Genomic DNA, 1,113,156 nt, shown 5'->3' on the forward strand with positions numbered 1-1,113,156 from the left:
TGCTAAAAAGAATTTAAATCTATTTTGCATATAATTATGGAGGTTGTAAGGAGGGAATCCCTTTCATCCCTATTCACCAATTCTAGACAAGTCATTGTTCCTGGTAACCATAAAGATCTTTATTTTCTACTCTTCACGTAAGCACAGTCAGCTGGTGGATGAAACAAGCATACTATTTTGTGTTTAGTCCATGCAGATAATGTGTTTCTATGCTTCTAAGTTATGTTGTCCATTATAAAACGCAGTACGACACTGGTTCTGCCTGCCAATAAAGCTCCCATATATGACTTGGCTCTGATACCGTTGCGTGAATACTTCAAATTACTGCACAAGATCTTGTTAGTGCTTCAAAAGACCTTAAAAAGATAAAAGAAAACAACTTTTTTTTATTCTTGCACTCTTCCTGAATTCATATTTGTCGATTAGGAATGCTTTGAAAACAATTCAGACAGATGAAGTGTCCATCCACACGCTCTCTATTAACATTTCACCCAGCTTTATTCACGCATACACTTCTCATACGATGATCTGAACAAAATAAACCATAGAACTTACTGCATTAAATAGTAGATCGAAGTGAAAGTTTACAATCAATTTTGAGTGTTTAGAATTTAGAAGTCAGTAATTCACCACTAGCCTGGCTGGTTTCAGTCAAATTGTCAATCGTTATTCCATAACAAAGGACAAGTTTTGTTTTTGAATTCTATACCTATTTTTCACATTGTGTGTATTGTTTTTAAATTTCAATTTATATCAATTTTCATAAAGAAAATATAATATAAGTTGTTTATTGGACAGATCAGTTCAAAATAGAAATCCTTCAGAATCCTTGACTGTTGTACTCTTTTCATCATCTCAGGCGTGACTTCCCATTATATAAACCTACAATTTTCCTTTGTGCCTCTTTTGACATTACCTGTTGGTCCCATTGATGCATTCATTGCTGCTTCCTAATGAGCAGTCAACCCGAAAGCCCATCCTGCTCTCTCACCAATCTTCCCAATCAGTGTATGCATTTGGGGCTCAGCATGCCAGTCTTTTTTTTTTCCCCATTCAACTCACTGTTGTCAATGCTGACCTTTGGACTCTGCTGGAGAATTAGCTTTCAGCATCTATTTCCCCATTGGGTCATGGTCTAGAATGCCCATTCCCTTGTCTGGTTTCTATCTCAGTTCATCACAGATTCTTCTCTCCCTGTTCGTTATCTGCATATTGTCGCTTATTGTCTCTCTCCAAAAAAATTCCCTAATTTATATTCAGAGGTATCTTTTGATTTTGCCAATTCTCATGGCCTTGTTACATTCAATCACAGATGGGACCATGTCTGATCATTCCCTATATTATCCTCTACCTTCAGCCCAATTCCTGCTCCCAAACCAATCAATGTCTGTGTGATCTGCCCTCACTGATAACCACATTTCAAAATCTCAACTATGTAGCCTTTGGTTGTCTTTTCACTATAACATGCTTGCAGAGTCCCCATTAAAAACATTACTTTGTTAGGACTTTCACCTTCACTCTCTTAAGTCTAAGAGATGCAAAATTCAATGGGTCTAATGGGTGATCAGTTTAGCCAACCACTGCCAGATCTGGTTAAACCACATATCACACTTTTCAGATCCTGCTGTCACCTCCCAAACTGCTCATTATTCCAGGGTCATCCTGTAATACAAAGCTAACCCCAGGCTTTTTTCTGTACTGCAGGCTCCCTTCTTAAAACCGACTCTCCTGTATCTTCTGCCCTCTTCTTCAATGACAAGTTTGAAGAATCTATCCTCATTTTTGACACTACAATCAAAACTCTCAGAGCAACAACGTCAGCTATGTTTCTCACTTGCACAAACCCATTGGATCGAATACATTCTAAAGATTCTCACTCTAAATTTGTACATTTCTCAAGTTTCTCTCTCAACTACCTTCATGCTGTCTCCAAGATTATCTTAACTGTGAGATCCAACAGCTGTTCCCTCAACCCTATTCCAACCAAGCTGCTGCCCACCCATATTCTCTTTCCCCAGGCACTGTCTCGCTTTGTGTTAATTCTCCCACCATTCCTCTTCCCTCTTAGAAGCTGCCCTTGACCCTTTGACCTGGTGAATAATCACTCCAACTCCAGCATTCCTTTCCTGCCCAAGCTCATTCATTTTGTTGCCCACCCCCCACAAGTCTGCCCCCTTGCCAGAAGTTCACATTTCCTGCTCCTGCGGCTGTGCCAACACTGCTCTGATTAAAGTCAAAACAATACATTCCCATGTGATTCCGACAAAGGTCATCTTGGTCTTTGGTATGGTTGACCTCGCCATCTACATCTCGCATCACCCAACTGACTGTGACTGTACTCACTTTTGTCCAGAAAAGAAACTGGAAACAATGTTCTCTTGTCACCATCAGCTCTGCTGCCACTCTTAAATTTCTTAACTATATTTTGCTCCTCAGCTACATCAGTTTCCACATGTTCTCCCATGACACCGATAACAATCTTGTCACCAGCTGTCTTGATGTCTCAATTATCTTAAATTGTCAATCTGCTTGTCTGACAAGGGCAACGTTTAGTCCCAGGTAAATATTGAGAAGACTGAAGTTATTGCCTTCTTCCTCTAAGATGAACCCTGTTTGTGAGCCATTTGTACAATCCTCCTTCTGGAAGATGGCTGAGCTAAAGCAGAAAGTTCACATTATTGGTGCCTCTCTCAACACTGAGATGAGCTTAACCATTAGGAAGATCACCTATTTCTACATTGCCTGACTCCATCCCCAAATCAGCTCATGTACGCCAAAACATTTCACCAAGTTTCCTTAGATAGCACTTTCCAAATCCACAACAGTTATCATTGAGAATGACAAGGACTCCAGATGCATGGGAACATCACAGCCTGCTAGTTGCCCTCCGATCCACTCACCATCCTGATTTGGAAATATATTGCTGCTTCTTCAGTGTCATGGGACCAAAATCCTGGAAAACCCGTAACGGTATAATGGGCCTTCCTACAGCACATGGATTGAAGCTGTTTAAGAAGGCATCTCACCAAGATCTCTTCAAGGGCAGCTAGGGATGGGCAATAAATGCTGGGCCAACCAGTGATGCCCACATCCCATAAATGGATAAAAGAAAATCTTCATACTTGCCTTTATTACTTTTGGGCTTGATAATTCCAACAGCACTCCTGAACACTTTTCCGCATTTGATCCTTGGAGAAAGAAACCTAATGCCTGTGTTTGACACCAATCGACAATGAGTCCCAGTTAAGCAACCTTCTCAATTTTTCCTTCTTAACAAAGCCCACATCCCCTGAATGAATAGCTAAACAAATGCTATAACTCTAAGTTCTAAAATTCCATTCCTAAACTTCTATTCTCATTCCTACATTAAGACTCTGCTTAAAACCTACCTCTTTAGTTAAGTTTCTGATCATCCGGCCTAAATATTTCCATAGGTGTCTGTGTATCAAATTTGTTTATTAATGCTTGTGTCAACCACTGGAGAAGTTTTATATGTTAACAGTGTTATATAAATACATATTATTCTTGATGGAGATTTTACTGGATGAATACCGCATGGCTTCTTTTCCAAATAAAAAGCAACAACTAACGAACTACATTTTGAAAAGGTCATATTTTGACTTGCATTTACTTTGACATCCAGCCAGGTTCCTTCCAGAAGAATCTCAATGGTATTTTGAGCTGACTTATTCATTTATGAGGAACTTAGTAAGTACATGCGTATGGTGTTTCTTTGTTCCCATTGTCATTTATTATAAGTCTGTCAGAAGCTTTCAAATTCTAGGCAATATTGTTACTCCACATCTAACCACCCTTTTCAATTATAGACAAGCAAATAAGTGAAAGATTTTTGTGGAGTAAAATAACATTCAAGAACAATAATCATCTGTGTCTCCCCTGGTTTGGGAGTCTAAAACCAGAGGTCACTGGCTCAGGATACTAGCTAAACCATTTGGGACTGAGATGAGGAAACATTCCTTCATTGAGAGGATAGCCAACCTGTGGAATTTGTTACCACAGAAAGCTGAGGAGACCAAGTCACTGAATATATCCAAGAAAGAGATTGATAATGTTTTAGATATTAAAGGCATGAAGAGGTTGTGTGGAGGAAGCAGGAATGCAGCATTGAGATAGAGCCATGATCATACTGAAAAGTGGAGCAGGCGCAAGGAGCTAAATGGTTCTAATTTCTATGAATTTTATGAATATGATGCATTTGACGTAGTAAAACAAAGCACTTCAGCACAGACTAACCAAACATTTAAAATCTAGCTTCATTAAGTGAAATTAGAAAGAAAAACTCACTTGAATCAAACAGAGATAACAAGGTGTAGAACTGGATGAACACAGCAGGCCAAGCAGTATCAGACGAGCAGGAAAGCTAACATTTCGGGCCTAGATCCTTCTTCAGAACATCTCTTTTCTTGCTATCTCTCCAGCATCTGCAGTTCCAACTACCCTTGAATCAAGCAGGTTAATTTCAATGACCTTAAAACAGGAGAGAGAAAGTGGTGAGGAGACAAGGGAGCAGGAGAGGGTAGGTGGGTGAATTTCAGAGTGTAGGCCCTGAACCGATGAATACCACAGCCACCAGTGATGGAGTGATTGACATTAGGAATACACAAGAGTCCAAGGAGTGAGACATTCTTAGTGAGCTGTAAAGCTTGGTTCGAATAGGGTTAAGGAAACAGCTGTTAGATCGCACGGTTAAGGCAATCTTGGAGATAGCATGAAAGGAGTCGAGAGAAAAACTCAAGAAATGTACAAATTTAGGGCTGTGGAGGGGGTGTGAATCTTTAGAAGGTTTTTGACCTAATAGGTTTGTGCAAGGGTAATGGAGGGGTAAGGCCACAGAGAATTTTGAAGATAAGCTTTGCGTCAACCCCAGGTTGCGAGTCTGGACAACATTCTGGCAAAAGAACCGAGGATCAATCTCCCAGAAATTGCTGTGTAAGTAGCCAAGCTGTCCCAGTACAGTTACAACACTGGCATCTACCTAACAATGTGAAAAATTGCCCAGGTATGTCTTGTACACAAGAAGCAGGACAGTTACAGCCCCCTCAATCTACTCTCAATCATGAGTAAAGAGATGAGGCAGTCACTTACAGTGATATTGAGCAATGCTTGCTTAGCAATAACAAAATGACAATTGCTAGAGAAGCTCAACAATTCTGGCAGCATTTGTGGGAAGAAAAGAGAGTTAACGTTCTGAGTCTGGTGACGGTATATCATCATTCTGATGAAGAATCACCCGACTCAAAACATTAACTCTGCTTTCTTCCCACAGATGCTGCCAGCATTTGTCCAGCAATTTCTGTGTTTGGTTCAGATTTCCAGATTCCACAGTTCTTTGTTTTATTTGCTTAGCAATAACCTGTTCACTAATGTATGTTGATTATGCACATATGGAGAGGAGAATGAAATGGAAATGTTTCGAATGGCACATAGGTGACAGGCCTAACACCTCTTTGTAAATACAACTGCACGTTCACAGATGTGTATCAATTTCTGAACAAAGGTGCATGGCTTATCCATTCTTAGCATCATCCCATCCAATTCTGAGGAAGTGTTACTCTTTCGTCCAATGCCCAGTATAGCTTGACATCTCATTGCTTAATGTGGGAGCATCATGTACTTGAAATTCTACAGATGTCATCTCGGATTTTCTTTTATTCAGTAACAACAACAGTGAAGAGGAAACAAACAAATGCTGCAGTTGCTTCTAGAAACAGCCAGGGATTGCTTGCCTTCTGAGCAGTAACAAATTTATATTCAAAAGTGATCATTGCACCCAGCTCACATCTATTGGAAGTGGATATCAATTAAGTTCTGTCTCGTTTATGACCCAACACTATATTGTTCTAACATGGAGAAGGCTTTCCTCCTACTGTATGTCCTCATCTTCCTCTTCTGAATGCAGTTGCCACTCTCCCAACTCTTCAGAGGCCATCTCATCCCTCTTAGCATATTCCAGTTGATAGAGTACAACATTCTAGGATTATGTGTCTAGATTATATGCCAAAGCTCCTGCCAGGCTGATCCAAGCATCGGAACTTTACCTTCAAGCCTAATCTGCACCAATGATCCTGGTTGAAGAATGGACATTTTTTCTACACACAGCTTCAGTCAACAGGTAACACAACAGATTCATTGTTCAGGGTTGCAAAGTATTGTTCTTCTCTCCCAGTAACCAATTTTAAATGGCATCCAGCCCTTCATGGTCTAGCACACTTCTCCATAGAGAGAGACATGGAGGTCTCTGGCGAGGAGGACCATGCATTACCTTTACATGGATGTTTGACATAGAAACCTTATTCTGATGTGAGCAACATAAGCTATGTGAAGCAAATCCAGCAGAAAACTGTACATGCTACATGATTACTGATAATTTGCCTCTTCATTCCTCCAGCGCTGATTTCTGATAAACCCTACCCTTTCTTAACTCATAGGGGACAGAACCCCTGGACTGACTGTGCCTCTGAATGACTTAGCCAAAGAGCCCTGACCAATGAGTGACCAGACCCCTGGCTGATAACTTTACAGTTCTCTTAACGTGGTCCCTGAACTCCCAAGTTGGAAGCACTGAACCCATTCGCCAGATTGAAGAGCTATGGATCCTCTCACCTTGTGTGCCACAACCAACCAATTGTCTTTGGCCAAGCTGCTGGACTGATGTAGGAAATGGCCCCAACTTACTGTACCAGGAACCCTAATTGAAGGGTGTCTCCCTGGACTTGACGAGGGCCACTCCCCTTAGACTTTAAATTGAGATTGCTTGCAGTATATGCAGTGCATTTGCCACATACAGAACTGGGATATAGTTCAGGTGTGTGATTGGTGTAGCACTGTGCTGTACAGAAATACATGAACACTCTTGATGGATGCCTGCAGAAAACCACAACAATCTGCCTGAAATGGCAAGAGCTGCAGACACTGGAGTCAGAGACAACATAGTGTGAAGCTGTCCATCTTCTCTCTTACCTATCCGCCCGTCCCACCTCACTGGCTAATCCCCTCCACTGCCTACCTGCACTCACCTATCACCATCCCACCCACCCCTCCTCTCTCTATTTATTTCTGAGGTCCCTTTCCCCTCCCAATTTCTGAAGAAGAGCCCTGACCCAAAACTTCAACTTTCCTGCTCCTCTGATGCTGCCTGGCCCACTGTGTTCCTCCAGCTCCATACTGCGTTATAACAATCTGCCTGGTTTTGTGTCTGCACTAAACAACAAGGCAGAAATGCTGTGAGCCTTTAACTCTCCAGGTGAAGGGCCAAAGTACAAAAAAGCAAGACAACACAAGGTAGTGACACAGTGAGCATTCAAGTGGTACAAAGTGAGTGACTGTTAAGAGACAGCGTGAGCAATTACCAGATACAGCCTGACCCAAGCCGTTAGCAGAGTATCAGTCTCTGTGGGATTAGGCTCTTTCCAACAGAATTGCAATGACAGGTGCTGATACACTCCAAAGTGCAGCATTAAAGTGCAAAAACATTTTGAAAGTGGAACAAAAACATTTCATAATAATGCAATGATGCTGGCATTGTCAAATGCCAGTGCCCGTTGACACAGGGCACATACAGCCACTGTCTATGGTGCATGCCAGGTGCCCAAGGTTTGGAGGTGCAAGCAGCAAGTTGCAGTAGCCAAGTATCCGTTTACACTTGTATGCCAGGAACTCTGTTGCCTCGTTTCTATCCAGCAGGTGAGAGAGTGGCAGCCTGAGTTTTAATGAGCCAAGATTAGACAGTAATGAGGTTGAATGAGTGGTAATCCCAATTAATAGGCATTTCACCACTCACAATGCTCAGAATTAGGCTGAAAAATGCAACTTCTGGATCTCATTGTTAAGAAGGGTCTTCCTGAAGATCACACCTAATTTTCCCAAATTTCTCACCATAGCCCATATCTTTTAGGCCCTGGGAAGATTCTTCCATGGACCATTATGGCATCCATTTGTTAAGAATTTTCCTCTACCTAGACACTGGTATATCAATATTTGATTAAAGCATAACATTTCATTGCCACAATGGCATTTTGACACTTTACACAAGTTGGCTAACTAAATAATTCTCAACAGCAGTGGCAAAATTCTCTAAATTCACTTAGCATTTTGAAGAAGACCAATAGCTATTGAAAACAAATACTACCTCAACAAGTTCAACATCAAATGTTGCAAGATCAGGGCTGATATGGAAAAATTTTTCTTCAAAAGTGACAGAAAAAAATCTATAATCCTCAGTTGTGTGAAACAGCCTAGAGGTTCCTCTTGTCCCTGATAGATAAAAGCTTCGTGGATATTTCTGCAGCACAATCAGTTAATTGGGCCGAATTTCCACAAACAGTAATCTTGGGACTTGAAAGATTCTGAGACCAGAATATAGGGCTTAATTTTTATCATGACTTTTCCCACTTTGGAGGCATTTAACTATTCATCTAATAGGAAGCCTCCCTTACCATGATTCAGAAATGCGTGTCCTATAACCCTCGATATATATGGGGACGATTGTCTCGAAACAATACTTACACTCACTAGCTTCAAGGAGTCCAGGCTTCCTCCATGGCTTGGATAAACCTCATTTCCCCACACTGGTAGGAACAGTTAGGCACTTTGGGAGATCGATATGCATCAATTCATTCAAAGGACCAATGTTCAACTCTGAATGAGGGCTCTATTTTTGAAGTTGAGGAAGCAGGATGTACCCAATATATGGAGATTAAACACTTGACCATGATTTCTTCCATCTCAGTGTCCAAATTCTTCTGGGTCTGGTATTTCTGAAAATAGGTAGAATTTGCAGCAACTCCCCTGAACTCCTGACAGGACCTTTGTCAGGGGAATGAAACAAATTCAGAGACTATTGAATAGAAATAAGTTTGCACAAATTGTTTTCACCCTGAATCAGTTTTGGACAGGCATCAAATACCACAATTAGGAGGTTTGAGGCAAATCAAAATTCTTGAACAATCCTGGAAGAAACCTGGGAAATAATGCCAAGGTGGGGATTGGGGAGGCCAATTGAATTAATGAGAATTATTCCTTTTCATTCTAGTGTCATAGCGATGTTATACGCATGCTTTTAAATCTTAGCTTCAGTTAGTGACTGTAACTGTGGAGTTTCATGACCACCATTCTGATGAAGGGGCACCAAGCTTGAAACATTAACTCTACTTTCTCTCCAGTGATGCTGCCAGACCTGCTGAGTTTCTCCAACAATTTCTGTTTTTGTTTCAAACTTGCGGCGTCTGCAAAACTTTGTTTTACTTAAGAGAAACAATCCAGAGAGCTGCTCAGTTCCGGAATATGTAACTTTTGAGGGGGCTGGTTTAGTTTGTTGACAGTTCATAGCTGAAAACTGACTGAACAAATGCTTTTCAAGAATCTTAGGAGAATAGAACATCAGTCCACAAAATCAGACTTCATTGTGACTGTAAAATATGCCATTGTATGTTCAGTGTTTGTTAATTAACAGTTTTTGAATGATCATAAAGAAAATAATAGACAGTATTTTACTTCCCTGTAATGAACAAGTAAATGAGTGAACTCTAAGGGGTAGAGTTTTAGTAATGTTCTTGTGAAACTGTCTAGTGAACAGAGGTTAAACACAAAACAAAATAAAAACAAATAGGTTGGAATTTTATCGGCGTCTACATGACTCAGACTTGGGTAAGATTTGTGGCAGAGGTATTGAGGCCTATCGCGATTTTGGGAGCAATTTGCAGTATCCTTTATGTGTTTGCCAAGTGGCAAGGCAAGTTTCTTGTTATATAGCGGCAAATTACCAATTGTGAATGAATTAATTAATTAGCTTTATTGTTACATGTACTCACATCAGTACTGTGAAAGTTTTACAAGTCACTTCTTACTTCGTTATCTTACACACAAGGTACCTGGGTACTGATTTTTCAGTATGAGTTCTCAGAAAAAAACAACAGAAAAATAAAGAAATTAAAAAGTCCAGCATCAAAGATTGTAAGAATAAATTAGAAAATAGAGAAATAAAAAAGTTCAGAATGACAGTCCTTCCAACACAGTCCACGCTGACACCTTGCCTCCAATCTGTGCCAGGCTTCAATTCAAGTGTCTCGAGTCTGGGAGACCACTCTGGAATTACCTCGAAAGTCTACATTGAGGGCAGACCAGGCCAAAAAACCACCACAGGCAGTGGAAAGAGCACCATGCTGGGCCGAGGGACTGCTACACGCTACCAAGGGACTGTCACCCTGGGCTGCTAACGGACTGCCACGCCAGGCCAGGAGACAATTAAGTGGGACATTTTGGCTTGTTAAGTGTCTTATTAATACCCAAATTCACCTCATTAATATCCAGCTTCCTATTGTAACAAACATCGGGCATCGGGCAGGAAAGTCAGAGCGGGTACCTGGTAACTTCAATGAGGAGCCTCAATGTTGTTTAGTACTAAACCGAATCTCTGGACATAATCCATGGGCACCAGCTACATGCACCCCACATCCACGGACATTGACAACTGATATTTACCAACTCCTTATGACCATCATGGCACCTCTCCAATCCATTAGTAGGATGCTCAGGAAGCACAGGCTCACATTGCAATGCACCCCAGCAACTGGTATCTTGAAGATACAGACGCAGTGAGCTGCTTACCAGGTTATGCTCTGAAACATTCTAAGGTGAGCATTCCCACTGAGGTAATGGTATCTGAGCTGGTGGAGTTGCTCGAGTTAGCCGTGCTGGTGCTTCCTCTGAGGCCCCAGTGCTGTCACCCTCAGAGGTCAAGGAGGTGGCTTCTGGCCGAATCAAGCATTTGTGTGCAGATAGTGGTGGGCAACTTGCTGCAACGTGCAAAACGCAAGAGAGAGAAGGTGCAACGGTCGGTGATTCGGAGTGGGGTTCAGTGAACGACCCTAATAGTGACAGCTGCTGTGGAAAGGATAGTGGTGTTCACTTGGTCGGACAGACGTGGATATCTCAGCATCACCATTGGGTCAGTCAAAGTCTTCCCCTTCAAGTGCCAGGATTTTCTCCTCGGCGAGGCTGAGGAGTCCGATTTTAGGCAGCCCTCAATCTTTCCATCATAGAATCCTGAGAGTGCGGAAGCAGGCCTTTATGATCAATCAAGTTGTACTAAACCTCCAAACAACACCCATCCATACCCCTTTCCCTACTGTGTGCCTGTAACCACACTTTTAACTTGACTACTTCACCTAACCTTTACATCCCTAAAGATTACAGACAATTCTTTTCTTGGCCAATCTATCTAAGCTGCACATCTTTGGACTGTGGGAGGAAACCAGAGCATCTGGAGGAAACTCACACAGACATGAGGAGAATATGCAAACTCCACACAGGCAGTTGCTTGAGGCTGGAATCTACCTTGGGTCCCTGGCACTGTGAAGCAACGGTGCTAACCACTGAGCCACCGAGCCACCATCTGTCTTTGCCCTTTCTGCCCTATCGTGGGTCAAGAGAAAGGAAAGGATTAAGTGAGATGAAACTGGGCAGGAGTATCTGTCAGTGCTGTCACAAGTTACCGAAGGGTGAGGGAGGTATTCAGAGGGAGTGAGCAGGCAGCACAGAGTCCATGCAGTGTTAGTGGTGTGTGAGTTTGGGGATGTGAGAGCAATGGAGGGAAGATATTGCAGGCCCCAGTGAGAGTGGTAAAGCATGTGGGAGATGGATACAGTTGCAGAGACAGAGTGAGTACAAGGTGGTAGGGAAAAGAGCATAGCATTTATCCTGGCACAGTGGGAGAAGATGAGTGACCATTGATCCTCTGTACTAGTGAGAAAGGACTGACCTGGATGGCAACCTCAGATTAGGCTGCCCGATTCTGGGGCCGTGTCCTTCTCTGCAATTCCTCCAGAAGGGGATGCCTTTCCTTTGCACCACCCCCTCTATAGGCCATTGTTAGAGAATCACAGTGCCACTTACCCCTTCTCTCAGATGCCAAGAATTTTGCTGCATTCAAGTGGAGGCACCTTTGAAATTCAAGTACTAAGCAAATGCACAGCAGCTTTTTAAACATTTCACAGATGGAAGGGGTGTTGGTTTTTCAGTATATATCCACCGAAGTGTCTTGTTCCATGTGGTAAGAGAGGAACGTAACTGGACATGTGACATGTCACTGGGGGTGAGGTAGGAAATTAGCTAGGCACGTTTGGATAATGTGTCAAAAGATCTCGCTGCATGCCACAACAAGAATCCTTCGAAAGACACAACTCAACTTGCTTTTAGCCAAGAAAAGATCCAGCATAATTACACAATTCCCAAATTATTGTAGGGTTTATCTAACTAATTCCTATTTGTCCCTTACCTTGATTTATCTGAACTAGCCCCATGCACTATGTACCTTGGTTCTTTACTTGTGTTTCTCAATTTAAAATCATTTCAGCATTCATTCATGTGTAACCTTTTGCATCATCAAGTACCATATGTCACATTTGAATCAGACCTCATTACTGGTGACGGACTTAAGACAATATCTTTAATAGATTTTTGTAGACTTGATAGAATTTTCAATATAAAATGAGTGCTTAAAACTTTCCAATAGATTACTACGCATCATAAAGCAATGCTAATGATGTTTTCAAATTGCTTTGTCAAATATGCATAATGAATTCATTATTAATACACTGTTACTGAATATGTGCAAGCAATACTGAGAAATTTTCCATTTAAAATTTTCTGTCAAAAAACAATTTGTGTATTTTATTTTGCAGTCATAAAGTAACACTCTACATAAATGCAATAATATAAACTGATGGAGGAAGTGTTTGATTTAGGAACCTTTCCTGTCTAATTAACTTTGCTGAGGTACAGGTTAAAATGATGTATACATTTTAAATGTTTAATTTGTGGTTGAATTAAAGATTCCTCCTCTGAATATGGTGAATGCTGCCTTGCTCTTGCCATGAGCTTCTGCTAATGATTCATCCCATAATCTGATTACTTGTTGAAACTAAATCAGGATATTTGAAGTTTTGTTCAACCCAGAGCTGAACTACTAACTCCACAATCAAGCTATCATTAAGGTAGACCCAACAGAAGGCTGGAGGAGCACAGCAAGCCTGGCCGCATCTGAAGGAAAGGAGCAGTCAATGTTTTGGGTATTACCCTTCTTCAGGACTGGATGAAGGGTAATACCCAAAACATTGACTGTTCCTTTCCTCCAGATGCTGCCTGGCTTGCTGTGCTCTTCTAGCCTTCAATTTGTCTACCTTGGATTCTCACATCTGCAATTTTTTGTCTCATTTTTGCTGGCATTAAAACTGTTTACTTTCTCCTCTGCAAAATATCCCACCTCTCTCTCGACTCCACATCTCTATTCTATCTTATATCAAAGCCAGATGTGCAGTTTCAATTTACAGCTACGACTGGGCATTTTCCTGGCAGGGGAAGTATGCATGCAAGATGTGATGGGTGACTCATCCGCTCTCTTCCCACCCATCCGGCCCCCATGCCATGCTAGGTGGGCAGGAGTGGAAATTGACAGCCTGCTGACCATTTCACAAAAAAACTTCTGGAAGGGCAATCAAAGATGTTGAAAAATGATTTGACATGAATATGATGCTGCCTGGTGCATAATGCAGTTTGCCTGGGCAAAGGGTGAAAGGTAACCTCCAGGATGAAAAGGCAGCAAGGAAGTGGGTGTATACCTCACCCTCTGCACACTGGGGGAAGCTCAATGGGGATTTCAGAAGTCTTATGATTGATGGCACTTGTTGCTACAGTTCCCACCTCACAGTTGGTGCTCCCTGTGGCACAAGGGGTCAGAAGCAAGATGATAAAGGAGGTAGTCGGGAGGGATACTAGCGTTGGAAGTGAGGTATGAACCAGATTGGGATCAAAGAATTTGAGTTGAATTGACTTAATTGATATGAATAAGCTTGCAAAAACACTTCTTATTGGAGTTGCACCTGCTCAAATATCTTGGCATTGCTTATTGTTATGGATGGTTCTGCTCTTTGATGCAGGGAGCTATTTGTACCACAGTAAGCAGTGACATCACAGGCACTACATCTAATCTAGTGTTGAGTTGATCCCCTATATTTGAGGTGGCTCAAGCACAAATCTTCCTGCATAGGAAATGACATTACCAACCCAAGGAAACCTAAACAGATAAATAGAAAGCAGGACATAACACCAGCGCTTCATCGGAGGCTCACTGATGATGTTACCTAGAATGGTGACGAAACGTCTGAAAACTAACCTTCCAGTTCAGCGAGCAAACTCACATCCAGAACCTCAACCTGAGCTACAAATCTTCTCAAAACTCACTAACAAATCTTCCTGTTTCCAGGTACCACAGACTAGCCCATGCCAGCCTTAATGGCCAAATGAATACATTTGACTATACCTGATACTTGGAGAAATCCTGTTATGTAATGAGCCCAAGGCCAGTGGACCTCCCTGCCTATCTATCAAGGTCCATACATCAGCCTATAAACACCCTGGCTCCCTTTCAAGCCAATGGCAAATTCCTTAAAGCAACAGTCGGCTGCTCCATTGCAGAAGCTGCACATGTCCCTCATGGTCCTCTGGACAGAGCCAAATGCGCAAAAGTTCAAGGCAATCATCTTCTGAGCCCCATGTAGTGCATGTTCAATAAGTTAAACAGATCCCATGCATTGCGCACAGGTAAGCGACAGCTTTTCTTGGCATACAATCTTCATTGACACTGTCATCCTGGCATCTGAAGATTGTTGAAACAAGTCTCTGACACTCTGGCCCACATTTTCATCCTTTCTGGCATAGTCTTCTGCTCCAAGTCCACTCCGCATCTTCTGCATGTTTGTCGATGTGAGGCAATAAATGGGCTTCTTTGTCTTAGAATGATGTCAAGCTTCTTGAATGCTATTGGAACTGGACTCATCCAGGCAAGTGGACAGTACTCCATCATGCTCCTGAGTTGTGCATTGTAGATGGTGGACAGGCTTTGCGGAGTCAGGAAGTGAGTTACATGCAGACAGGATTTCTAGTCTTTCGGGTGGATATTGACGTGGCAGCATTCTGAATTAAGCTTCTTTTTATCGTGAATAATGTTGAGATCCTTCAGTGTTACTGCAGTTATAGAACCATAGAGTCATACAGTGTGGAAACAGATGCTTTGCTTCAACCAGACCATGCAAACCACCAACCAGTCCATGCCAATTATGTTCATCCCAGGGAAGACTCAGTATTTCATCACGGTTCTAACTTGAATCTTGAGGATTATAAACGAACCATCAGTTATTTTGGAATACCACTTTTTGTAATGCATTTCTTGTGAGTTAGATGGCTCTTTTGCCAGCAATATGATAAATGACTGGGAACATCCTGTGGATAATTCATCCCATTTCTTGGGCTTCTCTCATTAATGAGAAATGGACCATGGCCTCCTGTTTTTAGTAATAGATCGACTGGAACAATGCCTCAAAGAATCAAATTATGGCTGCTATACACAAAGTTCATCTCTTAGAACAACAGCAGTTCAAATTATAGATTGAAGAGACGGGTAAAGTTAGCAGTTGTCTCTATTTTTGACATTTAAGGACAATGGGGTAATTCAATGAAACATGCTTCCCATTAAAAGATAAACTACCTGGTACTTGCCGCCTGCTGTTAACTGCATTGAGATTAAACAAAGTGATTTTTTTTGATGATAATAGCCCTTGGCAGCTGAACTGAATGTAATGTTCAAAAGCAAACAAAAAAGAACAATCCAAAGTAACTTAATAATTCCATTTTAATGAATCAGCTCTTGTTGAATTGTCACATTTAATTTGGAAGGTGTTTAGAAAACACCATAAGTTTAAATAGGTTTAAAAAGCGTTTGCGCATACAATCCAAAATTTTACATAACGTATAATGGACATTACTGTTTTTGTTCAGAGGGTAGATGTTATTTTTTGAATCATGTTTTTTAAGCATATTTAGAGCTCCCCTACCTGAGGTCAAGCTCATATATTAGTGCCAACACATCGGGAATTTCTTCATGAGTCCGAATATTTGTTGGGAAGTTACTGATACTACGTCCTGCTTACCAGCATCTCTCGTCCCTGATTCCAAGGTCTATATATGCTATAATTCTTCATTTATGTCCTCTATTTGTGTAGATTCATCATCATTTTATTCATTCATTCATGGCAAAGCTAAGTAGGTCAGCATTTATTATCATTCTTAATTATCTTTGGGAAGGTGGCAGTGATCTGCTTGAATTGTTGGAGATTTTAGGATGTACATGCGTCTACAGTGCTGTTGGTAAGGGAGTTCCAACATTTTAATGTAGCAACAGTAAAGGAACAACAATATTGTCACAAGTCTGAATGATACGCGATTTAGAAGGGCACCTTACAAGAAGTGGTGTTGAAATGCAACTGCTATTCTTGATCTTCTAGATAGTAAAGGTCAGGAATTTGGAATATCCTGTTGAAAGATTCTGGCACTGCCGTTTATCTTGTAGCTGGTACCAAATGCTGCAATGTGCATCAGTAGTGAAGTGTGAATGTTAAAGGTGTCAGATGGAGTGCTGATCAAGAGGACTGTGTTGACTTAGATGTTGTCAAGCCTCTTGAATGTTGTTTGAACTGCACTAATCCAGGCGAATGGCGAATATTCTGCGTTTTGAGATAGGATCACCGAACCTGAAATGTTAGCTCTGATTTTTTCTTCATAGTTGCTGCTAAACCTGCTGAGCATTTCCAGCAACTTCTATTTTTGTTCCTGATTTACAGCATCTGCAGTTCTTTCAGTTTGTAAATGGAGAATATTCCTGACTTGTGCCTTATAGGTGGTGGACAAACAATGAGGAGATAGGAGGCAAGCTGCTCACTACAGAATTCCTTAATCAGACCTGCTGTTGTAGCTGAAGTATTTATTTGGTTCTTGCAGGACAGTTTCAGGTCAAAGATACACCCCTAAGATGTCAATAGTGATAGTTTCAGTGGTGTTAATTCCAATGTATGTCATGGGGAGATGGTTAGATTGTCACTCGTTGAAGACGTTCATTGCTTGGTACATCTTGGCATGAATGTTACTTGTCATTTATCAGCCCAAGCCTGGATCTAGTCCTGGCCTTGCAGTCCATTGACATGGACCATTTTAGTATCCGCTCAGTGCTGAAAATTGCACAATCAACAGCAAAATCCTCACTTTTGACCTTATGATAAAGTGAATGTCACTGATGCAGCAGCAGAGGATGCTTGGGCCTTAGACATAATCCTGAGGAATGCTTTCAGAGATGTTCTGGGACTGAGAACCTCAACAATCTGCCTTTGTATCAGATAAGATTCCAAATCGTAGAAAGTTTCTTCCAAATCCCATCAACACCTGTTTTGCTTGGAGTCTTTGTCGCCACAGCTGATCAAATGCCACCTTGATGCCAAGGGCAGTGAAATAACAGCACAGAGGCTGGTATCACATCATCAAATCACCCTTTAGTTACATGTGCACAGTACACTGGCTGTGCCAGCCAGCTTGGAGTCAGTCCCCGAGGACAGTAGACTCTCTGAATCCCTTGTTCTATCTGTCAGCCAGGGCTTCCTAATTGGCCAAGGTTAACAGCCCCAGTCAAGGATCTCCTGGACAATCCCTTCACCCTCCCAAGTCCAGGGATGTAGGCATGTTCTTTCTCTTGTAACTTCTCCTGGGATGCTTTTGCCCCATATTCGGCTTCTCTGACTCAGACAGGAATATGGGCAACATATACTGGATTGGAGCCTGTTTCTTGCATCTGGAGCATCTCGGGAGAGTTTTCTCCTCTTCTTCCAGTGCTAACGGTATCAAACCGGGATCCATTTCATGCTCTGAGGTTCCCTTGACACTAGATAGAGGGAGAGAATCAGTGGTTTCTATGAGGCTTTTTGGTTGCTCTGAGGAGCCAGATATGTTTTGCTCCTGCCCTGTTTGTGAGGTAAAGGCTTTCAGGTGATCCACGTGTTTGTTCAGGACCGCCTCACTTACCCGAACTTTGTATTTCACGGTACCTGACCTCGTGTTGACCTCACCTTATACGCATAAGTAAACTGTCTCTCATAAGTAAACCTCGTCCCCTGAAGTAAACTGTTTCCCTCACTTAGAGGAGACCAGCATTGGCATTCCTGCTGCCATTTCACCCCACCCCCACTCCAAATCTGGGCAGATCAGGTTTAACCTTGTGTGGAGCCTTCACCCCATCAGCAACTCTGCTGGAGCTATCCCTGTAGTTGCGTGTGGCGTGGGTTTATAATCGAACAGGAACAAGGACAGTTTGGTCTCAATTGAAGTTGTAGGCTGTTTTTGTTTCAAGCCCACCTTCAATGTTTGGACAGCTCTTTCCACCAGACCATTAGATGATGGAACAGTCCTTGAATGCCGAATGCCATTCAAATTTAAGAACTACAAAAATGCCCTGCTGGTAAATGATGCCCCATTGCTCATAACCAATACTTCCAGTAGTCTGTGTATTGCAAACGATGCTCGCAGCTTTTCAATCCTCATCCCAGAGTTTGTGACATTAACGCTATGCATGTCCAACCACTTTGGATGGACATCCACAGTGACCAGAAACACTCAACCCATGAAAGGACTGACCTAGTCGACATGTCCTGAGAGTACACAGTTTACCCTGCCATTCTCACAAATGTGGCAGTGCTGCTGGCAGTAATTTTTGTCCTTGTTGGTATAACACCGCCCAACCAATGCAGCCATGTCACATTGTAATCCTGGCCATGAGACACATCTTCCTGCCAACATATTCATTTGGAAACCCCTAGATGACCCTGGTGGAGTTCAGCCAGTATCTGGTGGTGACCTTTGCTCAGGACCATCATTCCTGCTCCCCACAGTCATACGCCATTCTCCTACAGCGATCTGTCTCGCCGGATCCAGAAAAGTTTCAATCCTGGTTGTGAAGGCTCTTCTTTTTCTCCATTACTGCCAGCTGTTTTAGTTTTGCCATGATGGGATCTTTTTATGCTCACAGTTGGATATTGTCAGTGGTGACCGGAAAGAGGTCAAGAAAGTATAAAACCAGAAAGGACTCTCCCAGAGGAGGCACCATGTGCAGACTCTGCCAGTGGGAGGCAGCGCAAGCCATCCACATTTGCCACTTGACTTCCTGGACGGTGTTCCAGCTTGTACTTGCACACACTGAGAATAAGGGCCAAACCCTGAATTCGACCCAAAGTTACGGGTAGCACTGCCTTGCCTTCTTTAAGTAACCCTAACAGGGGTTTGCAGCCTGTTACTATGACAAATTCACATCCGTAAAGGTACTGCTGTTACTTTCTCATGCCAAAGATGATGGTCAAACCTTCCTTCTCTTTCTTGGCATATTTGCATTGGGCATTAGTCAGAGTCCAGAAATTCGGATATTCCTCTCCATTACAATTCCAGTGAGCCAACACTACCCCAATACCATATAGGGAGGCATCACACATCAGCACTACTTCTTGCTTTGGATAGTAATGGGCCAACAACATAGATGGCAATAGCTGCTTTTTCAGGCTGCTTCTTAGCTTTGCAACTGTTTCCAAGGCTGATTCTTTCTCAATAGCAGGTGTAAGGGTGTCAAGTTGGTGGCCAGGTTATGTATGAATTTCCCATAATAATTCATCAACCCAAGGAAAGACCTAAGCTCCGACATGGGAACAGAGCAACTTTGATTGCCTTCACTTCATCGTCCAACAGGTGTAACCTGGTCTTGTTGACTCTGTAACTCAAGTAGGTCACCTGGGGTGCCTAAAACAGACATTTTTCATTTTCTAACGTATGCACCCAGCTGGGAGAAATGTTTAAGCACTCTGTCCAAGTTCTCCAAGTGTTCTTTATTAGTCTTCCCAGTTATTAGCACGTAATCGAGATAAATGACAACCTGGGGTAATCCTTGTAAAATGTTTTCCGTTGTCCACTGGAAAAGGGTGCAGAAGTGTACTTCTTGGATTCCTCATCCAGTCACAATTGGTAGTAGGCATGGCTCATGTCCAACTTCGTGAAGGACAGTCCCTCTGTTAGCTTTGAATATAAACCCTCTACGTGAAGTATTGGGTACTTATCCAGTTGTGAGAAGCAGTTTACTGTTTGCTTAAAATCCCCACAAAGGTGAACTGAACTGTCAGGCTTCACAAACGGTATGACCACCTCTGCCCTTTCCACAAAATGCATTAGTTTGGTGGCTCCTTCACTTTCCAGCCTCCTCAAATCTGCCTCTGCTTTGGCCTGCAAGGCAAATGGTACTGGGTGGGCCTTGCAAAATCATAGAATTGTTTCCTGGTCATTGTGTAAAGTGACCTTTGCCCTTTTGACAGTGCCTAGGCCTTCCTGAAAAGCTGCTGGATATTTCACTAGGAGTTTGTTGAGGCAGCCATTTTCAAAATGTTGAGCTGACCGAAGTGAATCTTTCTTGACCAATTCTGCCCCAGTAGGTTTTGGCTTGAGCCTGTTGTTACCATCATTGGTAACTGCACCAGCTGCTTCTCATAAGAGACTGGAACCCAAGTTACACTCTCAGTCTTTACCGACTACCCAGTGTACACTCTCAGTCTGTGTAAACTTAAGGGCTGGAGTCCAGAGAAAATCTTGTTAAAGTCAGATTCTGCAATCATTGATGCAATATCAACCTCCATTAGATCCAGGTGACCATTTACCCAGACATTAATTTTATTGCTTTTGATTTGGATGTAGCTGAGCAATTTAATTGTTCCAACTCACATGTTGGTGGACTTCCCAGAGCGTGCACTCGCCTTGATACCAACCTACAAAGTTTTTCTTATTCAAGCCAGGCCTTGAAGGGCTCCTTTGCTGTCTGGAGTCCGCAGCCCAGCAGCAACTACAATGGCTCACCAGCCCAGACTCTGAGGAACATTTTAGCCATTTGACCAAGGCTCAGCTTTGTTTTGGGGTTTTCTGTGGGCTGGGCAAAGGTTCCCTCAGCGCAGGATATGCCCTGCATGAGGATCTGCGATTGCCTACATTCATGTGGTGTTCCTAAACTCAGTCAAATTGGTGGGGGTGCACTTCCATTGGGATGCCTGTAGCACCCAAACTGTTCTTGCTGCATTTTCCAATGACAAGGCCAGTTTTAGTGCCTGTTTGCAGTCCAGTTGGTTTTCAGCTGGTCGGCACTTTTGTACTGTTATGCATTAATCCCATATGCCAGACAGGCTGTCAGCATCACATTCCGACTACCCAAAAGTCCTATGCCTCTGCAGGTTGCATTAACCTCATTAAAAATCCCAAAATGATTTTTAGTTCTCAAACAGATGAATATAACCGATAGTGTCTCAGAACTAGAGGAGGTTTGGAGTCATAATATTCCTTAACAAAATTTGTCAACTCTAAGAAGATTTTAGGGTCTGGTGTCTCAGGGAAAGCTAAACCCCCAACATCTGAAAATGCTGCAAGCAGTCAGGAGGATTACTTATTGTTCTTTATCTGACCCAATGTCATTTGCCTAGAAAAAAATTGCATTCTTTCCACATACTGGGCCTAGTCTTCGACAGCAGTCTTGAATGGGTCAGACTTCCCAAATAATGGCATGCTGGCAGAAATACTTATGCCAACTCAAAGACAGCTGTTTCAAGTGAAATACCTTTTACATTCCCCTGACTACCTGTGACTCCACTTTCAAGGAACTATACATCTGCATCCCAAGGATCATCCCAAACATCTCTTTGTTTGGCAAGTCCCCCCAGGGGCCTACCATTAACTGTGTGAATCCTGCCCTGGTTTGCCTTACCAAAATGCAACACCCGACAATTATCTAAATTAAACACTCAGCCCACTCCTCAGCCCATCGACCCATATGATCAAGGTCCGGTTGTACTTTGAAATAACCCTCTTCGTTGTCCACTACATCCCCAATCTTGATGTTATCAGCAAAATTATTAACCATATCTGCTATATTCACATCCAAATCATTTATATAAATGATGAAATGTAGTGAACCCAGCACTGATCCTTTTGGCACATCACTGGTCACAAGCCTCCAATCCAAAAAACAATCCTTTACCACCACCTTCTGTCTCCTGCCTTCAAGGCAATCAGCTAGCTCCCCCTGTATTGTGTGTATCTAACTTTGCTAATCAGTCTACCATTTGGAACCTTGTTGAACGCCTTGCTGAAATCCATATAAACAACATCTACCACTCTGCCTACATCAATCTTCTTTGTCACCTCTTCAAAAAACTCAACCAAGTTAGTGAAACATGGTTTCTCTCACAGAAAGCCAATGGGGCTCTATCCCTAATCAGTCCTTGCCTTCCCAAACACATGTAAATCCTGTCCCTCAAACCCCTTCCAACAACTTACCCACCACTGACATCAGGCTCACCAGTCTGTAGTTCCCTGGCTTTTCTTCATCACCTTACTTAAATAAACATTAGCCAACCTCCAGTCTTCTGGCACCTCACTTGTGACTGTCAATGATACAAAATAACTCAGCAAGGGGCCCAGCAATCATTTCCCTAGCTTCTCATAAATTCCTGGGATATACCTGAGAAGGTTCCAGGTACTTAACCACCTAATGCATTTTAAGATGTCCGGTACCTCCTCTTCTGTAATCAGGACACTTTTCAAGCTACCGCTATTTATTTCTCCAAGTTGTCTAGCTTCCATGTCCTTCTCCACAGCAAATACTCTTGACAATAGCTTTCACTGCATTACTGAGAAGGCTGATAATGAGATATGGAGAAAGTGAACAGTTATGAGAAAGATCGTTAAGAAGTAAGATATTTTATTCTTGTTGACCAGGGTGAGAATGGCAACAGTAAACCTGTTGTCGAGGAAGAGGATGATCAGGGACCAAGAACCATCCAATAAACAAGAACCTGTCCTGAATTTTTCAAACATCAGCTGCTTATTCTAACCTTGATGTTGCTTACGTTCCCTATAAAGGTAGTCCAGCTCAGAAATATTCATCCAGAGTTCTACAGCAGAATGAATGACGATATGTCTCTTTCTCAGTAGAAGTAAGGAGATTGTCCATCCAAATCTGAGTGGCACTAACCTGAAGAAAAGAATACTCAGGACCTAAAATGGCACTTCCTGGGTCTGCAGATGTGTTTCAAATCATAGTAGGGCTGCTGGAATCTATCGCCATTATTTATTTATTTATTTATTTGAACTAACATCAGGAAAGTTTATTTACCAGTCCAGGTTTGGAATATATGGTAGTTACATTGGAATCTTTACAACCTGCCAGCTCAGAAGTAATCAATGACCAGTTGATGACTCCACTTCTGAGAATTCCTAGGTGGCAGTTGGCGACAACTTGTACGTCCAATACTAACTTTCAGAAATTAGTTGAATGCAGTCCTGCAGCTTTCAGAATTTGATTGCTGTCATTAGGTTTGCTATCACACTAACCAGTGTAGACACAGACAAGTAGTCTGTTGAAGTGGTGGTGGCTAGAATCCACCTCTGATGTTGTCATTTCTCAATATAGCAGGGCATGTCATCTAGCCTTCTCCCTGAATATCTCAGAAGTGGCACCAGGCTAATCAGATAAATATTATAGAGATGCAGCCAGGAGAAGCTGTCTCCTAGAATCCAGGTCCATGAGAGGCGAGACATCTCAAAACAATTTTAGACTTCTGCAAGTTAAAGCAGCCGACCATGTTCCTTGATATTACCAATTTGCTTCCAGCAGAAAGTCGCCAATTTTTGAAAAAGGAAACATGGTGTGAAGAAAGAATAGGGTGACCTAAAGTTTGATTTTCCTTATAATAAGAGAGAATAGGGAATTAATCATATTTAATTAATCAAGACATTACAGTGATACAGGAAATGGAAGGCTGAGATTGTTTTCTCTTCTTCAATTGGATGATTTAGACTTGCATGATAAATTATTTATTTATTGTCATTTGCATTTTACAGTGAACAGTAGAAGAAAATGCAGTGAAAAGTTTCAACAGTCACCATAATCCAACCCCATTTTGAATAGTTTTAAGAATGAAAAGGATAAAACATATAACTGAAAGAGACCCCCAAGCCATGATCTGGCTCAGCAATGACACCTGTGCTGCCACCCCTCCTCCACCATCTCACCACCATTTGTCCACTATCATCATTCCTTTGGAGCTAACAGTACTTTTTGGAGTCTGAAAATATACAGTCAAGCATGTCATTCAACACTTCACTTAGAATGCACTGCATCGATCCCTTTAGGCAGCAATCAGCTAGAAATTGCTAATTGGTGAAAACCAGTGGCTTTTTTGTATTAGTCTCATTGTAAAATCCTTAGAATAAGTTGCACCTTGTTGAATAGTTGTATCAGTGTTTCAATGGTTTGTTGAATTCATTATTAATGCTGAATTGGCTCACTGGCCCTGAAAAATTAATTTGCAACTTGTGGAATGCCATTATCCCAAAAAGTCACATTTAAAAATAATGTTTATAACAAACTCAGTATTTAATTAAAAACACCCCAGCATATTAAATCGCTTTTGACTCACATGATTGTGTTTTTTCCTTCTTTTCACTTCTGCTCATTTTCTTTCAAGTTTTTTTTTCTTTCATTTTCCTTTCCTTTGGAGCATTTTGCAGGGGTTAGTTGGTGAAAACAGCATGGCAGCTAGAGTGGGCCGTGCATGAATGCGTTTCCCCCCAGCAGTCAGAGGTAGTGTTAGACGTGGCTCCTCACCGACTGGAGGCAGTGGCAGCCAACATAAAGGGAAATCCCAAATTCTTCGATCGGCGTACAAATAGTAAACAGTGAGGTCAGGCCTATTGGAATCAAAAACCATTGAATCCCTACAGTGCCAAAACAGGCCATTTGGCACATCTAGGCTGAACCAACCCTCTGAAGAACTCCCACCCAGACCCAAATCCCCACCCTTTACCATGGCTAATCCACCTGCTCTGCACTTCCCAGGACATATGGGCAATTTAGCATGGCCAATCCATCTAACCTGCACATCTTTAGATTGTTGGAAGAAACTGGATCATCTGGTAGAAACCCACGCAGACATGGGGAGAACGTGCAAACTCCACATTCGCTGAAGGCTGGAATCAACCTCAGATCCCTGGCACTGTGAGGGCATCACATACTTGGCATCAGTCATTTCCAAACAGATAGATGCAGCCCAGGTCATGGTGATAGACAAGGAAATTCTGAAACTGGAAGGGTTCAAATTTTATAAGAAGCATGAATTGGTTATACTTAAGATGGCACTTAAAGTTGACAAGGCATTATGAGACAGAATGACCAGTGCTGGCAAGAGGCAACTTATTCTACAGTCATTTGTTCAAAAAAAAATTGGATTTTACTAGCAGTGAGTCCACACTTCTACAGAACAAGATCTTGCAGTTCCACAGCCTCATAACTCCAGTTTCAGACCATTGAGGAAACCCAGGTCCTGGAGAAGGAAGCAGGGAAAGGGTAAGTCAGTGAGGATTCGGTTCTGAATGAAGCTTGGTCAGGGAGTGCAGGGTCCATGTGAAAGTGGATAGAGCACAGCGAGAGGCTGCGAGTCAGATGGTAACGTGTGACAAGAGGCTGCAGGCTGGAGGGTTGTTAAAGCTAGCTTCTAAATAGTTTGGTGTTCAATGTCTCAAGCCTTAACATGGAAGAGAGGCAAAATGCAAATGGTACTTACTGTCCACTTAAAAGCAATTTTGAGGATATTTTCTGAGCTCAATTAATATTTTATTTCTGCCATTGCTCAAATATAAAGAAAACTGAGAATATGGCAGAAGCAGTCTAATCACCAATGTTAGTAGATCAGTTCCCACTGCTTTCATTGGAAATCATGGATTATACATTTCAGCTGGGAGGTAAAATTGTTCAACTTTGAAGATTTCTACCTGTCTCTACCTTCCTCACTATTTCAAACGTTTCTTGTTTTTAGTTACAATTCAAACAATTTGCAGTTTTCCTTTCTACCTCCAAAGTTCTTTAAATATTTGATGGGTAATTAAAGCATAGAGGATATTGTGAATTAAACATTACACTTAAATGAGTCGACAGTCAACTTTGTGAATAACTTAATCTGCCTTTACAAGTCAGCTGCTTATAATTAATTAATCAGCCTACAAAGGAATGAAATAATTAACTTCACAATTTCAATGGGATTCCTGCCAAAAAACAACGTCTCGTTACATTGATCCACAATTTGGAGTGCTCAAGTTCATTTTTGCCTCAGAATTAACTATCATGTTCAGACATAATATATTGTATGTTACCAAGATCATGATGGCCCTTTTCTATTGGGAGATAATTGTGCTGATAAAGCGTATTGCTGCTTGCTATTTGGCAGTCTTATATGGGATTTTGAAGTGAAATTTAGGATTAGTTTTTTTGTCCTTCTGAATCAGCTAGAAAACTGATTGTGATTAAAGTAATGATCTGATGTGCTATGGTTGATGGTGAATTTTGTTGTTGAGAATAACAAAGCAATGTTTATTACATAATCCTATTCGGCTGGAAGCCGCTGGAAACCAACTGGTTGTTCATGTAGTACAGATAAGGTAAGAGTGAAACTTTCTTGTCTTAGATGAACATTAGTTTAACAACTTTTGGTGGTCATATTACTAAATCCAGTTTCACAACTTATCATGGTGAAACTTGAATTTATTGACTTGAGTTGATTATGCAGCAATATACACATTGCCACCTCAGCGTATAAAGTACCTATCATTAGTGATCACACACATATAGATCTGAATGTAAGTAGATTTACAATAAGCATTAGTAATTTTCTCTGTCCATTAAGTAATCCAAAATGTGCTCCTTCAAAAATTCAAGCCTGCATCTGGATCTGTGAATAAATTCAAAGTAGATTAATTTAGAATTTTAATCACAATGGTGTTTTACCATTGAAGTGGGACCAGCACCAGTTCCAAATTACCAAAGACTCAACTCTAGGTTGACCATCTTCCGAGGGGAGTAGAGCCCACAATGATTACATGGTAATGTAGGCAGCAGGGTGGGGCTTCTAATCATTATTCTTTACAAGTATTACTCCTAAGTGAGTGCATCTGAAAGTAGAATGAGTAATTTAGATCTTTAAACAGATCTGCCCCCAATTTTAACAAACAAATCCTTTTTTCAGAATATGTTAATTCGTCAGAATAAAACTTGAGACAAATGGAGAATAGATAAGAGGAAATAAGATGTTAAAAGTAGGGTATCTGCAAGCTGTTGTAAAAATGTCTAATTTTATGATTCATATGTTTTCAGAGTAAAATGTTAAGTTTGAGGATTAGCATTTTTACAATATAAGGTAATGGAAACACGATTTTAGAATTTGGCAAACAGACCTGAAGTTATTGTAATTCAAATATAGACAGCTTTTACTTAATAAGATTCGATTTGGGCATGGGAAAACTTTTAATATTCTGACTTCAGTGGAGATTATTTTCTACAATTTTCTTTATAGGGAGTTTGTTATTCAAGAGATATCATAAATCAGAAGAAATGTTTGGCAATTTTAGTGACTTTTTGAAATCTCTATCTAGAACATCCCCGGTAGGCTACATTCCCCTTGGGGTAAGTTGCAAGGAAGTAATTTTTGTTTTGTTACCTGTGGGATTATCAAAGGAAAAGAAGCATTCACATATAGCCCGCAGAGAGAGAAATTTTTCCAGGAGCTATAGACCAGAAGCTTAAAACTTATTAAATGCCAAGGTGCTTTTCTAAATTTTAGAGTCAGTGATATGAAAGTCATAAGGCTTTGAGATGGGACAGCCACGATTGTGAGGTGTTGAAGCAGAAAGTTATATGGTTGCTTGGCTAGATACAAGTAAAGGAACTCGAGGAATCTCATGCCATCAGGGAATAGCAGGATAGTGAGGTGAATCAAATCAAAGTAGTGCCAGGGCAAATGAAAGAATCGTCAAGGTAAGTGTAGAAGCACTCTTAGGTGAAAATAGGAGTTTATATTTATGTTTATGAAATATGTAGTTTCAACTAATTATTTTGCTTTGTTTAAGTCTGCTACAGTAAATATTTTTATAAATATACACACATAGAAATTAGAAGCAGGCCCAGACCACTTGAGCATGATCCAACATTTAATAAGATTCTAGAAACTAGAAACAAGGTAGGCCATTTGGCCCTTCAATCCTGCTCTATCATTCAATATGATCATGACTGATCTTCTAACTCAATGCCATTTTTCTGCTGTCTCCCCGTACCCCACAAAGATTTTAAAATCTGAAATTTATATCTTTCTATTTCTTGAACATATTCAGTGGCTTGGCCTCTACAGTTTTCTAGGGTGGAGATTTCCACACGTTCACTGCCCTTTGAGTGAAGAAATATTTCCTCATCTCAGTCCTAAATGGCATTTCCTGTATCCTGAAATTGCATCCCCTGGTTTTAGACTCTCCAACCAGGAAAACATCAGCCTTGCATCTAGTCTGTCCAGAATGTTATGTGTTTCAAGTAGATTCCCTCTCATCCTTCTCAATTCTGTGAATACAAGTGCAGTCAAATTATTTCTTAGAGGACAGTCGGAGCCAAGTGAACATCCACTGCACCCATTCTGTGGCAAGCATTTCTTTACTTAAGTAGGGGGACAAAAACTGCATACTATACTCCAGATGGTCTCACAGCACCTTGTATAACAGTAGTAATATATCTCTACTTCTGAACTCAAAACAACACACCATTTGCCTTCCAAATTGCTTCCTGCTCGTGGCTGTTTATACTTGTATTGACTGGGGTACAGTAGCACCCAGACCCTTTTCTACATTCACACTTCTAAATATATCACCATTTAAAGCAAATTTTCTTTGCTCCTTTTCACTCCATAGTGTATAATTTCACATTTAGCCATGCGTATTTCATCTGCCATGCATTTTCTCATCACTCAACTTGTCTAAATCATCTTGAAGCCTGCTTGCATCCTCCTCACAAAATTCTGCCCAGTTTTAGAAATGTCACATTTGGTTCCCTCATCAAAGTGTGTGTATACAGATCATGAATAACTGGAGCCCAAGAACTGATCTTTACATTACCCTACTCATCACTGCCACTTGTCACCAGTTCCTAAGAAAATAGTCCCATTTATTCCCAATCTCTGTTTCCTGTCCATCAAGCAATTCTCAATCCATGCCAATATATATTCCCTGTGCTATAACTTTGACCATAAACTTCAATGTGATGAACTTTAGCAAAAGTCCTCCAAAAATCCAAATACACCATATCCACTGGTTCTGTCTTATCGATTTCAATTAGTTACTTCCTCAGAAATCTGTCAAAACCTTAATAAATTTATGCGACATGATTTGCCTTTCAGAAACCCATGTTGGTTTTGATCAATCTTGTTGATGCATTCTGATTGTTCTGTTCTCACATCTTTTTTTAATTGACTCTAATATTTTTGCTGCAGCTGATTTGGATGAACTAAACTGTAATTCCTCTTTCTTCTTCTCCCTCAATCTGTAAATAGTAGAATTATATTTGCTAATCTTCAATTTGTAGGAACTGCTCTAATTTTTTAGAATTTTAAAAGATGAGCACAAATGCATCCAGTATTTCCAGGGTCACTTCTTCCAGTACTCTGGGATATAGATTATCAGGGCTGAGGGATTTGTCAGCCTTTAACCCATTAATTTCCCCAACATTATTTCCTTATTTACTGATTTCCTCTAATCCCACCCTCTCTGTCAACCCTTGGTTTCCATACAATTCTAGGAAGTTATTTGTGCCTGTTTTGTGAAGACAGAACAAAAGTGGCTGATATAATTCTGACCTCAACTTCACATTTTCAACAGCCCCCAGCAGGCTTTAAACCCTATTGCTCTAAAGAATCTCTCCAATCTCAGCCTCAAATATATTCAAAAACTTTGCTTTCACCCTGCTGCTGAGGCAAGGCTTACATGATATAAGGGGTTGAGTGGAGAAGACGAGTAGAATCACTGACAACAATGCATCCCTCCCCCATGAGCTCAATGCATTCTGTGGTCAGGGAAATGATGACACCTGGTTTGACAGCCTCAGGGGCACCTTTACCCACCGTCACTGCCACAGACGTCAGATCGGCCTTCTTGAGTGTGAGCCCATGGAAAGCGACTGGCCCCAATGGAATCCCTGGCTGTACACTCACATCCTGCATGGACCAGTTGAGGGAGTATATGGAAACATCTTTAATCTCTCCTAATGACAATGTCAGGTTCCCACCTGCTTCAAGAAGATCCCATGCCAAAGAAAAATCAGGCAATGTGCCTTAATGACTGCCACCCAGTGGTTCTGACATCTTTTGTTATGAAGTGCTCCAAGAGGCTAGTAATGGCTCACATCAACTCCAGCCTCCCTGATTGTCTTATTCCACTACAGTTTGCCTATTTTGCAATAGGTCCATTGCAGATACCATCTCCCAGGCCCTACACTCATCCCTGGAACATCCATATAACTAAAACAGCTGCATCTGACTCCTATTTATTAACTTTTGCTTTGCCTTCAACACAATAATTCCAACCAAACATAGAGACATGGGACTTTGCACTTCCCCCCCCCACCACCCACACACCGCCGCACCCACCCCCCCCCCCCACCCCGGCAAATAGACCCTTAATCTCACGATCCACAAACTTTAATCAGTAAGGGTAGGTGACAATACCTCCTCCATGATAACCTTCAACTCTGGTTCCCTGCAAGGCTCAGTACATGATTGCTTATTATACTCCTTATACACTTATAGCTGTGTAGCCAAATTCAGCTCTAACTCCATTCACAAATGTGCTGATGACACCACTGTGGCAGTTGAATCTCAAGCAATGACAAGACAGAGTACAGGAATGAGATGGACAGCTGAGTGGCATAGTGTAAAGATGCCAATCTCTCCCTCCAGCGATAATAGGAACTGCAGATGCTACAGAATCCAAGATAACAAGGTATAGAGCTGGATGAACACAGCAGAAGCTTTCCTGCTCCTGAGATGCTGCTTGGCCTGCTGTGTTCATCCAATCTCTCCCTCCATGTAGGTAAAACAAAAGAGCTTGTCATCAAGTTCAGGAAGTGGAGTAGAGGATGTACCCCTGTATGTATGAATGGTGCTGAAGTGGAGGTGGTTGATAGCTTCAAATTCCAAGCATTCCATCATGCCCATCCCAAGTAATATCCCAAACAATCTATCCTGGTCCATCAATGCCAACACTGCAGTCAAGGAATCATGCTGATATCTCTTTCTCCTCAGATGGCTAAGGAAATTCAGCATGTCCACAATAACACCTCCTAATTTTCATAGATGCACCGTAGGAAGCATCTGCTCTACCCAAGACCACAAGAAATTACAGACAGTTGCGAACACAACCCAGTCTATCACAAAAACCAGCCTTCCTTGCATTGACTCTGTCTGTACTTCCCACTGCCTCAGGAAAGCAGCCAACATAATCAAAGACCCCTCCCATCCTGGTTATACTCCCTTCTACCCTCTTCTGCCAGGGAGAAGGTGTAAAAGTTTGAAACTATATTTACCAACAGATTTAAGAACAGCTTCTTCCCCACTGTTAGCAGACTTATGATTGGACCTCTCATATATTAAAATTGATCTTTCTCTGCATCTTCTCTGTAGCTATAACACTATATTTTGCATTCAGCTCTATTACCCTGATGTACTTACGTAAGGTATGATTTGGCTGGTTAGCACACAAAACAATGCCTTTCACTGTATCTCAGCACATGAGACAATAATAAATCAAGTCAAACAAAATCAGACATGTTGAGAGAAAATACTTGCCTCATCTGTCTTAAATGATTGACCCCTATTTCAAATGGTGAGCCGTGCTGTACAGTTGCCACAAGTGGAAACATCCTCGTCACTACAACTCTGTCAAACCCCCTCTCAATCTTATATGGTTCAATTAAGTCTCATCTTATGCTTCAAAACTCCAGTGGATACATTCTACTTGTTCCATCCTTCCGTCCATCATGCCCGTCCCAAGTAATATTCCAATAAAACTTCTCTGAAATTATTTCAACGCATTTACATCCTTCCTTAAATAAGGTGACCAATTCTGCACCCGGCACTCCAGATCTCATAAGTACCTTGTATAACTGAAATATACTCCTGACTTTTGCACTCAATTCATCTCACAATAAGTTATAATATTCTATTAGCTTTCCTGTAACTTAATATACCTGCACATTAGCCTTTTGAGATTCGTGTACAAGGACACCCAGATCTCTCTGCATCTCAAAGCTCTGCAATCTTACACTTCTTTTATTTTTCCACTCAAAATAGATGACTTCATAGTTTTCCATCTTATATTCTATTTTCAAGATGTTTGGTCACTCATTTCAAATATTTACATTCGATCAGATTCTTCCTATGTCCTCGTTATTACTTACTTTACTACTTATCTTCATATCATCAGGAAGGTTAGCGTCTATATTTCTGTCTCCTCATCAAAATTATTCATCTAAATTTTAAACAGTTGAGGGCCCAGCACTGAACTTTGTGGCACGCCACTTCTTACATCTGTCCAAGAAAATTACCCACTAGTACCCACTGTCTGCTTCCTGTTCAACAACTAATCCTCTATCCATGCTGTTTGTAACCACATGCACTAATTGTTTTTAATTTGTGTAACAATATTAGATGTTGCATCTTATTAAATGCTTTCGGGAAATTCAAGAACAGTAGATCAACCATATTGCTTTATCCCCACATCACATGTTACTTCTTCAAAGAACTCCACAAATTGGCTAAATATTATTTCCATGTCACAAAAATCGTGTTCACTCTGCCTGATCACCTTAATTTTTTTCATTTCAGTGCCCTGCTATGTGACTCTCTTGCCTGTAATATTTTCCCCTGACAGGTATTAAGCACAATGGTCTATAGTTTCCTACTTTTTCTCTCCGTCCCTTTTTAACAAACGAGTAAGTCACTATCTACCAATCTAATGGCACTTTCCCAAAATCTAGAGAATTTTTGGTTAATTAGAACAAATGCAACAACTATTTCACTAACCATTTCTTGAGACTCTTCCTTTGAAAAGTAAAATCTTTAGGTATAATTCTTTGTTTAATAACTTTACACTTTCTTTCTAAAAGTTACTAAATTTCCCCAGATCATTACAAAGTATCGACTTCTGTTTTTTTAAATGTTGTTTTAATTTTGCATTTATAAATTTATTTCATAATACATAATTAACATTATATTGATAAAGGTATTCTAAAGTCTTTTAATGTTGAAGTAGATCTAATAATATTAATGGAGCTAATTATTTGTTCATGTAATGCTGCTTCAAAGTCGTACATCAATTTCCTCCGGGCAGACAATACTGCTGACTATGAGCTGCATAAGTGGCACAGCATTTCTTACTGAAATTGAAGAAAGTGGTGCAGGTCTTGTGAACCGCTTCAACCGCGAACAATGGAGTCACGGAGAGAGTGGTCTCTCCAGAAGGCAGACAAGGGTGGGGATGGAAAAATGGTCTCCCGCATTTCCTGCAACACCCTTGACCGCGTCTCTCGCATTTCCCGCAACACATCCCTCACACCCCGCCACCGCCACAACTGCCCCAAGATTATCCCCCTCGTTCTCACATACCACCCCACCAACCTCCAGATACAACGCATCATCCTCCGACACTTCCGCCATCTACAATCCAACCCCACCACCCAAGATATTTTTCCATCCCCACCCTTGTCTGCCTTCCGGAGAAACCACTCTCTCTGTGACTTCCTTGTTCACTCCACACTCCCCTCCAACCGCACCACACCCGCCACCTTCCCCTGCAACCGCAGGAAATGCTACACATGCCCCCACACCTCCTCCCTCACCCCTATCCCAGGCCCCAAGATGACCTTCCATACCAAGCAGATGTTCACCTGCACATCTGCCAATGTGGTATACTGTATCCATTGCACCCGGTGTGGCTTCCTCTACATTGGGGAAACCAAGCGGAGGCTTGGGGACCGCTTTGCAGAACACCTCCACTCGGTTCACAATAAACAACTGCACCTCCCAGTCGCAAACCATTTTAACTCCCCTTCCCATTCTTTAGATGACATGTCCATCATGGGCCTCCTGCAGTGCCACAATGATGCCACCCGAAGGTTGCAGGAACAGCAACTCATATTCCGCTTGGGAACCCTGCTTCCCTCCCTACCTCCCACCTATACTCTCCTCTCCACCCATCTTTTCTCTCCATCTTCGGTCCGCCTCCCCCTCTCTCCCTATTTATTCCAGAACCTTCTCCCCATCCCCCTCTCTGATGAAGGGTCTAGGCCCGAAACGTCAGCGTTTGTGCTCCTGAGATGCTGCTTGTCCTGCTGTGTTCATCCAGCTTCACACTTTATTATCAGTGAATAGGATATTGCTGAGCAAATGCTGCTTGATAGCACCACTGATGACATCTTCTGTCACATTACTGATGATCGAGGATTAACTGATGGGGGGAGAGCGTAGTTTTCTGGGTTGGATTTGCCCTGATTTTTGTGTATAGGGCATACCTGGGCAATTTTCCACATGGATGGATAAATTCTATTGTTGTAACTGTACTGGAATAACTTGGCCAAGGGAGTGGCATGTTCAAAATCTTCAGTGCTACTGCAGGAATGTTGTCAGAGTCTGTAGCCTTTGCCGTATCTAGTGCCTCCAATCATGCAGTCAATCAAATTGGTTGAAGACTGGCATCTATGATGCTGAGGACTACTGGAGGAGTCTGAGATTGATTAATTGTCCACTTCACACTTCTCACTGAAGGTTTGTGCAAGTGTTATAGCCTTATCTTTTGCACCGATGTATTGGCTCTTCCCTCATCAAAGATGGGGATATTTGTAGAGCCTCCTCCTCCAATGAGTCGTTCTATTGTCTACCACCATTGGCAGGACTGCAGAGCTTCAATCTGTTCCATTGGTTGTGGATTCACTTATCTCTGTCTATCACTTACTGCTTTTGCTGTTTGACATGCTAGTAGTCCTCCTTGGTAGGTTTGATTTTAGGCATGTGTGGCACTGCTTCTGGCATGGCCTCCTGCACTCTCCCTTGAATCAGAATTGATCCTCACAAACCTTACTGAGTTCTTTGAGAAGGTGACCAAACAGGTAGATGAGAGTAAACCAGTTGATGTGGTGTATATGGATTTCAGCAAGGCGTTCGATAAGGTTCCAACAATAGGCTATTGTACGAAATGCAGAGGAATGAAATTGTGGGAGATATAGCAGTTTGGATTGGAAATTGGCTTGCTGAAAGAAGACAGAGGGTGGTAGTTGATGGGAAATGTTCATCCTGGAGACCAGTTACTAGTGGTGTACCGCAAGGGTAGGTGTTAGGTCCACTGCTGTTTGTCATTTTTATAAATGACCTGGATGAGGGCGTAGAAGGATGGGTTAGTAAATTTGCAGACGACACTAAGGTCAGTGGAGTTGTGGACAGTGACGAAGGATGCTGTAGGTTGCAGAGAGACATAGATAAGCTGCAGAACTGGGCTGAGAGGTGGCAAATGGAGTTTAATGCAGACAAGTGTGAGGTGATGCACTTTGGTAGAAGTAACCGGAAGGCAAAGTACAGGCCTAATGGTAAGTTTCTTAGCAATGTAGATGAGCAGAGAGATCTCAGTGTCCACATACACAGATCCTTGAAAGTTGACACCCAGGTTGACAGGGCTGTTAAGAAGGCATACAGTGTTTTAGCTTTTATTAATAGAGGGATCGAGTTCCAGAACCAAGAGGTTATGGTGAAGCTATATAAAACTCTGGTGTGGCCGCACTTGGAGTATTGTGTACAGTTCTGGTCACCGCATTATAAGAAGGATGTGGAAGCTTTGGAAAGGGTGCAGAGGAGATTTACTAGGATGTTGCCTGGTATGGAGGGAAGGTCTTACAAGGAAAGGCTGAGGGACTTGAGGCTGTTTTCGTTAGACAGAAGAAGGTTGAGAGGTGACTTAATTGAGACATATAAGATAATCAGAGGGTTAGATCGGGTGGATAGGGAGAGCTTTTTTCCTAGGATGGTGACGGTGAGCACGAGGGGGCATAGTTTTAAATTGAGGGGTGAAAGATATAGGACAGATGTCAGAGGTAGTTTCTTTACTCAGAGAGTAGTAAGGGAATGGAAGGCTTTGCCTGCAACGGTAGTAGATTCGCCAACTTTAGGTACGTTTAAGTTGTCATTGGATAAGCATATGGAGGTACATGGAATAGTATAGGTTAGATGGGATTGAGATCGGTATGACAGGTCGGCACAACATCGAGGGCTGAAGGGCCTGTACTGTGTTGTAATGTTCTATGTTCTATGATCCCTAGTTTGATGGTAATGGTTGAATGGGAGTTATGACAGTTCATGAGGTTGCATATTGTATTGGTTAGACTCGTCTAATGTACTTGAAACTGAAGGTCCAGTGTGACCAGCTCATTCATGTCCAAGTATTACTAGTTTTGCTTTCTGGATTGGGATTGTAAATGGCCATCTTTCCTGCATTATCAACAGGATATCAATTTAAAAGCTAATTTCTTGGGCACCAGTGTTACGATAATTTTAACTTGATTTTAAATAATTCATAATTGAAATGTACAATTATGTTTGAAGCACTGGGAGTTGGAGAGAGATCACATAAGCAACAAAAAAACCTTTTCCAAATTAGCACATTCTCTTCCCAAAAGATATGGACCGGTAGTTGAACTGCATATTTGTACTTACGTGCAGAATACGGAGCATATTTTATCATTGCACTTCAATGAGCTTCAATATAAATAAACTAAACGTTCTTTCTGCTGAGCACAAGAAAACCTGTCTGATTTATTACTTTATGGTCCCAATACATAAGCATTTAAACCAAATTGAATTGGCATATATATTTAAAACTACAACAATCTGTTGGAAGAAAAGGAGGGAGATCACTTCTCCCCTCCACACCCGGTTGTGACACAATAAATGGCCCTGTTTGGCTGCAACACTGTGTGCTTAAAAAGTTTTAAATAGTTTTTTGTTTAATACAGAAATTGAAAATGGAAAACTGTCATCATCCCAGAGAAATTATCTTTTTCCTTTGAAATAGCCTGCCCCAAAGTTAATTCAATGGACCTAGTTATTGTCCTTTCTAATGACCAGGAAAACCAACCTCTAGATCAATTTGTTGATTCAGTTTTCTTTCGGAATCATTACAAAAGCTATTTTTGGATGTTAAAATCCAAGCTCGTAGTAGAAACTGGTAAACCCATCTTTGACTTTGGTGCTTTTGTTTCAATTGGTTTTAATTTCTCTTTCTTCTATATTGATGACAGCAATAGATCCTGGCCAAAAATCACAGGAGGGAAAATGGTTTTGATCGAATTATATCAAAAGTCATTATTAAACTTTACCTGAAAGTACAGAATGCCAAGCCCAAACACTAAAACATTATTTTAGATTCAGGGTGCTATTTCATGAATGAAGATCCAGAATGAAAATGTGTGGTTACACAAATAATGAGTTTGACTTCTTGTGTGTTAGAGATATAATTAAGAAGCATGGAAATTTTATAATTGCTCTGTGGGTTTTTCAACATTTGGGTAAATTTGCTTACTCAAGTGAATAATAGCATTGAAAACATTCTTGTCCAGTCAGCAAAGAAAACGATGTTCAAGTTGGTTTAGACTATTCCACGAATCCAGTTTGAGCATTAATCTTAATTAACCAACATCACGACTTCAACCAGATGACACATGCATTTTTCCAATTGTACAGTTCACTTACTACGTAGAATGAGTCCTGTCACATCTTTGAACCTAATAAAGAATGCTGACCATAACAGAATTCTTTCTATGCATTGCTTTATAGGAGTATTTTGAAGTGATATAGGTCAACATTAATGCCAAACCATTGAACCTTGTTTGTTTTGTGCCTGCACGCATGCTCTCTTCATTTGGGGCTGCCAGCAATTGACAGCTAATGAAGCACGCCCACTGACACAGTACTTCCAAAATAATGCACACACTTATCTGAAATTCCAAACTCCCTGCTGGAACATATTCCACACTCTATAAACCATTGTAGCCCCAGTTTTCAATGGGGCACCTCCCCTGGTTGACTGTAAGCATCACAAACCCCAATCTGGTAACTGGCCAACATGGTTAAGTCCCAGTGCATTCCATGGAAAATCTCAGCTGCTTGAAAGCAGTCCAGGAAAGATGGGACCACTTGTTCCATGAGTGGAGAGTGGAAAACTGCTCAAATGACCATTGAAGTTACAACATCATCCAAGTGTTGAACTCCATCCCAAAGACATTCACCCCTGGTTGTATCACAGTTTTAAATAGTTTTTTGTTTAATGCATAAATTGAAAATGGAAAACTGTCATCATCCCAGAGAAATTATCTTTTTCCTTTGAAATATCCTGCCCCAAAGTTAATTCAATGGACCTAGTTATTGTCCTTTCCAATGATCAGGAAAACCAACCTCTAGATCAATTTGTTGATTCAGTTTTCTTTCGGAATCATTACAAAAGCTATTCACATTGTGTCAATTTGAATGAATTGTCAATTCTGATATCAAATTATAACTATTTTCCCAGCCATATAAGATTATAATTAATATAAATATAATTATAAAGAGGTGGGGAATATATTGAAAGGGTTAGCTGGCTAATTATCAACATGTTGAACCACAATATGAACTCTCTTTCTGTTTTAATGGAGTAAATGCAGTAAAATCACAATAAATTGAAACACAGGGAGCCCACCTACAAATGTGAGCGAGGCAGAGCCGTGTGATAGCTGAGGAAGCTGCAATAGAATACAATTTGTCAGCAGGCTCTTAAAAACATGAAAACTGTGACATAGTAAATATGTGAAAAATTTTCTAACTTTCCAATTTGTTCGCACCTCACAATAGCCTGACTTTGTACAGAAAAGGAGTTACAAAATGTTGAGCATTGGCTCTGTTTTTCTGTTTAATGTGCGATCTTTCGATAAGTGTGACACAGTCTGCCATGTTGCCAAACCATCGTTTCTGTGTTTTAGTGTGAGATTATGGCATCCAGGAGTAATGTTATGAGCTTTGTGGCTTCAGCTAGGCATGCATACAGGCAAGTAGATAGACATTCAGGCTTATTAGCCTCCTCACTTAAAGAACGTACTGCATCAACAATTGCCTCATCTATCAGTGCCATTGTACAGTGTACGGTGTTTTCAACCTCTGCATAACTTTCCAACATTGTCTCTGCATGATTTTCCATGTTTCACTATCACAGGCTGCCACTGACAGAGTCGCCATCTGGTTGGTCGACCTCACTTTGTTCCTCTTCTTTTTCAATGCCTTGCGTAGTTGCTGCCTGTTTGAAACCAGTCTGGTGAAAGTTGTTGGAAATTGTATCATCATCTTCCACATCTTTGTCATGACCAAGGACTATAGAACAGTTGGGTTGTATTGGGTTGTCCTTCTCCTCATCAATAGCCTCAATAATCTGAAAGATCAAGTGTCAAGTGTCTTTGGTTTTTAGGTTGCTGATCACCTCCAATTCCACTAGCTGGAACTTAGAAACAACAAAGTCAGATAGACATTCTTCAAGCCAGTGATGTTGAAGTGCATGGAAAAGTTGCCTGTGCAAATGATAACCTCCCTTTTCTTCTGTTGGTACGTGTTGTCCACTTTCCTATCCATGCCTGAAAAATGTTGGGTTTCACCAAGGCAGTTTTTGTTTGCCTCATACCGAATGGGTTATGCCTTCACATCTGTAGAGAAATGCAGCTGGATTTTCCTATCACAAGGCAGACCGCAGCTTTTCAGTGTCATCCATGTTGTGACAGACCACAGCAGTGATGAGTTCCTTACTTCGCTTTTCGCAATTAGACATTTCATCTTTAAAAACATGATAGAGTGATCTAGTATAAACAATCCAGTTGCTTGCATTAAAATTGCCTTTAGGTGCATACTCACTTAGGATGTGGGAAAGATCACTCTCCATCCAATCATTTGTCATTGTATTACCTTCACTGCCCAAAAGACAAAGCGGCACCTTGTTCTGAGACAATCTAGCCACCAAACCGTGCAGGTGAACCCTCTCCCTTGGTCCAGACTCTTTGCCTCCACTTCTCTTTGCTTTAGCTAATGGCACTTTGAAATTTGTCTTGGGTTTATCCATAATAAGACCATGAGAAGTAGGAATGGAATTAGGCCTTTCACCCTATGGAGTCATTTTGTCTTTTGGGTAGTCAAGGTATTACAATGGCAAATGATTAGTTGTAGAGTGATCCTTCCCACATCCTAAGTGAGTATGCACCTATAGAGTCATTTCTACCGTTCAATGAGGTCATGGCTGATTTGATAATCCTCAAATCCACTTCCTAGCCTTTTTCCCCATAACCCTTGATTCCCTTACTGATTAAAAATATACCTATCTCCGCCTTGAATAAATTTAATGATCCACCCTCAAATAAACTTGATGACCCCACCTTGATAGCCCTCTGTGGTAAAGATTTTCACAGAATCACGACCCTTTGTTGGAAGAAATCCTCCTCATCTCTGACCTAAGTTTGTAACTCTTTTGTTCGGAGATTGGGTTTTGAATCTTCTTTCAGAAAGAGAGTCAATGTCAAATAAAGGATTGCTCATGATTTTGCTATTGAAACTTGCTGTGATTGGTTAGCGCTGTCATACAACAGCAAAACATGCATTCAGCTCATCCAGTTGAGAGCTTCAGCACAGACATGCCTCGATTTGATGTCCTATTCTATCAGTGAAAATGGTTGATTCCTTTGTCACAAACTTATCTGAATTCGACTCATTGGTTCATCATATAGCTCATCAGCTATATCCAGGGGCCACAGATTTAAGGGGTTTTGTTTCTTTCACAGGATATGGGCATCGCTTGCCAGGTCAGCATTTATTTTCCATATCTAATTGAGAGTTCACAGTCAACCACATTGCCATAGGCCTGACGCCATATATAGGCCAAACCAGGTAAGGACATCAGCTGCGTTTTTCCTGACAATTGACAATGGTTTCATAGTCATCATTGGACTTTTAATTCCAGATTATTATTGAATTCAGATTTCACCATTTGCCACAGAGTGATATGAACCATGATCCCCTCGATTACTACTGTAGCAATAATCCCACTAGGCCATCACCTTCCTTAATTAGCAAAAGAAAACAGAAGCAACCAGGGGAAATCTTTTCATGTTGCAAGTTGTTCTGAAAAGGAAATTTAACTTTTACTTGAAAAAAAGAAATTTGTAGGGCTGTGGGAAAGATAAACAAAGTGGAAGTAATTGGATAGCTCTTCAAAGAGCTGACACAAACATTGAGGGTTGAATAGCTTCCCTCTGTGTTGTATGATTCTATGATAATAACAGCCACATCTTCTAATATCCTATCCGTTGAAAAACTTTGACTTTAACCCAAAGATAATTTGTATAATCATGAACCCTTTTTTTGAACCCCTGCCTATTCAAGGATAAGCATATAATGAAATTTCATTTGTGACATGGATTCAGATTGTTTCTTTATTGATGGATTAAAAGAGTACTCTGCACTACCTGCTGAATTACATTTGATTTGATCTTAATGATCATGGATTTCACAAAACCAAGTATAAATTGGATCAGTTAGAAATATGAAGTCAGCAAAGCTATAAATATGTCAGGTCTGAAGCTTTTTATCTTATGTTGAGTTGAAGCTACTCTTCTGAACTCTGTCCAAATAAGTTGCTTGGGAAGAATAGAATTGGATTTGCTTTGTGTTTCACATGGAACAGAGTCACAGTGGTTCTTGTTGCCACCAAAGAACATATCATTCTAAATTGTTTGGACACACTCCCTAACATACAGCTCGGTCTGGCAAAACTCAGCCCAGGTCTGGCAGCATCTGTGAAGAAAAATCAAAGTTAACGTTTCACCTCTGGTGACCCTTCCTCAGAACTCTGTTTCTCTCCCCAGATGCTGCTAGACATGCTGACCTTTTCCAGCAAAATCTGTGTTTGTTTCTGATTTTACAGCATTCACAGTTCTGTTGATTTTTAAGCAGTTAGGTCTGATTGTATCCAGAATTCATGCCTCTCCATGGGCTATCCACTCAAGTCTGCTTCTAATGCCTGTACACACTTCCCTATAAAAGAGATCAAAACTAAATTTTCTTCAAGATGTGGTCTCATCAATGGCCTGTACAACCGAAATATAACAGCTTACGTTTATGCTCAATTTCTCTCATATTAAAAGGGTAATATTCCATTAGTCATCTTAGCAACTTTTTTTTACTGCAGACTAACTTTTGTTACTCATGCATCAGAAAACCTAGATCCCTCTGCACCTTGAAATTGCACAGTCATTTTCCCTGTAAGCAATATTCTGCTTTTTTATTCTTCCTGCCAAAGTGAACACAATCCCACATTATACTCCAACTACCAGCTTTTAGCCCACTCACTTAAGCTAACTGTCTGCAATTTTCTTAGGTTCTCTTCGTAACACAGTTTCCTACATCTCCCCATGCCTTTCTCATTTAAATCACGGATATGATTGTTAAAATAATTGAGCCTTCAGGATTGCTGCAGGTCACAGTGCACAATTCCCATCGTAATAAGCCCCATTTATGCATGCACTCTGCTTTCTGTCAGCCAGCTAATAGTCTATCCATTGGGATATGTTACACTCTACACATGAACTCCAACATTGTACATGGCATTTTATGTGGCAGCTTGTCAAATGCCTCCTGCAAATCCAAGTATAATATATTTATAGGCTCACATATCTATAGTGAATGTTTCTCCTTCAAAAATAACTTCAATAAATTTAGATGGCAAGAACTACAGATGCTGGAGTCAGAGATTACAAAGCGTGGAGTTGGAGGAGCACAACAGGTCAGGCATCATCAGAGGAACAGGAAAGCTGATAATAAAATGTGAGGCTGGATGAACACAGCAGGCCAAGCAGCATCTCAGGAGCACAAAAGCTGACGTTTCGGGCCTAGACCCTTCATCAGAGAGGGGGATGGGGTGAGGGTTCTGGAATAAATAGGGAGAGGGGGGGAGGAGGACCGAAGAGGGAGAGAAAAGAAGATAGGTGGAGAGAGTATAGGTGGGGAAGGGGATAGGTCAGTCCAGGGAAGACGGACAGGTCAAGGAGGTGGGATGAGGTTAGTAGGTAGATGTGGGTGTGGCTTGGGGTGGGAGGAAGGGATGGGTGAGAGGAAGAACAGGTTAGGGAGGCAGAGACAGGTTGGACTGGTTTTGGGATGCAGTGGGTGGAGGGGAAGAGCTGGGCTGGTTGTGTGGTGCAGTGGGGGGAGGGGATGAACTGGGCTGGTTTAGGGATGCGGTGGGGGAAGGGGAGATTTTGAAACTGGTGAAGTCCACATTGATACCATTAGGCTGCAGGGTTCCCAGGCGGAATATGAGTTGCTGTGCCTGCAACCTTCGGGTGGCATCATTGTGGCACTGCAGGAGGCCCATGATGGACATGTCATCTAAAGAATGGGAGGGGGAGTGGAAATGGTTTGCGACTGGGAGGTGCAGTTGTTTGTTGCGAACTGAGCGGAGGTGTTCTGCAAAGCGGTCCCCAAGCCTCCGCTTGGTTATGCTGCTTGGCCTGCTGTGTTCATCCAGCCTCACATTTTATTATCTTGGATTCTCCAGCATCTGCAGTTCCCATTATCTCTAACAGGAAAGCTGATGTTTGGGTCAGCTTTCCTGTTTTTCTGATACTGCCTGGCCTGCTGTGTTCCTCCAGCTCTACACTTTGCAACAAGTTGATCCCACTTTCACAAGGCCATGCTCATCTTCCAAACTACTTTGAGCTTTTTTGCCAATTTCCCAGCAAGAACTGACTTACTGATGGATTCTAATACCTTCCCAACAAGAGGCAAGCTAATTGGTCTGTTGTTCCTTTTTGTGCCTCTCTCCCTTCTTGAGCAAAGAAGTTATATTTGATACAATTTAATCTAATGGAACTTCTCCAGAAATTTGAAAATTTTGGAAAATTAACACCAGTGCATCTATTACCTCATTAGCCACTTTGTTTATTGATTGCTTTCTGTGCTCCGAAGATTTAACTGTGATACTTGAAGTTGCTGGACAGGCAGAGAAAAACTCAATGGTATTCTGATGACATAATTTAAATGTGCGAAGCTTATAGATAGATAAGTGAGGCTAATAACAGACACATGGTCACAGATGGAAGTAATAGCCTTGAATTTCCTCCTACTTGCCACTGTTTCGTACAGTCATTGAGTCACAGGGATCTACAATACAGGAAAAGACCCTTTGGCCCATCATGCCTGCACTAGACAAAAACAATATCTGTGGCTTTACTGCCATAACTTAAACAGAAGTGCAATGGAAACCTTGCTTATACACAGACAAGATTTCTATTGAACACCCATGCAATATCAAAGTGACAGAAAGGGGCAGTTCTGAGAAAATTTCCTGTCAATCTACTTGCAAGCTGAAAAAGAGAAAGTTTTGTAATTATATAGTACCTCTCATTACGACAAGATGCCCTGAAGTGCTTTGCAACCAACAAAGTTCTCAAGTGTTTAATGTCAGAATGCAATTCACAAACTGCTCTGCATCCTTCCAAGCAATACCATAGGATCTTACGGGTCTCCCTGAGAAGCCAGACGGAACATCGCTTTAGCATGTCATCTAAAAGACAACACCCCCAACAGTGCGGTGTCCTCTTGGCAGCCTATTTTTGTTCACAAGTCACCGAATAGGTTTGATCACATAACCTTCTCAGTCAGAAGTGCAAAAGCAACCAACTGAGCCACAGAAGACACTTTCAATTAACCACAATTGTAATAAAATTGAAACAGAATATGATTAAAAAAAGCTTCAAGAATCTTAGAACGTGTACAGCATAACAAGTGGCCAGTCAGTCCATCAAGTCCATTTTGCTTTCATACAAAAACAACTCAGTTAGACCCATGCCCCCCATCATTTCTCCACTGGCCTGCCAATTTTTAGTTGCTGCTTAAATTCCCTTTTGAAAGCCAAGATTGAATTTGCCGTTCCGACCCTCAGAGCACAAAACACTTGGTGTGACTTTTTGAAAGTTCTATTATGGGATGTGAGTGTCATAGGATAGGCCAGCACTTGTGCCCATTCCCAAATAACTTTGAGAAGTTGGTGGTGAGCCTTGCGTCACCTCTTTTGCTATTCACCTCATAAATGTCCTCTTTACTTGACCCTTCTACCATTACTTTGTTTGTTTGTCCTCTCTCTTCACGCCTTATGATTTTTAACCTGTCTATTCAATCCCCTCATATCTTCTGAAGACAGTAACCCCCGTGTCTCCAAACCAACCATGTAACTGAAGTCCATCACCCTGGAGCTATCATAAATCTCTTCAACATCCTCTCTCAAGCCTTTATAAACTGCCCAGAATTAAAACAGTCTTTTCGCACAATTCATCATAACTTCCTTGCTTTTGTACTCTGTGCCTCTGCTTATAGGGCAAGGATCCAAATAATCACATTATAATATCATCAACCATTCTTGCTACCTTAAGTGATTTAAACACTTTTAATCACAGGTGTCTCTTTCAAATCTGACTTTTAAAAATTTTTTAGCTGCTACTTCTTGTTGTTTATACCAAATGTTCATAGTTCACTGCCTCATTGTTCACTGAATTCAGTTTTATTCACCGTGTATACTCCCATTCCACCAAAGTTCACAATACTTTCAAGTTTACGTCGTCAAGTAATTTTGAAATTGAGCTCAATGGTTTAGGCTATCAACATACATATCTAGGAAAGCAATTCTCAGTGATTCATCACGCACCCATTCTGCCTCCCAGAACCAGTATATACATTCCCTCAGTCTAACAAGCATTTTTCCTATTCTGTTTACTATTAGCTGACTATTACTCATCTGACCTCTCTGATGAAGGGTCTAGGCCTGAAATGTCAGCTTTTGTGCTCCTGAGATGCTGCTTGGCCTGTTGTGTTCATCCAGCTTCACACTTTGTTATCTTGGATTCTCCAGCATCTGCAGTTCCCATTATTTCTGACTTCACGTCCATGCTGTGATTTTATTCCTCTGGCTTCAACTTTGTTGGCAATTCTGACGAGGTACTTTAAACACTGTTTTCAAAAGTCAAGTCCACCACATGAGTCACATTACCTTTACAAACACTGTTACCTCATCAAAAAACTCAATCACCCAAATTAATCAGCTCTCTGATGAAGGGTCTAGGCCCAAAACGTCAGCTTTTGTGCTCCTGAGATGCTGTTGGACCTGCTGTGTTCATCCAGCCTCACATTTTATTGTCACCCAAATTAAATGTGATTTTGCATTTCACAAATCAGTGTGGCTTTCTGTAATTAATCCATAGTTGTCTGAGTGATTGTTTAATGTTGGCCCACATTATCATGTATGAAAACTTTCCAGCACTGAGGCTCAACTGACTGGCCTATAGTTGCTGGAATTTTTTTAACAAGAGTGTAATTTCTGCAATCCTATAGTCCTTTTCTGTTTTTTGCATATCATGAATACTGCTGGCAGGAGTAACAGTTGTTTGATATCTCGAATTTCCCTTAAGGAAATGTTAGCAAATTGCCTTTTTGTTTTAACTAAAATTTTTGAAAAAGCTCAGCAGATCTGGCAGCATCTGTGGAGAGAAATCAGAGTTAAGATCTCGGGTTGCATGGCACTTCCTCAGAACTCCACAAATTCTCTTTTTGTTTCAGATTTACACCATCTGCAGTCCTAATTACCGTTTCATTTTCACTCTGAATGTTCTGAATGCAATCTGGTTCTCACCTCTCATATCAACCTGACATCTGTCCATATGCAATCTTTTACTGCTTCACCTTTCTTTCTATCATTTTTTACCCATTCATGGATCTCTTTTCCTACTGTGGATTATATCAAGTATAAATGAACATGTACTCTTTAAAAACAGTCCATTACTCTGTCTGATGTAAAATCTGTATTGAGAATATTATGCATTTGGAATTTTCTCCATAATTTTTCCTCTCATTTCTTATTAATACTGATCATTTTCAACAAAATGCGATAAAGCCCTGTTATGAAATGCAACATGTTGATAGTCTTTTAGTACCCGAGGTGTTCATTAGCTTTGTGTATTTAATCTTTAAAAATTATAGTCAGTTATCCATTACAGTGTGATGAACTGTTGTTTGATATGGAGATTATTTTTTATGTCTGAACATTTTGCAAAAAATAACTGTTACAGGGCACAAACGAGCAAAAGGAAATATAATGCCCAAAATGCACTGTCAGGCATCTGGGAAAATGTCATATCTGTGCTACAGAAGGAAAATTAAAAATTCATTAAAAAAACACCTGATTCAGACAAACGTCTATGAAGTGTTCCTAGCCTGAGTCCCAAATTTCAGCAAAGGCAGGCAACAGTAGATGCCAGAAATGATCTGCAAACAATCTTTCAACTGTACTCCATTACTGTTTGACTATTTTCAGCAAGAAGGTCCACTAGCAACTAACCCAAACCATTCCGTGAATGTTGTGCTTTAAGACCAACAAGAAGGAGCTCATCAAAAGCAGCAACAGTTAAGTCCAAACAACCACTAAACAAGATTAAGGTGAGCTAATTGGTTAGTTCATTCTGAGACAGTCATTCAACATTTCCTACACAAATAAAAAAAGGTCTACATAACATCTCTGAATGTGTCTATTAGAAAAATAGGTCATTATGAAAAAAAATTAAGTGGTCAACATGGAAATCCCAACTAGAGCAGGTAGCCCTAGCAAACCTTAATCTAACTATTGGGATCGTTCTGTTTTTAAAGTTGATAATGAAGAGCAAAGTACTCAAAATGGCTCCATGTACGTTGATTAAGAAAATAAATTGAATGTAGATCATTTACAACAGCCATAAAAAGAGGGATGTGAGCTAACAAAGGTTAGTTTGTTGCATTCTGGATTTCACTGTTATTTACTTACTTTGACAATGTAATTGAGTTTCCAGGGATAGCCTTTTATAATAGCTTTTTACATTCAATCTTAAACCTGGACAGTGAAGTCTTTAGGTCATTTACTCAACATAAATGGACTTACATAGAACTACCCCACATTTCCCAAAGTAGAAATAGAGTTCTAAAAATATTTCACCAGGGTAACTATAGGCTAAATTTTCAGGTCTTGCTCAGGGTGGGAATGGAGACCAGTTGGGACAAAAATATTCGCATCAGTCAACATGCCAAGTTCCAATGAAAACCCAGTGCTGGCAAACTTCATCAGACTAAGGCATTTGTCCAACATCCCACTCAATCCATTAACAGTGCCAAATAGCATTGTTAAAAATCTCATTCAGAGCTCAGTAATGGGCATGTTCTGACTTTGACTGAGGTTAACAGGCTATACTGCTATTTCAAGCAGCCCAGTGGAATGGAAGCAGATGCAGAGTGATGTCAGTAATAGCCAGCTCAGGGAATTAGATCAACACCACAATGAGTAAAAGGAGTACAGGGAGGCTGAGACATTGGCAGACCATTGCCATCATATCAGCACGTGAGAGTGGACAATGGGCGATCATGCAGTGGAGGGATCATCAGCATCCTTGAATCATGGGAAAGAGGGGAGAAGGCTGACAAACAATTTTGGGGGCTACTGGAGCATAAGGAATGCAATAGGAACATAAGCCTTAAATGGTGGGTTCAGTGGTGATGAGAAGTAACATTCTCTGCGGAAATATCAAAAGAGATGATTTTTTTTTCTTATTGTCAACATGGTTGATGGTCTTATTATCTCTTAAATGACTTCAGCAGTCTGGATACATTTAAAGAACATTTTCTTGGTGAAAAACTAACACTGTCTACAGTCAATCTACACAAGCTCATACTGTCTCCTCCATGAGATTCTTTGACAGATCTGTCTCTTAATCATGTGATGTTACAGCATCATTACATCAAGATCCCTTAAGCTCATTCTGTTAAATCATGGCATCTCTCTCCAAAACATTGTCTCCATCATGTGTGTTATGTTCTAATCTCATCCAACATCTCAAAAGTCACAGGGGCACTCATTGTGGCAGTTTTTTTTTGACATTCCCTAATTTTATTTGAATTTGTTTCTGAAGCTCATGGTGTGACACACTGTTCCTTCACTCTGACTTGAGTGTGCATTCCTTTTGTCACTGTAGAGTGGTTCCAGTGGTTCCTCTGTCTTCTTTAGGGTCAGCAATATGCAGCCATGTTTGTCCTGACTTTCTGTTCAACGGTGTTAAGGTTCTTTACTTTCTCCTTTTACACATTGTGATGTTTCCACAAAGTGGATCTTGACTATTCCATTTTCCCAATTATTTCATTTGATCGTATGAAGAATTGACAATTCTCCTGTTCAAGCTTTGAAGTTGATAGCAGGTGTAGAATTAGATACACCCTTGGTAACAGGAAATTTACTGGTATCAGAAAAATCACAGTATATCAGATATGAAGAATATCTGCAGATTAGAAGATATTGTTTAGAAGGATGTCCAGCTCACATCCCTTATAAAGTTGAGACAATACTTTGAATGAAGTTCCTTTTTTGTTTCTTATTTTGTCAATCTTTATGTTGTTTCACTCTATCATAGTCTGCCATAGTGATATGAGACTTTATTTTTTCTGACAGTGATGAAACCTGCAGTTTTCTCCCCCATTATTAATTCTGCTGGTAGTAATCCATTATACAATAATGATGATCTACAACTCAACAGACCAAATCAGCATCATTCTTCAGGAGTCCACTCATGACTCAGACTTCTTATTCTGCTTCACCAATTACTTGAGAGCAATGAGGTGATCTAATTGTGAATGATTTCACATTCCTCAGAAAATTCTGGAAATTGCTTATTCACAAGCTATGATCTGCTATCAGGTATTATTTTGTCAGGAATACTGTGAGTCAAATCAATTAGTTTCGATGATTTCATTAACATCTCTGTTGTAATACACTGTAAACAATTTAGTTCAATCTGTTTTGAGTAATAGTCAATAATAAGGATGAAAACTAGTAGCCTGGCTATCCTTCCAGACAATATCTTCTATTTAAAAACATTTCTTGAATCAACATCCCAAAACCACTGTAGACTTTGTTTCAACAGTTCTCTCAATGTCTATCAGGTCAGGAATGAATTTCTCTATTTGATTAGCCATTCCTGGAAGAAAAACTTTGCAACTCTTCAAATGGAGAAAAGTCTAATTAGCTTCATTCTTTGAGGATCAACATTTATGTCTCTGGCTTGCACTACGTGACCCAAGAACTTGACCATAGGCTTTAAACAATTCTCACATGTCATTTTGTACTAAGCCAGCCTCATGTATTATTTTCAGAACACCCCTAATTCTATCATCATGTTCTTCTTTTGTTGAACCATGCATAAAAATATCATACGTATCACTTTTTCTATTTCCTTTCCATGAAGTATATTGGGCATGGTTCTCTGGAATAATTCAGATGCTGATGCTGTTCCAAATGGCTGCTGATTAAGACAGTGTTGATCAAAATAAAAACAGTTAACAATCATGATTCCTGATCTTATGGACTTGATGGTTTCCATGTAGATTGAGAATGCTGTACTCGTCATCAATTTTGCTGCATTATCATCAACAGATAACATTGGATAGACATCCCTGTGTTGAATCTTGTTAAAAGAAGTCCAGTATATACAGATTCTGCTGTTTCCATCTGGTTTAGGAACAGTGACCATTTCTCGGCATCATATCATGAGTACTGTGATTAGTGAAATTGTGCTCCTGTTTCTGCAACTTACAACTTTTGCATTTGGTTTTTTGATTAATGGACACAGTAACTTTCTAAGTGTGTCTTCCTTAAAAATTCTACCTACTGGAATGATCAGTTTTAATTTCAACGTATTCCAAATTGAAGTTTCTTGATCCTACAAGATATAAAGCAATTTTATTATTTCTTTTTCTCAATACTTCACTTTTGCCATGATCTGAACATTGGTTTTTAGGTTATTTCTTGTGTGTTTTGCAGTTTGATTAACGACAATTTAAAAACTATCTGTTTTAAACTTCTAATTTATCAAACACAATTCCAAATCCTATTTAAATATCTACGTCAAACTGTTCTGGACCAGACAAACCCTCAAAATATATTCAGAAGACAGCATAGACCCTAAATATTTTTTATTTTAAGGGCAAATGCCAGGTGTTGTGTTCTGGATGCAAACCAATTGGTCAAACTACCAGATTTGAAGCAAAACACACTTTATTCAAACACTTTAGTTAAATTATAACAGAAGAAATTGGAATAACTAAACACTACTGGAAAACTAACAGAATAGTAGATTATTTACCTACTAAGCAGTAAATGTTTCAATATAGTTACAATCCATAGGCGCACCCGTGGTAAAAAACAAATTCAGTAAAATAGACTGTTTCACATGCAATTAGCTTTTAGCTGTGACATGAGGGGAAAAACAGCTCCCCCATCCTGCTTCAAGGCCCCACCAGCAACTGCTACTGAAAAACTAAAACTAAAAATCTTGGCTCTGGGGAGCTTGATGCTACCCTTTCAGGCTGCCTCTATTGTTCCAACTTTTTAATACAATAACCCAAGGCCTCACAAGCTGTTTACTTTATTGGATTTAAATCAACAGCTCCGTACCTCTGTCTTAAAACTTCTCTTCAAATCAAAAGGATAAAATACACCTCTTAAAGCCATAGTTTCATCACAAAGCTTGGAACAACGTTCCTCTATGTTGAGGTTTATCAACAGTATTTATCATCAGGGTCATTGATATGCCCTAGGATGTCTAACGTATTTGTTTTTGACTCATCTACTCCTTGTATCTGACAGAATTTTAAATTCCTTTTCCATTTACTTTCATTACTTGTGGATTTAGAACTGCAGTACCTTTTAAATAAAATAACCACATTGGCTAATGTTGTGGCATTCAGGTCCCCTCACTGAGCATTCCTCACACGCATGGAATCATAGAGTCATAGAGATAAACAGCATGGAAACAGACCATGCGATCCAACTCATCCATGCTGACCAGATACCTGAAATAAATCTAGCCCCATTTGCCAGCATTTGACCCATATCCCTCTAAACTCTTCCTATTCGTATAGATATCCAAATGCCTTTTAAATGTTAGAATTGTACCCACCTCCACCACCTCTTCTGGCAGCCTATTCCATTCACGCAACACCCTCTGCTTGAAAAAGTTATTCCTTGGGTTCCTTTTAAATCTTACCCGTCTCACCTTAAACCTACACCCTCTAGTTTTGGACTCCCCTACCCCGGGGAAAATATCTTGTCTATTTACCCTATCTATGCCCCTCATGATTTTATAAAACTCTGTAAGGTCACCTCTCAGTGTCCGGTGCTCCAGGAAAATAGCCCCTGCCTATTCAGCATCTCCCTATAACTCAAACCATCAAAACCTGGCAACAACTTTGTAAATCTTTTCTGAATTTTTTCAAGTTTCACAACATCCTTCCTATAGCAGGGAGACCAGAATTGCACGCAGTATTCCAAAAGTGGCCTCACCAAAGTCCTTGTTCCCATCCCATCTAAAAGATTTAGCTGTGGTAGTTAACACGTTGTTGCTACATTTGACAACATTTTGCTTTGGCATATTTTCTGACAATAGGCTTACATGCTGCATCAACTCATTTGACTTTGTCCATATAAACTTGGCTTCACCTCGACTCTCCTGGTTTTAATTTCTTATCTTAGATTGCCTTATGATTTTTATCATATTTGTGAACATTAAATTCTCATTTGACAGAGGGAAGAAAACCTGATAACACCTTATCCCATCACATCAACAACTGTACCATATAAATGCATCTCTTAACTTGTCATAAACACACAATTTCCTGCTAATTCATAGAGGTTGTTGATGGATGGATCAATGGATTCGCTCAACTCTACTTATATTCATTAAATATAGCCTGCTGAATAACTAATTTTTTTTTAAATCAGACGTTGAAATTAGCATCAAAGCGTTTGAGGATTTAGTCATAAGCTGTTGAAGTCTTATTCATGCTTTGTCGGGGGTGAACACATCATCCATGATGGTTCTGATTACATAGAGCAAAGTACACACCCAATAGTGCTGGTCCTTTTTTGAACAACTCTTCAATCTGTACAATATCCTGCAAAGCATCTTTTTCAGTTGTTCCACGCCTACTGCGGGACTTCTATTTTTTTGATTTGGATATGTGACGGATGATAGATTTACAAGAACGTTGGCAGGCCTCAAAAATTAAAGCAATGAGGAAAAGTTGCACAGGTTAGGCCTTCTTTGGACATAACATGCCGAAGAGGAACATAATCAAAGCATGCAAAATAATGGGGGGATAGAATAGAGTGAACAGGGAAGATTCGTTTCCCCTAATGAAAGGGTCAATTGGCAGTGGACATAGATTTAAAGTAATTGATAGAAGGCTTAGAGGTGATGTGAGGAAAATCCTTTCTTCACAGAGGGTGTAGGTGTGATGGTAGGGGTCTGGAATTAACTGTCCAGTTTGGTGTTTGGGGTGGAAACCCTTAACGCATATATGAGAAACATGAATCTGCATCTAAGCTGCAAGGCTATGTACCAGGTGCTAGATAAAAGGTTTAGAATGGGTGACCAGTTCCTTTTGTGCTGTAAATTTTCTATAGTGCTATCGGTACTGCTTCCATTCTCTGGATCAAGGCCCAATTGAAATATTGCTGCTCTGTTGCTCAACTGGGACTCAAACTGCCACATCACATCAACATCAGGTGCTTGCTGGTGAGTTTAAAACTGTTTTGGCTTTATTCCCCTATGACCTACAATCAAAGTATTTCTGTGATTTCCACCAATGTTGCTTTCTTTTAGTTCTGGTTGATTTTATATTTTTCCTCATAAAACAATAATTCTATGTGTAGCTACCTTGCTGCCACTTCATCTTCTGGTCGATATAACATCTTATAAATGACTCTGCAGTGGTCTGGGCACATTTTAACAACACATTTTAGTAACAGACTAACACTGCATACAGTCTTGGATCTACACAATTTCAGAGTTTCTCTTCGATGAGATCTCTTCAGCTCCCTCTCTTGATGTTACAGCATTGTTACATTATGATCCCTTAGGCACATGCTGTTAAAACTATTACTCCACAAATGAGTGCGACGAAGTGTATGAAGGATAAAGGCCAACTCCGCACCATACATTCAGCCATTGAAGACGGAATTCCAAGGGGATGACTGAGAGCCAGCATTTTAGCAAGTTGCACAGTATCCCAGAACAGGAAAGTGACAAGTTTAAAAAATTACATTAGGCTCAGATCAAGTTTTGCTGCCACAGTGAGATCATTGAAGCTAACTTATTTCTTTGCATTCATTTTCTTTGTACGAAATGGTAATTTTAGTGCAGACAGATTATGCACTGTTTTCGTAAGGCTTGATGCAATCTGTGGTCAGGTGATCAACTTTACAAGGTTAAGTCTATAAGCATGTTGCTTAGATGGAACAGCATTTCCAACATCTATATTGTGCATAATTAGCCTAGCACTTCCCAGCTTATTCCCACATATCTCCCCATGAGATTTCAATTTTCTTCTGGAAGTTAACTCAATAATTTATCCCAATTTTTGTGCACTTTCCCATTGTTCAATTTAATTTTAGGAATGTCCAATTCAGAATCATCTGAACTTGGTTACAATGCAGAGTGAAGAACCAGTAACACATTCTCTTTTTGTTTTCCTTCCCTATCAAATTACCTTTTGAGCATATTCACATTACACACTCTTGAGATTTTTTTCTGTCTGGCCCTCTTATCAAATTATTCACCTCATTCAATTTCCTTTGGGTTTGAAAAGGCCCATTAAACCTTTCCCTAAGAGTTCACCACTAGTTCTCACACTAGAAGTAACACTAATGCTATATCTCCATTAGCAGAATTATGACATTTTAATTTCTTGTCTGCTCCCTGTTTCATCACATGCTGAGGTACTTTCAAATATTGTTGAGCAAACTCGCCTGGTCTATTTATTCTTTCCCTAAAATTTGATACATAGTCCAATCGCGTGGTCTGTGAACGAAAATAGAAATTGTTGGAAAAGATCAGCAGGTCTAGCAGCATCTGTGGAGAGAAATTAGAGTTCATGTTTCAGATTGAGTGACCCCCTTGAGTAATTGCTCATCAGAAGGGCCTGAGGAGGGTGTCACTCAATCTGAAACATGAACTCTAATTTCTCTCTACAGATGCTGCCAGACTCGCTGAGTTTTTCCTGCAATTTCCATTTTTGTCTCTGAGTTACACCATCCACAGTTCTTTTGGTTTTTATTTTGTGTGGTCTGTGAACTCTGAATTACAATTTCTCTTTAATTAATTTCTCCTACTTCATGCCGAAAAACTAATTCAAATGAATTGAATTTAGTTGAGTCATTAGGTGCATTCTTAATTACAAAAGTGTGAATGGAATTCCTTTATTCCAACCTTCTGGATAGTATTGACTTATAAGCCCTCAACATATCCTTTAAAGTTTGATGCCACTGTTCTATTACTTCCCACAATTCTGTCGTTGATTTCAATTGTTTCATTCCTAAACTATCCATAACATTCTTGAATAACTTTGATGCAATATTTGACCCTTGATCTGATTGTATTTCTGTGTGTAGCCTGTATCTCATAAACAAATTGAGTAGCTCTTCTACAATCCTTTCAGCTATGATACTGCATAGTGGAATGGTCTCTGGAAATCTTGTAAATGCACCCGTATGGTCAACAAATACTGATTCCAACTTTTTGTTTTGGTAGGGGTCTTAAGCAATCAATACAATTCTTCTGAAAGGTTTTTCATATACAGGAATGGGTACTAAGGTTGCTGGTTTTATCTCTGCCTGAGGTTTTCCAATTACCTGAGATGTATGAGACAGTAAAAGTCAACCATATCCTTCCACAGTCCACACAAGTAAAAAATGTTCTTATATTTGGCTTGAATTTTCCTTAATTCCAAATGACCTCCTACGAGTAATTCATGTGCTACCCATGGCACCTCTTTATTTCTATAACCTGCCAGCAATACAACTCTACCCATTTTTCACCTCCCAGAATAGGCAATGGACTTTATTTCCTCATCACGATGACCTTCTGGGATACACTCAGATCCTTTGTCTGTGTACGCTTTTTGATACAACTGCTTGAGTTTTTCCTCTTTCGATTTATAATTCAGCTAATTTCTCTTAACTAAAAATATCCACTTTGTCTTCTACCTGTTCCTGTTTTCTACTTCAACCGTTTGATCAAACATAGCCTCTGATAATTGAACTTCTATTTCCTTATCTTTACTCTTTTATTTCTTCTCCTGCTTCAACCCATGTCTTTGCGATCCTGCTATCACACAGTCAGGAAAACAAAATCCCAGGATATACTTCCTGTAACATCCCTTGCCTAATTTTCCTTTGGCATTTCAACCACAGTAGGCAGCACTATCACCTGTGAACCAGCCATATCATTACAAAGGATAAGCTGTCTTTCTGGGACTGAAATTTTCTCTATTACTCCTACTCCCATTTCATCACTTTTTACTGGATTCTCCAGCCTCACTTTTAAATAATGAAATACTGCTCTTCTCACCATGGATTCCACATACTACCACGTTTTCTGGCAATACTCCTTCTGAATTATGTACCCCCTCTTCTCTTACTATCAAAAATTGACCTGCTCTCATATCTCTGAAAATCTTAATTTCTGTACTTGTTCTTCCTTGTGTACGTGCGTAAACCTTACCCATGCAAGTAAATGCTTTCAAGAGGTCTGGCCCTCCCTTCTCAACCAACCTCTGACCAGGATGTATATTCTTTTGCAGCTTTTTAGCTTGCACTGTGCTTTCCTCTACAACTTCAACAAAACTAATGGGTTATCCTGTTTTCTCACATCCATCTTCCCTGTGCTTTTTCTAAGCCAACTACACTGCAACTTCCTACGGCCTACTTCTAAAAGAGGGAAAATACTTGAGCCTTTTTATTTCTCTTCTCCTCGAATGGATTTCCTTTTTACCCCGTGGTAAACTACACTTACTGTCTTCAATGACATCTCCTTTTCCCTTGCCGCTTGAGAATTTCTCTATTCCTCAATTTCCATCCCTCACAGATTGAAATTGAAATTGATGTCAAAAGCCAACTCGTAATCATCTACCATTTCCCCTGCCAATCTTGCAGTCTTAACTCTTTGCTCCAAGAGTTTTCACTACTTCAGGAAGAGAATTTTTGAGCTCCTCCAAAATAATCATCTCTCTAAGAGCGTACTATGTTCGATCTATTTTCAATGCTCTTATTCACCTATCAAAATTACTTTGTTTGATCCTTTCAAACTAAATGTATGTTTGACCAGGTTCCCTCCTTAGATTCATAAAACATTTACTGGAAGCTTCTGGTACTAGCTCATAAGCACTTAAAATGGCTTTTTGCACCTCATCATACTCCCCAGATACTTCTCCTGATAGTGATGCAAATCCTTCACTAGCTCTACCTACCAACTTTGTTTGGATCAACAATACCCACATGGTCACTAGCCATTTCATTTTGTTTAGCCACTTTCTCAAATGAATTTTAAAAAGTCTTCCACATCCATCTCATTGAACTTTGGCAATGCTTGGACATATTTAAACAGATCCCCACCAGGCTTTTGGCTATGAATGATTGTCCCCCATCACTGTCCTTGCTATACTACCTTTCACCTTTACCTGTGCCATTTCAAGTCAACTTTGAGTGTTCAGTTCCTACCTATGAAGTTCAAGAACTCTTTCTTTCTCTCCCTTTCTTCTGCTAGACCCTTTCTTTCCTTTTCTTTTTGTTTGGCAGGGCTATTCTTTACTTTTTCCTCTCCTAGAGCTATTCTGTCATTGCGCTTCAATCATAATTCAAACTGTTTCATTTCCTTCTCCTGCTCAAGCTGCTTCATTTGCAATTAAATTTTAGCCATTTCCAAAGATTCAGATGGCCATTGCTGCAATTGCCGCCCCTTCTCGCACAGACAAAAGGAAATCCCAACTTCACTTATCTGCCAATTGAAAAGCTTTGTCTTGTTCACTTTCTGTAAAACTCCCAAAGTCACTTCTTCCAGCCCCCAAAAACTCTCAGTGACTGAAAGAGACACCAGCATACAGGCACTTTCTAATTAACTAAACAAATTCAATACCCAAAAAGAGAACACCAACACTTACCACTCACTGCCTTTTGAGTACAACAATCTTAAACCAAAACTGGAATTAGAGATTTCGAACCTGGACAAGCCCCCAGTTTGTTATTGAACAGACCAAACCTCCTCAAAATATATTAAGAAGATATCCTAGATCCAACTTTTTCTTTTTTTTTAAAGGTAAGTGTAAGCTGTTGCATTCCAGATGCAATTCAATTAGTCAAACTACTTGACTTTAATCAAAACACACTTTATTTTTATACGATAGTTAAAATACAGACAAAGTAAAACTAAAAGAATTGGCTTAACAGTAACTGTTTCAAAGTGCATAGCAAAATAATATATACTAACTACTGATAATAAAATGTGAGGCTGGATGAACACAGCAGGCCAAGCAGCATCTCAGGAGCACAAAAGCTGACGTTTCGGGCCTAGACCCTTCATCAGAGAGGGGGATGGGGTGAGGGTTCTGGAATAAACAGGGAGAGAGGGGGAGGCGGACCGAAGATGGAGAGAAAAGAAGATAGGTGGAGAGAGTATAGGTGGGGAGGTAGGGAGGGGATAGGTCAGTCCAGGGAAGACGGACAGATCAAGGAGGTGGGATGAAGTTATTAGGTAGATGGGGGTGCGGCTTGGGGTGGGAGGAAGGGATGGGTGAGAGGAAGAACAAGTTAGGGAGGCAGAGACAGGTTGGACTGGTTTTGGGATGCAGTGGGTGGAGGGGAAGAGCTGGGCTGGTTGTGTGGTGCTGTGGGGGGAGGGGATGAACTGGGCTGGTTTAGGGATGCAGTGGGGGAAGGGGAGATTTTGAAACTGGTGAAGTCCACATTGATACCATTAGGCTGCAGGGTTCCCAGGCGGAATATGAGTTGCTGTTCCTGCAACCTATGGGTGGCATCATTGTGGCACTGCAGGAGGCCCATGATGGACATGTCATCTAAAGAATGGGAGGGGGAGCGGAAATGGTTTGCGACTGGGAGGTGCAGTTGTTTGTTGCGAACTGAGCGGAGGTGTTCTGCAAAGGAGTCCCCAAGCCTCCACTATACTAACTACTACTAGTTAACAGCTTCAAGACAGTAACATCCTATTAACACACATTGACAACAGCAAATTCAATAAAATAGATTGTCTCGTACGCAATTCTAGTGGCACGTAGAGAGCCCCTGCTTTTACTTCTAACAGAGGGACGAATAAGAGTTTGCCCAACCAGCCTCAAGATGCCAGCAATTGCTGAAAGCTAAAACTAAAAATCCTAGTCCTGTGGGAGCTTGACCCCAAACATTCAGGCTGCTTCTATTGTTCTGACTTTTCAAAAACCCCAAGGCATCACAAGCTGTTTACTTTATTGCTTTGCAGACTGCTCAATACCTTTGACTCAATCATTCTTCACAAAACAAAACCAGAACAAAATACACCTCATAAAGCCACAGTATTGTTATATGTGAGATGAATGGGCTTTTTCAGCTGGTAAGCTGTACCCAGCACAATGCATACGGATCAGTACTGAAGGCTCAATTGTTTACAATCTATATCTAAATGTTGTAAATTACAAATAAGTAATGGCAACATGCTGTATGTGGTAATGTTTAAACTCTTGTAGGCACCAGCACCTTCCCCTATCTGTGGCCCGTAATAGATGCAAGCTTAAATTTCTGCAAATTGTATTACTTTGATCAATTTGGATATAACTCAAGGTAAAAGAGAAAATTGTCTTCTAAGGACACTATTATGTCAACATTGGGAAACTCCAGCTGCTTAATTGATTTTTGACTAGCAAAGATTATGATCACCAAGGAGAAAATCTATACCATTAGCAAAATGGTTCTAGTAATGACACAAAACATTTCCACCAGGTTAAATTCACTTTGCTCCAAAATTATTTCTGGAGTTTGCATCTAAATAGACCTAGTGATATCAGAAATATGTAAAGTTATTTACCTCTAACATAAATGATTTCAAAAGGTCTCTGGTACTGAAAAAGAATGAGAAATCTGCCATGCAATTAAGAGAAGAGATTGCTTTGTTCAGCCTTTAATAAATAACCGTATTTATTCTGCAATGCAATGTTAAAATACAACATGAATTTTATCTCAAAAGTACTCCATCCAAGTATCATGTTTCTGACCATCAATTCTAATATGTTACAGTTGAATGGAAGTTTCCAGTCTCTGAAAGAGGTGCAAGGGAGTGCAAATAAAATAGCCAAATAATACTTCCAGGGTTACTTTTGGTTTCTTTGAAAAGCACAATAGTACTAATTGAAGGAGATGCATGTCTAAATTGTCAATTGTAAATGTACTTAATTATCAAGTTCCAATGTTGTATTCTTCTTAAACGTAGTTTTCTCAAATAGGGCAGATCAGTTTTCCATCAAAAATCTCCTTTTTTTTGGCAGAAATAAGAGCAAAAATGGTTTGACCCATTGGGGTTAATGCCAGTTCTGTGAAGTGGAGTGATATTCATGCCATAGGGGTGAGATGAGACGTTTTTTGCTTCCTAGTAGTAAAAGTATGACATTTGAAAATTTGAAGCAGAAACAACACTGATCCTGATAGCCATGCACTCACAAATTTGTCCATACTTTGCCAACTTGGTGACATTTAATGACTATTTCAATCAGACAAATTATCATAAAGTCAGGTATCGTAGAAGTAACAATCAGCCTGATCAAATGCCTTTGTTTACTTCTATGTGTAACTCATGGAGTTGGTTTTAAATTATGTCATTTCAGTGCACTCGGTGGTTCTATAAATTTCTACAGTACAGAGGGTTCCATTACTAACGAAAACAAAACCAATTTTTGAACATTTGACTCCAGCTGGGATGATGGCTGGGGCCTGAAATTGAAGAGTCTCTCTTGAATCTATCGGTTCTCAACTGGATAAATGTTAAGAACAAAATCGTAGAGTGAAATAAAGTGCAATAATGGTCTTTCTTTTCTCAGAGGAAGGAATAAGAAATTATGCTTTGCATTTGGGTAAAATTTACATTTTTTTTGTCTGATTGAAAAGTTCTGTAGTATGCTTTGATTAAGTGCCTCTCATAAATTATAAAACCCGGAGTTAAAATTATAAATTATGTTTAATAGTTTTACACTTGCATTGTAATAGAAATAAAAGTATTATGAAGCATAATTAGTTTATTACTGTTGTAATTATAATTATGGTGATAATTATGCACTTATGCACCATAACTGACTGTTGCTCATTGCTGTAATTAATATGCCCTCTGAGCTTGCAGGAATAATGCAAGGTTAACTTGTCTCATAATAACATTAACTTCACTGTAAAGATGAGCATCACTTTTTCACATCTTCAACTAAATTCTCACAGCTTCAATTATTTGCACCGTATAAAATGTTTTGAACACCCTTTCCACATCCTTCTTCCGCAGTGTGAATAAACGAGAGTACCTCTGTAATGGTTATTCATTAACGGTCAAACATAAATGAGAATCTTCAACAGGACCTAGGAAAAGCCACGTTATAAAGGACACTTTCATCTATTTTTCATGGATGCATTTGTGTTACCAGTGTAGTCTCCACATTACACTTACTGTGGAAGTACAGATCACATTGGGAAACGGAACACAACCTGATACTCCTGCAAAGTAAAATGAGATTCTCATTGTAAAATCAGGGTTGGTTGCAGTTAACATGCTAATGATTCCCTGGCATGTTGCTCCCATTGGCCAAAACTACTCACCTGGTGTGGAATTTAATGGAGCCCTTGGAATGAGCTGAGAGATCAGGCAGGCCCCAAATAAATCCCTTTGCTCTCTGGAGGCATAGCACATATACTGCTGATGAGATGTAGGCAAAGACCAGCCAGAGTTGTCATTTTGGGCCCAAAGTCATGAATGTGAGTTCTATTTAGATGGGAAAATGTTCTGCGCTCTGCCGGCTATGTCAATTTGAAGGAGAAGCATTATCTGCAATCTGTTTAGCTTTATGATGTTGTTGTGCAGCAGGTCTAGTCAGAGGTAAGCCTGCCAATAAGTTATTTAAACAGTAATTTGTTGACTATTATCTTGCTTCTGCTGATTATCTGGACAAGCAGTTAAAGCACTTTTACCAGATAATCTAATGACTGAATTATGATACCGATCAGTCAGGCAACAGTGGGCAAAGTCCCAGCTGTCATGTGTTAGAATTTCACTTCACTTGTAAGCTTCAAATAAACCATCTGACTTGGTTCTAGAGTGAACAATGTACTTTATTGAGGTCATAACATGGCTGCCCTCTTTCGTTGTAAGGATATAGCATAAATTTTTAGCTCTGACCACACAGGAAACCTAAATATGTATGTAGCAGCATGCTTAAGAACTGCTGAAAATGTTCTGCATTTGTCAAAATTGCTTAAAGTCCAATGTGCTTTAGTTGGTTGTTAATTGGTCTGTATTTTCTACACACACGACATGAATGGATTTGAGATGAACATTGCTGAGGGAATTAATTTGAGGTGGCAGCAGCTGAGATAAAGGCAAGCCAGTCATGAACACTGAGCTGGCAGCAAGTACTTCGGTCAGGGTATATTTTCACTGAAGGTAATGAACTAACATATGCCTCAATCATCAAAATGTCTAATTATGAAGATCTACACAATATCACTAAAAGGTTCTGTGGGTCAGAGGTATGATTTCCACTTATCTTATTCAAGCTTCTATCCCCAACTTATCAGTATTAACTACAAGAATGATGTGAGCTTTCACATCACCATCAACATCAAAACCCTACATTTTGAATAGAACCATTGATCCTCTGCAGGAATTGGGATCACATTAAATTGCCTGTTAAAACAAACTGATTGTAGAAATTGATCAGTTAAGCCAATGACTTGTGCTGTAGTCATATTAGGTCCCAATCTCGAGTGGGGTTTTACCTTGAATTTTAAAGCCTAAAATTACACTTTAAAGGAAGCATGATGTCAAACTCCAAAAACGTGGCCAGCAATCTGTTATCTCAGGAATCCTGATAGAAAGAGACCTGTGAAAACTTGCAGTAAAATTCTCCTTCTATACTAAAAAAAACTGAAACAAACAGTTCTGATTTTATGTGAAAATATAGGGGCTGTCTCAAGTGATTTTTAAACTGCCAAGTCAACTAGTTGGATGCCATCTGAAGAAATTTATAGTAATTTAGTTGTTATTTAGAGCCAATTTAGTTCAGTATTTTCCTGATAAATTCTATCCACTTAGTTCAAGCTAGTCAATCCACAAATGCTCAGACTTCGGTGAAAAAGGTTGAGAAAAACCATCCCAGGGGAGAAAGAACTGCTTGAAAATGTTGCTTTCTTCCAAACAGCCTTCTTAATTTTAATAAGGTTCAGCTATGCTACAAATGTCTCAGAAATTTTAAGAATTTAGGATTTATCTCTCCTGAATTTGTATTTAACTATCGAAGAAGTATGCAGAAAGTATGTTAAAAAGTACTGTCATTTCAGTTGTAACAGAAAAACTTAAACAAATGATAATTAACAAGTAATGCACTTTAATTGGTATAACTATGCCAAACACTATAAAAAGATGGAATTCCAAACCTAACAGAATCAAGTTAGAGATAATAGGAACTGTGGATGCTGGAGAGTCCAAGATAATAAAGTGTGAAGCTGGATGAACACAGCAGGCCAAGCAGCATCTCAGAAGCACAAAAGCTAACGTTTCGGGCCTAGACCCTTCTTCAGAGAGGGGGATGAAGTGTCTCTGATGAAGGGTCTAGGCCCGAAACGTCAGCTTTTGTGCTCCTGAGATGCTGCTTGGCCTGCTGTGTTCATCCAGCTTCACACTTTAGAATCAAGTTAGATGTTATTTATAACTATACAAGAATATCTAGTAATGTCTAAGAATGTGTAAAACTAAAATATCTAACAACATCTGATGAGTATATCCATTACTATTTTAAGTAAAGTTTTAACTTAAAGCCCTGAGTATATAAGGCATGTTCCCCTGGTGTGTGAAAACATCCTTTCAGAAGTGCAGTATTATCTGAGGGTTCTGAGTCTCTGAAATTTCAGTGTAAAGGTCTTATATTACTCAGATCCCTCCTCCTTGTAAATGTAGGTGTTAATCCTCTTGAAATATTCCTTCACTTTCCTGTGATGATGTTTCATTTATTTAATGAAGATTCCTTTATGAAGCTATGAGCTTTATCTAGTCAATTGGGTTGTAATAGTTAATACTCTTTATGGATATGCCTTTTATCTCTCCCTTATTCTTTCAGTCTTTAAGAGTCCTTCATTAGTGTTTATCCATGAAGATATTTCATTTTTCTGTCTTTGGTTATCATCCTATCCCATCCTTATGGTACTTATGTAATAATGATCGTTGCCATCTCTTAACTGTAATGATTATAACAGGATCAGCCAAATGGGCCCATAGAATATGAGTTCCCCGATTGGAGCTGACAGTATAAAAAGGAGTACGAGACATCCTATCCACTCTGAGAGCTGGCTCTGAGGAAACTGGACCAATGACGAGTACTATGCAAGTGTAGATACAGGATGACTTGGTGACTGGATATTGGCCTTCGTGGAGCTATTTCAGTGACGACGAGAGACATGAAATATGCTCCAAAAGAAATTCGCTCACAATGACAAACTTTGAGTTGGAGTATCTATTTCTGACATGTTGAAGTTTCACTCATTTGATCCCTCTGTCAAAGACTGGGCCCAGTATGTGGAAAGAATGTGCTACTTTTTCCGGACAAATGTCATTGGACACACAAAAAAAATGATTAATTCTCTTGACAGCTTGTGGACCCACAGCTTTTACAGTTATTAGGAGCCCATGTTTCCTGAGGCATCGGGTACTAATACTTTACAAGAGTTAATGGATTTAGTTAAGGAATATTATGGCCCCAAGCCTACTCTAATTCTGATATGCTATCAGTTTGGGCCAGCAATTTGAAAACCAGGTGAATCTGTTTTGGAATTTTTAACTAGGTTAAGATGACTAGCAGAGGCATGTGACTTTGACTTAACCCTGAATCAGATACTTTGAGACTGTTTAGTATGGAGGATTAATGATGTGACCATGCAAAAGCATCTACTAGATGATGCCCAGCTTGACTTCAAACAGGCTTGGAGCAGTTAAAATACTGAGCACCATCCAAATCAGAACCAAACAAAATAAATGTCTGGTTAAATAGTCACCTAGTTTGAATGGAAGTTGATCTCAGCCTATCTGTATAAGTGATTGGTTCTGCAATCTTTACCAAGATTCGCTCTGGACTCTAACCCTTAAGGTTGTATAAGGCCTCGGTTAGACTGAGAGCCTACACTGGAAAACCTTTACAGATTCAAGGCACAACTTTGGTTCCAGTAACATTTGAGAAGCAGCTGTTCACTTACCACTGATTGTAGTAAAAGGCTCAGGCCCAAGTCCAATGTGGCAAAATTGGTTTAGAAAGGTTCACTGATTGGCTCAATAGCTTTTAGTTAGAAAATGGTTGCTTGAGTAATACCCAGATTTCAGGAGTAAAAACAGAAGCTGTTGGAAAAGCCCAGCAGATCTGGCAGCATCTGTGGAGGAAAAAAAAATCAAAGTTAATGTTTCGGTTCTGGTGACCCTTCTTCAGAACTGATGGTTGAAATGCAGAAAATAGGGAGGGGGATGGGGAAGGGATTAAATGATAGGTTAAAAGATAGAGCTCAAAGAGAGAGAAGTGCAGTTGGAGAGGCAAAGCCTTTCTGAAGAAGAGTCTAGGCCCAAAATGTCAGCTTTCCTGCTCCTATGATGCTTCTTGGCCTGCTGTGGTCCTCTGGCTCTATATTTTGTTTTCTTGGATAGGCAAAGCAGTTGAATACAATCTGGCTGGGAGGGTGAATAGCTGTTAAGGGAGGCTATTAATGACTCACAATAGGTAGTGTGTAATGGCAGGTTTTGTGATGACATGGCCTAGTGTGTGGGGTAGGGGGCTAGGACATGGGAGAGTTTATGCCCTAAAATTATTGAACTCAACATTGAGTCTGGAGGTCCAAGTGGAAAATGAGGTGTTGCACTTCCAGTTTGCGTTGAGCTTCACTGGAACACTGCAAGAAACCTGAGAAGGAGATATTCACCAGGGAACAGGGTGATGTGTTAAAGTGGCAAAGGTCTAGGGAAAATCAAAGGAACTAAGGTCATTTTGCACGTTGATGAATTCCACGATTCTGCGAGGCCCATCCTGTGCCATTTGCGTATGTGCAAAAGTAGAGGCAGAAATCAGGAGGCTGGAAAGCGAAGGGATTATCAAACAGCACAATTTGCAGAATGGGCAGCACTGGTCATACCGATTTGTGAAGATTTGCCTTTGTGGGGATCCCACACAAAATAAAATGGTAAAGCGCTTCTCACAGCTTGATAAATACCCAATCCTTTGCATTGAGGATTAAACACAAAGCTGCTGGGACGGGGTGGGGGTGGGGGTGGAGGGGGGCTGCTTCACGAGTCTGGATATGAGCCAAGCCTACCTGCAATTGCAGTTAGATGAGGGTTCCCAAACGTATACTACAATTAATATCCATAAGGGCTTGTACCAATATATGAGACTGCCATTTGGGGTATCCCAGGTTGCTATTTATCTGGATGATATGCTAATAACAAGACACTGATAGCTAAACTGTGAATGCAAAAAGATTTAGCCCTGGCAAAACTAAAAAAGCTGGTGGTTATGGGAGAAACAAAAGACCCATCACTACCAGAACTGAAACCTTTCAGGACATGGCAAGACCAGATCACTATAGAGGATTGTGTTTTATTATGGGGAGCAAGATTGATTGTCCTGAGCAAAGATTGCTGCCAGATACTGGCAGAATTCTGGCAGTGGTGTCTAAAATGGAGAAGTTACGCCTAGTGGCCAGCATTGGATGCAAACTTAGCTGCATTAGTGGGGAAGTGCCCAGAGTGCCAACAAGGACAAAAATGACCAACAGCAACTCCGCATTCATAGGAATGGCCAGGTGAACCCTGGACTTGATTACACATTGACCATGGTAGCCCTTTGGCCCAATGTTCTTGATCACTGTGGATGCCCATTTAATGTGGTTGGACATGTATGGAGTTCATTCATCAAATATGGGAATGATGATAGAAAAGTTGTGATTATCTTTTGCAATACACAGAGTCCCAGAAGTGTTGGTCACAGACAATGGGCCATCATTTACCAAAAAGGAACGGAAGGATTTCCTAAAGTCAAATCGTATTCGGCATTTAAGAACATCTCCATCCATCATCCAATGGTCTAGTGGAAAGAGCAGTCTAAACTTTGAAGGATAGCTTGACGAAACAGCTCAAAACTTCACTCGATACCAACCTATCATGGTTTCTATTTGATTATCAGACCACCTCTCATGCAACTACAGGGATAGCTCCAGCAAAGCAGCTAATAGGAAGAAGACTCTGCACCAGGTTTAATATGATCGCCCCCGACCTAGGAGGAGGATGAAACAGCATCAGGATTGCCAATGCCGAACACGAGGCTTGTCTAAATGAGAGAGACAGTTTACTTCAGGGCACAAAATTTACTGCTGAAACCATGGAAATGGCCTTGTGTGAGTAATAGGCATGGTTGACACAAGGTTGAGTCCTGTGTATCACATGAAAGGTACAAACTTGAAAACGGCGGTATGGGGGGGGGGCATGGGTGGTCCAGGAGCAAAAGGCCCCTCAGAACAGCCAGAAAGGCCATCAGAACCCATCAGGCACCACCTCCCTCCTAGTGTCAAGGTAACTTCAGAGCCCGAGAGGGGCATGGTGGACGCTGCAGCCTCAAATGTCTTTACCATCTGAAGAAGAGGATGAATTTCTTCCAAAACACTCCGAGCATAAGAGGCAGCTACAGTTTGGTACATTGCACTCCTATCCGAGGCTGAGTTGGAGTAACCAGACCCAGTGCCAAAGATCCCAGGACAGGCTATAAGAAAAAGAACAAACCTACGTCGCTGGACTGAGAAAAGGAGGGATGTAGTAACTGTGATCAGAGATAAAGGGAACTGCAGATGCTGGAGAATCCAAGATAACAAAGTGTGGAGCTGGACGAACATAGGCCAAGCAGCATCTTAGGAGCACAAAAGCTGATGTTTTGGGCCAAGACCCTTCATCAGAAAAGTGGGATGGGGAGAGGGTTCTGAAAGAAATAGGGAGGGAGGGGGAGGTGGACCGAAGATGGATAGAGGACAAGATAGGTGGAGAGAGGAGTATAAGTTGGGAGGTCTGGAGGGGATAGGTCAGGCCCGGGGGGATGGACAGGTCAAGGGGGTGGGATGAGGTTAGATGGGAAATGGAGGTGCTGCATGAGGAGGGAGGAGGGGACAGGTGAGAGGAAGAACAGGTTAGGGAGGCGGGGATGAGCTGGGCAGGTTTTCGAATGCAGTGGAGGAAGGGGAGATTTTGAAACTGGTGAAATCCACATTGATACCATTGGGCTGCAGGGTTCCCAAGCGGAATATGAGTTGCTGTTCCTGCAACTTACACATGGCATCGTTATGGCACTGCAGGAGGTGTAGGATGGACATGTTGTCGAAGGAATGGGAAAGGGAGTTAAAGTGGTTCGTGACTGGTAGGTGCAGTTGTTTATTGCAAAACGAGCAGAGGTGTTCTGCAAAGCGGTCCCCAAGCCTCCACTTGGTTTCCCCAATGTAGAGAAAGCCACAACAGGAATAGCAGATGCAGTATTCCACATTAAAAGATGGGCAGGTGAACATCTGCTTGATGTGGAAAGGAATCTTGTGGCCTGGGATGGGGGTGAGGGAGGAGATGTGGGGGCAAGTGTAGCACTTCCTGCGGTTGTAGGGGAAGGTACCGGGTGTGGTGGGGTTGGAGGGGAGTGTGGAGCAGACAAGGGAGTCACGGAGAGAGTGGTCTCTCCGGAAGGCAGACAAGGGTGGGGAGGAAAAAATGTCTTTGGTGGTGGGGTCGGATTGTAGATGGCGGAAGTGTCGGAGGAAGATGCGTTGAATCCGGAGGTTGGTGGGGTGGTATGTGCGGACTAGGGGGATACTCTTTTGGCGGTTATAGCGGGGGAGGGTGTGAGGGATGAGTTGCGGGAAAAGTGGGACATCCGGGATGTATGGGAGTGGAATGCCTCATCCTGGGAGCAGATGCGGTGGAGGCGAAGGAACTGGGAATAGGGGATGGAATTTTTGCAGGAAGGTGGGTGGGAGGAGGTGTATTCTAGGTAGCTGTGGGAGTTGGTGGGCTTGAAATGGACATTGGTTTCTAGGTGGTTGCCTGAGATGGAGACAGACAGGTCCAGGAAGTTGAGGGATGTGCTGGAGATGGTCCAGGTGAACTGAAGGTTGGGGTGGAAGGTGTTGGTGAAGTGGATGAACTGTTCAAGCTCCTCTTGGGAGCACGAGGCAGTGCCGATACAGTCATCAATGTAGCGGAGGAAGAGGTGGGGTTTCGGGCCGGTGTAGATACGGAAGAGGGACCGTTCCACGTAACCTACAAAGAGGCAGGCATAGCTGGGGCCCATGCGAGTACCCATGGCCACCCCCTTTGTAGGAACTGGGAGGAATTGAAAGAGAAGTCCTCACCCTCAACAACGAGTTCGGCTAGGCAGATGAGGGTGTCGGTGGAGGGGCCTGGTCGGGTCTGCAGGACAGGAAGAAGTGGAGGGCCTTTAGGCCATCTGCATGGGGAATGCAGGTGTATAGGGACTGGACGTCCATGGTGAAAATGAGGTGTTGGGGACCGGGGAATTGTAAGTTTTGGAGGAGGTGGAGGGTGTGGGTGATGTCATGAATGTAGGTAGGGAGTTCCTGGACCAAAGGGGAGAAAATGGAGTTGAGATAGGTGGAGATGAGTTTGGGGCAGGGGTTGACCAGGGCGTGCGGGTTTGTGAATTTTGGGAAGGAGATAGAAGCGGACGGTGCTGGGTGGGGGCACAATGAGGTTGGAGGCTGTGGGTGGGAGGTCACCTGATGTGATGACGTTGTGAATGGTTTGGTGTTCGGGGGTGGAGTCATGATCCGGGGGCAGTAGGAGGAGGTGTCAGAGAGTTGGCATCTGCCCTCAGCAATGTAAAGGTCAGTGTGCCATACTACAACTGCCCCTGCCTTGTCTGCAGGTTTTATAGTGAGGTTGGGATTGGAGCGGAGGGAGTAGAGTGCTGCATGTTCTGCAGGGGAGAGGTTCGAGTAGGTGAGAGGCATGGAGTGGTTGAGGAGAGTGATATCTGGACGGCATTTGGAGATGAAAAGGTCGAGGGAGGGTAGGAGGCCTGGGGGTGGTGTCTAGGAGGAGGGCTTGTGTTGGAGGAGGGAGAAGGGATCAGTGGAGGGAGGGTTAGGCTCACGGTTAGAGAAGTAAGCGTGGAGACGGAGGCAGCAGAAAAACTGCTTGATGTCCAAACGTGACCGGCATTCATTCATGTGTGCGTCGAGGGAGACAAAGATGAGCCCCTTGCTGAGGACTGACCGTTCATCTTCCGTCAGCGGGAGGTCTGGGGGATGGTGAAAATTTGGCAGGGCTCAGTGTGGCTGTCCCCTCCTCCCACTTCAAGCCACACTTCCATTTCCTACCTACTAACCTCATCCCACCCACTTGAACTGTCCATCCTCCCCGGACTGACCTATCCCCTCCCTATCTCCCCACCTATACTCTGCTCTCCACCTATCTTCTCCTCCTCTATCCATCTTCAGTCCGCCTCCCCCCTCTCCCTATTTAGTTCAGAATCCTCTCCCCATCCCCCTTTTCTGATAAAGGGTCTAGGCCCGAAGCATCAGCTTTTGTACTCCTAAGATGTTGCTTGGCCTGCTGTGTTCGCCCAGCTCCACACTTTATCTATGTAGTAACTGTATTGAGCTCAGCCAGGTGGACCTCATGGAATTGAATTCCTTGATTAGCAGGTTAAAAACCCCAATCAGTGAGCTCTGGCTCACAGATACAATCAGAGGTGTCACGGTTCTGTTCACCCTGAGAGCTGGCTGTGAGTAAGCTGGATCACTGTCAAGTACGATGCATGTGTAAATAAAGGGTGATTTGGTGATGGGATCCTGGCCTCTGTGGAGTTACCTCATTGTCAGTTAGAATTAACATCATATTTTCACATCTGGGTGTGATGTTGTCATTTCTCTTTCCAAGTCTTCTTAGAAATTAATCCATTATTTATAGCTTTTAGTTGTCTGTGGTGAATACTAATCAATTGACTTAACTGATAACATCTGTGTGTTATCATTATGTCCCTTCTAGTCATGTAACTTCAAAGTGGACCTTTTTGACTTTTCCTTCTAATTGTCTTTTCATGTTTTTTAAAATCTGTGTGTCCTACCCAGTTACACTCATTTTTTTCATTCAAACCGATATTTCTAACCAGTTATTGTTGCAAGGAGAAGCGATAAAATATGAGGAAAGGTTGGCTGTTTTCTCACTGCTATGAAATTCTATCTGAATTCGTATCCTTCACTTTTGCTGTAATCTCCCCACATTTAAATTCCTTTAAGATATCTGTTCTTGTCCAACTCTGGCGTCTTGAATATCTCCAATTTTAATTCCTACATCTTGGACTCTCACTTAATTTGTTTGAGCCCTGCACTTCTCTCCCCACTCCTCTCCTTCTTGTTAACTGGCTTTTTCTCCTTTAAGACAGTCGCTACTGCAACAAATATTCCACAGCATTTCCCCAAGTGTGTGAATGGGCAGCATGCAGCTTTTCATCATCAAAGGTCTTGGGCCCAGCGTATCCTCAACTGCCACACCACTGGCATGCATGGAACAGTGGAGAAAAAGTGAAAGAGCTTGTACTTAAGAAAAATAATTGTAGCCAGAGTTAGTGCAGTGTCCAAATTTGAGCTTTCTTTCAGGACACGAATGATGTCCTGTGCTTTCTTTTCATTCTCAACATAGTAACCATATCCTCAACTAATTGCTGCTGGCATTATTTAGTTTTTACCTCTCAGCATTATGTTCACCCCATCAACTTGGAAACATGATGGCTGCGTGCAGGAAAAGAATATCTTCTCAGTCCTATGTTTCGATAAGAAATATCAAAAGCTCCCTCTCAATTGATACCTGTAATAATATAATGATTTAGAAGTTATGTTAGAAGCCTGAAACTTGATTTCATTAAGGTTCACAGATTGATTGATTATCATTAGCTAAAGAAAAAAATCTTATGATCAATCACATTGAAAAAGATTTTCTAAATCATTTTACAATGAACTAATTGCTTTGTAAATAAGCACAGAACATGCTGGAGAAATTCAGCAGGTCTGGCAGCATCTGTGGATGGTGGAAGAGTTAAAATTTCAAGTCTGGTACCAGATTTCCAGCATCTGCAGTTTTTTTTGCCATAATTTCTTTTGAATTCCAGCCACTGTTGTTCTGTAGGAAAACTAAACGCGCTACAGCTCACAGTATAAACCTTTATTTTGGAACAGTCAACATTTTTATTGTTGTTAGGAAGTTTCTTCAGTTACTCAGCATGCCAAAGTTGGAGTCTACTAACTCTGAACTTACAGGCAATCCATTCCATTTAAAAATGAAAATTTTAGCAGCTGCAAACTCCAGGAAAAATATCTTAATGTTTAGCTAAAATTTTCTGTGTCTGAAATGTCCCTTTAAAAGTTTAATTTATTGCAGATCTAATAAAATGTCAGTATTACTGACTGACTTTGTTACATTGACAGTAGTACCTTTATATTTACAGTACACCCCCAAACAAATTCAAATGTCTCTAAATACTTCATCAAAGTTATAAAGTGAAATTAGGCATTGGGTCCAACTGGAGATATTTGATCAGATGACCAAAATCTTAGTTAAAGAGATGTATTTTTAAAATTGACTTAAAGGGAAAGCACAGCAGTAGAGAGGGAATTGTGGAACTTAAAGACCAAGCAACTGAAGGTATGACCACCAACATGGGAGGGATTAAAATCAGAGATAGCCTAGAGGCCAGAATTGGATGAGCACAGAAATTTCAGTGGTTTTTCAATGTGAAGGAAGTTGCACTGATGGGGAGAGATGAGGTCATTGAAAAATGTGAAATATTTTGAAATCAATGGCAGCATGGTGACTTAGTGGTTAGCACTGCTGTCTCTCAGTGACTGGGGTTCGATCCCACTCTTGGACAACTTTCTGCGTGGAGTTTGCACATTCTCTCCATGTCTGCATAGGTTTCTATCAGGTCTGGTTTCCTCCCAAAGTCCAAAGATATGCAGGTTAGGTGGATTGGCCATGCTAAATTGCCTGAGGTGTTCAGGGATGTGTACGTTAGATGGGTTGCGGGGAAAGGGTAGGGGGATGGGTCTGGGTGGGATGCTTTGAGGGTTGATGTGGACCTGTTGGTCTGAAGAGCCTATTTCCAAACTGCAGGAATCCTGTGATCCAACATCTCACTTGATCAGCAGCCAATTTAGCCTCAGGAACCACAATAGAAATAAGAGAGTAAGACAAGGTACGAGGTAAGACATGAGCTGCAGACGTTTGGATAACCATAAGGTTCTGGAGGCTAGAATGTGAGAGTATGTTGGATTGACCAAGTCTAGGGCTATAAAGGCATGAGGGTTTGTGCAACAGACAAGCTAAGGCAGAGTCAAAGTGGATGATGCTACAGAAGTGAAAATAGGTGGTTTGGTAATAGTGTAAATATGCTGTTAGAAGTTCATCTCCAGGTCAATACAGTAGCAAGGAAGCAAACATGAGTTTTACAAAATGTTCCCTTCACAAAGGGGAAAGGAGCACAAGCTTAGCTGTCCACTGTTACAGAAAGAGGTGATGGTATGCACTGTCATTGTTAAATATCAGAGTTTGAATGCTGAGTTAAGCATATACTTTTCTGGTCAGAGTTTTATTCTAGCTCATATATCACAAAATTCCCAGCACATATACATTACATGCAGTCATGTTCTCATCCAATTGCCCCTTCATAAACACAGAATCATCGCTTGTTTCCTAGTTCCACTTGGCCTCATCAACTCCTGCTAGACCCTACTTGATATTAACAGATTCCTTTTCTATTCATTTAAAATAAATTCATAAACAACAACACTAATAATAAACCAACAAAACATATATGCAGAAATAGCAACATATTTTATGCCTTTTTTCTGAAATGTATATTCAAGTTCCAAATGTCATTTTCCAGTATTTCTATTAGTTTCTAAAAGCATGCTCCATTTTTCTTATGTATATTTTCCCCATTGACCTGCTCAGGAATACTATTACACACCTCTGGAGTAGGCGGGGCTTGAACCCAGGCTCTCCTGGTGCGGGGATAGGGACGCTAACACTGTATCACAAGAGCATCTACTTGCTCTATGCTTCATAAAGCAATCAGATGGCTGACAGCTGCTACCCACCCATTTCAATCTGGGGGTCTCTCTGTCCTTTAGCCTCACTTTTAAAGCTGCAATATCAATCCTGTCATTTTTCATTAGCTCAAAAATCACATGACACTGGGTTATAGTCCAATGATTTATTTGAAAACACAAGCTTTCAGAGTCTTTTTCCTTATTCAGATGTTAGCAAGAGAGGTGGCATCAGATGCAGAATTTAGAAGCAAAAGATCAAAGGGTCATAGAACTGATGTGAATGCATTGAACAAACCTAAGATGGCCATTAAATCTTTAATTAGTTCAAAAGGTGATGCAGGTTTTGACTGATTAATGTGCAAATCCCAGAATTTCTTTCAAGTCACTGCCTCGAGATACCTAAAGGTTTTATCAGTATTACTGAGGTGATATCTCAGGTTAGACAATGCATTTTAGGTGTGAAGCCTTGTTTAGAATCTGTCTGTGCTTTAACTTGGAGTCAAACTGGTTTTATTTCCAAAGTAGGAATTTATAAAATGCTACATTGACTGTCAACAAATTATGTGCTTTTTGAACAAAATAGAATGTATCTGCAATTACAAATCTGCAAATGTGAATTCACCCCATAGATCTACGTATGTCTGTGAAAAATGGACAATATTTCTCACAAATTATACTTCACTTGCCAACTCTTTGCTCACTCACTATGTTCCTTTGTAACATTGTTACGTCTTCTTTGTAACTTACTTCTCTAACCTATTTGTATCATCAGAAAATTTAGCAAGATAAACTGACTAATTTTCCTTCCCTCAGTTAAAAGTTGGACAATGGTGAAATTTTAAAACATTGAAATTAACCAGAATGCACTATTCTTAACTGAAAAATTGAAGTGTTTTCCAGGAAAGTAGTTTATAGGAATTTATGAAATAATGAGAGGTAAAGATAGAGTTAATGGTAATTGTCTTTTCCCTAGGATGGGGAATTTCAAGACAGAGGGGTACATTTTTAAAGTAAGAGGACAGAGATGTTAAAAAAAGACATAAGAGGCACAGTTTTTATAAAGTGCGTGGTTTGAGTGTGGAATGAACTTCCTGACAAAGTGGTGGATGCAGGTACAATTACAATGTTTAAAAGACATTTGGATGGCTGCATGAATAGCAAAGGTTTGGAGGGACATGGGCCAGGAGTAGGCAGGTAGCTTTCGTTTAGTTTAGTATTATGTTCAGCATAGACTGGTTGGACCAGAGTCTGTTTGCGTGCTGTATCACTCCATGACATTTACCTTCTCTGTAGTGCTAGTAGGCACGGGAAAGGCAAAAGATACTATTTGTAAGGATTATGAACATCCTTAAACTAGCTAATTATAGTTGTGATCTCTTGAAAAAAAGCTACTGATGAGGGCAACATGCCCATCAAGTACTTTCCATCAACAATGTATCATGTAAAAACAGAATATTACTCTGTGATACTTGCAAATATGATCACCAATATCTGTTTTATTATTTGTATTGACTATTTCCTCTGTCAGTACTTTTCAAATGCATCCCCCTTGTGACCCCACTTGAAAATGGTCACGACCCCGCAATGAAATGCATTTGAGTGGGAAGGTGGCTGGATAATTGTAATTAATGGTTGGAGTTCTGAGGTGGCCATTACTGCTTTGAATTTCAGGACATCAAAATAGATCAGCTCACGACCCACTTGAAGAAGCTCTGGTCTAAGTACCTCAATTAGCTTATCGGAAATAAAGTGTATTTCAAACATTGAAAGCTTTGCCACTGTATTTCAATACGCAACAAACCAATACAATTCATTTATTGGAGATAGTGGGCGTTTGTTGAATTAAAAACGTACGATATGTGCGAAGTATGCAAATGTTTGCTATCAAAACCTGCGTTTTTTTATAAATCAAAAATTTGCAAACGGGTTATACCAACATTTTTTATTACTAATTTCTCCATTGAATATTTTAATACAAAAGGGCTTTTGTAAACTTGTCACGCTGTAATTACCCTACCCCACCAGTTGAGGCATTACATTGACCACGTGCAAAAAGGCTGATTTATACTGTGGCGTATTTACAATGGACATTTTCAAATTTAAATAAATTATAATTTATGTTGGAAATGTTAAATATAAGATCCAATTACGTCTTTGCATCCTGGTAGAATTTACCAGGCTGTCGCAATCCACCTCAGGTAGTGATAGTTGTAGGTTTTCACTCTCTGCAGCGCCACGGAAGGTCGACTTGAAGCGATAAAACCAATAGTCATTCTCACTGACGGTACTTTATAAGTCGTAATATTTTTTACGCAGTCTCTCCAGTAATAAAGGCACATGTAGAGCATTTTTTTTCATTCGTGTCTGTGATCAGAATTCTCATTGCCTGCAAATAGTTGAGTTACTTTGACTTAAATGTCCGCCTTAGTGATTAAAATACACCGAGGCCAGTTTGTTTCAAGTCATTCAGTACTGTATGATCAATCATCCAAAAGTGAATGTAACTGGAGAAAGTAGGAAATGCATGAAGGATAAAAACACATTAAAAGATTGGGGAAGATTATGCCTAACTCGATCGGTTTATACATATATACCAAACAGTGTAAGGCATTCTTATATATAGTGGAGATGACAAAGCCAAGGACAGTACATATATGTACATCTGTTATGGAGGGAAAATGGTGAGAATCATGCCATTGCCTTCATATCCGGAATCTAGTTAGTATCTTTGGTTTTTTTTTCATGACGAGACTACAGGAAAGCTGATAAAACCAGTGGCTTTCTGACCTCCTGTATGATACTTTCACGTTGTTTTAAATGACGAATTCTTGTTCTGTGTGTAATGTTGCGGTATAATTACGATGCTATTTCAAAGGTAGGTCGGAGCAAGGCAGATTTCTAATAGTTTTAACCGTATGCTGTTGTGACTTGTAAAAGTTTTCTTTGATTTCAGGAGAAAACTGCTTGAGATTATTTTTTAATGTTTTAATTGTCCTTCTTTGGTAAAAGTGTTGTTGTTTTCTGTTGCCTTACGTGTGCCATATTCCGGCTGTCGTCCACCAGAAACGTATAAGAAGGTGGGCAGTGTGAAACGTACTATGTTTAATATATTAAAATCCGATCAACAAGAATTTTTAAAAATGAAAACACAGTCCATTTGCTTCACGTCCGCGTACACACTGCCAGACAATGTCGCCACTTGTTTCTCCTGCCCAACAACATCCGCTTACAACTAATTATTCCCAAAGAAAGGCTGGCAGTCCGAGCTTTCGACCAAAACTGCGTTAATAAGTAAATAAGCCGCCCACAAGTAAGATTTTGTTTTCAGAGAGAGAGGGGGGAAGTAAAATAGGTGACTGATTTTGTAACACTCCCACCAAGTAAAACAAAATGCCTGTCCCTGAGTAAGGTGGACGGTCCAATAAAAATGATCATCTCTCGCAGGTATTCGCAAAAGGTTGCAGCATCCGTCACTGGGGCTCCCAGCCCTCATCACCCGGCTTTCTACACTACCACCCCCTCTCGACACTGTCAGCGCTCCCACCCTCACACCGTCCCTGTCTCCAAACCCGACAGTCTCCCGGTAACCCAAGCGGACTGCACCATATGATTTTGTTTTTCAGGGATGCGCCGCTCGCTTTCAAAGGGGGAACATGCCAATTGCAGCCGCTCGGCGGTGAGGGAGAGGAGCGGGGTGTAAAACGCCGGGGTGCGGGCTCGCGCTGGAGGCAGACGAGTCGGGTCGGCCTTTGATCTTGGGTGGAGGAGGTTGCGGGGGGAGGGAGGTTGGGGGAGACTGGGGTTGGATTTGTGCCTCTGACAGCCTTTGGGCATTGCTGGGAGCAGGCTCTCTCGGATCACGTGCCTTTGCCTGAGGCTGAGGGCGCTTCATTACTCCTTCCACCGCCATATTACAAACTTCAGTATTTTTCTCTCTCTTGAATTTTTCCCGCTCGGTGAGTAGGTTTTTTTACTATCTGAAATTTTTCAGTGCTTTTTTTTTGTCATTTTCATTCCTTTTTAACTACATTTTTTTTTAAAAAAGAAAAAGACAAAGATCGAAAGAAATTGTGCCGATGAAGCATGGTTTATAAAATCTATTTTGCGGAATAAGTTCTTGCATGCTGTATAGTGTTAAGTCAGTGACGGCGTTGGCAAAAAAAAGGAACTGTGTATATTTTGTAATTTTTTTTGTTACTGTTGCCAGCCCCCCGAGTTTTTTTTTCAATACGCATGCATAGCGGTAGTATTTTTCTCTCAAGAAAAGACTCCTATTGTGTTGATTCTATTTGCAAAGCTTTATTGGTGTATTTTTCCATGCCGGTATTAACACAATTTGTGTGCTTCGCTTGGTTGAGCTGAAGTGACAAGCTACCAAAAGCACGATTTGAAGCAAGTTTTATTTGTCGACAACAGCAAAAGTGTTTTGCAGACTTTCCTACAACGCAATTTTTTTCGAAAACAGGAAACTTTTCTCTCAGCTTGTTGCTTTTTTTCTTGAAATAATTTTCCTAAAGGTGTACTTTATTTCAGACGGTTGCGGTTTTTTTTTAAAACAAAAGAACAGATCTGTTTTCCAGTTGTTGGATTTTTAAAAACAATTAATTCCCCCCCCAAAAAAAAGTTGTGGATGGCTGTGGAAGTTCTTGAGGGGCAAATGAAGTACGTTATTGTTTATACTGTTTACAGAAGGCACGTCGACACATCAGCAAAGGTACTTACTTCAGGGCCAATAACAAATGTCATCAGAAAAGCTGGGAATAAAATATTGATAAAGTAAATAACGTGTGTTTTATTTAATGTTTTCTTCAGTGACTAGTCTGCCTAACAGGTCCATTGCACTGTAGAGCGTGTGTTATGTCTGATTTGCCTGATACGTAGAATCCTTTTTGCGATATTGCCGAATATTACTATGATTTCATTAAATTGCTTCAGTGAAAACTTAATGCTTTCCGATGAAGAGCTTCTGGGAGCAGTGATGGAAAATCAGTGCATCATGTTTCTAACAGTGCTACTACAACGTAAGTAAAGGTGGTCTGATGCCTCAGGCGACAGCATGCATTGCAATGTTTGACATTACTTATATGTGCATTCCGCTTGTCATATAGTAGAATTGCACGTTCTCCCCTTTTTTTAAATCACCAGTGATTTCATTGAAAACAGTACCGTTCGGTGTGTTTTCGTAAAATAACGTGGCCGGGAGTATTCTTGTCTAAAATTCAGTCCTTGTACGGAAAGGAATGTGCCAGTCGAAGGGATAACAAGCCCGTTTGATATTGCAGAAGTTTAGAAAGTTTCAACATTTTCTAAACAAAGCGATAGCTGAGCATTCCTATTTGGCGCGAATTTATAATTTCAGTCAAACCTTCAACGTCAGATTTTCATTGACCAGGTAGGAAAAAAATCTAATAAGATTTAAAAGATAACGTTACAGGGATTTGACCCGGTTACACCTATCGATATGAAGAATGGCCTGGCACCTTTTTTGCTTTCTGCAGACACTACCGAGAAGATTTACTATTCAGATGTAGTTTATCTTTCACGACGTCCCACCCCCGACACAGCACAAAAAAGGGCTGTTAGCTTCAGTTAGCTCTCGTTTTGCTGGTTCATAAGCCGTTTACGCCGCTTCTGTGCACTGCTCGAGCAAAAGGTTCACATTAGTTACCACAGGATTTGCAAACCAAGATTTAACCGTACTGCAGTCATTCTAAACAGCGTTCGGTATTGTCTAGTTGTTAAAAAGATTGTTCCACAACGTGTCTAAAAAAATCAAAACACCTGCTGGCTTATGTTTGTTTACTGTTGTAAAGATAGTTATGGAATTCACAACAGTAAAAATAAGCCTTTTGAATCAGCCAGGCTAAATTGGTTTTTGCAGAATGTGATCTTACTTGGAAGATAAAATTCCTTTGGTGAATTTCAGCATTGTTGTTGAGTTTCCAATTGATCTCCAAAGGTTTGAAACAGTTCAGTGTGGTCAAGTTATTCCATTTGTAGTATATTGATGCTGCTGAATGTTTTCACGCGGCACAGTATCATGCCAATTCTTGACTATTCATCAGAAGCCACCAATCTTCATGCCTGAAGATGAAGTGTAGGTACATATAGTAATTGCCATTAGTAATGTCACACAGAAACTAAGGTGCTGTTATTATAGTGTTAACACTGACCACGTGAATGCTATATTGGTTGTTTGCAGTAGCTGTTATCAATGCAGTAAACAAAGTGACACACAGTTAAGTTGTTAAATTCAATGGCAAGATTTGGTTAAATATTCCCCTTTTAAGCAAGGCTAAAGCTGGTGAAATATGAACACTTTATTTTCCTTCATGTAAATACCTTAATTAACACTGAATTTCCAGTCCTAAGATTTGAGGAACATAAAGCTAGCTTTAGATATTCAACACATTTAATATGACATATTTCTAGAATGTAAAATAATGCACTTTCTTTTCTTTTAAAAAAGTCGTCCTTCGGGATCTAAATGCTAACGGACTGAGAGGTCAGGTTCACAAAGACGGACTGATTTTCTGTGGGATGGTGTTTGAAGAGCCGTATGATGTGGGATAAGCTATAAAAATCTTCCAAAGTACTTGATGATAATCAAGATGAATAAACATAGCTGAGAGGGAAAAATTGCTCAAGAATGAATTAGTTTCTCTATAGTCTGCTGTTGTGATTAAACATTCAGTTTAAAAGAATGGACAAAAGCAAACCTTTTCTCCTTCATATTCAGTGGTATTAGCATTGCTGAATCCTTGACCACCATTGGCCAGCTGGTTAACTAGACCGGTAATATAAATACTGTGACTACAAAGAGTAGATCAGAGTCCGGGAATACTATGGTGAACAACAACTCATTCCACTTGCCTGGATGCACGTGGCTGCAGCAACTCTGGACACAATGAAGGTCTGATTAATTGCCGCTCTTAAGCATTCACCACTTCCACCACTCTGCACAGTGAATGCAGTGTGGACCATCTAAAAAGTGCATTACAGCAACTCAGCAAGACTGCTTCAACAGTATCTTCTAAAGGCAAGACATCCATTTAGACGAAGGGCAGCAAAAAGTAGAAAATGCTGAGAAACGTAACACAACTTACAGCGTCTGTGGAGAAACAGTTCTCCTGTTTAGAGTTCAAAAATACTCTTCCTCAGAACAGTTACGAAGAAAAGTCAGTTTGGACTGAAAATGTTAACTATTTTTGCTCTCTGCACAGATGATGCCAGACTTGCTGAGATTTTACAGCACTTTTTTTTTAAACTTCAGACTGTAGCATCTGCAATATTTTGTTTGTGTCACTTGCAAATTGTGCAGTATACCGATTTTTAAGCTCTGTTATCATCCCTTCACTGTTACGTCAGTATTCTTGATTTGATTTGCCTTTCAATAATGGAGGTATTCTTAACCCTACATGGATGGCAACTGCTGAAGAATGCTTGCCTTACCACAGTCCTAAAAATATATTCAGAAAATATATTTTAAAGCTGTTGGTAAAGTGTTGATATGATGAACTTTGAGATCAAGATTATGATACAAATGGGAAAAAAAATGTTAGCTAAAGTCGACAGCATTGTTTGATTATGACTTAAGATAATTCACTATGAAGCATGAAGATCACATTCCCTCTCTATCTAGAAACATGGAAGTGAGAAGAATGAAGAATAGAGCTAATCTCTCAAATGATTTAGTAGGGTATGAATTAAGCTGAAGAATTTCAAGCAGAATAGTGCCTCTGTGTTTGGCTGAGAATCATTGAGGATAATACTAGTCTCGGGTATACAGGATGTAGAATATTAAATTATAAGTCATTTTAAACCAGTGGATGAGAAAATTTACTATCATACATTTTTCATTACTGGTGAAGACAAATTTATGATTGAAGAACATAACTTTACTTTGGACTTGCCAGTAAAAAAAATCTAAAACTGTAATGACTTGGATTTATGAATAGACATTGGTATTATTAAACCTAATTGATATGCCAGTGAACCATGAATGGCTAACACTAATCTGTGATAAGGTCAGAGGAAGCTGCAGTGTATTTGACAAGGATTAACAGGAAACAGAGGCAAGGGATAGCCACTTGAGTTGTATAGATAACAGGTAACCAGAGGCAGAGCTGCTCCAGACAGAACAATCTTGTTAGGCTGTCAGACCAGATAGCAGTTGTTCTGAAGGTGACTGAGGCATGCTGAGAACAGTGATAAATGTGGCAACACTTGGAAAAGGATTCAGTTTTTGTAGTGAAAAGACTAATATGGTCCCAGGTGGATTGTTGAGTGACAGGATTTTACATCAGAATGCAGATGAAGATGTGAAAATGCACGCAACTGGCTCTCACTTGTATTTCAGCATTACTGCAGAGCTTTTAGTTCAAAGAAACTTCTGTTTCATCATGAGGTATAAGGAGACTTGTCCAATTTCAAAAGTTGGCTGCTAGAAAGAACATTGTACGAGAAAGGTAAGAAGATTAATTTTGTTATAAATACAAAGTTTAAAAGTTTTGGGACAGTTCAAAATTTTGGAGAAGATAGAGAAATGAAAGAGTTGTGACCTATTCTCAGTAAAAACCGAAAGAACTGTGGATGCTGTAAATCAGGAACAAAAAAACAAAGTTACTGGAAAAGCTTAGCAGGTCTGGCAACGTCTGTGACGGAAAAAAACAATTAACGTTTCAGGTCCAGTGATCGATCCTTCACAGATGCTGCCAGAACTGCTGAACTTTTGTAGCAACTTTGTTTTTGTGACCTATTCTCATCTCTGTTCATAGTAAGCCGAGATGATTTATTTTGTTTTACTGGGAAGAAGGTACAAGATATTTATAAATGATGACCAGAACAACTGTGCTGATGGTGGATGGATTGTCTGTGTCTCACCTCCCAGAGAAACATTTGGGATGTTAGGCTTTATAAAAAAATTTACGTTTTAAACTCTCCAGTTAATTTTAAGGTAGAATTTAGTTTTTGTGGTCGGGTAGGGGACACTAAAGAATAGCTAGGTAGAAAAGAAGTAAGCCGTTATTAGGTGAAAATTGCCGGAGGTGATTTGGTGATAGAAAAAGCTGTTAAAAGGGGGGAAAAAAAGGCAAGCCACTCGTGACATTGGTAGTGTCCCTACCGCTGAGCCAGCAGGTCTAGGTTCATAATCCATCTGCTCCAAAGGTATGTCATAACATCTCAGGACAAGTTGATCAGAAAATATCAATGTAAGATGTTACTATTGTGGCGCAGTGGTAGTGTCTGAACCTCAGCTAGCAGGCTCCGGTTCAAGCCTTACTTGTTGCAGAGGTGTACCATAATATGTCTGAACAGGTTGATTAAAATATCTCTAACTTATAGATCATGAGATGTGATTAATAACTGTAAACATAGGCTTGGGCAAGATGTGGAGGCCAGTGGACAATGTTGTGGAGACACTTGCAGCCTAGTAAAGAATGCAAACCTAGAGGAAACCATTTATGGTGCAGTGGAGGCTACCTGCCTTGTGAGCCAGGAAGCCTGGGTTCGAGTTCCACCCTTCTCCAGGTAAATTTCATAGATTTGGTTAAAATCATCAATTAAAATGTATTGATTCACTCTGTTAGAGCTCTTGTGGGCCCTGTAGAATCCAGCCTGCGTAGAGTGTATAGTAATGTCTGAACAGGTTGATTAGAAAATATCTTTACAGGGAACCATTGTAGGATCAGGTTGTGTGTTGTCCTATAAAAATTACTGAATCCCATAGACAGTGTCATGTTGCAATAATCTGAAATGTAGAGCGCAGAGACATGGAGGTACTAGGTCTCTCTTTCTTTTTCATCACACACGATGTAGATGGGAGCTTGTACTTGGATTGAAAACCTCATGCTAATGAACATAAAGTTGGAAGATTTGTGTAGGTTTGGCTTGAGTTTGTGATTCCCCAATTCATACTTCACCATAAAATCACTTTGAAGAATGAAAGTTATTTGGCTGGAAAAGGAAACCACCTTTGGACTGTTGCTGGAGAATGAAGAATCTATTTTAAGCTGTAGTGAAGTATAATTGCAGTGGGAGATTAAGTATTTTAATTTTTAAATAGCGTATCTTTTCTGTAGTTTTAATGTACAAATTGCCTTGTAACAATGTTTAGTCACTGTGTTTAGTTTGTACAGTAAATATTTTCAACATGAAGTCTTGTGTGATCTTTTCAGTCACTCATGAAAGTTCAAATGTTTAAAGTTATTAATCTTGATGGGAATTACAACAGACTAAATACAAGTGAGATGAAGAGAGTGAGTCAGACATGAACACATCATTTCGTGAACCAGGATCCAAAGTGAGTCTTATGCTGTTGAGATAAACATATTCTATGTAAGTGGCTTGTAAAAGATTCCAATATGAAATGAATGTCTAGCCCCAGTTCATTTTCTAGTAAAACATGAACTCACGAGAGAAGCTTGGCTAGATGAACAATAACTTGTGATTTATAGAGAAATTAGAATGTAATATAGCATAAGTGTTGGTGTTACACTGATAGTGAGGCACACTGTGGCAACGCAACAGAATGAGAATTACTGTGCATTGAAACCTTGGAGTGTGCCTGTAGAGTGCTGATGCTAGCTGCTAAATGGAAATTAACTTTTCTTAGCAATCACCTTTGGAAACACAAAAATCATTTTTAAAACACAACGCATTGGAAAATTCTATACGAAGTGAAATAGCAAATTAAGAAAGTCAAATGCGTTATTTTATGTAATGCAAATAAATGAATGTGACTTTCTTATATTTGATTTTTATACCTTGTCTATTTATAAAATATCAGTAAATGTAGCTGACAGAAGAGAAAAGTAATAGCACAATATTCTAAATACAGACAATTTGTGTTTAATTCTTTTCTTATACCTGAAGCAAACATCAAAGAGAGAGGTAGTGGGATTTGCTGATGCCGAAGAATCTGAGATAACAAGGCGTAAAGCTGGATGAACGCAGCAGGCCAAGCAGCATTAGGAGCAGGAAAGCTGACGTTTTTGGTCTGGACTCCTTTCTGAAGAAGGGTGCAGACCCGAAACATCAGCCTTCCTGCTCCTCTGCAGCTTGGCCTGCTGCGTTCATCCAGCTTCACATCTTATTATCCCAGATTCTCTAGAATCTGCAGTTCCTCCTATCTCTGACTCTTGAATGATGGTGGACAATGATCTGGAGCCAGGCATGTCATTGTAAAAGACAACTGAAACAATTGCAACTGTCTTCAGTCAGAGGTATCTAGTGGTTGATCCATCTCTTCATCCAGAGGTCCACAACATCACAAATGCAAGTCTTTGGACAATTTAATTCACACCACATGATGTTGGAATGGTTGAAGACACGAAATATAGCAAATGCTTTGAGCACAGGCAGCATCAGCATTGTAGTACCATAGTCTTGTGCTTCAAAACTACTTGCTTTTCTAGTTAAGCTGTTCCAGTACAGCTACAATACTGCAGCTATCCACCAATGTGGATAATTGTTCAGTACAGTCCTGTCCATTATGTATAAAAAAAGGACAAATCCAGGCTGGCCAGTTACCATAACTTGGATTCCAAATGATTTGAAGGTGTAGCTGATGGTGATAACTAGTAGCACATGTCAACAACAAGCTGCTCAGTGCTCTTTTTTGGTACAATCAGGGCCACTTTGCTGTATTCTCGATCCAAGCTGAACAATATAGTTGAATTTCTGAGGTGAAGCAATAGTGACCATTTGACATCAAGGCATCATTTGGCTTGGTGTGTCATTGTGGAGTCTCAGAAAAATTGAAGTCGATAGGAATAAGAGAAGTGGTTCCAAGCATGGAACTCTGCTTCATACAAAGGAAGAGGTTTATAGTTGTTGGGTGTCAGCCATCTCCGTTCCAGGGCAATACCACAGGAGATTTTATGCATGGATGTTTTTAATCCCCACCTGTTCAGAAATACTAGAACACAGCTCTGGAGCAGGTGGAACATGAGCCAGGGCCTTCTGGTTCAGAGGTAGGGGCCCTACTATTCTGCCATTTGAGCCCTTTTTGTGGACCTTGTGGATATTTTTAATCAAGCTGGTCCGATATGCTATGACACACTGGAGCATGTGGGACTTAAATGCAGGTCTTCTAGTCTAGTGGTAGGGCTACTACCACTGCACCACAAGAGCCCCAAGTACAGGAATAAGTTGACCGTTCTAAGGGAAATTGAACCCCAAATTCCCATGTGCATTTTTCTGAGAACCAGACACCTATTATGTGATATATATTTTGCAATTGTGTGTGACTTTTTGTATGCCCTTGGAACAGATGGGTCTTGTACCTGAGCTTCCTGGCATATTGTTCAAAACCATTTAAGGATTATGCAGATAATTAAGTAACCTATGTTACAAGACCTGGATAATATCTAAAGTGGAGTCACGTGTAGTGCAAATGCTGCTTTTCAATTAAGTGTGAGGCATTGGTCAACTTCAGCATGAGACAATTTAATACGCTTCCTTGGCATTAGTAGCATTGCCATTGCAGCATCTTTCACTTTCAACATCCTTGGGTCACTGATCAGAAACTGAACTGGACCAGTCTTATCAATACAGGCTCCATAAGTATAGGGCAGGTCAGAGGCTAGGAATTCAGTAGCAAGTAACTTGCCTCCTAATTCCCAAAGCCTGGCCACCATCTACAAGGCACAGCTAGAAGTGTGATGGTATGCTTTCTTGTCTGGATCGGTGCAGCTTCAAGCACGCTCAGACACAAACTTCATACCATAAAGAGAAAGACAGTAAGCTTATTGGTAACTTATTCACCATTAGTATATACTGGAAGCAGTATGTGCAATCTGCAAATTGCACAGCAAACCTTTAGTATCCTTTGAAGCTGATACCCATACCACCTTGAAGGGCAGTAGATGCAGGAGAATACTGCCTGCAATTTTCCTTCCAAGTCACTCACCATCCTAATGTAAAACCATATATTTGTTCCTTCAGTGTCAATGGGTCAAACTCTTGAAACACCCTCCCAAACATTATTGTGGGTTTACCTGCAACAGACGGGCTGCAGTAGCTCAAGAGGTACCTTACTGCAGCCTTCTTGAGAGCAGTTAGGGATGGGAAATAAAGCTTGTTTAGCCAGTGATGCTCACCTTCATGGAGCAATAAAAATAAAGTCACAGAGTTAAAATGGAGTGTGGAACTTGCCACCCCATTCCTGTTCTGCAGACAATTTTTCCCCCAGGAATGAGCACTGAATGACATTGCTACCTGTCAAATTAATCTCTTAAGGGTTGCTGTACTGTGGATAGGATTCAGATATCATTTGACCTGCTTACAGAGTGCAGTGTTTACTTAGTGAAAGCTACCTGTACAGCAAGATAAACCAGGAAATGCCGAAATAGTCCGTTTTGTTCTACAAAAGTGTGTGTCTCTGTCATGGTGGGATCAGAACCCCACATATCCTGACACCACTACCTGATCCCAGAGCACCATGTCCAAGACTCATTGAACTGCATTGTGATATCTTTTCAAGCAATTATTTTTTAATATGTTAATACCTAAAATGGCATGAGAAATGTTTTTGCTTATTTGCACCTTGAGATTCCGAACAAATGCAGGAATGGTCAAGCTTTGGGTAGCCATTTTAAATGTTTCCATTTCATAATGGGCACTAAAGCCAAATTTAAGACTATAGTAAGAAAGCTACGCAAATAACACCCAAGAGCATTTAAAATGGAATTTTAAGTTTCTGTATTTCTGAAGTCGGGCTTAAAACTTTTAAATGCACTCACTTTTTTGATCACATTAACATGTTTACTCTTCTTTCCTTTTTTCTTGGTATTCTTGCCTCCCAACCTCCCACCCATCTCTTGGCTAGTTGCTTTAATTTTGTTTATGGTGAAGAATTATAGTATCTTTTCCCTAGGGAAAAGAGGTAAGGTATTTCCATGCATGCTTTAGTCTGTCTCCTAGCTCCCTTGACTCAATTTTGAGCAGTTGTGCGCTAGATTTAGCTTATCAAACAACTAACTGACAAAAGCTACAAAGCTCAGTTTTGCAGTTGGACAAAACCCAGAAGGAATAACAGAGCTTAATTGTTGGAATAGATTGTTCAGTATTAAAAAGAAGCTAGTGTTGGACAAGTTCTGTTGCCTGTGGCAATCATAGTATGATAATGTTGAGTGAGATAAATCATCTGTCTTGCAATCGGCTTTAAGATCTAATTATACTTTGCATTACTTAAGAATGCAAAGGCAACAGTGATACAGGCATTTGCCACAACTCAAATTTTGCTAACTTGTATAGAGATGAAGTGGAAAGTAATGAAAGGTACTTGAACAATCTGTTGACTTAGAGAAGTTGAAAAGATGAAGAAATTTTATATTTGGTTCGCCCATAGCGAAGTCCATAATGTTTGTTGTATTATGAGTTTAAATAGAAAAATAAAACTTGTTCTGGTCCCAGTTGATGTTAATACTATAAAAGTCAGACCCCAGAAAGAATTGCAGCTTGATCGATTTTTATTTTTTCTGAAATGTGATGCGGCGGTCTTTCACTGAATACATAATTCTGCAGATTTGGTTTTAACAGTAGTACCGAATTTTATTTAGCAAATGAAATTAACATAAAAAACAAATGTAACACCATTTGAAAGATTTCAAAACATCTCAAATTCCAGTCTATTTGTAACACAATCACTTTACGGTTAATCAAAATCCAGCTAAATGCCTTCTTAAATCACTGTGGGGTAACGCAAACTTCAAAGAATTATGTACCTGAACCCCTATGTCTCTTTGTTCTCGATACTATCCAAGGCACTACTCCTAAGTGTTTTTTTACCTTTATTTATTCACGGGATGAGGGTGACACTGACCAGGCAGCATTTATTGCCCAGAGGCCAGTTCAGAGTTAACCACATTGCTGTGTGTCTGGAGTCACGCAAGCCAGCCCAGATAAGGATGGCAGTTTCCCTCCCTAAAGGACATCAGTGAATTTAATTGTTTAAGTCCTGTCCTGTTTTGTTTTATTAAAATGAAATACTTTGCAATTATTCAAATTAGAGCCCATCTGTTACTGGTCAGTCTATTGCCCCAAATGACCAAGATCTCCTTGTAAAAAGACGTATACTTAAAGCCCCATAGCTTTCATCATAAATGTAATGTACCATGTAGCATGTACCTAATAGGGAATTTTTGGTGAATTTTGCTTTCTCTTTACACTTAATGCCAGAGTTTCACATGAACTATCCATATGAAATGATTAAATATTTATATGCAGAATTGTGAAAGTGCATAATGAGAAAGCTTGATCACATAGCAGACTCAACCCTTAAAGTTATAAGGCGCTTATAACATGTACATCCCATTATCGTGGTTCATAAGAAATATGATTTGGAGTAGACCATTCAGCTCATTGAGCCCAGTGTGCTATTCAGTAAGATAGTGAGTGATTTGATGGTTGCATTACTGCCTTGTTCTGCCTATCTGCTGTAACCATTGACTCCCTTGTGAGTCAAAGATCTGTACAACTTCATCTTGAATATATTCAATAGTGCACCCTCCCCTGCCTCCTGTGGACAAGAATACTGAAGACTAGCGACTGAGAGAAGAATTTTCTCCTCACCTCTGTTAAGTACAGTCCTTGGGCATAATCTTTCCATCTCCTGTTCAAAGTGGGCATTGGTGAGGAAATTGGGACATTGGGATGAGATAGCAGCATTGAGAATCTCAATGTTGAGAGCAAAAAAAATCCCATTTTCAGACTAAGCAGTGAACAAAGAATATCACTTATGAGAGGCAAGAGGCTGATTTACACTCATTTGCATGTATTAGCATGTCATTATTATTTAATCTTAACTCATTAATACGTGGTTTTCATTGTCCCAGCCATCCAATCGAAAGAATATGTAACAATTTTTTTGATATGAAAGTCAGAGCGGTGACTTGGCGACTCCAGTTCTCTGCTTGCTCCTCTGGCCCTCTATCTTAGACTGCAGTCACCACAGTCTCTGGGCGCAGTCCAGATGCTTCCTTAGCAGATGCAGTATGGTACAGATAGCACTGGTGGCGTTCTCCAACTTTTATATCAGTTTACCCAGTCACTCTGACAAACCTCCCTGCTGCTGTTGTGTCTGTTTATGCATCTATATGAAGTTCTTACTTGTCGATACAATAGAGTCCTCTTTGGCCTGTGGCCAAGCAGGTGCCTTATCTCCAACAGACCTCTCAGTGCCAGCGACTGGGGGCATTTTTCCCCCAAAACAGCTGTAGAGATATAGCAGTGCTGTGCTTACCAGCAGTGCTCCTGACTCTTGTAAAATGCCCAGTGAAGTGTCAGTGTCTGAGCTGGTTGGGGGAAGGTCTGGAGGAGGCAGTCTTTTTGTTGCGTTTACTGTGGGATCTGCAGCCTCTTCCTTAGAGGTTGAGGAGAATATTTCTTGTAGGACTCCCCCCGACCATGGAGGTCATGCAGATAGGACCCACACATGCACGAGACAAAAGAGAAAAGGGGCCAGAAGTTCAGTTTTGTTAGTGCATTTGCAGTGGTGTAATGAGAGAGCAGCACAGCAATGGAAAATAATTCTTCCTTGGTTGCTGGGACATGAACGTTTCAGCATTCGCACAGGGAAAAGTCCTGTGGTCCCTGAGATCCTCTCATAATAAATGAGCGAAATGTCAAGTACCTTACCAGCTTTCCTGGCACTGTTTGTCCAATTGTGGATTGTTAACTCCTGAAAAGACACAGACGGATTGCGCAAAATGAAAGTTACTGACACAGTTGTTGCTGCGGTGCAAGTAGGCAAAAATGGGAGTATCCTGAGTGTGTGAGTAGGAAGTGCAGAGGGCACACAGGGTTATTAATCTGTGGGGTTTAGATGGGTGACAGTGAGGAATGGAAGATTTTGCATATAACAACATAAGTGATAGACCATTTGCCTTGATGGGAATGTGTGCAGTTGGCAGAGATAGTGAGTCTGAGGAAGCAGAGAGAAGAGGGTGGGTGTAGGGAAAGGCATTGTCCTTCTTTCCACAATGCAGTACATACCTCTGGACCATGGAAGTAGCACTCAGCTAGGTTGCACCCTCAAACCAAGCTAGTAAGGTCTGGTGCCCGGTGATCCTAGAGGACGAGGATGGCCCTTTTCTGTACTACGCCTTCCACCAGAACCACATGGGGTCTGTTGGCAAAGTCTCACCTCAATTTATTCCCTTTAATTTTGCACTGCACCACCCTGAGGAGAAGACCTTGGTCTGTCACGTTTTGTAAAGTTCTACCCCTTGGCTGTCTTCTCACCAGGGGGAAAAATTCCAGCCTATCCAGTCTCTTCTTAAAACTCAAACCCTCCAGTCTTGATAATATCCTTAAGTATTTTTTGCACCCTTTCCAGTTTAATAACATCCTTCCTATAGCAGGGCAACTAGAATTGTATGCAGTACTCCAAATGTGGCTTTATCAATGTACAGCTATAACGTGATTTCCCATCTCCTGTACTTGGTGCTCTGACCAATGAAGGTAAGTGTGCTAAATTGCCTTTTTTTTACCAGCCTATCTACCTTTGGTGCTACTTCCAAGGAACTGTGCACCTGCACCCCTAGATCTCTGTTTGACAACACTCCTCAGGGCACTACCATTAACTGAATAAGTCCTGCTCTGGTTTGTCTTACCAAAATGCAACACCTTGCCTTTATCCAAATTAAACTCCATTTGCTATTCCTCCGCTCAATGGCCAGGTTGATCAAAATTCTGTTGTAGTTTTAGATAACCACCTTCACTGTCTACTGCACCACCAATTTTGGTGTCATCCACAAATTTACCAACCAAGCCTTCTGTATTTTCATCCAATTGAATTTAAGTGATAACAGCGGTGGACTCAACGTTGATACTTGTGACACACCACTGGTCACAGACCTGCAGACTGAACAACAACCTTTTACCTCCACCCTCTGTCTCCTACTACCAAGCAAATTTTGTATCCAGTCGGCTGGCTCTCCCTGGATCCCATGTGATCTGACCTTCATAACTTGTCTACCACGTAGAACCTTGTTGAACACCTGGCTAAAGTCCATGGAGACAATATCTACCACTCTTAGGTTCTTCAAACATTTTGGTAACCTCTTCCAAAAACTCATTCAAGTTTGTGGGACATGATTTCTCTCACACACTGCCATACTGACTATTGCTCATTGTTTCTTGCCTTTCCCAATGCATGTAAATCCTGTCTCTCAGAATCCCCCTCCAACAACCTACAACAACTGACATCAGACTCACCGATCTCTAGTTTCTTGGCTTTCCCCTGCAGCCTTTCTTAAATGGCACAACATTAGTTATCCCCTAGTTGTCCTGCACTTCTCACATGGCTATTGGTGATACAAATAACATTACTAGGAGCCCTGCAGTTTAGAGTCATAAAGATCTATAACATGGAAACAGACCATTCAGAGCAACTGGTCCATGCTAACCGGGTATCCTAAATCAATCTAGTCCCATTTGTCAGCATTTGGTCCATATCATTCTCAGTTCTCCCTATTCATGTATCCATCCAGATGCCTTTCAAATGTTGTAATTGTACCAGCCTCCACTACCACCTCCGGCAGCTCACTCCATACACGCACCACCCTCTGCGTGGAAAAGTTGCCCCTTAGATCCCTTTTAAATCATTTCCCTCTCATCTCCGACCTATGCCATCTAGTTTTGGACTTCCTCTAGCCTGGAAAAAAGACCTTGATTATTCACCGTATCCATGCCCGTCATGATTTTATAAACTTCTCTCAGGTCATCTCTCATCTCTGACACTGTAGGGAAAATACTTCTAGCCTATTCATTCTCTTCCCGTAGTTCAAACCTTCCCACCTTGGCAACATCCTAATAAATCTTTAATTTTCTTCCTTAGCTTCCCACATATCCTGGGATACACTTGATTAGGTCCAGGGAATTTATCTACCTTTATTCGTTTTTAAGCCTTTCTGCACCACCTCTTCTGTAATGTGGACTCTTCAAGACATCAGTTATTTCTCTGAGTTCCCTAGCTTCTATAGTTAACACTGGCATGAACTGTATATTTAGGGCCTAATGTATTTCCTGTGATTCCCCACATAGCCGCATTGATCTTTAAGGATGATGTTGTTTCCGTAGTTACTCTTGCCCTGAATATACTTGTGGAGCCTCTTTGGATTCTCCTTAACCATATCTGTCAAAACTATCTTTTTTAGCTGTCCTGATTTTGCTCTTGAGTGTATATACTCCGACACCCTTTATACTCACTGGATCCCAGCTGTCAATGCCTGATCTATGCATCCTTTATCTTGACCAGAGCCTCTTCTTTCTCTAGTCATCTAGCGTTTTCTATTCCTGCCAGCCTTACCCTTCACACTAACAAGAACACGCTGTCCCTGATCTCTTACTATCTTGCTTTTGAAAGTTTCCCACTTGCCAACCATCCATTTTTATCTGCAAAAAGCATCCCTCAATCAACTTTTGAACGTTTTTGTCTAATACCATCAAAATTGGTTTTCCCCCAATTTAGAACTTTAACTTATAGACCAGGTCTATCCTTTTCCATAACTATTTTAAATCTAATAGAATTATGGTCACTGGTCCCAAAGTGCATCCCAGTCACTTGCCCTGCTTTATTCCCTAAGAAGAGAGCAAGGTTTGCCCTCTCTCTGGTAGGGCAGTCTACATATTGGTTGAGAACGTTTTCTTGAGCACATTTAACATTCTTTCCCATCCAACCGCTTAACTCCATGGCAGTCCCAGTCTATGTTTGGAAAGTTATTTCTCTGTTCCACACATATAGCTTAACTAGATGATCCCCCAGGAATGTTTTTTTTTCCTCAATCAAAAACACACTCCCTCTCCTTTCTTGCCTCTCCTAACTCCTATAGCATCTATAACCAGGAACATTGATCTGCCAGACCTCCCTCAGCAATGTGTCTGTAATAGTTATGATATCCCCGTACCACGTTCCCATCGGTGCCCTGAGTTTGTTCGCCTTACCTGTCGGGTCTTTTGCATTGAGATGAAAGCATTTTAATTCATCAGCCTTCCTTCATTCACTGCCATGCACTTGCCTGCCTTGTCTATTTAACTTGGCTTCTTTAACTTCTGTTACAGCCTCAACCTTCCGTCTTGCCTAACTACTGCTTAGGGTCTCGCCTCTAAGTTGGATGATTGGCCATGACTGTACTGAATAGTGGAGCAGTCTCAAGGGACTGAATGGCCTGCTCCTGCTTTGACTTTCTAAAGCTTACCCATTTTCCACAAATCAGCAGTGTGACAGAAAACTCTTCGCTTGTCTGGATGAGTACACTTCAACAACACCAAAAAAGTTCAGCACTGTCTCAGACTTTGTAGCTCGCTTTATTGGTGACCCATCTGTCAGCTTCAACATTCACTGTCTTCACTACCAAGCACATTGGTAGTGTTCACCCTCCATATGATTCACGGCAAGAACTCAAATCTCCTTTTCACATTCCATACCTATGGTCCTCACCACATAGAAGGTCAAAGGGAACATTTACATGGCAAAAGCCAAACCCATTCTAACATAAGATGACGACAAGGTGTAGAGCTGGATGAACACAGCAGGCCAAGCAGCAGGAGAGGAGTAGGAAAGCTGATGTTTCGGACCTAGACCCTTCTTCAGAAAAGTGAATTCAAACTTGAAATTCTACTACTATTCATTCACTAGTCCTGGTTCAAAATCTTGGAATCCCCTCCTTAACAGCCTTGCTATACCACCTGAATTGCAGTGGTTCAAGTAGAGTGCTAGCCAACACTCTAAGGGCAATTAGAGATGGACAGTACATACTGTCATAACTAACGATGTCAAATCTCATGAACAAATGCAAACAATCTGGAAGCTTCCAAAAAGGTACAAACTTCGATTTGTGAATTCTATCAGGAAATCATGTCCAAATTGAAGACCTATTAAATGGCATAATTTGTCAACTGATCCTGTATTTGAATGTATTGGTAGTTGCTAGATGAGGTGAGTGCCATTTTAAATATTTAACCCATCACATCTGAAATCAGGGCAGCAGATCTGCAATTTGTTTTGCCTGTTACAAAGTTCAGTAGGGTGATACCACCATCGTGTCCCATCATATGCCATTCTTTTGTAAGTCCTAATTATTTCCACAATGCTGGTTCATTTTGTTTATAAACTTTAAAGACCTTTTTACCAGTGTTTTGGTTGTGAGCTGAAATGGAAAGGGACTGTTTAAAGGATTGCTAAAGGGCTGCTGTAGTTTTAAAAGCATATAACCACCTACTCATTGTAAATATTGTTTACATAGCTGCTTGTTCAAGCAATAGTGAGAGGCTGGCTGCAGGCGGACTGGAGCTGAGCTGTGTGTATGAATGGAGCTTTGCGCTGGCAGCAAGCAGTTGCTTTCTCTGAACTAATGACTATTTGATGGTGAAGGCCTACTGCCTGCCAACAACTAGTTAGCTCCCAGGTCAAGGAGTGGCTTGTGGATGTGAAGATTTTGAGATGTAGTGGAATTTCTGCAAAAGCAGGAGCTATCTCTCTTCTCTGCAGAAAGTTTGTCCTTTCCAGTTGCAGCAAGCTGTAACTTTTCATAAGTTAATGACCTGTCATAAGTGTGAACCAGTTAGCCGTGTCTCCTGCACGCAAACGAAAGTACCTGATGAAACAGGATTGAGAAGCAATGTTCTGATCAGCAAAAGGATCATCTCAAAAACTCTGTCATTAGGGACTATTAAACAGCCTTCACAGTACTTCACATCAGTTCACAACAACGTTTTTGTCGTCTGTGTCAGTCTGTATGTGTGGGTAGAGGATGAGTGTGTAACGGTTAAATTTTAACTCATGGAATAATATGACAACAGTTCATAGTTGTTTACTTGTAGCTAGAGCCTATTAACTTGGAAGAAATAGTCATTCTTATTAAGTACAGAAATCTGCTCCATGCTTTCTGTCAACTTGGGCCAGAAAGACTGGTGAATTGGGGAATTTTGCATACTCAAAATCTTTCACTCTTGTGAGAACTTCAGGAATAATGGACCCTAATTTCCAGTGCATTACCCAGTGAGACACAACCTAAAAACTTAACCTATGTTAAATACTGTGGTAGATGAGATTGCTCACTGTTTTGACGTGTAAATTCATAACATTATGGAATTCTAGGGAAACTCCCTACCAGGCGATGCAGATTTTAAAACTGGTTTGAAATTCAAACTGCTTTTTCTCTGACCAGTGATACTGATTACTGAAGGTACCAAGATAGTTTCGTTTAATCGTGATAAAATGTGCATGTGCCAGGGTTTATTTTATCTATTAATTATCTATTAACATGGCAACAACCTTTTTATATTTAACATCCTCTTTGTTTACTCGGATCAATAATTGAGTATGATATACACACAAAAACAGAACAGTGAAAGGTTTTGTCCATCTTAGTTAAGTAACCCATTGATTACAATACCAATTCAGTATCACCTTAAGATACTTCACACAAGTATTTTTCATGAAGTATGGCAGCCAGAATGATTCTTGGATTAAATTAATATATTCAACACTAACAGTCACTGAAAAAAATTGTGAAGTTTGAGGTATTTATTATGGTCTTTTCAATATTTTACGACATCTGACAATAATTTTCAAAGTGTCGGCTTGAAGTATTTCTCATCCTACACCATATTGGCTTGATGGTGACACCTTATTTTCACAACTCGGTATCAAAAGGGATGGAATTTAACATGAACCTGCTCTTTGTGAGTGATTAATTGTCTTCCAAAGTCTGATTTTAAGGCGTTGTTATTTTACTCATTAATAATCTGCCCAGAGTAATATTTCTGCAGATAATTTTGCTATTTTCTATAGATCATCTTCCATTTGTTGATTTCTTGATCATGATGAGCAACTGAAATTATAATGAACTAAAGGTAATATTTGTTGCTTCATGTGGACAAGAAACCATTGTTAAGAAAAAATAAATTTCTTATGTTTAATTGCTTTCCTTTTTATGTGGAGTATGTACAGTTTTACAGCTGTGCCTTTAAATGGTTGGCCTAATGATCAATTGTTGGAGCTTGGATCTGGATGTTCGTTTTGTCTCTTTGGAGGTCAAACTGCCTTAACTTGCATTTAAAGTTTCTGTCTCCTTGGCAGAATGCTAAGTGGCTCAGTATAGATATTGACTCATGTCCTTTCCTACTCGTGATTTTGTTTCCTGTTAAACATGTTTATTGCCTAGATTACAGTACTGTTTTTTAAAAAAAACTAATGAATATATGCAGTAAGTATTTAAAACCTTTTTGATGAATAAACTACACCAGTGTACCTAAACAGAAATGAAGCAGTTTCATGATCAATGACTGCTTACCTATTGCTTTTACCTAATTTGCCGTTGTATATTTTCTGTTATTCCTACATGAGTTGTGGACGTTGATGACAAGGCCAGCGTTTATTGTCCGTCCCTAATGCATTGGAGAAAATGGTGGGTGAGCAGCCTTTTGAAACATTGGGGTATAGGCACTTCCATAGTGCTCTTAGGAAGTGAGTTTTGGGAATTTGAATACGAAGGAACAGAAATGTAGTTCTAAGTCAGGGTAATATGAGATTTGTAGAGGAAGTTGCGTGAGGGGGTGTTCTCACACATCTGTCTTCCTCTTCTGGGTAGTATCATAGAATCCCTACAGTGTGGAAACAGGCCCTTTGGCCCAACAAGTCCACAATGACCCGTCCCCCTGTAACCCACCTAAGCTTCATGTCCCTGAACACTATGGGCAATTTAGCCTGGCCGATCCACCTAGCCTGCACATCTTTGGACTGTGGGAGGAAACCAGAGCACCTGGAGGAAACCCATGCAGACATGGGGCGAATGTGCAAACTCCACACAGACAGCCACCCAGGGTGAAAATGAACCATGGCCCCTGGTACTCTGACCATAAGACCCTAAGACATAGGAATGGAAGTAAGGCCATTCGGCGCATCAAGTCCACTCCGCCATTTAAATCATGGCTGATGGGCATTTCAACACCACTTCCCTGCACTCCCCCCGTAGCCCTTGATTCCTTTTGAGATCAAGAATTTGTCGATCTCTGCCTTGAACGCATCCAACGTTCCGGCTTCCACTGCACTCTGCAGCAATGAATTCCACAAGCCCACCACCCTCTGGCTGAAGAAATGTTGTCTCATTTCAGTTTTAAATTTACCCCCTCTAATTTTAAGGCTGTGCCCACGGGTCCTAGTCTACCCACCTAACGGAAACAACTTCCTAGCGTCCACTCCTTCTAAACCATACATTATCTTGTAAGTTTCTATTAGATCTCCCCACAACCTTCTAAACTCTAATGAGTACAATCCCAGGATCCTTAGCCGTTCATCATACGTTAAACCTACCATTCCAGAGATCATCCGTGTGAATCTCCGCTGGACACGCTCCAGGGCTAGTCTGTCCTTCCTGAGGTGTAGGGCCCAAAATTGGACACAGTATTCCAAATGGGGCCTAACTAGAACCTTATAAAGCCTCAGAAGCACATCGCTGCTTTTATATTCCAACTCTCTTGAGAAAAACGACAACATTACATTCGTTTGCTTAATTACGGACTCTACCTGCAAGTTAACCTTTAGAGAATCCTGGACCAACACTCCCAGATCCCTTTGCACTTCTGATTTGCGAATTTTCTCACCGTTTAAAAAATAGTCCATGCTTGTACTCTTTTTTTTTTTCCAAAATGCAAAACCTCATATTTACTCCCATGAATTTCATCAGCCATTTCCTGGACTACTCTCCTAAACTATCTAAATCTTTCTGCAGCTTCCCCACCTCTTCAGTACTACCTGCCTGTCCACCTGTCTTCGTATCATCGGCAAACTTCGCCAGAATGCCCCCAGTCCCTTCATCCAGATCATTAATATACAAGGTGAACAGCTGTGGCCCCAACACTGAACCCTGCGGGACACCACTTGTCACCAATTGCCATTCCGAAAAAGAGCCTTTTATCCCAACTCTCTGCCTTCTGTCAGACAGCCAATCCTCAATCCAAGCCAGTAGCTCACCTCAAATACCATGGGCCCTCACCTTGCTCAGCAGCCTCCCGTGAGGCACTGTATCAAAGGCCTTTTGGGAGTCTAGATAGATAACGTCTACTGGGTTTCCCCGGTCTAACATACTTGTTACCTCTTCAAAGAATTCTAACAGGTTTGTCAGGCACGACCTCCCCTTACTAAAACCATGCTGACTTGTTTTAATCTGACCCTGCACTTCCAGGAATTTAGAAATCTCATCCTTGACAATGGATTCTAGAATTTTACCAACTCCCGAGGTTAAGCTATTCGGCCTATAATATTCCATCTTTTGCCTAGATCCTTTCTTAAACAAGGAAGTTACAACAGCAATTTTCCAATCATCTGGGACTTGCCCTGACTCCAGTGACTTTTGAAAGATCACGACCAAAGCCTCCGCTATTTCCTCAGCCACCTCCCTCAGAACTCTAGGATGTAGCTCATCGGGGCCAGGAGATTTATCAATTTTTAGACCCTTTAGCTTTTCTAGCACTTTCTCTTTTGTAATGCCTACCATACTCAACTCTGCTCCCTGGCTCTCCCTAATTGTTGGCATACCAGTCATGTCTTCCACTGTGAAGACTGACGCAAAGTACTTAAGTTCTTCAGCTATTTCCTTATCTCCCATCACTAGCCTTCCAGCATCAATTCGGAGCAGCCCAATATCTACTTTTGCCTCTCGTTTGTTTCTTATGTATTGAAAGAAGCTTTTACTATCATTTCTGACGCAGCAGTGCTAGCCACTGTGCCATAGTAGAAGTCATAGATTTGGAATGTGCACTTAAAGGAACCCTAGTGAGTTACTTTGGTGTTTCCAAGGTAGCACATGCTACAGCCACTGTACATCGGTGATGAAGGGAGTGAATGTTGAAGATGTGGCGTATGAGGTGCCAATGAAATGGATTGCTTTTGCCTGCTATTGGGGCAGCACTCGTCTACATAAATGGAGAAATTTCCATCAGTTCCTGACTTATGTTTTGTAGCTGTTGAACTGGCTTTGAGGAATTAGGAAGTTAGTTAATTTCCACAGAATTCTTAGCCTCTGATCTATTCTTTATAATCAATATTTGTATGGTCGGTCCAGTTCACTTGTAAACTCTAGGATGTTGATAATGGGGGATTTAGCAATGGTAGCATCATTGAGAACAGAAGCAGCAAAGTTATTGTAAAACACTGATGTTTAGCCTCAATTGGAGTGTTTCATTTATGCCTGCAGTTTAGGTGAATATAAAGGCCTCAGGTCGGGTGCAGAAAAGATTTGCAAGGGTGTTTCCAAAGATGAATGCTTTTAGTTGCATGGATAGGTTGGGGAAGTCAAGGCAGTTCTCAGTCATGAGAGCATTGTTGGGGGTTCTCAACATTTTGAGGGACCTGATTTATAGCAAGGAGAAATAAATTTGTAATGATTGGAACCAGGTTAACTTCATTGACTTTTTGAGGTTGTTGATTGGCACAGGTTAACAACCTTTGAAAAGCCCTGGCTGCCAATATAACCAAGAGAGACCTCAGTTCAGCTGACTGAGCACAGCCAGTGTACTGGGCTCAAATAAGTAAGGGTGACTCGGTGATGGAATACTGGCCTTTGTGCAGTTGTGTCAATACTTGATCACTTTTGTAGAGGGATGAGGAAACCAATTTGAAGTGAAATAATAACAAAAAAAGCCAAAGGTGATATGAAAAATCATTTTTTAAATAGTGTCTTGTTGGGATCAGGAATGAATTGCTTGATATTGTGGTGAAGGTTTATTCAATTGTGGCCTTCAACAGGGAATTGGACTATTATTTAGAAAGGAAATCATACACAGAGATGTGGAAAGATAGCACGAGTAGAATCAGTTCCTCTTTGCAGAAAGCCAGCATGGACAAGATTGGCCAAATGGCTGCACTGTAACCATTCTGTGGTTTTCTGATTTTGTAGAAAAGTAATTGTAAACTAGTCTAGAATGTCTGTCTGATTTTTTAAAATCCTGTTTTTGATTTAATATTGGAAAGTTTTCTTGTTGTTAATCTTTGGATTTATAAGTCTTTTGTGAAAGTAATAAACCATATGCTACAAGCATCGATTGCTGTGGCTACATGGGAAAATTTATAAAGATGCCCTTTACTTCCTCTTTCCAAAACAGATGGAGGCTACAGGATATTCCCTAAATGGATAAGGTATGGTATAGCTTTGCGTAATAAAACACGAGGTTATCTGGAAATTTCTCATTCCATGTGCGCTGTCCTATTGGACATCAAACACAGAGCATTGACACAAATAGAAAGAAAATAAGAATGAGAGAGATGGTAAAACAAAAGCCTCATTCAAAAGTTCCCCTGTGATAGCTATTCAACCCGTACATTTCTAGTGATTTACAAGACTGATTGAAGTTATTTGACACTTCTTTGGTGCTTACTGTTATCTAGCCAAAAATTGATCACACTTCATCATTCTCTCCTCCATCGCTCTTTTTCTCGACTTCATAGAACATAGAACATTACAGCACAGTACAGGCCCTTTGGCCCTCGATGCTGTGCCGACCTCTCATACCGATCTGAAGCCCATCTAACCTACACTATTCCATGTACCTCCATATGCTTATCCAATGATGACTTAAATGTACCTAAAGTAGGCGAATCTATGACCGTTGCAGGCAAAGCGTTCCATTCCCTTACTACTCTGAGTAAAGAAACTACCTCTGACATCTGTCCTATGTCTTTCACCCCTCAATTTAAAGCTATGCCCGCTCGTGCTCGCCGTCACCATCCTAGGAAAAAGGCTCTCCCTATCCACCCTATCTAACCCTCTGATTATCTTATATGTTTCAATTAAGTCACCTCTCAACCTTCTTTTCTCTAATGAAAACAGCCTCAAGTCCCTCAGCCTTTCCACGTAAGACCTTCCCTCCATACCAGGCAACATTCTAGTAAATCTCCTCTACACCCTTTCCAAAGCTTCCGCATCCTTCTTATAATGCAGTGACCAGAACTGTATGCAATACTCCAAGTGCGGCCGCACCAGAGTTTTGTACAGCTGCAGCATAACTTCTTGGTTCTGGAACTCGATCCCTCTATTAATAAAAGCTAAAACACTGTATGCCGCCTTCACAGCCCTGTCAACCTGGGTGGCAACTTTCAAGGATCTGTGTACATGGACACAGAGATCTCTCTGCTCATCTACACTACCAAGAATCTTACCATTAGCCCTGTACTTTGCCTTCCAGTTACTCCTACCAAAGTGCATCACCTCACACTTGTCTGCATTAAACTCCATTTGCCACCTCTCAGCCCAGCTCTGCAGCTTATCTATGTCTCTCTGCAACCTACAGCATCCTTCGTCACTATCCACAACTCCACCGACCTTGGTGTCGTCTGCAAATTTACAAACCCATCCTTCTACGCCCTCCTCCAGGTCATTTATAAAAATGACAAACAGCAGTGGACCCAACACCGACCCTTGTGGTACACCACTACTAACTGGTCTCCAGGATGAACATTTCCCATCAACTACCACCCTCTGTCTTCTTTCAGCAAGCCAATTTCCAATCCAAACTGCTACATCTCCCACAATCCCATTCCTCCTTCATGTGCTCTATTGGCTTTTTCCTTGAAGTGTAAGAGGCTTTGCCTCAACTGTGCCTTGTCGCAAAACATTCCATGTTCCAACAACTCTTGGGGAAATGGAACTTGTTTTTAATCATGCTCCTCATTTTACTCGTGACCTTGTCACATTGACAAACACTCTTCACTGACTTCGCAGCCCGGGAAAATAGCCTTTTATTTTGCGTGCCAAAAGTTTTAAAATTTTGGAACTATCCAATAAATATTTTCTTGGCCTTCTCTGGTCTAGTTTGGTTATTCCCAGTATCTCTCATCTCATAAATTCAGTTTTCTATCTCAAAGAACACTGAAGGCAAATTGAAGTCCTCCTTTACCTCACAAATCTCCACTAAAACCAGGTCTCAATAAAATCATATTCTCTTCAATGCATAATGTGTGGTATACAATAGTAAATAGTTGTAGCAACATGCTTTTGGTTGCAAATATGTTCTATAATTGCCATGTATTTTACAAAAAAAGGGTGGTCTGGCAATCTAAATGTACAAAGTCTTGTAAAATATTGAGAGAATGATTAAAATATCATGTAACAATTCCAAAAATATGATATTTAGCAAACTGCTTGATCCTTCATTAAAAAGGCTTTTTAATGAAATTATTCATCTTTCATAGGAATCAGTTCATGCAGGGCCAGGTTGGGGATACATAATGTACTGTCTTTTATCGCCAATCGATATTTGCCTGTGCTTGAACTTAAAAGTATATGTGACACATGCCTGCAGACTTGAACTTTTCAATTAGCTTTAAACCTTACGTTGCTGATTGTCCTTAGGCTAAATAGCATCTTTTTGAAAAGATGGAGAAAGATCAATCGTTATTGTGAAAGAATATACAGTTTTATTGAGTAATATTTGTTTCATGTGATTGCTATGCATTATACATGAGGTTCAGTTTTTGATTTTGGATAGCAAACCAAGTATCAACTGTTTCAGCTCAATTACTTAATACAGGACAAATAGTTAAATATTTGCAAATGTTATGTTGTTGCTTAAGGAGGAAGTGCTTTGGTAAAATGTACAAGCTAAGAAATCTCTAGCATGTAACTGGACAAAAATGAATGATAAATACAATGCGGAATGGTTTGACCATAGGTTGGTATTGAATAGCACTAATGATCCTTTGATAAAAAGAGATTTGTCTGCAGAACAACAAAGAAGATTTCCAGAATAACTTAGACCAGTCCTAAATTTTCATTAGCTTCTAGAATTTAGAATCGAACAGTTGCAGATTGTTATTGACATAATTTCTTCGTAGCTCTTTTTGAGTCCTTGCAATTGGTAATAGCAAGTGAATTTGGTCTGTGTGAAAGTTGGCATAATGGAATTAATACGTCCTGAATTGAAAAATTGTCAATTTTTAAATTCTTTAAATACATTTTCCTTCCACTTTTAAGTGGCAATTGGAACGGGTTTTCGTTAACAGGGCATGACCTTTATCTAGAAATTTAGTTCCTTATTTTAAGTAGCTGCTTTATTTAAGATCGTGGCAATTTAGTATTTTTTATCCTTCGAAGTATAATTTCGATCACTCCTTTTTTTAACAGTTCCATAACATTAGAGTTTATGTGGCTGGGAAGGATTATAGCATGTAAAGAGACCTTTTGGACTTTTCTATTGATGTTATACGAGAGCAGTGCACAATTATAATCCTCTTCTTTGTCGGCTTGGAATATTTATCAGTCTTCTTTTAAAAGAAACAACGATTCCTGTATTAACTGTTCTCTGACAAAATATTCCATCGTCCCTGTCTAATGAAGTTGTGACATGCCTATTTTTTAAATAGCATTAGTGATATTGAAATCAATGACAGGGAGGCAATCAGTGGAAATGTTCCTATTTACTATCAAAATGGCCATGTTGCGAATTACTATCACTTGAATATGAGAGTTTCTCTTCTGAATTAATTCTCTTTTTCTTAACTGTTCCAAATTCTTCTCCATTCATTTATTGGGTAGCTTCTGTAACTTGCATTCCCTGTACATGGGGATATTTGCTCTCTTTGCCCTTGCAGAGAACGGCCTAATTATTTTTCTAGTTTATCTGCATGTATTCTGAACAATCCTGTATTGCCCCTTGTCTAGATGTGGCTACACAATCAGGAAGTTCTCATTATTCCAAAAGTCTGAAATGTGTCCCATTGCTGAGCTGTGCCAGAGACTAATTTCCAACATTATTGCAAATGTGTTGCCCCTCTGTATACACAATGGTCTGCATATTGCACTGCATCATAGGGTGTTGTACAATGTCCCTTCATCTTTGATTTAAAATAGTAAATTATTTCAACCTGAATTCTAAATACCTTTTGACAAGAATCTCTCAAGAATCACTTTTCTCACATTCCATGTGTATACTAATTATAGGGAATTCCTTTCCAACTGGTCCATGGGTCAACTGCTGTTCTAGCAAAACTCCACATGCTTCTGTCTTCTCTAACTTCACGTTTCTTAATATTACAACTTGAAACAAATCTATGGGCCCTTCTTTCAGTCTAAGACATGGAATACTATTCAAAATATTTTATGATTGCAACTTGCTTTGTGTGTCACCATGAACAGAGAAAGGCTTCAAAATTTGGTTGACAAGAAAATTTAGCACAATTAACAAGGTTCCCACGACAGGTTATCAAATAAATCATGGAAATACACTTACAACTAAAAATAAATCTTTCCTCTGTGGCATTTCACAGATTTTTTTTAAAAAAGGGTTGAATTTCAAGTTTCTTTTGGCCAAGTCCAAGATACATCAACATTTTTTGGAGAGTTTTTGGCACAAGGCTTAGCAATGATCGCATGATTTGCTGCAGTGTTGGGCAGCGAGAGCCATTGTGTCCCATGTACCTATCTGCAGCGGTTGCTCCTCCATGTCCATTCAAATTCAATCCATTGTTGCTGATATCACAGGGTCCTCTACTGCCACTGATCTCTGGTAGTGCTACAAGCCCCAATGGCCTGGATCATTTCTTCCTTAGCTTGTCTTGGGAGCTGTCGTTGTGAGGTACTGACCAGCTTGTGCTGCAAAGCCATCTATGTCTATGATTCTCCCATGAGGAGTCAGAATCTGAGGTGGTGGAGGTTACAGGAGGCAGCTTTGTTTGCGCTTCCCTTGAGGCCTCTCTATCTTATCCCCAGAGGCTGAGGATAGGGCTTCTGGAGAAGCCATGCATTTCTTCACAGAAGCAGAGAGCAGGCTAATGGAATGTCGAAGACAAAAGAGAGAGAAAGCATCACTGCCGTTGTCAAGAAGACCGTCAGCAGGACTGAAATAAAAGTAGAAAGTGCTGGAGAAGCTTAGCAAATCTGGGAGCATCTGTGAAGAGAAATAGTTAATGTTTTGAGTCAGATTTGAGTCCTCCTCAGAACTGAAAGGGGTAGGAAAAATGTGTTTTTTTTTAATGTGATACACGAGGAGGAGCAAGTGGAACAGCTTGTAAGGGTGTTCAGCGGCAAAGACAAAGAGGTTGCTAATGGTGGTGAAGGAAGGTAGAGACATAAATGAAGATGTGAATAGGCGTTCTTGTGTGGGGTCAGGTTTGGGTATAAGACAAATAGAGGATGCAAAGGTCATGGTGTGAATTTGAGGAATTCAATTATGAGGTGACATTATTGGAACGGATGTGACAGAGAAGGAGAAACTGGGACGGAATCCTTGCCGGAAGCAGGATATGAGGAGGTGGCATTAAGGTATTAGTGAAAATTGCTGGGCTTGGAGTGAATGAAAGCCTGCCTTCTGAAATGGAGACAGTGAAGTCAAGGAAGGGAAGGGTCAAAGATGGACCAGGTAAATGCGTAGGAAGGATGGAAATTGAAAACAAAATTGACTACATTTTCAAATTCCTGATTAATAATAGGAAACAGCACTAATGACATCATCAGTCTCTTGGAGAAAGAGTCCTGGGTGAGGGCTTAAGTAGGAGTAGAATGAGGAAAGTTCCACATACTACTTAGAGATAGGCATCAGTGGACTCACGCTGGGACCCTTAGACACACCTTTACTTTGAGAAAGTGAGATAAGTTAAAAGTGAGAATGAGCTCACCCATGCTGAGAGTAGTATTGATGGAGACTGTTCAGACCACTTTTCAAGGAAGAAGCAGAGAGCCATATGCCCATCTTGATAGGGGATGGGCATACAGAGGGATTGCATGCCCATTGTGAAAGGGAGGCCAGGAAACGAGAAATTGTGGACCCAACAAGAAGGTGTTAGGAGAATCATGAATGTAAGAGGGAAGAGATTAAACCGGAGCATTTAAGTTAAGAGTCAAGGCAGGAAGATATCAGTTCGGTGGTGTAGGAACAGACTGAAATGATGTATCTGACAGGGCAGACCTGTTTGTGGATTTTGGGAAGGAGGTAGAAACAGACAGACCTCCAACTGTGCACAACAAGATGGGAAGCTGTGGAGGGGAGATATCCAGAGGTGGTGAGGCCAGTGGCCCTGAAATTAATGGCGTGGTTCAACGGTGGGCTCGTCGTCTGTGGGGAAATATGAGAATGTGTTTGAGAGTTGGGTCCAGCTTTTAAAAAGTAGAGGGTCGGCACATAAAATGACATCAGGTTTGATAACAAATTCTAGGTTAGATCTACGAGAACGAAGGGCAGAAAGTTCAAAGTTAAGATTAGAGTAGAATGGGAGGAGCAGAAAATTTAAGGCATCCGTTGTCCCATCGTAGTCCTTAATGAAGGGATCAAGAGCAGGTACAAGGCTAGAGGGAGAGACCCCAGTGGGGGAATTGGAGATAGCTGAAAGAGTTTGTTGGGAAGAGACAATGAAAGAAGAATTCAATGTTATGACATGCCCAAATTTCACTAAGGGGGAGCCACTGATGGCTTACAATGGATAGTTTTTGGTAACATCCCATGTGATGGTAAGGCCTGGAGTGTGGGAGTCGGGATAAGGACATGGGAGAAAGTGCTCAGGCCTTGAAAGTGTTGAACTTGATATTGACAAGAGGAAAAGGAGGTGCTATGCTTCTGCATGCGCTGAGCTTTGCTGGAGCACTGTGGCAAGCCTGAAGCAGATGGTTGGCCAGGGAACGTGGTGGTGTATTCAAGTGGTAGGCAACTGGAAGCTCAGGGTTATTTTTAAGGACAGAGCTTAGGTGTTCAGCAAAGTGGTTGCCTTGTCTGCACGTCATCTCCCCAGTGTGGAACACCGAGGGCGGAGATATGGCTGTGAAACGTTTTATCAAACACTAGGAAGAAACACTAGTAAAGAAAGCAATGAAGGTGAACGAGCCAAAATAATAAATTGGAAATCCTGTCAGGGAGAAGAGCAGAACTGCTTCAATATGACCATCCAGATATCAGCGTGTCCAGAGTCAACCCAGCAAACCTCCAGGGCCAACAAGTTCCACTTCCGAGCAGGCTTCCTCCATCCCTGTGGACTGCACTGACACAAAGTGGGAGAGAGAGAAAGAAGGAAACCTCTTGATGGCTCTTTGGTGGCAAACATGAAACAGGCTTGTGCATGATTATTACTTGCTGTGTAAATATCTCTGATCCCAGTGGTAAGGGAGAACTGTAGGAAAAGAGAGAGCCTGCCGTGGACGTCGAAGGGAGTAAAGGAAAGTATCAGATTAGGGAAAAAAAACACATACAAAAGAGCAAAGAGTAGTGGGAAACTAGTAGACTGGGAAATCTTTAAAGGCCAACAGAAAGCCACAGAAAATGTTTTTTTTATATAACGAAAAATAAGACTGATTGTGAGAGTAAACTAGCTCAGAATTTAAAAACAGACAGCAGAAGTTTCTAAAAATATGTAAATCGTAAAAGAATGGCGAAGATAAACATTGGTCCTTTGAGAAGGCCAATTTAATAACTGTTTAATGTCTCAGCCATTTCCACATTCCCAGTTATTTTGTGTCAGTCTTCACAGTGGAAGACACAAATAACATGCTGAAAAGTAATGGCAAGAAGGATATAGCAGGTGAGGACCCAGAAACTATCTTTATAGTTAACTTCAGTAAAGAAATTAAGGCTTATAGTGAGTGGGCGGGTAAGTGGAGCTGAATCTCAAAGATCAGCCATGATCTTATTAAATGGCGGGGCAGGCTCAGGGGGCCAGATGGCCTCCTACCCCTAGTTATGTTCTTATTATCACTAAGAAGGCCTTGCTGGGCAAGCTAATGGGGCTAAAGGTAGACAAGTCTCTTGGCCCTGATGAAATGCATCCCGGGGTACTAAAAGAGGTGATGAGGGAAATTGCAAATGTACTAGTAATTATTTGCCAAAATTCCCTGGACTCTGGGGTTGTTCCTGCAGATTGGAAAACAGCCAATACGATGCTGGGACGTAGAGGGAAGTAGACAAAAACAGGTAATTATAGGCCAGTTAACTTCGGTAGTGGGGAAAACACGTGAATCTATCATTAAGGAAGAAATAGCAAGAGAGCTGGATGTAAATTGTTCCATCGGGAGCACCCGGCATGGGTTCATGAAGGGTATACCATGTCTAACTAATTTGGTGGAATTCTTTGAGGACAGTACTTGCATGGTGGACAATGGGCAGCCTGTGGATGCAGTGTACCTGGACTTCTTCCAAGAGGCATTTGATAAGGGCCACGCCAAAGGCTGCTATATAAGATAAAGTTGCACAGGATTACAGGTAATGTATTGGCATGGATAGAGGATTGGTTGACCAGTAGACAGCAAAGAGTAGGGGTAATTGAGTATTTTTCTGGTTGGCAGTCAGTGGCTAGTGGTTGCCTCTGGGTTCAGTGTTGGGACCGCAATTGTTTACAATTTACTTAGATGACTTGGAGTTGGGGACTAAGTGTGGTGTGTCAAGATTTGCAGATGACACGAAGGTGAGTGGTAGAGCAAAGTGTGTAGACGACACTGAAAGTCTGCAGCGGGATATAGATAGTCTGGACCAGCACTTCATCGGACGCTCACTGATGATGTTACCTAGAATGGTGACGAAACGTCTGAAAACTAACCTTGCAGCTCAGCAAGCAAACTCACATCCAGAACCTCAACCTGAGCTACATATAGATAGTCTACGAGTGGGCAAAGGTCTGGCAGATGGAGTACAGTGTTGAAAAGTGTGAGGTCATCCATTTTGGTAGGAATAACAGCAAAATGAATTATGTTTTAAATGGTACAAAATTGCAGCAAGCTGCAGTGCAGAGGGACTTGGGTGTCCTTGTGCATGAATTGCTGAAGGTGGGATTGCAGGTGCAGCAAGTGATTTAAAAAGGCAAATGGAATTTTGTCTGCCATTGCCCAAGGGATGGAGTTTAAAAACAGGGAGGCTATGCTGCAGCTGTATAGGGTCCTGGTGAAGCCACACCTGAAGTACTTGGTGCAGTTTTGGTCTCTGTACTTGAGAAGAGACATAATAGCACCTGAAGGTGTGCAGAGGAGATTCACTCGGTTGATTCCAGAGTTGAGGGGTTTGGATTTTGAGGAGAGACTGAGTGGACTGGGATTATACTCTGAAATTCAGAAGAATGAGGGGATATCTTACAGAAACATATCAGATTATGAAGGGAATAGATTAGGTGGAGGCAGGGAGGTTGTTTCCACTAGCAGGTGAAAGTAGGACTAGAGGGCATTGCCTCAAAATAAAGGGAAGCAGATGTAGGATTGAGGTCAAGAGGAACTTCTTCACTGACAGGGTTGTGAATCTTTGGAATTCCCTGCCCGGTGAAGTGATTGAACCTACCTTGCTGAATGGCTTTCAGGCAAGGCTAGATAAATTTTTGAAGAGTAAAGGAATTAAGGGTTATGGTGAGTGGGTGGCTAAGTGGAGCTGAGTCTCAAAAAGTTCATGATCTTATTAAATGGCGGGGCAGGCTGGAAGCATCAGATGGCCTACTCCTGCTCCTGGTTCCTATGTTCTTATGTTAACTGTCATGAGTTTGGGAGTCTCTTTGCATAGGTGCTCAGTTTATTCCAGCACCATAGCACTTTATGGTCATAGATAAGGCTCCATGGATGGAGTGGTGTGCTGACTGACATTTGCTCCATCAGGAAGCATGGCAAACAATATGTCCCCATGGCATTAGGCCATGATGACACCTTTGTCCCTCTTCCTCCAAGAGTTGCAAGCAGTGGCTGTGCCAGAAAGGTGCAACATACACAAAGTCAATGCCGTAGGATGGCCAGGGAGTAGGCAGCCTGTGTACGTTTGTACTGTACAGTGCATGGGCCTATGACCAATGTTCTTTGTGTTTTAAAAGCTCTAAAATTGATTGCTGCATGTGTATGTGTATGCCATCTCCCTCGCAGATCAAATCATTGACCTTGCCCACTCCAAATGTGACTGCTGCCATTTTGTTCCCCATTGCAAAGTGGAAGAACAAGAAAGGTGACATTGAGGGGTTCCTCTGCTAGGGACCTCCGGCCTCAGCCTGAATGTGCCAATGAAGCTCATAGATATTCGGATCCTCTTCTGAGCAACTAATTCTGTTGACACCACAGACTTCATACTCAACAAGTTCCCATCCAACCCATTTACATGCTCCTATATCTGCCCACTTTCCTTACCCAGCCCCTGGCATAGCATGGTGTAATCATATAATGACACCCGGGACACCCCCGATGCACATCCCGTGCAACCAGGTCACTTCTGATTGTGGACAACACAGATAACTGCTAAGTATGACATCTTTAACAATAAGAAAAGAAGAGTCGATGAACATGTTGTTTCTCATCCTGATTTTGTTTTTAGATGCTGAAGATGTGTTCATTTGACAGACCATCTAATCGGTGAAAGAAGAACATTTCAAATGTGTTGAGTTTTATTTCACTCTGATCCAACCCTGGTCAAATCTTTTATGATAACATTGAAGCTTTGGGGTGGGGTAGTCCTTGATTTTTTTCCCCCCCTCTTTTAGCTAATATCCTTCCACATTATGACTGTTGGAACTCTTGTGGTATAGTTCTAATTATTTGTTTTAACTGTCTGTGTAAGCATGTATATCTGGAAAGGGCTTTTGACTATACAGATTTCACAGTCAAACCTGTTCGCTCTTCTGTAATCACATATTCAGTTGTGTTTGCTAGATAGTGATGAGTAGGAATAGTAAACTATCTCCCCTCCCTAACTCGGGAAGCCTATGCTAGAACTTCTGTAGCTGATATTAACAAAATATGAACACATTGAGGGTAAAAGCACTCCTGTGTTATGACTGTGCTCCTTATTGAATAAATGCAATAAGCCATTGGAAGATTATTTTTGCCTGGAGGCCACAGTCTAGATTCTTCACTGAATTATGTTGCACTTAAACTTTTGAGTATGCAGCTTTGCATCAATGGTAATGATATTGCAGCTGGGATAGAATAAGTATTGTAAAACAATTTCCTCTGGACAAAGTTGAATCAGTGCTCGTTTGACAAAATTATACTGCAGCTATATGGTTAGCTTGCATTGATGCAACACAAAAGCCATACTCCTTGGAGAAAATTGTAAAAGATGGAGTGAAATGATTTGATTGAGAGGGGCCTCTCTGCACTTGTCACCTGATTTTGTCACATATCTTCCAATAAGCTACATCACTCAATAAAACCATTAAGATTCTGCCCAAAATGTCCCTGTTATTTCCTTTGGATGCACTATCTGGTTAGAATTTCAATTGAAGACTTTATTCAGTGTAACTTTTGTAGTGTTCAGTTGCCATATGATGGTTAACCTGGGTTATAGATTCACAGATAAAAATGTGTTTTTTGAATCCAGGTGTTGTGAACAGAGGGCATTTATTATGACAGTGTGCTGAGCAGTGGAAAATTTTTTTTCAATAATGCTCAATGTGTCCTCAGTTCACTGCTCAAAGGCAGATTTGGCCCGTGTGCAGCTCAGATATGACAAAGAGGCCCTGAATCTCTCCCAGATTTTCTTCAATTTTGAACAGGGCATTATTAAACATGATTAATGATTTGAGATAGTATCCTGCTGTAGATTGACAGAAAACAACGTATGAATAAATGTGTCATTCTCAGGAGAGGAGGTACATAGAACATTACAGCACAGTACAGGCCCTTCGGCCCTCGATGCTGTGCCGACCTGTCATACCGACCTGAAGCCCATCTAACATACACTATTCCATGTACGTCCATATGCTTGTCCACTGATGACTTAAATGTACTTAAAGTTGGCGAATCTACTACCGTTGCAGGCAAAGCGTTCCATTCCCTTACTACTCTCTGAGTAAAGAAACTACCTCAGACATCTGTCCTATATCTTTCACCCCTCAATTTAAAGCTATGCCCCCTCGTGCTCGCTGTCACCATCCTAGGACAAAGGCTCTCCCTATCCACCCTATCTAACCCTCTGATTATTTTATATGTCTCAATTAAGTCACCTCTCAACCTTCTTCTCTCTAATGAAAACAGCCTCAAGTCCCTCCGCCTTTCCTCGTAAGACCTTCCCTCCATACCAGGCAACATCCTAGTAGATAGTAGTGGAGTACTGCTTGGGTCACAGATAATCATAATCTGCATAAATGATTTAGATGAGAGAACCAAATATAATGTTTCCAAATTTGCTGGTGACACAACTGTGAGAATTTGAGTTGTGAGGAGGATGCTCCAAGAGGAGAAAAGAAGCTTTAAGGGGATTTGTATAGGCTAAGCAAATGGACAAGAAAAATGCAAATGAATAAAATATGACCAAGTATGAAGTTATTTACTTTAATCACTTGCTGGGGTCTCACCATTTATGTCCAAAGTGACACGAGTGTCCCTGTTCATGAGTCACTGAGAGGTGGCATGCCATTGCAACAAACAATTAGGAAGGCACACAGTATGTTGGCTTTCATTGCTGGAGGGTATGCGGGGTTTGAGTATAGGAGTAAAGATGCCTTGCTGCACTTGTGGTGAGAACATTGCATACGATCAGATTTTCTTACCTCAAAGAATGTTATTGCCCTAGTTTCACCAGCCTAATCGCCTGGGCAGCAGAATTGCCTTATGTAGAGTGATTGAAGAAAGCGGGTTTGTATTCTCTTCAGTTTAGAAATCTGATAAATTATCTTTATAGAAATTCAACAATTTTACAGGGAATTACAAAATAGATGTGGATAGGATGTTTTCACAGGCTGGTAAATCTAAAATCACAGTGGAGTTCCTGAAACAAGGGAAGATCATTTATGACTGAGGTAAAATTCTTCACCTAGAAGATAGTGAATCTTTGGAATTCTGTAAAACAGAGCCTGCGATAGGTCAAACATTGTGTGTATTTGATTTGTGATAACCAATTTTGACAACAAGGATATGGAAATTGTGTGGAAACATAATGTATTGTTAGGTGATCAACCATTGTCTACTTGAATGATGGAGAATATTTAGTGGGCTGAATGTTCCTATTTCCTATATTCAAGCCAGAATTGGCTTCAGACCCCTAGTGGTTGGCACCAATCTGTTCCACATCTTTTTTCCAAATAACTGAGCCAACCTACCTCTGACTTGTGGCATCATTTCTCTTTTTGCATGCGTGATGTAGTCCAGAGTTATGAATGGTTTCCATCATGTGGCTGACCAGGAATCTCTCCCACTCTTACCACCTGCCATTGACGTACTTTGGAAGGTTTTACACATTGATACTCATTGCATTTGGCTGTGATAATTATATGTACCCTCCTTGGCTATTAAGTCCTGGAATCAACTTTGAACCCTGAACTTCTGATTCAAGAGGTGGGGCCACAGCAGCTGCAACATAAGATCTCCCAATCAGCATTACCACTAACTGACCTTCTTCAGTGCAGAGTTTGAGACACTGCATGCATGGCAGTGACTTCCACAACCAGAAGCCAGTGCTGTAAATGACGTCAGCACGTAGCTGTACGCAGATCCTTGGAGCAGTGACACATGTAGACGTGCAAATTAGAGTGAATCTTGCTCCTAACTTTTTTGTAACTATGTTAACTGTATCCTGAAAGCTTATTGCTATAGATTTGTCTAAAATACGAGAACTAAAACTGAGCTCATCATCTTCTCTCAGCATCTTTTAAAATTGCAGGATAAAAATAGTTTAAATCGGGAAAGGGACAAGGGGATCTTGGTTCCAATCCTTAAGTTTGCAACAGAGCCAGTTATATGCAATAGATCAGTTAATTAGTGAAATATCACTAAGTTTATTACAGACTATGGAACCCCTATACATTTTTGAACATATTCTGGACAGTTTAAAATTAGAGATTTTTCATGATGTCACTGAAGAAGAAAATACATTTGATTTCCTAAAGGATCAAAACTTAATTAAACTGACCTTTTGGCTGCCATATACATCAAGAAGTGTGAAACCCTTCAATGCATAGATAAGTTTTCTTCTCCCAATAGCTCAAGGCACATTCAGTGGGTTAGTGCCAATTTGGAAATATCCGTTTCATTTTATAACCAACTTAGTAAGATAAAGTTTGAAAAACATGAATGGTGCTCTTTGGAAGGATTATTACTAAGGCCAGATGTCCTTATGAATCTCAAATGAATATGGACAAGTTTAATGATGAGAAAGCAAGACGTTACAAAACTGTTGTGTTGTAAGGGTTTGCATTCTGGTAAATATTTCTTTATTACTTTGCACACACTTTAAGCTTGTTTGCAGTCCTAGTTTTGTTTCTGAATGCTGAGGATAGTGCAGTTGTAATGTTCACTTGGCAGACTATCTAAGCAGTGAAAGAATTCATACATGTGCTGAGTTGTTTTCATGAGCTTCTAACTGAGTCAAATCTTTTCTAACAACGTTAATGAAGCATTAGGGTGGCGTAGTCCTTTGTTTATTTTTCTCTCCTCCTCTGGCTAATTTCCATCCAATAGTTACAACTATTGGAATCTGTTTGAGGTATAGTTTTAATTATCTGTTTAATCTGTGTGTGTATGCGCGCATACTTTCACCAGGGTTTTAGCTACACAAGATTTCACCGTCAAACCTATTGGCCCGTCTGTTAGCTGTAATCACATATATTCAGGTGGGTTTGCCGGACAGTGATGAGCAGTAGGAATCGTAAACTATCTCCTCTCCCTAACTTGGGAAACCTATGCTAGAATTTTTGTAGCTGATATTACTGTAATAACGCATTCAGGATCCAAGCTATCCTGTCTTATGCGATTCTGCTCCTCACTGAATAAAAGCAATAAGCTATTGGAGGATGAATTTTGCCTCAGGAAATAAAGCAGATTCTTACTGAATTATATTTCACATTAACTTTTGAGTATGCGGCTTTGCATCAATGATAATCATATTGCAGCTGGCATAAACAAGCATTGTAAAATGACTTCCTCCAGGTAATCTCCTGCTGGATAATGTTGAGTCAGTTTCACAAAATTATACTGCAGCTATATGGTTAATCTTGCATTGATGCAACACAAAAGCAACTTCATGACAATGCATCATATTCAGTTTACGAGTCAGCAATTCAACTTGAAGCCACCAGATTTTCTGGCGTAAAGACAGTGTGGGCTTCTCAATTTTGCTTTGCAAACTGCTGCAACTGAACTACGCCAGAAAACCAGGCATCACATTGGCCTGAATTTTATCTTCGGCAGCACACAAGGGTGCTTGTTGTGGATCTTAATGTTGGACCGGAAGATCTAGCAATCCCTTTTGAGTGCCTTTCCCTTTTCTGACAGCAGTTTACATTTGATGCCAAATCAAAAGGGACACTTCATATGTAGTATCTGTGATGTCAGGTAAGCAGCCAATTGCTTTGAAGTCTTCAGATATAGCAAACCAGAATGTTTGAAAACACTGATTACCCTACACTTCTAGTTTATAAGATAACAAAATGAATGATAATGATTTAGTGATTAGCAGTGATATAAATACAGAATAATACTGATGTCCCATGTGCTTTGAGAGGGATGACACTTATGTTGAGTTGTGAAGCCCTTTAAGAACTAGGCATCTTGTGGACTTGATTTCTGGTTAACACCTGGATACCTGTAAATGATCATGTGACTGAGTTGGATAAATAATAGCATAAAAAAGAGTGGACAATAAGTTAATTATAGAGGTAAATAAATTTTGGGTATGACTGTGATCTTAAGCATGATGGTTAGCTCTACCTTTCTAGTTTTAGAACAATTGGAGTCAGAACAAGGAGCATTTCCCTATAGCAGAGTTGATTTGAAATTCAAGGTGTTGGCTAAGAGACTCAACCTCTTGTTAACCGAAGTGCAGTTCTGGGCTAGCCGAAGTAAGAAGGGAGGCAAAAAAAAGGGGGGACTTTCCAGGTGTAAGATGACGGAGTTAGGAATATTAAAACCAGGGGTAATCAAAAAAAATGCTGGACATCACAGTAGGTCAGCCAGCACTCGTGGAGAGAGAGCCAGCTAACACTTTGAGTCTGGATGGCTCTTCATCAGAGCTGGAGCAGCTCTGGATACTGCCTGACCTGTAATTTCCAGCATTCATTCTTTTTAACACAGATTCCTGTATATGGAGTAATTTGCTCCTACATTAAAACCGGCGGGGGTTGGGGATTTAACCCAAGGTGGCTACGCTTAAGACACTGCTTTAAACTTGCTGCCAACAACCGTGGGATGGTAGGAGAAGATTGGAAGAGAAAAGCTTACCAGAATTAGGTGAAAGTCACAAAAAACACTCAACCTTCATACAAATCCTCAAAGCAGTACTCAGACCAAGTAATTAATGTCCTTCCAAATTTTGATCAAGTGTGACTTGAGTTGTGAAAATGTAAGTCAGTTTGTGTAGAATAAAATTTAAATTCAGTTTAGAAAATAGGTAACTGTATTCATTCTGAGTCATATCTTAAACATGACTCATGTACTGTTTGAAGATTATGAAGTTATGAATATTCATATCTTAGTTTTTTTTGTTTAGTAAGATTATTTTGATTTCTAGCTGGCAGTTTGTAAGGAATGGTGTGCAAAAGGGAACAGTACTGGGATGGGACTTCAACCTCTTACAATTTATATACATAACTTTGCATTTGGTGCCTTTGGAACCTACTTCCGAGGAGGCAGAGTGTTTGAATATTTTGATGGCAGAGGTGGATAAATCCTTGCTAAGAGGTTATTTGGGAGCCTGTGGGAATGTGGAATAATTGGATTAGCCCATGATCTTATTGAATGGTGTAACAAGTACGAGGTACTGCCAGATTTGCTCATCTAAAGATTGTTAGGGAAGTGAGTTGGGTAAAAGACATCAGGAGGCAACAAAGGGCTGCAGGTAGATTAAATGAATGGGCAACAATCTGGCAAATGGAGTGTAATGTAGGAAAAAGTGAATTAATATATCTTGACAGGAAGAATAAAAGAGAAGCACATTAATCCAAAATGTTGAAAAATTTGTGAGCTCAGTGACAGAGGGATCTGGATGTCCTCCTATATGAATCACAAAACGTTTGCATACAAGTTCAGCTTGTAATCTGGAAAACCAATAGAATGTTTTTGTTTGCTACAAGAGCAACTGAATACAAAAGTAGGCAGGTTATGCACAATTGTACATGCCATCGGTGAGTCTGTATCTGGAGTGCTGTGTTCACTGTTGGACATTGAGCTTGTACTCATTGGAGTCTTGAAGAATGACAGGAAACCATTGAAACATATAGAATTCATAGGGAGCTTGACAAAGATGATGCTGAGAGGTCATTTCTCTGAGAGGAGATCTAGGACCAGAGGACATAATCATAGAGTAAGGGATCACGCAATTAAGACAGATGAGGATTTTTTTTCTCGGAGCAGTCAAACTATGGAATTGTTTCCTGCAGAGACCTGTTAAAGCTGGATTATTAAACATGTTCAAGGCTAAGATAGACAAATTTTGAATCAGAAAGTAAATTGACAGTAGTAGAGCTAAGGCAGGGAAATGGAGATGAGGATTATCAGACCATCCATGACCTCACTGTGTAGTAGTATACAGTCAATGGGCTGAATAACCTACTCCTTCTGGTCTGCTGACGGAAGGTTAGACAAATTGGGCTAGTATCTAATGGAGTGAAGAGTTTGAGGCAATTTGATTGTAGATATTTCAATCATAAGGCTTCTTGCATGTGGGTATGAATGTAGAAATGATGTTTACTTTTGTGGGAGATTCTTGGATTAGACGTCACTGTTTAAAAATAAGGGTTCTCCATTTAAAACAAACGAGAATATTTATTTGAAGGGTGTGAATCTTTGCAACTCTCATTAGAGAGGCAGTGCAGGCAAAGTCTTTGAATATTTTGAAGGCAGGTGGATAAATTCTTGCTAAGCGAGGGAAGAAAGCTTATTTGGGAGCCTATGGAAATGTGGAATAATTGGATTGGCTTGTAAAATGTAAAATCACTGCAAGCACTTTCTTTTCATGTTATTCTGCACCTGACTTTATTCCAATGCTGCTTTTCTGTGGAATCGTGATGACAATTATTTACAGTTTAACCATCATTATAACTGTAAGAACAAGGTCAGCGGATCAAGCAGTTTTTAAGTCATCGGGGCTTCCATGTGCAATGAGCCGGAGTCTCTTCAAATTGCAAATCATGGCTCTGGCGCAATGGTAGAACCTTGGACTATGAAGTGTATGCACGATGAATTTTTTTTTTCTCCTTCATGTTCTTCCTGGTGATTCCAGATGGTGAGCGAATTACCTAGAGATCCTTAAATAGATCACTGGGGTGTGCTGAAGAAAATACGTTAGAAATTTCATATGTTAGAAGAATGAGGAATGCCCTTCCTGAGCCCGCAAAATCTTCAGTCAGAAGAGGATTTGAAGCCTATTGTGATTGTCGTTCCTTCTGCCTTCTTACTCCCTGCTTTTGGCTGGCTTGACATATGAGTAGATCTATTCTCTGATATACGCAACCATTTGGAACAGGGAGATCTTTAGGTGCCTGCAGGTTATAAACAGTATGTAAGTGAATTCCAATGTGAAATTTGTATTGAGTCTCAGCCCCGTGCAGCTGTTTCTCCATAGACTTTGCAGCCATTCGAAATGAGTGGAATTTCCAATAGTTTAAGGGATAGAATGCTTTACCTTTGCTTAAAATGCCTGCATTGCTGTGATGTCTAGTAAGTTCAAGCACAAGTTTTACTAAGTTGTATCTCCAACTACTAAAGATCTTACTGTGTAACTCGGGCAATTTGTCTTGTAATGGAAAATGGAACAATTTGTACTTTTCTCAAATTAATGATGTCTTAATAGGTCCTGTTTGCAGAAATTTCAAAGCCGCGAGTTGTTCCCGGGACCTGAATTGTGGAGAAATATGGGCATTCTTTCGGTTTTCAATGAAAGAGCCCCTTCAGACCCCTGAGTTTCTCTTTTATCTATGGTTAATTGGCCAGTCTGTTTTACCTTGTTTGAAGGCTCCACCGTCAACACTATACCTTCAGCATGTGAATTAAAAATGAGAGTGACATAGTCCAACTTGGAAGTAGCAGAAAGAGAAGGAAATTCAAACTTCCCTCCTTACACTGCATTATGGTGTGGCTCTGCAGCAGCAGACCATGTTCTCAGAACTACTTCTGTGTTTGCCTTGTGTGTTGCTGTAGGTGGATATTTGCAAAGGAGAGAGATTTGCAGAAGAGAGTTTACAAATCTCCGGGTGTCTTGCGAACAAAGTACGACTTTGCCTTAAATATGTGTGACTCTCTAGCAGCAGATCTGGTGAGTTTAAGCAAGCACAAACTTGCGAAATTTCCACTAGAGATTTTCAATTTTATTCTATCTAGTTAAAGTGTTATTAACTTTGGAGCCAATGTAATTCAGTCAGCACAGGAGTGACAGCTTAGTGGATTGTTGTGCATATGAGAAAGCAGGCAGAAGAGCTTTGGATGACCTCGAGCTCATGGAGGTAGAACGTGAAAAGTCGGGCAAGAAAGAGTGTGTTGGAGTAGTCCGGTCTATATGTAACAAAGGCACAGATGAGTGTTTCAGCAGCAGATGAGCTGAGGCAAGGCTGATGTCAGATATTGTTATGGCAGCGGGGATGGATGATATTACAGGTGATGGATATGGAACAAGGTCACCTTGTGGCCACTTATGACACCAAGATTGTGAGCAGTCTGAATAGGCCTCAGATTATACCAGAGGTAATCAGTGGTTAGGGAACAGAGATTGGTGTGGAGACGGAAGTCTTCCCAATACGTGGAAATTTCTACTTTTCCAGTACTAGACTTTGGCTGCATAATCAATAATTTAACAAAGGAGGAGGGATGGAGAGAGGTGGTAATGAGGTACAGTTTGACATTGACAACTGGCTCTGTGCTTTCAGATAATATCACCAAGGGCCAGCATGCAAATGAGAAATGGGGGGTTTTGGGGAGCTGGCGGGGTTGGGGGGGGGGGGCGTGGGGAGGTAGATCCATGAGACACCCTAGAGGTAACAGTATAGTGATGGGAGAAGCATTTGGAAATGATCATTCTGATGCAATAGGTAAGAATGTCATAAGTCAAGTGGAGCCCATCCAAACAAGACAATTTTGGAAAGGCATTGGAGCAGGATGGTATCATCAACTTTGCAAGACAGGTTGATAAGAACAAGATAGATACTTTATCTCTGTCATAGTTGCATGGAATATCCTTTGAATTTGGTAAGAACTGTATGGGTACTTATATCAGTTCTGAGGAAGGGTCACTGGACCCGAAACATGAACTCTGTTTTCTTCTCCACAGATGCAGCCAGACCTGCTGAGCTTTTCCAGCAACTTTGTTTTTGTATCGGTACTATGGCAGGAGTACAGATCTCATCGGTGGGATTCAGACATGGAGTTCTATGATTTGGGTTTGAGAGAAGACATCATACTGAAGGATAATGGAGAAGAAATAGAGGTTAGCAGTGGGGTGATAATATGTAGAAAAGGCACAGGCTTCCTTTTTATGCGAGAGGTGACAATGATAGATTTGATATGGGGGGGGGGGGGGTGGTGGCAACCAGCAGAAGCGTAAGAACTGTGAACAGTATCAGCCAAAAAAGTCTATGAGGAAAGGTTGATTGCTTTTTTTTTGAGGGGGGCAAATTGATTAAAGGAAGGGGAAGGTGGACCTCCTGAAAATCATGAACTTAGACAGGAAGTGAGGGATGATAGAAGAAAAATTGGAAAAAGATACAAGTTTAAGGGAAGGGGAGCATGGAGATGTAGAAGTGGTCTTCCATGTGGGCTAGCTGCTGGGCAGGTGATCACACCTATCTGATTCTCCCTTCAATCATATCCGTTTCAAAATTTGCCATGACCAGCTACTTATGGTAACACAAAATAAGAATAATAGAATAAGCTACCTATTAACTATATTTAACAAAGACCCTTTAACCGCCTTTGTAGAAAAAAGATTAAATTGACCTGTTTATGGTATTCAAATTCATTCTCAAGCTGCAAAGAAGGGCCCACTGCATTGGATCTTCATAGTCTTCCTTTGATTACAAAGGTATTGTCAAGGTTGGTGGCTCGAAGGACATCTTTGTTGCAGGTTATAGGTAAGGCAGAAGGAGGCTACAAATAGTCCTGGGACTCTTGTATGAGTACTACCAAACAATGGAGAAGACAGTTGGCTCACTTACACAGAATCGTTGCTTCAAAGCATGAAGGAGAATGCATGTTTTCTGGAAAATAGACAGTGCCAAATTACCTCCGAATATAATTCTGACAGTCACACCAAGATTTTGCTCATTGTGCCCTTCACTGCTGTCTTGAAGAAGTGTCTGTACCTGAAAATATACTCGTTCCATGAAACTACAATTTCAAATGCTTTGTAGCCAATGAAAGGAAGTTGCATAGGCTGGTATGTAGTGCTCTGTGCACAAATTGTTGTGGTAGGTAATTCCAGGGTTGTTAAACTCCCCACCCACACTGGTCAAGCCCCAATTAAGTACACCAAACTCCCTGGTTTACACATCTCCAACTTGCAAGTATTCATACTTATGAATCTGATCCATACATGGTTGTAATTTTTGTAATTTTGAAGGCCCGGAATACAAACCTTTCTCCTACTTAGAAACAGCTGCTTTGCATTGTCCTGCGTTGTGTTTTGACTTGTGTACAAATTTACTTGTGAACAGACTCTGGAACAGAACTCATTTGCACCTGGGCTCTGCCTGTACTAAATTGTTGCCCAGCCAGCTTCTTATCCAATTAGGACACTTGCTGCCGATGTCTGCCTTGTTTGAAATTGCTAGTCAGTATGAGACCAGCCGACTCAGGGTACTGAAAAGCAATGCCAGTGGCTCAGGCTGTGCAGCCCTGAAGAGCTGTACCAGCGAGCTGGTCACTGGCTGGTTGTATGGCGGGTAGGGTTGGTGGTCAGGATGGTCAAGGGCAAGACAAGGCAGGTGGCTTACAGTGGTCTTTTTCTTCTCCCTGATTGTCTCCAGATTAGGCCAAATGGAGGACCTCTACCCTATCCCTAAAGGCAAGTCATCATCTTCATTTCCCTGTTTGGCCGGGGTTTGGGGGGGGTGCGGGGAGACACGCTCTCTTGCGTGCTAAGAAGGCAGGTAATTGTGCAGATAGTCTTTTAATTAGTTGCTAATTGACCACTTAACCGATGAAGAACTGTGCAGGTTTCTCTGGACATTTTAACCCAGAACTTCATTGCTGAGGTGGTGAGAAGGGTGCATATATCTGTCTAGGGCCCAACCTTCCCAATTATATACCCTTCTCATCACCTCCAAGGAGGGAGATGTCATGCCCATAGACTTGCTCCCATCCATGTATTCTCAGTCCCCCTCTAATTTTTGTTATATTTTTGATAACTGATTTTGACTTTTTAAAGATCTTTCTTCATTTGGTTCAGAGCAAAATCCTGTTGATACTGGGAATATGAAATACAAACCAAGATTGGTGGAGATACTCAGCCAGTCTGGCTGTATCTGTGGAGAGTGAAACCATTACTGTTTCAGGATGAATATGACTTATCCTTGGTTTGAAGGCAGTCCAGATATTTTGTAACGTAATGCATAGATATACCACCCTAAATCCTGTTAAAAGAATATGACAGCACAAAATGGTTAAGTGTCTGAAATGATATCACAGAACAGGTGGAAGTATAATGTGAGTAATTTAAGACCTGTATGAGAACAACAGTGGAATGGCTGAGGCAGTCAAAAGGCCCTGCAATGATGTCTTGCTTTTCTGGGACTCTGAACATGTCCAAATGCTTTATAGCCAATGAAATACTTTTGAAATGCAGTCACTGTTGTAATGTAGAAAATGCAGCAGCCATTTTTGCACATAGGAAGCTTCCAAAAACAAGTATGTGATACTGGCTAGAAACTCTCATTTTATGCTGAATGAGGGGTAAATATTGGCCGGCTTGCAAAAGATAACATGCTACAATTTTTCAAAGTTGTGCCATAAAATATTTTGTGGGCATTTAGGACCTTGATGTAATGGCTCATCCAAAAGTCAGCACCTCTGACTGTGTAGCACAGGTACAATATTACTCTGGTGTGTCAGCCTTGATTTTTTGAGCTCAGTTCTTCGTGGAAGTGGTTGGCATAGATGTAACATCACAGAATTAATAATACAGAGGTCCAAGCCAATGCTCTGGAGGCATGAGCTCAAGTACCATAGCAGCAGTTGGTAGAATTTAACTTCAGTTACTAAAAGCCTGAAATTGAAAGCTGGACTCAATAATGTTAATTGTTAATCTGTCGTTGATTGTGGTAAAAATCCATCAATTCACTAATCTGGTTTTCTTACCTCATCTAGCCTAAGTATGACTCCAGATTCAAATCTGATCTGTAATTGGCTGGTTCATTAACTCCCCTCTGAAATAGCATAGCTCAAGGGTAGGTGGGGATGGGAAACAAATGCTGGCCTACAGGCAAGACCCACATTGCAGTCATACCTTGTTTACCACTTAATTGTAGATGATTTTACCTTTACTGTGTTCTCATCTCTTATGTTTTAGTGGTTTGTATGATACATACAATTTCATATGGGATTTATAGTTCATCAGCATTTCATGAGACATGGATTAAGAAACTGACTACTGGGTTAAAAAGAAGTGGCCATACAAAAGTATCAAGGTGCGCTTCAGAATGTAATAATACTTCAGTGATCTCTCTTGATTAAGAAGGAAAACATTTCATTCCAAGTAACTTTAGTGGATTAGCTGACCAAGCCATCTTTCTCCTCTGTTTGTGGTGGGGAAGACTCTAAATTGGAGTAGGCACCAAACAGATGTTTAGCAAAGCTTATAGAATGACATACTGCCTGAAGCACAGTGTAATATTTGTGTAAGCTGGGGGGAGGTTAACCGGTTGGCAACTGCATTAAAAGTGCCAGTGAAGACTGTTTGCATTTTGCATTCAGTCCTATCACAAAGGCCTTGAACACAGCAGGAATGATCTCTAGAAAATGCAATCCAAGTATGGCTATCACATTATCATTGACATAATCGTGCAACTTCATTGAGGCATGATGGAAATAATATTTGCTGATGGAAATGCCTTTGAAATATTCCAAATGGAATCCTAAAATTACATCATAATCCCAATTCTGAGCCTCTTCCCAGTTTTTCCTCAATGCTGTGCTGGATGATACCAAAACAGATTTGAAGAAGACGATCTGAATATGATTTTGAATAGATACTTTTAATCTCTGAGGATTAAATGAAATCAGCAAGATAAAATGGCTTGTCATTTTAAAATGTTTTGTCTGCTAATGAACAGGCATTACTCATCCATTTCAGAGTTGTTTTGCAAGATATTATTGATTAAGTTGCTGGATCAACCTACATTGACCATCCGCTTGAAAGAAATCCAGAATATACCAAGAGACCCTTGCAATGAACCCGAAATCATGCGTGTGTACATAGAACATAGAACAGTACTGCACAGGAATGGGCCCTTCGGCCCATGATGTTGTGCCGAACATGCTAAAGTAAATTAATCTCTTCTGCCTGCCTTTGGTCCATGTTCATGCACTTTAAGGCCTCTTAAATGTCCCGACTGTATCTGCCTTCACCACCACTCCTGCCACTTTTTTTTTAAAAAACCTTGCCTCTCACATTTCCCTTGAACTTCCCCCTCTCATTAATTGGATGCCTCCAAGGCTTAGATGTGTAAAGCTAGCAAAGAATGTCTCTGATTTAGACATTGCATTCAGTTGGATTGCACCAGTGAACCTGAATATTCGAAATCGTGTCAAAAGACCTTTGCAGTTTGAGTTTGAAACAACTGAGGCCTGGAGCTGATGTTGAAGTTGTGAATGTACATAGTGGCTGTTTTACTACTTTTATGCAGCTGGGCAACTTGAAGCCTTTACTCTTTAAATATCAAAGTTCCAGACCTACAGCTTCTAACCATTAGAACTGCAATATGTGCATGTTAACTTCACTTTTTTCAGGTTCCCAACTATATCACACATCACAATGACTTAAAAATATATCATTCTCCTTCATTGTTACAGGCCCAAATTTATGGAACTCCCTACCTCACTGTGTTGTGTGTAGGAGTACCTTATGTGTATGTACAGTATTTGCTGCTGTGGTGCAAGAAGGTGACTCTGCTATTTTCTCCAGGGCGATAATTGGGCAGTGAACATTAGCTTTGCTAACACAGCTTAAGAGTGGATAAAAAGGTCAGTAGTTCTAGGATAGTGGTTAACTGCAATTAGGATAGGCAAAATGTATACTTGGTTAAATTAGCAAAGAGAGATATAGAAATTTAGTGAGGGTTTTACTGTGTTGATAGAGAAATGGCCAGACTTCATTTGGAATAGAAATAATGGGAACTGCAGATGCTGGAGAATCCAAGATAACAAAGTGTGATGCTGGATGAACACAGCAGGCCAAGCAGCATCTCTGGAACACAATGAGATGCTGCTTGGCCTGCTGTGTTCATCCAGCTTCACACTTTGTTATCTTAGACTTCATTTGGAGTTTGGCATGCACCAGCATCTTTCAGGAGTTTTAAGTTGTGAGAAAAGATTAAGATAGTTATGCTAGCTTGTTCCAAAAACTGAGATTTTGAGATATGCTATCAAGATTATTAAACTTTTACTGTCACGGAGAACTGTAATATCAAGAGATGCAAGTTTAAAATTGGAATTATAAAGAAATAGCATACTCAGATACAAACTCTTAATGTGGTCATCTCAACTGCCACTCTCATTTTAACAGTGGTTTCAGTCCATTTATTTTAAACTGGCTAATGTTGCTCAGAAAATAATGGAAATGAACTTCAGAGGTTTGCGTGACTACAGTGTAATTTCAGAACTAAAACAGAATGTTAGGATTTTCACACCTTTTAGTTGCAGAAAAAAATCACAGGAAAAATCATCGAAGCTGGTGATATTATGGATGTGAGTTTGCTCGCTGAGCTGGAAGGTTTGTTTTCAGACGTTTCGTCACCATTCTAGGTAACATCATCAGTGAGCCTCCGACGAAGCCTTCGTCGGAGGCTCACTGATGTTACCTAGAATGGTGACGAAACGTCTGAAAACAAACCTTCCAGCTCAGCGAGCAAACTCACATCCAGAACCCCAACCTGAGCTACAAATCTTTTCAAAACTCGCTGGTGATATTAAGCATGGCAGACAATAACTGGATACTTTCTGGCTTTAAAAATGTGAGCTATATGGTGAATAGTTCTTATTCTAAAATTCATTTCTGTTTTTGTGGTATCTTGTTTTACATTGTAGTTTGAACAGAGTTGAGTGTAGCATGAGCAGTCTATCATTTCCCACAACCTGAAATTCTATTAACTACTAATTTTTTGCTTGAATACAGACTTTTTTTTAATATCAGGGATATTAATGATGCCCCTGGTGCAGGTGGGACTGGAATTTGGGCCTCCTAGCTCCAAGGTAGGGATAGTACCTTTGCATCACAGCCTTCCAGTAGCTGCTTCACTTGAATTACATTGATAGCACTTGGACTTCAGTGATTAAGAGTTCCCGGCAATTGTCCTGGATTTTAGCATATTTTGGCGGCTGATATGTCTAGTTGGTTCTGAGAGAATGTTGCCTAGTCGGATGGGTCATTACTTACTCACATGAGCTATTTGAATACACACTGGGAATTCTAGTGTACTGGCCAATGATTCCCACATAACTAATAACCATGAATGTAGGAATTTACTTGACTGCTGAGTTCTCGAGAACTGAAAAAAAAAAGCTATGAAACACTTTTTATGTAACCTGAAGATGTGAAATTTTCTACATAATTTAATATTCACGTTTTTTTTCTTTTACAATTTTAGTATTTGACAATTCATCTATGCCAATCTGAATTATTCCCAGGGTCAGATCTTGTGACAGACATAGAACAAAGAACTGAAGATACTGGAAATCTGAAAGAAAAAAAATGAAATTGCAGGAGACTTATCAAGAGGGTAACTGGACTTGAAATGTTAACTTAGTTTCTCTCTTCACAGATACTGTCAGACCTGCTGAGTTTCTCCAGCAGTTTTTGTTTCAGATCTTGTGACATTTGCTTCAAAGCGGTATTGCTTTTGTGTAATTATCTTTCTTAGTTCAGGTTCAGTGTTAAAAATTACTTTTGCTGTTAATTTGTTTTATTGTGCATAAGCTTGTGGCCTCAAAATTAAAATAAATGGTTTGGGAATTTTCTTACTCTTATTTTTAAATTGTCAGTCTTTTGTAATGTAATGTTTGTGTGTTGCAGCCACATTGTGATAATAGCTCAAAGACAGTATGGTCAAGTGGATTAGCTCTGTATTTCAAGATATATATTCTGGGCAAAATGTTTTTTTTAAATAATCCTGGCTATCCTTGTTGGTTTGTTGGATCAAGATTGATTGTTTAAATTTCGATACTATATCTTTCTCCCTTAACGTATTACTATATAGGCTTTATTATTTTTAATCAGTACTGCCACAGATAGAGATCTGAATAGTCAGGTTGTAGAATCTGCAATGATTTGCAAGTGTAAGTGTACCTGCATCGAAGATACATTATACAATGCAACATTAGTAACAGTTGGTAACAATTGAAGAAATGAAATGTTTTGATAGAATTTTGAATAATGCATTTGTTCAAATAGTGAACATTGAATCTGTTGAACATGTTTGTTACTCATTAAAATGTTGTGATTTTAATGCACATCTGAACTGGTTTGCTGCCTAATGCAGAAGTTAATGAAGTGTAACGAAAAATTGACATTAAGTTTACCTACACGTTTTAGCCATAAAGTTGCATCAATGTGGAAAACAAACCTCTACTGATGATACAGCAGCATGACACAGCCGGAGTGTAAATGACAGATATTTGACATTCACTGGCTGGAACCTAGCAGTAGATAAAGGTGCCAATAACTGGAAATTGCAGTTTAAACTTGTATTTTGCAACATAAGAATTTACACACTTCATGGCCAAGATACCAATTCCATTGGAAAAATTTGCTCTGTGATATTTCACTAAAGGGCCTTTGTTGGAAAGTCATTGAAATTTCCAAATGTCAAATTTAAACTGAGCCTGAACTAGTATTTCTAAATGAGCATATGAAATTATCAGGTGGAAAAGATCTGGTTTTGGGAACATATCCCATGCAGCCATGCACCAACTAAGTATCATCACCCTCAGTGGTTCCATCCACTGAAAATCAGTAAGAAAATTTAAGGATAATAAAAAGTTCAGGGAAACTCCAATTCAAAAAGAGACTTTTTTGCATCATTCACAGAGTGCAAGCTTTGATGTCCAAGCGAATATGTCTATTGCTGATTGTTCTTGAGGTGATAGTGAGTTACCTCCTTAAACTGCAGTAGCATTTAGGGTGTAGGAATATTCATAGTGCTGTTGGAAAGGAAATTCCAGGATTTTAATCCAGCGACAGTGAAGGAACACCAATATGATGTCAAGTCAGGAAGGTGTGTGATTTGCAGGTGGCAGTGTCCCAATACAGTGGTAATGTTTGTGAGTTTGAAAAGTGCTGCTGAAGAAGTCCTTGTGAGACTGCCGGGCATACTGTAGATGATACATACTGTTGCCATTGTGTGTCTTTGGTGAAGGGAGTGGTTGGGGTCCCAGTTGAGTGGGTTGATTTTGTCCTGAATGGGATGAAGCATCTTGAGCCACAGAGTTGCACTCATCCTGGCAAGTGTAAAGTATTTCATTATACACCTGACTTGTACCTTGTAATTGTGGACTGGCATTGAGGAGACAGTAGATGAGTTAATTGCTGCAGAATTCCTAGCCTCTGACTTCATATGACTGCTTCAGGATTTGATGAGCCATGAATAGTGCCGAACATTGTGCAGTAATCAGTGAAATTCCCTGCTCGTGATGTTTTGATGGCAGGAGGCCATTTAATGAAAATGGTTGGGTCTGAGACTTTACCTTCAAAGCCCTGGGGCTAAAGTGGTTGACCTTTAACAAGCACCATAATCTTCCTTTGTGCTAGGTATAAAACATGGAATCATGTAACAAAAGAAGTAATTTGGTCCATTGTACCAGTGCTTTCTGAAGGAGCCATCAATTGGTGCCAATTTCTTACTTATCTCTATTGTTCTTCACAGTTTTCCTTTTCAAGTATGTATCCAATTCACTTCTGAAATTTAGTGTTGATTCAGCTTGAGCCACCATTACAGACAATGCCGTCTGTAATATCAGACTCAATAAGTGAAACTTTGTTTTTCCTATTGATCTACTATTTGCCTTTTGCCATTTTTGCCAACTACCTGTGAACTGTGATCTTCTAAAATTGTTCGTCTTGATTGGTCGTCACCCTAAACCACTTGGTCTCTTGTCCACCCTTTTGACCTTAAAGGCACTCCTTAAAGCCAATCTTTTGTTTATCAACACTAAATGGTCATGTTATGCTGCATTTACATGTAGGAGCTGTAAGTTTTCTATGCACGCCTTGATCAGTGCTAAATAATAGGCAAGCACTGCAAACAAATTTAAGGGCACTGTGCATTTGAGGGGTAAAGAAAAACCCACTGCACAATAGTGACATTTTAATAGGAATGTTGTTTCTAATATCCCTTTTGGTAACCTGGATTAAACCATCGATTACATTGAGCCTTTCCAAAACACCTGTAGCCCTCCATATCATATTTACACATATGACACCCCACAACATATATGCAATGTCTTTTACTGAAGCATTCTAATTTACTTGGTCAAAAATGATTTGCCTGAAACAGATGTCCACAGCTCATTATTTATTGATGTTCTTACAAGTGACAATCAATTTTACTTCAGATAGTCGCCTTCCCAAGTTTCCCACAAGATTAACAGCCCCAATCAGGAGGCCCTGGGTGACAGATGAAACAGGAGTGCTAGATATCCTGACACAATGACGTCTGGCTCTGAAAAAGCTGGATCCGTGTCAAGTACTATCCACTTGTAAATAGTGTGACTTAGTGATGGGATACCGGCTTCTGTGGTATTTAGTTGGGATGAGAGAAAAGCATGCCCCAGCACAAAATTCATTGGCAACAATTGTTTTTTTCTGGAGTTAAGGTAAACATTTCTGGCGTCTTGCCAATATTTGGAAGTCTGACTTGTTCGATCCTGCCATCAAAACTGGGCCCAGTATTTGGAAAGAGAGCTTTTTTTCCCAGGCAAATAACATTGGACACCTTTTGTTATTACTAAACAAAACAAATTAGAGGAAACCTTCAAGACCATCAATAGTACCCTTTACTGGCATAACATTCACAAAAGAGGAGGAAAACAACAACAAACTGCCATTCCTAGATGTCACAGTAGAGCGAACAGCCAATGGGGGACTTCAAACCAGCGTCTACAGGAAAACAACACATAACGGACCAAATACTGAACTACAGGAGCAACCATCCCAACACCCACAAACGAAGCTGCATTAGAACATTATTCCGACGAGCCACCACACACTGCAGTACAGAGGAACTACACAGAGCAGAGGAAAATCACCTATACAGCGTATTCAAAAAGAATGGGTACCCAATGAACACAGTCCGCCGATTTTTCTCAGCAACAACCCAAACAAACAGACAAAACGGGCTCAGAAACCATAACCACTCTCCCCTACATCAAAGACATTTCCAAAATGACTGCCAGACTACTCGGACCTCTTGGCATCAGGGTAGCCCACAAACCCGCCCACAAACCCACCCACACACTAAAACAGCAGCTAATGAACTTAAAAGACCCTAATACAGACGACAAGTAAAACGAACGTCATCTATAAAATACCTTGCAAGAACTGTGACAAACGCTACATTGGACAAACTGGCAGAAAGCTAACCACCAGGATACATGAACATCAAGTAGCCACAAAATGACATGACCCACTATCACTCGTATCCTTACATACAGATAAGGAAGGACACCACTTTGATTGGGACAACACATCCATACTAGGACAAGCCAAACAGAGACATGCACGAGAATTCCTAGAAGCATGGCATTCCAACCAGAACTCCATCAACAAACACATTGATTTGAAGCCAATCTACCATCCTCTGAGAAAAAGAACAGGAAACGACATCAATGCAGGAAATGACATCACCAACCCAAGGAAACCTAAACAGATAAATAGAAAGCGGGACATAACACCAGTGCTTCGTCGGAGGCTCACTGATGTTGCCTAGAATGGTGACGAAACATCTGAAAACTAACCTTCCAGCTCAGCGAGCAAACTCACATCCAGAACATTGGACAGATGAAAAACAATGAGTAACTCTCCTGACAGCTTGTGGAGCTGTAGCTTTTTCAGTTACTAGGAGCGGAACTTGCCCTGAGTTGTCAGATACTAAAACCTTGCAAGAGCTGATGGATTCAGTTGAGATATTATGACCCCAAGCCGCCTCTAATTCTGAGAAGCTGTTGGTTTAACTTGGTAATTTGAGAACCATGGGAATCTGTATTGGGATTTTTGACGAGATTAAGATAACAGGCCAGAGGCATTTTGACCAGGAAGCAATTCCACGATCCTGCAAGGCCTGGCCACTGCCATTTTCTAATTAGAATCCCTAGAGTGTGGAAACTAGCCCTTTTTGGCTCAACAAGTCCAGACCGAACCTCAGTGCATCCCACCCAGACCCACCCCACCTAAGCTACACATTCTGAACATTACAGGCAATTTAGCATAGCCAATCCACCTAACCTGCACATGTTTGGACGGTGGGAGGAAACTGGAGCACCCTGGAACTGAGGCAGCAGTGCCAACCAGTGCTGTCCATTTACCTTATGGAAATTCGTAGAAGAGAGATCCGAAGGCTGGAAGATGAAGGAATGATCAAACCAGTCCAGTTTGTTGAATGGGCCGCACTGTCCATACTGATTGTGAATCCCAATGGGACGGTTTGTCTTTGTGTGGATTTTAAACTAATGGTAAATCATTTTTTTTGCAGCTGGGTAAATACCCAATTGCTTGGATAGAGGATTTGTATGCAAAGCTGGTGGGGGGTTGGGGGGAGCGGGGATACGGAGACTGTCCTTCACAAAGCTGGATGTGAGCCAAGCGTACTTGCGGTTCTTGTTAGATAAGGATTCCCAGATGTATGGGTACAGTTCATACCCATCAACGTTTTGTTCCATTATATGAGACTGCCTTTTAGGGTATTGTCAGCCTGTACAATTTTTCAATGGACTATGCAGAGCATTTTACAAGGTCTATCTCAGGTTTCCATTTAGCTAGGTGACATGCTCATAAGAGGGTATGGGAATAATGAGTGCTTAGGGAACTTGGAAATAGTCCTTAGTCCTTAGAATCCCTAGAGTGTCGAAACTGGCCCTTTTGGCTCAACAAGTCCAGACCTAACCTCAGTGCATCCCACCCAGACCCACCCCCCCCCCCCCCCCCCCCCCCATAACCCACCTAAGCTACACATTCTGAACGCTATAGGCAATTTAGCATAGCCAATCCACCTAACGTGCACATCTTTGGACGGTGAGATGTTTCTCCTAGCAGGGTGTATGGCTTAGAAGGGAAAAATGTGCTCCACATACCCCAAGTGAGCTAATTGGGTTACAGAGTCAACAAGACTGTCTTACGCCCATTGGAAGATAAAGTGAGGGTCATCAAAGGTGCCCTGACTCAAGTCTGTCCTGTCCTGGATCTTAGGTCTTTCCTTGGGCTGGTGAATTATTATGGAAAGTTCAAACATTACATGCCCTCTATCTGGGCACACTGATCCCAATTGAGATCTGGTATTGACATGCAGTGCCACTGTGTACAGCATCAGGATAGTATGAACTCATATGTGACCCACTGGTGAGGAACGCCCAATAATGTAGCCTTCATGACTTTGCTAGTGCAGAGCATAAATATCCCCAGAAGAGAAGGGAGATTTGGTGGCCTTATTTAGTCAGGAATTTTCACCAGTACCTTTTTCCAGTTGTCAATTTGTGATAATAATGGACCATAAGTCCTTGCAAGGTCTACTTCAAGAGGACAAGGCAGCGCTGCCCTTAGCTTCAGGCTTAATTCAGCAGTGCATTCTAATACGAAGTGTGTATAATTACAAGTTGGAACACTGTTGGGAAGCCAAGTTGTAAATATGGATGCATTGAACTGCCTCCCTCTGGTAGCTACAATGCTGCTGGTACTGCTACTAGAAGAGTCTGTAATGGTTTTAAATTTTCTGGACACACATGAAATCACAGCTGACCATATCAGATTTTGGACACAAAGATCCAACCCTGGCAAAACTGAAACAGCCGGTGATGATGGCAGAAACCGAAGGTTTGTTACAACCACAATCCAAAGTTTTTTGGACACAGACTAGATCACAGTAGAAGATGGCACGTTATTGTGTGGAGCCAGAGTAACTGTCTCAAGCAAAGGTCGCCACTAGGTATCAGCTAAATTTTATCAGGGTCATCCAGGGATTTCCAAAATAAAGGAACTGTGAGAAGTCATGTCTGGTGGCCAGGATTAGAAACGGACATACCAGCATTAGTGGGGCAGTGCCCTGAGTGCCAAGGACCAAAGTTACTGCCAGTAGCTACCTCCACCCCCCAATTCATTGGATTGGGTTGGTAAACCGTGGACTCTGTTACACATTAACTATGTAGTCCGTTCATGGGCTGAATGATCTTAGTCTTTGTTGACAGCCACAGTGCTCATTCATCAAATGCTGGGACATCGACAGAAAAACTTGGCGTTTCTTTTGCAATGCACAGACTCCTGGAACTGTTGGTTACACGTAACAAGCCATCATTTACCAGCAGGGAATTTTGAGTATTTTCCAAAATCGAATGGTATTCGTCATCCAATGGTTTGCAGAAACAGCAGTCCAAACTTTGAAGATAGTCCTAAAGAAACAGACTACGGCTTCACTAGATACTAAACCCTCATGATACTGCAGGGATAGCTGCAGCAGAGATGCTGTAGGAGAAGAGACTCCCCACAGCTTAAACCTGATCTTCATGGACCCGGTAGGGGAAGGCCTGTGCCAGACACACGATTCCACTAAGTGAAAGAGACAGTTTATTTCAGGATCGAAATTTGGTATAGAAATTGTGGGAATGGCCCTGCATAGATAAAAGCATGGTTGGCAGGGGTCAGGTCAGTGACACATAAAATTTGGGTAGATGTGACAGTCCTGGACACAAACACTGACTATGTGAAAGCTGCAAACCCGCAAACAATGCGGGAGTAAATGTGCCCAGCTCCTCAACTGCTTTTCCAACTGTTCTGGAACCCATGGGTTCTCCCTCTCCATCTTCAACACTTGATGGAGAGGGAGAATCTACAGGTTCCAGAACTCAGAATCTGAAATGATCGCAGCAGATGTTGCCGCCTTAATGTCTTTGCCTCCTGAAGACGAGAAAGTCTTGGAAGAAATTCAGTCTGGGTGCAAAAGGCCAATTACTGTGCCACCTATTGTAAAGGCAGAGCTGGAAGAACCTGACCTGGTGGTCCGGGAGAAGCCACAATAAGAAAAGAACCAGCCTAAGCCCTCAAATACAGAGGGAGAGGGATGTAGTGATTGTAATGAGATCAACCAGATAGACCTCATTGAATGAGTTTCTTGATTGGGACTGTTAATCTGGTCCAAACAGGGAGCCTTGGTTGAGAGTTATAATTTATAAACAGGAATGCCAGAGGCTCTGAGATAATGGGAACTGCAGATGCCGGAGAATCCAAGATAACAAATTGTGAAGCTTGTTGAACACAGCAGGCCAAGCAGCATCTCAGGAGCACAAAAGCTGATGTTTCGGGCCTAGACCCTTCATCAGAAATGTCAGCTTTTGTGCTCATGAGATGCTGCTTGGCCTGCTGTGTTCATCCAGCTTCACACTTTGTTATGTCAGAGGTTCTGCTCACTCTGAAGGAGATGGATCAGTGTCAAGGATTCTCCACATGTAAATAATGGGTGACTTAGTGACAGGATACTGGCCTCTGTGGAGTTATTTCACCCACCATCAGTTTTAGTTTGACTGGCTAATAATTTATCTCACTTACCTCTCTTCCCTTGAACGTCTCCAACCCTCCAGTACCACCACCCCAGTCATTCAGGATTTTAAACAGAACCTTCTGTCATCCACCTGTGCATCTCAACTGGAGCAGGTGACACTTTTGCTTCAGCACTACCAAATACCTTCTCTCAATCATTTTTCTTCTAATTCCTCTATTGTATTCTACTTTACTGTGGCATTGGCAACTTTGGTTTAGTGAAGGCAGTTGCACAGTACTTAGTTTGGTCCTTGGCATCCACAAACACAAAACCTTTTCTCTCATTTGACTGCCCTTTTCTTCTCATGTTGTGCAAATAATTGGTTTTCCCTTTTATATTATCAACTAATCTTATCATTCATTTTGTTCATTATTTCCTTTCTCAGTTTGCTTCTGCTGTCTGTTTTCAGCTTGTTGTCCAATTTGTTATGAACTTGTCATTTATACAAAGTCATCTTTTCCCTTTTTGATTTTAATGGTGGCTACTTTCTCTAAAGAGCTGAAACTATTTATTTGGATGCTTTTCTGTTTCCCCTCATTTGGAATGTGTCTTCGTAAACTATATTCCCTCTTTGAAGACCTGTCTTGGACAATTACTGCTTCCTCTGCCAGTCTTTGTTTCGAGTATACCTGATTCTTTTCTGGTGCTCATAAATTAGCCCTCTTCATGTTGAGTACTTTTTATTTCTCTACTTCTACTTGTCCCTCTAAGTATTCTAAAGAGTATTAAACATAGTATCTACCTTTATTCCTGCACTGATACCAGCTAAACCAAGATCATTTCCCGATCCGTCTTGCATATGTACAGTGAATCTACATACACTACATGAGTTGATTACTTGCACCAGAGGTCAATGACATCAGGTGCAAAGAAAATCTCCTGACATAAACCTAGTTTTGTATTGTATTGCTTTTATACCTGCCACTCACTTTCCATGGCACATCTGTTTCAAATAACCAGATACAGTTGGGTTCTTTCATTAATTTTAATGTCTCAATTAAATCTTTCTGAAGTATATATTTTTCTAGAGTGAAAAGACCAGTTCCCTGAATCTCGATGGCTTTTAAACTAGGTGCCAATCTAATAGTTTCACTTGAATCTTTTCCAGGGCTTTTATATAAGCCACCAGGCGATAGACACATTACAATAGCTAAACTGCATGTAATTGGTCTAGTTGATAGATTTCTGTAATTAGCTGATTGTAATCTTGTCACTGTGCAGTTCAGATTGTTCACAAAAGAATGGAATAATTTAATATTTCTATAAAAATTTCAAAGCATCAGCTGACATCATAATGTGTCACAGTGCTTGAATGTTCTGCCAGCCAAAATCATAGAACAACAATTTTATGTCTCCTGTTCTCAGAATCCTTCAGGCAGCATCAAATTCATTTTGACCAATTGAGAAGTGACAGCACAAAGTTTTTCAAAAATGAGAGAATGTAACACTTAGTGTTTGGAGATAGTTGGTAGGAAGATTCCTGTGTGGCAAGAGGGATTCTCTTCTGTAGTTGATATTTAAAAATAAAATTACTGGACAGAGTAGAAAAGAAAGCTATAGTCTGTACTTGTTTTATCCTCTGTTAACTGTGGGATTTTTTTGTGTGTAAATGAGATGCTAAACAGAGACAACATTACATTTTAGGACATTAATTTCTTTCATAATTGATTTACATTGGCTTTTTATGAGAAGTAAAGGATCTGATGTTGGGAGAGAGATGTTGCTTGTTTTTAGGATGATGCTAGATTAGTGCATTGCTTTGGAAAAAGTGAGTGAAACTAGTTGGAGCTTGATTTGTTGTAGCCAAATTATGTAAATGTAGGAGTATATACTCTTCGTACATAGAGGTAAAGGTGAGGCTGTACAGCAGGGCAATGGCATAGATAGCAGACATTGAAGGACCAGGGACACGATAGATGAAGGTGAGACATAAATTGAACAAATTGACAAGTGTGCATTAATCATAGGAAATAGATAGCTAAAGCAGAAAATTGTCATAGGCAGCTGCATGTTTTAGCCAGGAATTGTTTTCTTTCAAAGATAGCTGCTAAGTGAAGTGGTGTCTTTTGAATATCCAAATATACAGAGGCAAGCGACCTACTTTCAACCATGAACCTGGTGACCAGGTTGGTAAGACATGACTTGCTTTCCCAGTGATCACATTGCATGTCCCTAATAATTCATTGTCTTGAGGTGGCCATAAAGTCCATCCCAGTGATTAGTCCCTTTAAACAATTTATTGAATGAATTTTATAATATAGCACAGAAGGAGGTTGTTCAGCCTATCATGTCTGTGCCATGAAAGAACTATATAATTAATTAATTTTAGTCCTACACTCCCCACCTCATTATCAGCCCTGGTGATAAATCTTAAAATCTGTTTGCTCTGGTTGGCATAAATTTTACCATTGAAATAGTTCCTCCATATTTACTCTTATCAAAGCCATTCATGATTTTGAACCTTGTAGTATATTCCCCATGACTACTCCCAGTGGGAGTCACATCTGCCAATGTGTGGATAGTTTGAGGTTTTCACTGTCACCAATTTGATATTTTTCTTTGCTTTGCCTTGGGTCTATCTGGAGATTTTAGTCAAGTATCTACAGAAGAGGTACTATTTATGGATAGCAAGAATGTTCATTCCATTATAGGCATAAATACCACTACATTGGTTAGACATAATTACTAACACCTTACAGAGCTCTTAGAGATATCTGCTCCCTGTGCAAGAATTCCTTGTCTGCATGTGCAGACTGTGCTATTGATAGAATGAGTGGAGTCAATGTAACAGGAACGTTAACCTCTTGAGAACTATTACCTTGTACAATCATCACTACTTATATCCTCTCTTTGCTTTAAGGAAAAGAAAACAATGTTTTTCAGTTCTTTCATGTAACTGAGGTCTTTCATCTCTGGTACCATCCAGTGCATCCTCTCCAAGGTCTTGATATCCTGTCTAAAAAATATGCAGATTTGGGGAACACCGCTGTACGCTTCCCTCCATTGTGAAGAAAAATCTATTCACCACTACTTTGTGTTCTTTTGCCAATTTGACATTGTCACTCCAACTATCCCTTTAATCTCATTATCTTCAATTTAGCGATCACATTTATTATATTGTGCCCTTTTTTCTGAAGTTTACATGCACGGTATGATTTACCCTATCTCCAGCACACCCCAGAACTTCCTTTGTCACAGAATTCAATCAAATTAGTCAAATACAAATCTTTTGATTTAATCATTGGATATAGGCATGTCTAGCTACATTTATTGCCTGTCCCAGTTGCTCTTGGAGAAAGTGGTGGTAAACCACGTTCTTGAACTGCTGCAATCCATTTGGTGTCGGCACATCCACAATGCTGTTAGGGAAGGAGTTCTAGGACTTCGACTCAGTGACACTGAAGGAACAATGATATATTTCCTAGACAGGATAGCAAATGACTTGGAGGGAAACCTGCAGGTGGTGGTGTTCCCATGTATCTGCTGCCTTTGTGGTCCTAGACAGTAGTAGCTATGGGTTTGGGTGGTGCTGTCTAAGGAGCATCAGTGAATGTCTGCAGTGCATCTTGTAAATTGTACACAGTTACAATTGAGAGTTGGTGGTAGAAGGAGTGAGTGTTTGTGGTGTAAATCAAGTGGGCTGCTTTGCCCTGAATGGTGCCAAACTTCTTCAGTGATGATGGAGCTACAGTTGACGAAAGAAGTGGAGAGTATTCCATCACATTCCTTACTTGTGCCTTGCAATAGAAGACACACTGAGTCTGGAGCTTAGTTACTCCCTGAAGAAACCCTGGCCTCTAAACTGCTCTTATAGTCACTATATGTAAATGACTAGTCCAGTTCATTTACCTTCAGCAAATCTACTCATAAGGTGCTTACAATTTCATTATAGTGTCTTTCTGAATGTTGTTACCTGACTCTCCAGTTATCAGGAATGATTCCTAACCTCAAGGGATTATTAAAAACATAAGCAAAATGCTCACCATTAGTTTAGGTCCCATAACCTGAAGCAATCTCAGGTAAAGGCTGTATGAATCAGTAGTTCAATCTCATTTAAGATCCCTTATTCTAAATCGAATCTGCATCCATTTGAGCATTTAATAAATCTCGCAGAAACTGCACACTGCATTAGTAGTAAAAGCATATGAGTAAAGTTTACTGGAATCTTAATACCTCCTGTAATGCCCTGGGAGGTCTGTGAATCTGCCCAGAGTCAGCGTTTCAATGGATTGGATTTTGCAGCTCGGGCTCTAATTACACTTGTCTTTTTTGGAAGTTGTTGTCATGACAATGCCTACAGATCATCTGGGACCTGAGCAAACAGGACAAGTAACTGTCTCCTTAAACAATCTGAAGAATCATTTATGAGCAGAGTCTGAATCTGGAAGTGTCAGTTAGGATATCAAATTTAATGTCACGTTAGATAAGGCACAGTACAGTATTGGAATACAGCGACACAGTATTAGAAGTTAAGTTGTTGGAAATGATGATGACGAATGCTAGCGAATGGCCAGAGTTAGGACACAGATACTTGCGTAACTAGTGTATTTGTCACCGTGCTGAAAGAGACAACTAAAGCAAATACAAAGGATACCCAATAACAAGTTGTTTTTTCAGTTGTGCCACTGCTTATTCTTGGCATTTCAGGCAGTAGATGCCCATGCACCAACTTTCTTACTGTCTGTACCCAACTAAAACTGTTAGTGGCCTGACAGTTTCTGCTGACCACAAGTTTATCATTGGGATAAGCGAACTGGATAACTGGTACAGTGGGGTGGGGTTTTGGAGTAAGGCATCTAAGTTGACTGATGAGGTAGTAGTGTTGGAACTGCCAATAGAGAGAAAAAGATAAATGGGAGAATTTAACAACATCATAAGATATTGAGACAGGTAAATTGAACAAACAAGTTCTTTGATATGTTTAAAAACTCCTGTTAGCAAAGAGCATGACCTGCAACTCGGAAAATTTAGATCTAACCAAACGATCAAAGAGTGGAACATGTTGGCTGAGGAGCCAGTTAAGATGAGCCGTGGCAGTGGATTAATACAGAGTTTGGTTGCATTGTGTTTGTGAGCCTTTGGCTTGAAATTGAACCACTGTGCTCTTTTACTGATCATCAGTTTCATTCTTTTTTTATTAAGTCCATCCACTCAAAAATCGACCTAATTTTCTCTCAGCAGTTCCCTTGATATACTAAATTCAAAACGTGAAGACAGTAATGAAGCATATACTCTCAGAATTAATTACCACAATTTAATTCAAAGTTGGACATTAAAGTCGATATAATTTTTGGCTTTCAGAAGTTACTTACCAGTTAAGAATAATGGAGTTGATGTCCACATTATTCTCCTTTTTTTGTCCTGTGACTTCACCAGGATCCATCTATGCCAGAACAAGGTGAAAAGTCTTTAAAAAAGCTGGGAGGTGACTCTAAGTTTCAAACTCCCTTTCCTGTTTCCTATAATTATTTGGTAGATAAACATGCAAGTTGCTAGCCCAAATTAGGCTCAATTCTTGGGTGTGAATATCAGATCCCCCATGATTTTGCTAGAGTTAGGGCTGCTTTTTCTGGAGTGGTGGCTCATCACTCCTTAGAGGAGTCACAAACCATGGGTGAACCCTGGCTGGCGTTTTCAAAATTCTTTTGTGTGCCAGTGTTGTTCGCTAGACGAACATTGTTTGCTCTTGAGAGGTAGCAGTCAGCTGCTTTGGTGGCAGCTGTAGTCTAGATCAGCTTACTAAAAGGGAAAAAAAGTCAAACAGGACTAGCTGTGATAATGGGAACTGCAGATGCTGGAGAATCCAAGATAACAAAATGTGAAGCTGGATGAACACAGCAGGCCAAGCAGCATCTCAGGAGCACAAAAGCTGACGTTTCGGGCCTAGACCCTTCATCAGAGAGGGGGATGGGGAGTGGGTTCTGGAATAAATAGGGAGAGAGGGGGAGGCGGACCGAAGATGGAGAGAAAAGAAGGTAGGTGGAGAGGAGAGTGTAGGTGGGGAGGGGATAGGTCAGTCCAGGGAAGACGGACAGGTCAAGGAAGTGGGATGAGGCTAGTAAGTAGGAAATAGAGGTGCGGCTTGAGGTGGGAGGAAGGGATGGGTGAGAGGAAGAACAGGTTAGGGAAGCAGAGACAGGCTAGGCTGGTTTTGGGATGCAGTGGGTGGAGGGGATGAACTGGGCTGGTTTTGGGATGCAGTGGGGGGAAGGGGAGATTTTGAAGCTTGTGAAGTCCACATTGATACCATTGGGCTGCAGGGTTCCTTGAAGAACTTGGACATCTGGGATGTGCGGGAGTGGAATACCTCATCCTGGGAGCAGATGTGGCGGAGGCGGAGGAATTGGGAATAGGGGATGGAATTTTTGCAGGAGGGTGGATGGGAGGAGGTGTATTCTAGGTAGCAGTGGGAGTCAGTGGGCTTGAAATAGACATCAGTTTCTAGCTGGTTACCTGAGATGGAGACTGAGAGGTCCAGGAAGGTGAGGGATGTGTTGGAGATGGCCCAGGTGAACTTGAGGTTGGGGTGGAAGGTGTTGGTGAAGTGGATGAACTGTTCGAACTCCTCTGGGGGAACAAGAGGCGGCACCGATACAGTTATTGATGTAACAGAGGAAGAGGTGGGGTTTTGGGCCTGTGTAGGTGCGGAAGAGGGACTGTTGCACGTAACCTACAAAGAGGCAGGCATAGCTTGGGTGCATGCGGGTACTCATGGCCACCCCCTTTGTCTGTAGGAAGTGGGATTTCCCACAACACATCCCTCACACCCTGCCCCCGCCACAACCGCCCCAAGAAGATCCCCCTCGTTCTCACACACCACCCCACCAACCTCCCGGGTACAACGCATCATCCTCCGACACTTCCTCCATCTACAATCCGACCCCACCACCCAAGACATTTTTCCATCCCCACCCTTGCCTGCCTTCGTGAGAGACCACTCTCTCCGTGACTCCCTTGTTTGCTCCACACTCCCCTCCAACCCCACCACACCCGGCACCTTCCCCTGCAACCGCAAGAAGTGCTACACTTGCCCCCACACCACCTCCCTCACCCCATCCCAGGCCCCAAGATGACTTTTCATATTAAGCAGATGTTCACCTGCACATCTGCCGATGTGGTATACTGCATCCATTGTACCCGGTGTGGCTTCCTCTACATTGGGGAAACCAAGCGGAGGCTTGGGGACAGTTTTGCAAAACACCTCTGCTTGCCTCGCAACAAACAACTGCATCTCCCAGTCGCGAACCATTTTAACTCCCCCTCCCATTCCTCAGACGACATGTCCATCATGGGCCTCCTGCAGTGCCACAATGATGCCACCCAAAGGTTGCAGGAACAGCAACTCATATTTCGCTTCGGAACCCTGTAGCCCAATGGTATCAATGTAGACTTCACAAGCCTCAAAATCTCCCCTTCCCCCACTGCATCCCAAAACCAGCCCAGCTCGTCCCCTCTCCCCACTGCATCCCAAAACCAGCCCAGCCTGTCTCTGCCTCCCTAACCTGTTCTTCCTCTCACCCATCCCTTCCTCCCATCTCAAGCCGCACCTCTATTTCCTATGTACTAACCTCATCCCGCCTCCTTGACCTGTCCGTCTTCCCTGGACTGACCTATCCCCTCCCTACCTCCCCACCTATACTCTCCTCTCCACCTATCTTCTTTTCCCTCCATCTTCGGTCCGCCTCCCCCTCTTTCCCTATTTATTCCTGAACCCTCTCCCCATCCCCCTCTCTAATGAAGGGTCTAGGCCCAAAACGTCAGCTTTTGTGCTCCTGAGATGCTGCTTGGCCTGCTGTGTTCATCCAGCTTCACACTTTGCTATCTTAAACAGGACTAAGCTGCGTGCTTTTCATTTAAGAACATTGGTCCTTGTCAGGGTCATCCAGATAGTCTCAACAGAAATAGGCTAAACAGGTAGCTGGGTGTTTGAATTTTCAGGTGAGCTCAGCAACTCTTCAAAAGTTCTTCTATTCCCATGTATGAACTTGGACAGCATTATTAGGTTCAAAGTGATGATGCAATTGAATCAAAGACGGAATATTTTTGATTAGAATTAAGGAACTATAAACAAATGTAGTTTGAAATAGAGGAAAGGAAAGTAAATTTGCAAGCAAATCACAGAAGCATGTGAGAGGTAGTGATCAAGAAGGATTTCAGTTATTTCCATACAGACTGAGATAGAAATGGAGAAATTTATTGATCATTTTCACCATAATTTGGAAGGAGCAGCTCTGGATCTAGTTAAGGAAAAGGGAAGTTGAGGGGCTGGGGGGGAGGCTAGCAAATGGAGTTATTTCAGTGCAAGAGTATTTATGAAGCAGTGATTTTATTATCATAAAATTTTTAACAGTTGTGTCAATTAGGAAAATCAAATTGGCAAAGGTAACCATGAAGAAAAATTCCTTGTGCATAGAGGGCACTGCACTAGAATGAAATCCTGCTAATGTGTCATGAGGAAGCATTAATAAATGATGTCTTAAGAGATTCCTTGGGGAATAGTGACCATAAAATAACACAATTTAGCATTTGGTTTGAAAGTGGAAAATCTACGGTCATAAACAACTGTGCTATATTTAAATAAGGGTAACTTAGGGATGAGGACTGAGTTGGGCTGGGGAACGAATTTATCAGAAAAGACAATTAAGGAAAATTGGCAGACATTCAAGAAAATATTTCATTACTTGCAGCAAAGGTAAATCCCAGTTAGGAGGAGGACTCTATGAAGCATATAAATTGATCGGAGATACTCAGGAAGTTGAGAATAGTATGGCATTGAAAATTTAAGAAAAGTTATTGTAAGAAGGGTTAGTGCTAAACCAGAAGATTGGAAAAGTTTTAAAAGTTGCTAAAAATGACAAAAAGAAACATAGAAAATAAATTGAGGGCAAACTCATAAGGTCTTACTTGACCGTTTTTAAATTACTTACATGAATATACAGTGAGGATGTTTCAAGAAATCTGCAGGAGGATATAGACTGGTTGTATGAGTTGGAAGAACTTAACAGATGGAATACATTGTGGGAAACTGTAAGGTTATGCACTTCAGCAGAAGGAATAGAAGAACTGAATATTGCTGAAATGGGAAAAAACCTGCAGAAAGCTGTTGCACGGAGGAATTTGGGGCCCTTGTATATGAATCACGAAAACATGCAAGTTCATATGGTACTCGGGAAGGTGAATAGTCTGGCCTTTATTTCAAAGTGAATGGAGTATAAAATACGGAAATCTTGCTAAAACTATACAAAACGGTATTCATACCACAATTGGAATACTGTGAATAATTTTATTCTGCATCTAATGAAAATGTACTGGCATTGGAGGCAGTCCAAGGTTTACTAGGATGGTATCAAGTTTGGGGGGAATTTTTATCAAGGACATACTGAGAAAGTTGGGCCTGTTCTTTATTTCAAAGAATAAGAAGGAGACCTTATTGAAAAATGCAAAACCTTTGGGGGTCTTGACAGGGTAAATGTTTAAAGGTTGCCCCTGCCCCTGGCATAATTTGAGGAAGGGATTTAAATCAGATGAGGAGGATTTTTTGTTTTGAGAGTAGACAACCTGGAATTCATTACTCCAGAAAGCTTTTAATGCTGGGTCATTATGCATATTCAAGCCTTAGACAGGTTTTTAATCAATGAGGAGATCAAGCATTATAGGGAGATGAGGGAAAAGCAGGAAAGCAGATTATCAGATCAGAAATGATCTCATTGAATGGTGGAGTGCAGACTTGATATGCTAAATTGGCTACTTCTATTCCCACGTCTAATGGTTTAAAAAGCAATAAAATAATCAAGTGTACAAATAATCAACTGGAGAAGGCTTCATTAACAGAATTAAAATGAATCTAGCCCCACTTGGATTCACATTTAAAAAATTAGGTGGCAAAACTGTAATTAAAAATGGGATTTTTCAAAGGGGATATGATTCATGTACAGATTAGGGATGTTCCAATGAAGGCAAAAGAAAGGGCATCCAAAGCCAGCGTTTTTTGAATAGTAAAACACAGATTAAAATTATTTTAAATAAGTCTTATAAAACAGTAGATAACCAAGGTGTTTACAGAAAGTATAGCACAAATCTTAACAGGGGGATTAGAGGGCCAAAGATAATGCATGTGAATAGATCAGTGGATGAAGGAGAACATGCAGGCCTGTTGTGGATGTCTAAACAGTAAAAAAAAATAGTGAACGGAATTGTGGAACCAGCCAGGTACCAGAAAGTAGATCTTGTTTTGAATGCTAATGCAGTGACTGAAGTTACCAAATGAGTGTCACTTGCCTTTACTTCAGCCTTCAGTTTAATTACTATATCGACAGTAACCTCTTATTTAGTAATGTTATATGGAATAAAAATTAGAAGAGGAGCCACTTCAGCATTTGGAAACATTCAAGACTTGAACTATCACCCAATCTGGATAGAATTCCGTTTAAGGGCTCTTGAGGCGCAATGGAAGAGTCTCTACCTCGGATCCAGGGACACTTGTGTTCAAGTCCCGGTGGCTGCACGGGTGTGAAAACGTCTCTGAGCAGATTGATTAGGAAATTTCTCAGATTCTGTTTAGGCTATTACAGGACCCAAGAGTGAACATTTCAGGGATACTGGTCGTAATCTTCCAATCTCCCATCAATGTGAAAAAGAAACACACAGAGCAGGATAAGCTTAGAATCTGTGAAACGAGAGAAAGAGTTAACGTTTTTTGGGTCCACCCTTCTTCAGAAAGAAGAGTCATACCTAACTTGAAATGAAACTTTTTGTTTCTGTCTGTCCATAGATGCTGACAGACCTGCGGAGTTTCTCCAGCACTTTCTGCTTTTGAGTTTCTACCATCCACTATATTTTGCTTTAACTCCTTTGTGATATGAGTTTGCAGCAGAGGATAAATGATAATTAACATTGTGTAACTCATTCAAAAGAAAAGAAAGGGAGGCTAATGAACTAAATCAGTGTTTTTTTCTGCTCCTAGATGCATTTTTTTGGAAACTGTATATGCAGCAAAATTAATTAGCACTTCAAAGGGTAAAGGCTAATAAACGAAGTCAGCATGAATTTATTCAAGACAAATCATGTTTGACTAACTTGAGTACTTTGAAGTAATTGAGGGCAGTGCCATTTAGTGGACTTGTTAGTAAGATTAAAAGCTTGTAGCAGTTAAGGGATAGCGGTCACGTGTATATAATTGTCTAAAGATGGAGAAAGTATGGTGAATGTTAAGTTTGTCCTCCAGTTTGTAAAAGTGGTGATGTTCCTCGAGTGAATGTTGTTGCAATCCAGTTAGGGGTAGGTAGCATTTCAAGACAGAATTCCAACCACCTTGTTTCAAACAATGGGACTATGCTGTAGAATTTCATGTTTTTAAACAAAATTTGTGGGATTTTGACACATAAAAGACTTGAGCAAAACAAGTGCTATTAGCTGGTTATAACTTATGTAATCAGGCTAGCTTCTTACTTCTCCATCAAGAACTCTCTCTTCCAAGACGAATCCAGTTATTTTATTCTGTAAGGATTACTCTTATCTTTATGTATTTCTCTGGAGCTTACTTTTAATTTTCTCCAGCTCTAGCTATTCAGAGATAAAAATAACAATTACTATTTCTTGACTGTTCATGCCTTGGCCCTTACTCTGTTTACATCTCCATGACTTCTAAACTAATCTGGTTGCCGCCTTTGCCAACAAGAATGAATACTACTAAGTTTTTTTTTCTACCACTAGTTTTAAACTTGACAATCCTTGAACTTCTGCTCTTTCACAATATTCAACTGACATTAAGCACCACCTGTATTCCACATGGTAGAAGATGAATTTAGATTTTTACACTGTTTACTGTGCAGCCTACCTAATTGTCATTTAATTTACGGTTCAGTGAGAGAAGATAGCCAAACTGCTACTGATACTTGAATGGCTCTGCATCTCTTTACATAACCTGTTTCTCTAAGTTTTGTTTTCCAAATGTTGGATTTGGTATTGCAACTGCAGAAAAGTATCTATTCTGTGATTCCTTTTTTTGGTTACTTGCACTTAGTTCATGCATGGTTTAAGCTACTTCACCTGTGATTCATTAAATGAAATAATATGCTGCCATCTTTCAGTTACATTCCTCATTTTCTGAAGTTTAAACTCTCGCTTTTAAAATTGCAAGTTGCATTTTCAATCTAAAATGCATGAATCTTGGACTAAATCATTATCACAGTTTTAAATCACTGCCCTTACAGGGAAGCCAGACTGAATTTTACTTACGTCCAGGGCAAGCCTAAAATACATGTTTAGTCTAAAGCACCACACATTAGAAAGAATCTCAAGGCCCTTGACAGGATGAAGTGAATTAATCCCTAGAATGGTAGCATGCATTAGGGGCTTCTGTTATGTGGACAGACTGGAGAAACAAGTTTTCTTTCCCCTCCTTGGATTAGAGAAAGTTATGTAGGTTTGATTTTTTTTTTAAGTGTGTTCAAATTCAACACTGGTTTTGAAGACTGGTGTCAGAAGGGTCTGTACCAAAGGAAATGGACTTAAGATGTTTGGAAATAAATCAAAAACAGCATGAAGCTTAAAAAAAGGTAATTTTGCTACTTGTGAATCTGGAATGCGTTGCTTGAAAGGGTGATTGAAACAGATTCAGCCATAACTTTAAAATGAAATGGGATAGATAGTTTAAAAACAGGGAGAAAAGCATGATAAGGCTGTGGGGATCTAGCAGGGGCCGCGTGGCTCTTTGCATAATTCATCAAAGGCCTGGAACATGTACGAGGAGCTAAATGACCGACTTCTCTGTTGTATAATCTTATGATTTAATATTGAGTTGGAATGTGAATAAGCATGTCGATTTCTTCAACAAAAACTATCTAATTTGGATAACATTTGGTATGTTAAATATTTGATACTCTGTTGGTATTGAGGGATATGGACGATTAATTGTTTCAAAGTTCATTCCACAACTGGTATATAATGAAGGAAATTGAAAGCATACACTCATAATGCACACTTAAAGAGCTACTAAATAAGATCATCCCAGTGATCAACTCTATGGATTTGCCATAAAGCCTCAAATGAATGTGTTATCTTGAACTCTTGCAGGGGCTGCCTTTAGCTGCCCATTGCCTTGTCAGGTGCACATATTTGTTGAAGCTCTGAAATGTGGCTTCTGGATCTTTTCAGTTAGTTTGAACCTCATTGTCATTTCCCAGCACCACCCGGGAAGGGAGTACTGGGTAAGTGTAATTTTTAAAATTAAATGTTATTTTTGGACCAGAAGGAACAAGAGAAGTTCAAGAATAAATGGACTGTAGACTGGTCTGAAGCATGCATATAATATAAAATCAGTGTAAACCCAGAAAATGCAAATAATGTCTTATGTAGTTAAGCAGCTGTGGACAACAAATGAGCTGAGACAGAATTAAGCAAAAAGGAAAGGCTTGTAGAGAAGCAACAAGAGAGAAAACTCAGCAGATCAGGAGAGCAGTTTTAAAAAGAAATCATGGGAAAGCCATGGAAGTAACAAAAGGTAAATAGTAACCGCAACTTCAGTTCAGTATTTCAAAGGCGAGACAGAGATTTTTGGCCTTTTAGGGAATCACTGGATAGGGTGAGCTTAGGGGAAAATGGGATTGAGGCTGAAAGTCAGCTACGATTGTGCTGAATTGTTGGAGCAGGCTTGCAGAACTATTTGGATTTGCCTTTCTCATAGATTTTATGTTCTATAGATAGCACTTCTAAAAATTACCCAATGTGCTTCAAGAAGGCATTCACAAATGAAATGACACTGAACTATGTAGAGAGAATTTAGGGCAGTAACTGAAATCTAGGTCAAAGACCAATAATAACAGAACATGTCAAAAACACTCAGTACATCAGGCTACACCAGTGTAAAAAGAAACCAGAGCTAATGGGCTGGATGTTCCAAGGAAGGTTTTCACACAGATTGCCACTTTGCATCTCTTTTTACAAATGAAAAGAGCTCTGCATTTTGTAGGGATATTATGATCAGGGCTCCTCGGAAATGGTGTCATACTTCCAATCTTGCAGATCCCATTAAGAATTGAACAATTAGGGAAAGGCACAGATATGTACCCCCCTTCATCACAATAGTTAGTTGCTGTGTTCCGGGACTTATTGGCCCAGCATCACAGGAGGCTTGTTTGAAAGCTGCTGTGAAATGGTTAGCATGTGAGATATGTGTGAGATGAAGATGCTGGGAGGGCACAGTGCCAGGTGTATAGCATGCCAGGACGTTGCAGAGTTCCAAGTAAATATGGTGCTGGGATGGGAGGGCTGAGGGCAGGGGTGTAAGGTGGCACAAGGGCCAGCTAAATGATGGAATGCGTAGAGTAGATGATGGTATGCTGGGGATATCAGGTCCTGGTGGGTATGGGTGGATGGATAGAGAAAAGTGAAGAGGGAAGCAAGAGCCCTGTGTTACTGTTTTTAAGGATTGCCCACCAAATTCAATATCGCTTAAGTACTTAACTGGACAGTGGCAGACTTAACTGAGGTTAAAGTAACCAGGAATGGAAGTACCAGTTACTGTATTGAACAACAGACTTACCAAGGAATTACTGCCAAAGTGATACCATTCCAAGTTTGTTATCATCGCTGGATGGCTGGCCACAGCTGTGTGTGTAAGAGGGTTGTCAACAGCAAGGAATGGGCAATGTCTTGCGACTGCTTTGCCTTCCCTTCCTAATGCTGAGTCCTTTGGTCAGACATGAGTTGCCTTTAAGTGAAGGACTTAATTTTTGGGGCTGCAAGTAGCCCCGCCTTGGTTTGTTTGTACTCCCTACCTCTGCCCATCACCTGAGTCAATACTGGCCACGGCAAGATGAAGCCCACCAGTTATCTGGTGAAGGGGTGGCGAAGAGGATGGGGAAAATAGGTATCCACAAGCCTTTATGTCTAGAGCAAAGAACCCGCAGCACTGGGCCAGCACAAGACCAGTGTACTGTGTTATTTGATCCTGGCACTAGTTTGCAATGTGACCTCTGATACCCTCTTGACTTGTATGTTTCTGCTCTGTAAGCCATGTGCATCATTGCTGTCAGCCTCAAAAATGTTGTCCCAGATGGGGCTACTACTTCAGATGCTCTTTGCCCTTTGAGCCCTAATTTCGAGGGAGGGTCCCTGCAGGTTGGGAAATTAACAACAACTTACGTTGGTTCTAGTGGCAGCACGTGCGCAAAAGAAATTGCCTGGGTGGTCTTACCCTTTAGCAACTGGATCTGTGTTTTGTAGTATTCATCATCAGGACTCCTCACATATTCTTCAGAGTCATAGGCCTTTGAATTCCCAACACTTGCCTGGACTGATTGAAGCAGAGACATATGTTTTAGATTGCAGAGTTGGGGCTTGAATTTCTTTATGGCCCTCTCAAGGGAGGCAGCTCTGGACACTCTTGTCATCCAGGAATTGCACAACAGTGTTTCAAGACAGCAGCCACTATCTGAATGTCAGAGGGGGAGAGAGTTAAATACAATTTAATTATCTGCCTAATGAAATATATTAAGTGTCATCGATAAGAAAGTCTTATCTGTTCGTTGAGTTCAATACAGCCCAAACAAGGTCAGGAAACAATGAAGAAATGTGTTCAGCCACATGGAGGCACACAATTAAACCCTCTGCCCAACAGCACATGCACCAGCCAACCACTGAGCAGTTGAGGGCACTTTTGACTAGGAATCTATAAACTAAGTGGATATTGCAGATTTCCTTTCCTTCATACTAAATTACTATAAATGCATTCAGAAGCCAATAAGTATGAATGAATTCAGATTTATTTTTCTACGCTTGAGGCTTTTAATCAGTGCAAAACACGTAAGTACCAATTATTTGTATATGTAGCCATGTATATCTGTTAACACAATGTGAACATACACTGAAATTTCATTTGTTGTTTCTTGTGTGCGAGTTTTTGATTCTTCTGTAATGAAATGATAAATGCAGCAATGAATATGTAACTCTGCTTTGTTAATATCTTGTTATTAATTGCAATCACAAAGTGAGAGGTAATATGTTGTGTCTCTTTAGATGCGGTGGTAATATCCCTGTGTTTGAGCCAAGAGAGATGGATTCAGGTTCCACCTCCTCCTGTAATAACATCTCTGAGCAGGTTGATTACAGAATAGGTTGGGGTGCATGCAGACACTTTGAATGTAGGGAGTCGGGGCTCAGGAGCTGCAAATGATTGCAGGAATGGAAAGTCTTCTGTCTTCTTGTGTGAAAGGAAATGACTGCCAGCAAGGCTGAGAGGGTGGAGAGTGGTCACTGTGAGGGTGAGGAATCAAGCAGGGGACTGCTCAAAATTAAAGGATAGTCAGTGAGATATGAGCAAAATGATCAAATGGATCTTATGTGCACTTACTGTCAATGATGTGAAGAGACAGTACTGGGTGTAATGCAGAGCAAGGGATCTGTGCTGAAAAATCATGAAACTACTGTTCTCAGATTTCTGACCAGCAGATTCACCTGCATTCTGGTCACCTGCAATATGAATACAGACCTATCAAGGTCTAACTGAGTATACACCAATACATCTCGATCAGCTTTTACACTGGTCCACATTGGTTTACCCCCTCGCTGCCACAGACTTAATTCAGACAGACGCAAAAAAAGTTGGAGGTGCCAACTCCAGCAGTGACACTCACCATAAGGACAACAAACACAACTTTGTCTTTTGATTTGAAAATTACCAGAAAACTATTGAATTGTTACATTGACATCAGTTTTGGGGAAGATGAAATTGATGACTTCTGTCTTACTAGTATAGTACATTAATTATTGTATTTTCATATATTTATTCATGCTCAGCAATTCAAGAACAGCTTCTTCCCTGCTGTTATCAGACTTTTGAATGGACCTCTCGTGTTAATTTTGATCTGTCTCTCTCTGCACCTTCTTTGTGACTATAACACTATATTTTGCTCTCTGCTCTGCTACCCTGATGCACCTAGTATGGTACAACCTGCTTGTATAGCATGCAAAACAATACTTTTCACTGTACCTCGGTACATGTGGCAACAATAAATCTAATTCAGTCCCCTGAGGCTTGTATGTTGCACTATCACGCTGGGGTCCATCATAGGGATATTAAAATTCTCTTCTGCAGATATGCTGTTTAAAAAATGTGGCCTAATCCTTTACTGCTTTACCACATTTTGTTATATACGGACCTTCTATGTTGTATATTGTAACTTAAGAGATTTAAAATAACTAAAGTGATGTTAAATCCATCTGAGCTTTGATCACTGTATACAGGACTTTTGTTCATTTTTAGAGATATTAGTGGGTGGCAAGTCAAGATGAACACTGCTGTGGTAGGTTCTGTGCAGAATTTCAGCAGCAAAAACTGCTAGTCAGTTTAATCACATTTGACAACTTATTGTGTTGTGTGAAGTTAAAACCCAGGATGAATGAATTATGATCTAGGGTCATGGTATGTTACTGGTCCAGCTATGAAACAACTTTTCACTTTAATTATTTTAATTCAGTAATTACTATGTATAAAATTGTGCCAGGGTACTTGTTAGCAGAACAAACCAGCTGCCAAGAGTAATACATGATTATCTCTTGGTTAAAAAATTCCAATAGCTATGTAAAACTAAACATTGAACCAAAATCGCAACTGAACACACAAAAGGAACTTTGTCTTGCCAACAATTCATTTTGTGATTGACCAAATGTTGGTATTTTTATTCTTGTTTTGTTTAAGCCTATAAATATGCTATCAGATAGCTTCTTAAAAGAATTTTTCTATGTTATTCTCCGAAAATTGCATCTTTTAGAATTTAAGTTTCATTTTGAAAGTTGAACCAGTGTTTGATAAATTCACATTGGCCATCATGTATACTCAGTTTGAATCAATAGAAATGTGGGCTTTTGATATTAAGTTTTATAAATCCTTACTTTGATCCTAGAGCATGTTGAGGAAATCTATTTATTGTGAGTAGCTGTAGAAATTTATTTTCAGCAGCTGGAAATCCTGCTCTTCATTTCTTTGTACTAGAATTCAGAGATGTCTTAAATTACTGCAAAATGACTTTTCCTGTTCTAGTGACTTCTCTTTATGAACTTGCATTCAAATATCTTATTAAAATTAAGCCCAGATAGATAATAAATCCCATTATTATTGCCATTTAATCTTTAGTTCTGGAATAATGTTTCAGTGAGACTATTTTCTTATATGAATGTTGTGCAGTATCGGCCATGTTCTTTGAATAGAGCTGTAATCACCTGGGCTGTTCAGAAAGCATTCTGCATTTCACCCAAACTTTGTTTCCAGATTTGTGTGGTCATGTGGTTACATCCTTCATATACTGTGGCCCTAACTCTTCGCATTGCCTAGGCAGCAAGACGACGAGACAGACAAAGCACAGTACAAAGATCAAGTGGAAGTGCTGCATTGTTCACCTCTATTTGCTAGAGTTTTTAAACAACTCACTGATCTAATACTGTTCTTTAATCTCCTTGATCTTCCTCCACACAAACTCCTACCCTAACTCTCTGGTATATTAAAGTTGCAACTCAAAGCAATTGCAGAGTGGATAAAGTAAGACAGAAGGTGAAAAGAATAAAAAGCAAAAGAACTGCACATGCTGGAAATCGGAAACCAAATCCACAGTTGCTAGAAAATCTCTGCAGGTCTTGCAGCATTGTGGAGAGAAATTGGAGTGGACATTTCGGATCCAGTGACCCTTCCTCAGAACTGTTCTTACTTCTGCATGGTTACCCATAAAAAGAGAGTGTGTACACGTACCCTACTGCATAATAGCTTTTCCGAACAGGTTGATTAAAAATATCTATAAAGGTAATTTTTTGTTTTAGGGCTTTTGTGATGCAGTTGTCATGCTCCTCCTTCAGTGCAATAAGGTCAAGGTTCACGTACCATCCTGCCTAAGACATGCCACAATATTTCTGAACAAGTTGATCAAAAATATCGACAACTATAATACTTGAGCGTCCAACAGCAATTTCACAGGGTTTCTAGTTGCGTGCAAAGAGACATACACGCCCTGCAGCCTACTCCAGTCTGTTGCTATCCATTTTCTGAGTATTTATGAATGTGAAACATACATCAAGCACCTTTCCATACACTAGAGTCAGGGACATTTATCACATCAACAATGATCTAGTTTTTGACCAACTGTTTTCTTTTAACCAGTGATCCATGTCTGCTGGGTACAGTTTTATTTGTATTGAACTCTCAGCTGGAAGGGATAGATTTTGTTTGCTTCACAAATGGCAGTCCTAAAAGAACAACAGTTCCCAGAAATTCCAACGCCACCATGCATTGGATACCATGGGAAAATTAGCAGTTTGTGAGGGATAACGTAAAATCTAATCCACAGTTTGGAGCAAAGTCAAACATTAAAGAAGACAGCAGAACTTCGCTGAGCATGCTCTTGAATAAATCCAGTAAGTTTAATGCCAACATCTTGGGAGTAATAATTCAATTGACTAATCCAATGGATCAGGATGTTGTTAAACTTGTAGTCAAGGACTTCAGCAGATGCTGTTCATGCTTCAGTGTGCAGCTAATGTCAGTGATTATTATACAGAAAGCAAGGATTCAAAACACAAAGATGATAGGTGCAGAGTTTGACAAAACTGAATCAAATTGCAGCAAGAGCAGCTGTCAGACTACTTTTGCATTGATTGGTAGTGTATTATAATCCCATTGAACTAAAGAAGGAATACAATTATAAATGCATTTTTATGAATTAGAAGCAGGCTTAAGCCAGCCGGGTCCTTGAGTTTGCTCTGCCAAACATTTAGATCACATTGATCTGATTACTGTATATTCCCACCTACCACCAAAAAGCTTTCAGCCCTTTCAATCAAAGATTCTGTCTCCAGTGCCTTTGGAAGAAAAGAGCTTTAAAGTCTCATGAGTTTCTAAGGGGTAAAGATTTTTTCTCGTCATTGTCTTAAATAGGTGAATGTTATTTTATATCGGTGAGCCCGAGTTTGAGACTAACCTATAAGATATACCCTGTCAAAGCTCCTCAAGACTTGCTCAAGTTGCCACTTGCTCTTATCGAGCAGATACAAGTCTTGACTGCCCAGCCATTTCTCATAAGTAACACATCCATTTCTTGTAAATCTCCTCTGAACTGCTTCCAATGCAATTTCATCTTTTCATCAATGAAGACATCAATAATACACAGTATTGCAGAAGGGATATCACACATACTTTGTGTAAGTGAAGTATAATATTCCTACTTCTGTATTCAATTTCCCTTGCAATAAATTGTAATATTTTTAGCTTAAAATGTTAGCATAATTAGCTGTCCTAATTGCTTGCTATACCTCTATGCTAATAGTTTGTTATTCATGCAGTCCAGATTCATCCATGTGTTGGAGCCCTAAAATGTCTCACCATTTAGAAAATATACTTTTTTTTACTTTTTCTGCTAAAATAGACAACTCCCCAATTTTCCACATTATATTCCATTTGCTATTTCCTTTTGAATACTCGCTTAAACTATCTACATCGTTTCCAGCCTCCTTGTGTCATCTACACAACTTAGATTCCTGTCTTTATATCATTTGTGTCATACTTTCAGTCCTTTCACCCACGTTATGTCAAATAAATTGTAAAATGTTGAGGCCCCAGTCTGAATCCTGTAGCATATTATCTGTTATATCTAGCCAACCAGAAAATGACTCATTTACATGAGCTTTTAAACTCTGCAGTAAACATTGATCTGACACCTTATTAAATGCCTTCTGGAAATCTATCATTTAATTTGCCAATTCCTCTTTATTCAGACTGCATGTTGCTTCCTCGAAGAACTCCAGTCAAACGTTAAACATGATTTCCCTTTTTCGAAACCATGTTGACTGTACTTGACTGCCTTGAACTTGCTTAAGTGCATTGCTTTTAATAGCCCGTAACATCTTGCTGACAAATGTTAAGCTAAGCAATCCTGCCACATCCAGGTGGGAATGGTGATGAGCAATGAAATAACTCAACAGAAGAGGAGGCTGTTATAGTGGCGTCATCCTCAATGATGGAAGGGTCCAGCATATCAGTGTAAGTGATGAGGCTGAAGCATTTGCAGCAGTCTGCAGCCAGAAATGCTGAATGAGTCCATTTTGACCTCCTCCAGAGGTCCCCAGTGCCATGGATACTAACCGTGAGCCAATCTGATGTGCTCGACACAACATCAAGAAATGGGCAATGAACTGGATACTGCTGGGACAACATTCCAGCGATAGTGCTGAAAGCTTGTGCTCCAGAACTTTCTGCACCCCCAGCCAATTTATTCCAGTGCACTTGTGACACTGACACCACCCAACAATGTGAAATATTTCCCAGGCAAGTCATTTATACACAAAACAGAACAAATCCAAGCATGAATAAAGTGATGGATGGTGGCATCAAAGTGATAGCAAGTAAAACTTACTCAGCCATGATCTGACCAGTGATGCCCAATTTGGATTCTGCCAGCACCGCCCGCCAGTTTCTGACGTCATTATAGCCTTGACATTGAGGGCACATTCGGCTGAGTGAAGCATCAAAGAACTCAGGAAACGTTAGTGTCAGTGGAAATCAGAGGGAAAACTCTCCACTGGTTGGAGTCATACCTGACACTGATATAGATGGTTGTGGTTGAAGGAACTCAGTCATCTTAGGTACAACCGTCTCTGCAGGAATTCCCCAGGGTGCTATCCTAATCTCCAGGTAGTTCAGCTGCTTCATAAATGACCTTCTCTCCATCATAAGATCAGAAACGTGGGCATTCGCTGATGCTTACACAATGTTCAGCTCTGTTTGCAAATCCTCAGATACTGAAGCAGTCCATGCCAATTATGTAAGACCTCAACAGTATCCAAGTATAGGCTGAAAAATCACAAATATCTATTTGCGCTGTGCGAGTATCAGGCAAAGGCCATGTCCAACAAGAGAGAATCTAACCACATAACCCCTTGACATTCAATGCCATTACCTTTGAATTCCCCACTATCCAGTCTAGAGGTTACCATTGACTAGCATCTGAACCAGACTAGCTACATAAAGTATATGGCAATAAGGGGAGGTCAGAGGCTAGGAATTCTACAGTAACACACTTCCTGACTCCTCAAAGCCTATCTATCATCTACAGATACAACTCAGGAGTGAGTTTGAATATTCCTCATTTGTGTGCTTGCTTGTAGCTCCAAAAACAATGAAGAAGCCTGGCACCAGCCAGCACAAAGCAGCATCCTTGATTGACACCACATCCACAGGTATTCTGTCCCTTAGCCACCAACACTCAGTAACAGGAGTGTGTAGCATCTACCAGTTGCACAACAACTCCTCCTTAAGGCTTCTTCCAAATCCTCGGCTAATATCATGTGGAAGGACAAGAGCAGCAGATACAGGGACATGTTACTACCTACAAGTTTCTCTCCAGGCCACACTCTATTCTGACTTGAAACAATATCATTGTTCCTTCAGTGTCAATTGGGTTAAAGTCCTGGAACTCCCTCTTGAGTGGAATTGTGGATAATCATACAACAAATGGACTGCAGTGGTTCATTTTTACTCAATCCACTTTTACATCCTGGTTCCCTGAACTTGAGACATCCCTCTATTCAATAAATACCCTGCTTAATTGACACAGCCACCCCTCCCACTTTTATTGCTTTTGTGTACTTCCTAAATATTATGGACCCATCAATATTTTGGTCCTTTCTATACCATCCTGAGCAACGTTGCTTTGATGGTCTGCGTCATCTGGGAATTAATTCTGTTTTATTTAATATATTCATAATGCAACAATTAGCAATATAAGGTTAAAACTGGGGTTAGCCACCAATGATTGCACAATGTTTGGTACGATTTGCACCACCTCGAATACTGAAGCAGTTCCAAATCCAAATGGAGTATGACCTTGACCAATATTCAGGCTTGGGTCGATAAGTGGCAAGTAACATTCATGCTATACAAATACCGAGCAAAACCGTATTCAATAAGAGACAATCTAACAACTCCCCTTTTGATATTCAAAAGCATTTCCATCACTGAATCTCCCACTATGAACATAATGGGGGCTATTATTAAGCAAAAATTGAACTGGGTTGGTCATTAAAAATACAATGGCTACAAAAGATGGTCAGAAGTTAGCAATTGAGTAACTCATCTCCTGACTCCCTATAGCCTGTCCAACATCTACAAAACACAAATGTGGAGTGTGATGGGATACTTTGCACTTTCCTGGAGAAGAGCAGCTCCATCAACACGCAAGAAGCTTGACATCATTCAGGACAAAGCAGCTCACTTGTTAAGTGTGACATGTACAAACATGCTACCCCTCCAGTACTGATGCACAGTAACTGCAGTGTGTGCCATCTACAAATTGCACAAAAGAAGTTCACTAAGATTTCTTCCACAGTGCCTTACAAACCCATGGTCACTCTTTACTCCATGGAAAGGACCACTGGCAAGTTCACCCAAGCCACTCAACATCTTGACTTAGAAATATATTGCCATTTCTTGGGGGGTATCGCTTTGTCAAAATCCTTCCTAACAGCACGTACACCAAATGGACTGCAGTTATTCAAGAAGGCAACTCGCCACCGTCTCTTCAGTATAATTTGGATAGTTAATGAATGCTGGCCTAACTGGTGATATCCCCATTCTTGAATTAATAATAATAAAGTAAATCATTACACCTGTCACACTGTACTCTGTCTCGCCCATTTCCTTGTTCTGTCTGCTGTAGCTGCCACCCCTTTTCTAATTGACTGAATCTTTAGTTTCTTGGCGTTTTTTCATTTTCTCTGTACTGTGCTCGTTGAGGTAACGGAGGAGCTTAATGAGGGTTGATATGTTGCACATGGACTTACAAAAGGCATTTGATCACATGCCACATACTACAAATTTGAACTCCATGGAATACAGGGGACAGTGACAGCATAGATATGAAATTCACTGACACAAGTGATATGAAACAGAGTGGTGGTGAGCAATTTCTTTTGACTGAAGGATGGAATACAGTGGCATTACCCAGAGATTGGTGTGAGGACTACTGCTTTTCTTGATAGATCAATAACCATAACATGGATGAGTGAGGCAGGTTTCCAAATTTTCAAATGACGTAAGCTGGGAAGTACTGTGATATGGATAGTATTAGATTTTAAAATGACATTCACAGGCTGCTGGCATGGGGGATCCGCTGAATGGAAGGAAGTCAGCCAGCTGGACCTCAGAGAATGAGACTTCCCTGACCGAGGCTATTAATTTAGTTCAATCAGGGAGCCCTAGCCAACAGTTTAAAAAGAGACATGCCGGGGTTCTGTTTACTCTGGTGCCTGACACTGTATGAGGTAGTACTACAGTCAGGGATGACTTGGTGTTGGGATATTAGCCTCTGTACAGTCACCGAAGGTGGGAGGTAGGGCTGAACTGGTAGAAAATTCAATTTAATGCAGCAAGGTGGTACGTATTGGTAGGAAGAATGTGGAGAGATGATATGACGTAAAGCATACTATTCTAAATGGGCTGCAGGAATAGAAACACCTGGGGGAATAGGTGTATAAATCGTTGAAGATGTCAGGGCAGATTAAGAAAATCATTAGACAGACATGTGGAGTCCTGGATTTTATAAATAGAACCACGTACTTTAAATACCAGAAGGCTATAATGAGTTTTGGTATAAGACTGGTTCAGTTTCAGATGGAATATTTATATTCATTTCTGAGCACAACATTTGGGATGTAGGTAGGATTGAGTGGCAGAAACTTTTCCCCTTCGTAAGAGGATCAAAAACCAACGGACATAGACTTAAGTTAAAGAGCCAGAAGTTATGAGGGAATTCTGATAAGAAATTTTTCACCTGCAAGCTGGTGGATATCTGGAAGTCATTACCTGAAAGAGTAGTAGAGGTGAGAACCATCATAACATTGCAGCAGTGTTTAGATAAGCACTTGAAGCATTGTCGTATATAACACTGCAGACCAAATGCTGGAAAATGGAACAAGATTAGATAGGAGATTGATGACTGGCATAGAGATGATGGACTAAAAACCTCTTTCTATGCGGTAAAACACTGGCTGTAGAAAATTAGAACCAGAAGCAGAGGTGTAATAAATAACAAAAACAGAAAATTCTGGAGAAACTCAACAGGTCTGGCAGTATTTTGACAGAATTAAACAGAATTAAAGTTTCGAGTCCAGTGACGCTGCTTCAGAATATTTTCAGCAATAAAACACAGTAGGAATGGTAATTATGTGAAAAACTGAAGGAGTAGGGAGGAAATGTTCATCAGTGGAGCTAATAGACTGTGGTATTCATCAAGGTATTTGGATATTGAGATATTTAATATGGGAAGGAAGGAGATAAAATTCTGGTGAGGATCATGGGCTGTGTGAGGGGAGAGGTTAGCCATCAGTCTCACATCTAAAGGCCCTTTATTAAAACTTCTATTTTCTTTCTTAGCTTGTTTCCAAATATTCTCTTGGTTCTTAGGGCTTCACATACAACTGTGCCAGATGCCAACAAAGCAAACTTTTATTGAAAAAGACCCCAGGATAACTGTTGGGAAACCAGCAAATGAGCAATAAGTAAACCTTAAATTGTGTGCTGCTAACAGGGGTCCAAGATGACAGAGGAAAAAAAATGATAGAAGATTCAGACCCATCTGCAATATTTAACTCTTCCATTTCAAAATACAGGACAACTGGTACAAATCCATTAGCTTTCCCTCGTTTTCAGGTGTCACTGAGTTATAACAGATGTAACACAAAGCAGCTTAAAAAGTGTATAATACTTGGGTTAAGCTTTGCTGAGCTTTTAAAGAATCAATCTTTAGTGCTTGCAATCGGTATTACTTCTTTAATAAACCCTTTTATCAGTGAAAATAGCTTCAACTAGCATTGTTCATCTTAATGGTTTTTCTATTTGTCAGGCAAAACCCATTCATTAGGTGAATGACAATGGGCTGCTTAAATGATCCTGTTCATGTATTCCCAACCTGTCATGGTTTCTTAGATTGTAGCAGTTTCTTTTCATGTATTTTAATAAACCAATTTATTGCCACTGTTTTATTGTGAACTTGAAGACAGCAGGAAAATAATTAAATGTAACTTGGTTTCAAGAAAGAATGGAAAGGGGCTCATTGCTGATTTTGCAAATTTTAATATTCTAGTTGGCATCGACCACTAGAAAGCAATTTTTTAAGAATTTGCCCTATGTGTTTCAATCAACTAACTGTCTTAAGTGGACAAAGTGGAAGTTGGTATTTTCCCAATGATGCATGTCTTAGATTGTGATGTACACTAGTGACTTAGTAAACAGTCTCTGTTACGACTGAGTTGGAATATGGTTAACTTAAGTCAAAGAAACTAAATCAGAGCCATAATATAAATTGAATAAATAATTTGATTTTTTGAATGTAATTTGAATTTGGAATTTATTTTATCTGCACAATATGAAGCAAATATAGTGTCATTACAATAACACCTTTTGCAAATAAATGCTTACAATTTCAAAGAAAATAAGTTGATATTGGAAAAGAAATTGAAAGCAGCTTTTACTGGGGCTGATTCCAACTGTGGAGATAGAATAGTGCAAGTATTCAAGGTTAATAGATTTTCGGACCATTGAACCATATAGTGTACTCCTACACTAGCTCTACAAAAATGCTTGTTCTTGGTAATTAATTACCAATTATTATTAAGTCAGTGCTGTTCTATGTGCATTTTTAAACATCTTTATTAGGAAATGTTCATGACTGTTTAACATTATGTATTGAGATCCCATACAAGCTATATAACTTTATCAATGTATATGTGTGCATACATTGTTTCATATCTTCCATTCTGCAGATCATTGGAGATGGGACACCAGTTGCATAATGCATGTCATTCCACTGGGCTTAATGTGTGTTGCCTACGGCTTTGTGCAACGTCGCTGTCCTTAAGGTTTAGGCCAGACACATCGAATTTATTTGAATGCATACCAAAGAAACGTTACGTGGTTTAATACCTGGTCTGACTCGGTGATCAGCAAGTAAGTACCACAGCTGAGCCCTTCGCCCCACCCCCATCCTTAAAACCAAGCCTAACTGACTGACATTATGACTGTCAAACTACCGTTGTCAGTCCTGAACCATGCTCCCAACCTAAAACAATAACACTTACTGGCCAATTACCTCAAGACCATCTGAGTAGCCCCTGACCTGTTTACCTTCCCAAGAACCCAATTGCCTCAACCAACAAAACCCTGCACCCTGGTTACCCCTTTTAAACCATTTACAAATTCACACACTTGCTTGGGCATTTTAAGGAAAACCTTACCTGAATGGGGCAGCTACTGACCTGAGAAGAGGACCTATCCTGTCTTCGTCTGCAATTTCTTTAGTGAGGCCCACACAGATCCTTTGATTCTTTATCCGGAATCAGAAGTAATAGCTGAAAACTCTTTTAAGAGTTGGGCTATTAAAATCTCGAGGGAGACCATCAATGTGTCAGCATTGATGCTTTTTGGAAGATTTGGGCCATTGGCATAAACACATACAGGTTTCATTAGAGTTCCAATTTTATATAAAATATATTTTGTGTTAGAATGAAAGGAAATGGTAACCTATTTTAAAAGCATTGCGATACTTTTCTGTAAGCAAAGGCAACTAGCGCATAAATGCTGTAAGTTGCTAGGCAACGTTGTTATCAATGACACTGTTTTTGTTTAATGAAAACCTACTTCCTCCATTGTTTTTATTGTGGACTACTAATGTCATTTAATCTTCTTTGGCGGGGAGAACCGTTTAGATTAGATTAGATTCCCTACAGTGTGGAAACAGGCCCTTCGACCCAACAAGTCCACACCACCCCTTGAAGCATCCCACCCAGACCCATCTCCCTATAACCCACGCACCCCTGAACACTAAGGGCAATTTAGCGTGGCCGATCCACCTAACCTGCACATCTTTGGATTTGACATAGGATTGCGACAAAATATGTTTGTTCTGTGAATGTGCAACAAACACATTTTGCCCACCTATTTCATGTTGAAGTTTAGACTCTTGTTTTTGAAGTGGCAGTCAACTAAGGGCCAACATCTTGGACTGACCTGACTTGAGAAAATTAGGAATGATTTTGTGAATTATCACTGAAACACTCGGAGAGCTCTCTTTCTAGGAAAGGCCACTGTCTGTTTTTAGTAGAGTAACAGTTGGCTAAACTAACATCCAAATCTTGAATATCTAACTCATTGATTACAGCATTGCATGAAATATTAATATCACATCTGTATTCCAGTTTAAGCATGTGATATGTGAAGCGATTTGAGTACATTGTAATTAGATAATCATTGATTACATTAGAAATTTAGATGAACATGGAAGAATGTCACATCAGGACTTATTGACACAATAGCTTGGAATAATACTGTATTAATGGAACCCTTTTGTTGTGTAAATTAATATGTTAAAACTTGAGGCCAATTTCCTGAAAGTGATGGTGCAGCTAACTTACCAAACAGCCACCGTCAGCAACCTTGACTTCGGCCGTAATGTAACACGGTCCTTCTGGATGTCCTGGGACTCATGTCAACAATGGTTTACATCAGCATCTCTAATGACATGAGTACTGTATGCAGTAGACAACTAAGTTAGTGGACACCCCACTACAGTTCTGTTGGTTTGTTAGGGCAAATGGTGGCCAAGTAATTAAGAAACTGGTTTATTGGATATCGAGTTTGGATTTGAAATCTCAACATACTTGTCATAAAATTGATCCTCGGTACATCAAAATGCCTGCTAATGAAGTATAACTAGAAATCTGCAAGATCAAACACTGAAATTGAGTAAAGAAAATAGCGACCAGGGGATGAGTTTTGTAAGTCTTTAAACACGTAACAATGGGCAGCTTGCCCCATTCCTCCAACCTATCCCCACTGTCCTGGGAAATCCTCCTGAAACTTTCAGTGTCAACAACTTGGGTATAGTTAAAACAAAATCAGAAATTGCTGGAGAAATTCAGCCCGTCTGGCAGCATCAGTGGAGAGAAAACATACTTAATGTTTTAGAGTCACAGGAGTCACAGTGCTAATCTTGCTTTGTCTCCACAGATGCTGCCAGATCCTCTGAATCTCTCCAACACTTTGATCCTTTTTTTAGGGTCCAGATCTCCAGCATCCTCGGGCTTTTCTTTTGTTTGAGTTGGGTATACTTTTCTGGTCATTTGCATTCCTTCCATTGCATTTTCCAAAGCCACACTTCAAACATTTGCATGCACATCGAATGTTGAAGATTAATGGCCATCACTAGCAAAGTATTTGGAAACAAACTGGAGGAAACACGGGTCAGTGCTACTGTCGTTGATATTTATTTGCACATCTCTAATAAACAATTGATTAGAGATCAGCCGCAGGAACTGATGATAATTAGTTCACCCTCTCCCTTTCTGGGAGTCCATTTCTAAAACCAGCTAATTCAATACAGTGTAGGGGATTCTATCTCGGACTTTGTTGTTTTATGTGGCCAGGTTGCCATACTTGTAGTGTTGGTGAGGAGTCAGTTTTAAAAGAAAATGTGTAACCGGTTGGCTATATAAAGGAAAAGTATAATCTTATGTAAGAACATAATAACCAGGAGAGGGATTAGGTAATTCAGCCCCTTGAGTCTACTCTGACATTTAATACAATCATGGCTGATTTCATCTAGGCCTCAACTCCACTTTCCTATGATTTCCCATAACCCTTTGACATGTTACTAATTAAAAATCTATCTTATCTCCTTCTCAAATTGTCCCAGCATCCACCACACTCTGGGGTAGTGACTTCTACAGATTTATGATCCTTTGAGAAGTACTCCCTCCTCATTTCTGTTTTAAATCTGCCACTCCTTCACCTTAAAATTACAAACTCTGATTCTAGATTACCTGACAAAGGGAAACATTCTGTCTTTGTCTACTTTGTCAGTTCCCTTTACATGTTGTGTATCTCCATTAGATCCCTCCTCATTCTACTAAGCTCTGGGAAGCATAGGCATAAGTTGCTCAGTTTCTCCACAAAAGACAAGCTATTCATGTCTGGAATTAATCTAGTGAATCTTCTTGAACTGCTTCTAATGCAATTGTATTCTTCGCTAAGGAAGGGGACCAAAACTGTACTCAGTGAGATGAGACTTTACCTTTTACTTTCAGGAGTGGTCTCACCAATAACTCGTATAGTTGTAAAAACACTTCCCTACCTCGGTGTTCTATTCCTTTAGCAAAAAAAAAGCCATAATTCCATTTGTCCTCCTTTATTACCTGCTGTACTTTCATGTTAATTTTCTGTGATTCATGAATGAGTCCACCCAGATTCCTCTGCACTTTAGCATTTGAGGTTCTTCTCCATTTAGATTATAAATTGTCTATTTATTCTTCTGACCAAAATGGATAACTTCACAGGTTATCCACATTAAACTCTCCCTGCCAAATTTTGGACCATTCACCCAACCCATCCATATTCATTTGTAAATTTCTTATTTCGTCACTGCTACTTAATGTCAATTGTAGTTTCATCTGCATATTTGGTTGTAGTACTTTCAATTGTTATCAGTATGGATTGTAAAGAATTGGGATCCAAGCTCCAAGCCCTTTAGCACACCACTAATTACAGCTTGTCAACCAGAAAAATGATACGTTAACCACAACTCTGTGCTTTTTCCTTTTAGCCAATTCTCTATCCAAACTAATATATTGCTGTAACCCATGTGATCTTGCCTTGAGCATTTGACTTTTGTATGGCACCTTTGCAAATCCTTTTGGAAGTCCAGATATACTATATGTACAGGACTCCAGTTATCCACATTGTTTGTTACATCTGTGAAGAACTCTAGCAAATTAGTCAAACACGTGTTGACTCTTGATGAATTGCATTTTGATTTTCTAAATGGCCCCTCGCTACTTCCTTAATAATGATTCCAGTAACTATCCAATGATAGATGTTAAACTAACTGGTCTACAGTTTCCTACTTTGTTCCTCCCTAAAGGCATTACATTAGCATTTTTTTCCCAACACACTTGAACGTTTGTAGGCCAGACCAGGTAAGGATGGCAGTTTCCTTCCCTAAAGGATATTAGTGAATAGAGGGGGTTTTGCAACAATCAGCAGTGGATTTGTGGTCATCATTAGGCACCCACCTCATTCACTGAATGTGGGTCTTGCTGGTGAGGTCAGCATTTATTCCCTATCCCTAATTGCCCACAGGACAGTTAAGAAATAACCACAACGCCATGGGTCCATAGTCAAGTGGGCTAGTCCAGATAAAGGTGACGGTTCTCCTTCCCTCGAGGACAAATGTGGTTTTCCAACAATCATCAGTCAGACATCATTCTAGATTTTTGTTGCATTCAAATGCCACCATCTGCAATGGTTTGATTCAAACTCGAGTATCTGGATTAACAGTCCAGCGATAAAACCACGAGGCCATCACCTCCCCCATTTGTATCACGTGTTTGTAAACCAATTTATGTAAAGTATCATGACAATCCTTTCTACTTAGTGTTTATTTGTGGAGCAACGGGAGCAACAACACCAATACAATTTTATTTTGGAGATGAATTTATGTTTCTGTTTAAATTAGAATTGTTTCAACTTCATGTCTCTTTTCTGCAATGCTGTGGTTCAGCATTACCAAGCAATTATTAAATAAAAAGATTATTCATACCAATTACCAAGTGGGCAATGAGAGGGTGTAGTTTTAAATTTAGTAGAAGGTCAAGAGAAAAGTTAAAAGTTAAGCGATGAAGGAGAATCATTAGGATGTGGAATGCTTTACCACGTGTTTCTCTTAATACAAAGTTGTTGCATAATTTAAAACGCAAATGGTTAGGTGTGTAAAAATAAAGCATAAGAAAAGTGGAGATGGAATGGAGGATAGGAATAGAACAATTAAGCTCAATTAAATTGGCAAATATGTCCTCTGCCTGTGTTGCCATTTTTCCAGTTGTGTTTTGGGAGGCTTAATGATGAAAATTTGTGCATTGTTGACAGCCTTATTCAAAATGCACTGACGGTTCTGTTTGTATCATGTTATAAAACTAGGAATATTTCAGTCCATCTCAAAGAACATTAAGTTTTCCAGCACTTTTCAGACTGAGTAGGTGTACCTTCTCTGAGGGATATTGATCTGCATACTGGAATCCAGTGTTGGAGTGTTGTTAAACTCTGCACCATATTCCATTGGTAGGCTGTTAGATGTTTTAGAATACCTATTTTACATAGTAATTTTTGCAGATAGCCTGAAAGTGTGCACAAGAGAAATTACCAGACAAATGCTGGTTTTGCACTGCATCAAAAATTCAGATTGCAGCTGGAGTTCTCGTGGGTGGAAGAAAACTGGGAATTATATTTTGCTACATTAATCTGGTGTTTAAAATTTTTACACGTCATTGATCATGTACGCAACAAAAAGGCGATACATCCAAGGAGTTTAAAACATCAAAAGACATCAGTGTATCAAAAAACCAGCTGGAACCCACTAACTTCTACGTTTAACTGGAGACAGACGTGTGTGAGAAATTGTGGTGGAACCGAACAGCCTGTGAATTCCTTGTATAAAAATCCAATCGACTAATATGTAAACATGGATTCTGGGTTCAAAACCAGCTTGTGATTTTCCAAGCTGCCTGAAACTGTCTAAGGTCAACAAGGTGAAAACACATGGCGATTGACAGGGTTATGAAATTGATAAGATAGAGAACCTTTGCATACTTAATTATGATCGATACTTATTTACACAAGTGAAATTCTTCTGCTCACGGGACTTGTTCTGAAAGCGTCTTCACTGTTTAAAAAGAGACAGTGGAGATATTGTGCATTGCTGCCAAAAAAAAAAGGTTTCATCTTGCATACATTGGAAAGATGTAAGAATGCCAAATTTCAAAGGGAGCAGCAGTTAGTTGGGCCTATGTTGATGGGTGCAAGATGAAAAACTTCAACAGCATGTCCTTGTTTTTCAGCTGTTTTTAAGTTTTGTGCTACCAAGCAATTTTGGAGGCTGTTCTCCTACCTTTGACTTGGTTGACTTTGAGAATGCCTCCGTTTTCAGACCTCCAGAGCAACAAGGGAGCTACTTGTGCAGCTCTGCCTTGGATCGTTGTTGAGGAAAAAGAGGAAGGACACCAGAAGCAGTGCGACCTTGTCCACAGAACAAAGGCTATAAAAAAACAAAAATGCAGCTCAAAGGGGTGACACCACAACACAGGATATACCAGTAAGTCATTGTCTTCCTGGACACGATTGAACAGTGCTCTCAAACGACAGGCCTGTTTGGCTTTCTGCAGTTGTCAGATGGCAATCAGAAACTTCAGAAATATATCAGCTGTGGCATTCTCCAATCAAACTGGAGTAACCCTCTATCAGAAGAATTTCTATTCAACTGTTTTCAGCTAGAACGTGATCACTGAAAGTTATTTATGTGCTTTGTTATTGCCTATGACTCAGTTGGTAGCACTGTTGCCTCCGAGTACCAATCTTCTGGGTTCAAGTCTCACTCAAGAACCTGAGCACAATAATCAGTGATTGTGCCCATTGCAACACTGCAGATGTGATCAACTATCAAATAACATGTCAACCTGAAGCTGTGTCTGCCATCTAAGGTCGACATCAAAGATTTCATGGCTCATTTCAAAGAAATGAATATGCTTGGTGTCTTCACCAATAATTAACTGTCAACCAATGTCTCAAAAATAAAATCATGCCATTATAGTTATTGTTTGTGGGAGTCTGCTGCCTTCCAACAGTGACTGCAATTCAAAAATAAATAGCTGTTTGGTGGGACAAACAACTTGAGTATTGCTGAAAAAAGATTGTTTCGTCAAGGCTTTTCATCTTGCACTCATCAGCTTGTTTCTTATTGATGACAATAAAGGGGAAAGCCAACACATTTACAGCATGAGAGGAGTGCACAGATTGGCTTGAATTGTCTCTGATTGGAGAGTGTTGCAGTGGAGAAAGTACCCATTAGTGCTGATTGACAGTTAACTGACAGCCTTTCTTTAAGTATTAAACCAGGCAGCTTTACTCCGGTCAGGGCATTTAATAATATTTTTAAAATATTTTGAGCTGTTATGTGTTTTGAGTGGTTCAGTGATTATGAAAAGTGCAATACAAATACATTTTTTAAAAACCATTTTATTTCATGGCAATAAATTTGGAAAACAGACAATGATACCTTCATACAATGCCAATGAAGGTTTGCACAGATACCTGCACTTCTACACCAAAACAGAGGCCATTTTTTGGACTTGAGGACTGCGTTCAAAGACAAAGACTGGACAGTGGCGACTTGAACAGGCTAAGAAGTGGAGACTGAATGTATTTGTGTTCCCTCAGTGTGCACTCTTCTGTGGAGGATTCCTCAGCCACCTTCAAAGCTTGTGTATTAACTTTTACACCTGTTGGATGTGAACAGTTTGAACATTTGAGGAAATATGGTTCATAGTAGTGATTGTCATGATCATAATTTTCCAAATGTGAGTAAATCCTATCCCTAAGAATCTTCTCCATTAATTTCTCTACTATTAACGTAAGGTTCACCAGCATGTAGTTTCTGGATTATCCCTGTTGCCTTTCTTAAACAAAGGAACAAAGTTGATTATTCTCCAGTCCTCTCGGACCTCTCCTATGAGAAAGGAGGATACAAAGATTTTGTGCAAGGCCTGTTCCTCACTTCCATCTCTCAGCATTCTGGGACAGATTCCATCAGGTCCTGGGGACTAGTCCACTGTAATGCTTTTCAAAACACTCAACGTCTCCTGTTTTTATATTGACATGTTGTAGAACACTAACATGCTCTTCCCTAGACTCACCATCCACCATGTCCTTCTCCTTTGTGGATACTAATATTCATTAAGGACCTCAACCACTTTCTTTGGCTCCATGCATAAATTCTCTCCCTTGTCCTTGAGTGGACCTCCCCTTACCCTAACTACCCTTCTGCGCCTTAAATATGTGTAAAATGCCTTCAGGTTTTCATTAATCCTGTTTGCCAAAGACTTTTCATGGCCCATTTTAATCATCTTAATTCCTTGTTTGTGTTTTCTTGCTGGCTTTGTATTATTTGAGGACGTCATCTGTCTTCAGTTTCCTAACCCTTACGTATGATTCTTTTTTCATTTTGACTATCCTCTTAATTTCTTTTGTCATCTCAGATTCCTAAATATTTCTAGCATGTGGGGGAGTGTTAAATCCTTCTTAGAGAATCTTAGATCTTTCATTTTTATAGGAACATAGTTGTACTGAACTTTAATCATTTAGCCTTTAAAATATCCCCACATGCTAGAGGTGGATTTATTCTCAAGTAGCCACCCCCAATCCACATTCCCCAGTTCCTAACTAATAGTGTGGTAGTTAGTCTTCCCCCAGTTTAGTACTTCAACCCAGGACTACTCTTAATCTTATCCATAAGTAGCTTAAAATGTAGGCATTATGGTCACTCTTGCTGAATGCTCCCCCACTGACAGCCCAATCTGCGTTATCACAGTTCAGCATATTAATCTGGGGCTCCAAATTCATCTGCCTCATCTGTCATACTCCTCTGATTAAAACAAATACACCTCGACTGCCAGTCCTGCTGTGTTCAATAACCTGTTTGTTCTTCCTCTTCGCCTTACTGACCTTAGTCTCTTACTCCTCCTCAAGTCAGTTCATTTGCTGACTTACTACTTTGGTTCCCAACACACCCACACCAGTTAAACTCTCCTGAGTCGATCTAGCAAACACCTCTGGCAGGATTTTGGTTGCGTCCCACTTGTGCCAGGAAAGACCCCAATGATCCACATATCGGACGCCCTCCATCCTACACCAGCTCTTTAGCTACAAATTTAACTAATATTTTCCTGTTCCTGGTCTCACTGGCATGTGGCGCAGGAAGTAATCCTGAGATTACAAACCTCAGCATCCTGCTTTTCAACTTTCTGACCTTTGCAGGATCTCATCTGTCTTCCTCCCTGTTTTGTTTGTGCCACCAGAGATCACAACTGCTGCTCACCCTCCCCATTCAGAATGTTCTGTACGCACTCAGAAACATCTTTGACCCTGTCACCAGGGAGGCAACACACCATCCTGGAGTCTTGTTTGTAGTCACGGATATAGCTGTCTGTGCCCTGTGCCCCTATTCACTACTGCTCGCCGAAATTTTGATCCTCCTTGCTGTACAACAGTGCCAGTTGTGGTGCCATTGATTTGGTGGCTGCTGCCCCCATGAGAGGTCATCCTTTCAAAAGTATCCAAAGCGATGTGCCACAGGAGACCCCTGCATTGCCTGCCCACACTTCATTGTTTTCCTGGTGGTCTATTCTGTCTGTGTAGCCTTTATGGTGATGTGACCAGAGATAATGGGAACTGCAGATGCTGGAGAATTCCAAGATAATAAAATGTGAGGCTGGATGAACACAGCAGGCCAAGCAGCATCTCAGGAGCACAAAAGCTGACGTTTCGGGCCTAGACCCTTCATCAGAGAGGGGGATGGGGAGAGGGAACTGGAATAAATAGGGAGAGAGGGGGAGGCGGACCGAAGATGGAGCGTAAAGAAGATAGGTGGAGAGAGTATAGGTGGGGAGGTAGGGAGGGGATAGGTCAGTCCAGGGAAGACGGACAGGTCAAGGAGGTGGGATGAGGTTAGTAGGTAGCTGGGGGTGCGGCTTGGGGTGGGAGGAAGGGATGGGTGAGAGGAAGAGCCGGTTAGGGAGGCAGAGACAGGTTGGACTGGTTTTGGGATGCAGTGGGTGGGGGGGGGCGAGAGCTGGGCTGGTTGTGTGGTGCAGTGGGGGGAGGGGACGAACTGGGCTGGTTTAGGGATGCAGTAGGGGAAGGGGAGATTTTGAAACTGGTGAAGTCCACATTGATACCATATGGCTGCAGGGTTCCCAGGCGGAATATGTGTTGCTGTTCCTGCAACTTTCGGGTGGCATCATTGTGGCAGTGCAGGAGGCCCATGATGGACATGTCATCTAGAGAATGGGAGGGGGAGTGGAAATGGTTTGCGACTGGGAGGTGCAGTTGTTTGTTGCGAACTGAGCGGAGGTGTTCTGCAAAGCGGTCCACAAGCCTCCGCTTGGTTTCCCCAATGTAGAGGGAGCCGCTGTACCAGGTACAGTGGATGCAGTATACCACATTGGCAGATGTGCAGGTGAACCTCTGCTTAATGTGGAATGTCATCTTGGGGCCTGGGATAGGGGTGAGGGAGGAGATGTGGGGACAAGTGTAGCATTTCCTGTGGTTGCAGGGGAAGGTGCCGTGTGTGGTGGGTTTGGAGGGCAGTGTGGAGCGAACAAGGGAGTCACGGAGCGAGTGGTCTCTCCGGAAAGCAGACAGGGGAGGGGATGGAAAAATGTCTTGGTTGGTGGGGTCGGATTGTAAATGGCGGAAGTGTCGGAAGATGATGCGTTGTATCCGGAGGTTGGTAGGGTGGTGTGTGAGAACGAGGGGGATCCTCTTAGGGCGGTTGAGGCGGGGGCGGGGTGTGAGGGATGTGTTGCGGGAAATACGGGAGACAGTCCCCCTCCACCGACACACTCATCCGCCTAGCTGAACTCGTCCTCACACTCAACAACTTCTCTTTTGACTCCTCCCACTTCCTACAGACTAAGGGGGTGGCCATGGGCACCCCCATGGGCCCCAGCTATGCCTGCCTCTTTGTAGGTTACATGGAACAGTCCCTCTTCCGCACCTACACAGGCCCCAAACCCCACCTCTTCTTCCGGTACATTGATGACTGTATCGGCGCCGCCTCTTGCTCCCCAGAGGAGCTCGAACAGTTCATCCACTTCACCAACACCTTCCACCCCAACCTTCAGTTCACCTGGGCCATCTCCAGCACATCCCTCACCTTCCTGGACCTCTCAGTCTCCATCTCATGCAACCAACTTGTAACTGATGTCCATTTCAAGCCCACCGACTCCCACAGCTACCTAGAATACACCTCCTCCCACCCACCCTCCTGCAAAAATTCCACCCCCTATTCCCAATTCCTCTGCCTCCGCCGCATCTGCTCCCACGATAAGACATTGCACTCCCGCACATCCCAGATGTCCAAGTTCTTTAAGGACCGCAACTTTCCCCCCACAGTGATCGAGAACGCCCTTGACCGCGTCTCCTGTATTTCCCGCAACACATCCCTCACACCCCGCCCCCGCCTCAACCGCCCTAAGAGGATCCCCCTCGTTCTCACACACCACCCTACCAACCTCCGGATACAACGCATCATCTTCCGACACTTCCGCCATTTACAATCCGACCCCACCACCCAAGACATTTTTCCATCCCCTCCCCTGTCTGCTTTCCGGAGAGACCACTCTCTCCGTGACTCCCTTGTTCGCTCCACACTGCCCTCCAACCCCACCACACACGGCACCTTCCCCTGCAACCGCAGGAAATGCTACACTTGTCCCCACATCTCCTCCCTCACCCCTATCCCAGGCCCCAAGATGACATTCCACATTAAGCAGAGGTTCACCTGCACATCTGCCAATGTGGTATACTGCATCCACTGTACCTTGTACAGCGGCTCCCTCTACATTGGGGAAACCAAGCGGAGGCTTGGGGACCGCTTTGCAGAACACCTCCGCTCAGTTCGCAACAAACAACTGCACCTCCCAGTCGCAAACCATTTCCACTCCCCCTCCCATTCTCTAGATGACATGTCCACCATGGGCCTCCTGCACTGCCACAATGATGCCACCCGAAGGTTGCAGGAACAGCAACTCATATTCCGCCTGGGAACCCTGCAGCCATATGGTATCAATGTGGACTTCACCAGTTTCAAAATCTCCCCTTCCCCTACTGCATCCCTAAACCAGCCCAGTTCGTGCCCTCCCCCCACTGCACCACACAACCAGCCCAGCTCTCGCCCCCCCCCCCCCCCACCCACTGCATCCCAAAACCAGTCCAACCTGTCTCTGCCTCCCTAACCGGCTCTTCCTCTCACCCATCCCTTCCTCCCACCCCAAGCCGCACCCCCAGCTACCTACTAACCTCATCCCACCTCCTTGACCTATCCGTCTTCCCTGGACTGACCTATCCCCTCCCTACCTCCCCACCTATACTCTCTCCACCTATCTTCTTTACTCTCCATCTTCGGTCCGCCTCCCCCTCTCTCCCTATTTATTCCAGTTCCCTCACCCCATCCCCCTCTCTGATGAAGGGCCTAGGCCTGAAACGTCAGCTTTTGTGCTCCTGAGATGCTGCTTGGCCTGCTGTGTTCATCCAGCCTCACATTTTATTATCTTGGCGATGTGACCAGCTCGCTAAATATGCTATCTATAACTTTTCCCAGCCTCATGGATGCTCCATAGTGAGTCCATCCGCAGCTCCAGGCGCTCCACATAGCAAATCAGAAACTGCAGCTGAACTCGCTTCCTGCATGCGTAGATAGCATGGACACTGGAAATATCCCTGATTTCCCACATATTGCAGGAGGAACACTACATGAGACAAAGTTCTCTTGCCATTTTGAACCTTATAAACTAATCCAAGCCCATCAACTACAGACAATAATCCAGGAACTGATTACACAACCTTATTCACATATCACCAAACTAGGGCCTCTTATTCCCACACTTTCATTCCTAGCAGACTACAACTACAAGAAGTAAGTACTTTATCTTTCTCCAGATACTGTTCACTCAATCAGCAAACCTGGTTCCTGCGCAGCCAAGCCTGGTTCACTTTTTGAGCCATGACGTAACCTGTGGTGCTCTCCTCCTAGTTACACCTCCAGGTTCACTTAACTGATCCCACTCTTCAGGTATTTATCCAGCTGTTCACCCCCAGGGTTCACTCTGACAGACCCCACTCCTGAGGTGTTTATCCTGCTGTCACTGTTCACCCCAAGGTTCACTCTGACTCAGCAGCTATTGCTGTTCACCCCCATGCTCACTGCGGCTGTCACTGCTCAAACTGTCCTAAGAGAAGGAAATCTGCCATCCTTACTTCGTCTAGCTTACATGTAACTCTAGACTCTCAGCAATCTGGTTGAACCCTAACTCTGTTCTGGGAATTTTGGAGTGGGCAACAAATACTTAGCCAGCAAACAAAGTTGGAGACCAAAGCCAACAGAAATTCACTTTATCTGTACCCTGTTAAATTGGGTTTGTCTGGCTGTAGGAACAACGTTTGGTCGATTTGCTACAAGATACAAGAAGATGAATCAACCAGCGTAATTTTCAAACTTACTTTTTCCCACCTGTAATCCCATACACTTGCCCACATTGCAGTTCATTTATATTTACAGAAAGTGCAGGAGAAACTTAATTTTAGAATTCATACAGCCTGGGGGGGGGGGGCACATTATAGTGCACTCCACTCTGTGTGTAAGAGTGACTACAACCTTGCAGTTGCTTCCCCAGTTCAAAACATCATGTTGCTAACTTTTTTGACCAAGGCTGCTGGAATGTTCAGTGAAGCCAAATGTAAGCTAGAGGAACAGCACCTCATTTACTGCTCGGGCATTTTATAAACTTCAGAGCTCAACAATGAGTTCCAAAACGTCAGAGCATAAACACTGTCCTCCATTTTGATTCCACTATATCTTGGTTCATGGGTTTGCTCTTAGTATACTTCTATTTAAACCTACCCATTAACACCTGACCTTCATCACTACCATTCTTCTAATACTGTTAGCATTCCCTTTGCCCTGCTGAATCTTTCCACTTTCTGCTCTAATGTCTGATCCCCAGAATCTGTAGTACTTTGCTTTTGTTATTTATTCATATCTATGCTGCCCACTAGCATATTTCATTCTGCTCACTCCAGTGGGGAAATGGTTTTCATTGCTGCTTCACAGCACCAAGGAGCCGGGTTTGATTCCAGCCTTGGATAACTGTTTATGTGGAGTTTGCTTATTCTCCTTGTGTCTCTGTGGGTTTCCTTTGGGTTCTCTGCTTTCCTCCCACACTGCAAAATTCTGCAATGTCTAAATTGCCCTATAATGTTCAGGGATGTGCAGGTTAGGTCAGTTAATTGTGGCAAATGTGTGTTTACAGGGATTAGAGTGGGATACTCCTTTGGACGGTTGGCACAGACTTGATGAGTCGAACGATCTCTATCTGCACAGTAGGGATTCTGTGATTAATTTATGTGTTGTCTTTCAAATCTCCTGCACCTGCAAGTCTAATATTTGCAAATTTGACCATTTGAACTCATGGATATAATTTGTAGACATCCCAATCCGAACAAACTCCCTCCTCCAAACCCTACCTTCTGCCTCCATTGCCCTTTTCAACTATCCTTGATGGTTATAAATGTAAGAAATGTCTCAGTATTTAAAATATATAACACATCTAAAGTCATCCAGAGAATAAAATAAATTTGGTATTGTAAACTGATAGTTAATAAATTCTGTATCTTGAGCATTCAACAGTATGTTCAACAGTGTCATGATCTCAGTCCTACATAGACTGAAAATTCAGCTAGAAAATCAGAAATTTAAAATGTTTTTGCTGATCCTTTGGTCCTAATCCACATGCTGGGAGTTTAGAATTTACTTCTTGTCAATAAAGCAGCAAGTGCCTGAGGCTATGGAGCATATATTTTGCCCACAGGGGAAAAAAGTTCTCATTGCTGAGTAACAGTTTCAGATTTCCTGAATATAGATTCATCTGAGTGACTTTCACGAATGTACAGCTAAAATTAACGTTAAAAGTTATATGAAATACATCTTGGAATCGGATCAAATCTATCCATCAAAACATTTTCATCCCACTTGAAAGAAAAAATGAGGCTGTGTTTTTCTGGCTCTTACCTCTTAAAACCAGGAAGAAAGGTTTTCTAAGAACAGTCATGGAAGTAGCTCAATATCGAAGTCACTGTAGAGAAATTACTGATTTCAACTGTCCTTTTACATTGTCTACATACGCAGCTACGAGAACTGATGAAAATTTATGGATTAATGTGCATGTTAATGTCAATATTATAAGACCATTGTTTTTAATGAGTGATTGTGATCAAACAGAATGCTGAAACATTAATATTTAGAAAGCTAGCGATTTATAGTTTACCAAAATGTTTCAAGATATTGTAACGTTAATGGGATACACACATAAACTGGAATATATTTGATGAAAACTAATTTTTAGCTGATTTTGTTTCATCTGGCATTTTTCTTTTCTGTCCACCTATCAGCAACTCCTGTGGAGATGTAATATTAAGTGACTGGGGAAAACACCATCATGGATCAATTGGTCACTTTTCTACTAGCTCTCAACATTTTGGCCCCTTTCACTAGCTTTAAGTAGCTCTATAATGCATTGGGTTTGCACCCTATTACTTTAAGTAGAAGCCTTGAACAAATTTTGGGAAAAGGAATGTTTGCATAAAAGCAGAATCAATTTATGACTAGTTGTATCTGTGTAAGTGCTGTTACCAAGCATGTTGACTGTGAAGAGGTTTTTTTTAATTCAAATGAGACAATGCAAACATGATCAGAGACTGTTTTCTGTCAAAAGAAGTGCTGTGGTCTTGGAATACTGAAATTATTATGTAGAAAAAGGGAGCTATCATGCATCCAGTGACAAACATAAGATTCAACAAAAGAATAAGAAGTGTATCTAATTAAAACACTGCTCTTAGGACCAGAAATAAATTGCTGAGGAAATTACCAGAAGAATATTGATTTTATAAAGTTGAAATTAAGTAGCTTTGTACTATTACAGAAAAACAATTGATAAACAAGCTTTATCCCAACGGATAAATTGGATGCAATAATTGAGAATTTCTTAATGGAAAGTTATCAAGGCTGTGGATCGTTTTAACTCAATTAGGATAATGGTACTCCTAAATGTTTGGAAAATGTCCCCACATGACACATACTCCATTGTAGTTTGTTGTAAAAATGAAAAAACAATTGTGGCCACATTTAATAATTTGAACACATGTTGGTAAGGGAGAAGCTTTTTGTGGCTTCATTGGTAGAATGTTACTACATGAACCGCAGTTTATCTCACATTACCCTGCAGGTCTTGCTAAAATGCTGAATAAATTGTCATGTAAAATTGCTTTATACAATGTTTTTGAGACTGAAACTTACATGATATGCCTGTGAAATTTCTAGCCTTGAACTACTTTTGCAAACGTGGCATTGTCCCCTAAGTTTGATGTTGTACAGGAAAAAAATGTATTGATAAAATACAGTGATAATGGGAACTGCAGATGCCGCCAAATCCAAGATAATAAAGTGTGAAGCTGGATGAACAAGGCAGGCCAAGCAGCATCTCAGGATTACAAAAGCTGACGTTTCGGGCCTAGACCCTTATATTAATTGTACCCGGTGTGGCTACCTCTACATTGGGGAAACCAGGCGGAGGCTTGGGGACCGCTTTGCAGAACACCTGCGCTCGGTTCGCAATAAGCAACTGCACCTCCCAGTCGCAAACCATTTCCACTCCCCCTCCCCTTCTTTAGATGACATGTCCATCATGGGCCTCCTGCAGTGCCACAATGATGCCACCCAAAGGTTGCAGGAACAGCAACTCATATTCCGCTTGGGAACCCTGCAGCCCAATGGTAAAAAGCTCTCTGATGAAGGGTCTAGGCCCGAAACGTCAGCTTTTGTGCTCCTGAGATGCTGCTTGGCCTGCTGTGTTCATCCAGCCTCACACTTTATTATCTTGACTAAATACAGGTGTGTTTGTGGCACACATTGCTTTCATATGTGCAGATTCTTTAGAAACTGCCTAGGTAAACAGGTACAATTATTGAATAGATGTCCACCCTCACTTGGTATATAACTTTGCAGATTTTATCTCCCACACAAGTTTAAAATTTGAACATGAATTTGGGACACTGTTCCTGTATAGCTTTTAGATCTTGCATGGAATTTTGTCGTGGTGGTCTGATGTTTGAGTAGTTTTTAAGAATGCTGATATCCTGTGAGTTGAGCCAGATGTGCCTCTGTCCAGAACACATTTGGATGCTGCTTATTTTTAGCCCTGTCATCTGCTTAGAACTTTTTGTGGTACTGGTGAGTTTGATTTTATTCTTTTGCACTGGAACTGTTACTTCCATTAGCTAGCCTGACCCCAGTCACCTTCTGTATGAATTTCCATTGTGCTCTTTCCATTGCAGAAGCAAAAGAATCAGTGGGGTAGGTGGTCAAGAAATATGAGGGTGACAAAATACTTAACTTTCACTTTAGTTAACACATACAACTATTAATTCATGGTATAGCTTGGATTTTTCACTTCTGTTCCTTGACACTCACCTCTGGCAGAGGAGGAAGAGAAGGCAGCTTTAGGATTCAGGATGATTTTCTAGCTCTCGGATTATTTAAATATTAGAGCCAGATTACTCATCTTTTGTTGTGAATGTGGCTTCTGTGCTAAGTGCAAAAGAGCTCTGAGCAATTGCACGGGCCCTAACAACACACCAATTCTCTGCTTGCTCAATCACCATTACACTGCTAATTCTCTCAGTCTGCCAGGCATCTTGACTCTTCTAAAGAAGAATCATGTCAGATTTAAAGCATTAACGTTGTTTTCTTCTCCACAGATCCTACCAGACCTGCAGGGATTTTCCAGCATTTTCTAACTTTTGAACTTGACTATTCAGAGTTTTAAAATGCACGTTATGAAAAATATGTTGGTGAATATATTTCAATAACTCGCACATTGTTTTACACATATATGAATCCCTTTATTAACTGTTGCTGAGAGCAAGAAATGGGGATTGTACCTTGATTCACTCAGAATTTCCTGGAAAATTGATGGATGAATGGAACATGCACATTTTTCAAAACTGCTTTATATATTACTACTACTTATAAGGTCATTTTTTAAATATTTGGAGTTTCAGAAATATTTTTGTCAAAATTGAATTTTGCATGTTTTTGTTTATGTTTTGTACATTGTCTTTCTGTAGTCACACTCAACAGGTTACAATGTACATTTAATTGAATTACCTAGTTCAACATAGTCAATCATATGTTTTCTCTACATTAAACTTAGAATGTGATGCAGAATTGGTTGACACACAGTTTATAATGAAAATATAAAGTGAAATAATATGAAAATATAAATGTTTGTTATGCTAAATGACTCAAAGCACACACCAGATAAAAGATAAGGAAAAATCCCTCGGGGTTCACAGTGGGAGGTGACAATAGTTCAGTCAATAATGGTTCTTGAAGGGAACCAAAGAATAAGGTATGGGGTTATCAGACTGGAATGAATAGCTGACAAAATCTGATGTTCTAACACACACAGACAGTTTTGTAAAGGCAGCAGTTGTCTCTGGCACCTTGGCAGATGCTACTTGTTCAGCAACACAATAAAAAGCCTTTCTGTTGATCTCCAAGAGTATGTTCAAGTTTCGAACTGGATTCAAAACCAGGATGTTATGAAACAAGAAATCATCTTAGCTACCTATTCTTGAATGAACGAATGATTTTATTGTCATGAGTATTTTATAGTGAAAAAAGCAGCGAAAAGCTTCTTGTGTCACCATGATTCCATTGCCGTTTTGAATAGTTTAAGAAACTCCCAAATAACTGCTAAACACTTGGGGAATAAAAGGAGCCATAGAAAAGAGTCATCTGACCTTGAGGAAGCGAGTCCAACAATTGGTTGAAACCAGTCATTTTCAAGAAATGCCTTGTTTTAAAAAAGTTCCAATGTGCCTTTTTATTGAAGCTTTTTCAAAAATGAATCCAGATGTCTTCACAGAACTTCAACTAAATTTATTTTATTCCACAAGATTCAAGCCCTCAAAAACATTAATCTAAAGCCTTCATAATACCTTCATCGTTGAAGAAAATGAAATGCCATTTTCAAATATATTTCCAAAAATCTGATCACGATATGATAGAATTTTAGATTATGTTTGGAAGTGAGGTCATTCAATCTGAAGCAAGTTGTTAAGTTTGAACAAGGGAAATTACAAAGGCATGAGGCACAAGTTGACTGAACTGGAATGGGGAAATACAATTAAAAAGCATGAGATGAAGGGTCTAGGCCTGAAACGTCAGCTTTTGTGCTTCTAAGATGCTGCTTGGCCTGCTGTGTTCATCCAGCTCCCCACTTTGTTATCTCGGACTATTCATAGACAATGGATAGTTGTTAAAGAATTATTTTGTGTATGTGTGTATCTGTATTCCTTTGAGTCTTAAAACGTCAAAGGAGCAGACAGTAAGCAGTAGCTGACAAAGGATGTCAAGGATTGTTTGAGATTAAATGGAAAGGTTTATGTAGTGGCCAGAAAATGTAATATATGAGAGGACAAGAAACTGATAAAGAAAGCAAGAAAAGAATATAAATGCAGTCTAGTGGAAAAAATAAGAACTGTAAGTGTTCAATAAGCCATGATCCGTATTAAATGGTGCGGGAGGCTCAATGAGCTGAACAGCATACTCCTGTTCTGGTGTTTCCTTAAATGATGTAGGCAGCCGTAAAGTATTTCCACAAATAATGCTCTTCAACTCCTTGTTCACTCTAGTCACTTGGATCTCTTAATTCTTGGAAAATTTCTTGCATTTTGTTTAGTGAAAACAAATACACATGATAAAATGTTTCTTTTGAGTAATTAAAATGCATGTACCACTTATTCTCAATCACACATTACATATAATCTATATAGTTATTTCTGATAACTTCTTACTACTTAAATAATTTAAACAAAATTGTTTTTAGCAATGCACCAGCAATTATGCTGTGTCTCCCATCAATTTGAACAGTATTTAATGCTAAGACTGTAATGGTAAATTAGTTTGGTAAACATGATTTCTCCTTTAGACATCCATGCAGACTCTTCCTAATCAACCCATCTTTTCCTATGTGATTGCTGATTCTATCCTGAATAATTGTTTTTCCAAAGGTTTCTCCACTGTTTGATTCATCTGTCTCGTGAGAATGACCGGGGTGTTTTATAGCCCAAGTAGCATCACTCAACACTGGAAAAGTCAGCTTGATGTGACAAAGGCCAGTATCTCTTTACCTCTAGGTATTAAAGGAACTTGCTGGTATCCCTTTAACAAATCTATTTTGGAAGAAATATAGTACTGCCAACCCTACTATGCCAAATGAGAATTTGGATATGAATCTGCTTTTTTAATACATTGATCTTTCTTTTGTCTGTACAGAATATGATTGTGATTAAGCCATTAGGTTTGCTTTTATTAGCAAAGACATAGTGTTTGAAAGAAGGCAGGTTATGCTGGAATTGTTTAAAATGTTGATTTAGGCCTCAGCTAGAATTAGTTTGTGTAGTTCTGAAATTGCAGGAGGATGAGAGAGCATTGGAGAGAGTGCAGCTATTTGTAATGATGTTACCTACATTGGAAAGTTTTGATTATGAAAATAGATCAGATAGACAGAAGTTGTTTTCCTGGGAGCAGAGTCGACCGAGTTGGGACATGATTGAGTTGTAGAAAATGATGTGGGACATTGTTAGAGTTGTTAGGAGGAAGTCTTCCCTTTGGTGGAGCAATCCATGACTAGGGCCATAGATTTACAGTAAAAGGCAGGAGGTTTAGAGAGGTTGTGAGGATTTTTTGTTTCACCCTTGAGTGATTGGAATCTGGAACTCACTGGCTACAAGTATAGTAGAGTAAAAATATTTACAGCATTTAAGTATTTAGATAAGTTGTGAGATTTCACGACTTACAAGTCTATGGGCCAAGTGCTAGTAATTTGAAAATTAGAATACTTGGGTGCTTGTTTTTGACCAGTGCAGACTCTTTGCACCAAAGGATCTTTTTCTGTGCTGTAGACTTCTATGTCTTGATGACAACCAGACATGGATAACATTTCCTCACCACATTCATGTGAAGATCTGGCTGGTACGATTATTAACTTATACACGTTTGGGTCTTCCAAATTTTCCCACTGTCAACATCCCTGGTGGTTATCATTGATCAGAAACTCAACTGGACTCGCCACGTAAACGCAGTGACTACAGGAGTACGTCAGAGGCCAGGAATGCTGTGGCAAGTAACTCCCCTCACTCATGTGTCCACTTTCAGTGACTTATAAAGGCCATCAGTTTAACTGGGACAAGGTAACTAGAGTAGCCCAAGCTAAACATAGACAGGCACGAGAATTCCTAGAGGCATAGTTCTCTACCCGTAATGCAATCAACAAATGCATAGACTTGGACTCCATATGCAAACCCATACAGATCAAAACTGGAAATGATATTTCTAACCATAACGGACCAAACAGTATAAATTGCAAGCGGGGTAGAATAACACCACTATATCGGAGGCTCCACTGATGATGTCACTTACCATGATGACAAAACATTTGAACAAGAACAAGTCAGTTCGGTGAGCAAGTCAACAACCTCACCCACAACCCGAGCTAGAAGATCTTTGCCAAAACTTTGAACACTCAAGAATCTTGACACCATCCAAGACAAAGCAGTCCACTTGGTGCCACATCCACAAGCATTCCCTCCCTCCACCACTCATTCTCAGTAGCAGCAGTGTGTACCATCTATAAAATGCATTGCAGAAATTCACCAAAAATCCTCAGACAGCACCTTTCAAACCCCTGAGGACTTTAATCTAGAGGGAAAAGGGTAGCAGATACATGGGAACACCACTACCTTCAAGTTCCCCTCCAAGCCAATCCATCCTGACTTGGAAGTATATAGCCGTTCCTTCACTGTTGCTGGGCTAAAATCCTGAAATTCCCGCCCGAATGCCATTGTGGGTCATCCCACAGCAGGTGGACTGCAACAGCTCACAAGGCAGCTCGCTACCACCATCTCAAGGGCAGCTAGGGGTAGGCTATAAACGCTGACCAGCCAACGACCCTCACATCGCAAAAATGAATTTTTTTTTTTAAAAAGTTCTGCCATTAAATGGGCTACCGTTAATATTTTATGGTGGTATTCGGCTGATGCTACTATGTGGTGATTGCTGTCCAATTCTTGTCAGCAGGTTATGAAGGGATCTCCAGTTCCTCATTAGGAACCCATTTTTAACATCGTAACAGTCTGGAACTCCCTTTGTTTCAGCTTCAGTTTGAGCCAATTGTGCTGCGTTCCATAACTCTGGAATGCCTTGCTAAATATCTCCTTCAGCTTGTCCAAATCCCAGAGAGAATTTCAGATAGCCAAATGTCTATCTGTGATGTCAGTTTGATCTCTGATAGTGAACTTGTTTAGCCTTCTTTAAGTTACCATGCTTGAAGGAAAACTTCTGTCACCTTTTGCCTACAACTGTTCTATTTCCTTGACCTCATTTGGTCTTTCAGTGACTACTGGAGAAAGTAACAGTTGCCCTGTGGCCAAATCATCGCCTGGGAATCAGTCAATTCTGTGGGCAAACTGTAGATAACCCCTACAGTTATAGTCCTAGATATCAGGTCAGACGTCAGGTGCTCCTGACTGAAGATACAGGTATATACTCCCTGCAAATACCCTTTTCCAGGACTTTGACATTCCAATGCATTATTTGGAGGATAAGTCATGCCTTTCCTCAGAAAAGGTATTTATAGTGATTAGTGTATCTTTAGTAGAACTACAAGTTTGCCTGTGAAATTTAAGCAGTAAGGAGTTTTTTTTTCCTTTTAACTAGAATTCCTTGTAACTGTCCAGTGTCTTGTTTTTCTTTGTTTCACACACAAGTGTTTGTGCAGGTAGAGCTACGACTCACTCGGTAGTACATTCAGTCAGGCCTGCTTTCTTTCCATTAACTTAATGTACCCAACAACATTCGGTGTCCTACACCATGGTGACCCATTTGTTGATAGTGAAAATACTTTGACATTCTAGAATGACTTCCTTTCGGGGCTGAAGAGATCCCAGGATGTTCCCAGCAATTCTTATTCATGCCCAAATATGTGTCACACTCGACCTGTGAATGGTTGGGATATGGAATGCACTGTCCATGCATGTGGTGGAGGCAGCTGCAGTTGAGAGATTCAAGAGGGGATTGGATATATATTTAAATAGAAACAATATGCAGGATTGTGTGGAAAAAGCAAAAGATTAACATAAAGCTGAAGTGCTCAGGGAGCTAGTGCAGACATGATGCGCCAAATGGCTCCTTCGGCACTGTAACAATTCTACGATTGTGACAGTAAAATAGTTTGAATTTATGGACCAGCCAATAATGGTCAGCCATGTTAGCTGCCTATCTTGCTGTTGCAAACTTCTGGTTCTCTACACAAGTTATCGCTTATGGAAGAGGGAGTTATGAAATCCTTCCAGGAGAATTGTTTCCTGAAGGGTCTCACATGTAGCCTCCAACTTCTTGCTTCCAATGTGACAGTTATTTTGTTGAATCCATTCAATTGATAGACCTTAGGGATCAACTTGTATCCATCAAGAATAGCCATTTTTGCTACCTTGTAAACTAGAGAAATCTCTTCAGAGAGCAAGGCATAAATCCTACAAACTTTACAACCTTACAACCTGTTTTACATGAGCAATGTCAAGTTTGATTTGACTATCTATTGAAAAAAGTGAATAATGAAAGTCTCATGGAACCTAAGGCGTCCTTTTTTTTGTTCCAGCTTCTGAAGCCAACATTCCCTTTTTCACTTCTTCTGCATGCCTTGCTGATTTTTAGCCTTGTTTGTCACATAAATTCTATTTTTTGTAAACCATAAATTTCCCATCCTCAGAAAATGTTGGCAAATGCCAAAAATATTTTGGTTTAAGTATTGGGAAGAAACCCAGTGCCTTTCCTTTCATCTATTTCTAAGTACTTATCGCCTCACTTCTAGTTATATGTTGCCAGTGTTGGGTAACCCTCTGCAAGCCCTACTTTTGTTATGATTAAAATAGGAGAGTGCACTGCCTTTCTGTATGGTCACAACATAAATGTAATTGTTTTATACAATTTCCAATTTGATCAATGTATTCTTTTGCAATAATATACTTCAACTGAAAAGATCATCAAACAGGTTTATTTTATAATAAATCAATAACTTTACATTTGTTAAACAAAACCTATTCCAAAAAGATGCAGAATTTGTTAACACACAATTTGTAAAATGAAACTATAAATATTGTGATGATACTGTGGCTTTAAGAGGTATATTTTGCCCTTTTTTGAAGAGAGTCTTCGAGATGGAGCTGTCTGTTGAAAACTCAAAGTAAACAGCTTGTGAGGCATTGGCTTTTTTTAAAAGTTGAAACAATAGAAGCAGCCTGAATGGGCGTGCTCAAGCTTCCACAGTACCAGGAATGTTAGTTTTAGCTTTCCGCAGTTGCTGCTGGAGTCTAGAAGAAGTGGAAGCTATTTTCTTCTCTCTCAGTTACAGCTAAAAGCTGAAAGTTCTCTTCCTGCTGCCAGAGTTGCATGTGAGACAATGTATTTTTCTGAATTTAGCTTTGTCAGTGGAGCATTTACGTACCGATTATTTTGTTAAGCATTTCAGTAGACTTGCAACAAAACTGATTCACTTCCTTTAATTTTTTGTTATATTTTAATTTAGTTTATGCATTTAAAGAGAGAGTCACCTCTTTAAAAAGGAGGTAGAAATGTGTCCTTTAATTGACTTTTTTAAAAAAGAAATTTAGTATCTCCTCAGAACTTGAAACAAATGATTTTTTCCACGATCATTCAAACCTCAAGCACTTGCAAAATGATAAAATAAAGCCTTCAAATCATGATCCAACTTGATTTTCAGAATAAATGATGTGGTAATCAGCAGACAGTTTTTGTTTTGAAATTTCTTGTGCATCAGTAGTCATCAAGTTGGATATCCAGCATTCTTTGCTAATGCAGGTCTGAACTATACAATTTTACAACTGAAGTAAAAATTAAACTTGTGTTGTTTTTGAGCATTGTGCTGCCTCAGCCAAATTGCTTTAAGTACAAAGCAACCTAAGTTCTGATCCAAAACATGTGTGCCGAAGGCTGCTTCTCAAGGAGTCAAATTTTATGTTTTCTGTGCAGGTTAGTGCGATGCCTGTGGTCTGGTTGATTATATATCTAAAGACAGAATAGGCCATTATTCTAAAATTAAATTATTGATAGTATTCTTTAGGGTGCCATAAATTTCCCAAATTGCAGTTAGGAGATGGTAATAAACAGCAGTGCAACATGAACGAATATTGATTGTGAAATCCGTGCAAGAAAAGAATCTGAGAATGAACATTGATGTTGTGAAAGTTTGTGGTAAACATGAACACCTCCCTGTAAGATCATGCAGGTGCCAAGGCGCATGTGGAGGACAGTGGATTAGAAATCAGAGCACGGTAAAGTAGCAACAGTACAGATCGGTATTCAGTTTGAAACATGATGACACTGTTTTGGTTAACCTTTCTCCAACAACATAAAGCTATGTTGGAGAGGTTCAAGGGAGAACAAGTGGCCAATTCTAGTTTGAAGAACTAAGCTATGACAAAAGGCTCAAATTACTGAGATTTTTTTCTGAAGGAATAAATATATACATAAATAAGTATGTTTGTATACAATGTCAGTGAGACCTTTTCTGGAATACTGTGTCCAGTTCTAGTCTAGAAAGACATTATTAAACTGGAGAGAGTTCGGAAAAGATTTACCAGGGATGTTTCTGGGAATGGAGCGTTTGAGTTAGAAAGAGAGGCTGTACAGGCTGGAACTTTTTTCATTGGAGTTTAGGACGTTGAGAAGTGATTATGTAGAGTTTATAAAATGATGAGGGCTATAGATGATGAGGTGAAGGGCCAGGTTCTTTTCCTTAGGGTTTTCAAGACTAGGGGGCATCTTTTTAAGGTGAGAAGAGAAACAATTAAGACGAGGGGCAGTTTTTGTTACATAGAGTAGTTTGTGTGGAATGAACTTTTAGAGGAAGTGGTGGATGTGGGTACACTTACAATATTTAAAAGACATTTGAATGAGTACATGAATAAGAAATGTTTGGAGGGATATGAGTCAAGCATAGACAGGTGGGACGAGTCATATATGCCTGATGAGTGTCTCAAAGTATCATTACATGACAAATATCCAAAGTAGGGAAGCAAGGTCTTTTCAATGATATTTGTCAAAGAGGATCCCAAGGAGGATAAAGATAATGACTTCACTGAATGTATTATATTTGTCTCAAGCAGTTGTAGTTACACAACCATTAAACTGCACAGTCCACATTGTGCTTGCACTTCAACAATCTGTGGGGCAGCTGGAGAATGCTACCTTGCTTCACTAGGTAGTGTGGAACAATGCAATATTAAGTAATTTTAAAGAACAAAAACAGAGATTGCTGAAGAAACCCAGCAGGTTAGGCAGCATCAGTGGGGAGGAAACTCAAGTTAATATTTTGAGTCGGGTGACTCTTCAATGATCCAGCATCAAAAAATTACTGCTGTTTTCTCCCCACAGATGCTGTCAGACTTGCTGGGTTTCTTCAGCAATTTCAGATTTTGTTTTAAATCTCCAGCAATTTCAGATTTTGTTTTAAATCTCCAGCATCCATAGATCTTTGTTTTAATTTTAAAGGATAATTGGTTTTAGCTTTGGTGATGACAGTCTATTGATGCTACTAAAGACAGTTGTAATTCAGTGTAAATTAGCTGACTGTAGGCATGTTGTAAGTACTAATGTCATCTCTCATGAAATAGTAATGCTATTGAGTAAACTCATGAAACTTGACATAGAATTTTTTAATGTTAGTCTATCTAGAAAGTCAGTGGATCAGTAGTTTACTCACAGGTCATAATTGTATCTACATAACAACAGAATCTAATGCTTCTCGGAGTGATCAACAAATATCAATGGCATCATCTGATGTGACCCAGGAGAGGAAAAAAAAACAGGTTACAAGCTGCACAGGTATCCTCTGAAAAGATGCAAATATTGTTGATGTAGGGTATTTAAATCTAATGGAAGAGATTTCAGTGAAATTGTGTCATGAGTCAAAATCCAATAACTGGAAACTCTGCCTGTGTTACTGGAGTTTTCAACCATTCCCACAAGTAGAATTGGGAATCCAATTAAACTGTGTGAGTGATAAATTGAAATTCCAGACTGATAATTAGGCTGGTAATTAGCTGAACCAGTGCCAACTTGACATGTGACCATGCCAACTAACCAGCTGAGCTACAAATCTTCTCAAAACTCACTAACCAGTGTGTAGTCAGGCAATGTCAATAAAGTTACAACAAGTGTGTCAGACTGTGTCTCAGTCAACACAGACAGCATGATAACAGTAGAAAAGATTACTCAGTTTTATCAGAGCTAGCTATGAACAATTTGCAATGTCTTTTGCAGCACCTGTTGGGCCATTGTAAGATGTAAATATATTGAGAAGAAAAAAAACATTTTTTCCACTTTTAATCAGTCATTGTGTTTTCATGTTATTTTTCTGACAAAAAACATGTTTCTAGGCAAACTTAGTTGCATGGGGGCCTCCTCTTCCATCCCAAAGCACGATTTAACACAAATTTATGGATGAGCTAATGCTATTTGACTTGTTGCAATTTTAGTGCAGTGCAAATATTCTTTTGTAAGTTTTATGTTGGCACCCATCACTTTAAATTTACAACAATTCACTCACTGAAACGATGGAAGAAACACAAACACTTCCTTCCAACATTTTGTAAGTGTGGCAGCTGATTTAGTCTCTACAATAAAACTTAATGATACTAACGGGCTACTACTGAGAAAATCAGAAACATTGATAGACATGAGTCATGGTGAGCAGAAGATGTTCTATTCCTAGAGAGGAGTTTGCCAATTATAAACTTTGAGGAATGTGTATAAATATGAATTTCACAGCTATGAGTAATGCAGCAATGGACACTGGAAGAAAATGGTGATTGATTAAGGAAATTTTCCATGAACATTTATTTGATAAAACAGGCTGCAACTTGCGGTCATCCATGTATATTCAATGTGAAGTTTTCACCTGATGAAGGAGCAGTACTCTTAAAGACTGTGATTTCTAATAAACCTGTTGGACTATAACCTGGTGTCATGTGACTTTTGACCTTGTTCACTCCAGTCCAACACTGGCACCTTCTCACAATTTGAAAGGAAACAGCTATCTTGATATTGGGGGATCACAGAAAAGATTCAATCCAGGTATTTGGAGGGGATAGTTCCTATTAGTTAGTCTGTGCGCACAGTACTGTGTTTGTTATGTGTGATAACCTTCCTCCTCTCTAGTGCACTACAATTAGTTATTCTTTTCAGCACTTTTGAATGCTTTACATGCAGGGAAGACAGATAATAAGTTGCGAAGTAAGACTTATGATCTCCACTCAGACCAACCACTTTTAAAAACAAATTTGAGCGACCAGTTCCGAACGGAAGGAATGATATAATTTAGCAATTTAAACATTTTTGTGTGATAAATAATGAAACTTTTTTGTTTTATAGATAATTTATATTTTAAGTCATAGAAAAGGATCTTCCAGCTTAGCTTTTCACACAATCTGAAAATCTGTGGTTATACATTACATTGCCACTCAAGTGGTCACTTCATCTGCCAGGGACCAGCGTAGAATTATCAACTCCCAACAGCTTGTTTCCTTTCTACTATCCTAACTCAGTAACTTCTAATCGTAGAACTCCTGAGAGTGTTGCACTGTAGATTCCTTTCTCTAACTACAAGCCACTCAGATCTTCCAGGCTTCTTTAAATCTTCATGAACATACTCTTCAATCTGAGCCAGTGTTTCCACTGACGTTTTGCCTGATGATTGGTAGAGCCAGCATTTTCTCTACCTATGGCGCAGGCCTGGCTGCTTCGATTTCATGCCCTCTAACCTTTAGCAGATCATTGCTAAAGAAAATTGCTGTCTTTCTGTAATTATTGATCAGTTCATAGCGATGCCCATCGACCAAACATAAATGACTCCCTTTACTCTCTTCTTCAACATAATGAAAAACAGTCAAGCTTTTTAATTTTCCAATCAGCCTGTTCAGGGATGTTATGACATAATCTTGGAACAGGTGGGACTTGAACCTGACACCTTTTGACTAACAGTTGGCAACACTAACTGCGCATCACCAGAACTTCGAGCTTTGTATGTAAGTAACAATTGTAATTAATTTCCCTTGATCCCAATTAACATTGATCATGAGAGTAGATGGATCATTAATAGCACCATGGTTTACCATTCAATATCTAGAGGACATTTTTTTGAGACTCAGGAAGACTCATTGTCTGCTCCTGGTGTACTGTTTCCAAGCACAAATACGTTGCATCATCATCTTGGGTAAAATGCTTTCAACTTGAATCGGGAAAAATACTCCAAATGCTGGAAATACAAAAACAATACAACGAGTGCTGGAGAAACTCGGCAGATCTGGCAGCATCTGAGTAGAGAGAAACAGAGTTCACATTTCCAGTATGATATGTCTGTTCTTCAGGACTCTGAAGAAGCCACACAAGACTTGAAACATTAACTCTGGTTTTCTGTCTTTACAGATTTTGCCAATGCTGCTTACTGTGCAGGTAATAGTAAGTTCCCTTTGTTTTCTAACAATCAGACCATCCAGGCTTACTCTCAGTCAGAGTTCAGAACAGATCACGTGACCCCTTTGAGAACCTAAATTTAAAGACACAGTCCTAAATTATAATTATTTTATAAACTTCCATTTGTACATGAGACAAAGCTTGTCAAGCATGACAAATAAATTGTTAAGGTTCATTCTCCAAGAGAGTTCAAACTAAATTTCAAAATCCTTCACTCTAAGCAGCTGCAAGAAGAAAATAAGCAATTTACACCTGAACTAGTCATGTGTTGTTTGGCGCACGTTCTGAGGGACAGGAAATTGTAAAGCAAGGATGAAATAGTGGTTATGCAAGTCATAACGTAAGACAGAGTGATCACATCTAAAGGCCAATTACCCGGTGTCCTGGGTGACCATCTCGCTGGCTTGGATAAAATGATGCAGAGAGAGGAAGCCTCTACAATTAAGAGTGGATATAAGTCAGCACCTTCTTGTTTTGCTTTAAAAGTGGAAATCTCTGGGTAGAAACTGATAAGGGGCTTAGAGGAAGGGCAGCTTGCAACATAATATTTTGTACAGAATATGAAGACCTTTGATTTAACTTACTTTGAAATGTGGTTATACGTGCTAACTGTAATTTTCATCAAAAGGGAAAATGACAAGGTGTGTTATCTAGAAATTCACATGAATAAATAGACACTAAAGTGGTGGTTTTCAGGATAAGGTAACTCTAAATAAATGCAGAAGTATAAAAAGATTGGGCTCCAGTTCCATTCCTAACTGTCTTGTGTTTCATTACAGAAAGACGCAGTCAAGGTTGTGGATTATGCTTGCAGGCAACTAGCTATGTGGAATACAATCTCAGAAGATACACCATGTTAGTAAATGCAAGGAAGATTGGGAAAGAACTTAAACTTGAAAGTAATGTAACGAGTACTACCAATTATGCAGGCTAGATGTTTGTCTAATATTCCCCTGACAAAAATGTTAACCTATTTAAAATAAATTGTTGAATAACTTAATGCAAAGGATCATAAGTGGTGAGGGAAGTCTGGGTTAGAATAATTAGGCAGAATCACTGGATGGTTTTGAAAGCCAAATGGTTCTTATTTGTCCAGCCCTTGTGCTTTTAGCTTGGTAGACACCCGATGCCAGTTAAAGCAATTTGCTTAACCAGTTAGTAATTAACCCAATTTATTTATTATTGTGAGATAAAATGTGTAATTAACTCTCTATTGATTTTCGAATTGATGAAATATGCAGTGCATCAGAAATGCCAAATTTAAAAATACTAATTTGTTACTGGTTTCTGAATCATCAGAGTTCCATCACAGCCCATAACTGATATATAAATCTGAATGAATCATGCACCGCTGTGTACAGTTTAGATGCATACATATCTGCACTTTACAGACATTTTGTCTGTTTTTAAAATATTGCTTATGTTAAAGCTCCTTTATATATGTATTAGTCTGAATCTGTTGGAGCAAGAATAACAGTAGTACTTCTGTTTACGTCACATTTTTACAGTAATGAAAGCTTAGTATAGTACCTGTTAATAATTTTTAAAAATTCTCTTCCTGCCTTTTCACTACTTGTTTATAAGGCTATCTCCCTCCCAGGAAGCAGTTTGAGGATAAGTCTGGAAGTCTGTGAGAATGAACCACTTCAGAGACCCAAATTCAATATCAGCAGTTGTGATGATTGAAAAATCAAGTTGGCACCTGCCACTTGGAATATAATTTCACAAACTAACTAAAAATCATAAAAATTTAGATTATGAATGGGCCACCCAACCCTTTGTGCCTACTCTGCCCTTTAAGATGATCATAGCTGCTTTTCTGTCTCAACTGCATTTTCCTGCACATTCTCTATATCCCTTGATTCTGTTAGACAGCAAAAATATACACCGTGATGGAGGCATTTGCAACTGCAGTGAATGGCGCCTGCCTGACTTCTCCCCATCTCAACCTTAAATAATTGACTAAATCTGCTAACACTGTGCCAAGGTGGCTGCATTCCAGAGTTCCCAGTTAAGTGAATAATGTCTCGATGTTAGATAATAAAATGTGAGGCTGGATGAACACAGCAGGCCGAGCAGCATCTCAGGAGCACAAAAGCTGACGTTTTGGGCCTAGGCCCGAAACATCAGCTTTTGTGCTCCTGAGATGCTGCTCGGCCTGCTGTGTTCATCCAGCCTCACATTTTATTATCTTGGATTCTCCAGCATCTGCGGTTCCCATTATCTCCAATGTCTCAATGTTAACCCCGTTTCAGAATGTATATGTTTCAGAAAGTTCATACTCACTCTTTTAACTTCCAAAATGTCTAGGTAGGCTGGTTTATTTAGCCTGTCATCATACGGCAATTCTTTATTGAACTTTAGGGAACTCTAGATGTGATCGTATCAAACCCGTTGGTACGGAAGTTTGAACACACGTAAAAAGGTTCAAGAACAGCTTCTTCTTGGCCATTATTAGACTGATGAATCAACTATAGCTTCAAATCATGCTGATCTTGCTTTGCGCACCCTATGATCTGTAAGCCCTTTTTTACTATGATCTGCCTGTACTGATCGCAAAACAAAGCTTTTCACTGTACTTAGGTACATGTGACTACAATATATCAAATCAAATCAAATCAAATCAAATCCCTGAACAGCTATAGGAAGACTTGTTCTTGAACTATAGTTTCCTTGCTTTAAAGCCAAAGTGCTATTTACCTTCCTATTTGTTTGCTTCACTAGGAAATTAACTTTGTGTTCCTTGTACCAGTATCTCCAATTATGACAGGCATCAATTACAAGTTGTTTCATGCCTTTTAAAATAAATTTTGCTTTCTGTTCTTACTACCAAAGTGAATAGCTTCTCATTTTCTCACATTCTGCTTCATCGATGACATTATTGCCTACTCATTCAAGCACTCTATCTCTTTGTGTTCTCCTCCACAGCATGAACTTTCATTCAGTTTATAGCATCAGCAAAACTTTGATACTGCACTTGGTTCCTTCTAAAATAATGATATAGATTGTAGATAGCATTGATTCTTGCTGCATTTCACTAGTAACAACCTGCCAACTTGAAAATCCCCATTTATCCTAACTGTCCCTTTCTGTCTGTTATACCAACCTTGCTAATAGGTTCACTGTAATTAAATGAGAATTATCTTGCGTAACAATATTTTATGTGGCATTTTATGAAATTACTTTTGAAACCCAAGTACATGACATCTACTGTTATCCTTCTTGATCTATATCTACTTGCTAAGTCTTGAGAAAATTAATCGATTTTTGTCAGGCTTAAATCTCCTTTCATAAAACCATGTTGGCTTTGTATGAGTTTCTTTTCCCCTAAGTGCAGACTGCACATTCCCTTAGGAAATTTCATAATTTTCCTGCCATCTGGTGTCAAGCTTCATTGGGGTTTAGTTCCCCATTTTCACCATCTCTCCTTTCTTGAACAGTGCTACTACTCTTGCTAAGTTTCAACACAATGCATCTGTTCCAAAATCTAGTGAGTTTTGAGAGACCATTACCAATGCTTTCACTATCTCAGTGTCTGTTGTTTTAGGATTAAGATTCGGACAGTTGTCCAGTTTTGGCACCCTTAGTTTTCTGTAACGTTGCTTCTTTCTAATATTAGTTACCTTTATTTCTTCAACCATCCTTTGGTCAAACTCTATTTCTGACACATAATTTGTGTATTCCACTATGAAGATAGACAGCAAAGGTGGAATCTAACACGGGTCTGAGCAACGTAAGCTATAGCAAGATTTGTGGCAGAATTGGAGGAGAGATCTGGTGAGGCTGATATCAATGGAGGTAACACCTCATACCACCTTTATATGTTTTGTTTTTGATGAACAGAACAGCAGTTTTTTCATTGGGTGGCAATTAAGGGTTATTGCCTTAATAATGAGCAGGCAGTGCTGAGGATATGCATGGTTAGTAGTGCTGTGAGTTGGTATGGCTGAGAGCAAGTTGTGGAATACGTTGGAGGCATCAGTGAGAGTAGTAGAGCATTAGCCTTGGCGGAACATGGGTACAGTAGCAAGATAGGGTGAGGGTGAGATTTTGGAGAGAAGATAGGGCACTTAGCACTTTTGGAGTAGAAGAGATTGTTGTCCTTCTTTCTTCAACGCAGTGCATTTCACCATGTAGCTGAGACTGTACTGTCAGACCAGGCTAATATAGTCTGGTGCCTGTGCCTCCAACTGCTGGTCCTGGGGTAAGAGGAAGTCGCATCTATACACCATCTTGCCAACCAGATCTATTAAGACTCGGTCTACACAGTGGGTCACCAGTTTTCTTGTGTCTGCCACGTCCATGAAAAATCTAAGGAACTGCGCAGGCCCGCTCTGGACTGACAGTGCTTGTCCACAGTACCCATATTTCGCCAAAGCTAATGCTCTACCACACTCACTGATGCCTGCAACATATTCCCCAACTTGCTCTCAGCCATACCAACTCACAGTACTACTAACATGTTTTTAAAGATATAAAAGGCATAAGGAAATACTAGTAAATTCTAGGATATCCTGTAGTGGCAAGACATGCTGGGAATGGCAATGTGGCAAAATGGGGCTGCAATTGGACACCAAGGGAAGGTACTTAACAGGTTAGTTTGGAAAGATACAGTGGGAAGTTTCACTCTGCCTCATGACGGAAATCTCTCTAAAATGCTGGAAGCGATTCAAACTTCGCCAAAAAATGTAAGTTTCAGCCCAAATATTTATTTTCCATCTCTGCCATTTCTTCACTTCCCACAGTAATTTCTTCTGTTTCTGTGCCCTGTGAACCAATGCTCCCTTTATCTACCATCTTTAATGTAGTTGTGAAGAAAACCGTTCAAAAGAAGGCGACGTCTTGGATTTGAAATGTTAACTCTGTCTCTCTCTCCACAGATGCTGCCAGACCTGCTGAGTTTCTCCAGCATTGTGTTTGTTGTGTAAGGATAGTTGGCCGCACATTCTCCTCAACAAATCACTGTTATGGTACATAACCCAGGAATGAGACCGAGTTTTATTCTAAAGTGAGGTTATTGGTCTAGAATTACTGGGGATTGTTATTTCTGATTCTGGAAAAAAATAAAAAACCATTTGAGTTTCCATCAAATTAGTTGTCAACAGGATAAGGTATCTTCCTTAAACTAAAGATGAAAGATCTGAAATTCTTGGGATTCCTTGTTGCCTCCATTGTGCAATTAATATTTTATCATTTGTGTCACTTAAATGTTTACATGCACGATCATCAGAAACTCTGGTATGTCTTAGAGATTCAAACAACAGATCAATGACTGGTGTAACCCAAATTTTACTTCTCCTCCAGTTCTGAAAAAGAGCCATATCAGGCCTGAAACTCTGATTTTTCACTATCCACATGTGCCTCTAGAGTTGCTGAATTTCTCCAGCATTTTCTGTGCCTATCCAAATTCACATGAGCCTGAACAAAGGAAGATGCATAACAGCTTGCAAACAGCATTTGCTAATTTATTTTATTTGATACAGCAGAATAACATTTTGCTGATCCACCACTTTATAGTTGATTTATAGATATCTTCTGGTTAGTTTTAAGCTTTGAGAAAATGTGATGACTTGTTTGTGGAAAATGACCTAATCGAGTATTGAATTCTATATCGGACCCTCCCTCAAACTCTTAGGCATTCGTACATTCCAGGGAATCAACACTTACAGCACATCAAGCTTTAATCATTTATTTATATACCTTAGAGACTTAACTGGATGATAAGATATTTTGTTTATCCTTTCTTGCAGCACTGAAGTAATGAGAGTCATGTCAATTATTTTGGACACAGCAATACATTGAAAGATGGTGCATGCTAATCTGAAATACTTTCCTTTACTGCTGGATGTAATTTTCTGAGCAGTTATAGTTGTAAGGTCTGAAAAATTAATGAGTGGTCCTCTGTGCTATATTTTTATTTAATCTAATACTTCTGTAGCCTGCTCATTTCAATTGCACCGATCATACATAGAATTTCATTTAATGTTACACCAGTTAATTCAGAAGCTGAAAGATCTCTTTAAATGCTAAGTATAGCCTGCACATTTTAGCAGACACATTCACTTTGTACTTCCATCTGCACTGTCACCAGTTATGTACAAACAAAAATGTGACCCTGAGAGATTTAAGGTCAGACAGACTTAGGAAATAGGCTAAGTGGAAGTAAGTGTAAACAGCATGAGAAAACATCCTCAAATTTACTATTTTATTACAGATTTAGGAAAACATTGCTTTGAAAACTGTTTTTAAAAATTTCATAAGTTGCCTTGCATTTATAATGTCAATTATGATCAGTAGTACAAGGATGGATGCTAACATCAGGAAGAAGTACCCCTGCCATACATTGTGACTGGAAAGTAAGTACGAGATATTAAAAATGATTGCAAAAGTACAACAGAATTATGAAGGGGACCATATAATATTTGATTACAAACCTATTCGTAAAACATTCAGCATACTTATATAACGATCGAATACAGTTAGGTATGTTTTTAATTTTTCTGTTATACTCAATGCTAACTCAACTGAACTGCACCATTCGGAAGGGCAGTGAGTGAGTGGGGCAGGAGAATTTGGCAGGACACAAGTTACTCGCAGTGCCATTGATGGCACTAAAGTTACTTGCCCATCTTTTGGTGGCGGGGAATGCCTGGTCTTTCCAGCCAAATAAACGGAATCTAAAGGGGATGGGCTTTTTAAGAAAAAGTGTTGAGACATGGAAGCTCTGTAAGAAGATTAAACCTCTTAGGTATCAAGTGTCTCATTTAACATGTACAATATGCCTCATGATAAAGTTAATGATGAATAAATGATAAATGTAAAAATAAATGCTATCATGGTTGGAAACCTGAGTTAACAAAAGTGTGTGCTAGGAAAACAGCAGATTGGACATCATTTTGAATTTGAGGTTAATTGTTAATGCAAAATCTTTGACCAATTCTGACACTTAAAATGTTAATCTTTCTCTTGATTGAACTATTGCAAATTCCCATTTTGTTTTGAATCGAAGAAATATATGAATTCAAAACAGATTTTAATTTTACATGCCCCAAATAATAAATTGGAATGTACTGTTTGGCAGGAACAATTTTGTTTTGATATGGAAGTAGTTGTGACCACTTGGATAATTAATGACCATCTTGTAATGTTTGTTTATTCTGAGCAGTTCTCATGGTTGAATTTGATATCATTGCACAAGATCCTTTTAAACAAGAATTTATATAGCTTCTTTTTCTTATTTTACATCTAGAGTTGAGGGCAATCTGCTGAACCAACATAAAATGTTAAGAAATTTTAAGTACTAAATCACTTGTATTTCAATTTTCTGCAATATTTTTGACTTGTTCAACATTTCGTAGATGCTCAAAAATATTTAGTTTGCTGAGAAACTAACTAGTAAACAACAACAGAACTATTTGATTTTTCAGTTCAGTTGATAGCTTATAAATGGGTGATTGGACATCCTCAGCATTTCAAAGTAAAATACCGTATATAATGGCAATCTGAATTAGAAAATTCTGGAAGCACTTAGATTGTACAGCATCTGCTGAAAGAGAAATGGAGTAAACTATTCAGGTTGATGACTGCTTGTCAAAATTAGTAGAAATATTCACTTTTGCTGATGATTTATAGTTTTAATAATAAAACAGGATATCACTCTTAAAGGAATCATGGGCTTTTTTTTGCCATGAAAAGTTAAGAATTCTGTTAGGCTGCCAGATTGCATTGCTTCATGGCTTTTAAAAACAAAAAGTAGAAATAAACTTGAGGGACAATTTGAACAATGATCTAAACAACACAATTTCGTGTGCATTTTGGGTCCCAATTTACTTAGTGTACCCAAATTAATTATTTGGGCCCTTGCTCACTAGAGCTCTGAGATGTAACAAATGAGAAGATTATGCATAAATGACTGCACACTGCTGCATCTTAGTGAAATGGCTTGGGAAGGAGAAATGGGACTGTCAATTTCTCTATCACAATGTACAAGACCCAGGGAAACTGTGACTGCATTCTTCAATTCTGTCTGCAGTAATGCATTGCAAATAAGAGATTTCATGTTTTGTGAGAGCCTTGTGAAAAATCAGTTTGCAGCATCGAACATTTTTTATATCCCTTCATTACTGCCACACAAACACCAAGTTCATAGAGTGAATATCTAACAGATTCTCAGCCAATTTGGTGGAAGAAAAATTTGAATTGAGGGATTTCCGTCTGGACAGCATCAATGTGGTAATTGAAGAGAAATTTTCAAGGAATTAAGTGGGACAGAGTAGATAAAGAGAAATTATTTCCACTGTTGGATAATGCATACAATTATCATTATTATCAGTCTTTTGGGAGTGCAATTAGGAAATACTTCTATGCAAGCAGACTGCTGAGATTTGGCAAGTTCATTTGCAAATGATAATGTTAGATCAGTTCTAGATTTTAAATCTATGAAACATTTTTGTTACACAAAGTTATTCGGGGCAAAGATGGTTATATGGAACTGGGTGGCAAATCAATGACAGTTTCATTACATAGAACAGACTGAAAGGGATAAATGGCTATACCTATTTGTACCTATTCTCACTTTGCCCATTTCATGTAAAAGAATGGCAGTGTGTATGTTTGGTGGATGAATAACTCATGCTATCCAATTACGTACATCTCATTCATTATCTCTGTATGTGATACGTTACGCAAGTTACTCTCAAAATTGAGAGAAATGGAATTTCTGAAAAGCTTTAGCCTCTCCTGTTGCCTGCTTCTGTGTTCTTTCCTACTCCTATTAAGTTATTCTGGAAGCAGGCCATCATTTTGTTCTCAGTTGAATAACATTATGCAGCACCAAGAAGCTTAGAGGAACCTTGAAGTGTTCCATGAGACTAAAATACATATTCTACTATTTACATTATCAGAGACATGTAATTTACTTTGTAGGCACTCCAGTTGTGCGAAGAGGATCAGACTGCTATTCTGTCTGGAAGGATTAAACTGATGAAGGACTTCCTTCATCCAAATCCTGGTTTATGAATATGTGATTAAATAATCCAGCTGAGAGGAGGAGACGGGGTCAGACGATGCTAATTACCCATTTAAACTCCATATTTTCATTTTAAACACAAAATTCAAATGCTGTAATTCCACACCTTTAATTTCAGAATGAGAAGAACCTTAACTGTAATCAGGTAGATTTTGGATTAGAAATCTTGAACACAATTTATGCATTCATCATTCAGAGCTTGTATACAACAATTAGACAAGTATTTTGTAGTTTACAAGCTATATTTTCCCCCCAACAACATTATTTTAAGCAGCATGTGAAAATGTGTTTCTGGTATTATGATAAGCTGAAGGTGTCAAATTTAAATGTTTCTAAGCTACCAAAATGCAGTTGTACAGACACACCTGCTTTACTTTGCATAAATTTAGATTTGAATTCCTATGTAACACGAGCCCCTAAGCATAAATGGAAGTAAGTCTTCATCTGTCGTAGATAAATGACAGTTTTCAGGCAGCATTGCATTTCTGCATAACCTCCAGTAATGTACAAAGGCATTGAGCAGCGTTTTGTAATCAGAATAACGAGTACTTGCAACTTAAAAACACGTGGGCTGGTAAATTTATTTATCTCCTATGTAAAATATAATTTTCATAAAGATATAATTTAGGTCATGCTGCACATACAGTTGCTGTTAATAATTGAAGCATTGCTAATAAATCTTCAGATTGTTGATCATTTAATACATCTATTAAACAGTAGATTTAATAACTGCTGTTCTACAGCCAACAATACCAGCTGTAATAATTCAGGTTCCTTAGGCTAATCACCATACATTTGTTGCAGACTCCATGATAAAAAGAACAAGAGACTGCTAGATAGAAAGACAGGATTGCAATAATTAGTCAGATGGCAATGAAACCAGCTATCAAACTTCTGACTTCATTCTCATTTTGGTTCATGAGCAGATATTATTTGTTTAACTGCAAATGCCGTTAAGTAGTACAGCTCACGTCTTGATGAAAATTGTTATCTAATAAAATCTATCATAGAAGAGTTTGAGGCTGTGGAAGCTGAATGATTTGGAAGTGTTCTGTACGAGTATTTATGCAGAAGAACAGTTTCACTGCCCTGAATTATCCCAGCTCCTGAAGAATGTGGGCAAAGGCAACTCAACTGGGAAAATTTGGCAAGATTGTAAAATCTCTGGTTTTGCACCCAAAGTTTGAACAGCAAGATGTGAGTCTTGGTGAATGGCAAGAAGCTCATTTTCATGTGTTAACATCTCATTATTGTCTAATCTCACCTTATTTATATGCAATTTGCTAATCTCCCAACAACATTCCTAGTATGAAAGCCTCCTACTTGCTTGTCCAGGCCTCCATCTTCGACAGCACTTCAATACTGCACTTTACACTGCTGCAAAGCAGTTTGCATCCAGCCAGGCACTCATCTTATGCATTGAAGTAAGGTGGATGAAATAACTACATAGGCTGGTTTCTGCCACCGATCCAGTTCCCTCACAGCCAGCTCTAAGTATCAGGATATTTGACACTCTTGTTTAAATCTGTCAGCCAGGACTCACTGATTGGACCACATTAACTGCCCCAATTAGGGATCCCATGAGTTCCAGTTGGTTGATTTCATTGCAGTAAGTACAGTGCAGCTCAGGGCTGTTTGCATGCTAGTATATTTCACACATACTTGAATGCCCACAGAATATCTGCTTTACCTTGCCACATCATTTAGAACTTAGAAGTACATTGTAGTTCAATGCTGCCTCATCCTTTATTGTAGATGCAAGACTAGGCAGCTTGTTATGGCGGCCATAGATAATAGGAACTGCCAGTGCTGGAATCTGAGACTACAAGGTGTGGTGCTGGAGGAACACAGCATCAGAGGATCAGGAAAACTGACATTTCAGGGCAGGACCCCTTCAGAAATGCTAGCAGTGAACAATCAAGTGGTTCACGTATGGCACTGTTATGTCAATAACAAACCTACAGCATGTGAAAGCAGCTTACACGGCCATCACACTGCATATGATTCAACCGAGTGGCCTGCTTTCAATCAATGAGAGGAGAACCTAGTTAAGTCATGTGGGACTGTCATCAACCAGGGTGTACTGACACAATAAACATCGGACATCATCTGATATCTAGTGGCTTATATGTAGTTAGTCAGTCTCCTGGGGTGTTCGAGGTCTGGGGTTCTGTATCATTTACCATGTGATGAATGTGCAATGGTCAGACATGCAGGTTGATTGCAGCCAGTCAGTGGATTGCTGGCAAGTTAGTTAAGGACCTTTATGGAACACATTAGGAATATTCACCAATCGGGCCATCCTTCCAGGTTTGTCAGGGGTTGGACCATGGCCAGTCCTAAAAAAACAAGGTGTTAGGCTATACTGGGCATTGGGAAATATTAGCACTTCTTTAAACAGGGATCTAACATGTTAAAGCATTTGTAATGAGTAACTTGCATCACTTGGTGCATGTAGCTTCAGTTACAATGATAGTCGATCATATAAAACTGAGAGTCTGTTTCTCCCGAAACACCACCTGCACTACAATGCATCCTCGTAAGGTTTTTTTTCCCTGTTTCCTACCACTGTGTTTGCTGTGAAGAACTATTCCTGGCTTGCTGTGATTGACCCGCACAAAGTGGCGCTGAAAGTGGAAACTCCACAGCATGCTACCACAGACAAGTATATCTGCTGTAGGAGAACATACAATGCAGTGAGAGAAGTACCATAGGGTCATGCTGTATACACAATGAGGTAAAAAGTGGAGAATTCTGTTAGACAACTCACTGGAACTTGGAGAATTACTCTAGCAAACTCAACCAAAACTATAAAATTCCACCCAATGTAATGTTTACTTTTGAATTCCATGTAGTAGCCAAGTTTCAAAATCCTTAGCTTCACAAGCTAGATTTCTCTTGCCAAACAACAGGATATCATAATGGAAACTGGCATCCCTAATATTTTGTCAAGTTGACAGAGAACCTCCTGTTCCATTTCAGAAAGTTTTTCTTTTGAATTAGGATAGAACGAAATGGAGCCATTCTTTACAAATTTGTATTTTCATTAATAGTGCTAGCATGTTATAAATATGAACGTTCTAATCCAACCACTATAATTTGCCTGTCTTGTGCAAGCACCATGAAACCCTTAGTTAATGTTCACAACCTGCATACAGTTAAAAGCAATAATAAATTGTCTTTTTTTTCTGAGATTACTAAAAGTTTGAAACAAATTTAATCAAAGATCACTAAATACAGTCCCTCTTCCACACCTACACAGGCCCCAAACCCCACCTCTTCCTCCGTTACATTGATGACTGTATCGGCGCCGCCTCTTGCTCCCCAGAGGAGCTTGAACAGTTCATCCACTTCACCAACACCTTCCACCCAAACCTTCAGTTCACCTGGGCCATCTCCAGCACATCTCTCACCTTCCTGGATCTCTCAGTCTCCATCTCAGGCAACCAGCTTGTAACTGATGTCCATTTCAAGCACACCGACTCCCACAGCTAACAAGAATACACCTCCTCGCACCCACCCTCCTGCAAAAATTCCATCCCCTATTCCCAATTCCTCTGCCACATCTGCTCCCACGATGAGGCATTCCACTACCACACATCCCAGATGTCTAAGTTCTTCAAGGACCGCAACTTTTCCCCCCACAGTGGTTGAGAACGCCCTTGACCGTGTTTTCCGCAACACATCCCTCACACCCTGCCCCCGCCACAACTGCCCAAAGAGGATCCCCCTCGTTCTCACACACCACCCCGCCAACCTCCGGATACAACGCATCATCCTCCGACACTTGTGCCATCTACAATCCGACCCCACCACCCAAGACATTTTTCCATCCCCTCCCCTGTCAGCTTTCCGGAGACACCACTCTCTCCGTGACTCCCTTGTTCACTCCACACTGCCCTCCAACCCCACCACACCTGGCACCTTCCCCTGCAACCGCAGGAAATGCTTACTTGCCCCCACACCTCCTCCCTCACCCCTATCCCAGGCCCCAAGATGACTTTCCACATTGGCAGATGTGCAGGTGAACCTCTGCTTAATGTGGTATACTGCATCCACTGTACCCGGTGTGGCTTCCTCTACATTGGGGAAACCAAGCGGAGGCTTGGGGTCCGCTTTGCAGAACACCTCCGCTCAGTTCGCAATAAACAACTGCACCTCCCAGTCGCAAACCATTTCCACTCCCCCTCCCATTCTTTAGATGACATGTCCATCATGGGCCTCCTGCAGTGCCACAATGATGCCACCCGAAGGTTGCAGGAACAGCAACTCATATTCCGCTTGGGAACCCTGCAGCCCAATGGTATCAATGTGGACTTCACCAGCTTCAAAATCTCCTCTTCGCCCACTGCATCCCACAACCAGCCCAGTTCGTCCCCTCCTCCCACTGCACCACACAACCAGCCCAGCTCTTCCTCTCCACCCACTGCGTCCCAAAACCAGTCCAACCTGTCTCTGCCTCCCTAACCTGTTCTGCCTCTCACCCATCCCTTCCTCTCACCCCAAGCCGCACCTCCATCTCCTACCTACTAACCTCATCCCACCTCCTTGACCTGTCCGTCTTCCCTGGACTGACCTATCCCCTCCCTACCTATACTCTCTCTACCTATCTTCTTTTCTCTCCCTCTTCGGTCCGCCTCCCCCTCTCTCCCTATTTATTCCAGAACACTCACCCCCTCCCCCTCTCTGATGAAGGGTCTAGGCCCGAAACTTCAGCTTTTGTGCTCCTGAGATGCTGCTGGGCCTGCTGTGTTCATCCAGCCTCACATTTTTATTATCTGAAATATAAGCTGTTGGGCAGAATTTATAGATGCATGGATATATACAGCATGAAAAGAAACCATTCAGCCCATTTGTGCCTGTGCCGGTCCACACAGATTTGACGACACTGATTTCATGTTCTGACTCTTGGCTTATACTCCTGGACACAATGCCAAAAAAGTGAATATCTAAATGCCGTTTACACTTCAGGAGAGTGTCTGAATGCACCATCCTTTCATATAGTAAGTTCCACTGATGGAGGGGTGATTGCCTGTCTCCTAGATATTAACCTAGAGATTCTTGTAATGTTTTGGGGACCTAGATTTGAATTTTGCTGTGTCAGTTAATGGATTCAGTAAAAATCTGAAAATGATGATCATGAAACCACTGTTGGTTGATGGAAAAACCCATCTGTTTATTAGTGTTCTTTTGGGAAGAAACTGCTTACCTGGTCTGCCTACAGGTGACTCCAGACCCGCAACAACATGGTAGCGATTGACAATAAATGCTGGTTTCCCCAGTGCTTACATCATGTAACTGAATTTTAAAAAAAATTCCAGACTGTCTTTATGCTCTGGATGAAAAGATTCTCAACTACTCTCTTAGCCTTCTGCATTTACCATGAAATCTCTATATCCTGGTTATTGATCCCTCTACTAATAGAAAAAAAGTGACTTCTATTCATGTCACAGTTCTATACACCTCCATTAAGCCTCCTGTCAACCTTTGCTGCTTAAAGGTAAAAAAAACCCAGTCTTTCAAAGCTTTCCTGATAGCTTAGACCTTCCAGCCCAGGCTGCATTCTGATAAATCTCCTCTGCACCCTCCCCAGTGCAATCACATTCTTCCTATCATGTGGTGATCAGAACTGCATGCAGTACTCCAAGTGTAGGTCAACCCAACATTTTATGTTATTCCAGCATAACCTCCCTGTTCTTATACATGGTGCCTTGGTTAATAAAGATCTTCTAACCACCTGCCCTACTGCCTTCAATGATCTTTGGAAATGTGTCTTCAATGTTCAGCATTTTCTAGGGTCCTACCATTCATGGTGTAATCTTTTGCCTTGTTTACCATTATTCTCCACACTATTTACCATCCTGCTAATTATAATGTTGCGCGTGATTGTCCTGATCGTAGTGCTTGCATTTAATTCTAAATCCTGTGGTATGCGAGAAACAGCAAAGATCCTTCCACCAAGCCTTGCAGAATTTCACCTGGATGGAGAATTCCAGCCACAGAAACTGCACTGTTGCATCAATCTCTGCTTCCTGCCTGTCTGCCAATGATGGACCCTGTGTGCCCCTTTGCTTTGCATCCCATGGGATTTACATGGTTGATCAGTCTGACACAGGGGACCTTATCAAAAACTTTGCTGAAGGCCATGAAGACCACAAAAAATGCATTTCCCTCATCAATACTCTCTGTAGTCTTCTCAAAAAATCAAGTTGTCAAACTTGGCTTTCCCCTCAGTCCATGCTGATTATCTCTGATTATTTCATGCCTCCATTTACAGATATATTGTGAATCTCAGAATTTATTTACATAATTTGATCAAATTACCTGTTACTCTTCAAAACTGCAGTGGATGGAGGCCAAGCCTATCCAAACATTCCTCATAAAACAATCCCACGACCACCCTTTCTGGGTACCAGTTTAGTAAAGCATCTCTGAACTGCCTCCAATGCATTTATAAGCTTCTTTAAATAAGGTGAACAATAATATATACATTATATTGTGTGAAGTCCCTCTTCTTGGACTCCTAATGTTTTTTGTGTGTGAATTTCTTCTTTAAACGTTTCAGAAGTAAATGATTTGTATCCATCCATTCAATTTGAGAGAGTTCCTTTCTCACAAACATTTCTGTCAAGCCAGCAAGGTCAAACCATAACCCTTTTGCATTCTTGCTTCCCGTGGAGTGTGCATTATTCCACAAGGAACAATTATTTGCATAACTTGCAATGGTTATACTATTTAAGTGCATCTATTGTACTGAAACTCATTTAGGGCATTTGATAAATAATATCCCATTTCCACAGCTTTCAAATGTGTGACTGTTCCAGCAACCACAATACTCAAAACACATTTTACTATTTTTAAGCTTATCAAGCTAAAGGGCAACATTTTCCATTCTGACCAGCATAAGTAGTTAGAAACTAATCAGACTAAAATAGGTGTTGGAAGATTAACAACAGTAAAAATGATTAGCTGTTTTTTTTCTGTCACTTAAGGATAGGATCTTATGTGCGCAATTTACTGAGATTTAAATTTCTCAATGCTTTATTTGCACTCAAACCATTCCATACTTTTAAGGTATATCATTCTTGTATTTAACTCCAATGTGACACAACTTGAATCTAGCTAAGCCTGAGTACACAATCTACCGCTTGACCTGCCACGGTTTGCAGTCATTCTGTTTCTTTAGACATACTTTCGTCTTTCTGATGACCTTGAAGGTTTGCCTGAGATTGGAGCTGCATTCTCTATATAGGATCACTGGTGTAAAATCATTTCAGACATTCTAATAGTAGGATATATACAATGCTACATTCAACTGAACCTTTAGTTGCGTTAAGCTCCTGCTTTGACAGGTCAAAAATTATGATGAATCAGTTTGTCAGGGTACAAAGATTAGATTGATTCTCAGATGAGCTTTCTCATTCTGAAGAAGTGATGCTTGGATCAAAGGGAATATTAAATGAGCTGATGCATCCATAAATGGAAATTTGACACACATATATTAGACATTTAAACATCAATATCGCATCTTGGCTTGCAAGTTGTGATTGGTGCAAAAATCTCCATAAACATTCTCCCACCCTTGAATATATTCTTTCCAGTATTTTTGCTGCTTTTCTTCAAGAATGACAATGGATGAGGAGAGGAACCCCTGTGGAAAGTACCTATGAGGAACATCTAATGCTATATGTACTTCTCTCACATTGAGAATATGGTTTGCTTAATTTAGTGTAATTCTCCTGGTCATCAGCAATAACCTTGCCTTTTCAGTTTTCTTTCATCTGCTTACATTTCTTCATCCATATCAGTGTGAAATCCCATTTTCTACTCATGTAGACTTTTTCAACAAAATATTTTCACAGGAGGAAATCTGTAAAGACACAATTTGACAACAGAAGCTTTAATCAGGCTCAAGGAGGTAGCAGAGGACATGATGTTTGTAGAACCATGTAAGAAGCAATCTGCACATCTGGATTGATAAACCTGGTTGACATTTCAGTTCCTTTCCAGTTTTGATCTGTATGGGTTTGTATACGGGGTCCAATTCTATATGTTTGTTGAAGTGTGGGTGGAGAACCATGCCTCTCAGAATTCCTGTGTTTGTCTATGTTTGTCTTCCTACATCAGGAATATATAGAACTGACAACAAGACTCCTAAGACCACTAGGAATCATGGTGGCCTACAAGCCTACAGCTACGCTACGACAAACAGACAAAGATGAAAGACTCTCTATTCACACGACATGCACAACGAACGTGGTTTACAAAATACCATGCAATGACTGCCACAAACATTGTATCGGATAGACAGGAAGGAAATTAGCCATCAGAATACAAGAACATCAGCTAGCAGCAAAAAGGCACAATGAACTCTCCTTAATATCTGTATATTCAGACAACAAAAGCCATCAGTTTAACTGGGACAAAGTAACCATGATAGCCCAAGCCAAACGTGGACCATGCACAGGAATTCCTAGAGGCATGGTTTTCCACCCATACTTCGATCAACAAACAAGTACTCACCATAACAGACCAGACAGTATAATTTTCAAGTGGAGTAGAATAACATTGCTTCATCAGAGGTTCCAGTGATTGTCACCATGCAAGATGACAAAACGTCTGAACAAAAACAAGCCAGCTTGGCGAGCAAATCAACAACCTCATTTTTCAACTGCCAATTGCTATGTAAAGGTCTGAAAGGCTTGATACTGAGGAGTGTTTAAAGCACCATCTATCACCATAATGTCATGTAGATCTGGTGGGAAACAGTGGAAGGGTTTGAAGGAATATGAACAACCATCCAGGTCTTTCTCATAATTTCTGCAGCAATGTCCATCACATCACTGTAACTTATACTCAGTTTTTAACATGCAATAAAGTATACCTTCTTTAAGACGAGAGCTTCTTCTCATTAAGCAAGAAAGTGGCTTTCCTCTATCACCTGAGACCAAACATGTCATGTCCATGTCTATTCTGAAAGGGACTCGTTGCAGGAAACCTATCCATGGTTAGTAATAGGGCAAGCTCCTTGTACATCAAAGTTCAGAACAAATAAAGAACTGCAGATGCTGGAAATCAGAAGTAAAATCTGTACATTCTGAAGAAGGGTCACTGGACCCGAACCATTAACTCTGCTTTCTCTTCTAAGATGCTTCCAGACCTGCTGAGCGTTTGGACAAGTTTCTGATTTTGTTATTCATCAAGGTGGTCTGCGGTGAAGGGTGCTCATAAAACGGCAATCTCTTATGATTCAGGTGAGAAATAAAAATAAAAATTTATTTAAAAAAAACTTTGTTCTGATTATTTTTAAGCACATCATATATTTAGGTTCGTAGACTTTAGCATTCCACCCCATTACATATCCCCATTACAACACTCGCAGTTTGCCTGATTAAGCACAAAACAATAAATTACAATGTGAATTTACACGTTTTCTTTAAAGCCCGATAGATAAATGCCCAATGCAATAGACATATGAAACACAATGCCAGGTTCAATTTTTGCTCTGTTTCCTATCACAGCTGATTAAAGTATACTTAAGCTAAGGAGAAGAGCTGAAGCAAACAATTAATCTTGTCATTATGTAATGATTAACATGGAAAATATGTGTGCAGGTATTAGTTGACTACAGAATTTGGCTTGACTGTGATCCGTATATATCACACTCTGCCTAGTACTTCAGTTCCTTCACGCATTACTAAGTAACAGGCTGATACTGTATATAGATGTTGAAGGGCTGTGGCTATCTCTAGAACTAGACCTAAACGTGAGACACCAATTTTGACGGAGGAATGAAAATTTCCAAAAAGAACATACCAATGTTTAACAAGAAAGCACTCAATAATCCTGATAATAACTATGGATGGTACACAATTGAATGTTGATATTCAAGCTATCAATGTCAAGAAAGATGCATGGAAGAATTGCCAATTTAAATATAGCCTTTAATGGTCAGTCTGGGCTTGAAGAGATGCAAGTCTACCTATGAAAATTAAAGTCAACTGAGCAATTGTGCAGCTGTTTTCACTTGAGCAGTCTTCTCTTTCTGTGTGGTACCCTTTATTCCTGTATGTTATTTTCATCTTGGCAGCTTTGTAATTTAAATGGAGAACACTAGAATTTGGTGGAACATTTGTTCCTCTACGGTTTTCATGTATTGGTATTAGTATTTGAAGTAGAGCATGATCAGGCAAAGGAATTTGATGCTTCAACCTTAAATTTCCAGAAGTTGATGTGGAGTTGCCAGTGTTGGACTGGGGTGGACAGAAATCACACGACACCAAGTTACAGTCAAACAGGTTTACTTGACACACAAGCTTTTGGCGCCGACTAACACCTGAAGGAGGAGTGAGGCTCTGAAAGCTTGTGTTTTCAAATAAACCTGTTTAACTGTAGCCTGGTGTCATGTGATTTATGACCTTGCCCAGATCTTGCACAGTGGCTTTACCTAATTTCATGGGATTTTATTGATGATCGATACCAGAAAGCTTTAGATCTCTGGAGACAATATTAAAGCTTTGTGCCTAATACAGGAGAATCTGGGAAGAGCCCAGTTTCACGTGGTTACTTTCCAAGCAGATTCTTAAGACTGTCAGTTATTCTACTTCTATTTGAATTCACTTTGCAAAGGGCCCAAGGTGATTACATTGTGATTTGCAAACCAGATTGCTGTGATATGCATGCAGCAGTGTAAATGGTGAAATGGCATTGCAGTTGACAAGTTGATATGAATGAACATCAGTTGCAGTCACAGGTCTCAAGAGAGAAATCTACACTCGTAAAGTTACAACTATGCACAGAGCTGCTATCCCAGCAGTGAAATGTTTTGATAATTCAAATAGGATAGTCTGGCTTTAAAGTGGATCTGTTCCCAGAGACACTTAATGAAATCAGTTTGACAAGCTGTTCCAGTGGTATCCAACCCACGCTTTCTCTAGTCATCTCCCTGGGTCACTGAGTTTGATTTCTATGTAACCTTAGTTCACAACATGACTGGAGCTGCAAGTGTAACTGGGCTAAAATAATCCAAAGAAATTTTAGCTTCCTCACAACATTTTTATTAAAATCACAAAAATCTAATGTGGCCAAAATTATTTTTTCTTCCATTTTTCATGTGAATTATCTAAGTTTGTAAGACAGATGAAACACTTGCATTTCTATAGCACCTTCCATGTTACAAGATGTCTCAAAATGATTAACAAAAGCAGAAGTTGCTGGGAAAGCAGATCTGGCAGCATCTCTGAAGCAAAATCAGAATTAATGTTTCACGTCCAGTGACCCTTCCTCAGAACCCTAAAATGATGTTCTGTTTAGTTACTATTGTAAAGTAGGAAAATGCAGCAGCCAAACTTGTGTACGTCATGGTCCTACAGACAGCACTGTGATAATGACTAACTAATCCATCTTAGCAATGCCAATTAAGGGATAAATATTAATCACAACGCCAGGATAACTCCACTCCCGCTCAGAAAACTGCCACAAGACGTATTGTGCTCACCAGAGAGACAGTCATTCTTATCCGGAAGACACTGCATAATCAACCATGTTCTCTGCACTAAAAGTTAATGGGTTGTGTTATTAAAAAATTGATAACACTGTACTGTAGTCTGCGACTGAGAACAACTTGCATAAGGATATCATTGCATTTTGTTCAAAATCTTCTATGTTTAAAAAATAGAAACCATATTGAATGTAAGCAAGCTATCTCACAAAACATGTTGAATAAATCCATAGAGTGTGGTGCGGTAATCATTCAGATTGCTGTGGTCATCCATTCAGAAGATTCATTTGTAGTGTTTATTGGGGGGAAAATATTAATTTACAATTGTTGAAGATTTTTTCATTTGAACAGAATTCACAAATGGACTTTTGTACAAATTTTGTTGTGCTGTGAACGGTGTGGCATGGATAACATAGAGCAACCCATCATTCTTCCAAGTAAGGAGAACCCAAACTATCTCCTGACCTTCAAAAATTGTGTAAACAAAGGACTCGTTTAAAAAGAAATCTCTTTTATCTGCACAGAACAAAATTGACCTTTTAATCTCAATCGTACGTTCTTTATGATGTAGAATTGGAAACAGCAAGAACAGTTTTGGAGAGTGCATTCATCTTGAACAATGCTGAGTTAGAAAGCTGCATTGTGATTACTGTACTTCCTGGTAGAGAATACTCAAAGCTTTGCTAAAAATCATTCAGTATAAAAGATAATTGAGGGGTGGGAATCTGAATTGTTTCAAAAGCTGAAAAGTACACAAAAAATTAATCTAAATCCGAGAGAAAAAGACAGGTTGAGAACTAAATTGTAACAACAGGTTATGCATCACGTGATTCTATCTTTTACCCAGCTGCTGGTCAACTTGTTTATTGCCACTGCTCCAACAGTATTAAAATATGGAGTAATACTTTTGTGGGGGGGGTCTCCAGTTAGTCTAAAATCAAATTATTCTGTTAATTTAGTGAACATTTTGAATACAGTCAGAAATAGTGATGTAGATCACAGTTTCTTTAGTTGCTTTTGAAACAGAAAACACAGCAAGGGGACCTTGACTGAATGCTAGTGATGGCTCGTTGTGATTGGTATGCATTTTGTGTTTATTGTGTTAGAATGGTAAGTTTCAGGATTGCTATCACTCTCCTTTATCTACAAAGATTATTCAATGTATGTTTTGATCTTCTTGAGTTTTTATTCTATTATGCTGGCTGACAATTGAACTGTTCATAGCAGCAGCCCAAATGGGAGTTTGCTCAATGAATCAGTCATTTTTATGTCCTGAAATCATAAAAAAAAGGGAATGTAGAAATATAACTGAATCCTTTGGAAATGAAGCATTGGATGATCGTATTGAAAGAGGTTGTAGCATCAGATAATTCAATCACCATTAGGTTCTCCAAATACCAGCAGGGGAAAGTGTAACCTGATCAAAAAAAATGTAAAAAATATACACAATTATTTTAACATTGAGCTATGTGATAATAAGTGGATTTTATTTTTGCAAGCATTTGGTTTGATTCTAGTGACTTTATCACAGACCATGAAATTCATTTCCTTTAATGAAATTCATCTTCTGATTCGGAACCATTCTCATTATGGACAAGTATATTTCATTGTATTAAGGATGTCTCATAGGAGCTGTTTCTGTTGTCAGAATTAAACAGCTTACAGTTGAAGCCTTCCTTGCTTTGTGAGTCAAAAGTCTTGACTATCTTGTTAGACCATTTTTTTGGTATGCCTTGGCAAGAATGAAAATCAGATTGCCAACTTTTATTTTACTCTATCTTACTTATGATGAAGGAAAATAATTCCTGGTCTCTTCCAAGTTACCATATTTGTATTTTTTGCCTCCCACTGGCTTCATCATCAACAAACTTTTTATTAACTGGCACCTATGGGACCAGGAGTGGGCCAATTGATCAGATATTACAGTTGATCACGAGCTTCACATAATCAATGTAAAAACACACCAGTTAAACAAACGTAATGCAGGGAGTATATATTTTCACTTTTATACTTTGTTTACAGCATAAATCACATGAATGTAATTTTGCCTTAAATAAAAATACCACCAGAAAGCCGCCTCACTCGCACCCTTGACTGACTACTTGGATATTGCGGAGATCATGATAATACTGCACATTTACTGTATTTTAGGTATATCCCTTTTTGTTTTGGTCAGTTTATCGAAAGTGCTGGTTCATAAGGTGCCGGCTAAAATAAAGTTTGCTGATAGACTAATATTCAAGAATCTGTTATCGAGTGCCATTGGGGGTTGAAATCCAGCCATTTGGCAGTTATGCAAACATGGCAACAGTGAATGCATTCTTAAATCGACTCTAAAATTTAGGGAGCCCTTCTAGAGTTGGAGACAAAAAGAATTTTCCTTAATTAAGTCATAAAATGGTAACCAGAAAGTTATCTATGCAAATTACTTAACAGAGTTAAATTCTCACATTCAGAAGCTTTCACAAAACTCTGATATAGCTGGGAAAATAATTTGTGTCGATGTGCCACTATCCAGTACAAAATCAAGACAATTACAAGACCACAGTCCATTTTACACCACGCCCAATTTATTTTCCTATAAAATTCCATAGCAAAGAAAATCAGGAAATTTTAAAATAGCATGCTGATTCGCTCTTGCCCATTTGCCAATTCTGTCTTTTCAGATGTTGTCCCTCTGCCCATGAAATCTGAACCATTGTATTATGACCCCTGTGCTTGCTCACCTACATTAAAACTCTAATTCTTGTTTCAATTCTTCCATGCATTCATCCCTCCATATCTCTGTAACAATTTACTGCCACAGGATATGTGGTAAACCATTTTGCACTGAGATGAGGAGAAATTTCTCCATCCAGAGTGATGAGTCTGTGGAATTTACTCCCTCAAACAGCAGTTGAGGCCAAAACATTGACTGTTTTCTGGGTGTCGGAGATAGCATTCAGGACTGAAGAGATCAAAGGCTATAGGGAAAGCAGAAACATGTTATTGAATTAGATGAGCAGCCATGATCATAATAAATGGTACAGCAGGCTTGAACTCCTTGAACTAGATCATGCTTCGTCTACTCCTGCTCCTATTTTCTATGTAATCTTGTCCAACATCAACACTGCCTGAGATAGCTGTATGTCTCTCATTCTGACCTCTCATGCATATGACTTAGGTGCTACAGTGGGCCATTCATCCCTCTGAAGCAGTTTTGTCATTCAATAACTGCATGACTGACCTGATTTTAAACTTAATTCCACATGTATGCTTAACCTTGCTCACATTCCATTTCTGTACTTAGCTTGCCTTAAAAATATATAAAGATGTCTCCATTTCCTTTGGAGGAAGACAGTTAGGAAAACTCATCATCCTACTGGGGGGAGGGGGGAGAAACTAATCATTGCCCCTGTCTTAAGTAGGTGATCCTATTATTATTAAACAGTGACTCTTGTTTGTAGATCCTCTCACAAGAGGAAATATCCTTCCCATATTCAGCCTGTCTGGTCGCCTCAAGATTTTTATGTTGCAATCAAGTAATTTCTTGCTGTTCTAAACACTAGTAGATACAAACCTAACAGTGTGGAGCTGGAGGAACACAGCAGGCCTGACATCATCAGAGGAACAGGCTCTAAAATGCAGAGGGATCTGGGTTTCCAAGTACATGAATTGCAAAAGATTAATTAGCAAATACAGGCACATCGACACATTTCTGGTCAGGACCCTTTTTCGAAGAAGAGTCCCAACCCAAAGCGTTAGCTTTCCTGCTCCTCTGATGTTGCCTGGCCTGCTGTGTTCATCCAGCTCTGCACTGTGTCACCTCTGCTTCCAGCATATGCAGTTCTTGCTATCTCTGGATATTGGCCTAACCTGTTTAATCTTGCCTGCCTCCCACACCATTCCAGGTATTAACCCAGTAAACCTCCCCTGAATTGTCTCCATTGCATTTACATCCTGTTTTAATTAGGAATCAATACCGTACATAGTGCTCCAGATATGGTTTCACCAATGCCCTGTATAACTGAAGCATAACCTCCTTACTTTTACATTCAATTTCATCTTGCTATACATGGTAACATTCTATTAACTTTCCTAATTGCTTGCTGTATTTGCTAATTAATCTTTTGCAATTCATGTACTTGGAAACCCAGATCCCTCTGCATTTTAGAGCCTGCAATCACTCACTATTTAGATAATGTGTTCTAATTCTTCTTGCCAAAATGAACAGTTTCACAGTTTCCCATATTATACCCCACTTACAAGGTCTTTACCCACTGACTTAACATATCCCTATCCTTTTGTAACTTCCTGGGGTTCTTTTTATAATTTACTTGCCTGTGAATCTTCATCTTTGGTAAATTTATCAACTATATCCTTTAGTCCCTTCCTTCAAGTCATTTATATCAATTGTTAAGGGTTGAGGCCTCAACATCAATCCCTGCGATAATACTCATTACCTCTTGCCAACCAGAAAATTGTCAATTTATACCTCTTCTCTGTTCCCTGTTAATTAGCCAATCACTTATCCATGCCATTATGTTACTTGGGACAACTTCCTACAATAACCTTTGACATGGCAGCTTATCAAATGCCTTTGAAAATCTAGGTATAGTGCATCCACATGTTCTGCTTTCTTTATAGCATGTTACTTCTTCAAGAAACCCAATAAGTCAGGTAAGCATGATTTCCCTTTCACAATACCATGTTCACTCTGTTTGATTACCTTGAATTCATCCAAAAAGCCTGTAATGATGTCTTAAATAATAGCTTCTAACATTTTCCTTATGATAGATGTTGTACTGTGCCATATAGTTTGCTGCTTTAATTTCCTTCCCTTTTTTCATGAAAGAGTTACCTGAGATACTTTCCAATTTAAATGTAAAAAAAACACTAGGGAATTTCATAAAAATCAACAATCACCCTTTCCACTTTAAAAATCTGGGATGAAAGCTATCAAGGTTTGGGTTTTTTTTTGATCTACAGTTCCAACAATTTGCTAAGTACTGCTGGTGCACCTCTTATAGCAAGTGTTTCGCCATGCCTTTAGATATCTCTTTCACACCCTGTGTTTCTCCCCCTCTGTTTCACCATGCCTTCAGCCATCTGAGCTATACTAGAAATAATCCCAGGGGATCATCAAACCAGAAGAACTAAATTTATAGAATTACGTCAATGAAAACGTAAAGGCAAGGTTGAACATTTAACCATTAAATGGGCAAATCAAAATCTGCATAAACTAAAATTTAATTAGAGAAGTCATTATCTATATTTTTTAAAATTATGTTTCAAATACGTATGTCAAATATAGAACTCATGATTTTACTAAGCAATCACTCAGTGCATGTGGTAATAATTTGTAGCTCAATTTGTAGCTCAAGTTTTCTATGTTCTAATATTCCTCAGATAAAATTCCATCTGTTTTCTACAAAGATGTAGCCATTGCTTCTCATTTAGCAGCAGCTCCAAATCGACCTAATTCTGTAAGTACAATCTTCAACAAAATAGTGTACTTCAATAGAACCTGCTGAGTTCTACTTATGTCGATGCCTGGGTAGACTGATATTATCTTTACGTGAATCCACATCAGCAATCCTGTGTATGGTATAGCCAGCCTCGATCAGTCAATTATTTGAAATAACAGAAACAGATGAAAGAACCTTGAATTTGCTTACTGCCAGCCCTGGATCTAGCCTTCATTTTCTTCAATAAAACAATGAACTGGAGATGCTGAACATCTGAAACAAAAACAGGAATCACTAGCAGAACCTGTAGAAAATGAAACAGAATTAATGTTTTGAGTCCAGTGAAGAAGGGTCACTCTCACAACTCTCTACCTTGCTGTTTTGTTTTCTTTAAGACATCCCTATCTCTTTGGTTAAGCTTTTTATCATCTGACCTGATATCTCCTATTGCTCAGTATCATACTTCTTTCATAAAGCTCCTGTGAAGTGCTTAGGACATTTTATCACATAAAAAGCACATGATAAGTATAAGCTGAGATAACAAGGTGTAGAGCTGGATAAACACAGCAGGCTGAGCAGCATTGGAGGAGCAGGAAAGCTGACGTTTAGGGCCTAGACCCCCCTTCAGAAAGGTTTTTGAAGAAGGGTCTAGGCCTGAAATGTCAGCTTTCCTGCTCATCCGATGCTGCTTGGCCTGCTGTGTTCATCCAGCTCTACACTTTGCTATCTCAGATTCTCCAGCATCTGCAGTTCCTACTATCTCTGATAAATATAAGCTGTTGTTTTTGCTGTTACTAGTTAGGTATACTAGGCTAAACCAAATGGTTTTCTGGTTAAGTGCGAGATAGGTTGACTTTGTTGGATTGACTCTTGATAAGGCCAAATGCATATTCTCACCATACCTCACCAGACTTGCTGCATTAATTGGCATTTCAGACCATATGGTGAGTATCTCATCCAATTTCTGCCCCTTTTACCATATCCAGTTCCCTGAGCAACTCGCCACCTTCTAGATAGCTTAGAATTGACCGGTGCCATTTTTGAAAGACCATGGTGCACCAGAACAAATGTTGTCTGCCTTTACCTTCCCTGCACAGTCCCTGACATTTACATGGAAGATGGGGAAATCAGTAAGCTGCTTTGTGGGCAGGGATGTGTAGATCCTGCCAAACAGGGTGGGACTACTTCTTCAAGGACCAGCAAGTGAGCGCACGACATCAGATCATGCCAGTCTGGTCTGAGAATGTTACCCAGACTGAAGTAGTCTCAGCTATCACCTTAGACTTGCAACCTTTTTCTTGTTGGGTAATTCTCTTTTGAAGTTGACAATTGACATCCTCAGTGTGTTCAAGATACAAACCGCTCTGTATGACAGAGTTTTATGTCACCATTAATTCTTCCGTCATTCACCTTCGTCTGATGCCTTTTGATTCTTGCCCTTTTCTCCAATGAGAACAGTTTCTTCCTACCTATCATCTCTAAAACTTCTAACCATTTTCGTTATTTCTAGCTTTCATAAAAAGCTGCAGGCATTTATGAAAGGAACCCTAAACTGAAGTCAGATTGCAATGCTGTGTGTAAGAACAAGATGTCTTACAGGAGGGGTGGAGAAGAGGCCCAGAGATGTGCTCCTGCTTATCCTGTCCCAACAAATGAAATGCTTTGTCTTGCCTTTCAAGGACTGATGACTAGAGGCACTGCTTAAAATAAGGATTATCTCATAGGATATGGAATCCCTGCAGTGTAGAAACAGGCCATTTGACCCATCGAGTCCACACCAACCATTTGAATAGTACCCACCCAGACTCACCCCATCTGTGTAACCCTGCATTTCCTATGGCCAATCCAACTAACCTGCATGTCTTTTGACTATGGGAGGAGACCATAGCACTCAGAAGAAACCCTCACAGGGAGAATTGTGCAAAGTCCGCACAGAGAGTCCCCTGAGGGTGGCATCAAACCTAGGTGCCTCGCACTGTGAGGCAGCAGTACTAACTACTGAGCCACTGTGCAGCCCCAAATGTCATAGAAGAGAAACAAGTGACTGACCTGTTTTCACCTGGAGGTATATCATGTTGACATCCTTATTGAAGGCCTTGTTAATCCCTATTTGGGGTCCCAATTATGTTAGGATCCTGCTCAATCATCACTGCTGTGTTTGACCTACGATGGCTCCAAATGCCCCAGTAGGATGACACGGTGGCTCAGTGGTTAGCACTGCAGCCTCACAGCACCAGGGACCCGGGTTCGATTCCAGCCTCGGGCAACTGTCTGTGCAGAGTTTGCACATTCTCCCCGTGTCTGCGTGGGTTTCCTCCGGGTGCTCCGGTTTCCTCCCACAGTCCAAAGACGTGCAGGCTAGGTGGATCGGCCATGCTAAAGTATTCAGGGGTGTGTGAGTCCGGGAGGGATGCTCCAAGGGGTGGTTTGGATTTGTTGGGCTGAAGGGCCTGTTTACACACTGTAGGGAATCCAATCTAATCTACCTTCAATTCAAAATTACTAGATTTGTTTTCATTTAAATCACTTCACAGCTGCTATGGCAGCATTTGAATCCTGGTTCCCAAAACATTAGCTGGGTGTGTGGACTAATAGTCAGGCAGTAATGCTACTAGACTATCGCTTGCGGTTGGCTGGTTCACCAAGCTGGTTCATTGTTCTTTAGATGTTTCATTACCCTCTTGGGTAACATCATCTGGGCAGCCTCCGATTAAGTGATGTTGTGATTTCCCACCTGGCATTTAAACTCTGGTGTCTGTTGAGCTGGATTACCTCACTTCCGGTTTTCCTTTGCAACGGAATGTATATGGGGTCTAGGTCTATGTTTATTGATGGCTTTCTTCGTGGAGACCCGGGCTTCTAAGAATTCCCGAGCCAAACTGCAACATCCACAACCCGAGGTACAAATCCACTCTGAAGTCTTACAGAGTATCACTTCTCTCGTAAATACATTGTATCCAGATGTTCTTAGTATCAAGTGTAATTCCAGTGGTTTTCTTAGTAAATTTGAGACAATTTTCAGTTGGATTGCTCTGACTTAGGAGAGCAGCCATCACATGCCATTATTAAGAAAAATTTGTAGACAATGACTTTAAATTGATCTAATTATTTACTGCTGTTTCTAGAGAATGTTATTGAAATGGGATTTGTCACATATTTGCTGTCTCATGGAATTAATACATGGCTGTTACATTTAAATTCATTTCTAATTATAAATTGTTTGTACTTAATGAGAGAAACGAACAGATTGTTTGCACGTAATTAATTGCACAGGCTAATTAGTAATGGTTTGGTGGCTACACAGTGGCTTTCTTAAAATCATTTAACAAGTGTTATGTATTTCAAATCGATCTAGTCAATTAAAAACCATAAGAAGCTAAATTCTATTTTTACTGTCTGGAGATAGATTAATTCAGTGTAGCATTGAAGTGAAATATTACATTGGAATCAGCTACTGAGCGATTTCATCAATTTCTTGCATTTCAGAACCAAATCTACATCTTAGGGTAATTGATTTTTTTAAAAACTGATGTACACATTTCAAACATGAATATGTAAGGTTTTTAATGTTAATTGTATTTCCACCAACTAAATTCAACAGATTAGAAAATTGATGCATTAAGCAACTTACAGGGTAGGTAGAAGCATGTGTTGTGTGCGATTGGTGATCTCTGTGAAAAATCATGCCTGAAATTGTTTATTTTGAGAAGCTTTCCCTCAACTGTTTGCATGATATGCAAACTAGTATCTGCTATGGGCCAATGCAATCAGGTGTTTTGTGAAATGCTGCTGAAAGTGGATTACAGAAAATAACCTCTTTTAACCAGTAACTAGTCTACTATCAAGTGTAGTCCTATTTTCTTTGATTGAAAGTTAATTCATATCAAGTATACAGCACCATTTGCTAAATATATTGTTGTGTTTTTGACAGCCTTTCAGGAAATTTTAAAAATGTATTCAATAGCTTTTAACGTGTGCCTAGTCCTATCCTTGTGCCCAAAACCACTTGCTTAATTTTAGAAATCGGCTCCATCAGGACCTCAGACTGCGTCAATTAGCAAAATATTCACAATGGTGATTTAATATTACATGGGAGTGGATAGCTAGTTTTCTTTTGCTAAATCTAGTGTGGAAGATCATTGAATTTCAGTTTGCTAGAATTCCTGTGTTCATTGTGGTTGCTGGATAATTTGGATGAATTACGATGAGAAAAATGGTGCCGCTGTGTGGGATGTGCAGGCTGTTGATCACTGAGAAAAGTTGTGGCCAGGACTGCATCACAATGTTATGCAGAGCTTAATTTACTTGAATTACATCTGACCCCTTTACTTTTGATCCCCTTCAGAACTCCAATCAAAGTTCATGCGCTTTTAGCAATACCATTTGGCATAATTTGTTTTCATGTAATGGGAGTGCAGAGATTCCTTTATTCATTCATGGGGTATGCAGCGTTTATTGCCCAGAGGGCAGTTCAGAGTCAACCACATTGCTGAGAGTCTGGAGTTGCATGTAGGCCAGAACAAATAAGGATGGCATTTTCCTTCCCTAGAGGGTGTTAGTGAACCAGATGGGTTTTTCCTGACAATTGACAATGGATTCACGGTCATCATTAGATTGTTAATTCCAGATATTTATTGAATTCAAATTCCGCTATCTGCCATTGCACAATTCGAATCCAGGTCCCCAGAACATTATCTGAGTCACTAGATAACAGTCCAGCAATAAAACCACGAGGTCATTGCCTCTCCCTACATTCTTCCTGTGTCCCTGATAATCAGTGCTGATAAGGGTTTGGACTTCTAAATTTATGAGCCTGCTTTTGAAGTAATCAGTTGTAAAATTATCCAGCACAATTCAGATCATACAATTTTGGATCATTTAAGTTCCCAAGGGATTATTTGAGTCTCCCAGTCCTGCAAATCCACCTCAGTGAAACAAAATGTGTCATCATTGTCAGACAAATACCAATGCCCCTAACCTCAAGAAGTAGTTGGTTTTGAGGATGCAAATCTAAACAATAGGCGGATGAACATCCAGGCTTGACAAATTTCCACTAGTAGAACATCATTGCAGGAAATCTGAGTCCTACTGCTTTAGACAGAAATGATAAAGTCAGAGGACAGTAAGAGCTATAAATGGCATCAAAAGTTGCAAGTAAATGAAAACTGTTTTGCATATATTTCAATATCTATGTCAGGATTTATTATAAATTGAGTGGATGGTCTCAAATGAACTAACAAGGTTAAGAACTGCTACACCACAGCAACAGAATGTCCCTCATATGTCATGACTATGCTTTGGAAATCCCATAATTGTCCACTGGATGGGATTTCATTATGTGTGCAGAGTGTTAAACTCAACTCATGTGAAATCACTTATCAAAAAAAATTCATATCACCAAATATTAACTCTCACATTGGGTTCTCTTGTGATGTCTGATTCCATACAAGGAGCAAACAGGGGAATTTTCTTTTCATAAAATGCCATTTTCTGCAGTCAAGTCCAACATCGTAGAATTCCCTGTGGAAGCAGGTTATTCAGCCCATCAAGTCCACACTGACCCTCTGAAGACCATCCCACAGACTCACCCGTGCCCGTAATCCCATTTTTCCTTTGGCTAACCCACCTATGCTGCCTATCCCTATAAACTATTGGCAATTTAGCATGGCCAGTCCACCTAACCTGCACATCTTTGGATTGTGGGAGGAAACCCACACAGACACAGGAAGAACGAGTAACCTCCAGACAGGTTGGAATTGAACCTGGGTCCCTGGTGCTGTGAAACAGCTGTGCTAACTACTGAGCCACCGTGCCTCACAGCTGAGCTCCCCATGCATATTTTCTAGTGGGAATATTTAGGCATTAACAATGAATAGGTAAGTTGGCTTACCTGTCCTTCCTATTGGTGTGTGAATGAGCAAATTAACTGCAGTACGCCCTCAGTAACTGGACTGAGGACCAGCACGGAACCTGATGGTTTTATTTCATTAAATTCATAGTCAATAAACTAGTCCACTGAGACAGTTTTCCTAAAGATTTCATTCTAACAATTTTATAGAACATTGGCTTGCGATAGTTGTGAGGTTCTGTAATGGCTCCAGCTTTTAAACAAGCCAGAATCCATGTTTGCTACTGTCTGTCACAGCCCTATTTGTTTAAGCAATGCCAGAGACGTGGTGTAAAGTGTTATTTTCTGCAAGTAAAATATCAGTCTCACCTCAGTTGTTCACTGGCAGAGATCAGGAAATTCAGTTCATCTGGTCAATGGGATTTTCCAGTATTAATATGCCCAGTGGTTGACAGTTATGGATGGATTATTGCTTCGCAGTGACAACCATTCAACCAGCTACACTCCAATGCTGCTGATTTCTGAGCCCTTGTTAAAGCAGACTGTTGTAAGTGGCTGAATTAGACAAAGGAAGATAAGAGTGGAATAGAGCATTTATAAGCTGAAAAGGAAAGACATATCTCAAAAACATTATATCATTGTAAAATATCAAAGTAATCATTTGTAGGTTTAGTAATGTCCCAACCAGAATAATGCACACATGATTTTATATACAAATATATGGACAAGGAGCAAGAATAGGTCAATTGGTCCTTTGAGATTGTTCTGTCATTCAACAAAATCATGGCTGATCTGATCTTATCATCAGCATTACATCCCTTCATACCCCCAATACTTTTCCATCCCCGTGGTAATCAAGAATCTATCCATCTCTGCCTGAAAAGTATTGATTCTGCATCCATTGTCCTTTAAGGAAGTAAATTCCAAAGACTCTCAACCCTTTTTCTGGGAGAGAAAAACAATAATCAAATTCTCTGAAAACTTACTTGGCAAAAACAAATCTTCAGCAAATGAATTACATTGTGAAGTGTTATCATTGTTGCTGAAAATGCAGCAGTTAATTTGCACAAAGCAAATGCCCACAAATAGGAATGTGATCATGACCTGGATAAGTTGGCTTTATTGTGTGATGTTGACTTTAAAGATAAATATTTGCCAGGACACCAGGGATAGTTCCCATGCTGTGATCCAAACAAGTGCCATAGAACCTTCGATGCACAACAGGGTCTCAGTTTAACACCACGTTGGAGACTTCTAGCAGTGCAATCCTCCTTTTGTGTCGCACTGATAGTGTCAGTGCAGATTTTGTGCTCAAGCCTGGAATGTTATTTGATTTCAGAAGCTTCTGCTCAGAGGTGAAAGTGCCACCAAATGGACCACAGTTGGCGTGTGCATGTCAATTGTGAGGTTGGTGCTTGGCTTCCTGGGGAATGGTATCAATGTTCTGATTTAGAGTTGGTTGTTTTACAATCAAGGCCCAATAGAGGTGACAGCAGAGTACATGTGGGAGTGAATTGCCCTGGGAGCCCTTAAGATCAACTCTGGACTCTTGAAGTCAAACATGGGAAAGGGATCTCCTGCTGATTACCACATACCAGTCTTAATCAACTTGTGAAACAATACTCCTCTATATTGAAGATAATGGGAACTGCAGATGCTGGAGATTCCAAGATAATAAAATGTGAGGCTGGATGAACACAGGCCAAGCAGCATCTCAGGAGCACAAAAGCTGACGTTTCGGGCCTAGACCCTTCATCAGAGAGGGGGATGGGGGGAGGGAACTGGAATAAATAGGGAGAGAGGGGGAGGCGGACCGAAGATGGAGAGCAAAGAAGATAGGTGGAGAGGGTGTAGGTGGGGAGGTAGGGAGGGGATAGGTCAGTCCAGGGAAGACGGACAGGTCAAGGAGGTGGGATGAGGTTAGTAGGTAGCTGGGGGTGCGGCTGGGGGTGGGAGGAAGGGATGGGTGAGAGGAAGAACCGGTTAGGGAGGCAGAGACAGGTTGGACTGGTTTTGGGATGCAGTGGGTGGGGGGGAAGAGCTGGGCTGGTTGTGTGGTGCAGTGGGGGGAGGGGATGAACTGGGCTGGTTTAGGGATGCAGTGGGGGAAGGGGAGATTTTGAAACTGGTGAAGTCCACATTGATACCATATGGCTGCAGGGTTCCCAGGCGGAATATGAGTTGCTGTTCCTGCAACCTTCGGGTGGCATCATTGTGGCAGTGCAGGAGGCCCATGATGGACATGTCATCAAGAGAATGGGAGGGGGAGTGGAAATGGTTTGCGACTGGGAGGTGCAGTTGTTTGTTGCGAACTGAGCGGAGGTGTTCTGCAAAGCGGTCCCCAAGCCTCCGCTTGGTTTCCCCAATGTAGAGAAAGCCGCACCGGGTACAGTGGATGCAGTATACCACATTGGCAGATGTGCAGGTGAACCTCTGCTTAATGTGGAATGTCATCTTGGGGCCTGGGATGGGGGTGAGGGAGGAGGTGTGGGGACAAGTGTAGCATTTCCTGCGGTTGCAGGGGAAGGTGCCGGGTGTGGTGGGGTTGGAGGGCAGTGTGGAGCGAACAAGGGAGTCACGGAGAGAGTGGTCTCTCCGGAAAGCAGACAGGGGTGGGGATGGAAAAATGTCTTGGGTGGTGGGGTCGGATTGTAAATGGCGGAAGTGTCGGAGGATAATGCGTTGTATCCGGAGGTTGGTAGGGTGGTGTGTGAGAACGAGGGGGATCCTCTTGGGGCGGTTGTGGCGGGGGCGGGGTGTGAGGGATGTGTCGCGGGAAATGCGGGAGACGCGGTCAAGGGCGTTCTCAATCACCGTGGGGGGGAAGTTGCGGTCCTTAAAGAACTTGGACATCTGGGATGTGCGGGAGTGGAATGTCTTATCGTGGGAGCAGATGCGGCGGAGGCGGAGGAATTGGGAATAGGGGATGGAGTTTTTGCAGGAGGGTGGGTGGGAGGAGGTGTATTCTAGGTAGCTGTGGGAGTCGGTGGGCTTGAAATGGACATCAGTTACAAGCTGGTTGCCTGAGATGGAGACTGAGAGGTCCAGGAAGGTGAGGGATGTGCTGGAGATGGCCCAGGTGAACTGAAGGTTGGGGTGGAAGGTGTTGGTGAAGTGGATGAACTGTTCGAGCTCCTCTGGGGAGCAAGAGGCGGCGCCGATACAGTCATCAATGACATGGCCCCAAACCCCACCTCTTCCTCCGGTAAGGCCCCAAACCCCACCTCTTCCTCCGGTATATGCCTGCCTCTTTGTAGGTTACGTGGAACAGTCCATCTTCCGCACCTACACAGGCCCCAAACCCCACCTCTTCCTCCGGTACATTGATGACTGTATCGGCGCCGCCTCTTGCTCCCCAGAGGAGCTCGAACAGTTCATCCACTTCACCAACACCTTCCACCCCAACCTTCAGTTCACCTGGGCCATCTCCAGCACATCCCTCACCTTCCTGGACCTCTCAGTCTCCATCTCAGGCAACCAGCTTGTAACTGATGTCCATTTCAAGCCCACCGACTCCCACAGCTACCTAGAATACACCTCCTCCCACCCACCCTCCTGCAAAAACTCCATCCCCTATTCCCAATTCCTCCGCCTCCGCCGCATCTGCTCCCACGATAAGACATTCCACTCCCGCACATCCCAGATGTCCAAGTTCTTTAAGGACCGCAACTTCCCCCCCACGGTGATTGAGAACGCCCTTGACCGCGTCTCCCGCATTTCCCGCGACACATCCCTCACACCCCGCCCCCGCCACAACCGCCCCAAGAGGATCCCCCTCGTTCTCACACACCACCCTACCAACCTCCGGATACAACGCATTATCCTCCGACACTTCCGCCATTTACAATCCGACCCCACCACCCAAGACATTTTTCCATCCCCACCCCTGTCTGCTTTCCGGAGAGACCACTCTCTCCGTGACTCCCTTGTTCGCTCCACACTGCCCTCCAACCCCACCACACCCGGCACCTTCCCCTGCAACCGCAGGAAATGCTACACTTGTCCCCACACCTCCTCCCTCACCCCCATCCCAGGCCCCAAGATGACATTCCACATTAAGCAGAGGTTCACCTGCACATCTGCCAATGTGGTATACTGCATCCACTGTACCCGGTGCGGCTTTCTCTACATTGGGGAAACCAAGCGGAGGCTTGGGGACCGCTTTGCAGAACACCTCCGCTCAGTTCGCAACAAACAACTGCACCTCCCAGTCGCAAACCATTTCCACTCCCCCTCCCATTCTCTTGATGACATGTCCATCATGGGCCTCCTGCACTGCCACAATGATGCCACCCGAAGGTTGCAGGAACAGCAACTCATATTCCGCCTGGGAACCCTGCAGCCATATGGTATCAATGTGGACTTCACCAGTTTCAAAATCTCCCCTTCCCCCACTGCATCCCTAAACCAGCCCAGTTCATCCCCTCCCCCCACTGCACCACACAACCAGCCCAGCTCTTCCCCCCCACCCACTGCATCCCAAAACCAGTCCAACCTGTCTCTGCCTCCCTAACCGGTTCTTCCTCTCACCCATCCCTTCCTCCCACCCCCAGCCGCACCCCCAGCTACCTACTAACCTCATCCCACCTCCTTGACCTGTCCGTCTTCCCTGGACTGACCTATCCCCTCCCTACCTCCCCACCTACACCCTCTCCACCTATCTTCTTTGCTCTCCATCTTCGGTCCGCCTCCCCCTCTCTCCCTATTTATTCCAGTTCCCTCCCCCCATCCCCCTCTCTGATGAAGGGTCTAGGCCCGAAACGTCAGCTTTTGTGCTCCTGAGATGCTGCTTGGCCTGCTGTGTTCATCCAGCCTCACATTTTATTATCTCCTCTATATTGAACACCACTTGAGGGAAGCACTGAGGGTGGCAAGGGCACAGAAGGTACTCTCGGATGGGAGACGTCTTTGTCCACCAAGACTCTCAACAGCAGCAGTTCTGATCAAACTGGTCAAGTTCATAAAGGTCATAACTGCTAGATTGATTCTGTCACCAAATGTCACAGATCCAATAAGAGAGGAAAGATATACTTGACCTTGTCCTCACTGATCTGCCTGTGACAGTATCAGTAAGAATGACCACTGCAATGTCCTATCTTCAAATTGCGAATACTCACCATTGTGTTGCAAGACACTATCACCATGAGACTGAACATCCATGAGGCGTGTGGGCTATCAGCAGTAGTAGAATCATACTACTACCCAATCTGCAACCTCATGGCCCGGCATATCTCCCACTCTGCCATATCCACCAAGTCAGGAGATCAGTGAGGAGTGCAGGAAGGTACACCTAAAAATGAAGTGTCAACCTGGTGAAGATAGGTCGAGCTAAGTAATTCTACAACCAATGATTCAGATCCAAGCTCTGCAGTCCTACCACTTCCAGTCATGAATGGTGATGGATAATTAAACAACTCACTGAGGAGGAGACTTGATAAATATCCCCATCCTCAATGATGGGAAAGCCAAGCATATCAGTGCAAAAGATGAGGTCGAGCATTCACAAAAATTTTCAGCCGTAAGTGCTAAGTGGATCCATCTCTGCCTCCTCCAGAGGCCTTCAGCATCAGACATGCCAGTTTTCAGCCAATTGATATAAAGAAATAGCAGGGAACATTGGACACCACAAAGACTGTGGACTCTGACAACATTTTAGCAAGGCAATAATGCCAATAACATGTGCTCCAGTACCTTCCACACCTGAGCCAAGCTGTTCTAGTACAGTTACAACACTAGCACCAACTTGATAATGGCAAATAATGTCCAGGTATGCCCTTTGCACAAAAAGCAGGACAAATCAAATCTAGCCGATTATTGCCCCCTCAGTCTACTCTCAATCTCAGTGAAATGATGGAATAACCTGCTCTTTGGCTCTTGTAGAATCCAAATTGAGAATCAATCAGTGGCTGACCTCATTATAGCCTTACTTCAAACAGGGAAAAAAAAAGAGCGGAATTCCAAAGCTGTGTTAAAAATTATAGGTGGTACTCAACATGAAGGAATTCTGATTCGTCAGCTGTGGGGGCATTGTTGGCAGTAGATGATGATCAGCAAGAGACCTCCTTGCCTATTGTTTGGCCTGAAGCCATGAGATGTCATATAGTCTGGAGTCAATGTTGAGGACTAGTAACAACTCCTTCCTGGTGAGACAACAGTATGTTGCTACCTCTGGTGGGTTTGTCCTGCCAATCGTGCCAGTATACCGGGATGGTGATGATGCTGACTGCTACATTGTTTTTAAGATATGATTGAGGAACATGACTGTTTTAAGTTATTGTCTGTGAGGCTAGTTAAGTCCTAAGCCCTAATTTTGGCAGAAGTTCTCAGAGGGGAAGGCTTCTATAAAGAGAACTTACAGGATCAGCAAGGCAGTTTTGCCATTGTCGTTTCCAGTGCCTAGAGTGATGTCAAATGGTCCATTCAGTTTCATTCCTTCTTGTAGACCTTGTTGTGATTTGATGCAACATACTAGGGCATTTCACTGGGCAGTTAAGCTTGTTGTACATCGGGATACGTACTTGCCCATACCAACAAAGACACCAGATTTCCTTCTTTTGATGAGTTAGTGAAACTGATGGCTATTTACAATGATCAACAATGGTTTCCTGGTCACCATTAGTCAATTTTTCAATTTTAGATTTGTGAATTGAATTCAGACTTCACCATCTGCCATGATGGGATCTAAACCCATGTCTCCAAAGCATTACTCTGGGGCTCAAGATTACTGGTTAGTTGAAGTAGTTTTCAGCTTGTAAGGATCTCATTGTATGCGCAGACTTGGATTTTATAACCTTCACAGCATCCAGTTGTCAATTTGCAGACAACTCAATTGGGCAAATATCGGATAATACACCACAAGATACTCCTAAAAGATGTGTTTAAGATTATTTCTACGGCGTGAGGAGAGGTGTGTCAACCTGGAGCAATATTTGTAAAATCGTCTGCAGAACCTTCTTGCTGTCCTTTGAAATAGTGTCTTGGGGTCTTTTTTGTCTTCTTAAGGACAAACATACCCTTGGTTTAATGGATTGGCAGCATTATGGTCTGAGCTGGTGTTATTATTGAAAAGATTCTAGACTGAAATCTGACTTGATAGATCATATTTTGATTTTTTTTGGAGTTTTAATGAGATGGCCTTTCACAAATACAAAACATGCAAAGCTGAAGATTCAGATTTAACAATAATAAAGAAGTTTACTTTGCAAGAGAAATGATAAAAAAACAAGCTATTTATAAAGAAGATAAGTTTAAATATTTCAAAACGTAGTAAAATACAATTCCATTAATTTCAAAAACACTCCTTTACAATACTTACACAAAAGAGAATTCTTTTCTCTTTCATGTCCATGGAGCTTAATTTGCCAGTGGCATCAATTTGCCATCTTGAAAGTCTGACCGCTTTCATTGAAATGAGCTTATACTTTCTCAGCTTCAAATAACTTTCAGGGTTGTAATCAAACAATTCTGATATGAAACTTCTGAAGCTAAGCTCTTTACATTGAAGTAATCTATTCCTCAACATAATTTCTTAATATATTCAAGAAAAAGACAGAATATATTCATGGAATGATAGATAAATTTTAGATTTTAAAGGCATCAAGGGGTATGAGGAGAAAGTGGGAATATGGCATTGAGGTAGAGGATCACCCATGATCTAATTAAATGATGAAGCAGACTCAAAGAGTCAAATGGCCTGCTTATGTTTCTATGTTACTATGATAGTCCTAAACTATCTCCCTTTGTCAGGACCAACTGTTTTACACTTGTAGCTTCAACCAAGACTTCTGCAACTGTCAAAACTGAAACTGAAAAGGTTTTCTTTTCCCAAAGCAATAGATGTTACCCCATTCCAAAAAGTAAAATAAAATTAATCCCGGACCTTTAAATTTAAAAGTTAATGCAACACTTCTTATTTGCTTATAAAAACCTACTAAAATAAACAAATTTCATTTTGCCTCCAAGAGCTATCTCTTTCAGATGTTTTAAAAGAAATCAGTATGACTGCTGAAATACTTACAAGGTAATCATTAATCCTTTTCAGACACATAGGTCGAACTCTGTCACCACTATTTAGAAATCCAAACTCTAAAATAGATGGCAATAAAATATATGCGTGTCACACCTCAAACAGTGCAGCATTCATTGAAATGTTGGTCAGAGTCAGAGGCTCAGGTTTCTGGAGTGGGATGTGAACCCCATTAGTACCAGTGAGAATGCTAGTTTCAGGCAAAATGATCATTTCCAAGTAAAATGAGAGCATACATTTTGATTGGAATTCTTCGGATTATGTCAGTAACATGGCACAGTTTACTAAGTTGCATCTTGCCTTTTTACTGCACATTGTTATAAATAAATAAAATGTTAAACGAGCAATTTTACCGTACACACAATCTTCCTTAAGCATGTAATTATTTTAGAATCTAAATTAATACTGTGGCTTCAGCAGGAATAGACTTCCATGTAGAGTGCAAGTAATTGTATCAATTTAGGGTTACTATAGACATTTGGAAGCCAGTTCCATTTCCTACATTGTTCCATTCAATTCAAAATCTGATGCACATACTTTGCAAACTAATGAGCTTAAGTCCTCAAGCTTCAATTTCCCATGGAACCTATAGTTAATTATTATTTTGAGAGCCCTTGTGGACAGTTTTCATGGTCTCCCGAATATGTACAGTTCTGATATAAATTGCTTGAAGACTGCACATTGTATTTACTTCTATCTATGTAAAATCGACAACTTTACTGCACACAGTCTTCCTTAAGCATTTAGTTATTTTAGCACCTAAATTAAATATTTTTGAAGTAGCAGAGATCTCATTGTCCTCCAACTCCTCAGTGCAAATCAATGTTAGAAATTAAATAGCAGTAGTGACACAAAAGGATAAAATGCATTTGCAAGACAGCTCTGGAGTCTGTTTTTTTTTTCACTTTGCCTTTCTCGGCTCATTAACAATTACTTCAGAGATTCGAATCTCTCTATAGATCACATTTATCTCAACGAACAGTTTTACTGTAGTGAACAAATATTCAATGGCATAGCAATCCCAACTGCTGTTTGCGTTGTGAGGATTATAAGATTGTGGTGTTTCGGGGCTGGTTATTTTGCTGGGAGGAAGGTGTAGGGTGTTGGTCTTCCAAGAAACAGCAACAGCAGATCAGTGTTTAGTGTTAAAATCAGCAGTCTCCAAATTCCCAGGAATGTTTAAAATGTGGAATAGCAAAGTCAAGGATAGCTAATTAGTATTTTCTGCCTCAAAATGTTGCTTGTTTTGATTCATGAAGCATTAGAGATGAGATTTGAGAGGTGAAGGGTTTTGAAGGTATCACTGAAACTTAAAGTCTGCCAGGATCTGGAGAGCGGGACCAGATTAGAGCCTGAAAGTCTCCCTGGTTGACCATGTATGGATGGGGGCTCACTAGGATTGAAACGAACAAACTTATGAGGCTTTGAAATGAGGCTGTGAGGCTTGCCTAGCTTATGCTGAGAAATTGCTATGAAAAACCCTCACAATGAGGAACAGTTTTGTGGATGGAAGTCATCAGAGAGGTGAGGAGGGGAACAAAAGTAAAATGTCAGGAGCTAAGTCCATAAGACATTGGAGCAGAAATTAGGCCATTCAACCCATTGAGTCTGCTCTGCTATTCAGTCATAGTTGATACATTTCTCAATACCATTTACCCACTTTGTCTCCATAACCCTTGATCCTCTTGACAATTGAGAACCTTTCTATCTCTGTCTTAAATATACTCCATGAGCTGGCCTCCACAGTGTTCCGTGGCAGTGAATTCCATAGATTCACTCCTCTCTGGCTGGAGAAGTTTCTCCTTATCTCCATTCTAAAGGGTCTTCCCTTGACTCTAAGACCATTGGGTGCTGGGCTGTCCTACTATTGGAAACATCTTTCCAACATCCACTCTGCCCAGACCGTTAAGTATTCTATAAGTTTCAGTTAGATACCCCATCATCTTTCTAAACTCCATTGAGTATAGACACGGACTCCTCAAATGTTCCTCGTATGTGAAGCATTTCATTCCTGGGACCATTCCTGTGTACCTCCTCTGGACCCACCCCAGAGCCAGCACATCCTTCATGCGATACGGCATCCAAAATTGCTCACAATACTCTAAACATGGCTGACCCAAAGCTTTATAAGCCTCAGAAGTACATCCCTGTTTTTATATTCTAGTCCTCTCAAAATAAATGCCCACATTGTATTTGCCTTCCTAACTACTGACTCAACCATCTTGATGTCCAAGTAGGTAACATCTGTTGGTTCTCCTTGGTCTAACCTGCTCGTCACCTCAAAGAACTCGAACAGATTTGTCAGGCATGACCTCCTCTTGATGAAACCATGCTGACTTTGCCCTATTTTACAGTGTACGTCCAAGTATTTAGGAATTTCATCCTTCACAATGGACTCCAGAGTCTTGAAAACACCAAGATCAGACTAGTCGGCCTGTAATTTCCGGTCTTTTGCCTTTCTCCCTTCTTAAACAGGGGCATTAGATTAGTGATTTTCTGGTCCTCTTGGGCCCCCCTGATTCCAGTGATTCCTGAAAGATCACCATTAATGCCTCTACTGCCTCTTCACAGAACTCTGGGCATTAGTCCATCTTGCCCACGTGATTTATCCACCACCAGACCTTTCAGTTTCTCAAACACGTTCTTGGTGATGGCCACCATATTCATCTCATCCCCACCCCCAATTCTCTTGAATTTGTGGGATATGAAATATTGTCTTCTACCATGAAGTCTGACACAAAGCGCTCATTCAGTTCCTTTGCAATTTCTTTGTTCCCCATCATTACTTCCAGTGTAATTTTCCAGCAGCCCAATGTCCTCTTTTGCCTTTCCTTTGCCCTTTATATATCTAAAGAAGCTCTTGCGATTTTTTTTGTATTACTGGCTTGCTTACCTTCATATTTAATCTTCTAACTCTCTATTTCTTCTCTCTATTTCTATCCTCTGTTGGCCTTTGTAGGCTTTCCAATCCCCTGGCTTCCCACTGCCTTTTGCCACATTATGTGCTTAGTCTTTTGTTTTTACGCTGTCCCTGACTTCCCTTGTCAGCCATGGTTGCCTCATCTTCCCTTTAGCAAGCTTCTTTCTCCTATGGATCCTCCCCTCAGTAGGCTTCATTTCCAGAGATGAATTTTTGCTGTGTTTCCTGAATTACTCCCAGAAACTCCTGTTGTTGCTGTTCTTTTGTATTTCCTGCTAGACTCCTCTCCTAGTCAGTTCTGGTCAGCCCCTCCCTCATGCCTGTGTAGTTGCCTTTATTCAGCTGTAGTACCACTATATCTAATTCCAGCTTCACCCTCTCAAATTGCAGAGTAAATTCTATCATATTATGGTCGCTGCCTCCTAAGGGTTCCTTCACCTCAAGCTCTCTTATCAAGTCTGCCTCATTGCACAATGCTACGTCCAGAATTGCCTGTTCCCTAGTGGGCTGCACCACAAGTTGTTCCAAGAAATCATCTCGTAGACATTCCACAAATGCCTTTTCTTATGATCCACTACCAACCTGATTTTCCCAGTTCACCTACATATTGAAATCCCCCATGATCACTGTAACCTTGCCTTTCTTACACACCTTTTCTACCTCCTGCCCCCCCACCCCCATCTTGACTACTATTTGGAAGCCTGTACATAACTCTCATTATAGTTTATTTTTGCCTTTGTGATTCCACAACTCTACCCACACAGATTCTACATCATTTAAATTTGTTTCTTGCTATTGATGTAATTCACTTCATACTAATAAGGCAACCCCACACCCTCTGCCCACCCGCCTGTCTTTTTGATAGGATGCATATCCTTGGATATTTAGCTCCCAGTCCTGATCCTCTTGCAGCCACATCTCGGTGATGCCCACCACATCATTTCTTCCAGTTTTGACCTGTGCCAGAAGCTCATTTATTTCATATACTGCGTGCATTCAGAAACAACACCTTCAGTCTTGTATTGGCCATCACTCTTCTCATTGCCATTTTTAATCCAGTTTGATTCTGAACTCTTTCCAAACACTTTGCCCTCTTTTTTGCGCTGGGACATCAAAACTTCTCCTGAGTCTTTCTTTCACTTTTTTCATCCTTTTCCTTGCAGTTGAATCCACCCTCACAGATGTTAACCTGCTGCTTTGTTTTCCAATGGTTATTATACTTCTTAGAGATTTACCCTTCCTTTTCCCCAAACTCCCTAGTTTGAAGTCCTGCTAACCACCCTATTTATGCTTTTCGCTCGAAAATTGGTCCCAGCTTGGTTCAGGTGGAGACTGTCCCAGTTGTACAGATCTCTCGTGTTCCAACACTGATGCCCAATGGAAAGGAACCCCTCTTTAGGCCACATTTTTACTTCCCTTATTCTAATGTCCCTATGCCAATTTGCACATGGCTCGGGCATTAATCCGGAGATTATAACCTCCGAGGACCTGTTCTTTAATTTACTTTCTAGTTCCTGCTATTTCCTAAACAGGCCCTCTTTCCTAGCCTTGCCTATGTGGTTTGTCCCAACGTGGACAACAACAACTAAATCCTCTCCCTCTGTCTCTAATATCCTTTCAAGCCAGTCACAGACGTCCCTCGCCCTGGCAGCAGGCAGGCAGCACACCATGTGGGACTCTCCAGAGATAATGGGAACTGCAGATGCTGGAGAATCCAAGATAATGAAATGTGAGGCTGGATGAACACAGCAGGCCCAGCAGCATCTCAGGAGCACAAAAGCTGACGTTTCGGGCCTAGACCCTTCATCAGAGAGGGGGATGGGGAGAGGGAACCGGAATAAATAGGGAGAGAGGGGGAGGCGGACCGAAGATGGAGAGAAAAGAAGATAGGTGGAGAGAGTATAGGTGGGGAGGTAGGGAGGGGATAGGTCAGTCCAGGGAAGACGGACAGGTCAAGGAGGTGGGATGAGGTTAGTAGGTAGATGGGGGTGCGGCTTGGGGTGGGAGGAAGGGATGGGTGAGAGGAAGAACAGGTTAGGGAGGCAGAGACAGGTTGGACTGGTTTTCGGATGCAGTGGGTGGAGGGGAAGAGCTGGGCTGGTTGTGTGGTGCAGTGGGGCGAGGAGACAAACTGGGCTGGTTTAGGGATGCGGTGGGGGAAGGGGAGATTTTGAAGCTGGTGAAGTCCACATTGATACCATTGGGCTGCAGGGTTCCCAAGCGGAATATGAGTTGCTGTTCCTGCAACCTTCGGGTGGCATCATTGTGGCACTACAGGAGGCCCATGATGGACATGTCATCTAAAGAATGGGAGGGGGAGTGGAAATGGTTTGCGACTGGTAGGTGCAGTTGTTTATTGCAAACCAAGCTGAGGTGTTCTGCAAAGCGGTCCCCATCTCCAGCACATCCCCCACCTTCCTGGACCTCTCAGTCTCCATCTCAGGCAACCAGCTTGTAACTGATGTCCATTTCAAGCCCACCGACTCCCACAGCTACCTAGAATACACTTCCTCCCACCCACCCTCCTGCAAAAGTTCCATGCCATATTCCCAATTCCTCCGCCTCCGCCACATCTGCTCCCAGGATGAGGCATTCCAGTCTCGCACATGCTAGATGTCCAAGTTCTTCAAGGACCGCAACTTTCCCCCCACAGTGGTCGAGAACGCCCTTGACCGCGTCTCCCTCATATCCCGCAACACATTCCTCACACCCCGCCCACGCCACAACCGCCCAAAGAGGATCCCCTCATTCTCACACACCACCACACTAACCTCTGGATACAACGCATCATCCTACTTCCGCCATCTGCAATCTGACCCCACCACCCAAGACATTTTTCCATCCCCACCCTTGTCTGCTTTCCGGAGAGACCACTCACTCTGTGACTCCCTTGTTCGCTCCACACTGCCCTCCAACCCCACCACACCCGGCACCTTCCCCTGCAACCGCAGGAAATGCTACACTAGCCCCCACACCTCCTCCTTCACCCCTATCCCAGGCCCCAAGATGACTTTCCATATTAGGCAGAGGTTCACCTGCACATCTGCCAATGTGGTATACTGCATCCATTGTACCCAGTGTGGCTTCCTCTACATTGGGGAAACCAAGCAGAGGCTTGGGGACCGCTTTGCAGAACACCTCCGCTCGGTTTGCAATAAGCAACTGCACCTCCCAGTCGCAAACCATTTCCACTCCCCCTCCCATTCTTTAGATGACATGTCCATCATGGGCCTCCTGCAGTGCTACAATGATGCCGCCCGAAGGTTGCAGGAACAGCAACACATATTCCGCTTGGGAACCCTGCAGCCCAATGGTATCAATGTGGACTTCACCAGCTTCAAAATCTCCCCTTCCCCCACCGCATCCCAAAACCAGCCCAGTTCGTCCCCTCCCCCCACTGCACCACACAACCAGCCCAGCTCTTCCCCTCCACCCACTGCATCCCAAAACCAGTCCAACCTATCTCCACTTCCCTAACCTGTTCTTCCTCTCACCCATCCCTTCCTCCCACCCCAAGCCGCACCTCCATCTCCCACATACTAACCTCATCCCACCTCCTTGACCTGTCCGTCTTCCCTGGACTGACATATCCCCTCCCTACCTCCCCACCTATACTCCCCTCTCCACCTATCTTCTTTTCTCTCCATCTTCGGTCCGCCTCCCCCTCTCTCTCTATTTATTCCAGTTCCCTCTCCCCATCCCCCTCTCTGATGAAGGGTCTAGGCCCGAAACGTCAGCTTTTGTGCTCCTGACTTGCTGCTGGGCCTGCTGTGTTCATCCAGCCTCACATTTTATTATGTGGGACTCTCCAGCCTGCTTCCAAAGGATGCTGTCTGTTCCACTAATTATAGAATCCCCTACAACTACCATTTGTCTCTTTGCTCCCCCTGTTGAATGGCCTCCTGTGCCATGGTGTCATGGCCAGCTGGCTCATCCTCCCTACAGTTCCTTTCCTCATCCACACGGGAAGAAAGTACCACGTACCTGTCGGACAAGGCCAGGAGCTGAGGCTCCTCTCTTCTTAAATGCAGGATCCCTCTACATGCCACACTTGCAGTCACAGCCTGCTGTCTCTGGCCACTGACCAAATATGAGGTACTTAACCTGCCAATTGTGACCGCCTCCTGAAACAAAGCACCCAGGTATTGTGATCAATGACAATGGGAACTGCAGATGCTGGAGAATCCGAGATAACAAGGGGTGTAGCTGGATGAACACAGCAGGCCAAGCAGCATCTTAGGAGCAGAAATGCTGATGTTTCGGGCCCAGACCCTTCATCAGGAAAGGGGGATGGGGAGAGGATTCCTAAATAAACCAGGAGAGAGGGGGAGGCGAACCGAAGATGGATAGAGGAGAGGATAGGTGGAGAGGAGAGTATGGGTGGGGATGTAGGGAGGGGATAGGTCAGTCCAGGGAGGACGGACAGGTCAAGGGAGCGGAATGAGGTTAGTAGGTGGGAAATGGAAGTGGGGCTTGAGGTGGGAGGAGGGGATGGGTGAGAGGAAGAACAGGTTAGGGAGGCGGGGACGAGCTGGGCTGGTTTTGGGATGCAGTGGGAGAAGGGAAGATTTTGAAGCTGGTGAAATCCACATTGATACCATTGGGCTGCGGGGTTCCCAAGCAGAATATCAGTTGCTGTTCCTGCAACCTACAGGTGGCAACATTGTGGCACTGCAGGAGGCCCATGATGGACATGTTGTCTAAAGAATGGGAGGGGGAGTGGAAATGGATTGCGGCTGGGAGGTGCAGTTGTTCATTGCGAACCTAGCAGAGGTGTTCTGCAAAGCGGTCCCCAAGCCTCCGCTTGGTTTCCCCAATGTAGAGGAAGCCACACCGGGTACAGTGGATGCAGTATACCACATTGGCAGATGTGCAGGTGAACATCTGCTTGATGTGGAAAGTCATCTTCTTGGGGCCTGGGATGAGGGTAATTGATGAGGTGTGGGGGCAAGTGTAGCACTTCCTGCAGTTGCAGGGGAAGGTGCCGGGTGTGGTGGGGTTGGAGGGGAGTGTGGAGCGGACAAGGGAGTCGTGGAGAGAGTGGTCTCTCCGGAAGGCAGACAAGGGTGGGGTTGGAAAAAAGTCTTTGGTGGTGGGTCGGATTGTGGATGGCGGAAGTGTCGGAGGATGATGCGTTGTATCCGGTGGTTGGTGGGGTGGTATGTGAGGACTAGGGCGATTCTCTTTTGGCGGTTATTGCCGGGATGGGGTGTGAGGGATGAGGTGCGGGAAATGCGGGAGACATGGTTGAGGGCGTTCTCAACCACTGCGAGGGGGGAGGTTGCGGTCCTTGAAGAACGAGGACATCTGGGATGTACGGGAGTGGGAATGCCTCATCCTGGGAGCAGATGTGGTGGAGGCGAAGGAATTGGGAATGGGGATGGAATTCTTGCAGGAAGGTGGGTGGGAGGAGGTGTATTCCAGGTAGCTGTGGGAGTCGGTGGGCTTGAAATGGACATCGGTTTGTAGGTGGTAGCCTGAGATGGCGACAGAAAGGTCCAGGAAGGTGAGGGATGTGTTGGAGATGGTCCAGGTGAACTTAAGGTTGGGCTGGAAAGTGTTGGTGAAATGGATGAACTGTTTGAGCTCCTCTGGGGAGCATGAGGCAGTGCCGATGCAGTCATCAATGTAACGGAGGAAGAGGTGGGGTTTGGGGCCAGTGTCGGTGCAAAAGAGGGACTGTTCCACATAACCTATAAAGACTGTGCCTTAGTGCATGAAGCTCGTACTCTGGCTCATCAACTCTGAACCGAAGTTCCTCGAGCAACCAACACTTACTGTAGTTGGCAATGAAACCAGCCAGCTGCCAAATCATTCAGCTGCAGCACAACACTCGGCGAGCCATCTCTATTTAAATTAATTAATTTATTAGTTAGTTAATCCCTGATTAGTTAATTATTTATTCATTGGTTTTTGTATTTATTTTTCAAATTTAGGATGGATTTCCTACCAGCCAATCAGGCCACAGCCTGCCTGTGACATCAGTTAGGTTACTCAGGGTGATCCTTCCTCTGACTGTGCTCCTGGAGAATCACTCTGAACCAGTTCCAGTAAATGTCCACTCCAGGGAATGTATAGACTATCAACAAAGTGAGTTTTTCGACTGTGCCAGCAGTTTTGAAAAAAAAGGGAAAATTCTGTTGTTTCATGTATGAGTGGTTTTCAACAATAGTGTTTAGTCAATCTGCCTTTAATCTCTAAGTTTTAGTGAAAGTCCTAAAAGTCTTGAAATCTTGTGTCATCCTTTCAGCTGTTAATTTGTTTGAATTTCATTTTAGAAGTTAGTGGACTCTCCAGAGAATCATAGCATTGTGACATAGGTCTAGACACACTCCACCAGAAAATGTCAAGTACTAGGAGGTCCACACTTAGCTTTTTGACTTTTTGTGACTTTGATGTTTCTAGTCATAGGATGGGACAGTTATTTTCAATCTTCAATGTTATGACAATGGCCGATAAAAGAATTTAGGAACAAAGTATTCTTGGATCTCCCCTGTCACAAAATGCAGGTCAGTTTTCATTTCATTATATTCCCAAATTACTTCGATGCCTAACAAGTTTGCTTCAGCTGAGGTGATCAGTTTAGTAGAGAATATAGTACATTTGCTGATCAATTTCATAAATATAAGGCACCTTTCATATCATTTCCAACAAGATTTAGTGTCCCTGATAAAGATCTTCATAACCTTTGCAGTTAGTGCAGAGGTGCTTCATGCCTGCAGACTTCACATAGAATAATCGTAGGAAGCAAGCCAATCAGCCCATTGTGTCTACACTAACCTTCTGAACGGCATCCCATTCAGACAATACTCCGCTACCCTGAAGGTGAACAAGATAAAAAAGACAAACAGCAAATCTCTTGGAGGGAGGAGCAGTACTTCACCAATGTAGGCATTGCAAGAAGAGATGGGCAGTGAATTAAACACTAAAATAAGGACAAAATACTGAGGATGCTGATGATCTGGAATAAAAATAAAAGTTCTCAAGAAAAGTTATGTTGCACGTGAATATAACCAGACTCAAATTCACATATTCAATGCCTGCATTGAAGAAGACAGAGCCTGTGGTAGATCTTTGGGGTGCGTGAAGAGGATTGGTGGGATGGTGGTTTCATTTGGGAGTTCAATTGTCAGCCCCCAACAGAAGAACTAAAACCTACCTTGAAGCCACGATCTTTCTGTCTCCAGGCATGTTGCTAGCACTAGCCCTATTTGTTGTTTGTTATCATGTATGCCTTTCACCTCCACATGACCGGCTTCCTTGAAACCTTCCTGGGACTGCACAGCCTCCGGTGGACAAACTCTGCCTTAAGTGAGCTGCTGACACTACACCTTTGTAACTTGTATTACGCGCTGCTAGCTGATGTCACAATGGTCTGAAGTGAGTAGTATAATTAGATTATCCAGATTGTGGCAACGATGCTGTTGATTCAGTTTATTCTGAACAAACTTGTTCACCTAAAACTCCTAAATAGAGAAAATAGAAGTTCACATCTTTGCATCTTTCTGGTCTGGATTCAAGCATAAGCTTTCTGTCAAGATGCAGCATGCCAATTCATTGTAACATCCAATGTTTGAAAATATTTTCATCTGAAGGCAATCCATTGTATATATCCTTGTCTTTTTAACTTTTACCTTGATATTTTACTTTGAAATTATGAATGCACAAGCAACAGCAACATTAATTAACTAGTTCCATCGTTTGAGTGTTATTTTCTAGGTATTTCTTAGATACTTTCACTTGGTAGCTAGTTGCAATATTCCCTTTGTCCTTTACATCAGATCTTTTACAAGGGGTGAACTGTTTTAACTTGGTTCTGAGACGTCCTCAGTTTGACATTCATCACTGCAGTAATGGTTGCTAGAACTGTTTGCAATGTTTCTTAGATGTATTAGATTATGTGAAACACCAGGTTATTGGATATTCCCTAATAGAAGTTGAGACAAAAATTTGACTCTTCTTTCTAGTCTTTTATGCCTGGCTGAATTTATTAGTTCGAAACTAGTCCAAGCTATCAGTGTTGTGACTCAGCTTTCTATATTGTGCATCAATCCAGAAAACAGGGAATCTGAATCCAGCTACACAAGATAACTGGTTAATTTAACTTTTGAGACTCCATCACAACTCTGATTTGTACAAGGCGACATACGGTAAATGAAAGGACAAGACTTTTCACTGCAGAGTATGTAAATATCTTGCATTGTATGTGTCCATCTTCAAACAAAAAATTAGTGCTTTCTTTTTTGCTGAAAAATCACCATCAGAGAACATCAAAGCAAGACGTTGTACTAAATTAGAAGTGAAACAAAAATACACAGGTACATGTGAGATGCACAAAGTTGAACTTTTGAGACTACACCTAGTAAGCACAGTTAACACAGTTGACCTATTCACAGAACAATTTAGGATCATTATTTTCTTTCTAATGTTCCTCTGCTAAATTAGCAAAACATTAAAGATGTCAGGAGTTCTGGCAACCAGGCGTAAGAAAATGGGCCAATTTTGCTGAAATCAGTTACAGCTAAGTAAAATATTCTGCAAGGGAACCATCATTCCCCTTCCATTTGATTTGTAACATCTTGTTTCCAGAATAGTTTGACAGTTTAGCAATTTGATTTAACAGAGACTAATGACTATCCACCAGTATCTTTGATCCATAACAGACATTTGTTCCTTTGACATAAAGGCATCAAGGATTCAGCAGTTTATTTCAATGATAGGAAGCCAAGTTTTCTCAGACTAGTTGCCCAATCCCTGTGCTATGCTGTGGATGTCTTATGTCATGATGGACACTTTGTATACAATCCAGCCTGTCTGAAAGCTCCAAACAATTAAACAAGGCAATTTGGATCGAAAAGTCTGCTTTACCTTCATGAACTGAATGTCTCAAACCATTGCCAGGCATGAAATCTCGAGGCCGATTTCAAGCTCCTAGCATATTGCCATACTAAATTGCAAATTCACAACATGTTATTTTCTGAGCATTAAAGTTAATTGACTAAAATCATGGCCTGCATGTCTATAGTATACTACTTGCTGGAAGTTTAGAAGTAGCCTTTCATTCAGAGGGTGAGCTATGTATCTGATGCACATGAAACCCGTTACTAGGTTACAAGAGTCTCCAAATTAATCTGCTGAATAATCTACATCCATCTGAATGTATTTTGTGTATTTAATGTTAAATGCATGCACTTTCTACCATGTCGCAATTCTGTTATCCAAGCTGAATAGCTGTAGAACATAGCAGTACAGCACAGGAACGGGCCCTTCGGCCCACAATATTGAGCTGAACGTGTCACCAAATTAAACTCAACCTTTCTGCCTGCTCTTGGTCCATATCCTTCCATCCCTCACATATTCATGTGTTTATCTGAAAGGTCTTTCAATGCCCCTGTTGTATCTGCCTTCACCACTGCCCATGGCAGCAAATTCCAGACTCCTAGCACTCTGTTTAAAAAAAAATGCCCCTCACATCTCCTTTTGAACTTTCCCCCATCACCTTCAATGCATGCCCTCTCACATTAGACATCGAGACAGGAGAAAGATTCTGACCGTCAACCCTATCTAAGCATCTCATAATTTTATTGACTTACATTAAGTCTCCCCTGAGCCTCCGCTGCACCAGAGAAAACAACCGGGCTGTTTCTAACCTCTCCTTTTTCTAACCTGATACCCTCTAATCCAGGCAACACCCTGATGAACCTGTTCTGCGCCATTTTTAAAGCCTCCACATCCTTCCTGTAATGTGGTGACCAGAATTGAATGTAATACTTTAGATACAGATTGGCAGATTTAGCAAGTCTCACAAACAATCAGAATTTGACCAAAACAAAAATCATAGGAAGAACAGTCAGTCCTCAGTAAAGGGCTCACCTTTATCCACCTCTCCCCACCCTGACATCAACGAAGACTGCTCACGCTTGGACGTTGAACAGATTTTCCGCCACCTCCGCCTCCATGCTTACTTCTTTAACTGTGAGCCTAACCCTCCCTCTACTGACCCCTTCTCCCGCTTCCAACGCACCCCTTCTTCCTGGACACCACTCCAAGGCCTCCTACCCTACCTCGACCTCTTCATCTCCAACTGATGTCAATACATAATCGCCTCAACCTCTCCCCCACAGAATGTACAGCCCTCTGCTCCCTCCACACCAATCCCAATGCCAGACGCCAACTGTCTGACACCTCTTCCTACAGCCCCTTTGATCATGACCCCATCCCCGAGCACCAAACCGTCATCTCCCAAACCATCCACAACCTCATCACCTCAGGTGACCTCCCACCCATATCCTCCAACCTCATGGCTCCCCATCCCTGCACCACTCACTTCTATCTCCTTTCTAAAATCCACAAACTTGACTACCCTGGTAGACCCATTGTTTCCGCCTGCTCCTGCCCCACCAAACTTATCTCCACTTATCTTGAATCTATTTTCTTCCCCTTGGTAGAGGAACTCCCCATCTACGTCTGTGGTGCCACTCACACCCTCCACCTCCTCCAAAACTTCCAATTCCCTGGTCCCCAACACCTTATCTTTACCATGGAGGTCTAGTTCCCATACATTTGCATTCCCCATACAGATGACCTAAAGACCCTCTGCTTCTTCCTGTCCCGCAGGCCCGACCAGTCCCCCTCCACTGACACCGTCATCCACTTAGCTGAACTCATCCTCACCCTTAACAACTTCTCCTTCAATTCCTCCCACTTCCTACAGACAAAGGGGGCACATGGGTACCCACATGGGTTCAAGCTATGCCTGCCTCTTTGTAGGATACGTGGAACAGTCCCTCTTCCGAAGCTACACTGGCTCTATCCCCCACCTCTTCCTCCGTTACTTCAATAACTGTATCGGCACTGCCTTGTGCTCCCACGAGGAACTCGAACAGTTCATCCACTTCACTAATACCTTCCCCCCCAACAATAAGTTCACCTGGACCATCTCCGATACCTCTCTCTACTTCCTGGACCTCTCTGTTTCCATCTTTGGCAACCACCTGGAAACCGATATCCATTTCAAGCCGACTGACTCCCACAGCTACCTAGAATACACCTCCTCTCACCCACCTTCCTGCAAAAATGCCATCCCCATTCCCAATTCTTTTGCGTCCACCGCATCTGCTCCCAAGATGAGGCATACCACTCCCAGTCATCCCAGAAGTCCTTGTTTTTCAAGGACAGCAACTTCTCCTCCACAGTGGTTGAAAACGCCCTCAACTGTGTCTCTCGCAATTCCTGAAACTCATTCCTCACATCCCCTCCCCTCAATAACAACCAAAAGAGAATCCCTGACATCCTCACGTACCACCCCACCAACCTCCAGATCCAATGCATCATCTTCTGACATTTCTGTGATCTGCAATCCGACCCCACCACAAAAGACATTTTTCCCTCCCCATCCTTATCTGCCTTCGGAGGGACCACTTTCTCAATGACTCCCTTGTCCACTCCACCCTCCCCACCAGCCCACCACCCCCAGCACTTTTCCCTGCAAATGCTGGAAGTGCTACACCTCCCCTTTCACCCTCATCCCAGGCCCCAAGAAGACCTTACACATCAAGCAGATGTTCACCTGCACATCTGCTAATGTGATACACTGTATCCACTGTTCCCGATGTGGCCTCCTGTATATCGGGGAAACAAAGTGGAGACTTGGAGATCGCTTTGTGGAACACCTACGCTCGGTTTGTGACAAACGATTGCAACTTCTAGTTGCGAACCATTTCAACTCCCCCGTCCACTCCTCGGATGACATGTCCATCCTGGGCCTCCTCCAGTGCCACAACTATGCCACCTGAAGTTTGCAGGAACAGCACCTCATATTCCGCTTGGAAACCCTGCAGCCCAATGGTATCAATGTGGATTTCACAAGCTTCAAAATTTCCCCTCCCCACTACTGCATCCCAAAACCAGCCCAGCTCGTCCCCGCCTCCCTAGCCTGTCTGTCCTTCCTCCCACCTAACCACTCCTCCCACCTCAACCCCCACCCCTGCTCCCTACCTACCAGCCTCATCTTGCCTCCTTGATCTGCCCATTCTCCCTAGACTGACCAATCCCCACCCTAACTCCCCACTGACACTCACCTTGACTGGCTCCATCCCCACCTCCTTAACCTGTCTGACTTCTGTCCACCTATCTTCTCCTCTATTTGTCTTCCATCCGCCTCCCCACCCCCTTTATTTCAGAACCCCCTTCGCCTCCCTCATTCCTGAAGAAAGGTCCAGACCCAAAACGTCAGCTTTCCTGCTCCTGTGATGCTGCTTGGCCTGCTGTGTTCATCCAGCTGTACACCTTGTTATATCAGATTGTCCAACATCGGCAGTTTCTACTATCTCTGAACCAAATTTCTTTTGTTGAGTACATTACTTTGGAGTCACTTTAACATGAATGAACGGCCAGACTGCTTCCTCTTTTCCAAAGGAGAATAGTCATTAATTGGTTGGTGGACTACTAACAAACATAATTCTCAGCCCTTAACATGGATAGCTGATGCATTGGGTTTCTCAGACGAACATAGTGGGTAGCTCACCCTACCAAGAAGAGAAAAGTAGTATTTACATTTGATCGAGCTGCCTTGGTTGAGGAATCTTTCCGCAAGGAGTCCTGAAAAAGCACTTTTGTCCAGATGTGATTTATAGTACTATCTGCCTGCATTACTAGGTACCCTCCTTCAGTGTCACCACCTGCTGCTAGAGGCCCCATTACACAGTGCGTTTGGTTCACTGCTCTGGGCTAGCTCACAGGCTGCACTGACAGCAGTTGGAGCAGGCAGTCTTGTAAGATGAAGCCTCGTTTTCCTTCTGACCATATGTACCCAATTATAAGTGCAATTATTTTGGTCACCTTATATATTCAGACTGGTTACGTTAGGGGTTTGCTTGTCTCCAAGTGGCATTTGGGCTATTTCGTGTATCAAATTTCTACCATTTTTCATGAAATTGACAAAGGTAGTTTCCAAGATGGCATTGAGTGGGAACAGTGCAGTTGTTTTTTTTTAGTCCCTATGATATTCAACTCATATTGTACAATTCCACCCAAATGACCCAATGAAAATCTGTTCTCATAAGTTGTGTGCACATGCATTATGACTGTCCTTTTAACCCCAGCATGCACCATTCTCTATTGAAGAATGGTTCCAGCGATTGTTTCTGTAGATATTCAACAGTAGTTGCTTGGTATCAGGAAACCAAATCAAACATTGCTGTCGAAGCTCCATCAGAGATTGTAAAAATTGCCGATGCTGGAGTCTGAAATAACACAGTATGGAGCTGGAGGAATACAGTAGGCCAGGCAGCATTAGAGGAGCAGGAAAGCTGACGTTTCAGGTTAGAACCCTATTTCAGAAAAAGGGTCCCAACCCGAAATGTCAGCTTTCCTGCTCCTCTGATGCTGCCAGGCCTGCTGTGTTCCTCCAGCTCCACACTGTCAAAGCTTTGTGTTGCTGAAGCTGACATCACTAGTCATTCTCAGGTGTGAAATATAGTTTTAAGCGTGACAAACACAGCCAGTTAATAATCTCCTTTATCTCGTGTGAGATCATGCATCTGCTTTTGAATCAGTAGTATTTTCAGTGGACCATTTGGAAATTAGCAAGAAGTAAACTGATTACAAGGCACTGACTGTCCCACTGTCACGAGCCCATGAATATTTCAACACTGGACGGGCTAAAAAGGACAGAGACCTAAAGAGATATCTCTATCCCTTTTGTGCATTCCTTCAGGTTTTTTCAGGCAGGCAACCTTAGAGTCATACACATGTAAAGGTAAAATGATGCAAGGGAAGTACAATATATTCTCTGGCATAATACTTTCTGATGCTTCTATGGTCAACTGGGTTCAATATTGGTGTGAAGGTAATGCCAGTGAAGAAGCTGGCACTGGACTAGTGGCCCAGGCTAATGCTCTGGGGTCATGGATTCAAATACTACCATTTCAGATAATTTAAATTCTGTTAGTAAATCTGGAATTAAAAGTTCGTAATGGTGACCGTGCAACCATCATCAATTGTGAAAAGCTTCTACTTTTTAGTAGGTTTACTAATTTCCTGTGAGAATAGATATTTGCTGTCCCTACCTGGTATGATCTGTAAGTGAATCCAGATGCACAGCAATTTGATTGACTCTTAACTAGCCTCAGGTGTGGCCTGACAAACCCCTCAGTTCAAAGACAGTTAGAGATGAGCAACAAATGCTTTCTTACCAAGGATTTCCACATCGCATGAAGCAAAATGAATGCGTATTCAATTTGTTTGGAGTTGGACTACATTGGAAATGAGGTTTAAAGTGTATGTGGAAAAAAAAATTCATACAATAGTTAACATGATTTTTCCCCATCAGGAACTTTTACCTGAAAGGCCACATTATGTTATCATCCCTTCAAAAGAAACTAGTCCTGAATTGTCATTGTACTGAAAAATCCAACAGAAATGTATTGAAGCTTATTCTTGTATACAAACATTATATTCGTAGGCACATGAGTGTTAAGATATTGTTAAACTATTGTATCACAGCAGCATGCTTCCAGTAGCATGTTATCCTTCAGGTGACCCTAAGGTAAGATGGAGTCTATGATCCTTATAACTTCAGATCACATGCTATGATACAATGATCATGCACTGACCATGAAACATAACATAATAATTGTGTTTAGAACATGAATGTTAGCTATCTTATTGTTTTTTTGCATTCTGCTGATAGATATGTGCTTAGAACCCTTTGTGTCAGAATCATTACAGGCATCAGTGGGTTTCCAAATGGAAATCACCTATCTGCGGAAAACTAATAGAAAAAATATCAAAGTTTAAGCGTTTTGAGTCTACTTGTTGTCACTGGGGGGTTGAGGCACTCCCACACCCACCCCCACCCTCCGCATGACCACATATAGAATAATTTCTGCTTCAGCTGTGAAATTAGTTTGGTGGCCAAGCTTCACCATCTCTTGTCTTCAGACATGTGGATGTGGAAGAGGTTTCCTCTCCTTTCCTTTTGACTATCAGCTATAAATCCTCTGCCTGCCAAGTAACCTTTGCTGAGACTTGTGGATTTTCGTCATTCTATTAATTCACTTTAAATTGTTTTGACCCGTTCAACTTTAGCTGTGAGCAATTTTCATTCTTCTTAGTACTTTTGTCAATCTATCTGCCCAACTTTGCCGCAAGTTCAGTGAATAATTATGCAATTGTCTGATCCAGGAAATTGGTTCTTTACAGTTTACTGTTCCTGTGGGTAGAGTGCCAATTCTTAACTGATGGAAATAACCTGAGGCAGAAGAGAAAAGTTATGGCCTAAAATGTGCATTATAAAAAAATAAAAATTCCTTGCTCATGATATTAAGATTACAGTTAACCAACCAACTTCTGAATTGCATTCTGATGCCCAAACCCTATCTAATTCTACACTAAATTCTTTGGATGCCCTTAAGAGAAACAAGGAACCTAGAATATGAAAGTAGCATGTACAATTTCAATCTAGTATGAGCTTATCTGAGGGGGACCACCAACATGGTCCCTTCTCTTTATGGAAGTCAACCTTCAATGTAAACAGGGAAGTTGAACTGAAGAGAAGGTAATAATTATGAGTAATCTAATGAAGTGAACTTCTACAAGGACATTTCCTGATTGTTCTATTTACCTCCAGAAAATCCAGGGAAACTCCAGAAAAGATTATTTGTCCAGGCTTTCCGTAGATCTTCGACTAAAATTATGGTAGCAACTCAAGAGAGTTTGTGTGAGATTAATATAAATATAGCAAGGACATGCAAAAAGATTACTTTGAAGTACAGAATAAAGGTAACTCCTTTGTGATCACAGTCTGTCTGTTTACACATAATCATCCAGGCTTGTATTGATTTTTGCCTGTCTCCTTATTGATTAGATAATTGGGTTTTGATGTCTTTAGTTTCTGGATACAACAAGATAGGTCAAGTAAGAAAGTTGTTATGTCTCTACCCTGCTAAGTACATCCATTCAAAGAAACTGCTTTTTACATGAAGTATACAGCATTAAGAGATCTATTATGACAATCTAAGAGTGTTTGATTCAGCTGGTGCATTTCCACGTAATTTATTATGCCAAAGTCAAGGTAGTCTGCAAGTAACAGTATTATGTGCTTTGTTGACGCAGTTGTGTGCAAGCAGTTGCCTTGCATTTTAATGCAGTGAATGATGAAGCAGTTGGGAAGGCTGCATGAAAGATGTGCTTTCTAGCACTCCACTTTATTTTTCTGCAGCTTGAATTTAAGATTGAAATCTTTGATTTGAGGTAGCAGGAAACATAAATTTGATGCCTGAATTCAGGAGTGTTCAGTCTGAATTCAGAGTGATTCCGGTCATGGTTCCAGCAAGAATAAGGCTGACTATCAAAGACACTGGCCATGGGAGGCTTGTTGATTTTGTTTTGGAGGCTTGGTAGCAGGCAGAGGGAAGACCACAAATGGGCCATGTAGTGGCCTGAAATTATAATGGGGAGCAGAGGTAAAATGCAAGTACACGTTTTACTTCCCTTTTTGATGGCAGCCTCCAACATATCCTTGTGAGGGCATTTTGTTAAACTGCTACGGTCCTGTGAAATTATTAATTGATTTGGGCTTGATTTCAAAGTGGTTTAGCAAAATCAAAGGCATTGGATTCCCATTTTGCATAGACAATAGGTTGCATCTGTTTCAGGTAAGTGCTCGGGAAGAATGCAGAGCACACTATCTGTCTGGCAATCTGTGCAGGTCACACGCTATTTTAAACTGTTCAATGCTCATTTCACCAGCAGATGTTGTGTAATCTCGGCCTGTGCTTTTCTTTTCACTGAACAAACTTAATAGTTTCAGCAGCATACCAAACACTTGCTCTGAAACCTTTAGTGCAATTAATTCAGCCAGCACAATTTATGTTCATATTACTCTTATTCAGGATAGGCAATAAATACTGGCCTAGCTATTGATACCCAAGTACCTTGAATAAATTAAAAAGTGTTAATACTGTTAAAACCTTGGCTGTATGTTCACCAACACTACCTCTTCACTATAACCGCAGCTATGGGCATTCGTCCACTATTGCATAACATAGGGGAATCTAGATCAGTTTCAAATTCTACAGAGACTCTGAGATAATCCCATGCTTTCAATCTGGGAATCTACAACTAGACTCTGGGGAATAGGACGGTAATGGATGAGTGTTCTGGAAAAAGAGCATGCCGTTGCACTAAATGGTGACTGTGATGGTGCATCTGCCAATAATGTTTCCTTAATAATAACCCCTCCATAAAGTAAACAGTCTACAACTACTCTGTAATCTATTTATCAGTCTGATAAACAGCTCATGAAATGTCTCCAATTAGAACAAGTGATTTTGAGCATCAGTCAATGTAGTTCAGTGCGGTATGGGTGGATCAACTCAGCTACTGTTACCATCAGATGTTGTAGCCAAATATTCTGCATGGAACAGTGCAGCTGTCATAGAGAACCTATACTTTGACACTTTATTGCCCCATTCACTAGCTGACTTGCTGATAAATAAATATGCTCCAGTAGGCTGCATTAAAGAGTTTAGTCCTTTTTATCTTAGGTGAATATTTGGAAATGTTTGAAATATGTTGCCAGGTGATACACAGGAGCTTTAACTTGTATTTAAAAAAATTCTGCAGGCATTGAAATGTTCATTAACTTTAATTTAGTTGTGGGCTGTCCCCTAGAAAATTCTGCGACTATCGAGGAATATTCAGCCCAGAGTTAGATTATGGGGTGAGGTATTATTTGATTCTGTAACTTATAATACTTATAACTACATCCCATACGAGTTGCAGCAGCTAGAACTAGATGTCCCATATTCTAAATATAATCTAAGGTTACTAATACATGTTAATATATCTTCAGCCCCTTTTATGTACCAAACTATTTGAAATGAAGGCCAGAATTCCATCAGCTTTTTAAAATGTTTGCAGTAACTATCCATTAGCTTTAAGTGATTTTTATACTTGGGTGCCTAAATCTCTCTGTTCATCTGCAGTTCCCAGCTTTTTGCCATGAAGAAAATTGTTAATGTGTCCAAAGCGGGTGACCGCACTCTTCAATCTGTTAATGTCTTTTTAGCAAGTTTCTAGTCATGTCTGCAACACTTACTGTGCCAGTTAATTTTGCACCAACAGGAGGACCTTTCACTAATTAGATGGTTTCTTATTTTTCTGAGACTGTGTGTAGAAGTGTCCTAGATCTTTATATAAAACTCAAGTGAGAAAAGTCTGTTTAAATTTCAGTTACTTGTTGTTGGTTAAATTAGAAGTGACAGAAATGGCTCTTAACATTGTTAAAGAGGTTCTTGGGTTTGAAGATGCTTCCCAAATTTGTCAAGAAAGTTTAGAAGGACAGAGCAAGGATATACTTTTAGACTAAGCAAACAGGCTAAATTTAACTAGGGACAAGAGGAAAGCTGAAATTGTAAAGGTGAAAAGTGTTCCTACTTGCGTCAGTTTTTTTTTGCGTGATTACATTCCTTTAAGCTCAGTTCCCCATCTGCTCACAGACCTCTTCTCTGTTTAACTCTACGTTTAAAAACACTTCACCTCTTAAAGGGTCCGCACTTTGCTTTTTAATTCATGATTATTCTACCCAGCTTTGTAACACTAATACCCAACAAAATTACACTGTGAATGTAATTCCACCAGGCTGGGCTGTTCCTATTCATGCAGGAGGGGCTCTCCAATCACCAAGTTTGGCCAACCACCAGAAAGGTTCTAAGAACTGAATATTGGAACTAACACACCGTTGGGGAAGTGAATTTTTGCCTCCTACCCAAATGATCCTCGTTACCTTGTACATCACTGCACTGAAAACCATGACCTTAGCCTCAGGCTTGGAACTGTGGTCTTCAAATACTCTTTCCCTTGGTCAACCCATAATCCATACTGTCCCCATAAAGACTCATAAAATATCCTGCTCAAATTTGGCGGTCCTCAGAAAGATGTGAACATCCTTGATGTACTCCTATGAAATGCCAGCTGCGATCTTCACAAACTGGAGCACCACAAACCTTATTTTGATATAAAGTGGAGTCAGACAAGGGTGCATCATGGCACCAAAACTCTCCTCCATTTCCCTTCCTCGAATACTACACCACAAACTTACTGCAGCAAATTACATACAGGCATGAATACTATCTACAGAAGAGATAGAAAACTGTACAACTTAAGAAAGTTTATCCAAAATGTACATCATTTCAAGCTCCATCATAGCGCTTTAAAATGCAGCTGATGCTTTCTGTTTGCTCACTCAGAAGCAGGGCTCCAGTCAATGTTTACTCCTTCTGCAAACATATGAGAAAATGAGCCTTTTGCTTAATAGCAGAAAACAATGATTCTGTCCCGGCCAGCTCCCCCAACTAAACAACCTTCACCTGTCTTTTAGTATCAATAGCACAATCCTGAAAAATGTGAATGATTTTCTATATTCTGGGTTCCTTCTCTCTGCAAAGATTCGTGTAAAAGATGGAATTCACCATTATCTCCAATGTGTCCTCTACCTAAGAATAATTATTAACTCTAAGTACAACAATCTTTTGTCATGTTGCCTCTTCATTAATATTTTGTATATTAAATGCCTTAACACTCTCCCCTTTCCCTCGAACTTTCATAGTATCTTGTCCCTTGGTAAATTGAAGTACTCATTTAGTTTCTCAGTTTGTCACTTCCCTCAAGCATTGTTGCCATTTTTGGTCCCTGATCATCCCCACTCCTTCTCTTCCTACACATTTACTATTCATGTATCCATACAACACTTCTGAATTTCCTTTTGTTATCTGCTAGTTGCTTCTCATGTTCTCCCTTTACCACTTATTTTCATTTCCACTTCCTTTGTGAATTTTCCTTTGCATGCCATATAAGTTAGACTGGCGCACAGTAAATGATTAACTTGATATCCTCAAACATAAACTTTCTTCTGCTTCATCTTACTCTTCATGCTTTTCAACAACAAGGAATCTATTTGTCCTACTGTTTTCCTCTGTCTACACGTTGTAAGTCCATTGCACACAAACCATCTCACCTGTAAAGCAGCTCATGCTTTCAATATAGCTATGTCTGTCCATCTTTAATTCCAGTTTACAAAGGCCAGTTCTGTTTGCATGCCATATAAAGTGAGTAACATCCAGATTGGTCCTTAATCTTTACTTCAGCCAACCTGTGATACTGGCATCTACCAGTATTTTCCAAACTGGAAAATTTCCCAAGTATGTTTTGTGCACAAAAAGCAGGGCAAGTCCATCTACTCTCGAATATCAGTGATTATGGGGGTCATTAAAAGTGCTATCAAGTAGACTTACTGAGCGATAACGTGCTCACTGACACTCAGTTTAGATTCTGCTATGGCCATTCAGTTCCTAACTTCATTGTGACCTTAACTCAAACATTGACAGAAGAGCTGAATTCTAGAGGTGAGGTGAGAGTGACTGCCCTTGATGTCAAGACTCAAATAAAACTCATTCCCATCAGCACCAAGTGGACTCTGGCAGTCCAAGAAGGCAGCCCACCAACCTTGTCAAGGGTAATTAGGGATAAGCAGTAAAAATTGGCCAAGCCAGCTTAGCCCATATTCCGAAGGGTCTCAGCCCAAAACGTCAGCTTTTGAGCTCCTGAGATGCTGCTTGGTCTGCTGTGATCATCCAGCTCCAAACTTTGTTATCTCGGATTCTCCAGCATCTGCAGTTCCCATTATCTCTGATCCCATTATCATATTGTTTGTTTTTAAACTTCTAACTGCTGTACCCTAAATATTTCTCATTCAAACTCGATCTACTTGACTGAATTCATTTCCCACAATTAGATACAGCAATGCCTCGTGTCTCACTGGGATGACAACTGATCAAAAAGGTTCTCCTAAATGCAGTGCAGAAACTTTGCTTTGCCTCCATCCATTGCACTCCTTAAATTGTTGCCTGTGATAATTGATTCCCGTATTATCATGGATTTATAATTTTTGTGTTTCTGTATAAATTTGCTGGTTACCTCTTTCTGTCTAACTAGTTACAACCCATGGAATTCACCCAACAGTATAATAGTATGATATGTTTTTTATCATAATGTTCTGTTACCATTATCTCTATCTTACATTGGCAGTGATAATTTATTGACCTCATTAGCACAAGGATTTTCATTGATATCATAGTCTGTCCACACACATTTTTGCACACACAATTGGTTTTTACCTAAATTTACTCCAGTCCAGGTATCAGCAGAATTTTATCTTTTCCTGCCACACAAATGATTTCCAAATAACATATTGTAACATCCAACCTCAATGAAACAGTCTCAAATCCCTAACTTGTCCTCCTGTAACAAAGCTGCAGCAACACTAAAATCACTGGTATCAACAACTTATTCAAATGGCTTATTATAATTTGATGATGATAAAGTCGGTGTAGAGTCAATACAGATTTCACACTGTCAAAGGCACTCCGATAGTCCTTTGTTCACTCAAATCTCTACATTTCTTTAACAAATTTGTTGAGAGAGCTGCGACAGTAGAATCTCAATACCATTGGGGAGTGAGCTGTATTTGACCCAGCAATACTGAAGGAGCAGTCATATAATTCCAAGTCAGGATGTTGAGCAAATTGGAGAAGAATTTGCAGATGATCCCACATATCTGTGAGATGGCAGTGGTCAAGGTTGAAATGTCCTGCCTAAGGGGTCTTGATGAGTGCAACTTGTAGATGGTAAACACTGCTGCCACTGTGAGTCTTTGGTGCTGGACAACCATGGATATTGGTCAAATCTGCTTTGCCTTGGATAGCCTCAGGCTTCTTGAGTGTTTTTGGAGCTGCACTCATAAAGGCAAGTGGAGAGTATTTCATCCCACTCCTGACTTCTGGAGAGGTAGTGACATTGTGGTAAAGCCACTGGACTCGTAATCTCAACCCTCAGGATTTGGGTTTGAAATCTCACCATGGCAGATGGTGAAATTTTATTGCAATAAAATCTGAGGTAAAAAGCTGACTAGGTATCAACTGTCGATCAGTGCAAAACCCATCTGGTTTACTAATGTCATTCTAGGGAAGGAGCTCTGTCATCCTTATTTTCTCTGGCCTACATGTGACTCTAGACCCACAGCAATGTAGTTGACTCTTAGAGCAATAAATTCTGGGCTAACCAGTCACACCCATATCCTGTAAACAGATGTTTTTGAAAAAAAAAAAGATTTTTGGAGTCAGGAGGTGAATTACTTGCTGCAAGATTCCTAGCCTCTGACCTGCTCTTGTAACCATGTTATTTATATCAATAGTTGACTCCAGTTTCTGTTGGTTGTTGATAATGGAGAATTCAGTGATCGTAATTGTATGTCAACAGATGAGGGTTAGATTTCCTTTTGTCAAAGATGGCCATTGCCTGATAACTGTGTAACGTCAATGTCACACGCCATTTGTCAGCCTAAACCTTGGTATCATCAAGGTCGTGTTGCATTTGGTCATCGACTGCATTAATATCTGAGGAGCCACAAATAGTGCTGGACATTGTGCAATCATCGGCGAATATCCTACTTTTGACCATAGGATGAAAGGAAGGTCATGGATGAAATAGCTGCAGATGGCAGAGCTCCTTCCTTAATGGACACTACCCTGAGGAGCTCCTAAAAAGATGACTTGGAGCTGAGGTGACGGAAGAGCTTTCCCTCAATTTCCATTAATTTTAGCTTTGGGGCTCCCTAATGCCAAAATCGCTCAAATGCAGCCTTGATGTGAATGGTTGTCACTCTTACCTCATGTCTCAAATTCAACTCTTCTGTCCCTCTTTGAACTAAAGCTATAATGAAATCAGGAGCAGGAGCTGAGTGACTCTGGCAGAACCCAAACGGAGCGCCACTGAGCAGGTTATTCCTGAGCGGTTGCTGCTTGATAGCACTGTTGATGACCCCTTCGATCATATTATTGATGATTGAGACTAGACTGATGCGGTGGTAATTAGTTGGGATGGATTTATCCTGCTTTTTGAGTTTTTTTTAGCATTCAATCATGGGATAAGGGTGCCACTGGCTTGGCAGCATTTATTCCCCATCCCAAATTGCCCAGAGGGCAGTCGATAGTCAACCGCATTTCTGTGGGTTTGGAGTCACATGTAGGCCAGACCAGCTAAGGATGGCAGTTTCCTTCCCTAAAGGACATTCGTGAACAATCAACAATGGATTCGCAGGTCATCATTAGGCTCTTAATCCCAGATACTTACTGAATTCAAATTCCACCATCTAATGTGGTGGGATTCAAACCTGGTTCCCTAGAACATTATCTGGGTCTCTGGATTAACAATCCAGCAATAATGCCACTAGACAGTTACCTCCCCTAGTACAGGACATAGCTGAGAAATTTTCCACATTGTTGGTCGGATGTAAGTGTTATAGTTGTACTGGAACAGCTTGACGTATTCTGGGGCACACGCCTTCAGCACTGTTGTTGAAATGTTATCAGAAATGGCCCATGGCCTTTGCAGTATGCAGTCCCTCTAAATGTTTCTTGATGTCACATGGAGTGAGTTGCTATAACTGAGACTGGGGACCTCTAGAGGAGGCTACATTCGATCATCCACTCAGCACTTGCCTCTGTAGGTTGTTGTTTCAGCATCTTTTACACTGATGTGCTGGCCTCTCCATTATTGAAGGTGGTGATATTTAAGGATCTTCATTCTCAGAAAGTTGTTTAATTGTCCACAACCATTCATGACTGACGCATGGATGTGGCAGGACTTCAGAGCTTAGATTTAATCTGTTCATATGAAATCGCTTAGCCTTATCTTGTCACTTGCAGCTTATACTGTTTTGAACCCAAGTAATTCTTTTTCTGGCTTCACCAGGTTTTAGCTATATCTGGTGTTGCTCCTGGTATGCTTTCTTGCACTTTTCATTGAGCGGATCTGATTCCTTGGCTTGATGGTAACTTTATGGACATAATAGAGTGCAGTTATGTCAGGCCATAAGGTTGCAGTTTTTTTTGAGCAATTCTGCTGTTGTTGATAGCCCACAGTGTCTCCTGCACGCCCAGTCTTGAGTAGCGAGATCTGCTTGAAATCCAAAATAAAAGAGTAAGTGTTGGGAAAAGAGAAAATTAGGACCAAATTTGGTAGAACCATTTAAAATCATGATGGGACTTAACAGAATATGTCAACAAAAATTTCATTTCTGGCAGAAATATTAAGAAACAGATTTCAAGGTGATCTGGAAAATAAAAAAAAAGCATGGAGCTCTTTTACACAGCAAGTGTTGAGGAATTGGAATACATTACCTGAACATTTGCAACAGTCACATTCGATTGAGACTTCAAAGGAGAGTTGAATAATGATTTGTAGCAAATAGCATTTGTAGAACTAATGGGGAAAGGGTGAGGGAGTGGGACTCGGTGAATTGCTCTTGCAAGAGAACGGACAAGGACATAGCTGGCCAAATTACCTCCTCATATAAGCATTCTATAATTTTAGCTACAGTAAGAGATATAGGAGTATGAAGCTGTTATTATGGTTGTAGGATTGTACATATGAGCAATTGTTTTAAGGGGGTCAAGGACACAATCGTACAATTTGGGCAGCGAAAGGAAGGTTGTACAAATCTATCGCGTTGCCTGGCCTGCTTGAGGATGGATGAAATTATGTAAGTATCAAACTGAGAAATTAGACTGTCGGTGTCATAGGCCAGTTTTCCCAGCTTCTCTTGATGGGCAAGGCTAACTATCTGGGCAACAATTCTGGTGAACCTTTGTTGTAGCTCCTATGTGGAACTGTGGATGCTTAGAAATCTGAAACAAAGGGAATGCTGTAGAAACTCATCAGATGTGAGAAGTGTTTGTGGAGAGTGAAACAGAGTTAATGGTTATTGTTTCTTCAGTTCTGAACAAGAGCCAAAATGGGCTGGAAACATTAAATCTTGTTTCTCTCTCCACAGATGCTGCCAGACTGTTAACTTTCTCAAGCATTCTGTTTGTTTGTTTCATAGTCTCTGTTACTTTTATATAATTAGCAAATTTAGAGATCTTGGATTTGATTACCATATCTAAATGGATTTGGGTGGCATGGTGGCTCAGTGGTTAGCACTGTTGCCTCACAGCTCCAGGGACCTTGGTTTGATTCCACCCTCGGGTGACTGTGTGGAGTTTGCACATTCTCCCCGTGTCTGCATGGGTTTCCTCCGGTTTCCTCCCACTGTCCAAAGATGTGCAGGCGAGGTGGATTGCCCAGACTAAATTGCCTGTAGTGTTCAGGGATGTCTAGATTAGGTGGGTTTTAAGGGTATGGGTGGGTTGCTGTGAGGGTCGGTGTGGAGTTGTTGGGCTGAAGGGACTGTTTCCACACTGTGGAGGATTCTATAAATCATTAATATGTATTGTGAACAGCAGGGGCCCTAAGGAATTATCTTGGCAGTACCCCACTAGTCACAGTCTGCCATTGTGATAATGACCCATTCGTTCTCTTGTATCTTCCCTTAGTGAGAACAGATACCAAGTAATCATTTAGTTTCTCTGTCATTTCTCGATTACTCGTTATAAATTCTACTGACTCTGCCTGTCAATGGACACACTTTTGCTTTAGCCTAATGTTTCCTTTTAATGTACCGAGAAAAACTATTTTTACTAGTCTTTTTTTAATAAATTGCAGTCATTTGTATCCTCCCTTTCTTTATCAGTTTCTTGGTGCTATTTTCCTATGATCTACAATTCTCCCAATCTTCAGTTTTGTTGCTACTTCTGGCAACTTTATAGGTTCTTTCATTTAACCTAATAAAATCCTGAAATTCCTTTGGTAGGTAAGATTGACTGGCCTCTTTGGGTTTTTGCAATTTGCCGGAATGTATAGTTGTTTTAATGCAATAGTTAGTTGTCTATGCACAGTCATATCTTTTAATGTTTTTTCCCAATCCACCTTAACCAGTTTGTGCCTCATGCCTCTTATTTAAGTTTAACACCCTTGCTTCTGAGCGAACTAACTCACTTTCAAATAAAATGTAAAGTTCAAATATGGTTACCTCGGAGTACAAAAGGATCTTGATCAGATGGGCCAATGGGCAGAGGAGTTGCAGATGGAGTTTAATTTAGGTAAATGTGAGGTGCTGCATTTTGGAAAGGCAAATCAGGCAGGGTTTGTACACTTAATGGTAGGGTCCTGGGGAATATTGCTAAACAAAGAGACCGTTGTGTAGAGTGCAGATTCATAGTTCCTTGAAAATGAAGTTGCAGGTGGATAGGATAGTGAAGAAGGTGGTTGGTATGCTTGCCTTTATTGGTCAATGCATTGAGTATTGGAGCTGGAATGTCATGTTGCAGCTGTACAATACATTGATTAGGCCACTTTGGAATACAGTTTGCAATTCTGGACTCCCTTCTATATGAAGGATATTGTGAAACTTGAAAGTGTTCAGAAAAAAATTAGAAGGATGTTGCCAGGGTTTGAGCTATAGGGAGAGGCTGAATAGGCTGGAACTATTTTTACTGGAGTGTTAGAGGCTGAGGGGGTGACCTTACAGTGGTTTATAAAATCATGAGGGGCATGGATAGGGTAAATAGGCAAGATCTTTTTGCTGGGGTGGGGCAGCCCAAAACCAGAGAGCATAGTTTAAGGTGTGAGGAGAAAGGTTTAAAAAGGACCTAAGAGGGATTTTTTTCACACAGAGGGTGGTGCGTGTGTGGAATGAACTGCCAGAGGAATTGGTGGAGGCTGGTACAATTGCAACATTTAAAGAGCATCTGGATGGATATATGAATAGAAAGGGTTCAGAGGCAAATAGGCCAAATTCTGGCAAATGGGACTAGATTAATTTAGGATATCTGTTCGGCATAGATGAGTTAGACAAAAGGGCCTGTTTCTGTGCTGTCCAGCTCTATGACTCTATATGGTGGTCACTCGTCCCTAAATATTCTTTTACAATTGGATTATTACTTACATGGTCTAAGATGGTATGTCCTCTATTTGCATCCTCAGTATTCTGTTCAAGAATACTTTCCCTAAGACACTGCAGAAACCTGAGTTCCGCTTTAATGTTCAATTAATTTACCCAGTCTATATGCAGATTGAAGTCACTTGTGATAACTGCAATGCCCTCGTTATGTGTTTTTCTCATCTGTTGATTAATAACATGCCCCGCACTACCCCTCCACTATCTGGTAGTCTATTATTCATTTCAATTATTGTTGGCTGCCACATGCTGTTTCTTAGCTCCAACCACAGTTTCCACACAGTGTTCTTCTGCCCTGAGAATGCTCTCCTACCAATGTACTCCTATCCTTTATTGTCAGGGCCACACCACCTCCTCTACGTTCTTACCCGACCTTCCTAAATAACGAAAAGCCATGGAGTCATGATTCTATAAGAGCAATTGTATCATACCCATGTATAGAGATAATGGGAACTGCAGATGCTGGAGAATGCGAGATAACAAAATGTAGAGCTGGATGAACACAGCAGGCCAAGCAGCATCTTAGGAGCACAAAAGCTGATGTTTCGAGCCTAACGTCAGCTTTCGTGCTCCTAAGATGCTGCTTGGCCTGCTGTGTTCATCCAGCTCCACACTTTGTTATCTCATACCCATATATGTCTGTTTGTGCCTTTCTATCATCTATCTTGATGCGAACACTGCCTACTTTCAAATGGAGTGCCCAAACTTTGTCCTTTTGGCATAATTTCCCTTTTGAAGTGTATTCAATCCTCGGCTTTGTTTCTCCTGTATTCTAATTGCAGGAGTGTATTTTTTGACTTATTGTTACCTACCTTACTCCATTCAATTTTGAATCTCCCTTCTGATTCCCCTCCCCGATCAGTGTTTTAAATGGGAACCTTAATTTCCAGACGTTATTCTCACATACTTTCTATGGCAAGTTAGTGGCTTATTGATTTTCATATCAGGAAGCTGCAGATTGTTCAGCATTGCAAATTGGCCAGAATACACATTCCATGTTGGCACTGCTGTTGGTGAATAGAATATCCAGCCTCTGGAATGGGACTCATGCCACTAGCCTTTCTGATGCCTGGGCACTTACAATGGCTGAGACTCATGGAAGAATCATCATATATTGCTCTCCATGTTCCAGCATCCACCAGTGCATTCTCAACTTTTCCTCCCACCTTTTCACAGTCAAGAAAATAAAACTTATGAGTATGTATTATCAAAGGAAAATGCACTTCTCAGACTAATCATGATACAAAGAAAGCAATTCCATTCATTTTGTCCGTACAGATTCAAATGCTGATCCGGATTGTGGATTTGGATTTCCGCGTAAATAAGGTAACAAAATATAAAGAAGGTGCTGTTAGCAAAATAAGAGCTGGATTAGTCCTCAAATGGATTCCATTAAAGGCCCTAAAAAGCCATCAAAAAAAAGAAGATTTCATCTAATTTTTTTTGGATGGATTTGAATTGAGGTCCCTAAGGTGACAGAATAGTACTGTATGCCTGCTGACACCCTATACATTTTTTTTTAAATTGAACCTGTGCAGATCAGTCTTTGGGGATTCAGAAGCTTTGCACTCAGACAGGCAGATTATTTTTCAATTAGGTTTTTATCTCCACTAAATTCTTGCTTTACATATTTATAAAATCCCATCACAGCCAAGTTAAATTTATTCCCACTATTTGTATCATGCCAAAAATTAAAACAGCTGCAACAGCAGATGGGCATAAAGCTAACAGATTCACATATTAAAAAAGCTGAGGCTCCAGAGAGGCATTCATACAATTTGCAAGAAGTAAGTGTATATGAAGAAGATTTCAACACAGCCCCGTTACAAATGACAATTTTAGTTAAATTATATATTCATTTAAATTTTTGTTCAAACTGAATTGTTGCCTATTGAGCATTTTTATATTTGGTTGCAATAACACAGAGGCATTGTGCTGTACTATAATGTCATTTCTTGTGATTATGCACTCTATGTTTTACCACTGAGGCTGTCCATTGGTGTACCTCTTAGCCACTCTAATGTTCAGTGTATTTAATTTAATAAAGTGAGGCTGGAAATTGATTTTGCTGATATTAGTATACAAACCATGGAGCTGACTTTCGCTTTCATCAGCGCTGGAAAACAGTATCTGTCAGTTTTCCATTGATTTAATTTGGGAGGAAAATTGGGCAAGGTGCATAACTGGAGACCGATTTGCTACTTCTGATTTGTCATCACTTTTGAGTTAAAATCAGCCTAGAATAGGTTTCCATCCATTCCTCTTCTTTTTGGACATTTGCACAAGGAAGACCTAAGCAATATTGATTGAAAGAAAGTGGTCACAACTACAAAATTTGTGAAGGCTGGGATTTGTTATTTCAGGACTACAAAGATTTCAGAAAAAGCAGAAGACAGTGAGGTGAGTTGACAGTGATGATGAAGGAAGGGACTCTGATAGAGAGACAGAATCCGTATGGCTGGACTTGGGAAACAAGAAAAACATGTAATCACATGACTAAGGCATTCCAGGAGCTTCTAGGTTGTGAAAGAGCAAGATGAAGGAACAAATCTGCACCGATATGCAGGAACTGTGGAGTGGTGAGGTTAGGGTCTTTAATGATTTGGTAGTATTATAATAAAAATGAGGAATTTCCAAAATGTGCTCTGGAGAATTCCTTTGATCAATATGTTCTTGGTCCAACTAGGAAGGAGACGTAGCTGGATCAGGTGCTAGTAATGAGATGGTCCAAGTGAACCAAATTTCAGTGGGGAAAAGCTTGGATAATAGCGGTTATAACCCCACAAGGTTCAGCTCATTCATGGAAAAGAGCGAAGGTAGATCTGAAGTATGAATTCTAAATTGGAAAAGGACAAGCTTCAGTGGGATCCAGTCAGGGAAATGGAGGCAAATATTAAGAGGAAAACTTGGAATGGAACAACAGATAAACTTAAAGTCAGAGAAGTTTCGATACAGGCGAAGAACATTTTAGCAAAAGTAGCATAACCAAAGCCAAGGCATGATGTGAAATGGGGAATAGAATGAGTTTTTTAAAAATTGGAACCTTTTTGGAACCAGAGAGACCAGATCACAGCAGAGGACGGCATATTAGTATGGGGAGCAAGAGTGATTGTCCCATGCAAAGGTTACTGGCTGAACCTCACTCGGCCATCCAGGGGTTTCCAAAATGAAGATGTTGGTGAGAAATTGTATCTGGTGGCCAGGACTGGATGCAGATGTAGCTGCTTTGGTGGGGCAGTGCCCAGAGTGCCACTCAAGATAAAAATTACTGTCAGCAGCTCCCCCATATTCGTAGGAATGGCTGGGTAAACTCCGTTACACATCAACTTTGCAGGACCTTTCATGGGCTCAAAGTTCTTAGTCATTGTGGATGCCCAGTCACAATGGCTGGATGTGTATACAGTTCATTCATCTAATATGAGCAGAAAAAACCTGCATCTATCTTTTGCAAATTTTGCAATGTCCTTTAATTCAGCAGTGGGAGTGGTGAGAGCGCGAGCCACGGGGCAGCTGGGAAGGTAAGGTTTCCTTATAAAAAAATTTACTTTGTGAATAGGCAGAGTGAAGGCTGAGCAGGAGCAATAGCAGGCAGAGGGACTGCCAGGTTAGTAAACTATTATATTTGGGCAGTGGCTAAACCCAAAACACTACATGTGTAGTGTCTTGCACCCTTCCTCCTCCTCTAAACAAAAACACAAGAATCTGTGTTGAGAGTTGGTAAGGTGAGCTTTTTTTTTCTTTTTGTCACTTTGACAATCTAGAGTAGAGGGGATAGAACAAAGAACAAAGAAAATTACAGCACAGGAACAGGCCCTTCGGCCCTCCAAGCCTGCGCCGATGGAGGCTAAGGCAGTTGCATGCTCCTCTTGTAGGATGTGGGAGGTAAGGGTCACTACTAGTCTCCTTTCTGACTTCACCTGAGAGAAGTGCACCCAACTCCATCTCCTTACAGACCATGAGATGACATGGTGTGAAGCTGGATGAACACAGCAGACCAAGAAACATCAGACGAGCAGGAAAGTTTGACGTTTCGGGTTGAGACCCTTCTTCAGCTCCAGTTCCCTAATGTGGCCTATGAAAAGATAGTAGGAGCTGCTGATGCTGGAGAATCTGAGATAACACTGTGTGAAACTGGATGAACACAGCAGGCCAAGCAGCATCAGAGGAGCAGGAAAGTTGATGTTTCGGGTCGAAACCCTTCTTCAGATTCTCTAGCATTCACATTCCCTACTATCTCCATGTTCCTACCATGTTAGGGAACTGGAACTAGAGCTCGATGAACTCCAGATCATTTGGGAGGCTGAGGGGGTGATAGGTAGGAGTTATTGGGAGGTTGTCACACCCAAGTTACGGGATAAAGATAGCTGGGTTACCGTCAGGTGTAGGAAGGAGAATAGGCAGACAGTGCAGGGATCCACTGTGGCCGTTCCCCTCAATAATAATTATACCACTTTGGATACTGTTGGTGGGGAGCGACCGACCAGGGGAAGGATATAGCGACCAAGTCTCTGGCACTGAGCCTAGCTCTGTGGCTCAGAAGGAAAGCTGCAAACTCGCAAACGGTGCTGAAGCCTTTTTGACTCTTCTGGAACCTATGGGTTCTCCCTCTCCATCAGGTGCTGAAGATACCTCAGAATCAGTCAATGTCACTACTTCAATGCCTTTGCTGCCTGAAGAGGAGAATGAATGTCTTTGGAGATACTATGGGCATAAGAGCCGAGCTAATGCGTTTTACCTGCCACCTATATCAGAGCCAGAGCTGGAGGAACCTGATCTGGTGCTAAAACGTCCCAGGAGGAGTTACAGAAGGGAAAGGACCAGCCTATTGTGTCAGATGCAAAGGAGAGGAATGTAGTGATTGTAATGAGGTCAGCCAGGTCTACCTTATAGAATATGAGTTCCCTCATTGGTGCTGTTAATCTGGTCCAATCAGGATGCCCTGGCTGATAGATAAGAACAGGAGTGTCAGTGGTTCTATTCACTTTGAGAGCTGGCTCTCAGCTGGTCAAGGACTCTCCACATGTAAATATAGGGTGATTTGGTGATGCAATATCGGCCTCTGTGGAGCTGTTTCACTAACAAATATCAGCAAAAATAATGCATAGAGCAAAAATTGTTCAGAAGGCTGTGCTGGAAAGGCTGATTATGCTTAGAATGGATAGATTGCCTTGTCTGGATGGGATTCATCCTAAGCAGTTGAAGGAACGGGGGATAAAGGTAGCCAAATGGCTTGCCATAATCTTCCAATGTTTCCTCGATACAAGGGAGGTGCCAAAGGATTAGAGAGTGACAAATGTAACATGCTTGTTCAAGGAGTGGTAAGGACATTACTGGTAGCTATAGGTTGGTCAGCTTGACACCTGTAGTGGGTAGGATTTCAGAAACAATACTTGGGGAAAACAAAAACAGACACTTGGAGAAGTTTGAGCTAATTAAGGAGAGCCAGAATTAGTTTAATTCTGAAAGGCAGGACATGTTTGACTAATCTCATTGAACTTCTTGTTGAAGGAACTGCAGTGAATATGTATGTCTTGTAAGAAAGATTTTGGCAAAGTTCCACTTAAAAGGGCGCTAACAAAATTGAGCTTCATGGATTGGAAAGGTCAGTATCAGTCTAGATATAAAATAGGTTTATGGTAAAATAAAAGTGTATTGCAGAAAGTAATTGTTTTTAAAACTAAAAGATGGCACGCAGCATTCCCCATCGTTCAGTGAAAATAGATGCTAAATTTTGATTTGCATTTTGGAATACAGCATCAAATTTTAAAATTTGCATATGATGTACTTGAGGTGTGGCAAGCAGTGAGTGTGATACCAATTGGATGAAACAGGATATTGGCTAGCAGAATGGGTGAACAAATGGCAAATTGAAGTTAATGCAGACTAATGGGAGGTGAAGAGGAAGTCTTGTGATGCAATGGTTAGACTACCCTCCCCCTGATCCAGGAGCACCTGGTCAAGTTGTATTCGAGGGCTTGGTGGTCAAGGAGGTCCATTTTTAAAAGTGCCCACACAGGTTGAGTATCAACTTGTAAATTCTTCCAAGTACACCAATGATAAAAGTTTGGACAAGAGAGACTCCTGGATCAGCTACCTACATAAACTGACAGCAACTGAAAATGTTCATCAAGCGCAACCACAGACCAACAGAGAAGTCCATTATTGCTTTTTCTGATAATTTGTAAGTTTAATGTAAATTGTTCTAGGAGTGGGACTGTTGGATCGATTTGAAGATACATATCTGAAAGAAAAAAGGCAGAACATGCACTGGACCGTCATCAACTCACCAGATTCTTTTTCAAGATGTGCATCACTCTAACTTAAATATGTATTGTCATTCCTTACTTGATTCTGGATTAAAATTCTGGAACTACTGACCTAATTGTGTCATGGGAACACATTCACTAGAAAGACTGCGGTGTATAAAGGAAAAGGCTCAATACCACCTTCGCTCAAACATCTAGGGTTGGATATTAAATGTTGCCCTTGTTAGCAACACAGCATCCTTAGAATAAGTGAGAAGGGGCTGGAATATTTTCAACTGTTCCTTCATTCCAGAATTCTAAAAAACCTATATTTCTTCAGAGCCTGACCATAGTTTGCAACCTAATATTGCTACATTTTGGTGTTTTTAGATATCATAGAATACAAGAATCATGGAATCCTTATGATGCAGAAAGATGCAATTTGACCCACCAAGTCTGTACTTACCCTCCAAAGAGCATCCCATCAAGAACACCCCTCCCCCTCAACATGATACTACTCCACATGGGTTTTTAGCATGGTTAACCCACCTAGCCTGCACATTACTGGTCTCAATGGGACTTTTTTTTTAGCATGGCCAAACCTACCTAACCCCCACATCTTTGGACTTTGGGGAAAAAACTGAAAGACCCAATGGAAACCCACACAGACAAGGGGAGAAAGTCCACACAGACAGCTCCCTCATGGCTGGAATCAAACCTGGGTCCCTGGTGTTGTAAGGCAGCAGTACTAACCGTGGTGTATATCACACTTACTTTGGACAGATCAGATTGTTTCAATGGGTAATAACAAAAACGGAATTTCAGAATGTATTCAATTATTGAACAACTGATGCAAAGTTCTATAGTATTATCAAGTTGCAGAATCGAATTTAACTAAAGTGATTTTTGGTTTAGAATTATACCCCACTGGATTAACAGCACAAAGTTATATTTAATGTGAATTACAAAATGGCAGATATGCACAGAGACCAGATGAACAAATGCTATATTTCAAGGTTAAATTTTATAAAAGGTGCAGAAATTCACGTGTTGTCATCTGCAGTTTTTGCTGCCTTCGTGCCTTTCATTTACCTTATTTATGCCGTTCTCTGATGGAAGCTGATAAAATGGGCAAAATTCATTGCACAGAAAAACACACTTTTCATAAGCATTGCACACCTGCACATAAGATAGCTGACTTTACCAGATAATGAATGATCAGGGAGCTTGCCTTTTCTCCAGGACCCTGCTTATAGGAGTGTAAAAAGATAGTTGAATGAAGGCTTTGGAACTAAGTGTTCTCAAAGTGCTGCTGATGTAATTCGCTTGCCCATCTGAAAATGACTGTCCGTGGAACAGCTCGATTTAGGAAATGAGCACTTGAGTTCCTGAGGCACCAGTGATTTCCATATAATATGAAAGAGCCACGAAGCAAAAAGGGCAGGAGCAGGTGGATAAAGGGACAACACTGCCCCAAACGGTGATGACACACATAGAAGCAGGTAAGGAAAGATTATTTAGTTTAATCAAGGTTGAGAAGGTGAGTGAATGAAATTTGTTTATTTTACCAATTTTACTTTGATTGTAAATTTATAAGAGCAACATAGAGAATGCACTGTTTGGAGATGTGCGCTTGTAAGGGTGCTATGTTTGTGAATTGCCATAGTGATGTTCCTGATCATCAGGGAGCCCAGAACCAAAGCTCACAGTCTAAAATGCAGGGTAGGTTATTGAGGACTGAGATGAGGAGAAATTTCTTCACTTAGAGAGTGGAGAGTCTGTGGAACTCTGTGCCACAGAAAATAGTTGAGGCCAAACATGTGTTCAAGAAGGAGTTAGGTATAATTCTCAGGGCTAAAGAAATCAAAAGACAGGGGAGGACGTGATGTCAAGGTACTGTATTAGATGATTAGCCAAATTCATGTTGAATGGCTTCAAGGACTGAATACCCTATCCTACTCATTTTTTCTATGTCTCCTTGCTGTAAGTTGCTTTCATTTTAGAACAAACAAACACTATGAAAAATTATGTAAGAAATGTGCAGCTGAAATAGTGTGGGTTTTCAAAGCTGCACGGTATTGTGAGAAACAACAAGGAAACATGACAGCTGAAATCTGCAACTTTGCACATCGATGAGTTAGAGTGTCTGTGAATTTTCCATTCCCCGGAGCTGTGGAAATTGAGGCTGATTTGAGACAGAATTGTAATTTCTTTCAGTCTCAATGAAAAAAATTATGAAGTTACCTTCAGAAATAAACAAGGAACCTAAACGAATGTACAGTATTGTTGGGATGAATGGAATTATTGCAAGACTATTAATGCAGAGATATAGTGTTCTGGGGAACTGGATTTGAATCTTCTTCATGGCAGATGGTGGGATTTGAATTCAATAAAAATCTTGAAATGAGAATCTAATGATGAGCAGGAAACCACTGGTGATTGTTGGAAGAGACAATCTGGTTCACTATTGTCCTTTAGGGAAGGAAACTGTTGTCCTTACCTGGTTTGGCCAACATGTAACTCCAGACCTGCAGCAATGTTGTTGCCTCTTAACTGCCATCTGGGCAATTAGGCATAGGCAATTAATGCTGGCTTAGACCACTGACACCCACATCCCATTCATGAAATTCTTTTTAAAAAACAATTCTGTATTGAAGGAAGAGTACTTCATGGCACAGAAAAGCCATCCTGGAGAAATTTAAAAGGTCTTGAAAACACATTTTAACTCCCCTTAAAATGGTACTTATGAACGAAATGTGTTCAACATCACTAAGAAGAAAAGTATATGATAGCACAGAGACACCTAATCGATTCCCGTGTGTTTGAACAACTGAAAGCTTATCTTAACATTGATAGGAACCTCTTGAGCACAAGAGATTCTGCCGTGAGAGCCCATGTGATAGTCAACACTGCTGAGAAGAAGCCCAGCCTTAGATCCTGCCTGAATGACAAGCTGGAAGAGCTGAAAAAGACGGGAGAAATTAACAAAGTAAAAACCCCTTATGACTGACTAGCATAATAGCAGCGAATAAAACCCGGAAGTCTGAGAGTATTCTTAGCTCCAAAGGAAATTTTGAAATGATCTCACAACTCCATGTAACCATCGAAGAAACTTTGAAACAACACGTCAAGGCACAAGTCTTTACTTCCTAGTCACAAAGCTATCAAGTGAAGCAGGATGAACACTGTAGTTTTCTAATCTCATTCCAGACACTATTTGACTGACACACATGGATACAGAGAAGGTGAGAGGTGTACTGACCAACAGATGTGAAGTCAATGCAACAATTTGTAGAATTCATGAAATACCTAACAAAGTTCTTGTCTAATTTACTATCAGATTGTGAATCTGTGCAAACTCACTGCTAATGATATTGTTTTATTTTCTCTGAGGGAACATAATTTGGGCAGAAAACTAAAGAATTTTTTTTTCTGTAAAGTGGTCAAGACAGCAATCATTTTATGAGTGTGGAAATTTTTCTGTTGCCATAGTACCTATGCTTCAATCTTTGTTCACTTAATGCCCAACATGAGATGTACTGTTTGTAAAGATCTAGAAAATAAGACAATGATGAGATTGCCCAAAGAAATTGCTGTAATGGTATTGGAGTGTAGAACAAGAAAAGTTTTCACGAGAATCGAACATCAGTTCCCATGCCAATAGTATTTATCATATAACAGCGTGCCCTGGAGAAGGAACATTACCTGAGGAATTCACAGACACCAGATGAACTGCCAAAATGATACACTTGCCACTAAAAGACTTGAATGCTTTCGAGATTATAAATGAAATGTATGTGAAGATTAACAAAACTGATATAGACCAATTTTTATTAAATGATAAATGTTATTATTAGCCATGTAAATTTGGTAACTTTTAACTACAAGTAATAAAGCAGGTGTTTGTATTTATGAAAGGGAGAATATTTGGAGAGATACAGCAGTGAGGACAATCTACACTTTTAATGTTCCATAGCCGTGCAGCCTCTGCTGTGAGTGGCTTTAATTTTAGAATATGTACCCATTGAACACTCTGCCTTGAATATGCAGGACACTTAAGCAACTGCTAATCTTGATAAATCCACCAGCAATCTTGCCACTTGTTTTTTTTTCCAGATCTTTACTAACAGCACTTCCCATTGTTGGGCATTCAGTCAATAAAGATTGAAGCATAGGTACTATGGCAACACAAAAATATCCTCACTCATAAAATGATTTCTCATGGAAAGAAGACTCTGATTTAAAAGGGTTCATTGAAGTTACAAATCCTGAATCCTTGTTAAGAAAACAATTTTGAGCTATAGTGGGCATTGATTTAATTGAGATGTATACGAGGCAACTTTATAATTTTACTTCCTTTTAACTTGATTTTTAATTCAGTCATGAAGAGTTACATTGCAATATTTCAGTATATTTCTTGTTACATACTTTTTGAATCATTGGAAATGTCGAAATATTCTTCTTTTTCGCGCTAATTCTTCCTGTTAACTTTCATTGAACACTTGATGACGTGCAACAACAGGCAGCCCACATCGGCAAGTGTCAGTGCTGAGATATACACTCTCCTGGGTCCAGTAAATTACAGGATTTAGCAGAGCATGGCGCATGAGTGAGGAGCAAAAAATGTAGATTGTGTTTTAGGAGAGTGCTATGTAGCTGCTATAGCCTGTGTTTTAGAACTCTCATGACCAACTTTCACTGAAATTCATCATTGTAGCATGGGGTATTTTAACACTGCATCAAAAAGTCAATAAAATTTGGAAGTTCTTACTGATAAACACACAAGCTGGACCCATGTAGACCTACATTACCCCTAATGTAGATACAGATCTCTCTAGAGTGGGTACTAGCCCCGCAGTCTCATCAATAGATCCTGTCTTTGACAAAGTTGCAACTCAGGTTTCACTAACAGTCAGGAAACCTGCAGCTCCTGGCTGACTTCTGGATTAAAAACAAAATACTGCAAATGGTGGAAATCTGAAATAAAAACAGAAAGTGCCGGAGAAACTCACCAAGTCTGTCAATATCTCTGGGGGTGGAGCAGAATTAACATTCCAAGTCCAAAATGACTCTTCCCCAAAACTTCTCCAGCACTGTTTTTGTATGCATTTTTTTGGATTTACTGTCTTAAGAGTGAGGGTCAGACAGTTAAAAATAAACAACCAGCAAAATAAATCAACTGAGGGAAAGACTGCAGCACAGAAAAGACAGGAAAAGGCAGGCTGACATGAATGAAAACCTTGCAGTTCAAGCATACTTCAGTGGCTGCAAAATGCCTTGGTACGTTCTGAGACTGTGTGAAAAGCATGACGTTATTCCGTGACTCTCTGATCAGAATTTTTGCACTGTGAGCAGGCCTTGGCAGTCACTTCTTCAGTGGCTTACTAGACTATTGTCTGACCCATTCTTTGCCAAAACTAATAGAAGCCATCAGCAATCAATCTCTGCTTGGTAAGTTAAGCCAGACCCCATGAACTGTAATTAAGGGAAAATGCTGGTTGAGGTTGGGCCAGAGGTGGTGGCATTGTAAAAACGTGATAAATGCTCCTGCACTGTCCACTACAATTATACCAGACAACAGATCATGCTATGGCTTAAAAATTGAATAATGCTGGCCCCTTTTCTTTCCAGCACTTGGACATCAAAGCATTCAATATGCTTACTTCTGGTATTTCCCAAGTTTCTATCTTTGACAGTCTATTTCTTATCCATGGTACCTGTCAGCAACATCGTCAGAAAGCAAAGTGTTAGTTTTCATATGTTTCTCCATAACATCATCTGTCTTCACCATGCTGCACCTTATTTGCTCCTGAAACCCATAACTACTCTATGTCAGCATCGGCAACTGCGTTTTGGCATGAAGTGGCAGCTGGTGTATTCTGCTTTGATCTTTATGAGTGTGTGGCCAGAATTTTGTATCTTGTACATCCTGTTATTACCTGTTCTAGTTCTTTCTTCTTCCTAAAAGCTTACCTCATGTGCATTGGTATCCAAATGTTTGTATTTGGATTATTGACTTTCACACTCTGCCCAGTGGTTAGTTCTGGTTGCTCTCCACCTGCTCACTTTTCACATATCCACTTCATTCTCCTCTGTTTCTAAAGAGGAATGTCCTGTGTTTCAGAGTGTTTAGGAATTTTGGTTGCTGGGCAAGATAGTTACAACTTGTCTTTGGAATGTAATTTGTGCTGGGGATAGCCATCGATCTTTTGTAGTTGTGCAAAATACAAGAGCGCAATGTGAAAATCTTTTATTTGTTGCTCGACACTTAATCATCATTAATTTGATAGGTTGTACCATACGAAATGGTAAACAATTTGTGCAGAGCTAGTATCGTGACCGTGTGATAAGGTTCACTCAGAATTCAGTACACAGGCATTGAAATGGTTGCCAACATACTATGGTCCATTGTCAGACAATATTTGATTGAGGACACTGAATAAACTGAAAATATCATTCATTGTTGTCGGTTCCACACAAATATTCTCTCGCATTTTTACACTATGCTTCTTTAGAGGATCAATAGATGGGACTGAGTCATCCTTTAGATTCAAAAATGAATTACCCTTAAAATTACATTTCAGACCAAATTGGTCTGGGTTACACACATTTGAGACCATTGATTGATTGATCGTGTCACAGGTTTTCTGTTTTGCCATTCTACATATGGTTTGAATTTCGTTAACAGTGACTACATTGAGATCTGTGCCTACTGGCAGTCAAACTACTGCTGAACAGTGTGATCTATTAAATAGAAATTACCAGGACTTGCATGTTTGCACTGCAGAGTGATTCTGCCAATGCACAGAATTGGCTATGCATTAAATACTGTGAAACAGTCTCTCATCGGTCATTTACTGAGTTACATGTCTTTCAAGATGCATGATGTTAAACTATTGGCACTAGCTCCTGCATTTATTTTAGCTTTTCATGTGTATTATCTTTGTCTATATACCTTTGTGTACCATCTTAAAACTTTCCTTGCTGGTTATAGTGTTGTACCATCTTGTTGATCACTTGTGTTTTGCTTAGGTACTTGGCATGGCCTTCAGAGCTACATTTATTGCACATGTGTGTCCAATGCCCCATGGTGCAAAATGTTTTATAGATATAAAAAAAACTAGACAACTTTTGGTTAGGTGTGACAAACCAAATAAATCTGTTATAGATGTGTTTGGTTTGCTACATATTGTTGCCCAAAACAATACTATTGGCTGCACCTAAAGCACGTAATCCATTGTTGGCTTTCCAGTGTAACTTCATACATGCATCTGTCCTCAAATAAAGAGTCAATAGTGTGGCCCTCTTTCACACCAAAAATATCCTTTCCTACAGCCTTTAATTGATGCAGAAGTAATGACTGTCTAAATGAATCTACCTGACATTTCTTGTTCGGAAAAGTCACAGCCAAAATGGTTTCTTCTGACAATCTAGACAATAGACTCTGGGATTGCTGACTATATAATGTTGTTAATCCTGAAATTAATTCTTAGCTTGAGCAGGTCTTTAAGAACTTCTCAGTTCCTTTCTGAAAATTACTGAAGAGCTTTTTAAATCAGGATCACATATGCTTGATCTGTAATACAGGTCTGCATAATGTCATTTGAACAGTTGTATTTCAGTCACAGCGCCACTGGATGCCCATTACCTAATCAAATTCTACGATCCAGAATCTGCCTCAAAATGTTGGACTATACGTTTATATCAGTGTACATTGGATATGTTCCTTGACTTGTATCAGTATAGATTAGAAGATGCTACTTCCTTTGTAACAAAAATGGTGCTGCTGTATTCTGAGGGAGATTATTGTTTATATGATGAGACTATGCCTTTAAGAGGTATTCTGTGCTGTTTTTTTGCAGAGGGATATTGCCACAATGGTGCCAGAATGTGTCCTTCAGAGAAGCATTTGGTAAATGGCTTTTGAGACAAAAGAATCATGAATGGGTGGGGTCAGGGCTCACACAGACCCAGGAAGGCTTTTAGTTTTGCTTTCAGTGAGTTGAGAAGGTTTCTGCTGGCTGTTGAAATAAAAGCTTGAACTCACAGCTGCTAGAGTGAAGTCTTAGCGAGGCTTCCTCTTAAAAATCAAAAGGGGCAGATTGTTTTTCCTTCTGAGCTGGAAAGAGACAACATGTGAGAATCATAATTGCTTTACTGAATGGTACATTTGCTGAAGGGTATGTGGATGGGATGCTGCTTATATTTGGACAGTCGATGATCAGTGGTAAAATAATATATTATCCCATTAGGTATTTCATTCAAGTAAAGTTATGCCTTTTTTTGTATTTTAATTATGTCATAAGAATAAAGTGTGTTTTGATTAAAGCCTAGTGGTGGATCAATCAAATCATTATCTGGAACATAGCATTTTACACTTGCCTTTAAATAAATGTGAAGGTTAAGGTATAGGCTATCTCTTTACAATAATTTGGTGGAGTGAGGAGGGGTGGCTCAGGGCAGATACCAAGGGCTGAAAACATCAGAAACTCAATAGGAATGTACATAGACAAGGGAAAACTTAAAAAGAAAGCTAGGAGAGCAAAAATGGGAATGAAAGCATAATGGCAGGTAAGTAAAGGAAAATCATAATGACTGGGAAAATCATGTTGTTATTGGATCTCCAGAAAAGACAATTGTGGAATGTCTGCAAGATTTTTTTGCATCTGCTTGTGTTAAAGCCCACTAGGGAGCAGGCAATTCTGGATTTGATGATGCGTGATGAAGCAGAATTGGTTAGGGAGCTTAAGGTGAAGGAACCCCTCGAGAGAAGTGACCACAATATAATAGAATTCACCCTGCATTTTAAGAGGGAGAAGCTGGAATTAAATGTAATGGCGTTACGTTTGAGCAAAGGTAACTATAGAGAGTCAGGAGACAGAGTTCAGTGTAGTGGCAATCTCTAAGCAGATAGTGCCGGGGATGCTGAAAGGTCTGATGCTGGATAAATAACCTGGAACAGATGGATTACACCCCAGAGATCTGAACGAGATAGCTGAAGTGATTGTAGATGGTAGCGAATTTTCAGAAATCGCTGGAGTCAGTTAGTGTGCTAGAGGATGAGAAAATAACAAATGCACTATTCCTGTTTCAGAAGGGAGGGAGGCAGAAAACAGGAAACTATAGGCTGCTTGCCTGACCTTGATAGTTGGTAAGATTTTAGAGCCCATTATTAAGGATGAGATTGTGGAGTACTTGGAAGGTACAAGATAGGTTGGGGCCAGCGTAGCTTGATCAAGCCCAATAAACCTGTTCGAAATCTTTGAGGAGGTAATAAGCAAGTTATACACAGGACAGCGATGGACATGATCTATTCAGATTTCCAGAAGGCCCTTGACAAGTTGATGCACAGGAGGCTGCTAAATAAAACAAGAACCCATGGCGTTAGGAGCAAAGTTAGTGGCATTGCTATGGGATTGGCTGACTGGCAGAAGGCAGAGAGTGGCGATAAAGGGGACTTCTTCAGGATGTCAACTGGTGAGTTCTCCAGAGTCTCTGCTGGGGCCACAGCTTTTCATGTTGTACATGAATGATCAAAATGAAGGAACTGAGGGCGTTGTAGCTAAATTTGGATATGACACAAAGATCAGTGAAGGGGCAGGTAGTTTTGAGGAAGCAGGGAGGCTGCAGAAGGACTTGGTCAGACTAAGAGAGTGGGCAAAGAAGTGGTAGGTGGAACACAGTGTAAAGTGTGAGGTTATACACTTTAGTAGGAAAGTTAGCGAAGACTATTCTCTAAATTGGGAAAGGCTTCAGATTTATGAAGCTCAAAGGGAAGTCCAAGTTCAGGACCTCTTAGGTTAACATTTTTTCTCTTTATTCATTCACGGGATGAGGGCATCATTGGCCAGGCAGCATTTATTGCTCATCCCTAATTGCCCAGAGGGCAGTTGACAGTTAACCACATTGCTGTGGGTCTAGAGTCACATGTAGGTCAGACCAGGTGAGGATGGCACTTTCCTTCTTTAAAGGATGTTAGCAAACCAGGTGGGTTTTTGTGACAATTGGCGATGGTTTCACAGTCATCATTAGATTCTTACTTCCACACACTTTATTGAATTCAAATTCCACCATCTGCTGTGGTGAGTTTCAAATCTGGGTCCCCAGAACACTATCTGTGACTCTGGATTAATAGTCCAGTGATAATACCACTAGGCCATCGCCTCCCCTAAAATGCAGGTTTAGTTGGCAGTTGGAGGTCAAATGTAATGTCAGCATTGTTTTTGAGAGGACTAGAATACAAGAGCAGGGATGTACTGCTGAGGCTGTATAAGACTGTGGTAGAAACGGATTTGGAGTATTGTAAGCTGTTTTTGAACTTTGCATCTAGAGAAGGATGTGTTGGCCTTCAGTGGGGTCCGCTAGAGGTTTACAAGATAGATCCTGAGGCAGAAGAGCTTGTTACATTAGGAGCTTTTGAGGACTCTGGGTCTGTACTCAGTGGAGTTTAGAAGGATGAGTTGGAGCATCTGATTGCAACTTACAGCATACAAAGAAGCCTAGATACAGTGGACATGGAGAAGGTATTTCTACTAATAGGATGGACTAGGACCTGAAAGCACAACCTCAGATTGAAGGGACGACCCTTTAAAATTGAGATGAGGAGGAATTCCTTTAGCTTTCGCAGTGGTTAATCTGTGGAACTCATTGCCACAGAGGGCTGTGGAGGCCACGTCATTGAATGTATTTAAGAGAGATAGATAGGTTCTCGGTTGGTGAGGGGATCAAGGGCCACGGAAAGAAAGCAAGAGAATAGGGTTGAGAAACATATCAGCCTTGATTAAATGGTGGAGCAGACTCAGTGGGCCCAATGACCTAATCCTGCTTCTATTTCTTGTGGATTTATGGTATGCCAATGCACACAAGACATTGGGTCAAATGTTGGAAAATAGGATCCGAATTAGGTGGTTGTTTTGACTACTGCGGACAAAATGGGCCAAAGGGCATATTTTTTGTGCTTGCTGTAGATCACTGTGGCTCTAAGGTGGAGGAAAGCAGACTTGCATGATGAAATAGTTGGTGGTACAGAGCATTGGGAGTGGTATTAAGACCAGTGAAGAAACAAACAAAATGTGCCTAAAGATGACAAATAACAAAATGATGAACAACTGCTTCCCAAAACTGGAAAACAAACTAGAACAGTAAAACCAGAATTTCCATAAGAAAAGGAACAATAAAGAGCAAAGAGACTGAGTTCAAAATTTGAGACTCTTTTGGAAACTCAAATGTTAAAAAGTTGCCTCGTTGAAGTACAAAATACAGTTTCTTAACTTGCATCAGACTCTTCAAAATACTGTTGAAAATGGAGAACAGAGGTCAATGTGGGAGCATGGAGAATTAAAATGACAGATGACCGAAAGCTCAGGGTCACACTTGCAAACTGTGTAATATTCCTGATATTAATGGAAAAACACTTTGTTTTAGTGAACTAGTTATGCATTTATTGGGATTCAAATAAATGTGACAAAAGGAATTAAGTGGCCACTATAGTAGGTCTGAACAAGATGGGTTTCATAGTTGGAATGACTTTTTAAAATAAGTGGTGTGTTTAAAATAAAGGTTTTTCTGTGCATTTGAAAGAGATGAGTGATTTACAAAATAGTATTTAAGGAGCAGTAAATGATCAGAAAAAATTCTTTCAGTGCTTTTAAATGGAGATTATGAACCATTTTGCTTTATGGTTCTTGGTTTGACCCTCCTGTGTGATAATCTAGTGACTAGATTTAGCTCCTATTAGAAATGTAGAAGATAGGAATAGGAGACCATTCGGCCCTTTGACCAACTCCGCTATTTAATATGATCATGGCTGATCAGATTTATACTAAATAAGAATCAGGAACAGTAAAGAAAACAGTCATGTTTAGCAAGATGAGGACCACTGCTTTCAAAACCTATGAGTTGACTTTAAAAAGTGACTATCATCCATTTGCTTACCAAAGTACAAATGTGGATAAAGTGCTTCAAGACAGAACCACATGGAAGTAATCATCAAAGAACAGAAAAGAAGGTAGAGTTTTTTCAGAAGTAGAATGAGGAGTCAAAAGCAGAAAACATGTTATATAATTGCAGATATAACCTGAAAGTGACAAGAATTGACATCATATAAGCACAGAAATGTACTGAGGATGATGAGGGATGACAGTGTGAAGTGCAGGTGCAGAGATAAGTCTTTAAGCGAAAGGAAAAGTACTTACAATACACTAAAAAGGAATTTATCGAGGACTTGTCTTGGGTATTTTCTATTGAATGAAAGAAATATGCACCAAATATATGAAAGTCTTCACTGAGAGAAGATCTTTGAAGATTGGACTGTTTCACTTCCATAAATAACTTGCAGACAAATACAAAAGTAAAGCAAACCGGGCAGGGGATTGTCTTATTTGTAAGAAAAATGAATCTAACATTAATCATTGAGTGTGCGCAGGATAGGTTGAAAGAGCAGTTAATAAAGCATATAACATCGTAAGGTTTATTAAAGGTGACGTAGATTATATTGAATTTATATAAGACACTAATTTGGAATCAGCTATTGTATTGTATCCAGTTCACAACACCACATTTTAGAAAAAGTGTGAAGACATTGGAGAGAGTCAGAAGCAGAAAACTTGTCATATAATTGCAGATATGATCTGAAAGTGACAAGAATTGACACTATATAAGTGCAAAAAATGTACTAAGGATGAAAAAGGGAAGACAGTGTGAGGTGTAAGTGCAGAGATAAGTCTTTAAGCTGATGGAAAGATACTTAAAATACACTAAAAAGGAAGTCATCAAGGACAATAACAAGGGAATATATCAAGGACAAGAGCAGGATAATAGGTTGGTACAGTATTGTGGGCCAAAGGGCCTGTACTCTGCTGTACTGCTCTATGTTCTTAGTGCAGAAGAGATTCCCAAGAATAGCTCCGGAGTCGTGCAACTTCACATATGAAGGTAGATTGGAGAAGTTGGGACAGCCTTTCTTGGAGAAGAGAGAGCTCAAAGGAGATTTGATAAAAGTATTCAATATTATGAGGGGTCTAAATAAAATAGATGTGAAAACATTTCCCCTTCTCTTGAAAGGACAGAATGGTAAAGCACAATGGTAATTGTCAAAACAAGCAAAAATGAAATGAGAAATAAAATCCTTTCCGTTGCAACAAATGGTTAAGGTCTAGCATGCACTGTCTGAGAGTGTGGAGTAGGCAAGCTCAGTTGAAACATTCCAAATAGAATTAGATTTAGCTGAAAAGGAAAGGTTTCAAAAAAGGAAGGTGGGGGAATGGCACCACGTGAATGCCTCATTCAGGCAGCCACTGGAGACACAATGGACAAATTTCCTTCAATGCTACAACGATTCTGTGAAGAATGTTTTAGTTGATGCTGTTATAGAATTTCAAGGAAATGGAAATGTGCAAGAAATATTGTCTGCAAGCAAGCTGGATACCACACTGAGCATGGAAATAGAACATTAACAACAAGACACACATCAGGTTTAAAATTAACTGACAGAAATACTGTGCAGTGGCTCATTGCTCTTGGCATATAAAGCAAGATTCCGCTAAATTAGTGAGGGACTCGCAGGGAATCTTCGCACTGGGAGTGATTTAAAAATTACTACTTGATTGCATTCAGGACTCTATATGCTGACCTGCATAATTATGGAGATAGAGTAAAAGAAATTATTGAAGAAAGATAAAAATACTAAGTTCAATCAAGGCGATTGCTTACATCCCACAGTTGGATAATTTTGATGATGATGTAGAAAGTAAGGAATCAGTTGCTTTTGATGTCCACCACTCATGGGTGAAGACTGGCAAGATTTTATAATCCCTACACAGATCAATATCTTTTAAAAAGGAATTTCATTTCCCAGCAACACGTTTACCGTAACAAACAAATCAACATTGATCAAATGTTATTTAACAGGCTATTAATACACTAACTTAATTAATTAATGCAGGTATACCATTTCTTTAAGCCAATTGGAATAGTCTTTCTGATAAACTTTTGATTAATTTAACTCTCCTCATAGATGGATTTCAATGCAAGATTAAGATTTGGACATTTCCAGGCTTCTGGAGACTTACTTTTTCCAGCCCCACAAGGTCAAATTTAGTGGTCTCCTTCTGAAACTATTCCTTTCAGATGGAGTCAAGCAGAGCAGACTTTTGCCATCAAGACACACCTCGGTGACTCCTTATTCCTTAAAATTCATAAAGACCTGAGTCCTATTTCCTTCATTTTAGACTGAAAACTGATATTTATTTGCACTCTGCCTGGCTGTTACCTCATAAACAGTTCATCCTGTTCTTTACAGTGATAGTGGCTACTTTTCCACATAGCAATAAAGTTTTTTTAACATTAATGTGTCTCTGTACTTTTGCAAAAACAGCTGTGCCTCTATTGTATCAAATTTTGAAATCTGTGACAAGTTTCAATAGACTTTGGTTACAGATCACGTGGGCCTCTCTCCATGCACAGCTGGTATGATCAGCAATCCACATTCTTAGATATTCTTTTCTACATAAAGTTAAAAGGAAGAGTTTAAAATATTCCCAGGGGAGTACAAAATTAAATAATGACACAGAAAAACACAGTATCAACCAATGTTGCACTCAGTTGATTAGCATAGGTAACCTTCACTCTTAAGAATAGAGTTCAAATACAGCCAGTTGATGGTACAATTTTGTTCCACCACTTAACTGTAAGGGTTATTTGCTTTAATGAATTGCTGTAACCCCAAGCTACGGTGTAATACAGTATTCATCCTACTGCCTGCCATATTCATGGAAGATCATATGCAAGAATGATGCATGAGAAAGCATAAACATTGTGAAGGATTTTTGCCAAACCTTGGTTTTCAAACAAATTATCTGTTGAGTAGATAAACAATATATTGCTTGGAAATGAGCACTGACCATTGGAGAAATTGTGAGGGGAAAAAAATTGATACCTGAGAGAATGACATATTTCTGAGTCAATATAGATAGTTATGAGCTGGGAAATCCATGCATGTCTTTAAGTTTCCATATATGGAGGCATATTGCCAGGTCTGTGGTGCAACTGTTTAGATGAGCTCATAATGTGCTGCTACTGAGAGTAAGTGAAATCTCCACATACACTTAAGGAAGTCAGACGATTAATATTGTTGGTAAAACTGTGGTTGACAACAAAGTAATAAAGATTCCCAACCCCTAACTCCTAATAAATAAGACACACCAAGGAATCTAATCATAGCCAAGATTGTCTTTCCCATTTCATTGAGTAGACATTAATGGGTCATGAGTCTCACATTATCATCTAGATAGTTGTAACAACTTATTCCAAAAATATAGGTGAATGTAATGGAAGACGGACTGGTGGGATGGGGTGACATGTGGGCGTTGGAGAGGAGTGGAGGAAGGTGGGAGGACATCACCTTTTAAGCAGCTTGTGGATTAAGGTGGTCTCTGCACCTTTCTTATTAATTTCAGTGACCAATGCACAAGTATCTGCAGGTCCCTCTGCTCCTGCTCCAACTTCACACTTAAATATTGTACCACTATTTTAGTTTGCTTTGCGTGTTCTTCCTAACAAAATAACATCACGCTCCTCTGCATTGAACTTTATTTGCTATATTTCTATCATTTCACCAATTTGTCAATGTTCCTTTTGACTGATCGCCACACAGTTTATAATGCTTAGAAGTTTTTATCATATGCAAACTTTGAAATTGTCCCCTCTACACCAAAAGCCTTCCTGTTATCTCTCCAAAAGCTTCCAGAAAATTTTCCTGAACACAGTCTATGACTTTTTTTCCCTTTTGGCCCTTCGTGCTCCCACTGTTCCAATCTATATTTGGTTAGTTAAAGTACCTAGTTATGGTCATTCTATAATGGTTGCGCCACTCTTTAATCTCCTTGCAGGTTTGTTCAGCTACACCTTTCCAGTACTAATTGGCAGGATGTAGAATTGATCAGCTAATGTAACTGCACCATTCATGATCATTAATTCCAGTAAGATTGAGTTGGCCCTTGAAACCTACGAGATTTCATTTTTATTTCGCCTGCAATGTTCACCTTAATCAATACCACTACCCCTCCTCTTTTCCTATATTTTTCAAAACACATTTGAATCCAGAAATATTTAATACCCAGCCTTCTCCTCCTTTGAGTTAGCTCTCTGTTTTTGCTACATCATATTTCCACATGACAATCTGCAATCTGTAATTCCCCAGACTTACTTATAATGCTCAGCACATTCACACACCTATGCAGTAACTCGTAATTTACTTTCTATCTTAGTCTGACTTCATCTTTTGACTTTCTGTTCTTTGCACTAGTGCCAGCTGTATCATCAAGTATTTTGTGCACTCTGATAACATTCTCTAATGTTCTTTTGATTCCCACACTTGTGCCAAATTAGCATTAGCAAAACACCCCACATGGAACTCAGGCTCAGTTCTGTTTAGGTGCAGCTGGGATTCAGTAGGTGCTACTTCCCTCAAAACCAGATCCAGGGTTCCGGTGTCTTCGGATTTGAAAGCCATTCTTTTATTTTCACCAACAAACTTGGTTGCCTCATACAAATATTTCTGTACTGACTTGCACATGTCACTGAGAGTAATCCAGAGATGGCTAACTACGATAACCTGCTAGTTAATTTTCAGTTTAAATTCTGATTGCAAGACCACATCCCCCCTCCTGCCCAAATCATTGGTCCCGTTGTGGACCAGAACTTCTGGTTGTTCACGATCCCGCAGAAGAAATATCTTCAGGTGCTGTGTGGACTCCCTGACTCACAGCAGGAAAGCAACATAGCATCCTGGAGTCACATCTACGGCCTTACGTTTCCCAAAGTAATGAGTTGCCTAGCACAAATACGTGTCCTTTCTTCTTCCTCCCCACCTCATAGTGCCACAGACTTGGCTCTCACTGCACTTTCTTGAGAATCAAGCACCTTCTCTGGCCTTCAAAATGGAGTACCTGTTTGTGAGCGGATTTCAGAACACTCTTGTCCTTCTTGTTTGTTTCTCTTGGACTACCTCCAGGCCCTTAAACCATGGTGTGCCCACCCTTGTGAATATGCAATGCATGTAACTCAACTTTGTAGACATTTACAGTGACTCCAACCGCTGCTTGTGTTCTAAAACAGGTGATTAAGTTTCCGCAGCTTGCAGAAGTTCCTGCACATGTGGTTGTCCAAAACAGCAGTAGGGCCCATTACTTTGCACGTAGTACAGTTTGCAAATTCCCCTCAAACAAGCTGAGCTGCCGTATATTAAAATGTACGTTAAATTATCCTTAGGTTAATATTACCTTGGATTACATGCATTATTTTAACTACTTTAAAAATAATAGATTCTACTAATTTAGAGTAATTTAAAGACAGCCCAAAATAATAGTTTCCTACCAAACAATGACTTTATAGATTTTCTATAAAGTCACATTTATTTTTACCCTCCCTTCAAAATCTGGACTGTTCAGAGAAGCTGAATCGTGTGCCTCTCCAACTCCCAGATAAGTGATACTATGGCTTCTCAGAGGTTAGATTCTACCATTTGAATATATTCAAATTAAAGATCAGAATGCGTACTTCTGGGCTTCCATAAATTGGACCTCATTCAAGGAGCAAAAGGATCATTATCAGTGGCATCATCAAAAGAAATGGGAGGCAGTGATATTGTAATAATGACACTAGACTGGTAATGCAGCCCATTGGCTGATGTTCTAAAGACTTAAGTTTGAAAACCGTCATGGCAGATGGTGAAATTTGAATTGATTAAAATCCGGAATTACAAACTAGTTTAATAGCCTCCATGTCAATTATTGTAAAGCCCGTCCGATTCATTAACGTTCATTTTGGGAAGATAGCCTGCCATCCTTCTGTGCTTTGGCTCACTTCTGACTCGCGAGCCATAGCAATGTAGATTAGATTAGATTAGATTCCCTACAGTGTGGAAACAGGCCCTTCGGCCCAACAACTCCACACCGCCCCTTGAAGAATCCCACTGTCATCCCCCTATAACCCACTCACCCCTGACCACTACAGGCAATTTAGCATGGCCAATCCACCTAGCCTGCACATCTTTGGTCTGTGGGAGGAAACCGGAGCATCCAGAGGAAACCCACGCAGACACAGCGAGAATGTGCAGACTCCACACAGTCGACCGAGGCTGGAATTGAACCCGGGCCCCTGGTGCTGTGAGGCTGCAGTGCTAACCACTGAGCCACCGTGCCGCCCTAGTTAACTCGTAACTGTCCTCTGAAATGAGCAAGCAAACAAGAAGTAGAATATCCTACATCTTGTTAAAGAACAGCAAATTCCTCCCCCTCCCACCCAAGTGAGTGTATGTGTGGATTGTATGACTGTAAACACTAGCTTGGACCTGTTGGGCTAATAGCCTATTTTCTTGCTGTGTATGCAATTTTATACTGTATATTCCATATATTGCACAATTAATGTTAAATGAAGACTGCTGCTCTACTTGTTTCCTGACTATGGTTATTATGATTATTAGAATGCCAAGAGAAATTAATTTTCAACAATTCACATTCATTTTAAGCCATCTTAGATGGTTATCGTTCATGGAATCTCGTGTACCTGAAGAATTTGCCCATTCAAAAGTTGAACTTTCCTTTGACAAATGAAAGGGAAAGTTTGGCTGTTGAAGTCATCTAGAACTCATGCCAAGATAGGGAATTAACAATCCATCACAAGTGAGAAGGCATTGCCAGAAGACCATGGGCAAACGGAAGAGATTTTCTTCTTTCAAGCCAAAATTGTTCGGAAGATCGTGTGTTCTGGGGGAATCCTGATTTTACATGACAACCTGAAATGAAGTCTGGTTTCTGAAATGTATTGGCAGCTGTAACATTTTTGGATGGAATGCTATAGAGCAGTTTACAACAGTAAATTCTGGCTTGAAAGCAGGATTTAAAATTTTAATGAAAAATAAGGCTTGAGAGACTGAGCCCACTGTGAAACAGTTGGCCCTCAGAGAGAGTCTGAAGATTGTTCTGGATTGGAACATTAAGATATGCATAGACAGTGCCTGGCGTCCTGAGTTTTTCCTGGATTTTGTGTTTTTTGTTTCATTGTGTGTCATGTTTGGTGTCACAATGTCCTTGTCAGCCAGCTACAGCATATAGAGCATATCTACCTTTCAGATTGTTGAAGAGAAGTTGGTGTTGCAAAGTAAACTTTCATATCTTTTCAGTTCCACCTTTCAATTATATTTTAGATAACTTTGTTTTCAAACAAAGGTCAAGTTAACAGAGGTTAAACGCCTTACTCAGGGATTGTGTGTGAAGCTTACTTTAATAAACAAGAATAATATTCTTCTGACCATACGAGTATTTGTTGATAGTGGAAAGCTAGAAACTGTAGGGTGATCAAATATACATGTCATTAACATGTCATAAGCATGTCCAGAAAATAATTGTAAAACATTCATGAATTGCTGGCCTTTGTATACAGAGGAATAGAATACAAGGGAACAGGAATCATGCTTCAGTCATACAAAGCCCTAACAACACTTAGAATACTGTAGACATCGTACCTCAGGATATATTGGTCTTGGAGGGAAATGCAGCCTATGCATACCTGCTTGATACCCGGACTTCATTGGCTACGCTGTGATGAGAATTTAGATAAACCCATCTTGTATTCCCTGGAATTTAGAGAGTTAATTAATAGAATTGATTGATGTTTTCAAGATGTTGAGGACGAACAGTGTTAAGAGTTAAGAAACTATTTCCGCTCATTGGCATGCTTGGATCAAGGAGGCAGAGTGTTAATTTGGAGTCAGATTTTTCAGAAGTGAAATTATGTAACGTTTCTTCCAGCAAAGCTTGGTAGAAGTTTGGAACCATCCTCTGCAAGTGGCAGTTGATGCTAGGTTGATTCTTAACTTTGAAAGCAGTTACATATTAGCCATGATCTTATTGAATACTGGAAGAAGTTTGAGGAGCTAAATGTTTCAGAGATTGTAGGAACTGCAGATGCTGATGAATCTGAGATAACAAGATGTAGAGCTGGATGAACACAGCAGGCCAAGCAGCATCAGAGGAGCAGGAACGCTGACGTTTTGGGCCTAGACCCTTTTCTGAAGAAGGGTCTAGGCCCGAAACGTCAGCCTTCCTGCTCCTCTGAGGCTGCTTGGCCTGCCGTGTTCATCCAGCTCTACACCTTATTATCTGAGGAGTTAAACAGTCTACTTTTATCCCTTTATTGGGGGTCCCTGATATATGACATCCACCTTATAAAAACATACAAGTGCAATCGCATTCAGTGTGTAGTTCTAAAGACCTGCTATACAAACACTTCCCACATTTACATACAGCTGCTTTCGTTATCCTGCATTGTATTTGGACTTGTGAAGAAATTGACTCTAGAATAGAACCCATTTGCAACCCAGGGATTGCCAGTATTCGTATTATTAAGTTGATGATTAAAATAACTGTTTGCCCTTTCTCAATTTATAATAAATAGCTTTTTATAGGGAATTTCATTTGAATAAAGTAGTTATTACAAAACAGTTCATTTTATGTTCATAAAGTTGTCCATTTCCTTCCATTTATTCAGAATCAGATTTTATCTCTGGTCTTCTGCTTGGCATTGTAGCCTTGTCATCAGCTTTCAGACCACACAATTGGAGGCAAATAAAACTTCTGCTTCTTTGGACAGAGTTTTCCTGCAAACAAGACAGGGTGAGTTAATCTTCAATATTAAGAGGAATTGGAGATTACTGAGCTGTGGTGAAGTAGGTCTCACTTAATAAAAAAAAGTCTAATCTACACTGACACCTGGTAAAGACGAAGTGCAGGGAACAGCAAAGCATCCTTGCCTGAGGAGTCCCCAACATATGTTCATCATGATCTAATGTTTGTAGCTTCTGATGAAACCATGCATCAAAGTTTTGTTTCAGCCCTCTGATCTTAAAAGTGGGTTTGTTTAATCAATTGGGATGTTACTATTGGCCTCAAAATCCCGAGATTAGAAAGCAGGATAAATCCCCGTCTGGATTACAATCTCAAGATCCTTACTGACAACTCTTTGTGGAAGGCAAACATTAAGCTCGGCTGTAATTCCCAACATGATAACTCACCCTGTTGAATGTTAGATGCTAGAGATCATGGCTACTGTGCAACCAAACTCATTTCAGTTACCCTTGCTTTCAAAACTAAGGATCAATCCAGCAACAACTTAGAGCTATTTGGGTTAGTTACCAGAAAGTGCGTCTCGACTGAAGGTGGCTTTTTCAGTCAAGGAAGCTAATAAAGACAAAAAAAGTCAATTGATTCATGTCTATCCATCTCATTTGTTGTCCAGTCAGCTTTACTTGCATTTTCTAACATCAGCAGCATTTTCAATAATTATGTTTTGGTATTGAAAACATATGCACAAACCAGAGCTCCAAGCAGACCTTGAACTGACAATATTTTTTCCCATAACAAAGTTGTCTGTGCCAAAGCTAAAATTAAACATACACTTAATTTTCAGTTGCTTTAAGTAATAAAATAGGAATGATACTTGAAAAATAAAACTACCAGCTTATCTGCTGACAACAGATACACGAGTAAGCACTTTATTTAACTGTTTGCTTCTAAGAGGCAATGGCAGATTTTTGATGGAAAGTAATTTAGCCTTGTATAAAGTGATTTATACACGTACTTGGAGCGTTTGCAATGGACTCCCCAGTGCTTCAAGCATTGCTGAAGATCATTAATGAAACTACGAACGTCCACACTTCTTTGCACTGGTTAATAGGCCATAAGCAAAAGCTCATTGAGCTCGCTGTCATTTCATTGCCTAAGTGAATAATCTTCAGTACTCCATGAAGGATCAGTCACTGACTGATGCTTGAACAAAAGACATATGGCACACTGTTAAAATGCTTCTAGTATGTATAACATTCAGCATAGATTTGGTCTGCGCAGCAGGAGACAAAAGACCAGAGTAAGAAGGTGCATTTACTCGAAAAGCGCCTTTGTACTGATGAGTCTTTGTGAGCTTTAATAGGAGAATCAAATGTCGGTGAACTGTGTTGCAGAGAGTAATTGGTGCATGCTCTGAATTAAATGGTTGACTGAGAGGTGATGTTTATGTGGAATGTGCTGGCATTCTTTGAATGCTCGAAATAATAGTACATGCTTCTGCCCTAATCCACCAACAGCTGTGAAAGGAAGGAGATAGCTGGCATTTGCAGTAAAAATGCACATGGATTTGTTTTTTTTGCTGATTTATTTGTCTTGAACTACCAATGACTTTTATTTTCTGTAATTGTAGATATCACTGGACTAGCAATACAAAGGACCATGCTAATGCTGTGGGGAAATGGGCTCAAATACCACCATTGCAGGGAGTGGAATTGACATTCAGTTTTTAAATCTGAAAGATGAATTTTGTCTCCGAGATGGTGACTATGAAATGGTTTTCAAATGTCATAAAAAAACCATCTAGTTCACTAGTGTCCTTCCAGGAAGGAAATCTGCCATACTTAGCTGCACTGATCGACATGACTCCAAGCCTACAACAATGTGGCTAGCTCTTAACTTGCCTCTGAAGTGATCCCATCATGCCACTCAGTCTAAGAGCAATTAGGGATGGCCTTTCCACGAACGCCCAATTCAACATGTATCCTAATAATTTCTACAGTAGTTTCAATTTTGACAGGTTGACAGATTACTGCGGTAAGATACAATAATTTTGTTAACTTCAAGGGATTTCGAACAAACCAATTGCTCCCAGTGCACCAGTATCATAGAATCACCACAGTGTAGAAGCAGGTCATTCAGCCCATCGAGTCTATACCAACCCTCCAAAGAACATGCCTCCCAGACCCACCCTCCTAGCCTTTCCCTGTGTTTCCCTGGACACTATTGTCAATTTTGCACGGCCAGTTCACCTAGTCTGCATATCTTTGGACTGTGGGAGGAAACCGGAGCACCCGGAGGAAACCCACACAGACATGGGGTGAATGTGCAAACTCCATGCACAGTAATGAACCCAGGTCCCTAAAACTGTGAGTGCTAACCACTGCGCCACTCAGTAGATCTTTACAGATAGAAGAGAGAAGAGAAGGGTGGGGTATATAGGTCCTAAGTAGACAGCCAGATCCACAGAGGGTGGTTAGGGAGCAATTCTTCTACCCGAACCTCAGAGATGACTGATGGTTCAGTCACGCGTACTTCACATAAATGTAGAAACATAGAAGATAGGAGCAGGAGAAGGCCATATGTCCCTTTGAGTCTACTCTGCCATTCTTCATGGTCATTGCTGATAATCCAAATCAATAGCCTAATCTTGCTTTCTCTCGATAACCATTGATCACATTTACCCCAAGTCCTACATCTACTTGCCTCTTGAGTACACTCAATGTTTTGGTATCCATTACTTCCTGTGGTAACGAATTGTACAAGCTCACCACATTCTGGATGGAGAAATGTCTCCTCAACTCTGTCCTTAATCGTCTACCTCAAATCCTTCTACTGTGACCCCAGTTTTGGACACATCCACCATCGGGAACATCCTTCTTGCATCTACCCTGCTCAGTCCTGTTAGAATTTTATAATTCTGTAGGAGACTCCCCCCTCATTTGTATGAACTCCAGCAAAAACAACCCCAACCTAGTCAATCTCTCCTTATATGTCGAACACACCATTCCTGGAATCAGTCTGGTAAACTTTCACAAGAGCATCCTTCCTCAGAAAAGGAGACCAAAACTGCACACAATATTCCAGGTGTGGTCTCACCGAGGCCCTGTGTAACTCAACAACACATCCCTGCTCTTCTACTCGAAACCTCTTGCAACGAAGTCCAACATACCACTTGCCTTCTTTACCGCCTGCTGTACCTGCATACTTACCTTCAGCAACTAGTGCACAAGGACACCCAAGTCCTGCTGCACACTCCCCTCTCCGAATTCAGGTAGTAATCTGCCTTCTTATTTTTGCTTCACGAGCAAGGTCGCAACTGAAATCTGCTACCTGCTCCAGCCATAAGTCGAATCTCAGAGCAGTGTGAGGACTGCATTGCTATTGACTCTGAAGGTCATTGTGACGATGATTTTCATGCATCTGCCTTCTAGGCTGTAGATTTTAGCACCATCTTTTGGTTTGCAGTGGATTGTCACACAATGGAGGTCAGTGATTCTTGCAATCCAAAGGGAGCTGACAACATTTTATTAATTCTTGTCGAGGAAAAGCAGACAGAGTGAATGCAGGAGTTTGTAAGCTTTGCAGACTTTCCACAGTGCACGTTGCAGTTGGCTGCTTTGAAAATGTACTGCATGTCAATTCTGTCATATCAGAACCAAAAGGATATTCACTTCCCCATTATGCAGGTACTGTGTGACTATGGGCTGAGAGTCAGTCAGATCAATTTCTAGTACCTTAGCAGTGTAATAATGCCTTTATTCCTTAGGGACGCGATAACCTAGCGGTACAACTGCTGGACCATTAACCCAGAGACTCAGGTGTGAATCCTGTCATGATGGGTGGAATTTGAATTCAATAAAAATCTGGATTCAAGGGTCTAATGATCACGAAATAATGTTGTAAAAATCTGATTCCCCTTCGGAAACATTGACATGTTAGCTTGCTGTCTCACCATGGATGCTGCCTAACTTGTTGCGATCGTCAGCACTTTTTGTTTTCCCTTCAGGGACATTTCCTTCCTTTAGGGAAGGAAATCTGTCACCCTTATGTGGTCTGGCCTACATGTGACTCAAGACCCACAGCAATGTGGTTAACTCTTAACAGCCCTCTGACTTGGTCTCGAGAACAATGCATAGTCCTTGCTAAATACTGAATATCCTGGGACATTCAGTTCCCATTGCTGGTCACCCTGCAGCCATGTCTGTGTAATCCCAATTATACTGTACCCATTTACATCTATTTGCACAATTAGTTCATCCACTTTATTACAGATGCTCTGCGTATTTAGGCACAGAGACTTTAAGCTTGTCCTTTTAACAGTGTTTGTCTCCTCCTTATTTTTCTCAATAGAATCTTGTCCATGATTTCTCAGCTTTTGCTTTCTAAGGAAGAGAGTTACTGGACCCGAAATGTTAACTCTGACTTTTTTCTTCACAGATGCTGCCAGACCTGCTGAGCTTTTCCAGTGTTTTTTTTTGTTCCTCATTTACAGCTTCCAAAGTTCCTTTGGTTTCTATCCCTTTTCTTATTCCCTTTTCTAGTGACTTGTTTTTGTCTTTGCTCCCTCCTTCTCTGACTCCTTACATTGGTTCCCATCCCCATGGCATATTAGTTTAAACTCTCCCGAACTGGTTTAGCAAACACTCCCCCAGGATATCAGTCCCAATCTTACCCATGTGTAACCCATCCAATTTGTACAGGTCCCACCTCCCCCAGAACCAATCCCAATCTCCCAGGAATCTGAAACCCTCCCCCTCCCCCCCCCACACCATCTTTGCAGCCATATATTCATCCAGGGTATCCTGTCATTTCTCCTCAGACTAACATTTGGCACCAGTAGTAATCCTGAGATTACTACCTTTGAGGCCCAATTTCTTAACTTACTTCTTAGCTCCCTGTATTCTGCCATTAGGACCTCATCCCTTTTTTTAAACCTATGTCACTTGTACTGATGGGCACCGCGACTACTGGCTATTCTCCCTTCCCCCCCTCCAGAATGTCTTGTACCCGCTCTGAGACATCCTTGACTCTCACAGCAGGGAGGCCACATACCATTTTGGAGTCTCATTTGTGGCCACAGAAATGCCTGTCTCTTCCCCTTTTGATTGAGTCCCCTATCACTATTGCCCTGGCAGACATTTTACCCCTCCCCTGTGCAGCAGAATCAACTGCAGTGCAATGAGTTTGGTTGCTGCAGCTTTCCCCGAGAGGCATTCCCCTCAACAGTATCCAAAACGGTATGTCTGTTTCGCAGGGAAGTGGCCACAGGAGATTCCTGCACTACCTGCCTACCTGTCTTGCTGTGTCTGATGCACACCCATTCCCATCCAGCCTGCAGAGTGACCACCTCTCTATGCGTGCTGTCCATGATACCCTCTGCCTCACGGATGTTCCCAGCCGCTGCTCCAGTTCTGAAACTCAAGCTTCCAGGAGCTATCGCTGGAGACACTTCCTGCACACATGCTGACCCAGGAGGGCTGGAACAATCCCCGGCCTGGCACAGAGAGCAAGAGGAGCAAGCTAAGACTTTGAGCTCTCCTGCCATGGTTTACCTCTTTAAATTAAATTTTGGAGAGTACATTACATTAGATTAAATCAAATCCAGTTATCTGTGTACTACCCTTACAGATTAGGACCAAAAAGAGTATTATAAGCAATAGAACATGGAAGGATTTACCTGCTACTCACTAATCAGCTCTCTCTCTCCCTCATAGTCACTGGCAGCAAGGTTAGACCACTCACTTTCCTTTGCTTGCAGTCTTCACAATAGCTTTTTTGTTGGTTAGAGGAGGACGCCTCACTGTCCCTTGACAGCACTTCCTCCTCAAACCCCTGTTTGATCATGGTGATTGTGCTAATGCAGGTGTTCACTCCTACCACCAATCAACATTGTCATCACCATCCTCTGCTGGATACTTATCTTCACTCGAACTCAGAAGGTGTTTGCTGAGGTCCTCCTTATGCTGGTGGCGACTGTGCCAATACAAGTTTCTGCCACAACTGCCAATCAGCGTCATCGCCATCCTCTGCTGCAATCACACGAAAGTCCCTAAAAAGAAATGAATTTGCAACCAGCACCAAGATCAGTGCTTCTTCAGAGTGATTTCTACGCGTGGCTGCACCACTCCCCTGCCATTTAATTTCAACCATTATCTTCTTCTGCAAGACCTGTGTCAGCAAATGTTGTGCAATATGTTTGGGTGAGGAGGTGGTTGTCATGGTTGAATGCCTTGCGGTCTGTGGAAACTTTGAGATATGACCTTACAACATGGTTATATGATGGGGATGAGGAGAAGTATTTATTACACATTTGAATCCTGATAGAAGTATTGACATGTGACTGATGGGGGAGTGATGAATGAGCAGTCAGTGAGGCTAGTGCTGTAGTTGATAAGATATGACGTTAGAAAATGCATTTAGTAACCTTGACCACACATGTGAAGCCATTAAATTTCTTATGACATTGTATCCGGGTCTTTGGGGCTAACCATCTGCCCTTTCCCCCAGCAGCCAAGTGCTCCCATTGTCACCTTATCATGTGTCTGCAGGTCCTTATATCCCTGACTCTGTAGACACGACATCTCTCCTTGTTACCCCTCTTCCTTCCATTATATTTTTTGTGCTGCATTGGAAATCGTTGTGATTTTCTCTCATGCTTGAAAGTTGTTATTTGATGCACAACACTGTTCCTAATAATCTCAGCACCTCTGACAGTCACAATAAATTTTACCCAAAAGTGTTGCAGACTAGCTTTAAGCAGTGGGAGTTGCTAACAAGAATGAATACTGGGATCTGCATTTGTCTGCAGCTAATGAACAGTGTGGATAACACTGCAGTAATGAGAAAGCAACACAATATTGGCATACTGCCTGCATTACATTGACTAAGAGTGGGATGATTGTTCATTGTCATCCCCACATCTATTTTCAGGGCCTATCCAATTTAATTCCCCCTTGTGTTTCAGTACTGTTGCAAAAAGAGCCTGGATTATAGTACATACTACATGTTGCGTAGCAAGATAAGGTTCGTATCAAGTTAACCATGCCTTTACAGTCATTTCAAGGCTGAAGACAATGCTTATTTATCTGCCTCCATTCTTTTTATTAATTGTAAATATATCACTCATAATATCTAATTTTTTTATTGCATCACATTCAGTTAATAAGTACACAAAAGATGTTATCTATGGAATTTGTTCAGTTGACTGCTTCAATGTTGTTGCCTCTGTAAAATATACTCTATTAAAGCATTTGAAGAACTAAGTAGAATCCGGACCCATGTTTGTTATTTCATTCCCATTCGTTGATCTGATGTAATAAAATCACTGAAATGAAATGTGAGTTAAAACAGATAATGTCTGCAACTCTGAAAATTGAAACCTGCATTTTTTGTCTTTATTGCGACTCCTGTTAAGGTAGTTGGGGAACAACCAACATCAAATGTTTCTCTAACACATTTTCCTTCCCTTTCACTAATGCATTCGGACCAAATTTTTTTTAAAAAGTAGTGATTTCTGAAGTTCTTCAGTCTTTAGCTGCTGTGTCTGCAGCTTTTTCATCCCTTGGCTTTTGAGGGTTGCAGACTGTCCTCTGAGCAGAGATTGCATTGATTGGACCTATTTTCTCTGGAGGTTAAACAAATAACCGTCATATAGTTGAAATGTACAAAATTCTTTAAAGGGTGAGACAAGTTCGCTTCCTTTTGTTGGAGATGAAAACTAAAACGATGAGTAATTTCTTTATTGAGAGGGGCGTGCAGCTTTATAATGCTCTTTTGGAATTACCAGAGGGCAATAAATGGTTGGTTACTGTGCCTATTCAAAACTGAGATGAATAGATTTGGGCAGTAGGGCAATCAGGGGACAAATGGATAGGGCAAGAAAGTGAAATTGATGTAGTGATCAACCATGGCCTCACTGAATGTCAAAACAGGTTCCGTGTATCATATGACCTTATTGCTGTGTCTGTTTCTTGTGTTTCTTACAAGTGGTGGCCATCTTGCAAGGAGTCCGCTGTGAAAACAGATCATCCATTACTTCAGAAGATAATTTATAGTCTCGGTGAGGCTGAAGTTCCTTTCAAAGGTTTCCTGTTCCAACCCTCCTTTTGAAGAAAATCCTAGTCAAGAATTGAATATTTTTGAACAGACTTTTGTAGTTCTTGATGCAATTGTTGGTTGAGATTGATTTTTGTTTTGACATATACGGCATATATGATTGTAAATTAATTTATAATTAAATATAATCAAAATACTGTAGGATGTTAGGCGTGCTAGACTTTAATGGGCCAAATAGTCTTTTCTTGTCCTTGACTATTATTTTCTTATCAGCCTGGATAGCAGTTGTGTAATTATGTTCTATGGGATAACGTAGAATCAATTAATGTAGTCAAATGTCAGAATGAACCAGAGGAGGCCACTAATGAATCTATTTTCCAGTTAGTCCTTCAGCATCACTGAATTTCTGTGATGGAACAAAAGTGAAATGAAGAGGGAAAGTGAAATATGAACTAAATATAAGAGGTAGTAATAAAAATGAAATGAGGAAAATAAATGTCAATTAGAAGGAATTGGACAAACTGCTTATTAGCCATGAGAGAATTACTTGTTTCAATTTTTGTTCATTTGAACGTTCATGAAGCAGAGAAGTTACAGCATGCTAGGAATGAATCATTCAGTTTGATCTTTCTGTTGAGTGTACCGGCACTTTCCATTATACTTGCTATCAGGAAACTTCACACACAGGGCCAAGGACCCATCTCATTGATTCGACCTGGGTGCATTTCCGGGTGTCTTGCTTGCCTTCTTAGTACTCCCTCAATTTGCACCTAATTGAATGCTCACAGCATCTTTGCCTTGAATTGCCTTTCTTTGCCATTTTGCACTTTGCCCTCTTAGCCAGAGCTTAAAGGTTCACAGTACTTTTGTCTTGCTTTGCTGTTTAGTACAGATACAAAGCCAGGCAGCTTGTCATAATTGTCAGCAGTGATCAGTCAAGAGGCTGGTGAAATTTCTGTAGGCCACATGAAAAATTAATCTTACTGCTGACGTGTGATGCAGGTGTGTAGCCATGTGCTGCAGCCAAATAGTCTGTCTCCAAGTGTAACAATAGTAATCCTCATTCAGTTCAAGAAAAACAGCTTTACGTCAGGGTACCTTCACACAGTGAGTCAAGGACATCATCCAGAATCAGCCCAAGGGCTTAGACATGGTTAATCAGCTGTTTGTTGGGGTTTGGGAGGGGAGTGTGGGCTTCAGGCTCAAAGGGCCTGCGGTACTAAATTGTAGGAGTGAGCTATGAACAGGCCTGCAGACCCAGTGCAACAAGTCCATGGAGTCATGGCAAGTCAGTTGGGGAGCTACACAGAGTTGTTAGGAATACTGGTGAGTCATCAGGATTGCCTGTTCTAGTTGGTCATGGAGAGAGAGCAGTGTGCTCAATGAAAGTCAAGGGATGTCTATGATGAAGGGTCTAGGCCCGAAACGTCAGCTTTTGTGCTCCTAAGATGCTGCTTGGCCTGCTGTGTTCATCTAGCTTCACACTTTGTTACCTCGGATTCTCCAGCATCTGCAGTTCCCATTATCTTGGATGTATCAGGGCCACTGCTGTAGTAGGGAAGTTGAGGAAGTCAATTCAGGATTGGAGACAGCATGATGGGATGCAGAGGGGACATTAATTGTGAAGTGGGGGGATACTCAACTTATAACGGACGAGACAATAGTGCTCTGGAAGGCATGGATCCCTGCAGATTATGATGGTGGAGAGATTTATTAATCGCCATAACCATCTTCACTCTGACAGGCAATATATCACATCACAGCATGACATGCTGTTAGGACTAAAGCTTGAGGGTAATGTTGGCAAATTAAGTCATAATTCAAAAAGATGTGTGGGAATACGTGAAAGTTCAATATTCTGTGGGGAATGCCAGGAAGAAAGGAACATGGAGGTTCAGGGAAGGAGACCTTGATTACCAGACTAAGCCTGTGACTCACTGGGCCAAACATACTTAAAGTTGCCTTCCATTCTCATGCAAATTGAAGTTGCTCACTGGAAATAGAGAATGACTGTATGTACCCGGACCCCCCTAGGAGTTGGTGGGGGTAAGTGTGTTTTCTGTATGAGCACATAGGCTCTACTGGTTAGTGACATAAGGCCTTTCAAGGGGCACTTTCACAGTACAGGTTGAAGACATGCTACATGCAATGCCCAACTCTGTGGGATATAAATTCTAGTCACAGACAATCTTGACCGTGTCATTGGTCATTGCAGATTGAAGATAGTCACCTCTGTGAGACAGAAGTCATCACAGGCAACCTTAAAGTAGCATCTATAGGATAATGTTCAGAAAGTCACACCAGGGTCTCATAGGCTGCACAGGGGCACAGAATCTTACCTTGAGTTGTAAATATTTACCAACATTCTCTTATGTGCAATGCTGCATTTCCTGGATGATATGGGGAATGGGGTGCAGGGCAAGTATTTACAATCACTTACAATATATGCATGATATGGCTTGTGCTGCATTAGTCGGGATAAGGTCTCTTTTCATGCTCTGCTCTGCATAGCTGGAGCAGACAAACAAGGGATGTTATGGATATCTATGAAAAGCTGGGAGAGCGGCAGCAGTCTTCCAAGGAGGAAGATGAGAGTATTGAGCAGGAGGAACATTAGCTTCTGCATGATACAGTAGTGTAGCATCTTCACAATATGCTAGACAGGTTTTGATTGAAGATGACTCCAGTAGATGTGGCAAGGTGCAGTAATCACCATTGACTACAAACTTGTTGCTCCTCATAAATTAACAAGAAGCAAACATTGTTTTTATTTAGATTATAAGAGTGTGAGCCCTATGAAAGGCATAAAGGGTGGGGAGGAAAATATACGTTTTCTTGTGACGATGAATTGCAGGTGGCGGAAGTGGCGGAGAATGATACATTGAATCTGATGGTTAGTGGGGTGATATGTGAGGACAAGAGGGATTCTGTCTTTGTTTTTATTGTGGGGAGGGGATGTGAGACCAGAGGTGCAGGAAACGCAAGGGATGTGGTTGAGAGCATTTTTGACCACTGAAGGAGAAGTTGCAGTCCTTGAAATAAGAGAATACTGGGATGTGCAGGAGTGGGATGCCCCGTCTTGGGAGCAGACGCAGTGGAGGCAGAGGAATTGGGAGCAGGGGATAGCATTCTTGCAGGAAGGTAGATGAGTGGAGGTGGACTCTAGGTGGCTGTGGGAGTCGATGGGCTTGACATCTATTTCAAGTATAAGTGCCAACTGATCCAACATCATTTTTTTTTCTCCCTCACCAACGTTGCGAGTTCCTGATCAATATCCCTTCTTTCCAGATGCACAAGAATCGATTCCTTCCTTGAAGTATTTGATTTTTTGTTTGCTTGTGCTTGTCTTTATAGCTTTCATTTCCATAACTATTAAAATATTTATCAAGCTTTTTACATACATTCGTTGACACAGCATTAACTGATTTTGCTCGGCGTCTTCCTCAATTCAGTGCTTACTCTTTATGTCTCATGACAGCCTTAGCTCAGCACTAGCACTCTACTCCAGAGACTTCCACAAATAATATAGATTATTTTTTTCTGAAGAAGGGTCTAGGCCCGAAACGTCAGCTTTCCTGCTCCTCTGATGCTGCTTGGCCTGCTGTGTTCATCCAGCTCTACACCTTGCAATCTGAGATTAACAATTCTGTGCATATTTAGGGACTGCTGCACTAATGAAAGAGTTGTCATCTGGATGAGATATTAAAGCAAAATCCTATTATCCTCAAGGTAAAAGCTCCATAACATTAATCAAAGTAAAGGATAAATAAAACAAAATAAATTAACTTGCATGATATCTCCTAATATTTATCAGTCATCAACCAGCAACAACAATGTTGGTGACTTTGTTCATTGTAATGGAAGTTATTTATTATGTGTAAATTTACTGATAACTATAATTCAAAAGTAGCTCATTGGTTCTCAAATGTTTTAGGATTTTCTGAAATTATGAAACTTCCAATAAATACAATTGGTTCTTTACTTCATTATTACTTGCATGTTTACTTTCCAGTTCTATATTCACAATTCAAATCAAATAGTCTATCTTCCTGCTACCTCTCATCAGTTTCTATATCTGTGTCAAATCTTCATATCTTAGAACACCCAGTCCTGAATTCCTCCTTTTGAGTTTTCTTTTAAATGCACATGAATGCACCAATTTTTATTTGAAAGCATGAATTGCATGATTATTCCAATGTCTACATCTGATTTTCCCTTAAAAATTAAATAGCTGTTGTTGAATTGCAGAAGTAGACTTAATTAGCTTTAATAATAACAGGAAATGCTGGAATTGGTACTAATGAAATCTCATGGACCTGAAACAATAAATCTGTTCTTCTGTGTACAAATGCTGCCAGACCTGTGAATCGCCCTTGTGTTTTCAGTTTTTATTTCAGATTGCTAGAATCAGTTGTATTTTGCTTTTGTCTCAGTTAGTGTTCTTGACATGGTTCCAGATTAATTGAAGTGTTTTATCAAATAGTAAATAATCTTATAGGTTACTTTTCAAATATTGCCTTTGCAAAGGATATATGATTGGCAGTTATAGTGACTGAATTGATCAAAATGTTCTTTAAAATACAATGATGTCTATGCCAGGATGAGAGAGAGAAAACGTGAGCCCTGTGCTTCTCCTGATCCTGGATTCCTTGTCTCTGATCCATCCCACCCCCTTTTCGCCACTGACAGCTTCTGTTGAGCACGTTCACGCACATTTTGGGGCCAATAGAATGGGCCAGCACTGAAGAAGGCCATCAGCAAGCCTGTGGCAGATCTTCTAAAGACAGATCTGTTCAGTCCTACCACCCCACACCCCTCCCCAAACATCACACAATACTTTCTTTCCTTATTTCTTTTTCCTCCAAGTATTTCACCAGTTTTGACTTGCATGGTACTTTGAAGCTGTATCCAGTGCAATATCAGGAAGAAGTGCATTCCAAATCCTAACTCCAGTTTGTATAAAAGATATTTCCTCATGTTGCCTCTGGTTCTTTTACCAGTCAAATGAAGTTATATATTGACATTCTGTTTATCAATGCTTCAGCTATTGCAAACAGTTTCCATTTGTTCTATCTAAACCCTTTGGAGTTTTTGTGCTCCTCCATTAAATCCTCTCAGATTACTTGGCTCTTAAAACAACAACCATAGCATGCTTAAAAACCATTATTCCTGGAACCAGTTGTTAAACCCTCTACAAAGTCTTCACATCCGTTTAGCGAACAGGAATGGAAACCATTTTCACATTAGGTAGAGCTGATTTATATACATTCAAAAAGACTTTGTTATTTTTGTATTCTCTGACTTTATTTATAAACTCCATCAAAAGTTCGAGTTTCAGTCTGATACAATTTACAACCACAGCTTTGTGGACTATGACACATGACTCCATATAATTAGCTGTGCTTTTTTAAAAATCTTGTCATCTGCCAAAGTAATTTTTTTCAATGACTCTTCTTGAGATTATCTCGAGGGTGATTTTATTCTTTTTGGGAACCATGCTTTGGTTTTCAGAGGCTCCTTTTGTCATTTTCTTAACCCATTTATTAGATGATGCAGTCATGTGGTAACAATACCTCATATTTAAATTAACCTGTGGGGTATTTGGGTGCTGACAAAAGCAAAATTAGAAGAATTTATCAATATTCTCAATTACCAACCCTCTGTTAAACTGAAGCACAACATACAAGGGAGCACTTAGTTTTTTCGACACCACAATACTTACATTGGCATAAGATAACAGGCATAAAATAGCAACATTTTTTTTAAATCAAAAAGACTAACAGGCAATTCTAAATGAAAAAAAGCTGTCCTAAAAGTGCATTCCACAGACACAGGTGAAATCACAGCTGATGTGCTTCCTCCACATGTACTCAAAGCTGGAACATTTTAACCAAATAATTGCTGCCCTTTATACTGTTTGTGTAGTCTGAAAAAGATATCTCGGTTCCTTCAGTGTCACTGGTCAAAATCATGGAACTCCCTCCCTAACAGCATTGTATGTCTATAAACAGCAAATGGGTTGCAGTGGTTTAAGAAGGAAGCTCTGCACCAACTTCTTGAGGGCCACTAGGGATGCCAACGAAGCCCATATCCCATGAATTAATGAATAATATATTTTCAAAATGATGACCTGAGTGATTTCCAGTTTTCCTGGCTGTCAGTTAGTTGTTTATTCCGTTCTTGGCACTCTGAAACTGTTCTCTCTCCTTTGTAGCCTGCTTCTTCCAGTGCCCTACTATCTTGGAATCCAAACTTCCTTTCCTACCCCACTTTACATCTTCTTACTTCACCCACCCAGGCTGTAGCCTCCTCTTTCCCTTTGCAGACTTGTAGCCTCTTCACCCGCCTTAAGCTCTTGCAGCCTTGTCCTACCCTTTTTCAACCCTTGCAAACTCCATCTTTTCCCATAGCCCTGGCAATGTCCTTCATTCCTGTTAGGACTTGTAGTGGCCTCATTCCACCACACATCATTGCAGCTTTCTCCCTTCACCTCCACCCTCCATTGCATCTTCCTGTACTTACTGCTATTCGCCGATTTTTGTCCTTTCATGTCTGACTGGTCACTGGGGAGCAGTGTTGTCCAAGCCCTGGCTCCAATGATTAGCATCTTCCAACCATCTCCCAGGACTTTAGCCTTTGCTTAAATGCTCAAGAAAAGAACAAAAGAGAGAAAGAGTTATTGAATCAGAAAACTGGAGCTTAATCACATGACTGTGGGAAGCAGAAAGTGTTTGTATAGAATTTGTCCTCAAGAGATCAGCTAGATTGTGTTCAACACCATCTGCCAACCCCCTCCCCATGTTCCCCTCTGGGAGATGTGTGCTTGATCCAGGAGCAAAGTTAAACCTGTACCTCAAACATTTATTACCTCCACCTCCAATGCTCAGTTGCAGCAGCGTGAACCATTTACAAGATGCAGTGCAGAAATACACCAAGGCTTCCTGAACAACACCTTCAAAACTACTACTGTTAAGAAGACAAGGGGCAGCAGATACAGGGGAAGACTACTTTCTGCAAGTTCCCCTGCCAGCCACTTACCATCCTGACTTAGAAATTTATCAACACTCTTACAACATTATTGGGTCAAAATCCTGGAACTTGCTCCCGAACAGAATAGTAGATTTACCTGCAAAAGGGGGACTACAGCAGTTCAAAATGACCGCTCAGCACCTCCACCTCAGTGGTATTGAGAGATAGTCAATAAATACTGGCCCAGCAGCAAAGCCTCATCTTCAGAGTAACAAAAAAAATGAAATGCTAATAAGTCTTCAGCAGAAGAGACTCATACTTAAATAACCAGTAAATGGTTTATTACGTAATAGTAAGGTAACAGATTATATTGGTTTAATACCATTTAATAACATTAAGCCTAGTTAAGAGGCATGCTATCTCCCATGAGATAAAAACTAGACTTATGCTATACGGTTGTACACTGTGGACTGGCTAACACAACGAAAAGCTGAAACCAGTAGATCTGACCAGCTATTGCAGAGTCAGTCATTTATGTATAAGTAGGCAGAGCTATTCCAAAGATACCAAGTTGACCCTTTCAGACCAACTTGGCTGTACAACACAACATTTTTAATTATATGGATGCTAACATTTACAATAGATTGTTTTGCTAAACTACAAATTCGTCTACATGCTTCCTGAATGAATAGTCAGACTAATATGAATAATATATTTGCACATCATATTTTGACAATATACACAGGTATCGCACTGAAGTAAAGTGAGAAAGGTACATTAATCCCATTCCAGAAAAGTTCTAGAAATGTGATTCACAGGTTATTGAGTACAGATGAGGGAGACATTTATCCCACCTGGCATGTCCTTCAATTTGCAAAATCCAACAGCTCCTGAAATGAGTCATAAGGTCTTATAGCATGGAAACAGGCCCTTTGGTCCAACTAGTTCACACTGACCACGTTCCCAAATTAAACTAGTCCCCCCTGCCTGCACTTGGCTCATATCCCTCCAAACCTTTCCTATTCATGAATATATCCAAATGTCTTTTAAATGTTGTAACTCTACCTTCATCCATGACTTCATCTAGTTGTTCATTCCACTCACAAATGACTCTCTAATTGCTTAATATCCTTTTAAAATCTTTTCCCTCTCACCTTAAAAATATGCCCCATAATTCTGAACTCCTCCACCCGAGGGAAAAGACCCTTATCGTTCATCTTATCTATCCTCTTCATGATTTTATAATCTCAATAAGTTCAACCCTCAACTTCCTAAGCGTTGTTGAAGAAGGTCCCAGCCTTTCCAGTCCAATTTTATATCTCAAACATTTCATTCCTGGCAACATCCTAATAAATCTTTCCTGAACCCCCTCAAGCTTATAAATATTAAGATTCCCTACAGTGTGGAAACAGGCCCTTTGGCCCAACAAGTCCACACCGCCCCTTGGAGCATCCCACCCAGACCCATCCCACTATAACCCACACACCCCTGAACACTACAGGCAATTTAGCATGGCCAATCCACCTAGCCTGCATATCTTTGGACTGTGGGAGGAAACCGGAGCACCCGGAGGAAACCCACGCAGACACGGGGAGAATGTGCAAACTCCGCACAGATAGTCGCCCGAGGTCCCTGGTGCTGTGAGGCTGCAGTGCTAACCACTGAGCCACCATGCTGCCCCATCTCCATCAAAATAAACATCCCCGTTTATTGTTCCTATTCATTGTATAAGGCCTGTCCTTGATTGATTCACCAAAATGCAATACCTTACATTTATCCATACTAAACTCCATCTGCCACTTCACAGCCCATTGACCCAATTGATCAAGATCTCTTTGTAATCCATTCACCAAACCACCAATTTTGGTGTCATCTGTAAATTTACTAACCACACGTCCTCCATGTATTCAATATATGTATATAAATGACAAACAAAAGTGAAGCTGGTACTGATCCCTGTGGAACACCGGTGGTCACAGGCTATCTGTCCCGAAAACAACCCACCGCCACCACTTTCCGTCTCCTACCATATAGCCAATTTTGTATCTAATTGGCAAAGTACTGTGGTTTTTCTTCTATCTGTACTATTAATGTTACTGGGCTAGCAATGTACAAATTTAGCCTACTGATCAAGGGAACGTGGGGTTCAAATCGGAGCATAAAACCTGGGATTGGAAGCTAATATTAGTAATGGTAACCATGACAGCTATCATTGATTGTGTAAACTTCCATCCAGTTCACTGGTTTTCTTTTGGGAGAGGCCATGAAAGAAAACAAATACAGGCCAATTTTACCACATGATTATTCTCTGTGTAGATTTCTGTTCCTTGTCCAACACATTACCCTATTTGCACAGCTCAGTGCAGATTAACACACTAAGTAATTGGGAAGTACCATATTACCTTAGGAGCTATTAAATCTAATATGAATCTCAAAATATGTTGTCAGAAAGGATATTATATTTGGAAATAATAGGAATAGTAAATAATAGTAACAGGATGAAGAAAATTTCAGTGACATCTGAAGACACTTTGAATTGCTAATGTCTGTTGTTGGTTCCAAAGGAATCAGAAATATTACAGTACATGTTAGTTCCTACACCATATCTGTGATAGCGGTGATCAGAAAAGAATATTCCCTCACACATTAATAATTCAGACATTCTAATGAACAATCTGCTAGATTCTAGCAACTTTACAAATTTTTTGTTGTAAACACAGAAATAGATTCACCTTTGAAAGTAATTGTTCAAAGAAGAAATATCAAGCACAGTTGGTTTTGCTATAACGTGATAGTTGTGTTCCTGCGCAACATCATGTCATAGAAAATCACGCTATCGAAACAATGGGGCTGATGGGAAAAGCAGGGTTAGGGGCAGACCACCAAAAGATATCGCTCAAAAATCACTCAAAAGCCTATCCCAAGGATAGCACAGTTTGAATAAATGTTTCATTCATATCTAATAGTGAAATAAAAGTAAACATCTTACTTTGAAAAATGTCAAGATGACTTGATGGAGTTGGAGGTTTTGAGGTTGTTCTGTTCTTAATGCAGGGGCTGAGGGTCAACATGATTATCATCACCTTCAGGTGCGATTGTGGTTGCGGGGTGAGAGTGTAAAATAGCTAATCCAGAAGTGGATGGCTGTGGTTCATTGTCTTCTGACTGTTTATTTGAGGGTAGGCTTAAAAAAGGCATCCTATTTTTGCTGCTTCGCCCTTTTTCTTCTTTCATGAAGAAGCTATTCTTAGGATGCCAAATAAGATCTTATTTCATGAACTGCTACCCCACTGCATTGGCATTGTAAGACCTGCAATTGCTTCTCAATTTCCCCCAGGATAGAAAACAAAACAGAAGTGGAAAACTCTCATGGTGCTGCACCCTCGACTACTACTGCTTCGTCTCTAATTTCCGCTTCCCCCTCAGGGACAAGTTGTTGTAAATCAGCTGTATGGACGTCTTCTCAGTGGGACTGAAGCAGCTCTTCAACATCCTCACTTCCCACTTCTTCAAATCCAAGTTGTTTTGCAAGATCAACACAATGTTCTTTGATTCGTAGGAGCTCCTCTTTCAGAAAGTGCTTCGCAACAAAGTCTGAGAAATGATCACATGTTGGTGCAGCGACTGTTTGGCACTAACATTGCGTGTGTTCTGGACAAAGCCCGCGAAATGATCATGTGATGTCCATATGTACTCCACCATGCACTGATGGAGTCACATTATGACCAACAATAGTTTGTGCTCGAGAAGTAGCATTCCCCTATTTGTCAATCGCATTGTAACCAATTTGTATTGCCAGAACTCGCATTATAGCCCAACCAACTGTTTCATACCTTATGCATTGTTCACCAGTTAGGATGACCACGTTATGATTGCCAAAGATCTCAACCTTGGGTGGGTTCGAATGTTGTATGTTTTAAAACGTGCCACTGGTTTGTCATTTACAAAATTTGCCTCAGCATTAGGAACAACAGACAATTTTTTCATTTAGTTCCCAGAGTGCTTGACTTAATGTGTTCAAAAAGCAAAATGTGATAATTTGTCATTGTACTGTCTAAATCTCTGTCAGTGTGACTTTGGCACAGAAAATATAAATATTCTTTAAAATCAGCAATTCAGGAAAGAATACATTTGTTACTCCTTGTTAATGTGAATGGCTGCTTGCCAGTGCTCATACCACTTATTTATATTCTTCTGAAAGTGCAAACGTTCCAAAAATATATACATCATCCTATAGCAAAAGTTGTAAAAATTGCATGAAAAACACACTGATGCAGATGCTAAAAAACTAACAAAAATTCAATTGAGAAGCATCCTTGAATAATGTCAGTGATTGTGGTTACAGAGTTGCGTTTATTGAATGAACAGAATAATCATTGAAATTTTGGGGATCACATTCTTTTGAGTCCATTTATGCTCCAGTTGGGAATGGTGAATGTGAATGGTTAAATTGACCTTGCTTGGTGGTACAAAACTTGGATGCTTGTGAAAATAACTTGCTCAACAAAAGTGACTTGCAATCGAAGCTTTTCCTGTTGTAATCATCAGGGCAATTACAAGACTACCAAATTTCAAAGGCAATAGCTATATATACTGTATGAGTAAAAGGTGATACTTGGTTGGCATGTGAGCTCTAATGTGCCTCAGGGGGTGGCACGGTGGCTGAGTGGTTAGCACTGCTGCCTCACGGTGCCAGGGACCTGGGGTTTGATTCCAGCCTCAGGCGACTGTCTACATGGAGCTTGCATATTCTCCCCATGTCTGAATAGGTTTCTTCCAGCTGCTCTGGTTTCTTCCCACAGTTCAAAGATGTGTAGGCTAGATAGATTAGCCATGGGGAATGCAGTTTTCATTGATTTGGTAGGCGGTGCATCAGGGTAGGATACTCTTTCGAGGGTAGGTGTGGATTCAAATGCCCTATGTCCTCATTGTAGGGATTCTGTGAATTGATGTATTGTAATGGAGAGTGAACCAGTTGCCCAACAAACTTTGTTTAGATCATTCTATCAAACCTTCGCTTAAATCTTTTGTTTAACCTTTTGGCAAAATGTGCCAAAGTTCTCTTGCTACAGGACAATAATTTTAACTTGACTGACTTCGAAGTCAACCAAGGAACTCCTTCCTAACAACATTGTGGGTCAATCAAGAGCACCAGGATTAAGCCTATTCTGAGCATCATGGTCTGGTGACTTCATTACTGCTGCAACAGATGTTTCATTTTGGCAGTGATTAGAATCTGTCCCAAATGTTGTTGCGTAGCACAGTGACAAAGCCTACTGTATTTCCGTGTTATGTGTAACATAAGCACTCAAGTTATATATAATGTATTAAGTAGTTTTATTTAAATCTGTATGCAACTTTTTTCACCAAATATAAATGTGTAGATATAAGAGAAAACCTTGAAGTGTAATTTGTACAATATGATTGCTCCCAATTGTAGAATTATCTAAGTCTGCAATATGTGTTTTTTTAAAAATCATTCATGGGATGTGGGCATCACTGTCTAGACTGGCATTTATTGTCCATCCTTCGTTGTCCCCAAGATGTGGTAAGCTGTCTTTTTACATTATTACAGCCCTGAGGGTGTAAAGATACCCAGAATGCTGATAGGAAAGGATTTGTAGAATTTGTTCCTGCACCATTGCTGGCTCCAGTGATACAGATCAGGATCACCACCTTTCTCTCTCAGCATTTAAAGTGATAACTACCTTCAAGAATGAACCTGATTTTTAAACAAAAAAAATCACTATGAAATTCAAGAAAAAAAGTTAAAAAAAAAGTTAAACCAAAACAATCTCCTGCTAATATGTGTGAAAGTTGGCTTATTCCAACATGAGCACCATAATAAAAACTGCTTGGCTCCTGACTGTCTATAAATTGAGAAGAGTCTATAGTTTTCCTGGTTTTTGAAATAATCTTGAATACATTAGCCCCTAGTTGGCCTCGGTGCAATAACAGGTGATTCTTCAGATTTTGTCACTTGTTGAGTTTCATAGTTTTCCTTAGAGACCATCCTGGAATGTTTAGAGCAGAATATTGGGTGGCTCAGTGGTTAGCACTGCAGCCTCACAGCACCAGGGATCTGGGTTCAATTCCACCCTTAGGCAGCTGAATGTGGGGAGTTTGCACATTCTCCCCGTGTCTGCGTGGGTTTCCTCTGGGTACTCCAATCTCCTCCCACAGTCCAAAGATTTGCAGGTTAGGTGGATTGGCCATGCTAAATTGCCCATAGTGTTTCGGGGTGTGTAGCCAAGTTGGATTATAGGGAGATGGGTCTCGGTGCATTGCATCAAGCATAGGTGTGGACTTGTTGGGCCAATGGGCCTGTTTCCACACTTTAGGGATTCTATGATTGAGAACTGGAAACATAAATAGCATTTGAGGAGATGCAACAATTAGACTGTTTATTTAGTTGGAATGTGTTTTGATCAACAACAGTGTTATTATTTGTACATTGCAGAAGCTATACTATGCTTCCACATTTGTTTGAGCTCTGAGACTTCCTATGCTTTGTGGTAGTTCTGCTGAGATTGTTAGCCATAGCTTCAATTTTGACTTTCATCAGATCTCTCAGGCCTCCACAGTTGACATCTACATTCAAACTAAAAACACCTTGAGACAATATCATTCTTGTGTTTTCTAGGATAATTTACTGTCCTCCACAATCCATAAACGTAAGGGTTATCTCACCATTATCCGTGTAGTTTCATTGGCTCCTCAACACTTCCAATTTAAAATTCACATCTTCATGTTTAAGTCCCTCAGGGCTCAATCCCATCTCCCTTTGTTTCTGAAACCTGCCACAGTTCACCTTCTTCTTCTGAATGTTCCTTCAAACCTGGTCATTGACAGAGAATATAGAACGTAGAACAGTAGAGCACAGTACAGGCCGATTATCCTAATGCCCTCATGAAGTACAGGCAATGTTTGTTGTCGTCTAAGCTGCTGGTAAATAGTGAAGTAGTGATATTAATGTAGGACAATGCCATACAGTGTTATGACTGATCACTGTTAGCAATTAGGATAGGCTGTCTGGCCTTGTGTCTGACTAAAGGTTAAGCTAAGGCAAAAATACCATATGCATGTAAGTTGAGAATCAGGCAGAAAGGTGCAAAAAGGCAAAGCTAAGCAAAGATGCTGTGAATATCCAAGTAGACAGTAAGTGAGTAGGCAATAGATACTGAGCAAAGTGCCAGATCTGCATCCTGCTCTGATGCATGAGATGGATGACAATACTGATGCACAAGAAGCATTGCAATATACGATATTGGTGCACCCCCAAGTGCAACATTCAAAACTGTTCCGGAGATGTGCAAGATACCCTGGGCGCTGTAATAATGATGTGGTGAGACCAATGCATGCCAAATGCCAACCTCAATACATTAGAGTACAGGAAGTTGTTGCCTTTGGAGTTTTGTCGGAGATTTCAGAGAAATGTTGGCCAAGGTGGAGGCCCAGAGTAGCAAGAGACAGGTATCCACTCTGACTTTCATGTTGGGAATTGTTTTCATCCAGTTTCTTCTTGTGTGAAAGAATATCAAATTGCATATAAATGAGGCAAGAAAAGATAATAATGATATGTAAATGCATTCAAATAGGCCCGTCACCACTCATTAGTGAGATTCTCATCTTACCATTAAAATGGTTAAGAATCTGCCTTTTTCTCCTAATGTCGAGAATTTAATTTTTGTGATCTTGCCTGAGTTTCCTAACTGACTCATCATAGTCTATTTTACCCTTGAGCTGGAAAGATTCTGTCCCATGAACTGACTGTACCAAACAGATTGAGAAAGATAGACAAAATTCTTCCAATAATCTTTATCCATATTTCATGAAACATTTACACATAATGTTTCTCTAGGCATTTTTAATTTTTATACTCAGAATGTGGGTTTTGATTACGGTAATGGAAAGGTCAGATTTAATCAGTCAATATTTAACCGCAATTACTTTTATATGAGGCATGTGCATTTATAGCTTTTAGTTGAATATGAAATTTATATATTATCAGTGTAATTCACAATGACATTTGATTGTAAAGAAAAAGACTTTATTCAGGGGTAATTTTCCTCTTTCTGACACTCAGATAAAATCTGTAAGATAGATTTTCTACCAGATAATTTTTCACTTCCAAATAATACTAACAACCATTAAAATACACATTGAACTTCAAACTTAGAGCATCATTGAACAGCCTAACTTTCTTTGCTGAGATTCAATGTGAGTCATATCCACTTCAAAATGAAAAAAATAAAGTTGTGATAAAATAGCAGATAATTAACCAAGTGATTTTGAAAATTAGAATCATTATCATTACAGAATATGGATTTTTTTTTTAGAAACATGGTTTTGAAACTGGGGGAGTAGTTAGGCGTAGAGTCATAGTTTTACACCCTAAAAGAGACTCTTTGGCCCATTATGCCTATGACATCTTTCAGATGCTCCAGAAAAATTGCACAAAGGCCAAACGTCTTTTTATGGACGACGTTTGGCCTTTGATGCAATTTTTCTGGAGCATCTGAAAGATGTACAGAATAGCTTTATTGGCTCCTTAATAGAAGAAAGCAAAATCAAAACTAATTGAGCGTATTTTCACCTAAGTGCACAGTTACAATGAAATGTCATCTGTTATAATCAGGTGCGGGGGTGGCAGGTCTCCACTTTTTTTCTAATCTCCTCTTGACCAATTACAACAAGAATTTTATTTGCCTTTTTAGCATATTTCAATGACACTTCATTATCCTGATTAAAAGTGGAGCAGAGCTTATTCCAAGGCTGTCTTGAGAGAAAGAGACTGGAGTTTAATTGCCTAAGAAAATAAAGATGAGACACAACAGTACCTGCAAAGCTCAGGTAGTGAGTTTGAAAAGAGGTTTGGGTAGTTGGGCTATCCTGTACAGAGAAGATTGTAATTTAGTGTTTTATTTAAGTGTCTTTGAGTGGTGAGAATGACATTTAAGTCAGTTTAACTGCTGTCTCGTGTCCTTAGGAGTGGCAAAAGTTGCAGATACCCTGTAATGGAAGCTTTTCAGAGTTGTTTTATTTCATTGGCTCTGGTGTGAACAGATGAAGATGCAAAGAGGAGCTTTCTGTATCCTTGCCGTGTTTAATCCATGTTGCTTTCTCTCCATTTATTACTCAAAGTTAGCTGCTGAAATATCCTTTGAATATTTCAAGTCCAGCTCAATTGTCTTTTTCAATTCTCTCTTTGGCAGTTAAAAAAAAAGTCAGTGGCCACCATTCCTTTTGATACAAAATCCTGACAGTTATTGTGGTCCATGAACATTCCTCAGCAGATTGTGGCCATCCTTAATGCTACAAAAACTGGTCTTGAATTTTGACTTTCTGGAGAATGCCAAGATCAGCAATTTTGTTGTACGTGCCCTGGTTTCCCACTTGTCACTCATCCAATTTCCTTCTTTTAATGGTTGAGGACAGTTCTGTCCTTCCTTTAATCTCCGGTTTGTTTCCGGGGTATTTACCATGTATTTTCCCTCTCTGGTGTACAACAGCTCCCAAAACCCACCTTCCACGAGTTTCTGCATCTTTGTGTGAGCTCATAGTTATTAGCCAGAATTTCTGCTTGGCTGGGCTCTGCTACCAAAAGCTGCTCTGTTCCCCAACATGAGCCTGAAGTGGAGAGGGTAGTGAGTTACTAAACTCCTTCAGAATTTTGCAAACCATCATGCAAGCCAGCTTTCCATTCATTGACTACGTCTATACTTCCTGCTGCCTTGGAAAAGCAACCAACATAATCAAAGACACCCCCGCATTCCCAGTCATACTCTGTTCCACCTTCTTCCGCCAGGTTGGAGATATAAAAGTTTGTATACACATACAATTAGATCCAAGAACGGGTTCTTCCCTACTATTATTAGACTTCTGAATGGACCTCTCACATTTTAAATTTAATGTTGATCTTGCTCTCTGTGTAACTTCTCCACAGCTGTAATGTTGTATTCTTCACTCTGTTCTATTACTTTAGTGCACTTTGTATGGTATGATCTGCCTGTAATGCATACACAACCAAACAAAGAACAAAAGAAAATGAACAAAGAAAATTACAGCACAGGAACAGGCCCTTCGGCCCTCCAAGCCTGCGCTGATCAAGATCCTCTGTCTAACCTGTCATCTGTTTTCTAACAGTCTGTGTCCATTTGCTCCCTGCCCATCCATGTACCTGTCCAAATATATCTTAAAACACGCTAACGTGTCTGAGTCTACCACCTCCGCTGGCAATGCGTTCCAGGCACCTACCACCCTCTGTATAAAGAAATTTCCACACATATCTCCCTTAAACTTTCCTCCTCTCACTTTGAACTCATGACCCCTAGTAACTGAGTCCCCCACTCTGGGAAAAAGCTTTTTGCTATCCACCCTGGCTATACCCCTCATGATTTTGTAGACCTCAATCAGGTCCCCCCTCAATCTCCATCTTTCTAATGAAAATAACCCTAATCTACTCAACCTCTCTTCATAGCTAGCAACCTTCATACCAGGAAACATCCTGGTGAACCTCCTCTGCACCCTCTCCAAAGCATCCACATCCTTTTGGTAATGTGGTGACCAGAACTGTACACAGTACTCCAAATGTGGCCGAACCAAAGTCCTATACAACTGCAACATGACCTGCCAACTCTTGTACACAATACCCTGCCCAATGAAGGAAAGCATGCCATATGCCTTCTTGACCACCCTATTGACCTGCGTTGTCACCTTCAGGGAACAATGGACCTGAACACTCAGATCTCTCTGTTCATCAATTTTCCCTAGGACTTTTCCATTTACTGTATAGTTCGCCCTTGAATTTGATCTTCCAAAATGCATCACCTCACATTTGCCCGGATTGAACTCCATCTGCCATTTATCTGCCCAACTCTCCAGTCTATCTATATTCTGCTGTAATCTCTGACAGTCCCCTTCATTATCTGGTACTCCACCAATCTTAGTGTCATCAGCAAACTTGCTGATCAGACCACCTACACCTTCCTCCAAATCATTTATGTATATCACAAACAACAGTGGTCCCAGCACAGATCCCTGTGGAACACCACTGGTCACAGGTCTCCAATTTGAGAAACTCCCTTCTACTACTACTCTCTGTCTCCTGTTGCCTAGCCAGTTTTTTATCTATCTAGCTAGCACACCCTGGACCCCACGTGACTTCACTTTCTCCATCAACCTGCCATGGGGAACCTTATCAAACGCCTTACTGAAGTCCATGTATATGACATCTACAGTCTTTCCCTCACCAATCAACTTGGTCATGTCCTCAAAGAATTCTATTAAGTTGGTAAGACATGACCTTCCCTGCACAAAACCATGTTGCCTATCACTGATAAGCCCATTTTCTTCCAAATGGGAATAGATCCTATCTCTCAGTATCTTCTCCAGTAGCTTCCCTACTGCTGACGTCAGGCTCACCGGTCTATAATTACCTGGATTATCCTTGCTGCCCTTCTTAAACAAGGGGACAACATTAGCAAGCCTCCAGTCCTCCGGAACCTCACTCGAGTCTAAGGATGCTGCAAAGATATCTGTTAAGGCCCTTGCTATTTCCTCTCTTGCTTCCCTCAGTACCCTGGATAGTAAATTCCTTTCACTGTACCTAGGTACATGCGACAATAATAATCAAATCAAATTGCGAAGAGCAATAGCCCGTGCAGTTTTTAATGGGTTACTTCAATTTTAACTGTCTCTACCGACTGGTTAAAAACAGGTTTTATATTCACATTCATATTTGAGGTATGTCTGGTCAGGCTATTTCTTGAGGGTACGGAATTTTTACCTACATGCCTCTGGCACTAACTGGCATGTCAATAAACTGTCCGCTTCTGATGCCTTATTGTTAACGACTCTTTCCTCAGATAAGAGGGAATAATCTTTTGACCTTCCACTCTCCAGTTTTGATGTAATGATAATGTCAACTCATGGACTGACTGCTTTAGCTGCTTTGCCAATCTTGCTGGAACATTTAAAAACGCACCCACCCTTTTCTCATTAAGTTTCGTGGTTAAAAGTGCAAAGTATTTTAGCATTAAGCCTGAGTTTGGTGTGGTTCAGTCATCAGAGTTGCTTTCTGTCTCCCTTCTTATCTCAAGCTTATCTCTTATCTCAGTTGGAATTCTTCTCTTTTTGGAATTTACTTTCTTACAATTTTTTGAAATTCACTATCTTCCTTTCTTTCCTGTCTCTTTTTTCTGACTACAGTTAAGTCAATTGTGCCCTTTCTTTTTAAAATCACTTTTAACCCATGGTAACTCAAGGTATTAGAGTCACATAATGAAAGTTGAGCATCAATTGACGGTTGACAATGGGATTATTACATATCATGTACTTGTAACATGATGAAGATAATATATACTTGGAAAAAATTTTTGCATATATTTCCATTGGAATTAGAAGTAAGCTATTCAGCCCCTAAACCCTACTTTCTGCCATTCAGTAAGATCATGGATGATCTGGTAATCCTAAACTCTACTTTCCTGTCTTTTCTCCAAAACTTTTGATTTCTTCACTGATTAAAAATCTGTCTAACTCAGTCTTGAGCACTTATTGACCTAGCTGAATGAACCACTATAGTAGAGAGTTCCATAGATTCACTATCCCGTGAGAGAAGAAATACCTCATCGTCTCTGTCTTAAATGTATGATGCATTGTTCTGAGATTAAACCCTATTGTCCTAGACTCTCCCACAAGGAGCAACAATCTTTTGGCATCCACCCTGTCAAGTTCTGTTAAGGATCTTAGGTTGGCATGGTGGCTTAGTGGTTAACACTGCTGCCTCACAGTGCCAGGAACCTGGGTTCAATTCTACCCTCAGATGACTCTCTGTGTGAAGTTTGCATGTTCTCCCTGTGTCTGCTTGGATTTTATCTAGGTTCCTTGGTATCCTCCCACAGTCCAAAGATGTGCAAGTTAGGTGAGTTGGCCACGCTAAATTGCCCATAGTGTTCAGGAGTATGTCGATTAGGTGGAATTCTCTGAGGGTCGATGTAGACTTGTTGGGCCGAAGGGCTGCTTCCACATTGCAGAGATTCTATGATCTTATTTGTTTCAATAAAGTTGCTTCTCACTCTTATGAATTTCAAAAGAGTACAGACCCAACCTACTCCACTACTCCCTATAAGATAATCCCTCCATACCTGGTTTCAGCCCAGTGAATGTTCTTTGTACTGCTCCTATTGCCAGGGTATCTTTCCTTAGATAAGGGGCCCAAAATTGTTCACATTATTTCAGTTGTGGTCTAACAAGTGCCTTGTATAGTTTTAGCAAAACTGCTGTAGCTTTGAACTTCATTCCTTTTGAAATAAAGGCCAACATTCTATTTGCATTCTCTATTACTCACTGAACTTGGATGTTAGCTTTTTGGGATTCATGCACAGGTACCCCCAAATCCTTCTGTTCTATAGATTTCTGCAGTCTTTCTCCATTTAAACAATGTTCACTTTCTTTACCCTTCCTACTAAAGTGTATAACCTCACATTTTCCCACATTACGTTCCATCTGCCATCTCTAGTCTACTATTTGTTAGCCAGTCCTTTATCCAAGGTAGCACATGACCTCCTACACCACAGGCTCTTATCTTGTTAAGTAGCCTGATGTGTGGTATCTTGTAAAACTCCTTCTGAAAATCCAAATATGTTACATCCACCACTTCTCCTTTAGCCAATCTGCTTGTAAGTTTATCAGGCACGATTTCCCCTTCTTCAAGCCATGTTGACTTGCTTGATCATATTATGAATTTGTAAATACCAACTTCTTACTCACTAGTTTTCAATAACGCAAGCTAAATTAACAACTAATTAAGGTGACAAAAATATAGAAGCAATTACTGGTAAATGTGCTGCAGTGTATTTACTTCTTAGGGTATTGAACTGTGGAAATCAGGAAACTATGAAATTGTTTCCTTGGTCTGTTGAGTGCTCTCATTGCGAGTTGGAACTAATTCTATTTCCAGCTTGGAAAAAGCCAGATGCACTAACATTTATTGCCACAGTCACCTTCACTGCCAACAACTCTGAGATTGCTTTTGTTGCCAAGTCAGGTAGCAGATTTCAATGAGGGTGCTCCGACTGATGCACTGTCATCACAAGCATTGTTCATTGTTGAAATAGAATTGTTCCCATAACAATCAAACTGATATTCTTTCCGCTGTGAGTCTATTGTCACATCCTCTTTCCATTTCTAAGATGTTGCCTTGTTCCTCCTGGCCCCTGTTACTTCTCTAAATTATGTTGAATTTCAAGAGGAATGAGTATGACTGCATCCAGATTTGTAACTTCTTGTTCTCTTCAGAAGCTTTGAAGTCAACAAAGTGTTCTTCACTATCGACAGCAATCTGTAAAATGTTGCAATGTGAAACAACTGGCATGATGTTTCCATAAAGTATTGTGCAATGATTCAAAGACGTTGTGAATCATGGATAAGATTACAATCTTAGCAAAACTACCCAATCACTTGATATCTTTGTCTGGTAAAGGAGAATACTAAGCAGTTGGACATGCTCAAAAAAGCTGCCTGTTTTTAAGACAGGCAGTCTCAATTAAACAGTGCAGGCTAGCTATAAGTGGTGTCAGCCATTTGAAATAGGCCCCTTGCTGATGTATGGACTAAATAAAGGTAAATTTTATGGGAGTATTTGATGCTGTACTCACATTCACCAGACTAGGAATTCATAATCCTCAGCTAATATTCAAATGAAAGGGCTTCAAATCCCACCATGGTAGATGTGAAACTTGAATTCAATGTAAATCTGGAATTTATAAAGAAAACTAAAATAAGTAATTATGCCAATTGTCATTACAGCTCGAATCATTAATGTCCATTAGGGAAAGAAGTGTACCATCCTTACCTGCTCTGGTTCACACGTGTCTCCAGACCCACACCATTTGGTTGATTCCTAATTGCCTCAGGGCAATTAGGGGCACGCAGTAAATGCTGGCTTAGCCAGCAACACCCACATCCCAAGACTGAATAAAAGAAATTGGCGAAGGCTAAATGCTGAGATTATTGAGATACATAGGCAGCCTGACAGTGTTATATTTCCTGCACTGCAAACGCCTGGTATGGGTTAATTATCCATCACAATCTTCATTTCCACTTTCAGAGACCATCCCATTGTGTTAATGATCACCCTCATGAGATTGAAATCTACCAAATTAATGCGGCTAATTTAGTCAAAGAATACCATTTGGATGATGGGAGGTGGAAGAAATAAATTTAATACAAGAAGTTGACTGAATGAGTAGGTAGCTCAGCTGGGAGCAATGGCAGGAGGTCCAGAAAATTTTGGCAGCCAGGAATTATGTAACTCAACTGATAAATCGATACATGGATAATGTCAATATGTGGAATTGGGGGAAGTCCACACCACCCTTTTTGAAAACTGAGAGCACTTGAACCCCTCCTGGAACTATAAGAGAAAATGTTAAACTTACCTGAAATGCTTGTTGAATTTTAGCTTCTATCTACTGCAGATATCATGCCATCTTCCAGGTGATAACATGGCATTCAGATCCCTTTGACATGACAGCTCCTTGATTTACGTTGATATCTGGACATAGGCATTTGCTTCAATTGCTTGGAAAGCCAAGGTTTTTCAATTCAAAAGTGAATACCGACTTACTTCTGATTTTGCCTGCAACATTTTAATGACCGGTACATCTGGTTGAAATTGGATGTGACAAATTGAAACTCTCTCCCATTTTTGTAAACTACAAGATCCTGCTTAAGAACAGTTGTTCTATATTCTTGCTTTGCTAAAATAAAAGGAGCGTGTGCTTCTCTGTGGATTAGTACATTCATATAAAGGAATATTTTTAAAAAATGGCTTCAGTGTGTGGGAAAAAAAATGAGATGTATGACAACTAGGGGTAGTTGACAAAAATAGCAAAGACGCATTTAAGGTAAAGATGAATAAGCATTTGATGGAGAAAGGAATTTGATATGTTGATGAGGTTAGTTAAGTAATATTTGGTGGATATAGGTTAAGGTGGAGGATTAAATCCCAACATGAATGCATTGAGTGAATTCCTTGATTTGTGCTGGGAATACAAGATAATTAAGATAATCAGTGTTTAAAGGTTATTGTGGAAGTTAAAAGCCCGTGGTATTGTTCGTAACATTTTGATGTGGGTAGAAGATTGACTGGCTAACAGGAAGCAGAGAGTAGTAATGGGTCTTTTTCCAGCTGAAAAGATGTCAAAAGTGGTGTGTCAGGGAGGACTTTGCTTGAGCCTCAACTCTTTTCCATTTGTATAAATAATTTCAATGGAGTGACGAAGGATACATTTGCCCAATTGGCTGATTACACAAAGAAAGGTAGCAAAGTGAGTTGGGAAGGGGACATAAGGAGTCTGCAATGGGATAGTTAGAATAAGTAAGTAGGCACAGACCTGGCAAATGGAGTATATTGTGGGAAATATGAAATGATCCATTTTGGTTGAAAGAATAAAAAAGAACGATATTATCTAAGTGATAAGGGCTGGCAGTATTCTGATATGCCAAGAGAAGTGGGTGTCCTAGCACATGAATCAGATAAAGTTACTAAGATGATATGTTTTATTGCAAGAGGAACTGAGTGCAAGAGTATAGGCACATTATGCTTCGATTATGCAGGATATTGATGACAACATATCTGAATGCTATGTACAGTATTGGTCACCGTACCTACTGAAGAATGTTAATGCTTTGGAAGTAGTTCAGAGAAACTTTACTTGGCTATTATCTAAAATGAATAGATGAGGAAAGGGCGGATAGGTCAGACCTGGATCCTCAAGAGTTTAAAAGAGTTAGGCGTTTTGTCTTGTGGGAAAATCTGGAACTAGAGACCATGGTTTAATAATAAGGTGTCATTATTTAAGACTGAGATGAGGAAAAAAAAAGTTCACTCAGAGGGTTACGAGTGTTTTGAATTTCCTTCCTTAAAGAAAGAAATATTTTGCAGGCTGAGGTAGACAAATTCTTTATTACCGCGGGGGTGAAAGTGAATTAGGTGTGTGCAGGAATGTACAGTTGAAGTAAAAACTAACATCAGCCATAATTTTATCGATTGGAGGAGCATGTTGTGAGCAGTCCAAATGGCTTACTCTTGTTGCTTGTTTGCATGACTCTGATCTATTGCTTAGTAATATTTAAAATCAAAAGCTGGAAACATGAACTGTTCTCAGGGGATTAATCAGCATCTGAAAGAGAATTTGGCATTTACTCATGCATCAATGAACTGCCACAATTGATATTGGTACCACTATAGCAGGGAAAGAAAACTAACAAAAGTTCCCAGCATGATTTCAAACCAATGAGCCATTCTGTAAAATGTGAACATTTAGGTTAGAACAGGATCAAACTCAGTTGTATCTACCAGTTGAATAATGCTGTCTAAGTCCATAAATGAACAGCTGCCTGTGCAACTGTGCTCCAAATAAGCGAGTTCCATTTATAGAAAAAAGGGCAACAAACATGTTCAGGTTCAAAGATAATGGGAACTGCAGATGCTGGAGATTCCAAGATAATAAAATGTGAGGCTGGACGAACACAGCAGGCCAAGCAGCATCTCAGGAGCACAAAAGCTGACGTTTCGGGCCTAGACCCTTCATCAGAGAGGGGGATGGGGAGAGGGAACTGGAATAAATAGGGAGAGAGGGGGAGGCGGACCGAAGATGGAGAGTAAAGAAGATAGGTGGAGAGAGTGTAGGTGGGGAGGTAGGGAGGGGATAGGTCAGTCCAGGGAAGACGGACAGGTCAAGGAGGTGGGATGAGGTTAGTAGGTAGCGGGGAGTGCGGCTTGGGGTGGGAGGAAGGGATGGGTGAGAGGAAGAACCGGTTAGGGAGGCAGAGACAGGTTGGACTGGTTTTGGGATGCAGTGCATGGGGGGGAAGAGCTGGGCTGGTTGTGTGGTGCAGTGGGGGGAGGGGACGAACTGGGCTGGTTGAGGGATGCAGTAGGGGAAGGGGAGATTTTGAAACTGGTGAAGTCCACATTGATACCATATGGCTGCAGGGTTCCCAGGCGGAATATGAGTTGCTGTTCCTGCAACAGCAACTCATATTCCGCCTGGGAACCCTGCAGCCATATGGTATCAATGTGGACTTCACCAGTTTCAAAATCTCCCCTTCCCCTACTGCATCCCTCAACCAGCCCAGTTCGTCCCCTCCCCCCACTGCACCACACAACCAGCCCAGCTCTTCCCCCCTACCCACTGCATCCCAAAACCAGTCCAACCTGTCTCTGCCTCCCTAACCGGTTCTTCCTCTCACCCATCCCTTCCTCCCACCCCAAGCCGCACCCCCCGCTACCTACTAACCTCATCCCACCTCCTTGACCTGTCCGTCTTCCCTGGACTGACCTATCCCCTCCCTACCTCCCCACCTACACTCTCTCCACCTATCTTCTTTACTCTCCATCTTCGGTCCGCCTCCCCCTCTCTCCCTATTTATTCCAGTTCCCTCCCCCCATCCCCCTCTCTGATGAAGGGTCTAGGCCCGAAACGTCAGCTTTTGTGCTCCTGAGATGCTGCTTGGCCTGCTGTGTTCGTCCAGCCTCACATTTTATTATGTTCAGGTTCAAGGCACCTTTACCTCTGTCCACAGAGCAAATCAAGATTCTTGTGTAATACTTGACTTTCCTTGCTTTTGCTATGTTTGGCTACAAAGAAGAAATAGTTTAATAAATAATGTTATAAATTGAAAACCATGTTATGAAATTTGCTTTTTGCATGATTGCCACAAGCCTTTGCTGCTCTGACAAATTTGCTGATTTTGCAACAAAGTGAACAAACTGAAAAGCCATTCCCAAGGTTTAATATTCTGATCAGCACTTTCAATTTTATAACTAGCTGATTATTTTACACACCATTGATTGAAAGACAAATTAAATTTGCATAAATTTTAAATTTGATTGTTTAAGGATTAGTACATTCTCATAATTATCAAAATTAACATAAACGTAAGTATCTGGCTAGTTTTGCAGTGTGGAGAATTTCTTGATCAGAAAGTTTTTTTAAGTTCAATAATGTGAGTAGTTTCCCTTCATTCACTGTTTGGATTACAACATAATGCATGTAATAATTCTCTCTTCTTTTCTAATCTAGCTACAGCATTTATGACTTTATTTATTTTTCTATTGATTTTTCTGTCACTGGCCTTACTATTAGCCACATGATGTGTTCATCAAAAGGCAAAGCTTTTTTTTATTCTTATAGAATTACATAACTGTATGATGTTAATAAATATTCTAGTGAAATACAATATGCACTGTAGCCTAGACATTATGAGGAATGTCAGTCACAGTCAGATTGCCAGTCTATTCCTACCGTTTTTTTTTTCAGTTAGCACTGATGGCCCCCTTTTGAGCCTGGAATTCTGATCCTGGCTTCTTTGGGAAGGTACAGCATAGCTAAAATCAAAATCATTCCTCAGCGCTAGATAATCAGGAGAGTTCAAACCACATCTTATCTTGTAGTAGTCAGTGTGTTGTGAAACCAGGTATAGTGATATTATCACTGAGCTGTTAATCCGAAGACCTAGCTAAAGGTCTGGGAACTTAGTTTCAAAACCCACCATGGCAGATGGTGGAACTTGAATTCAATGAAAATCTGGAATGAGCAGTCTAATGATGACCATGAATCCATTGACAAATATTGGAACAACCCATGTGGTTCACTGATGCCATTTAGGGAAGGAAATCTGCCATCCTCACTTGGTCTGGCCTGCATGTGACTCCAGACCCTTAACCGTGGTTGACTGTCAACTGCCCTCTGGGCAATAAATGCAGGCTGAGCCAACGATGCCCTCATCCAAAGAGCGAATAAAACAAAACACATAAATGTCCAGCAGCAGAGCCAAACATTTTGTCAACTGCTGTGAAAAAGTAGGTATGTGAGATAAATGTGAGACAAACGCAGGTAATGCTCGAGAAAGCCAAGAGGTCTGCCAGCATCGGTAGGGAGATGGGTTCTGCGGAAGAGGTATATCAGAAACATAACTCTGTTTCTCTCTGTACAGATGCTGCCGGGCCAGCTGAGTGTCTGTAGAATCTGTGATAATGGGAACTGCAGATACTAGAGAATCCAAGATAACAAAGTTTGAAGCTGGATGAACACAGCAGGCCAAGCAGCATCTCAGGAGCACAAAAGCTGACGTTTCGGGCCTAGACCGTTCATTAGAGACGGAGATGGGGAGAGGGAACTGGAATAAATAGGGAGAGAGGGGGAGGCGGACTGAAGATGGAGAGAAAAGAAGATAGGTGGAGAGAGTATAGGTGGGGAGGTAGGGAGGGGATAGGTCAGTCCGGGGAAGACGGACAGGTCAAGGAGGTGGGATGAGGTTAGTAGGTAGGAGATGGAGGTGTGGCTTGAGTTGGGAGGAACGGATGGGTGAGAGGAAGAACAGGTTAGGGAAGTGGAGACAGGCTGGGCTGGTTTTGTAGAATCTTCTGTGTTTGTGTCCGATTTCCAATTTACGCAGCAGGGTAGATACATGTTGGGCTGGTTGGGGTCTGGTAAAGGAGGTGTAACTAACAACTGTCTGGGGAGGTATAGTTAGGGTTTGTGCAGTTGGAATGTGGGGTTAAATGTTAAGTAGGAGCTATATTAAGTTTTTAATCACCCACCATTTTCTGGTTAATTATTAATGGAATGGAAGTGTTAACATATTTAGCTTCATGGAAGCTGGGCTGTCCAAATTTTCCACCTCTAATGGATAATTTTGGAGGTTTCCAGAAACATGGGAATTGCCATCAAAATCTTCAATTTCTCAGGCACTTCTCAAGGAGTCTGCTATGTCTGGGATTTCACAGTGTCCCAACATGCAGCTCTAATCTGTGTTGCTCCAATAACTGTTTGCCCATCAGAATTGCCCATCCAGGCCAATACTTCAACAAATTCACTTAACTTCAGCACCAGACCAGAAACATAATGCTCGCACCACCCTGCTGGAGACCAGTGTGAAACAGATTAGTGATTCACTGTCACGTAACAACTAATGTATCTGTCATTCTATCAACTGGATTATTGTCTCATTGCCTAGAAAGGTATCCTAACTCCTATGTTACGCGGCCAGGGATGTTCCGTTAATTCCACGCACAGTTTTTGCTCTTCTTGACTCCATCTCCTTGACTATGTTCCACAAAACAAATCAAGTCGATGCACATGCATCACACCTGCTCACAAGCACAACAGGAGCCTACAGCCATCGCATCCACTTGCAGGCACAGTGCACATTTACAGGCACCATGCCTTCTCACAGGCACTACATGTGCGTACAGGCATCGAGCACACTCATGCAATATGGGACACCAAGTGAGGAATGACACAATGCTGCCTTTTATTATTGTGCTCACCATGTTCAAGAACTGCCTCTGTTTAGATATTGGGCTTTAATGGTAAAGTTCTTTGTGGTATTATTTAGAGACCAATTTTAAACCAAGCCCCACCACATTTCTAAGATAATAAAATGTGAGGCTGGATGAACACAGCAGGCCAAGCAGCATCTCAGGAGCACAAAAGCTGACGTTTCGGGCCTAGACCCTTCATCAGAGAGGAGCCTCCTCTCTGATGAAGGGTCTAGGCCCGAAACGTCAGCTTTTGTGCTCCTGAGATGCTGCTTGGCCTGCTGTGTTCATCCAGCCTCACATTTTATTATCTTGGAATTCTCCAGCATCTGCAGTTCCCATTATCTCTCTCCCCACCACATTTCTGTTTGTAGCAGCTTGGACTGGGTGTAGACTCCTGTGTCAGGTTTTCGGTTGCTCTCATTTAATTTTTGGCCATCGCTTGAATTATTAGAATAAAAGTTCTGATAAAGAGTCATGCTGGACTCAAAATGTTACTCCACAGATGCTGCCAGAGTGACTGAGATTGTCCAGCGCCTTATGTGTTTCTTACTTGAATTAATTGACTCTTTATAACTCGAAATAGAAAAGTAGAAACATTCAAACTTTTTAACTAAAGTATTTAGGTTCATCTAATTTGCCCCATTAGTAGTTGCATGAGAGAATGATAATGGAATTATTCACAATTACTAACCATCAATCTATTTTTGATGCACTGAATTCTGCCGAGATATTTATTTCACGCATAAAAAGACTGACCATCTTTAGTCAGAAATAAATAATGAAGGAAGTGTTGTAAATATCCAGTTCATGACTCATTTTAATTTTAGTTATAGGAATTAATGTTTAGACTGTGGAGAATGGGATGTCTTGCTGGGGAAACTGATGAGCAACCTGAAAATGGATGCAATTCAAATTAGCTTGGAGATTATTACACATAAAAGGTCAGCAACCATCTTGACTTAAGAAGTTAGTAATTAGGACAGTGAAATCATAAAATATCAGCTAGTCTTACTTGGCTTGAGAATGGGGGAAATAATATCCATAGTTATTAGAGGAAAGAAGTTATTAATGTGGTTCCCCAACATTAAGGAAACATTTTGAATGAAAAGATTTTGTCAAGATTGTGGTGAAACTGAGCTATCAATATTTAAAATTTATCATCTGATTTTAATGCCTGGGATTTTCTTGGACTAAAGTGGTTTTAAAATGGAAGCTATTGCCCTAAAATGGTTGCTGCGGTCAACTAATAGGCCCAGCCAACCTGTATTTACAAATCCACTTGCCTCAGAATTATTATTTTAATAAAGGTGCACAGCACTGAGCAGTCAAGAAATTAGTATCTCTTGTTTTACTTGCACTAGCTTGATAAATTCATGAGATGGGAGGTTATTTGGGTTTGAAGAAGACAATGGAAGCTAAGCTTAAAACATGCAAATAAACAGGATTTCTGTAGCACAAATATATCTATTTCAAGCCCACCAACTCCCACAGCTACCTAGAATATACCTCCTCCCATCCATCTTCCTGAAAAAATGTCATCCCCTGTTCCCAATTCCTTCGCCTCCACTGCATCTGCTCCCAAGATGAGGCATTCCACTGCCGTACATCTCCGTCCCTTTCCCCTCCTCTTTCTCCCCCTCTTTTTCAAGGACCACAACTTCCTCCCGCAGTGGTCGAGAACGGCCACGACCATGTCTCCCGCATTCCCCGCAATTCATCCCTCACACCCTATCCCTGCAATAACAACCAAAAAAGAATCCCCCTCTTCCTCACGTACCACCCCACCAACCTCGGATCCAACTCATCATCGTCCGACACTTCCACCATCTACAATCCGACCCCACCGCCAAAGACATTTTTCCTTTCGCACCCTTGTCTGCTTTACGGAGGGACTGCTCTCTCTGTGACTCTCTTCTCTGCTTCACACTCCCCTCCAGCCCCACCCCACCTGGCAGTTTTCCCTGCAACCGCAGGAAGTGCTACACCTGCCCCCACACCTCCACCCTCACCCCCATCCCAGGCCCCAAAAAGACTTTCCACATCAAGCGGATGTTCACCTGCACATCTGCCAATGTGGTATACTGCATCCGCTGTACCCGTTCTGGCCTCCTCTACATTGGGGAAACCAAGCGGAGGCTTGGGGACCGCTTTGCAGAACACCTACACTTGGTTCACAATAAACAACTGCACCTCCCAGTCGCAAACCATTTCAACTCCCCCTGCCGTTCCTCAGACGACATGTCCATCCTGCGCCTCCTGCAGTGCCACAACGATGCCACCCGCATGTTGCAGGAACAGCAACTCATGTTCCGCTTGGGAACCCTGCAGCCTAATGGTATCAATGTGAATTTCACCAGCTTCAAAATCTACCCCCCACCCACTGCATCCCAAAACCAGCTCAGCTCGTCCCCGCCTCCCTAACCTGTTCTTCCTCTCACCTATCCCCTCCTCCCAATCTCAAGCCGCACCCCCATTTCCTACCTACTAACCTCATCCCACCCCCTTGACCCATCTGTCCTCCCTACCTCCCCACCTACACTCACATTTGCTGGCTCCATCCCCGCCTCTTTGACTTGTCTGTCTCCTCTCCACCTATCTTCTCTTCTATCCATCTTCGATCCGCTTCCCCCTCTCTCCCTATTTATTTCAGAACCCCTTTCCCCTCCCCCATTTCTGATGAAGGGTCTAGGCCCGAAACGTCAGCTTTCCTGCTTCTAAGATACTGCTTGGCCTGCTGTGTTCATCCGGCTCCACACCTTGTTATCTAAGATTTCTGTGGCTTGCCTTTGGGTAACAAAGAGAAAGCAATATAGGCTGACAACAAGGAATCTGTTTATTTTCTCCATCTCTCTCAAGCTCAAAAATCAGCATCCAATGGAAAAAAAACTTGCAAAAGCAACCTTATTTGGGATTCAAAATCGATAAACTATGCCGCTGGGGAAAAAAAAATAGCAGCTAAATAGTCAGTAATTACGTTTAAAATCTAACCCCTCACAGACTGTACAAACTTTAAACGGCAACTACCTTTAACTTCCAATCTATATAGAAACCATCACTTCTTTTTAAGTTTATTGATTGTAAATGTGTGTGTGTGTGTTTGTGTTTGGTGTCAAGTTTTATTACATTTGGTGGAGTTATAGGTAATAGGAGGAATGTACAGTGTTCAGCAACATTTGCAATTCCTCAGATAACGAAGCAGACCATCCCCAAATGCAGCATTACCTGGACAATATTTGGGTTTAAACTGACAAATGACAAGTAACATGTATGCCACACAAGTGCCAGGTAATGACCATTTCCAACAAGAGAGAAGTTAACCATCACCTTTTAACATTCAACCTTATCACCGTCATTGAATCCCACAATATTAACATACTGTAGGTTACCACTGACCAAAAACTAAACTGGACTAATCGTATAAATATGTGGCTACAAGATCAGGTCAGAGGCATAGTATTCAGCAGTGAGTAACTCATTTGCTGACTCCCCAGAAATCTATCCACCAACTTTCAGTCACAAGTTAGGACTGTGATGAAATACTATCCCCTTGCCTAGATGAGTGCTACACCAGCAGCCCTAAACAAGCTTGAAACTTGATCCAGGAAAAAGCCTGCTTGATTGACACCCACTGACACTCAATATTCGCAGCAACCTACAATCTACTCTCCAGAAATTCAACATGGCTGCTTGTTTGGCACCTTTCAAGCCCACTTCCATCTAGAAGGAGATAAGAAAGTGTAGAGCTGGATGAACACAGCAGGCCAAACAGCACCTCAGGAGCACTTGGCCTGCTATATTCATCCAGCTCTACACTTTGTTATCTCGGATTCTCCAGCGTCTGCAGTTCCTATTATCTCCATCTAGAAGGATGTCAGGTATATAGGAATACCCTTATCTGCAGATTCCCCTCCAATCCACTGAACATCCAAACTTGGAAAGGCATTGGCATTCCTTCAATGCTGCCGGGTTAAAATCCTCCAGCTTCCTCATTAACGGCAATGTGGATACACCTACACCCAATGAACTGCAGTGTTTCAAGAAGGCAGCTCACCACTACCTTTTCAAAGGCAACTAGGAATGGGTAATAAATGCTGACCCAGCCAGTGATGTCCGCATCCTGTAAGTGAATAAAAATAAATTAAAACTCCTCTTTCCTTCCTGAAAATTAGCTCATTCATGTTCATCTAGGTAACTAATTTTTAATTGAAGTGTGAATAGCTGTGAGCTAAAAGAAAAAGAAAAGATTTGCTACAAGTGACCAGTAGGCAGCTAAGAAACTGTCCAAAAAAGAGTTCAATGACTCTTCATCAGAACTGATAGCAGTTAACAAAAGGTGACATTTATGCTGATGACAGATATGGGGATTGGGTTTTGGAGGGATGGAGGAGAGGTCAGAAGATAAGTGGAAACTGAGCCCAGAGAGAGAAATACGAAAGGGGTATGTAGACAAGGGGCAATTGACAGTAAACCAGGATAGATGAGAAACTGAGTAAGTGGTAATGAGAGCTGAGAGTAGGAGAGAATAAGTAGGCTGTATTGAAACTACATGACAGGACTATGGTGTGAGTAAAAAAGGTAGAAGGATGTAATCAGGCTCTAAAGTTATTCAACTTAATGTTGACCCATAGAAGCCAAAGAGTACCCAAGTGAAAAATGAGATGTTGTTCTTTGAGCTTGTGGTGAGCCTCAATGAAGCACTGCAAAAGGCCTGAGACAGAAATGTAGTATTTAAGCCCCGTCATGACATGGGATGCTTTCAGCACTGCCTGCCTTTTCTCTTCTATTCTCAAACCTCATTATCACTTGTTTAGCTTCTCTTCTATCCTGGCTTACTGTCAACAATCTCCATGTCTCCTTTCCCCTTTTATTTCTCCCTCTTTCCCGGCTCCATCTCCATCTATCTACTCACCTCTCCTCCCTCTACCGTGCCCCCTCCCTTAAACATAAATACCGCTTTTTTCTCATTTTGTCAATTCTACTGAAGAGTCATTGGACTCGAAACGTTATCTCTGTTTTCTCCCCACGGGCATTGAGTTTCTCGAGCAATTTCTGTTTTTGTTTCAGAACTCCAGCATCCACAGTTCTTAAGAGACTATGTTAGCCTTATGTCTTATGTAACTGTTAGTTCCTTAAAAGTTAAAAACTATAACTAGGCCTGCAACTCAAGAAAAATAAGTTTGGTCTATGGCGCAGTATGCAACTGGGAGCTGGCCTTCGAGATAAGGCAAGATTAAAAAGGAAAAACAATGACAGGAACAATAAATCTCGATAATAAGCTGAAGACTAACTAATCTTGTTGCAAAACCAGAAATCATCTCAATAATAGGCTGAAGACTAACTTGTTACAAAACCAGAAAGTGTTGGAGATACTTCCAGACTAGCTGAATTTCTCTAGCACTTCCTATTTTTGTTTGAATTTCCAGCATCCACAGTTCTTAGTTTTATTATACTTGTTGCAGTTAGAGCTCTGGAAGTAACTAGCTTTGTTTGCAATTTGAAACCAGAGGAGCAAACTATTTGAAACAATAGGTATTTTCTGATCATAACCTCTACAAGAATTGTAGGGAAGCCAGTATTCAGGTGTGGAATCCAGAGTTGTGAGGTTTGAGAAGAAAGTTCAAGAGTTGTTTAGCCAAAAGCTAATGGAGGAACCCTTGAGGAACCCTTATGCTATGATAAATAGCTGGAACAATGAAGAGAACTCATTGAATTCTAGAGAATAATGACATGCCTTCTCAGTTAATATCTGGAAAATTAAATAAACGGATTTTGGAAGCTAAGGAAACTCTTGGGAGAAAATAGTAAACAGATTTGAATTTTGCCAAGCATTCGGGTGTTAGGCTCATAATACTGACTGTTTAATTCTTCCTAATATACAATTAAGTTTGTTTTTGTTTAAAATTGTGACATCTTTTGGTGCAACTCTGTCAATTCATTGCTGGTCGCCCATGTTTTATTTTTAAACATTAATGGTCCCTACAGGATCATAATAAAACTGTTTGTGGGAAGACTTATTCTCTGGACCCAACATCTCACTGTAATGTCAGTAGAGGTTCTCAAAATTGCAGAGAATATATGACTCCTGAATTTCTCAGCATTGTAGAAAGCCTTTCATACAAATTCTTAATTCCAAACCTTTTGATTAACAACCAACAAAATGACCATAAAGATTCCAGGTTTAATGAGAATCAGGGATGATGTGAGGCCTGAAGCAGGATGCAAAACCTGATGAGTAGAAAATGGGCTGATTGTCACAGAAGGTCAGTATTTAAAGTCAGTGCCCTGTTTGAATTGGCAAGAATTATGTTATGGCCAGCAGGCAGGAGCAAGAATAGATGTGAGAAACGAGGATAGGCAATCCTGGGAATATGCCTCAGCATAAAATATTTTTTTGGGAGAAATGAGAGACGGGCTGTTTTTTTTTCCAAACAAACTCTAGTGAGAGAAGAGGGACAGTTAGGACAAGGGAGCATTGATGATTTCTTCATGAAGAATAACATTTCTACTCAGCTTGGCCTTTTGACAGGTGGATGACCTCGTGGTCTCTTCATAAAAACCTAATCAAAGCACCAACGATAACAACTTTGAAACTAAATTAGTTCCTTGCTCACTTATTAATTAAGCATTTATTTATTTTCATATTACAAATGTTTATGTATGATCCTTTGTCTAATCAGAATGTTAAGTTGTCTTCTCTATGGTTGGTAGATTTATTTTTGACAAAATTGTTAGTGCTGCTGAAAAAGTAGGATTGCACAGAAGTGTCTGAAAATAGCAAGTTAAAAAGTGGTATTGTCAATAAATTTCATGTAGAAAGTAGTTTAGCACAGTTTGTCAATTCATGAAACATATAGTGATTAATTATGTATAAATTTATTTGCCTGGATTAATACGTGTCCATATCTGATCTTGAGGTGTTTCTTTACAAATTGGTCTTAAATGATCTGCTGAAGGCTTATTAAAACAGTGGTGATTTGAATTACTGTTCTTCAAGCGAGTGCTTCACTTTGGCACATAACAGATTGAGAGAATAATAAGCCTCTTTTTTCCGCATTACGTTGCTCAGCTTCAATATTAATGCTGACGTCAATGATACTTTAGTACTTCAGGCTACTTGCGCCTGTTGAAATTTTTAGTATGATGTTTAAAAAACAACTTGCATTTACATGCTGGTTTCATAGCCTCAGAATATCCCAAAACTCCTTTGATCCAAAGAAGCACTTCTTGAAAGGTAAAGGTAAAGACACCTCAGTCTTACCAAATATTACTAGGGTGCCCACTCATTAGGGAGATATGACTGGTGGTGGTTTAACTAGATGAGGATCCTGGGGGAATCACCATGCCTCAGGAAAGAGAAGGAATTGCAAAGGAGAATCCTTCATGGTAATCTCACCCAGAATTGAGCCCACATTGTTAACATCACTGTGCATTGCAAACCAGCCATTCAGTCAACTGAGCTAAACCAACACAATTTGTGGGACCCCCATAGTGGGGATTCCCCTGTTTGTGGAACCCCTATAGTGTGGCTGGGTCCCATGAACAGGACTGTGACAATGATCAGATTTGTTTAGACCAAAATTACAATGAGAAATGAACTGTGGCCTTGGCAGAGTCAAAACTAAAGAACAAATCTTATGGGGTTTTTTTTGGTTAAATCCAAGTTGCTTTCAGTTTTTTGGAGCATTATCAAGCCTAATGAGTTCCCACAAAGTATCTTACCAAACTCACTTTCATTAATTACTTATCGTCCCCTTGACACATATTGGTCCAAGTTTCCACTCAAATTTCCCACACACCAAAGCTCAACCAACTCATCACTCAGCAGATATCCCAGAATTCACTGACATCCCTTGGTCCCACACCATCTTTAAGAGACCATTGTGCATGAGGATAAGCTCTGTCAGCCCACAGGTGCTCTACATGGTACCTGATGATTATTCTAGACAGGGGGGAAGTAGGCTTCCTGCTTTGTGGACAAAGCAATGGCAGACCTGTCGGACAGGGTGGTGCTGACATGGGACTTAACTCTACACCAGGACCGGCAGTGGAAGTCATATTACCAGACCATGCCAATATGCTGTGAGGTTATGCCACATGGTTAAAGCAGTCTCAGCTGTATGAAAGAATACCCCACAGTATAGGAACAAGGTCAGTGTCCTTTTCCACTCCACCAGGGCAAATTCCACCATCCTCCCTCTGACACGCTCAGTCTATCTCTGCAACTGTATGAGCCTGACATGTTCATCACTCTCACTAAAGTGACTTGCCCATTTGCACTGACATGCCTTAACACCTGGCAGCACTAAATCTGCATGCCCTCTGTGCTGCCACTCACACTTTTGGGAACCACCAGTGATAGAGATGCCCCTTCCACCACCATCCCCATTACTTTCACCTCCCATATCACCGGCTTCTCTTTCATTCCATGAGGAAAGCAGTCCACAATGGGCCAGAAGGATTCACAATGGGTGGTGTGCTGCCTGCCATTTAACTCCGCAAATTTTGAGGAGAGCATTGTGACTGACCACCCTGAGTAGGCTCTGGAATTGTATCAGAAGCTGCCCTTGACGTACTGTGGTGGGAGACCCTGAGCAAAGGCTGTACCTTGAACTTGTCTGACCCTGTGACAACAATGGTAGGCTTTGTGTCTGATCTAAACACCACAGCAGGACAGCAGCAATATGGGACCGACACCTCTGACTGAGAGGGAAAGCAGGACAAAAAGGCAGAACAAAGCATTGTGTTGCAGGAATGCTGTGAGCATCCTGGTATATTCAGAGTGCTAGGGAGCAATAACAGCAGTGAACAGTTCAGAGCTACATGCTGATCCAAACTATGAGTTTGGTGCATGTCTCCAAGCATAAAGTGTTTTTGCAGCAGTTTTGCATTGATAGTTGCCAGTGCAGCCTGAGCTGCAGGATTGAAATGCAAAAGTATCTTATAGGTCCTTGGAGGCTGCACATGTTCCCAGTGTGTGTGGCTGTGGGGTACATGTGGCTGAAGACCATGGAGCATATGTTGAGATGCCTCCAAGGGAGGTCATTCCATCTGAGCAGCAAGCCGAATCCACCAGGTACAAGATAATAAAATGTGAGGCTGGATGAACACAGCAGGCCAAGCAGCATCTCAGGAGCACAAAAGCTGACGTTTCGGGCCTAGACCCTTCATCAGAGAGGGGGATGGGGAGAGGGAACTGGAATAAATAGGGAGAGAGGGCGAGGCAGACCGAAGATGGAGAGAAAAGAAGATAGGTGGAGAGAGTATAGGTGGGGAGGTAGGGAGGGGATAGGTCAGTCCAGGGAAGACGGACAGGTCAAGGAGGTGGGATGAGGTTAGTAGGTAGATGGGGGTGCGGCCTGGGGTGGGAGGAAGGGATGGGTGAGAGGAAGAGCCGGTTAGGGAGGCAGAGACAGGTTGGACTGGTTTTGGGATGCAGTGGGCGGGGGGGAAGAGCTGGGCTGGTTGTGTGGTGCAGTGGGGGGAGGGGACGAACTGGGCTGGTTTAGGGATGCGGTGGGGGAAGGGGAGATTTTGAAACTGGTGAAGTCCACATTGATACCATTAGGCTGCAGGGTTCCCAGGCGGAATATGAGTTGCTGTTCCTGCAACCTTCGGGTGGCATCATTGTGGCACTGCAGGAGGCCCATGATGGACATGTCATCTAAAGAATGGGAGGGGGAGTGGAAATGGTTTGCGACTGGGAGGTGCAGTTGTTTGTTGCAAACTGACCGGAGGTGTTCTGCAGGTACAAGCTCCAGTTTTCTTGTCAAGTTTTCTCAATGCCTCAGTTGCTTGGCAATTATGTTAAGATGAAAGGCTGAATATCGATAAGATGGGCTGTACCTTCAACAAGGCATTTAACCACTGTTAATCCCTGCTAATTGGCATCTCGCCCTGCTTCGTGAGAATCTCGCTACACCACTTGTGAGAAGCATAAAAGATGGATTAAGATGATCTCAGTGTAAAGATGGCCATCATCTGAAGCTGCCACGTCTTGCCATAGCTGATATTACTCAGACTCCTATAAGATTCCCACTAAGCATGAGTGTGCAGATTATTGCTGAGTAAATGTCACTTGAAAGCACTGACAATGATAATTGCCTTCACTTGGCTACTGATTGAAAAGAGATGATGCAGTAATTGGCTGGATGAGATTGGCTATGCACTTTGTTGACAGAACATTCGGTTTTCACATTGGTAGATGCTTGTGTCCCAGATATACGAGAACAGCTTTCCTAGGAGAATGGTTAGCACTGGAGCTGTTATCAGGATACATGGCCTTTAGTAATTGCGGTGCCTTCAACTATTTCTGCACATCACATAGACTGAGCTGAATTAACTGAAGTCAGATAACTGCATTGATAGGGACTTCAAACAGTAACATTTTTAGCTGAAGAGTGCAAATGTTTCAGCCTTGTTTTGGTACTGCCTGGGCTCACATCCTAGAATGCAGGTTATGGAATGGCTTGCATGCATTGTTCCCTTGTAGTTTCAACAGATTAGTATCTCATTTTTTAGAGTTTTGTGACTTTCTGTGCAGTCCTCATTTCACACGTTTCACAAGTTCTACTCTACATTTGCAAAACTTGGATAGTGTAACAGAATCATGCCAATAAAGCTCAACCACATTCATTTGAGTGCCTTCAGGAGCTTTTCAACGTCTGGTGGCAGGACTAAACACCAGTCTTTGGTCAGCACAGTGGCACAGTGCCCCATAGTGCTTGTGACCTGGGTTCAAGAACTACCAGCCTTGGATGATTGTCTGTGCAGAGTTTGCACATTCTTCCTGTGTCTGCGTGGATTTCCTCCCACAGTCCAAAGATTTGCAGGTTAGGTGGATTGGCCATGCTAAATTGCCTTTTAGTGACCAGGGGTGTGCATGTTAGATGGTTTATCCATGTTAAATGTGGGGTTATGGGGATACAATAGGGAGTTGGGTTTGTGTAGGATATCCTTTGCAGGGTCAGTGTGGGCTCAGTGGATCAAATGGCTTTTTTCCATACAATAGGGAACCCACCCTAGCTGACCCAAGCACCCACGGTGTACTGAAACATGTACAACCAAGTTGGGCTGTTCATGCAGCCAGAATGCCTGACACTCACCAATGAGGGTGAATGTTCTTTAGTGAACATGAATTTCAGAGGCATTCTCATTGTGGTTTATGAATGTATTGGAAAGATTCTCTAAAGGCTTCACTTAGGAATTCTGACATCAATTTCAAATTCTAGGAGAAGATGCATGCTTGATGCGACTGAATGAAAATTTTGTGTCCTTGTTAGAAAGCAGGCATCCATCAGAAGCAGGGAGAAAACATAAGGAGGGAAAGTCCAGAACCAACTGCTTGCCCAAAACTCAATCATCTGTGGTATCCTGCCATAGTTGTAGAAGAACCTTCCAGTTGCAAGTTGGCCACAGCAACAACCATCATATACATTGGAGCTCCATTAAACACCCCAGATAAAGGTCATGGGCATTTTCATCTCAAAGCCTGATCAAGAAACTATTCCTCCTAGTGCATATGGTGTAGTTTGCAATTACTCATTTGCTACATGCTTTTAGTCAGTTGTGTACTAGAAATTTCTAAACACCTTTGTCCCTGCAAGTACAGATTTGCACAAATAATCAACAGTGAAGGAACCATTTTCTGACTTTATTGCATACTGCCTCAGCAATATTTATCCTCTGTAGTTTCTTATTTTTATATGACATATTGCTACAAGATTTAGTCTCTCATATTGCTTCACATGCAGCGCACACAAAGGTTTTATTGTCTCAGGTGTAGCATTTAAAATTATTGTCAGTTGAAAATTGGGGCTCAAGGCTGTATTCACAACAAAGCTGCAATTATTCCTGACAAACTTTAATACTATCTAAACTCTTTTGTTTTTCTCTTTTATCAAAGTGTACAGAGAGGTTTCAGACAGGAATGTTACTTTTGCATGATGGCCAACCACAGTCCCAATTTTTATCCTTTGCAGTTTTACACACTAAACATGAGCTTGTTTTGATATCATATCAGCAAATCAGTCAGATTAATATCAGGCAGTTGCATGTATTTTGTATTATGTAAAAAACTGAGCATTTTATAATTAGAGATTTCTTTGGAGAAGAAGAAACAATAATGAAATTATAAATATGCAAGTGGGCAAGCACTGCTTCAGTGATTTATATGTTAACTTGCTCTGATTGAACAACTCTTTCCTCAAGTGGATATGGCCAATTGTACAGTTTGCATTGTACACGTATACAGAAATTCAGCTTTTGCAAAGTAAAAATGGATCTGATAGTACCTACACTGTAGTGATCGTGCAGACCAATCAATTGGTCATTGCGAGGCTCATGTTATTGTGGCAGAGGATGATGACCAGCAAGAAAAGTTAAATTTATCAGTTTAACAGGAAGATGTTGTCTGTGTGAAATATACCTTCTTACCAAGAATAAGTAAATATCACACAGTCAAAATTAGATCGTGGAATATTTTACTACCATTTTGGATAAACTGTTCAGATTAGATAATAACATTATTTTTGAAAAGTGAAAAGTGAATTTTTCTGTCAGAAATTTATTAGGTTTCTGGAATAAAAGTGTGGAGTAATATACAACTGATATAGACTATGACTTTAAAAGTCTATCACCTCTGCATTCAGGAATAAACATTCCTGTTGGTGACCCCCAGTGGTGATCCAGCCTGCAGTGCTGGGGGAAGGCCACATTGTAGAAATAAACTTGGTGCGTTTGAGCATCACAACATGGGTTTCTCTACTTTGCAAAGGAAGAGGTCCCAAAATTTCAGAGGGATGAAAACTAATATCAGAAAAATGTGGTGTCCATTGAGCCCAGATTTCACTCTGAAATTCTGAAGGCATTGTGTAATGTCCAGATCTGAAACTCCACTTTAGCTTCAATTGCACACACTGACAGCTTACTGATAAACACACAAAAAAAATAGATAATGCCTTGAAGGTAGTATCAGAAAGGAATACATTATAAAAGATTCCTTGAGACAGCACCGCAGCACTAACTAGCAATACATAATGCAAATAAAATGAAATGTTATATCACCTTATATTTATACTACGTGTATGCTGCAATGTCTATTTCATTTTGCTACATTAAATTGGTGCATAGGATTGTAAATAGTAAAAAGTGGTGGATGATGAGGTAGTGCTGCAGATTAGATTTTATCTCCAGGACCAGCTTTTGTATTTATCCCAGATTACTAGGATTAATGTGCCTTTTGCGAGTTTGTTTCAAAGTAATTTCATTGCATTTTCCTGTCACATTTGATCGCCCTAAATATTATACAGATATAGTTGAGTGATATTCTTTCTTTTGAAGAGTTTAATTTGTAATTACCTATGATGGATACTAGATTTTAACACTGAAGTCTTAAAATGTGCCAAGTTTTCCAATCACAGATCACTTTTATTCCTCACCATAAGTTTAAAAAGAAACACAAAAAAATGAGAAGTGTAAAGTAACAAGATACATGTTATCATAGTTTAAATAGCCTACATTTATCTAAAGATTATTCTCATTAGGAAGAATGATGGGCTTGTGATTTAAAGTACTTTTCTGATTAAGGAAAGCAATTCTTTAATTACTTGTTCTTTTTAGAAAGAACAAGAATAGCAGACATGATCTTAATTAGCAAATGACAAACTAATGAAGTACTAAGAGGAGGCAAATATGTGCTGACTAATTTCAGACATGAGATTGTTTAGTCATGTTTCTTGTGAATGTTCCTGCTGAAGATGTGGATAGGTGTTAACAGTGGCATAGTTTAAAGAGCTTATTGTTCTCTGTTATCACAGTTTATTTGAACCAAATGCCAAGCATTGTAGGTCAACAAGGAAAATTGAGTGGAACTGATGTTTCAATTGCAGAAATTCTTCTACCACTCCTGAAAATTTCAAGACAGTGGCTACCTTGTTGGCTTGAACTACATTCAAATCCTACTAATGCAGGTTGTTAATCCAGAAATGACTTGTTATCTTAATCAAATGGCAGTCTTGTTCCTTTAGGAGCAGAAGAAAAATTGTAGCATATTTTTCAAGTGCTCTTCCCAGGCTGCACTTCTGCTCTTGGAACAGTACCATTTTGCTGCTACAAAACTGATTCAAGCACTTTTGAAACTAATTTTTAGTGTCCAAGATTATGATGGAAATATCACATCCCTGTAATTTTGGAATTGTGTGTTGTTTTATTGAATGTTTATTTCATCAAGATGTTGGATCTGATCACCAAACTATTTTTATATATATGAACATTGGAAAAGACATGTTTGTTTAAAACAAAGACTGCAAGTCAAGCCTGGCTGATAAAAGTAACTTTTAAAAGCAAAATCAACTGGCTGCTGAAAGATTCCAAATGAATCCTTAGGATGTTGCACATTGTAGAGTCCAAGGAAGCTTCTTTAAGAGAAACTTTAAAAGGGCAAACGTGCTATACAAGTTATTTAACGCTTATCAGTATTATACAAAATATATACAAAAATCCTATATACAAAAAATCTTTAACATAAGAGTAAGTAATGGGCTGATGTGCTAGGGTGGACCAGTGTGCTATGAAGATTGTTGCTTGAGGAAAGCTATTGAACACCCACATACTACAGGTATAAAGAAAATATATTCATTCATGCTGCTGTAAGAGTGCTGCAAGCCAGTCATCATTGGAAAGAAAACAGGATAAAAGAATTTCAGCTCAACTGCAAAGTTCAGAATCTTGAAATCGACTGCTCATGTACCAATGTCAATTCTACTGGTATCCCCCAACTTCATAGCTGCGATTAACCCCAATTTACTATTCAGAAACAACCCAAGAACTGATTCATATATCTTTTTACTTTTTTCATTCATTTCTGATTTCTAATCTCTGTGTATATGTCTTGTGTAATCAGTTCTTCTCACATTCAGTGACTGATGAACTTATTCTTTCTTTTACTGATAAAAGCCTGGATAAATTACCTCCTTTTATTAAATTCATTTGGCCTGGGAGAAAGGTATTCACAAGAGAGAGGGGATCTTCTTTAGTAAACTATGTTGTAACAAAATGAAGAGCCTGGGTGAATAAAGAAGGGAAACCAATTGATCCCTCCATCCCTGGGAATTTGTGATGACCTGTCTGGAGCCATAACATATTTGGAAACCTCATCTCGCAGCTAGTCTTAACAATTTGGGTGCTTGGAGGATTCAGTCTGTCACAGTATTTTCCCAGCAAGCTTGTCTTTTCTCAGTTTCAGGCACAATAAAACAAAAATGTCGTAGGTAATGTATTAACAGACTTAGAAAGTTAGTTGATGGGTTGACTGGTATTACTTATACTGGAAAATGTCAACTATACTGTGCCCCAAGAGCTATTGCTTGGTTAACTTCTGGTTTTGCTATATATAGATAGGCACTTGAGCACTGAGAGAATATTCTTGTTATTTTCTAATACAATAAAGTAGACAAAGAAGGAAAGCACAAACTTTAGAAGAATACTGAAAGGTGCGGATTAATTGAAACTTCTAGGATTTCAAATGTATTGTTGCCTGAAAGAGTTGCTGACAGGTCAGTAAAGTCTCAAGAAGTCCATTAATAATTGGGTTAATATTCCATGGAAGTAATAATGAATTTAGATAATGCAGTGTTGGACCACAGTTAAACTAATGTTTATAGATTTAGGCTCGCAAGAGTTTATGACAAGCACAAAATTACATTTGGTGCTTGTTCCACAACCATGCTATTTTCATTGTTGAGGGGAATCAGTTAGCTCAGTTGCCTGAAAGGCTCATTTGCAATATTAACTGATGTTAATGTGTGGGCTCAATGCTCACTTCAAATTTGTATTTTCATTGATATGCCTAAATTACCAAGATCATTGGCCATTTTAAGGCCCTTAATAAGAAGTAAAGGACAGCTGCAGAAATTATGATATTTTGTAAGAATGACTTCTTCAATATTCAAATTGTCTGTCAAACTTTCAAAACTTCTCTTTGTCCGTTGTGACAGAAGGTGCCTTTTGCTAATCTCAAGGAACTTTTTCCTGGGTAATAGGAGTACTCTCTCATGCACTGTGGTTTGCTCCAACAGTGATCAGGTGGGCTCATTTATCCCGGGCAGTGTCAAGCTTTTTAAGTGTTGCTGGAGCTGCACTCACCTGGGAAAGTGGAAATTATTCCATCATACTCCTGACTTGAGCCTCATAGATGGTGGAAGAGCTTTTGGGAGTTAGGAGGTGAGTTACTTGCTACAGTATTCCTAGGCTCTGACCTTCTCCTGCAGCTATTGTATTTAATAACCTTTTGAAAATCTTGTTCATTGGGTTGTTCTCGAGGGCACATGGAGATTTTGCTTGCTATTCAGTTCATCTTCCAAAACAAAAATCCAGTGCATATTCTATTTTGTCTGTTATGTTTGTTCATTATATTAGACAGGCTATCAGGTTATTTTCCAGAGACGGTAGATCAGTTTACTTTGTGCTTCTGTTTGTTCTTGCCTCACTCATTAGTACTCAGAATCTTTTCAATACACACACTAAATACAATTAATTTAGCTGGATAATGTGGATAGAAGAGATGTCTGGTCAGACTATAATAAAGTCCCTTGACTTATTCAGCAGTCATTCAGGTTTTATTAGAAACATTTAAATTGATAACACATACTATGGAATTGTATTTCTCTCTGGGCTAAAATCTAAACTACTGATATTTTCCATCTTTTTAAGCAGTTAATCAATAAGAATCATGTCTTACACTCCTCTATTAGGTGTTGGAGAAAGAGGGCAATGCTATTGGAAGCTATTATGGTATCTGAATTTTTCATGCATGCTCCTTGGATATAATATTGGCAAAGACATTGTATGACAAAGATTTATGTTGAGTGCTTCTTTTGAACTATTGAATTATATTCTGTGTCTACGATATTAGTCAGATGTGTTTTTTAGTTCATGGAATGTGAGTCTCACTGGCTGGACCAGCATTTATTTCCCATTCCTAGTTGCCCTTGAGAATGTTGAGCTGCCTTTTTGAACTATTGCAGTCCATTGTAGACACAAAATGCCATTAAGGAGGGAGCTGTAGGAGTTTAACTTAGATAGAGTGGCTTGGAGAAGAACTTGCAGAAGGTAGTGTTCCCATGTCCATGCTGCTTTTGTCCTTCCAGGTAGTAGTGGCTTTGGGTTTGGAAGGTGCTGGCTAAGGTGTCGAGGTGACTTTCAGCAGTACATCTTGTAGATGGTAAACATGGCTGCTACTGGGCTAAGTGGTGCACAGAATGAATGTTTGCGGACGTGATGCTAATCAAGTGGCCGGCTTTGACCTGAATGGTGTCAAGCTTCTTGAGAAATGTTGGAACTGCATTCAACCAATCAAGTGGTTGGAGATTGTCTTTGCCAGGCACCTATTTGTACACATGTTACTCACCACTTGTCAGCTCAAATGTAGATATTTGCCCAGATTTTGCTGCATTTGGAAACTTACTGTTTTAGTATCTGAGGAGTCAAGAATGTGCTGAACACTGAGCAATCTGCAGCGAACATTCCCACTTCTGACCTTTAGAATGTAGGGCAGGTAGGTGAGCAGGTGAGTGAGGATGAGGTCAAGTATGTTTTTCACTTTTGTTAGATCCCTCATGAACAACCACAGTCCCAGACTTGCTGATATGTTCTTGCAGATTCCTTTCCAACTGTATAACACTGTGCTACCGTTTCTGCTGGCTCGGTGGTTCTGGTGGCAGAGGATGCTTAGTGATCCTGATGACGATGTGTGGAATATCATGTGTAAGATATGATTCCGTGAGTACAACAATGTTAGGCTGTTACTTGAGTAGTATGTGAGACAGCTTCCCTATTTCATCACTAGATGCCAGAAAGGAGATTATTTCTGGTGCCTTAGTCAATGTTGAGTGGTCTGTCCAGTTTCATTGCTGTTTTTCTTGTCTAGGGGGTTGATACAACTGAGTGGCTCAATAGGTACGTAGAGGACAGTTAAGTGACAAACAAATTGCTGTGGGTTTGGAGTCAAATGTAGGACCACACAAGGTAAGGATGGCAATTTTCCTTCCATTAGGTAGACATTAGTGAGCCAGGTGGGTTTTTACTTCAATTGACAGTAGCTTTATGGTCATCCTTAGATTTTTAATTCCAGCTATTTTTAAAATTCAAATCCCACTGTCTACCGTGCTGGGATTCAAACCCAGATGCCCTTGTATAACCTAGAGTGTCCGAAAACTAGTCCAGTGACAATACCACTATGCCATCTATTTTTCTAATTTTAATTCTGAAGCCTATCTTAGAGGTTGTACCCAAAGGACCCTTACCAATGATGCATCCTTGTTTGAATGGTTTGAGCTTTAAAATTCAGCAGAAACTTTATATTGTGTTTATGGTACCAGGTAATACTGAGATTTTGGAATAAAGAAAATGCACAACGTATTCCTGACTGGACTGAGAAATGTTTGATAGCTGGAGGCTTGTTTTATAGTTTACAGTATTTAGAGATTTTTTGAGTAGCTGTCTGTTGTGTGGCATTAAGGTTTCTGATTATATTTTCCAAAGCATTATAAATTAAATCTGGCCTTTGCTGAAGCTGAGATTAGTTGGCAATATTACTTGATTTTTTTTAGCACTTTGTGTTCCATTGGGACATTGCTGTCTGCTTGTGTGGGGTTAAAAATGAACTTCAAAGAGACTTTTTCAATAAGAGAATTTTCATTTATCTGGAAGAAAAATGAATAAAGAGCATTCTACTCTTCTTGACTCTCTGCTGGTTTGTGATTTCTTTCTTTCTCTGGAAATCTGTTATTTCTATACCAGTTGGATAATGGTTGAAGGTGTCAGGAGGGAAGGAGCACAGTAGTTATATATCAGCCATTTAGTTATTTTATCTCATCTTCTGTTTCTACCTCACTGGCTTTCATCTTTGTCTTGGGCTAACCTAGACAATTCTGACCTGCACTTTTGGGTTATTATTTGCTGCTGACTCAGAACATTCAATTTAATGAAATATTTTCTCCCATGTTTAGAATCTGTTCGGGTTTGCTGAATTATCTTCATTTGAATCCTATTTTTCTTTAATATAATCAAGTTGAATTTTTCAAATGTGATTCTAATCATTTGTCATTCCTCAGATGAGGAATGGCTGGCTTTATATATTGAAGATTTTACAGTCATATCACAGCCTCCTACATCTTGCAGGTGCCCCATGGTGAAGATCTATGGATTAGGTCTGAAGAGAACTTTGGAAACAAGCTCCAGGTAAGTCAAAAAAAATCTCTTTAGCCTGTTCATCTTGTTTTTATTTGTTATTTGGGAGGTTTGAAATGAGGTATCATTTACGTTGGTTAAAGCTTCTCTCAGTTGTACTGTACAGCATCTGGTAAAATGTTGCATTAATCAACCTGGATACAGATTTGGATTGAGCAGATTGCTTCAACAACTTCTGTTCCAAAAAGTAGATGCGACACGAACGCTCACTGATTTGATTTTTCTAAGGGGAAAGGAATGAAAACATTGACTAGCATGTCGGTTTTTGATGAAGGATACAAGCTGTCAGTGCTCCAGGGCTTGCTGGGTTTCTTGAATCAGTTCTGTTTGTCATCCTGAAGTAGACAGCTATTAGAGTACATGAGCTGTAAATTAACCTATATTTCATATCCAAAGATGCTACAATCACATTTTTTCATTTCTGTATTGAAGTAATTATGAACCAATTGTTTTGAAACTGCAGAGAGCTGAGATGTACTGATTGGTTATCCTACCATGTTCAAGGGAAAAATGATTGGTTGTGAAACTTCAAGTCTGTCACTTGTGTGAGCACATCTTCATAACTCATGGCCAAGTGGATTATAAAGGTGATGGTTCACATACGAATATGAAAGAAGATGCCCAATAACATCTGCCTTTTTTTTTCTTCATACCGCTTATGCAGTTGGTTGGTTGGCTCACCGAGCTGGTTCTTTGTTCAGCAGGCATAGACAAATCTATTCTAAAGTCTCAGATATAATTAAGATACTTTAAGGAATAGCTTGACATTACTACATCATGCTACAAGCCCATTTTAACCCAACATACATGGCAGGACTTGATGGTTTTGTGGTACCATGATAGTGTCCCCATCTCTAGCGAGAAAGTCAGATTTAAAGTCCCACCTGTCCCAGAGGTGCGTCATAAAATATCCAAACAGGTTGATTAAAATAACTACATGACAGGACTAGAATGCATAAGGGGCTAAAATCAGGAAAAGCAATTTTTCTGTGCTCTCCCACCAGAAACTGGCTGATTGCTATCGTCACATGAAGTGACAAGTGTGCCTATTAGAAAGTGACAAAGGCTTGGTAGGTTGGTATATTAACCCTGATGCAATTTTATCTGGGCCAGTGACAAAATCGCTGAGTAAATCTTGATGCCTTTGGTTTCATAAACTGACTTAACTAGAAACTGATTGTTCAATAATTGGAGGAAGAGGAACAACATCTGTCTCTGAATCAGGACACACAGCAGCTGGACTTATTCGAAGACACTACGGGAGATGGAGCAGTTACTCATCAAAAGCCTTACCCCAGCCGACAACCTGTCAGCTGTTGGTTATTTCAGAGGAGCAGTGCAGATTGAATCTCCACATCACCTGTTCCTGCAGGTCCTGCTTAATAGGTCAGATATCTGATCTAGCAGCATTTGAAGGTACACACCTTTAAAGTTTTCACACAACCTACTTTCAGACTCCATCCTGTGTATGTGGCTCACGTTTCCTAGTCTGTAGTATGTAACGGTATCAAACAAAACAAAAGTCCTCATTAGTTTGGTTCTTTTTGTGTCACACGGGCATCATTGGTAAAGCCAACATTTATTGCCTGTACAAACGAGGAACAAGGGTAGACCACGACTAGCCTGCTCTGCCATTGAATAAGATCATGGCTGACCTGATTTTAACCTCAGATCTACATTCCTGCCTATGCACAATGATCTCCCACCTCCTTGGTAATCAATATTCTATGGACCTGTGCTTTAAACATATGTAAATATAATGTCTCCACTGCTTTTGAGGAAGGCAATTCTAAAGACAGCAACCATCCAAGGGAACTCTGAATCCTCATTTCTGTCTTAAATGAGTGACCTCTTATTTTTAAACTATGACCCCTTGTTCTGGATTCTCCCACAAGAGGGAACTTCTTTTCCACATCCATCTGGTCAAGTCTGCTCAGGATCTTATGTTTCAATTAAGACACTTCTGGCTCTTCTGTACTCCAAGGGATACAGGCCTGTTCTGTCTAGCTTTTCCTCAAAACTGAATCCACCTATTCCAGGTATTAGCCTAGTAAGAGACAGAAAAAAAGCTGCAGATACTAAAAGCCAAAGTAGGCAAACAGGAGGCTGGAAGAACGCAGCAAGCCAGGCAGCATCTGGAGGAAAGGAGCAGTAAACGTTTCGGGCATAACTTCGGACTGAAGAAGGATGAAATACGAAACGTTGACTGCTCCTTTCCTCCAAATGCTGCCTGGCTTGCTGCGTTCTTCCAGTATCCTGCTTGCCTAGTAAGCTATGCCAAAACTGCTTCCAATATGTTAACATCCTTCCACAACTATGGTGACAAGTACTGTACACAGTCATTGCCATGTATAAACGAAGCATAATTTCCCTCCCTTGTATCCAGTTCTTCTTGCAATAAACCACAACATTCTACTGCTCAATTAATTGCTGTACCTGCTTAATAACTGTGTGTGATGCATGGACTAGGACCCCAGCTCTCTCTGCACCTCAGAGTTCAGTATTCTTCTGGCAAAATGGACAATGTCAGGCTTTCCAGTGTTGTACTCTATTCACCAGACATTTTTTTCCCCACTTACAGCCCATCAATATCCCTTTGCAGGCTCCTTATATCTTCTTCACAATGAATTTTCTTACCTATCTTTGTGTTCTCAGTAAGTTTAGTGACTGCACCTTCAGTTCCTTCATCCAAATCATTTACATAAATTGAAAATGTCGAGGCCCCAGCACCAATCATGTGGCACACACCACTTGTGTGTCCTGCCAGCCTGAAAAAGACAGATTTATTTCTGCTTTCAGCTTCCTGTTATCCAGTCAATCATCTATCCCTGCAAATATGTTAGCCCCACTTCCATGAACTTTTATTTACTTTCATAAGCTTTAATGTTGCACATTATCAAATGCCTTCTGGAAATCCAAGTACAATGAATTCACAAGTTCCCTTTTATCCACGGCACAAGTTACTTCTTCAAAAGAACTCAAATAAATTAGTTAAATGTGATTTCCCTTCAACAAAAGCTCTGCCTGATAGCCTTGAACTTACCCAAATGCCTTATTATAAAGACTTTCTGAATAGCTTCTAACATTTTCACAATCTTAATTGCTCTCGAGAAGATGGTGGTGAATTGCCTTCTTGAACTGTTGAAGTACGTGTATTATACGCACACCCACAGGTCTGCTAAATACAGAGTTTTTTTCCCCAGCAATGATGCAGGACCAGCAATATCTTTTCAAGCCAGGATTCAGTGTGACTTGGAGGGGAATGAGCAAATGGTGGTGTACCATTTGTAGCCCTTTGTACTTTGAGCTGGTAGAAGAAGTAGATTTGAGAGAAGCTCCCCGGTCAAAGGAGCATTAACAAATTGTCGCTGTGTGCCTTGTAAACTGGTACACGTTACTACCACCTTGCCAGAGTAAATCAACAAATTACCTTTTAAATGGATACCATCATTGAGACTGAGAGATTTCAGGGATTTTCATGCTTTTGGTACATCCAGGATATAATAAACACTGCTCAACTGACTTTCAATGCAGCTATTTGACTCAGGAGAGCTCCCATTCCATTGGTGTTCGACTGCACAAGAAGAATGCAAGCCTGTGCCAGGTAGACTGGGAGCTGCCATAATGCCTTCATTATGTGACCTTCTTCCATCACATCATTTGTTTGATCAATCAGCATGACAGAAGATGTTGCTATGGGAAATGGAAAACTTCTTTCATACCTGATCACAGTGTAAGTCATGGGACTCTAAAAATGTTATGGAATGACCAATTGGAGTCTAAAGTGAAGTTCTGGCTGCCTTGATTGCTCAAAAGAAAGGGATGCTACAAAACACATAGCTACACAAGCCAGCAGGAAGTTGTCCAACAGATTTGCCTTGTATATCTTGAGTCATGCCCTCGAATTACACTAACTTGGTTTCTTGCTGCACCAGTTTACCATCCTTGGTCCCTATGAATTAGGGAGGAGAAAATTAGTCAGTGCTCTCCTTCTGATCAGAATTCAGTTCTCCCCAGTGGATTAGATTCAATAATCATCATCAACACTTTTGAATATTGAGAATTAAGATGGTTTCTCTCCCTTTCCAGATTTTTCCATATGTCCAAATTTCACAGTGCAATTCTGAAAGTTATTTCTGTGCTGTTTGTTCTCAATATAGTCTGTGATGTTTCCTCTTTAATACTGAGAATATTTTAATCAAGATACCATTAATGATATATAGTAAGTTAATGACTGCAAAAAATACCTGACACAACTTCAAAGCTCAGTTGCTGTATGTGCTGTGTGAATTGTCCATAGTGTAAATCCAGATATTGCTTTTGTGGTGTTAGTCGTATTGTCTGAGTTCCCCACACTTTTTCACTGTTACCACAGTCATTCTTTTTACCCTGACCCATTACTATAAATGTTGCATGTCATACCTGTTACACTTAATGACTGTCTGTCTGCAAACAAAAAATTCATTATAAATCTTCAAATTTAATAGACACCAATAACCATTACTTTCTACTTAATGCAAAAAAAAGTTTAATGCCAGCGAGTTTAAAGCTCAAATTACTTTATATCTAAACTTCCATAGATTCACTGTGTGTCTGGTGTTTTATTGATTACAGTGCCACAGTGGACTTTTGTCTAATATAGTCTGAAAAACCTGTTTGTAGGACAGCACTGCTAATGACTTGGAACCATTACATGACTACATCTGCAATTTAGATAATTGTCACTTAGTGACATTGTTGAAAACACCCAGGAGTTCTACTTTTAAGAAAGTTCAGACAATTTGGAAGGGTGCTGTATGTGTGAAATAACATTACCTGTGTAGATTTTGCAGTTTTCTAATGATCAACTAGGTGCTTTGTTATCAATATTCACTGAGGACAGCATATCTAATCAATACTGTCATCAGTTTTGCATATCTTAAGGCATAATTAACAGAATAAGTGAAATCATAAACATGCAAAATAGCATTTACTTGTTTGGATGGTATAGTGTCAACTGTAGCTGAATAGTAGTATTCAGTGTCCAGGACTGGAATTTATCAGAGCCCTACATGGCAGGAAAAGAGGTGGAACAGTCTGTCCATTAATAGAAAGTGGCATTGGGACAGCTTCTGCTGGCAGAAAGGTTTTCTGATGATGGGAATGAGGTAGGCAATAGTGTGGATTGACTGTTTGTTCCAAAGAAACTGGGGTCTGGCTTTCCAAATTGAGGCCTGAATTGAGAGGGTGCAGCAAAGATTTATGAGGGTGTTGCCAGGGTTGGAGGCCTTGAGCAATAAGGAGAGGCTGAATAGGCCGGGGTTATTTTCCCCTGGTGCATTGGAGGTGTCCTTATGATGGTTTATAAAATCATAAGGGGCATGGTTATGGTGATGAGCCAAGGGCTTCTTCCCAGGGTGGGGGAATCTAAAGCCAGAGGGCATAGTTTTAAGGTGAGAGGGGAAAAATTTAAGGACGATCTGAATGACAGTATTTTCACATTAATCACAACATGTAAAAGGCATCTAGATAGGTATCTGGAGAGGCGATGCCCTAGTGGTATTATTGCTGGACTGTTAATCCAGAGATCCAATAAACATTCTGGGGACCCAGGTTCGAATCCTGCCGTGGCAGATGGTGGAATTTGAATTCAATAGATATCTGAAATTAATCAATAAAAGGTTGATCGTGAATCCATTGTCGGTTGTCATAAAAACCCGTCTGGTTCACTAATGTCCTCGAAACTGCCATCCTTTCTTGGTCTGGCCTACATGTGACTCCAGACCCACAGCGATGTGGTTGACTCTTTACTGCCCTCTGGGTATTAGGGATGGGCAATAAATGCTGGCCTAGCCAGCGACACCCTCATCTCATGAATGAATTTTTAAAAATGAATAGGAACCCAAAAGTGCATTTATTGGCCACCTGTAGTCACCCTTGAGAAGGTAATGGTGATCTTCCTTCTTGAACTACCACAGTCCACATGCTGTGGGTTCACTGACAATGCCACTCGGGAGGGAATGCCAGGATTTTGACCCAGTGACAGTGAAGGAACGGCAGTGATATACTTCCAAGTCAAGATGATGAGTGGCTCAGAGAGAAACTTTGAAGATGATGGTGTTCCCAGATATCTGCTGCCCTGGTCCTTCGAGATGGAAGTGGTCGTAGATTTGATAGGTGCTGTCTGAGGATCTTTGGTGAATTTCTGTTATGCACTTTGTTGATAGTACATACTGCTGCTACTGAGCATTGGTGGTGGAGGGAGTGGGTGCTTGTGGATGTAGGGCCAATCAAGCGGGCTGTTTTGTCCTGGATGGTGTCAGGCTTCTTGCGTGTCATTGGAACTGTACCCATCCAGGCAAGTGGAGAGTATTCCATCGCACTCCTGACTTGCCTTGGAGATGGTGGACAGCCTTCGGGGAGTCAGGAGGTGAGTTACTCGTCTCAGTATTCCGAGACTCTGACCTGCTGTTGTGGCCACTGTAAATTACTAGGGGACATAGCTTCAAGGTGAGAGGGGAGAAGTTTGAAAGAGATGTGCGAGGTAAGTTTTTCACACAAAGGGTGGTAACTGCCTGGAAGGTATTGCTGGAGGAGGTTGTGGAAGCTGACATAATAGTCGCGTTCAAGAAGCTCTTGGACGAATTCATGAATAGGAGGGACATAGAGGGACACTGATTCTGTAAGTGATGACAATTTTGGCATGGATGTGGAAAATATGTCGGAGCAGGCTTGGAGAGCCGAAGGGCCTGTTCCTGTGCTGTATTGTTCTTTGTTTTTAAGTAGTAAGTCCAGTTGAGTGTCCGGTCAGTGATAAGCCAAAGGATGTTGATAGTGGGGAATTCAGTATGGTAACACGATTCAATGTCAAGGGGTAGTGGTTAGTTTGTCATTTATTGATGATAATCACAGTCTGGCATTTGTGTGACGCAAATATTACTTGCCACTTGTCAGCCCAAGCCTGAATTAGTCCAGATCTTGTTGCATTTGAACATGAACTGCTGTTTTTATAATCGTGGTGTGCAATCAATGAATGGTCACTTGGCTTGGGTGTTAGAGGTTAAAGATAGGCCAAAGCTTCACTGAAAGAAAAACTGTGAACAAAAAAATACACTAACTATTGAATATTTCTGTTTTATGATAGTTGAAATAATATATTCAAATGGAATAACTGTTCGAAATGTTGAAATTCTCAATTCAAAAAATGCTTGATAGACTATAGGGATGGTTTTCTATCACTGATCTTTATCAACTTGCATAACTAATGCTTTCCAATGTGTATAACAAATTTTTAGGTACTTTTGGTTGTCCTGGGCAGTCAAGAATAATTGTCATTCATGAATCTTAAGACAGCTATGAGGCTGACTGGGAATCTGTGGGCTTTATGGCACTGACAGGAAATTGTTCTCATACAAGATGTATGGCTTGTGTTTTTGTCACTGTCTCTTTTTCTCTTCTTCATGTTGTCATTACTGGATCTCAGAAAGCTGGAGTTTTTCCTACAACCTCCTCCTCCAAATGATTTGGTCGGGAGCAATGACATCTACTCTTGGGAGACCAATGTTGTATACTCATAGAATCGCTACAGTGTGGAAGCAGGTCATTTGGCCCATCGAGGCCATGCCAATCCTCCCAAAGGGCACCCCACCCTGTCTTATAATCCTGCATTTCCCATGGCTAATCCACTGAGCCTGCACCATCCCTGAACACAATGGGCAATTTAGCATGGCCAATCCACCTCACCTGCATATCTTTGGACTGTGGGAGGAAACGAGAGCATCTGGAGGAAACCCACGCAGACACGAGGAGAATGTGTGGAGATTGCACAGACAGTTACGTGAGGCTGAAATTGAAACTGCATCCCTGGTGCTGTGAGGCAGCTGCAATATCTAATACCTCCTCTTGATGAATCTTAATGTGTTTCAGAAATTCTCAATTCCAACTGAAATCCCTGGCTACAGTATTTCTCCTCTCTAAATACAGATGTAAGATATTTATTTAAGACCTCACCATATCCACTGTCTCCAAAGCACAGTTTGTCCCTTTGGACTCTAATACATCCCACTCTTTCCCTGGTAATCCTCTTGCTCTTGATATACTCATACTCATAAAAAGCCTTGGAGTTATCCTTGATTCCATCTGCCAAAGGTATTTTGTGGTCCCTCTTTGCTCCTCTAATTTCCCTTTTAAGCAACTCTCAATGAGAGTTTTTTTTTGAATGGTCTCGACTGTTATTGATGCATTGTACCTGACATATACTTCCTTCTTTTTCTGCATCAAACAATAGATATTCCTTGACATCCAGGGTTCCCTAGACTTGCTGGCCTTGCCCTTCCCTCTTAGAGAAGACTCTGGCCCTGAGTTTTCACCGTACTATGTTTTTAAAAACTCCTGCTTTTCAAATGTAGACTTGCTCGCAAATAGCTGCCCCCATCTATGTTTGACAGATATTGTCTAATAATATTGAAATTGCCTTCCCTCAATTTAGAATGTAACTTTTGCACTATCTTCATCCCCAATGGTCTCAAATATTAATTATGGAGGAACAGAAAGACATTTTCAGGCAATGTTTGAACAAATAAAAAAAGGAACATCCATCAATCCAAATGTGAGGAAAGTGCCATGTAGTTATATGTATTTGGATCTTTTCATCAATAAATTGACTTAACCATTGTTTCTCTACCATGGCTGGACACCTCAAGGAAAAATCTTTAAACCAAATCAGAAACGGATGCCTTAGTCTCTGCCAAACAGCTGTTTTGTGGTGATTAGTTTTTCTCCCCCAAGTTGTTCTCAGAATACAGACTGCCGCCCCAATATTCATGTTGCCTTTGAAGTACTTCATCTGTTCTCCCTGGGCGCATCTGTCCTAACTGAGCCAAGGGAAGTTTGCTTTGGGAGCCTGATATTTGACATTCAGACTATATGATCAACCAATGTAGTTATTAACCATGACTGTAGCTTCAAAACTCGTGTTACCTCCCTGTGAGAGGACATTTATTTTTTATTTGTTCATGGGATGTGGGTGTCATTGATTAGACCAGTATTTATTGCCCATAGGGCAGTTATGAGTCAACCAAACTACTATGGGTCTGGAGAGACCAGGTAGGCCAGTTCCAGGTAAGGATGACAGATTTCTTTCCGAAAGGACGTTAGTGAGCCAGATGGGATTTTTACAAAAATCAACAATGATCACACAGTTGAAATTAGACAAGCTTTTTATTTGAGATTTTTATTGACCGAATTTTGCCAAGCTGCCATATTGGCTTTGAACTCATATCCTCAGACCATTAGCCTAAGGCTCTGGATTGCTACCACTGTACCACCATCTCCCCAGATGTTGCTATTGTTATTGATGCTTGAGTCTTGTCTTCTCATATTGCTCAGTAAATGTATTGATGATTTCCTGGGGCAAAGGTTGGTAATTTTAAATAAACTAGTATCTGAAAAGGCAAGATCTCATTGTTGTTTCAGCTGGCATCATTCAACCGATTCAGACTGAGAAGCTAACTGATGAATAGGTAGTTCAGCAGGTAGCACACTCCATACCAAGTTAGAAGGTCACAGATTTATGCACCAGTTGGTAAACCTGAGATTGACACTCCAAGCAGTATGAGGGAGTTCTATAATGTTATTATTTCCCACATCTGGATGCAAAGTTTGTGACCATTTATCTGTCAGGATAAAGATTGCTAAATACTATCAGAGCACATCAGGCTGGTGTCCTGTCCAACTAGAAACATTAGTAATTCACCTCAGTTGCAGTTTTAGGTCTGCTAAGTGCAAGTTAACCAATATCTGCTTGCATGACCAAAATGATGTCAAAAAAGTTGTAAAATACTGCGTGTTTTTAGTGTTATGTTATTACAAGCTGTTTCTACTGTGAAGCTAGATAAGAATGCATTCATTTTATATTGTATTTGAAAATCTTCAAGAATAGTACCTTTCATAATCAACGTACAGGAAGGGATTTTGTTTTTAATCTAGGCAGAGGATTGGAAAATTGATGAACCATTGTTATTTTAATTATCTTTTGTACACTTTGGTAATGGACTGTCCATTTGAAATAAGCTGGTACAGCAACTGATCCTGGCCACTGCCTGGATTGCAACGTGCATCCATGTAAATATCTCTAAGACCTTGTCATATTCCCGTTGCATTTCAGGAGAAATTTTCTGAAGAAAAATATTCACAAGATGAAAGAATAAAACTTTTAACTCTGATAATTTTCTTCAATAACCAGCAATCAAATATTCTTCTGGATTAATTTAATTACTGAAAAATGCATATTATTATTGAATTAAATGCTAGTACCATAAATTGCACTAGAAAATGAGCTGAGAACATTCTGAATGAGCTTGACAGACAGGATCGAAAGCATGTGGTAACCCATGGATGGATTAAACTGTGGGGAGTAATAAAATGGACTGATGCACTCAGTGTACCAACAAAGCCTGGAGAAAGAAACAGGAAATGATTTTGTTCCCTTAGGCTGCTCCAAGCTAAATACAGTATGACAATGAATGGTTGCGCTATTCATTATCTCTGATTGCTAATTACCCCTTTGAATGATTCAGCTGTGTCTGCTGCTGGATAATTAGTTTAGAAATTTATGGTTACAGTTTATAGCAGTGTTTGCATTGCAAAAGCGCTTCATATCTGTGATTTTAAAAATCAGTTCTCTTTAGCATCTTTATTAACCCTTTAAATTAATAACATATATACAATGACTCCCAGCTGGAGGGCAGTATTACATGAGAACTTTTAAAATTAAAATTTATATCACATCTACACCATGGCAACAATTAGTAAGTGCTCCTCCTTTGAATATTGAAAGCTGATTTCATGGAATTCTGTCTGTTGACTAATTTGAAGAAATGTCAGAGAGAATATCTCTAGTATTCAACAATGAGTGAATGTCTATGGAGGAAAGACTAAAAATATCCAAGATACAATTGTCAGGATTTCAAAAAATAGAAGACCAAAATGTTAAAACTTAAAGGCAGTTTTGATCCCTATGCTTCCATTGACCAACCTTAAACCTGTTGAGTTTGCATTTATAATATCAAAGCATTATTCCAGATGGTTTGCTACTGACCAGGGCTGATCATTCACTGAAGGGCAGGAATTTCTGGATGTTGATAGTTTTTGCAGCCCTCTGACAATGTCCTGAATCAACTTAACTGGTGAGTTTAACTCCCTCTGTTGCCAACTGCAATATTTAAGGTAATGAGCCTGGTATCTAACAGGGTGGCTTCAGAAAAGTAAACTCCTGAAAATTGCCTGATTTCTAAAAAAAGCCTTACTGATTAACTATAACAAAGTGTGGAGCTGGATGAACACAGCAGGCCAAGCAGCATCTCCGGAGCACAAAAGCTGACGTTTCGGGCCTAGACCCTCACTGTCTTTCACGAAAGAGAACTCACAGCCTCTGCCTTTCTTTTCCCCTATATTTGATTGCAGCCCCACACAACATGATTAACTCTTATTGCTCTTTAACGAGCTTCTCAGTTTCAAAATCAGGCATTACTGTAGGACAATCACCACTTATTCACAATCAACTGGAAATAAGCAATAAATGCAGCTTTTCCCGATCAGTCTGTATTCTGGGAACACTCAGCGGGCGAAAAACTAATCACCACAAAACAATTGTTTGACAAAGACAGTGGCACCCAGTTCCTGATATAGGTTTAAAGATTTTGCTTTGGATTGTCCAGCAGTGGTAGAGAAACAATGGCTAAGTCAATTTATTGATGAAAAGATCAAATTAAATATAACAATATTGCACTTTCCTTACACTTGGGTCGATGGATGTTCCATTTTTTTTTAATCTGTTCAAACATTGCCTGAAGTGACTTCTCCTTCTGCTCCTCCATAATTGCCATTAGAGACCACTGGGGATGAAGGTAGTGCAGAAGACAATTTCAATATCATTAGACAATATCTGGCAAACATAAATGGGAGCAGCTACTTGTGAGTCAGTCTATATTTGAAAAGCGGGAGATTTTAAAATATAGTGTTGTGAAAATTCAGACTAGAGTGTTTTCTAAGAGGGAAGGGCAAAGTCAATGACTCTAGGGAACCCTGGATGTCAAGGAATATCTATTGTTCGATGCAGAAAAAGAAGGAAGTCTATGTCAGGTACAATGCATTAAAAACAGTGGAGACCATTCAAAAATATTGAGAGTGTAGAAGATTGCTTAAAAGGGAAATTCGAGGAGCAAGGAGGGACCACAAAATACCTTTTGGCAGATGGGATCATGGATAACTCTAAGGCTTTTTATAAATATATCAAGAGTAAGAGGATTAGCAGGAAAAGAGTGGGATGTGTTAGAGACCAAAGGGGCAACCTATGCTTGGAGACAGTGGATATGGTTAGAGCTTAAATAAATACTTCACATCTGTATTCACAGAGGAGAAACTGGCCTACCTGGTCTCTCCAGACCCATAGTAGTGTGGTTGACTCATAACTGCCCTATTGGCAATAAATACTGGTCTAATCAATGACACCCACATCCCACGAACAAATACAAAATAAATGTCCTCTCACAGGGAGGTAACACAAGTTTTGAAGCTACAGTCATGGTTAATAACTACATTGGATGATCATATAGTCTGAATGTCAAATATCAGGCTCCCAAAGCAAACTTCCCTTGGCTCAGTTAGGACAGATGCGCCCAGGGAGAACAGATGAAGTACTTCAAAGGCAACATGAATATTGGGGCGGCAGTCTGTATTCTGAGAACAACTTGGGGGAGAAAAACTAATCACCACAAAACAGCTGTTTGGCAGAGACTAAGGCATCCGTTTCTGATTTGGTTTAAAGATTTTTCCTTGAGGTGTCCAGCCATGGTAGAGAAACAATGGTTAAGTCAATTTATTGATGAAAAGATCCAAATACATATAACTACATGGCACTTTCCTCACATTTGGATTGATGGATGTTCCTTTTTTTATTTGTTCAAACATTGCCTGAAAATGTCTTTCTGTTCCTCCATAATTAATATTTGAGACCATTGGGGATGAAGATAGTGCAAAAGTTACATTCTAAATTGAGGGAAGGCAATTTCAATATTATTAGACAATATCTGTCAAACATAGATGGGGGCAGCTATTTGCGAGCAAGTCTACATTTGAAAAGCAGGAGTTTTTAAAAACATAGTACGGTGAAAACTCGGGGCCAGAGTCTTCTCTAAGAGGGAAGGGCAAGGCCAGCAAGTCTAGGGAACCCTGGATGTCAAGGAATATCTATTGTTTGATGCAGAAAAAGAAGGAAGTATATGTCAACAACAGTCGAGACCATTTTTTTTTGACTTAACCATTGTTTCTCTACCACTGCTGGACAATCCAAAGCAAAATCTTTAAACCTATATCAGGAACTGGGTGCCACTGTCTTTGTCAAACAGTTGTTTTGTTGTGATTAGTTTTTCGCCCGCTGAGTGTTCCCAGAATACAGACTGATCGGGAAAAGCTGCATTTATTGCTTATTTCCAGTTGATTGTGAATAAGTGGTGATTGTCCTACAGTAATGCCTGATTTTGAAACTGAGAAGCTCGTTAAAGAGCAATAAGAGTTAATCATGTTGTGTGGGGCTGCAATCAAATATAGGGGAAAAGAAAGGCAGAGGCTGTGAGTTCTCTTTCGTGAAAGACAGTGAGGGTCTAGGCCTGAAACGTCAGCTTTTGTGCTCCGGAGATGCTGCTTGGCCTGCTGTGTTCATCCAGCTCCACACTTTGTTATAGTTAATCAGTAAGGCTTTTTTTAGAAATCAGGCAATTTTCAGGAGTTTACTTTTCTGAAGCCACCCTGTTAGATACCAGGCTCATTACCTTAAATGTTGCAGTTGGCAACAGAGGGAGTTAAACTCACCAGTTAAGTTGATTCAGGACATTGTCAGAGGGCTGCAAAAACTATCAACATCCAGAAATTCCTGCCCTTCAGTGAATGATCAGCCCTGGTCAGTAGCAAACCATCTGGAATAATGCTTTGATATTATAAATGCAAACTCAACAGGTTTAAGGTTGGTCAATGGAAGCATAGGGATCAAAACTGCCTTTAAGTTTTAACATTTTGGTCTTCTATTTTTTGAAATCTCGTTGAGAGTTGCTTAAAAGGGAAATTAGAGGAGCAAGGAGGGACCACAAAATACCTTTGGCAGATGGAATCAAGGATAACTCCAAGGCTTTTTATGAGTATGAGTATATCAAGAGCAAGAGGATTACCAGGGAAAGAGTGGGATGTATTAGAGTCCAAAGGGACAAACTGTGCTTTGGAGACAGTGGATATGGTGAGGTCTTAAATAAATATCTTACATCTGTATTTAGAGAGGAGAAATACTGTAGCCAGGGATTTCAGTTGGAATTGAGAATTTCTGAAACACATTAAGATTCATCAAGAGGAGGTATTAGATGTTTTAGCAGACATTAAATGTGCATAAAACTCCAGGGCCTGATGAGATGTGTCCCACGCTGCTATGGGTTGTAAGGGAGGAGATTGCTGGGACCCTGGTGGAGATATTTAGTACTTCGTTAGTCACAGGCAAAGTGCCAGGTGACTGGAGGATAGCTGATGTGGCGCTTTTATTCAAGAAGGGCAGCAGGGACAAACCAGGTTATTATAGATCAGTTAGTCTGATGTCAGAGTGGCAGTGAAATTATTTGAAAAATATCTGAAGTAAGGATTAAGCAATACCTGGAGAGGTAGGGATTGATCTGGGATACTCAGCATGGATTTGTTGGAGGGAGGTCCTGTTGGATTAATTTAGTTGTTTAGTTTTGAAAAGGTGTCTAAATATATGAAAGAGGGTGGTGCAGTTGATGTGTCTGAAGTGGACTTCAATCAGGCCATTGACAAGATCCCATGTGAAAGGCTGGTCAAACAATTAAGAGCCCATGGGATCCAGGACATGTTGGGAAACTGGATCAAAACTTGGCTGACAAATAGGAGGCAAGGTTGATCATGGAAGGTTGTTACTGTAATTGGAATCCTTTGACTAGTGATGTGCCACAGGGATTAGTGTTGTGACCCTTGATGTTTGTTATGAACATTAACAAGTTGAATGTGTTTGTAGAAGGTAGAATTAGTAAGATTGCAGATGACACGGAAATTGTTGTTGATAGTGAAGAGAATGATGTCAGGCTACAGTCTGATATCAATCAGCTCATAAATTAGACAGAGCAATAATAGATGTATTTTACTCCCAATACATGCGAGGTGATGCAGATGCATTTTGGGAGGTGTTGACAGAGAAGGATACAGACAAAGAATGGTAGGCCCCTAAGGAGTACTGAGGACCAAAGAGTATGTAGGTCCCTGAAAGTATTAACACAGGTGCCCACAGAAGTGAAAAAAGCATGTAGGATACTTGCTTTCATTAGCCCAGGTCGCACAATATAGAAGTAAGGAGGTCTTGTCACAATGTTATTAAACACTGGCTATGCCACAAATGTGTGCAGTTTTGGTCACCACGCTAATGAAAGGACATGATTGCACTGGAGAGGGTGCAGAGGAGATTCACCAGGTTGTTGCCTGAGCTGAAAAGTCTCAGTTATGAGGAGACGTGGGATAAGCTGGGTTTGTTCTCCTTGGAGCAAGGGCATTTATGATGGATCTCCTTGAGGTACACAAAATTATAAGAGGCATAGACAAAGTAGATTATGAGAATTTCTTCCTCATGGCAGATATGTAGAAGACTAGAGAGCATAAGTTTAACATGAGGAGTGAGTAATTTAGAGGAGATCCGAGGAAAGAACCTTTCACCCACATGGTGGTAGATGAGCGATGGTAGAAGCAGGTAATCTCACAACATTTAAGAATCATCTAGATGAGTACTTAAAATGTCAGGACATGGTCGGCTATAAACCAAGTTTAGGTAAATGGGATTAGTGTAGTTTGCCATTTGTTGGCCAGTATACATATGATGGCTGAAGGGCCTGTTTCTATGCAGTGTAACTTTCTGACTCCCAAGGCTGTATCCTTCACACCCTGCCATTGGTCATCTCCACATGGCTGTTTGCAATATCATGATGTTAGGTGTGTGTACACTGATGATATTTAGTGCTACCTTACCATTATCTCTTGAGCTCTCCAGTGTCTCTGATTTGTTATAATGCCTTTGCCCAACATACAATACTACTAGATAGAAATGTCCTTCATTTAAATATCAAAGCAAATATCTTTAGTCTCCCTTGCAAGCTTCATTATTTAGCCACTAACATCATTCCTCTTCCTGGTTTGATTTTGAGACAAACTATTTGTGAACTTAGTGACATAGTAGGTCCTGAATTGATCTCCCAACCACACATCTATGGCATCAAAGCTTCTCTAATTCTACCTCTGTAACATTGCCGCTATCTCTGTCTCTGATCATTTACTGCTGAAAACATCATCCTTGCCCTTGTATCTAATGTTGACTGTTCTAGTGTTGACTAATCTATCCAAAAAATAGACATCACCTTAAATCCACCTTCAGCAGACTAGTGAAATCATAGAAAATGCATTTTTATTGCAATGCACAAAGTTGGAACATTATAACCAGGCAGTTATGACCCTTTTGACCCTCTCAGATCTCAATCTCAGATTTAAAATAAACAATTGACACATTGTTCATCATAATAACATTTCATTTTTTTCCCAATATAGTAGTGACTGAATATATGCAGCCTTAAGCTAGAGATTCCACATGTGTTTACAAAGACATCATGATGTCAGTAATTCTAACAATTCCTGACACTTTGTTAGCAGGTTAAAACTGTTTGCTTCTCTTTTCAGTATTCTTCTCCCTTGCACATTGTGGCCTTCTTTTATACGCTTGCATCATCCTACTTCACATTGCCACTTGAAGCCTCCTCCTTCTTATCCTGTAGCCTCCAACTTCTTCTACTCCTGCCAATACTTCCTCTTTCTCCCTCACAGCCTCCTTCCATTCTCTTCCTCCTTACCCCACAGACATCATCTCAGCCTGCTCCTGCCCCACCGAACTCATCTCCACCTATCTGGACTCCATTTTCTCCCCTTTGGTCCAGGAACTCCCCACCTACGTCCGTGACACCAACCACGCCCTCCACCTCCTCCAGGACTTCCAATTCCCTGGCCCCCAACACCTCATCTTCACCATGGACGTCCAGTCCCTATACACCTGCATTCCGCATGCAGATGGCCTCAAGGCCCTCCGCTTCTTCCTGTCCCGCAGGCCCGACTAGTCCCCCTCCACCGACACCCTCATCCGCCTAGCTGAACTCGTCCTCACCCTCAACAACTTCTCTTTTGACTCCTCCCACTTTCTACAGACTAAGGGGGTGGCCATGGGCACCCGCATGGGCCCCAGCTATGCCTGCCTCTTTGTAGGTTATGTGGAACAGTCCCTCTTCCGCACCTACACAGGCCCCAAACCCCACCTCTTCCTCCGGTACATTGATGACTGTATCAGCGCCGCCTCTTGCTCCCCAGAGGAGCTTGAACAGTTCATCCACTTCACCAACACCTTCCACCCCAACCTTCAGTTCACCTGGGCCATCTCCAGCACATCCCTCACCTTCCTGGACCTCTCAGTCTCCATCTCAGGCAACCAGCTTGTAACTGATGTCCATTTCAAGCCCACCGACTCCCACAGCTACCTAGAGTACACCTCCTCCCACCCAACATCCTGCAAAAATTCCATCCCCTATTCCCAATTCCTCCGCCTCCGCCGCATCTGCTCCCATGACAAGACATTCCACTCCCGCGCATCCCAGATGTCCAAGTTCTTCAAGGACCGCAACTTTCCCCCCACAGTGATCTAGAACGCCCTTGACCGCGTCTCCCGTATTTCCCGCAACACATCCCTCACACCTCGCCCCCCCCCCCCCTCCACAACCGCCCAAAGAGGATCCCCCTCGTTCTCACACACCACCCTACCAACCTCCGGATACACGCATCCTCCTCCGACACTTCCGCCATTTACAATCCGACCCCACCACCCAAGACATTTTTCCATCCCTACCCCTGTCTGCTTTCCGGAGAGACCACTCTCTCCGTGACTCCCTTGTTTGCTCCACACTGCCCTCCAACCCCACCACACCCGTCACCTTCCCCTGCAACCGCAGGAAATGCTACACTTGCCCCCACACCTCCTCCCTCACCCCTATCCCAGGCTCCAAGATGACATTCCACATTAAGCAGCGGTTCACCTGCACATCTGCCAATGTGGTATACTGCATCCACTGTACCCGGTGTGGCTTCTCTACATTGGGGAAACCAAGCGGAGGCTTGGAGACCGCTTTGCAGAACACCTCCGCTCAGTTCGCAACAAACAACTGCACCTCCCAGTCACAAACCATTTCCACTCCCCCTCCCATTCTCTAGATGACATGTCCGTCATGGGCCTCCTGCAGTGCCACAATGATGCCACCCGAAGGTTGCAGGAACAGCAACTCATATTCCGCCTGGGAACCCTGCAGCCATATGGTATCAATGTGGACTTCACCAGTTTCAAAATCTCCCCTTCCCCTACTGCATCCCTAAACCAGCCCAGTTCATCCCCTCCCCCCACTGCACCACACAACCAGCCCAGCTCTTCCCCCCCACCCACTGCATCCCAAAACCAGTCCAACCTGTCTCTGCCTCCCTAACCGGTTCTTCCTCTCACCCATCCCTTCCTCCCACCCCAAGCCGCACCCCCATCTACCTACTAACTTCATCCCACCTCCTTGACCTGTCCGTCTTGACTGGACTGACCTATCCCCTCCCTACCTCCCCACCTATACTCTCTCCACCTATCTTCTTTTCTCTCCATCTTCGGTCCGCCTCCCCCTCTCTCCCTATTTATTCCAGTTCCCTCTCCCCATCCCCCTCTCTGATGAAGGGTCTAGGCCTGAAACGTCAGCTTTTGTGCTCCTGAGATGCTGCTTGGCCTGCTGTGTTCATCCAGCCTCACATTTTATTATCTTCCACTCCTGTAGCTTCCTTCTCCTCCTCTGCTCCTTCCATCCACTTGCAGCTTCCTTCAATGCCACCCTTCAGCAATGTTCCCCCTTCCTACCTTTTTTATAACCAACTGTCTTCTGACACACATCTTGCCGCTTCTTCGTACCCCCTAACAGTATTGTCCTTTTGAACCCCTTTTTCAGCTTCTTCCTTTCCAATCTCTCCTTGCATCCTGCCCCTCCCTGCTCTGCCCACCTCTACCTTGGCAGCAGGCACCATCCCTGCAATCTAACAGGCAATGATCCCTGGACCTGGATGCGGGCAATCTCTCAGGCTTTGCATTACAAAATCCATGAGGCCTAGGCCAAGCAATCCCCACTAAGACCCAGCTCCTGGTAGCAGTACCTAAAACCCGGGCCCAGTTCTCAGTGTCAGGCCCAGAGGCCTTGCCCCAGCAAATAGCATCTCCAGAAAATTGTTCACTGTAGCCGCTTACCTTTCAGCCATTTCTCCAGCAATAGATTCATTCTCAAAGGATGGCATTTGCTGTTGACTGGCTCATTTGTAAATCTATTATCAGCCAATGGGATATGAAACAGCTGTGAGTGGAGGAGCACACAGAATATATAATTACGATTGCGCTTTGTGTTTCTCAGGTATGCGGACTGCCTTGTTCTGATAAGTTGCAGGGAGGGGCAGGGTGCAAGGGAAGATTAGAAAGGAAGAAGCTGAAAAGGGGGTTAGAAAGGGCAACGCTGCAAGGAGGTAGGAAGATGCTACAAGGTGTGTGCTGTCTAAGCCTTTGTCCTCCTGCAGGCACAGCCCTTGCAAAGTAACATTGCCTTCACCCTTCTCTACCCAGGCATTGGCTAATATGTCGAAATCCAACCATGCAAAGACCAGAAGATCCAGACCGTTGTTTCACATTTTCTTTAATGAAATAATTCTACAAAAAATCATTTGAACCTTCAAATATTGTCAAATACAACTTGCATGCTAAGTAATAGCTGAACATGCATTTTTATGCTGAAAAGCTGGGTTTATCTAATGCATTGAGTTGACTTATTTGCTATAACACATTTTATTGTGATCCCACCACATAAGGATCCCTTCATTCCTGTATCGGTGCTGCTTTTAGTCCGTAAGAAGTGATTTCTGAGCTGAGCTCTTGCTTGACTTGTGCTGCCATTTTGTGTCTGTACAATATGGAAAATAGATTTGGGAACTGCTTGCCAGTAAGTGACAAAAGAGTACCAGCTGGTTTTAAAATGTTTTTGATTGCTGTGGGATTGGAAAAGGCTCATCAGAGACAGCAGTGTGATATGGGTAGTAAGCCATATATTTTTCCAATAAATTATCTTCATACAGCATCGTAATGCATTCTGCTCTTGCTGCCATAATTCTTATTATTTTCTTTAATGTATTAGATTAATTCTTGTGGCATTATTCATAAGGGAATTAAAGTTATATCTGTAATAAAACAAATCCTCCTCAACTTTCCTCTCGGTCATCTGCCTCCGACCTTGAATCTAAGCCTCTGGTTATTGACCCCTGTTCTAATGGAAAACCTGCTAACGGGTTTCATTGAATTTCACCATAGTGATATTGGTTGACTCAACCGCTGCCAGCCTTATTGCTGAGTTGAATTTGATGATTCATATGTTTTCTCAACTTTTATTTAAACTTTTGAGGTGTACATAGTAACAAGCAAAATAAATACCCACTGAGATAATCTGCCATAATGGTCATGATTCAAACCAGCTTTCTTTTTGACTTCTAATGTTTTTCGATTTGGATTTTAAAGTGGAGACAGAGGATATGGATCAGTTCTATGGATTTTTTTGTTTCACAACAAGGTCATAAACTCAATGTAACATAAATATATGATTTCTAAGAAACCGTGTAACTATAGGAGAGGGCCTGTTCGAAAACCTGCAGTGTTAAAAGATAAAATGTTCATTGTGTTTGGTTTATGAGTAAACACATTAAGACAAATAGTTTCTTGTTGACTTCAGAACAGAAGGTTGAAAGTTTTGGGTCAGAAGAGCTTGAAGTTGAAGCTGGAAGAGGAAGGTTTCTCCCAGCAGGAGAACCAATTTAGTTCAGGGGAACCAGTCACCTCTGCAGAAGTGATTCTTACTTTGTGAAGCTTCCAAGCCAGTCGATTGAAATCTTGAATTGTTAGAACTAAGATATGACCTTCATTATTGTGAGAGGTTCATGCCAGTCTGAAAGAAATCATTGATTTGCCTCTACCATTCAAGGAAAAGAAACCGGTAGCATCACTAAAATAATGGTTTGAAAAGCTGAGGGAGGGGTGCTATTTCACTGGGACTGACTGTAATGGCTGGTGTCGAGAAACAGGTTGACACTTTGTTTTGACATCTACCTTAAAATCTTTTCTAATTATCTTCTGTATATAGATCTTCCTTTTTTTTTGATAATAAGCTTAAATTCTGTTTGTTACAAAACAGCTGCATACTGGGGACTAACAACCATGCTAACAAATTGCAAAAGCTAAATATATGTTCTCTCAGGCATTCTGGGATATGACCTGTCCAATATTACCATCAGGTAGGGTCATAACAACCGCAAAGTGTCACAACTCTAACTAGCTGGCTGGTGAGAAAGCATTATGCTAAATAGTAATTTCCATGTCTTCTTACAGAAAGAAAGCTGCAAGCAGGTGCATTCTCTGTTTCTTTTCCTTTGTTACTTATAACAAGTAATGTTCTTCCATACTTAGACCTGTCCAACCGGAGGCATGCACACTGTCCACTTGGGACTAGTAACAGGTCAACATTAATCTGGCAGGGAATGATGGACACCAGGAATTGGCCAGTGTGGGCACCCACTTGGATTTGTTTCAGAAATAATGCCTTGAGGATCACCTGGTCCCTTGTGAAAACTCCACTTTCCTTTTCCTTTTCATGATGATTATTAAATGATGCACATGAGAACCTCATAACAATCTCTCAGGCCTATTATTCAATTTGGAGTCATCTTCCTACCTTCCAAGATTTTCTGAGACTATTCCAGCAACTGCTAGCACTTGAATGCACTTCCCCTTTTAAGAGGGATAGCCTGTCTTTAGGAAGTGTAGATGAGCTGTATAGCATGCCATCATCACACATTCCTGGGACTTCTGCTAATCATGCAGCTAGCAGATAGTGCATTTATATGAGTGCTAGGAATAGGCAATTCAGCCTTCGAGCCTGCTCTGTCATTCAATATATATTATTTTTAATTCATTTTTTGGGTGTTACTGGCTGCCAATACTTTATTGCCCATCCCTAGTTGCCTTGAGAAGGTGGTAGCGGGCTGCCTTCTTGAACTGTTGTAGTCCATCTGCTGTGGATGCCCCACAATGCCACCAGGAAGGGAATTCCAGGATTTTGACCCAGCAACAGGAACAGTGATATATTTCCAAGCCAGGATGGTGAGTGACTTGGAGGAGAAATTGAAGATGGTGGTGTTCCCATGTATCTGCTGCCCTTTTCCTTCTAGATGGAAGTGTTCGTGTGTTTGGAAGGTGCTGTCTGAGGATCTTTGGTGAATTTCTGCCATGCATCTTGTAGATAGTACACACTGCTGCTAGTGAGCATTGGTGGTGGAGGGAGTGAATGTTTGTGGATGTAGTGCCAATCAAGCGGGCTGCTTTGTCCTGGATAGTGTCAAGCTTTTTGAGTGTTGTTAGAGCTGCACCCATCCAGGCAAGTGGGGAGTATTCCATCACACGCCTGACTTGTGCCTTGTAGATGGTGAACAGGCTTTGAGGAGTCAGGAGATGAGTTACTCACCTCAGTGTTCCCAGCCTTGGCCTGTTGTTGTCGCCACTGTGTTTATGTGGTGGTTTCAGTTGAGTGTCTGATCAATGATAACTCCCAGGATGTTGATAGTGGGGGGGATTCAATGAAGGTAACACTGTTGAACTATAAGGGGCAATGGTTAGATTGTCTTATTGGTGATGGTCATTGTCTGGCATTTGTGTGGCACAAATGTTACTTGCCATCGTCAGCCCAAGCCTGGATATGGTTGCATTTTAACATGGACTGCTTCAAAATCTGAGGAGTTGCAAATAGCGCTAAACATTGTGTAATCATCAGTGAACATTCACACTTCTGACCACATGATGGAGGGAAGGTCATTGATGAAGCAGCTGAAGATGGTTGGGCTGAGGACACAATGCTGACACTACACAGATGTCTTGGAGATGATTGACCTCCAACAACCATGACCATCTTCCTATGTGTCGGCTATGAGTTCCACCACTGGAGAATTTGCCTCCTGATAGCCATTGATTCTAGTTTTGGTAGGTCTCCTTGATGCTGCAGTCAATCAAATGCAGCCTTGATGTCAAGGGCTATCACTCTCACCTCACCTCACCTCACCTCACCTCTGGAGTTCAGCTCTTTTGTCCATGTTTGAACCAAGGCTGGAATGAGGTCAGGGTTGAGTGGTCCTGGCAAAGCCCAAAGTGAGCAGGTTCTTTCTGAGCGGTGCTACTTGATAGCACTGTTGATGACTCCTTCCATAACTTTAGTGATGATCGAGAGTAGACTGGTAATTGGATTTGTCCTGCTTTTTGTGTACAAGACATACTTGGGCAATTTTCCACATTGCTGGGTAGATACCAGTGTTGTAATGGTACTGGAACAGCTTGGGTAGGGGAGTGGCAGTTCTGGAGCACAGGTCTTCAGCATTGTTGCCAGGTCTGTAGCCTTTGCAGTGTCTCCAACCATTTCTTGATATCACATGGAGTGAATCGAATTGGCTGAAGACTGGTAACTCATCTCGGCCTTAACTCCACTTTACAGCCTGCTCCCCATTCAACCCATTACTCATTAAAATGTTATCTCTTTTATCAATTTACTCAATCTCTCAGTGTCCACTGTACTGTGAAGCAGTGAATTCCACACATTCAAGACCTTCTGATTAAAATTAATTTGTCCTTATCTTTGTTTAAAATCTGCCACCCTTAGCCTAAAACTGTGACCTCTTGTTCTAGATTGCCACATAAGGGGAAACTTCCGCTCTACATCTACTTTGTCAATCCTTTTAGCATCTTGTATGCCTCAATTAAATCTCGTCATTATTAACTCCAGAGACTAAAGGCCTGAACTGCTCAATATCTCCTCATAAAACAAAACTTCCATCTCTGGAATTAATCTCATGAACCTTCTCTGAAAGGCTTTTGAGGCAATTACATCCTTCCTCAAGCAATGGGATGAAAACTGTACACAATACTCCAGATAGTCTCACCAATGCTTTATACAACTGCAACAACACTTTCTATTTTTATACTCTATTCCTTTGGCAATCCATGCCAAAATTCTATTTGCCCTCCTCAGAATCTTCTGTATCTCTGTAATAGCTTTCTGCAGTTCATGCACAAGGACACTGATCCCTCATCATTAAAACATTTTGAAGTTTCTCTCCATTTAGATAATTAGTTGCTTTTTTTTAATCTTTCGACTAAAAGACCAATAACCTCAGACTTGTCCATGTTAAACTCCACCCAACATTTGGCCCAAATTACCTAGCCTAACCACTATAAATGTTTTTATTTCTTTATTACAACTTACTTTCCCACCTATTTTAATGTAATCTGAGTGTTTGGTTATGATACATTCTATCCCTGCATCCAAGTCATTCATATAGACTTAAAATAGTTGCAGTCTGAGAAATGAACGCTGTGGTTTCTGACTGCTTGCATTTTGTCAAATGGAAAAAGATCCATTTATCTTGAATCTTTCTTTTTCTGTTGGTTAAAGTGAAGCTGTATGCTGGTCTGCCTCAATTTGACCAGGCACGGAGTAATTGAGCATCATGATTTGCTAATTAATCTAAAGGTAGGTCTAAATTTAATTGTTGACTCATAATGTTTCAACTAATCTTAAAAACAGAGGATCTATCTCTTTGAAAAGAAATGGGAGATAGTTCCTGCTTTTATGAGCATTTGAAGTATGAATATTCTCATTTAGGCAATTGCCTATAATCTGTACAATTACTGGTAAAAGCGGAATTTTCATGCAAATCAAGTAAAACTTTATGATTAAAGTAAACTCTAGGACCATAAGAAATTCATTACACCACAGCTGTATACAAAGCCTCATGAAAAATGTTCTTCTTTTTCTGTTTTGCAAAACATAAAATGATCGAATTTCTGTTGCAACTGATTGTGTTCTTTGTGTGCATTGCACAAGAAGAAGCAAATTATAATTTAATACATAGGTAGCATATATTGTTCATATCAGTCATGCGTATGCAGTAGCTAAGAGGCTTTTGATTTTGAGCATTGGATTTTCTAAAAGGCATTTGTTGTGGCCTACTGTTTTTTGAGCAAAAAAGCCCAATACAGTTTGTAGTCAAATTTGTTTTCGTTTTATCACTTGACCCATCACACACTGCACATTACAAATCAGAAATTGGCAGTGCACAATAAAAGCCCAATTTTTACATGTTGTTTTGTTCATGAATTCAAATTTATTCAAATGGAACGTGAGATTTTAGTGAACATCTAAGTACTTTAAGGCATTTATTATTGCTGTGTTAATTTATTGCATACGTATTATCAATGCCCTGTGATCTTTACACAACACTGGGTTTTATATAGCACATCTTAAGATCTCAGAGCATCCCAAAGCATTTTACAACTTATTAAGTACTTTTGAAATGTGGTCATTTGTTATGTGGAGAACACAGGAGCTAGTTTATGGACAGCAATCACCTGAAACGGGAAACTCTTAATGAACAGAAATACGGAATTTGTTTTAATGGCAGGCCTGAAAAATTTTGCCTACGTTGTTCGAAGGATAAATATTGGACAAATCACCTGGAATAAATTCCTTTTTATTCATCTCCAATATAGTGTGGAATGTTTTACGTTTACCTTGAGCAAATGAGGCTGTCGTTTACTGTCTTATCTGACAGGTACCTCCTCTGACACAGCAACATCAATACATATTCTCTCTAGTTTTACAGACAGGTTTATTTAATGGTCTGAAATTATTAACATTGATGTGCCCTTAATACTTCACCATCTTTCAACTGATACTTAAAGACAGTAATCTGGTGAGTGTCATATTGGCATTGGGTCTCAGGCGCCTACACTGACTGCCTTTGTTTCCTATACTACAAACATGACTATTTGTCAAAGAAGGAATTCTTTGATTATAAAGCATGTAGAGCTGCTTGAATAGCATTATATTAATATAAGTTTTACTCTTAAACTTTCTGTGCTCTGGCAAAAGTATATATATAGTATATACAGTTACTAAATAGTTATAACAAGCATTATGCCTCAGATCAGTGCCAGAATAAGATATTTCTGAGGTTGACAAGGGATAAAATTTCAGTCATGTTTCTGTATTCTCAGAACATGAAGATGAACTGAAACTTTGTTTTGTGGTCCTGTCTATGTGTATCTTCTCAGTAAATGTATAAATATTGTTATTACTGTGTAAAGGGAATCCTGATACCATGGTTTCCACATTTTTATCTGATCATGTAAAAAAGTTTCAGACCAAATTGTTACTTCAAGGTTGTCATGAAGTCTGTTACTAATGAAAAACGGGCTTTCCTTTCCCACTTATTACTATGTTCTGCCACACTCTAATGGTCAGTTGTCTTGTGTTTAAATCTAAAGGACAGAGTGAGATAATAAATCATTTTCTTCCTGATTCTTGTGCAGATTTCCCTATCTGAAATGAGCAGCAAACATTCCAAGTTCCACAATCTGGGGAAGATCTAATTTAACAATGCAGATTCATGGTGAATTATTTGCCTAGGACAGTTTGGGACTTTCACTACTACCATTTTCACTGTCTAAGCAAGAAATTTGAAATGCTGAGTGATGCCAAATGAATAAAAACCATACCATCACCACTTATCTTAAAGGCTAAATATAGGATTTGCTACAAATGAGTGAACAGATAGAGCAATTCTCTGAGAAGTAATGGTTTTATTGATCAAATCTGTAGTGTTCAGTTGTGGGGTTTATCAGTTAATTTTGCAGGCTTTAATATGAAGCTGCAGAAATAACTAAATTTATCGTCTGGTTCCCATGGGTTTTAATGAATGAACTATTCATGAATGAATGAAAGATTTATTTTTTGTCACTTACATTTTTCAGTGAATAATACAGTAAAATACAGTGAAAAGCTTCAACAGCTACCACAATCTGGCACGATTTTGAACAGTTTAAGAATAAAAAGGATAAAAGATATAATTGAAAGAATGTCCTGAGTCACCAATGATACCTGTGCCTCTACCCTCTACTCTCCCTCCACTGCCTCACCTGTGTTGGACCTACCAATGTAGAAGGCACCATTTTTTCAGGTGCCATCTCTTTGCCATCTTGCTGCCACTGATGCCAATGCCGGGTCTTGTGCCGAACCCACCCATACCCCACAACCAGGAATTCCCAGCTGTGCTGCCACCCCGTTGATGCCAGGAGTCCCCACTCTGGGCCTACTGCAACAAAGATTTCCAGGCTCCGTTGCCAGACCAGGACACCAATACCATCTCAGCAAGAGTTTCACTCTGGCCTCCCCCCTCTGGGATGTCGCCTGGCAGGTGCTGCCATCTTAAAACGTTCGCCGCTGCTGCCGTCTCCTATCGCTGGAGGAACTTTGCCACGGCCAGCCCCAAAAGCTGAGGCGATGTCCCTGCTGCTGCTGCTTCCAGTACCCTGCTACCACTTGCAAGTATCGCTAGGATCCATCATTTAACACATGGCCCACTCTAACTGCCACGCCGATTTTTGCTGACCAACCCGCTGCAAAAGGCTCCAAAGAAAAATGAAAGAAAAGAAATGGAAGGAAAACAGAAATAAAAAAAGGAAGCATGCGTTGAGTGGATGAATCCCAGCAAGAGCCTGCACGCAGCCCTGCTACTCCTCTGCCATCTTGAATTGTGCTTAATGCTGTAAACTCGCATAAAAATCAAGTTTTTGAGACAAAATTATTACACAGAGAGTAGGGGACTGACTTTTACTTGATTGAATTTTCAAAGGATGGAAACTGTTGAATTCCCATCAATGACACTGACACTGTGTTTGCTAGCTATCATTCTGAATTCAGTCAGAAATAAAGCCCCTGGTATTTCTTTATGAGAACTTAAATTGTGAAGAAAAAACACCTTAGACCATTCCCCCATTAGCCTTACTCCCAAAATTAGCATTCAGTATATGATATATTATCAATAGTCCAAAATGGGGTTATATATGCAACAAATACAAAAATAAAGATTTTGGTTCAAGGGCCGGGTATCAAGCTTGAAGTATGAAATACAAATTCATCCATCGAGCTCTTGGCTTCCTTGCACAATGTGTCTTATGTACTGCACCTAATTTGAAATTACAAGGAAGGATTTTTCAAAGTATGTGTCTGTTCCACCCAGATGTTTTATGCAAGAATCCAGAACACTTTACTAACCTTGTATGATGAATGATATGACTCCAAATCATCTTTTCCATTTGCCTAGAAACCATAGAAAAGTTTTGCTTCAAAGAACATATGGTTATTCTTTTCTGTGATCCTCCTTACAACCTTTGGTTCATTTGTTGATCAGAGTTAATTCAACTTTACTTTTTGTAACATGTTAACTGCAATTTTATATCCCTGCAGAGTCCTGATTCAAAATTCTGCTCTGGAAGTCAAGGACAAATCAAGGTCACAACCTTGCACTATCTGGAGAACAGTCATCCAAAGATTTTCCTTGAATTGGCCAATTCATGCCCCAGAGCTTGTGAACAGTAGGTGTACTGTCAAAGCAGCAGGCCCCATAAGAGTACTTGTAGTTCAAAAGAAACAGTAGAGTGCTCTTTCACATTTAAAAAAGAGGGCGAGAGAGAGAAGTAGTCTGCTGATAGAATTATGCTTTCCCCAACCATTTATACACTTAAATTGTAAAAAAGACTCAGCAACCAACCCATAATAGTAGAAGGGAAACAGCTCCAATGGCAGTTTGCCTGGAACACTGTCTGTTGCCATGAGGCTGCCTCCAGCATGCAGGACCTGGCCTCAGTACCTCTGGAAGCCTGCAGGCCAGATGAAAAATTCCAATAAGTCTATGACAACAGGCCTTTAACAGCACTTAAAGATTCACACAGCACTCTGCTGCCTCCCACGCACCGGAAAGAAAATAGCTCATTTGCAGGATGATGCTAGTTCATCAACACACACAGAGTTGCCTTTAGTCTTGAGCCTACTAGGGTCTGAAAATCCAATATCCTGTTCTTAGATGTAAATATAGCTTCCACTTTGTTGAAGTGGATGGACAATGTGCTTGATTTAATCTTGTTGTCTTACTGATTGTCACCATACAATGGGTTGGATTTTGTCTTCGGTGACAAACAAAAGACATCAGGCATTTATCACTTGTACATGCCTATGCACTTTTTTTTATGACCTTGTTTCAGTCATAAAATTTCAGTCAGCAAACTATCAATAAGCATGGTCATCTGTATAAGGCATTTGGGATGATGAGGAACTATGCATCTTCTTTATCAATAAATTTGAAGAATCAGTGATACACAAAGTGTTGGCAATAATAACTCAATATCAAATAAAATGAAAAAGGGGAAAAGAATAGATATTGCAAAAGATATGAGATGTACATAAATATTTTAAAATTCATCTATACCTTTGTATTTGTTTGAATCTCTAACTATAATTAAAATCTGAAGAAATGAGGTTACACGTGTGATAAGTTAATTTCCAGAGCAAGACAGGTTGTTAACAGTAGTTATGAAAGGTTTTTTTTAACTACAATAAATAAAAACAACTTTTCCGGGCATGCTTAATAAGTATCTACCAAGTAACCGATATTCAGAGAAATTCCTTTGGATTAGAAACTAATCACATTAATCAGGCAAGGAGGGAAACAGAAAGCAGGAAACTACAAGCCAGTTAGCTTAAAGTCTGTCACAAGAAAAATGTTAAAAGCTTTTACTAAGGATGTCACAGCAGGGCACTATGAAATGTGTAAGGTAAACATGGTTTTGTGAAGGAAAATCATGTTTAAATAATTCACTGGAATTCTTTGAGACAATAACAATGTGCAGTTGGACATAGAGGAATTGTTGGCTTACTTGGATTTCGAGAAGGTATTTGTAAGGTGTCACATCGGAGACTATTGCTAAAAACAAAAGCTTATGGTGCAGGGGTAACAATGATATGGATAGAAGATTGACTAGCTAACAAGAAACAGAGGGGAGACAAGATATAATGAGTGATGTACCCTAGAGATCAATGCTGAGGTATCAACATTGCACAGTTTTATATAAATTAGCTTGTATCGCAAACATGATGAAGTCGAATTTTTTTTTGCTGATCTCCTCGTCATAGCAGAAGAGGCCATTCTGTCCTCCATGTTAGCACCAACACTTCAATAGGTGCCATTATCTACTGCCAATTTCCTGATTTCTCCCCATACCCGTGCAAATTATTTCGATCCAAAAATCATCCAATACTGTCTTGAATGCCTCAATTGAATCTGCCTCTGACACCTTTCCAGGCAATTCACTCTGTACCTAACTACTCAGTGTGTGGCAACAATAATTTTCTTGCACCACATTTGTTCCTTTTGCAAATTCCTACAAAACTGTGCCCTCTGGTTCTTGATCCGCTTGCAATCAGGACAGCTTCTCTCCATCAACTTTCTCAAGCCTGTTCATGACTTTGAAAGTCTCTAACCTCCTCTCAGGCCTTCTTCTCTCCAAGGAGAACAGTTGCAGCTTTTCACTCCAGAAATACAGAGTGCTGTGTATTAGTCTCCTTATTTAAGGAAGGTTGCAAATGCATTAAACATAGTTCAGAGAAGGTTTACTCGACTAGATGTTAGAATGGCTGGATTATCTCATGAGGAAAGGTTCAAAAGGCCAGGAGTTTAGAAGCGTGAGAGGCAACTTGATTTAAATAAAAGATTGAGAAGGTGAATGACTTTTCCTGTTGTGGGAGAATATAGAATTCAGGGTTACTGTTTAAAATAAAAGGGCCATTCAGTTAAAACAAAGAGCATTTTTCCTCAAAGGATTGAGGTCTTCATCAGGCCTGGAAATAGAGTGTTTGAACATTTTTTAAGGCAGAGCTACAGAAACAATAGGGTGGAAAGGTATCAGGGTTAGATGAGAATGTATTATTAGCTCAGCTGTGATCTTATTGAATGGCAGAGTAGGCTCAATGCGATTAGTGACTTACTCATATTTCTAATATTATGTTTGTAGCTACAACTTCGAATGCCTCTAAGTGTTGAATGAGAAGTATTTTAGTGTGATTTCATGCAGCTTTTGGAGGACCAGGACAGCAACTTCCTGATTTATGCATTTAGCTGTATCCTTGCTATCTACGGAAGTTGCTGATGATTTATGCATTCAGAACAGTGAGTGCTGTTACCCTTAACATTATTTTGATTAGAAAATCCAACCCAATGAGGTACAAGGAGCTAAACACAAACATTATTTAATTTAAGAGTTTGGAGACTAATTAGATGTCAGCTTCTATGCATGGAGAACCACCAGTGTTCCTCAATATGTCAGCTAGCTGCTAAGTACTGTCACCACTTCTAGGGAACTAAATAGAGAAGCAGATGATTTAAATGACTAATATATTTAATGACATGCCTCGTCTTCTGGCAATTGCCAGATTTAAAAAAAAACACATATTTCTTCAATACAATTTTTATCACATTTGTTATGGAGTTTCTCTACTGTGAAATTAATCTAACCCACAAGAGTTTAAGTAATCTTCTGATGCACCATAGTGTTGAAAGTAAGGAAGCTTACTCTATGCAAAACAGATGATCAAGTAAAGCCACCTTGATTACTGTAATTACTCATGGGTTTATAAAATATTTTTAAAGAATTTTAATCATTACTAGTTCGATTGATGGATGCAACAAGTATCCTTATAAGTCATTAGGTTGACACCATCAGTCCAACAAAACAACAGTTGCAGTTAATTTTACTGAAAAAAAAGCTGCAAACAAACAGAAAAAGACACAAAACAGCATGATGTGCTCCAGTAATCTAACAGAACACATTTTATCCACTGTGATATTTTCCTGCATCTAACATTAAAAACATGGGGTTTTAGTTTTCTCGAGGCTGCCTGGCATGATGCTATATAAATCCTGTTCATTCTATTCTACTTATCGATTCCACCTGCTAATAATTTATCTGTGAGTTCATTTTATAATGTGATTTAGATGATACCGGTACTTGGACTATTATGAGGATAAATCATTGGACAGCACAGAAGGTGTGCATTTGGTCCACCATCCATTTACCAGCTGTTTTAAACAGTTTTCCAATTAGTATCATAGAAAATAATCTAGGGTTACGGGAAGACTATTTCAAGCATATATACAATTCATTTTTGAAAGTTAATGTGACTCTATCTGTACTGCTCTTCTAACATTATGTTCAAAATTACCATAAGGCAATGTGTTTTTTAAAAAAAATCTTCTTTTGCCAATGAGATTAAATTGGTGTGCTTTAGTTAACAATCCTCCTGCCATTTTGTCCTTATTTAATTTTATAATAATCCGCCATAATTCTGCAGCAAAAAATCTGCAACTCAACATAAAGGCTTCCTTTGTCATTGACATGAACGGAGCATAAAATTCAGGATTGACTGAATACTATCTAAAAACTGAAATGTGGAACACAAGATGGATCATGTCTTCATGTCTTTCAGTCATGAATGATGTGCTTGGAATTGGATTGGTAGCATTTGAAATTACATACCAATTCACCTTGAAAGCTATAATAACACTGCATGTTCATAAGTGAGGCTTATGGCTCACCACTGTTATCAATACATCAGCAAGAATGTTGTACATTTAAGATTCAAGAATAATGTACTGCATAAAACTGATCACATGAAGAAGCATTCTATCCCGATACAGCAAGCTCACAGTCTGATTATAGCAGCCATTGGTTCCCTCTTACTGTTGGATGTAGTGTCCATTGTTTCCATTAGGAATGCAATATTTGACTGTCTTAAACTCTCAAGGCCACACAGAATACCATGTCTAAATCAGAGTGAATGGGATCTGTACAATTCATTATGTACTTTAGAACGGAATTCATCGCTGATCAACAGGATATTAAAACTGATGTTCAAGTGAAATGTTTATGTTTATCATATTGGAATAGGTTCTGATTTTATTCAGTCAAACTCTGTGATTTTACTCCATTTTCTCAAAATAGTATTTTAGAGAATATTAACCTTGTTGGTTTTCCATGAACTGAGGGGGATAAGAGGTTATATTTTCCTACAAAAATTGTAAAAACGGAAGTATTATCTAAAGGGAGTGAGAGATAAGATGTACAGAGACACTAAAGATATCTCCAAATTTGGAATGCCATAAAACCGTAAGTTTGTTTGAATAATATATGTTCAATACATCGCTCGTGAATATCTTGCCATTATTCAGCAATTCAAGGCATATGTCATTTTCTAACGTACCTACCAAGCTCAAAAATGTCATTACTTCAGATCTCATAAGAATGGTGCCAGAATAGACACTGCAATACTGCATCTGTCTTTCTCTTCAATCACTTCTCCCCTCGTGACATGGGAACAGCACTGTCTGCAAGAACCCACATATGTGTCGTCATTCCTTCACTAGTACTGGGCCAGTATCCTGGTACTCTGTACCCAAAAGCACTGTAAGTAAAGTTATACTTGAAGCCTAGAATGCTTCAAGAAGGTGGCTTGCTTCTCAATGGGGATGAGGAATGAGCAAAAACAAGTTGTCTGTGCCAGCGAATTGAAAAATCACATAAGTTAATAAATAAAAAATATGTTGGAGTGCACTACACACATTTCACATGAGCAATGAGTCCCTAAAGATCCAGAGTGATGGGTAACTTTTTGCTCCCGGTCCCACAGCGACAGGCTTCCATCAAACATGTCAAAACTGCACATAACTTTCATTATGACATTTAAGGAAGAGTCAGAATTCCTTTATTCATTTGGTTTTTCTGAGTACTTGATGGGCTGCATGATGAACTTGTTCAGCATTTCCTGGCTGTCACAGCCAGCAAGGACCCTGAAGGAGTGCTATTTAAAGGGCACACCCTGTAGATAAATTCAACTATGTCATTCTGTTAGGCTACTAGTTCACAACTATTTTGGCTGTTTCCTGTGTTACGTAACTGCACTTCGCTAATATATGGGAATAAATTTGTGCAGGAATACTTTTGTTTGCTTTGGAAACAGTTTACTTCAGTCATGGGTCACTTTACAGTCCTCCTTTTGAGCTAGAGGAAGAGAGGAAGAAACAAAGAAGATAAATAAGAGCAGGAGAAGCTCCAACAAGAGAAAAGGAGGACACTGCAGAAGTCCATACCAACGATATGCATTCAGGGAACACCTCTTCCCCTCAATTTAAGCAATAAGCAAGATGCAAGTGATCTGTGATAACAAAGTGTGGAGCTGGATGAACACAGCAGGCCAAGCAACATCTTAGGAGCACAAAAGCTGACGTTTTGGGCCTAGACTTTTGTATTATGTGCTAATCAGACCAGTTATACCTTACATAAGTACATCAGGTTAGTAGAGTAGAAACTAGAATATAGCGTTATGGCTACAGAGAAGGTGTAGAGAAAGATCAACTCTGATATATGAAAGATCCATTCATAACTGATAAAAGTGGGTATGAAAGCTGTTCGTAAACCTATTGGTAAATGTTTGTATCTTCTGCTTGATGGAAGAGGGTGGAAGAGAATATAGCTGGGTTTGGGGGCGCCTTTGATTATATTGGCTACTTTTTTGAAGCAGTGAAACATGTAGACAGAGTCAATGGAAGGAAGGCTGGTTTTTGTGATGGACTAGACTGGGTTCATAACTCTCTGTTCTAGTACAAGCTTTAAACTCAGATGAGTGGCATTAGTTTGCTGTCAGCGAGTTGGAACTCTAGGTCATCATTCATGCTTTTGCAGTAGGCTCACAGAGTGATCTCAGTAAGAGCATGGTGCCATCATATGTCCTTAAACTTACTTTCGAAGACATTGTTCTTGGATCTTCATGTTTCACCACTTTGCAGATATCTAAGAAGGTCATTATTTCCCATGTTACACCGCTACCTTTCTGACTTCACATGATTCATCAGAATTTTCAGTCATTATCTGAACATTGCCAGCTGTTTCTGCTTGTTGTGCTTCCTTTTAGCCAAACATTTGTGTGCAAAATGATTTAGCGTCTACAGTGATAACACTGCTTTCCCAATGATGGACATACTTTCAACTTCTTTGCATGTTATCTTCTCTCTGTGATGGTACTACCCTTTACACCTGGATGATCTGTCAGAATGATGCAAGATCTAAAACAAGGTAATGCTTTGTGAGTAATGGCACTGGACTACCAATCCAGAATCCCAGGTCAATGTCCTGGGGCCACGGGTTTGAATCTCACATAGCAGATGGTAAAATTTGAATTCACTGAAATCAGCAATGTAGAATTTCCCCAGTGATGACCACGTAACCATTGTCAATTGTTGGTCAACCCATCTGGTTCAACAATTCCCTTTAGGGTAGGAAATCTGCCTTCCTTACCTGGGACAGGCCTTTAAGTGACTCCCGACTCTGTTATGTGGTCAACTCTGGGCAATTAGAGATGGACAACAAACCTGAGCAAACCAGCAATACCCACATCCCATGCATTAATAAAGAAAACCTGGTTGTTCTGCCATGAATGTGCTTTAACTGCTGATTCACAACTCTGAACTTCTGCACGTGTTTTGCAGTTCTGAGTGTAAATAACTTCTCTTTCAGTAGCTGCTGTCAATGCATAATCTCACATTCCTAATGCAGTCCTGTCTTTACTTAGATCATCCTTTAAATGTGCAAATACACAGGTTTGAGTGAGTTTTGTTAATGACGTTACATGTTCATGAATTAACTGTTTCTCAATGCAGTTCGTAATACCTATCATTTGCATGAAACACTCTTTGCGTTCAAAGCATGCCTTCAAAGCTCTTAGCACTTCTGTTGTGATTCTTTTTACTTCCTCTTCAGAGAGATTTAAGGAGAAATATAGTTGAAACAGTTTCTTCCCAATATAATCATTTTGGCTTGCTCAAGAAATCTATTGCTTTTCACAACTGTGTCATTGCGCATACATGAAATTCCAACATAGCTTCATCCAGGCAAACGCAGCAATATTTCAAACTCAGCTTTCTACTCTTTGTGCTTATAAAAGCTGGTGTAGCAGATTCAGCTGGGAGCTTTCAAACCTTCATGCTGTCTTAGCAATAGCCACAAACCATCTTCTCAGAAAACATAGATCATGAAATCACCTTCAATTCTGGTTTCACTCTGATGGACTAATAACCTTTTCCAGACGTCTTATTTCCCATTCATTAACTGTCAGCTGTTTGAACGTAGGGTCTCTTCCAGACTCACTAGAACCAATTTCCGGGTACTGACCTTATCAATAGCAAACATCTATTACCTGTTTAAACACAATGCTCTTACCAGGGCCACTGTTTCTGTTACAATGCTTGTAATTGCCAAAATTCAGCTTGCAATTAATCTTCAGGCCTGACCTCAAGGCTTATTTGGTTATTGTTTTACAGTGTAAAAGGCCACCATGCCTTAAGCAAGGGAAAGGTTGAGACAACTCAAACTCCATGGTGACATCAGCCATAAATATGTATTGTTGGTAAAGTCTGCCTCACAGCCTGCTGTCCATCCAACTGAGCTAACTGAACAACTAATTTCTGTCTATTGAAACAAACTTAAGATTTCTCCAGTGTTGTGTCTTATGGTAGAGGTCAGATGACTAAAGCAGACCAGGAAGGACATTTATACATCATTGTATTTAAATCCAAATTCAAATACATCAGAAGTCTGCAAAGTCATCCAATGTGTAATATTGATTAACTAGTTAATGTAGCACAATGGAGTCTATATTAATATTAAAAAACTGAAAATGACATTTCACTACCCAGGATTTTTTAAACTTTATTATACATTGGTTGAATTTAAGATGTGATCGGATAAAGTGTCACATAATATGGGCTGCCCCTTTTAAATCACTGAAGATTCACCAATTTCAGCTTATGCATCATTGTTTAGTTTTGCAGTGATGAAATATTTAGTGATAAATATTTTAGTGATTTAAAATATATTCTATACCAGATCTATTACAGCAAAAGTAATTTCAATTATTGTACTGGCGGAAGTTGCTTTATTATGTCTGGAAATCAATAACAAATGCAATTAATTTCTTTCTATTTGTTTGAAATTCTCATTCATTCGAGGGTCGTATTGTATACAGGAACATTTTTATCTCAATCAATTACACGTTAGAATTCATTAGCTGGAGGGACCTGTGTGTTTTATTTGATTTTCCAAAGAGGGCTAAAAATCAGTTGCTTTGTGTTTCATCATACATCTATTAAACGATTGTTAACAGTGATTTTGTTCCATCCCTTTTTCTTTGGCTTACTACAAATAGGGGCTGATGAACTACCCAGGCTTAATTTATGTACTGCAGAACCTCATTCATATTGGTCGAATGGCTAATCATTTAGCAGTGTGAATACTATACACTCAGAAATTATTTTAGATTGCTAAATTATTTCAAAGTTTTTATTTTAAATGCGAGCTGGAAAACGTGTCCATGCCTTACAGCATGAATTAAAATAGGATTGGAAAAATTGCATTATTTCTGTTGCAAAATTGTCCTTCGGTTTTCAAACTGCCACATCGTGATTGCAGAGGAAACAGGCATTATCAAATTGTGGCATATTTATTAAGTCAGCTGTGGCTCAGTGAGTGGTATTGAATTCTCAATCAGAAAGCTGAGAGTTCAGGTCTCGTACTGTGAGAGTACTGCAGTGTTGGAGGTGCAGTCTTTTCAGTAAAACGTTAAAAAGAGACCAAATCGACACCTGCAGAGAAGGGCAGGCCATTATCATTGGTTCCCCAGTGAATTTTAATCCCGCAATCTTTATGATGTTATGATAACTACATCAATGTTTGTGGGAGTTTACCGTAGGAAATTTGGTTGCAACATTTTAACAGCAACTGAATTTCAGAAATATGCCATTGGCTGTCAATGAGATATCCTGTGGTCATGAATCATAGAATCCTTATTGTATAGAAGCAAGCCATTTAGCCTATTGAGTCCACAATGCCACTCCAAGGATATCCCACCACTGCCTTGTCCTATCCCTGTAACCCTGCATTTCCCATGGCCGGTCCACCTAACCTGCACATCTTTTGGATGTGGGAGTAAACTGGAGCACTCAGAGGAAACCTGCACAGACAGTCACGTGAGGGTCCCTGGCACTATGATGCCGCGGTGCTAACCACTGAGCATTATTGCCACTCATAGAAGATGCTATATAAATGTCAGGTTTTTTAAAAACTTATCAAACTGGGTGAATTCCATACATGTGCAAATTCATTTGTACTTATGAGCTTGATGAAGCATTAAATTGGTGAATCTCACAGGCCATTCTCAGTTACTCCTATGCATGCATTAGCTCAGTTGGCTGTAAGATTGGTTTGCAAAGCAGCATGATGCCGACAGCAAGGGTTTGAATTACATCACCGGCTGAGGTTATCACAAAGGACCCTTCTTCTCAACCTCCTCCCCACTCGCTTGAGGCATGGTGGCCCTCAGGTTGAACCACCACCCATCATCTCTCTCTGATGTGGGTGTTCTTGGCTAGACCAGCAATTATTGCCCATCCGTAATTGCCCAGAGGGCAGATATGAGTCATCCACATTGTTATGGGTTTGGAGTGACATTGGGCCAGACCAGGTAGTCATTCCAGATTTCCAGACATTGGTGAACCAAATGAGTTTTATGATAATGGTTACATGATTGGCATTAGGCCAGTTCTTTATTCCAAATTTTTTACTGGATTCAAATTTCGCCATCTGCAATGGTTGGATTCAAACACATGCCCCCAAAATATTATTAATGTATATTAACATATATTAATGTGCTGCTGAGATGCTGCTTGGCCTGCTGTGTTCATCCAGCTTCACACTTTGTTATCTTGGATTCTCCAGCATCTGCAGTTCCCATTATCACCCCCAAAATGTTAGCCTAGATTTCTGGATTGATAGCCCAGTGACATAACCACTACACCACCATCTACCCTAATTAGCCCATTTGTGACGACATCCCATCTGTACACCCCCTCAGCATCACTGCTACTGTACCCCAGATACCCAATGGACACCCTCATTATGTCATTGCTCAGTTAGGGAACATCACATACAGAAAAGCAATTGGACAATTCCAAATACAAGCTTTTATTTGCCACCAGAAGGGAATGCAACAAAATAAGAAGATGCTGCAGTTCATCTCCAGAAAACAAACCAAACACTGGCATCACAACTAATAACAATTCTACAGTCTACGATAGCACCCAGCTCTCATCTACTGGAACGGAGCATCAATGAGACCCTTTCTGTCTCAGTCCCCACATGGCTGAGCTCCGTGTACAAGGAGAGCTCTCTTCTCCCCAGTGTTCTCATCTTCTTCTCAAATGGTTGCTCCCATTTCCCTAATTCCTCAGCATCCAGTATATCACCTCAGAGCCTGCTCCAATTGTGTGTGCCTGGAAGATGTGGCACTCTGTCGAGCCAAAACTGCCAAATGCCTTTATTTAAAAAGGTAAGGAGACAGATGTTTTTGGCAATTTTGGCTCAACATCTATTACTGGGAAAATATTAGAGACTTTTATAAAAGATGTAGTAGCAGAGCATTTTAAAATACACAATATGATCAAGCAGAGGCAGCACAATGTCATGAAGGGGAAATCACGCCGGAAAAATTTACTAGACTTTTTTTGAGCAGGTAACCAGAAGGATAAAAGGGGAAGTAGTGGAAATAGAATATTTGGATTTTTCAGAAGGTGTTTGAAAAGTTACTACATGTGGGCCACTTAATAATACAGGAGCCCATGGTGTTAGAGCTGGTTTATTAGCATGGATAGAGGATTGGCTGATGAATAGAAGATATATAGTTGAGACGGGGGATATTTTCAGAGTGGCAACCTATTTCTCATGCTGTGCCATAGCAATCTGTACCGAGGCCACAATTATTTACAATAAATATTAATGATCTGGATGAGGGAAGTAAATGTACGAGAGCTAAGTTTGCAGATGAGACAAAAATAGGCAGGTGATGAGGATGACACACAAGCTCTGCAAAGGGATGTAGATAGATTAAGTGAATGGATGGAATTGTGTGTATTTGGCAAAAACTTAGCATTCAAATTCAGCAAGTAATAGGGAAGACAAATGGAATTTTGACTTTTAATTCAAGAGGAATAAAGTACAAAAATAGGGAGGCTTTGCAAAAAGTACACAAGGCACTAGTCAGCCTACAACAGCAATACTATGAACGGGTTTTGGCCCCTTATCTAAAGAAAGATATATCTGCATTGTAGGCAGTCTAATACCAGGTATGGAGTACTGTCTTATGAGGAGAGTTTGAGTAGGTTGGGCCTGTACTCAGTGTAATGTAGGGGAAGGAGGCAACCTTATTGAATCATACAAGATTCTTAAAGGACTTGACAGATAAGACGTGGAAATTATTTCTCCTCTGGCCAACTCTATGACTAGAGAGCACAAGCTCAGAATAAGGGATTGCACATTTAAAGAAGAGATGAGGAGGAAATTGGTCTCTCAGAGGGCAGTGAATCTGAGGAATTCTTTATCACAGAGGTGTATCGAGGCTGGGGCTTTAAGTACATTCAAAGCTGAAATAGACTGCTTTTTCAGCAATAAGATGAAAGGGAAAAGGCAGGAAAGAGAAACTGGGGATTATCAGATCAGTCATGATCTCATTAAATGGCACAGAAGACTCGATGGACTGATTGGTCTATCTCTGCTTGTACGTCTTATGGTCTTAACTCCAGTGCATCCTGAGGGGACCTTCTGCTGCTTCATGTGGAGAATGTTTGGCAACCCCTGGAGTTTGCTGCTGTTCTTGTGTAGTCATATGCTGAATAGGTTGTCTTGACAATATCTATAAATGAGATTAACAAAATACAAATGCATGCAAATAGCCTCTCGCCATTCACTACCAAGACTCTCTTCTTGCCATGCAAACCTTGGGGGTGAAACTCAAATTCTATTTCTTGACTTCAATCTAATCTTTCTGATTATTTTCCCATCTGACTGATCTTTGCCTACATCGTTTTGGGACAGGAAAATTCTGCCCGTCATTCAGTGCGAAATACAACAGATGATTTGTAATTATGGAAACAAAAAAAATGTATTTTATCGAGCCAATGGAGCAAGCCACGATTAGGATTGAAAGCACTGGCAGAATGTCTCTAGTTAAGAGGAGGAAAAGGTAAATTGTCTTCAATTTTGTAAAACCTTGGGCAGCTAATGTTCAAATAAACTCAAAAACAATTGGAGTGCATTTGGACAACAGCACGTATTTTATTCCATCATGGTTTAATGAGGTTCACATTACTAACCGAACATTCTTCTCAGGGTCTCTTATTCAAGTGGAAAGGAACATGACTGAATCAAAATAAAATTGATTGATTGACATTGAATAGTTTTAAGCAAGTAAACAGAGTTCTGACAGTTCAGAAGTTTACAATCAATGCATGTTTCATGTCCAGCTGTATTTGTTCAGATCCAGAGACTTTAAAAGCTTGCATAATATGCATACCAAAAATAGAAGCTGAAGATTGATTTCAGTGGCGAGATTAATCCAAAACATTGTTGGCAGGCACAATGAAAAAAAATTGATGTTGTCTTAGAGAATCTCATTCTTGTCTTTACAACGGAGCATGTTTTTGAGACATTTGGTAGTTTAGCTACGTAAATATGTATTGTGAATGACTGGAACAATGAAATGTAGCTTTGTTTGCATCTAGGTTTGATGAGTAAAACCTGAACCTATTACAATAACCAATGCAGAGAAATGAAGGAGAATGGTTGTGAGGTAAAATGAAGCAATAACCTGAATAGCATTTCAATTTATTTAGTGTTGTAAAGTGTTCTTTTCATGAAGTTATCAAGTTGCGGTTATGCTAACATTTATCACAAAGGAAAGGCCATGAAAAAATATACAGGATCTCAAACTGAGGCCATCATTATAAAAACCAGAAATCCGCTAGTAAGTCTTCAGTTTGTAATGTCATAATTTAGTTTTATTATGGGAATATAACAATTGTCTATACTAATTGTCTATACTGAATCTAATCTAATCTGAATTCCCTAAAAAGAAAAGGCGACACGGTGGCTCAATGGTTAGCACTGCAGTCTCACAGCGCCAGGGACCCGGGTTCAATTCCTGCCTGGGGCGACTGCCTATGTGGAGTTTGCACATTCTCCCCGTGTCTGCATGGGTTTCCTTTGGGTGCTCCGGTTTACTCCCACAGTCCAAAGACGTGCAGGCTAGGTGGATTGGCCATGCTAAATTGCCCGTAGTGTTCAGGGGTGTGTGTGTTATAGGGGGATGGGTCTGGGTGGGATGCTTCAAGGGGCGGTGTGGACTTATTGGGCCAAAGGGCTTGTTTCCACACTGTAGGGAATCTAATCTAATTATAAAGGTATATCCAATTGCATGTTACCCTGCTAGTGGCAGACAATATAACTTGTAATAGGGGCAGATAATATAATTTTTTGTACTGTAGGATCTCTAGGAATTAGGTATAATGTACATACATAAAAGATATGGAACAACGACAGTTTAATCAGCAGGAAGGTCTTTCCTGATTTGCATGGGATACCAGCCCAATACTCAATAGCACTGTTTGTTTTGGAAGCCATGACCACAGAAAGCTGGGTATTAACTAGTTCCTTAGCTTTCATCTAAGATTTGAATGAAGTTGTGCAATGTAATGCTGACTTAAGATGAGAGTTATTTTTCTTTAACCATAGGATTGTACAATACAGAAAGAGGCCTTTAAGCCCATTGAGTATGTACCACCAAAAATATACTACTAACTACATTGGTCCCAATTTCCCATATAAAATGCCCATAGCCTTGAATGTTATCTCTCTTCAAGTGCTCATTCTTTCATGGCATTTGGGCATCACTTTCAAGGCCAGCATTTGTTGCCAATCCCTAACTGCTCTTAAACTGAATGGCTTGCCAGACCATTTTAGAAGGCAGTTAAGAGACATGTCCAGCAATTTCTGTTGTTGATAAAACCAAGAACTGCATGTTCTGTTGACCACTCTTTCTACCTGTCTTGCCATCTTTCATGACTAGAAGTGAAAAGGACTAGACTAGACCTTGTACATAAACATAGCTCAGATTTCACCAGTAAAATATGCTGCACCATTCAGATTTGAAGGCTTCTAATGTCTTAAAATCTGGTTTCTTATTAAGCAAAACTAAGATCTTGGGATAGAAATTCAAGAGGACGTCTCGCCATCAAAGTGACTTTTGCAGAAGATTGGTGAAATATTGGAAAATTACAGTTTCGGACATTTACCTCTTTGCATTAAAGAACATTCAGGATAAGTAATGTGAAGTAATTCAACCATCACTGTTAATCATTGTCCTACTAACCCTAACAGGGTTTTCAGAATGCAAATATAAAGCTAGGCACTTCCATCATTTCTCCTCCAATTAAAACAAATCTTTAGGCTGCTCAAGCACTCGGTTCGAATGATTACATAAAGATTTGCCAGGAATTTAATTAGTGGTGCAAGATGAAGGCAATTATGTCAGTCTGAGAAGATGGCATGCTCTTCTATCTGCCTTAACAAACTATCAGAAAAAACAGATTATTTCTGATAAATCATATTCTTTCCAGCTGCAGACTGTAGCTATTATTGAAATTTGTATGCTCTTTCAGAACTTGGTAACTTTAAAGTTTACTCACTCTCTAGAGTACGTGTTAAAGTTGATATTTTACAGAAAAAACATAGCTCATGTATTGAGCTTTTCAAACAAACTGAACTTTAATAAGCCTGCTGCCCATGAAGAAAGCAGCATTACCGTGAGGTCAAAGCATAATAAGTAAATTGATTTCTCGGAGGAAATAAGCCACTTTAACTAACCACCTTCTCTCTGAGAATATCATTCTGGACAGTGCAAATCTGTCACATGCTGTTCTCTGAAATAATAAAGTAAATCACAGGTGTTGTTGCCACTGTATAAGAAGAAGAGTTCACATTCATGAAATAGATCTCCGTCAGATGTGATTATTTATTTTAGGACATCTTTATAATCGTCTGCATCTTTTCTAAATTGTGTGCTACAGTGTCGCTAACAGCATTTTTTGTCGCATTATATGAATGAATAAGTAGGTATGAAATTATGTAGCAAGTATTGGGTTTAGGAAGTGATCCCATTGCCAGAATGAATGGGTCCATTTGATCATTTCATATTGTTTTTAAGTCTAATTTATGTTAGGATGCCTGCTGCCTGTTCACAGGTAGCTTTATCCGGGATGGATTCCATTCTTTGGTATCAGTTGCTCATTGTCCAATGTCAAGGTTATTTTTAATTGACTTTCACACACATAGGATAGGAATTCCCTTGTAAACCACCCTTTGGCAATGCTTCCCACTGTTAAAGGGTACAGATGGGAAATTGTAGGTTGTGATAATGAAATAGTGATATCTATCCTTTTTGCTTTCGAAAGGAAAGTTGAGAGTGGTGTATAGCAAGAAGCCAATTGCCTGCTTTGTACAATTATCAAAGGTTAAATGAACTCAATTTGTACCTCCAAAGTACAGAGGATCTTCTTGTTACACAAGCTGTATGTAGGAACTGTTTGGAGAACAATGCAGTTGCCATCCATTATATTTTGTACTTTGGAAAGATAAGCAGCCCACTAAGGCTGGATTCCACTTTGCCAAATTGAATGAATTCATAAGCTGCACTGTAAAGTATTTCAGTGACTCAACAAATCTGTGCCTGGCTGATATGTCAGAGATTCCTGTTCTTCTTTAAATGAGCTTGCATCTTAAAAGTTAAATGCATTTGTCATGGTCATCATCAGTCAGGGCAGTGCGAGGAGAGAGTGTAGCTGAAGATCTTCATGCAGAGATACAGCTTCCATATAGCTTGTTTAGTGAAAAGTACTCCTCTGTTCAGCATTCACTGCATGTGATTTCTGACGTCGTTACAATGGATGCTGTCTTCTCACCCATCCAGACTTTAACCCTTTCATGACTCTTTCAGAACCCTGTACTACAATCTCTGACTCCAGAAGTAATCAGTAATAAGTCCAAGGCTGTGCAAGCGGAACGCTAAACTTGAACTCAAACATTGTCCCCAGCTCCAGAAATCATTAATCAAGCTTTCAGAACTCTGCAGGCCAACTGTCAAATATTTAACTAGAATGCTGTCTCAGGTAAGCATTGGGAGGGGGGGTGTTAAAGTCAGCAAGAATGGGCAAGTGCTCGGAGGTTAGCTCCAACACACAAGACTTATGGATTTAAGTGTACGGCATTCAGCTGAGTATGTGTAAAGTTCTCTTGGGAAGCAGGTTCGTGATTGGTACTTCTAAATCACAGAACTGTGGTGACATTTTAACCGGTATTTATACTTTCCACTGGACCCAAAACAAGAACAGGACTTCATGCAGCTCTTGTGCCAATTTCATAGCCTAGGTATTTCCGAGCCGTCATTTGTTTCTGCACCTTTGAGATCGTCAGTTCTGGCCACATTTAGTTTTTAACTAAAAACATTTGGAACTGAAACTGCTTAACGTTTAATTAACCCCTTCACTTGTCAGGTCAAGGTTGTGGTGTGTGACCTCCTAACTTCAAGGGCAGATAGATTGGCATTCAGAAGCCATTGTCAGTGCCTCCAGGGTCTCATTAGATTGTTGCAATTGATGATCCATGCAATTGGCCATTCATGCTTCCACTACATACTGTTAGTTCGGCACCATGTGAATGGAAGACTTGCCAGTAGGTTAATTGATTTTTTTTTGCTGTTGTTCAATGACAATCTTTATTCAGCAATGACCCCAAGGTATAACATCTGTAATTAACTGAGCAGAGCATGAAGAGGGTAGTACTCTCCAATGCACACTCTCTCCAGAGTACTCTGTGCCATTATACTTCAGCCCTCTAATTTAGCAGGTGAAATGTATCTGTTAAAGCGAACCCACTGTTGTGCAATACCTATGATGGCATGTGGTAATTCTGAGTTGTTAGTATTTAATTCTTATTGCCAGGCAGCTAGAAGTTCTCAATCTTCTCATCACCAATAGGCAAGGTTGCTCTTGTCTAGTGCCACTTCCTCTGCCATTGTGAACTGTAAAATCTGTAGACAGTCACCTCTGGTTCTTTCTCCCTTATGATTTGTAATCCCCTACAATAGGGGAAAAATTGGAGCTACATTTAAGGCATCAACTAAGGTTTAGTGTATTGGACATTAGTGTGCTCGTGCATTGGACAGATACATAAAACTGTGAGAAAGCACTTCAAAAGAGAAAAATAGAGGAGTTTTTAAGGTAGAGAATTTGAGGAGTGATGGAACAGGAAAAGCTTCAGAAAAGGGAATGGGTGAATAATGTGATGGTCAAACCATACAAAACAGTGTATATCAACATACAACTCTACTCATCTTTCCGGACCTGGTTAGATCAGTTAAGCATTTTGTGCACTGAAGCCTTCAACATGGTACTATGCTCCTGCTGCTCACCTCCTCAACCACTAACCGAAATCTACCTAACTACAAGCTATGAAAGACATGGTGATCGGCAATTGGATCATTGCATAAATATCTTTGTTGTGGCTTATTTATTATTACAAAATACAATGAAAGGCATTGTTTAGCGTAATAAAGTGTGAAGCTGGATGAACACAGCAGGCCCAGCAGCATCTCAGGAGGACAAAAGCTGACATTTCGGGCCTAGAACCTTCATCAGAAAAGGGGATGGGGAGAGGGTTCTGGAATAAATAGGGAGAGAGGGGGAGGAGGACCGAAGATGGAGAGAAAAGAAGATAGGTGGAGAGGAGAGTATAGGTGGGGAGGTAGGGAGGGGATAGGTCAGTCCGGGGAAGACGGACAGGTCAAGGAAGCGGGATAAGGTTAGTAGGTGGGAAATGGAGGTGCGGCTTGAGGTGGGAGGAAGGGATGGGTGAGAGGAAGAACAGGTTAGGGAGGCAAAGACAGGTTGGGCTGGTTTTGGGATGCACTGGGGGGAGGGGATGAGCTGGGCTGGTTGTGTGATGCAGTGGAGGGAGAGGACGAACTGGGCTGGTTTTGGGATGTGTTGGGGGAGGGGGAGATTTTGAAGCTGGTGAAGTCCACATTGATACCATTGGGCTGCAGGGTTCCCAAGCAGAATATGAGTTGCTGTTCCTGCAACCTTCGGGTGGCATCATTGTGGCACTGCAGGAGGCTCATGATGGACATATCATCTGAAGAATGCGAGGGGGAGTTAAAATGGTTTGCGACTGGGAGTTGCAGTTGTTTATTGCAAACCGAGCGGAGGTGTTCTGCAAAGCGGTCCCCAAACCTCCGCTTGGTTTCCCTAATGTAGAGGAAGCCACACCAGGTACAGTGGATACAGTGTACTACATTGGCAGATGTGCAGGTGAACCTCTGCTTAATATGGAAAGTCATGTTGGGGCTTGGGATAGGGGTGAGGGACGAGGTGTGGGGGCAAGTGTAGCACTTCCTGCGGTTGCAGGAGAAAGTGCCGGCTGTGATGGGGTTGGAGGGCAGTGTGGAATGAACAAGGGAGTCACGGAGAGAGTGGTCATGGAGAAAGCAGAATTCCAGAAGAAAACTTTAATTCAGAGTTGGTAAGAGTAAGCGTGAAATTGAAAAAGAAAAAAAATGCTAGTTCCAGGAAGTGGCGGAGTCCTCACAGAGGGATTCACAGTCATCCCAGTAAGCACTACAACTTTGTCAAAACAGTTTTGCTATAAAAAGAAAATTGAACGTAAAATTCTGCACAATGGCAAAAAATAAAGTACTAGTAGGAGAAAATGCTAGAGCAAAATCACGATAGAGTTTTAGGAAATGCAGACAAAGAAAATTTAGCAATATTGCTATTGCAGCAAATTTCAAAGTTTGAAGAAGATTTAAGACAAGATAATTAAAACAGCATTGCAGGTATTAAATGTGGAATTCCAAACTTTAAAGCCATCTGCATTTATCTAGGATAAATAGATATTTGAGGAAAATAGAAAACAAAAGCATGCTACTTTAGGTACTCCCCTAGTCAAGCTGTTCAAGTACAGTTACAACACTACATCTGCCCATCAATGTGGAAAATTGCCCAAGTATCTCCTGTACACAAAAAAAATGACAAATCTAACCTGGCCAATTACCGCCCCATCAGTCTACTCTTGATCATCAGTAAAGTGACGGAAGATGTCATCAACAGCACTATCAAGCAGCACCTGCTCAGCAATGACCTGCTCAGTGACGCCCAGTTTGGTTTCTGCCAGGGCCACTTAGCTCCTGGCCTCATTACAGCCTTGGTTCAAACATGGACAAGAGAGCTGAATTCCAGAGGTGAGGTGAGAGTGACAGCCCTTAATTTCAAGGCTGCATTCAACTGAATATAGGAGCCCTAGCAAAACTGGAATCTATAGCTATCGGGGTAGAGAATCTCTGGTGGTTAGAGTCACACCCAGCACATGGGGAAATGGTCGTGGTTGTTAGATGTCAATCATCTCAGCTCCAGGACGTCTCTGCATGAGTCCCTCGGGGAGTGTCCTAGGCTCAACTGTCCTCAGCTATTTCATCAATGACCTTCCCTCCATCATAATGTCAGAAGTGGGGATGTTTGCCAATGATTGCACAATGTTCAGCACTGCTCATGACTCCTGAGATACTGAGACAGTCTGTGTTCAAATACAACAAGGTCTGGACAATATCCAGACCTGGGCTGACAAGGGGCAAGTGACGTTCATGCCACACAAATGCCAGGCTATGGCCAACACCAATAAGAGACAATCTAACAACTGCCCCTTGACATCCAACAGTGTTACCACCACTGAATTCCCCCACTATCCTGGGTATTATCATTGACCAGGCACTCAACTGGACTCACCACATAAATGCAGTGGCTACAAGAGCAGGCCAGAAACTAAGAATACTGCAGTGAGTAACTCATCTCCTGACTCCTCAAAGCCTGTCCACCATCTACAAGGCATATGTCAGGAGTGTGATGGAATACTTCCCACTTGCCTGGATGAGTGCAGCCCCAACACCACTCAAAAAGCTTGATACCATCCAGGAAAAAGCAGCCAATTTGATTGGCATATCATCCACAAGCATCCACTCTCTGCACCACTGACGTTCATTTGCAGCAGTTTGTAATATGTGTAAGTTCCACTGCAGAAATTCACCAAAGATCCTCAGACAGCACCTTCCAAACCCATGACCACTTCTACCTTGAAGGGTCAAGGGCATCAGACAAATGGAAACACCACCTCCAAGTTCTCCTCCAAGTCACTCACCATCCTGACTTGGAAATATATCACCGTTCCTTCACTGTTGCTGGGTCAAAATCCTTGAATTCCTTCTTGAATGGCATTATGGGTCAACCCACAGCAGGAGGACTGCAATGGTTCAAGAAGGCAGCTCACCACCACCTTCTCAAGGGCAACCAGGGACTGGCAATAAATGCTGGCCCAGCCAGCAACACCCAGATCCCGCAAATGAGTAGGGAAATAAAAGGATATCTTCTGAGATATACGACTCTGTGACTTGTGTTTCAGAACTAACAACACCCCAAAACAAGCTGTTCCAGAACAGTACAGTTTGGCATTTATGAGGAAATAGCGCAAATTTCCCAGGTATGTCCCATCCACAAAAAGTAGCACAAATCCAACTTGGCCAATTACTGCCCAATCATTAGTTATTAATCATCGATAAAGTGTCCTCAACAATGCCATCAAATAATGCTTACTGAAATAAATAACTTGATCACTGATGCTCAGTTTGAGTTCTGCCAGGCTGTTTTGGTTCCTGAACTCATCACGACCTTGGCACAAATATACACAAATGGGCTGAGTTCTTGAGATTAACTGCCCTTGACACTAAGGCAACATTTGACCAGATGTGGTATGATGGGCACAAACAAAGCTGCAGACAATGGTAGTCTTGGGGAAATTCCCCACTGCTTGGAGACATACCTATGGCAAAGGAAGATGATTGACCTCCAATAATTACAGTCATCTTAGCCAGAGGACATGAATGCAGGAGCTGTTCAGGCTAGGCCCAACCATCTTCAGTCATCAATGACTTGCCCTATACAATAAGATCAGAGGTTGTATCATTGTGCGTTCATCAGCAAATGATCAGCTTCTTTTTCAACTTCTTAGATACTGAAGCAGTCCATGCCCAAGTGCAGCAAGAACAGGATAACATTCTTTCTTGGGCTAGTAAGTGTTATGTAATATTTGTGTCACAAAAGCACAATCAACCCTCTCCAGGAGAGAATCTGATCATTTCTCCTTGTCATTCAATAGCAGTGCCAGCACTGATTCCCCAACATCTTGGGGTTTGCCATTGAGCAGAAATAGAGCTGGACCATCCGTATAAATACTGTGGTTAGAAAAGAAAGTCAAACTGGAATTCTGCAGCAACCTCTGACGCCTAAAAACCTGTCCATCGTCTGCAAGACACAAGTCAACAGCATGATGGATTACAGTCCACTAGCCTGGATGACTGCAACTCCCACAAAGCTCAAGAAAACTGACATCATCCAGGACATAGTAGATTGGCACCCCTTCTAACAGCCTCAACGTTCATTGTCTCCACCACTGATACAGTGTTATAGCAGTACTGCAACAAATCACCAAAGCTCCTTGGACAACATTTTCCAAATTGGTGACTTCTACCACCTAGAAGGACAGGGGCAGCAGATACATGGAAAGACTGTCATTTGCTAGTTGCCCTCTTAGCCACATACCATCCTAACTTGGAAACGTTGCTGTTCCTTCACTGTCATTTGGCCAAAATCCTGGAACTACTTCCCTAAAAGCATTGTAAATAGATTGGCCCTACAACTCAAGGAGACCAGTGGTTCAAGAAGGCACATTCTCCAGGGCAATTAGGATACACAATAAATGCTTGCAATGCTATATATAATTAAATGAGTATTAATAAAAGAAAAGGGTTGTGGAGGAGAAAGGAGTTGTAAAGGTTTGTGGGAGGAAGATAATAGTACAAGATGGGCGTAAGGAGAGAAAGAGATGCAAGGTGGGTCTTAGAGGTAAAGTGCGGTATTAGTGGGGGTGAAGGAAGTTGCAAGTTAGTTATGGAGAAGAAGTGGCTCAAAGGAGTTGTGAGGGAGAAGGAAGCTGCAAGATGGATATGAATTGATAAAGGGACTGCAAACCAAGTGTGGAAAAAGGAAGAGGGTAGCGTTTTGTGCATGGGGCGAGAGGGCTGCAAGGTTGGATAAGAGAAGGGTCAAAGCAGAGAACAGTTTTAAACTTGTCAACAAAGGAATTCTCGGCTAACTGAGAATACTGAATACATATGACATCTCTAGTTTAAGTCTGTATAATTTCAGCAGCTGCTACACCTGGATCCTGCTGCACTGAAAGCAACATCAATTGATAAAGTTAAATCTGAGATTGCAATTGGAGATGCAGTAAAAATGTCAGTAACTTTCTGGTTAAAATATTCCAGCTTTGTATATGTGTGATGCAAATCCATAAACTGTTACCTCAACAGTCTGTGGACGGTATTTTTTGGGTGATGGGATTTCGTATGTAGAAGTCAGCGCCAGTTATTTTGAAAAATGTATTCTTGTTAACTTACACTGGTTAGCTTGTATTGATTTCAATGTTTTGGTATTGATAAAAATTCATGATTTTATTGTATATCATGGCTTAACATTTTATTGAGAGTTGACTATTATTGAGTATATTGATGAATTCTTTTAATGATGTTTGAGTGAGTCAAAATCACTCATATATGCTATCACAAATACAGAAAGTATTGTATCAAGGTGACAGCATCACTGAATAAATTAATTAGTGAGAATGAAAAAGTATCCCTGAAAATCAAAGCATGGACTTCAAAAATGAAAAAGGTAACCTTCACAAAAGTAATGAGGAGTTGAGCATCAAAGTTGCTGGTGGAATTTATTACAAATAAATAGAATGTAATACATTTTGGCTGAAAGGGAGAGGGATGGTAGAGAATTAATGGCGCAGTTTTTAAAGGGGCACGGGGAACAAAAATACCTTAATATATCCTACCATCTTCGTGAAATCTTGAGAGCCTAGTCTATGAAGTAGATATTAGCTTGGGCTTCACATTTAGAGATTTTTAGTGGAAAAGCAGGAACAATATGCCAAGCCATTATAAAGCTCTAGTGAGTTGAAAACTTCAGTGTCCTGTCTAGTTTATGCCACTACACTGTAGGAAGGATGCTGTGGCCTTTGACAGTAATACAGGGGAGGTTTACCAAAATTATTCCAGGAATGAGAGAAACTCAATGCTCAGAGGGATAAACTGGGATCGTTCTCCATGAAGAAAATGGGATTGTGGAGGTCCTAATAGAGGTTTGCAAGTTTATGGTAGAACTATAGAAGATAAGCAAAGAAAAGCTATTCCCATCAGTTGATGAATCAAAGACTAGGAATAGAGGACTCAGAATTAAGCCTTTCAGCAGGAGGTACAGTGTGATATGCCTTTTATGTCTTATATGTCTTTTAAATAGCAAGTGGTAGTAGCACTGCCTTTTGAGGGTAGCAGAAGTGGAAACAATCAAGTTTTAAAGGAAATTGCATTTGGTGCTTTCAGAAAATTATTTTGCAGGTTTACAGGGGTAGAGAGTTTAGGAAAAGGACTGACTCAATTGTTCTAGACATCCACCATGGACTTGAATAGCCACCTTCTATGCCACAATGTTTCTACATTACACACATTATTGCAAAGAAAAAGCTGTTACCTGATGCTTGGAAAATTTCCTGTTTAATTCACTAGATTCGAATTGAGTATGGGATAATAGACATCTAGGATTGCTTTGGACAACAATTGAGCCAAACCATGTGATGAGGCAATTAGGCAGTTCTGAAATGACTCCAAAAGTACAAATATAAAGTTAAATCTACATTAGTACTGCTGTCATTTCAAGGTGAATTTTATCTTTGAAATGCATCTGACCTCTGTTAAACCACACAGTAAAAGCTCCTCAGGTCAGTTTTATTCCCCTTAGCACTCATTATTTGTTGACTGGAAGCAGGCAAAATGATTCATAACGACTGACAGCAGGCTTTATCCACTGAGGTGTATGGTTTGAACTGAAATATTACCATGTTTTATTTCACTGCTGTTAAAGAGGAATCACATTACATACATGTTTCATTTGTACCATTAAGCAACAGCTATTCTATCTCTCAAAGTATGAAAATGCAGTTTAAGTGTTGTATCTGTAACATCTGACATTAATGAGTTGATGCTGAAAGAAATATCATGGATATTCTTTTAGCATACTTTGTATATTCTTAATAAGGCACACAATTATAAACAGAGCACAAAATATTTAGTGGAAGAAAGATGAGCAGAGCCAGCACTTTCAATGAACAATTTGGTGATTTTGCATTGTTTTATTACATGTGATTTATGGAAACAGGCAATGCCTCTTGTGTTTCTCCATCGTTTCCATCTCTGCGAATTGCACACAGTAAAACATTAATCTAAATCAGATGCTTACAACACTTTCAAGGATCAGCACTGCTAAGCAACTGATAAAGCTAAAAAAAAGCAAATGAACTACAATCACTAATATACATAAATTACAGTGTTAGTGTAACAAACACTATATAGGAGGCGATTCTGTTTTCATTGCACGTCTGCCAGTATTAACTTCTTTATTAGAGCTATCTATCACCAGATCCAGATAGCACCCATCTTAAAAAGAGAAGGAAATTGAGGAACAACAGACCACAATCTTTCTGTACATGGTGATGCACTTTGTGCCAGATGTTTGCAAATTGTTATTGTGATGTAATGGCAAGGCATTTAGAAATACATAATATAATCAAGTAGGGCGAACATGGCTTCATGAAGGGGAAATCATACCTGACAGATTTGTTAGAATTCTTTGAGGAAGTAAAAAGCAGGATAGATAAAGAGGAGCCTATAGAAGTAATATATTTAGGTTTCCAAAAAGTGTTCAACAAGGTACTGCACAAAAGGCTACTCAATAAAATAAAACCCATAGTACTCAGGGTAGTACATTAGCATGGATAGAGGACTGGCTAACTAATTGAAGATGGGGATAAAATGGGCATTTTTAAATCACTTCCCTTAAGTGGTAGACTGCCAAAGTGATCAGTGTTAGGGCCACAATTATTTACAATACATTAATGACTTGGATGACAGAAGTAAATGTCCTATCACCAAGTTTGCAGATGATACAAAAATAGTGAGGATGACACCACAGACTCCAAAGTTTGACAGAAACAGGTTAAGTGAATGGGCAAAAACTTGGCAGATGAAATATAATTTGAAAAAATTTAATCTGATTCAATTTGGCTAGAAGAATAGAGGAACTGAACATTGAAAAGGAAAGAGACTGCCAAAAGCTACAGCATTGTAGGATTTAAGCGTCCTTATCCATGAATCACAAAATATCTAGCATCCAAGTACAGTGGGGAAGAGGGAAGGCAAATGAACTGTTGGTCTTTATTTCGAAGGACACAAAATATAAAAATGGGGAGGTCTTGCTAAAGCTAGACAAGGCACCAGTCAGATCACATCTGCAGTACTGAGTGTCTAAGGAAAGATATACTGACATTAAAGGCAGTTCAAAGAACATTCACTCATATGATACTGACCTTAGAGGGATTTTTGGATGAGGAAAGGTTGAGAAGGATGGGCTTGTACTCCAAATTTTGAAGAATATAAGGGGATCTGTCTGAAATATACAGGATTCTTGGAGTCTTGATAGGGTAGATGCAGAGAGGGTGTTTCCATCATGGGCAAGTCAAGGATTAGGATATATGATCTCAGAGAAAGGTGTTGCCCATTTTAAAAAAAAGTTCAGCAGGAATTGTATCTCTTAGATGGTAGTGAACCTGTGAACATTTTTTTTGCCACAGAACGTGGTCAAGGCTGAATGACTGAATAGCCTGAGATAAACATATTTTCACGGGTTATGGAGATAAAGTGGAAAATGGAGTCAAATGATCAGATCAGCCATGAACTTGTTGAATGGTGGAGTGGACTCGAACATTTAATGGCCTTTTTTTTGCCTCAATGCAAAAATTAAGATAGGGATCACAAAATAAGTGTAGATTAGTCAGACAACCGTTGATAGTGGCTATGGAACTAATATAATATTAATAATCATTGAATTAATATGTGGAGAACCATGATGGGATGCATGGCTGAGATATGCTTTTGATCTTTTCCATGACATTGAGTTGGTTGATACAAGATTAACAATGAACACAGTATTTTCCATCTACTTAATGATATGAGTTGTAGTGATTCAAATACCTTTGTGGCCAGTAGAAAATGGACGTGAAAAGCAAGTTACTAATAAATTTGTAGTGACTTAAGGCTTATGAGTAACATAATTGCCCTTGCAAAGCCAATCAGGTCTAAGATCTCCAGAGCTGAAAATTCATGACATGTGACTGTAGACCCTTGGGAAAACAAAATAACACAGGAACAATTAACATTGCCGCCAAAATATAGGGAGAGTTGATGCTAGTCAGCACTTTATGGCAAAATGGGAGGGCTGTGTTATCTCTTTGGATTAAAACTGGCTAACCAGATTTAAGCCACTGGTTTATAGTTTGTCATAGATTTTTAAAGAACAATATCCCTGTTTAAAAAAAGCTGAATAGTGGGTTATTTACTGGGTAAGCTGTAAAAAGGTTAAATGGATTTAAATGGATTTTATGAGACGTGTTAGGGACAGGTATCAAAAGCAAATAGATAACTTCAACTTATTGAGGACGCAAATAAATGACATGGTTTAACAGATTGCTGAGTTTTGGGTACAATTGCAACATTTAAAAGACATTTGGATAAGTACATGAAAAGGAAAGTATTAGAGATATATCGACCAAGAGCAGGAAGGTGGGACTTGTTTAGTTTAGGATTATGTTCACCATGGATTGGTTGGACAGAAGGGTCTGTTTTGTGCTGTATGACTATGATTATGAGTGAGTAGTTTTCCTTCAAATCCCCCCCAAAACATTCTGCCTTGCACCTTAAAATTATTTCCCTTGATTACTACTACAAGAATTTTGTCAGGACTTGTAAGAACCGAGTCTTTTTATTTTTGTGTCTTTATAAACTATGGACTGCAAGGAGAAAGAACTATTTTTATAAACAGAGATGTATTAGGATGGATAACTTCACTGCAGTGATGACTGAATTCTGTGAATGGTTTCAAGTAAATATTCGTATACTGAGTGACCTCTTAGGCCTGCTTTGTTTGACTACTAGAACTACTTGTTAATTTCCAAGTGGCTGACTATCCGTTCCTACCAGCCAGGTACTGAATCAATTTCGAGTGCTGGGGTTCATTTCAGTGGTGCTGGTAAATTACATGACTGCCGTCCGTCTCCTGCCTTTTCTGGAGCTTATTAACTTTATACTAGTGTATCTTTTACTGGACCACTTTGGACTGGACCACAGGTGGGTCCTGAAGCAGTGAAGACTGAGAGAGATGGGGATGCAAAGCAGATTAGGCAAGGCAGTGACCTGCTGTATTTTTGTTGATACATAATGTTTTACAATGTAGTCCCTCCTGCTTCTGCAGAAGTCTAAGTTGGAAAAATGTACTGGGGACTTTTAAGGGCTAAAGATAAAGAAATATATATTAGGAACCTGATGGGGTGTGTACTTCATCTTCTGTCTGCTACAATTTTAATCAAGAACCTAACAATGTACTTGAACCCAAATTTGCATTGTAAGGAAACCACTCATAGAAAAACCACTTTAAAAATGAAATTGGATGCCAGTATTAATAGGGTCGTCAATACCAACCACATTTTGAGATCATCAATGCCCTTTAAATAGTGGTTACCTTTAGTTTAAATTTCCCATTTCTCTTTTTACAGCTAGTACAGTGAGGTAAATGAATAGATTGTCTCTGACATTGAAAAAAGATTTTGAGGTAATTCTTTGTTTGCTTGAGTGCATTCGTTTAGATAGCAGAAATAGTTTCCTACATTCAAGAGTGTGGAAAAAAACCATAGTGTAAAACCTTATGGAACAAGAAATGGGATCGTTAATGAACAATTATTCAGAAGCCTTCTTTAGATAGATACAAGATGATAGCTGCTGGCAGTTGCTTACTTGGTTTAGTGGAACGGGATAAGCTGACAGATAGTATAATGGTTATAACATGATGTAACATCTAAAGGCTTTTGCTGAGCTTCAGAACAAATCCCTTCTGTACACATACTTTACAAAATCCCCTCTATTGCTGTAATGAATGTAATCTCCTTTGTAATGACATATTCTTTTACATAAGTCTTTTGCAGCGCAAGACTGGTGTGTATTTTTGGTAACTGTATATTGCACTTGTATTAAACTATTAAATGATAGACTAATTGTTATTAAAAAATCTGGTGATGGGGGAGTCAGAATTTATACAACTTTGATTTAATTTGAGCTGTCTTGTGCATATTTTACTTGCAAATGACTACATCTTGTAAAATAATTTCAGCTTTACAGTTCCTTTTCTATTGCATTATCACTGAAATCCCAAGAACTTTTACGGCGACTGGATGATTATTTAATTATTTCACCTTCCTTTGAGTAAGAACTGTTGCAGATAGCAGGGCCATATGTCATCCAGGAAATTTAGCTTCATTAACATTTACATGATATCTTTTCTACAGATTATACTTTGAATCGTTCAGCATTTCTAATTGTCATCTGAAGTGATTACCCATTTTTTAAAATTATAGTTTATGCTGCACAAATGGCTTCAGCAATGGAAAGGAATAAATCCAGACAGACCAACAGGCATTGTCCAAGGCACCAGAAATGAAAATTGCAAACAGCAAAATCCAACTTATTAGCATCTCAGGGGTAGTGCCAACATTAGAACAGCTATTCCACAGACTGCTCAAGCAACAGCCTGACATAAACTTACAAAATGATACATTACAGACAATGCCCCAGATACCACCATCACCTTTTGTGGTTATCCTATGTCCATGTGACTTCATCCTCACCAGTCTGCCTGCTGCTTATACGTCCATCCACGACAGTATCAATCGAATGACCAATGCACCATCCTTGTGTAGCCAGTCACACCTTTACATTGAGGAAACGGTGCATCATGTCGTGTGGCATTATCGCCATGCTAAATGAGACAAATTTTTTTTCGTTATTCATTCACGGACAAGGGCAGTGCTGGCTACACAGCATTTATTTCCCATCCCCTAAATGCTCAGAGGGCATTTAACAGCCATCCACATTGCTGTGGGTCTGGATGTCATACACGAGACCAGCATTTATTGCTTGTCCCTAATTGCCCAGAGGGCAGTTATGAGTCAACAGCACTACATTGGATCTGACGAGACCATGTAGGCCAGACCAGGTAAGGATGGCGGTTTCTTTTCCAAAATGTCATTAGTGAACCAGATGGGTTTTTCTGACAATCGACAATGGAGTCACCGTCATCAGTAGTCTCTTAATTCCAGATCTTTATTGAATATCAAATTCCACCATCTGCTGTGGCAGGATCCAAACCCAGGTCCCCTGAATGTTATCTGGGTCTCTGGGTTAATAGTCCAGTGATAAATAGACCTTGCAAATCAAGACTGAGTATCCATGAGGGGCTGTAGGCCACCAGTAGCAGCAAAATTGCCTTAAACTACAACCTGTAATCTCATGGCCCAACATTGTCCCACTCTACCATTACCATCAAGATGAGAGATTAACCCTGCTTCAGTGGTGAACCTTCCTCAGAGCACTGCCTGCTGCTAATACATCTGCCCATGACAGTACTGATAGAATGACCAATGCACCATTCTTGTGAAGACAAAGTCCCATCTTTACATTGAGGAAGCACTGAGGGAGGGTCACCAGACCTGAAACGTTAACTCTGATTTTTTTTTTCTTCAGATGCTGCCAGACCTGCTCAGCTTTTCCAGCAACTTCTGCTTTCGTTCCTAATTTACAGCATCCACAGTTCTTTTCATTTTTATAATGAAAATGAGACCTGATTAAGTTATAACGCAGGACTACTTGATGTCATCAGCAGAAAAAAGCAGGTGTTAGACAGAGCTAAGTTCCCATAACCAACAGATCACAACTATGTTCTGCAGTCCTGCCACATCCAGTCATGTATGATGGCGGACATTTAAACAAATAACCGGAGGTTGAAATTGCACAAGTATCCCATCCACAATGATGAAGAGCCCTGCACATCGGAGTAAAAGAAATAGATGAAGCATTTGCACCAACCTTTAGCCTAAAGTGCTAGATAGATAGACCCAGCTCGGTCTCCCTCTGAGGTTCGGAACACCACGGAATCTAATCTGCAGGCAGTTGATTCACCTCATGTGAAATGAAGAAATGGGTGAAAGCACTTTATGTTGCAAATATTGTGGGCACTGATGGCTTATGCTCAAGACCTTTGCTAGAATAGCAGGAGTTCAAAGGCAAGTAAAAGATCTCCTGCCTCTTCAATGAATGTCCATCATCTGCAAGATGCAAGTTCAGATTGTGATGGAATGCTTTCCACTCACCTGTATGATGATGCTATGACTTTAAGAGGTGTATTTTGTCCTTTTTTTTCAAGGAAAGTTTTAAGACAGAGCTGTTGAGCTGACTACTTGATTACAAGAAAGTAAGCAGCTTGTGAGGCCATGCTTTTTCTTTTAAATATCAGAACAATAGAATGGGTAGGGTCAACCTACCCAGAGCCAGGATTTTTAGTTTTAGTTTTTCAGTAGCATTTGCAGGGGTCTTAAAGCTAGGTTTGGAAGCAGCAGTACATCCCTCCCTGCTACTCTGAGTTTTCTCTGGATGGTTTTTCCTTCTAGACTGGAGAATCACTTGTGAGACAACCTACTTTCTGAATTTGCCTTTGCCAAGGGTGTGTTTATAGGATGTTACTGTATTGGACAAGTGACTGTTTAGTAGTAAGTAATCTATTAGAAAACTTACTAGAATAATAGAGTTAATTTTTTCCAATTTCTTCTTTCTTTTGTTCTATGTTGACAATAGTGTATGAATAAAGGGTGTTTTGTTTCAAATCTGGTAGTTTGACCAATCAAATTGTATCCAGAATGCAATGGTATTTGCTTTTAAAATAAGAAGATGTTAGGGTCTAGGCTACGTTCTTAATATATGTTAAGGGGGTGTGGTCTGGTCAACAACACCTAGGCAAGCCGTTCCAGTACAGCTACAAAACTGGCATCTACTCAACGATGTGAAAAATTGCCGAAGTATGTTCTGTGCACAAAAAGCAGAACTAAATATAATCCAGCTAATTACTACTTATCAGTGTACTCTTAATCATCAGCAGAATGATAGAAGGAGTCATTGACAGTGGGGCTCACAAAGGAATAGCATGCTCACTGACTGTAATTTTGGATTCTGCAAGGCTCACTGAACATTTAACCTGAGCTTTCCAGCCTTCTTCCAAACATGGGTGAAAGATCTGAACACAAGGTAAAATCAGAATTACTGTCCCTGATATCAGTGCAGCACTTGACCATGTTGCAGCAAGGAGTCCTAGCAAAACTTGGAAGACAATGGAATTTAAGGGGAAAATCTCCACTTCTCATTGATCTTTGAAGATTAATCATTTTAATCCCATGAAGTCCTTGCAGGAGTTCGTTAGAGTAGCATCCTAAATTCAACTGCCTTCAGCTGCTTCATCAAGGATCTTACTTCCAGACTAAGGTTATAAATTATGTTGCTTGCCATTGACAGCACTGTGTTCACCAATCCCTATCAATATGCAACAAGTCCTGGATTGCATCCAAGCTTGACTGATAAATGTCAGGTAATTTCCATGCCACGCAAGTGCCTGGCAATGGCTACCTACAATTAGAATGAATCTAACCATTATTCCTAGGTATTCGAAAGCTTTACCAAAACTGAGTCCCCTACTATCAACATCCTGGGTGGCAGGGTTTGGGGTGTGAGGTTGTGTGGTTTAACACCAACCAAAACTAAAGTGGATCAGCCAGATAACTGCTGTGTTTCGAACAGCAGAAATTCAGAGGCAGCTAATTCACTTCCTATCTCTTATATAGATGTCCCTCAAGTGAGGAGGGTAATGGAATACTTTCCACTTGTCTGGATGAATGCAGCTCCAACAGCACTTAAAAACTTGACACTATTGAGGATAAAGCAGACTATTTGACATACCCATCCATCACCTTCAATGTTCATGCTCTCCACCATCGATGCACGTTGTCAGCGGTGTGTACCACTAATAAGATGCACTGCTTTAACTCATCAATACTCCAGTGACAGCACTTTCCAAACCCACCGCCCCTAGCAGCTAAAAGCACAGAGCAGCAGATAAATGAGAATACACGGCCAGCCAATTCTCTTCAAAGCCGTTCACTATCCTGACTTGGAAATGTATCACTATTCCATCACTATCACTGGGTCAAAATCCTTGAACTATCTTCCTAACAGCACTGTGGGTGCACATAAACCCAACGGACTGAAACAGTTCAAGACAGAAACTCGGCAGCACCTTTTCCAGGGCAGTTATGGATAGGCAAAAAAATGTTGGTGCAGCCAGTGACACCATGAGCGACTTTTTAATAAAAGTTTTAAAAATTGCAGAGCTGCAAAAGGCGTCATGCTCATTAAATCAAATTCCAAGCACTGTCTAATGCCTTTCTAGCTGAGTAGTTTTATTTATGCCGGTCTATGGAAACCTCAAATTTAATTTCATTGGTATCCTGGACACTTAAAAGTCAGTATACATTCATACCTGTGTGAGCTTGTCAGCTCCTAAACTCCATTGTTTCCATTAACGGTACTTGCTAGGTGCTTTACTGGGCCAAGCATTCTACTGGTGATGGGGGACATTTGAATAAGAGATGCAGCTGAATGGATTTGCATGCTATGTCTCCATTTTTTTATACTGAAGATCTCATTTACATCATTCATGTGTAGCTGTGGGAAACCAATCTATCACAATTGACAGCCTGTCGAACAAGCATCATCTTTATACAGCAGTAATAACAGCTTTGTGGGAAAGTTGGCAATTCCAATTGAATTTCTGATTTCAAAGCAGCTGAATGAGGTGGAAAGTAGCTTTCTCCAATATACGTATAAGCAATGTTTCTCTTGTGCAGCTAACAAATTTGTTATTGATTTTCAACGGCCCAAGAATTTTAAGTCGGTTTGTGTTTTCAATGGGGGTATGCAGTGTGCTTGTCTAGCTTGAAAGAAATTAAATTACAACTTGTACATGGTCCCAATGGCCACCTTTTCAGAGAGAGAGAAAATTGAATCAATCACTACAAAAAACATCAATTGGCTCATTCTTACAGCAATTTCTGACCCGTCAGCAAGATGCTTCTTGAAATTCATATCCAGAATGAATATGAATGACAACTCTGTAAAAATGATCCAGTGACATTGTTGATTATTTTGACCAGATGATGATTCCCACACTCTTTAATTACTCAGAACCACACACTTTGGAAGTGAAATTGGATCAGTGCTTAAAGATATTGAGATTGTGTGGGAAAACCTGACGACATTGTTACAAAATGTATCTGAAGCTACAGCCACTGCTATTTTCTTGACCATTACTTTACAGACAACCCACCAGCTTACCCCTGATATTTTACATGAAATTAAAGCAGGATGAATAAATCTACTTTGTGATCTTTAATAATATGAAGATCCTACATTAACCAGATGCTAGATTGTCAGTACCTTCAATCTTCTGTTAACATTGAGTAGTTTTGCTTATCATTGAAGTTTTATTTTGTTGTTTTAACCTCATTAGGATTTGCACCTCAAAAATACAGATCAAAGTTTTTAGTTTGATCTAGGTTGTCTCTGTTAATGGAGACCATTCAGCCAACATAAGAAATAGGAGCAGGAGTAGGCCATCTGGCCCATCAAGCTTATTCCGCCATTCAGTAAGATCATGGCTGATGTTTTATACTTATACGCCCGTTCACCATAATCCTTAATTTCTTTACTGTTCAAAAGTCTATCTTTGCCTTAAAAGCATTAATGAGCTCGCCTTGACTGCTTCACTGGTCAGGGAATTCCACAGATTCATAACCAATTGTGTGAAGATGTTCCTCCTCAACTCGGTCCTAAACCTGCTCCTCCTCATTTTGAGGCTATGCCCCTTAGTTATAGTTTCAGCTACCAGTGAAAACAACCTCGCTGCTTCTTTCTCATCGATTTCTTTCGTAATTTTATGTTTCTATAAGAACCCTCTTATACTTCTAAATTCAAACCAAATTCTGTGTATGATTAGACAAAGCAATCATTTAACATGGTTACTATTTTTACAAACTGTTTTTGCAGTCAATCGGCATTCTTCACATTTCTTATTTCTTCTTTAACTAGCCCTTTAATATATCAGACATAGTTTAGTTGGCAGCACACTTGTCTTTGAGTCATTTAGTTGTGAGCTCAAGTTCTAAGCTGGTGCGTAAGTACAAAAATCAAGCCTGGGACTCCAATGCAGTCCAAAGGGAACATCGCACAGATGCAGATAACAACTTGTGAAGCTGAACCCTTCGGTCTAGGCCCGAAACGTTAGCTTTTGTGCTCCTGAGATGCTGCTTGGCCTGCTGTGTTCATCCAGCTTCACACTTTGTTTTCTTGGATTCTCCAGCATCTGCATTTCCCATTATCTCTGAGCACAGATGCAGATGATGTCTTTCAGATAACCCAAGGTCAATTTTTTAATGTTGGAATTGCCAAATTGCATGCTTTCTCAATTCCAATAAAACACACACCTGAATCACAATTTTAAATGCTGGCCTAGCCAGTGACACCCACATCCCAAGAATGAATAATAAAGAAGAAGATTGACTTTGCCCAGATTTTTTTTTCATGCAGGGTTAAAATTTGTGGTGTAGTTTGAGAGCTGTGATGGTCTGAGGGAGGATGGTATGTGGAGGAGAACTGGTTAGAAGACTCGTCTCTATTCTCAGAGGTGCATAGCTCCCAATAGCATTTATATGTCCTTTAAACTAACCATTACTCATCCACCCACTACTTTTGACCTTGTATGTCTGCTCAGATCCCCTATGCTCCATCCTGCCTCTTTCATGCTAACTATGTCGCTGTCATGAACCTCAGATTCCCAATACCTCACATGGATTGCTATTGCCACTGTCACATTGCATGCAGCCTTCAGGAGTCGTGTAATGGCAGTGGGTATTATTTTACATGCAGGTTAAAAGAAAGTAAACATGCAACGATCTGATAAAGCTCTAATTCAGCATCTGAGATTGCAAAATAACTCTTATGGAAAATGTTCATTTACTTGAAGACTACTAGTGCCTTTATTATTAGCTAAATAGCCTAAATGGTACAGTGTAACCTCTAACCAGACTCTTTGTCTTGAGTGGTCTATACAAAGATCAATGGCCTCTGCTCATGTGATGACAACTAAGCATTTGATTCATCTGTACGTTGAGCTTCTCAAAGGGGCATCTCTCTTAAAGTGATAATAGAAATCCACATTTTCCAAAGGTAGCTCTTTATGCTACAGCTCTAAATGCATGAACATTGCATAATAGCAAAATGAGTTATATAGTTATAAGGATTATAACGTTGATGCATACATAAGTCTAAAACTCTACTTTTTTTGTGGTTTGATAACTTTTCATTATCTGATTATGGTGTAACTTCCTGGAAATATGGGGTTCACCCTTGGTAGTTTCTTGATTCACGGGCATGTTGTCAATGTGTTCTGTCAGGTTACCATCATCTGGGTGTGTTCTTTCTTGTTCACGGTACACAATTAGCATATTGAACATTTCTGTCAGCAGTCTTCTCAAAGCTCCTCCCTTGGATTTTGTGACATCATAAGACTGGATTCACTGCACATGTTGGATACCTCTGAGTAACCATGGGCTAATTTTTACTAATCCTTGAGCAGAATGGGCAGTGGTGACATACATAGGGGAATATGGTGAGAATTTAAAAATCTGACCCTTAAGAGAAAAAAATTGGAATTTAGATCTTACAGTTTCACTGGCTAGTTGAAAATCTCACCAGCAAGTGTGGATTACCTTACTTCCATCTCAAATTTCACCTGATTGTGCAGTTGGTGGGAAACTCACTTCCTGAGATGGGATATATGATGGTAGGGCACAGAGGTGCCAATAACAGTAAAGGAACACAACTCCAAATATAAGTGTGGGATCTTATGTCGCATGGGAGGACAGAGTACTGCAGGATGTGATATTTTTGCCAGTTACCGTCAACCTGGATACAGCTGCAGAATAAACATGAAAATGGTTGCCAGCACACTCTCACAATGGGCAGTATAAGCTTGTTTGTTTGGTTTGCAAGAGTGAGGTGAACATGTTTGCAATATGAGGCCCTTCAAGGGATGCTTATTTTAGTTAGCCATCTATAGAATCAATTGTTATATATGTGTGCCATCAAGTTATTTCATATGCCTCTCACACATTGACCAATAATCATTAATCATCACAATTGAATCCTTGTCATCTGTAGGTAGAACTGATTATAAGTCAACTTAAAAATCTTAGACTTAAAATTTGACTGGTGGCCTTCATCTATGTCATTGATGTCTATGGCTGTGTGACAACATGGACTTTTATATTCAAAGTCGTGTTCTTGGGTGAGTTGGGGGATGTTTGACAATAAGGGATTGCTCCCGATTCTCACATAATATCCCGATAATATTTTGGGACTTAAAAACTGCATGCAGCATAAGCTAAGATGTAAAGAAATTATGATTTATTACATTAAAAACACAGCTGCATTACAGTGCAGAATTTGGTAATGACAAATGAAGAGGATAAAACATTTTTCACCAGTCTTTCAGAATGTTCCAAATACTCAACAAGTGTACAGCAGTGTGTGGAGAAAATGGAAAGGTTGCTGTAAGTTGAGACAAGGGTATTTCACCCACTGCACCTTTTGTGCCAGTTTTTAAAATTTATATGTGTTTACCCTTGGCTCAGTTATGAACATCAATCTGTTTTGTAATGGGCATTCTGATATTTAACGTGTTTGGAAACAGTGGGCCACTATTGGAGAACTATCACACAGCTAAGAAACCATAAGACATTGTCTGTGCCCAATTGACTTGGAGCCTCACCTTTCCACTTGTAAAAAAAATTAGCACATCTCACCTTGATAGTTGATTTATTTATCTGGAAGCATTGTTCCCAAAAAATACTGTTGGCTTAGACCTGATAATATCATTCATTTACATGCATCCTCGTAATGTTGGATGCTTTCTTTGAAGAACCCCATTTTCAGAGGCATTCACAAAAGAAAGCAATCTGCACATCAAGGTGCCAAGTTTTGGAAAATGTATCTAGCACTGTCCACAGAGACCCTATTTCTTCAACAGCTGGAATATCACTGTGTATACATGTGATATATGAATTGGACAGGCAATGACAACAGTAACCTGGAGATTCTGCAAATTCAGTCCTAGGGCATGATCCTCTGAGAAACATTATTCTAACAACAATCTCAAGTAACAACCACTACTACAACCATCAGTAAATGGTCATTGTTGATTTTTTTTTACTTCATGCAGATTCATGCTTATATCTTATGATTTGCTCCCCCCCTTCATTATTTTTACCTTCCTCTTGTTTATTCTTTATCACTGTAGAAAGTTCAAAAGCATTCCAGTGCACAAAGGCATTAGAAATTATTGAAATATGATCCTGATACTCACTTTTTAAATTTCACTTAAATTTATAAGCTTTGATGTTCCACATGAGAATTTTTTAATTGAAATAACACCTTGAGTTCTTTTTTCAAACAAAAGTCATTTCGTTATAAACTGGTGAAATTGAAAATTCTAAATAGTCTAGAATCATGTATAAAAATTGCCAATTTGTAAGAAGATGACCAATATCACTGATGATTTTATGGGATTGTTCAGTGGCACCTGATCTGTACAAACTGGTGGGCCTGTGCTCAGTTAGACCATCACAGTTGGGACTATGGTTACTTCATAATCATCACATGTTGACACAACTGTCTGACTTCAATGCAGCTAGTGTGGGAGTGTTCCAATTTCTCTGCTCTGCCTTAGAAGTAATTTTCTCTGTTTCAAGTCTTTTCAATTCTTGTTCTACATTCTATGTAAGAGTACAAACTACTGAACTCAAAATGCATCAAAACTAGTCTTGTGTTTCTCTGAACTCACACGTTAGCCTGGTAGCCTTGAATCACTTTGCTGATTTCACTGAAACGTTTTAGAGTACTTGTCAGCTGCATCATCTAGTTTTATCTAGTACTAGCTTCCCTGTTGGCCCATTGGAACAGAGTTGTGGTGTTGATTTTTACAATGAATGACAGCTGTTAGCACTGTTGATCAGATGGGAGACCAGGTTGTTGTAGCAGCAGCTGAGTTGTACAGTCCCAGGTTTTGTCACAGACACTCCTCCACCTTTTAATTTTTCTCCATGGCCATCTGGAAGAAGACTTCACGTATGCTTTGCTTGCTTCAAATGTTAAGAGCCCTCAGTGCAGAGAAGCTAATGCACAACTTCCGCAGAATTCCACACTTCAATAATTTCAAAACTTTTCAATTTTTGCTCTCCAAAACCATCCCTACACTTGGCATTGCTTCAAGTGCACTACAGTAATACCTAATACAGTGCTAAGAAATCAATGGTAGCTAAATCTTTACTTGTCTAATCAGTACAGGAAATCATCACAATCAGTTTGGTATATTAATACTCCCCTTTGGAAAGCCCTGTATATCTGTACCTAAGTGGCTTTTGCTGTCCCTTTATTAAGGGGATAATGGTAGCTGAATTTTAATCAAGCCTAATCAACACAGGAAGTCATGATGATTATTTTGGTGTATCAAACTCTACATCAGAAAGCACCATTGGGACTTCTCAAAAAAAACCATACATGCACTGACAGACATTTCCGTGACCACGCCTGGGACTCCAGGTTGGTGTGTTGCCTCCCAGGTACCCAGGGTCAAGGGCGTCTGTGCAGTGGCATGGAATTCTTAAAGGGGAGGGTGAACAGTTGGAGGTTGTGGTGCACATTGGGACCAATGACGTAGGTAGAAAGAGGGATGAGGTCCTGTGGAGTAGTACAGGGAGTTAGGCAAGAAGCTGAAAAGCAGGACCTTGAGGGTAGTTTCTACCAGCGCCACATGCTAATGGAGCAAGGAATACAAAACTGGGTCAGATGACTACGTGGCTGAGGAGATGGTGCAGGGGGCAAGGTTTCAGGTTCTTGGATCATTAGGAACTTTCCTGGGGCAGGGGTGACCTGTACAAGAGGGTCATGTTGCACCTAAACTAGACAAGAACCAACATCATCACAGAGAGGTTCACTAGTGCTATTCAAGAGGATTTAAACTAGAGTGGCAGGGGCCTGGGAACCAGAGCAGCAGGTCAGCAAGTGGATGGATTGAGGGGAAGGTAGATGTTACAACCGGTAAATCAGAAAGAAAAGACAGGCAGAGACAGGTAAATGAACGTGATACTAATGGGGCTGAAGTATATTTATTTCAAGATAATAAAGTGTGAAGCTGGATGAACACAGCAGGCCAAGCAGCATCTCAGGAGCACAAAAGCTGACGTTTCGGGCCTAGAGAGATGAAGGGTCTAGGCCCGAAACATCAGCTTTTGTGCTCCTGAGATGCTGCTGGGCCTGCTGTGTTCATCCAGCTTCACACTTTATTATCTTGGATTCTCCAGCATCTGCAGTTCCCATTATCACTGATTATATTTATTTCAAAACAGGGAGTGTTATAGGTAAGGCAGAGGAGATTACAGCCTGAATTAGTACATAGGGCTATGTTGTTGTGGCCATTACAGAAACTTGATTGAGACAGGGACAAGATTGGCTGCTCAACATTCCAGGGTTCAGTTGTTTTATATGAGATAGAGAGGAAGGTAAAAGAGGTGGAGGAATTGCATTACTAATCACGGAGGTAATTACATCTGCACTCAGAGAGGATATGCTGGAGGTTTCATCACTGAGGCTATTTGGGTAGAGCTCAAAAATAAGATGTGTGCGATCACTCTGATAGGATTATAGTACAGGCCGGCCAACAGTCCCGAGACATTGAAGAACGATATGTGGGCATATTATGGAAAAGGTGCAATAAAAACAGAGTTGTCACGGTGAGTGAATTTAACTTCTCTGATATTGTCTTGGACTCCCTTTGAGCAAGAGACTTAGATGGAACTGAATAGTTAAGTGAATCCATGACGGTTTCTCAAAACAGTATGTGGATAGTCCAACTAAAGGAGGGCCGATACTGGACTTTATAGTGGCAAGTGAGCCTGGCCAGGTATCTGATTTTTCAGTGGAAGAACATTTTGGAAACAGTGATCACAACTCCTTAAGTTTTAAGATAGCTATGAACAAGGAAGATACTGAATTGGGGGAGGTCAAATTACATCAGCATTACACGGGGGGCTTGGGCGTGTTAATTGGGAGGAATTGTTATCAGAAAGTCCACATTTGACATGGAAATTGTTCAAACACCTGCTGATGAGAGTCTGGACCAGCATGTCCCAGTAAGGAGGATGGATAAGGATAGCAAGGTTAGGGACCTTTTGGATAATGATGAAGGTTGTGAACTTACTCAAAAGTGGAAAAATAGAAGCATATTTAAGGTTTAGGAAGCTAAAATTGGTCAGGAACAATGAGGAATATAAAGAAAACAGGTTACAGTGGGTGGTTTGCATGTGACGAATGTGGTAGGATTGCAACCCATAGTGATGGACAGTTTAACAAACAGAGGTAGTGGGAACTTTCCACTCCATGGTCATAATCTCACCATGTCACTTCAGCAAAGAAGTTGTGGCGAGCTGATCTCAATGTCATGATGACCATCTTGCCCACAGTCCTCCCTGCTCCAGGGATTTATAACATATCTAAACATGTGAAAGAGAAAATATGTACCATTCGTTTCACTCCAGCTCGCATGGATTAGAGCCAGGTTAAAGTCCACCCCCTGTTTCTCCCTCCACAGATTCTGCCAGACCTGCGGAGCTTGTGTGATATCCTCTGCTTTTATTTCTGTTCATAGTGTTTCTGGGTCACCTCCAAAGTGCATGTACCACCACTGATATCTTACATGCAGCTTACGTTGAAGACGCAGCCTGGAAGTTGTCAGCGAGTTGAAAATTTAAAAATTCTTTGGCAGGAATGGGTATCACTGGCAAGCCAGCAATCTTCCACTCTTCCATAATTATCCTCAGCGCAATATTGTGGATCTCGTCCTTAAACTATTTTTAGTTATTCAATGGAATAACTGGCTAGACTACTTCAGAAGGCAATTGAGTGAATGGGTCTAGAGTTACATACTGTGCTGGCCAGACTAATGGATCTTGTATGGAATGAACTTCCAGAGGAAGTCATAGATGCAGGTACAGTAACAACATTTAAAATACATTTGGACAGGTATTTGAATAGGAAACATTTAGAGGAATATGGATCAAATGCAGGTAAGTGGGACTAGTTTAGTTTGGGAAAACTAGCTGGCATGAATGAGTTTGGCCAAAGGATCTGTTTCCATGCTCTATGACTTTAAGATTTTTTTCTTCCCTGAAGGACACAGGAGAGACCAGGTTTACTGACACTCTAGCAATTTTGTTGACTTTTTGTGTACATGAACAAACATGAGAATCCATGTTCTCAGACTGCCAACATGGTAATTGAAGATAGCATTCTCACAAGTGTTAGAGAAAGCCTTGAGATTTCTGGTCAGTGAATAAGTTATTAAACTACAATAGTATTCCTGGAAAATCAGAAAACTTCATAAAGCAAAGCAGGAATATATTCTAACTGCTTTATTCACAATACAAATTGTTGGGATGCAGATCTTTCCTTGATTAAAGTTACAAAATCATTCCTGGAATTGTTGAGGTTGGTTGGCTCGCTGAGCTGGTTTGTTGTTCCGCAGACGTTTCATTACCCTGCTGGGTAACTTCCTTAGTGCAGCCTCTGATGAAGCGTCGGTGTGTTTTCCCGCCTGGTTTTTAAACTCTAGAGTCCATTGAGCTGGATTACCTCACTTCTGGTCTTCCTGCGTGGTGGAGTGTATATGGGGTTGAGTTCTATGTGTTTATTAAAAGCATGCTTCGTGGAGTGCCAGGCTCCTAGGAATTCCCGTGCCTGTCTCTGCTTAGCTTGTCCCAAGATAAATCCAGATAACAAATCAGCTCGGCGAGCCAACCAACCTCAACACCGACAACTCGAGCTACAAATCTACTCCAAAACCTTAGACATTCCTGGAATAATTAGTGATGATACTAGACCTCTGAACCGAACACTAATGAGTTGGGCCAACTTGGCTGGACAAGTAGCAAGAGGCTTATCAGAACTCTATACTAGTTTTAGCTGGGAAACTAACATTAGGGTTCATACATTCTGATGCTCCTGCTCCCCCTTATTGACATGAAAGGCTAACAATTATAAAATACTATAGCTGCTGGTGGTAATTTATGTCCTTGTTGACACACTGGGTACTGCCCCTTCAATGTGGCTGAAAGTGTATCCAGTCCAGGATACTAGACAACTTCTTGCCAACATCTTCATTTTGGAAGCCCCTTGATGACCTTGGTGGGGTTCACTCAGTAACTGACGGTGGCCTTTGCTCGGGACAGGCATGCTTGCTATACATAATGTAGCATCTTCTACTATGGTCTGGTCTCTCTGGGTCCATAAAGGTTTCAGTTCTAGTTGTGACAGCCCTTTGGTGTTCCCCATCACCACTGGCTGGTACAGTTTCACTTGAACCAGATTTTTCTGCGTCCAAAGTCTGATATTGTCAGCTGTGACTGGAAGTGTGTCTAGAAAATTCAAGATCATTACAGCGTCTTCCAGTGGCTGAACCACCAGTGATGTATCTGCCAGTGAGAGGTGGCTCACTGCATCTGCATTTGCTACTGGGCCTCCTGGATGATGTTCCAACTTGTAATTATTTGCACTTAGTATTAGAGCCCACTGCTGAATTCAGCCTGAAGCTATGGGCAGGACTCCCTTGTCCTTATTAAAGTAGATCTAGCAGGGATTTGTGGTCCATTATTATTACATGTTTACATCTGTAAAGGTATTTCTGACTCCAAATTCCTGACTCCAAATATGACTGCTAAACCTTCCATCTCAATCTCAGGTCTGCATTTGCCAATATTCTAGATGCCTACATTACTGGGCAATCCTGTCCACTGGGCCACCTATGAGCTAACACTACCCTGACGCCATTCAGGGAGGCATGGCATTAAATGTCAGGTCTCACTTGGGATCGTAGGGAGTCAACTCCTTAGAGAATAATAGTTGTTTCTTCACTTCCCTAAAAGCTATAGCTTGACTATGCAACCATTTAAGGCTGACCCTTTAAGTGTTGATGCAAATGTGCCAAGATGGAGGCCAGGTAATGCATGAACTTTCCTTAAACATTCACCAGCCCAAGGAAAGATCTAAGCTGTACTACATGGGAACTGGGATACTTTTTATCATCCACACTATCTACCAATAGGTGTAACTGGGTCTTTCAACACTGTAGCCTAAGTGAGTCAGTTGGGGAGTCTGGGGCACACATTTTTCCCTTCTAGGGTGTGCGCCCACCTAGGAGAAACATCTAAGAATTATGTGCAAGTTCTCTAAGACCGCCTTATTGGTCTTCCCTGTTATTACAAGTCATCTAGATAAATGGCAACCTGGGGTAGGCCTTGTAAAATGTTGTCCATTGTCTGCTGGGCTATCATCATCATGTTCAGTCTCCTATATTGCTAAAAACCCTGTTAGGTATTAATTGTAGCATACTTTTGGGAATCCTTATCTGACCTCAATTGCAAGTATGCATGACTCACTTCCAGCTTCATGAAGCACAGGTCCCCCTGCCAACATTGCATATAAATCCTTTGTGCAAGGGATTTGATGCTTACCCATCTGCAAAAAGTACTTTCCCATTTGTTTAAAATTCCCAGAAAGGCAAACCAACCATTCCGCAAACTGGACTGGTTTGACGATCCCTTCACTTTTCATCTTACCTCCACTGAGATGGTGATAGAGTAGCACGATCCAACTGGAGCTCTTCTGCTCCACCCATTCTTTTTCTTTTTCTCCCCTTTCCTCTCTCCTCTCCTCTCGACCTCTGACTCTCAGCCTCTTAAGTGGGGTCAGCAAAGATGCCATTGACCAGCGGCCCTGACAAAGCACGGTGGTAGCCCACATTCAGACGACATGGATGACCCCTGCATTGGTCTGCAGCAGAGAGCCCTTGGAGAGCGACCTTTTTAACTTTAATTCTTGTTTTTCTGACCTATGGCCATTCTGTTATACATAGCGATATAAAATTTTTCTCTGTAACTAAGGATTGTACTGCATATCTTTGTACCTAAGGTTGCGTTGTACTCATTTGAATACATTTGACCATGAAGGTCAATTCAATTTAACCCAGCCTCCTGATTTCTGCCACTGATGTTGCCCGTAAAGTAAGTGGCACTGGGTGGGCCCAGCAAAATCAGGCCATTGCTTCCTGATTAACATGCAAGGTGACCTTGGCTTCTTTGATTGTCCTTCGACCTTCCTGAAAAACTTCCAGTTATTTATTTAGGACTTTATTCAGGCAGCCGTTTTCTAATTGAGAAATGTTGAGCCAATTGAGGTGAATCTTTCTCAACCAATTTCGGCGCATCAAGATTGGGCCCAAGTCTTTTACAGCAGTGGTAACTAAACCAGCTGTTCTTATAAACAACTGGAATTGAAGTTATACCTTTAGTCTGTAAAGGTTTCCCGTATAGACTGTCAATCTACCTGAGGTCTCGCACAAACATAGGGGTTTGGATTCCAAAGCAAATTTTTTAAAGCCTGGTTCTACGTTCACTGAAATGAATCTCTGTTTGAACTGGGTGACCGTTTACGCAGACATTTATTTTGATTGGTTCTAATTTGGATGTTCCCATGCAATTTGGCTGTTCCTAATGTGAAATAGTGGACTTTCTCACACACGCTCTCGGCTACCGGCCTACGAGTTCTGTTATTCAGTTTAGGTCTAGTGGTACTCTTTGCTGTCTCTAGTCCACATACTGGCAGCAAATACAGTGGCTTCCCTACCGAGATCCCCATGAAAGTTTTAACTATTTAGCTGAGGCTTGGCTTTGTTTTGGAGTTGTGCTGTGGGCTGACCTAGAGTTGGTCTGTTCAGAATATGTCCTGAGTAAGGCAATGCACTTGCCTTCACTCAAGTGGTGTTCCCAAGCTTTGGCAAGGATGTCCACTTTCTTTGGATTATCCTATAACTCATGCGTTCCACTTATTACATTTTACAATGATAAAACCAATTGTAGTGTTTGTTTGAAGTTCATTTGGGCTTCAGGTAGTAACCACTTTTGCATGGTTACATTATTAATCTCACATTCCATGCAATCTCTCACCATCTCATTAGGAGTTAAAGCAAAGTCACATGTCATTGCCAGTCATCTCAATCTAGTCAAAAATCCCATTACACAATGCCCGGTTCTCAAATTGCCAAGTAAAACGAATAGTGCCTCAGAATTAGAGGAGGTTTGCCATTGTGATATTCCTTAACTAAATCTGTCAACTCTTGAAAGGTTTTAATATCTGGTGCCTTCAGACATGTTGGGCTTCGAATAACTGAGAAAGCTGCGGGTCCACATGCTGTCAGGAGAATTACTCATTGGTTTTGATTTGCTCCCAGGTGATATGCCCAGGAAAAAAAAAACACCACATTCTTTCCACAAAATGACAGGATCAAATGAGTCAAACTTCTCAAATCGCAGCATGGTGCCGGAAATGCTTACCCCAATTCAAAGATGACTGTTGTAAGCAAATTTCTTTAGAAAATGCTTCTCTATTATTGCCACTAAAATAACTCCACAGAGGCCAGCATCCCATCATCAAGTCACTCTTTATTTATATGTGGAGAGTCTTTGACACTGATCCAGCTCTCAGAGTGAACAGAACCTCTGACACTCCTGTTCTTATCTGTCAGCCAGGGCTCCCTGATTAGACCAGGCTAATAGCCCCAATCAGATATTCATATACTATGAAGTCCACCTGGATAACCTTGTTACAATCACCATAAATATATTTTTATTTTACCAAGCCTTTGGATGAATAGAAGAATTTGACACTGCCCAAAACGGCAAGCGGTTGTGACTATAGTCTCCAGCAGAGGACTGGCACTCCACCAAATTTTAAGAATTCATATCACCTATTCTTATTGGGGGAGCTGGTGGTGGTTAGGGTTGAGGGTGTCATAGTTATTGTTCCAGCTTACTTCTCTGGATTTCTTGAAATTTTGTTTTCAGAATTTGTAAGAACAGTAATTGGATTCATTTTAGGCCAGACACTTAGCTGAAGGAAAAATTTAAAATACTGCAGATACTGAAGTGTACAGAAATGTTATTGCTTTTTATTTAGCTGGATTGAAATGCTTTTGGAAGTATAAATGAAAACATAGCGCCATTATATTTCAAGATTCGTTGCTAAACTATCAATGTGCAGATTAATCGTTGCATTAGTATTTCCAGATAACATCTTGGGGGGTGAGATAGCTGAAAGTTAAGCTGAAATGAATATTTTTCATTCAACAAACTCTATGGCTGTCACAGAAATAGAATCAATATTTCGATAATCACGTTGACTCAAATTTTGTGAAAAGCATTCTGGCTGTTAGAAATACATGGACTTGCTTAACTAGAGTTGTTAGTGTTGAAGATTTAGTTGTTTTCCTCTCTACATGCAGTAAAAACATCAAATTTTACTGCTGATCATACTGAGTTTTATGAATTTAGCAAATTCCCTAAACACCATATATCTCTATGGTCTGGTTTGGTAAAAGAGAAACAAGAAGACTTTTTTTCCAGCCCTTGAAGGTCATGGACAATGGTGAGTCAGTTTTGAAAATATGAGGCAATTGGAAAACTTAGATTTTAGACATGTTCTTGAAGAGTTATGTCAAACTTGAAGCATTCACTCTGTTTCTTTCTCCATAGATGCTGTCAGACTTGCTGGACCTTGCCAGCACTTTCTATATCTATTGCACATGGATATGAACCATCTTCCTACATTATTGGGCATTTTCCAGTCCTTGGGCTCCCCACTGACCTGTGTGGTACTTTCAGACCTGGCTGGTCAGATCTGGTGGATTAGCCTCCTGTGCAAATCCACAGGCAGGAACACACCCTCCCTTCCATCAATCTGCCTGCCAGGCTGTCCAGATGCCAGTTAGCAAACGGGGGTGGAGGGTGGGGGGGGTGCTAGCTTGCTTCTGTCAGCCATCTGTGAGTAGAATCATCTCTCGCAGCAAATGCTGTTCATGTCTTGCAGTATCTGACTCAGTGCACAAATAGGCTTTAATGATGGTCTTGCGGCAGGAATCCCAGTAGCAAGCACTTCTACCATGGATGAGTGCGTGATAAAGCAAGCATGTAGACATTGAGGGGAGCAACAGAGCATTGGGGGAGATAATTTGCCTAAGCTCATGCAATGAAACTATCCATGAAGCTCCTCAAAATTGACACTGAGCTAATTTCTGGTAAAATTCAGCCCATGGTTATTACAACCTTGCGGACCTTACTGAAGTGGTCAGAAAGCTGAAATAAAGTACACTAAAGCTATGGCCTTCCCCCTCTGGCTAGAGTGTTCAGTTTATTGCTTGTTTATTTTGCTCTCTTTCCTATTTTAGATTAGATTAGATTCCCTACAGTGTTGAAATAGGCCCTTTGGCCAACAAGTCCACACCACCCCTTACAGCATCCCACCCAGACACATCGCCCTATAACCCACACACCCGTGAACACTATGGGCAATTTAACATGGCCCATCCACCTAGCCTGCACATGTTTGGACTGTGGGAGGAAACCGGAGCACCCGGAGGAAACCCACACGGACACGGGGAGAATGTGCAAACTCCACACAGACAGTTACCCAAGGCTGGAGTCGAACCCGGATCCCTGGCGCTGTGAGGCTGCAGTGCTAACCACTGAGCCACCGTGCCACCCCTTATCTCACTTATTTTATTCTAATTATTAATTTTACTGTCTCCATGTTTTCTTTTTCCATATCTTGTAATTTCAATTGATGTTAACTGAACAACTCAGGCCAGCAATATCATTAGCTGATTGCTACCAATTCACAACAGCTTTAAGAACAGTGTAAACATTCACCTGCATTATTCATGTAGTAAAGCTTCTTTTTTATGTCAGAGTTTAGATTTTTTTCAGAAATAATTCAGTATTGGCGTGATATGGTCATCATGCACAAATGGAGCAGGCAGTTGAGAGACAGCAGGGGGAAAAGTGTTTCTTTTCTCCTTTACAGTCAACTTAATATATTAGACTTTTTGCCACCATGGCAACTGCGCGCAGCGCTCCATCAAACTGGACTTGGCCAAGGAGAGAATGCTGGAAAGAACTGTTTGTTGTAACAAATGCCACAGATCATGTCCTGTCAAATTCTACTGCTCCACTCGACAACAGTCTGTTGTAATGGGACTGGCTCCCTGATTAATTACGGTGAAGAAGATTATAAGGCAACAAATGCTGGCTTTTACAGTCTTCTTTGGGATGAATTCTACTCACCTTAAACTTTGTGTGACATGACCATTGGCTATCAATGTCAGACTCCTTCTCAGTTTGTACTAGTTGCATTCAGTTTGATTCTGACAGATTTTTCAGGGTGGTCAGGTATGTGAAAGGACAACCAAATTCCATTGATCTGCTGGTTACTTCAGAATTTAAAGAGCCATTCATTGTGCATTTACGGTACTATTTAAGTTCCTTTGTCTATTGGTGTCCCAAATTCCCCAAAAGGTATTTGTTCTGTTAGTGTGGACATGAAATGTGACTAGCACCACAAAATGATATGCTGCAATTTTAATGAGATAGTAGGAACTGTCAATGCAGGAGAATTTGAGATAACACGGTGTGAGGCTGGATGAGCATAGCAGGCCAAGCAGCATCAGAGGAACAGGAAAGTTTGACATTTCGTGTCGGGACCCTTCTTCAGAATGAGGCTTTTTCGGAGGGTAGCTACTTTAAGGAAGGCATCCTCAGAAGAAGTTTTGCAGATGCTTGTGCAGTGTTATCTTCGCCTCACAGCTAGTCTGCAGTGTATCTTTTAAAGACATCCTTATGATATAGCCACTGTATCAGGGCACATGACCTGACGGTATAAAGGTCTCAATCTTCTTCTTGCTGGAGGCACTTGCAGCATGACTTGCTGGGAAAAGTGTGCGACAGATTTTATCCAAATTGCTTAGTACTAGTCCAGACACAGCAATTCTTGTGATTAGAATATATGTAAATGCCGGGAGCAGCAATAAACGGCTATTGATCATTTTTTTAAATCTATACTCATTCATGGTATGAGGACATCACTGGCTAGGCAGTATTTGTGGCCCATCCCTAATTCAGAGTCAACGACATTGCTGGGAGTCTGGAGTCACATGTAGGCCAGACCAGGTAAGGACAGAAGTTTCCTTCCCTAAAGGACATTAGTGAACCAATTGGGTTTTTCCAACAATCGACAATGGATTCACAGTCAACATTAGACTGTTAATTCCACTTATTTATTGAATTCAAATTCCACCATCTGCCATTGCGGGATTCGAACTCAGGTCCCCAGAACATTATCTAGATCTCTGGATTAACAATCCAGCAATAATACCACTGGGGCATTGTCTCCCCTAGTACTACAAGATTCTCATCTTGTTCTTAGGTTATTGGAGTTAACATAAGTATCACCTCATTAGGTACTTGCTGAAGGTAAAAAGCCTGTAACCACACCTATAACAGATCGTAAGGGCAGGGTTAACAGCAACGATATAGGAATTCCTAAACAATAAAAAGCCAAGGTCTTCTGCTTCACCTCTTATTTCTGTAGTTGCATGATACAATGATAATGAAGTTATCGATTAATCATAACAATCAATCTCTGTCAACCGCACCAGATTCAGATACTGCGTAAGGAAAATTCCAGTTCTGGAGAACTCTGGGAACCAGGAGCTCAAAGTCACCTTTTGCTACCGAGCATGTTATACTCATCAAATTTCATGTCTCAAATTGGGCAAAATGTTATTCTCTGGAAAAGAAGATCATCTAACTTGTATTTGATTGTGTCATAATCAATGCTGTGGCTACCAACATGACCTTGCTGCACAGATGGACTACTTGCTACTTAACTATTAAATATTGGGGATAAATTCAACCTCAAACAAATGGTGGACTTGGATGGTTAGGAAGTTGAAAATAAAAACTGTAAAAATGTTCAACTCCTCTTCAAGTATCCATTCACTTACAGTTTCAACATAAGCAAATTGGGAGCCAGTGACCATAAGACCCTCAGACATAGGAGTGGAAGTAAGGCCATTCGGCCCATCAAGTCCACTCCGCCATTTAAATCATGACTTGTGGGCATTTCAAGTCCACTTCCCTGCACTCTCCCCGTAGCCCTTAATTCCTTGTGAGATCAAGAATTTATCGATCTCTGCCTTGAAGACATCTAATGTCCCAGCCTCCACTGCACTCCGTGGCAATGAATTCCACAAGCCCACCACTCTCTGGCTGAAGAAATGTCTCCTTATTTTCATTTTAAATTTACCCCCTCTAAGGCTGTGCCCATGGGTCCTAGTCTGCCCGCCTAATGGAAACAACTTCCCAGAACCCACCCAACCATGCATTATCTATGAGTTTCTATTAGGTCTCCCCTCAACCTTCTAAACTCTAATGAATACAATCCCAGGATCCTTAGCCGTTCATCATACGTTAAACCTACCATTCCAGGGATCATCATGTGAATCTCCGCTGGACACGCTCCAGGGCCAGCATGTCCTTCCTGAGGTGTGGGGTCCAAAATTGGACACAGTATTCTAAATGGGGCCTAACTAGAGCTTTATAAAGTCTCAGAAGCACATCACTGCTTTTATATTCCAACCCTCTTGAGATAAACGACAACATTACATTCACTTTCTTAATCACGGACTCTACATGCAAGTTAACTTTTAGAGAATCCTGGAGCAACACTCCCAGATCCCTTTGTACTTCTGCTTTATGAATGTTCTCACCATTTAGAAAATAGTCCATGCCTGTATTCTTTTTTCTAAAGTGCAAAACCTTGCATTTGCTCACGTTGAATTTCATCAGCCATTTCCTGGACCACTCTCCTAAGCTGTCTAAATCTTTCTGCAGCTTCCCCACCTCCACAATACTACCTGCTTGTCCATCTATCTTCATAACATCAGCAAACTTCACCAGAATTCCCCCAGTCCCTTCAACCAGATCATTAATATATGAGGTGAACAGCTACAGCCCCAACACTGAACCCTGCGGGACACCACTCGTCACTGGTTGCCATTCCGAGAAAGAGCCTTTTATCCCAACTCTGCCTTCTGTCAGACAAATCCACTGTCAGGAAATAGATCAGCCATTAAAACCTTTTAGTGAGGCTTCATTTCTCCATGATTTTAATTAGTGTCAGCCAAACAACCTGACCAGTAATGGGGGACAAAAATATTTGGATCCATAAGGAGCCTGCATTTTCTCCTCTGCCTTTGGGTGAGAAAGAACAGGAGATCATACTTCCATCTTGCTGGTACCCACCACTGACCACCACAATCATAGCAATATATCACTCATCACCAAGATCTCACCCACTGTGACCTCCTTCCTTCTTCCAACTCCCCATCTCTCAGCCCTACAGCCCACTCCATGGCTGCAGTCTTTTACTGCAGGTTTTCTGTCTGGGTAGTAGCTATTGGGTAAGAACCACAGAAAAATGTGAAAAATATCCCACTGTTAATCAGTAGTTACCCTGAGAGAAATGTGACCTTCTTTCTTTCTCCTTGGCTTTATTGGAGCTGCTATTTCTCAAGGCAAGGTTTTAATTTTCCACCCTTCAAGCGCAGACCATGTCTTCAATGTATCTTCCACTTCGTGTTCTGAGGAGATCAATATTTCCCAGTATGCCACTGAGGACTTGCACGTGTACACACACACACACACACACAAAATGTGGGTGTACAACAAATCTGCTACTGCGAGGAATTTCAATCTCATTAGTGTCAACTTGAAACAGTGCTTCTCTGGCTTCGTCTTCCAAAATAACAGTCAGTAATTTCCAATTATATATATATATGTTTGTGGCATATTTTCTGGGGAAATAGTAGGCAATAATTGTAAATGAATGATTTTACAATTTTTGCAGCACATTTTTTGAGCAAAAAGAATCACATTGATGGAGCCTTTAAATCAGCTGCTAAAATATTAAGGGGATGCTAAACACAATTGTTTGAATCCAGGAGATACATGTCTGATCATTATTGGCAAAAACGTTAATCATATCAATCCATTACTTGAAATAGTGCCTAATCCCAACTGTGTGTAATTTGAATGACACTAATTTGCCAACTGAGTTGATTGGAGACTTGGTAGAAAATAATTGATATTAAGATAAGTTTTAAGTAGCAAGTTTAAAGAGCCCCTTGGAGTTTAAGAGGAGGAAAGTTACTTGCTTTTTGAGACTTTGGTTTAAATTTCATTATCACAGCGGAATAGCAATCATAATTTTTGGACATTGAATTATTTCTCTTCCGTCTTAGGTGAAGATCATCTACAATGACCGGCAAAACACAGACGAGCAATGTTACCAATAAAAATGATCCCAGGTCTATCAACTCCAGAGTCTTCATTGGCAATCTCAACACTGCTATTGTGAAAAAAGCAGATATAGAAGCTATTTTTGCAAAATATGGAAAGATAGTTGGCTGTTCTGTGCACAAAGGATATGCATTTGTACAATACATGAGTGAAAGGAATGCCCGTGCAGCAGTGGCAGGGGAAAATTCCAGAATAGTTGCCGGACAACCTCTTGGTAAGGAGCCCTTATTTTCTACTTGTTTGTTTTTTATGGTGATCTATATTATAGATGAGCAGTCACATCAAAGTCTGTTCATTGCAAAGAGTACATTACAGCAGCTCAGTTGATATACTTCTTTGTCAATGAAAGAATTGCAAAAAGTACCAATGATCAAAGCCTATAACATGAGAAAATGCAATCCCCATTATGGGATATGTGTGTACTGTCTTTTCAGACCTTTTATCTTGTGTCTAAATCACTACTGTTGGAAAGATACAGAAGGAAAAGGTAAAACTGAGCCTTACAGCACTGGTTTGACCAGAACAACCAGAACAATGATAAATGTTAATCACTATAGATTGCCAAAACCAAACTGATTCTACGAATGCATTAACAAGAAGGATGAACAGGCCTAATGACCACATTTTAACAAAGACAAGTGGCTTTTTGAACACAATCATCTTTGAACAGATTCTCCTTTTAATTAAAAAATAAAGAGCATACTGATGAGTGCTTAACCATAACGTGCCATCAGGTTCTTTGTAAATGTGTGTTTGCTTAAGTATTAAAACAGTTTCACTATTTCTTCAAAAATATTTTGTCACCACTTGGACACATCACAAATCAATCAGTATAAACAACTTGTTGCCGTGATATAAAACCAGCATCTTGGATTCACTGACTGTTAAAGAAGCCACTACTTCTTGTTTCCCAGCAATAAAATGTGGTCATTTTTAACAGGAAACCAATCTACAACACCAGTTTGTCACGTGTTTAGAAAATTGGAAATGAGCACCATACTCCTATGTTGCAGTGAATTACAAGCCTGATCACAGCAGTATCTTGAGAAACAGTAGCACTTGATGTTTTATTGTTAACATTATTGAAATAAGAAACTTGTTCCTCAATAGGGGATTCACTTAAAATCATCGCACACACTTGTCAAATGAACTCAGAGAAAAAAAATCATTTCAACCCATTTGACGTCTTCAGAGATATGTGTTAGGAAAACTTAGAAACCTCTGAACACTTTGGCAAATAAATAAGGTTGTTGTAATTTCTATTCATGATTTTGTTAGAAATGTACTTTACTGTAAACCTAAACAGTGAACTACTTTCTTATATTGTTTGTGCTTTCAAACAATGTGGGTTTGAAAAACTAGTAAGTGCGAAATACAATTAATTTACTGTCTTTATGAAGTAAAATGAAAATGCAACTGCAAAATAAAATCTACATTTGAATTGTGAAGAAAAGAAAAGAGAAATTCCCCTAATACAAAAGTAAACTTATGCTTGTTTCTGGTGTGGGATGGGTAGCCATTCAAGGATTGTTGGAAGTTCTACTGATAGAAAAAAAACTGATTGGTCTGTTCAACAATGTCAGTTTTAGTTTTGCCTTGTTGCTTGGGCAGTATTGTGCCTGTTGATTGAGAATATATGGATGCCTTTCAAGGTATATGTTATACTTGTTGAACGGAGTAGGTTAAATTCAAATTCATAGTTCATTTTCAATTTTTAGGCTTCTTACTTACCAGTCACATACTATTTCAATGGCATTTAATTACATGGTTCGAGCAAAATGTGAAGCTGCATCTCACAGAATTCCTTAAGTTGGAATTTCGTTATATGGCATTTTTTTGGCATGATGAGCAGAAGTGTTTTCATTCAAACTATTGTCGCTAAAAAGCAATAACAGAAAATATAAGGAATTAGCCAAACTAACATGAGAAAATAAATTCTTGGTTAATGAAGAAGAGGAAAATAACTGGCAAATTTATGAGCAGAAAGTGGATGAACAATTCAAAAAATGCAATTGATATTCATTAATATTAAATGAAGACTTATTAAAATAGAGTGAATGATCTCTGTCTGAACCAAGAGTAATTCATATATATTTAACCAATATGATTTCACTCATTCTTTATTCCCTGGATGTTGTTTAGCTTGTAGGTACACAAGACACAAAATACATATGTAAATAAATGTCACTGAGGTGTAGTATCCAGGCAAAAGCTAGAACCTGATACATTATTACACAGAAACATTGGTGGAGAGACCCGTATTTGAGCTACACTTCAAGCTAGCTTCACAATAATTTGGTTGCAAATAAATTATTCATTTTAGAATGGATATATTATGGGTCATGTAAACTGCTGCATCTAACTAACAATGTTGAATTATGTTGCAGGGTATTTGTTTTTTGGTGCTCAAATCAGTCGTAAATTAATGCTGTGACTATTTGCCGGAATATTTTTTAGCATCTTAAATATTTCAGCAACATTTGTTCTGCAGTTCTAATGTATGTGATGTTGGGATATTGCCTGGAATGCAATTGTTGCTTCTAAACTCGATTAAAGGAAGTTCCATACATTATTGAAAAAAACGTTAGACTCAGTTGTCAACTTACAAACTTAGTATTTGCTGCATGCTCTATCCTGCAGGATTACTTCAGCTCATTATCAAAGAACTCCAATGTCTCTGTTTCATGGATTGAATTCCTAGTTCAACAGAATCGTTGTACTAATTTGTTCTTCATAGTTATGCTGTGCAGCATTTTATAGAATGTTGAATGAAACCTATTGTTTCATGGACCAAAGTTCCTTGGAACGTTTTAAAGTCACTGTTAGAAAGTGGATTCTCGTAAGGCCATTAATAGATGGGTCAGAATACAAACATAGATTTTTATTTCTGAGTAAACCTTTGCAGTTCACTATTTTTAATTAAAGTTGGCAACATTTATCTTTTACATATAGAACATACTTGTATTTCTCTAAATATAATCCAATTTTACTTAAGTATGTTTTTAAAAATTATTAATCGTGGATTTTGTTTATGACCACCATCTATCCATAAGCTTAGCTTGCTTTTAAAACAGAACATCAATAGCTCCAGTCTTGTGTAGAATGACCTCTCTGGGCTAAGGAGTTTGTATGCTTGCCGTGGTTCATTAATCAGCATGCAGAGTGTAGAATGCTGATAAAAGTAAGATTGTTAATATCTAGGTATCAGAACATTCAAAATCAAGATAAACTAATTCCACTTGGGCAACTTAATTTGTAGATTCAATATACACCATTGATTACTGATCAAATTTGCATAAACCCTTAAATAAATTGAATGATGACCGACAGTAAGTTGTCTGAGACAAGTCATTCTTAATATTAATTGTTAGAGCTGCCTATCTGTGCTGAACAGCCATGCTAATTATATTGAATTTTCACAATCCTGCCAGAGGTTTCTCAGTAATAAGAAAATAATACATGAAAGTATCAAATAAATATGACATTTAAATATATTTCATGGAATTAGTAGAATTTGAAGAGCCATAAAGCAATGCTAAATCGTCGGGGCCTAAAGATACAACTACAAAGTTGGTTATAAAAGTCTTCTGTGCTTAACAATATCCAAATGTTGTCACACTGGCTCATCATTTAAAGTTTCAGAAATCTTCATATGCTGCAATGTGCATCACTGATGTGACTCATAATTTGAACAATCTAAAAGTGAGGTAGTTATTATTGTATTGACTCTGCAGTACAGATTGGTCATTGAGTTGTTCTAGACTTAAATTTAATGCTCTGCACAAGCTAAATGAAAATCATTTATCCATGCTGTACTATACCAGATGACTATTTGGTCATATTAGCAGAAACAGATTGATATTTACCTAAGGCAAACTGAATGAGCTCCAAAGACTTTGTTCCTGAAGCCTGATAAATGAAACACAGGAACTAGTATATGACTAACTTGAAGGTTTATTAATGTTTTTGCTTCCTCGAGATTTTGGATTTTGTTTTGCCATTTCTGGCATTGTGAAGAAAAATAGTCTACCAAAAACTGAAAGTATCAGTTTTGACAAACATGCTTTTCATGTTTTTTTTAATATACCCATGGGACGTGGGCAAGGCTATCTGTACTAGTATTTATTGCTATCCCTAACTGCCCATGAGAAGGTGGTGGTGGGGTGGTATAATTCAATTGGTGCAGGTAGAGCCACAAAACCATTAAGGAGGAATATCCAGAATTTTCATCCAACAACATTGATGGAATGGCAGTAAATTTCAAAGTCAAGATGGTGAGTGATTTGGAGGTGGGTGTGTTCCCATGTATCTGCTGACCTTGTCCTTCTAGATGGCAGTGATTGTGGAACTGTTTGGCCCTGGCAAAACTGAAATTGTGTGTTAGTGAATAAATTATTGCGAAGCAAATACTGCTTGATAGCATTATTGGTGACACTTTCCTTCACTTGACTGACAATTGAGAATAGACTGATTGTGTGGTAATTAGATGGCCGGACTGAGGGGTGTCCAAGGCCATGACGTTGCAGATGTCTTTGCAGGTGGTGTATGATTCTGCTGCCGCTGTTGGCCCTTGGTGCCTCATGGGTAGCCAGTCCTGAAATGTTCCGAAGGGTGGGCCCCCTAGAATGCCTAAGACTGTTTCCTTGCATTTAATTACTGTCACAATTACAACCCTTATCAAATAGATAGCCTCATTGAACTGTCACTGAATTTCTCTAAGTTGCGATTTTGCTCAGCAACTTCATGCAAACTCTGCGCATTGACTTCCTTCATCCAGCTTTCTGCACAATGAGCTATGGAAAGCTTACAGGGACTTCTGCCTTAACTGCCTGGAGTCTGCTGACAGCTTCAAAGATGCTGCCTAAATCCACGACTTTTATTTAAATCATTCTCCCAGCTTCCAGCTGGAATTAACACCTCCCAGCAAACATCCCTCCTCCCCACCCCCAGACAAATTGAAACCAGAAAATCTTGTAGCATTTTCTCTAAGCTACACAGGCAATCATGGCCTTTGCTTCTGCTTCTGGAGGTTGCTGTTACACACGGACCTTCTCTTCGGTGTAAGGTGGAAAAATTCAACATAATGCGATGTTACATTGTAAGGCAAAGACACGAAAGCAGCCCAATGTATGAGAAGCAAAAATTGGAAATGTAAGTAGCCAAAAGAAACAGCTTGACTTCTAAAAGATGCACAAAATTTAAGGGCTTCATTCACTGTGATAATGCTGCAAATTAGCCCTAAATACAGCAACCTCTGAATGTTTTTAAGAAACAATATTATCTATCCCAATCTAAATTTATTTGCATAGGTAGAAATCAATGCTACTTATTAAAATTCTGCATTTGGGAAAAAGAAAGTAATGGTTGTAAGGAAGTATGATTATCAGTTCTGCAATCATCATTTCCTGTGATCATGGTATAAATGGCAGCTATGAAAAATAATACAGTTGATGCAATAACATGCTGGTCTTACTGCAATAACTCATCCTGGAATTCTTTCAACAGCTGAGGACGCAGTGCTCACTATGTGGAATGCACTGTCAACAAGAACCTAATCGAATGCCTTCCCGTGAAACAACCCAGTACCATAGCTACTGATATGATAACTAAAAGGCGTAGTTGTCTTTCTGATGTGATGGTTGAATTTTCTTACACCAGGTGTCCTTTCCTTGATGGTCCCAGCTTCTGGGAATCGACCCAGACCTCCTATATGTTCTAATCAAAAATCTGTTAGATCCTTCCTCGCAATTAATGTATACCAGTTTATAAATATTTGGATCAACCTGTCATCTCTTCCTGATATTGTTGCTGATCAATGTGAAGGGGTCTTATCATTCTTTTTAAAAAGAACAACTTGATGTCAAGTGCAATTAACTATCTGATCCTCAGACAATCTCAAACAATGTGTTGAACATAGTCAATACTGCTGGATATGACAAAATGATTGAACAACTGTTTGCTTTAAAAGTCACCTGTAATCCAAGATCATATTCAAGTACATATATGTCATCCATTGACTGTAGATTCCTTTGTTCACAAGTAGCATAGCCGTACTTTTTCTTCAAAATGTCCAAGGATAACACTTAGCTACCAACTAAATGGGCCTTTCTTCAATGTTACAAGAAGCAGATACTTCTAAAATAGCCATTAGATCATGAAAGAATTAATGGAATACATTGCACAGAGAATTGTCAAAAATATTATTTGAAATAATTAAGTCTCTGGCAGTCAGTGATGATCAGAAAATCATCTTTTGGCAAAACAGTTGCTAATATAATGGCATACATCTCAAGAGATGCAGATGTAACTGATTTATTTTTAAGGGAGAATTGTGATCAGGTTTGGACAAGATATTGTGAAGAGGCCTAAATTGGGCCAATTGGATTGATTTGTTCAAGGCTCACTTCATAATGCAAGTATAACATAAAGTAACTTTGCACATTTTGCTGATTCTGAGGAAACAATGTGTCAGATAAAAAAAGATATTTGAAGCTGCTCTTGCTTTGGGAATGGCAGTGGTAGGAAAGCTGCTATGACAGCTCAGCTGAAATCTAATGTATTGCTGATCCTGAAATTTGAAGTAGCAGTTTTGTGTAAAACTCTTTAAATTTGCACACTCTCAATTAGTATTGCCAGATTAAACAAGTCAGCAAGCTAATTCTCTATTTTAAACAAACAAAATGGTCAACACATGCAGTTACAACCTTTGACACATTTCTCCATACTATGCATATAATACCAATTTGCTTCTGAGAATCTGAGAATATAATTGATGGGCTAAAGTCATTTTTCTCTACTTTCTTTAGTTGCTTGTTTCGAATCACATAAAAGCTGTTGAATGTTCTTGCATCTGTAGTCGTGTACATCAAGCCTGTGAGTTTCTACTTTCCTCCTTTTTCAGAATATAGGCATTTTTTTCTAAGACTGGGAAGTTTTCAAAAAACAAGAAATGCTATCAACTGCCAGTGCTCAAAATCTTAGGAATAACAAGATAAATAATGGATGTCGTTTTAAAAGGACTTGTAATCCTGCATTATTCCCCCTTCCATTGCAAGTGCATTATTAGTTGTTTGTTGGAAACAGACAAAAGCACCTGGTGGTTCTTGCAAACCCATGGCTCTGAATCCAGAAGGTTGTGAAAATACAGTGCTCCCCAGTGCCATTAAAGAAAGATGCCCACAAAGATTCAGTTGATCTCTGTAACATGGGAGACATTAGTTTGAATCTGATGTCAAATCAAGGAGCGCTCCAGAGGTTTGACAAGGAAGATATCACTAAGCCAAGTAAGCAGCAGTCAAACACATCAGAGTATTTTCTCAGTCAGCAAACCAGGATGTAAAACACACTGGACATTTTCACTTTTCAGTGAAATTGCATAGAAAGTGAAATAAATGGTCAGGACATAAAATCGAGATGAAAAGAGAAACTGAAATATTATAAATATATTTTGAAAAAGTTTGAGGTAAAAGTGAGGAATAAATTTGTCATTGCACAAATATAATTATTTTTCAGGGACACTGAGACTGTTCAGTAATAATTATGAACCTAGTGTATCTTTACAGTAGAATAGGAAAGGGATTCACAGCAAGACTAGTAGCATCAAAGGGCATCAGTTCAGTGATTTCCACGCCATTGGAATCTGGGAGGACATCAACACAGGAAGAAACATAGAATTGGTGACTGTAACTGCTAGATTTCCGTGCTTAACTATATATGTGCTGACTCTGGAAGCTGTTGTCCCATTTATGGATAAAATGATGATGGAGACTAACAGTTTTGCCATCACTTGTGTCACACATTTCAAGCTGTGATCTCATGTCAGTTTGGGGTTTATAAATTCTGCATGGTGCAAATGCATTGCAATCTGTGATCTGTTTAGTACAGAAAGCACAACTCACCAGATGAGTATATGAAGAAACAAAGACAGCTGTACATTTCTGGCAAAGATTTTGTGTGTAGCTGCAGAGATTTGGGAGTACCGTTCAGTATTTCTGGCCTTACGTTTGGAATTTCATAGCCAGTAAATTTTGGCATTGATAACAGCAAAGGACCTGATCATACACTGTCAAGGAACGAGGACACTATTCCCCATTATAGCATTAAAATACTCCTCAGTACCTCAACAGGATCTCACCATTTTCCCAGACAACAAACATTATCAGAAAAAGGTGATCAAAGACTTCTTCACTTGTTGACCACAGACATCAGATACTGCATGCTGAAATCCCAGTTGACAGATGTTGAGAATGATGAGCGCAAAAATATTTTTCCCTGAAAACTTCAGAGATAACTTAGCATACTCTTCATTTCCTCGGACCAATGCCATCAGCTATAGCTTACAAATAACGTTCCTTGATTTTCCAGAATCCTGTCTAGTTTAGGGTGAAGCAGATGTAAGAATTTTGAAAATTTGTTTAGAGGCATTCAAAGATTATTTGACGTGAGATAGTCTGCAAGGGTATGGGGAAAAGGCAGGAGACTGATAACATTGTTTGAAGAGCTGGTACAGGCACAATGGACAAAATGGCCTCCTTCTGTGTGCCGTAACAATTCTATGAATCTGTGATCTGACCAAGAGAATTTTCTTAAGTGGTATATTTCTGGCCCAATCAGGACAGGGCTACTTCAGGATTTGGTTTTAGAGAGTCAAACGGCATCAGTAGGGAAATAGTTGGGAAGCAATGACCTTAGTATCATATGGTGCAGGCTAGCTATGCTAAAGGGCAAGGAAAAAATCAAGGAACTATCAGGGGTGATATCTATGGGAATGTTTGTATAAATGGTTGAAGATGGCAGGAGTCCAGGTTTTATAATAGAAGCATGGTGTACAAAAGCAAGGAAGTTGTATGAACCTTTACAAATCAATTGTCTAGTTTTAACTGGAGTAGTGTGCCAAATTCTGGACTGCAGATCTTAGGTATGATGTGAAAGGTTGGAAAGTGTGCAGAAAAGATTTATGAAAATGACACCTGGTTAAGGAATTCCAGTCACCTGGGTAGGTTGGTAAGACTGAGCTAATCACTCCAGATTTGGGAGTGACAGGTGTAATAATGGCTTTCAAAACAGAATTAAATAAGTACCTGAAAAGAAAGGAAAAAAAATGCAGCAATAAATGGAAAGGGTGGAGAGTAGCTGAGTTGCTGTTGCAGAGACCCAGCACCATCATGATGGGCCAAAAATCCTTCTTCCATTCTGTCACTTTTCTGTGATTCTAAAAGCTGGATTTTACTTCCCAGGTTCTATTCCTGCTGTTGGGATGAAATGATGGCCAGGCGCCCAGAAATAAAGACAGGCAGACAGATTTTCAAGGAGGCAACTGTAGTGATTGGAACCAGGACCAGGTGGGTCTCATTGGACCAAGTTAATAGCCCCAATCAGGGAGCCCTGGCTGACAGATATAAACAGGAGATTCAGAGAGTCTGAAATAACAAGGTATAGAGCTGGATGAACACAGCAGGCCAGGCAGCATCAAAGGAGCAGGAAAGCTTTCCTGCTCCTCTGATGCTGCCTGGCCTGCTGTGTTCATCCAGCTCTACACCTTGTTATCTCAGATTCGCCAGCATCTGCAGTTCCTACTATCTCTGATTCAGAGAGTCTACTCATTCTAGCAATTGGCTCTGAGCAGGCTGGTCAGGGCCCATGTACTGCGCACATGTAAATATAGGGAGACTTGTAGATAGGATACCAGCCTCTGTGAACTTATTTCACCAGCCAACTATAAGGAGCATGATCTGTTACAGAAAAGGCATGCAGGCTCCTCAGCTGGGTCATCCAATTGGAGCAGCCAATTCTCAGGGCTCATGCCAGGAGGCCAGCTCCATCCATCTGCCACGTTTCAGCCTCAGTGGGAGGCCCCTCTGGTGTTTAGAAAGTACCAAATGGCATGTGATTTATGCCAACAGTAGACACTTTAATTGGTCTTAATAGCTGCCTCCTGCCAGCATGTTCATTACGTCAACCACAAAAAATAGCTTCACTGAAAACAGGCCAGAGGTAGGAACATGCTAGCAGGGGGTTTCTGCACCAGTCAGTAATACAATATTGTCGTCACAGTCATCTCTACTTTTGCAGAGTGAAAACCCTGCCCTATGATTATATAAGTAATGAGCCAATCAGACAATTTCATTCAGACAATTTAATTTTCAAATATATCAGTCATGCAACTTTGTTAATTTGGTATTTTTGTAAAAGCACTCTAAAAAATTCAGCTTCATGAACAGAATATATGAATAGGACCCCATACATGAAGATAGTTATCGGTTAATATTTTCCTGCTGCTCATCTACTTGTAGTCTATTGAATTAATAATCACAAACTTTACATTGCTACATTTTCACTGTAACATTGATATTCACATGTGCATCTCTGCATGATTGTTTGAATAGTCAATATTCAACGCTCTGCATCTATTATACATAATTTAAATATATTGAACAATTTTCACATCATATTTGCATGAGTATTGTGGCACTGCACTTTGGTTTGTAGTCATAGATTTTTGTGAGTTGGATCCTTATTTTGAAGGTAGATTATAATCTAAGGTGTCTGTACAATAAAAATATGCATTTATGTCGCACTTCTAACATACAGATTGTTCCAAGGTATTTCCTGGGAACATTTACAATTGAATTGAGCTAAATAAGAAGAGAGAAAGGATAGTTTTTCAATAGCTTGGTCAAACAGTAAGCTTTAAAAAGACACATTTTAACAAAATAGCAAAAGGAGGGGAAAAAGAAGTTAGGTTTGTAAGAGAAATCCTATAGTTCAGGGTTTTAGCCCCTGAAAACACCTGAAGTGCTTAAAATCAGGGATAATCAAGAGACTAAAATTCAATGCAGATCTCAGAGGATTGTGAGGCTTTGGGAGAGTACTGAGATAGGGAGGATCCCAGACTTTGGATGGATTTGAGAACAAGAATGAGAATTAATACTTTGTTTAATCAGGTATCCCTGTGGATCAGCAGAATAAAAATGGTGAATGAACACAACTTGAAGTGTGATTATCCTTTCATTAATGGTAAAAAAAATACAAATAATTGTGCTAATCACCTCGTCTTGCTCCCACAATTAAATTCTGGGCAAGAATGGTCCTTTGCAAACCAGCTCAAACTGTCACCAATTAGGGCACTACAAATGACCACTTGATAGTCTCAACTTACTACCAACCTGATTACCTGCCTTCCTGGCAGGGCAGAAAGGTGGCTGGTTTACTGGTGAGAAAAACAGGGTGGTCTGCCTGTAGAAATTGGTTGGGGGGTGGGTCCCATTTGTCCCAAGCTGGGTCGGGGTGGCTATTCAAGGTCTCCCTCTTGCCTCCACCTCCACAACTCAACTCTCCTCACAACCCCCACTCTACAAAAATCAAAATGAAATAACCGCCCTGCTTGATCCCCAAAAACATGGATCATCAGCGACAACTTTTAGGTCATAGAAGCTTTGATTGGCTGGCAGATTTTGGAAGGCGGACCTTTTCTATCAAAAGCTTCTGATTGGCTGAGAGTCTTAAGTGCTAATTGAAACTTGATTCAATGAGTTTTTGCTTTTTGGGGAGAAGGAGTTAGTCATCTCTCAAGGTCACCACCCCAGTTCTGCAGGTTGGCAAACTAAGTGTCAGAGTTATGGAGTTATGACACATTGACAGAGGGTCGAATGTAAAGACTGGCAGGAATGCATTGCTATAGTCAAGTCTAGAAGCAAGAAGGCCAAGATGAGGGTTTGAGCAGCAGTGAATCTGAAGCAATGATGGAGTCACACAATGCTACAAAGATGGAAAGAGGTGGTTATAGTTAAGAAGCAAATATAAAGTCAGAAGGTAATCCCAGGGTTAAATACAAAACCAAGATTGCAAACAGTGGGCTCAGGCTTGGTCAATGAGCAGGGAGAAGGATGTACTACAAGATTAGAGAATAGAGTGGTAGCAGGAATTGAAGACATTGGCTTAGGACTTCATTATATTTAGTTGGAGGAATTTTCTTCTCACTCTGTGATAGATCTCAGAGAAAAAAAATCTGATAGATTGGAAGCAGTGAAAAGGTAGAGAGAGGTAGTGTTGAAAAAGGAGCTGATTCTCATCTGCACACACCTCAAAACAACTGGGAAGAGGTTGTGTGCCAACCCTCCTGGTGAGTTTGTTGGCAAGGGGCATTTAATTTGACAAGAAAGTGGCTGGGGCAGACCCTACCTTTTTTCTAGCTCCACTATAATCAAGTCTGTGATGGGAATGCTTGTGGATTGCTCTCTCACTCTGCCTGCAATGGAGACATTTAAATGGTCAATTCAAGCTAAGTTAAATGTCTCATCCTATCGCTGCTGGTGTTAACTCAGTGGTGGGAACTCGCCATGTGGGGAGCACAACAAGGAAACCATGGCTCCCTAATTTACTTGCAGGTTTTTGTTTGGGGTGGTGATCCCATATTTGAGGGCACTCAGTACCTGATCAAGATCTTCCCAATGCCTCCATTTCTCACCTTCAAGCAACCAACAAACCTTAAACAGACCATTGTCTGCAGCAAACTACCCAACCCTCAGGACAACATCAACCACGACACCATACGTCCCTGCCACGGCAACCTGTTCAAGACATGTCAGATCATTAACACGGACTTTACCATCACACGTGGAAACACCACCCACCGAGTGTGCGACAGATACCCATGTGATTTGGCCAATGTTGTTGATCTCATACGCTGCAGGCAAGGATGCCCCGAGGCATGGTATATTGGCAAAGCCATGCAGACACTACAACAACAGATGAATGGACGCCATGCACTAATCGCCAAACAGGGATGTTCCCTCCCAGTGGGTGAACACTTCAGCGGTCAAGGATATTCGGCCTTGGATCTTTAGGTAAATATACGCTGAAGAGGACTTGAGGATACAAGTAATGCAGAGTCACTGAACAGAGGCTGATAGCCAAGCTTGGTTCTCATGAGGATGGTCTCAACTGGGATGTTGGGTTCATGTTGCACTATAGGTGACCCCACAGCACTATACATTTTCACATATGCATACACACACTGTCTGTCATACACTCTCTCTGTCAAATGCACACACTCACATACACACACACACCACACACACACACACACACACACACACACACTCTCTCTTCCACATGAACACAAGCGCAGACACACACATGCACGCACGCACATACACCATACACACAGACTTAGGTTTGTAATTGCAGATACATTCTATTTTGTTCAAAAAGCATATAATTTGTAGATAGTCATTGTAGCATTTTATAAATTCCTACATTGCAAATTAAACCAGTCTGACTCCAAGTTGATACACAGACAGATTCTAAACAAGGCTTCACACCTAAAATGCATTGTGTGACCTGTGATGTCATCTCTGGTATCTGAGGGAACTAATAAAAACCTTTAGTCATCTTGAGGCATGACTTGAAAGAAATTCTGGAATTTGCATATTAATCCTTTCTGTCCGATTAAAGATTTGACAGCCGTCTTAGGTTTGTTCAATACATTCACATCAGTTCTATGACCCTTTGATCTTTTGCTTATGAATTCTATGTCTAATGCCACCTCTCTCACTGACACCTAAGTGTGAGTCTAACCCAAAATATTGGAGAAAATCAGCAGGTCCAGCAGCATCTGGAGAGGGAAAAATGGAGTTCACATTTCAAGTCCAATATGACTTCATCAGAACTGTTCTGAAGATGGGTCTTATTGGACTGAAAACATTAACTCTGTTTCTTTCCCCACAGATGCAGCCAGACTTGTTGAATTCCTCAAGCGTTTTCTCTGTTTTAGATTTTTAGCACCTGCAGTATTTTTTTTATTTTCAGGTATTAGAGGTGGCATTGTTAGTTGCAGAAGCTAAGAAAGGAAGATAGCAAGGAAAATTTGGTGAGAGCATATTAATTGGGCTTGCAGTATGGAACCAGCATTTTGCATCAGAAGCCAGAAGGTTGGGAACAAGATAAGTTACTGTTAAGAGGAGAAAATGCCAGTTAAGTAATGGACAGGTTCAAAGTGTGATTTGATGGTAAGTGCCAACTTGCCACTGGACAATCTGGGCATGGCAAGTGATGGAAAGATTACAAGGGGAGAGAGAGATGATGGGTGGAATCAGCAGGCAGGCGAGGGAGAAAGTGGGCTGAGAAAATTGAAGTTGCTGATCATTAAGAAGCAGTGATGAGTTCTTCAGCCAGTGTCAAAAACACCGGAAGTAGCACAGAGGAAGACTGTTGATTCGTCCAAAAAGATAAGGCTGGGAAAGTTGCAGGGGAGGAGGTAGACTAAGGAGTGTCAGAGAGCTGGTCTAGGGATTTGCGGGGACATTGTAGCTGAGAAGATAAAAATAAAGGAGACGTGACAATGGGAGAAAAAGGTCTCGGAGAGTTGAAGCATAGAATGATTTTCTTTTTTGAAAATGATGAAAAACAAATAGAAATAGAAGTGACATGCTCAGACCTGTTGTGATTAAGTGCATATATAATTAGATACAGGAAAATCTCAAATTACACAGGTCTGCTTAACAAGGACACATGTTATATCTCTTGCATTATATGGGGAATAGCAAGGAGACAGAGGAGGTAGGTAAGAGGCAAAGCCAGAAACCATGTGGTGAGAGAAAGATTTGGCAAAGATCGACCAGAGTCAGTGTGGAATATCAATGAATCGTCATCCAAGATCAGAAACAGGTGTAACAATTGAGTGAAGTCTGCGAGTTATTCAGGCTGGAGTATCAGAGGTCACACTGGTAGAAGTATTTCCATAAGACTGAAGCTCCAGGAGTTGTGCAGATACGTTTTCTGGCAGAAAATAATGGTAACACAGTTGAAGGTCACCATAAGATAAAGAAACAGGAGAGAAATGTACTTTGGTCCTGGAGAGAAAATATCTCTGTCTCACCAGAAAGCAAGGGGTGGTTGAAGTTGTGAAATGAGAATAAACATTATTATAATCAAAGGTTCAACACAGAATAGAAGTACAGTCCTGTAAATTGATCAGCATTACTCAATTGTGAACAACAAGGTAGCAGATCAAGACATAGTAGCTAAATGAGTTTTGAGAAGATTTGTAGCTCAGGTTGAGGTTCTGGATGTGAGTTTGCTCGCTGAGCTGGAAGGTTAGTTTTCAGACGTTTCGTCACCTTTTTTATATTTTTTTTATTTGAAAAAATATACTTTATTCATAAGATGTACAAAAAATAAAACATATTTATACACCTACCCAATCATGCAAGCCGCTCCGGGTTACCCAGGGGGTACATACACCAACTAAAGGAAAAAAAAACAAAGAAGAAAAAAACAAAGCAAAGAAAATACCCCGGCAGTCGTCACCCCGCACAGTGCCCGTTGACCCCTGACCAGTTGGGGAAGGCGCCAGCTGGGCCCAGTTACCAGATAGGGCACTTTTTTCCATTCTGGACAAGGGGGTTCATACCGTGGTCTTTCCGCACCGCGCCTTGGCGGTGGCTGCCCCAAGCTTTAGCACGTCCTTCAGCACGTAGTCCTGGACCTTGGAGTGTGCCAGTCTGCAACACTCGGTCAGGGTTAGTTCTTTCAGCTGGCAGACCAACAAGTTGCGGGCAGACCAAAGAGCGTCTGTCACCGCATTGATGGTCCTCCAGGCGCAGTTGATGTTGGTGTTGGTGTGCGTCCCAGGAAACAGCCCGTAGAGCACGGAGTCCCGCGCCACGGGGCTGCTCGGGACGAACCTCGACAAATACCACTGCATCCTCCTCCAGACCTCCTGCGCATAAGCACACTCCAGAAGGAGGTGATCGACAGTCTCATCCCCCCCCCGCAGCCGCCTCGAGGGCAGCGTGCGGTGGCGCAGAGATTCTGGGCATACATGAAGGATCTCACTGGCAGAGCCCCTCTCACCGCCAGCCAAGCAATGTCCTTGTGCTTTTTGGAAAGTTCTGGCGATGCGGCATTCTGCCAAACAACTTTGGCAGTCTGCGTGGGGAACCACACGACGGGATCCACCCTCTCCTTTTCCCGAAGGGTCTCGAGGATACTACGTGCTGACCACTGCCTGACGGCCTTGTGGTCAAAGGTGTTTCCCTTCAAAAATTTCTCCACAAAGGACAGGTGGTATGGGACGGTTCAACTACTCGGAGCGTTCCGCGGCAACGAGGCCAAGCCCATCCTTCGCAACACCTGGGACAGGTAGAACCTCAGTAAGTAGTGACACTTGGTGTTTGCGTACTGAGGATCTACGCACAGTTTGATGCAGCCGCACACAAAGGTAGCCGTCAGGGCGAGGGTGGCGTTCGGTACGCCCTTTCCCCTATTTTCCAGGTCTTTGTACATAGTGTCCCTGCGGCCCCAGTCCATCCTCGACCCCCAAATGAAGTGGAAGATGGCCCGGGTGACCGCAGCGGCGCAGGTCCAGGGAATAGGCCAGGCCTGTGCCACATACAACAGTACCAAAAGCCCCTCGCACCCGACAACCAGGTTCTTAACCGCGATGGAGAGGGACCGGAGCGTCCACCTGCTCAGCTTCTGCTTCAGTTTGGTGATACGCTTCTCCCAAGTCTTAGTGCATGCCCCAGCTCCACCGAACCAAACACCCAGCACCTTCAGGTCGTCTGTCCTGACGGTGAAGGGGATGAAGGAGCGGTCGTCCCAGTTCCCGAAGAACATGACCTCGCTCTTACCCCTATTGACTTTGGCACCCGAGGCCAGTTCAAACTGGCCACAGATGTCCAATAGTCTACTCACCGACCGACAATCGGTGCAGAAGACGGCGACATCGTCCATGTACAGGGACGTCTTCACCTGAAGGCCTTCGCTGCCTGGGACAGTCACGCCCTTCAGGCTCACATCCTTCCTGATGGATGCGGCGAAGGGCTGCACATAGCACACGAACAAGGCAGGAGAGAGCGGACAGCCCTGCCTGACTCCAGAGCTGAGGGGAAAACTGTCCGATTCCCACCCGTTGATCGAGACTGCGCTAACGATGTTAGTGTAGAGCAGCTGGATCCAATTGCGGATGCCCTCCCCGAACCCCAATTTGGAGAGGACGTCCCTCATGTAAGCATGAGAGACCCTGTCGAAGGCCTTCTCCTGGTCCAGGCTGACGAGGCAGTGTCCACCTGCCTGCCCTGTATGTAGGCGATCGGATCCCTGATGAGCGCGAGGCTCTCAGCGATCTTCCTGCCCGGCACAGCACAGGTTTGGTCAGGGTGAATCACCGACTCCAGGACAGACCTGACCCGGTTGGCTATGACCTTGGCCAGGATTTTGTAGTCCACGTTCAATAGTGAAATGGGACACCAATTCTTAATTTCTTCCCTCTCCCCCTTCCTCTTGTAAATGAGGGTGATGATGCCCTTCCTCATGGACTTGCACATTTCCCCTGCCCGAAGCGCACTATCATACACCTCCAGCAGGTCCTGGCCGACCAGGTCCCACAGAGCTGAATACAGCTTGACTGGTAAGCTGTCGCTCCCGGGAGTCTTATTCCTCTACAAGGACCTGAGGGCTCTGGTCAGCTCGTCCAGGGATATCGGCCGGTCCAGCCGCTCCCTCGTGCCATGGTCTAAGACCTCCGTGATAGACGACAGGAACGACTCGGAGGCCATGCTGTCCGTGGACTTCGTGTCGTACAGTCCAGCATAGAAGGATCTGCTGATCCTCAAAATGTCGGGCCGAGACGACGTCACCGAGCCATCGTCCTCCTTCAGTCGGCTAAGCACAGAGCTCTCTTTGTGCACCTTCTGAAAGAAGAAACGCGAGCATGTCTCGCCCTGCTCCACGGAACGGACCCTGGACCGGAAGATTATCCGGGAGGCCTCCGCGGCGAAGAGCGAGGCTTGCTGGCCCCTCACCTCGCGGAGGTCCTCCGTGACATCGACCCCCATCAACTGCAGAAGGAGAAACTTCTGCACCCTTTTCTGGAGTCGCGACAGCTTTCCCTGCCTCTCTCTCGCCTTCCGAACACTCTTGAGGACAAAGAACCTCTTAATGTTCTCCTTCACCGTCTCCCACCAGTCGCCTGGAGACTCAAAGAGGGGCTTCACGGTTCTCCAACCGGCGTACTCCCTCTTAAGCTCCTCGACGTTCTCTGGGGTCAACAGGGTCGTGTTGAGCTTCCACGTCCCCTTGTCGGCCGGCTGGTCGTCCTGTAAGTGACAGTCGGCCAGCAGGAGGCAGTGGTCAGAGAAGAACACCGGTTCGATGCCGGTGGACCTGACCGAGAACGTCCATGACACAAACAGGAAGTCTATCGTTGAGCGAATAGACCTGTCTGGCCGTGACCAGGTATACCTCCGCTGCGCTCCATCTGCAGGGGTGCTGAAGACGTCGAGCAGCTTGGCGTCCTTCACCATGCCCATCAGGAATCTGGACATGACGTCCCGTTGACTCCCCCCACCCGCTGTCCCCACGCCGGATCTTCCATCTGCATCGATGATGCAGTTGAAGTCTCCGCCTAGGATGACCGGCCTGGACGTAGTCAGCAGGTGTGGAAGCTGCTGCAGGACGGCCAATTGCTAACTCCCTACCGCTGGGGCATACACGTTGATCAGCCTCAGGGGAGCGTTCCTGTAGGTGACGTCAGCCACTAGGAGGTGACCCCCACCGCCTCCTGAACTTGAGAGATGGTGAAGTTGCACCCCCACAGCAGAATAGCCAGGCCCGAGGAGCGACAGTCGTTACCCCCCGGCCAGATTGAAGGCCCACAGGTCCAGGCGCCGGACCATTTCCCGTACCTGCCGAGGTGTGGTATCCCGCACTCCTGCAGAAACAGGAGGTCCGCCTTGACGGTGGTCAGGTAGGCCAACGTGGATACACATCTTGCGGTGGACTTGGCACTGCGCACATTAATGCTCGCAACTCGTACCCCCATTGTGGGCAGTGACCGCAGTACCCTCCCCAAGTCCAGGGTCCAGCCCCTCCATCTGTCCCTTCATGCTCATTTCCCGGGCAAACTGCTGGACACTCTCTGGGCTCAGGAAACCATCCGTGCTGCCTTCCGGGTGGCATCCCCCCGTCGGGGGTATGGAGGCAGGAGAGTCTGGCTCTGGGTCAGGCTGGGGACGCGCTGTTTCCTCCTTCCCGCCTGGAAGTTCCAGGGTGCCCTCCAGGGCCCCAGCGGCACGTGATTGGGTGTCGGAGGGAGCTTCAAGACACCTCCGGTCACCTGGAAGCATGGTGCTGCTTTCTTTCTCCCTTGAGATCTTTAGCTTCTGCTTTGGGCGGGCCCCCTCCGAATCCCCCTCATCAGAAGAGCTCTTATAGCCCCCCTGTAGCTGCCTCTTACCACCTGATGGTTGCGGTTCCTGGGCCCGCCGACGCACCTTCCTCCTCACTTTCCAGATCGTCGTCCACTCCCCTGGGTCGCCTGTCGCCGCCTCCATCGACTCCAGGTTGTTGGCGGGGTGGGAGCGGAGCCTGGAAGGGCGCTTTGCTGGCCTCGAGCCCATCCTGCGGGGCTGGGTCCTCCTGCACAACCTGGCCCTCCTGCACATTAGTGGGGTCCTTGCAGGGCCTTGGTGCCTTCCTCTCCTCCGGGGAGGCTGGCCCCGCATTGCCCCTGCTGGCGACCTGGGCGTAGGTGGTCCCCTGCCGTGGGCATGCCCTGTAGAGGTGGCCCGCTTCCTCGCAAAGGTTGCAGCTTTTCTCTTGTGGGCAATCCTTTGCAAGGTGTCCCTCCTCCCTGCAGTTCCTGCAGATGGTGGCTTTGCAGTTGGCCGCCATGTGACCTGACCTACCACAGGCATGGCAGACTTTAGGTTGTCCTGCGTAGGTCAGGTAGCCCTTGCTCCCGCCGATCGCGAAGCTGGACGGTGGGTGTACAATGTTCCCATCTGCGCCCATCCTCAGCGTCACCTTGACCTGCCTCTTACTGGTCCAGATGCCAAAGTGGTCCATGATGTCGGTTAGGTCCCCTTCCACCTCCACGTACCTTCCAAGGAAGGTCACAACATCAACTGCAGGCACATGCGGGTTGTTCATGTGTACAGTCACATACGGCTCCTCTGCGCTGGCATCACAAACAGCGGGACAGCGGTCAATACAGAGAGGGGGCCCTCACCTCCTTTCTCCTTGAAAACCTCCAGGAAGCGCTCGCAAAGCTTGGCACACCTGAAGGTCACATCGTAAAAACCTCCTCCGGGGAAATCCTGCAGGCAGTAAATGTCTGCAGCAGCAAACCCACAACAGTCCAACAGGACCCTCTTCACGAAGAAGGTGCGGCCCACAGGTGCACCTTCATCCACCTTCTTCACGGAAACACGGATGGTGTTCCAGACCCCCTGACCTGGGGCACGAGCACTTGCCACAGCCATCATTGCAGGTTGGCTGCTCCCCTGAACCAGCGTTAGGCCGAAGCCAGCATTAAGATCCACTGGTTGCAAGGGTGCACAGCTAACCCGACGTCTTCCTTCCACCTCCAACACAGCGCTCTCCTCCTCTCGGTCCACAAAAGAGTGGGTCTTTATTTTGTTCCGGATGTAAGCTGGTTCACTGAGCTGGAAGGTTTGCTCCCAGATGTTTCTTCACCATTCTAGGTAACATCATTAGTGAGCCTCTGACAAAGCGCTGGTGTTATGTCCTGCTTTCTATTTATCTGGTTAGGTGTCCTTGGGTTGGTGATGTCATTTCCTGCATTGGTGATGTCATTTCCTGTTCTTTTTCTCAGCGGGTGGTAGATTGGCTCCAAATCAATGTGTTTGTTGATGGAGTTCCGGTTGGAATGCCATGGAATTCTCGTGCGGGTCTCTGTTTGGCTTGTCCTAGGATGGATGTGTTGTCCCAATCAAAGTGGTGTCCTTCCTCATCTGTATGTAAGGATACGAGTGATAGTGGGTAATGTCACTTTGTGGCTAGTTGATGTTCATGTATCCTGGTGGCTAGCTTTCTGCCTGTTTGTCCACACAAGCCACCACACACTGCAGCACAGAGGAACTACGCAGAGCAGAAGAAAGTCACCTATACAGCGTATTCAAAAAGAATGGGTACCCTATGAACACAGTCCGCCGATTCCTCAGCAACAAACCGACAAAACAGGCTCAGAAACCATAACCACTCTCCCCTACATCAAAGACATTTCCGAAATGACTGCGAGACTACTCGGACCTCTTGGCATCAGAGTAGCCCACAAACCCACGAACACACTAAAACAGCAGCTAATGAACTTAAAAGACCCTAATACAGACAACAAGCAAAACGAACGTCATCTACAAAATACCTTGCAAGAACTGTGACAAACACTACATTGGACAAACAGGCAGAAACCTAGCCACCAGGATACATGAACATCAACTAGCCACAAAACGACATGACCCACTATCACTCGTATCCTTACATACAGATGAGGAAGGACACCACTTTGATTGGGACAACACATCCATCCTAGGACAAGCCAAACAGAGACACGTACGAGAATTCCTAGAAGCACGGCATTCCAAACGGAACTCCATCAACAAACACATTGATTTGGAGCCAATCTACCACCCCCTGAGAAAAAGAACAGGAAATGGCATCACCAATGCAGGAAATGACATCACCAACCCAAGGAAGCCTAACCAGATAAATAGAAAGTGGAACATAACACCAGTGCTTCATCAGAGGCTCACTGATGACGTTGCCTAGAATGGTGACGAAACGTCTGAAAACGAACCTTCCAGCTCAGCGAGCAAACTCACATCCATAGTAGCTAAATCTTTCCCTGCACATTTCAATAGGATTAAAAACATAACAAAAGGCATTTTGGCCTGACTAGTTTATTGCATTGTGGTATCTTCACAGAACAGCTCTTGTGTACAGCATGGAGCCTGGTACAAAAGTGTAGCTAGTTTGAGAAAAATCATTGAACAGAAACATTAACCTTGATTTTCTCCATAGATGCTGTCTGGCCTTCAGAGTTTTCTCAGCCTTTTAAAATTCTTATTTCAGGTTTCCTACATCTGCTGTATATTATATCTGATTCATATTTTAAGCAGGATTGACACATATGAATGACCACAGAGAACATTATTACACTTCTCCCTGTTAATGAAAAGATAACACCAATTTCAAGCTCCCTACAACTCACTTTCATTACTTATTTTTCATTCATTTCTTGATCAAAATTAATCACAGATTTCCTGTTCTTAAAAGGATTCTTCTTTTTATGACTCAAATATTCAGAATATGGGGAAGAACCATTCTGGCCAGACTCTGAGCAGACACTTTCTCAAAGAAAAATCTTGATCTTGATGTTCAATTGAAATTTCCTCTTCATCGAACTGAATTAGATCTGAAATGGATTCTTGCATAACTTGAGTTGAAATGTCTATTGGCACCACAATCTTCTCCTCAGTACCCAAGTTTAGTAAATTTGATTCTTCCCAATTTCCTCCTCCTTCATGAATCTTTAATGTAAGAAATGGTCTGTATAGAAACTTCTCATTTCCATGACCAAATGTCATGTCTAAATATGTGTGAGGACCACAAAGTTTCATGCCTCTACCTGACAGTAGCTTACCACCACTTATAATATTTTAACCTCTATGCTTTGGTTCAACATCAGACTTCTTTTTCTCCACACATTCCTATCATGACTCTTGTAATGTTTTAACTGTTTCTCTTCTACAGAATGTGATAAATGTGATTTTGGCAATGATAACCTCATTCTCAGCAACCTTCATCAATTATCAAGTAAGAATCTGTAAAAATTACCCCCAATTTATGGGCAAAGCATCATTAATTTTTTCACATATTTCAAGTATGAGTCAACTCTTGGCTTCTGGACAAAAGAAATCTAAATTCTTTCTACCTCCCACATGCTCGCAACAGAAGCTAAATAAGGTGCGAACACGCTCAATCATGGAATAGCCCAAATCAAAGGTATTTGCTCCTGTCAAGGTAACCACTTCACTGGTGTCTGTGGGTTCTTGCAAATGTGAACATGTGATCTCAGAAACTCAACTTCTACATGAGTGTATGCTGTAGCTACCATTCTATGGGAACAGTGTATTCTAATAAATATGAAAAAACTGCAGTAACAATTGACCTTTCTTCTGATTTCTACTCAGCATTTGTTTGAAAAGGGCACACTTGATCATTTGTCATGTGTCCTCTACTGTTGCATTGAAAGCAGGATGATGTGGTGGAACATTATTGTTTTTTACTTACCCTGATCATTCATCTGAACAAAACTTGCAAAAAGAAAGATTCATCTTCTCTGTTCAGCGATATCTCCAATTGGAACACTAATCTCCAACATTGGAAGGAAATTGTAATGCCATGCAATCATCTGTACTTGAAGTCATAAAGTCATCTTTACGAGCAGATAAAATTAAAGCCCATCCCTGCATTTGCACTGCAGCAAAAGTAGGTACTGATAACTTTTGATTCAAAACGGCCATCAGTGGTTTATGATCAGTTTTGGCTGTGAAACCATAGCAACGCAAGCATTTATAGAATGTTCTCACTGCAAAAGTAAAGGTCAATGCTTCCCATTCTACCTGACTATAATATCACTCACTGGCCCTGAAGATTCACGAGGCTTATAAAATTGTTAGGAACGTGGGAATGCAGAACACACCTTAAGCCTATTCTGCCATTCAATGTGATCACCCACCGCAGAGTATTCCCCCCACCACTCCCCCCACCCCCCACCCCCGGATTAACCCTATATATTTTGATATCACCTGTAGTAAGACATATATCAAATCTCTACTTTAAATATACTCAATGATTGAGGCTTTGCAGCCCCCTGCAATAGATAATTCCAAAGATTCGCAGCCTCCAAATAAAATAACTAACCCTCATCTCAGGCCATAACAACATCCTTTTATTTTTAAAATGCATTGCCTGATTCTAAATTCTCTGTCCATGATGCTGGAATCAACCTTGTCTATTCCTTTAACAATTATGTTGGTTTCAATGAGATCACTTCTTATTCTTCAAAAGTCGAGAGAATATAGGTCCATTTTTCCCAACCTCTCTTCCTAGGACAGGCAAACCATCCCAGGAACAAGTCAAGTGAACCTTTGCCACGCTCCTTCTATTTAAAATAATATCCTTCCCTAGGTAATGGAAGCAAAATTGTAACACAACTGCAGATGCAGTCTAAATAAAGTCCTATAAAATTGAAGCAAGACATTTCCACTCATATATTTCAATACTCATGAGATAATGCCTAACATATAATCCATTTCCATGTTTGCCTTCAGTGACTTACTGGCAAGGATAGCGAGGTCCCTTTGTATATTAACAGTTTCTAACCCCTTACCATTTAAGAAATACTCTGCATGCCTATTATTACTACTAAGTAGATAAGCCACATTAGGTTTCATCAGCCATGTTCTTCACACTCAATGAGTTTATCCAAATCCTCTTGAAATAGTTTTACATCCTTCTCACAGCTCATACACCTACCTCATTTGTGTAATTTGCAAACTTTTTTTATTTCCTATTAACTGCCATACTTTTTAATGTATTATCCCAATATACCTCAGCTAATTTGCTCCTCCTACCTTCATAATTTCTTTTGATCAAATTTAACATCCTAGGTTCAGATTGAACTACTACTTTGCAATGTTCAGCACTGTTCATTACTCCTGAAATACTGAAGCAGTCCACGTCTAAGCGCACAAGATCTGGACAATCTTCAGGCTTGGGCTTTCAAGTGTCAAGCAACATTCGTGCCACACAAAGGCCAGGCAATGACTGTCTTCAATACAAGATAATCTGTTCACTATCCCTTGACATTCATTGGTGTTACCATCATCAAATCTCTAGCTACCAACATCCTTGGGATTACCATTGACCAGAAACTCAACTGGACTCTCCATTATAAACACAGTAGCTACCAGGGCAGATCATAGGAATGCTCTGGCAATTGACTCACCTCCTGACTCCCCAAAATCTGTACGCCTTCTATAAGGACTGTGTCAGGAGTGTGATGGAATGCTCCCCATTTGTCTGGATGGCTGTAGCTCCAACAGAAGCTTGACACTATCTAGGACAGAGCAGCCCACTTGATTGGCACTAAATTCTCAAGCATCCATTCCATCCACCACCAAATCTCAGGGCCATCAATGTGTACTATCTGCACGATGCACTGTAGATATTCACCAAAGAACCTTAGACATCACCGTCCAAACCCATGACTAATTCCATCAAGAAGGACAAAGGCAGCGGGTACATGGGAACACCATCACCTTCAAGTTCCTTTCCAAACTGCTCACCAACCTGACTTGGAGATATATTGCTGCCGTTCCTTAACTGTCACTGAGTCAAAATCCTGGAATTCCCTCTCTAAAGACATTGTGGGCCGACCCACAGCAGGGGGACTACAGCAGTTAAAGAAGGCAGCTCACTATCACCTTCCCAAGGGCAATTAGGGACGGGCAATAAATACTGGCCCAGCCAGCAATGTGTATGACCAAGAGTGAGTAATTTAAAAAACGCCTTCCTTCACAGGTCATGTAAAATTCCATCAATGGTCAGTCATTGCCAAATGCTATTTTATAACAAAATTATTAGGCAGCTGTGTTTCATTACATGACAGCAGATCGAAAAAAGCCTGTTCTTTACATAATGTTCTCTATACATGTACATAAAGTATCCCAAACACAAATATGCATGCATGTACACACCAAAACCTTATCCTTCACAGTGCCCTTGAAGATTACCTTATCTGAATGTAGATTGAAGTTACCCATGATTACAACATTGCCCAAAGTACATGTTTCTTTCATGTCCTGATAAATACCATGCCACATATTTTCACTTGTGGTTGATGGCCTGCAAACAACTACCACCAATGTCTGTTCCCACTTGCTGTTTCTAAGATCTAGCCTATGCTTTAAAATCAGATGTTCTCCATCTTACACCAATTCTCGAGCCATGTGTTCAATTGATCAATCCTCCCATTCTTATGTTCACTGGGAGTAATCCTGCAATTAGTGCTTTTGAGGTCCTTTTCCATTTCCTTCCTTACTACCCATAATGTGCTTTTCGGATCTCATCCTACTACTTACTGATGTCGCTGATAGCAGTGTGACCGTGATTTCTTGCTGAACATCCTTGTCCCCACATACAAGAATGTTCAGTAGCCATGCTATGATATCCCTAACCGTGGCAACACTACATATTCTTACACCACAAACTACTGTCTGTCTTCAGTTCTACCACAATACGAATGGCCTAATTGTTCTGCTCTGCCTTAGATGTGTTTCAAGTCTTTTCAATCCTTGATCTTCTGTCTCAGATTATGGAATGTGGAATATAGCCCACAAGGGACCAGCCTGGCAGACCTCTTAACCTGCACATTAGATTTGTACCCTTCATTCTGTTTTTTTTTGAATTTCACTAAATCCCTTAACAGATTTGCCGACTGCATCATCTTACAATGTAAATTTTGTTTCAACACAAACTTGTTTGGTCCAATTTAGCTTAAGTGCTGTTAATCTTAAAAAGGCTTTTTTTTTTGTTTGTGTTTTACATAATGATTGCCAATTTTATCTATTACGTATTGTATCTGACCTGAACTGACAAGCATACAGTCATGGGAATTAATTTTTCTCCATAACTGCATAACATAGATGTTTAGCCAACCTTTCCAGATACAGTGTCTCAGGAGTCATGCTAACTGATGCATCCAAAAAGATCTCCATATTTATTACAGTTCCCTAACCAACACTATTCGAGTAATGGCCATTCATCAATTTCCATGGGACACGCTTCTGTATGGATCCTAACTGGCCCTTCACAAACCTGTTGCTTTTTGACAATCACAGTAACTGCTGTTTCCTCCAGCCTGCAATCTCTACATTTCCTTTCTGGTTGACAAGATGACCCTTCCTGTGCCTGTAGAACTCAGTCTTCTCAAATGGACAATTCTATGTGCTATGTTGCTGTGAGCACTTCTTACAGTACTTTGTATCACTTCTCTATGAATTGCATTCTTGAGGTCTTCTGTTTACTGAAGGTGCAGATTAGTTACTACAGCAGGCATCCAACCATTGCTCACTCTGAAATCCTTTGAGTCATGTTCTGCTATGACAATGGACAATACTATTCGGCAAGCTATTTCAAAAATCAGTTTTGACAATGTAATTAATTTACTGTGAATGTATTTACTTCTTAAACCACCATCAAATGCCCTCCAATGATCTCTCTTGAAATTCTTTAATATTACAGTGAATGGACACCTTTTTCAAGGCTGTGATAATCTCTTCAGTGTCTTCACTGGGCAACTAATTCCTCGTGCAATGAAAATAACTTTTTGCAATCTCCAGTGGGCTGTAATGTTGTGCAAACTTAAAAAAAAATCCACTCAATTGTGTTGCTTGGATTTGCAGGGGTGTGCAAATTCTTATATGTTTCATGTACTTCTCATCCTGCTTCTCAACCTATCATGCCTTTCCTTTCTACTGCCATTGGTTGTCAGCCAGAAAATTTAAGGATATTGTTAATTGTGGTAGAAGTCCATACTCACTTTTCATGTGCACTGAATAAAAAATTCCCAGTCACCCCACGCTATCCATTGACACATCTATCCTTGAAGGTCAAGGACTTTATGCCTTTCTCTCAAGATGACCTGCAACTTCCTATAACCTCCCCTGCTGGTTTGTAGAATATTCTTAGTATTGTTAGATGAATATAGAATATTTACAGTAGTTACCGAGATGAGGCAAACATTAACTTTTTTAGAACATGCCCACAAGGTTGTATATGAGGTAGAAAATTATGTGCCTTTTTGTGACATAACATTTAATTAGAATGTTAAACTGTTTGCCACTTATACCACATACCCCCTCCCCCCCACCCCGACTTCCATTTTTATATTATTGAAGATAAAATAAACGACATTTTAGCTCTGGCGTGTTGGCATTCTTTAATTTTGACTTCTTCTCTTGTGTCCTATTCTATCCTCCTTTCTTTTATTAGGAACAAGCGCTGTGCCTTTTTCATGAGTATTCCAGAATGGGACCTCTTCTCCATTATGGGACTTGGGGTCCTGAGTCCTGAGGGCGGTCTCTCAGACTTTCCTGGGCAGGAGGGAAGTAGAAAATGAATCAGGCACATTGCCACATGAATTGACAGATGAACTCTTCATCTCTGGCCAGTTTGATTTTTTCGATGATTGCCTCCCTGAGACACAAAGTTGCTTCTTTGTGGCAACCAGTGGATGTCTGTTACGTTTCACTATACCATTATCTGGATGATATAGGATGGTGAATCTTATATCTGTTCAATGATAAGGAGCTTGGGCTTGGATCCAAACTGAAACTCCTATTTGGAGGACTGGGAAGCTGCATGCTTCATATCACTTATCACAGTTCCACATTTGGCTGGAACACTCTTTCAGTATCATTTTACTCATTTCAGTGGCTTGTACTCATGGTATAAATATTTGTAGGAATGTAGGAAGTTAAGTTCACAGTCTTCCTCCCATAAATTTACGTGGAACTGGACCATTTTAATTTGTGATGAACAACAACTCAGCAGTGCAAGTTGTATCCCACAGTTCTTATTTATCAATGCTTTCTCTTTATGCGCTCCACTTTCAGCTTCACCATCATCTCAATGACACAGTCGTGAATTGGTATTAAAAACCGCATACGATGCCTTGAACTCTTTAAAGTTTTGTTGCTGAACCGTAGTCCATTGTTTGAGAATACCAGTTCTGAGATCCCACAAATTGCAAGTATCTCCTTCCACAATGTAGTAACTGTTGCAGAATTGTGAACAACATTCCCTCTAATATTTCCCGCTACTGCGTGCACCCCTGAGACAACTTCCAGAAGCAAAGCTTTCCAGAGGCTGTGCGATCATGAGGCCATGCAGATTGAAGACAACACTAAAATTGTATGACCCCAGTCTGTCTGGAACAATGGTCTACTACGGACAAGAACATTTGGTCATTCTGCTTGAAGAGGTCTATCCTAAGATGGTCCCATGGTTATGATGGAAAGTCATACATCTTCGAGAGACGTGGTACCAAACAGAATATCTTAACTCTGGCTCAGCATTTTGTGATGTCCAAATGTCTTTGGTATAATCACTGCAGTAAACTGAGACTTAGAACTCTCAGAATGATCATTGTCTTGTCATAAATGAGTAACTCGTTAACAACACTGAAATGTCTTGTGTGATCATAATATCGTTGCTCTCCATCTACGTACCTAAATCTCTTGTGTCTTTGGAAATTCATTTCAAATTGCCTTTCAACCTTCCCAATCTAACTGTGGAATTGAAGTCCCTTACTCCCAGAACCAATTTCATAATTTAATTTTGAACCCTGCCTAAAGCTTGCATATCCTTCCAGAATTGTGGTACCGAGAATTGGACGCAATATTTTTGTCGGAACCAAAACAATTATTAACAAAAAAGTCATTGTAACTTCCCTTTGTGTAGACCTTTAATAAATTACATAATTGCATATCTTTTTTGTGAGCCTGTCTATTTCATTTTGAAGACTGCCACTAATGTCCTCACAATTTATATTTCCAAGTTTGGTATCATCTGCAAATGTTGAAATGTGCTAATACACGCAAATCTAGGTCATTTCTATCAACCAATAAAAGCTGTGATCTTTTTCTCAGTATCAAGGAAAACCTCTATAAAACTTTCTTCGGGCTGAATAACAATCATTCACCAATATTTCTGTTCACTGGCACTCGGTCAACTTCATATCCATCCTGCCAATATCTATTTTATCCCATGTATTTCAGGTATATTGGGAAATGATCAAATATCTTTTGGAAGTCCATGCACCAAGCCCATCACACTACCATCATCAAAACTTTCTGTTAACTGATTAACAATCTTTAACAGATTGGTTGAACATGTAACAAGTGCCTTTAACAAGTATAAAATACGTTCTGGCCTTTTGCTGAAGCAATACACAGTTGTACAAGGAACTGTTAATTTTCCTCCATTATGTCTTGGTCTATCAAATCCTCTTTCAATTTGCAGCATACTTCTCCACTGAGACATGCTGCACCCCATTAATGAGGGGCATATCTCTATCATCCATCCATTTACATGCTCAACCAATGCAGTAACTTGGTGAAGGTACCACCCAGTCATTGAAATGGAAGTGTCTGCAAAGCTCTGACACCTTGTCTATCCCAAATCCAAATACAATACTCAACTTCTGAGATAACAAAATGTGGGGCTGGATGAACACAGCAGGCAAGGCAGCATCTCAGGAGCACAAAAGCTGACGTTTCGGGCCTAGACCCTTCATCAGAGAGGGGGAAGGGGAGAGGGTTCTGAAATAAACCTCTGACTTCAGTCCAGGCTATCACTTGTAACGGATGAGGAAGTGATGTGTGGCTCACACAGGAACCTTGGAAGTTGTACGTGTCAGAGTTCTCCTTTAGCCAACTTTGGCTTTCATTAATGTCATTTTGCTGCTCCCTTCCACAGTACTCAGATGTACAAATTCAATTTGCAAGCACATTTGGATGTTGAAAATCTGACCATCAAGTACTTTCATTCTGCAATGAAAATTGGCAATGAAATGATTGAAAACTAGATGTAGTTGGGTATTGAAAATGACTCCTTCTTACTACAATCATTAATGTTCAGCAAACATGGTTTCAACATGTGACATTTATTCCATTCCCTCTTGACATTACCCTAGCTTTTTCTCATAGCAGTTCATTTCTAGAGAATGGAAGATGATGGCAGGGAATATCGGTCGTGGTGAATACAGTTTCACAACAGACTCTGCCTGGCCATTAGCAAATCCCACCCCACAACAGCTTCCATGTTCCCCTATTAGCTTGCACTACCCCAATACCCCATTTGCACCTATTTCCTCAATGTGGAGGCCCACCATGTTGAACATAGCCTATAGCTGTGCTCCCTGCTGCACCCCCACAACTCTCTCAATAGACCAATGGACAGACCGTCAGGACTATATTTGACATGGATCTCTGACTGACTTCAAGAAGCAAGCCCTAGCCATGCCTGACCACACCCCTGACCAATGACTTTGCAGCTCCCCAACTGTCAAAAAACGAATCCTCTGACAATTTGTGCTGGCCGAACGGGACTGACTGCTGAAAACCCTCCCAGATATACTGGGGCAGATCCCCTGACTGCGAGCAGCCCAAGTATATGCCTGATTGTGGCAAAGCCCGTGGACTATGTGCAGACTGTGCTTATGATTGCTGGTACTGAGACTCACTGACTGACAGCCATCGAGTCATAGTGGCGAACAGCATGGAAACAGAACCTTTAGTCCAACTTGTCCATGCTGACCAGGTATTTTAAATTAATCTAGTCTCATTTGCTGGCATTTAGCCATATCTCTCTAAGTCCTTCCTATTCATGCACCCTTCTAGATGCCTTTTAAATGTTGTAATTTTACCAGCCTCCACTACTTCCTCTGGCAGCTCATTCCATATGTGCACCACCCTCTGCATGAAAAAAATTGCCCCTAAGGTCACTTTTATATCTTTCCCGTCTCACCGTAAATATGACCTCATGTTTTGGACTCCCCTAGGAAAAAAGACCTTGTCTATTCACCCTATCCATGCCCCTCTTGATTTTATAAACATCTAGAAGACCACCCCTCAGCCTCCAATGTTCCAGGAAAAATATCCCCATTCTATTCAGACTCTCTGTATTGCTCATGCTCTCCAACCCTGGCCACATCCTTGTAAATCATTCTGCACCTTTCTATGTTTAACCAGAATTGAATGCAGTATTGCAAAAGTGGCCAAACCAATGTCCTGTACAGTCATGTCATGACATCCAAACTTAAATACTGAATGCACTGACCAAGAAAGGCACGTGTACCAAACGCCCTATTCCCTAACCTGTGACTCTATCTTCAAGGAGGTATGAGCCTGCATACCAAGATCTCTTTGTTCGGCAACACTCCCAGGACCCTACAATTAAGTGTATAAGCCTTCCCTGATTTCCCTTTCCAAAATCTAATACCTCACAATTATCTAAATTTAGCTCCGTCTGCCACTCCTTGGCCCATCGACCCACCTGATCAGCGTCTCATTGTACTCTGAGATAACCTTCTTCTCTGTCCACTACAGCACCAATTCTGGTGTTTGCCATTCACCCACCACCCCCATTCCACCCCCACATCTTAACTGAGAAGCAGACTCCACCAACTTGTGTTTGGCTGAGTCGACAGATGTCAGATGCCACTCTTTGCAGATGACTGGTGCATGCAACTGGTACCTTATGTACCATTCCCTGAGCAGTTGGTACCCAGTGTTCAAGATGGAAGTGGTTCGGAGCAAGTGGCACGCTGATTCTGCCAGGTAAAATGCTCAGGTTTCCATATCGTATTTCCTAAATGATTAGCTTGTTTGATGAGTTCAGTAAGATGGGAAGCTAAATATTAATAAGGTGAGTTGGGCCATTAACAAGGCATTTAACTATCAAGAGTCCCATTAATTGACAACTTGCTACCGCCTAGTGAGAAAATTCTCATCTGATTCTGCCACACAGTTCAGAGCCCTATAAGATTTTGCCCATAGTCTTAACATGCAGATAAATTCAGGAATTCGGAAGGTAATTGAGACAATAACCCAGCCCTCACAGAGGAAATCAACGAATAGGCAGAGCCAGGGATCAGGAAGTGGTGGTTTAAAACGAACGGTTTATTTGTAATTAGGGCTAAAGAACAGCCGTCACTAGATCAAGGAGAATATAAAAATGAAAGAGAGGGGAAGGGGGATAAAGAATGTAAACAATAACAACAGATGGCTAAGGACAGAGATGCACATTGAGGAATTCACTAAGAAACCCATCACCCAAAACTCAAGTTAAATCACAGCACCTTGAATAATGCAATATATCTAAATGTAACATAAATCCAGAATTCCAGAAACTGAGAATAATTTGCTGAACATTTGCTGAAAGACCAAGCACACTAATGGCCAAAATGCAATGAATAGAATCATTTGTATCATATTTATACTCAAGTGTAAATGTCAGAAAATTTCCAATGGTGCTTGTCTTTGATGGCAGGAGTAAATGATCTGCATGCTTTCAAAGCTTTATAGGTGGGTGGATACCCTGAAGCAACCTGTGTGTGCATGTTTTATAGGGAATAGTACACTTCCCATTGCTAACTTTCTCTCTTATTCCTTTCTTACTTTCAATTTTATATTCAGAACAATCATTACCAGAGGCAGAGAAAAAAAATTGCCTGAAGGCAGCAAAGTCTCAAGTTGACAACAAAATTGAAGCAATGCATTAAATGTGAATTTTACTCAGGAGTTGCATAGATCTCTGAGTTGGGCTGATACTTAAACTTTAAATGGAAAGCATGAAGTTCATCCAACTATCTCTATTTCTCCTTTATTTATATCTATATATGTGACTGAATAAAGAATCATATGACATTTGTCATTTGCATTAGCCCAAATTCAATGATGCTGCTACCTTACAGAGTGAGGACTAGAAGTCTAGTCTGAGAGTCTAGAAGTCTAGGGAGGACAACTTTTACTTTTGCATGCTCTATTCTTCTATGTATATTTAGACGATTAGCTATGTGTTACTTTACTCATACAATTATATTTATTGCTTTAAAATTATCTGTCAAATTGTATTTCTATCCTATATGGACACAAGAAGTGAAGTCAATGCTTTCCCCATCATTTATTCCAAGGGTACCCCTCGCAACTTCTCTGTCTCACATCTCTGAGATACTGTCTGTCCACTTAGAAGTTGTGAAGCATCAGCAATCTGACCACACAAGACATTTGAAGAATTGAAGTAGGCCATTTGATCTGTTCAGCTGACCCTGCTACTCCAATAAGATCATAATTAATCTTCTCATTCATATCTTTTTCTTCCATTATCCATTTAAATATCATTCCCTTATTACACAAAAATTTTAGCAAAGGTAAATGATGGAAGATATCATCAACAGTATTGTCAAGCAGCACTTGCTTAGCAATAACCTAATCACTGGCTCACCTTGGTTTCACCAGCACCTCTCAAGTCTTGGCTTCATTACAGCCTTCATTCAAACATAGATAAAGAGCTAAGTTGCAGAGATGAGCTGAGACTAACTACCCTTGATGTCAAGGCCACATATGCCAAAATGTATCAGCAAGGAGCTCCAACAAAACTGACATCAGTAAGGACTGGGGGAAATCTCTCCATTGTTCAGAGGGATTTCTTCAACTGGCACATAAGAAGATGGTTGTGGGTGTTAAGAATTCAGATATCTTAACTCCAGAACATGTTTGAAGGAGTTCCTCAGGGTCGTATCCAAGGCCCAACCATTTTCAGCTGCCACTTCAACGACTTTCATACAATGTTAAGGTTAGAATAGTACTCTCTTGTTCATTCACAGGATAAGGGCATCGCTAGCATTTATTGCCCATCCCAGAGGGTAGTTAAGAGTCAACCATATTGCTGTGGGTCTGGAGTCACATGTAGTCCAAACTGAGCAAGGAGGGCAGTTTCCTTTCCAAAAGGTCATCAGTGAACCAGATGGGGTTTTCCCAACAATCAACAATGGTTTCATGGTCATCATCAGACTCTTAATTCCAGATTTTTTTTATTGGATTCAAATTCTACCATTAGCAGTGGTGGGATTCAAACCTGGGTCTCCAGAACCTTAGCTGGGTCTCTGGATTAGCAGTCCATCAATAATGCCACTCGGCCATCAATTTCTTTTAGTTAGGTAGCTGCTTTTGACAGGTGCAAATCATTGGGTCAAAGGGCCTGCTTCATTGGCATCACATCCACAGGCATTCACTCCCTCCACCACTAACACTGAGCCTCAGCAATGTGTCCAATTTCCAAGTTGTGCTGCAGAAATTTCCAAAGGCTCTTCAGAAGTGCTTTACTAACCAATGGCCACTTCCATCCAGAAGTATGAGGGCAGTGGATACATGGGAACACCACCACCAGCAAGTTCCCCTTCAAGACATTCATCCAGATTATATATTGCCATTGCCACTGGGTCAAAGTCCCGGAATTGTTTCCCTAACAGCACTGTGGGTCTATTCAAACCAAATGGACTGCAGCATTTCAAGAAGGCAACTCACTACTACTTTTTCAAGGCATTTGGAGAGAATGGTAATAAATGCTGGGCCAGACAGCACTGTCCTCATCCCATGGGCATGCAAAAAGATCTAGGTCTTGTCATCCATGAGTGACTACAGGGCAGCATTCAGGCACAGCAAGTAATTAAAGAGGCATACAGTATGTTGGCATTTATTTTAAAAGGGATTTGTGTCTAGTCATAAGTATGTCTTGTTACAGTTGTGTTGAGCTTTGATAAAACGTCACTGGATTATTGTGTAGAGTTTTGTTCTGTTTATTTAAGGAAGGATATACTTACCATTAGAAAGAGTCCATTGGATGTTTATCAGATTAATCCCTGTTTTATGAGGAAAGATTGAAGAAACTGAGTCTATATTCCATAGAGTTTCAGTAAGTGTAATGTGATCTCATTGAAACCGATAAAATTCTTCTAATGTGTATATAGATCAGATATTTCCCCCAGCTGGTGATTCCAGACTAGAAGCCATAATCACAGGATAAAGGGTGGACTTTAAGATGAAGATGGGAAGGAATTTCCTCATTCAGAAGGTGGTGAATCTTTGGAATTCTCTATCCCGGTGACCTGTGGAAGTTTAAATGTTAAGAAGATTCTGAAGAAGGTCCAGACCCGAAATGTCAGCTTTCCTGCTCCTCTGATGCTGCCAGGCCTGCTGCGTTCATCTAGCTCTACACCTTGTTATCCCAGACTCTGGCATCGCCAGTTTCTACTATCTCTCAAGACAGAATTTGATAGGTTTCTGTTGACTAATGATATTAGGGCATGTGAAGATAGTGCAGGAATGTGGCAGTGGTGGATGATCAATGATGCTCTAGAATAGTGGAACAGCTCAGTGGGGCTTACACTTCTTCCCAGCCCTGTCTATTTGGACTGCTAAAATAGCTGGACCCTTATTTGTGATTGTTCTGATAATCTGGAGACATCCAAAAGTAAAATGCCCATCTGCTGCTATAGATGGTTTCCCTCTGATTGGACCTGCTTCTGGCCTTTGATTTTTAATTTTGTAGGTTATAAAAGCTCAACTTAGAACATAGTACAGTACAATACAGTACAGGCCCTTCGGCCCACGATGTGTGCTGAACTTTTACCCTAATCCTAAGGTCTATCTAACCTCAACCCCTACCATATACCATCATCCTTATGCCTATCTAATAGCTGTTTAAATGCCCCTAATGAGGCCAACTCCACTACCCTCTCCGGCATTGCATTCCATGCCCTGACCACTCTCTGAGTAAAGAACCTATCTCTGATGTCTCCCCTATATCTACCTCCACTCACTTGTCCCCTCGTAATAGCTACCTTCAGAAAAAATCTCTGGCTGTCCATTCTATCTATACCTCTGATCATTTGTACGCCTCTATCAAGTCACCTCTCATCCTTTGTTGTTCTAAAGAGAAAAGCTCTAGCTCTCTCAACCTTGCCTCATAAGATCTTCTCTCCATTCCAGGCAACATCTTGGGAAATCTCCTCTGCGCCTTTTCCAACACTTCCACATCTTTCCTGTAATAAAGCGAGCAGGACTGGACATAATACTCCCGATGTGGCTGAACCAGGCTTCTGTATAGCTGGAGCATAACTTCACGCTCTTGAATGCAATCCCTCTATTAATGAAGGCTAACACATCATACACCTTCTTAACTTGGACAGGACTTCAGCAATTATCTTACTAAGTAGTTTATCTTGTCATTCATGCAAATTCTGTTTGACTTATTGAATAAAAAATGAGTTTCTCATCCTTAAAAAAAGCCACCTCAATCATCACAAACCAAAGGTTCATTTATTTCTATGTCATAACTCAAGATCTCATATAATACCTCAATATTGAACCTTCATCACAATTTGTCAATCTTTCAACCCACGGTGACTGTCCAATCACGCTTTAGCCAGCTCTTTCAAAGCTTGAACATACAGGCCATCAACTTCCAGAGATTTGTTTGCTTTTAGTCCCATTATTTATTCGAGTCCTATTTTGTTACTAATCCTTCACTTTGTTAGAAGCCAATTTCTGACATATACTGGTGTACATCATTTTTCTATAAGTTCCTCTGATCTCCTGCCACAGCTTGGGGAACAGGCATATATTTCAAATCACACTATTTCTGAAAGACATATGCCAAAGTTACATTAGGAGGTGTAAGAACTCCTGTGGAATTTCTATCCCAGGAAGTCTTGTCCAAATATAATCTACAGCTGAAGCAAGTAAAGAGCAGAAGAACAATTTTATCACGACCTTCAGACAGTGATGAAGCAATGAGGCAATGAGTGGGTGAAGATCAACTCAGTTGAGAATAAATAATTTTGCACACTGGGAGTCAGTCATGAGTGGCTATAAATAATTTACTCTTTTGACATTATGATCAAATGCTCTTTGCAGATTGCCATGGTGCGATATTGAAAGGTGTTATCATGGCTATTTTTGTGGAAATGTCGACTTCAATCCTAACCCTGCTTCATCTACTCCACCTCCAGTGCAGCCCCCTGACCAACTTCGCTCTTACTTTCAGCCTTCAGTTCAGGATTTTCAAACAAGGACATAGTTTTCCTATTTTTAGATATTACATTTATGAATTTTTATGCTCATTTTACAGCTTATTATGGCATGATTACAACCACCTTCCAACTTGGAGTATTTGCTCAATGTTATTCCTTCTATTTTTCTCCATGGTAGTGGTGTTACTGAAAAAGTTAATGAGTAAGACCTCTTGGAAAATTAAATGAATGGAGACGTCCATAGGAAAATGCCTTCTGTATCTCCATTATAGTTGAAAGCTTTGCTGCCACCAAAGTAATAATTGACGCCACTGAAGGATTAGGAACTTACTTGTTTGATGGTGACACTGAGAGGTGAAAGCCTGCAAGCGCACACAAATTTATCAAGGAAATATAAAATATCAGCTGATGCTTTAACATTAGATATTTTTGACATTGCATCTGTTGATCCTGACCGTGCTACATAACAAGCTACAATCAATATGGGAGCTAATTCCAGCATGTAATCACTGTGCATCCAAAAATGGTGGTCCATGATGCAACCTACAAGAGACCATGTCTCAGCATAAAGTAAATCACCATTTCTGTGCCTTGGCAGAATCACGCAGCAGTGCCAATGTGTAAGCTCATATTAGCTTCCCAGTACTAATACTGGCAGACACTAAAGGACCAGCAGGGACAGGAATATCACTATGCACAGTTCTCAGGGTAGCCATAATTCATGAGAATCAAACCACACTCTCTGTAGCAGAAAGGTCTTCAAATGACACAGGTGAACCAGTCAGTGATCTTCAAGGATATGACTTTGAAGTAAAATTTAATCCATGTTCCAAGATGATTACATCTGACATGCTGAGCTGAGTATCAAACTCACACAAAGACCAAAATATTCCCCTAGATGTACACATTGATGCTCTTGACAATGAAGTTGAAGCTGTTCTCAAGGTTGATTCGTAATACTTTGGCCAGAGCCATTGTGAACACTTACAACTGGCAACCACTGAAGATGACCAAGAACAAAAATTGCAAAACAAAAGGGATGGCCTGGCTGTACTCATTAGAGAAGATTCATTAATTTTAGTCATATAGTGATGAACTTGTTAAATAAAAACAATTGTTTTAAAGAGCAAATAAGTCCTAATACAACAAGTGATTTGCCAAACTATCAAGTCCATGTCACATTGGGACATGGGTATTGAATACAGAAAACAGCTGGTACGTGAATCTGCGTACTGATTAGCAGTGAATCAGGATGTTGAACGACTTAGGAAATGCATGTGAGGGATATTAAACATAGCGACCTGAACAATTGAGAGAGCATCTACATCCCCAAGATATACAATACATGAGGAAGATTACATTCTTGTGAAGGATTCTTCAAATGTTATGAGTAAGAATAGTTGGCTTCTTTTATCTCTCCGAAGGGTAGGAGAAAAACTAAGACAGCTGTGTGTATTTTTGGTCACGATGGTCACTCATATGGGTTTACCTCCAGCAGGATACTTTACCCGATGAAGCAAAGCTTACATTATTGTTCCTAATATAATAAGCTAAGCATAGATAATGGGGTGTTGATTGCAGAAGTTGATTACACCTCCTGAATTTACTCATAAAGACAATGTTTCATTAAACAATTCAGAATATTGCAGATATTCCATCAGCATTTCTGTCCTTAAGAGTAATGGCCTGGAAAGTGAGGGACACTTGTGTTTTTACATGATCCTCCCTTACATAGTGTCAAACATGGCTGTGCCACAAGTTCCTGCTGTATGATTTATTAGAACATAATCAATAGGAACAGGATAGTAGGCCATTCAGCACTCTCAGCTTCTCCACCATTCAATATGATCTGGGTGCTCATCCAGCTCAGTGCCCTGTGCCCATGTTTGCTCCAACCCTTTGATCCCTTTAGCAATAAGAACTTGTATCTATTTCCTTGAAAACATTTCATGTTTTGTCCTCAACTGTTTTCTGTGCCAGATAGTTTGACAGACACACCACTCTCTGGGTGAAGAAATTTCTCTTCGTTTCAATTCTAAATGGCTTGCCCAATATCAGCGGACTGTGACATCTGTCTGGACTCCCTGGCCATCAGGAAATCTTTCCTACATTTACCCAGTCAAGTCATATTAGAGGTTTATGGATTTCTATCAGATCTCTCCTTGTTCTTCTAGCACCAGTGAATATAGTCCTAAATGATCCAATCTCTCATCACACGTCAGGCCTGCCATCCCAGGAATTAATCTGATAAATTTTCGTTGCACTGATCCCTTTGGAACCCCACTGGTCACTGACTACCTCTCAGAAAATGATCTATTTATTCCTACTGATTGTTTCGTTCCATAGTCAGAACATCTTTCCTCAGATAAAACCAAAACTGTACACAGTTCTCCACATGTAAAATCACCAAGGCCCTGTGCAACTGCAGCAAGAGATCCCTCTACTTGAATCCTCCTATGAAGGCCCATACACCATTTGCCTTCCTCACCACCTGCTGCACCTGTCTGCTTATTTTAAGCTACTTATATACCAGGACAACAAGGTTTCATTGCACTTCTTCTTTCTCAATCTATCAGCATTCAGATAATAAACTGCCTTCTTGTTCTTGCTACTAAAGCGGATATCCTCACATTTATCCATATTATGCTTCATCTGCCCTCAACTTGTCCAAATCACACTGAAGCATCTCTGCATCCTCCTCACAGTTCACTGTCCCAGCCAGCTTGTGTTGTCTGCAAACTTGGAGATGTTACATTTAAATTATTAATACATATTGTGAATAGCTGGGGTTTCTAGCACTGATCCCTGCAGTACCCGACTTGTCACTGCCTGCCAGTTAGAAAAAGGCCCATTTATTCCTGTTGCCTGTTTCCTGAGTGCCAGCTAGTTCTCTTTCTATGTTAGCACATCACCCCAAACCCATGCACATTAATTTTACAAGCTAATCTCTTACGTGGCATCTTACTGAATGCCTTCCGAAAGTCCTGTAAACTACATCCACTGGCTCCCCCTTATTAACTCTGCTAGTAATATGTTCAGAGAATTGCAATAGATTTGTCAAGCATAATTTCCCTTTCATAAATCCATACTGATTCTGTTCAATTCTGTCACTGTTTTCCGATTGCTTTGCTGTAAATTATTTATAATGCACTCTAGCAGTTTCCTCACTACCAATGTCATCAGGGTTACATCAGCTACATTCTAATGCATTGGAACTGTGCCAGAATCTATAGAATCTTGAAAGAATGTGACCAATGCATCCATTATTTCTGTGGCCACTTCCTTTAGTGCTCTGGGGTATAGATTATCAGGCCCTAGTGTTTTGTCGCCCTTTAAACGCAGCAAAATCTCACAATCAATACTAATTTCCTTCTGTCCTTGTCTCTCACTCAACCCTGACATGTTTGAGATATTATTTGGATTCTCCTTTGTGATAACAGACCAAAATGTGTGTTCAATTGGTCTGCCATCTGTTTTTTACACCACTAAAACTTTTCCATTTCTGATTGCAAGGAGACATTTGACTTCACTAACAATTTTCTCTTCACATACCATTTACAATCAATCTGTGCATTCCTCACAAGTTTAATTTCATTCTCTAATTTCCCCCTCATATGGCATCCCTTTGTTCTCCTTTGCCAGAATCTAAACTCATCCCAATCCTGAGATCTGATGCTTCATTTGATCGATTTTGCCCCTTCCTTGGATCTAATTCTATCCCCAATTTCGCTTGTTAGCCATGACCGTGACACCTTCCCTATTTTATTTTTTGTGCTAGTCAGGAATAAACTGTTGCTGCAGCTCCTCTTTGCAATCTTTAAATATTTGTTGTTGCCTAAGCATTGTTATCCCTTTCAGTGATTCTCCCCAATTTACCATATCCAGCTCATGCATCATTCTATCATAGTTTCCTCAATTTAAATTCTAGACCCTAGTCTCTGAGTCAACTCTCCATCTTAATCAAGAATTCTATCATATTATGATCACTATTCCCCAAGGGGCCTTACACATCTCAAATGCCAATTATTCCTTTTTCATTTCATTATGCTCAGTCAAGTATGGCCTGTCCTTGAGTTGGTTCCTCATCAATGCAAGTTTTCATCTTATTGTCATTAATTATCACATTGGATAATTCCAACATTGCATCTAAACAACTAAGAAAAACTGAAAATTAACAGCTAGACTCTAAAGACAGTTTAATATTTTATTTTTATTTAAAATGTACTCCTTACTGCATCCTCCCTTTTCAAAATCACAAGTTTAAATTGATCCCTGATCTTGTCAAACTACAACAGGCTGCTCCCACTAACACTCTGAGATGCCAAATGTTACATTCAGCCAGAATCAGAAATCTGGGCAGATTGCCACACGCTTTACAAAAGCAGGAATGACAAGGTCACAGTTAATTTTCTATACACGTTGCAAACTGATTTAAGATTCTTTTCTTCTTCCAGTAATTTTCTTGCCTAATAGATTATCCTTGACATACAGTATCATATGATGTAGATGTAAAAAAGCACGCAGATTTATAATGACAAATAATAACTTGTCTTATATTAAGTTTAAATGAATTATGTTCTTCATTGATTTACTCAGAAATCTAATGTTAGCGTAAAATGACACTCAATAAAATTACAACACATTAACTCAGAAACCTGCAAACTTTGCCAAATACTTCAATCAGTAATTGAGATTGTATTGGGATATTAGGCGACGCTGTGGATTAGTACACTGGTGTTCCACCTCTAGGTTTGGATCATTGATGGAATGAATTGGCCCTAAGTCAATTATTTTCCGTGGTCTCAGCTTAGCTTCTGTAGACTGTAACCAGCCAGTAAGTCAATGAGTTACAATTTTGGATAAGTGACAAGCCCACTCAGACATCTTGAAGTGGCATGCAAAATGAAATTGACACGTGAATGAATGAGGAAGGACACACTTCCATTATTTCAGGAACATCAGCCTGGAAGAGACTCATGTCTGGCATTATTGTGCATAAGATTACCACGTTCCCATCTAATTGTTGTCTCCATTAGTTCTGTATTAACATTTTTTTTAAATGGATTGATGCCTTACTAAAATAAAACTTGTAAGATGTTCATATCAATATTTATAAACATTTGCAATAATATTGCAGAGCAAAATTTGCGCAATAGTCTTTTCATATCCTGCCTTCTTTTCTTTCCTGAGTGATTTTTTTTCCATCACCCCCGCTGAATTCTGAACAACTTTTCCCATGAAAATAATTATTTTCTCACTCTTAATCTTTGCTTTTCCTGTCTTAAGGATTCTGGGTTGCTAGGTGCATGTCCCATCTAGTAGACATCAACTAACTAATGCAAGCAGCCATTTTGTTCTCATGAGCCCTGATTGTGTGCATTAACACAGCTGTTCCAAGGGAGGGTTGCAGCTTAATCTGACTCTGACAGCAATGGCAGCAGGAGGAGGTCATTGCTAAGGACCCTTGGCATTGTCTTAAAATTGAGAAAGGGCAATGATTAGAAACCAGTACTTGAAAGGACAGGAGAGAAGAGACAGGCCATTGAGGGTGAAATGGGGACCAGACAATGGTGTTTCTGAAAGAAGAGGTCATGCAGTAGACGCACACAGTGACAATCAATTTTTGGTTGTACAATCACTACTGCAATTATTTCAAGAGAAAATAGAGACTACTCGGTATCATTGTTCGTGGTCCTCAAAAGGCACTGGAAAAGAAATTTACTTCCTTGAGCTTCATTTCTCTCCTGCCTGTTCCTTCAGCATTTCCCTAATTCTGGTGGTTTTGCTTGGCAGCTATTAAGTTTAGTTGAGTTCCTTATTTATAGAATGGGAGTCTTATTTAAGAATGCTGATAATGTCTCTCATCTCTCATAAAGGACACTCATTGCCTCAAGACCAATTCCCCAACCAGTTGGGGTACATTCCGTTTTGCTGGAGTAGCTGACCATGTCCCTAGAGCTATTATGCATTCTTGGCAGAAATCCCAGACATCCATTGGATTGTTGAAACAGATGTGCCCCCAGACAAATATTGCTTGATTGACAAGTCTTGTTCTGTGATCTACCTGTCAGTTGCACGGCATTTATTTACACAGGAAAAAAGTTGTCATATCTCATAGTGTTGGCTGTTAATATTTTAAATGATAGCCACATAGAGCTGTTGTGAAAAAGGTTGTCGTTAAGAAAGATGAAAGTTATGAATTCATGATGTTTTTAAAAAAACTTGTTTGCATATTCTATTCTTGCTATAGGTTTCAATGATTTGGTTCAGCATGTTTAATGGTTGAATGGTTGAAGTGCCATAGCTTGGTGTACAGGCTGTGAGAGTCCATGGAAGAATGGTTCAGAGAGACATAGCTTAACATGGAGGGCATGAGGGGCTAGGATTGGTATTGAACTTATTAAGGGAATCAGGGCTTTTCATGGTATGACGAAGAATGGATAATAGCTTTTGAACTTACTTTTCAAGAGGTTCCCTCATCCAAACCTCTGAAAGCCCGTGAACCGTGATTCAGTCAAAAGCTGACCCAATTCCTTGCAAGTTGCAGATTCTTGACCATATATATGCTGAAAATTAGGGGCATTGTAAGTGCAAAAACATTTCCAGAATTAAGTCCTAGCTGCCATTTTTATACTTCAACAAAATGTCCAAGACTCAGTGAAAATCCAGGCCATTACCAATCTACAACCATCTCCCCTTACTGGACCTATACTCAGAATTCTGTGTTTAATTACTAAGAAATCCATTGGTGGTGTGAAAAATAGGTGAGCGTGGAAATACTGAAGGAGAGATAGCATCTGTGGCAAATTAGAAATCAGACTACTCATGTTTCAAATCTGAAGACCCTCTTTTTCAAATAAATGTTTGAAAAGGTTTGCGTCTTTTTCATGTACAGGATTCATCATCTGCAATTCCCAAATCATCCATTGGTGGATCTGCAGTTATATTTTATAGCCATGTTCGTGGAGGATTCCCCTGTCTTTAGTCAGGAAAATATTGTTGTTTGCACACTGATGCAAACTTGCGCCAGAGTTTCTGACTGTACATGTCAAGTCTGTTGCCTGATTGTACCATTAGCTTTCGTCTCAACCGAGATCAACAAACAGTGGACCTAGATGAGTATGGTCCGATCCTTTGGTTATCAACTGAAGTATCAAGAAAGGACTCTTGCTCCTGTTCACTGTCAAGTGAAATACATGACTTGCTTTCTCTGGTAGTGTTTAGTGAAAGAATTCTCTTTTATGAATTAAGCTTTTTGAAGAACTGGGCAAAAGTAATATATCCCTGCTAACAATGTATCAGATAGAACCCTATATTGCTTCACCAACTGCCAACACCTCCAACCCCTAAACTGCCATGCCATTTTCAACACCTGCTACTTGATAGGAAGTCTAGAGACATAGATTGTTTTCTAAACAATGAAAGGCTTTTGAAATCTGAAGCACAAAGGGATTAGGGAGTCCTAGCTCAAGATTCTGTTAAGGTTAACAAGCAGGCTCAGTTGGCAATTAGGAAGGCAAATGCAATGCATTCACGTCAAGAGGACTAGAAAACAAGAGCAGGGATCTATTGCTGAGACTGTATAAGGCTTTGGTCAGACCACATTTGGAATATTGTGAGCAATTCTGGGCCCCGTATCTAAAGAATAATATGCTGGCCTTGGAGGACATTTATAAGAATGATCCTGGGGATGAAGGATTTGGGATATGAGGGGCGATTGAGGACTCTGGGTTTGTATTTGATGGAGTTTAGAAGAATGAATGGAGGTCTGATTGAAGCATACATAATAGAGACAGAGACACAAACAGTCAAGAGTTAACGGTCATGTCATTCTTCCTCATAAGTCCTTACACTTCTGTGCCTTTTTACTTACACCAAATGACCTAATTCTTGTCCTATATCTTATGATCTAACAGCAAGGAGGTTGTCAATTCAAACTCAGAAGCCACAAGATAAGCCAACACATAGCCTTGCATAAAAAAATACACTTCAATGTACACGCGATCAGTTAAAAGACCTAAAACCTATTGTGATTTAAAATCATAAGAGAATCAGTCAGTAAGAGTAACCTTGCAAGGATAGTAGAAATTTGCTCATCTTAATTGGCTGTTTCTAAAATAAAGATAATACAGAAATGCGCACCATAATCTTTATCACAAATATAAAATACAGACATTCATGTTAGAGTTTATATTTAACAGTAATGAGGTATCACCTGCCATTAAAACGCAGTGTGGGATTTGAGCAAGATCTTGTAAATGATGCCAACTCTCAGATATAGATGAATAGTTGGAACATTTTGTGCAGCATTTATTCAAGCCTTTGGCATGAGCCCCCACTGGGGTTAATTTGAAAATGTGCTCCTTATTGATGTACCGCACATTGAGAAAATATTCTGGTGATTAACTGGCTTATAGTTTTTTTAAAAAATGGCCAAATGCATGATTCCAGTGAAAGAAGTACTTTGAACTTCTTTTTTTCTCTCTGATTAGTTTCTCCAGTTAAAGGTCACTTTAGATAAAAGACCTGGACATGGAAAAGCACAAGGAGGCCACTTAGCCCATTTAGTCTGTTTTGTAGTCAATGATATTATGGCTGATCTTGCAACCTTTATCTCCACTTTCCTGCCTTTACCCCATAACACCTCATTCCCTGCTGATGAAAATCTTTCTGTCCCAGGCTTGAATATACTTAATGATCCAGCTTCCACAAACCTCTAATAAAAATTCCACAGACTCACTAATTTCCTGGAGAAGAAATTTCTTCTCATCCCTATCTTAAATGAGTGTTCTTATAATTTGGGTTTAAGCACTCTTGCCCTAGATCCTCCCACAAAGGGAAATAAAGCATCCACATCTAACCTATCAAGTCCCCTAAGGATCTTGTATGTTTCTTTCTTCTAAATTCCATTGCATACAGGCCAATCCACTCAATTTATGCTCATCAACAGTCCTTCCATACCCAGGATCATTTTTATTTCAATAAATGGCTCAAATTTGTTTATAGTATTCAATTTGTGGTTTGACTAGTCCCATGTATAGTTTTAGCAAGGCTTCCTTGTATTGTCTAATGAATGTGAACATTTAGGCAAGGCATGGTTTGTAACATTACAATGGTTCTTCTTATTGGATGATGTAACTGCATTGGACAGAAACTTGTTGCTTTGAAACCAAGTGTGGAATTGGGCCTCAAAGCAGGAGGTACTTGCACCCAAGGACAGGTCGGGTTCCCTCACACTATTGCATTCTTCTAAGCTGATTTCATGTGCATGTGTGAGTGAAGCACAGAATGTCACAAGCAGGAAGTTCTGAATGATGAAAGCAACTTGACGGAGATGGTTGTAGAAGTCAGCACCCCTGGGCAATTCAATAGAACCTGGCTCCCAGGCCAAAAGAAGATGACTGATTGATTGATTTTACTGTCACATGTACCGAAATGCAGTGAAAAGCTTTGTTATGAACAGTACAGGCAGATTGTGGCATGCAAAGGATCAAAAAGACTGAGATGCTTACAGGTTATATTGCAGGTTACATTATTTGAAGCTAGAGTCCATTTAACGATCTGACAATGGCCAGAAAGAAGCTGTTCCTGAACCTGCTTGTGTGTGTGTCCATGCTTCTGTTTCTCCTGTCTGATGGGGGAGGTTGTAGGAGATCATTACCAGGGTGCAATGGGTCTTTGATGATGTTGGCTGCTTTTCCATGGCAGCAAGCTATATAAATGGAGTCCATGGATGGAAGGTTGACTTATGTGATGGTCTGGGCTGCGCACACAACCTTCTGTAGTTTCTTACGGTCCTGGGCAAAGCACATGCCATACCAGGCCATTATGCACTCGGACAATATACTTTCAATGGTGCACCTATAGAGGTTAGTTGGGAACCTTATGCACGTGCCAAATTTCCTGAGCTTCCTGAAGAAGAAAAGGCGTTGTTGTGCCTTCTTGACTGTCACGTCTACTTGGGAAGTCCAGGACAGGTTGTCAGTTATTGTTATCCAGCATTCTGCTAGGGTATGTACCACTGTTTACTCGATACTTTGTGACCAATGGAAATGAACTAGCATTGTAACGTTCCTACTGCAGAGTACTGTGGCACAGAAGATTAAGTGCCAGGCACGTCCATCAGAAGGCTCATATGTGATATCTGTCTGTCACTTTTTTGCAGCTGCCATGGTAGCACCGGTTCTGCCTCTCACACATCTGCCAGAGTTCACGATTCAAAAAAATAAAAGCAACTGCAGCTTACAGCAGTACATATACTATCAGATAACTAACTTTTCTCCAATTTTATATTTGCTTGGTTCAACCAAGTGATTTTGGAGTACGTATTAAATCTCTGAATCCAAGTGAGTTTGTTTTTTTTTTCTGGGCTCAACCAATAAGGATGTTATTTTACATGCTGATTCTCCTAGGTCTATATTATGCCTAATGAATGTTTAACATCCAAATATGCTTCTGCAGATTTCTTTATATTTTTTAGCTAGTTTTACCAGATCTCTCGTGATGGATTTTCTTTAGCCAATGCTTTGGTCACCACAAATGATAGACAAAAATACATGGCATCTATTCTTTCATCTGTTCCATTTCTTCAATCTCAAATGGATTTTCTGTGATTATAAATGAAGCTATGACTCTCCTTTCAGAGTTTACGTCAGATTTCTTAATTGTAGTCAATTTGTATAAAGTTATGCAAATTGTATAATTTGATCTGTAGCATTTTTCTTCAGTTTTTTTTTAGATTCATTCTTTAAAATCCCATTGGCTTCCTTTATAACTTCCAGCACTCTGAACGAATGTGTCGTATTTTTGCACAAAAGAATTTTGGGCCTTCAAGTTTCATCTCCATCCTCAATTATTCATATGCTGGCAGATTTAAAATTACCCATGGAACTTGCCCACTCACATCTCATTCTGTTAACAGACTTCTATTTCAACCTGTTTGTATGAGCGGACAGAGAGAACGGCCCCTTGATGTGACCCTATTTGAAAGCTGCAAATTAGGCCAGTGACATGATTACATAAACTTGAATCACTCCTATTTAATTATTGGTGACTAAGCTGTAGACTGTATGACAAACAATGAGTGATTTTCTGTGCAAGGCAGTCAAACTCATTGTCTAATACTCACAAAAATCAGACTGGGCACACTGCACTGCTAACCACCTAAATTAATCCCAACGTACATCAGTTATTCGCTAAAATTTATATGTTCAACATCACTTTTGTTTTCATCCTGTACCCTTGAGAAACCAAACACAATGAGTCTGATAATAAATTAGCTTGTCAGTGAATAGAATAACAGGTGGGGGTCAGTAAGCGGTAAGTACAGTTAATGCCTATAAGTCATTGTTCTGAATTGGCACAGATGAAAAGTTCAAAGCGAACTGAAGTGGTCAGTTTTAAAAGATGGATCTGTCTCTGACTTTCCAAATGATAAGCTTGAATAGCCTACTACAAAATAAATTTGAAAGAAAACTTTGTTTGCACTTTTTAAAATTCATTTGTGGAACATGGACATCATTAGCTGAGTTGGCATTTGTTGCCCATCTCTAGCTGCCCTTGAGAAAGTGGTGGTAAGCTGCCTTCTTAAACGGCTGCAACCCATCAGCTGTAGTTAGACCCACAGTGCTATTAGGGAGGGAATTCCAGGGCTTTGACCCAGTAGCACTCAAGGAACAGTGAAAATTTACAAGTCAGGATGGTGGTCACTAGAAAGGAAACCTGTAGATGAAAGGTTTTCCCATGTATCTGCTGCCCTTGCCCTTCTAGATGGCAATGGTCATGGATATGGGAGGTATGGTTTAAAGAGCCTTGATGAATTTCTGCAGTGCATTTTGTAGCTGGTACACACTGCTTCAACTGATGATGCTGGATTGGATGCTTTTGGATGTGATGCCAATCAAGCAGGCTGCTCTGTCTGGATGGTGTCAAGATTATTGAGTGTGGTTGGAGTTGTATGCTTTCAGGCAAGTGGGGAATATTACATCACACTCCTGGCCTGTTCCTTGTCGATAGTGGACAGGCTTTGGGGAGTCAGGAGGTGAGATGCTCACTGCAGCAATTCTAGCCTGTGACCTGCTCTTGTAGCTGTTGTATTTATATGATGGTCCAACTGATTTTAAACTTGCTGGCCTACAGGGAATGGACCAGGGGAGTGGGACTGACTGGAGTGCTCCGGAGAGCTGGCCTGAAGTCAATGCGCCAAATAGCCACCTACCGTGCCATTTAATGCTCTGTAAAACATATTGTAAGCCTCTGCATTCTTCGATGTTAGAAATGCCAAGTCTCCCTGTAATTCTCTCTTACGTGTAAAATGAATGGGACCTTCTGACATTTCAATCAAAACAGAAAAAGCTGCAAGTACACAACAGGTCAGACAAAGAGAGGCAGAATAACATTTTAAGTCAATGATAGGTCAGTACTGCACTGAAGCTAAATTAAATTCAGTGGAAAGAGAATAAGCAGCAATAATTAACACTCCACTGACCTCCTTAGCTCCCATGCTGCTATAACCAAGGAATTAACAATAACGTACTGCTGTGTCCTGACTGTATATTAATTTTAGAATCTTTTATAGATGTTTTCTGTAGAACTTTGATTGCCACCCAACTAATTGGGCAGAAATTCATTTATCCATTTCATTCACAATTTCATTAGAATTCAAGAGAAATGGTAGGGAAACAGGCTGGGACACAATTGTTCTGTAAAACAAAGCTTTCACCTTTTAATTTGCATTTTTTTAAATAAAGGCAATAGAAATATTATTCTGGGACACATAAGTTCTCTTGTGTGATGTAGGCATCACTGGCTAGTGAGCATTTCTCGCCCATCCCCAAATGACTTTGAGAAGTGGTGAGCTGCCTTCATTGTATCATAGAATTCCTACAGTGTGGAAACAAGCCCTTCGGCCCAACAAGTCCATACCGACCCACAGTGCATCCCACCTAGACCCATCCCCCTATACCCTATAACCCACCTAATCTACACATCCCTGAACACTACAGGCAATTTAGCTTGGCCAATCCACCTAGTCTGCACATCTTTGGTCTGGGGGAGAAAACTGGAGCACCCAGAGGGTACCCACGCAGACATAAGGAGAATGTGCAAACTCCACACAGATAGTCACCTGAGGGTGGAATCAAACCTGGGTCCCTGGCACTAGGACGCAGCAATGCTAACCACTGAGTCACCATGCCTTCTTGTGCCCCTGTAGTCTGTCTGCTTTAGGTGGATCCCCAATATCATTTGGGAAGGCAATTCCAGGATTTTGACCCAATTACACTAAAAGAACAGTAACATATTTCAAAATGAGGATAGTGCATGGCTTGGAATAATTATTTTTGATGAAAAATTTTGTTAACTCATTGATAAAATAAGGCTGCCTTATCTGGTAGTTCATAGAAATCCCAATAATGCAGAAAACAACTCATTATCTCTGCACCAACCCTCCAAAGAGCATTCCACCCAAATCCAGCCCCCACCCTACATTTACCATAGCTAAATCCACCTAACCTAGGCACACAGGCCAACCACCTAACATTCCTATCTTTGGACTGTGGGAAGAAACTTTCGCATGCTGGCAGAAACTCACACAAATAAGGGGAGAGCATGCAAACTCCATACACACACACAGTCACCCAAGCTGAGATTGAATCTGGGTCCCTGGCACCATAAGACACTAGTGCTAACCACTGAGACATCATGCCACATTTTGTGATTTGTGTTCATATTTGATGGTATTGATGTGGGAGCTCAGCAGTCCTAAATGTATGTTACCAAAATGTATGTAATAGAAAAATACCCATTTGTTCAGATATAATTTATTTAACTCCACAGCCACATGTAGAATAGATATTCCAGATATTATTGAACTACCGATAATGAAATGAAATTTTTTGTACCAATAAATACATAATTTTTGGTGTTCGTAGGCTATGACAAAATATTGTGCCATCCTTTGTTAGGTGATCATCTCAATCTTATTTCATGCTAAACATAACACAAGAAGTCACTGTGTTATTAGTGTGTGAGCAGGAACTGAAATAAGTAATTAAAATGAAAAACCACAGCACTACTAAAAATTATTATGTCAAACAATCCTAGTTTCAAATCACACTATGTAAAATCTGATGAGTTTACATGACAGTGGACCAGAGTTTGCTGTCATAATAATGCTGAGATGTATGACAATCACCATTATTGCATGTAAACAGTACTATAACTTCAAGCAAGAAGAAAATGCACAGTGAGGTGTCGATACTCGAGACTTGCTTCCCAAGGTGTATTACTCTGCTGTCATCCTCACAATGTTGCAGCTACGTGTTGCTATATTTACACAATAAATGCTACCAAACAAATTTAAATGTTGTCATTGTAGGTAAGGACCTTTGAATTTTTTTATTCATTTTTTCAAGGCTATGGGTGCCACTGGCTAGGCTGGTATTTATTGCCCATTCATAATTGCACTTGAGAAATGGTAGAGAACAACCTTAATGAACCTTTTTGGTTTAGATACACCACACTGCTGTTAGGAAGGAAGTTCTAAGATTTTGACTCAGTCACAGTGAAAGAACGACGATATAATTCTAAGCAAGAATAAGGTGTGGCGGGTGTGTTTGCCTGATCTGCTGTCGTTGTCCTTCCATTTGCGAGAGGTTGCAAGTTGGAATGGTTTCTCCAGTGAATTTTGTACATGGTACATGATAATTTCTATCGTAATCTTTAACTAGTTTCAATCAACCTTTCTTACACTGGAAATCATCTATTATAAGTGTATTTCCTCATTCCTACAGGCTTTAATGATTGTTAGGAATTGTTGGTGCACTTCTTGCCCTCTTTATTAATCTTTCTATAGCTGATTTAGAACCGAAGTCACCACTGTGATTTCCACTCTCATCTCAGTCTCTCCACTGTTTTATGCTTAATCCTCCCACAAGCTAGGGGCGGTATGGTGGCACAGTGGTTAGCACTGCTGCCTCACAGTACCAGAAGCCTAGGTTCAACTCCAGCCTTGGGTGACTGTCTGTGTGGAGTTTGCACATTCTCCCCACCTTCTCTGTGCAGGTTTCCTCCAGGTGCTCTAGTTTTCTCCCACCGTCCAAAGATGTGCAGGCTAGACGGATTGGTCATGCTAAATTGCCTGTAGTGTTCAGGGTTGTGTAGATTAGGTGGGTTATAGGGGGATGGGGCTAGGTGGGATGTTCTGAGGCTTGGTGTGGACTTGTGGGCCTGTTTCCACACTGTAGGGATTCTATGATAATTCCCTTGTATTTCAATTTAACTGAAAAATGAGATAATTCTCAGCTTCCCTGTTCATACACATCCTTGGTACACTTATCTCATCTGCCACATTGTTATCAACTCATGCTTTCAGCAACTCAGTGGAAAAAACATTTTGGGTTGAAGGATGCAGGAGCATCAGCTTTAAAGGACAGAGATATAGTTTCAAGACAGGATGGCAAGTAGCTTGTGGAAGAACTTCCAGATGGTGGTATTCCAATGTGTCTGTCACTGGGACATCATTCCCAGGGGTGATGATGATGGAGTCAGAAAATGGGCTGTACTGGTTGGTGTAAGGCTGAGAAAGACTGGAGCTCAGAGAAATTCTGCAGAATCTTGGAAAAGCTGAAATTGGATCAGCAGTCCAAGAAGGCAGCTTACAAACACCTCAGGAGCAATGAGGGAATGACATTGAAAAGCTGCACTGACCATCAATGATTCCCAAGGCTTCTTTTTGGCCTTAACCTTTTTCATGACGCCAGCACCATTCACTGGCACATCTCCTGAGACTTAATTAGTTGCAAACTTGTTTGCCCAGGGAGCATATACCTCAATAAATGGAAACCAGAACATTTTCTTAAGCCAAACCATCTCCACGATATGGGCTGAGTTTTTGCTGAGCTGACCTTTAGGCTTTATTGTTTGTTTTTAAGCTGATCTGGACTACCATTGCTGCAACGTTTGTGGACATTTTGCATGGAACTAAAACCTGTTTTACAATACTTGTCTTGGGGTAAGATACTGTCCTAAAAAGCTATAACTCGTTTTTGAGCCAACCTGGACTCAAGAGAGGTTTCAAGGACATACCAAAGTTAGAGTTTCAAAAGTGATGAATTAGATCTCCTCGAAAAAATGTGAAAGGTTAATAAGACAGGGTCACCAATGTTTGGGTAGGATCTGTCTTGATGGCATCAAAACTTCGAAGTGCAGTCATTGGTGTGTTTGATCATAGCTCACCCTTTTATCTCGTAACTTCCTCATATTATTTTTAAATGTTAGATTTAGAGTGCTAGAAATAATGTAGATGGTTCTTTAACATCCCCTTAACTGTTTGATATACCTATTAGTTATTATTGCTTATGTTTGCTTTGTTCAAGTTGGAATAATGAAGAGTTTTCAAATCAACCCTGGAATCCTGCCACTTATTTTCTCAGCATTGATTGGTCATAACAAAGATCCAACTTGTCCAGCATTCTCATAATTGGGATCATAATTGAACAGGATCAGCCACATAAATATGTGGTGACAATATCTGGCAGGCCACAGGCTAGAAATTCTACAGTGAATAACTCAGTATCTGATTTCCCATTGCCTGGTTACTATCTCCAAAACAAAAACCTGAATGTGATGGAATACTCTCCACATGCCTAGATCATTACAGGGTATAACAACATTCGAGAAGCTCAACATAATCCAGAAAAAAAAATCAGAATACTTGACTGGCACTCCAACAACTCCGTGTTCAACATTCACTCACTTCACCACCATTGCACAGTGGCCGCATGTCTACAAAATGCACTGCAGCGGTTCACCACAAATCCTTTGATGACTGCTTTAAAACCACAACATTTACTACCTCGAAGGATAAGGACGTTAGATTCATAGTGATAGCACCACCTGCAGATACCTTTCTAAGTCACATCATTCTGACTTGGAGTCATAACTATATTCGTCACTGGATCAAAAACTTGGCATTCCCTTCATAACAACACTATGGGTGTACCTACACCCCAAGGACTACGACAGTTCAAGAAAAAAGCTCATTACCACCTTCTCCAAGTTAGGGATGAGCGATAAACTTCAACAAATTCTTTAAGAGTGGTTTAAAATATCCCCAGAATGTCACAAATAAATCAAGTTTTTTTTCTTGCAACTGACAGTTAAAATTAAAATATTGTAAAAATAATGGTAGAACGCGAATGAAAAGCTTAACATTATGCAGATTTGAATGGCAATATTCCCAAACATTTACAAACCTACTAGATTCAAATGATGTGTCCTATTTCATGAATAAAATAATACATCAACCCTCTGAGTCCCTAATTACCAGATCAAAGTAGTTAGCCTGCAGTTGAGCTATGGACTGTCAACTATTTTGGATAATTTATTTAAATGCCCTGAAGTGTGAATGAAAGATTTTTGTGCTGACTTAACTTGTAACCATGTCTTCAGGAGGTTTCCTGTGTGTAATAGCCAAGCCAAAACTGCGTTTCTCCCAGATTATATTTTATTTTCCTAACTTCATGTCAATCCAGGACTATTAGGAGACATTATGCCTCATATGCGGACTTTTTACTTCCTTGGAAGCAAAAGCTCCATGTTTCCGGAATGCTGAGGGTGGCACAGTGGCTCAGTGGTTAGCACTGCTGCCTCACAGCGCCAGGAACCTGGATTTGGTTCCACCCTCAGGTGACTATCTGTGTGGAGTTTGCACATTCCCCCTGTGTCAGTGTGGGTTTGCTCCAGTTTCCTCCCACAGAACAAAGATGTGTAGGCAAGGTGGATTGGCCATGCTAAACAGCTGGTAGTATTCAGGTAGTAAACAGGTAGATGAGAGTAAACCGGTTGATGTGGTGTGTATGGATTTCTGCAAGGCATTCGATAAGGTTCCCCACAGTAGGCTATTGTACAAAATGCGGAGGAATGGAATTGTGGGAGATATAGCAGTTTGGATTGGAAATTGGCTTGCTGAAAGAAGACAGAGGGTGGTAGTTGATGAGAAATGTTCATCCTGGAGACCAGTTACTAGTGGTGTACCGCAAGGGTCAGTGTTGGGTCCACTGCTGTTCGTCATTTTTATAAATGACCTGGATGAGGGCTTAGAAGGATGGGTTAGTAAATTTGCAGACGACACTAAGGTCGGTGGAGTTGTGGATAGTGACGAAGGATGCTGTAGGTTACAGAGAGACATAGACAAGCTTCAGAGCTGGCTGAGAGGTGGCAAATGGAGTTTAATGCGGACAAGTGTAAGGTGATGTACTTTGGTAGGAATAACCGGAATGCAAAGTACTGGGCTAATGGTAAGATTCTTGGTAGTGTAGATGAGTAGAGAGATCTCGGTGTCCATGTACACAGATCCTTGAAAGTTGCCACCCAGGTTGACAGGGCTGTTAAGAAGGCATACAGTGTTTTAGCTTTTATTAATAGAGGGATCGAGTTCCGGAACCAAGAGGTTATGGTGAAGCTGTACAAAACTCTGGTGCGGGCGTACTTGGAGTACTACGTACAGTTCTGGTCACCGCATTATAAGAAGGATGTGGAAGCTTTGGAAAGGGTGCAGAGGAGATTTACTAGGATGTTGCCTGGTATGGAGGGAAGGTCTTACGAGGAAAGGCTGAGGGACTTGAGGCTGTTTTCATTAGAGAGAAGAAGGTTGAGAGGTGACTTAATTGAAACATATAAGATAATCAGAGGGTTAGATAAGGTGGATAGGGAGAGCCTTTTTCCATGATGGTGACGGCGAGCAAGAGGGGGCATAGCTTTAAATTGAGGGGTGAAAGATATAGGACAGATGTCAGAGGTAGTTTCTTTACTCAGAGAGTAGTAAGGGAATGGAACGCTTTGCCTGCAACGGTCGTAGATTCGCCAACTTTAAGTACATTTAAGTCGTCATTGGATAAGCATATGGATGTACATGGAATAGTGTAGGTTAGATGGGCTTCAGATTGGTATGGCAGGTTGGCACAACATCAAGGGCCGAAGGGCCTGTACTGTGCTGTAATGTTCTCTGTTCTATTTGTTCTGTTAGGTGGGTTATAGGGGGATGGGTCTAAGAGGATACTGCGAATGTCGGTGTAGACTTTTTGGGCTGAAGGGCCTGTTTCCACACTGTAGGGATTCTATGATTATGATATTATGGCCACAAGCCTGGATAATTCCTGGGAATGGGTGTAGGAGTCATGATGCATGATGAATCCGCATCCATTAACTGGATCTACAAAAAGGATCACTTTGAAATTGATCTTGCATCCTGATTGACATCACAATGTGCCTACTCTACGTAATTCCTGTCGAGGGACCCTGCTTGCATTCTACAGCCCTCACCAGAATGCTGTATGGTGCTGCTTGCATCAGAACTGAATGAGAAGATGTTGTTTACTTGCTTGTCATCAAATTAGTCATGTTCCATTTGATTGTTGAATAGGTCTTGTGTTGAGGACTGTCTGATCAATGTTCAAAATGCATTGTTGCACGATGTGGAACTTTCAGTTTATTCAAACAAAGACAAATGTCCTGTCTGACTGCAGCTTTACCAGAATTCACTATGACATCAGTAGAAGGAAACAAAATCAAGATTGGTTGTGGAACAAATGAAAACCCTGTTGATTCCAATCTATAGCATGAGAGCAAGGAAATAACAAGGGACAAGCAAAACAGATGTCTAGTTGTTAATTAAGTGCAGTGATAACTCTGAACACACAGCTGTTGTTTTCTCTTATGCAGCAATTGAGGCGTTTCAAAGCATTATCCAATGTATGCATGACATATTATTTTGTTTCAGAGAAACGCATTATCTCTATGACTGTTAGAAAGCATTTACTGCATTGCATTGATTCCTGATCACTTGCTTTATTGTTGGGTTGATCTGGTGCCGATGCAGGTGTTGTCACTATTGTAACAATACACCAATATCTCAGTGAATCAATAACTTGAGCCTTGATGTGTGCTCCTTGTTGGCTGTGTATTTGTAGAACTACAGCTTGCACCGCCAGAATCGTATCAGCTGGCTTTCAATGAATTAACTCATTTTTATTTGCAAGAATTTAGAAGATGTGGGCATTTCTGATGTAGTCAACATTATTGCCCATTCCTGATTACTCATTCCTAATTGCCTTGGAAAAGGAAATAATAGACCACATTCTTTAATCATCACATTGACCATGGTGAAGTTATTCATATGGTTAGGTGAGGATGGATTTGTAATTTTTGTACCAGTGACAATGAATGATTCTCATAACAGTTTGATTATTCATTTGGTGGTACAGAACTTGAGTATTTGAAAAAGATCAAACTCCAGATAATTCCCAAGAATACTAATGTAAAGGGAAGATAACATTTTATGCTGTACAAGAAGAAAGTGCTGATTGATGGGCAAGTAGGGTGTAGTTAGTGAGATAACAAGATGTGGAGCTGGATGAACACAACGGGCCAAGCAGCATCAGAGGAGCAGGAAGGCTGATGTTTCGGGCCTAGACCCTTCTTCAGAAAAACGTCAGCCTTCCTGCTCCTCTGATGCTGCTTGGCCTGCTGTGTTCATCCAGCTTTACACCTTGTTATCTCAGATTCTCCAGCATCTGCAGTTCCTACTATCATTAAGGCTATAGTTAGTACCAGTGTTAGATGATGATTGACAGTTAACTGCCAAAAATCATTTAAATTTACATCAGGTGGGTTGATACTGATTGTTCAAAGCATTGCATTAAGAAATAAACCAGAAAACGGTTGCCACTTGTTTTGCCGAGCTTAAACAGGTGCAGTGTGTACATGTTCTTTCTGCCCGCAATGACCAGGGTCCCATGTATTCATATATTGAGCTTCTAGCATGCACGTGCTGCTCTGCAAGCCTTAAATGAGTCGTTAATGTAATTCTTAACACACTTGTGATTATTTAGCAAATGTTGTCTAATCTCAGAATCATACCTAAAATCACATATTGAAGTTTTTCGAGCAGGGCATGTTCAGCATATTGCCTGTAGCAAACCACCATTGGGGATTGCTATTTGATATAATTCACCAGTCTTTGGGATGTACAGCCTACACACCTAATGTCACTCTGGCACTGAAATTTATGCACTTTGTTTCTTATTTGTGTGGTAAGCATAATGACTTTCTGGCTTGTTAGAAGCAAACAGCACTGATGTTGGTTCTACATGATAGGTACGTGAAATAGCCAACCTCGGCTATTGTTCACAATGTTTGAGATAACTTATCCTTCCAAGGTAATCTGAGATGGAATAAGCAATTTTCAGGTCTAAAAGTGATGGCTTTCTCCAGTTGATGAGTTGGCATACTGTATAAGATGAAACGGTCTGATCAGGACAGTCATTATCTCACTGGATGACTTTGCTGCACTCTATCTCGGCATGAGCTTCTATGATGAACCTCATCTATGATTTTCCCAATGATGCTATTCTTACACCATATGGAACTCTAAAAATCCCAACTTATTGATTGACCACTAAGATAGTTCCTCAGTATACTGTATTAGAGAACCACAGACTGAACGCTCAAGAAGAATATTAAGGAGAGGAGCTCATTTTACTGCTTCTTTCCAAACCTAAACTTACGCACAAATTGGAGTTAATTAAGGCCTTTGATGAAATTCTTAAATGGAGCTGCACATTCAATTAGAGAAAATGTATCATCCACATTTTTGAAATATGCAAAGGGTAGGAGGTTAGGATTTATTCCATTGAAGGCACATTTCTCACGGCACTGGAAAAAGCTTTTTCCAAGAATGAACAATGAATAGTATAGTGGCAAACAGTTTAGCGATGCCGGTTCAGCATATGGACAGTGCATTGCTATTGATGTGCAATTCCCGTGAGGTCTTTGCAATTGCAAAGAAATGTTTCATTGTGTACGTGGGAAAGCTTGATCCAAATTGGTAGCAGCAATTCACCCAACTATTGGCCATTTCGTGTTCAGAAGAACTGGCTGTAAATCAGAAAAGGTGTAGATTGACATCATTTTCCTAAGTTTTGGGCAGCCCACATGTACATGGATGAATTAAGCTGTGAAGACAAACCCTGTCATGGATAATACCTCACTGCCACTGCTCCTACACAGCTTCACCAAACATTATGTCAGCTTGGTTTCAAGCAAGGTTGTCCAGTCAGGCCGAGCAGTAGGTCTGACAGATACAAACAAGAGCCCATTATGGAGAATGGCTTTTGTTGCGAAGGTCATTCTTTATGAGGTTTGTCAGAATCAACAATGTGGATTTCCAGGTTGGCATTGAGGCTCACAATTGTACAAGGCGTTTAGGATTTAGTAATGTGTGTGGCTTGCTTTCAAGGCTCCATCTCCAGTGGATACTGATTTGTGGCAGCATAACTAGAAGTGGAGAAGTTCAATTTCAACAATACAATCTCTTTTGATGTGAAACGAAGGCATACCAGAATTGAAATATTAGCAAGGACAAATTCCTTGCCTTCTGAGAATACGTGGTCAGAGAGATTTATTACATGTTCAGTGGGATTGTTAATTGTGTAGCCAAATCTCTTATGCTCAAGTGAGTTTACAGTGCAGGTGTGTTTAATGGATACTGTTTATGATGCAGTCATCTATTGAAGCAAAATAGCAGCAAAAAATGGATCAAATGGAAAAATGAAAGAAATTTGCATACTTAAGACTAAGCACGGCATAGGGCACTGTGTAAATTAGTAACCCTATTCCCAATCTATTCAATCTTATCTGCATAAATACTCTTTCAGTTGTTGCACTGTGCCTCACATTAACATTATCAATATGTTACTTTAACTGTTATTCACAGAAAGTCAAATGTGTTGTAGCTATCCCTACATCCTGGGCAGTCCGCTCTGATCCTGCAAAGTGATCCAGTCTAGGACAGTTTCCCTTAGATCATAGTCTTGGGAGCAGAAGTAAGCTATTCAACCCCTCCAGTCTTCCTGTCAATGAGATAGTGGCTGATCTGATAGTCCTCAATTCCCATTTCCTGCCTCCGTGTCCCTTCCCCCCTGCCCCAGTAATACTTAATTCCCTTCCTGATTAGTAAAGAGCAAAGTCAGTAGCAGAATGAGACAAAGACTGAGTAACTTATCCTGTGTACTGTTTGGAAATTTGGTTCAATGTGGTAATTTGGCGCAGAGGGTGACAGAGATGCTTTAAATAGGACTTAATGCAAGAAACAAACTCTCCAGGGTGAGAAATGAGTTGGGGGAAGATTAAAGACATGGATCAAGAGGTTGACATGCAGTGAGACCAGAGATGGAGTGAAATCATGGATCACAGCATAATACAAGTGCGGGGAAAGAAGCTGATTAGTGAGTAGGATTGGGGAATTTTTTAATTGTTGGAGTAAAAGTCAGGCTGTAGTTGTCAAACATGGCCTCAATGCCAAGCTCAATCACTTCCACCTCACCTGGACCAAGACTTCAATGAGGTCAAGTGTTGTGGAGCTTTAGCAGAATGAAAACTGGGCATCATCCATGAGCCTAGGGAAATAACAATGAGGAATCATAATATGTGAGACGAATAGAAGAAATACTATGCATCAGCTCTCACAGTAAAAGACACTAATAACATTTCACAATCACTAAAGAATCAAGAGGCAAAAGGAGGAGGAAATACATTTAATAAAAAGTGCTACAGAAACTAACAGGGCTGAAGATTGATAAGTCACCTGGACCACAAGGGATGCATCCTGTGATATTAAAGGAAGTAGCTACAATTTTCCAGAATCTTCAGGTTCTGGAAAAGTTCTAGATGATTGGAAAATTACCAACTTAACACCTTTATTTAAAAACTGAAAGAGGCAGAAAAATGAATAGCTTTAGTCCTGTTAGCTTTGTGTCAGTTATTGGGAAAATGTTAGAGTCTGTTATAAAGGATGTAACAGCAAAGCATTTAGAAATGCATAATATGATCAAGCAGAGTCAGCATTGCTTCATAAAGGGGAAATCATACCTGACAAATTTCTTAGAATTCTTTGAGGATGTAACAAGCAGGAGAGGTAAAAGGGAAGCACTGGAGATAACATATTTGAATTTTCAGAAGGCATTTGGTACGGTACTACTCATTAAATTACTTAATAAAATAAGCATCCATGGTGTTGATGGAAGGTTACTAACCTAGATGGAGAACTGACTAACCAATAGAAGACAGGGGATTGGAATAAAAATGCCAATGTCAAGATGGCAACCTGGAACTAATGGAGTGCCACTGGGGCCACAAATTATTATCTTTATTTGAGTTTTGCACAGTTGATTCCGATTGATTGATTGATTTGATTTGATTGATTTTAATTTTTGTCATGTGTACCTAAGTACAGTGAAAAGCTTTGTCTGCAAGCAGTGCAGGAAGATCATAGTAAGCAAGGACGTACAGGTCATAGGGTGAAAAAGGTCTTGGACTAAATGATGCATACAGGTTATACTGCACAGAACGTGTGCAAAGCAAGATTGACACTAACAAGATAATATTATTTGAAGTTAAAGAGTCCTTGAAGCAGTCTAATAACAGTAGGGAAGAAGCTGTTCTTGAACATGTTGGTGTGTGTGTGGTCCTGTATCTTCTGGCTGATGGATGAGGCTGTAGGAGAGCATTACTGGGGCAGGATGTGTCTTTGATGGTGTTGGCAGCCTTTCAGCAGCTACGAGAGGTGTAAATGGAGTCTGTGGACGGAAGGTTGGCTTCCTTAATGGTCTGGCCTATACACACAACCTTCTGTAGTTTCTTATGGTCTTGGATAGAGCAGTTGATGTACCAGGCTGCTATGCACCCAGTTAGCTTGTGTTCCATGATGCATCTGTTAAAGATGGTGAGGGTTCTTATGGACGTGCTGAATTTCCTAAGCCACCTGAGGAAGAAGAGGCGTTTTTGTGCCTTTTGACCATTGCATCTACTAGGAAGTCCAGGACAGGTTGTCAGTTACCATTAGCCCAAGAAACTCGATACTGTTAAACCTCTCAACATCTGCTCCATTGATATATATGGGGACATGTTCTCCTTTCTTTCTGAAGTCAATGATCAGTTCTTCTGTTTTGCTGACACTGAGAGAGAAGTTGTTATCAATGCACCATGTAACCAAGCCCTCTATCTCCTTTCTGACCAAAGTTTCTCACTCTTAAACTAAATACTAAATTCTACCATGTAATGGTTGAAGGAACCTCTACCGTGGGATGTTTTACTCTGCAATCATTTATTAAAGCTGTCTCATTTCACTTTACCAAATCCAAAATCCAATGAAACCATTGGAATATACTTGATGTATTCTTCCTCTACCAATTGAGTTTTGCCAATTAGATGAAGAGGAAAGTCATTCATGATCATTCTACTGCTTTGTTACATGCCCTCATCATAGCCTCATTTAGTCTTTGTCCTACAATATATTCATTGTGATAATGAAATACATGTATTTGTGAATAGTTAATTCACCTACAGTAAACTTCCACTATGATTAGAATTCTTTACATGATTTTGATTGTGTGTAATTATTGGCCAGGATACTGGGGATAATGGCATTGCTTTTCTTCAAAATAGCACTCAGGATCATTTATATCCACCTGGCAGGTGGTTAATCTGTTATCCAAAAAACGCTACCTCTAACAATTTATAGTACTTCTTAAGTATCAGCCCAGGTTGCTGAATTTAACTCCTGGATTGTGTCCCTAATCCTCAAACTTCAGACTCAGCGGTAATAGTGCTGTCAATTGAGCCACAGTCGATTCACAATAATCACTGGTCTTAATCAAATCAAGCTTCATTTTGATCTCACCTTGGGGCATCCTGTTCTTGCACAGGGATCATTCCCTACTTTTACCACTTGTCGTAAAACGTTGTATACCTAATTCCCTTTGGCCTAACACAGGTGATTTTCAAAGTCCTCATGTCGAACTCAACCTTTTTTCAAGGATCACATGAACATAGGAACAGGAGTGGGCCACTCAGCCCCTCGAGCCTCTTCAACCAATCATTGAGATCATGGCTGATCTGTGGCCTTATTCAACATACCTGTCTTTGGCCCCTGTCCCTTAATACATTTGCTTACCAAAAATGTATCTGCATCAGATTTAAAATTAACCTACATTGTGATTATAAATTTCTTATTGATAAATAACACAATTCAACAATTTAAAGGCATTTAAGAAACTTCTGGGTTTTCTCCCTTCCTTTGGAGTGGCAACCTTCCAGCCAAGTCAAATGGTCTTTCTCATAGCTTTGAGAAAGATTAACTGTTGTGATTTGCATCACAGTTAGTATACAATATGCCTTTCACTACATGTACTCATAATAGCATCACCATCTCATTGCTCATGACTTGATGGGATAAACGTCTCAGTCTCCACCTTGCTGGGACCACTTGCAACATGACTCACAAAGTGCTACAGTTTATGACAATATTGCTCAGCACTGGTCCAGAATCAGCAGTTCCAATGAGTGTAATTGTAAATATAAGGAGTTGTAATAAATATCTACTGAATCTTTCATTACTACATTACCCTCATCTAGTTCTTACATTACAGGAGCTAACAGAAGTACAACCTCAACAGGTACAAATACCCTGCTGAAGGTACAAAAACTGATCACTGCATCGATGAGGGCAGATTAGATCCAGAACTTTGTAGCTCAAAATAAAGTAGGCAGAGTGGGTTGATCAGCATAAGCAAAGTAGTGATTTTATCACCTGCAGACCCATTCAACTTGACACCCTCAGAGAAGTGAAGAAAGGCGATATTTTAGAATTAAAGACCAGGACCAGCAGGTGCACAAGATTTATTAAGAGGAGAATGGTTGTGGCGGGGGGCGGGGGCTCCTGTCCCACCGAACTCATCTCCACCTATCTGGACTCCATTTTCTCCCCTTTGGTCCAGGAACTCCCCACCTTCGTCCGTGACACCACCCACGCCCTCCACCTCCTCCAGGACTTCCAATTCCCTGGCCCCCAACACCTCATATTCACCATGGACATCCAGTCCCTGTACACCTGCATTCCGCATGGAGATGGCCTCAAGGCCCTCCGCTTCTTCCTGTCCCGCAGGCCCGACCAGTCCGCCTCCACCGACACTCTCATCCGCCTAGCTGAACTCGTCCTCACACTCAACAACTTCTCTTTTGACTCCTCCCACTTCCTACAGACTAAGGGGGTGGCCATGGGCACCCGCATGGGCCCCAGCTATGCCTGCCTCTTTGTAGGTTACGTGGAACAGTCCCTCTTCCGCACCTACACAGGCCCCAAACCCCACCTCTTCCTCCGGTACATTGATGACTGTATCGGCGCCGCCTCTTGCTCCCCAGAGGAGCTCGAACAGTTCATCCACTTCACCAACACCTTCCACCCCAACCTTCAGTTCACCTGGGCCATCTCCAGCACATCCCTCACCTTCCTGGACCTCTCAGTCTCCATCTCAGGCAACCAGCTTGTAACTGATGTCCATTTCAAGCCCACCGACTCCTACAGCTACCTAGAATACACCTCCTCCCACCCACCCTCCTGCAAAAATTCCATCCCCTATTCCCAATTCCTCCGCCTCCGCCGCATCTGCTCCCACGATAAGACATTCCACTCCCGCACATCCCAGATGTCCAAGTTCTTTAAGGACCGCAACTTTCCCCCCACAGTGATCGAGAACGCCCTTGACCGCGTCTCCCGTATTTCCCGCAACACATCCCTCACACCCCGCCCCCGCCACAACCGCCCCAAGAGGATCCCCCTCGTTCTCACACACCACCCTACCAACCTCCGGATACAATGCATCATCCTCCGACACTTCCGCCATTTACAATCCGACCCCACCACCCAAGACATTTTTCCATCCCCTCCCCTGTCTGCTTTCCGGAGAGACCACTCTCTCCGTGACTCCCTTGTTCGCTCCACACTGCCTTCCAACCCCACCACACCCGGCACCTTCCCCTGCAACCGCAGGAAATGCTACACTTGTCCCCACACCTCCTCCCTCACCCCTATCGCAGGCCCCAAGATGACATTCCACATTAAGCAGAGGTTCACCTGCACATCTGCCAATGTGGTATACTGCATCCATTGTACCCGGTGCGGCTTCCTCTACATTGGGGAAACCAAGCGGAGGCTTGGGGACCGCTTTGCAGAACACCTCCGCTCAGTTCGCAACAAACAACTGCACCTCCCAGTCGCAAACCATTTCCACTCCCCCTCCCATTCTCTAGATGTCCATCATGGGCCTCCTGTACTGCCACAATGATGCCACCCGAAGGTTGCAGGAACAGCAACTCATATTCCACCTGGGAACCCTGCAGCCATATGGTATCAATGTGGACTTCACCAGTTTCAAAATCTCCCCTTCCCCTACTGCATCCCTCAACCAGCCTAGTTCGTCCCCTCCCCCCACTGCACCACACAACCAGCCCAGCTCTTCCCCCCTACCCACTGCATCCCAAAACCAGTCCAACCTGTCTCTGCCTCCCTAACCGGTTCTTCCTCTCACCCATCCCTTCCTCCCACCCCAAGCCGCACCCCCAGCTACCTACTAACCTCATCCCACCTCCTTGACCTGTCCGTCTTCCCTGGACTGACCTATCCCCTCCCTACCTCCCCACCTACACCCTCTCCACCTATCTTCTTTACTCTCCATCTTCAGTCCGCCTCCCCCTCTCTCCCTATTTATTCCAGTTCCCTCTCCCCATCCCCCTCTCTGATGAAGGGTCTAGGCCCGAAACGTCAGCTTTTGTGCTCCTGAGATGCTGCTTGGCCTGCTGTGTTCATCCAGCCTCACATTTTATTATCACAGATTTGTTGTTATTCACTTAAAATATGCCTGGCCTGAACTTACTGCTATGAATCAAAATAGCATATGCACAAGGTGAAAAGTAAACCTCACATTCCATATCACAACATTCAACATTTTCTTGTTATGATTGATGGAGTGTGAAATAAATAGTGAATTCTATTGCCTTTCAGTGAAGAGCAAATGTCATGAGGCAGCTAATATCCATTTATCACTGTCAGCTAAATACTCTTTCATGCAAGAAAATAAGAATTATTGAAATCTTCTAATGGGAAGGTCAAAGGGTTGAAGCATGGCACTTTATAGCAACTGAGAAGTTGTTACAATTCTAGTTTTTTTTCATTTTAGGAACAAATTTTCTAGTACTAAAGCTAGATGTGTGAATCTTGGTCATGCAGTACAAACGAGAAATTTGGTCTGATGTTCAAATTTTAGCAGGGCTCATATTGCTGCATCTTAGAAGGTGCTTGTATTAAAAAGTCTTTTTCACTGTGATGTCAAGTACATCTGTGATTCTAATTTCTGTGCTCATCATAAGTCAGGTGACACTGACTGGCCCAATGGAATACAAACAAGCTCTCTTAAGTCCTGTAAATCATATTTGCACAGACAAAGTTCAAAAGTTTAGCTTTTGCAGTACCTTAATTTTAATTTTCTTTCATCTATGATGTATCAAAGAAACAGTCTTTTGAAAGTTTAATGATTGCTGGAAGACTTCACAGCCATCCAGGATGATGGTTTCTTTTAGAATATTTCCATAATAGCGTCGTGCTCCCTGGAGGAAACAGAGGGGTGCAAATTTTGAGCAAGGAATCTGCAATTCCATTCCATTGGGTCTTAACTTTTTAAATATTCTCTGAATCAACTCGTATTGCATCGTACTCGCATGCTTCTGTGTATGTTTTCCCTGATTTAAGTCCATTTCTGCAATTTCTCAAAGCAATGCATCTCCATTCCCCAATGGTAACACTCCATGGCAATGCCATTTGTTTATCACAAAAGTGACATCTAAAATTAGATGCATCCTTCAAACAGTCTTTGCTGGTGTTGAAACATATTACTTTGTCAATCAAAACAATACTTGTGGCTGAACATTGAGCCAGCCAATATTGTGTTCTTCTCTCAGCCAACAGTATGTGCTTTGCACACGTGATTTATCTTGATAAAGAGACTGTGGCAGAAAAAGTGCCATGGCTTTGGTTGAAGTAGGCCCTTTATCAGTTTGTTCCATACCCCTAGATATGCCAATTTCAAGCAATATCTCAGTTGCTACTGTAGTGCCTCTGCAAAATAGAAGGAACTTTTTATATAAAATGATAATTTGGGAGAAAATTAACAGTTACTTGTGAAAACGTGAGTTAATTAAAGAAAGCCAGTACATATTTGTTACGAGCAAATCATGTTTTACTTATATGTTTGAGTTTGTTAGGGTAACAGAGAGGGTTATAAGGTTAATGTTGTTGATGTGGTTACATGAACTTCAAGAAAGCATGTGATAATGTGCTCATGATAGACTTCTAAGAAAAGTTAGAGGTCATGGAATAAAAGGGAGAGTAACAACGTTGATATGCAATTGGCTGAGTAGCAGAACACGAAGACCTATATGTGGAGAGTTAGTTAAGAGCAGGAAGGTGACTCTGGAACTGTATAAGATGTCGGTAAGGCCACAGTTAGAGTATTGTGTCCAGTTCTGAATCCACATTATAAGAAGGGTGTGCCAACACTGGGGAGAGTGTACAGGTTATTTACCAGGATGTTGCCTGGGCTGGAGAGTTTCAGTTTTCAAGACAGATTGAATAGACTGGGGGTGCCCTCCTTCAATCAGAAGAGGTCGTGGAGGGGGCCAAGATTAAAATGTGCAAAATTACGAAGTCATAGACAGGGAAGGAAACATTTTCTCTTGATGGAAGGATCATTGACTAGGGGGCTTACATTTAAGGTAAGGGACAAGTGGAGAGAAGTGGGAATCTGGAATTCAGTACTTGTAAAGATGGTAGAAACAGAGACGCTCATGACATTTATGCAGTATTTAGTTGTGCACTTGTCATGCCAACATACAAGGCAATGGACCATATGCTAGAAAATGGCATTAAAATAATTAGGTGGCTGCTTTTGACCAGCATAGACATGATGGGCTAAAGGACCATTTTCTGTGCTGTAGACCTGTATTGCTTTGTATCTGCTGGTCTCCAGATCATTGGAATTGGTATGTGTGTATGCTCAGCAGATGTTCTAAAAGGCAACTCACCAGTAACTTCTCAAGAACAATTTGGAACTGAGAATAAATGCTGGCCTTGCCATTGAAATTCATTTTCCATTAAGAAATAAATATTTCTTGTAAAACACTTCCAGGATGTGATCTTGTCAAAGAATGAAACAAAAGTTAGTGCAGTTTGTTACTTCTGGATAAATTATCCAGATTTGCCATTATTTTTACCTTGCTGTTAACCATTTTATTGTCCTTGTTGAAACATAGCTTGCTATAACTTGTTTACAAATGAGATATTTGTTAAACATGAGCAAATACTTAATTAAATTAAACCTCTGGGACTTGATTCAACACTAACTGGGAATGAAGGTAGGCTGATTAAATAGGAATGCAACACTTTTCTGGTGTGAATAGAATATTTATGAAATGAAGAGAAGTTGAAGAGAATTAACTGTGAGTTTGTTATGTCACTAACAAAGCAAAGATTAAATGAGACCTCAGTCTGCAATTTATTAGTTGCTTTATGTGGAAGATGTGGAAAGGCATTGCAGAGGAAATAAAGCCAAGGTATTTGAAAAGATGCATTGCTCACATTGTGTAAAATTTTAACAACATTTTATGGTTCTATTTGAACAAGAGTATAATTTCTAACTTGAACAAATAAGACTCCAAAATTCGCCCCTGAACTTTTGCACTTCTTATTCTTTAACTGACTAAAAATGCTTTCAACACACATACAAACTGGATTTCTTACGGAATTAAAAACCAGTGTCAAGTTCATAACCCAAAAGTAATATACGCTTTACATTGGGGAGCTGAATTAAATCCAGTGGAATGTGAGATTAGTTCTGCGGGTACCACTCTGCCAGCTCTTTAGTTATCCCAGGCACTTCTGTGACTTTCCGTCAGAAGTCATAGGAGTGGACAATACGGCACTAATAAACAAAATTCTGTCCGAATAACAGAACTACATCATTTGGATCCTAATTAAACTGAAACATTGAAGAAGGGTCCCAACCCAACCCAATGAAGAAGGGTCCCAACCCAAAACATCAGCTTTCCTGCTCCTCTGATGCTGCCTGGCCTGCTGTGTTCCTCCAGCTCCACACTTTGTTATCTCAGATTCTCCAGCATCTGCAGTTCTTGCTATCTCAATACCTGAGCGTTCCTTGTTGAAGGAAAGGGGACTTAAAATGCAACAAGATGTAATGTCTATGCAATCAATTACGAGATAATAGGATCACCACGAAGGTCCTACCTTCTTGACTTCATCCCTCGCCTGAGATGTGGAGATCCTGAGGTTAAACTACCATCAGTCGTCTCACTGTCATGCTTCCTGATCCTTCCTGCAGTACTGACCTCCAGTGCTGGTAAGCCTACCTGACCGACCAACAATCACCTCACAAGGGCTAGACTTCCCCAGTGGGGGACAGAAATCTATTTCTCAATCAATTTAGCCTGTTCCTAGGAGTGCAGAGTAGGCTTTCTTTCATCTACCCCCATACAAAGCTTTCTGTGGGTTCTGCTGGTACTTCCTATTAAGTTAGGGTTGCATACTCCTGGCCTAAGTTCACTGAAGAAACTTCCTATGTACTGGCTGCTTTTGTACTGCTCTGATTTAGCTTCTGATGTTAATAGCCTTTGACAGTCTTTTTCAGAATGCATTTAGAGCCACTCCAGTGTTTAAATAAATAAAGACAAGTAGAAATATATAAAATAAGTAATGCTTCTTTTTATTCAATTTTATTTAAGGTTAATCAGTATTTTTATGTGATCTATTTTGGGAAATGTGAATTAATTAGGAGAAGACATTCATGACCCTCCCGCAATAGTGCACTTTTCATACTTCTCAAACAGTTGAAGTTATGAAAATTAATGGTAAATTCAATTCAACAGTTAAATGTTTGTGCATAATGGCTTAATACAAGTGAAGAAAAGCCAATTTACTCACAAAAATACTGCTGCTTCATCAAAACAGATGGTACTGTATAAACATTATATGTTTATACAGATAAACATTATATGTTTATAGAGATATTTACAGTTCATCTGTAAAACGTTGAAGTGATTCAGTAAATTCCTTAAACATTTTGCAAGCCTGGTTTGACACTGCTCAAGGATTGTTTCTCATGAGAAATCTATAACTTTATTATTTCTTAACATTATCACTCTAGACGCAAGTATATTTCGGCTGTCATATCTTAGATCTGTGTCAATGTATTGCTTCTGATACCTTTAAAGTGTTTATTCCAACCTTAAGTTCTAAATATTTGTCATATAAACAAAATAATAACCATCATATATTGTTTCAGAGATAGTAGGAACTGCAGATGCTGGAGAATCTGAGATAGCAAGATGTAGAGCTGGATGAACACAGCAGGCCAAGCAATATCAGAAGAGCAGGAAGACTGACATTTTGCGCCTAGACCCGTCTTCACAAACGGGGAGGGGAAGGGAACACCCCCCTTCCCCTCCCCCATTTCTGAAGAAGGGTCTAGGCCCGAAACATCAGCCTTCCTGCTCCTCTGATGCTGCTTGGCCTGCTGTGTTCATCCAGCTCTACACTTTGTTATCTTAACCATCATATGTTGTCTGCTACCTACATTTAGTAGTTCAGCATCACATTAGATCTTGATTAATCTTCAAAATATTAAGCAAATCTATTGAATATTAAGCAAATCTATTAAATACACAATCAATAAATAAACAACCTAACATTGATATAATAATTATATATTGTGATGAAGACTCAATACATTTTTGGAGTAAAAAGGGATGCAATTCACTAATTTACCTCTTTGAGTAAGCTTTTGGTTGCCTATTGTAATGTTTCTTTATGTGGTTTATTGTCAAACAGTTTTTGATACACACAATGGGTCACCTTACTAAGTTAAAAAAGATTTTTCTGATGAAGGGACCTGACCCAAAACGTCAGCTTTCCTACTCCTCTGATGCTGCCTGGCCTGGTGTGTTCCTCCAGCTCCACACTGCGTTATCTCTGACTCCAGCATCAGCAGTTCTTACTATCTCTAAAAAATACCATATTGTGTTTATGCATTATGTCTGAGTGATTATTTTGTTGATAACATTTACGTGCACATAATATTTTTCTTCCTTGAAATCTTTCTTCCTATGAAACTAGCCCATGGGCAATAACTCTTCCTGTGAAGACTCTAGTCACTTCAACTCTTTGCATTCCCTTATCCAACACTTGAATTCAAAGACAGCTGAACAAATTACACAGACTTGTGTTTGTTCAAAAAGAACTACTTCTTCATTTTGCAGTTTGCAAATTAATATTCAAACTTGTCCTGAAAACTCAATCCTTTCTGCTTTACTCTTGCTGTAAGTTTAATTCATGTCAGGTCATAAATATGCTGGGTCTCGGCCATAGTTTACTTTTTCTATGATGTCTTATTGCAGAAAGAGCCTCAAACATAGCCAACAATGCAAGATAAGGTGGGGCCTGGTTATAAATAGTGCTAAAGACTTCCCAGGATCAAATGGAATATAACATTAGTTTGGATGTTAAATATCTGTTAAAATAAATTGTACCATGATGACCAACAGTGAAAATAGGTCCCACACCAAGGAATAAGATGAATTCTTAATGCCACCAGCACCTGCCATTACAGAGCTATCTGTTAATCCTAGAAAGTTTACTGAAGGCAACGACAGATGTTTCCAGCAGATGCATCTTGGCACACACAATGGACAACCATCGAGCTAAGCTAAGGCAATTAGCTTTGCCTCAAGGAGACTGCTTTTTAGCAATTATAAAATAGTAATACAAACCTAGCCTCGGAATAAATTCAATCTCAATGCTGGCAATTGAGCAAAATAAGGATGAATCCTCTATTACTTCTTGGAGATCTCACACACAGTATGTATTTATAATTTAGGCATGAGAAGTTGGTAGGCATTAAATGATGAACACAAGTGTAAATCTCAAAATCTAGTTCTATTTTCCCGGTTGCCTATTTGATTTTATGCTGATTGTATCACTGGAAAAGGCAATGTTGTTGACTGCATAATTTATTATCATTATTGCAAGTTGTGTTTAACTCCTTTCCTTACCCTGGAATGTTGTGTGCTATTTTCTAAGATCAAGTAAAATGTGAATAAATTTTGTTCATTAAGTTGATAGTAGACTGAAAGCAACTTTCATAGGGACATGAAGGAACTAAGAAAAATAGGCTATTTTTGTGTATTTTATGCCATTTATTTTGTTTTCTACAATTTATGGAAGTATAGTTTTGAAATGTCTATAAATAAAAATAAATGTTGCAAGGCTGCTTCTCATTCGACAGACACGTGGTGGTGGTTAAACTAGAGAGTTGCCACGCTTCAGATGAAGAGACAGATTGACAAAGAATGTCCAGTATGTAACATCAGCTGGTGGGAATTAAACCAACGCTTTTGACAGTACTGCAAACTAGCTGTCCAGCCAACTGAGCTAATACACAGCACTACGTAAATGTCAATTGTATAACAAAAAATGAAGCAAAATAACGCACAAGCTCAAAACCTGAAATAAAAACAGAAATTGCTTGAAATACTGAGCCATTCTGGCAGAATCAGTGGGGAAAGATACAGAGTTAACACTTCAGGTGTATGACCTCTTGAAGTCACAAGGATTACTGAGTGCCACACCAGGAAAATGACAGCAGCCCAATGCTCTTCTTCAAGAAGGCAACATCTGTTCTTCCATCCTGCCACTTGGCCAATGCTATTGCAGTTACCTGCCAGCCAGTGAGCTCATACTACCATTGCCCATTGTTAAGATGGTGCAGACTGCAGCTGGTCCTTTCATACGCATATCAGTTTGTTATCATTCTCTTAGGCCAACCACAGCCTCATTCGCTGAATGCCAGTATAGCAGAAGTGTCCTTTAGGATTTACAGGGTAAAGGGAAGAATTTTTTCCCTTGATGGAGAGATTAATAAGCATGCAGGGCACATAGATTTAGGACATAGGCAGGAGGCTTATAGGAATTATTTTTTCAGAGGGTGCTGGGAATTGGAACTCAACACCCATAAGGGAGCCCAAAGCAGAAACTATCATAACATTGAAGTTGTCTTCAAATGTACAATGCCAAAGCATACAAGACTATGTGTCAACTGTTGGAAAATAGGATTAGAATAGTTAGAAACTTGTTTTTGACTCAATGATCTGAAGGGCCTTTTTCTGAGCTGTAGATCTCTATTACTCCATGACTGTTTGCCTGAGCCACTTTGATCAATGGTTGTGCCACTAAGCTGTTCTTGGTTGTTATTTACTTCCGTCATCCGGATTATGATCTGTGATCCTGCCACCCTCAATGCCTCTTCTAAGTGGTGTTCAAGGTGAAGGAGTGCTGATTCATCAACTGCAGGGTGGTACTAGGTGGCAATCAGAGGGTTTCCTTTTCTATGTATGCCTTGGCGTTGCGAGACTTCATGGTTTGGAGTCAATGCTAAGGGTTCCCAAGACCACTCAGTATTGACTATATACCACAGTGCTATTATTTCAGGCATTAGTGATGGAGGACTCTGTGACTTTGGCTGAAAGGGAATGAATCTGTGATTATGACTATGTCAAGCTGTTGCTGACTTTCCATGAGACAACTCCCCAAATTTTGCACAAAACTTTAAATGGCCATTGTGAATCCAGTTCAGGGTGAATTTTGTCCTTTCTGAAATTCATAGCTAGGTTGAAGCCAGGTTGGCCATCCAGTTAATTTTAATTTGCTGTTTTGCAGCAGGTCTAAAGACATTTCAAAGGTCATTTAAGAGTCAAACATCTTGATGCAATTGATGGAATTAGATCTGGACCAGACTGGCTAATGATGGCAATTTACACTGCACGAAGCATGTAATTGGACCAGTTTGGTCTTACAAGAATCAAGAAACGTCATAATCACTATTACTGACTTTTATTTCAAATGTACATAATTAAATGCATTTAAATTCCCCAGCTGCTGTTGCGGAATATGAATTCATGCCTGCAGATAATTAATCCAGGCCAGTAGCTTACTGGTCGAGCCATGTTACTATGCCACAATACCCATTTCCTATCATTTGCTATATAAACCCTAACAATTAAACCAATTAATTAAAGGTTATATTGTCATTTTATTTCACTAAGTATTTCAATGTAGATTAAAACTTCCTGCAGCAGCTTTTTAGTGCTAACACATGCCATATTTTCCAGTGTTCGCTATCTGCATATCCCTGAAGATGACGCCTCAATCCCAGTACCTTTCTTGCCCTCTGCTCATGTGTGAGCCCAGTGCTCGTCAGCGTGTCCTATGGAGACTTTGCACATTTCTGAGCTGCCACCGTCTCTCACTGCCTCTTTATTTGACTTTGGCCCCATTATTTTGGTGCTCATTGCCAGCCCAAAGTGGTGCCTCCCTTTGAGTTTAGGAGCTCCACTCACTTATACCTGAAAAATCTTTATGTTGACAATTCTTTCTATGTTCTTGCTTTACTAAAACAGCTATAATTCTTTGAACTTCAATACAGTCCTTATTTCAAATACAGTCGGTAGGAAAGGTCAAGCTCATTTCTTTTCACTATGAGAAATGGCAACAAATTTATCAAGCAAGTTCTTTACATTAAAAATAAAAGAATATATATTTTATATACAGAACTCTTGGACTGGGTAGTTCATCATTTTCTCCATTAATATAACTTACAGATAATATTACTTTTTGAGTAATATATTGAATACCCTTTGAGAATGGAAGTTGCAGCTATTCCCTTCAAAATTATGGGGACATATTTGCATTCCACAGGTCCAGTTGACCTCTGATGGTCTCCAGCATATATAATTCACTGCAATCCCTCAATCAGGCATTTTTGCTTTAATATATCTCTAAAGATTGCAGTGACTGATGATAATATCACTGGAAGTCATATTATTTTAAACCCTGGAGTGCTGAAGATATCCTTGATGATATTGTTATTTTCTGGAAATGAAGTACAGATTGTTGCTCAATAAACTTGAAATGCTAATGTAATGTAAATTGTAAAAGTCTTTATCTTCTTCAGTGAAGGTGGCTTGGTATCATTTTCTCAAGGGCATTTGGGAATGAGCTTGCTGGCCTTTTCACTAACATTCACATCCCAAGAACACACCATTAAAAATCATTGTTTTTAACTATATATCACCATTTGCCTACCATATAATTAATAGTTTTGGTTTTACTTCTGATTACATATCAATATTCTTCCTAAGTGTTCTAGTTCTGCTTTCTCTTGTCTCCTAGATTCAGATTGACATTCAGCTCTTGTCCTTCTCTAGCCATCAACTTCGAAAGCACCCCTCCACACATTGAGGCTTTTCTTTAGTATACCATCTCTGACCATGTATGTTTCCTCTTGTCAGGCATGTCGCAAATTCTATAGCTTCAATAACACCTTGGTTAGCCCACTCACGAAGTAAACATGGAATGGATTTGGGGCTCAAATCTCTAGAACGTTGGATGACCTAAATTGAGCTTTGTAATTATGAAGGGTTTGTTACACTGATGTTAAGAAAATGCTTCTATTTATGGGCAGGAGATCCAGAATTAGTCATCCTGAATTTAAAATAGATGCTGAATAAAAAGCAATTTCAAGAAAATTAGTTATCCAGAGAGCAGTTAAAATGTTGAATGTACTGGTTGAAGTGAATATTATTGATGCCCTTAAGTAGGAACTATGTCAGTCTGAGACATTGAAAGATGAAATGGGGTGGGAAGTGGTTTATATGATGTATAAATTCTGGTGCAGATCAGGTTGTTTCAATTATCTGTAAATTCAGTGCAATTCCTTTCTAATCACAATTTCCAGTAATATGTGCCATTTGTAACAACAGGCAACTCAGAGATAGCAAGAACTGCAGATGCTGGAGTCAGAGTTAATACTGTGTGGAGCTGAAGGAATGCAGCAGGTCAGGCAGCATCGGAGGAGCAGCAAAGTTGACGTTTCGAGTTTACACCCTTCATCAGTCCTGATCAGGATTGATGAAGGATGTAAACCCGAAACATCAAATTTCCTGCTCCTCTGTTGACACCTGACTTGCTGTGTTCCTCCAGCTCCACACTGTATTGACAGTCGGCAACTCAGTCTGAACCTGAAACAAGTAAACTCTTCTCTGCTGGGTTTCACTCCAAGGTAAGTAATTGCTGGAATTCAGAATAATTTCTGTGTGCTTGTCTCATTCACATGGAAAGAGGTAGCTTCAAAATGCGAGCCTGCAGTCCCTACAATCACAAACCTAACCTTGTGTATTATAGTATGCTGCAGTGATTGCAATCATTCATCTTTTCTTAACTGACCACAATAACAGGTGACACACGTAGTCACCCTCAACAGGGTCTTGTCGACTTACCTGTGTTCATTTTGTAATTACATTTGAATAATGAGTGTAAATAAGGTAGACATTGATTATATCAGATCTCCAGCCCATGCCATTTGCTGTTACCTTTTGGAAAACACCCAGGAAGTCTGCCCATAATTGGGCAGTCGCATTCAAATCAGAAAAACAGTGAAGAATGCTTTTATTTAATTATTTCCACTTCATTTGTACACTTTTGTCCTTTTGCCATTGTAAGGCAAATGCCATGAGTTGATTGGCACCAGGGAAACGGTGGAACAGAATTATTGGAGCCCTGAACCAAATTGAAGGTTGAAGACAAAAATGATCAGAGATATTTCAGTGGCAGGGATGAAACGTAATTTGGAGAGATTTAAACATTGTATTGGGATTAGGGTGGGCACAAATTTGGGGAATGACAAAATGACAATGAAGAAAAAGAAGTTGAAAATGGGGCAGCCAATTGTAATGACATGCTGGTCATTTTTTTTAGGATTTCTTGGGGAGTGAATGATGATGGCACTTTTGTTTAGGGGATCCATACCTGAGGGAACAAAACTATTTAAAATGTAAAATATTGTGTTGGTGGGGAAGGGAATGTCCTTACCGGAGCTGAACACTAATTAACAGCTGTTACTTGTCTAATTATATCTGCTAGACCATGGCCTTAGTTGAAAGCCATCTGTTTGTCATTGGAACTTAGACAAAGTCACAAAGACCTGTTCTTCTGAAGTTTTGCCTGATGAGAGAAACAATTAGCTCTGTACTGAAAAGGTACTTTGCCCAAACCCTCCCCTATTTTCCTCTTCCTCCAGCTTTCTAGCTGGTCTCTCACACTATAGCAACTGGTGTTCTTGATAGGAGCTTAAACGTTGAACTGTGTTTGAACTCCACAACATCGCTTCCATAATTTTGCTCATCCCTAAACATACCTTATCCTTAACCCTGCTGAAGGCTATGCCCATGTCTTCATTATCTTCAGACTTCAACCCTTCATCCTTGATGGCCTCCTGAACTCCTCACAAATGAAAAGTTTAAACCTGCAATGAGGACCCTGTACCAAATCCCATTCACCAGCACCATAGCCTGTTGACTCACTATTCCCCATAGGCCATTGAATTCAACATGCACACTTTCATCTACACCCTATCTCTGAATTTCCCCTGACCTTCTGTACTATCCTGTGTTCTTTAGAACATAAGAATTAGGAGCAGGAGAAAGCAATTCACCCCTCAAATGTGTCCTGCCATTCAACAAGATCATGGGTGATCTGCCCTAGGCCTCAATATCTCTTTTTTGTCAGTTATTAAAACCCCTCACTTCAATGATATTTCAAAAATCTATCTACCTCCTCTTCAATTGCTTAGAGAGATTTAGCTTCTACAACTCTCTGGGGTCAGGAATTACACTCTGGGAGAAGAAGTTCCTTTGCGTTTTAGTTTTAAATGAGAGTTCTTTTATTCTGTAACTATTAGTAAGCACAAGATTTGTTCATTATTGGAAATATCTGTTCAGCATCTACAATGTGATGTTCCTTTAGAATCTGATACATTTCAATAAAATCATTCCTCATTGATCTAAACTCGAATGAATAAAGACAAAACCCCTTCAGTCACTTTTCATAAGTCAATCCTTTCATCCCCCGAATTAGCCCCGTGAATAATTTTTGAGCAACCTCCAATGCCTATATATCTTTTTTTAAGGTTACACAATTCCTATACTATCAGTGGAAGAGTCTCTAGTATTGGATAAATGTATTCAATCAATATTAATCCAGGCCATGGAAATAAAAATATGCCTTTTCCTTTTTCAATATTTCGCTTAATTTATTCGTTGTCTGATAGACTGCCTTCTTAATTTTTAACCATGAAAATATTGAAGTATTTCATCAATAATTCAGAATGTAAAAGTAAATTACAAAATAAACTAAGTGTAGACTATAATTAAAGAGTTACTTTGATAGAAAGTTTAAATTTGTGAAAAATGATCACAATTTTCTCTTGGTTCAGTATTGATGATAAATGTTTCTATTGCCACCGTGTGGTGGAATATATCTACAACACTTGATTCTTGTTTTCATTTGAACCAGTTATAGTTTCTTTCCACAATGTTCCCTTTGAAGGAAATACCTTGTGCTGATTACACAGCCACTTACAGACTTCTCAGCAGAATCTTATATGCACGTGAGCACCATGAGCTGTGGCAAGATGTGTTGGAGAATTGGGTGATAAGTGCAGTGAGACCCAATTTAATGTCAAGATCATCTTGTTGCATGTCTTGAGCTTTTCACAAGTGATGTGGCGAGACTCTCACTAGGCATGGATGAGTTGTTAATTGATGGCTGTTGCTAAATGTCATACACCCTGTTAGTATCCCAACTTGCCTCATTCACATGCAGCCCCCATCCCACTCCCCAATCCCCACCCCCTCCAACATCTCAAGCTCACCAAATAAGTTGGATGGCAGGAAAACTCGACAAGGAAACCAGAGCGAGCACTTGACAGATTCAGCTCATTACTTGCTTCAAATGACCTTAGCAATGGAAACTGGGCAGGAAAATCTCGGGGCGCACTTCATGGGCACTGGCATCAAGCACTGCATCTCCATGGACTTTATCATCTGATATATTCCACCCTCTAAGAATTTTCATAACACATACAGGAGTTGGGATGTCATGTTGTGGCTGTACAGGACATTGGTTAGGCCACTTTTGGAATACCACGTACAATTCTGGTCTCTCTGCTATAGGAAGAATGCTGGTAAATATGAAAGGGTGCAGAAAAGATTTACAAGGCTATGCAGAGAGTCTAAGTAGACCAGGCCTATTTTCCCTGGAGCATTTGAGGCTGAAGCGTGACCTTATAGGGGTTTATAAGATCATGAGAAGCATGATAGGGTGCATGGCCAAGCTGTTTTTCCCTAGGATTAGGGAGTCTAAAACTAGAGCGCATAGGTTAAAGGTGAGAGAGGAAAAACTTAAAAGGAACCTATGGGTTAACGTTTTGACACAGAAGACAGTGCATGTATGGAATGAGCTGCCAGAGGAAGCGATGAAGGTTGGTACAATTAAGATACTAAAATGACATCTCAATGAGAATATAAATAAGAAGGGTTTAGAGGGATATGAGACAAATGCTGGCATATGAGATTGGATTGATTTGGGATATCTAGTTGGCCTGGACAACTTGGACCGAAGGGTCTGTTTTCATGCTGTACAATTCTATGACTCTATATCCATTCCACTGAAAGGATACTTCTGCACTTCAATGCTGCTCCTCATGCTGAACTAGCAACTATCACTATAATGCTGTGGCAAAGACACTGGGCGCACAGTGATGCATACCCAGCCTCATGGACAAAACCATGCTCCATTTCTGACCTGTTTGCATTCTAATACTGATTCACTCAATGCTTACCTGCATCCTCACCGAATCCCTGCCTTGCATGGCCATGCTTTGCCATTTTTTGCTTTCCTCCTGCAGCTAAGGATACCAGACTCACATTACTGATGCCTTGTTATCATTCACCATCAACACAAAGCCTGCAAGCTTGTCATAGTTGTCCAAAGGTCAAGGGAAAGAGTTTTCAGTTAAGGGGTTGGCACAGAATATAAAAAGGACAGTCTCCAATACAACCCAGAGGCTTGGACATTGTCAGTCAGCCACTCTTAGTGATTAGAGTCAGGATCCTGTCCTCAAAGGGGCTGAGGAGCAGAATGAGGGGCAGTACACCATCTATCTTGAGTCTTTCTGCCCCGTTGGAGGTTTAATTCTAGCTGGAGAGAAAGAGCAGCAGGTATTAAGGGAGATGAAAGGAGATGGCACAGCTATTACTGTTGATGCAGGCGTGGAGAATTCCCAAATGGGTAAGTAGGTACCACAGAGGGCATCCAGGGTTAGTAGTGGGGTGGGTGAGAGTGAATGGGAAAGATATTTCAGGGAGCAGTAGAGCATGAGCTTTGATGGGAAGTGGGTACAGTTTCAGAGAGTGAGTGTATGTGAGGGAGCCTTGATGGGAAGTGGGTACAGTTTCAGAGAGTGAGTGTATGTGAGGTATCAGAGAGAAGAGGGTGGCATTTATCCTGGCAGAGTGGTGAAGGACCTTTTTCCTACAGCCCTGGGCATTGCTCTAGATGGCTGAGACTGCTTTAGCTTCAGCAGCAGTCTCAGCCCAGGCTTGCATGGTATGATGTCAGGGCCTCCGCTGCTCATTATGGGGAGGAGAAATCCCATGTTGGCACCACACCATGCAACTGGGCTTCTAGGAGCCAGGGTGCCAATTTCACCCTGTCTGCCATGTCAGAGGCAAATTTCAGTGCTGTGCAGTCAGTTTTGGATGGACAGTGCTTGTCTGTGTTGCTGACGTCTAAATGTGGCATAGGTGCAAAGGATGCTGGTAGATATCTGCAGACTTTTGAGTTGTTCCAGGGATAGCGTGTGGTCAGAGAAGGTGGATATTGCATGTGAGAGACACCACAGAGGCATGGTAGGTACTTAATGAGGTGAGTTTGGTGAGAAACACTGAGAAAATCCACAAGCACTTGCAGCAATCAACCCTTCAAAAACACACACAACTTAGACTTAGCCAAAAAAATTGTAAGTTTCATCTCTCTGATACCTCACAAACTGAGAAATTGGTCACATTTTTAGCAAGGTACCTCAGCATAGACACACCATAGCCAGGCCATCCATATTTGTCCTTTTCTTGATCTCTATTAACATAAAAATTTGCTGATACCTGATAGAAAATAGAATCACGTATAGCATGACGAAAGCCATTGAGCTTTAAAAGTATGACTGTAGAGCACCTTGAAACATCAGTGATTGGAAGGGCACTATAGAAATGCAGCCTTTTTTTAAAGAACTGAGATCACTGATTTAATATTTTACCTCTTTTTAGGAGTAAAGAAATAAAAATGAGAAAATGGAGTCCAGATAGGTGGAGATGAGTTCGGTGGGGCAGGAGCAGGCTGAGACGATGGGTCGACCAGGGCAGGCAGGTTTGTGGATTTTGGGAAGGAGGTAGAAACGGGCCGTGCGGGGCTGGGGAACAATGAGGTTGGAGGCTGTGGGTGGGAGGTCCCCTGAGGTGATGAGGTCATGAATGGCGTTGGAGATGATGGTTTGGTGCTCGGGGGTGGGGTCATGATCAAGGGGGCGGTAGGAGGTGGTGTCGGTGAGTTGGCGTTTGGCCTCGGCGATGTAGAGGTCAGTGCACCATACTACCACTACGCCAGGCTTGTTCTGTTTCTAAGACAATTGCAATAACTACAAGCGGTTCTCATGCTGTCTACCACAGCAACGTTCATTGTAACAATCCTCTCCAATCACCTGTAATGGCTGAAGAGCTCTTACTGGTATCACAGTGCACATTCGGTCATCAAAAGGCCCAGCAGACATCTTCCTAGCAAGGGAACAGCAGAGAGCAGCAGCAACTTTTACATATGGCCTTCTTCTGTCTCTGAAAGGCCCTCTACTCATTCGCTTCAAAATGGGTGTCTGCTGACCCTTGTCACTGTGACAACATGCAAGCTATGATCCTCATCAATGAATCCACCACATGTCCAATCAGCATGCGAACAAGGGACAAGCAAGGACTTTTCATGCCAGCTACACTCTCCTCCATGTTCCTTTTTGTAGCGGTCCAACCCCATCTCCAGAATGCTATTCTGCTGGATTGGAGAATCTGTACAGTGCAAGCACAAAACTGTTCAGCCTGCATTGCATACAGGCCAGGAACAAGAGCACTCAAGCCTCTGTTAGCAAATTGCAGTTACGCTCAGAAGCTAAGCTACAAGCCACTGTCAGACAATAAATGCTGCCCATCCAACAAAGTCCAAATCCCATGAAATTTTTTTTTAAAAAACACAGATCATGTTAAAGGAGTTCTGTGGCAAGTAAGTCACTGCTGGTCTCCCCACAGCTTGCCCACCAACTAAAAGGCACAAGTCAATGGTGTGATGGAATACTGTCCACCTGCCTAGAGGAGTGCAGTTCCAACACTCAATCAGCTTGATGCAATCCAGGACAATGTGGTCCACTCGATCAGCACCACATCCACCAACTTCAATGTTCACAGTCTTCATCACCAATCTGGCAGCAGTGTACTATTTACAAAATGCACACAGTAATTCATCCAGACTCCTTCGACAGCACCACCCAAACCCACGACCTCTAGCACATCAAGGAACAAGGTTAGCAGATACATGGGAACACCACCAACTGCAGGTTCTCCTACAATCCACACATTATTCTGAACTTGGAAATACGTCACTGATTCTTCAATGTCGCTAGGTCACATTTCTGGAACTCCCACGAACAGTATTGTGGGTGTCCCTCAGCTCCAAGAGTGGTATGCAGGTCCAGAAGGTAGCTCATCACCATCTTCTCAATGACAATGAGCGATGAGCAATGCCTGCTCAATCGCGTGAAAGAATAAAAAGAATGCCAGCCCAGCTGTTCTCAAGAAAGGTCACTAGACTTGAAATGTTAACTGTTTCCTCTCTGTAGATGCAGCCAAATCTGCTGAGTTTCTCCAGCAATTTCTGTTTTTGCATGAGATCAACTGTGTCATTTCAGCCTTCTACAGACAATAGTATCAAGAGTTTGACAACAAAGACTTCCAAAGTCCTGGGAACAGTGCTGTTGTTGTCACCACATTCTGATACTACAGTAAAACTGTGTTTCAGCAACTCCTAAGAACATTATAGAGATGTTATTTGCCATGTACTTAAGGAAGTGGCTCAAGAAATAGTGGATACATTGGTTGTTATCTCCCAGGATTCTACAGACTCTGGAATTGTCCCTGCAGATTGGAAGGTAGCTAATGCCACTCCAATATTCAAAAAGGCAGGTAGAGAACGCAGGGAATTATAGACCAGGAAGCCTAACGTCAGGAGTGGGGAAAATTCTTGAATCCATTATCAAGGACATTATAGTGAAGCATTTAGAAAGTAGTGGCAGGATCAGACAGAGTCAGCTTGGATTTATGAAGGAGAAATCATGCTTGACAAATCTGTTGCAATTCTATGAAGATGTATCTATTGGAGTTGACAAGTCGGAACCAGTTGATGGTATATTTGCACTTTCAGAAAGCGTTTGACAAAATCGCACATAAGGGATTAGTGTGCAAGATTAAAGCACATGGGGGAAGTGTATTGAGATGGATGACAGAGAGGAAATAAAAAGTAGGAATTAATGGGTCCTTTTCAAATTGGCAGGCAGTAACTTGTAGGGTGCCACAGGGATCGGTGCTGGGACCCCAGCTATTCACTATATATATTAATAATTTGGATGAAGGAGCAAGATCTAACATCTCAAAGTTGGCAGATGATGTCAAGTTGGGTGTGAGGGTGAACTGTGACAAGGATGTAGAGATCCAGCATATTCTCCACAGGTTGGGTGAGTGGACAAATCAATGGCAGATGCAGTATAATTTGGATAAAAGTGAGGTTATTCCTTCGGAAGCAAAAACAAGAAGGCAGATAACTATCCTGAATGGCTGTAAATTGGGAAAGAGGCATGTGCAGCGGGACCTGGGTGTCCTTGTGCACCAATCCCTGAAGGTTAGTATGCAGGTGCTGCAGGCATTGCAAGAGGTTTTGTGTTCAGTAAAGGAATGAGGGGGAATCTCATAGTTCTAACTTAAAAGTTCTAACAGGAAATAGAAGCAGAGAGGATAGGAGCAGAAGGAGGCCATTCAGCCCTTTCAGCCTGTTCCACTATTCTTCACAGTCATGGCTGATCACTCAACTCAACAGCCTAATCCTACTTTCTCCCCATAACTTGAGATTCCGTTTGCTCAAAGTGCTATATCTAGTCACCTCATGAATACATTCAATGTATTGGCATCAACTACTTCCTGTGGTAATGAATTCCACAAGGTCACCATTCTTTGGGTGAAGAAATGTCTCCTCATCTCCTCCTAAATAGTCTACCCCAATTCCTCATACTGTGACACCCAGTTCTGGACACACCCACCATTAGTAACATCCTCCCTGCATCTACTCTGTCTAGTCCTGTTAGAATTTTATATGAGGTATGAGGTCCCCCTCATTCTTTGGAACCCCAGTGGAAACAATCCTAATCTTGTCAATCTCTCTCCTTATATGTCAGACCTGCCATCCCCGGAATCAGTTTTGTAAACCTTCGCTGCATTCCCTCGAGAGCAAGAGCATCCTTCCTCAGAAAAGGAGAGCAAACTTCTAGTTGAATACAGATGTGAGGGCTGAAGTGCCAAGAGCCTACTGCTTTTGTTTCCTATGTTGCTGTGCTTTTATGTTATTCCCACTTTCTTTTTGCCATCTTAAGCATGTTTCTTTCAAGACTAAGTCTCTTGGCCATTTATTCCTTGCCTTCTTCTCTTTCTTTACCCTCCTAACTTCATAGGCAGTGCAACACTATTGTAAATGGGATTGTATTATAAATAAAGGATATACTTTTGGAAACAATATAACTAAGATCTTAGATAATCAACTGAATTTCTCTGTGTCATTTGACAGATTAATAAGTAATTAGATGTGGTTGTTTAAATTTTGCTTGTTAAATTGGTGGATAATTATGAATTCACAATATGATTCAGCTCTACATAAGAGCAGAGATTTGTAAAACTGTTTCAATTGTGCTAACAAAGTGTGAAGCTGGATGAACACAGCAGGCCAAGCAGCATCTTAGGAGCACAAAAGCTGACGTTTCGGGCCTAGACCCTTCATCAGAGAGCTCTAGGGTCTAGGCTCGAAGCATCAGCTTCTGTGCCCCTGAGATGCTGCTGGGCCTGCTGTGTTCATCCAGCTACACACTTTGTTATCTCGGATTCTCCAGCATCTGCAGTTCCCATTATCTCTGTTCCAATTGTGTTGTTGTTTTATGACTCGTTACTTTAATGTTTTTGAAAAGGTTTGTAGCTCGGGCTGTGGATGAGGTTGTAGACTTGCTCACTGAGCCGGTGTGTTTGGTTGTAAGCATTTTGTCACCCTGCTAGGCAGCATCATCAGTGCGCTTCTGGTGAAGCATTGTTGTTCTGTCCTGTTTGTTATTTATGTCGCTCGGTTTACTGGGATGGTTGTCATCACTCCTGGTTCTGTTTTTCTGTAGTTTTTATATTGGGTCCAGTTCAGTGTGTTTGTTGATGAAGTTCCAGTTGAAATCCCATGCCTCCAGGAATTCCCTGGCATGTCTCTGTTTGGCATGTGCTAATAAAGATGCGTTGTCCCAGTCGAATTTGTGTCCTTCTTTGCATTGAGACCAGTGAGAATTGGTCATGTCTCTTGAAGGCCAGTTGGTGTTCATGTATCCTTATTGCCAGTTTTCTTCCAGTCTGGCCTATGTGGTGTTTTTCACAATCCTTGCATGGTATTTTATAACAAAGTGTGAAGCTGGATGAACACAGCAGGCCAAGCAGAATCTTAGGAGCACAAAAGTTGATGTTTCGGGCCTAGGCCCTTCATCAGAGAGGGGGATGGGGAGAGGGTTCTGAAATAAATAGGGAGAGAGGGGGAGGCGGACCGAAGATAGATAGAGGAGAAGATAGGTGGAGAGGAGAGTATAGGTGGGGAGGTAGAGAGGGGATAGGTCAGTCCGAGGAGGTCGGACAGATCAGGAAGTGGGATGAGGTTAGGTAGGAAATGGAGGTGCGGCTTGAGGTGGGGGGGGGGGGGCATAGGTGAGAGGAAGAACAGGTTAGGGAGGCAGGGACGAGCTGGACTGGTTTCGTGATGCAGTGGGGGAAGGGGAGATTTTGAAGCTTGTGAAGTCCACATTAATACCGTTGGGCTGCAGGGTTCCCAAGCGGAATATGAGTTGCTGTTCTTGCAACCTTTGGGTGGCATCACTGTGGCACTGCAGGAGGCCCATGATGGACATGTCGTTTAAGGAATGGGAGGGGGAGTTAAAATGGCTCACGACTGGGAGGTGCAGTTGTTTTTTGCGAACCGAGCGGAGGTGTTCTGCAAAGCGGTCCCCAAGCCTCCGCTTGGTTTCCCCAATGTAGAGGAAGCCACACCGGGTGCAGTGGATACAGTATACCACATTGGCAGATGTGCAGGTGAACATCTGCTTGATATGGAAAGTCATCTTGGGGCCTGGGATGGGGGTGAGGGAGGAGGTGTGGGGGCAAGTGTAGCATTTCCTGCGGTTGCAGGGGAAGGTGCCGGGTGTGGTGGGGTTGGAGGCGAGTGTGGAGCAGACAAGGGAGTCGCGGAGAGAGTGGTCTCTCTGGAAGGTTGACAAGGGTGGGGATGGAAAAATGCCTTGGGTGGTGTGGTCAACAAACACATTGAACTGGACTCGATATATAAACCACTGAGAAACAGAACCAGTAGTAATGCCAACCAACCCAGCAAACCAAGCGGCTCAGCAAGCAAGTCTACAAATTTGACCTATTGCTTTATTTAAATAATATATGTTTTGTTTTATCATATTAGCTAAGAATTCCCTCCTAACTTGAGTAATTATTAAAAGGAATCAGGCTGTAAACTGAGAGGAAGTGAGCCCTGGATCGCAGTTTCATAACTACTTTAAGCTAAACATGATGGGACGACTCAGCTGACAATGACAATTGTTCCGCTTAGCACCAGTATCTTTTAAAAAAAAATTAACAACTGAACAACATATTGCAGCATCCAGAATTTTGGTTCTAGCCTGGGGTTGAAACATTAACATCATAAGATGTAGGAGCAGAAATAGCCCAGTTCGCTCATTGAGCCTGCACTGACGTTGAATGAGATTATGAATGATCTGATAATCCTCAACTCCCACTTTTCTACCTTTTCAGCACAACCTTTAATTTTCTGACTAGTTAGAAATCTGTCTGTGTCAACCTTTAATATACTAATGACCCGATCTTTACAGCACTTTGCAGTAAAGTATTCCCTTTGAGAGATGAAGTTCCTTCTCGTCTTTGTCTTAAATGGTAACTCCTTACTGTGAAATTATATCTTCTGATCCTGGACTCTCCCACAAAGGGAAATAACCTCTGAGAACCTGCCCTGTCAATCCCTAAGAATTTTCTTTATTTTAAGAAGGTAATCTCTGACCATTCTTCGTAAGAAAATTCCTCCATGCCCAGGATCAATCTATTGAATTTTGTCAGAGCTGCCTTCAATAACAGTACATCTTTACTTAGATGTGGAGACAAAAACTGTTCACAGTATTCTAGGTGTTGTCTAACTAGTGCCTTGTGTAGTGTCAGAAAGACTTCATTATTTTTATACTGTTTCTCCTTTGAAATAAATCCCAACATTCCCTTTGCATTTCCTTTCACCTGCTGAATGTGTGTGCTACCTTTTTTGTAACTTATACACAAAGACTGTGCAAATCTTCTTGTGCTGCAGTTTTCTGCATGTCTTTCTCTATTTAAATAATATTCAGCTCTTCTGTTCTTCTTACCAAAGTGCATAAGCTCACATATTCCTATATTGTTTTCCTTCTGCCAAGTGTTCACCCACTCACTTAACCTGTATTTATCTGTCGGCAGACTGTTTGTACCATACTCACCACTTGCTTCCCCACATGTTGTACGGGTTTGCAGTTTCAATCCCACCTATTTTCCACATGCCTTCCCACCTATATACATAGAACATAGAACAGTACAGGCCCTTTGGCCCACCATGTTGTGCCGTGGAATAATCCTAATCCAAAAATAAAATAACCTAACCTACATTCCCCTCAATTCACTGCTGTCCATGTGCATGTCCAGCAGTCGCTTGAATGTCACTAATGACTCCGCTTCCACGACTACCACTGGTAAACTATTCCATGCGCTCACAACTCTCTGGGTGAAGAACCTCCCTCTGACGTCTCCTCTATACCTTCCTCCTAACACCTTAAACCTATGACCCCTTGTGGCAGTCAATCCCGCCCTGGGGGAAAGTCTGTGGCTATCGACTCTATCCATGCCTCTCATTACCTTGTACACCTCGATCAGGTCACCTCTCTTCCTCCTTCTCTCCAGAGAGAAAAGTCCGAGCTCAGTCAACCTCTCCTCGTAAGACAAGCCCTCCAGTCCAGGCAGCATCCTGGTAAACCTCCTTTGCACCCTCTCCAAAGCCTAGACATCTTTCCTATAATAGGGCGACCAGAACTGGACACAATATTCCAAGCGTGGTCTCACCAGGATTTTGTAGAGCTGCAGCATAACCTCGTGGCTCTTAAACTCGATCCCCCTGTTAATGAAAGCCAAAACACCATATGCTTTCTTAACAACCTTATCCACTTGGGTGGCAACTTTGAGGGAGCTATGCACTTGAACACCAAGATCCCGCTGTTCCTCCACACTGCCAAGAATCCTGCCTTTAATCCTATATTCAGCATTTAAGTTCGATCTTCCAAAATGCATCACTTCGCATTTATCCCAGTTGAACTCCATCTGCCATTTCTCAGCCCAGCTCTGCATTCTGTCAATGTCTCGCTGAAGCCTGCAATAGCCCTCAATACTATCAATGGCACTTCCAACCTTTGTGTCATCAGCAAACATACTAACCCACCCCTCAACCTCCTCATCCAAGTCATTTACAAAAACTACAAAGAGCAGAGGCCCAAGAACAGAACCCTGCGGGACACCACTCAGCACTGACCTCCAGGCAGAATACTTACCATCTACAACCACTCTCTGCCTCCTGTCATCCAACCAATTCTGAATCCAGACAGCCAAATCACCCTGTATCCCATACCTCCTGACTATATGAATGAGCCTGCCATGGGGAACCTTATCAAATGCCTTGCTGAAGTCCATGTACACCACATCCACTGCTCAACCCTCGTCAACCTGTCTTGTGACTTCTTCAAAGAATTCAACAAGAGTTGTAAGGCATGACCTGCCCCTCACAAAGCCATGCTGACTCCCTTTAATTATGTTACATCATCTTGAAGAAAGTACTTGAATGAAAAGTTTCCTTTGGCGTGTTTTGGGTCTGTAATCGATACCACAACAAGAACACGGGATATGGGGCTGCAGCCTCTTTTGCAGCATGGTCTCCATTAGCATTAATTGGGTGAGTTGGCAGTGCAAGTGCATGAATCAATTTCAGGTACCTTTCCTGGCCAGTAGCAACCCTCAGGCCTTGTCAGAAGAATGAGAGAGAAGAACAGGAATACAGAGGCAATAGCTCTCAGAGATACTGAAGAACCAAGAGGTTGATAGGTCCGCCAAGAAAGGGACAGCATCTGTTTTAGCTGGCAGTTTCAGATCGCTGAAACAAATGACCTTATTACATATTGAAGTTGGAGGAGTACACTTGCTCCAACTCCATCAGATGAAGTGTCAGGTGATAAAGTAAAAATACCTTTTCCTGTTAACCAGAAGACCAAGTAACTACCTTATCTATATTATGTTTTACACAGCAAAGATTGACCAACCAGATTCCATAATGAACATGTTTATTATTATACCTGATGAGAGATTATGTGCAGCTCAGGGCTAATGTAAGAAGCAGAAACACAAATGTAATAAACTTCTGATTACTATCTGAGCCCACATGAGCATTGGCATAGGGTAAATTAGATTAAAGAGTTCAATTAGTGACTCAGAGATTGATGTGGGAGAAATTAGTTCTGGTTCATGCATCACTGGCACCAGTACAGGGGAAAGAGAGAGCTATTCTGATGGGACAGGTTTCATCAGGCTTCATGCTGGGACCAGTGTCCTAGTGAATTGTATAAATGGAGATGTAGATACAACTTTGAAGTGATTAATGAGGGGGAAGCTGGTGGAGTGGAAGGATTGCAGGCAAGTTTTAAAAGTCAAGAAGTGAGAGCAGAAATGCAAAGTAATGAAAAGGTGAATGGAAATCAGAGTGCAAGAGGAAGGGCAGGAATCATTGGCAAACTAGGGTGAGTAATGGTGGTAATAGGGCAATCTTTCAGGCTGTTATTCAGATGAATAGAACATCCGTAAAAGTGTAGCACAAGGGGACTGGGTGTTGTTGTGAATGAAAAACGAAAGGTAGCATGCAGGTGAAGCAAGTAATTAAGAAAGCAAATAGAATTTAAGGCTTTGTTGCTGGAGGGTTGCAGTTTAAAAAATAAGTAATTCTTCTAATAACTGCACAGGGTGTTGGTTAGGTCTTAGCTAGAGTACTGTGTGCAGCTTTGGGTCCCTGTACTTAAGAAAGGATATATGGCATGGGAGGCAGTTTGAAAGAGATTCACCAGGCTGATTCCTTGCATGAAAAAGTTGGCTTATCAAGAACAGCATAACAGGTTGCACCTTTAATTGTGAGACTTTAGAAGACCTAAGGGTGATACCATTGAAATATATAAGACTCTGAGGTGATTAGACAAGGTAGATATTGAGAGGATGTTTCCGAAAGTGGGGGAATATCAAAGTTGGGGGAAAATGTTCACAAATGAAGGATTTTAAAACTGAGATGTGAAGAATTTCCTTCTCCCCGAGTGTCATTGATTATCTGCCTTAATGAGTCGCACATGCCTGATCACTGAAAGTACTTAAAGAGGAGGTGGATAGGTGTTTGAAATATCATAAAATTGAGGGCCATGAAGAGCAGGCATGAAAAAGGAAATGAGATCTGGGGCAGATTAGCCACCGTCTTACAGCATGGTTGGGTGGGCTTGAGGAGCCAAATGGCCTACTCTTGGTCTTATTTCTTAGAATCCCTACAATGTGGAAAGAAGCCATTTGGCCCACTGAATCTGCACCAGCCCTCCACAGGACATCCCATCCAGACCCAGATTCCTATCCTATCCCAGTATTTTTTTAAAATCGTGGCTAATCCGCCAAGCCTACACATCCCTGGACACTACGGACAATTTAAGATGGCCAATCCACCTCAACTGCACACCTTTGGACTATGGGAGGAAACCTGAGCACCCAGCAGAGACGAAGACAATGTGTAAACTCCACACAATCACCCAAGGTTTGAACTGAACCTGGCTCGCGGTGCTGTGAGGCAGCAGTTCTAACCACTGAGCCACCGTGCCACCCTTCCGCCATTTCTTATGGTCTTAAAACTTATCCTTTGAAAATGCAATAATCAGTTAACATTATCGACAATGTAGAAGTATAAATGTTTATCCCTCTGAATAGCCACAAAACACATATATGCATTCTTCTCAAAATGGCATAAAAAGAAATCTCTGTGCAAAAACCACAAAAGCAGAAAATGCTGGAGACCCTGAACAGAAAACACGTTTCTAATCCAGTGACCATTCTTCAGAAGCTTTCTATTTTTGCTTGTTTCAGATCTGCAGTATCCACATTTTGTCATTTTATCTCACTGCAGAAATTCCTTCCTGGTAAAAAAAGTATCATGTCTAATTTTCTATTTTGAAGGTAAAAGGGCAAAAGTACAGTGTGTTCTGGAACCTGTTACTCTAATGTTGTGGCATGTGTGGCCAAGTCACTATTCATTCACAGTTGGCCGTGAAATCTTGCAGTCACAGCTTGTTTAGAAAATAGCGCTTTTGAAAGGTACCTTCAATCACTCTTTCAAAAGAACGAGTAGTTTTCACCTTAAATTCAAAAGGTTGCTTTTCCTTTCAGAGATGGGAGAGATCAGTCAAAGGTTCCTTCTATCTCACCTCGATTTGAACAGATTTCCCTCCAACTCAAACAGAAGAAACCAAGAACTTCTCCAATTCAGTCACTGTTCAAAAACAGTGGCAGTCGTGTATAGCAAAGCAAAGCAGAGTAATCATCACCAGTCACGACATTTACGGGAAACCTTGTTTAAAGGAGATCCAATGCCCACATGATGGCCTATTTTAAAGAACCAACTCCAGGTATTTCAGTAAAACTTGAAATAAACCAATTTTCCATAATTGTTCAAAACATAAATTCTTCGAGAATGTTAAATATAAAGCATCTTTGTTGCAATAGCAACTTAGGTTTTTTTTAGGGGGCCATCAGTAAAGGGCATTCATCCCTAAAACTGACCCTTGTATCCATTTCACACCAATGAAATGGGGACAAGTAGATACAATTATCCATTCAGCAGAGCAACAGTTTCCGCAGTGTGATTGAATGGCCACCAGGTGGAGATCCTTGCTTACTTTTTGACTGAATATTTACGGCCAGTTGCTGTTCTGGTACTTCCTAATTGAATTAAATCGAGCCGGCATTAGAATTTTCCTTGCTTCATAAATGGAATTAAACTTTGAGCTATCAATAGATCTGACATAAGACAGTGCTTTATCTCGGCCTGCAGAAATGAATTCATTGAGAGAATCGATCTGGCCCGAGTCGGAGAAGTCAGAATATCAGTTGGTTTCAGTGTTAAATTTGGTGACTTGCAGAACATTGTTTGAGCAATGGACTAACTCACTTTCTGCGTTCAGTTTTCGTGGCCTCGTAAATTACAGGTATAATCCACAATTTACTTTATTACTTTAAGCTACTTAAGAATTCTCAGAGGAAATAAATGAGGAGCAAAGCTGAATTTTATTTCTTCTGCTGTTCAGTTGAGAAATGACTAAAACAGTTCGATTTCACGGCGATGTCTCATTCCACAAGAGGGCGTGAAATATATTGTTGGCCACATTGGTTCAGGTAATACCCTGGACTCTCTGAAGAATGTATTAATCTGCGTTATGCTTCTTGTTCATATGCTGAGGTATGTTTATTAGTCTGAAATTCTCCCTTAGAGGATTTTTTGGAGTTTAATAATAGATAGATATATGTAATGTTTTAACTTAATCTGAGGTTCTCAGTTATCCTACTTTGAGTTTACATAGCCCTCTTTCAAGGACCTAATTAAGAGACACTGCCCACAGCACACTGATTGTCTAATTTGATTTAGAGAATATAATTGAGATGCATTTAGATGCCCCCAAGCACTGTGAGCACTCATGTGCATTGGCAACAACCTGTATTTCCAGACCTATACGAAAAGTCCAGAAATGACCTCCGCAAAGCGATCAGAAATGCCCAGAGGCAGTACCGGACCAGACTAGAGGCCCCAACAAACCAGACGGACTCCCACTGCCTGTGGCAAGGCCCACATAACATAACGGGATACAAAATGAAGCAGAGCAAGATAACGATCAAAGACGCATCGCTCCCTGACGAACTCAATGCTTTCTATGTGCAGTTTGAGCAGAACACCAGCAGTGTGCTGACAGCCGCCCTGATAGTCCCGGACACACCTGCTCCCTCCGTCACAGCTGCAGACATCAGATCGGCCTTCCTGAGAGTCAACCCAAGGAAAGTGACAGGCCCAGACAGAGACCCGAGCCAAACACTCAGATCCTGTGTGGACCAGCTGGCGGACATATTCACTGACATCTTCAACTTCTTTCTCTTTCACAAGCCGAGGTCTCCATCTGCTTCAAGAAGACCACAATCGCCCCTGTACCAAAGAAAACAAATGCAAAGTACCTTAATGACTACTTCCCAGTGGCTGTGACCTCCATAATCACGAAGTGTATCGAGAGGCTGGTCATTGCCCACATTAACTCTAGCCTCCCAGCCTGCCTTGATTCCCTGCAATTTGCCTAACGACAAAACAGGTCCACAGCAGACACCATTTCCCTAGCCCGACAGTCTGAAAATCTGGACAACAAGGACGCGTACGTCAGATTCCTACTCATTAACTACAGCTCCACATTCAACACCATAATCCCCTCCAGACTAATCTCAGAACTCCGAGATCTGGGTCTTGTCTCCCCACTCTGCAGCTGGATCCTCAGCTTCCTGACCCACAGGCCACAATCAGTGAGGACAGACAACAGCACCTCCGCTACGATAATCCTCAATACTGGAGCTCCCCAAGGACGCGTTCCCAGCCCTCTACTGTACTCCATGTCCAGCCGCGATTGTGTTGTCAAATTCCAAACCAACGCCATCTACAAGTTTGTTGACAGCAACACCATGGTAGAACCAATATCAAAGCACGATGAGCCAGGATTCAGAAAGGAGGACGAGGGCTTGGTGCCATGGTAGAATGGTAACAATCTCTCTCAAAGTCAGCAAAACAAAACATCAGACCATTGACTTCAGGTAAAAAGGAGGAGGACGCCGCCCCCCCCCCCACCATCCACATCAATGGAGCTGTGGTGGAGAGGGTCGAGAGGGTGAAGTCCCTTGGAGTGATGATAACTGACAATCCATCCTGAACCTCTCACATAGATGCAACTGTCAAGAAGGCACAACGATGCCTCTTCTTCCTTAGGCAGCTCACCAACTTTTACAGATGCACAACAGGAAGTACACTATCTGGGCGCATAACTGCCTGGCACAGCAACTACTATGGCCAGGACTGTAAAAAACTACAGAAGATTGTGTCCACAGCCCAAACCATCACAGAAGCCACCCTCTCATCCATGGACTACAGTTATACTGCTTACTGCTGCAGAAAGGTGGCCAACATCATCAAAGACCCTTCGCACCCTGGTAATGCTCTCCTACAACCTCTGCTGTCAGGCAGAAGATGCAGAAGCATGAACACACTCCAACAGGTTCAAGAACAGCTTCTTCCCTGCTTCAGACTGCTGAATGGACCTCTCTCATTTCAAATGATGTTGATCTTGCGAATGTTGATCTTGCTTTGTGCACCTACTGTGCAGTTGTAACCTGTATGCCTCGCTCTGTCTAAGCACCCTTTGAACTGTATGTCCTTGCTTGCTATGATCTGCCTGTACGACTTGAAGAGCAAAGCTTTTCACTGTACTCGGGTAATGTGACTACAGTAAATCAAATCAAATATATTTGTGTCATGTCTGCTTTAAAACTGAAGTGAATTGCATTGTATTCTGAAAAATTCATTTCTTTCCAGATTATTAGGTGTAAATGTGGCCTGAGAATATCATGGGGTTAAAAAATAGACCCAAAACGGATAAATGCAAAGCTAATTGCAGTAATAGGCTTCCAGCCTGCTTAATAGTAGATAGTTCAAAACACACAGAATTGGTGAGAATGGACTTCCTGGAGTAGCTTACTTTTCTATTTGACAGTTTGACTCAGATCCTGGTGTTGAAGCACAGCTTTGAGAATAAAGGTGAAACTGTGGCCTGTACTTTTTTTTCAAAATTCAACTAAGTGTCAATTTCAGCACGTTTCATAAGCATTTGCTTTCATGAGCTCGTTTGAGTGATACAGTTCTCCACCGCTCACCTTCGTGTGTATGTGCCATATGTCTAGATCACCTCTCTTGTATTATCCTCTGCTTATGAGCCGTGCAAGTACTTACAAATGCTAAGGCTTTCCCGGATTGTCATATTTAAAGGTCAATTAAAGGTCACAAGTCAATTGCTGCCCACAAGTCAATTGCTGCCAAGGAATAGCCCTTCAGAGTGGGAGGGAAACAAGACTGAACAGCTTGTGAGGATGCACAGGTGTCTCTTCATTGGGAATGAAAGCTCAGTTTGTAAATTTATTACCATTTTCCATTATCACCTGATCGATCAACTGTGATTCTGATTGTACCTACAAGAATCAAGCTACGCAAGATACCCGTCCTTAGCACTATACCATGTTAGAACCCTGCCTAAGGGAGTGCTACACTTTCCGCAATGCCCAGTATTGCATAGCAACTTGTCATTGTTTAATGTGGTAGTAAAACATGTGAGAACATCTTCAAATGGTTGAAATAGTTAGTGCACAACAGGAGAAAAGAAAATTCTTCATTTGCTTCTGCGAACAAACAAGGGCTTCTTGTCTTTTGAGCAACAAAAATTTTACAATTAATCACTTTGCCCAGTTCACAGCTAATGGAAGAGAAAGTCAGGTAAGCCCTGTCTGGCTTGTTGTGCCTGACACTGCAAAGCTTCATTGTGCTGAAGGTGATGGTCCCCTGGAGAATGTCCTTATTGTCCTGCTCATCTGGGCTCAGAGTAATCATGGAAGGTACAACACTTATCTGCTAACCTTCCCCCTCACCGTCCAAGGCCCTGGACATACAATGCAAGTGAAGCAGCATTTTACCTGTATTTCATTCAATCTAATCAACTGTATTTGGTGTTCACAATGCAGCCTTCTCTACGCTGGGGAGATGAATTGCAGACTGGGTGAATGCTTTCACTGAAAGAAACAACCCCAAGTTACTACACTTCTGGCACTTCAACATGCCACAGTGCTCCCATGCCAACATTCCTGTCTCAGTCTGCAAAAGTGCTGCAGTAAAGCTAGAGGAACAGCACCTCGCCTTCTGCTTGGGGACCTCACAACCTTCAAGATTCATCATTGAGTTTAATAAAACATGACTCCTCCTTCAATGTCTATTACCTACCCTCACAACAACATATCCTGTCATCTTCCCCCCCAACTCCCAACCAATTTCAGTATAAATGCCACCTTATTTCCAGTTGCTATCAGTTCTGAAGAAGGGTCAATGGACTCGAAATGTTAACTTTGTTCCTGTCCACAGATGCTGACAGACCTGCTGAGTTTCTCCAGAGATTTCTGTTTTGGTTTGTTTTAGAGCTGCATTGTTGGAAATTCTTTGTTTTGTTTTAATTAATTACTTTAAATGCCTAAATTTTCACCTACCCTGTCGTTTGTCAGAGTCATTTGTCAGAGCAAACCGACATAAATCCAGGAATATGTGAATAACTCTGAGATATGATATTGATAATCAATTCTGCATGTTTCTGGTGAGGTTATGGGAACAGCAGTACAAAGGTTTCAGGAATTTCTAGTCAAGCATGAATAAAGGTGCGACATTTATAATATGAATGCTGCGTCTGGTATAATGTTAAACGAATCCAGTTCCATAAATGTGCAATTCCATTAATACAGCCTTCTTATGCTTCTACTGTAATTGTTTGAGCACCACAGACTGATATCTGTGTTCTGCAAGCATGTATATGCACAGCCCTAGATAAACCGGACATGGCCTGCTGAAATGATAGTCCTAGTTTGTGAAAACTTATAAATGAATATGATCTAAAGGTGGGTCCTGAAGATTTCAAGTGATGTAGCTGTGACTATTACCTTTGGCAGCAGGTGCGATTATTTCTGAAAAGAAAGATTGTGGGTGTAGTTTTTTTCCCGGAAATCTGTGTTTACATTTTTTATTTGTGGTAGATTAGAAATGACACACTTTTATTAATTCACATAAACTTGTAATGTTATAATGTATATACATTATGAAATTGTTTAATTTTAAATACTTTTGATGGTTCTTATTGAATAACCTGTCTCCTTAATTTATAGCAGACTTAACAGTTTTAAAACTGGTCTTGCAGAATGTCATGACATGCCGAATTACCCAACCTGACCAGTAGATGGCAAGTGTATACCACTTTTAATCACCAACTTTATGAGTTTGCTGAATGTTCCAATGTTAAAAACTTTGTAAATGTTAAAACTTTATAACAAATCATTTCTGTACAAATTGATGCAAATGCAAGATTTTACAAGTTTGGATACTGTATTTTGATTTTGGGAGAAATGGAGGAATAAAGGCAATCATGACCAGTTTTGAATTCTGCTGACAACAGACCTGGGTAGTTGTATTAAGGAATAAAAGAGATGGGGTCAATTCACTAGGAAGACTTTAGTGGACAGTTTTGAATAATCATAGCATATCAATGTCCAAAATTCCAGAAAGGTATTAAAATTACAGGAATGTGTTCAGAATGCCAGATTTTATAAATGGATATGCTTTAAATCTCTGTGTAGTTTCATGATTGAATAAATTTGAGAGTCTACAAGGCATTCTGATTATTAACACTGTAAGACCATAAGACATAGGAGCAGAAATTAGGCCATTCAGCCCATCACATCTGCTCCAGCATTCAAATCATGCTGATAAGTTTCTGAAACCCATTATCCGGTTTTCTCCCCATAGCCTTTGATCCCCTTAATAAACAAGAAACTGTCTATCTGTCTTAAATATATTCAATGACTTGGCCTCCATAGCCTTCTGAGACAGTGAATCCTGTAGATTCGCCACTCTCTGGCTGAAGAAATTTCTCCTCATCTCCAATCTAAAGGGTCTTTCCTTTACTCTCTGGCTGTGCCCTTGGGTTCTGGTCTCTCTTGCTGATGGAAACATCTTCCCAGTGTCCACTCTGTCCAGGTCATTCAGCATTCTGTAAGATTCAATTAACTGCTCCCTCATCCTTCTAAACTCCATTGAGTGTAGACCAAGAATCCTCAAATGTTCCCCATATGGTAAGCTTTTCATTCCTGGGGTCATTCTTGTGAATTTCCTCTGGACTTGCACCAGGGCCAGTACATTCTTCCTGAGATATGGGGCCCAAAATTGCTCACAATATTCTAAATGTGGCCTGATCAGAGTCTTATGAAGCCTCAGAAGTACATCCCCTTTTTTATTTTCTATTCTCTTGAAATAAGTGTCCACATTGTATTTGCCTTCCTAACTGCTGACTCAACCTGCAAGTTTACCTAGAGAGAATCCCAAGTCTCTTTGCACTTCGTATTTCTGAATTTTCTGCCCATTTAGAAAATAGCCCTGGCCTCTATTCCTCTTACCAAAGTGCATGACCTCACACTTTCTTGTGTTGTATTCCATCTGCCACTTCTTTGCCTATTCTCCTAATCTCCTTCTGCAGCCTCACCACCTCCTTAATACTACCTGTCCCTCTACCTAGCTTTGTATTATCTGCAGACTTAGCCAGAATCCCCTCGGTTCCTTTACCTAGATCATTAATGTAGAAATCTGAAAAGTTCTGGTCCCAACACTGATCCTTGTGGAACATCACAAGTTACCAGCTGCCATCCTGAGAGAGACCCTTCATCCCCATTCCGTGCTTTCTGCCAGAGAGCCAATCTTCTATCCTTGCTAGCACCTTGCCTCTAACACCAAGGTGCCTTATCTTACTCAACAGCCTCCCATGCAGCACCTTGTCGAAGGCCTTCTTGAAGTCCAAGTAGATAACATCTATTGGCTCTCCTTGGTCTAACCTGCTCATTACCTCCTCAAAGAATTCTAACAGATTTGTCAACCCTTGATGAAACCATGCTGACTTTGCCGTACTTTACCATGCACTTCCAAGTATTCAGAAATCTCACCCTTCACAATGGACTCCAAAATCTTACCAACAGCCGAGGTCAGGCTAATCGGCCTGTAATTTCCTGTCTTTTGCCTTTCTCTCTTCTTAAACAGGGGGGTTATATCAGTGATCTTTCAATCCTTTTAGACCCTTCCCGACTCCAGCGAATTCTGAACAATCGCCACCAATGTCTTTACTGTCTCTTCAGCTTTTTCCTTACTATTGCAATGCAGGTGAGTTTTGAGAGGGAAAGGAAAAACGGGGAGCTATTATAGGAGCATATTACAAGATTTATTTTGTTTACTCATGAAATATGAGCTTTGCTGGCTGAACCAGTATTTAATTGGCCTTGTGAATGTGCCGGTGAGTTGCTTTCTTGCACCACTGAAGTTCATGTGTTATAGGTAGACCCATAATGCCCTTAGGGAGGGAACTCCAGGATCCTGACCCAGCAACAGTGATATATTTCTAATGTCAGGATGGTGAGTAAACTTGAAGGTGGTGGTGTTCCCACGTGCGTGGAGCCGTTGTTCTTCGAGATGGAAGTGGTTGTGAGTTTGGAAGATTTCATAGAATCCGTACACTGTGTAAACAGGCCCTTCGGTCCAACAAGTCACACCGACGCACAGAGCATCCCACCCAGACCCATCCCCCTATAACTCACCTAATCTGTACATCCCTGGACACTATGGGCAATTTAGCATGGCCAATCCACCTAGCCTGCACATCTTTGGACTGTCGGTGGAAGCTGGAGCACCTGGAGAAAACCCACACAGACACAGGGAGAGCGTGCAAACTCCACGCAGCCACCCAAGGGTGGAATTGAGCCTGAATCACTGGTGCCATGAGGCAGCAGTACTAATCACTCAGCCACTGTGCTGCCCCTGTGCTGTTGAATTTCTGTAGTGCATCTTATAGCTAATAAACACTGAGCATCAGTAGTAGAGGGAGTGGATGTTTATGAATATGGTGCCCATCAACAGGTCTGGTCTCAAGCTTCCTGAGTGTTGTTGGGGCTGCACTCCAGGCAAGTGCGGAGTCTTCCATCATGACTTGCCTGTACTGTGCTGTACTGTTCTATGTGCTGTGTAGATGTTGGACAGATGTCACTTTCATTTCTCCACTGCAGTTCAGTTCTTTTGTCCATGTTTGAACCAAGGCTATAATGAGGCCAGGAGCTGAGTGGCCCTGGCGGAACCCAAACTGGGCATCACTCAGGTGCTGAGCAGGTGTTGCTGGATAGCACCGTTGATGACACCTTCCATCACTTTTCTGATGATCGAGAGTAGATTGATGGGCGGTAATTGGTCAGATTGGATTTATCCTGCTTTCTGTGTACAGCACATACCTGGCAATTTTCCATACTATCTGGTAGATTAACTGTATTAACTGTACTGGAACAGCTTGGCTAGGAGAGCAGCAAGTTCTGGAGCACAAGCCTGCAACACTATGGCCAGAATGTTGCCAGGATCAATAATCCCTGCAGGATCCAGTAACTCCAACTGTTCCTTGACCTCAAGGACAGTGAATCGAATTATATGAAGACTGGTATTAGTAATAATGGTGGCCACTGTACGAGGTCACAGTATATCATTTATTTGGCATTTTTGGCTAAAGATTGCTGCAGATGCTTCAATTTTATCTTTTGCACCGATATTCTGGCCTCGCCCAACATTGAGGATGAGGATATTTGTGGACCTTCTTCCTCCTCCAGTGAGTTGTTTAATTATCCACTCCTGTTCAGGAATGGATGTGGCAGGACTGCAGAAACTTAGATTTGATCCATTGGTGTGGGATCACTTATTTATTACTTGCTGTTTATTCCGTTTGGTGTGCAGGTAGTCCTGTGTTGTAGCTTAGTTTTAGTTATCCCTAGTGTTGCTCCCAGCATGCCTTCCTGTATTGTTCATTGAAACAGTTGGTCCTGTGGCTTGATGGTAATGGTAGAGGGGGGTTTATGCCAGGCCACGAAGTTGCAGCATGTCTTGGAGTCCATTTCTGCTGCTGCTGACAGCACCATATGGATGCCCAGTGTTGAGGTGCTAGATCTGTTCAAAGTCCATCCCATTTAAGCACAGTGATAGTGCCACACATGATAATGTAAGGTATTATCAGTGTGATGGCATGACTTTGTCTCCACAAGGAGTGAACGATGGTAACTCTTACTGCTACTGTCATAGACTGTCATCTGTAACAGGAAAAGGTTAAGTATGATTTTCCTTCTTGTTAGTTCCCTTACCAGCTGCCACAGCTACAGCCTCGCGGCTGTGACCCTAAGAACCCGAACAGCTTGATCAGTACAGCTACTGCCAAGTCACTTGATATTGAGATCCCCACACAGGATATATCCTGCACTTTTGTTACCCTCAGCGTTTTCTCTGGGATTTCCTTATATGTGTTCAACCTGATGCTGCAAGGAGTCAATGTTGAGTTTTACCAGGGCAACTTCATCTCAACTGCATGCCACTGTGTTGCCACCTGCGATGGTTCTGATTAATTCCAGTGATAATAGTGTCTGTGACATTACTATAAAGTATAATTCTATGAGTATGACTAGTCTATGAGACAGCTGTCCGAAACGTTTCGGCACTAACCACCACATATTAACAAGGAAGACATTGCAGGTTCAACAGGGGCCACTTCTGCCTTTGTCTTTCCCGGTGCTGAGGTCGATGCCAGGTGGTCCATCCAGTTTCATTTCTTCATTGAGATTTTGTGGCACTTGATACAACTGAGAATTTTGCTGGGCCATTTCAAAGGGCAGTTGAGACTCAATCACATTGCTGTAGATCTAGAGTCAAATGTAGGCCACCAGATGAAGGTGGCAAGGCTCCTTCCCCTAATGACATAAATGAACCAGATGGGTTTTTCTGATGTTTGCCAATGGTTTCATGGTCCCCAGTAGATTCTCAATTCCAGATTTTTTTATTGAATTCAAATTCCATCATATGCCCTATTGGGATGCAAACCAGGCCCCTAGTACATGAGCTGAGTTTCTGGATTAATGGTCAACTGATAATACCAGTAGACCATCGCCTACATTTACTACCACTGACGACGAGTGTAAAGTATCATAGTGGAGTGGGAAATTAATGGAGTGCAGATTAATGCGATTAGGGTAGTTTGGTGTTTGTTGGTTGGCATCGAGATGGTGGGCAGAATGGCAATTTTATTTGGTTGAGACAAATTCTTGTCAGGCTTCCTGTGATACATGAATCAATGACTCACCTTGTGAGTCTGTTGGCCTGAAGTGGTTGTGGGTGGTAATGCATGTCAGACACAAGCAAATTCACTGTTGTTTTATACCCTGCTCAATTTTCCTTTCCATTGGCTGTAATGGAAAAAGAAATTGGATGGGTTGTGAAGCAGGAGGTCAAATCGTAATAGAAAGCTAATTTCACCCACTTGACCTTTCATCAACTTCTGGTCTTGCTTGATGTATGGAAGGCAGAAAATGTTGCTGAAGCAAACAAAAAATCACTATTCACTCACAAGAATAAAGGATTACAAATAATGATTTGACAGAACAGAGCTCGAATATCGCTGAAAATTGACATGATTTGTCGAAGTCAGTTTAGAAGAAATATTGAAGTATAGGAAATCAACATTAATATTGCTTGAGAGGAGAGTGTGGTTTTATTGTCAGTTGGGCTTGCAGAATGGTGCAGATGAGTGTACTAGAAGCTACGTACCTATATTAATACTCAAAAACTTGGTCTTTGCAGACAGAAAGAAAATGAGCTGAACTTTCCCATGCTTTTGGCATTTTTATTTGGTTGAGACAAATTCTTGTCAGGCTTCCTGATGAGTGTGAGATAAATAGCTTAGAACAAATGTATCTTTTTAATTCAGCAGTAAAGAGAGAATGCATGAGCATCATAAAAAGTGAGACTGTAAAATTTGTGGACCTCATATTGCAGAGCCAAGTACTGCAAAAGCTGGCAATCTGAAAAACAGACAATGCTGCAAATGTTCAACAGGTCTGGCAGCATCTGGGAATCGTAATCCGTATTTCAGGTTATGATCCTTAATTAATGTGGTTTGTTGAGCATTTATGTTTCATTGTTTCTGGATTTCTGATAATTTTTCTACTGAGACTACTTTACTTTGCTAAAGGCTGTTTCTTTTTTGCAGAGAGTCAGTTTCCAACATGAGGACCAAAGCAATAACTAAACCTGTACAAGCGGGACCATAAAGCAGTATTTTGTATTTTGTCAGCCACTGAGAACAGTGACCCACACAACACCCCATCCCCAAACAAAACTGTCTTTAGAGCTGATGGCACAATCAGAGGGCACGCAGGCTTCAGCAACATCACCCTAGCGCTGGTCAGTGCTGAGGCAGTATCACAAATGAAAGGGTACTGCAGTGTCTTTGAAGACATGTCTGCTCCTTTGGGGATGCCAGAACTAGTCAGCATGTAAGGATTACCTATGAGAGTGAGGAGAGCCCCCTCCCCACTGAATACTCATTGGGAGGCTGCCATTGTTTACCTGTCGATCTCCCTACATGGAGCATGATCCTCCTGATGTGGTCAAAATGCCACAGGTACAGGAATTAACCTTAATAGCACAATTAATTGTCTCAATTGGTCACCCAGTAAGTGGTAACATAACTGCGGCCTTACTGCTGCAGTGACACAAAAGACCATAAGGTATAGGAGCAAAATTAGTTCATTCATCCGTTGAGACTGCTTCTCCATTCAACTATCACTGATATGCTTCTCACCCCCATTCTCCCTTTTGCCCTAAGCCTTGATTCCCTGACCAGCCAAGTACTTAACTATCTCAAATCTTAAATACACTCAGTGACCTGGCCTCCTCAGCATTTGCAACAATCAGTTCCACAGATTATCCACCCTCTGGCTGAAGAAATTCCTCTTCATCTCAGTTTTAATGGCTTGTTTCTTGACTCTGGAGCTGTGTCCTTGAGTCCTTGATACTCCCACCGAGGGAACATCTCACCTATATCCACTCTATTCAGGCTTCTCAATATTCTTTAAGTCACAATGAGATTCCTCATCATCTTTCTAAACTCCATTGAGTACAGACCCAGAGTCATCAACCGCTCCTCATATGACCATCCCTTTATCCCCAGGATCATTCTTGTAAACCTCTGTTGGACCCCTTCAAAGGCCAGCACTTCATTCCTGTGCAACTTCCTGTGCTCAGAAGGCTCAAACACATTCTGGAAATCCAAATAGATCACCTCCACTGCCTCTTGTTTGTCCAACTTGCTCATTAGCCCATAAACAATTCTAACAGATTTGTCAGGCATGACCTCCCCTTGATGAAGCTGAACTGACTCAGCCCTGTTTTACCATGGGCTTTCACATACTCCACAATCTTATTCTTAAAATGAACTCTAATGTCTTACCAGTGACTGAGGTTAGGTTAACTTGGTTATAGCTTCCAGTCTTGTGCCTCTGTCCCTCTTAAATAGGAATGTTATATTAGCCTTTTTCCATTCCTCTGGCACCATCCTGAGCCCAGTGATTCCTGAAAGATTACCGCTAATGCTTCCACAATCTCCTCAGCTATCACCTTCAGAAATTTGGGATGTAGTCCATCTGATCCAGGGAATTTATCCACCTTCAGACCTTGCAGCTTCCCCAGCATCTTCTCCCCAGTGATGGCCTCTTTCCTCATCTCAGCTGATTCTTTAAAAGTTTTTCTGGTATGCTGCTGGTGTATTCCACTGTGAAAACTGATGGAAGGTACCTGATCAGTTCCTTCATCATTTCTTTGTTCCCAATTACGACTTCTCCAGCCTCATTTTCCAATGGTCCACTGTCTATTCTTGCCTTTCTCTTCCCTTTCAGATATCTAAAAAAACTTTTGCAATTTTCCTTTATATTACGAGTTAGCTTACCCTCATATTGCATCTCCTTCCCCTTTATTGCTTCTTCTGTTATTCTCTGCCAGTTTTCATGGCTTCCCACTTATCTTCAACATATTTTATGCATTTCCTTTAGTTTTTGAGCCGTCCCTGGCTTCTCATTTCACCCATGGGTTCCTCAGCTTCCGCTCAGTAACCTGCTCCTTTGGGATGAGTTTGCTCTGTCTCTCCTAAATTACCCAAAATATGAGAAACTCCTGCCATTGTCTGCTTTGCTCCTGTTCCGCTCTCTTCCCAGTCAATTCTGACCGGCTCATCCCCCATGTCCTCATAGTCACCTTTACTCAATTTCAATACCATTATATCTGACACAACCTTCTCCCTCTCAAAGTGCAGAGTGAATTCTATCATATTATGGTCATTGCCCCCAAGGGATTCCTTCAACCTAAGCTCCCGAACATGTCTGCCTGATTACATCTCACTAAATTGCCTGAGATGACAAGGTGTGGAGCTGAATGAGCACAGCAGGCCAAGCAGCATCAGAAGAGCAGGAAGGCTGACGTTTCAGACCTAGACTCTTCTTCAGAAATGGGGGAGGGGAAGGGGGTTTTAAAGTAAATAGGGAGAGAGGGGGAGGCAGAAAGAAGATGGATAGAGGAGAAGATAGGTGGTGAGGAGACAGACAGGTCAAAGAGGCGGGGATGGAGCCAGTAAAGGTGAGTGTAGGTGGGGAGGTAGAGAGGACAGACAGGTCAAGGGGGCGGGATAAGATTAGTTGGTAGGAAGTGGGGGTGGGGATTGGGGTGGGAGGAAGGGATTGGTGGGGGAAGGACAGGTTAGGGAGGTGGGGACGAGCTGGGTTGGTTTTGGGATGCGGTAGGGGGAGGGTAGATTTTGAAGTTGGTGAAATCCACATTGATACCATTGGGCTGCAGGGTTCCCAAGCTGTTCCAGCAACCTTCGGGAAGCATCGCTGTGGCACTGTAGGAGGCCCAGGATGGACATGTCATCTGAGGAATGGGAGGGGGAGTTGAAATGGTTCGCAACTGGGAGGTGCAGTTGTTTAGTGCAAACCGAGCCGAGGTGTTCTGCAAAGTGGTCCCCAACCTCCGCTTGGTTTCCCCAATGTAGAGGGGCCACAGTAGGAACAGCGGATGCAGGATACTACGTTAGCAGATGTGCAGGTGAACATCTGCTGATGTGGAAAGTCTTCTTGGGGCCTGGGATGGGATTGAGCGGGGAGGTGTAGGGTTCAAGTATAGCACTTGCTGCAGTTGCAGGGAAAAGTGCCGGGTGTGGTGGGGCTGGAGGGGAGTCTGGAGCGGACAAGGGAGCTCCGGAGAGAGTAGTCCCTCTGGAAAGCAGATAATGGTGGGGAGGGAAAAATGTCTTTAGTGGTGGGATCGGATTGCAGATGGCAGAAGTGTCGGATGGTGATGCGTTGGATTCGGAGGTTGGTGGGGTGGTACATGAGGATGAGGGGGATTCTGTTTTGGTTTTTATTGTTGGAAGGAGATGTGAGGCACTGCCTTGCACTCCCACGAGGAGCTCGAACAGTTCATCCACTTCACCAACACCTCCCACCCCATCCTGAAATTCACCTTAAATTCATCTCCAATACATCTCTCTCCTTCCTGGACCTCTCTGTCTCCATCTCTGGCAACCACCTAGAAACCGATATCTATTTCAAGCCCACCAACTCCCACAGTTACCTGGAATACATCTCCTCCCAGCCACCTTCCTGCAAAAATGCCATCGCCAATTCCCAATTCTTTTGCCTCCATTGCATCTGCTCCCAGGATGAGGTATTGCACTCCTGCGTATCTCAGCTGTCCGTGTTCTTCAAGGACCGCAACTTCCCTCCACAGTGGTCGAAAACGCCCTCGATCGTGTGTCCCACATTTCCCACAACTCATTCCTCACACCCCCTCCCCGCAATAACAACCAAAACAGAATCACCCTCATCCTCACATACCACCCCACCAACCTCCGAATCCAACGCATCATCCCCCGACACTTCCGCCATCTGCAATCGACCCCATGACCAAAGAAATTTTTCCTTTCCCACCCTGATCTGCTTTCTGGAGGGATCACTCTCTCCGTGGACTCCCTTGTCCACTCCACACTCTCCTCTAGCCCCCCGACACCTGGCAGTTTTCCCTGCTACCACAGGAACTGCTATACCTGCCCCTACACCTCCCCCCTCACCCCCATCCCAGGCCCCAAGAAGACTTTCCACATCAAGCGGATGTTCACCTGCACATCTGCCAATGTGTATACTGCATCTGCTGTTCCTGTTCTGGCTTCCTCTACAGTGGGGAAACCAAGTGGAGACTTGGGAACCGCTTTGCAGAACACCTACGCTCGGTTTGCACTGAACAACCGCACCTCCCAGTTGCGAACCATTTCAACTCCCCCTCCCATTCCTCAGATGACATGTCCATCCTGGGCCTCCTGCAGTGCCACAATGACGCTTCCCGAAGGTTGCCGGAGCAGCAACTCATATTCTGCTTGGGAACTCTGCAGCCCAATGGTATCAATGTGGACTTCACAAGTTTCAAAATCTCCCCTCCTACTACCGCATCCCAAAACCAGCCCAGCTCGTCCCCACCTCCCTAACCTGTCCTTCTCCCCACCTATCCCCTCCTCCCACACCAAGCCCCACCACCCCTCTCCTCCTACTAGCGTCATCCCACCCGTTGACCTGTCCGTCCTCCCTGGACTGACCTATCTCCTCCCTACATCCCCACCTACACTCACCTTTACTGGCTCCAACCCCGCCTCTTTAACTTGTCTGTCTCCTCTCCACTTATCTTCTCCTCTATTCGTCTTCTATCCACCTCCCCTTCTCTCCCTATTTATTTCAGAACCCCCTTCCCCTCCCCCATTTCTGAAGAAGGGTCTCGGCCCGAAACATCAGCTTTCCTGCTCCTCTGATGCTGCTTGGCCTGCTGTGTTCATCCAGCCCTACACCTTGTAGTCTCAGATTCTCCAGCATCTGCAGTTCCTGCTGTCACTAAATTGCCTGTTCCCTACAGGGCTGTACCTCAAGTATCTCCAACAAAGAAAGTTTTGTTGACATTCTACATCATACTTTTCCTGAGAACCACGACTAACCTGATTTTCCCTGGCCACCTGCTTATTGAACGGCCTCACGATGGCCATATTAGTGCCTTTCTTACTTGTCTTTTCTAATTCCTGATTTATTTACTTTCTGACTATTTCTGGGAGGCCGGTGAACAAGGTCCCATCAATGTCTTTTTTCCTTTGCAGTTCCTCAAAACTAACCACACAGATTCTATTGCCTTCCAACTCTATGTCGTTTAATTCTGTTTCTTACTAACAGAGCAAACCCACCCACACTGCCCATCTGCCTGTCCTTTCACGTGTCTTTGGATATTTTGTTCCTGGCCCTGATCCCCTTGAAGCCACATCTTTGTCATACTCACAACGTCATACCTGCCAAATTTCAATCTGTATTACAAGCTCATGTACCTTGTTACATATATTGTGTGCATTTGTGCATAGCACTCTCAGTCCTGTGTTGACTGCCCCCTTCTCATAGTTGTCCCCTTATCTGCTCTTTCTAAAGTTAGATTCCTGACACTTTCCATGCTTTTTATCCTATTACTTGTTCTGGATGCTTTAAATTCCTCTACTGAGCCCTCCCCCACTTTAACTTTTTCCTATTTTTTCATGCAACTGAACCCCAACTCCCCCACTTCATTATTTAGTGTAAAACCCTAAAAACAGCCCCATATGTATTTTTCTAGGACCCTGGTCCCATCATGATTCAGGTGGAGCCCATCCCATGGGACCAGCTCCCTCTTTCACCAGTCTGGTGCCAATGTCCCATGAATTCACACCCTTTTCTCCCACATCAAATCGTGAGCCACACAATTAATTTTTAATCTTGTTGACCCTGTGCCAATTTCATCGTGGCTCATGTGGTAATCAAGACATTATTACCTTTTGTGGGTTCTGCTTTTCAATTTTGCCCCTAGCTGCTCATATTCCCTCAGCAACACTTATTGCCTTTTTCTACTTATATCATTGGTACCTAGTGGACCACAACAGCTAGATCTTTACACTCCCACTCCATGTTCCTCTGCCACTCCATGTTCCGCTGCCACCCAGATGAGATATCCCGAACCGAGACACCAAGCAGGCAACTCAGCTTTTTGGATTCTCGATCGTGGCGACAGAGAACCGTATCTATTCCCCTGACTGTACTATCCCTAATGACATTGACATTTCAGACATTTTCACAACCACTAACTGCTCCCCCCCCCCCCCCCTCACCTCCATCCCCCGTTGAATGGCTCCCTGTACCATGGTGCTTTGGTCAGTTTGCTCACTCCCCCCCTTACAGCCACCACTGTCATCCACACAGGGGACATGATTCTCAAACCTCATAGACAAGCCCAAGAGCTAGCGTCCCTCAAGACTATCTCCTGGATCCCTCTACCTACCTCATTTGGAGCCAGTGACCACTGACCGAATTCAAAACAGTTAGTATAAGAGGTATGACTGCCTCCCGAAAGACAACACCCAGGTAATTCTCCCCCTCCCTGATGTGTCACTGTGTTCGGAGTTTGGACTCCAGGTCATCAATTCTGAATCAAAGTTCCAATGGCAGCAGAAAGTAGCAGTCATCCCTCTGAATCCCACCTGAAACCATTTTGCTCATCCTCAAATCTTCTCCAATTCAGCCCCAAAATCAAGAAAATCTGGGAGGAAAATCCAGGCCACTCGATCCCCCACTCAACAGCATGCATTTCAGCTAGTATCAAAGTGTCATTAACCTTCACAACTTTCATCTGAAACTGTGCTTTGCAGTCAGTTTCATCTCAACACTTTGACTTGATGGGGCATCACTAACCTGAGCAGTAGATGTTGTGGACAAACAATAAAGAAAGATCTTGCATCACACTGAATCACTTAAACTGTGAACACAAAGAGGGCCTATCTATCACAATGTAGTAATTTTTAGTGGGGTGTACCAGTTAATATACTGATCATAAATCAGGAACCATTTGAAGAAAACAAGCAGCACCTGGTCAAAAAACTAGATCATATCTTCCTCAGTTGGCCAGATCCAGCTTTCCTCTTGGCAAACCTGCTACATGGCTGTTCCTGCCTTCTATAGCATCTCAGCAAGGAAGATTTCTGGCTTATTTAATTTTCAATTTTCAAATGATTAAACATGGAATTGCAAAGGTTATTTTTTGCCATTAAAAGAAGATTTCTGACTGTTTGAGAAAGATCCCTTGTTGCTGACCTTTCCATTAGTTGGAAAGTGTGTTAATCATAGCATCCCTATTGTGTGGAAACAGGCCATTTGGCCCGTCGAATCCACACTCACCCTCTGAAGAGCATTCCACCAAGACCAACCCCACTCTCTATCCCTTTAACTCTGCATTTGCCCATGGCTATCTTGCACACTATGGGCAATTTATCATGGACAATCCACCTAATCTCATTGGACTGTGGGAGGAAACCTCCACACAAACAGTTGGCCAAGGGTGGCATTGACCCTGAATCCCTAGTGCTGTGAGGCAGCAGTGCTAACCACTGAGCCACCATGCCACCCCTAATGGTGAAGTTACATTGATAATAATCCAGTGATTGTTGAACATTGAGTTCTAATCCTTTTGAATTCCCCTTTCAAAGATTTGGAAACAAAATGTTGGTGTCAGCAAAACTGATTAAGGATATGTCAGATTGGTGAAAGCATGTGCTGATGTCATTCAAAATGGGAAATCACCGCTGTTGCTTCATTTGGTGTTTGTACAAAATCAGGTCCAGAGCATACTGCGTTGTTAATTTCCACACAGGCATTTCACTGCCTTACTGTTCACATCACCATTTAGAACTGAAGAAGCTAGTCCCCCATTGCCATCTTAGGAAAATGAGTGGTGAATTCTCCTGTCGAGAACAGTCTTCTTTTTAAAAATGTTTTTTTTTAAATACCACAACCATACCACTTTACGAGTTTATTTGGAACAGTGGTAGGATATGGTTGAGGAGATACATTACACCAGCCCACTCTTTAGTTGCCATTGCAATTCCTGCAAACTCCTGGGTAACTTGCAATTGTTTTCACAGGTTATGCAGAATTGCACGTCTGCAGGCGAAATTGTCCGTGTTAACCTCCGAACACTGTTGAACTGTTAATGTTCAAAACCATTTTTTCATTTTCAATTTCAAGCATTTTCAATCCCTGCATTTTACAGACGGAAGCCTTGGACTGACTCTCTTGCCTTCAGGTTTGTGGTTTTTGTACACCACTTCCAACTCTTCATGCATTATAAATCATTCACCCTCCTCAAATTATCTAGACAACTCCTTTTGAATGAAAGTTGCATCATTTATGAATCATACAGATGCTACCATCATAAGCAGTACATTCTGTGAATTTTGCATCTTTCATTTAATTTTCTGCAATATTTTACCCATTGTGTGGGATTCTTAGTTTTATTTTATGGTAAGGTACCAAATGTGCCAGCTGATAACGTCACAGTGGAACTACACACATAACTAGGACATGTGAGAATGATGAAAGCCAACATCTATCTCCTCAGCAAATTCAAATTAAGGATTGTGAAAGACTTCAAACAATCTGCAAATTAATTAAGCTGCAGAAAAAGACTGGATTGAGAGAATGTTGAAGAGAAAGAGACACAGAGGGAAAGCAAGAAAAGAAAATAGAAATTTCAAAATTTCCCTCTTCCAAAACCAATTAAAGCATTAAAGATTGAGTCTCCTCTTGTGTAATTTTTTTTTACCTTTAGGGATGTGACCTAGCAATTGTTGAAACTTTTGTTTTTGTGAAAAATGTACTCAAACTGAACAGGCTGTGTCAAAATTAGTTCTCATCTAACTCTGCAGAACCAGCAATGTAACATTTTAATGATGAGGCAGTCAGGAAGATTTTCATGAAAATAACAGTAGAGTGGTACATTTTGGAGAACAACCTTTGCAATTCCAAGTTTAATAGCACATTTGACCGAGCCTGAAATTGTTGTAATGTTTGCACATAAATAATAGCCAGTGCCATTAGTCTCAGCATAATTTTGACAGTAAATTATAGCCCATTAACTATGTAATTTTAGAAATAGGTGCATTTCCTCTCCAACAGAATTCACTAATTTATATGCACTAGCCATACAGCTCCGACTTTATTATCTTACTGAAGCAAATCACTTGTACCTTTCTGTTGGTTATATTGTAGTACAGACCAATGGAAAATGCTTTTGGTCTATATTATTGTGTCTCTGTCACAGAAAAGAAAGAAACCAAACATGTACCGATCTCATGATTAAAATTAAATTGACTTAAATTTATACCGCATATTTTTGTATTACAACAACATCATAATGTTTTGCAGCTAAAATAAGCAGCCCCTTATATTATCTTGTAGTGAAAATCCCTCTTCTGAATTATCGACCCTATTTTAATATAGTGAATTCCTAACATTAGCACTAAATGGAAAATTGTTCTAACACTGTTATTCTTTGGAGTGTAGATTTTAATTTAGACTAGTATTGAACCTTAAAATGTCTTTTTCTTATCACAGTTAAGCATCTTGATAGTATTTCCTATGAGTGATTTTGTGATTAAGTACTGTAAGTGGAAAACAACACTTCCAAAAATTGTAACTTAAAAAAGTGCAGGTATGTTACCTATTTTTTTAAATAATGTAAAGTTGCAGCTCCTTAAAAGCACTGTTATCCCTGATTGCGGCACCCTGCTGGAAACACCTGATAACAGAGTGACCACTTGTTTTACCACAAACAAGGCTGAGGGCAAAGATAACAAGGTGTAGAGTGGGATGAACGCAGCAGGCCAAGCAGCATCAGAGGAGCAGGAAAGCTGACATTTCGGGTTTGGACCCTTCTTCAGGGTCTTCTGAAGAAGGGTCTAGGCCCGAAACATCAGCTTTCCTGATCCTCTGATGCTGCTTGGCCTGCTGTGTTCATCCCACTCTACACCTTGTTATCATAGATTCTCCAACATCAGCAGTTCCTACTATCTGTGAGGAAAAAGATGTTCATAGCATGTTCATAGAATTGGGAACGTAGCTACCAACAGAAAAAGATATGTTCTTCATGTACATGTTATTTGACATTCTACTCAACACACTGATTTTCTTCTCCTTATTCACCCACATTCAGAGCTGTTCTCTAGCATGTGTTGAACTGAGGAGACAGATTATTCAACTATGTCATCCACGTAATTTGGACTCAGTATAGTCATCACATATCCTGCCTGTACGCACAAATAGACACAGAATCGTGCTCACAATGAGCTGATGTTTTATCTTCCATCCGCATAGGACTGAGGTTCTTTGTAGCTCCCCTTCACTCATTCTGGTTTAAGTCAATGAATGCAATACAGGCCAGAGAACATCTTTCAAAAGTATCCACACTGAAAAAGAGCAACCATATAGGCACAGGCAACCAAAAAAAAATCATGAGCCTTAATTCCATTCCAAGTAAAATAACAACATCAATTATGCAGAGTAAGCCTGATGATCACTTGACCAGTATTTTTTATTTAATTTTATTATTTTGTGAGTGCATCATAATTATTCTGTCTAGGCTACCATTTGCTGCCCATCCAAAAAGAGTCTAAAGACATGAGCTTGCGGATACAGCGAGTGACTAAGAGGCCAATAGAAAGTTATCCTTTCTTACAACAGCAATTAAATATAAACGTAAGGATATTATGCTTCATTTATACACAGCATTGATTAAACCAGGTCTGCTTATTTAAGGAATGCTGTAAATATTCTGCAGACAGTTCAGAGGAAGCTCTCTAAACTGGCACATGGAATGAGCTTATGACAGTTTCTTATGAGAAAAGATTGTCCAGGCTGAGCTTGTTTTTCCTGGGGTTTCGAAGAACAGATTGTGGTTTGTTTGGTCAATTGTTAAGAACATAAATAAGGGAGGAAGAAAATGCTTTCAACCTGTTATGTTGTTTGGGAATTCTCTGCCTCACAAGGCACTGGTCAGGAGGTAAATTACTCTTCCCACACACACTGTTGGTGATGGGTTGGGGGAGGGGTTCAGCAATGGTAAAGCAATAGTATAATATTAATTGTCCAGAGGAAAACGTTACATTCTTGCTTGTTGGAGATGGAAGTATCTGGAATTTGTGTGGTACAGATTTTATTTTTCACTTATCAGGCCAAGCCTGAATTTTTCTGGATTTTGCTGCCTTTGGACACAGACTGGCTCAGATTGAGGAGTTGCAAATAACACTGACAACTGTGTGATCATGAGTGAATATCCCTACTTCTGATTTTATAGGTGATTGATAAACGTTTGGGCTAGGGTACTACCCTGAGGAACTCTTGGAGTGATGTCTTTGGGCTGAGTTTGTAGACCTCAACCATCTTCCTTTGTGTTAAATATGACCTCCTCTGATTCTGGATCCCTGGAATAAAAACAGAAATTAAATCATGATATTTTGATGAAGGCACCAATGCAATTTTCTGTTCTTGTCCTAAATTGGGAAACCTCATCAGCTTTGCTTCCAAATTGCATCAGTCCCTCAGCATCCATGGTCCCCATTGTGGGATCATGTTCAATAATGATCGAGATCGGTGAGTGGCAAAAATAGCCTTTTTATTGACCATCTGCAGTATCACAATTCTAGGTTGCGAGGGAACCCAAAGAACAGTTTTACAGCAGCCTCTTTTATACACAGTTTTTATATACATTAACATTTTAGCATTATGGTGTCAGATAGTTGTAACTAATGTACACAAGTTTGTGTGACATCAGTCCTGGGGAAACAGAAGATAGTTCAAGCACTTGCTAAATGCTAGCTGTTCTTCCTGATGGGGTTAGAATGTCTGTTCAGTCTCAGCTTGCATAATTAAGAGGTGTGAGTCCTTTTGTCTTTAAGGCTAGTAATGTTAGTAAAAATACCAACCTTATATGATATAAATATGTGAGAAATTACATGTGTACTAAATAAAACTATAGAGGATATCAAACTGATCACCTGCAGCTGGATCATGAGATTTAATTTACTGTTGCCAGTTTTTGACAGTTCTTACACATTCATTCATGCATTTTCACAGAAGCGCTGTTTTGATAGTAAGTTTCTTAAAGCAGATAGTGGCCTTATTTAATATGCATTTTAAAAGTATAAATCCATGCATTGAAACAAGATGCTAGTCCTAAATAAAAGTTTGAAGTAGGAATTACGGTGTTGTAGAAATAGGTAGTGTTGAAGGAAATTTCAAAGTGATAAAAAGCAGAAGACTGTAGGGACATTCTGGTGGAGGAGACTGTTCTGCAGCCTATTCTGGTCCTGAGAGATAATTACTAAGGGCTAATTAGAATTATAATCTTGCCATGGTTTCAAATGAGTTGTGGAGACATGATGGGAGGGATGGCATTGTTCTGAGCAGATTACGGTATTAAAACTTATCCAGGGGTAGCCTTTGATACAGAAACAGGTCTAAACACGGTAAGAATTGAAAGGTGTAATGAAATAAAATTTCTGGGGACAGACTAAGAAACAAATATTCATTTATAAATCTACTGACTCACACGATTCTTTGACTATACCTCCTAACGTTCTGCACTTTTAAGGATTACATTCATTTCTCAGTTTCTGTCTCTTCTGATGATGCAATTTTTCACACACCAATTACTTTTTTATGTCTTCCTTATTCCTCAAATAAGGATTACAGTCCCTCCATAGAGACTTTAATAGTTGACAAACTATTGACCATTTCCTGCACTTTTGCTGCCTTCCTATCCCTGCTTCAGAGGACAACAATAGAGTTCCCCTTATCCTTGTCTTCTACATCTACAATATTCAATGGATCATTTTGCACCTTTTCAATCACATCCAGCATATTGTCAGTACCATACAGAGATCTCTTTTTTCCTCAATATTCTGAAAGGATTATTCATTTCATAATATCCTGGCCCATTAGCCTATCACCCTCAATATTCTGTTCCCTTCCTGTGGTACCTTTCCATGAAGCTCAGGATATCGATCACCTGCCCTTTACCTTTTTGCTGCTTTACTGCTGGAAGGCCAGAAAAGTTTTCCGAGTAAAGCAGCCACTTATACGTACTCTTTTCAATTCAGTGTACTATATTCATTGCTCACGATATGGTCTCTTCTAGAATGGGGAGAACAAATACAGATTGCATGGCTGCTTTGTGGGACAACTCTATCCAGTCCATAGGATTCTGAGTTTCTGGTGGCATGCCATTTTATTTCTCTATCTTTTTCTCATTGATATCTCTGTTGTTTGCCTGCAGTGTTTGGGTAAAACTCAGCAGAAGTTTAAACAACAACGCCCCCCCCCCACCCCATATTTCAAGCTGGTACTTTTCAGCATTCTCAATACAGTTGAGAGTTCGGTATTTTCAGACCATTATCTCAGCACCCACCTGCCCCTGTTCCATTTTCTCTCCTTTCCTTTACATTTGTCAGTCTTGTTGTTATTTGTCTTATTTTTGCTTTTAGACAGCAAGGAGGGAAGGTCTTACAAGGAAAGGCTGAGGGACTTGAGGCTGTTTTCGTTAGAGAGAAGAAGGTTGAGAGGCGACTTAATTGAGATATATAAGATAATCAAAGGGTTAGATAGGGTTGATAGGAAGAGCCTTTTTCCTAGGAAGGTGATGGCGAGCATGAGGGGGCATAGCTTTAAATTGAGGGGTGAAAGATATAGGACAGATGTCAGAGCTAGTTTCTTTACTCAGAGAGTAGTAAGGGAATGGAACGCTTTGCCTACAACGGTAGTAGATTCACCAACTTTAAGTACATTGAAGTCATCAGTGGACAAGCATATGGACGTACATGGAATAGTGTAGGTTTCAATGGGCTTCAGATTGGTATGACAGGTCGGCACAACATCGAGGGCCGAAGGGCCTGTACTGTGCTCTAATGTTCTATAACTCCCCATTACTCTGTCTCCTCTGGACCCATCATTTGATTCTTTACTCATCCCAATACCGTTCGATGGTAAATAGTCAAATTTGCAGATCATAACTAGACCAGGAGGGGACAATGCAATCAGTTGAGAAAGCTCAGAAGTATAGAATGTGTTAGCAAAAATGCACAAGTGAGCACGGCACTGGCGGATGACATTTAGTGAAGCATAAAGTTCTACACATAGGAAGGAGAAATAGGTAATATGTCTGTCCCATAAATGATGTTGAAATTGCAATTGATGAAGCTGAAAGAGATGTAGGAGTAAAGTTGCGTAGATCCTACAGACAGCCAAACCAGTAGAATATAAATCAGAGGAGATATTGATCAAGCTGTAAAGTGCCTAGTCAGGCCATGTCTTTAATTTTACATCAAGCTCCGGTCACCAAGAAATAACTGAGACATTTAAGCACTGGGAAGCTGTTTCAAGAAGAGATGCTCTGCTGTTCACCAAAGCTTGAATTATTAGCAAAGGCTGGAAGACAGACAGATTTGCACAAGAGCTTTTCCACTGGTCTCGTGTACATTTGGCCTCACTAGCAAGGTAGGCAGTATTCAGGCTCCTGGGCCCATCTACTCCAGGTGCCCGCATCCTCCCTTCTTTCCTTCCCCTTTTTATCTCCTTTCCTTTTCATTTTCTTTCTCTTTATCTTCTTGTCGGTGGCCGTGGACGGGATGATATCGCAGAGGGGAGCGACCAGACTAGAACTTTCGGTGAGGCAGCAGCCTGGCCTGGTGGCAGAGTCAGGGACTCTTGGTTGAGGTGGACCTGGAGTGGGGTCCGCAGGCATTGGCCAGGGCAGTGGCAATGTTAAAATATAACAAAAGGAAGAAGGAATTGGAACAGCTTAACTGTACTGGAAAAGTTGACAGAACAATAGATACAATAAAAATTACTAATTAACTGTTACAATTTAGTGACATCCCATAAACATACCCTTGGTAAAAGGCAAATTCAGAAAATAGGTTGTCTGAAATGCAGTTCCACAATCCAGGAGGAAAGAATGTCGAAGATAATTCTGAGAGAATTATCTTTCAGCTGTAGTCAAGAGAGATGTGGCAGCGTTTTCACAATCTTAGCAGTGTCTGCTGAAAGCCAACTGAAATTTCTGTGAAAGCTTAACAAAACTCATTCAGGCTGCTTCTATTGTTCCGACTTTAAAAAAACCAAGGTTTCACAAATCGTTCATCCTCTTGTAGACTGCTTTTCACGGCTGCCTTAAAAACCTCTCTTCAAAAAAAATCAGGACAAAACAATTTCTTGAAGCCACAGCATCATCACACAATGCTATATGTAAGAAGAAGGTACTACTATTTGTATGAACTAAGATGAGGTGCATGGTATTCAATCAGTCCTCCTCACTTTGTGGAAAGGCAGTTGGAGAAGACATTTTTATCCCAATATTCTTGACTACATTTAGATGAAAGTATCGCATTAACTCACACTACCCATTTATCAACAAGCATTAGATTGTGCGGATAGAACCAAAGAGTCACGGACATATACAGTATGGAAACAGACCCTTCGGTCCAACTCGTCCATACTGACCAATGTCCTAAATAAATCTAGTCCCATTTGCCAGCATTTGGTCCATTTCCGTCTAAACCCTTCCCACTCATATACCCATCCAGATGCCTTTTAAATGTTGTAATTGTACTAGCCTCCATCACATCTTCTGGCAGCTCATTCCATACAAGCACCACCCTCTGCAGGGAAATGTTGCACCTTAGGTCCCTTTTAAATCATCCCCTTTCACTTTTAACTAATGCCGTCTAGTTTTGGACTCTTCTCCCATCTCAGGGAAAGATTTTGTCCATTTACCACATCCATGCCCCTCATGATTTTATAGACCTCTATAAGGCCACCCCTCCACCTCTGATGCTCCGGGGAAAATAGCCCCAGTCTGCTCAGGCTCTCCCTATGGCTCGAATCCTTCAACCCTGGCAACATGGTTGCAAATCTGAAATCATCAGTGGGGCATAATCTATTGTCGATGTTAGATAGATAGTTGATCTTAGAAGCTTGTTTATTTTTTCTGTATTGTACCGTCCCAGATATATGCTTAGGAATTACAAAATGCAGGTTTCACTGATAAGTTTCCTTTGGCCCAAAGCTCTGACAATCAACCAGTTTTTTTTTTATTGACCAAAAATAGTATTTTCAATGCTAGGCAGTTGTGAGGTTCCTTGAATAGTGATGGATCTTTTCTAACAGACTGAACGCATTAGTATTAAGTACAAAAAATGCTGGAGATGATATTTTTTGTTTTCAATACAGATTCCAGCATCTGCAGTAATTTACTCCTGCATTAGTATTATGCCTCACTGAGGTAGCATGCCAGAAATCGAGCCCTATTATTCCCAGAGTCATCATAAATGTTAAAGAATTTAACAAATACAAACCATCAGCATATAACTCTACTAGTTAATGTTGTCAAACCCTTGTAAACAAATCCCTTTACACACCTACAGAAGGTAAAATACTTGACAAAAACACGGATGTTGTGGTGGAGGAAAAGACTGTAAAAACAGTTAAATGATCCTCAGTTCACAAGGTTTGCTAAGATGATTTTCATGCTGATAAGAATGCTGCTTCTCAAACTTGCTCTTCCAGTTGTTTTCATACATTTGTAAGATGCACAGAATGACTGGCTCACACTTACAAAAGTGCGCTGACTTATTAATTAGAAGTCACAGGAGCCCCAAAAGGAAAATAAACTGCTTTTCTTCCAACCTAAAGAACTTTTTACTGAAAAGAACAGAGAATATTCCTGAGCCTACAGAAATCTGACGCCTTCTCCCTATCTTGTTTGTATCCCTAGGCTGTTCAGCTACCTGGGAGCCAGGCACATAGACTTTGGCAGGCAGACGGACGTTACCATTAATTGGTCACTAATTAACAGATCAATCAGCTGCTTGTTGCTGGCTGAATCTCTATTTGTACACAGCCCTTGACTCCAATTCATCAACTTTTGGCAAGCCATGTACTCCAGCTCAAAACAGGAGTCGTGTAAAGAGTGTCAGGTTATTTACTTTCAAACAATGCAACAATCCCTCAACAATCTTTGGTTTTTAAAAAGTTCTTGTCCCATTTCAGTCCACAATCAAAAATACAGAAAATTAAATAGGACATGGTCTTTACTTTAGAACCAAGGAGATGCACCAATTTCAAAAGAATTATAATAATAGGTGAGTGAAAGAGAAGGCAAGATCTATTTCATTCTGAGTTTTGGCAGGAGCAGTCGTTACCCATTTCAAGGCCTGCTCGAAAATCAAGTTCGGTCACCCCTGGGAGACTATTGTTAAATTTCCAGCTGCAAATCGGATGAATTTTCATGTGACTACAATGGTAGGTAGCTGAAAATTGACCCTAGTTCTTAATTTTCATTGCGTCATTAATCAAGAAATGGAACAATTTCATCAACAATATAAAATTGTCCAACACTTTAATGAAATTCTCTCTATTATCTTTTAGTACATTCAGAACTATTGCAAAGCAAGGTCACAGTCTCCAGTTTGTAGTGCTACTCACTGTGTTATATATCATCAAAGCTGAGCTGAACATTTGTAATAAATGTCCAACTGGGTTTAAATATAATTAATGGTCTAAAATGCACTATATATTTCCAGTTTGAAGTACACTAATATGAAAGTCTTTAATATTGAAGGGTGCCAAATTTTCTAATTTATCTCGTGGCTTTAGTCGTTCGAAGTTACAATGTGTGTTGTCAGTCAATGTAACAAACTAATTAAAACATACCCTGAGATGTCACACAAACAGCAAATAGTCATCCTGCAATTTAATGAGATGCATATGGCCTTCCGGTGTTTCTCTGATTTTATTTCTCATGGAGAGCCTCTGATGATATTTGCAGTGTCAATAAATCAGCTCTACATTGATGCGTTCACCCTGTTTGGAAATCCTTTTCTTTTAAAAGATTTTCATCCAGGTCAAGTGATGCCCATCTCTCCTCCTCAATGAAATGCTTCTTGTTCATCTTTCACTAATTGACCTCATTACAGTCTTGGTGCAAACATGGACAAAAGACCTGAATTTCAGAGGTGAGTTGGAATCAATGGGAATTGGGACAAATTCTCTGGTGGTTGGAATCTTACGTGACACATCGGAAGATGGTTGTGGTTGTTGGAGTTCAATCATCTCAGTCCCAGGACATCTCTGTGGGGGTTCCTCAGGGTAGTATCCTTGGCCCAACTATCTTCAGCTTCCTCATCAATGATGATCCCCCATCATAAGGTCAGAAGTGAGAATGTTTGCCAATGATCACACAATGCTCAGCACCATTCATGACTCCTCTGACACTGAAGCAGTCTGTGTCCAAATGTAACAAGATCTGGACAATATCCACATTTGGGCTGACAAGTGGCAAGTAAGATTTGCACCACACAAGTGTCAGGATATGACCATCACCAATAAGAGACAATATAACCACTGCCTTATGACATTCAATGGTGTTACCATCACTAAATCCCCCACTATCAACATCCTGAGAGTTATTATTGATCAGAAACTCAACTGAACTCACCACATAAATGCAACAGCTACAAGAGCAGGACAGAGGCTAAGAATACTGCAGCGGGTAACTCACCTCCTGACTCCTGAAAACCTGTCCACCATCTACAAGGCACAAGTCAGGAGTGTGATGGAATACTCCCCACTTGCCTAGATGAGTGCAGCCCCAACAACACTCAAGAAGCTTGACACCATCCAGCACAAAGCAGACTACTTGACTGGGGCTGCATCCACAAGCATTCACTTCCTCCACCACCGATGCTCAGTGCTATCTGCAAGATGCACTACAGAAATTCACCAAACATCCTCAGACAGCACCTTCCAATCCTACAGCCACTTCCATCTAGAAGGACAAGGGCAGCACATGGGAACACCACCACCATCAAATTCCCCTCCAAGCCATTTACCACCCCATCTCAGAAACATATGCCGTTCCTTCACTGTTGCTGGGTCAAAATGTGGAATTCCCTTCCTAATGGTATTGTGGGTCAGTCTACACCAGATGAACTGCAGCGATTCAAGAAGGCAGTTCACCATCACCTTCTCAAGGATAGCTAGGGATGGGTAATAAATGCTGGTCTAGCCAATGATTACCACATCCCACAAAATGAATAAATAAAACAAAAAATTCTGCATTGGTCACTGTGTTACCCGCTGCCTCACCATTGAATCCCTCCCCAGGGCAGATGGCTCTGTGCTGTTACTTGTCAGATTGAGATAGCATGATATGGCACTAGATGAAGTTTCAGGTGACTGTTTAAAGTTTCTCTTCTGTTGCTATGGGAGCTGAAAGAGCATACTGTTAAGTGGAATATTTCTGGGCAGCACAGTGACACAGTGATTAGCATTGGTACCTGACAGTGCCAGAGTCACGGGTTTGATTCCAGCCTTGGACGACTATCTGTGTGGAGTTTGTATATACTTCCTGTGTCTGTATGAGTTTCCTCGCACAGTCCAACGATGTGAAGGTTAGGTGGGTTGGCCATGCTAAATTGCCCATAGCATCCAGGGGTGAGTAGACATGAATGATTAGCCATGAGAAATGCAGGATTACAGTGATAGGGCAGGGAGGTGTGTCTGAGTGTGATGCTGTTCAGGGGGTCGATGTGGACTCGATGGGCTGAACGGCCTGCTGCCACACTATGATTCTATTCCACGATTCTGAAAAACATAGTGTACGGCCACTTCAATCAGCAGCCGTCTTGGATGCAATCTATATTGGCTTGTTCGTCTATTCTTGTGATAGGAATCAGAATGGCTCACAAAGGAGGGAACATCATCATTCAAAAGCAGCACAGGGTGATGGTTCCATGTTTAATGAATCTTTCTCTGTGACTATTCCATAACATCAGTCACAGGAAAAACTGGCATGTGCAGCCAACCTAAAGGATATCAGCACATGACAGAGAAGGCAGGGAAGATGGGACAGTTTCACAATTTTAGCTGTAGAAAACCAACATTAGAATGCATAGGCTGCTAGGTATTCACAGGAGTTAAGCTGCACTGAGCATCAACACTGTTCTTCCTACCATCATCCATCTCCCATCACCATCTCCCCATTTTAACAAGTTAGTTGCCTGAATTATGTACTATATTTTTGGCAAAACGGGCAAGGAATTCTCATGAACTTGGACATGAACCACTACGGCATATTATTAAATGTGATGTTTTCAGAAATGTTCCAAGAAAACAAGATTGAGCAGCTAATATTAAGTATAAGTTTTGTTATATAAACCATTTCATTTAACAGAAACCTATGTGTTTTCAGTTTGTGGCTTCAGCACATGGTACAGTATATATATTGAAATACTTGGGTATACCGTTCTATACTTTAGGATAACCAACAGCCGGGTCATACAGTTTGGCCATCATTTATCAGAAAGCATGGGAGATGTTTGGAGTTGAGGTAATTTACAAACACAAGCGAGCAAGGGCTGAAATTGAGCATAAAGCTCATTATAACTTGAAGGATCTTAAGCATGTCTGTACCAAGAGGAAGTAAAGCAAAACAGACATTTTCTGGATTTGGTGGTACATATCAATATACACAAGATGAGTCATGCCTAATGGAGCATTTTTTTGGCAGCTGAAAATCATGAAGGCAAAGCTTCGTACATCTTTATAGACTTTCTGCTGAAACTGGGCATCTCATTCGAGTTCCGAATGCCGTATCAATTTTCTGTACCATCTGGAGCAGTAGTAATGGACACTATTGTAGAGATGCCTGCATTTTATTTGTATTCATTTATGGAATGTGGGTGCCACCAACTGGACCAGTATTTGTTGCCCATCGCTAATTGCCACTCAAATTGATTGGCTTGCTAATGCTATTTTAGAGAGCAGTTAAGAGTCAAACATATTGCAGTGAGTTTCCAGTCATATGTAGGCCAGACCAGGGAAGGATGACAGCTTTCCTTCTGGAAAGGACAATAATGAACCAGATTGGTTCATACAACAATAGTTATAAAGTTGTCATTAGGCTAGTTTTTATTAAGAGATTTTCATTAATTTCACTATCTGCCATACTGAGATATGAACCAATGTCCTCGGAGCATTAAGCTAGGAGTCTGGATTACTAGTCCAGCAACGTTATGTGTTGACTATGACAGAGCCACAGCCAAACATGATCATTTTGTGTTGAATTTTACGAAGTATGCTGGAACTTGGTTGAAGTGTGGTGGCAGCAGATGTTGTGTTTTTGTGTAATGTGGAATTTATTGGCCAGCTAATGTATGAGCATTATACAGCACTAGTGAAATAGAATGCTAAAGCCAATGATGATATTTATATGTTGTTTCTGGATGCTTGTTGCACGGTAATCTTTTGGCAATCTCACTGTTGTACCATCATTGGCAAAGATCTGACAGGCTCACCAACTTGAGTGTGAGGTATGACATTCCCTCCAGATTACCAAATCAGAGATTTGAATAGATACCTCTCTGCACCAATTTGTTCTTTAATAGGGACATATGGGACTTACAATGCGTAGCAATGCTGGTACAGTAAAAGTTATCTCGATACCCACGTCCAATATCCAGGAATGAAATTCTAGAATGGGTCTGTCTTCTTATAGCATTCAATTTTTTAAAAATATTGTGACTTTGTAAATATTTTGTGAGGAATTTGGAACTATCTTAGCTAGTCTTCATTCGTCTCTGTGTCCAGAGAGATGAAGTGATTTGGCGCAGTGCTGGAACAATTGAGCTAGGAGAAAGATGGCCAACCTCTAGGGAGCATGGAGACTACATTTATCTTAAAGTGCTTGCCAATGTACATGCCAGAAAGAATTAAGAACAGCAAAGTATTAAAATAATATTGCACTCTTAAAATAAATTAATTTGTCAGTATCTGAGTATGATATTAATTGAGTTTCTGTGCCATTTCTTTCGTAGCATGCCACAAACATGCAACAAGGCATGAAGAAGGCAAATTGGAAATTATCTAACTCCTAATAAATCCATGGCAAATATTTTTGCCATGAGATAAATGTAATAGAGATTATTGCTTGTGGTTTGGAAGTGAGCCATTGGAGTGAAGTTCAATCTAAACCTCATAAGTAAATAGGGCATAAATTCAATATGTGGCTCTAGTGCCTACATTTGATAAATTAATCTCTGTGTGCAAGGTCAATAACAATTGTTGAAAGAAACTTACAAAGCACTTTTATAAAGTTGAGCTTTCTAATTAACCCTATGTTTTAAACTTATGATCATTTTCAATATTTTGTACTCACCACATTACTCATTTGATTTTGAATCACAATTCATACATTCCAGCAAACCTCAACTCCATTGCTGTCCTCTTATATCTATTGGAACATACTGATATTTCTTACCCAAACAAAATTCAACAGATTTCAAAGAAGCATAAAGGATGTTTGAGGAAAGCAGTTTAATATTTTGGAAATTCAGTGTTTGTATTCACATTGTTCAATGTATCCTTTTACATCCATGGAATCTTGAATGATTCCAGCTTAGATGGTTCTAGTCAACACAATGTCCATAATGGCACATCAGAGTGACACATTTTGGAAGACATTGTTTAAATGTTGAATGCCAAGAGCTGAGCTTAGGCTTCTATTTTGAAGTGACAGCTAAAGTTTCCAAATCTTAATTTTTCAATAAGGGACAGCATACAGACTGTTGAGGGTTAACTGTTTAATCCCTTAATTGAACATGCTCTTCAATGAGATTGAAGCTGTAACTGCATGTAAATGCATGTTGGCAGTGATGAAGTTATCTTTCAGGAGGTTGAAGAATTCATTCAAGTTTCTAGCTAATCTGTATTCATTTACAAACGAATATGTCCTTGAGATGTCTGCAGAAGTATCCATGTATTGGGCACTGCCTTCCATTACTTTTATGTGCAATGACACAGCAGCACATTCAAGGTGATTTGAAGCTGAAGGAGAGCAACAAACTTACTATCAACCACAAAGGGACAGTAACCAGCAGTTATTTGTTAGGACAGAAAATGCGTTGACAAACAGTTCCTTTATTCAAATAGAATTGGACATTGACCTACCCTTGTGAAGGCAAAATTTAAAATCACTTTCATTAAATTTGTTTACACCTCATAAAGAATTTGTGGTGTTCCTTTCTGTGTGGGCCTGACATTTTTAATCAAATAGAGAGGTCAAAGAAAATTCTGTACCATTTTCTGGGAACCTAAGTCAATATATTAACATGAAAAGGCATAAATTTGTACTGCCAAAGATATTGCTGTTGTGGGTTCGATAACAAAAAAAGTACAGTTTTAATGACAAGAGTAGTTTGAATAATATGACTGCTGCTGCAGATTTTGACATAGGTTTAGCATAGCAATAAACTATATTCAAGAGGAAATTAAAACACCATTTTATTCCAATTGTAAGGAGCGGCTCTAGCGAGTACAGGATCCAACATGCCTACGGCAACAGTGCGAGAAGACATACTTGAACTATTGCATTATCATCAATCACAGACTTAAACTAGTACATTAAACTCTAACTTATCTCAAAACTGATAGTATTTCCAATACAAACAAGTTCTCAGAGTGCTGTCATGCATCATGAACCCATTTTGATGACAGTTTCCACCATTCCAACATATGCAATCCACTCAATCCACATTGTAAATGTGTCAATATTGTGACTGAACACTAAGGAAATATTTACAAGTAGGAAAACATCAGGAATGTAAAATTCCTCCTATGCTGTCATATTCCTATGTTGGTACAATTATTTAGGAAAAGGGAATAACGGACACTGACTATCAGAAAGGGGGATACACATTTCTAGCACAAGCCAAGCTTGCGGTCACACATGTTATCAGATTGTGCACTGTAACTGAACCTTCAAGCAACAGCAACTTGGAGGGTGAAATAACCAGTATATGGCAGGCTTCCAAATTACACATCATATGACAATAGAATTGAGATAAAGAAGACACTGGACAATGAGCAATAAAAATAAACCACTGACATAACAAGAATAAATTGTCCAAGTGAATAAAAAAACTCTTGTAGTTCAACATATATATGTGAAAATCACATTGTTAAAACTAGCGCTGACATTTACAGCATTTGAAATTGATACAAAAACAGATATAGCTGGAGAAACTCAGCACTTCTGGCAGCTGCTGCGAGGAGAAAGCAGAGTCAACATTTCAGGCCCAGCAACCTTCCTTAGAACTGATTGCAGGCAGATTGTAGACTATTTCTATTTTTGTTTAAAATTTCCAGCATCCCTTTTTTTTGTTATGTGAGTTTAATAATTCTGTGATTCCATGCTTCAAGTATCAACAATCACTAGTAGAAAATTAGGGCTACTAGGGGTGGAATTCTTCCTCCCTAGTGTGGCATTAACAATGATTGAGAAAATACAGTGAGAATGAAGGAAATCACAATCTCAATATCATGAAAACGGTTTCTGATTTTCCACTTAAGCATTAAATGATCACTTTGGAATCTCATTGTTGAATGGTCACTGCTTTATTTCCATGCACTTCCAACTCATTGTTAGCCCAATTCAGCATAATTATAGACCAATTCCAATTCCAATTCCCCTCTTCTTACCTGAAAAAATTGATAGCATCAATTCCTGACAAGAAAGTCAGATTGGGCACCCGGTGGCTACAGCTCACCTAATTCTTGTCATGGTTATCACCCAATGTGTTTTAACCACAATGTCCCACGCTCCATAGCTGCAGGCCTCCTCAACCTTTATTCCTTGATGGCAATGCGCTAGCCTCACCACATCAGACATCAGTAAATTGAATGTTTACACATGAAGACATCTGGTTTCAGTTTCTGCCATCCCTTATTCTTTACAACTGGCCATTTTGTGCAACAAAGCCAGGATTTTACGAGGGGTAACCCAGTCTTTGCTAGCAATAATACTTGCGTGAACCACACCATTTGCCTTCATGAGATTGAAAAACAAACTCTCGTAAATGCTGACCATGACTATAAACTGTTAGTAATGGAACTGAAAACTAGAACAAGGAAAACAATTTGAGAAAAGCAGCCAAAACCAACTCAGACACTACCTCAATCTTTTAGGGGCTCTGTCACATTTCATATGACTGCAAAATGCAAGCTCTTGGCTTTCTCTTTTAGCACTCACTAACTTTGTACTGACTTAAAATGTACCAGCTTCAATGGCTTGCATTGCTTTAAAATATATGTGGTGCTAAGTTAAGCTTGCATTGTTTTTCGTGCAGAGGGAGAAGCAAGCAGCTTGTGATATTGACAAGCACTGAACAGTCAAGGAGGTGGGCATGCAGCTATATAACACCGTGCTACATCCTTGTCATAGCTGCAGCATATACAAGTAGTTTACATGGCAAATACATTGCATATTTTTCACCCAAATGGCCACGTCTGAATATCAAAGTGGATCAGTCCTCACTGGTTGAAAGAGAACGACAATCAGACAGTAGGAACTGTCAGTCAGTCAAGGGGCTTGACCAGTTTCACTGCAAGGATTAGCCTTGGTAGGTCAGGTTCTTAGCCTAATCAGATTCTGGAAATCCTCCTCCTTACCGTCCGGGAACTGGGCTACATCAGCCCTGCACATCAAGTGCAACAAGACCAAGTAATACAGGTAGTTCAGTCATAGTGTTTGGAGACATCAGTCTGGAAGCTGGAGAGTGAACAGTTCTCCTGTGAAGTCAGTCTAGGGAGTGGGCTGTTTTCCTGCGGAGGTGGGGTTGGGGGTTTGCTCAATAATATTCACCTCCTCAGGGGGTCAGCCCATTGAGTCCTTGGAAAAACAGGCAACTGATGTTTCGGGCTGGTATTTGTTGCATGACGTGATGTATAGTTGGATTTTAAATATGGCGCCAGCAGCATGAATTTAGTGGGACTCTATGACAGGGACAGTTATATCAATTAGAAAACTCCGGTGGTATGGCCAATGAGGTGAAGAGCAGAAGATTGCATTATAAAAAATCTATCCCCACCATGGCAGACCAGGCACCATGAGTGTCACTCAATAAAGCAGCAAGTGGGAAAATTCCAACCTATGTGTTTATCTTATCTGTACCTCTTTCTCCCAGTACATGCTGTATCCCTGTGGAGAGTGTGGATTAATAGGATCATGAAGATGATCACTAAAGAATAGATCTCAAATTTCTGTTGACATAGGTTTCCAGTGATCTGTGCCATAACTCCAGTGAGGAACCAGCAGAACCACACCCCTCCTTCCAATAAAATTGAGTAAATGACTGATAACAGCCACTTTATTTCTTTGTGTGTGCAACTTATGTCCAACCGAGATTTCAGGAAAAATTCAGTGATAAATTCCACTCCTGCCCTATGTAAAGTGAACCAGGGCCAGATATCTCCTTCAAAGCCTTCACTCTCTTTGTTTGCAGACTCTGCAGAGAACCAGTTACAGAGCTTTGATTTTTCATAAGTCACATGATGTTCATAGAACACATTACAGACTGTCTTTGAGCACTCAAAAGGAAGATTTGAACGGCTACATTCTCCAATTACAAAGGCAACATTGTTCCTTCAAGAAGATTTTCAGCCTCCACCAATTTAAAGGCAATGGACTGCCACACAACAAACAGCTCACAGTGGTTTTCTTGCTAACAGCCACTGACCTGTATAACGACTGTTCAGTAAACCTAGTTTGATGCTGGACAATCTGCTTTGTATTTCCAGCAGTTCTTATTGTGATACAGAAGCAATTCCAAGAAATGTGTGATCCATAGCCTTGAACGTGTTAATGTTTGATGCATGTGTGCTGTGATGTGGCACATGTCTTCCTGGGTTAGTTTAGCAGATTCTGATAACATGAAACCCAATGCTGGGGCAATCATGAATTTTACAACTGGAGCTAACCTAGACTTTGGATGTCATTTGTAGATTGAACACCTTGAATGTTTGACTCCAATGTGCCTCAGGGGTATCAGGCAAATTCATCCTCTGAAATAGAGCACCTGATTTTATGATCCCAGAGCTGCTGCAAACAAGGCTCTATGATAGTAACTGAGTTGTCTATAATTGAGGCTATGGTTATGGTACTTGTGGGTGAAAGGAAGTCGTTGCCAATCCTCTTTTCTTTGACTGTGTCGTAGGGTACAAATAGGTTTACTGTGGGTCCCTGAGAAACTAGATTTATAAGAACCATCTATGTCAATGGAGGAATACTTAGACTAAATTACTTTTTCTGTGGAGGTCTGCATCTTTCTCATAGTGATCAGTCACTTAACCATCCAATTTCTTTACTTAATGTTCAAATCAATGATATTTGTACATCTATAATTCAAGACGTTTGATCAAACTTTATTGGTGCCATTGAAATTTCAAAGTTATCAATTATTAAAACTTTAAAATTTGACACCTACATAAATCAGAAGACTCCAAACATGTTGGCTGCTTTATTTAGGAGACTGCCATGACTGATTATCGCTTAAATTAGATTAACTGAATATCTTAATGGAGCCATGCATCTATTCTTGCAGTCAACATTTTCTGAATTATGCGGCATCCTTTTCACAGGCAGTTCTTTTTTAACATCCTGCAATTGACTGCTTTGTCAGCACTTTGGAAAAAATGTTTCCATATGACGATGTTTCAGACCTTTTGACAAACCTAAAGGTGGCCATAGCTGTTTTGGTGCTAAAAAACACAGTCTTGCAATTGAAAATGCAGTCATACTAAAACAGACAGTTGAGCTTCATTAAAATGTCTTCAGAGCCATCATTTCTTCCTTTTATAGCCATTAGTGTTATAGAAAGCTATTATTTGTACAGATCAAGTGACTGATTGCAACTTGTTAGGGTAGTAAATTTGAGGAATTTCAGAAACATTTTATTGGATGAATTCATTTGCAAACAGCAATAAGCTGCTTTGCAATGTATCAGACTAGTCAGGGATGAGTTTGTTGATAGATATATTTTGTGAAAAGAAATAATTTTTGCTATCCTCTCCATTCATAGCATCATAATGCATGAATCATTTGTCGGTATATTGTTTCCTTGATGTCGTGTGGTGAGTAAAATTGAATTGAATAATCTAAATATAACTCTACTAATCTAATACAGAATGAGCGCATAGTTTTGGAAAAACAAAAGACAGATTACTAGATTATTTTTGGGTCCACAAAATGTCCATTTCTGAAACTTTAATAATTTGTTTATTTTCCCTATTCACAGATGAGGGCAGGCTACATGTACAATTATTTCTTTATTTTAAACTTGCAACATAATTTCTTCACCCAGGTCTTTAGTTCATGTTGCTGCAACAGTAACATTCTGTTAACTCAGATTCAATGTCATCTTGCACCACTGAGGCATTTTTTTAAAACAAGTTAACAACAAATGTTATAAGGTGTAGAGCTGGATGAACACAGCAATCCAAGCAGCATCAGAGGAGCAGGAAGGCTAATGTTTCGGGCCTAGACCCTTCTTCACAATTCTTCAGAAATAACAACTGTTAATGCTTTATGAGTGATAATGGGAACTGCAGATGCTGGAGAATTCAAGATAATAAAATGTGAGGCTGGATGAACACAGCAGGCCCAGCAGCATCTCAGGAGCACAAAAGCTGACGTTTCGGGCCTAGACCCTTTATCACTTAATGCTTTATCCTCACTTTTATGTAATAGCAGTTAATATTTCCATAATTAAATAGCAATTATTCGACAAAAGGTATTGACCAATTCTGAACTCAATACTGTTAAAACTATTCAAATCCTTTCTAAGTTAACCATACTTCTCTCATCTTATCCACTTACTAAAAAATAAATAATATCATGCCGTAACATCCCCACTGTGGAGCTCTGAGGTTATTCATTTAATGCAAAACACACATTTGTGTAGTCTACAGGAATGGAGAGGAAACCTCACCAGAGAAATCATTTGGATCTTTCATGTTTGCAGCACCATCTCCATTCAGGAATGGAGATCCCAAACCTAATAGGTCTGCACCACCTCCATTGAGCACATGGTAAGGAGCTACTACAGGCAAGGCAAAAATCAGTCTGAGCTGGGGTCTTCACCATGGTAATTGTCTGTACGCTTCCACTAGGAATGTGCAGCTGATCTGAATTCCTGCCTGCCCCTAGCAAAGTTCCATAGTTGGCAGTGGGAATATGTCTGAACCATCCTGGCACAGTTCACTGCTGCCATACAGTTCAGTTGCCACTATTCCCAGTTTGCAACTCCGTCTATCTCATCATTGCTTTTTCCCACAATATCTTTTGTAGCCCAGCATCTTACCTTTGTTCAATGTGAGACTAACACATATAGAAAAAGCTTTATGTATTTCAAACCATTCATTTTTAGTAAGCACAACTGAAGCAAAAAAAAAACAAGCCAACAGAAGCTGTATTTGCCTCTCTGATCAGACAGGGACTGTTTGTCTTTTAAGCAAATTTTAGAATCAGTGAATGACCTCTGCATGTCGACTGCGCACTTGATCGAGAATTTTGGCAATGCAGCCAAAAATCAATCCAATCTTCAGAACAGTATCCTTAGGAAGCCTATCATCTGGCTGAATAATGGGCTGCATTTTATCTACACTGAGCCATAGTTACGGTTACATAATGAAGTTATAAGCCATGTTAACAAAGTGTAGCTCTTGACACTAACCATCTTTGAAAGACATCTGGGCCTTCAAATTCAGCAGGGAACCTGAGAGTTCTCAAGAATATAGGCATCAGTGCAGCTCCTAGGATACATACACTGACTTCTAAAATCACTGACTGATGATAACAGATGATTTGCCGGCTGGTGGAATACAACCCTTTTCTGTCGAAGAACTCAGCTACATTATGACGTGGACCTTGGAACATGTGCAGTCAATCACAGTCTACACCTGGGGGAAGCCGGCTACATTGGCATAACCTACTGCACGAACCCTGACACTGGAAATCTGGATGAAGCAGTGTGATCCATCATAAGTGGTGTCAGTAATGGCTTTGATACATTGAAGGTGTACATTGGAGAGATCCCACATAGGTCCCCATATAAAAGCTCAACACGTGTCATCGTTACAGCCAGCAGGATAGGATGTCCCTCATGAACCTTCGTGTTCGTTTCCACCTGGCCCTTTCTAGACCACCAATCATTACTGATTCCCCCAAATGTACCCTCATACAGGATGGAATTGTGAATAAAATTCTCGTTTTTACCCTTGGAGCCCAATTTCTGCAGTTGGTCCAGCTCACCATCATGATGCACACTTGTCCCATTTAGGCCATAGTAGTGGTGATCATCATTAAGCCCCCTCCCACAACATTGTGTCCTTTCATGTACATCATTGCTCCCACAATAAATGTTAAATTCTCTTCACCAATTTTGTTCCCTCCATCCCAGGCTGCTGTTGCCATTTCCCAGCACTGAACTCGACCCTCCCACTTCCCTCCCGCAGCATTGAACCTTGATAATGCCCCTTGATTTTCACTCCATTCACCACAGCACTAACGGAGTCCTCCCCTAACAGAGAAACTCAGACAGACAGCCCCAAATGATGCGTCACCATGCCCTGGCTGGTCTGTGTGAAGCTCCCTGACCAATCTTTCACTAATTTGCTGTTTGTTTGAACTGGATGTGCAGGACTAACAATGGCCCACTTCAAGGACTGTGTTATGATGGAGCACCTGATCTTGACCACTCCAGGCAAATGACTGACCGACCCCAATTCCCTGAATTTGACCACCCAATGCCTTTGACTAACTGTGCGATGCCCCCCCCCCCCCCCCCCACCAACTGATAGCAGCCCCCTTTTGACTTGACTGGAGACAACGCCCCTTTGATTTTGAGGTATGGCCATTTGGTTGAAGCATATGCAGTGTGCTTGACATCTAGGGCTGTTGGCGTATATTGTAGGTATGAGACTGACATAGCAGAGGTGCTGTTGCATTTATCTTTTAACTTTATTTCTTAATCTTCCTAATTTATGCTATGAAGAATTGTAATGTAGAACTTTTAGCTTTTCCCTTTATTTCTCTATTTTTGTACCTAGTCTATTTTAGGACCTAAGATTTTTACCTAGGTACCTTGTACCTAGGATGTCACTATGTGTGGCAACATTGTGCACATTTCACTGTACTCCGTACCTTGCATTTGAGTAAATATAATAATAAACCTAAATCTCATTCCAATTCTTGACTGGTCACTGCTGACAATCATGACAAGCTGCCAGGCACCATGTGTGTGCAAAGCAACATAGCAAAACAGAAGCACTGTAAACACACTGTAAGGCGTGCTGAAAATTACCAAAAGGCAGGCTAAGGCAGGAATGCTGTGAGCATCACAGTAAGCACAAAGTGAGTGAGCACTACGAGGGCGCTTAAGAATTGCTGAGATGCTCCCTAGTCCAGTCCCTGGTACGGCTGTGTGTCTGCGCCATAATTGTTCTTGTAGGAGAGCTTCAACGAAAGGTGTCCGTGTGCTCTAAAGTACAACATTCAACCATGGATCAGAGGTGTGCTAAGATAACATGATAAAGTTGGTGCATGGTATCAGCGACTATGGATGATGTGTCCTGAGATGCTGGTGTTGGGTGTACAAGATTAGGGACCCAGACGCCAAACTGCAGTTGCCAGGTGTCTGCTCTGACTTTTGTGCCTGAAACTCTCTTTGTCTAATTTCTACCCAGTGGGTGGGGGAGTAGAAAACTGTAAATAAATCAGGCATGATTAGGTGATAATAAATTGCTGACGCATGCAAATAGACCTCTCACTGCTCACTCGCAAGAAGTATGTCTCACGTTTTGACACATTGCTCTTGCCGTTAGGCATCTCGTATGACTTTTCCAACTTTCTCACCATGGCCTACATTGTTCAGGAGCTGGGAATATTCTCCTTGTTGCATCTCAGTGGTGGTCTGAAAGAAACTAATTCAGTTTGCACTGGCAATGGCTCCATTGGCATCAGTGTATTGCAGCAGCACTATGTGAATGGGCTGTTCACCCTCTCGATATGATTTTGTGTAGCTACCAGCAATATACAAGTGAAGAAACTTAAATATAATTATACTTTTATTCAGATAGAATTCTTCAACACAAGTAAAAGGCCCCTTGGAAGGCATTCGCTTCAGGATGCCCAAGGTGGACCCAGGTCATACAGATGGAATTAACCTGTCTAGAGGGACAATTTATTGGGTAATACTCAGGCAAGATTTCATTTTATTTCTTTCTCTTTCCATTACATCTCATTTCATTTGAAAGCAGGAGAGAGAAGTAACCTATCTTGGGAAATCTACAACTCAGGATAAACGGCACAGCTTGACTAACATTTAACATCATGATTAGTTTTCTGCTGACTTGCACAGCCACATTCCTTGGAATATCAAGTTCATGGACTTCTCTGTCGCTGGGAAGGGATTCAAGAACAATTGCTACTATCTATATAGTGCCTTGTACCTAATAAATTCTCTCAATGTGCCTCACATGTGCATTATGAAACAAAACATGACATTGAACTGCAAAGCATATTAAGGCTGATGACTCAGTCAGAGCAAAAGGTTTGAAGGGCAGGGTTAAATTAATGAAAATGAGATAGAACGACAGAGGATGGCGGAGATAATTTCAGAGCATAGGGCAAAAGCTAGCGTAGATCATGAACCAATGATCCAGCAATTAAAATTTGGGATGGACAAGAGCCCGAATTAGAGAACATAATACAGGGAATAGAAGCAGGAGTTATCATATTGTCCATAGAACCATCATTGTTGAGACTATTTAGCACCATCATTGCTGATCTTGGGCTTCAACTCCACTATTCCAAACATACCCCATACCTGTTGGAGCATAGCTATCTCCCAGGACTTTGAAGATAGAGAACACAAAAGGATTAGGGAGAAGCAGGGCCATGGAATCATTTGAAAACAGGAATGAGAAATCTCAAGTTTAAACATTGCTCAACCAGGAGCCAAAGCATCTCAGCAAGCACAAGTCGTGGTAGAACAGGACCTTATTATGAGTTAGGACATGAGCAGCAGAGTATTAAAAGGCCTCAGGTTTACAGCGTAGAACATGGGATGCTAGTGAAGTTTGCCTTCAAATGATCGAGTCTGAAGGTAACAAAGATATGGGTGACAGTTTCAGCAGTAGATGAGCTAAGGTCATGGCAGAATCACGCAATATTTCTAGAGGTGGAAACAGGCATGGTCAGAACCTGTTTTGTTAACATAGAATCCAGTAAAATTGTATGTCGATCTCCTAATAATGATTTGCTTATTTCTTTAAAACGTAGACAAAACAACTCCTTTATTTTCCGGGTGAACAACATAATGTGATCTAAGAAAAAGATCTTGTTTGGCCCTGAGACCTAATTTGTCTGTTTTCTTTCCAATTAGTTATGATAAATCCCCAACTGGCCAAAGCACATTTTCACATCACTGGAAGCGAGATTGGAGTATGATTGCCATTGTCATTATCATGATGACACATTCTTCTAGGAAGCTCGAGAGTGTATTCTCCAATGCAACTTTGATATGGAGAAATGAATAATAAATTCACTAGAAAGCAGAAGCCTACAGCAGGCAGCAAAAATGAAAGCAAAATTCTATGGCACCATCTTTAGTAGTTGGAAAAATAAGTGGTATTGAGGGGGCAGAATGTGAGATGATGAACTGAGGGTGTACAGACAGAGATATGGAAATGTTTGGAAGGGGAATCATGAGACAAGAACAAAACAAAACACTTTGAAACATTGGGGTAAAATGATGACAATGAGAGCATGATTGTATGTTATAAAGTATTATATAAACTAAAGATGTCAGGAAACTTTTTTTTTAAATTTCCTGTAATTTATTTAATTCCTGACATTCATTCATGATGTAAGTGAAATTAGATGGATGATTAGAAATATAATTTCCCTATTCTTTGAGGTGCATTTTGAAATACCATGTATTATAAGTTCTTTGAGTGATTTTCTACAGTGAAATTGGTGTTAGAATGTTTATGATCTTGGTAGAAATAGCATGAAGGACTGTCTTCAAGACAATGTGTTAAATCACTGCACAAAAAGGGAAATGTTTCACAAATTCATGGTCTTGATCCATAATTACTGGATGGAAAATCATAGAAGATACATCCAGAATTTGCAATCTGTATTCACAAGCTTTAGTTCCAAGATCATGTTGCTGAAATTACTCACATTTTAGAAAATGTCTGCTACTTCTGTGACAAGGCATGTATTGAATGTAATGCTCTGACTCCTGTCTCCCAAAACACACTTAACTCCTTTCCCTCTGCCACTCCTTTTACCTTTTCTGCAGTTTATGGCCGTGGTTTTATTCAGGAAATGTTTAATAATTCCAGTTGAGCAGTACAACAGATGACATGGATTGATTATCGGTGATCAAGTTTTGTGTTTCATTGTTTAAGAAAGATGAGTATTCTGTCAGACAAATAAACGGGAGGCATCAGCTTCCAACTAATATTCCCTTTAAGTTGCGTGACTGTGTGGCTGGGCAGCGATCACAAATGTGTCATGTTCAGAAGAAACATTTTGTGCAGCAATCCTAAAGGGACTCTCTTGTGCACCAAATGGGTCACGCAAAGTAAAGGAAAATTTTAGAGAGTATATAGCTTCCAAAAGTTTAAACAGAAATAAGATTTGCAGTTATATAAGACCGTTCACAACTTCAGGTTGTTTGAGAGTGTTTTATAGCCAATAAGGTATTTTTGAATTGTGGGTAATATTATAACAAGTGAATATCTAGGGGTATTTTTGCCACTCCACCATTTGTAATGGTGATTTCACTTTGGAAGTTTTTCAGGCCCTACCTCAATAACCTTTGATACTGTAAGAAATATTGTAAGAAGCCCTTGAGATCAAGCAGTGTTGAGAAATATAAGGGGAAATAAAGGCTTGGTCAACATGGGCTTCTGAAAATAAAAAGCTACTGCCTGCTATAATGAATGATCACTAAAATGGCAACCTCAAAAGCCATTTGCCTTGATTAAATTTTTTAAAAAGCCCTATTTGTGATTGAAATCAGGCACTATCTATCGTCAAGTTAAGAAGTGTGGATTTACCATCATTTTTGAGTTAATCTGAGCCATTCGAAAATCATAACCAATAAAATCCTTGGTCTAATTTAGTTAGATGAGATGCGCACGCAACTATTAAATTATAAATGGAAAATACAAATGAGAAGCATAACACACTAATATTAAATTGAGAACACATTAATAAACCAACAAAGAAACAATTGTGTCAATATAACAACATTTTCTATGAAATGATTCATTATTTTCTTTCTCCAGTGGTATTTCTGAGTTACTGTAGCCAAGGTGATTGACTCTTAAAACTACCCTCTGGCAATGATGTGGAGATTCCAGTGTTGGACTGGGTCGGATTAGGTCAAAAGTCACATGACACCAAGTTATAGTCCAACAGGATTCTTTGAAATCACAAGCTTATGAAGCAATGCCCCTTTGTCAGGTGAAGTGAAGACAGCACCCAGGTTCAGACTTTATGATCAGAGAGATCAAAAAATCAAACTAATGGTGTGAGTAGAGCGTTGACAGGCCAAACAATAGTTCTCTGCAGGAAATCAAGAATGTCAGATTGTGTGAGGGAAGTGTCAACAGATGAATAGCAAGTGAAGGGATGATCCAATTAATTGAGGCAGAGAGATAATTATAAAAAAATTAAAAGTAAGATGGTGCTGGAGACAAACTGAATGGCTGGAATAACATGTTAGGTATAAGAGTCGCATGTTGAGGGGCTAACTAAAGTAACAAGTAATCCAAAACTGTACAAACTAATTAAGGTTGAGAGATTATTACAAGTTGTCAAGGTAATGGTGTCAAAACAGGACAGTGTGGAAGAATTTACTGAACAGTATGGTGGGATCACATGTAGCTTGACATGAACCCAAGATCATGGTTAAGGCCATCTTCACGGGCATCGAACTGGCTCTCAGTTTCTGCTTAGCGAATTTGTGTTGTGCATCTAATAGGCCACCTTGGAGGATGTTTGTCCAAAGATTGTGAGCCGAATATCTTTGACTGCTGAAGTATTTGCCGACTGGGTGGGAATATCCCTCTCTAGTGATTGTTGTGAAGTATTCATTCTTCCGTTGTCTTAGCATCTGCATGGTCTCATCAATATACTATGTCTCAGGGCATCCTTGCCTGCAGCATATGAGGTAGACAACATTGGCCAAGTCATATGAGTATCTGCTGTGTACATGGTGTTCCCATGTGTGTTGGTAGTATCCATGATCCAGCATGTTTTGCAGAGGTTGCCTTAGCAGGGTTGTGTGGTTTTGTGTCCAGTGTTGTCTTGAAGGCTGGATAGTTTGCTGCAAACGATGGTCTGTTTAAGGTTTGCCGATTACTTGCCCGTAGTGTTCAGGGGTGTGTGGGTTATAGGGGGATGGGTCTGGGTGGGATGCTCCAAGGGGCGGTTTGGGCTGAAGGGCCTGTTTCCAAACTGTAGGGAATCTAATCATTGATGACATGTTGAAGTCTGTGAAGAACATAACATTGTTTCTCTGTTCCTGGGAAGTACTAGATTGCAAAGGGTGCTCAATTAGTTGTCGTCTTCTGAGGACGTCATTGCGTTTGTCACTGTGTCACATTGGAATTGGCAATCGATGAGCTGAGCATCATATCCCCGTCTTATGAGGGCAACTTTCAGCATCTTTAGGTGACAGTCGCGTTCCTTCTCGTCTTGAGAAGATCCTGTGTATGCGCAGGGCTTGTCCATAGGAGATGGTTTCTTTTATACATTTAGGGTGGAAGCTAGAGAAGTGCAACATTGAGATGTTATCCTTGGGCTTGCAGTAGAGTGAGGTACTGAGGTGTACATCCTTGATGGAGATGCCTGTGTCCAAGAATGAGAGCAGTCCATGATAAATCTAACAGTGGGATGAAGCTTGTTGATATCATTGTGTAGTTTCAGTGATTCCTCACAATGAGTCCAAAGGAAGAAAATGTTGTCAATGTATCTGGTGTATAGTGTTGGTCGGAGGTGCAGTGCAGCAAAGAAGTCTTGCATGAACTTATGCATGAAAAGTTTGTCATGATGGGGTGCAGATTTAGTCCCCATGGCTATTCTGTGTGTCTAGGTGACGAGCTAGTTATCGAAGGTGAAGAAGCTGTGGTCAAGGATGAAGCATATGAGTTGTAGCATGGCATCAGGAAATTGGCAGTTGTTGGTGTTAAACACTGAGGCTGTTGCAGTGGTGCAGTCATCGTGAGTGCTGAAACATCCATTGTGATGAATGTTTCTGGTTCAACTGGTCTGTAGGTGGAGAGTTTCTGCATGAACTCTACGTGTTGCATCAAAAGTTGGGGATTCCATGTACAGTAGGTGTCAAGATGCCCTCAACACAGTCAGAGAGGTTCTCACACAGGGTTCTGTTGCCTGATAAGGTATGATGTCCAGTTGTGTTGGCTTTGGGTATCTTCAGAAGAAGTTTCCTGTGTGAGAAATATGTGGGATAAAAGGGCATAGGATAGGACATTGGGCATTAGAGAGGGCCCTCTGGATAATTAGGGACTGGCTTAAAATGTTGACCTAACCAGTTATGCCCTCATCCCATGAATGAATAATAGTTACAACATCAAAATTTTTTTAAAAATCAGTCACCTTTATTTGTAGCATTCAACTTTGCATTTGCATCGGTAATTTATTAATGTTTATAGGAACATAAATCCTGCTTCTTTGGTCAAAATGTAATAACAATATCAGAGTTTGTCACAGCAGTATTACAGGCAACTTTCTGCTAAGCTGATGCGACTATAGTTTCTCAGGGATATTCTTTATGAATCTTCTGCTGGAGTTAGCGCGCCAGATTGGCAGGAAACTGAATTCGAACAAGAAATTTAGATTTAGTTAGACCAGAGTGGAGTATCACTTTCAGCCTTCATTCATTACTCCCAGTGGATTCTTCTCCGTGGAGTATGTTTATTTTCCATAAACTATCTGTGTCTCTCTAACTGTGCCAGGAGAGTTTAAATTGTGTCACATGCTCTACAAAACCGTTATAAAATTATAAAATTGGGATGTTGATATGCCAAGAAGTACTCTGCAAATCAAACCATGGTAGATCAATAATATTTTAAATGTATTCATTCCATCAAAATTGAGCAATAATTGCATCCAGTCATGAATGGAGAAATAATCGTAGGATCCCTACAGTGTGGAAGCAGGCCATTTGAATGCACACTGGCCCTCCAAAGTCCATCCCACCAAGACTCACTCCCCTAGCCTATTCCTGTAATCCAACATTTCTCATGGCCAATTTGCCTAACCAGCACGTCTTTGGACTGTGGGAGGAAACTGGATCACCCGGAGAAAATCCATGAAGACCCAGAGAGAACGTGCAAACTCCATATAGTCAGTTACCTGAAGGTGGAGTCAAACCCAGGTCTCTGGTGCTGTAAGGCAGCAGTGCTAACCACTGAGACTCTGCGCCTCCATAAAAGACTCCTTAAACACCCCCATTCTCAATGATGGAAAAGCCCAACACATCAGTGCAAAAGATAAGGCTGAAGCGTTCACAGCAAACCTCAGCCAATGGTGCTAAGTGGATGATCCAGCTTAGCCTCCTCCAAACGCACCCTCCTCCAAAGCTACCAATAGTCAATCAATTCAATTTACTTCACATGATAGCAAGAAACAGCGAGAGACACTAGACACTGCAGAGGCTATGGGCCTGACAATACTCCGGCAATAGTACTGAAGACTTGTGCTCCAGAACTTTTTGCTCCCCTAGCCAGGTTCTTCCAACATAGTTACAACACTGGCATCTACCTGACAATGTGAAAAATTACCTTGGAATATTGTATACAAAAAGCAAAAGCTGAATCCCAGAGGTGAGGTGAGCATAACAACCCTTGACATCAAGGCTATTTTCAACTGGGTATGGCATCAAATAGCCGAACAAAACTGGAATCAATGGGGGCAAATTTTGTGCTGATTGGAATCATACATGATACATAGGAAGATGGTTGTGGTTGTTGGAGGTTGGTCATCTCAGCTCCATAGCATTCTGCAGGAGTTCTCAGGGTAATATCTTATGTACAACCATCTTCCAGTGCTGCATCAGTGACCTTACCTTCTTCATAAGGACAGAAGTGGGGATATTCACCAATGATTGCACAACGTTCAGCATTATTTGCAGCTCTCCAGCAGTCCATGTTCAAATACTGACCCCCCCCCCCCCCCGGACTGACCTTTCCCCTCCCTACCTCCCCACCCATACTCTCGTCTCCACCTATCTTCTACTCTATTCATCCTCAGTCCGCCTCCCCCTCTCTCCCTATTTATTTCAGTTTTGCCACCCCATCCCCCTTTTCTGATGAAGGGTCTAGGCCCAAAACATCAGCCTACTGCTCCTCTGATGCTGCTTGGCCTGCTGTGTTCATCCAGCCCCATACTTTGTTATCTTGGATTCTCCAGCATCTGCAGTTCCCATTATCTATGTTCAAATACAACAAGGTCTGGATAACCTCAGACTTAAGCTGACAAGTGGCAATTTTTCACCATACAAATGCCAGGCAATGACCATCTCCAATAAGAGACAACCAAACCACCAATCCTTAACATTCAATGGTGTCGCCATCAATGGTGCATTATCAACATCCTTGGGGTTACCATTGACATAAGCACAGTGGCTACAAGACCAGGTCAGAGGTTAGGAATATTGTTGTGAGTAATTCGCCTCCTAACTCCCCAAAGCCTGTTCACCATCTACAAGGCGTAAGTTGGGAATGTGATGGAATACTCCCCACTTGCCTGGATGGGTGCAGCCCCAACAACTCTCCGGAACGTTGACAGTATGCAGGACAAAGCAGCCTGCTTGTCTGGCACCATATCCACAAGCATCCATTCCCTCCACTACCAAGAATCAGTTTTATACATCGCAGTGTGTGCTGTTTGCAAGATATGCTGCAGAAATTCACCAAAGATCCACAGATGCTGACAGACCTGCTGAGCTTTTGCAGCAACTTTGTTTTTGTTCCAGACCCGAAACATCAGCTTTCCTGCTCCTCTGATGCTGCTTGGCCTGCTGTGTTCATCCAGCTCCACAACCTGTTATCTCTAACGTCCTTGTAAATCTCAAGTTTAACAATATTTTTCCAATAGCAGGGAAACCAGAACTGAATGTAGTATTCGACAAGTGACCTCACCAATGTCCTGTGCAGCTGCAGCATGACAAGAAAAATGTGATAACATCCTGGTGGATTTGAGACTTGGTAAAATTGTCATGAGCAGATTTACTTGTCTGCTATATCTACTGCAGAAATGTTAATATTGGTACTGAAGTTGAAAACAAATGTGATATGTATTATAATAGATGGCTTTCAGCTGATAGCGGATTAGGCTTTGTTTCTCCTTGCTACAGTTTCGCAGTGGTGAAGTTGTTTCCAGAAGAACATGCCATTATTGTAATGGTCTATAATCTTAAGTGTTTTTATTTCAATCAACCTGATATCACAATGAACGTTTGAAAGAGTCGTTATAATTGGACAGCTAAAAAAATCTTGCTCCTCCTTTGTTCTGTTTATGTGCAATGAGGCAATAAACAGTGAAATTACCTAATAAACTATAAAATTGCTAATTAGCATTGTGCATCTCTGCTTCATCCAGCAGAATCCATTAAGAGCACATTTAAATTCATTTACAGATTTTCTAGTGCCCAATTTTTTTTTTGTTTGATTAGTGATTATTTTTATCTTTTTCACTACATAAGTGTGTTTAAATTCAAATCCTGTCTATGATATCCAGTAGTTCGGACAGGCAGAAATACATCCCTGTAAGTAGACTTGAAGGTAGCAACAATGTTTGTACTCACCAGGGATTCAAAGCTTTTATTATAAATTACTTGATTGCATTTTGTTTGCAATTTGCTTAAGCATAGTAAGTGGTACAGAAACATTCAACTATTTTGACAGAAGGTACAACAAACTGTGCTAGGTTCAAAGTCAAGATCAAATATGAACTTAGAAAATATATTTACAATTAAGCCATAATTAAAATAAACCATATAACAGTTGTTTGGAAGCCTTTCAAGGGGAGTAACTTATAGGGATCCAGATAAAAAGTGACCTTTCAAATAGCCCCCACTACAAAACAGATGGTTTTCACTGTATTCTAAGTTTGTGTATTTTGTCTAAATTAGTACATTCATGCAATGTTATCAAATATGTGCACTATAATGGTGAAACAATTTGAAGAGGAGTGGGATTTATTTGATAGCTGTTTCAAAGAGAAATAAAAAATGTTTGCATTTGTATCATGAGCACCACGCTTCTCAAAGTGCTTTACAGCCAATTAGGTATTTTGGAAGTGTAGCCACTATTACGACATAGGAAGCAGAAGAACGACCATTAACATGAATGTTGAGTGACCTCTTCTGTTACATCATTCTATGGTCCTAAGTTACCCCCATTCCCCGACCAGACAAATTTGTAACCAGATACTCAAATATATGTAAGAGTGACAAAGATAAACACCTTTAATTTTTGTTCACTTGCCCTGTGGAAGCAACCATTGACCTTGGTTCTGAACCGAAACATCAACTTCCCTGTTCCTCAGATGCTGCCTGGCCTGCTGTGCTCCTCCAGTGCCACATTTATTATTGACCTTCACAGTTTCATTTATATTCACAGGTTTAGTTGAGACCAACTAGTTTTCCACTATATTCCTGCAGCTGTGTTGTTGGACCATTCATATCGTATCACCATTGCTTGTGTATCACTGCAGACACTATCTCCCTCAAAGTGGTTATGGGCACATGCACTTGATGCCCGGTGAACTTTCTGTTTATTGGCAAATATATGCAGCACGATTTAAAATGGTGAAGTACCAGGTGACTAGAGGATAGTTAATAAGTAGCTTGTTCAAGAAGGGCACCAGGGAGAGACCAAGAAATTACAGGCCACATAGGAAAATTCTTGGAAAAAGTTCTGAGGGACAGGATTAACCAACACTTGGAAAGGCAGGAATTGATCAGGGATAATCAGCACCAGTTTGTTAAAGGGAGATCCTGTCTGACTAACTTAATTGAGTTTTGTTTAAAAATGTAGCTGACTATATTGACGAGGGTAATGCATTTGTTTTGATTTATATGGTCTTCAGTAGGACTTTCACAAGGTCTTAACATGGAAGGCTGATCCAAGAGGTAAGAGCCCATGGAATTCAAGGTAAGTTAGCAAGCAGAGTTCAAAATTGGCTTGCAGGTGGGAGGTAAGGAGTTGCTGTGGGGAGTGCCTTTGAGATTGGGAGCCTGTGACCAATGGTGTACTACAGTGCTGTTTGTTATGTACATTAATGACTTGGATGTGAATGTGGAAGGTATAATTTGTAAGCTTGCAGTTGACACGAAAATTGGTGGTGTTGCTGATAATGAGTGGGATGGACTCGGACTCTCGTCTGATATTGATCAGCTGGTAATTTGGGCAGAACAATGGCAGATGGAATTTAATCTGGATCAGTGCAAAGTGTTGCATTTTGGGATATCTATTAAGGGAAGGGTATACACAATGAATGATAGGTCCCTAGAGAGCACTGAGGAACATAGAACATAACATAGAACATAACAGCACAGTACAGGCCCTTCGGCCCTCGATGTTGTGCCGACCTGTCATACCGATCTCAAGCCCATCTAACCTACACTATTCCATGTACGTCCATATGTTTATCCAATGACGACTTAAAGGTACTTAAAGTTGGCGAATCTACTACCGTTGCAGGCAAAGCATTCCATTCCCTTACTACGCTCTGAGTAAAGAAACTACCTCTGACATCTGTCCTATATCTTTCACCCCTCGATTTAAAGCTATGCCCCCTCGTGCTCGCCATCACCATACTAGGAAAAAGGCTCTCCCTACCCACCCTATCTAACCCTCTGATTATTTTATATGTCTCAATTAAGTCACCTCTCAACCTTCTTCTCTCTAATGAAAACAGCCTCAAGTCCCTCAGCCTTTCCTCGTAAGACCTTCCCTCCATACCAGGCAACATCCTAGCTAATCTTCTCTGCACCCTTTCCAAAGCTTCCACATCCTTCTTATAATGCAGTGACCAGAACTGTACACAATACTCCAAGTGCGGCCGCACCAGAGTTTTGTACAGCTTCACCATAACCTCTTGGTTCCGGAACTCGATCCCTCTATTAATAAAAGCTAAAACACTGTATGCCTCCTTCACAGCCCTGTCAACCTGGGTGGCAACTTTCAAGGATCTGTGTACATGGACACCGAGATCTCTCTGCTCATCTACACTACTAAGAATCTTACCATTAGCCCTGTACTTTGCCTTCTGGTTACTCCTACCAAAGTGCATCACCTCACACTTGTCCGCATTAAACTCCATTTGCCACCTCTCAGCCCAGCTCTGCAGCTTATCTATGTCTCTCTGCAACCTACAGCATCCTTCGTCACTATCCACAACTCCACCGACCTTAGTGTCGTCTGCAAATTTACGAGCCCATCCTTCTACGCCCTCATCCAGGTCATTTATAAAAATGACAAACAGCAGTGTACCCAACACTGACCCTTGCGGTACACCACTAGTAACTGGTCTCCAGGATGAACATTTCCCATCAACTACCACCCTCTGTCTTCTTTCAGCAAGCCAATTTCCGATCCAAACTGCTATATCTCCCACAATTCCATTCCTCCGCATTTTGTACAATGGCCTATTGTGGGGAACCTTATCGAACGCATTGCTGAAATCCATATACACCACATCAACCGGTTTACTCTCATCTACCTGTTTGGTCACCTTCTCAAAGAACTCAATAAGGTTTGTGAGGCACTACCTTCCCTTCACAAAACCATGCTGACTATCCCTAATCAATTTATTCTTTTCTTGATGATTATAAATCCTATCCCTTATAACCTTTTCCAACACTTTACCAACAACTGAGGTAAGGCTCACTGGTCTATAATTACCAGGGATGTCTCTACTCCCCTTCTTGAACAGAGGAACCACATCTGCTATCCTCCAGTCATCTAGCACTATTCCAGTAGGCACTAGTTACAAATGTATGCAGAAAGCTCAGCCATCCTGGATGAATGTCTCTTGTTTGGCCACCTCCACATTTGCCATCCAATCAAGAATAGCACACTTGTGTTGTCAGGTAGTTCTGAAGACTTGACAACTCCAACTGATGAAGGCATATACTGCTGAGGTAAGTTAGGCACTGTGAGAGTGCAGGAACATGCAAGCACCTGCAGGAGAGTTGAAGCTCAACAAAGTTACCTGTCCACAGCTACCAAGGCCATCATTGCAGAGGTGTAGACCCCTCCACAGGGTCAGCTGTAACATGGGTGGCAACCACATTGGGCAAAAGCACATGCCATCTGGAAAATGCATATAGATTGGCAGCTTGGGAAGAGTTCCTTCAACTTGCACCTTAACTGGTTATGCACTGCTGATGGGCATGGAACCTTCACCTATCTCCCTCCCACCCCCAGATGCTGTGTCCATAAAAATAGATCGGAGGTCAGAATGTGTCTGCAGACTAACTAGTCACTAGAAATTAATACTGAGTCAGCCTCCAATCCCTAGTCCCCATACTTGCCTATCATACTTTAATCCACTGATTGGATCTTGAATTTCAGCATTCATGCCAAAGTTGCACAAGAGGATAAACATTGATGACAAGAATGTGAAGGAGATAATTTAAGATTAGTGTTTTTTATTTAAAAGTTGCTCTATGTCAGCAAGTTGCATCATCAGAGCTACCTGTTTTAATCCAGCCCTCACGCACTTTCATCCTCGGTAACTCTTCCAAACCAGTTCTTTCAATTATGTAATCTATTTTCTCATTCTAAAAGTCAACAGCAATTTAACAAAAATAATAATAAAAGTTAATTGTGTGTCCCGTCGTTCCTCACTAGGTGAGCACTTATGGCGCTGACCTATTAAAAAAGCCCAGGAAGGATTTGAGCTCAATTGTGATGACTTGGCTGACTAATCTCACTGGAGTGACAGTTGAACTGCTCCAGTCAGATTCTTAGTGATATGCTTTATGTGGGCTTTAGGTGAGAGCACCAAAAAGTCTGGACATGATGGCCTCTAGGCATGGAACGCTGTCAATAGTCGGAGTTTAGATTTGCTCATTAAGATCACCTTAGGCAAGGCTCAAGGGTCATTTGTATCCCATTGGAATTTTACTCCTGAGTGAGAATGAGTGAGGAAAAATGAGACATTGGGAAAAGTAGAACTTGGTGCAAGTTAGGGTTTAGACATCAAAGGCTTGAATGAACTCTGTTTTAAGAAGGAGGTAAGGTGGGAGCTGGTGAGAAAATCTTGGCAATAGTCAAGTCTGCAGGTTAAAAAGAATGTATGAGGTACTCAGCAGCTCTTGAACTGAGGTGGTGGGTAAATAGGAAGTAAACATAGTTCAATTTCCAAAATAACAAAGTGTGAAGCTGGATGAACACAGCAGGCCAAGCAGCATCTCAGGAGCACAAAAGCCGACGTTCCGGGCCTAGACCCTTCATCAGAGAGGGGGATGGGGTGAGGGTTCTGGAATAAATAGAGAGAGAGGGGGAGGCAGACTGAAGATGGAGAGAAAAGAAGATAGGTGGAGAGGAAAGTGTAGGTGGGGAGGTAGGGAGGGGATAGGTCAGTCCAGGCAAGATGGACAGGTCAAGGAGGCGGGATGAGGTTAGTAGGTTCCCATTATCTCTGATCTCAATTTCTAAAAGTTGTTTTTGTTCCTTTTCATCTCAGTCAAGTGTCTGAAATGGAAATTTCACTTGTGGGGTGTTAACATAGAGCAATAGTTTTGAAGGGGGAATACTGAGCAGTTCACTGACACAGAGTCTTCGTCCACACTGCCAAATATTGAGACAATGCCAATCAATAACTTTTCAGAGTTTTTATGACATTCAACTAGCTAAATTCCTCCGTATATCCTTTATGGCCTTGAGGCAAACTCTAAATACAACACAAAGGTTTAAACCTGTCAGTACAAACATATGTCAGTTACATAAACAATTGATTGGCAAAGGAGTGGCTGCAATGAATTAAAGCTTCTTAAAGGCAGATGTTGGAACTGAGCATGGGGCAAGAATAGAGTGCTGTATGAAACAGACACCTTCCCATTCAAGGAATGCAAAAGCATTTCAGATTTAATGGAGCAATCTTTCTGAACTGTTGGGACAAATATATTTTAATCCACAAATTCTACTGTTTCCACAGAGAAGGGAATTTAAAGAATAAGTCATTTGTGTGGTGTATTGCCCTGGAGCACCAGATTAAAGAATAACGTTGTGGGCCACAATGGATGACAACATAGTAGTAATGAAGCACGAAGATAAGAAAGTTGTAACCAGCAGGTCCCCAGAAATGGCCTTTTTATTCCCACTCAGTGGCATCTCCCAAGGACATGATTCCAGCTTACACATGGACGCTGACAACAACTAGCTCGACCACTCTCAAACCCTTCACTGTCGCTAAATTATGAGATTGATTTATTCAATGTCAAAACAAGTAGGAGTCACAATGCTCTCCAATTAAACCCTGAAAAGTCATTGTCTTAAACCCTTGTCACAGATTCCATCCCCTCATTATAAACATCCACGCTCAGGACCTTGTTATCCTATATGACCTTCAGCTAATCGTCTAACTTCATATTCCCTTCATCTCAAAGAGCATATTTCCACCTCTGTTAACAGCGGGACCTTGGCGTAAAAGTCCACAGATCTCCGAAGGTTTCAGCACAGGGAGACAGGGTGATGAAGAAGGCAGATGGGATACTTGCCTTCCTTAGCAAGGCATAGAACATAGGAACATGGACTCAGAGGTAATGGGAACTGCAGATGTCGGAGAATCCGAGATAACAAAGTGTGGAGCTGGATGAACGTAGCAGTCCAAGCAGCATCTTAGGAGCACAAAAGCTGATGTTTCGGCCCTAGACCCTTGGTTTGTTATCATAAGAACATGGAAGTCTTGTTACAACTTTATAAAATGTTAGTTAAGCCACAGATGGAATACAGTGGGCAGTTCTGGTCACCACACTATTGGAAAGACATGATTGCACTGGAGAGGGTGCGGAAGAGATTCGCCAGAATGTTGCCTGGCATGTAAAGTCAGTTATGAGGAATGACTGGATAAGTTGGGTTTGTTATCCTTGGAGCAGCAAGGCTGGCAGGGGTGGGATCTGAGTGAGTTATACAAAATTATGAGAGGCATAGGTTGAATGGATGGAATCTTTTCCCTGTGGCAGATGTGTCTAAGACCAGCGGCATAAGTTTAAGGTGAGGAGCAAAGAGATCTGACAAATAATCATTTTTACCCAAAGGATGATAGAAATACAGAATTTGCTGAGAGGGTATTGGGTGCAGGTACTGTTGCAATATTTCAGGAGCATTTGGATAAGCACTTAAAATGCCAGGGCATAGTAGGCAATAGGCCAAGAGCAGACAAATGGGATTAGTGTAGTTTAGTAGCTGTCAGCAGAGACATGATGGGCCGAAGGACCTGTTTCTAGGCTGTGTGACTCTGTGACTCTATTTGGAAGTATATTTATCCCAGTGCATAAATATTGTTGCATGCTGAATGGCCCAACAGGGAACATAGTTTTACTTTGCGAATACTGTTCTGTTCAGGATTCTGCGGGGGAAAAAGCGATCAACCAATGAAAGTTGCCAATACTGCAGGATTGGCTTTGAGTCTCCAGGGTTGGAAAATTAATGTCCAAGACCCTGCTGCATGCAACCCTGGAGAGAAGCAAAGTGCCATTTGGAAAAACAACAAAGTGGTTTATTTTAGTTTCTTTGAATGGTTTTGTTCGATGATAGTCTTATCACTTTTGAACAGAAATGGGAAGCTGATGTTAGGCAGTACATGGGGATGAGTCCTGTAATGAATCTTCCAGGAACATATTAAACCACAGATGGTAATCTTAGATCCAGGTAATGGCAGCATTGAATGTGGGGACAGTGAACAATTCTGTTCATGTTCGACAATTTTATTTAATAGACACAACAGGTACATCTGCATCTCTGTGCCGTATGTGGGCATTTGAACGTCAACCTGAAAGGCCATAATTTCAGGTCATGTTAACTTAAGTTACACATAATACATTGCCTGATTCTGAACTGCTTACCCATTGAACACACTGTTCAGCTGTAGATATTTTTAATTAACCTGCTCGGACAGGCTTATGACCCATCTATGAAACAGGTGAATATTGAACCCAAGCTTTCGAGTCTATAGTAAGGACCCACGCTGTTCAGCTGCATGCTCAGGAATAATGAATACGCCGGTAAATTATATGAATTAATGAACTCTTCTGAAAAATTGCTCAGAACGTGCGAAAGAGGTGTTAAAAGGAAACAATATTGAACAAAGGCACAATGGAAATTCTGGCTTAGGATTTGCGCGGAAACATAATTAGTTTGATGTAGACTCTGCTTCTCTGGCATTCGGTCCTCAGAGAATTTTCTGCTTGAAATTGAATTCGACAGTACACTTATTTTTAAGGATTCATAGTGAGAAAGACTGCAGAGTGAAGGCTCTTACTCCCCTCTCATTTCAAGGGAATGGTATCATCCAAGCAGTTGGTGTTAGATCAGTAATAGGTGAGTAGAACAACTGCCTGTCAGAGAAGAAGGAGCAGCACATTTGTTTTTATTATTGTCCTGGAATAGGATTACGGCAGAAGGAAGCTGGACCTTTTCAGAATGAGTATGGTCAAAGGCAAACGCCGCAACCAGAGATGTGAGTATTATTGTTAACACCGCAACTTGATGATGGAAATGATGACATCTAATGAAGGGAATAGTCTTGTCATTTCGAAACCTTTTAAATCACATTCGGTCAGATAAGGATTAAGCCAGCCAAGCAAGTAAATAAAGTGATCTGCACGGGTTTGCAATTTAGTAGTCGACAGAGGCCAGTTTATTAAATGGAGGAAACTGTTCAATTTCTGTTTCTTTGGTATTATTTACCGGGCTAACTGTACAGAAGTAGTCGTCAGAACTTTAAATTACTTGCCGAATGGACACTAGCTTCCTTGACACGTTCCGTGATTGGAAATATTCGAATGGGTGTAACTGCCGTTGTCAATTGCAGTCTGAGTTTTCGCGAAACCTGAAAGAAGGCATCATGAAGTAGAATTGATTGATGATTTGAATTTTGTTGAATATTGCAACAGAGAGGTTATTTAAAATGAATGGAACGTAATGTGTCCCATGGAAGGCGCTATAGAAAATTAATGTATAGATTTTTTCAAGTAATGGGGAAAATGAGAGGATTGTTCGTTGAATGTAGGGTTAACTGTTTGCACTGCAAAGATGCTGCCGAAAACTAATACAATTGCAGTCTTTCAAACTTAATTTATTTAAGGACGTCTGATCAATAAGCTTTGACGTTCAATCAGTTTAAAATTATACTGAATTGAAATTCACCTGGAATAAATTTTTTCTCTCCTGTTGAGACAAATACAGAAGTTGATACATTGCCTGTGGGGCGAATCAGGCAGTTTTCACACCATGATACAAATTGCCCTTGGGGACACAAAAAAACAGCAACTGTGCCATCAACGAGACAGCAGGGTGACAAAGTCCGCAGCATAATTGATACATTACAATAGAGAGTGAAAGCCTTGTGCTGACTTTTTCAGACAAAAACCCAATCTTCTGGCAACGGCAGAGAAGAAAATGGTCATGGAATGTCAGGAGATTCTGATACTACGATTGATATCAAACAAGTATCGGTGATAATCAGTTTTACTTTTAGATGAAGAGCCCGTTTTTTTTAAACTGTAGTAAGAGCAGCTTGTGAACATGTTCAATGTATTTCTTGCGCTGATCTGCCTGTGTTATACAAATAGATCAGAGAAGAGGCTTCTGCTTAACCTGACAAACGTGTGCTATTTCTTGGTTATGTAGAAACGGAATCAACCAAACATGACAGAATATTGCACCTTCCGATAGTGATCTCTCAAGGATGATTGTTTCTTCTTGGTGTTTAAATTTCCACGTCAGTTTAGGACTAATATATCGTATATAATCTTTTGTGAGGTTATAAAACACGATGGTTATAAATCAGGAAGCCCAGGAAAATGGGATTCATTTATGCTTGTGTTTTAAAATAGAATTTATTGCTTTTTACTTTAAAACAGTGACAACTATTGGACAGAAGTTTGAGAAGTTTCAGAATCTATTCCTGATTCTGTTCTGGTGTCTTGATCCAAAGATAGCTTGCTTGAATGTAAATTAATTCACTCATAAATGGCAGTGTACTATTTACACGTAACACTTCCGAGCCGTGCCAGACAAATGTCAGTGCGTTGTGTTGCTTTAATTTTTTGTGCTATGTAAGATATAGATAGTTATTTCTGATTCCAGACCTCACTCAGGCAAAGTCAGAAATTTAGTAAAAGATCGAAACAGTTCTCAATGGTTTTCTCAAGAGTCATAGTGACAAGTAACTCGGAAGTGGGTGCTGGCTAATGCATCCTATATATACAAAAAAGAATGTTTTTCCCTGGTGAATTGTTTGTTAGGGGCACTGTTTTTTGTGCCGCTGAAACATGCAAATAATGAAGGTCTGAAGTTCAGTTTCTGGTCTGTGCGGAATTAACTCATCCCATGCTCCTCACTGATCATGTGGTACTTAAATTAGCCATAGTAACATTGATCAGGAAGCAAAATGTCAGCTCGGGTTAGCATGACAGATCTGTAGTGTTCTGCAGAACTCTAACCTAGCAACAATCGATATATTCACAAGAACGTGGGGTGGGGGTGCTGGAAGATAAATTGGAGACAAATACGGAAAATATTATAGAAATTTTGGAATATGTGTTACGGATCATGTCCATGTCTGCTGGTGGATGGGTCCAAAATTATATGTGGTCATGAACAGATCAAAATCAAGTTATTATTTCAGCTGAAATGAGGTAAGAATTTTGTTAAAACAAAAAAAAGAGGAACTACAGCAAAATATATGAACCTGTGTATGACATTTAGACATACTTGAATTCAAACACTATCTTATTTTTAGTAAAAAAAGTTTTGTCTTACAAGTAAATATTTTCAAAGTAAGACCAACATTCAGCATATGCTATCATTGTTGTTACATGATATTTTAGAATGAATATTTTGAATAGTAAATTAGAGGAACAAAAATCTTTACACAGGATAACTGTCTGAGTTTAAACTTTTTTATGAAAACATTTTAATCACAGTCCATTAGTAGAAAATGGAACACAGTTGGAAATCTATAATTGCAACAACAATATGGCTGGAACATTCTAACTGTTGGGCTAATGTGGCCATTTATAATTAAACAGATATTGTTAGACTTTTGAGGGTAGTCCTACATTTGTATTTGTTTTCAGTATAATTTTATTTCATTTCTTATTTTATATCTTATTTAAAGACAATAAGCAACAATTTCATGACAATGTTCATTTCACAGTAATATTGTTGCCGAAAGTTTTAATGGATCTGTATTCTTTGAGGTTTATTAAATCATGGATGATCTGAACCTCAGCCCTTGTTATCCACCTTTTTTTAAATCCATAATCCTTGATACCATTGCCTAAGAAACGTCTTGTTCGGCTCAGTGTTGACAATTTTGGCAATTTCTTGTCAATCTTGACAATTTCTCTGACCGTTGCGGTAGAGAAAATTACAAATATTTAAACTCCTTTTCAGTTGAAAAATGGCTTCCTGAATTTGCACTTGAATAGCTTGGTTCCAATTGTGAAATGTTCTGAAGAATGGTCACTGGGGTCAAAATGTTAACTTTATTTTCTATTCACAAACGCTGCTAGACCTGATAAATTTCTCTGGCAACTTCTGTTTTGTTTGGTTCGAATTGTAAATCTGTATTCACCAATTCCAAGATCTATTTCTTCATATCTATCCTGGCAAATACATTTATAATTTTAAACAATTATTAGATCACCCTTCAGTGATCTGAAGGAATGGGAAATATGTTGTTTCTGCATTTTGTTCTCATAACCCATACTTTTCACACCTCGTACTATTCACATGAATTAATCTGCCCCTTCTCTAAGGCCATTACACCTACCCTGAGATGCAGTGCCCAAACTGACTGCATCAGACCGGATGGAATATGGTCAAGATTTTGCAAATCTGACATATAATTTAGAATTGTAGAAAAGTTATAACACACACAAGCAAGATATTTGACCTGTTGGCTGTATGCTGGTTCTCTGAAAGTACTATTTATTTGATTTTGTTTTTGGTAGGCCTATGCTCTTTTCTGTGTAGATAATTATGTCATTTTCTTCTGAGACCCATGATTAAATTGACCATCGCTACATACTCTGGAAATCTTTTCCAGATCCTAACCGCATGCAGCATAAAGTTTTTTCTTCATCTTCGGGTTCTTTTACCAATCACCTTCAGTCAGTGCCCTCTGGATCTCAACTATTCCACCAGTAGAGTAGTTACTCCCATTTATCCTGTCCAGGCATCTCACAATTTTGAACCTTCTCTTTTCTGAATTGAACAGTCTCAACTATCAACGTTCCTGTTTCCTTTCACCCAGAAGCAGCCTTGTAAATCATTTTTATAGCCTTTCTAAAGTGTGCACATCCTCCTGAGGCACCACTCCAGTTGAATCCAAAATTGTTTTTTTAAAGGTTGACGTAATTCCCTTGCTTCCACTTTATGCCCCTATCTATAAAGCCTACGATTCAATTTGCCATATTAACAGCTTTCTGAATCATACTTTCCATCTTCAATGGCTCGTGCACATATAACCCCAGGTCATTGTGGTCCAGCACACTCTATGGAATTGTATCCTTTCTAGATGGCTTTTTAATCTTCGTCCTATTGAAATATATCACTGTACACTTCTCTGCATTAATTTTTCTGGCATTAGTCCACCCATTCTATCAGCCGTTTTTTTTGCCATTTTGAAGGTTATCAGTGACCATTTCGGCGTTCGCAATGCTTACAAGCTTTGTGGCATCAAAATCTTTGAAATTGTGCCCCACATTCCCAATAAATATTATTAGTTCTTTAATACTTCTGTATTTTCACACTGTTATATTCCAGCCTTATTAAGATAAAGGGTAATATTTCATGATCCCTTTTTAAATTAATGTTTGTGCAAATAATCGAGATAAGGATGTTAACTGTGGGGATTCAATGGTGAATGGTGAAGAAAATAATTAGACTCTTGTCTGACATGATCATTGCCTGGCAGTTATTAATCTAAGCTGGAATGTTCTCTAAGTTTTGCTGCGTGTTGGCACAGATAGCTTCACTCTCTGAGGAGGGGCAAATGGTATGCAGCATAATGCAATCAGCAAAGAACATCTTCATTTCTGATCTAAGGATCAAAAGAAGGTCATGATGAAGCAGTTGATTTTGGTTGGGCCTAGGACACCACCCTGAGGAACACCTGTAGCTATATTCTGGAACTAAGTCGATTTGAAGTCCTGACAATTGCAACCATATTTGGATGGCATTGGCATGCATTGCCTAACTTCTGGTATGCCCTTGAATAATGATCATTGAACCAAAGTTGGTCTCCTGGTAGAATGAGCATTATTTTGTGTCATTAGGTTACAGATTATGGTTGAATACCATTTAGCTGCAGATGGCCCTTACAGAGCCTCTTGGGTGTCCAGCTTTGAGCTGCTCAATTTGTTCTGAATTTATCCCATTTAGTACTGCCTCACAACAAGACGGAGTGGATGTTCATTGCAAAGTCAGGATTTTGAGATACGTGATGGTGATGCCAGTATCTGAGACATTTGTCTGAAAGATATGGTTGAATGAGTATTTTTACATCAGACTGTTGCTTGGCTAGTCTGTGAGACAGCTGTCTCCGTTAGGCATGATGTTTGTGAAAAAGACTTGACAGAGCCATCAGGTCTGGGTGTACCATTGGCGATTATAGCTCCTAGGTCATTGCTGATTTGGCCATCCATTTTCATAACTTTTTGTTTTCGTTGGTGGTCTGTACAATTGAATTGTTCTCAGTTCTTCACAAAATGCCACCAAGTGGAATGCCACAGCTATTAAACCGATTTTGCTGATTTAGTTGGCGAAGGACTGACAGTCTTCTCAATGATTCTTTCTCCTGTATGTGCAGTGCCTCTGTCTTCCATGTAACAGGTAAGAATTACTTTTTAAATGCTCATTTGAAAACAGCCAAACTGGAACAGATACCCAGCCAATTTTAACAGCCAACTCTCATTAACATGCCCAGGGTTGTTTTCCTGAAAAAGAAACATCTGTGAAGGTGGAAGCTAGCTGTTGTTTGGCCATTAAAATCAGTTGGAAGAAGCCTATTAGTGAGCGGACAGAACAGCCCCCAACGATTGGGATAATGTCAAATGATCATCACAGTTGAAGAATGTGAAGGGAAAATAAGAGCAGGGTGAGAATAAAATTTGCTTGTGATATCCAAAGATGCATTTCTGTTCCACGTGTATTTAAGTTTTATTAAATTGTAATAATTTAGCTTTCTGGACTTCTTTCAGTCATGGATCCACTCTCCCAACAGATTTTTTATGTTACATTTCTACTGGGACTTTGATAATCCTGTTAGATATCCAATTTTTAATGAGAACTCCACTGCCCATTGGATAGGTATTCTTGGTATCTATAATTTTAAATTTTAGACCCCTATTCCATTCAGCTTCTGCTGGGCAGAGGGAATAAATATTACTCTCATTGGCCCCACATGGATGAAAATTACTTATTTCCTATTCATTTCTCTCTGTCCCTCTGGATTTTTGTTCAGCAAACCTAACCACAAAAGGTTCATTAGCAATGTCTTTGGTGAAAAACTATAACTGGTCACTAATCTGAAAGATAAATCAGAGTAGGGACTTAGTGCACCAACATTTAATGTTCATGTAGTCGCACAAACCATAATGTTTTGATATTAGACAGATATTTGGGTGTTGGAAGCTTGCTACCTTCTATAATGAAATAGCTTAATATTAACTCTGTGAACATAACATTTGTGTAAAACAATGAGCTGTAATAAATGTCTGTTGGATCTTTCAATACCTGTTATGTTACGAGGGATTACATGAGCATTGCTGCAGTAGGTAGAGGTAGATTGCTGGAATCAAACATACATCAGATATTGCTCAATAAACTTCAAGTTAGCTACTCCAGAATAGAAAAAAAACTGAGTAGATCAACCTTAGCTTTATTTTGCATTGCACTATGGTAAAAGCAGATTAAAAACCATTTCACACAAATAGCAGAGGGTTGGAACTTTGGAATGAAATTTATAGTTATCATAGAAAAGGAGAAAATTATATTGTGTTTAATCTAGAAACATGTGAAAGTGGACCATGTATTTCTACTAAAGTAACCTAATACTCCTTATATTGTATTCATTAAGGAAGATTAGTTGTCAGGTTAAATGATGGGATTTGTAATGTACAAAACTTTCAAGATATATTCCAACAAGCAGTCTGTTTATGCTGCTATGAAGATTTTTAAAATATATACTATATAACGCGTGTGTATATTATGCTTCACTTTAATTAAAATAAATTACCTAGCTTTTATAGAAATTTGAATATAGGCAGATTTGTTGCCCACTGAGACAGGCATGTTTCTGAGGGAAGTGAAAATAACAACCGGACAAAGGACAACAGAGCTGATTTTTGGGTTAGAGATTCATTTGGCAATCTAGAATCACGAAATCCCGACAGAACAGATACAGGCCATATCACCCATTGAGTCACACCAACCCTTCAAAGAACATCCCACCCTATCCCCATAACGCTACATTTACGATGGCTAATCCATATAGCCTGCACATCCCTGGACAATATGGAGTAATTTAGCACGGCTAGCCCACCTAACCCGCACATCTTTGGAGTGTATGAGGAAACCGGAGCACCTGGAGAAACCCACACAGACACAGGGACAAAATGCAAACTCCACACAGACAGTTGGCCAAGGAGTCAAACGTGGATGCCTGGTGCTGTGAGACAGCAGTCCTAACCACTGTTCCACCGTGCCACCCTCAAGTAATTATTTTCGTCATCAGATTTTATTAGAATAAAAGTGGTGAGCCACCAGTGTTATCCGCAAGTGATGACAGGTTCATTGCCAGTTGAGAAGGGCAGAAACGTCGGCAACTGGCTCTAATGCATGCATTAGGAACAGGGGTAGGCCATTCAGTCCCTCAAGCCTGCTCCACCATTCAATATGGTTATGGTTGACCTGTTTTATTTTCAGTTCTTCACGCCGTCTAATTCCAATAACCCTTAATTCCTTTAGAAGTATGGAGACATTGAGGTCACAGAAAAAGATCCTTTGGCTCATTAAGTGTGCACCAATCAAAAAAAACCGCCTAATTATTATAATCCCATTTTCCAGCACTAACACAAATCTTCATTTTCAAATATTCAATGACCACAACTCCATCATCTTCGCAGACAGAAAATCCAAAAGTTACATGTCTTCTGGAGAGAAGAAAATTCCCCTCATCTCTGTCCTGAAAAGGGCAACTCCCAATTTTAAAACAGCAATACCCTTATTCTGAATTCACCCATAAGAATAAACATGTTTTTCACATTCACCTGCTCAAGGCCATTTAAGTTATTGTACATTTCAGTTAAATGAGTCCTCGTTCTTCTAAATTTCAGCAGAAACAAGCCTAGTCTGTACAACTGGTCCTCATTTCAAGCATAAATCTAGTAAATATCCTGAGAATTGCCTCCAATGCATTTGCTTCCTCCATTCCATAAGGAGCAAAAGCTACAGAAGGCTTTCAAGATTTGGTATCACCAATACCCTGTATAATGTTCTTGTGTTATGTTCTCTCTCATAACAAAGAATAGCTATCCTTTTTCCTGAAGAAGGATCCCAACCCGAAATGTCAACTTTCCTGCTCTTCTGATGCAGCCTGGCCCGCAGTGCTCCTCCAGCTCCACATGGTGTTATCTCTGACTCCAGTATCGGTAGTTCTTACTATCCCTGAGATAACTATCCTTTAGCCTTCTTAATCACTTGTATCTGCATCCTAATATTTCACGATTTAAACAGTGAACACAACACTTAGATCCCTCTGCACATTGGAATTCTGCAGACATTCACCATTTAAATAAGACTGTTTTTCATTCCTCCTGCCAAATTGAACAACTTTGCATGTTCCCCATTAATCTCTATTTACCAGATTTTTGCTTATTCATTTAATCCATATAAATAAGTTAGCATTTTGTTATGTCATCCTCACAACACATTTTCTCATCTATCTTTATACCATCTGTAAATTTAGCCACCATGCCTTTGTTCCTGTCATCTGAATCATTGATATAAATTGTAAAAAGTTGAGTGTCGAATACAGACCCCTACAGGACAATACTCATCATGTCTTGGCAGTCTGAAAAAGACCCAAGTATGCACACTGTTTCCTGCCAGCCAATCAATCTTCCTTCATGCCAGTAGGCTACCATGAGCTCCCATTTTACACAATGACTTTTTTATGTTGAAATATTATCTGCAAATCCAAGTGCAATGCATTAACTGGATCCCTTTGACCATAAAGAATTCCAATAAACTGGTTAAACACAATTTCTCTTTCACAAAACCATAGTGAATCTTCCTGATTGCTTTCAGTTGTCCAAATGCCCGCAGTTATAAATGCAATGATTATTCCCAACACCTTTTTGCCAACAGACATCAAGTCAATTGGCCCATTATTTCCTGTTTTTTGACTACTTCCCTTTTGAATAGCGGGATTATATTTGGTGCTTTCCAGACTGACTCCGGTCTTGTATAACCGGCTATCTAGTTGATTTTAGAATGTGCTGCTGTCAGAGATATGATCTACATATATTATATATAACATATAACAAAAGTCACCCATAATTGTTACCATTCTTTTCTCACAGCACTCAATATTTCTGCTTTCTACTTCCCACATTGTGATTATTTTTCAGAGACCCGGAGACTACTCCCTCTTGTGACTTCTTTCCCCTACTATTCCTCATCTTCGACAATTGATTCTATATCCTGATCTCCAGAACCAAGGTGATCTCTATTGCACCTAGAGTGATATATCAATCTCTCATCAAGAGTGCTGCACCTCTACCTTTATTTCCTATATGGCCGATATTTCTTGAATATCATATAAATATCAGTATTCAGAACCCTTGTCATTCTACATCCACATTTCTGAAATAGCCATCAGATCATGTTTATTAAATTCATTGTGTGCTATTATTAATCTTCTTTATCATGAATGACATGCATTTTCAGATACAGAGCCTTTTCTTTGTTGCCTTTAAAGTATCTAGTTTTTGCCAGTTGGTATATTCTTAGGTCTTTTTTTCCATGCTATTCTCCAATCTTCATTTTCATATTAGTATTTTGGTCTCTTGATTGGACCAATTCCCTTGATTATTTTTATGTTTGCCTAAGCTTACTATTTAATTTAAACCATTTACACTTTCCCTAGTTATAGGTCAATGAGAAAACCAATCCAAGCATAGTTCAGGTGTTAACCATTCCGATGGTATAATCTTACTTTCCCCAGTCCCTCTGAACTAAAACGTACTTCTCTCGCAGAAACTTTAAGGCACTGGAATACTTGTCATTCAGGATAAGCCCTTATGCTAAATTTCACCCACCTGTACATTGTTTTTCAAAATGAAGGGAACATCATGCAGATCTAAGTGATCTCGTAATGTTTTCAAGAAAAGGTAAAACGAAGAGGTGTATTATGAGTACGTGAGATAGTAGGAACTGTCGATGCTGGTGAATCTGAGATAACAAGGTGTAGAGCTGGGTGAACACAGCAGGCCAAGCAGCATCAGAGGAGCAGGAAGAAAGATCTAGTCTTGAAACGTCGGCTTTCCTGCTGCTCTGATGCTGCTTGGCCTGCTGTGTTCATCCAGCTCTACACCTTATTCTGAGTACGTGATAGCTTTGTTTTGAAAGCTAAATCGTGTTTTGTTGAAAAGAATGACAGGGCAAGGAAAAGGTTTTGATGAATATTATAATTTGGGAATTGATAATCATTTTTTTCACGGCTTTTGCTTCATGTAGTAAATTTACAGTGGAAGCTTGGTGCATGATTGAGTTAATGTCATGTGCAGGTGGCGCTGTGGAAAATATTCAATGTGTGAAGAGACTGAATACTTTGAAGATGTTTTCAAAGTAAAGAAACCATCAATGCTTGAATAAGTCAACTGGGAGATTCCTACAATTTTTGATATCAGCTTTTTTTTCACTTGCTGAGTAATGTTTCTATTCTTGGTGGCGGTGAAAGTGCAGAATTAAATAATGAACAGATCCAGTGGTCAAGTCACGAAGGCTCCCCTCAATCCTGTTCCAGGGGACAAACTGGGCTGGTTTAGGGATGCAGTGGGGGAAGGGGAGATTTTGAAACTGGTGAAGTCCACATTGATACCATTGGGCTACAGGGTTCCCAAGCGGAATATGAGTTGCTGTTCCTGCAATCTTCGGGTGGCATCCTTGTGGCACTGCAGGAGGCCCATGATGGACATGTCATCTGAAGAATGGGAGGGGGAGTTAAAATGGTTTGCGACTGGGAGGTGCAGTTGTTTATTGCGAACTGAGCGTAGGTGTTCTGCAAAGCGGTCCCCAAGCCTCCGCTTGGTTTCCCCAATGTGGAGGAAGCCACACCGGGTACAATGGATACAGTATACCACATTGGTGGATGTGCAGGTGAACCTCTGCTTAATATGGAAAGTCATGTTGGGGCCTGGGATGGGGGTGAGGGAGGAGGTGTGGGGGCAAGTGTAGCACTTCCTGCGGTTGCAGGGGAAGGTGCTGGGTGGGGTGGGTTTGGAGGGCAGTGTGGAGCGAACAAGTGAGTCAAGGAGAGAGTGGTCTCTGCGGAAGGCAGACAAGGGTGGGGATGGAAAAATGTCTTGGGTGGTGGGGTCGGATTGTAGATGGCGGAAGTGTCAGAGGATGATGGTTGTATCCGGAGGTTGGTGGGGTGGTGTGTGAGAACAAGGGGGATCCTCTTTGGGCGGTTGTGGCGGGGGCGGGGTGTGAGGGATGTGTTGCGGGAAATGCGGTCAAGTGCGTTCTCGACCACTGTGGGGGGAAAGTTGCGGTCCTTGAAGAACTTGGACTTCTGGGATGTGCGGAAATGGAATGCCTCATCCTGGGAGCAGATGCGGCGGAGGCAGAGGAAATGGGAATAGGGGATGGAATTTTTGCAGGAGGGTGGGTGGGAGGAGGTGTATTCTAGGTAGCTGTGGGAGTCAGTAGGCTTGAAATGGACATCAGTAACTAGCTGATTGCCTGAGATGGAGACTGAGAGGCCCAGGAAGGCGAGGGATGTATTGGAGATGTCCCAGGTGAACTTGAGGTTGGGGTGGAAGGTGTTGGTGAAGTGGATGAACTGTTCGAGCTCCTCTGAGGAGCAAGAGGCAGCGCTGATACAGTCATCAATGTAACGGAGGAAGAAGTCGGGTTTGGGGCCTGTGTAAGTGCGGAAGAGGGACTGTTCCACATAACCTACAAAGAGGCAGGCATCACTGGGGCCCATGCGGGTGCCCTTGGCCACCCCCTTTGTCTGTAGGAAGTGGGAGGAATCGAAAGAGAAGTTGTTGAGGGTGAGGACGAGTTTGTCTAGGCAGATGAGGGTGTCGGTGGAGGGGGACTGGTCGGGCCTGCGGGACAGGAAGAAGCGGACGGCCTTGAGGCCATCTGCATGAGGAATACAGCTGTATAGGGACTGGACGTCCATGGTGAAAATGAGGTGTTGGGGGCCAGGGAATTGGAAGTTCTGGAGGAGGTGGAGGGCGTGGGTGGTGTCACGGACGTAGGTAGGGAGTTCCTGGACCAATGGGGAGAAAATGGAGTCCAGGTAGGTGGAGATGAGTTCAGTGGGGCAGGAGCAGGCTGAGTCAATGGGTCGACCAGGCCCGGCAGGTTTGTGGATTTTGGGAAGGAGATAGAAACGGGCCGTGCGGGGTTGGGGAACAATGAGGTTGGAGGCTGTGGGTGGGAGGTCCCCTGAGGTCTTGAGGTCATGAATGGTGTTGGAGATGATGGATTGGTGCTCGGGGGTGGGGTCATGATCGAGGGGGCGGTGGGAGGAGGTGTCCATGAGTTGGCATTAGGCCTCGGCGATGTAGAGGTCAGTGCGCCATACTACCACAGCGCCACCCTTGTCTGCGGGTTTGATGGTGAGGTTGGGGTTGGAGCGGAGGGAGCAGAGGGCTGCCCGTTCTGCGGGGGAGAGGATGGAGTGGGTGAGAGGGGTGGAGAGGTTGAGGCGGCTAATGTCTCGACGGCAGTTGGAGATGAAGAGGTCGAGGGAGGGTAGGAGGCCTGGGGGTGGTGTCCAGGAAGAGGACTTGTGTTGGAGGCGGGTGAAGGGGTCAGTGGAGGGAGGGTTAGGCTCCCGGTTGAAGAAGTAAGCATGGAGGCAAAGGCGGCGGAAAAACTGCTCTATGTCCAAACGTGACTGGTATTCGTTCACTAACTGATACGGATTCCTCCAGTGCTGCTCTAAAAGTTTAGATCATATGCTCAATTAACTGCACTAAGATTTCAATCTGCAAATTTCTAACATAGAAGCAATAGTTTACTAAGTCAAGTCAGCAATCAATAGACCAATGCAGAGTAGCAATAAATATTTACCAGGGATCTATAAACAGTATTGTACATTTGCTAAATTACTGCATGTGCCTGCCTTGACTCCATCATAGTTGATCCATTGTCCTGTTAAAGACTATATCACAAGTAAATTGATCATATGTTTGTCAGCAGAACCATCAGCTTTCCATCTTGGCCACAAAATCCTTTCCATCATTGAGAGAAGATTTCAGACGTGAGCTGGAGTTTCATGGTCCTGATCAAATGAAATTGGGATCAAAATGAAAGTTTACCACACCCTGAAGCCCAGCCTCAGAAGTTTTCACGATTGCAGGGGACAAAGCAAGTCCTGAGTCTGCCTGTTTCGAGTCAGCAGAGAATGATTTGGTCTCAACAAGAGCCTGTCCCCAGTCAGGTTGGCTTAATTTTCATTGAGGCAGCAAGACTTCAGCATCATTTGGATTTTACAGCTATCTGCATGGTTTGGAGATGGGATGAGTTTAAAAGTTAAATAAAATGGTTTTGGGTCCATAACAATTCATTGCGAAATGCTGTTGCATAAGTTGTAGCTTATGTTATTTAAGGTAAGAAATTGAAGATGTAACTACCAATTAGTTCATGTATTTAATATAGTATTAGTAGAGAATGCTGAAGAAACTCAGCAGTTCTGGTAGCATGTGCGGAGAGTAAAACAAAGTTAATGTTTTGAGACCATTATGGCTCTCTTTTGCAAAAATATATTTGTAAACATGTTATTTATGCCAAATGCCAAACTGTCATGCTCCAAATCAGTATTGTCAACAACAAAATGCCTTCTGATGAACTAAAAAAAGTCACAAAAGGTATGGCGCATTCTACGACATTGAAATTGTATACCAGTATGATAACCAGATCTAATTCTTTCAGCTTCTCCATTTGCTTTTATGCATTCAATCTTGATACTTGTTGAGACAACGGTTCTGAAGTCAGTTTGTTCATCTGAGTGCAGGTATTGGATCTTGGCTGCAATGCAACTGCCTAATCATTTTTCAAATGCTTGATTTTTGTTTACAAAGCTGGTTTGAAGTAACAATAGCCTGTTTCCATGCTGTAGGGATTCTATGATAAATCATGCCAATTATTTAGTTAATAAATATACTTTACTACGGATGGATGTAAGATACACCATTGAATCTATTAACTTCCCGTGAAGAATAGTAATGATCCTATGCTAAGCAATCACAACATTCCTTACTTTCTTTCTCTGAAGGTGCAAATTTGGTGTTAAAAAGAGCATATTTTCTATCTGTTTCCAATAGTAATGTGTGCAAAACCATTTCTTTACCTTCACAATAAACCTATTTAGATTTATGACAAGCAAGCATAGACTCTAACCCTTGTTCTTCTGTAAGGATGTGCCTGTAGAATTATTAGTTTTTCTATCCATTCATTGGAATATGATAACTGAGCGAATGTTGCCATGGCAACTATTTCTTACTGTTTTTCAAGATTGTAATTAGTTCATGTGAAAACTGATTTAAAAATCTCAACTGCTATTCTTCAGTGTTAGAGAGGAATGGTAGTACAAAGACAGAATCACATCAAGGAACAAATTCAAGTGATATTCTTCAGACTACAGATATGTTTCTTTTAATCATGTATTTCCAAGGTCATAAATCGAATGAATGCTTAAAAGTCTCGTATCTCTATTATTTAGTCTTGGGTAAGTGTATATTGTAGTTCAGAGGGCTTCTACGGCACAGTGGTACTGTCTTGTCTCTGGATTTAAAAGCCAGAGTTCAAGTCCCACATTCTCCTGAGGTGCGTTTTGGCACCTTTGAGCATGTTGATTAAAAATATCTATGTTATATTTCAGAGTGTCATTAGTATGCACTGAGGTTTTAAGAGAAAAAATTAATATTTTTCCTTATCTGTACATTTTGCATATAGAACTACTCCCAGCAAATGTAATACTTATTTCCTGTAATAGTCTCCAGCTCACATTTTTTCAGCACAATTGTTATCAAGCAATTCTCCCAAGACATGCATTAGGAAATCCACAATTGATTTGTGATATGGAGGCCAATGGAAGTAACAAGACATTTCATAAATATTAAAACAGGAGAGAAGCAATGTACGGTATAATTACCATGTAAGTCTGTGCTAAAGGATTTATCCCCTTAAGGGCATATGGTTGGACTGCAATACAACCGAAATCAATTAAAGCATAATTCCAGCTGAGCACAGCCTCACTCAGTTGTAGTAAAAGGCCAAGATTTTCCTTTTTGGTTTCGTTTGTGTAAGAGTAACCACCAAGATAAATCAAACTATCATGTGCCCATCAGTTCATTGCAAGGCGATAGAGTAAGAAAATTGCCTAAAACACTGCCGATCGTGTGCTTCGATACTGGTGGGTCGGGTCACCAGGAACGTCCAACTACTAGAGGCTGGCAGCATCTGGATCCTAAGAACTGCTATTGAGACCTACTCAAGAGAGGATAGGGGGATCCATCAGCAAGAAGGTAAGACATTCTATCTTTTTCATGGGGTCAAGGTCTCAGGGAGAGGGTTTCGGAACCAAGGGCCGAGGGTAGTTTTCAGAGACTACTTTCTTGCCCGTCATTCATGCCTCCATTTGCCCACTGATTAGGGCAATTGTAGGCACCCATAAACCTGGCCAGCAGATTGTCTTGATTTTCCAGTCGGGAAACGAGCTTCCTTTCTCACCACTGGAGAGGCAGATAATCAGGAAATGATGCATTAAGGCCCTTACATAACTGACCACTCAAGGGCCTTAGTTGCTGGCAAGTCAAAAAATGGTCCATGGACTTTCTCATACAGCATTTAATTGCAGAGGTGGTGAAAAAAGACAAGTTTTTCTTCAAGACAGACTTACCCAATTATTTTACCTTCTCGTCACTTCCAGGAAAAGAAAAATTCCACCCTTTGACCTCTTTCTATATTTGCAGTTGATTGTATAATCCCTGGTTAAAGCACAGTGTAAGAATGATATCTACAGAAATGACAGGCTTTATGATTTTATGTTAAATAGTTTATTGAATGAGTAGCAGGGACATATAGAACATAGCACAGTACAGCACAGTACAGGCCCTTCGGCCCATGATGTTGTGATACCTGAAGTGTAATAGCATTTCTCTGATATATACATTTAATGTTCATAGGACTGAATTCCTAGGTTGACAGAATTTTCCTGGCCCATATTCCTGGAATTTAAAAGGCTGGGACACTGTCTTGGAATATATAACATTTGACAGGGAAGATCCTGGGGAAGTATTACCCCTGGTTGGAGTGTCTGAAACAAAGGGGTTGTACAGTAGTCTCAAAACAAAAGATTGACAATTTAAGTCTGAAATGAAGAAGTTCTTCACTCCATTGACAATGATCCTTCGGGATAGTCTTCCCCAGAAGGCACAATCATTAAATATATTAAAGGCAGGTGCTGCTAGGTATTTTGATACAGTATCACTCAAGGGATGTGGAGATGAAGAAAGAAGCGATTTTGATGGAGAAGGTAGTCATGACCCTATTTAATGTGAAACAGACTTGAAATGATGACTCTTGCTCCTTTTTGTTGACTGGCCACATGCTTTTATTTATATTTTGCCCAAGTAATGTCACTACTTTATGATCAAGAATAATTTATATGCATTAAAATTTGTAGACATCATACAATCTGCACCTGTGCTGTTATCTAATATGTGCATTACTAACTAGTGGTAATGATTTTTAACTTTGACAGTTAATCATTGAGGGCAGTGGTTTTCAACCAGTGTGTAGTGGAGAACTATCCAAGTGTAGCATGAAATTTTGTACTAAGATAATGAGAATTAATGGAAAACAAACATTGTTTCAACCTAAATAATATTCTATCCAACTAAAATTATAATTCATAAAACTTGTGAATTTGATTCTAAAACATGGGCATTTTGAACACACATGGCTAAAAGCAAAATTGAAGTGATGTGAAAAAGTGGGTATGCCATATGATTATTTGTCTCACTGAAGAGTGTCATGTTACTGAGAAGTTGGGAACCACTGATCTAGAAGACTCATACCATAAATAATCCTTGAATCTGGATATGCAGACATACATTGCAGTGCACTGACATACATTTTTATACTGTTTGCACTAGAATTTTACCTGCAGCATTGTGATTATTGCAATGAAGAATCTTTGACATTTAATGACAGCACTGATTTAGAGTTAACACCCTAGCTATTTGGTTACTGGTTTTTATAATTGATGTGCTTATTCAGCTATTCCTTTTCAAAGCAGCTAATTGCGCACAAACATCTGAAAACCTCTTCTGTCTGATTTTGTTTATTGTATTTCATGTGTTCAGCTAGAAAGACAAGGATTTCAAGGAAATTCTATGATTAAATACATTTTTGATGGCTTTCTTGATAGATTGGTTAGTGCCCCTTCCTTATAGACCACGAAGAATCTTGTTTTGTTCCCTGATGAGTGCTGGATCCTGAGATCTTAGCAAGAGAGCATGGTGATATCTGTAATTAGTCTTTCTACTCAAGGGTGATGGAGTAAACAGACAGAGTTTCCATGCTTGATTGTTAACTAGTTGAAAGGTTCATGTACAGGGTGTCAGATCAGGACAGCATTGGAATAAACTGTAATACTCTATTTGCGTAAATAGAATATTAATACTTGGAGCCAATAATGAATGACTACTTGCTTAAAGAATTATAAAGTGATTAATGCCTTCAGAGATGGGCAGTGCCTTTTGATGATGCTATGATGCAAAGGCCAAATCAGATCAGCCTTCCTATACTGGATTACAACACAGCAAAATTAACACATCCACTGACCCTCAGAATTAGCCCCAACCAGACTTTATGAATAGCCAGTGCTAAACTTTGTGAATAACTGATACTAGTCACCAAGTTTGTAGCTTGAACAAAAGAATTAACAATGCATTAATAATACAGTATCTTTAGTACAGCACAGTAACAAAGTCATCTAACTGATATATATTATTTAAACCCAGTCTTCTTTGATTCTAGCACTGACTCACACAAAGACAAACAGATAGGCAAACCAACAGACTTAACAGATAAATCAATAGAAAAATAAGTGAGATGTAACTAGCCAGTTCGCTTAAAAAAAACTCCACAATCTGTGACATCACAGGCACATAGGATTGTATTTTGCTTGGTGTCTGAAGAAATTGACTAATGTGACTAGCTTCCAGTAGGGTCCAAGAAATATTCACTTAATACTTACATTTGCGATTCTACTTTCCAAACTTTAAAGAAGTTGATAATGAAAGGATAATCAGCGAGCAACCAAAAGTCCATCCTGTCACTGTTACAGCCACATTCCTTCTCACTTAAACACAGCTCAAGGCCAGTTCAAACTTTGGATTATCTGTATCAGCCAGGTTGCCTCCCAGCGAGGCCCCAGTTAGCTTTCGACATTCACCATCTGCTTGAGCATAATGCATCTCCAGAACTGAAATATCTACAGTACACTTTGAATGAGAATCAACTTGCAATTAAATTCCTGTCCTCAAACAAATTCAGTTTTTTTCGTGTTCTTTCATTTTAAACAAGCTGCTACTCACAATCCAAAAGTCACTTTTAGCTCTCAGCTCATGGTTCACAGCTCCAAACTAAAAATGATAAAAAGAAATAAAATAAAACAATAAAGGTCTCAACATTGAGAAGTTGAAGGAAAATATTCTGAAAGCAAGATTTATTTTCATATAAAAGGTTTCTGGCTTGCACATGAATAATACCTTTTTCTCTCATTACATCAAGATACTGTTATGGTAATAGGGTTCACGATTCTCTAGTAACTTCCTAAAGTTTACATCCTTTAATACCATCCGTTTATTTATTGATCTCCCACATTTTTATGCCTCACATAACTCCTTATCTCCCATGATTTTCACATATAAATCTCACAAATGTCACACATCTGTAATTTTTAGTAACCAGCTTATATTCTTGACAGTTTCTGGCTTTCTTCTCTCATCTTCCAGGTTCAATGCCACAGATCCAAATGAAAAGTCTGTTGATGACCATTAAACCACTGTCAATTGCTGTAAAAATCATCTTAATCACCAACGTCCTTTAGCTAAAGAAACCTGTCTTAAACTTGTCTGGTCTACATGTGACTCCAGACCCACAGCAAGTACGTTCTAAACTGCTTTTGAAATGGCCTATCAAGCCACTCAGTTTTATCTAACCAGGAAAAAGCCTCAAAGGAATGAAAATTAGTGCACTGCCTGGAGACTTCCTCACTGACATCTGGGGGCTAGTGCCAAAACTGACAGACCTGTCTCACAGACTAATCATGCAAAAACCTGGCACAGTCAAACTCATGAAAACATATCGAGAATTGGTGGAGAGTTGATAGCACTGTGGTCCTGACACTGGATTAGCATGTTCTGCTGACATGCCAGGTGGCGAAACTTGAATCCAAATCTGAAATGAAAATCTGGCCTAATGGTGACCATATAGCCTTTTATTTGATTGTTGTAAAGACCCACCTGAGTCACAAATGTCCTTTTGGGAAGGAAACCTGCCATCCTGGTCTGGCCTGCATGTATTTCCAGATCTATGCTCTGTGGTCAGTTAGAAATGGGTAATAAGTTCTGGTCTGGCCAGCAATGCCTATGTTAAAATAAGAAAAACCTTACTGAGCCACCAGCATGACAGACTCAGCAGAGATGGTAGCACAGTGATGCATATTTGGGCAGGTATTGCCCTGGAAGCCTGCAAGAATTGACTTCAGATCCCCATGAAGTCTAATGGCATCAGGTCTAACATGGGCAAGGAAACCTCATGATGACTGCCATATATTGCACCATGGGTGATAAAACAGTACATCTCCATGTTAAGCATCATTTGGAGGACGCATGGAGGGTGCGAGGGCACAGAATGGACTCTGGATGGGAGACTTCAATGTCCATGACCACTGAATGATCTGGTTGAGTCCTTAGCTGCTGAGCCAGATTTATGGCAGATCGCAAAGGAACCTAAAAGTGAGAATAACATACTTGACCTCATTGCCACCAGTCTGCCTGCCAGAGATGCGTCTGCATATGTCAATAGGATTGTCTACTGCAATATTTTTCAGAACCAACGTTAATCATCATATTGAGGACACCCTCTATCATGTTACTACTAACATGCTAAAGGGGATAGTCTTTGAACAGATCTCACAACTCAAGATGAATCTTTATTAGGGCATTGTAGCCACCAGCAGCTTCAGCAGAATTGTACTTCAGTGCAATTAGCAACCTTATCGCCTGGCATATCCCCTACTCTACCATTACCAGTAAACCAGGGGATCAACCCTGGTTCAATGAGGAGTGAAGGAGGGCATTCCTAGAGCAGCATCAGACATATGTTAGGATGAGGATCAACGTGGTGAATCTTAAAATAAGGTCTATTTGTGTGCCAAACAGCATAAGCAGCAAATAATGGCCAAAGCTTAGTCATTTCACAACAAATAGAGCAGATCTAGGCTCTGAAATCCTGCTACAGCTAGTTATAAATTGTGCTGAATTGTGCTGAATGATTGAACACATCATTAGAGGAGGAGATAACAAGGTGGATGAACACAATAGGCCAAGCAGCATCAGAGGAGCAGGAAAGCTGATCTTTCAGGTCTAGATAATAAAATGTGAGGCTGGATGAACACAGCAGGCCAAGCAGCATCTCAGGAGCACAAAAGCTGACGTTTCAGGCCTAGACCCTTCATCAGAGAGGGTCAGGTCTAGACCCTTTCAGGTCTAGACCCTTCTTCAGGAAGTTTCTACTATCTCTCACTAGAAGAGGAGTCTACACAAATATCCCCATCCTCAATGATAGGGCATCCCAGCACATCTGTGGAAAGTCAATGGTGAAGTACTCACAGCAACCCTCAGTCAGAAGTGCAGAGCATAATCCACTTCAGCATCCATCCAAGTTCCTCAGCATCATAGATGTTGAGGTTTTCAGCCAATTTAGTTTTCTCCTTATGACATCAAGAAATAGCTGACTACACTGGATCTTACAAAGATTATGGGCCCTGACAGTATTCTGGCATTAGCACTGAAGACTTCCAAAACTTGCCATGCCTCTAGTCACGTTGTTCCATTACAGGTACAACTGTGATATCTGCCCAACAAGATGTAAAATTGCCCAGGTATGCCCTAAACAAAAATTAAGACCAAATCTAACCTGACCAATTATCACCTCATCAGTCTACTCTCAATCGTCAGGTGTCATTATCAGCGCTATAAAACAGCATTTGTTTAGCAATAATCTGCTCACTGATACTCTGTTTGACTTCTGCCAGGGCCATTCAGGTCATAACATCATTACAGCCTTGGTTCAAGCATGGACAAAACAACTGGACTCCAGAAGTGAGATAAGACTGACAACCCTTGACATCAAGGCTACATTGAATTGTTGTAACATCAAGAAAGCCTACTAAAATTAATGTCAACAAGAATCGGGGAGAAATTGTTCTACTCATTGGATTCATACCTAGCATAGACAAAGATGGTTGTGATTGTTGTAGATCAGTTCTCTCAGCTTCAGACATTTCTGCAGGAGTTCCTCAGGGTATGTCCTAGGCCCAACCACGTTCAGGTGCTTTATCAATGACCTTGCATACGTCATGAGGTCAGAAGTGGAGATGTTCACTGGTGAGTGTGCAATGCTTTAATTGCAACTCCTCAGATACAGAAACAGTTCGCATCTAAATACCCCATGACATGGACAATATTTAGGTTTGACCGCAGAAGTGGCAAGTAACATTTGTGGCAAGTAAATGCCAGAAGTAACTGTCATATATCTAAGCATCTTCCCTTGATAGTTAACAGCATAACCATTGTTAAATCCCACTGACAATGTCCTGGAGATTGCCATTGACAATCACCCGGATGGAACTTTCCAAATAAACACTGTGGCTACAAGAGCAGATTAGAAGCTAGGAATTCTGCAGTGAGTGATTCACCTCCTGACCCTTGAAAACCTGTCTCCCATCTAGAAGGTACAAGTCAGGAAGGTGATGGAATACTCTCCATTTGCCTCGATGAGTGCAGCACTGACATTGCAAGAAGTTCGACACCACCCAAGGTAAGTGGCCTGCTTGATTGGCTTAACATCCACAAGTATCCACTCCTTCCACCTCCAACATGCAGTTGCAGCAGTGAGTAACCATCTACAAAAGGCACTGCAGAAATTCACCAAGCCTTCTGAGATAGCACCTTCCAAACCCACAACTACTGTCCTCTTGAAGGACAATGGCAGCAGATACATTCGAACACTTCTACCTGCAGGTTTTTTTCCACGCTACTAACCATCCTGACTTGTGAATATATCATCATTCTTTCAATTTTGCTGAGTCAAAATCTTGGAACAACAATCTCTAACAACAGTATGAATATACCTACACTGAATGGACTTCAGTGGCTCAAGAATCCAGTTTACCACCACCACTCAAGGGCAATTAGATATAGCAAAGGTGAGCCCAAAATGAATATTGGTGCCAGGTACACTGCTGAGCTGACAGAATAAAGCCAAAAAAAAGGGCAGAACAGAGACTGGGAATTAACAAAGGAAGGGAGTGTAATAAAAGAAAACCTGGAGACAATGATGCACTGTATGAATGTAGATGGCTGGCAGATATTGTTTGTTTCAGTTCAGTCTCTCTTACCAACTTGTAATCACAGGAAAAACACTAACTGTCCTACAAACAGAATTCTGTACTCTTTTCTTTCAGAGTGACATGGACAGCATGTCAAAGGATTAAAATCTGACATTTTAACTAAAGCACATTTCACCAAAGATCGGGTGATACTCCATATCTTTCAGTTTGCTCCAAGAGGCATTAAATTAGATTATCAGGTTATTATCATTCAGGCTAAAATAATAGATTTATTCACAAGTGAGATAACAGCCTGAAGCAGTAAGACAGCTATTTAGTAACGGTACAATGATTTTGAAAGGATGATGCAGTCAGCCCACAAAGGGTTAAAGTTCCTGTCAAGAACAAGCCTCTGATATGGTGTTATAATCTGCCACATGTATGGCTGACACAGCCTTCGTCAGCCCCTTGGGCCAACATTTGTACGTGGACAGCAGAAAATTCCCATTCAGCTTCAAGAGAATGAACAGCTGGAATGGATCCTTGAGAGCATAAGGCAGTAATACTATGAGCTTCGATGTTGAGACATTTATTGTCTTCCTCTTGAGTATAACTCTTAATGAATCAATCATTAGACGTGATGGCACAGAAATTCCAGAGGTTCTGCTCCAGTTGTGCAGGAGCCTTTTAAAGGCTTTTATAGAAATAATAACAGTTCTTACCTCACAGGAGAACTGGAGGTGCTCACCCAAATTGTTGAGAATGGGATTTTCTGGGGAAATCCAGAAAACTCTCAGCTGTAGTAACGGGAATGGTTGGTGGCAGATCAATGAAAGGCAGTTAAAATTTATCAGAATGTAATGGACTAGTCTAAATTGGTCTGGTTGGAATTGCTGCCTCCTTGGAACAACTGGAGCTTTACTCCTTCTTCAGTTTAAGAAATGGTAAGGTAATTAATTAATCACCTTTTTGGCCTTTTGTGCTTGCATTCATAACATTTCAATGGCTTTCTAGTCTGTGAGGAACCTTGGCTTTTTAGTTGGAGCGCCAGTCTAGTCTTATTGAGTGTGTGGTGAATCAATGTTATAACTGTGTCAGGAGGAATACATTGGTACTCAAGACCCACAATTTTACAATTTGCACCATTAATAGCGTGCTTTGATTCAGTCATCAAAATTGCAAGTGTTTCATTTTTTGTGTCACTACCCAGAATAAATGTGACTTTTGCAATATTTCTTTAAAGAACCCAAAAGTAATTCTTTTCATATGAAACAAAATTTATTTATAAAGCATGGAAAAAACTGTCTAATGTTTTTAATCCCAATATAAACAAACTCTTACAACATAAAAGACAACAAAGGTTCTGCAGAGATGGTAGTTTGAAAAGGGCAAAAGAAAAATCCTCTGTTGGCCATTGGTTGGAAAACAAAGATCAGATTTATTAAATTTGCACAGTCCATCATATTGCTTGTTGACAAAATCAAATTGCTGACAGCTGTAATCCAATGGAAGATTTTCCAAGCAAGCATCAGTTCAGATGGCAATCAAACCCATTTCAAGTCTTTGGAAAGTGGTTACTGCTCAGCTTCTCTGGGTTTGCAAAGTAGTCAAAATGCAAATATGTGAACATTTGAACAGGTTACCAATTACTTCAGCCAAGAAAGGGAATAAGAGGCTTGCAGCTTTACTGCAATTAGGCTGTTGAAATGCAAACGAGGCCAGAAAGAGCTGCTAGGAAACCGTTAATACAGGAGCTCCAGTATGCTTTCCACAGCCAGATTTTTAACAATGATGGGCAACAAACCCCATTTCTTCTTTTTGCTTTAAAAATTTGCTTGGTTTTTCCTTTACCAAAGTCTTTTAACTTTCTGTAACTTGCAGATGGACAACAGCCCACATGAAATGGTTGACCTTGTTTCCAATAACCAACATAAATTCCTATATCCCAATTTTATTTAATCTAGAAGAGTCCAAACAATTCAATACCTTCCAGTTCTTTCAAGAGTCCAAAAGTGTCGAAATTTAGTCCCAATATTTGTTTGATGCCATGTACATTCCTCTGTTTCAGAGTCAAATACACTCTTTATTTTAGAGGTTCATTACCAATTTTATTTACTCAGCTTTCACCCTGTCTGTTTAAACTAATTTGGAAAAATTGGCAATGGAAACATTGTTCCATTAAAGTGTTTTCATAACCTTTGCCATTGAGCTGTAAGTATGATTTTATTTCTGTTTCCTTGCTTGTTTATTGATCATGGGCAGTGTGTAAACTCTGCAATGTTGAATTAAATTCAGTTATGTTAATTTGCTCCCTTTACCAGCAGTTCTTTAATGTAGAGATAGCAGGAACTGCAGATGCTGGAGAATTTGAGATAACAAGGTATAGAGCTGGATGAACACAGCAGACCTAAAACTTCAGCCTTCCTGCACCTCTGATGCTTCTTGGCCTGCTGTGTTCATCCAGCTCTACACCTTGTTATCTCAGTTGCTTAATGCATGTGGCTTCATTCCCATTGGGAGTTGAATAATGGGAAAGGCAAAAGGGAAGCTACTTTGTGTGAAACTCAATTCAAGCAAGAATTAAAAAGCAAAAGCATGGAGACAGATAATTGTATCTCTCGCTCTAGCTCTATTTCTTCAATTTAAGATAACATGCTATAATAATTCCCATAAATTACTACATTGTTGTATTTGGATGAATCATTGCTCAAGTACTACAATTTTGTACAAACTCAAACTTATTGGTTTTCTAAGCTAACGGGTATGCCCAGGATCAGCAATCATCTGCTGGCCAGCATTGTGGCAACTCGCCTGGCTTACTTTGGTAACACCCCACATCATCTTCCAAAGAGATCAGGACCAATAGAACATTCCATCCCAGTTGCCCACCACCTGGACATGGACATATTTTAATGGCCTACCATTGTTTGTCACATAAGGTTTCCCCACTGATCTCAATTAGCAGGCCATCATTAACCTCACAGGGACTGCAGCAGATCAAGGGGAATACCCATACTGAGGATTGGAAGCAGACTAGCCATAGTTGGCCATATTTCAATAATGTATAAATTTTAGAAAGTACAAAATACTCTTTCTGTAACTTGAGGACATATATTAACATTAAAAACTGTTGGGCTCTGAAAAAAGTTGCTACCTGAACTATGTGCATGAAGCAAATGGAAATATATTGTTTGACCATATGTAATCTTCCATCCTCTGGACATCGGATAATGCTTAATATTTGCTTAAGGCTGAGTGGCAGTATACAATGTTTAACCTTCTGAATGGGGTAAATACAAACCATTGATTTTTGTGCCTGGTAGGTTGTCTATGGTGTATAGGTATGTCAAACTGATGTATTATAATCTAAATCAGCATTCAACAGAAGTAATTTTGTGTACAGCACAGGGTTAGAATCAAAACATCATAAGGCATTTATGCTTCAGAAGGAAACCATTCTGTCCATCAGAGCTGTGCTTTTGAAGGAGGTATTCAATTTAATTCCACATACATTCATACATTCTAAGTAGTTCATAGAAGATTTACTAGGCTAATACCTGGAATGAGTGAAATGCCTTCTGAGGAAAAGCTAAACAGCTCAGGCCTGTATACTCTGGAGATTAGAAGAGTCAGAGGTGACTATAATGAAACATTTCAGACCCTGAGGGCACTTGACTAGGCAGATATTAAAAGGAAGCTGTCTCTTGGAAAAGAATTTAGACTGAGGGTAATAGTTTAAATGTAAGGAAGTGCCCAATTTCAACATTTGAGGAAACTGTTTTTCTCTGAGGATTGACAGTCTTTGGACTTCACTTCTTCAAAAGACAGTAGACGCAGAATCTTTAAATATTTTAAAGTCAGAGTTAGATTCTTGGCTATGAAGGGGGTGAAAGATTGTTAAGGATAAATGGAAATATAGACCTAAAGTTAAAACCCAGATCAACTATGATCTTCTTAAATGGCAAAGCAGGTTAGAAAGGCCAGTTAGAAAGCCCTTGTTTGTATATTCGTATTTATAAAGGTTTAAAATGATTCTCAAGTTTTATTTATTATTTAATACCTTATTTATAAAGCTAAAAAGCCCATCTGATTCATTAAGTTTATCAAGCTTCCCTGCACCTTCAAAGTTTTGTAAATACATATGCCTATGTTCCTCCATTCTTACAGCACCCTCAGTGTTATAATTTAGATTACATTGCCTCCCTTGTTTCTCCTCAAGTGCATCACGTTGCACTTGTCTGCATTCAAATTCTTCTGCTATGTATCTGTCATTTCAACAATCTCCCAAAGAGAACTGTTAGCATCACCCTGGGCCTCAGCCCATGTCCAACCCTCCCTCTCATCCTTGCCTCCTTGACCTGACACAACATCTTCCTCCCCACATGTCCACCCCATCTTCCCACTCACCAATCCCCTCTACTCCCTACTTGCATCCACCTATCGCCATCCCACCTACCTTCCCCAGCCCCACCCTTCCTCCCTCTAATTATTTCCCAGCTCCCTTCCCCCTCCCCAGTCCTGATGAAAGGCCCCAACCCGAAACGTTGACTCTCCTGCTCCTCTGGTGCTACCTGACCTGCTGTGTTCCTCCAGCTCCACACTGTGTTGACACTGACTCCAGTATCTGCAGTTCTTGCTATCTCAGAGTGGTCTGTTAGCATGTGCACTATTTACTGTGTGTTATATTTGTAACATTTCCAGATTTTTCTTATACCTGAAGACTATATCAAAATCATTTATTACCGAAACACAGAAGTGTTACAGCATACAAAGAGATAATTTGGCCCATTATGCCTACACTTGCTTGTTAAATGAGCATCATTACCTTGTGCCAATCTCTGGCTTTTTCCCCAAACCCTTGCACATTATTTTTCTCCATATAATCATCCAATACTCTCATAAATGCCTCAGTTGAACCTATATGGAACATGTATAGAAGAAAAGCAATGGTCCTAATATTGATTACTAGAGAACTGTACACATATTTGTCTATTCATGTACTACTGTTTTCCAAAAAGTCTGTTCTGATGAATTTAACAAATGTCTATTGGAAGCCTATATACACTACATCTATTGCACTTCCGTCATCAATCGTTGGGTTGTCATAGCTGTGCAATGAACAGAAGATGGTAAATTATCTAAAAATCAACTCCACTTATCAACTGCAGAAAGATGATTCAATAGATTTTGATACAGAGTTGGGAACCAAAGGAAACTGATTCCTGGTCATGTTTCACCTCTCACCTCTATTTAAAAAAGGATTTAAATCCAGCACCTTGTGATCACAAATGAACAACTTCCCCTCTGAAAAGGATTCGTCTTTCCACATTGGCAGGCAGGAACAACAGAAATAAAATGCACGCAATTTTACAACACTATGGTAGCTATCACCAAAGGGCTAACCAAGAAAAACAGATCATTCATAATCCACTGAAAAAAGAAAAACATCCCTTTATGTAGTATTTTTCATGATCAATGAATCTGTCAGGGCTTAATAATGAATGAATTACTTTTGAAGTGTAGTCGCTGTCTAAACGTAGGAATTTGCACGGCAGTGTGACAATGATTAGATAATCAGATTTCTGTGATGTTGATTGAAGAATAAGTATGTTATAATTATGGGCTAGCCCCCTTGCTCCTTTTCTAAATAATGTAATGGGATCTTTTACATGAAATGAAGGTGCCGGTGTAGGATTTGGGTGGACAAAGTTAAAAATCACATGATACCAGGTTCTAGTCCAAAAGGTTTATTTGAAGACGTAAGCTTTCAAAATCTCGCTCCTTCTTTAGGCATCAGTGAGAAAGGTGGCATCAGCCACAGAATTTATAAGCAAAAGATCAAAGGGTGATAGAACTGGTGCAAATGTATTGAACAAACCCAAGATGGCTGTGAAATCTTTAATCAGTTAGAAAGGATTAATTTGCAAATCCCAGAATTTCTTTCAAGTCACTGCCTCGCAATAACTAAAGGTTTTATAGTATACCAGAGGCGATATATCAGGTTAGACTTGTGTCAGAGATAATAGTAACTGCAGGTGCTGGAGAATCCGAGATAACAAGGTGTGGAGCTAGATGAACACAGCAATCAAGCAGCATCTTAGGAGCAGGAAAGCTATTCAGCTCCACACCTTGTTATTTCAGGTTAGACAATGCATTTTAGATGTGAGGCCTTGTTTAGAATCTGGCTGTATATTAACTTGGAGTCAGACTGGTTTTATTTCCAAACTAGGAATTTATGAAATGCCACATTGACTGTCTGCATAATGTGTGCTTTTTGAACAAAATAGAATGTATCTGCAAAAGCAAATTCACCCCATAGATCTATATATGTCTTTCAAAATACACACAGGCACACACAAACATACTGTCACACATGCGCGCACACACACGCTCACATATATGCACACATACACACACCAATACACTCTCTCTCTTACTTACACACACACGCTCACACTGTCTCTCCCACACTCATATACACAGACATGCACACACATGCACATGCACACACATGCTCACATATACGCGCACGTGCACACACCAATACACTCTCTCTCTTGCATACACACGCACTCACACACTGTCTCTCCTGCACACTCTCACACATAAACAGTCCCTCCCCACCCCCCACCAACACACACACACATACACACAAACATTTACACACACATGCACACACTTGGTTTCGGATTGAAAGCAGCATAGCTCATCAGTTTTCCAACTGGTATTTAGATTTTCTCCATGTTATTATCTCCAGATTTTTTTACTGAGGGTGAGGTGCAGTATTGCAATGTGATACACAGTGAAAAGTATAAGCAGCAAACTTTCTATTAAACAAAATCTAAGGGAGCAGAAATGTACTGATTGCTCAAATATTCCAGATCATCAAGAGGTCCACATAAATAATATAAGAACACACACTAAGGAGTGGAAATGTAATGAGGGAGTGTATTTACATTTAGGTAAATAAATTTTAAAAACTGTAATAATTGAGCAGAATAATACAGTAAACTTCACAGTGTTTAATATATATATATTATCCTGCCGGTTTATCGATAGTGCCGGTTTTGTTAAAGTGCTGTCCAAAACAAAGTTTGTTGTATTTTTACAAAATATGAGCTGATCTAGATTATTTGGCCTGTTAAACGAGCCCTGACATTCACTAAGATCGTGGCTTTTGTATTTTGAATTCCACTTTCCCATTAGCTCCAAAAATTCTTGATTCACCTGTCTGGCTAGAAACTGTCCACCTCTGTGTTTAAAATATTCAATGACATCACCTCCACTGCCTTCTGTCTAAAAGCACACAACTCACTGAGAGAAAATATCTCCTTTCATCTCTGACCTGAAAGGGTGGTTCATAATTTTAAAACTATGCCCCCTAGTTCTGGATTGACCCCCAAGTGGAACCTCTCTTTACTGTCCATCTTATCAAAGATATTCAGAAGCTTACTCACTTCCACCAAGTAACTCCTCACTTTTCTAAATTCCAGTGGAAACAAGCCCAAACTTTCCTACTTATTCTCATAAAGCAACCCACTCATTCCAGATTGCTGTAGTGATAGGGCCTTGCTTGACTACAGTCTGCACTGAGATAATGAGATGGTGTTTTCATTGATGATGATCGTAACCATCAGGTCACTGTACAATAGAGTTAGTAGATGGTGACAAATTCCTGAATGCAATCAAATGTCTCACCTTCTGAAATGACATGGTACTTTTTCAGCTTGTGCATGCTTTATTAGGATGAGGCAAGCAAGTCCTTAGTTGTGCCATGTTGTCAGCTTATTTTTCCTTATATGAGGGTTGATGTTTGGCCTTCTAAAAGCCTACAGTTTCAGAGAAGTGTTTATGGATGTGAAATTTCTCTTTCCCTTATTGCACCCAGGCATGGTGGCCTTTATTTCTGGAGGATTGAAAAATGAGGATGCAGAAGTTATGCTGCAGTTATACAAAACCCTGTTTGGACTCCACTTGGAGTACTATGAGCAGGACTAAGCGCTAGACCTTTGAAAGGATCTTTTGGCCTTGGACGAAGTACAACGTAGATTTACAAGAATGATACCTGCACTTCAGGGATAATGAGGAGACATTAAATAAATTAGCCCTGCTTTTTGTAGAATTGGGTGATTGAAGTCTGCAAGATATTAGTAGGAACTGACAAGGTAGATAAAGACAAACTATTTTCACTGTTTGGGGATTCTAGAACTCCTCACAAAGGAGTTGTATGGAATTCTCTTCCACAAATAGCAGTGGGTGTTAGATCAGTTGTTAATTTCAATGATTTTTAGACAAAGGTATTGAGGGATACAGGCCAAAGGCAGGTGTATGAAGTTAGGCCACAGATCACTCATAATCTCATTGAATGGCAGAGCAGGGTCGAGGAGCTGAATGGCCTATTCTTGTTCCTATGAGCCTCAAGCATCAGGAAAGTTAACTGCCTCTAAAAGCAATTTGGAGGTGCATCTCAAGAGCAACAATCTAGCACTTGGAAGGTCATGAGCCTCAGTGTGCTGTAATATGACTGAGAGCTTGTAGCAACTTGTATCAATCTGCACAGTAACTCTCCAATAAACATTGAGATGTTTTGACAAGAACCTGAGCTTGCTTTTTCAGCCTCCTCATACTCTTTTTCACTCTTCATTACATACCACGTACAACCGTTTTACTGCAAGTCTAGAAATCTATAACTTTCCAAGGAAGCTGTATTGGACTTTGCATGAGTCTCTATTACCTGTGCAGTTGTCCGTAATCAGTACTCTATGTGCTCCAATTATATGAACCCTTACCATTACTTCTCTTTTTGCAGGAAAAGCTGATCTTTTAAGCTTTTTGAACAAGTCTATTCAAATTAGAAATAAGAGATAACAAAGTGTGGAGCTGGATGAACACACCAGGCCAAGCAGCATCTTAGGGGCACAAAAGCTGACGTTTCGGGCCTAGATCCTTTATCAGAAAAGGGGGATGGGGAGAGGGAACTGGAATAAATAGGGAAAGAGGAGGAGGCAGACCAAAGATGGATAGAGGAGAAGATAGGTGGAGAGGAGAGTATAGATGGGAAGATGGGGAGGGGATAGGTCAGTCCAGGGAGGACGGACAGGTCAAGGGGGCGGGATGAGGTTAGTAGGTAGGAAATGGGGGTGGGGCTTGAGGTGGGGGGGGTGGATAGGTGAGAGGAAGAACAGGTTAGGGAGGCGGGGACGAGCTGCGCTGGTTTTGGGATGCAGTTGGGGGAGGGGATGAGCTGGGCTGGTTTTGATTTGCAGTGGGGAAGGGGAGATTTTGAAGCTGGCGAAATCCACATTGATACCATTGGGCTGCAGGGTTCCCAAGCGGAATATGAGTTGCTGTTCCTGCAACCTACAGGTGGCATCATTATGGCCTTGCAGATGGCCCAGGATGAACATGTCATCTAAGGAATGGTGGGGTGGGGGGGGAGGGGGGCAGTTAAAATGGTTCGCAACTAGGAGGTGCAGTTGTTTATTGCGAACCGAGCAGAGGTGTTCTGCAAAGCAGTCCCCAAGCCTCCGCTTGGTTTCCCCAATGTTTGTCCTCCCCGGACTGGCCTATCCCCTCCCTACCTCCCCACACATACTCTCGTCTCCACCTATCTTCTCCTCTATCCATCCTCAGTCCGCCTCTCCCTCTCTCCCAATTTATTTCAGAATCCTCTCCCCATCCCCCTTTTCTGATGAAGTGTCTAGGTCCGAAACGTCAGCTTTTGCGCTCCGTAGATGCTGCTTGGCCTGCTGTGTTCATCCAGCTCCACACTTCATTCTCCAGCATCTGCAGTTTCCATTATCTCTATTCAAATTAGAAGCTAGGTTTTATTGTCACGAGTACTCAAGTAAGGGGTACGGGAGCACAGTAAAAAATATACAAAGTTTCCATGCCCAGCACATCTTAGGTACAAGTAGAAAAGTAATGAAATAGGTAAAAAGTACATTACAGTTCTTCTCAGTATAAGGTAGGAAATAAAGAAATAAAGGAAAGTTCAAAGCTGTACAGCTACCAGCCTATACATCTTTATAGCTTGGACCCATTAGCTATGGAAGATTTCAGTTTGGGCATTTGGGCATGTTGTTCTTTGGTATTTTTGGTAAACACAACAATGTGGTGACATTGTATAGCGAAATTGTGCTGTTAAGTGGTACAACGATTAATGTGCCATGCTGGTCAATACACAGGATATCTGTTTGTTCTGTGAGTCACAGAAAACAGGGAGTGTCATACGATGGATGTCAAGAATAGCACATTAGGGCAGATTCACCATATGTTACAATTAGCCGACAGGTCGGTATGTCGGCTGCAGATGGTAAAGCTCTCTCCTTGTATCATGCTGACCCTTAGGAGGCTGAAGCAGCTATTCCCAGTCAGTGACAATTCAGTGTGCCAAGTTTGAACATATGGTCTGCAGGTTGCAAATCTTTAGCATTCTTCTTTCATCTTGAAACAGCGATACTGAAATACTGCATTTAATGCACTTTAAAAAAACACTTTATCTTCAGGTCCCACATTCATCTTATATATGCATAAGAAAAATGTAATTATCAAGTCTGGAAAAATCTGAAATAATTAGCTCAAACAATGCATATAACTCTGCTACTTCTGAAAAATTTGATGTATTACGTTTAATGCATTTCTGAGTAATCAATTGTAATTCACCTGCTATGGTAGTGCAGAATTTGTTAACCAGCTGAGTAGCCACTTAACAAAAAGCTAGCACACAGTTTATTTGTGGACATGCAATTTGTAAGAAAATGGATTTCATCAGCAATGGCAGTGTGTTTGCTTTGAAAAGCTCAAGATAAATACGAATTAGACAAGGCATTTGGGCCACTTTAACTCATTAAATTAGCAACTCTATCCTGCCACTCTGTACGCTCCAACCTTCACCATCTAACCCCACTCAATCCATTATTTCCTAAATGACTCCAGGGCTTTTCTCTGCACAGCTCAATGCAGTCCTTTATAGAAATGCATTAACATGGTAAAACATCTCAAGGTTCTACACAGGGGCATTGACAGATAAAATTCATGCTTAGCCACGTACAGAGAAATGATGATAGGTAACCGAAAACTGAGGCCAAAGAGATAGGTTTTAGGGATACTCTTAAAGAAATAAAAAAACACTTTATCTGTGAATCAGTTCAGCAGGTCTGGCAGCATCTGTGACACTAAAAACAGAGTTAATGTTTTGGGACCGATGACCCTCGCTTTTCCAACAAATTTATATTTATTTCCAATTTACAGCATCCGCAGTTCTTTCGGGTTTTATTCTGTGAATCAGTGTCTGATATTAGTCCTAGATTTGCTTCTTAGGAGTTGAAACCCACATGTCCATCAAATCACATCGTTTAGTTTATGATGTGAGGTGTGATTTAAAGATATCATGATATCATTTAGTTTAGTGTTTAGATTTTGAACTCAAGGCATGTGGATTTGCTCTTCATCTATCAGAGGGCCTAATGATTAACATGTAAGTATTTCTGCAGCTATGGTGATCTGTTTTAAAAAACCGTAGGAGAAAGAGACTTCCTGGAGAGAGTAATGGGGTTTTTGTTTTCCATGGGTGTTTTACAAGTGAACAGAATAAATAGTTCTGTATTATGTTTAAGACCATAACAAACAGGTGCAAGATTGGGCTGTCCTGCTCTTTTAGCCTGCTCCTCTATTCAGTAGACTCATGGCTGATCTAATATTCCTCACATCCACTTTCCTGACCTTTTCCCTGTATTGATCAAGAATCTATCTCAGCCTTAAATATACACGAAGACTCTACCCCTACAGGGGTCATGGCAAGATATTCCAAAGTTTCTCATCCCTCCAAGAGACGAAACTCTTCTTCTGAGTCTTAAATTGGCAACCCTTTCTCCCAAGACGTTGTTCTTTGATCTTAGAGTTTCCCATTAGGGAAACTTCTTTCACCATTTACCAGCATTTATCAGGTTTCAGATTGAACGTTCTGGAACTCTTTTTTGGCCTGAATAAAACACCATATATTGAAGAAAGCTTTTTGTTTCAGTTGCTTTTTCAGAAATCTTGACTGAAGATTGATATGTTAAACAGTTGCTCCTGAAGAAGGGAGATTATTTAAAACAGTTATGAACTAGGTCACCATGATGGAAAGAATTTAGTTTGAAAGTTCCACACCAGAGGTCTTTGGATAAAACCCCAAAGGGGTTATTTGAGGCTGAGAAAATCTAAGATCAGTTGCATTAAGATTCAAGAAAAAGGTTATCAAGACAACACGTTCAAGCCACAGTTAAATTAATGCCTACAGATGTGATAGAGGAGGGAATTATGTCTGGTGTGAGCATTCTAAAGGAATTCTTTGAGGATTAATCGGGTTGTATTTAGCTTTGTGTCTTGAAACCTCAAAAGGGGTGTTTTATGTAAATAGTTTAGTTTGTTATATTTTACTCTTTGCTCCTTTGTTGCTAGTTGAAACCAAAATATCTGCTCCCACGATAAGACATTCCACTCCCGCACATCCCAGATGTCCAAGTTCTTTAAGGACCGCAACTTTCCCCCCACAGTGATCGAGAACGCCCTTGACCGCGTCTCCCGTATTTCCCGCAACACATCCCTCACACCCCACCCCCGCCACAACCGCCCCAAGAGGATCCCCCTCGTTCTCACACACCACCCTACCAACCTCCGGATACAACGCATTATCCTCCGACACTTCCGCCATTTACAATCCGACCCCACCACCCAAGACATTTTTCCATCCCCTCCCCTGTCAGCTTTCCGGAGAGACCACTCTCTCCGTGACTCCCTTGTTCGCTCCACACTGCCCTCCAACCCCACCACACCCGGCACCTTCACCTGCAACCGCAGGAAATGCTGCACCTGTCCCCACACCTCCTCCCTCACCCCTATCCCAGGCCCCAAGATGACATTCCACATTAAGCAGAGGTTCACCTGCACATCTGCCAATGTGGTATACTGCATCCACTGTACCCGGTGCGGCTTCCTCTACATTGGGGAAACCAAGCGGAGGCTTGGGGACCGCTTTGCAGAACACCTCCGCTCAGTTCGCAACAAACAACTGCACCTCCCAGTCGCAAACCATTTCCACTCCCCCTCCCATTCTCTAGATGACATGTCCATCATGGGCCTCCTGCAGTGCCACAATGATGCCACCCGAAGGTTGCAGGAACAGCAACTCATATTCCGCCTGGGAACCCTGCAGCCATATGGTATCAATGTGGACTTCACCAGTTTCAAAATCTCCCCTTCCCCTACTGCATCCCTAAACCAGCCCAGTTCGTCCCCTCCCCCCACTGCACCACACAACCAGCCCAGCTCTTCCCCCCTACCCACTGCATCCCAAAACCAGTCCAACCTGTCTCTGCCTCCCTAACCTGTTCTTCCTCTCACCCATCCCTTCCTCCCACCCCAAGCCGCACCCCCAGCTACCTACTAACCTCATCCCACCTCCTTGACCTGGACTGACCTATCCCCTCCCTACCTCCCCACCTACACTCTCTCCACCTATCTTCTTTACTCTCCATCTTCGGTCCGCCTCCCCCTCTCTCCCTATTTATTCCAGTTCCCTCTCCCCATCCCCTTCTCTGATGAAGGGTCTAGGCCCGAAACGTCAGCTTTTGTGCTCCTGAGATGCTGCTTGGCCTGCTGTGTTCATCCAGCCTCACATTTTATTATCTTGAAAATCTAAATTTGACCTGCCAAGCCAAATTTCAATCTGGGGATCTAACTTGCTCAGTATAACTTCAGCAGGGATCATAGCAAGTTCCCTGTCATGAATATGTACTTTATATGCACAAAACTACAAACTTAACTATCATTCAAATAATATACATAGTTTGTGCATTAATGTACATAACAACAGGAAGAATTTGAAGTGAGGACAGAATAAAAATACAACAGGCGCTAGAAATCTGAAAGAAAACAGAAGATACTCAGCATGTCAAACAGCATCTGCACATAGAAATAGTTACCGTTTTGGGTCAGTGCCCTTTTATCAGAAGTTGTTTTATGTAACGTAAACTTTAGGTTGGAGAGACAGAATAAGATGCAACTTTGGCAATGGCCAAATTTACATAGACATCTCCAAGTTCTGAGGCAAAGGTGAATTTTCAAATTGCAAGAATCTAGCAGATTGCCTGGGCAATTAATTTGAAAATCAAGTTCAGCCTGTACCTAAATATGTGTTCAATTTTTCCACTGAGAATGAGAGGTTAGAAAATAATCGTTGTAATCTCTCCAGAATCCTGAATTATTGATTTTCTCTGGACTGGTGGCATGCGGGTAAATCACATTTTCTTTCTTGAGCCTACAACGAGAGAATATGAATTTTGTTTTTCAAAGATGTGCAGTAATGAACGTTTACACTGTTTGCACATGAAAGTTTAATGGGCTTACGTGACATTTACTAATCCACAGTTTTAGCATCGGGAATAATCCATTTCTTGTTACAATGAATGCTACTATAGAAATACCTCAAATAGAATGAAAACACGATGGGACTGCTTCTTCCAACTTTTGCCTTTAGGAATGCCTATCCTGTTGGTATAAAAGGATGGATGATGCATAAATCGAGTTACTGCCCCTTTCACACAAATTGAAATTTTTAGGGCCTCTCCTCGAGATGGTGCAGTCTCAAAGCTACTATTTAATCAATACAGCAAGACTTTCTTTGCTCCTTGTCCTGTTCTTCCTCCAGTTTAGCCAATGGAATGCCTATACGCAGAGATACTGAAAAAGATGTACCCAAATTGTTTACTGTTGCAGTTGACAGCAAGTTTCATAGGTAGGTAGCCCAACATTCTCCTGCAGGACCATGTTGATTTTTAAACTCAGAGGATTCCTGGTTGTCATTCACCAAAATCAAACTACAAAATCCTGGAGCTAGTAGCTGACTTGCAACTATTCTCCTGTCCCTCCCAGTGCAGACCCAGCACATATGTCCAAGAGCCATGGACTTTGACCTCTAATTTCTTTTCCTTTATTCTTGTGTAGGATGTAAGCATCACCGATATGGCCCAACTGAACTGAGTGACAAGTTAAGCCATTTCAGAAGGCAGTCAAATTTCAAGTACAATGCTATGAATTTGGAGTGAGGTATAGGTCAGAGCATGTATGGATGGCAGATTTCCTTCCCTTTCAGACATCAGTAAGCCACGTTGATTTTTACAGCAATCAAAGATGGTTTCATGGCCACCATTTGCTGAGACTTGATTTATAGTCCAGAATTATTCGTTGAATTTAAATTCCACTAGCTGCCATGATGGGCTTTTAATCTATGAATTTGCATTATTTGTGTCCACCCACACAGCTCGCCAAACTCCCATCTTCCTATCTGTACCAATATATCTGCCATTGTTATTGTTATTTCCATCACTGAAAGTGGAAGGATATATGTCACTATTAATTTTGTATTCATCTGTTTGTCTGAAAACAATATATTTCAAAAGAACTGCTTGTTGTTTGTTGGATTTCAACAAGCCATCAGATACAGGGAGTGGTTCAAGTTAGTTTTTGTCAAGTGTATAGATTCAGATCCTTTATTATCTGGATGTTTTATGTAGATCCATTCGCAAAGGGTGATGGGGTGAATTTGTTTTGTTTTCAAGCTAATCCTAGCTGAAGGAGACATTTAGTAGCAGAGCAATTGAATTTGACTGGAACAGGAATAAATACACAGAAGGTACATTTGTAACATCAGTTTGTTTTTAAGTCCGTATTAAATCTGAAAAGTCCCTTGAACTTTGATATTTGCCAATCAAAGTGTCCAATAAATAATAAAACTCAGATTATGTATTCCATGTCAATTAATGCATCAACAAATATTTAAAATTACACTCAGCATAATGCAAATGTTATTTCCCCATCAAAGCCTTTTATTAAACATTGATTGTCAATGACAGTATCACCAATGCATTGTTTTTAAAATTTTGCTTTCTGGGTCAGTGACCTATCCAAGAAGGGTCTCATCCTTAAATCTTCTTCTCCCAAGGCAGTTTATTAAGATCGAGGTTAACTTGCTTCCATTCTGGCTCATAGGTTCTAAGATATTACTGAAGAATATCGCTGACACGTTATCATGAGTTTGCAAAAGATGGTGACAAGTTTTGAGGCAACCAAATATGAGCAGGATACTCTTTAAGCCTTCATAGTTGATTGAGTCAAAATGAGGGTGAAAGTGACCACTTTCAGTAGATGATGCTGTTCCTGGTGTTTTTCTGAGATTTGCATTGCAATGAAGATTATGTCTGCGGTGATTATGTCTCAGTTGGTAAAAATCACAGTGGAACCTGGGTGTTGCTGGCTGGCAGAATTTATTGCCGATCTTTAGTTGCCCTTGAGACTGTGGTAGTGAGCTGCCCTCTCAACCTGCTGTAGTCCACAAGCTGTGGGCTGACTGATGATGCCATTCATGAGGGAATTTCAGGATTTTGACCCAGTGACTGTGAAGGAAATGTGATATAAAATCAAGTCAGGATGGTGAGTGATTTGGAGGGGAACTTGCAGTTGGCGAGATTCCCATGAATCTGCTGCTCTTGTCCTTCTATTGGAAATGGTTACATTTCTATTGGAAACGTCAGTTTGGAATGTGCTGTCTGAGGATCTTTGGTGAACTTCTGAGTGTACCTTGTAGATAGGTGGACACCTCTGGAGTTACATCAGTTGGAATTATCTCCCTGCTTGAATATAGTCACAATTGCGCAGTCCATGAGATCCCGTGTGAGGGAAATGAGATTGTGCAGAGGTACATCAGCATCATTTTTCAATACTTCAGCAGGGAATCCACCTGCTCCAGAACCTTTGTTTCTCAGCAGTTGAATGCCATTTTCAGCTTTGCTATAGAGTAGGACTGTGCTGGACACGATGTTGAGAAGTACGAGAGGATATTCAAATTGAAGACAGACACTTGGTTTAGAGGCTCTTCAGCTGCTCTCTGCAGTGAGCACTGACTGCCTCCCTTCCTTGATAAGCTCCCTCAGTGATTGTCTGAGCAGAACAGGCTCTTGAGAGCTTGCCATAGATTATCTTAACAGAAGTGAAGAAACTATCCATGTCTTTGACGTCCATAAGTTATTAAGTCTTTCATGCTCTTCTTGTACAAAGCACGTTGTTTATGTCATGGTACTTTCGCACTGAACTGCCTGCTGCACTACTGATTTTCTGTTGATACGTGGTAAAGTTTATAGTGTCCAAACGCTTTGCATTAGTACTCAATTCGGTGCTATAACTCTTTTCATCTCACCAACTCAACTGTTCCCTGCTACAGGATCTCTTTGCAGATGCTTATCATGGTTGACTTTAGGGTTGGCCAGGCACCATGGGCATGCTGATGGAGCCTGGCTGCTGGGGTGAGATATTTAATGCCCTTGAGGTTAATTTTTCTGCGGCTTTGATTCTGATGCGTCTGCTGTTTGGGGGCCATGCTACTGAAGGTGGTAACAACAAAGAAAATTATAGCACAGGAACAGGCCCTTCAGCCCTTCATGCTGCACCAACATGCTACATATCACAACGAAAACCCCCTACCCTTCCAGGGACCATATCCCTCTATTCTCATCCTATTCATGTATTTATCAAGACACCCTTTAAAAGTCACTATCAAATCTGTTTTCACTATGTCCCTCAGCAGCGAGTTTCAGACACCCACCACCCTCTGTGTAAAAAAACTTGCCTTGTACATCACCTTTAAACTTTGCCCTTCGTACCTTAAACCTGTGCCTTCTAGTAACTGACTCTTCCACCCTGGGAAAAAACTTCTGACTATCCACTCTGTCCATGCCCTTCATAATATTGTAGCTCTCAGTCAGGTCCCCCCTCAACCTCCATCATTCCAGTGAGAACAACCCAAGTTTCTCCAACCTCTCCGCATAGCTAATGCACCCCCTACCATCCCGGTAAATCTTTTCTGTACCCTCTCCAAAGCCACCACATCCTTCTGGTAGTGTGGTGACTACAATTGAACACAATATTCCAAATGCAGCCTAATTAAGAACCTATAAAGCTGCAACATTACCTGCGAATTTTTAAACTCAGTGCCCCAGCCGATGAAGGGAAACATGCCATATGCCTTGTTGACTACCTTCTCCACCTGTGTTGCCACTTCCAGTGACCTGTGTGCCTGTACACCCAGATCCCTCTGCCTATCAGTAGTCTTAAGGGTTCTGCCATTTACTGTATATTTTCCATCTGGATTAGACCTTCCAAAATGCGTGACCTCACATTTTTCTGGATTAAACTCCATATGCCATCTCTCTGTCCAAGTCACCAACCAATCTATATCCTGCTGTATCCTCTGACGTACTTATCACTATCTGCAATTTCATCAACCTTTGTGTCATCCGCAAACTTACTCATCAGACCAGTCACATTCTCCTCCAAATCATTTATATATATATTACAAATAGCAAAGATCCCAATGCTGATCCCTGAGGAATGCCACTAGTGACAGCCCTCCATTCAGAAACACACCCTTCCACTGCTACCCTCCATCTGCTATGACCGAGCTAGTTTTTTTACTCATCTTGCAAGCTCACTTCTGACTCCTTGTGACTTTACCTGCCATGAGGGACCTTGTCAAAGGCCTTACTGAAGTCCATGCAGACAATATGCACTGCCCTACTCTCATCGATTATCTTCGTAATTTCCTCAAAAAACTCAATCAAGTTAATGCGACACAACCTCCCCTTCACAAAACCATGTTGCCTCTCGCTAATATGTCCATTTATTTCCAAATGGGAGTAAATCCTGTCTCGAAGAATCCTCTCCAATAATTTCCCTACCACTGATGTAAGGCTCACAGGCCTGTAATGAGCTAGATTATCCCTGTCACCTTCTTAAACAAGGAACAACATTGGCTATTCTCCAGTCCTCTGGGACCTCCCCTGTAGCCAGTGAGGATTCAAAGATTTCTCTCAAGGCCCCAAAAATTTCCTCCTTTGCCTCTCTCAATATTCTGGGGTATATCCCGTCAGACCCTGGGAATATGCCTATCTGAATGTTTTTCAATACCTGGTCCCTTTTTATCTCAGTGCCCCAATGGTTACAGTGATGAGCCCAACAATCATTGAAACCTTTCTTTGTTGAATAATAACGTAGTCAAACAGGTTATCAGTGTTTGAACTGTGGGTGTTGCCATGATGCCACGTGCTTAATAGGGCATGTGATCACCATAGAGACTGATCATAATTTCCCAGCAACCAATGGAAAGAAATACACAGCAAAATTTCATATTTTAAAAGTTTCATTGCAGCAAGGAATATAAAACACCTGGGACTGAAAATTACTTAAGAAGGCAACTAATATTTAAGAGTAAAGGTAATTTTTCTGTTAAAGATAATAGTGACTATTTAACAAAACTAAAATATGTTAAGATCCATTTGCACATTATGCCACATTCTCAACAGATAGATGCATTTGTTGATTCAAGTCCATGCCTTCATAAAGTTTTCAGCACATCTGCTTCTCCTTGCTACTCTGGAATGAGTTTTCAGTGTCTTTTGCAATCCACTCCATTCCATTTTCTGTGTTTCTATGAAAGGGCAGCAGGAATGCTAATGCCAGCTACATGCCTCCTCAAAGCAAGAGAGACAATTTTATTCAAGGGCCTCACTCTGATCTGGCTGGCCACAGCCTGTGTACTGTGCACAATTAAATAAAGGGTGAATTGGTAATGCGATACCAGCCTCTGTGCAGTTATTTCACTCTGAAACAACTTCAAGCAACAAGAGACCCTCTGGTCCTTCATTGCAACAAATTCCATCTCTTCAAACTGAGAACCATTTTTCAATGGCACCCTGCATAGGGGCTCACACAAAACAATCTTTCCCTCAACATTTTGTAGCAACATCTGTTTATATGTCCCTTCCCTGGATTTATTTATGTTCGTGTGTCTCTATAACCGGAATTCAAGCTGCTTCTGTTTTTGACAGGTTATAAATAAAGGTGGACACCCTTTTTTCTGTAGATTTCAGTTACAAACCACATCAGCCTGTCTTTGAGAAGAATTTTCTCCATTTTAGTGCATTGCATTTCAACCTAAATCAAACAGGCAGCCCAAAGTCTCACATTCATAATAGCTATGACCACATCATCATTAAGGGCTAAGATTTTTGATTTACAAGGGAGTCAAGGACTTAGTGGAGAGAAGTGAGGAAGGTAAAGTTACAGCTACAATCAATCACCCATCTTCTTATCCCCTGGCTCCACTATTCAATGGGCTAAATGACCTACTCCAGCTACTGTTTCTTTTAATCATATATTCCAAGCACTTTGTCAAAAGGAGGACACCAATGAGATGGGCTGTCCTTTTCCTTCCTTTGCCACTCACAGCTTTATCATTAATTATCCTGGTTGCTTGGTGGGGCCATTTCAGAGCACCTGCTGTTTTACAAGAGTCACCGCCATAAAAGGATGATTAGCTATTCCGTAAAAGTGGCGGTGAGCCGGTGGATCTGTTTCATGATGATATGCCAGATTTAGTAGTATTTCTTTTGTCTGGCACCAGTCTGGAACTAGCCAGTTTATTTCATTCAGCTTCACACCTTCCCATTGTGCAATCTCAATTACTGATTGAAACATTGCTCTCCCAAGAAGGTGTGATTCCCAGTAGGGTCATCATAACTGCCATCTTTGTTTAAATGATTTTTAGTTACCTGACATGAATTCAAAGAGGAAACTGCTAGGAATGTAGTTCAATCAGGAAAGCTTTCAGGAATACAAATTAAACAGTGATGACCTTTGATCCATGTCAATATTTTGACATGTTAGCTGTGAACTAAATCTAAACAAGAGTTTATCAAACTAAATCTAGTGTTTATATAGATGAATATACAGCTGAAATACCAATGGCCATATCTCTGAAATAGTTCGTCATTACAATGGATGCCCTTCAGTGACCCGACTGAACCTGCAATGTGACCTGTAAGCATCTAAATCTTTTTGGACTGTACATCCTTTGCTTGCTGTGATCTGTTTGTATCACTCGTAAACAAAGCTTTTCACTATAACTTGGTACACATGAAAATAAAATCAATTATCGTCATCAAAATCATCGAAACATAAAGTTGACAAAGCTGCAGCAGATAATTGAATTTGGACTAACAAAATACAAAGCAAAACTTTTTGACACAATGCACAAAACCTTAAGAACAAAACAATAAAACATCAGAATTTCAGACCTTTAAGTATAGCCATTTTTGAATAGACCTCCTCGACCTAGACCTAGAATACACCTCCTCCCACCCACCCTCCTGCAAAAATTCCATCCCCTATTCCCAATTCCTCCGCCTCCGCCGCATCTGCTCCCACGATAAGACATTCCACTCCCGCACATCCCAGATGTCCAAGTTCTTTAAGGACCGCAACTTTCCCCCCACAGTGATCGAGAACGCCCTTGACCGCGTCTCCCGTATTTCCCGCAACACATCCCTCACACCCCACCCCCGCCACAACCGCCCCAAGAGGATCCCCCTCGTTCTCACACACCACCCTACCAACCTCCGGATACAACGCATTATCCTCCGACACTTCCGCCATTTACAATCCGACCCCACCACCCAAGACATTTTTCCATCCCCTCCCCTGTCAGCTTTCCGGAGAGACCACTCTCTCCGTGACTCCCTTGTTCGCTCCACACTGCCCTCCAACCCCACCACACCCGGCACCTTCCCCTGCAACCGCAGGAAATGCTACACTTGTCCCCACACCTCCTCCCTCACCCCCATCCCAGGCCCCAAGATGACATTCCACATTAAGCAGAGATTCACCTGCACATCTGCCAATGTGGTATACTGCATCCACTGTACCCAGTGCGGCTTCCTCTACATTGGGGAAACCAAGCGGAGGCTCAGGGCCCGCTTTGCAGAACACCTCCGCTCAGTTCGCAACAAACAACTGCACCTCCCAGTCGCAAACTATTTCCACTCCCCCTCCCATTCTCTAGATGACATGTCCATCATGGGCCTCCTGCAGTGCCACAATGATGCCACCCGAAGGTTGCAGGAACAGCAACTCATATTCCGCCTGGGAACCCTGCAGCCATATGGTATCAATGTGGACTTCACCAGTTTCAAAATCTCCCCTTCCCCTACTGCATCCCTAAACCAGCCCAGTTCGTCCCCTCCCCCCACTGCACCACACAACCAGCCCAGCTCTTCCCCCCCACCCACTGCATCCCAAAACCAGTCCAACCTGTCTCTGCCTCCCTAACCGGTTCTTCCTCTCACCCATCCCTTCCTCCCACCCCAAGCCGCACCCCCAGCTACCTACTAACCTCATCCCAACTCCTTGACCTGTCCGTCTTCCCTGGACTGACCTATCCCCTCCCTACCTCCCCACCTACACTCTCTCCACCTATCTTCTTTACTCTCCATCTTCGGTCCGCCTCCCCCTCTCTCCCTATTTATTCCAGTTCCCTCTCCCCATCCCCCTCTCTGATGAAGGGTCTAGGCCCGAAACGTCAGCTTTTGTGCTCCTGAGATGCTGCTTGGCCTGCTGTGTTCATCCAGCCTCACATTTTATTATCTTGCCATTTTTGAGTGTTTGCCTTGAGATTGTATCATAATTAGAACACTAATGATGAAAGTAACAAAGTGTGTCCGTTGGCTCCTGGTTTTTCTTACTCTCCCAAGCTCTGAAAGTAATAAAGAAACAGTCTGATTTACTTTGTTTACTGTATGAAAGTTGACAGAAATGTAACTGAAATTATTTTATCAGAGTGTTTTGGTGGAGTAAACGTAATTGAAGTTATGTGAGCAGCTGCTACCTAAAGAGCTCGTCTGGTCTGTCATTGCAAATTTTTGTTAAAATCGAAAAGACCTAATTATATGCAGCCTGCAAATCAACTTGATCAGTGGAAGAAATCTTTTTCCTGTTCGAAGCGAAGCTGAAAGTTGTGAGATTCAGCAATATTGAATACACTACAAGGACTCTCAGGAGACTTTGACTGCTTATTGAACACTGCATTAAAAGATAGCATTGGCCATTTGTTTTAACTATTTGAGTCAGCTCTCGGTAACACAAATTACATTTGGTTTTATTCTAGAATTTAGGCAATGATGTCTTTAGCCTGCAGACAAAGCTACCTGATGCCCCATGAACAACAAAGTTGGGAACAAAATTAATTATTCTTTTCTGGCGCACATCTGTTGCCCTCAACACCAAACCTGTCTGAAGACAAAATGTAAGCTGTTCGTTGTTTCTTCATTCAAATTGTTTATTCTTTCCTCTCAATACACTCGGAACAATTTATTAGTTGAACTGAAAGAAATTCAATGCTTTAAGAGGATCAAAATACTGTATTTGACCTAATACTGTTGAATATTTCAAGAGGAAGGTATGTTTATTACTTATTTGGAATAATGCTAATTAGCTGCATGATATGGGCGTTTAAATGCTGAATATTTCTTACTATCACTGAATATTTCCTGCTGTTTTACTTGTCAGGATTTGAAAAATGCCAGCTGCAATGAATGACAGCACTACCGTTAATTTAAAACACATTGATATGGCTTAATTTCCAGGGACCTAGCAATTCAGATTCATATGCGACTTCACACATTGATGGAATATAATTTAGTGGTTTAAGTAATGCCAAGATGATTGTCAGTACCTGAATAATCATAAAAAGCAAGGCATGTTCTAAACAGCTTGCCGCCATCTAATTTGCCGTCTTAGTCCATTTTAGGATAAGCCTTTCAATAGTTGTCTCTAGTGTGTTAGTGTATAGGAGCTGAGCAGTGATGTATGTTGTTTGCATATCATTCAGATCACCTATAGAGAAGATGCTTCTAATTACACACACTACATTTATTAACGGAACAGATGTGATCATTGAATTGCAAGCAAAGTGTTATCGCTGTACCTCACTCTCCTTTCTTTTGCACTGCAAATTACTCCTGGCACAAATAATGTTAAATGTTCCCCTCATAAGTTGAAGTACATGATGTATATTGCAGTGAAACAGGCACATGCATTAAATTATGACAACAATATCTAAATATGGTGAAAAAAAAATCAAAACCTGGAAGTGACATTTTAGGGCAATTTAATTTGTCGATGTTAAACAAGCATCGAACCTATCGAAATTTTACAATTTAAAATGCGTCCAAGTTCGCACAGACGTTAATGATAATGAACGGTAATTTGCCTGGTCTTCCCACACAATTGCACCACTTTCTTTTCAACACAGCTAACCGCAGCATGGCATAAGCAACCCAAGGGATCATGTAATTTTAAATGCAAATTACATTCAGTGCAACTCAACTTTTGAGTTCATTGCAAAAAACAGTTGAAGAGAAGCTGGTCCTGCCATAAATCTAGACACAACACTAAGATGATTGAGGCATTCAAGAGGGCATTGGATGATTATTTGGATTAAAAAAAGTAATGTGCAAGGCTATGAAGAAAAAGCAGGAAATTGGCACTAGGTAATGATGCTCATTTAATGAGCTAGTACAGGCGCAATGGGCCAAGTGACCTAGTTTGTGCAGTAACTCTTCCATGATTCTGTGATGATTTAATCATCATTTGAAATGTCTGCTAATTCAGTTTGCTTGCAGGCTTTCAACTTAAACATGAGTACAGTTTTGTTTGAGGCATTTAAAATGGGATCTTTCACAGATAGTGATTGACTGACTGCATTTTTGTGTGTGAGATAAACGTATTCGACTATATTAGTTAATAATCATTCAAGAAAGTAGTTTTTGGTATATAAACAATTGTGATATTAAATGCTGTCCATTTGCATTGGTTCATGGATAATTGAATACTGTATCACCAAACATAAAAAGACAAAGAACAATACAACACAGGAACAAGCTCTGTGACCCACCAAGCCTGCACTGATTCCTAATCCTGAAAAATATTTAATCCTCAAAGTATTTATGTGGAAATATGAGAGGAGAAAAGTTCCTCAAAATGTGTGATCAATATCATTACCCTCTGTGAATTAAATATAAACTTCCGCATACAAGTGTAACTAACAAGATATGTTGCAAAATGCCCTGCTTTAGCAAACAATATTGTATTATATCTGCACTCTGCTCATAGCCTCTGCTCGAATGGTTATCATTGTTGATTTTGGAACTAGTGTGAATTTAATTGCTATTTTTATGCTCAATTTCAGTGACACCCACATCAAATGCAACTTACTTTAATATTATGCTCAATCTTGACATACCTGACTGAATAAACCTTATGGTATCTTTTTGTTAGTTCCTCTTGTGACACTGGTCTTCTCAGGTCTTCAAAGGTGCCAAAATTGAACATCAAAGGTCAAAAGACCTAACTGTGAAAGTGTTGTCAAGGAATGTATTGGCTATAAGCAGGCAATTTAAAAGGCATTTAGAATTGCAGGTGATGTTGGAGTAGAATGTAATTCTGACCACTGGATGAACAGAAAAAGGAAAATGCAAAGTATATTAGCCTTCTTCGTGTTTGCTTTATTTTGACAGTTTGAGGGCTCTTCAAATTTCAAGTGCAAATTGCTTCATTATTGAGAAAAATGATACCTAAGTTCTTTCAGTGTGAAAAATGCTTCCATGATTGCAAATAAGTACTGCTCAGAAAAGCAGGAGATTTAAGAGTGTTCATTAAAGACTGACGTCAAAAATCCCACGACACCAGGTTATAGCCCAACAGGTTTATTTGAGGACAGAAGCTTTCAGAGTCTCACTCCACCTGAAGAAGGAGTGAGACTTTGAAAACTTGTGTTGTCAAATCAGCCTGTTGGACTATAACCTGGTGTTGTGGGATTTTTCACCTTGTCCACCCCGTTTCGACATGGGTACGTCCACATCATTAAAGACTGAGGCATAATATGCTGAATGCCAACTGTAATCTTACTTCGATTTTAAGCTTTAATGACAGATATTCATAGTTTATCTTTCTGCCAGAGTAACACCATTGTATTTGGTATTAAAGCACAGTGCAAGCAGGGCACAAGTAGCATTCCCACCACCACCTTTGATCAGATTCAAAGCTTGCCACTATTTTTGCATCAGAGATTCAGGAAGCAGATCGGTCCCTCACTGGAAGGATGTGAGAGTTCACAAGCACTCAGAATTCAGACTCACAGTACTGAATCTATACATCAAGGCTTTAATAACTTGTGAGCCATACAAGTCGCCCACAGCATGAACCACATCCAAAAAAGCAGTTCCAGATCCACCAGAGCTAACAGTGAGTGTTTAAATTTTTTACAGAGCCTTGAGGAGCAGCAATGCTATGGCAGGTGTAACATTGTGTCTTTAGGTTTTGCTTCCCATGATCGTGATTACCCGGGGTTCCCCTCATCAGTTTCATTTCTACAGCCCATGTGATTACAAACTCCTGTCCACCAACCATGACCTTTTATTTTTACATGTTCGGGCAGACGTCGCTTTTGGTATCTTGTTACGAGGCTCAAAGTAAAAATGGCACTGAAGATTTGTTGATGAGTCAGAATAAGCCTCTTTTTCCCACATTATACTTTCTTTCAAACTATCTCAACATAATTCCTGAAGTGTGAATATGTGCAGGTTTCACATTATGTTTTGGTCTGCATTAAATTTCATCTGTAATTGTTATGTGGCATATCACAGAATGTTTATGTTTCATTATTATTTATGATCTTTTTTGATTTGATTTTGTTTATGTTTATGGTGTGTGCATTTTACTTGCAAGGACAACATTTATTGCCAATCTTTAATTGCCCAGTTTACAGATGAATTTCTGCAGTGAATTTTGTAGATAGTACATACTGTAGCTACTGAGCATTTTTGGTGGAGGTAGTGGATGTTTGTCGATGTGGTCCTAATAAAACAGGCTGTGTTGTCCTGGATGGTGTCAAGTTTCTTGAGTGTTGTTGGAACTGCACTCACCCAGGAAAATGGCGAGTATTCCGTCGCCCTCCTGACTTGTGCCTTGTAGATAATGAGCAGGCTTTGGTGAATCAGGAGGTGAGTTACTTACCATAGTATTTTTAGCCTCTTGTAGTCACAGTATTCATGTAGTGAGTCCAGTTGAGTTTCTGGTCAATGGTAACCCCCAGGAGGTTAGTGAAGGAAGATTTGGTGATGATGACACTATTGACAGTCAAGGGGTAGTGTTTAGATGTCTTTAATTGGAGATGGCCATTGCCTGACATTTGTGCAGCACTACTATTACTTGCCAAGCCTGGGTATTGCCCAGATCTCGTTACATTTGAATATGAACTGCTTCAGTATCTGAGGAGTCATGAATGATGCTGAACACTGTGCAATCATTGGCAAACGTGCCCAATTGTTATCCCCCTTATGATGGCCTGAACATTGATGAAGCAGCTAAAAATAGTTGGGCCTAGGACACTACCTTGAGTGTCCATCTGTAGTGAGTTGTTTAATTGTCCACCATCATTCACAACTGGATGTGCCTGGACTGCAGAACCTTGATCTGATCTGTTGATTGTGGGATCACTCAACTTTGTCTGAGTGTTACTGCTTATACTATTTGCACACAAGTGTTCCTGTTTGGTAGTCTCACTAGGTTGATACCTCATTTTCAGGTATGCCAGATGTTGCTCCTGGCATACTTCCCGCACCCTCCATTGAGCCAGGCTTGATCCCTTGGCTTGATGGTAATGGTTGCATGGGAGATATATGGGCCATGTGGTTGCAGATTATGTGGGAGTACAATTCTGCTGCTGTTAATGGCCCACAATGCCTCATGCTTGCACAATCTTGAGTTGCTAGTTCTGTTCAGATTTTGTCCCATTTAGTACGGTGATAGTACCATACAACAGGAGGCGGGTATTCCGAAAGTGAAGGCAGGACTTCATCTCCACAAGGACTGTGCGGTCATTATTCTTACTGATACCATCATGGGCAAATGCATCATCAAGCCTCACATTAGTCAGGATGAGGTCAAGTACGGGACAGCATGGGAGCTCATAATGCTAGGGACCTAGATTCAATTCCACACTCGGGTGACTCTCTGTGTGGAGTTTGCATGTTCTCCCTGTGTCCAAATGACTTTCCTCTGGGTGCTCCGGTTTCCTTCCACAGTCCAAAGATATGTAGGTTAGGTGGATTAGCCATGCTGAAAATTATCTCAAGTGTTCAGGGATGCGTAGACTGGGTGGGTTAGCCACGGGGAATGTGAGGGGTTATGGGATATGGCAGGAGGCTGCGTTTAGGCAAGATGTTCTTCAGAGGTTCGGTGCAGACCTAATAGACCAAACGGCCTCCTTCAGCACTGCAGTGGTTCTCTGATTCTATGGTTCTGTGCAGCATTGAAGATGCAGATGTGTCCTGTAACTGGATCAGAGATGTGCCAGGAGTGGTCTTAGAGGCTGACCAACATCAGATGCCACTAATGTTTGGAGTACAGCGTGTGTAAAGTCAGTGCCCCTCAAGTCCACCACAAGATGTTGGTTTCCAACATGGACGTTGTTCAGAGCAAGTCGAATCCACCATACATAGTCTCCTTACCGGGTTTTATCAATGTCTCTTTTCCCTGGTGAGATAAGAGGCTGAATATAAAATAAGGCGAGTTGTGTTGTTAACAGGGCATTTAAAAAGCGTTAATTCCCATCAATTAGCATCTCACCATTACCTAGAGAGAACCTCACCATGCTACGTGAAAAACATAAAAAATGGAATGAGATTATCTCAAACTGAGATTAGCCTCACCACACTTCTCACCTGATCCTTCTCCAATTCCTGCCTTATTTCACATCATGCAGATCCTTATAAGATTTTGCCCAAAGTTACTATTCATACTGTGTACAACAAGCAACTTAACTTGAGCTGTTCTTCAACCTAATCAAGGAAGTATTTGTCAGAAACATTTGTATTTGCGTTCTTAATAACATCTGATAAATGTGCGTTCCCAGTCCACTGTGGGATAAAAGTTGTCCATAAAGTCATGGTTAAATTTCACATTAATATTTATGTAACAAAGTAATTTCTAAGATTATATTCAGTTGCCTGAGATTCTCCAAAAATATTATCCAAGACATGTATTGCCACAACGAATGTGTTGTTATAAAGTTGTGTAGCGTAATCATGAGATAGCAAGAACTGCGGATGCTGGAGTCGGAGTCAATACAGTGTGGAGCTGGAGGAACACAGCAGGTCAGGCAGCATCAGAGGAACAGGAGAGTCAATGTCTCGGGTTGGGACCTTCAACAGGACCCATCTAGGACGCTAATCTCCAGGTATGTTTTATGCTGTCGAAATCTATTCAGATTCATTCAGATCCCAAGGTTGACCAGATCCTATCTGGTCCTGATGAAAAGTCCAGACCCGAGTCATCAACTGTCCTGCTCTTCTGATTCTCCCTGAGCTGCTGTGTTCCTCTAGCTCCATAGAGTAATTGCAGATTGGAAGGCCAGAAACTAAAATTTGTTTGTAAAAAAGGGTGATAAAGGAGAAGTTGTGTGGCTCCTTTAAGAGGTCAAATGCTTTCCTAAGCAGACAGATTTATATGGGAAATGCGTCTAAGCAGCTGAAGAGGTATAGCCAGTTCTGAAATTGAAACATGTATCAATTGGCTGTATGATTAGAAACTTTAGGCTTGTTTTGATGTTCTGGTAACTAGCTAGAATCAGCTAATTGATTTAAACCAAGCACTCAGCAATTGAAAGCCAGTTGAATTTAAATCTGATGGTTTTGACAACCTCAGGCCAATTCTATTGTGAGAAAATTGATATGTCATCCAAGGTATAAAAGGAGAATGTTTTTGAAAATCGTTGTGAGAGTGAACTCCCATCTGAGAAATAAGCAGTTAGCTCTCACAAAGAATCACTAAGCTCCTGAAGAAAGCACCATCTATTTATAAAAGGTACCATGGCCTTTCTAGCTAAGAGTCCTCACAGAAGACTTCACAGAGAAAACATTCCTGACAGCCAGAATAGGAGAAGAAAGGCACTTATGACTTGAGAACAGCAGAAGAAGGGTGGGTAGACTTGGAGAGACAAAGTTTTAATTAATTTTCTTATAACTTGGGCTCATATAAGTGGGACTTGTGTTTTTTGGAACAGCATATCAGTAGAGCTTAGTTCAGTTAGGGAATAATTAGTAGTTAATTGGGAATTGTTCATTTTGTTAGTAATTCTGTTAATTTGTTCACTGTTAGGGTTAAATAAATAAGTTGTTAATTGTTACTTATAAAATGACGATCAGAGATTTTCTTCAATTTAATTCTTCAATTTTTTTCCTTTCTCCATAACAGTTTAACAGATTAGGCAAGGTGAAGCGAGATTCTCTGGATCTTTCAGTTTTAATTATTAGAAGGGGACCTGTTCTCCCACTGTAACAGATTTGGAGCTTTTGTTTTCATTTTAAGCATCATAGGGGTTGGGCCTTTCCATCTGTAACAGCTTGGGGGCTTGTTCGGCATCTGGCCGGTACAGATTCAGGATCTGAATGAATCTGAATGGATTTGGACAGATTTAAACAGACTTGGGGATTAGTGTCCTTGATCTTCAAATAAAACTTTTAGATCAGAAAAATCTGTTTGATTTCAGTTACTTGTGGTTGGTTAAATCAAAGGTGAAGGAACTGGCTTTTAACATTGCTAAAGAGGTTCTGGAATTTGAAGATGCTTCCCAAATTTGCGAAGGAGTTGATATAAACAGAGGAAGGATATACTTTTAGAATTAGCGAACAGACTACAGTTGGGTTTAATTAGGGAAAAGACATGGAGTTAGTCAAGCACTTAGGTATACCAGAGAAAGAGGAAAGTGTAGGGGACCTAGAAAAAATGAAATTGCAAAGAAGACAACTGGAGTTAGGGAATGAGAGGTAATAGGAACTGCAGATGCTGGAGAATCCGAGATAACAAGGTGTAGAGCTGGATGAGCACAGTAGGCAGCATCTTAGGAGCAGGAAAGCTGACGTTTTGGGCCTAGACCCTTTGTCATGAAAGGCTCAAAATGTCAGCTTTCCTGCTCCTAAGATGCTGCTTGGCCTGCTGTGTTCATCCAGCTCCACACCTTGTTATCTTGGAGTTAGAGAATGAAAGGGTTTGAATTATAGTTACAAGCAGAGGAAAGGCAAAAAGAAAGGATGTTCTCATTGGAAAAGATGAATTTGGAACTAGAAACAAAAAGACTTCAAATGGGAGAATGAAAAGTACAAGGGAAAGTAAAGATGAGCAAACTCATTGTAGTTAACAGCCTGATAGGGATATTTTCAAATATGTCCAAACATTACCAAAATTCGATGAAAATGATATGGAAACATTTTTTAAAATTTCCTTCGAGAAACTGGCTAGGCAGATGAATTGGCCAGAGACTGTGTTGGTAATGTTAATTCAGACCAAGTTGGTAGGCAGAGCTAGTGAGGTGTTTGTAGCGCTGTCGGAGACGTGTCAGGAAACCATGAAGAAGTGTAACAGGCTATTTTGAGTGCCTTCAAATTGGTACCAGAAGCATGTAGACGACAGTTCAGAAATATAAGGAAAGAACCAGGTCAGACTTATATCAGGTTTGAAAGAATTAAACATGGCAATTTTGATAGATGGGTGAGAGCATTAAAGATAGAATAGACATATGAGTCTGTTAAAGAGATTATTTTGCTGGAGGAGTTTAAAAGCTTACTTCCAGAAATGATAAGAACTCATGTTGATTAACAGAAAGTTCAAACAGCAAGAAGAGCTGCTGAGATAGTGGATGAATACGCGTTAGTGCATAAATCGAAATTTCATTCCGTGAGGGATAGAAATTGGGAAAAAGAGAGCTCCTTCAATTAAAAACAAAAAGTCAAGCACAGTTTTCCACAGGTGAAGAAAGAAACCCAAGAGTATAAAAGGGAGGTGAAAGCCCTCGGATGTTTTCATTGTAAGAGAGTGGGTCACAAAGTTTTTGTGTTGGTGGTTTAATAAAGGCACTAGGAAAAAGGATATGGTAAAAGAAATGAAACCAGTGGTAATAGTTGAGGTAGTGAAGGAATTCCTAAAAGAAGTCGAGGAGCTGCAGGAGAGTGCACAGCCTAGTCGTGGGGCTGGGTAGTGAGATGGTACCTGATCTCCACAACCTGTGGGTAAAGTATGCTCAGGAAGAACAGGGGAGAGATGATAAAGAAGTTAAAATCTTGAGAGATATGGGAGTTAACCAGTCTGTAATAGTAAGTATCACTCCTTCTGAAATTTTACGTGAGAGAGTGATAATCTGTAGAATAAATGGGGAAAGATTTAACGTTCTCCTGCGTAAGATCAGGCTGGAAAGTCCAATCAAGTCTGGGAAGTGAAAGTGGGAGTGATTGAAAGGATGTCTATTCCATGAATACAGTTTGTTCTTGGAAATGATCTAATAGAATCAAAAGTGAGAGTGACACCTCGTAGTGGAGAAGCCGAAGGAAAAGCAGGGAACTGAGGAGTTAAAAGAAAAATACCCTCGAATTTTTCCAGGCTACATGGTAACAAGATCTTATAATCATAAGTTAAAGCAAGAAGGAAAAACCAAAGAAAGATACAAAGCAGATGAGGCCGACTTAACTGACATCCTACTTGATGAAATAGTAAAAGAAAAATTTGAGCAGGTAGAGGATCAGACAGAGGTGTTTAGTTCTGAAAAATTACTGCAGTTACAACAAAAAGATGAGGCAATAAAAGATTTATATCACAAAGCCTACACAGAATATGAATCCAAGATAACAAAGTGTGGAGCTGGATGAACACAGCAGGCCAAGCAGCATCTCAGGAGCACAAAAGCTGATGTTTCGGATCTAGACCCTTCATCAGAGAGGGGGCTTGGGGAGAGGGTTCTGGAGTAAATAAGGAGAGAGGGGGAGGCGGACCGAAGATGGAGAGAAAAGAAGATAGGTGGAGAGGAAAGTATAAGTGGGGAGGTAGGGAGGGGATAGGTCAGTCCAGGGAAGATGGACAGGTCACGGAGGTGGGATGAGGTTAGTAGGTAGGAAATGGAGGTGCGACTTGAGGTGGGAGGAAGGGATGGGTGAGAAGAAGAACAGGTTAGGGAAGTGGAGACAAGCTGGACTGGTTTTGGGATGCTGTGGGGCAAGGGGAGATTTTGAAGCTTGTGAAGTCCACATTGATACCATTGGGCTACAGGGTTCCCAAGCGGAATTATGAGTTGCTGTTCCTGCAACCTTCGGGTGGCATCATTGTGGCACTCAGAATGTATTCCCGAATGTTATTATCTTAAGGATAGAATCCCAAGGTAAAAATTGAGACTTCAGCAGGTTAGTGAAAAGGAGGAAGGGTGGAAGTTTACCAGATTGTGTTGTCGGCAGTATACAGACTGGAAGTGTCGCAGGTAGCACTTGAATTACTTGTAGGAGGTAATCTAGGATTGAGGAAGACGCAAGCTAAGGTACAAAAGCACTTCTATTAGCCTGGATTACACAAAGATACGGTCGAATTTTGTCGTGTCAAATGTTAGGAAAGCCACAGGCAGTAATAAATCCAGTGCCTTTGAAGCCAGTTCCCATATTTTAAGAACCTTTAGAATGGGTTATGCTTGATTGTTTAGGTCTCTTCCCTAAAACCAAAAGTGGGAACCAATATTTGCTAACCATAAAGGATATGTCTACCAGGTTCCCGGAGGCAATTCCATTACGGATTGTTAAGGCAAGAAAGGTTGAGGAGGAGTTGCTTGCTTACTTTACCCATTATGGGCTATGCAGGGAGCTTCAGTCAGACCAAGGGTCCAATTTTACCACCAAACAATTTAAGGGGGTCATGGATACTTTAGGCATCCAACACTTGAAATCAAGTGTGTACTATCCTGAATACCAGGCAGCATTAGAAAGGTGATATCAGACCGTGAAGACTCTGCTGAGGGCTTATTGCCAGAATTACCCAGATGACTGGGATAATGATATCCCATTTTTATTGTTTGTTGTTAGAGATGCCCCAAATGAATCAACTCAGTTTATTTCATTTGAGCTGCTATTCGGACGCAAACTAAGAGGGCCTTAGAAATTAACGAAGGAAGTCAGGGATCTCACAGTTGGATTGTGTAGCTGAGGTGAGAGAAAGATTAAACAGATTAGGTGAATTAGCTAGACAACATCTGAAGGTGACACAGCATCTAATGAAGCAAGGAACAGATAAAAAAGTCTAAAATTCACACATTTTGTTCCATGGGGGTAAAGATTTGGTGCTGATACAAGTGACCGGAGGTCCCTTCAAGGCAAGTTTTAGTGATCTTTATCAGGTTGAGAAGAAGTTGAGTCAAGTGAAATCTCCAGTAACAATGCCAGAAAGGAAAAAAATCTTTATTGGGAATGTCATGTGAATATGCCAAAACCTTATTATGGCAGTGACAGGGATTAGTTACTGCCCCTTGGAGTTGAAGCAGGGAATGCTGTTCCAATAAAACAACACCCCATGGGCTTAATTCTCTTAACACTGCACAGATATGGAAGGAAGTGGAAGCAATGCTCCAAGAAGACATCATCAAGCTGAGTCAAAGGGAATGGAGTTCGCTAATTGTATTGGTTCCCAAACCTGATGATACTGAACAAATCTGCATGGACCATTGGAAAGTCAATCAGACTCATACCCGATTCCAAGGGTGGAGGACTATGTTCACAAAGTTAGACTTGCTTCATGGTTACTGGCAAGTACCTTTGTCAGAAAGAGCGAAAGAAGTTTCTGCGTTTGTAACCAGAAATGCGCTGTATCAATTTAAAGTAATGCCTTTTGGAACGAAGAATGCACCAGCCACATTTCAAACACTTATGAACAGAGTTGTAGTAGTATTGATTAATTGTGCCATCTACAGAGATGACTTAGTGATCTTTAGACATTCATGGAAAGATCACATGGTACATTTGGCAAAGCCCCTTGAAAGACTATGGGAGGCATAACTGGTTATCAATATAGCAAAAACTGAATTCACGAAGGCAGAAGTGATATTTTTGGGACATAATGTTTTGGACATGGAAGGATGACTCCATGGAATGTGAAGACGAAAATCAGTGTGAAAATGACCCCAATCTGAGAAGTAAGCATTTATCTTTCAGAAGGTATCACTAAGCCCTCTAAGAAAGCACCATCTGTTCATAAAAGGAGACATGGAATTTCTAGCTAAGAGTCCTCACAGATGACTTCACAGAGAATCCATCCCTGACAGCTGGATCAGCGGAAGAAGGGCATTTATGACGAGAACAGCAGAAAAAAAGGTGTGTAGACTTTGAGAGACTAAGTTTCAATTTATTTTCTTATTACTTTGCTTTATCATAAATTGGACTTATGCTTATTGGAACAGCATACCAGCAGAATTTAGTTCTTTTCTGGAATAGTTAGTAATTAAGGGGGAATTATTCAGTTTGTTAGTAATTCTATTAATTTGTGCACTATTGGTGTTAAATAAATAAATTACTTGTTTCTTAAAAAGTGAATACCAGAGCTTTTCTTTCATTTAACCTCCTCTTCTCCGTAACAGTTTAACAGATTAGGGGAGGTGACGTAAACTTCTCTGGGTGTTTCAGGTCTAATTACTAGACAGGAGTCTCTACTCCTGCCATAACAGATTGGGGGCTTGAATTTTAATTTAACTTACCAGAGGGGTTCGAAAACCCCTTCCGTGACAGTATCCAGGTAGAGTTAGCTGTATGGAATGTCTTAAGTGTCAAGTATTTATTGTTTTATTTGCTCCTTCGCATTTTTGATGCATGTTTTTTTCAATTGTTTTTGCCTCAACATTGTCCTTTACATCCCTGATACATTGTTGTACATTGTCTAGAATGTTATAATTTGAGAATTGGTTATGAAAATTAAGAAAATTATTTTAAATATTCAATTACTTTTTTCCCAGAAATTTTCACTCGAAGATAATTCCTGCAGTAGCCACAGCTTTTAGGGAATTTTATAAGTCATATACCAAATGTACATCTTAAGTGATAACTGATCTCCTTGGATTTGATGGCAGATTCAGATTGTCCTAAAGGAAATGAGAATTCATTTCAGAACATGAAAAAAAATTTTAAACATAAGACTCCCCAAAAAAGGAAGCAAGCTAATACATTCTTAATTTTTAAGAGGACGATCAAACTTGACCAAGTTAATTGAAGATCTGTTATCTGAAAATCAGCACCAGATGAAAGAATTGAATCTGAAAATAGTATTGTAAAATGCAGGCTATGGGTACATCTTTACAACAATGAATTGGAGACTTAGAAAATAAAATTTACTTGACAAGTATTCTAAACTTATTTAAAAATAAGAAATGGGGAGGCAGTGGCATAGTGCTAATGTCACTGGGCTAGCAATCTCGCACTCCAGAAACTCAGGCTAAAGTTCTGAGGACCTGGGTTTCTTTGCTAGCATGACAGATGGTGAGATTTCCATTCAATAAAACAGAATCTGGAATTTAAAACTAGTCTAATGGCAGCCATGTAACCAGTGTGAGTTGTGGTAAGAGCCCATCTTGTTCACGAATGCACATGAGGGAAGGAAATCTGCCATCCTTACTTGGTCTGGGTTGCATGTGACTCCAGAACCAGAGCAATGTGTTTGACTCTTAACTGTTTTCTGAAAAGGTCTAACAAGCTACTCAGTTTTAGGGTAGATATAGGAATGGGTAATAAAATCCAACCTTGCTAATGATGCCCAAGTCCTATACAAAAATTTTTTTAAATGCCCATTAGCAAGAGTGACTCCATAGCACCATTACTGAATTAGTTGCCAGAGTCCAAAATGATATAGCTGCGAGACTAGGTATGCATAACATACCAACAATAGGGAAAAATATGCTTGCTGTTGTCCTCATTGAATCTACCTGTCATGGATGTGACTGTCCATGACTGTATTGGTAAGACTGAACACTGCACAGTCACTGTGAAGTTGAAGTCTTGCTTTAAATTGGGCATACTTGCATTACGTTGTGTGGCTTCCCCATTGTGCTAAATGGCACACACCTCAAATGGCTTTACCAGCTCAAAACTGAACGTCCATGATATGCTGTGGGTCTTTAACAGCAGTATTGTATTCAACGACAATCAGTAACTTCATGGCTAGTATGTCCCCTGACCTACTATTACCACGAACCTTGGATATCAAACCTGGTTCAATGTAAAGTGCATGAGTGCCTGCCTAAAGATGAGGTATCATCAGGTAATGTAAAGGTCCAATACATGATAACTTGTATGTCAAACAATGGAAGCAGTGTGCGATAGACAGGACAAAGCCGTTCCTACAGACAACAGATCAGATTTTGACTGTTCTGCCACTTCCAGTTGCCGTTGGTGATGGAAAATTAAACAGTTTACAGGAGGTGAAAGCCCCTCAAATATCTCCATTACCAGTGCAAAGAATAAGGTTGAAGTATTTGTAACAATCTTCAGGCCAGAAGTGGATAATCTATCTTAGTCTCCTCCTGAGATCTCCAGCCAGTTTTCTAGTCTTCAGCAATTTGATTCACTCCACATTATGCCAGGGACAGCTGAATGTGCTGAATACTACACAGGGTATGGGCCCTGACTGCATTCTGTCAAAAATACTGAAGACTTGTGCTGCAGAGGCTCCCAGCCAAATTGTTACAGTGCAGCTCCAACATTACCAGCATGTGCTATGCTCAAAAAGCAAGGCAAACCCAAATTAACCAATTACTATCATACCAGGGTACTATCGATCAGCAGCAAAGTGATGGGAGTGAATATCAACCCTCGCAAAGAAACAACCTGATCACTGACACTCAGTTTGCATTCTACTGGTCATTCAGCCCCTGACATCATTACTGAAACTGCTCAAGCGTGAGCAAAAGAACTGAACTCCAGTTCAGAGGTGAGATGAGAGGTACTGCCCTTAACATCAAGGCCACATTTAATCAAGCATGGCAGCAAAGAGCCCTAGCAAAACTAAAATCAATGGGATTCAGGGGAAAGAAACTCTCTATTGGATGTAGTTATAGTTGGCACAATGAAAGGTGGTTATGGTTTTTGGAGGTCAGTGATCTCAATACCAGGATACCTCTGTAGGAGACCTTCAGGGTAATGTCCAAAGCCCAACCATCTTCCGTTGCTTCTTAAAGTCAGAAGTGGGAATATTCACTAATGATTGCACAATGTTCAGCACTATTCATGACTTCTCAGATACTGAAACAATCTATGGCTAAAAGCTGCCAATTTTACACAGTATGTAGGCTTGTACTGATAAGTGGCAAATTACATTCACACCACATGTGCCAAACAATAACCATCTCCAATGAAAGAGAATATAACCATCATCCTTTGATGTTTAATGGCATTACCATCATGGAAACCCCCATTGTCAACATCCCAAGATATACCATTGACCAGAAACTAGACTAGTCCAGTCACACAAATACTGTGGCCGCAAGATCAGGTTAGAGGCTTGGAAATCCTCAGCAAACAACTCTCCTTCTGTCTCCCAATGACTGTTCACTACCTACAATGCATGACTCAGGAGTGTAATAGAATATTTTCAACTTGCCTGGATGCGTGCAGCTCCAACAATACTCGAGAAGCTTGACAACATCCGAGAGAAAACAGTCTGCCCAACTGGCACACCATTCACTACCCTCAATATTAATCCCTCAATGACCAATGCACAGTAGCAGCTATGTGTACCATTTTCCAAGATGCACTGCAATAACTCGCCAAGATACCTTTGACAGCACATTCCAAACTGTGACCTTTACCACCTAGAAGGGCAAGGGTAGCAGATACATGGAGCACCATCACCACAAGCTCACCTTTTAAGCCACAAACCATGACTTGGATCTGCATCATCATTCCTTCACTGTCACTGGCTAAAGTCCTAGAACTCCCGTCCTAAAGCACTGTATTCACCCCTACACCCCGACGACTTCAATTTCCAAAGGTAGCTCACCTACACTTTGCAGGGCCTAGCCAGCAATTCCCGCATCCCATTTTTTAAATAATAGTTTATCGACTTTCAATAAATTTTAACAATACTTACAGTAATTATTGCAGGAAATGAGGGTGACATATGAAATTAAAAAGAGATTCATTATTAAATGGGGAGCTGTATTAATGAAAGCAAAATACTACAAATACTTGAAATCTGAAACAAACACAGAGAATGCCTTAGAAATTCAGCAGGTCTGGCAGCATCTGTGGAGAAAGCGAGACAGTTAATGTTTCAAATTTGGTCTGATTCTTCTTCAGAACTGAAAATGTGTTAGAAAATGTGGATTTAAATACCTCTGATAGAGGAGGAGAGGTGAAAGAATCAAATGGTTTAGAGGCCCAGTGTAAAAGACGAAAGGGTTATAAATGGTGGTGAAACAGAAAAAAAGATATAAAATTGGGTAAATTAAGGTGTGTTAGAAAATAGGTCCTCTCTGCTGAGAGAGAGAGAGTATGTGTGTGTGTGTGTGTGTGTGTGTGTGTGTGTATATGTGTGTGTGTGTGTGTGTGTGTGTGTGTGTGAGAGAGAAAATATGTCTGTTTCTGAAGTTACTGAATTTAATAATGAGACCGAGAAGCTATGAAGTGCTAAGCAGAAAGTAAGGTGCTGTTCCTCACACTAGTCCTGTGCTTGTTTGGAGCATTGCAGGAGGCCCAGGACAGAAATGTTAGCATCAAAGCAAGGTAGGTTATTGAAATGGCAAGCAACTGAAAGGCCAGCGTCATTCCTATAGAGTGGAGCCATTCATAAGGAGATCACCCAGTCCATGTTTGATCTCATTGATTTAAAGGAGATTACACTGTGAGTAGTAATATTAATGAGTTCTGTATGATTTATATTTTAGTTAAGGTGCACTAGAGCACCATAAACAACAGGCATCAGGACTTCACTGGACGGTGAGATTGTGGACAGAGGAGGAAAAGTAATAGAAGTTAACACATTACAAAAATCTAATAAGTATTATTAGGAACATTAAAAGAGTTAGATCATGAAGGAAATGTTGAAAGTGAGTAGAATTATCAAAACATCACCAAATGTCTTTTGCAATTTTGATGTTGTGGTATTACTTCTATGCACGCAAATTAGAAGAAATTGTAGGGAAAGTGAAATGTAGTTGTTGGACAGTGATACATTGCAATAATTTGTAAGGAAAGAAGAGAATATGAAGATATTGGATCAATTAAAGGGACTGAGGTCCTTAGACTGCTGCAAAAACATTAACCTATCAGATGCCAATCATGAATTGATGAAGTAGATTTTAAAAGCTTTTAGAAGATGCCTAAGGTCTCTATAACAGTCAGGTTCAGAAGTTATTAAATCCCTTGTGCTTCAGATGTAAAAGGCTGCAGCCGTCACCGTAATTTCAAAGATATAAAATCTTGTAGATTGCTTGGATTGACAGGCTATCTGTGCAAGTTAAAGGAAAAGATAAGCTCTTGTTGAGCAATTTGAAATGAGTTCTATGACATTAGCTGAAGGGTTATTCATACTGTTATTATGTTGTAAACACGTGGCTGAGTTTCAAAAGGCACAATTATCTTCACGAGGATGTTCGAGGTTCTTAATTTGATTGACACTTTAAAGTGACTATTAAAAGATTTGTTGTCTTTATCATGGAGTTTGACTCAAAGTTCGTTTTTATAAGAGATTTAACCATTTGATATCTCAAAGCCTTATATGAGTTTTATGAATGAAGACCTGTTTCATTATGAGGTATAGGAGTAAGGTCTGTATTAAATTGTTAGAATTCTCTGTTTTTTTTTCATCTGGACATGATTTTTATGGTCTGCCCCTAATGGATACTGTGTAAATGGTTGTAGAAGTGACAGGAAGGATCTGAGGGGCAGAGGTGAATGCATGCGTTGGCACGGAAGATGTGAAGAGTCAAGTGTGGTAGTGAGCATATTGGGTAGAAAACCTAACAGTTGGAACAGCATTCCAGTGAACTGAGACAGATATTGCAACTAATCTGCCAGCCAGCATACCTTTGTCATCCTTCAGATACACCTTTCCCTCCACCTTCTTGTCCTAGAGCAAAAATTGTGAGACTTTTTAACCACAGCATCCCAGCTAGTTTGGAAATTTATTGATTTGAGCTTTGGTAGTGAATATCCAGCCTCTAGTACTAAACTGTGATGATGGTTGGAGTGAGGTTAATCATCTCACAGGTACCTAATGTGGTGGTATTTTGTCATGATAGTTTATTCCACACCTTGTTCATTTTGTCACAGTGGGCTAATTTTTTATTAGATTAGATTCCCTACAGTGTGGAAACAGGCCCTTCGGCCCAACAAGTCCACACCGCCCCTTGAAGCATCCCACCCAGACCCATCCCCCTGTAACCCACACACCCCGAACACTACAGGCAATTTTAGCGTGGCCAATCCACCTAACCTGCACATCTTTGGGCTGTGGGAGGAAACTAGAGCACCCGGAGGAAACCCACGCAGACACGGGGAGAATGTGCAAACTCCACACAGACAGTCGCCCGAGGCTGGAATTGAACCCGGGTCCCTGGTGCTGTGAGGCTACAGTGCTAACCACTGAGCCACCATGCCGCCCCTAATCAAGCACTTTAGATTAATTACCCGAAATAATTAGCAGTGAGCTTATCATGGTTAATGGAGCTTGATGTTGTCAGGCATAGCCAAAAGGCAGTAATTGCCAAATCAATGGCTAAAAGAACCTTATAATATGTAATCACATGTAAAGTATGGACCTTTGAAAAATATTTAATTCTTCTACAATATTGAGTATTTTGTGCATCAGCAACACCATGCATGACCAAAATATTTGTGTCATAATGTAGAAATTGTCTAGTGAATGGAAACAAGGGAAGAAGATGGGTATGAGTCACAAAAACTAAAATATTACAATAATTGAAATTTGTTTTGTTGAAGACAATCTAGTAGGAAATCCGCTTAGGAAATGTGCCAATGAATATGAATAAGAGATGGCAGCAGCTTTAGCTGTCAGTACGAAGGAGTAGATTAACTGTCGTATGATATGATTACAAATAGAATCCATGCACTTAGCATTTAGAAATGCTTTCAGTGAACTGTGATATATTCTATGTTTAGCATATTTTATGAAGGTCCTTTTCATATTATTGTTTTGAGAATCCGACTTATAAAGTGGAGGAAAATGCATTTTAATTTTTAAAGTTCTGTGACATTTTCTAAGGTCTGACAGTCATTTTGAATGTTGAATTCAAAACAGCATTCGCAAGAAGTCAGAGACAACAAAGTGTAGAGCTGGATGAACACACCAGGTCAAGCAGTATCAGAGAAGCAGGAAACCTGATGTTTTGGGCCTAGACCCTTCTCGAAACGTCAGCTTTCCTGCTTCTCTGATGCTGCTTGGCCTGCTGTGTTCATCCAGCTCCACACCTTGTGGTCTCAGATTCTCCAGCAGTGGAAGTTCCTACTATCTCTTCACAAGAAGTCATGTGATTTCACCAAATAGTCACCTGGGAGCATAATTGTTTAGGTGTTTTCTGACTTGAGTGTTAAGACTACGAAAGAAAGAGAGAAGAGTTAGGCAGGGACAGAGTTGCTGTTATTAGCAGCCTTCAAGCATTGGGAGTTGGAGAGAGGTCTTGTGGTGAAGTCAGTGTGAAGAAAGCTCCAGTCACAGAAAGCTGTTGGCTGTTATGGAGGAAGAAATACTCCAAGGCTTTTGAGCCATGAATGATAGCAAAGATCTGAAGAAACAGAATCTGCTGGAGAAACTCAACAGATCTGGCAACACTGGCAAAGGGAGAAACTGAGTTAGTATTTTGAGTTCAGTATAACTCTTCTGTGGAACTCTCAGTACTAATGAAGTCATGGATTTAGGCAACCTACATTAAGTAACAGTAAGCTGAGTTAGCAGTTTATTTTAAGAGTTTTGGGAAGCAACATTACATGAAGACGAAAGTATCTAGTGGATGCACAGACAATTGTGCCAATTGGAGTGTGTTTAGAGCTATGCCAGTCAAGTGAGAAGCTTTAGTATATGGAGAGATGGCTCTGCATTAGGATTTGAGTGTCTATAAGGATATTACGGTGAAAAAAGGAAGGCATCTTTATTTCTGATGTTTGCAATAAGTTCATTCTAGTAACTCTTGTCTGGTGTAATGAATTTCATTTATTTTCTTTTACGTAAACAATTTTTATGTTCTTATCTGAGAAGTGCATTGACAGCCTCTTGTGGATATGTTCAGTGACTGACCTCAATGGTAATTAAATAGAAAAATAAAACTTATGGTCTTTCAAGCCAGAGTCACAGTGTGGTCTGCCATGTCCAACATTACATAAACTGGAATCATGACACAGTACAAGCAAGATTTCACATGTATATTGAGTATAGCATGTGGGCATTAATTTGATCAGTGTCCTTTCTTTCAGATATCAATATGGCTGGTGAACCCAAGCCTTACAGGCCCAAATCTGGAACCAAGAGGCCTCTGTGTGCCCTTTACGGGTAAGTGACCATCATTGTTACAATCCCTGTGCAGACTGTTAGCTTTAAAAAGAATAAATTTCAATGGAATATGAGTGTGTTGGCAAGCGTGGTTATCAATTGTCCATCTTGAACTGTCCTCTCAGAATCAACCACATTGCTGTTTTTCTGAATTCACATGTAAGCTGACCAGGATAGGATGGTAGTTTTCCTTCCCCAAAGAAAACTAGGGAACCACATGGGACTGGTTCACAATTGCATGATAATCATTCAGTGGACATCATTATTGAAACTAGCTTGCAATTCCAGATTTTGTTTTATCAACTAACTAAATTAATTAATTGAATTTAAATTCCACCAGGTGCCAAAGGTAAGATTTGAACCTATGCCCTCAGAAGGTGGCATGTGGGTCTCCGGAATGCTAATTGAGGAGCCGGAACATTGTATTCATGTAGAAATGCTGATTGGCTGGCCTTGAAAAGCTAGCTCTCTTTTATAGTGAACGTGAACAGATATTGTGAAACGTAACTATTTACAACCTGACATTTTCCTCAACCTGTTGGGACTTTGGTGACTATCAGTCTCTGCATTGTCAACATAATTGTCTCTGGGTGAGAAAACCTTGCAGTCTCTTTCTAGCTAAACAGTCAGGTCTTCTCTGAATCTTTAACAGTCAGGTCACTGAGGCCTGCTGTTAGTCTTTAGAAAGGGTTACGTTACGTGCTTCATTTTATACAAAAGAAGCAGTCCCCAAAAGTAACAATCTTAAAATAATCTCACGTTTGCAAAATTTTCATGAGGCAGATGTTTTTTGCAGAATACAAAAGTATATAGATGCTACAGTTCATCTGAATTGTTTCATTCAAAAACATGAAAAAGATCTTTCAAAATTTATATAAATGCTCAATGTAAATGTTTCTTGGTAGATCTGTTGACATGATTTAACTTATTTTAATTTACTTAACAACACCATTTTTGTCTGTTGACAAAAATGTGAGTTGACATGAATTGTGAAATGACCTTTCCCGTGAGATCAGAGAATTACACAAACTTTTCTGTATTTCTTCTATGATCCAACATATTACTATCTATCTCTTTTGGTTTTGAAATTTGGTAAAGAATGCAATTTGCTTCATGAAAAGCTTTATCAATTCGTTCCACATCAATTATATTACAGCAACAACAATCTATTTGAATAAAGCCCCTTTAATTGGATATACTGAGGTGCTGCACATGAGTATATGACATTGAGCCACATGTTAAGTCAGATAGTCAAAAGCTTTGTCAAAAAGATGAATTTTAAGGAGTGGCTTAAACTGGGCAGTTAAGATACTGAGGCAGAGGGTTATAGCAACTGTGCTTCAGAGTTTTCAGGTCCAGGTTGCTGAGGAAAAGGATAGTAAAGCTGGAGCAATTCAAATAGGGAATGATCAAATAGCTAGAATTAGAGAAATGCAGATTTCTGGAACGTGTGGGGAATGGGAGAGTTGACAAAAATAGTGAGGAGGAAGCCCGTGAAGGGATTTAAACATGAGAATGATAAATTGAAAATGTTGCTAGACCAGCAGCTGACATCAACAGATGAAGATGAAGGCAAAGTTGGACAATTTTACAAGAATGGAAACATTAGGCCATGTTACAGAAGTAGAAAGATTTCAGTCTAATGGTTCCTGTGTATTTAAGGTCTGAAGCTCAACTCTGGGTCAAATATGAATCCACTGTTCCAAACAGACTGGCTTAATCGCACGCTGTTGCCAAGGAGAGGAGTGGTGTCAGCATCTAATAAAGCTTATTCAGAACAGGCACCAAAAGGATAGCAGAGATAACAAAGTGTGGAGCTGGATGAACACAGCAGGCCAAGCAGCATCTCAGGAGCACAAAAGCTGACGTTTTGGGCCTAGACCCTTCATCAGAGAGGGGGATGGAGTGAGGATTCTGGAATAAATAGGGAGAGAGGGGGAGGCGGACCGAAATGGAGAGAAAAGAAGATAGGTGGAGAGGACAGTATAGGTGGGGAGGTAGGGAGAGGATAGGTCAGTCCAGGGAAGACGGACAGGTCAAGGAGGTGGGATGAGGTTAGTAGGTAAGAAATGGAGGTGCGACTTGAGATGGGAGGAAGGGATGGGTGAGAGGAAGAACAGGTTAGGGAGGCAGAGACAGGCTGAGCTGGTTTTGGGATGCAGTGGGGGGAGGGGATGAGCTGGGCTGGTTGTGTGATGCGGTGGGGGAAGGGGAGATTTTGAAGCTGATGAAGTCCACATTGATACCATTGGGCTACAGGGTTCCCAAGCGGAATATGAGTTGCTGTTCCTGCAACCTTCGGGTGGCATCCTTGTGGCACTGCAGGAGGCCCATGATGGACATGTCATCTGAAGAATGGGAGGGGGAGTTAAAATGTGGTATACTGTATCCATTGTACCCGGTGTGGCTTCCTCTACATTGGGGAAACCAAGCAGAGGCTTGGGGACTGCTTTGCAGAACACCTCCGCTCGGTTCGCAATAAACAACTGCACCTCCCAGTCGCGAACCATTTTAACTCCCTAAGCTGTTCATCCTCTCACCTATCCCTTCCTCCCATCTCAAGTCGCACCTCCATTTCCTACCTACTAACCTCATCCCACCTCCTAGACCTGTCCGTCTTCCCTGGGCTGACCTATCCCCTCCCTACCTCCCCACCTATACTCTCCTCTCCACCTATCTTCTTTTCGCTCCATCTTCGGTCCGCCTCCCCCTCTCTCCCTATTTATTCCAGAACCCTCTCCCAATTCCCCTCTCTGATGAAGGGTCTAGGCCCGAAATATCAGCTTTTGTGCTCCTGAGATGCTGCTTGGCCTGCTGTGTTCATCCAGCTCCACACTTTGTTATCTTGGATTCTCCAGCATCTGCAGTTCCCATTATCTCTGATACCAAAAGGATAGCCTCAGTTTTCCTCAAATATTTAATTTGAGGAAATTTCTACTCATGCAGTATTAATGTTGGATGAGTAGTTTCATAATTTAACATCAGTAGAGCGGTTGAAAGATCCAATAATAAGTCAAGTCGGATGTTCATGACTGACCATTGTATTTTCAAGCCTCATCCCAGCTCTTCCTAAAATCTCGGCAAGAATCCATTCCTCATTCCCCTGTTGCTGAGTAGACCCATACAAATTTACAGCTCAGAAAGATCTCAGGACCACTACATCACCAAATTGGTCCTAGCAATCAATGGACACATGAAATTTGACAGACAAATTATATAAATAAGAAAATTATATGTGGATCGAATAAAAAAAAATCAGTAAAAATGTCAGAAGGACCTGACATGTCTTCTCGCCCACCCATCCCTGGCAAGTTGTCATATGTATTTATAATCATGTTATAACACATGTCTGGAGCAGGTGGAACTTGAATCCAGGCCTTCAGGCCAGTATGAATCCCTCAGGAGGATAGAAACGTTAGATGCAGCTTCAATGTCATGATATTCATGACCTGGCAAACAGAGGAAAAGTCAGAAACCCAATGTCAATAATATTCATTAAGATGGATAGTTTAATTTGAAAGTACTTTCTTCAAATGTCATTCTGCACTTTACATTTGCCGTGAAGGTAATGGTTCAGATATGTTCTGTATCGCTAGTAAGTGTAAATTTTTGTAGTGATTAACATTATTTTTGTCAATTCAGGTTTATTCTGCAAAATGTAAGAACAGAAGTTGGTTATAGAGTGCCTTTAACTTTTTCCATAGCATTCGATGGGGAGAAGTGGTGGTGGTGTACTGGCAAAGTCACTGGACTAGTAATCTTGTGCCCCAGGGGCATGGGTTCGAATCCCACCATGACAGATAGTGAAACTTGAATTCAATAACGTCTGAAATTAAAGATGACCTGAATAACAACCATGTAGAATTGCCAATGATCATAAAAACCCATCTGTTCTTAAATGAAATCGGCTATAAAGTACCTGCTCTGACCAACATGTGGGCCCAAATCCATGGCTATGTAGTTGACTCTTAAATCTTGAGGAAAGGAATGAAACCAAACAGATCACCAGCATTGGCCTAGCTACCAGAAACAAACACAACACTGTGCGCTGCAAAGCCCTCCTCCATCTGGAGCCTTGTGACATCTAATCAAGCAAAAGCATGACATTGTCATACATGGATTCAGACTTTACAGACCATGTCCAGTACATAAGCATCACTATTCCACTAGAAGTAATCACTATCAGACAGAGTCAGGATGGAAAGTCTTGTGTATCAGGAACAAACATTGGCAAATAAACCTCCTCTGACTTAGCTGCTGCTTCCACTCTCTTTGGCCAATGAGTTAATGTTTTTTTTCATGTTGGACACCACTTGGATTAAGCATTGAGATGACAGGGATGTGAAATGTAAAAGCAGTAAGATCTGGGTATGACTGGTACTGGGCTCATTACTGCAGGAGTTCCTCAGGATCACGTCTTAGGTGTAACCATCTTCAGTTGCTTTATCGATCATATTCCTTTGATCATAAGGTCAAATAGGGGAGTATTCTCTGATGGTTACATGATGTTCAGCACTATTCGCCACACCTCAGATACTGAGGCACCCTGTATCCATATGCAACAAGACCTGGACAGCCCCAAAAGTGCCAATGGCTATCTCAAACCGGAGAGAATCTAGCCATTGCCCCCTTGACATTCAATGGCATTACCATAACTGAACAGATCAATATCTTGTGGGTTACCATTGACCAGACACTGAACTGGATTGGCTAAACAATTACTGCAACTACAAGAAAATGAAATGTAGAAAATAGGAGCAGGAGTTCAGCTTTTCAAGACTGTTCCACCATTCATTAGGATGTTGGCTGATTGTTCAAGTCAGTACAGTTTCTGCTTCCACCCCCGTATCTTTTGATCCCTTTTGCCCCAAGTGTTATATCCAAGTCCTTTTTGAAATTGTAGAATGTTTTGACCTTGACTGCTTTCTGTAGTAGTGAATTCCAGAGGCTTACCACGCTTTGCATGAAGAAATTTTTCCTCTTCTCAATCTTAAATAATTTACCTTTCATCCTTAGATGGCGACCCTTGGTTCTGGACCCCCTGCCACCAGGAACAATCTTTCTGCATCTACCCTGATTATTTCTGTTAAAACTTTATTGGTTTGTGTAAGGTTTCCTCATTCTCCTAACTTCATAATCCTAATTAATTCAACCTTTCCTCATACCTTAGTCTTGCCATCCCAGGAATTGGTGAAGCTCTGCAACTTTCCCTCTATCACCAGCACATCCTTCCTCAAATAAGGAGATCAAAATGTACTTAGTATTACATGCATAGACTCACCACAGCCTTGTATAATTGTAGCAAAGACACCACTGATCCTTTACTCAAGTTCTCTCACTTACCATTTGCCTTCTTTACTGCCTGCTCACCTGCATGCTTAACTTTTGTGACTGCTATGCAGTGACACCTAGATCTCATTGTACTTTCTCTTCTCCAAATTTACAGCCATTCATGTAGCTTACCTTCCTGTTTTGCTAACAAGGCAATAACCTCACACCTACCAACATCAACCTGAATCTGCCATACATTTGCCTGTTCACTGAGTTAGTGCCAATCACACTGAAGCATCTCTGTATTCTCATCTCAGCTCACCCTCCCACCCAGCTTTGTGTTATCTGAAAGTTTAGAGATATTAAATTTAGCTCCCTCGTCAAAGTCATTAATAAATGTTGTGAATAGCTGGGGCCCAAAACTGATTGCTGTAGTATGCCAATAGGTATTGCCTGCTATTCAGAAAAAGACCTAAAGATTTCAAATGTTTGTTTCCAGTCTCCCAATCTGTTTTTTGTCCATCTCAGTACACTCCCTCCAATCCTTTAACTTTACAAACTAATTTCTTATGTGCAACATCATAGCATGTCTTCTGAAAGTCCAAATAAACCACATCCACTGGCTCAATCTCACCATTTCGGTGACTTACATCCTCAAAGCATTCCAGTCTACCTGTCAAGCATTAGTTACCTTTCATCAATCCATGTTGACTCTGTCAAATCCTGCCACTGTTTTTCGAATGCTCAACTATTAATTCTTCTGTAATTTTCCTCAATTACTGATGTCAGACTGACTGATATACAAATCCTTGCTTTATTTCTTTAAATAGAGGGATTATATTAGCTACCCTCCAATGTAGAATCTGTTCCAGCGTAGTTCGAATCTTGGAACATGACTACCAGAACTATTTCTCAAGCCATTTCCTTAAGCACTCAGGGATGTAGATTATCAGAGTTTGGGGATTTATCGGCTTTCATTCCCAGCAATTTCCCAACACTAATTCCTGAGTAATATGAATTGCCTTCAGCACATCCCTCTCTCTAGACCCCACGGTCCCCAGCATTTATAACATGTTATTTGTGGCCTCCTTTGTGAACACAGAACTGAAGTCTGTATTTATTTGGTCAAGTATTTTTTGAGCATGCTAGAGACTAGGAATTCTGTGGAAAATAACTTGCCTCCTGTCTCCCCAGAGTTTGTCCATCATCTAAAAGCCATAAGTCAGCAGTGTTAACAGAATACTCTGCACTTACTGGGGGAGTGCTGCTGCAACAACACTACAGATGATATCTTTAGAACCATTTAGATGGTACCATTGAACATACCATCTAGATTGAAGCAGGCCACATTATGGCACCCCATTCAACACCCTCTATATTCATTCCCTTTAACATCAACACTGTGTGTACTGTTTACAAGATGCAACGCTGTAATTCCCCAAGCTCCTCTGACAGCAACTTACAAACCTGTGAAACTATCATCTGTAAGTTCCCCTCCAATTCACACTTCATGCTGGCTTGCAAATATATCACTGCTCCTTACTGTCAACACTGTACTGGAACTCACTGGAGTTTGAAAAATGGGGGGTGATCTCACTGGAACCTGAGAATATTATTAGAGGATAAATGCGGGAATATGTTTCCCCTGACTGGGGAATCCAAAATCATGGGATGTAATTTAAAAATTAGGGAAATGCCACTTCGGTCGAAGGGTGAGAAAAACTAATTGACTCAGGTTAGATTAGATTCCCTTCAGTGTGGAAACAGGCACTTCGGCCCAACAAGTCCACACCGCCCCTTGAAGCATCCCACCCAGACCCAACCCCCTGTAACCCACACACCCCTGACCACTACGGGCAATTTAGAATGGCCAATCCACCTAGCCTGCACATCTTTGGACTGTGGGAGGAAACCAGACCACCCGGAGGAAACCCACGCAGACACAGGGAGAATGAGCAAACTCCACACAGACAGTTGCTCAAGGTGGACATCGAACCCGGGTCCCTGGTGCTGTGAAGCTGCAGTGCTAACCACTGAGCCACCGTGCCGCCCCTAAATGATGGTTGTGAATCTTTGGAATTCTCTAACACAGAGGGCTGTGGGAGATCAGTCTTTGAGTATATTTAAGATAGAGATTAATAGATTTCTGATTACCAAGGTCATACAGGAATATGTGGATGGGACGGATAAAAGCATGGAAATGTTTGCTCAGCCATGATTGTGGCAGTGCAGGCTTGATGGGCTGAATGGCCTGTACCTGTTCCTAGTTCCAAATTCCTATCCTTCAGCATTGAGGTTAGGGATGAGCAATGAATACTAGCCTAGACAGTAACATCCCTACCCGTGAATGAAATAAAAACAAAACATAGAACAAAACCAGAAGTTGCTGGAGAAGCTCAGCAGGTGTGGCAGCATTTGTGAAAAAAAAATCGGAGTTAACGTTTCGGCTCTTGTGATCCTTGCTCGGAACAGGGAAATTTTTATTTTCAAACCATAACCCTGTATGCCTTGGTCATCAGAATTCTATCAATCTCTATTTTAAACATACTTGTAAAGGTAAGTTACCTGTGTCTACAGCCTATTCCATATAGAAATATTTCCTACTTTCACTTCTAAAAAATCAGGCTTTCATTTTTAGATTACATTTCTTATCTGACTGCCCAAGTTTCTCTTTAGCAACACTTTCTGTTTTCATTAAAATCATAAAACTTGCATCACATTTTCCCTTATATTTCTACATCCTTGGAATAAAGATCTAGATTGTTTAGTCTTTCCTCGTAAATGTAATTCTTGGAGTCCAGGTACTATCCCAACAAATCTATGCTAATCTGCCTGTCAGGTCAAATGTTCGTATTCTGGATACCTTCAGAAGCTATCAGTACTCCAAATGTGGGTCTATCTAAGAGCACATGTATAACTTCCACAAGTGCAGTCCTCTGGATATATAGTTCAGTATTCTATTAGACCTTTTAATTATTCCCTGCACCTATTCATGGTTTTTTATACAGATATGGATATATGCATATATGGATCCTCAAATCTCCTTGAACATCTTCATATGATTTAGAAAATATTCTGTCCTGTATTTTTCTTTTCCAAAGTGGATGAACCTGCTTTTATCTAATCAATAGGCAGCATGGTGGCTCAATAGTTAGCACTGCTGCTTCACAGCGCCAGGCACCAGCGTTTGATTCCACCCTCGAACAACTGTCTGTGAGGAGTTTGCACATTCTCTCCATGTGTGCGTGGATTTCCTCTGGGTGCTGTGGTTTCCTCCCCTGTCCAAAGATGTGCAGGCTGGGTGGATTGGCCTTGTTAAATTGCCCGTGGTGTTCAGGCATGTGTAGGTGGATTATGGGGGAAGGGGTTTGGGTGGAATGCCGTATGGGTCGGTGTGGATTTGTTAGGCCGAAGGGCCTGTTTCCACACTGTAGGGATTCTATGATCTATGAATTGAAATCCATTTGTGACTGTTTGACTTTATCTATTAATATGTCTTTGTAAATTTATGCTTCCATTTGTGCTGCTAACAATGTCTATTTAACTTTATATTATCAGCAAAAATTAGACATCTGGCTTTCAGCTAAGTCAGTAATAGGTACAGTGATATCAGACACAACAACAGGAATGCCTTAATCAGAACAGTCATTGGGCAGATGTCCACAGATAACTCCATTTTCTCCCCTTTGGTCCAGGACTCCATTTTCTCCCCTTTGGTCCAGGAACTCCCCACCTATGTCCGTGACACCACCCACGCCCTCCACCTCCTCCAGGACTTCCAATTCCCTGGCCCCCAACACCTCATATTCACCATGGACGTCCAGTCCCTGTACACCTGCATTCCGCATGGAGATGGCCTCAAGGCCCTCCGCTTCTTCCTGTCCCGCAGGCCCGACCAGGCCCCCTCCACCGACACTCTCATCCGCCTAGCGGAACTCGTCCTCACACTCAACAACTTCTCTTTTGACTCCTCCCACTTCCTACAGACTAAGGGGGTGGCCATGGGCACCCGCATGGGCCCCAGCTATGCCTGCCTCTTTGTAGGTTACGTGGAACAGTCCATCTTCCGCACCTACACAGGCCCCAAACCCCACCTCTTCCTCCGGTACATTGATGACTGTATCGGCGCCGCCTCTTGCTCCCCAGAGGAGCTCGAACAGTTCATCCACTTCACCAACACCTTCCACCCCAACCTTCAGTTCACCTGGGCCGTCTCCAGCACATCCCTCACCTTCCTGGACCTCTCAGTTTCCATCTCAGGCAACCAGCTTGTAACTGATGTCCATTTCAAGCCCACCGACTCCCACAGCTACCTAGAATACACCTCCTCCCACCCACCCTCCTGCAAAAATTCCATCCCCTATTCCCAATTCCTCCGCCTCCGCCGCATCTGCTCCCACGATAAGACATTCCACTCCCGCACATCCCAGATGTCCAAGTTCTTTAAGGACCGCAACTTTCCCCCCACGGTGATTGAGAACGCCCTTGACCGCGTCTCCCGCATCTCCCGCGACACATCCCTCACACCCCGCCCCCGCCACAACCGCCCCAAGAGGATCCCCCTCGTTCTCACACACCACCCTACCAACCTCCGGATACAACGCATTATCCTCCGACACTTCCGCCATTTACAATCCGACCCCACCACCCAAGACATTTTTCCATCCCCTCCCCTGTCTGCTTTCCGGAGAGACCACTCTCTCCGTGACTCCCTTGTTCGCTCCACACTGCCCTCCAACCCCACCATACCCGGCACCTTCCCCTGCAACCGCAGGAAATGCTACACTTGTCCCCACACCTCCTCCCTCACCCCCATCCCAGGCCCCAAGACGACATTCCACATTAAGCAGAGGTTCACCTGCACATCTGCCAATGTGGTATACTGCATCCACTGTACCCGGTGCGGCTTTCTCTACATTGGGGAAACCAAGCGGAGGCTTGGGGACCGCTTTGCAGAACACCTCCGCTCAGTTCGCAACAAACAACTGCACCTCCCAGTCGCAAACCATTTCCACTCCCCCTCCCATTCTCTTGATGACATGTCCGTCATGGGCCTCCTGCACTGCCACAATGATGCCACCCGAAGGTTGCAGGAACAGCAACTCATATTCCGCCTGGGAACGCTGCAGCCATATGGTATCAATGTGGACTTCACCAGTTTCAAAATCTCCCCTTCCCCCACTGCATCCCTAAACCAGCCCAGTTCATCCCCTCCCCCCACTGCACCACACAACCAGCCCAGCTCTTCCCCCCCACCCACTGCATCCCAAAACCAGTCCAACCTGTCTCTGCCTCCCTAACCGGTTCTTCCTCTCACCCATCCCTTCCTCCCACCCCAAGCCGCACCCCCATCTACCTACTAACCTCATCCCACCTCCTTGACCTGTCCGTCTTCCCTGGACTGACCTATCCCCTCCCTACCTCCCCACCTACACCCTCTCCATCTTCGGTCCGCCTCCCCCTCTCTCCCTATTTATTCCAGTTCCCTCCCCCCATCCCCCTCTCTGATGAAGGGTCTAGGCCCGAAACGTCAGCTTTTGTGCTCCTGAGATGCTGCTTGGCCTGCTGTGTTCATCCAGCCTCACATTTTATTATCTTGGAATCTCCAGCATCTGCAGTTCCCATTATCTCAGATAACTATTCCGTTGCCTCAACCAATTTAAGGATTAAAGGTTCCCTACGGTGCAACCTGAGATGAGAGTGTTAAACAGAGTTAAGATGCTGAGCTGCTTCCTGCAATACTTTGCATTCAATGGGAAACATTACCATTGATGCCAGTTACAGAGGATTATCCAACACATGGATTAAGCTGATGAATGAAAGGATATAGCTGTAGCAGGAGTTCTTCAATTTGAGCCTACAGTGAGAACTATGTGCTAACAACTTACTAACATTACCTGCTCCTAAAACATCCATTTTGCAAGCACTCTTGCTACCTAACACCATCGTCTTGTGTCTATCTCCTGCCTAGAACAACATTTAAGCCACTCCATTCACCCTGCAAAAAGAACATCAATCAAGCACATGGCAACCAATCATACAAAATGCTCCTGACTTTGTCGAGTCTACATTACTCTTGAGAAATTACAAGCGTAACTGAATTCTTTCCACTTCATAGCTGACCATGTATAAGTTCCAACAGTTCTATTAGTATTTGAACGCTTTGCTTGGTACACAAGTGATTTATTTCACTTGTCCAAACGTGCATTTAACTATTGTGGAAGGCCAGTCATTCAATAACCTGCCGTGACCTATAATTCTTTACCTTACTCGATAGATAGAAAAGATATTTTTTAATGTAGTGTGTCTCAAGAGCCACAGTTACATTAATGTATAGATGGGTTGCACTAAATATTTATGGCACTAAATTTTTTTTTAACCTAGCATTAATGTTGGAGATATTTGGTAATCATGTTGAAGCCTGGTGTTATCCTAGTTTTGACTCTTACATTCTCACATTGCTTTCTCATGAGGCCAAGTTCTGAATCCTGTGGGAAAGACCTTGTTTGAATATTTATGCACAGAGGGCAAGAATTATGCTCGCCACATCATTTAGTTTATTGATATAATTCTAATGGCTTCACAGTGTTGAATAATTAATACCAGCTAATTAAAGTGACTCTAAAAATGGGAAGTAAACTGTTCAGCATTATTCTTGTTATAATAAAGGTATTTCTCTGAATTATATCTTTGCAAAAGGAATCATGATACAATAAAACAAGGAAATACGTGTTTAGTTGGCTGTATTATGTATTCCATTTTTCAAATGGATGTATAATATTTCCTCTTGTACCTGCCATTATTTCCCTGTCTTGCCCATTTCCAATTACTGTGCCATGTCAACCAAACAGCTGTCTCATGTGTTTGCACTTCTTTGTTTCTGTTCAATTCTCAAGAAGTGCACTAATGTTGAAATGTGTTTAATTAAGAATTCTGAATAATAATGTGAATGCAAACTTGGAATGTTTTTGCTTCAATTACAAAAGGTAAGAGTTTTTAAACATAAATCCTGGAAAAGCTCAGCAGGTCTGGCAGCATCTGTGAAGAAAAAAAGATCAGAGTTAATGTTTCGGGTGTGGTGACCCTTCCTCAGAACAGAGTTCTGAGTTCTGAGAAAGGGTCACCAGACCTGAAACATTAACTCTGAATTTTTTCTTCACAGTTGCTGTCAGAACTGCTGAGCTTTTCCAGCAACTTCTGTTCTTGTTCCTGATTTACAGCATCCGCAGTTGTTTTGCTTTTTATTAAGCATTATTTGTCGCTGTTTAGCTCTCCTTATCGTAATTTCATTTCACATAGTTTCTTTGGGGTAGGTATTTTTGTGGATGGTGCCCATTTTGGACATAACGCAAGCACACAACAGACCAATTTAGCAAGTGTTGACTTGCATCCAATTTGAGCAGGCATTGATCCCACAGGAAAATTCTCTTTAGGTGTACTTATTAACAAGCATTTGGTCTCAAGTGTATACATAGAAAGCTTAATTCCTGTTGAAGGACATCTCCAGAAATTGGTAGAAGTGGTGAGGGAGAGCTTTCAGGACTGTTCTGATCAGAAATCTCAAGCAACTGTTATAACTACCTACTCCAGTTATTGTTTTTTTTCTCTCTCCTTCAGGATAAAATATTCTGTTAGTGTGAATATTGCAAGATACACAGAACTATCCATCAGCCACAATGTACCCCAACCTGAACTCTTCCCCAGTGTTTAGCCCTTCTCCTTTCAGGTACAAGTTGATCATCCAGCACTGACTGTAGACCTGAAAATGGGTATCATCACTCTCCAAACTGGGTATTCCCGCAGAAAGTGTAACCTCATGAAATGGCATTTTCCTTTCTGCATTATTACCAACAAACCAAGCCGTGTTTGATTGAAGACTAGAAGACTATAGAAAACCCTGCCTGTTTTAGCATCAGGTGATGTGTTAAACTGGTGAAATTGCAATACAGAGCTACGTGCCTGTTAAATACTAAAACAGTTTGTTATGGCTGGATCTAATTGATCACAAAAACAATTGATCAGATCAAAGGTCTGCACTTCTGTCACATCTTGTGAATGCTGGCAGACAATGTTGTATAAAGGGTATGAGAGTCTTAAAGAGTTAACATTGAGAATTGCTTTAAGCACAACCATGCGATAATATCAAATGCATTGAGCTCAGATAGCATAGAATCTTGGAAGAGTAAGACCTAATATTTGTTCTCTGACATTGTCTATCAATATAACCTATAACTAGTTGCTAACACGTCATAAGCTGTTTCTTGTTCAATGAAGGAGCCTCTTTTAATGAAATGAATAAGTGGTTTTCCTCTTTTTTTTCATGGAAGGTGGGAATTGCTGACAAGATCAGCATTTTTTGTCCATCCCTAATGACACTGGAGAAGGTGGAGATGAGCTGCCACTTTGAACATTGCAGTATCCAATGTCGGGAGACCCACATTTATTGTTTGGAAAGGACTTCCAGAATTTTGACCCTATGGTCATGGGTATGGTTCCAATTCAGGATGGATATTTCTTGAAAGAGAGGGGCAGGCGGTAGTGTTCCTACTAATTGAGATCCTTATCGTTAACATAGGTGATGGCAGCAAACCTACTGCATAGCGAAGTACACATTGAGTTTAATTTCATACAAAACATGGTGACAGCGGCGAAAGTCTGAAGATTTTTTAGTAACATCAGGCTTGGCCTTCAGTCACATGTACATGCAGATAGGCAGCAGCAGCGAACAGCTCACAAAAAGAAACCCTTGTGATGTGATTCAACAAGGAAGAATCTACAGTCGGGTGGTAAAAATGTTTCAGATCTGGTAAGAGATGCGATGCAGCAGGTGAGTTAGAAACTCACTGACGAAGGGGGATTACTTACTGCACAACAGATAAAGACTGAAATATGTGATGTTAGTCCTTGGAAGGAATCCCAAGTTGAGGTTCAGCCAGAAAGTGAATACACGTTGAAGGCTCTAGTGGAAGAATGAAAATCTTTTGAAAATGTCATGTATAACACGCTATGAAAGCAAAAAAAATTAAGGAAAATACTTGCAGCTCAGGCCAAACATCAATGCCATAGTGAGTCACAACTGTGATATATGGCAATAGCAAGGGAAATCAAGGACCATAAAGGCAGATTAAACAAAGATTACAAACTCGGGGATATCATGAAGCCAGAATTAATGCAGCAAAGGAGCAAGTCAGAAGCCTTGACAGCCCTGATCTAACACAAGAAGACATTTGGAGACTTTATTAAGGCCACAGAAAAGCCAGGAGATCGTTCACTAAAACTGCGTTTAAGGCAGCAAACATTTATTTCATGTTTACAAAGACTGGAAATCATCCAAAAAAAAATGCAAGAAATCAAACAAGGGCTCTTATTAGAAATGTGAAGATGAGAAATCACTCAGAAAATATGTTAAGGAACCAGGATTGATCTTTTAAAACTACGAAAGTAGAAGCAATTTATTGACACCATGATTAAAGCAGGCATCATTTATTAAAGTCACAGACAGTTGGATTAATTTAGTAACCTTATAAGGAAACAGAAATCATTAATTAAGGTCACAAACAGGGAAGCTGCAGAAATAGTAGGAATCGTCCATTTTAGGTATTAAAAGCCGGATATTCCATTTAGACTATGGCAGAGACAGCCCTGTCGACCCTGCAAAGTCGTCCTCACTAACATCAGGGGGCTAGTGCCAAAATTGGGAGGGCCATCTCACAGACTAGTCAAGCAATAGCCTGACAAAGTCATACTATGGAGTCATACCTTTCACACAATGTCCCAGACACCACCATCACCAACCCTGGATATGTCCTGTCCCACCAGCAGGACAGACCCAGCAGCACAGTGGTTTACTGTCAGGAGGGAGTTGCCTTGGGAGTCCTCAACACTGACTCCGAACACCATGAAGCCCCAAGGCTTCAAGTTAAACATGGGCAAGGAAACCTGCTGATTACCACATACCGCCCTCCCTCAGCTGAAGAATCAGTACTCCTCAGTGTTGAACAGCACTTGGAGGAAGCGCTGAGGAAGGCAAGGACACAAAACGTTCTCTGGGTGGGGGATTTCAATGTCGACCACCTAGAGTAGCTCGGCAACAGTGTTACTGATCAAACTTGTTGGTTCTTAAAGGACATAGCTGCTAGACCGGGTCTTTGGCAGGTGGTGAGGGAACCAACAAGAATGAAAAACATACTTGACCTCATCCTTAATAATCTGCCAGCTGCAGATGCATCTGCCCATTACAGTATCAGTAAGAGTGACCACCGCATGGTCTTTGTGGAGACAAAGTCCAGCCTTCACATTGAGAATAACTTCCATCACGTTGTGTGGCACCATCACAGTGCTAAATGAGACAGACTTCACACAGATTTACCAGCTGAAGACTGGGCATCCATGAGGTGCTGTGGGCCATGAACAGCAGCAGAATTATACTCCAGCAAAATCTTTAATGTCATGGCCTGGCCAGGGGATCAATCCTGGTTTGATGGAGAGTGCAGGAGGGCATGCCAGGAGCAGCACCAGGCATTACCTGAAGATGAGGTGTCAACCTGATGAAGCCAACAAACAGGACTACTTGCATGCCCAACAGCATAAGCAGCAAGTGATAGACAGAGCTAAGTAATCCCACAACCCAGCAGATCAGATCTAAGTTCTGTAGTCCTGCCATATCCAGTGCTGAATGGTGGTGGACAATTAAACAACTTACTGGAGGAGAAGGCTCCACAAATATTCCCATCCTCAATGATGGAAGAGCCCAACATATTAGTGCTGAAGCTTCTGAAGCAATCTTCAGCCAGAAGTGCTGAGTGGATGATCCATCTTGCCCTCATCCAGTCATCCCCAGTATTACAGATACTTGTGTTCAACCAATTTGATTCACTCCACGTGATATCAAGAAACAGTTGGAGACACGCAATACTGCAAAGGCTACTAGCCCTGACAACATGCTGGCATCAGTACTGAAGACTTTTGCTCCAGAACTTACCACTATCTTAAACAAGCTGTTCCAGTATGGTTACAACACTAGCATCTGCCCGGCAATGTGGTAAATTGCGCAAATATGTCCTGTACGCAAAAGCAGGACAATTCCAACCTGGCAAATTACCATCCCATCAGTCTCCCCTCAATCATCAGGAAAGTGATGGAAGGTGTCATCAGCAGTGCTATTAAGCAGTACCTGATAAACAATAACCTGCTCAGTCACATCCAGTTTGGGTCTGCCAGGACCTCTCAACTCCTGACCTCATTGTAGCCTTGAAGAGCTGAACTCTAGAGGTGAGGTGAGAGTGACAGCCTTTGACATCAAGGCTGCATTTGACTGAATGTGGCATCAAGGAGCCCTAGCAAAACTGAAATCAAATGGGTATCAGGCGGGCAAACTCTCCAATGGTTGGAGTCACACCTGACACATAGGAAGATGGCCGTGGTTGTTAGAGTCAATCATTTCAGCTCCTGGATATCTCTGCCAGAATTCCTCAGGGTAGTGCCCTTGGCCTAACCATGTTCAGCTGCTTCATCAATGACCTTCCCTCCATCATAAGGTCAGATCTGGGCATCTTCGCCGATGATTGCACAATGCTCAGCTCCATTCACTACTCTTCAAATACCGAAGCAGTCCATGTTCAAATACAACAAGATCTGGACAATACCTGCACTTGGGCTGACAAGTGGCATGTAGCATTTGCGCCACACAAATGCCAGGCTGTGACCGTCACCAATAAGAGACAATCTAAACACTGCACCTTGGCATTCATAGGTGTTGCCATTACTGAACTCCCCCCACTATCAACATCCTGTGGGCTATCATTGACCAGACAATCAACTGGACTCACCACATAAATGCAGTGGCTGCAAGAGCAGGTTAGCAGCTAGGAATGCTGAGGTGAGTAACTCACCTCCTGACTCCTCAAAATCTGTCTGCCATCTACAAGGCACAAGTCAGGAATGTGATGTAATACTCTCCACTTGACTGAATGAGTGCATCCCCAACAACACTCAAGATGTTTGACACCAACCAGGACAAAGAGGCCCATTTGATTGGCACTACATCCACAAGCATTCACTCCCTCTACCACACCTCTTAGTAGCAGCAGTGTGTACTATCAATAAGATGCACTTCAGAAATTCACCAAAAATCCTCAAATAGCACCATTCAAACCCACAACTATTTCCATCTAGGAGGACAAGGACAGCAGATACGTGGAAACACCACCACCTGCAAGTTCCCCTCCAAGCCACTCATCATCCTGACTTTGAAATATATTGCTGTTCCTTCATTGCCACCGTGTCAAAATCCTGGAATTCCCTTCCTATTAACATTTTGGGTCAACCCACAGCAGGAGGAATGCAGCGGTTCAAGATGCAGTTCACCACCACCTTCTCATGGGCAACTAGAGATGGGCAATAAATGCTGCCCAGCCTGCAATGCCCACATCTCATAAATGAGCATAAAATAAAAGCAGGAATCCACATTTTAACTGGACAAGACAGGAATCCTCTATTTGGCAGGAAAATACAGATAATGCTTCAGGTACAGCAATATGGAACATCAGTGCTGCTACTACTATTATTGCTAAATAAAAGGCTTTTGGTCAAAGAATGAATAATCACATTTGGAAGATGTCATCAGAAAAATACTGAAATGGAAGACTTATTTATGCAAAAATGGATATCTTAAATACAATAATTCTCGTGAATCAGAATAACTTCCAAACTTGTTCTGCTTTGATTTAATATATAGTTAATGCATCTAAAACCATTTAGATGATGAATGAAAGTTAAGTACAGAAGCTGCATAGTTCCATTCTAAAAGAGGCTGATCAAGCTTGGCACAGAAGATCAGTGAAATATGTTCAATTCTTAAGGTACAAAACCACAAAGGACACACACAAGAGAAACAAATACATGTGCAGAGCAAAGAAACCTCACAGGTAGAGACAGTGCCCACCTACTAAAGTGGGTGAAATGAAAACAAAAATTGCTGGAGAAACTCAGCACATCGGACAACATATCTCCACAGAGTTTCTCTAGCAATATCTGTTCTTGTTTTTGGCTTGCTAGCATCTGCAGATCTTTGTTTCATTTTAAATTGAGTGCTTTGTCTGACTCACAGTGGACCACTTTTTGAAAACAAGGACACTGTCATAAAAATACAAGGAGTCAAATCAAACAGGTTGATGAAGTTGAACAGTCTACAATAAAAGAAAAAAATCTAAAGTATCCTAAGGCAAGTAAGAAATCAAAACTGAGATTTTTACCAAACTGTCATTTATACCCATGGCCGTCTCACAGAGTTCAAATTAGATACTAGAGCAAGTATCACTGTTATCAGATGGTGAGGTGAGCTATGGTTAACAAAGCACTGTATACAGCCTTCAACAGTGTAACTTTATGGTCCAGGCATATTATCTAACTGTGGGTCACAGTTGGCTAATGATTCTTTAGCCATTTTGCAACCAGCTCTGGATTTGAACGTGTCAGAACCACGCTAAAATATTCACAATCAAGTTGGAAAGCTAAGCATAGAGTAATAAAGTCACTTTTGAAGAACATTGCTGACTTCTGTACTGTTCTACTAAACTATTAATCCACCCCTCCACAAAACCTGTACTATCAGAGTTACTGTGAGGGGAAAGCTGAAGTCTGGCTCCCTAAACTATTAATTGTGCAGCTCCACATTTACACCCAAATTTTACATAAGGAGCAGTTCAATCTTTCACAGCAGGTCACATATAATTACAGTTATCGCCACGAATGAAATGGAGCGATTAAATCAAGAGACAGTGGAAGAACTTTATTCGTCGTTGATCAGTGTATCATAGGGTTTAGGCTAACTGTGGAAAAGAATAGGAAAAAATAGTGGCTAAACAATGTGCTTCCTTCAAAGAAGAGACCAAGCACAATATAGGTATGTGCCCTCAAAAAGGGAAAGGTAGAGCAAATCAATCTAGAGCTCCCTGGATGATAAAAGTGATAGTAATCAATATAAAGAAGAAAAAGGTGTGCTTATGACTGATGTGAGGGAGTGGGTACAAATAAGAACCGGGCTGAATATAGAAGATTCAGAGAGGATGTGAAAAGCAAGGAAGAGTATCAGTGAGGAAGTATGAAAAGACACTAGCAGCTAATGAAAAATGAAATCTCAAAGTCCTCTGTAGGGAAACGTAGAGTAAAAAGGGGCAATAAAAGGAGGAGCAGGACAAATTAGAGGACAAAAAGGAGATTTACACATGGAGATTGATAGCATAGCTTAGAAATTGAATTAATGCTTTCCACCTGCCTTTATCAAGTATCAACAATCTTCTTGGAGAGAAAGAGGAGATAATTCAGACATTTGTGGGTTTTAATATTGATGAGGAGATAATTTACAAATGACTTAAAATGGACAGAAAAACAGGAACAGATGTAATGTATCCAGGGATACACAGAGAAATGAAAACGGAATTTGTAGAGAAACTGATCTTATACTCGGGGTAGTTGCTGGAAAATGGAGAGTTTCACGTTACACTATTATTCAAAAACATGTGTAAGGATAATCCAGCAACTACTGGACAATCACTTTAATTGCTGTGTTGGGGATATTTTGAGAAACAACAATTTAGGAACAAATTAATCGTTGCATAGGCAGATGTAAAATTAAGGAAAACTAGCAGAGATCTCTTGTGGAAAAGTTCTTTAACTAATTTTCTGAAGTTTTTGAAGAGGTGACAGAGCTGAGAGCAATTTTGTTGCTGTGGTGTACATGGACTTCCAAAGGCATTTGATGGGGTGCTGCACAACAGACTTGTGAGCAAATTTGGAGCTCAAAGTGGCCCATAAGAATATGGCTGTAAAACTGGCAGTGTGCGTGCCAATAGAGAGTAACGGTTAATGAGTGATTTAAGGCTAAAGAAATGTTATCTTTCTGAGGGGTCAGTGTCAGTCCCTTTTCTTTTCCTGATGCATATATAATGGCGTAGACAGTGGTGTACAGGGCACAATTTTAACTATGTGAGTGACATAAAACTTGGAAACATTGTGTGCAGGATAGTGTAGAACTTCAAAAAGACGGATAAGTTCGTGGAAGTGGAGAACAGATGACAGACAGGTTCAATGCAGAGAAACTGAAGTGATTCATTTTATTAGGAAGAACATGGAGAAACAATATAAGATAAAGGTTACAGTTCTAAGTAGACTGCAGGAGCATAGGGACTTGAATGCAGATGTGTAGGAGTTATCCAATGTGGTGAGATAGATTGAAATAGCAGCTAATAAAGCATACAGCCTTTGTTAATAGGGCCATAGAGTACAAGGGTGAAAAAGTTATGTCGAACTTGTATAAGGTACTAGTTTGGCCTCAGCTGGAATTTTGCACCCAGTTCTTGGCATCATATTTAGGAATAACGCACAAGCATTATAGAGAGTGCAGAAAGGATTTACAAAAATGGTCCAAAGGTTGAAGAACTTCTGTTATGAAAATAGATTAGAAAAATTTTACTTTTGATTGTATTAATTGCTCTGGCAGCCTTTTCCTATTCTTCAGCTATGAAATTCTGTATTTAGTCACCTTGAAAACATAACTCCATTCTTAATTTGAACTTGACTTTCCACCCTCCTGCTAGTTGCTAAGTTCCATAGGATTTCCTGGCATTTTTTTTTCAATTGAAACCTGATACGTTGATTAATTTCTTGTTTTGTGATATTGTAGCTGTGAATGCATTTATTGTAGATTGTGCTTAAACATTACAAACTGATAGAAGGAAACAAATTGCCAGAAAATTACATTTTCCAAAATGAACACAGCTGCCAAAATTCAAAACAAAAAACACAGCAAACAAACCCAATGTAAGTTTGAGGATCTTGATCAAATACGACTCCTGTCATGTTTGTCCTCATTTCAGAAAGATCGCTGTGCTGTCTCCAATTTCCCTCTAGAACATCTGCATCAGTTTGTGTCATGAGATTCTATTTGCACTGGCATATTTGTGCTTCTGAGCAAAAACATATCAGTGTGTTGGATCATCAAGACAGCATCCCTGCATAATTTTCTTGAAATTGAACTCTAGCAGTGGCACAAAACAGAAAAGAAAATCTGACGGGATGTAAAACGGGCTGCAGATTTGTTATTGTCCATTTTGCACTATCACTGAATACCAATTTCACCCTGTGCTGTTCATTTTGGCCCCTAGTGTTTCTTGCTATGTATCTGTCATTACAATTAGATTCTAAAATTTGAAGTCAATATTGTTATGGGATTTTACAAAATCCACACACAAGGAGAGCAAATTTTTAGATAATCCTGAAACTTATTTCTTTTCAAATTCATTTAGTTAGAAGACCTAGGGTCATGCTTGTATGTTTGAAAAAGGGAATAGTAATTCATGAACAAACTCAGAAGTAGCTGGAAAAGTTCAGCAGGTCTAGCAGAATCTGTGAAGAAAAAAAATCAGCGAATATGTTTCAGATCTGATGCCCCTTCCTCAGAACTCTTTATTTACTATTATTTATTTACTTCTGTTTATTTATTTAATAAGTAATAATTCATGTTTCTTTGTTATTTTTAACCCAATGACTGTCATTTTATGGACATTTTTAGACAACTGTGATGCGGCACTCAACAGCTAAAAAGAGTTTTGGAAGCCATTATGAAAGTGGTTTTGGAATGTGCTTGCCCTTCATTTAACATGCTTCCACAAAGACAGGGAAATCTTGATTTATCCAAAAAAGTAAACTCAGGACTCAATGGTTGAGATCATGATATAATTATGAAGTGATGTTATATTTGCTTACTAGGGAATATGTTAATATTTTACAGTAAAGGTTGTGCGGGGTTGAGAAATGGAAAACATATAATGGTCATATTGAACATACTATGTTTGCCAGACTGAAACAGCAAATTAATCCTGTAGACATCCGTTTGCAAATATTTTCAGAATGATGTGGGTTTTTAAAGTGAGATTGCTATAACACCTAGTTAGTTTCTTTTGCACTGCCATTTTTCACCCCGTGCCAAGTATTCAAAATGTCATTTAATTTGAGGATTCACAGTGCTGGAAAACTGAGTAACTGCCCTGTCACGAAACTAGTGATTGTTGGAATCAATCTCTCATACGAAAGGAGCCTTCAAGTTCTGAGATCAACAGATCCCTCATCAGAATCCAACGTTCCAGGATTCTGAATTTTGAGCCTGCAACAGGCAATTCTTAAAACACAAGGGCACGATCATGTGGCTAGTTTCTTTGTATTAATTGTTCTACCGAAGCATTTTATAACTGCAACTGAAGGATGTGTCATGTTTGTGGAAAGCAATGGATCAGAATTGTGTAGTGTCATTTAGAGGATTGAATAAAAATCTCCATAGATGCATTCAGTTGCCTCATCCAACTTTATCTTTTATGGTTGCCACTTGACAAGAGTCCACAGTCAGGGAAATTGATTATGTCTGTGAAGGACTAGCTTGATGAACCAAATTGTATTCTCTAGTCCTGCACTTTAATTCTAAAATCAAAACCATCGTAGAGATTCAATCTATAATGTTAAGAAAGTCGATAAGAGAAGTTATGTAGGTCGGACAGTAATGCTAAAGGAAAAGTTTGTCAATATCTGATCGGACCTTTCTTTGAAACCAAGAAGATAATAAAACCATGAATTTTTGAAACACACCAAGGAGTGTAATTTTCCCATGGCGTCAACTGTTATAGAAAAAGTGAAGCATGTAAAACAGTGAACAATATTAATAGTTCGCAAAAGAATTCAATAAACTGCATTATTAATCCGTGTGAAACAAAAATGAAGTAATAAATAGAATTTTGTTGTATTTCAAAAAGTCCGCACACTCTTACTGTAGTAAAGTATGTGCATGGAAACCTTCTGCGTGTAGCACAAATGCAATACTTGGTTGCTATATTTTGCTACTCCTCTATATATTGTGTAAAACGCTCGATTTGCATTGTCACTTCTGTTCAGCCATGCTAATTTTTTCCAGCAAATCATCCAAAATTGTGTAACTTGTTCCAAAGAATTCTGAGTATTATTTTCAGCACGGATTGAGTTTGCACAATAATTTGCAATAGCTGACACATTTTGCGCTAGAAATGGGCCTATCCACAAATAGACCAGTGAGAGGATGATTTACTTACTGTTGGTATTTTCCATGAACTTCCGCCAGTTCTGTGTCTTCAACAGGCTCCATAAGTTAAGCTACTCCTTTTGGGCTCACATTCTGAAACATTCTAAAAGTTTTTGATTTTTCTTTATATAAGAAACTATGGTAATTAATCTGCACCTGGTTAACAATACAACATGGAAAGTTCACTTTTTTAAAAGAAACTTTAATTTGGAGAAAGTTAGCCATTTTAAATCCTGTCAATTTTACTGGTTCATGGCAGATTTTACACTCTGATTTCTTAACAAAAAAGTTGGAGTGGAAACTTGAGGTAGAAATAAAACACTTCTCAAAATGGTTGTAATTTTGAATGAAACTTGTGCTGGAATTGCTGAATATTTCTCAAGTAGGAACGTTCACATTTTAATAGCAATGTTATGTTGTAATGAGAGATAACAAGGTGTAGAGCTGGATGAAAACAACAGGCCAAGGAGCATCATAGGATCAGGAAAGTGAAGAAGGGTCTAGGCCTGAAACCTCAACTTTCCTGCTCTTCTGATGCTGCTTGGCCTGCTGTGTTCATCCAGCTCTCCACCTTGTTATCGCAGATTCTCCAGCATCTACAGTTCCTACTGTCTCTTATGTACTAATTATTCTTGTTTTTCAGAAAGTCAATTGTGCCTCACAGTGTTTTTGCTTTGGTGATCTTTGGTGATTGAGGCCATAGGAAGGAGAAAGTTTCCATTCGTGCTGTAAACTTCAGTTTCAATTTAATGAACTGTCTGAAATACCCACGATTGTTTGATCTTTTCTTTTGGAAACTCATTTCGACAAAAAGCATTATGTTTAAGAATAACGTTCAGACTTAGAGCTGCCAATGCCGAATTCTGCCAGTTAGCAGTCCATATTTCAAATTTGGGCTCATGTTGCACACTATTTTATGACAATTAATTGTGAACAGCAGTCAGCAGTTGCAGTTAGAAAGAGAGTCTTGAGTTTCTTAGCTGGAATTAAGGTTATAGGGTGACTTGAAAAAGGTAATCAAGCTCAGGAGAAATCCTGGCAAAGATAATAATTGTGTTGGCTGGTTGGCAAGATAGTAGTGCAAACACTCAGGTTTGAGTAAGATAATTACAAAAGTAATTTAACTAGCAAGCATTTAGGAAAACAAAACTCTGTTTGCCCAAAGTGAATCAAACGTTGACATTTAAAGATGTTCCTGTTAAAATCTCAATTTCTATACTGTGTTGTTCAGTGTAGATTGCTCACATTTATCTCATTTTCTTACCCAGTATTCATGATTGCATTTTCTATATGTCTTTCCTTTTTGGCTCAGCCCCTGGCTGAGATTGAAACTGGTATGATCTAATTTTGTCAGCATTTAAAGCTTGCTATGTTTGATTTCAACCATACCCACATGACAGAAACAGGCTGAGTGGATTATTAACAATAACTTGGCCGTTTATACCAATGCTGCACGATTCTAATACCAACCTGAGTTTAGAAAATGGTAACTGAGTGCCGCGGACTTTTCAAAATCAATGTCTTGTTAAGTTACTAGCGCCCTGGCACAATTATAATCAGGAGCCTAAGCTGGGAAGTAGATGCAGTCTTCAAAGTTGGCAGAAACTGGTCACCAATTCATCCAAAACCAAAAGATTGGGATGTGGGCGTTGCTGAAAATACCAGCACTTGATGCCCATCGCTAATTGTCCATGGAAAATGGTGTTGAGCCACCTTCTTGAACAGCTGCTCTCTACCTGGAGCAGGTGCACCCACACTGCTGTTGTGAAGGGACCTACAGGTATTGCCAGGATAGTTGCAAGCTTCCCATACACGCTCCCCTCCCATCCGTGAGAACTTTACAATACCCTTTTACACCCCACATCTTTGGAACTCCTGATTTTCAGACTGAAACCCAATCTATGCCTTCTTCTCGCCAAACCTTCAGTTCTCAATGAGAAGTGAACTGTCAACAATTAAATGAGACTCTGCTGTTAAAATTGCTCCAACCTCCTTCTGCCTTGGCCATGTATAAATCAAATCGAAGAGCTTACTGCCTAAAACAAGTAAGTATTCCTTTCTGCAAGCAGGAGCCTGGGGGGCTTTGCAACAGTGGTGTAAACAGAGCACTAATCAAAAGTGTAGAGCTGCCAACCAATTTTAAATTGAGAAACCCAAGTTAAAATCTAATTTCTAGTCTCAATTGCCTTTGTGGTGAAGTGTTCCATCTTCTAAATATCTGTTTGAGAAGTATTTTTTTTCTGCCTGATCTTTCATTTTTCTTGTGATCATCCTTTTGCCTTCCTCTGCGATGAAATTTCACCCAAATTTACTCTGCTATTAAAATTCTTTGAGTCCTCATTTATAACTCTCATTCTAGCGAATAATCTCTAAAGTGAATCTCTCAGAAAATCTGTCCAGTAGTGAGCAGATTTGAGAGACCAACAGCTCTATTCATTATACAATCAGATATTTAATTAATGCAGTGTACCATTTCCATAATTGCAGTAATTATTCTGTAATGCATCAGCAAGAATTACATAACAGCACAATGCAACGTGATTCTGTTATTGTTTAGTTCTCATGCTGCAGATTTCTACTATTGAACATTCACACATTGAGACAGACTGACAAGAGGACATGACAAATAAAGACACAGCACTTCATCAGAGGAGAAGGTGTATAGGATCAGCAAGTTAAAACAGCCTCTGAGAGTGTGAGCTGCCTTCTTTCTGTACCTCATTGCCACAACATTCTAATGCTCAGGGAAATTTATTCCTGCAATATAATCTTGTGAATGTATTCTCTGCTCCTAGGGCAGCACTACAATGCAGATGGATGCCAGTGTTGCCCATGGCAACTGAACAGCACATCATGCTGTTTTTAAACTGTATTCAGTACAGTTGATTGGTTGCTATGTTTTTGCCATTTTTAATCTGGAAGGTATTTACAATACAGAATAAATGTAGAAAATATTTACAGTACAATTCTCGATCATATCTCATCCACACAGTATAATCTTTATTGATTAACAATGAATCAAGATAAACGTTATTATTAATAGACCATCCAAAATAATCTCAATGTTGAGCCAATCTCTAAAGTGAATCGCCCAGAAAATTTGTCTCGTAGTGAGAAGATTTGAGAGACCAATAGCTCTATTCATAAAATGATCAGGTATTTACAATACAGAATAAATGTAGAAAATATTTACAGTACAATTCTCGATCATATCTCATTCACACAGTATAATCTTTATTGATTAACAATGAATCAAGATAAACGTTATTATTAATAGACAATCCAAAATAATCTCAATGTTGAGCCAATCTCTAAAGTGAATCGCCCAGAAAATTTGCCTCGTAGTGAGAAGATTTGAGAGACCAATAGCTCTATTCATAAAATGATCAGGTATTTAAATATACACTGGACAAATCAATAGAATGTCATAGGAAAGAAGTTGTTAAACTTGAAACGGTGAAGAAAAGATTATAAGGATGTTGCAGGGTTGCAGAGTTTGAGCTATGGGGAGAGGCTGAACAGGCTGGTACCAACTTTCCCTGGAGCAGTGGAGGGGTGACCTTATACGGGTTTATAAAATCATGAGACTCACGGATACAGTGAATTGCCAAGGTCTTTTCCACAGGGTAGGAGAGTACAAAACTAGAGAGCATAGGTTGAAGGTGAGAGGAGAAAGATGTAAAAGGGACTTTTTAACTTTTTCACGCAGAAGGTGGAGCATATTGGAATGAGCTGGAAGCTGATATAATTACAACATTTAAAAGGCATCTGGATGGGTGCATGAATAGGAAGAGCTTTGAAGGATATGGGCCAAATGCCGGCAAATGGGAATAGATTTATTTAGGAAATCATGTTGGCATGAAAGAGTTGGTCCAAAGGGTCTTTTTCTGCGCTGTACAACTCTATGACCCTATCATCCCTTAAAAGACACGGCATCAGAATTTTATGCTAAAATAGACCTGTGTGTCAAGTTTAAAATCTTTGAGATATTCATGCTGATGATAGTTAGTTAAGGAAAAATTTGTTGCAACAGTTTGGGTAATGCACTGTGGATTGAGCCTCCCTGTTCCTGCAGTTGCATCAAAGGTTACAGTACCTCAATTTACCTGACTTTCAGACCAACGTTGATGGAAAGCATGGACTAGATTTTTATACTGCTGTTATGATGAGGAATAGGAAAATAGACTGCATGAATGTGTACATGGAGAGATGATGCAAATGGAAGGGATTTAGGTTCCTAAGGCATTGTGTCTATTTTGGGATCATGGCACTTGTACAAGCCGGATAACTTGCACCCCAGTGGAACTGAGGCAGATATCCATGCTGGGGTGTTCATTAGGGGAGGGTACAAACTGACATGGGAATGGGAATCTGAGTCAGATACAAAATGGGAAAGAAAGATAGAAAAGGAGAAAGCAAAAGTGGAAGGCAGAGGAAACAAGGGCGAGCAGCTGTAGAGCCATAGTACAAGAAAAGATCTGTTAAAGACGCTATATCTGAATGCACTGTAAAAAAGATGAGTTAACAGTGCAAATAGTTATAAACAGGTAGAATATGATTCCGATGATGAAGGCAAGACTACATGATGAACAAGGTTGGGAACTGCAGTATTCAACATTTAGGAATGGTAAGTGAAAATGAGCAGGAGGTGTGGCAACATTATAGAGTCAGTGAAATAGTTGGAAAAGATATTGCATCAGAAAATCTAAATGTTGAATCAGTTTGGGTGGAATTGAGAAGCAACAAAAGGTAGAAAATGTTAGTAGGAGATAATGGGAACTGCAGACGCTGGAGAATCCAAGATAACAAAATGTGGACCTGGATGACCACAGCAGACAAAGCAGCATCGCAGGAGCACAAAAGCTGACGTTTCGGGCCTAGACCCTTCATCAAAGAGGGGGATGGGGTGAGGGTTCAGGAATAAATAGGGAGAGAGGGGGAGGCGGACCGAAGATGGAGAGAAAACAAGATAGCTAGAGAGGAGAATATAGATGGGGAGGTAGGGAGGGGATAGGTCAGTCCAGGGAAGATGGACAGGTCAAGGAGGCGGGATGAAGTGGTAGGTAGGAAATGGAGGTGCGGCTTGAGGTGGGAGGAAGGGATGGGTGAGAGCAAGAACAGGTTTGGGAGGTGGAGATAGGCTGGGCTGGTTTTGTGATGCAGTGGGGGGAGGGGAAGAACTGGGCTGGTTTTGAGATGCGGTGAGGGAAGGGGAGATTTTGAAGCTTGTGAAGTCCACATTGATACCATTGGACTGCAGGGTTCCCAAGCGGAATATGAGTTGCTGTTCCTGCAACCTTCAGGTGGCATCATTGTGGCACTGCAGGAGGCCCATGATGGACATGTCGTCTGAGGAATGGAAGGGGGAGTTGAAATGGTTCGCGACTGGGAGGTGCAGTTGTTTGTTGCGAACTGAGCGGAGGTGTTCTGCAAAGCGGTCCCCAAGCCTCTGCTTGGTTTCCCCAATGTAGTGGTAGCCACACCAGGTGCAATGGATACAATATACCACATTGGCAGATGTGCAGGTGAACATCTGCTTGATATGGAAGGTCATCTTGGGGGCTGGGATAAGGGTGAGGGAGGAGGTGTAGGGGCAAGCGTAGCATTTCCTGCGGTTGCAGGGGAAGGTGCTGGGTGTGGTGGGGTTGGAGGGGAGGGTGGAGTGGACAAGGGAGTCACAGAGAGAGTGGTCTCTCCAGAAGGCAGACAAGGGTGGGGATGGAAAAATGTCTTGGGTGGTGGGGTCGGATTGTAGATGGCTGAAGTGTCGGAGGATGATACGTTGTATCCGGAGGTTGTTGGGGTGGTATGTGAGAACGAGGGGGATCCTCTGGGGACGGTTGTGGCGGGGGCAGGGTATGAGGGATGTGTGGCGGGAAATGCGGGAGATGCGGTCAAGGGCGTTCTCGACCACTGTGGGGGAAAAGCTGCCGTCCTTGAAGAACTTGGACATCTGGGACGTGTGGGAGCGGAATGCCTCATCCTGGGAGCAGATGCAGTGGAGGCGGAGGAATTGGGAACAGGGGATGGAATTTTTGAGGGAGGGTGGGAGAAGGAGGTGTATTCTAGGTAGCTGTGGGAGTCAGTGGGCTTGAAATGGACATCAGTTTCTAGCTGGTTACCTGAGATGGAGACTGAGAGGTCCAGGAAGGTGAGGGATGTGTTGGAGATGGCCCAGGTGAACTTGAGGTTGGGGTGGAAGGTGTTGGTAAAGTGGATGAACTGTTCGAGCTCCTCTGGGGAGCAAGAGGTGGTGCCGATACAGTCATCAATGTAACAGAGGAAGACGTGGGGTTTGGGACCTGTGTAGGTGCGGAAGAGGGACTGTTCCACGTAAACTACAAAAAGGCAGGCATAGCTTGGGCCCATGCGGGTACCCATGGCCACCCTCTTTGTCTGTGGGAAGTGGGAGGAATCGAAAGAGAAGTTGTTGAGAGTGAGGACGAGTTTGGCAAGGCGGATGAGGGTGTCGGTGAGGGGGATTGGTCGGGCCTACAGAACCTGAAGAAGCGGAGGGTCTTGAGGCTATCTGCATGAGGAATACAGATGTATAGCGACTGGATGTCCATAGTGAAAATGAGGAGTTGGGGGCCAGGGAATTGGAAGTCCTGGAGGAGCTGGAGGGTGTGCGTGGTGTCACGGACGTAGGTGGGGAGTTCCTGGACTAAAGGGGAGAAAATGGGAGTCCAGATAGGTGGAGATGAGTTCGGTGGGGCAGGAACAGGCTGAGACAATGGGTCGACCAGGGCAGGCAGGTTTGCGGATTTTGGGAAGGAGATAGAAACGGGCCGGGCGGGAGCAAGAGGCGGCGCCGATACAGTCATCAATGTAACAGAGGAAGAGGTGGGGTTTGGGACCTGTGTAGGTGCGGAAGAGGGACTGTTCCACGTAAACTACAAAAAGGCAGGCATAGCTTGGGCCCATGCGGGTACCCATGGCCACCCTCTTTGTCTGTGGGAAGTGGGAGGAATCGAAAGAGAAGTTGTTGAGAGTGAGGACGAGTTTGGCAAGGCGGATGAGGGTGTCGGTGAGGGGGATTGGTCGGGCCTACAGAACCTGAAGAAGCAGAGGGTCTTGAGGCTATCTGCATGAGGAATACAGATGTATAGCGACTGGATGCCCATAGTGAAAATGAGGTGTTGGGGGCCAGGGAATTGGAAGTCCTGGAGGAGCTGGAGGGTGTGCGTGGTGTCGCGGACGTAGGTGGGGAGTTCCTAGACTAAAGGGGAGAAAATGGGAGTCCAGATAGGTGGAGATGAGTTCGGTGGGGCAGGAACAGGCTGAGACAATGAGGTTGGAGGCTGTGGGTGGGAGGTCTCCTGAGGTGATGAGGTCATGGATGGTGTTGGAGATGATGGTTTGGTGCTCGGGGGTGGGGTCATGATCAAGGGGGGTGGGATGACGTGTCGGAGAGTTGGCGTTTGGCCTCGGCGATGTAGAGGTCAGTGCGCCATACTACCACTGCGCCACCCTTGTCTGCGGGTTTGATGGTGAAGATGCGGCAGGGATCAGTGTGGCTGTCTAGTCTGGGGTTGCTGGCTATAGAGGTTGTGGGCGAGGTTCCGTCGGCATCAGCTGTGGGAGGGGTTCCATCGGCATCGGCTGTGGGCGGGGTTCCGTCGGCATCGGCTGTGGGCGGGATTCCGTCGGTGGCGTCGGCTGCGGGCGGGGTGACACTGAGCCCTGCCATATCTTCACTATCCCCGCAGACCTCCCACTGACTGAAGATGAATGGTCAGTCCTCAGCAAGGGGCTCACCTTTGTCCCCCTCCAGTCTCACATCAACGAATACCAGTCACGTTTGGACATCGAGCAGTTTTTCCGCCGCCTTCGCCTCCATGCCTACTTCTTTAACCAGGAGCCTAACCCTCCCTCCACTGACCCCTTCACCCGCCTCCAACACAAGTCCTCTTCCTTGACACCACCCCCAGGCCTCCTACCCTCCCTTGACCTCTTCATCTCCAACTGCCATCGAGACATCAACCGCCTCAACCTCTCTACCCCTTTCACCCACTCCAACCTCTCCCCCGCAGAACGGGCAGCCCTCCGCTCCATCCGCTCCAACCCCAACCTCACCATCAAACCCGCAGACAAGGGTGGCGCAGTGGTAGTATGGCGCACTGACCTCTACATCGCCAAGGCCAGACGCCAACTCTCCAACACCTCTTCAAACTGCCCCCTTGATCATGACCCCACCCCTGAGCACCAAACCATCATCTCCAACACCATCCGTGACCTCATCACCTCAGGAGACCTCCCATCCACAGCCTCCAACCTCATTGTTCCCCAACCCCGCACGGCCCATTTCTATCTCCTTCCCAAAATCCGCAAACCTGCCTGCCCTGGTCAACCCATTGTCACAGCCTGTTCCTGCCCCACCGAACTCATCTCCACCTATCTGGACTCCCATTTTCTCCCCTTTGGTCCAGGAACTCCCCACCTACGTCCGTGACACCACGCACACCCTCCAGCTCCTCCAGGACTTCCAATTCCCTGGCCCCCAACACCTCATTTTCACCATGGACGTCCAGTCCCCATACACCTGTATTCCACATGCAGATGGCCTCAAGGCCACCCTCCACTTCTTCCTGTCCCGCAGGCCCAACCAATCCCCCTCACCGACACCCTCATCCGCCTTGCCAAACTCGTCCTCACCCTCAACAACTTCTCTTTCGATTCCTCCCACTTCCTACAGACAAAGAGGATGACCATGGGTACCCACATGGGCCCAAGCTATGCCTGCCTCTTTGTAGGTTACGTGGAACAGTTCCTCTTCTGCACCTACACAGGCCCCAAACCCCACCTCTTCCTCCGTTACATTGATGACTGTATCGGCACCACCTCTTGCTCCCCAGAGGAGCTCGAACAGTTCATCCACTTTACCAACACCTTCCACCCCAACCTCAAGTTCACCTGGGCCATCTCCAACACATCCCTCACCTTCCTGGACCTCTCAGTCTCCATCTCAGGTAACCAGCTAGAAATTGATGTCCATTTCAAGCCTACTGACTCCCACAGCTACCTAGAATTCACCTCCTCCCACCCACCCTCCTGCAAAAGTTCCATCCTCTGTTCCCAATTCCTCCGCCTCCACCGCATCTGCTCCCAGGATGAGGCATTCCACTCCCGCCCCTCCCAAGATGTCCACATTCTTCAAGGACCACAAATTTCCCCCCACAGTGGTCGAGAACGCCCTTGACCGCGTCTCCCGCATTTCCTGCAACACATCCCTCACGCCCTGCCCCCGCCACAACCGCCCCCAGAGGATCCCCCTCGTTCTCACATACCACCCCAACAACCTCCAGATACAACGTATCATCCTCCGACACTTCAGCCATCTACAATCCGACCCCACCACCCAAGACATTTTTCCATCCCCACCCTTGTCTGCCTTCTGGAGAGACCACTCTGTCCGTGACTCCCTTGTTCGCTCCACACTCCACTCCAACCCCACCACACCCGGCACCTTCCCCTGCAACCGCAGGAAATGCTATACCTGCCCCCTCGCCTCCACCCTCACCCCTATCCCAGGCCCCAAGGTGACCTTCCATATTAAGCAGATGTTCACCTGCACATCTGCCAATGCGGTATATTGTATCCAGTGCACCCGGTGTGGCTTCCTCTACATTGGGGAAACCAAGCGGAGGCTTGGGGACCGCTTTGCAGAACACCTCCACTCGGTTCGCAACAAACAACTGCACCTCCCAGTCGCGAACCATTTCAACTCCCCCTCCCATTCCTCAGACGACATGTCCATCATGGGCCTCCTGCAGTGCCACAATGATGCCACCTGAAGGTTGCAGGAACAGCAACTCATATTCCGCTTGGGAACCCTGCAGCCCAATGGTATCAATGTGGACTTCACAAGCTTCAAAATCTCCCCTTCCCCCACCGCATCCCAAAACCAGCCCATTTCTTCCCCTCCCCCCACTGCATCACAAAACCAGCCCAGCCTGTCTCCGCTTCCCCAACCTGCTCTTCCTCTCACCCATCCCTTCCTCCCACCTCAAGCCGCACCTCCATTTCCTACCTACCACCTCATCCCACCTCCTTGACCTGTCCATCTTCCCTGGACTGACCTATCCCCTCCCTACCTCCTCACCTATACTCTCCTCTCTAGCTATCTTGTTTTCTCTCCATCTTCGGTCCGCCTTCCCCTCTCTCCCTATTTATTCCAGTTCCCTCTCCCCATCCCCCTCTCTGATGAAGGGTCTAGGCCTGAAACATCAGCTTTTGTGCTCCTGAGATACTGCTTAGCCTGCTGTGTTCATCCAGCTCCACACTTTGTTAAAATGTTAGTAGGAGTTGTCTGTAGACTTCCAAATAGTAGAGCTAGGTTAAGTAGCCCTATTTGACATGAGGATCATCAATCTATACAAAAGAAAATGACAAAGGTGTTGTCAAGGGGTCAGTTTTTTTGCAATGGATTGCAAAATTGTACAGTCATCAGCAAACGTCTCCATTTTGAACTTAAGAAGGAGGGAAATCATTGATGAAGAAACTATAGACGGTTGGTCCAAGCACATTACCCAAGAAACCCCTGCAGAGATATCCCCAGAGCTGTGATAACTGACCTCCAACAAGCACAACCATTTTCATTTGTGATAAATATGATTTCAACCAGTGGAGAGCTCTCCCTGCTTCCCATTGATGCTAGCTTCCTGAGAGCCCCCTGGTGTCACAGTCAGCCAACTGTGACCTTGATGTCAAGGTCAGTCACTTTGACCTCAACTTGAGAATTCAGTTATTTTTTTAAGTCCATGTTTGAACCAAGGCTATAATAAGGCCAGGAGCTGAGTGGTCCTGGTGGAACCCAAACTGGGCATCACTGAGCAGGTTATTGCTGAGTAAATGCTGCTTAATCACCATTGATGACACTTTTCATCACCTTTACTGATGACTGAGAGTAAACTGATGATGGTGGAAAGTGACTGGGTTGCATTTGTCCTGCTTTTGTGTACAGGTCGTACTCGGACAAATTCCAACATTAATAGATATCGTGGCGATATTATCTCTTTAAGAGAAACTTTTTCTGTGCTGTTTCTCTTGCAGAGAAGTGTTGCCACAGTGTGGCCAGAATGTCTGCTTCGGAAGCAGTGGGTAAACAGCTTTGAGCTCTCTGAGTGCTTTTCTCAATTTAGACAAAAGAAGCGTGAGTGCATGAAATCAGGCTCGCACAGACCAGGGATTTTAGAATTGCTTTCAGGTAGGGTTTTGGATTTTTTGTTTGAATTTAACTGTGGCACAAGAATAAAGTGTGTTCGGCTTAAAGCCTAGTGGTGGGCTGAACAAATCACATCTGGAACACAGCACCTTACATTTACCTCTAAAGTAAATTAAAAGTTAGGATCTACGCTATCTCCTCAATGTATTTTGAGGGGGTTTGGTCTGGTCCATTACAGTAGAAGCAAGTACTGTGTCTATACCAGAACAGATTACCTTGGGGCATGGCATGCTTTGAAGCACATCTCTTTAATACTGTTGGTTACCAAAAGAGGCCATTCAGCCCATTGTAGTCATCTTGACTTTTTGCTACAACATTTTATCTCACCTTATTCTCCTGCTGATTCCCACAAACCTACGATATTTATTCTTCAAGTAATAATACCATTGCCATGATTGAATCTGCCTCCAACACAATCTCAGGTAGTGCAAGTTCTAACTATTTGCTGCATAAAAAAAACAATTTTCCTCTTGTCACCTTTGATTTTTATGCCATTCTCCTTAAAATAGCTGTGCAGGAAGTTCTCTGTTCTGGCCTAAGTTCCTCCTCAACATCAAAGACTGTACCCTTTTTTTTCGCAGAACCTTAATGTCCACAAAAATACTGCCTCATTTGCAAAATTCGACAATGTACATAAAGTGCTTTGAGACCCTGCTGAAATGCAAAAAGTAGCCATTTAAACTCAAGTCACTTGCTGTAGTATTCAAGTAGTTCTTGAATTATTTAAAAAAATATTTCCAGGTCACTTTCTACAAAATTAGAGTAGCACAAAACTGTACAAAACAAAGGTTATTTGGTCCTTCAAATCTGCACCCATTCTTTCAAAAAAAATCCAATTAATCCCTCTCCCCTGCACTTGCCCCACATCTTTGTATGTTTCCTCCTTCAACTATTCATTTAAATTCCTTTTAAAGGCTCATGTTGAATGTGGATTCACCATCCTATAAGGCATGTATTCCAAATCTGGAATTACTCATTAGCAAAAAAGAGGTCTAAGTGATCAGCTTAAATTGTGCCTTTCAACATCAACCCTTTAGAGATTGGGAATATTTTCTCTTTAGTTGCTCTTTCATTTTTGATTTCTCCTTCATTACTCTTTTGACCCATTATAATTTTGAAAACCTTTATCAAATATTCTCCCGCTCTTCCCTGCTGTAATAAGAACAATCCCTGTAAAACACTTCTGGTCCCTGGAAGTAGACATACTACTTGAGATGAATTTAGGTTTTATACTGCAATTTCTGACTTAAATTCATAGTTAACATCAAGTTGACTTGGAGTATATTCCTAAATCTTATATTCATAAACAAAATAATCTGTAAAATGAAAAACACTTAATCTGTAATAAGTACAAATTCTTTACTCTTAGTATATTCTGTGCTCCAGACACCCTCAGTGCATCCTCCAGCTGGTGTTCAACATTCATCAGCTGAGGCAGGCTGTTAAGTGGTAATCAGCAGGAGATTTCCTTGCCCATGTTTGACCTAATGCCATGATAAGACTGAAACAAACAAACAAAAAAGCAAACACTAAATATTATCTTCATCTATTCTCTAGAATGGGTGGGTTCCAGCATCAATTTTGCACACTTCCAGTGCAATTCCATTCTGATAGTGTATTATTGTACGCCTCTGCTAAGGCTCGTCTTAAGTTATATCTACTGTTTAATGTGAAATTTATAGTTTGCAGTCAACTGAATTTGCCTGTTTGTTGATGTTTCACTCAAGTCAATTTTGGTTTTAGATAATAGGTGAAGATATTATTTAGTATTTGTTTTGTTTGAATCTTGTATATTTTTGATGGAATACAGTGACTTCAATTTCTCCATAAATACTTGACTGAGTCCAGAATACACATTTCACAAGACTCCTTGGTGAGCAGCAATGAGTAGCCTGAAAGTAAACTTTCTAAGGAGCCTCCTTAACCATCAATAATTAACTAGCAACAGCCTGAGAGGGATGCAGGTTGAGGAATGCAGTCTGGGATTGGGAGAATTGAACTGAATTGACAACAGCTCTATTGTCACATGTATTGAAATGAGTGCAGTGAAAAGTTTGTAAGTTATCACTTATGGCTTCGTCTCTGATACAAGGGTACCTAGGTACACATACTTGAGTAAGGACAGGAGTGGGTCAGGAGTAGGACAAGGGTTCCTGAGACAGGAGTAACGTCGCATTTGCAATTTTCCTCTGCTGCCCAGGCAGGATTGCAGAGGCAAATCTGAACCTAAAATTTTCAAGCTGTCTTTACGGAGATATACTTAATGTTTCTGATAAATGAGGAGAAAATTTTGGTAGGGTGAGTTATGAACGATACAAGATCATGATGGGGAGTAAATTGTAATGATGGATACGGTAGTATAATACCATCCACAACAGTAACAACATTTCCCAAGTGACTGCCAAGTAAAAAGTTCCTAAAAATCTTTCACTTTTGTAACTTTTTTTAAAGTTTTACTTTAAAATAAATCAGAATCATTTTAAATTAAACATAAATTTGCATGTGATTAAAGTCCAAATAAAAAAGCATATTTAGAACATAGAACATAGAACAGTACAGCACAGAACAGGCCCTTCAGCCCACAATGTTGTGCCAACCATTGATCCTCATGTATGCACCCTCAAATTTCTGTGACCATATGCATGTCCAGCAGTCTCTTAAACGACCCCAATGACCTTGCATCCACAACTGCTACTGGCAACGCATTCCAAGCTCTCACAACTCTGTGTAAAGAACCCGCCTCTGACATCCTCTCTATACTTTCCTCCAACCAGCTTAAAACTATGACCCCTCGTGTTAGCCATTTCTGCTCTGGGAAATAGTCTCTGGCTATCAACTCTATCTATGCCTCTCATTATCTTGTATACCTCAATTAGGTCCCCTCTCCCCGTCCTTTTCTCCAATGAAAAAAGTCCAAGCTCACTCAACCTCTCTTCATAAGATAAGCCCTCCAGTCCAGGCAGCATCCTGGTAAACCACCTCTGAACCCTCTCCAAAGCATCCACATCTTTCCTATAATAGGGCGAACAGAACTGGACGCAGTATTCCAAGTGCGGTCTAACCAAAGTTTTATAGAGCTGCAACAAGATCTCACAACTCTTAAACTCAATCCCCCTGTTAATGAAAGCCAAAACACCATATGCTTTCTTAACAACCCTGTCCACTTGGGTGGCCATTTTAAGGGATCTATGTATTTGCACACCAAGATACCTCTGTTCCTCCACGCTGCCAAGAATCCTATCCTTAATCCTGTATTCAGCTTTCAAATTCGACCTTCCAAAATGCATCAACTCACATTTATCCAGGTTGAACTCCATCTGCCACCTCTCAGTCCATCTCTGCATCCTGTCAATGTCCCGCTGCAGCCTACAACAGCCCTCTATACTGTCAACGACACCTCCAACCTTTGTGTCGACTGCAAACATGCTGACCCATCCTTCAATCCCCTCATCTGAGTCATTAATAAAAATTACAAACAGTAGAGGCCCAAGGACAGAGCCCTGTGGAACACCACTCACCACTGACTTCCAGGCAGAATATTTTCCTTCTACTACCATTCGCTGTCTTCTGTTGGCCAGACAATTCTGTATCCAGACGGCTAAGTTCCCCTGTATCCCATTCCTCCTGACATTCTGAATGAGCCTACCATGGGGAACCTTATCAAATGCCTTGCTGAAGTCCATATACACCACAGCTATTTAATTTTAAATAGCTGATACCCTCTTATGGGATCACATGCACCCCATTACTTCTTTTGTCCACTATCCCTCAGTTCAAGGATGATGTCTAATCAAGGTGACAAGTTTCTGCCATGAGACTTCATGTGACTAAACAAGTTAGTTCTGGACGTGTAGATCATGGGTAGGACATCCTAAGAGGTGGATGGGATCTTGAGCACAGGATTTACTTCCTTTTGTTTCCTTCTTTTCTACCACTGTGCTTCATCATTAAGGCATTGACACTCACAGTGTGATGCTTGATTGAAATGTTGTCACCGTTTTAAATGATGATAACAAGTTCCTCAGAGTCATTAATACCAGTGTGCCACATATCAAGGAGAGCTTTAGAATCTCTTTGTGGTGTTTTCTTTGACCTGCATTGGCACACTGGCCATTTGAGAGTTGAGAAAATAAGACCTGATTTGGAGGCGGTTCCTTCTTTGGCTATCTGGACACTCTTGGTTCTTTATAGTTGATTTTACAGGGATTTGCCTGAATTTTTGCAGCAGTGGCTTCATGAATACTTCAAGAAGTAGTGTATGTTCGCTGGTCGTCATAGAATCCTTACAGTGTGAAAGCAGGCCGTTCAACTCATCAAATCCACACCAATCCTCCGAAGACCATCCTAACCACCTACCCTATCCTTGTAAACTTGCATTTCCCATTGCTAAACTACCTAGCCTGCACACCCCTAGACATTGCAGGGCAAATTAGCGTGGCTAATCCACCTAAGCTGCACATATTTGGTCTGTGGGAGGAAACCGAAGCGCCCGGGGAAACACACACAGGCACAAGGACAGCGTAGAAACTCCACACAGACAATTGCCTCTGGGTACGATTGAACCTGGGTCCCTGATGCTGTCAGGCAGCAGTGCTAACCACTGGGCCACCAAGCTGCCAAAGATTCTGGAGAATGTGGCAAAAATTATTGCTGGTGGAATTTCTCTTTTGTTTTTACGTGTGCCTGATACACATGGTCAGTTTTGTGTTGATTGCCTTCTCTCTCTTGCTTACAAGAGAGAGGGAGTTTCTCAAATTGGAGACTTGTGACCAGTGGTGTTCCACAGGGATCTGTGCTGGGACCACTGTTGTTTGTGATATACGTAAATGATTTGGAGGAAGGTGTAGTTGGTCTGGTCAGCAAGTTTGCTGATGACACTAAGATTGGTGGAGTAGCAGATAGCGAAGGGGACTGTCAGAGATTACAGCAGAATATAGATAGACTGGAGAGTTGGGCAGATAAATGGCAGATGGAGTTCAATCCGGGCAAATGCGAGGTGATGTATTTTGGAAGATCTAATTCAAGGGCAAACTATACAGTAAATGAAAAAGTCCTAGGGAAAATTGATGAACAGAGAGATCTGGGTGTTCAGGTCCATTGTTCCCTGAAGGTGACAACGCAGGTCAATAGGGTGGTCAAGAAGGCATATGGCATGCTTTCCATCATTGGACGGGGTATTGCGTACAAGAGTTGGCAGGTCATGTTACAGTTGTATAATACTTTGGTTCGGCCACATTTAGAATACTATGTCGCCACATTACCAAAAGGATGTGGACGCTTTGGAGAGGGTGCAGAGGAGGTTCACCAGGATGCTGCCTGGTATGGAGGGTGCTAACTATGAAGAGAGGTTGAGTAGATTAGGATTATTTTCATTAGAAAGATGGAGATTGAGGGGGGACCTGATTGAGGTCTACAAAATCATGAGGGGTATAGATAGGGTGGATAGCAAGAAGCTTTTTCCCGAATGGAGGTCTCAGTTACTAGGGGTCATGAGTTCAAAGTGAGAGGAGGAAAGTTTAAGGGAGATATGCGTGGAAAGTTCTTTACGCAGAGGGTGGTGGGTGCCTGGAACGCGTTGCCAGTGAAGGTGGTAGACACAGACATGTTAGCGTCTTTTAAGATATATCTGGACAGGTACATGGATGGGCGGGGAGCAAATGGACACAGACCCTTAGAAAATAGATGACAGGTTAGACAGAGGATCTGGATCGCCGCAGGCTTAGAGGGCCGAAGGGCCTGTTCCTGTGCTGTAATTTTCTTTGTTCTTTGTTGTTCTTTGTACAGTTTTCCTTTCTGTCTGCAACTCTCATTTGTGCTTACCAACCACGTGACTGTTGTCATAGTGTCCTGTGGGCACTGTTCCTAAGTCAGAGGTTAACAGACCACGTGGCCAATATCTCTTCTTAAGCAATGAAATTACAATTGTTCACTTTACAAATGATGCAAAGTCTTAAACCATTAATCCTTAACAGCAATTATAGATTCCACAGACATTTTAAATAAATTACACATTTTCCTACTCTCCTGATTATGGGTTGAAAATCATCAGAGGTTGCAAAAAGAAGAATGCAGGTATAAACATAATATCAAATGAATGTGACATTTATTTTCTTTTGAATTAATGTAGTGAAGGGGTTAACTTCTCTAAAAAAAAAGTCACGGGTGTTAATTGTGTAAATAAATAAAAAGCCAAGAAAAAGGAAGGCCTGCCCACACACACAGGCTCATACTGACAATCTTATGAGTAAACTTCCCTCACAGGAGCCTGCTGTAAAAGAAAGTATCGTATCATGAATACTTTGAAGTGAAAATGTTGGGTTGATACTTGGACAGTTTATGAGCTGTCTTTCACTAGAGAAAGTTTTATAATTTTCAGCTGTATAGTGATCTTATATTTATGAATTTTAATAATCCTCTTCATGGTTGGCCATTTTGGAAACGATAGAGACACCTGGCTTTGACCCAACTCAGATGCTGTGCAAGCATACGGACATTAATTTGAAATTCAAGGGTTCAGCAAAGGTTTGAAATTACTTTGTTTTTCAAGGGTTTCAGAGACAAAAATGGTGAGTTCCAGTAACAACTGCATCAATATTTAATGTATTATGTGGGTGCATTTTTGTGAGATCTGCTGATTTGTTTTTCTGTTTTCAGTTCATGTTGTTTTACATTTGATTCTAATTTTATAGATAAATCCGCAACTCTGCTCGGACTAAGAGGCAAACTGTAACATTTCAAAATTAATACTGCAAATTAAAAATATATACATTGTGAAATTTCATAATATGGTTCAAGTCTTAATCTGACAGCACATTGACAACATAGGCAAGTTTTATCTATTTTATTTAATTCATTCATGGGATATAGATGTCATGGATCAGCCAGCACTTATTGTCCATCTTAGTTGCCCTTGAGATGTGGGTGTTGAGCTATCATCGTGAAGCACTACATTCCCATCACCCACCCTTTTGGGGATCCCTCGCCATTTTTGCACCTGCACACCCCCGCCCGTTCATTTCTTTTGGCTGGTAAAATCCACCTATTTAACTCTGTTCCTCCCTCCACAGGTGCCACTTGTATTTGCAGTGTTTTCTGCTTTTGTTTCAGCCTGTAATGATGGTGATTGGAAAGTCACATGTGGAATGTAAGAAATGCCATGAAGCCTAAAGATTAAAATTTACATGATCGGATCATTGTTCTGCAACCCCTGTGATCGATCCGTGCCAGAACTAAATACATTCAAACAAACTGTCATGAGTTAAACTGATTTTGTTTTGAATTTGAAGTAGAATATTTGTAAATGATCAACCAAGGGAAAGTAACCTCTGAGATAACAAGGCGTAGAGCTGGATGAACACAGCAAGCCAAGCTGCATCAGAGAAGCAGGAAGGCTGACGTTTCGGGCCTAGACCCTTCTTCAGAAGATGACCTAAAATGTCAGCTTTCCTGCTCCTCTGATGCTGCTTAGCCTGCTGTGTCCATCCAGCTGTACACCTTGTTATCTCAGATTTTCCAGCATCTGCAGTTCCTACTATCTCTGAAAGTAACCTCTTATCATTTTCGCTAATGTCAAGATCTTTGTGAAAACATTTGTATTTTTCACAACACAGTCTGATATGGAGCCCACAGAAATGCTCTGCTCTGTGTGCATTACCCAAAATCACATTATAAGGGGTCTGTTCTATTAAGCCATTTCTGGAGGCAGCAATGAAAATAGAGCCAAATGTGAATGATACTGATGGAAAGCAATTTGGCCAAATGGAGGAGTGTAATGGCTTGGCTCAGTTGCACTTTCAGCAAACAATTTGAAAAAGTGCAGAGGCATTGTGCTGAAAAAGCTGAGAGAAATAAAATGAGCTGTCCCTTCCCCCACCATCCGTCCATGACGCCAGTCAATATTCAGCATATCACAGTATCACTTACTCGATAGCTAGGTAATTATTTTAATGCAAAGGATAAGAGTAGCCCTTCATGGAAATACTTGACAGGCATTGTGCTCCTGAAGTGATTTTCCACAGAGGATACTTTATTGCATAATCTTTTAGTTTGTTTAACTTTCATTGAATGTCAAAGGGTTTGTCATGTGGTTAGAGCTGCCAACCCTCATCCAATCTTGGAAGTTTCATCATTTGATTGCCAATGGAAAAGTTTATTTCTTGCACCTACCAACTTTAATGTTGCTAGATATTCTTGGGGATGCTGTTGCAATCTCAAGTGCTAGCATATGGGCTAAGGTCCTTTAAGATCAGGAGCCAAGTGACTCAGACAGAACACAAACTGAACATTTGTGAGTTGCTTAATGTTATTGTTGAAAACTTTTGTCAATTTTTTGCTGATTGAGTATATACTAATGGGGGGCTTAATTGCCTGTACTAAATCTGCACTGATTTTTCTGGACAGAACATAGCTAGGCAATTTTCCACTTTGTTGGATAGATACCACTGGTGTATTGACTGGAAGTGATTGCGGAGGTACTAACGTTGATCAGGGCACCAGGATAAATTCTATTTTAATATTCAAACACTATCATAGGATCATTTACATTCACCTCACCCACCAGACAGGACCTCAGTTTCATGTCTCATTTAAATGATGGTGAAGGTAATTGTGACTGTGTAACATGGGCTCTACTGACCGCACTTCACTTATGTATCTCTCCTTATTTCCACTGGGAAAAGGGTTACGGTAAGAACAGTTGCATTTTTGTTTCAATGAAGATTTAACAATTAATTTAAAATCGTATTCTACTGTAGCAGGTTATATTTTATTTTATTTGATTGTTCTTTGCTACTAGAAGTTACACATCATACTGTTGTTTTCGAGATTAAATTGACAAAATGTAATTTCCCTCTTTCCTTTAAGCCCATCAATTCATTTTATATTAAAGTTATCCCCCACATCACATTACAAATTAAGCAGAAATGAGAGTGTCTGTGTCTCAGTTTCCCATTGCTCAGATCTTTTGAGTATAGGAGATGGGACAACATGTTGAGGTAATATAGGACATTGGTGAGGCCTCTTCTGGAGCGTTGTGTCCGGTTCTGGTTGCCCTGTTATATGAAAGAGATCATTAAGCTAGAGAAGATTCAAAAGAGATTTACTAATGGGTTTGGAAGTTTTGAGTATTACAGAAAGACTGGATAGGCTGGGACTTTTTCACTGGAGAGTAGGAGATTGAGAGGTAGCCATATAGAGTTTTATAAAATCATGGCGGGTATAGATAGGGTTAATGGTAGGTTTATTTTCCATAGATGGGGGAATTTCAAGGCTAGGGGGCATATTTGTAAGGTGAGAGGAGAGAGATTTAAAGAAGACATGAGGGGCAATTGTTTTACACAGAAGGTTGTTCACTGGGGATTGAACCTCCTGAGGAAGTGGTGGATGTGGGCACAGTTACAACATTTAAAAAAGCACTTAGGTAATAGGAAAGGTTTGGTGAAATATAGGCCAGAAACAGGCAGGTGGTACTAGTTTAGTCTGGAATTATGTTTGCCATGGACTGGTTAGACCAACGGGTCTGTTTCCATACTGTATGAGTCTATGACTCAAAGTGTGAATTGTCCTGATGTTTCTCTTTAATTAGTTCTATGCCATATAAATAAAGCATCATTGAACTGCTTCCTGTCTGAAATGAGAGAATGGTAGAGTCTGAAGATGATATTTCCACTCATAGCAGAGGCTAAAAGTTAGGGATAGAGCTTTTAAAAATGGTTGACCATTTAATATGATGATAAGAAAGATTTTTTTTTCTCTCAGGGGGTCATTAACCTTTGGATTTGCCTACCCCAAAGAGCATCGGAAGCTGTGTTATTAAATATACTCAAGGCTCAGATTTACAGATTTTTCATCAATGAGGAGTTGATGGTTTTGGGAGGCAGGCTGGAAAGAGGTGCTATGGAAAAGACAATTAGCTCAGATATGGCTTTCTTTAATACAGAGCAGGCTCAAATGCCCTACTCCTAAATCTGTTTCTGGCGATCTCATTTTATATAATAAAGACTTGAAAAAGTTTTGCATTTTTCAAGAACACTGTTCTAGTTCAAAATATAACTGGCTGCTCAAATATATCAATTGCACAATTTTTAAATGGGAGTTTTTCAGTGTTCTAGTGTGAAATTTGCTTCAAATGTCAACATATATTCAACACATTTTCAGGCAGCTATTTGTGAAATTCGCATATTTTCTTAAAATAGCAGATGCTAAACCTTTTCAATGCTTTTAATGACATTGATTGATACTTTAATCACGAACGAGAGAAAAATCCACTTACAGTGATTGAAAATAAAAAAATCTTGACAATGACATAATTGTATCTCTGACACAATTTAGAGATTGTTAATATGGTCAGATTTTCTCTAGCATATATTTGATGCTTGATGCAAGCCGTAAATGGTGATATACATGTCTGCGATAATTCTATTATTCTTTAAAATTCAGCATGGGTCTGATGTGTGGTTAAAGCATATTTCATGCAGACCTGTAGTTGGATGGAGTTTGATGTGCCGTGACTGAGCTGGGAGGAGCGTGCTGTCTTTTTTTCCAGCCCATTTGTAAAATCCATAAACAAAGAGTGAAGTGCTGGAGATGCTGAATAGGTCTGGAAGCATCCGTGGGGAGAGACATATGTCCAATGTGACTCTTCTTCAGAACTGATAAAGACCAAGTCTTTTTTATTTTTCTGTATGTTTGCTTGTGGATTAAAATGGGAAAAAAAAATGTTTTGAAAACCAAGGACTTGGAAGGATGAAGGATTAATGCAATTTTTAAAACCAAGTAACCTAAAATTTATTATAAGCACAGTTTCCACAGCTGTTGTTCAAGCAGCAGTTGATGTGTGGCTTACAGACAAGCTGCTACCAAAGGTTTATGTACAAATGGAGATTCAGCTGACAACAAGTTTTTTGGTGTGCAGATACATAGATCCCTTAAAATGGCCACCCAAGTGGACAGGGTTGTTAAGAAAGCATATGGTGTTTTTGGCTTTCATTAACAAGGGGATTGAGTTTAAGAGTCGTGAGATCTTGTTGCAGCTCTATAAAACTTTGGTTAGACCGCACTTGGAATACTGCGTCCAGTTCTGGTCGCCCTATTATAGGAAAGATGTGGATGCTTTGGAGAGGGTTCAGAGGAGGTTTACCAGGATGCTGCCTGGACTGGAGGGCTTATCTTATGAAGAGAGGTTGACTGAGCTCGGTCTCTTTTCATTGGAGAAAAGGAGGAGGAGAGGGGACCTAATTGAGGTATACAAGATAATGAGAGGCATAGATAGAGTTGATAGCCAGAGACTATTTCCCAGGGCAGAAATGGCTAGCACGAGGGGTCATAGTTTTAAGCTGGTTGGTGGAAAGTATAGAGGGGATGTCAGAGGCGGGTTCTTTACACAGAGAGTTGTGAGAGCATGGAATGCATTGCCAGCAGCAGTTGTGGAAGCGAGGTCATTGGGGTCATTTAAGAGACTGCTGGACATGCATATGGTCACAGAAATTTGAGGGTGCATACATGAGGATCAATGGTCGGCACAACATTGTGGGCTGAAGGGCCTGTTCTGTGCTGTACTGTTCTATGTTCTATGTTCTAAGTTGCTGATTGGTCTTTACACTAGTGACCTGGTATTGGTAATGAAGAACTGCCTACCACACCCGTGTGATTGGTAGTTGAACAGCTCTGGGGCTGTGAACAAAATAGGGAGAAGCAATCAGATCGCTACTAGTTGAGGAGCTGTGTCTGTTTTCTGCAATCAAAGACACTAATAAACTGAAAAAAAGCCAATTTCTGCAAGCTGTGAATTTGAATTAAGAAGTGTGTACCACCCATGCTCTGCCTCCTTCAAAAGAATGAAAGCATCTTAAAAGAGACAAGAGAAGCAGTTTTCCGATCAGCACAAAACCATCTCAGCAGATCCTGTCAACAGGGATCACTGAACTACTTCCCTCCATTCATAACATACATGTATTTTTTCTTGTGTAAAAAGGGGGAATTTATAAGTGGATGAGCATTTTAACAGTAAATAGTAGTTAATGGTTCACAGTTGTTTACCTGTAGCTGGAGCCTATTTAGTTGTAATGAATAATGATTCTTGTTAAGTACAGAAACCTGGTTATGCTTTCAGTTAACACGGTTGACAGATGAATTCATCATGCAAATGCAGCTGAATAATATATAATCTTATAGCCATTACAGAGACATGATTATATGGAAATCAAAGCTGGCAATTAAATATTCCAGGCTATGTGACTTTTTAAAAGGCAGGAAGGAAAGGGTGGTGGGACAGCATTGTTGGTATGGAATAGAAATTATTTTGAATTGGAAGATCTAGAATCCAAATGAGTGGAAGGAAGAAACAAAAATTGAAAAGAAATTAATGGTAGGAATAATCTGCAAGCTCCCTAATAGTGACAATATAGTAGGATAGAGCAATCAGGAGGTAATGAGAGCAAATATTAAAAGTGATAAATTAATCATCGGCGATTTTAATATTCATATAGTTTAGGATAATCGGATTGCAGAGGAAGCCATGAAGGAGAAGTCATAGAATGTTTTGGGAAAATTTCCAAAAGCAATATGTTGTTGGTCCAACCAGGGACCCAGCGATTTTTGATCACTATTACTAGGTTCCAGTAAAGTAAAAATTATAAAGTAGATTTACCAATCACCCTTAATAGTTATATCATCAGTAAATAATCTGGTGATGTGTAATGATATATAGGTTTAGTAAAATCTCTCTTTGGGAACAGTTCAGGATAAAATGGTCAAATTCAACATTCTGTTTCAGCGGGAGGAACTTGGGTCAGGAACAATTGTGTTAAGCTTAAGTATGAGTAATTACAAAGAAATGAAGGCGGAGCTGCTTAAGTGGACTGAGGAAGGCATTTAGCAGTCGAAGAGGACCAATGGCAGGCTTTTAAGAAAATAGTTCATGGCACACATTCGCACACTCCAGTGAGAAAAACAAATTCTTAGAATTTGTTACCCAGGAAAGGTAAGAATGGAATCAGATTGCAAGAAAAAGAACAAACCTTTATGTGGCAAATATTACCGTTAAACCAAAGGATTTAATAAGTTTTAAAACTAACAAAAGAAAACCAAACAAAAAAAAAGGAGAATGCACTTTGAGGGCAAACTTGTGCGTAATATCAAGATGGACAGCAAGGAACTCTTTAAAATAGAATAGAGGACGAGAGAGTCCAAAGTAAACATAGTCCCCTTGGAGAATAAGGCTGGGGATCTAGGAAATAGAGAACTGTGTTTGGTCAATTTGTGGGCCAGGAAAACAAGTTCAGTTGGCAGTCAATCAGTGGAAAGAAGCTTGAGGAAACAGATAAGTTTCCACAGACAAGATGAGTTCAGAGAGGGCATGAAAATATACAGGAGAAGGGCTTCAGAAAATATGTTTGGTCCTGTGGCCAAAAGCAAGGGAGTGTTGCGGCAGAGGCAACTAAACAGGTGGCCTCAGTCTTAGCGACACAGAAATGCATGTGCTCCTTGCACTTCGTATATAGGTGCAGGACGCAAAGGAGAGACATTTAGGAAGAACATTTGTAGCAGAGAAGTGAAACTGTATGTTATCTTTATTCCTAGTAGAAGAGAGGGACTGATAGTACTTTTTGTCCTAACCAGATCTAGATATGAAATGTGCATACTTGATTGATTTCCACCACAGTCCTTAAAGAAGATGAAGAACCTTTGTTTGCTGTGTACAATCACAATACAATACAGTTAACACAATAAAGCACACATCATTAACAGCAGGAAAATGATCTGTGAAATTTTGGCTAGTTCTTCTTCCCCAGAAGAAACTCATTTGAAGGCTGCATTCATACTATGCTGAAATGAAGACATATTGCATAATTTTCTCCTGTCTCAGAATATTTCTTTTCCTGGGCAAGTCCATCCAGTTCATTACACAAGGTATCTTTGGTTTGTGAAGCAGTGAGAGGCCATAATCTGTTTTCAGATTGAACGTAAACATATATTTGGGAATCTCTAAAGCTTAGTGCACAGCAACCTTTCTTAGCTTAGGCAAGTGGAATGTACTCCATGTCAGTACTCCATTTCGGGAAACAGGTTCTGAGCATAATGATGAGATTCACCCACATGAAACTTCCAAAAACTTCAAAAATCAAAGCTTGGAATCATCTAAGTGGGACATGTTATAGAGTGATCCTTTCTTCTCGTCAGATTTTCTTCAAACTTAGTACTGCCATGTAAAATGAACCTATGGCTAGATTTTGTAATAATAAAACATGAAGGTGCATTTCAAAGTTAGAAGTATCTCACTCGGGTGTGATATTATTACCATCACTATTACTAGGTTCCAGTAAAGTAAAAATTATAAAGTAGATTTACCAGTCACCCTTAATGGTTATATCATCAGTAAATAATGAATGGGATCAGAAAAGAGCCCATTCAAGATATACAGTTGACTTAGATGTGCAATCCATATTAATAGGTATGTTACTGCATCAAGAAACCTTTTCTTTAAGTCAACCCTTTAAAAGTACACAGCTTCATTTTGCTGCTAAAACTGCTGAGTTAGAACCATGAATCCCTGTAGTGTAGAAACTGGTCATTCAGCCCAACAAGTTCACACTGACCCTCCAAATAGTATCCCGCCCAGACCCATCTCCCTACCTTTTCCCTGTAACCCTGCATTTCTCATAGCTAACACACCTAACCTATACATACCTGAACACTGAATAATTTAGCATGGTCAAGCCACCTGATCTGCATTTATTTGGACTGTGGGAGGAAACCAGAGCTCCCAACAGAAACCCATGCAAACATGGGGAGGATGTACAAACTTCACACAGACAACTGCCTGAGGATGGAATTGACCCTGAGTCCCTGGAGCTATGAAGCAGCAGTGCTAACCACTGAGCCAATGTGCTGCCCAATTTTACCAGCAATTTCTGTTCTTGTTTCAACTTTTATTTTTCTGAAAGGTTTGTCAAGACTGTCAATAACGGCATACCACGAGTGTAGCAGACACCAGATCAGGAATATTCATACCAACCATTATGTCCATCAGTTGCAATTGCTGACTTTAGAACACCTAGCTGACCTAAAGATTCAGAGATTATTGTGGAGCTGTGCCATTGATTAAGTATATTTGTAGCCAACATCCATTATAATAAGCTCTATTCATCAACATTATATCTCCCTGTTTGTCTCTAAGCCCTGCCAGCGCACCACAAAAATTATTACAATGTCATAAAATGTGCTGCCAACAGACTAACAGAAACATCTGGTATGTTGTACACAGAGCTAACACTTCCATTACCTTTAGCTGAATTTGAAAAAGGATCATATAGTGGCTATCCAAATAGTGTGTTGATGCAATCCTTTTTTCATGTAAGCTGGTCTTCCTGAACAGCAAACAAGAAATGCAAATAGGGTGTGTTGATTAGATTTGGAACCTGAATGAAGCTTGCACTGTGACAGCAACTTCAACATTATAGGTATCCTGGGTAAATGTGGTGTAGCTGCGTATTAATGGCTATTTTATTCATTTGTGGGACGTGGATGTCACTGGCTGGCCAACAGTTTTATTGCCTGTCCCTAGTTGCCCTTGAGAAGTTGGTGGTGAGCTGCCTTCTTGAACTACCACAGTCTATGTGCTTTAGGCCCACAATGATGTTCAAGAGGGAATTTCAGGATTTTGACCCAATGGCAGTGAAGGAATGGCAATATATTTCCAAGTCAGTCAATGAAAGCAAGCATGCAGGTACAGCAGGCAGTGAAGAAAGCTAAAGACATGCTGGCCTTCATAACAAGAGGAATTGAGTATAGGAGTAAAGAGGTCCTACTGCAGCTGTACAGGGCCCTAGTGAGAGCGCACCTGGAGTATTGTGTGCAGTTTTGGTCTCCATATTTGAGGAAGGACATTCTTCCTGTAGAGGGAGTGCAGCATAGGTTCACGAGGTCAATTCGCAGAATGGCGGGACTATCATATGTTAAAAGATTGGAGTGACTGGGCTTGTATACACTTGAGTTTAGAAGGATGAGAGAGGGGATCTGGTTGAGATGTATAAGATTATTAAGGGATTGGACACTCTGGAGGCAGGAAGCATGTTTCTGCTGATGGGTGAGTCCAGAACCAGAGGACACAGTTTAAAAATAAGGGGTAGGCCATTTAGAACAGAGTTGAGGAAAAACGTCTTCACCCAGAGAGTGGTGGATATATGGAATGCTCTGCCCCAGAATGCAGTGGAGGCCAACTCTCTGGATACTTTCAAGAAAGAGATGGAATAGAGCTCTTAAAGATAGTGGAATCAAGGGTTATGAGGATAAGGCAGGAACAGGATACTGATTGTGGATGATCGGCCATGATCATTATGAATGGTGGTGCTGACTCGAAAGGCCGAATGGCCTACTCCAGCACCTACTGTCTATTGTCTATTGTCAGGATGGTGAGTGGCTTGGGGGGATCTTGCATGTATAGTGGTATACTAAAATGATGTTATGAGATTTGACTACATGTTTTGAAGAATATACTATACAGAGTAATGTATACTGAAGATGGCCATTTGCAGTGTGCATGCTTGGGATAGATAGTGTTTTTTTTAGAATTTCAGCAGGACTGGCAGCATCTGTGAAGAACAATTTCATTGTTAATGGTTCAGGCCTTCCAAGGAAGGGTCAACACACCTGAAGTGTCAACACACCTGAAGTGCTTTGTTCTTCACAGATGCTCCAGACCTGCTGAGCTTTTCCAGCAACTTCTGTTTTTTTTTCCCTGATTTACAGCATCTGCATTTCTTTCAGCTTTTAGAATCTGTTGGATTGGATCACCATAGCAACTGTTCCTCAGGTATCATCTACTCCCACAAGTGCAGCAAAATCGATTGAGTGTTACAGTCAATGATCGCACTGCCAATTACCTCTGCCTCGCATTTCATGACAGCTCTCTAACATGCAGGGTGCTCTTGAATACTAACTGAAGCAATCCTCCTTTGTCTCATTGCACTGCATTTCTGAAACAGTGTAGGTGTGCGCAGAGATTCTGCTTACAAGCAGTGGCTTATCTTATATGCATAGTCAGGGTCAAAGCAGAACTTCCAGTGGAAAAACAATGTGCAATTGATGTTGTTCAAGATGTCCAGCTGGACACTAGTCTGTCTCTAGAACTGCCTCTTCTAAATTCCGTTGTCAGGTCTCCTGCTTCAATATTGGTTGCGGTTATCAATCCTGTTTCTGGAAAATTATTCTAAGCCAATAATTGGTCGCTCATGCGAAATATAATTTGTGTGTTGCTGTATACCATCATTAACACTGAAGCATCCTATTAGAAAATGTAGCACTGAGATTGAATTGTGGATGGTAAACTTTTACTAGATATTATCTGACATTATGTTACAGTAGAACTGCCTGAATATTAAATGTGTTTCTGCTTGCAGATGAGAGCACTTTCTCTTAATTGTTGCTTCCACGCAAGTTCTTTTTTAAATAGTTCTGGGAAGTTGTCCCCTACCTGAATGTTATTGCTGCAAATTTACTCATGTGGCTGATTATTTGTACAATCCCTGGCTTTTAACATTTGATTGTACGAACAGAAGACGATACATCCCAAGGAACAAGAATAGGCCACTCAGCCCATCAAGCCTGCTCCAACATTCAATAATATCTTGGTAGAAATCATGGCTAATGCGATCTTAACCTGAAATCTACATTTCTGCATATCCCCAGTCATTTTTCAATCTTTTATAATTAAGAATCCATTTACCTCTGCTTTAAAAATATTTAAAGATTTGGTGTCTGTTGTCTTTTAAGGAAGGGAATTCCAAAGTCGCACAACTTTCTCACCTATTTTCATTTATTTCTGTCTCAATGAGCAGCACTTTATTTATGAATGATTGCCCCAGTTCTTGATTTTACCACAAGAGGAAACATCCTTTCCATCTGGCCAGGTCCCCTCAGGATATTATATGTTTCAATTAAGTCAGGTCTGACTCTTCTAAACTCCAGAATATACACTGTGCAGCCTTTCATCATAAGCAATCCACTTATTCAGGTATTAGCCTACTAAATCTTCCCTGAACTGGTGCCAGCATCTGAACATCCTTCAGTAAGTATGGTGATCAGTACAGTGCACAGTGCTCGAAAAATGGACCCACCAATGCCTTGCGTAATTGATGTTTAACCTCCCCACTGTAGTGTTCAATTCCCTGACAATAACACATAAATAATTGTTGTTCCATGGAATAAGATTTCATTTGATATTGTATTTGTTCTTTGTTCAATAAATTCATTCTTATAAATAATATACATCATTATCATGCTGACATAATAGTTGTTATCCACATTGCCTAAGATGACTATGATCTTTAAGTCATTAAAGCATTTCAATTTTTAGTGCCATTACTGTTAGGTAAACTCAATGATGGAAGAGCCAGCTTATTCATCTATAGTGTTCAACTTTTAAAGATCGATTATGCTCCTGCTGGACCTTACAGCCAATGCAATTTTGACATGTTGCACAACAATCATCGTGAACAAATTTTCCAAACAGAACCTGGGGACACATGGTGGGAGCACTGCAGTTATGTACACATAGAGCCATGATTATGTTTCTGAAATGCATTGTTCCCATAGAATTTAGTGAGACTTAGGTATAGAATCTGTTCTGCAGAGCCACAGTGGGAAACACTGAATTCTTTACACTGTGTGCATAAATTCACCTTCAATATTCAGTCTCCCTGAGTTCTGGTTGACACTGACAACATTGCAGTTATAATTTTCACCACAAACATAAACACAACATCAGATTTCGTTACCAGCGCATTGGTTTATCCTTCTAGATCGCACCATGAATTTCTACTGAAACAGTACCTATTATAGCAAAAGTCTCAGAATGGAAATGCCTTTTCATTCATCAATTCCACGCAATACCACACAGTACCTCACCCAGGCATTGCTCCTGTGAAAAAGGTCACCCTATCTTGGATCCCCAATTCCAAAGAATTCCAATCTGTTCTGATACCTATTAAGACTCCAGTGTTACGTGGAAAAACACCCCTATTTCTCAGCAATGAACTAGTTAAATATTAGAAATAAGCTTTTCTGCTCAAAACCAATTCTTCATTCTTCCTCCTCTTCTCTATTTAGTCTAATTTCGCTCTCTCTTTATTGTTTCTTCCTACTATCTAGTTTTCCACTATCTATCTTTATTCTATCTAGTTCTGGAAATATCTTTTCCGTTCTGTAGAGCGTAGGTACATTGTTTGAAATTTGACATTTGCTAAAAACTAACCATATTGTAGTTGTCCAGCCATTAATAGAATAGACCTTTAAGGACTGATACAATCAATAATGACATCAACAAAGTCAATCTTTAATATTCACATTAATATTGAGAAATAAAACAAAAGGTAAGAATAGTAATAAGACTCCTATTGACTGCCCAGGAATCATGATTGCAATGCAATCAGATAGTTCACTGGTAGCTAGTTCCACAAAGGTAAGCATTTATATGAAATATTTAAATATGTATGTATTATGTATATTTTAGCTAAATGTAATTTCAAAATTCCACAATCTAGTAGTAGTAATGGACTTGAATTTTTATATCACATTTTATTAACAGCATATTTTTCTAGCTTGCACCATTACTTTCCACTGAAACAGTTCCTATTATAGCCAAAGTTCCAGAACGTAAATGCCTTTTCATTTATCACTAACAATAGTACATAAAAACGTCTCGAATTTTGCAACACCAACTCAAAGCAAATTATGTCAGTTAAGTATATCTGATTGGTTAAAGACATCTGAAACTCAGTTGTTTCCTTTGATAATACTCCAGCTGTCCAAAGAGAAAGTTTGTAATCTACAACTCCTACCGCATCAGAGATGTGGCTGACTTTAGTCCATAACCTCACAAGCTTTCAGAACACTTTGCTATCAGTCAATTATCTACTCATAACAGATGTAGTACTCTCACTGCAGGATAATTGTCAGAATCGGTTAAGCTTGAGGTTGTAAGATGTACCATAGAAATAAGGATTTAGCTGACAGCCATCATATCAGTGAACTGCAATAAATGAAGAAATGTTCATTTAAATATTAACAAAAAAAAATTCTTCAAAAACAGAACAAAATCCACTGGTAAATGCACCATTATTCATCATTCTTTCCACAAAGGTAATTAAAATGGAAAAGATATCCGGCCAAACAGAGCTAGTAAGGTGAATATAATGCCTAATGTTTCATTGTTCCAGCAAATTAAATGTCACATTATCAGATTATTTATGTCTGTTTTACATTGATTGAGATGGAGCATTATCTATTTGGTTCTGCGGTAAATCTTTTCAATTACAGTGTTCTAGGAATCAAAGAAAAGACCGTCCAAATGGAATTTTGACTATGTATCACCGTTGGTATGATATGTGCATAGTCTCAAAATACACCCTTCTGCTTTGATATTCATTCAGCCTAATCTTCTGAATAGGAAGAGACTCAATCCAAACAATTTCCCATCCTAGCCTCCCTGTGTTGCAACTGCATTTGTGATAAAGCAGCAAAAATTCAGCTTAATCACTTTGCTACTGCTTCACCTTTTGTTACCTGAAAATATTTGTTTGTATGTGCTTTGCATGCTGAATGTTAAATTCTGCCTTGATATAAATGCACAGACTGTGGCACAGTACCTGCAATTAACCCTGTTTGGATATATCTAAGATGACACAAACATCTCAGTTAACATTACAATTGCTTTAACAGTGAAGACATGGTTGAAAATAATGTAGGACTCATTGATTAGTTTCCAAGATTCTAAATTTTTGTATTCTAGGGCGTGAATTAAATTACTCCCCCATAGAAAAGTGACAGAGCAGACAAGGTAATGTTGGCAGATTTCTTTCCTTAAAGGGTATCAATAAACTAGGTGGATTTTCTTGATAAATTATAGCTTCAAGGTCACCATTGCAGAGACTAGTTTTACATTCTAGATTTTTTAATTACATTTAAATTCCACCACCTACCATGCTGGCATTTGAACACTGTCCGAGTATTAACCTCGATTTTAAGATTACCAGCCCAGTTAATTTACCGCTAAGCCACTACCCCCACATCAGTTGACTGGGGGGCAGATTGCTGGAGCTTTAATTGCCTGTGTTAAATTTGTGTAGGTTTTCATTGACTAGACATACCTGGGGTAATGTTCCACAGTATCATTGTATCTTAGTACTGCTATATCAAAATATTTTGGCTGCAGGCTGCAGGTAGGTGTGGTATGTAAATATTTATGATGTCCCATACACTTAATTATTTATTAATGCTCTCTGGCGTGAACTGAGTTGACCAAATGCTGATAACAGTCAATATTCCCTCGAAACTTGATGATCCATATATACTGATGGCCATGCAAACTCATTTGCTTCTGCTAATAAGAGTTGGGGAGAAGACTAATAATCTGCACAGCACTTTTAGCTGAACATATTCATGTCAAAGATTCCTCATTTTCAATACTGCACAATGACCGTCACATTTTATTCTCATGCTTAAGAAATGAAGTATTATTTGGATGTAAATGGAGCTATTTGCTATAAGTTAGTGTTGTAGAGCAGAGGGACCTCGGGGTTCGGGTACATAATTCTTTGAAATTTCCATTGCAGGTAGACAGAGTAGTTAAGAAGGTTTTCAGCTTGCCTTCATTACACAGATCTTTGTGTATAGGAGTCATTTTAAGGAAGTACAGATTGTCAGTGAGTCCCCTTCTGGAGTACTGTGTACAGTCTGGTCCCCCTGTTATAGGAAGGATATCAAGCTGGAGTGGGTTCAGAAAAGATTTACCCATATGTTGTCAGAAAAGGAGGGTTTGGTTTTATAAAAATAGGTTGGATAACTGGAACTTTTTTCACTGGAGCACAGGAGATCAAGGGGTGATCTTTTAGAGGTTTATAAAATCATGAGGGGCATGGATCAGGTGAATAGAAAAGACCTTTTCCCAAAAGTCGGACAAGTTCAAAACTGAGGGCATATTTGTAAGGTGAGAGGGGAAAGGCTTAAAAAGGACATGAGGGGCAATTTTGTTTTTACAGAGAATGGTTAGGATTGTCTGTTTGTTGTTCAAATTTCCAGCACCTGCAGCATTCCACATTTTGTTTAGAATAACTTGTTACAAGATATAATAAATGCCTTCAGGATCCATCATGATATGTCATTTGGCATTTTGAAATAGATATATTCATCTATCCTCACGTCTGCCCAAGGGGCTAACTATTAAAAGAAAAGCTAGCTTCTGTAAATTATAAGTGGCATTCTGACCAGAGCAGACGCATCACATTTAGTCATCTCACTGAGTCTTACAGCATGGAAGCAGACCCTTTGGTCCAACTAGTCCATGCAAAACATTCTCCTAAACTAAAGTAAAATAGTGCGTAGAATGAACTGCCAGAGAAAGTGATGGTTAAAGGTACAGTTACAATGTTTAAAAGACATTTGGACAAGTACAAAAATAGGAAAGGTTTGGAGGGATATGGGCCAAATGAAGGCAGGTGGGACTAATTAAGTCGGTGTGGCCAAGTCTGTTTCCTTGCTGTATGACTCAAAGAGATGATTAAATGTGATGCTCCTGTTCCAGCCAGACTTCCGCTTCTGATTTACAGAAGCTTACTTCTTTATATAGACACTCCTTTGGGCAGATGTGACAGATACAAGAATATATCTGCTTCAAAAGACCGAATAACATATCACAATTGATCCTGAGGGCATTTATTATACCTCATAACAAGTTATTCTAATCAAAATGTGGAATACTACAGCTGCTAGAAATTTGAACAGCTAACACACAACTCTGGAGATACTTTGCAAATTTACTTTGGAAGAGCAGCAACATCTATGGAGAGAAACAGTTAACATTTCAGGACAAAGGCTTTCCATCAGAAGTGGAAAAGGATAGAGATGTTTGAGCAAGGAACACTACGATCAGATCACTACTCGGGTAAAAATCAGCAAAGATGAAATGACGGAAGAGATTGCCTTCTTGGATCAAAAAAAAATGGGGCTGGGGAGAAAAGAAACAAAGGAACAAAAGAATGCGCCTGGAGGAGGTGTTTTGCTGACTGAATATCAGTAGTAGGAGATGCATTGAAATACTGAAAACGAAATGGAGCTGAATTTATTGTCTGAAAGTGTTGAACTCCAGTTTGAGTTCTAGAAGGCTACAGAGTGCCTACTCCAATGATGCAGTGTTGTTCCTCAGGCACATGTTGGACTTCACTAAAACATTGCAGTAGATTAAGGTCAGAAATGTCATTGTAAGAGGTGGGGAATTAAAATGATAGGTCACTTGAAGCTCAGAGTGAAGCTCTTGAACTGAACAGAAGATTTGCACAAAACACTCACTAAGCCTGCGTTTGATCTCCCCATTCTAAATGAGACCCAACATTTCAAGCAGTGAATGTAGTACATGGAATTTAAATAATGGAGAACCCTTACACACAGTAGAGGATGAAGAAGTGTTGGTAAAGTACTGTGGAAGTCAATGAGCTTGAAATGAATGTTATTTAATAGTCTATTAACAGAAATAAGGGGAGGTGATGGCTTAGTGCTATTATCGCTCAACTATTTATCTCGAGATCCAGGCAATATTCTGGGAGCCTGGCTCAAATTCTACCATGGCAGCTATGGTTGGAATCCCATGGCATGGAATATAAATTCAAAAGAAATCAGAAGCTAAGGGTTTAATGATCATCATGAAACCATTGCTGATTATTAGGCAAAAACCCAAATAGTTCACTCAAGCCCTTTAGAAAAGGAAACTGCCAACCTTTCTTACTCTGGCCTACGTGAGACTCCAGGCACACAGCAATGTAATTAACTCTCAATTGCCCTCTGGGCAATTAGGGATTGGTCGCAAATGCTGGTACAGTCAGTGATACCCACATCCTCCAAAAAAAAATTTAAAAAGAGAAACAAAGAAATCAAAGAAGGGAAGGTTAAATTCCTGAAAAGCGTGATCTGGTTGGGAGCCTGACATCACTCAATACACTTCCTGGTTCTACCCAGCCAGACTTGAAGGTGAGCCAAGAACCTGCCACCCCATGTAGCTGTTGGGTAAAGCATTTTAATGTTCAAATATGTCATTTATTTCTGAGATAATGGGAACTGAAGATGCTGGAGAATCCGAGATAACAAACTGTAGAGCTGGATGAACACAGCAGGCCAAGCCGCATCTCAGGAGCTCATCCAGCTCTACACTTTGGCATTTATTTTTTATTTCTGTTTTAATGAAGCATTCTGGCTTGAACAGCTAGAGCATCTATTTCCTGAACTGTCAGAAATCAACCAGGTGAGTATACGGTCAGGAGTTCTTCTTCAGTGAAATTAACACTGCCATCACTATCCCTGATATGTCTTATCCCATCGGCAGGGCATACCCACCAGACATGGTGGCACAGCGATATACAGTGGGAGAGAGTTGCCCTGGGATTCCTCAACATTGACCCCAGACCCCATGAAGTCTCATAACATCAGAACATAGATTCATAGAGTCCCTAAAGTTTGGAAGCAGACCATCGAGCCCAAACTGACCAAGCAAAAAGATCCCACCCAGACCCGATCCCCTATCCTATCCCTATTAACCTGCATTTCCCATGGCTAATCCACCTAACCTACACATACCTTGTGCTCATTTGGTTCATCCCTGGACACTAGGACAACTTAACAAGGCCATTCTAAGTAACCTGCATATCTTTGGACTGTGGCAGGAAACCCATGCATGCTCAGGGTAAATGCCCAAACTCCACAGATAGTCACCTATGAGAGGAATTGAACCAAGCTTCCTGGCACTGTAAGTGCTAACTACTGAGCCACTGTGCTGCCTTTCAACATGGGCAAGGAAACCTCCTGCAGATTACTATGTACTACCTACCACTCCCCTCAGCTGATAAATTAGTATTCCTTCATGTTGAACAACAGCTGAATGAAGGATTGAAGGTGGCGAAGTCACAGAGTATACTCGTGTTGATGGACCTCAATGTCCTAGACCAAGAGTGGTTCAGTAGCACCAGTGCTGAGCAAGTTGGCTTTTTCCTAAAGAATATAGTTGTTAGCTGTATAGCTACAACACTGGAACCAAGCTGACAACGGGGAGAAATTCCCAGGTATAACCTTGTGCCCAAAAAACAGGCAAATCCAACGCAGCCAGTTACTCCTCCAACATTCTGCTCTGCCTTAATCATCAGTAAAGTGATGGAAGATATCATCAACAGTGCTATTAGGCAGAACTTGCCCAGCAATAACCTGCTGACGTCAGACTGACATAAGGTTTGGGTTCCATCATGGCCATTCAAATCCTGGCCTCATTACAGCCAAACATGCACCAGAGAGACGAACCTGAGAGGTGAGGTGAGAATGATGACACCAAGGCTGTATTTGACCAAGCGTGCCATCAGAAAACCCTAGCACAATGGATGTCAATGGGTTACAGGGAACAGCTCCCTGCTGGTTGGAGTCATACCTGCCACAAAGGGAGATGGTTGTGGTTGTTGAAGGTCTATCATCTCAGCTCCAGGACATTTCTGCAGGAATTCCTCGTGGTAGTGTTTTAGACCCAGCCATCTTCAGATGCACCATCAATGACCTTGCCTCCATCATAATGTCAGAAATGGGGATGCTCACTGATGGATAAAAACATACTGCACCATTCATGACTCCTCTGATGCTGAAGCAGTCTGTGTCCATATGCAGCAGAACGTCGGCACCATCCAGACTTGAACTGATAAATAATGAGTAACATACAAGTCACACAAGTGACAGGTAATGACCGTAATGAACAAGAGAGAATCGAACTATCTTCCCTTGACATTCAGTTGCATTACCATCACTGAATGCCCTACTATCGATATCCTGAGGGTTACCATTGAGCAGAAACTAAACTACTCAGGACACATCAACACTGTGGCTACAAGGGCAGATCAAAGGCAAAGAATTTTACAGCAAGTTATTATTATCCTGTCTCCCCAGTGACTGTCTACATCTACCAGCAATGATATCACATTCAGATTAATGAAAGTGACAACCTCTAACTTTGGCCAGATGGAAGTACACTGCTCTGATTACATCTTGTCAGAAAGTGTTTTCACTGCTTCTTTGGTGATTGCTAAATTGTTAGATGGCCCTTTTCCTGTCCTGCGCTGCACTTACTTCAACTGTACTTCCAGCATGACCACTTTCATAGCAGCAGTAGAGCAGCTTATTCAGCTTTCCCAGGCTTGATGATGAGTAGGGGGTGTAGCAAACATTGAAACCTACACCAGAGACATCACCAGAATAAGCAGCTGGTGTCTCCTCAGCCACATTCCACTCTACAGGGCAGATGGGGTGGAAATAGAAATCCAACCCTAAGGACATGAGAGCCTCCACTGTAAGGAGACCTGGAGAAAGTATCAACTTTCTCATTATGTCTAAGTACCTGTGCCTCACCAGACTCAGATTCTCTTGGCTGCACACTGCTGACATACTCAGCATTCAAGTGGAAGATCTCCTTTGCAGTGGACCAAGTGGCTGTGTATTGCTAATGGCTGTCAAAGTGCCTGTTACTATTGGGCTATCGCTTAGTAACTTTCCCACCCTGTCTTGCCTGTCATCTCTTTTCCTGCAAGGTGAGAAAGCAGAGACGTGTTGTTTACATGAATAGTAGGGAAGGGGGACACAAGTGATTATGAAATGACCGTGTCAGGGCAGTTGGCAGAGGTTGAATTTTAGCATCTCCGATATGGATCTGATGCCCCTGTGTGTGTGAAGAGACAAGAATGAGTGTGGTTAGAAGATTGTTCTGAGGACTGGAGTATAGGAGAATGCTGTAACGGTCAGAAGGAACTTGGCATCTAAAGGCTTGGTGCCATTCACTTTTACTACTCTCCTCAGGCCCCCTCAGTTTCAAAGGACCACCTTCAGTAATGGATTTCTTCAGCCACCTTTGTGTGTGCCTGCTTGGCTCAAGAACTATCTTTTTTCTCCTCTATTGGAAAGACCACCTCAATTCAGTTCCACACATCCCACAGTAGACCACCCATTTAAGACTTCTGGACCTGGGCAGCCCTTCCAGTTCTCCTCTTCACTGCGACTACAGAAATTCATGTTCCTTTCAGCCATTCTAAATTAAGCCAGAGATGCCATTGATTAGAAATCCCTCCATTGATAAATCACAGCATAATCTCAACCACCCTCCCTCTCTGATTGGTCATATGTGCTCATGCCATGGCTCAGTTGAAGGGCCTCAGCAAAGTTTCCTGAAGAATCCATCTCAATGATGCTGCTGTTTCACCTGAAGTTATGTTTTGACCTCTTCCCATTCATTCAGCACAAAATAATGGTTTCATGTGAGCACTTATAAAAAGACAAGCACTAAAACTGTGGTGAACTTGGGGCAGGAGGTGTACGCTTGTAATTTTTCACTGTTGTAAATAAATATTAGATTAAATGATGATTAGCACCCTTCACCAAATGGCTTTCTAGAAATAGCAGCTCCACTGACAGAAGGGTCATTGACCAGAAGGCTCAGGCTCTATCAAAGAATGAGAGGTACATTGAGGAAAGGAAATAGTCTGCAGCAGTTTGTTATGATCTATTTTTCCTATGAAACACTGGCCCACCAGACATTTCCAGGACAGGCATAGCATGGGCTTAGATACAGAATAAACCCACTTCTGCTCTGACCTCATTAAACACTCATAGACAGGTGCTGGTTTAATAGGCTCCAAATGCTGCATAACAACATAGGAACAGAAATAGACGAGATGACATGAAGGGCCTAGATGGATGATGAAGCAGATTCAATAATAATTTCCAAAAGGGAATTGGTAAAATATGCAAACTAATGGGGAAAAATATGCCAACTAATGGGGAAAAATATTGAGAAATGAGATTACCTTGATAGCCCTTTGACAGATCTGGCAAAGGCACAGCAGGCCAAGAAGCAATGTCCTGTGCAGCAAAATTTTCATTATCATAGACGTTTTACCATTTATGCTGCATGTACTGTGTAAATACCTGAACACCAATGAATCATTATTAATGCAATACAGTGTACCCAGAGCAAAGTTTCAGGTATATCCAATCTCAATGTGTTAGATAAAGCAAAAAGGAGGGATAACAATGCATTTACGATTATGCTTTTTCTCAATTTAGTCAGTTAACGGTGTTTATTGATGAAAAGATCAATAATCCAGCTTCGAAGAATGCAATGCTCACAAATGGTATTTCTCCAGAAATGTCATCAAAAATCTCAAATGCTCCTGAAATCAAGGTCTAAAGTGCAAAGAGATCACATCTTCCGAGTTTAAAAAGATGTTTTCTGTAATATCTGCAGTTTGGTATTGTCTTATAACAATGCACAAAAAATGCAATGAAAATTAACGTGTTTTCTTCAAACAACTTCACATTTATTTAATAAACACAAAAGGAGTATTTTGTGTAATTTGATGAAGATTTGTTTGTCAGCTTGTTCATGTCATTTGTTTGTGCATTACTAAAGCTACTAGACCTGAAACTTAGTGAGGGATCCATCCTGTCTTGTACCATCATCTGACAACTTCCAGTGTTGATACTTCTGCCATTTTCGACTCCCAGCAATATAAACCTCGCTGCTACTAAGCAGCTTTAAACTTCACCTGTGAGAAATTTCAGATTACTGGAGTCAAATATAAAAGATCAAATTACGACTCATTTGGATAGCAGTAACAGAATAGGTCAGAGTCAGCATGGATTTACGAAGGGGAAATCATGCTTGACTAATCTTCTGGAATTTTTTGAGGATGTATCTATGAAGATGGATAAGGGAGAACCAGTGAATGTAGTGTACCTGGACATTCAGAAAGCCTTTGATAAAGTCCTGCATAGGAGATTGGTGAACAAAATTAGGGCACATGGTATAGGGGGCAAAATACTGAGTTGGATTGAAAATTGGCTGGCTGACAGGAAGCAAAGAGTAGTGATAAACGGGTCCCTTTCGGAATGGCAGGCAGTGACCAGTGGGGTACCACAAGGTTCGGTGCTGGGACGGCAGCTGTTTACGATATATTAATGATATAGACAAAGGCATTAAAAGTAATATTAGCAAATTTGCTGATGACACAAAGTTGGGTGGCAGTGTGAAATGTGAGGAGGATGTTATGAGAATACAGGGTGACTTGGACAGGCTAGGTGAGTGGATGGATGCATGGCAGATGCAGTTTAATGTGGATAAATGTGCGGTTATACACTTTGGTGGCAAGAACAGGAAGGCAGATTACTATCTCAATGGAGTCAAGTTAGGTAAAGGGGAAGTACAACAAGATCTAGGTGTTCTTGTACATCAGTCAATGAAAGCAAGCATGCAGGTACAGCAGGCAGTGAAGAAAGCTAACAGCATGCTGGCCTTCATAACAAGAGGAATTGAGTATAGGAGTAAAGAGGTCCTTCTGCAGCTGTACAGGGCCCTGGTGAGAGCGCACCTGGAGTATTGTGTGCAGTTTTGGTCTCCACATTTGAGGAAGGACATTCTTGCTGTTGAGGGAGTGCAGCATAGGTTCACGAGGTCAATTCCCGGAATGGCAGGACTATCATATGTTGAAAGGTTGGAGCGACTGGGCTTGTATACACTTGAGTTTAGAAGGATAAGAGAGGATCTGATTGAGACATATAAGATTATTAAGGGATTGGACACTCTGGAGGTAGGAAGCATGTTTCCGCTGATGGGTGAGTCCAGAACCAGAGGACACAGTTTAAAAATAAGGGGTGGGCCATTTAGAACAGAGTGGAGGAAAAACGTCTTCACTCAGAGAGTGGTGGATATATGGAATGCTCTGCCCCAGAAGGCAGTGGAGGCCAAATCTCTGGATACTTTCAAGAAAGAGATGGAATAGAGCTCTTAAAGATAGTGGAATCAAGGGTTATGGGGATAAGGCAGGAACAGGATACTGATTGTGGATGATCAGCCCTGATCATAATGAATGGTGGTGCTGACTCGAACGGTCGAATGGCCTACTCCAGCACCTATTGCCTATTGTCTATTGTCTATTGTTAAAGGAGACTCAGTCAGCTTTAATAGCTATAGAATGGGTCCTCTAATGAAATGGCCTCCCTCCCCACAAGAGATTTTGCACGAGCAAAATTATTCCAGGATAGAATTAATCTAAAACATATGGTGTCAGAAGTAATGTTTTCTAAAAATTTCTGGATATCAGCACTTGGCATCCTAATTTCAGAATTTTATGTAATTGCGATCAAGATGTGGACTCATAAGGCTGCAATTCCTATAATTGCTTATGAATATTTATTGCAAGAACTAATTCCAGATTACATTATGGTCATGAAGACTGTATCATAGAATATCAACTTTAACTTTATACATAATGTTTAAATCCTTTGTTAAAAATCCTTTTGGACATACAAAAAATCTTAAAGAAGCCTGTATGGACAATCCAGTATCATTTTTTCAGAGTATCTTTCTCAAACTTCAAGAGGAGTTGCTGGTAAATTCAACCATTTTGTGTCCTAAAATGGTTAATGTGTCTCCCTGTTTTCTATGTGTATGCTTTTTTATGACTTATAGTTGAACCCTGTCACTTTCTGAATGAGCTTTTGTTGTTCATTGTGTATCCTCAAAAACATCTTTTCTAAATATCACTTCTTTTACAACCTTCCCTTGATTAGTTCTTCAGGTTCAACATTCATTTGTCCATTATTTAATCTCATAGGAATTTGGGTATTCTCCAACAGTCATGTCTCCAACAGAGAACCAGATTAAAGTCCAATACTAATTTACAATGTTATCACACTAGTTATCTCACCCACACCTTCTCCCACACAACAAAGTAAGTGAACCTGAATAATAACATGACTAATGAATAATGTGTGACAGCTTTAAATATATGCAAGTATCAAAGGTGAGAGACCATGTATCTGTTTCAAAAATAAAGTTGCTGGAAAAGGTCTGGCAGTATCTGTGAAGGAAAAAACAGTTAACATTTCAGGTCCGGTGACCCTTCCTCAGAACGTGTGTCTGTTTATTCTTTTTAATCTGTCAACAATTATCTCATGCTATTTCCTAAATTCCCAAATACTCCTCTCTAAAGTAGTGCTGCATCAGTTAAAATAAATCTGCTCCTCAGTGAAATATAGTACACTTATCAATTCCATACACTTGTTTACATTAACTTTTCACTTGTAAGCATGACCTGGATCATCCAACAAGGATCACTTATCATCATATTGCAGCTCTGCTCAAACTTGTTCCTGCCTCCATGCCACCCCACATTTCTTGCCTGGTCTCCCAAGCCTGAGTTTATCAGAAAAGCAGAGCACAGTGTAGTGATGAGATGTGTCTTTAAGACGGATTTGTTCTGATCTGGTTCTCTTGAAGAGACATGTTATAACCCTGGTGTCAAAGAGTATGCAGAGTAGAAAACTTTGTTTTTTTTTAAATTAAAAGAAGCATGAGTGGGTGGAGTCAGATCCACACACTCTGAATTTTGTTTTGCTTTCAGCTGTTGAAGCTGGAGTTTTGGAGTTTATAGTGTTAGGTACAGCTCCTTCTCTACTGCTAGATTCATGCTTTCAGTTTTTCCTTTCTCCTGGACTGGAAAGATAGCAAATGAGGGAAACCTGTTTTGCCAAATTTGCCTTTGCCGAGGGCGTGTTTGTGGGATACTGTTGTATTTGGAACAGTTGATGAGTAGCAGTTAAGTAATATATTATTTTGTTATGTATGTTAATAGAGTTAAAGTTATGTCAATTCTTTATTTGTTTGTACCCTAACTGTAGTGTAATAATAAAGTGTGCTTTGCTTAAAATCTAGCAGTTTGACCAATCAAATCACATCTGGAATACAGCACCTTATACTTGCTACTAAATAAATGTTTGGGTCAAGGCTATATCCTTGAGAGGGGATTAGAGGGAATTTGTCCTGGTCCATATCAATATCCATCAGGAAACTCCACTGCTGTGCAGTAATGGGGAGACACAGGACATGCCCTCTTTTTAGCTGTCATGAATTCAAGTCCAGCATGAAAGAGTAGGTGGGGTAAGTGGGTGTGGTTGGTGGAGTAGCAGGAGGGGATAAGGAGCCAAGTAATTGAGGTGACAAGTGGGAAGGTTGAGACATGGATGAGTAGATAGAAGAATGGCTGAGCAGGTGAGTCAGAAAGCTCTCAGGTCTAGGTTTGGGGTAGTCAATTGGTCCAGTAGCCAGGGTTGTAATGTATGGTTGAGTTAGAGCAGCCAGGTGACAGCAGAGGGAATCAGAGGATAACTGTGAGTAATGGATGTTGAGCCAGTTATGCAATTGTCAAGGAGTTTGAATAGGCTTTTAATTTGCTCTGTATAACATTTCCTAAGTAACTGTTCAGGTAACTATTTTAGAACTTTGCTAAGACTCTGATTCTAGCTTAGAGCCAGAGCAAGAGAAAGAATATTGCCATCAAATGTTCAAACACTCTGGGCAATTCCATCGGGCTTAGCACATTTGGATCCCTATAGGGTTCTAACATTCTTTTGGATGATAGGTTTGATCTCCAAACATCTGGAGACTGCAAGGTTTAGGCCCATGTAACATTTTCAAAATTTAATGAGAGAACTGAAAGTAAAGGTTAATGCTAAGATTGTTAAACAAATTTTATAAATAACTAGTGCCAGTGCAAAAGCAAAGAAGATAGAATTTCTGCTGCTTCAGCAAAACAAAAGGGAATCATAGAGTATACAGCACACGACTCTATCCCAAACTGACCTAGTCCCATTTGCTAGCATTTGGCCCATATCCCTCTAAACATATTCTTCTTCATATACCCACCCCGCTGCCTTTTGAAGGGTGGCACAGTGGATAGCATTGCTGCCTCACTGTGCCAGGGACCTGGGTTTCATTCCACCCTCGGGCGATTGTCTGTGTCGAGTTTAGACATTCTTCCTGTGTCTGTGTGCATTTGCTCTGGTTTGCTCCTACAGTCCAAAAGTATGCAGGTTAGGTGAATTGGCTTTGCTAAATCTCCCATTGCGACCAGGGGTGGAAGTTAGGTGAATTAGCCGTGGGAAACGTTACACAGAGAGAGGCTGAGGGATGGGCCTAGGTGGAATGCTCTTTGCAGGGGTGATGTGGACTTGTTGGGTGAATGCCCTGTTTCCACACTGTAGGAATTCTAGAAAAATAATGTTCTAAATTATATCCTTCTTTGGCAGCTCATTCCATAAATGCAACACCCTCTGTGTGAAAAAGTTACACCTCAGGTCCTTCTTAAATTTTTCCCCTCCCACTTCAAACCAGTCCTCTCATTTTAGACTCCCCCATGTGAGGAAAGAGACCTTGGCTATTCACTTTATCCATGCCCCTTATGACTTTATAAGCCTCTGTAAGGGCACCCCTCAGCCTCCTATGCTCCAGGGGAGTAAAGTCCCAGCCTATTCAGCCTCTCCCTGCAACTCAAACCCTCCAGTCCAGGCAGCATCCTTGTAAATCTTTTCTGTAACCTCTCAAGTTTAATATCTTTCCTGGAGAAGGGCAGCCAAAATTATATACGGTATTCTAAAAGTGGCCTAACCAACGTCCTGTGCAGTTGTATTATAACATCCCAACTCTGTACTCAATGTCCTGAACAACGAAGAAGGTTATTTCCATACTGAGCATAAATTATTTCAAGATTCTGTATAGGTTGATTTTACATTATCTCCTCTGATCATCCTTTCCCAAAAACTAATTTTCTACTTATTAGCTATACCTCACATCTCCTGGACAAAGAGTGATGATCAATAACAGAGATAGTAAGAACTGCAGTTGCTGGAGAATCAGAGATAACAAGGTGTAGAATCTGATGATCAATAACACTTCTCTGAGTAAGGTCAGAAATCACACAACTCCAGATTATAGTCCAACAGGTTTGTTTGAAGTAACAAGCTTTCTGAGCACTGCCCCTTTGTTAGGTGAAGTAAGAGTCACTCAGGCACAGAATTTATAGGCAGAGAGTTCAAAAGATCATACAAGTGGTGTGAGTGGAGTGTCAGGCTGAATAATAGGTCTCTGCAAGTGATCATGAGTATCAGATGGTGTGAATAGAGTGTAAACAGCTAAATAGCAGGTGAAGGAATGACCTATAATCCAATTAATTGAGGCAGAGAGATGATTACAAAACATTAAAGATAAGATGGTGCTGGAGACAAATCAGATGACTGGAATAACATGATGGGTATAAGAGTCACATTCTCAGGGTCGAACCAATGTAATATATAATTCTAAACTGTACAAATTAAGACCATAAGACATAGGAGTGGAAGTAAGGCCATTTGGCCCATCAAGTCCACTCCGCCATTTAAATCATGGCTGATGGGCATTTCAACACCACCTCCCTGCACTCTCCCCGTAGCCCTTGATTCATTTTGAGATCAAGAATTTGTTGATCTCTGCCTTGAAGGCATCCAACGTCCCAGCCTCCACTGCACTCTGCGGCAATGAATTCCACAAGCCCACCACTCTCTGGCTGAAGAAATGTCGTCTCATTTCAGTTTTAAATTTACCCCCTCTAATTTTAAGGCTGTGCCCACGGGTCCTAGTCTACCCGCCTAACGGAAACAACTTCCTAGCGTCCACTCCTTCTAAACCATACATTATCTTGTAAGTTTCTATTAGATCTCCCCTCAACCTTCTAAACTCTAATGAGTACAATCCCAGGATCCTTAGCCGTTCATCATATGTTAAACCTACCATTCCAGGGATCATCCGTGTGAATCTCCGCTGGACATGCTCCAGGGCTAGTATGTCCTTCCTGAGGTGTGGGGCCCATAAGTAAGGTAGATCATAACAAGTTATCAAGTGATGGTATCAAAACAGGACGGTAAGGAAGATTTTATAGATACAGAACAGTATAGTGGAGTCACATGTAGCATGACGTGAACCCCAGATCATGTCTCCATGGGTACAGAACTTAGCTATCAGTTTCTGCTCAGTGATTCTGTCCTGTCATTAGAATTTACATTGACTGTTTAATGTTATTAAACATCTCATGCTATTTCACAGTAATGTTATGAAGCAACATTAGATACTGAGCCTGTTTAGACTTGGCCAAAGTGGTAGATTGTGGGACCTGTTAAAGAATGACAGAGGGGTAGTTTCAGTGCTTAAAGCCTGAGCAGCTGAAGGAACAGCCACTGCAGGTGGAATAACTCAAGTTGGTAATGCTCAAGTGATGATGTTCGCTGATGATTGCACAATGACCTGAGCCATTCACAATACCTCACATACTGAAGAGTCCTTCATACCAAGTAGGCATATCCATCTACAAATATTTGAGAATTTACCCTTGATATTCAATGGGATAACCATTGCGACATGTCTCACCATCAATCTGGAGGTTAGCAATGATCAGAAAATTAACTGGTCTAGTAACATAAACACTGTGGATAAGACATTCGAGGCTGGGAACTCTTCAATTAATATTCATTGTCACTTCATGAGTTTCTAAAACCTATGCACTGCCTAGTACAAATCAGGTGTCTGAGGGAGTAGTATTCATGTGGCTAGAAGTGTGTGATTCTAATATCACTTGAGAAGCTTGATGCCATTTAGGCTAAAACATCCACCGGACTGGCACCCTATCTGCTGTGTCATTCCCTCCACCAGTAGTGCACAGTGGAACCTGTGTATACCATGTACTGCAGTGACATGCCAAGGATCCTTCAACAGGATAAATCCTCAACTTCTACCAACTAGAAAGATGAAGACAACAAAGGTCCAGAAACACTGCATTCTGCAAGTTGGTTTTGAAATTGAACACCATCCTGACCTGGAACTTTATTGCCATTCCTTTGCCATTGGGTTGAAATCCTGGAACTGCCTCGTAACAGCACTTTGAGTGATTTTGCAAGAATACATTTGTACTGCAGCATTTGAGGAATGCGGCGCATCATCAGCATCTGAGGGAAATGCTGATTGAGCTATGAGAACTGTCTATGTCTTCATTATTCAAATCCCAGAATGACGAAAGGGCATAACTGGACAATGCAGAGATCCAGCAGAAGTTCTAATGCTGAAGGAGATCACAGAGATATGGAAGGGTAAAGTTATGAAGTAATTTGAAAGCAAGGAATGAGAATTTTAATCTGAAGGATTGCTTGATGCCAATATAGATTAGAGGGTGAGCAGGAATTGGTGAGAGTTAGGGTACAGTTTTGGATGACCTCAAGTGTGCAGAGGGTAGAATATGAGACTGATCAGGAAAGCACTGGAATAATTAAATAGTGAGGTCATAAAAACATTAACAAGGGTTTCTGCTACAGATGATCTGGGCAAGATGGATGATGGCAGTGAAGCATGAAGCTCATTTCATATCAAAACATGACACCAAGTTTACAGTCTATTGCTTGGCAGGGAGAGGGATGGATTTGTGACAAGGGAGCAGGATTTGGAGTGAGAACCAAAAACAGCGACTCCAGTTTGAGAAAATTTCTACTTATCCCAAATCAAACAAGCAGTCTAATAATTTAGAGATAGAGATGAAAGTTCAAAAGGGGGAGGGGAAAAGTGGAGCTGGATATCATCAGCATTAAGTATGAAGACTGCTCATTGTGTTTCCATATAATGTTTATTGAGTAACAACATCCTGATAAGCAAAGAAAAGAGGAAATAAAGATATGTCCTCGAAAAGCAACAAGAGTTAACAGTGCGGGGGGTATAACAGAAAGCCCTTGTTGGTAATTCTCTGACTGTAGCACAATAGATGGAAATAGAGCCTGCTCTATTCAGCTGGGCCTAAGATAGAAGCTGGAGGTATATATCAAGTTCCCTAACCAAGACCCACAACTGCCAGGGCTGCTATGCTCAGGTGGGGAACCTAGAAGCAGGAATGATCTTAGGCCAGATGCTGCCTGGGACCCATGATTTTTGTCCTTGCCCCTGGCTTACAGTGCCACCCTGGATGGGGATGAAGAAGCATTGGGATTTCATGGTTCATTGTGAAAAGGCTGCACTAATTAAAGATAATAGTTTACTAATGTCACAGTCTCAAAGGATCATTTTGTCATTTTTGTAGATGAGGTGTTAGTTTGGACAGCGGACAGAGGATTTGGATTTTTTTAGGAGAGACGTGATAATGGCAGATTTGAAGTTATTAGGTAGAACCTGAAGAGAGAGAACTATTATTGATGTCAGCAAATATTGCATCCAGTGAAGGAAGTTAGATGGGCAGTAAATCTAGACAACAAAAAGCAGAGCTTGTGGGCAGTATGACTGCAGATAGTGCATGAGTGGAGACTAGAGAAATGAGCAAAATGTACAAATTCAACTTTAAGTAAGGGAGAACCTTGAAGGATGTTAGATCCAGTTATCTAGAGTAAAGGAAAAATTGCCAGTGGCAACTGTTAGGATGGCCTGATCTTTATACCCACAGATTCGATGCACTTACCACATTTATTTGTGAAGTTAAGTATGGAGGATGCAGTGGAGACTGATTGAAGAAGATGTTTAGCAGCAAAGAGAAGTTGGATGTTTTTCTGAATGGTTTTTGAACAGTGAATGGTTTTAATGATGGATAGAATAGCCTGCTAATATTTTAGTTGATCTGGTCAGATATATTGGCGAATGATTAAACTATTTGTTCAACATTTACCTTCAAGTCTACTTCCTTTGGACTTATGTGGGTGCAGATATGAGGGTACAACCAGGCCACAGTTAGGGTGAGAAAGCATAATAGTTGTATTGGGGACAAGAGTATGAAAGCTGATGGAAACAGTGTAGTTTTAAAAAATCAGTAGCTGTCAATGTCATGATGGATTACAGGCTAAAAACTAAGTAGTTGTGAGCTTCAATATGTAGAAATAAATGACTTGAGGTGAATTTTATTCTAATATCAGACACAAATGAATGGACTTATTCAGGGAGAGGAATGTGGCTACACATTAATGAAAAGAAATGATTGAAATATATATTATCCAATATCTTAGTGTTTGCAGTAATTGAAATATGTTTTTAACTGGATTCCATATATTGTAGGTGTTTGTATAAAATTCTAATTTAATTTGAATTATAACTTACCATTCTGACTCAAGCAGAGCAGAAACTAATTAATTAAAATGCATTTCCATATCTCCACAGACAGTGTTCCTCAGATATATAGCCATGCAATAGGCACAGGGTCGAGCAAATAGAACAGGATTGTTGTATCTGATACGGGAAAACACAAAAGGATTGTAATCAAGAGTCACATCCCAGGTTTCACACTCTGATTTACCATCAATAAAACTACATGAATTTAGCAACTTTGCAACAGAGCTTGACTATATGGCAGCATCCAAGCCTGAGTGTCTATTGTAGAAGATTAAAGGAGACATTAGGTGATACTGCTTCAGTTTGTACACAAGGGTAGAACTGTCAACAGTTTCAGATCATTAATGTGTCCATAAAAATATGAACTCTGGCAACCTCCAGAAGGACAATGGTGTAATGATGTGTATCAATGTTATGCAGCTTGGATGAAAGCATCTGGTGGAACAGATTGAGTTTCCACTTATTCTCATCACTGGATGATGAAGACCAGTAACTTAATGATACCCGTTCCATTCATAATACATTGAAACTTTCTACGGTCATGACAGGTCTTAAATCCAGCTGCACTGTGATTTATGTTCCTCTCATGTTCCTTTGGGTGAATATTTTTTGATCTAACTCACATCACAATAAACAGATTTTGCAACTAGATCAAATGAGAGAACAATTAATATTTCTGAAACATCAAAGTAAATGAAACCATTTAATTTCAATCATTATGAACATATGGAATAGTTACTGTATAGTATTGCTGAATAAAAGCATATTTTGTTTCAAGTTTCTTTTATCTTTCTTATGCCGATCAGGACAATTTGCAAGAATACCAATAAAGTGGTAAACCAACATTTATACTTGAAGAGGAGTATGCTGATTGAACGGCAAGTCGTCACTGGGAGATACATTGTCGTTGAGAATGCAGCAGGTAATGATGATTGACTGTTAACTGCCAGGTTTTGTATAGATTTCAGATCCTGCAGTTTGACTCTGCCAGGGCAACACCTGAGAAATGAACCTGTGAGTGGCTGTCGCCTATTTTGTTAGGAAACAGGCACAGTACCAATACATGTTTTGACTGCAAAGAACACGGTCTTGTATTTTGGAATTTTTAGCATTCAGAACATGCAATTGTGCCACACCATAAGTTTGATTGACAATCCTAAATTAGTTGGCTCTTTGCAGATAGAAAGAACACATGTAGCCACAGTGTCTGTTGCAATTCAACAGTATGTGTTATAGATATTTGGTTGCTCATTTCTCAGGGCAGTACCCTGAACAGTCAGAACTAACATTTCTGATTTGAATCAAAGCACAGCTTGGCAGTTAACAGTCAATCCTCATTAACTGCAGAATCCTTTAAATTTTACCATCAGAGTACAAGCATATAACGGCAATGCTATAGATCTGAAATGAAAACAGAAATTGCTGGACAAACTCTGCAGTCTGTGAAAAGGGAAACAAAGTTAACATTTGAGTCTAATAGAACTCTTCTTCAGAATCCTCAATCAAGAATGGCTAGTTGCCAACCAATGAACACTTGAATTCTGCACAGTATAAATGTTGTTTTTCTTTTTATTGGTATTTCTTGTAAACTGAAGTGATGACTGCAGGATGAAAAGGTTTGAAAAGATATGTACTGTTTCAGCAATACTCAAACGTTGCTCTTACTGTTCAATTCATTCTATCGCCTCATTTATTGCAGTGCAGTATTATATTGCTACAAACAATATTTTTGCTTATTCTTTTACCTAAATTATATTATACAATTATATCAAGTAATACATTTCCTTTCAATTATTTATTTTCCCCAAAATCTGAAGTACTGCATTCAATTTTTTGGTAAATAAATCACGTGAAAGAAGAATGCATTTGCCTAGTGCTGTTCTTGAAAGTCATGCTAGGACTTAGCATGGTCCTTGCATGCCATTTAACAAAAGAAGATATATACTGTTAATTTAATCTGTAAATTAATCTGTATCTAATCTGTTACAGTTAATTATGCTGATGTTTTTATTTTGCTTCTGGTAAGTCTTTATCACCGTGTTGAACACCATGTCTATTGTAACTTGTGAGACTGCTGTACCATTCAAGTTGAAGTATTCCATGTACCATTTCAGAGGGTTGTTAAAAGCCAAACAAGTTGATACCGTCAAAAATATAGAACACAAGCTTTATCCTTAAGAAAAGAAAGATTAGACAGTATTTTTGATTGTTTGAAAAGCTGTTAATAGATTTTCTATTTAATAGTTTTGGGAAAAAGTGTAACAGCCAAACACACAGACCTTATAGAAAAGATACCTGTCAAGCAAGCAAGTTACACTGAGGGCCACTTACATGCTTATAGCATTTCAACAATGCACATAAGATTGAGACAAACCACATTTTTATAAAAAGGCTCTTGAGTGATTATAGAAACAATTGGGTTTGCAGTTTAGTGACTCAATGGTAATGAAATTGGACTGCGCCAATAGCATAAAATCGAGCAGAGTGCAAGATTGCCTGTTTGTTTGCTTTTTCCCATTCTGTGCAGCTGCTGCAACCAACTTGAACCGCAATGTATTAATTTGGAAAGGTCATCACATACAGTGATTTGTGTTTACAGAGTGAGCTGTGTGAAATAAATTATCTAGTTGACTATTAGTTTGATTATAAAGCAACACGAAAGTTTATAAATATTGATAGCTAAGCTAAAATGTTTGTTATATTGATGAAACAGAGTTAATAATTATTATAAGAAGTGCTTCTTGTATAAATTTGCAAATTTCCCTTTGTATCTATATTATAATCTGAGGATAAAAGACATTCAGCAATCGTGAAGCCCTTGCTAAAGCCATAGCTGGAAAACAACATAGATATTTTTTCTACTGCAAGGAGATTCACGTGTAAATGACTCACAGGGCTGAATCATATTCTGAGGGCAGTTCCACTATAGCCCTGTGAATGTCAGGACATGCCAGCCTCTCATGCTGGCCCACACTGCTTTGCAACATGGATTGATGAGCTTTCAATTATTGTTAGGTGAGACTTCCTTCACTCTCCAAGAGTCTTCACTCTTCACTTCCTTGACAGGCCAACCAATCAGAAGCCGGTGTCTCTGCAGTGCAGGTCACACCAGCAGGAGTAGACATCATTGCCAGGTCTGCACTGAGAATATTGAGATGTTCAGCCATGATACGGACCATGAAGTAACTGTAGGATATTGTTGAGGCCGGGCTGGCAGGCCCTGGCAAGGAGAATGTGAAGAGCTTGTTGGGTTGGCAGCAGTGATCCACGCAAGTGGCATCTCCGTCCTTTGTCTTTTCACTGGTCAGATCCCACAGGACCAAGCAGAATCAACATGACTTCATGAAAGGGAAATTGTATCTGAGTAATTTAGTAGAGTTTTTTGAGGAACTCTCAAACACAGTGGATAGAGGGGGACCAGTCAATATGTTGTATTTGGACTTCCAGAAGGTGTTTGACAAGATACTTCTTAAAAGGTTTGGTCATAAGATAAGAGCTTAAGATGTTAAAGGTAGTATATTGGCATGGAGAGAGAATTGGTTAATAGACAGGAACAGCTAATGGGGATTCATTTTCAGGTTGGCGATCTGTGAATAGTGAGGTTCCACAGGGCTCAGTGCTGGGACTGCAACCATTTACAATATAGGAGAAAGGAAGTGAATTTACTGGAGCCAAATTTGCCCAGAACACAAAGTAACTAGAAAAGCAGATCGCTAAAGAGATACAACAGTTTACACAGAGATAATAAGTGGGCAAACATTTGATAAACGGAATATAAAGTGAGAAAATACAAAATTGTTCATTTTGGAAGTGAAAAAAAATTAAACAGAGATAGAGTGCAGAAGGTTACAACACAAGGGGACTTAGGGGTACTTCTACATGAAACACGGAAAGCTAGCACACAGTGGCAGCATGTAACCATGCAGGCTAATGGAACGTTGTCCCTTATTTCATGAGGATTGGACTATTAGTGTGGAGAAGTCTTACTGCAACTGTATTAGGTGCTGGTGAGACTACATCTGGAGTACTGAGAGCATTCCAGTCCCCTTAAGTAAGAAAAAATATTATTTCATTGAACACAATGCTGAGAAGGTCCATAGGATGATACCCAATAGGGAGGGATTGTCTTCTGAGCAAAGCCTCAACAGGTTGGGGCTCTACTCACTGGAATTTAGAAAAATGCGAGGTGATCTCTTTAAAACATGTAGGATTTTTAAGGGACTTGACTAGGAAATGCTGAGAGGATGTTTCCCCTCATGAGAGAGACTTTGGACCAGAGGGCATAGTCTCAGAATTAAGAGGAGCCAGTTAAAGAGTGAGATGTGGGGGACTTCCTTCTCTCAGAGGTTACAAGTCTTTAGAACTCCTTTCCACTGACAGCCATGACGACAGAGACTTTGTCTAAGTTTAAGACTGAGATAGATGGATCTTTTTTCAGTAGGTAATCAAGGGTTATAGGAAAAAGGCAGGAAAGTTGTAATGAGGAACAGTGGATCTGCCACGATCATATTGAAGGGCAGAGCAGACTCGAGTGGCCAAATGGCCTACTCTGGCCCCCATTTCTTATGGTGTTATGATTAAACCTGCCAGGCTGGACATTGGGCTTAGACCTATCCATCAGCTTGTTCAAACCAAGTAGCAGCAGAATGGAGTATTTCATCACTTGCTTAAGGGCCTCAACTTGGCCATAGGCAGACAATCCATCTGATGCTTCACACCCCTTGTCCCTCCTCAATCCCTCCTAACAACTTGTAAAATCAGGGCAGAGTAGGTGGCCTGACAGAAAATGGAAGCTTCATGTATTTATTTCATTTGATTTGATTTTTTATTGTTATTTGTACCTAGGTACAGTGAGAAGTTTTGTTTTGCCTGCAGTGCAGACAGACCACACAATGATCATGTAGTGACAGATCAGAGTGAGGAATACAAAGTTATGGCTGCAAAGAAGACGCATGAAAAGCAAGGTCAATATCAGATTTGAAAGTTGAGCAGTCCATTCAGAAATCTAATAACAACGGGGAAGAAGTTGTTCTTGAACCGGATAATACATGTGTTTGGGCTTTTGCGTCTTCTGCCTGATGGAAGCGATTTAAAGAGATTATAAGCAGGGTGGGAGCGGTCTTTGATGATGTTGGCAGCCTTTCTGAGGCAGCAAGAAGTATAGATGGAATCAATGGATGGAAGGTTGGCTTGCATGATGGACTGAGCTGTGTCCACAACTCTGTAGAATTTACCCCATTTCTGTCCAGCCATAAATGTATTCCCAATGCCTTCAGAACAGCAGCTAACTATGTTTGGTCGTATAATTGTGTACATTTCCTTCTTAAAATCTCAACTTGATTTCAGACTTTTTATAGGATCAGGATCCTTTCCATTAAAATGCAGTAACAGGTTTATATGGTTTCATTTTCCCAAACATGCATAATGTGTGTAAATAATAGTTTGGATTAAAATATAATCTCTGAAAACATCAGTAAGATGAAATTTGGCTGAAAAAGAGATGTACGATGGGTGTTTCCTTCAGGCCCTGACTGTTCCAGCTGATTTCCAATTTGTACTCGAGATTCTCAGGATAGTTCGGGAAAAGTTGCCAAAAGCAGGGTTGGCCATGAAGTCAATGTCAGTTACGTTGAGAAAATGCCGGTCATATGCCATTTAGCTCAGTCTAGGAAATGTTACTATCCTTGTTCCCAGCTGCTATGGGAAAGAATGGAAGTGGAAAATAAATCTAACACTTCTCCTCGAAAACAAATGCCCATTGCTCTCAAATGTTACTTGCACTTTTGCAGATTCTTGAACCATTTCAAACAGTTTCTTCTGGATAAAATATAATGTGTGAAATCCTGATTCAATTTTTTTTATATATACATTCACTAATGGGGTGAGTGTATCTGGCTGGCCAGCATTTATTGTCCTTGAGAAGATGGTGCTGAGCTGCCTTCTTGAAATACTGCAGTCCATTTGCTGTAGTTAGATCCACGATGGTATTCTGGAGGAAATTCCAGAATTTTTACTCAACAACACTGAAGGCACAGCGAAATGTTTCCAAGTCAGAATAGTACATGGCTTGGAGGGAGAATTGTCGGCGGTGGTATTTCTATGTTTCTGCTGCCCTTGTCCTTCTCGCTGTAGGTGATCATGGTTTGGAAGGTGCTGGCTAAGGAGTGTTGGTGAATTTCTGAAGAGCATTTTACAGATCGTACGCACTGCTGGTACTGAGCATCAGTGGTAGATGGACTGACTGTCAACACTGTGCCAATCAAGCGAAATGCTTTGTCCAAGATGTTGTCAAGTTTCTTGAGGGTTGTCAAAGCTGTGTTCATGCAAGCAAGTGGGAGGCATTCCATCACATTCTTGCCTTGTGTCTTGTAGATGTTGTACATGCTTTGGTTAGTGAGGAGATACGTTAGTCACTGCAAGATTCCTGTACTGTGGCCTGCTGTTTATATCACAGTACTTATGATCGGATTCTCACTTGTTAGTGATGATCATTGCATGTATTAATGTGACCCGAATCTTACCTGACTAAGTCTGAATATTGTCCAGGTCTTGCTGAATTTGGCCGTGCACTGCTTCAATATCTGAATATCTATAAATGGTACTAAACATTGTGCAATCATCGGTGAACATCCACATTTTGGACCTCATTATGGAGGGAGAGTCATTAATAAGCCAGCTGAAAATGGTTGGGCCTAAAGAACTGAATAATTGACTGATTACCTTGAGGAACCCTACAGAGATGTCCTGGAGCTGAGATGACTGACCTCCAATAACCATAATCATCTTCCTATTAGCTCGGTATGAATCCAACCAGTCGAGACTTTTCCCCAATCCCATTCAGTCCAGATTTTGCTAGGGCTCCTTGATACCACACTCATCAAATGTGACCTCGATGTCGAAGGCTGTTACCTCTCCTGTAAAGCTTAGCTCATGTTTGAACCAAGGCTGTACTGGTGTCAGTCACTGTATAGCTTTGGCAGAACTGAAACCGGGCATCAGTAAGCGGGTGCTACTTGATAGCACAGTTGATGACATTTTCAACACTTTACTGATGGTCAAGAGTAGACTGATGGAGCAGTAATTGGCTGTTGGATTTGTCCTGCTTCTTGTGTATAGTAATTTTCCACATTGTTGAGTAAATGGCAGCGTTGTTGCTGTACTGGAACAGCTTGGTCAAGAATGCAGCAAATTCCAGGGTAAAAGTACTATTGCCGGTATGTAGTCACAGCCCATAGCCTTTGCAGTATTCAGTGTCTCCAACCATGTTGGGATATCAGATTGCTGAAGACTGGTGTCTGTAGTGCTGTGGATCTCTGGAGGAGGCTGAGATGGGTCATCCACTCCGTCCTTCTGGCTGAAGATTGCTGCAAAAGCTTCAGTCTTACATTTTGCACTGGTGTGAAGGGTTCCCCCCTCATTGAGGATGAGGACATTTGTGGAGCCTCCACCTCCAGTAAGCACTTTAATTGTCCACTGTCATTCACAACTGGATGTGGCAGGTCTGCAGGTGTTAGATCTAATCTATTGGTTGTGGGATCTCATAGTCTGTCTATCACTTAATGCTTATGCAGTTTGGCAGGCAAGTATTCCTGTTTTGCAGCTTCACCAGGTTGATACTTCATATTTAGGTATTCCGGTTGCTGTTCCAGGTGTACCCTCTGCACTTTTCATTGAGCCAGGATTGACCCCCTCGCTTGACAGTAATTGTAGAGTGAGGATATACCAGGCCATGAGATCCCAGGTTGTGTTGATATATGATTTTGCTGCTGCTGATAACCCAGAGTGCAAATCTACTCAAAGTCTATCTCATTTAGCACAGTGATCATGCCAAACAACATAATTTGTGACATGATAGGATCCAATCAAATGCTACACAACTATTTGAATACAAACCTGTGCAATTAAGAATGGGGATACTGTATCCTCATTACGAGTCACTTTTCCGTGTAAACTATCAGCCCATTTTTAACCTCTTTTCCTGTCCAAAGTGTTTGTGTACATTTTTTACAAATAAGTGCCAAAATTCTTCTGCTCCATGCTTAAATATCTTGATTCGAGTTTTACCCCCTGAAAATTCTACTTCTGTAAAGCACCTTCATACTATTCTTAGCATTAAATGTGCTATGTAAAAGTGGGTTGTTGTTGCTGCTGACATTCCACAACACAGATTCACAATTTCAGGAATGCATTTAGGAATGGTTCAGAGTAAAGGTGACCTGTTTTCTCAGAGACAATTGATGTAACAAATGGGAATCTGGGCCTCCTCTAGATATATGTCACAGTGTTAGCCAAACATCATCATTTTACAATTAAAATGAAGGTAGAATTCTACTACAAGCACAGTTTGCTTAGATTCCTCTTCTATCTGTTTCTGTTCCAGCATGATAAGTAGATTGCTCCTCTGCAGTTATTGGACAGGCAATAAAATTAACGTATATCCAGTGAAAGCAAAGGTCTCAGATTACTCATTTGTCTTGCTCATTTTTGAGGTCTTAATCACGGAACAAAGAAGATTAGGATCATTTCTGGCCAAAAGTATCCTATGAAGTATATTTGCACTTTAATTAAGTAATTCTAGCATTAACCTTGGTATGTGAGTCCTGAACAACTCTTGCCTAAACTAGTGAATCGTTAGTAAAAATATAAATTACGAGCAGAAGGAGACAATTTAGTCCCATGTACCAATTCCATTCAGTAAGATTACAGCTGATGTGTTTGTGTCTGGAATTCCAAGACCGTCTCTATTCCTAATAACCTTTAATTCCCTTGCCTAACAAAAATCTATCTCCCTCCACCTTAAGAGCATTCAATGACCACCTTTCCACCACCTTCTGAGGCAGAGAGTTCCAAAGTTGTACAACCGCCAAAGAGATCCTCATCACCTCTGTCTTAAAAAGGCAACCTCTAATTTTTAATGAATTTCTCCTAATTTTTGACTAAGGAAGCATCCTCTCCATATTCACTTTATTAAGACTGTTCAGGATTTTATATGCTTTTATCAAGTCACCCCTCACTCTTCTAAACTCCAGTCTGTCTAACTCATCCTTGTAAGAGTCCCGATGAAGCCTGTAAACACAAAACTCTGATGCTACCTGAACTGCTGTGTTCCTCCAGCTTCACAATGTATTGACTCTGACTCCAGCATCTGCAGTTTTTGTTATATCCTTATAAGGTAACCGACTCATTCCAGTAAACTATCAAATTTGTAAACCTCCACTCAACTGCTTCCTGTGTATATACATTGTGACCATGTTGTGGCTTAAAGAGATGTATTTTGTCCCGGTTTCTTTTAAGAGGGAGATTGAATGAGAGGTGCCAAGAACTCTGTGGTAACATTAACAGCTTGTGAGGCCTTGGGTGTTTTTTTTTTAAAGTTGGAATACAAGCAGCCTGGTTGGGTGTGGCCAGCTGTCACAGTCCAGGATTTCTAGACATTTTTTAGTTATTTTTTAGGTTTAGCTTTAAGCAGTTGCTTTTGAAATCCCAAAAGGGCTGGAAGCTGCAGCCTCAAAACATCAGGGACCGAGGTTCGATTCCAGCCTCGGGCGACTGTCTGTGAGGAGTTTGCACATTCTCCCCGTGTCTGTGTGGGTTTCCTCCACATGCTCCAGTTTCCTCCCACAGTCCAAAGATGTGCAGGCTAGGTGGATTGGCCATGCTAAATTGCCTGTAGTGTTCAGGGATGTGTGGGTTATAGGGGGATGGGTCTGGGTGGGATGCTCCAAGGGGCAATGTAGCCTTGTTGGGCCAAAGGCCCTGTTTCTACACTGTAGGGAATCTAATCTAAAAAGATAAAAATGTGTCCTGGCTACTACTGTCTCTGAGTTTTTGCTTGTTATTTTTTCTCTTTCTCTGATGCTGAGGCTGACATCAGTGGTGGACAAGTTGTTAGAGGAAATCCTGAAGGACAGGATTTACATGTACTTGGAAAGGAAGGGATTGATTAGGGATAGTCAACATGGCTTTGTGCACGGGAAATCATGTCTCACATTTGATGGAGTTTTTTGAAGAAGTAACAAAAAGGATTTTTGAAGGCAGAGTAGTGGACATGATCTATGTAGACTTCAGTAAGGCATTCAACAAAGTTCCTCATGGTAGATTGGTTAGCAAGGTTAGATCATACAGAATGGACGGAGAACTAGCTATTTGGGTACAGAACTGGCTTGAAGGTAGGAAAAAACAGGGTGGTCATGGAGGATTGCTTTTCAGACTGGATGCCTGTGACCAGCGATGTGCCACAAGGATCAGTTGTAGGTCCACTGCTTTTCTTCATTTATATAAATGATTTGGATGTGAACACAGGAGGTATGGTTAGTAAGTTTGCAGACAGCACCAAAATTGGAGGGGCAGTGGACAGCGAAGAAGGTTACCTCAGAGTACAATGGGGTCTTGATCAGATGGGCTGCGATGTGACAGATGGAGTTTAATTTAGATAAATTTATGGTGCTGCATTTTAGAAAGGCAAATCAGGTGAGGACTTGTATACTTAATGGTAAAGTCCTGCAGTTCTGCTGGACAAAGAAACCTTGGAGTGCATGTTCATAGTTCCTTCAAAGTAGAGTTGCAGGTAGATAGGATAGTGAAGAAGGCATTTGGTTTTCTTGCCTTTATTGGTAACTGCATTGATTGTAGGAATTGGGAGGTCCTGTTGCAACTGTACAGCAGATTAGTTCGGCTACTTTTGGAATACTACATGCAATTCCCTGCTGTAGGAAGGATATTATGATAATCTTGAAAGGGTTCAGAAAAGATTTACAAGGATAGCTGGAGTTTGAGCTATAGGGAGAGGCAGAATAGACTGGGGCTATTTTTCCTGCAGCATCGGGGGCTGAGGGGTGAACTTAAAGAAGTTTATGAAATCATGTGGATCATGGATAGGGTAAATAGACAAGGTCTTTTCCCTGGGATGGGGGAGTCAAAAACTTGAGGACATAGGTTTAAGGTGAGACAGGACAAATTTAAAAGGGACCTAAGGGGGAACTTTTTTCACACAGAGGGTGGTGCATGTAAGGAAGTGGTGGAGGCAGGTCCAATCACAATATTTAAAAGGCATCTGGATGGGGACATGAATAGGAAGGCTTTGGAGGGATTTGGGTCAAATGCTGGAAAATAGGACTAGATTTACTTAGTATATGAGGTCAGCATGGAGAGTTGGACTGAAGGATCTGCTTCCATTCTGTTTATTTCTATGACACTATACAGGATCGCATATGAGACAGTCTGTTTCTGACTTTGCCTTTTTGCCAAGGGGTGTGTTTATGGGATATTACTATATTCGAACAGTTGATTTGTAATATCTATTGAATCTATTATTCTGTTAAATTATCTGATAGAGTTAAGTTACTCTAAGTCAGTCCTTCTTTCTTTTCTTGTATTTTAACTATAGTGTTTGAATAAATTGTGTTTTGCTTAAAGTCGAGTGGTTTAACTAGTCACATTGCACACTTTCCTTTAAAATAAAAAAAAGTTAGCATATAGGCTACCTTCTTAAAATATTTTGAAGGGGTCTGGCCTGGCTCATAACAACATCCTTCCGTAAAGAAGGAGGCCAAAACAGCTCACAGTATTTAAGGTATGGTCTCACCAATGCCCTGTATAACTAAAGAATAACATCCTTACTTTTTTGTTCAATTCCTCTCACAATGAAAGACAGTATTCATTATCCTTCTTAATACTTTTCTGTACCCACGCACTAGATTTTTGTGACTCATGACTTGAATACCTTGAATTCTGCAGTCATTCTCCATTTACATAATCCTTTGCTCTTGCCAAAGTGAACACCAGTTTACGTTTCATTTGTCAGTTTTTAATCCATTCACACAACCTATCTACATCCACCCTTTATGTCCAACATTCTTTCTAAGTTGCATATTTAGAATCGCTGCAAGGGCCTGTACCCATCAGTTAGCATACCAACAATATTCACAGCATTTACCTCCAATCCCAGAAGTCACTGCTGCACTTGGGCTTTGCAAATCCAAGCAAATTTTAAAAAAAGATTAGCAGTGCTGCTTATGCTCTTCACTACATATTTGCCTTTTATCTTTGTGCAACATACTATAATACCTTTCTTTGTGATTTAATTCTTGTTGAAGAAGTTTTATTTTTTGAAGCCCCTCAAGTCACTAAGTTTTATTGAGCCATTGTTTGTTTCATATTGACTCAAGCACAGAAATTGATTTCTGCACAACTATTCAAATGAAAAATCTGAGAGCTTGCTACGTCTGTAATATAATCATGCAAGCTTATGAACAAAATGAAGCTGTGCAAATTGAAACAAAAAGTTTGTTTTGTATTTAAAGTGCAGTTTAGTTTCAATCATGATTATTAAAATAGCTCGGACCTTACTACTCGACAGTTGAAGCCTCAAAACATTTTGAGGAGATGTTTTTACTGGAGTAATTATTCCACATTTATGACCCAGAAATTATCCCATGGTGTTAAATATGAATCTTTAATCTGTACTGCAGATTCTCAAAGCACACATTAAGTATATAGTAACTGTGCTGGGCACGAGGGAAGGAGGAGAGAGTAGGGTTTTAATTATTTCAGATCCTTTCTGTTCTCATTTAATGTCATTTCAAATTTAATTATATTCTATGTTAAGTGAAACTCTGTTTTTCTAAAAGAATGTATCTGAGTTGGACTCACTACTTTGTCATTCAGAGTGACTTTCATATATATTTCACATACATCACTGAAACATTTCTAGTTATTTCATTAGAACTATAGATGCATTGTTTAAGATATTTTGAAGAGGACATGAATTTTCATTAATTCCTGCACAAATCTTGATGTCTGTGTCAAAAACAAGGAATAGTAGTAAATAACCTGATACTCATGATCAGTTTATTTGTAAAGATAATCTTTGAGTTCTCAGTTTGTTCCAGAATTTAAGAAATGTCAGGGAGAGAAATGTTGTGATGTAGTTATTGGAATACATAATAAGAACAGTATCAGAGCACCTAGAGGAATGCGAGCTGATTGTAGAAATGGATTTGTAACGGACTGGTCATATTTGCAGAAACTAATTGTTATTTGTTGCAAGAAGATAAAGCAATTAATGAAAAATATCGATGGATGTAGTTTATCAGATTTACAGAAGAATTTTGGTAAAGTTCCATTTAAAAGACTGTTGACTAAAATGAAATAAATATAGTTAAAGATGGCTTATAAAGACAGAACATATGGAAAAGATGTATGAACGTGCATTGGAAGGAAATGATGAGTGGTATCCCACCAGTATCTGTGCCACTGCTGTTTATGACTGTCATCTTTTGAGGTAACACAATAGGCAGGCATCTATTCAAGACTGACAATTGTAAAATGATTGGTGGCATAGTAATCAATTTAGACAGTGACATAAAAGTACAAAGAGACTGATGAATTAAGTGAGTGGATAAACCTGTGTAAGATCAATACCAACATAAGTAAATGTGGTTATCCATTTTGACCCAAGAAAGAATAGATAAGTATTTTCAATTGCTTAAAATCCTTGCTGATTATCACCTACCACTTTTGTCAGCTGATGAATCAGATCTCCTGTCTGTTGAACACCAGTTGGAAGAAGCAGTCTGGGTAGAAAAGGCACACGGTATCCTTTGTGTGGAGGATTTCAATTTCCATCACCAACAGTGGCTCGGCAACATTATAACTGGTCGAGTTCCAAAGGGCATAGCTGCAAGCCTGGGTCTGTGGTACTTGAGGCACTCTGCTATTATCATAAAGCAGTGAGATCAAATCTTAGTACAGTGAGATGCTGGAGGGCATACCAGGAGCAGCACCAGGTAAAACAAAAAAGCAAGTTTCAACCTAGTGAAAAGACAACACAGGACTACTTGCATGCTAAACAACAGAAGCAGTATGTGAGAACTGGAGTTAAACAATCCCACAATGGACAGATCTGATCTAAGCTCTGCAATCCTGTCACTTCCGGTTGTAAATGGTGTAGTTAAACAACTAACCAGAGGAGGACAAGGTTTCACCAGTATCCATTCTCGACAACTAGACAGTCCAACGCATCAGTGTAAAATATAAGGCTGAAACATTTACAACCGTCTTCAACCAGCAGTGCCAAGTTGATGATCCATCTGCCTAGGGTACCCAGCATCATGGATGCCAGTTTTGAACCAACTAAATTCCCTCCACATGATATGATGAAATGGTTGAGTTCTGCAAATGCTATGGCCCCTGAGAGCATTCCAGAAATTGTACTGAAATACTTGTGCTCCACAGCCAGTTGTGACTTAAATAAGCTGCTCAGGAACATCTTTTACATTGGAATGTACTTAAGCAGTGCAGAAAACAGTACAAGAAGGTGTTGTCTACAAACATGCCCATCACAAATTTACTCTCAATAATATAAACATGCAAAGTCAGGGAGTAGGGCATTCAGCCTCACAAACCTGTTCCACCATCCAATAAGATCATGGCTAATCCAATTTTAACCTTTAATCTACATTCCATGAGACCGTAAGACATAGGAGCAGAAGTAGACCCATCGAGTCTGCTCCACTCAATAAGACCATGGCTGAGTTGAAAATTCTCAACTTCGTTTTATTGCCTTTTCCCCATACCCCTTGATTCTCTTACTCATTAACAATCTGTCTATCTCACTCTTCACCCAGTCTCAAGTGACCTCTGTGGTAAAGAATTGCACAGATTCACAAGAGAAGAAATTCCTCTATCTCAGTCTTAAATGTAAACCCATTATTCTGACACTATACTCTTTAGTCTTAGTCTGTATCACATCGAGAAAAAACCTTTCCATATCTAGCTGCTCAAGTCCAGAAAGAATCTTACATATTTTAATAAGGTCATTTCTCACTGTTGTCTATTCCAATGAGACAGGCCAAATTGACTCAATTTCTCTTCATAGACTGTCGCTCCATACCTGGTATCAGTTGAATGACCTTCTGTGGACTGCCTCCAATGCTAATACATCTTTCCTTAGATAAGAGACCCAAAACTGTTCACAGTATTCCAACTATGGTTTGACCACTGCCTTGTATAGTTTTAGCAAAACTCCCAACTTTCACACTTCATTCTCTTTGAAATAAAAACCATTTGCCTTCCATGTTATCTGCTGAATTTAGATGCCAATTTTTTGTGATTCATAGACAAGGAGTCTCAAATCCCTCTATGCAGTGGATTCTGCAGTCTTTCTCCACTTAAATAATATTTATCTCCTTTATTCTCCCTGCCAAAGTGCAGAACCTACATGTTCCCATATTATATTACATGTGCCAAGTTTTTGCCCACTTACTTAAATTGTCCCTCGGCAGACTCTGTGTCATCCTGACCACTTGCCTTCTCATGTATTTTTGTGTCATCCGCAAACCCAGCCTTAGTACATGCACATTTCTTATCCAAGTTATCAATATATGTGTTGTAAATAATTGTGGCCTCAGCACTGATCCCTGTGATTCACCACTAGTTACAGGTTGCCTGCCATGCTGTAAATGCTTCCGCTTTCTCTGTCACATTAATTGACCAAACCACTATTCAAAAACTTACAATTCTCTGAAGGATCTTTTTTTTCTTGCATCATCTGCTATAATTGAATAGCCCAGGATTTCAACAGTGACCTCTTGTTCTTAGTTGTCTTACAAAAGGAAACATCTTCTCCACACCAGCAAGGATTGTTGGGTGTGTGATTCACATGTATTTTCATAACATGTATTTTGGAGTTTGCATTATTTGCACATATATTCATGGGAAGTGGACATTACTGGCCAGCCAGCATTTATTGCCCATCTTTAGTTGCCCTTGAAAGGGTGATGGTGAGCTGCCTTCTTGAATTGTTGCAGCCCGCGTGCTGTAGAGAGAGACCTACAAATCAGGATTTTGACCCAGTGCCACTGAAGGAACAGTGATATATTTCCAAGTCAGGATGGTGAGTGGATTGGAGGGAAATCTGCAGGTGGTAATGTTCCCATGTATCTACTGCCCTTGTCTTTCTAGATGGAAGTGATCATGTTTTTAGAAAGAGCTGTCTGATGATCTTTGGCCAGTTTCTGCAGTGCATCTTGTAGATAGTACATACTGCTGAGCAACAGTGGTGGAGGCAATGGATTTTTGTGGGTGTTTTCCAATCAGTTAGGCTGCTTTGTCCTGCATGGTGTCAAGCTTCTTGAGTATTGTTGGAGCTGTACTCATCTAGTCAAGTGGAAAGTATTCAATCATGCTTCTGACTTATGCATGGTCAATGGTGATCAGGTTTTGGCGAATCAGGAAGTGAGTTACTCGCTGAAATATTCCTAGCCTCTGACCTGCTCTTGTAGCCTCTTTGTTAATGTGGCAAGTGCATTTGAGTTTCTGGTCAATGGTAACCAACAAAATGTTGATAGTGCGAGATTCAGTAATGGCAATGCCATTGAATTTCAAGGGGTGGTGCTTAGATTGTCTTTTACAGGAGATGATCATTACTTGACTTTGATGTTACTTGCCACTTGTCAGCCCAAGCCTGGATATTGTCCAGGTGCTGCTGTTTTGAACATGGACTGCATCAGTATCTCAAGAGTCGCAAATGATGCTGAACATTGTGCAATCATCAACAAACATCCCAACTGCAGGACTTATGGTGGAGGTAAGTTCATGGATGAATCAGCTGAAGATAGTTTGGCCTAGGACAGTCCGCTGAGGTACTCCTGTGAGATGGCCTGGAGTTGAGATGACTGATCTCCGACAACCACAAACAAAATGCCAGTTATGAATTCTGAACTAGTGGCATGTGCATTTCCTATGTATCTGAAGGGGTTTACCGATTAATGTAGGTCTATAGATGATTTCTTTTAAAACAGTTTGAAAGAAACAGTCTCCACTTACTAATGGGCTTTTGTTTGCATTGGGAAAGTTTATGTGAACAAAGTGCACAGGGCAAGATGATAGGCTTTCTGCTGGAAAAATCAGGACATTATTAAGCTTTGAGGGGAACACCTGTAGCATGGAGAGAAACAGGTCAGCTTTAATTTCAGTTTTGGCACTTTTGCATGGCTCTTAGCTGAAGATGGATGTATAATGCAGTTGCTCCTGAGAAAAAGGGTAATTAGTTTAGGTCCATTTAACCACAGAGTAAGAATTTTAGTAATAGTTTCAGACTAGATGTATTTGTGTAAAACTCTGCAGGGATTACTTGAAGCTGATAAAGTTTAAGCTCAGGTATATGAACTCTCCAAGAAGCTATCAATTTCTCCAGATCATGAGTTGAAGTCACAGTTAAATTGAGACTGTAGAGGTGCATTTGGAGATTCTAGCTGTGAGTACTGTAAAGAGGTGCCTTTGGGATCTATTAAAGAGTGTTTTGTGGATAAATGGAATTATAATTTACCATTTGTTTCAAAATACTTAAACATACAATATGTGTAAATCATTTGATTTATTCTATTATATCTTCACTCCTTTTGTGTAATAAACTATTATTTTCTTGTTAACATCAAAATCACATGCTTATATTTCTCTGAGAGACCTTCTCATTGACACCAAGAAAATAATATGATCTATCATGCCAGATTTCAGTCTGGAATCTGAGCTGTCCTGTAATAACATTGGCAGGGATCCTAACACCTGCCAAAACCCCTCAGATCCTTACATATTTCAATGAAGTCCCTTACCCTTCTAAATTTGAGTGGATATAAGCCTACCCTATTCATCCTTTCCTCACAAGACAATCCGCCCAATCCACACATTAGTCCACTTTAATTTCTCTGAACTCCTTCCAACACATTTACAACATTGTTTAAATGAGGTGCCCAATACTGTACACAATAATCCGGATGTGGTTTCACCAGTCCCCTGTAGAACTGAAGCATAACCTGCCTACTTTTGTATTCAATCCCCTTGCAATATGTATTAACATTCTATTACCTTTCCCAATTATTTGCTATATCTCTATACACACTTCTTGAAACCAATGCATTACAACACCCAAATCCCTCGATATCACAGAATTCTGTGATGTCTCACAATTTATATAAAAGTCTTCCGACCAAAATAGGCAGTTTGGCACTTTCTCACTCTGTATTTCATAAGACCATAAGACCATAAGACATAAGACATAGGAGCAGAAATTAAGCCATTTGACCTATTGAGTCTGCTCTATCACTCAATCATGGCTGATAAGTTCCTCAACCCCATTCTCCTGCTTTTTCCCTGTAATCCTTGGTCCCCTTGATAATCACGAACCTATCTATCTCAGTCTTAAATGTCCTGAACCTATCTATCTCTGTCTTAAATGTACTCAATAACCTGGCCTCCACAGCCTTCTGTGGCAGTGAATTCCATAGATTCACCACTCTCTGGCTGAAGAAGTTTCTCCTTATCTCTGTTCTAAAAGGTCTTCCCTTTACTCTAAGGCTGTGCCCTCAGGTCCTAGACTCTCCTAACAATGGAAGCATCTTCCCTTCACTCGCTCTGTCCAGGCCATTTAGTGTTCTGTAAGTTTCAATTAGAACCCCCCTCATCCTTCTAAACTCCAATGAGTATAGTCCCAGAGTCCTCAAACGTTCCTCATATATTAAGCTTTCCATTCTTGGGACCATTCTCTTGAACCTCCTCTGAACCCACTCCAGGACCAGTACATCCTTCCTGAGATATGGGGCATAAAACTGCACACAATACTCCAAATGTGGCCTGACCAGAGCCTTATAAAGACTCAATATTATGTCACTGCTTTTATACTCAAGTTCTGTCATGCCAAGACCGCGTTTGCCTTCCTGACTATTGACTCAATCTGCAAGTTTACCTTGAAAGAATCCTGGACTTGAGCTCTGAAGTCTCTTTGCACTTCAGACTTCTGAATTTTCTCTCCATTTAGAAAATAGCCCATGCTTTTATTCTTCTTACCATAGTGCATAACCTCCCACTTTCCCAAATTGTACTCCACCTGTCACTTCTTTGCCCACTCTCCTAAAATGTCCAAATCCTTCTGCAGCCTCCCCGCCTTCTCAATATTACCTGTCCCTCCACCTATCTTTGTATCACCTGTAAACTTAGCCAGAATGCCCACAGTTCCTTCATCTAGATCATTAATGTACAAAGTGAAAAGTTGTGGTCCCAACACTGACCCTTGCGGAACACCACTCATTACCGGCTGCCAACCTGAGAAAGACCCCTTTATCCACACTCTGCTTTCTGCCAGAGAGCCAATCTTCTATCCATGCTAGTACCCTGCCTCTAACACCAACGGCCCTTATCTTACTCTGCAGCCTCCTGTGTGGCAACTTATCAAAAGCCTTCTTGAAACCCAGGTAGATAATATCTATTGACTCTCCTTGGTCTAATCTGCTCTTTACTTCCTCAAAGAATTCTGACAGATTTGTCAGGCATAACATCCCCTTGATGAAACCATGCTGACTTTGTCCTATTTTACTATACATTTCCAAATATTCAGAAATCTCATCCTTTACAATGGGCTCCAAAATCTTACCCACCACTGAGGTTAGGCTCATCAGCCTATAATTTTCTGTCATTTGCCTTAATCCCTTTTTAAACAGGCCATCACATTAGCAATTTTCCAGTCCACTGGGAACCTACCTGACTCTAGTGATTCCCGAAAGATCACCATTAAAGCTTCCATTATCTCTTCAGATATCTCCTTCAGGACTCTGGGGTGTAGTCCATCTGGTCCAAGTGATTTTTCCACCTTAAGGCCAATCAGTTTTACTCTTTTCCTTGGTGATGGCCACAATACTCAGCTCTGCCCCCTGACTCTCTTGAATTTTTGGGAGATTACGTGTGTCTTCCACTGTGTAGACTGACACAAAGTAATTATTAAGTTCCTCAGCCGTTTCCTTGTTCCCCACTACTATCTCTCCACTGTCATTTTCCAGTGGTTCAATGTCCACTTTTCCCTCTCTTTAGCCCTTTATATATGTAAAGAAACTTCTACAGACTTTGTTTATATTACTGAGTATCTTACTCTCATATTTAATCTTCTCCCTTCTTATTTCGTTTTTTTTTGCCCTTTGTTGTTCTTTGTAAGCATCCCAGTCCTCTGGTTTCCCATTGCCCTTCGCCACATGATATGCTTTCTCTTTTGCTTTTGTGCTATCACTGACTTCATTATTTAGCCATGGTTGCCTCATCCTCCCTGTACCATGCTTCTTTTTCCTAGGGATGAATTTTTACTGTCTCCTGAATTACTCCCAGAAACCCCTACCATTGCTGTTATACTGTCTTTCCTGTTTGGCTCCTCTTCCAGTCAATTCTGCCTAGCTCTTCCCTCATACCTTTGTAGTCACCTTTATTCAGCTGTAATACCGTTTACCTCTGATTCCATCTTCTCCCTCTGAAATTGCAGAGTAAATTCTATCATTTTATGATCACTGCCTCCTAGGGGTTCCTTTACCTTAAGCTCCCTTATCAAGTCTGCCTCATTGCCCAACACTCAATCCAGCATTGCCTGTTTCCTTGTGGGCTCCACCAGGAGCTACTCTAAAAAGCCATCTCATAGACATTCCACAAACTCCTTCTATTGCAATCCACTACATGTTTTTCCCAGTCTACCTGCACATTGAAATCCCCATGATCACTGTGACTTTGCTATTCTTACATACCTTTTCTATCTCCTGGAGTATCTTGCACCCCAGCTCCTGACTACTGTTTGGAGGTCTGTACCAAACCCCGACTCTGGTTTTTTTTTTACCTTTGCAGTTCCTCAATTCAACCCACACAGATTCTACACCATCTGACCCAACTGTGTTTCTTCCCATTGATTTAATTTCACTTCTCACTAATACCCCACTCTCTCGGCCCACCTGCCTATCATTTTGATAGGATGTATATCCTTGGATATTCAGTTCCCAATCCTGAATCCCCCCGCAGCCACGTTTCCATGATGCCCACCACGTCATACCTGCCAGTTTCAAACTGTGCCACAAGCTCATTTAACTTATTCCATATACTGCGTACATTCAGATATAACACCGTCAGTCCTCGATGACCCTCCCTCTTCTCATTTTCATTCGTTTTACCGGTGTTTGATTGCTAGCCTTTTCCAAACACTCTGTCCTTTTTGTGTCTATGCTGGAGACTATAATAACTTCTCTTGAATTCTCCTTCTTTCATATTCTTCCACTTGTTTGAATCCATCACTACAGATGTTAACCTGCTGCTTTGTTTCCCACTTGGGCAGGTTTTACCATTCCCTGCCCCCTCACATTCTAGTTTAAAGTCCTGTTAACCAACATATTTACCCTTTTCACTAGAACATTGGTCCCAGCTCGATTCAGGTGGAGACTGTCCCATTGGTACAGATCCCTCCTGTTCCAATATTGATGCCAGTGCCCCATGAAAAGGAACACCTCTTTCCCACACCACCCTTTTAGCCATGTGTTTATTTCCCCTATTCTTGTGTCCTTATGCCAATTAGCACGTGGCTCAAGCAGTAATCCGGAGATTATAAACCTCGAGGACCTGTTCTCTAATTTGGTTCCTAGCTCCTTATAATCTCTGAGCAGGTCCTCTTTCCTAGTCTTGCCTATGTTATTTGTTCAGGCATGGACCATAACAACTGGATCCTCTCCCTCCCCCTCCAATATCCTCTCCAGCTGGTCAGAGATATCCCTTACCCTGGAACCGGGCACGCAACACACCATACAGTACTCTCGATCCTGCAACTACCACCTGCCTTTTTGCTCCCCACTCCTGAATGACCTCCCATACAACGATGCAGTGGCTAGTTGGTTCATCCTCCCTGCAGCCCTCTTCCTCATCCCCACAGGGAGCAAGTACCTCGTACCCTGTTGGACAAGGTCAAGAGCTGAGGCTCCTCTGTTCCCCTGAATGCAGGATCCCTCTACCCGCCTCCCTTACAGTCACTCCCTGCTGTCCCTGGCCACTGACCAAGTTTGAATTACTTAATCTACCAGGTGTGACTGCCTCCTGAAACAAAGCATCCAGGTACATCTCCCCCTCCCAGATGTGCTGCAGTGTTTGAAGCTCCGATTCCAGCTCATCGACTCTGAGCCGAAGTTCCTCGAGCAACCAACACTTGCTACAGATGTGGTCACTGCAGTTTGCAATGGGATCAGCCAGCTCCTACATTATACACATCACCTATCCAGCCATTTCTACTTAGTTAATTATTTTATTAGTTTATATAATTTATTGTAATGAGTTAATTAAATTTGTTGATACTTTTCTCCCTCCGACAGCTTTCCGCCAAAATAACAGGAAAAAAAAAATTCCTTCTTCTCTAGATTGCCAGAAGAATAAAGAAAAGAACACATTACCTTACCCTACCGACCCTCCACACTCTGGTTAGAGGAGAAGGATGGGTGGGAGATACTACACATGTGGTATTTGGTGTTTAGACAATGCCCGAATATAATAGTTCACTTCCGGGCTCACGCTCTCAGCACTCCCGCTGCTCAAATCACGTAGGATGCTGACTCACAAGGTCAGTTTTTACAAAAGGAAAGCCTTACCTTCCTGGCTGCCACTGGCTCGCCCTCTCACCACTCCGCCATTCTGATCATTTGCCAGATCATTCTCCACTTATTTAACCAATTGATAACTTCTTGTAACCTCCTTACGTCCTCTTCACAATTTATATTCCTTCCCAGACTTTGTGTTATAAGCACATATGGCAACAATACCTTTCTTTCCTTTATCTGAGTCACAGAATCATACAGCACAGAAACAGGCCATTCAGTCCAAGCAATCCATGCCGAATATAATCCCAAACTATACCAGTCTCACCTGCCTGCTCTTGGCCCATATCCCTCCAAATCTTCCCTATTCATGAACTTACCTAAGTAACTTTACAGCATTGTAACTGTGCCCACATCTATCACTTCCTCAGGAAGCTGATTCCACACACGAACCACATTCTGCGTATAAAATTTGTCTCTCATCCTTTTTCAATCTCTCTCCTCTCACTTTAAAAATATGTCCCGTGTCTTGAAATGCCCCATGCTAGGGTAAAGACAACCACCATTAAGCCTTTCTATACTCCTCATTATTTTATAAACCTCTATGAGTTTACCTGTCAACTCCTACACTCCCGTGGTAAATAATTGATGCCACATTTGGTCCCAATGGTACACAACTCACTATATCTTGCCAACCAGAAAAAAACATTTACACCTAATCTCTGCTTCCTGTTTGTTAGCCAGCCAATCTTCTGTCAATGGCAATATCCCACCCCCTATAGTATGTGCTGTTATATTCTACAACAGTTATTAACACGGCACTTTATCAAATGCTTTCTAGAAAACTAACCACCAGTTAGTTCCCCCTTATCGACAGCTATGTCACTTCCACAAAGAACTCCAATAGATGAGTTAAACAATATTACCCCCTCACAAAGCCATACTGACTCTGTCTGATTACCTTGAGCTTAGACAAGTGTCCTACTATGCCTTCTTTAATAATAGCTTCTAACAGTTACCTTAGGATAGACATTAATCTTACTAGCCCATTGTTTCCTGCCTTCGACCTCCAATTTTTCAATTTTTGTTTTCCAATCTAATGGAACCTTCCCCAAATCTATAAAATTCTGAGCAATTCATCCCAATTGTAACTGATAATATGTGGAAGACGATGATCTAAAAAATGCTTTGACACAATGTATTCAAAACATTTTATGGCTGTCAACAGAAAGTGAAGCAGGTTTCATGGTGAACTTGGTGGATTTCTTTCCCAGCCTTGAGGTGAAACTAGCACGGACTTTCAGTCTTGAGGCAAAGCCACCATGGACTCCCAGCCTCGAACGAAACCAGCACAGACTCCCAGCTTTGAGGCAAAACCAACATGGACTCCCAGACTCGAGGTTAAGTCAGCGCAGGTTCCCAGCCTCGAGGTGAAACCAGCACAGACTCCCAGCTTCAAGCTGAAGCCAAAGTGGACTTACAGCCTCAAGAGCCTTGAGGTGAAGTGCACCCTGCATGAACTGGAAGCTAGTGCAGACTCACCTGTTTCATCTTCTCTGCTTTGAAGGACTGTAATTCTGAAACTTTTAATTTGAAACTTAATTCTGAAGCTTCTAATTTATTCCTAAAATTTTGTACCCAGACATCTTTTGTATCTAAGCTGGCACAAAGGTTTGTAATGCTTGACCTTTTATTTCTTTATTCTTCAAATTTATTCCTAAGAATTGTATTTAGATACTTTGTGTAAACTTTTCACAGTGCTCATGTGAGTACATGTGACAGTAAACCTAATTCTAATTCTAAGTGGGAGTTGGAGAAGCACCTCAAAAGAATGAATCCATGTGAAGCATGGTGTCCAGATTTGATTAGTAAAAAGATTCTCAAGGAATATGCTCATCAGCCTGTGGACTCGTTCGCTCTGGTCTCTCAGAAAATGTTTAACACTCAAACTGTTCTTTGTAGTTAGAAATCAGCCATCATTATTCCAGTGGCTGAAAGTGATTGGACTGCTTTGGGTAAAAGCATCTCTGCTATTCTTCTGTTCTATATATTGATCAATTATAGCTTGGTTATCAACCACCAATCAGTCGACAAAGCTGTTTTGGATTTGGTCTATCTGATCTGACAGCAAACTGATAGATTCCCACTATGTTAACACTATATTTCTTGATTTCTCTTCAACTTTCATTCAATGCAATCATTCAAACTGAAAACACAAAAACCACAATGCTAATCTAACTTTGGAAATAACCAATTAAACTACGCCAAAGTGATGGTGAAGTTTGTAAAATGAGGCAATAGCAATTCTCTTAACCTGAACAAAAACAAGATGTAATAACTAACTGTTGACTTTAGGAAAAAGCCAGTTAATTACATAATTCTCACAAAGATTCCTGATGTGGACATTGATATAGTTGCTTGACTACAATTGTCTAGAGGAAATTAGATAAAAGTTGAATTGGAGGAAACATTGCTATGACAGTCATATTGACAATTTTACTCCCTCAGAAAATTATAATCCTTCTGAGAGGACAATCATAACACTCTTCTGTAGTTCAGAGTGCTCTGCTTTTTAGATATCTCAACTAGTACTATTGTCTTGGCACAGCAAAGTCTTCAAGCATACAGGGATTCATGTACCAGGCCAGAAAGATATTTGATGAGCAGGATCTTTCTTTAGAAAATTTGCTTTCAAAGAATTTTGCTGAAGTGTGTTAAGAATAATAAGATTCACTCCTTGTCCTAATGTTACTGTTGGATGCATTCAGGGAAACACAGTCTCTCAGATACAGGACAAGTAGTTTCTTGAACTATTTGCACTTCTCTCTGTAGGAACTTTGCTGCATGGATGAGGTTATCCATTTAGGGTGGGACACAGTGTTCATTATTAGAGTGCATTGGAATAGCTTTTCATATATACTTTAATTAAAGTTAAATCTCTGTAACAGAAAACTGCTCATTCTTTCATTGTTTTCATGTAATGTGCAATTTTTTAAATGAATGACCAACGTGCCCAAATTGAATTCCCATATGGACAATAAAGTGAAATCAGAATTGACAAAAATTGGCCTTACTCACCAGAATATTACCAGACCTGCACAGATGAGATTAGAAGATATTGTATTGCCTGGAATACAGAAGTGTAGAGGCTGGTTTATTGCAGTTTTATAGGGTTTTGAAAGACATTGATGGTATAGATGGTGGGCAATCAAGGAGACCGTTCAGGAGAAGACAAGTTAGGAAACAATTTTTCATTTGGAGGCAGCTTGAAATCTGTAAGTCTCCACCAGAAAGCTGTAGATGTCAGTTCAATTAATAATTTTACATGCAATATCGGTAAGATTTTTGCTGATCAATGACAGTAAGAGAGATGAAAACAAGGTGAATGACCAGAATTAGGATACAGAGCAGCCATAATCTCATAAGTATCAGATGAATTTCAATGAAGGGAAGTTTGAGATGATGGATTTTGGAAGGAAGAACATTAGAAGACAACAGAAAAATAGGGGGTAATTAAAAAAGGAGTGCTGGAGCAGAGGGACCTGGGCATGTATATGTACAGATCATTGAAGATGGCAGAACAGGTAGAGAGAGCAGTATAAGATAGTTGTTAGACACCAGCTGGAGTCTTATGTACAGTTTTGAGCACCACATTATAGGAAGGATGTGAACACATTAGAGAGAGTACAGAAGCACTTTTCAAGTTTGGTACCAAGAATGAGAAACTTTAGTCATCAGAACAGATTGAACAAGCCGGGAATTGTTCTCCTTAGAGAGAAGAAGAGGATATCTGACTGATAGTTCCAAAATCATGGTCAGGCTAAATAGAGTAGATAGGAAGAAAATACCCCCTTTTGCAAAAGGATCAAGAACAAGAGAGCATAGATTTAAAGAGATTTGCAAAAGAGCAATCATTATGTGAGGTAAAGCTTTTTCATTCAATGGCATGGTGGCACAATGGTTTGCATTGTGATCTCATAGTGCCAGGGACCTGGGTTCAAGTCCCGTATTGAGTGACTGTCTGGGAAAAGTTTGCATGTTCTTCCTGTGTTTATGTGGGTTTCTGCTGAGTGCTCTGGTTTCCCACAGTTCAACGATATGCAGGATAGGTGGATTGGCCATGCTAAATTGCACCATAGGGTCTAGGGATATGCAGGTAAAGTGGATTAGCCATGATAAATTTGGAGGTATGGGGATGGGTTAGGCCTGGTAGGGTTTGCCCAGTTTTCAGGAATGGTCACTGGACCTGAAACATTAACTCTGATTTTGTCTTCATAGATGCTGCCAGACCTACTGAGCATTTCCAGCAACTTGTGTTTTGTCCCTGATTTACAGCATCTGCAGTTCTTTTGGTTTTTTTATGCTGTTCAGTGGGTCAGTGCAAATTCAATGGGCTGAATGGCCACATCTGCACTGTACAAATTCTGTGATTCACCCAATGTCTGGTATGCAATGCAATGTTTGGAAATATGGTGAAGCAGATTCCATTGAGGCTTTCAAGAGCACATTGGACAATTATTTGAATTAAAAATAATGTTCAAGAGCATGGGAAAGAAGGAGGAAATTGTCAGTAGGTGATGATGTTGATTTAATGAGCCTTGGCAGGCATGATGAGCCAAATGGCCTTGTTCTGTACTGTAAGATTTCTATGATTCATTAAATGATAAAGCAGACTCAAGGAGTGAAATAGTTTACCCCTGTTCCTATTTCTCCATGTCGGTGTCTTATTCCTATTGCCTATGCCTATCTTTTTCATTAAGGATTTGATTTAATTTTGTAATAAGTCTTCTTTTCTTTCTGTATAAGCTTCCACTCAATGGGATGAGAAGGGTAGAATCAATCAGAAAGTTGAGACTCCTCACCGGTTCTTGTTGTGCTGCTCCTTTGTAAGTGCCAAGAACTGTGAGATAGTTTATGTTTGGCCACCTTAGTACAAAACGTGTCATTGCTGAAACATGAGCTTATTTACTGAGAAGTGGCAAAATTTCAGCGCTTGTGTTGTTTTACAACTCATTGTTGTCTTCCACTTAAATCATCTGTTTTTGCTGTTGCCACTATTTAATAAGTATAATAAGAAAGACTCAACCCTTTTTCGCAGCACTATCCTTTCCACTTAAATAGTAAAATATCATTCCTATCCACATTTCTTAATTCCTTCTCAAAACTGATGAGGTTGCAAACATTTGTTCTGGCAAATTTCTGCACATCTACCAGATTTGATTCTTTGCATCTCCCCTAGGGACTGACAGGCTAATTCATGCATTTTTTTTCACTGAACTGTAAGAAAGAAACTCAGGCATTTTCAAGTTACTTTGATTATTTCTATGTTACTCAGCTGCTGGTATTAATCTTTTTTTTCTGAACTGAACTCACATCTATCACTGACCTTTTCATCTGTCCCTTTCTAGATAGTACATCTTACTTTAGTGGAGACTTCAGCCAGGTAGCTTGTCTAATCATTTAGCATAGATAGCATGATTTCTTAGAAATACTCTTTTGACTCATTGCTAAAAGAAATGAGATTCTGGCCATTCAAACAAAAGCCGTCCTCACGCAGAACTAAATACAAAAAACACATTTATTTCCATTTTACAACCAAAGCTCCCAAATAACAATCACGGAATCACAGAAGTGTTATGGGACAGAAAGAGGCTGTTTGATGCATTGTGACTATGCCAACTGTCCAAATGAGAATCATAATTTTGTGCTGTCCTCCTGCTGTTGAACATGCGAAAATCAGTGACAATACATTGTTTCATTGAACAAATAATGTTTGAGTTATATTGTTCTGTGAGTTGCTGTGAGCAGCTTTATTGCAGACCGTCTAAGACATTTGTGTTATTCATGTTTCAACTGCTTCAACAGAAAGCCCAAATTTAATTTTTACGAAGGGAAATCATTTAAAGATTGTACAGAGAAATTAGAAGTGTGTAACTATAATGCTAATTCTACAATTACACGCAAGTATTTAATCTTTCTACAAACATATTTAATAGATATAAGAGCTTCCTAGAACTGTTCATATTATACCTTCCTGGAGCAATTCCTTCCTTACTTCTGTCATAGAGTCCATTTTTCAAATAGCTGTTCAACCTAACACAATATCAGCAGGACCTCCCAGTGAATAAAATGCATGACATAAGATTAGCATGTAGTTAAACCCCTCACTAGAATGTCAAGGGATGATTTTGCTTTACATACTAGTGAGATACACTCCTTAAAAAGAGATTGGTGTCTTAGCTGCTGAAGTAGTAATTGACACCTTGAAAAGAGGTTTGGATAAATATGTGAAAGAGAAATAATACGGGGATTTGGGGAATGTGCAAGCAAGTGAGTCCAACTAGATTACTTTTGGGTGTGAAAGAGCCAGCAGACATTTGATTGGCCAAATGGTCACTTTCATTGCTACATTATTCCATAATTATATGCCCCATCCAGATCTCATGTTATGGTCTTACCTCAACAAGCCATTTATCGAAAAAGTTAACATGGTACATATTAAAAATACAGATTGGGGTACAATAATATTATTAAGCACTGACTGTAATTTTAACCACAACTAGAGCCGGAAAGTCTCCACACTAGTTGAAGGTCTGCTGGAAAAGGTTCAGAAGCAGAAGCGCCTTTTGGTGGTTTGTATGTTACTTTGCACTGTAGGGCCAGGAGAGAAGCCCTCCTCTGAATCATGGCATGGAATGTTTGGTCTCCTGTGTCCCAGGTTCATTTCAGCAGGACCCATCCCAACTTTCTTACTGTCAGAAACTCAACAAATCCCAACCCTCAAAAGCCCCAGATGCCATCAGTGTACCCAATTTCCTGTAGGTTGGGTGACATTTTGTTGTTGATTTTATCAGAGTTCTCTGCTACTGCCTGAACACTCATAATCACTAAACATCATCACTAAATGCAAAACAAATACTTACTTGTGCAATAAGTAAGTGACCTTAAGTCTAATCTAATGTCTAGAGAAAAACCCAATGCATTATCAAAACCACTTCCTTTTTGATTATCCAACTAAGTATACTTAAGTGTACAGTCGCTAGAAATCTAAATCAAAAGTAGAAAATGATTAAAATGCACAGAACTCAAAACATTTTTGTCAGAATTTAGATAAAGGAAGAAAGGATACTGAAGCTGACAGAACTTACAATGTAATTGCAGCATTAACTATTTTCAGTATACCAAAATTGTTTTGTCTATTAGATTTAATTACCTACATTTCAAATGATAGTGGCATTTTCATTTGTATTAAATGTAGTTTAAATGGATCTAGCAATAATCAATTTCTTTAAAGTTGGAGAAATTAAAGCTTTTATTCTTCATCATCTCATTAAAGCTTATTTTTCCTTGTACAGCAGTGGTTATGACTTTGACTACGATTATTACAGAGATGATTTCTACAGCCGGTATGTATATTTATACTTCTTTTTCAAGATGTGCAATATTTAAAATTTACCATTGACTTTAAATGGGTATTTAAATTGTTTTGATGCAATTTCTAAATTGATTGGCACATGCACCTTTGTTGCTGTGGCAAACTGTGGCTATTCAATGCAGAAAATGATCTGAAAGTCGAATGCGACACTGAAATCTCCAAGCTCAGTTAGACAAGGGACAAAATGCTGCAGTCCATTGAAAATCCATTCAAAGACAGAAAATCTATTGGTACACATCCATCATTAAAATAATGAATAAAACCTGTGGTGCAAGAAGAGCAGAACTTGAGGAAAATAACATATATCTTGAACAACTTAATCAATTTTTAGTGATCAAACAGACAAGAAATTAATGTAAATCTTGTCAACGCTTTCACAGTGCAGTGATGAAAATGGCAGTTGTTCAAAAACAAGTCTAAAAAAGGTACAGCGTTCTTATCAAAAAGCAGAAGATATAAAAGTTCCCTTAAGCAGGCAGTGACTTGACCCAATTTCGTCTTTAAATGCCAAATACATTACTGAATGGAATCAAGTTTTTCATGTTATCTATCTGAAAATATCGAAATGGTATTTGCTAAGACTTTAGCTGTAGATGTTTTTCTTTCCAAAATATCTCATAAATTACAGTGTAGAACTTGGAGTTATCACATTCATAAATTTGTGGCATGGTGGCTCAGTGGTTCGCACTGCTGCCTCACAGTGTCAGGGAACTGGGCAAAATTCCAGCCTCGAGGGACTGTCTGTGTGGAGTTTGCACGTTCTCCTCGTGTCTGCGTGAGTTTCCTCCAGGTGCTCCAGTTTCCTCCCATAGCCCAAAGATGAGCAGGTTTAGGAGATGCAATGACCTAATCATATTATCGTTGGGCAGTTAATCCAGAGACCTAGGGAGTGGGTTCAAATCCTGTCATAGCAGATGGTGAATTAACTATAAAAACTATAATTGTCGATTGTTAGAAAAACCCATCAGGTTCACGAATGTCCTTTAGGGAAGGAAATTGCCCTCCTTACCAGGTCTGGCCTATACATGACTCAAGACCCACAGCAATGTGGGTGACTCTTAACTGACCTCTGAGATGGCCAATAAATGCTGCCTAGCCAGTGATGCCTTCAGCCCATGAATGAATTAAAAACAGGTTTGGTGGATTGGCCATGGTAAATTGTCCATAGTATCAAGAAATGAGCAGGTAGCCATGGAAAATCTGAAGAAGGGTCTAGGCCTGAAACTTCAGCCTTCCTGCTCCTCCGATGCTGCTTGGCCTGCTGTGTTCATCCAGCTGTCTACCTTGTTATCTCTGACTAACTAAAGATCTGCTTTTATCACAATATTGTACTCCTAGTGTTAGCAACCTCCATGAGCATGATATGATAAGGATGGAACAACAAAATAGTCATCTGCAAAGACTAACACATGAGGAATCTTCAATGATGGGTGTGCCATTTCCTAGCAGTGTACCTCCGCATCCAATTTCAGTTCCCTCCCTTAGATTGATATGTTTCCTTCTGAAACAGGAAATAAAAACCTAACTCCACATTAACAGTGACAGTTCCAGCTATTTTGGAATTAAAAATCGCATTCAAATTGAAACAAATGTAATGAAGAACTAAGGATCACCAGCATCTTTACTCCCATGGACCTTAATGTTCTGTCTTTTGGCCTATTTTTATGCATCAGCATTGACTGAAAACTGTAATCCATCATTCCTACCTTTAAAGATTATTAAAAGATTTGAGTTTAAGTCCTTCTTGAGGACTAGAGCACAACAATCTAGCAGTTGACCCAGGCCAGTTTTGAGGGAGTGCTGCATCACCAAAGGTACTAGTCTTTAAAATGATATATCATATCAACACTTTCAATTGGATGGATACAATCCCAAGACACCTTTTTGAAAAAGACTAGGGGGTTACTCCTGTGTTCTCATTAATATTTATCCTTCACTGGCATCAACAAAACAGAAGATCAAGTCATTACCATATTGCTGTTCAGAAGTGTTTGCCACACACAAATTAACTGCTATGTTTTCTTCATTACAGCAGTGATGACACTTCGAAATTACTGCATTGACATTAATGCATTTGAGATATTTAATAGTTGGGCAAGCACTACATAAATGCTCATCTTTGTTTCTTTCTTAGGCTTCTTGATTGCGCAATCTGAAGTCCTGATTTTCTTTCCCAATTTCAGGGAGGGGGCAGGGGTTTCGTGCTGAGCTGAGCTGAGTAGGGATAAATCTTGCCTCAGAAAACCGAGTTTGTAAAAGCGGTCACTTGCACTTTAGATTGCACTTACGCGGCAAAGAGCCTAAAAGGGTGCCCAGTTCCTGAAGCAGACTGGGAAAAGGCCTGACCAGGGATGCCGATACTACATGTAAAACTTAAAAATAAAGAATCAACCAGAAAATGTCCCTCCTGCACATTGTATGCCACATCCATGTCAACCTATACCCCGTACACTTTCCAAAGGCCCCTCATTCCCTGTGTATTACTGTGGTGAACTACAGTGAGATTTGCCCCCTGCACAAGCTTGGAAATTGAAGCTGGGTGGTAAATGGACCTTTTCTGAAGAAGGATCCCGATCTGAAATGTCAATTTTCCTGCTCTTCTGATGCTGCCTGGCCTGCTGTGTTCCTCCAGCTACACACTGTGTTATCTGACTCAGCATCTGCAGTTCTTACTGTCTCCCTTGAATGGTTATTATTTGGCTGCAGGGGCTTATGCTAGGGCAAGAAATACCCCCATCTGCAAATCCATTAGTTGAAGAAGATAAAATTTTGCCCATAGAGTATAAAATCGAAGAAGGTATGATAAATGTTTCTTAAAAATTGTTTGAGCTAACTGGAATATTCTGTCCAGTTCTAGGCATTACACTTCAGGAAGAATGCAAAGTCTTTAGAGTGTGCTGAAAATATTTAGGAGAATGACTCCATGCACATGCTTCAGCCACATGGTCAGATTGAAGTGGTTAGTGTCGTTTTCAAAAGACAAGTTTGAGGGGAAATTTGATATAGGTGTTTAAAATCCTGGAGCATCTAGAAAGAGTAAGTTGAGAGAAATTGTTCCTGTTGATGGAAGGGTCACAAACTATAGGACACAGAATTAAGGTGAATTGAAAAAGAATCAGTTTAAGCATAAATGTTTTTTGCACAGCAAGTAGTCAAGATCTCGGGTCAGTGTGGTGAATTGAAATGCAATTGTAGTTCTCGAAAGAGATTCGGATTGGCAGCTGAGGAGGAAACATTGCAAGGCTATGAGGAAAAAGCAAGAAAATGGGATTTGCTGAGCTACCCCCACAATGAACTGTCAGAGACAAGAGGCTGAAAGCCCTGCTTTTTTTTTGCTTTAAACATGGAACTCCTACAGTGCCAACGGAGGCCATTCAGCCTATCAAGCTTGCCTGACCCTCCAGCATCACCCTGCAGACCCACAGCCCTACCCTATCCATACAGCCTTGCATTCCCCGTGGCTAATCCACCTAGCCTGCACATTGCAGGACACCACGGGGTAATTTAGCATGTCTAATCCATCTGACCTGCACATCTTTGGACTGTGGGAGGAAACAGGGCACCCAGTGCAAACCCACGCAGACACGGGGAGAACATGCAAACCCCACACAGACAGTCACCCGAGCCTGGAATCAAAGCAGGTCCCTGGTGCGGGAAGGCAACAGCGCTAACCGCTGAGACTCTGTGCTGCCCAAACAATTGACAATTCTATGATATGTGAGATTTTAAAATTACCATAATTGGAATTGTGGCCCTAAATTATCTTTAAATGAATTTTAACAGAAATCTGCGCTCCACAGTCCAAAAAGCTGTTACAGTTAGTTCAAGTAAAAATTTGAAAACAGTCTGGCTGTTTCCTTAGGGTAGGGTATTATAGGATATTCAACTAAGGTGGAGAAATGGAGGTTATAATTTGGATCCGCCATGTTTTCATGAAATGATGGAACATGTTCAAGGGCTGAATGGTCTCTTTCTGTTCTAATGTTGTGAACATCTCTGCAGCCTACAACATGATGGCTACTTCATCTTCTGTCACTGCTTCATCTCAAGATTCAATCCGACTTGCCTGAGCACAATTGATTTTCCTGTCCATTGACTTTACTGAATTCAGTCACTTCTGCAGTGGACCACAGCTCCGGTTATGACCTCTTCACTACATGTTTTTATTGTATGCTGTACTGTCAACTTGGATCTTATTTCATGCCATAATTCAGAAATGATATTAGTTACTCAAGAGGATGTAAACAGCTCATCATTATGACACAAGACGACCTAAACTAATTTAATGGATCACTTATTTTGTTTCATGTAGGATAAATTTTAGCTCATCAGTGACACACCTCTTAGATAACTAATATCAAGTACTGAATAATTGTGGTCAAAGTTTGTTTGTGGCAACCATTTAAGGGAGGCTAAGTCAGGAAAATCACTTGTATAGTGCCATTTGAACAATTTTGAGACAATTTAATTTTACCTATACAAAGCCTTAATCAATATTGTAATGTGTATTATGTTAAAATATGAGAACCCATTAAAGTGCTTAGTTGCTTCTTAAGCTATAACAGACTGTCAATCTGGTATCAAACACAAAATATGCTGAAACACATAATTTGAATATATCAAGTGATTTTAAAAGCTAATTATTAATATAAGATGATAAAAAATGTAAATTATTTTGATGTTTTCAAAACACCAGATGCCCATGTCGTGCCATTTCAATTTTTTAAAGGAATAAGGTTTATTTTTAGTGTAATTCATGACCCAATAATTAAATCACATTTTCATAAATTGCTTGCTTCAAAGTTTTACATTCTCACGATTGTGTCAGTGAATTACTAATCACAGAGGAAAAGAGAATTCTAAATTTGTCATTGAAAGCTTTGGGATTTCATTTTCCTTTTCAGCAGAAGTAGAAAATTGGCAGAGGTAGAATTGTCACAATTTTTCTACCTTCATGACTATGCGTTACAATTTGCTAGCAAGAGATGCTTAGCAATTCAACAACAAAAACACATGATTTAAAAGACATCACAATGAAAATAAACTAATGAAGATAAAATGCAGCTGGGGACTGATAGTCATTACACAGGTGTCTGCTTCACTGCTGAACATCTTGAGACGTTAAATTAATAAGTCAGCTTTCAAATACGAAAAAAAATCTCAGAGCATGATTCCATCTGCTTTCTAGTGATATTCACAGTCAAAGTGCCAGGTTTTAAACATCATGCCAGAAATTGTCCAGTGCTATGGAGAACCAGCAAGTTTGCAATAAATCCCCATCCCGCTTGGCAATTACTTGGTCCAAATACAATTGCCCTCCATAAAGGCATTAGTAGGTGGTATTGGTGGTTGGAGGTGGTGGTGGCTGGGCCTTCCTGATATTCTGTCACTCCTTGCACAAGAGTCACTTCTGTTCAACAGTGTGGTGCAGATCATTTTCATGGCGTCCAGCTCCCTGCTGGATCATATTTCTCCAGTTTGTAACCATATCCTCCCAGTTATTGATGTTGATGTGGAATTTATTGAAATTGGTCCTGATGTTATCTTTGGAGCATTTCTTTTGGCCACCAGCACACTGACCTAATCTATTTTGGGAGGCATGAGTTAAACATTCAGATGACATGGCCAGTCCAGTGGAATTGTTGTTGAATTATAGTGACGTAATGCTGGCAGTTCTGAGAAAGGGTCATTCAATCCAAAACATTAACTCTGATTTCTCTCCACAGATGTTGCCAGACCTGCTGAACTTTTCCAGCAATCTCTATTTTTGTTTCCAAAATCCTGGCATTAGATCGCTTGTCTTCCTAGTTGATATGCAGAATATTTAGTGGGGATCTCTGGTGTTGTTCCAGTGCTTTGAGGTGCTTACTGTAGGTAGGCCATGTTTCAGCTCCACATAGCAGTGTGGGAAGGACAACGGCTTTGTAGGCCAATAAATTTATCCTGGGCATGTACGTCATGGTCTTCAAACAACCTTCTTCTGAGTAGGGCATAGTATCCACTGGTACAGCTCAGATGGTGTTGTATTGCTGCATCAGTGTTGGCCTCAGAGGAGAGAAGGCTGCTGAGGTATCGGACATGATCCACATTTTCAAGGGCATAGTTGTTGACCTTTATTCTAGGAGGGGTATAGGGACTGGCGGGTGGAGTTGATGGAGTATTATAATCTGCTTTAAGTTAAAGTTGAGACCTAGGAGTATAAATGCCTGGCCAAAGCCATTCGAGACGCATCGCAGATTTTGTGGGGTATTTGTTGCAATGATGTTATCATCATCATATTGAAACTGCAGAGGTGGTGGAGGCCATGCTCTTGACCATGAACCTATTAAGATTGAACAGCTTGCTGTCCAACTGGTAAATGATTTGAATTCCCTTGGACAGTTTTGGCCAGTGAGATGCAAGACGGCAGCTATGAAAATGGTGAACAGGGTGGGGGTGATAATACAGCCCTGCTTGGCCCCTGTCTCTGCATTGAAAGGCTCAGACTCCAATCCACAGTGGCTAAGCACTGTTGCAGCTATATCATCATGCAGCAGTGTCAGCATCCTGATGAGCTGATCAGGGCAACCACATCATGACAGTATCCATCAGAGAGTCTGGCCATCAACTGTGTCAAAGGCCTTAGTTAGGATGACGAAGGCTATGTAAAGCCGTTTGTCTGTCAATTCCTCGCATTTTTCTTGTAATTGACAAGCTATAAAGATCAGGCCTGTTGTTCCTCAGGACGGGCAGAAGCCACACTGCGATTCAGGGATTATTTCCTCAGATAGCGGCAGAAGTCTATTGGCAAGGACATGTGCAAGTAATTTGCCAATGTTTGACAGGAGGGAGGTGCCTCTGTAATTTCCACAGTCAGCCTTATTGAATATAATCACAATCAGAGCATCCGAGGAGAGTTCTTCTTTGAGTCATATCTTAAGAGCAAAGCATGTTTGTGTTCACGGAGCTCCTTTAGGATCTCTGCAGGAAGCCCATCAGGACTAGCAGCCTGGTTGTTCCTTAGGCCCCTTATCGCATCTTATACTTCAGTCACCCTGGGAGGTTCTCTCATGTCACCTTACATGGATCTCGTTGGGATTTGGCTGATATATTTCCACGCTAACATTGGTATTACAATTGAAGAGATCTTGGAAATGCTCTCTGTAGTGCGTGTTTATTGCATCGTTGCCCTTGAGCAATTTTTGTCCTTCTTTAGAGCAAAGTAGGTTTAGACCATGGTAGCTTGGATTGTATACTGCCTTGGTAACACTGAAGAAGCCTTATATGCACCACCCTCTGCCAGGTCCTGGATTTCCAAGGCTTTATCTGTCCACCATTTGTTTTTGAGCTCCCTTACGCACTTCTGGACATCAGCGTTAGCTTTGGCATAAGCCCTTCTTTTAGTCTTGTACTCGATATCATTCTGCCAGTCACAGGAGGCTGTTCTTTTCTTGGAGATAAGCTGTTCAATTTTCATGTCATTCACATTGAACCAGTCCTGATGATTTCTGGACTTGTACCTGAGAGTCTTATTGCACACACTGAGAACTGTTGACTCCAGTGTTCTCCTATGCCCTCTGGATATTCCCAAGGTAGGGTTTTAGCAAATGAGACCTCTAAATGTTGCGTTGTGATTGTGTCATCCAGTCTCTCAATGTTGAATCTTGGCCGGGTCTGCTTCTTCTGAACCCTCCTCTTTCTGTGTAGTTTGATGGATATTGTGGAAAGATAAGGTGCTGATCAGTCCAGCAGCCATCTGGGCTGATCATAGTCCTGGTAACATCTATGTCTCGATGGTCTCTGGAGCGAACAATGACAGAATTAACCAGATGCCACTGTTTCAAACATGAGTGCCTCCAAAATGCTTTGAATTTTTTTTCTGATGGAACAGTGTGTTTATGATGGTGAGATCGCACTCAGTACATTTTATGAGAAGAAGGACTCCATTAGAGTTGATTTTGCCAGTACCTTCCCTTCTTCTGGCGCCATACCAAAGATCGTGGACTTAACCTGTCTTGGCAATGAAGTCTCCAAGAAGAATTATCTTGTCCTGCTTGGGGATACTTGACAACAGTGTGGCAAGGTTGACATAGTAAGTCACCTTTACTTCCTCCTTTGAGTCAAGCATGGGGTGTAAGTTCTCATCTAATTATTGGTGAGCAGATGGTTATGAGTCAGTTGTTGATCCCCACAGGAGGCTCAGAGAGGCAACTGATGAGCTGACTCTTAACTATGAATCCAATACCATGAAGCCTGGGCCCATCAGAGGCCTTCCCTTTCCAAGAGAAAGTGTAACCACCTTTCATCTCCTTCAGTTGCCCTTAGTCTGCAGGCAGGTTTTTGGAAAGAACAGTTAGGTCAGCCTGGCATCTCTTCAGTTCTGTGGCTATGATCACAGTTCTTCTCTCAGGTCGGTCGCTGTTGGCTGGGTTGTTACAGACAGCCACCACACCAACCTTGTCAGATAAAGATCAAAGGCCCTTGGCATGGAGACCAAGATGACTGGCAGCCCTTCTCCGTTGCAGCCTTCATTCACCTTTGCACCATTGTGATGCTCTAATTTAAACTCAACTGTCATTCATAACCAGCTCCGCCATTGAGATCTTCATGGATCGTGCATTGTCTGGAACCCCCCCGCCTTGACCTTACCATCATTACTGACCCTGCCAGGAGCTACAGTGCAGACGGTTTAGCTCTCAGGTTCCTAGGTTTGCACAAACCTCTCCACCACAACAAGGTGGCGAGGTACAGAGATGTTGCAATAAATGCAGCAAAGCAGAGAAATTACTTCTTACCCAATGGAAGATGTGATTGAACAGTAATAACAGCTTCTGTCAATGCTGCAGTGAGGAACAAAAGGCAGCAAGTTAACTGAAGAAAAAAGTGAGCCTACCTAACCTCACCATCTCGGTACACAACTAACAGTTGTCATTTGTTATTTAATATTGGAAAAACAAAAGAATTAGTTACTCAAGGGTATCCCCTCTGTGTCCTTCTGCCTGGTGCACAGGAGCGTCTTGTACAATCTGCTGCTGCACACTTTCCAATTCTATTCCTTTATCCACTGCCTGGACACGTGCTGGCATTCTGTTTAACCACGAGACATGGGGATCTCCCTGGAGAGTTCTCTATACAGGAATCCTCCCACTTTCCATTGGAGATCCAGGGAGGAGGGTGTTGCATGCAGCAGTTTCATGCAATTTTAGATTATGTTGGTTCATGACCTCGCAGCCCAACTGTGAGTTTATTTTGCAGTGCTGTGGAGTCTGATAGACCATGTATATATTGTTGTGGACAGTTCCATTCCCCTTTATAGTTATTTGAGAAATCTATGTTGTTACCTTTGGTTGCCATTACAACAGCACACTTTTGATCTTTGACCAGTCAGTGTGGACAGGGGCAGGCAAGTCAGAGGTCACCTTGTGGATCCGCCCCGGGCCTGGCTAAAGTGACCATCAAAACATCCAGGCCTCAGGCTGGGGAGGGAGTCAGAGTACTCAACTGCCTTCCCCTCTTCTGTGGCTACATTTGCATCTGGATGTCCTTGGAGAGGGAACGTTTGGTGTTCCCCAACATGCTAGATGCTGTTGAGACAGGTGGGCACCACAGGGGTGGAGTACCTTAGTTCCCCCTCCAACTCCATTTTGATTTATTGCCTTCCTGTCCCCTGACCTTTCCTTGCACTGCCCGTGATGGACTTTGTGAATAAACTGATAATTATTCAGAAAAACGAGTGATTTAATGGCAGTGGGTAACAGTGCAAAGTTAGGCATGAAAACATTTCCGGATATAAAAAATTACAAAGAAGAAAAGAAACAAGAAACAAAAGATTACTCTCACTGTGAAGTGTGTCTTTCTTGAAGTTTAGCCTGAACTGACAAGGATGTAGGATGACTTTTGCCTTAATAAATGGAAAACTGATGAGTTGACGTTTGGATCATTAGCAAACTGACTCAGGCTACTGAGTGGAAAACATTTTGTCATTCACCAGCCAGTTAATTTAAACAGATTGGACTGACTGCTAACTGAGGCACAAGAGATAAGAGTTTATTGATGCCTGAACATTATGAGGGAAAATTGATTTGTAGCAGCAAAAAAAAAATCCAAATAGCTCATAGAACTTTTGTTTGATTTCCTTTAGTTTTACCTTTTACTGATCATTTATGCTTTTGAATTAATTCAGCTACATTTCATAGTATTTACAGTATTGCCCAAATACAAAAGTTATCTCACAAAAAATAATTTCAGATCTGACAAGGGTATTCTGACTGAACTCAAAGTAGAGAACCAACAGAAAATGGGTTCTTAACTATATTAAAAATGGCACTTGCACCATTAGTAGCATATCTCAAATGCTTATCCACTGCAGGAGGCTGCAAACAGTGCTGGAGAATTCTGCGTCCTTTTTTGTTAAAGAAAGCAGGGGGAAAATTAAATCAACTGAGTTTCAATCTGGACCCCAAAGGCATTTTTATATCAATTGTTGAACAAATCTGGTTTCAATTAACATAATGGACTGTGCTAATCCATCATTGACCATGTACCCTACTACATTGGAAACCAAGTTTGAAGAATTCAGAATCTTCCACTCTGCTTTTCACCAGGGTGGAGAGTATCTCTGCTGTGGTGAAAATGCTGGATGATATCAGGAATCACAAATCCCACCCGTCACCTCAGCCTCTCTCTTTTTCACGGGGTCGGGGAGTCATTTAGTGTGGGCAGTGGTTCATGCTTGTTCAGTTTCTGTGAGTGGTTAGCCATTTAAATGCCTTCACTGAAATTGTATTTGGTATTCCCCGGAATGTGTAACATGGAATATGGACAAAAATGTTCTAATGAGGGAGCTTGGCACCATTGGAGCTGCTGCGTTTTGTATTAGATGTAAAAACAGGTGGATATAAAAAATCCTATGTCCAGTATTGATGAAAAATCATTAATGAAGTTCTCATGTGGAAAATGGAGGAACTGGTAGATCTGGTTCTTGAGAATGAGATGGGCTGATTAGATCAAGCGACAGCAGGGAAGACTGGGTCAATGATTTTTGTATCATAAGTCACAGTAGAAAATTATATTAGGCAATCTAAATTAGGACTAATCAACTCGCAAAGAGCTGAAATTTATTGGGGCAAAATTGGAGTTGAGTGAAATATACTGGATTCGAACTACACAAACTAAATTATCTGGTCACTGTTGCATTGTTATTTGTGGGGCCTTGCTGTGTATAAATTTGCTGCCATATTTTCTACATTATAGCATAATCATTATTCGGCAATACCTCACTGGGCATAAAGTGTTGTAAAATTCCCTTGGGTCATGCAAAATGTAAACTCTTTCCTGTGTCAGTGGAAAGATTAATCAATACATGCCATATTGTGCACTTTATAGAGGTCCCACTCTTTTCCAAATTTCGGATAGAAAACTTGCCTAATAAGAGTCACCAATTTTATCTCAGCCTTTGCTAAAATATGGCCACCTGTTATGAACCTCCAACTTAGTTCCATATCTGACATTTCTCCTTTTCTTGATTACAATACTGATAGGTGTGATTTGAAAAGTCAAACAAAAGGTGTGCAGAGTACATAACTGTTGTTGTAAATCTCAAGAGGAAATAAAGGCACACAATAGGTTTATTTATTCAGGATTAGCATGAATAATGCAGTTCTTTTGCTCTGTTCCTCCTCCAGATTTCTTTTATCAATATATATCTCACCTGGAATTTGATCAAATGGAACCCTTCAGAGCAGCACCGTCTGTGTTTTTGTTTCAAGACAATTGGCTTCCGCGGTCATTCAGAGAGTTGTCAAAATATGAATGCATTTTTAACTGATTAAAATGACAGTTATGTGAATTTGAAAATATATATTTCCATAGCCTGAATCAAATACCTTTATGAGTGATGTTATATGTGACCCGAGTCTCATAGAGTTGCTATTTTGCCATTATCTTCGGGAAGTGTTGTATGATAAAATCATCTTTTGACTTTCTATTGTTGCTAAGGAGCCTCCTTCACATACCAAGTGGCATGTGAATTTCAAACACACACTGTAGATGATTTACTTCTCAGTTGAATAAATGAGAGATTGAGCTCAATGGCGCAGTATTTAGCATAACTATTAAAGCAAGGCACTTTTCTTTATGTTCAAGATTTTGCTAGTTTCTTCTGAAGTCGGCAGTTTTTGTACATGTGACACATCTCCATGAACTTGCAGCTGTATGGTAGTTACTCTGTTTGAAGGGGCACATTTTCACCTTCAACTGACTTACCAGAGTGATCCCACCTCCCAGTTGCTTTGCATTTCAAGAAACCAGCGCCTGCCATACTAACAGTTCCATCTTGGGCCTACTACAGTGTTCCCACAAAGCTCAAAGTAAGCTGGAGGAACAACATTTTGTTTTCTGTTACGCACTTTACAGCCTCGAAGACTCTTCAACACTGAGTTCAACAACCTCACTGTGTGATCTCTGTCCCTCATTTTGATTACAACATCCCTTTCCTACCTCTGCTGGGCTTTGTTAGCTTTCAGCAGATTGGCCCTTTTTTTAAACCTTTTCATGTCCATTTTACTTCTCAGTCTCTCCCTTACCAACATTTGCACTCCCTTTGTCTTTTGTTCTGGTAATCCTCAGCATCTGTTCCACTCGCTCCTCCTCCTCCTCCTCTGCCAACAACATTAAAAACCATAATTTCTCAGCTCCTTTTCAGGTTTCTGAAGAAAAATCATGTCAGACTTGAAGCACTAATTCTGTTTCTCTCTGCAAAGATGCTGCCAGACTTGCTGAATTTCTCCAGTACTTATTGTTTTTATTGCATATTTCTAGCATTCACACAATTTTGCTTTCATTTACCTGATCAGGCATCCAACCTTTCCCATATAACATGAAACCTACCAGAATTTCATGCCATTTTAGTTTAGAAGTTACTTTACCCGACCACCAAGTTAGTAAAGATGAAAATGCCTTCCAACAAGTGTTGGTCAAGTTCGCAGTAATAGATGGGAGGGAGACAATATTTTGGAAGAAGATGAGAGGTAAGATACAGAGAACACTGATTCCCTCCTCAATCAATGTAGATACTTATCCAGCAAATCTCATATTCTACCTCATGTATGTTGCCTTACTACGCAATAACCTTCATGTTCATTTTATATCCTTAAAAATGTGAATTAAGCATAAGTTTCCACCACTCGCAATGAGACACTAAAATATCTGTGAAGGCTGCACTCATTGGCAGAGGGAATATGATGCTCTTAAATCCTGTGTACAATATTAGTTTTAGCAGAATTTCTATGTTTCTACATGACTGTATTGCATTGGTCTAGTAGATTTGCATCAGAAATAAATTTAACATGCGTTCGGCAGACGAGCATAGCTAAGGTTTCAAGGAGCTGAATATTCCCATCTCAACATCAGCTTTAGTTCTGGTTTGGAATCCCGGAAGTGACCCCGTTGGAATGTCACTCACAGTTTTCCTGAAGATTGCCAGTTACAAGCCACCTCCAGAAGGCCTGCTGCAATGGAGGACAGCAGACAGAACAGGGAAGCTGGAATCCCCCTCACACACCTGCTACCTTCTCTGGCCAACAGCTGAATCATGGGAGATGGATTAAGTAAAGTTACCTAAAGTTAAAATTTGACAAGGCAGCTCTGCCATGTGGAGTGTGTGTCCTGTAAACATATAGAAGTCATGGAGTTACCCATGACCAAGGAAGCAAGCAGTGTAACCAACTGCTGGAACTTGAGCTCTGGGTTTAGGTGATCAAGTGGTGGCTGGAGTCACTGTGACATATCCGTGAGGCTGAGTTGCTTGTATAGCACGTGTAGTGTGGCTGATACAACACAGATAGAACACATGCTGGAAGAGAGTGAATGCATGGAAGTATAGTTCCTCAAAGAATTACAACTGGAGCCAGGTCTGTGACACTCTGGATTCCTCAGCTACTCAGAAATGGAGGCGAGAAGGGTAGAAGAACAGTAATGAAAGGGGATACATTAGTTCGGGGAACAGAGAGGCATTGCCATGGCCATAGGCATGATTCCAGGTTGTTGCCTCCACAGTGCTGGGATCAAGGGTGTCACTGAGCAGCTGTAGAACAGCCAGAGGTTGTAGCCCACATTGATACCAATAACATAGGCAGGAAGGAGAATGAAGCCCTGTAAACAGACTTTAGGTAACTAGAAAAGTAATTTAAAACAGGACTTTAAAAAGGCAGGAATCTCAGAAGTAAGAGGATTAAACAATTGAGCACTTTGGAGTACTGGTGTAGGACAGAGGTTATCTGTATTCTGAGGTGCTGGAACAGGTTCAAGAGCAGGTGGAGTCTTTTTTTTTCATTCAAAGAATCCCTTGGGCCCAACAAGTCCACACCGACCCTCAGACTATTGCCTCCATCCCCAACAAATACTACAGGTAATTTAGCAGGGCCAATCAGCCTAGCCTGCACATCTTTGGATTGTGGGAGGAAACCAGAGCACCTGGAGACATGGGGAGAATGTACAAACTCCCTACAGACAGTCACCCGAAGGTGGGATTGAACCTGGGTTCCTGTTGCTGTGAGGCAGGACCACTAACCACTGAGTCACCACATAACGTGAACAGGTTACACCTGAACGGAACTGAAATTAACTTCATCACATGGAGATTTGCTGCTGTTTTTGGGCAGAGGTTAAACTAAATTGGCAGGGGATTGGGAGATGGAGCTCAAATTAGAGGAAAACAAAAGTAGAAAAGAAATAAGCAACAGTATAGGACAGACAATGTAAAGGCAAACAGCAAATAGGATCAGAATGTAAAATTATGTTAAAACAACAATGTCAAAAAAAAACAAAGTTCTCCATCTGTATAATGCATTCACAACTTAAAGGCAAAAATGGAGATTATTGGACATGATTTACTTGCCATTACAGATACATAGTTAGACATTAACTAAGACTGGGGACTGAACATCTGAGGTTATTGTTGTATCAGAGATAATGGGAACTGCAAATGCTGGAGAATCTGAGATAACAAAGTGTGGAGCTGGATGAACACTGCAGGCCAAGCAGCATTTTAGGAGCATAAAACCTGACGTTTCGGGCCTAGACCTTTCATCAGAAAAGATGTTTTCTGATGAAAAGTCTAGGCCTGAAACGTCAGCTTTTGTGCTCCTAAGATGCTGCTTGGCCTGCTGTGTTCATCCAGCTCCACACATTGTTATCTGAGGTTATTTGTCATTTAGGAAGGATAGGGAAAAAGGGAAAAGGAGTTTGAGCAACACTCCTAATGACGAATGTGATCAGTACATTAATGAAAAAGGATCTTGCATTGAAGGCTTAAGATGCAGGGTAGATGTGGGCTATGGCAGGACTTGTGGGAAAATTGGGCAATAAGTGTGTTGAGACCCATCTCAATATGGGGATCACCTGACATGATCCTTTGATTTTCACAAGCAGCACGCAAGATTCTCACCAAGCAGCAGCAAGATGCCAAACAGACAGGGATTAACACTTGCTATAAACCTCATTAATGTCACAATACATCTCATTCGTATTCAGCCTCCCGTCTTACCAAACAACTCAACAACCAAACAGATTCAGCTCACCACTCGTTCCAAATGATCTCCAAGTTAAAAACTGGGCACGAGCATCTCAGGCGCACTCTGTGGGCACCAGTCACGTGAATCCCATGTTCACAAACATTGGCATCTGACATGCACATCCCCGATCCACTTACAAAAAGTTTCTGCACTTTAATGTTGCACCTCATATTGCACACATTAATCTACCCATTTGGTCATGTGATAACATACCTCCAGGGCAGATGGAACTTGAACCCAGACCTCCAGACCCAGAGTAGGATCAGTATCATTGTACCACATTTATCAAAAGGCATCTATCGGTATAATGTTGCCACAAAGGACATTGTCCGATGGACACGCCTATGGACTGGACTAAGTTGATAATCGCTGAACAATGATTGGCAGAAATTGGAAGTGACAGCTTTCTGAAGAAGGGTCTAGGCCCATAATGTCAGCCTTCCTGCCCCTCTGATGCTGCTTGGCCTGCTGTGTTCATCCAGCTCTACACCTCGTTATCTTAGATTCTCCGGCATCTGCAGATCCTACTACCTCTAAGAGCCACCATCTGGGTGTGAGAGGTAATTAATGAGATGAGTTTTGTAAGATAGTGCAAGAGAACTCATTAGACCTCACAGCAATAAACTCTTTAGAAAATTCAACCCAACTCAGACTTTGCCAAAGAAACATAGGAATTAATCCTGGAGAATTAGTTTTGGTAGAGCTAAGAAACAGCAAGAAGCAGGCAACATTGATGGGAGTTGTTTATTGACTACCAACAGTAGTGATAATGTTGGACGATGCATAAATCAAGAAATTAAGGATGCGTGTAACCAATGATCCCTCTCAACTGCATCGGATCCTCCAAGGGGTGCACATATCAACCTCCGTGCTCACATATTCCCTCTGGTTTTACAAACAGCAGCTAGAGAAATTAGAAGGAACATAGCATATGACTTGGGTAATGCAGCACAATGGGAAACTTTGATTTATAACTAAATAGGCTGCTTACAACTAATGCTATTGAGGATGAACTCCTGGAGTGTGTACAAGATGGGCTTCTAGAGAAGTTTAGTGACGAGCCAACTAGGGATTCAGCTATTTTAGATTCATATTATGTAATGCAGAGAGGCTAATTAATAATCTCGCTGTGAAGGAGCCTTTTGGAAATAATTACCACCATATGGAGTAAATTTACATTGAATTTGAAAGTGATATAATTCATTCTGAAAGAAGTGTCTTAAATCTGAAGCTATGAAGGTATGAGGGTCAAGTTGGGTTTGGTCGATTGGGAAAATATACTAAAAGCTTCTACTTGTTGACAGGCAGTGACTAGTTTTAAAAAGTCCTGTGTGGTCTACAAAATAGATATACATTCCTCTATGGCACAAAAACCCTACATCGAAGGTGAATCAAACATGACTAAAAATAAAGTTAAATGTAGCAACAGATCACAGAATTGGCTTGTAAGGGTTTCTGACTGGAGCTTCCAAGTGGGGTTCCTTCAGAAATTCTGAGTGTATTCGAATTCTGACACAGTGCAGAAATGTTGGGGAATGTCAAAATATGTGTCCTTTTCACTACACTCAACTGCTGTATTCTGAAACATTAAGGCCCTGACAGGCACTTTGTCAACTGTTGTCCAATAGTAAGTATGTAAGGTAAATGTGATTACGGATGCTGGGAGCATAAGGTGCAGATGGATAGGACTATGAAGTTCTAGATGTCAGAGCTTTAACTCATTCATGGATGAGGACGTCACTGACCAGGCCATCATTTATTGCCCATCCCTAATTGCCTCGAGGGCAGATAAGAATCAACCACATAGCTGTGGCCCTGGAATCAGATCAAGTAAAGATGTTAGTTTCCTTCCCTGATGGACATTCATGAACCAGACAAGTTTTTTCAACAATTGACAATAGTTTAAAGTCATCATTATACTCTTAATTCTGGACTTTTATAAAAATTAATAGAAGTTCCACATCTGCCTTGGCAGGATTTGAACCTGAGTACCTAGAACCATTACCTGAGTCTCTGGATTAATAGTCTAATGATAACATTACCAAATCATCACCTCCTCAGGTACCAGGTAAGCACAGTGCCAACTGGGTACGGGTAGGGTAACAGGGAAGAATGCTAGATATGTAAGGGATAGAATGCCAAGTAAGTAACAGAATAAATTGCCAACTGGATAGAATTTAGGATTTGGGATGTTTAGGATGCTGAGTAGGAAGGAAGTAGAGTGTCAAGTATATAGGGTGTCAGGCTGTAAGGTTGCTAGGTAAGTAATGCAGTATTTAGGGTAGGTCAGACTGGGTTTAGGAAATTGGGTCTGGCAAGAGGTGGAGACATCTAAAAGGGAAGATTGGGGTTGGCCTGACAACAGATATGGAGGGGATTGAGTCAGTGGCAAGGGGATGATGGATCAGGTCTTTTGGCGGGGTGGGGGTTGTGGGGCATTGTGGAGTATGGCGATTGGCAGGGAACAATTTGACGGTACAACAGATGGCATCACTCAAATGATAAAATCCCAACTGGATCAGAGCCACAATTAAACCAAGTCTGACCTAAAGAAAAACAAAAAATTTTGTCATATATTAACCAATAATCTCAAGTTCCAGAATATAAAACAGAAAAACTATGAAGCCATGTACACATTAACTGGCTTGATGTGTCCCATTGAAGTAAGGGTGCTAACTTTATTAGATAAATTGAGAAACCAAAGTTGCACATTGTATCCTAAGTATAACTTGTATTTTTTTTCAGGATGTTTGATTATCACGGCCGTGTTCCACCACCACCTCGTGCTGTTATACCAATAAAACGTCCCCGTGTCACTATACCTGTCACACGCAGAGGAAAAGGTGGTTTCCCCATGAAAGGAGGTCCACGGTCCACAATCACAGGCACGGCTTCTGCAGGACCCAAATGTAAGCTTCTGCGATGAATGAGCATGCTTGGCTAATGACAGTCTTTGGAAAGTCATCTGCTATATGTCAGCATATGTGCTACCTCAGCAATTGCAAAAAAAAAGCTAGCAAAATCTTTTCATTGAAAATTATAAGATAATGGAATATTTCTAATAATAGGCATTTGAATTCAAATTGCATTTTTTTTGATACAAGGTAATTTAGGATTGCATGTCAAGCTGGCATTTATTCAAGTTTTTAATTGGCAAAAAGGAATGTCATTGTTCAATAAGCAGTATGTTCATCATATCTGTGCAAAAACATTGCCTAGGGTTAGAGTGTTCTACAATGTTATAAAATTGTTGCTATATCAGAATGGCTAGAGCCTACATCAAAAACAAGGCACATCCCAATGTATGCCAGAAAAGAAAGGGCCAAGGAGAAAAATAAATTCACCCTGGAATTCTATAACAATGCATTAGATATTCCACAAATGTCCTAATACCTGACAGTCTGGACTGAACCATTTTTGTCTAGCATTGGGCTTCACAATTAAGTCCAGGGGACCAGTGGTTGGAAGACAAGAGATTTCAAAGGGCTGAGGTGTTCTTCATGCTAATCATGACCCTATATTTTTTTCTTGCTGCAGCACAGACCCTCCGAGCAGCTTAGAGGAAACATTGGTCATGAGGTTGTGTCATGGATATGGGCTATTAGTCTTTGGAAACACGGATTTCTTGGGTGGAGTATGAGGATACATCTTTAACATATTTGTGGGATACTTGCAGTTTCTCTGGAAAATATCCCCAGTGCTCAGATGGAGAATCCTTGTTCCACGTTCCTTAGGTTATTGCGCTGAAGACCAAGAGATTGTTGACAAACGTTCCTGACCCTAGGCATGACGTTTTTTTCCCCTCAGTGACCTCCCTAAAAGCATGCACTAAAACATTTTAAAAAATCACAAAAGTTAATGAATGCCACTTCTTAAAATACGCCAAGGACAGACTTGATAAGACAGAGAAGGTAATTTTAATACCTAAAATGGCAGGGTTTGCGTTGGGTAGGAAATTTAGCTGTTAAATATCTGAAACATGTACTTAGAGTCGTACAGTCATACAGCATGGAAAGAGACCCTTCGATGCAACCAGTCCACACCAATCATAATGCCAAACTAAACTAGTCTCACCTGTCTGCATTTGGCCCATATTCCTCCAAACATTTCTTAGTCATGTTATGACTTAGTCATGTTAGTCCGTTCTGAGGAAGGGTCACCGGACCCGAAATGTTAACTCTTTTTTCTCCTCCACAGATGCTGCCAGACCTGCTGAGCTTTTCCAGCACCTTTCTTTTTGTTCCTGATTTACAGCATCCGCAGTTCTTTTGGTTCTTATTTCTTAGTCATGTACTTATCCAAATGTTGTAGCTATATCTGCACCCACCACTTTCTCTAGAAGTTCACTCCACACGCAAACCACTACCTGTGTAAAAAAATTCCCCATCATGTCCTTTTTAAATCTTTCTCCTCTTACCTTAATAATATACCCCCCAGTCATGAGATCCCTCACCATAGGGAAAATATACCTGCCATTCACCTCATAATTTAATAAATTTCTATAAGGTCACTGCTCAACCTCCCATGCTCCAGTGAAAAACATCTCAGCCTATTCAGCCGCTCCTCATAACTCAAACCATCCATTCCTGACAACATCCTGGTAAAACTTTTCTGATCTGTTTCCAGCTTAAAAATGTCCTCCGATAACAAAGCAACTAGAACCGTACTTAACACTCAAGGGAAGACCTCATCAATATCCTGTACAACCTCAACATGATGTCCCAATTTCTATACTCAAAGATCTGAGCAAGCGTGCAGAACACCATCTTAACCATTCTGTCTACATGTGACGTAAATTTTAAGGAACTATGACCCTGAATCCCAGGTCTCTCTGTTCAACAATATTATCCAAGGCCCCACTTTCAATTGTGTAAGTCCTGCCTTTGTTTGTTTTGCCAAAATGCATTCATCCAAATTAAACTCCATCTGCCACTGCTCAACCCATTGACACAACAGATCAAGATCTCTTTGTGATCTCAGATAACTTTCTTCACTGACTACTATATCACCAGTTTTGGTCTGCCTACTCCAAATTAGACGTTAAACAACAAATACGCCCCCAAGAGTTGGTTTGGTTGTTGAAATCTTTCATTGAAGCTGCACTCTTCCAACTTAATGGTGTTTATATATTTAACCAAAAGTCATTTGGATCTCAAGAAACGTAAAAGAAGGTGAAAAGCTGTTCTTTCAGCAACCACCTTTACAGCACTGCTTATCGGTTGGGAGAAGCAGGAGACTATTCTGCAAATCCAACAAACTAATTGGTATTCTCACCATCATCTGCGTAATTTCACACTAATCCCCTCTGCATGATCACGGACTGTCTTCTGCCCTCCATTTTTCATCCAATTTTATTCTGACTCCCATGTCTATTCCTTCAATTTCATCCAAATTTCCCTGTTCCTCCTTTGCATTTTTTACCAAATCTCATCTTCCCCATCTTTACCCCCAATTTCTGTCCAAACCCCCTTTCATTTCTCCATGAAATAACCACCTCATCTTTCTATTTAAAAAACAAACATGTACCCCATGTTTTAAAAATCCATTTGGGGTAACCTTGCCATAACTGAGCTTAGAAATCAGAGCTATGGTTTTAATTTTGAGCTGCCTCCTTAGAAGGACAAAACTGGTAGAGGAATCTTTATTCTAAAATGGAAGTTTCTTTTCTGGAAAAGGAAGCTTGCAAAAGCAGTTTACTTGCATGGCTATAGATGTATTTTTCAAGCAAGGCAGAGAGACAGTCAATATTCAGTTGTTCATGCCAGATTTGGTGATTAATAACCTGATCCATTGCAATCTATGATCAGAGAGGTGGCTGCTGTTTTGAGAAATGATGGAATGATAAATTGTCTGGCAGGTACATTAATGATGATGCAGCATTAATTACCACTTCACTACAGATGCAGAAATCAATCGACATTTCATTTCAAACAGGAGGTGCTGGAACACTAACATATAGCCAGGGTTGAGACTTTAAACTCTGTGTTTTAACGTAAGTGAAAAAAACAAGAAGTGTGAAGCTGTTATAATTTCAGCATTTGAAATCTGTTATTCATGCTTACGGCTTTTGAAATGGTAGCAGGATACACTAATTTTATTTCCTATCCAGATTCCAGTTTTAAATAACTTTTATTCTCCTCCTTTTGAACATTGTCCTCTTCTGCTTCATTGCACAGGTGCAAAACGGGGACTGTACTGGGAGGGAGATCATTCCCAGGCATCTACATCAGTGTTTCATTGTAGGCAATCAAGCAGGCAGAGGATGTTTGGTAAATGGAAATTACTAGTTACAGACACTTCCTTTATAACATAGGCTAATGAGATGCATCAATTAATGTTATTAGTGTGCAAAAGTCTTCATAATAGCTTCAATTTACAAAATTGATGTCATCCTTTGCCTCAAGTGTACAATCAGTTCACAGGGAACCTTAAACATAAAACTTAATTGAAATTCATGAGTCTCCCCAAGAATCACTTGAAAGAATTTTAATAAGGGACATTCTCTCTAAATAGAACAGTTAGAAATCAAGAAGCAGTCTCTTCAGTTGAAGAGTGAAGTCAGGTGTTAGCAGGTTTATCACCATCAGTTTATTTTGATATGGTTGATCTCCATCCACTTCATTGCACTGATACTGATAGATAATGGTTGTTCTGCCCACTGGCCCTTTCACACAGAAACCAGGAGCAGCAGTAAGCCACTCAGCCCTTTCAGCCTCCTCCACCATTATCAATATGGTCACAGCTGATCCTCTATCTCAAAGCCATATTCTCACTTTCTACTTATACTCCTTATCGCCTTTAAAATCTAAAATCTATCTCTTTCTTGAATATATTCAGTGACTTTGCCTCTAAAGCCTTCTGTGGTGGAGAATTTGACAGGTTCAGTACCCTTTGAATGAAGACACTTTTCCTTCATCTCAGAAGTAAATGGCCTACACAATATTCTGAGACTGTGTCCCTTGGTTCTAGACTCCTCAAACAGGGAAAACATCTTTCCTGCATCTAGTCTGCCCAGCCCTGTTAGAATTTTCTATCCTTCAGTCAGATCCCCTCTCATCCATTTTAGTACCTTAAAAAGTCAAAAATCTTCCTTTTAACTCACCTGGTTTGAAGTAGCGGTCATTTATTCCACTGTGATCCAAGTTGGGAACGTCCTGAGTTCTCTGTCCTTCCTGCTGCAGGACTCAATCCAAGTTGCTCAGTAGGACCTTGTAACCCATATTTTGACTCAACATGACTTACATGCACATTAATTACCCAGAAAATGCAAAGAAAGGTGAATGTTTGAACAGGTATTTTTCACTGTGCAAGACTTAAAAAACCTTCCCAAAGGTAAGCAGAAACATGACATGACTGAGAGGGAGGGAATCTACTACCATGGGAAATGCGGTCAATTAACTATTTGACCTAAAGGCTGACAAAGCCCCAGACCAGGTGGCCTGCATTCTAGGAGCTTAAAAGCAGCAGTTTCAGAGATAGTAGATAAATTCAATGTATTCTTCCAAAATTCCTTCAGTTTTGGAAAGGTATAAGCATATTTGAAAATAGCATATGTAAGTCCTGTATTCAAAAAAGGTGGAAGACAGAAAACAGGAGCATTGAAACAAAAGTAATTCAACTTGTCAAGCCTGCTTCTTGAGTTGATGGCTGATCATTTCCCTCAAGTGTTGCTACCCTGCACTGTCTCCATATCCCTTAATATCATTAGTATCCAGAAATCTGCTGATTTCTATCATGAATATGCTCGATAATTGAGTTTCCACAGCCTTCTGGTGTAGAGAATTCCAAAGTTTCCCATACATTGAGTGAAGAAATTCCTTTTCTTAGTCTTACATGGCCTACCTCTTACTCTGAGATTATGTTGCCCCATTTTGACACCACCAATCAAGAGAAATATTCTATCTACATCTGTCATAGCACATCATATAAAATAATTTGTAAATTTCAATAAAATCACCTCTCATTCTTTAAAACTCTAGAGAATACAGGCTTAGCTCCTTCAACTTCTCGCCATCCAGATTGAGACATAACCCCAGTGAGTATATAGTTTGGGAATTTGGAGGCAATATGGTAATAGAGCTGCTCAATCTCTTTTTCCTCCATTTAAAAGTTTAAAATTCAGTAGTCTAGTAAAAATGTTAACAAAGTAGCTGATTTAGCTGACTGAGGGATAGTTATCAGTCAATCACCTGAAGCCTGACTAGGGCCTTAATAGGTGTTAAGACTGCGTCATCTCAGATCACCCTCGGCTCTATTTAAGAAAGGGCCTGTTGAAATTGTATGAGCAGTAAGCTTTATACAGTCGGAAGGAGAGGACAGATCCATTGAGAGACACAGCCTGAGTAAATATAGTTTAGGGAATTTGAAGGCAACATGGAAGTCTGTGTGCAGTGGAAACAATGCTCCTGCTTGCTTTCTGTTTGGCTCACAATTTCTAAAGGTCTTTTTCCAACAAAATTAGGGTTCCAGCTCAAAAAGAGTGACATCACAGGTAAAGGATAAGTTTATTGGTTGGTGATAGCTCCTGACTTGACTATCATTGATAGGTCACATCCAGATTGAAGGTAAGCAGGGGAAATATTTACAGATTACAAACTAGAAGACTGAAATGACTTTTTTCAAAGTCACATTAAGAACTAAGTATTTAAAATAGAGATACTTGGCCAGGCAATGTATTGTAACTACATTATGGCTTGTAGTGACCACATCTGGAGGAAGTGTCGATTGCTTGAGGAGCCCCGTCTTAGGGTAGATGTATTGGTGCCTGAGCTCAAAACACCTTGACACATCTGGGAGGGGGAAAGAGTTACCTGGACGCTGCAGTCACACACCGTAGGCTAACTACCTCCAAATTGGGTCAAGGCCAGGAGGATGTGACCACGAGCAACTCAAGTCGAGGGATCTAGAAGGGGATGCTAAAGGACCCTCAGATCTTGACACACATCCAAGGATGCATAAAAACAAATCTGTATTTGAATACTGTGCATGTTCTTCCCCCACCCCAATCACAATCTTGTCAGTATCACAAGCAGGTTATTCCATTTGATGAACTTGCAACCTCCAGGGAGCTAGTGCTTACAAATAGAGGCAGTAATGATTGAAAATATTGATTATTTAACTCTTAATGTTGTGTTGGAAGATGTATTGTAATAAGGAAAAGATGAAATTAAGAAAATCTAACCTGTTTCTAACTTTTCATTGATATAAAGGTAAGTTGCCAGTGTTGAATTTAATCCAAAGGAGATAGTGAGATAACTAGTAATCACACCAGGCTCAAAAATTGGAAATGAAAATCAAAAAGGCTATGGTCAGCTGGCACTTCGATGGCTGGGATTCAGGGAGGTAGTCATCAAGAGCTGCTGGAGTATTTATTCTAATGGTACGAATGTGGGACAAAATAGCTACCTCTTCCAGAGAACAGATATAGGCATCATGGGCTTAGTAAACTCCAGAAAAATCTGATTTAAGTGAAAGATCCACTCTGTATTTAAATTGCTGTCAATTTACACTATTTAGCTCTGCGTGCAATATAAAGTGTGATAATCTAGGAAGTGTCAGTTGAGGTCATTGTTATTTCAATGATCATTTCAATTTGAATTATTGTAATGAGAATTGAGATACTTTAACCTCAGAATTCCAGCCATCTTTGGCTATTTTTGATGTTTTAAAAAGGCATATTCAGGTGTTAAAATAAATATTAATACTGAAGAATATATTTACCAAAATAAAGATAAATTTTACGGTAGATTAACAATGTAATAATAAAATAACAAGGAACACATTTTTTGTTTTCCCAAACATCTCACTTTTTCAACCTACTCGTAGGCTTTTGAAGGAGAGTTTACCTTTGACTTAGGTAAATATTACTGTTTCTCATAACTTCTGGCTTCAACAAATTAGCACAACAAAATTAGAAAAGATACAGCAACAGCTAAGTATATTTGGACAAAGTATCTGCAGCACTGTAAGGGTTAAATCACTAGCTTATTCATTCAAATGGAACATCCTATGTCTTTTTCCAAGATTTCTGCCTTCTGAAAGTACTTTCCAAATATCTGTCAGGTCTTGAGTGAAGAACAATTTTCTGATATTAGTGCTAAATTTGTCCTTCACTATTTTAAATTGCTGATCTAAAGCTACATTTATACCTAAGTATCATTGAGTCACTGAGATAGAAATTTAAACCATTAGAGGGAAATAATTTAAAAGTAAAATTTTTTAAATGATTAGCTTAAGTACGTCTGATCTCCGAGGGAAGTAGGAAATGAGTTGTCATTCCCATCTAACACCTGAATAAATTATGCAAATTATAGACTGTTGAATTCACTGCATTTATTCTATAGCTCCTAGCCAAATATTTTCAGGTGCAATATGAATACCAAACTTATCATTGGTGATCAATCATACATGTGCAGAAAGACTATTTCAGATTGATCAACCCTTCATCAATTTGACTCCTACTTCAAATGAGCATTCAACCAATTAAAGTGCTTAATCAGAGATAATAGGAACTGCCAATGCTGGAGAATCTGAGATAACAAGGTATAGAGCTGGATGATTAGTTTTTAACCTGGTTTAAAACCTTTTTTTGTGAAATCTGAGACATTTCTGTTCATTTCTATTTGGATGATTTGAAATTCCCTGCAACAAAATGTTGGGAATACAGAACATATTATCTCCAATCCTCACCACAAATTTGTTCCTAACAACCCACTCTGTTAATTTTGCTGATATTTGAGCTTGAACCAGATTATTCAGAACCTTGGTATCATGTTTGGCCCCAAGATGCGTTTCCAAACATATGTCCACTCAATCAAGACAGCTGACTTTTACCTCCATAATTTCATCCAACTCTGCCCCTGCCTTACCCTGTCTGCTGTCGAATCACTCCAGACTTTACTACTTGCGTGAACTCATTGCCATCCTTCCAACTTCCACCTTCCATAAACCTGAGCTGTCCAAACTCTGCTGCCTGTATCCGAACTCTGACCAAATGTTTTTCGCTTACCTCCGTGCACACTGACCAAATTGTGTCTCTCTGGTCTAGCAGCGTCTTAATTTATAATTCTCATCCTTGTTTCTAAATCAGTTCAAGAACTCCAGCCTCCCAATCTCTTTAACCCTTGGCCAACCTGGAAGATCAATTGTGCTTCTCCATTCCTGCATTTTCTTTTTAAATGCATTAGCATTGACCACCTGTCAGGCCCTAAACTAGCCCTAAACTATAATTTCCCTAAAACGTATAAAGGTTTTGCTTAAACCTGTTTGAATTTAAAGCGATTTTCACATATTCAACACATCCATGTGATACTTCTACAGTGTAGCTGAAGAGAGTTAGCATATATTTCCACTGTTGTGCTCATTTGCTTCTCAGTCTCAGCCTACACTGCCACATTATTCTTTTGTGGGATGTCAGTCTTACTATTAAGCCCAGCATTTGTTGCCCATCACTGTCATCTATAAGCTCTAGCCTTTGTTAGGCCATTTCAAAGAGGAATTAGGTGTTAACCACATTGTGGTGAGTCTGGAATCACATCTAGTCAAGATAGGGAAGGATTGTAGACATGTTTCCCTAAAAAGGCATGAATGAACCATATGGGTTTTACAACAATTGATACTTTCATGCTGAAAGCTAGATTCCAGATTTTTATGAATTAAAATTAAATTCCAAAGGCTGCCATGGTAAGAGTTGATCTTGTTTGCCTATTATATTAGCCTGGGCCTCAGGACTATGAGTGCAAGAACATTATCACTACGTCAATATAAATGAGAATGGAGAGAACATACTTAATTTTCTGTATCATAAACTTTGCATAATTTGTCCATTTCTCTTGGAGACATGCACAATCAGTGCATTGGCATCAGTTGGAGTTGATCACCACCAGATGTGACTCTCAAAACAACATGCTCAATATTCATAGTTACCACAGCTCAGACCAGAGTACAGATCGTTTTTGGTCAGGCTGACATTGCAATTATATGATCGCCTTAATCTGGCAGCTGCAAAAGAAAAATTACATGCAAAGCAGGACTCTATACATTGTTTTCATCAATCTCACAGAGAGATTTGAGCATCTGACTTGACTGGAACAATGTGTTGAGCTGTGACTGAGGAGCATGGTGTCATTCAGGTAGCTGCAGACACTATAGAAAGGCTCAATGTTATGGTAGAACTGGATATTGAAACCAGAAGAGAGGAACTTAACAAAGCTTTTGGGTCCTTGGTGTGCATGACCACGGGATCCTTCAGATAGTGGGACAGGTAGATAAAATGGTTAAGAAGGCAGATGAGATACTTGCCTTTTGTAATTGAGGTATAGAGCTTAAGAGCATTGAGGTTCTGCTGGAATTGTATAAAACATTGGTTTGTCCACACCTAAGTGTATTGTGTGCAGTTCTGGAATCCACATGACAGGAAGGATGTGATAACATTGCAAGGGGTGCAGAGGAAACTTACCAGGATTTTGCCTGGGCTGGATAGTTTTAGTTATGAAGATATTGGACAGAATAGGGTTTTTTTTTGCTTGGACTAGGGGAGGCTGAGTTGATGGGCACATGATTTGAGGCGTGTAAAATTGAGAGTCATAGGGTAGACAGGAGGGTATTTCTCGTTGATGGAGGGATCAATGGCTGGGAGCATTCCTTTAAGGTAGTGCGCAGGAGGATGAAAAAGTTGTTAACTCAGCAGGCGGTGGGAATCTGGAATTCAGTGCCTGTAAGGGTGGTAGAGGCAGAAATCCTTCTTACATTTAATAGTATTTAAACATGCACTTCTGATGCCAAGGTGTACAAAACTTTGGGCCAAGTACTGGAAAACAGGATTATAATATTTAGATAGTTGTTTTTGACCAGCCTAAGGACCTTTATCTGTGCGGTAACAACTTTGATGCTATTGACTGCCATACCGCTGCTAAACTTCCAGAGATGATGCTACTCAGACTGAAATCATCAAGCATGGGAATGCAAATTTCCTGCAAATTCTGTGACCTTTGCCCATTCCCTCACCAGGGAAAGAGGTATCCCAGGATATGTCACACTTGTCAAGAACTGTGATGAGCCTGAATTGATTGCGACAACTATATTTAGTCACATCCTTGTTATCACAGTGGGTGTAGGGTTTGTGCCCATGTCAGACTACAGATTCTGGCTGAATATGTTTACCCCAAACCCCAAAACAAATTCAGAACTGGAAGGTCTCCAACTGAGTTGAATATGAGCCTGGCAGCTGCAAGAGAAATACTGTGATCAGAGACAACCACAATGTATTGCCTTCAGTAATCTCACTAAAACACTAAAACATGTAAACAGAGGCAGCCTACTTAAGCTGCTGCATAAGGTTTGCTGCCAGCCAAATAAGGCTGGATTATCACATGCTCAAAAGGTCTAAGGCTATGACAAGCTTGAGAGACCTGATAGTATTATTAAATGTGATTCTAACAAGGCAATGGAAGATTGAAAAAATAATACTTTATATTTGGTTGTATACTTGGATTTTATTTTGTTCGTTGTGCCTTTGCCTAACTGAAACAAATAGCTTGCAATAAGCTTATTTACATTATGAAGTTCTTGCAAATGAAAATACATTGACTTCTTAATTTACATATGAAAACATTAAACCTCCAAATCACGCAAAACAGCAACGACACAGATTGCTAAATGGAACCAACCAGACAACCTGCAGAAATTCAGAACATTTTTTGTTGTGCTGTTTGAACAGCAAAGGCTCTGATGTTCTCAAATGATAAACTATGAAGTTTCCCCTTCGGTGCACATAGGCAACTTGTCTTACAGAATTGTTGCTCACAGCTCATTCTGGATAATTTTCAGCTGCAAAAATGACCTTTTTTTCTGAGCAATTTGCTACTATTAAACTGAAAAGAGCTGAAATATTGTTTCCACATTCAAGAAAGCCAATTGAATCTTGAATGATGAGTCTGTGCAGGCCCTGCTAGCATAAACTCCCTTTATTCGGAATAATTTTCTCTGATTTAAACTTGGGACTGTTTTAATTCTCCAACAAGGCTAATATCAACATCATCAGGATAATCTTTTATCAAAAGCTTTACATCTTTGTATGAATGTTTTTCCGAGGCATCTAAATCAACAAAGAGTTAATACTTGTTTGCAACTTTTTTATATATGATTGCTCTCTTCTTCAAGTTGGTTTCAAGTGCACCTACCATCAAAATAAAAGATTTCACACAAAATTTTCCTCTTGGAGGAAAACTTTCTCAGTATTAAGTGCGTCTCCATCATTTTGTTTTCCTTTTTACTCACAAACCTGTCTATATCAGGCAGGTTTTGTTTTTTGTTCGGAGTTCAATTTCAACGAAAAACCTCTCATGTTTCTTTAAAGAACAGTGTGTGACTTGGAAAGCTTTGAATAGGCACTGAAAGCTGACAATTCATCCTGTCGGATGTTGCTTCTTTTGTGGTACCTTTTGTTAGGTCAGTTCACAAGATCTCTCATGAACACAAGCGCTAATTCCTCCACTTTTTTCCTGCACAATGCCTGATTCTTGCTTTATTCACCTTGTCAGTAGAAAGACGAGTGAAGTATGAATGATTAACTATAACTCTCATCTATGGCTGAAGTAGCCTTTGTAAGTGTTAGTGTTAGAGTGATGATTTAATACAACAAATCAGGATCCAAAATTGATATGAGTCCTGTCCAGTGTATTGTGGAGAGAGGGAAAAAGTATATGTTTGTTCTACATCAGCAAAAACTTACATCTACAAAGCGTGGCCAGCAACTTTTGATGAATGTCCATCACATGGAATATATATGGCATGTTTATCATTCTTTACAAATTCCTGCTTTATGCCTTTGTATCCTCCTGCTATTTTAGCTGCATTAGTACATGATTGTTATATTCACTTCCTGAAGTCCACTTTGCAGCCATTTGCTCGAGAATTCATGTTGGCCATACTTTCACCCCTATGTTTTTCTAATTCAAGGAATCTTGGAAAGCCTACAATAGGACAACCATCACTGAGTGATACATATCTTGCAAGAACAGTTAGTTAATCAACGTGTGAAAGACCTCACGCAAAGTCAGCAGATAAACTGAAGTATCCTGCTTTTCTCAATACATTGAAAATGGATCCTATTACTTTACAGACATAACCTGAATTGAGTTCATTAGATTTGTTTTTGAGTATGAACACTTACCAGATCCACTGCCTCCAGAATGCTTTATACATTTGGCAAAAAAACTGATGAAATTTAGCGGTGAATTGCATCAAGTCAAGAAAGTTCTCTTTATGTGATGAGCCAAACCTTCCCTCATCTCCCCTAAAAGCTACTCCACATTCTGCTAATGTGCATTCACCTCCAATGACACTGCAATAATTCAGGTACATCAGGTACTAGAGTACGCTTTCTCCTTTTTTAATCTGTTTCTCCCAATTTGAATCCAAGGTTAACCCACTTTGTCTCAAATCTGTAAGAAAAGCTTTTCTATAATCTTCAGAATTATCATGGTTTTGAATTCCAGGAGGGCTTTGCTTGTCATTGAACACATCACTGACCATGTTGGACAGCATACTAGCCAGTCTTGCTTTTGTTTTGTTTGTTTGTTTGTTTTGCTTTCACCATGAACATGTATTGAATGAAATAAGTCCTTGAACAGATTCTAATAGTTTTTGAATATTTACTTCAATTTCTCAAATGAGCTACTCCAAAGTTGAGAGCTTGAGGGACTTCTCCATATCCAAATACCATCCTCAGTCAAGACTCCTCAGAAACCAAGATCATTAGGCTTTGTGCAGCATTTTTTTAAGTTAGATTTTCAGGCTCTGTAATAGTCGCAGGTGTAATAGTCATTATCATACGTATGCTTATCTGTACTCATTAGAAGAGATGAATGCTTGTGGTTGCTGTGGGCCTGGCTGAATATCTTGAGTTTAACATCCCACTATTTTATTACAATGAAATAACTGTTAACTTTCTGACATTGTTTGACTGAATAACAGAACTGGTAGGGTGCTAAAGAAGAAGCAATGTCTGCATTGGCTTTCCAAATGAACGTCATGAAATAATGACCAAAATAACCATAGATACTGTAAATCAGGAACAAAAACAGAAGTTGCTGGAAAAGCTCAACAGGTCTGGCAGCATATGTGAAGGAGAAAACAGAGTTAACGTTCCAGGTCCAGTGATCCTTCTGGGAAGGCCTGAAACATTAGTACTGATTATTTCTTCACAGATGCTGCCAGATGCTGAGCTTTTTCAGCAACCTCTGTTTTTGATCATGAAATGATGCCATTCTTTCCCATACCCCTGCATGGTATTTATATTTAAATAATAATCTTATGCACTCTGAAATGCCTCTATCAAAATTGTGTACACCACACTTCCAGGCTGTGAATTCCATTCTTCCCTTTTCAAGGGAAAACAATACCAACCTGTCTAGCCTATTCTGAACTGAAATCTTCCATCCTTCCTTGAAACCATTCTTGTAAAATTCTTTTGCATTCTCTCCAAATTGTTCACATCCTTCCAATAGGTGGCAACCAGAATTGCACACATTACTCCGGTTGAGGTCTGACAAGCAGCTGATACAAGTTTAGCATAGCTTCTTTGCTGTTGTGATCAGTGCTGTTATATATTAATCCTAGGTTATGATATAATTGGTTAACTGCACTCTCCATCTGTCCTTCCAGCTTTTAATGGCATATACAACTAAGTCTTTCTGTCAGAAGTACATTTTTTTTTTATTTTTATTTAATTCTCTACTTCATCCCAGAAGTTCTGGACTTGTTTGACCAATTTTTCCTGTTTAAGGGAACGCACTTTAGCTGCATCTAAATTCTATCTTCTTTGAAGGTAGCCCATTTTCTGGAACAGCTTTACTCTGCAACCTTTATCTCCAGTTAATCCAGGCCAGTTCTATTCTTGCCTCCTTGAAATCAGCTTTTCCTAGTTAGTTAATTGTTTTCACTCTGGATTGTCTATTGTTGTCTTCCAGTGTCATCTGAACTTCATGATACGACAATAACTATTCCATCATGGACACCTGATCTATTTCATCTTTCTTAATCCTGAGAGCCAAGTCTAGTAGCCCCTACTTTATTATTTGGCTTAACACATACAGTGGTAGAAAATTCTCCCAAACAACACAATGTAAGACTGGCTTACCTCTCTCTGCCCTTTAATATTATCACAATCCTAATCTATATGTGTAATTTGAGTCCTCCATTACACTCCATGATGGCATCTCTGTGATTTTCTTTTCTTTGTAACTTTCCTGTATTTCCTTCTCTTTATAACTTGCCCGTGATTTCCTTCTCTTCGTAGCTTTTCATTCTCCCCACTGCTTAGTGTGGTCTACAGACTACCAACTAATGTAATTGCACCCTTCCTTACCTTTTAGTCAAAGTGCTTTTACATACATTCAGGTTTAGAACTATTTAGAATGTTTTAAATTCTCTCTTATTTCCACTCCACATAGTAACTTAATCTCCATTCTACAGTCTCACCCAATATTTTGTGCACCCTGGTATTATTTCCTGATGTTGGCATCATTACAGAGTTAATTTAAAAACATTTCCTTAAGTTCTAGCAAACATGTCAGGAACTCCATCCTAGCTCCATTCAGATGCAACCCACCTGGTTTATATAGGTGCCATCTTTCCCTCCCCAGACCCAGTCCCAAAAATGACGATTAGGGGTGAATGACTTGACAGTTATCCTGTGATGTCACTCTGATATTTTGTAAACAGCTCAGCGCTATTGTGCTGCTTTTCAACACCTAACCTCCTGAAAAATAAAAAGCAAAGAACACCTCCCTCCCCTCTTTCTGAATTGCCTTCTTGACCAGACTCTGAATCTGCTTTGCACTTCATGCTGTTCAGTAAACATCTTGTGTTACACTACTAAGATTCAAATGAATCCACAATCTGACAGTTACAGAGCGAGTTTCAGCAATTGCTTAATTAGTTCATTTTGCCTACTTTCCAGCAGGGAGCTTGATTAGCCTTACCAAAACGTGGGAAAAAAATTTAAAACTTTAAAAGTAATAAATTTAAATAAAACGCTAACTGAATGAAAGCAGAACTAGATTTTATAAAACTTAATTACCTCTTAAAATTGAAAATTGCACTCCCTTGAACACTGAACTCTTATTGTCCATTCTGTCTTGCTGCACTTCAAATAGCTGCTCATTTTTATTTTTCATCTAAACTCATTTCAATCATTTTTCTCACTTTATAGACACTATAATGGTGAAGAAAATAAATATGCTTTTATTTCCATTATTATCTTGAAAGAGGCCATATAATGCGCATCTGTTTTAGTGATCTAAGTATCTAAACGAATTGTGTAATTATTACTAATTAAGGAAAGGGAAGGCACTGTCCAACCACATCATTGTGGTGCAGTTCCTCAGTGTGAGACACAGAAGCCTGAGAGTCTGAGTACTGCATTACTTGAATGAAAAACCTCAAAATAAATCAAAAAACTTTCTGATCATGTTTAATCTCCGAGGAGGACTGTTTTACATGTTAGTTGTGTCACTGTGTAAATATGTATTAGAATGGAAAGACCTGAACTTGAAAGTTATTTTTTCCCTATTTAATTATTTTTCAACTGTTTATGTTAAACGTTAAACTTAGACAACATTTTATAGTCAGGGAAGAGACACAAGACTAGTATATGGAAGGGGCAGTTTGCTCAGATTCACCATTCGTTCACAGTTGCCATTTGCCCTCATCCTGGCTCTATACGATTTCCTCTTTTACCGATGAGATGGTCAGTCAGATCAGCTAAGATGGCACAACATTGGAACACTTGGAGATCCACTGTGGAGTCAAACAAGGCTATGTACAGTATTGACACTTTTTGGTACATTCTTTTCTTTGCTGCTGTCATAATGCATTCAGATCAACTGCACAGCTCTCAGGAAGCCATACTATTTTGCTTGTCTGAAATCCAAAACAAAAGAGCGTCAAGTCTTCATCAATGAGTTGTTCTTTGCTGATGATGTTATATTAATATTCCGTGAAGAGCACCTTCAGGGGCAAATGGACAGACTCTCTCAGATCTGTGAAGTGTTTTTTCTGTCTTTGCCCTGAGGATTGTGAAATATCATGGTCTAGGATGTTGCTGCACCATTATTTATAAGCTCTTCCAATCTGATGAAAGGAGGAAGGATGTAGAATGCTTGCTGTCATGGTACAAAGATAACAACCTCTCCTCAATTTCAACAAAACAAAAGAACTGGTCATTGACTTCACAAAGAAAGGAGGAGAGCACGTCCCTATCTCTATCAATGGACCTGAGGTGAAGAGGGGTCAGGAGCATCAAGTTCCTAGGAGTGATAATAACCAACAATCTGTTCTCAACCTCCCATGTAGGTGGGTCAAGAAGGCACAACAACACCCTTTCTTCCTCAGGAGGCTTAAGAAATTCGGCATATCCATAAGGTCCTCACCAACATTTACAGATGTACCACAGAATGCATTCTATCTGGGTGTATAATGGCTTTGTACCAGTTCTGCTCTGTCCAGAAGCTGTCCAAGAAGCTACAGAAAATTACGTACATAACTCAGGCCATTACAAAAGCTGACCGCCTATCCATGGGCTCCACCAATACCTCTACCAACACCGTCAAAGATCCCTCCCACCCCAGAAATACCCTCTCCCATCAGGCAGAAGATACTGAAGCTTAAACACACATACCAACTAGTTCAAGAACAGCTTCTTCCCTGTTGTTATTAGACTGCAGAATGGACCTCCCTAATTTCAAACCTAATGTTGATTTTGCATTTGTGCACCTCCCTGTGCAGCTGTAACCTTGTATGTCTCAATCTGTCTCAACACCCTATGATCTGTTATCCTTATATGTTATGACCTGCCTGTACAGCATGCAAAACAGAACTTTTCACTGTATTTAGGTACATGCAACAACAATACATCACATCAAATGGTGCTAGAGTTTGATAGTTTCACATATCTAAACATCACAATCGCCAGCAATCTGTCACTTGATGTTGAATCACTACATGTATCACAGAAATTGCAACTCGTCTCTGTGTAATTGTGTGTTACAACGGAAACCTAACTGAGAATAGCAAATGGAGAGTCTCCCAAGTCTGTATCCTCTGCAAAGCCCTCAACAGTGAGATCTGGCAAGCCAATATTAACAAGGAAAAAAAATCTGAACAGTTTCACCTTCGTTGTCTTAAAATATTCTTGGCATGCTTGGATAAGATCCGGGATTTACTTTTAATTTTAAGATTTATATCAGTTAAAATTTCAGATCAACTCCTTAGTCTGCAAGGAACTTTCAGCTCAAACTAGCTAAAAAACCACACCACTCTGAATTTGTTTTCAAAAGCTTCACAGACTTCAATAAGTTTATTACAAGGAACAAAAAAGGTCATGACAAAGCATGGTGGTCTGCAGCTGTGTTCATGGTGAAACACCAGTGTTCAACTTTCATTTATTTTACATTTTGTCTCTTGATTAGAATGATCTTCTCTCTTCTTGATGTTGACGTGCATTTCGTGTCCTATAAATCCTTTTTTTTCTCCTTTCCCAGCTTATCTCTATGACACATTTGGTAAAAAGCCTTTTAAATCTTCTTAATGGTTAGTGATTACCTAACTATCCTTCCATGATAGTTGGCGCCTCACTAGTTTACATCATTGCTGTTAAAAGGCTAAGGGCCTTCGTGGACTTACCATAGTACATACAAACATTTGATTTAGCAGCTGGAGTAGCCATTCGGCCCTTCAAGCCTGCACCCCTTTCAATTAGATCATGGCTAATCTATTTACTCCATATGTTCCTGCCTATGTCTGATAACTTTTAACCAACTTTGCTATCAGGAATTTATCTACCTCTGTCTTAATGTTAATCAGAGAGTCTTCTTCGACAACCTTTGAGGAGGAGTGTTCCAAAGACTCACTAGCCTTCACCAAATTTCCGTCTCAAAAGTTTAAACAGTGAAAGCCACACCTACTTCTTTCCCCCACCCTCCCCACTAAAGTCCTGTTCTAAATTCTTCCACAAGAGAAAAAGCATACAAAATCATGAGGCGTATAGACAGGGTGGATAGCAAAAGTTTTTTCCCAGAGTGGGGGACTCAATTACTAGGGGTCATGAGTTCAAAGTGAGAGAGGAGGAAAGTTTAAGGGAGATATGCGTGGAAAGTTCTTTACACAGAGGGTGGTGGGTGCCTGGAACGCGTTGCCAGCGGAGGTGGTAGACGCAGACACATTAGCGTCTTTTAAGATATATTTGGACAGGTACATGGATGGGCAGGGAGCAAATGGACACAGACCGTTAGAAAATAGATGACAGGTTAGACAGAGGATCTTGATCGGCACAGGCTTGGAGGGCCAAAGGGCCTGTTCTTGTGCTGTAATTTTTTTTGTTCTTTGTTCTTTGTTCATAATTTCCACGTCAGAATGATCCTACTTGTTTCAATCCATTTGCCTGTTATTCCATTAAACTCCAGTATTTACAAGCTTAACCTGTCTAATTTTTCTTCCCAAAATATCTCAACCATTCCTGATATTAGTTTGGTAACACTTCTCTAAATAACTCAGATGGATTTCCACCCTTCATTTAAAAAATGAGCCCAGTGTTATACACAGTACTCTAGATGCCCTATGCAAATGAAACATAGACTTTTTACTTTTCAATTCAACTCCCCTTACAAAAAAATTATAACATTCTAAGGGGTATCCAAATTACTTGCTAAACTGCATAATAACATTACAATTCATGGACACGCAGATTCCTTTCAGTTCTTCAATCTGTTTCTATTTAAACAATAAGCTTGTTTTTCATTCTTCCTGACAAAATGGACAATTTCATATTTTTTCAGATCTTTGCACACTCATTTCATGTCCCTTTGTCACTTCCTTCTGATCCCTTCACGATGTACTTTCCTCCCTACCTTTGTTTCATCAGTATATTTAATATACCTGCAGTTTCTTCATACAAGTAATTTATATAAATTGTAAAATGTTGAGACCCTCAACATTGATGCCAGTGGCAGACCACTTGCTATATCTTCTCGAAAAGAAAATGACTCCATTTATAACCACTCTAATTCCTGTTAGCAAGCCCATTTTCTATGCACACCAATATGTTACCTCCTGTACCGTGACCTTTTTATTTCCAACAATGACATTCCATGTGGCTCCTTATCAAATGCCTTCTGGAAATCCAGGTGTAGTATATTCATTGATTCCCCTTTATCCACAGCACATGTTATTTCCTCAAAGCTGTTTAGTAAATTGGTTAAACATGATTTCCCTTTCACAGTCATGTTGATTCTGCCTGACCATCTTGAACTTTTCAAAATGCCCATAACATGTTTAATAATACATTATAACACTTGCCCCATGACAGATGTTGAGCTAAATAGCCTATTGTTTGCTGCTTTCTTCTTCCTCTCTTTATTTTAAATAAAAGATGTTACCTATAGCTGGAATTTTGGAAACCAATACATCAACTACTTTCTTTTAAGACCTCTGGATGAAATCCATCTTGATATGAGCTCTAGAGATAACACAGTGAGAAGCTGATGGAATACAGCAGGCCAGGCAGCATCAGAGGAACAGGAAAATTGACATTTTGGTAAGGGCCCCGACCCGAAATGTTAACTTTCCTGTTCCTCTGATGCTGCCTGGCCTGCTGTGTTCCTCCAGCTCCACGATGTGTTATCTCTGATTCCAACATCAGCAGTTCTTACTATCTGTCATGATGTGGGGACTGTGGTTTCAACAAATGTACATAGTACCTCTTCCCTGGTGATTCTAATTTTCAAATTCCTTCCCCTCTCCCTCCTTTCCATTTCCTGACTTCCAGCTAATTCTGGGATATTACTTGTATCCTTCAGAGTGAAAACTGACATTAAAAATTCTGTTCATTTCATCTGCCATGTTTTTATTTTCCATTAATTCCCAGATTCATCTTCCATAGGATCAACATTCTCATTAATCCATTTCCCTTAGAAGCATCTGTAGAAGCTCTTACAATCTTAGAATCTATTTCAGGCTAATTTTGTCTTGGGCTCTCATTTTACGTTCCTTATTAATCTTGACTGCTTTTATACACTGTTGAATTTTCTGGGCTGCCAACCACCTTCGCAAATCTGATTTTCTTGAAGTCTGATACAATCCTTAGCTTTTTTATTTAACCACTGACTGTGGGTTCCTATCTTGAATGTCTTCTTCCTGAAAATGTATCTATCCTTTGTATTCTGAAGTATTCCCTTAAATGCCAGCCACTGGATCTCTAATGATTTCTCCCTTCACCTGATTTCCCAGTTGACTTCAGTTAAACAACTTCTAAACAGGAGATTTTATCACTGCCTAAATTAGTTCTTTTCTTGTGGCATCTTGTACAGAACTTCAGCTAACATTCAATAGTTCTTATCCATCATGTTATATATAACATACAACTTTAACAAATATGTTAAAATATACGACAACTAATTGACAATAATAAAATAAATTCAATCCTACACTTGGCAGGATACAAGCACCACTACAAACAGCCTTGCATGTGCTAATTCCGTCAGCCTACCTGCATTGCTCAGAAGCATACATTGTATGGATGACAGTCATATCCACAAAGATCTTTCGTTTGGTGAACAGATCATTAGGTCTCAACTTACTGGGCATCTATAACTTGACTACCAGGATACTTGTGTGTCAGATATTGAAGAGGCAGACATTAAGACTGTCCACTGAGAGACAGTCACTGATAACAGTGATCTCTGCAGGATGACTGTTTGAAAGGGAATTGAGAGAAGTAGGCTGAAATGATAAGCCAGCAGAGATGTGAACCTATAGAAAACAGGGGCCTGAAAATCACACACTCTAAATTTATTGTTTTTCAAATAATTGCACAGGAGCCAGTATCCTGTCATCAAGTCACCTTTTATTCATGTGTGCATAACACATGGGCTCTGACCAGCCAGTTCAGAGCCGGTGCCTAGAATGAAGAGAGTCTCTGAATCTCCGACTTACATCTGTCAGCCAGGGCACCCTGATATCAACCCCAATCAGGGAACTCATTCTATGAGGCCCATCTGGCTGATTTCATTCCAATCACTACAGTGTTCCTCTACAGCAAATGAAGCAGAGGCCTCCGAGATAGAATGGGACTCTGTGTCACAGCTGACACTGTTGAACATGGTATTCACTGCCATAGCACAAACCATCTTAAAAGACCGAAGGCTGTCACTCATAGTCATCAACTGTAATATTTCCTTACCTGGTTCAGTACCAAATTTTGATTGATGCTCCGACATGCCTCGGGACATTTTAGTCCGTTTGACATGCTACAATAATATGACTATTGAAATTTTATGTGCTTTGCCTTTGGCACTATTGTTCTTCCCATGAATGTTTTGACAGATCCAACATTAAATAAGTTCACAGACCTACATTCTCGCTTTGGAGCAAGAAATGGGAGTTGGGACTGTTACTGGGTATTGAACTCATCTTCTGGGGACAAAATGTCTGGGATTTTTTACGAAAACATACCCTTATTGATATAGCAACAGGATCCACTTCAAACACAGGTGGCAGGCTGGCTCGTGAAGATGGAGGACCCGTCAGAGGCCTTCCAGTTTGGGAAACAAAGCTGGATTCAGTTGCAGCCAAAAAGCGTGGTTCCACGTGGAAGTATCCTCTTGTCAACTTTTTAAAAGCTAATTTTAAAAAGCAGAAGCAATAGCCACTCCAACATAGTCAGGGGCTGCTGTGGTGAGGAATCCTTCTACAAGTTGATCACTGGATCCATCCCACCCAGATAAAACAGGAGGACCTCTGGGTCTGCCTGGGGCACTCGTCAGTCACGGGATCTCCTTCTGGGCAATAAACTGACCCCGTCATTCTGAGTCTTCATCCCAGCTACAACAAAAACGGTGAAAGGAAAATAACCCTCTGTCCCTCACTCCTCAAACCCAACCACCAAACCCCCATCCCTGACTTCCCATACCACAATCATACCAAATCATTCCATCTTATGGCCTCAAACCATTCCCCGTACCACCTCTCTTACAATGTATGTTATCTATGCCCATCCTCCCAACCCACAGACATTTATACTCCATACGCTAGCTTAATGTCAACTCGAAGGGCCGAATGGCCTACTCCAGCACCTATTGTCTATTGTCATGCCAACCCATGTTGTTTGAACTATTCTCACAGCCTATTTGCAATCCTATGCAAATATAGTACTAATTTGTATCAACCAATGAGCTGCACCCTTGCATTCTCCATTTTTACTCACTTCAGGAACTATGGTCAGATGACATAAGAAAATAGGGACTGAAGCTATTTTTGCAAATTGCACCAAAATCCTTGGAGGGCATATTTTCACAAGGCCTAGCATGGTTTGTTGTATTGAATTTTCTTGCTGTATTACTGCCATGTCCAATTTCCGCCCCGTCTTAGCACGCACCTTTCCAAGAACCATTCACAACTCAGCAAGTATCCACTGAAAGATAAGTATCCCTTGCATCTGTGCCACATTTGAAAGGCTATCGTGAATCTTAACACATGAGAAACATGCTGTGCTTCTTGTCAAAGGCATTAAAAAAATGAAGCAGAGTTCATCCACTGTCAAGATTGACCCCACTGGACTTGTTTTCTTATTCTGCCTCAAATCCCACCATAATCCACATTGCTCAGTCCCCAATAAGACAGTGTCTTGTATTTCGTAATAACACCGACATTGAGAAGCCCATTTCAGCATGTGACTTCCTTCAAGCCATTATCTTTTATATAAATAAAATTCTTCCAAGTATATAATACCTTGCGAAAACAAACATTGATACTCAAAGCCGCACAAACTGTGAACTGCAGTTGGGGGAAATCCATCCCGTCCCCATTCCTCCCTCCCTGCATTGAAGACAATATGCCCCCGGTTTGGGAGAAGGATCTTGTGGAATTCAGGCATCAGTGCCATTTTAGCTTGGAGTAGAGGTTTTCCTGCTTTGTGAAAAGTCAGACCCTAGCATTACCATTTCTTTGCATTCAAATTTAGCACCTCTGCCTCACACAGGATACTTTCACTGAGACATACCAAAGGAGCCCAGCACCAAGGCATGAATAGCACTATTATAATCTAAATATGACAATTGCCTTTCTTTTCCAACTGGTAGATAAGTAACAAAAAAACAGTTTGATGCTACTGGATAAGGGACATGAGAGGCATGATTTAGTCTGAAAGGAATTTGTTCTTATTGCTCACCAAGAGGCACCCACAGGGGAAAGGCCAGACAGACAGTGGGCATGGTTTCCTGTGTTCTCAATGGGAAGCCTCTGAGATCTATATCAACAGCGAGGAATTTCACTCATTGGATTCCCTGCTAATGTGCAGTGACATGTGGCACATTAGGCAGGCCATTGCTTGATTCTTGACAGTATTTGTGCTACCTTTATTTACTATGAACCCAAAATATGAAATCACATATACCAACAGCCCCTCCTCTTCTCGACTAAGGACCATGTGAAGACCATTCTTGTGCATTCTACTCATGTTACTACAAAAAATAAGAGTGACTATTTAATTAAGAAATACTTACAATGTTTCATCACCCTTATTTTCAATAGTCCATAAAAATTACCACCATTATAGTTTGTACTGCATTGGTGTATTGATTCGTAAAGTAACTTTTGTATGTTATCTCCTTGCCACATTTACCCCTATTAACAAATGTGGTCATTGATTTTTCAACCAAGCTTTACTGGATAATAATAGATTCATTTTCCCATGTCTCAGGCTGAGTGCAAGTCTGCTGGCACCTAGTCTTGTGATATCAATTGCTACTAACCCAAGAAAGCTGCTTGCCACTTCATTACTGGATATACAAATTACTAATGAGCCGCATCCATGGGATAAGTTTTCCAAGTTTAATCTTGCTGCTGTAGAAACATTCAGAAATGATAATCCAGGACAGAGTTACCAATCAATAAGACAAATGTGGGTTAATTAAGAAAAGCCAGTGCAGATTTGTTAAGGGTAAATTGCTATTCTAATGGAATTGGGTTTCTAGAGGAGTAACAGAAAGGTTCGATGAGAATAATGTAGTTGATGTGCTGTACATGGACTTGCAAAAGATGTTAAAGAAAATGTCAGTAGCACTAAAGCCCAAAGAATAATTGGGCCATCAGCAGCATGGATACAATGTTACCTGAGTGATAAAAAGCAGAGTAGTGGTAAATGGATGTTATTTATGAAATGAATCTAAGTTATACATATTGTGGTTCTTCACGGTGTTGATTTTAGGACTGCTGCTTTTCTTCATCTATAATAAGGATTTAGATTTTGGCACAATTTTAAAAGTTACTGATTACACAAAAACTTGGAAGTATTGTGAACATGAGGAGGATAGTGATAAACTTCAAATGGGCAAGGGAAAACTGATGGAATGGTTGAATAAGTGATGGCTGAATTTTAGCCCAAAGACATGAGATGTAATACATTTTGGTAGGAGAAACAACCGAAGACATAAAGATATAAAATAAAGGATCCAATTCTAAAGTTAGTGCGAGAACAGAGCAGTTTCCGGATATATATTCATAAATTATGGTGGGAGGGTAGTTTGAGAATGTTGTTCACAAACACCTGGAATCCTTTTGTATATTGAGGGATGAAGCACAAGAATGAGGAAATAGTACTAAACCTTTATGAAACACTGGTTCAGATTCAACTGCAGCATTATGGATGGGTGACTGAAGCTGTTCTGTTCAGCGAAAAGCAGGTTGCAAGGAGAGAGATAATGGGAACTGCAGACGCTGGAGAATTCCAAGATAATAAAATGTGAGGCTGGATGAACGCAGCAGGCCAAGCAGCATCTCAGGAGCACAAAAGCTGACGTTTCGGGCCTAGACCCTTCATCAGAGAGGGGGATGGGGAGAGGGAACTGGAATAAATAGGGAGAGAGGGGGAGGCGGACCGAAGATGGAGAGTAAAGAAGATAGGTGGAGAGAGTGTAGGTGGGGAGGTAGGGAGGGGATAGGTCAGTCCAGGGAAGACGGACAGGTCAAGGAGGTGGGATGAGGTTAGTAGGTAGCTGGGAGTGCGGCTTGGGGTTTCTCACCCATCCCTTCCTCCCACCCCAAGCCGCACTCCCAGCTACCTACTAACCTCATCCCACCTCCTTGACCTGTCCGTCTTCCCTGGACTGACCTATCCCCTCCCTACCTCCCCACCTACACTCTCTCCACCTATCTTCTTTACTCTCCATCTTCGGTCCGCCTCCCCCTCTCTCCCTATTTATTCCAGTTCCCTCTCCCCATCCCCCTCTCTGATGAAGGGTCTAGGCCCGAAACGTCAGCTTTTGTGCTCCTGAGATGCTGCTTGGCCTGCTGTGTTCATCCAGCCTCACATTTTATTATCTTAGGTTGCAAGGAGAATTGATTCACAGTCAATCAGAATCTTGAGGTTTCTGGACAGAGTAGACAGGCAGAAATTGTTTTCTATAGGGAAATGATCAAGAACCAGAAGACGCCAAACTTAGGTGGCTGATTAAAAAAAACCCAGAGAACATTATCAGGAAAAACATTTTTATGCAGTGAGTGGTAGGATCTGGAAGGTCCTTTCTGAAAATGTAGTGGAGTCAGATATAGCCATGGCTTTCCAAGGAAAATCAGATTAGCACCTGAAGGGAGGAACAAAGTCAGGGCTACAAGAAAGACGCCAGAGACAGGGACCAGCTGAGTAGCTCTTACAGAGAGTCAGTACAGATACAAGGAGCTGAATGGGTTCCATCTACATTGTAACTATTCTATGATTCTCAGTGCATAATAGAAACGTGGTAGTGTCCAGAACGGTGGTCCGTATGACTGAGATGGCATCAGCATGTGTTACAAGTATCAGTTGAGCAGCTGTTAAAGTGCTTGATAAATCTGAAGCTGGCATTATTAGAGGTAAGGCAGGATTGGTCACACATTTCTGGTGATAGCATTGCTGCCTAAGTAGTGAAGGATCGTTTCCAACACCACACTTGGCAAGCTTCACAGGGAAGGATATTAGTGGCAATAAACCTCAAAAATAGGAATGTTAATGAACCTTCCAATGAAAAAGGGAAGATGTACCTCCACGTCTTTTTTCATTTCCCTCACTTAATTAAATGCTCAGATCTTCTTTGTATTCAGCACAGCAGACAGGCATGGAAGCATATTAAGCAAGTTATTGTCCTTCAGCTATAAGGTCATGATGAAACACAAATATAATTACATGTTATAAGCATCAAACATGTCCTTCATCTACTTGAACGTATCAAAGAAAGAAATGTTTTGATCAAATTCTTTCAACATTTCACTTAAAGGTTCCATTTGAATTTTGTTGCCTAACAACAGTACAATTAATGATACTGTAGTCACTAATAAGTGCGCTTGACATCTTACAAATACAATTATCAGGACAGACTTTAGGTTTGGATGTTATCTACTTTAAATTTTCTTGTTATTGACAATGCTTATCAGTAAGCTTGGAATTTGTATGAACTACAGTAAAATAAAAAGGCATTATTTTGCTTTCCATCTGAAATACAAAGTACATATTCTGATCTTTGTATTTAAGATATAATGGCATTTAGGTTGGTAAATTTTGACTGGGTGATTATATTTGGGAAGAATGAATTCCTCCACATTAAAATCAGACAAAAAGATATCAAAATTCATTCCTCCAGCTGGAGTATCACAGTTAATTTTGAAAATGATTTGGACATGAGGAGAGATGTCGAACTGGACAGGTGTCAGCCCTAATCTAATGCTTGTAAGCTGATGTACTATTGTATGTTCCGCAATAAATTGATATCATTCTATGAGCAGGTTATTTCTCCGTTGATACAATTGATTTCTAATTGTGTTAGGGAGCCGTTGCAGTAGTGAGCAATTGCAGAGAAGAAACAGCATCAGTATGTTGAATCTAGATTAATTTTGGGAGTGTCAGCCTCCAAGAACGGAGAGTCACAACCTGTGAAAAGCAAATTACAACATACCATAATTTTTCTCTTTCCAGCCCTGCGAGTAACAGGATTTTGGTTCTGAAATGGTGAAGAAGCTTATTTATATATTATTCACTTTTTAACCTATTTGCTTGTTTATTTTGCATAAGTTGCATACATTTATATCAGTAAAGAGTTACTGGCACCCTGAAATAACATTTTAGAAAGCTTCATTTGCAATAATATGTTGGACACCATGTTTGCATCAGATAAATTTTAATCAAGTGTTTCTCATTCCAACATCTGCTTTGCTTTAGATAAGAGTTAAAGGAGTTGTATGTAGCGGTATGTAGAATTGTATCGCACACAACAGATAGGAAATGAATATCTCATGAGAATCCAGCAATACTAACATTTTCTGAATTGCTCTTTCAAATTGAGGCAACAAGCTGGAGGAACTGTTGTTTTGTTTTGACCAAAGATGAAACTGTATGCATTTGGAATGTACGCTTCTCTGTCCCCAGTGAAATCAGATGAGCTGCAGACAATCAAGAAGGAACTGACCCAAATCAAAAACAAAATTGACTTCTTACTGGGAAGACTGGAGAAGATTGAGAAACAACAAAAGGCAGATGCCGGTGGGTAGCAATAAGCTCTAGTAACAGACAAGTCATCTTGGGATAAATTAAAGGCAGCATAACACCATCAGTCACATTGTCAGGTCAGAAGGATACATGGCTGAAAGTGACTTTCATTACATAACAAGCTCTTAAAATTTTATCGCAATGTAATAGTTACTTTAAATCAAACAATGCCAGCAACTGAAGCTTGAAGCAGCAAAGGTGGTCATTTATATTCTAAGGATAATTTCTAATTTTTGATGATAGGGATGAGAAGAATGCAATCACATTCTGAATTCAAAGTAATCATAAAATTGTGATTCTGGGTAAATCTGTGAATATCAGTTTTTGGATATTTACAAAAAACTGAAAGGAATGTGGATGTCGGAAATCAGAAAGAAAGACAGAAATTCCTGGAAAAAACCAACAAGTCTGGGAGCATTTGTGGAGAGAAATCAGTTAACATTTCAGGTCTGGTGTCCCTTCTTCAGAATTAATGGAACTAGGAGAAAGTTGATATTTATACAGAAGATGGGGTGGGGGTGGAGGAGTGAAGAGCAAATAATAGGTGGAAGTAAAGCTCAAAGAGAGAGAAAAACAGTTGGATAGGCAACGGTTTGGATAATGGTCAGCCAGGGGGCATGAATAGCGGCAAATGGGGGCTACTGGAAGCTGACGATGGGTTGTGTGTGATAGTAGCCAGTGTGATGTCAAGGATCGGTGTGTGGACTTTGGGGTAAGGACATGGCCTCAAGCCTTAAAATTATTGAACTAGACATTGAGTCCAGAAGGCTGCAGGGTTCCTAAGTGTAAAATGAGGTGTTGTTCTTCCAGCTTGTGCTAAGCTTCACTGGAGTACTTCAGCAAGTCTGAGGCAGACATGTTGGCCATGGAACAAGGTGGTGTGTTGAAGTGGCAGGAAACCAGAAGCTCAGGGTCTTTTTTGCAGACAGAATATGAGTGCTCTGCAAACTGGTCACCTAGTCTGGGCTTCATTTACCAATGTAGAGGAGACTGTATTGTGAAAAGCAAATACAGTAGACTAGATTGAAGTGCAGGATCAGACCTGGCTGAGGGCCTTGTCAACTATGGTGCTGGGGAATCCTTAGTTGAGAAAGAACATGGAGGCCCCCTTGTTTATGTTGCTCACTTTGGCCCTCGCCCCCTGTCTTCCCTTCCACAACAGCGATAGGGTCCCCTTGTTCTCATCCACCAGCATCCACATCCATAGGATTATTAATTGCCAATTCCACCCACCTCCAGCAGCTTGCCCCCACCAGACACATATTCCCCTCCCTTCCCATGTCAGCGTTCTGCAGGGACCATTCCCTCCAGGGCATCCTGATCCACTCCTCCTTCACTCCCAAAAGCCTCCCACAGCCCAATGGCACCTTCCCCCGTGAGTGCAGAAGGTGTAATGCCTGCCTGTTTACTTCCTTCCTCCTCAGTATCCAAGGGCCCGTACACATTTCCAGGTGAAGCATCACTTTACCTGCACTTCCCACAATCTAGTCGAGTGCTTTCGCTGCTCATCATGTGGTCTCCTCTACAATTGGGGAAACAAAGCCCTGACTGGCTTCACAGATCTTCATGTTACCTGCTGTTTCAACGCACCACCATGTTCCCTGGCCAACATCTGCCTCAGACTTGCTGCTCTGCTGCAGCGAAGCTCAGCACAAGTTAGAAGAAGAGTACCTCATTTTACACTTGGGAACTCTGTAGCCTTCTGGACTCAATATCGAGTTCAATAATTGTAGGGCTTGAGGCCCCTTATCCCAACCCCCACACATCCAAACCTTGTCATCACATGGGCTGCTACCACACACAACCCATTGTCAGCTCCTAATAGCCCCCATGAGCAGATATTTCTTCCTTCAGATTGACCTTTACTCACTCCTTTGTCTATGCAACTGTTTTCCTCCCTCTTTGGGCTTTGTCTCTACCTATCATTTACTACCACGCCCCCCCCGCCCCATCTTCTATATAAATGTCAACCTTCTCCGAGCTATCATCAATTCTAAAGAAGGAACATTGAACCCAAATTGTTAACTTTGATTTCTCTCCACACATGCTGCCGGACCTGCTGAGTTTTTCCAGCAATTTGTTTTTGTTTTGAATATTTACCGTTATTTGATCACAAATACAGAGCTTGCATTTTGATGATAAGAAAGATCTGTTGTGGGAAGTTTTGGTCTTTTGTCTCCACGTCCTGGGTAATTCAAAAAAGGTGACCAATTTGTTCCCTTGCTAGCTGAGAATGGGACCATTACGTATGAATATCTGTATCTTCTAGCAAGTATAACTGAACCATATTATGAGTCTGACTGATTATCCTAAATTAATCCTTAATGTAGCTATTTGCACACTCAGGATTTCTCAACAATTGTTACTCAATCACAGATTCATATCAGCCATTAGGTACTTGTTTTGAGTTTTGAAAGCAGAGCTGGATTAAGGTAAATTGCTAACAGTTTCTCCACAACTTGAATCCACAAGCTTACCTTCATTGATGGATATATATTTTCAGATTCATATAGCTCCATACATGAGATGTCCTGATCAGCAAACTTGTAGATACAGCCATAATCAAATAGAGCACATCAAATCTATCTAGTAGGACAATGGCTATAAGATAATCAATCAAACTCATAACATGGGCTCAATCACTCCCTTGCCAGAAGAAACACATACCATCTTATGAAGGGATCTCTTCTCTGAAACAAAAAGGAATATTTTCGAGCCTTGTGCCTTTTGTTGAATTACCCGGCAGCTAGAGATGTCTGTAGTGCTCTGTCATCTACTCTATGGCAACACTTCAGTCAATCAGAGTTGAATTGCCAACCAATAAGGACATTTTCTCTTATGGTAAATTCATCATTTGAAATTTGGCATTTGTATGTATGTCCTGATGATCCCAATATAGAAAGCTTTGAAAAACTGTCCTTCTTTCCAACAATATCTCAGATATTCAGTGGGTAGCTTCTAATCTCTAAAAAAATGACAATGTCATGGGAAAAGAGGAAAATGTTACAATGTGTATATGATGACTCTAGGTCCCTCAGTTCTAGCAGGAGTCAAGGCTGGAACAAGAACAATGGTATGTAATCTTCATTTTTATTGTGCCTGTCTTTTTCACTCGTTCTTAGAAATGCAATTAGTGTAGTGGTTGGAGTTGAGATGGGGTGAGAGGGGTAGGATGAGAAGATTCATTAGTCCAGTCTATGCTTTTGGAACGTTGGGATCAGTAATTTGAATGCCTTAGTTTTTCAGTCTTCAAGATTTTTTTCAGAAATAAGTCTCAATTTTCATTCCCATTCTCATGTCATGATACTGAATGTTTTGCATTAGAGAGAGTAGCAGAGCATCTTTTTGCCCTTTGGGTCGGAATTAAAGTATTTGCACTTTCAGGTTTATATATGTTCATGTTACATAGTATTCAATTACTTCAACTCTCAAATCTTAACAGTGGATTTTTGTTGGAAAAGTATTTCCTGGAGTAACAATCTTATACTGCATACCATTCTTCATATTTCATAAAAGAAATGCATGATTCTGACAAATTAATAAAGTGTGTTTTTCATGGAATACACACCCAAGAATAAGTCACTGTTGCTTAACTTCTCAAATTTTAGCATGTTCATTTTATTCCAGTTTTGAAGTCCAGAGACTTCAAATCCATCTTAACCTCATTGAGAAAGTTTATTTGGATTTTGGTGCATAAATTTCAGCACCATCTCAGGTATTAATGACATTGTTATTTCATGAGTAAGTAATTGTTGCTATCAAATCCAAAATTAATAGGGAAGGTTTTAATTACAGGCATGGAATGAATGGGCCGTGGTGGGCCATTCATTTGTTTCTGTAGTGCAACATTCAGTCAATGTCAAGAATCAGGCTTCCTTAACATACATAAACAGGTTGAGCAGACATCCATTTGGGCAGTCTCAGAGCTGACAAGCTTAGCAGGTAGGTAGATCAGGATGAAAAGTGAATGACGGCAGAGGAAATGGAGCCCGAAGTGGAAATTACCTTTAATATGCACTTATTTCTCCTGTCCCCCCATTAAAGTGCCTGTATTTTGGGAGCTTTGCTGCTTCACATCACAGGCAGATGCTGGTAGTGTGATGATAGGAACATAGGACCAGGAGTACACCATTCAGCCCCTTGAATCTGTTCCACCATTCAATGAGATCATGACAGACCTGTTCCTAACTTCATTTTCCTGCCTTTGGCCCAAATCTCTAATATTTTTGCTCAACAAAAATTTGACCATCTCAGATTTAAAATTAACAACTGATCTAGCATCCACTGCCATTTGTAGAAAAGAGTTCGAAACCTCTTCAACCTTTTGTGTGTAGGGGTGCTTCCTGACATCTCTCAGAAACAGTCTGGCCCTAATTCTCAGATTATGCCCTCAGGTTCTGAAATCCCCAACCAGTGGAAAGTTTATCTTTATCTACCCTGTCTTGTCCTGCTCATACCTTGTCGATTTTGATCAGATCACCCTTTAACCTTCTAAATTGTAAACAATGCAGGGTTAATTTACTTAATTTGTCCTCGTTATTTAATTTCTGGAGTCAAGCTATCATTCTTGTAAACCTACATTTTACTCCTTCCAAGACTAATGTATTCTCCCTAAGGTGCAGTTCTCAAAATTGCTCACAGTACTCCAACTCACTGGATTCGTAATTCAGAGGCCCAGAACCAATTAATTGGATTTAAATTCTTGTTTTTGCTCTGTGGTGAGATTTGAACTTGCGCCCCCTAGAGCCTGGGCCTCTGCATTACTGATCCAGCAACATCACTGTTACGCCACCATGTCCCCCTAAAATATAATGGAAAGTCTCCTGCCTGCTTTCAGGAAATGTGTAGATTGGCCAGTGGTATGCAGGATCTGAGGCAAAAATCAAAATGTGCATGACAGCTACATTTTAGCTATGGCCATTCCATTTCTTCTAGCTGAACCAAGATAAGATTGATTTTCAGTTATTTTTAGGTCACGATTGCCCCATTTCCACCGTGCATCCAACCTAGAATCTGTACTCAGTAAATGACCAAAATGAGGACTCCTTTAATGTAACCAAAGATGACACTGGTACGTCAAGTTGCATGCTCATCTTTCTTTGACTGAATATCAGTCAATCAAAAGAATTTCATATGCAACTGGAACAAACTCAAAATGTTGTTGTTTTATCTTCATATTTTGGGTGTAAACTGTTGCTAAGTTTAGATCCTTTATCCAAAGACTAGTTCAGGACGACCAGAGATTTTCTTACATTAATTATTGAGGACACTGAAACCATCCAAACTCTCTTCTCTCACAACAGAGTCTATGTCTCTTCCTGGAGGTAGTTGAGATTGGACAAGTCATCTCATAACTTTGGTGCCACATTTCATTCTGAGTTGAATTTCTCACCTCAATTTCAAGGTATCATTAGCGTGGACAGTGAAAGCTGTTTTCCGAGGATGTTGACGTCAGCTTGTACGAGGGGTCATAGCTACAAATTGGTGGGTGATAGATTTAAGACAGATCTCAGAGGCAGGTTCTTTACTCAGAGAGTAGTAAGGGCATGGAACGCTCTGCCTGCCAATGTAGTTAACTCAGCCACATTAAGGGCTTTAAACAGTCCTTGGATAAGCATATGGATGATGATGGGATAGTGTAGGGGGAGGGGCTTAGATTAGTTCACAGGTCGGTGCAACATCAAGGGCCGAAGGGCCTGTTCTGTGCTGTATTGTTCTATGTTCTATGTATCATTATGACTGCTTTTTCCAACTTCCTCAGATTACTCAACTAAACTCCTTTCTCAGCTCATCTACCACTGAAAACCTAATAGAGACCCTTGTTACCTCTAGGTTTGATCAATGCACTCCTGATTTAGGATTATTTCCTAATTTTCTGTAAACTTAAGGTACCCTAAACTCTGCTGCATTTATTTTAACTCATAGAAAATTCCATTCCCCTACTATTTCTGTGCTTCAACACTAATTCGCAGTCAAAAAAAGAAGTGAATTAGAACTATCATCTTTGTTTTGAAGCCCTTTCATAATCTTGCCCATTCGCATGTTTGTACTTTTATCCAACTTCACAACCCTCCGAGATATCTGCGTTTCTCTAATTCTGGCCTCTTACGGATTTTTAGTTAGAATTCTTGAACCATTGGTGATCATCCTTTTCGTTGATGACACTCCAAGCTGTGAAATACCATTCCTATGTCACTTTGCTCTTCGAAAACATACTTTGTTAATCAAAATTTGTCATGTGTCTTCATATGATCTTCTGTAGCTTGTTTTAATATTTTGTTTTATTATGTACCTGTGAAACATATTTGGTTATTTTCTTATGTTAGTGGCACTAAATAAATGGAGGCTGATGTTAAGTATCTTACAAAAATCTCTGGTTTAAGCATTAAAAACTCTTCTGAGATCCTTTTCATTCTCAAAGGCAACTTATCAAAAAAGTACAACAAGTGTAAGGATCTATATGATGAAGCATATTTATTTCTGCTTGTTATCCTGTCTACCTGATCATTCTCACTATCAAGATTTTCAAAGGTTTTTGTCATTTGACAAGATAGGCAACATCATTGTCAAAAGTATTCTGGCCTGTTCCAGTTTTGGGGACTACTTTGCAGAACACCTATGCACAGTTCGCACTAAACAACTGTACCTCCCAGTTGTGAGCCATTTCATCTCCCCCTGCCATTCCTCAGATGATGTTTCCATCCTGGGCCTCCTGCAGTGCCACAATAATGCCACCTGAAGGTTGAGGAACAGCAACTCATATTCCTGTTGGGAACCCTGAAGCCCAATGTATCAGTGTGGATTTCACAAGCTTCAAAATCTCCCTTCCCCCGACCACATCCCAAAACCAGCCCCGCTTGTTTTCACCTCCCTAACCTGTCTTTCCTCCCACCTATCCCCTCCTCCCACCTCAAACCCCACCCCATCTCCTACCTACTAAACTCATCCCACCCCCTTGACCTGTCCGTCCTGCCTGGACTGACCTATCCCCTCCCTACCTCCCCACCTACACACACCTTTACTGGCTCCATCCCCGCCTCTTTGACCTTTCTGTCTCCTCTCCACCTATCTTCTCCTCTATCCGTCTTCTATTCACCTCCCCCTCTCTCCCTATTTATTTCAGAACCCCCTTACCCTCCCCCATTTCTGAAGAAGGGTCTAAGCCCGAAACGTCAGGTTTCCTGCTCTGAAGATGTTGCTTGGCCTGCTGTTTTCATCTGGCTCTACACCTTGTTATCTCTTTGTTTTTACTCCAGGCTTATTGTGGAGTGTCCTGAAGATTATTCTTTGTTCTTGGGGACTTTAAACCAATCCTAGAAGATTGACAACCCCAAATTGAGAGGATGGGTATTGAATGATTTACTTAACTGAACACTGCATGTCTACTTTTGGGTTTCCTAATTTAGGAAGGATTTTGGAGTCCTTTCAGAGTAAATAAAATAATATCAGAGATTATCAACTCTGATTAGAGACTAATCAAATATTAATTATGAACAGAAGTTTATTTTTGAAAAGTGCAGCTAAGGTTAAGAGAAGACATGGCAAAGATGTTCAAAGTTTTAGCCTTAGCAAGATAAAATGCTATTTTTTTACCTGGCAGATTGGTAACTGGATGGCATAGCCCATTTAATCTTGTTTATTTGGGCCCAGCTTTCACACCAAGGAAGACCTCACTGAAAACTGCTGATAGGACCTAAAATAACGTGCTACTGGCCTAGTTCACTTATCCTCTGCCATGGACATTTGAGCCCTTACTTTGAAGAACACACAGAGGAAAGAAAAAGCACACAATTATATAGCACCTTTAACAATGTCGGGACTACCCAAAGTATTCCACAATCAAAGAAGTACGATTCGATATATAGAGATAGTAGGAACTACCAATGCTGGAGAATCTGAGATAACACGGTGTGACGCTGGATGAACACAGCAGGCCAAGCAGCATCAGAGGAGCAGGAAAGTTGACATTTCGGGTTGAGACCCTTCTTTGGACCAACTTCTGAAGAAGGGTCTCGACCTGAAATTTCAACTTGCCTGCTCCTCTACTATTCGATATATGTTGACTTTTGTAATGTCAGAAACATGACAGATAATTTAGGCAAAGCAAGATCCTGCCAACAGCAGTAAGATAATCTGTTATTTTAGTGGTATTAGTTAAGTGAATAAATACTGACTAAGACATCAAAGCGGACCTTCTTTCTCATCTTTGAAGTGCTTCATGGGAATTTGATGCCCACTTGTGAGGGTAGACAGCGCCTCAAATGAACGTCACATCTAAAAGGCAATAATGAACTTGCAAAACAGAATATCATGCTTCAGAAATGAAATTGTTTTGAAATAAGAATAAATCTAGCTAACGTTTAAGCATACCTGTTACTCTTTAAATTGAATTCCTAATGTTGTGTGAGAGTGATGGATATATGTACTGCTTACCTGAAATTCTGGATCATCACAGAATATATTACATTAACACTTTTTTCTCAAACATCCATCTTTGGTTCCTTTCAACATGCTCTGACAGTGTAAGATACACAGCCACAAGTATCTGGTTGATCAGAATAATGTTTTAAGTAGTGATAAATTGCATTAAATTGGCAAGAGAACTTGTTTCCTTTTGAATCAACTATCAGAAGTGAATGCATTGTTTTTGTAACTGCTTTTAAATTCTGATGAAATTCCTCATCATAGATCCTCTGGCCTCATTTACTTTAAGGATTAACAACGTGTGTCTGTATATTTTTAATTGTTGATGGTTGCCAGTAGTGAGAATAGAGGCAAATTTATGAGTAACAAATGAGCTGAATGATGACTCTGCAGATCATCCTTCTAATTCCTTGTTCAGCCACAACACATCAGCTTATGTTTTCCTATCAGCAAAGACAGATCACATTTCTATAATCTCTATCCAGTCTTTAAGCTCCAAGGCACAATGAAGACAGAGAAAGAGCTTAAGTACTGCACCATCTGTCAAGCTACCTATGCATAAGCTGCTTCTGTTGCATCTGCCAAACATACATCAAACTCCAAATACCACAATCCCAGGAGCCCACCTTAACAATAAAAAAGAGCCTTCGGAACAACTTTAGACTCTTCACATCAGCAGGCATTGGGGCTGAAGCTTGTTTTGAACTCTGAATATGCATAACATTTGGACACAAAACAAAAGTTTCTTCCTTCGGCCCTTGAGATAGATGATTATTTCCACTAGAATTAAAATGATTATGATCAGGCCAAAGAATACAACTGAGTAACCTCAAGGTTTTGTTCAGACTTGGCATCCAACTGATTACATTCAGCTACTTCATAATTTATCAAGCAGTAAAATCATCTCGATGTCAGACAATTCTAGATATCTCCAACTCAACCTATATAGTATGTAAGTCATAGCAGCATATATGGAAATATGATTGTTTATATAAAAAGGAAGATAATAAATGAAGGTAATATAGTAGATGTAATGTACATATATTTTAAAAAGACCTCCGAGCATTCAGACCTAGCATTATCTATTATATGCAACCAACTAAGGATTTTTCAATTTACATTTATAGTGATTAGGGCTATGCAAGGAATTGTTTCTCACTTATATAATTATTAGGCTGAATTTAGTCTAGCTAATGGGTTTCTTACACATCAGTTAGAAAAACAGCATTGAATTATTTCAGTTCAATCAGTGAGAGGTGCAGCAAGATTGATATACCTTTTAGGCATTTCAATCAACACCTTCAGACCATCCCAGGGATTCAGGACCCTGGTGGCAAAACAAGTCCAACTTTCCCGACAGCTGGCAGCCTTCCATTGCCAGTCCATGCCAGTGAGAGTGGTGGTAGGTGCCAACAGTGCACCCAGCAGTGAGAGACCTGGGCTAGTAGTGAATGAGGACAGATTGGCTGTTGTGGGTCGGATGAAAGGTCACAGGATAAAGGGCATTTGACAATTGAAGTTAAGGGCAGGTGGCTGTCTTTCAGTGATCCCTCCTTTTCTGATGCAGGAACCTCAAAATTTTTTGTCTTTCATTAATGGGATGTGGACATTCCTGGCTGGGGCAGTCTTTAATGCCCTTTCCTAATTGCCCCTTGATCGGACTGACTTGCCAGGGCCATTTCAGTGGACAGTTAAGACCAGATTGCTGTTGGTTTGGAGTCATACTTGGAGCAGACCAAGTAAGGATAACTGATTTACTTCCCTAAAGTGTAATAGTGAGCCACTTGGCTTTTACACAATCAAAAATGGTCGCCATTAGGCTAGCTTCTAATTCCAGACTTTTGGTTTTGCTGAAGTCAAGTTTACCATCTGCCATATTTGAAGACATGTCCCTCGAGTATTATCCTGGTGTTCTGGATAACTAGCCCGGTGCCATTACCGCTACACCACCGTCTCCCCAGACTACGCAGTCAGTGCCTGATAATGAACAATAATGACCCTAACCTCTCCCCCATCCACATCCAAAAAGGCTATTGGAATGACAATAAGGCTTGCCCCATGAGGATGATTAATGTCCTGCAAGTGGTGGTCAGGCATCCCACATTAGCTGCTTCCACCATCTAATGAAGTGTTTCCACTACCAGGTATCAGTGAGACTGTCTGCCATCACCTAACCTGCAAGTTCATCCCTTTATCTTGTTGTTTCCAGTGACACAGATCAATTGTGTATGCATCTCTGAAGTTATACAAAGACCTGCAGTCTAAGTACAATTTACTGTACTGTTACCAGCATTTATTGAACTATCGCTGCTCATTGTTACTCTAATTGCACTTTAAACATCCGCTCAACCAATTTAAATGCTCATTTATGTTCTGTCAATTGTGTCGAATTGTCTCACAGTCACCTATCTAAAAAAATCTTCATGTTTGCCCTCCACAAAAATTTCTGGCAAGTTCTTCCTAACAACAAAAATTAAAGCTTCTCTGATGCAAAAATTTTTAATGTACTCTGCAGATTGTTTCCATGTTAGAATGGAGAACCACTGCAGATCTAATGCATATCCACACAGTGACCCCATGAAATAAACAAAAGAATTAGATATCAGTTTTGTTTCTTTGCCGCTGGAATATGGAATAACTTTGACCCGCGGATTCAGTGTCACGTGAAAGAGACGAAGCAGATAGCATTGATGCATTTAAGGGAAAGCTAAAACTGGTATCTAACAGAGAAGGAAACAGAAGGACATACTGATAATATTAGATGAATGTAGGTGGAGGGGTTCATGCATAGCTTAAACACAGGCATAGACCATTTGGGTAAATGGCCTAATACAGGCTGTGAATATTTTGTAATACTACAATGTAATCCTGATTATTTGATGTAGATCTTAGATATCAATGCATCTAGACTCAAGATAAATTCCAACAACATACCATCTGTCTGTTTACTCCGTTATCTATTCCATTGATGCATCTTCTGAAAATCTGAGGGGTAGAAGAGGTGATGATTCTGTGCCTTTTCCATAGAGTCACAGAAGAAGCAGCTTGAAGAAAATTCAGAGTCTGCGCATGAGGAATCCATATCGGAAAATGCAGAAACTTCCACGGAGGAACAAGTGGAAGGGGGCCCAGATGTTGATGGAGATGGGGAAGAGATGACTGATGGGGTAGAGGAAGATTATGATGAGGATGGCAGCAATGAGATGGTATGATCTACATGAGTTAACAAGCAGTATGATAGGAATCTTCGTGCAAGACCGCATAATTACTTCCTTAATCATTCCATTTGCAAATCTGATGTCACCACTCTTAAGATTTGTGTGAAAATACTGTGAAGCAGAAGGTACTCATGATTATCAGTATGTCACTGGGGCATTGCATTATTGTTACTTGTGTTGAACAATATAATTTTGAGCGGTCAGGTAGTAAAATCCTTTTTATTGTTTTAAGTATTGCCTCTGAGGCAGCTACAAGAGCTGGAGCTACAGTAAGTTACCCCTGTAAAAACTCTACAAAAGTTTAAATATTTTGTACAAAGTTAAGTTAGAATTTTTTATTCCCATGATGCTGGAAGATTTTCTGGGTCAGTTAGGTATAAAACAAACAAAATTATTTCTTTGGCACGCATGAGAAATGAAAACTTGCACTTGCTGTACAATCAATCTAACCGATCAAGGGATGGAGGAAAGAGGACTGCAAAATTAAAAGTAAGGAGGCTTCAACAGCGGCTGTCTGGCACAGCTTCTTCATGCACCCTTCTTTGAAAAGCTTTTTTGTTCATTGGACATGGGACCATCTGGAAATTTGGAAGGTGGAATGAAGCCAACTTTTCAAACTTAAGTTACCAAAAAGGAATACTGATCTCCTGGATTGCCTTTTTGCTTTGCATTGTTTCCTTGTAGCTTTGAAAGTGCTAACAGCATTCAGAGGCCAGTGAGAGGAGCTTAGTGAATGTTTTTAAGTGCATGAGTACAGATCTCAATTTTCTCTAATTAGGTTATAATTCGTGCACAGCATATTAAACTAAATAATCAGTTTTACTGCTGTGTTGAACTTGGCATACATGAGCAGGTTTTAAATGTACGTTCTGAAATTATAATATTTGAAAATTATTTAATATTTTGCGTAATTTACAATTTTGAAAATGGTCTACATTACAGGATGAACAATGTATTTCTGAAGATTAATTAAAAGTAGTGATATAATATTACACTAGAATGAAACTTTTACTGAATTAATTTTGCCACAGCCCCTTGGCTAAGACAAAGGTTTATGCTATAAAATTTTGGCAAGTAGCAATTATTAGTATCGTGAAGGGTGAGCAACAAAAACATTTTTTAGCAATGAAACCATTATACAGCAGAGTTGTTACAAAAATATTTTCCTCTGTTTATAAACGCCTACTGAGATGATTTGATTATTTTCTTGGCACTTTCAAAATGTCACTGTACATAAAGACAGAAAAATGCTGGACTTTTTCACCATCAAGCAACTGAAATCAGATCATCAAAGCAATGAAGGCAACTAAATGTGTCAAAACCTGATCATTTCAACTGTGGCTGTTCATTTAGTTCCATGTCCCTATCAGATTTAATTCTCTTTTTCTTCCAGTCATTTCTCTGTTATTGCAATGAATTGTTTAAATAACAATAAAAACAACAGCAGAAATAATTGTGGTATTTTGTAACCACTCTAAGAATTGAAGATGATTAAACATTTGTTAAATAAATTTGCCTTCCCTATTACACATGATGCTTCTCTGCTTACTTTCTCCTTGGCTAATGAACTCTGTTTGTTCTGTTACTTTCAGAATGAGAATCATGTATCAGACATGGAGGATACACAGTAATTGATACGCATAGAAAGGTTGGTTTACTACCTGATTGCTGTTAAGTGCAAATAACCATATAGGTAATATTGAAAAATAAAATTTAAAAAAAAAGGTTGTTATTTTGCAGCATCTTTAACACAGGCAAATGTGTCAAGGTACTTTACAGGAGTAATGAAAACAAAACATGACCACAAACTACCGAATGAGATATTCAGCCAAATTATCAGAATCAAAAGAGTTTGTAAGTAGTATCTTGAAGGATGAAAGAGATATGGGGCGTAGGGGAAGCATTTAGGGTGGAAATTCAAGAGCTTGTAGTCTTGACTACCAAAGGCACAGCCATTAATGGGGGAGTAGTTAAAAGTGGGACGTCTGGAATAGACAGAGCACAGATATATTGGAGGGGAGGGGTGCTCAAGGAGATTACAGAAGCAGGAAGGAGTGAGGCAAAAAAGAGATTCATAGCAAGGATAAGAGTTTTAAAATTGAACTGCTGCTTAACTGGAAACTGTTGTAACTCAAGAAGCAATGGGAAGATGGTTGAGTAGGACTTGGTGAGTGTAAGGACATAGACAACAGAGTTTAAAATGAACACAATGTTTGTGGATGGTGGAATATGGGTAGGCCAGATATGAACAATCAAATAAGGAGGTAACAAAAACATTACTGAAGGTTCCAGCAGCAGATATGCTGAAGAAAGGATAATGTTATGGAGCTGTGAATAGGCAGTCTTAGTAACGATGCGGATTTGTGTTAAGAAGCTCACTGTCAGTTCTGGTACAAAACAATGTTGCAAAAAACCTGGCTCACATTTGGACAATTACCTGAGAGAGGAATAGAATTGGTGGAAGGAGATCATTAATATGAGAGGGATTGAAGTCAATGGCTTCTGTTTTCCCAACATTTTTGTTGGAGGAAATTTCTGTTCATCCAATACTGGCTGTTAAACAGGATGTTAGGTTGTTTAAACGTAATAGAGGGGTCAAGGAAAGTAGAGGTCAGGTAGACCTGTGTACTGTTAGAGTATATGTTAAAAATGGCAGTGTTTTTGGAGGACTTCAAAATGATAGAAGAAAATCAAGGATGCCTCTATGGGCAACCTAAGGCATACTGCTGCATTAGCAAGAAGTGAATCAACTGCAGGCAATTCTCTGGCTAAGGTTAACTCAAGGTGACCAGGATATTTTTGTAACTTTCAATGTATATCGTAGTATCATTCTTATAATATGTTATCAATTCAACCTATGAAGTATTTTGGATTAGCACTGCAGGCATACTGAACTACATTGAATTTTCAAACAGTTTTATGGCCCTGCTGCTACATATTAACTTCCTCCAAGAAGAGACATGGGCTTAAAGCATGTTAAATAGGTCATTTTTTAATTAGCTGTTAAGCTTGTTTAATCAAATATTTTGCACACATCATATTTCAACCTGAGAACTTTGCACATTCAACCTGGTCCTTTTTTATAAGTGCTTCCAGTTGCTGTTCTTAACAGTAGGACTGCTTTGAAATGATTTTTTTAATTTTAAACATTGGGTTCATGAGTAATTGTCAGGAATCACTTTTGAGAAAGATGGTTTACATAAAAGGTTGGCATTTTTAGTTTTATGTATATTTCCAGTGGATCAGACTCTTATTTGTTAATGTCAACAAATGTAAATCTGCACTATCAAGAGATCTGATAACTTGCCATGAAAATGATCATTTGAATATGATTGAAAGCTGGCATTGATTTCTGTCTACAGATGGGCTTTTAAAACAGGAAAGGAGACAGTTACTTAAAGCCATAGAGACATACAGCATGGAAACAGACTCTTCGGTTCAACTCATCTATGCTGACCAGATTTCTTAATCTGAACTAGTCCCATTGTCCCATTTGCCTGCATTTAGCCCATTTCCATCTAAATCTTTCCTATTCACGTACCTGTCCAAATGTATTTTAAATGTTGTAATTGTACTCACCTTGGAATCATACCAGATGTATTCATTTAAGGGGTGGGAAAGAAAAAAGTGCAGAAATTGACAAAAGGCATTGATAGAGAAAGAATGCTATCCTGACTCCACAAATATAATTTGGGAAGTTATTGCTGTTCCTTTGAAAAGACCCACCTTGGTTCCTGGAGGCCCAAGTGTGCCTCATTTGGAATGGAAAGTTGTGCCAGGGCCCTACCACTGGTCCTGATTTAAATATGCAAGGAAATGGAACTTTTTCAGAGTCTCAAAAAAAAACCTGGCAGGACAGACTACTTTTGATCAATATTCTTAAAAATGCTATAACTGCCTTCTGACCTGTTGTTCATAAAACATGGAAAATAAGAGCAGCAGTGGGCCATTTGGCCATTGGAACCTACACCATCATTCATATGGTCATGGCTGATCATTCAACTCAATAAGCTGTCCCTACTTTCTCCCAATATCCTTTGATCCCTTTAGTCCCAAGAGCAATATTTACCCAACTCCTTGAAATTATTCAATATTTTGGCCACTATGGTATCGATACAAAATGAATTATTTTTACAGTGCCAATTCATGGAGCATCCATACAGCCTTTATGGCTTTTGCTAGGGAAATAAACCGGTGAGAGAGTGGGAATTTGTCAGCTGCTTCAGGGTCATGACGATAATAATATTCATTTTCCTTGTCTAAAATGTTTTATTTAATTTCTAAATCTCCAGTAGGTCATTCAGGCAGTTTTGTTGGTCTCCTACTCTGTGGGTAATCTCCTTACAGCAGCAAAGCAAGGTATCTTCATGGATTTTCCTATTAAAAGATGTAGCACCTATTGCTGCCATTCATGTCAGCACGGGCTATGAGAGTGAGGCGTTCCTTGCTTTGCTTTCTACCATTGTACAAATCATTCTTATAAATTAAAGAGTGAGCTGACAATTTTTGGTGAAATAAGCTGGTTTGCAGTGCAATAAAAAATTTTCTTAGTATGTATATATTCAGGACGTGGCCGAGAACATTTTGCATTCATCACTTCAGGCTTGCCCATGACTTCATGCTAAAATGTGGCCTAACTCCACTCCAATTAGTTAGTGTGATCATATGACAAGTGTGCATGACTTTGCTTAATCTACTGTTAAGAGCCTAGATCTTTAGTTTATCACAAGTATGATTTGTTCGGTCTCAGAGTCAGTATGTCAACATACTTTGCAGAGACATGCTTATGATATCATTATGGTGTGATTGCCTGTATCAGTACAGTATAAAAGTCTCATTCCCTATCGTACCTTGAATCAGAAGCATGGCACTCTACTTGAAGAATGCCCTCTGATGTATTCTAAAAGTTTAACATTAGCTTGGACATTTATGTGCCCAGCTAATGTGATGTTGGTACATTATACTTAGTTGTAATAACTAAGTCTATTGAATCCTTTAATATCATAACATCCACGTCCAGTTTTTATGTTATGGGAGGTAATATACAAGTAAAACAACCTGTCGGAGACAAACTTACAAAATCATTCTGTTTTGATTTCCTGTTCTGTTGGTAGGAATAGCTGACAAATTCACCACAAGGAAGGTTATCCAAACTTGACTCATTGTGATTTCACCATACACAGCCATTCTGTAGGTTATACAAGATTTATAGGTGTTAGATCGATACTAACCTTAATTACAAGAGATAGGATTAGATAGCCAATTCATTAATTATCATTAATAAAACTGCCATGCAAACATCATTATCAAGTCAATATTCATCTTAATCTCTATGCCCCCTAACTGAAGCTGCAAAGCAAAAAATGAACAAATTCTATCAGCAATACCAGAATTTGCAGAACCATTGGGATAGTATTTGACTTGAAACATGCATAATGTATTTGATAATACTTTTGTTTTCAGCACTGCAATGATCTGTACTGGAAGAGTATGTGGGAATTTTCATACCTGCTTCCTACGATTTGGTCCAATTATTGCAGGGGACAGAAAGTCACAAGAGCAGATAACCTGAATCTTAACCTGTTTTACTGTTGTTGAAGCTACGCATCACAAATGCTGGAGATTAAAATATACTTCATTATTTGTATGGGAGGTCATGCATTACATTCACAAGAACATCGCAATTAATTTGTGTGAATTTGTCTTAAAGCATATTCATTTTGCAAGGCCTTTACTTGTTATTCATTCTGGATTGTCCTTGCAAATTGATGGCCTTTCTTCCGAAATCACTGCAGTCCGTGAGCTAAATGTATTTCCACAATGGTGCTGGGTAGTGAGTTTGATTTTGACGCAGTGACACTGTAGGACAAGAAAAGTATCAATGTTTGGTTAGTGTGTGACATTGAGGGAATCCTGGAGATACTGGCTCTCTGCTGCCTTTGCCCCTGGGATGGTTCAAGTCACAGGTTTGAGAGCAGCTGTGAAGGACGCTTTGCCAATTCATTACAGTGTATTTTGTAGGTTGCTCACACTGCAGCCACCGTTGTTCGAATGAATGTTTAAGATGAAAATCTGGTAATATCAAGCGCATTCCTTGGTCACAGATGATCTTGAGTTGTTTGAATGGGTGCAACTGCTTCCTACCTTATAGAAGGCAGACAAAGTTTAAGAAGTAAGGAGTTGAGCCACTTGCTGCATGATACCCAGCTACTGACCTACCATAGTTGCCTTGGAATTAATGTGAATGCTCTGGTTGAATATTTGGTCAATGGTGACCCCCAAGAATTTTTTACTTGTTCCTGGAATGTGGGCATTGCTTTGTTGGGCCACTATTTATTGCCCAAACATAATTGGTTAGAATGCAGTTAGGAGTCAACCAAATTACTCTGGATCTGGGCTCACATGGGATAGACCAGATAAGGATGGCAGAGTTCCTTACCTAAAGGACTTTATTGAACCAGTTAGGATTTTACAACAATTAAAATAGTCACTATTCCAGTTTTTTTTTATTGAATTCAAATTTCACCCCCTGTTGTGGTGGGATTTTCACCCTTTACATTCAGACCTTTTATTAAGTGGCAGTACCACCATCTCTTCCTGATATTTATCTTTAGGAGAGACAGTGGTGATAATGCTAGTTTGTGACAGTGGAGTTGGCTAGAAACCCTTTAGTAGGAGTTAAATATTTTTGATGCTGATGTGACACAAATGTTACTTGCCATTACAAAGCCCAAACATGAAAGTTGTCTGTGCAACTGGCAGCAATGTGTCCAAATTCCAACCTTAATGCTATTAGAATATAACTGAATCTGCTGAACATGTTTATGCCTCAGATTACACCTCAGTTACTCATGCAGTAGTGTGTTAAGACAGGAACAAAAACAAAAGTTGCTGGAAAAGCTCAGCAGGTCTGGCAGCATCTGTGAAGAAAAAGTCTGGGTTAAAGTTTCGGGTCTGTTTACCCGAAAACAGAGGGTCACATAGTCTCTCTCAAACAGAAACGACCCACACTCTTCCTCAGAAGACGGATGGAAACACGCCTAATGTTCAAGGTTGTAGAGGTGTGAAAAAAAGTCACAGAAAAGGGTTTGGAAGAAGTGACCACAGATGAGTTAGAAGAGTTCCTTCATCTCAATGGGTGGAACTCTGTAAAATGAGTTGGTGGAACTGATAAAATTATATCAATACAAAGAAGGGGAGTGATAGCCTAAGGAAGTTCCATTTATACCTAAGCTAATGTGAGACCTCATGAAATCAGCTAAAAATTAAACAAAAAGTCAACAGAGTAAGATACAAACATGGAAAAAAAGCATTATCTTTTTAGAGTGATTGACATTTGTCATTCGTCTGTACTGCCAGCTATACAGAATTCAAAAACAAAAGGCAAGGCAGTCAAAAATAACTTTGTTTTTGTCACTTATCATATCAGCATCAATATCCATTTCATTAAACATTGCCAATTCTATCTCCACTTCTATATAGCCCCCTCAAACTTCACTGATATTAATGTTCATACTTACACACTTTTGAGTTTCTCTGAGCATATTGCACAATTTCTCCACTTGAGAATGTTTATATTTAAAAGAAAACAAAATGTGGAGCTGGATGAACACAGCAGGCCAAGCAGCATCTTAGGAGCACAAAAGCTGACGTTTCAGGCCTAGACTCTTCATCAGAAAAGTGTGTTCATCCAGCTTCACACTTTGTTATCTTGGATTCTCCAGCATCTGCAGTTCCCATTATCTCTGATCACATATTTAAAAGAAACATTGTTTTTAGTGATTTTAGGAGAATTTTAGCTTGGTCCATGTGCTGTAGCTGTTATTTTGTTTGGCTGGAACCTATCCCATTGACTCAAATTAAAGATGATGTTTACAGTTCATGATTTCAACAATTGCAACATTCTTTGGGAGTGCTAATCCATCAAGCTTATTATATCATAAGAGGCGTACAACAAATGTAAGACTGTTATTTAAATGTCTTATTCTTTGTTTCTTTATATGTATATATTATATTATATTTCAGGCCACCTAATATTTTGAATAACAAGGTCCCTTTCCTGCCTGATAACAAGTGTAGTGTTAATTGTTTCTAGGCCATTGTTTCTGCAAACCTATCTGGCCATTACCAATAACATTTATGCTAATCAACCAAATGTTTCTCACTGGATAGCAATCAAAAACATAAATTCAATCTGATTTCTCTTTGTCCAAATGGTAGCTAATAGCACAGGACATCCATCAGATGTCCTAATGTCTCATCCTTTCTTTAAAATCATCTAAAGTTCCTCAAGAAGTGTTGAGTGTCTGTTGGAATTCTTAGAAATTATGGACAGTGTGATGTCAAGGGTGACTTTGACACTGCCAGAAATATGAAACATGTTTTTAATTCAGCTGCCTGTTACATCTTAACTTGTTGAAGACAATGGAAGGTGAGATTCAGGAGAGATGAAAAAATATTGTCATTATTACAGATAGTAAAAATATAGATTGGAAGGCAAGTAGTTAGGACAATGCACAAAGGGATATAGACAGATCAAGTGAGGTGGCAACTGATGTGGGAAGTGTGAGATTATGCACTTTGGGAGAAAGAATAGAGAGGCTAAATACTATTCAAATAGATAAAAACTGCAGGAAGCTACAGAGCAGAAAAATTTGGCAGTTTTGACGAAAAATCACAAAATGCTAGTATCCAAGTTCAGCGCGTGATAATGAAAGCAAAGGGAATGTTGACCTTTATTTCATATGGAATGGTATATTTAAGTAAGGAGGTTTTGGTACAACCGTACAAGGAACCAGTTATGTTAGAGCTAGAATACTGTGAACAGCTTTGAGCCCCTTACCTGAGGAAATATATTGGAGACAGTTCAGGGAAGGCTCGTTAGGCAGATCCCAATTGTGGACTATCTTTCAGAGTTGAGTAGGTTCACTTTGTACTCATTGGAGGTTAGAAGAATGAGAGGTGTCCCCTTGAAATATTCTTGTAATTCTTAGGGGACCAGGCAGAGTAAGTGCAAAGAAATTGTTTCCCAATGTGGGAGAGTCTAAGACCAGAGGGCATAATCTCAGAGTGAGGGGGCACCCATTTAAGACAGAGTTGAGGAGGAATTTCTTCTCTCATTGAGTAGTGAATCTGTGGAATTTTTTACTGCAGTGGGCTGTAGAGGCTGGAGCATTAAGTACATTTTAGGCTGAGTTGTATAGATATTTGGATCTGTTACGGAAGCAATGAATATAAGGAAAGTGGATTTGAAGATTACGAAATCAACTGTACTGTCACTGAATGGTGGAGCAGATTTGATGGGCTGAATGGCTTACTTCTGCATCTACATCTTATGGTTTTATAAAATGCAACTGAATTGATATCACCCAAAGTCAATTATACTACTTTGATCTACTGCATACCTAATAAGTTCTGTTATACTTCCCCCAACACTATGTACACTCATATGAAGTTAGCATGTTAGCATGCAAGGACCTGATTCTGATGATTAGATTAGATTAGATTACCTACAGTGTGGAAACAGGCCCTTCGGCCCAACAAGTCCACACCGCCCCTTGGAGCAACTCACCCCACCCATTCCCCTCTAACCCACACACCCCTGAACACTACGGGCAATTTAGCATGGCCGATCCACCTAGCCTGCACATCTTTGGACTGTGGGAGGAAACCGGAGCACCCAGAGGAAACCCACGCAGGCACGGGGAGAATGTGCACACTCCACACAGACAGTCGCCCGAGGTTGGAATCGAACCCGGGTCCCTGGTGCTGTGAGGCTGCAGTGCTAACCACTGAGCCACCATGCCGCCCCAATGATATTATGACTAATTTTACTTTTCATGAATGCTCTTCATTCTCAAATCATTTGCCAAGGCGTGAATTCCTTTGGGAAAACTATGTTCATATAGGGTTTAAAATGCGTTAAAGAATTTCAGCTGGCACAGAAAGTCCACTGATACAGTAAGGTGCCAGATATGTTACTGTTCGAGTTTCAGGATATCTGAGATGTTGGAAGAATATCTGCGAAGTGAGCAGAAATTCTGTCATGGATCCAGAAGGTCAACAATGAATTTTCAGACTTTGGTGCTATGACCGTTTTGAACCTATAAACAAAATTGTTTGTGCTTTTAAACACCTTAAAATTAATTATCATTGTTTGAGATGTGATGAACAGATAAAACTTGTCTTTTTTTTCATACAGTTACCTTTTGCATGTTCTATAATGCCAATAAATTATTACTGCATGCTTCGAAAACTGAATGATAGTAGGACAGAGATGCAATTCATTATTTCCATTTGTGTAAAACTAGTGACCCCAAAACTTCTCCTCATTGTAATCAAGGAGGAGTTAGGTGAAGAAAGTGTTGCAATTATTGCTAATGTGCAAAATCCCCTAACATACATTTTGGGCTCATAATTGGAATAAATAGAATGCTACTAATAGTAAGCTATTACTGTAATTTCACAGTAATTGTTACCAAGGGAAAATGTATTAGTTTTACTTCTTCCTAGTAATTATTGTGAATGCAAGCAAATTTTTCAACAAAAATTGATAGCAATATGTGCTGGAATATAGAGATAATGGGAACTGCAGATGCTGGAGAATTCCAAGATAATAAAATGTGAGGCTGGATGAACACAGCAGGCCAAGCAGCATCTCAGGAGCACAAAAGCTGACGTTTCGGGCCTAGACCCTTCATCAGAGTGCTGGAATATATGCAGCTTTGCTCCTAAGACATTATCATGTTTCTTCATGTTTTTACGGACTGCACTGCTTCCATTCTCATTATTTATTTATTTTCTGCCTAGTGGCTAGGAATCCATGTTTTATTTATTCCACAGCTAATTCAATCAGTTCTAAATTAGGCCCAGTGTATCGTAATTTTCTCTGTGCTTACAGATTGTCGTAAAGATATTGTTCAAATCAGTTAGGAATTACTCTATAGTGATGATAAGGGCTGTAGATGCATGGGGACACCATTGTCCACCAGTACCTGTCCAAGCCACACAACATCCTGACTTGGATCTATAATCACTATTTCTTCATTGTTGTTAGATCAAAATCCAGGAACTCACCTTCCAACAGCACAATGGCTATATCTACACCTAATGGACAAAAGAGGTTCAAGGAGACAATTTCCTGCCACCCTCTCAACAGCAAATAGAGATGGGCTGTCCAATATTAGCCTAGCCAGTAATGCCTCCTTTCTAAGGAAAACCGAAGTTAAAAAGATAATATTTGGTACTTGTTTGACTGATATCTGATCAAATATTTGTCAAATTAGGTGACTTGTTTGGAAGCTAAGGTATAATGAAGTTTCATCAGTGCTGCAAACAATGCAGACATCTCCTGAGTATTGGCATCGAAAATAAATTCTAGAAAGAGCGAAAAAAAAATTGCATCAGTGAGCTTAACTGGTTTCCTCGTTGCCAGATGCATGGAACATGATCAGGCGGTTGTAAATTGGTGATAGGGAATTCTAAATGAAGTGATCAGATAAAATTAGATCAACTGTTTTACTTAGTGCAGTCGCTAATAAGAAATGGACCTGCTTTCACCTAAATAATGTTTCCTATTAAGGTATGGTTGGCAGACATTTCAATAAGAATGGGTTCTTTCAGTTCTAACTAAAGAAGAGACATATTGGACTGGAAACATTAACTTTGTTTCTTTCTACAAGGATGCTGCCAGATGAATTGATTTTCTCTGGCACTTACTGTTTTTTATTTACTGAGAATGGGCCTTTGCTTATGCTAAATTTGAGTTCATTCCTGTGAATCTTTCTACCATGAAAATTCAAAAGACCGTAAGGAAAATAATTATTTTTCTGCTCATCTATCTACTTCAAAAAGTGTTACTTTTTAGAAAAGTAATTGAAAGCCTATCAATGTTATTTTAGAGAGAAATTCAGTGATTAGTTATTTTATTTTCTGCCATTGTCTGTGATTGTTTAAACTGCTTTGCCCTCTACTTTGAATGCGATGTCAGAAGTAACATTGGATCAGGATGTATCAGAGACAATGGGAACTGCAGATGCTGGAGAATCCAAGATAATACAGTGTGAAGCTGAATGAACACAGCAGGCCCAGCAGCATCTCAGGAGCACAAAAGCTGGCGTTTCGGGCCTAGACCCTTCATCAGAGAGGGTATATTGGATTAGGATGTGACGGGTGGCGTTTGATTGGCTGGTTTATGCACATACATTTGTAAAGGGAATATCTAAAAAACCTCCCACAGCTTGAAGATAAATGAAAAGGCAAAAGGTTATGTTCAAATGATTAATATCAGTGTAACCCTATTGGAAATATCTGCAAGTTGAAACAGTTATTAAGAGCAGGAGGTTTGACATATACAAATACAGTCTACTTACGGGTCACAGACTAATACATGTTCAGGGCAGCAGTTAACAAAATGGGGAAAACTGGAACAAACGGACTTTCAATTTAGCATAGTTCAATCATTTGTCTAATCTTAGGGAGTAAAAGCACTTTCTGTTTGACATTTCTTAGAGCTTCATTATATTAACAGCAACTGGTGAATCATTCGTCATACTTAAATTGCTTTTCAAGCTACCATCTGATTATTACTGCGCCTGTCTATCTATATTTTATACGATATGTGTATCACTTAATTTAAACCATCATTTTCTCCATTGTTATCCTGTATACTTGGCAGTCTTGTACGGGTTCTGGATTGCGATCTGTGACTTGCTGATTTTTAGGTGGTTGAAATCATCTCCAGATCCCTGATTCTGACACTCGACTTATTTACGCATGTGAAATGAAGAAGGCAGTAGACAGGTGTTTCAGCGGCAAAAGAATCCCTGCGTTTATTAAATACAAGAGGTAAGTATAATGCAAGAAAAATAAAGGCAAATACACAACTATCAGTTGTATAGAGGCCAGTGGTTAAATACACCATTAAATCAAGTACAGGTTAAACACTATTAGAACTAAACAGCTGGTTTAGATCACAGAAACTTTTATCAGGCTTTCTACCCTAGGGATTCCAAACACTGTCACCACCCACCTTCCCGACTTGCTAGTTAGGGTGGAAACTTTGGAGTCTCGGGTGTTTTAGCTCACCACTGGGGAGAATGGCGATTTTGACATACTTCTGGCTATTCACGCTTACCATACCCGGAGCTTCGATGAAGACTTTGGACGTTGTGGACCTTCCGTGTGGGTTGAGTCCGCTGGTACGGTCGGACACAATGTGGATTCATCAGGTGAGTACTCAGTTTTCTTTGTTGTGATTTTTGTGAGCCGGTTTTCACCTCAGGATGTGCCCGAGGCCTTGTGTTGTTGGTGATTTTCGGGGGTTGTCAGTTTTAGGCCTGCTGGTAGTGGTCAGTTGCCTTTGGTTCCTCTGGTACGGAACAGGCCTGTGCTGGTAGGTTTCCTGATTGTTTCAGTGATAATGGGAACTGCAGATGCTGGAGAATCCAAGATAACAAAGTGTGAAGCTGGATGAACACAGCAGGCCAAGCAGCATCTCAGGAGCACAAAAGCTGACGTTTCGGGCCTAGACCCTTCATCAGAGGCTCTTACACTTTGTTATCTTGGTTTCCTGATTGCTGTCGGGATCCCCCTTCTGGAGATTGCTGTGGGAATCACTCGCAGGGCGGTAACTCATTTGCATCCTTTCCCTGGAGGCAGCTGCGGGAATAGCTCCCGGGCGAATCATTCTCCCTCTGGTGAGATCGGGGCCTGCAGTTATACGAATTGCGGGCCTGTTATCTTCGTGCCAAATCTGCGCTTGCCATTATGTTACTGGTGTCCCATTTGAGGCAATTGACTTCCTGATAGTTAAGAATAGCTGTGAATGTATTTTGATCAAATGGAATGTCAGTATCTCTGTGAATGAATATTGATTGAAGTTAAATATCCACTATCTATATCGGTTCCAACATATCTGGTTTTTTTTCCGTAGTCCAAGGTGGAAATGGTTAGTTTCAGTCTGGAGTGTTGGCTCTGGTTGATATTTCTCTTAGAGTCGAGGTGTGAATTAGATTATTGGACTGAAAACTGGTTCCAAGTAGCCACCTCTGTGTGTGTGTTTCTCCCAGAGCCCTCAGCCCAGCTGCCTTTTTTTTCTCACTTCTAAAAGTTATTGAAAAGCCCAGAGTTCTGGTCCAGTATTTTAAATGACAGGGATTTTTGCTCAACCCTACAGTCTTTTCAGTAAATTATTAGGGCAATTCATAACTGAATGTTTAACACAGACTGTTCACTGAGAATTGTGGAAGATCCAGAGATATAATCAATAAAACATCTATGTTGAGAGAAAATAGTTTACAGAAAATAGGTCTGCAGATATAAATGGCAAGTGATATGGGATGATTTATTTTTTATAAGCCATCAATGCCTATGGATATTTGTTCACACATGAAAGAATGATGTACTCTTTTAAAGTTACTCAAAGTTTTATTTCTAAACAAAAATGTATTTGGCTGGAAAGTTTGTTTTGCATTAAATGCTTCTGAGAGTTGGAGTATGCAATTTGGTCAGAGCCTGAGGCATCAGCCCATCTGTGTGCCCCGCAAATTGTGGCAGGAATTTAAAAAGTGATTTTTTTGTGAGTATTTATGTGCAAACTAATAATATTTAAGTAATGCGTTTGTTAATTAAGAGAGTAAAGGGAAAGTATTTCATAGCATAGTTACATTTCATAGTATACAGCACAGAAAAATGGCCATGCAGAACATTTTGTTTCTGTCTGCATGATAAATGAAAATCTCAGTTAGTCCCAATGGCCATTTAGTTCTGTCATTATTTCCTCTTTAGATTGTCAGCCTATTCTCTTCTGAAGGCCATAATTGAATTTACCTTCACCACACAGTCTTCCAGATCCAACTTCTTGCTGCATAAAAAAGGCTTTTCCTTATGTTGTGATCGGTTCTTCTGCATCAACCTTGTCGGTTGGTTCTTGACTCCTCCACCAAAGAAAAAAGTTCCTCCCTATGCACACTGTCTAGAACATAATTATCTTGAACACCTCCAACACATCTTCTCTTTAAGCTAATTGTAAGGACAGCAGAGCAGAAATTTTAGGAATACATATAGTTCCCAAAGCACAAACTTATTTACAATTATGTGTCACCAGTATCCGTCAGTATTTTTTTTTACCCTTGCTCTCCCAGGCCTTAAGTATAAGTGCTGTTGCAACCACCACAACGAGGGTGGAAGGAGCCAGCTCTATCATTGAGCCTGTTGCCTTGGATAGTCACTGAGGCCATTTAGACCCAGAGGGCACAGCCCAGTTGATGTTGCCTGCCCAGATACAGACTCACGCTCCTCAGCTTGGACTTCTGTTGACTGTGACATGACAGACAGGGCAGGGAGGTGGCGTGGCTAGACACCTCCCGAGTGTCTTGACAGGAAGCTTTTGGGTATCTTGTGTCAAGCTGTTTCTTCGAATGGGTGCCCTTTCTCCCTGAGAAGAAGAGGCATCTAGCATGAAGTCAAGGTCCCTCATTCGCTCTCACCTTGCCGCTGATGCTGAGCACCTACAGTGATGGAGTGCAGGTCTGTGCCCATATCCTACAGACACTCTGTATTCTGGACATTCTTCTCCATGGCAGATGCCAGCTTCTCTAGGGATATAACTGAACACATGCATGATAGAGCTAGCATGGTACTAATAACGTTATTGATCTTTGGATCCAGTTTACCGATTTTTTTTTGTTCTCTCTGACAAACCTGTTCCTGTACCTGTCAATGCATTTTCATAAAGTCATTAATGTTCAAGGACCTGGGATCATCTTCTGCTTGGTGCTGAGAAAGTGCCTGGTCTGTGGAAGCTCTCTGAGCCCCAGGAACATGGTGTATTTCAGCCAGCTGTGGTGTCAGTGTTGCATCCACTGGATTGTACCTCAAGTCTAATCTAGTGGGTAGAATACTCACCAAGGTTAAAATCTCTGAGCTAGTGGAGGGTGCAGGAAAAAGCCTTGTGTATATAACCTCTAAGGAGGAAGTGGAGCTGTGAGTGGGTTGGCACTGTTCTCTTCACTGATTGCCTCTGGTGCCCATTATAAGAGATGAGAGTGAATTAAGTGTGTAGGAGGGATAAAAGCTTGTCCACATGAGAAGTTAGTGTTGATTGTAATTGGAGAGTAGTAATGGGAGTACAGCACAATGGAGCTTACTCGGTTAGCTACCTATTGAGCGTTTTTCTCGCTCAGTCAGCAGCTATTATGTTTCCTAATCCAACTGTAGAATTTTCTCCTCTTATGGGAGGAGGTGCCTTATGTCCATCAACAGTAGGTCACGGCTTTCTCAGCCCAGCGTTTGAGAGCAATTTTCCTGCAATGCAATAAAGGGTGTGAGTATGATGGGAATGAATGGAAGAGAAGTTAGTGGTGATGTAGGAGCAGAAACAGTGGTGAGTTGCCCCAAGTGAGTTTGTCAGAAGCACAGAGGTGGGAAGGGGTAGTACATTGGGAGCATGAGATTGGTGAGAACCATTGAGTGGACATACAATAGTGAGAGTTGTAGTCCATGCTGAGGTATATGCAGTGGCAGAACTAGTGGCTTCATGGGTATGTTGTAGCAGAGAGAAGATGATGGTGCTTGCTTTCACAGAGCACAAAAGATCATTCAACTTCTTCTTAGAGTGTTTTACATTATGTTTTAACAAGGACACAACTGACCTGGACCAATATCTGTGTCCAGGCTATCTGCATTTGGAGGTGTGGCCTCCTTTGATAGTCAACATTAAAAAGTACTGCCCTCCTTTCTCTGACCCTGTCCGCTGGCACCTTTTCTATCCCTGCTGGCAATGCAGTTTGCTGCTTTCCTCTTCAGACCTTGCCCCTAGCAATGGCAGTCAAGCACTGTAGTGTAAAAAGCAATTCCTGGTTGCAGTGCCCAAAGTGGTGTGCAGTTGGATTTTAAATTTGACTCTAAAAGCCTGAGTGTTGAAGGATCTTAGCCGTGGGAACATTTTCACCTCCCCTGCTGTGTAGTTCCATGAGAGCGAGGCTGTAGTGCTCATGATGTGAAGAGTGGAAGATTGTGTGAGAAAGGTCACTGTAGCAGGCCAGGCATCATGAATCTCACTCAACAAAACACTTCAACATAAAATAGGAACATTTCAGCCCAAGGTTTTCATGAATGAATGAAAGAGGAATTTTATTACTTCTTAACCACAATGAAAGTAATAAAACGCAACATCAGTCACACACACATAAATACAGACATCATTTCATAAAGGGGACAATCTCTAGTACAAAAAGGAAATTCAAGAATATGCGGTTTAAAAACTTTTCCTGGAGCTCTTGAAGTTTTATGTTTAACCTGAGGCTACGGTTAGTTAATCAGTGAACCTTATTGTTAGCAGTTCTGGAAGTTGTAGACATCTTTGATTTCTTATTGAAGGAATACGTCTCTGATCTGTTTTTCACTATGTTTGTCTTCCAAGGGCTGGGAAAACCCAGGAAAAGAGACAGAGAAAAGAAAAGCCTTGATGTCCTGCCATTATGAATGCATCATTCTTCTCTCCTCTCTGCCAAAAGTAATTGTCTGAAATACAGTTTATTATGTATTTCTGTGCTACACTTTCTGGTTCTTTCTAAGCTGGACAACCTCCATGTGACATTCATTTCAATGACTGAAATTCTAGAAAAGTCCAAATCAAACAGGAAATAGTAGTTTCGGTGATGACTTAACAATTTCAGTTCAGACAGGATCCTGGTGCTTTCATGAACTGGCTCAGTCTGTGGTGCAGTGATCATGATGGTCATCCGAAATCAGGTTTCCTCCTTTCCCAAAACAATTTCAGTCCATGGGAAGCCTCCAGTGTTAACATTGTATGGTAGGAGTTAAAAAAGACTATGATCTATTTTTACTACTATTATAACAAAGGGTGTAAAATTTAAAATAACAAAGTGTGAAGCTGGATGAACACAGCAGGCCAAGCAGCATCTCAGGAGCACATAGCTTTTGTGCTCCTGAGATGCTGCTTGGCCTGCTGTGTTCATCCAGCTTCACACTTTGTTATTAGGATTCTCCAGCATCTGCAGTTCCCATTATCTCCCTGTAAAATTTAAACTTTTGATAGCATCACCAAAAAGCTATGGAGGATTATGGCCAATGTTTCCATGATTCCAACCTTTATTTCCTCAGTATTGATAGATGTATTCAATTAGGTCTTGGTCACTTATCAACTTGTCTACCACCAGCCTTTCTTTGTATCTCAGTGAAATTGGACCTCTTCAAATAATTTTGTTTTCCTCTCTAAATTGTTCTTTGTATTTTTCCATGGCTAAGCTAAGCTTGATGGTACTAGGATAATTGCTTCTGAAATGTCCTTGTACTGATGCTTGATCCATTTAAATCACCTCATTCTTTAAAACAAAATCTAACAATTCCCCCCTATTTGTTTGACTGAATGACATTGACTTCGACACACATTATAAACTCTCCCACTCTCTACCCATTCTACTACTATTATCTCAGTCTATCATGGAAAAACCTAAATGTTTCAAGATGTGTAAGGGCAAAGCAGATATAGAAAGGTTGTTTTCCCTCCTGGGAGAGTCCAAGAACAGAAGTCATATTCACAGAATAAGGGGTTACCCATTTAAGATAGAAATGAAGACGATTTTTTTTTCTCTCTGAGGGTAGTGAACCTGTGAAATTCTCTACTACAGAGGGTTGTGGAAGCTGGATTGTTAAGTATATTGAAAGCTGAGGTGGACAGGTTTTTAATCAGTAAAGGAATCAAGAGTTATCAGGAAAAGGCAGGAGAACTATCAGGTCTACCATAATCCCATTCATTGGCAGAGCAGATCACTGGGCCGAATGGCCTAATGCTGCCTGTACATCATTTAATCTTATCCTATGTCTTTGTGGTTGACCATCCTATCCAGCTGTATGCAACTATCCTTGGCATGTTTCACTCTTTTTCTCTCCAATCATAGCCAGGTTCTCTCCTGTAATGGCTTCTCTTTTGCTAAACATCAATCACCCAGGGATTTGCCATCAGCCCATCATATTTTGATCTGCATGCCAAGCCTGATGTCAAAATCAGGAAACAAACCATCAGGTTCCACAGGCAGGCTAAGTACCTCATTATTTCCCACTTTACCGTCTCTCTGCCTGTTTACCATCTAAGGTGAAACTAGACTGCTCAGAGCCTTATGGCAGAATCTTCCAGTTCCAGGTGGACCAAGAAATTAATTTGGAAGGTGGTAGCATCCTAGAATTCCTTTGCGTTCCTGCTCCTGCCCGAATTAAATTCTAGGCAGAAAGCCCCAAGCTTGACCTGCCCACACTGTCAACTGGGCTGCAGTCATTTCCGAATGCGTTATTTAAGCTAAAAATGAAGGAAGACTAAGACATGGGTGGCACATTGACTCAGCAGTTAGTACTGCTGTCTCACAGCAGCAGGGGCGCAGGTCATGTGTGGAGTTTGCACATTTTCCCCGTTTCAACATGGGTTTCCTCCAGTTGCACCAGTTTCCTCACACAGTCCAAAGATGTGCGGGTTGGGTGGATTGACCATGCTAAATTGCAGGATTACAGGATTAGGTTAGGGTTGTGGGTCTGGGTGGGACGTTCTTTGGAAGGTCAGTCTGGACTTGGTGGGCGGAATGGCCTGGTTCCACTTTGTACGTGATTCTGTGATTCTACAGAGGATTCTAAGTAAATCCAAAAAAAGCTACATGGTAATCAAATGTACTAGAAATGACTATATGGTGACAAAGTTACTTAAATTCAGGATAATTAAACAAATGTTTAACAAAAGATATACTTACAGTTCAATATAAATGCATAGTTTTGTTTTGTCTTGTCTCAGCCTTTCTTTGAGGAGCCCTCTTACACAGCGATCTCAACACTAATGTTATACCCAAAATGGGTGTTTTAACTTAACTTACCATTGAAGCTAGATTTAAGGGAAAACTGTGCTACTTAAAAAAAACACAGTACTGCAAAAACAACTCCTTTTGTTCATTGCTAAGAATTCTATTTTTAGACTGAATTAGTTGAAGAAATGTACACCTTCTGTATGTTTGCTTCTGGTCACTTATCTTAAGTTCCGTTCTTATCAAGTGCACTATCTTAAATCAAACATTTTTTATTTGTTTGAGTCCTGGTCTTTACAAAAATGCAAATGCTTTTTAACTGTATTCTCAATTTTTTAAAAATTGAATGCATTAATTACTGCATTAATTCAGTGATTTTCGTCATTAACTAAATAATGATGGGGGTATCATTCACATGAATGAGGATTTGAAAACCTCAGAAGAAAGGACAAGCAGTATTGATAACCAGATTGTGACAAGAACAGATAGACTGTAATGCAAGAGCAAATCGATAGCATAAATAGAATTATGTGAGTATGACATGAGAGACATTATAGCGATGTGGTTGCAAGGCAACCAGTGCAGAGAACTGAATATTCAAGGTTATTTGGCATTTTAGAACGATATGAGGAAAGGAAAGTGGAGATGGATAGCACTGTTAATGGACAATGAGATCAGTGCAATAGTTAGAAATGATTGGTTATGGTGATCAAGATATGGAATTTGTATAGAAGTAAGAAATAGCTCAAAAATAGCTGTCATTGGAGGGGAAAGTTTATTGGACCCCTAAAATTGTAAGACAAAGTATAAATCAGGAGATAATAGTTTTTAGGTGACTTAATTGAGACATATAAAATAATCAGAAGGTTAGGTAGGGTGGATAGGGAGAGCCTTTTTCCTAGGATGGTGACGGCGAGCACGAGGAGGCATAGCTTTAAATTGAGGGGTGAAAGATATAGGACAGATGTCAGAGGTAGTTTCTTTACTCAGAGAGTAGTAAGGGAATGGAACGCTTTGCCTGCAACGGTAGTAGATTCGCCAATTTAAGGTATATTTAAGTCGTCATTGGATAGGCATACGGGCGTACATAAAATAGTGTAGGTTAGATGGGCTTCAGATCAGTATGACAGGTCGGCACAACATCGAGGGCCGAAGGGCCTGTACTGTGCTGTAATGTTCTATGTTCTATAATGGGGACTTGCAATAGCAATGGCCACCTTTAATCCCACAACAGTTAGACAAATCAAATTGTCAAATACAGGCTGAAAATATCAATGAATCTGATCAAAGCTCTGTGACCCTGGAACATCTAGTATGCATAATGGTGGACAACTGAACAATTAGTAAGAGACAAAAGACTTCACAATCTTTTCTCTGTATTTCCTCATGGGACGAGAGCAACGCTGACCAAGCAGCATGTACTGCCCATTCCTAATTGCCCAGAGGCCAGTTCAGAGTCAACCACATTGCTGTGGGTCTGGAGTCACATGTAGGCCAGACCAGGTAAGGATGGCAGTTTTCTTCCCCCAAGGACATTAGTGAACCAGATGGGTTTTTACAGCAATCAACAATGAACCACATGATCATCCTTAGATTTTTGATTCCGGATATTTTATTGAGTTCAAATTCCACCATCTGCTGTGGCAGGATTTGGACTCGGGTACCCAGAACATTTTCTGGGTCTCTGGATTAGCAGTCCAGCAATAATACCGCTAGATCATTGCCTCCCACCGTCAATGATAGAGGAGGCTTGTACATCAGAGCAAAAGACAACTTCAGCCACAAAATACCACATTGGATAATCTTGGAATCCTTCTGAGGTTCTTGACATCACAGATGATAGACTTCAGCCAATTCCATTCAAGAAACATCTGAAGGAATTTGATGTTTCAAGGTCTATGAGCCCTAATAATGCACCATTAGTGGAAATGAAGTTCTGTGCACCAGAACTATCTAAACCCTTAACCAAGCTGGACAAATGCTACAGAGTTTAGAAGGATGAGAGGGAACTTATTGAAACTCACAGAGTACCGAAAGGCCTGGATACAGTGGACCTGGAGAAGATATTTCCACGACCAGAACAGACTAGAACCCAAGGGCACAGCCTCAGGGTGAAGGGAAGACTCTTTAGAACTAAGATGTGGAGGAATTTCTTCAGCCAGAGGGTGGTTAACCTTTGGAACTCATTGCTGCAGGAAAGTGTAAGAGGTCAAGTTATTGAGTACATTTAAGTCAGAGATAAATAATATTTGATTAGTACCCCCTCAGCTTTCTAAATTCCACAACCCTATATGATGAGCCCTTCATTCTCGGTATCAGTCTTGTAAACCTCCTATGGACCCACTCCAATGCCAGCACATTCTTCCCTAAATATGGGGCCCAAAACTGCTCACAATATTCAAAATGCAATCTGACCAGAGCCTTATATGGCCTCATCAGTACATCTCTGCTCTTGTATTCTAGCTCTCTTAAAATTAAAGCTGATATTCCATTTGCCTTCCTAAATGCCAGCTGAATCTGCATGTTAACCTTAAGAGAATCCTGAACCAGGACTCCTAAACCCCTTTATCCTTCAGATTTCCAAGACCTTTCCGCATTTAGAAAATAGCCTACGCCTCTATTCTTCGACCAAAGTTCATAACCTCACATCTTGATTATTAAGGGGATCAAGGGTAATGGGGAGAAAGCTGGAGAATAGGGCTGAGAAACATTTCAGCCATGATCAAATGGCAAAGCAAATTTGATGGGCCAAATCTACTCCTATTTCTTATGATTTTATGGTCGTATGGATGAACACAGCTGCAAATTCAATATTGAAGGGTATTTAACCTTTAGGAAAGATAAGGTAAAAAGAAAATGAGATGGGGTGGCATTGCCAGTGTAAGATTAACTCAGTGCCATCATGAGAAACAATATTGGCTCAGGAAATCTAAGTATGGAGTCAGTCTGGGTGGAGCTAAGAAGCAAAACGGTATGGAAAATGTTAGTGGGAGTTGTCTATTGGCCTCCAAACAATAGTGTTGAGGTAGGAAATTAGAGATACAAGCATCAAGGATGCTACAGTAATCAAGGGCAAGTTTAATCTACATAAACACTGACTATATCCTATTAGCCATAATACTGTGGTTGATGGATGCCTGGAGTGTGTACAAGATGTATTTTGGGACCAGGACTTGAGAAACCAACTGAGCAGCAGGCTGTCCTCAATTTAGTTTTGTACAATGAGAAAGGGTTCATTAATAATCTTATGTGAGAGGTCATTTAAGAAAATTGACTATAACATGATACAATTCTTCATTGAGCTAGAAAGTGAAGAAGTCCAATCCAATAATAGGGTCGTAAATCAAAACAAAAACAACTTTGATGGTATGAAGGGCACATTAGTTATGATATATTGGGTACCACCATTAAAGACATGCCAGTGGATATGGAACAAAATATTTAAGGAAAAAAATGGTGCAATTATGAATTCTTTTTGGGTAAATAAAAAGAATGGGAAAAGTGGCCCCAACTGGTTAACAAAAGTATTAGGTCCAAAAAGGAGTAATATAAATTGGATTGGAAAAAGTAGCAACCTGAAGAATTCAGCAAAAGAGAACTAAGATGCTAATTAAAAGGGGAAAGATAGAGTATAAAAGTAAACTTCCAAGGAACAAAGATGTGGACTGCAAGAGCTTTATGTGTATGCAAAAGAAAAAAATTAGTGAAGACAAATGTAAGCCCTTTACAATTTGAAAAAAGGAGAATTCACAATGAAGAACAAGGAAATGACAGAACAATTAGATAATTAACTTTGTTCTGCCTTTACCAAAGAAGACACAAAAAATAAGCTTCCCTGAAGTGCTAGGGATGCAAGTGCCTTTTGGGGAGGAAATTAGTATTAGTTTGAAAAAGAAAAAAATAATTGACCAAGAGTTGCTAAATCCCCAGGGTCTAATCATCTACATCCTAGGGTATTAAAAGATGCGACTGTAAAAATAGTTGGATACATTGGTTGCCATTTTTCTGAATTTTGTGGATGCTATTACAATCCCAACCTCCCAGCAGATCAGATGGAGGTAAATGTAACCCAACAGTTGAAAAAGAAGGGAGGGAAGAAACTAGGAATTACAGAGCAGTGATCGGGGAAAATGCTGAATTCCACCATAAAGGATTTGATAGCAGGATACTTTTCATAACAACAGTGGTATTGCATAAAGTCAACATGGATTTATGAAAGGGAAATCATGTTTGACAAACCTGCTGGGGTTTTTTGAAGACATAACTAGTAGAATTGATGGAGGGAGAACCAATGAATGTGGTGTATCTTTTAATTCACTCATAGGATGTGGGCATCTTTGGCCGTCTAGCATTATTTCCCATTCCTAATTGCCCTTGATAAGATGGTGCTGAGCTACCTTTGTAAACCACTGCAATCCATGTGATGTAGGTAGGCCCACAATGCTGTTCAGGAGAAAGTTCTAGGATTTTGACCCATCGACAGCAAAGGAAGAGCAATATTTTCAATCTCAAATGGAACTAGAAAGCAGGAAACTATGAGCTAGTTATCCTAACACCTGTCATTGAGAAATTGTTGAAATCCATTAAGGAAGTAGGAGCAGGGCACGTTGATAATACAATCAGACAGTGATAACATGTTTTTTGAACACGCAGTTTTGTGACTAAGCTAATGGAGTTCTGTGGATATAATAATTAGGGTGGAAAAAAAAGGGAATCCAATAGAAGGATTTCCAAAGGCCATGTGATCTGGCACTACACAAAGTAAAGATGCATTAGTTGCCCGTTGTACTGGAGGGACAACAAAGCTGCTAATTAATCCAAATTCCTGTCAGCTCTCTAACGCAAGACCTTGTCTGAGTGAGGACAAAAAATCCCACCTCCGAGCAATTAACATTCCACATCGTCTTCCATTTCAACTCCCCCTCCAATTCTTTAGATGACATGTCCATCATGGGCCTCCTGCAGTGCCACAATGATGCCACCCGAAGGTTGCAGGAACAGCAACTCATATTCCACTTGGGAACCCTGCAGCCCAATGGCATCAATGTGGACTTCACCAGCTTCAAAATCTCCCCTTCCCCCACCGCATCCCAAAACCGGCCCAGTTCATCCCCTCCCCCCACTGCATCCCAAGACCAGCCCAGCCTGTCTCTGCCTCCCTAACCTGTTCTTCCTCTCACCCATCCCTTCCTCCCACCCCAAGCCGCACCTCCATTTCCTACCTACTGACCTCACCCCACCTCCCTTGACCTGTCCGTCTTCCCTGGACTGACCTATCCCCTCCCTACCTCCCCACCTATACTCTCCTCTCCACCTATCTTGTTTTCTCTCCATCTTCGGTCCGCCTCCCCCTCTCTCCCTATTTATTCCAGAACCCTCACCCCATCCCCCTCTCTGATGAAGGGTCTAGGCCCGAAACATCAGCTTTTGTGCTCCTGAGATGCTGCTTTCCCTGCTGTGTTCATCCAGCTTCACACTTTATTGTCTTAACTAGCTGCCTGGTTGCCTGTATCAATGGGGATGCATCTCCCACTGGCTTTTTGTTTGGCTGGTGGGGACACCCCAACATCCAATAAATCCGGCCCTTCAAATCCACTTATTCAATGATTTCCCAACTTCAGTAAGCTGTCAAGCATTTCTGTGTTGAGCGGGTTTTCATGTTACTTCATCCAATTTTAGCAGTGAATAACAGTGTGGTCAGAAAAGGGAGGTATCGCAGTGACATGTGTGATGTTACATATCTGTCTGTTTCTTGTATCTTTCTGAACTATAAGATACAATGAAGAAACATCAAAGGATGGAATTTGTGTTAGAACTCTTGAAATGTTCATGTTTTCAAAATAGAAAAATGCATCGACTTCTTAAAAATTTTGAGTGCCATTAACTTATTTTTTACATTACCTTGTACTTTTTGGAATAAAGACAATACCCATTTTATGAAGGGACTAAAAAATGATCATGTTTTATGATAATACTGTATATTGCAGCTTCTACTTTCTGACTTTTGTACAAAAAGTTGTGAAAGATTATATGTGGAATTTGGAAGATTTCAGAATGACTTTGGAAAAGAACTTTCAAATTGATTGAGTTCAGTGAAGTCCCAGTGGAGCTGGAGAATATGTTAATCCATAAAAATATTGAGTTTAATTACAAAATGTTATCATCCTTTTCTGCAAAACAGCATTTTTTTTATTTTATACCTTAGTGATCTGGATCCAGTTCATGCTGTGCATTTCCAATCAGTGTGATTCAGGTCTTAGATATTCTGAAGTTAAAATGCTCAGTTCTTCAAATACTTTTTTTTTGATAAAGGCCTTTTCATCGATCATTTATTAACCTGAAAAGACTACTATAAGATCAATGTTTTTAAACTAACCAAAAAGCATAATAACACTTGTGGATGCGAGTGATTGAGAAATGTGATTCATTTATGTAATAGTAAAGTGAAAACCTGATGTATGAAATATTTATAATCCCCTCTTGCCAGATCCCTTGAGATTAAATGAAAAATGCTTAGTGTTTTAAAGGAATTGTTCTTTGTGTCTCTGAGCATCCTGGGAAAATAATGCTTTGTCTTTGAATGTGTTAAATTAATCACTACAGTTTTGATTAGGGTGTGTTCATCTTTTTGGAGCATCTGGTCAGAATCTGATGTTATAAATCTTGCCCTGAGAATAGGAAGCATCAAAATTGTCTTTCATTGTTGCCCAAAAATTGAATAAATTTATTGGGTTTCATTTTTGTATGTGGCTGTTAGGGAAAGACTGCAATATTGACTTAGCCAAGCTTCAACAATTTACCCAGGTTAACAGCTACAGGTTTTTAAGAAATAATTTTTGCTCATTTTAAAACAAATTAGTCAAATCACATTCTGTTGAACATTAGTTAATTTTGCCAATTTCATTTATAATAGAACTTGCGCTGTTCATTCTAGCAATTTAAGGTTGGTGTATTCCCACTGCAGTTTACCATTGCGTAGCACGTAGTTTCAAGGAGCTGCAGATAACTAGGGACTATCTGATAGATGCAAAGGATGCTCATGCACTTGCTTTAAAATGCTTCAAATGTTTCAAAATGAGAAGCAGTGGGAGGATGGAAAAAACAATGGGTAATCAGAGAGCAAAACTGCAGAAAAAGATGGCATGGTAACCTACTGCTTCGTTCAAGGTAACACATTGACAATTCTGTTCTTTTAATGTAAGTAGGTTACCAATGCACTGATTATCATCTGAAATGAACTGGGCACAAGTAGTCCTCAAACTGCACTGTAATTAGATGATTCATTAAACGTGTTTCTTACATCGTGTATCAACATCACCTGGAACAATAATTATTTCAGTTGAGACCTCTTTTTGACCATTTGAAAAGCTTGAAATCCACGGAATTATCACTGACTGGAATTGCACAGAATATTTGCTGTTCTTTTCTAACACAGGACATCCGTCAATTGCAAACCGTGACCTATGAATTCCATGTTGTTTGCAGTTTCAATCACACAACATCACTCAATGTGACTGCTGCAGACACTAGCTCAGATTCTGGCACAATGCAGAATTTAATGGGTATTAGAAAGTATCTGCGCATGGTTACTCATGGCACACAAGTGCTCAGGAGCTAGGACAAATGGTTAAGGTTACAAAGGTGCTAGCGCATTGGAGAATGAGCTTGCATATTTTGGATACAAATATCTCAGATCCAGGTGTCAATGATATTATGCTCATAAGATTATGTTTTATTAATTTTTTTTGTTTATCAGGGTGTTACAGTTTGAGACTCTACCTTTAAATTTAAGGAGTCATGTGAAAAAAGCTGACATGTCCGTGACAGTTAGCCCAGTCATTTAATTGTTAGAGGAAGAGGTTATTTAATTGAGGAAAGTGCCAGATCTTTCCACAAGAAATATGACAGTTGCTCCTAAAACTGTAGTATGTGCACCCTGTATCTCCTGACGGTGGTTTTGATCTTTAAAATTTAATCAGTTGTGCTGGAACCCGTAACCTTGATCTGTCAGCTTTTAATCTAATTAGTGGAAGTTTCAATTTCTCAGACATTGTAGGCCTCTACATCAAACACAGTACAGGTTACTAAAAGAGACTGGTAGGCATCTACCAGCAAATGACAGAATTAATAGCAACCAGCCAGAGATCTTGTGCATAATGTCAGAGTGCCAGGGGATGTTCAGCTCTGAACTGTTTGAAACATAGAAAATAGATGCAAGAACAGGCCATTCAGCTCTTTAAGCCTGCACCATCATTTAATATGATCATGGCTGATCATGCAATCTCAGTATCCCATTCCTGTTTTCTCTCCATACCCCTTGATCCCTTTAGTGGCACGGACCATGTCTAGCTCCTTTTTGAATATATCTAACGAATTGGCCCCCGCAGCTTCCTGTGGGAAACAGTTCCACAGTCTCACAACTCTGAGTGAGAAATTCTTCTCTCACTCAGCTGAGAATGGCTTACTCCTTATTCTTAGACTGAAGGCTTTACATGGAGCATGGAAACTACTCAGACCAATGTGGACCAAGTGTCACCTCCATCAGTAACATGATCGAATGCACCACAATGTAACATCTTGCAGTAACTCCATATAGTACCTCTCGTAGCTCTGGCTGCATGGTTGCCATGGATAAAGTAAGAATGACTGTGGTAGTGTTGAGTGGATAATTGGCTTGGTCTCATCTCTTTGTCTAAAATCCAACCTGTAACTTGGTATCTCACTGCAATAAAGACAGCAGAGAGGAGCCCTCATGGTGCAGTGATAGTGCCCCTGTATCTCTGAGTCAGGAGGCTTGGGTTCAAGTCCCGCCTGCTGCAGAAGTGTGCCTGAACAGGTTGATTATAAAATGTAAAGGCAGCAGAAAGCACTGGTGCAATTTCACTTCTGTACTTACTGTGGAAAAAGGCAAGGAGGCTAGGGATCCTAGGGAAACAAATATTGATGTCTTGAAAACAGTACAGAAGAGGAGGGGCTTGAGGTCTTAAAACAAAAAGGTGGCTAAATGTCTGCAACTTGATCAAGTGTATCACAGGACTTTGTGGGAAGGTAGGGAAGAAATTGTGGGCCCTCAGCTGAGACATTTGTATCACCTGCAGGCATGGTTGAGGTACTGGAGGCTGGCCAATGTTGTACCTTTATTTAACAAAAAGACTGTAAGGTGAAACCTAGGAACTATAGATCGGTGTGTCTGGCGTCAGTGGTGGGTAAGTCATTGGAGAGGATTCTGAGAGAAGACTTACATGCATTTGGAGAGGCAAGGACTCATTCGGGACCATCAGCATGGTTTTGTGCACAGGAAATCCTGTCTCACAAACTTGATTGATTTTTTGAGGACATGACCAGAAAGATAGATGAGAGTAAAGTTGTAGGTGTTATTTACATAGACTTCAGTAAAGCTTTTGACGAGGTTCCACATGGTAGTCTGGTTAGTATAGTTCGAGCTCATGGGTTTCAGGCTGAACTTGCCAATTGGATAATAAAAATTGGCTTGACAGTAGAAGACAAAGGCTGGTGGTGGTGGGTTGTTTTTCAGACTGGATGCCAGTGATCAGTGGTGTTCCGCAGGGATCAGTGCTGGGGCTACTCTCATTTGTCATTTATACAGATGATTTGGATGAGAATTTTGAAGGCATGATTGCAACATTTGCAGATGATGCTAAAATTAGTGATGTGGTGGACAGTAAAGAAGGTTATCGAGGGGATAAAGGGATGTTGACCAATTGGGCCAATGTGCTGAGGAATGGCAAGTGAAGTTTAATTTGAATGAATGCGAGGTATTGAATTTTGGTGAAATGACCACCGTCTGTGTGAAAAACTTGCCCCCTCAGGTCCCTTTTAAATCTTTCCTCTCACCTTAGAAATGTGCCCTCTACTTTTGAACACCCCCACCCTTGGGAAAAGACCTTTGCTATTCAACTTATCTACTCCCCTCATGATTTTATAAATCTCTATAAAATTACCTCTCAACCTCCCATGGTCCAGTGAGAAAAAGTCCCAGTCTATCCAGACTCTCATTATAACTCAAACTCTCTTGTCCTTGCAACATCCTTCTAAATCTTTTCTGAACCCTCTCCCGGTAAATAACATCCTTCCTATAGCATGCTGAACAGAACTGTATACCTCACCAATGTTCTGGACAACCTCAACATGACATTCCGACTCCTATATTCAATGGTCTAAGCAATGAAAGCAAGCATGCTAAATGCCTTCTCACCACCCTGTCTACCTGTGGTGCAATTTTCAAAGAACTATATACCTGAACCCTAGACCTCTCCATTCGATAATGCTACCCAAGGCCCTAGTATTCATTGCATAGGCTCTGCCCTTGTTTGTTTTACCAAAATGCGATACCTCACATTTGTTCAAATTAAACTTCACTTGCCACTCATCAGCACATTGGCCCAATTGATCAAGATCCCTTCATCCCCTGGATAACCTTCATCACTGTCCACCACATCACTAAGTGGTAGAAGCAGGATATGGTTACAACATTTAAAAGACATTTGCATAGGTACATGAATAAGAAAGGTTTAGAGGGATATGGCCCAAACACAGGTAAATGGGACGTTTAGTTTGGGAAACTTGATCAGCATGGACAAGTTGGACTGAAGAGTCTGTTCTCATGCTCTATGACTCTAAGAGGAAAGAGCCAGGGCTTCTGCCAAGATAGCAGGCAGAAAGCTGCGTGAAGCATGACGACAGTTGTTAATCCTTTCTGATTGATTAAATACCTAGCTAATGATGGCAATCAGGCAAAGAATTATTTGTGCAGTCAATTGCACTCTGCACTCTGGAGAAGCCTGCCATCTGGGCGAGAAGTAGTTCCCTCTTGTTCATCAGGAAACAGTCAAGTGTTCATTCAAGTTTAGAGAGCCTCAACATCTTCTCTGATCTCTCAGTTTACTTTGAACTGTGAGACGTTACGGATGTCACCTGTTATAGCGTGAAAGGGGTCTGCAGCATTAAGGTTGTGTGCCATAGTGACCTTGTCTGCATGTACATTTCTGTTTGTGTGCTAGCTGAATGCCTGTATTGTGAATACAGCAGGTAACATTTCTTGACAGCAGGTTCCTTGGTAATTGAGAAATTGTGTTGACCCCAAACTTTCGAAGTGTATGAGTATTCCGGTGGATGTCCAAGACTAGATTGAGAGATGATAGTTTTGACATAAAATGGAAGTGAGACTCTGCAAATACATAAACTAATGAATAACTTCAGTACCCCAATCGAAACCTCCAAAAGAATTACCCTCAGTAGATAAGAGTAGCACCTGAAGAGTTAAGGTCTCAGAAAAAGACAATGTACTTGCAAGCAGCATATCCATTAAGAATCCTATAAATAATTTAATCAGGATGCAAGTATCATTCTTAAAATTAACAATAGAAACGCTTCTATTTAATTGTGTTCCTTACGTATAAATGGAATGAGTGTTATTTTGTCTTTACTCACTGCTATTAAAGTCAGTGAACCATTCAAACATACACAATTTATTCTTTGTAGCCATAATAGGATGACTCATCAGCACTGATGTGCACTAATATGCAAAGTGATTTATGTCAGGGAAGTCACAAGGAAATTAGGTATTCTGTCTTGATTTGCCCATATACATAATTGGAAACAATAAAGTGTGGTAATATTCCAGAATTGAATCATGGAGCATTTAGATCATGAAATGCTTTTTTTCTCTTGTGAAGATCTGAAGATAGAATTGCTTTATTACGATATTTTCTAGTTGACACATTAATTAGAACATCTAAAATGTACAAGTCTTTGTTAGAGAAGTGAAAGTTGCTGATATTGAAAAGTTCAAATATGACTAAATAAGCTTGAGATGCTCAAACTGAATTGCAGTTGGAAAGCTGTTTCAGGTTTGCATTAGGTACAAACAAACATGAAATGAAATATGAACAGAAAGTGCTGGAGTAATTCAGCAGCTCTGGCAGCATTTGTGGAGAGATAAACAGAGTTAACATTTTGAGTCTGACTGACTCTTCTTCAGAACCCCATTGTGAGTTGTTTGTTTCTTGCAGTTAAGCTTCTCAATTTATGTTCATAAAGATTGGATTGGGTTTCGCTGGAACACTGCAGTGGGCTTAAGATAGAAAAGTTAGCCGGAGAACAAGCTAGTGTGCTGAAATAGCAAGTACATGGAAGGTCAAGACATTGTAGTAGAGGTGCAATCACCTTGTCTGCATTTGATTTCACCAATGTACAAGGAACCACATTGTGAGCAGCTAATACAGTGAACTAAATTTGGAGATGTGCAAGGAAATATCACTGCAACAAAAACAGAAACTCAGAACTGAGGAAGGGTCAGTGGATGCAAAATTTTAACTCCGATTTCTCTCCACAGATGCTGCCAGACCTGCTGAGTTTTTTTCAGGAATTTCTGCGGTTTTTTTGTTTCTAATTGCCAGCATTCACACTTCTCAAAGTTTTTAAATATATTGCTGCTTCACCTGGAAGTTGTGTGTGGCACTTTGGACACTGGCAAGAGAGTTGGTAACAAGGCAAGTGTTGCCAGGCAGGAGCTCAGGGTTTTGTATTAGCATGCAAGTGTTGTACAAGGTATTGCTGAAGTCTAAGCTGGAGTTTTGTGGATTGGTTCCTGTATGTAAGACAGGCATCGGAGACATTTCATAAGAGATTCAGTAGGCTGATTCCTGGAAAGAAGGTATTGATTTAACAAGAACGACTAAGCAGTCAAGCCTTTATTTATCGGCATTACAAAGAATGAAGGGGAACCTTTCTGAAAGTTACAAGATTCTGAGGGGGCTTAACAGGTGAAATAGTGAGAATGTTTCCACCCGTGTGACAGTCCAAAACTTGGGGACATAGTTACAAAATAAGGGAATATGTTTCATGTCTGGAATCTTGACCCCAGAGAATTGGTCGTTTAATCCTATGATTCTGCTGTGCCATTGAGTATAATCATTCCTGATCACCTAACTCAATACCCTGTTCCTGCTTGCACCCTATACTCTTTGATCCTTTTAGCCCGAAGAACTACATCAAACTCCTTCTTCATTTAATGTTTTGGCCTGGAGGCTGATCACTGGAAGCATTTAAAGAGTCGATAGGTAGACTGTTGAAATATTTAAAAAATTGAACGATGAGAAGCTGGCACAAAAGAGAATTTAAGACCTGTGGCAAATCAGCCATGACTTGTTTAATGGCTGGGGCAGGCTTGAGGGGATGGATATCCTATTCCTGTTCCTATTTCTTATTATGAATAAGAGAAACATCATGGCTGCCTGGGAAAAGATTTGGGATGGCAATGGCTGGGAATTTGCTGCCTAATTCATCATATGTATATCAGTCTGGAATGTGCCAAGTGTGTGGGTTAAAACTCTCCTAATAATTTCCATTTTTCATTAAGTTGAGATGAGATGAGAAATTTCTTCAGCCAGAGAGTGGTGAGCCAGTGGAATTTGCTGCCACAGAAAACTGTTGAGGCCAAAACACTAAATGAAGTAGGAGTTTGTTAGGGCTTAGGGCTAAAAGGATCAAAGAGTATAGGGAGCAAGCAGGAACAGGGTACTGAGTTGGGTGATCGGCCATGATCATACTCAATGGCACAGCAGAATCAATGGATCAAATAGCCAACTCTTGTACCTATTTTCTAAGTTTCTGCTTTTCTATGTTGTGGGCACCTCCCAGGGCCCTTGCATGCTCCTGGCTGCAATGTGTCCCCTGCGTAATGATGACAGTGTGGGGCAGTGGGGAGGCTAAACATCCCTTCTTGCTGGCTTTTGCCACCCCCAGATTGTCCAATTTTTGTCGGGGGTGGTGACGCAGCAGCTGCACCTTATGACTGGCTGCAAGTCCAGGTGTTGTTTGCTGGCTCTCTTGCTTTATTCCACCATCTTCAGCCACAGGTTTGCCATGACAGGCCCAGCATTTCAGCTTCCACCCTGAAGAGGGCTGTAGCCTGCTGAACTCCAAATCAGCAACACCCTTTTGGCTGGGAAGGAGGGAATTTGCTGATGTCAGAAAATGTTGGCACTCTGTTTGGAAGAGGATTGTAGCTCTGTCAATTCTGCATGGATCCTTGGGCTAGTGAGAGCCTTTCTCAGAGTGATTCTGTCAAATAGTGGCTATGTTCTGGCCAGGGCCAGCACTAGCTTCAACAGGCAGCCTGGAGCTTGGTGGGCAGGTAGTTCCTGGTGAAATCCTTGTGTTCATTATCACAGGATGTAGTTGATACCAAAACATTGCATTTATTCAAGAGATGGTTAGATATGGCACTTGGAGTGAATGGGATCAAAGACTATGGGGAGAAAGCAGGATTAAGCTATTAAGTTGGACAATCAGCCATGATCATGATGAATGGTGGAGCTTGAAGGGCCGAATGGCCTCCTCCTCCTCCTATCTTCTATGTTTCTATGGTGCAGCACAGGAGAAATGCCACAAGTCAGAGAACTGGAGAGGTTGTACCAAAATGCGCCAGTCAGGTGGTAATGTTGTGTACTCCCATAAGCAACATTATAACAAACCTTGTCATGCTTAATAAGATTTCCAGTCTGAGTAACTTACCAACATTACAGTGAAGCAACTCAAAACAGAGCAACTTTAAACCCAGATCCCTGTAAAGGAATCAAAGGAAGAAAATGTTTTGTTCGAAACAAAAGTCGATCTATTAATCATTACAAGCAGCGAGAGTGCAATACTTGCAGGCTGTTAATAATATACTGCCATAAATCTCAGGTTTTCACTAAATGCTGTCCTTTTCTGTTCTAAGTAGCTCCTTAAACTTTGCCAGTCTGACTACGTTATTTGATTGAAGAGTACTTGATATAATGTAACTCCAAATTGTTCATTTTGTTTTGAGACATGACCATGAGAAGTGAAAAAACTGAAAAGTGTGTTAACTAGGAAATTAGATTGAACAAATTCACAGAATGTCTATTGTCATGTGTTTTTCTCACTCATTTACTCTGTTCACAAAATCTGGGTTGTTAACAAATACATGCACGTATAAAAGATCCAAACACAACTTGTGGATAATTGTTCACTGAAGGCAGTCATTAAAATGTTTGTTTCATTATCGTATAGATAGGTTTGAATACAATAAAGTATGATTTCCTTTAGTCTGTAATGCTAACTTACAGACAGTTGTGTTATAATAAGTGTTCTGGCAACACGAATTGGCTGTAATTGGACTGACAAATAGGGGAACGTTATTTCTAAAACACGAACTTGTGTTGGCTATAACACGATTCCATTTGTGTGTGGAGGAGTATGCATTGACATTGCATGATTGTTTCATTGGATTTGTTGTGAATACGTACAATATTAGCACCAAGAAGTCCCTGCTCTGGCATCCCGTGATCATTCAATGGGCTTTGTCATGAGGTGCTTCCTGTGGGAGCCACAGTACGACCTCCTCCCCCATCAAGTCATCCTGACATGTTATCAAGGTAAAGTGTTAAATTTACTTTTATTTTATTATTAGATATGAATTAAATGTTTATTCAAATTGTGTTATTCTTGGTGCTAGGCTTTTGAGTGATTTTGAGTGAATTCTTTTGGTCGCCTGGTCGTCTGCCCCTCACCCCACATTTTACCCAGGCCCCGTGATTTCTATGGTGCTATTCTCTATAATGCAATGTTGTACAGGAATGCAACTATCATGTTATAGCAGAACTGTCTGACTGTGTCGTGAATGCATTTGTAATATCACCTCTGTTTGATGTATCTTAACAAATAGTAAAAAAGGGTCAGAAATAAGAGTTAATCATTTTATCATTGTAACTCAAGTAGATGATTCTTTTAAGCAACACATTCCTAAAATTTTGACTCTTAATGAGCAGAAGAAATCTTATCCAAACTTCTTTTGGTACAATACAAAGATCTATTTGAATGTTTCTGAATTTGTTCCTTTTGGAAGCAATTCCCTTTAAAATGGGTCAACCAGCTAATTTAGTGAAGTACCAACAGTTTATTTTTGAAGAGATATAACTTTATGGATACCAAGTTGTGCTGCAGGAAGCTAACAAAGCAATCCAAATGCCAGTGATCATTTCCCAATGTCTACAAGCTTATTACTAAATCCAACAACATTGAAAAATATAAAGAATGAAATCCATGTTCAATTTTCACATTGTCAATGAGGCTGCCATAGAAGCAAAATGGCAACTTCTCAGATTCAAAGATGTATTTTGTTTACCTTTTAACATTCCTTTCAACCTTTACAGAAAATCTCTCAGTTTTGTTCTGAGGTCTTCCAAATTATATTATAATGATTCTGATTATTTAATTAACCCTTGGCTTTATTTCTGTACATTGGTTTGCATAAGTGTGCATTATAATTTTAGTACTTTGAAGATATGAAAATAGATTGCAACTATTAAGTGTAGAAATAATATTAAAGATCACCTAATGATGTCATGTGTGAATACCAGATGAGGTGTGATGGTGAACGGAATAGAATGGATTTGCTCTATGACGGGTCAGCAAGTTTAATCCAAATTGCCAACATGATAATGATGATTGATCTGAGTCCACTGAATAGGAAGGTCAAAAGACATCAAGATTTCTTGTTCCTGACCACAAATGGTACATGTTGCAGAAGTCTGGATGGCAAAGAATAAAAGAATGCTGCACACAGCTTTCCACTAATACATAATCCTCATGCTTTCAAATTAGTTGAAAAGAATTCTTTATTGATTCAGAGATAGCTTGAACTGCCGGTGCTGGAGAATCTGAAATAACAAGGTTTAGATCTGGATGAACACAGCAGGCCGAGCAGGAAAGCTGATGTTTTGGGTCTAGAAAGAAGGGTCTAGACCTGAAATGTCAGTTTTCCTGCTCCTCTGATGTTGCTTGGCCTGTTGTGTTCATCCAGCTCTATACCTTGTTATCTTTGATGCTGATGTTTCTCTTGGTTTTGCTATTTCTACTGATTTGGTTTTTTTGAACCTTGACAGCATGGCTGAACCAAACACTGTGAAGAGCTGATTTACCTTCAGCTGAGGTTGGTGTTTGAATGGAGCTCAGCAACAACTTCCTTTTGGCACTGACTGCAATGCCAAGAATTGGGAACTGAATGCAAGTATATTGGTTAGGTAGCTTGTAAACATGCACAGGACAGGAATGTTATGGCAGCATACAGGGTACAATGTTGATTTGATTTCAGCATTGCCATTCTTAAACATCATAATCCAGTCAACAGCTGTAATTAACTTTGCATAGCAGATCAAACGTTCAGTGACATTTAAGGAGCACCTCCACCTGCAACCAGGTGTCATAAATTGCTTGTGTATGTGTTGCTAAATGTTTTATTTTATACATCTGGAGCTCATGCCATTTTTCAAGCTTTCCTATTCTGGTCTCATGCTTTAGCTGATTACAGAGAGTGACTTGGTGTGGTGAATTACTTGCTTAGTGATTTAAAGGTTTGCGCCAGAACAACTTACTGCCCAATACGAATGTTTGCTTTCCTTTTGGAATTGAGCATGAGTGAGACAATTAGGAAAGATTACACAAAGCAGGACAAATTGATGGAAGAAGAGGGCAAAGAGAGCAGAAGGCCATTTCATAGAAGCCCTACTTGTCCAACTGGTGGCCTGTAGGCCAGAATATCATTGCCAAGGGGCCTATTCTTATCCAAAAACTTAATGCAATCTCCAACATTAATTCTTTCGGAGCCATTTCCTTAAATAGCATCACTCTTGATCCCAAGATGCTGATTCACAAATTCAAGTAGTCTGAACATCTCACAATTCTTCCAGTATGAATTCCCTTAAGGCTTCGCAAGTTGGGACATTGTTGCCCTTGATTCTGATTATCTGTAAATCATTTATCAAGTGAAGGATCTTTATTTTATTGGATGTCTTTCTCAGAGCATGTTATTCCTGCTAAACCCAGTAGGTGGTCCATTACTTTGGAAGAAGGACCCTTAATCATTTGAATTCCCTTTGCAGAGGAATCTTCCCTGTTGCCTGATGCCAGTGATGGTGTACATTAGGTGTTTCATTGTCAACCTGTTCAGAAATGTAATGACACACTTCTGTGGCAGGTGGAATCTTCTGGTCTGGAGGTGGGTTCACTCCCAATGCAGCACAGGGCTCTACAACACTGTTAGCTGTATATAGCAAACAAATAACAGTACTGGCAGTATAAAATTTAATATGCTACGTGATTACAACTTTTTTCTTTCTTCTTAAAGTCATTAAAACATAGAGATGTACAGCACAGGAACAGACCCTTCAATCCAACTTATCCATGCTGACCGGATATTCTAGATAAATCTGGTCACATTTTCCAATATTTGGCCCTTTTCCCTCTAAACCTTTCCTATTCATATACCCATCCAGATGTATTGTAAGAGCCTCCACCACTTCCTCAGGCAGCTCATTCCATATGCGCACCACCCCCTGTCCCTATTTGTCCTTGAACTGAGTAGCCTGTTGAGCTATTTCAGAAGGCAGCTAAGAGTCAACAGCTGTGATCTGGAGTGACATGTAGGCCACAAATGCGTGCAGTTATTCGTGTCTCCAATCCCAGTGGCCATTTTAAATGGTTAGCAAATTTAACCCTCATTATCTTTTCTCAGAAATACTTAAAGCACCTCGTCCTTCCAACAGTGTATTAATTTCTATATATTAATACCCTCCTGATATCCGAGGTCCACTAAGCCCACTCCCTGTTCATATTGCGTGTTAAAGTGAATTAGTGTAAAACAAATGAAATTAAAACCCATCACAATTCTTGCAATTGTTTGATCTTGAAATAATTCACTGGTAGTGAGACTTTCTGTTTAAAATTAATGCAATCTTTAGATGATTCTTTATCTTGTGCCAATGATAAAGGGCAAAGCTACCATCATTCAGTCTTTCAAATATCTACATTTTTATGTTAAACAGAGCTTTCAGTTTCAACTTAGTGACAGAAAAAGAATAATTTATTGAGTGACACAGAAACACGAAGGAAAGCTTAGCCCCAGACACAGGTGGTGGAGCCATTTGGGAGACAAAAATATTTCATGCACCCCCATAACTCATCTTCGAGTGACCTCCAGTTTTAAGTCGATGAGGTCCTTTTAAGGATGCTGTGTGGTTCCATTTTTACAGGATTTTTAGTTTTAGCCCGTGGAGGCTGGCAGGTAAAAAGAAGAGGGGCGAAACCAAGAGTTAAATGCATTTATAACACTGTCTGTAGCCTAAGAAGAACTGCTGTCAATTACCTTTCCTGCCACCTACCCATCAAGCTCATTTCGTCACAACCTCGACAAGCAGGCCACACAACATCTGACTACTCCCAAAATCCTTGCAATGTTTGATCCATGTCGCCTTCGATTTCTGATTTTCCCCAGACCGCTAATCTCCAATTCTCCATCAACTTGAAAATATCTAATTGTCCATTCCCCATGATGTACAGTGCCCTTGATGTCATGTTTGAGAACCCATGCCCACACAGTATCTGACTCCCTTTGTACTCATGCTGTGTCTGGCACCCCAAGCCCTCTTGATGTTTGATTCCCTGTACAACATATTCACCCATCCTCATACAATGACTGACTCTTCCCATTTTTCACGCAATGACTGATACCTCCTTACCTCTTGATCCCCAACATTCTCCACCATCCCCATTATCACTTCCTACTCACTACTCCCTTTCCAATTCACCTCACAGTTGGTCTCCACTGCCCCTCTCAGTCTCTTTCCGGGCTTTGGACAGTGATCTCTGACTACCTGACAGCTGGTTTCTGAATGCTTTCTCACACAGGTCACACACGAAACCTTTTGAGAAGATTGCAAGATGTATGACATTTAATTTTGGCCGGCATCTGGGAAACCAGTAGTTGTAAGTTTCCCATCGAGAAATCCTCCCCGTACACTTATCCCCCAACCCTTCCCCTCAACTCTCCTCCTAGTGCTGAATGAACATCCCGGCCATTATTCCTAGATTTTATTTTTAGCTAGCAGGTTACCTGCAAACTGTAGTGCTGGTGTAATGGAGCTTTTTGTATCATTGACAGTTTAATTTATTGGATGCCATGGAGCATGAAACCAATTCCTGCTAAATGCCATTTTGCTGATCTCTCACTCCCTTCCCCTCAAGGAAAAATAATATCAATTCAATCAGTCAGTCAGGTTCTTTAGTGGGATTTGGTTCTATTCTACAGTCGCCTGTCCACATGCAGAAAGAGCACATATTTCAGGAACCAAATCATTAACTGACACCGTTTGATGCAGCAAAGACAAATGGCTGTGCAAATGAGATGTCACAGATATTTATAGGAGTTTTCTTTCTCAGCCTGTTTGCATTCAACAATAAGCAGTAAAGAGAAAAATATATCTATCGACATTTATAAAAGTCTTTAACTCAGTATGGAACTTTGTGTTTTAACCTTGCGACAGAAAAAAAGTCAGCATTCCATTCTGAAAAGGAACACACTGTTACTGCGGCTTGCAATAGAATTGGTACCACACTACTGATTCTACAATCAGAGATAATGGGAACTACAGATGCTGGAGAATCCAAGATAACAAAGTATGGAGCTGGATGAACACAGCAGGCCAAGCAGCATCTTAGGAACACAAAATCTGACATTTCGGGTCTGGACCCTTCATCAGAAAAGGGGAATGGGGAGAAGGTTCTGAAATAAACGGAGAGAGGGGGGGAGGCGGACCGAAGATGGATAGGTAAGATAGGTGGAGAGGAGACAGACAAGTTAAAGGGGTGGGGATGGAGACTGTAAAGGTGAGTATAGGTAGGGAGGGCATAGGTCAGTCCAGGGAGGACAGACAGTTCAAGGGGGCGGGATAGGAGGTAGGGAGTGGAGGTGTGGCTTAAGGTGGGAGGTGAGAGGAAGAACAGGTTAGGGAGGCAGGGACGAGCTGGGCTGGTTTTGGGATGCAATGGGGGGAGGGGACAAGCTGGGCTGGTTTTGGGATGCAGTGGGGGGAGGGGACAAGCTGGGCTGGTTTTGGGATGCAGTGGCAGGGGGGACAAGCTGAGCTGGTTTTGGGATGCAGTGGGGGGAGGGGATGAGCTGGGCTGGTTTTGGGATGCAGTGGGGAGAGGGGACGAGCTGGGCTGGTTTTGGGATGATTCTACAATCAGATCCTTTCAGGAATTAGCAACCTCAATATAGAACTTAACATCAATAAATTCCAGACTAGCAACTCAGAAATGTAGGGATTTCATGTCCTGTGGATCTGTCATTTGACAGCTTGTACTGTTTGGAAGAATTGCACCTCATTTGGAATGCCCATACAATTCTTTAAAATCCTGTCAGCACAGTATGTTGCAGAAAAGCAGTCTCAGAAAAGGAAGACAAAGAGCAAAATCTTTAAAAGAAAGTGGGAAATACAGAAAACATGAGAGAAAATATAAGTAAAAATGCTGCTAGTATAAATCATCAGACAGAGACCAGTCTTTACTGTCCGTATTCAGAACAAAATGGCAGTGGATCAGAGAAGAAAATGGCCGCTGAGCATCAGAGATGGAAGTTCTGCTTTAATTGCAACCTCCACCATTTTCATTTTCAGTAGCACAGGAAAGGGAGGCGGGTCCCAGAACAGACTTATCCCCATGATGAGATCAGTTGACCTGTTCAGATAATAAAATGCCCTGACCAGATCTAACCGAGCCTTTTGGGATATGACTGGGACTCCAGACCCCTCAGGTATTTATATCCAGTGAGGGAAGACATGAATGGAAATGTAGATGAGTCAGAAGGCAGGGAAACTTTGTTTAATATGAAGGAAAGCTTTTAACTATCTGCAACTCTACATGGACTGAGAGTTTCAAGGGCTCATACAAAGAAAAATGAAGTGGCGGGATAAAGCCCTTGTCACTGCAATTCCTGGCCGTCCTTTTGGCATTGACTGGGCAGTGAACCAGGTTGCCTGGACATTACCTGATAAAGAGGAAGGGTGCATCTGAAACAACCCAGCACTATTTCAGATGGAGGGCAATAGGACCATAAAGAATAAGACTTGAAATAGTCCATCAGTCCATTGAATCTGTTCCATAGTTCAATAAGATCATGACTGATCTGATAATCTTCAACTGCACTTTCTTGCCTTACCCTGTAATTTTTGATTCGTTTACTGATTAAAAATCTGTCTGTCTCAGCATTGAATATATTCAGTAATCTGTCTTAGCAGCCCTCTGTGGTCAAGAATTTCACAAATTTACTGTCACTGAGAGAAGTAATTCCTACTCATCTCTGTTTTAAAAGGCACCCCCTTCTTCTGAGATTGTGTCCTCTGATTCTACACCATGTCAACAAAAGAAACAATCTTTCCACATCTAACCTGTGAAATCCTGTAAATATTTTATATGTTTCAATAAGGTTCCCTCTCAATCCTCTAAACTGCACTGTACAGACCCAAACTACTCAACCTTTCCTCTAAGACAGACCCTCCATATCTAGGAGCAACCTATTGATCTTCTCTGGAATGTTTCCAATGCCAGTAGAGCTTCCCTGAGGTCAGGGGATCAAAATTGCTTTCAGTATTCCAGTTGTCGTCTGACTAATGCGTTGTATAGTTTTAGCAAAATCTCCCTATTTTTATACTCTGTTCACTTCAAATTAAAAGTTGACATTCCATTTGCCTTCCATATTACCTGCTTAACTTGCATGAGGACTCCCACATTGCTCTGTGCTGTCGCTTTCCATGGTCTTTATCCATTTAAATATTATTCAGATCCTCTAGCCTTCTTGCCAAAGTGCATAACTTCTCATTTCCCCACATTATATTCCATTTGCCAGATATTAGCCTGCTCACTTAACCTTTCTATACTGCTCTGTAAAATTTTTGTGTCATCCATGCCACTTGCTTTCCAGCCTGTTTTTCTGTTCACCTCAAACTTGATAGTAGTACATCTACTTTCCTCATCCAAGTCATTATTATATATGATAACTATATTAAAATGACACATTAAGGTAACACATCAAAGAAGGATCCTGGAGGCAGGAGGTCATAGCAGAGAATGACAGTCATGGAAGAGAAGGAAATCCATCCAGAGCATAACATCTGCTGAAATGGTGGAGTTACCTGAACGTGAACGAAATGCAGTGCAGAAGAATACTACGATGCTCTAGTCAAATGGTCAGAGGGGTCTCTGCCCTCATCAGTTTAGCTGACACCTTATTCCATTCACTTCCAGTCCTTTTTGGGAGCAGTCAAGATCACTTCAGCCTTGAAATTCTTTGCTGCATCACCATGGTCAAAAATACTCTCTTTCCACGGCTGGGGATGACATCAAGGGCCTCCCAATCTTAGACAATACTGGACTTCACAACAACTGCTAGATTATTCCAAGTCCAGGGAGTTACCAAATGTACCTATGTCATCATCAGGGCACCTACTCATAGACCAGAGTAGTCCATCAACAAAAATGTCTGCCATTTTGTGAATGTGTGGGTGGTTTGCAAGCACAGAAAGAACTTCCTACCTGTGCGTGCACGTTTTGAAGGAAGTTGCTGTGACATTTTTATTTTTCCAGTCAACCCTTTCAGAATTACACTATCCCATTCGCCCCTCTCACAGGGTCTGTGGATAGATTCCAGCATCAAAGGCCATACTTGAAAGAAATGACTCCCTCGTCCTCTGCAAGTGCACTGAGTAGGGATGCAAAATCAATATAATCTCAGCCGCCTGCGCACCAGAACCTGATCTGAGCAGCCCATCCACTGGCCAAAAGTGTACATTTGCTCTCTGCTCTGTCTTCAATGGAAGAACAGGATATGGATAGGATGCAGGTTGACGGAGATCCTTTTGCTGCTCACAGCGCTCTAAGTGACCATAAAATCGCTAGGCTGTGAGGGATTCATAATGTATCCTTTCCAGGAAGCCATGATTCGAAGCAGAGATCTGATCTAGTGAAGATTTAGTTCGAGAACAGGAAAGGTAGCCATGGGTCCCTCCAATGCAATGTAACTTCTGCAGAAAGATGGCCTACTGCCTGACATCTGCAGTGTTCCTGATGATAAGCTAATAACTTATTAATGCACATTTATTTGTTCAGCACAAACTTTATTAAAACATGTATCCCTCGATAACAAAGATTGTGTTAATTTACAGTACGAGCCTGGCTTACTAATAACTTGCAGCATTATCATACCATCATAGGGATCAGCTTATTACCCAGTTGGTTGCAATACCCTTCTTGGAGAATAGTGGCTTAATGATATTATCTCTGAATAGCTGAGCTATCCAAGCCAAGAAAGTATTAGATTCAATCCCCAATGTTTGCCAAGTTAGCATAATGTGGCACAAATGTGGGCTGTTGTTACTGTGCTGGCTACCCTAAGGGGATATACCTCTGTATGAAAAATGGCTTTCCCATGTTGCTGCTGAACTGCCCAGAGCTCTCACACTAACGTCATACCTGCCTCTGTGCCAAACATCATCCAGGTTCTGATGTAAAAAAAAGGTTAGCTGTGTCCCTCTCTCTTTCTGTGCAGTTTTATCCGGTCACAGCCGGAAAGAGAAAATTCAATGAGATGCAGTTGTAATTATTATTCTTGGTCAAATAATATTGGATAAAGCATGCTGGTGACTACTGGGTATGGGCTAGAACACACACACTTAAGCAGATGCCTAAATTCGCTAAATATAGTGTTTTGTATAGTGTATTGTCAAAGGCGGAACAAATGTCATGGTGAGGTAGCCTGTGGATTGTGCAGCAACTAGTCCTAAGATTTACAAAGTGAACGCCTTAAGGACTACACTGTTAATTCATGAGGTGAGACAACAAAACCTCAATTAAATTAAATGAATCTTAGTTGTTCAGAAAATTATTCTCAAATCGTTCTGAACAACACATTGCTAAGCTTTCCCACTAAATATGGGTTATATGTAATTGTGAATTACCTCCAAGGTCACGTTCTGATTGCAACATGTTTTATTACCACACACGTTTTTTTTGTGCTTGCAAATTCTATTCTGTGATTTCTTTAATGCACACTGGGATGCATGCAGGAAGCTGGAAGACACAAACATACTTTTCAAATCATTTGTAGTTTATAATTTGCTGCTTTTGAGGTTGTTTGTCTTCACTATTGACATAGTGACCACACAGAAATATAAATTAGGAGCAAAAGTAGTGCCCATTCGGTCCTTCAAGCCTGCTCTGCCATTCAATAAATCCGTGGTTGATATGTTTGTTTTCCAAATTCCACATTATCTTCTATCCTTAATGACATTTGATGCCCTTGTCTGACAAGAAGGTACCTGCCTCTGTCTTAGAAATATTCCATGGCCCTGCGTCCACCGCCTTGTCAGGCAGAGAGTTCCAAATCACACAACTGTCTGAGAGGAAAAAAAATTCTCCTCATCCTTTTATAAAAGGACAATCCTGAATTTTAAAATCTTGGCCCCTAGTCCTGGACTTACCCACAAGAAGAAACATCCTTTCCACATTCACCTTGTCAAGACCATTAGGGATCATATACACTTCAAGCAAACCACTCCTCACTCTTCTAAATTAAAGTGAAAACAAACCCCAACCTGTTCAATCTTTCTTCAGAAGATATCCCATACATTTCAGGTATCGAGTCTCTTCTCAAAAATGTCTTTCAAAAAATGAGAACAAAACTGCACACAATATTCAAGTTGAGATTTCAGCAGTGCCCAATGTAACCGCAGAGTAACTGAAGCATATTTTGTGTTCAATTTGTCACAGATTTTAAACTAACTAGTTTGCAGTTCTCTGTTTTCTGCCTCCCTTCCTTGAATCGAAGGTTACATTTATTACTTTCCAGTCTGATGGACGTTACCCTGAATCAAAGGAAATTTAGAAAAATAATACCAACACAAGTAATGCTTTGTAAGCCACCCCTTTTAAGACCCAAGGATGAAGTCCATCTCTATCCACAGACTTAGCAAGATGCAATTTCATCATTTTTCTTAGTACTGCTTTTCTAGTCATTACAATTTCACAAGTTCATCTATTCCTTCAGTGTCCAGATCTACAGATATAACTGGGATGCTCTACAGTGAAGACAGATGTAAAATATTCATTTATTGCATGCATCATTTCTTTATTATCTACTATTAACTCCCATTGTCACCCACTATAGGAACAACACCTGCTTTTTCCTTTTTAGATATCGAGCTTCCCCCTTCTTTTTAAATTTGGCAATAGAAAATTATTGTTATTTATTCCTAGCATATGTGATATAAAAAGCAAAATCATTTGTAATATTGTTCTGAAATACTTGGTAACAGTACTTATTTTTATTCGTTCAGGTACACCCACAATGCTGTTAGGAGAAGAATTCTCGAATGATGACCCAGTGATATTGAAGGGGTAGTGATACATTCTAAGTTAGGATAGTGACAGCAAGTTCTTCAAGAAAACTTGAGATTAATTGTAGTCATTTGGAATTTGAGTGCATGAAAATGGAACTTATTGTCATGACTAACACAAGTTCAAAGTCATGTGATTTTTGAAATTTTCCACCTGCCAGAGCTAAGTCTCAATCACTTGCAAAACTTTGAAAAAGAGCAGAAAGCTATTTGCATAACGTGAAAACGTCTGAAGCAGAAAGCAAATGCAGTGCTGGATTCTGGTTATTGTTGCACAGACAAATCCTGAGAGACATCTCTATTATAGAAAACCTTTCACTAGCATCTGGAGAATTTAAATTACATGAGCTTCAAATACTAAGTCTTTTCTCACGTAGGTCACAAAGGATTCACTTATTAAATCTAATTTCCTGAAAGCAGAGTGTCAGTCTCATCTTTGAGATGAATGTGTGCTCTGTAATTCCTGAAGCATGCCTCTCTCCACACAGTATCACTCGTATCTATCAACTTATTTGAAATTGGAAAACAGCTCAGGGGCTCTCTGCTATTATTTACATTAATTCAGAACACTTCAAAGAAAGTAAATTGTGGAGAGTTTTAGTTACACTGAGATAACATAGAACATACGCCACAGATAAAGGGCATTCTGCCCAGTTGGTTTGTGCCAGTGTTAATGTTTCACATGATAAGCCCATCCTTCTATTCCTTATTTCTTCGTGCTGATCAATTTCTCCCAAATACATTTATGCTGCTCCCCTCAGCCTCTCCCATGTAGTAGTGAATTCCACAATCTTACTGACCTCAGAGTGAACAAATACATTCAATCTTACAGAGACTGCCCAATTCCTAAAAATAAACTATCAGATTCAATGCAACAAGATTTGACAACAATGTTAGCTTTTTGAGCAAAAGGGTTTTCAACATAGAAGCTTTGAGGGGGAACGGTGGTTTACTTTCATCAGGTTGGCAATGGTTACATTATTTCCATACATATCAAATTGGGCATGAAAAATCCAACATTTATTACAGCAATACGTATAAAAATTATATATGCAGGCATGTAAGCATCAGGACTAACAGTAAACTGTTGAATAACACAGAAGAATATATTTCCAGTAGTGTCATGCTTCAAGTGATCCTGGTAACAGATGACATCTTTATACCCTCAACTCACATGCTATGTTGCAGCAATGATATCATGAGCATGTCTCTATAATGTATACTGATATACTGACGATGAGACAATACACAATATCCCACTTTTACCAAATGTCATCCCAAATATATGATTGCATATTTATAATTGTTAAATTGACAAACATGCCAACAGGTAACACAGAGTTTACCCACCATTTCAAACTTCATTATCGTACTTTGACAAATCATCCTCACCATATGAGAGGTATGGGTTGTTGTCTGCTGCATTTGTTTGACAACTTGCTGTTTTGTTGCTGGTTGTTATCATTCAACATCAACACGCAGTTATCTTTAATGTTTTTCCTCACTGTCTTCGTACATGTTTGGTGTGTCGTACATTGGACTGAGTTTGCTTTTGTTCCTTCATAGTGTAGCACCATGATCAGTCATTACTTCTTATGATCAAGGCGTTTTGCATATTTTAGAAACATTTGCTGGTAGCCAGGTTTTTATTTTTAAGTTTCTAATTTGCATTCTCTGCTTAGTGTGCAGTGTTGGCAGCTCTGTTCTCGGTTTTGCATCATTCGCCACTATCTTTGAAGAAGAACGTCCTATTTTCAGAATGGTTCAATAGTTGGCTGCTGGTAAGGTTATTTGCTGTAACTGTCTGAGCTAGGGATGTAATCTCTTCTCAGTTGGTGTATTGCATAAAAATGCTGAAGTGCAATGCAAAAATCGTGCTTTGCTGCTTGACATTTAATAAATACTATTTTGACGTATGTCCTGCTCCACCATTTAAGCATGGATAGTGAGGTGGTTATGTAATATGGGTCACTCACTCACCTGGTACAAATGGTTGGAAATGGTTTGTCCGTGTGATCCTTTATCAGACATACTGAATATACCGAAAGTTGTAAGATTCTATCAGCAGTTGTGTTGTTGTCATTGAACTTTGGGAAGCTTTGAGAAGTAATCTATCACATGGACGTACTCACCCCATGCACTGTGTATGGAACTGTAGCTACTATAGTTCAAGGAACATTTGGAATAATGTATGGATGTGGAGGCTCTCTTCACTGCTGGGATTGAATACCTTTGGCATGCCCCAGAGACATTCACAACCATTGAATGTCTTCAATCATCCCTAGCTAGGACAAAACGTTTGTTTTTGCATGGCCAAAGTGAACAGATCTTCTCAGGTAGTTCTTCAATACTGTCAGGCTAACCAAGGATCATGACCATTTGCAAATCTCACAGTTGTTCATCTTTGTGTAAATTGGGTAGTCTGCTCAGTGTGTCAGACATAACATTCCTGATAACTGGTTTGTACCTCATTTCAAAGTGGTATCCTTGGACTGTGACAAGTAGATACTGCAAAGTTTAACAGTACATGTCAATACACTTGTTAACAGTTTGCTGCAGATCATTTCTAATGGTTTATGATATGTTTAAGTGGTGACATTTTTAGCCAATTAAGTACAGGCAGACCCAAGTCTGAACACATTCTGTTCTTAAATCCCATTCGCAAGTCAATTTGTACACAAGCCAGGACCCAATGGAGGACAACATAATGCAGCTGTTCATAAATACAGGAAATGTTTTTATATTGACTCTTCAAAATTGTACTCCGTATGGGAATATGTTTGTAAGTAGGAGCACTTGTAAGTCAGAGATTCATAAATCAGGGACTCCCTGTACATCATTAAACAAATATCTCAATGTAAATAACCTGGAACTACATGGCAAGAGCAAAATAAAAAATCTGAGGCAAATCCTCTTTAACCTGTGAGGTTAGTATTTGTTTTACCCTCCAAATCTTCCCTGGATCAGGTTGGACTTTATACACTGACCGGTCATTTCATGCTGTTTGACATTGCTGATGTGCTGCCATCATCAGTAGATGACAGTTATAGTAATGCACTGCCTTGGTCTTACTCATAACCACAATGCCACCAGCTATGCGAATCCAGTCAAGTACATTTGCAACAATCCTATTCCTCTATAGTTGGAATATGTCTTGGATACCTGTCAATAAAAATATTAACTGTCTGAAACATTACTGACATAGCAACATCCTAAATTTTGTCAGCTCCTGGCATTTTTTTCCAAAATGGCTGGACCTGTAGCCATGATTCATATCTCATTTGGAAAAACCATCTTGCTCTGGAAAATTTAGAATGTAGGCATACATTTATGGTGCCATCTTCCTTTAAAACGCAATGTGTGCAGTTCTGTTTTGTAAAACAAGCACTCAACTATCCTGAGAGAGAATTTTCAATATCTGCGCACGATGCAATGGGGTTGATATCAATCTGTGCAGCCGTGAACCATTTTGCTCCATCATGTTCACTTTCAATTTTAACTGCTCCTGATTGTTCATACTGCGCTTCTTCAGAGGTTCAATAAGTAGAGATGCATCATCCATAAGATGCTATTCTACATCAACCTTAAAATTGCCAATCATGTCCAATCATTCTACAGATTTCCATCTTTGGTAAAGTGATTCAGTTGAATTACAATTGGTCAGTTCCATCAGAGTGGGTGGTTTTAATTTTGTCAATTGTGACAGAAATCTTTGTATACTGGCAGTCCTGCCACTGGGTAGATTTCAGGTAGCCAGGCTGATGCAATTCTGCCAATGTACAGAGTTTCTGATTTATTGTACATTGAACTCTTGCAGGCTCTACTATGGAGCATAACTTGCTGAGATACCTGATTATCAGAATGTGCAGTGGTAATACATTGTGAGTGGCTCCTGTATTGATTTTGGTTTTAGTGTTTTGTTCTGCCTTTCAGGACATATACTGTTGCTTGTAAAAGCTTCTGGTTGCCTTATATCATCAATACAGTGAGTGAGGTTAGCAGTGCAGAAAGCTTGGTCATCTTGTAAAATTTGCCTTTTGCATGGAAGTCTCTGAAACTCATCAAAGTGTATGCACATGTGCACCTTTGTAACACTTCTTTTGCAGTCAATGTTGTGTTGTTGTACCATCTTTTTAATCACCTATTTGTGTTCTGGATTCTGTCATGGCCTTTAGAGTCAGATTTCCTAGACATGCATGTCTAATATCCCTTGGTTTCACATGCTTCATCGGTATCTAGAAAATCTATTTTAGGCCTTTACAGTTTGGTGCGCTTCGCTGATCATAGCAATAATGTTGGCTGCTTGTAAAGTACGTAATTGTGGTTGTCCTGCTGCTATGTCTGGTCTCAACCAATGCCTTTGTTTTTCTGCAATAAATCTTTATTAAAGGCTTTACTTAGTGTGGAGGCAACAACAAACTCAGTGAGTCTCATTGGAAGATTACCTTTGAAAAGTCACACTTGTGCCCTTTGCTCCAGCATCCTCCAGCAAACTGGTCCATAGAGTCTTGAAGTTGTTGTTTATATGAAATGAGCTCAAGTCTGTTAATGCTGAAATTAAATCCTACCTTGAATTGGCCTTCAAATACATTCCAGACATTTTCTGGATCTTTCAGATCATTGCTAGGAAGGCTAGATGTGCTACTTGTGTAAAGTCCCTCCTGGCCAGTGGCATGTAAGATACTTAATGCTATTTCCTCAGTATTATCTGTTATCTATTCCTCAGTATTATCAGTGATCTATTTCTTGTTTTATAAAATAGAACTGCATACATTTTTTGAACAGTTGCAGTTTAGTAAAGGTTTTAATAAATGCCCATTCCACAGTGAGGCTTTTGCTATCCATTATCAGCACCACAAATATTGCACTGCACCCTTAAGTTGACTTGTGTAGTGGACATTTAAAAGTGCTTCTTTAAGACCCAGACTCTGCAATTGTTACGACTGATTGTTACTTTGCTATCAATTTCGGGAACAAAGCATGCTAGGCTTCCTGCTTACAAATGGTCTGCTGGTTTGTTTTATCTTTTAACTGAGGCCATGTTAGAAGTGTATTTTATCCTGAAAGAGCGTATACTCTAATCAAAAGAAATTAATACTGTCTTCTTGCTAGCGAAGAAGCTACGGAGCTAAAATGTTTTCATTACTTATAGAAACTGATGCTGCTGCTTGTCTCAGTTCTCTGTTATCCAAAGCTGTTGTCTAGTTGGCCCAAGAGTCTTTTATCTAGATGTCAACCTTTGCTACTCATGGTTTGAGTTTGCTCCCAGCAGGTATTTTACTGAATGTGGCAATGCTTATGGCATCTCCCTTAGCACAAACTGGGCATGGATATAGTAGTAGTGAAGAATCCAACAAATATTTATTACAAATAACTATTGTAACACAGTTCTGATGAAGAGTCATGGGACTTGAAATGTTAAATCTGCATTCTTCCCACAGATGCTGCCAGACCTGCTAAATTTCTCCAGCAATTTCTGCTTCTCTTTCATATTTCCAACATCAGCAGTTATTTGTTTTATGACAAGTGTCTATGTCCATTCATAGGTAGATTAAGTCAATTTCTACCTAACAGCTAACACTTACATATGAATAAAGAAAATCTATGCAATTAAAAGATTTATTTCCTCATTTTTCAGTAAAAATTAGAGCTGATATGCAGTCCCAAATTTCAAAACAAATTAAATCTAAATCTATATCCATGAATCTATATAATATGATTGACCATAATGGAAACAGAGCAAAGCACAAAGCAGGATTGCTGATTTAAATTTAGTCTAACCTGTTCATCTTAATGTATAAGTAATATATTTTAAAACATCAGTTAATAACTACTTAAGGGGAACTTCGTGTCATGTCTCACTGCAGCTCTGAGGTTGATGGGAGTCTATTAGTAAGTGGATTACAGCTTGGACCACAGATTAGAAAGATGGGACATCTCCCTCACATTTTGCCTTTATTGACTGGGGCTCAGTCCTAATTCCTTTGTACCATTCTCACCTCCACCCGAGTACGAACTAGATTTTTCCTCACCTCATTCATATTCCCAAATAACCTCAACCACCACCACCACCAACAAAATGTTTCGCAAACAATTGAGTTTATTTTCATAGGATTGCTTCCATGATGTTCAAAGCAGGCACAGTGAGGATAATTTGATGGAATTTGTCTGAGACTCATAAGAATCCCATTTGAAACATGGAACACCATCTGAAAATTAAACTGCAGTTCCTGTGACATGAAGAGTCCGCAATTTCCATTGCCATATAAAGTTCCTATATCCTGTGGGCATCTACACCATCAGTTGTAGGCCCCATCCAAAATGCCAGAAATCCGCTCATTAGTGAGAATGGACCAGTGTGTTCTACGCTTTAACTTTCCTTATGTGTAATTCCATTTTGAGGCAACCCTTGTTTAATTTTGTCAAGCTATAATTTAAAACTGCATCCCATGAATAATTCTCAGAAACATGATTATACAAAATTTGTCTGTGAAAGATCTGATGGAGAAGGCAATTAACTGCTATTACATGCTATGAGAATCACAGTAACAGCAGTAATGGCCTTAAAGATTTCCAATATAAGATTTCACACTGAGTTTCAATGCCTGACTTGTGATTTAAGTTATCCCACTATGAAATACACATATGCTATGCATTTCTGTGCACCATTAGTCACTAAATTCATCTGCCATTCATTGACACAAATCATCATTGCACTCCATTGAATTAATATCCCTGGGCACAGTTCCATCATTGCCATTTATATTTAATATTAGTGTGCTTGTGCTTTTTGAGACAATGAAGAGGAAAATAGCCTCACAAGTTGTTATCAAAAAATAAATATTGTGCTATTTCTCACATACAGAAGGAGAGTTAAATTTGAGAACCCTGTAAAATAAGTATAAAATACATGTTTAGCATGTGCCTGTTTATACAGATGCAGCCAATACATTGAGCGCTGAATTTTAATTTACTGCTTGTTCAACCAACAATACCCTTCCTGCTAGGGCTCTTGTGCAGTGGTAGTGACCCTATCTCTAAGCCAGAAGACCTGAATCAAAGTCCCAACTGCTCCAAGGTATGTAGTAATGAGTTTGAGTAGATTGATTAAAAATATCTACTCTTACTGTGCAATGGCTGCACCCAATATTGTGCAAGGTTGATGCTACATTAAAGCAGCCTGCACTTCTTAAAGGAGAGGTGCATGATGGATGCGAAAAATGGCCAATGTAATTTGGAATGCAGATGGTTGAAGGTGTGAGAGAGCACGCCGTGATCTTTTAACAGTGCAGTGCTTGTCTCAGTGTAGGATGTGGACAGAAGGAAGGACATCCTGTATGCATGGAGTGGGAGGTGGGTGGTGAGAGGGGTGTGGCAGGGAAATGCTCAAGGTACTCTAGACGTCAGCTCAGGAGACAGTGGGATGAAATGACCACACATTTCAATGCCCTCAGAGTAGCTTAAATTGCATGGATTCAAAGCGAGAATAATTCCTAACAGTCATGAGAGAAAATGAGGGAATTCATTTGCAATTGACCTGTTGTGCAAACAGCATAACTTACAGCACAATGGCCTCAATATAGAATTCACCAATTTCAAACTCTACCCATTCCCGGCCTCATCTCAAATCCAACCTTCCCTCTCATCCCCACTGCCTTGCCCGGACACAACCTGTCCATCTTCTATCTCTCCTATCTGGCCCACCTTGCCTACTGACCAGTCTCCACGACCCCTGACCTGCACCCACCTACCTTCCCCCAGCCCCACCCCCTTCCATTTATTTACCAGCTTCCTTCTCCCTCCCCAGTCCTGATGAATGGTGTAAACTCAAAACATCGACTTTCCTGCTCTTCTGATGCTGTCTGGCCTGCTGTGTTCCTCCAGCTTCACACTGTGTTGACTCTGACTCCAGCATCCGCAGTTCTTGCTATCTCCCAATGTAACAAGAACTGTGACAAACACTACATTGGACAAGCAGGCAGAAAGCTAGCCACCAGGATACATGAACATCAACTAGCCACAAAAAGACATGACCCACTATCACTAGTATCCTTACATACAGATGAGGAAGGACACCACTTTGATTGGGACAACACATCCATCCTAGGACAAGCCAAACAGAGACACGCATGAGAATTCCTAGAAGCATGGCATTCCAACTGGAACTCCATCAGCAAACACATTGATTTGGAGCCCATCTACCACCCTCTGAGAAAAAGAACAGGAAATGACCTCACCAATGCAGGAAATGACAGCGCCAACCCAAGGAAACCTAAACACATAAATAGAAAGTGGGACATAACACCAGTGCTTCACCGGAGGCTCACTGATGTTACCTAGAATGGTGATGAAACGTCTGAAAACGAACTTTCCAGCTCAGCGAGCAAACTTACATCCAGTACCTCAACCTCAGCTACAAATCTTCTCAAACTCGCTAAGGTAGGACTTATACAGTGAATGGTAAGGTCCTGAGGAGTGTTGTGTAACAGAAGGACCTAGGAGTACAGTACATAATTTGTTGAAAGCGGCATCACAGGCATTGAGTATAGGAGTTGGGTCGCCATGTTACAGTTGTATACGTAATTGGTGAGGCTGCACTTCGAGTATTGCGTACAATTTTGGTCACTGTTGTAGGAAAGACATGGTTAAACTGAAACGTGTGCAAAAATATACGTTGTCAGCACTAGTAGGTCTGAGTTATAGGGAGAGGTTGGTAAGGTTTGTTCTTTGGAATGTAGGAGAAAGAGCAGTGGCATTATTGAGGTGAATAAAATCACGAGAGGCATAGATAGGATGAATGCGTATCATCTTTTTCCAAGGGTTGGGGAATTGAAAACGAGAGGGCATAGGTTTAAGGTGAGAGGGGAAGTTCTAAGAAAGACCCAAGGGGCAACCTCTTCATAGTGGTGTATACATGGAATGGGCTGCCAGAGAAAATGGTTTCGGCAGGTACAATAGCAACATTTAAAAAGCAATTGGACATGTACTTGGATGGAAAGGGTTAGAGGGATATGGACCATGCGAGCAACTGAAACTAGTTGAGTGGGCATAGACCAGCATGGACCAGTTTGGACCACTTTGGACTGAAAGGCCTGTCGCCAAGTTGTGTTACTGCATGACTCTAAAACTCTAATAGATGGTCAGCCTGCGTCAGATTGCCAATACCATAGTTACCTTTGCAGCCGAACAGTTTCTACCACAATGGTAACATTGCTAACTCAGACTGCCAGCACACTGGTTCAGAATGGTAGGGAAGGTGTGGTTTCTCGGGGGTCACAGTCATCTTCCCTGTAACTGATGACTAGAATGGATGATGAGACCTGGGAGAATGATATTAGTTTGATGCAATACACATATGCCATCCTTTAATGGATACCAACATTCCTGCTCCCAGCTCTGACTCTTTGCTCGTGCTGTACCTGTTAGCAGTCAGTCCCAACTGCCAATGCTCAAACCTAGGTGATTCAATCCTCTAGGTATGTACATTTTTTTTTGTGTTTTTTATTGCCGTGCTATCAGAAGGGGAATAATACAATGGCAATAAATGGTACATAAGGAAGGAGATTATTGGTGATTGTGGAGGTACAGTTGATATTACAGATATTTCTGCTATAATGCATGTTTCGCTAACACAAATTAGTTGTAACACGACAGATAAATAGTGGACGCTGTTCGTATAATGGAAACTTTCTGCTGTAGAGTATAGAGACTTCCTATTATGAATTCTCTATAATGCAATTTTCTACAGGGCAAGTTCACATAAGGATGCCACTATTGCGTTTATAGGAGAAATGTCTGGATGCAAAGGCAATACATACAACAAAAGTTATAGAGTCATACAAAATGGAAACAGACCCTTCAGTCCAACTAGCCCATTGCCAACTATGTTCCCAAACTAAACTAGGCACACTTGACTGCATTTGGCCCATTTTCCTCCAAACCTTTCCTACTCGTACTTATGGATCGATTTGATTGATTTATGGTCATGTGTACCAAAATGCAGTGCAAAATTTTGTTTACAAGCGGTACAGGCAGATCACAGAAAACAAAGGATGTACAAAAGATCAAAAAGACTTGGAGACGTACAGGTTACATTGTAGGTTACATTATTTGAGGCTAGGGTCCGTTCAACCATCTGATAATCACCAGAAAGATGGCTGTTCCTGAACCACCTTATGCATGTGTTCAGGCTTCTGTATCTTCTGCCCAATGGGAGAGGTTATAGGAAGTCATTACTAGGGTGTGGTAGATCTTTGGTGATGTTGGCCACCTTTCCGCAGCAGCAAGCCATGTAAATGGAGCCCATTGATGGAAGGTTGGCTTCCATGATAGTCTGGGCTGTGCACACCATCTTCTGTAGTCTCTTCTGGTCCTGGGCAGAGGCGTTGCCATACCAGGCCATGATGCACCCAGACAGTATGCTTTCAATGGTGCATCTCTAGAAGTTAGTGAGGGTTCTTATGGACATGCCACATTTCCTGAACTTCCTGAGGAAGAAGAGGCATTGTTGTGCCTTCTTGACTGTCACGTGTGGGAAATCCAGTACAGGTTGTTGGTTATTGTCATTCCAAGGAATTTGATGCTGTTCACCTCTGAACCTCAGTTCTGTCGTTGTAGATATGGCCATGTTCTTCTCCATCCTTTCTGAAGTTGATGATCAGTTCCTTAGTTTTACGAACATTGAGAGACAGACCGTTTCCATTGCATCACTTCATCAAACCCTCTATCTCCCTTCTGTATTTTGACTTGTCATTGTTAGATATCTGTCTCACTATGCTGGTGTTGTCAGTGAATCTGTAGATGGCATTCGTTTGTAATTTGGCGACACAGTCATGGGTGTACAAGGAGTACCGTAGGGGGCTAAGGACGTATCCTTGGGGAGCTCCAGTGTTGAGTGTTATTGTCGAGGAGGTGCATTTACCTATCCTCACTGATTACGGGCTATGGGTCAGAAAGCTGAAGGTCCAATTGCAGAGGGTGGAGCCAAAACCAAGGTCACGGCACTTTTGAGATCAGTCTGGAAGGGATAATGGTGCTGAAGGAGGAGCTGTCGCCAACGAACTGGAATCTGACGCAGATTTGTTTGTTGCCCGGATGTTCCAGGGATGATGGTACGGCTGGGGATGTGACATTCTCTGTGGACCTGTCATGTCATTAGGCAAAGCGAAGGGGATCAAGGCATGTTGGGAGACTAAAATTCATATATGCCATGACCAGCTTCTTGAAGCACTTCATGATTATCCAGATGTCTTTTAAACATTGTAACCGTACCCCTACATCCATCAGTTCCTCTGGCAGAGCATTCCTCACATGAACCACTGTCTGTGTAAAACCAATTTCCCCACATGTCCTTTTTAAATCATTTTCCTCGAATGCTAAATATATGCCTCTTAGCTTTGAATTCCCCCACGTTAAAGAAGAGGATTTTGCTATTCACCTTATCTATGCCCCTCATGATTTTATAAACCTCTATAAGGCCACCCTCGACCTCCTATGTTCCAGTGAAGAAAGTCCCAGCCTATCTAGCCTATTTTTATAACCCAAACCCTCCATTCCTGGCAATGTTCTGGTAAATCTTTTCTGAAGCCTGTCCAGTTTAATCATATCCTTTGTTTAGCAGGATGACCAGAACTGCATACAGTACTGAATGAGAGGCCTCCCCAACATTCTGTTCAACCTCAATATTTTTTACACAGAGAGTAGTCCATGTATGGAATGGACTGCCAGAGGAAGTGGTGGATGCATGTACAGTTACAATGTTTAAAAGTCATTTGGACAAGTACATGAATAGGAATGGTTTAGAGGGATATGAGCCAAATGTAGGCAGATGAGACTAGTTTGGTTTGAAACATTCAGAGTGGCCTAGTTGAACTGAAGGTCTGTTTCCATGTTGAATGACTCTCCAACTCGTGGTGTTTCCCTCAATCGTGAAATAAGAACACAAGTTCCAGAAGTACCTAACAAACTTTGAAGGCCCATTGTTTACCTTGATGGGTCCTAAAACAATGCGCCATAACTTCTGAGTTTCTCAAGCTTTTTCTGTTTTATTTCAAATTTCTGGCATCTGCAGTATTTTGCTTTTATGGAAGGTAAACAAACATCCATTAATAGTGTACAAGTATTTCCCACAAGCAGAAATAACCATGGCCACTTTTCTCTAAGACTTGGAAGTAGAGCAGTATTCCTTCAGTGGATGACCATTTATTTTGTCTGACATCCTGTTTAGCCATGTGTGTATTTTTTTTTAATTTTAAAGTTTATTTTTCCTTTTATCTCCAATGTCTGTTTATAGACCTTATCTTTTGGCAACTGATGTTTCTTGCCAATTGTGTATAAAAGGACAGACCCAATGGTAGACCCTTCCACTTCCGTATGAATCCAAGAAAATCATCTTGTGGCTTACTTACTATTAAGTTCTGTATGGACAGTTGTTTCAGATGTGGATCATGAGTTCACACCTTATTAGGCCTAGAAATGTCTTGTGCCAGAGCTTGTTCTAGAATCATACATTTGGCAGAGCAAACAAACCACACTGTCCTGTATACATTTTAGGATGGTCATAAATGCAGACAATTTGTGCCAGTCCATCATTCACATCAACACAAAGGGAGCTCACTGTTACATGCCCAAGGGCTTTAAAAAAAATTGCTGCATCTGTTCTTGTGTTGTAACTACCAATAGTTCAGCACTGATATGTAAAGCAGCAATTTCTTGTCAAAAGGACTGTATTAATGATGTAATTTATTGTTTTGACATGAAATTTAGCAGAGTCCAGAAAGGGAATAATGATACTGTGGTGTCTCATTCCTGCAGGTTTTTAAATCAATCCAAGCTATTTTAAAAAAATAGATTTCAAAAATAAAGTATATACCTTCTCCCAATATTTCATTTCCTCTTTGCCCCTGATTCATACTATTCTCCATTGTTTGTCCTGTTTCTTCTTCTATTTTCAAATTTCAAGATCTCAGATGCCCCACTGACCTCAGTTTGTGATTACCAATTCCAGCAACTTACAGAGCAAAACTAATTGACCTGAAGGATGAGGGAATATTTCCAAATCACATCGTTTGCTGCAAAATTTGCCACTCCAGCAATTTTTCGCCCATTAAAATGTATAAATTGGTTGAATGATAATTTCACAACATTCTTCGTAGTTATGAATACGCATTACTGCTATTATTTTACAACTGACTGCATTTATAGCTTTCGTAAATCACCTTGTGAGTCATATTATAACTGACAAGATCGTTTTACTAATTACCTGAACTTTGAAAGGATGAAATGAAAAGTACACAGAGTTACTTCATCAAAGCAATTTCAACTACAACACCATAGGGTAGACAAAATTAACCTGCAATAAATACTAGAAAAAATCAACTGTAACTCTATTTCCATTGTCTTCTGTCCAATGTAAACATGGTATTACTATAACACCAAAAGAATTTCTGCAGCTGTTGTTGTTCCTGAGTAAAATCAGCACATACCTTCATTTGCAGCTGACACAAAACTTGGTAGAATTGTAAATTGTGGGGAGAACAACGTGGTACTTTAAAAAGGTTATTGACAAGTTGGTGGAGTGGCAGATGACCTTTGAGTGAGGAGAAGTGTGATGTGATGCACCTTGGTAGGAAGAACATGGAAAGACAATATAAAATAGGGGATGTAATTCTCAAGGTGCTGCAGGACAGAATGATCTGAGTGTATATTTACACAGATCATTGAGGATGTTAGGACAAGTGGAGAGAGCAAGTAATAAAGCATTCAATATTCTTGTCTTTTGTTAGCGGCAGAGAGTACAAGAGCAAGTAAGTGATGTTGTGAACTTCGACAGGGCAATTGTCAAACTTCAGCTGTCCTTGTATTATATTATGTACAGATTTGGGTGCCAGATTATAGAAAAGATGTGAATGCATTAGAAAGAATGCAATAGATTAACAAGCATGGTTCCATGAGTGAGAAACTTCAGTACTGTGACAGGTTGAAGTAGTTGGATCTGTTCTCCGTGGAGAGAAGAAGGCTAACAGCAAATTTCATAGAGACATTCAAATTTGTGAGCAGACTGGATAGAGTAGAGAAAGAGAAGTTCTTCTCACTTGTAAAAGGAATGGGAACAAGTGCACATAGATTAAAGTGATGTGCAGCTGATACAAGCATGATGTGTTTAAAAAAAACCTTTCACTCAGACAGTTGTTAGGGTGTGGAATGCAGTGCCCACAAGTGAAATGGTGGCAGCTTCAGTTCAGGCACTCAAAAGGGCATTGAATGATTATTTGGATGCAAATAGTTTGCAAGGATATGGGAAGAAAGCAGTTAACAATGCTTGTTTGGAGAGCCAGTAAAGACATGGAGAGCCAAATGGCTTCTTTCTGCACCATAACAGTTTTATGATTCTGTGTATGTGGTGAGCAATAGTTAACCTAGTCTATGGTAGATATTGCCCAAGTGAGATATTAAATCTACACTTGAGAAATTCTTTTGTCAGTTCAAGTTATTAAGGGTTGTATGGCAACGACACCAATATGAGGTTAGGCCATAGATCCTGTTTATCTTTGTAATGTGACTTATTATTTACAATTTCTCAACCGATTAAGTTCAGCAGCATGGTGACAATTCAGGAGTTTTAAGGGGATGTTACAAACTAGAGAGGTCATAGTCATACAGATTATCCAAGCATAATCCATGCCAACCATGTTCCTAAAATAAACTAGTCGCTCTGGCTTGCATTTGGCCCATAGCCCTCCAAACCTTTCATATTCATGAACTTCTCCAAATGTCTTTTAATTGTTGTAACTGTGCCTGCATCCACCACTTGCTCTGGCAATTCATTCCACACATGAACCACGCTCTATGTAGAAAAGAATTTCCCCTCATCTCCTTTTTTAAAATGTTCTCTTCTCACCTTAAAAATAGGTCCTCTGGTTTTGAACTCACCCACACGAGTAAAAAGACCCTTGCTATTCTCAATATCTACGCCCCTCATGATTTCAAAAACCCCTATAGGGTCAACCCCTCAATTGCCTGTGCTCCAGTGAAAATGTCCAAGCCTATTTTCATAGCTCAAACTCTCTGTTCCTGGCAGCATCCTGGTAAGTCTTTTCTGAATCCTCTCCAACTTAATAGTATCCTTCCTATAGCAGCAATACCAGAACAACACACAGTACTCCAAAAGAGGCCTCGCCAACGTTCTGTACAACTCAGTATGACATCCCAACTCCTATACTCAAAGGTCTGAGCAACAAAGACAAGCATGCTAAATACCTCCTTAACTGCCCTGTGTGTCTTTGATGTAAATTTCAAAGAATTAAGTACCTGAACCCCCTAGATCTCTTTGTTTAACAATACTATCAGGGCCCTACCATTATAAGCCTCTTCCTTGTTTGTTTTATGAAAATGCAACACCTCACTTTTATCCCAATTAAACTCCATCTGCCATTCCTCCGCCCACTGACCCAATTGATCAAGTTTTCTTTGTAATCTTAGAGAACCTTTTTCACTGTCCACTATACCATCAATTTGGTGTCATCCACACACTTATTAACTATGCCTCCTATATTCTCATCCAAATCATTTAGATAAATGACAACAAAAGTGGATCCAATACTGATCCCTGTGGAACACCACTGGTCATAGGCTTGTGTTCCAAAAAAAATCCTCCATCACCACCCTCTGTCTCCTAACGTAAAGCCAATTTTGTATCCATTTGGCAAGGTCACCCTGGATCCCACGTGATCTAACTATACTAATTAGTCTATCATATGGACCTCTGTCAAAGGCTTTATTAAAGTCCATGTAAACAATGCCTACCACTCTGCCTTCATCAATCATTTTGGTTACTCCCTCTAAAAACTCAATCAAGTTTGTGAGACATGAAATTCCCTTGCACAAAACAATGCTAACTGTACAGTAATCAATCTCTGTCCCACCAAATGCATTTAAATCCGATCTTCCAGAGTCACTTCCAACAAACTTATTTACCACCATTGTCAGGCTCACAGGTCTATAATTCCCAGGCTTCATTAGCCACTGTCCAGTCCTCCAGCACCTCACCCTTGGCTATAGATGATATAAATTTTTCAGCTAGGGGCCCCACAGTTTCTTCCCTAACTTCTCACAATATCCTGGGATACACTTAATCAGGTCCCGGAGATTTATCCACTTTTATGTTTTCTAAGACCTCCACATGCTGTACTGTAACGTGAACTGTTTTCAAAACGTTAATATTTATTTCACCAAAGTCTCAAGCCTCCATTTCTTTTCCACAGTAAAAACAGCTGCAAAATATACATCCAGTATCTCTCCCATTTCCTGAGGTTCAACACATCGATGGCCTTGTTGATCTTTGAGGGGCCTGCGGCACGGTAGCCCACTGGTTAGCTGGGTTTGATTCCACCCTCGGGCAACTGTCTGTGTGGAGTTTGTACGTTCTCTCCGTGTCTACATGGGTTTCCTCTGGGTAGTCCAGTTTCTCCCACAGTCCACAAATGTGCAAAGTCAGTGGATTGGCCATGCTAAATAGCACATAGTGTTCAGAGATGTGTAGGTTAGGTGCATTAGCCACAGGAAATGCAGGATTGCAGGAATAGGTAAGGGGTGTAGGTCTGGGTGGGATTCTCTTCGGAGGATCAGTGTGGATTTGTTGGGCTGAATGGCCTGTTCCAACTCTGTAGGGATTCTGTGACTGTTTCTAAGTGTTCTATAGCTCTTAATGTACTTGCAGATGGAATAAGTATAGAAAGTGCTAGGCAACACGGTGAGTCACAGTGGCTCAGTGGTTAGGACTGCTGCCTCACAGCACCAGGGATCCAGGGCAACTGTCTGTGCGGAGTTTGCACATTCTCCCCATATCTGTACAGATTTCCTCTGGGTGTGCTAGTTTCCTCCCACAGTCCAAAGACGTGCAGGTTAGGTGGTCTGGCCATGCCAAATTGCCCACAGTGTTCAGGGCTGTGTAGGTTAGGTAGATTAGCCATGGGACATGCAGGGTTACAGGGATAGTTTAGGGGGTTAAATCAGGGTGGAATGCTGTTTGGAGATTCAGTATAGACCCATTGGACTGAATGGCCTGCTTCACACTGTAGGGATTCTACGAGAAAGTCAATGGGTCTGGCAGCATCTGTGGAGACAGAACCAGGAATAATGCTTTAAGGGTATTATGACTCTTCTTCAGACTGAAAGGGATTGGAAATTATAATCTTTATGCTGTTGACAGAGGGCGAAGATGAGTGAATGGAACAGATTGTGAGAGTGCCCAGAGCAACAGAGAAGTGGAATGCTAATGTTGATAAAGGAGAGATAGAGACATTACATGGGAAATGAAGGTGTGAAAAAGAGAAAATGGGTCTGTTCTGCTGAGAGATATATTAGGCAAATGTATAGGGATAAATGTTTCCAATTTCCAGCATCTGCTGTATTTTGCTTTTAATTGAAATGTAATGGTCTCTAGAATTGAGAGCAGAAGATCAGGAAGTGGTAGAATGGAATGTACGCTCTCAAAGGCTGCACCACAGGGCCATGGGTTGTTCCAAAATGCTTTCCATCTGATATGGGGCCAAGCTTGTCAATCAGCAATCCTAAAACGCGAAATGAGTACACACAGCAGAATTAAAACTCTGTGGCAAGAAGGGAAACCCAAGCTTCTGCTTCCCACCTCTGTCAGTGCAAGTCCAATATTTCAGGATGATGAGGATTCCTCAGGACTGGAGCAAGTTCTGCCACACTTTCTCACTTTATTCACTTACGCTGTCACTCTGTATTTTAGACTGATGTTACTCTTAACAAATATAGTGGGTATCTGTGGAACCTCTATCCCAGGTTTGTCTTTTGACTGGCCATAAATGTGTAAAATCTGATTTCAGCTATGGGCTGATTCTGGCAGGGCTGTGTTTATTACCCATAGATTTTCCATTAAATAATTGTGTGGTGCAGTCTTAGCCAAATGTAACAATCTAATGGAAGAAGCCATTACTTAAACTGCAGGTCAGTTTATAGAAACTGTCATTTAGATTTCTGGAAACTCTGAATTTAAAGCTTATTAAAAATAAATAGCATGACATCTAAGTTTAGACTAAATACAGATAAGGAATAAGTTTAGCCTTCGAGCTGAATAACTCACTGAAAATTTGAACTGATATTTACTATGAAAAGGATGGTTGTACATTTGAAGTGATGAGTTGATAATCATAGATTTGTGTGTGTCTCAAACTGAACTTAAACCTCCTTTGGTATGTTTTAATATTGTTAAATTCAGCTAAGATGAAATTACACTATTATTAACAGGTTAAAATTTTCATTTGTTACTTTGTTGAGTTGCCTGTTTTCTCTGCAATTACTAGTACAATCTTATATTAAAATTGGAGATTTAGTCTGGTAATCCATTTGCTGATCTCTGTAAATGCTAATTGAAAATGATGTTCTTCTACAAAAGCACTTTGTCAGCAGGTCATGTGAACATTGCATGGACTTCACAGCTACAGCCCTTGCTCATTTTCCCAAGTGCACTTGGTGACCACATATTGTTCATGCCTGAGCAATTGAATTGAGTATTGTACCTTGTCTTCAGCCAGGGATTTCTGCTATTAGCTCAGTTATAAGGTGGATCTTTTTTATGTTTTATGCTCCCATAACAACATACACCTATACAGTGGGTTGATAGCAGCTGCACAAATATTGGTTGCTGTTTCTCTGAATGACTGGCATGACTTCAAGAGCTTCCAGTTGATATTACAAGTTTCTTTGAAAGGCACAATGGCATTGTGGTGAATGGAATGTGTTTGGGACTGCATTGGCTCCACTTAGTTAAACTGGACATAAGTATCCTTAACCATGTCCTCAATTGGTATTTAGCTGCACATCCACAATTTCTGTGGAGTTTCTGCAGGCCTGGGCAATGGGGCAGCATTTGGCAGCAGAGTAAATTAGGGTGACTGTTGCAATGTGAAATATTGTGGCTTGCTCCTCTGTGCTATTCCAATGAGTTTCTAGACTATTGCCATAGTATTTATTTTTTGGCTGGGTTTGATGATACAACATCAACAGCTGAGAGTCCCGGAAAGAATGAGAGCAAATTGCTTTCGATGGGAACCATGAGTAAGCTCCCTTGCACAGGAAGAAACACTGAATACTCTCCCCATGTTCCCCAAGGTGTTGTCCTTCAAATGAAACTGTCTCTGGATTGAGGTTAAGGCATCACATCTAGAAGAAACATTGCAGTAAGGACAGCTCATTGGCTACCGTCCGACTTGTGTTTACGCCTGTGTCAGTAGTACTATGCCATGTGATCAGAACAATATTTGGGGACAGAAGCAGAAAATGGCTGATGTGAGCACTAGCCCTTTGGAAAACCATCATTCCATGCTAGGGTAAATTGGCCTTGTCATCATGATAAATGCAGAGCCTCCAATTACTTATTAAGGTCATGGTGTCATGATTGTTAATGACACACTAATAAAACTGGCAGAGTCACAGCATTTCCATAGTGCAGAGGGAAGCCATTCAACCCATTGTGTCTGCAGTGGCTATCTGCAAGAGCATCATGAGTCAATGCTGTGTTTCCACCCTTTCTCCATATCTTGTTAGTCCTATTCACATAAACATTTAATGTCTTCTTAAATGCCACAATTTGACCTGTCTCCTATCAAACTTCTAGGCATCCACTGTGTGAAAACATTCCCTCACATTATATTTGCTACTTTTGAAAACCACTTATAATCTTTGCTGAATCACTTGATCATTTTATGTGTGGCACCTGTTTCTTGTGACATTGCTGTGGCTTTTGAGAGATTATTTTGTCCTTATTTTTTGAAGAGAGGTTGTAAGGCAGAGCCAGAGGCTACTGTAGACCGACAGAGTAAACAGCTTGTGACGACTTGGGTTTTTTTTAAAGTTGAGCCAATGGAAGCAACCTGAATGTAGCCAGCTCTCGCAGGCCAGGCTTTTTTTTTAGCTTTTAGGTTTAGCTTTAGGCAGAGGCTATTGGGGTGTCAAAAGAGTTGAAAGCTTCAGTGAACATTTTGTGGCTGTTACTCTGTCTGAATTTCTCTTGACTATTTTTTTGCCCTGGCTTGGAGAACTGGCTCAAAGACAAGGTTTAAAAAGACAAAACGATTCAAGGGAGGGATGCTGTGAGCACTAGGTGGGCCCAAAGTGAGTGAGCACTAAAAGAGCAAGGAAGTATGCTGGCCATGCAGCCTGCTCCAGTTCAGGATCAGGATATGCATCCCTGAGCTGAAAGTGTGCTTGATCCAGCATTACATTGATTGTTACCAACGTTAAATTCCAGAAGTGCAATGTAAGTGGAAATGTGCCATAAGAGTACTTACAGGCTGGCATGTGTCAAATGCCAGTGGCCATGGATCTGGGGGGCATTTGCCAGCACCCATGGAGCATGCCCTGAGATAGTAATATTGCATGGTGATCAACACAGAGGCCCTTTGCAGCCAGTAGTGAGCTGAAGGTGCTAGGCTCCTTCTCTAACTAATATGTTGAGAATTCTTGACATCTACTTGCAGACAACAGGCAGAACAGTAGAAAGCTACATATTAATGAGGTGAGATCTGTAGTTAGCAAGCAAATAACCCCCCTTAATAAGTAAACCACCACTGCTTAGTGAGCATCTCACCTCAACACCTAGGATGTAGTTAAAAATGATTCCCAATGTTACTATTGGCCTTTTCTGGAGTTCTCTTGTAGTCACTACATTTCTCATCATAGCCCACATTGTTCAGACCACAGCAAGATTCTCATTATTCTGCGATGAACTGTAGGCTAAAAACTGTGAGAAAGACTTTAATGCTCAGCTTTTTGTTCATTATATCTGCTTCTGAGAAGAGGAAATGATTGCTATTAAGAAAGTGATTGAAACTGATTAAAAGAAGGCAAAAAGCTATACTAACAGTTTTATACCATTAAGAGAACAGTCAGATGTAGCTTTTCTGTCAAATGTGCGAACAAGCATTCCAAGCAAAATATTTATAATATCTAACTGTGGCTTCTACTGGTTTATCTATATCAAAGTGTTTGACTGCATTTCTCTATTTGGACAAAACATTTATTTTTGAAAATAGTGAAGATTGTTTTAATAGTTTTCATTAAAATTTGTGGGATTTTTTCACATTGAGTAAGTGATGCCTTGACTAAAACATGCCCTCATTTGTCCATTTTGTATTTTGCAGTTAAAACAAACTGAAGGAGTCATGGTGATCAATGACAATGGACTGGCTGGAATCTCAAATTAAGTGTTACCTTGAGCAACAACAGAAGAAAAGATGTACAATATATTAAGACTGATAGTCTGTCTTATGTGGGAGCTACTTCATTTTTGTTGGAGATTACATTTGTGACCTGCAAGGGAGAAACTTTCATCGGATTTAAATTCTATCTAATTTGTATGCTTGTTGGATTTCCATGGCCATAACTGTGGAACAATTTTTTAAAACATGTATTCTCAGTAGTTTAAACGTAACAAAATCACATGTATCTCTTTTACATCTAGCCCATGAGAAATTAATGTGGCTCTATAAAGGAATCTTAACAGAAATTATACTCGTATAGTATTGGGATAAAGTTATTTTGATATCAGCATGTTTTAATTGTCAAACCTTGTTTTTAGGTTTGAGTGATGTTTGAAATTGTAATGTGGTCTTGGCTTTACATGTGTTACAGCAATTGCATGATCTGACTGATCATGTACAAATTACACCTCATTTTGTTTCGTTGAATGGGAAGTGTGAGTTACATTAAATGAGCCAGTGAATTTAAAAGTATATGTTTGCATTAACAACACATAGCAAGCAGATTCAGGGGCCATATTATTAATAAAACATTATTATTGAATTTAAGGACTAATTTTAAAGTAATCTGCCGATAAGGAAACCCTCAGGAAGGAGCAAAATGCTAGTTTTACATCTTCCACAATATTACTCTCCTTCAATTCCATGGACAGTACAATCAGGCAACATTGTATCTGACTCCATCAGCTTACTGACAGATGGGCTACGTTGCCCCAAACATTTAATATGAATGCCTATAAGTAAATTCTGACTTAAGGCATTGAACCAGATTTTCTAGGACAGTTTTGGAGAGGGTGGAGTGCAGGAATTGTAGCAGGGAGCCACTTCAATACTTCCCTTTTAGGATTTCCCTTTTGGGATGATTGTGGAAAATAGCTATGTATGAAAGGAACATGGCAATAAAAAGGAAACACCACCCCCAACATGTTTCCTGTCGTTAACCCCAAAAATCTCAATCCTTTTGAATTCCAAAACAGAGGTTAAAAAAATTATAAAGAAATTATAAAGCAAGTGTTGTTCATAATAGTGAATGATTGCAGGAATTTTAGTTTTGACTCTTTGGCCAGCACTGAGCCTCACTATGCTGTGATTTTAGTTGCAGTGATTGTAACGAGGTCAGCCAGGTGAACCTCATGGAATATGAGTTCCCTGATTGGGGCTGTTAATCTGGTCCAACCAGGAAATCCTGGCTGACAGATAAAAATGGGTGTGACAAACATCCTGTTCACTCTGAGAGCTGGCTCTGAGGGAGCTTGATCAGTGACAAGGAATCTCCACGTGTAAATAAAGGGTGACTTGGTGACAGGACACCAGCCTCTGTGGAGTTATTTCATCAGTCATATTTATTTTCCTCTCCTACTGCAGAAGATTCTTCCCATAGGTTTACATCTCTGCTAAGTGCATCAATAAGCATGTTTTTTGCAGAGGCTGAGTACTGCAGAAGAAATATGATACAGGAAGGTTTTAACATTATTTACGTTAACATTCAATTTTGCTTTTATTTCATTTTATTTTAATAAAGTAAATCATTTTTGAAGGTAGCCTTAATAGTATGGCAGAAGTAAATCATTTCAATAAAAGAAATGTTTTACGATTTCAACGATTACTTGTTATGGCTGAAGGAAGGGTCAAACATTTAACAATCAGTTTTCCTTCTCTCGTCTCAACAATGTCAGACATTGCCTGCTACCTTCACAGATTCAAGGATGTTGTATATGAAAAGACAGAAAAGCAAATTACTTATTGTTAAAAATAAACTTTGAGACATCAGTCAGCAACTACATTCCCCAAATTACTACAAGGTACGATAAAGTGTTTTACGCTTTCACTACGTGGCATTTCTCAATCTAAGCATAAGATTTCTAGCTCTGGTATGTTTTGAGAAAAACTTCATGAACAGGAAAAATCGTTCAAACCAAAAATATCCATTAGCTTTTAGTCATAAAAGCTTGTATAGAATATCATCCCAGGTTTCCTTATATGCAGTGGATTTTCCATTGCATATGGTGATAAACAGGGGTGTCACTAGATGAGATTTTGTTCAAATTTTATATGCTTTTTGTTACCTGTTGTGAATGTATATGGATTACAATAAAATCCTGCGGCAAATGTTTAGCTGCTAGCCAATAATACGTAGCTAGTGTTCTTTTTTAGTTGGTGATGAAACTGTCTATCAAATTGCAAAACAAATTAGAACAGAAATTTTGTTCCAGTGGATATGGGAATTTTCCCATTAAGCAATATACTTCACTGCATTTGAAATAAAAAGGAAGTGAAAACTGAAGGTACAGAAACAGAAATAAAAATGTTAACAATTTACAGCAGTTTGATCAGCACCTGAGGGAATTAGATTACTGCTCTGATAAAATAGCGCAATATCTTCTAATTTAGAAAATCATTTAAATGGCATTTTATTTTGTATTTTCTGTTCTTGACCTGCAACATATCTTATAGCACCTATTATTTTCCTTGATTAGCTTGAAGACCTGAACTTATAAAACTTTTAAAATTGAGGGGGAAAAAAATGATATTTTAATGTAAGGTGAGTTATTAAGAACTCACAATAATACTAAGGAAAATTAAAATGTCAAGTCTTTGGCATGAGCAGGACATAAATATGTCCTTATTTCATTTTTACTTATCCATTAAACAAATTATGTTTTGCAGCTATAATCCATGATTTTGATGATGAGTGTGAAGCTAGGAAATGTCAGGATAATAATGATAGATTAACACAAGACAGTGAGGAAAAGACATAAATAGTACTTTCAGCCACTCAAATTTACCATGATACAGTAAGGGAAGCTTTGTCAAAAAGAAAATGAGAACCATTTTCATCTCCCTTGTAGAAAAAACTAGCTTAGACCTGTCATAAGCTGACTGCTCATTTTAGATTTGATTGATATGGAAGACTGGTCAGACTCCAAATAGAGTTGCATGTATATTTTGTTCACTAATTCATTCTATTGCAATTCCTTATGCTATTCCCCTGTTGTTTTGTATCATCCTTGTTCATGAATAACTTAAATTCTCATGAAATTCAGTGTTTGAGAAAATAAAAGTAATTGTTGAATTCATCAATAATAATTGGAGCTTTCAAAGAAGTAAATGAAGAAAGATGTGAAATTTTAAGATCATGGTTGAAGCAGCGCAGGCTGTTAAAATATTCTTGACAGAGTTAAAAGTTATTTTCGAAAATGTTTTTGTAGAAAGGCTTAACGCATTCAAACCAAATTCTCTCTCTTTTTATAAGGAAGGCATTAGCTGGCTTAATATAAATAGGCTAATTCCTTCATTTAAACAGTATACAATGAAATTTAACAAAATCACCTTAAGTGTTCACACACTAAGACCAGTGGAAGTAATTTCTAAACTATACAGAAAGGCAGAAAAAATGCCTCACTGATACCCAGCACTGATAACCACAGATTAATTCTTTATAAACTGTTCATTAATTAGCAAACAATTTTATGTGGGTTATGGAGACAAGAACATCTAAGATAGGCATTGTCTTTCTGTTAGATTCTTCAGATCAGAAATGGAACTCACAAAAGTAATTAAAAGATCTTGCCATGTTTTAGTTTATCCTGGCTGCATTTGCATGAATAGAAATGCTTTAACATGTGGATTTGCTCCTATGGTTGGTCCAGTCTGAAGGCAAGTATTCCTACTGACTTTCCTACAAATCTGCAAACATTTCTTTAAAAATTCCTGCACTGTTTAATAATCACTATTGTACAAATTTTCATTTCTTGTGATTTAAATTTCACTATGTTTGTGGATAAAACATATGATTGTTTAGCTGAAACATTTGTTGTATTAAAAGAAATTGAGACAATTTTATGATCATTGAAAACTAGTGCTAATTTGATTTTTTTTGGTGATTCAAAAGTGATGGCTTATGGTTAATGATTGAGGAACCCTTCAGGATATTCTTCAATTCATTGGCTTTTGATCTGTACCCACAGTTTTTAAACATCTGAACTTTTGTATTGATAAGGACAGAGTATTAAATAAAAGAATATGAACAAATATGATGGTATTACACCTTCATTGATAGCCTAGAATTTAACAAATCTCAGCTTGCTTGCTTCAGTTCAGCATCTTCAGGAATGACAAGCTGTACCACAGAATACAAAAATCAGAATAATGCAAATATTATAACATTGTCACTAATATTTGCTGAAAATGAACATATTATTTCAGTGGGAAAATGGTACTTTCTTAGGGTGATTTTTAAATTATAAGCTGTGGTTGTATTCTTCCAACTAGTGTCAAAGAGTGGGAGAGTGAGGAACTTTTAGTCCTAAATAAGTGCAATAACTCTAGGAAGGAAGAGCAAACACATGGCTGACTCATCAAGAAAGAACAAATACAGACATAATTCAGTGTGTAATGAATTTAATACGTTGATTCCATCATACTGTATTAATCTGTAATCTACATTTGTTAGTATCACTAAGATTATATTTTTGCTGCACTTACTCATCTTGTACTAATATTTAATAGATAAAGCAATGCAGAGCCAAGTAGCATGAATTCCAAGATTACAGCATTGTCTTCGTGTTGCGCCCTTTTCAGCAATGAAGAAATCTTCCACATGTGGTTTAATCTTAGTTGCAAGATATCAGCAGCACTACAAGATTAGTTCTTAAATTTAAAATATTGGTTGTAAAATTCAACTTTAGAAAGAACACAAAACTGGCACTAACACATTTGTCATTGATTAAAGCTCCAATTTAATTTTTGGGAATCTGACTGAGTTAATACTTTTGCAATGATTCATATAGAAACATTGAAGATAGGAACAGAAGGATGTCTTTCGGCCCTTTGAGCCTGACCCACCATTCCATATGACAGAGGCTGATCATCCAACTCAGTGCCCTGCTCTCACTTTCACCGTATTTCCTTTGATCCCATTAGCCCTCAAAACCATCTAACTCCTTCTTGAAAATGTTGAATATATTGACTGCAACTGTTTTCTGCAGCAGGGAATTGTGAAAGATGACCATTCCCCAGGTAAAGACGTTTCTCCTCAATTCAATATATTACACTTTTGTGTAATGTACCTTTAAGAAGTAAATGTGCCGGTGAATATTTTGGGAAAAAAAGATTAATTGGCTTCCTGATTATGACACCAATAGGTTCCAAAAATATGTATGTAACTTTCCATTTCCAATGTGTAGTCTCTGGGGTCCCAGTACAACCAGGGTTATTGTGAGCGGGTTGGTGGATATGCACCTTGGGAATAGTAACTATGTTCATGGGCTTCAGATGAAGTGCAGCTGCTGGTGATTGCAATTCTAGAACTGAAATGATTAGTTGAACACTGAGAACTCCAATAAAACAATCTGAGTTGGAAAGACAGCAAGATTGCACAAGGTCCCACATTCGTATGGGAAGTAATGTGAGTATTTGTAATCATATGAGGTATAACTTTTGTGTATCAACTATTGAAAGTGAAATTGACATTTTTATTGGAAATATCCTTTGCCTGTTAATAAATATTTGAAATACATTGATTTATTTCAGTTGGGGAGTTGAACAAATTTTATCTACAGGTATCCTGTTATAAAGTCATACAGCATTGAAACAAACTCTTCGGTCCAACTAGTCGATGCGAACCATGTTCCCAAACTAAACATGGGTTTCCTTTCTTTTTAAAATATTCTTGGTCTCCACAGAGATCATTAAACCATGTCTGTGACTGCAATGCTATACGGCACATGTTGACTGAAATTGCACATCTTATGCCTTTGGGGTATTTGGGAATAAAGCCATTGAACGACCTCCTTAGTCCTATTATGACTTTCAGGTAAGTGTATAATTGAGCCATGTCACACCGGTGACAAGGTTGTTCTCAAATGCATTATTATTGTTAAAGTATTGGGAAAATCTCAGCAATTTGAAAAAATGTGTAGAGATCTTGAATCCTTCAAACTTGGCACAATGAACTTAGGACTCAGGTAAGTTTTTACAAAAAACTGAATTAAAAAAATATTTAATTTTACATTTTATTTCATTATACATCCTAAATATCAATGGCAAATTTAAATACAACCAGGAAGTGCCAGAAATACCCAGTAGTGAGCTAAAGTTTCAATTGTAGAATTTGTGTCAGGACTGTAAGTTATTACAGGTGAATAATATTTAAAAGGGATACTGGTTAACCCAGTTGATTAGCTAGTTGACTAGGATGTAGTTCAAAATAACTTTGACAGTGAGGGTTCAATTCCTGGCAATGCCCACTATTGAGTTCTGGGATTGCTGGCTAAATCCTAGAAGTAACATGTTATATCTATAAGGCAGACTTCTTTCTTTTGCATCAGCTACCAGCTGACTTTCATTAGGAACATAGGAACAGGACTCAGCCATTCAGGCCCTCATGCCTGTTCCACCATTCAATGCGATCATAGCCAACCTGTGGTCTAACTCCATTTACCTGTCTTTGCCCATATCCCTTAATAGTTTTGCTTAACAAAAACGTATCCATCTCAGATTTCCATTAAGGGTTGGGCAGTCCACTCCCATCCAACACTGTCATCTGAAAGAAAACCATCTCTGCAAAGTGTAATGTAAATACAGCAACTAAACTTACAATGTATTCATAATCTTGTGTTTCGTGTGTCCATTCACTGTTGATCAGTTTTCGGCATATTAAACACAAGGCTATTACTTGTGCTTTATAATAAAGTATAAGTCAAGGAATTATAACTGAAACAATACAGAACTGATGCAGTTTAGCATTTGAATTGTGTTGAGTATTCATCATTGAAGTCATTTAAGAAAGTTGTATGTTCTAAAGGTGAATTAGAAGACCAATGGATTGATAGACTAGAATACCCAGGGCTGAATAGAACTGATAGGACTGAATACCTTTTTTATTTGCACAATTTTGTGATCCATATCCAAAACTCCATGTAATTGGACACTATGGAATCAAAATATTCTTTACCTTTTGATCAGTTGTAATATCAATATTTGTTCCTCTATCAGCCTTGATCACTTCATTGATGCAATTAAGTTTCAATTTAATAGTACAATTCATTTTGTATCAGATTTTTTTTGTTTTATTACAAATGTGCAGCATTTTATTTTGTTTGGAAACCTTCATCCTTTGCAGTATTTTGACCACTACTGTTCTTCCTGCATAAAGCATGTGATAAAGTTCAGGCAGTGTGGGGATAGCAACCAGCTGCAAGTTGTATGGTTATTTATTAAAATTAATTCATGGGAAGTACACATTGATGGCTGAGCCAGCATTTATTGCCCATGGCTAGTTGTCCATGGGAGGGTGGTGGTGAGCTGCCATTTTGAACCATTGCTGTCCCTTTTTAGTACTACGTTGTGCAGCACCTGTAACATACACCCAATGTCCAAACTATTTTAATTCCTGAGGATCCTCTACTTGCCAGCAGACAAAACGTAAATCCAAAATGGCTAAATAATGGCAACTGGCCAGCAGATGGTTAAGAGCAAAAACAGAAGTTGCTGGAAAAGCTCAGCAGGTCTTGCAGACTCTGTGAAGAAAATAAAAGTCAGTTAAACTTCAGACCCAGTGACCCTTCCTCAGAACTTGTAAGAGAGAGGAGCAGAACCTCTTCAGGTGGGCATGTCTAGAAGCGATGTGGCAGTGAGTTAAATATTAAATAAAAACTGAAAGAACTGCAGTTGGTGTGAATCAGGAACTAAAACAGAAGTTGCTGGAAAAGCTCAGCAGGTCTTGCAGCATTTGTGAAGAAAAAACCAGAGTTAACGTTTTGTGTTAACTCTTGATGTTTCCTTCACAGATGTTGCCAAACCTGTTGAGCTTTTCCAGCAGCTTCTGTTTTTGTTGTTGATGGGATATAAGTTTTCGTTGCATTGTTACAGGACAGACAGACATACATGTCTTAGCCATACAGGTAGTCTGCAAGAACAATCTTAACTACATAGGAACATTAGAAATAGGAGCAGGATGTGACTACTTGCTCTGCTATTCAGTATGATCATAACAAGACTTCAGCTTCAATTTCACTTTCATACTCTCTTTCCATTTCTCATACTTCCCTGACAGAATAAAAATTGCACATCTCAGCCTTAAACACATTCAATGATAGATGATCCGTGGCCCTTGGGTATAGAAAATTCCAAAGACCCTCAAACATTTTGGTGAAGGAGTTACTGTTCACCACACTTCTATATGACTGGCCTCCTGAGACTTCTCTTCTAGATTCTGCAGACAGAGAATCAAAGTCTTTCCACACAATCCCCTTTTTCTAACCTCCAGGGAATGTATATCCACTTTACGCTGCCTGTCATGATAGAATAACGCTGTCAATCCAGGAACCAGTCCACTGAACCTTCTATAGCCTTCAATTGACAATAGACCACCTTAAATAGAGATGTAAAATGCACATAGTATTCCAGAATGTAATCACATCAGACTCTAACATGGTTAGACAATAAGAGCATAAAACGTAAGTGCAGAAATAGTCCATTCAGCCCATCAAGTCTGCTCAGCCATTCAATGATATAATGGTATAATGATACAATATGGTTTGATAACCTTCAACTCCACTTTCCTACCTTTACCCCATAACTTTTAATTCCCTTACTGATTAAAAATAAATGTATATTCAACTTTGAATACACTTAATGACCATGCCTGAACAGGCCTTTGCAGTCAAGTATTCCACAGGTACACAACCCTCTGAGAGAAGAAATTCTTCCTCTGTTTTAAATATGCAACCCCTTATTCTTAGGTTATCCTTTGATCCTGGACTCTCCTACAAAGGGAAAACACCCTGTCACATCTACCCTGTCAAGTCCACTAAGAATGTTCTCAAAAAGGTTGCCTCGTATTCTTCAATATTCCAATGTGTACAGGTCTAATCTGCTCAACCTCACCCCATAACACAGTCACTCCATACCTGGTATCAGCTTAGTGGCCCTTTTCTGGACTGTTTCCAACACCAGTGTATCTCTCTTTGAATAAGGGACCCAAAACTGTGAAGGTGCTCCAGCTGTGGTCTGACTAGTAACTTGCACAGATTTGGCAAAATTTCCCTACGTTGATATTCCATTCCCTTTGAGATAAAGGCCAACATTCCATTTGCATTCCCTATTATCCACTGAATTTGGATGCTAACTTTTATTCTGCAGTTTCTTGCAGTCTTCATTAATGTTGAACTTCTCCATTCTTCCTGCCAAAGTGTATAATTTCACATTTCCTCAAATTATATTGCATTTGCAAAGTTTTTGCCCTATCTCACTTAAACTACCTATATCCCTTTATAGACTATGTCCCTTTTGTGTCATCCTCACCACTCGCCTTCCCACCTATTTTTGTATCATTCTAAAGCCTAATAATAGTATATTTACTTCTGTCATCCAAGTCATCAGGGCTTTAATATTCTAATCCCCTTGTGATAAAATCTAACATGCCATTTGAAATCGTAATAGCATGCTCTACCTGCATGGCAACTTTCTTTATATGAGTATATCCAACCCTCGTGTGTTATGGTCAATATATACAAGTTTCATCCCTGTTGTAAAAGTCAGCATTTCTATATTTATACAAAAGTCGATAACCTAACACTTTCCCACAATTCTCTCTTTCTGTAAACTTGTTGTGCATTCATTTCAATCGTCTATGTTAAGACCATAAGTCATAACAGTAGAAGTAGGACATTCAGCCCACTTGGTCTACTCTGCCATTCAATGAGATCATGGTTGATCTGATAACCCTCAACTTTGTATCCTGCATTATCCCTTACAGATTAAATGTTTGTCTATCTTGGCCTTGAAAATACTGAATGAGCCAATCTCAACAGTCCTTTGCTGTGAAGAATTCCACCCACTCACTACCCTTGAAAAGAAGAAACTCCTCCTCATTCTGAAAATGCCTCCCTTAACCTAATGGTCCGTCTCCTATTAGTTGAACAAAACCTCTACGTATGTTAATATACTACACCAACATTCTTCAAGTCTTCATCATGCCTTGTAATTTTGCCTTGCTTTTCATTGTCACTGTATTTTGTGATAATCCCCTAGAAAACCACAAATCAAATAATGAAATTTACTGATTGACACTCCCACATGGATGAAATAATGAACAAGATTCTACTTTTTGTAGCTTTTACTTTAACACAAATCAGAATCCATGCAAATTATCAGCTTTTTGGCACAGATCCTGAGACTCTTTTACTTGACTCTGTTATTGGATTTAATTATACAATTGTATCATCAAATCTGAAACCTAGCCATAGAATTTCCCAATTTGCAGTCTCTGCTGAATCCTGTCTTCCACTTTCTAAACCTTTTAACAGTCTAACACAGACAGCTCCCTCTAAATGTGTCTTCTTTGCTCTGCCCCTGTTAGAGATATACTTTGCTCAGAGATTTTCTTTTAATCTACCAGCTTTCACAATGTCCCTTCTATCAGTACTGCTTCCAGGTCAAGTGTTGACAGGTCATATCAACCAGTATTTCTTACTATTTAAGAAAGTTACAATTGTTGAAAACTTTTAATATTCATTTGCAAACATTCCTAAAATCAATTTAAAATTCCACAAAAATTAAAAATAAATTAGAAATTTCAATCACTGCACTGTTTTCAAGTCAAAGGCCATCACAACTTGTTTATTCAATCCATAGCACTGTACAAAATGTGAAAAAAATTAACAGCAAGGCATGATCCTTGTAGAACTCTACTAGTTACATCTTTGAACTTGAAAATTCCCCATTTATGCTTTATGCCTGCTTGCTGTTCCATCTAGACCTGGTATTATTCAATGAGGTAGAATTAATTGACAACCTCATTGTGAAGGCACTCTGTGATAGCTTCAACCATAATGCAATTGAATTTTACATTTAGTAAGAAAGAAGTATTTCAAATTTAATAATGTCAATTATGAAGATATGAAAGCAGAGCTAGTTAAAGTGAACTGGCAAAATTAAGTTATGGGATAGATCAATAGAAATGCAGTGAAAGGGAAATTTCAGGACACACAGAATAGATATATTCTAATAAGAAAGAAATATTTCAAGGGGAGGACCCGTTATCCATGGTTAGCCAGCCTGTTAACACTTTCCTTTCTTTGTCAGCTGTCTTTTCCTATAGACAAAAAGAGGAATGGGAGTTAGCTAAGTGAGTGTCACCCAACTATCCATTGCAAAGATCACCACTGACAGATTTACATTATTGGATAAATCTGCATCCATTCCCATTGACTGGTTTGGATCTCCCTCTCCAATAACCGAACGCTCACACTTGTCCTTTAGAGGTTAGCAAATGGATGGAAGATCTCAGTAAACATAGTGCTGACTGGATCTTTAGGGCAGTTTGATCCTTCAGTGCTGGCTGAAAGTTGGATAGTCACACCTTCAGGTCAGACTAGGACGTCCAGGTCCATCTGCATTCTGAAAGTAGTGACAGCCCTTTATAAAATGCCCTTAGCACTTCCGTCAGCACCATCTGCTGCATCAATACTTTTCTCCATCTCCAAAATGGTCATTCCCGCCATCTGTCAGCAGTGAGTCGGCCGTTTAATGTAAAATTGTGATGTAGTTAAGGGCCACATCACAAGCAATAGCAGCACTACTTTTCATCACAACAGCTGCCCCTCGACTTTTCATGCGAAGTTTTGATCTGATTCCACAAGGAATCTCAATAATTGCATGTTGGAGTACAGGATCCTCTCTACATTGGATTGTCTGTGTTGTGCTGGTTGAGGGTTGCCTTGTCATTAGCTGGAGAAGAGATTTTTATTTAACACGGTCACGAGGCCCATTTTCTGTTTTTCTTATTGTTTTGACTACATTAGTCCTTGTCAGACCACCAGTTCCTGTTTTTAACGTATTGACCTTCTGCTGGATATGTTGTGCACCGTATTCTGCCTGTGCACCACCTGATGAAAGACACTGTAGCAAAAGCTGTTATTTTGGTCCTGAGCATCTTTAACAACCTGAGTATGAAAAAGTCCCCAAGAGTACTGATTATAGTGTAATGTTAATATCTGTAGCTCTAATCATTATTGGCCTTGGGGGATTGTTTGAGTAGCAATGGTGAAGCAAAGAAATCGGTAAGTGTTTGCAGGGGAGAGACCTGCAATATGTCTTTAGATTCCAATGGTTTTTTAGTAAAATAGCTAGCATACTTTGAATTATATTGAAGATGGAATTACTACTTTCAAAATTCTGTTTGACATAGGTATAATTTCTATTTTTTAAAAAATCCCTAGGCTACAATATACACCTACTGCTGAAATATTGCCAGGTGACACTAATAATACAATCTATGTGGTGAGAATTGAATTAATGAATTATTATAATAGCTTAAGCAGGAGAGTCATGGAACTCAATATGAGAGGTCATTCTGGCAATTTTCAGGCAAATTTTAGAATTCACGCCCTTTTAAACCATAAGATCATCTGTATTCTATTCTAAATGAAAGCTAACTTTTTTAATGTGTGAAAATTAGAATATTGGTCTCCAATATATGAAATGTCATATATAAATTATAACAAATTTTAATGACTACATTTTTAACAAGGGGCTTAAATGAGAAAATTGAAACAAACAAATTTAAATATTGACAGAAGGAAATAGTCGTCATAGAATTTTAGAATCCAATAGTATAGAACAGGCACTTCAGCACCCCAGGCCTACATCATCAAAACACTACTCTAAATTTATACCAGTCCCACATTTCAGCATTTGGCCCATTGCCTTGAATGTCATGAAATTTTAAGTACTCAACCATGTACTTTTTAAAGGTTATGAGCTTTCTTACCTCTACTACCATTCCAGACAATGCACCCCAGATTCACACCACTCACTGGGTGAAAAACATTTTCCCTAAGTTCCTCTAAATCTCCTGCTTTTCATCTTAAAATTATGCCCTTGTAATTGACCCTTCCAATAAGCAGAACAGTGCTTTCTATCCAGCCTGTTCATGTCTCTGGTAATCTAATACACAAATGACATAGAAATTATACATATTTACATAACACATACATATTTAAATAAACATTATTTAAATATTTTATGATAGCAAAGTGTGAAGTTGGATGAACACAGCAGGCCAAGCAGCATCTCAGGAGCACAAAAGCTGACATTTCGGGCCTGGACCCTTCATCACAGACGGGAATGGGGGAAGGGTTCTGAAATAAATAGGGAGACAGGGGAAGGCAGACCAAAGATGAATAGAGGAGAAGATAGGTGGAGAGAAGAGTATAGGTGGGGAGGGGGTAGGTCAGTCCGGGGAGGACGGACAGGTCAAGGAGGCGGGATGAGGTTAGTGGGTGGTAAATGGAGGTGTAGCCTGAGGTGGGAGGAGGGGATAGGTGAGAGGAAGAGCAGGTTAGGGAGGCAGGGACGAGCTGGGCTGGTTTTGTGATGCAGTGGGGGAAGGGGGGGGATTTTAAAGCTTGTGAAGTCCACATTGATACCATTGGGCTGCAGGGTTCCCAAGCGGAATATGAGTTGCTGTTCCTGCAACCTTCGGATGGCATCATTGTGGCACTGCAGGAGGCCCATGATGGACATGTCATCTGAGGAATGGGAGGGGGAGTTAAAATGGTTCACGACTGGGAGGTGCAGTTGTTTATTGCAAACCGAGCGGAGGTGTTCTGCAAAGCAGTCCCCAAGCCTCCGCTTGGTTTCCCCAATGTAGAGGAAACCACACAGGGTGCAATGGATACAGTATACTACATTGGTAGACGTGCAGGTGAACATCTGCTTAATATGGAGAGTCATCTTGGGGCCTGGGATAGGGGTGAGGGAGGAGGTGTGGGGACACGTGTAGCACTTCCTGTGGTTGCAGGGGAAGGTGCCGGGTGTGGTGGGGTTGGAGGGGAGTGTGGAGCGGACAAGGGAGTCACAGAGAGAGTGGTCTCTCCGGAAGGCAGACAAGGGTGGGGATGGAAAAATGTCTTGGTTGGTGGGGTCGGATTGTAGATGACAGAAGTGTCGGAAGATGATGAGTTGTATCCGGAGGCTGGTGAGGTGGTATGTGAGGACAAGGGGGATTCTCTTAGGGTGGTTATTGCGGGGGCGGGGTGTGAGGGATGTGTTGCGGGAAATGCGGGTGACACGGTCAAGGCTGTTCTCGACGACTGCGGGGGGAATGTTGCGGTCCTTGAAGAACGCGGCCACCTGGGATGTGCAGGAGTGGAATGCCTCATCCTGGGAGCAGATGCGGTAGAGGCGAAGGAATTGGGAATAGGGGATAGAATTTTTGCAGGGGGGTGGGTGGAAAGAGGTGTATTTAGGTAGCTGTGGGAGTCGGTTGGCTTGAAATGGACATCAGTTTCAAGCCCACCAACTCCCACAGCTACCTAGAATACACCTCCATTCCTTCACATCCCAGTGACTCCCTTGTCTGCTCCACGCTCACCTCCAGCCCCACCACACCCGGCACCTTCCCCCGCAACCGCAGGAAGTGCTACACTTGCCCCCACACCTCCTCCCTCACCCCCATCCCAGGCCCCAAGATGACTCTCCATATTAAGCAGATGTTCACCTGCACGTCTGACAATGTAGTATACTATATCCACCGTACCCGGTGTGGCTTCCTCTACACTGGGGAGGCTTGGGGACCGCTTTGAAGAACACCTCCGCTCGGTTCGCAATAAACAACGGCACCTCCCAGTCACAAACCATTTTAACTCCCCCTCCCATTCCTTAGATGACATGTCTATCCTGGGCCTCCTGCAGTGCCACAATGAGGCCACCTGAAGGTTGCAGGAACAGCAACTCATAGTCCACTTGGGAACCCTGCAGCCCAATGGTATCAATGTGGACTTCACAAGCTTTAAAATCCTCCCTCCCCCACTGCATCACAAAACCAGCCCAGCTCATCCCCTCCCCCCACTGCATCACAAAACCAGCCCAGCTTGCCCCTGCCTCCCTAACCTGCTCTTCCTCTCACCTATCCCCTCCTCCCTCCTCAAGCCACACCTCCATTTACCACCTACTAAACTCATCCCACCCCCTTGACCTGTCTGTCCTCCCCGGACTGACCTATCACCTCCCCACCTAAATTCTCCTCTCCACCTATCTTCTCCTCTATCCATCTTTGTTCTGCCTCCCCCGTCTCCCTATTTATTTCAGAACCCTGTCCCCATCCCCCTCTCTGATGAAGGGTCTAGGCCTGAAACGTCAGCTTTTGTGCTCCTGAGATGCTGCTTGGCCTGTTGTGTTCATCCAGCTTCACACTTTGTTGTCTTGGATTCTCCAACATCTGCAGTTTCCGTTATCTCTGATTAAATATTTTATGATGCATTATCAAGTGACAAAATTGGAAACAAAAGCTCTTGCTAATTTTAGGCAACAAAATTTAGAAATGGATAAGACAACATAACATACTAAAGGACTATTTCTAGGTGTTTGCGTTAATCTAAGGATTTCCTCTTTCTCTGGCCCAGCACCCATCCCATTTCCAATCCCCTATTTAGAAAACAGAAGCTTTTCTGAAATGGTGGTGAAATTCAATGGGAAGCATCAACATTGGGAAGGGAAGGGCAGTACGAACATTTATTCAGAGTGGACGAATCAGGGATAGGTTGGAAGGCAGGGGTGAATGAATGAGAAATTAAATAGGGGTCTAGAACAAGAATGACAAATTGAGCTGGAGGGATGGTGCATCGTGCTAACGTAAACTGAATATTGAATGTGAGAGAGTTTTTTTGTGAACTCTGAGAAGAGTGGCAATTAGAACGTGGGAAAAGTTATTCAAGAATTATTTGAGTGAGTTAAGGCTGTTTGACATATTGCAAGACAGCTATCACATAACCTTCGTGCTTCTAGATTAAAAACATCTATTAATTATGAAAATGTAAAACGCAGTGAGGATGGTTTGCTCAGGCAATTAAGAGTGTGGCATGATGCATCAACATGTTGATTTCAATCCTCGTGCCAGCTGAGGTAATTGTTCAGCTCTGCATCTGCCAGATTGTGATTTCATGGTTTCATTTAGCTTTGATAAGGAACTTGTAAGACACTGAGGATATTACATGGAATTGGAAAAAGGGCAGAAGGAATATGGTTTTCTCATGCATGTTTATAGAAAGATTCTCAGCTTCAATATATTCTAAGGTAGACCAAGTTTAAACAAGCTTAATAAAGATTTCAAAAGTGTCACTACCAAAAGTGGTAGTACAGGCCTTTTATGTGTGGGGTCAGACATTTCATCAATCCTTCTTCGATTGTTAGAGATTTACATACAGTCCTGAACTCATTGTGCACACACCTGACAACAATGGTCTTAACATTTGATCTTAACTTTTATGCATTATTGTAAAACTGATCATTCAGAGTTGGCGGCCTGATTTTACACTTCTCTTCATTTGTATTTCTATTGATTTCAGTGAAACATTCAAGGGAATACTTAGTAGCCCCTGGATTATTATCATCGAAGCGTTTGTCCACAATTGACCTCTTCCTGTACTGCATCATTACATAACTCTGTCTATGGAATCTCATCTAGAATACTGAGTCCTATTATGGACCAGATCAAACCCCTCAAAATATTTTAAGAAGGTAGCCTCGACCCTTTCTTATTTTAAAGGCAGAAGTCTATGTTCCAGATGTAGTGCGTCAGGTCAAACCACTGAGGTTGAGCAGAACACAATTTATTTAAGCACTGTAGTTAAAATACAAACAAAAGAAAGAGGAATTTAGAATAACTTTTCTATTAGAAAACTTAACCAAATATACATACAGTAACTATTACTCGTTAACTATTCCAATATAATAACATCCCATAAATACACTCCCTAGCAAAAAGGTAAATTCAGACACAGATTCTTAGGCGCGGTTCTCCAATCTAATGTCAAGTGAGATTTCAGAGAATATTGCAGCTAGAAATCATTTACTGAAGCTTCCAACCCTTCTGCAAACCCAAACAGCTTCTGACTGCTGCAGTTAAAAAAAAATAGAAAGCCTGGTCTGTGAGAACTAGCCACTCCCCTTCCATTGTTACAACTTGTTTTTTAAAGCCTGAAGGCCTTCCAAATTGTTGACTTGGGCTCTGCCAGCCAGTTCTACACCTCTGCCTTTACAGCCACTCTTCAAAAATAAACCCAGAACAAAATAATCTTTTTAAAGTGACAGCATATGACAGCCCAAAGTCCACGGGCCTATCTAGACATCTGAAATATTGCCTCCACATATCACTTTCTCTTGTGGTTGCTTGTCTGTCTTTAAATATTTCAAAGGGGCCAAGTGTTATATGAAAGAAAATAGTGTTCATCATCAAGAATCATCTGCATCAACTGTTGACACACTGCCTGAAAACAAATATATCACATCAGCTGTCTACGAAGTGAACTTTTTAAGTTCAGTACTGATGTTTGCAAACCAATTGGCCAGTCACAGAATTTTTGCTTTGATTTTGTGAAATTGTGAGTGAATGTAGAGGGTCATACAAATTAATTTCAAAATGTATACCATTCCATTATGAAAATTTTGCCATACTGTAAAACTGCTGTTACCCTACTTGCTGGGCAAGTAGATGTAGTTCTTTGCTCTGCTAGGATGACAGTGGCTTTTTCTTTACACCTCTGAGGGGAATAAATGGCTCTTCTGACTGATGACGGACTCTCATGCTGCAAAAACACCCCCTAATATACATGTATACACACTAAAAAGCAAGACTGAGTGTGTAGGTTGATAATGGTGATCTTTATTTAATTAAAATTGTGCTACCTATCAGCTAAAATTATTAATTCTGAGTAGATTTTGGGACTGATAAGGCTGTATATTAAGCAATCACAAGTATTAGCATGTTTAACAAGTATTTTCATAGCTTCAACTTAATATCAATCACTCTTATTGGCATTAGCAGGCAGAAAGGAGAACATTTTATATGGTTCATTTGAAAGGGTTTCTTATATCATCTTTAGTCACTCAGACCACAGACTGCATACCAAACAGTTTATAAAGAGTTTTATTTTCACTTTCAGTGTTGCTCCTTCATAGTCTCTTTGGCCCGGTGATTAAATCCAAGCTTATCTTTCCTGCATTATTTGCATAATTAAACTAGATTTGGACTTCCTGTCAGCTCATGAACTTTAACGAGATACTATATTATATTTTGAATTTAATACACCATTCAAAATGAATTTTGGGTAGCTTCTCTGTAATAATTGTTTTCATTCAGTCAAGGGAGCGGATATCATTGCCCTTGCTGGCATTTATTATCTGTCAATAATTGCTCAGAGGGCACTTATGACTCAAATACATTGCTGTGCATCTGGAGTCACTTGTAGGCCAGACCAACAGGTTTCTGTTTCTAAAGGGCATGAGTGAACCAGATAGGTTTTAACATCAGTGATCATTATTAGACTGGCTTTTTACTGATGTCAAATTTCACAACCTGCCATGGTTGGCTTCAAACCAATATCCCCAGAAATTTAGCCTGAACTTCTGGATTACTCATCCATTGACAGCAGAGAAAGAGAGTTGTGGGTGGCAGCTGGAGTAGGACTGGGGCATACGTTCGGATGGAGTGTCTGAGGAACTACGGGATGGGAGCATAGTGCAATATAGGTTAGTATGAATGGTGTTTTTGAGTATGTGGTAGTTGAGGGTGTGAAGAGTGAGAGTTGGAGCGCTGGTTTTTTGTTTTGCTGCTTATTTTATTGTGGCTAAAACACAGATGTGAAGCGCTAAGGTAAAGCTTTTGCACAGCTGTCTCTGCAAACAGCAGCCACTGCAAACATTCTAGGAGCACCTGCCTGACTCCTTTAATATCCAGCAATCGTAAAAGAAAAATCCCAACTTCCAGGTCACCTGTTCCTGTTTGGGTTTGCAAAGTCAGGAATTGTCCCTCGTTTTCTTCCAAACCATAAGTGAAAATTCAGACCCAAATGGTCTCCAGAGGTAAAAAATATTACCAGCTTGATTATAATGTAGGAAAAAGTGAGGTCGTCTAATCTGACAGGAAAAATAAAAAGTAGAATATGACTTAAATGGAAAGAGCTACAGACTACAGGGTTAGGGAGAGAAATCGTTGTGCATGGGCTTGTCCTGTTTCTAGGCCTCATTGTCCCTCTTTAATCCTAACCCCTCCCAAATGTCACATCCTTCAGAAGCCATAGTCACAAGGGAATTTAAATGTTTTATATAGGTTTTCCATAAAAACATTTACATATATGTGTGATTAATATATGCCTCCATTTATAGAGCATATCAAAACTGCAGGTTTCACTATGATGTGCTTTACAAGCATTGATTTGTCAGATAATCATGTACAACTTGGTTATTCATATCATCCAACAAGCTCTGCTTCCTTAAACCTAGCGCTATGCGACATCCAAAAGACTGGAGCCTCGTAGGCATTGCAAACAACATTGGCATTTACAAATGAGAACATCTTGAACTAACAGTGTTGCAAACTTTTGTTCACCGAAGGGACATGTTCGTTGCTTGCTGGTCCCTAGTTGCCCTTGAGAAGATTGTGGTGAGCTGCCTTCTTGAACTGCTGCAGTCCACCATGGCCTTAAGAGAGGGAATTCCAGGGTTTTGACACAGAAACATTGAAGGAATGGTGATACATTTCCAGGTCAGGATAGTGAGTGGCTTAGAGGGGCAATTTCAGGTAGCGGTATTCCCATATTTCTACTGGCCTTTCCTTCTAGATGGTAGTGTTTGAGAGTTTGGAAGGTGCTAATAAAGGATCTGTGGTGTATTTCTGCAGTGCGTCTTGTAAATAGCATACGTTGCTGCTACTGAGTGTCATCAGTGGAGGGAGTGGATATTTATGGATGAATATTCCCCAGTTGCCTGTATGATGCAGCTCGAAAAATAGTCACGTCACTTTACACCATCAGGACAAAGCAACATGCTTGAGTGGTACCACATCCATAAGCAAGTCCTGGTCACCAACATTGAACTGCTTGTAGCACAACATTTAGATCTTCAAATCCTTATTCATACATTGAGCCCTGTGAATACCTGTTCCCACCATCATTTGAGCCTATGTCTCAAGAGATTTTGCCTGTTTGTGGATGTATAACATCTCACCACCTTTTACTTCCTCCAGTAAGACTTCAGTGGAGTATCTAATAGTCCTGGGGCATGAGTTATTTCAGGCTTTGTCTCTCACCAATGTCCTTGCTGTCAGAGCTACTTCCTGAATAATTTCCAAAATATCCGCAACAAAAATGCACTATCCATTTCAGGCATAAGATAATAAAACATAGGAGCAGAAGTAGGTCATTCAGTCCATCAAGTCTGCTTCACCATTCAATGAGATCTGATAATTTTCAACTCTTAAATTTGAAATCCCTTATTCAGAAGTTATGGCCTATGGTCCTAGACTCTCCCACAAGGGGAAACAACCATGCTGCCCCGTCAAGTCACCTTGTTTTAATAAGGTAATGTCTCAGTCTTCTATACGTCAGTGAGTACAGACCAACTTACTCAACCCCTCCTCATAAGATAGCCCCCTCATACCCAGGATCAATTTAGTGAACATTTTCTGAACAGTTTCTAATGCAAATATATCTTTCCTAGATAAGGGACACAGAACTGTTCACAGTATTCTAACTGTGGTCAAACCGGGCCTTGTATAGTTTTAGCAAGACCACCTTATTTTTTATACTCTGTTCCTTTTGAAATAAATAGCAAAATTCCATTTGCCTTTCCTATTATCTGCTGAACTTTTTTGATTTATGCACAAGGACTCCCAAATTCAGGTAGCTTTAAACGATGCCAGCAGCTCCTTATGAAATTGACTCTGTTGCTGAGTCTAGTGAATCTACAATGGAGTTAGCACTGACTGCATGCTGAACTCATTGGACTGAGTAGACAGAGCCAAGTTAATGTGTCACCCACTACGCAATCAATGAGTCTGGTATCATCACACATTGCAGATCCTTTGTCATTCTTTTTGAATTCCCTGCCAACTGTGTTTAAGTTGATAATAACTTTTTTCCTAAAACTATTGTCATTCTTCATCAAGTACAGTTTCATATCTTGAAGATTAAGACTGAGTCATAATAAAAAGAGCGGAGTACAGATTCAAACAGGTAATGTTAACTCTTCCTTACATATGGCAGACGTTTAATTATAGGGAACAGGCTTTTTTGACTTTCATGAGGCAGCAGTGGATGTTACAGGAAAAAAAATCTTTCCCGCGTGGTAATAAAAGTACAGCCTGCAGCAAAATTTTTTAAAATTATGAATTTTATACGGAGTGATAATTTGCAATTCAATCCTAACACCTTTTCAAAGTCAATTATTTCCCAATAATCACTTAGTAATTTTCTCATTATTATGTGGCTAATGAAATTTTATTTTACGACTTCCTCAACATGAAATAAAATAAAATTATTACTGCATAAATATTTAACTATGTTACAGTGAAACTCACTTATTACCATTCTAGGTCAAAGTATAATCATCTTATCACAGAATTTCAAAGCATTAATATAATCACGATGGATTTTTGAATAAATATTATGGTATAGTTTTATTCATCTGGGAATGCAGCATTTTCTGATCACCAGCAGTGTAAATCACACTTCTGTAATATTTGACAAATCCATGCCAAACCTTTAGTAAGCTTCGTAGCACAAATATCTCATAGACAGATGGTATTTTAATACATCGTTACATCATAGCAGTCCTTTGATCAAATAATTAATTTTCTCTAATCTTATATGCAGCTTTTTAAAAAGTCATTTGCAATATCCCTATTATGTTTTATTCCAAAACTTCAGACGGAGAAGTAAGAGGAGATGCTATGGTCATATAATAGGTCAAATAAATGAGTTACATGCCGATGAGCAGTTCAGGAATAGTCACTTCAATAAGGTAAGTTTAAAGGTCTGATGACGAATAGAAAAACTTAATACACAAAGAAGGTGCCATTTTGAATAGAGCTGAAAGTAGAGGGTGAGGAGTGAATTGTTTGAGGTAAGAATGGAAGAAAAATTATTTCTTAACATAATAAATCAACAACAAAATGGTTTCAATATAACTCTTAAAAAGTGCAAAATAAATATATATTATTTCTAAAACGAGCTCAAAATTTAAATACATGAATAAATTATAAACAAAAAAGTGAAGGCAGAGGCATATGGGATATGCTGGTATAATGAAAAATCAGCAGAATGTGAGTAATAACAAAAGCAAAGTGGCATTATGAAGAAAGCATTAAAATATAGATTAAAATGAGCCAGAAAACGAGCTTAACGTAGGCTAGATGTGGTAGTGATACGAAAGAGAAGTGTTTAGTAAGGCTAAGTGGAATATATTTTAGTGCAAAGAGTCTGAGGAATAAGGCAGACAAGCTGAGGAGACAAATGTGGGAGTATGATATCATCTGACCAAGACTTGGCTGAAAGAAAGGCAGAGTTAGCAACTCAGTATCCCTGGTTGTAGGGTATTTAGATTAAATCGAGAGGGGAATACAAGAGGATGGGGGTTTGTAATATCAGTCAAGGAATTGATTATAGAAATGAAAGGGATGATACCATCGGCAGAACCATGAAATGAGGCTATATGGGTAAAAGTAAAAACAAAGGGGCAAACATGCGATTGGGAGTGTACTATGGGTTTCCAAACAGAGAGCAAGTAGAGGATCAAACATGTAATCAAACTTCAGAGAAATAGAAGAGCAATAAAGTCAACAAAGTCCCACTCCCTCAGAGTGACAACTGTGGAAACCTTAACATGAGGTTTACTGTACCTCAGGGAAGGTACAAAGTTGCGAAGGCAGGACTTTGACAGTAACCTCAATCAGTGCAGGAATTGAATCCACTCAGCATGTCACTGTTAGTATCATTTTCTATTTCAATATTAAGAATAATATTAAGATTAACATTGATTCCATAATGAGCTAAAGCATAGGGTACAAGAACAGGAAAGTTATGCTGAAACCATATAAAATGCTGGTTAGGCCACAACTAGAGTTGAGAGGTCAACAATGGGGGTTATGGGTTTAAAGAGATAGGAGGCTATGAGGAGAGTTGAAGAGAATATTTTTCACCCAAAGTGGAGTGGAAGTCTAGAATGCATTGCCTGAAATAGAAGTTGAGTCAGAAATTTTCATAACATCGATGAAGTACTTAGATATTCACTTGCATTGCCATAACCTTCAGCGTTATAGGCCAAGAGCTGGGAAACTGAATTAGAGTATTTAGGTCTTTGTAGGCTGGCACAGACATGATCAGCTGAAAGGTTTCCTTCTTTGCTGTAAATGACTCTGACACTGTAAACTTCAAAATATTCAAAAAGTATACTATTAGAATGAAACTTAGTAGTTGGTAGTCCCTGAGAAGAGGGGATAGCAAGTCAGGAAATTACTTCACAGACTGCTTTGAAAATGCAAGGATATTTTTGAGGAAGTACATCCTGAAATTTTTAAAGTTAGGATGAGAGAAGTAATAAATAAATGCATTTTAAGAGGCAGTCCTTGAAATTGTTGTTGGATTAGTGTTAGCAAATCTCCTCAACCAAATGAGCTTCATCCCAGCGTACTGAAGGAAGTAGCAATAAAATCAGTGGATGTATTCATAATTTATGTTGACTGGAAGTCAGCAACTGTAATCTCATTATTTAACAAGTAGGACTGGGGGATAGTGGAGTGCTATTGACTTGTTAACCTGACATCCATATGTAAATTGTAGGAATATTCTATAAAATTAAATGAACATTTATAAAAGAATGGCAACATTGGGCACAGTTAACATGAATTTATGAAGAGAAAATCTTGCTTAGCAAACTTGTAGTATAGGCATGAGTAAAATGTGTGAGGGGAAGAATAAAAATTGGTTATCAGACGGAAAACTAAGAGTTGGAATAACAAATCATTCACAGATTGGTTGGTTGTTGGCACTTGAATAGTTTAGGGTCCACCATTGTTCAAATATAAATAATTTGAATGTGAGAACTATGAGGTCAAACATGGCAAATGGAATATAATATGAAAAAATGTGAAGTTATTAATTTACTAGAAAAAACTGGCAGATTAAATTAATAAATGGTGAGAGTTTAGGAGGTGTGAGTGTCCAAAGGGATTTGGGTGTCCTTGTCCGTAAGTCACTCAAGACTAACTCGTAGAGACATCTACAAAAGAAAGTGTTATGTTGCCTTTCTTTTCAAGAGGATTTAAGTTCAGAATTGAAGATGTCTTTCAGCAATTGCATAACACCTGTGTGAGACTTCATCTGGAATATGCACACTACAGTATTTTGGTCTCCCTACAGAATAGAAGAAATGCTTGCCATACTCACCAAAGATTCTGTGTGATTCTATCACTCATCTCACCATAGTCACTCAGAACTTGATATGATTCTTCCCCAAGACTTCCATCTCAATGGCTACTTCCTCATCCCTCTCAGCTTTCTGTTTCTCCTCAAAGGTTTGCTCTTTCTTTTTGGACTAGCAGAGAAAGTAAAATACTGCAGATGCTGGAGCTCTGAAATAAAAGCAAAGAGCTGGAAAGACTCAGTAAATCTGGTAATACCTCTGGAGAGAGCAACAGAGGTTATGTTTCAAGTCCAACATGACTCTTTCCCAGAACAGCTCTGCCCATGTACCTTCCGCTGGGGGCTAGAGGCTTCTTCAACCTGAAGTGCTGTGAACCCTTGAGTGCAAGAATCTAGCTAGCAATCTAGTGTAGTGCTGAAGAAGCATTGTAATGTTGGAGATGTTCTCTTTTGGATGAGACACTAAACTGAGGCTCAATCTGCCTGCTTGGGCACATGTAAGAGATCCTGTGGCACTATTTTGATGAACGGCAGAGGAGATATCCCAGGTATCCAGACCAATATTTAACTGTCAATTGAGTATCACAAAAAAAACAGTTTAACTAACCAGCAATTATTACATTGGTGATTTTGGGAATTTGGTGAGCTCAAATCAGCTACTATTTATCACACATTAAAGTGGTGGCCACACATCTAAAGTACTTCATTGGTTGTAAAGTACTAGAGACAGCTGGTGATTGTAAGATGTACTTTATATCAGTGGAACTTTGTTCTTTCTTTGTCCCTTTGTCCTGTGGATTTGTATCTGAATGCATAAAATGTAAGTCCTATTATTTTTGTTGTTCCTGCTGGTGGGCATGAGTGCTTGGGTTGAGAGTGGTTGCTCCTCTTGCTTGTCATCACATGTCCATGTTATAGCTGCATAAACTGTTCCTGCACTGCAGTGATCATAATAGCAGGGATGTGCAGAGCAAGCAAAGCTCAAGAGGAGTGAAAGTAATTCCAATCAATCAGAAATTTCCTGTAACCTATTGAAAGCACATGTTCAAAACTGTCTTATGAGCACAAGCCTTTCATATAGGTACGGCAGCTACTATGCAGCTTTTCTACTTAAAGGATTTAGGCTTATCAGCTTCATTGATTTCATTCAGTTGAACCAGGCGAGTTCCATATAGTTCATGAAATGTGTGCTGGCTGTTAAAGCTAGAATTTTGGGTTTACAGGCAAAAGTAATTGGAATTTTAAATATTTAAATTCCAATAAAACCATTAGGGTCGCCTGCAGGTCTTAGAAGGCATCCTGGTTAAACCAAGAAATTAATGGGATATAATGAGGTAAAGGGACAGCTGGGGAGTGTGGCTGAACAAAGAGACCTTGGAGTGCAGATTCATAGTTCCTTGAAAGTGAAGTCACAGGTAGATAGGATAGTGAAGAAGAAGTTTGGTATGCTTGCCTTTATGGGTCAGTACACTGAGTATAGAAGTTGGGAGGCAATGTTGTAGTTGCACAGGACATTAGTTGGGCCACTTTTGGAATACTGTGTGCAATTCTGGTCTCCCTACCATACGAAGGATGTTGTGAAAATTGAAAGGGTTCAGAAAAGACTATCAAGGATATTGCCAGGGTTGGAGGGTTTGTGCTATAAGGAGAGCCTGAATAGGCTGGAGCTATTTTCCCTGAAGCATTGGAGGCTGAGGTTTATAAAATCATGAGGGTCATGAATATGGTAAATGGATAAGGTCTTTACCCCGGCATGGGGGTGTCCAAAACTAGAGCGTGGGTTTAAGGTGAGATGGGAAAGATTTAAAAGGGGCCTAAGGGGCAACTTTTTCACATAGAGGATAGTGTGTGTATGGAATGAGCTGCTAAAGGAAGTAATGGAGGCTGGCACAGTTACAACATTTAAAACACATCTGGATGGGTAAATGACTAGGAAATGTTTTGAGGGATATGCACCAAAAGCTGGCAAATATGGATGAGTTGGACTGAAGGATCTGTTTCCATGCTGTTTATGATCTCTGTGACTTTACGTTGGGTGTCAAACACACTGACATTTTTCAGGGATTTAACTCTTTGGTCACATTCAAACCTCCCCCTCACTTTGGAAGTTATAAGCTGACCAACATGTGTTTGGCACATTAGACAGTGGTATGGGAAAGGTATAGAAACATGTTTTGTATCTCCTACACATGCATAGAAAAGTACGAAGGCAAGGAGAGCAGATGGTGGAAATAGAAACTGTATTTAAATGTATAAATGGGGATTGCATCACACTTCCTATGAAGCAATTCCAGCAGAGAGGAAATGGCTTTGAAAAATTTTCCAGCCTATGCTTTTGCCTTGCATTTCTAGTGCATCTTAAAACTCATATACCAGCTGGCACTGGTGGTTATGCAAGCAGTAACTGTGTGAGGAGCAGGCTAGAAATCACAATTTTCTCAGTTTGCTCACTTCCCACCTGCTCAGAACTGTTTGAAATCCAGGGGGCTGGTTCTCTGCCAAAAAGTATGAGATCTTTGGCAATGTAACTTATTATAAATAATCACTGTTCTCTTTAGGAATGACATAATAAAGCATCACTGGGATCACAGTGGTTTCAAGACAGCACATATGATAAAGAAAATTCAGACTAAGTTAACCTCAGTGGCGGGGGGAAGGGGGAGAGGTGGTGTTGTGGAGGAAATGTCTAGTTCTTCAGAAGAGTTCAGATGTTTCAACAGTCAGCTTGGCTTCCTAAGGTAACCATGAGATATGGGGTTTTCATCGGGAGCTGGGGTTTTTTGCACTTGTCTCCTGTTAACTGATAACTTACTACTTTATAACAAACCTGCCAAATTTTACTCAAACGGTTTTCAGCATCCATTTACAGTTTAAAATAAAATCATGACACATGGACTTCACTGGCTGTCCATATTTATTTCCTATTGCTAACTGCCCTTGAGAAGATGGTGTAGAGCTATCTTCTTGAACTGCTAACCTCCATATGGTACACATATGGTCACAGTCTAGCTGGGAATGGAGTTCCAAGTGTTTTTCTCAATGACCGTGAAGGAATGGCAATATAATTCTCAGTCAGGATGGTGTGTGGCTTGAAAGGTGTGGTATTCCATGCATCTGCTGCCCTTGTCCTTCCAATCACAAGGTTGGAAGGTGTTGTCAAAGAAAACTGTGTCAATCGCTTCAGTGCATCTTGTAGATGGTAGACACTTCTGTTGCTGTGTACTGGTGATGGAGGCAGTGAATGTTGAAGTAGTGAATATATTGCCAATCAAGCAGCTGCTTTATTCTGCATGGTATTGATCCTTTAGAGTGTCACTAGAGCCACACCCATCCAGGCAAGTGGAGAATAGCCCATCACTAAGACTGCTACTCAATGAGAAAATGTGAGAAGATTCTTAAAAGGAAGATAATGAGAATCAATCTTTTTGAAATATGTAAGATCCTGAGTGGAGTAAAAGTTCCAATGGTCTTCTGTCTGGCCATTCATTATGCACCTTCTGTAAAGTTTAGATTGCTCAAAATGCTGCTGTCAGTACCTTAATTGAAACAATGTTCTCCCCTTGATTCGTGGTCCAGCAGCAGAGCAATTTTTAAAATATTTCAACCTTATTTACAAACCACCATGTGGCCTTCACTCTAGCCCTTCCGCACAAGGAGACCTCTGAAGTTCTTTAATTCTAGCTCCTCCTGCATCCTTGATTTTTACCATTAGTAGCCATGCCTTCTGCTGCTGAGGTCTGAGCTCTCAGATTCCCTTTCAAAACTTCTCTGCCTCTCTATTTGTCTCTTATTCTTTAAGATTACTTTGAAAAACTACCCATGCCCAAAATTTGCTTCTAGATACCTCCTTTAGATGGCCAGTGTCAAGGCTTGATTAATTTTGTTTTCCTGAGAAGCTCCTTAAACTGTGTTAGTAAATTTAAAAAAACTTTCTGAATGAAAACTATTGTTGAAAGCTTAAACCATCTCACAATCTGAAGAATACGAGACAATGGCACATTGGTGCAAAGAAGTAAAAATTATTTTGGGATGAATTTCAGAAAATAGTTCTTCCAAATTAAAAATTTACACTTAAAAAGTTTGCTGTACAAAGTGAAGGAGGCAAAAGCTTAGGGAATTCAGTCCTTGAAAGGAAAGTTACATGGCCTTGCTTATTATAAGAGGAAACAAAAAGTAATAGATTCAGAGATAGTAGGAACTGCCAAAGCTGGAGAATCTAAGATGGCTAGGTGTAGAGCTGGATGAACACAGCAGGCCAAGCAGCATCAGAGGAGCAGGAAAGCTGACCTTTCGGGTCTGGACCCTTCTTCAGAAATTTCTCTACACCTCGTTATCTTATAAAAAATAACCGATAAATCCTTTTCATTGCATGTTCAAAACAACAGTCTGGAAAAATTTCAACTGGTTTGTGAAATATATCAGCAAGTCAAAAAAGCATGTACTAGGGAGAAACTCAAATGAATAAATATTACAAGCCACATACAAAATGAGTGGAACATTCTTAAGATCCCTCAAAGAAATGGGAAAACATAAAAGCTATAATTAAAAGATTAATATTTTCATGAGCATTGTGCACGAGGATTGAGCGTTGTTGAATGGTATTCAAAATGAAAGTGGAACATGACTTAGACAAATTGTCAATTGGACCAACACTGATATTAGAGTCATAAAGGCCTACATTACAGAAAAAAGCCCTTCGGGCCATGAATACTGTGCCAGTCAGAACAACCACCTAAATGCTCTGGTTCTGATTTCCAGCATTGGCCCATAGTCTTGTATGCCTTGGCATTGCAAGTGCATATTTAAACTCTTCTTAAATGTCAAGACAGCTCCTGCCTCTATCGTCCTTACAGGCAGTGAGCTGCAGATTCCCACCAGCCTCTGAGTGAAAAATATTTTCATCACAACTAATAATGGAAATAATCATGGAAATTCTGAAAAACATCAAAATAAAATTCAGAAGAATAAATAATCAGATAAATTTTCAAAACAATAATTTATCCTCTGGATACTATTGAATTATTTGAAGGGGTAATCAGACCACTAGATGAACACCATTAAATGGATATAATTGATTTGGAGGTTGAAAAAATACTGAAATGTGTCAGTGCCAAATGTTTTTAAAGAATTGTTCAAGAATTCTATTGCCTTCTAATTTAACATGTCACCATAAATATTGGTATTATTCCTACCATCACTTAGTTGCAGAGCAGGAACAGTACATTTTAGGTTCAACAAGCAATTGTCTGAAAATTAAATGAATGGGTAAAACAAAAGGACAAAGTAGTTAAAACTAATTAGATGTCCCATGACAAGTAACTGCTTAAAAGCTAAATGAAACAAACAGAATAGTACTGTATTGTAAATTAATTAGAAATTGGGACTACATACAAAACTAATACAGCAAACAAAAGATAAAGTAAAGAAGAAAGAATGAATGAAGAGGGAAAATATAAGAATGGATGAGAAAACAAAGTGGGAGAATTGGAGAAAATGGAAGGAACATTGAGGTGAAAAGGAAAAGCAGCATTAACAGCAGAAAATTGTTTTGAAATATGACGTTAAAAGCTTAATGCTATTATCATTGTAATGAGGTAGCATCTGAGAACAATTATTGCTGAAAATTTCTGACCTGATTGTTTTAAAATCATACAAGACCTTCAGTGTGGAAAAAGGCCTTTTGGCCCAATAAATCTACACTGACCTTCTAAAGAGCATCCCACCCAGACCCACCCCATTTCTGTAGCCTTGCCTTTCCCATGGCTAATCCACCTAATCCATACATCCCTCGACGCTGTGGGCAATTTAGCATGGCCAATCCACATACCTAACCTGCTCATCTTTGGACTGTGTGAGGAAACAAGTACCTAGAGGAAACACACACAGACATAGAGAGAACGTGCAAACTTCCCCAAGGGTGGAATCAAACTCAAGTCCTTGGTACTGTGAGCCAGCAGTGCTAACCACCGGGCCACTGTTAAAGACAGGGATATTGGAATACACTGGATTTGTTAGTTCTGTGCAAGTGAAAAAAGTTACTCAGTTCTTTATGCATAGATAATGATCTGGGATTGTAATACTGAGTAATTTCTTTAATTTTGTACACTAGCTTAAAACGTTATATCTTTTGCTTTATTGCTTTGGGTATGAGTGAGGAGATGGTTATAGAGTCATAGACTCATACAGCATGGAAACAGTTCCCTTGGTCCAACTTGTCCATTCCAACAGGTATCCTAAACTGAACTTGTCCCATTTGCCTGCATTTGGCTCCAAATCCTTCCTGCTCATGTACCTGCCTCCTCCACTTCCTCTGGCAGCTCATTCCTTTCACACACCATCCTCTGTGTGAAAAAGTGCCCCTCGAGTCCCTTTTAAATCTTTCTCCTCTCACCTTAAAACTATGCCCTCTAGTTTTGGACTCCTCCACCCTTGGAAAAAGACCTTGACTATTCACCTTATCTATGCCCCTCATGAAAAGTCCCAGATTCAGCTTATAACTCAAACTCTCCAATGCCAGCGACGTCCTTGTAAATATTTTTCTCTACCCTTGATAGTTCTTCCTGTAGCAGGGGGACCAGAATTGCACATGGTATTCTAAAACTGGCCTAACCAGTGTCTTGTACAGCAGCAACTCCTGTACTCAATGCTCTGACCAATGAAGGCAAGCATACCAAATACCTTCCTCACCATCCTGTCTACCTGCGACTCCACTTTCAAGGAACTGTGAACCTGCATCCCTAGGTCCCTCTGTTCAACAGCACTCCCCAGGGCTTCTTCATTAAGTCCAACCCTAGTTTGCCTCGGTTATTATGAAGAATATACCACTAAGAAAAGTTGTTTGGTTTCACAGGGTCATTTGTATTTCAATGATATTTCCAAATATTCTTGTGACTTTTTTTTATTCGGTCTTAGAATGACTGTGTCACTGGCAGAGCCAGCATTCATTGCCCATCCCTAGTTGTCCATGAGAAAGTGGTGGTGAGTTGCCTTCTTGACCGATGCAAACCATTTGGTGTAGGTACATTCACAATGCCGTTGGGGAAAGAGTTCCAGGATTTTGACCCATATTTAGGGGCTACAGGTACCAGTAGTGAACTGAATCACATGAACTTCATCAATCACAAAAATGAAAGAGTTAGGGGGAAACAAAATAATGATTAGAAGTTTACCATGGATTTTTTTCAGTTAATCTCCCATAATTTTGTACCATTATATTCTATACAAATAAGGAGGCAGCTGTACGCCATCCAGCCCATCAAACCTGCTCCAACATTCAATAAGATCATGGGTGTTCAAATTGTAAACCTCAATTCCACATTCCCACCTACCTCAACAACCTTTTAACCCTTTGTTTAACAAGAATCTCATTGTTAAAAATATTCAGAACTCTGCTTCCACCATCTTTTCAGGAAGACCATTCTGACGACTCACAATCATCTCAGAAAATCTTTTGCCTCACCCGTTTTAACAGGTGACCTCTAGTTTGACATTCTCCCATCCTGTCAAGACTCCTTAGGATCTTATAGTTTTCAATTAAGTCACTTCATACTCATTTAAACTCCAGTAGTCACAAGCCAAGTCTGTCCTCATAAGATAATCCATTCATTTCACATGTTAAATCTTACATCTTTTTGGCTAAGTCCAAGTTGCATTGAGTTTTTTGTGAGGGATGTCCACCACATGGTCTAGCAAGATTTTCTAGCTGTATTTCACTGAACTTGCCCCATTACCTATCTCTCCTACCCTAGGGCATTCCTTACAGTAAATTTTGGCCCCTTTTTTTTACCATATTAGGTTCCCAGAACAACTTGTCACTCAGCAGATATACTGGAATGCATCAGCATCCACTTCATTGGTGCAAGCTTTAAAATGCATTGTGCACCTGGATAAACATTGCCAACCAGAGCTGCCCTACACAGTTGCTGATATTTGCCCTGGATGTGGCAGACATGGAGAAAAGAGAGCCCTGTGATACAGGCAAGGGTCTGGAGGTCCTGCTGCATAAGTTGGTGTAGAGTTGGAACCTCCTTTCTCCCCAGGACTAGCGGTGGAGGCCCTGCCAGACTGGTGTGCAGTTTCCACCCTGATCAGTACTGGCTCAGCCATCTGAGGGAAGAAGGTCAATGACCTCTTTCACTCTGTCAGCACAAGTGCCACTATCGTCTCTCCGATACATCACACTCATTCTGTCACTGCTACTGTACCCACCTCCCGTTAAGGTTCACACTCTAACATTCTTATTAATGCCTGCAACAACTTCCCTCACTTTCTATCACTCACCCCAATCCTCGTCACCACTAACCCTGCTTACCCTCTGTGTTATCTTCTCATTCGGTCAAGACACCTCCCCACCTACACCAACAGAAGCAGCTGCTGTTTCATCTCTTTTAATGCCTACCTCTCTCATTATCCAGGAGGAAAGCAGCACATGGTAGGGCAGAACGACACAAGTTCTTTCACTCCAACACTGGTGGTCAGCCTGACATTGGGCTCAACTCTTACGCAAAGAGCCTTCTGACTGAGACAACCACAAGTGGCTGACTATTTCCAAGTCCCTGGACTGGTATCAGAGGCTGCCCTTGATTTACTAGGCCAGGACCCCCAACCAAAGCCTGACCTCCTTGTGCTCCTGAGATGCTGCTTGGCCTGCTGTGTTCATCCAGCCTCACATTTTATTATCTTGGAATTCTCCAGCATCTGCAGTTCCCATTATCCCTGACCTCCTTGAACTGACTGAGGTCTCCTGACAACCATGACATGCTTCCTTCTTTTGTGTCTACACCAAACTCCAAGGCAAGGCAGAAGTAATATTATCTAATTATCTGTTATCTGATGAAGAGGTAGAACTCAAAAAAAGCATGACAATGCAATGCAAGACAGGGATGCTGTGAGCATTCTAGTAGAGTTAAAGTGGCTAAGTACTAAGAGCCTGGAGATGCAGCCTGGTCCAGAGTATAAGCTGGATGAATGTCCCTGAGCACACAATGTCCTTGCTGAAACATTATAATGATAGTTGCCTGCAACACAGCATTGAAATCCAGAAGCATCTTGTAAGTGGATGGGCAATGTACTGTGATGGTTCTTCGAGATTGGCACGAATCAGATGCCAGTGTCCTCCAGCATGGGGTTAATGTGGTCAGTAGCCACATACAGTGCCTGACATGTTGGGGCCCAAGTGTCCAAACAGGAGGTTGTTCGGAGTAAGCGATGAGCTGAATTCATCAGGTAATTGTTCTTGTTCCCTTGTTGGGATTTCTCAATGTTTAGCTTGTTTGTTGAGTTCAGTAAGATAGAAAGATGAACGTTAATGAGTTGGGCTATTTACAACATGGTTAACAAGCGATAATGCCCCTTAATCAGTAATTCCCCAATGCCCAATGAGAAATGCACTACACTGCTTGTGGAAAGCATTGTGGAGTGAAATGCTCCTTACAAATCTAGCAACACCCAATGTCACCCAGTAAGATTCGATCCAGTGTATTAGTCTGGTTAACATTCTCTGAACTGCTTCCAATATATCTACAGCCTTCCTTAAATAAAGTGACCGATAGTGCACACACTACTCCATATCCTCCATAATTTTGTATTCAATTCCCCTAAGATAAATGATAACATTCTTTTAGTTTTCCTAATTATGTTCTGGAGCAGCATACTAACCTTTGGATTTGCGTACTAGGACACATTGGTCTCTTTGCATCTCAGCACTCTATTGTCTGTCGCGACTTAGATCATGTGCTTCCTTTTTCTCCCTGTCAAAATGGACAGGTTCACATTTTCCCACATTGTACACTCACTTAACCTTTTTGTAACCTCTTAATCCTCTTCATAACAGTTACTGGCATATTGTGCTGGGATTTTGGGGTATAAATGGATTTTCAGATGCCACTTGAAAAGACGCAACTGAAGAGAGTTATACCAAAGACACTGCTGGATGAAATTAGGGAGAATGATTCAGGGATGGTTGGAGGACAGAGATAAAAGGAAGTTTCTCAGATTGTCAGACTCAATTGTCTGTATTCCACAGTGACCATTCCTTCTGGGATACCCTGGTCCATCCCTCTTCCATTTCCAATAATTCCCCACACACTCATGGCACCTTCCCATACAATTTTTTTTATTCATGAGGGCATCACTGGCTAGGCAATATTTATTGCCCATCTCCAATTGGCTAGAGGGCAGTTCAGAGTCAACCACATTACTGTGGGTCTGGAGTCACATGTAGGCCGGACCAAGTAATGCAGGCAGTTTCTTTCCCCAAAGGACATTAGTGGGGATAGGATTTTCTGACATTCAACAATGGATTCACGGTTATCATTAGATTCTTAATTGCAGAATTTTTTAATTGAATTCAAATTCCACCATCTATTCCAAATCAAACCAGGGTCCCCAGAATGTTAAGTGGGTCTCTGGATTAACAGTTCAGCAACAATACCACTCCGCCTTCGCCTCCTCTGTGAACTGTGGATGAGTTTTTTTTTCCCAGAGGTGTATTTAATCAGAACTGTTGCATGTTTCCAGTATTTCCGGTTACTTACCACGATATGGGGTCAAACAGAAATATTTTGATAAGCTCCATAAACAAATACACCAAATAACCTATCATGATTTGTTCTGAATAAATAGTCTATAACCCCCAAAGGAAAGCAAACATAAACTCCAGAATATTAATGAAAGATTTGGAGGGAGTGTCGTCTAGCTGGCTATAAGCAGTTGCCATTGCTGGAGGAGAAGGAGAAATGCACAATAATGTTATATAAGAGGGAATTTTGGAGGGCGTCGTTATATCTTTGTGAGGGTGCGTGAGGTCAGGAGGAGAAAAACAATGAAGGAATTTAAACACACAGATAAGGATTTTAAATCAGATAATCAGAGCAAGGTCTGTTAACAAAGCAAGGAGTGATGAGTGTTTTGAACCTACTGTAGAATTGGATATGGACAACAGAATATTTGATGGTTTGAAATCTAAATGCTTTACAAGGATAGATAAGGTCTGCTTGAGTGTCATTTTGCAGTCTCTTAAACATAAAAAAATGGCTGACACAGTCATTTACAGTTACTTCTTTTAAAAAAGGCTGTTTAAATTGACAAGCCATCATAAGCAGGTTAATTTTTTTTCATGCAGTTCCAGTGGGATTTCTTGCAGACATTTTCCAAAGGTTGTCATTACAGTTGAAGTGTACATTCATTTCGAATGTTTGGCTGAGGTTCAAAATCTACAAAAATGCGGCTTAGTTCACCACAGTTGCTGAGTTCACCTCTGGATATAACATAGTCTTGGTCCAAACTCCACAAAAGAGAATTTCAGAAGTAAGAGTGTATTGGAATTGGGGTGGTCAAATTCAGAATAATAGCTTTGGTTGAAAACAATAAATGAGGGGGGAAAATTACAGTAATTGCCAGAAAAATTGGTTTCAGCTCCAGAGACTAAATTCTATCGAGGACCCAACACAGCAAGTTTCAAGAGGTGAAGCCAAGTCAGCATTTAGCAACTCAACAAGTAATAAAGTTAGGTAATGTCACGGTGCAGTGGAACTGGAACGAGTTACCTTAAGCATAAAGGAATTGAGCCACAAAGTTTGGGTAATTGATTTATTATAATACAGCACCCTATTTCAAATGGCGAGAAGTCGAGAAAACCAAACATGGGTAGGATTCACCGTTGACAATAACTCAATAAAATAAAACTAACCACAGATGGGCATTAGACAATGCAAATATGCAGATAAGTTCAAGATATAGCAATTGACTTAAAATGCACTCACTTAACATTTTAAGCAATAAAGGAAAGCAGACTAGGGGAAAGGGTGAAAGACTGGCAATGAATGGTCAATGGACAGTTAAAAGATTGAAGCTTTCTTTGTAATTCTAAAGAGCAAAAGTGTTGCATTATCTGGGAGCCTGGTACAAATACCCAGTAAATCTTGGGAAAGATAAATTCCTCGAGATATCTTGATCACTGGAGTTTGGGAATATTTGAGGTGCTGGCTCCACAATTGCACAATACATTAGAATGACCAATTTTCCTAGTTTGGTTGGATGATCTAGGTATTCAGTTCCATAGTGGCCCTGCAGCTTTAAGCCAAGTCCTCTACATTTTTTCCAAGGCTTATGTTCTTTCAGGATCAAATTCAGCAACATACCAAAGACAGTCTAACATAACTTCTTTTAAGAGGAGATTGTTTCAAATTATAAATCAGGAAATTAATCAAATCAGTGGACCTGTAACCAAAAGCATTTGACCGGCAGATGACGTGAGGAGACTTTGCCCAGAGGCACTGGTACTGATTACTGCACTTAGCGGTGGCCAGTAGAGAAGGGACTAGGGTATCAATGTGGACTTCACCAGTTTCAAAATCTCCCCTTCCCCAACTGCATCCCTAAACCAGCCCAGTTCGTCCCCTCCCCCCACTGCACCACACAACCAGCCCAGCTCTTCCCCTCCACCCACTGCATCCCAAAACCAGTCCAACCTGTCTCTGCCTCCCTAACCTGTTCTTCCTCTCACCCATCCCTTCCGCCCACCCCAAGCCGCACCCCCATCTACCTACTAACCTCATCCCACCTCCTTGACCTGTCCGTCTTCCCTGGACTGACCTATCCCCTCCCTACCTCCCCACCTATACTCTCTCCACCTATCTTCTTTTCTCTCCATCTTCGGTCCGCCTCCCCCTCTCTCCCTATTTATTCCAGAACCCTCACCCCATCCCCCTCTCTGATGAAGGGTCTAGGCCCGAAACGTCAGCTTTTGTGCTCCTGAGATGCTGCTTGGCCTGCTGTGTTCATCCAGCCTCACATTTTGTTGTCAGAGAAGGGACAGTTAGTTTTCAGGAACTGCTTCTGGCTATAAACCGACAGACAAGGAGCTGTCTGCACACACTCACTGGCATGAGTGAGTAAACCAGGCCCAGCTGCTGGAGAAAGATATCACAGGGCGCCATTGCTCAAGAGGAAATCCTTAGTGAATGAGAGGCAACATGGGTTATAAGGCTGCAATAACATTCCATCTGCAATTCCTATGAACTCGTATGGTGGCATTTTCTCCAACATGTGTGGGAATCCCAATTCACTTTGTATCATAGCTTTCTGACATCTTTCCCCATTTATGTATTAAGCTGCTCTGTTCTTCCTGTCCAAAGTGCATAATCTCACATATTACGACATTACATTCCACCCATCAAGTTTGTGGCCACTCACTTCACCCTCTCTATCATTCTGTAGATACCTTGCATCATCCACACCACTTGCGTTCCCATCTATGTTTGTAAAAGCAAAATAGTGTGGACGCTGGGAAGCTGAAACAAACACAGAGAAAGTTGGAGAAACTCCACAAGTTTAATTCTTCTGATATCCAGTTCACACATTCTTTCTTTTTCCACTTATTTTTGTGCCATCTGCAAACAGGTCAAAACACATTTACTTCCATCATCTATGTCATTTATAAACATTGTAAATAACTGTGGCCCCAGCATGATCCCTATGGCACTCCACTAGTTATGGGTTGCCATTCTAAAACCGCCCTTTAATCCCAATGCTGTGTTTTATTAGTTAGCCAATCTATTCTTGTATAGTCTACCTCCAATAACATGGACTCTTATTAAGTAGTCAAACGTATGGTGCTTTATCAAAGCAAATCCAAATATATCACATCCACTGCTTACTCTTCATCGATCTTGCCTAATACCTCCTCAAGAAATTCTAATAAATTTTCAGCAGATCTGGCAGCATCTGTGTAGAGAAATCACAGTTAGGTTCTGTGGAAGGGTCTCTGTTCCCTCAACATTATTTCTGATTTCTCTTCAAGGATGCTGCCGGAACTTCCAACAATTTCTGTTTTTGTTTCTCATTTTCAGCATCCGCGATTCTTTTGGTTTTGATTCTAATAAATTTGTCAGACATGATTTCCCCTTCCATGTTTACCTTGCTTGATTATATCATGTTATTTCTAAATTTTCCGCTATCATTGCCCTTATTACATGCTAAAATTTTGCCCAGTAACTGATGTACGACTCACTGACCTTTTTTTTTGTCCCTTGTTTTTGTCTTCATCCCTTAGGTAGAAGTGTTTTATTGACAGTTTTATTCCACAACTTTAATGATTCCTGCAAGATTATGACCAGTGCATCCACTATTTTTTTTCTTTTCAGATCCTCAATTGCATCCTGTCAGATCCAGAGGACTTAACAGTCTTGAGCCTCATTACTTTCCCTAGTACTTCTTCCTCCAGTAATAACTTTTGAAAATCTAGCCACCCGAACAACATGAATTCAATCGATTCAGTCCAAGCAATGTCCATTGCCAGGAAAACCATCTCCACCAGGAAGGAAAATGTGACAACCTCGGACAGCATCAAGATATGATCAAATGAAATAAAAGATTGTCTCAGAACTTTAGCTAAGGGTTTCAGAGATAGTAGGAACTGCAGATGCTGGAAAATCTGATATAACACGGTATAGAGCTGGATGAACACAGCAGGCCAAACAGCACCAGAGGAGCAGGAAAGCCGGCGTTCTGGCCTAGACCCTTCTTCAGAAATGGGGAGAGGAAAGGGGTTCTGAAATAAATAGGGAGAGAGGGGGAACGTACATAGAAGATGGATAGAGGAGATGATAGGTAGAGAGGAGACAGACAGGTCAAAGAGGTGGGGTTGGAGCCAGTAAAGGTGAGTATAGGTAGGGAATTAGGGAGGAGATAGGTCAGTCCAGGGAGGACAAACAGGTCAAGGGGGTGGGACAAGGTTAGTAGTTGGATATGGGGGTGGGGGTTGAGGTGGAAGGAGGGGATAGGTGGGAGGAAGGAGAAGTTAGGGAGAGAGGGACGAGCTAGGCTGGTTTTGGGATGAGGTGAGGGAGGGGAGATTTTGAAGTCCACATTGATACTATTGGACTGCAGGGTTCCCAAGCCAAATATGAATTGCTGTTTCTGCAACCTTCGGGTCACAGAGTTGTGGTACTGCAGGAGGCCCAGGATGGACATGTCATCTGAGGAAAGGGAGGGGGAGTTGAAATGATCTGTGACTGGGAGGTGCAGTTGTTTAGTGCGAACTGAGCACAGATGTTCTGTGAAGAGGTGCCCAAGAGTCCGGTTGGTTTCCCGGATGTAGAGGAGGCCACAACGGGAACAGATGTAGTATACCACATTTGCGGATGTGCAGGTGAACATCTGTCTGATGTGCAAAGTCTTCTTGGGGCCTGGGATGGAGGTGAGGGGGGAGGTGTAAGGGCAGGTAGCACTTCCTGCGGTTGCAGGGAAAAGTGCCGGGTGTGGTGGGACTAGAGGGGAGTGTGGAGTGGATAAGGGAGTCATGGAGAGAGTAGTCCCTCTGGAAAGCAGATAAGAGTGGGGAGGAGAAATACGTCTTTGATCGTGGGGTCAGATTACAGATGGTGGATGTGTCGGAGGATGATGCATTGGATCCGGAGACTGGTGGGGTGGTATGTGAGGGCGACGGGGATTCTGTTTTGGTTGTTCTTGCAGGAAGGGGGTGTGAGGGATGAGTTGCGGGAAATGCAGGAGACACGGTCGAGGGCGTTCTCGACCACTGATGGGGGGGTGGGGGGAGTCGCGTTTCAACTCCCCCTCCCATTCCTCAGACGACTTGTCCATCCTGGGCCTCCTGCAGTGCCACAATGATGCCACCCAAAGGTTGCAGGAACAGCACCTCATATTCCATTTGGAAACCCTGCAGCCCAATGGTATCAATGTGGATTTCACCAGCTTCAAAATCTCCCCCTCCCCCACCGCATCCCAAAACCAGCCCAGGTCGTCCCTGTCTCCCTAACCAGTCCTTCCTCTCACCTGAAACCCCATCTCCTACCTACTAACCTCATCCCACCCCCTTGACCTGTCCATCCTCTCTGGACTGGCCTATCCTCTCCCTAATTCCCCACCTATACTCACCTTTACTGGCTCCATCCCCGCCTTTTTAATTTGTCTGTCTCCTCTCCACCTATCTTCTCCTCTATCCAGCTCCCCCTCTCTCCCTATTTATTTCAGAACCCCCTTCCCCTCCCTCATTTCTGAGGAAGGGTCTTGGTCTGAAACGTCAGCTTTCCTGCTCGGCCTGCTGTGTTCATCCAGCTCCATCCACACTTTGTTATCTCATTAGCTGTGGGTTGCCGCCTCCACAGTTGCTGCCGAACCTGCAGAGTTTCTTCAGCACTTTCTGTTTATATTTCAGGTTTTCCAGCCTCCATAGTGTTTTGTTTGTTTCAGACACGGGGAGCCGCTGAGCCTCTCGGTGCCCGTGAGGCCTGTACCAACCGCCGGAAGATTTCAACGGATCGTTCCTCACGCGACTGTCGGCCGGTTGGCGGGGGAACTCAAGTGCGAAGCTCGGGGAGCAGCCGGCGCTCGGCCTGGCGGGACCGGAAGCGGGTCGGGGCGGCCGCTTTGAGCGGGAAATTTAAGGGAAGAAGGGTGGTAGCAGAGAGTGGGTCGGATTTTGTGTTGTCGCTGTCGCTCTGGAGACGGGACCGGAAGTGGCTCGACTTTTTTTGCAGCCGTCAGAATGCTCCGGACTGGTGAGTAAATGAGGAAAGGGATAATGGGAACTGCAGATGCTGGAGAATCCAAGACGACAAAATGTGAGGCTGGATGAACACAGCAGGCCCAGCAGCATCTCAGGAGTACAAAAGCTGACGTTTCGGGCCTAGACCCTTCATCAGAGAGGGGGATGGGGTGAGGGTTCTGGAATAAATAGGGAGAGAGGGGGAGGCGGACTGAAGATGGAGAGAAGAGAAGCTAGGTGGAGAGGTGAGTATAGGTGAGGAGGTAGGGAGGGGATAGGTCAGTCCAGGGAAGAGGGACAGGTCAAGGAGGTGGGATGAGGTTAGTTGGTAGGAAATGGAGGTGTGGCTTGAGGTGGGAGGAAGGGATGGGTGAGAGGAAGAACAGGTTAGGGAGGCAGAGACAGGCTGGGCTGGTTTTGGGATGCATTGGGGGAGGGGATGAACTGGGCTGGTTGTGTGATGCAGTGGGGGGAGGGGATGAACTGGCCAGGTTTTGGGATGCAGTGGGGGAAGGGGAGATTTTGAAGCTTGTGAAGTCCAGATTGATACCATATGGCTGCAGGGTTCCCAAGCGGAATATAAGTTGCTGTTCCTGCAATCTTCGGGTGGCAACGTTGTGGCACTGCAGGAGGTCCATGATGGACATGTCGTCTGAGGAATGGGAGGGGGAGTTAAAATGGTTCGCGACTGGGCGGTGCAGTTGTTTGTTGCAAACTGAGCGGAAGTGTTCTGCAAAGCGGTTCCCAAGCCTCCACTTGGTTTCCCCAATGTAGAGGAGGCCACACCGGGTACAATGGATACAATATACCACAGGTTTAATAACCAGTTTTGCAACGATAGGAACAAAAAATAGAAACTTCTGGCAACGTCTGCGGAGAGAAATCAGTTAACGTTTCTTGTCCAGTGCCCCCTCCTTGGAACTGATGGTTACTGGGGTGGGGCGGGGACAGATGTTACGGGAAAAGCTCAACATCTGTGAAGAAAAAAATTCAGACTTAACGTTTCGGCTCTGGTAGCCAGTAGAAAGTTGTGGAAGTATAAGGAGTAAACTTCGGTGGGGGTAGAGCCTAAAAGAGACAACGATTAGCCTAAGAAGATGAAAAGCGACTACTGGGGGCATTTAGTGACTGACAATGGGGTAACGTCAAGGGAAAAGGTGTTTGCAGCCCTCAAATTGTTGAGCTCGCTATGAAGTCCAGAGGCTCTTGAGCTCCCATGTGGAAAATTAGGTGCTGTCCGTCCAAGTTGTGTTGAGCTTCACTGCAGCAAACTTGAGACATCTTGATCAGAGAACACAATGGTGCATAAAGAGCAGCCAACAGGAAGCTCAGATGTGATAATGGGAACTGCAGATGCTGGAGAATCCAAGATAATAAAATGTGAGGCTGGATGAACACAGCAGGCCAAGCAGCACCTCAGGAGCACAAAAGCTGACGTTTCGGGCCTAGACCCTTCATCAGAGAGGGGCATGGGGAGAGGGAACTGGAATAAATAGGGAGAGAGGGGGAGGCGGACCGAAGATGGAGAGAAAAGAAGATAGGTAGAGAGGAGAGTATAGGTGAGGAGGTAGGGAGGGGATAGGTCAGTCCAGGGAAGACGGACAGGTCAAGGAGGCGGGATGAGGTGGTAGGTAGGAAATGGAGGTGCGGCTTGAGGTGGGAGGGAGGGATGGGTGAGAGGAAGAACAGGTTAGGGAAGCAGAGACAGGCTGGGCTGGTTTTGGGATGCAGTCGGGTGAAGGGACGAGCTGGGCTGGTTTTGGGATGCAGTGGGGGGGAGGGGAAGAACTGGGCTGGTTTTGGGATGCAGTGGGGGGGAGGGGAAGAACTGGGCTGGTTTTGGGATGCAGTAGGGGAAGGGGAGATTTTGAAGCTTGTGAAGTCCACATTGATACCATTGGGCTGCAGGATTCCTGCAACCTTCGGGTGGTATCATTGTGGCACTGCAGGAGGCCACAATGATGCCACCCGAAGGTTGCAGGAACAGCAACTCATATTCCGCTTGGGAACCCTGCAGCCCAATGGTATCAATGTGGACTTCACCAGCTTCAAAATCTCCCCTTCCCCTACTGCATCCCAAAACCAGCCCAGTTCTTCCCCTCCCCCGACTGCATCACAAAACCAGCCCAGTTCTTCCCCTCCCCCCACTGCATCCCAAAACCAGCCCAGCGTGTCTCTGCTTCCCTAACCTGTTCTTCCTCTCTTCCATCCCTTCCTCCCACCTCAAGCTGCACCTCCATTTCCTACCTACCACCTCATCCCGCCTCCTTGACCTGTCCATCTTCCCTGGACTGACCTATCCCCACCTGTACTCTCCTCTTTACCTGTCTTGTTTTCTCTCCATCTTTGGTCCGCCTCCCCCTCTCTCCCTATTTATTCCAGTTCCCTCTCCCCATCCCCCTCTCTGATGAAGGGTCTCGGCCCAAAATGTCAGCTTTTGTGCTCCTGAGATGCTGCTTGGCCTGCTGTGTTCACCCAGCTCCACACTTTGTTATCTAGGAAGCTCAGATTTTTTTTTTGCAGACAAGACGTAGGTGTTCTCCAAAGTGGTCACCAATACATGCGTCCTTTCCCCAATGCAGAGGAGACAACTTTTGAGAAGCAAATGCAGTAGACTGGTCAAGTGTAGTGCAGATAAAGTGTGTTTGGGTCCTTGGATACTGAGGACGGAGCATGTATGCGGCCAGTTTTTACACTTGCGGTTGCAGGGGAAGAAGCCGCATGGCCACGAGGGGGCTTTGGGAGTGAAGAAGAGGTGGACCAGGGTTCCCCGAAGAGAACTGTCCTTGCAGAAGGCTGACGAGGGAAGGGAAGGGGAATATGTGTCTGGTGGTGCCGTTCTGTTGGAGCTGACAGAAATGGTCACTCATGATCCTATAGCTATAGATGCTGGTGGGGTGATAGCAGAACCCAGTAGCTGTTGTGAGAAGGAAGAGATGGTGTGAGGGCTGACATGTGGGAGATGAGTCAAACTGAGGGCCCTGTCAACTACCGTGCTGAGGTATTTGCTGTTGAGGAAAAAGGTGAACATTTCAGAGGCCCATTCCTCAAAATTGGCATCATCAGAATGGAAGCAACAGAGAAACTGGGAGCATGGAATGAAGTTTTTACAGGAAGCAGGATGTGAGGATATATAGATAAGTTAACTGTGGGAGTCATTTGTTTTGTAGTGGACATTGGTGGCCAGCCTACCCCCAGAAATGGAAATGGAGATGTCGAGGAAGGCAAGTGCGGAGTCAGAGATGGACCAGATGAACTGAGAGAAGTGTGGAAATTGGAAGCTGAATTAATAAAGTTTCCAGTACCAAACGAAAGAGGGAAGCAGCACCAATTATATCAATATGCCAGAGAGAAAGTTGTTGGTAGGGCCTGGAACATGGAATGCTCCATGTACCTCAAAAAGAGACATGACCTGAAGAAAACAAGAGGAGGTAAAAGCGAAGCTTTTCAGGATGTAGATGAACTTGACCAGGTGGAGGAGGGTGATGGTGAATGGGGATAGTTCAGGCCTTTATTATTCAGCAAGAAGCAGAGAGCCCAGAGACCATCCTGTGAATTGATATGTAAGGGGATGGCATGTTCGTGGTATAGTGGTGATGGCTGGAGGTTGCAAACTGGAAATTCTGAAACTGATGTAAAATATCAGAATGAGAAGAGATTGGACAAGGGGAGGAAAAAATGACAGGCATGCATTGGTGTCCAGAGCTTCCTCAGTGTCAGGGTGCTCAGTAAAGTACAATTCAAGGTTGGTTTGTCATCCATCTTTCTTACTTTTTGCAGTCTCAGTTTATTTGTTTCCAGCAGAATTTTTTATTTGCTGACGCTCCTGTGTGTTTTTTTTAATCTAACCGTGCATGTCCTGAAATTTCCTATGTTAAAGATCATCTGGATAGTCAGGCAAAGCTGTAACTAGCAGTTATTGGTGCAGTACCTAGTAATGATTTGTGCTTTCAGTTCTTCCTGTTCAGATCACTTGTAATTAACAGGAGCAGGTTGTTTGACTTTAATTATGGGCTCCAACACAATGATGATGCCCTCGTTCCCGTTAGCTTCACAACCCTTGATTCCTACATGTTAAAAGTGCAGTATTGTGGATGGTGTTTTGAAATAGATCAAATTAGGTTTCTACACTCTCGAGTAGGAATACCAAGAGTGCTGTTCAATCAAGTTAAGGAACTATTGGCTTTTATGAGTAGACAGTATGGCTGATGTTGGTGCAAGTGCAGCATTTCTGCATGAAATGAAAAAAACGTAATGGTTTAAATCCTTGGTACACATTAAGGTGTGATTGCTATGACAATCAACACTTTGGTAGCTCTGTGTTGGAAATATTTTTGAGTTGCGTTGGATGGTGATGACCATATTCTGCTGGTGCCACAGTCCTGATTTTTGGGTGTCTCCAGCACACCACTTGATATGGTTTGATCTGAAATTTGTTACTTACACAAAGCTCATTCTAACAACAAAAATACAGAAATCGTTCAGCCCTTTTTTTTCCATTTTCTCGAGCCATGATACCTGAGACAGTAAGGCCAGTTCTCATGGTGTGTGCCCATTCTTGCATTGAAATCTCCCAGTAGATAACGATGTTGTGACTTAGGGATTCTGCTGATAGTAATGTCAAGCTCCTCATAAAATTTGTCTTCTGCCTCTGTGCTGGAGCATAGTATGTGAATACAGACACTCATGGCTAACAGACCACCTTTCAATTAAGGCAGATAGAACATAATCTGAAGGATTTGTGTTCAGAATTCTATAATTTAGAATAGCAATTTCCTTGTAGCAAAGCCCACATCTTTTTCACACGTTTCCTCTGAACTCTTTCCTAACTGAGATACTTCTAACGATTTTCTTGTGATGCACTCTTGACAAGTCTTTTGTTGGTTCACACAGGTTCCCATTCAGCCTATATTCTGTACTGAATTCACATACTGTATTGAATTCAGCTTTCTTGTGCATTATTAGTTGGCTGCAAGCCATCTGTCAGGCTTGTACACATGCTCTTCGTGTTCCAGCTGAAGAGTTGATATCATCGTTCCTTTTGTTTGCCTGGTATGATAGAATCCATCCACTACTTGAGCATAGATTCTGGGTTCCAGACATCCACTGGAGAAGTTGGACTGTGAATTTGTTAGTGCCTTGCTACCTGTGTTTGTCAACCTTGACATAGGCCATCACTAACCACTAAGACACTAGGCCCTCTTCTCACTGGAGACAGTTCTCAGCACCTGGTCTGTGATGTTTGAGGTGGAATTATTACTTGTTGCTTATACCACCTGTGTTGTGTTACACTATGTTGTGAAAATGGCAAAAGATCCTGTGCTGCCCAAACATGAGGATCCACAATGGACTGTTTCTACAAATCCAAATAAATACTGAACTTCACATGTAGCTCCTGCTTATTGAAAAGGTATGATATTTAGTTGTTGAAATGCTGGTAAATTCAGACTTTGGGCCGCCTTTGGTATTTTGCTCCAGATTATGTCAGGGTTTTCTCGCTTAGCCTGAACTTTCCTAAGATATCCACAGGCAATGACTTATTTGCCGATAGCTGGGATTTTGGTTCATCAGTGCCAGGGTGAGCCCTCCTGCAGGTGAGCTTTCCCACTGTGTCTAGGGGCCAATCCTCTGATTTCACAGAAGCTTCAGTTGCAGGCACAAGGAACCCAGTCGCTGAGTCAATGTTTGAAAACACAGTTGAAGAGTTGCAAATTGAGGGGCTGTGCCTTGATCAATTTGACTTTCCTTTTCTGATCATATAGGCTGAAAATGAAGAGCAAGCTCACAAAATATATGAAGCATGATAACTTCACCCATGCAATAGACACAGCACATTGACCAGTTGCGCACATTGCATAATGAATAGTCTGTTCAATACAAATGCTTGCATTTAGGTAGCACCTTGCATAACCTCAGGATGTCGCGAAGCATATTACAGATAATAACATACTTTTGAAGTGCAGTAACTGCTATAGGAAAAGCTGCTTTAGGTTAATCCAATCCAAACCGAATCAAACTCCCAGCAATGGCAGCATGATATTTACCAAATAATCAACACCATGGTAATTAACCTGGTTGTCATTGAATTGAATCATGTGACCTTATGCATTCTCTTGATGGAGCACATTTTAAAATTTTGTTTGATCCATTACGCCTCTGTAGCACTGCTTCAGTACTATATTGGTTGGCCATCTTTACGTTTTAGTGCTTAAGCCTCTGATATGGGATTTAAATGTGCAACCTTTATGACTCCAATTTAACACACTACCAATTAGCCACAACTATTGGCTTTCTAACATGTATGGAAAGATGGCAACACAAAAACAAACATGCAGTTTGTATGGGAGCTTCATTTTGGAGGTTGGAACTTGTGATCAGTCTCATAATACAGTAAGTTTGGTCGACAATGAAGGCTACTGATGTTTGCCAGGCAGCTGAAAGTGTGCCTATTAATTTGATGCAAATTAACGCCAGGAGTAGGCAAGAGGCCAGATCTTGGGGAGCTGTTGGCGTGAAGGAGTTTACCAAGATAGTAATGGTGAGAAATTTGGACAATAAGATGAGAATTTTAATTATAGGTCAGCAAGCACTGTGCTAATAGGTGCATGAATGTGGTACAAATTAGGATATGGGAAGCAGAGTTTTTAATGAGCTCAAACTATGGAGTATGTCAGGATCAGGGAATCATTGGAATAGTTACTTGCAGAAAAACGAGGGAAATGAGGGTTTGAACAGCTCATACACGCAAGTGGAGACGGGGATATTCTGGAGTTGGAAGGAGATGCTTTTGATGTTAGAACAGAGATAGGTTTGGAAAACCTGGCCCAGAGTCAGATAGGATGCCAAGATTGCAAGCGGCCTGGTTAAATTCTTGAACACTAACTAGAGAAGGGGATGGAGTTGGTGTCTAAATATTTATGTTAGGTGTATTGCCTGATTTCTTCAAGGCTTATAGTTGGAAACTTTGTCAAAGTTCCATTCCTTTTTCCATTTCCATTCTATCCATAATTGTCTCAATCCTGTTCACTTTTAATTGTTATCTCATTCCTCTTTTGCATTTGTCAAGAGCTGCTTTTACAGCCATGTCATTGTTCAATCACAACACCTGTCTCCAACTTTGAATCATTGACTTTAGCTAAGGTTTCAACTTTCCTATTTTGAATTTAGATCTTTTATTACCTACTATTCAAAATTCCTTACCTGTCAGCCTGCTTCAGTGGTTGCACTCTTGCCTCTGAGGCAGGAGGTGTGGTTCATTGCTACACTTTGGATTTCGGAACACAATCTGGCTGATGGTTTAATACAATGAGAATGCTACTGTTTCGGTGGTGTGACTTTTTTTCTTTCTAATAATTCCTTCAATCTCCCTTCAGCCCACAAATTCATTGTTGAATACCAGGCCATTGTTTTGCTGATAATTGCTTGTCACTGATCAGATATTCTACTGCTTCACAAGTCTTATTTCCCAACCTTAAACAGCTCATTCTTACCTTTCAGGTACATGGGTGAATGTTTTTCCAGACCAATTGTTTCAATCTACTGTTTCACCAGCGAATTGATTCTATCTTCTTTTCTTATCCAGTACTTAACCATATACATCTGGATCTCTTTTGTATTTAATGCTTCAACATATACTCGTGCTTTCCAGTCACGGAAAGAATTAGTTAATCCCCAGCAGTTCAGTTCGGCAGAAACCAGCATCTCCACCTCTGATCATTTGCAGTACAATCAACAACACCAAGTCATTTTCTTAAGCTGAAAGTTTTAAAAAGTAACGTAATAACAAATTAAATAAGCTCTTAAATATTTGGAAATCAATAGACAAATTTTTTTTTGTGTAGCTGGGAAGTTTTAACCTTCATCTTTGGAGTTACCAATGATCAGTCCTTGTTTTCCAATTTTCTCAGCCTTACTTTCATGCTGAGCTTTGGCCGCAGCAACATCAACTGTAGATACTCTCCAGCTTCCACATTACACAGATAATCATCAATTCTTCTTCACGTGTTGACTTTTTCTGTTCCAGTGTTAAATGAATCTCCACTTCCTTCTCTTTGAAAGCGGTGAAGATTAAAAACCATTATCTGCAGCCTCCTCTACTAACTCTGTTCCTGTATTGCTTAATTTGTTCCCTGTCCCCAGTCACAGTATTAATCTGAATCACTCCAAGACAGTAAGAACTGCAGATGCAACACCATGTGGAGCTGGAGGAACACAGCAGGCCAGGCAGCATCTGATGTTTTTAAGTACTGCAAGTGTTTTGGTCCTACAATTGTTGCTTGCTTCAGTTACAACCGACTGCATTCCCAGGGGCTCTTTTTGATTAGTTTTGTGATTTTAAAAATAGAGTTAATGAATAACAATATTACTATATAATTACAAAATACTTCCCAAAATGTTTCAAATTAGAAGAACTCATTTAAAAGACACTTAAACGAGAGTCATTTGATATTAACACGAGTTTAAAAATCACAAAAAAAATTCCATTATTCAAGAAACTTTTTAGCATGAAAAACAGCCTGATGGCTTTCATTAAATACGATGGGAAAATTAACACAAAACAGAGAAATGGTTGATCAACAAGAAAAATGTTAAGAAATGAGTTTTTATTCAATTGGATGATAAAAGAAAGTGTTTACTTTAATGGTAGAATAGGAAAAGCAATGACACACAAGCAAGCGTGTCAGAAAACCAAGTCAGAGTTTAAAAAGATTGGGTTGGTACACATGTGGAAATTAGTGCAGGATAGGAATCATGCAGAGGTTTAAATAAGGGGAAGTTTAAGGAAGATGAGACCAGCAAGGAAGAAATTCAAAGATTCACTGGCAGAGGTGGAGGCAAGCATGCTTAGTGATCAAAGGGATAAGAAGACTAGATATTTTCTAATCCACCTATTCAAAGTTGTCATTGTGCACCTCTCGACTAATTGAGACTTGAACCTGGCTCGTTGTATTAGTATGTTAACTTAGTAGCAGGTTATTGAATTGCAAAATAATGGCATCGAAGTATTTTACCAAAAAAATTCCTCAATTTGTCTTTTAAACGGTATTTTTGATGACTGTATTTTTGGTTATTCTTCCAAATTCTCCTCTTGCTGCATAGGGTGGCTTTTATTAGAGAACATGTTTTATTATGTTAAAATGTGCTAAATAATTACCTGTTTAGGATTAAACTGAACACGATTGTGACTGTATTTCAGTAATTTAAGCTGATTACAGTAGAACTGTATTTGCAAGAAAATGAAATGGGAAGTTAAAGTATATGTTTATCATTCAAAGACTGCAGTTTATCTGCTGCAATAGCATTTAAGTAAATTGAATTTTGTTCCCTTCTCTTATTTAGCTTTCCAATAGCTGACGGTTGTACTATATAATGAAGTGGAATGGCATATGATGATCAATCATCACACGAGCTGTGTTTGATAGATAAGACTATCGCCAGGTACGTGAGTATTTTCTACTGTATTTTCTTCATGGATCTTTTAGATTTTTAAAAATATTTTCTGCTATTTTTGACTACCTAGCAAGAGATAAACATTCTTAAACTATACATGGATATTTTACGAGGAAAAAAACTATTTAAATCCACTAAAGTGAAGAGGATTGATCTGACTTTTACTAGGATATAATGTTGTTCCAGTCAAGCAAGGAAACCATGCATTTACCCAACAATCTCAAGTATAACAAATGATTGTGAAGTGTCATCATCATTCATCATACATTAGTTATGTACTTTTATTAAAAATGTTTTGTAGTCTCGTTTTAAAGTTTTTACTTTTGAATGAAGTGAAGTTTTTTGCTTATTTTTATATTTTTACCAATTCATCCCAGGCTAGTTAACACTCAGTAAACAGGTCTTCTTTCAAATTTCACTCAAAGCCTTATGTTAAGCTGGCTACTTGGAAGTTTATAGCTGGATTTGTCCTATTGTTCATTTTATTTTGTGAATTAGTTTCAACTTGTCTTCTGAAAAGCTTGGCTTAGATGGCAGCTCTCTGAATGCTGGTACACAAATGTACTTTATTACTCAATGAAAGCATACAGTGTCTCTCCTTAGCTTTCCTGTGTACTGAAAGTTGTAACGGAACACTTTAATGGGACAAGGCAGATTCGACCAACTCATTCTGATATCTTCTGAAGAAATGTTTGAAAAGTGGCACTGGCAGACATGGAATAGATTATCTGTTAAGCTACTCATAAATGGTAGTTCTAAGGAAAGAGACTAAAATGCAACTTGTATGAGTCAATATATTACATGCTATTTCATGGTTAAAGTAGGGAGTGAATTATTTATTTAATGGTACCTATTTAGCTTCTGGGTCAGTTACTGTATGGTTCAAAATTCATCCTTGACAGTTTCATGAGTTATCCCGCAAACCTCTTGTGTTCATTTGGGGATGAGTGCCGTCCTTTCATTCGTTGTTATATGGGTTGTGAGGAAACGCTTCCTGCCATGTAGGACTAATCTATAGAAATATCTACATTCCAACCTGTCAGTGTTAATTTGCTTCTGGATTCTTCTGCTACTGTTTTCAATATTTACCAATTGTGAAGACTTATATACAGCACCTGCATGGCCAAGCTTTGCTTTCTAAGCAGTTAAATAGTTTAAAATCTAACGAAGAGCCTGCATTTTTGTTGCACTTTTCATATCCTCAGAATATCCAGAACACTTCATGGCCAAAAATTGCTTTCTGAATTGCTACTTTGTAAACAAGGCTGCCAGTTTGTTCACTTTAAGACAAATAGCTTGATAATCAGTATTGAGGCCTTTTATTTAAGGCATAGATGTTGGCTAAGATTCAGGTGAGAACTTTCCAGTTCAGCTTTGAATAAAGCCATGAGATCTTTGACAGCAAGCTAAACAGAGAAGTCCTGTCTAATTTTTCATTCAAAAGGTAACATTTTGATAAAGAACGAAACTAGAGTGTTGTCTTGGGCCCTATGTTCCAGCTGACGAATTGAGGTTTGAATCCATTACCTTCTAACTTGGAGGCAGCACTTCTTGCTAGTCTAAGCTAATAATTGATTAATGTTTTTTGGAAGTTTGGCCCACACAAAAACGATTTGCTTTTTCTATTAGAAAGCTTCTTTTGAAGTGATTTCTTTTTGTGTCCAATCCACTCGCCACTGTTGTAAAAGAATAAAGGCCCAAATACCCAGGAGTGGTAATCACAGTTAGATTACCATTCTGCTCCTCTCCTTTTCCATTAGGATTGAGCTCTGCATTTCCAGCCAGCAGTCCTCCTCATGACCGCTTCAGAAATGCAGAACGTAACTGAATATAAACAGTTTACTTATAATGCCCAATAGTCAGAAGAAGCCAAACAAGGGCCTCTTTTACAGCAGTGTTTGTGTTGTATTCTGGGATTTAAATATCCAGCAACACAAAAGAGCGGGCAGATATCAAGTTAATAGTTAACCAGGAGTTAGACTAGGATTTAATCCTCGAACATTTCCTGGGGGTAATTAGATTAACTGAAGCAAAATCCTCCCAATTCTCCAACTTTAATGGATTCTTTTGAAGGGTTTCGGGTGCAAGTGATTTGCCCATTGCAAAATTCACTTTCCCAGGCAATTCCCATAGCATTTGCTGTGTCTGGGCTTCAGAAAGGTCCTGACACTCAACTCTCGCCTGTGCTGCTGCACTGACTCTGGGCATCAGAATATTTAGGCCAATATATTTTTATTCCCAGTTTGAGACACTTGTTGAAAATTAAACTTTTCTGATTTGTTAATTGATTGATGTCTAGAGTTGGAAGAAGAATTGGATGTTTAATTTTTCTAGTTCCTTGACCTTAGTCCAGTAGTGCCTTTTTAATTCCTATTTGAACAGTTTTAACTTGAATTTCTTCTGGGAAATAGAGTTCCTTTAGGTTAGTTGAAAGAAAAGTACATCTACGATGGATTTTTTGGTTTGACACTGAAGTTGTTTGTTAATGACATGCATCATGTTGCAGTGGGCATGGACTGAAGTCAGGTTCACTCGTTTTCCCTGTTCTTGGTTAGCACTTCCAAGTTTGGCAAACAGCTGGTCTGCTCGTTTATGTCTAATATACTAATAAATGTGTCATTCTTAAAATGAATAATAAATTGACAGCAATTAGGCAATTATTGTTAGAATTGCTCTATTTCAACAGTTAATCACTGCTGACACCATTGCTTTTAAAATATTCTACCATTTATTGAAATCATTTACTTTAATTAAGTTTTTCAAGCTGGTGCTCATTCACAATGATGTGAATGAATTGCTTTCCAGGATGTTGAACAACTAATTAACTAGACATCTTAACAATGAAAATCAACTTTGTTCAAGATAATTTTCTTAAAACAATGCAATACATCTTCCAGTTCCTGTGCAAGTAAATTTAAAGACAGGTTGAGACAGTGACATTGTGCTATGAGGCGCCAGAGTTTTTTTAAGTCAAAATCTTCTAACATGAAGAGCACTAGCTGTTCTGGGTATTTTTAATTAACCTGTTCACAGATGTGATGTCACAGTGGGACACAGCATTGAACCCAAGTCTCCTGGCCCAGAGGTGGGGGCACTATTGCTACAGCATACCATTCTATTAAATGTAATATATACACTTGCTAAATGAATAAATGATTACTGAGATCAAGTTCACTCTGTATATTTGCTTTGTTTTAGTCAAGTGGTATTATTGTGTTCCCTGATGTCTCAAAGTTTGAAATTTTAAGGTTCAAAATGCAAACAGAAATGACTTATTCGGAATGCAAGTATTTTTGAAACCACTGTCTCAGACAAATCATGAGAACTAAGGCCTTCTGGCTCAGAGGCAGGGACATTATCACTGTGCTACAAGAACTTTTATCTGGATGTACAGTGTTAAAAATGAGGTCAACTCTAGAAATTGAAACAATTAATTAACTTGTTTGTACAGCAGTGCAGTAATTAATCTGCATTAACCTCTGAGCATCCTTTTATTTCTGTGCTGCAGTCTTGAGCATACCAATTTTCTTTAGATGTAAAATGGTCTCTTGCGCGCGCTCTCGCTCGCTCTCTGTCGCTCGCTCTCTGTCGCTCGCTCTCTGTCGCGCCCTCTCTGTCGCGCCCTCTCTGTCGCGCCCTCTCTGTCGCGCCCTCTCTGTCGCGCCCTCTCTGTCGCGCCCTCTCTGTCGCGCCCTCTCTGTCGCGCCCTCTCTGTCGCGCCCTCTCTGTCGCGCCCTCGCTGTCTAGCGCGCTCGCTCGCTGTCTGGCGCCCTCGCTGTCTGGCGCCCTCGCTGTCTGGCGCACACGCTCTCTCGCGCGCTCGCTGTCTGGCGCACACGCTCTCTCGCTCGCTCGCTGTCTGGCGCACACGCTCTCTCGCTCGCTCGCTGTCTGGCGCACACGCTCTCTCGCTCGCTCGCTGTCTGGCGCACACGCTCGCTCGCTGTCTGGCGCACACGCTCTCTCTGGTGCATTCTCTCTGGCGCTCTCTTGCTCGCTCTCTCTTGCTTGCTCGCTCTCTCTCGCTCGCTCTCTCTCGCTCGCTCTCTCTCGCTCGCTCTCTCTCGCTCGCCCTCTCTCGCTCGCCCTCTCTCGCTCGCCCTCTCTCGCTCGCCCTCTCTCGCTCGCCCTCTCTGGCGCGCATCTCTGTGGCGCGTTCGCGCGCTCTCTGTGGCCCCCTCTCTGTGGCCCCCTCTCTGTGGCCCCCTCTCTGTGGCCCCCTCTCTGTGGCCCCCTCTCTGTGGCCCCCTCTCTGGCGCGCCCTCTCTGGCGCGCCCTCTCTGGCGCGCCCTCTCTGGCGCGCCCTCTCTGGCGCGCCCTCTCTGGCGCGCCCTCTCTGGCGCGCCCTCTCTGGCGCGCCCTCTCTGGCGCGCCCTCTCTGGCGCGCTAGCTCTCTTTCTCGCTCGCTCGCTGTCTGTGGCGCGCTGGCTCTCTGTGGCGCGCTCTCGCTCGCGCTCTGTGGCGCGCTCTCGCTCGCTCTCTGTGGCACGTTCGCTCTGTCTCTCGCTCGCTGTCTGTGGCGCGCTGTCGCTGGCTGTGGCACGCTCTTGCTCGCTCGCTCTCTGTAGCGTGCTCTCTGTGGCGCGCTCGCTCTCTCTCGCTCGCTCTCTTTCGCGCTCGTTCGCTCTCTGTGGCGCGCTCGCTCTCGCTCGTTCGCTCTCTGTGGCGCGCTCTCGCTCGTTCGCTCTCTGTGGCGCGCTCTCGCTCGTTCGCTCTCTGTGGCGCGCTCTCGCTCATTCGCTCTCTGTGGCGCGCTCTCGCTCGCGCTCTCTGTCGCGCTGTCTGTGGCGCGCTCTCTGTCGCGCTGTCTGTGGCGCGCTCTCTGTCGCGCTGTCTGTGGCGCGCTCCGCGCTCGCGCTGTCTGTGGCGCGCTCCGCGCTCGCGCTGTCTGTGGCGCGCTCCGCGCTCGCGGTGTCTGTCATGCGCTCCGCGCTCGCGGTGTCTGTCATGCGCTCTCGCGCTCGCACGCTTCTCTCGCTCGCTCTCTTTTGCGCTCGCTGTCTGTGGCGCGCTCTCTGTGGCGCCCGCGCGCTGTCTCTCGCGTGCTCTCTTTTGCGCTCGCTGTCTGTGTGGCACGCTCACGCACTCTCACTCGCCCTCTGGGGCACGCTCACGCTCTCTCACTCGCCCTCTGGGGCACGCTCACGCTCTCTCACTCGCCCTCTGGGGCACGCTCACGCTCTCTGTGGCGCGCTCTCTCTTGCTTGCTCTCTCTTGTTCGCTCTCTGTGGCGCGCGCTCTCTCTCTTGCTCGCTCACTCTCTGTGGCGCGCTGTCTGGCGCGCGTTCTCTCTTGCGCGTTCTCTCTTGCTCGTTCTCTCTTGCTCGTTCTCTCTTGCTCGTTCTCTGTGGCGCGCTGTCTGTGGCGCGCTCACTCTCGCTCGCTCGCTCTTGCTCGCTCTCTTTGTGGCGGGCTAGCGCTCGCTCGCTCTCTGTGGCACGCTCGCTCTGTCTCTTGCTTGCTCTCTGTGGCGCGCTTTCTGTGGCGCGCTGTCTGTCGTGCGCTCTCTCGCTTGTGCTCACTCTCTGTGGCGCGATCTCGCTCGCGCGCTCTCTGTGGCGCACGCTCGCTCTCTGTGGCGCGCTCGCTCTGCCTCTCGCTCGCTCTCTGCCTCTCGCTCGCTCTCTGCCTCTCGCTCGCTCTCTGCCTCTCGCTCGCTCTCTGCCTCTCGCTCGCTCTCTGTGGCGCGCTCGCTCTCTGTGGCGCGCTCTCGCTCATGCTCTCTCTCGCTCGCTCTCTTTCGCGCTCGCTGTCTGTGGCGCGCTAGCTCTCTCTCGCTCGCTCTCTGTGGCGCGTTCGCTGTGTCGCTCGCTCTCTGGCGCGCGCTCTGGCGCGCTCTCGCTCGCGCGTTCGCTCTGTGGCGCGCTCTCTGTGGCGCGCTCGCTCGCTCGCTCTCTCGCGCTCGCTGTCTGTGGCGCGCTGTCGCTGGCTGTGGCACGCTCTCGCTTGCTCGCTCTCGCTTGCTCGCTCTCGCTTGCTCGCTCTCTGTGGCGCGCTCTCTCGCGCTCGCTCTCTGTGGCGCGCTCTCTCGCGCTCGCTCTCTGTGGCGCGCTCTCTCGCGCTCGCTCTCTGTGGCGCGCTCTCTCGCGCTCGCTCTCTGTGGCGCGCTCTCTCGCGCTCGCTCTCTGTGGCGCGCTCGCTCTCTGTTTGCTCGCTCTCTGTTTGCTCGCTCTCTGTTTGCTCGCTCTCGTTTGCTCGCTCTCGCTCGCGCGCTCTCGCTTGCGCACTCTCTCTCGCTCGCTCTCTTTCTCGCTCGCTGTCTGTGGCGCGCTGTCTGTGGCGCGCTGTCTGTGGCGCGCTGTCTGTGGCGCGCTCTCGCTCTCGCGCGCTCTCGCTCTCGCGCGCTCTCGCTCTCGCGCGCTCTCGCTCTCGCGCGCTCTCGCTCTCGCGCGATCTCGCTCTCGCGCGCTCTCGCTCTCGCGCGCTCTCGCTCGCCCTCTGGGGCACGCTCACGCGCTCTGTGGCGCGCTCTCTCTTGCTCGCTCTCTCTTGTTCGCTCTCTGTGGCGCGCGCTCTCTCTCTCTCTTGCTCGCTCACTCTCTCTGGCGCACGCTCTCTCTGGCGCACGCTCTCTCTTGCTCGCTCTGTCTTGTTTGCTCTCTGTGGCGCGCTCGCTGTCTGTGGCGCGCTGTCTGTGGCACGCTCGCTGTCTGTGGCGCGCTCGCTGTCTGTGGCGCGCTGTCTGTGGCACGCTCGCTGTCTGTGGCGCGCTGTCTGTGGCACGCTCGCTGTCTGTGGCGCGCTGTCTGTGGCGCGCTGTCTGTGGCGCGCTGTCTGTGGCGCGCTCTCGCTCGCCCTCTGTGGCGCGCTCTCGCTCGCCCTCTGTGGCGCGCCCTCGCTCGCGCTCGCGCTGTCTGTGGCGCGCTGTCTGTTGCGCGCTCTCGCTCGCCCTCTGTGGCACGCTCTCGCTCGCGCTCGCGCTCTCTGTGGCGCGCTCTCGCTTGCTCGCTCTCTGTGGCGCGCTCTCTCTCGCTCGCACGCTCTCTCGCTTGCTCTCTGTGGCGCGCTGTCTGTCGTGCGCTCTCGCTCGTGCTCGCTCTCTGTGGCGCGATCTCGCTCGCGCGCTCTCTCTCGCGCTCTCTCTCGCTCGCTTTCTCTCTCTCGCTCGCTGTCTGTGGCACGCTCTCGCTCTCTGTGGCGCGCTCGCTCTGTCTCTCGCTCGCTCTCTGTGGCGCGCGCGCTCGCTCGCTCTCTGTGGGGCGCGCTCTCTGTGGCGCGTTCGCTCTGTCGCTCGCTCTCTGTGATGTGCTCTCGCTCGCGCGCTGTCTGTGGCGCGTGCTGTCTCTGTCTCTCGCTCGCGCCCTGTGGCGCGCTCGCTCTGTCTCTCGCTCGCGCCCTGTGGCGCGCTCGCTCTGTCTCTCGCTCGCTCCCTGTGGCGCGCTTCGCTCGTGCTCTCTCTCGCTCGTGCTCTCTCTCGCTCGTGCTCTCTCTCGCTCGTGCTCTCTCTCGCTCGTGCTCTCTTTCGCGCTCGCTCTCTGTGGCGCGCTCGCTCTCTCGCTGTCTCGCGCTCGCTGTCTGTGGCGCGGTCTCGCTCGCTCGCTGTCTGTGGCGCGCTCTCTGTGGCACGCTCGCTCTCTCGCTCTCGCTCTCTCGCTCTCGCTCTCTCGCTCTCGTTCTCTCGCGCTCGTTCTCTCGCGCTCGTTCTCTCGCGCTCGTTCTCTCACGCTCGCTCTCTGTGGCTCGCTCGCTCTGTGGCGCGCTCTCGCTCGCTCTCGCTCGTGCTCTCTTTCGCGATCGCTGTCTGTGGCGCGCTAGCTCTCGCTCGCTCGCTCGCTCTCTGTGGCGCGTTCGCTCTGTCGCTTGCTCTCTGGCGCGCTCTCGCTCGCTCGCTCTCTGTGGCGCGTTCGCTCTGTGGCGCGCTCTCTCGCGCTCGCTGTCTGTGGCGCGCTGTCTGTGGCGCGCTCTCGCTCGCCCTCTCTCGCTCGCCCTCTGTGGCGCGCTCTCGCTTGCTCGCTCTCTGTGGCGCGCTCTCTCTCGCTCGCACGCTCTCTCGCTTGCTCTCTGTGGCGCGCTGTCTGTGGCGCGCTCTGTCTCGCTCGCTCTCTGTGGCACTCTCTGTGGCGCGCTGTCTGTCGTGCGCTCTCGCTCGTGCTCGCTCTCTGTGGCGCGATCTCGCTCGCGCGCTCTCTCTCGCTCGCTTTCTCTCTCTCGCTCGCTCGCTCTCTGTGGAGCGCGCTCTCTGTGGCGCGCTCGCTCGCTCTGTGGGGCTCGCTCTCTGGCGCGCTCTCGCTCGCTCGCTCTCTGTGGCACGTTCGCTCTGTGGCGCGTTCGCTCTGTGGCGCGCTGTCGCTGGCTGTGGCACGCTCTCGCTTGCTCGCTCTCTGGCGCGCTGTCGCTGGCTGTGGCACGCTCTCGCTTGCGCGCTCTCTGTGGCGCGCTCTCTGTGGCGCGCTCTCTGTGGCGCGCTCTCTGTGGCGCGCTCTCTGTGGCGCGCTCTCTGTGGCGCGCTCTCTGTGGCGCGCTCGCCCTCTCGCTCTCGCGCTCGCCCTCTCGCTCTCGCGCTCGCCCTCTCGCGCTCGCGCTCGCCCTCTCGCGCTCGCGCTCGCCCTCTCGCGCTCGCGCTCGCCCTCTCGCGCTCGCCCTCTCTCGCTCGCTCTCTTTCGCGCACGCTCTCTGTGGCGGGCTAGCTCTCTCTCGCTCGCTCTTTTTGGCGCGCTCTCGCGCGCTCACTCTGTCTCTTGCTCGCTCTCTGTCGCGCGATCTCTCTCGCTCGCTCTCTTTGGCGCGCTAGCTCTCTCTCGCTCGCTCTCTGTGGCGCGTTCGCTCTGTCGCTCGCTCTCTGTCGCTCGCTCTCTGTCGCTCGCTCTCTGTCGCGCGCTCTCTGTCGCGCGCTCTCTGTCGCGCGCTCTCTGTCGCGCGCTCTCTGTCGCGCGCTCTCTGTCGCGCGCTCGCTGTCGCGCGCTCGCTGTCTGTGGCGCGCTCTCTGTGGCGCGCTCTCTGTGGCGCGCTCTCTGTGGCGCGCTCTCTGTGGCGCGCTCTCTGTGGCGCGCTCTCTGTGGCGCGCTCTCTGTGGCGCGCTCTCTGTGGCGCGCTCGCTCTCTCGCGCTCGCTCTCTCGCGCTCGCTCTCTGTGGCGCGCTCGCTCTGTGGCGCGCTCTCTGTGGCGCGCTCTCTGTGGCGCGCTCTCTGTGGCGCGCTCTCTCGCGCTCGCTCTCTCGCGCTCGCTCTCTGTGGCGCGCTCTCTGTGGCGCGCTCTCTGTGGCGCGCTCTCTGTGGCGCGCTCTCTGTGGCGCGCTCTCTGTGGCGCGCTCTCTGTGGCGCGCTCTCTGTGGCGCGCTCTCTGTGGCGCGCTCTCTGTGGCGCGCTCTCTCTTGCTCGCGCTCTCTGTGGCGGGCTGTCTGTGGCGGGCTGTCTGTGGTGCGCTCTCGCTCGCCCTCTCTTGCTCGCTCTCTGTGGCGCGTTCGCTCTGTCTCTCGCTCGCTCTCTGTGGCGCGCTCGCTCGCTCTCTTGCGCTCGCTCTCTTGCGCTCGCTCTCTTGCGCTCGCTCTCTTGCGCTCGCTCTCTGTGGCGCGCTCTCTGTGGCGTGCTCTCGCTGGCTGTGGCACGCTCTCGCTTGCTCGCTCTCTGGCGCGCTGTCGCTGGCTGTGGCACGCTCTTGCTTGCTCGCTCTCTGTGGCGCGCTCTCTGTGGCGCGCTCTCTGTGGCGCGCTCTCTGTGGCGCGCTCTCTGTGGCGCGCTCTCTGTGGCGCGCTCTCTGTGGCGCGCTCTCTGTGGCGCGCTCTCTGTGGCGCGCTCTCTGTGGCGCGCTCTCTGTGGCGCGCTCTCTGTGGCGCGCTCTCTGTGGCGCGCTCTCTGTGGCGCGCTCTCTGTGGCGCGCTCTCTCTTGCTCGCTCTCTTTCGCGCGCGCTCTCTGTGGCGGGCTGTCTGTGGCGGGCTGTCTGTGGTGCGCTCTCGCTCGCCCTCTCTTGCTCGCTCTCTGTGGCGCGTTCGCTCTGTCTCTCGCTCGCTCTCTGTGGCGCGCTCGCTCGCTCTCTTGCGCTCGCTCTCTGTGGCGCGCTCTCTGTGGCGTGCTCTCGCTGGCTGTGGCACGCTCTCGCTTGCTCGCTCTCTGGCGCGCTGTCGCTGGCTGTGGCACGCTCTTGCTTGCTCGCTCTCTGTGGCACGCTCTTGCTTGCTCGCTCTCTGTGGCACGCTCTCGCTTGCTCGCTCTCTGTGGCGCGCTCTCTGTGGCGCGCTCTCTGTGGCGCGCTCTCTGTGGCGCGCTCTCTGTGGCGCGCTCTCTGTGGCGCGCTCTCTGTGGCGCGCTCTCTGTGGCGCGCTCTCTGTGGCGCGCTCTCTCGCGCTCGCTCTCTGTGGCGCGCTCGCTCTCTCGCGCTCGCTCTCTGTGGCGCGCTCGCTCTCTCGCGCTCGCTCTCTCGCGCTCGCTCTCTCGCGCTCGCTCTCTCGCGCTCGCTCTCTCGCGCTCGCTCTCTCGCGCTCGCTCTCTGTGGCGCGCTCTCTCGCGCTCGCTCTCTGTGGCGCGCTCTCTCTTGCTCGCTCTCTTTCGCGCGCGCTCTCTGTGGCGGGCTAGCTCTCTCTCGCTCGCTCTTTTTGGCGCGCTCTCGCGCGCTCGCTCTGTCTCTTGCTCGCTCTCTGTCGCGCGATCTCTCTCGCTCGCTCTCTGTGGCGCGTTCGCTCTGTCTCTCGCTCGCTCTCTGTGGCGCGGTGTCTGTCATGCGCTCTATCGCTCGTTCTCGCTGTCTGTGGCGCGCTCTCGCTCGCGCGCTTCTCTCGCTCGCTCTCTTTTGCGCTCGCTCTCTGGCGCGCTCTCTTTCGCGCGCATTCTCTGGCGCGCTCTCGCTTGCGCGCTCTCTCTCGCTCGCTCTCTTTCGCGCGCGCTCTCTGTGGCGCGCTCTCTTGCGCTCGCGCTCGCTCTCTCGCGCTCGCTCTCTGTGGCGCGTGCTCGCTCGCTCGCTCTCTGGCGCGCTCTCGCTGGCTGTGGCGCGCTCTCGCTTGCTCGCTCTCTGTGGCGCGTCTCTGTGGCGTGGTGTCTGTCATGCGCTCTCTCGCTCGTGCTCGCTGTCTGTGGCGCGCTCTCGCTCGCGCGCTTCTCTCGCTCGCTCTCTTTTGCGCTCGCTCTCTGGCGCGCTCTCTTTCGCGCGCTCTCTGTGGCGCGCTCTCGCTCTGTCTCTCGCTCGCGCTCTCTGGCGCGCTAGCTCTCTCTCGCTCGCTCTTTGTGGCGCGCTCTCGCTCGCTCTCTGTGGCGCGCTCGCTCTGTCTCTTGCTCGCTCTCTGTCGCGCGCGCTCGCGCGCTGTCTCTCGCGTGCTCTCACGCGTTCTCTCTCTCTCTCTCTCTCTCTCTCGCTCGTGCGCTCTGTGTGGCGCGCTCACGCTCTCTCACTCGCCCTCTGGGGCACGCTCACGCTCTCTGTGGTGCGCGCTCTCTCTCTTGCTCGCTCACTCTCTGTGGCGCGCTCTCTCTTGCTCGCTCTCTCTTGCTCGCTCTCTCTTGCTCGCTCTCTCTTGTTTGCTCTCTGTGGCGCGCTCGCTGTCTGTCGAGCGCTCTCTGTGGCGCGCTCGCTGTCTGTGGCGCGCTCTCGCTCGCCCTCTCTCGCTCGCCCTCTGTGGCGCGCTCTCGCTCGCGCTCTCTGTGGCGCGCTCTCGCTTGCTCGCTCTCTGTGGCGCGCTCTCTCTCGCTCGCACGATCTCTCGCTCGCTCTCTGTGGCGCGCTGTCTGTCGTGCGCTCTCGCTCGTGCTCGCTCTCTGTGGCGCGATCTCGCTCGCGCGCTCTCTCTCGCTCGCTTGCTCTCTGTGGAGCGCGCTCTCTGTGGCGCGCTAGCTCTTTCTCGCTCGCTGTCTGTGGCACGCTCTCGCTCTCTGTGGCGCGCTCGCTCTGTCTCTCGCTCGCTCTCTGTGGCGCGCTGGCTCGCTCTCTGTGGCGCGCTCTCTGTGGCGCGTTCGCTCTGTCGCTCGCTCTCTGTGATGTGCTCTTGCTCGCTCGCTGTCTGTGGCGCGCTCGCTCTGTCTGTGGCGCGCTGTCTGTGGCGCGCTCTCTGTGGCGCGCTGTCTGTCGTGCGCTCTCTCGTTCGTGCTCGCTCTCTGTGGCGCGATCTCGCCCGTGCGCTCTCTCTCGCTCGCGTGCTGTCTTTCGCGCGCGCTCTCTGTGGCGCGCTAGCTCTCTCTCGCTCGCTCTCTGGCGCGCTCTCGCTCTCTGTGGCGCGCTCGCTCTGTCTCTCGCGCGCTCTCTGTGGCGCGCTCGCTCGCTCGCTCTCTCGCGCTCGCTGTCTGTGGCGCGGTCTCGCTCGCTCGCTCTGTGGCGCGCTCGCTCGCTCGCTCTCTCACGCTCGCTCTCTGTGGCGCGCTCTCTGTGGCGCGCTTTCTGTGGCGCACGCTCGCTCTCTGTGGCGCGCTCTCTGTGGCGCACGCTCGCTCTCTGTGGCGCGCTCTCGCTTGCTCGCTCTCTGTGGCGCGCTCTCGCTGGCTGTGGCATGCTCTCGCTTGCTCGCTCTCTGTGGCGCGCGCGCTCTCTGTGGCGCGCTCTCTGTGGCGGGCTCGCTCTCTCGCGCTCGCTCTCTGTGGCGCACGCTCGCTCTCTGTGGCGCGCTCACTCTGTCTCTCGCTCGCTCTCTGTGGCGCGCTCACTCTGTCTCTCGCTCGCTCTCTGTGGCGCGCTCTCTGTGGCGCGCTCTCTGTGGCGCGCTCTCTGTGGCGCGCTCTCTGTGGCGCGCTCTCTGTGGCGCGCTCTCTGTGGCGCGCTCTCTCGCGCTCGCGCTCTCTGTGGCGCGCTCTCTCGCGCTCGTGCTCTCTGTGGCGCGCTCTCGCTCGTGCTCTCTCTCGCTCGCTGTCTGTGGCGTGCTAACTCTCTCTCGCTCGCTCGCTCTCTGTGGCGCGTTCGCTCTGTGGCGCGCTCGCTCTGTGGCGCGCTCTCTGTGGCGCGCTCTCTGTGGCGCGCTCTCTGTGGCGCGCTCTCTGTGGCGCGCTCTCGCTGGCTGTGGCACGCTCTCGCTTGCTCGCTCTCTGGCGCGCTCTCGCTGGCTGGGGCGCGCTCTCTCGCGCTCGCTCTCTGTGGCGCGCTCTCTCGCGCTCGCTCTCTGTGGCGCGCTCTCGCTCGCTCGCTCTCTGTGGCGCGCTCTCTCTTGCTCGCTCTCTTTCACGCGCGCTCTCTGTGGCGGGCTAGCTCTCTCTCGTTCGCTCTTTTTGGCGCGCTCTCGCGCGCTCGCTCTGTCTCTTGCACGCTCTCTGTCGCGCGCTCTCTGTCGCGCGCTCTCTGTCGCGCGCTCTCTGTCGCGCGCTCTCTGTCGCGCGCTCTCTGTCGCGCGCTCTCTGTCGCGCCCTCTCTGTGGCGCGATCTCTGTGGCGCGATCTCTCTCGCTCGCACGCTCTCTCTCGCTCGCTGTCTTTGGCGCGCTAGCTCTCTCTCGCTCGCTCTCTGTGGCGCGCTCGCTCTGTCTCTCGCTCGCTCTCTGTGGCGCGTGCTCGCTCGCGCGCTCTCTGTGGCGCCCTCTCTGTCGCGCCCTCTCTGTCGCGCCCTCTCTGTCGCGCCCTCTCGCTCTCTGTGGCGTGCTCGCGCGCTGTCTCTCGCGTGCTCTCTCGCGTTCTCTCTCTCTCTCTCTCTCTCTGTGTCTGTCTCTCTCTCTCTCTCTCTGTCTCTCTCTCTCTCGCTCGTGCGCTCTGTGTGGCACGCTCACGCTCTCTCACTCTCCCTCTAGGGCACGCTCATGCTCTCTGTGGCGCGCTCTCTCTTGCTCGCTCTCTCTTGTTCGCTCTCTGTGGCGCGCGCTCTCTCTCTTGCTCGCTCACTCTCTGTGGCGCGCTGACTGGCGCACGCTCTCTCTGGCGCGTTCTCTCTGGCGCGTTCTCTCTGGCGCGTTCTCTCTGGCTCGCTCTCTCTTGCTCGCTTTTGTTCGCTCTCTCTTGTTTGCTCTCTGTGGCGCGCAGACTGTCTGTCGAGCGCTGTCTGTGGTGCGCTCGCTGTCTGTCGAGCGCTCTCTGTCGAGCGCTCTCTGTGGCGCGCTCTCTGTGGCGCGCTCTCGCTCGCTCGCTCTCTGTGGCGTGCTCTCTCTCGCTCGCTCTCTTTGGCGCGCTAGCTCTCTCTCGCTCGCTCTCTGTGGCGCGTTCGCTCTGTCTCTTGCTCGCTCTCTGTGGCGCGCTCTCTGTGGCGCGCTGTGGCGCGCTCTCGCTTGCTCACTCTCTGTGGCGGGCTCTCTGTGGCGGGCTCTCTCGCGCTCGCTCTTGCGCGCTCTCGCTTGCTCGCTGGCTGTGGCGCGCTCTCGCTTGCTCGCTCTCTCGCTCGCTCTCTGTGGCGCGCTCTCTCTCGCTCGCTCTCTGTGGCGCGTCTCTGTGGCGCGGTGTCTGTCATGCGCTCTCTCGCTCGTTCTCGCTGTCTGTGGCGCGCTCTCGCTCGCGCGCTTCTCTCGTTCGCTCTCTTTTGCGCTCGCTCTCTGGCGCGCTCTCTTTCGCGCGCATTCTCTGGCGCGCTCTCTCGCTCGCTCTCTTTCGCGCGCGCTCTCTGTGGCGCGCTAGCTCTCTCTCGCTCGCTCTTTGTGGCGCGCTCTCGCTCGCTCGCTCTCTGTGGCGCGCTCGCTCTGTCTCTTGCTCGCTTTCTGTCGCGCGCTTTCTGTCGCGCGCTCTCTGTCGCGCGCTCTCTGTCGCGCGCTCTCTGTCGCGCGCTTTCTGTCGCGCGCTCTCTGTCGCGCGCTCTCTGTCGCGCGCTCTCTGTCGCGCGCTCTCTGTCGCGCGCTCTCTGTCGCGCCCTCTCTGTCGCGCGCTCTCTGTCGCGCGCTCTCTGTCGCGCGCTCTCTGTCGCGCGCTCTCTGTCGCGCGCTCTCTGTCGCGCGCTCTCTGTCGCGCCCTCTCTGTCGCGCGCTCTCTGTCGCGCGCTCTCTGTCGCGCGCTCTCTGTCGCGCGCTCTCTGTCGCGCCCTCTCTGTCGCGCCCTCTCTGTCGCGCCCTCTCTGTCGCGCGCTCTCTGTCGCGCGCTCTCTGTCGCGCGCTCTCTGTCGCGCCCTCTCTGTCGCGCCCTCTCTGTCGCGCCCTCTCTGTCGCGCCCTCTCTGTCGCGCCCTCTCTGTCGCGCCCTCTCTGTCGCGCCCTCTCTGTCGCGCCCTCTCTGTCGCGCCCTCTCGCTCTCTGTGGCGCGCTCACTCTGTCTCTCGCTCGCTCTCTGTGGCGCGCTCACTCTGTCTCTCGCTCGCTTTCTGTGGCGCGCTCACTCTGTGGCGCGCTCTCTGTGGCGCGCTCTCTGTGGCGCGCTCTCTGTGGCGCGCTCTCTGTGGCGCGCTCTCTGTGGCGCGCTCTCTCGCGCTCGTGCTCTCTGTGGCGCGCTCTCTCGCGCTCGTGCTCTCTGTGGCGCGCTCTCTCGCGCTCGTGCTCTCTCGCGCTCGCTCTCGCTCGTGCTCTCTCTCGCTCGCTGTCTGTGGCGTGCTAGCTCTCTCTCGCTCGCTCGCTCTCTGTGGCGCGTTCGCTCTGTCGCTCGCTGTCTGGCGCGCTCTATGTGGCGCGCTCTCGCTCGCTCGCTCTCTGTGGCGCGTTCGCTCTGTGGCGCGTTCGCTCTGTGGCGCGCTCTCGCTGGCTGTGGCACGCTCTCGCTTGCTCGCTCTCTGGCGCGCTCTCGCTGGCTGTGGCACGCTCTCGCTTGCTCGCTCTCTGTGGCGCGCTCTCTCGCGCTCGCTCTCTGTGGCGCGCTCTCGCTCGCTCGCTCTCTGTGGCGCGCTCTCTCTTGCTCGCTCTCTTTCACGCGCGCTCTCTGTGGCGGGCTAGCTCTCTCTCGCTCGCTCTTTTTGGCGCGCTCTCGCGCGCTTCGCTCTGTCTCTTGCGCGCTCTCTGTCGCGCGCTCTCTGTCGCGCGCTCTCTGTCGCGCGCTCTCTGTCGCGCGCTCTCTGTCGCGCGCTCTCTGTCGCGCCCTCTCTGTCGCGCCCTCTCTGTCGCGCCCTCTCTGTCGCGCCCTCTCTGTCGCGCCCTCTCTGTCGCGCCCTCTCGCTCTCTGTGGCGCGCTCACTCTGTCTCTCGCTCGCTCTCTGTGGCGCGCTCTCTGTGGCGCGCTCTCTCGCGCTCGTGCTCTCTGTGGCGCGCTCGCTCTCTGTGGCGCGCTCTCGCTCGTGCTCTCTCTCGCTCGCTGTCTGTGGCGTGCTAGCTCTCTCTCGCTCGCTCGCTCTCTGTGGCGCGTTCGCTCTGTCGCTCGCTCTCTGGCGCGCTCTATGTGGCGCGCTCTCGCTCGCTCGCTCTCTGTGGCGCGTTCGCTCTGTGGCGCGTTCGCTCTGTGGCGCGCTCTCTGTGGCGCGCTCTCGCTGGCTGTGGCACGCTCTCGCTTGCTCGCTCTCTGGCGCGCTCTCGCTGGCTGTGGCACGCTCTCGCTTGCTCGCTCTCTGTGGCGCGCTCTCTCGCGCTCGCTCTCTGTGGCGCGCTCTCGCTCGCTCGCTCTCTGTGGCGCGCTCTCTCTTGCTCGCTCTCTTTCACGCGCGCTCTCTGTGGCGGGCTAGCTCTCTCGCTCGCTCTTTTTGGCGCGCTCTCGCGCGCTCGCTCTGTCTCTTGCGCCCTCTCTGTCGCGCCCTCTCTGTCGCGCCCTCTCTGTCGCGCCCTCTCTGTCGCGCCCTCTCTGTCGCGCCCTCTCTGTCGCGCCCTCTCTGTGGCGCGATCTCTCTCGCTCGCACGCTCTCCCTCGCTCGCTGTCTTTGGCGCGCTAGCTCTCTCTCGCTCGCTCTCTGTGGCGCGTACGCTCTGTCTCTCGCTCGCTCTCTGTGGCGCGTTCGCTCTGTCTCTCGCTCGCTCTCTGTGGCGCGTGCTCGCTCGCGCGCTCTCTGTGGCGCGCTCTCTGTGGCGCCCTCTCTGTGGCGCCCTCTCTGTGGCGCCCTCTCTGTGGCGCCCTCTCTGTGGCGCGCTCTCTGTGGCGCGCTCTCTGTGGCGCGCTCTCTGTGGCGCCCTCTCTGTGGCGCCCTCTCTGTGGCGCCCTCTCTGTGGCGCGCTCTCTGTGGCGCCCTCTCTGTGGCGCCCTCTCTGTGGCGCCCTCTCTGTGGCGCGCTCTCTGTGGCGCGCTCTCTGTGGCGCGCTCTCTGTGGCGCGCTCTCTGTGGCGCGCTCTCTGTGGCGCGCTCTCTGTGGCGCGCTCTCTGTGGCGCCCTCTCTCGCGCTCGCTCTCTCGCGCTCGCTCTCTCGCGCTCGCTCTCTCGCGCTCGCTCTCTCGCGCTCGCTCTCTCGCGCTCGCTCTCTCGCGCTCACTCTCTGTGGCGCGCTCTCTCGCGCTCGCTCTCTGTGGCGGGCTGTCTGTGGTGCACTCTCGCTCGCCCTCTCTTGCTCGCTCTCTTTCGCGCGCGCTCTCTGTGGCGGGCTAGCTCTCTGTCGCTCGCTCTTTTTGGCGCGCTCTCGCGCGCTCGCTCTGTCTCTTGCTCGCTCTCTGTCGCGCGATCTCTCTCGCTCGCTCTCTTTGGCGCGCTAGCTCTCTCTCGCTCGCTCTCTGTGGCGCGTTCGCTCTGTCTCTCGCTCGCTCTCTGTGGCGCGGTGTCTGTCATGCGCTCTATCGCTCGTTCTCGCTGTCTGTGGCGCGCTCTCGCTCGCGCGCTTCTCTCGCTCGCTCTCTTTTGCGCTCGCTCTCTGGCGCGCTCTCTTTCGCGCGCATTCTCTGGCGCGCTCTCGCTTGCGCGCTCTCTCTCGTTCGCTCTCTCGCGCTCGCTCTCTGTGGCGCGTGCTCGCTCTCTCGCTGGCTGTGGCGCGCTCTCGCTTGCTCGCTCTCTGTGGCGCGTCTCTGTGGCGTGGTGTCTGTCATGCGCTCTCTCGCTCGTGCTCGCTGTCTGTGGCGCGCACTCGCTCGCGCGCTTCTCTCGCTCGCTCTCTTTTGAGCTCGCTCTCTGGCGCGCTCTCTTTCGCGCGCTCTCTTTCGCGCGCTCTCTGTGGCGCGCTCTCTGTGGCGCGCTCTCTGTGGCGCGCTCTCTGTGGCGCGCTCTCTGTGGCGCGCTCTCGCTCTGTCTCTCGCTCGCTCTCTGTGGCGCGGTGTCTGTCATGCGCTCTATCGCTCGTTCTCGCTGTCTGTGGCGCGCTCTCGCTCGCGCGCTTCTCTCGCTCGCTCTCTTTTGCGCTCGCTCTCTGGCGCGCTCTCTTTCGCGCGCATTCTCTGGCGCGCTCTCGCTTGCGCGCTCTCGTTCGCTCTCTCGCGCTCGCTCTCTGTGGCGCGTGCTCGCTCTCTCGCTGGCTGTGGCGCGCTCTCGCTTGCTCGCTCTCTGTGGCGCGTCTCTGTGGCGTGGTGTCTGTCATGCGCTCTCTCGCTCGTGCTCGCTGTCTGTGGCGCGCACTCGCTCGCGCGCTTCTCTCGCTCGCTCTCTTTTGAGCTCGCTCTCTGGCGCGCTCTCTGTGGCGCGCTCTCTGTGGCGCGCTCTCTGTGGCGCGCTCTCTGTGGCGCGCTCTCTGTGGCGCGCTCTCTGTGGCGCGCTCTCGCTCTGTCTCTCGCTCGCTCTCTTTCGCGCGCGCTCTCTGGCGCGCTAGCTCTCTCTCGCTCGCTCTTTGTGGCGCGCTCTCGCTCGCTCGCTCTCTGTGGCGCGCTCGCTCTGTCTCTTGCTCGCTCTCTGTCGCGCGCTCGCGCGCTGTCTCTCGCGTGCTCTCACGCGTTCTCTCTCTCTCTCTCTCTCTCGCTCGTGCGCTCTGTGTGGCGCGCTCACGCTCTCTCACTCGCCCTCTGGGGCACGCTCACGCTCTCTGTGGCGCGCGCTCTCTCTCTTGCTCGCTCACTCTCTGTGGCGCGCTGTCTGGCGCTCGCTCTCTCTTGCTCGCTCTCTCTTGCTCGCTCTCTCTTGCTCGCTCTCTCTTGTTTGCTCTCTGTGGCGCGCTCGCTGTCTGTCGAGCGCTCTCTGTGGCGCGCTCTCGCTCGCTCTCTGTGGCGCGCTCGCTGTCTGTGGCGCGCTCTCGCTCGCGCTCTCTGTGGCGCGCTCTCGCTTGCTCACTCTCTGTGGCGCGCTCTCTCTCGCTCGCACGCTCTCTCGCTCGCTCTCTGTGGCGCACTCTCTGTGGCGCGCTGTCTGTCGTGCGCTCTCGCTCGTGCTCGCTCTCTGTGGCGCGATCTCGCTCGCGCGCGCTCTCTCTCGCTCGCTTTCTCTCTCTCGCTCGCTCGCTCTCTGTGGCGCGCTAGCTCTCGCTCGCTGTCTGTGGCGCGTTCGCTCTGTCGCTCGCTCTCTGTGATGTGCTCTTGCTCGCTCGCTGTCTGTGGCGTGCTCGCTCTGTCTGTCGCGCGCTCTCTGTCGCGCGCTCTCTGTCGCGCCCTCTCTGTCGCGCCCTCTCTGTCGCGCCCTCTCTGTCGCGCCCTCTCTGTCGCGCCCTCTCGCTCTCTGTGGCGCGCTCACTCTGTCTCTCGCTCGCTCTCTGTGGCGCGCTCTCTGTGGCGCGCTCTCTCGCGCTCGTGCTCTCTGTGGCGCGCTCGCTCTCTGTGGCGCGCTCTCGCTCGTGCTCTCTCTCGCTCGCTGTCTGTGGCGTGCTAGCTCTCTCTCGCTCGCTCGCTCTCTGTGGCGCGTTCGCTCTGTCGCTCGCTCTCTGGCGCGCTCTATGTGGCGCGCTATCGCTCGCTCGCTCTCTGTGGCGCGTTCGCTCTGTGGCGCGTTCGCTCTGTGGCGCGTTCGCTCTGTGGCGCGTTCGCTCTGTGGCGCCCTCTCTGTCGCGCCCTCTCTGTCGCGCCCTCTCGCTCTCTGTGGCGCGCTCACTCTGTCTCTCGCTCGCTCTCTGTCGCGCGCTCTCTGTCGCGCGCTCTCTGTCGCGCGCTCTCTGTCGCGCGCTCTCTGTCGCGCCCTCTCTGTGGCGCGATCTCTGTGGCGCGATCTCTCTCGCTCGCACGCTCTCTCTCGCTCGCTGTCTTTGGCGCGCTAGCTCTCTCTCGCTCGCTCTCTGTGGCGCGCTCGCTCTGTCTCTCGCTCGCTCTCTGTGGCGCGTGCTCGCTCGCGCCCTCTCTGTGGCGCCCTCTCTGTGGCGCCCTCTCTGTGGCGCCCTCTCTGTCGCGCCCTCTCTGTCGCGCCCTCTCGCTCTCTGTGGCGTGCTCGCGCGCTGTCTCTCGCGTGCTCTCTCGCGTTCTCTCTCTCTCTCTCTCTCTCTGTGTCTGTCTCTCTCTCTCTCTCTCTGTCTCTCTCTCTCTCGCTCGTGCGCTCTGTGTGGCACGCTCACGCTCTCTCACTCTCCCTCTAGGGCACGCTCATGCTCTCTGTGGCGCGCTCTCTCTTGCTCGCTCTCTCTTGTTCGCTCTCTGTGGCGCGCGCTCTCTCTCTTGCTCGCTCACTCTCTGTGGCGCGCTGACTGGCGCACGCTCTCTCTGGCGCGTTCTCTCTGGCGCGTTCTCTCTGGCGCGTTCTCTCTGGCGCGTTCTCTCTGGCGCGTTCTCTCTGGCTCGCTCTCTCTTGCTCGCTTTTGTTCGCTCTCTCTTGTTTGCTCTCTGTGGCGCGCAGACTGTCTGTCGAGCGCTGTCTGTGGTGCGCTCGCTGTCTGTCGAGCGCTCTCTGTCGAGCGCTCTCTGTGGCGCGCTCTCTGTGGCGCGCTCTCGCTCGCTCGCTCTCTGTGGCGTGCTCTCTCTCGCTCGCTCTCTTTGGCGCGCTAGCTCTCTCTCGCTCGCTCTCTGTGGCGCGTTCGCTCTGTCTCTTGCTCGCTCTCTGTGGCGCGCTCTCTGTGGCGCGCTGTGGCGCGCTCTCGCTTGCTCACTCTCTGTGGCGGGCTCTCTGTGGCGGGCTCTCTCGCGCTCGCTCTTGCGCGCTCTCGCTTGCTCGCTGGCTGTGGCGCGCTCTCGCTTGCTCGCTCTCTCGCTCGCTCTCTGTGGCGCGCTCTCTCTCGCTCGCTCTCTGTGGCGCGTCTCTGTGGCGCGGTGTCTGTCATGCGCTCTCTCGCTCGTTCTCGCTGTCTGTGGCGCGCTCTCGCTCGCGCGCTTCTCTCGTTCGCTCTCTTTTGCGCTCGCTCTCTGGCGCGCTCTCTTTCGCGCGCATTCTCTGGCGCGCTCTCTCGCTCGCTCTCTTTCGCGCGCGCTCTCTGTGGCGCGCTAGCTCTCTCTCGCTCGCTCTTTGTGGCGCGCTCTCGCTCGCTCGCTCTCTGTGGCGCGCTCGCTCTGTCTCTTGCTCGCTTTCTGTCGCGCGCTTTCTGTCGCGCGCTCTCTGTCGCGCGCTCTCTGTCGCGCGCTTTCTGTCGCGCGCTCTCTGTCGCGCGCTCTCTGTCGCGCGCTCTCTGTCGCGCGCTCTCTGTCGCGCCCTCTCTGTCGCGCCCTCTCTGTCGCGCGCTCTCTGTCGCGCGCTCTCTGTCGCGCGCTCTCTGTCGCGCCCTCTCTGTCGCGCGCTCTCTGTCGCGCGCTCTCTGTCGCGCGCTCTCTGTCGCGCGCTCTCTGTCGCGCCCTCTCTGTCGCGCCCTCTCTGTCGCGCGCTCTCTGTCGCGCGCTCTCTGTCGCGCGCTCTCTGTCGCGCGCTCTCTGTCGCGCCCTCTCTGTCGCGCCCTCTCTGTCGCGCCCTCTCTGTCGCGCCCTCTCTGTCGCGCCCTCTCGCTCTCTGTGGCGCGCTCACTCTGTCTCTCGCTCGCTCTCTGTGGCGCGCTCACTCTGTCTCTCGCTCGCTTTCTGTGGCGCGCTCTCTGTGGCGCGCTCTCTGTGGCGCGCTCTCTGTGGCGCGCTCTCTCGCGCTCGTGCTCTCTGTGGCGCGCTCTCTCGCGCTCGTGCTCTCTGTGGCGCGCTCTCTCGCGCTCGTGCTCTCTCGCGCTCGCTCTCGCTCGTGCTCTCTCTCGCTCGCTGTCTGTGGCGTGCTAGCTCTCTCTCGCTCGCTCGCTCTCTGTGGCGCGTTCGCTCTGTCGCTCGCTGTCTGGCGCGCTCTATGTGGCGCGCTCTCGCTCGCTCGCTCTCTGTGGCGCGTTCGCTCTGTGGCGCGTTCGCTCTGTGGCGCGCTCTCGCTGGCTGTGGCACGCTCTCGCTTGCTCGCTCTCTGGCGCGCTCTCGCTGGCTGTGGCACGCTCTCGCTTGCTCGCTCTCTGTGGCGCGCTCTCTCGCGCTCGCTCTCTGTGGCGCGCTCTCGCTCGCTCGCTCTCTGTGGCGCGCTCTCTCTTGCTCGCTCTCTTTCACGCGCGCTCTCTGTGGCGGGCTAGCTCTCTCTCGCTCGCTCTTTTTGGCGCGCTCTCGCGCGCTCGCTCTGTCTCTTGCGCGCTCTCTGTCGCGCGCTCTCTGTCGCGCGCTCTCTGTCGCGCGCTCTCTGTCGCGCGCTCTCTGTCGCGCGCTCTCTGTCGCGCGCTCTCTGTCGCGCCCTCTCTGTCGCGCCCTCTCTGTCGCGCCCTCTCTGTCGCGCCCTCTCTGTCGCGCCCTCTCTGTCGCGCCCTCTCGCTCTCTGTGGCGCGCTCACTCTGTCTCTCGCTCGCTCTCTGTGGCGCGCTCTCTGTGGCGCGCTCTCTCGCGCTCGTGCTCTCTGTGGCGCGCTCGCTCTCTGTGGCGCGCTCTCGCTCGTGCTCTCTCTCGCTCGCTGTCTGTGGCGTGCTAGCTCTCTCTCGCTCGCTCGCTCTCTGTGGCGCGTTCGCTCTGTCGCTCGCTCTCTGGCGCGCTCTATGTGGCGCGCTCTCGCTCGCTCGCTCTCTGTGGCGCGTTCGCTCTGTGGCGCGTTCGCTCTGTGGCGCGCTCTCTGTGGCGCGCTCTCGCTGGCTGTGGCACGCTCTCGCTTGCTCGCTCTCTGGCGCGCTCTCGCTGGCTGTGGCACGCTCTCGCTTGCTCGCTCTCTGTGGCGCGCTCTCTCGCGCTCGCTCTCTGTGGCGCGCTCTCGCTCGCTCGCTCTCTGTGGCGCGCTCTCTCTTGCTCGCTCTCTTTCACGCGCGCTCTCTGTGGCGGGCTAGCTCTCTCGCTCGCTCTTTTTGGCGCGCTCTCGCGCGCTCGCTCTGTCTCTTGCGCCCTCTCTGTCGCGCCCTCTCTGTCGCGCCCTCTCTGTCGCGCCCTCTCTGTCGCGCCCTCTCTGTCGCGCCCTCTCTGTCGCGCCCTCTCTGTGGCGCCCTCTCTGTGGCGCGATCTCTCTCGCTCGCACGCTCTCCCTCGCTCGCTGTCTTTGGCGCGCTAGCTCTCTCTCGCTCGCTCTCTGTGGCGCGTACGCTCTGTCTCTCGCTCGCTCTCTGTGGCGCGTTCGCTCTGTCTCTCGCTCGCTCTCTGTGGCGCGTGCTCGCTCGCGCGCTCTCTGTGGCGCGCTCTCTGTGGCGCCCTCTCTGTGGCGCCCTCTCTGTGGCGCCCTCTCTGTGGCGCCCTCTCTGTGGCGCGCTCTCTGTGGCGCGCTCTCTGTGGCGCGCTCTCTGTGGCGCCCTCTCTGTGGCGCCCTCTCTGTGGCGCGCTCTCTGTGGCGCGCTCTCTGTGGCGCGCTCTCTGTGGCGCCCTCTCTGTGGCGCCCTCTCTGTGGCGCCCTCTCTGTGGCGCCCTCTCTGTGGCGCCCTCTCGGTGGCGCCCTCTCGGTGGCGCCCTCTCTCGCGCTCGCTCTCTCGCGCTCGCTCTCTCGCGCTCGCTCTCTCGCGCTCGCTCTCTCGCGCTCGCTCTCTCGCGCTCGCTCTCTGTGGCGCGCTCTCTCGCGCTCGCTCTCTGTGGCGGGCTGTCTGTGGTGCACTCTCGCTCGCCCTCTCTTGCTCGCTCTCTTTCGCGCGCGCTCTCTGTGGCGGGCTAGCTCTCTCTCGCTCGCTCTTTTTGGCGCGCTCTCGCGCGCTCGCTCTGTCTCTTGCTCGCTCTCTGTCGCGCGATCTCTCTCGCTCGCTCTCTTTGGCGCGCTAGCTCTCTCTCGCTCGCTCTCTGTGGCGCGTTCGCTCTGTCTCTCGCTCGCTCTCTGTGGCGCGGTGTCTGTCATGCGCTCTATCGCTCGTTCTCGCTGTCTGTGGCGCGCTCTCGCTCGCGCGCTTCTCTCGCTCGCTCTCTTTTGCGCTCGCTCTCTGGCGCGCTCTCTTTCGCGCGCATTCTCTGGCGCGCTCTCGCTTGCGCGCTCTCTCTCGTTCGCTCTCTCGCGCTCGCTCTCTGTGGCGCGTGCTCGCTCTCTCGCTGGCTGTGGCGCGCTCTCGCTTGCTCGCTCTCTGTGGCGCGTCTCTGTGGCGTGGTGTCTGTCATGCGCTCTCTCGCTCGTGCTCGCTGTCTGTGGCGCGCACTCGCTCGCGCGCTTCTCTCGCTCGCTCTCTTTTGAGCTCGCTCTCTGGCGCGCTCTCTTTCGCGCGCTCTCTTTCGCGCGCTCTCTGTGGCGCGCTCTCTGTGGCGCGCTCTCTGTGGCGCGCTCTCTGTGGCGCGCTCTCTGTGGCGCGCTCTCGCTCTGTCTCTCGCTCGCTCTCTGTGGCGCGGTGTCTGTCATGCGCTCTATCGCTCGTTCTCGCTGTCTGTGGCGCGCTCTCGCTCGCGCGCTTCTCTCGCTCGCTCTCTTTTGCGCTCGCTCTCTGGCGCGCTCTCTTTCGCGCGCATTCTCTGGCGCGCTCTCGCTTGCGCGCTCTCGTTCGCTCTCTCGCGCTCGCTCTCTGTGGCGCGTGCTCGCTCTCTCGCTGGCTGTGGCGCGCTCTCGCTTGCTCGCTCTCTGTGGCGCGTCTCTGTGGCGTGGTGTCTGTCATGCGCTCTCTCGCTCGTGCTCGCTGTCTGTGGCGCGCACCTCGCTCGCGCGCTTCTCTCGCTCGCTCTCTTTTGAGCTCGCTCTCTGGCGCGCTCTCTTTCGCGCGCTCTCTTTCGCGCGCTCTCTGTGGCGCGCTCTCTGTGGCGCGCTCTCTGTGGCGCGCTCTCTGTGGCGCGCTCTCTGTGGCGCGCTCTCGCTCTGTCTCTCGCTCGCTCTCTTTCGCGCGCGCTCTCTGGCGCGCTAGCTCTCTCTCGCTCGCTCTTTGTGGCGCGCTCTCGCTCGCTCGCTCTCTGTGGCGCGCTCGCTCTGTCTCTTGCTCGCTCTCTGTCGCGCGCTCGCGCGCTGTCTCTCGCGTGCTCTCACGCGTTCTCTCTCTCTCTCTCTCTCTCGCTCGTGCGCTCTGTGTGGCGCGCTCACGCTCTTTCACTCGCCCTCTGGGGCACGCTCACGCTCTCTGTGGCGCGCGCTCTCTCTCTTGCTCGCTCACTCTCTGTGGCGCGCTGTCTGGCGCTCGCTCTCTCTTGCTCGCTCTCTCTTGCTCGCTCTCTCTTGTTTGCTCTCTGTGGCGCGCTCGCTGTCTGTCGAGCGCTCTCTGTGGCGCGCTCTCGCTCGCTCTCTGTGGCGCGCTCGCTGTCTGTGGCGCGCTCTCGCTCGCGCTCTCTGTGGCGCGCTCTCGCTTGCTCACTCTCTGTGGCGCGCTCTCTCTCGCTCGCACGCTCTCTCGCTCGCTCTCTGTGGCGCACTCTCTGTGGCGCGCTGTCTGTCGTGCGCTCTCGCTCGTGCTCGCTCTCTGTGGCGCGATCTCGCTCGCGCGCTCTCTCTCGCTCGCTTTCTCTCTCTCGCTCGCTCGCTCTCTGTGGCGCGCTAGCTCTCGCTCGCTGTCTGTGGCGCGTTCGCTCTGTCGCTCGCTCTCTGTGATGTGCTCTTGCTCGCTCGCTGTCTGTGGCGTGCTCGCTCTGTCTGTCGCGCGCTCTCTGTCGCGCGCTCTCTGTCGCGCCCTCTCTGTCGCGCCCTCTCTGTCGCGCCCTCTCTGTCGCGCCCTCTCTGTCGCGCCCTCTCTGTCGCGCCCTCTCTGTCGCGCCCTCTCTGTCGCGCCCTCTCTGTCGCGCCCTCTCTGTCGCGCCCTCTCGCTCTCTGTGGCGCGCTCACTCTGTCTCTCGCTCGCTCTCTGTGGCGCGCTCTCTGTGGCGCGCTCTCTCGCGCTCGTGCTCTCTGTGGCGCGCTCGCTCTCTGTGGCGCGCTCTCGCTCGTGCTCTCTCTCGCTCGCTGTCTGTGGCGTGCTAGCTCTCTCTCGCTCGCTCGCTCTCTGTGGCGCGTTCGCTCTGTCGCTCGCTCTCTGGCGCGCTCTATGTGGCGCGCTATCGCTCGCTCGCTCTCTGTGGCGCGTTCGCTCTGTGGCGCGTTCGCTCTGTGGCGCGTTCGCTCTGTGGCGCGTTCGCTCTGTGGCGCGCTCTCTGTGGCGCGCTCTCGCTGGCTGTGGCACGCTCTCGCTTGCTCGCTCTCTGGCGCGCTCTCGCTGGCTGTGGCACGCTCTCGCTTGCTCGCTCTCTGTGGCGCGCTCTCTCGCGCTCGCTCTCTGTGGCGCGCTCTCGCTCGCTCGCTCTCTGTGGCGCGCTCTCTCTTGCTCGCTCTCTTTCACGCGCGCTCTCTGTGGCGGGCTAGCTCTCTCGCTCGCTCTTTTTGGCGCGCTCTCGCGCGCTCGCTCTGTCTCTTGCGCCCTCTCTGTGGCGCGCTCTCTGTGGCGCCCTCTCTGTGGCGCCCTCTCTGTGGCGCCCTCTCTGTGGCGCCCTCTCTGTGGCGCCCTCTCTGTGGCGCCCTCTCTGTGGCGCCCTCTCTGTGGCGCCCTCTCTCTCGCGCTCGCTCTCTGTGGCGGGCTGTCTGTGGTGCACTCTCGCTCGCCCTCTCTTGCTCGCTCTCTTTCGCGCGCGCTCTCTGTGGCGGGCTAGCTCTCTCTCGCTCGCTCTTTTTGGCGCGCTCTCGCGCGCTCGCTCTGTCTCTTGCTCGCTCTCTGTCGCGCGATCTCTCTCGCTCGCTCTCTTTGGCGCGCTAGCTCTCTCTCGCTCGCTCTCTGTGGCGCGTTCGCTCTGTCTCTCGCTCGCTCTCTGTGGCGCGGTGTCTGTCATGCGCTCTATCGCTCGTTCTCGCTGTCTGTGGCGCGCTCTCGCTCGCGCGCTTCTCTCGCTCGCTCTCTTTTGCGCTCGCTCTCTGGCGCGCTCTCTTTCGCGCGCATTCTCTGGCGCGCTCTCGCTTGCGCGCTCTCTCTCGTTCGCTCTCTCGCGCTCGCTCTCTGTGGCGCGTGCTCGCTCTCTCGCTGGCTGTGGCGCGCTCTCGCTTGCTCGCTCTCTGTGGCGCGTCTCTGTGGCGTGGTGTCTGTCATGCGCTCTCTCGCTCGTGCTCGCTGTCTGTGGCGCGCACTCGCTCGCGCGCTTCTCTCGCTCGCTCTCTTTTGAGCTCGCTCTCTGGCGCGCTCTCTTTCGCGCGCTCTCTTTCGCGCGCTCTCTTTCGCGCGCTCTCTGTGGCGCGCTCTCTGTGGCGCGCTCTCTGTGGCGCGCTCTCTGTGGCGCGCTCTCGCTCTGTCTCTCGCTCGCTCTCTTTCGCGCGCGCTCTCTGGCGCGCTAGCTCTCTCTCGCTCGCTCTTTGTGGCGCGCTCTCGCTCGCTCGCTCTCTGTGGCGCGCTCGCTCTGTCTCTTGCTCGCTCTCTGTCGCGCGCTCGCGCGCTGTCTCTCGCGTGCTCTCACGCGTTCTCTCTCTCTCTCTCTCTCGCTCGTGCGCTCTGTGTGGCGCGCTCACGCTCTCTCACTCGCCCTCTGGGGCACGCTCACGCTCTCTGTGGCGCGCGCTCTCTCTCTTGCTCGCTCACTCTCTGTGGCGCGCTGTCTGGCGCTCGCTCTCTCTTGCTCGCTCTCTCTTGCTCGCTCTCTCTTGCTCGCTCTCTCTTGCTCGCTCTCTCTTGTTTGCTCTCTGTGGCGCGCTCGCTGTCTGTCGAGCGCTCTCTGTGGCGCGCTCTCGCTCGCTCTCTGTGGCGCGCTCGCTGTCTGTGGCGCGCTCTCGCTCGCGCTCTCTGTGGCGCGCTCTCGCTTGCTCGCTCTCTGTGGCGCGCTCTCTCTCGCTCGCACACTCTCTCGCTCGCTCTCTGTGGCGCACTCTCTGTGGCGCGCTGTCTGTCGTGCGCTCTCGCTCGTGCTCGCTCTCTGTGGCGCGATCTCGCTCGCGCGCTCTCTCTCGCTCGCTTTCTCTCTCTCGCTCGCTCGCTCTCTGTGGCGCGCTAGCTCTCGCTCGCTGTCTGTGGCGCGTTCGCTCTGTCGCTCGCTCTCTGTGATGTGCTCTTGCTCGCTCGCTGTCTGTGGCGTGCTCGCTCTGTCTGTGGCGCGCTGTCTGTGGCGCGCTGTCTGTCGTGCGCTCTCTCGTTCGTGCTCGCTCTCTGTGGCGCGATCTCGCCCGTGCGCGCTCTCTCGCTCGCGTGCTGTCTTTCGCGCGCGCTCTCTGTGGCGCGCTCTCGCTCTCTGTGGCGCGCTTTGCTCATGCTCTCTCTCGCTCGTGCACTCTCTCGCTCGCTCTCTTTCACGCTCGCTCTCTGTGGCGCGCTCGCTCTCTCGCTCTCTCGCGCTCGCTCTCTCGCGCTCGCTCTCTCGCGCTCGCTCTCTCGCTCTCTCACGCTCGCTGTCTGTGGCGCGGTCTCGCTCGCTCGCTCTGTGGCGCGCTCGCTCGCTCGCTCTCTCGCGCTCACTCTCTCACGCTCGCTCTCTGTGGCTCGCGCGCTCTCTGTGGCGTGCTCTCTGTGGCGTGCTCTCTGTGGCGTGCTCTCTGTGGTGCGCTCTCTGTGGTGCGCTCTCTGTGGTGCGCTCTCTGTGGCGCGCTCTCTGTGGCGCGCTCTCTGCGGCGCGCTCTCTGTGGCACACGCTCGCTCTCTGTGGCGCGCTCTCGCTTGCTCGCTCTCTGTGGCGCGCTCTCGCTGGATGTGGCACGCTCTCGCTTGCTCGCTCTCTGTGGCGCGCGCGCTCTCTGTGGCGGGCTCGCTCTCTCGCGCTCGCTCTCTGTGGCGCACGCTCGCTCTCTGTGGCGCGCTCACTCTGTCTCTCGCTCGCTCTCTGTGGCGCGCTCACTCTGTCTCTCGCTCGCTCTCTGTGGCGCGCTCACTCTGTCTCTCGCTCGCTCTCTGTGGCGCGCTCTCTGTGGCGCGCTCTCTGTGGCGCGCTCTCTGTGGCGCGCTCTCTGTGGCGCGCTCTCTGTGGCGCGCTCTCTGTGGCGCGCTCTCTCGCGCTCGTGCTCTCTGTGGCGCGCTCTCTCGCGCTCGCTCTCTGTGGCGCGCTCTCGCTCGTGCTCTCTCTCGCTCGCTGTCTGTGGCGTGCTAACTCTCTCTCGCTCGCTCGCTCTCTGTGGCGCGTTCGCTCTGTGGCGCGCTCTCTGTGGCGCGCTCTCTGTGGCGCGCTCTCTGTGGCGCGCTCTCTGTGGCGCGCTCTCTGTGGCGCGCTCTCGCTGGCTGTGGCACGCTCTCGCTTGCTCGCTCTCTGTGGCGCGCTCTCTCGCGCTCGCTCGCTCTCTGTGGCGCGCTCTCTCGCGCTCGCTCGCTCTCTGTGGCGCGCTCTCTCGCGCTCGCTCTCTTTCACGCGCGCTCTCTGTGGCGGGCTAGCTCTCTCTCGTTCGCTCTTTTTGGCGCGCTCTCGCGCGCTCGCTCTGTCTCTTGCACGCTCTCTGTCGCGCGCTCTCTGTCGCGCGCTCTCTGTCGCGCGCTCTCTGTCGCGCGCTCTCTGTCGCGCGCTCTCTGTCGCGCGCTCTCTGTCGCGCGCTCTCTGTGGCGCGATCTCTGTGGCGCGATCTCTCTCGCTCGCACGCTCTCTCTCGCTCGCTGTCTTTGGCGCGCTAGCTCTCTCTCGCTCGCTCTCTGTGGCGCGTTCGCTCTGTCTCTCGCTCGCTCTCTGTGGCGCGTGCTCGCTCGCGCGCTCTCTGTGGCGCCCTCTCTGTGGCGCCCTCTCTGTGGCGCCCTCTCTGTGGCGCCCTCTCTGTGGCGCCCTCTCTGTGGCGCCCTCTCTGTGGCGCCCTCTCTGTGGCGCCCTCTCTGTGGCGCGCTCTCTGTGGCGCCCTCTCTGTGGCGCCCTCTCTGTGGCGCCCTCTCTGTGGCGCCCTCTCTGTGGCGCCCTCTCTGTCGCGCCCTCTCTGTCGCGCCCTCTCTGTCGCGCCCTCTCGCTCTCTGTGGCGTGCTCGCGCGCTGTCTCTCGCGTGCTCTCTCGCGTTCTCTCTCTCTCTCTCTCTCTCTCTCTCTCTGTGTCTGTCTCTCTCTCTCTCTCTCTGTCTCTCTCTCGCTCGTGCGCTCTGTGTGGCACGCTCACGCTCTCTCACTCTCCCTCTAGGGCACGCTCATGCTCTCTGTGGCGCGCTCTCTCTTGCTCGCTCTCTCTTGTTCGCTCTCTGTGGTGCGCGCTCTCTCTCTTGCTCGCTCACTCTCTGTGGCGCGCTGACTGGCGCACGCTCTCTCTGGCGCGTTCTCTCTCTGGCGCGCTCTCTCTTGCTCGCTCTCTCTGGCGCGTTCTCTCTGGCGCGTTCTCTCTGGCGCGTTCTCTCTGGCTCGCTCTCTCTTGCTCGCTTTTGTTCGCTCTCTCTTGTTTGCTCTCTGTGGCGCGCAGACTGTCTGTCGAGCGCTGTCTGTGGTGCGCTCGCTGTCTGTCGAGCGCTCTCTGTCGAGCGCTCTCTGTCGAGCGCTCTCTGTCGAGCGCTCTCTGTCGAGCGCTCTCTGTCGAGCGCTCTCTGTGGCGCGCTCTCTGTGGCGCGCTCTCGCTCGCTCGCTCTCTGTGGCGTGCTCTCTCTTGCTCGCTCTCTTTCGCGCGCGCTCTCTGTGGCGGGCTAGCTCTCTCTCGCTCGCTCTCTTTGGCGCGCTAGCTCTCTCTCGCTCGCTCTCTGCGGCGCGTTCGCTCTGTCTCTCGCTCGCTCTCTGTGGCGCGCTCTCTGTGGCGCGCTCTCTGTGGCGCACTCTCTGTGGCGCGCTGTGGCGCGCTCTCGCTTGCTCACTCTCTGTGGCGGGCTGTCTGTGGCGGGCTGTCTGTGGCGGGCTCTCTGTGGCGGGCTCTCTGTGGCGGGCTCTCTGTGGCGGGCTCTCTGTGGCGCGCTCTCTCGCGCTCGCTCTCGCGCGCTCGCTCTTGCGCGCTCTCGCTTGCTCGCTGGCTGTGGCGCGCTCTCGCTTGCTCGCTCTCTCGCTCGCTCTCTGTGGCGCGTCTCTGTGGCGCGGTGTCTGTCATGCGCTCTCTCGCTCGTTCTCGCTGTCTGTGGCGCGCTCTCGCTCGCGCGCTTCTCTCGTTCGCTCTCTTTTGCGCTCGCTCTCTGGCGCGCTCTCTTTCGCGCGCATTCTCTGGCGCGCTCTCGCTTGCGCGCGCTCTCTCGCTCGCTCTCTTTCGCGCGCGCTCTCTGTGGCGCGCTAGCTCTCTCTCGCTCGCTCTTTGTGGCGCGCTCTCGCTCGCTCGCTCTCTGTGGCGCGCTCGCTCTGTCTCTTGCTCGCTTTCTGTCGCGCGCTTTCTGTCGCGCGCTCTCTGTCGCGCGCTCTCTGTCGCGCGCTCTCTGTCGCGCGCTCTCTGTCGCGCGCTTTCTGTCGCGCGCTGTCTGTCGCGCGCTGTCTGTCGCGCGCTTTCTGTCGCGCGCTTTCTGTCGCGCGCTTTCTGTCGCGCGCTTTCTGTCGCGCGCTTTCTGTCGCGCGCTTTCTGTCGCGCGCTTTCTGTCGCGCGCTTTCTGTCGCGCGCTCTCTGTCGCGCGCTCTCTGTCGCGCGCTCTCTGTCGCGCGCTCTCTGTCGCGCGCTCTCTGTCGCGCGCTCTCTGTCGCGCGCTCTCGCTCTCTGTGGCGCGCTCACTCTGTCTCTCGCTCGCTCTCTGTGGCGCGCTCTCTGTGGCGCGCTCTCTGTGGTGCGCTCTCTGTGGTGCGCTCTCTGTGGCGCGCTCTCTGTGGCGCGCTCTCTGTGGCGCGCTCTCTCGCGCTCGTGCTCTCTGTGGCGCGCTCTCTCGCGCTCGCTCTCTCGCGCTCGCTCTCTGTGGCGCGCTCTCGCTCGTGCTCTCTCTCGCTCGCTGTCTGTGGCGTGCTAGCTCTCTCTCGCTCGCTCGCTCTCTGTGGCGCGTTCGCTCTGTCGCTCGCTATGTGGCGCGCTCTCGCTCGCTCGCTCTCTGTGGCGCGTTCGCTCTGTGGCGCGTTCGCTCTGTGGCGCGCTCTCGCTGGCTGTGGCACGCTCTCACTTGCTCGCTCTCTGGCGCGCTCTCGCTGGCTGTGGCACGCTCTCGCTTGCTCGCTCTCTGTGGCGCGCTCTCTCGCGCTCGCTCTCTGTGGCGCGCTCTCGCTCGCTCGCTCTCTGTGGCGTGCTCTCTCTTGCTCGCTCTCTTTCACGCGCGCTCTCTGTGGCGGGCTAGCTCTCTCTCGCTCGCTCTTTTTGGCGCGCTCTCGCGCGCTCGCTCTGTCTCTTGCGCGCTCTCTGTCGCGCGCTCTCTGTCGCGCGCTCTCTGTCGCGCCCTCTCTGTCGCGCCCTCTCTGTCGCGCGCTCTCTGTCGCGCCCTCTCTGTCGCGCCCTCTCTGTCGCGCCCTCTCTGTCGCGCCCTCTCTGTCGCGCCCTCTCTGTCGCGCCCTCTCTGTCGCGCCCTCTCTGTCGCGCCCTCTCTGTCGCGCCCTCTCTGTCGCGCCTTCTCTGTGGCGCGATCTCTCTCGCTCGCACGCTCTCCCTCGCTCGCTGTCTTTGGCGCGCTAGCTCTCTCTCGCTCGCTCTCTGTGGCGCGTACGCTCTGTCTCTCGCTCGCTCTCTGTGGCGCGTTCGCTCTGTCTCTCGCTCGCTCTCTGTGGCGCGTGCTCGCTCGCGCGCTCTCTGTGGCGCCCTCTCTGTGGCGCCCTCTCTGTGGCGCGCTCTCTGTGGCGCGCTCTCTGTGGCGCGCTCTCTGTGGCGCGCTCTCTGTGGCGCCCTCTCTGTGGCGCGCTCTCTGTGGCGCGCTCTCTGTGGCGCGCTCTCTGTGGCGCGCTCTCTGTGGCGCGCTCTCTGTGGCGCCCTCTCTGTGGCGCCCTCTCTGTGGCGCCCTCTCTGTGGCGCCCTCTCTGTGGCGCCCTCTCTGTGGCGCGCTCTCTGTGGCGCGCTCGCTCTCTCGCGCTCGCTCTCTCGCGCTCGCTCTCTGTGGCGCGCTCTCTCACGCTCGCTCCCTTTCGCGCGCGCTCTCTGTGGCGGGCTGTCTGTGGTGCACTCTCGCTCGCCCTCTCTTGCTCGCTCTCTTTCGCGCGCGCTCTCTGTGGCGGGCTAGCTCTCTCTCGCTCGCTCTTTTTGGCGCGCTCTCGCGCGCTCGCTCTGTCTCTTGCTCGCTCTCTGTCGCGCGATCTCTCTCGCTCGCTCTCTTTGGCGCGCTAGCTCTCTCTCGCTCGCTCTCTGTGGCGCGTTCGCTCTGTCTCTCGCTCGCTCTCTGTGGCGCGGTGTCTGTCATGCGCTCTATCGCTCGTTCTCGCTGTCTGTGGCGCGCTCTCGCTCGCGCGCTTCTCTCGCTCGCTCTCTTTTGCGCTCGCTCTCTGGCGCGCTCTCTTTCGCGCGCATTCTCTGGCGCGCTCTCGCTTGCGCGCTCTCTCTCGTTCGCTCTCTCGCGCTCGCTCTCTGTGGCGCGTGCTCGCTCGCTCGCTCTCTGGCGCGCTCTCGCTGGCTGTGGCGCGCTCTCGCTTGCTCGCTCTCTGTGGCGCGTCTGTGGCGTGGTGTCTGTCATGCGCTCTCTCGCTCGTGCTCGCTGTCTGTGGCGCGCACTCGCTCGCGCGCTTCTCTCGCTCGCTCTCTTTTGAGCTCGCTCTCTGGCGCGCTCTCTTTCGCGCGCTCTCTGTGGCGCGCTCTCTGTGGCGCGCTCTCGCTCTGTCTCTCGCTCGCTCTCTTTCGCGCGCGCTCTCTGGCGCGCTAGCTCTCTCTCGCTCGCTCTTTGTGGCGCGCTCTCGCTCGCTCGCTCTCTGTCGCGCGCTCGCGCGCTGTCTCTCGCGTGCTCTCACGCGTTCTCTCTCTCTCTCTCTCTCTCGCTCGTGCGCTCTGTGTGGCGCGCTCACGCTCTCTCACTCGCCCTCTGAGGCACGCTCACGCTCTCTGTGGCGCGCGCTCTCTCTCTTGCTCGCTCACTCTCTGTGGCGCGCTGTCTGGCGCTCGCTCTCTCTTGCTCGCTCTCTCTTGCTCGCTCTCTCTTGCTCGCTCTCTCTTGTTTGCTCTCTGGCGCGCTCGCTGTCTGTCGAGCGCTCTCTGTGGCGCGCTCTCGCTCGCTCTCTGTGGCGCGCTCTCGCTTGCTCGCTCTCTGTGGCGCGTCTCTGTGGCGTGGTGTCTGTCATGCGCTCTCTCGCTCGTGCTCGCTGTCTGTGGCGCGCACTCGCTCGCGCGCTTCTCTCGCTCGCTCTCTTTTGAGCTCGCTCTCTGGCGCGCTCTCTTTCGCGCGCTCTCTGTGGCGCGCTCTCTGTGGCGCGCTCTCTGTGGCGCGCTCTCTGTGGCGCGCTCTCGCTCTGTCTCTCGCTCGCTCTCTTTCGCGCGCGCTCTCTGGCGCGCTAGCTCTCTCTCGCTCGCTCTTTGTGGCGCGCTCTCGCTCGCTCGCTCTCTGTCGCGCGCTCGCGCGCTGTCTCTCGCGTGCTCTCACGCGTTCTCTCTCTCTCTCTCTCTCGCTCGTGCGCTCTGTGTGGCGCGCTCACGCTCTCTCACTCGCCCTCTGGGGCACGCTCACGCTCTCTGTGGCGCGCGCTCTCTCTCTTGCTCGCTCACTCTCTGTGGCGCGCTGTCTGGCGCTCGCTCTCTCTTGCTCGCTCTCTCTTGCTCGCTCTCTCTTGTTTGCTCTCTGTGGCGCGCTCGCTGTCTGTCGAGCGCTCTCTGTGGCGCGCTCTCGCTCGCTCTCTGTGGCGCGCTCGCTGTCTGTGGCGCGCTCTCGCTCGCGCTCTCTGTGGCGCGCTCTCGCTTGCTCGCTCTCTGTGGCGCGCTCTCTCTCGCTCGCACGCTCTCTCGCTCGCTCTCTGTGGCGCACTCTCTGTGGCGCGCTGTCTGTCGTGCGCTCTCGCTCGTGCTCGCTCTCTGTGGCGCGATCTCGCTCGCGCGCTCTCTCTCGCTCGCTTTCTCTCTCTCGCTCGCTCGCTCTCTGTGGCGCGCTAGCTCTCGCTCGCTGTCTGTGGCGCGTTCGCTCTGTCGCTTGCTCTCTGTGATGTGCTCTTGCTCGCTCGCTGTCTGTGGCGCGCTCGCTCTGTCTGTGGCGCGCTGTCTGTGGCGCGCTGTCTGTGGCGCGCTGTCTGTGGCGCGCTGTCTGTCGTGCGCTCTCTCGTTCGTGCTCGCTCTCTGTGGCGCGATCTCGCCCGTGCGCTGTCTCTCGCTCGCGTGCTGTCTTTCGCGCGCGCTCTCTGTGGCGCGCTCTCGCTCTCTGTGGCGCGCTTTGCTCATGCTCTCTCTCGCTCGTGCACTCTCTCGCTCGCTCTCTTTCGCGCTCGCTCTCTGTGGCGCGCTCGCTCTCTCGCTCTCTCGCGCTCGCTCTCTCGCTCTCTCACGCTCGCTGTCTGTGGCGCGGTCTCGCTCGCTCGCTCTGTGGCGCGCTCTCTCGCGCTCACTCTCTCACGCTCGCTCTCTGTGGCTCGCGCGCTCTCTGTGGCGTGCTCTCTGTGGCGTGCTCTCTGTGGCGTGCTCTCTGTGGCGCGCTCTCTGTGGCGCGCTCTCTGTGGCACACGCTCGCTCTCTGTGGCGCGCTCTCGCTTGCTCGCTCTCTGTGGCGCGCTCTCGCTGGATGTGGCACGCTCTCGCTTGCTCGCTCTCTGTGGCGCGCGCGCTCTCTGTGGCGGGCTCGCTCTCTCACGCTCGCTCTCAGTGGCGCACGCTCGCTCTCTGTGGCGCGCTCACTCTGTCTCTCGCTCGCTCTCTGTGGCGCGCTCACTCTGTCTCTCGCTCGCTCTCTGTGGCGCGCTCTCTCGCGCTCGTGCTCTCTGTGGCGCGCTCTCTCGCGCTCGCTCTCTGTGGCGCGCTCTCGCTCGTGCTCTCTCTCGCTCGCTGTCTGTGGCGTGCTAGCTCTCTCTCGCTCGCTCGCTCTCTGTGGCGCGTTCGCTCTGTCGCTCGCTCTCTGGCGCGCTCTATGTGGCGCGCTCTCGCTCGCTCGCTCTCTGTGGCGCGTTCGCTCTGTGGCGCGCTCTCTGTGGCGCGCTCGCTCTCTGTGGCGCGCTCTCTGTGGCGCGCTCGCTCTCTGTGGCGCGCTCTCTGTGGCGCGCTCTCGCTGGCTGTGGCACGCTCTCGCTTGCTCGCTCTCTGGCGCGCTCTCGCTGGCTGTGGCACGCTCTCGCTTGCTCGCTCTCTGTGGCGCGCTCTCGCTCGTGCTCTCTCTCGCTCGCTGTCTGTGGCGTGCTAGCTCTCTCTCGCTCGCTCGCTCTCTGTGGCGCGTTCGCTCTGTCGCTCGCTCTCTGGCGCGCTCTATGTGGCGCGCTCTCGCTCGCTCGCTCTCTGTGGCGCGTTCGCTCTGTGGCGCGCTCGCTCTCTGTGGCGCGCTCTCTGTGGCGCGCTCTCTGTGGCGCGCTCTCTGTGGCGCGCTCTCGCTGGCTGTGGCACGCTCTCGCTTGCTCGATCTCTGGCGCGCTCTCGCTGGCTGTGGCACGCTCTCGCTTGCTCGCTCTCTGTGGCGCGCTCTCGCTCGCTCGCTCTCTGTGGCGCGCTCTCTCTTGCTCGCTCTCTTTCACGCGCGCTCTCTGTGGCGGGCTAGCTCTCTCTCGTTCGCTCTTTTTGGCGCGCTCTCGCGCGCTCGCTCTGTCTCTTGCGCGCTCTCTGTCGCGCGCTCTCTGTCGCGCCCTCTCTGTCGCGCCCTCTCTGTCGCGCCCTCTCTGTCGCGCCCTCTCTGTCGCGCCCTCTCTGTCGCGCCCTCTCTGTGGCGCGATCTCTCTCGCTCGCACGCTCTCTCTCGCTCGCTGTCTTTGGCGCGCTAGCTCTCTCTCGCTCGCTCTCTGTGGCGCGTACGCTCTGTCTCTCGCTCGCTCTCTGTGGCGCGTTCGCTCTGTCTCTCGCTCGCTCTCTGTGGCGCGTGCTCGCTGGCGCGCTCTCTGTGGCGCGCTCTCTGTGGCGCGCTCTCTGTGGCGCGCTCTCTGTGGCGCGCTCTCTGTGGCGCGCTCTCTGTGGCGCCCTCTCTGTGGCGCCCTCTCTGTGGCGCCCTCTCTGTGGCGCCCTCTCTGTCGCGCCCTCTCTGTCGCGCCCTCTCTGTCGCGCCCTCTCTGTCGCGCCCTCTCGCTCTCTGTGGCGTGCTCGCGCGCTGTCTCTCGCGTGCTCTCTCGCGTTCTCTCTCTCTCTCTCTATCTCTCTCTCTCTCTCTGTGTCTGTCTCTCTCTCTCTCTCTCTGTCTCTCTCTCTCTCGCTCGTGCGCTCTGTGTGGCACGCTCACGCTCTCTCACTCTCCCTCTAGGGCACGCTCATGCTCTCTGTGGCGCGCTCTCTCTTGCTCGCTCTCTGTGGCGCGCGCTCTCTCTCTTGCTCGCTCACTCTCTGTGGCGCGCTGACTGGCGCACGCTCTCTCTGGCGCGTTCTCTCTCTGGCGCGTTCTCTCTTGCTCGCTCTCTCTGGCGCCTTCTCTCTGGCGCGTTCTCTCTTGCTCGCTCTCTCTTGCTCGCTCTTGTTCGCTCTCTCTTGTTTGCTCTCTGTGGCGCGCAGACTGTCTGTCGAGCGCTGTCTGTGGCGCGCTCGCTGTCTGTCGAGCGCTGTCTGTGGTGCGCTCGCTGTCTGTCGAGCGCTCTCTGTGGCGCGCTCTGGCTCGCTCGCTCTCTGTGGCGCGCTCTCTCTTGCTCGCTCTCTTTCGCGCGCGCTCTCTGTGGCAGGCTAGCTCTCTCTCGCTCGCTCTCTTTGGCGCGCTAGCTCTCTCTCGCTCGCTCTCTGTGGCGCGTTCGCTCTGTCTCTCGCTCGCTCTCTGTGGCGCGCTCTCTGTGGCGCGCTCTCTGTGGCGCGCTCTCTGTGGCGCGCTCTCTGTGGCGCGCTCTCTGTGGCGCGCTCTCTGTGGCGCGCTCTCGCTGGCTGTGGCGCGCTCTCGCTTGCTCACTCTCTGTGGCGGGCTCTCTGTGGCGGGCTCTCTGTGGCGCGCTCTCTGTGGCGCGCTCTCTGTGGCGGGCTCTCTGTGGCGCGCTCTCTGTGGCGCGCTCTCTGTGGCTCGCTCTCTCGCTTGCTCGCTGGCTGTGGCGCGCTCTCGCTTGCTCGCTCTCTCGCTCGCTCTCTGTGGCGCGCTCTCTCTCGCTCGCTCTCTGTGGCGCGTCTCTGTGGCGCGGTGACTGTCATGCGCTCTCTCGCTCGTTCTCGCTGTCTGTGGCGCGCTCTCGCTCGCGCGCTTCTCTCGTTCGCTCTCTTTTGCGCTCGCTCTCTGGCACGCTCTCTTTCGCGCGCATTCTCTGGCGCGCTCTCGCTTGCGCGCGCTCTCTCGCTCGCTCTCTTTCGTGCGCGCTCTCTGTGGCGCGCTAGCTCTCTCTCGCTCGCTCTCTGTGGCGCGCTCTCGCTGGCTGTGGCACGCTCTCGCTTGCTCGATCTCTGGCGCGCTCTCGCTGGCTGTGGCACGCTCTCGCTTGCTCGCTCTCTGTGGCGCGCTCTCGCTCGCTCGCTCTCTGTGGCGCGCTCTCTCTTGCTCGCTCTCTTTCACGCGCGCTCTCTGTGGCGGGCTAGCTCTCTCTCGTTCGCTCTTTTTGGCGCGCTCGCTCTGTCTCTTGCGCGCTCTCGCGCGCTCGCTCTGTCTCTTGCGCGCTCTCTGTCGCGCGCTCTCTGTCGCGCGCTCTCTGTCGCGCGCTCTCTGTCGCGCGCTCTCTGTCGCGCCCTCTCTGTCGCGCCCTCTCTGTCGCGCCCTCTCTGTCGCGCCCTCTCTGTGGCGCGATCTCTCTCGCTCGCACGCTCTCTCTCGCTCGCTGTCGTTGGCGCGCTAGCTCTCTCTCGCTCGCTCTCTGTGGCGCGTACGCTCTGTCTCTCGCTCGCTGTCTGTGGCGCGTTCGCTCTGTCTCTCGCTCGCTCTCTGTGGCGCGTGCTCGCTGGCGCGCTCTCTGTGGCGCGCTCTCTGTGGCGCGCTCTCTGTGGCGCGCTCTCTGTGGCGCGCTCTCTGTGGCGCGCTCTCTGTGGCGCGCTCTCTGTGGCGCGCTCTCTGTGGCGCGCTCTCTGTGGCGCCCTCTCTGTGGCGCCCTCTCTGTGGCGCCCTCTCTGTCGTGCCCTCTCTGTCGCGCCCTCTCTGTCGCGCCCTCTCGCTCTCTGTGGCGTGCTCGCGCGCTGTCTCTCGCGTGCTCTCTCGCGTTCTCTCTCTCTCTCTCTATCTCTCTCTCTCTCTCTGTGTCTGTCTCTCTCTCTCTCTCTGTCTCTCTCTCTCTCGCTCGTGCGCTCTGTGTGGCACGCTCACGCTCTCTCACTCTCCCTCTAGGGCACGCTCATGCTCTCTGTGGCGCGCTCTCTCTCTTGCTCGCTCACTCTCTGTGGCGCGCTGACTGGCGCACACTCTCTCTGGCGCGTTCTCTCTCTGGCGCGTTCTCTCTTGCTCGCTCTCTCTGGCGCGTTCTCTCTGGCGCGTTCTCTCTGGCGCGTTCTCTCTGGCGCGTTCTCTCTTGCTCGCTCTCTCTTGCTCGCTCTTGTTCGCTCTCTCTTGTTTGCTCTCTGTGGCGCGCAGACTGTCTGTCGAGCGCTGTCTGTGGCGCGCTCGCTGTCTGTCGAGCGCTGTCTGTGGTGCGCTCGCTGTCTGTCGAGCGCTCTCTGTGGCGCGCTCTCGCTCGCTCGCTCTCTGTGGCGCGCTCTCTCTTGCTCGCTCTCTTTCGCGCGCGCTCTCTGTGGCGGGCTAGCTCTCTCTCGCTCGCTCTCTTTGGCGCGCTAGCTCTCTCTCGCTCGCTCTCTGTGGCGCGTTCGCTCTGTCTCTCGCTCGCTCTCTGTGGCGCGCTCTCTGTGGCGCGCTCTCTGTGGCGCGCTCTCTGTGGCGCGCTCTCTGTGGCGCGCTCTCTGTGGCGCGCTCTCGCTGGCTGTGGCGCGCTCTCGCTTGCTCACTCTCTGTGGCGGGCTCTCTGTGGCGGGCTCTCTGTGGCGGGCTCTCTGTGGCGGGCTCTCTGTGGCGGGCTCTCTGTGGCGCGCTCTCTGTGGCGCGCTCTCTGTGGCGCGCTCTCTGGCTTGCTCGCTGGCTGTGGCGCGCTCTCGCTTGCTCGCTCTCTCGCTCGCTCTCTGTGGCGCGCTCTCTCTCGCTCGCTCTCTGTGGCGCGTCTCTGTGGCGCGGTGACTGTCATGCGCTCTCTCGCTCGTTCTCGCTGTCTGTGGCGCGCTCTCGCTCGCGCGCTTCTCTCGTTCGCTCTCTTTTGCGCTCGCTCTGTCTCTTGCTCGCTTTCTGTCGCGCGCTTTCTGTCGCGCGCTCTCTGTCGCGCGCTCTCTGTCGCGCGCTCTCTGTCGCGCGCTCTCTGTCGCGCCCTCTCTGTCGCGCCCTCTCTGTCGCGCCCTCTCTGTCGCGCCCTCTCGCTCTCTGTGGCGCGCTCACTCTGTCTCTCGCTCGCTCTCTGTGGCGCGCTCACTCTGTCTCTCGCTCGCTCTCTGTGGCGCGCTCTCTGTGGCGCGCTCTCTGTGGCGCGCTCTCTGTGGCGCGCTCTCTGTGGCGCGCTCGTGCTCTCTCGCGCTCGCTCTCTGTGGCGCGCTCTCGCTCGTGCTCTCTCTCGCTCGCTGTCTGTGGCGTGCTAGCTCTCTCTCGCTCGCTCTCTGTGGCGCGTTCGCTCTGTCGCTCGCTCTCTGGCGCGCTCTCGCTCGCTCGCTCTCTGTGGCGCGCTCTCTGTGGCGCGCTCGCTCTCTGTGGCGCGCTCTCTGTGGCGCGCTCTCGCTGGCTGTGGCACGCTCTCGCTTGCTCGCTCTCTGGCGCGCTCTCGCTGGCTGTGGCACGCTCTCGCTTGCTCGCTCTCTGTGGCGCGCTCTCTCGCGCTCGCTCTCTGTGGCGCGCTCTCGCTCGCTCGCTCTCTGTGGCGCGCTCTCTCTTGCTCGCTCTCTTTCACGCGCGCTCTCTGTGGCGGGCTAGCTCTCTCTCGCTCGCTCTTTTTGGCGCGCTCTCGCGCGCTCGCTCTGTCTCTTGCGCGCTCTCTGTGGCGCCCTCTCTGTGGCGCCCTCTCTGTGGCGCCCTCTCTGTGGCGCCCTCTCTGTGGCGCGATCTCTCTCGCTCGCACGCTCTCTCTCGCTCGCTGTCTTTGGCGCGCTAGCTCTCTCTCGCTCGCTCTCTGTGGCGCGTACGCTCTGTCTCTCGCTCGCTCTCTGTGGCGCGTTCGCTCTTTCTCTCGCTCGCTCTCTGTGGCGCGTGCTCGCTCGCGCGCTCTCTGCGGCGCGCTCTCTGCGGCGCCCTCTCTGTGGCGCCCTCTCTGCGGCGCGCTCTCTGCGGCGCGCTCTCTGCGGCGCGCTCTCTGCGGCGCGCTCTCTGCGGCGCGCTCTCTGCGGCGCGCTCTCTGCGGCGCGCTCTCTGCGGCGCGCTCTCTGCGGCGCGCTCTCTGCGGCGCCCTCTCTGCGGCGCCCTCTCTGTCGCGCCCTCTCTGTCGCGCCCTCTCTGTCGCGCCCTCTCGCTCTCTGTGGCGTGCTCGCGCGCTGTCTCTCGCGTGCTCTCTCGCGTTCTCTCTCTCTCTCTCTCTCTCTCTCTGTGTCTGTCTCTCTCTCTCTCTGTCTCTCTGTCTCTCTCTCTCTCTCTCTCTCGCTCGTGCGCTCTGTGTGGCACGCTCACGCTCTCTCACTCTCCCTCTAGGGCACGCTCATGCTCTCTGTGGCGCGCTCTCTCTTGCTCGCTCTCTCTTGTTCGCTCTCTGTGGCGCGCGCTCTCTCTCTTGCTCGCTCACTCTCTGTGGCGCGCTGACTGGCGCACGCTCTCTCTGGCGCGTTCTCTCTGGCGCGTTCTCTCTGGCGCGTTCTCTCTTGCTCGCTCTTGTTCGCTCTCTCTTGTTTGCTCTCTGTGGCGCGCAGACTGTCTGTCGAGCGCTGTCTGTGGCGCGCTCGCTGTCTGTCGAGCGCTGTCTGTGGCGCGCTCGCTGTCTGTCGAGCGCTGTCTGTGGCGCGCTCGCTGTCTGTCGAGCGCTGTCTGTGGCGCGCTCGCTGTCTGTCGAGCGCTGTCTGTGGCGCGCTCGCTGTCTGTCGAGCGCTGTCTGTGGTGCGCTCGCTGTCTGTCGAGCGCTCTCTGTGGCGCGCTGTCTGTGGCGCGCTCTCGCTCGCTCGCTCTCTGTGGCGCGCTCTCTCTTGCTCGCTCTCTTTCGCGCGCGCTCTCTGTGGCGGGCTAGCTCTCTCTCGCTCGCTCTCTTTGGCGCGCTAGCTCTCTCTCGCTCGCTCTCTGTGGCGCGTTCGCTCTGTCTCTCGCTCGCTCTCTGTGGCGCGCTCTCTGTGGCGCGCTCTCTGTGGCGCGCTCTCGCTAGCTGTGGCGCGCTCTCGCTCACTCTCTGTGGCGGGCTCTCTGTGGCGCGTTCTCTGTGGCGCGCTCTCTCGCGCTCGCTCTCGCGCGCTCTCGCTTGCTCGCTGGCTGTGGCGCGCTCTCGCTTGCTCACTCTCTCGCTCGCTCTCTGTGGCGCGCTCTCTCTCGCTCGCTCTCTGTGGCGCGGTGTCTGTCATGCGCTCTCTCGCTCGTTCTCGCTGTCTGTGGCGCGCTCTCGCTCGCGCGCTTCTCTCGTTCGCTCTCTTTTGCGCTCGCTCTCTGGCGCGCTCTCTTTCGCGCGCATTCTCTGGCGCGCTCTCGCTTGCGCGCGCTCTCTCGCTCGCTCTCTTTCGTGCGCGCTCTCTGTGGCGCGCTAGCTCTCTCTCGCTCGCTCTTTGTGGCGCGCTCTCGCTCGCTCGCTCTCTGTGGCGCGCTCGCTCTGTCTCTTGCTCGCTTTCTGTCGCGCGCTCTCTGTCGCGCGCTCTCTGTCGCGCGCTCTCTGTCGCGCGCTCTCTGTCGCGCGCTCTCTGTCGCTCTGTGGCGCGCTCTCGCTGGCTCTCTGGCGCGCTCTCACTGGCTGTGGCACGCTCTCGCTTGCTTGCTCTCTGTGGCGCGCGCGCTCTCTGTGGCGTGCTCTCTCGCGCTCGCTCTCTCGCGCTCGCTCTCTGTGGCGTGCTCGCTGTCTGTGGCGCGCTCTCGCTCTCGCTTGCGCGCTCTCTGTGGCACGCTGTTTGTCGCGCGTCTCTGTGGCGCGCTCTCGCTCGCTCTCTCGCGCGCGCCCACGCTCGCTCGCTCTCTGTGGCGCGCGCCTTCTCGCTTGCTCGCTCTCTGTGGCGCGCTCTCTCTCGCGTGCCCTCTCTCGTACGCTCTCTCTGTGGCGCGCGCTTTCTCGCTCGCTCGCTCGCTCTCTGTGGCGCGTGCTCGCTCACTCGCTCTCTGTGGTGCGTTCTGTGTGGCGCGCTCTCTCTCTCTCTCTCGCTCGCGCTCTCTGTGGCGCACTCTCGCTCGCGCTCTGTGTAGCGCGCTCTCGCTCACGCTCGCGCTCGCGCTCTGTGGCGCGTGCTCGCTCGCTCGCTCTCTGTGGCGCGCTCTCGCTGGCTGTGGTGCGCTCTCGCTTGCTCGCTCTCTGTGGCGCGCTCGCTCGCTCTCTGTGGCGCGCTCTCTCGCGCTCGCTCTCGCTCGCTCGCTCTCTGTGGCGCGCTCTCGCTTGCTCGCTCTCTGTGGCGCGCTCGCTTGCTCGCTCTCTCGCTCGCTCTCTGTGGCGCGCTTTCTCTCGCTCGCTGTCTGTGGCGCGCTCGTTCTCTGTGGTGCATCTCTCTGGCGCGTTGTCTGTCATGCGCTCTCTCGCTCGTGCTCGCTCTCTGTGGCGCACTCTCGCTCGCACGCTTCTCTCGCTCACTCTCTTTCGCGCTCGCTCTCTGTGGCGCGCTCTCTTTCACGCTCGCTCTCTGTGGCGCGCTCTCTGGCGCGCTCTCTGTTGCGCGCTAGCTCTGTCTCTTGCTTGCTCTCTGTGGCCCGCTCTCTGTGGTGCGTGCTCGCTCGTCGCTCACTGTCAGTGGCGTGCTCTGTGTGGCGCGCTCTCTCTGGCTGTGGCGCGCTCTCGCTTGCTCGCTCTCCGTGGCGCGCTCGCTCTCTGTGGCGCGGTGTCTGTCGTGCGCTCTCTCGCTCGTGCTCGCTCTCTGTGGCGCACTCTCGCTCGCACGCTTCTCTCGCTCGCTCTCTTTCGCGCTCGCTCTCTGTGGCGCGCTCTCTTTCACGCTCGCTCTCTGTGGCGCGCTAGCTCTGTCTCTTGCTTGCTCTCTGTGGCCCGCTCTCTGTGGTGCGTGCTCGCTCGTCGCTCACTGTCTGTGGCGTGCTCTGTGTGGCGCGCTCTCTCTGGCTGTGGCGCGCTCTCGCTTGCTCGCTCTCCGTGGCGCGCTCGCTCTCTGTGGCGCGGTGTCTGTCGTGCGCTCTCTCGCTCGTGCTCGCTCTCGCTCGCACGCTCTCTCTCCTCGCACTCTTTCGCGCTCGCTCTCTGTGGCGCGCTCTCTCTCGCTCGCTCTCTTTCGCACGTGCTCTCTGTGGCGCGCTAGCTCTCTCGCTCACTCTCTGTGGCGCGCTCTCTCTCGCTCGCTCTCTGTGGCGCGCTCGCTCTGTCTCTCGCTCGCTCTCTGTGGCACGCTCTCGCTCGCTCGCTCTCTGTGGCGCGCGCGCTCTGTGGCGCGCTGTCTCTATCGCACGCTCTCGCTGTCGCATGCTCCTTGTGGCGCGCTCTCGCTTGCTCTCTGTGACGCGCTCTCTCTCGCTCGCTCGCTGTCTGTGGCACGATCTCTGTGGCGCGCTAGCTCTCTCGCTCTCTGTGGCGCGCTCTCTCTTTCGCGCGCTCTCTCTCTCTGTGGTGCGCTCTCTGTGGCGCGCTCTCGCTCGCTCGCTCTCTGTGCCGCGCTGTCTGTCGCTCGCTCTCTGTCGCGCGCTTTTGCTCCCTCTCTGTGGCGCGCTGTCGCTCGCACGTTCTCTGTGGCCCGTTCTCTGTGGTGTGCTCTCGCTCGCTCGCTCTCTGTGGCGCGCTTGCTCTGTCTCTCGCTCTCTGTGGCGCGCTCTCTCTCGCTCGCTCTCTGTGGCGCGCTCGCTCTGTCTCTCGCTCGCTCGCTGTCTGTGGCGCGATCTCTGGCGCGCTAGCTCTCTCGCGCTCGTTCTTGCTCGCTCGCTCTCTTTCACGCGCTCTCTCTTTCGCGCGCTCTCTCTCTCTGGTGCGCTCTCTGTGGCGCGCTCTCGCTCGCTCGCTCTAGGTGGCGCACTGTCTGTCGCTCGCTCTCTGTCGCGCGCTGTTGCTCCCTCTCTGTGGCGCGCTGTCGCTCGCTCGTTCTCTGTGACCCGCTCTCTGTGGCCCGCTCTCTGTGGCGCGCTCTCGCTCGCTCGCTCTCTGTGGCCCGCTCTCTCTGTTGCGCGCTCTCGCTGTCGCATGCTCCTTGTGGCGCGCTCTCGCTGTCGCGCGCTCTCGCTCGCTCTCTGTGGCGCTCTCTCGCTCTCTCTCGCCTGCTCTCTGTCGCGCGCTTGGTCTCGCTCGCTCGCTCTCTGTGGCGCGCTCTCGCTGGCTCTCTGTCACGCTCTCGCTGTCGCGCGCTCTCGCTGTGGCGCGCGCTCTCTGTCGCGCCCTCTCTCTGTCGTGCGTTCTTGCTGTCGCACGTTCTCTGGCGCGCTCTCGCTATCGCGCGCTCTCGCTCGCTCTCTGCGCGCTCTCTGTCGCTTGTCCCGTTCTATGTCGCCCGCGCGTTCGCAACCTACATCTAGGATGACACGTTGGCCTGTTTAAACTTGATCAAAATTTCGTGAATCTAACATTAATGTTGCCTTTTCTGGCTACACAGCTCCCAGCTAAGTTCACATTACTTGTCATTAATTATATTAAACATCTTGAAAAGCAGTTCATTGATCTTTCAGTATTTCTCTTAGCGTTGACCTTTTACACCTTTTGATACTTTCAAATATCTCTTACATACATCATCTTTTCCCACCAAGGCTTCAGAGATCCCCAGTGCTTGCCTTCCTTGAAATCTGTTTTTTTTTGTCTTCACTGAAAATAGTATCTGAGAAAATACTTGTCCTTCAAAACTGGTGTAAACCATGCCCATGCCTACTTCTAACTTTAACTATTATCTACTATTTCCAAACTGTTTGTTTTCTAAAATTAGACTTTTTGAATTTGTGCTGCGTTATCTTGAATCTAATTAATGTGTTCTTTAACTTGGATTGCTTCTTACTGTTACTTTGCTGCTATTACAACACCTGTGTCTGCCATCTCATTTGTTAGCTAAAGACCAGAATACATAACAGTAGGAAACGTCTACCCTTGCACTGCAAAATAGATCACAAATAGCTCTTGTTACAGGCAGGAGTAAGAGATGATGGGAATCTTGCCTCTGTTTCCAATTTCTTGGTCAACCAGAGACATCACTTTCTCATCACTTACAACACATACAAATGACAGGTTCTCTCATAGCTTTCAAAAAAGAATATTTGCAGCTACACTCATGCATACAGACACAGACACATACTCAGAAAAAAATGCCATTACTAAATTTGGTATGTAGTTTGGTCCTACAGTTTCAAGAGTTCTCCATGAAACTATTTTCTCGAGATGAGGTCTTGAAACCTCAGACGCCTGTGATTCTATTCTGTTCCATAAAGAATAGAATTTAAGAAGACAAATTTCTTGTGGTTTGTTAGTTGCAATGGCAGATTTCTGTTGCTTCATTTCAGTGAAGTGCATTTCTGATCTCTTAACGAGAACCTGTTTCAACTCCCTCACACAAATGCCAGCCCAAATTCTCTGCCTATTGATAGCATTTAGATAAAGTATTGTTCTTTTCCTAGTCAAGAACTTTAATTTCTGACGTTACAAAAGTGTGCTTTATTAAATGTCCTTGCTTAGTTTTCATCATATGACAAGTCTGTCTGTCCAATATGCTCACAAATGGCTTTAATAACTATGCCATTTTCAAGTTGCGAGATCTGAGTTTTACCCTTTTTAGTACAATTATGATAGAATTTTTATTCAAACTCATTTTCTGGTAGTCCGCTCTGAGGCTGCAAGCAGTATTGTTAAAATGGTTTGTTTAAGTATTGGAGAAGGGCAGCTAAATCACACGATAGATCTGTTGAATTTTACTGACTTATCAAAGATATGCCGTGAAAATTTGCATTTTAATGACTTCCCTTTACCTGGTATTTCTTCAAAATTGTCCTGATTGCCTTAAGTCAAAAATGAGCTTTTTTTTAAAACGTGATACAGAAGAAAAATTCTTAAGCTGGGTTTTCAATTGACTCTCTTTCCCCAGTTCCCTTCCCTTCCTATTCCACATCCTGTAACATTTCCATTATTTGCTGATCAGTGTCTATGCTTTTTCTCATTTCCATGTTTGTCACGTACTCTCGTGTTTTTTTTAATGAAGCCGACTATAAGACCATAAGATGTAGGAGCAGTATTAGGCTATTTGGCCCAATGAATCTGATCTGCCATTCGATCGTGGCTGAAATGTTTCTCAACTCCATTCTCCTGCCTTCTGCCCATGACCGTTAGTGCCCATGCCAATCAAGAACCTAGCTAACTAGAATGCAATCTGGAAATATGCCCCATGACTTTTGTGGTAATGAATTCCACATGTTAACCACCCTCTAGCTCAAGACATTCCTCCCCCTCCCCCACCCAGTGTTTCCTACAAGTGAAATCATCTTCTCTGGGCCCAATCTATCCAAAAATCTCAGTACTGTGTAAGTTTCAATCACATCCTACCTTCAATCGTCTAAACTCTATTGCATAAAGATGGAGAGTACTCACTGCTCTTCATATGACAAGCCCTTCATCTCCACAATCGTTCTTGTAAACCTCCACTGGAGACCGACCAATGCTAACACATCCTTCCTGAGACACTGAAGCGGTTCACAATGTTCCAAATGCAATCTGACCAGAGCCTTGTACAGCCTCAGCACTACATCTCTGCTCTTGTATTCTACCTGACTTGAAATGAATACTGACATTGCACTTGACTTCCTAACTGCCAACTGAACCTGTATGTAAACCTTAAAAGTCCTAATGCAGACTCCAGATTTATAAAGAATTTCCCCATTTAGCAAATAGTCTACATCTCCCTTCTTTCTACCAAAAAGTATAATCTCAACTCACCCATATTGCACTCCATCAACCACTTCTTTTCCTCCTCTCCTAGCCTGTCTCAAGTCTTTCTGCAGCTTCCCCGCTTCCTTGACACTGTCTGTCTGTCCCTCCACCTGTCTTAGTCATTTGCAAATGTAACAGCAATACCATTTGTTCCTTCATCCAGATCGTTAATGTATAATGTGAATAGTTGAGGTCCCAATACTGACCCTTCGAGAACTCCACTAGTCACTGCTGCCATTCTGGGGGTGAAAAGAACCCTTAACCTTATTCTTTGCCATCTGTCAATCAGCTACCTTGTCCTAACACCATGGGCTTTTATTTTGTTTAGCAGCCTCCTGTGTAGCACAGGAAGTTAGAAATCTAAATAGATCACGTCTGCTGGCTCTCCTTTGTCTAACTTATTTGTTACCTCCTCAAAAAATTCTGTGTAAAAGGAACTTGGAGCTTGTAAAAATACATACTTCGCTTTTGGATTTAAAATAAACATTGAGTACAAGGATAAGACTGCCTGCTGATTTTAATTTTTTTAAGATTCAATAATCACCCAAAAAATTATTTTCAAAATTGGTACAAATTTTCCAAGTAAAACAGAAGATATTTTGTGAACCTCAGTGTTAATTTTACAATGTAATGGTGTTTCTCTACTTGTCTCCAAAATTCTTGATATAGTTGACAAATATCTAAAGATCGAACAGCATATGATTTTTGTAGCGTGAACAGGATTTTTTTCCAGTTCCATGTTTGGGCTATGTGAATAAGAAGGATACTTGGCTTTTTGGTTAAACTGCTTTGTGCCCTTATAAAGGTGGATGGAAGGTTTTAAATTAGGAAAATAATCCTTTCAAAAGTACAAGTCTTTTTATTTCCAAAATTTTGTTTTTATTTTCTTTCTTTTATATAATCCGTTGTGAAGACAGTCCGAATACAAAAATGCTGTTTGCTCTTTTAATTTTACTTAATTTAGTTTGTCAAATACTTGTATTCAAAAAGTAATAGTAGATCACTGTCAAAGGATCATATCCTCAATTCAATAATTCAGTTCACCTGAATTTCTGATTTACTGTGGTCTAATTCATAAATCTTAATTTATTACAATATATTTGAAATAAATTCTGATGACTAGCTTGAACTTAACATATACACTTCTCTGCTTCCTTTTTATTGTTCAGTGTTTCCAATATTGTTATAAAACACAGAAATCCAGAATTTATGCAAATTAATTTTCTTTTAATTTTTAATAGCTTGCTAGAGGTACCTTTAAGCCCACAGATTCGCACACTCAATCTTCACTGTAATCAAATCACCAGAATTGAAGCCCTTGGCCAATTGCAGCAGTTGCAACACCTTGATCTCTCCTCCAATCAGATTACTCGTATTGAAGGATTGGACGCATTGGTGGCCTTACGCACACTAAATCTATCCTGTAATTTTATAACCAAAGTAGAAGGTTTGTACATGACATTTCACTGAAACTAATGTAAAACATTGAAGTTATCATATTGTTGAAATGTGCTGATTCTGCTTTGTTTTCTTTACTTCAGACCTTGTTTTATATTAGCGTTAACTGTTGAATAGTTTGGCCACTCTTGTGGAACGAACATTTAAAGGGGAAAGGTGCAATAGGATTTAACTAAAAAATATTGCAGGAATTGAGAGGTTGAAAGTAAGAATAGATTCTTAAGAAACTGAGTTTTTGCTAGAACTGAAAGCATTGCATATGAACTGGACAAGGTTTCATGTTAGAAAAGCTTACGATGTTTTAAATAGAGTTAAATTTTTCTCACTAGATAACTTATTCAGGCAGCCAGTGCAGACATACCATGCCAAGGTACCATCTGTTCTATAAAACTGTTAACACTGTGAAAACGAATGTCTCTCTGATTCCAGTTTCTTCTTTATTCTCTGTAATCATGTGCAGTCACCTGTTCTGGATATTTAAGTATCTTGTTACAAAAAGGAAAGTCAGCTTCTGTCCTTTTAACTCCCTCGCAGTCACTTACAACAAATATTTTTAAATCTTTTTTGCGCACAACTTCAATTAGAACATAGTAGTCAAAATTAAGGAGCCACTTTACAAAGTTATCTTGAGTGGAAGAGTAATCTTATTGCTTGCTGGCCCTGAGTAAAAATGGCACAAAATGTGACATCAAACACACACCAGAACACAAGTATAAAGTTTAAGTGGTGAGCGTACCTAGTAAAGTAAGAAAATAAAATATATTCAGTTTTAAAAGTTCTGAGTGCTCATTTGAACCTGAGATCATGGCTGTTTATCCTTAGCAATAATGAATTCTTAGAGAATGAATGTTTTCCCAACGTTTTTAAAACCAGTGGCACTGGCTTTCAAGATCTTGTGACAGAGGGAATGTCTTCCAATCCTTTACAAATCCACTTTATTTCTTTCACTCTGCTTCTTTGCCAAGAAGCTGTGGAAACATTCATTTATTTGTGTATTCCCTAGTCTGACTTCGTTGTCTTTGCAAACTTGACATTTGCAGGCAGCTCTTTAGTGTTCAACACGTGCACCTTCTCACACAAGTGGCAATTTAAACTAGTGCAATTTTCATGACGCTTGACTCGGTTGACTAATTTCCATATCTTCGGGGAAAATTGTAATTTCATTTCAGACAGTTTGATTTGAAGAATTATCTGATGACACCCCAAAACGCACTTTCAGTCAACATGTGCAAAATGTGATTGCACAGTATCCTTGCCTGAGGTCATTTCGTCCCTTTTGCTCACATTTACTGTGCTTACTTAGATGCTGCCATTGTTTTGTGGATGTGCAAAAGTGTACATCCACAGAACTTACCATATGCACAATGTTGATTTTTTTTGGGAGTGTCAGGAAGCAACCTTTGTTTATTCCAGATTGGCTTTCTGACTCTGTCTTAATCAGTTGCAAGGTGACCACAGCAGCCATATTGCTGTGTTTTGAACCTTGTTAGTCCATGATGTTCTTGAATATGAAAATCAGATGATGGACTTGAAGATTGACAATCTATATTTCGCCACTTATTATGACTGTACATGTGTTGCTCTGATAATACTTAGCTACTGGTTTCAGAGCAGTAAAATCAAACAACTCTTGTAATCGAAATTTCCAACTTATAAATTGCCAATATACGAGAATATTAAAATGTGAATGTGGAATTTATATGGATACAACTATCGAGATATGTTTCTACGTAAAAGATGTTAACAATAACATTTGAAAAATACTATTTTCTCTTTAGGACTTAATGGACTTATCAATTTAACAAGATTGAATTTATCATACAATCATATTACTGACTTAAGTGGTAAGTAGAACTTCTCTCACCACTTCAAGCTAACTATATGGTTTTGCTAAACAGTTATTTTATGACTTATTTCTTTTTAGGTGAATTCTAGTGGTGCAGTAGTAATGTATCTATCTCTGAGCCGGTTCGCCTAGCATCAAGTCCCACCTGTTCCAAAATTAGTTGTTTAGAAAACATCTTATCTTGTAGCAATCTTATTAGCACACCTCACTCAGTTTTAAAACCGGTAATTTTGGCTATCCTATGTAGACTGCTGTTTTACAGCAGCTAATGAACTTAAAAGACCCTATACAGACAACAAGCAAAACGAACGTCATCTATAAAATACCTTGCAAGAACTGTGACAAATACTACGTTGGACAAACAGGCAGAAAGCTAGCCACCAGGACACATGAACATCAAACTGCCACAAAACGGCATGACCCACTATCACTCGTATCCTTACATACAGATGAGGAAGGACACCACTATGATTGGGACAATACATCCATCCGAGGACAAGCCAAACAGAGACACGCACGAGAATTCCTAGAAGCATGGCATTCCAAACGGAACTCCATCAACAAACACATTGATTTGGAGCCAATCTACCATCCTCTAAGAAAAAAGAGGAAGTGGCATCACCAATGCAGGAAATAACATCACCAACCCAAGGAAACCTAAACAGATAAATAGAAAGCGGGTCATAACACCAGCGCTTCATCGGAGGCTCACTGATGATGTTACCTAGAATGGTGACGAAACATCTGAAAACTAACCTTCCAGCTCGGCGAGCAAACTCACATCCAGAAACTCAACCTGAGCTACAAATCTTCTCAAAACTTGTGTAGACAATAGACAATAGGTACTGGAGTAGGCCATTCAGCCCTTTGAGCCAGCACCACCATTCATTATGATCATGGCTGATCATCCACAATCAGTATCCTGTTCCTGCCTTATCCCCATAACCCTTGATTCCACTTGCTGTCCTGCTTGACTTTTTAAAAGTGTTCTATTAGATCATACTGCCTAATCTATCTGCAGTCTTTAAGGTACTTAACATTTTTTCCTACAATGCCTGTCCTCGCTATTGTCTAGCTGGATGGGATTGCACTCCCTGGTTCCATTCTTGTCTGTCTCTTTTTGGTTTGCTTGTTTGTTTCTAGCCAGATTATCCATTCTAGTGCCTTGTCTTAGCTCCTGTGCTGCTACCTGTGGATCCCCCTTAACCCCTTGCTCTTCATAAGCTGCATGCTGCCCTTGTAGATGTCATTCTGAGGCAGCACCCTAGCTTTCAAAATTGTGCTGATGACATGCAACTCTACCTCAACCCCTCTTCCTCCAGCACTGCTAAATTTTGAGGCTGCTTACGTGATATCTCGTACTGGATTCTTTCCAATTTAAGACTGATTTAACTTTGTTCACGCTCTACTTCAAAATCTGTTCTTTAAAGACTGACTTGATTCCTTCACTCTGGCGTCAAGACTAAATGAAACTGTTTGCAACTTTGTTACCATCCCACTTCATTTCTATCGCTGCTCATCTGCTGAAATGTTTCTTCATGCCTTGGTTCCCCCTGAATGTGACTTTTACGCACACTCTGGACCGTTCTTCTACATTCAACTCTATAGACTTGAAGTCATCTGACACTCGGCTATCTCTCTCCTAGCCTGCACTAAATCTGGTTCACTCATCACTGCGGTGCTCACTGGTCAATACTTGCTCCTGGTCAAATAATGCTTGCCTTGACTTTTAAGTTTGCGTCATTTATTTCCCTCTGAGACCACTTCCCTCTCCTTCTGTAATTGCTTCCAGTCCCAGGACTCATCTGATTCTGGCTGTTTGACTGCCTAAACCCTAGCTCTTACATTCTCTTGCTAAACATTTACAACTCTTCGTGATTTTTTTCTTTTACAATGTACCTTGAAACCTTGGTCTTAGACAAAACCTTTCATCATCTGCTGTAATACTCCCTTATGTGACTTGGTGTCAAATTTTTCTTCTACAAAGCACTAGGAGCAAAGAAGGGACTTTTAGTACTGGTGCCCTCTAGTACTTGGGCCAAATTAACATTCGTTATCTGATGAGTTTTGACACAGACTGTCAAGGCCTCTTCAAACGTAGCCCATTGAAACTGAGCCATTCCTCACCCAACATCCATATCGTTATGCCAGAAAATTGACAAGGATGATATCAAGTATGTTCTTCCCGCTTGTTAGTTCCTTCACAACTGTCACAGACTCAATCTGGCAACTGTGTTCTTTAGGATCCAACCAGCAGATCAGTAGCTCTGCTGTTGAACCACTGATGGTGAACGTTTTTGCGCCTTGCTGCAGTAGTAGTGTCCTCTGAGCCAAGAGGTCTTGCCAGTTGTGAATCTGGAGTCACGTGTAGGGAAGATGTAAGGATGGTTGATAGATTTTTCAAGAATTAATCACAGCTGTCAGAGTCACCATTGTTAAGACTAGCTTTTTAATTCCGGATTTTGTTTGTTTGAATGTAAATTACACCATTTGCCAAAGTAGGATTTGAACCAATGACTTTAGAGTAGGCTTCTGTGACATTGCTATTAAACCATCATCTCCCATGTTTACCTTGAAACCGCTGAACCATATGCGGTTGGTCACTTCTAACTCTTTGCTTTGCTTTGTGTCTGCCCAGTTGCTCAATCCTGATATGATGTAAAATGATGCACCAGGAATATTTGAGAGCAGGGCAAAGGAAATTGCCCCAACGGGTAAATCAGATTGACAGCTTAAGTTTCTAGCACAGTACTTTTGCGTTCAGATAATTCCATGACTATACCAATATGCTGTAATAAATATTTCAAAATAAATAACAACTTAATTGTGGTGAGACAAATGATGACAATGTTCAGTCAGAAAGTGAGACTAATAGCACCAGAAGGAGCATTCTGTCAGCTAGCTAAATTGAATAATTTAAATAGATTGCATACAGTAGTGATTTCTACATTCCTGTTCTTCGGTAACAGTGCTACTCTTTAACCATTGTATGCTTATAACAGAGAAAGCACATTAGTACCAATAGACCAATTATAAGGTAGTTTCATACGGAACTTGTAGCTGTGTGTTTTCTGTCTTTGTAACTTATGGAATATCACTTTTGAACATCTGGAGTTTTTGGTGCATGGCTGATTCAATTTATCCATAAACTTGAAATATTGTTGTTTTCTAGCTCTGTTTTATGACCTTCGATTTGACTGACTCCTACAATGTGATGGAAATTAGTGGGAAGCCAGAGGATCAGGAAGCCTTTTAAAAACTTGCAAAGGATAACTTTTTAATAAAAGCAATAACGGGAGAGAAAATGAAATCTGAGAGTAAGCTTGTGAGTAATATAAAAGAAGATTGCAAGTGTTTGTTTTTAGATATCTCAAAGATAGGAAAGAGGCGAAAGTGGACATTAGCCCACTAGAAATGAGGCTGGGGATGTAGCAGCAGGGAACAAAGAAATGTTAGAGGAAATGAATAGGCATGTTGCATCGGTTTTCAGAGTGGAAGACACCAGCATACCAGAACTTCAAGAGTCAGGGGACAGAGTTGAGTGTAGTGGCCATCGCCAAGGAGAAGATGCTGGGGTAACTGCGAGTTCAATAAGGTGCGTTGTAACCCGGACTAGAAGTACTACCCAGACCTCCTGGAGGAGATGGCCGAAGAATTTGTTGAGGCATTGATTTTTCAGGAATCACTCGAGTCGGGGAGGGTCCCAGAGGACTGGAAATGGCTGAGGTAACATGCCTGTTTAAGAAGGAAGGCAGAAGACAGGAACCTGTAGGCCAGTTTTCCTGACCTCAGTATTAGTTGAAATTTTAGACTTGGAAGTGCATGGCAAAATAGGGCTGGGTCTGAAAGGTTCATCAGCAGGAGGTCACTCCTGTCACGTTGTCATCGGGAGGTTGTGATCTGCTTGGATTTCCAGAAGGTGTTTTAACAAGAAGCCATGCAGGCAGGTGCTGAATAAGATAAGAACCCATGGTGTTCGGGGCAAGAGATAGAGGATTGGCTAACTGGCAGTAGACAAAACACAGGGATAAAGGGGTCTTTTTCAGAGTGGCAAGCAGTAATTAGTGGAGTTCTACAGGGGTCTGTGTGGGTCCTCAACTATTCATGTTATATTAACAACCTGGATGAAGGAACTGATGGCATTGTTACTAAGTTTGCAGATAACATAAAGATAAGTGGAGGAACAGGTATTGAGGAAGCAGAGAGGCTGCTGAAAAAATTGAACAAGCTGGAAGTGACAAATGCAATACAAGTGTGAGGATTATATACTTTTTAGTAGGACGAATAGAGGTACAGGCTGTTTTCTAAATGGGGAGAAGCTTTGGAATTCTGAAGCACAAAAGGGACTTGGGAGTCTTAGTTCAAGATCTCTAGGCTAATATGCTAGCCCACTTGGCAGCTAGGAAGGCAAATGCAAAGGTAAATGGGTCAGAATACAACTGTCATACTACCGAGGCTATATCACACTCTGGTCAGACCCCACTCAGAATATGGAGAAGAGCATGCCACAGTACAGCAATGATAAAAGGGATAGAAAGGAATCAAATACTAATTTTTTTAAAAATTGAATGAACTAAGTGCTTTCATGGTTACTCTTGACAGCTGCATTATTTGTATCTGAATGAACTGCAAAAAAAAATGGAAATCAATGAAAATATAGTAAGCTGGACGCACGGAAGAAAAGCCAGTCCAGGACAATCGGAAGAATATTTGGGCACAGGGGGAGGAACAGTAGCAGACAACACAGCAGACAAAAATCAAATGCAGTTGTTGTCATCAAACCTGGTGGTGTTGTATTTGGTGAAACAACCAGTGGAAGCTGCGTACCAACTCATCTGCTCCTAGATCAGGGCCTCTCAACCAAGCATCAAACTATGATTCTTCAATATTGTTATGACCCCACCTCCTTTCGAAGATCTTCGTAGTTCTCCCAACCACAAACTACTCATTTCTACCTCTCCCAAGATCACTAAACAGAATTATCTTGATAGACTGATCATTTCACCCTGTTCATGCTCCCAAGGAGATGCATTTTGTTTTCTCTCCGACTTGACTTTATTGTTTGCCGTTTGTAGGATCTTTCCACCTACGTTTCAAATTCTAGTAATACTGTCTACCACTTTAACAATTTCTGGACCCCAACCATCTCTTTTTCACTGTGGATGACAAATTATTTTACGATTCCCCAACAGGACAGTCTGTAGGCTCTTCACAACTTGCTTGAATGGATACCCAATCAGTTTTCAATCACAGCCACTTTCCTCCACTTGGTTAAATTTGTTCTTACGTTAAACAATTTCTACTTTTGATACCGCTCTGTTCCTCCAGATAAAAATGATTATTATCAAATGCATATGATCCCAAGTCGTGCTTCCCATTTCATGAGATCCATGGAACATTCTTTTGCTTTAGTGTTGCTCCGATTAGTTTCCCTCACCACTTTTTCTGGTACAGATTCCTGCTTGCACCCTAAACTTGAAAACTTCATTAACTTTGTTTCCAATTTTCATCCTTGTCACATCTTTCCATTGTCCACCTTTTAGTTTCTTTCTACCTTCCTTTGATTTCTGTCTCTCCATATTGACCAATATTCACCATAAGTACACTGCTTCACACTGCTACTGACTGTACTTTCTCACATATCACTTCCTGTAACTACTCCATTCTATTTGCTTGTATCCAGATTTGAGAAGATCCTCTGCTCTGACCATGCTACATCTTCCGCCTTTTTCTTTCATTCCCTTTCCCTTCACTCAATAATCGTGACACCCTCACTCCTTTCCATGGCACTTTTATCCCAGCCAAATGTAAGCCATCTACCATTTTACTTCCCATCAGTTCACTGACCAAGGCACCAGGCATTCCTTTCATGTAAAAGAGCAATTTACTTCTATTTCTTTCAATTACTTGAACCTTGTTTACTAATTTACCAACTCATCTCATCTGCAGAAGTGAGAGGGATAAGAAGTAGGGTGATCACCAGTGGAGTGCTCCCATTGGTCAACCAGCATTAATCTGAGCTTCCAGTTTCCTATCCTTTTTAATTCTCCCCTCGAGTCCATCTTAATGCAATATCGGTCACTTCAAGGAGCAGCATCTCATTCCTTGATTAGGCAATTTGTGACTTTCCAGACTCTGTCCAGTTCAACAATCTCACATCATAATCTCTGGCACCATTTTTGTTTTGTCTTTTTGTCCTTTTTCTTGCATATTTGCATCTCCTCTAGACACGCCCCATCAATGGCTCGATTTGGTGCAAAATGATGCTAGCAATGTAGATTAGTTTGCTGACCCAGCTGAGGTGGTCCTTGGCTTGCCTTTTCACCTTCCCCTAAAGTGATATTAAACATACATCATGATTTGCATAGTTATCTATGTCCCTCCTTAGACAAATGAGCACATTGCACGGACGGGAGAGTTGACTTATCTGTGCTTTGCATAATCATACCTTTTTGTTCTTTTATCTTTCTGCCATATGCAATCGCCTTAAACCTATATCTCTGATGTTTTCCAATTCCAAATGATGTCAACCTTAAATGTTTCTCCCTTCACAGTTCTTGCCAAACCTGCTGAGCAGTTTGTCTTTTGCCTGGGATTTTAATTTTTGATTTTGGGGATGTGCTGACTGGGAGTAAATTTGTATAGTGAATCAGTACTTTTAATCATGACAAATCTGCATTTTAATAAAACTAAAATTCTGTAACCAGCTACGTTAATTAGCTACAAAGTGAACTGAATGTGTGTAGGTGTCACATTCAATTCCTCATCCTGAAGGGATTGAATTGTTGTTGTTTCAGGGTTATTAGACACCCTCTATGTAGATCTGCATTCTTTGATAGTGACTGTCACCAGGCTATTAGATGATAGAATTAGCGATCAGTGTAGAGCCCGTTTATGATCTGCCTTCAACTTCCAACTTGAGTGGCCAGAAAGTAAGATAAATGATAAAAAGTGGGAAACCTGCCTAATATTTTGTTCGTTGCTCAAGTTTTAAGCCAAATGTAATGATTCTCCAGGCACCCGAACTGAGATGAGTGAATATGTTCTATTGAATAGCTCGCTACTCAGATAAACCTACTGACACTCGATGGTAATATATCTACTTTGCACTTTGACTGTGCATTTAATGAATATGAATGTTTTAAATTGGCTGGTCATTGGGATTTTATATTTACATAAATTAGCACACTTCCAATTAATTCAAATTTCATGCAATGAATGAAATAAGTAAAACTCTTCCAAGGCTTGCCAAAAGAGGCCACTGAATATATTTGCTATCACTTATTTCTCCAAAATTGGCCCAATGTGCATATAATAATGTAGGGCTTAACTGACCTAATTTATTGTGTTATATCACATTTTTGAAAACGGTTGGGGATGGCAGTAGAGAGAGACAGAGACAGGAGAGCCCTCCTTTCATCAGAGCAGGTTTTTGCTGGGTTTCAGGGAAGCAGGTAAGCAGGCGTTTACAAGGGAGGCTGGAAGAGAATGAAGGGAGACTAAGGACATTGTTAAGGGATTAGGTGAGGGTCCGGGGCGGGGTGCACAGGGGATGCTGGGTGGAAACCAAGGTTGCGAGGGCAGGGAAGGATGATGGAAGCTGAAAGGTGGGATTGGTGAGAGAGAGCCTCCAAGGGAAGGGAAAGCAAGGCTCACTTCATGCAACTCCATGCTTTGGGCTGAGTGAAACCATTATCATTTCACTGTTCCTCAATCGCAGGCATTTTCCTCTTTGCAGTTCCTGCTAATTGGTTGAGCCTATTAGCAGCACAGGCAGGAGAGAAGTGACTACCAATTAGAGGAGGAGCTACTTATAAGATTTTCACGTTGCATTTACTTGTTTTGAACAACAGCTTGGCAGGTCACAGAGGACCCTTCAGTGGGTCGCATTATCAGACAAAATAGTTTGAAAGTTTCTTAAAGTGAAGCATATCATTTTATTAATTACTGAAGGCATTTACAAACTTTTTACATGTAAATATACCATTTTATTGAAGCACTGCGCGTTGTCAATAACACCCTGAACTTCTCACTCTCAGTTCTTGTGGAAACATTTATCTTTATTTTGCTTCCCTAATCCCTATTTCTAATGTTCTTGAGTCCACTGCACCAACACTAGTGACCCATAAAACATTCCCCCCACCACCACACTGCAAACCTATCACTACTATGTGGTCTTATATCTCAGTCATACAGCTTGGAAACAGACCCTTCAGTCCAAATAGTCCATACTGACCATGGTCTCAAATTAAATTAGTCTTATCTGCTTGCAATTTGGCAAATATCCCTCCAAACCTTTCCTATTCGTGTACTTATCCAAATGTTGTTTAAACATTTTAAGTGTACCTGCATCCACCACTTCCTCTGGCAATTCATTTCACACACAAGCCACTCTATATTTAAAACCAAAAAGTTGCCCCTCATATCCTTTTAAGTCTTTCTCTTCTCACCTTAAAGATGTCCCCTGGTTTTGAACTCCCCCATGTTAGGGCAAAGACCTTCATATTCACCTTATCTATGTCCCTCACAATTCTGTAAGCCTCTATGACATCACTCCTCAACCTCTTTCATTCCAGTGAAAAAAAGTCCCAGCACATTTTCATACGTCAGACCCTCCATTCCTGACAAACTTTTGCTGAACCCTCTCCAGTTTGTAAAATTTTTTAAAGCTTCAATTTTCCTGCTTTTTCTCCGTTTCTTTGTGTTTTATTTCCATTTGAGTATTTATCCAATGTTCTTTTGAAGGCTGCTACTGTCTACCACCTGCCTTGTATTTTCCAAGGCGCCACCCAAATCAGTGCTGCTTCTAACTCTATCTCTCCCAGTTCTTGTGAACCTTCTTTATATTGTTTAGCATGACTATTTGTTTGGTACCGAAGCCATTGTCAGGTGAGTTTAATCCTCCCCCACAGCTCAAGTGAATTTGCCCTCCAGAATATTTCTCCCAACTGTGTTCAAGGGCAACCCTTCGTTCTTGAACATTTCCCTGCAGTCACAGAATTAGGGCCCACCTGCATGGGCCTTAGTTTTGCCTGTCTCTTCATGGGGTACATGGAACATTCCTTGTTCCAGTCCCCACCCACAACTCTTGCTCCAATACATCGATGATAACATCGGTGCTGCTTCCCTCCCTTATCTGGAGTTGGAAAACTTCATCAATTTTCACCTGGCATATCTCTGACTCCTCTCTTCCCTTCCTCGACACTTCTGTTTCCATTTCTGGGGATAGACTAGCCACAAATATCCACTAGAATCTAGCAGGAAGGTTTGACAATAATAATTCTGTCATTCCAGATAGGCCTCCGAATAGCTCCAGAGATGTACAGGAAAAAAAACCTAAAGAGAGAGTTCAGAAGAGCCAGGAGGAGACATGAGAAGTTGTTGGCGGATAGGATCAGGGTAAACCCTAAGGCTTTCTATAGATATTTAAGGAATAAAAGAATGACGAAAGTAAGACTAGGCCCAATCAAGCATAGTAGTGGTAAGTTGTGTGTGGAGTCAGATGAGATAGGGGAAGCGCTAAATGAATATTTTTCAACAGTATTCACTCTAGAAAACAACAATGTTGTCGAGGAGAATACTGAGATACAGGCTACTAGACTAGGTAGGATTGAGGTTCACAAGGAAGAGGTATTAGAAATCCTTCAGAGGGTGAAGATAGATAAGTCCCCTCGGCCGGATGGGATTTATCCTAGAATCCTCTGGAAAGCCAGGGAGGAGATTGCCGAGCCTTTGGCATTGATCTTTAACTCGTCATTGTCTACAGGAATAGTGCCAGATGACTGGAGGATAGCGCATGTGGTTCCCCTGTTCAAGAAGGGGAGTAGAGACAACCCTGGTAATTATAGACCAGTGAGCCTTACCTTAGTTGTTGGTAAAGTGTTGGAAAAGGTTATAAGGGATAGGATTTATAATCATCTAGAAAAGAATAAATTGATTAGGGATAGTCAGCACGGTTTTGTGAAGGGAAGGTCGTGCCTCACAAACCTTATTGAGTTCTTTGAGAAGGTAACCAAACAGGTAGATGAGAGTAAACCGGTTGATGTGGTGTATATGGATTTCAGCAAGGCGTTCGATAAGTTTCCCCACAATAGGCTATTTTACAAAATGTGGAGGAATGGGATTGTGGGAGATATAGCAGTTTGGATCGGAAATTGGCTTGCTGAAAGAAGACAGAGGGTGGTAGTTGATGGGAAATGTTCATCCTGGAGACCAGTTACTAGTGGTGTACCGCAAGAGTCGGTGTTGGGTCCACTGCTGTTGGTCATTTTTATAAATGACCTGGATGAGGGCGTAGAAGGATGGGTTAGTAAATTTGCAGACGACACTAAGGTCGGTGGAGTTGTGGATAGTGACGAAGGATGCTGTAGGTTGCAGAGACATAGATAAGCTGCAGAGCTGGCTGAGAGGTGGCAAATGGAGTTTAATGCAGACAAGTGTGAGGTGATGCACTTTGGTAGGAGTAACCAGAAGGCAAAGTACAGGGCTAATGGTAAGATTCTGAGCAGAGAGATCTAGGTGTCCGTGTACACAGATCCTTGAAAGTTGCCACCCAGGTTTGACAGGGCTGTTAAGAAGGCATACAGTGTTTTAGCTTTTAATAATAGAGGGATCGAGTTCCGGAACCAAGAGGTTATGGTGAAGCTGTACAAAACTCTGGTGCGGCCGCACTTGGAGTATTGTGTACAGTTCTGGTCACCGCATTATAAGAAGGATGTGGAAGCTTTGGAAAGGGTGCAGAGGAGATTTACTAGGATGTTGCCTGGTATGGAGGGAAGGTCTTACGAGGAAAGGCTGAGGGACTTGAGGCTGTTTTCATTAGAGAGAAGAAGGTTGAGAGGTGACTTAATAGAAACATATAAAATAATCAGAGGGTTAGATAGGGTGGATAGGGAGAGCCTTTTTCCCAGGATGGTGACAGCGAGCACGAGGGGGCATAGCTTTAAATTGAGGGGTGAAAGATATAGGACAGATGTCAGAGGTAGTTTCTTTACTCAGAGAGTAGTAAGGGAATGGAATGCTTTGCCTGCAACGGTAGTAGATTCGCCAACTTTAGGTGCATTTAAGTCGTCATTGGATAAGCATAAGGACGTACATGGAATAGTGTAGGTTAGATGGGCTTGAGATCGGTATGACAGGTCGGCACAACATCGAGGGCCGAAGGGCCTGTATTGTGCTGTAATGTTCTATGTTCTAATATAGACATGTTGGCAGCGTTCTTTATATGACCTTTTTTGTGTTTTGCACGAGGAAACTAGACCAGCCTGTCAGAGGACAGGGCTGGGGTGGAATTTCAGTCGCAAAATGCTAAGTTTGTATCTATTTCCTCTCTTAATAGTAGCCTTTGGGTTGCATCTGGAAGTAGCAGTAGATTGGGCAGCAGATTTTTGTTTTAATCCTGCTAAGTAATATTTCATACAATTCCTGTTGGTTCTTGAGACCAACAGTAAAACAATTGGAAAGATTAATGCAAAATACTGATGATTCTCTCATACATTTTGTCTCAAAGGTGCATGTTTTGCTTTGTTTTGAAGGGTTTGTAAACTAATGTTTTCCTGATTCCCAATTTTTTTCCCCAATATTATCAGTTATACATATGGATATCCAGAGCTTCAGTATGTCATTTGCTGTAACTTATTTTCAGAAAAATGGCTTTCATGGCTATGGAAGACTGTATTTGTGCTCATTAAACTGGTCCGTGGTAGTGTTTAATAGTTTTATTTATCATTGGTAATGTTTTCCTAGGTCAAATAAATCTTGAACGACAATTCAACAAATACTTGCCCCATATCTCCATTATAACAAGATAATAAAACTGATACGATGCAGATCGAGGCTATTTGGCCCATCAAGTCTGTACCAATCCTCCGAAGAGCATCCCAGCAAGATCCGCACCCCTGTCCTATCTTTGTAACCTCGCATGTACCACGGCTAACCTACTTCGCCTGCATGTCACTAGATACCAAGGAGCAATTTAGTGTGGCCAGCCCACCTACCTGCACTTCTGTGGATTGTGGGAGGAAACTGGAGCACCCGACAAGAACACATGCAGCCATGGGGAGAATGGGTGACTGTGTGGAGTTTACATAAGGGTGTAATCGAACTTGGGTGCCTGTTTTAACTCCTGAGCTAATGTGCCATCTGTTATGAAACTTCCCGAGGTCCCAGTGAGACTCGACTCTCAATCCCTGGTTTACAAGACCAGTGCTGTAGCCACAAAGATATCAAACCTGAACCTAAGAAAGTAATTTCAGTTTCACCTGTCACCATTCTTTATTTTCTGTCTGAGGCTACCAATTTTGATGACAGTGCATGGTTAGTTATGGTTGTTGCTATCTGTTAGGAATGAAATTTATTCAACAATATCAATAATGTGAAATGAATGGGTGCTCTGAACAATTTGCGCTTCTGGAATGGCACCAGTCCAAGTTCAATGTCCATTATGCTTTTAAAAGGAAATTAGGTAGTCATTTGCTTGAGAGCAACATTAAAAGTTATGAGGAGTAAGTAATAACTTGCAATTAAACTGAATTGGTTGCAGAGAAAAGCATTGGTTTAAACATGATACATCACATGGGCATTTTTTTAAAAGTGTGTTTGGCAGGTTTTTTGATTCTCTGTATTAATACTCTGTTTGCTTCTTATTTTCTTTGTGTGACGACAGGCTTCTTGCATCTTCATGGTGTTGGTCACAAGTTAAGTCTTGTAGATCTGCACAGTAATAGTATAAGTAACTTGAATCATCTGCTGCAGTGCATGGTGGGACTGAGCCTCTTAACAGATCTTACTCTGATGAAAGATGGAAGAGGTAACCCAGTGTGTCAAACTCCAGGTATGATATTAGCAATGTAACTTCTGTAATGCTGTATTACCTACATAGCAGGATGAATTCGTGCATTTGAGTCAAACACTTCTTAGTGTTTTATTAAAAATACTTTTTAAATCTTAATTACTACATATTTGCAGCCAGACTTGCTGCACATTTCAAACAAGATATCTCAATTGTCCACATTCCTCTCCCTAATCTCCCAACCTCCCATTACAATTCTTTTGGCTTTTAAGCATGGCTGAAAGCTTTTACCACTGAGGTCTTTTGTCATAGTGATAGTGTCGTTACCTCTGAGACAAGAGACTCGGGTTCAAGTCTCAACTACTATGGAGCAATGTCTGAATGGGTTGATTTTAAAAGAATATATACAAGACTTAGTGCAATCTCAAGCCATAAATTAAAAAACTTTGCATAGTTTATGGTACAGAAAAAAAGTGCATAAATGCATGTGATGATTAGAACTGTTGGAGGTTTTCTATATGACAGCAGTTAATGTCTTTAAAGATTTGTTATTCTACAGCCACTGCCTATCAGGCACTCTTTTGTAGATATTTTGATTGCCATTTTATTAGTTCCATGGTCATGTGATTTTTTTCCTCAACTATATCACAGTCTCTAAAATGCCTCAAGATCGGTGTGAATGCAGCTAGATGTTAATTAAGAAATCAGACCAGATACTTCACTCTTGTTGTAACATACAGCCGATATTTTCAGGTGTTGCTAGGATTTTAGGTGGATAAGTTTTAAAATCCAGCTTTATTGATTCCGTCTGTTAAGTGTTTATTTGGAACTTGAAAAGTCTTTCAGAATATGACATTGTTTGTGCTTTGGACATTTTAACCAGTACAGTTCTTAATGTTTTTTTATTCATAAAGTGCACTAAAGATACAAAAGCTCTACCTATCACAATGTTAAGTCTTTGTTGCAATCTTTATCTAAACTACTATCAGCTACCAGACTAGGACCAGGTACTGTCAGTGCAATTGAACTTGGCCACATTGTGTAGTCAGCTCTAATGAGCATGCTGAAGGTTGGTCTCGCTCGGGGTCATCTTCTCTGTTTCCAGGTATTTGGAGTTCCGCTGCTGGACCAGATCGAGTCTTTGCCGATGGGATGGTTGCCAAATGTTCCTTCCTATCTGTCCCTTTTAAATCTTTCTCCTGTCATCTAAACCTGTGCCGTCTCGTTTGGGCTCCCCAACACTGGGAAAAGGACCTTGACTACTCACCCTACCTATGCCCCTTATGACCTTATAAATCACTAAGGTCACCCCTCAGCTTCTGATGCTTGGGGGGGGGGGGGGGCGGAGGAGGAGGAGGAGAGAGGGAGAGAGAGAGAAAGACCCTGCCTATTCCGCTTCTCCTGAAAGCTCAAACCCTTCAATCCTGGCAACATCCCTGTAAATCTGTTCTGAACTTTTTCCAAGTTTCACAACATCTTTCCTATAGCAAGGAGACCAGAATTAAACACGGCATATAAAAGTAACCTAAATAATGTCCTGTACAAGTGCAACATGACATCCTACTCCACTCCTCGGCGCACGAACCAATGAAGGCAATTGTGCCATACGCCTCTTTGTCCCCTGCAACTCCATTTTCAGGAACTGGGCACTTGCACCCCTAGGTCCCTTTGTTTGGCAACACACCCCAGGACATTACCATTAAGTGTATAAGTCCTGCTTGTACCAAAATGCAACACCTCACATTTACCTAAATTAAACTCCATTTGCCACTTCTTAGCTCATTGGCCTGTCTGATTGTGGTCCCCTTCTACTGAGAATCTTCTTCACTGCCCACCGCACCAGCAATTTTGGTATCATCTGGAAACTTACTAACCGTACCTCCTATATTCACATTCAAATCATATACATAAATGACGAAAAGCAATGCACCCAGCACTGACCCTTACCCTGCCCCACTTGGCCACAGGCCTTCAGTCTGAAAAATCGCCCTCTGTCCCCTACCTTCGAGCCAATTTTCCATTCAATTGGCTAGCTGTCCGTGGATTCCATGCAACTTAACCTTCCTAACCGGTCTACCATGTGCAACTTTGTCAAATATCTTGCTGAATTCCATTTTGATAATTTAGAAGTAGAAAGTGATTGGGTAGGCGTCTGGTTTACACTAAATTCCTGTCCAGTTCTTTTGATAGCAACAAACACAAGGTAAACAACTTGCATTCCCCCACCTTGCCATGTGCAGTAAGATGTTACCGAAAGTTTTTACAGTTTTTGGTTGTCGGTGTTTGTAATTTTTTTTGTATTTAAAATGCAAAAACTACATTGGCATCCTACAGCCTCTTGCATATTTGAGTAAAAGTTTGGGATTTTCTATTAGCTGTTGAAGATCAATGCACAATTTGCTTGAGGAACAGGTTGACAGAACAAACCAACTCGCTTTCTTTCATTTTTAAAGTTACCACTTTGACAAAATTAATAAGATTGAAACTGGAAGAGATAATGTGGAATTTGCTTAGAATCTATTATTTTTAATCAGTTGTTCTTACACTTTATACAAACCATATTGCATTAAGCCATTGCAATTGAAAGTTGTTCTAACATTTTCAGATTACAGAGAAGTAATGCTTCGATCTCTAACTCAGTTGGTTGTACTAGACGGACTAAAGCGGTCTGGTGAATCTACCCATTCAAATCAAGGAGTTCCCTTAGATCTGCCTGCTTTAGAAGACTACTTGGAGTATTTAGTATCGTCAGAATCTAGCTTAAATATGGAAAAGGTTTGTGCTTTATTACTGCTTCACTCCATAGATCAGGAATGTCTAAACTGGCCTGTCAACTGCTTGTCTTTCAGATCATGGCAGTGCAGTTCATAAAGCCTAAGTGAGCCAGTTTTATTTGCACAAAAATGAAATGCAGTAGATGCTATAAACTTGAACAAACAAAAAGCACTGGAGAAACTCCATATGTGGCCACATCTGTGGAAAGAAACATTCAATGGCCGAAAACGTCTCCTCCTAAAACCTGAGGGAAAAATTGGTGGAAAAGGAAATTATGTTGATATTGTAGAGATCACTACCACCACAAGAATTACGTTTTTAGACAGGGTGCCCCAAGGCCCTTTCCTGCAATCAATTAAAATTCCTAATTGGCCAATTATTGACCAAGCTTTATGCCTTACCATTCCTGCTGTTGTCTCCAATATCTCTGTACTTACCATCATTCACTCCAGCTCCTGACTCCTGCATGCCATCTGCATTGTCCACTCACTCTGTCCCCACCTGCACCAATAGTACTAGCTGTACCATCCACTTTTTCTTTGTAATACCTGCCTGTCTCATTCCAGGTGGTGTAAACACCACAATACGGCAGAGTGTGTTCAGGCAGGTGGTGCGCCACCTGTTATTTAGTTCTTTACCCCTTTTGAACCTGACTGACCTTCCAAGCATGGCCTGGAATGGTATATGAGGCCTGCCTTAGTCGTGGTGTTCTCAAAGCCCCTGAGCGAAGGCTGTTCCCTTGACTTGGCTGAGGCCTGCTGACAAGCTTCCTGCTTTTGGGACTGTGCTGAGTGGCAGAGCAAGACAGTATTAACAAGTCTAATATCTCTGCCTGAGAGCTCAAATCATAAAAAGGCAAAGCAGTGCAAGGTTGTGAACGTTCAAGATGAGTGAGCACTATGACAGTGCACTCAGAAATGCAGTCTGGTCTAGTCTGAGCTGGGCGCATGTCCCAAAGCACAGTGTCCTTGCTGCAGCATTACACAGAGTTCCTGGTACAGCCTAAAGTGCAGCATTTGAAGTGCAGAAATGTCCTGTATATGGATTAGAGATGTGCCATGAGGGTTCTTACAGATGTGCACATTATATGCCATTTTCTGTGGCTTTGAGCTGTAAGGAGCCAGTGCCCTTTGAGTGAGTCCTAAGATGCCTGGATTCCAACATGGAGTTCTTTAGGCCAAGCTGAATCCACCAGGCACCCATGTGGTTTCCTCAAATTTTCTCAATGTCTTTTTTTTAGTGACTTTGGTAGGATGGGAGGCTGAACATTAATGAAGCAAATGGGTGTTAATCCCCATTAGTTGGCCTGCAATGCCTAGTGTTAAGTTCACACTTGTGAAAAACATAAAAGAGGGCGCAAGTTATTCCTTGCATCAAGATGGCCTTCACTGTATTTGTTGCCAGTTCTGCCACACATCTTGCCATGGCCCCTGCCTCTCTTACCTTTGTAAGATTTCATACCAAGCTATCATATTTAGAAACTGAGGAGGAAAGAAAGAAAGAAAAAAAGAACAAAGACCTAACATGGCTACTTAGAATTTAAAGTACTCTGTAGAGACAAACTAGGACGTACGACAATAGCCATGCACAATGTGGATGCAGGAGAATCCTCCCCTGTTAAACAACATCCTTTACAGTTTAGGTTCTGAGAAACCGACTCATGAAAGCCAATACATGTTGCAAAACTGCCAAATTGAACCCAAAGCAGCTGGAGATCCTCGGTTGTGTTCATGCTTAGCCTGATTGTTCAACCAGATTATACATGGGTTACAGAAAAGTCAGTGCGGTGACAAAGGCAGATTCTAGTCCAGTTCCTTGATTGGCAGTACCAGATTTCTTTTACAACATCTACTTTTTAAGGGACATTGATAAAATTCTTTAAAGACCAGACCTAGAAAGATGTTGAAATAACAAAGTATGGAGCTAGATGAACACGGCAGGCCAAGCAGCATCTTAGGAGCACAAAAGCTGATGTTTCGGGCCTAGATCCTTCAGAGAGGGGGATGGGCAGAGGGTTCTGGAATAAATAGGGACTGGGGGGGAGGCGGACCGAAGATGGATAGAGGAGAAGATAGGTGGAGAGGAGAGTATAGGTTGGGAGGGGATAGGTCAGTCTGGGGAGGATGGACAGGTCAAGTAGGCAGAAGGAGGTTAATAGTTGGGAAATGGAGCTGCGGCTTGAGGTGGTGGGGGGGGTAGGTGATAGTGTTTTGCATTCCTGAGTGATGCTATTTTAGCTAAAACATACTGTCACAACTTTCTAGACACTGATGGATAGAAGATAGATGGGTGACAGCAAGATGGGGCAGGCAGTCAGTGCAGAGTCCTCTGCAACTGCCAAACAAATGTTTTGGAAACTGATGACAGGGTTGACTCAGCAGAAGCAACAGCCAGAGCAGTGGCAGCAGGGATGGCACTATTGTAAAGAGGGGACGGACAAAGCATAGTCGAGCACTAGGAATTGGAGATTTGATAGGCATGGGAAAAGACAGATGCTACTTGGCTGCAAGAGAGACTCTGGAATGGTGTCTTGTCTCTGATGCCAGGGTCATGGATGTCTGAGTTGGTACAGGGCATCCTGAAATGGGAAGGTGAATAGACAGAAGTCACTGTCCACATTGGCACAAGGGACATTGGTAGGAAGTGTGACAAGGTCCTGCAGCAACAATTCAGAGTTAGGCAGTAAACTAAAATCAGGACCTCCAAGGGTAGTAATCTCAAGATTATTACACGTGCTACTAAGATTAGGAACAGACGGTAAAGTTGATCATGTGGCTAAAGAGCTATGTAGGGGGCAGGGCTTCAGAAACATGAATCGTTTGCAGTGTCTTCCAAGGAACATGCAAGGAAAGGTTACACCAAAACTGGAGGGGCGCTAATATCCTGGCAGGGAAGTTTGATCTTGCCACTTGGGAGTGTTAACCAGTGTGACGGGTGGAAACCGGAGCAGCAAGTCAGTGAGTATAGACACTGGGGAAGAGCTTGATTCTAAGGCAAATGTCGCTAAGAGGAAGAGCAGTCAGAGAAATAACTGAGCTTAGTGGAACTGAAGGCTTGGACTGTATTTACTACTTATATTGAAGCACAGTAGATAAAATAGATGAACCAAGAGCCTGAATTGATGCATGCAAATTATGGTGATATTCCTATCGTGGAGACATGGTTGAAAGAGGGACAGGATCGGCAGTTTTCATAAATAATCACTGTTGACCAGAAAGTGTTTTTAAAAATAAACATCTGTAGAGAGAATTCCATTTTCTTTGCCTTTATCTGTAACGCTTGTATTTGTTTTGGGTTATTTGGTGAGCAAACGTTTATATTCTCATATTACATAGTGTGTATAAATCAATTGCCCATCTTCATTGAATGGATTTTGTTTAAGAATAAAATCATAATTAAATATCTCTTTTTAAATTGGTTGATGGCTCTTGTGCTTTAACTATATTAGACTTAGAGAGAAATGATTGTACATATTGGAACTTAAAAACATTTTGACCATACTGTGACCTGTGGAGTAGGGGGGAATAGAGCAATGGGGGCACTCGTCCCATCCCTGCTTCCTCAATACTACCAGCCCCTCCATCTAGCTTTGTGTCACCTACAAACTTAGCAACAATGCCATCAGTTCCTTCATCCAGATTGTTAATAAATAACATGAATAGTTGTGGACCCACACAGACCCCTGCAGAACTCCACTAATTACTGGCTGGCATCCTGAAAAGGACCCCTGTATTTCCACTCTGTGCCTTCTGCCAGTCAACTAGTCCTCTATCCATACCAGTACATTGCCCCTAACACCATGAGCTCTCATCATCTTTAGCACATCTCAAGTAGATCATGTCCGTTGCCTCTCCTTTGTCTTGCTTATTAGTCCTCAAAGAATTCTAACAGATGTGTCAGGCAGGAGTTCCTGTTCATGAAGCCGTGCTGACTCAGCCCTACTTTACCATGGATTTACAAGTGCACCCCAATCTCATCCTTAATAAATGTCGACAAAACATTACCGATAACTGAAGAGCCAACTGGCCTATCATTTTCTTGTCTGCTGCCTCCCTCCCTTCTCAAGCAAGAGTGTTACATTAGCCATTTTCTAGTTCATTTTGGAAAACCTTGACTCCAGTGATTCCTGAAACATTACCAATTCCTGTGCTATCTCATTCTGAATGCTGTGATGTAGTCTTTGATCTAGATGATTTATCCATCTGCAGCTTCCCCAGCACCACCATCTTCATGATGACCACCATACTCTCACCTATGCTGTCTGACTCTTGAAGTTCCAGTATGTGACTTAGTGGCTTCCACCATGAAGACTGATGCAGAGTACCTATTCAGTTCTTTTACCATTTCTTTGTTCCCTATTACTACGAAAAGAAACCCTTGTAATCATCTTTGGAGATAACTATCTAGTGTACTCTCATATTTCATCATCTGCTGCCCCCCCACCCCATTTTTTAAAAATAGTTAATTGGGAGGTGATGGCCTAGTGGTATCATCGGTAGACAGGTGATCCAGAAACTCGGCTAACATTCTGGGGGCCTGTGTTTAAATCCAGTGACAGCAGGTCATGGAATTTGAATTCAATTAATTTCAGAAGGTTTTGAGTATCTACTGATGACCATGCAACTATTGTCAATAGTTGGGAAAAATCTGTCTGCTTCATTCATGTCTTTCAAGGAAGGAAATCTGACATCCTCACTTGGTCTGGTCTACGTGCAACACCAGACCCATAGCAATGCGGTTGAATCTCTACTGCCTTCTGAAATGGCCTAGCAAGCCACTCAGTTGCTGTAAAGTCTCAAAGAAATGGAGCCAGATTAACCATCTGACATCAAAATAGGCACAAATGGAAGAAACAGCCCTGTTGACCCCGCAAAGTTCTCCTCACTAAAATCTGAGGGCTAGTGCCAATATTGGGAGAGCTGCCTCACAGGCTAGCCAAGTAACAGCCTGAAACTGCCATCTTCATGGAACCATACCTTACAGACAATGTTCCAGACACTGCTATCACCATCCTGGGATATGCACTTGTCCCACTGGCAGGATAGACCCAGCAGAGGTGGTGGTACAGTATACAGTCAGGACGGAGTTCCTGTAAGTTCTCAACAACAACTCATGAAGTCTCATGGCCTCACGTTAAACGTGAACAAGGGAACCACCTGCTGGTTACCACATGCAATCTTACCTGCACTGATGAATTGGAACTCCTCCATGTTGAACAACACTTGGATGAAGCACTGAGGGTGGCAAGAATGCAAAGTCTACTCTGGGTGGGAGATATCAATGTCCACCACCAAGAGTGGCTTGGTGGCAGCACCACTGATCAAGCTGGTCAGGTGCTAAAGAACATAGTTGCTAGACTGGTTCTGCAGCAGGTGGTGAGGGCAAAACATATTTGACCTCATCCTTACCAATTGCCAGCTGCAGATGCATCTGTCCACGATCGTGTCATTAAGTGCGACTACCTCACAGTTCTTTATGGAGGTGAAGTTCCACCTGCACTGAGAATAACCTCCGTCATTGTTACTAGGCCTCTGGTCCCGGCACAATTCAGGGGAAGCTGTTCCAATCAGATCAGCTCCTTCCTTCCCCAGTACATCAATATCCCTTGAATTCAAATCCATTTCTCCCACACCAATCTTTGAGTTTACCTCTTTGATCTTGACGCTGTGCCAGGTCGCTTGTCACTTGGGTATTAATCTGGAGATTGTTACCTTTTTGGTTCAGTTTTCTAATCTGTTTCCTAGTTCTTTATATTTCCTTAGCAGAACCTCGTTCTCCATTCTATCTATATCATGACAATGAGATCTTTACCCTCCCACTCCAAATTCCTCTACAGCTGTGATGGAAAATCCTGAACAGCGCAGCCTTGGAGACTCCGTTCTGGCCAGAGAAAAGTGTCCATTCCCCTGACAATACTGTTTCGGATTATAACTACATTTCTGTCCTCCTATCTCTTCCCACCCACACCCCTTGAATGGCTCCCTGTACCACAGTGTGGTGATCAGTTGGCTCATCCTCCCTACAGCCCCCTCTCTTGTTTACTCAGATTGCGAAAATCTCAAACCTGTTAGACAGGCTGGAAGGTCTGAAGCTCATTTACCTGGATCTCTCTTTCCCCCTTGCTGGGAATCCCACCCTCCTGTCCTTGACCCCTGACTTGGATTTGAGTGAGTTAATTGAAGGGGTGCAACTTTCTCCTGAGACATAGCATCAAGCTAACTCTTCCTCCTTCTTGATGTGTCATTGTGTCGAAGCTCAGACTCCAGGTCGTCAACATGTTTTTTTATAAGTATGGTCCCAAACACAGTTCAGTTCATCAACTGTAAGCTGCAGTTCCTCAACCAACCAACCAACCAACACTTACTACCGAAGCAGTCACTATGAACCACAATAGTGTTCAACCGGCTCCCACGTCATCCATGTACAACTGATCGCCCTGCATCTGTTTTATTTACCTAGTCCTTAATTTGTTTTACAAATTACTCCATCTTTCAAGGTGTAATCTTTAAATATTTCTCCTTTTTGCTGTCATTTTGAAAGCAACCTATAATGGATAATCAAATTACCAGTTAGTACCAACCAGTAAGTTACAGTTGTTCAGTGATGTCACACTTTTTGGTTCAGGCTGGTCCCCCGATCCTGGGCTTCAATTTATACCATTTTTTAAAAAAAACCTACAAACTATGAGCCAAATAAGCCAGCAAAAAAAAACCCCTCCCCTTTTACATAACTTCTATGCTGTCTCCAAAGTGCCCAAACTATATACTCACTGGATGTATCTCACTTCAGATGTGATCTCTCCTTCCTTACCATTTGAAGTTTACTGATCAAGGAACTGTTACCCGTATTCAAGAGAAATATTGTCATTTAATTTTCAGTGGTTTATAAAATGTTCTTAGAATATATGGTAAATTTTGAAAATTGTGTGGATGTTCAAATGAAATTTAATGCAGAATTTTCACTTGGCAGAAGGTCTTGCAGGAATCTTACAGATTTGGGAGCATATTGATTATCGTGATACTGTAGATAGTATAATACCAAATACATAACTGTTTTCTTAAGTTTGATGTAACATTTTAGCTTTTGCATTAATGTCACTGTGACAGATGATAATTTCAAACACTTTTTAATAGGTTTATATCCCTTTTAAATCAAAATAGGTTTCAGGGGTACCACCCGTGATCACTCCGAGGATTGATCAGGTACTTGCTCAATATCGTCTGCGTTCTGTGGGAACTGATCCTGTAGCAGCAATGTCTGCCACAGACTCTAGTTCATCTCTGGAAGTGGAGAAATACAGGAGTCACAACACTGTCAACGTATTCAATGAAATAAGAATAAAGAAACTGGAAAAACAGATTTCCCAGTTGTTGCAACAGGTGATTGTTGGAAAGATATTATCTATAAAGGGAATTTCTTTGAGCCATGTTTTAGTATTTTTGTGCAATACTTATTGCCTTATTAGGCAATTCTTTTAAAAAAGTATGTTTGCATTAATTACTGTCACATACTAATTTATACAGATGCCTTAAATTCAGTATCAAGCATATAGAAAAGATGTTGCTGAAAAAAAATCCTAGCTTTTCATGTTGCACTCACTAGGATAGAATTCCAAGAGTACTAAATCTCAAAGGGAACAACCAGTTATGCTCCATGTGCAAAGCCTATTGATTGGTTGGCCAGTGTACTCTATACTGATAAAGACATTACCATGGAGAATACTCTAAACTATCCAGATTTTTAAATTTTCAACCAGATTTGTTGATGCTGATCGGTCAAGGTATGCTATTGAATATGTGCCAGGGAACAGCTGTTCCTCCAACTTTACTTGAAGCATTCTTGTGATTCTCTTTTTCAGTAATTATAAAGTGATGGCAATGGAAATTATTGTTTTGAGGATAGGTGAATAAAATTGTTATAAATTAGTGAGATTTGACAGTGAACATGTATAATGAATCTTGTTTTACAGAATCATTCAATTACAACAAGGTGGGTTGGTTAGCTCACTTGGCTGGGCAGTTGGTTTGTGATGCAGAGTGATGTCAACAGCATGTATTCAATTCCTGCATCATCTCCTTCTCAACTCTCCCATTTTGAGGCATGGTGTCCCTCAGGTTAAACCACTACCAATTGTCTTTCCAGTCAGACAGCAGCCCTAAAGTCCAGTAGGGCTATGGTGACCTTACTTCCCTTACATGTAAATGTGAGGACAATTATTGCCATTTAGGTTTGGCGGACCCGACATTCATTCTCCAGTTTCGTGTGTTTTGACCAATATTTTCACTTTTTTCCCCCCCTCCTCCACCTGGTCCAATTCACCTCAAAAGCACTTCAAGTAGCCATGCATTCTGAAGATGTAAAAAAAATCAGAAAACATTTAAATTCGCTCAGAAGTGCTGTATTGTCCAATCTAAGAAATATATTGCAGTGATGTTTATAACTTTTTGCATTTTCTGAAATTGAAAGTGTGCTTTAAAAAAAAAGTTTTTTTCTAACTATGGTAGTGATGGAATTCCATTGTATTAGTGAGATGTAAAGCCTGAACATTATGCACAGAACTTCTATGTTAGGCATCGCAATTGCAACTACTGTACTTTGCATTTAGATGCAGTGTCTCTATGGGCCGGATGTAACAGACACCATATTTTCTTTTATGCCTATATCCTCCCATCAAAACCAAAATGCCAGTCGTCAGCTTACCAACCCGAAATGTAGCTGCTGCAAAGTGATACTTTTGCAGTGAGCACCTTTTTCAGTTGAGTTAGAGGGGACTTTCTGACTGACCAGCAGCTTAGTATTCCATAGCACCAGGATTTGGTAGTGACCACTTTGAGTCATAGCCATACAGCATGGAAACAGACCCTTCAGTCCAACAGTCCATGCTGAACATAATTCCAAACTAAACTAGTCCCACCTGCCTGCTCCTGGCCAATATTCCTCCAAACCTTTCCTATTCATGTACTAATCCAAATATCTTAAATGTTGTAATTGTACCCACAACCACTTCCTCAGGAGGTTCATTCCACTTTTGAACCACCCTCTATTTATAAAAAAGTTTACTTCTTATACCTTTTTCAAATCTCCCTCCTTAAAAATGTGACCCCTAGTCTTAATCTCCCATTCAAGGGAAAGACCACTCATTATTTTAGAAACTTCTATCAGGTCTCCTCTCAACCTCCTACATTCCAGTGTAAAGAGTCCCAGTCTTTCTTTATAACTCAAACCTTCCTGGTAAATCTATTCTGAACCCACTCCAGCTTAATAATATCCTTCCTATATCTGGGCAACCAGAATTGGATACACTATTCAAGAAGAGCAGTAACCAATGTTGAGGTTGTACAGGACAAGACTTCCCAACTCATATACTCAAAGGACAGGGCAATGAAGGCCAGTGTGCCAAATGCCTTTTTATTCACCTTGTCTATATGTGACACAAACTTTAAAGAATTACATACCAGCACCCCAGGTCCCTCTGCACTACCCAAGGCCCTACCCTTAATTGTATAATCCCTACTCTTGTTTGTTGTACCAAAATGCAATACCCTTTTGGAACTAAAGGCAGTTTCCAAGAGGTAGTGATGTAGACCCTAGAGCTAAGTCTGGAATTTTGACTGAGACTGGTGATCAGATGCCAGAAAGGCAGCATGGACATGCATAAAAGTTTAAATGAGTTTGGGAGCCTGGAGATGTATGAGTTTGGGGGAGATATATGCCTCTAATAGATACAGGCCCAAAGAGGAATGTGACATCTCCTTGCTCCCTAACAGCAGCTCTGCTCAGTGCAAGCTGTCCAACTACTCACCTTGTCTCCACCTTCCTCTGCTGCTTGTAAAATAGCAGTGACAGCAGACTGTGACCATTTTGTAGACTTTGACAGGCTTCAAGGTAGGTTGGCTCCTTGAAATAACTACACAGGACAGTAGCCCATTGCCAAATGATCCTTTCTTTACATGGGTGTGACCAGTCAGCTCAAAGCCAGACCCTAGACTGAGGGAACCTTCTGAATCCCCTGCTTATATCTGTCAGCCAGGGCTTCCTGATTGACTAGGGGATTCTTGGTTGGGGTTGTTAACCTGGGCCAATGAGATCTACCTGGCCCTGGTTCCAATCACTACACTGCCTGATGCCTTCCCATCTGCCATAGTATGGAAGCAAGGCCAGGAATGGCTAAGAAGGCCACCCACTTTGTTTTACATGCCTCGCACCTTCAAATACGCTGGTGGAGTGGGACTGCAATCCAGTCCTAAGCCTTTCAAATCTCTGTTCTGTTTCAAATTTCACAGTCTAACAAACTGTGGAAAGCTTTTACAATTCATTGTTAGCTTTTACACTATTGGTGAATATTTCTTTTGATTCTGCTAACATTGAAAATATTACTGGTGTACAGGTGCCAACGAGCAGAGTACTGCTTATATACATTAGCCTGACTAGGCCTTTTCAAATTTGTAATGGGATGTGGGAGTCACTCGCAAGCCCAACATTTATTGCTCATCCTTAAATGCCCTTGAAAAGGCGATGATAAACTGCCTTGTTAGCCCATTGTATTTCATTGGTGTTGATGCCCCGAGTGCTGTTATATTGATACCGGTCATATAAGTGTGTCTTATTGATTATGACAAATAACTACACAGAATTACAATAATTGAATGTTTCCTCTAGTTATTTTTAAATGCAGTATCAGAGATGATTCTTTGAGATCTGAAACAACACTTTTAAAATGTTCATCTATGCAACTTGATAGATGTAATTGTGCTTTCTCAACCATGTCAAGACTAGTCTCCAGAGGTATACCATAGCATTGATGTTACTGAACTAAAAACAGCCAACAGATTATTTAGCTGTTAACATTTGATGGATTTGTAGGATATTTACACGCTAAACATCTCAAAGCACTTTGGAGTCAGTGGTATTCAAATCCTACGACAGCGGCTGAGGAAATTTCATTGCAATTAATTAACAAAGCTGGTCTAATTAATAACAATTACGAAATTAGCTGACTGTGGTTTTAACCCATCTGATTCACTGATTTCCACCCTGCGAGAATATCATCTTTATCTGGTCTGGCCTGAACACACCTGCAGGCCACAGCTGTGAATTTGGCTTTTAAATGCCCTTTTATTTTATATCAGTGGTATTTTTTATTTGAACATAGGGTAGATGATGGGATTCATGTGATCCATGGTGGCATTTATGTGAGTGGGTGGTTTTATAATTCAAGATCACTCTGTTTATTTTTTTTAGAGGAAACTGCTTTATCATTTGTGTCCTTCAGTGCTGTTAGAGCTACACTTATACAGGCAGAGGGGAGTATTACATCACACTCCAGACAGGTGCCTTGTAAATGGGGGAACAAACTTTAGGGAGTCAGGCGGCGTTTACTTGCTGCAGTATACCTCTGACCTGCTGTTGTCATGACTCTTCTCTATGATTGCAGTTCAGCTTCTGGTCAATGCTAATCACCAGGATATTGATAGTTGAGGATTCTTTGATGGTAATGCCATTGAATGTCAAGGGGAAATGGTTAGATTGTATGTTATTAAAGATGGTCATTGCCTGGTATTTTGGTGGTGTGATTGCTTCTTGGGCTGAAAAGTGGCAAGGCTGGATATGGCCCAGATCTTGTTGTGTTTGGACATGAATTGCTTCAGTATCTGAGGAGCTGCAAGTGATGCAGAAATGTGTACAATCAGCAGTGAACATTCACACTTCTGACCTTATGAATGGAAGTAATTTATGAAGCAGCTGAAGCTGTTTGTGCCTAGAGCACTACCCTGATGAACTCCCGCAGAGATCTCCCAGAACTGAGATGTGTCAGATTTGATTCAGCAAAGAGTTTTCCCCTGATTCTCATTAGTTCCAGTTTTGTTGGGCACTTTGATGCCACACAGCGAAATGCAGCCTTGATAACAAGGGCTATCCTTGGAATTCAGCTCTTTTATCCATGTTTGAACCAAGATTGTAATGAGGTCAGGAGTTGAGTGGCCTTGGCAGAATCCAGGCTGAGCGTCACTGAGTAGATGTTGCTTGATAGCACTATTGATGATTCCTTCCATCACTTTATTGATGATCGAGAGTAGACTGATGGGACGGTAATTTACCAGGTTGGATTTATTCTGCGCTTGTGTACAGGACATGCCTGGGCAATTTTCTACATTGTCCAGGAGATGCCAGTTTTGTTGTTCTATTGTAACAGGTCAGCTGGGGGTTCTGCAAGTTCGAAAATCTTCAGTATTATTGATAGAATATTTCCAGAGCCGATAGCCTTTGCAGTATTGAGTGCATCTGACCATTTCTCTGTATCATGGCTGATTGGCTGAAAGCTGGTACAGTGATGCTGGGGAGCTCTGGAGGAAGCTGAAGGCTAAAGATTGTCGCAAATGATTCAACATTTTCTTTTGCACTGATATGCTGGGCTTTCCCATCATTGGGGATATTCAGGGAGTCTCCTTCTCCAGTGAGTTGTTTAATTGTCCACCACCATTCAGGACTGGATTTGGAAAGACTGCAGAGCTTAGATCTGATCCATTTCAAATCACTTAGCTTCATTTACCACTTGCTGCTTGTGCTGATGGCACGTCAGTGGCCTTATTTTGTAGTTTCCCGAGGTTCACACCTCACTATTAGAAATGCCTAGTGTTGCTCCTGGTATGCACTTCTGCAGCCTTCAAAGGGCCAGGATCGATCCCGTAGCTTTGGTGGTAACAGTAGAGTTGGGGATGTGCCCAGACATGAGGTTGCAGATTGTGCTTGAGTACCATTCTGCAACTTTCAACGGACCACATCGCCTCATGGATGCCCGGTTTTTTTGTTTATAGATCTGTTTTGAAGTCTATCCAAGTTAGCATGGAAATTTACCACACAACACAATGTGAGTTATTATGAGTATGAAGGCAGGAGTTCGTCTTCACAAGGATTGTGCAGCAATCACTATTATTGATCCTTTCATGGACATATGCATATGTGATAGGCAGATTGGCGAGGATGAGATCAAGCATACCTTTCCCTCTTATTAGTTCTTTCATCACTTGTTACAGACTCAGTCTAACAGCAATACCCTTTTAGACCTGACAGGCTCTATTGGTAGTGCTGCTAATGAGCCATTGTTGTGGGTGGATATTGAACTCCCCAGAGACTACATTCTGGCCTCTAGTCATCCTCCATGTTTCCTCCAAGCATTGCTGAATATGGAGGAGCACAAAGTCATCACTAAGGGAGAATATACATTGTAGTCAGCATGTTTGACCTAATGCTGTGAAACTTCATGGTGTCCAGAGTCAACGTTGAGGATCCCCAGGGCAAACGCTCACCGACTGTTTACCACGGTGCCACCACATTGCTGGTGCAGGACATATCCAGGAATGGTGATGATTTAGTCTGGGAAATTGTCTGTAAGGTATGATTCCATGAGTATGATGATATCAGGCTGATGCTGCCCTAATCCTGACACTAGCCCCTAGATGTTAGTAAAGAGGAGTTTGCAGATGTGACTGGGTTGGATATTTTCAAACATAGACATTTACTTGCACAAGGTTAAAATCAACACCATAGCAATCAATGTAGGAGATATATAGTATTCCAACATTATCATTCTAGCCAAGTATTCCTTCAGTTTTACATCACTGATAACTCATTATGTTCGTATTGATTTCACTGTGACCTGAAATGTTTTTAACAATAAAGAGCTGCATGGCTATTAAGCTTAATTCTACTTAAATTAGCTTTCAGTAATCAATATTTTGTGGAGACTGACCTAACAGGGGAAGTGCACTTCATACTGAATTTCTTAATTTTTAAGGTTCCAACTTCTTCCAATGCAGTAAAAGCAAAGCGAGACATTGATTATACCTCTGAGAGTGAAACTGAGAGCTGTAAAGAAAATTGCAAAAAAGAAACCAGACGAACAAAGACTGAAACCTCCAAACAACGAAGTGCCAGACAGATGAAAATCAAAAAATCTGACAGGTATCTTTTTTTACGTTTATTTTTCACAGATTTGGGCAGCTTGGAAATGGTGTTCCATGAGCTGGCTGGACCCTTTTTAGGTGATCGGCCCAAAATTGGGAAGTCCTCGCAAATTAACCTTAAGTCTTTGCCTCAGTGCATCTTGTAGTTGGTAAACAAAGCAGCCATATTATGATGGCGATGGAGGTGGTGATGCATGTGGGTGTCCATCATTTGGGCATCCTTGTCATTGAGCGTTATTAGATTTGCACTCATCCAGTATAATGGATCAGGTCAAACATTACAATGTACATTCTCCCTTAGTTGGTGACTTTGCTCCTCCATATTGAACAACGCTTGGAGGAAGCATGGAGGATGGCTAGTGTACAGAATGTATTCTCTGGGGAGTTTAATATCCACCCCCCAGAATGGCTCATGAGCAGCACTACTAATAGAACTGGCCAGGTCTAAAAGGGTATTAGAATAAGTCTGTAACAAGTGATGAAAGAACTAAGAGGGAAAAGTATGCTTGATCTCATCCTCACCAATCTGCCTATCACATATGCATATGTCCATGACAGGATCAATAATAGTAATCACTGCACAATCCTTGTGAAGACAAACTCCTGCCTTCATACTCATAATACCTCACATTGTGTTGTGTGGTAAATTTCCGTGCTAACTTAGATAGACTTCAAAACAGATCTATAAACTAAACACTGGGCATCCATGAGGCGATGTGGTCTGTTGAAAGTTGCAGATTGGTACTCAAGCACGATCTGCAACCTCATGTCTGGGCATATCCCCAACTCTACAGTTACCACCAAGCTAGGGGATCGACCCTGGTCCTTTGAAGGCTGCAGAAGTGCTTCACACCCTGATTCCTTCCTTGCGGGTGGTGGAAAGGCTTTAGGCCGTCGGGATCTGAGTCAGCCACAACAGAACACCCAAACTCTGACTTTAACTGTGGTATTCTTTGGTGATCCCATTTCTCCTGCAACCTAGGATGTTGATGATGATGGATTTCACTGTGATAATGCTATGTTTATACTCTGCCATGCTGGTTTGATCATTCATCACCTATGATCCCAAATATGAAGGTGGTTCAGATTTTTTTGTATATAGGCACATACTGAATCATTATCTGAAACTCCGAGTGGGCCTGAATATGATGCAGTTAGTAGAAGTCCTTATTTCTGACTTTGTGGTGAATAGAAGACCAATATGAAGTAGTGAAAGAGGTAATTTTGAGGAATTCCTGCAGCTATGAGCTGGGCTGAGATGATGGTCAATCAGACCTATTTGACTTTATGCTAAGTTTGACCTCAGCTAACGTAAAGTTTTCCTCCAATTTGAACTGACTTTGACTTTATAAAGATTCCTTGATTTCACATTCAGTCAAAGTTCACCTTGGTGGCAGTAACTCTCAATTTCCTTCTTCAACTCTGCTCAATTGTCCATGTTTGGATCAAAGTTGTATTTAGGTTTAAGCCTAATACTGCTAGTAGAATCCAAGCTGAGCATCTGATCACAGGTTATTATGAGTAAATACCACTTGATAACTCTGTTGATAATACTTCTCATCACTTTGATGATTGAGTTAGGCAGTTGAAGTGGTTACCGGTCAGGCTGAACTTGTCCTGTGTCTTTTTTTACTGAACCAGGTACTCGAGTATCTTTCCTCTTTATCTGTAGATGCTTTTGTTGTAGTTGTACTCAAACAGCCTGACTGGAGATGTGACTTGTCTGGAACACTAAAGCAAGACTATTGCCAGGACCTGTAGCCTTGACTGTATCCAGTGGGCTCAGTTCTTTGTTGATATTGTATGGACTGAATTGAATTGGCTGAAAATTAAGGTCAATGAAGTAGGGAGCAGCATGGATGATTGCTAAATTAGTTGTTGGCATGAAGATAGGAATGTGCTCTGAGGAGGCTAAAACGAGTCTGCAAAGAAATATAGATAGATTAAATGAGTGAGCAAGGATTAGGCATATGGAGCACAATGTGGGAAAATGTGAACATGTCCATATCTGCAGGAATAGCAGAAAAGCAACATGTTATTCAAAAGGAGAGAGATTTCAGAATGTCATGGTAAAGGAGTACAGTAGGACTCGAGTGTCCTGGTGCATGAATCACAAAAAAGTTAGTATGCTGGCACGACAAATAATTGGGAAGCAAATTGAGTATTGTTGCTTATTGTAAAGGAGAAATGTTTTCCAAAGTTGTACAAGTGAGACCATCAGGAATATGAGGTACAGATTTGGTTTCCTTTATTTAGGAAATGAGATAATTATATTAGAAGCAATTCAGACAGTGTTTTTTCTAGTAATTCCTGGAGTGAGGGAGATATTTTGAGGAAAGTTTTTGACTGGTTGTATCCATTACAGTTTAGAAGAAGAGGTTTAGAAGTCCCAAGAGGACTTGTTAGGGTGTATGCTGAAAGGATGATTAACCTACCAGGAGAATTTAGAACTAAGAGATACCTTATAAAAATAATAGACACCGATGAGGAAAATATCTTTTCTGTCAGGGTCATAAGTGGCAGTAAGATCTTCTTTAAATAAAAAAAAGCCAAAGTGAACATATGCTCCTTAGAAAATATAGCTAAGGAAAAAAAATCTTGGGAAACCAGGAAACAAAAGAGGTGAATAAATACTTTGTCATTCTTCACAGAAGAGGATTATAATAGCATTCCAATAATACAAAATGAAAGGACTAAAGGGAAGGGGCAGGAGGAAGAAGAAATAAATACAGTGACTTTTATGGAAACTACTGGGGCTCAAGATCAATAAGTCCCCCAGATCAGATGCTTTGCAGCCTTAGCTTGTGAAGAATTAGCAACAGAGTTAAGGTTTGCACTACTAGTAATCTGCTAAGCATTCTTAGAATTTGGGACCTTCCCAGTGAATTATTTTAATATGTTCATTCATGGGATGTAGATGTTGCTGGCTAGGCCAGCATTTGTTGCCTATCCTTGATTGTCCTGGTGCTGACCGGCTTTCTGGAACCATTTCAGACAGCAGTTAAGCGTCAACCACGTTGTTGGTCTGGAGTCATGTGTAGGCTAGATCCAATAAGGATGACAGATTTCCTTACCTAAAGGGCATTAGTGAACCAGATGGGTTTTTACTTTTGACATGAACAACGGTTACTGTCGGATTAATTTTTAATTCCCATTTCTTTGCCATGGTACAATTTGAACCCATTACCCAAGAATATTAGAGATAGTGGGAACTGCAGATGCTGGAGAATCCAAGACAACAAAATGTGAGGCTGGATGAACACAGCAGGCCAAGCAGCATCTCAGGAGCACAAAAGCTGACGTTTCGGGCCTAAACCCTTCATCAGAGATGGGGATGGAGTGAGGGTTCTGGAATAAATAGGGAGAGAGGGGGAGGCGGACCGAAGATGGAGAGAAAAGAAGATAGGTGGAGAGAGTATAGGTGGGGAGGTAGGGAGGGGATAGGTCAGTCCAGGGAAGACGGACAGGTCAAGGAGGTGGGATGAGATTAGTAGGTAGATGGGGGTGCAGCTTGGGGTGGGAGGAAGGGATGGGTGAGAGGAAGAACCGGTTAGGGAGGCAGAGACAGGTTGGACTGGTTTTGGGATGCAGTGGGTGGAGGGGAAGGGCTGGGCTGGTTGTGTGGTGCCGTGGGGGGAGGGGACGAACTGGGCTGGTTTAGGGATGCAGTTGGGGAAGGGGAGATTTTGAAACTGGTGAAGTCCACATTGATACCATTAGGCTGCAGGGTTCCCAGGCGGAATATGAGTTGCTGTTTATGCAACCTTCGGGTGGCATCATTGTGGCAGTGCAGGAGGCCCATGATGGACATGTCATCTAAAGAATGGGAGGGGAAGTGGAAATGGTTTGCGACTGGGAGGTGCAGTAGTTTGTTGCGAACTGAGCGGAGGTGTTCCCCAAACCCCACCTCTTCCTCCGGTACATTGATGACTGTATCGGCGCCGCCTCTTGCTCCCCAGAGGAGCTCGAACAGTTCATCCACTTCACCAACACCTTCCACCCCAACCTTCAGTTCACCTGGGCCATCTCCAGCACATCCCTCACCTTCCTGGACCCCTCAGTCTCCATCTCAGGCAACCAGCTTGTAACTGATGTCCATTTCAAGCCCACCGACTCCCACAGCTACCTAGAGTACACCTCCTCCCACCCACCCTCCTGCAAAAATTCCATCCCCATTCCCAATTCCTCCGCCTCCGCCGCATCTGCTCCCACAATAAGACATTCCACTCCCGCACATCCCAGATGTCCAAGTTCTTCCAGGACCACCCCCCACAGTGATCGAGAACGCCCTCGACCGCATCTCCCGTATTTTCCGCAACATGTCCCTCACACCCCGCCCCCGCCACAACCGCCCAAAGAGGATCCCCCTCGTTCTTACACACCACCCCACCAACCTCCGGATACAATGCATCATCCTCCGTCACTTCCGCCATCTACAATCCGATCCCACCACCCAAGACATTTTTCCATCCCCACCCCTGTCTGCTTTCCGGAGAGACCACTCTCTCCGTGACTCCCTTGTTCGCTCCACACTGCCCTCCAACCCCACCACACCCGGCACCTTCCCCTGCAACCGCAGGAAATGCTACACTTGCCCCCACACCTCCCCCTCACCCCCATCCCAGGCCCCAAGATGACATTCCACATTAAGCAGAGGTTCACCTGCACATCAGCCAATGTGGTATACTGCATCCACTGTACCCGGTGTGGCTACCTCTACATTGTGGAAACCAAGCGGAGGCTTGGAGACCGCTTTGCAGAACACCTCCGCTCAGTTCGCAACAAACTACTGCACCTCCCAGTCGCAAACCATTTCCGCTCCCCCTCCCATTCTATAGATGACATGTCCATCATGGGCCTCCTGCAGTGCCACAATGATGCCACCCGAAGGTTGCAGGAACAGCAACTCATATTCCGCCTGGGAACCCTGCAGCCTAATGGTATCAATGTGGACTTCACTAGTTTCAAAATCTCCCCTTCCCCAACTGCATCCCTAAACCAGCCCAGTTTGTCCCCTCCCCCCACTGCACCACACAACCAGCCCAGCTCTTCCCCTCCACCCACTGCATCCCAAAATCAGTCCAACCTGTCTCTGCCTCCCTAACCTGTTCTTCCTCTCACCCATCCCTTCCTCCCACCCCAAGCCGCACCCCCATCTACCTACTAACCTCATCCCACCTCCTTGACCTGTCCGTCTTCCCTGGACTGACCTATCCCCTCCCTACCTCCCCACCTATACTCTCTCCACCTATCTTCTTTTCTCTCCATCTTCGGTCCGCCTCCCCCTCTCTCCCTATTTATTCTAGAACCCTCACCCCATCCCCCTCTCTGATGAAGGGTCTAGGCCCGAAACGTCAGCTTTTGTGCTCCTGAGATGCTGCTTGGCCTGCTGTGTTCATCCAGCCTCACATTTTGTTGTTACCCAAGAATATTAGTCTTGTTTACTAGCCCAGTGCCCTTACCACGACAGATATTGAGGCATTCCAGAAAAGATACACAAGGTTAATTTTGAGGCATGGAAGATTTACTTGTAAAATTATATTGATGGTTTAGATGTAGAGAGGTTGCCATCCTTGTTGGACAATCTAAGAGGAGAGGGCATAATCCTCAGAGTGAAAAGTCACATATTTAAGACCGAGATGAGGAGGAAGTTCTTCAGTGGGTAATGAATCTTTGGAGTTCATTACCAAAGAGGACTCGGTTGGCTGGGTCAATAAATATATTCAAGGTTGAAACAGACAGATTTTTAATCAGTAAGGCATTCCAGTTTTCTGAAGGTAATGGAAGAAATTGAAATTGAGGATTATCGGATCAGCCATTACACTATTCAATGGCATAGCAAGCTCAACAGTCCGGGTGGCCTACTCCTTAATCATATATTCCTTTTGACCTCAGGAGGAGAACGATGTAGATTATTCACTCACCTGTAGGTGATTATAAACCTTTTGGGCTGGCCATTTGTCCTCCAATACTGAACCCACTGTCATAACACCATTCGTTACTGGATGTGACTTGTTCGTGGAGGTTTGATTTCAGTTGTGGTGGACCACTTGCATCTTTTTATAGCATGTCGTTTCTGCTGTTTTGTGTGAACGTAGTCCTGTGTTGTAACATCAACAAATTGGCACCTCATTTAGGTACATCTGGAGATCCTGCATGCTCATCATTGAATTGGGAGTGGAAAACCTATTCAGTTTTGCTCTGTAGTAGTAGTATGGTATTGGATAGTGTTTCCAGTGTGAAGACAGGGTTTTGTTTCCACAAGGACTGCATGGTAGTCAATCCTGCCACTGTTGACATTGATAGATGCATTGTGATAAATCAATTAGTAACCATCGGGTCAGGTTGAATTTTCCCTTGTATTAGGGTTCTCACCACCTACCACAGATGCTGTTTGGCAGCTTCAGGAATCAGTCAACTTAGTCAGTAATGCTGTTTCTGAGGCAGCCTTGTTTATGGAATTTGGAGTCCCTCTTCCAAAATACATTCTGTGCCTTTATGCCTGCTTCCAGAGGCATTCAAAATTACAAGGTACTCATTCATCAACTGAGGGTAGGTGGTAGGGAGTAATGAACAGGCCTTTGTTTTGTGCATGGAACTTTGACTCTGAACATCAATGTTGTATACTGCCAAAGGCATTCCCTCACGAATGTATATCACAGTGTTGCAACTGTTAGAGAGTGTTCCCAGCCAATGGAATAAGACAGGGATGGTGATGGAGTATTGAGAAAGAAATGGGGGAATAAGGGAGATAAGGTATGTGAATTGGTGTCAAATCGTGTTTGAAGTAAATTGTGGGCAAGAAAGATCGGATTAAAGTACAAGACAGAGTATAATTGTTCTTCTAATTTTTAGGAAAAATTTCCTAAATACAGAAATGTTGACTGAATTTGAGAGATTAATTGACATTGTATTAACAATAATAACATTTTTAACTGGAATTTGGACTCTTAATTTCCAGCCCTAATTTATTGTTATATGTTTGATGGACAAATCATGTACAAATCCAACAACTTCTTTAAAATCCCAAATAAGAGCAAAATACTGTGGATGGTGGAAACATGAAATGGAGAAACTCAGCAGATCTGGTAGCATCTGTGGAGAGAGCAACAGTTAATATTTCAAGTCCACCCCTTGAGAACTTTTCTGTTTTTACATTAAAAACACCAAGCAGGCTGAGACCAAATGCGAAAATGTGAAGTAAATACAGGAACAATATAATCTGACAAAATTCTGCACAAGTGTCAATTCACAATGTATCACAATTCCAGGAATTAGCTGGCTAATTTGACTATTAACATCAATATACATCATTAAACTCGTACTTCACCATAGAAAGTGGCCATTGTGATTCCTAAGGTTTAACGATGTAGACATTCATATGTTTAGAGCAATTCCGAAACGTCAGCTTTTGTGCTCCTGAGATGCTGCTGGGCCTGCTGTGTTCATCCAGCCTCACATTTCATTGTCTTGAAACATATTGCTGCCTACTTAGGGCAAGGACAGTACTCAATGATGACCAAAAGACCTGTTTAATATTATTGTCTGCTGCTAATACCTATCCAGATTTTATTTTTGCAATGCTCTTCCTCAGGCATTGAATTTGCCAAATTCTGAAAGCTTGAACTTGTGCAGAACTTCGTTGTTGGTATCTTAATCTGCATCAAATCTCATTCAGTTATCACCACTGCACAAGCTAACCTCCATTCATTCCTGATTTGCTATCAATTCAAACATGAAATTTTCATTGTCATATTCAAATTGCTTCATGGACCTGGTACTCCCATCTCACTCACCCTCAACCTTCACGTCCTCAATTCCTTCAGTTCTGGAATTCTGGGAGCCCATTCCAATGATTTAGATCTGCAATTCCCTTTAGCTCCTTGACTTGCCTTAAATTGTCATTTAAGGTATTGCTTGAAACCAATTTGAGTATGCTTTTATTGACCCATTATCAATCCTTTGCTTGATGTGAGTTTTTGTCTGTTTGCAGTTAACAGGCATAATTGGTTCAAGCTAATAAAATGTGAGGCTGGATGAACACAGCAGGCCAAGCAGCATCTCAGGAGCACGAAAGCTGACGTTTCGGGCCTAGACCCTTCATCAGAGAGGGGGATGGGGAGAGGGAGCTGCTGGTTCAAGCTGTTTTGTTGCACTTCACTCACTTGGCATGCTGTGCTTTTTTTTAGCTGCTTCATAAAATACTAAGGATGATCTTTATTCATGAGAAAAGATTTGATTTTATTTCCCTCTTTCCCTATCCTTTTAAGCTGCCCTTATCGATTCCCAGTAGTATATCTTTGAAGCAAATCACATTGTGGGCAGAAAGTTCTTGGGTTACCAATGTTTCATGGATGATTCAGAGATAAAAGATAGGCAGTATGCAATTATTTTCTATCTTGCAGCTAGATTTCCTTAAGGGTTGAGATTTCCTCAAGGGTTATAGCCGGCCTTACATGATTTTGAAATCAAATGTGCAGGTTACTTTTGGATGATAACATTCTAAAACACTTTTGTCATGAAGTTCTGTACGTTACACAGGTATTCTTGTTATTAAAGTTTATTTACAAAACTTTCAAGTTCAGTTTTGTTTGATTTATTATGAGAATTGATAACAGTTTCATCATCTTGTATCAGATTATGTATGAGGGTCTTGCTTCAATTGTTTAGGAGCTTGGTTTAGATAGTGCCTACAGTACTGAATGCCGTTTTGGCTGCCTTGTGACTGGAAAGATACAGCTGCTTCTGATATTACTGGGGATGTGCAGTAAAGTTTCTCACTGTACTCAGCCCTTTGATCCTGGGAATGACATATGAAGGGAGATTAGGGAAAATTGTATTCCTTTGAGTTTTGAAGAATAAGAGGTAATCTCATTGAAACCTACAAAATACATAAAGGGATAGTCAGAGTAGATGCAGGTCAGATATTTCCTCTGGTTAGGGAGTCAAAAACCAGGGGGCACAATTTAATCATGGGAGATGTGACTTAGATCTGAGATGGAGTGATATGTTTTTTACTCAGAGAGTTGTGAACCTTGGAATTTTCTATCTCAGAGACCTGAGGAGGCTTAGTATTTGAGTACGTTTGAGGTAGAGACTTTAAATTTCTTACTATCCATGCCAAACAGGGTTATGAGAATGAGCTGAGTAAAAGGCATGAAAGTGTTCAATCAGCTGTGACCTTATTGAATGGTGGGGCAGGCTTAATAAGCTGAATAGTCTCCTCCTGTTCCTATGTTACTAGTTATTGTAATTAATCACCTTGCCATTTAAAACTTGGTTGCAGTATTGGACTCTGTTCACAGCATCAAGAATCTAATTTTTCTGATCTTCCCATATTTTTCCAACTGATTTGCCACTGACCAATTTTTTTTGAAGGGGGCTGGAAATACCAGCATTCCCTTCCCAACAGGGCCTATACCCCTGAGGATTGTAGCAAATCATTGAAAACTAGTCTCCACCACCTTCTCTGGGGCAGTTAGGGATGGGCAATAAATGTGGCAAAGCCAGCGGTGCCCACATCCCATGCACACACAAAAAAAGTGTAGCTTCTATCATTGATTCACTCCTATTTTGTTGCTGCTAAAACAACTATACTAGCGGTGTATGGGTGTAACTTATTGCATAAAGATTTCTACTGTAGCATTTATGGGCAATATGTAAAAAAAAAACTATATATCCTATGATTGATCTTCAAAAGCATGACTGAGATCTTTGTCTCTGAATTGTTGGAGACTGGATGAACAGCACGAGATACAAGTTGACACCTTGCAGAATCCTGACACACTCACATCATATAGAATTGTGCAAGAAGCTTAAATCTCTGATAGCAATTCCTCTGCGTTCTGGGACTGTCCACAACAGTCTCCAACTCTGAATTGTAAGTGAAGACTTTGGATAGTCTTGGCTTACGTGAATAATTACCATGAAATGTTAGACAAAAATCCTAATCTAGCTTCCCCATCCTAACAAGTCCAGCTATCCCTCCCAATCCTGACAGGATTACTCCCTTTAACAACCTGACTACCTCCATGACCCAATATGCCTATCCTCCACCACCCCTTACCCACCTCCCCCACCAGACTATACCTGACTTGTCCTTGACCTTAAAACCCTTCTTGACTGACCATCATTTATTTGTCTACCTACCCAATTGTCACACTATCCATTTCCTCATTTATCTCATTATTTACCTACATCACCCATTCACTGATCTTCATTCATTTCCCCATACACTATGATTACACTGACCATTTAAACTACCTAATGACAGACGGTGCAGCTTGCCTTCCTATCTGTGCTTTTGCAGTCCAATGGGAATTCTTGGATAAATGCTATGCTTCCCATTTCTGAAGAATCCAGACTGAGAAGACCCGATCAGGAATGTGGAGCACCGTCAGTGTCAGCAAAATAGGAGCAGACCAGCAGGTTGACAATAATTGCCACTCCATTGGTGATCCTGCCTGTGTACTAAGTTAGTTCATTCTTTTCAAGTAGAAAGACATAAGGAAAACTTCTTTACACTTTTTTTACACAAACGGTATTCTATTAAAATCTTCTTTTAATTTGCTTACCTCGAGGGAAGCCTGGTCATCCAGGAATAGACCAACAAAGCAGATCAAATCAACTGCTCATTAAAATATTCAGTTGGCCAATCTGTCACCTGCTAAACAGTTGGCAGCCTGTCCTCTGCGCCACTTCCAGTAAGCTTAGAAGTAGGGTAGCTGGAACCAAGTATGAGATGAAACTTACTGAGTGAGTGCAAATTTTTTTAACAGCATAATCCATTTGTTTTTTGGGGTCAAGATCGAAACCTTGAGGAATTTGCCCCTGATATAGTTTAGTAGAGATAAAAGTGAAGTTATTTGTCAGAAGAATTAGGATGACCCAGTTAAAATTTAGTCTTCAGATCTTTAGAAGAGCGAGTAGATGTCCAGTCATCTGCATGGCCTCTTTTTTTTTTATTCCAAAGTTCTGTGCTTCAGAATAGCATGTTTGTGGAAATAATTGGTTGTCTGAATTTGCATGATGGTGAAATTTTGGAAACTGAGTATCCAGGACAGGTGAAGTTTTGTGTTAGTGAGCTTGGGAAACTGTTTCACACAAAGTGGCAAGATGCAAGATCCTTTAAACACAGTAGATGGTCTGGTCACATCCAGAAATGACAGAAGCCAGTAGTTGGAAGGTGCAGCACGGAATTGAGATTTGGGCAATGATGCTGCTGGAAATACAAACAAGAGTAGGCCATTTGGCCCTTTGAACCTGCTCTGCCATTCAATCTGTCATAGCTGATCATCCATCTTGGTACCCTATTCTGGCTTTTGCTTTCATACCCTGTGATCCCTTTGGCCCTAAGCACTATATCTATTTTGTTGAAAACATTCAGTGTTTTGGCCATATTTGTGTGTCTGAAATTAGACATTAGATGTGTAGAGCGAGATATCCATTTTGCAGGCCTGAGCAGGAGGAGAAAATCACAAGCAACACCCTAAGTGTCATGTTGCAAATATTTACCATGCTGCACAAAGTGATACTTTTCTTTTCTGAAGACTATTAATTATTGGCTATTCTAATAAATGAGGCTTGCTTGTCCTTTCTGCAGTAGCATCCTAGAATTTTGAAGTCACTGCAGGAGAAGTCCAGATGTAACTATGAAAAATTATATAGCTGGCTGTTGCTCTCTGATGAAGAGATCCAGTAGAATTGTTGAAATTTCAATAAGCGTGAATGTGGAGAAACTGGTTCCATTTAAATACAGTAGATGGCCTGGTCACATCCAGAAATGACAGAAGCCAGTAGTTGGAAGGTGCAGCATGGAATTGAGTTTAGGGCAAATACTACTGCTGGAAATACAATCAAGAGTAGGCCATTTCAATAAGCATGAATGAGGAGAAACTGTTTCCATTTGTGAAAAAGAGGGTATAAATATAAGATCGCCAATGGAATAAAAAATTTCGAATAATTTTGTTTTACTTAGTGAAAATGTTGATCTCATTGGCACGTGCACTGACTGAAACTGGTAGCTTTGACTTATTTTCAGGAAGGTAGGATGCATACATGAGAGTGAGAGGGGGAATGTGGGATAAGTGGGGAAGTTAAATAATGTGGAAGGAAGCTCATGTGTAGTATCTGATACCAGTCTCAATTATGTATTGTTTACATGCTGACAATTCTATGAAATTCTATTTGACTGAATGAGTAGAGAAGAAACAGAAGTGAGAGGCTGAAATTATTGTCACATTAGAACCAACAACAAGAAAGAACAGAATTGGGGCGCCGTCGCTCTGTGCCACTGGTGGAAGGAGTGAATATTTAGAGTGATGGTTTTGCACTGACCAAGTGGACCGCTTTGTGTTTAACTGTGTCGAGCATCTTGAATATTAGTGGAGCTGCAGTTGTGTAGACAAGCGGTGTGTACTTCATCACATCTGCTTTCTGGATAATGGGCAGGCTTTGAGGAATCAGGATGAGAGTTATTTGTCGCCGAATTCCCAAACACTAACCTGCTTTTGTAACTACCACTATATATATGGAGTCATTGAATCATACAGCATGGAAACAGACCCTTCAGTTCATCTAATCCATCCCGATCATAATACCAAACTAAATTAGTTCTACCTTCCTACGCTTGGCTTGTATTCCTCCAAGCATTTCTTATTCATGTATTTATCCAAATGCCTTTAGGAGGTTGTAATGGCAGATGATTTCAAGGACCAAAAGAAATTACTTGCTTTTCTAGTTCATTCTAAACACGATTTTCATGAGTCTTTTAAACACTGTAACTGTACTAACATCCACCACTTCCTCTGGAAGTTTATTTCACACATATACCACTCTGTGTGAACAAAAAAAAAGCCCTACCTGTCTTTTTAAAATCTTCTTCCTCTCAACCTTAAACATATGTCCCCGAGCCTGGAAATCCCCACATTAGGGGAAAAAACACCTGCCACTCACCTTATCTATACTTCTCATGATATTATAGTTTTATATGGCTGAACCAGTCAAGTTTCTGGTCAGTGAGAGCCCTTGGCTTTGTAAGTGAGGGATTCAGTGATGGCAGTGCCATTGAATGACAAGGAAAGTTTGTTACATTCTTCCTTTTTGGAGATGGTCATTTCCTGGTATTCGTATGATAGGCCTGTTACTTGCCCTCATCAGCTCAAATTTGATTGTGGTCCAGATCTTGTTGCACTATGGCATGGACTGCTTCAGTGACTAAGGAGTTACAATTCCTAACCTTTTCGACATCATGTAGTCATCAGCAAACCTCACCTTTATGATGAAGAGAAGGGAGTTGAAGTAGTTAAAAATGATTAGGCCTATGACACTGCCATGAGGAATATCTGCAGCTATCTTCTGTGACTGAGATGATGACTTCCAATAACCAACTTCTTTTGTGCACGCTGATTTATCCCATTCACTGAAGCAAATTTGAAGTAGGATTCCTGTACTGCAAGGCCAGTGTTCAAAATCGACTTCCTTTTGCTGGTGGTAAATTTAAAACTGAACCAATTTTTTTCTTTTCATTCTTTCTGAAATGAAAATGTACTGTCCTACGAAATTAACTATAGAAGATTTTAAAATGTAATTACGTATTGATTTATGCCTGGTTGAGGCTGTCATCCTATTTATTAGCCAAAAGTCAATCCATTGACATTACAGCTAATAGATTGGATAATGCAATAGAGTGCTATTATTGAAAAAAGTTTACATCAGAGAATTACTATTAATTTCCATTTCCAAATTTATGCAATTTCAGCAAATCAATTTGCGCCATACTGTATGAATCCCATCAGCACTATTTAGTGGCTGAATGTGAGCTGCTGAGCAAACAGTTCCATCTTTAGATCTGGCGGGTAAAATCTGTTCATTGCTGTTTATACTGAATTTTATTATGTAAGGTATTTCGCTGCAGAGTTATAAAATTATCTTGACTAATCATGAACTGAAGAAAAAGTCATTTTTATCTGGCAGCGTGTGTGGAGAGAAATCAGAGCTAATGTTTCCTCAGAACAGAGGAAGGGTCACTGGACCTGAAATGTCAACTCTGATTTCTCTCCATACATACTGCCAGACCTGCTGAGCTTTTCCATCAACTTCTGTTTTTGTTTCTGATTTACATCATCTGCAGTTCTTTTGGGTTTTTAGTCATTCTTATCTGTTGTGAATTTATTATTTTTAAGTTCAGTTTTCATTTTGAAAATCTAGTAAAGCTGACGATGGTTACATTTCCTGGGTAAGTCAAATGTTTTTCTTCTACCTAATAGAAGACATGGTTAATAGGTGCATGGTGAAGACCAAAAATTCAGATGTGGATAAAGTAATCATCACTAAACTTTGTTGTTTCAAATATGTGCTAAGTTAAGCATGGAACTACCTCATAGATGTGATAACTGCTGTATTTTCCACCTTCCTTTTGTATGAGAAACTACCGCTTGTACTAGTTATGTTGAGGAGAGATATCTCACTTTTGTTTGCAGCTACACTTGTTTTCGGGCTGTGTTGGACACAGAAAGATTCATGTGCAATCTTTCTTGCCAGATAAAAATGACTTTTTCTAAAAATTCAGGCTCTAATGTGTCAAAAGTACATAAGACCATAAGACATAGGAGTGGAAGTAAGACCATTTGGCCCATCGAGTCCACTCCGCCATTTAATCATGGCTGATGGGCATTTCAACTCCACTTCTCTGCACTCTCCCCTTTCTGTGTAAAGGCTACTTCTTTTATTTCCTTTACTTTGGAATTTTAGAATTTTAAAAAGGGAAGAAATATATTGATTTAAAACGAAGAAACTATGCAGAGATGGCTGCAGCTTCAAAAATGAAATATACTGGAACACATTGAGTTGTACATAACATTGCTTTCTCCTGAAACAGTGGGAGCAAAGCAGACAGCATGAAGCTGATGGATTCTGAACCACAGATTAATTGCTTAACAATAACATTTTGATTTGGCCTTGATCAAGAGACCAGATCTTGTGTGGGATCAATACTAGCTGGAAAGAGAGCCTCCTCCTCTCTCCCTATTTATTTCAGAACCCTCTTCCCCTCCCCCATTTCTGATGAAGGGTCTAGGCCCGAAACGTCAGCTTTCCTGTTCCTATGATGCCGCTTGGCCTGCTGTGTTCATCCAATTCTACACCTTGTTATCTTGGATTCTCCAGCTTCTGCAGTTCCTACTATCTCTGATCAAAAAGATTCTGTTTCTCTTCAAGTGAGGAGGTACCAAAAAGTCTTCAGTGATGCCTAGCTGGCTTTCACTCACCTTTTCCTCTCCTTTTAGAAAGGAAAAATGGAAAATCACCTTCAAAAAAAACAGAAAGGGGTAAATTCTCAAACAGTAATTGGAAGGCAGCATGTTAGTCAGGACAACCTTGTCTAATCAGCAAAGAATTAAAAAGAATTGAAAGATCAGTAAATTTAGCAGACTGGAAGTTTTGTGAAAGGCATATGAAAGGGATCAGTAAGTTAGCAATTCATATTTCTTTTCTATCATTGTTTATACCCAATTCGCTTACAGTAAATAAAGACCAAAAGGATTGCGGATGCTGTCAATCAGGAACAAAAACAAAGTTGCTGGTAAAGATCAGCAGGTCTGGAGGCGACTGTGAAGGAGAAAATAGAGTTAACATTTCAGGTCTGGTGATGTTCTCGGGAAGGGTCATCAGACCGAAAACGCTAACTTTGTTTTCTCCTTCACAGATGCTGCCAGACCTGCTGAGCTTTTCCAGCAACTTTGTTTTGCTTCCATTTACAATAAATAACTGTTTTCTTTGTAAGTACAGAAACCTGGTGAGTTTAACTTGAGTTGGTCGGTCAGATAAATTGTGGACTTTGGGTTGTTGGATTACATTTTCCACTCCAGGAATAGTGGGGCTTGATTTCTAGTCCATACCCCAATGGATTGTGACACCAATTTATTCCTGTTTTGTTTCATCATATTTGATATACCACTCTTTTACCCCATTTCCAATGACTTTTGTATTACAAATTCATTAATTTCTATGCTTCTCAATCCACTGAGTAACCACACATTAATTTCAATTCTTCTCAAAATGCAGCAGACAGATTGATTGATCTTGATCTCAGTGCCCCAGGCAATTTTTTTTTGATTCCTCAATGATATTGTATTCTCAACTCCTGTTAATGTTTAGTTTACCAATGGCCCTTTGCTGTCTCTTGAAAATTTATTACCTCCATAAACTCACTTCTACAACAGGTAGAGTTCAAGGCACATGGCAATTTATTCCTGCATCCATCAGTACAACGCAGGGAGAGGCCAAAGACTGTTCTGAATCTTGCCTCAATGTTACTGTCCAATTACCCCCCCTTAATCTTCAGCTCATATCGGAAGAAAAGCCAATGACCCTCTAATTTTAAGTACAAGTACATTGTCTTTCATGCATTTTTCTTGTAACATTAACATGGTGACACATACTCCCTCCCCCTGTATACTGTTGATTAATTAGTGCTGGTTTGTTCAACTATGATTGGGTTTCCAGTGCATCACTATATTAGTAGTTGCTTGTTGCTGTGATCTGAATGGGCCCTTTCGGTATATAGGAAACCAAACTCTCCATGGCCACTTGTGACCTTTTACTCTCAACTATGTCTGTGCCTGTTATCTTATACAGGACTGTAATGGAGCCTTCCACCATTCAACACTCTTAGACGCTGTCCTTGATAAGAGATAGGGAGCCCCCCAATCTTATTTAAACAGACAGCTATTGTTTTAAGCGCTGAGAACACAAGCCTTTCCCCACACTCTAATTCCTGTCAAACATACTGCAAAGCTTGTTGGGGCTTTTGTCAGCCATTTTTGCTGTACTGTCATGGGCTGCCCAAATATGTGTTAACATTGTTCAATCTCCCTGTCAGTTGTTAAATGAAGCTTCCAAATTTGCTCCTTTGTTGTCATTGTGCCAACTATTTATTTTCTCCAGAAAAGCTTTGTGTAAAGCCCAAATCTTTCCAAGACTTGAGCACAGTATTGCTGTCATTTCTGAGGAAATTCGTCAACTGCATATATTGCTGTCCTAGACAAGCTATTAGGAAACATTTGCTGCCTTTATTATTTTTTTTCAACCCTCCCTACTCTTCTTAAATTAAATTTTTGATTACTATCAAATCTGGGTGCCAGTTCTCCTCAAACTTGCACTCCTGGGACAGGGGTGTGATTTGTGATATTGGGAAAATTTCCTGCTCCCAGTTCTTGATGGAACCCCAACCTCTTGTATCTCTTCAGGAGCTTCAAGCTATTTAAAAAAAACAGTATCACATCAAAGTTTAATTTCACAGATGTTTCCATTAGGCAGACTTTTTTCTTGCAATTGAAAGGCTATTCCTTTTGAAAATCAATTCCTGTAGATTACATGATCCGGAATATGTATATATTGTAAATTTAATCTCAGCAGAGCAACTTAGATTAAATTGCATTTGTGCCTGGTCACTTTGAATATGATGCAATCACAGAATCCATCTGAAAGTTGTTTAAAGGTTTTCACGCTTTGAACTGCAACATTTGAGAAAGAAAAATGTATAGTTACATAATAAGACTGGAGAAAGTACTTGTTACTTCAAGAGTCCCTTGGAAGAACTGACAGGTATCAGCATTTCAGACAGCATATTCTCCACTGAAGGGGAGGCAATGACGTCCTGATATTAATGCTTGACTATTAATCCAGAAATCCAAGTAATATTCTAAAGACATGGGTTCAAATCTTGCCATGCAAGTTATAGAATTTGAATTCAATACACGCCTGGAATTAAGAGTCAGGGGAAACTGTTGCCAATTGTTGGAAAATCCCATCTAGTTCACTAACGTTTTTCACGATCTGGTTTGGCCTGTATATGAATCTAGACCCATACAAAAGGGCTTGACTCTTAACTGCCCTCTGGATGATTAATGGTGGGCAATACATGCTGTTCTGGTCAGTGATACCAACATCCCAAGAATGTTTTTTTTAAAATAAGCTCTGCACCATCATCAAGGTAAACCTAGTGGAGGAAAACTGATATATGGGTGAGATCTTATTGCTAATCTGTCAGGCTACTATGCTTGAAGTAGGTCTGTATGTGCTAACGTTCTTGCTGTTGATTGGTTGACTGTGTATAGTGGATAGCACTGATGGTAGTGTGTTTCATGAAAAAGTGTAGCCACATGTTACTGAATGAGAATTCACGGTCTTTTGGGGTACAGAGTGTTGTTGGTAGATTGCCATAGCAGGCCAACTGTGACTTGTATAGTGGTTGAGATAAATTTTAGAGTTAGGCCATTGTTTATGATTCTGTTCAGTTGAGGGTGTTTGGCAATTGTTGGTTAGTCTCACTCACTTTGTTTAAAGCATGTTTCATGTAGCTTTCCTGTCCTGCAATTCTCACCTATATTGTACAGCTCATTTGCATGTCACAGCAAAAATGTGCTTAGTTGTACCATAACATCCCCACACACATTCGCCTAATCCTTTGTTCTTTCATCATCTTAGTATGGTCTCTGGGGCATCATTCCCTCCCTTGAACAACCGGTTTCCCTTCCAAATGTTTTGGCTTCTGCTTTGAGACTCACCAGTTAATTGTTCTTGCCTTGATAATGCACTTCCTGCTTTCAAAAGCTTTCTTAAAAGATATATTCTTGATTGTGCTTTCATCATCTCTTATCTTCTTAAAAAATTCTTGTTTTGAAACATCTGTGTCAAAGATATGGTATAAAGATAAGCATTGTTTCACTATTTAGCCTTATCTTGCTTTTGTAAAGCCTTTAGAACTATTTTCTGAACAGTATTGTTCATTTGTGGGCTTCTTTCACTGACATAGAAATAAATTTTGTCTTACCTTAAATGCACCTGTATTGTTTTAATACCAGTTTGGCTATTTTTCTGTCAATACTGTTGACGGAAAACAGTTGATGGATCTCTCAATGAAAATACCGTCAAACCCCACTACTATCAACCTTAAAATTTGTTTCTACAGCACTAACTTCAGTGATATTTGACATTAGTTTTATTTCTATTCTATGTAGGTCAAATACAAATTAAGAGTAAATTACTGTTAATGTATAGCTAAGTCTATTAGCTGCTGAGATTAAAGGGTACAAAAAATGCCATTAAAATAAAGCTATGTCTTATTAGGTAGAAAATAAATTTTCTTTTTACCCTTCAATAGATATGGAAGTACTTTGTTACTCTGGCTGGAGTTTATGGTTCAGGCACAGAGTTTTGAATGACAGCTGGAGATATGCGCAAAATGTAGTAAATATCAAATATGTCTGTATCTTTGTCATTGGATCTTCCCAGATGTGGTTCAAAGTAATAGTGATATTGCATGCTGAATAATAAAACAAGCAAACAAAAAGTACATTAAAAAAGATGTAACTATTCAAATAAAATTAAAATGTATTAAAATTTAACAACTAATGAATGGTCTCTAAGGAACTAGTGAGTCGTTTGGCTTGTCTGAATGTTTGGATGGAGGTTTATTTGCGAATGTGTCAAATTGGAATCTGCATCCTATGGTTAAAGAACAGTGATGGATTGATGCTGAAAAGAAGTTGGTTAACTATGAGGCATAAATATATGATTACCAGAATGAAAGTGTGGAATATTAATATATTTTTAAACAGAGGGTCAAAAAGAAAATTTATAAGATCTTACAGAAAAGTCTGTGATAATACCTAAATGCACGGCTCCATTAGAAACCATTGTGAGTGTTCTCCTGAATGTCCTCCTTTGTTAAAGTAACATGAATGTGTAACACAAATTTTTTTTTGTCTCAGAAGCAAGCAACCTTGCCTACGAAAATTGAAATTGTCTAACAACCAACCCAGAGGTGAAGACTTCTCCAGCAGTTCACCTGTGGAATCTGCTGAGCTCCACATAGTAGGATGCGCACCCAGAAATATGTCAGCCATGCAAAAACCTCAACACAAATCACAAGACAGCAAAAAAACGAGTACAACTGAGGAGTCCACATATAGGGTAATAAAATTAATGTTTTTTAAAATCAATTCAAGAATGATGAACACCTAATTTTGAATAAATAAATTGTTGTAGGGAAACTTTTTTCCTGGATATACATCAGCATTTATATATGCTAAAATCTCTAAGTTCATGCTCATATCGGCCTGCAAGGTAATTTAAAGGAACAATTTAGTCTTTTTTTTCCAGTGGAATGACTGGAGAAGATCTGAGATCTACTGGAATAATTTCGTCAATGTGCCATGTGAGTAACTCAAGCAAAAGGCCTTAGATAGTGAGATGAAAGGACATAATAGATATACCACAAAACCAGAAATGTCTTATTTGATAGCAAAAGAAGTTTAGGGGTTTTTCCCTTAAATTAGACAGATGTAGGAGTACTTTGCTGTTCTTTAGCCGAAATTTACTATTCTAGACTAAGATTATTGACTGACAGCTGTAGGTATAGGTGGGGGTGGGTAGCTTTGTTGGTTCAGTTGGCTAGCTGACTGGTTTCCAAATGCAGAGTGACACCAACATTGTGGGTTCTATTCTTGTACTGGTTGCCATGAAGGTCATTCCTTTCCAATCTTGGCCCTCACCTGAGATATAGTGATTGTAGGTTAAACCATTACCAGTCGTCATTCTCTTTGTCCTATGATTATGCCCTTTGGTCCTAGAGTCTCCCATGCGGGACAATATCCTGTCAGCATTGACCTTGTCAAACCAGTTAAGAATTGTGTAAGTGTCAATGGGATCGTCCCTTATTCTTCAAAATTCCAATGAGTAAAGACACAACCTGTTCGACCTTTATTCATAAGACAGTCCCCTCAATACCAGGGACCATTCTGGGGAACCTTGTCTGAACTGGCTCCAATCAAATTATATCTTCCTTAAAGAAGGGAACCACTACTGCTCACAGCACTCAGACGTGGTCTCACCATGCACAGTTGAAAGAAAACTTTCTGAATTTCCCAATGTTTGAAATGAGGGCCAACATTTCAATAGCCTTCCTGACTACTTGATGCACCTGTGTGCTAAGCTTACTGTGTTTAATGTACAAGTATCCCAAGTCCTTATATATTGCAGCTTTCTGCATTTTTTCTTACATTTGAATAATACTGTTACTTTGTTCTTCCTTCATTTTAGATCCTTATTCAAGAGTTGGACCAAGAAAGAGAGATGAGATGGAAAGCAGAGCAAACTGTGAAACAGTTGATAGACCACACAAAAGAACTACAAAATCAGGCAAATGAGAAAAGGGATTTTCATAACATGGCTGTACATACCACAGACAGGTACCTGAATAACATTTGCTAGTTATTATCAGAACTTTGTAGTGTCAGTATAAGACAGCATGTATATCAAGTGCATCTGAGAATACTTCGGACGATCACAAAAGTAGCTATTTAACTTGAAAGTAGTGTAAATGATCTGATTGCAGTGTTGACTAAGATCCGAGTGTGAGACCAGCTTCAGGGTAGAATATCTCATACAACTGTTGAGTTTTGTACTCAGTGTAGTATAATGTCCCAAACTTAAAATGTTCTTAGAACATCTTTTGCACTTTGTGGGGAAAACTAGTTAAGCTTTTAGTTATGCAATGAACTCTTTTCAAAAAACTGGTTTAAAAAGTGGGGGCAATTATTTATGAAATTTTAAGTGCTGTTCTACTTTGGGATTCATGGGTACTGCATTGGTATTTAAAATGTATATAAAATTGTTCCTAGGCATGAAAGTTGGCTATACTCATGTATATAAAACCTAACAGTTATCTTGTATAAATGATTCCCTGTTGTGACTTTGATACCGTAAGGTAGGTCCCCCAGCAATTCAAATGATTCTTTGCACAACCTGCAAAAACAACTTACATTTATATAGTTCTTTTAATGTACATCATCAAATAAAATTTGATCCCAAGCCACACAAGCAGGTATTAGGATGGATGATCAAAATGTTGGTTAAAAAAGTGAGTTTTAATGAGCATCTCAGAGAAAAAGTAGAGAAATTAAAAGATTCAGGGAAAAAATTCGAGAACTTTAGCTCAGTGCAACTGAAGCCCTTCTTGGAAAGAGGATTTCACCTCTTTGCCTTGTACCATTTCTAGCTCCCTTCAGCAATTCCTTACTGTACTGCTCCCTGCCCTGTGGCACCTTTGACCAGCAGATTTGTAATGGTCATATTGATAGGCTGCCCTGAAACTGAGACCCACACTTTGGCAGTCATAGCACTATTCCTCTTGATGTAATTGAAAATCTCCAAAATGTGGAAAGTACATCTGAATTAAACTTCTCCACAAGCAGGTGTAAAAACATTTATGAGTGTAGATTAATGACTGCAGTATTTCTTTGGGTTTGATTCAACCCACAATTTTTTCTGCAATCTTCCTTTCTCTTCACTCGTGACTTTTGGAAAACACTGTAGTCCAAGGTCAGGCTTCAAAGTGGATATAAATATTGCCATCAATTTTCAGTGTCTGCAAACGCTTACAAATGACTTATGATGTCACTGACACAGTGTCAGTAATTTATAGTTAAGAGTTATGTACCAAAGTTTATTCTGTTCTTTGTGATCGTGTAAGTGTGGAATGTCAAAATTTCCTGAGAAAATAGTTGAAAATGAAGCTTGTCCATATTCATGTACAATATAGGCTATTAAGAATAACTTTTGATTAATTAAAATATTTTAACAATAACTAAGTTTCATTTGAGTGCAGTTTATTATGTGCTAGTTATCATGGAATGAAGAAGATTACAGTGCCAATACTGTTTGCTGAATTGCACATTTGACCTTGCTGAAATTGTTTTGAATTTGCAAGAATTATAAAACTGGACAATTACACTGCATTTCACAATGATTTGAATTTTTTACTGTTACATGTTCCAAGATAGTGAAAAGTATCGTATTGCATGCTAACCAGACAAATCTCATTTTACATAAGTACATCAGGGTAATCAAACAGAATGCAGAATACAGTATTACACCTGCAGACCGAGGTGCAGAAGAAGATCAACTCTAATATATGAGAGGTCCATTATGATACCAGGGCTGGAGGGGGGTGAGGGAAGAAGATGTTCTTAGATCTGTTGGTACGTACTTAGAACAAATATTAATCTGACGGATTGATATTATATTATTATATTACTTTGTATTTAATGGAGCATTCTACTGAATATTTTCCATTCATTTATAATGCCAAAAATAAAAGAGTATTTATGCATATATGTAACTTCTCAGGATTTTCCTGATCAGTGATGCATGCGGTTTTAAGACAAAACGTTTAAATTTATGGTGACATTAGCTTTTTGTACAGTATGTAAACAGCCATCAACATACAAAAAAAATCATAGAAGATAATATGTTCAATAAAATCTGCTAAGGTCACAAGGCTTTTATGTATTCAAATCTACTAGTGTACAAAATAAAGTCATGAAATGAACAAGGAAAGAATGAAATACTGCAGTGGTGAAGTTCTAAATATCCTTAAAAAGCAAATTCATATTATTTGTCAGATACCAAATATATTTTGAGTGTGTATGTGAGTAATTTCATCCTCCCATTAATGGAAAATTCTGCTCCCCGTGTCCTGACTCTCATCAAGTGTTGTTAATTCATCATCACTCTGTTTACTGATGTCAACATTCAAGTAAAGCCTTGATTTAGAGATTATCATCCTTGTTCCTTATTATCTTTGTAACCTTCTCAAGCACGACAACCCTCCAAGATATTTGCCTCACACCCAGAATTTAGTTTAAAACTTGTGGAGCAAGGTAGTTTTAAGATCATCACCATGTACATTGTCCATGAAAGATCATTTGTAGTTCGTGGGTAAAAAAACTAATCAACAAAGCTGATGAATTGTTGAGCTTATGTTAAAGGGATTGCAATTCAAAGGTGAGTTCATTTCTACAAAGCCTCGGTCAGACATCATCTGGGGTCTGTTTTCAGTTTTTATTTCTTCATGGGATGAGTGTGCCATTGGCAAACCCAGCATTTGTTGCCTATCTCTAACCGGCATACGGGTAATGGTGTGCTCCTTTTTTGATACAGATCCTCAGAAAAGAGATTAGAGTTGGAAGGGGATAAGCATACATTAAGCAGAATGATACCAGTTATTAAAGTACTAAATTGTTTTGGGGCTTGTTTTGATTAAATATTTCAACAATGGATATTTTCAAATTTTGTAATCACTAATAAAAAAAAACTAGTTTCTGTTAATCTGGAAAGTTGTATCTTGCACTGTGTTGATACGTATCATATCCGTCTCATGATCTGGCCTTCATCACCCAGGGTACATAGACGATTAGAGCAGTAATATTTAAGATAATAAGTTAAGCAAAGGCATATTAGGAATCCTGAGGGAGACGAGTAGTTTGAAAATCCACAGGGATGTTTCAGAAATCTGGAAACGGCGAAGATAGGTGTGGAAGAGTGGAAGGATATTGTGGTCTGTAAGTTTTGTGGAATGTGTTGTTGGGTATAGGGCCATAAAGAGATATGGTGGGAGTGGAGAGTCATGGGATTTGATGCTATGTTGGCGCTACTACTTTAGGGGTCCCAGTGTGCAAGACTTTTGGAGGAGATGTTTGGGAGGCCTCGGAGTTTTGGAAGTAATATTGGAAGCAGTTGATTAATGGAAAATGAATAGTAAGGTTTGACAGGAACTATAATTGCCTGCTAACTGCTCCTCCCATCACACGTTAAACACAACTGGCTTTGCAGCAGTGAGCATGAAAATTCTTTGCTTCAATTGCTTAGTCTTTTATCAGTTCTCTATGAAAATTAACTTATTTCTTTAAGAAAAGAAATTTTAGTTTTCAGTGAAGTTTTCACCCTAAATCCAGTGGAAAACCCTATTTGAGATTGTAGAGAAGGACATTTCTTAAATTAATTCGAGATTTTTAACTCAGTGAATAATTTTATGCCACATGAAATAAGTATGGAAATGTTAAGGTAAAATAGTGCCGTAGAGTCTATATTTGTGATATTAGTTAATTTAAAAAAGCTGTTTTTTTTTAAATGCTGAAATTTGGCTTGTCTGCTTTATTTTGTGTGATACAAATCAAATCAATGTTTATTTGTAAATTGTTTGACCAGCTATCGAGTATCATTGATCTTAAACAAAATACATGTTGTTTTATAACAATATGCAAGAAGTAAGCATGACATATGAAGAAGTACGTGCTATAAGAATAACTTCATTGCAGAGTTTCTGATAATTTTGTCTGACCCTGACAAAGCCTTTTTTTTAGTAAAAAATAGCTGGTTTAACTATACCACACTGATTCCTTTATTTAATTAAGAGACAGCCACAGAAAGAAGTACTTATAATACAATAATCTCAGTTTGAAATCAACTAGTGTTGCCGAACGTTTCAGAGTTAGAGATTTATGAATATCAACAATAATGATTGTGTCAAATATTCTCATTCATACTATAATCTGTGCTCATAATATGCCAGCAAAAAATATCTTTTTTTTTCCTGTCTCACAAGGTTTTAATGTAGGATGTAAGGGTGTAATCTAAGATGTATGGAATAAGATATGATCCTGTTTATATCGACAACCTAAATAGTGTATTTTGTATTTTAAGTTATTTGAACATGATACTGCGCATGAGGGAATCAATTAGTTATATCTCAAATTATAGTAAGGATTTGCTTTGAGTATTTGTGTAAATTAATTACACTATTTGTAATGTTTGCTTTGAAAACTGTGATTTGATCATGCCAGATGATTACCCATTAATACATGAATGTTTTGAAATTAGACAATAGGATAGTGGTGTTGACAACATTATTTTAAATGGTGTAATACAGTAGAGAAAGGGAAATTTGAAGATGACCATGGTTAATATGCATATGGTAATACTTCATGCCACAATTTCAGGACAAGTAGTGTTACGTCAGTCATTATCCTCTTTAAATACTAATTACTTCTGTATGACAGTGTGTTTAACATGACACAAACCTTAACTATTGGCTTGTTTTAGGTTCAATCTCTTTATATATTGAACCGGGTTGGTTTAATTTAACCTATCCTTGGGGGAAAGCCAATCATTTAAGATTTGGACTAAGACCTGCAGAAGTTATTAGACCCAGCTTGACCTCATCACTGTTTCTCTTATTTCTTCCACTAACTGTAATATGTCATATTGCATCATAGAAATGGATGAGCAGGAGTTTCCTTCACCTAAGTATTGGAAAGATTAAAACAATTGTCTTTGGTCACCACCTCAATCTCTGTTTTACAGCCTGCATCTGACTCTGACTCTATTGTACTCCATGGTTACTGTCAAAGTCTATGTTATGTTTAATTATTCAGAGGATGTGAGTGTTGATGGTTAGGGGAGCCCTCTTTGTCCATCTTTAATTGCACTTGAGAAGGTGGGGGTTGATTGCCTTCTTGAATTGTTACTGTCCATGTCATGTAGGTATGCCCCCACAGTGCCATTAGGGTAGAGTTCCCTAATTTTGAGAGCAACAGTAAGAAACAGAGACATAGTTCCAAGTCAGGGTGGTGCATGTCTTGGGTGACAAATTGCAAATGTGATATTCCCATATTCTGACCACATACCCATCCTACAATAAAGAATGCATAACTCCTCCTCCATCAAATCACCTGATTTTTGGGGCGGCACGGTGGCCCACTGGTTAGCACTGCTGCTTCGCAGGGCCAGGGATCGGGTTCGATTCTACCCTCAGGCGACCGTCTATGTTGAGTTTGTACATTCTCCCCGTGTCTGCATGGGTTTTCTCCGAGTACTCCGGTTTCCTCCACAGTCCAAAGATTTGCAGGTTAGATGAATTGGTTACGCCATGCTACATTGCCCGTTGTGTTCAGGGATGTGCAGCTTTCGTGGGCTATAGGAGGATGGGTCTAGATGGGATGCTCCAAGGGTCAGTGTGGACTTGTTGGATTGAAGAGCCTGTTTCTACACTGTAAGGATTCTGTGATCATTCTATTATGTGATTCTGCTTTTGCCTCAGCTCGCATACTGCTGAATTCCTCAAGTTTTGATGCTTTGGATTTGCCTAATCCAATACAAGTTCTTCCCTCTTTCGCCCTTCTTAAACTTTAACTTGTCCAAAGATCTGCTGTTCATTACCCAAGTCACACCAGCTTCTATTGATGCGTCACTCCTATTTGAGCAGCTTACCCATTACATGTCACTTGGGTAGCACGCTGAAAATCAAACCCCACTATTCCTGGACTGCCACAAAAGTTCAAAAGTTTAAAAAGTGTGTAGAGTTCACCAACTCGCATGTCTTTTAAACCCAGGTTGACCACATGGACTGGTTTATGTACTGAAGAAGGACTGATATTTATTGTAAATAAATAGACTTCAGCAACAGGTAAACAATGATGAATCATCAGCATATAGATCCAGTCATCAAAACTCTAACCCCTTTATAAACTCTGCCAACAGATAGATGTACATAAATGTGAGGTTATCCATTTTGGGAGCAAAAACAGGCAGATTATTATCTGAGTGGTGATCGATTGGGAAAGAGGTAGGTGCAACGAGACCAGGCAGTTTTTGTACACCAGTCACTGAAAGTAAACATGCAGGCACAGCAGGCAGTGAAGAAGGCAAATTGTATTTTGGCCTTAATTGAGAGGATTTGAGTCCAGGAGAAGGGATGTCTTGCTGAAATTGTACTGGCTCTTTTTGAGTCCATACCTGGAGGATTGAATGCAGTTTGGTCCCTTTACCTGAGGAAGGATGTTCTGGTTGTGGAAGAAGTGCAACAAGGCATATCAGACTGATTCCTGGAGTGGCAGGACTGACACATAAAGAGACTAGATTAGTTATGGCTGTCTTCACTGGAGTTTAGAACAATGAAAGGATATCTCATAGAAACCTATAAAACTCCCTAACAGGATTTGACAGGATAAACATGGGAAGAATGTTGAATTGAATTGAATTAGTTTTTTTTGTCACATAATCAAATCAGTACAGTGAAAAATTTATAAGTCCCCACTCACAGCACCATCTTAGGTTCACAGGTGCCTAGATACAGCTTCTTCAGAGACAAGATTAGCTATAGTGTAACAATGTCACTAACACATGGCGCCATGTGTGATACGGAGTACCTAGGTGCAAGCCTTAGTTATAGATTAGAGAAGTGAAGAAAAAAGTTACATTTCAGCTATATACTGTATAACCATAGGTCAGAAAAAAAGGAGCAAAGTTAAAAAAACAAACAGCAGTGGGCCTCTTCTGGTCAGATCACTGGCTGCAGCCATGCCTTGCACCAGACTACTGCCCCCTGCTTGGTACCTGGTTGCTGGTATCCCCGCTTTGGACTGCCAACCCTACTTCAGAGGCCGGGAGTGGGAGGCTAGGGCCAGGTGTCTGAGAATAAAGAAGAAAACAATGGAAGGGAGGAAAGAGGGAAGGGAGAAAAAGAAGAATGGATAGATCGGACCAGCTCCAGCTGGAGCATCCTACTCCTCCACATCATACTGGATGTTCTGGACTGGGGAGTCCAGAACGTGGAGTCACAGTTTAAGGATGCAGGATAGGCCATTTAGGACTGAGACGAGGAGAAATTTCTTCACCCAGAGAATGATGAGCCAGTGGAATTCTCTGCCACAGAAAATGGTGGGGCTAAAACTTGAATATTTTTAAGGAGTTGTTGGTACTAACAGGTATCAGGAGAAAACAGGAACAGGGCACCGAGTTTTAAAGTCAGCCATGATCGTATTCAATGGTGGAAAAGGCTCAAAGGCCAGGCAGCTGCCTCCTGTTCCTTTTGATCTGTGATTTTATGTTTATAATTATATTATTCTTCAAAGATTGAAAATCCAGCAGTTTTTTTTTTAACAAAACTTGCTTAGAATGAATAAATTATTTTATAACATTATTGACTGACAAGGGAAGACTTTGTGTGTTTTATTTTAATACTTAAGCAATGATTCTATTGTGCTTTGCCACCAAAACAATAATAAATGAGCCAGCCTATTTATGGTGCATTGAGAAGAATGTTATGATGGACAAATTTGATTACATGTTAAATATTTATATTTGGACATCCAATTAATTAGTTTTAATTTTAATTCTTCTTTTGGTGTTTGTAATGTATGTGAAAAGTTTAAGTTTGCATGAATGTAATCAAGAGCAGTTAACAAAGTGTGGAGCTGGATGAACACATCAGGCCAAGCAGCATCTTAGGAGCACAAACGCTGACGTTTCGGGCCTAGACCCTTCATCAGAAAAAGCTTTTCCTGATGAAGGGTCAAGGCCCGAAACGTCAGCGTTTGTGCTCCTAAGATGCTGCTTGGCCTGATGTGTTCATCCAGCTCCACACTTTGTTATCTCAGATTCTCCAGCATCTGCAGTTCCCATTATCTCTGATCAAGAGCAGTTAAATGTTTTAAGTATCAATATTGGCATTTTCACTTTTGGTAGAATATTGAAGTTGTTATTTTTATTTAATTGAAACAATGATTTTGAATTGGTACTTTGGTCAGTCGTGCTGCTTACAAAATTGTTTTCTATTCTGCAGAGACAGCTCAGACAAGTAAGGTAATTCTTCTAATGAAGGGTCTAGGCCCGAAACGTCAGCTTTGTGCTCCTAAGATGCTGCTTGGCCTGCTGTGTTCATCCAGCTCCACACTTTGTTATCTTAGTTAATTCTCAACTTGTTCAGTATCCTAAATACAACATGCCATTATTTAACTACTGATGAACAAAGTCATTCTTGTAAAATACCTCATGACTCCAGTTCTGCACCACAGCCTGTACATTATTCCAGATGTAAGGTGAATGATGTATCAGTTCCTTAATATTCATGCATATTTTTGATCTTCCTCTTTAATTTTTGGAAAGTACCATTGAAGACTTTCTGAAGAAATGTTGACCTCAGGAAGAGATAAATTAGTTTTGTTTGTCTGAGTGGATTGCCCATTTGATTTTGTTTTTGGAAAAAGCTTTCAATACATAATATTCATTACACATGTAACTATGTAATTATCAAAATGGTAAGCATTATTTAATCATCATTTTTTGTTTAGACCCTTCAGTACAATGTGAATTATGTGATCCACTAGGCAGTACACCCACATTCGATCATTTTGGAATGTACTACTTGTTTGTGTTTAAAATATCCAATGAGTTACTTAATTTTCATTTCATTTTTCCGTTTATTAATGTAAATTCCAGGTTAAAAGAGCTGCTAATGAATGAGAAAGAAGCCAGAAACCAATCACAAGCTTATATTGCAGAGTTAAAGAAGAAAATAGGGATGCTTACAGAAGAATTAAGAAAGTCAAAGGCTATAGAAGATGATCAACGCAAGCTCCTAAAATCACATGAAGAAACAATTCTGAAGTCAGACTCACAAAGGCTGCAGCAACAAGCTATAGAGGTAATTGAATATATGTTGTAGCTGTGATTTGTAAATGTAGCTTATTAATGTATTTTTAAAGCGTCCATTTTAGAGTCATCTGAAAACTAAACAGCGTAGTCCATCCCTAAACTAACAATTTACTTCAGAATCTGATGGATCTTGTATTGGATTAATTATAGGAAGTTCAATTCCCACATGTTTTGGGAGCCTCAATGTGCTAAGATAGCATTCAATCATCTGTGGAAAAGTGTGTTTGATGACAAAGACCTTAAATCAGGTATCAAACTAATTGTCGATAGGTCAGCTGTGTTACCCATCATCCTAAGTGCTTCTGAGACAAAGGCAGTGTTCGTCAGGCACCTCAGATCCTTCAAGAAAATTGTCAGTCAGCACAACCTCCTGCAAATCCAGTGTTAGGATAAGTGATCCAATATCAATGTCCTCTCTTACACCAACATCCCCACGATTGAGATTCTGGATACTCTCGAGCAGCTGTGTTGAGCAAGTCACATCCCCCTGACCCAATACTCCCAAAGCAAATTTTCTTGTCCTAAGCTTCGCCAGGGGGTTACCAGAAGATCAGAAGAAATACTTCAAGGATGTCTTTGACATCTGCTGAAAAAATCCAATATTGTCACCACTCACAGGAGTCTCTTGCCAACGACAGCACAAACTATAGAAGTATCTGCAAAGGTGCGAACCACCTTTAGCATCTCCAATTAATGCAGATGGAGGCCAATCACACACAGCAGAAGGAGTATATAACAACCCAAGCATCCAAGCCAACCACATCATCAGACCTTACATTACAGGGTGTGTGGATTGAGCATTAGACTGTATAGTCATAGAAACAGGAATAGGCTATTCAGTACCTCAAATAAAAAACAAAAGAACTGCAGATTCTGTAAATCAGGAACAAAAACAAAGTTGCTGGAAAAGCTCAGCAGGTCTGGCAGTATCTGTGAAGGAGAAAACAGAGTTAATGTTTCAGGTATGTTCTGAGGAAGGGTCACTGGACCCGAAACATTAACTCTGTGCTCTCTTTCACAGGTGCTGCCAGACCTGCTGAGCTTTTCCAGCAACTTAGTTTTTTATTCAGTACCTCAACCCTATTCCATCATTCCTGAGATCATGGCTGATCTGTGACCTAATTCTATACACCTGTCTTCGGCCCATATCCCTTAATACCTTTGCTTCACAAAAAATTATCTATCTCAGATTTAAATCTCATGCTATTTGTGGAAGAGAGCTCCAAACCTTTACGAACTTTTGTGTGAAGACGTGCTTCCTGACATCTCTTCTGAATAATCTGGTCCTGATTTTTATACTGTAACCCCTAATTCTAGAATCTCCAACCAATGGAAATGGGGAATCTTTATTGACCCTGTCCTTTCCTGTTAATATCTGGAAAACCTCGATCAGATCACTGCTTAACCTTCTAAATTCTCGAGAAAATGGGTCTAGTGTGCATAATCTGTCCTCATAACTTAACCCCTGCAGCCCAGGTATCAGTCTTGTCAACCTGCTTATGCACCCTGAAGGCCAAAATATCCTTCCCAAGATTTGGTGTCCAGATCTGCTCACAGTGGGAGGGACCTAAACAGATTTTGTGTTGCGGCATGTTGCAACGTAATTTCTGTGTCATTACACTCTCGACTTCTAGATATAAAGACCACCATTCCATGAGCTGCCTTGATTATTTTCTGGTCTTCAGGACCAACAATTCTAGACTGGAAGAAAATTGCCCTTGTTCCCGAGGGACTGCCTAAGAAGAAGAATTGTGTTTTTGCACAATTTCCCAGGATATTATAAATTAGTTATTGTCTTTGAAGTATGAGGCATCAAAGCTTAATTGGTGCAGAACTAATTCAATTTGCACTGTAGCTTTGGGAACAGTAGATTATTTTAATGCTGTCTCATTTCTCAGTACAACATGTACAGGCAGTATTATTTATAAACATTTGCCACTTGAAATAAAAGACTTGTTTATTCTCAAATGGCAAGCTTAAAAAAAACTGGAATATTTAATTGTAATACTTGTTTTAGTCTGCTAGTGTTCTGAATTAGGAAGTTATTTTTTATTTGAAGAAATGACTAAATCCAGATGACATTCAGCTGCCTAATTTTAGAGAAAACCATAATGCAGATGTTCAGCTAAAGAAGTTGAGTTAGCATTTTTAAAATATGAACAATTGCAGTGTTTAAAGCATTAGCAATGCTAAATTACAATGTCCAAATCACCAATCGGGATCAAAAATTCTATTTCTGTACCTGATCAAGTTTTTCTGAGGATTATTTGGATGGCGGACCCTTCACATCTGACTCTGTGCAAGAATTATTGCAGGGAACAGCACAGAGCTTTTGCAGAATTCGTGCCCCTTTACATGGCACCAGCCACCACGACCAAGTAATTGTTAAGGAAATGGAATGGTCAGGTGGCTGGCTGGTGGTTTGACAGCTAAATGTGATGTAAGGAACACTGCTGAGTTGGGTGCTAACTGGCTAGGGTAGCGTGAAGAAGTTAGCCCTGGGTTTGGGTGGCAATTGAATAGGGTTGCCAAAGTTGTTGCTGAATAAGATGGCGTGGCAAAGGTCAGATGGTGCGGTAGGGTGATAGGATGATGAGAGGTAGGGTAGCTGGACTCCATCTCTATCTCAGAGTTAAAACCTTTTCTGAGGGTTCCAGATAAATTGAGCTTTTTAATTCATTCATGAGATGGGGGCATCGCTGGCTGACCAGCATTTATTGCTGTCCCTAGTTGCCCTTGAGAAGGCTGTGGTGAGCTGCTGCCTTGAACCACTGCAATCCACCTGCTGTGGGCTGACCCACAATGCCATCAGTGGGGAATTCCAGGATTCTGACCCAGGAACAGTGATACATTTCCAAGTCAAGATGGTGAGTGTCTTGAATGAGAACTTGCAGATGGGATATTTCAATGAATCTGTTATCCTGTAGGATTGACATTGATTTTCTGCTGTTATCCTTTCTGATGCCTACATCGATGCCAGGTGGTTACACTTCTTTGCATCTTCATAGCGATTTATACAACTGAGTGGCTTGCTAGGCTGTTTAGAATCTGTGGGCCTGGAGTCACATGTAGGCCTGATGAGGATGGTAGACTTGCTTTCCTGAAGGATATTAGTGAACCAGATGGGTTTTTTCTGATAATCGACAGTGGTTTCGTGGGCATCAGTAGATTCTTAATTCCAGATTTTTTTTCTGAAGACGGGTCTAGGCCTGAAACGTTAGCTTTCCTGCTGCTCTGATGCTGCGTGGCCTGCTGTGTTCATCCAGCTCCACAGCTTGTTATCTCCAGAACGTTAACTGAATTTCTGGATTAACAGTCTGGTGGTAATACTACTAGGACATGCATCTCTACACTAAGCCTTCTGATACATATCTTGGATCCTCTGTGACTATCTGAAGGTCCAAAGGAATACACTCAGTTTAAAAGACTTTACAAGATTGATTATTGATGATTGTCCTAAATCAAGACTGAGTCTGTCCTTGATGGATCATTGTTTTCCAGCACTTTTTAGCAATTCCTGGAAGTACCTCCAAAAGATATGCAAGACATTTTTTTGCCAAAGGTTCAGGGAATTTCTGTTTTTTGCCAGAATAGAAGCAGTAATGAGAATACTAGCAAACCTTTAGGGATATTCCATTCATTGTGACTTTGGTTTATTGTTCACAGATGAAACGAATTCAAGAAGCAGAGCTAAAAGCCTCTGCTGCTCAAAGAGAAGGAGAGTTACTGCAGATTTCCCTCAAACAGCAGAAAGGAAAGGTTCAAGAGCTCCAGGAGCTTCTTGCTTCCAGAGAGCAAGTGCACAGGTACAGAAAATAATGATTACAAGATTTGATACTTAAGTAGAACTTCTGTTCTTTGTTATGGAATTGGCTATATCTATGATGCTTTATGTAGATCATAATTCTGAGGAGTAAATGAATTCTAAGCCAAATTCAAAAACTTGCACGTTAATAATGTTTTTAAAAATCTTGCTTTCAGTTCAATAGTTTGTTATTATGCAGTGTTCTAATTGACAGTTTCAATTATTTAATGTTAATTTCCATCTTTTAACTCATTATTTGTTTCTAGGATATACACAATGTAGGTAAGTTGCTGCACTGTATCTTGTTATACTCTAGGGGCTTTCAGTGTCTATCACGGAGGGTTGCTCAGTAGTGCCACAACCAGTCAAATCCTGATTGCAACACTAAGCCTCTGTTAGATGATGAAGGAAAAAATAAAAGAGAAAAACCTACTTCACCTCATCCCCATCAGTCTATCTGTTTTAGATGCGTATGTCCATGATAGCATTGTAAGGGATTATCACCATATAGTGATTGCCGAGACAAAGTTCTGTCGCCAGCTGAGTCTACCCTTCATTGTGTAGTGGGACAGTACATTAAAACGAATATATTCAGAACAGATCTAACTACTGAATACTGAGCTTCCATGAAGACTCTGTAGGCAATCAACAGCTGCATAACTGCATTCATCCACAATCTCATACCCTAGCATTTCTCTCATTGTACCATCGTCATTATGTTGGTGGATTAACCATGGCTCACTGAAGAGATGGAGCAAGACGTGTAAAAACCGGAACTACGCATGCCTAAAAATGAGCTGTCAACCTTGCAAATCTACTAAAAGCATGCAATAGTCAGAATTACAAACATAGGAAATAGGAGCAGAAGTAGACCATTTGGTGCATTGATACAGAGATAGTAGGAACTGCCAATGCTTACCTATATTGCTTGTATCCTGCAAACAAATAATGAGTTCAAAAATTAAAAGATGGAAATTAAAATTACATAATTGAAACTGTCAGTTAGAACACTGCATAATAACAAACTATTGAACTTTTTCTGCAGTAGGGTCCCGACCAGAAACACCAAGCTTTCCTGCTCCTCTGATGCTGCTTGGCCTGCTGTGTTCATCCAGTTTCATACCGTCTTATCTCATTTGGTGCATTGAGCCTGCTCTGTCATTCAATTAAATCATGGATTATATATCTCAACACCATTTTCCTGCACTATGCCAATGTTTCTTCATATTTTTAAGATCTAGAAATTTACCGATATTGATGTTGAATGTATTTTGTGACTGAACCACCACATCCCACAATCAGATCCAAGACTTGCCCTGTCTAGTTGTGAAGGATGGGCAGAAAATTAAACAACTAACTGGAGGAGGATGCTCCACTAATATCCTACACCCAACAGTGGGGGAGCTCAGCATATCAGTACACACACGAGAATGAGCCATTTGTAGCCATCTTCGGTCAGAAGAGTAGAGTGGATGATTTGTCTTGACCTTCTCCTAAATGCCCCTTATCATACATACTAGTTTTCAGGAATTCACTTCATATACAAAGAATTGGCTGAAACCATTTGAAACTCCGAAGACTATGGGTTTTCACAATATTACAGCAATAGGACTGAAAGCTTGTGCTCATTGCTAAGCACACCCGTAGCCAAGCTGTCTAAGTACAGATTATTACAAAAGTTTACGAGGCGGGGAAATAAACTCACCCCTTTGTAAACCCTTCTTGGTTGTTTGCAAAAAATATGTTTTATTCATTTTTTGCACGCGGCTTGGAAGAAAATGATAGGGCCAATTACCAAAGAAAGGAATTTTATTGTCTACTACCATTGAGGAAAGATGACAAAACTGATATCAATGCACACAAAGTCTGGTAATAAGTTTTAGAAAAATACTGTGGATTACAGACAGGGAGAAATGACACTAAGCTTTTATGCATTTTTATGCTTTGGATTGTAAACCTAAGATTATGATTTACTAACTGTATCCACAGCAATAGGAGAATCTTCGGATATCTTTGAGTTTATTCTAAATGGTTGCTTTTCTAAATTACTACCTCCACTGGACACCTTTTTCCAGAAGGATGAGAAAAACAGGAAGAATTCCAGCTGTTGATGTCACAAATTAATTTTCTTCTGTCTGTGCTATTTCTCGAGCAGCTATTTCAATATAGTACAGTGTGTATTGGAGTCTGACTACTGTCAGATCTGAGGCTTTATTTTCCTGTGTGTAACATTCACACACATGAACTAATCAGGTGATGCAAAATCTTGGCACTAACTCAATTGCCCACTTTCAATGTTTTTGAAGTGGTAATTTTAGTGCAGACAGTTTAATTTATTTCAAATGGGTCGATTTATGCTTTATCTGTGGTCAAGTGACTATTACCATTGTAGCTGTATCTGGTTATGCAAGGTGACTTGTACCTGACCACACTAAGCAGTTCATGCCTGCTTACAAGATGGCAGACAGGAGCTAAGCAAAACTAAGCAGTCTGCTCACAGTGAAATGCTTTCACAGAACTGCTAGAACATCACTAAAAGAACGCTGTATGTTCCGGTCTGAGACAGTTCTGATAAAACAATGCCTTAGGACAGATAAATGACCAATTCCAATATTGCTAATGAAAGGATGATTGTCCCAATAAATTAATAACATCAGATGCTAGATTAAGTCCTGAAGAAGCTGTAAGGATAGCAGCTAAAGTTATTTCATAGTAAATAGTTGTCTCTTTGAAAGCTATCTGCAATATTGAATAGTTTCTAGCTCAAAATGTTCTAATCATAGAAGTCGGTTTCATTAGACAAACCAGAATATAATACAAGCCTTGAAAAACATTTAGGCCTTGGTGTGAAGGTTAACTAGCCTTAGGAGACACCTTCTCATATGCCCTGAACAAACTGGATTACTCACAACCCATAAATTACAAAATGCTGACTGCAGAAGTTTTCGTATAACGTCACACTTATAATTAACTTTATCACAGAAGTTAACCTAATAGCAATTAGTTAAAACTAATTAATTTTTTTTTATTTTTACACTATGTAATTGGGATAGTGAAAAAAATAAAAGGGGTAACTGAATGTGATAAATGATAGCACCAAAATACAATGAGTAAAAGAATTTGAGGTGTCCTTACAGATAAACAAGCCTGAGAAAGACCTGAAGGAGTATAGCCATTAAACTTGTGGAATGCGAATGAATAGTGCGTAGAAAGATCCCAAGGCCTAGAGATTGCAATGTCCAGCTAACACCTTAACATCATGGAACCTGGGGCAGTCCATAGGAATGCCCTTCATCGTTTAGGTAACCCACTGGATTGGGTGTTTTGGATTAAGAGGAAGGACAGTGAATACATTGCATTTGATTATTGTAACTAAAAATGCTATACTTCTTTGTAATGGAGAGGGTGTGTCATTGATCTATCTTCTGAAGCCAGATTTGGGGAAGATCCTTTTGGCCCACTCCCTGCATAAACTGGTTTCTACTTGAATAAACATCTTCCACTTGCCTGCTTCCCGCCTGCCTCCTAAGCCTTTGTCCGTGGACGGGAAAAACACTCCTACACCATTTTGGGTCTATTTTACTTACTCTTTATAGAACATAGAACTTAGTACAGTACAGCACAGAACAGGCCCTTCAGCCCACAATGTTGTGCCGACCATTGATCCTCATGTATGCACCCTCAAATTTCTGTGACCATATGCATGTCCAGCAGTCTCTTAAATGACCCCAATGACCTTGCTTCCACAACTGCTGCTGACAACGCATTCCATGCTCTCACAACTCTCTGTGTAAAGAACCCGCCTCTGACATCCCCTCTATACTTTCCTCCAACTAGCTTAAAATTATGACCCCTCGTGATAGCCATTTCTGCCCTGGGAAATAGTCTCTGGCTATCAACTCTATCTATGCCTCTCAATATCTTGTATACCTCAATTAGGTCCCCTCTCCTCCTCCTTTTCTCCAATGAAAAGAGACCGAGCTCAGTCAACCTCTCTTCATAAGATAAGCCCTCCAGTCCAGGCAGCATCCTGGTAAACCTCCTCTGAACCCTCTCCAAAGCATCCACATCTTTCCTATAATAGGGTGACCAGAACTGGACGCAGTATTCCAAGTGCGGTCTAACCAAAGTTTTATAGAGCTGCAACAAGATCTCATGACTCTTAAACTCAATCCCCCTGTTAATGAAAGCCAAAACACCATATGCTTTTGTAACAACCCTGTCCACTTGGGTGGCCATTTTAAGGGATCTATGTATCTGCACACCAAGATCCCTCTGTTCCTCCACACTGTCAAGAATCCTATCCTTAATCCTGTACTCAGCTTTCAAATTTGACCTTCCAAAATGCATCACCTCGCATTTATCCAGGTTGAACTCCATCTACCACCTCTCAGCTCATCTCTGCATCCTGTCAATGTCCCGCTGCAGTCTACAACAGTCCTCTATACTGTCAACGACACCTCCAACCTTTGTGTCGTCTGCAAACTTGCTGACCCATCCTTCAATCCCCTCATCCAAGTCATTAATAAGAATTACAAACAGTAGAGGCCCAAGGACAGAGCCCTGTGGAACCCCACTCACCACTGACTTCCAGGCAGAATATTTTCCTTCTACTACCACTCGCTGTCTTCTGTTGGCCAGCCAATTCTGTATCCAGACAGCTAAGTTCCCCTGTATCCCATTCCTCCTGACCTTCTGAATGAGCCTACCATGGGGAACCTTATCAAATGCCTTACTGAAGTCCATATACACCACATCCACAGCTCGACCCTCATCAACTTTTCTAGTCACATCCTCAAAGAACTCGATAAGGTTTGAGGCATGACCTGCCCCTCACAAAGCCGTGTTGACTGCATTTGATCAAGCCATGCTCTTCCAGATGGTCATAAATCCTATCCCTCAGAATCCTTTCTAACACCTTGCAGATGACAGACGTGAGACTTACTGGTCTGTAATTGCCGGGGATTTCTCTATTTCCTTTCTTGAAGAGAGGAATTACATTTGCCTCTCTCCAGTCCTCAGGTACGACTCCAGTGGAGAGCGAGGATGCAAAGATCCTTGCAAGTGGCGAAGCAATTGCATTGCTTGCTTCCCAAAGCAGCCGAGGACAAATCTGGTCCGGGCCTGGTGACTTGTCAATCTTAATGTGACAAAATTTTCAGCACATCAGCTTCCTCTATCTATCCATTCCAGCATGCACACCTGCTCTTCAGAGGTTTCATTCACTACAAAGTTCGTTTCTTTCATAAAGACAGAAGCAAAAAACTCATTTAGGGCTTCCCCTACCTCCTCAGACTCCACACACAAGTTCCCTATGCTATCCCTGATCGGCCCTACTCTTTCTTTGACCATTCTCTTATTCCTCACATAGGTGTAAAATGCCTTTGTGTTTTCCCTAATTTGTTCTGCCAAGCCTTTCTCGTGCCCCCTCCTGGCTCTCCTCAGACCATTTTTGAACTCCTTCCTTGCCTGCGTGTAATCCTCTCTAGCTGAACTTGACCCTAGCTTCCTCCACCTTATGTAAGCTACCTTCTTCCTTTTCACAAGAAGCTCCACCGCTCTCATCATCCAAGGTTCCTTTATCTTACCCCTTCTTGCCTGTCTCAGAGGGACATATTTACTCATCACTCGCAACCACTGTTCCTTAAACAGTCTCCACATGTCTATAGTTCCCTTACCATGATGAATGATCTTTATGAAGAGATTTTTTGTTACCAATACCAAGATAGCCACTTGTGTTCATGCAGATTGGATTGTCACATCACACAGTTGCAGCAAAGCCTTTAGCCACCCTGGCTGTCCTGCTGGCTGCTGACCCTCATCTCATTGCAAACCGTCACTGTCTCCTTGCTGCAGGCAATTGCCACTTTTCCATTTTGCTGGCTGTTACCCACTTTATCACATTGCTCAGGGAGTGGAGCAAAGATAAGGCAACAAGTGAGGACTCTTTTTGAACGTGCCCCTAGGTCAACACTTTTGTTTCTATTCATTTCAGGGTCACCCTTGTATGGATTTTTTTCAGCAGAGTGCTGAAAGCTTAATAAATTAATTGACAAGTCAATTCTACCATATTCAAATGCTCAATGATTTCTGTGAGGCAACTCGGAAGTTTGACTACAAAGCTGTGTTTTTGTTCAGTTGCAATGCCACCTAGCGATGGTATTGGTAATAAATGCAATCTTTAATGAGCACGTTAGTTAATAAACAGTCCTGGGTACAGCAGTGAGGTGGTGGAATTTTAAATTAAATATTCCATATTTACCACTATCCTAATAAGATTCAACATTGCCTTCACCCAACAGTCTGCAAAATTGTGCAGCTACGTCTTATCTGCATAAAGTAGGGAAGATCTAACCTGACTAATTGCCATCCCATCAGTCTGCTGTCAATTATCGGAAAAGTGCAAGGTATCATCAGCAGCTTTATCACTTGCACAGCAATAATCTACCTGCTCACTGATGCTCAGTTAGAATTCTGCCAGGCCACTTATTAATGTAACTGAGTGGTGTGAAGGACCCCGAGCATAACTGGACTTGAAGGGCATGGGGGGGGATCTACACTAGTTAGAATCATACTTAATACAAAGGAAGATGTTTGATGAAATAGAGTCATACAGGATGAAAACAGACCCCTCGGTCCAACTCATCCATGCTGAACAAGTTTCTCAATCTAAACTAGTCCCATTTGCCTGTGTTTGGCCCATATCTCTCTAAACCTTGAAACTCAACAGGTATGGTAACATCTACCGATGTTGATTCTTCATAGTTCTTACCAATCTGTCAACATCTATGTTAAGATGAGTGCCACAGAATTTATGAAGTTCATCACAAGAAGTACAAAAAAATGATTGCACACCATAAAGGCTCTGACTCAGTTGGTTCGTGTCGGAACATGAGCTTGTGACTTCTGGCTGACTAGGTTCTATGCCTCTTGTACAGTTCCATTCTGTCTTCCATTTTGTGCATCTAAGCATTATGATCTTGCTAACCACTATCATTGTGAAGAACTTTTCTAATCAACCTGCTCAGAGACATTGTTACACACCTTTGAAGCAGGTGAAACTTGAGCCTGGGCCTCTTGGTCCAGGGAAGGAACACTACTACTGTGCCACAAGGGGGCTCCACAGAGCACTTTTACAACCCCCTTGCATGATTAGTAACATTTTGAATTCTAATTGACTCACCATCACATAAAACAGCACATGATCAAATTTGGATTGACTAGGTAATTCATGCCAAAGTTATAATTTGTTTCTCAAGTTTCTTATTAACACTTCCTACCATCACCTGACTGGCTGTTTAACATGTAAATTACTTTGAAAGTGCAATACCAATTTTTACAGTTTTATCTTAGTTCACCAGAGAGATGGGGGTTTTCATGGTTTGCAAGAATTGTCATTATACCAAAATTAAAATACAGGGTGCTCAAAATCTGAGATAAAATCACAGTGCTAGATGAGTACCATAGATGAGAGGCGAAGCAGTAGAGAGGGGGTATTATACTATACCGGCAATCCAGAACCTCAGGCTAATGTTCTGAGGACATGGGTTCAAGTCCCACCATCACAGATGGTGACATTTGATTTCAGTTTTAAAAAAAACTGGAATAAAATGCGAATCTAATGATGTACCCCTTCAATGGTCACAACTCTTCTGGTTTACCCATCTTCTTCTTTAGGGAAGAAAATGTGTCATCTTTACATGGTCTGGTCTACATGAGACCCCAGACACAATACCTTCTAATGCAAATACTACCAGGTGATTGACTGGGTAGGGTGAGTACTGAACTCACTATCTCCCCACCCACTCTTGAGCTGATCCCCTATAATTAAAATGGCAATTAAATACGATAAAATAAGACAAGCAACTGTGTAATAATGGATGTGTCTGTTTATGTTTCCAGTACAGTGTCATTATAATACTGCTAATGGCTTTGTTGAGAGAATTATCTTCTCCTGCTTTAATTTCATGCTCTAATATGTTCTGTTTTATTAATTCCACTTCTTTCAGAATAATATTGAAACATTTTTATGTTGCATTATGTATGATATTCTCAAACTTCATACAGCTTTTCTCAACAATTGCTGCAGTTTCTAATTTGGAAAGATGTGCCTTAAGTAGGACAGTGAATATTTATGGGCAAGTGTTTGATTGGATTTTGCTGTTTGCTTTACTTGACCATAAAGAGCAATAGCTGTAATAGTAAATAGCAGTAACTTCTTAACTAATTTCATTACTCTGATCATCATTTATCAACTGTGCTGTAAATACAAGCTAGATAATATTAATGACCTTCGTGTTGAATGAAAATGATTTAAGGAATAACCACTAAAGCATCTTGTCCTTTAATGAAGTGTATCAAAACAAAATGTCATATTTTTGTCCACTCATTAATTTTTCAGTTACATTTTCATTTATTTTTGTCAATCTCATGTTTCCTGTTGTGAGACTATCAGAGATCTTTTGTGATTTAGCTTGCAGTTATTTCCTGACCTTTCCCTCTACTATAGTGAAGAGTGATGTGGAGGTACCGGTGTTGGACTGAGGTGGACAAGGTCAGAAATTACATGATGCCAGGTTGTAGTCCAACAGATTTATTTGACAGCACTAGCTTTCAGAGTCTTAGTCTGCCTTCAGGTATTAGTGAGAGAGGTAGTATCGGATGCAGAATTATCAGTAAACGATCAAACGATTAACGAGGATGTACTAAACAAAGGTAAGATGGCGTTAAATCCTTAATCAGCTAGAAGGTTTTAATTGAATATTATGTGAATGTACATCACCAAGTTCCTTTCAAGTCACTGCCCTGAGAGGACTAAAAGTTTTATCAGTGTAAAGAGGAGGTGACATTTTAGGTCAGACAATGCATGTTAGGTGTGAGATTTTGATTAGAAACTGTTTGTGTTTTAGTTTGGAGTCAGATTAGTTGTATTTAAAAGTAGGAATTTATAAAATGCAATTATTAACTATCTATAAATGTGTTTTTTGAACAAAATAAACTGTACCTGCAAATACAAGTTCAGCCCGTGTGCGCGAGTGTGTGTGTGCGTGCGCGAGAGAGGGTGAGTGAGGTGCAGTCACCTGTAGTGCAACACGAGCCCAAGATCCTGGCTGAGGCCATCCTCATAGATACTGAACTTGGCTATCACCCTCTGCTTGGCAACTCTATGTAGTTGTGTATCCTGAAGTTCATCTTGGAGAATGTTTACCTGAAGATCTGAGGCTGAATGTCCTTGACTGCTGAAGTGTTCCCCCACTGCGAGGGAACATCCTTGCCTGGTGATTGTGTGTGGTGTCCATTCATCCGTTGTCATGGTGTCTGCATGGTTTCACCAATATACCATGTCTTGGAGCATCCTTGCCTACAGCTTATGAGATAGATAACATTGGCCAAGTCACGTGAGTATCTGCCATGCATGTGGTGGGTAGTGTTTCCATGTGTGATGGTAGTGTCTATGTTGAAGATCTGACATGCCTTGGAGAAGTTGCCATGACAGGGTTGCATAGTGTTGTGATATATGTTGTCCTGAAAGCTGGGTAGTTTGCTGTGAACAATGGTCTGTTTAAGGCCTTGCAGAAGGCAAGAAGTGGAGGTGTGAGGAAGATCTTGGCGAGATGCTCGTCGTCATTGATAATGTGTTGAAGGCTGTGAAGAACATGGCGTAGTTTCTCCACTCCTGGGATGTACTTGACGACAAAGGGAACCCTATCGGATTTATCCTGTGTCTGTCTTCTGAGGAAGTCATTACGGTTTTTTTGCTGTGGTATGTTGAAACTGGCAGTCGATGAGTTGAGCATTGTATCCTGTTCATAGGAAAGTGTCTTCCAACACCTTCAGGTGTCCGTCTCGTTCCCCCTCATCCAAACAGATTATTTGTATGCATAGGACTTGTCCATAGGGGATGACTGTTTTACTTTGTTTCGGGTAAAAGCTAGAGAATTGCAGCATCATGAAGTTATCCATGGGCTTGCATTCGAGTGATGTCCTGGGTGTCCATCCCTGATAGAGATGTGTCTATCCAAGAATGAGACTAATTCTAAAGAATAGTCCATGGTAAGTCTGATGGTGGGAAGAAACTTGCTGATATCGCTATGTAGTTGTTCTAGTGATTCCTCACCATAAGTCCAAAGGAAGAAAATGTTGTCAATGTACCTGGTATATTGGCATTGGTCAGAGGCCCTGTGCAGCAAAGAAGTCTTGTTTGAGCCTGTGCATGAAAATGTTGGCATACTGGGGAGAAAAATTGGCCCACACGGCTGTTCTGGGTGTCTGGCTGAAGAACTGGTTGTCAAAGATGAAGTGGATGAGTTTTAGGATGGCATCTGAAAATTGGCACTTGTTGGTATGGAGTACTGATGCTGTTGTGGTGACCCTGTTGTCATGGGGGATGTTTGTGTAGAGTGCCACATGCCCATTGTGAATGTTCCTGATTTGACCAGTCTGTGGGTGCTGAGCTTCTGTAAGAAATCTGTCGTGTTGTGACAGAAGCTGTACAATGGGTTTTAAGATGCCCACGATATAGCCAGAGAGGTGTCACACAGGGTCCCATTGCCTGAGACGATGGGATGTCCAGGTGTGTTGGGTTTGTATATCTTTGAAAGGCAGTAGAAGTACCCTATGTGCGAAGTGCGTAGGGTACTCTGAAGGATTGGATCAAATGTCTTGACCAGTCTGTTTGGTTGACGGGTGTGTTCTTTGATCGAATTGGTAGGTAGTCGTCTGTAGTGTGCCTGGTTGTTCAGCTGACAGCACACGTCCTTGTAGTAGACCGTTTTATTCTGTATGATAGCTTCTCCTTTGTCTGCTGGTTTGATAGCAATGTTGCGATGGACCCTGAGAGCACAGATGGCTATGCGTTGTGCCTGGGTGACGTTTTGCACTACCTTGTGAGTGCAGCTGATAAATCTGGCATTCACACGTTCTCTGATGGCTTGATGTACCTGTTAAGCCCCGCGCAACGGCCCTCCTGAGGGGTCCAATTCAACGACTCCTTTGTCCGCTCCCTGTTGGATTGCTTTGTCAACTGATCCAGTTCATTAGATGTCTTATTGGGCTCGCTGCTGACATCTTGGAAGAATTCCTGGAGTCTCATTTGTGTGAAGAATTCTGGTGTGTCTGCCACGAAACCAAAGAGATCCATTTTGGTGGCTGTGCAGAAATCGAGTCCTCGGCTGAGATCTTCGATCTCGTCTGGTTGAAGGGTGTGGCCATGTAAGTTGTTGATTGATTTTCCGATGGTGGTATCAGGGAGACTTGGCAATTACTGATGGTGATGCCAAGTTTCTCCAGTTTCATGTTCTTGGTGTGCATGTAGGTGGTGTATTTACAATGCCTCGTCTGTTTGGCAGTGTCTCGTAACAGTGATGGTGCTTCTTTTGATCCTCACTCTGGTCCTAGCAATTTTACTGTTCACTGTAACATACATACCAAGGGTTTTGCTCCTGAGGTGGGCAAACCAAGTCAGGTGTAAAAATGGAGTCAGCCTTTCTGCCCTGTGTAGGCTTTTATTCCCACTTGGCCTGGTCCATCAGGTTTACTCAGGATATCAACAATCTAAGGCAATTCTAACCAAGGAATTCATCCAATGTTCTTTGCTAAAGCAAAGTACACTATGAATACTGCAGAAATCTTATCTGTATAATGTTTACAATCACAAGTGAAGCTTTTTACGTGGACCTTTTCCAGTGATCAGACCAGAACAGGTGATCAGCCTGCTCCATCTCCACTTGCAGCCATTGATCAAATAACCTCTTCCCTAAGCTAGCTAATTTTGCTGTGAGGCAAGGATTTTTATATTCTTTCCACATAAAGAAGCTGTACGCCCAAACTCTTGATACTGCCCAGTCTCCAACAAATGCTCATTGACTGCTTGTAAATACTACAAGTATGTCATGTTTTCTACATTCATGTGATCAATTACCGCATGAGGATCTACACGTGTCTCCACATTTGTTTTTTGACACTTATATGTCATCTAATTAACCTTATGATATTTACACAGCACAGTTCTATGACAATCACACATTCAGTTGGCAATGTCTATATTATCGCATTTAATTCATTGTGTCCATTTTAAACCAAACATAATCTTTTCCAAAGTTACCGGGACAGTTCACTCCATTATTGCTGAGTTACAATGCTTGATGTAAACAAACATGCATATTCCTTCACCAAAACACAGAAACACCCTTAAATCTGGTGGCCTTGCCAATCATTAGGTCATTACTCAACTTCAGACAGTTTCTTCTCATTCATTTAACTTCATTTTGACTGACCCAGCAAATTCTAGTTAATATGTACACTGTGAACAGATTGGAAGTGGCTCTGTACTGCTGACTCTCGACTCTGGCCCTTCATGCCAATTTTGTGCCCTATACCTGCCCCCAGGACCCCTCATATCCTCCATTCTGACGCATGACTTGCCATCTCACGCCCACACAACTTCCATCTACCACCATGCTGCAACATATGCCTAGTCATGCCAAGATGCTTGCCACATACCTACCACCTTTTGCTTTGTACCTTCCATACTAACTCATAATGTGCACCATGGGCAGATTACAGAAGCCACATTAAGTTAGGGTGGGGGGAATAAAATAAGATTCTACATATCAATTATAGCCTTCATTATATTTATTTTTTAAAAACCCTCCCATTTTCAAAAGTCCGTTAAGAATTTTGAACTGGTTTTGACTGGGATTTTGTTTTGAGCAGGAGGCTGTGTGCTCGGAAGCTACTGACCTGAAGGCTGCATTTTACTCTCTAGTTTTATCTTCAGTTAGAAAATTGTTGAATGTCTGAGAAAGAATTCCAGCTTATAAGTGTATGGGATGGGCCGAAGGACTAAAAGGTAATGATGATGTTCGACAGATGCATGAGAAAGTAGATTGTTTGGGATGGGAAAATAGTCTGAGGAAGTTTAGGATGCTACCTGACACCTGTATGACCTTGAATGAGTCCTGTGAACATTTCTTTATGGGCCAAAGAGGGCACCTCCAGCTTGCTTTTGCTGTAACTGTATTTTCTATACTGGCCAGCAGTTTTATCTCTTGTATTTGCTGTTTTCTGTGCTGGTTGTTTGCTACACTGTATATAAAAGAGAGAGAGAGAGTTTTGCTCCAAATCGCTGGACTTCACCTTGGCTCGGGATCATGAACGGTGCCAGGAATGAACTTAAGCCTCCAGACTGGCCATCGATCGGGGATCTCAAAGGGCAGAGGGGCACTTTTTCCTTTTCTTTTCCATATATTAATACCACTATAATCATTTGCTATTACTTAATGAACATTCATATTTAAGCAAATTGTTATAAAACAAGCCTGGTGTTAGTTATATTTACCTAAATCTGAAAAAGAAATGCTTGGATACATGCTGTGATCCATGACAATAAGAAATGTGTGAATATTCCTCAAAGCCTGCTGGAAACTATTTACAGTGACCTGTGACTTTAGAATTCAAACAAGATACAATCCCATGTGCCTGTAGTAGAATGCTTTGCTCAAGGATTCTATAAAACTTTTTGTTGAAACCATATTCAACTGGCCAATTACAACTTCTTGTATGTTTTTATTTCTTTTCAATTTATCTTGTAACTGAATTTGTCTGTCTACCTGTCTGTCCGAGAGTGGGGTTTGCAATCAAAGATCAGGTTTAAATTGTAGACTTTAATTATATTTTGTTGTTTAGCTTTGCTCTGTTAAAGTTACACGTTCAATAATAAACTGAATTTCTATTTAAGTAATCATTTAGTGTCTGATATTTGTTATACATCAAGACTGGTTAGGAACAATTGGACAATTTTGAGGCTGTGTGACAATTGTAATTCCACTGTGTTACAAATTTAGTGATAATTTAGTTTGGCTTGCTATCCCTACCTTGCTATCATAAGAAGTTTATAAATATGCCAGTACCTTAGCAGTAGATAGCCTTCTACTCCTGATAGAAATGTATTCTGATAAAGGATGAATGCCTGAAATGTCCATCAGTCAGCTCTCACCACAGCAAAAGCAAACTACTCCACAATTTGAAATCTGAGACAATAAAATCAATGCTCAGCAGGTCAGCTATTATCTGTGGAGAGTGAAATGGCACAATGGCCTCTTCATGAAGCGGGAAAAAAATTAACTAGTGAAAGATTTTAACCTGCGCCTCTATTCCAGCTTCACAGAGAGTGGGAAAGGACAAAAGAGAAGGTCTGCAGTATGGTGGAATGTGTTAAATGACAAAAAGAATGATAGTAGAAAGTAAAAGGATGTGCTCATGGGACGAATGCCAAAGCAAAAATTGGATCTGGAGTAAATGACAGCACCAGAATTATCACTAACAGCAGCCTTCTGAAAAATGGGGGCAGTATTACTATTTGTCATTGTTGAACTCAATACTGTAAAGTGCTCACCATACTTGAAAAATGAACTGCTGCTCCTCCAGCTTATGATCAACCCCACTGGATGATATAGAGAGATTGAAAAGAGAATAAAACTGGCAGGTGACTGGAGATCCAAGGTTATGTTTGTGAATTGAATTGTACTCTTCTACAAAATGGTCACAAAATCTGCCTTTGACCTCCTCGAGTGTACAGGACACTGCATTGTAAACAGTGAATACATGACAGTAAATTGATTGAAGTACAAGTAAGTCATAGTTTTACTGAAACAAAATGCCTGGGGCCTTGGAGAGTAGGACGGGTGGGGTAAACATACAAGTATTTCAATTCCTGTACTGCAAGGGAAAGAAAGGGAATGTTGGGTGTGAACCAGGGTATCGTAGAAGGGACAGTCCATATAAAGTACTGGAAGGAAAAGGAAAAAACGGTGGTGAAAATGATAGAGTCAAAGATGAGAACATGGAAAACTGTATTGTGACAATGGAGAGAATAAATGGGATAAGAGCAGAAGTTTGGAAAATGGAACTGCTGAGCTTAAGGGACCTGTGTAACATTGTTGCGGGGAGTGGGGGGCAGTGGATTCTGAGGTTTAGAACAAAGGAGGCTTATCAGAAGCACTGGCAAGGAATGTGGCATCATGAGAAAAATGCAATAGAGATGGAATATAGTAGTAACCAGAAGTGAAAAAGGAAGGAAGTATAGTTAAAGTAACTCTGAGAGTAGGGCTAGCCTTCCTGCAGAAATATAGACTGATGCAATGGAAGAGAGAGAGAGAGAGAGGTGAAGGGTGGAAACTGTGGGCAAAGTTGACTATCAAGTTTTGAGAAGACTTGTAGCTCAGGTTGAGGTTCTGGATGTGAGTTTGCTCGCTGAGCTGGAAGGCTAGTTTTCAGGCATTTCGTCACTTTTTTTTATTTGAAAAAATATACTTTATTCATAAGATGTACAAAAAAATAAAACATTTATACACCTACCCAGTCATGCAAGCCACCCAGGGGGCATGTACACCAACTAAAGGAAAACAAAACAAAGAAGAAAAACAAAGCAAAGAAAATACCCCGGCATTCATCACCCCGCACAGTCCCCATTGGCCCCCTGATCAGTTGGGGAAGGCGCCAGCTGGGCCCAGTTACCAGATAGGGCCCTTTTTTCTATTCTGGACGAGGGGGTTCATACGGTGGTCTTTCCCCACCGCGCCTTGGCGGCGGATGCCCCAAGCTTTAGCGCATCCCTCAGCACGTAGTCCTGGACCTTGGAGCGTGCCGGTCTGCAACACTCGGTCGGGTTCAGTTCTTTCAGCTGGCAGACCAAAGAGCGTCTTTCACCGCATTGATGGTCCTCCAGGCGCAGTTGATGTTGGTCTCTGTGTGCATCCCGGGAAACAGCCCACAGAGCACGGAGTCCCACGTCACGGAGCTGCTCAGGACAAACCTCGACAAATACCACTGCATCCCCTTGCAGACCTCCTGCGCATAGGCACACTCCAGAAGGAGGTGATCGACAGTCTCGTCCCCAGCGCAACCGCCTCGAGGGCAGCGTGCAGTGGCGCAGAGATTCCAGGCATGCATAAAGGATCTCACTGGCAGAGCCCCTCTCACCTCCGGCCAAGCAATGTCCTTGTGCTTGTTTGAAAGTTCTGGCGATGAGGCATTCTGCCAGACGACTTTGGCAGTCTGCGTGGGGAACCACACGACGGGATCCACCCTCTCCTTTTCCCGAAGGGTCTCGAGGATACTACGTGCTGACCACTGCCTGACTGCCTTGTGGTCAAAGGTGTTTCTTTTCAAAAAATTTCTCCACGAAGGACAGGTGGTACGGGACGGTTCCGCGGCAACGAGGCCAGACCCATCCTTTGCAACATCGGGGACAGGTAGAACCTCAGTAACTAGCGACACTTGGTGTTTGCGTACTGAGGATCTATGCACACCTTGATGCAGCCGCACACAAAGGTAGCCGTCAGGGTGAGGGTGGCGTTCGGTACGCCCTTTTCCCCCATTTTCCAGGTCTTTGTACATGGTGTCCCTGCGGACCCGGTCCATCCTTGACCCCCAAATGAAGTGGAAGATAGCCCGGGTCACCGCAGCGGTGCAGGTCCAGGGAATAGGCCAGGCCTGCGCCACATACAACAGTACCGAAAGTCCCTCGCACCTGACAACCAGGTTCTTACCCGCGATGGTGAGGGACCGGAGCGTCCACCTGCCCAGCTTCTGCTTCAATTTGGTGATACGCTCCTCCCAAGTCTTAGTGCACGCCCCAGCTCCACCAAACCAAACACCTAGCACCTTCAGGTAGTCTGTCCTGACGGTGAAGGGGATGAAGGAGCGGTCGTCCCAGTTCCCGAAGAACATGACCTCGCTCTTACCCCTATTGACTTTGGCACCCGAGGCCAGTTCAAACTGGCCGCAGATGTCCAACAGCCTACTCACTGACCGACGATCGGTGCAGAAGACGGCGACATCGTCCATGTACAGGGAGGTCTTGACCTGAAAGCCTCCACTGCCTGGGATAGTCACGCCCTTCAGGCTCACATCCTTCCTGATGGATGCGGTGAAGGGCTCCACACAGCACACGAACAAGGCAGGAGAGAGTGGGCAGCCCTGCCTGACTCCAGATCTGACGGGAAAACTGTCCGATTCCCACCCATTGATCAAGACTGCGCTAACGATGTTGGTGTAGAGCAGCCAAATCCAATTGCAGATGCCCTCCCTGAACCCCAATATGGAGAGGACGTCCCTCATGTAAGCATGAGAGACACTGTCGAAGGCCTGCTCCTGGTCCAGGCTGACGAGGCAGGTGTCCACCCGCCTGCCCTGTATGTAGGCGATCGTATCCCTGATGAGCGCGAGGCTCTCAGCGATCTTCCTGCCCGGCACAGCACAGGTTTGGTCAGGGTGAATCACCGACTCCAGGACAGACCTGACCTGGTTGGCTATGACCTTGGCCAGGATTTTGTAGTCCACGTTCAAAAGTGAAATGGGACGCCAATTCTTAATTTCTTCCCTCTCCCCCTTCCTCTTGTAAATGAGGGTGATGATGTCCTTCCTCATGGACTTGCACATTTCCCCTGCCCCAAGCACACTATCGTACACCACCAGCAGGTCCTGGCCGACCAGGTCCCACAGAGCAGAATACAGCTCAACTGGTAAGCCGTCGCTCCCGGGAGTCCTATTCCTCTCCAAGGACTTGAGGGCTCTGGTCAGCTCGTCCAGGGATATCGGCCGGTCCAGCCACTCCCTCGTGCCGTCGTCTAAGACCTCTGTGATAGACAACAGGAACAACTCGGAGGCCACGCTGTCCGTGGGCTTCATGTCGTACAGTCCGGCATAGAAGGATCTGCTGATCCTCAAAATGTCGGGCCGAGACGACGTATCCGAGCCGTCGTCCTCCTTCAGCCGGCTAAGCACAGAGCTCTCTTTGTGCACCTTCTGAAAGAAGAAACGCGAGCACGTCTCGTCCTGCTCCACGGAGCGGACCCTGGACCGGAAGATTATCCTGGAGGCCTCCGTGGCGAAGAGCGAGTCTTGCTGGCCCCTCACCTCGCGGAGGTCCTCCGTGACATCGACCCCCATCAACTGCAGAAGGAGCAGGTTCTGCACCCTTTTCTGGAGTCGCGACAGCTTTCCCCGCCTCTCTTCCGAACACCCTTGAAGACAAAGAACCTCTTGATGTTCTCCTTCACAGTCTCCCACCAGTCGCCCGGAGACTCAAAGAGGGGTTTCACGATTCTCCAACTGGCGTACTCCCTCTTAAGCTCCTCGACGTTCTCTGGGGTCAACAGAGTCGTGTTGAGCTTCCATGTCCCCTTGCCGGCCGGCTGGTTGTCCTGTAAGTGACAGTCGGCCAGCAGGAGGCAGTGGTCAGAGAAGAACACTGGCTCGACGCCGGTGGACCTGACCGAGAACGCCCGTGACACAAACAAAAAGTCTATCCTTGAGCGAATAGACCCGTCTGGCCGCGACCAGGTGTACCTCCGCTGCGCTCCGTCTGCAGGGGTGCTGAAGACGTTGAGCAGCTTGGCATCCTTCACCGTGCCCATCAGGAATCTGGACGTGACGTCCAGTTGACTCCGCCCACCCGCTGGATCTTCCATCTGCATCGATGATGCAGTTGAAGTCTCCGCCCAGGATGACCGGCCTGGACGTAGCCAGCAGGGGTGGAAGCCGCTGCAGGACGCCCAACTGCTCACTCCGTACCGCTGGGGCGTACACGTTGATCAGCGTTCCTGTAGGTGACGTCAGCCACAAGGAGGCGCCCCCCCACCACCACCTCCTGAACTTGAGAGATGGTGAAGTCGTGCCCCCGCAGCAGAATAGCCAGGTCCGAGGAGCGACAATCGTTACCCCCCGACCAGATCGAAGGCCCACAGGTCCAGGCGCCGGACCATTTCCCGTACCTGCCGAGGTGCGGTATCCCGCACTCCTGCAGAAACAGGAGGTCCGCCTTGATGGTGGTCAGGTAGGCCAACGTGGATGCACATCTTGCGGTGGACTTGACACTGCGCACGTTAATGCTCGCAACTCATACCTCCATTGTGGGCAGTGACCGCAGTACCCTCCCCAAGTCCGAGGTCCAGCCCCTCCATCTCTCCCTTCATGCCCATTGCCCGGGCTAACTGCTGGACGCTCTCCAGGCTGAGGAAACCGTCCGTGCTGCCTTCCGGGTGGCATCGCCCCGTTGGGGGTATGGAGGCAGGAGAGTCCGGCTCTGAGTCAGGCTGGGGACGCCCTGTTTCCTCCTTCCCGCCTGCAAGTTCCGGGGGGCCTTCCAGTGCCCCAGCGGCGCGTGGCTGGGTGCCGGAGGGAGCCTCAGGACGCCTCCCGTCACCTGGAAGCATGGTGCTGCTTTCCTTCTCCCTTGAGATCTTTAACTTCTGCTTCGGGCGGGCCCTCTCCAAATCCCCCTCGTCAAAGGAGCTCTTATAGCCCCCCTGTAGCTACCTCTTCCCCCCGATGGTTGCGATTCCTGGGCCCGCCAACACACCTTCCTCCTCGCTTTCCGGACTGTCGTCCACTCCCCTGGGTCGCATTGCCCCTGCCGGCGACCTGGGCATAGATGGTCCCCCGCTGCAGGCATGCCCTGTAGAGGTGGCCCGCTTCCCCGCAAAGGTTGCAGCTTTTCTCTTGTGGGCAATCCTTTGCAAGGTGTCCCTCCTCCCTGCAGATGGTGGCTTTGCAGTCGGCCGCCACGTGACCTGACCTACCACAGGCATGGCAGACTTTAGGTAGCCCTTGCTCCCGCCGATCGCGAAGCTGGACGGTGGGTATAGACATTCCCGTCCGCGCCCATCCTCAGCGTCACCTTGCCCTGCCTCTTACTCATCCAGATGCCAAAGGAGTCCATGATGTCAGTTAGGTCCCCTTCCACCTTCACGTACCTTCCGAGGAAGGTCAGGACATCAACTGCTGGCACATGTGGATTGTACATATGTACAGTCACCATACGGCTCCTCTGCACTGGCATCACAAACAGCGGTCAATACAGAGAGGGGGCCCTCACCTCCTTTCTCCTTGAAAACCTCCAGGAAGCGCTCACAAAGCTTGGCACTCCTGAAGGTCACGTCGTAAAAACCTCCTCCGGGGAAATCCTGCAGGCAGTAAATGTCCGCAGCAGCGAACTCACAACAGTCCAACAGGACCCTCTTCACGAAGATGGTGCGGTCCACAGGTGCACCTTCATCCACCTTCTTTACGGAAACACGGATGGTGTTCCAGACCCCCTGACCTGGGGCACGAGCACTTGCCACAGCCATCGTTGCAGGTTGGCTGCTCCCCCGAACCAGCGTTAGGCCGAAGCCAGCATTAAGATCCACTGGTCGCAAGGGTGCACAGCCAACCCGACATTCCTCCTTTCACCTCCAAGACAGCACTCTCCTCTTCTCGGTCCACAAGAGAGTGGGTCTTTATTTTGTTCCAGATGTAAGCTGGTTCACTGAGCTTGAAGGTTTGTTTCCCAGATGTTTTGTCACCCTTCTAGGTAACATCATCAGTGAGCCTCCAACAAAGCACTGGTGTTATGTCCCGCTTTCTATTTATATGTTTAGGTTTCCTTGGGTTGGTGATGTCATTTCCTGTTCTTTTTCTCAGAGGAAGGTAGATCAATGGTTGGAATCCAACCGGAACTCCATCACAAACACATTGATTTGGAGCCAAAGTGTTTGCTGATGGAGTTCCGGTTGGATTCCAACCATTGATCTACCATCCTCTGAGAAAAAGAACAGGAAATGACATCACCAACACAGGAAATGACATCAACTCAAGGAAACCTAAACATATAAATAGAAAGCGGGACATAACACCAGCGCTTTGTTGGAGGCTCACTGATGATGTTACCTAGAATGGTGATGAAACGTCTGAAAACTAACCTTCCAGCTCAGCAAGCAAACTCACATCCAAAGTTGACTATATTTTCCAGATTTGCGCGAGCAGGAATAGACACTAAGCCAGTTAACATATGAGTTAACCAAGGTAAGGGAGCCATGATGTGGAGGTGCTGGTGTTGGATTGGGGTGAACAAAGTCAGAAGTCACATTACTCCAGGTTATAGTCCACAAGGTGTATTTGAAATCTCGCAGCTTTTAGAGCACAGCCCCTTCATCAATTACAGGGAGACAGCAGGGCACACAGACAGAATTTATGGACAAAGTGATCAAAAGGTCATACAACTGATGTGAGTGGACTGTCAGGTAATAAGCCTGTGCAGGTGATCAAGAGTGTCAGATGGTGAATAAAATGTTTGTGAAGTCAATGCCAGTGCTGTGCTGTCATGTCAATCTGGCAGAGTAAAACTGCTCCTTAGAGATGGTCCCTTGTCCTCTCCAGCAAAAATATAATTAATATAAAAGTACAAAATCCTTGTATAATAAACCCTTAGCTCTTCTCTGGAAAAAGATAACTTTAGGCATGTTCTAAATTTTTTAAAGTGTCTTCCTTGCAACTGTCATGGTTCTGGAATAGGTGTTGGAAAACTAATCATATGCTGGATAATTCACCATTTACTGAATTTACATCTTGCCTTTTTGCTCTGGATATATTCAATTTTGTGGTTGGTCTTAGCTTTTTTTCTGCAAAAGTACAATGTTTGGGTGGCTGACCTTAGTAAGAACTAGATTTCTCTAAAAGATTATTTCTTTTAAAGAGCAAATTAGTTCCAGTAACTGAAGATGTAACCATGGTACCTTGGAAGTTAACAATAGTAAAGCAAAGAAATTAATCAGGAAGAGAGTCATCAGGAGTAAATTAGCATGTTTTCTATTTTCAAGCAGTTCCTGTTTAAAACAAGCTGGCTACAGGAAACATTTCTTTCAAGGAGAATTTAGTTGAACTTCTGTAAGTTGAGAGTGTTTAAATCTCTTGATAACTAAAGGATTCTACTGTCAATGAGTTAGTCTTCTGACATTGCCAGGGTTTGAAAAGAAAGGTTTCCTTACCGAAAGGCTGCAGTCTTTAAAAACGTTACTAACAGGAGAGCTCTAATCCAAGGTGGCTATGCTTAATAATATTAGTGGTGTATTGTTTGGACTCAAAGTCCACAACTCTTGGCCAGTTGCAGGGGATTTGAAGGAAAGATGCTACTGCAAGTAACATTATAAAATACAATATATCTCAATATAAACAAATCTATACAGATCTTTGAATGGAATTTAGACAGGTATTTAATCTTCCAATTCCTGATGATTTTCTGGGGTGTGTCAAATGGGTGTAGAAATAAACTTGAGTAAAAATTTAGTGTGTTCATTTTACTGTTAAAATATTTGAGGAAAAAGTGCCGTTATTAATTTTATTGTTAATTCGTTTTTGTGTAATAAAATTGTTTAGTTTTAAAATGCGAGCCACTAAAATACCTGGGTTTTTGGATTCCCGATGTAATTTCAAAATAAATCAGAACAAAATGTTTCTGGTCTCTACCAATCATAACAATAGTTTAGCTTCATTTTAGTTCAAGTAGATTTGAAAAATGTCATTATTGGTAATGTAAAATGGTTAAAGCAGAAGCATCTATCCAATAGGAAAGAAGTGGAATCTAGAGTTACTTTGACTGGACCAGAATTTCAAGCTGCTTTGTCCAGAGAGGTGGCAAAAGAAGAGGAGAAATATGCTCAGCGATTGAAAAGGTATCAAGAAAAAATTGACCTATTAAATCAGCAGTATGTGTCTTTGGAGGATGAATTTCGCATGGCTCTGACAATTGAAGCAAACCGATTTAAAGAGGTAATTAATGATCAAAATATTTTCATGGAAATTCTCTACAGTCTATTAGAATAAGTTTAATTTGATTTAATATTTGTGGTGACTATGATCACTGAAGGTCAAACATATTTATATCTGTTTCAGATAATTAAGTACATTATTTTGTTATGTATTTTGGTTAAATCTTTGGCTGTGACCAGATTTTGTAAAGTTGTACATCTGATGTATTTCACAGACATTATTTCAACTCTATTTATAATTAATGAAGCGCTGACATCAAGTCAAGTTGCTGCACACAGCGCTGACTTAATATTCATTAAACTATTAGAAAAGCGGACAAACTTAGAGTTCACATAGATGAATCTTTAAAGTCATGATGACAAGTTGTGCAATAAAATGCATGCAAGAAATTTTACTGGCAAGTACATGCAGTGCAAAACTGAAGAATTATTGCTAAACCTATCATAAATCATTACTTAGACTGTAGTTTAAAATAAAAATGCTGGTTTTGGGTATCCTAATGCATAAAGAGATCATAGCCATTGAAGAAAACTGAAGAAATTTAGTTCAGGTATCACCTTACAAGTTTGTGGAATATAGGGAAGGTGAAGGTATGGCAGTGATGTCATTGGACTAGTAATCCACAATCCCAGATTAAGGTTTTGAGGATATGGATTCAAATCCCAACATGGCAAATGGTGAAATTTGATTTCAATAATAAGCTAGGCCAATGAAGTCTGTGTTATTCTCAAACTTGTATATTCACTTCCCTCCACCAAACCAATCTGTCTACTCAGATAACCATCCCACCGGACTCTGCATTCAAAGGATCATTCTCCACCATTTCAGACAACCCAGCAGAATGCCACCACCAAACATGTTTCGCCTCACTCCCCATCTACATTGTGCAAGGATTGTTCCCTCCAGGACAACCAAGTCTATTCATCGGCCATTAGCATAACCCTCCCTGCCACCCCTTCCCACGACACCTTCCTATGCAAATGCAGAAGGTGAAATACCTGCCCTTCACCACCTCCCTGCCCACCGTTCAAGGGCCTAAACAGGGTTTCCAGATGAAGCAGCATTTCACCTGTACCTCCTCCAATCTTGTGTATTGTATTCACTGCACCCAGTGAGGCCTACTTTACAGTAGAGAATCCGGACACAGACTGGGTGACCGCTTTGTAGAAGACCTTCGATCTGTGCACAAACATGACCCCGACTTTCCATAGCCAGTAATTCTAACACTGTCCTGCTTGCGTGCCCACTTGTCTGTCCTCGGCATGCTGTAGTACTTCAGTGAATCACAGTGGAGGAACAACATCTCGTTTTCAGACTAGGCATCTTACAGCCTTCTGGACTTAATGTCAGCAACTTCAAATTGTGAACCAACTCCCATTCCTTCCCTTTCTTTTAGCTTTACTTGCTATATTCTCTGTCACCACGTTCTCTCTCCTCTCCCTCCAGTCAGTGGGACTGTCTGTCATTTCCGGTTTGGCAGATAGACACACCATTGTTCTGCCATTCTCTCATTCCAATCACTTAATCTGAACTGTCGACATCCTTTCTCCCCCAGCACTCTACACTCCACACCCCTGCAACTACAGCATTATTGCTGCCCCTGCTTCACTTCAGCTCTGATGAAGGGCCGTTTAGACTCGAAACATTAGCTTGCTGTCTGTCCTTGAATGCTGCCTGACCTGCTGTGAAATTCAGCATTTTGTTGTTTTAAGTGCGGATTCCAGCATCTGCAGTAATTTGCTTCTCTATGAAAATGTTCGTCGGTTTGGAAGGTGCCGTCTCAGGATCTTTGGCAAATTTCTGCAGTGTATCTTATAGATAGTACACACTGCTGCAGTTGAACGTTGGTGAAGAGGAAGAGGACTTTTGTGGGTATTGGTACCAGTCAAGTGAGCTGCTGTGGCCTGGGATGGTGTCAGTCGTCTTGGGTGTTGTTGGAGCTGCACTCATCCAAACAAGTGGGGAATATTCCATCACTCTCCTGGCTTGTGCCTTTTAAATGGCGGACAGGCTTTGGGGAGTTGCGAGCTGAGCTACATACTTCAATGTTCCTAGACTCGGACCTGTTCTTCTAGCTGCCACGTTTGGATAGTGAGTCTAGTTCAGTTTCTGGTAAATGGTAACCTCCATAATGTTGATAGTGGGGAACTCCGTGATGAACTTCCCTGTCATGGCTGTGGTTAGATTTTCTTTTATTGGAGATAGTCATTGCCGAGCATTTGTTGATGTGTATGTTACTTGCCACTTCAGTCCAAGCCTTGCTATTGTTCAGGTCTTATTACATTTGGACATGGACTGCTTCAGTGCTTGAAGAGTTGTGAATGGTTCTGAACATTGTGCAATCATCAGCGAACATCCCTACTTCTGAACTTCTGATAGAAGGAAGGTCATTGATGAAGCAGCTGAAAATGGTTAGGCTTAGGACACTACCCTGAAGAACTCCTGCAGAGATGTCCCTATTCCCTCCCTAAATGAGGTGCTAATGAGAAATTTATTGCTGAGCATCAGCTGCATGATAGTGCCGTCGATGACACCTTTTCATCACTTTACCGTTGACCAATAATAGACTGATGGGACAGAATTGGCCTGGTAGGATTTGTCCTGTTTTTCATGTACAGGACATAGCTGGGCAATTTTCCACGTAGTCTGGTAGATACCAGTGTTGGAGCTGTTCTGGAGCATTACTATTGCCAGAATGTCAGGGCCATAGCCTTTGCAGCATCCGGTGCTCCAACCAATTGTTGATATCATATGGAGTGAATCGAAGTGGCTGAAGTCTGGCATTTCCGATGCTGGAAACCATAGTAGGAGGCTGTGATGGATCATCCGCTCAACGCTTCTGACTGAAGATTGTTTTGAATGCTTCACCCTTATCTATTGCGCTGATGTGCTGAGCTCCTCCATCATTGCTAATTTGGATTAGTGGATCCTCCTTCTCTAGTGAGTTGCTTTTTGTTCACCGCTATTCATGACTGGATGCAGCAGGACTGCAGGGTTTATATCTGAATTGTGGATCACTTAGCTCTGTATATCACTTGCTGCTTATTTTTTTTTGTCATTTCAAATGGTTTTGATTTATATCTTCATGTTGACATCGCATTCTTAGGATTGCCTGGCGCTGCTCCTACCATGCCCTACTGCACCCTTCATTGTTATGTTAATGCTAGAGTGGGAGATGTGCTTGGCCATGAGGTTGCAGATTGTGTTGATGTTGCTTAACTAGTTTGTGAGTCAGCTCTCCCGATTTTAGCATGAGCCAAAATTTTGGCAGTTTGCAAGGGGATTTTTTTTGCCACTGTTGTTTCCAGTGCCTGTGTCGATGCCAGGGTACCCATTCGGCTTTGTTTCTCTATTTTGTGACTCTCTCATAATTGAGGTAGCTGACTGGTTTACTGTGCCATTTCAGAGAGTAACCTTCTGAGTCTGGAGGTACATGTAGGCCAAACAAAGCAACCATGGCTTTCTTTGCAGTAAGGATATTAGCAAACCAGATGGGCTTTTCCAAAAATAAAGTGTTTTCCTAGTTATTGTTAGACTGTTAATTCCAGGTATTTATTGAATTCAAATTTCACTATCTTATCAAATTCCACACATCCTCAAAGGATTACTAGTCTAGCTCAATTAATAGCAAGGTTAACAGTCAAAATACCAGTCATCATATACCTCAGCCATTGCCACTCCTGGTTATCTGGTTAATGTTATGTTTATCTGTGAAAATTTACATATGTAAATTGGTTGCTATTTTTCCGACACTACAATAATGAATCTCCTTTAAAAAGAAGTTAATTACCTGTCAAACACTTTAGAATATCCTTCGGTTGTAAATGACACTTTATAAAGGTGTGTGTTGCTTTTATAGAATAGTGTTGTGTGTAAGTACAATTAATATTACTTTTTTTAATGTTTAATCTGTAATAATGTATTTTTGTAAAAACTCACACAGGTAAAAAGTGGGTTTGATCATGTGACATCAGATCTAGCAAGCACCAAGCAGGTTCTTGCTCAGACACAGCAGAAGGAAAAACAGTCAGGAACTTTGGTTCAGGAATTAACCACCATGGTGAAAGAGCAGAAAGCTAAGATAGCAGAACTGGCAAAATCCAAGCGGGAAACTATTTCAGAGCTGAAGGTAACTAATAATTAATAGTTGTTCTTTACATAATATCATATACTGTTTGCGTGATAACTGTTCTATCCACTTTTGGATAAAGTGGATAGACATTTGCGGGATATTTTCAAACCCAGATGCCAGTATGCCACTTTTACATCTACATGTTCTAACCTACTTGAAGCAAGTGTGATTATTATTGCGATAGTAATTGCTGAAGCTTGGTCAACAATGGAGCTGAAACTACTGTAAAGAAATTTATGGTCCTGAAATCTCATTTTTCCTTTGTCCCACAATTTTTCTCATGAATTACAAATGATGTAACAACACACTTGCTTTCCACACCATTCCCCACTTATCACAAGTTGCTCTTTTGCCTTTTTCCTTGTATATTGGCAACCTGCTTCAAGATGGAGGTTTCCCACATCTGTCTCCCTTACTGAAAATGTTATCCCTGTGGTGAAATTATAAAACACTCCCAAAAGCTGCTTCTTGTCTTTACTATTTCTTGTGTTTCTCCATGCTAATTCTACAACTTGATCTCCTGAAACAAGGTTGTCTCTCTCCATTGTATCAATGTAACATTTAATAACAGAGCTGCACCCTCATGTTCTAGCTTCCTGAGTTCGTTAAATGTCTTATACTGTCACATATTCAGAAGGACATATTCTCATCTTGCGGCCAGGTAGCTAGCAGATGGGATATGTTTATTTCCATTTGCTCTGTCAGTTCCTCTGTTTTTGTTATGAATGTGACGCGTATCCAGATACAGAGTGTACAGTTCTGTTTTTTTTTCTTATCTCTAGCCTTAGCTACCAGTGTTCTGGCAATCTTAGGTTTTTGTGTTCTGCTCCTGCCTCTTATAATCTAATCGCCATTTTCCTTATTCCTACCTTGCTGTCTTAGTTTGACGTTTCTGTTAAATTTAGCACATTTCCCCAAACTTGAGCTTGAACTGATACTGTCATGGGCAGATATATTCGTGGCAGGCAGATTTGTGAGGATGAAGTCACATTATGTTTTCACTCTTACTGGAGCCTTCACGGCCTGCAGGAGATCCAGTCCAGCAGCTATATCCTTAAGGACCAAAGCCACTTGACCAGACGTGCTACTTTTGAGCCACTCGGTGATGAACAATAAAGCCCATGACCCAGAGTATATTCCGTGCCCTTGCCACTGTCACAGCACAGTCCTTGTGGAGATGAAGTCCCACCGCAGCTTTCAGTCTCAGCATTAACATGACACTCAGATGACCGACTTCACCCTCTCGTGTCTAGGTGTTTACCACCATCTTCCCCAGCCCCATTTCCCCCTGAACCTTTGCAAACACAGGCAACAGGATGATCTTAGCCCATGACCTCAAGCAACCCAGCCTGCCAACAATGGCCCTTAACTGCCCAAATCGCTGATCGGTGGATTCGTTTCTTGTCAGTAACTCCCACACCTACACTCCAGATGGTTGAGAAAAGCGAAGAAGATGCAGAAAATTGAATTCAACATTGATATTGGCATTGCAGAGCACCTTGCCCAGTTTTACCACTCCTCTTTCCATAGCCCATGTTGCTCAGAGCCTGATAAGATTCTGCCCAAAATGTTAACTCTGTTTGTCCCTCCGTGCATACTGAGCTTTTGCACTGCTTTCTGTTTTTATTTTTGTTTTTCCACAGTGTCTTATTTTTATCAAGGTGCAAGTAATTTTCTGAAAGGAAAGAATGGTTGTCCTTATGTGAAGGATGACAGTTTGCAAAATATGACATTCAGGAGTGCAATTTTCAATGCTATAACATTTTGCTTATCTTGAGCAGAATTCGGTGTATAACATTACCTTGAAGAGAATTTAATGTATAACATTGTTCATATCAGATCAGAACTAAACTGTTCCCTTGAGATGGCTAATGAAGAATCATGGGTTAAGATTTAGCTTGGTTCATAATTATTAATCAATTGATGAACTGTAAAGCAATTTAGCCAACAACCTTGCAGTACAAGCTACAAACATACACAAGGTCACATCACTGCTACTGCTAGTAATTTATCTTCTAACTCCTATATGCACACTGAACACCTGGTTATAGACATTAAATACAGAATCTTTAAATGGTAACTAGAACTTTAATTAGCATTCACAGTCTCATTATCATGTTTCATTTTTCCAGTAATTATGCCACTATTTATATGAATTACACAACATATATAGTAGTAATGCTGAATAAAAGCTGCAAATCACCATAAAGATCTACTGATGATCATCCCTCAAATTAATTATATCATTATGGGTTTTGAAAAGTGCTCGGTTACGTTAAATTACCCTGGAAAAGGAGGGTATCCAGAAAATTTGAAAAGTAAGTGAAGTTAGCCATTTTATGTCACTACTATACAATAGCAACACAGGTGGTTTTCACTACCAACAGAAAGCTGCTGTCAAACCAGAAAGACATTCTGCGTATCAGATAAATGTGGAATATGGTCTATGAATTTCATTGCCAGTATGATGCCATGTATTTCTGAATCGAGCAGGTTCAAAGGGCTAAATGATCCTATTTTCTATGTTAAGTGCAAACTAAAGAGACTGGCAGACCATATTAAACAGTTTACCCCTTCAACTGTTCACAACAAGCAAGGTACTGAATCATCCCAAACCAGCTGTGTTTTGCACAATATGTCCAAAAAATAGATGTTATTCTGTAATTTGAATGTGCTAAATAAAATACAAAAAATTAAACTGACAATTGATTTCGGATTGTGGGGGTACTTGTGTGTACTGGAAGCCACATTATATTAATATACAGTACACTGTTTTGATAGCCATCTCTGCTGCAGCAACATCTGCTTCCTTATTGTTCGGAATTAGTGTCAGTAGACTCAAAGTATTAACTTGTTTTCTGTCCAAAGATGCTGTCAGACAAGCTGGGTTTCTCCAGTATTTTCTGTTTTTGCTGTTTTCCCTAATTGCCAGTGCCTGTCTGACTGAATATGTTGTTCTCAGACACCGCCTACTTAACCTAGAGAGCACACAGCTATTCATATGCTCACATTCTGCAGGTGCAGGCCTGGCAGTGGCTACCAATAATGGTGATGCTTCTGAGTTGCCAACCCTGAGTTGGGCTGAAACTGTTGGGAGTGTGCCATTGACCTTGTTGGGACATCAGCTACCAGTGGTAAATAGAGCCTCATAATTACACTCCTAATCTCCGACAGTGAGGTTCTTTCGCTTCCACATTTTGCTTCAGCAATGGCACTTTCGTTGGTTATATGGAATTTGATCAATGGAACTTGGTTCCGATACTTTGAATTGGTTAGTATAAGTAGTTTAGACTATTTGATCTGATATTCATAGCAAAATGTAACTTTCATTTAAGCAAACCAAATCTCCTTAGCACCGGACCATGCAATCTACTGGTGGCATTCTGGCAAAGTTTGCCGATGGTACGAAGATAGGTGGACAGGCAGGTAGTACTGAGGAGGTGGGGAAGCTGCAGAAAGATTTAGACAGTTTAGGAGAGTGGTCCAGGAAATGGCTGATGAAATTCAATGTGAGCAAATGTGAGGTTTTGCACTCTGGAAAAAAGAATACAGGCATGGACTATTTTCTGAATGGTGAGAAAATTCGTAAAGCAGAAGTACAAAGGGATCTGGGAGTGCTGGTCCAGGATTCTGTAAAAGTTAACTTGCAGGTAGAGTCCATAATTAAGAAAGCGAACGTAATGTTGCCGTTTATCTCAAGAGGGTTGGAATGTAAAAGCAGCGATGTGCTTCTGAGACTTTATAAAGCTCTAGTTAGGCACCATTTAGAATACTGTGTCCAATTTTGGACCCCACACCTCAGGAAGGACATACTAACCCTGGAGCGTGTCCAGCGGAGATTCACACGGATGATCCCTGGAATGGTAGGTTTAACGTATGATGAACAGCTAAGGATCCTGGGATTGTACTCATTAGAGTTTAGAAGGTTGAGGGGAGATCTAATAGAAACTTACAAGATAATGTATGGCTTAAAAGGGGTGGATGCTAGGAAGTTGTTTCCGTTAGGCGGGGAGACTAGGACCTGTGGGCACAGCCTTAAAATTAGAGGGGGTAAATTTAAAACAGAAATGAGACGACATTTCTTCAGCCAGAGAGTGGTGGGCTTGTGGAATTCATTGCCATGGAGTGCAGTGGAGGCCGGGACGTTAGATGCCTTGAAGGCAGGGGTCGACAAATTCTTGATCTCACAAGGAATCAAGGGCTATGGGGAGAGTGCAGGGAAGTGGAGTTGAAATGCCCACCAGCCATGATTTAAATGGCGGAGTGGACTTGATGGGCCAAATGGCCTTACTTCCACTCCTATGTCTTATGATCTCATGATCTAATACCTGATATGCCTGAGATGGACAGTTATTACTTTTTTTCGTATGTGATTATTTTCTCCAGTTTCCAGGATGAGACAGTAGCCAAAAATGGTCGAGATCAGCCAAAAATGGTAACAACTGGTACATTTGAGAATGTTGTCTGGAACAGTTAGTGTATGATCTAATGTGGTCCAGGCAGATTTCCATTGTTCACCTCCTGTAATTGTTAATGTTTGATTCAACATTTGAACTCCAGTGTACTTGCTTCAGTGTGATTCAAACACGGATATTGCAGCCTGAGAAAAAATGCTTGTATATAATCATGTTAATGATAATTTGGAAAGAAAACTCCATTGCTTTAAGGCATTTTGTTTCTTTTTGATCAGCATTTTAGGGGTTCATTGCCAGTTAGTAAACAGTTAGCTTACAATGTAAAGAGTGAATTTCTATGGTATTTCCCAGCTCTTAATTTAATTAAACGAACAGTATAAAAGTTGTTACAGAGATAGTAGGAACTGCCGATGCTGGAGAATCTGAGATAACATGATGTGAAGCTGGATGAACACAGCAGGCCAAGCAGCATCAGAAGAGGAGTCCCGACTAGAAACATAAAGCTTTCTTGCTCCTCTGATGCTGCTCGGCCTGCTGTGTTCATCCAGCTTCACACAATGTTATCTCTATAAAAGTTGTATTAACATCTGCAGGAATTACCTTACACAAGGTTATTCTACATGCGTTGACTGTTGAAATTTTCATTTACAATATAGAGCCGGTTGAGGGCACTGGAACACATAGCTGAGGAAGAGAAGAAGAAAACAGTTCAGATTGAACTACTTAAGCAGGAGAAGTCTAGACTGATTTCACAGCTAACTGCTCAGGAGTCTGTGATTGATGGCATGCGGGCTGAGAAAAGAATATGGGGACAGGAGTTAGCGCACCAAGGTAAAACTGTTTTATTTACCTGCATTGGCTGAAAAAACATTCCAATGCCTACTTTCGTACACTTAATTTCAAATCCAATTCAAAATTCAAGTCCAAATTCAGTCCAAACTCAAGTGTGAACTTGAAGAGTTAATGGCACAGTGATTTTCCAGTAATCCAACTAATAATGACTTTGCATTATCATTGCAGTCATGAGAAACAGGAAAAGTAGGCTTGAAACCGCGAAGAATTGTGTTAAATACTGTAAAGCATCAAAATTTAATGAGGATTTGGAATGATAAAAAAATTACAGAAACCTTAAGAATATTGGGTTCAGTCTGGTTGCACTGTGGGCTAATTGGTAATCAGACCAATAGAATGTACAGTGTTGGGTACACAATGCTTTAACCTGCTGAATGACTGAAGAATATTGTAACCAGAAAGCACCAGGAGCTAATGGCAAAGGCATGTAACTTTCACTTGAAGGTCAGTTTTATTCAGTTTCTTATGCTACTATTTCTTCATTCTAATAACCATAGTTTCCTCCTCCCCCTTTTTTTGTTGGAACGCTGCCTGCTTTTAATGGGTGTTTGTGGAATGCTACTTGCTGTATCATTGAATATAATTGTGTCATTATATTCGCTGACTGATTGTGAAGGAGGATTTCAGAGAGAAGTGTACTGGATCATAAGCAGTTGCATCAGAGTTTAGAAATTGCTGAGTGTGTAGGTGTGTAGTACAAGTGTCAAAGCAATATAAAATCAAATTTATACTTAACAGCACTGATGGACCGCCCACTGCTTCTGTTGGACAACCCCCTTGATTAGAAAACAAGAACAGTGTGTGCTGGAAAAACTCAGCAGGACTGGCAGCATCTGTAGAGAAAAATATAGAAGTTAACCTTTTGAGAACCCCCTGCAGTAACTCTTTGTCAGAATTGAAAATAACTGGAAAAGGGTATTATTTATGCTGATGACAGGGTGGGGGAGTGAATAAAATATGTGGGAGATGGAGTCCAGGAGAGGGAAAGGGGGATAGGCAAACAGGATAGCTGGTGATAATTGCTAGGTAGGATGCTAATGAGAAATGTGAATAGTTGAAACTGAGTCGGCTGTGCAGGGGAAGAACCCACCCAATGCTGAGACTAGTGATGTGGGTGACGAGTAACCAACATGCAGAAGTATGATCACATTCTGATATTGTTAAACTCAATGTTGAGTCCTAAACACTGTAAGATGCCTAGGCAGAAGATGAATTGATGTTCCTCCAGCTTGCATTGAGCCTTGCTGGTGCACTACAGCGGCCTAAAACAGAAATGTTGGCATGGGAGCACTGTGGTATGCTAAAGGAGCAGGCAATTAGAAGCTCAGGATGCTTTAATTACAGACGGAGTCTAGATGTTTGGCAAAGTGGTCACTCAGTGTGTGTTTTGTCTCGCCAGTGTACAGGAGATGACTTTGTAAGCTGTGAATCCTGTAGACTAGATTGAATGAAGTGCAGGTAAATCACCGCTTCACCTAGAAGGTGTGTCTGGGGCCTTGGACAGTCAGGAGGGAGGAATTGAATGGCAGATGTTATACCTTCAGCAATTGCATAGGAAGGTACCATGGAATGTGGGGAGATGTTGGGAGTGGAGAGGGCCAGATCAGTCTGCCTGAAAGGGGCAGTCCCTGAGGAATGTTGACAAGGGAGAGGAGGGGAATATATTTGGTTGTGGTATCCTGCTGGAGATGACAGAAATGGCAGCTTTATCTTCCTTTTTGGTATGAAGACCTGAGGGTGGGGGGGTGGAAAGTGAAGACCAGGGGAACCCTATTAGCAGAGGAGGGAAGGGAAGGGTGATGGCAGAAGTGCAGGAAATGGTCAGATATGGCTAAGCATCCTGCCAACCACAGTGGCAAGAATCCTTGATTGAGGAAAAAAGTGGACATTTATGAGGCCCTCCAGCAAAAGGTGGCATCGTCAGAACAGATGTGATGGAGAAACTGGAGAATGGGATTGAGTCCTTGCAGGAAGCAGGTTGTGAGGATGTATATTTGAGCTAACTGTGAGTCACTGGGTTTGTAGTGGATATCAGTGGCTAGCCTATCCCAAGAAACACAAACACAGATGTCAAGGAAGGGAAGGGAGAATTTAGAAATGGACCAGGTGTAGGTGAAAGCTGATGGAAACTGGAAGCAAAATTGATAAATTCTTCCAATTCTAGATGAAGAGAAGAAAGAGGATAAGCAAATAAATGAGCTCCATCTCTATGTATTCTAATCCACTTTCTCCATCACTCCACCCATTATGAGCACAAATATCACCCTTTCCCAGCTATTTTCAGTTCTGACAAAGGGTCAGTAAACTCGAAACATTATCTCTTCTTTTGCTGTCCACAAATGCTGCCAGACCTCTGTGTACCTCCAATGCTTTGTTTTGGTTTCAGATTTTTAGCATCAACAGTTCTTCATGTTATCCCTATCATTTAAAATGTCTAACAGCCTGGCTCGCCATTCAGCCGTTAATGCCCAAGAATGCTACATTTTGGAAAGTCTGTTTCCTGATATGGCATGATGGAGGAAGCCACACACTAAGATAAATTCTCATACCTTTCCATTTTTCCCTGGTAAGAGTCACGAGTTGGCTGGTCATGCAACTAAACATTATTGAATGAAAATACAATGTTCTAACCTAAACTCCCATGAGCATTTTAGAACACCAGTACAGAAATTAATTAAAACAACTATTTTTCCCTAAACGGAGTGGTATGATAACTACCATCAACAGAACCATGATATTAATTCCTTTGTAGAGATGTGTGTCTCTTGGAAATGTGATTGAAAGTTACCTGAGTAAACTTAAATATAAATCATCAAATATTATATCAAACATGGCTGCTTATGTGCAGGTGGAATATTAGAAAAATTGGGCTGAATTTTAGGAGACCTGAGTTTCAGTTTGAAGTGTCTTTTCTATATCTTTTTCACACTTGATGGAAAATACTAGGGTCACTAAACCCTAAAATTTTTTTTATATAACGAAATGATTTACTCATTGCATAACTAGTCATCGTCATACTGATCCAGAGCGGTTGCTCAAACACATTCAATGAATTCTCCCTGCACAGCATGGGTGCTCATTTGATTTAACTAGTCTATATGTAGATTTAAAGACTACCATGAGTACTACATGCACATTGCGGGTGGAACGGTGACTCAGTGGTTTGCACTGCTGCCTCGCAGGGGCAAGGACCCAGGTCTGATTCAACACTCTGGCGACTGTCTGTATGAAGTTTGCACGTTGTCTCCATGATCACGTGGGTTTCCTCCAGGTGCTCCGGTTTCCTCCCACAGTCTAAAGATGTGCAAGCTAGGTGGATTGGCTGTGCTAAATTGCCCATAGTGTTCAGGGTTGTGTAGATGAGGTGGGTTGTAGGGGGATGGCTCTGGGTGGGATGCTCTGAGGGTCAGTGTGGACTTGTTAAGCCAAAGGGCCTGTTTCCACACTGTAGGGATTTTATGATCTGCTGCATGCATGTCTAATTTCCTGATACAGACAATGCCTGACTTTGTCACTACTGTTTGGTGACTTATAAACCACTTCTTAATTCCACGCAAACAGATTCTACATCATGTCTTTGAATTAGAGGTCCTCTTTCACTGATGCACTAATTGTGTCTTGCATTATGAGCACTGTACCACCTCTTTCTCCTTTTTGGCCTATCCCTCTAAAAGTCAAGTAACCTTTAATATTCAGTTTCATTCATGGTCACCAATAAGCCATGTCTCATTTATGACAAATAAATCATACCCTCCTACTTGCACTAATGCCACTAATTCATCTATTTTGTTGCAAATGTTACTTGCATTCAAATGAAGAGCTTTTAATTTTGTGTTTTCTGTTCTACGCTATTCTGAAATCTAACCCTTGTTGACTCTGTTTTGTTTCTACTGCTTTCTACTTTCAGTTATACTGTCTTTCTGTCCATAATCAGCTTTGATTTTGTTCTGTATGAATTTCATCTCAAGTTCTCCTCCCACAGGCAAGCTTGTTAAAGCCTTCTCCGACAGTACTGCCAAACTTTTCCTGCTAAGATGTATGCTGCTCTGTTTGTACAGTGACCCCTTCCGCAAAACTGATCACGGTGCCCCAGAAATCTAAAGCTACCCCTCCTGTCCCATTTTCCAGCCATGTTATTTTACTCAGTCTTCCTGTTTCTGCATTCTCTTACATATTGTACTGGGAGCAATGCAGAGATTACTTACTTAGAGTCCTGCTTTTCAGTCTCCTGCCTAGTTCCATAAGTTCTACTTCTGGATTCGCATCCTTCTTTCCGCCAATGTCATTGGTGTCAATGTTGTCCACAACATCTGGCTCTTCACCTTTCACCAAAAGAATGTCCTGCAGCTGTTCTTTGACATGCTTGATCCTGCCACCAGGAATCCAGTGTACTGTCCTAGAGTCCCACTAATCTGTGCAGACAAGTCACAACTTGACTACATTATCTGATGAATGGTCTCCAGTATCCAAAATGGAAAACAGATTTGTGAGTCAGGTCACTTCAGAAAACTCCTTCATTCCTGATCTTTCTGGACTACTTACCATTCACCCATTGCGTCTCTGCCTGCCTGGTCTTGACTTACGCTAAGATGTACTATCCAGACAGTTCTCACTTCATGGATACACCACAATGACTCTAGTCAGTACTCAGATTTCAAAACTAGCAGCTCACATTTTTGCAGCTGCCAATGCTGTTTGCAAGTATATTCGTCTAGACCACGTGAAGAGTACGCAATTCCGCACGTGGCACAGGAATAATCATTGCACTTACTCATAGCTAACTTTTCCTCCTACCTTTGTATCACCAACCAACTTTGATCTAGGATTGCTTACCAAAATCATTGATGTGAGTTGTAACTTGCTAAGACTTAGACCTCTAACCTTTGTGACATTTCACTTATTACACCTTGCCATCCCAAAAATTCTTACTATCTGATTTCTATCCATTCACCATTCATCCTAGTATGCTCATATTATTACATACAATATGAGCACTAATTCTGTGCTTAGCCTCTTGTGCAGCACTTTTATCAAATCTATTCTCAAATCCAAGTATGCTACATCTGGTTTCACCTTACGCTCTCAAAATATTTTTGATATGCAAATTTTGACAATCAAATCAGATTTTAATGGATTGATGCAAAAAGTCATGTGTTAACTTTATGCCAGTGTGGATGTTCCAATAAGTACTAAGCCTAATTTTTTTTTTGTGCTTCCCCTCACAAGTTAATTTATAATTGATGTAAATGAAGCTTTTTTAAATTATATCCAGTGTGGCGGATCCAATTTTTCAATCAAATGTTGAAATGGAGTTGATTATTTAAAATTGAGGCAAAAATTAAATAAGAATTAAAAACAAGAAGAGGATAAGTGTAAATAAGAATTTGGAGCATGGGTTACACATCTGGTGAAAAATGATGAAAGGATTAAATGATTCAGTGATTGCTTTGACTTGTTTACTTGCAAATAAATAATGTAGTGTTTGATTGTCCATACTAGCTGTGTTGCTCTGTTAAATTCATCTATTGGAGAGATTATACATGTCTTGCTCATTTAAATAGTCTTCAAAATGAAAATGCAATTAAATATATAAATAGGGATATTAAATGAAATTTGTACATTTGGCTAAGATCTGTCAGTACATTCCTTTTTATTATACAGGCAGTTCTTTGGCTCAAGACAGAGGAAGGCTCCAAGCAAGGATTGAAATGTTAACGTCAGAGATGGAGTTTCTGAAAAAACAAAATGAACAGGATATGAATACTTTGAAAATAAAAACAAAGGTCATAGATGATCAAACAGAAACTATTAGAAAACTTAAAGAAGTAAGTTCCACATTGTAAAAGTTAGCAAAACAGTTGCTGCAAAATTCTGTTCCACAGCACCTGGTTTTTGACACTACGATTGATTGATTTGCTGTTTTGCCTAAAATGTAATCCAAAGTATGTGCTCATACTTCTCTTCAACAAATCATACTTTTATAAAAAAGTTCAAAAATGACATGACACCAGGTTATAGTCCACCAAGTTTATTTGAACGCACAAGATTTCGGAGCCTCACTCCTCCTTCAGGTATTAATGAGACAGGCGGCATCTGCCAAAGAATTTATAAGTAAAAGATCAAGGGTCACACCACTGATGAGAATGTATTAAACAAACCTAAGATGCTATTAAATCTTTAATCAGTTAGAAGATTTTAATTCATTAATATGTATATGTAAATCCCCAAATCTCTCAAAATTTACTGCTTTGAGAGAACTAAACATTTTATTACTGTAAAGAAGAGGTGACATTTTAAATTAGATAATGTATGTTAGGTGTCAGGCCTTGTCTGGAATCTGTTGGTTTTGGTTTGGAGTTAGACTGGTTTTATTTCTAAAGTAGAAATTTATAAAACACAACATTGACCGACTGTCTATAAATTGTGTGCTTTTCGAATGTACCTGCAAATACAAATTCGCCCCATAGATTTTTGTGTGTGTGTGTGCATGTGAGTGAATTAGTTTGTCATTGAGGGGAAGAGTGAGTGAGTGAGCGAGCATGCCTAACATGCATTGTCTGACAGAAAATATCACCTTTTCTTTACACTAATAAAACCTTTAGTTCTCTCAGGTGACTTGAAAAGAATTTGAGGACTTGCATATATATATTAATCAATTAAAACCTTCTACTGATTAAAGATTCAATGACATCTTAGGTTTGTTCAATACATCCTCATTAGTGGTGTCACCCTTTGATCTTTTATTTATAAATTCTGTGTCTCATGCCACAAGCTTGTGTTTTCAACTAAATCTGTTGGGCTATAACCTGGTGTCATGTGATTTCTGACCTTTGTAATAGACAGTTGGGTTATTCACAACCACTAGACCCGATCAAAGATTCATGAACGAGGTATACCCTAACATGAATTGTGGTGGACAATAAAGCACTGAGCAGAGGAGGAACCTCCACAAATATTCTCCAACACTGCGTGAGTCCAGTCTATAACTGACAATGACAAGCCTGAAGCATTTGCAACAACATTCAGCCAGAAGTGCCAAGTACATGATCCATCTCGGCCTTCCCCTTGTAAACAGAGGTGCACCTGCTGGCCATCTGAGTCACTTGCAAAAATCAAGCCCTGAGGCTTAGCATAAATCTGACTATGATGGCGAGAGTATAATAGGCATCTGTCACCTTCTTATTCTTAGTGTCTGTGTTGCTAAATACTGCTTTGGACACAATCAGTTATCTGGCTGCAAATAGCTTTAGTTTTACAAAGCAGAGTTATGGTTCAAGTTTCCACTGAATCCATCACATATGGGCCTCCTTGAAATTGTGCAAACTAGCACAATCAGTTGAAAGTTACAGAATAGTTAATCCCATCTTGGGGAGCAGCTAATTTTGTGGATGTTGCCTGCTTCCAGCACAAATAACTTTAAATTTGACTTACACAGTAATTTTTTTTGTCAATCTATCGAGCTGATTAAGGTGATGTTTGAGCTAATTATCCTAGAAAAACTAATGCAGTTCCTTAGTACTAATCCTCAGAGATGCAGCACTCTTGCGCCTTATATATTGAAGCAGCAAGTTGCAGGCATGTACTGCTTTACAGAAATGATACTTACCATGTTTTGATCAACATAACAACTTTAAATGGAAATCTTATAGTTCCAGTAATTTAAGGATGAAAAATCATTTTTAAAAATCTATCAAATATATCCTACATTTGGAAAGGTTTTGGTGAAGCATTAGTATGAGTTTAATCCTTTATTGTGTACCATATCTGAGGACAGTGGAACCCATAAAGCCCTGTTTTCTCTGCTGAGTAAGGACCAAAGCCCAAACAGAAAGTATTATTTGCTCTTGCAGGGTTTGCAAGAGAGAGATGAACAGACAAGGAAAATACGTGAGGAAAATCTGCAGGATAAAAGAGCCTTCCACGAGCAATTACGGGATGAAACTGCAGTATCTCAAGATCTCAAAGAAAAAGTGGAGAGCCTTACAGACCGCAAAAGAGAACTAAAGCTGCAACTTGAAGAAAAAGAAGCTGAGTTGGAGAAGACAAAAATGGCTTTTAGGTAAATGTTAAATATTGAACCATTCCGACAAAGGTGTATTCTCAGTTGAATAGTGTTTTTGATTAGATTAGATTCCCTACGGTATGGAAACTGGCGCTTTGGCCCAACAAGTCCACATCGCCCCTTGAAGCATCCCACCCGGACCCATCCCCCTATAACCCACACACACCCCTGAACACTACGGGCAATTTAGCATGGCCAATCCACCTAACCGGCACATCTTTGTGGGAGGAAATCGGAGCACCCGGAGGAAACCCACGCAGACACGGTTGCAATACTGTATTTTAGTTTCCAACAATCATTCAGGCTTATTGTGGTCAATGATATTGGGCCAATTGTGTTCAATTTCAAATTTTCTCAAAGAATGTATTATTTCTAACTGTACTATTTGGCTGATATTACCATCCTTACACCTATTTTCTATCATTCACCTTTAATTCATGATAACATATTTTTGTAATGTACAAGGGGTATCCTCAGATGTATTGAAGATGGAAAAAGCTTAATTTACTAAAGTACTTTTATCTATTCATTCACTTTCTCTTTTTCCGTTGTTTTCATTGATCTTTTAAAGCAATTTTAGCTGTTTTTAATATAAGAAGGCATCCAACCAAGGTGAACTGCGAACGGCTTTTTTTAGGAAAATTCGCATCAGACCAGTGGGAGTCATTCTAAAAGAAAATAATAGCATGTAGGGTCAGAATGCTCCCATAAAAGTAACAGGGAGAGGACAACAAGCCCAAGGAACCCTGGATATTGAGGAATGTACAAGATTGGACAAGGTAAAAGAGAGAAATTGATGGTAGATACCAAGGTTGACAAACAGCTGAAGCCCTGTGAGGTATAGAAGGGTAGGGGGTTACTTTAAAAAAAATTAATAGAGGAAAGCGGTGGCATGAATAATCACTGGTGGGTGAAATAAGGTAAATTCCATAGGGATTTTATAAGTATTTTAAGGGTTAGAGGAAAAACCAGGGAAAGCGTAGGGCCTATTTGGGACCAACGTCACAAATTGTATAAGCCAGAAGAATGTCATTTAGGTTTTAAATTAGTACTTTGCATTGTATTCACTATAGAGAAGGCCAGTGTTGATATTGAAATCAAAGAGGGGTACTGTGATAAATTTGAAAAAATCACCTCTGAGAGGGAGGAGGTATTGACAATTTTAATGGGATTAAAACTGGAATTAATCCTAAGGCCCTGATGAGACATATCCCAGATCCTGTTGACAACACAGATTGCAAGGGCTCTAAAATTTTACTTCTCAAATTTTCTATGGTCACAGAATGGGTCCCAGTGTACTAATAGATGACAAATGTGGCACCATTATGCAATAAAGGTGGTAGAGATAAACCAGGGAATTACAGACTAGTGAGTCTAACATCAGTGGTAACTTTTGGGGATAAAAGTAATCTTCATTTGGAGAGACAAGAGTTAGTCAAAGATACTCAGTTTAGCTTTGTCAAGAAGAGATCATGTCTGATAGGTTTGAGTTTTTTGAAGGAGGTGGCTAGGTGATGAGGGTAGTGCATTTGATGTCATCTACATAGACTTCTGTGTCATATGGAACACTTGATAAGAAGCCCAGGGGATCCAGGACAAATAGGATCCAAAATTGGCTTTGTGGTAAGAGGTACAGTGTGCTGGTCAAAAGATGTTTGTCTGACTGGAAGCTGTCACAAGGTTCTGTAGTAGTTACTTTGCAGTCTACTGTATATATTAACAATCTAGACACACATACGGAAGATTTGATCAGTTAGTTTGCAAATGATCCAAAAATTGGTGGTCTGGTAAGTAAAGACAAAGCAAGCCCTTATTAACAGGATGAACTAGTTGGGCAAGACAGTTGGGCAAATGAAGGTTAAACCTGAGCTGATTTTGGGAAAGACTTAACAAGCCAAGAGGGTGCCCGCTAAATGTAGGACCCTGGGAATCGCAGAGTATGCATGTCCGTAAATCTTTGAATACAAGGCAGGTGAATATAGGATTGTTAAAATAACACATGGGACACTTGCCTTTGTTTGTTGAGGCTTTGAATACAGGTTATGATGAACAGCATATGTTATGTCACAGTGTAACATGCCACAGTTCTTGTCACCACATTATAGAAAGGATGTGATTACACTAGGCATGTGCAAAGGGAAAAACCAGGCTGTTGCCTGCCGTGAAATGTTTCAGCTATGAAGAGAGACTAGAAGAGGCTGAAATTGTTTCCTTGGAACAGAGAAGGTAGAAGGGGAGCTGAACTAAGGACTGCAAAATTATGAGGGACACAAACAGGGCAGATAGAATGGACATTTTCCCCTTAGTATTTTCACTCTCACTCAGAGGATAGTAAGTAGCTGGAAGTCACTGTCAGGTAGAGACAAAACCATCACAACAGCAGCACAACATGAAACAAGTATTTAAAAGACTATTTGAAAAGCCATAGCATACAAGGATATAGGACTAGTGCTGGGAAATCTGATTAGAGTAGATGAATGTTTGATGATGAAGACACTCATGATTGGCTGAAGGGCCTCTTCCCATGCTGTAATACTTTATGATTTTATGACTATAAATTAAACTCAGCCGTTTACCTCCTCTTCAGTCTCCTCCCGTTTACATTGATGGAAGAGTCCTAAATGGTGCTATCAAGCAGCACTTGCTTAGCACTTTGCTCATTGATGTTCACTGTGCATTCTGTTAAATCCATTCCAGTTACTGACATCATTACATCTTTGGTTCAAATCTTGGCAAAAGAGCTGAATTTATGTCTCCTAAGCCTTGATTCCTGAATGCACAATCTGAGATCAATTATAAATATTTGGAAAAGCACTGGCCCCTGTACTTATCTGTACATTCCCTCCTCTAGTCCAAAAAATACTGTTCACTGCTTTGTCTCTTGTCACCCAGCCAACTTCATATCCATGCCCCCTTTCCTTTTGAATCATGGACTTCATTTTTGCTAGCATGTCTATTATGTGGCTTTTTTTTCAATTTGTTTTAAAATTCCACATATACCACATCAACCACATTGCCCTCATTAACCATCAACAAAAACAACTCATATCAAGTTAGTTAAATATGCTAGTATATTTTAAAAAACCTCCATATATTTCTTGTGTTATTATGTATAACTTTTTACAAATCTGCAATCCTTCAACGCACCTCTATATTTAAGCAGGATTGCCAGAATATAGCCATACCTCTGCAATCACTACCCCTACCTTTTATGGGATCCTCATATTTGTCAAATTAAATTAAATCTTGACGATTTACCAACTATCACTCAGTTAAAACGTGTAACCCTTTCCTAATAGCACTGAGAGACTGCAGTGCTTCAGAGCTCTCACTGCCCTAAGGACAGCTAAGGATGGACAATAAATGATGTCCCAGACAATGATACCCAAAGGAATAAAAAATCAAACAACCAGCTAAGTCTGAAAAACATCTTTTATTAAATACTAACAGCTGCATATTAGATCTGATTATTTTTATGTCCACATTATTTTGTTCTTACAGTGTTGCTAATAAGAAATGGCAGGACAAAGCTGAAATACTGACAAAGCTGGAAACACAGGTCAAACAGATGAAAGAAACCTTTGATGCCAAGGAAAAAAAACTTGTTGAAGAGAGAGACAAAGCCTTGCAAGCTAAGAAGTAAGGTTTGCAACTATAAGAGGTTTTTATAATTCAGTGTATTGTGTTTTCTATATCAGAAATGCAGTTTATTGTACAAAGGACTTAGAATAGTTTTTGTCATAAAGATGTACAGCACAGAAGCAGACCCTTCGGTCAAATTCGTCCACGTCAACTAGATATCCTAAATTAATCTAGCCCCATTTGCTAGCATTTGGCCCATATCCTTCCAAACCCTTCCTATTCATATACCCAGTCAGATGCTTTTTAAATTGTCAGTGCAGACTTAATGCGCTGAAGGACCTCTTCTGTACCAAATGATTCTATGAAGAGGGGTTGTGAATGGTTGGTTACCAGCCTTTTAACTAATTAACTGTGAATCCAGTGTCCTTGCCCGAATGACCCAAAACTTGTCTGTTGCGTCTGCTACTCTTTTCTACAATTTGGCTAGTAAAGTTTGTTTTACAATTACTGTTCAGCATTTTCGTTGGCTTACCTAAACTAACAGTTTATTTTGTTTTGCAATTTTTTTGTTATTTGTAGTCTTTATATTTCTGTTAAATAACAGATTCTACTGCTCAACTGTTGAATTTCTGAATCATCTTATCCCTTTGCTTCTAAATTTCAGCTCCACAGGGAAGCTCATAACTTATGTTCCAGCCCTAATTTTATCATTAAAAACGTGTTGGTTGCCTTGAAACTAATTAGAAACATAGATAGGAGCAGGAGGAGGCCATTTGGCCCTTTGAACCTATTCTGCCATCCTTCACGATCATGGTTGATCGTCCAACTCAATACTAAATAGCTTAATCCTGCTTTCTCCCCATAACTTTTTCATCCCACTTTCCCCAAGTGCTATATCTAGTCACTTCTTGAATACGTTCACTGTTTTGGCATCAACTACTTCCTGTGGTAATGAATTCCACAGGCTCACCACTCTTTGGGTGAAGAAATGTCTCCTCATCTCCATCCTAAATCAGCTACCCCAAATCCTTATACTGTGACCCCTGATTCTGGACACACCCACCATCCTCCTACATCTATCCTGTTCGGTCCTGTTAGAATTTTATAAATCTGTGTGAGATTCCCCCCTCATTTGTCTGAACTCTAGCGAAAACAATCCCAACCTTTGCTGCATTCCGTTGAGCAAAAATATCCTCCCCCAGAAAAGGGGACCAAAATTGCACTCAGTATTCCAGGTGTGGTCTCATCAAGGCCCTGTACAACGGAAATAACATATATCCCTGCTTCTGTACTCAAAACCTCTGGCAATGAAGGCCAACATACCATTTGCCTTCTTTGCTGCCTGCAGCATCTGAATGCTTACTTTCAGCGACTGGTGCACAAGGACGCCCAGATCCTGCTACACCCTCCCCTCTCCCAATTTACAGCCGTTCAGCTAGTAATCTGCCTTCTTGTTTTTGCTTCTGAAGTGAATAACCTCACATTTAATTGCATCCAGTCATGAATGGAGAAATAATCATAGGATCCCTACAGTGCGGAAGCAGGCCATTTGAATGCACACCGGCCCTCCAAATTCCATCCCACCAAAACTCACTCCCCTAGCCTATTCCTGTAATCCAACATTTCTCATGGCCAATCCACCTAACCAGCACATCTTTGGACTGCGGGAGGAAACTGGATCACCTGGAGGAAATCCATGAAGACCCAGAGAGCACATGCAAACTGCATACAGTAAAATAAAAAAGCAGCACTGTTGAGGAAATATTCCCAGCTTACCAACTGCACTATTAGTGACAATGTCATAGGTGATGATCTGTTTAAGAATGAACCAAGATATGCTCTAAAGGGGGCGGCTAATATATACCAGAGCATACATTTATGAGCCAGGAGAAGGAAGTTCTTGTGGCACAGTGATAGTATCCTCACCTTTGAGCTGGGGGATCTGGGTTCAAGTCCCACCTGCTCCAGAAGTGTGTAATGCCATTGATTGGAAAATACCTCCCCACGTCTGTCTGAACATCAGTGTCTATAGCTTCATGACATAAAAAATGAGCCAGGAGGCCCAGGATCAAATCCTGCCTACTCCAGAGGTATATAATTCCATCACTGAACAGGTCGATTATAAGATTCTTTTTAAAAAGGGCTAATTTTCCCCAGTAAGGAAGTTAGTTAGGAAGAAGAGAATGCAAGTTGGAGTTAGGATTGGTCTGTCAATTCAAATAAATTGTTGTGGAAGACCATGTTATAATCACCATTGATGTTATTGCAAGGCCACCTTAACAGTACCGGCCAGATACCCTGTATACTTTTAGTCCCGTTTTCCTGCATTTGCCCCATATCCCTCTAACCCATTCCTGTTTATATACTCATCCAGGTGCCCTTCAGATGCTGAAGTTGTACCAGCATCCATCATTGCTCTGGCAGCTCATTCTATACACTCATGAAAAATTTGCCCCTGAGGTTCCTTTTAAATCTTTCCCCTCTTGCCACAAACCTATGCTATCCAGTTTTGGAGTCCCCCATTCCAAGGTAAAAAACCTTGTCTATTTACCCTATCAATGCCCTTATGATTTTATAAACTTCAGTCTCCAACATTCTGGGGAAAAACCCCAGTCTATTCAGCCTCTCTGAAATACTCAAACCCTCCCACCCTGGTAACATCCTTGTAAATCTTTCTGAAACCTCAAGTTTCACAACATGTTCCTATAGCAGGGAGACCAGAACTGTACATAGTATTCCAGTAGTGACCTAACCAATATCCTGTACAGCTGCAACATGACCTCCCAACTTCTATACTCAATGCAGCGACCAATACAGGCAAGCATACTAAACACCTTTTTCACTATCCTGTGAAGGATATCTATAATATCTTCACTTAGACTCCACTTTCAAGGAACCATGACCCTTTATTCCAAGTTCCCTTTGTTCAGCAACACTCTCCATGACCTTACCATTAGGTGCATAAGTCCTGCTATAATTTGGCTTTCCAAAATGAGGTGCCTCACGTTTATGTAAATTAAACTCTAACTGCCACTCCTCAACCCATTGGCTCATTGATCAAGATCCCATTGTACCCTCAGATAACCTTTTTCACTGTCCACTACACCTCCAATTTTAGTGTCGTCAGACTGAAAACTGGCTTAATGAGTTTCTTTTTATTTAATGAGCTAGACTTGCCATGAAATACAAGTGTGCAATGCTGCAGATCTTTATTAACAATAAAACAAGAAGAAGATTATTGTGCAAAGGAAAAGAAGATCAAATAGACTTACCAAGCTGTTTACATGTAATGGAATTTACACGTTTTTCGGTTTGCAGATGACACAAAGTTGGGTGGGAGGGTGAACTGTGTGGAGGATGCAGGTATGCTTCGGTACGATTTGAACAAGTTGCCAGGTGAAGTAAAATATGGATAAATGTGAGATCATCCATTTTGGTAGCCAACACAGGATGGTAGATTATTATCTGAATAGTGATAGATTAGAAAAAGGGATATTGCAATGAGACTTGGGTGTCCTTGTACACCAGAAGCACCTGTGTGCAGGTGCAGAAGGCAACTGTTATGTTGGCCTTCCTAGTGAGAGGATTCAAGTGCAGGAGCAGGAATGTCTTGCTGCAGGGCCTTGCTGAAACCACACCTGGAATATTGTATGCAGCTTTGTCTCCTTGCCTGAGGAGGGATGTTTTTACTATGATTGCTGCAAAGATTTACCAGACTGCTTCTCGGGATGGCAGGACCGACATATGAACAGAGATTGGATATTTTAGGACTTTATTCACTGGAATTTACAAGAATGAGGCGATCATTGAAACCTATAAAATCTTAACAGGACAATACAGCATAAATGCGTGAAGGATGTTCATGATGACTGAGAAATCCAGGACCAGGGGGTCACGGTTTAAGAATACATTTAGGACTGAGAGAAGGAGAAATTTCTTCTCCCAGAGAGTGGTGAGCCTACAGAACTCTGTGCCACAGAAAGCGGTTGAGGCCAAAATTTGAATGTTTTTATGGAGTTTTATGTTTTTTTTGGCTTAAGAAATCAAAGGGTCTGTGGTGAAAACGGAAACTGGATTCTGAATTGAATGATCATATTGAATGGTGGACAAGGTCAATGGGCCGAATGACTTTTTCCCATGTGTTTTCTATCTTTCTACGAAAGTAAAAATACATTGCTATCACTGAAGCTTTACTTAAACAACAGAGAATTCTGTTCTCTACCGCATACGTAGGTTTCATTGAACTGTTGCTAACAATTCAAAGTCTGAGAGTTTGATAGCCTCTTCTTCAGCTGCTCACACTTAGATCATCTCAACTTTGAATAGCCCTTCCAGGATTCTCACTGAATACCTCTGGCCTGGAAATTCCAAACTAAACCCTCAAACTGAGGTACCCTTTCTCCTCACTTTTCTGAACTAACTTCTCGCTGCAGGAAAACGACATCATGCATCCAGTTTCAACCAGGACTTCTGTGTACTAAATCCAAAAGCTTTCCAAGCTATGGACCTTCCTCCTCAGCAAAAAAAAACTATTCCTGATCCTAGTAACTGAAAACAGCCAAATGCACTTCAATATTTACTCATAAAACTCTCCCATTAGAGCTGCAGGAACTCTCATAATGGTTTGGAAAAAAAAAGGCTGCAGAAATACCAACAAGTTGATCATCAAATCCACTCATACGCACAGGCCAAAACTCAAATGCCATTAGTTCAAAATCCAGACTCTAAAATAAATGATTTTCATTTATTTATATAAATCATATACCTTGCATAACAATAGACTGCCTCCTGCTTCCTGTTTCAGTACGCGAATGACTAGCAGTAAGAAGAATTAGAACTTGTTTAAACACTGAACACTTGTACAACTGAAATAGCATCAATAAATTTTCAGAAAGTATGTATGCCTTACAATCCAATTTCACAATATCCATTCTGGAGAAGAATATCTAAACTCGAGCTTTGAAATAACCTGAGAGCTTTAATATTGGCCTTGAAATATATAAAATATGTTCTAGTATATCTTAAGTTTTTGTTTAGCATTATGTTGTTTGAAATATGGCTTTAGTAATTGCCAAAAGAAAAATTAATTTGGATGATTCCAAGATAATAAAATGTGAGGCTGGATGAACACAGGCCAAGCAGCATCTCAGGAGCACAAAAGCTGACGTTTCGGGCCTAGACCCTTCATCAGAGAGGGGGATGGGGAGAGGGAACTGGAATAAATAGGGAGAGAGGGGGAGGCGGACCGAAGATGGAGAGTAAAGAAGATAGGTGGAGAGAGTATAGGTGGGGAGGTAGGGAGGGGATAGGTCAGTCCAGGGAAGACGGACAGGTCAAGGAGGTGGGATGAGGTTAGTAGGTAGATGGGGGTGCGGCTTGGGGTGGGAGGAAGGGATGGGTGAGAGGAAGAACCGGTTAGGGAGGCAGAGACAGGTTGGACTGGTTTTGGGATGCAGTGGGTGGGGGGGGAAGAGCTGGGCTGGTTGTGTGGTGCAGTGGGGGGAGGGGACGAACTGGGCTGGTTTAGGGATGCAGTAGGGGAAGGGGAGATTTTGAAACTGGTGAAGTCCACATTGATACCATTAGGCTGCAGGGTTCCCAGGCGGAATATGAGTTGCTGTTTATGCAACCTTCGGGTGGCATCATTGTGGCACTGCAGGAGGCCCATGATGGACATGTCATCTAGAGAATGGGAGGGGGAGTGGAAATGGTTTGCGACTGGGAGGTGCAGTTGTTTGTTGCGAACTGAGCGGAGGTGTTCTGCAAAGGGGTCTCCAAGCCTCCGCTTGGTTTCCCCAATGTAGAGGAAGCCGCACCGAGTACAGTGGATGCAGTATACCACATTGGCAGATGTGCAGGTGAACCTCTGCTTAATGTGGAATGTCATCTTGGGGCCTGGGATGGGGGTGAGGGGGGAGGTGTGGGGGCAAGTGTAGCATTTCCTGCGGTTGCAGGGGAAGGTGCCGGGTGTGGTGGGGTTGGAGGGCAGTGTGGAGCGAACAAGGGAGTCACGGAGAGAGTGGTCTCTCCGGAAAGCAGACAGGGGTGGGGATGGAAAAATGTCTTGGGTGGTGGGGTCGGATTGTAAATGGCGGAAGTGTCGGAGGATGATGCGTTGTATCCGGAGGTTGGTAGGGTGGTGTGTGAGAACGAGGGGGATCCTCTTTGGGCGGTTGTGGCGGGGGCGGGGTGTGAGGGATGTGTTGCGGGAAATGCGGGAGACGCGGTCAAGGGCGTTCTCGATCACTGTGGGGGGAATGTTGCGGTCCTTAAAGAACTTGGACATCTGGGATGTGCGGGAGTGGAATGTCTTATTGTGGGAGCAGATGCGGCGGAGGTGGAGGAATTGGGAATAGGGGATGGAATTTTTACAGGAGGGTGGGTGGGAGGAGGTGTATTCTAGGTAGCTGTGGGAGTCGGTGGGCATGAAATGGACATCAGTTACAAGCTGGTTGCCTGAGATGGAGACTGAGAGGTCCAAGAAGGTGAGGGATGTGCTGGAGATGGCCCAGGTGAACTGAAGATTGGGGTGGAAGGTGTTGGTGAAGTGGATGAACTGTTCGAGCTCCTCTGGGGAGCAAAAGGCGGCGCCGATACAGTCATCAATGTACCGGAGGAAGAGGTGGGGTTTGGGGCCTGTGTAGGTGCGGAAGAGGGAATGTTCCACTTCCCCTACTGCATCCCTAAACCAGCCCAGTTCGTCTCCTCCCCCCCACTGCACCACACAACCAGCCCAGCTCTTCCCTTCCCCCCCCCCCCCCCCCGCCCACTGCATCCCAAAACCAGTCCAACCTGTCTCTGCCTCCCTAACCGGTTCTTCCTCTCACCCATCCCTTCCTCCCACCCCAAGCTGCACCCCCATCTACCTACTAACCTCATCCCACCTCCTTGACCTGTCCGTCTTCCCTAGACTGACCTATCCCCTCCCTACCTCCCCACCTATACTCTCTCCACCTATCTTCTTTACTCTCCATCTTCGGTCCGCCTCCCCCTCTCTCCCTAATTATTCCAGTTCCCTCTCCCCATCCCCCTCTCCGATGAAGGGTCTAGGCCCGAAATGTCAGATTTTGTGTTCCTAAGCTGCTGCTTGGCCTGCTGTGTTCATCCAGCTCCATACTTTGTTATCTTGGATTCTCCAGCATCTGCAGTTCCCATTATCTCTGATTAATTTGGATGAGTTTTTTAAACAAAGTAGTGCTGTATGGTGGGAAAAATGTATTACTGTGCCACCTGCTGGCGATGTCATGCAATTAGATTGACCAGTTCTATCAGTTCCATTTACATCTGGAAAAGGGAATTCAAAATAGAAAATTATGACAAATCTATGATGAAAAGAGGTACAGGAAGAAATAAGATTTTACAGACTTAATCAGATATAAACAATAATTTTTCGTATTTAAGACTGTTTAAAATATTTTCCTGTACAACCTGTGCTATAGAGTATCAAAATTTAAATTTTAACTTTTTCTTAACCTATTGCATGCCTGACGATTGAGTAAATAACCTCTTAACAGTTTACCAAAATATGAAATAAATCTTTAACATTTTAGAATTCCTCATCTAATTTCCAATTTTAAATTGCAGAAAATTTAAAAGACATGAAGATCCCAGAAGTAGCTGTAAGTCAGGACATGGAAGGGAGAGAGGAACCTGAGAAAATTAGTCACCAAGAAAGTGTTACTGAGCAAATTGTTGGAGCCTTGAGCCACCAAGTCCCTAGCTGCTGGTTGACTTCATTCTAGGGTCTTAAAAGAAGGGGCTAGTGAATAGTTGGTGTGTTGATTTTAAGTTCTCAAAATTCCCTAAATTCACAAAATGGTTCTTTTGATTGGAAAATAACAAACGTAAATATTATCCAAAGATAGAGAGAAACGGGCAAAAACAAGATGAGTTAGCTTAATATCTGTCATGGTGATGATGTTAAAAGTGATTATGAAAGAGGTTCTAGTTGGACGCTTCGAAAAATGAATGGTAATCAGGCAAAGCCAACATAGTTTTGCAAAGGGGAAATCAATCAAGTGAAAAGTATTTAACCAATCTATTGGAGTTCTTTGAGAAAGTAACATGATCCTCTTCAGAGTGTCACTATGGACTCAATGGATCAAATGGCCTACTTCCACACTATAGGGATTCTATGATTCAATGTGGTGCTGATCGAGGGGAACCAGTAGATATACTATACTTAGCTTTCCAGCAGGCATTTGATGACCTGCCACATCAAAAGTTATTCTGGAAAATAAAAAGCTAATGGTGTAGGGGATAACATTGCCATTGATGGAGTAAGAAAATAACCAAAGAACTGCAAATGCTGGAAGCCATAAACAAAAACAGAAATTGCTGGACAAATTCAGCAGGTCTGACAGCATCTATGAAGAGAGAACCTCACAATTGAAGTAGATTGATTTGTTAATTGAGCGGGTAAAAGGTTATCGGGGGGTAGCCAGGAATATGGGGCAGTCAAATCTGCCATGATCTTATTGAACAGGAGAGCTGGTTTGAGGGCTTACTGGCCAACTTCAATTCCTAATTTGTATACTTTTTTTTTACTGCAAACAAAACAACTTGAAGCATTTGGATTGTTTTGCTTTACAACAGTTTGGCTTTTTTGTTAGTAATTTGTTTGTTATTGTTCAGTCACAGTGTTGTGCTGCTTTTGCATAACTTCATATGCTGAATTCTCAAAACTTTATCCAGAGCTTTGAGAATTTTATTGATCCAGTTTTGCATGTTTGAATTTTGATATTGGTTTTTAAAAAAATAATTTTTTTTTTACATATTCATTATATCAGAACATTTGTTCAAAATCACCTCAGGGCTGCAGCAGAAAAAATTCATTCCATGGATGATGCATTCAGGCACCAGCTTGAGACCATAAGGGTAGCTCAACAGGCTGAACTGGCACAATTGACCAATGAAAAGCAAAAGGAAATTGAAGCAGCAAAAGAAAAGGTAAGACTTTCCCTTCTTTGTACTCTGATGGAATGACTTCATATAACACTTCATCATATCCCAAGGATGTTCGAAAATGTTTTGCAATCAAAGGATTACTAGGATCCTGAGTCTAAATAAAGGAAGGTACAATGGTACAAGGCATGAGCCAGCTATAGTTGGGAATGTAACGCAGTAGATAGGCAGTGGCAAACATTTATAGAGTCTATTGAGGAACTGCAAAAAGTTCTGAAAAAGCGTCACTGGACTTAAAACATTATCTACGATTTCTCTCCACAAATGCTGCCGGACCTGCTGTGCTCATTGCACACAAATAAACTGGGAAAAGTGGTATGACCATGGCTAACAGTGGAAATTCAGGATAATATTAAATCCAAGAAAAGGGCATACAAATCAGCAAAAACAAATGCAGCGGAACTGAGGATTGGTAGCAGTTTAGATTTCACTGAAGGAAGACAAAGGGTTGACTGAGAGGGAAAACTGAGTATGAGAGTAAAATTGCTTGGATCAGAGAAAGATTAATGAAGACAATTTAAGTCCCTTATAATCAGGAACAGGGAAATTATAACGGGAAACAAAGAGATGGCAAACCAATTAAATGTATATTTGGGTTCTAACTTCACAAAGGAGAACTCGCATAATGTCCCAAACATTTTGAGGAGTACTGGGTCTAATGAGATGGAGGAACTAAAGGATATCAGTATTAATAGGGAAATGTTGGGGAAGTTGATGGGATTCAAGGCTAAAAATTTACAGGTAGTCCACATCCCAGAGCATTTAAGGAAATGGCCCTAGAAATATATGGATGCATTGGTGGTCAACTTTCCAAATTCTAAAGACTGTGGACTACTGTGGAAATAGTGTAGGATTGGGCAGAATGAACATAGGATTTAGGAAAGGGAAATCACGTATGACTACGGGAACTTTTGAGGATGTAATCAGTAAAGTTGATGACAGGGAGTTTGTGCATGTAGATTATTTGGACTTTAAGAAGGCATTTGATCACGTCCTTTAAAGGAGATTAGTATGTAAAAGAATAGTGTACTGACGTGGATAGGCAACAGGTTGTCAGACAGGAAACAGATTACACTCTGGCAATAGTACTGAAGACTTATACTCCAGAACTTTCCACACCCTAGCCAAGCTGTTCCCATACAGTTACAGCACTGACATTTAACCAACAACGTGGAAAATGACCAAGTATATCCTGTACAGAAAAAGTATCACAAATCCAACCTGGCCAATTGCCGCCCCCATCAGTCTACTCTAGATAATCAGTAAAGTGATAGAAGGTGTGACATCAACAGTGCTGTCTAGCAACACCTGCTCAGCTATAACCTTGTCCCTGATGCCCCGTTTGGGTTTAGCCAGGGCCACTCAGTTCCTGGCCACATTACAGTCTTCGTTCAAATATGGGCAGAAGAGCTGAATTCCAGAGGTGAGGTAAGACTGAAAGCCCTTGACATCAAGGCTGCATTTGACTGTGTGGCATTGAGGAGACCTAGCAAAACCGGAATCTGTGGGCAAACTCAAAGGGAGAACTCTTTCCACTAGTTGGAGTCATATATGGCACATGAGTTTGCAAATGATACAAATCTGGTGGGAGGGTGAACTGTGAGGAGGATGCAAAGGTGTTTCAGTGTGATTTGGACCAGTTGGTTGTGGTTGTTGGTCAGTCCCTCTCAGCTCCAGGACATCTCTACAAGAGCTCCTTAGGGTAGTGTCCTAGGCCAACTATCTTCAGCTGCTTAATGAATCACCTTCCCTCCATGATAAGGTCAGAAGTGGGGATGTTCACTGATGATTACACAATGTTCAGTACCATTTGTGACTCCTCGGAGACTGAAGCAGCCCATGTTCAAATGCAACAAGACCTGGACAGTATCCAGACTTGGGCTTGCAAGTGGCAAGTAACATTCTTGCCACACAAATGCCAGGCAATGACTATCTCCAATAAGAGATAATCTAACCTTACCATCACTGAGTCCCCCACTGTCAACATCCTGGTGGTTACCATTGACCAGAACCTCAACTGGACTCGCCCCATAAACACAGCAGCTACAAGAACAGGTTAGAGCCTAAGAAAACTGTGGTGAGTAACTCACCCCCTGAGTCCCCAAAATCTGTCCACTATCTACAAGGCACAAGTCTGAATACTCCCCACTTGCCTGGAATGGTGCAGCTCTAACAACACGTAAGCATCTTGACACCATCCAGGACAAAGGAGCACACTTAATTGGGACCACATCCACAAGCATCCACTACAGATGTTTAGGTGCAGCAGTGTGTATCATCCACAGCAAATTGCAGAAATTCACCTATGCTCCTTAGGTGGCATCAAACCCATGAACACTTGCATTTCGAAGGACAAGTACAGTAGATTCATGGGAACACCACCACCACCTGCAAGCTCCCCTCCAAGTCACTCACCATCCTGACTTGGATATGTATCGCTGTTCCTTCACTCGCACTGGATCAAAATCCTGGAATTCTTTCCCTAAGAGAATGTGAGGTCAACCTACAGCATGTGGACTGCTGCAGTTCAAAATGGCAGCTCACCATGGCCTTCTCAAAGGCAAGATGGGTTGGGCAATAAATGCTGATTAGCCATTGTCCCATTAGAAAAAAAATAAACGGGTCATTTTCCAAGTGGTAGCCAGTGACTAGTGGGCATCACTGAGTTCAGTGCTTGAACCCCAGCTATTTAATATATATTAGTACAATTTAATGATTTACATGAGGGAATTAAATGAAATGTCTCTGGGTTTGTAGATGATACAAATCTGGTGGGAGGGTGAACTGTGAGGAGGATGCAAAGGTGTTTCAGTGTGATTTGAACCAGTTGATTGAATGAGCAAACTATGGCAGATGAACTATAATGTGAATAAATGTGAAGTTATCCACTTTGATTACAAAAACATAAAAGTAGGTTACTATCTGGCTATAACTTGAGAAAAGGGAGTGTGCAGTGAGACCTTGTGATGTCCTTGTACACTAGTCGTTACAAGTAAACACACAGGTTCAAAAGATGGTGAAGACAGCAAAAAGTATGTTGGCCTTCATTGCGAGAGGATTCAAGTTGGGATGGCTTGCTGAATTGTACAGCACCTTGGTGATGCCAGACTGATTCCTGTGGTGGCAGAACTGACATATGAAGAGATACTGGAATGGTTAGGACAGTATTTACTGGGGTTTAGAAGAATGAAAGAGGCCTATAAAACTCTTTTAACAGGACTAATTGGCTTAAGTGCAGGAAGGATGTTCCCAAACACCGGAGAGTCCAGAACTAGGGTCACAGTCTAAGGATCCAGGGTAAACCATAGGATTGGGATGAGAAGTGTCTTTACCCATTGAGCAGTGCGCCTGTGAAAAGTGCCATTGAAAGTGGCTGAGGCCAAAACATTGAATGTTTTCAAAAAGGAGTTAGATAAAGACATTTCTTACTTAAGGGATTACAGGGTCGGGGGAGAAATGACAACAGAATACTGAGTTGGATGATCATTTTGAATGATGTACTCCTATTTTCTATACTTGTTAAGACATAGTTACAAGTTTTAACAAAATAAGTATACCGCCAATATACACACAGCACCACTCCAGAAACATTCAAAGGTATGAATGGGCAGAGAACCTATTTTAGGTGGTGTTGATTGAAGCAGCACCATTGGCCAGGATATCCTATTCTGCAATCAGTTTTAATGAAAAAAAATTCACCCAGTATTGTATGGAAATAAGATGAGATTACTGGAAGATTTGTTTATCCGTTATTGTGCTAGGATCTATTAGATTGTCTAAATGTAGAGAGGCAATTGAGCAAGATCTAATACAGGGAGTAGACTCAATTTGATTTTATTTTGTCTGTTTTAATTAATTGGCAAAAGCAGAACAAGTTCTGAAAGAGCTGAATGATGCACATTACTTGGTTTTAAATTATATATGCCCAGGTGCAGGGCCAGGTTAAACAAGTGAGCATTTCTATCTCAGTCTGGGACTCTTGTGACACAGTGGTAATGTTTGTACCTCTGGACCAGGAGGCTCAGGTTCAAGTTCCATCTGCATCAGAGGGCAGTCATGACATCTTTGAAAAAATTGATATCGACAATACCTAAACTAGTCAGCAGCTTCCAGACATGCACCACTCTAGTTGAAAATGCTTGTAACACGGGGAAATGTGATGAGTTGGACGTAAATTGGCACAGTGTCAAGAACTAAAGGGCAATGTCAGTAAATGTTTATGTAACTGGAAGCTGATTTCCAGTGGTGTTCTACAGGGCTGAGTGTTGTGCCCCTTGCTGATCGTGGTATATGTTAATGACGTAGTCTTAAGTGTGGGACGAATGTTTGGGAATGTACTGTAGGAACTCTGATTCTAGAGTGAACAGACTAGTGTTGTCTTCCTTAGCACAGTGGAGGCTGAGGGATGACATTTGAAGTTCTACACTGTCCTCCTTGCAACACACAATGCTCCCAAGTTTTGTGTCATCCACAAACTTTGAAAGTTTCCCCTGCACACCGAGGTGAAGATCATTTATGTATATCAGGAAAAGCAAGGTTCCAATGCCAACCCCTGGGGAATTCTACTACATGTTTTCTTCCAGTTTTTAAAAAAAAGCTTACTAACCATTACTATTTCTAAGCCAATTTTATGTCAATGTTGCTGCTATCCCTTTTATTCCATGACCTATAGCTTTCCTCAAGTCTACTGTGTGGCACCGTATCGACTCCCGTCATCAACCCTCCCAATTACCCCTTGAGAAAAATTCTAGCAAGTAAGTTGAATGTGATTTTCCCTTAACAAATCAATGGTGACTCCTATGAATTAACTTATACTTTTCCATATGGCTATTACATTTATCTTGAATAAATGTTTCTGACAGTTTCTACTCTTCAATATGCTATATCTTTCCACATTTACTCCCTTGACCAATTATTTAGTTTAAAGCCCTCTCTCTAGTTTTTTAGTTATGTAGTTTACAAGAACACTGAGCTTAGTACAGTTCAGATATAGATCATCCCGACAATGCATTCCGCACTTTCCTAATGAAGTGGACCATTTCCCAGGTCAGTCCTTGAGCCATATATTCATCTGTCTTCCATCTGTCTGAGTTGCTGTTCCTGCAACCTTTGGGTGGCATCATTGTGGCACTGCAGGAGGCCCATGATGGACATGTCATCTAAAGAATGGGAGGGGGAGTGGAAATGGTTTGCGACTGGGAGGTGCAGTTGTTTATTGCGAACCGAGCGGAGGTGATCTGCAAAGCTGTCCCCAAGCCTCCGCTTGGTTTCCCCAATGTAGAGGAAGCCACACCGGGTACAATGGATGCAGTATACCACATTGGCAGATGTGCAGGTGAACCTCTGCTTAATATGGAAAGTCATCTTGGGGCCTGGGATGGGGGTGAGGGAGGAGGTGTGGGGGCAAGTGTAGCATTTCCTGCGGTTGCAGGGGAAGGTGCCGGGTGTGGTGGGGTTGGAGCGAACAAGGGAGTCACAGAGAGAGTGGTCTCTCCGGAAAGCAGACAAGGGTGGGGATGGAAAAATGTCTTGGGTGGTGGGGTCGGATTGTAAGAACCTCTTTCTATGTTGTTGATACCTGCAAGAACCATGACAATTAGATTTCCTGAATCCTGGAATCTGACAGGCATCACAGCATCTGAACTTTGCTTTTTCCTGAAAGATAATTATCAGTCCCCCTCACTGTATTATTCCTCGTTGCTTCCGTCACTTGAATGGATTCCTGTACCAATCTGAAGTTGCTCATCCATCTGCAACTCCTGTTCTCATCCAAACCAACTGAGAAAACCTCAAATCTATTGGACAATTGCAGGGTCTGACACACCTGCGCTGTCACTGTCTCTATCTGGGTAACCTTTATCTGCCCCATCCACAATCACACCCAACTGTCCCTGACAACTGACCAAGATCAGCAGACATGTTTCCTGATACAAAGAATCCAAGAATTTAAGTTCTCACAGCAGTGCATTAGGTTGTCTAAGCTAAAGGAAAAAAATAACCTGCACAGGAAATTTAGACAAGTTTAGATTTTAAGAATAAATTTAGCACAAAGTAACCCACTCAACAAAGTGAAAACTGCACTCAGTTTCCTCAACTGCAAAATTTTATATATTCACACTGAGACTGCTAACGTGTTATGAAATAGTTAACAAATGGCATGGCAAATCTTTAAACTGAATTTATGCACTTAATTTTCTATGTATTATTATTTTGGATACATTGTTCTTAGTTTGCAATGTGATGCTATTCACTCCTCATGAATTCATATAAGATAAAATGTGATCATGTCGCAAATCCTTTAGGTCTATGAAGTGGAGGAAGAAATGCGGCAGCTTCTCCAAGAAACAGCAAATGCCAAAAAATCCATGGAGGAAAAGATTCGGAAGCTGACCAGTGCCCTCAATGATATTAAAGAGGGATTATGAGGCTACAACAGACAAGAATCCAATAATAAAACCCAAGTTACTAAATTGCTATTGTTTCAAAAATTACCGTCATCTCCATTTGAATGCTTGGATAGTGATTCTTCTTTGGCTTATTACCCAGCTTGATGTAATGTGGAATACAGACTAATATGATCTAAATTCCGTTCCTGATCTGTGCTGTCTCTTGTCAGCCAAATAGAACATAGAACATTACAGCACAGTACAGGCCCTTCGGCCCTCGATGTTGTGCCGACCTGTCATACCGATCTCAAGCCCATCTAACCTACACAATTCCATGTACATCCATATGCTTACCCAATAACAATTTAAATGTACCTAAAGTTGGCGAATCTACTACCGTTGCAGGCAAAGCGTTCCATTCCCTTACTACTCTCTGAGTAAAGAAACTACCTCTGACATCTGTCCTATATCTTTCACCCCTCAATTTAAAGCTATGCCCCCTCGTGCTCGCCGTCACCATCCTAGGAAAAAGTCTCTCCCTATCTAACCGTCTGATTATTTTATATGTTTCAATTAAGTCACCTCTCAACCTTCTTCTCTCTAATGAAAACAGCCTCAAGTCCATCAGCCTTTCCTCGTAAGACCTCCCCTCCATACCAGGCAACATCCTAGTAAATCTCCTCTGCACCCTTTCCAAAGCTTCCACATTCTTCTTATAACGCGGTGACCAGAACTGTACACAATACTCCAAGTGTAGCCGCACCAGAGTTTTGTACAGCTTCACCATAACCTCTTGGTTGCGGAACTCGATCCCTCTATTGTTAAAAGCTAAAACACTGTATGCCTTCTTAACAGCCCTGTCAACCTGGGTGGCAACTTTCAAGGATCTGTGTACATGGACACCGAGATCTCTCTGCTCATCTACACTACTAAGAATCTTACCATTAGCCCAGTACTTTGCCTTCTGGTTACTCCTACCAAAGTGCATTACCTCACACTTGTCCGCATTAAACTCCATTTGCCACCTCTCAGCCCAGCTCTGCAGCTTATCTATGTCTCTCTGCAACCTACAGCATCCTTCGTCACTATCCACAACTCCACCGACCTTAGTGTCGTCTGCAAATTTATGAACCCATCCTTCTACGCCCTCATCCAGGTCATTTATAAAAATGACAAACAGCAGTGGACCCAACACTGACCCTTGCGGTACACCACTGGTAACTGGTCTCCAGGATGAACATTTCCCATCAACTACCACCCTCTGTCTTCTTTCAACAAGCCAGATGTCACAATTAATTTTACTGAATATAGGCAGGAGGGTAAACATTTAGCCCAATACTCTTGGAGTATTAGAAGACTTCTCTGCATGAACAATATAACATAGGAAAGGAATAAAATTGACAGAAATCAATAGAAAAGTTTAATGGTTTCATTAATTTTTACTATATCATGATTCCAAGATTTTGTTTTGTGTAATGGATATACTTTAATAAGACTTTATGCTGGTAGACCTTCTTGCTATCTTCATTAAGCATCAACTTGATTGGACATCAAAGAATTCCTCCATATTAATTTTTTCTTCATGCAATTAGTTTCTTATTTTTGTGTAAAAGAAAAGTTCATTCATGCTTAATGAGCTGAAAGACTTTTTTGACTATCACTGCAGGAAAACACTGATTTGAATTTATATCTACATAAGTGTTCATACCTTCTCTTGTGAGGTATGAAAGAGGAGAGAAGGGAGAGTAAAACAAATTAAATAGAATGTTGGTTGCCTGGCTATGCTGTTGGTACATAATATAAATCTGACATTTTTATAGGTTACTTTTATTGGTTACTTTCACCTTATAAATACATTTGTAAAGATGGTTATAAATGTGTTAAGTTTTATTTATGTGAAATATGGAAAAATAATATTTTGTACTTACCATATTAAAATTATTTAAATTTACTTTAATGTATTATCTGTTCGTTCTTGTACATGTTAACTTAAGTTTTAAATGATAAGATTCGATACCTACAAGCTTCCGTGTAAAATCTAATTGAGGGGAATTGTTTGCTTCTAAATTATTGTTATATTGATCCAACTTCACCATTGTATAGTCTTTACAAATCCGTTGACGTATCTGCATTAGAACATAAGTAACAGGAGTAAAAATTGATCATTCAGTCCTTCGAAACTGTTCTCTCTATCAAGACCATCACTAATCTTCTACTTTTGTTCCATCCCTGGCACCTTGCTCTCATATCCTTTAATTCCCTCGTATCAACAATATATTATTGCCTGTCTTTAGTGTACTCTAATGGTTGATTTAGTATAGATAATGTAAAAGATTTAGTCATTTTAAAAAAGATCTCCCCTTTTCCCAGTCCTGAATAGTCGATCCATTGTTCTGACAATGTGATCGATAGTTCGAGACGTTGAACAAGGGAAACATACCCTCAGCATTCACACTTTATAACCTTAAAGGGCCATTTCCTGCCCTGATACTGTTTAGCAGAGATCTCTCTCATTGTGGTGATTCAAAGCCTGCCATTCCCCAGACAAGGTTTGTCACAAGGAACTTGTCAGTGAATTCCATTTCCAGTACCTTGATCCAAAGAATATGTTTGGGTAAATCTTACTCAGGCAAGTTACTCCATATGGGATGCTGAGATGGAAAACAGGCACTGGGTGAATTGAACAAATCATAGTGCTCATGAGTGAAGTGCAGCGCAGATGGTTTCAACCAGCTTGTTGATACTTATGAATTGGTCAATGTGTGGGGAATACTGTTTCAAGGACCAGAGGCCATAGCAGAGGTGACGAGCGCAGTTATGAGACATATTGTTGCATTTAATTGAATGAGCACAAGATATGTGAGAGATGAGCTTTGCCAAACAGATGCATAGCACTCTGCTGTGGGATTTGATAAGTCAAACGCTGAGGTTTCAGACGTTATGACAGCAGTGTTCCAACAAGTTTGGCTAGCGATTGTTGCTGATTTTGATCTTTGCTATTGTTTCTTCATATGTTCCCAGAAGTACCAGATCTCATTTGAGATTAAGTAACATTCATGTTGTGCCCCCAACAGTAACCAGGTAACCCCACAAGAAGCAAATTATGTTGCCAGCAGACTGGATTGCAAGAGAAGTTTACCAAATTCTCAGAATGCCCTCTTGCAGACTTCCAGTCACTCCAGAACTGAATATTTCAACACTCTGTAGTAATAAATTAAGTTTTCTTAATGCAAGGCTTAATTTCTGCATCATTGACTATTCCAATCAAAGAGAATGAAAACTTTTGTTCTTGTTATCAAATCATGAAAGTTTGATATATACAGGTATGCAAAGTGTGCAATGGTACATCATGAGGTCCCTCATTGTTTCACCTTGAAAATAGTCAGTACTTTATGGTCAGCCTCCATTTAACATTTCAACAGTTACTGTTTTGAAGTGCAGTAGTATATAATACTTGGTAGACTAAAGGGTGGACAGATATAACTCTTTCCTTGTAAAACTCATTTAACTTCCCTTACTTTAATGTATAACAATGTATTACTTCTATCTTTTCAATATTTTCCCCCCAACATTTTCAGAGTCGTAAAATCTGATGCAGAAGCATGCCTTTGGCCATTAACAGCTGTCCATATCCTCTTTTATTGCATTTCAATGTGTAAGTTTCAATTACTCAAATTTATTTTTAATCTGTATTTCAGTCTAAAGTTGAGATTTCTGATTGTAACATATACTATAATCCTCCTAAACTTAGCAAAATTCATTTCTTTCAACTTCTCATGAGCTAGTCCAAGGTAGATCATCAATTATAATATTAAATTCAATATATTCTGAATTATTCCGAAACCTTTATATCTGTGCTATTTAGCAATACTATAGCAATACTGTTACACTCTGCTATAACAAAGTTCTACACTTTGTTATATCGGATTCTCCTGCATCTGCAGATCTATTATCTCTGTTAAACTCTGCTCTCAAGTTTCTACAATTGCTGGGTATGGCCACTGGATGACGCTTGAGGACAAATTGTTTCTGTTTTTCAAGCCTAGCTCAACGAAAGATAAAGTTGCCACAGTCCCAAAGGACCATAGGGCTGCTGTCTGATAGAGTTATACAAAACAGAAACATACACTTCGGTCCAATTAGCCCATGCTGAACATAATCCCAAACTAAACTAGTCCCACCTGCCTGCTACTGGCCTATATCCCTCAACCTTTCCTATTCATGTATTTATCCAAATGTCTTTTAAACATGGTAATTGTACCCAGATCCACTACTTCCTCAGGAAGTTCGTTCCACGTGCAAACCACCCTCTGTGGAAAAAAAACTGCCTCTCATGTCTTTTTTAAATTTTTCTCCTCTCACCTTAAAAATGTGCCCTCTAGTCTTGAAATCCCCCATCCTATGGAAAAGACAATCACCATGAACTCTATCTGCACCTCTCGTTATTTTATAAACTTCTATCAGATTGTCTCTTAATCTCCTGTGGGGAGGAAAAAAATTGCTAGCTGATCCAGCCTTTCTTTACAACTCAAACCTTCTGCACCTGGCAACATCCTGGTAAATCTCTTCTCAACCCTCTTCAGCTTGATAAAGTACTTCCTATACCTGGGCGACCAGAACTGGACACAGTACTCCAGAAGAAATGTCACCAATGTCCTGTACAACTGCAACATTACTTCCCAACTCATATACTCACTTTTCCATTCAAGTTCTCTTCTGAATGCCACAACTGAATTTGCCACCACTATCTTTTCAGGTAGTATGTCCAAGATCATGTACGAATTGCATTAAATTTGCTTGCTTTCGTTTTCACCTCTTGCTCCAAAGCAGTTTGTTTGAACTTGAACACACATTAATTTTCCTTTTAATCCTATCAATTCTTTCTTTAAAGGAGAATAATGCCAGCTCCTTCAATCTAACAAGGTAGGTAACTGAAGTCCAAAATCATTCATATAAATTTTTTACTGAACTCTTTCAGGCTCCTCTTTCTTCCCAAAGTAGAATGTCCAAAATTGAACATAATACTCCAGTTGAGTTTGAACCATTGTTTTGGAAAGGTTCATCATTTTTTTTTGTCTGCACGTGATGTTACATGGAGATTTTCCTGTCCCTCTGGTCACTTGTCTGGTCTTAGTCAGTCAGCTAGTAATTTCAAACAGTTTACCACAATTAACAGTTTTGTTCAGTTCAAGTTGTTCTTTTCAGCAATATCTCTGCAATGAACAAATAATTAGCAAATACTGGTAATCCATCTAGTTTCCATATTGTAAACACTAATCTGAAATGTGGGAGGATTTTGAGGAGAATGTGCCTTTTAGACCAATACATTAAAGAACCAACCAGAGAACAGGCAATTATGTACTTTAATAAAGGAATTAAATATTGTGTAATGAGAAAGAATTCATCAATAATCTTGTGTGAGGTCCCAGGGAGAACAGTGACCATGATGTGATAGAATTCTTCATTAAGATGGAGAGTAAACTAGTTGAGTTGAATCTAGGATCATGAATCTAAATAAAGGGAACTGTGAGGGCATGAGGTGCAAATTGACGAGGATGGATTGGGAAATCTTGCTAAAGGGGTTGGTCGTGGATAAGCAATAATTCAAATTTAAAGAATTTGTGCATGAATTAAAACAATTATTCATTCCCATCTGGCACAGAAATAAAAAAGAAAAGATGGCTCAAGTATGGCTTACAAAAGAATTTAGGGATAGTATTAGAACCAAAGAGAAGATATATAAAATTGCCAGGAAATAGCAACAAGCCTGGAAAAATTTTAGAATTGAGCAAAAGAGGACAAAAAGTTTGATCAAGAGGCGATAAATAGACATGCAAATAAAATTTCAGGGACCACAAAAACTGATCATAAAATCTCCAATAAATATGTGGAGAGAAAGATTAATAAAGACAAATGTAAGTTCTTCATAGTCTCAACTATACCCTTCTGCTTCATCCACATTGTCTCAAAATCCATTCCTTTTGTTTTTGTGCGGTGGTGGAATGCATAGCAATGACACGGGGTAAGCAAAAGTGAAAGAGACAGGCAGACGGAGTGAATGAAACAGGAAAAATTTTAATGAACAAAGAAACAGTCAAAGAATTAAACACATGCTTTGGTTCTGTCTTCACAAAAGTGAGTACAAATAACCTCCAGCAATGTTAGGAAACCAAGGGAAACCACAATTGAAAGAACTGAGCGAGAGGGACTAATTAAGAGATATCTGTATTAGTAAGAAAATGGTACAGGGGAAATTATTAGTGGATTTAATGCTGACACGTCACTAGGGTCTGGTAATCCATATACCAGAGCACTAAAGGAAGTGGCCTCAGAAATGTTTATCGCATTGGTGGTCATTTTCCAAAATTCTATAGACTCTGGACCAATTCCTATAGATTGGAGGGTGGCAAATGTAATCCTACTAATTAAAAAGGAGGGAGAAAAATTACAGAGATAGTAGGAACTGCCGATGCTGGAGAATCCGAGATAACACAGAGTGGCGCCGGATGAACACAGCAGGCCAAGCAGCACCTTCAGAGCAGAAAAGCTGACATTTCGGGCCTAGATCCTTCATCAGAAAACTGTTTAGTCTAACATCAGTACTGGGGTAAAAGCTATTACAAAAGATATGATAACAGAGCATTTAGAAAGCATGGAAATGGACAAAGCCATGGGTTTATGAAAGGTAAATCTTGCATTAGAAGGTACTGGAGTGTTTTTTTGAGGATATAATTAGTAAAGTGGATGAGAAAGAACCAGTGGATGTGCTTTATTCGTATTTTCAGAAGGCTTTTTATCAGGTCTGTCATAAAAGGTTCATGGGTAAAGTTCAAGCACATAGGATAAAGAGTAATACATTGACATGGATTGAGTATTGGTTGACAGACAGGAAACAGAGTAGGGATAAGTGAGTCTTTTTCCAAGTGGCCAGCAGTTAACAAGTGGGAGGATTAGTGCTTGGGATCCAAATATTCACAAAATCTGTAAATGACCCAGATTTGGGAACCAAATTAAACATTTCCAAATTCTATGATGACAATATATTATGTGGGATTGGGACTTGTGAGGAGGATCAAAGGAGGCTTCAAAGTGATTTAAACAAGTTGAGTGAATGGGCACAAGGCAGGTGTAGCACAATACAGCAAAATGTGAAGTTATGTGCTTTGATGTGAAAGAAAAAGATTAATTAATTGGAGGTATACTGTGAAGTATGGATGTACAAAGGGATCTGGGTGTCCTTGCACAGCAGTCAATAAAAATAAACAGGCAGGTGCAGCAAGAAATTAGAAAGGCAAATGGTACATTTGCCTTCATCGCAAAGTGATTTGAATTCAGAGGTAAGGACGTCTTACTGCACTTGTACAGGACCTTGGTGAGACCACACTTGAAGTATTGCATGTACCTTTGGTTTCTCTACCTAAGAAAGGACATTCTTGCCATAGAAGGAGTGCAGTGAAGATTCACCAAGCTAATGCTGCGGATGACAGGAATGACCTATGAAGAGAAATTGGATCAACTGGGCCAATGATCACTAAAGTTTAGAAGGAAGAGAGGTGATCTGATTGAAACATATGAAATACTAACAGGGCTAGAAAGACTAGATGCAAGGGGATGTTTTCCCTGTTTGAGGAGTCTAGAACAAGAGATCAATTTCTGGACACAGGATAGGCCATTTACTACTGAGATGAGGAAAAATGTCTTCACATAAGTGGCAGTGAATTCTCTACCACAGAAGTTTGTGGCGATTAAATGAATATATGTATAAAAGAAGTAGATACACTTTTAGATTTTAAAGGCATCATGGTTTATGGGGTGAGAGCAGGAATATGGAAATGTGACAGAGGATCAACTATGATCGGATTGAATGGTAGAGGGAACTCAAAGGGGTGAATGGACTACCCGTACTTTGAATGCCTATGTTATTATGCACCCATTTTAAAATGGCAACTTCAGTTAAACTTCTTTCCTTCTGACCAGTTTCTGTGCATCTGTAGCACAACTGTCTCTCCGATGTCAGCGTCTGCCGAAAGCTGTTAAATAAGCCTCACAAAACAGCATCATCCGAGGATAGAGGGCCTTGGCTCACTATTATCTCTGTAAGTGCATTTCCATTAATCAGGCTTCCTAACCTGAACGAGTGAAATCTTTCTAAAAGAACAATTGCATCAAGCACACTGAGGAGGAACCTGAGCTTTAAAAATAATCTAAACAACTTGGTTAACTGCCAGTCATTATATTTAATAGTTAACTTTACATTTTCACAATCGCTTTATTGAACATCACTTCATCGGAGGCTCCACTGATGATGTCACCTAGCATGGTGACAAAAGGTCTGAACAAAAACAAGCCAGCTCGGCGAGCAAGTCAACCTCATCCACAACCTGAACTACAGATTTTTGCCAAGGCTTTAAACAACTACAGGTGTACCATGTTAAAAATTGCCAGACAACGCGAAATCTTTGCCAACCAACTGGGCTCTACCCACTAATAACTTCACTTCCTTCACAAATGCCTTAGGAATCAGGTACTGCCCGCAACATGAAATACAAACCTCCATTCAACAACCCACAGGCATATAAAATAGCTGAACAGAATGGATGCAGAATACTACGAGCAATGATTAATGATGCCCATAACCCACAGGTACGAACGGGAAATTGCGCGCCAAAAATCAGTGTCTAAACAGTGCAACCACAAAGCAAGGAAAAATCGTCACAGCCACACAATCCAAGAAAACTGCTTTTACAGCTGCGAAGCATGGGGAATCTTCCAAATTAGCCACGAGGGGTGGGAAAACCATAGCAGTTGCTAAGCAATGGAAATCCTCCAGTACAGCAGCAAAATATGGCTTTATATGACGTAGGAATTGTTGGCTGGCCAGCATTTATTACTCATCCCTACTGGCCCTTGAGACCACAGCAGTCCATTCAGTGTAGGTTGACCAAAATGCTCTTAGGGAGGGAATTCCAGGATTTTACCTCAGCAATAGTGAAGGTATGGAAATATATTTCCAAGTCAAGTGGTGCATGGTTTGAAGGGAAACTTGTAGATGTTGGTGTTCCCATGTATCTGCTGTCCTTGTCCTTCTAGATGGAAGCACTCATGAGTTTGGAAGGTGCTGTCTAAAGATCTTTAATGAACTGTTGCAGTGCATCTTATAGATAGTACACATTGCTGCTAATGAGAGTAAGTGGTGGAGGGAGTGGATACTTGTTGAAGTGGTGCCAATCAAATGGGTTATTTTGTCCAGGATGGTATCAAGCTTCTTGAGTGTTGTTGAAGATGCACCCATCCAGGCAAGTGGGGAGGATTCCATCACACTTCAGACTTGTGCTTTGTAGTTGGTGAACAGGCTTTGGGAAGTCATGAGATCACATACGACAGTATTCCTAACTTGTGTCCTGCTCTTGTAGCCACTGTATTTACATGGCCAGTCCAACTCAGTTTCTGATCGATGACAACCCCAGGGATAGTGATAGTGTTGATAGATGGTAACACCAGTGAATGTCAAGGGGCAGAGATTAGATTGTCTCTTATTGGTAATAATCATAGAGTGACATTTGTGTGGATCGAATGTTACTTGCCACCTGTCAGCCCAAACCTGAATATTTTCCATATCTTGTTACATTTGAACATAGACTGCTTCAGTATCTGAGGAGTCGCAAATAGTCCTGAACATTGTTCAATCAATGACAAACATCTCCACTTCTGACCTTACAATGGATGGACAGTCTGAAGCAGCTTAAGATGGTTGAGCCTAGGACACCGCCCTGGGGAATTCCTGCAGAGATGTCCTAGAGCTAAGATGGCAGACGTTCAATGAACACAATCATCTGCCTATTTGTCAGGTGTGACTCCAACCAGTACAGAGTTTCTCCCCTGATTCCCATTGGCTCCAGTTTTGCTGGAGCTCCTTGATGCCACATTTGTTGAATGCCACTTGTGATCCTCAATTCACCTCTAGAATCCAGAGCTTTTGTCCATGTTTGAACCAAGGCTGGAATGAGGTAAGGAACTGAGTGACCCTGTTGGAACCCAAACTGAGGAGGTTATTGCTGAGCAGGTGCAATTTGATAGCTCTGTTGATTATACTTTCCATCATTTCATTGATGATCAAGAGTACACTGAAGGTGTGGTAATATGCTGGCTTGGACTTGTCCTGATTTTTGTGTACACGGCATGCCTGGATAATTTTCTACCATCTTAGGTAGATGCCAGTAACTGTACTGCAACAGCTTGGCTAGGGAAGAAGTAAGATCGGGAGATCAAGCCTCTAGTGCTATTCTGGAATTTTGTCAGGGCCCATGGCTTTTCCAGTCTCTATCACATCCAACCATTTCTTGATATCACATTGAGTGAATCAAATTGGCTGAAGATCGCCATATGTAGTTCTGGGGACCACTGCAGGAGCCTGAGAGGAATCATTCACTTGGCATTTCTGGCTTAATATTGCTATGAATGCTTTACACTGATATGTTGGGCTCCTCCATCAGTCAGGATGAGGATATTTACTGGCCTCTTCTTCGAGCGAGCTATTTAGTTTTCCACGTAGTAGGACTGCAGAGCTCAGGTATGATCCATTGGTTGTGTTTGCTGCTTATGCTGTATGACATGCAAGCAGTTCCGTTTGGTAGCTTCACCAGTTGACACCTCAATTTTAGGTATTCCTGGTGCTGATCCTGGTATGCCCTTCAGCACATTTTATTGAACAGGGTTAATCTGCTAACTTGATGGTAGTGGTCGAATGGGGGATATGCCAGGCCATGAGGTTACAGATTGTGTTGAAGAACTGTTTTTATTGTTTTTATTGATGGCCCACACACCTCATGGATGTCCAGTTTTGAGGCGCTGAATCTGTTCTAAGTCTGTCTCAATTAGCATGGTGATAATGCAACATAATACAACTGACAGTATTCTCTATGTGAAGGTGGACTTCTTCTGAATAAGGACTGTGTGGTGGTCACTCTTACCGATACTATCATGGACAGATGCATCTGCAGGCAGCAGTCTGGTAAAGCTGAAGTCAAGCATGTTCTTCCGTCTTGTTGGTTGCCTTACTATCGACTGCAGGTTAGCAGTCATGTCTGCTCAACCCAGCTTCTACCAAGCCAGACTTGGTGCTATACATTGAAATGCCCCACCTAGAATATATTTTGTGCCCTTGACTTCCTCAGTGCTTCCTCCAAATGTTCAACATGGAGTAGTATGGATTCATCAGCCAAGGGAAGATGGTAAGCAGCTATTAGCAGGAGATTTCCTTGAGCATGTTTAATCGGATGCCGTGAGAAATCATGAGGTCTGGAGTCAATGCTGAAGACTCCCACGGAGACTTCCTCCTGACTATATAGCACTGTGCCATCACCTCCACTGGATCTGTCCTGCTGGTGGGACAAGGCACATCCAGGGATGGTGATGGTGCTGTCTGAGACATTGTCTGTAAGGAATGATTCCCATAATGTGAACTACCATTTTTGCAGAATGAAAATCTTTATAGAAGGTAAAATAGCTCATCACATTAGAAATCTATGGCATTAGAAATAGTTTTGCCAAGAAGATGTAATTTCGAGATGGACCACATAGAACACAATATTGGACACCCTGAAGAATACAATTCTTGAGGCATTGAATACCTTCTAATTTGGGCACTTTTGTACAAGATTGGGAACATAGCAGATAATGTTATTCTCACTGGTCATGTCATTTGTTAATAAAACATGAGATGAATATAACAAGGTGTTGAAAGACTTTGCAATTCATTCAAGAGAACTGATAACATTCTTGAAAGGAAAAGGTTTAATAAAACAATGCAAAATCCAAGCAAATCCATAAATGCTTCCATTAATGATCAATACAGGCTAGTGGAGAGATCCAGCGATGGTAACTTAATATCAGAATCCATAAAAGACTGAATTTTATGAGCATTACTGATAGTTTTTGACAAGTTTATTACAATTTAAAGAAGACTTAACACTCGAGAAAGCAATTCAGATGGTGAATTTGAAGATGTCTAAAGCAAAACTGGAAGACTAAACATTTAGGCATCCAAACACTTTTTTGCCATATCTTGCAAGTTTCAATTTGGACATGGGACCATATGTCACAACATTATCATCTAGTGAGCCTTGGTTCACCAAACACTGCTTGCAATTGTAAGAATATTAAATACATGGTCCAGCAGACATTGCACTTAATGTTAAAATTACCCAACAGCAACTTTCCAAAATAGGCTGTACCAAATACTGGAAAACCTATACGGACATCACAATCAATAATTTTTATTCTTGAGTTAGAATGACATGTAATTTCATTCAAAAGGTGGAAGATTGTAAACATAATAAGGTCAAGGAAAATCTGGTAGAATTTTTTCTCAGTTCCATTAGCCCATGGCAGTACCTAAATGAAAAATAAAGCAGACTCTCCTGAGATTATTTATTTGGAATGAAAAATAAAATTGATATTATATTGATATTGATAATAAATTATATGAAAAGCTTGGAATATAATGGTTTGGCTGAAATGTTTCCAATGCTTTCAAAACAGAAGAGAGTTCATATTTCGAGTGGCAAAAAGTTCAAGAAGAAGTGCAAGCAATGAGATAGTAACTGAATTGCTTATGCCTTTTGTGAACATGCTTAAAGAAAGAGACAGAGACAATGGAAGCACCTACAACAATGTTAGATCTCCATAGTGGCAGCTATCTAATCCGAATTCAAATCTGCTTTTAGGGGCTGAGGTGATTAGGAAAGTATAATGACCTTACATTTCACAGGAGAATCCCTAATAACAATGAAGGGTGTCACCTCAAGCAGGAATGAATCTCCAGCTAACACAATTGAAGAAGATACGAAGCTAGTTTCAAAAATAATTTAATTACTGAGGGAGAACAGGTTGAAAGACCAAAATATTAAAGAATTTTAAGCAAAACATTGACCCACTTCAGCACAGATCTCCAAGCAGAACCAGAATCACTGAAAGAACTATGGATGTTGGAAATCAGAAACAAAAACAGAAATGGCTGGAAAAGCTCAGCAAATCTGGCAGCATCTGTGGATAGAAATCAGAGTTAATATTTTGGGTCCAACTGATCCTTTGTCAAAACTGTTGGTAGCTAGGAAAATGTATTTTTTTATGCAGAAGATAGAGCAAGAGGAGATGCTAAGGAGTAAACGATCAGTAGAGCTCAAAGAGAGAGAAGCACAGTTGGACTGACAAAGGTGTGGATAGCAATCGGACTAGGCGTATAAATAGTGATTAATGGTGACTGTTAATGGCTAACAATGGGTTGTGTGTACCAGCAGACTATATTACAACAAGGTCTGGAGTGTGGTGGATGGGTTAAGGACATGGGACAAACTCAAGCTGTAAAGTTGTTAAACTCCATATTGAGTCCAGAAGGCTATAGAGTTCTCAAGTGCAAGATGAGATGCTGGTCTTCCAGCTTGTGCTGAGTTTCACTGGAGCACTACACAAGCCTTAGAGAGTGATATTGAGCGTGGAACAGGATGGTGTATTGAAGTGGCAGGCAACGAGGTGTTCATAGGATAACAAGGCGTAGAGCTGGATGAACACAGCAGGCCATGCGGCATCAGAGGAGCCGGAAGGCTGAGGTTTCAGGCCTAGACCCTTCTTCAGAAATGTGGGACGGGTACGGGTTCTGGTAGGGACAGAGGGGGAGGCAGATAGAAAATGGATGGTGGAGAGGAGACAGGCAGGTCAAAGAGATGGGGATGGAGGCAGAAAAGGTGGGTGTAGGTGGAGAGGTAGGGAGGAGATAGGTCAGTCCAGGGAAAACGGACACTTCAAGGGGGCGGGATGAGGTTAGTAGGTAGGAGATGGGGTGGGGCTTGAGGTGGGGGGATAGGTTAGGGAGGCGGGGATGACGTGGGCTGGTTTTGGGATGTGGTCGGGGGCGGGAAGTTTTTGAAGCTGAAGTCCACATTGATACCATTGGGCTGCAGGGTTCCCAGAGATGGAGGCAGTAAAGGTGAGTGTAGATTGGGAGGTAGGGAGGAGATAGGTCAGTCCAGGGAGGATGGACAGGTCAAGGGGGCAGGAAGAGGTTAGTAGGTAGGAGATCAGGGTGGGGCTTGAGGTAGGAGGAGGGGATAGGTGGGAGGAAGAACAGGTTAGGGAGGCGGGGGTGAGCTAGGCTGGTTTCGGGATGCAGTAGCGGGAGGGGAGATTTTGAAGCTTGTGAAGTCCACATTGATACCATTGGGCTGCAGGGTTCCCAAGCGGAATATGAGTTGCTGTTCCTGCAACCTTCGGGTGGTATCATTGTAGCACTGCAGGAGGCCCAGGATGGACATGTCATCTGAGGAATGGGAGGGGGAGTTGAAATGGTTTGCAACTGAGAGGTGCAGTTATTTAGTGAGAAAACCGAGTGTAGGTGTTCTGCAAAGCGGTCCCCAAGCCTCTGCTTGGTTTCCCCGATGTAGAAGAGGTCACAACGGGAGCTGTGGATGCAGTATACCACATTAGCAGAAGTGCAGGTGAATATCTGCTTGATGTGGAAAGTCTTCTTGGGGCCTGGGATGGGGGTGAGGTGTAGGGGCAGGTGTAACAAGGAAAAATGTCAGGTGTGGTGGGGCTGGAGGGGAGTCTGGAGCAGGCAAGTGAGTCACGGAGAGAGTGGTCCGTCCAGAAAGCAGATAAGAGTGGGGAGGGAAAAATGTCTTCGATGATGGGGTCGGATTGCAGATGGCGGAAGTGTCGGAGGATGAAGTGTAGTAATAGTGGGGTGGTAGGTGAGGACGAGGGGGGATTCTGTTTTGGTTGTTATTGCAGGGAGGGGGTATGAGGGATGAGTTGCAGGAAATGCGGGACACACGGCCAAGGACATTCTCCACCATTGCGGGGTGGAAGTTGCGGTTCTTTAAAAACAAGGACATCTGAGATGCAAAGGAGTGGACTGCCTTATCCTGGGAGCAGATGCAGCGGAGGCAAAGGAATTGGGAATAGCGGATGGCATTTTTGCAGGAAGGTGGGTGGGAGGAGGTGCATTCTAGGTAGCTGTGGAAGTTGGTGGGCTTGAAATGGATATCGGTTTCGAGGTGGTTTCCAGAGATGGAGACAGAGAGCACCTGGAAGGAGAAAGAGGTATTAGAGATGGTCCAGGTGAACTTAAGGTCAGGGTAGAAGGTGTTGGTGAAGTGGATGAATTGTTCGAGCTCCTCGTGGGAGCACGAGGCGGCGCTGATACAGTCATCAACGTAACAGAGGAAGAGGTGGGGTTTAGGGCCAGTGTAGGTACGGAAGAGGGATTGTTCCATGTAACCTATGAAGAGGTACACATAGCTTGGGCCCATGCAGGTACCCATGGCCACCCCCTTTGTCTATAGGAAGTGGGAGGAATTGAAAGAGAAGTTGTTGAGAGTGAGGACGAATTCGGCTAAGCGGTAGAGGGTGTCAGTGGAGGGGGACTGGTTGGGCCTGCGGGACAGATAGAAGCGTAGGGCCTTTAGGCCATCTGTATGGGGGATGCAGGTGTATAGGGACTGGGCGTCCATGGTAAAGATGAGGTGTTGGGGTCTGGGGAATTGGGAGTTCTGGAGGCGGCGGAGGGCGTGGGTGGTGTCACGGACATAGGTAGGGAGGTCCTGGATCAAGGGGGAGAAAATGGAGTCGAGATAGGTGGAGATAAATGACTTTGTGACAAACCTGACTACGCTGGTCAACACATTGTCTCCACCTCCTTCTGCCCCACTGAACTTAGCTCCACCTATCTCGACTCCATTTTCTCCCCCTTGGTCCAGGAAATCCCTACCTACGTCCGTGACACCACCCATGCCCTCCCCTCCTCCAGAACTTCCGATTCCCCAGTCCTCAACACCTCATTTTCACCATGGATGTTCAGTCCCTATACACCTGTATTCCCCATACAGATAGCCTAAAGGCCCTCCGCTTCTTCCTGTCCCGCAGGCCCAACCAGTCCCCCTCCACTGATACCCTCATTCGCTTAGCTGAACTTGTCTTCACCCTCAACAACTTCGCTTTCAATTCCTTCCACTTCCTGCAGATAAAGGGGGTGGCCATGGGTACCTGCATGGGCCCAAGCTCTGCCTACCTCTTCATAGGTCACGTGGAACAATCCCTCTTCTGTACCTACACTGGCCCTAAACCCCACCTCTCCCCATTACGTTGATGACTGTATTGGTGCCGCCTCGTGCTCCCACGAGGAGCTCGAACAGTTCACCAGAACAGAACACCTTCCAACTCAACCTTAAGTTCACTTGGACCATCTCTAATACCTCTCTCTCCTTCCTGGACCTCAGTCTCCACCTCTGGCAACCATCTAGAAACTGATATTTATTTCAAGACTACAGACTCCCACAGCTACCTAGAATACACCTCCTCCCATCCACCTTCCTGCAAAAATGCTATCCCCTATTCCCAATTCCTTCGCCTCCACTGCATCTGCTCCCAGGATGAGGCATTCCACTCCTGTACATCTCAGATGTCCTCGCAGTTCAAGGACCACAACCTCACCCCCTCAGTGGTCAAGAACGCCCTCGACCATGTCTCCTGCATTTCCTGCAACTTATTCCTCACACCCGTCCCCTCAACAACAACCAAAACAGAACCCCCCTCATCCTCACATACCACCCCACCAACCTCCGGATCCAATGCATCATCCTCCGACACTTCCGCCATCTGCAATCCGGCCCCATCACCAAAGACATTTTTTCCTCCCCACTCTTATTGCTTTCTGGAGGAACCACTCTCTCTGTGACTCCCTTGTCTGCTCCACATTCCCCTCCAGCCTCACCACACCTGGCACTTTTCCCTGCAACCACGGGAAGTGGTACACTTGCCTCTATACCTACCCCCTTACCCCCATCCCAGGCCCCAAGAAGACTTTCTACATCAAGCAGATGTTCACATGCCCATCTGTTAATGTGGTATACTGCACCCGCCGTTCCTGTGGTGGCCTCCTCTACATCGGGGAAACCAGGCAGAGGGTTGGGGACCACTTTGCAGAACACCTACGCTCGGTTTGCACTAAACAACTGCACCTCTCAGTTGTGAGCCATTTCACCTCCCCCTCCCATTCCTCAGACGACATGTCCATCCTGGGCCTCCTGCAGTGCCACAATGATGCCACCTGAAGGTTGCAGGGACAGCAACTCCGCTTGGGAACCCCACAGCCCAATGGTATCAATGTGGACTTCACAAGCTTCAAAATCTCCCCTCCCCCTACTGCATCCCGAAACCAGCCTAGCTCACCCCTACCTCCCTAACCTGCTCTTCCTCCCACCTATCCCCTCCTCCTACCTACTAACCTCTTCCTGCCCCCTTGACCTGTCCGGCCTCCCTGGACTGACGTATCTCCTCCCTACCTCCCCAACTATACCGCCTCCATCCCTGCCTCTTTGACCTGTATGTCTCCTCTCAATCTACCTTCTCCTCTATCCGCCTCCCCCGCTCTATTTATTTCAGAACCCCCTTCCCCTCCCCCATTTCTGAAGACGGGTCTCCCCCCAAAACGTCAGCCTTCCCTCTCCTTTGTTGCTGCTTGGCCTGCAGTGTTCATCCAGCTCCATTCCTTGTTATCTCAGATTCTCCAGCATCTGCAGTTCCTATCTCTGAAACAACTCGGTGTTCATGGTCTTTTTTGCAGGACATAGTAGTTCTGCTAAGCTTTGTTTCCCCAATGAAGTCGCCAGATAGTTGAGTCTAGCAACAACTTTCATAGCATTGTTAATGTGATAAAATGATATGGGAGTCTTCACATTGGTTTTCTCCAATAAAACTTGACAGCGACCCATAAAATATCACAGCAAATGACCAAAACTTAGCCAAGGAGGCAAATTTTTAAGGAACATCATAAAGAATGAAATTAAGTCACAGAGGGTTACATATAGAATTCCACACTTTTATGGTCCAGGCAAATAACAGAATAGTCACTAATAATGGAACAATTTAAATCCAGGATGCGCAAAAGCTAGAATTGCAGGAATCCAGATATTTCGGAAGCTTGTGGGGCTGGATGTGATTACAGTGACATAGCTTTGGTGATACTGAAGTCCTATTAACCTTCGGAACATTTCGTTAACTGTTTTCCACAGATTCTGCCAGATCTGCTGAACCTCTCCAGCACTTTTCTGTTTGCATTTCGGATTTCCAGCATCTACAGTGTATTATTTTTATGTGTATATATTCCTAGCATGGTGTCCCCCAATGTTGAATGGGAGACAAATTCTGTCCAATGCAGTACTGGGTGCTGGAGAAGCAGGTTGATCCACTTAGAGTC

At 41.7% G+C, this 1,113,156-nt stretch overlaps 3 protein-coding genes and 1 pseudogene across 7 annotated transcripts; 2 read left to right on the forward strand and 2 right to left on the reverse strand.

Moving 5' to 3' along the window:
- The first annotated feature begins 77,952 nt into the window (after positions 1-77,952).
- LOC125452014 (RNA-binding Raly-like protein) lies at positions 77,953-875,406 on the forward strand. Of its 5 annotated transcripts, XM_048529893.2 has the most exons (12): positions 77,953-78,101; positions 79,081-79,166; positions 80,615-82,613; positions 344,333-344,392; positions 425,939-426,210; positions 643,759-643,834; positions 746,163-746,213; positions 764,539-764,702; positions 792,245-792,358; positions 803,816-803,994; positions 805,599-805,654; positions 871,258-875,406. In XM_048529893.2, exons 5-11 carry the CDS (start codon positions 425,955-425,957, stop codon positions 805,635-805,637), a joined length of 879 nt encoding a protein of 292 aa, XP_048385850.2. In that variant the 5' UTR covers positions 77,953-78,101; positions 79,081-79,166; positions 80,615-82,613; positions 344,333-344,392; positions 425,939-425,954; the 3' UTR covers positions 805,638-805,654; positions 871,258-875,406. The 5 variants fall into 5 exon arrangements, with proteins under 5 accessions (XP_048385850.2, XP_048385851.2, XP_048385849.2 ...); XM_048529894.2 differs by lacking the exon at positions 79,081-79,166; XM_048529892.2 differs by lacking the exons at positions 79,081-79,166; positions 80,615-82,613.
- Positions 875,407-911,702: 36,296 nt separating this feature from the next.
- On the forward strand, positions 911,703-1,096,790 carry lrrcc1 (leucine rich repeat and coiled-coil centrosomal protein 1). Its single transcript, XM_048528955.2, has 20 exons — positions 911,703-912,097; positions 921,424-921,522; positions 970,188-970,393; positions 972,183-972,248; positions 984,915-985,082; positions 987,646-987,815; positions 994,976-995,194; positions 1,001,611-1,001,777; positions 1,021,552-1,021,753; positions 1,022,882-1,023,030; positions 1,031,900-1,032,104; positions 1,035,782-1,035,921; positions 1,058,309-1,058,510; positions 1,062,454-1,062,639; positions 1,067,714-1,067,888; positions 1,073,571-1,073,734; positions 1,075,760-1,075,968; positions 1,079,473-1,079,610; positions 1,088,367-1,088,502; positions 1,094,820-1,096,790. Exons 2-20 carry the CDS (start codon positions 921,464-921,466, stop codon positions 1,094,940-1,094,942), a joined length of 3,084 nt encoding a protein of 1,027 aa, XP_048384912.1. The 5' UTR covers positions 911,703-912,097; positions 921,424-921,463; the 3' UTR covers positions 1,094,943-1,096,790.
- LOC132209600 (putative uncharacterized protein DDB_G0271982) lies at positions 924,063-935,099 on the reverse strand (the record flags this gene model as incomplete). The annotated part of the gene is made up of 4 exons (XM_059646310.1): positions 924,063-924,155; positions 927,673-927,735; positions 928,927-929,022; positions 934,995-935,099. Coding segments are annotated over 4 exons (357 nt in total), but the record flags the coding sequence as incomplete, so codon positions are not given.
- Positions 941,476-965,362, reverse strand: LOC132209601 (RNA-binding protein 25-like; annotated as a pseudogene).
- Positions 1,096,791-1,113,156: the final 16,366 nt, after the last annotated feature.

This window comes from Stegostoma tigrinum, chromosome 5 (genome assembly GCF_030684315.1).
Source record: "Stegostoma tigrinum isolate sSteTig4 chromosome 5, sSteTig4.hap1, whole genome shotgun sequence".
NCBI classification, from domain to species: Eukaryota; Metazoa; Chordata; class Chondrichthyes; order Orectolobiformes; family Stegostomatidae; genus Stegostoma; species Stegostoma tigrinum.

Bases quoted from the DNA above. Each gene is read 5' to 3' on its own strand.
- lrrcc1 (XM_048528955.2), top strand. From the start codon at position 921,464: ATGGCATATGATGATCAATCATCACACGAGCTGTGTTTGATAGATAAG. The intron at 1,062,640-1,067,713 runs GTAACTAATAAT...TTTACAATATAG, and splicing joins AAACTATTTCAGAGCTGAAG to AGCCGGTTGAGGGCACTGGA. The intron at 1,067,889-1,073,570 runs GTAAAACTGTTT...TTTATTATACAG, and splicing joins ACAGGAGTTAGCGCACCAAG to GCAGTTCTTTGGCTCAAGAC.
- LOC125452014 (XM_048529893.2), top strand. From the start codon at position 425,955: ATGACCGGCAAAACACAGACGAGCAATGTTACCAATAAAAATGATCCC. The intron at 426,211-643,758 runs GTAAGGAGCCCT...CCTTTCTTTCAG, and splicing joins AGTTGCCGGACAACCTCTTG to ATATCAATATGGCTGGTGAA. The intron at 803,995-805,598 runs GTATGATCTACA...TGTTACTTTCAG, and splicing joins AGGATGGCAGCAATGAGATG to AATGAGAATCATGTATCAGA.